Below are 986717 nucleotides of genomic sequence, written 5' to 3' on the forward strand. Positions count from 1 at the left end.
TTTGTAGAATTTCTTATTAATTGATTATGTGTTGCTTTGCTCATTTTGAAATTTTTTTAAGACCTACATAGCAAACTTTTTAAACATGTAGAATTTTGAGCAGTCATTGTGATAAAAAGCCAAATCAAGTGGTTAGGCACATATGTAAATATGCATTACATCTCTGTGTATTACAAATGTGTATGTGCGTACATATAATTTTGAAAGAAGCAAACAAGAACGGGTTGATTCAACCAATTTCCACATCATTTTTCATTACCCAGACTTCAGTATACATACCATAGAACTATGTGGCCAATATTCAACTATCAAGCTGAAATTGATAGGTGATATTATTCCCATAGGAAATGTTTGTGTTGTCCTTTACTATTTGAACATGTATGTACTTTCATTGCTCTATAGTTCCCCTCTTCAAATGTTTAAATAAAAATCACAAAATAAAATGTATCTGCATTCTAAAACTCTAATCAACTGACATAAGTGAACTGTCCTAAAATGGTCTTTGTGAGTGATTAAATAGCATTACACTCCTTGCTTAAAAGAATTCAGATTACCATGGATGCATATTACTTACTAAATAAGTAAATAAATGTATATCTGTTCTATTACAATGGCAACATAGACACCTACAGCATACCCTTATTTAAATAAAAAGAACATATGTAGCCTTTTCAGAAATAAAGTTAACCTGTGCTTTTTTCGCAAATAGATGCAAACTAATAATTAGGATACTTTTCTCCACCAGCTACATCTAACGTCACCCAGAAAGCGTGTAAGTTGTGTGCTTTTGTATTTTTTTTTACTTGTTTAGAGACTCCCCAAAGGCAAGAATATCTTTTTTAAAAAATTTAATTGATGCCATTATGTACATATACATTTATACACGCGTAGCATGTTTATGAGCATATATATGGATAGGAAGAGACAGAACTTATTTTTCAATCAATTTTCCCCCAAGATTTCATCAGCTTCTATGAGAATTCTATTTAAAGGCGAGCAGAGGATATAACCCTTAGTCAGTGGGCATGATTTCATGAAATAGGAAATGCTCTTTCTAAGCCCCTTTTTAGCATTGGCTTTACTTCTTCTCCCCAGATCTAAACTGGCTAAGCAAAATAGAATTATGGCAAAGCAAGAAACTCTATCGTCAACTATGTGCCTTTTTTTTTTTTTTTTAACATAAAAGGCTCAGTTAGGGGATATTTTGGAGTGTGGATTTTTTTTTTTTTTTTTTTTTGGTAGTCATTTTAATAATTGTCTCCATTTTTTTTTTCATTTTTCTTGGCCATGGTAGAGATGGTCTTTTAAAGTATATTATTTATTTTTTTAGGAAAACTGTCCTCTTACTGCAGATTTATAACTCTAGTTGAGACTTCCAAAAATCTTATGCCAACATTGTAAATTTTACTGTGATGTCGTAAAGTTACAGTTAGGGTATAATTTTTTAAAGGCATTTCATTTTGTAGTTTGGAGTAGTAGTTATAAAACTGGTCTCTATAGAAACCACTGTAACTTGTGATTTTAGAACATCAGGTAATATTGGCCAAAACTTTTAAAATGAGGAATATTTTACTGAACTGACTCTTTCTAAACTCAAGTCTGGGAGGAAAATGTGCTGTTAAAATGACTGCCTTTTAACCAGAGATTATCACTCTCCATTTCCATTAGTCTGCCTTTGAGGGGGGTGCATATGATGTATACTAATTAAATAGGATTTATTGGTTCAGATAGATTCTGAATTATTCTCCTTCCTTATGGATTAGGAGAGTGCCTTTCTTAACCCTTTTCCTTGAAATCCATCAGGATCTTTTATGTGGACTAGCTAGTATTCTGCACAGTTCTAATGCTTAATAAATATTACATTACAATATTAGCATAATAATAAATCATCTTAAAGTACTACATGGGCTATTAAGTGAGATCCTATTCAGTTTGAGCCAAGACATCAAAAAGTTTTATTTTCTCTATACGCATACAAAGTCATTTAAAAACTCCCTTTCCATGAAATGTCCTTGCATCCATAAGATGTCTACATATTACAGAGTGAAGTGGTGAAGTGTGTGTCTCCCAGTTATGTATTTCATTTGTTCAATTCATTCTGGGGCCTGAATTTGCCATTTTAGTAAGAGGAAATTTAAAATTGGGCAGACAAAAATGGAAATAGCATCATTTGTCAAGTAAATGCCCTTTTCCCAATGGCAATTCTGAACTCTTTAGAAAGGATTTCCAGGCCAGCAGCTAGGCAGTGTCCCTTGCCATTAAAAAATCCTGCTTTTGTCTGTGACCAGTTACGTCACACACACCTTGACCAACAACTGCGGAAAACACGGGGATTTTGTTTATGCTTACAGAAACAAGAAAGAAGTTAAAAATATCCTGTCAATACAGTCTCATCCTAACTGGTTGCTGTGAGGGAGCTCCTAGTTGGAAACTGCCATCAAAGCTAAAAATAAAGACATTTCCTTTTCCAAAAGTATTGTCCAGATATTACACATTTTATCTACCAATATGAGCTGAACTGATGTGACTCAAATAGGATAAAGATGATGCAGAATCTGTGATGGATAGCAAAATGGCCCCAATTCTGCCTCCCTCACAGTCTAACTTTGTAGTTAGCCCCTAGCATCAGTAAAGACTCTTATTTTTTTCACCCCTTGAATCCGAGCTGACCTGCAATTCTGAGACACATCTGGAGAGGCGCTTAAGCTTCCCCTCTAGGAACCCTGCCCAGCGGCCACCTGGGCCAGCTGAAGCGAGCCTTCTGGTTGATGGGAGACGTGTCGCTCATTCACCCATTGTCCCTGGCAATCCCCAGGTGCAATGCTAACCAGCTGACTGGCAGTGGCCTAGAGGTATTAACAATTTTCAGCGGAGACTAGAAGAGCTTCACGGCTGAGCCCAGCCTAAACTGCCCACCCCCCAAAATCCTGTCCTCAACAAATGGTCCTCGTTCTGAGCCGCTAAATTTTTGGGTGGTTTGTTACACAGCAGTAGACAACAGATACGTCCACTTATTAAATTATCAGAAATAAAATTGTGGCTATCATTCAGCTCAAATAAATGTTATTCTTTCACAACTTTGACTTCCCTTACTGAGTGACTTGCTGCTAAGGCTGTACCTGGCACCGTGGTTTTCCGAATTTCTCTACCCCAAGTGTTTGTTTTTGCTACTTTACAGCTTTCAGAGGGAGTCTTTTTCTCCTTCAATAAAAACTTTACGTGGAACCCTCAATGAACACAGTCAACTTTCAGGCCCTTCTGATCCTCTTAGGATAATGTCATTTGGTTAGATTGGCAAACCTGAAGAGGTGCTGTATCCAAAGCTGATTCTTCTTCTAAAGTGGCGTCCAACCAGGAAGAAAAAAGAAATGAAAATGGTGAAAAATCAAAGGAAGCTATGTTTAGCTTCGTCTCAAACCTCCGCATCACTCACCACGTTGATTTAACATCACGGCACCTCCATCTTTGAGCAGGAGGGGCGGGCGCAAGAGGGCAGCTGTGGTGAGCCCATAAGGGTCAACCTGGGATGACAACATCTCTGCTCTTGGCTGACAGCCGTGGTGGGACTTGGGATGAACAGCTCTCTTTCCATAGTTGGAATAGATCCGTTTCAAGGAAGTGGATACAAAGGGAGTTTAAGGAGATAAAGTGGAATTTTATATCCCGAGCCGTATCTTCCAGTGAGTTAAACATTCTTCGACTGGAGGAGGTTGTGTCCGCGTCTCTCCCGGGCCATCCCTCTGAGTCTGGCTCCCAGCCCGGGGTTTCTGGCATGTGTGCCTTGGCTAGGGGCGAATCCACGGACTCAGAGCGGTCCTCATCAGCATCCATCTCACTTTCCCCCACTGCAGACACTGAACTGTTGGCCACCCTTCTTGAGGCTGTCTTACCCTTTGATGTTTATTAGTCCACATTTCCAGAGTCTTCTTATTTTGTCTTACGAGTTTCTTCTGCCTGCTTGACAGTGATTCGCAGCCTGGTGGCAGGCACAGAGTGTTTGTGGGATGAATGTCCACCCCTGAAATACAGGTATTTTTCTTTAGCCCTCTTCTCTTCCTTTACTGACAGGACTTTAACAAACACGTTCATATTCACAGCTTATCTCCTTTTGTGGATTGGGATAAAGACCCCCATCAGCTCCCAAAGGAGAACTTCTCAACGACAGATTTGATGAGGCAGAGGATTCAGTGTTCTGCCAAGGGATGTCTCAACTTCTCCATCAGGTTGCCTCCTAACTGATCTCAGCCACCCACGCTTACCTCCATCCAGTATTCACTCCATTCTGCAGCTGGGGTCATCTATTCCAGAGGGAAGCGTCACACTCCACCAGTCCACGGCTTCCCATCAGTTCAGTTCAGTTCAGTCACTCAGTCGTGTCCAACTCTTTGTGACCGCATGGACTGCAGCACACCAGGCCTCCCTGTCCATCACCAACTCCCAGAGTTTACTCAAACCCATGTCCATTGAGTCGGTGATGCCATCCAACCATCTCATCCTCTGTCGTCCCCTTCTCCTCCTGCCTTCAATCTTTCCCAGCATCAGGGTCTTTTCCAGTGAGTTGGTTCTTTGTATCAGGTGGCCAAAGTATTGGAGTTTCAGCTTCAGCCTCAGTCCTTCCAATGAACACCCAGGACTGAGCTCCTTTAGGATCTCCTTTAGTTGGATCTCCTTGCAGTCCAAGGGACTCTCAAGAGTCTTCTCCAACACCACAGTCCAAATGCAACAAGGATAAATTCTCAGCATGGCCACCAAGCCCCGCATGGACTGATTCTTGCCTTCCTCTTTGACCTGGTCTTACAGAATCCCCCCCAACGCACTGACTCCAGCGACACTGACTGTCTCTCCTGTCCTCAGAGAAGCCCTGCACCCCTCTATCTCCGGGACTTTGCTTATGCAGCCCCTCTGAAACATTTAGACTCTCACCTGTTGGACTGAACTCATCCTTCAAGGCTCAGCTCTGATGCCAGTTTCTAGGGGAAGCTTCTTCTGACTCCACAAAACAGAGCAGGACTCTGTTAACTCACCCAGGACACCGAGTCTGTCTTCATACTACCTGTCCTCTGAGTGAGATCTGTGTTTGTGTGGCCCTTCCTTGGTTTCTCCTCCTAGTTCAGTTACTCGTCATCCCTCTCCGGAGTTTAGCGTTGCACACAGCACATATTCTACGAACATATACCCAGTGAGGGAAGGAAAACACTGCCCTGGTACTTTACACTGTGTTTTCTAGAAGGAGCCAGATCTCAGGGTTGCAAAGGCAGGGGGGGTGAGAGGGAAGGACAGCCTAGTGCCTCACAAAGGCTGACCCCCTGCAGGAGGAAGTGACACCCACTCCAGTGTCCTTGCCTGGGGGTCCCATGGACAGAGGAGCCTGGGGGGCGACAGTCCACGGGGTCGCGAAGAGTCAGACACGACTGAAGACTGAGCCCAGCACCTGGTACGCTGAAGACTGATGCAGACCAAGTCAGGAGAGGATGCGGGGGCTGGGGAGGGCAATTTCTGGCCGGGAGATTTCTGCTTAGGTGTCAGAGGACGAGTCTGGACGTTCTCGGAAGCCAGGGCAGAACAGAGGAGCTGGGAGGCCCGCAGGAGGACTTAAGTCAAAGAGAGGGTCTGTTCTTGTTGAGTTGCTACTGTCATTAATTACATTATATTCACACTAGGTAAGTTCTACCGGTCAGGATTTCAGAATAATTAGATATTTTTGTATTTTTAGCTATATTTTTTCTTTCCTTGGTAGGATTTGACATGGAAGCCCAACAATGTACAGTTTGGAGCTGAAGAAGTGGTAATGGAAATACTGATCCCAACCTCAGGATATCCATTTTAGAAGCGATATGATGTAAGAGGGGAGATCTTAGATATCAGCACCCTGGTTCCTTGATGTGACAAGTCAAAAAGCAATTCCTCTGCAGCCAGAGGGCAAATTAGTTGCTGGCTCCTGTGTACATGAATTATGGCTGAAGGAATCACAAAAAAATTTGAATTACTAAACAACTTACCTTGAAAAAAATAAGAAGAGAGGAAAGATGCATGAGCTTAGGGAAAGGGTTTTATAATGTACCCCAGTCGACTCAGTGATAAATGTACATAATTAATCATAGACACCATTTTGGCAAATGATATTTTTAAATGATAGAGGCAATTATCTGTATAATTACATATGCACAAAATGCATTATTTTCTGCTTTCAACAGGCAGCCAACCCTACAGAAAAGGTAAGGCAGAGACTTATCTAGTTTAGCATCCTAATTTTAACCTCAATCTAAAGAGGACAATTCTTTTGGTAACTCGAGGAGGTTCAGAAAAGGAATGTAATAATGGTGACTTCTTGGTTTGCCTACTATCCTGGTGAAACTATTTAGTTGCTAGGTTTAAAGCCATACAATAGGTCATATTCTCTCTTTTTAAATAAATATAAAATAATCTCCTAAACACCTTTCCAATAAATGTTCTGGAAATACATTGTAAAACTTGTGAAAATGAAAGAATATTTGCTCCTCTCTACTAAGTTATTCTTTCTATTAAAATGAGAAAGAAAATTTCAGCAACTACAGTAAGCAATAGTAGTTTTTTTCCTAACTTGATAGGATGAGTCCATCCTGTCTCGGCTATTTCTTTAACCTGACGGTCTTATCTTACAGAGGCAATGTGGTGTGGGGAAGAGTTCTGTCTGGAGTCAGAGAAACATAGCTTCAGATCCTGTTCAGCAGTTTACTGTGATGCTAACCTTGAGCAACTTACTAAACGTTGCTAAGCTTCAATTGCTTTGTACAAGTGAGTGTAATCACGTCAATCTCATAAAATATGCAGTGAGCAGTACAGGAGATAATGTTTATCAAGTATCTGGTCTCCTGTCAGAGATTCAACACATGTTCAATACTGCAGGTATTATTTATGTTAAATCCTCCCCCTCCTTCAAGTTCTTTAACATCTTATCCATCTGAGAGAAATTGCAATGTCATTCCATCATTCACTCATTCTACCAATGTGTACTGAGTGCCGGGCATACTTACAAAATATCAGTATATAACTAAATGAGTCATTTTGGATGTGTTGATAAGTAAAGAAAGGATGGATTATTCAGAAAATGGTTAGCAATTTTGAACTCCTAACTCAGATGGTCTACAACTGTGTGGTCCATGCAATAGCCAATAGCCACATGTGACTCTTGAGTGCTTGAAATGTGACAATTTTAAATTGAGATATACTGAATACATAAAATATACTCCAGATTTTGAAAACTCAGGGTAAAGAAAAAGACTGCAAAATATCTCATTACAATTTTTTCATTTTGCTCACATGTTGAAATGATCCTATTTGATAACTGTATTAATATTTATAAATATTTATATTTATAATTTATATTGTATAAAATATTAAATTCTTAAAATGAATTCTATGTTTCTTTTTACTTTTTTGGATATATGGCTATGGGGAAATTTCAAATTTCGTTGCTCACATTTGTGGCTACAATTATGTTTCTGTTGGGCAGCACTTATCTAAATATTTAAATACAATAAGAAAGGAGGAAAAGAGTTGGGGAGAGGAAGGGAGGCAAGGGGGAAGGAAAGAAGGAAGGAAGGAAATAAAAAGGATCCTCAAGAACTGAAAGGTACAAGCCTTAAAAGATTAGAGAGTGGAACAATCCTTCCTCCACATAACACCAATGACAAAAAATATCCGGGCGCCTGAGATGCTGTGCTTACAGCACCAGGCCAGCTCCTTGGCAAATGCCAGCGTGTACTGATCTCAAGTGGCCCCGGCCTGCGGTGCCTTGAAGCAAGGTTTCAGTTCCGGCCAGAGATGAAAGTCAGGCCGAGGCATGGGAGTGTTGTATCCTAGCCACTAGAGCCGCAGGGACCAGTGGCCAGTGGTGAGGCCCTGGTGCACCCGGCTTTGAGGAAATGAAGTCCCACAAAGACAGAAGGCAGTGTGGAGTAGGAAGGAGAAGAGTATGTGTGGGTAGACCCATGGACAGGCTCGCAGAGAGGCCTGCCCTTGTGGACGTCCGAGTCACTTTAATGCGGCGTTTCTTCCAGGTTTCCTTTCGCCAGGCACCTTGCTTCGCCTGGTCCTGAGTTCACATTTGCTGTATCTCAGGGTCCAGGCGTGCACACGCATCTCTTCGACTAGATGGATTCTGGCGAAGGGGCCTCAGGGTGAGCCGGCATCTCTTACTGTGAGGCGACACCCCTCCCTTTTGACCTCTGAGACAGAGCCTTTTTGCACGATTATAGTAGGGAAGGTCTCTCACTTCAAGAAGGAGAAAGCTGTGGTCTCTATCTGTTATCTGGGCAGGGCACAGCTCCCCTCTGGGTCCCAGTCTTCATGGCGGGGAAACCAGCCCTCCACACTGGGGCCCCCCAGTTCCGGCCTCAGCACTGTTTGCTTCATGATCACCTCCCCTATTTCAGGTACCATACGAGGTGCTCCAGTTCCGAAACAATCCATTCTATCCTGGAGTACTCAGTCTAATGAGAATTAAGAGCAAGAAAGATTTTTGCAAGCTTTTACATTTTATATTTCATATTGTTGACCTTAAAGATACTATGTTTTAATTTTCTTTCAAAGAGTGTGGACACGCCTCTCCAAATCTGACCCTTATTAACCTGATTTCTGTTTTGTCTTCGTGAGAATGAACAGCAATGGGATACTGAAAGGCAGCTTTAGGTCCTTTGTTAAAAATGTCATTGACTAATACATTGCAAAGTTGCTCAGTAGCAGATATTAATTTAGAAGCACTCATCTGGCATATATTTCTATATCATACATATCAGTTCAGTTCAGTTCAGTTGCTCAGTCATGTCTGACTCTTTGTGACCCCATGCATCACAGCACGCCAGGCCTCCCTGTCCGGCACCAACTCCCAGAGTTTATTCAAACTCATGTCCATTGAGTCGGTGATGCCATCCAACCATCTCATCCTCTGTTGTCCCTCTTTCTTTCAATCTTTCCCAGCATCTGGGTCTTTTCAAATGCATCAGTTCTTTGTATCAGGTGGCCAAACTACTGGAGTTTCAGCTTCAGCATCAGTCCTTCCAATGAATATTCAGGACTGATTTCCTTTAGGATGGACTGGTTGGATTATGCATATCATTCTCACACAAAATCATTCCTGGATTCTTCCACAGTATTTCAGACTATAACAGGTTAACCTGGGGTATCCTCTAATGCACATCAATGACATCTCCTTTATGTACAGTTGGGAAGGTCCCCTGGAGGAGGAAATGGCAACCCACTCCAGTAATTTTGCCTAGAGAATCCCATCAACAGAGGAGCCTGGCGGGATACAGTCCATGGGGTCACAAAAAATCGGACACGACTGAGCGACTAATACTAATACTATGCAGTCATGCTGGTGTACGTGCGTATACCAGCCCGTTTCAATACAAACATGCAGCACAAAGACATTCATTCCGTAGCAATCATAGTTTCACCAGCCCCTTGCCATCCCCACTCCAGGCTCTCAGAGGAAGGAGCCCGCAGCTCTGGCCGCTTCAGGCCTTTTGTCGTGCTGAATTGAGCTGAGCTGCAGGATTTACATGTTAAAGGAAACAGAGTCCTGGCCCCAGAAACCGATCGGGGAGGAGGAGGAGAGAAACGGAAAGGCTTCCAGGAGCCGGAGTTGGGAAGCAGAGTTTGGGCGAGTGAGGGGAGAGAGAGAGAGAGGAAACAGTTACCATGGCGAGCCATGCAAGATGCTGAGACTTGACGTGAAGTTGAAAGGCTGAGCTATTGATATGGGATGAGGTTCTGAGAGAACAGAAATGAAGGCAGGATGAGCAGAGGCTAGAAGACCCCAGGAAGGCTTGCTGGAAGTTATGGGATCCCTTGGTGATTTTCTGAGAGGCGGCAATGAGGATTCAAAACGCGTTCGTTAATTCCTGCCTATCTGACTGGTGTTTCTACTGGCTCTGCAACCATCCTCACTGGTGAGAGCAGCTGGGTTAAGTTAATTAAACAACGAGACGTTAGAGTGGATGGGGCTCTAATGCTTTGGCAGCCAGTAGGCAAACCTAAATCTAAGCCCGTAAATGCCTCCAAGTTAGGAATCAGAATGCTGAAGACAAAGATCACAAACAGCCAAGTCGGCTTTAAACCACAGCCGGTCAAATAATTTCCTTTCTTGGCTTTGTTTACCTGGGTCTTTCCTGAGAGCCTGTGGTCCAGGGCTCCTACCGTTTCCAGTTTGGTGCTGCCCTATTGCAGATGGATTTTTGCTCAACCTCTTAGAATTTTTTTTATTATGCCTCAGTTTATCTTTTTAGAGCTTCCCTTGTGGCTCAGCTGGTGAAGAATCCGCCTGCAACGCGGGAGACCTGGGTTCGACCCCTGGGTCGGGAAGAGCCCCTGGAAAAGGGAACAGCTGCCCACTCCAGTATCCTGGCCTGGAGAATCCCATGGACTGTGTGGTCCACTGGGCCGCAAAGAGTCGCCCAGCTCTCTCTGGGCTCCTGGTCACACTTCAGGAGCTCCGTCCAGGAAGTGGAGGCTGTCCCAAGCCCCTGGGCACGCTCAGCAACCACTGTGGCGGTCTCTAGTGCCCTCACCAGCAGATGCTCCAGAGACACGGCTTAAACAGAAAAGGTATGGCAACCGGCTGAACAAACCTGACTGCACTGCCGGAGGCCCCAAGCCCGACTGCTCATCCTTTATGCGCGTGAGCCCAAGAGCTAGGACAGGCCTGGTTTGCTGGATTCCTGTTTGTCTTTTTGGCCATCTTAATAGTTGCCCGTGGCAAGAAATACACGTTCTCACTGTAAATACACAGGTCCCTTGACCACAGTCGCCCCCTCCTGCCGCAGACTCCCCAGCTGCAGGGTCATCCCCCTGTCTCAGGGTCAGCACGGCGAAGTCCCCGGGGAGGGGCGGACTGGGTGGGTTGTCTGGAAACCGGGGAGAAACCGCAGAGTTCCGGGCGAGCGGCACAACAGAATCAACCAGAATCATGTTTGGGCCCAGTCCAGGATAATCAAAACTAAATTCCTGGGCCTCTGTCATTTTTTTTTTAAATCCCTGGGTCATTCAGACACGAGGTTAAGAGATGGGAAGCACTCTCCCTTTCATCCTCGCCCAGCTCAAGCCCGAGTCTTCGCTTCCTACGTCTGAGTCTTCGCTTCCTATGTCTGATCCCGGAGGTTGCAGCCCAACGGCTGGCTCAGTAGCCTCGATGTGACTCTGAGGGGCCGTTCCTTCCTTCATCCCCGACAATTGAGACTCGATGCCTTGGCTGGCTGGGCCCATCCTGGGTCAGGCTGGCATCTTGGAAAAATTACTAACAGCTCCTCTTTCTCTCTTAAAAGAGCTCCAGGTTTGGATGGTAAATTATACGGTCCCTCCACACATATCAAACAGGGGAAACCCAGTCTCGCCTAGCGTAGTATTTTCCTGGGATTCTTTCCAGCAGCCGTTTTAATATTCCTTCACTCTCTTCCTTCCACAGACGTCTTTCTTTCCAGGGCTTTCTTCCTTCTTTTTCATCAGATAAGGCTTGAACACCCCCCAAACAGCCCACTCGCTCACTCCTCACCCCCACCCCCCTGGGAGCTTACCCTCACCTCCACATTCGGAGAGTTCAGGAGGACGCTGCGGGTGAAAGACGGGATCCTGCTGGTTCCTGTTTGAGTGCCCACAGACAGGCAAGTAGCCCGAAGCCCTGTGTTCGCCGGCCCGGCCCTGGCTTTCCTGCGGACCTCGGATCACTGGAGAGAAAGGTCTATGGAGCACAGCGTCCGCAAGGACTTCCTGCAGCTGACGAGGGGATCGGACGCTGCGCCCCAAGCACGGACCCCGGGCTCCTGCAGGTAGGAGGAGCAGCAGCTGTGGGTTTCCCCGATTCACCCACACCACGGACTTCCCACAGAGGAAGGCGCTGGCCTCTGCGTCTTTCTCATCTGGCCTCTCTCCCGGGTAGGCCCTGGACTCAGGGTTAGGGTTAGGGTTAGGCTCTGGCTCTCTCCCGGGTAGGCCCTGGACTCAGGGTCCCGAGTCCCGCGTCTGACACTCTGGCTCTCTCCTGGGTAAGCCCTGAGCTCAGGGTCCCGATTCCTGCATCTGACGCTCTGGCTCCCTCCTGGGTAAGCCCTGGACTCTCTCTCCTGGGTAAGCCCTGGACTCAGGGTCCTGATTCCCACATCTGACACTCTGGCTGCCTCCTGGGTAAGCCCTGGACTCTCTCTCCTGGGTGAGCCCTGGACTCTGGTATGCAGGTTGCTTTCTCCTCCACCTCTGGTGGTCCCCTGATTGCAGGGTATCATAATCCCCTCCACCCCCCGCATCTTTGGCTGCTGCTCACCTTATGGGAGCTCTTCCTGGGTGTGGCTTCCCATTCTGATGCTTCTCCAAAAGCCCAGGCCAGGACCGGGCGCTGCTTCAGAGATGACACACAGGCCGCATCAGGGCGAAGCGCCTGACACGCTCCTAAACGACAGGGTGGTGCTCATGCCTTCTCGCTGAGACCAAGGCGGTTTCCCTGCAGACACTACAAAGCAGACGGAGCCCCTGAACCTGGGTCCGTGCTGCGGCGTCATTCTCTTCCCGCCCCTCCCCACAGTCCAGTCCCCCCAGGCTCTCTGCCCTCCTCACGTTCCCTGAGTGGACTGTGTTGGTCGCTCAGTCATGCCCGACTCTCTGAGACCCCACGGACTGTAGCCCACCAGGCTCCTCTGTCCATGGGATTCTCCAGGCAAGAATGCTGGAGTGGGCTGCCATGCCCTCCTCCAGAGGACCTTCCTGACCGAGGGATCAAAGCCTGGTCTCCCGCCTGGGAGGCAGCGTCTTTGCCGTCTGAGCTACGGGGAAGTCTCATCACGTTCCCTACCACCCTCCTAAGGTGCCCCAGCTCTCCATCTCATGTCGGATATGAGTTGCTAAATTAGTTGATGAATCAGTTTTTGGTTCATAAGCCAACTACCAACGCTGACAGTTACAGAAGTGAGCTGTCCCATAAGGGCGGGTGGTGCAGATTCAGATGACCCCGGGGGGCAGAAGGCAGGGTGACTGGACGAAGCCGGCCGGGTGGGAACCAGAGCATCCGGCGGGTACCTGCCCTGGAGAGAGGGTTTCACTGCTGCCCTGTCTCAGCGCACTGTTGCCAGGAAGGAATGCTGCCTCCAAATGCTAGACCTTTCCGGCTTTCCAGAAGAACAGAGAAACCTGGATTCTTATGAAAATTCTATTTTTTTTTTTTTTTGAGTATTAATGCCTGATTTTAAAACATTTAAATTTCATCCTTAAACAAATCTCCGTGTGAGTCGGATCTGGTTTCCTGGCTGCCAGTTGCCAATGTCTTTTCTAGTGTATTTTCAGACAAATTTTTGCGTTACTTTAAACACAATTTCCAGATTGAAAAATCCTCTGAGGCAACCCAATGTCAAGGGGTGTGAAATGCTAAAGGATACCCTGGAAATCTACAGATGCTGTTTACGCATAAAAATAACAGGAGCAACCACAGAAATTCCTAGTAAGTGACAGATAGCCACTTAAGAAAATCTTTTACTGAAAGGAGATTTTAAGCATTCTCTAAGAGGTCCACTGTGCATGCTTTTGTGTCTGAACACTTCATTTTTCATAAACAAAAAGCCTCTAATTGTCTTCCATTTTAAAATATCTTTGTCAGCAAAGATACTGAGGAGGTAGTTAGAGGGGAGAATAAAAACACTATGAAAGTTAGCAGGGACATCAGTTAATCTCTCATCCCTTATGGCAGCTTACCTTTTGAGTGACAACTAAGGGTATCTACTTTGCAAATACTGTAGCTTTATTTTTGAGCAAGGTGAGAGGAAAGCATATTATTTTCCTCTCTTACTGGACATTATCTTTTCTTAAAAAAAATCAGGATGCCATGTTTTAACACTTGAACAAATGCAATCCTTTGAAATGCAAAGTATTTCAACATGGGATGGCAAAAATGGTTCAACTGAGTAAAATGCTAGGGGGGGTTTCTCAACCTCAGTATATGCAACTGACATTTTGAGTCCGATTATCTTTAATGCGTGTGTGTGTGTGTGTGTGTGAGTGTGAGTGTGTGTATAGGGGATTGTCCTCTGCACTGTGGTCTTTTTAGCAGCACCCGTGATCTTTACCAAGATGCCAGCAGTACCCGCCCCAGCTCGTAAAAACCAAAAAGTATTTCCAGACACCGCCAGATTTGCCCCTGATTAAGAACCACTGCTCAAGAGGAAATGTTGTACATCACAACTTGGATTCTGATTCTCTGAAAATCTTAAAATGGCTTTTCACACAAAGGGGAACATACTGCAAAAAGCATCACCACTGACTTCATCTAAGTCCTCTGGGCACTTCAATGGGGCTTGGGGAGAGAGGTCTTTGAGGCAAGAGCGGTGATTGGACACTGACAAGCAAGTTGCTGGGGGCAGGGGCAAGAGGGGTTAAGCCTGGATGTGAAATCCTCTCTTCTTGACAATAATGCCGCAACAAGCAGGAACCAACAGAGACCTATCAGGCCAGGCAGCAACATCTGGTAGACCCCAGACTACTCATGGGGAACTCCAGCCTTCATCTGGCCAAGTGGGAGGCGAATTTTCAACATTTTGAAGAATGGGATGATACCAACCAGTTAGACATTTAATAGGAAATCCTTTCTTTCTTTCTTTTTTTTTTTTTTCCATTTTGGAGAGAAAACATTTTTCCAGAAAAACATGAAAGGTTATAATAGTGGTTTGAAATCAGTAACTCTCGATTTTTTTTTTTTCTTTGTGCTTATGGAAGAAATCATCAATTCCATTTCTCAATAGAACCTCATAAACACAACAGGCCAAATGCCAGAACAGAAATTAAATGGCTCTGTGAGCCTCAAGGGAAGACATACTTTAACCATGAAGTATTCACACCAAGCCTTGAGCACAGTACATGAAAGAGAATGAGCTAGAGAATGTGGGGTTTGCATTTGCTGTTTTTGACAGCACTGTTTATCAAAATAACTAACAATTTTCAAAGACAAGACTACTTAATTTTTACTCTATTGCTTTTCTGTCTGGGAGGAACTGTAAAGAATAAGTTCACTAAGTCTTTGGTGGAGTTTCGGTTCATGTGATTTGTTTCACCACAGTTAGACGTTTCAAAATGGCCTCCTCCAGTCTTTTCATACTGTGTTACCTTAAAATATGGATGGTACTGAACTGGTGGATACGCATCGCTCTGCATTTGTCAAAACCTGTGGCATGTACTGCACACAGAATGAACACTAATGTAAAGGATGGTTTAATTAACAATAGTGTATCGGTTTCGACTCATCGGTGGTATCATCTATATCACACTAATGCAAGATGTTAATAATAGGATGGAGTGGGGGGTGTGGGCAGAGGGGGTGTGAGGGAATTCTGTATTTTCTGTGAACTGTCCCTGTAAACTTTAAACTGCTCTAAAAACAAGGTTTACTAAATTTGAAAATCTGTTTTGTAAATTTTATAATAAAAGCCCCGAGACAGTTAAAAATTCTGTAAATGTCTTTTAAATAGGACTTCTGAGTGTTGTTCTGCTGCCTGCTTGGTTACGGCGGGAAGACGACTGCTGAGGATGAAGTCGGGAAGAGAAAGGACTTCCTGCCTTTTTTGAGCGTGGCCACTGACCACTCTCATCCAAGCTCGGGGAATACTATCTGAGTGCTATCAACAGCGGACCTCAAATTGCATTATATTTATGCATTTTCTTCTTGTCAGCGATTTCACATGCCTTTTACGTTTTTCCTTCACGAAATAACTTTTGAAGTAAAATTCACTCACAATTGTTTATAATACATTCTCTGTGACAGGCCAAATTTATTTCTAGCTAACGACATATAGTACTTGCTAGAAAAGCAGTAAGTTATGATGAATCAAAGAGCTTTTTGTTGAACTTTATCTATACAACAGCAAACAAGCTGTTGTGTTGAAATATAGTAAATTTGTTTTTTCAATGGCATTCTATTCACCCTGTCATAAAGACTATTGGTCCCAGTTTTAATCTCTGCAACAGTGGGACGTTTTTCAACACAGAAGCTTCTTGGATGGTTGTCAAAGATTCTCCAGGCTAATTAGACTGTCATCTGTCATGGGAAGGCTCAGAGCAGAACTTCACACTAGAGGCTCTGAGGGGAAAGAGCAATCTAAAGAAAGTCTTAAAGGGTCCTTTATTCAGAGGATACACATGTGGTTGAAAGGATAGAACCTACTTTTATGACCACATTAAAAATACTCAGCACAGCTAAGAGTAAGTGGAATTGGATGTAAGAGAAAGCTAGTACTGGAAAAGATTCCTGAGAGTCCCTTGGACAGCAGGGAGATCAAACCAGTCCATCCTAAAGGAAATCAACCCTGAATATTCATTGGAAGGACTGATGCTGAAGCTGAAGCTCCAGTACTCTGGCCACCTGATGTGAAGAGCCAACTCACTGGAAAAGACCTTGATGCTGGGAAAGATTGAGGGCAGGAGGAGAAGGGGATGACAGAGGCTGAGATGGTTGGATGGCATCATTGACTCAATGGACATGAGTTGACTTTTAGCAAACTCTGGGAGATAGTGAAGGACAGGGACGCCTGGCCTGCTGCATGCAGTCCATGGGGTTAGAAAGAGTCAGACATGACTTAACTATTGAACAACAACAACAGTGCTGAAAAGTGCCAAATATTTAGAGTTGGGAGGAACAGAACAACATGCAAAACTCATGGGCTCTAGAGTCCTAGAGACTTAGGTCCTACTCCAGACTGTAGAATCCCAGCCAGGCTGCTTCATCTCTCTGGGTTTCCAATCTTGCATCCATGGAGTGAGGCAAGGAGAGATCACATCGTTCAAGAGCTTGATTCATGGTAAGAGAGTGGTAGGTGATGGCTTCAGCACTGCCGTTAAGAGCAGTGATAGCAACAGCAGTAGTAGGGCTTCCCTGGTGACTCAGATGCTAAAGAATCCGCTTGCAATGCATGAGACCTGGGTTTGATCCCTGGGTCAGGAAGATCTCCTGGAGAAGGGGATGGCAACCCACTCCAGTGTTCTTGCCTGGAGAATCCCACGGACAGAGGAGCCTGGCGGGCTACTGTCCCTGGGGTGGCAAAGAGTCGGACACGACTGAGTGGCTAACACTTCCGCTCAGTAGTAGCAGTAGTTATACATTCTGAAAAAGAGACTTGTTTCCAAGAAGGTGAGATACCTCCGTGAAAAGTAGGGAGACTGGGTTTTAAGGTGAAAGTTCGTGTTTCCAAAGTAGTGGGGAAGAATGAGTCACGTTTTGACTAAGACTAAGAGACGGAGGTCCCCTTGGGAGATTTACATGAAATAAAATTAATGCAGTGTTAATATCAGTTAGGGAATAATATCTGAAGGTTTGGGGGGAGGAGAGCAGATGACAGAAAGACAGTTGGTTCAGGAGTCAGCAAACCTGGGCTCTAAAACTAACTGAGTGACTCTGGGTAGGACAAGGCCTCTTTGGGACTTAAGTTGTTCACCTGTGAAATGGATCCATGGGCTCAGAGGGTCGCTCTGAGACGGTGGCAAATAAAAGTTTAAGTCCTTGGGTATATAAGAGGCATGATTAAAGCAGGAAAACAGTTGCTCTACAAGCTCTTTGTAGAATTTACCGGAGAGGGAAATAGGGGGGGATCAAGACAGAGAAACAGTTATGCTTACAAAATACTGTCACAACAGGACAACGGGAAGGGAATTACATCAGTTAGCTTGGTGCAGGAATGGATATTAAGAGGCTCATGAGTTGGGACAATGGGAATAACATGAAAATTAGTGAAAGTGAGGGAAAGTAATTATTTGTAGAAGAAAGGGAACATGATAAGCTAATTTTTCAAAGAAGTTAAGTGTCAAGACATGGCAGGAGATCTTTAATATTGACTAATGAGCAATAAATTAGATTTAGTGATTTGATATAAGTAGAATGGATTATATTACACATTTTAATTACCACTTTATCATATTAAAGATTTCCTAAAAACTGACTATAAAATTCATATAAGAGCATAAAGTTCCAAGGATAACCAAGACAAATTTGAAGAAGGAAATATGAAGGAAAGATTTGCCTCATTAGATATCATGAATTACTACAGTGTACACTATATCAACTAAAATAATGTGGTGTTAGGGGAAGGTCAACATAGCCGCGAATGGAAAAGAGGCCAGACCTATCACTTAATGGAAATACCTAATCTTACATAAGACCTCAGTGTAAGCAGAGGTGACCTTAAAAACCAGCAGGCATTGTAAGCAGCTTCCCTGTCTATATGGAAAACAATATAATTAGAACCTACCTTACATCATACTTCAAAAAAAATAAATCCAAATGAATTAAAGACACAGATGTGAACACACAACAAACTACACCTTTTTATAATGCAGAGAGGGAAGAAATTCTTAAACCAAGCTCAGCAAGTTAAATTTGTAAGGAAAAAGGTTGATGAATTTGACTGCATTATTATAGTGATAATATAAATTGCTGGTGAGAACACAGACTTGGCGAGCAATCTGGTAGTATTCATGAAGATGCATGTATTCTAGAATCAGAAACTCCAACTGTTATAATAGACTTGAAAGAAACTTGAACATTCATACAAAGGAGACATTCTGCATAGCCTATACAAGTGAAATACTGGAAGCAACCTAAGTGCATATCAATTGAAAAATAAATAAGTAAATAGTTGTGGCATGTCCCATGCCTATTACATTCATTTAAACCTTGATCTACATGTAATGATACAGAAAGAACCCAAAAACAAGATACTGAGTGAAGAAGCAAGACTGACGTGTGATATCAATTACTAGCATTTTAAGAACTTACAAAAATAAATAACTAAAATTGGCAAAAATACATTTAGTAAATGTAATACATTTAGTAAATGCATTTAGCAAAAATACAGACAATGGATGGGCAGGATATTTGCCTACTTTGGGATAGAAGCTATCTCAGAGAGCAAGGGAGGGAAATAACACCAGAAAGTGGTTTAAACATTCTTTGAGTGTATGTACCTATATTTGTTTTTGAACAATAAAGAAAACCTGTTAGTATCTTAAAATTCTGAGTACTGATAATGAATGTTTACTGTGTTACTCTTTATATTTGTCTGTATGATTGAACTATCCCCAAATAAAGCACAGTGGGACAATTTTTAGCACTCATAATTTAAGCATTATCTATGTATAACTATTTGAATTTTAAGGCATTGTAATTACTGTTTCATAAGTGTTCGGAAATTTTACTTCAAGCTTTCAAAATGATTTTTTTGTTTGCTTTACTTCTCTGCTTCCCAGATCATCGAATAAAAATTACATGGGGGAAAAAAATCTGCCATAAAACACTGATAGTTACATCACAAAAACATTCTTGACTTTTAACAAGATTTATTTTACGGCTCCATTTCAATTTTGATCAATTAAATGATCAGGGGCCACTACCAATTGAAAGGATTAGTGGGTTAATAAAATTCAATTCACTGAAAGTTCCTTTCCAGTGTGTTTCCAGCGTAGAAGTGCTGCGTAAAATGAGGTACACCTGTAAATTCCAAAGTGTAACTTGGGCTCTCGGGACCATGGACCCCTTTGATCTTGTCACAAATTGGCTCCTGGAAACCAGAAGGCCTCCTGGACTCGAGTCTCCAGGGATCTCACCCCTGCAGCATCTCCTAACAAATAAAATGACTGAGACAGATGCTGGACCCAGACAGAATGGCAACCATTTCACAAAATTAACCCCCAGATGATACGAACAGACAATTCTCCACATGTAATTATGGCTTTTGTTATTTTCCTCCCATGAAAGCCATCTATTGCTTTGGTTTAAATGCAACAGATAGAGGTATTCAGCCTTGGCTGGCCATATTTCTGATCCATATTTCCATAGATTATCCTGAATTGGCCTCCTGGAAGCATTTATGCTGACCAGTTTTGAAAACCTCTTTGTCAGCCCCTCACCCTTACCTGCTAACGCCCAGCTCTAATGGATGAAAGCAGGGGGTGATGATAATTACTGTCTGCCCTGCCCTGAGTGCATTGCCTGTGTCTGCAAAACAGTCTGTCTGGAGGGGAGGGGAACAAAAAGGAAATAAGGAGTGTAATTCAAAGAATACTTCGGAACCGAGCTTGAGGGTTTCTCTTTCCGTTTAAAGGAATAGTGATATCAGAAGCAGGATTATGAAAAAGAAAGAGTTAGTAAAAATAGGATCTTTGTGAATTAGAATAGCAAGGCCATTTCAAATTGAATTACACAGGATCATGGCAATTAGAATTGGAAAAGATCTCTCAGTCTTTCTCTGTCAAAGCATGATTACTCCCCACGGTATATTCTCCCGAGCTTAGTCCAGTCCAATTTTAAATGATTCAAGTGATGGGGCCTCCTTGGCTTCTCTTGGGATATCCCTTCACAGTCTGAAATAGCTAACAGCTAGGGAAGCCCCATATATACATATATCCTTTTTCCATCATTCTGTTTTGTACTTCCCCCAATCCACCTTAAAACTATTTGAATTTAATTTTAAATGGGTACAACCTACATTTAAATGATTAAACCCAGCTGAGCCTGGGTCCTTTTGGATAGGCTGACTCTCTCTCCCTTTCACACATACACACAAGTACACACACACACACACACACATCACACATGTGCTCACATATACAGTTAGAAAATATGACACAGCCACAATGTATTTATGGGAAACAATTAATAAAGATCCTTAAGTTTTATGTCATTCACTGATAAAACAATGTAAAAACTCAATAACCTACTGTTTCTCAACTGGCAGAGGGGCAACAAACTATAACCTAAGTGCTACTTCACTTTGTGAATATTATATTTATTGTACATGAGTAAAATAATATGATCTTCTAATATAGTGCTTACTATAGCTTATTCAGTGTAAAGAATACAGATATGCAATATGGTGCTAATGCCATAAGTAAATTTGTAGAAATATTTTATTCAAACATTTTTTTCATCCATTCAAACAATAGGGGACTTGTACTTTCCTTGTGGATCAGCTCATTCTAACACTAAATTTGGTTTGAGCTTTGAGTAAGTTGCAGGGCCTAGGGGAACAGCTTGGGGTGTTCAAGGTTAATGGAGGTTGCTTAAGGGTATTTAAATTTGATCAAGGATTTTATATAGCTTTCCATGTCCTTTCCAAAGAGCTGACCTAAAGTATTTTTCACATCTGTCAATCAACCAACCAATATCCAATCAGGTAGGAAAATGAGTACCCCGGGAAAATGAGAAAAAAATAACTTGAGCTTTCTTTAAAGAGATGGAATCTACCATTTCTGTGGGCACGATTTTTGATGTCATCAGTTCATGAAATTTTGAGCTGAAAAGAGTCTTAGAGCTAGGAACCTTTGAGCTAGAATCAGCTAGCTCAGTGATTATATAGTCATGGTCTAGAAAAATTGTAGAGAGAGTCTGTGCAGCAAACTAAACTTTTGAATGTCAGTTGGGTGAGTTCTAACTATGTGGATTGAACGTGTTTTTACATCAAATACCTCCATAAATCTTGTGAAAATTACAAGAAAGAAATTTAAACGAACAGAGAATGTAAGAGAAGAGAGCAGCCAAGGAGACATTCCTTGGCTTTGCAGATTTTTTTTGAAGATGAGAGCAAATACAGCGGTAACTGAATGATTTGAATGGAGGAAGCTAACAATAGCTAATGATTTTTGAGCATTTATTATGTGTTAAGTATCATCATAAAAGTTCCACATAGTTTAATTCAGCAAACTCTCACAACAACGCTATGAAGTTAAGTAGTATTACTATCTCCATGTAATAGGTGATGCTTCTGATGTGATAGGTTGGTTAGAGAGCTGTTAAGTGACAGAAACCGATGTGTCAACCCAGGGGATCTCACTCCTGCAGCTGTGAGAGGGGAATGCCAGTGACGAGCAAGGCAAACTGCCCCACACAGAGCCCCCTCAGAAGCTCAGTGGGAGAAGGAGTGAGCAGGAGGCCTGAGTGACGGTGGAAGACCATCGAGAAGATCCTTTGGCCACCAGCTCCCCTCTGTCACATCAAACGAAAGGGGATGCTAAACATCCAAGTGGATCAGAAGATTGGAGGAGGCTTTGTGGCAGGAAATGAGCTTCCTTGAAAAAATATTCACAATACCTGACCTTATGGGTTCCCATAAAGAAAGCCAGAGAGCCGACAAATCCCCACACGGTGATGCCTGTTTACGTTACCCACGTAAGCGAAGTGCTTAAAATCAGATTTTACTGCCCCTTTCTTGATGTCTGTTTCTATTGACTGCTTTATCTCTTACCAATAGGTTGCCTTTCCCTTGCTTTTTCTGTCTCATTTTTCACTGACCACCGGTGTGTGCAGAAGACCAATGGAGACTGTTGAAAATTTCACCTGAATATCTGTATTTTAAAAAAGAACCTTGACTTCTACCTCACCCCATACACAAAATTAATTAAATATGGATCATAGACCCAAATATAAGACGATTAAGCTTTTAGAAGAAATCACAGGAAAATATCCTCAGGACCTTAAAGTAGCAGAGCTTTCGTAAAGGGCACAAAACGCTCTGTCATAGAAGGGCAAATTGATATACTGGATTACATTAAAATTAACAAACTTGGTTCACAAAACACAACATTAAGAAACTGAAAGATAGAGATACAAACAGAAAGTGCAAAGTAAATCTGTACTACAGATATGTGACAAAATACTTATGAGAATATGCAAAGCATTCCTTCAAATAAACAAGAGACAAGACAACCCAACTCGTAAAAATTAACTGAAATACTTGAAAACAAGCAACGCAAAAGAGTATATCCACATGTCCAGTCATGTCTGACTCTTTGTGACCCCACAGACTGTAGCCCACCAGGCTCTGCTGTCCCCGAAATTCTCAGGCAAGAATACTGGAGTGGGTTGCCATTCCCTTCCCCAGGGGATGTTCCCAATCCAGGGATCGAACCTGGGTCTCCTGCACTGCAGGCAGATTCTTTGCTGTCTGAGCCACCAGCGAAGCCCAAATGTCCAATAAACATAGGAAAAAAAAAATAACCTCAACATCACCAGACATCAGGGATATATAACTTAAAATGACAATGGGATATCACTGGTAAACTTCCAGAATGGCTAAAATTAAGAAGAGTGACTATATTAAATTTGGGTGAGACTTATGAGCAATTTAAACTCATATTGCTAGTTGATGTGAGTATAAATTGATGTAACCACTTGGGAGAACTGCTTGGCAGTATCTACTAAGTCTAAATACATAACTATTGTACAAGTCAGCAATTCTAGCCCTAGATGTATGCTCCAGAGAAATGAGTTTATATGTATACCAAAACATATGTAAAAGATATTAACAGTAACTTTATATATAATAGCTTCAAATTGGAAATAATCAAGATATCCATCAGTGGGAAAATGGATAAAGAAAGTGTAGTAAATTTACATGGTGGAATAGCAAACATTTATTTTTTTAAGTTTTAAAAAAGAATGAACTACCACTGTATGCAACAACATGGATAAATCTGCCAGGTGATATTTTAGTGAAAGGCAGGTGTAAAAACATATATACTATGTAATTCAATTTATATGAAGCTTAAGTACAGGCCACACATACATCCACAGTATTAAAGGCAGAATAGTGATCACCTCTCTGGGGGTCTTATCTGCAATGCTTTTGATGTTATCTTGACCATCTATTGGTTACTTGAGTTCACACATGTGCCGAAATTCATCATGTATATTTACTATCACTGCATGTTACTGAATATACACTATTCTCAAGGAACAGTTTTTAAAAGGCTAAAAACAAGGTCAGCTAGGATCATGACATATGTGAAGAAACCTTTAAAATAGAACCTTGGGCTTCCCTTGTGGCTCAGCTGGTCAAGAATCTGCCTATAATGTGGGAGACCTGGATTCGATCTCTGGGTTGGGAAGATCCCCTGGAGAAGGGAATCTCCACTCCAGTATTCTGGCCTGGAGAATTCCATGGACTATATAGTCCATGGGGTCACAAAGAGTTGGACATGACTGAGAGACTTTCAAAAAAAAAAAAAACAAAGCTATCATTTTTTCCAGAAAGTCAAAGGGATTTACACACATTCATGAAATAGAAAGCAGGAGTTAAAACCATAAAACAAAAAACAGAAAAAAAGAAATAGGTTTCTTTGGCTGGGGAGGGGGGGGGGAGGTAAAATGTAAAAATTCCATAGAAAATAAAGTGGAAGAAATTATCTAGAAAGCAGAAAAAAATGTTGGGAGATAGAAGTTACCAGGTTTTTAAACAATTTAGTCACTGCAGGCCAAAATGCTCATCTCAGGACGTGCTGGTGCCCGCCCTTCATGATTTCAGTCTGACCTTGGGACAGCCTGCAAACATTCTCCTGCAACAAGCTGCCTGGTGACTTCAGCAGAGTGTTTTTGATTTTTTGTGAAATTATATTAACTCGGCGTGGTCACAACTATTTCCTCAGCTGTGATTGGCAAATACAACGTTTCGAAGACAACTGAGGGCGCACATTCATTACTCTTTACTTCAGTCTGTTTGGCAGAGGAAACATTTCAAAACAATAGGTCTGTATGAGAGGGGGAGATAACAGACGTGGTCCAAACAGCGACAAAATAATAAGAGAGGTGGGAATAGCTGAACGCTGACCTTTTGCTGTATCCCAGTTATCAGTCAACCCTGTGTATTTGTCCATGTTAGCGTAGAGTATGTTATCATTTCAAAATCACTTCTGCTTTTCTCTTCTCTTAAATAATGTCCGTTCTAGAAAATTTGGATAATACAGTGAAGACACAGAAAAATCAACGAGGACCCTTCCTCATAGAGACAATCATTACTGACTGGGACTTAGTTTAAAATCCTTGTCTTTCTTCTCTCTTACTATACATATATATATACATATATATATCAATAAATATATTGATATATCTTTATATATAAAGATAAAGCTTTATCATACAAACAAGACTGGACTATTTGTAAACGAAATATATGATACATTTTTGGCGCCAAAATCAAAGGGGATAAAATCAAGCTTTATCATGCAAACAAGACTGGACTATTTGCCAGCGAAATAATACATTTTGGCGCCACCCCAGCACGCCGAGCCCATAGCTCCAGCGGGGGGCGAGCGAGGACCCGCGGCCACCCGGCAGCTCTGTACCTCGCAGAGGGAAAATAAACACGCGCCAAGAAGCCCGGAGGCAAAAACGCCATCATAGGCATTCTTTGTGCAGACTTGCCGGGAGAAGCACAGGAAGGAGCACCCAGACGCTTCAGTCAGCCTCCCGGAGCCTTCTGAGAAGTGCTCAGAGACGTGGAAGGCAATGTCTGCCAAAGAGAAGGGAAATTCAAAGCCGTGGCAGAGGCAGACCTGGCCGGTCACAGAAGAGAAACGGAAACGTGTACCCTTGCTAAAGGGGGAACAGAAAAGAAGTTCAAGGATCCCGGTGCACCCAAGAGGCCTCCTGCAGCCTCTTTCTTTCGTTCTGAGTGTCATCCAAAAAGCAAAGGAGAACATCCTGGCCTAAGCCATTGGTGATGTTGCAAAGAAACTGGGAGAAAAGTGGAATAACACTGCTGTAGATGGAAGGACTGATGCTGAAGCTGAAGCTCCAATACCTTGGCCACCTGATGCGAAGAACCGACTCATTAGAAAAGACCCTGATGCTGGGAAAGATTGGTGGTGGGAGGAGAAGGGGACGACAGAGGATGAGATGGTTGGATGGCGTCACCAACCCGATGGACAAGTTTGAGTTAACTCCGGGAGTTGGTTATGGACAAGGAGGCCTGGCGTGCTACGGTCCATGGGGTCGCAACTGAACTGAGCGACTGAACTGATGCTGATACTTACAGATGACAAGCAGCCTTATGAGAAGAAGGCTGCAAAGCTGAAGGAAAAGATATTGCTGCGAACCCGGCTAAAGGGAAACCTAATACAGAAAAAAAAAAAAGGAGGCGGGTGGGGGAGAGTCCTCAGGGCTGAAAAAAGCAAGGGAGAGGAGGGAGAGAAGGAAGAGGAGGATCAGGGGGAGGAAGAAGACGAAGAGAAAGAAGCTGGTGAATAAGTCGGTTCTCGCTCAATTGTTTTTGTTTTGTTTTGTTTTTTCGTTGTCTATAAAGCATTTAACCCCCATAATCAATTCACTCCTTTTAAAGAAAAAAACTGAAATGTAAGGCTGTGTTAAGACTTGTTTTTACACTGTACAGTGTCTTTTTTTGGTATCGTTAACACACCACCACATGTGTCTTGAGATAGCCCCGTCCTGGTGGTGTTTTCCATGGCCGGTAACCTTGACTGGCGCAGTGTTCCTGGAACTGGAGAGCAGGTTCTCGGCGCTGGGCAGTGGGAATCAGCTACATGCGGGGATGCTGGTTTCTTCATCTTCAGTTCTCTCTGGTGAAGCGTATATGAATAATTTTCCTTCTGTTAATTGAATACCATTCTGTAATTGCGAAAAAGAAAAAAGTTGCAGCTGTTTTGCTGACATTCTGAATGCTTCTAAGTAAATACTATTTTTATTAAAAAATAATAATGTGGACTTTTCCTGAATATATAATCACTTTTAACTGATAATATTTCACAATATGATGGCCCATGGTTTATTTACCATTATTGTATTGCTCGTCATTTAGTTTGTTTCAGTTTTAAAATATTACAAGTGATACAAATCATAATAATGATATCAAATATTTGTACATTTTAAAGGAACTGAATTCTTCTTGCCAAAATGCCCTGAGAAATGTTACCTAAATTTACATTTACACCAGACACAGCAAAAACGGCCTGGTTCACTGAACTCGAGCCAAATCCGGAAATTGTCATTTTTATAAAATCCTCAACATTCAAATAGGAAAAAAGGGTAGCATTGCTTTTTAAATCTGAATGTCTATGTTTCTAATATTGCTGAACATTTCTTCATATGATTGCTGGCATTCTAATTTCCTTCACCCCACCCCCACCCCCGCCAAGTTTTGATTGGGTTTTTCTTCTTTTTTCTTATTAAAGTATAAGAGCCTTAATGCTGTAGCTGTTGGTTAGTCACTAAGTCATGTCCAGCTTTTTGTGACCCCGAAGACTGTAGCCTGCCAGGCTCCTCAGTTCTTGGGATTTCCCAGGCAAGAACACTGGAATGGGTTGCCATTTCCTTCTCCAGGGGATCTTCCTGACCCAGTGATCAAACCTGTGCCTCCTGCTTAGCAGATGGATTCTTTACCCCATAGCCACCTGGGAAGCCCTAAGAGCTTTAATAAGTCAAGGCTAAGACCAGTAATTTTCAAATGCTTTTTTTCTCTCTTGCTGTTGTTTTGTTTGGCAAATTATGCACATCTGTATAAAGGAACATGTGTCATGGGGCTGTAAGTAGAAGAACAAGGGTCAGAGGGTTCAACACTTCATGCTGCCTTAAGTGTGGACATAGCCGAAGACAGCAGCCATAAGTCCAGAAGGAAAAGAAGGTCAGAAGAAAGTGGTTGTCATGGATAAGATGTATTTTCGGGAGTTTTCCATATTATTTGTATTACATTAGTGGAGGATTAGCAGGATAAAGGCTCTCTCAAAATCTACTGGAAGTCAATTCTTTGGATGATGATAGAAATCTTTCTTTTGCAGAATGAATAAGTCTTTTGGCTAGACGTAGATAAAAACTTTTGCTCAATATGGCGTAATAACTCCAGTAGGCCCACAGCAGCCAAACTGTCTGTCTCAAAGTATCTTATTACAATAAAATCAAATTTAACCTCCTAAACCCAAGACACAAATCACTCACTTTTCTTTCAAACAATTTGTTAGTGTATTATCATAAATGCTACCTGTCACAAGACTGATAGTTGTCAGTAGCTCAAAAATATGAATAAAATTGAAAATGAATCTGAATGTGGGAACTATAATAGCATTTCATAGAGAGGTGACAATAATAAGAGGTTGTGGCAGACACGAAAAATTCTCAGGAATAGGGAAATCAAGAAAACTGTCTTCAAATTAAATAAGCTCCCAAATCAGTCTCACCAGATTTATATTCGCACCAAACGTAACAGTCAATAAAATACTTACTGGCCCTTGGTAGTCTATAGCAATGGCAAATTGGGTTTACCTTGTGAATTTTTACTTTGCAAAGTTTGTATCAAGTCGCAGAGTGTAATTTCAAAATGACACAATCTGAGTTTATATTTCTTTCCAAATGATACTTGAGACTTTTGTTAATATTTCTCCAACAATACAAAAACTAGTCTCACCTAAATTTTAAGGTGCAATTTTAATCACTAGCTAGGATCAATAAACACAATGTCTTTTAAAAGATCCAAGTCAATGTGTTTCAGATAAAAGAAGTTTCATTCTATCTCTTCCACATTTTCTGATTTAAAAAACAGTGTTGCATGCAGTTGTTCAGAAGGATCTCAAGGGTGTTAGACTGAGTGAAAAAAGTCAGTCTCAAAAGTTATATACTTTATGATTCTATTTATGCAGCATCCTTGAAATGACAAACCGTAGGCTTGGAGAAGGGATTAGGGGTTGTCAAGGGATGGGTGGAGGTGGGTGTGGCTAATAAAGAATAGCATAAGGGAGTTTCTTTGTGCTAGAACAGCTCCATATCTTGATTGTGGTAGAAGTTACAGAAATCCATACACGGGACAAAACTGCAAGAACAATACACACTCACAGACCAATAAGTACATGTAAAACCTGGTGAAATTGAACAAAACCTGAAGTTGCTGAACTAACATACTCATGCCAATGTCTTGGTTTTGCTATTGTGCCACGGCTATGTCAGATGTCACCTTTGGAAGAAACTGGGTGAAGGGTTCACGGAACTCTGTGCATGGAGTTTGCAACTATCAGTGAATTGTTTACAAATAAAAAGTGTTTTCAAAACCATGTTTTCTGCTTACCCACATGTTTAACCTTATATAGGCAATCGTCAGAGAGGAAGCGAATTAGAACTCTTAGCAGCAAAACTATCTATCACAACAATCCATGCACTAACAGTAATTCATTCTGCTGCTGCTGCTGCTGCTAAGTCGCTTCAGTCGTGTCCGACTCTGTGGGACCCCACAGACGGCAGCCCACCAGGCTCCCCCGTCCCTGGGATTCTCCAGGCAAGAACACTGGAGTGGGTTGCCAGTGCCTTCTCCAATGCATGAAAGTGAAAAGTGAAAGGGAAGTTGCTCAGTCATGTCCGACTCTTCACAACCCCATGGACTGCAGCCCACCAGGCTCCTCCATCCATCGGATTTTCCAGGCGAGAGTACTGGAATAGGTTGCCACTGCCTTCTCCATAATTCATTCTACTTATTGGCAAATACCTCAGGTTCTCATTCAGCACCTAATTGCTCTTACTTCAGATGCATTTCTAAGAAACTCAGTAATTTGTCTTTCACAACTAGAGCAGATACATTCATCCAATCAGTCAGCAGTCATCTATTCATTAATTTATGTTTATTCATTCATTATTTTGCTGATTATGCCATTTAATGTGATAAGCATGATGTCCTGATGAATGACAATTTCTGCCCCCAAGAAACTTATGACTTAGACTGGTGATTTCTACACAGAGGGGTAGAGAGAAATGAAGAAATATGTATCAGAAAGGTACAAGCTTTCAAAATCCATACTACCCCATCCCCCAAAGTCTTAAATATCCCTTAGGAAGACATCCTTCCACTTCCTAGAATAGAGGGAAAAGGAATAGAAAGGGGAAGGGGGGAGAAGTGAAGACAGATGGGACCAGATTAGGAAATGCCTTATATGGAGGAGCTTTGGAATGTATCCTTATGGCAAGGGGGCATGACTGAAGGGTTTAAGGCAAGGGGGTGAGGCAAGTAATCAAATTTATAGTATTTTTCAAGATTTCACAAGCTTCATTATGCAGGTCTGGAGGGTTGATGACTAGTTAAAGAGGTGTTGCAATAATTTTTATGTGACTCCATAATGGCTGTGCGGATGAAGATAAGAAGGCACATTTTTTTAACTCATTAGGAGGAATATTTGACAGGACTTGGTGAGCAGTTATTCCTCATATCCATAGAAATGGAAATAGCCGAAGGTGATGACCTATAAAGAAAGCTGAGCGCCAAAGAATTGATGCTTTTGAACGATGGTGTTGGAAAAGACTCCTGAGAGTCCCTTGGACTGCAAGGAGGTCCAACCAGTCCATCCTAAAGGAGATCAGTCCTGGGTGTTCATTAGAAGGACTGATGCTGAAGCTGAAATGCCAATACTTTGGCCACCTCATGTGAAGAACTGACTCCTTGGAAAAGACCCTGATGCTGGAAAAGACTGAAGGTGGGAGGAGAAGGGGACGACAGAGGATGAGATGGTTGGATGGCATCACTGACTCAATGAACATGAGTTTGGGTAAACTCCAGGAGCTAGTGATGGACAGGGAGGCCTGGCGTGCTGTGGTTCATGGGGTCACAAAGAGTCGGACACAACCGAGCAAATGAACTGAACTGAACTGAAAGATGACCCATTGCAGGGTGGAGAGGTTAATGACGGGAAGAGACATAGGAGGACTTCTAGGTTTCTGGTAGTGTTTTGTTTCTTGACTTGGGGGCTAGTTAAATTGATATATTTGAGCTTCCCGGGTGGCACAGTGGTAAAGGATCCACATGCCAATGCAGGAGATGTAAGAGATGCAAGTTCGATCCCTGGGTCAGAAAGATCTCCTGGAGCAGGAAACGGCAACCTGCTCCAGGATTCTTGCCTGAAAAATTCCATGGCTAGGAGTCTTGCAGGCTACAGTCCATGGGGTCACAAAGAGACAGACATGACCAAGCAACTGAGCATACAAATACACAAAATTGATATATTTACTCTGTGAAAATTCATTCAGCTTGTGCAATTATGATCTGTGCACTTTGTTTCTGTGTATGTTAAACTATGATCAAGATTTTTACATAAATTATGACATTGTAGCAAAAATGCACTGAAATGCTATATGATTTGCATGTTAATGAAATGTATTCAATTGAGCATCACATAGGAAGAAAAAAAGATAAATTTAAAAAATTTTCTTGTTGTAGTATTGTCCTTAAAAGCAAATATATATTTGCAAATGAAAGAAATAATTAGGCTTTTGGGCTGTCAACTGTCACATTCAACAGGCTGGAAAAATTTGGCAGCTTTGAAAGTACATATTTCGTATTAGACCTACAAAGACTGACAAAGAGTTTTCTTACTGACCTTTGATAAAGATGAACATGACTTTCTTTAACATCATCTAGAGACAATTCTAGATTTACCTGTAAAAGTAGGTTCAGGCACTTTGTGTTTCTCACTAATGCAAGGAGCTTAGAAGATGCCATTGGATCCTAACATCAAGTATAAAGGTGAACAAAACTGAAAAATTAACCACTCTTCCTAGATCTGTCAGAGAAATGAGGTCATAGGTAAACTCTTGCACTCCAAAATAGAGACAGGCAAGTTCAGAGACTCACAACTTGTTGAAGGTGGAACATGAGAAGAACCAGCACCAGGGTAAGAAAACCTAATTGAAGAATTGCTGGAGGCTCAGTGTGGACAAGTCTGAGAGTTAATGACTTCAAGTGGGCCCAGTCATAGAAGGTACAATATTTTCATTGGTTGTACCTACCAGGTCCTCATATTGACTATTAGAGAAAAATCTCTCCTTGTGCTTCTGTCAAGGGGAGAGGAAAGGAAACCATTTTGAAATATAGCAGAACATTATGTTTTTCTTAATATGGCCTTGCCCAATTAGAAACTATTTTACCCGAGCCTAACCTGCCACGTTGTTCTGAGAGCATAGCCTCCCTGGGGGAAGTGGCATGCCTAACTGCAGCCTCTTGTACCCATTCAGATTCATCAAAGAAAGGAAGAGAGGGAGGGAGGGAGGGAGAGAGAGGTGCATTGGTGAAGTACACAGTCCAGGAACACAGGCTCACCAAAGGCTAAGATCTAATCATAAAGCTATGAAATGCTATCCTCCACCCTTGCCTTGCCACTACATTATTAAAGGCTTAATTACTGCAGTTCCGCTTCCCAATACATCTTGGACACCATTCAACAAAAAATGACAAGGCATACTAAAAGACAAAAATAAAAACCAATTGGAAGAAACTGAATAAGCGTTAGAACCAGAGTCAGATATGGTGAGAAAGTTAGAATTCAGACAGGATTTTTTTTTACAATTATGATTAATATGCTAAGGGATTTAATGGAAAGTGTAGACAACATGCAAGAACAGATAGATAATGTAATCAAAGAGAAATTCTAAGAAAGAAGTTTTTAAATGCTAGAGATTAAAAATACTGCAACAGAAATGAAGAATGCTTTTGATCAGCTCATTAGCAGGCTAGATGTGGCTGAGGAAAGAATCTCTGAGCTTGATGATATGACAATAGAAACTTCTAACACTGAAAATCAAAGAGAGAAAAAAACCTGAAAGAATTAGAATAAAATATCCAAGGATTCTAGGAAAACTAAAAAATGTACAGTATATGCATGAGATTATCAGAGGGAGAAGAAAAAGAAAAAGGGAAAGAAGATATGACTAAGACACGAAACCACAGATCCAAGAAATTCAGAGAATACTAAGAAGGATAAATACTAAACACCCCACATCAATGCATGTCATGTTGAAGCTTCAGAAAACTAAAGATGAAGACAAAATCTTGAAAGAAGCCAGCGCGGGGAATATGCCTAGTTGATAGAGGAGCAAAAATAATAACTACATCCTACTTCTCAAAAACCATGAAGGCAAGAAGAATATTTAAATAAAATATTTAAGGTTGAGAGAAAAAAAATCCACCACCACAGAATTCCATACCTTGCTAAATTATCTTTCAAACTGAAGAAGAAATAAAGACTTTCTCTGACAAACAAAAGTGAAAGAAAAATTTTGCCAGTAGGCCTGCCTTATACGAAATGTTAAAAGAGGCTCTTTGAAAGTTTTATAATTTTTCTTCTAAAGGAACAAAAATTATATAGGTCAGAAATTTGGATCTATATAAAGAAAGAAAGAAAAAGTGAAAATAAAATAAAAAATTTTCTCACTCTTAATTTATCTAATATATAATAGTTTATTCAAAAAATAATAGCAATGATGTATTTAGATATACATAATAATAGATAATTATACATAACCATATGTGATCCATAATTATATTTATGTACATATATGACTCTGTATGCTTATGTAAATATGAAAAGAATGACAGCAATGAAACAAGGGACAGGGGACAATGGGCAAGGAGATATTAGGAATATTTTTTATTATAAGGCATGCACACCATGCATGGAGTAGTGTAGTGTTATTTGAAAGTATATTTGGATTAGTTGTAAATATATATTGTGAATTCTAGGGTAACCAGTGGATAACACTTTTAAAATGTATAGCTCATATGCTAAGAATGGAGAGAAAATGGAATTACAGCACTCAAGTAAAACCACAAAAGGCAAGAAAAGCCTGGAAAACAAAAATAGGAACAAAGAACAAAGGCAACAAAAAGAAACAGTAACAAAAACAGTAGATAGGATCTACCTTATCAATAATTGAACATCCACAGTCTAAATATACCGACTAAAAGAGATTGTCAAAATGGATCAAAAGCATTTTTCAGAAAATCCGCTTTCAGTATAAAGGCTCATACAGATCAAAACTAAAGGACTGGAGAAAGAGCAAAAGAAAGTGGGAGTATGTTTCAAATTTCAGATAGAACCCATATCAACCAAGAAAAGTTATTGGGGATAAAAAGGGACACTGCAAAATAATACTTCAAAGACAGAGCAATTCTAATGTATATATACCTAGTAACAAAGCTTTAAAATACCTGAGGCAAAACTGAAGGATCCACAAGGAGAAACAGATGAATCCGCTATTATAGTTGGAGACTGTAACACACTTTTGTCAGAAATAGATCCAACAGGCAGAAAATCAGTAAGGATAAAACTGGACTCAACAGCACCATTGGCAACTGTAGATTAATGCATTCAACAACTAATGTTGGCACACTCTTCTCAAGCTCACATGAAACATCCACCAAAACACAACACATTCTGGGCCATAAAACACACTTCGTGTGCTATGCTTAGTCACTCGGTCGTGTCTGACTCTGTGTGACCCCATGGTTTGTAGTGCACCAGGCTCCCCGTCCATGGGGATTCTCCAGGCAAGGATACTGGAGTGGGTTGCCACGCCCTCCACCAGGGGATCTTCCCAACTCAGGGATTGAACCCAGCTCTCCCACATCGCCGGCAGATTCTTTACCATCTGAGCTGCTAGGGAAGCCAAAGAACATACTTTAACACATTTAAAAGAATAGAATCATATACTATCTTCTCTCAACCACAGTGGAATCAAACTAGAAATCATTAACCAAAAGGTAACCAGAAAATCCCAAAGTATTTGGAGATTAAACAACATACACCTAAAGAATATCAAGTTGAAAGAAGAAGCCTCAAGATAAGTTAAAAAATATTTTGAATGAAACAAAAATACAACCCATCAGTATTTGTGGGATGCAGCAAAAGCAGTGCTAAAAATGAAATCTATAGCATTGAATGCAGGTATTAGGAAACTAGAAAGATTTATAAACTATAATCTAAGCTTCAACCTTAGGGGACTAGAACACAAAGAGCAAAATAATCCAGAGTAAGCAGAAGAAAGCAAATAATAAAAATTAGAGCAATAGTTAATGAAACTGAAAACAGAAGATCAATAGATAAAATCAATAAAACCAAAACCTAGTTCTTCAAAAGAGATAAGCAAAAATTAGTAAGCCTCTACTACTCATGCTAACTGAAAAAAAAAAAAAGAGGGAGAGAGAGAGAAGACATGATTGATATCAGATGATGTTAGAAATGAAAGTGGAGACACCACTATAGATAACATGAACATTAAAAGGATAATAAAGAAATTCTATGAACAACTCTACCCTACAAACTTGATAGCCTCGATGAAATGATCCCCTTGTTTGAAATACACAATCTGCCACAGCCTGCACAAGGATAAATAGACAATCTGAATAGGTCTATATCTATTAAAGAAATTGAATCAATAATTAACCTTCCAAAATAGAAATCATCAGAACTGGTGAATTATACCAGATAGTTGGGCTTCCCTGGTAGCTCAGCAGGTAAAGAATCCACCTGCAATGCAAGAGACCCTGATTTGATTCCTGGGTCAGGAAGATCCACTGCAGAATAGATTAGGCTGCCCACTCCAGTATTCCTGGGCTTCCCTGGTGACTCAGACAGTAAAGAATCCCCTGCAATGTGGGAGACATGGGTTCAATTCCTGGGTCTGGAAGATCCCCTGGAGAAGGGAATGGCTACCCATTCTAGTATTCTGGCCTGGAGAATCCTATGGACAGAGGAGCTTGGCAGGCTACAGTCCATGCGGTCATAAAGAGTCAGACACAACTGAGTGACTTTCACTTATACCAGATATTAAGGAAGAATGTCAGAGAAGGCAATGGCACCCCACTCCAGTACTCTTGCCTGGAAAATCCCATGGATGGAGGAGCCTGGTAGGCTGCAGTCCATGGGGTCACGAAGAGTCAGACATGACTGAGTGACTTTCACTTATACCAGATATTAAGGAAGAATGTCGGAGAAGGCAATGGCACCCCACTCCAGTACTCTTGCCTGGAAAATCCCATGGATGGAGGAGCCTGGTAGGCTGCAGTCCATGGGGTCACGAAGAGTCAGACATGACTGAGCGACTTCACTTTCACTTTTCACTTTTATGCATTGGAGAAGGAAATGGCAACCCACTCCAGTGTTCCTGCCTGGAGAATCCCAGGGATGGGGTCGCACAGAGTCGGACACAACTGAAGTGATTTAGCAGTAGCAAGAAAGAATGTACACTACTTGTCTACAATTTCTTCCAGAAGATAAAAGCAGAAAAAGATACTTCCTAACTCTTCTAAGAGACCAGCATTAGCCTGATAAAATCAGCCAAAGACATTATAAGAAAGCTATAGATCAATATCTTTCATGCATATAGATGCAAAAATCCTCAACGAAACATTAGCAAATCAAATCCAACAATGTATTAAAAAAGATTATACACCATGATGAAGTGGGATTTATATCAGGATGCAAGGTTGGTCAACATTTGAAAATCAATTGAGGTAATCCATCAAATCCACAGGCTAAAGAAAGAAAGTCACATGATCATATTAATAGATGCAGAAAAGCATTTGACAAAATCCAACACATACAAATGACAAAACTTTTGGCAAATTAGGAATGGAGGGGGACCTTCCTCAATTTGGTAAAGAATATCTACAAAAAAATCCTACAGCTAACATCCTACTTAATGGTGAGAAACTGAAGCTTTTTGACGAAGATCAGGAACAATTCAAATTAAAAGAAAGAGATAGTACTACCTACCTATCAGAATGGCTAAAACCTGGAACACTGACAACATCAAGGGTGTGAAGCAATAGGAACTCTTATCCATTGCTGGTGGGAATGCAAAACGGTTCGGGCACTTTGGAAGACAATTTGATGGTTTCTTACAAAACTAAACATATTTTACCATAATATCTCCTTTGCAAAGGAAGGCAGTTGGTCTCCGTAGTGTTTACCCAAATGAACTGAGACCTTATATTCACACAAAAACCTGCACATGGACATTTGTAGCAGCTTTATTTAAAATTATCAAAACCTAGAAGCATCCATGATGCCCTTCAGGAGGTGAATGGATAAATAAATGGTGGTACACCCAGATGATCAACTATCATTCTGCACTAAAATGAAGTGGGCTATCACACCGTAAAAAGACATGGAGGAAACGTAAAAGTCTATTACTGTGCAAAGGAAACCAATCTGCAAAGGTTACATACTGTATGATTCCAATTATATGACTGACATTCTGGGAAAGGCCAAACTTTCCCGGAAGTAAAGAGACCAAAAGGTCAGTGGTTATAGAGGTTAGGAAGGAAGCAGGAATGAATAGGGCAAGCGTCGAGCCATTTTTAGGGCAGTGAAACTTCTCTGTATGACACCATAATGAACGCTTGTCCTTGTACATTTGTCCAAACCCATAAAACACACAACTCCAAGAGTGACTCCTAGTGTAAGTTATGGACTTCAGGTGATAACGACGTGTGGATGTAGCTTTACCAGTTGTAACAAATGTTCCGCCCTGGGACAGGAAGTGTGTCCATATCTGGGGAGGTTGTGATTCATAGGGGCAAGGACCCAGTTGCAACTCTTTATCTGATGCTCAAGTTTGCTGTGAACCCGAAGTTGCTCTAAAAGGTAAAGGTTGCTAATTTTAAAAAAGTAGGTTCAGAAGACTTACACCAATTTTCTCACACATATTTAGAATTTCCTCTCACACGGAACTGTGATAACTAGAGATGATTTTACTCAACTGCTTTTAGAATCATTGACACCACTTAGGTCTCTTATTTTTTGAACCTTGAGGCAAGGCTTCTTTTCATGGCAGAAATAAAAAGAAATTCTCCTTTTCTCATACTACTTGAGTATACTATAAAAGATCTCCATTTCATATTTTTATCTAATTCTTTATGATTTTTGGAATTTTATAGAGAAAAATTTCATTAACTCTTAAAAATAGCCTCTTAGTGTTTCTGCTGAGTCTCTACAAATATGCTAATAATTTCTTTATTAAGCTCTTATTTAGGTTAGCATGAATATGAACATATATGTAATTTCATTTTAACTCTAATACATAATATATCATGTTTAGATTTGGTTATATATTGAAAAAAATGGTTTTCAATGTGATTTTTTTTTTATTACAGAGGAAGTCATTTACAGTCTAGAAGAAGAATGGAGCCAAATACAGGCTATTGGGTATATTTTCTGGTTATTTTCAGGTGGTAATGTTGATGAAGAACTAGGCAATTTTTTAAAAAAAGTGTTCATTCCCAAGCAGATTTTTTGCTGTCATCTAATCTGTGCTATATTCATGTTTCATTCAGAGATCGTTTCATATAATGATATAATTATTTACTTTGGGAGATTATTGATAAGTTATGAATGAAAGATAATGGATTAATCACTATGTGTGATTATAACTTTTTAAAAAATGTTACCAATAATATTTGGACGATGAACTCTATGAAAAAGAAGGAGTAGAAATCAATTCTCAAGACTTGGGGAGTCCTGAGAACCAGTGGGGAACATATTTAAAAAGACCTCCCGAGTCTCAAAGGCAAAAAGTTTCTACAGACTCACTGAGAATTTTTTCACATATGATTTTTTTTTTTAAAGTAACTCCCCAAATATTTATAGAAATGGCCATCTGATGTTTTAAGACTTCATTCTCTCCTGGAGAGTATTTCCTTCCTACCAAATTTACTGACCTTACTTTCAATTATTTCCAACCTCATTCTTCTCTGATTTTACTTAATCATCTACTCTCTGAAGAATTCCTATAAATGGCCCTAAATAGCTATGTTTTACTTTTTTCCATGATTTCCAGCTACTCTTCTATGCATTACTCTCTTTTCTGACTCTGCAGGGATAATGAGCTCCATGCTTTGACTCACCTGCTCAGGCCTCTTGAGAGATGTCTGAATGTCACCATGGTGATAGGGTACCACACAAGGCCCTCCAGGGACAGGGACAGGGCTCGAGAGCTGGGGCCTATGTCTGGGAGAGTGAGTTTAAGTTCTCTTAGTTGGGAGAGAATAAGAGGTCAACAGAGGCACATAAAACTATATTCTGATGCTCACAGGCCTTGGAAATCTAATTCACTATTTCAAGGAACTACATCTTGATTTAGCAACTTCTCTCTCTTTGCAAATTCGAGGGCAGTCAAAATTCAGGCCCCAAAATGTTACTGTCATCTCTGTGTTAATGAGCTTGAAAGGGTGTGTGTGTCAGTGTGTTCTGTGTGTGTGTGAGTGTCTGTGTGATACTATGGTGGTTTAGTTGCTAAGTCTTGCAATCCCATGGACTGTAGCCCTCCAGGCTCCTTTGTCCATGGGATTTTCCAGGCAAGGAATACTGTAGTGGGTTGCCATTTCCTCCTCCAGGGGATCTTCCCAACCCAGGGATTGAACCATGGTCTCTTTATCGACTGAGCTACCAGGAAAGCCCCACTGTGATACTATAATGCTCTCAGATAAGCCAAGCTAAACATTAGGTTCAGAGTCTTCTGTTTGTAGAGGTGGTTTGGCTGTAAATAATATTAGGGGAAATAATTATCAGCAACCCTGTTATATCAAAGTGCCCCAACATAGGACAAATAATCCAGTCATTTCTTCACTGGCTGATGTTAGATCTCTGTTGTTCAGAGATGTCTCCACAAATGCTGAACATCAGGGGAAACCTGCTTCCTTAAAGAGGCAATAATTAATAATTAAAGCCCACACTTTGCAGCTGTGGGCTGGCATGTAGCAAAAAAAAAAAAAAAAAAAAAAAAGTCCTCAGTATCTTCAATACAGATTTCAATCTAGGTTTTTCATCACAAACTTTCAGAAAGAAAAATTCTAAGCCACGTCTTTTCTAAAATGTCAAAGCCATCCCAGTAACGTTCTCAAATGGCCGCAGAAGTTCACAGCAGAAGGGGGAAATAAGAATCACGTATTGATCAAAGCCAAAAAAAAAAAAAAAAAGAGAGATTTCAAAAGGCCAAGGTTAAAGAAAGATTTGAGGTTACAAAATGTATTTGAGTTTCAAAATGCAGGAAGTAAAGAAATAAGAGACCATGTAGGTAGTATTTTGTAATTCTAATTTCAAAGGTTTGGTGTGAGAACTAAAATGAACACCACTTTATGTAAGAGAAACATTATAACCCAGCATCCTCCACAGTTTCCTCCTCCTTAATTGGTTCCAGGTGCCTCACTCTAGCTGAACCCTCAGATGTTCTTGTCGAGCATGGTGCTGGGTACCAAAAAGTTTCCTGCCTCTGGAACATGCCCTCCACAAATATTTAGGCATCAGGGATATAGAAGGATGACGACTGAATTGGAATGCAATTTCCTTGAGTGCTAAAGCAATGGTTCTCAAACTGGAGAGCGCACCACCTGGCGGACTTGTTAAAACAGAGTTTGCCGGGCCCACTCTGGAGTTTTTGATTCCGTAGGTCTAGGATGGGGATGAAGAGCCTGCTAACAAGTTCCCTGGTGCTCATCTGGGGAGCACAGTTCCAGGGCTACTGTTCTAGACCAGTGGTTTCAACCAAGTTGCACATGACAATCACCCGGGGAGTTTTGTTTTGTTTTGTGATGCCCAGATTATTAACCAGACTAGTAACATCAGAATCTATGGGGGTTGTGACTAGGCTTCAGTATTTTTTAAAGCTCCCTAGTAGATTCCAATGTACAGCTCGAATTGGGAAACACTGTCTGGCCTCACAGTGGTGCTAAGTCTTGGCTGTACATTAGAGTAACTTGGGATGAAAAGTGAAAATGAAAGCCGCTCAGTTGTGTCCATCTCTTTGCAACCCCCATGGATTATACAGTCCATGGAATTCTCCAGGCCAGAATTCTGGGATGGGTGGCCGTTCCCTTCTCTAGCGGATCTTTCCAACTCAGGGATCGAAGCCAGGTCTCCCGAATTATAGGCAGATTATTTACCAGCTGAGCCACAAATCCAAGAATACTGGAGTGGGTAGCCTATCCCTTCTCCAGTAGATCTTCCTGACCCAAGAATCGAACTGGGATCTCCTGCATTGAGGGTTCATTTTTTACCAACTGTACTATCAGGGAAGGCCTTAGGATAGTGTTTTTAAAAATTGAGCTGTAGTTGACATGCTATACAAATGACCCTTTCAAAGTGTACAAGTCAATGGTTCTTATTTATTTACAAAGTTATAAAACCATCATTAGTATCAAATTCTAGAACATTTACATCAACATCTAAGGAGATTTTTAAACAAAGTTCTGATACGTGGGTTCTACTCTCAGGGATTCTGATTTAACTGGTTTTCTAGGTAAAGACATCAATGTGTATCTGTGTTCCTCAAGCAATTCTAATGCCCACCTGGGGCTGAGAATCACAGTTCCTGAGTATGATCACAGATCTTCCAAGATTGTTTTAAGAGTTACGACCTTTTCAGAAGCTTTCCCGTACCCAGGCAATTATGTGGCAAGCATTAATACAAAGGAATGAGCACATACTTTGTCTAAACTCCTGCTTGTCCGGTAAATGTGCTCAGTCACAATGAAGGAAAAAACCTCATCTCTGACTTCTGGCTCTCAGAGAGCTGGGTGGCCTCTATCAGATGGACCCAGAGGTGACTCTGGTAGTGAGTCTGGATCCACCACCTGCAGCATTTCCCTGCAAACTGTGTAGCTCAGCTTTAGAGACTTCAAGAGCCTCTAAGGTCCAATGGGCCCCAGAAGGACTCAGAGCTGCTAGTTACATATTTAAACATTTGCTTCTGTTGGTCTGATGCTGTTGCAATGATGGGCTTTTGTTGACTAAAGCACACAGAAGTGGAGTTTGAGTCCTGGCCCCCACAACTGCTACTGCCTGATGTGGGGTAAAAAAACAGTTTCCTCATTTTGTAACAACTCTTCCTCCCAGAGAAACTTTCCATTATTAAGGAAAATAGTGTATTGAGAGCATTCAGCTCTGCAGAATTAATTCAGGGTTTTTACATGTGATCTGAATTCAGTCCCTGGCTCTGGTCTTTTTTTGCTGACATAGCTTGGGCAAATGTAAGCCTTCACCATCTATAAAAGGGGAATCCAACAATAACAACAGCAATAACAAAAATAATAAACCTGACTCACCTTTGATAATACTTTTACATATTTCTGTGAAGATCAAATATATATATTTCATATACAGTTCACATGAAAATGTTTTATATACTATGGCATCATATAAATGGTTATGCCTTAGGATGTACCTAAATGGACAGACATATGAAAGGAAGAAAGAATGTATAATTTATAAATTAAGATGATTTCTTTTCTCGGTAAACAGTTTGAAATTTAGGACCTTACGAACAAAAGGATACTCCCTCTACAGATCATTTCAAAGCACCTATCGCCTGACATCTAGGTAATTAAAACTCATTTAAATGATTTAGGGAGAAGGAAATCCTCAGTTGGCATCCCATGAGTAGTCTTTTTTTCACTTTTCCTGCCTCTGTCTGTTTTCACCTTTTTCCAAGCCTTTGCCTACACAGAACTGAGTTAATTCTCTTCAGTTCATAGCATTTCACTGGACCATATGAAGCCCCATCCTTTAATTTATTCTCCTCCTTCATCTCCATCCCTGGTCCCATTTCCCATCCTCACATAGTCCCCATATTGTGTTTGCAATGTGGATCCTTCCAGTCTCCCTTCTGTACATGTGTGCATATGTGTATCTGGGAAAATGGTGTTTAGTGTGCATGAAACTTTGGACATTTACACAATTGTTATTGTGCTGTAAATGTCACGTTTCACTTAGCAGTACATTTTTATTTGATTTCATGTGGTAAGAATACTTGCAGGACACCTACCTCCTTAACACATCAGTGTACAATACATTATTGTTGATTATAGGTATAGGGTTGTACAGCAGACCTCCAGAGAGTATTCACCTTGCTTATCTAAAAGTTTATGCCTGTTGATCAATAACTCCCTATTTCTTTCTTCCTTCAGTCCCTGGAAACCACCATTCTACTCCTTGATGCTATGAATTTGAGATATCTCATATTACTGGAGCCATGCAGGTGTTGTCTTTCTATGACTGACTTATTTCACTTAGTGTAACATCCTCAAGGGTCATCCATGCTGTCACATATTGCAGAATTTACTCCTTGTTAGGGAGTGAAAAAGTTGGCTTAAAGCTCGACATTCAGAAAACTAAGATCATGGCATCTGGTCCCATTACTTCATGGGAAATAGATTGGGAAACAGTGGAAACAGTGTCAGACTTTATTTTGGGGGGCTCCAAAATCACTGCAGATGGTGATTGCAGCGATGAAATTAAAAGACGCTTACTCCATGGAAGGAAGGTTATGACCAACCTAGATAGCATATTAAAAAGCAGAGACATAAGGCTATGGTTTTTCCAGTGGTCATGTATGGATGTGAGGGCTGGACTGCAAAGAAAGCTGAGCACCGAAGAACTGATGCTTTTGAACTGTGGTGTTGGAGAAGACTCTTGAAAGTTCCTTGGACAGCAAGGAGATCCAACCAGTCCATCTTAAAGGAGAGCAGTCCTGGCTGTTCATTGGGAGGACTGATGCTGACACTGAAACTCCAATACTTTGGCCACCTGATGCGAAGAGCTGACTCATTGGAAAAGATCCTGATGCTGGGAGGGATTGGGGGCAGGAGGAGAAGAGCACAACAGAGGATGAGATGGTTGGATGGCATCACCAACTCGATGGGCATGAATTTGAGTAAACTCCGGGAGCTGGTGATGGACAGGGAGGCCTGGCATGCTGCGATTCATGGGGTTGCAAAGAGTTGGACACAACTGAGTGACTGAACTGAACTGAAGGGCTGAATTGTATGTGTATGCCATTGTGAGACTGGCTGTCCTACTATATGAGGATCTAACTCATTTATTTTGACTACTGTGTATCATTCCATCATTCCAAGTACTCTACCGTACTTACCTATTCCGCTAGAGAGGGATACACATTTCCCCCAACTCCCACTGCCCAAAATACTGGTGCACCGTTCCCCCTGTGTGTCCGCTCACACACCACTGTACCAGGAGTGGAGTCCCTGAATCACAGGATCTACATGTACTTAGTGTCACAAAATCCCACCACATTGCAATCCGAAACAATCACACCAGACTGCTCTTACCTGGTTTGCAAGACGGTTCGTAGTTCCCCATATTCTAGCTAGCAGGTGAGCAGTGCCTCGAACTTTGCCAATATGAATAGTATCAAGTTACATCCCCTAATGGGCTTTACTGGTGGCTCAGACAGTAAAGAATCTGCTTGCAATGCCGGAGACCTGGGTTTGATTCCTAGGTTGGGAAGAGCCCCTGGAGAAGGGAATGGCAACCCACTCCAGCGTTCTTGCCTAGAGAATCCCATGGACAGAGGAGCCTGGACAAGGAGTCCATGGGGTTGCAAAGAGTTGGACATGACTGAGTGACTAACACTTTGACTTTCATGTTTCTTGATAGTCTTAACTGACACTTCTCTGATGTGAATGAGATTGGTTATCTCTTTAAATGGTTCTTCATCATTAAGTTTTTAGTGAATTGACTATTCATACCCTTTGCCCATTTTTCTGTTGGGCTTCTGTCTTTCCTCAAAGATTTCTGAGAATCCCTTATATATTCTGGAAGTTAATGTTTGCCTGTTATAGATGTTGTGAAGATCTTCCAGTCCATGAGTTAGTTTTTAATATGGTGCATAGTGTTCTTTGTTCAATAGAAACCTTAAATTATTCTGATATAGTCAAATTCCATCCTTACTCCTTTTAGGGATTTTACTTTGAGGGTCTATTTCAAAACATCCTTTTCTGCCCTGAGATCCCAAAGGTTCTCCAGCAGGGTCTGTTTTATAAACCCCTTTTTTACTTATCATTTGTTCTTTCCCCAGTGACATATTGTTTCAATTATTATAGTTTTTCTTAATTAATATCCACAATATTTCTTAATATCTTTTAGGTCAAGCCTTTATTTGTTCTTCCTTTTCAAAATAGTCTTAGCTGTTTATAGGCTTGTATTGTTCCATTTAATCTTAGAAGCACTTCATCTAGTTCTCCCAAAATATTCTGCTGTAATTTTTTATTGAAATTTTATTAAATTTATAGATCAATTTGTAGAAATCTATGTCTTTGAATTGTACAGCTATCAACCCATTTACATGATGTGACTTTCCATTTATTCAAGTCTTTGCTCCTCTTTCAATAGAATTTTAAAATTTCTCTATAAAGATCTTCATTAGATCAGTTCCTAGATAGTTTTCAGCTTTTGCGTTATTATAAATGATGTTTTATTTTCTACTGTATTTTCTAATTGGTTACTGCCGGCATAAGAGAATGTTATTTATCTTTGCTTAATATTTTATTTTTCAATGTTGTTGACCTCAAATTCCTTTATTACTTTTCATAGTTTATTAGTTCTCTTGTATTTTTATGTAAATTATTATATAACCTACAAGCAAAGGCAATTCTGTCTTCTCCCTTCCAATTTTATCCCACTTATTTCAATTGATTGTCTGATTGCATTGGTCAAAACCTACAGTACTATGTTGATTAGTAGCATTCGAAAAAATTAGCCATGTATGCTTCCTGACCCAGTCAGATTGTGGTTATGAAACCCACAGGCATACTTTCTTGGTTAGAAAAATATGTAGGTTTTTCTGTAAGGCTCTTATCTTTCTGGGGTGGGGAAGGGAATGGGGCACAGCCTGGATAAAAAGGAAATATATGAAAAGTCTTAGATAACACTTACAAAGCCAGGGACTCATTATTCCAAAGGCTGGGTAATTATGGTAAAGATGCATTTGGAGTTTATACTCCAATGATTACTGTAATCCAAAATAAATTACCTTCCTTTATTTTCTCTCTCTTCTTTCATGCCTTAAAGTGCTCTGGAGCTCCTCTGTCTTTAAACAACCCATACTCTTTCTTGATATTCGTTCACTAGCTTTTCCATCTTTTCCTCTTAGAGGGCCTCCTTTCCCACTTTATCATGTAGCTTAAATTTTTTTCCCTGGAGAAAACATAACCCTTTCTCTTTAGGAGGAGGAAAACAGACTATCCAAATGGCAAATAGACACAGAAAGAGGGCTGTGAACATTCTCATTGCTGATTTTTATTCTTTCTGCTTACATGACTTGGCACATTGAGGCAGATCATTGGATCTTCAGGTAGAAATATTTGGAAACTTTAGTTCCTTTGGCTCTCTATAGGGCTCTCCCTGTGCCCTATAATTCTAACCACAATTTGTTTAATATGACATCTGCTTCCATCACCATTGTGACCTATTTATGCAATGTAATATGGCTTTATTTATTTATGTAGGCAGCTCCATCACACTGCTGATTCATTTTGAAATTACAGTTCACTTAGCTTCTAGTGTTACCCAGTTATTTGTATAATCAGCTTTTGGATCTAATTCAAAGATTTTACATTTGTTCCTAAAATTCCATTTTGTCACTCTAGCTTATGAAGGTTTTTAGAAATTGATTCCTGTTACCCAAGATTCTATCTATTGCTCCAATCATCATGTCATCTGTGGAATTTGATAGGAAGGCCATCAGTGTGCTCACCCAAACCTTTGATAAATATGTCAGAAAGGACAGGGCCAGGGAAGAACCCTGAGGCACACCGCCAGAGAATTTCCTTCAGGTTGACATGGAATTAGCATTCTTGGACATGACTCTTCAATTATGGATGAAGTCACCTGACTGCACTTGTATCTACTCCATATGTCTGCACATTGTACACGAGGTTTTCATGAGAAACACTGTCAGATTCCTTGCTGAAATACTAACACTGTGCGCACAGCGTTTCCTCGACCTACCGGATTAGTAAGTCCATGTATTATGCAGTTCCACTCCGGTTTCAAATGACAAAATTTCAATTTAAGCTAGAATAAGCAAAAGAGATCATTTATCAACTCACCTAACTTGTACACCAGGAGCGCACTGGCTCTCTCTGCCCTTGGCTCTGCCATCCACAGTGTTAGCTCCGTTCGTTCGTTCGTTGTCTCCGCACTCCTGGAATCAAGATGGCTACCGGGAACTAGGGGCTTTCTCCCAACGGTTACTGTAACCTCCCGGAAGTGAGTCTCAGCGTCTCTGACAGGATCATGAGCCCACCGCTAAGACAAACCCAAAGAGATGGAAAGGTCTGAGTAGCCAGCCCGAGTCACACGCCTACTCTTGAAGCTGGAGCTGGACTCTGCTTCACCCAAATTACAGAACCGGAGAAAACGTCAAAGATAACAATGCTATCAGCTCTGAGAAGACTGAGCGGAGGGGGATGTGGGGGGTGGGAGGGGGGCATAAGAGGGGGGAGCTATGTGTGTTTATAACTGATCCATGTTGTTGCACAGCAGAAATTGACACAACAGTGTAAAGCAATTATACTCAAACTGAAAAATAAATGTAAAAAAAGAGAGTGCTATCGAGAGAAGAAGAGTGAATGGATATTTTCTATACCCGATAAAAATATCTTGGCCCTCAGTGTAGCTCCAAAGTGTCTTCTCAGGAGCCTCACAACTCAAGGATTACTCACATTATACCCACATTTATATAATCAATTATTTTACACATATATTCACAGACATACATGGAATATATATATATATTGAACTATGTATGTATGGTACGTATGTATATCCAACTGTTACACAGTTGGAAGCAATACTCTATCTGGATAAACAGAGTATCATTAGAAGTCTATTTTCATAAGGGTGACTACTGAGTGCTCTCCAATCTGCAGCTGGCTGACTGACTTCAAACCCAGCCACCACAGAAATCTGGGCAAGGGAGTAGTCTACAGATGAGGGGTGAAGGTATCATGTATTTGTGGTGAGCTGTCTTGAAATGAAGAGCTCGTTTCCTGGTGCTGATTCATTTGCATGGCAACAAAAGTATGTGATACAAAATACAGTGGTCTTTAAGAAACAGGAAATATCAGGGCTGAAGACTATAAGAAGAAGAAACTCTGTTTTGTCTTTAATATATCTATTACAACTCAGGGCTGAATGGCTTTTTCAAAGATGGATTCTCTGAAGGCACTTAATGATCTAATTGGTTTTGTCACCAAGGTACTTTTCTGTGTACTTTATTTTATTTGTTCCAACTGCATTCGAGTCCGTGGAGAAGTCTCACTCACTTGTGCAAATCTGCTAATAAGAGTCCAGCGGTGGGAAGTGGAGAAAATGCTTTAAGGGAACACTCTGAGGGGATGCTCTTGCCGGGGATAATGTTGGCAACTTTTATTTCATGGAGTTGTTCTAGAGTCATTTATAACCAGACTCAAGGACTAAATAAGGACATTTCAGGTCTGACTGCTTGATAAGAATAGCTTTCTCATTTCTATGCTGTTAGGCATCCTAGAAGGAAAACCAACAGCAACAAAGGCAAGATCCCTGCCCACCACCCCCCACCTTGACCACCCAAAACAATACAAGGCCCTGGCCAGGACTCTAAACCTCTATACATTCTGGGTGGTGTCTGCTTCTTTCCTGTTCATGTTTTACAGATGTCCTGTCTTTTGTGTTAGACAAACTTGGTGTTATCACAGTCAATATCTAGGCAGCAGTAGAATCACCATACCTTTCTTACACTGAACGATAGACAGGCTGGCAGCAGAGAAATAGCAAGAGGCTTGTCAATTGTCAGGAATATATTAAGCTTTCCCTGAAGGTAGTAGATTTAAGAATGAAAGCAAAAATCTGTTGGGAATTTTGCTGCTATGCTGTGCATATTAGTACATGAGGGGACCGCCCTCAGAAAATGTAGGGTAACAGTGGATATCTTAGAAATCCAATAGAGAAGACACATAAGTCCCATTTTTTGACAATTAGAGCCAACCATGTAACTGTAGGAGTTTTGGAGAATCCTAGCACTTTCCAGACTGATCAATAACATTAAATGCTGCAGATAAGTCTGACAAAATGAAACTGGAAAGAACATATCAATGAACACAAAGAACCTGATCATTATCACTCCTAGGATGTAAAGAGCAACAAAATTGTAATGTATCTGAGGGTCTCACAGAAAATAGGGCAGAATCTTAATTTCCTTCCCCATTTTCACAATAAGAAATACAGTGCTCCAGGCACCATGGCATTAAATATTGATATGGAGTCACTGTATAGTAGGTTTTCCTTCTAAGAAATCAATAAATTCTTAATGAAGAATAGGGAGACAGAGCCCAACATGAATGGATAATTCATTCAAATACAGTTGACTTTTGTCTTTAGAGTTATTCTTTTTCCATATTACATAATAAATGATTTTCTTTGGAATTTAATTTTTCTGATGGTGACACATACATATCTAATAAAACTTCATGGATTCTAAATGGACATTCTTGGAAAGCTTTCACTTGGCACAAATAAAAAGTTTGCAGGGAACTGCCTTAACACCTACATTTTATGTGGGGTTAATCAATGGTGCCCACTAAGGATTAAAAAAAAAACATGATTGGCTGCATGGCTTCTGCTCTGGCTGTTTTCTGAACTCTTTGAGGCTATCAGCATTCTCTGCACTTCTAGGGAGAAGTGGAGAGAACAGAGTTCTGGAAGGAAGAGGGCGCTGAGATGTTCATCTGCATCAGAGCTACACGGAGTCACCGAGGTGTGCCATTGTCAAGAGTTCAGTTCTGTTCACTTTGGCTCAAAAGTTTTCCACTGAGCACTAAAGTACAAAGGTGTAATGAGAGCCAGAGTTAGGAAAGGTATAGAAGACATGATTCCAGGTACACATCATCTCCGACTTACTCAAAGCACATACGCATGAGCTGAATAGTCAGGGTCAATGTGCGATGATAGTACATATTAAGCTACATGCAGAGATGCTAAATGGGTGAAGTTAATCTTTGAACTAAAGTGTAAAGAAAAGGACAAGGTTATCTTTGGGCTTTACACTCACCTAAGGTATCACTGAAACATTCTCCCAACTGAGATGTGCTGTAGGAGTTTTGCATGAAGAAATCCAATGGGGAACGCTCTTGGTAAGTTAAAAAGCTGTGTTTTCTGGAACTGAGCATGAATTTTTCTGGAGATTTCAGCAGAGTGCTGCTCAGAGGATGGCCAATGAGACATTCCAGGCAACTTGCAGATGATCTAACCAGCTGACCCAAAACTGGAGGGTAACCCAGGCCTTATTTTGCTGTCCCCCATAGAATCCCAAGGACAGAAGAGTCTGGCAAGATACAGTCCATAGGGTTGCAAAGAGTCGGACACGACTGAAACCTGTGCACACAGGCATTCCGAGATCACACCAGAACCTGGGAGCCTACATGGATCCCAGAAAAACAGGATCTAACTATTCCAGTCTGAAGATGCTGACTGTTCTCATTTACTGAGTCCATGACAGCCCTCTGAAGTCTTGTGACTCTGCTGTTCTGAGACATGGTAGCATGAAGGAATCTTTGCTAAGGCTCTGAACATGATCTCATCCCCTGGTTAGACCCTAAAGCCAAGGTTTGTGAGGTTGTCTTTTTGGTGGTGGGGTGGGGGCAGGGGGAGGCATTGCCATAAAGAACATCCTCAATTCTCTATGACAGCGAACTCTAAGCCTGTTTCTGAATCTGCAGGAATCCCTCTCTCTCCAATGGCTAGCTGTAAAGTCTTCAGGGAACTCAGGTTTCAAGAAAGTGCCTTGCAAGGTATCAGTCAATACAAATTTCCTTCCAAGGAAGAAGAGCGCCAAAAAGCTTGGCTGCCTTGTGGAATGGGGTAGGGAGAAACAGATGAGGAGATCTCTAATTAATTAATATTTCACAGTGCTCTCCTGCCACACCTGGGTATTTGGAATTTTTCTTATAGACAATGATGCTTTAAGTGGTGAAATGAGTCTTCTGAGAGCAGGGTGAAGAATGGATGGAGAATGGGACACATTATTGAGAAACCAGTTAGAAGCATATTGCCAAAGTCTAGACCTGATGTGAAAGACCCTGGATCTTAGTGGTGGTGGTGGACACAGGAAGCAGGACAGACATTAGAGTTCTATAGAGAAGGCTTTTATCACTGACTAGATACAGAAATTATAGGAGAAGGAGGAGCCAAAGGCAAATGTGAGCTTTCAGGTCTTCAGTTCATTTCAGTTGCTCAGTCGTGTCCGACTCTTTGCAACCCCATGAATCGCAGCACGCCAGGCCTCCCTGTCCATCACCAACTCCTGGAGTTCACCCAAACCCATGCCCATGGAGTCGGTGATGCCATCCAACCATCCCATCCTCTGTCATCCCCTTCTCCTCCTGCCCTCAATCTTTCCCAGCATCAGGGTCTTTTCAAATGAGTCAGCTCTTCGCATCAGGTGGCCAAAGTATTGGAGCTTCAGCTTCAGCATCAGTCCTTCCAATGAACACCCAGGACTGCTCTCCTTCAGGATGGACTGGTTGGATCTCCCTGCAGTCCAAGAGACTCTCAAAAGTCTTCTCCAACATCACAGTTCAAAAGCATCAGTTCTTCGGTGCTCAGCTTTCTTTCAAGTCTTAGGGAGTGGAAAATATTGACTTGGAGGGATAAGGGAGGGGAAACAGGGAACATGACGATGTGAAAGCATTACCAAGAGAGTCAGCAATGTGAGATAAATTGAGAGGTTGAAATTCGGGGAAAGGGGTAAGGGCTAGGGAAGAAAATGGGGGCTCGCTTAAAAAAGGTGACAGTTGAAAATCTGAAGAGGAATGAGAACTCTGAAAGAGAAGGAGAGAGGAAACCAAGGCGAGGCGGGACCCTGGCGCTCACCAGTGTTTGGCGCGGGAAGCTAGAATCCAGAACTTGTCTCACGAAAAGGAAGACGCTGTCTTCAGGGCTCTGTCCCTGAAGGCTTAGGGTCTCGTCAGGGTCAATGAAAACCAGAAGCCTCAGAGGGGACAGGAAGAATGGCCACGTCCTTTAGATGAAGCTGGCAAACGAATGTTAAAAGATACTGGAAATTATCCTCCAATTAAAAATAAATAAAATTTTAAAAGTTATTGGAGTAGGTTTCTAGCATTTTTGTAAGAGAAGACTTAGAGGGAAGACAAACGAGGAGCTCAGGAAAAACTAGGTGGTGGAAAAAAGGATACAGGGGTTACAGACCCATTTTCTTTAAGAAATCTGGCTGTGGAACTACAGTGAGAAATAGGATGAAATTAGAACACTCCCTAACATCATACACAGAAATAAACTTGAAATCAATTAAAGACAATGTACGGCTAGACACTTTAAAACTCTAAAAGTGGGGTGGGATGAATTGGGATCTTGGGATTAACATGTACACCCTACTATGTATAAAACACTCTAAAACTCTTAGAGGGAAACACAGGCAGAACACTCTTTGACATAAATCACAGCAAGGTCTTTTTTGACCCACCTCCCAGAGCAATAAAAACAATAAAAACAAAAATAAGCAAATGGGATCTAATTAAACTTCAAAGCTTCTGCATAGCAAAGGAAACCGTAAACAAAACAAAAAAGTAACCATCAGAATGGGAGAAATATTTGCAAACAAAGCAATTAACAAGGGATTGCTTTCCAAAATAAACAAAGAGCTCATGCAGCTAAAAAAAAAAAAAGAAAGAAATCCAATCAAAAAGTAGTCGGAAGACCTAAATATACATTTCTCCAAAGAAGACATACAGATGGCTAAGAGGCACGTGAAAAAATGCTCAACATCCACAGTTGTTAGAAAAATGCAAATCGAAACTACATTTTGGACATCATCAAAAAATTTACAAACAATAAATTCTAGAGAGGGTCTGAAGAAAAGGGACCCCTCTTACATCTTTGGTGGGAATGTAAATTGACACAGCCACTATGAAGAACAATATGTAGGATCCTTAAAAAACTGAAAATAAAACTACCGTATGATCCAGCAATCACTGCCTGGGCATATACCTGAAGAAAGCCATAATTTGAAAAGATATATGCACCCCAGTGTTCACTGCAGCACTATATACAATAGCCAGGACATGGAAGCAATCTAAACATCCATCAACAGAGGAATGCATAAAGAAGATGTGGTACATATACACAATGGAATATTACTCAGGCGTAAAAAGGAACAAATCTGTGCCATTTGCAGAGATGCAGATGGACCTAGAGACTGTCACACAGAGTGAAGTAAGAAAGAGAGAAATATCAATGTTAACAGGTGTATGTGGAATCTAGAAAAATGGTACAGCTGAACCTATTTGCAAAGCATAAGTAGAGACACAGACACAGAGAACAAATGTATGGACCTCAAAGGGGGAAAGTGGGGTGGGATGAAATTGGGATCTTAGGATTAACATGTACACCCTACTATGTATAAAACAGATAACTAATGAGAACCCACTGCATCGCACAAGCAACTCTACTTATTGTGGTGACCCAAATGGGAAGGAAATCCGAGAAAGAAGGGATATGCGTGTACAGACACCTGATTTACTCTGCAGTGCAGGAGAAAGAAGCATAGCGTTGTGAAGCAACTACACTCCAATAAAAGTGAGGGGAAGAAAAAGAGACAGGACAATAACCAGAGGGTGTCTCGGAAAGTTGGCTTAAAGCTCAACATTCAGAAAACTAAGATCATGGCATCTGGTCCCCTCACTTCATGGCACATAGATGGGGAAACAGTGGAAACCGTGGCTGACTTTATTTTGGGGGGCTCCAGAATCACTGCAGATGGTGACTGCAGCCATGAAATTAAAAGACACTTACTCCTTGGAAGAAAAATTATGACCAACCTAGACAGCATATTAAAAATCAGAGACATTACTTTGCCAACAAAGGTCCATCTAGTCAAGGCTGTGGTTTTTCCAGTGGTCATGTGTGGATGTGAGAGCTGGACCATAAAGAAAGCTGAGCACTGAAGAATTAATGGTTTTGAACTGTGGTGTTGGAGAAGACTTTGAGAGGCCCTTAGACTGCAAGGAGATCCAACCAGTCCATCCTAAAGGAGATCAATCCTGGGTGTTCATTGGAAGGACTGATGTTGAAGCTGAAACTCCAGTACTTTGGCCACCTAATGCAAAGAGCTGACTCATTTGAAAAGACCCTGATGCTGGGAAAGATTGAAGGAAGGAGGAGAAGGGGATGACAGAGGATGAGATCATTGTATCCATGCCTGACTCAATGGACATGGGTTTGGGTGGACTCCGGGAGTTGGTGATGGACAGGGAGGCCTGGTGTACTGCAGTCGCAAAGTATTGGGTCGCAAAGAGTCGGACATGACTGAGTGACTGAACTGAACTGAACTGTTACAGAATAAATGGAAGAATTGTTTCTTCTTTTCATGTACTTCAAGAAAATATCTTTTCTAAGGGGCAGAAGTATCAGATACATACTGTTTAAGGAAATCAACAGATTTTCATACCATTTTGTCATTTGTAGATAGTTATAGAGGAATTTGCTTGCCCAGATGATTTGGCTCAGGCTGCACCATGACTCAGCAAATGATGAAATGTCCATTTTTGTGGCTTTCTGAAAGAGACATTCACCAGCACGGCCTGGTCGGCGAATGACAGCGGGCTCTTCATTCCCTGCTGTCATCATGGTTACTGAAGCTGACCACTCCTGCCCAGTGGCTGTCAGTTCACTGCAGAAGATACAAGAAAGAGAGCAAGAACTTGGAGAGGACAGGTATTTCAGTCCCACAGAGATCTGAAGGGCTGGATCTAGACGCGTGCTCTTTTTCAGAATTTGGATCAGAAATAGGCAGAGATGGAGTCTTGGAGAAGAACAGCGCCTCTGGCATTATGACTCACCATTGAAGGATTTCATTAGGAGGGAAAGGACATGTCCTTCAGCCAGTCGGGAGGAAATCACCACTCTCTGCTCATTCCACCAAATCCTGCAGAATTTAGCTGGAGCGGGGAAGAATCTGGGGGTGGAAACTTCGACACTGTAATGATTTCCTTGCCTAAATCCAATCTTTTCTAATTCAAGTCATGAAAACACATATTTTTAGGTGGATTGATAGACATACACACATACAGAGTGCATATATATTATCTTTTCATAAACATTTACCTGTCAGTGTCTGTAACTTAGGGTGCCTTTAAATAAAATCTCAACTGAATTAACCTAAAGTAAAATGTTCTCTATACGAGCTCCCAGAAGAAGATGAATCCTAAGAAGGACTACTTAAATTCATTCCAGAGAAAATGGAGAATAAATGAGAATACCAGGTAGAGTTAGAGGGTTATTTTGATGAACTGATTTCTATATAATGTGAAGGAAGATTAGAGCTCGTAGGGTTCTGCATTTTAAAATAAATCACTGCATGGAGGCACAGGAAATACGACTAAGAATTTTGTTCTGATGGCTGGTTAACACTTTCCACTCTTTAGACAATTGAAAATTTAGGAAGGAAAGCCCAGTTTCGGCCATCCCTTCACCCATTCAACAACAGCAAAAAAAAAAAAAAAAGTATTGAGGGCATCCCCTGAACCAGGAACGATGTCAGGCTTCAGGACAAGATGGTGAACAAAAAAGACCTTTCTCACTCCTGGAGCTGAGAGGCTGGCAGGGGAGGGGGAGGCCAGGAAACAATGCCAATGAATGTGCAATTACAAACTGAGGTAAGTGCTTTGGAAGTCGAGGATGGAGCCCTCTGCAAAGCAAAGAACAAAGAACTGGGTGGGGTGGGGGGCAGTGGTGCGGGGGGTGGGGGGTGGGAATGAAAGTCTTCCCTGAGAAAGGTCTGTTTGAGCTGAGATCTAAAGCACCAGGTTGAGTTAAATCTAACCAAGGAATTGGGGGGTGAGGGGGCGGGAGCCGCTGACACCCAGAGAAGACTCCGCGCAAAGGTGGACCCCCCCACCCCCACCATACACAACCCCTAGAGGGGCCTGGCGGGGCAGCTCCTAGTTAAGGATTTGGTCTTTATTCCGAGAGCAGTGGGAAGCCATTCAGGGGTTTTAAGCAGGTTGCTGACACGATCAGATGGGTGTTTTGAAAAGAACACTGGCGGCGGTGTTGAAAACAAATTGGAAAGACAGTTGTCTAAAAGGCGTTGTTTCATGAAGTAAATGCTAAGTCTTGCAGCTGTCACAATGACTTTCCTGTGGTCACCTGACCCCACTCATATTTTTCGGCATCCTGTGGACATTTGGAAGCTATTTGAGGTGGAGGCTTAAGAATTTCTTGATCCCAGATTACTACCCGATTATGTCAACGTTTGGGCTAGAGACACAACGCCTTTCTGTCTGCGCAGAGTTTTGATGGGCATAACTAATCACTGTGCTTGCCTGTGATCGCACAAACAAGGCCTCACAAACAAACTTCGCGTTTTACAGTCGGGCACGGGGTCGCATTCCCCTCCTCCTGGGTCTGCCTCTGTCCTTGAAGACGCCCATCACCTTTCCGGTCGCCCTTCTGCGTTTTGACTGTCCATGTGGCTCACCCTGTCTCTGGCTCCCCCGGTTTCTCATCAGCCCCAGGCTCCCCAGAGAGCCGTTTCAGCGGTCCCCTTGCTGAGGTGTGTGATTGAGGACAGCAGGGAGGGCGCTGGCAAGAGAAAGCGTGCACTAGGGTACCAGGTGGGCTGCAGGCATCCTGTTTTGCAACTTTATTGCAGAAAGGCCTGATTGCAAAAGCCCGCTTCCCGAATTTCAACTCTGTGCCGTTTAGTCGCTCAGTCATGTCTGATGCTTTGCGACCCCATGGACCGCAGGACGCCAGGCTTCCCTGTCCATCACTAACTCCTGGAGTTTGCTCACACTCATGTCCATTTCAACTAACCCAGACTAAAACCAAGAGTGTGCAAAGTACCCTCCCCGCAACCCTGTGCTGCCCCCAGGTTGACACGGGAGCAGCCCAGGACCCCGAGGAGGGGCGAGCCGCAGTGTGGGGCTGGGGGAACCTGCTGAAGTTCCTGGAGGACGGGAACCAGGCAGGTCCTAATGACCCCAGCCTGGAGAACCGACCTTTCACCGCACCTGCTGTGAAATGTTGCTGTCGAGGCTATGTGCCTTAGGGAGCATCCAAAACCTACCTCGACCCCGTGAAAACCTCTCTTCAAGGGCAAGCGGCCATCACTTGGTGTTGCTAACATGGCTTTGATTGTTACGTCTTCCTTATATGGGGCCTAAGCGGACTTCTCCCATCACTTCCACTAACTTAAGCTAACAGTGGCCCCTGCCACCACATAGAAGGGGAATCCGTCCTCGACAAGGCAGCCCTTTAGTACTTTCAGGGTGTTGTTACATCTCCTCCATCCTCCCCATGCTAAAGCTCCCTGTTTCCTGCATGGGACCTGTTGTCCTGGCTCTACTTCTCTGAACTAGACAAGAGTTTGAAAAATACTCCTCTTGAGACGTGTGATTGGCTGGTTAAACAAGCTGTGCTCCCTCAGGTTTATTCTTGTATCCATTCTTTTCCAAGCAGTTCTTTCTCCATCTGCATGCAAAATTTGAAATAGACCCCCGTAGCTTTTCCACCATGAGAAAGATGATTAGTCCCTTTGTTTAGGCACGAAAAAATCTAATAACTCCGTAACTCCAGTCCCACTCACCCTAGTTTAGTCCACATTCCAAATACATGTCTGGCTGAGGGCTTATCCCCCGGCCCTGCTCAGATCTGCCCCAGTCTGTGATGCCTGGAGCTGGGAACAGTGTGGTTGCATGTTTCAGAGCTCCTCCCCTCGCCCGCTGCTGTTCCTAAGCACCCGCGGGCTGGGCTGGGGGAGGGGAGACCAGGAGAGCCTGGCCATCCAGTTAGACCTGTGGTGTCTCTGGGCCTAAGAAACGTTGATTCTCCCTCTTATGTGCCAGCTTTGCCTGTTCCTCTGAGATGTTCAGCTGGTGACCTCTAAACCCCTGCTTCTCAAACTGTGGTCTGCACTGATGGCATTATCATCACCTGGGAGCTTGTCGGAAGTGCACGTCTGGGGGCTCTTCTTTCCTAAGGAATCAGAGCCTCTAGGAGTATGGCCCAGGAGTCCGTTCTAACAAGTCCTCTAGCTGTTTTCACTTCCCTGGTGGCTCAGAGGGTAAAGCATCTGCCTGCAATTCGGGAGACCTGAGTTTGATCCCTGGGTTGGGAAGATCCCCTGGAGAAGGAAATGGCAACCCACTCCAGTAATCTTGCCTGGAGAATCCCATGGACAGAGGAGCCTGGTGGGCTACAGTCCACGGAGTCGCAAAGAGTCGGACATGACTGAGCGACCTCACTTTCACTAGGTGTTTCTGATGAAGGCTACAGTTTGAGCAATGCTGATCTAAACAACGTGACTTCCCTGGTGACTCAGACGGTAAAGTGTCCGCCTACAATGCGGGAGACTCAGGTTCAGTCCCTGGGGTGGGAAGATCTCCTGGAGAAGGAAATGGCAACCCACTCCAGTATTCTTGCCTGGAAAATCCCATGGACGGAGGAATCTGGTAGGATCTAAACAACAGTTCCTCTTCTTCACTGGTCACTAACAACTTTTTCCACGCTCTGGGTGTCAGGGCACACGGAGTCTGCACATCTGTGCTCTCCTACTGAGCTGAGTCCACCGATAAACCCCCGGAAACTACCCTTTCTCTGCAACTAAAGGCAGCACACATCCCTTCCAACATTGTCTTCTCATAGCTGTACCCCTCAGGGATCCCTGCACCGAGATTGCCCATCTTAGATTTCCAGGGACATATAGACGGGATGTGTCCATGTCCCAAACTTCAGGACATAAGAGCCAAGCTAGTAAGGTGTTCTCTTGCAGCCTCCCTCTCTCAGCTTCAGGAACAGTCTACGCCCCGCTCCTTAACCTCCTTTGAGGTGGGTGATGAGGTCATGCTGGCCAAACTGGAGTTATGATCTGCTGACATGTTCCACGAAAGTGACCCAGCACACCCCTTTGGACATGGGAGGACTCTGATCACCTTTGCAGTGCTATTCGTGTCCTTTGGAGTCTACTGCAAAAACCCACGACAACAGTAGAGTTATATTTAACATCTTTTTGGACAAGGCAACAAAAACTCAATCCTGCTGAGTGATTGTCCTTTGTTCTGCATGCTGCTTTTAACAATGCAATCCAAGTTCACACTGGCCACATCCCAGCATGATATATAATGGATATATTGTCAGCTTCCTTAAGTGATTTTTCCTCATGCTCCTCTTAAGTCATGTCTTCCCAAATTTATTCTTAATTGGGTCCTTGTGTCAGTTTTAAAGCTGACTTAGGCTTCTCTTCATATTTACCATGGACAGGGGGCACTCCTAACTTCTTGTAATCATACATTGCTGGGCTCTTGGGACTTTCCAGACATTCACTGGCCTAATATCTAGACAATCTGTCCAACTATGCTATAGTCTCTTAGGTTAAATCATCACTGCTGCCAGTATTCCTAGAATTTTTCCTTCTTGGTGATAAGAAATAAGAATCAATTACTAACTTCCTGATCAAGTCCTCTACATCTGAGAGGTGAAATCATCAACAAAACGAATGAAGAACTTTTCTGACGTCCTCATGTCATTACACTGAATGTCCTACAGACCCTCATTCCGCATCTCCTAGTTGGCCACTCACTGCTGCTTAGCAACCGACTTCTTAACTGATCTTTCTTGCTTCTCCATGGAGCTTATGCCAACTCTCTTTTACCCCTTAAAATCTGGGCACCATTTATTCCCATTATTACTCATAGATGGCTTCTCATCCATTTAACGCAAGTATTAATGTCATTCAATATGAGCTCCCTCAACTTCCCTCCTCTTGATTGCAAAATCTTCCATAATTTCATTCTTTTACATTCTCCCTGTTATTATCTCAGAAAACATACCTCTTATGCTTGCTAAGACCATGCCTCCATCTTTGCCATCTGTTCTCATCCTCTTTGGGGCTTGCATTCCTTTCACCTCCTTACTAAGTTTCTCTCCACTAGTCCCTTTCATTAGCCACAAAAAAAAAAAAAAAAAAGTTTTCGTCTCATATCCTACAAATCAATCAACAAGAAAGCAGCCCTAGACCCTCAAACTGCCATCAGGTCATTTTCCTTTGCTTCACGCCTGTCGAATCATCTCAGCTCACTTTTCTCCATTCTCCTGAGAACTTTCCAAAGTTGATCAGTGATCACCTAACCATCAAATTCACAAACTTTTTGTCATTTTTCTTCTTCTAGGAACCACAGACTTTTCATGTTACATTCTGTACTCTTGACTCTCCACTGGGCACATAAGTCCTCAATATAGATCAGTCTTGTCATACTGGCATCGGCTTCAAAACTGATCTCTCTACTGAAAATCTCTTTATTAATTGTACATTCTACTGCCAGAACCACCTTTTAAAAAAAAAAGGAAATTTCAACTTTGCTTAAATATCTTAAATAATCTAGCCCCAACCTCCATTTCTAGCCTGGTTGCCTATTTCTTGACACACCAACAACCAAAGTGGATGACTCAGAATGGAACTATTTCCCTCTTCTCCAAACAAAATGCATTTATTTCTTCAAGCCTTTGATTGTGATGTTCTTCCACTTTGAACTTCTCTTCCTTCGTAGTTCTTTATGTCACAGTGCTCCTTGTTCTCTAAAGCTTCTCACAAATGCTACTTCTTCTGTGAAGTCTTGTCCGATTCTATTAAATGAGTGACTTCTTTCTCCTCTAAACTTCTACAGCCTTTCAGCATCCCTTATGCTATACATGCAAATACACAAATGTGAATAATTACTAAATTTAGAGAGCATCACATCTTTCCAAAATGGCTGCATCTTTCTTACACAAGGAAAACAATATAAACTATCTTTCTCATCTTGCATTAGCTTAGACAAGACGCATCACATGAGAACTGGGAAAACCATAATTTTCTCTAATGTTTTGCCTATAATTTATAACACAACAGAAAATATTCCCATAGATATGTTTCAAATTTTTCCCAGATGCCATCATCTCAGTTCTGTTTGGCAATGTCTTCATGACACCTGTCGAGCATCCATCCAGATGCTGAAAGAGGCTGGAGGACAGGGACTAAAATGATCAGCAATTTTGGAAATAGGCCCTAGGTGGAAGTAAGTTATATATGAAGGAGAGGAAGGAGAAGCAGGAGGAAAAGCGGGGTGCACTACTTGACTCAGAAAAGGTAGGGGCAGGAAATGTTAGTTATTAGTCTCTGAGTGTCTAAAGAAACTGTTACATGAGAGACAGTGAGCAGTTGTCCCACGTGCCCACTCAGAAGAGTTCAAACGCCTTGGGCTATTGCACGAGAGATTACAAAGAGACAGTGGGGTAAGTCTCTGGACTATAAAGTTGATAAAATTGTGGGGTATGATAACATGTTGTCAAAAAACGGGAGGAGAGACCTTGTTCCACACTGGGGTCAGGGTGAGGCCCTGGCTGAAAGAAAGGATACTGAAGATAAGGCTATTTATGGGGTTTTATTCCAATGAAGTCATCCATAGAGAGGAACGATTTTTTATCACCCAGTATATGAGAAAGCCCTTTCAGAAAACATCAGTTCAGTTCAGTCGCTCAGTCATGTCTGACTCTTTGTGACCGCATGCATTGCAGCATGCCAGGCCTCCCTGTCCATCACCAACTCCCAGAGTTCACCCAAACTCGTGTCTATCGAGTCGGTGATGCCATCCAGCCATCTCATCCTCTGTCATCCCCTTCTCCTCCTGCCCCCAATCCCTCCCAGCATCAGGGTCTTTTCAAATGAGTCAACTGTTCCCATGAGGTGGCCAAAGTACTGGAGTTTCAGCTTCAGCATCAGTCCTTCCAATGAACACCCAGGACTGATCTCCTTCAGGATGGACTGGTTGGATCTCCTTGCAGTCCACGGGACTCTCAAGAGTCTTCTCCAACACCACAGTTCAAAAGCATCCATTCTTTGGCGCTCAGCTTTCTTCACAGTCCAAATTTCACATCCATACATGACCACTGGAAAAACCATAGCCTTGACTAGACAGACCTTTGTTGACAAAGTAGTGTCTCTGCTTTTTAATATGCTGTCTAGGTTGGCCATAACTTTCCTTCCAAGGAGTAAGCGTCTTTTAATTTCATGGCTGCAGTCACCATCTGCAGTGATTTTGGAGCCCCCAAAAATGAAGTCTGACACTGTTTTCAGTTTCCCCATCTATTTGCCATGAGGTGATGGGACCAGATGCCATGATCTTAGTTTTCTGAATGTTGAGCTTTAAAGCAACTTTTTCACTCTCCTCCTTCACTTTCATCAAGAGCCTTTTTAGTTCCTCTTCTCTTTCTGCCATAAGGGTTGTGTCATCTGAATATCTGAGGTTATTGGTATTTCTCCCGGCAAACTTGATTCCAGTTTGTGCTTCTTCCAGCCCAGCGTTTCTCATGATGTACTCTGAATATAAGTTAAATAAGCAGGGTGACAATATAAAGCCTTGATGTATTCCTTTTCCTATTTGGAACCAGTCTGTTGTTCCATGTCTAGTTCTAACTGTTGCTTCCTGACCTGCATATAGGTTCCTCAAGAGACAGGTCAGCTGGTCTGGTATTCCCATCTCTTGAAGAATTTTCCACAGTTTATTGTGATCCACACAGTCAAAGGCTTTGGCATAGTCAATAAAACATAAGTTAGGAATATCAATCTATACTCAAGGAAGGAAGAAGTGTTCTGAGAATGTGACGCTGTGGGCAGATGCCATCACAGAAGTGATATTTGCTCTCCCTGGGTCGCCCACTTCTTAGCACCATGACCCTGGATAAGTTACTCAATGGCTCCGAGAATCAGTTTTCTCATCCGCAAAATTGAGATAACAGCTTCTCCTCCGTCACAGAGGCATGAGTAGTCTCTGAAGAGATGCTCAAGAAATGCTAAATGTGTATTATTTTATTAGATATGTGGCCCTTTCTAGGTATGATGTTAGGCATATTCCCAATCATTATCTGCTTTACAGAGCAATCATCCAAGTCCTATATAAAAGAGATGCTATGATGACTTTTCACCAGAGTTATGTTCTTTAATTAAAACTTAAAGCCCTAGGTATCAAAGACCAGCCTGCTGAGTTTCCTTACCTTTCCCAACCATGAGACATTTCCCTGATGTCTGCAGCACATCTTTGACGTCTGGGACAGAAGACCAATTTGCCTTTACCCCTGTGTGGTTCCACCTGTCACCATTAGTATGTGATCTTTATAAAATTAAACTGAGAGGGCACCAACCTTTTTTCTCCATGCTTTCTACCAAAGCCATCAAGCTTACAAATATGGTGTCTGTTTAATAAAATGAATGGATGCAAGAAAGAAAATTCCTGTATTTAATTTCACATGTTCAAAACAGTATTTATACCAACTAATGTATTCACGTTTGATCTGAGCTATAACACATTTTTCATCATTTGATCAACTTGTGACAGAAGGTTTATTTGTAGCCAGTGGTTAATACACAAAGCATATTTCCCTCTGGGTCATTGCTTCTTTCTTCCTCTGCCATTTAGCTTCAGAAGAAAACCAATTTTCTCAAGGTTCCCCGGGTGTGAATCCTTTAACTCTTCTCTGTTTATATCAAGGGAAGAGATCAACATTCTGATCTTGACAGTAGTTATTGTATATCAATATAGGCACCTGGTAAGGTTTCAATTCCCCATTTGAGAGTCAGTTCAAAAGCACAGAATGCTGAAGTTATCTATGTAGTTGTATTAGATTGTGTGTGTGTGTGTGTGTGTGTGTACACTTTCACACTTTCACTTGGATTCTCAGAAACAAAACAAAGAGTTCAGTACACAGTGTTTTATATATAGCTCCATGCAAAAGTATATTAATGGCTATCTCTACATTAATAATGAAATCTAAAAATCCAAACTGCACGGTTGAATTTATACGGCTGAGTCAGAAAGAGTCATCATAATTGGAATTCGGCAACATGTTTGGATGATGGAAATCAGTGGGGCATGGCAATCTTTACTTTGAGTTATACATAAAGATAGCTTAGGACTGGAATGAGGCATGCATGATGTATAAAGGAATCCTTAGACACTATGAAAATAGTTCACCACTGTGAAGAGAAAAGGGGAAGGTTAAATTACTTTGGCTATAAAACTTCATGTAATGCAAAAACCAACTGAACCAACTTTGTTTTCCAGATGTCTTCAGCACTGCATTATTGCAGAAGTTGGAGGACTATAGGAAGATGATTTCAGGGTATGCCTGATACTTTGTCACAGAAACAACAATAACAATGATAAAAGTTTTAAATGATCCTTGGATGGACAAAGGAAATACTATTGCGCAGGTTTAATAAAATATCTTTTTATAGCAGATACCCTAAAACGTCAGCCTCTGGAATAAAAATCATTCAAGTTCTAGCCCCAGCATCACCACTTACTCTCGTTGGTCCTTGAGAAAGTCCTTCACCTCACTGAGTTTTAGCTTCTTCATCTGTAAAGGCAGACCAAACAGGGCTGATGTGAAGTTTAAGTGAGCTATGAGTAAAGTTCTTAGCATAGAGTTGGGGAGAGGAAGGACTCAATAAATTGTCAGCTATAGTGTTGATAATGAAAAGGTGAAAATAATGAAGAGGAGGAGGAGGAGGAAAATGAAGAAGGAAATCAGCCAGATTCTCTATCTATAAACCTTGTTAAAAGAGACTTCCTAGAGGAAGTTATTGTCTGATGATGAAGTGTGAGAATCCTTTCCTTCTAAGGGTAGTTTATATTTTAGTGAAGCATTTAGGTGCAATCCTTTATCTGTCCTTGTAGGAGAATATTCATTGTAAAATTGAAATTGGGTTGTATGACTTTTGTCAGATGGAAAGAGGAATTTTTTTCACCTAGAATTAAGAACAAACTTTAAATAGGCTATTAAAAATTCTGTCCTTTGGCTAAATCCCTATATAGCTAAGAGTTTATGAAAGAGCAATTTCTTCACTCTTCCTAGTCTTCAGGACAGTGGGGATGGAGTGTAACACATCAAAAGTCAAGATGCAATGAGCAGGAGTTCTTGAAATCGATAAGCTGATCCTAATATTTATATGAAAATGCAAAAGACTTCAAATATTTGGAGCAATCTTGAACAGGAATAGCAAAGTTGGAGGATTTACATTACCTGATTTCAATATTCTGAAAAGCTGTGATAGTCAAGGCAGTGTGATAGTGGCACGAAGATTCACAGAGCAATAGAACAGAACACAGAACAGGAGATACCCACTCGGGGGGTCACTTGATTTTTGGCAGAGGGGCCAAACTAATCCAACAGGAAAAGAAAGTTCTTATCCATAAGTGGTACAGTAAATAAGAGGAAACAAGTTTCAATAAACTGGATATCCATAAGGAAAAAAAGTGAACCTTGACCTCCACCTCACATTATACACTTACTAAACAGGAAAACTAACATCATAAACTTTTAAAAGAAATCATATGAAAATATCTTCATAATCTGGGGTAGACTCAGGGTTTCTTCAAAGAAATAGGACAAAGAAACACTAACCATCAAATTTTTTTTGATAAATTAAACTTCATTAAATGAAAAATTCTTCTGTCAAAAAAAAAGACACTTCTAAGAAAATAAATAAGCACACTGAAGACTGGGAGAAAATGTTTGTAAAATATATATCTGACAAAAGACTGGTATCCAGCATCTAAAGAACTTTTACAACTCAGTAATAGAAAGTCAAATAATTCAAAAATAAAGGGGGAGAAAGATTTGAAGATGTTGTCCAAAAGAAGATTTATTAATGGACAATAAATACAAAGAAGATGCTTAAGGAAAGTGCAAATTAAAACTACAATGAAATACCAATCATATATATCCATGAGGAAGGCTAAAATAAAAGACTGACGACAGCAAAATTTGACAAAGATGTAGCGTGATTAGAACTTGAAAACATTATTGGTAGGAGTGAAAAACAGTACAGCTTAAAGCAGGTACAACCTACTTTATGACCCAGAAACTACTCCTAGGTATTTGAGTGAGTGAAAGTCGCTCAATTGTGTCTGACTCTTTGCAATCCCATGGACTATACAGCCCATGGAATTCTCCAGGCCAGAACACTGGAGGGGGTAGCCTTTCCTTTCTCCAGGGGATATTTACCCAAGATAAATTAAAAACATGTGTCTAAAAAGGCTTATACAGTAATGTTCTTAACAGATTTATTCATAATAGCTAAAAAACTAGAAAAAGCCCATCAACGGGGTAATGTAAAAATAAACTCTGCCCTGTTTATACAATGGAATACTGCAATACAAAGGGGGAACACCATACTGATTGCAGATAACAATATGAACAAATCTCAAAAACAATGCTGAGGAAAGAATCCTTACACAAAGATTCTACTTACAGAAATCTTAGGAGAGGTAAAAATAATTTATGGTGGAAAATGTCAGAACAGTGAGTGCCTGAGGGGACAATAATTGTCTGGGAAGGGATACATGGGAACTTTCTGGAGTGTGGGTAATATTCTGTATTTGAATAGGGGTTTGGGGTTATACAAGTGTCAAAACTCCGGAATGTTTCTTTAAGATTTGTGCATTTCACTGCATATAAATTTTACTTCGAATAAAAACAACACCATAAACAAATATTGAACTGTAGTTAATAATATGCATGTTGGGGGAAAGTGTACTGATGTTTGAACTGGCTTTGAAATACATCAAAAAATAAGATGGATTGATAGATACATTGAGGGATGGATAGATGGATTGTTAATGTGATAAAGTAGCTGCAGTAAAATGTTAGTGGCACAGTCCAGGCATGTAGGTGGGTGTTTACCTTAGAATTCTTTCAACTTTTCTCGGTGTTTGAACATTTTTATAATAAAATATTAGAAAAGGAAGTTAAGGCTGAAGGGGTAGCCAAGACCCAGATGAGTGAGTCTGGTCATCTCTTGGAGCGAGCAGAAAAGAAGAGCAAGGAAGGTTTTCAGCAGGGTAATTCTAGGATCAGATTTACACTTTAGCATCATTCCTCTGCCTGAGGTGTACAAGAGCAGCCCCCAGCCTTTTCAGCACCAGGGACTGGCTTCACGGAAGACGATTTTTCCATGGACTGGGACAGAGGCGGAGATGATTTTAGGATGCTTCAAGCACATTACTTTTACTGAGCATCACCGCCTCAGCTCCACCTCAGATCATCAGGCATTAGATTCCCGTAAGGAGTGTGCAACAGAGACCCCTTGTGTGTGCAGGTCACAGTGGAGTCTGCTCTCCTATGAAAATTCTGCCGCTGACCTGACAGGAGGTGGAGTTCAGGTGGTAATACACGCGGTGGGGAACGGCTGTGAATACAGATGGGGCTTGGCTCACTCGGCCACCACTTACCTCCTGCTGTGCAGCCCAGTCCCTACCAGGCCACAGGCTGGAGCCCGGTGTCGGGGACCCTTTGCCTACAGGGTGAATCGCAGGCAGGAGAGGAACTACGTTCAGTCTAGGAGACCAGTGAGAACACTACTCCAGTTGCACACCTGAAATGTTTGACAGGGTAAAGTGAAAGTGAAAGTCGCTCAGTCATGTCCAACTCTTTGTGACCCCATGGACTATGCAGTCCGTGGGATTCGCGGTCAGAATACTGGAGTGGGTAGCCTTTCCCCTCTCCAGGGGATCTTCCCAGCCCAGGGCTCGAACCTGGGTCTCCCGCATTGCAGGCGGATTCTCTATGGCTGAGCCGCCAGGGAAGCCGGGGTGAGGCCTATAGCATTGTCAGTTAAAGGGGGAGGGGCCGGAAGCAGTCCAAGATGGCGCCCAGGTGTCCCGCGGTGTTCACAGAGGGAACGGTCCGACAGTCTCTGGCGGAAATGGAGACAAAGCAAGTGAGGGGTGGGGAGCAGTGGGTGAGAAAAGATTCTTCATTCCGCATCACACATGCTGGCTTTGAGGTTCTCTATGGTTCTCCGAGGTGACGGTGTCCAGGTGGCGCTAGTCCTAAGGGTCCAGAGCTCAAGGAGAAGTCTAGTTGGAGATACGGATTTGTGATCTCATCAGCCAAATGATGATAGTTGACATGCTGCCAATGGATGAGATGGTCTGTGGGGGAGAACGTAAGTGAATGAGCCCTGAGGGGACTTGCCTGGTGGCTCAGACAGTACATCATCCGTGGGCACGCCAGGAGACCTGGGTTTGATCCCTGGCTTGGGAAGACTGCCTGGAGAAGGGAAGGGCAACCCACTCCAGTATCCTTGCCTGGAGAACCCCATGGCCAGGGGAGCCTGGCGGGCTACAGTCCATGGGGTCACACGGAGTCGGATACAACTGAATGACTAACACTTTCTCGTTTCAAGGAAGAGTAGCAAGCAGATAAGGCCAAGGAGGAACAACCTAGAGTGATGTTTGTAGGTTTCAAAAGCACTGAGGGGAAACTTCATACAGAGAGGAAAACAAATAACTCTCTTCCGGCTTTGGGGATGAGAAGAGGACGCAGGAAAGTTTTCACAAAGGAAATGTCAATGAAACAAGACTCTGAAAATTTCCCATGCAAATAAAGCAGATAAAGCAAAGGCAGGAGGGACAAAATGACAGGCCAGAAGCTTCAAGAAGCGTTCAGGGACTATCAGTCTGTGTATGTTTAACCCCGGGTTGGAGATTACGGTTTGGCTTTTTCACCAAATATCAGCCTATTGGAATATATAGTGTTGGGTTAGGGAAGGACGATTTCTGTATTTCTACCTGATATAAACCACTAGCTTTCAACTGTGGTGCACACTACAATCCTCCGGACAGCTTGTTAAAACAGATTGCTGAGCCCCACCTCCAGAGTTTCTGATACAATAGGCATGGGTGGGCCTGGTGATTTGAATTTCTAATCAGATCCCAGGTGATGCAACTGCTGCCGTTTCAGGGACCACAGTTTGAGGACCACTGAGAAGGCGGGGAAGAAGAGGTACCACACTGGCCCTCCCCCCCTCCCAGCCCCCCGAATCAGCTTCTTGGGCAGGCCTCGCCTGTCAGCGGGGACTAGTTACACTGGGAATAAAGGACTGTTTGCATCACACTGTCTTCACATCCTTCTCCCTTTCTTGGTGGACAGACCCTTCCTGTTTACTCTTCAACCTATACAAATTTTGGACAATTTCAAGGCTGGGTCCTTTTCAAGAAAGCAAACTCCTACTCACACGACTCCCAGGGCCGCCTCTGTCCACACACCCTGGTGACCCACAAAGATGAAAAACCACTGCTGCGTCTCTCTCCACGGTCTCGGATCCTTGTGGAGCTGTTTTCCATCGATGAATCGTTTTACCCTCCCGAGAAGCTGGACGGTAGAATAAGCAAGCATGGAATGATGATGACCTATCAACGCCCCCACAGTGGTTCCTGGTCTAGTGGAGACCCTGGTGGTACCACAGCCTCTCCTAGAAACTGGTGACAGCTTTTCATGTAAAATGTAGCTCCTCCTCAGTTCTGCAACATTTCAACAACAGAATCTACTGCAAATGACCCAGATTAGTCAGGAATTGTAGTCCCTCCTGGAGAAGGAAATGGCAATGCACTGCAGTATCCTTGCCTGGAAAATTCCATGGACAGAGAGGTCTGGTGGGCCCCAGTCCATGGGGTCTCGAAGAGTTGAACTGAACACACGCCGCAGCCTCCCATCCTGGATTGCGGGGCTTTAGGGCCATTGAATTTAGGATGCCTATCACGTGAGAAGGTGCTGCTTTGAACTCTCCTCCTTCCCCCTAAACCTTGAGATTGTGGGGGTCTTGGGGATGTCTCTGTGGCACATGATAGGGGAACAGAGTAGGTGATGTGTCTCCAAGGTGAGTGTCCATCTCAAGCCTCCCTGAGATGGATGGAGGAGAATAGCTGGGCTCTTCCTGCGCCCACAAGAGGAGCACATGTAGGATGGGCAAGGGGCTGAGGACCAAATTCGTTTGCAGCGAGAAGCACACAGCGTGACCTGCGGGGCCCATGACAAAGGCTACGGGGAGCGGGAAACTCAGCTCGTTAGATGATTGATCATAATCCAGAGAGGCTTTTACATCAGCTAAGAAAATTTAAATAGGGAGAAGTACACACGGTGACAGAGAGAGGTCCAAACCAGAGTGTGCTCGTGAGCTACAGCAGAGTTGTAGAAGGCATTCAACTCGAGCAGGGCCAAAGACGCCAATTCCAGCATATTCTGAGAGAGCCATCATCACCAAAATACGAGGCTTCTACAGTCTAACCCATTCCTCCACCAGACCAGGTTCAGTTTTCGGTGAAGAAGATGTTAAAATGGGGGAGAGGGTAGAATTCAGAGGATCAAGGGCCCTCTCTAATGCAGTCTGAGATTTGATAGGAAAAAACAATGCCGCTGAGCCTCAAAAAGAGGCAATACAGGGAGGTGCGATGATCAGTATTTAAAAGTCTTCTCACGTGACAGAGGATGAAGCTTGTGTGGATGGGTAGCTGTTACAGGAAAATGATTTTCGAGACAGACATATAGTAAGGAACTTTATAGAAAGTAGAACAGCCTGAGGACTTAGGAGCCTGGAGTTTGGAGCAAAGCTGCTCAGGTCTGAAGGTCCTAAGGTAACCTCAGACCAAAGAGTCACCCTCTGGATGCCTCAGTTCTCTCAGTTCTCGGCAAAGTGACATCAAGAATAATATCTGCGAGTAGTATTGCAGTGAGATTAAAGAGCTAATAGGTCCAAAATGCTTAGACATTGTCTGGCACATCCCAAGGGTTATAGTTGTTGAAGATCCCTGGAGAATGAAATGGCAATCCACTCAAGTACTTTCACCTGCAAAAGTCCATGGATGGAGGAGCCTGGTGGGAGTCAGACACGACTGAGCGACTTCACTTCACTTTTAATTTTCATTCTTGTTACTGACAGAAGTATCGACAGAAGAACGGCCTTGAGGGGTGGTGTGTCTGCTCAGGGGTTGTCTGAGCAGAGACGTGCAGGTAGGCGGGAGCTCAGGGAGAGAGGAAAACAAGCAGGGCTGTGACACAGGTTGATGTTTTCAGCTCTAGGTGGACAGAGGATTTCAGAAAAACTACAAGTTTAATTCTCCACAATCCCTGTCTCCACTCACAACTGCATCATGACTACTCTCTTCTGAATGTTGTTCTTGTTTTAGTGAAAGCACGGAAGCTCACTGCCTTGGATACTTCCACAATTTTAATATCTTTCAAACTGTCTATAGATGATACACATGTTTTCACATATGAATAAAAGTCAATCCTGAGAAAACATGAGCATTTCAAATTAGGTGAGACACAGGGACACATTCATCCTTTCATTCAGCGTTTGTCAAGTCATTCATACGTCAGGCACTGGCCATATTTATATTAGTGTTCATAAGTTACAGTACCTGGCCTTCAAGGAGTTTATGATTTAGTCACATTGGCCATAAATAAGATACAAAAGCTTAAGAACCACTCTGTGAAATAAACCTAAGAGAAGTCTTTCAATACTGAGTGAGAATCTACAATTTTGCAAATCTTGGCTTGGTAGGTAGCAGTAGCAACAGTCCTGTGGATAAATTTAGTACAGAGAACAGACAAAATCAAGACCGAAGAAATCCCAAAGAACACCACCCCCCTCTCCCGCAGCCTAGAATCAACCTTGAGTTTGTGTAACATGTTGAGTTGAAGGCACTAAAGGTCACTTTGCTTTTGAGAAGTAAAGCATGAGGGCAAGGAAGAGCAATCCCTGTGTGATGGAGCAGAGAAATGACTTCTTCAGAAAGAAAACAGAAAGCCTTTAAAAGAAAATATAATCAAAAAGAGAAAAATCTACCTGGCAAGGATAATAGCCAATGAGGTGTTAAATACATGCATTAAATTCTGATTGGATGGGACAGATAAACAGATGGTACAAAAGATAGATTGTCAAGAATCTTTATGAAAAACTACATATTGTAGTTTAGAAGCTGGATGAAAAACCTGTTGCTGAAGATAAATTTAACAAAGAATAGAGAATCTAAGAGAAACAATTTCAACCAAAGAAGTTTAAGGGAAAACAAAAATTTCTCCTGAAATCATTTTTAGTAAAATGTTGATGGAGACTAAAGTCTTCCAGGAAGTCATTACGTAGCACTTAAGACACGTAAGTGTTCCAACTCTCCAAAGCCAGATGGTATTCATTGTGGGGGTCCCAGGAGGACCCACATGTGAATGGCTATACTATTGGTCAGGACATAAAATACAGCCTCAATGCTATGTCCTTACCTAAACATCAGGCTCCACTGGGAATCTTTTTCTTGAATAAAGGTTTGAGAATTGGGTCCCATCATCTATTACTGCAGAGGAATTATTTCTGGAAATTAGAAAGGTGTCTTATTCTCAGGAGATACAAGAAATTTAAAAACCCTGAGCCTCTTGAATTCTAAAACACTTTCTTCAAAGATTAATTGAATCAATATGCCCTTATAATCGTGATATATTCTGAAGTAAAAAATAAAATCAATATTCAATTTAAATTCTTTCTGGGGAAGGACAACAAAATGGGGAGGAAAATAATCCAGCATTACTTTCTAAAAGTGATTTATATTTTTCTGGAGTTTTTTGCCCTAAATTTTGTCTCATGAATATGTATCACATCCATAATCAGGAAAGATGGTTGAAACAAAGAACTATAATACACTAATATTAAAACATTTCTTAAATTGTGGTAGCTCTACTCAAAAAGATTTAGGATAGCCAAAGCCAAGCTTAATAAGAGTTAAGGTGACCACTCTGGATTAAGACTCCAATGGAGAATGCGAGATGGATGGTCCAGTGCATGGCATAAGATTGAACAGTCTAACATTACTTTATTTTAGAATAGAGAAAAAATAATTAGAGACTTTTTGGAGCTATTTAAACACTCAGTGAAATCCAAGCAACTCCACATTTTCACCCATGTGCTAAGGGAAGAAAAGGGACATTGTATGAAGTTCATAAACAGGAAAATTAATAAAAGCATGAATTAATTTTTTACTTTATATAGAGCAAAAACATAGAATATTGTGTTGAAGATGTTAGTGGGGAAATCATGGGGGTATATATTTTATGATCGTCAATTATATTTGTCTCTACCAGTATAAAAATAGAATTCTATCAATCTCTCTTGTAAGTAATGTGGAGCTATTAAAAGCAATAAAGCATCAGTTGATTACCTACAGAAGAGGTTACATTTATTTTCCGTGCTCAGCAATATCACACATACCCATTGGTTATCATATAATGGGGTCAATGGCCTATTTATTTTGTTATTAGCAGACGCTAGTGACTAATGGTACAAGATACCTGGTGAGGGGGTGGGGCTAACAATTGATCATTTATGGGAGATCTTTATTTCTCTTACAAGATTTTTTTTACTGGAAGCCCTTGGTCTTAGGAAGACTAGTTTATTTCCAGGGAACTGAAAGCTCTATGTAAAATAACCTCTATTATGCATGAGATACCATCTGTCTCCAGGTCAAAGAGATGATATACTATGTTTCAGGACACTGGTTCCTTTTAGATTAAGATAAAGTCAGACACTTGGCTTCAAGTGACTGTCTGTACCAGTCTTATACCCCAAAGTTTCCCTGTGGCCTGATGTCAGTCAGGAGTCTGGAGGGCAGAAACTCTTCCTGTGTGGCAATAATACTTCATTTTAACTGATGGCTGACATCCTCCTTAAGAGCAATTAGCACACTGAAAACTCCCAACAATTAACCTTGGCGGGAAAATAATTGCGATTAATGTCTTTACCAGGGTCGAAGACTATCATTTCCTTGTGCTCATACCCTTGTTGGTACATAGATTTTCTATTAATCTGCCGATCAGGTATGGACTTCAGTCTCAGTGTACATATTTAAAATGTGTAGAAGTTGATCCTTTAAAAAACACTAGCCTGTGACACCTTTCCTGGAATTAAAATGCCCGAGCAGCCCTGCCGATCCAATTCTTCCTTTGCATATCTGACTTCTGAAAAACACACTTTCTCTTTGTAGTGCTGAAGCAAGTAGCCTTGAGCTGGAAGCAAGAGTGAAGGTCAAACAAGGGAGGAAATCCGAAATGAATCAGATACATTTCATTTTGCACAAGAATTTTCTATCACATTTACCTCTATCGAAAAAAATCAGCCTATCTTTCCAGTTTACTTTTTACCTGAAGTCAAAATTAGAGTTTGCAAATTGTAAATATAGGGGGAAAGATAATTTTAGCACACGGTTTTATCACCGCCAACCCAGTGGTTTTCATAACTGAATCCCACATACTCTGAGAATGTCATGACTGCCTTACTGTCTGTGTAGAGCAGAGTGGAACAAGCCCGTCTCCACCAGAGGTCAGAGAGAGAAGCCGGGTGACCCGGGGAAGGACAGAGTGTGACCTGTTTGTGATTAAACACTGAACAAGATCAGTTGAGTTAGGAGAGTCGTTAAGAGTGAGAGCCAAGGACGATGCACCCTGGGGCAGAGGCGTATTTCCCGAGCTTTCTCAGCTGCCTTGCCCTGAACACCCGGATGACGCCAAGGCTGCTAACTGCTCTTTCAGAGCAGGGCATCCATGCTCCTTCCTCAAGGTAGTCATTAAAGCCGGGAGAAGGTGAGGATCTCCTTTCGGGATGCCAAGTTGCACTTCTGTTGATTCCTTCGTACTTAAGGGCAGAAATAGGCAAGGAGGGTTTGCCCTGGGTCCAACATCTGTCAACATCCTTGCAGAACGTTTCAGCAGCTGAAGTCAATCAGGTTCTGGAAAGTGCTAAGCAACTGTACCAACTGCTCTGAACTAACATTACCTCCGAATGTGCATGACCAGGCATATTTCGGTGTGCTCTGCCAGGCGGTGGTAGTCATGTGAGCAATACGCAGCTCACTTTACTTGCTGACTGGCTTAAAAAGAGAAAATTAAATACATTTCTCATAAGGATATTTTGTGGAGTTTTTCCACATCATTAAATAAAACGTAGCCCTGGTTTAAAGGCATTTCCTGAGAGAAAACATTTCTTAACCTAAACTAACTGAATGATGCGAAACAGTCTGCCTGTATACACCATAATATATTTTTTTTTTCCTGATTACATGTAATGGCCCTCCTATCATCCTGCAAAGCTTACCCGTGTCATCAGATTGTTTCCTGGCCGTCCGAAAAAATTGACTGCAAACTTTTTAAAGCGGTTCTAGGGAGAACGGGCGGTTAGTCAATTTTCTCCTCGTAGTTACAAAAGGCTGAATGGTATCGGAGATGACATTTCTGAAATAATTAAGAAAAATAACGACGTGCTTTCTTCGGCTAAGTCCGTGCTTCCCTCGCAGCTTTGACATAACAAGCTATAACATTGCTTCCTTATTGTTGGAATAAGGAAGATAAGCTCAAATGTTACAGACAGCAAGAAGATGCTATAAAGCAGATGCTATAAAGAAGGACAGAATCAAAGGGAAAGCTTTCTCGTTTGCCATCAGAATGCCTAGTTTCACTTTCTTCCCAAAGAAGGGACTATACTTCCCTAGTGAGGGCTTAAATCCACCCTGAGTTAGGGTTTGCAACACTGTTTAATTACTTTGGATCCCCAGTGAGGTATATTACCACCCCTAACTCCATCAGTTCATGGTTTCCACATAGGGACTGAGGTGTTGTACATGATTTGTATTTCTTTTTTTTTTTTTTTTTTACTTTCCATTGGAATAGCCACATGAGATGTTCTGATTTTTTCAACAGACTCTCCTGGCCTCTTTGTCTGAGTCAGAAATTTTCTATTAAAAAGAAAGAAAGAAAAAAAAAATGCTCCTTCCAAGAAGATACCACACATCATCTGTTTAATCCCAGGAGCCTTCTCTCCAATTTGAAAGTCAACATCAGACAGAGAGATAGTGCTTTTTTGTTTTGTTTCAATCAGAACCCTCACAGTTGTTCAAATTGAATCAAGAAGCAAGAATTTCAAACTAAGTGGTGAGCTGAAATAAAACAGGGAGACATTCATTCTACAAGGTTGTCGGGGAGAAGTGCTGAGTACACCCTGAGAGAAAAATAAAGCAGGGGGCAAGGTTTCCATAAGAGGTTATGGCCGCACAATGATCCACAAAGCAGTGTGTAGGAAGAGCAGGCACATACCTCCTGCAGCATAATCCAAGTTGCTGTAATATGGCCTGGTGAAATATTTCAGCACTGGGGCTTTTGAAAGAACTCTTGTGACTGAGATGCCTTCAGACATAAAAACAAATTCAGGTTCCAAGAAGCTTTAGTGATTCTTGTCCCCAGCTGGCAACGCTGACCAATGTGCACGTGTGAGTGTGCAGACACACACACACACGCTAGGACAAGGGTGCTGTGTCTAAAGAGAAACATAGAACACTTTTCTCCTTGGGATGCTGGATCAAATTTCCAGTCTCCTAACTAAGTTAGGACTTGGTCCCTGCTTTGGGCACTGCCTTGTGGCAGAGAATAACCTCCTGCTCATTGCCATTCCCTGCAAAAATAAAACCTTCAAAAAGAAAAGAATGTCCTATTGTTGGAGGAGAGTTATTCCTCCAGCTTCTCAAAGAGGAGGTATTTTTGGCATCTGGGAAGAGATTGTGTCCAGAGGGGCTTCTTAGTTTTACAGCTGGGTCCACTCAAACCCGTCCAACAAGCCAGCATCGCACAGAGGAGCCCAGCCAAACACAGGCACTTCAATCACGCTCGATTCACTTGGGTTCTGGTAAATGAAATAAAACCCCAAAGCTTGGCTTTTTTTAAATTTTTCTCAGGGCAAAGTCCATTTAGAATTGATATAATCGCTTGCTATGGTTACATACGCCACATTTATTTTTAAATAGCTCCATGTCCCAAGGGCTCCTGATTTCCATCCACACGGCAGGTAGAAAGGCTGCAGGAAAATAATTTGCAACTCAGTCTGCATGTTACCAGGTTCCAGAAAGGCGCATCTGGAGCCGCGCCCCTAAGTTGGTAAAGAACTGGGCTGCTTGGTAATCATGCTCTGCATTTTGGGTCCTACTAATGGAAGCCCAGCCAAAGACACAGCTGAAGGATGAAATCCATCTCGGGATCTGCTGGCCACGCTGACTGTCAGCTGTCTCGAGGAGGAGGTCTTTCTTTCCCACTCTGTGTCTGTAAGTCATCCGCCTGTGCGTGGGGGGCGGTGTCTCGCAAGTCACCCCCAGGCAGACGGGGCCCTGATTAAGAAGTCCTGTGTCTGCTCTCCACCGCCTGCTGAAGTGACCCTGTTGGAGGCTGGCTGTTTGTGGTGGGGGGGCTTGGGTCCGGACATTCCATGGCCCCCATCAAAAGGCTGCCTGGGATGTGGACCGGCCCTGGGATGAGACTGAAAAATCTCCCAGCTCTGTGGCCCTGCTTCCTGGCTGAATGGTACCTTGTGTTTTTCCCAAGGAAGGTGACCATGTTAGTCTAATGGTATCCAAGTCCTGTGCGTCCTTCTCTCCCTTATTCGTCCCTTGCCGTCAGGAACTGGGTCTCACTCTTCTTTTGATGCTATAAATAGAACCCAACAACGGGGAAGCCTGGTGTGCTGCAGTCCATGGGGCCGCAAAGAGTCGGACACGACTGAGCCACTGTACTGAACTGAGTCTCTTGAGTTAATCTTTTGTTTAATCCAGAAACTGCAAGCTGTGGCCTGTACACCAACCTGGCTAGTTGTGTATCATTTAACACAAACTTTGTTGTTGTTTAGTCACTAAGTCACATCTGTCTCTTCTGCTACGCTATGGACCTTAGCCCGCCAGGCTCCTCTGTGCATGGGATTTCCCAGGCAAGAATACTGGAGGGGGTTGCCATTTCCTCCTCCAGGGGATCTTCCTGACCCAGGGATTGAACCCAGGTCTCCTGGATTGGCAGATGGATTCTTCACCACTGAGCCACCAGGAAAACCCTGATACAAAGTTTAGCAAGCCATAAACTAGGTTTTATGTTTTACCTACATGCTTACATTTACAGAGATTTCACATTAAAATCTGCATTTCTGGTTTCTTTGGAAAAGCTGGGTGTCCAGGCATCACTGGGTTTGCTTTATCTCACGACAGCGTTTGGCCAGAGTAGAGGAGCTTTTGGATCTGGCCTGTTCTCTAGGTCAGGGTCACCATGGTGCCTTCTTCCTTCCTGTGAATTATCTGCCTTGCTCTTCTAGGCATATGGCTTAATTGAATAGAAGTCCATTGGAATAATGATCCAATAATCTCCTTTATATTCAGTTACCGGATCCAGGGCTGTAGCATGGAGTTTGTCAACGTTTTTTTTCCCCGTCCTTATCATCCATGGTAGATGACTTTCACATGTACAACACACTCTCAAGGGTGCTGTCAGGGTTATTCCAACTGTAACAAGACTGTGAGATGGTTGCTATAGCCTGGAAAACTCTCTTCTCAGAAAAAGAAAGCAAATACTTTGCAGGCTTCAGAAAAACTATTACCAGTAACAAATTTCTTGTGACATCTCACAACTGATCATGACACACCTGTGTGAAGTGAGCGGGCAGTTGAGAATAGCTTTGAAGCCGAGAAAGGAAAAGCATAAATAAGTTTAGAGAATTGTGTTTATAAAGCATGATGGAAAAGAAGGTTTACAAGCCCTCCAAGTAAATAATTTTAGGTCAGGGTAAATACTAGGTTTACTCACTTCAATTCAGCTTCCCACACATGTATTTATGACCAGGGCCAGCCCGATACATGGGAGAAATTGGCAGCCACCTTCTTCTCATGATTGGGCTGGTGAGGAATCTCTACTATTAGACTCATTTCGAGGATTCAGGTAAAGACAGGGTATTGTCTCGAGGAGACTCTTGGAGACAGAGGAGATCAGCAGATTCTGTCAGACGCTCTCCTAGAACCTGAATTAGGGTCGGCATCTTAGGTTTGTAGTTTGTATTAAGAGAGTGGCGGGAAACCTGGATTTGCTTCAAGAGAGGGCAGGGAGGCTGAGCGCTCACCAGCAATCAGGAGGGAAAAGCGCTCAGGTCTGGAGCAGGGGCTCAAGATTGACAGGGAGCCCTGGGGTACTGGGTGCTGACTTAGGGAAAGAGACCCAGGAGGTGAGCTTTTGAAAAAGAAGGATGGAGTAATGGCGAAATCCATGGCTCGCTTCGGAAGTCCTTTTCACAGCTGGCTTTGCTGGTGACTCTGAAATTCACCAGTGTTCGGCCAGTTCATTTAAGGCAAGCGTAATGGACTGCACTGAGCCAGTCTTCAGTTTGCACGTGCGCGCGCGCGCGCGCGTGTGTGTGTGTGTGTGTGTGTGTGTATGTGTATGTGTGTAGGCGGGGAGGGCGCAAGTGGAAAGTCAGATGCTGCTTCCGAATGTAGAGTGTGGTTTGTGTCTTAATCACCAGTCTGTTTTTCAGGATTTATAATAGGGGACTGGCATTTTGCCCAAGAGCAATAGATTCTTAAGGTAAAGTATTGAAAGTCCGATGTTTCTAGGAATTAGACTGTTAACAGGCACAGTAAATGGATCGGGAGTGGGGGGTTCATTTTTCTTCACTGGCTGGATTACATACAGATGGGCCTGGGCAAATTAGGAGCCATCTATTGAGAATTAAGTATTTATTACACTGCCCAGGCTCCAGTTTCTTCAGATTCGAAGATGAAGAATATGGAAAGAAAATGAAGAGGTCTCAGAAGCTTCTAAAAATGTGGTGTAGGCTAATGGTTTTCAGTCAGAGCTCTTTAAAAATGCTTTACCACCTCTCAGAGGGACTTAAATTTCAGCTGTCTGAGGCTGGCTAATTACTGAGGTAAAGTTAAAAGTTGTTCTGTGCCCAGAGAGGACTGGGGAATAAAAGCAGTGAACCGCAAAACTGTGTCAGGAAAAGTTTACTTTTCATGGTCATTGAATTAACGAAAGAACAAGCCAGCCCTGGTCCACCTCTGTCTGCCTCCGCGTCATGCTGGGCCTCCCTGCCACAAATGGGCAGATGCTGCTGAGACCCCAAACGCCTTTTCCACCAGAGGGGAGCTGCCAAAACCGAATGCTCCTTGATTAGAGACGGGGGTAAAAAAAAAGATTGGAAATTGCTAATTCTCACTTTGCACTCACTTGCTTGAAATGTGACAATCGTGCTTCTGGGGCATCCTTTGAGAGACACAAGGATAAGAAGTGGGGGGCAGGGGCAGAAAACACAGTGCCTGCCTTTTCTCCCCCTCTGTGGAGCTGGAGAGAGCAGAATGACTTGCAGGTGGCCCCATCTGTAGCCAAGAGGAATGCAACGATTTGGAAAAGAGCTCTACCTATTTTTTTTTTAATTGCAAAAAAAAAGGAAAATGAGAATAAAATGCTAATAGTTGCAGCTAGAAAATATGCCTGGGAGAATGGCCTTTATCATCTGCTTTTTGAAGTAGGGGTTGAGAAAGAGATGAAGCCAGGGAGAGGACCCAGAGGGCTTATCCTGGGAACAGAGCGCTATGGGCACCGGGACATAGTTGGTACCCGAGGGAGAAACTTGCCTGTAAAGTCATTTCAGACTCGCTCGGTGATTTGGCGAGAATCATTTACATGGTCTTCTAAATGGTATAGCCCTGTTTCATCTCCAGACAAGAGTGCGAGAGGTGTTTATAAAGATCCTAGCCTCTGTTTAGGGATGTCTAAATACATTCTGGTAATTAGCTTAACTTTGATCCAATGCAGTGCTTTTTCTTGGTAAAATAAATAAATCAGTGAAAGGTTCTGAAATACTCTCCCCTTTGAGACCCCTGCCATTAATATCAAGCTGAATTCTTTCAATGCATATTGTTAAATCTGATGTTTATTTTTTTTTAATCTCCAATCTGGTTTTCCCGTTAATAAAAAAAAAAAATACCATGCGTGCATCCGTGAACAGTTGTTCAGTTGTGTTTGATTCTTTGCGACCCTGTGGCCTGTGGCCCACCAGGCTTCTTTGTGCATGGGATTTCCCAGTCAAGAGTACTGGAGTGGGTTGTCATTTCCTCCATCCAGGGGTTCAAACCCAAGTCTCCTGTGTCTCCTGCACTGGTAGTGTTCTTTTACCTCTGAGCCACATGGGAAGCCCACTAAATAATATTAGTTATCTATTCCCTGGTGGTGCAGATGGTAGAGAATCTCCTGAAGGAGATCTGGGTTCAGTCTCTGGGTCTGGAATATCCCCTGGAGAAGGGAATGCCACTCCACTCCAGTATTCTTCTCTGGAGAATCCCAAGGAGAGAGGAGCCTGGTGGGTTACAATCCATGGGGTCACAAAGTGTTGGATGTGAGTGAACGACTTTCACTTTCATCTGTTAATAAAGAGTTCAAAGTGAAAAACTTTGCTAGTGCAATGCTTATCTTTTCTAATAAAACAAAACCTAGAAGTGTTTTGTATGAGACTGGTCACACAGCTTTTCACTGCATTGTTAGGAAGGTTTAGTCACATGACACAAGCAATAAAGAGAAGAGACGCAGCTTAGCTTCCAAGCTTCCATAGCAATGAAGGATTTACAGACATTCCACTCCTTTCACCATTTTTATGCACCCCTCTTTCCTGAAACCCAGAAGGGAGAGACTGAGGCAGAATTACCATTTAACTGAAAAGTATCCCACGCTAATACGTACCAGACACATTGTCAGCCCCTCTTGTCCCTATTTCCTGGGATTTCCTAGGTTGTGTAGTCTGTGAAATGGGCTGGTCCCACATCAGACCTGTAGTTATGAATGGAAGCATATGATTCCTTTAATAAAGGGAGAAAGAAATAGATTTATTTCATTATTTCACATGAACATTGAATTCCATCGATAAAGAGGATAGTCTCATGTATAACAGCTGATATCTTTTTAAAGAAAGATTTCAGAATGCTACTTCAAATTATTTCACTGTAAGAGTTTCTAGATAATGTCCTTCTACAAAATAGACCTGACTCAAAAGGAATAAAAAAATATAGTTGAAGGAAGAAAATTTACTTGTATCTCACCACCTAGAGATAATCACAATTAACATTGTGAACTATTCCCTTTCAGACTTTTTGGACATCAAATGATATTTTTATAAAATCTGGGTCTTGCTGCATATATAATACTGTACTTTGACTTTTTGTTCCAAGTTAAATCCCTTCCCCCATGTGTTATTTAAATGAAAATTACACCTTTATATGGTGAAGAAAAAATTACACTGCAAAATGTGATGATGGAGAGGAACACGCTTCCTTATTACAGACCTCAGTCTTACTTCCTAGGGTTAGGTAAGCATGGTCAGTAGTTTCTCATGGACATCCGTTTTCAGGGACTGGGCTACTCTGTCTTTCTAACTTAGCATCACACTAAGGCACTGGACGAAGCATCCCGCAGAGTATTAATCAGTGAAGAATGGCAAGTTCCCACGCCGCACTTCTAAGATGATGTGAAGTTAATTCCACTGTTAATGGCAACTGAATTATTTACGTGACGGTGCAGGTGAACAACCGAGGGTTTGCACAGGTAAGTGCAAAGAGCCCTGGAGAGTCTTATCCGGGTCAAAGGAGTGAGAGTAGCTAGCTGCACTAGCCCCTAACGAAGACTGTGGCATCCATGAGAAAGGCAAGGCACGGGACTCCGCACCCTGGAGTCTTCCCGGGCTCCCTCTTGCCATCCGAAAGCTGCCAATTCAGCTGTGCACTTGGCCAGGAGAAGACGCTGAGTGACGCAAGTGGGAAGGTGTGAGGAGCGAATAGGGGAAGATGGGGACCGTGGTGAAGAGGAAAAGATGCCTCAGGGTGTGGAGGGGGCCTGCCACTCAGACCGGGGCTTTATGGAAAGGCCGCCTCGGGTGAGCCTTGTGATTTTTTAATGAAAATAAGAAACCTACATGTTCATGTGAATTTGCCCAATTTTTTATGATTGGCAACTTGTTAAAAAAATAATAAGAATACCTAAGCTTGCCGATTGGCTGCCTTAGAGTGCAGCCTTTCTTCCTTCTGTAAAAGCTCCCTTGCAGAAGACAACGATCGTCTTAGCTTGACCTGCAAGCCGTGGCCTCTCTGCACTGTAGATCAGACGGCCCCCTGCCCACCTCTGTGCCAGCAGGACGCCATGTGACGCAGCTGGTGGGCACAGACGCTGACGTGCCATCACAGCACAGAGGTGAGCACCGCCAGGGCAGGACAGGCAGGGACTGAGGACACTGCCATTCTTGCCCCAGACAGAAAGTGGCAGCTTGATCCCCTGGCTATGCTACTGTGATAAAGTAACGGGACATCCGGGGGTGCGGGCTAGGATGGTGCCCACTGCCCCAGAATGGGCCTGCTCTTTCTGCTGGAATGCCCCTTCCTGCGGGGGGACCCAGGGCATGATGGTAAGAGATCTGGAAATGGTCTAAATATCCTTCTCAAGAAATCCACTGAAGACGGCCTAAAAGCTTCTCCTCTGTTCTCAACGCTCTTTCTGAAACCCAGCCCTGATGCCTTTGTTTGTGTTCATGTATTTGCTTGGGGTGAGTTTACTCTGTCACCTAAGAGGCAAAAGAAAGCAAATTCAATTTTCCATAAGCAAAATTGAAGCTTCTGGGCAGCGCTGGTAGATGTTTGCATCAGGGGAATTTGAGATGTGCTTTGTAAAAATGACAAAAGGTTGTTAACAAGCGTCAACAAGCCTGTTTGGAAGCTGATGTCCCATAAAAATGATGGCTACTTGGCATAGAATGGGTGCCATCACGGGCACTGGTACACAGCAGAGACCTCAGGTCCTAGCTTTACCACGAGGCAGACATCAATTCAGTCAAAATGGCTCACAACTGATGCCTTTGCTATTCTCCTACCTAAAGCAGCGACTCATTATTTGAATACTGAAACATGGACTCAAACCCATCAATCTATTTCTCCCAGTTATTTGCATTTCAAATTAGTGAAGTCTTTTAAAATATTCATGCTCTTTGACTCGGTAACACCACTTGCAGGAATTTATTCCAAGGAAACAATTCTAAACAATAGCAAAAAATAGAAAACAAGGTAAATATTCAATAATAGGGGAATGGCTAAGTAAACCACAGTTTATGATCACAGTGAAATGTTATGTAACCACTGCAATGATTATAAAGACTATGCAATAACATCGAAAATACTTCTGCTAAGATGTCAGAAAGGCGAGATGCAAAATTCTAAACAAGCATGATTATATATTACATAAACCAGTCAACTAGAGAGCAAAAAAAAAAAAAAAAAAAAAACCTTTGTACGGAAATACAGGATTGGGGGGAAATCATTGAAAAGTTAACAGTAGCATTGTCTGGGCTGATATCAGTTTTTCTCTTCTTTCCGTAATTTTCTTCATTTTCTTAAATGAGCACATATTACTTGTATAATGAAAAAAGTATACATTTAAAAATGGGGTTTAGCCCTTAACGCTTTGGAAAATGACAGCTAACACCAAAAGGAAGCAGTCTCTTCAACAAAGTGGATCTCAGGTTGTCACGAGCAGCTGATAAAGGTTCATCCCGTGCAATAATGATCCAAAAGCACTGCTTCTGAGCAGGGAAAACAGACTCAGGCCCTTCCTCAGATAACTCTGCGAGCGCTGTGCGCAGAATCAAGTTCATCATTCCAAGGACGGTTTACAACCCGAAGCAGGAGATTTTTTTACGTTTATCATCATCTCAGAGAAACCCTGTACACAGCGCTACCATCAGTGAGAAAGATTAACCGTATTAAAATCCAACCGCAGTATGATGTGAGGGATTTCCATGGAAGCCGATTCAGAAGGCGGAATGAAGGCAACGTGAAGTGGAATTTCCTTTCATTTTGTGCCCCCTCCCCTCATAAATCTCTGCCCTTCAATTTCATCAAGTGAGCCTTTGTTCTGACATTCTGGGCAGGAAGTATGGAGGGAACTGATCCGCTCTCCTAACACCTCTCGTGAGTTTTGAATATGCACGTGTTTGAATACATCAAACACATCTGCTTCTAGACAGTCCACGCCAAATATCCTCACCATGTGTAATTCATACTCCACGCCAGCCCCCTTCCTCTTGTCCCCCCTTCACATAACAGCGGAGCACAGACGCACGCTAGAGTTTTCCTAGGCTGATTCTTAAAATGCAGGGAAACAAATTTGTTACAGGAATCTGAAAAGCACTATGTCGCTTTGTCCAAATAAGCATCAAGAGAGAAATACATCAAATTCAGCCAGCGAGAGGAGAGCCGGGAACTGGAGAGGATGGGGAGGAGAGAGATTTAGGCTGGAAATTCCATCGTGTGGTTTTCAAAGGCTTTTCTGAGCTTTCTCTTTTCTATTATCACCTTACAAATAGCCTATTGAGCTGAAAAGGATGCAGATATTTGTTCTGGCCTTCTTGCTGCCTTCTTCTAGAAGATGGAGAAAAATGTTAAAGAGGATATTTCGTTCCTCTTGGGTAGTTTTTGCTTTGTTTATTTGAAGGGGTGATAAAAACACAAGTGAACAGGTAAAAACAAACAGTACTCCCGATGCCACATTGACTTACTTTTTCATCTTTTCTTGGTGTGTGTGGCTCAGGTTGCTAGAAGCGATGTGTTGATTGGTTGACAATTATTCTTAAGACCTGTCCACGGGGATGTGTATGAATTAAGTTTGTATGTTTAAGGATTAAGTTTGAAGTAGACAAAGTTTACATTAGCTTTCCCTAGTCATTATCATCTTTCCTTTCATTTGTACAAATTAAGTACTGCATACTTTCCCCTGGCCTCTTTCCTAATTTGCTTGGTTGTATCTGAAAAGTCTTCAAATTTGCGATGGCTTATCCTCAAAGGAACAGAATGACCAGCACTGAGCTTCTGCAACAAGGCTCCAAGTTTGGTTCTGAAAGTAATCTGGGCAGAATCACCTTCTGTCTTTTTTTTTTTCTTAAATATTTATTTATTTGTCTGTGCCGGGTTTTTGTTGCAACATGCAGGCTCTTTAGTTGAAGCATGTGGGATCTAGTTCCCTGACCAGGGATCGAACCTGGGCCCCCTGCATTGGGAATGCAGAGTCTTAGCCACTGGACCACCAGGGAAGTCCCCACCTTCTGTCTTTGAGCATTAGTTTACTTATTTGAGTCTGTTCACAAAACAAGGTTAATGGTACAGAGTGTAACTGAATGCAGTTCCTGAGATGTTACGTTAAACATCATTTATGGCACACCATATTCGGTTCGAAATCCCATCAGCAATGCTCCATGAGGACATGAGGAACGGTGTCCTACCACTAGATGCTACCTCGCCAATCTAGGGAGTCCTTCCCTTCCCTAACTGTTTTTTGATTCACAAGGAGATCTGACCTTTACCCTATGGCTTCTTATTTCCTTTAAAAGTCAGGAAAAGAAATATGAGTTTATGAAAATGAGATATAAAAGACCATCCATTCCTCAAAAGCTGGCTCTTGCCGCTCAGCTTTTCTCTTCGTCCGTCTCCACGGGGATCTGAAACCAAGTCAGGAGGACACGTCTCTTTATTTCTCACAGTTCCTCTGATCGGAGCATATGTATTTTCACTTTCACGAGTTCCTCCATGAGCTATTTCTCCATTTAAAAAATAAAAACAGAGTCCAGTAGCTATGGGGCCGTGTGCTAAGAACATTCTGCATTGTTTATTCCAACCTGAATGGCTCCAGGGCCTCTACGAACCCTTGGTTTCTCCTCCTAGGCCTCTGCCCCTGGGAAGAACCCTGCTAGGGTAACACTAACAGCCACCCCAAATCTTTACTGATCTCAGGACCTGAGGGATCCCACCGATGGCCACCTCAAAAACCTGGACGCTTCCTTTTGTAGAGATGTTTGACGGACCATCTCTTTGTGATTGTCTTAATGAAAATGGAATTCAGCTAGAATATGCACACACACACACACACACACACACACACACACAATGCCCTCCCCTTCCCCCACACACAATTTCTCTTGCTTCCAAACCCAACTGCGTTTACTTTTCTTTGATATCCAGCCCACCTTTTTGGGAGTGGAGAGCTACTTTGTTTGAGGCAAGTTTCGGTGAATGGGTCACCTGGCTGCCTTACTTCTGCATGGCGAACACACGCATGATAACAATTAACGAGAGGGAGGGTTTTCATGATAGCGTCTAGCATCCGATTTTCAGCTCTTAAATTTTCCCTATATGCGCACGGATCCTATTACCTCTGGGAGAGCTCTTATTAATCTCAGTGTCAGAGCTGTTTCAACAAATCTACTGTAATAATGAAAAGTCATCTTATCACACTTTGCTCTCAGTAAATTTACCATTCTTTGATAAGGTTGCAAACAACTGGGAAGTAATTGATCTGTAATTAGTGTGGCAACTGCTGAAGAGAGCCTGTGCTGGCGTTTCATCATTTATCTGCCCAGCACAGCGCATCCTGCACCGGAACTCTAAATTATTTAGCATTCCTTTAAATCACAAATGGTCTCAATGGGTTCTCCATTATTTTCAGAACTTTCCGAAGAGGAGGCTAACATTTAAATGTGTGATTGTCTGTCACCAGGGTGGTGCTTAGAGGGGCTGTGAGTGGAAGGGCATCATTGTTCACACTTGACTTGCCCGCTGAAGCCAGCCGGCCCTGTGAATGGGGAAGGACGGGGGCGCTTTGATCTCAACCAAACTTGCACCATTTATCTTTCGAATGCACGAAAGCATTTGATAAATGTCAATTTGACAATTAAATTCTTCAAGGGCCACAATACATCACCATCAGAGCGTCTATTTTTGAGGGTCGGTCAGCCATGACATCTTTCAGCGGTCGGCAGCGAGCAGAAGTCAGAGGGGAAACGGCAGCTCTCCGGCCTCGCTCTCCCCAACATGGTGTTTCTATCTCTTGCTGAGTGAAAGAGCCTGGATCTTTCCCTGCAAGATGGGGCACAGCTCTGAGGGCAGAGTGTAAGGTCTGCCTTGCAACCCAAAGGGATTGTGTTCGGGGTCTGTTCTCTGATAGTTAGGGGGGAAGTGAACGAAACTCCTCTGGTCATTTGCCCTTTTTAACACTCTATCTGCTATATATAAATACACACACATATACATATGTATATATGTATATATATACTCTATCTGATATATATATATACGCACCTACATATATATACACACACAGTGAGTGAGTGAAGTCGCTCAGTCGTGTCCGACTCTTCGTGACCCCATGGACTGTAGCCTACCAGGCTCCTCCGTCCATGGGATTTTCCAGGCAAGAGTACTGGGGTGGGTTACCATTTCCTTCTCCAGGAGATCTTCCTGACCCAGGAATTGAACCCGGGTCTCCCGCATTGTAGGCGGACGCTTTACCGTCTGAGCCATCAGGGATGGTATATACACACATACATGTATATATATATTTACATATAGATTACATATATAGGTTTTATATGTAGATGTATAGATTTCTACTATCAAAGCTATCCATTTTCCATTGTGTTTTGCAAGAGACAAGGTGAGCCTGCCATTCTCAGAGTTCTCAGAGTTAGTCGGAGGAGTAGCAGTAGAATGACTGAGTTAGGACTCTGGTTTCATGTAAAACCCAGCTCGGAGACGAAAAGCGCTAAGTCAGGGAGTGTGGAGTGTAGCTGCAGGGTGACGAGGACGGAGGAAATAAACAGGAGGCACGGGGGTGGGAGGTGAGGCCTCACCTTCAAGGCCATGACGGTCTCTGGGGTACGGGAACTGCAGAGTTATTTCATGCCTAAGCTTGGGTCTTCCTAGGCAACTGTGAGAACTGAAAGAGCCATCGGCTCCTGAAGGGGGACTGGCCTCTGCCTGCTCAGGGCGGATGTTCAAAAGCACTTCTCCTCTTTGCTCTTTTCGCTCCATGAAAACTCAACCCTTACTGGAAGAATGACAATTGTAATGTGACATTTGGAAATGTTTCACATGAAAGATTGTTTCGAACTCCATGGTTACGAAGGAGTTTCTGAAGCGCTGACAAAGGAAGATGCTTTGGACACAGCAACAATGCCCCTGTGATCACCTTTTAAGCTCTCCCCTCATCATAGATGGTGCTGCCGTGGCCCAACGTGGCCCCACCACCCAGACATTTGGCACTGATATGATGCTATCTTTTGACAAAACTGACATTTCAGTATGATTGTGAAGAAGACTAAAGCTCCCAGATCAGTTGGCTGACCTGCTGAAAATACAGACATAAGATGCTGCTCTGATGTCTGCGTGGGACCTTTTCTCAAGGACGGAGGAGAATTGCTGTAATCCTTACTATCTCTAAGAAAAAAAGTGAAAAAGAACCAACGGACTGAGTGTCTTGAGGGCATCTCACTGTTTCCAACACAGATTAATTTTTTGGATGGGCTATCATGCAGTGTTGTCAATCAAACCCTCCCAGGCTTGCAGCGTGCCATCCACCCTCAGGACAGCCCGAGTCATGAGTGCTGAAAGTTAGCTACAAAGGAAATGGAGGTCATGTCCCCGACTTTCAAAACGTTTGCAGTCTCTGACTTTTTGTTAAGGACTGAGCGTAACAATTATTTTGAGTTGGTGCTAACAGAGGATATATGCCTTGTGTGTAAGGTTATTTCATGACGGCAAAGTGTAAAGATGGGGGGGGCAGTTATTTTGGTTATTTGGTTAATGTCATTTTGAAGTATCATTCTTAATAGTACCCACAACTCTAGAAAAAATTTACCAAGTGATCATTTAGCTCATCTATGGCAGCCATGTAACATTTAAGCCTTTGTCTTGCTATGCCCATTAACAGAAGGTACACACATGCTTGCAAGTAAAATCCTCTTTTCTGCTTTTATTTTCTCCAACTATATCTTATTGGATACACTTAAGAGATCAGTGACTTCCCCGGTGGCTCAGAGGGTAAAGCATCTGACTGCAATGTGGGAGACCCGGGTTTGATTCCTGGGTTGGGAAGATCCCCTGGAGAAGGAAATGACAACCCACTCCAGTATTCTTGCCTGGAAAATCCCATGGACGGAGGAGTCTGGTAGACTACAGTCCACGGGATGGCAAAGAGTCAAACATGACTGAGTGACTTCGTTTCACTAAGAGATCAGTAAATAGGCAAACCTCTACTGATGGATAAACAATTACCTATTTCAAGTACTGATATTCAGATATCCTCTATTTCATAATGCATGTTTTTAAGACTGGCAGTGTCCTTTGGAATGACACTGCTGATGTCATATACTTCTTAACTTTCATTCTCTATGTAAATTATCTACTGAAATATCACTAAATGAATCATGCAGAGTAAACACATGAAATCAGATAGAAAATTAATCCACAACTGAAAATTTCATCATTTTCCCCCATGCAGCACTTGGTAAGTATCTCATGTCATCTAACACGCTCCCTTGCATCACTGGATAAACTGCTTCCAGAACTGTGCAGAGTTTGTCCTTCTCACTGACTTTTGATACTCACGTGCTATAGGATGGACCCAGACATACCACTGGTAGGTGGAGTCTGAGGCAGAAGCACAAATACAGGCCCATATATCACATCTAAATATTCAAAACATATACATGATGTCTAAAAATGATATGTTACACGTTTAAACTAGCATTTGGGACTTCCTGGTGGTCCAGTGGCTAAGACTCTGCACTCCTAAGGCAGGGGGCCCCAGGTTTGATTGCTGGTCAAGGAACCAGATGAGATGCTGCAACTAAGAGTTCACAGGCTGCAACGAAAACTCCTGTGTGTCACAGCCTAGAGCTGGTGCAGCCAAATAAATAAATAAAATATTTTAAAAAACTAGCACTCAATATGTTTATTCTTCTACCTTGATAAATATATGTTCATAATAATGAAACTGAGCAATGCATTAAAAAAAGCAGAATTTTTATATGACTGAAAGTCACCAGAACATAAAAGATGACAGAATTCAGTTACTTTTGCACATATCTGGATGTTTTGTTGATGTGCGGCTGATGTTTGGATGAATAATAAAATAAGACATATATAATTCATACGTTATTATATATTTATCCCCTAAATTTTTTTCTTGCCTTCCTTTTAGTGAAATTATGTTTAACAAATTATGTTTCTTTGCTCTTAAAAATTTTATTTAGGTGAAATTCACATAAAATTTTACCATTTTAAAGTGAACAATCAGTGGCACTTACTAAAGTCACAATATTATGGAAACTACTTCCCAAACACTTTCATGACCTCAGAAGGAACCCCATACCCCTTAAGTACTTGCTCTCCATTTCCTGCTCCCACAATCCTGGCAATCATGAATAAAATTATATTGTAATTCTGAAGATCTTTTTTTTCATAAGTCTTTGTTCTACTGCCAAAAATCACTGAAGCATTAAATATGAAAGAGGTGTGTGTGTGTGTGTGTGTGTGTGTGTGTGTGTGTGTGTTAGTTGCTCAGTCGTGTCTGACTCTGTGACCCCGTGGACTGCTGCCCGCCAGGCTCCTCCATCCATGGGATTCTCCAGGCAAGAAGACTTGAGTGGGTTGCCATGCCCTCCTCCAGGGGACCTTCCCGACCCAGGGATGGAACCCAGGTCTCCACACTGCAGGCAGATTCTTTACACCTGCGCCACCAGGGAAGCCCAAGTATGAAAGGTACTAGTCTCCAAATATTGAAACTCAAATGCATTCTCATCAAAAACTTAAACCGCTGGGTGGGAGGAGGGGCGAGCGGCCCCGAAGATGCTGGATCGGCTGCACTGCGGCCGCACCTGCCCTGCGGCACCTGTGACCTTGGGGCAGACAGGACGTGGCTGTGTCTAGGCTCAGTGCTCGGAGCAGTGGGCGCTAAGGATGCTTTGTAGCTGGGCATCGCCAAAACAAACGCAGAGCCAACAGACAAAAACACTTAAATCAAACAAAAACGTATAATTCATTTTCATCTATTTTCCCACAAAGTTATTTCTCCTCTACAGTATTAAAAGTATACATTAAAATTTTAAAGCAAAACATAAAAAATTACAATTACTGAATATATACATTTTTCATAAATTTTCAAAGCTAAAGTTAACTTTTAAATGAGCTTTTCTAAAGTTGTATTAGTTTTTGCAAAAATAACCAATTTTAATGTTCAGTGTTCATTTACAGTATGATACCAACATATATACAAAAAAATTAATATTATTTTATAGTGCAAAGGATTCCTCAGCTACTGCATGGAACTGTTGCAAATGTTATGCTTAAGGTGTGGGTACCGCTAGAACAATGAAAAGGGACTTGACTTAAAAAAAAAAAAGGAAACTTCATGCCAGTGTTGTGCTGCTGAACCAGCCTGAAGAGTGACTGATTAGTAGTGTTCACCAGTTTCATTTAAGGTTACCAGTGACGTAAAACCTGTCTTGCAAAAATTCCTGCCTCTTAAACCATTAGCTCTTGGGAGCTGGCATGAGCAAGCTCCAAGACACCACTGCTTGTCACCTTGGGAGATGATACTTGGTTAGGCAGGATTTGTAACATTTACGCTACCTGAGATCAGAACTTGAGAAGTGACTTAATTTGTCTTTTCTCATGCCCAAGCATCCTCCGTTCAGGGACCCCCAGGCTCAGAAGCAGTCTCCCTCTGTGATGCAGAGGGAAGCACCAGCCTCAGAGTTTCAGGTCCCTTGGACCTAGTTCCCTTTTGTTGCAAAGACAGAGGGCAAGAGATGCGGAAAAGCGTTTCTCTGGGGCCTCAATGGTGTTAATGAAAAGATGGATGTTCCGGGATTCTAGTCACTCTGTGCCAATGCTGAGCATCAGATTCAGAGAGAAAGAGGCTCTTGTGTATTATTTAATCAATTTTATGTGTTTGCAAAATTCAGAGTCCTTTAAATTACAGAGCCCCAGGGTCCCTTAATTGATAAGTGAAACTGCTTATCAATCAGATCAACTATACTAATCACATTTGTTAGGTCTATCTCTTTTTCGAAGTTTTGACCTACTTGAGCTACTGTTGCAAACTCAAGAGAATTAAAATCTTCCACGTCTAGGACGTCAATCTGTTTTTCCTTATATATCCTTGTGGTTTTGATATGCATTTTTCTCATGATTAATGATGTGGAACACATGAAAAGGTGCCATTTGTATATCTCCTTTGGAAAAATGTCTAGTCAGATCCTCTGCCCATTTAAAATATTGGGTTATTTGTCTTTTTACTGTTGAATTGTGATAATTTTTATATATTCAAGCCTTTTATCACATATAAGATTTACAAATACTTTTCTTATATTGTGGCTATCTTTCCACTTTAGATAGTATCTTTTGAAGCACAAAAGTTTTTAATTTTAATGCAATCCAATTTATCTAACTTATCTATATATTTTTCTTTCGTTGCTTATCTCTATGTCATATCTGAGAATCCACTGCCTAACCAGAGGTCATGAAGATTTACTCCAATGCTTTGTCCCACGTTTTATAGTTTTAGCTCTTATATTTAGATCTCTGACCCATTTTAAGTTAATTTTGTATATGGTGTAAAGAAGGAATCCAGCTTTATTCTTTTGCATATGGATATACAGCTGTCTCAGTATTGCTTGTTCAAAGGATTATTCTTTCACCCATTCAACATTCATGACACCCTTGTCAAAAATATTCTGACAGTAAAGAGAAGAGTGTGTTTTGGATCTCAATTGTATTCCATGAGTTTATATGCCTATCCTTATGCCATTATCACACAGTCTTCATTACTATGGCACTACAGTAAATTTTGAAATGATGTGAACGCCCTCAAACTTTTTCTTATTCAAAATTGTGTTGGCTACTCTGGGTAACTTGCAATTCCATATGAATTTTAGGATTGGCTTACCAATTTCTTTGATAAAAGCATCTGAAATTTTGATAAGAACCATATTGAATATTAGATGAATTTTGGAATTATTGCCATTTTACTACTATATTAGGTTTCTTGATTCATAAACATGAGACATCATTCCATTGATTTAGGTCTTTAAATTTTGTTCAACGATGTTTTGTAGTTTTCAGTGTCCAAAGAGCTTGCTCTTCTCTTGTTTAATTTACTGCTACTTTTTTCTTTCAGGTGCTACTGTAAACAGACTTATTTTTAAAAATTTAATTTCAGTTGTTCATTGCTGGTATGTAAAAAATACAGTCAAGTTTTATATCCTACAACTTTGCTGGTGTCATTTAGTGGTCCTAATAGTGCTGTGTGTGGGGGTGTATGTTTGTATTCCTTAGGATTATCTGTATGCAAGATCATATCAACTGCATATAGAGATAATTTTACTTTTCTTTTTCCAATCTGGATGCCTTTTATTTCTTTTTCTTGCTGAGGATGAAAGATGAGAGTGAAAAAGCTGGCTTAAAACTCAACATTCAAAAAACAAAGATAGTGGCATTCAGTTCTATCCCTTCATGGCAAATTGATGGAGAAGAACTGGAATCAGTGACAGATTTTATTTTCTTGGGCTCTAAAATCACTGTGGATGGTGACTGCAAGCACGAAATTAAAAGATGCTTGCTCCTTAGAAGAAAGCTAGATAGCATATTAAAAAGCAGAGACATCATTTTGACAGCAAGGGTCTGTATAGTCAAAGCTATGATTTTTCCAGTAGTCATGTATGGATTGGAAGTGAGAGTTGGACCATAGAGAAGGATGCTTTTGAACCGTGGTGCTGGAGAAGATGCTTGAGAGTCCCTTGGACCACAAGCAGAGCAAACCAGTCCATCCTAAAGGAAATCAACCCTGAGTATTCATTGGAAGGACTGGTGCTGAAGCTGAAGCTACAATATTTTGGTAACCTGCTATGAAGAGCCAACTCATTGGAAAAGACCTAGATGCTGGGAAAGATTGAGGGCAAGAAGAGAAGGGGACGATAGAGGATGAGATGGTTAGATTGCATCACTGACTCAATGGACATGAGTTTGAGCAAACACCAGGAGATAGTGAAGGATAGGGAAGCCTGGAGTGTTGCAGTTCATGGTGTCACAAAGAGTTGGACATGACTTTGTGATTGAACAATAATGACAATTGTCCTGATTAGAATCTCTTGTACAATGCTGAACAGAAATGGCAAAAGCATAACTCCTTGTCTTCTTGATTTTAGGTAAAAAGCATTTCATCTTTCACAATTAAGATGTTAGATGCGGTTTTTCATAGGTGACCTTGATCAGGTTGAGAAAAGTTTCTTCCATTCCTAGGTGTTTTTTGTAACATTTTTTCATGAAATGGAGATAGATTTTGCCAAATTTTTTTTTTCTGCATCTATTCAGATGATGTGTAGCTTTAGTTCTTTATTAATATTGTATTGCTGATTTTGAGATGTTAAACCAACATTATACTTCTGAGATAAATCCCATTTAGTCATGATGCATAATCCTCTTCATATATGTTGCTGGATTTTGTTTGCTATGAATTTATTGAGGATTTTTTTCTCTATATTTATAAAGAGTATTGATTGTGGTTTTCTTTATTTGTGATGCCTTTGTCTGATCTTGGTATCAGGGTAATTCTGGCCTCATAGAATGAGTTGAAAAGTTTTCCCTCCTCTTCATTTTTTTGGGGGGAAAGATTTCATATTAACTCTTGTTTGAGCATTTGGTAATGTTTTACCAGTGAAGCCGTGTTTTGCTGGACTTTGGAAAATTTTAATTACTAATTCTTTTTTTTTTTTTTTAACTTGTTAAGAGTCCTTTTCAGATTTTCCATTTCTTCTTGAGTCACTTCTTGTAGAATGTGTCTTTTAGGAATTTTTCTGGACTAGTTTATCTAGTCTATCAGTATACAGTTGTTCATAGTATCCCTTACAATGCTTTATATTTCTGTAGGGTGTGAAGGATGTCTTTTCTCTGATTTCTAATTTTAATAATTTGAGGTTTTCCACCTTTTTTCTTGTCCATTCTAGCTAAAGCTTTGTCAATTTTTAAAAAATTATTTCAAGGAAATGACTTTTGATTCCATTGAGTTATTCCATCATTTTCCTATTTTCTTGTCTCATTTATTTCTGCCTAATTTTCATCATTTCCTTCCTTCTTTTCAGTTTGGGATTAATTTGCTCCTCATTTTCTAGTTTCTTAAAATGCAAGATTAGATCATAAATTTGAAATCTTTTCTTTTTCCTTTTTAACATAGACACAGTTATAATTTCCATATGCTATATATTCATTTTTCATCTCAAAGTATCTTCTGATTTCCCTTGTGAAATTTTTATTTGACACTTTGCTTTGGAGTGGGGGCGGTTGTTGTTTCATTTCCATATATTTGGGGATTTCCAGAATTTCCTTGGTGTTGATTTCTAATCTAATTCCATTGTGGTTAGAGTACATATTTTATATAATTTCAACTTTAAAAAAAATTTCAAGTCTTATTTTATGGTTTAACATACAGTATTCATGTAAATCCATGGCTGATTCATGTCAATGTTTGACAAAAACCACTACAATATTGTAAAGTAATTAGCCTCCAACTAATAAAAATAAAAATTAAAAAAAAAAAGAAAGAAAAAAAAAACATACAGTATTGCTCAAGTCTTCTATTTTCCTCAAGTCTTCCATCTTCTGCTTAGGTGTTCTGTCTTTTATTTAACATGAAGCATTTTAGTCCCCAGTTATGGTGGAATTTTCTATTTCTTCCCTTCACTTTTCTGATTTTTTTTGCTCCATGTATTTGAAGTCTTTGTTTCTGTGCAGAAGTTTCTTTAAGGATAAATATCTTTTTAACAATAAGCCCACATTTTGGTCTCAGTTTTCTCTGGTACACAGTATGTCTGTTCAGTTTGTAATATTAAATACAATTTTTAAATGATAAAAAGATTTATTAAATTATATCATTAAATATTTTTCCACTATTTTGACTTCATAATTTTTTGAGCTCTAATTATGTGAACGTTACATCTCCTTTGCCAGTGTCTGTCTATGCCTGCAATTTTTCTTTCCAAATATATTTAATTCTTAAAATTTCCGTTTCTTTTCCCCCCATATTACCAACTTGTATTCTCTTGCTGACTCTTCTTCCTTGGAATCCTTCCAGTTCTATTTTTATTTCTGTGACAGCTTTGTTCTCTTCTAATTCTTTCCTTGGTTCTGCTGATTCATGTTTCATCTCTCCTGCTGGCTCATCTCTTTCCATTATTTTTATAATTCTATATTGTGATGTCCCTGGAGGTAATTTTTTAATTCAAAAAATAATGGAGAAATATTTTATAACTATATTCATTTTCTCTATGGAAATACATTTTGTGGGTGAGAGTGTTATTTATCTGTGGTTTGTTTGTGGTTACTGTCATAACAAAATACCATAAACTAGGTGGCTTCCACAACAGAAATGTATTTCTCACAGTTATGAGTCTGGAATTTCAAGATCAGGGTTTTGGCAGATTCAGTTTCTCTGAAAGCTTCCCTTCAAGCTTTGCCAATGACCTTGACCGTCTCATGGTGTTCTTACCTGGACTCTCCTCTGTATACACCCCTTGGTGTCTCTTCCACCTCTTAAAAGGACAGCAGTGCTATTGGGTAAGGATCTCTTCCTTATGATCTCATTTAACCTTAACTACTTCTTTAAAGACCTATCACCAAATACAGTCACTTGGAGGCTTGGGGTTTCAACATATGATCTCTGGGGAGATTATAGTTCAGTCTGTAATGGTCAATAACTTTTGTTTTCGTTTTCTACCATTAAAAAATAATGGAATCTCTGTATTTATGCTGGGCCTATTCCTTATTTCTTATCACTAAATGAATTGAATTTTCCCATACCAACTATTTAATTTTATAGCTTCCTCTTTTTCTCCAAATCAAAATTGGCCCTGCAGAAGGCTACACAAAGCTGCCACCCATCATTCCAAACAAAGTATATATGGCTTGTCTGTTTCCGAATGCCTCTCACCTTTAGGAAATGTATTTAAAATTGAAGTATCATTTATACACAGTGAAATGCACTAATCTTAAGTGTTCAAGTTGATGAGTTGACAACTGCTCATACCTTGTAACCCCCAGCCGTATCAAGTTATGGGACATTTCATCACAGAGTAAAGTTTCTTACCTGTCAATCACTACCCCTTCCCACCTTTATTATCTTGCATGTCAAACACTATTCTGGTTTTTATCACTATGGTTTTGCCAGGCCTATGATTTCATATAAATGGGATCACATATCATGTGCTCTTTTGTATATGGCTCCTTTCACTCTGCATAATTTGAGCTTAATTCCTGTTGTTGGGTGAAACAGTAGTTCATTCTTTTTTATTGATGAAAAGGGTTTCTGTGTAAGATTATACCACAAGTTGTCTACCTATTCTCTTGTTGGTGGATGCTTGAGTTCTTCCTAGTCTTGATTATTATGCCTAAAACTGACATGAAAATTCTTGTGCATGTATTTTAATAGAGAAATGTATTAATCTTGGGGAAATACCTAGGAGTGGAATGCTGCATCATCGATATATGTATTTTTAACTTTATATATCAATCAAAGTTGTACAATTTTATATCTACACTGGAAATATATGAGAATTCCACATTCTCATCAATACTTCATCTTATCAAGTCATTTTAATTTCATCCATTTTCACAAGCTGTAGTGGTATGCTGTACAACATTTTGTGAACACTTTGATCAATCATATATCTTCCATTACAAAGGTTCCTTTGCCCTTTGTAGTTTAAAAAAAAAAAAGTTACTCCTGCCAAAGAGAAGTTCTGGCCTTTGCTTTTGTCTTCTGAAAGATAATCTATATCCTATCTCATTGGAGTGTCTCAATTTAGGTCAGAGGCTGGCCACCAAAAGATTGATCATATCAATAGAGGGTAGGTGCTTTAGATCACAGGGAGTCAGCCTTGTTGTTGTTGTTGTTCTGTTGCTCATTCGTGTCCAACTCTTTGCCACCCCCATGGACTGCAGCACACCAGGCATCCCAGCCCTTCACCGTCTCCCAGAGTTTGCCCAAACTCATGTCCATTGAGTCAGTGATGCCATCCAACCATCTCATCCTCTGTCATCCCCTTCTCCTCCTGCCCTCAATCTTTCCCAGCATCTGGGTCTTTTCCAATGAGCTGGCTCTTCACATCAGTTGGCCAAAGAATTGGAGTTTCAGCTGCAGCATCAGTCCTTCCAATGAATATTCAGGACTGATTTCCTTTAGGATGGACTGGTTTGATCTCCTTGCAGTCCAAAGGACTCTCAAGAGTCTTCTCCAACACCACAGTTCAAAAGCATCAATTCTTTGGTGCCCAGCCTTTTTTATTGTCCAGCTCTCACATCTATACATGACTACTAGAAAAACCAAAGCTTTGACTATACTGACCTTTGTAGGCAAAGTAATGTCTCTGCTTTTTAATACACTGTCTAGGTTTGTCATTGCTTTTTCCAAGAGCAAGCATGTTTTAATTATCATGGCTGCAGTCACTGTCCACAGAGATTTCGAACCCAAGAAAATAAAAGTCTCTCGCTGTTCCCATTGTTTCCCCATCTATTTGCCATGAAGTGATGGGACCCGATGCCATGATCTTTGTTTTTTGAATATTGAGTTTAAAGGCAACTTTTTCAATCTCCTCTTTCACCTTTATCAAGAGACTCTTTAATTCCTCTTTGCTTCCTGCCGTAAGGGTGTTGTTATCTGCATATCTGAGGTTGTTGATATTTCTCTCCACAATCTTGATTAGCTTGTGCTTGATGAAGCTTGTGCTTCATCCAGCCTACTGTTTCACAAGATGCACTCTGCATATAAGTTAAATGAACAAGGTGACCATATACAGCCTTGATGTACTCCTTTCCCAATCCTGAAGCAGTCCATTGTTCCACATCTAGTTCCAAATATTCCTTCTTGTGCTACATACAGGTTTCGCAGGAGATAGATAAGGAGGTCTGATATTCCCATCTCTATATTTCCCAGTTAGTTGTAAAATTTACATAGTCAGAGGCTTAAGCATAGTCAGTGAAGCAGAAGTGGATGTTTTCTGGGATTCTCTAACTTTTTCTGTGACCCAAGGGATGTTGGCAATTTGATCTCTGGTTCCTCTGCCTTTTATAAATCCAGCTTGTACATCTGGAAGTTCTTGATTCACATACTGCTGAAGCCTAGCTTGAAGGATTTTGAGCTTTATTTTGCTAGCATGTGAGATGAGTGCAATTGTGCAATAGTTTGAACATTCTTTGTCATTGCCCTTCTTTGGGCTTGGAATGAATACTGACGTTTTCCAGCCCTGTGGCAACCGCTGAGTTTTCCAAATTTGCCAGCATATTGAGTGCACCACTTTAGCAGCAGCATCTTTTAGGATTTGAAATAGCTCAGCTGGAATTGCTTCTCTGGTAGCTCAGCTGGTAAAGAAACTGCCTGCAATGCAGGAGACCCTGGTTCGATTCCTGGGTTGGGAAGGTCCCCTGGAGAAGGGAACGGCTACGCACTCCAGCATTCTGGCCTGGAGAATTCCATGGACTATATAGTCCATGGGGTCACAAAGAGTCGGGACGGCTGAGGGACTTTCACTTTCACTTTCTTTCAGCTGGAATTCCATCACCTCCACTAGCTTTGTTCATAGTGATGCTTCCTAAGGTCCACTTGATTGCACAGTCCAGGATGTCTGGATCTAGGTGAGTGATTACACCCTCATGGTTATCTAGGTCATTAAGATCTTTTTTGATAGTTCTGTGTATCTTGCCACCTCTTCTTAATATCTTCTGCTTCTGTTAGGCCCATACTGTTTCTGTCCTTTATTGAGCCCATCTTTGCATGAAACGTTCCTTTGGTATCTCTAATTTTCTTGAAGAGATCTCTAGTCTCTCCCATTCTGTTGTTTTCCTCTATTTCTTTGCATTGTTCACTTTAAAAGGCTTTCTTACCTCTCTTTGCTATTCTCTGGAATTCTGCATTCAGATGGGGTATCTTTCCTTTTCTCTTTTCCCTGTCATTTCTTTCCTTTTTCAATATTTGTAGGCTTCCTCAATCTTTTTGCCTTTTTGCATTTCTTTTTCTTGGAGATGGTTTTGACCCCTGCCTCCCGTACAGTTACAAACCATCGTCCGTACTTCTTCAGGCTCTCTGTCTATCAGATCTAATCCCTTGGATCTATTTGTCAATTCCACTGTATAGTCATAATGGATTTGCTTTAGGTCATACCTGAATGGTCTAGTGGTTTTCCCCACTTTATTCAGTTTAAGTCTGAATTTGGCAATGAGGAGTTCACGATCTGAGCCACAGTCAGCTCCCAGTCTTGTTTTTGCTGACTGTGAAGAGCTTCTCCATATTTGGCTGCAAAGAATATAATCAATCTGATTTTGGTATTGACCATCTGGTGATGTCCATGTGTAGAGTCATCTCTTGTGTTGTTGGAAGAGGATCTTTGCTATGACCAGTGCGTTCTCTTGGCAAAACTCTATTAGCCTTTACCCTACTTCATTCTGTACTCCAAGGCCAAACTTGTCTGTTACTCCAGGTATCTCTTCACTTCCTACTTTTGCCTTCCAGTCCCCTATGATGAAAAGGACATTTTTCTTTGGTGTTATTTCTAGAAGTTCTTGTAGGTCTTCATAGAAGACCATTCAGCTTCAGCTTCTTCAACATTACTGGTTGGGGCATAGACTTGGATTACTGTGATATTGAATGGTTTGCCTTGGAAAAAACCAAGACAATTCTGTCATTTTTGAGATTGCACCCAAGTACTGCATTTGGGGCTTTTCCTTTTGCTGACTATGAAGGCTAGTCCACTACTTCTAAGGGATTCTTGCCCACAGTAGTAGATTAAGTGGTCATCTGAATTAAATTCACCCATTTCAGTCCATTTTAGTTCACTGATTCCTAAAATGTCGATGTTCATTCTTGCCATCTCCTGTTTGACCACTTCCAATTTACCTTGATTCATGGACCTAACATTTTAGGTTCCTATATATTACTGTTCCTTATAGCATCAGACTTTACTTTCACCATCAGACACATCCACAACTGGGCGTTGTTTTCGCTTTGGCTCAGCCTCTTCATTCCTTCTTCAGCTGTTTTTCTGCCCTCCAGTAGCATTTGGAAACCTACCAACCTGGGGGGCTCATCTTTCAGTGTCTTACGTTTTTGCCTTTTCATACTGTTTATGGGGTTCTCAAGGCAAGAATGCTGAAGTGGTTTGCCATTCCTTTCTCATTTTTGTCAGAACTCTCCACCATGACCTGTCCATCTTGGGTGGTCCTACACTGCCTGCTCATTGTTTCATTGAGTTAAGCAAGGCTGTGATCCATGTAATCTGTTTGGTTAGTTTCCTGTGATTGTGGTTTTCATTCTGTCTGCCCTCTGATCTATGAGGATGACCTAGAGGCTGAGATTAATCAAATGGGCAATCAATCAATCCTGCCAAAGTAGTGAGGCCCCATGTGGCCCCATGGACCACAAAGTTCAGATGAGCTTCCTAAGTTGGCAATGGGCTTCCCAGGTGGTGTAGCGGTAAAGTATCTGCCTGTCGCTGCGGGAGACGCAAGAGACACTGGTTGATCCTGAACTGGGAAGATCCCCTGGAGAAGGAAATGGCAGCCCACTCTAGTATCCTTGCCTGGAAAACTCCATGGACAGAGGAGCCCGGTGGGCTATAGTCAATGGGTGTGCAAAACGTCAGACATGAGCTGAACACGCAAGTTGGCAATACTCCGTGTACACCACTACGTATCAGTGTTGGGAGCTAAAGCAGGAACTTCACATTTGGAACCTGTGCAGACTCTGTCCTACAAGTCTCTTCCTCTGGCTGATTTTCTGAATTTCTTCTAATAAACTGTAGCCATGAATATAATGGCTTTCAGGGCGCTCTGTGAGTACCTCCAGAGAATTATTGAATCTGAAGGTAGTTTTGGAAAGCCCTGCTTGACCTTTAACTTGGTGTCCGAAGTGAGGGTGGTCTTTGGAGGATTGTGCCCTTAGGCCCTGTAATTTAGCAAATACTGTGTATGTCCCCTTTTGTTGAACTTTCTTTGTTATTGAATTACAGATATTCTTTATGTAATGTGAACACAAGCACTTGGCCAAATATATATAAGGCAAATATTTTCTCCTTGTGTGTGGAGTGCCTATTTACTTCTTCAACAGTAACTTTGAACAAGCAGAAGTTTCAACTCTGAGGAAGTAAAATTCATTATTTGGTTCTTTTATAGTCACTGCTATCTATGTGCTAAGAAGATTTTCCCATCCCTGGTGTCTTAAAGATATTCTGTTTTCTCTAGAAGTTTTATGCCCCTTATATGTATTTTAGAATTTGTTGATTATATCTGTCTCCTATCTTCTCACTGAAAATGCTATTGACAAAAATTTCTTCATTTTCTTTTGCTTTTGTGGTCCAGAGCAAAGGGGAGATGATGCTGACCTGTGCTGCTCTGGTCATACCAGGAGTCTACACCAATGTAATTTGAATTTAGAAAACCAGTCCCAATATCCCATTGATTTCATATACTTGGAATCTGTTCTATTACCAAAAGGCATGGATTTCTAGCTCATTTAGAAGTAAACTTTATTCCAGGAGACTGCAGTACCAGCCCCAGAAAAGCCAAGTACATGGTATTGAAAGAACACCACACTCCCAAGGAGACTGAGGACATGTGCTTTTGAGGAGGGGCGTGGGGACACAGGGACCCAGTGCTCCATGCAGATATTGTCAGCCGGTGTTTGAGTAAAGGAGGAAGGATGGGAGAAATGGGACAAATGAGACCATGACACATTCTTTAATCTAAATGCTTCTTTTTTTTTTTTTTTTTTCTTAAAATAATATTTTGAAAATCTGTAATTTCTATTTCTATAATAAACTTAAAACTCCCTCCAACAGCTCTGAGAACTTTTGCAAATGCTGGTCTGGGCCAGTTGAAGGAATGAGAACTACATGCTCTTTGCAAAGAAAAGAAATATTTGGTTAAAACAATCTTAAGTCAGATTTATATACTTAACTCCAGTAGTCATGTATGGATGTGAGAGTTGGACTATAAAGAAAGCTGAGTGCCAAAGAATTGATGCTTCTGAACTGTGGTGTTAGAGAAGACTTGAGAATCCCTTGGACTGCAAGAAGATACAACCAGTCCATCCTAAAGGAGATCAGTCCTGAATATTCATTGGAAGGACTGATGCTGAAGCTGAAACGCCAATACTTTGGCCACCTGATGCGAAGAACTGACTCATTTGAAAAGACCCTGATGCTGGGAAAGATTGAAGGCAGGAGGAGAAGGGGACGACAGAGGATGAGATGGTTGGAGGCCATCACTGACTCGACGGACATGAGTTTGAGTAAACTCCGGGAGTTGGTGGTGGACAGGGAAGCCTGGCGTGCTGCAGTCCACGGGGTCGCAAAGAGTCAGACAAGACTAAGCGACTGAACTGAACTGAACCGGTACTCAACTCATAAATGCAAATATGTCATTGTCCAGCCATACTTACCACTAGTAAAATGTGAATGGGCTCAGAATTTCAGTGTTGCAAGAGGTTAGGTGATGAGTTAGTAAGGAGAGTATAAGGAAAGGGTGTGACAGTGGGTTTCACTATCACTGAGTATCCTAGACTTAGTTGTTTTGATGAGAGTTTACTCCTGTGACACTACAGTAGGACGGCATTGCTGGGGGAAGCCTTTTGCATAGACGTTTTTGTTGAGGTATCAACCAAATGGGTACCTACATGCTGTATATAAATAGGAATGTATATTATGTGTAAAATAAGCACATGATTTTTCTATTCATCATTTCCTATCTAATAATCCAGGACAATGACAATGTCTATATGAGTTACAACTAAGTAATTGTCAAATTTTATTTATATTTCCTTTCAAACTTTTTATGGTAATGGTGACTAAGAAATTCAGATGTTATATGAGCTTTTTGGTCCTGCTTGTAAAACTTACAACATTTAACTCATACTCTTTATAAAACCGTACTTGCTTTTCTAATATGACAGTCTGAAAAGTTGTTTAATATGATATAATCTGGAACTTGCCCTCTTGAAATGGCTCTGAAACTGCTTTGTGACTTCCCTGTGTTTAGAAAGAGAAAGTAATTATTGTCATTGGCTATAAGACAGTAATTTCCTTTCACAAATGGCTGCTGAAATCACTATACCTAACGAAAGAATATTCAACTGGTTCTTGCTAAAGTAAATTCATGAAAAAAATGAAGCAGAACTCCTTGGAAAATAGAAAGTGTTCTCTCTCTTTTCTCTGTTTCCACAAAATGACAAAGCATTAATGAACTGACAAATGAGCAGAGTGCCAATTTCATCTGAGGATTTCACTGCTTCAAAAATACAGGTGCAGATTACTATGTCTTTAGATTTATATTTCAAGATGAAATTTTAACACTGCAATACCCTTGATATATAATAAAATATAAATAATATTCAGCTGTTATATTCCATGCTGAAATTATCCTACCAATTCTTATCATTTATCATTCTTTTCTAACTAAAGAAATCTATAACTCTTAAACTGACGAGTTCTAACTCTTTCATTTACTTTAAGACTGTGATTCTAACAGGATTAATAAATTCACTTCTTGCCTCAGTTCAGTGGCCATCTATAATCTCTATTTGACACATTTTAATCCCCTCCCTAATTTCAATAAAAGGGTTTTTTAGAAACAGTAAAAACAAAATAAGTGTATTGTATTCACATTCACTGATTATATTCTGTAAGGCCTACCTATTAAAGCCATCAAGTCATTTGAACTTTTAATAGAACTGGATTCTGCTGACAGTGCTTTCCCTCCAGTTCATTTTGCAATGGAAAAACCCTGTAGCAGCTTTTTCCAAAGTGTATTTCATAAAGTATCTGAGTCTTGCAGGATACTGTAGGTTTTGAGCCAAAATAAAGTGAAGCAGGATTTAATCGGACCGCAAGAAAATCCAACCAGTCCATCCTAAAGGAAATCAGTCCTGAATATTCCCTGGAAGGACTGATGCTGAAACTGAAACTCCAATCCCTTGGCCACCTGATACAAAGAACTGACTCATTTGAAAAGATCTTGATGCTGGGAAAGATTGAAGATGGGGGAAGGGGACGACAGAAGATGAGATGGTTGGATGGCATCACCAACTCAATGGACATGAGTCTGAGTAAACTCTGGGAGCTGATGATGGACAGGGAGGCCTGGCGTGCTGCAGTCCATGGGGTCGCAGAGAGTCAGACACAACTGAGCAACTGAACTGAACTGAACTGAACTGAAGGATTTAATTAGCAAGTATATTTGGGAAATTCTGAGTTAAGATAAGGGAAGGTGTTTTTACCTCTTTAGGTAATTCTCAAGGATTTTGAAATGTTGGTATGTACTGTGACTTTCTGAAAATGCCATGAACTATAAAACTTTTCTCAAATATTGGAAACCATGAAGTCTTTTGATGTATTTTTTTAAAATGAAAACAGATTGTATCAGATAAATATCCAAATTCCTTTTCTGTCAAGATACTGAAGTCAATCTTCAATCAATTAAAGAATAAAGAAATAAATTATGAAATACAATGTAGAATGTTATAGAGCCATTAGAAATAATTCTTTAAAATATTTTAATGGTATGGGGACATGCTAATGATATAATAATATTGAGTAAAAATAATATGTAACTATAGAGAATTTGGCAATATCACTGAAAGTGATTGAAAGTTACTGAAAATCACCAGATAATGAGTAGAAAATTACTGAAGGGAAATAAACACAGAGGGGAAAAGTGGCCATGGTTTTATGGCTTAATTTTTTTCCTTGAAGTTTACTATAAAGTTTACTTTTTAGATATTAATATGTATTAACTTCATAATATGAAGTTTCCCCTTCATTTCATTTTCTCTACAATCGTCAGCCCATCATTATCTCTCTGTTTTGGCTAACTCTTTTCTTTCTCTCTACCTCCCATCAATCTTCTACATCAGGAGTCAGCAGTTGGGATGCTGCCTGTTTTTGTCTTATGGGAACACGGTCATGCTGACTTGTTTATATATTGTCTGTGGCAGCTTTGCTCTATGGCAGAGTCAAGTAGTTCAGACAGAGACTGGATAGCTTGCAAAGCCTAAAATATTCACTCTGTCACCAGGCTAGGACTAGAGAGGCAAACAGGCCCCCAGGATGCACTCTCAGGAGAGAGGGGTGCTCCTGGTTGGGGCAACGATGGACTCAGATGTATGCAACACTGTCCTGTCCAGGAGGTGCCTGTGTGAGTTTGGGCATGTGAGAATCATGCAGTGGAAGAGCTGGATGTGCCAGAGATCTGCTGGAGGAAAGGCCTGTGAAAGGAAGGAGGAAGAAGAAGCAGGAGGAGGTCTGTGTTGGGGAGGGGAGTCTTCAGACCAACATGTAGGTCTGACCCCTGTGACAGGAGAGAGGGACAGGAGACCTGTTAGGAGGAGCCTTTAGTACAGAGCTGACCTGGCCCAGCACTGGCCCAAGTGGAACCCAAGAGCAAGCCTGATGGTAGAGCCTGGATCTAACAGCCCCACCTCGGCACGAGCATCCTGCTGGGTCCACAGGTGCCAGTGCTGTAGGCTGTCCACTGGACACACACCTCACGGAAAGTCCTCCTGAAGAGACGTCTGAGCATGCTTACATTTGAGGTGTGTGGTGAATGCTGTGGTTATTTTCTTCAAATTCTCACACCCCTAATTTTAGGCTTGGAAAAGTTTGCTTCCATTTTGGACTAAGGCCGTCTGGGATAGGTCGGCCAAGGTCACAATGGTCATGGATGGCTCCATCAGAATGAACTGTAGGCCTCTGACTCAGTGGGTAGGGTTTGTAGTAGGTCCTCTCTCCTTGAGGATAAGCAGGGAAGCACATAACCCGGGTGGTGGCCGGGTTAGTCAAGAAAGGTTTCAGCTAAGAGTATCCAAAATACCCCCATTGGAGTAGTTTGTTAGGGTTACAGAAGAAGAGGATCAGAGAGGCAAGGTGGCTGGCCTCAGTTGGACGGTGTTGCGTGAACATCATCTCCATGAATCTCTTGGCCTGATGACTGGAGCAGGTCAACCCCCACACAGCCACACTCAGCGGAAGGGGTGGAAGAGCACATGGCCCGGGGCATGGCTGCTCCTCACGTGCCTTCCTGCCCTCCTCCCACTGGGCATGCGTAAGTATCATTCTCAGACTCCTCGGAACCACGACTGGGTTACACACCAACGTCTAAACGAGACCCTGGACCCCCCCTCCCTGACATCAAGGAATCTCTATTATACACAGAACAAAAGTAGAGCTTCACCTAGTGGGGTGGTCCCAGGAGCGGGGACACGGCGTCTACAGGGGCAACACCCAGAACCAGCACTCAGCTATCTTACGAGGCCAGCCTGAGGATGCAGCTACACACAGAGACAGAGCCAGGGCCCCCATCAAACCCACAATGCTCACTCTGTGCGTCAGGAGTTTCCCCTCCACGAACCGATGTGATCCTCTGGCTGTCTTGTAAGTTTTATCGGTTTTCTCATTCTTGCACCTGAAGAAGTCCAGTTAACTGGAGGAAAGAGAGGTCCACTGCTCTTTAGACTTTCTAAAGTTGAACTACTTGGGCTTCCCTGGTGGCTCAGATGGCAAAGAATCTGCCTGCAATGCAGGAGACCAGGGTTCAATCCTTGACTTGAGAAGATCCCCCAGAGAAGAGAATGGCAACCCACTCTAGTATTCTTGCCTGGAGAATCCCATGGACAGAAGAGCCTGGTGTGCTACAGTCCATGGGGTCGCAAAGAGTCGGACACGACCAAGCGACTGAAACACACACAAAGTTGAAAATAAAGGGGGTTGGTTGTATTAGTTAAGATGCTTTTGGCTATAAGTTCCAAACAAACAAAAAAATACCAAAGTGACTAAATAATAATGACATGTATGATCTCTTCTAGCAAGAAATCTAAAAGTAGGGCAGCATCCAAGAACTCAGCAGCTCAAGAACATCATGATGAACTGAGACTCTTTCTGCCTCTCCACCCTGCCATCAGCCTCAACTTCAGCCTAAGGCAAAAATGGCTGCCCCCGGCAGTGGAAGCTACATCTAAGCAGAGAGGGAAAGCACGCAGAACCCCAGGCTTCTCTTCGGTTTGGTAGAGTCAACCTGGACCAGTAACACATGAAAAAACGGCTGCGTGGAGGAGCAGCAGGGACGAGACTTGGGAAGAGCTGGTATGTACATACATGCACATGCACGCACACACACTATATACATGCACACACACATCTATGTAACTAGTGGCCTATTTCTTCAGTTTAGAATAAATATAGTCTCCAGTACAACTTTCATCATCATAATTACATAAACTAATAACTGCTAAGTGTCTACCATATGCCAGGCATTCTTCTAAATATCTGTACATGAGCTATCTCATTAAAGCCTCACTATAACGGCCCTTTGAGGCTGTTTTCATCATCTCTGCTTTACAGAGGAAGCAATTGAAGGCAGGGAAATGTTAAGTAACTTGGATAAAGTCTCATAGTGAGTAAGTGGCAGAGCTGATATTTGATTGCAGGAAAAGAATCCGCCTGCAATGCAGGAGACTCTGGTTCGATTCCTGGGTTGCAAAGATCCCCTGGAGAAGGGAAAGGCTACCCACTCCAGTAATTGTGAGCTGCCTTTGTGGCTCAGCTGGTAAAGAATCCACTGCAATGCGGGAGACCTGGGTTCAATCTCTGGGTTATGAAGATCCCCTGGAGAAGGGAAAGGCTCCCCACTCCAGTATTCTGGCCTGGAGAATTTCATGGACTGTAGAGTCCATGGGGTCACAAAGAGTCAGTCATGACTGAGTGACTTTCACTTTAAGTACAAGTTTTAGTTTCAAACAGTCCTGGATGCTGATGCTGGGAAAGATTGAAGGCGGGAGGAGAAGGGGATGACAGAGAATGAGATGGTTAGGTGGCATCACCGACTCGATGGACATGAGTTTGGGTAAACTCAAGGAGTTAGTGATGGACAGGGAGGCCTGGCGTGCTGCAGTCCATGGGGTCGCAGAGTCAGACACAACTGAGCGGCTGAACCGAACTTAACTGAGTCCTAGATTTGGATACCTGGCTCTGTTATTTTCCAGCTGTGTGACCTTGAGCAAGTCACTTCCACCTCTTCAAGCTTCATGTTCCTCCTCTATGCAGTGAGACCAGATGACAGAGTATGATCAGCTTCATGGATGTGCTCATCTTTGTCCTGGAGCTCCCCAAGACCACCCTATGAGCCTTCACTAAAAGGACTCGGGACTTAGAAAAGCTGTTTTACTTACGGTTATAGTTTATTATGATGAACAGATAAACATTAAAATCTGGAAAGAGTATAGTGCAGATATAAGCTTCCATTATCCTCCCTTAGTCGGAGTCTACAGACAACACTTCACCCTCCCAGCGATGATGTGGAGCTCTATGCACCGAGCATTGCCAACCTGGGATGCTCCCCTCAGTCTTGGGGTCCAGGGCTGCTGCTGGGGTTGGTAACATAGGCATGGAATACCCCCATGCCTGACCACAGTCACTCAGGCTCTGACTCCTACCAAGGACAGACTGGTAGAGTGTGGCTCAAGGCTTCCACCATCAGTCACATCATTGACATAAGTTATCTGGAGTCAGCTATGGAAAGTCACTCTTATCAAGCAGGATATTCTGAGGATTTAGACATTACTTCTCAGAAGCCAGAGAAGAACCAATCGTCTCTTTGGAGGATGGAGGGTTTGAACAACCCAGATCTGCTAGTTAACCCTTTACTGTTAACCAGATTACATTAAATCTGTAATATGTAATCTGCAACAACTGTCTCATGGCAGCCACTCAGTTCTCCCCTTTTTATCCCCATCTTCACAGCCAGAACGTGGCATTTAGCAATTGAAGACTTAAGAGAATTTTACCAGTTTCAACTCACTGATTACTCAGAAATTAATACTCACTGTCCCTGTCCCATAACTCATAAACATCAATACATTGCTATACTTTGAAATCTCAGAAGCAAGCACTTTTATAAGGGAAGATTCCTCAAGTCACAGCAGTTATCGTAGTAAGAAATGCCAGTGGTTTGGGGTTAGACTTTAAGACAACACATCAGACTAGTTCCTTTTAAAATCAGATTATCTCTTTTCATTTTACTCAGAAATATGTAGACAAATCAAGATAGTTATTTTTCCATTTGTAGTTCTATGCTGGTATCTCAAAGATTTTTTTCATTGTACACCTACTTCTGAAATAACTTTGACCCACCCCCTCCAATTTATGTGTTTTAATCATAAATTACATGCACCTATACTACTATAATGACTTCCCCGGTGGCTCAGATGGTAAAGCGTCTGCCTACAATGCAGGAGAACTGGGTTCAATCCCTGGGTCTGGAAGATCCCCTGGAGAAGGAAATGGCAACCCACGCCAGTACTCTTGCCTGGAAAAATCCCACGGATGGAGGAGCTGAGTAGGCTACAGTCCATGGGGTCGCAAAGAGTCAGACACAACTGAGCAACTTCACTTTCACTATACTACTATAATAATATGACACATGTATGATAACTTACACATACTCAATAGAAATCTTAAGAAGATGAAACTGAAAAGTAAACGCAACTAGAAACTCTAATGCTGTCTGTCTTCCTCTACTTGAGCGGGTCATCTTGTGAAACCCTTGGGGTACATGCCTCCCATGTGGATATCTTTATTCTCCACATTGAAACCACACCCTGATTCCTTTATGTCACACTGTCCTGGTCAGCCAGGACTTCTCTGAGGTCCTCACTTTAATATTATGTCAACAGCATTGAATTGTAAAGAGTTATTCTTTGAAAAGATAGTAGGAGAAAGAATCTATATGTAGGATATAGTCCAAAGCAATGGAATGCTAAGCTGTGTGTCAAGGAGGCTAGGGATTGAGGCAGTAAGATAAAGGATTTACTGGACTAGGAAGGGTCCAGAGAAGAAGGAGAATGCGGCTGGCTTCTAAGACGGATGGAATTGGGCTGGGAGGTGGAAGCATAAAGTGAGGAAGGCCTGGAGGGAGGATTAAATGTCATCAAAACCGAGGAGAATGTAGGGCCAGCCCAGCTGGAAGACCCAACCCAGGCCAGCCCTGAAGTTCTTGACCTTTCTCCCATTAGGCCACTAAAGTGATTTGATCCAGTTCCTTTCCTAGCTCTCCCAAGCTTCAGAGGCTGAAAGCTGCCTCTCAGGTCTCATCTGTCAGGGTCACTGAGGACTGTCCATAGTTCTCACAGGCCGGCTCCTTGTGAGCCTCTTTCCTGAGCTCTGGAACCTCTGGGTGGCTTTCAGGCCCTTCCCCAAGCGGCCATCCATCCCAGGCCTTCTCTAGGTAGGACTAGGCTGCGGGTGCCAGGAAGGGCATTTCAGCCAAGATCAGGACCTCCCTGCCTGGTAAGCAATTCACGTTTTCAAGTTAAAAATTCCGACAGTAAGCTCTGTGGTGTCTTGCGCCGGGTGCAGTGTTCACTTAAAGCATGTGTGTGTTGGGCGGGGGCTAAGGCTGAAATAAGATCCCGCTGGTACATCAGCGCTGTCTGTCAGGTTCGCTTGGGATCATGTCTTGAGGACGGTCCATCCCTCAAGAGCAGATGTGGAGGGAAGGTCACTGCCAAGAGATCAAGGGTGGTGGGCGGTGTGGCAGGAAGTACGTGTTCTCGGAGTCAGAAATTAACCGGCGCGTGTGCGGTAACAGGAAGGATGGAAGGAACAGATGTTGGCGGTAGACCAGTTGCCAGCACTCAGGAACGGACGACTTGTGTCTCTGCCAGTGCTCCATCCAAGTCCTGGGGGAAATAGGCTCGCTACCTCGAGGTCCTAATGGAACATCAGTCAGGGCTGTGGGGAGCAGGCTTGTGCCAAGGAGATTTGAGAGCAGATTTCAGAGAGGCAGGGCCAGTATGGGCTCTGCCCCTTTCACGCGGCTTCAGACCCACCCCTTCCAGGCTTGCGAGCGCCTGGAGCATCCTCAGGAAAGCCAAACTTAAGGAGACTGCAGTGTCCTCTTGGCCCCACGCCGTGTGGTCCCTGACACGTTATGAGCCCCCGAACCTCCAGATGCAAACCAGTTTTGAGACAAGCCTCGAGCTGTGCTGGTTATTCTTCACAACACGAGGACCCGTGAGGACACTGGGGCTTCTACAGAGATGGGTTTCTGAGCATTTCTGCTCCTTCACTAAGTCAGGACCAAGAAACGCAGAGGGGACTTTCCCGGCAGTCCAGTGGTTAAGACTCCGGGCTTCCATGGCAGGGGTGCAGGTTCCATTCCTGGTCAGGGAAGTAGGGTCCCACATGCCAAGCAGCATGACCACAATCAGTGTTTAAAAATAATAATCACTTAGAAAAGATACAATGGTGCTCCCTCCCACTGTCCTTTGTGCAAGCCCAAGGCTACCTCCAGGAAATGCATCAGCGAGCAAAAGAAACAGTCCTGCCCTCATGGAGCTTATCTTCCAGTGGGAGAAGATAATCCATACACAATAGTCATGACAAATAAATCATACACTATGATGGAAAGGATGTGTGCTCTGGATGAAAAGGAAAAGGAAAGTGGAGTAAAGGGGAGTGCCCAGGCTGGATGTGAGTGACAATTTTAAACGGAGTAGTCACGGGAGTCTGCTCCATTAAAGGGCATACATGGATATCAGGAGGCAGGGCATTTAAGGCGGTGGGAACAGTCAGTGTAAAAGTCCAGCACTGCGAGGTTCACGAGCAGAATGAGCAAAGGAGGGAAAAGTAGGAAATGAGGGCAGAGACGAACAGGGCCAGAACACCAAGGATCTTAGAGCGCCTTGTAAGGGCTTTGACTTTGAGTCCAAGTGAAATGGAACTATGGCAGTGTCCTGAGTAGAGAAGTGACATGATCTGACATATTTTGAAGAGCTCTCTCTGATTGCAGTGTTGAGATCAAGGGGCAGCTATAGACTCAGGCAGAGGGCTTAAGAGACAACCCGCAGGGATGCAAGGGAGAGATGATGGTGGCTTGGACCACAGGAGGAAGCTCGGAAGAAGCAAGCAGATTCCAGACATGTTCTTTTGAGACTGTCCTCCTCTTTAATTATATTTGAGTGTCCAAAGTGTGAGCTGCTACATGGCCTTCACCACCTGTGGGTGACTCACTCTGTCTTGAATTTCTCAAACGTGATTTTTCATAGAACTCTCATCATGATGAATCTTGGAAAATGTAGTTTTAATATCTAAGCCTCCAGGCAAAGATGGGTAACTTAGCATCCATAGGCTATATCTGGTATAAAGCTTTTTTGTTTTTGTAAAAACTGAACTAGCATTCTAAGAACAAGAGATGCACATAAAAATCTGAATTCCTAGTTAGCCTCACTTAAAAAAAAAAATCAGAAAGTTGGCAATACATTTTCTCATGGTAACTGTCAGCTGGGAGTGAGTAGATACTGTGTCCTCCGTTTCCTCCCAGCCCCCGATGGCTGCGTTTGTATGTTGACACCATTTCCCTGGAGCATACCCATATTAGGGTTTAAGGAATGGCCCTAGTCCAGGGGGAGTTCTCAGAGGGGAGAGGAACCCCACTGTGGGTCCAGACCACATAAACTATTCCACTGGGCCATTACCCTCTGACTCGGGTGCTCACGCAGACAAAGAAGTTTAAAGCTCTTTTGTCTAAATAACTCCCCTGCTCATAGTTTCTCTAGGGGCACGTCTGTCTCCCTCCCTCAGGCGCTCTGTTCTCATGCGGTGGTCTGCGGAAGGACACCAGGCCTCCTCCAGCTCATGAGGAAGACTGCGTCTCTCCTGTGGACCGCCCCAGCTGGGCTATGAGCACTCAGAACCGTGGAGTGGGAGGCAGAGGCCACGTGTCCTAGGCTTCAAGGGGGGAAGACTGCGCTCTCTTGCTTTTGTGACTACCCTTTCCTGCCTTTTCTTGCCTTCCAACGGGGAACACCCAGAGGGCCAACACTGGGAAGGAGTTCCAGGTGACAGACTTGAGCCACTAGCTTTGGCTCCACTGCCCCCAGCTCTTCAGGGCCAGGGGCTCCATTTGGCTCCTCTGGGCCAAATTCCTCCAGTCACAAAATGTGCATTTGCTTAGAGTTTCCCTTGTATACCTGGAATTTCTGTAAATCAATGGTCATAGACATGGTGGCCGGGAGCTCTGACCATCTCTTTCTACATAAGAGGTAAGGGGCCCTCAACTGAGAGTGCTTAGTCAAAGACAAATATTTCAAAAGGCCTTCTTTCTGCCTCGGATCCTGAGGAGAGTGCCAGAAGGTCCACCTTACCCATTTTGCAAACAACCTCAAGCACACACTCTCCTCCAAGACCCTTACAAAATCACCCATACCCTGGATGAGGCTTGAAATTCCAACAGTCTCTCACTCCACAATTAAAAATAAGGCTCAAAATGCAAGCTGCAGAAACACTATCCTCTGGTAGTGCTGGTCCTATTAAGGTCTTAGGGAAGCATGGAGAACACAGAGGTGGTAAGAGACAGGATTCAGGAGTGTTCACCCTTCATCACGTAATGAGAATCAAGCAATATCTTGGTCTAGGCTAGACTCAGAGAAGGAAGCCTTTACAAAAGTTTTACAGCTTCTCCTCATCTTTTCCTAATTCCCATGCTCCCATCACCATGGCAACCCACATGCTACAAAGGCAGGTGAAGAGATTTGTGAATCTTATCTTAGCTCCTTGACCTTCAGGCCTCTTTAAGTTTTATTCTTGCCTTTGAAGAGGGTAAGTTACCTAACTTGTACATTGCAGGGGAGAAGATTCCTATGGAGGATGTAAGAAATAGAAGTTCTAAATGGTGAGCGGGAAATAGCAGGAGAGCCTTCACACTAATGACTGGCCACTCAAGGCCATTTTACCAAGAGAAGAAGGTGTCAGGCCCCTAACTGAGAATGGCTGTGGAGAAAGAACTATGGATAAAATGGTTATGATTCATCTAAGTTCACTCCAGTTTTGTTTGAATATTAGACCTTCTTATTACTAGAGTTTACCTTTGTATGCTTCACTCTTTATTAGAGATAAGTAGAAGCATTTGGGAAAAGTAATAATATGTATACACACATTTCTGTATACATATATTCATCAATACACACACATACACACGAACAGACACTCTAATTCTCACTAAGATAAAAATGGCCGACTCAAGATCATTCCTGAAGAACCCAGTTTTAAAGACAGGAAAGACCTAACAGCAGAGGTGAACACAGCAGGGCAAAGAAAATCAACTAACTGGAAAAGTCAGTAAGGAATAAGTACAGAAAATGCCAGAGTATAGCATTTAAACAGTTTGTTTTTAAATGTGTGAATGACACCTGAGTCTGGAGTGCTATGGGGATGTGAAGTTGGAGGGATGGTCTTTGCTCTCCTAAAGGGGTTGACACGGTGACCTTGATAGGGTTTTAAATGCTAATGCATGTCCTGATTTGGGGGTGAAATAAAGAGTTCACATGGGTCTCAGCGTTAAATCATCCTTGGTATGAGGCAAGTCCATTCAATGTGGTTCCCAGATGCCCCTTAACAAACTCTAATTGGGGCCAGGTGCTCAGGCACGGTCACCTCCCTGTACTCAACTTGGCTGGATGGCATATCCATTTTTCTAAGCCTGAAGAAGCCACGGTCAATGCCTTATTGCTAACTGTAATTAGCGGTCCTGCCGAGGTCTGGCCCTGCATGGGTCTGGTGCTGTCTCCTGCATGGAGCCACATTTGTTGCTGCGCACAGCCAAAGAACTGGCTCTTTTTTTTTTTTTCACTCGTTTGAAATCTGAAGAGGGATTTAGACCTCAGGATGCGAATGACAAAATGCACATTGTACCCTTGTAAATAGCTGGAACCCCTGAGATTCTAGTGTTCCCATCACTGACACAAGGACACAAGATGCCAACAAGGAGAAAGATTCTGCTTCATCAGAGAGCGATGCCCATGGACGTCCTGCTGTTCTCAGATAATAGCACCGAAACCGAGGAACAGGAAAACAAGATCAGCCATTCCGGAAATCAAAAAGAGATTGAGTACAGGCTGAGGAGGGGTAAGACAGCAAACATATGGAAGAGTTTTCCGTTATGGAGGAAGGAAGCCAAACACGGGGGCCATTATTTCAATTTTCTTCAGTTTTCAGCCTGAAGATTTGCCCAGGAAATACTTTATGCTAATTCTCTTTTCTTAAAAAGCTGAAAAATCTTTCAGAGCTGGAGAGAAGTAATTGTGGCTTGCAACTGGTTTGGCTTTTTTCCTGTCCTTCAAAATAAATCTGCATTTTTTTTTCCTACCCAGGAGTTAACTAGTTCAAAGTCGATACATGAGTGATGATTTCACTAAAATAATCAGAAAATATTTGCTATGCAGAAATTCTCATGAAGCTAAAGATTGCGTGGGAGCATTTTATGCAACACTGGATTCATTCACTTTTGAACATCCTGGACACATGGAAGATACTTTCTATTAAGAAGAGCACTCTGGGTTTTTATTAATTTCTACAGTGCTTCTTGGCCTATTTTCACCTTTTGTCAGTAGCATTCTCTGTAGAGAAGCAATTTAGCTGAGAACAATAAACAGACCAGAATTTAAAGCAACTTTTATTTTTATACACCATACATGCTTTCTGATATTTCAATCAACATAGCCTAAAATTTTCATGGGGATAAATACCCTTTTGTACTATTTTTTGAACAAAAATTTTCATACTACCTTTCAAAAATTACATTAATTAATATTCATAGCTATCAAGGTGAAAATTGTACTAGTTCTATTATGAAGTCATTTTAATCACTTAATAAACATAGAGTGTTGATTGTTAGCTTGGAAAGCAAGACAAGCCAATCAAAATAACAGGGTGAAAATAATCTCAGGCAAACAGAACCCATGGCTTCTTCATACACACATTTAAGTTTGTGAATGTGTGTTTATACATGCAAGGTACATTTTAGAGTAAGTTTTAATTCTCCCAAAATGTCCCTTTTGAAGCAAAGCAAGAATAAAGGTGAAAATTTGAGAAATTCAATCTTAGCAATAGCTCTGTCTTTTTAGTTAGTAATAGTACCACCCTTTTTAAAAATTATTTTTTATTAAAGGATAATTTTTTTTACAGAATTTTGCTGTTTTCTGTCAAACCTCAACATGAATCAGCCATAGGTATACATATATCCCCTCCCTTTTGAACCTCCCTCCCATCTCCCCTCCCCATCCCAACCCCTGGAGGTTGATACAAGCCCCTGTTTGAGTTTCCTGAGATATACAGCAAATTCCCATTGGCTATCTATTTTACATGTGGTAATGTAAGTTTCCATGTTACTTTTTCCATACATCTCACCTCCTCCTCCCCTCTCCCCATGTCCATAAGTCTATTCTCTGTGTCTGTTTCTCCACTGTTGCCCTGTAAATAAATTCTTCAGTACCATTTTTCTAGATTCCATATATATGTGTTAGAATACAGTATTTATCTTGCTCTTTCTGACTCACTTCACTCTGTATAATAAGTTCTAGGTTCATCCACCTCATTAGAACTGACTCCAATGTGTTCCTTTTTATGGCTGAGTAATATTCCATTGTATATATATATACCACAACTTCTTTATCCATTCATCTGTCGATGGACATCTAGGTTGCTTCCATGTTCTATTGTAAATAGTGCTGCAATGAACAATGGGATAAATGTGTATCTTTCAATTTTGATTTCCTCAGGGTATATGCCTAGGAGTGGAATTGCTGGGTCATATGGTGGTTTTATTCCTAGTTTTTTAAGGAATCTCCATACCATCTTCCATAGTGGCTGTATCAATTTACATTCCCACCAATAATGCAACAGTGTTCCCTCTTCTTCACACCCTTTCTAGCATTTATTGTTTGTAGACTTTTTGGTGATGGCCATTCTGACTGGTGTGAGGTGATATCTCATTGTAGTTTTGATTTGCATTTGTCTAATAATAAGTGATGTTGAGCATCTTTTTATGTGTTTGTTAGCCGTCTGTATGTCTTTGGAGAAATGTCTGTTTAGGTCTTTTTCCCACTTTTGGATTGGGTTGTTTTGCTGGCATTGAGTTGTATGAGCTGCTTGTATATTTTGAAAATTAATCTTTTTTCACTTGTTTCATTTGCTATTATTTTCTCCCATTCTGAGGGTTGTCTTTTCACCTTGCTTATAGTTTCCTTTGCTGTGCAGAAGCTTTTAAATTTAATCAGGTCTCCCTTGTTTACTTTTGTTTTTATTTCTGTTACTCTAAGAGGTGGGTCATAGAGGATCTTGCTTTGATTTATGTCATCAACTGTTCTGCCTATGTTTTCCTCTACGAGTTTTGTAGTTTCTGGTCTTACATTTAGGTCTTTAATCCATTTTGAATTTATCTTTGTGTATGGTGTTAGGTAGTGTTCTAATTTCATTCTTTTACATGTCGCTGTCCAGTTTTCCCAGCATCATTTATTGAAGAGGCTGTCTTTGCCCCATTGTATATTATTGCCTCCTTTGTCAAAAATAAGATACCCATAGGTGCATGGGTTTGTTTCTGGGCTTTCTATCTTGTTCCATTGGTCTATATTTATGTTTTTGTGCCAGTACCATACTGTCTTGATGACTGTAGCTTTGTAGTATAACCTGAAGTCAGGAAGGTTGATTCCTCCAGCTCCATTCTTCTCTCTCAAGATTGCTTTGGCTATTCGGGGTCTTTTGTGTTTCCATATGAATTGTGAAATTTTTTGTTCTAGTTCTGTGGAAAATGTCATTGGTAACTTGATAGGGATTGCATTAAATCTGTAGATTGCATTTGGTAGTATAGTCATTTTCACAATATTGATTCTTCCTACCTAGGAACATGGAATATCTCTCCATCCATTTATGTCATCTTTGATTAGTGTCTTATAATTTTCTGTATACAGTTCTCCTGTCTCCTTAGGTAAGTTTATTCCTAGATATTTAATTCTTTTTGTTGCAATGGTGAATGGACTTGATTACTTAATTGCTCTTTCTGATTTTTCATTGTTAGTATATAGAAATGCCAGAGATTTCTGTGTATTGATTTTGTATCCTGCAACTTTCCTAAATTCACTTATTAGCTCTAGTAATTTTCTGATATTATCTTTAGGGCTTTCTATGTACAGTATCATGTCATCTGCAAACAGTGAGAACTTTACTTCTTTTCTGATCTGGATTACTTTTATTTCTTTTTCTTCTCTGATTGCTGTAGCTAGGACTTCCAGATCTATGTTGAATAATAGTGGGGAAAGTGGACACTCTTGTCTTATTCCTGGCCTTAGGGGGAATGCTTTCAGTTTTTCACTATTGAGAATAATATTTGCTGTAGGCTTATCATATATGGCATTTATTATGTTCAGGCAGGTTTCTTCTATGCCCATTTTTTGGAAGAGTTTTAATCATAAATAGATGCTGAATTTTGTCAAAGGCTTTTTTCTGAATCTATTATCATATGGTTTTTATCTTTCAATTTGTTAATATGGTATACACATTGATTGATTTGTGTATGTTGAAGAATCCTTGCATCCCTGGAATAAACCCAATTTGATCATGGTGTATGAGCTTTTAGATGTGTTGCTGAATTCTGTTTGCTAAAATTTTGTTGAGGATTTTTGCACCTATTTTCACCAGTGCTATTGGTCTGTAGTCTGTGTCTGTGTGTGTTTTCTTTGTCTGGTTTTGGTATCAGGGTGATGGTGGCCTTGTATAATGAGTTTGGAAGTGTTCCTTCCTCTGCAACTTTTTGAAAGAGTTTTAGAAGGATAGGCATTAGCTCTTCTCTAAGTGTTTGATAGAATTCTCCTGTGAAGCCATCTGGTCCTGGGCTTTTTTTTTTTTTTTTTTTTTTTTGAGATTTTTTATCACAGCTTCAATTTCAGTGCTTATAATTGGATTGTTCATAATTTCTATTTCTTCCTGGTTCAGTCTTGGAAGATTGAACTTTTCTAAGAATCTGTCCATTTCTTCCAGGTTATCTATTTTATTCCCATATCAGTTCAGTTCAGTCACTCAGTCATGTCTAACTCTTTGCAACCCCATGAACCACAGCACACCAGGCCTCCCTGTCCATCACAAACACCCAGATTTTACCCAAACCCCTGTCCATTGAGTCGGTGATGCCATCTAACCATCTCATCCTCTGTTGTCCCCTTCTCCTCCTGCCCTCAATCTTCCCCAGCATCAGGGTCTTTCCCAAAGAGTCAACTCTTCATATGAGGTGGCCAAAGTATTGGAGTTTCAGCTTCAACATCAGTCCCTCCAATAAACACCCAGGACTGATCTCCTTTAGGATGGACTGGTTGGATCTCCTTGCAGTCCAAGAGACTCTCAAGAGTCTTCTCAACACCACAGTTCACAAGCATCCATTTTTCAGTGCTTAGCTTTCTTTATAGTCCAACTCTCAAATCTATACATGACCACTGGAAAAACCATAGCCTTGACTAGACAGACCTTTCTTGACAAAGTAATGTCTCTGCTTTTTAATATGCTATCTGGGTTGCCATATAGTTGTTCATAATAGTCTCTTATAATCTTTTGTGTTTCTGCATTGTCTGTTGTAACCTCTCCTTTTTCATTTCTAATTTTGTTGATCTGATTCTTCTCTTTTTTTCTTGATGAGTCTGGCTAAGAGTTTGTCAATTTTGTTTAGCTTCTCAAAGAACCAGCTTTTAGTTTCATTAATCTTTACAGTTGTTTCTTTCTTTGCTTTTCCATTTATTTTTGCTTGGCTCTTATGATTTCTTTCCTTCTGCTAATTTTGGGGCTTTCTTTTGCCTTCTTTTTCCAGTTGCTTTAGGTGTAAAGCTAGGTTGTCTATTCGATGTTTTTCTTGTTTCGTGAGGTACCTGGAGTAACAGGCAAATTTGGCCTTGGAGTACGGAATGAAGCAGGGCAAAGGCTGATAGAGTCTTGCCAAGAGAACACACTGGTCATAGCAAACACCCTCCTCCAACAACACAAGAGAAGACTTTACACCTGGACATCACCAGATGGTCAACACTGAAATCAGATTGATTATATTCTTTGCAGCCAAAGATGGAGAAGCTTTATACAGTCAGCAAAAATAAGACCGGGAGCTGACTGTGGCTCAGATCATAAACTCTTTATTGCCAAATTCAGACTTAAACTGAAGGAAGTAGAGATAACCACTAGACCATTTAGGTATGACCTAAATCAAATCCCTTATGACTATACAGTGGAAGTGAGAAATAGATTTAAGAGACTAGATCTGATAGACAGAGAGCCTGATGAGCTATGGATGGAGGTTCATGACATGTACAGGAGACAGGGATCAAGACCATCCCCATGGAAAAGAAATGCAAAAAGGCAAAATGGTTGTCTGAGGAGGCCTTACAAATATCTGTGAAACAAAGAGAAGTGAAAAGCAAAGGAGAGAAGGAAAAATATTCCCATTTGAATGCAGAGTTCGAAAGAATAGCCAGGAGAGATGAGAAAGCCTTCCTCAGTGATCAATGCAAAGAAATAGAGGAAAACAACAGAATGGGAAAGACTAGAGATCTCTTCAAGAAAATTAGAGATACCAAGGGAACATTTCATGCAAAAATGGGCTCAGTAAAGGGCAGAAATAGTATGGACCTAATAGAAGCAAAAGATATTAAGAAGAGGTGGCAAGAATACACAGAAGAACTGTACAAAAAAGATCTTCATGACCCAGATAACCATGATGGTGTGATCACTCACCTAGAGCCAGACATCCTGGAATGTGAAGTCAAGTGGGCCTTAGAAAGCATCACTACAAACAAAGCTAGTGGATGTGATGGAATTCCAGTTGAGCTATTTCAAATCCTGAAAGATGATACTGTGAAAGTGCTGCCCTCAATGTGCCAGCAAATTTGGAAAACTCAGCAGTGGCCAGAGGACTGGAAAAGGTCAGTTTTCATTCCAATCCTTAAGAAAGGCAATCCCAAAGAATGCTCAAACTACTGCACAATTGTACTCATCTCACACGCTGGTAAAGTAATGCTCAAAATTCTCCAAACCAAGCTTCAGCAATACGTGAACCAAGAACTTCCAGATGTTCAAGCTGGTTTTAGAAAAGGCAGAGGAACCAGAGATCAAATTGCCAATATTTGCTGGATCATCGAAAAAGCAAGAGAGTTCCAGAAAAACATCTATTTCTGCTTTATTGACTATGCCAGAGCATTTGACTGTGTGGATCACAATAAACTGTGGAAAATTCTTCAAGAGATGGGCAAACCAGACCACCTGACCTGCCTCTTGAGAAACCTGGATGCAGGTCAGGAAGCAACAGTTAGAACTGGACATGGGACAACAGACTGGTTCCAAATAGGAAAAGGAGTATGTCAAGGTTGCATATTGTCACCCTGCTTATTTAACTTATATGCAGAGTACATCATGAGAAATGCTGGGCTGGAAGAAGCACAACCTGGAATCAAGATTGCCGGGAGAAATACCAATAACCTCAGATATGCAGATGACACTACCCTTATGGCAGAAAGTGAAGAGGAACTAAAAAGCCTCTTGATGAAAGTGAAAGAGGAGAGTGAAAAAGTTGGCTTAAAGCTTAACATTCAGAAAACTAAGATCATGGCATCTGGTCCTATCACTTCATGGCAAATAAATGGGGAGACAGTGGAAACAGTGTCAGACTTTATTTTGGGAGGCTCCAAAATCACTGCAGATGGTGATTGCAGCCATGAAATTAAAAGACACTTACTCCTTGGAAGGAAAGTTATGACCAACCTAGATAGCATATTAAAAAGCAGAGACATTACTTTGCCAACAAAGGTCCGTCTGGTCAAGGCTATGGTTTTTCCAGTGGTCATGTATGGATGTGAGAGTTGGACTGTGAAGAAAGCTGAGCACCGAAGAATTGATGCTTTTGAACTGTGGTGCTGGAGAAGACTCTTGAGAGTCCCTTGGACTGCAAGGAGATCCAACCAGTCCATCCTGAAGGAGATCAGTCCTGGGTGTTCATTGGAAGGACTGATGCTGAAGCTGAAACTCCAATACTTTGGCCACCTCATGGGAAGAGTTGACTCATTGGAAAAGACCCTGATGCTGGGAGGGATTGGGGGCAGGAGGAGAAGGGGACGACAGAGGATGAGATGGCTGGATGGCATCACCGACTCGATGGACATGAGTTTGAGTAAACTCCAGGAGTTTGTGATGGACAGGGAGGCCTGGCGTGCTGCAGTGCATGGGGTTGCAAAGAGTTGGACACGACTGAGCAACTGAACTGAAATGAACTGAACTGTATTGCTATAAACTTCCCTCTTAGAACTGCTTTTGCTGCAGTGCATAGGTTTTGAATTTTCATGTTTTCATTGTCATTTGTTTCTAGAAATTTTTTGACTTTCCTTTTGATTTCTCCAGTAACCTGTTGGTTATTCAGAAACGTGTTGTTTAATCTCCAATGTGTTTGTGTTTCTTACAGTTTTTTTTCCCCTTGTAATTGATATCTAGTCTCATAGCATTGTGGTCGGAGAAGATGCTTGATACAATTTCAATTTTTTTTAAATTTACTGAGGGTTGATTTGTGACCCAAGACATGGTCCATCCTGGAGAATGTTCCATGTGCACTTGAGAAGAAGGTGTATTCTTCTGCATTTGGTTGGAATGTCCTGAAGATAGTACTACCTTTTAATGCACAATGTTGCTTGAAAAAGAATTCCTCTAGCCTGGTCTTCATCTTAATATTCATACATTTAAATTGAGTATGTGTATTCCTTGTACATCTACCAGGATCACTAAAACCATCCCATCATTTGCCACAAGCAAGAAGTAAGTCTATCATTATCGTAAGTAATAAGGGGAATTAACATACTTGCCATCCCTTGGCGATGGAACCTGCTGTATTTCTACAATTCCTTGTGACTTCGGGGCAAATCCTTCTAGAAACTCTGTGGAGAGCCACACCGATCCTCATAGCCAGCACCAAGGAAACAGGCACTGGAGCCATGGAGGCCCAGGTGTGGGTGGGAAGCACGTCTTTAGGGAAACTAATCAGAAGTTGTGGCTCCTCTTGAAAAAGTGGACAAGCTGACAATGCCAGGCATGCATGTCCACCAGGAAACGCTGGGCTGGAGCCCTGCCCCCTTTAGACTTTTAGTCAGTGCTCATTCTGTCTGCAGGGCTGCTCACACATTGCCTGTCTCCCTCACACGTTACCTGCCCCATACCTGTAGGCATCTGAGTTGGTTCTGGCTTCCCTGGTGGCTCAGACGGTAAAGCGTCTGCTTGCAATGCAGGAGACCTGGGTTTGATTCCTGGGTCGGGAAGATGCTCTGGAGAAGAGAATGGCAACCCACTCCAGTACTCTTGCCTGGGAAATCCCATGGACAGGGGAGCCTGGTGGGCTACAGTTCATGGGGTTGCAAAGAGTTGGACACAACTGAGCAACTTCACTTCCACTTTCTGGCCTTCCAGAACATGTGATCCAATGCATTTCACCTGGTAAAATTCTACCTGGCTCTCGGCACCCTCATCCAGGAGCACCTGAATAAGGAGCTTCAGCGTCTCCTCTGAAGACGATCCCAGGGTCCTCTCTCTGCCCATGGGTGCCTGCCCCTTTCTCTGCCACTGCACTCCTCACGTTACCGTACAATGACAGCCTAGTGTGATTCCCGCCCTCCACTCTGCCAGGTCCTGGAAGGATACTAGAATAAGCATCACATGTTGCCCCACAGACATGAAAAGACAGACGATGAAACAGATTAAAGGCCATATTCTTTGTTCACTTAAGGAGGTCAAGAAGGGCTTCTTGGAGCAACTGACATTGAAAGTCCTTTGTGAAGGTTTCTGCAGGACAAATAAGGCAGAGGATATGGTCCCAAAAGGAAGAGATAGAAACTGGAGGAGCATTTAGGGGTTGGTGAGTTTACAGGGTGTGTCTGAGGCCACAGGGAGGATTGGCGAGCAGGGTCGAGGGGTGGGCACTGAGATGCATAAACATCGAGAGCTCCCTGGGCTGCAGAGTGATCAGCCTGTGCTGGACTGTAGTGGCCCGGCAGGAGGGGCCGGAGAGGGGATACGGTGTGCAAAGGAGTGCCCGTTTGTGAGCATGCCAGACCGAAGCACACGCTTTTTATCTGTGGTTTCATTTTACCCTCACAGTCCGATGAGCAGGCTGCTAGCATTTTTGTTGCAATTTCAGAGAGGAAAGCTTAGACACAGCTGGTTAAGTAAATTGCCGGGCTCTCAATCTCTGTACCCTTAACATCTTGCCCAGTGGTAGTTGTATGGGTGCAGACAAAAAGAAACCAATGAATGAGTAAACAAATGGCTGGCTGGCTCGAGTAGATACTGAATCAGTACTGCCTCGTAGTAAGCTCGTTTCTTGCCTTCCACCGGCTGGATGCTATTCCATAGGCAAGAACAGGCTCAGTGAAGTTTGGAAGTCGGGTTGTGGTGCTGAGAGTGGATGGAGGAGTCGGCTGGAGAGGAGGCAGTGAGCGCCAGGCAGCGTTAGAGAAATCATCTCCAGGGAGACCAAACACCCTGATTGTCCTGGAAGTAAGGGGCTTTCTAGGAACAAGAAGCTTCCAGTGGTAAAACCGGGACAGTCCCAGGCCAAGCAGGACTATTACTTCTCCTAAGAGGGAAAAGTCACATATTCCACGCTAGAAGTACCAGGAAACACGCAGGAAAAGAAGCAATGTTGTAAGTGGGCAGTTAGTGAGTGCCAGTTGCTCAGTTGAGTCCGACTCTCTGCGACCCCATGGACTGTAGCCCACAAGGCTCCTTTGTCCGTGGGATTCTCCAGGCAAGAAGACTAGAGTGGATTGTCATGCTCTCCTCCAGGGAATCTTCCTGACCCATCGATCAAACCTGTCTCCCTCATTGGAGGCAGGGTCTTTACTGTCTGGGCCACCAGGGAGACCCTGCGAGTGGGCAGAGGTGGTTCTCAAACCACCCGCAGGCACCAGCCTGCCCTGGAGGGCTTACCGAAGCGCCGTGTGCTAGATCTCATCCCCAGAGTTTCCGACTCACTGGTGTGGGGTGGAAACACAGAGGACCTGCATTTCTAACAGGTCACGCTGCTGCTGCCGATTTGGAATCACACTTTGAGAGGCCCTGCTTTCCAGTTTGCAAAGCTTCTGCAGCCCCAGCTCATTTGCTCCTCGTGATGACCTTGCGGGGTGGGCTGGGACCGCTGGGAAGGTCAGAGGATGACTCCTAGTCTGTGGAGCTGGATGGTCTCCAGCCAGGGAAAATTAGAAATAAATGTCAGACCAGACACTGTCTTGGAGTCAAATCCCTGGGGATTCCTGGGTACTTCCTTGTCAAAACCCACTCTCATCTAATACTGGATATATGCGTGCACCTCCCAGACAGCTTTGATGTACAGTGGATATGGTCCTGAAGCCCCAAACTCAAGAAGTGGGGCTCTTAGAACTAGACAGAATCATGAACCTTGACTTTTCCGGCTTTGTGTGGTACGTCACTTACCCTGTGATCCTAAGCAAATGGTTTCTTTCATTTTTAGGGATACGGTATTGAAGTATAGTTGATTAAGAATGTTGTGTTAATTTTGCTGAGCAGCAAAGTGATTCAGCTATACACATATAGACATTCTTTTCCATTATGGTTTATCACAGGATATTGAATGTAGTTCTTACTTCCCCCAAAGATCTCTTCCAGAAGCTACCTTGTTCTGGTGTTTACAGAGACGCCTTGCATGTAGGAGAGGAGCTATTTGTTTGTAGTTAACAATTTTACAAAAGCACCACTAAGTCTTTATCTGACATTCCCTGGATAAAGTCCAAAGTTGCTGGCATCAGTTTTTATGCCTAACTACTGAAGATGGTAATATAAGCTACCAACTTTTACAAAAGAGATCAGAGGGGGAAAAGCTTATTTTTATGTATCTTGATAGTTTACAAAGTGCTTTCATAGGTCATGTCTTACTTAATCCATATAAAATCTGGGTATATTCCACATTTTATAGACAAAGAGGATAAAGTGATGTATCCTAGAGTTGACAGTTAAGAAGCAACAGAGTTAGAAAACAATTTTAGTTCTACTCGTTGTCTTTTTCTGTCAGTCAGGAAGGCAGAAAGTCAAACCACCTGCATTCTTTCAACTGCACATCATGAAACATGCATAATTCTTTCATATGAATGTCAAGTCTGTGAAATATCCAGATCCTAGCCAGCCCTTCAAACCAGTGTCCCCACAGTGAACACGCCATTCTTTCCTGTAGCTCATCACCTACTTAGTATCATGAATTTCATACGTATGTGTCTATTTTCTCCAATTAGATGGCAAGTCCTAGCAGACAGAGTCCTGCATCCCTCCCACTCTGGAAGACCCTGGAACAATGCTAAATGCATAACAGGAGCTCAGTGAGCATGTGCTGGATGTCCAGTGACAATTAAATAAGAGCCTGGTCTTCGCACAGCTCTACAAGTACCAGACAAAGTGAGACGTGTCTCAGCTTCCTACTGCTGCTGTAACATGTGACCACAATTCTAGTGACTTGAAACAACACAAATTTATTATCTTACAGTTATGGAGTCCAGAACTTTGACATGGGCTTCCTGGGGCCGAAACCAAGGTGTTCGCAGGACATGCCTTCTGGAAGCTGTGGGAAAGAATCCTGGGGGAAAAAAATAACCCTTTCCTGGCCTTTTCTGGTTTCTTGAGACTGCCTGTATGCCTTGCCACCCCGTGACTTCTCTCTACCATTTTCAAAGCCACCCAGGGAGTTGAATCCTCACACTGCGTCCCTCTGACCTTCTCTCCTGCCTCCTTCTTCCACTTTTGATGACCCTTGGTGACTAGCCAAGCAGACTAGTCAAGGCTATGGTTTTTCCAGTGGTCATGTATGGATGTGAGAGTTGGACTATAAAGGAAACTGAGCACCAAAGAACTGATGCCTTTGAACTGTGGTGTTGGAGAAGACTCTTGAGAGTCCCTTGGACTGCAAGGAGATCCAACCAGTCCATCCTGAAGGAGATCAGTCCTGGGTGTTTATTGGAAGAACTGTTGCTGAAGCTGAAACTCCAATCCTTTGGCCATCTGATGCGAAGAACTGACTCATTGGAAAAGACCCTGATGCTGGGAGGGATTGAAGGCAGGAGGAGAAGGGGACGACAGAGGATGAGGTGGTTGGATGACATCACCAACATGATGGGCATGAGTTTGCATAAACTTCGGGAGTTGGCGAGGGACAGGGAGGCCTGGTGTGCTGCAGTCCATGGGGTTGCAAAGAGTTGGACACGACTGAGCAACTGAACTGAACTGAACTGGTGATTAGCCATGGTAATTTCATCTGCACCTTAATGTCCCTTTGCAGTGTAACATAATAGTCACAGGGATGAGGCTGTAGAACCTCTTGGGAGGAGAAAGGGAGCATAATTCTGGGACTGCAGGCAGACAGGAAGAGAATAAAAGATGTACAGACACTGGTAAGATGCACGGAAGCATAGCCCACCAAAAGCACCTGCTACCCACTGCCTGTGGTCTGAGCGCTTACCTGCCTGGGAAGCAGAGGCAGAGAGATCACGTGACTTGCTTATACGACCAGCACAAATGCCCGGCAAAGGGCTGAGGTGGTGCTTGCTCATCATGCAGCGCGCCCAGCCTCCCGGGCCATCTCAGCTCTGCTCCACAGGCCCCACACAGCCTTGCGTTTCCCTCGCCCTCTTTCTTCCTGTAACTCTTGGCCTGGACCCTACCTAGCTGTATACAACGAGGGGTAGGGTAAAACGAGACCTGGCAAAGCCCTCCAGCGGGTGGCTCTTAGGGGATTTGTTTTTCCTCTTATTCGTGTTGTTCAAGGAGACAGACGATAATTAAAATGTCAGAGCCCTTCATGCTTCCCTGATCAAGATAACTGCTTTACCACAGGTGATAGAAAGGCAAGGCAGAAAACGCCCGCGGTGGGGGAAGGGAGCTGCGGAGTCTGAGAAGGGGGCAAAGCTGGGGAGACCAAGCCCCTGAGTTCACTGGCGGGGGCTGATTGCAGCTCAGACTGAACCGGGCTGAGCGCTCACCCACAGGGTCTTCAGGGAGCTTCCTACCCCGGTCCTCCTCCCCTGACCCCCACCCCCACCAGCTCAAAGGGAGGCAGCTCCCAGGAGATCCATCCAACAGCTTGCTAATTCCATCCAATCTCTCCAATTCAGTTAATTCCCAGTTTCAGTAACAGAGGCAGCAGCTGTCAAGCTCAGCAGCTGTGTTCTTTGTCTCCCTAGCGCTATCTCTCCCCTTTCTCTCTCCAAGTTAACCGAGTGGATCACATACAAACTTCCAGGGGAAAATGAGAATAAAAGTCTTGGGTAAAGTGAGAGAAGGAGAAGCCAGTATGTGCTTGAAAGTCACCTTGTCAGGTCACCTGGAGACAACAGAGAGAATTCTTTCCCCCAGCCTGAAGTCCCAGCATAACACTGAACCGTCTCCCTGACACTCATGTACTCTCTAGAACAGTCAGTTCTTCCCAAATTTACTGTGACGGGGAAGTAGCTTTTTATATTCCAATGTGTGGTGGGCGGATGCTTGGATCTACTGTGCAGAACTAGGGAGCAAGCTGGCATACACGTGACTCACCCCCAAGATCAACAGTACCTGGGCTGACCGACATTCTCCCAAGAGACCCCACATGTGGACATCGCAACAATGACAAGCTGCTATAAGAAAATTCCTATACACTCCCAACTTCCATACTTATCTCATTGACTAAGCTGCACTGTCCTGGTGGCACCGGTGAGAAAGTGGGATCTGCACAAGGAGTTAAGGTGCATGAGTTAGGCTTGGGAATTTCTGGATGAAGCATATTTTAGGTAGAAGGAACAGCCAGAACAAAGGTGGGGAGTGGGATGGCTAGAGTTGAAGGCATCAGGGGAGAACTTAAAAATGATCTAGCAACTAAGGGAAGGTAGTAGGTCATGTTGGACACTGTAGGTTTTTGAAAGATTTTGATTTTTTTTTTTTTAACTCTGGCTTAAATGGTGTGTGTTGTAGGATCGTGAGCAAAGGACAGGCATGATCGAGCTGCAGTATTAGGGGGGCAAGGCTAGATGCAGAGAGAGTAGTAGCTGCTATAATAATCCAGGCAAGAGATACTGAAGGCTCAGACCAGAGGGTCAGTTTTAAAGAGCTGAGGACAGAGGGTGGACAGGGAACTAGAGAAGGGGAGGAGCCAGGGGCGAGGCCTCTCTTTTTGGCCTGAGTCACAGGAAGGGTGGAGCTGCCATCCCTGGGTTGGGGAGGGCATCACGCAAAGTAAACTTGGTGGAGGAGAATCAGGACTTTAATTTTCAACACACTGAGATTGAAATATCTCAAAGACCTCCAAACGGAGATGAAGAGATGCCGCACAGCAGTTGGAGATCCAAGTCTGGAGTGTGGGAGAGACGTCTGGGCTGGAAATAGAAAAGAAGGAGTTGTCAGTATTTCAAGCCACGGGGTTCAGTGAGATTTCCAATGGAGCACACTGAGAAAAGAAGGTACTCTGAAATGAAGAGGTCAGGAAGAAGAGGAGGGATGGGTAAAGGAGGGGGGGACAGAAACCCAGAGAGGGTGATGATGTGAGACCCAAGGGAAGAAAGTCACTGAAGCGGGGCCTCAGGCAAACTGCCAAGCCTCACTTTTGCATCTGCTAAATGGGACTTTTAATGCCTCCTTGAAGTTACTGTGAGGATTATAAGTGAGATCATCCATTTAATAAATATGTACTAAGCATAACTGCTGTACTGGGGACGTGAATTTGAGCCTCATATGGTTCCCTGCCTCAAATGGGAGGTTACCCATTTGCAAAACACGCAGCACAGGGCCTGACCCCAGAAGGTGCTCAGACAGATAACATCACTGCTTGGGTAAGAATAGCAAATGCCTGTGTATGGCCTGTGTGGACTCACACTCTCCTCTGCTTCTTGAGACCAATTAAAATTACTTAGGGCTAATTAGTGAGTTGGATAAGCAAGGGAATCTCTCCCTTCCCCACAACTCCAACCCTCTCCCTCTAATGTTCGGGTACTCCACAGAACATATGCGCTTCTTTCTTGGTTGGGGAATAAAAGGGGGCCACTTTGGGAATTAGTAATTGGTCTTACCTGGGCTAAGCCAAGAGTCTTCGGGGACTCAGGCCACCCCAGGGAGGCCAGCGGCCCAATCAGTCACACTGAGAACACAACTTAGCCCCAACCCCCACCTCCCAAGCCTCCACGGAGGTGAAATAAGGCAAAGGGCAGTTTCCAAAGGGGAAGAGAATCAAGGAAGGGCAGCCCAAAGCCTGTGGCCTGGAGAGCAGGCCCATGGGAGGCTGGAGCGCGTTGGTCTCATCAATGGCCCCAGGACGTGCATGCGGGCTTTATGTATGCAACCCTCCTTTTCATTCTCCCACGGCCAAGCAGCAGCCTCCTTCCCCTGTTCCCTGGGATTTTGCAGCAGCCTCTCTCCTGCGGGCTGGATCTGACTCCAGGGTTCCACGGGTCAGGTAGCCAAGGTAGCCGGAAGCCCCTGGAGCCCAGGAGGCCTCCCAGGGATGGTCCCCACGGGCCATGGGTTCCTGGCAGTGAGCTGGGATGGTCTCCCAGCTGCCAGTCCCGTCCCCTGCCTTGCCCCGGCCACCTGGTCCGCTGCGGAGGCAGGCTCCTGGGGCCGGCTGTTTTCTTTATGACTCTGGGTGACATTGCACAGGCGCTCCAGTCTCTCTCACAACTGCCTTTGTTTTGATCTACAGAAGTCTGCTGAGTTTCTTTCGGGCCTTGTCATGTTAACAAAAACAAATGTAATAATATGCACTTGAAAAGGCTCGCGTGTCTTGATATTTTAATAAGCTTTTGATTCTACAGGGACCTCAGAGGCTTTTAAAAGTTTAAAGTTAATAAAGAGAGAAAAAGAAAAAAAATATGAATTGTTTTTAATTATTATTATACAGGATTAACCCAGCCAGTTGTGTATAATTAGACAGTAGCTACCTTGCGTCTAAGAGGCAGTAAATAGGCCCACAGGGGGGCTTCCAGAAGGTTGAGGTGTTTACAAGGCGCTGGAGACGTTTTCACCAAGCACATAATCCCTGTCGCAGTTACTGTTGCTATTATAATGAATGTGTTCATTACAGCCAGAGACTAATATGTGTGTCCATCATCTTTCCAGCACGGTTGACTCTGAAGTGGGGGATGGCAGTGCAGAGGGTATGATATAATTTGGTGGTCAAATTATTAACAGAGCCCAATAGTATACAGCTTTCTGTGTGGTTTTATTTTTGTTGCCATGGCCAAGAGGAATTTTAAGTTCAGCAAACAATTGCCAAAGGAGTTATGATTAAGATAGTGCTAAGACAGTGTGGTTAAGGAAAAAAAAAAAAGAAGAACTTCCAGCAGTGGAAGCAATGGGTCACGAGTCCCAGGGCTTTGTGATGAACCACTCTGTGACTTTGGGGACTTCATTCATTAACTTAGCATTTATGGAGTGCTGTCATATGTCAGGCTTTGTCTTAGGTGTTGGGGGGGTCGGGGTGGGAAATAACGCGTACGAAACACTGGATCTTTCTTCCCAGGTATTCTCAAACAAGGACATCCCTCAGAGTCACCTGGGAAGCTTTTCAAGACACAGTCACTGAGAACTACAGCCCAGAGTCGATAGAGCTGGGTGTGACCCTGGGCATATGAATTTTTAAAAAGTGTTTCAGGGATTCTGACAGTTGTTGATATGATGAGTGCTGGACTGATCTGAGCTTCCAGTCCTATGCTTTTGTCATGGGCTGTATCTGTCCTAAACATCTGCCTTGGTCAGGTTCTCCAGGCAGCAGACTCTGAGAAGCAGCGCGGAGGGAGTTTACTGGGGAGTGCTCTCAGGATAAGACATTTGGGGATGTGGCGTGGGGCAAGGCAGCTCTCTCCAGCCCGGGCTCTCCAGTTCCTGGCTTGAGGCAGCTACAGTGGTCAGCCATCACCTCGGCCTGTACCCCCACCAGCCGGAGGAGTGAGGACCTCGGTCCTGGGGGACGGTGGGAGGGGCATGTCACAGTGCCTAGCGGTGCAGATGCTTCCTGCAGAAACAGGTACTGAGATGGAGACTGGGAAGCACTTCAGGAGATAAGAAGACACCATTTTCTATTACTAACCCATCACCAAACTCACTCTTGCCAATGGCTTTTTTATTGTATTCACTTTTCATGTGAGAATGACCTGAATGTGACGTCTTACCCCATAATTACCCTTGTTGATTAGGCTGAGCCGGTTGGCTGGGCTAGTGCCCTATGCTTCCCCCAAAGCTCCTCATATTTCTCCTCCAAAAACCTACACACTCAGATGGAGAAGGAAACAAAAGGAAAAGACAACCCACAGAATGGGAGAAAACACTTGCAAACAATGTGACCAACAAGGGATTAATCTCCAAAATTTACAAAGAGCTCAAGTGCCTGTTTGTAAAAAAGCAAACTCAATCAAGAAATGAGCAGAAAACCTAAACAGACACTTCTCCAAAGAAGACATACAGATGCCAAAAGGCACATGAAAAGACATTCAACATTACTAATTATTAGAGGAATGCAAATCGAAATTAAAATGCAATATCACCTCACACCAGTCAGAAGTGGCCATCATCAAAAAGTCTACAAATAATAAACAATGGAGAGAGAGTGGAGGAAAGGGAACCCTCCTACCTGTTGGTGAGAATGTAAACTGGTGCAGTCACAACAGAGAACAGCATTGAAGTTCCTCAGAAAGCTAAAAATAGAACTACCATATGACCCTGCAATCCCACTCTTAGGCATATACCTGAGAAAACCATAAATTGAAAAGACAAATGCACCCCAACATTCACTGCAGCAATATTTACAATAGCCAAGACATAGACACGACCTAAATGGCCATCAACAGATGAATGGATAAAGAAGACGTGGTGCATATATACAAAGAAATATTACCCAGCCATTAAAAGTCATGAAATAATGCCATTTGAAGCAACACGGGTGAGCCTAGAGGTTATCATCCTGAGTGAAGTAAGTCAGGGAAAGATAAATATCATATGATATGACTTATATGTGGAGTATTCAAAAAATGATACAAATGAACTTATTTACAAAACAGAAATAGACTCACAGTCTCATAGAATGAACTTACGGTTACTGAGGGGAAGGGAGGGGAGAAGGGATAGATTGGAAGTTTGGAATTGACATGTACACACTACTATATTTAAAAGAGATACTCAACAAGGACCTACTGTCTAGCACAGGGACCTCTGCTCAATATTCTGTAATAACCTAAATAGGAAAAGAATTCAAAAAGAATAGATAAATGTGTGTGTATAGCAATCACTTTGCTGGGCACTTGAACACAATAATCAACTATACTCCAATATAAAATAAAATTAAAAAGCGAGAGAGAAGGTAGGCTTCCAGGGAGAAAAGAAGTGACTTGGTAAGAGAGACGAATGAGCTGAGGTCTCTTGCTGCCCACGCTACACAAGCTTGCGGGTCCCGCTTACCGTTTTACACTTAGAGCAGCACAACTGTCCTTTTTGACAGTCATTTTTTAATTCACGTGTGTCAAATTTTTTTCTTGATTCCCCTACGCAAGAATGAGTTGCTGGACTTGTTTCACCCATTCAAGCAGGGAGTTTAAACCTGTGCTGCTCCATTCCAGCACTGAGAAACTAAAGGGTTAATTAAAATGACCTTTAAGACTTTCACTGATATATTCCTGGCACCCATGAGATGAGTCTCCATCATAAATTTTAACTTAGGAATGCACCTGCCGCCTGCAAGCACATTCCCCCACACCCTAGGTTAACTATACAATTGTCATGATGGCCCCTTGGAGATGTGAAGTACAGCTCTGGGTCACCATCCACCTGATTCTACTCTGTAAGTTACCACGTAATAAATGGATCCACTGATTACAGAGAGCTGCCTGCCTCATTCTTCAGCCTCAAGGTACCTCCTCAGTGCAGTGGGCAAGTTTTGTTCCCTCTGTCCTCAGACACCATGGAAAAGAGCAAAATTCAAAATGTGACGTTGTCTTTAATGGATGCATATTTAATGAATGTGCACCATTATAAAATAAAAAACCATCATAAATTGGAAACCATCTATAACTTCTTAAACTGAAATCTGGGTTAGATTTTCTGCAAATCATACATGTACCAACTTGTGCTTGGGGAAAATAATTATAATATGAAAATTAATGAATGATTTTAAAAGCACACAAAAATATTAAATGACCTTTAAATTTCTCTGGCTTTAACCTTCTCTGATGATCCAAGTATTTACCCTGCGCTGGGAAGACCAAATTTCCTCTCAGACAAGAGCAGGCAATACAAGGAGACCTCCAAGTAGAAGCCTGCTTTGCTAGAATTAAAGCTTTATAAAAAGTCTCTAAATAATAACATAGTTGGAAGATTTTTTTCCATGCAGCTTCTCCAGTGCTGTCTCTTCCTTATCTACACTGTGGAGCAGGCAATTCAATAAGTGATTATACACAAGGGCAAGAAGGGGGCAAATAGGAAGATTCTACGAAATGGGGAAAAATTGATTGAAAATGGGGTAAAAAGTTAGAGTCTCCTTCATTGTCTTGGCGGGCATTGTCCATTACACATCATCCTCTTCCTCAAATCATGTTTACCCATGTTCCTAATGTAGTCAAACAATCTGCTGTGTCAATTTTTTTAAAAATTACTTTCATTTTAAGAGCCATGTGTCATCAAAGCTGTTCTATCTCTCAGCATGTTCAAGAATATTTTAAACAACAAGAAATACTCCATGCAACTTCACTGGGGCCTAGAGATCCCTGCTCTGGGAATTGAAAACTGTAAACCAGTTCACTGGGGGATAGTATGCCAATACAGAAAGAGAGGTAGAAAAATACTTGGAACTTGAGAACCCAGACAGCAAGTTGGAAATGAATTTTCAATATACTCACTTGGCTTCTAGCACTTTGAGCTTCAACCACAGGCCATTGTATTGGACAGGTATGTAAACAAGTATTTGCATAAATACGTATTTGTATAAAATTTCCATAATTTCTTCCTCTGGAGCTGGAAGAAATGGGGCCATCAGGATAACCTGCCAGGCCTGGAACCAGACTATTTTGGGGGCCTGAAAGGAAAATTAGGAGATGAAGTAGCTACCAAGATTTGGGGGCCAGGAAAAGTGAATAATGGCAAAATGGCTAAAGAAAACATAAAAGAAATACTTTTGAGCAGAAATGGCTAGGAGGAATGTTAAGGGTCCACTTTTATCATGCTGTGTAGGAGGTGAAATGCTGAGAATCCAGCAAGGCACACCCACCCCCCTGCTAGAGCTGTGAGGTGTAATAGACAGAATTTTTAAAAAAGAAATTTGAGACAGGGCATTAGAGAGAAAACCGAATTTCCATGTTCCTGGAGGTGGAGCGGGGCGGGGGCGGGGGGACGGTGAACACACTCAAGGCATTTGAAAATTGAGGTTGAATTAAACTCTGGGAAATATTTTCTATTGTTGGCAACCAATCCACGCTGGCCCAGTGGGATGGAGTACATCATCTAACAAGACTATTCATTTCTAATTTCTTTTAACTCCAAGGAAAATCCTTCCTGAATTCTCCACAAGTCTCCGCAGTGTTTACTAAGTGAAATAACTTGGTGCCCTCCACAGCCTTCACTAACTTACCATCCACTCGCTCCTCCGAATCAATAATAAACACATTAAATAACAGTGGTCCCCAAACGGACCCCTAAAGGCACCACACTATTAACCTCCCTCCCCTCCGAGAGGCCTGCCGGCGCGTTTCCTGCTGCTTAGCGGGTCTTGTAAGACTCTCCAGTTTTTCCATTCTGGTTTCCTCGGGGTGTATGCCCAGCAGTGGGATTGCTGGGTCGCATGGCAGTTCTATTTCCAGTTTCTTAAGGAACCTCCACACTGTTCTCCATAGCGGCTGTACCAGTTTGCATTCCCACCCTCAGTTTTAAAAAAAGGAAAGAATCTCCAGTCTTTGCTGCTGCTGGGCTGGGAGAAGAGTCCGCTCCGCCTTTGTTCTTCCCTCTCAGGCCTCACGAGGATCAGGCCTGGATTCGGGGTGCAGGGCTGAGCGGGGTGACCCCAGTTGCTCTGATGGGAGTCCCCGGAGGTTGAGCAAGGGCGGAGAAGCAGCAGGGAGAAAACAGTTCATTGCTCCGGCCGAAACCTCAAGCGCGCTGCCATTTTTCACTCCCATTGAGAAACGTCAGCGCTCTCCCCCGCCGTCTGGCGGAGGCAGACGTGACCAGGTGTCCCCACGCGGAGTGGGCTCCGCAGTTGGGCTGCGCGTGTATCACGGAGCTAAATAGGGAGCCCGCTCGCGGCGCCGCCCCCCGGCTTCTGCAGGCCAGACACGCGGCCCCATCTGGCGGTGGGGACGTCGGAAATAGCCGCCGAGCAGCTGTCCTGCTCGCACCTCCCGACTCCAGCAGCGCCCCCAGACGGTCGGCTGGGAGCCCCTCCTTCTCCATCCTCCGCTGTAACCACCCGGAGGCGGGTGGTCCTGCTCTTGTCTCCCGACTCCAGCAGCGCCCCCAGACGCCCCGAGGCTGGGAGCCCCCTCCATCTCCATCCTCCACTGTAACCATCCAGAGGCGGGTGGTCCTGCTCTTGCCTTCCGACTCCAGCAGCGCCCCCAGATGCCCCACGCCCGGCCGCTGGGAGCCCCCTCCTTCTCCATCCTCCACTGTAACCATCCAGAGGTGGACTCCAGGGGAGGAGGGCTCCAGGGGCTGGGGGCTGGACGTGACCACAGGAGCAAGCGATCACCCAGCTGAACGAGGGGGCGGGAGGCTGGGGGGCAGGGGGCCAGATGGCTGACCCTGCAAAAAATCTCAAAAATCATTCCAAAGTGAGTCAAACTGTTCTAAAGATCCGTGGGGCTCTTCTACGCCTCCGTCTACACAGTACACAGACGGGAAGAGTTTGGGGGCAGGGCATTACTGACTTCTACAAAGTCAATAATGTATTGAATGCCAAGAATGTATTCAGAGTTCAGACTAGGGGAGGGTTTAGGATAAAGAAAATATGTTACCGAATTAAAGATTTAGAAGCCAGTCTTATCAGAAGGAGGTAATAAAACAGAAGGTATTTTCTTCCTAAAAATCATTTTTAAAAAGAAAAAAGAAAAACTCGGGCTTTACTTTACACAGTATTGGAGATACAGGAATGGTCAAAGAGAGTCAAGTCACTTTGCCGAAATTAATTGAGTGCCACTGTATTCCCGGGCACAAGAAATGCAAGGAGATATCTCCTGGCCTCCCTCGGCCCTGGCCTGCTGAGACAGCTGGACAAGAGGAGGGCTGGCAGGGGAGGTAGACCATCCAGCGGCCAATTCTGCTTTTGGTAAGGCGAGTTCACCGACTCGATGGACGTGAGTCTGAGTAAACTCCAGGAGTTGGTGATGGACAGGGAGGCCTGGCGGGCTGCGGTTCATGAGGTCGCAGAGTCAGACATGACTGAGCGACTGAACTGAACTGAACTGCTCTTTCTCCCGGAGGACAATGGGGTGGGTTTCCTCCCTGCTGAGCCTCCTACTTCCACACCTGCCTGGCACACCCTGTACATCAGGAAATGACTGTTTCTCAAAGTTTTAGAAGAGCTAGTGCCTACCGAGAAATTTGTGTTTAATCTTCCGCACCCGTCTGTAAAACCAACGGTATGCATTCATCCCCTCCTACAGATGAGTAAATGGAAAATGGAAGGGTTCGTGATCTGTGAGTGCGGACCAGAGGCAGAGTGGGGGTCCGGACTCTGGCGCCTGGCTCCAGGCCAGGCTGCACCAGCCTGCGTGGGGCCTGGTGGCCGAAAAGGAAGGCGCGGTGGCCCGAGAAGGGGAGATGGGGAAGGTGGTGCACAGGGAGTGAGGCGGGTATGAAGTCCTTTCTTCCTTTTAGGCTCGAGGGACCCCGGTCTCTGGCTTTACCCCAACTCCCGACTTCGGCCCGTGATGAGGCTGGATGTCCTGCAAAGTGCTGCCCGCCTCCCGACTGCCCCCACCCCAGCCCCGTGCTGCCCGCTTCAAGCTGCTGAGGTTTCCCCGGTGCCCCTCAGCACGCGGCCCCTCCAGGCCCCCACACGGGCCCCTCAGCCTCGCCCCTGACCCGGGCCCTGCTGGGAGGAGCATTTCCACACAGGTGAGAGGCCAGGGGGAGGGTTCAAGGGTCGCACAGTTCCCGGGAAATACAGGAGATGACTCGGAAACTATCACCACCTGCTTGAGTCTCAAGTGTCCCGTAACCCCCCCGAGCCTGGGGTTCAAAGGGCCCCCAAAAGTCCGAGTCCTTCTCTGTTTCCAAGCCATTTCATTACCTCGAAGTCTCCATTTGATGCCAAGTGGACAACGTTTGTCCTGAAAGTCAAGCTGGCATCCTCTGAGTGGTTTTCTTAAATAGACTGGATACTGACCTGTGCTACATACTGTACATTGATTGTCTTATTTCGTCCTCAGAGCAACCGAGGAGGTGTTAGCATCTCCCATTTATAGGCGAAGAAACCAAGGCTCAGAGGGACGAAGGCACTGAGTCTCCAGGGAGTGGATGGAGGAGCTGGGATCAGAACCCGGGTCTTTCTAAATGACCACTAGGGAACTGTGGTTTAAGAGCCCATTATGGCTGCCAGAATACTATAATGCTTCTCCATTTTGGGCTCTTGAAAATAAAATTTTTGAGCAAGTCAAGTCTATTACCCAAAATATCATAAGGAGTCAATGTGAGGGTTTCTTTCTTAATCAAAAGTTTGATTGTTTAATGACCTTTTCTCTTAAGAAAATGAGCTTACCAGATGAAAAAAAAATCCCATCTTGGTTGGCAGTCCTAATTCTAGCAGGCCTAATCTTTATCTTTATAGAGAAAAATGCAAGGGGAAAAGGTAGGGGCATGGGGCAACATTGGGGTTTTTTTTAAAACAGCTTTTGTCTAAGAAATTAAATGTGACAAGAAATTAATCCACATTGTGATCTAATTATTTTTAGAATTATGAGGAAAATGTAAGGTGTCTCAACTGTTTAATTTTGAAAAGTGTCTGTGAAAATTAACTTTTATTACCTTTCATAAAGATTTTCAGTGTTTTTGCTGTTGTTAAATGGCATTTTCGACAGTCACTAATGTTGCTATTGCTGTCATACAAGGTCACTAGCATATAAGGTAGTGTCTTACAAAATCTGACTTTAAAGATGAGACATATGATGATCTGATCTTGTCCGAGTAAAATGTATCAAATGTATGAATCAGAATGTGGGAGTGAATTAAAGACCCAACCATTTCCTTGGCTTCCTTTATGTCTCTGAAGGGTCAACCGTTAAGCAGGAAGGGACCCCAAACATGGGGCAGGAAGGGACCCCAAACATGGGGCACTTCCTTGTGAGATGTTAAAAGCAATGTCAATCTGAGCTTTAATAATTAAAGTAAGACCAACAATATGGGAAAAGTGGTTAAAGGGGATGGAATTAGTTAACATAGTTTAAAATATTTGAATTGGGAAAGAAATCAAAGTTGTGACATTTTGATAAGGAATGTTATGGAGATGTTAAATCCCATCCATCTTTCCCCAAATATGTCCCCCAATTTCAGGACCCAGTGACCCAAATTCAGAAAACTGGAAATGATCTTCAGGGGGAAAAGGCACTGGATCCGGAAAGCACCAAACTCAAGAGTGTACCCTGGGAAGGAACCTGCCTAAGTCATCGACTTTCAGGAAAAGAGGATTTTTACAGCACTTGGTAGAGAAGAAGTCACAAGTAAAGTTGAGAGGAGAGGAAAGGGGAGCATGTGGGGCCCCCAGAAGAGAGGGTCCTCGGAGGCAGTGGAACCCCCAGTGCTGCAGGCAGGAGCTCCAGAGGTGGGGAAGCCAGGAGATGCTGCATCTTAGTTAGCAGTTCTGTGGACCCTTTGGTCATTTGCGATCCTAAACTCAGGGCTAGCCCCTGGCATCTATGATCCCAAACACTGGTCCTCCTGAGGACCTCCTGTAAGCCCCAGGGAACCCCACATTCAGTTTTCTTGTCCTAGATCCTCAATGCAAACGGCAACCACATCCAAATGCCGCACAGGTCAGCAGCTAAGCCGGGAGCTGGAGGGACAAGATTCCACCTCGGAATACAGGAGGATTGCATCAGTCGAAGCTCTGAGGTAAGAGAGCAACAAATTAACTTGTCAAATTCTTCCTTTCATAAAGTTCACATGCAATCGACTTTTACACAATAAGGCACCATTTCCCAGCAGGGCCAAGTTTCCGTTTACTTGTTTCTCTCCTTTTTCCAACTGGAGATTCCAAATGTGCTGACCCACCAAGGTGGCATTCAGGACAGTTACACATGGCTGCTAATGTGCACCACCCTGGAATTTGTCTCTATGGGTCTCTGTGGCACGTGGGTGAAGTATGATACTGCCTCTCTACATTGACAGCTGATGGACATTTAACAATGGAGCTGCAAATAGTTTTTTAACAAAAACATGTGACGAGACATACTTAAAAAGGTAAATAAAAATCTAGCCTTTAAATAATGTACATTTAAAATTTTTAAACTTTAAATAGAGTTTGGACATTTTAAAAGAAACAAACAAAAATACATAACAATAAAATTTACCATCTTACCTGCTTTTAACTGTACACTATAATAGGGCTGGGTTTCCCTGGCAGCTCCATGGTAAAGAATCTGCTGGCCAATGCAGGAGATGTGGGTTCGATCCCTGGGTCAGGAAGATGCCCTGGAGAAGGAAGTGGCAGCCCACTCCAGCATTCTTGCCTGGGAAATGCCATGGACAGAGGAGCCAGGTGGGCCACAGTCCACGGGGCTGCAAAGGAGGCGGACACAACTGAAGAACAACACAGCAGTGCTAGCTACACGCGTCTTGCTGCACGACAAATCTCTAGAAGTTTTTCATCTCGCAAAACTGAATCTGTATATCCAGTGGACGATGACGGTCCCCTTTTCCCTGTTCCCAGCCCCTGGCAACTACCATTCACCTTTCTGCTGGAGAAAATTTTATTTGAAAATATAATTTGAACTTTTTCTTTTTTTTTTTTTTGAACTTTTTCATTTTTAAGCTTTACTTTCATTTATACTTTCATAAAAATACATTCAAATTGTATGCATTTTAATGGAATTATATCTTAATATTTTAATTCTTTAGACATTACTTATAAGAGAACACAAATTATATGAAAAATCTTGACTATAGCATTTAATTAGTAATTTGGTGAAATGAAGACAAATAACACATTTTATGGAATAAACTGTGATTTTTATGAATTAGGTACATCTTATTTTTTTAATTCATTCAAATATCTCTAGCTCATCAACATAACACTCAAGACATATGCAATAACAATTAATTCAGTCAGTTTTGACATTTTGCCAACTTTAAGTCATATAAAGGCTATAATTACACTCATGTTTTTCAGTTTTGTCTCTATGAAATATGTTTTTCAAGGAAGGAGAATAGAACATATTTTGTTTAACAGTTTATCAGCTTTAAATATTTAGACATATGGTATGTAGGTCTCTATTTGTACTCTTGTCTGCCCCCAAATATAAGCCTGCTGGGTGGTGACTGCATGTCTAATTATCTGTCTTCACCATGTTACCATAAATTTTGAAGTGGCTATTATTTGTTTTGTTTATTATTGTAACCCCAGTGTTTGGAATAAACCTGGTGTATAACAGTTAGAACTGGACATGGAACAACAGACTGATTCCAAATAGGAAAAGGAGTAAGTCAAGGCTGTATATTGTCACCCTGCTTATTTAACTTATATGCAGAGTACATCATGAGAAACGCTGGGCTGGAGGAAGCACAAGCTGGAATTAAGATTGCTGGGAGCAGTATCAATAACCTCAGATATGCAGATGACACCACCCTTAATGCAGAAAGTGAAGAGGAACTAAAAAACCTCTTGATGAAAGTGAAAGACGAGAGTGAAAAAGTTGGCTTAAAGCTTAACATTCAGAAAACTAAGATCATGGCATCTGGTCCCATCACCTCATGGGAAATAGATGGGGAGACAGTGGAAACAGTGTCAGACTTTATTTTTTGGGGCTCCAAAATCACTGCAGATGGTGACTGCAGCCATGAAATTAAAAGACGCTTACTCCTTGGAAGGGAAGTTATGACCAACCTAGATAGCATATTAAAAAGCAGAGACATTACTTTGCCAACAAAAGTCCATCTGGTCAAGGCTATGGTTTTTCTAATAGTCATGTATGGATGTGAGAGTTGGACTGTGAAGAAAGCTGAGCGCCGAAATTGATGCTTTTGAACTGTGGTGTTGGAGAAGACTCTTGAGAGTCCCTTGGACTGCAAGGAAATCCAACCAGTCCATCCTGAAGGAGATCAGTCCTGGGTGTTCATTGGAAGGACTGATGCTGAAGCTGAAACTCCAATACTTTGGCCACCTCATGCGAAGAGTTGACTCATTGGAAAAGACCCTGATGCTGGGAGGGGTTGGGGGCAGGAGGAGAAGGGGACAACAGAGGACGATATGGCTGGATGGCATCACCGACTTGATGGGCATGAGTTTGAGTAAACTCCGGGAGTTTGTGATGGACAGGGAGGCCTGGCGTGCTGCGATTCATGAGGTCGCAAAGAGTCGGACACGACTGAGCGACTGAACTGAACTGAACTGAACTGATAGCTGATCCTCCTAGAAATGTGTTGAATTATACTGAAGTCACTATTGATAACAACGAACTGAGCTATTGAGTGAGCCGTTGTATTAAAAATTCACATAGGTACCGACCAAGGGCTACAGGCAGGCAGTCTTGCCAAGTCCCTGATCCCATGTGTAATATGGGGATAATAAAACTACCTCCTTTGCAAGGTTGTTGCGACGATTAGGAGAGGGAATTCACATGAGGCCCTTAGCCCAGGTCTGGTGCAGGGTATCCACTCCATAAACGATGGCGAGAATACAAGTAGTAGCTTTGTGATGGTATCAGTGCTCCTGGAAGAGGTGGTGGTGATAGTCCTAATAGTGATGATGGCGACTGATGGGGAAACTCAGGAAAAAACAGTGTCTGTGGACTCAGATGACCAGGAAGGTCCTCGTGAAGGAAAACACTGAGGTATTGGAGAGCTGAGCATACCTGAAAGAATGCAGTTTTTTTTTTTTTTTTGGATAGAATGCAGTTTTGAGAAGATGTGTCAAGGAGTCTAAGTTAGATTAAAAGAAAGAATTGAAGAGAGGTAAACTGGAGGAACCCATAGGTCAGCGGATAAAAGCAGCGGGAGAGGGGACGGGGTGATAGAGCTGAATGTTACAATTCAGTGGGACTGGCTTGCAGTGGAAGGTCAGGGAGTTCTATAGTAAGCAGTAACAGCAAGAAGCAAAGAGGACTGACTCTGAAGCCTCTGGCAGCCTTGAGGTTTACGGGATGGGAAAGGTTTAAGAACTATAAAAAAAAAAAAAAGAAAAAAAGAAAGAGCTTCAGGGGATGCAAAATATGGGGGAAAGACACAAGTTTCAGTTCAGAGACTGAGTTACAGAGAGTACTCGGGTGAGAGATTACAGACCGGGCTTCCCGGATTATGGCAGCTCTGCACAGAAGCTGGAAGCATGGACACTGTCATGTTGAGGACTGGGTCAGAGGCCAGGAGGAAAACAGGTTATGAAGCGCATCAGCAGGATGCTATGATATAAGAGCCTATATACATAATATATAATATAATATCGTCCCAGTTCTGTCACCGAATCTGTATGAAATTAGATAAGCGACCCAACTTTCCATGTCCTTCTCGACATTGAAAATGTAAACTCAAAAATACTTGCCTTACGTATCAATGAAAAATTAAAGTTATATAGATATTTGGAGGCTTGGAAAAGTGAAACAAGTTTTAAAAATAAAAGGTAGTGATTAGGATCCCCATGAAGTCAGACTGGGTTCTCAGTTCAAATATTCCAAAGAAAGTGAAGTCTCTCAATCATGTCCGACTCTGCGACCCCATGGACTGTAGCACCCTAGGCTCCTCTGTCCCTGGGATTTTCCAGGCAAGGGTATTGGAGTGAATTGCCATGTCCTTCTCATTGCAAATACACTAGTAAATACACAGACACTGGTGGGAAGCCAGTGGGACACCGGCTTCAAATACTTGATGGATTGTTGTGAAACACAAGTGATCTAAAGCATCAGTGTGACAATAACCTCAATCACTGGCATGTTACAAGTCAAGCTGGAAGAAGAGGTACATGAAGAAAGGAGAGAGGAGACCAGGGGATAGAAGCAAGGCCAGATATCTGGATGGTCCCGTGAAGCCAAAGAACAAGGGTGATGGAGGAAAGCACCGCATGCATAGACACGGCTTCCACTGCCCTACGGCAGCCAACACTCCAGTGCTCCTGCCTGGAAACCCCATGGACGGAGGAGCCTGGTGGGCTACAGTCCCTGGGCTCGCAGAGAGTCGGACACGACTGAGCGACTTCACTTTCACTGGAAACACAGCTTCATCACAGGCCACAAACTCAGCAGTCTTGAGTGAAGAAACAGGATAATTTAACAGGACATACATTAGCCTCATGGAAGGCCCCGAGTCATATTTGGGTAGAACGGTGGTGTTATTTCCCTGGTTTCAGCAATAATTTTTTCCCCAAAGTTTGGCTGCATATAGCTTTAGTCATGCGTCTCTCCAGGGAGTTGTAAGGCACTGTAGTTTCTCATATGTTAATATATCACGTTGAGTGTTGACCGGATGGGCATTTACTTATCTGGGGGGTTGCTGTACTTTGCCTCCTGAGTGATGAATCGGATTCTGTAACAAAGTGTGAGGTACTTACAGCTTCTCTGAAACACCAGGGACTCTGCCTGAAGTCCCACAGGGATTCAGCTCTGCACGGGTACCCCAAGAGGGGAAGTGGAGCAGTTATCTGGAGATTTCAGGAAAATCACTGACTCATCTTAATTATCTAGATATAAGGAAAATCCAATTTCAACAAACTTTAAGGCACTGTCCTAATTACTTTGAACGTTGAATACTGTTTACCAGAAGTGACTCATCATTTGGGCATTAGATCTCTGTTGTATAGGCTGTTATCGCTGTAATGGTGTCTGGGATAATTAGATTTAACCCGCTTGAATTATCTAGAAAATGGCCTTAAATTATCACTTCATTTTTGTAAAAGTATGTAATTCACCTTGAGTAGAGACAAGCAGAAAATACCCTTATCAGTAATGTACTTGGATTTGCAGACCATGAACTCCGCCACAGTCAAATTATAGTTCTTACAACACAATTTATTCTGACTTCACTGGAATAAAGGCAGCAGTGGGCTTCAGCTCCTTGTCCTAGTCAGTTTTGCATCCCAGGCTGCTTCTGTAGATCAGCTTGCACATAGTTTAGTTCAGCTGTTTCTGAGTATTGTCATTCCTTAGTCTGGTCCTTCACATGGGCTAGCTGTGTGAGCTATTTCATTTGCCAAGGTCATCACTCCCTGGTGGTGTTTAGGTAATACTCAACGTTCAAAAAACAAAGATCATGGCATCCAGTCCCATCACTTCATGGCAAATAGATGGGGAAACAATGGAAACAGTGACAGACTTTATTTTCTTGGGCTCCAAAATCATTGCAGATGGTGACTGCAGCCATGAAATTAAAAGATGATTGCCCCTAGGAAGAAATGCTATGACCAACCTAGACAGCATATTAAAAAGCAGAGACATTACTTTGCCAACAAAGGTCTGTCTAGTCAAGGCTATGGTTTTTCCAAGAGTCATTTCCAACTCCATATAGAGTTGGATCATAAAGAAGGCTGAGTGCCAAAGAATTGATGCTTTTGAACTGTGGTGTTGGAGAAGAATTTTGAGAGTCACTTGGCCTGCAAGGAGATCCAACCAGTCCATCCTAAAGGAAATCAGTCCTGAATATTCATTGGAAGGACTTAAGCTGAAGCTGAAGCTGAAGCTCCAATACTTTGGCCACCTGATGTGAAGAACTGACTCATTTGAAAAGACCCAGATGCTGGGAAAGATTGAGGGCAGGAGGAGAAGGGGATGACAGAGGATGAGATGGTTGGATGGCATCACCGACTCGATGGACATGAGTTTGAGTAAACTCTGGGAGTTGGTGATGGACAGGGAGGCCTGGCGTGCTGCACTCCATGGGGTTGCAAAGAGTTGGACACGACCAAGCAACTGAACTGGAGTGTATGAGGTTTTGTAACTGCATTTTAACACCATTATAAAGGCTTTAAGTGCTAAAAAGCCACAAGATGACCCCATTCAGAAGCAGAAGAGCAGCCTACCAAAGTATCAGCTGAAGGCCCAGCATGGAGTCTCCCGCACAGAGGAGGCCTCTGGACACCATGAAGGCCCAGCATGAAGGCCACCATGAAGGCCCAGTGTGGTGTCTCCTGTACAGAGGAGGCGTGAATGTTTCCTAAGTAAATGAGAACATGGTGTGTCCCCTATCAAAACACAGCTGCCAAAGAGCTAGCTAAAAAGTTGCTTTACACACTATCCAACTTTCTTTTTCAACTTCAAATCTTTAGTTTCAACTAGTCAGTTGACATCAGTACCTTAAGGCCCCACAGACAGCTCAAAACCAACATTCCAAAAGCTTGGCATTGGTTCAGCTCAGTTCAGTCATTCAGTCGTGTCCAACTCTCTGTGACCCCATGAACCGCAGCACGCCAGGCTTCCCTGTCCATCACCAACTGCTGGAGTCTACTCAAACTCATGCCCATTGAGTTAGCGATGCCATCCAACCATCTCATCCTCTATCGTCCCCTTCTCCTCCCGCCTTCAGTCTTCCCCGGCATCAGGGTCTCTTCCAATGAGTCGGTTCGCATCGGGCCCTGGGAGGCGGCACTTAAACTGGCTCCCTGGCTGCCCTGGCGTTCGTGTTCTTCTGTCAACCCCTCCCTCGAATGGGCTGAACTTGGTGACGCGCTTCTAGCAGATGGAATATAACCAACATTCTGGGATGCTGATTGTGAGGTTCGGTTCCTCAAAGACTCCGGCATTTGTCTCGCTCGCCCTCTCTGACCCCCTGCACCTCTCCATCTCTCGGTCTCTCTCAGAGACAGTGGAGAGCTTTGGGGAAAGCGAGCTGCTCTGCTGTGAGCAGCCGTGTGGGAGAGGCCTGTGGGGCAAACACCTGATTTTTTGGCCAAGAACCAACAAGGACCTGCAGCCTGCCATAAAGTGAAAGTGAAAGTGAAGTTGCTCAGTCGTGTCCAACTCTGTGCGACCCCGGGGACTGTAGCCCCCCAGGCTCCTCCGTCCATGGGATTCTCCAGGCAGGAATACTGGAGTGGGTTGCCATCTCCTTCTCCAGGGGATCTTCCCGACTCAGGGATTGAACCCCAGTCTCCTGCATTGCAGGCAGATGCTTTACCCTCTGAGCCACCAGGGAAGCCCTTACACTGCTAAGTTTTGGGGTACTCTGTTACCCTATATGGATACACAGTTCTGCATTTTCTCAGGTATTCTAACAGTGCAATAAATGGCATTCTTGTTCCACACTTCACTTTTTTCCCACCATAAATCTAATCATAGTCATCTCACTGAACATGTTTTAAGTGCTGTTGTTGCTCCAAAAGAAAGCTTCTAAAAATCTGGCAGGGAATGCCCTGGGTCCTTTATAATCTGGCATTTACCTACAGCTTCTCAACCTGTTTCCTATCAGTGATCCAACTCCGAGATGTCTCTGCTCCAACTACCCCAAATCCCTTGCAATTCCCGAGCGCAGTGCGTGCCGTCACACCCCTCTGTTCTGTCCTGGCTGTGCCCTCCGCCTGGTGATCCCTCCCCACCTCCTGGAAGACTCCCACCCGTCCTCAGGCCTCGGGCCCCAGACTCCTCCTCTGCAAAGTGCTCTCTGCTCCGGGCAAAGCCCAGCACCCACCCCTCCGCGTCCCACAGCGCTCTGCTCCCATGACCCCACTCTGAATACTGTGTGCGCTTCTCACGCGTAGGAAACGTGTTTCATAGAGAATGAGCTTTAAAAGCAAAGGATTGGGAGCCAAACTAACTGGGTTCAAAATCGTGTCCCTCTCTCTTTACTTAGCTGCAAGCCTTGGGCAAATTTTCTAACCTAACTTTCAATATCCTAATCTGTAAAGTGAGGATAACAATGGGACCCATGTATTGGGTTGTTCTATAGAATCTGCCCGCCATGCGGAAGACCTGGGTTGGATCCCTGGGTCGGGAAGATCCCCTGGAGAAGGAAATGGCAACCCACCCCAGTATTCTGGCCTGGAGAACCCCATGGACAGAGGAGCTTGGGGGAATATAGTCCGTGGGGTCACAAAGAGTCGGACACGACTGAGCGACTAATATTTTCACTGTCATAGTTAAGTGAGATAGTGAAATGTGCTGAGCCCAGGGCCTCATGGTTATAAGAGTTCAATGCACGTTGTTATTATTTGCATCTCAGCCATGGAGGCTAGCACAAAGTAAAATTTCAATTCATGCCTCATGATTCTTTGAAAACCCTTTGCACTTCCACCGGGGACAAAGGTTGGCAAAGACATGGATGCTACAGTGATAGAATTTCAGGCATTGGACACCTGGTTTGTCTCCTCCTAAGGTTGGCCCTGGATATTAATATGAAAACAGCTAATAAATTAGCAGGTAGCAGAAAGAGCAGGGTTCATTTATTCACTGGGACCTATTTGTCAAGAGGCTGGAAATGAGAAGATATTCCCTATTAATGTGACAAAGTGATTACAGCTTGAAGATGAAGAAACCATTTCCTTTTCTGAAAGAAAAATTGCCAGGGAATCAATTTGAGAAGCCCCTGGTCTTCGACAAGCTCTTTGAAGCAGCAGGAGGCAGTAGAAAGGGCCTAGGCTGAGGAGGCTGAGGAACTGGTTCAACTCTGCGTTTACTGATGCATCTCAGGGCTTCCCTGGGGGCTCAGAGGGTAAAGTGTCTGCCTGCAATGCGGGAGGCCCAGGTTCGATCCCTGGGTCAGGAAGATCCCTGGAGAGGGAAATGGCAACCCACTCCAATACTCTTGCCTGGAAAATCCCATGCATGGAGAAGCCTGTAGGCTACAGTCTATGGTAGGTTACAAGTCTATGAGGTCGCAAAGAGTCGGACACGACTGAGCAGCTTCACTTTCTGTCTTTCACTGAGGACAAGACACGCTCGTGCCATCTGTACCTTCTCACGAAGCCACAGGAGGGAGGAGCAAATGGGATCATGTATGGGAAGACAATATTTGAAAGTTTAAGAAAACAGAAATGCACGATGTGTATATTTTTGTGGTTTCCTTTTAAATAAGAAATAGTCAAGCACATGTAAGGACAGCAATGGGAAACATAATTGATTCTGCTTATGTAAATGTGGTGTTTTTCTTACACGCTTTCCAAAAAACTCAAAGGAAGTCATAAGACTAAAAGTCATTTTAAGGAACTTTTTTTTTTTTTTTTGTAAATTGGAGTAAAAGTGACTTTTCTTTTTTGGAACTAACAACGACTTTCAAAAAAAACCCTGAGGGATCCAATATTCAACACAAAAGAACTCGATATTAACAGCCAGGAACTAGCTTCTTTATGCAGTGCTTGAGTTCTCACAGAAGTTACTAGGTCAAGTAGGTCAGCTCCTAAATATTAAGGTCTCCATGTTTCTCAGGGGGCTCTATTTGGAATTTTCTCATGGTTATTTATCTTGAAAGTGCCAACCTATCTGCTCTCCTTCAAAACTGTTGTAAATAGAAATTTTAAAACATCAAATGCAAAATATGGCTCTAGGTAAGCTAGATGAACATGGTTATCCTTAAAGAGTGATTCATTCCAATAGGAAAAAAAGAAGAATGAAGGAAAGTGGTCGCCACTCCACATGGTCTCCATATTAAACAGAACGCTCCAGATCCAGAGGCTTCTCCTTAGATCATCTCTTGGAGATAAAAATCACTCCTCACGATTTGAAACAAAAGGTAGATGGAAGTTTGCAATGCTAAGAACCCCTGTGGAAATAAGGCGAAATAAGACAAGGCCTTTAGACCTGTGAGAAAAATCAATCTGACGGAAAATTGACAAACTTGTTTAACGTGAGGCGCGAGAGCCAAGGGCTGACCCCAGAGACCTCCACTGAGACACCCGTGAAGTTCCCGTCAGCTCCCCTAATCCATGCAATTACACAACAGCATCTCAAAGGGAGCCTTTAAAAAAAAACCAAACATCACTTTAAATTAACTTTTTTGCCACTGTGCTTTAAATTCCAATGTCTTTCTCTTCATTCTCTCCTCTATACTAAATTATTAAAATCACCAACTGCTCTACAATCAAAAATATTTCAGAAAGCAGTGATGCCAAATTTGGATTGACTAAAGTGAAATCAGACAGAAGGAAAGATATTTTGAACATTTCCATGCTTGGTGCATTGTTTAAGGATATGGCAACAAGTAATTAAAATTGACTACTTGGCTTCTCCCCATGAAACCAGCGCTAAGCTCAGTGTTTGGCCCCATTACAGCCTAATTCAGACCATGGAGGCATCTTGAGTGGAATAAAACACATTAATATACTTTTTTCATCCATAACTTGTTCCTTTTTTATATATATCCAGAAGTCACGGTAAGACGATAAAAATAAGTAAAATTACTTGTTGGTTGGAAAGCCAAATTGGAAAGTCGGAAAAAAACAGACAAGGTAGATAACCTTTTACAATTAGAGGAAGGAAGAGGTTCCTGATTGTTTTTAAAGAACAGATTTTACTCAAATGTTGCTTAAATGGACTTGCACGCGTAGCAAGCCAAGGCAATTCTGACCTGTGTTCTTTTCATTTGCCATCATCTATCCATATACGCAGACACAAGAAAGCACACACAGCCTCCCAGAGGAAGCAGAACCGCACTCTGCCTTCACACACAAGTAACGAACACGCCTCCACCGCCCGCCTCCCTCCCTTCTCTATCCAGCGCCCGCCGGCTCCCGGCTGTACTGCACTGTCGTATGCATCCATCTCGTCGGGTTCATTCGGTTCAACAGCTGAGTTCAACCTACACTTACTCAATTTTCTCTGTGCCAAGCACTGTGCTATGCACCAGGGATGCAAAAATGTCTCCTACTCTCAACAAATTTATGGAGCGGTGAGTCCCTTAAAGTCCTTCACAGAAGGTCCCTGAATTCCAGGCAGCATGGAGCAGAATAAAACAAGTGAATCCGAAAACTAACAAGCAGGCTTTGTTTTCTTTTTTTAAAAAGGTGGTGGGGCGGGCGGGGGTGGGTGGTGTTCATGTTTTGACTGGAAATCAATTCACATTTTTTTTTCCTTTGAGAAAGAATATTCACAACAGTGGCAGCGGTTACATGGCTAGATGTATGGACACTTGTTTAACTCTTCAGCTCAGTGGTTCAGTCCTGTCCCACTCTTTGCAATCCCATGAACCGCAGCACGCCAGGCCTCCTGTCTATCACCAACTCCCGGAGTTCACCCAAACCCATGTCCATTGAGTCAGTGATGCCATCCAACCATCTCATCCTCTGTCGTCCCCTTCTCCTCCAGCCTTCAATCTTCCCCAGCATCAGGGTCTTTTTAAATAGTCAGTTCTTCGCATCAGGTAGCCAAAGTACTGGAGTTTCAGCTTCAGCATCAGTCCTTCCAATGAACACCTAGGACTGATTTCCTTTAGGATGGACTGGTTGGATCTCCTTGCAGTCCAAGGGACTCTCAAGAGTCTTCTCCAACAGCTTAACTCTTAGTGTGGTTGAAATTCCCTTCGATGCCAAAGAAAAGTGCAATGAAAGAAAACTGCGCTGCTGCAAATGTGGACCATTTCAGATATGAGTTTCCTAGTTTTAAAAGAGTCTGGACTGACTTTCAGAGCCTAGAAACTACTTTCAAGTATTACCTCGCTTGACCCCATGAGATCAGAGGCTTAGTGATCTCAGTTACTATAAATTAGGAAACCAGGCTCGGTGGGGCCAAGGAACGGTCTAAGGGTCACCTGGTTACGAAGTAGTGGACCCCCACTGAGAGCCTCCTGACGCGAGAGCCGGTATTCGTTATTCTGGCTGAGACTGTCTTCGGAGACCTCTGGGGTCATACAAGCTGTTGCACCAAGATGCTGAACTGTATTTAAGATTAGAAATGAAATATTCACCTAGAATTTCCAGTACTCCTGGTCCGTTTGATTTCTTCTTGTGACTGAGGAGTAAATACACCTTGGGGAAGAGGGAAGAACGAGTTTATCCTGAAGCCCTTTTTCTGGCAGAGGATGAGCAACTGGTTAGCCACAGTTTACTTAGCTTACTAGTTAGTTTGGGGTTCCATTTCTAGATAATGACAATATTTTAAAAAATCTTCCCCTTAGTTTTTAGGTTTGGAAATCAACATACTGATTTATTAGAAAAGAAAGAAAGGAGCTGCTGCTAAAATAAAAAGGAAATGTTTGTAAAGACAGTTTGGTCTTTGGACATGAGTTGCCTTAATTTTTACTTATTTCTTAGATGAAGAAATTCTTAAAAAAAAAATGTGAAGTCAGTTATCAAGGCATTAGCTGTACAAAGAATGTACATTTTATCAAGCATCTTATGCAAAAGATAGATTCTTCAAGAAAATCAGGCCCAAGTAGCTTTTCTACTTACGGGGACCCAAAGGGCCACAAAATGAATGAAACTTGGAAAAACTGATTTTAAAATGAGAATGTCTGAATTTCAGTCCTGTGCGGAAGATAAGGAAACGAAGGCATGAGACCACACATTGCTAGGTTGAGCGTCAGAAGCAAATCTGCAGTGAGAAACGCGGTATTGCCTGCTACTTCTGAGCCCACAATCCGTCTTCTGTGTGAAGACCTGCTCTCGCCCCCTCCGCCCAACTCCATTTTGCTTAGAATACACACGTAGTTGATTACTGTACCCTGCAATGGTGACATATTACTTTTACTCTGTGAGTAGAATATTACACTTTCCCACATGTTACCAAGATGCAAGCTTGTGTGAGCTCTCGTGGGAAATTTGTGATGGTGTGAAGTGAACTCCTGTCACCACTCAATGGATTGCAAAAATAGTGTGGCTCTTGCTAAAGACCTGGATCATATCTTGAAAGATTGCATTGATCAAATCAATAACTTCAGCAAGATCTATTGCAGCCAACCTTGTGTCAATGTGTGAAATGGATATAGTATGCTTAAGAACATAGAGTTGGCTATCTCTTTCCATTGTACTCCTTCAAGCTAATCCTTTGGAATGGATTTTTATAAGTATAAGAAACACCAGGTAAGTATCTAATATTGGCATTCTGTGAAAAGAGGATGTTTTGGAGTCTCACAGATCCAGATTCAAAGCCAAGCTCTGTTGCTAAGCAGACATGTCACTTGGGGACAAGCTTCCTAACCCTTCTGTGCCTTGGTTTCCTTCTTTGTAAAACGGAGGTGATGATGTCTGCATCGCAGGCTTGAGAAGTCCTGGGCGCAAAGCAGGTACCCCCTATAAGTCAAGTTACGCTTTTTCCTTCCCTGGTAGGCACCATTTTCCTTTTTTGCTTCATGAGTCACCCGCTTCTCATCTCCATATTATCACACTCTTGAGCATATCTGTACATTTATAGGGTGTTCATGCATATGTATGGATTTATGCCTTTATATTAATACCATTGAATATTGAGCCCAACAGTGGTTTTTTTCCCCCATATTACCTTTAGGAATTTCAAAGTAAGCTCCTTTTCATATGATTCAATATAGGTGCTTTAAAATTTTTAAGAGCTATTTTCATTTCTAACTGGTGCAATTAAAAGAAATACTCCTTTTGTGTTTGTTTGTTTGTTTGTTTTTGTTTTTTAGAAATACTCCTTTTGAAAATGGGATTTCTGACACCAACATAGGTAAAAAGGACTTGTAATTAAAACAGCAATTCTAAATGAGTTCTATTTACTTGAAGAGTATCTGACAATATACTGAAAAATGTAGAAAGGTTATCTATTATAGATTTACTCACATACTGAAGAAAATACTGACTTCTAAATGGGATGGATTTAAAGTGAAATACTAGAAGAGACAGTAGAGGAAAGAAAGAGAGAAAAACATTACTGAGGGCCCCAGGCTCCGTTTTCATAGGAATTTTGCCCTCAGGATTTTTTCCCAGGAAGAAAAAAGCGTAGAAAGGGAACAAGACAGATCACGCCAGAAAGGCTCCTGGTCATACGGCCCTAGAAAGTGTCTGCAGCCCTTTGTTTAAGCTGGGCCTCAGAACACAAGCGGTTCAGAAAGCAGAGACCGACATCCGTGTGCTGAAAAGCAGGCATGTTTGAAAACCCAGCGGCACAAACAATTCCGTTTGCCCAGGGCCTCCATCCCGATGTACCATGCATCACCCTTTAGCAAGCAGGCGTCAAGGGCTGCATCAGAGGGACCCTCTCGGGAGAGATTATTGTTTACTAAGCTCTTTTATTCTTGTGGCAGAAGATGCTTAAAATTTTAATCATCCCATCTTAATCAACCCTTTCAAGCAACGGGGCCACTTTTGGGGTCCCTGCTTCAAAGTGAGGCTGCTGCAACAAGATCAAAACTAAAATTGCATTCCTGGCCTTGGTCATCCAAGAGCCGGGGCCCCTGAGTGTCCTCAGGAGAGGAAGTGACCGGAAGCTTGAGCGCTGAGGATGCGAGAGGGAAAACGTGGAAATGCAGTCTTGCCCACCTCCGAGTCCTCAGACGAGAGGAAACTCCCCGGGCTGGAGAAGACGGAAGAGATAGAGGGGGGATTCCTCGAGGATATGGATGCTGGCAGCTCCTGGACAAACGGGCCTTTTGTCCCTATCTCCTATCTCCCGGGCTGAACGCTGAGGAAGCAGGAAACCCGAGGCCCTTCCTAAAGCCTGAGACGGGAGGGCTGAGCCTGTCCCCCAGGGCTGAAAGGGCTGCGGTGACTCCAGGCCGCAGGGCCCGGCCGCCGACCGTCTCGCAGAGTTTTCTGGGCCTCCGCTCGGCTCTGGGCGTGAAAAGAGCCCAGTGATGCCTCGGAGACGGAGCACGGCCAGAGAGGCGGAGAGGCGCCGGCCTCCGGGTCCCGCTGCGCAGGAGCGGCCGGCGCGTGGACCACTGAGCGGAAAGCAGGGCGGAGCAGGCGGCGGGACCAGGAGCATCCCCGGTCACCGTGCCTCCGCGCGGCCCCCTGGGCCTCCGGGCGCCGGCCCCAGAGAGCAAGGCAGCTAGGAGCCTGGACGGACCGGAGCGGGGTTTCCCTCCACCCCGGCAGAGCCAGGACTTGCAAAATTAACCAGAGTTACAGAAAAACAACAGGGGCTTCCCTGGGGGCTCAGAGGGTAAAGCGTCTGCCTGCAGTGTGGGAGACCCGGGTTTGATCCCTGGGTCGGGAAGATCCCCTGGAGAAGGAAATGGCAGCCCACTCCAGTATCCGTGCCTGGAGAATCCCGTGGACGGAGGAGCCTGTAGGCTACAGTCTGTGGGGTCGCAAAGAGACACCATTGAGCGACTTCACTTTCACAGAAAAATAAACGCTGACAGCTCCTGTATAACCTGATCTGTGATGAGCAGCCTTATGGAAACCTAAAAAAACAAAAAAACCCCACCGCAGTCCCAGACTGGCTTAGCTGCTGAGACAGACAAGCCCGCAGAAGGGCCGGCGGGACGCGCCGGTCGGAGGAGCACCCTCTGGCTCCTGGCCGTCTCCTCTGTCTCAGGTTCCAGGCTGAGAGGCGAGAAGGCCTGGCAGAGGGGTCGGAGGCCCTTCGTACCCCGCACTGCGGTCAGTTCCTGGAGCAGAGCCGCTCTGGCAAAGTGCTTAGAAATGAAGCGCAGCTCCCACACGTTCAGGAACCTCGGTAAGCTCACGTTCTTCTCTCAGTTGTTCCAAAGGCTCCCCTTACACCTGAAGTTCGGGGGTTTTTTCCCAACTGTTCAAATGCCCTTGTTTGAGACGGGCACCAAGTTTCCCTTCCAAAGCAGCCGCGGTGGAGGAGGGAGCCCAGGCCCGGCCGCCTCCACGAGGCATCCCCCGAGGGGCTGCGGGCTCGGACCCTCCGAGCAGAGCCGGGGGAGCCTGGGTCCAAAGACGAGGCTGAGCGCGTTGAAACACAACAGCGAAGCCGAAGAGACTCCGGGTCACTAAGTCCCAATGACGCGGGCTCTACTACCGGGCGGCCTGGGGATCGGTCACTGGCGCTGGAGGAGGCTGACGCACAAACCCTCCGAATCCCAGCAAGGAAGCAGGACTGCCTGCATTTTAAGCAGAAAACCTTGGAACGACAACAACAAATACGTTAAGGGGGCTGGCCAAGGGCAAGTCAGTAAATAAAAAAAGGGAAGGACGGGCTCCCTGGGGTGGCTGCCAGAGGTGGAGATTGATTCCTTGCCCGTGCAGCAGGAGAAGCTGCGTGGTGAGGCACTTCACATTTCTGCTTCTAATCCCACCCTCTCCGCTAACAGGGGAGCGCGCTGGGCCCCATGCACACGGCCGGCCGGCCAGATAAGGGAAATGGAATCCTTGCGGCTGCCTCCCTGCAGTCTGCGGTCTGGGGAAATCACTCGTGCTGTCTCGGGATTCCTCTCTAGAGCGTGGGGAGAAAGACGACAGGAGCATCTCCTGGGGTCCGCGGCGTCCCCTTAAGCCCAAGAGCGAGGCCCCAGAAGGTTCGATCTACCTGCTAATATTTCAGTGACACCCGGAGGGCCCCTTGCCTGCCTCCTCCAATTGCTGCCAGCTGCTCAGAACTCTCCTAGGTAAACCCAGCCTTCCTTGCCACTGTTAGATAGAAAGAACTTCACAGTAAGGTGTAAGTGACTGATAGCGTATTCTTTCCCAAGAATGGGTTTTGATAAGAGAAAAATAAGAAGGAAGTGGAACTATTATTGATGGCTGGAGGAGTGCCTTGGAGGAGGAAGGAAATACTGTGTTGGGGGAAATGATGAAAAGCTGGAAAGGTGAGGCTGCCAAAAGCTGATCCCTTCATAATTTTCCAGGGGGCCTGTCTTACTCAGAAGCAATGAAATGGCTTTGCTGAGTCATGTGGAAGGGTCATTTGGAAGAATCTAGCAGCTGAGAGATCTTATGTGTTCTATGTTATTAACATGGATGTCGGGAGAACTCCCACTGGAGCATCCTACAGACACTTGGCCTTCTCCAGCTCTGGCTTTCTGGGCTATGCAGCCTCCGAGTAAAATCTACTTCTAAGACCTGCCCGGGGAGCTCACTGCAGTGCCTGTGAGGCAGCGTTCAGAAGCCATCAGAGTCCCCTTGGGCCTTTCACGAATGATGGACCCAAAGTGCTCTTGATCAAAAAGTCTTTTCATCATGAATATCCCAATTCTTCCTAAGTTATGAATTTCACATGACCTCAGTAGAAGTACTAACAGTTCCTTTTTGTGCCTAAACAAGCTGTTTTTAGAGGGCAGGGGGGCTAGAAACCAGCTCTTGTAGATATGAGAACATAATGAAAAGCCTCAGTATTTAAAAGGTGTGATACTGCCACATAAAAAGACAGACCCTCGGAAGAGAATAGAAATTATAGGAGAATAAAATACATATAGAATTTAGTATATGATAAAAATGGACTTTTTCTGCAGGGTTTTGGGACAACTGAGTGTCATATGCTAAAGGAGAAAATTGGATCCATACTTTACACTATACAGCAAAATTAATGATTTAAATGTGCAAAATGAAACCACAGAAGTACTAGAAGGAAACATGGGAGAATTCTTTTATAATCTTGGTATAGAAAAGGCCTTTTTAACTATGACTGAACATTTAGAATCCATAAAAAAGGAGATTGATAAATTCAGCTACAAAAAAACACAAAGCTTTCTCCATGCAAAAGTAGAATCGTCAAAGAGAAAAAATAATTGCAACTCATATATAGACAAAGTGATAATCTCCCTATATAAAGAGCTCCTAGAAAAGACAAAGAGGCGAACAAACCCAAAATAGAAAAATGAACAAATGACGTGAGCTAACAGTTTGTAGAAAAAGAAACACAAAGGCAAAACATATATCGGGATTATCAGTGTCACTCATTACAAGAGAAAGGCAAACGGCAACTCTACAGAGATGTTACTTTTCCCTATGAGATTGACAAAAATCCAAAAGTAGGACAAAACACTCTGTTGGTGAAGCAGGAAAAGAGGAATTCTCATTCACTGCTGGTCAGAGAGCAAAATGGCAAATTCGGAGGGAGGTAATTTGTCAGTAACCTTCACAAAAACAATGCAGCTGCCAGACTTCTGCTTCCAGCCACGATAGAGTAAGAAAAACCAAATCTGCTCTCGCATCTCAAATAGCAACAGCAAGAGAAAGGAAGAAACACATGAGGCAAAAGTTCTTAGACCTTGGCCTACAAGCAGCAGAGGATATTTCTGATGGCTAATTTTACGTGTCAACTTGACTGGGCCATACTGTGCTCAAATATTTGGCCAACCACTGTTCTGGGTGTGCCTGTGAAGATGCTTCTGGATGAGAATGACATTTAACTTGATGAACTGAATCAGGCAGGGTTCACTCCCTAATGTAGGGGGGGGCCTCATCCTGCCTGTTGAGGTCTGAGAAGAACCAAAAGTCCGAGCCCACTGTGAGTACAAGGGAATTCCTCCTTACTGACTGCCTTCAAGTTGTAACACTGGGTTGGTTTTTGTTTTGCCTGTTTTCAGACACAAACATTGGCTCTTCCTGGGTCTCAAGTCTGCCAGGCTTCAGACCAGAACTATACCACCCTGGTTCTCAGGCCTTTGGTCTTAAACCAAAACGACACCGTCAGCTCTCCTGGGTCTCTAGCTTATTGACTAAGGATGTTGGGACCTGTCGGCCTCCATAATTGCATGAACCAACTCCTTACAATAAATCTCTAATCCATACTCTGTTAGTTTTCTTCTTTTCTGGAGAGCCCTGACTAATACAGCAGTGAACGCTGAGAGGAAATAAACAGACAAGGTGAGCCTGTGGTTGCTCCAGTCAACCGCCTGGAGAGAGTCAGGTTCCCACCCAGGGAGGAGAAAGAACCCACAGCCTTGCTAAGTTGAGGAGACGAAATTCAGAATTCTGAGAGGCCAGGAATTCACAGAGCAAAGTAGCAGAGAGGTGAGGGCTCACAGAAAGCTCAGAGATCACTGGTCACCCCAGCGAGGACTCTCTGATCCAGGAGTTGGTCTCAGCTCTGGGCTCTCGTGGTGGGAGCATCTTTCCGGATTGTGATTCTTGACTTTAAAAGACCCATTTCCTATACAACAGGGCCTCTAAACCCCAACCCTCTGCTTCACTTGGTGCACAATGTAAGAACAACTGTCAACTCTGCCGTGCTGGACTCAGCGGAAGATGTGTTCGTTTCTAGCGTGGTGCCTTTCTGAGAGATTTCCAGAGGCTGTGTGGACCACCTGCTGTTTTCACCCGAGGTGGGTTTCGTCTCTGTGCAAAAATGCAAATCGAAGGAAATGGCAAGAGTGCTGGGTTTGGTATCAGGAGGCTTATTGTGGGTCTTGGTCTGTCACCTAACCTCTCTGGCTTTGTTCCCACCTTTATACAAGGAAATTGCTCTTCTTCATGGTCTCTAAAACCCCTCGAGTTTTAGAAGTCTACAAAAATTTCTGATAATTCATCCCAGTCACAAAGAATATACAGTGCTCCAAGATAAGGCAGAATTGCACTAGTTCTAGAATATATGGTTATGCTATTTCATCTTACAGTGAGGTTTAATTAACTCTCCTTTCCACTGTCAGGAGCCTCAGTGGAATAACTGTCTTGGCGCGCTGTGCAGTTTCCGTGCCCTGGTTGGACACTCCAGACACCCGACTTGCTGTCCTGGGGGCAGGGAGAACCGTGGAAGGCGGTAGTGCTCTATGCACTTCGGAAAAGGCACACAGCATAGTTGCCACCCGCTCCTCCCCCCCGCGGCCCCAGAAGAGCCGCGGGGCTAGGTGCCGGCTACGTGCCACGAGAAGGAGTTAGCCCCGTGGATAAATTTTGTTCCTTCGGCTGCCTCGAGCAGGTGGAATCATCTCAAGCAAGTGTGACGAGCTGGGCTTTTTCCTACAGCCTTGTTGAAATAACCAGTGGCCCTAGGCTCCAGGGCCACCGGGGAACGTCTGCCTTAACCACACTGTATTCATCTTTCAACCGAAGCAGACCTTCAGACATCAGCCCGAGTCGTCCGGGCACTGAGTGCTTTTGTGACCCTCCCTGGAGGCGGTTGGCTCCAAGCCCTGGGAACGTGTTATAAGAAAAAATAAATGCCTTTTTTTTTAAAACCATCTGTGAATGAAAAACATTCTTCATATGTTTAACTGTTTCAAACTGCCATATGTCACACACACACACACACACACACACACACACACACACGGCATACTTGCTGGGGGCTGGGATTGAGTTGGTACTAGAGATTCTGGGCCCCTCTTCCAACACTCTGCTTTTCCTTTCAAGGAGGCTATAGGTAAAAAGCTTCCAGGTTTGCACCCACCCAGAAATGGCTCAATTTAAGTCTTGGTGGGGGTGCTGCGGCTGGCTTTTCTGGAATTTCGACCATCTGCTGCAGCCTCCCTCTCCCCTTGCAGCCATTCACGTAAACTGCCCCCACGCTGCAGCACAATCATAAACATCTGAGGGCTAAAACCTTGGCAAAATAGGGTAACGCGCTTTATGGTGTTTTATTTTACAAGAGGGATAGATGGGTAGAGAGAAAGAGAGAAGAGACTAAAAGAACCTTCTGAATTCAACTGTTCCTCATCAACTGAGGAAGAGGACTAATCAGTTTCTTTCAGAGACTTTGGTTGTTTGCTTGCTTGAATTAACTTCTGGAAGAACTAACAAGCCAGAGCTTTCCTAATTGTCTAAAATTCCTCGTGCATTGGTCCAAGCTGTTAGGGGATGAGGGCAGAATCCCTCAGGCTACCCACTGCCAGTCTCATCCGATCACGGTGACTGAGGATCGGTCAGTGAGCAAGCTCGTGGCCCATGGAAGACATGATTCTCTAAATCTAAAAGAAACCCTCCATGGGGGACCTTTAAAATTGACTCACAGGTATTGCATTTGGCAGTAAGAGTCCTTTTATAGCAAGCAGTGGGTCCTGATGTTTGCTTACCCAAATCAATCGCCCTCCTGACTTGCTGGCACAAATGCTTCTTTGCCCCAAAGGGTTGACACTGGGTAGGGTGCCCGTTCCACGGGGGTAGGGTTCCAATGTAGTCATGGTCGTGTGGGTCAGGTCTGGACAAAGAGATACGGGAGGCTTAGAACTTTTGTGGAAAGCTGAACAATACAGGCAACATTCACTAATATCTGGTTTTCCTTTACTTCTGAATACCTGGACGATTGTACATCCCTGTCCCCTTGGAGTGAGGCAGGGCCATGGCCGACTTCCGGCCAATGGAATCAAAGAGGAAGTTACGGTGAACTCTAAGAGGAAGTCATCTCAGGCCAAAAGATTTAACAGCAGCCTCCTCTTTCCTTGCCACCACGAATTCCGAAATTCTTTTTAAAATGAGAACTTCAATCAGTCTGGGCCCATTAGACTAAGCCAGCAAATTTGTATAAGACATGGAGCATGAGCAAGCAATGTATTTTTATTGTTTTTAAGCCACTAAGATTGGGAGATTGTTACTGCAGTGTAATTTATTCTATCATGACTGATATAGCTTTTCTTTCTCTGGAGAAACAGACAGAAGATGCAGTAAGAAAGAGCTTCTTTTCCTACGCTGGAGACTATTTTGTAAGAAATGACGCTGGATCAATTCATTTCAGAGAAGAGTGCCAACACATAAAAATCTCAAGGAGCCAGGCTCTTGACAACATCACTGAACCACAGCATAAACCTAGAAGTCACCAGGTTTGTTATGTGAAATAACAAACATTTCATTTTGGTGCCACTTTCAATCAGATAGTTATCTGTAGTCAAAAGCATCCTAACTGATACACTAGAGAAGAGGTTGTCTGCCTTTCTCCTTTCTGTATCATTTTTGTCTCCATCCATCCATCCATCCATCCATCCATCTGTCCGTCTATATGACAAACAGATACATCATTTATTTTTCAGGCCACACTAGCCATAGAAAACGAAACACAGTGAAAGACCCCCGTGGTTTTAACCAAAGGCTTCTACAGATTCCCTGGACGCTGGCTCCACGACATCACCCCGGGGATCACTGGTGCTGCTCTTACTGGGGGCCACCTCCAGGAGCCCGTAGAGATTCTTAAGGTATGCCTGGAGAGCTGAGGGGTCATCTGAGCTATAGGGCCTCTTTCTTGGCTGCTTTCAACTTTTAAATGGACTCCATCTACAAACATGTTTCCTGTATTATAAGGTCCCTGCGAAGCACTCCCTACTGACCTCAGGGAACAACACATCGCTAACTGCCATGAAAAAGAGACAGGGAGCCTGGGCAGAGAGGTGAGACAGACAAACGGACAGGCCCGCTGAGTGCGGGGCTGCTGCTGTGTGCTGCGGGCCGCCAGGTGCCCACCACGCTCTGCTCTGGACCCCAGTCTGCCGACCCCCTCTGTGCCCAGTGCTGGTCACTCACAACAGCCGCTGGGCCCATCCTGCATGCCCCAACCTCCTCCGCCAAGGGTCGTCAGGCCTTCTAAGGGCTTGGCTCTGCAGAGACTGAGGCCCAGAGGTGGTTTAAAACTCTTCTTTCATCCCCTACTTGCCACATTGCATCCCTACATTCCCCACCCCTAACCAGCGGTTGTTCTAGGGCGGTCGGACCATCCCTTACCTGGAAGGTGGCCTCCCAGGCGTCAATACAGGGATTGGAAGGCGGCATTCATCTCTGTTCTTTCGTGTCTGGACCAAAACTCCCTTCAGAGCTTGAGATGGAATGGGTTATCCAGAAGCTGACTTGGGGATACAAGATTTGCTTTTTTTAAGAGTGGAAGAGCTGTGAATAAAACGCAGAGAAGGCAGAATTAGCAGAGGAAGAAGGGAAGCTACGGGACCAGACCGACCAACCTCTGCCCACCCCGTGCACCGTGCTGGGCTAACGTGGCCAAGTCTCCTCTGCATGCAAGAGGGGCTCCAGGGAGATCGTGACCCTGAGCAAGGACCCCCATGGCTGGGCAGACCCCAAGTGAGCTGCCCGCTGGAGCTGTGTCTCCCGGGTCCTGCCCCGGAGGAGAGCTGGCCGACCCGCTGGGGTTCACCACCGCCCACCCTCAGTGCCTCTCAGAGCCCCTTCTGCACATGCGCTTGGCAAGCAGCCCCTCTGGGGACTCCGTGAGCCCCTTGTGGAAAGGGGGAGACAGGCGGGCCGTCACCGCCCACCCTGGGACCGTCTGAGCCTGGCACGTGCCTTCCGGACTCACAGCTCATGCTGCTTCCCCCCTCCCTCCACCCCTGCGCGGGGACCAGCTCAGCTGACCCAGCCCATCCTCTCCCAAGGTCACCTCACGCTCTGATGGAGTTGCTGAGTTTGCCCATCCACGGTCACCACCGGGCGAGGAAGGAGAAAGGGGCACCCGTTTGGTCCCATGCACATCCCTCTCGGGCCCCGGGATGTCAGAGAAGCCCGCCCCGCCCTCCCTTTGACAGTCAAGCTCGGCTCCGTCTGGATCCACTTGTCCCTGGAAACAAAGACCCTTCAAGGCCCGAGCGGCCACTGCAGGGCGAACTCACCAGGACTCCGGCTGTGCCCCTCGAGGACGTCTGCCCCTGTGGGATGGCGCTGGGTCGTAGGGACAGAAAAGCAGAAAGTCCCTGGTGCATCACCGGGACGGGGGCGTGGGTCACGCCCACCTCCACCTGCTGGTCCCCAGGCCAGGCACTCTTCCTGTCGAGAGCAGGCCGCCGTGGGGACACAGTGCCTGGGAGAGGCCTCTGGTTCAGTGCATGCATTGTATCCTTCGGAGCAGCGGGGACCGTGACACCACCAACCAGGGGATCCCGCGCTGGTGCACTGCTCGTCACATCTTTGCTGGAAAGTGGGTCCCCTGATGGGGTCACTGGGACAGGGAATGCTATGCCCATGGGTGAAATGCTGCAGGAGCCCCTGGGAGGGCAGGGCCCGCTGTGCCCTGGGGCGGTGGGAAAGTCACACGTGGGTCTGTTCTTACGGCAACAGATGGAAGGGAAGAGGCTCAGAGTGACGAGCTCCCCACCAAGTGAGCAGCTGATGTCCCTCTGGACTGAGGCCGTGGTGGGCGCTCAGGGCCAGCCGCTGTCGCTGAAAGGTGGGCCCACGAGCAGAGGAATCGGAAAATCAGCCTTGGGCAGGGGGCTTCCTGCGTGTGGACTCTGTGGCCGTGCCCACTCCGTCCACGTGCCCACCATGCCATCACCATGACTGACGACCAAGGCTGGGTGACGGCGGCGGGCCTGGGCATCTTGTCTACTTGGCTGTTGAGCGCTTTCTGGAGTGGTTGCTCTCTAGAGGCTTCCGCGTGGTCGTGTCACTGGCCGTCCTCATCAGCATGCCTCTTCCCCAGACTTGGCCCTTTACCCAGACTTCTAGCCTTTTTTCCACCGAGCAGCTAACTAGAGAGCCGGGACATTTGCTCTCTCTGGCCCACATATATATCCTGGCGTATGTGCCGATGAAGTAAGCGCAATAGCCCACAGCCCAAAAAATATATACATATATTCAAATCTAGGGTCATTTCTCTTTCTGTAGTTTGAAGACCAGATGCATGGGGGAACGGCCCACTATCCCTTGACACGGTCTCTCGAGTCCACTGCTAATAAAGGCTCTGCCGAGGCTGCCGCCCATTTTTGACTTAAACTGCATACTGAGCCAGGCCATCTGCGAACTGAACTCAGGCATTTCCTTCTGTTTTCAGCTGGTCATACAAGATGTCCTGCACCCGCATCAGCTAGTGCTGAGGCGAGGGAGCCTGGAAAGAGGGCGGATGCTCTGGGTCTGGGCTACCTGTTCATAGAGTATGTTAGGTCCTGCTCACATCTGATCCCAGATGGAGCATGTCCATCTCGTGATGAAGTGTTTCAGGGCCCACCCAACCTCCTGCAGTGGCCGGTCGGACAGGACCCAAACCCTGATGGTGAATGCAGGCTGCCCGTGAGAGTATGGCCACCTGTTCACACAGGGATGTGGGATTTCCCAGGATGAAAGGCTTTCAGAGTTAACAGTGAAAGCCCGGGGAAGTCTCGGGCAAACTGAGATGTGTTGTCCACCCTACCCCAGGCCGGTCCTCCAGGAGGGCCCCACTAATACGCCAGAGTTGTACTTCAAAAGGTGTCTAATTCTCCCCTGGAGGTACCGTGGCTTTGTTCCAGAACCCCCGGAGCCGGCTTTGCGGTTCTCCCACTGGGACTTGCCATGACTCTGTGAGGAAATCCACCCCGACGTTCTGATTGCTTCTGTCAGGGTCCCAGGTTTCCCAGCCCGGCGCTGACCTCGGTGAGCACACCTGTCTTGGTTGGTTCGTCTCCTCCGACTTGAAGGCCCGGCTTGGTCCTTGGCCGGCGGCACTCTCCGGCTGGAGACGACGAGGGCTTCGCTGTGAGCGGGCCACGAGGCCCCCGGCTTTCTTCCCTGACTTTCGGCTCCCTGCCGCCCATGCCCGGGTGTTCCCCATCTTCCTGGGGTGGCAACAGCACTTAGCGAGAGCCCCCCAGCCCCCGCAGGGCTGTATCTCCCCACTTTTAGGTGCTTCGTACGCTGCTTTCACTGGCACGTTCGCTCTTGCAACACGCCAGCCCGATTCACCGCGGAGCAAAGTTCTGGCAACAGGACCGGCGCCCGGCGCCGGAACGGTCTCCACTGCGGGCGGGCGGTGCGCGGGCGGCTCTGAGCGCCATCTCGCCCCCTGCTGTCTCAGACGGCTCTCGGTACCCGCCGCTGCGAGGCTGGTCCTTCGGGTGAGACAGCTGGAGTGAGACGGCCATTACAGATGAAGACACCGAGGAGGGAACGGAGGGAAAGGCAGGAGGGCCCCACGCAGAAGCTGACCTGGGATGCAGGCCTGACGCAGCCGGCCAGCCCAGCGAGGGGCTGTGCAGGGGGCGTCGGCGACAGGGCCCAGCGCGCTGGCCCTGCGGCTTCTGTCGGGGGGCCAGCACTGGCCGCCTGCCTGCTCCCCGCAGCTGGGCCGGAGGCCCTCGGCGAAGGGGGCTTTGCACAGCGCACCGCCACGCCTACCCCCAGCTCTCCTCCGACAATCAGAGCCCCGGAGGAGGGCGGTGGCATTGCGCGGGGCCCCAGGAAGGCAGGGGCCCCAGGGCGCACTGCGATTCCTGCTCCGGCGTTCTGCAGGGTGAGCCCTTCCACCTCCTGTCGTGGAAGAACGGGGAAGAGGGCAGGGAGGACCCGGAGAATAACTGTGTGCAAATTAGGAGGGAAAAGGAAAGAAAAGCACCACACGAGGTGAGGAGAAGATAATTGAAAGCTGGTCTCTCCCGGGGTACCCTCATTCACTGTGTTTTCTTCCCCTTGGTTTCCAGTCTAAGACCCAGAAATAAAGCACCTGGACTGGGAATTTCCTTAAAGCGTTCTGGGAAAGAGCCAGACGTGTTTGCATGGACCTTTCTTCCCGGTTTCTGCCAGAAATGTTCAATCGACCGGTGACTGCTCTGCTCTGTATTCGGGGGTCCAAAAAAGGAAAGAGAAACCTCTTATCTTGTTCACAAGCTCGGGTCCTAGGAATTCCACCCCTGGCCCCGTTGCCCACACTCTCCTCAACCCCCGGTGTTCACCCCACACTGACCATCCTGCAGGGAACCCTTTGGGGTGACCAGCCGTGCAAATGCCCTGAGACCACTTTTTAGAGGTCTGCAACCCTGCGTGTTTAAAAAGTTATGAGCAATTTAAAGTGCAAGTATTACTCTGAAAATGCTCCCTAATTAATAAATGTTCTACATTTTTATGTGGGAATGTTTAATATTTAATTTTTCAATAATTTTATCATTTATAATTTATTAAATTTATTTTGTGGCTTGTATTTATTAAAAATTGATATACTTCCTATTTCTTTTACTCCAATGTTAGATTGTTTTTATGCAAAATGGAAAAAAAAAAAAACCTGGTTCTTTAAGTCATATGATTCTTGGTTTTAAAGCCCTCAATTGCAGTGTGTTAAGGCTCCAATATCCTAGCCAATATCTGGTGTCTCTCCTGACACTTCCTCAAAGACGGTTGCATTTGTGGAGGTCAGGGTGTCAGCAGCCCTTTAGAAGTCGGCTAAGATGTTCAGTTTTCTTCTGCAAGGAGCCAAGAGTAGAGGTGATTATCGAGCTACACTTCATGGTGTTGGAATGGTATGGACTTGGAGCTGCAATGACCTAAATGCCAAAATTCAGATGGCATGAATTTTCATGATGGATTGAGGTGAGATTTCTGTCCCACAGGGGTTGACAGCTGAAGTGTGTTAGGTTTCTAGTCAGGTAATATAATGGCAGGACAGGAAGACAATACCAGTGGTGGAGTTACTGTTAAATGTCCCAGCCATTCAAAGCCAAATATTTTCAAAGAATCATGTCTAATGTCAATGGTCTGAATTCTGCAAGAATCCAGCCTCTGCAAGGGAGTCCTTGAGACTTTGAGTGGAAATCGGAATTATTGGGCCGTATATCCTCATAGGCAGAGGGCATGCCGTTAGAAAAAGTCTCCTTTCCATACTGTGGATTTCAGGCAAGCTCAAGTTATGACTAAAGCCAGGAGCCCACATATGCATTAAGTGGAGGAGGCTACCAGGGTAAAATCGGCAAGCACATGGCAGGTCCAGTTCACTCAGCGCTCACACGTTCATTGAGCATTTGCTGTGTGAGGGGCCCATGAGGTCAGATGAATGGAGAAGCGTGAGGGCATTCTGGTGACCACTGTCCACACGAGAGCAGAGGGAAGCATGGACTTCTGCCACTCTTGTTGTTTAGCCAGAGTCGTGTCTGACTCTGCGACCCCGTGGGACTGCAGCACGCCAGGCTTCCCTGTCCTCTGCTGCCTTCTAGAGTTTGCTCAGAGGGGTGGAGGAAATGGCAACCCACTCTAGTACTCTCGCCTGGAAAATCCCGTGGATGGAGGAGCCTGGTGGACTATAGTCCATGGGGTCAAAAAGAGTCAGACACAACTGAGCAACTAACACTACTACTATTAGAGTTTGCCCAGACCCGTGTCCATGGAGTCGGTGATGCCATCCAGCCATCTCACCCTCTGTCGTCCCCTTCTCCTCCTGCCCCCAATCCCTCCCAGCATCAGGGTCTTTTCCAATGAGTCAGCTCTTTGCATCAGGTGGCCAAGGTATTGGAGTTTCAGCTTCAGTATCTGTCCTTCCAGTGAATACCCAGGACTGATCTCCTTTAGGATGGACTGGTTGGATCTCCTTGCAGTCCAAGGGATGCTCGAGAGTCTTCTCCAACACCACAGTTCAAAAGCATCAATTCTTCGGTGCTCAGCTTTCTTCACGGTCCAGCTCTCACATTTGTACATGACTACTGGGGAAAGTCACCAAAATTCTACAACAAAAGCCCATCAAACAGGACTGTGAAGTGTTATGAGATGCTGGGTTTAAAAATATAATATAAAATCATCAGTGTCAAAATCTACCATTCATCACATTTGACATTTTTTACGACAATTCTTGAATTCGTTCTCTCACCCCATTAGAACCAACAGCGGAGCCCATCTCTGTTCTGTCTTCATTTTCCCTGCATGCTGTATGGTACTTTGTTCACAGTAACTCCCCTAAAAAGGGGCCAAATGAGCTCCTGTTTATACCCAGACCATCTCTAGTTCGCAGGTCCCAGGAGGACAGGTTAGACGCATTTTTCCATTGGTATTTTCCAAAGAGCCTAGATTCAGTGCTTTGCGTTGGATGGTACCCAATAAATGCTGGTTCAGTCAAAGAGGAGCCTCTGACACCCAGCTCCTTTTGGGATCGCGGCCTCCCCAGTGCCCTTCTCCCTACCTGGCAATGCTGAGTTCCAGCTCCTTTAGTACCAAACACAGCTCGCTCCTGGAGTCTAGCTGCTGAGCGTCTGTAGCATTTTGATATAATGCATTAAAACATTTCCTCAGCCAAGTGTTTTACACAACATAAAATATTTTCCTATGCTAATGTTTCTTTTATTGAGTTTTTTACAAAAAAAAATTATCACACATTCTACAGATATTCAGCAACACTTACTCAACTGAAACACAAAATAAAATTACAGAAACACTAAATACAGACATTCTCTCAAATTATCCAGAAGGAACTGATCGCTGGTGAGGAGTAAACTATGTAAGCTACTGCACGGCCACCGCCCCAGGCTCCCTTTCACCAAACGTCACGCTAGTCGGGCACTTTCCAGGTGAGTCAGCCCCATGGTCCCTGTTGACCTAGCAAACAGTATGAAGAGGTTGAACATCCTGGCTTTAAGTTCATGGAATAGGACTCACACTAGTGATGAGGGTCACAAAGCAGCCAGATGCTACATGTGGCATGGTCCAAGATGAAGGCAAGGTAGGAGGGAATGTAGACTCAGCAAGAGCTTGCGAGTTGGAGAGAAATTCTTGTTGCCAGGGCAACGTGGAAGCAGCCCCTGCCTGGGAAAGGACCATCATCTGGGGAAGAGGTGACTCAGAGACGTCAGAGGACAGCAGATGATAAAGTCTGGGTGCGGAGATGAGCGGGTGGGGAGGGCGTCAGGGAGGAAATCAGTGAGCGGAGGTCACGTGACGGCACTTTCCTTCTTGAAAGTGAGACCACAGCTTGGGTCCCGGGCTCTGGGAAGACTTAGAGGAACCACCCAACACCAAAAAAAAGATGTCCTTTTCATCATAGGGGACTGGAAGGCAAAAGTAGGAGGTCAGGAGACACCTGGAGTAACAGGCAAGTTTGGCCATGGAGGACAGAATGAAGCAGGGCAAAGGCTAACAGAGTTTTGCCAAGAGAACGCACTGGTCATAGCAAACACCCTCTTCCAACAACACAAGAGAAGACTCTACACATGGACATCACCAGATAGTCAACACCAGAATCAGACTGATTATGTTCTTTGTAACTGAAGGTGGAGAAGCTCTATACAGTCAGCAAAAACAAGACCGGGAACTGACTGTGACTCAGATCATGAACTCCTTATTACCAAATTCAGACTTAAATTGAAAATAGGGAAAACACTGGGCTTCCCAGGTGGTGCTAGTGGTAAAGAACCTGCCCGTCAATGCAGGAGACGTAAGAGACACAGGCTTGATTCCTGGGTCAGGAAGATCCCCTGGAGGAGGGCATGGCAACCCACTCCAGTGTTCTTGCCTGGAGAATCCCATGGACAGAGGAGCCTGGTGGGCTATGGTTCATAGGGTCTCAAAGAGTTGGACACAACTGAAGTGACTTAGCACACATGCCGCAAAAACATTAGGTCATTCAGATATGACCTAAATCAAATCTCTTATGATTGAAGAGATTTGATACAGTAGAAGTGACAAATAGATTCAAGGGATTAGATCTGATAGAGTGCCTGAAGAACTATGGACAGAGGTTCCTAATAGCATACAAGAGGCAGTGACCAAAACCATCCAAAAGCAAAAGAAATGCAACAAGGTAAAACGGTTGTCTAAGGAGGCCTCACAAACAGCTGAGAAAAGAGAAACAAAAGGCAAAGGAGAAGGGAAAAGATATACTCATCTGCATACAGAGTTCCGGAGAACAGAGAGAAGAGATAAGAAAGACTTCTTAAATAAACAATGCAAAGTAATAGAGGAAGACAATAGAGTGGGAAAGACTAGACATCTCGTCAAGAAAATTAGAGATACCAAGGGAACATTTCATGCAAAGATGGGCTCAGTAAAGGGCAGAAACGGTATGGAGCTAACAGAAGCAGAAGATATTAAGAAGAGGTGGCAAGAATACACAGAAGAACTGTACAAAAAAGATCTTCATGACCCAGATAATCATGATGGCGTGATCACTCACCTAGAGCCAGACATCCTGGAATGTGAAGTCAAGTGGGCCTTAGAAAGCATCACTACGAACAAAGTTAGTGGAGGTGATGGAATTCCAGTTGAGCTATTTCAAATCCTAAAAGATGATGCTGTGAAAGTGCTGCACTCAATATGCCAGCAAATTTGGAATAATCAGCAGCAGTCACAGGAATGAAGAAGTTCAGTTTTCATCCCAATCCCAAAGAAAGGCAATGCCAAAGGATGCTCAAACTACTGCACAATTGCACTCATCTCACATGCTAGTGAAGTAATGCTCAAAATCCTTCAAGCCAGGCTTCAGCACTACATGAACCAAGAACTTCCAGATGTTCAAGCTGGCTTTAGAAAAGGCAGAAGAACCAGAGATCAAACTGCCAACATCCATTGGGTCATGGAAAAAGAAAGAGAGTTCCAGAAAAACATCTACTTCTGCTTCATTGACTCTGCTAAAGCCTTTGACACAACAAACTGTGGAAAATTCCTAAAGAGATGGAAATACCAGATCCCCTTACCTGCTTTCTGAGAAACCTGTATGCAGGTCAAGAGGCAACAGTTGGAACCAGACATGGAACAATGGACTGGTTCCAAACTGGGAAAGGAGTACATCAAGGCTGTATAGTGTCACCCTGCTGATTTAACTTCTATGCAGAGTACATCATGAGAAACGCTGGACTGGATGAAGCACAAGCTGGAATCAAGATTGCTGGGAGAAATATCAACAACCTCAGATATGCATATGACATCACCCTAATGGCACAAAAGGAAGAGGAACTACAGAGCCTCTTGATGAAAGTGAAAGAAGAGAGTGAAAAAGTTGGCTTAAAACTCAACATTCAAGAAACTAACATCGTGGCATCTGGTCCCATCTTCATGGCAAATAGGTGGGGAAACAGTGGAGACACCAGCTGACTTTATTTTTCTGGGCTCCAAAATCACTGCAGATGGTGACTGCAGCCATGAAATTAAACGATGCTTGCTCCTTGGAAGAAAAGCTATGACCAACCTAGATAGCATATTAAAAAGCAGAGACATTACTTTCTTGACAAAGTTCTGTATAGTCAAAGCTTTGTTTTTTCCAGTGGTCATGTATGGATGTGAGAGTTGGACCATAAAGAAGGCTGAGTGCTGAAGAATTGATGCTTTCAAACTGGTGCTGGAGAAGACTCTTGAGAGTCCCTTGGACTGCAAGCAGATCCGACCAGTCCATCTTAAAGGAAATCAGTCCTGAATATACATTGGAAGGATGCATCCTAAAGCTGAAACTCCAATACTTTGGCCACCTCATGCAAAGAGTTGACTCATTGGAAAAGACCCTGATGCTGGGAAAGATTGAGGGCAGGAGGAGAAGGGGACGACAGGGGATGAGATGGTTGGATAGTATCGCCAACTCGATGGATGTGAGTTTGAGCAAGCTCTGGGAGATAGCAAAGGACAGGGAGGCCTGGCGTGCTACAGGGCACAGGGTCTAAAGAGTCGGACACGACTGAGCGACTGAAGAGCAAGGACGACTGCCCAGAGCTCTGTCATTACGCTTCCACTGGTAACTCACATCACTCAGTTTTTCCCCCTGTGAGTTAGCAGCAGGGGATCAAGGAGCCTCAATCCTGGCATTCAAGCCTATGTTCATTACTTCTGATCCTTGAAGTCACCCCTAAATTCCTCAAAATTAGTATTTTTACTCCTATTTGGCAGATGAGAAGAATAGGCACCAGGAGGTCTAAACATCTTCAAAATGTTGCTCTTGGCAAAGAGGAGGCGGCCCTGGGCTGGGGTTCGGGCCTCCTGGCCGCTCATCTGCCGGTGTCCTTCCTTGCTTACTTTGAAAGAAAGCGAGAGTTGCTCAGTTGCATCCAACTCTTTGCGACCCCAGTCCGTGGGATTCTCCAGCCCAGAATACTGCAGTGGGTAGCCTTTCCCTTCTCCAGGGGATCTTCCCAACCCAGGAATTGAATCAGGGTCTTCTGCATTGCAGGCGGATTCTGTACCAGCTGAGCTATGAGAGAAGCGTTTGTTTCCTTTATGTCTGCTCAACTTTTACCGTCTTCCTGAGGATGTGCGTTCACAAGTAGGCACTCCCTCGCCCCGTCCCCCGCTGAGACTCATCACCAGCAGAAACGCCAGCGTGTTTACTGGTCTTGCCCGCCTCCCCATCACAATGTAAGCTCCGTGCAGAGAGGATTTGTTCGTCACATTCGCTGCTGTACCCTCCAAACCTCGAACTGTGCCTGGCACATCACCCTTGCCTCATCCTATGTGAAATGTCTGCACCAGGACTCCTGAATGACCCGGGGAATCTGGTTTGGACGCAGATTCCGATGCCCGGGGTAGCGCCTGTGACACCCCCATGGCTGCTCAGGGGACCCCTCGCCGTGACGTTCGTCTTGCTTTAGCTCTGACGTGGCGGTGGGTGGAGCTGGCTGGAGGGAAAGGAAAGATGAGGCCAGAATTGGGGGCGGGAGAGAGGAAAGGAACCTCTGATCAGGATTTCTCTAGCCTCAGTTTTTCCCCCTGATCTCACGTGCGTCTGGAATGTGTGACATGTCTAAGCGGTACTTGAGGAGCAGGTATTCAGCTAACCTCTATCCCAGAGCTCTCGGATAAGCCCCCAGCCTCCCACCCCCCGGGCCTACCTGATGAACACACTAGGAGCTAGGCTGCTGTTGAAAATCTGGTTCAATTCCTAAGCCGACCTTAAAAACAGAAAAGCCGGCAAGGCTGCAGCTGAAGGACCGCCTCTCTCAAACAGGGCTTTTCTTTAGGGTCTGTTTGGCAAACACGTATGCGTCTTACTTAGAGGCAGGCCATGTCAGCAGTTTAATTTAAGGCATCAAATGAGAAGCAATCTGTCTGGTATAACCTTTTGCCGGTGAAATGAACAGCCTCTGAGCCAGCTCCCAGAGAACACTCTCATTATCCTGCTCGCCGTGACATGGGACATATTGTCTCTTTTCTTGACTTGACCTTAACACATCACTGATGCAAAACATATTTCTAGTTTGAAAAATAGTCATCTAGAAAATAAAAACCATTTCATCGGCTCAGCCACAGTCCTGAGCCTCCGTGCTATTGAAAAGATGTTTTATCTGTTTGATTTGTGCCACTGATGGATTCTAGCCTTTTAAAAAATTAGGGAAATATTTGTGAGCAGAGAGGTGCCCTGCAAAAAAGTATGCTTTCCATTCAAAACCTGAGGTCAACAGACTAAGATCCACGGGAACATGGACTCTGCTTCTGGTCAGCAAATGATCTTGGGAAATGAGGGCTAAAGGGACTTTTGTCTGGAAGTAAAAATTCATGGTCAAATTAAATAAAAAATAGAATAAATCCTCCAGAACTATGTAAAACAGTAAAAACATGATCTACACTGTAGTGCTGCAGTGGCATGGGGGAGGAAAATTAGGGACTGTTTAGTTTAGTGAGACATTTTCAGAGCCCTGGTAGGGAGACTTGCTTAAAAATATGTAGCTACAGTGGGAAGAGGCAGGACTAGAATTGAGATCTCCCGGTTTGCAGCCGATGCCCACCCCCTCCCCATTTCACATACTTTCTTGATAAAAGTTCTAATATAACACAAATACTTGGACCATTAATAACTGGTGCATTACTTATACGAGCCTCCTGCACCTACATCAGTGAGGATTAGCATCAGCTACTACTAACAGGAGCTAGAGCAAGGTGAAAACTGGTATTTCCCTCATTTGATAGAACCCTGCTGGAAGGCAGATCTGGTGTGGGGACTGCACAGAGACGGGACCCACTCTCCCGGGAACTGTTTACTCCATCCGTCTATTAGCAATTCATGACCCAAGGCGGATGCAGAAATCCCACCTATTAAGTCGACACTGCTGGGGGAGGAGGAAAAGAGAACAAAGGGGCGTTCTTCTGCTGTCTCTTTCTCCTTTAAAGTGATGTCTGCAAATTTCCTCTCAATAGTTTCTGCTTCTATGCAGCAGAACTTATATTGCCACAGAGGAAATTGGGAAATGTGACTTTCCCTCCAACTGGGTTTTCCTGAAGAGGGCCTCCCTGGTGCTCAGATGGTAAAGAATCTGCCTGCCATGCGGGAGACCTGCGTTCGATCCCTGGGTTGGGAAGATCCCCTGGAGAAGAGAACAGCTACCCACTCCAGTATTCTGGCCTGGAGAATCCCATGGACAGAGGAGCCTGGCAGGCTACAGTCCATGGGGTCGCTGAGAGTCGGACACGATTGAGCGACTTCACTTTCACTGTTCCTGAAGAAGAACGAGAACATGGGTATTAGAAGGCAACAAGCTGTCTCTGCAACTGTACAAAGTCTGTTCGTGGCACTGATGGCAATTCTCCGGTCTAAATTTGGCTTTTTAAAATATCCATACATAAGGAGTTGTGGGGTTGATAGAGGCACAGCATTTGTGTTGGATTAACCCTCCCACAGATAACAATTAGACCGTAGGAAAAAACACAAACATAAAACCTCTTGAAATCACCGCAGAACAACCCAAATTTGGCAGCTATTAAAGGGGACTCAACCATTTAAAGAAAGGAAGCACACTCATTGCATGAGACCGGCTTCGACTTAGCTTTTCCCTTGAGAGGACTCCTCAGTCTGCGTGACACCAGGGAGGTTAGAGACCTTCTAGATTCGAGCAGAAAGCTGCCATCTCTAGACCTGAAGGGTCAGGGAAGTGTCCAAGAGGTTGGAATTTGAAGGGGAAGTCCTGGGAATGAAAGAGATCCATCAGAATCTGCATATAAGCCCGACGCCAAGCCCTGGCTGACTCGTGTTCCACGCATGCACGGGGGAGCCTATTAAAGAGTTCAGCGAAAGCAACAATTGGAAGGCTGAAAAGATTAAAGAGATATTTCAGTTCTGCCAACACAGACAAGAAAGGGCTTAGAGTTTAAGTCCTTCCAAGTTAGAGGCACTTGACTATTATTATTATTTTTTTCAATAATTTTCACCTCTGTTCTTTTCTTCCTCTTTGTCTGGGGTTCAAATTGCATTGTGTATTAGCCCACTTGTGCTACATGTCACAGAGTCATTTTTCTGTCTTTCTCTGCCCAGCCTTTTTCCCTCTCCATTTTCAGATTAGATCATTTCTATTGCTATATATTCACATCAACTGACTCTTCTGCCAACTCCATTTGCTCTTAAACCCATATTCAATGGATTTTCTATTTCAGGTATTGTACTTTTCAGTTCTAGAACTTCCATTTTTTAAATACAATTTCTATTTCTCTGTTGAGATTCCTTATCTGTTCACTCATTATGACCATTTTTTTCTCACAATACTTGGGCATATGTATAATAGTTTCTTTAAAGTCCTTGTCTGCTCCAATATCTGGATCACATCGGGTCTATTTCAACCCGCTCATTTTTTTCTTGAGTATTGGTCAGATTTTCCTTTTGCCTTCACATATCTGTTAGTTTTTGATTGGACACAAGACATTGTAGATCATGTGTTGCAGAGATTCTGGCTTCTGTTATCTTCTCTGTTGATTTTTTTTTACTTTATTCCATTAGTTAAATTATTGGCTAATGACCTTGAACTTGTGGAGGCTTGGCTAAAGAGAAACATAAATCTCTTTGTTAGAGAGAAAATATAAATCACCAAAAGCAGGACTGAGGAGGGGTATCTTTATAGATCTTATAAACATTTAAAAGATTACAGGGCATTATAAACAACAACTTCACACCAATATTCTAAAACTCAAGTGTTGTGAAAAAAATCCCTGTGTTGTCCTAACACAAGAATAATTTCACTGGAGAATTCTTGTAACCATTTAAGAAATGAAAGATATGACTTTCACATCCTCTTTCAGAAAATAGAAGGACGTTAAGAGGCTAAAATATAATGGAAGAAAATAAATGAAAGAATCTATATGATCATTATCAATCAGTTTCAAGAAATACTAAAAAATATTATTTAGGATGAAGAAAAATATATTAGGAGAAATAATAGATATGACTAGATATTAAAATATTAAGAAAAACACTTGATAAAATTCAATATTCATTTGTAATAAATATTCTAAGCAAACTAAAAATAGAAATGATTTCTTTTAAATCTTACTATTTGCACATACAAAACTGTATAACTAAGATCATAATTATTAAAGATGAAACAATTTCCCCTAAGATCAGGAAAAAGGAGGTCATCTCTCATGATGTGTATGTAATATTATATTGGAGTTCATAAGCCAGTGCAATAAATTAAGCAAAGGAAATAAAAGTTATAAAGATCAGAAAGAAATCAGCATTGTTTTTATTACTGCAGATTTTTTTTGATTAAAAAAAATCCTAGGGATCTGCAAGACAACTAATAAAAACTAATAAGTGAATTTAGCAAGGCTGCTGGATACAAAGGCAATACACAAAAATAAGTAGCACTTCCACATACTAATAGCAAACAGTCTAAAAATGAAAAAATGTAAATTCCATTTATAATAACATCAAAGCATAATATACATAGGGATAAATTTAAGGAAAGCAGTCAAGATCTCTACTCTGAAAGCAACTCTGAGTTGCTGAAAGTAATTACCAAAAACTGTAAATAGAGAAATGTTCCATGTTAGTGGACTAGAAGATTCAACATTGTTAAGATATCAATTATCTTTAAATTTATCCAAATATTAAAACAAAAGCCAATTTAAAGTTCTAGTGGGTCCCTAAAATGGCTAAATTTTTTGACAATATCAACAGTTGGTGAGGATGTACAGTAATTCATTGGATCTTTCGTTCATTGGTACTGGTAGCAGAGTAACATACACTTTAGAAATCAGTTTGAGAGTTTTCTTATAAGGACTATGTTTATAACATATCCTATGACTCAGCAATGCCACTCCTAGGTATTTACACGAGATTCCACTCCTAGGAATATGCCTCATAAAAAAGTTACTAAGATATTTATAGCTCTTTATATACATTGGTCAAACAGGGTTTTCCTGGTGACTCAGTCAGTAAAGAATCCACCTGCAATGCAGGAGTCCCAGGTTCCATCCCTGGGTCGGGAAGATCCCCTGAAGAAGGAAATGGCAACCCACTCCAGTGTTCTTGCCTGGGAAAGCCCATGAACAGAGGAGCCTGGTGGGCTATAGTCCATGGGGTTGTAAGAGTTGGATATGACTTAGCCACTAAACCACCATATATTGGTCAAAAGCTGGTAATATCACAAGTGCCTATTAAGAGCAACAGAGATAAATTGTGGTGTATTCATACAATGAAATACTACTCAGCAATGACTGATACACCCAATCGAATAAGTCTCAAAAACAATCGTGTGAGGGAAAGACATTAGACACAAAGAATATGTCCTCTGTGAGTCCACTTATAAGATATTCAATAACAGGCAAAAATAATATGTGATAGAATTCAGAAGAGTGATTGAGGTGGAGTGAGGTGACAGGGAAAATTTCTAGGGTGGTATACACACACACGTATGTATTTATATATGCATACACTCATATATATTTTATAGCTTGTTTTATATATATTGTACAGCTTGAGGTATTACAAAAGTCTACATATTTTTCAAAGTTACAAAGAACTGTAATTTAACACATGTGCGTTTTATTGTAGGTAAATTATATTTCAATTGAAAAAATATTATGTTTTAAAATGTGAGTTACCATCAGGAGGGTATGTTTCGGTCTAAGCAAGCACAGTGAAATCCCTCTTATCAGTATGGCAAGGACAGCTAGCTGGTTACTTAATTTAAAAAGTTTATTAAAAATCATTTAAGTATATATATTTTTTAATATTTTATTTTTCATACAAAAGCACATACGTATGCATTCATTTGCTAATCTTTTGATGTATAGACAAGACTGTTTTTCTCTGTGTTCCACATTGTCATTCTTGAATAAACTATCTCTATAACACATCGTCTATGATTTCTAGCTTCAGTTTCTTTAAAAAAGAGTCAGAAATTAAATTCATTTTTGAAGCAAACTAAACACAAAATCCCTCAGGTCTTTATAATGTTTTCCACATTCTACATCTTGTGTACCCTATAACTAACCTGAAGGATTTTTCTTGTGCCTATCTTTTCATCTGAATTTTTTTCAAAGCATTCAACTTTGTTTTTATAGCAGAGAAGTGACAACTCTCTTTTTTCCCATTCTTATTTCATTGGTTTACACAATATTTAATTACATAATAATTTAATTACATCATCACAATAACCATACAATTTTGCATTCAGGCAATGCTCATATCCCCATAATGTCTCATTGAAATCCACGATAATGGCCTCTTTCCATACAGAAGGATGTAATAAAGTCACAGGAAGATGAGGGACTAGAGAGACAGGGAGATGAAGGGAAAGAAAGCTCTGTCCGTTTAGTCTGTAAACCTCTTAAAGGGCCTCTCACCGTCCTTGCCTCCCTTGCTCAGCTTTTGCCCCCAGAGCTAAGATCCACAGTGAAACCCTGGCAATCCTCTCATGCCTTTCCTGTCTAGGTTCCTTCTTTATCTGAAACGGGAAGGCAAACATTGGTTTAAAGGCCTTTACAACCATAATTTCCTCAGTGGTCAATAAACAGATGAAACAGTACCCAGCTTCCTAATATTCCGGAGGATGCAGACTAAACCATAACAAGACACGCCTGCAGGGCAACTGGAAGCAAATAGGTGATCAGTAAGAACCTCCATGCTCTGCTGGTGGAAATGTGAATTCCTTCCACAGTTTTGGGAAGTGGTGTGGATTCACCTAATGAAATGGAAGATATGGGAGGCGTAGCCGTTTTTCTCCTAAGTTCGTATCCTGTGTGCTTGTATGTACTGTGATACCGGTACAAGGACATGTTTGGTTTGGAGACAAACCAAACGCTTTTCAGTAGTAGAATGGCATTTCCACACAATGAAATGCGTGGATCCTACCAACACGGTCATGTGAAAACAGAAAGCTACAAAGCAGCATGATTCTTTCATGTAAAGTTCAGAACCAAGCAAAACCAAACTACATTTTTAAGGATTCAAATAGGTGGTATTTTTTTTATATCAAAATGCTGGTTTCCTGGAGTGCTCTTTATTAAAAATGACCCATCTTTACTACTTCCCCACGTTTGTTTCATTAATTTCTCACTCACTCTTTCAAGCTTCAGTGGCAGCTAGAAGACACTTTACTCAGACGGCAAACCCTGAATCTCTTTCACATCCTTTTTCACTGGCCACACACACATTTTCTTTTCATTGAACAAAAACAAAAGCAAGAAAATGATTTCTATAGAGGCCAGGAGAGTGATTTTATCTGGAAGGAGGGTGGCATCTATGCTTGGAAAAGGGTATCTGGGATAGGGGCTTCTGGGATGCCAGCCTTGCTCTATGTATTAAGTGGCGCTTGCTCTGTGATTTTAATAAACTGTACCAAACACACACACACACGTGTGTGACATCTTTTCTCTGTTATATTCACAACAAAATATTTTAAAACACGGAATGTCTTATATAGTTTACTTAATTCTCCCTGCCTCTCCCCAATTCCATGTGAGGGGATCACTTTCAAACGTATCATTAATCCTTGGAGGCAATGAACTCTGATCACTAATACTCTTAGACTCTGGTTAGCTCCAAGGATGAAGTATAACGAGGAAGAAATGGGGACAGTAACATTCAACAGCAGCCACAGGGAAAGAGAAAGGAAATGGACTAAATGTCCATTAGTATACATTTGAGCAAATTCGGTCATCTAAGTTATCTAATAACGAGGGGTGACACTAACTGAATTTTCACATTAAACCCAATTATTTCAGTTATCTATGAGTGTGTTTCCAAGTATTTACCTCTCTATATTCATCCATGGGCCCTGAATAGCAATCCATCTTTTGATTTGGAATCGAAGAAACACTAATACAAGTTTCATTGAAATCCAATTATCAAGATGTCTTTTTTTCCCCACTTAACCCAGTAAGTGAGTCAGTTGCAAGATGCTGCGTAAATTACAGTAGAATTATTTTCTAACAGAATCAAGCTTGCTGAGCTTTTACCATTCATTTTGGTATTATTTATAAAAATTATCATTGTCAGTAGCCACCCAGGCCCACCAAAGCAGCATCTATTTTTTTTTTAAACAATGCTTTTAAAAAGCCCTTTAGTCCACTAATTTTTCATTTTCCATTATGTTAATCACTAAAAACTCCAAGAAATAAGACTAAATAGATTGCATTCAGTTGACATTGTTTTCTATTGTATGGTGCACATTAGCTCATGAGCATACACACAGCCACGCCACTGGAAAATTTCAGGTTATACAAAGGAACTCAGTGGAGCGCCCACCAGCCTGATCTAGCCACGAATTCTCCTGCCACTTGATCTGACGCCAAACTGAAAAAAGTATAAGAAACACCCACCTATCACGTGGTGAATAAAAGAGCTGAAATAAACACACGCTCTTTGGATATTTCTCTTTTCTTGGGCTGAGGGCATTCATGTACAGTTTTATTAGCCAAGCAAAATCATAGGAAAGGAAATGCTGCCTATGAGAAGTTTATTTCTTGGAGATAGAAGGCTGCATTTCAGGGACTGAGGAAATAATATTGCTACATGTGTTTCTACTAGCTATCTCAAGAAACTGGGGATGAATTTTAGTAAGCATAATACCCACACGGGAAATAACCTAATATTCAGCAATGGAAGGATCAGTAAATAAACCGTGGTTTGTTCGTATAATGAAATGGATGGACTTTACCCTGACTGTTCTTTTCAGCTATAGATTTTCACATTATCAGACAAGCCTCTGCGTTCCTAAAAAGGTTTCGATACCAGATTTGACTGTGCAATTGAAAAAGAAGGGATAATGAAGGGCCCCAGTGCTCTGCAAAGCCGCTCAGCGCTTCTGCGGCCCCTGCAGCGGGGAGGGGACGACGCGGCAGACCCGCCACAGGAGTGCCCACCGCCTTCCCCGCACGGGGACAGCTGTTCCGCTCAAAGTTCCAGCGAAGTCACAGAGGCAGGCGACGCTCTGCTCCCCGCGCAGGAGCGGAGCGAGCTTGGGCCGGCGTCTCCCAGGCCTGCCGCCTGCTCGGGCAGGGGTCCGGGTGAACTCTGCTGCACGCAGAGCTAGCCTCCACCCCACACGGGGAGGCAAGTGTGCATCTAGGGCGAGCAATTCTGGACCTCCAGTCGACCAGCTTAACCAAGGTACGGAACTTTCCTGTAAAATCGGACAAAGCGTGCCACATGGGCACATGCCGCGAAGCACGCTAATAAAGCGGGCGCTGGTGATCCACGCGTCAACTGAGGAAGCAGAAGCCCGGATTGAGTGGAAGCCCCCCGTGTGGCCCACGCCTGCCTGCCGGGTGTGACCACCGCTCTGAACCTTTGCGGTTGTCACCCTTTCCCGCTCCTATTCATAAACGGTCTCCCTGAGCGGTGGCTGATTTAACTGTGCTTGCTTTCACTTGATTCTAGGATAGAACATACTTGGGTGTCCGTCTCCCTCTCGGGTTATTCTGCCTCACTTTCCTTTGAAGGCTTTGCTTCCTCTTCCTGCTTAGACTTTGTTTTCTATTTAAAGTAATGGATGGCGACCAGAGATGATAATTTCAGACAGACTCATGATTTAAAATGCCAGCGTATATCTCTCCGCGGAACGGAGCTCCTGTATCAAACTGCATAAGTCAGTGTACTCATTTGGATGTCTAATAAGCATCTCAAATTTAACCCAAAATTAAGCCTTTGATATTCTTCCCTAAAATCTTTATTTTCTTCTTCATAAACAAATGAAACACCATTATAATCTTAAACACTGCCATTCCTTTGTTCTATTTTTTTTTTTCCTCTGCAAGATTAGACAGATACATTTGAGAGCCTCATAATATGCCCCATGTGTCTTATAACCTCTCAGCCATCCATATGGAAATCATCCACACGAAGGAAAAAAAAGCATGATTTTGTTTCAAGTTTTGCTTCACTTTACTCAGATCAACCTTTCAGTTTATGAATTCTCTCTATAGCTGAATCCTTTCTTCTAATGCCTTTCCATTTTAACATTCAATTATTCATTCAATATATCCATATATCATTCAATATATCCATTTAACATTCAAATTCTAGAAATTTTATTTTAAAAATATTTTTGTTCCTCTTTTGGTAGTTTTTTCTTATGCATGTTGTAAATAATTTTTAATATACTTGAATATATCAAACATCTATTCTGAATTATGTAGCTTAACCTTTACTATTGAAGCCTTTGAGGATATGGGTCTAGTCTTTCTTCTTCTTTCCTCTATGGACTTGCAATAATGCTGGCTTATTCCTGCTGTTCTCTATGATTCAGAGTGTGAGTTCATGTTTGCTGGCATGCTATTTGTCAGTCGGGATGATTTCTGTCTGCTTTTGTTGGGCAGTGAGAACTCCTGTAATGAATCCTTTTAAAAACACAGTTATAAGCAACACAAATGATGCAAATACTGTAGATTCAGATAAGCCCATGTGAATGGTAGCCAGTGACACCAATTTTCAGGAGAACCTTTTAAAAAACAATGTATAAATTGCCAAGGCTGCAAATGGTTAATTTTTTTCCTGTCTGCCTCTTCACCATCTGATTTTCCTTGTTTTATTTTAGTTCACTCTTTGTAAGAGGGTATCGCCTTTCCTATCCGTGCTCCCGCTAATTATTACATCCACTGTGCTCCACTGCTATGGCTAAGAATTTTAAGACTATCTTCTTGCTAGGCTATGAGCAATTTCAGGATGGAAAGGAGTTTTATTTATTTTAAAATGCCCAGTGCCTGACACATGTTGTTAACTCAACAAATTTATACTTTGAAGAAAAATTGCTAAGTAAATGAATGAGTGTTTAGAAAACGGTATTTTAAACAAACCTATTATTTAAATCCTTGAGGTTTTCAATCTTATCTCAGGACTCACTGGCCAAATGAGAACCTCCTAAATTCAGCCTTGTTTATTGTTCTGAGTTATCTGAACCTCCATAAAGTCTGTAGTAAGACACACAAGGACAGAGACTGCTTCACGCCTCACGCCTCACACCCAACCAGCATCAGGGAGGCCACTCATTGTCTCTCAAAGAAAACAAAAGACACTGTGTTTTCTTTCTCTTTTATTGCAACCCATTGCAAGGTCAAAAGATTCACAGAAATATAGAAACTACAAACTGGATGAATTTCCTTTATCCACTCAAAAAGACATTAAAGACAAAAGACCAGAATTTTCCACTACAGCAATATATTTCATATAGTCTTTATTCTGAAAATACTGTTGACATTTTGGAGAGGATAAAAAGCCCTGCGTTAAACATGTTCACATATATTTATGACATTCTAAGCAAAAAAAGAAACTTTAGATTGCCCAGGAAAAAAATCATTTTAAGCCTTATTTCAAAGCATCTAATGAGAACACATTCAACAACCATCACAGGATCATTCAAGGTGATGTTTTCTTGGTTGTTTTTGAGATTAGTGCTTTGAGGCTGGATATGGTATTTCTACAGATTCCTACAAATATACCAAAGCAGTTTTCCAGGTTATGATGCATCAGGCTTTCTGGGTTAGTCGACATCTTAAAGAATAAGTGCAAGTCCCCCACCCCACCCCACCCCCCAGGCTAAAGCATGTTATAGTGCGGAACTGCAGAGTCAAACAACACAACATGAAAAAAAATCAATTATACACTTTTGAAACATTTGACAACCATCCCAAGATTATTACAACTTTGAACTGAAATGGCACCATCTATATCACTGATGGCTTTCCCCTCTTCTGTCTTTTTAACTATTTAAAATATAGTGTGACATATATAAAAATTAAACTTTTGCTTATTCCCTCAAGCTATTACTATACATGTCATCTTATAAATTAGTTTTGGATTAAAAACCAGTTAAAATATTGTGAATTAAGATATTTTTCAGTGGTGGGGAAATGAATATGAAGACGATACAGTTGGATGTGTAAGAAGAATTACAATTTATTAATAGCAAACAGCTTTTTTTCTTACATAAATTTTATTCCCTTCAAATTAAATTAGTAACCCATTTAGTGATGGAAAAAATACTTTTGGTGCTTAGCGATTAGATTTTCAAAACTGACTGGAATTAAAAGCAAAAACACGCCACATCAGAAACAGGGTGACATGATCAAACGAAACAGTTGTTTACACAAAAGGAGTTACTATAAATAAGTGAATGGTGTTTGAATGTAAAGCTATTTTTCACTTCTGACAGCAAGTATCATTTTAGGAACATTGGGACTTCTATAAAGTGAAATTCAAATCTGGGTATATCTGTTAAAGACCAAAAAAACAGTTATGTCCACACTGAGAAAGAATAAATAGCAAACTCACAAGTCAGGGTTTTGTATATCTAACTCTACTGTGAAAGATAATCACGCTTTAGCTTAAAAAGGCTCCCTGCTGTCTTGATTATAAATCAAGACATAGGAAAGGTTATTATGAGCCTGAGTCCCTACTATGAATTAATTGTATAGATGTGTGAGATCAAAACGTATATTCATTTACTAATAGGTATTGCCTAAACTGAAAGCTGGAGATCTTTAATTAAACAAAGAAATGCTTATTTCTGACAAGTGTAAACAGAATCTTAATGAAAAGATTTTCTAATTTTTCTTCTAAACTCATACATTAACCAGCAATAGATCTTTGCAATAGCATAAGAACTATTCAAAATATAACATGCACATCTCCAAAAAACCTGTTCTAAAGCCCAAAGCAAAGCAAAAAGAAAAAAAAAAAAATCAATAGAAAGATTGTCTACTTATATCTCATTCATTAATCTTCTATTAATGTGACTAGCCCCAAATCTCAGAAATATACTTTCATAATTACCAAATTAACAAAAATAATTAAATGATCTGTAGAGTTTTTTTTTTTAAATAACTGCATACTATTAATTACATTGGTGACTTTAATGTGGATAATGCTAAGATTAGCTCCAAATATCATTAAAATATATCCGGACCAGTTACTATCCATGAAATAAAAGGTAACATAATGTTAACGTAAAACTCAAAATACTTAGTACTCCAGAGAATTTGGCAGAATAGTGAATAACTAACGTTTGTGAGCTGGCTGGGGGGTTCGGATCATTGACTCCACGGGGAAACTTCACAGAAGGCTCTGCTCTCTCTAGGCGCTAAGCTGCCCGCTGGACGGCAGGTGGGGAGCCCCTGGGGACGGTGTGTTAGGAGTGGCAGGGGAGGGCGTGGCCTGGAGACAGGCCCCTGCATCAGAAAATGGCCTGAGAGAAAGTGCCTGCCGTGTGTGTGCATGTGAGTGTGTGCGCGCGCGCGCACGCCTGTGAGACAGGCTGAGAACCGACACCCGTGGATGTGCTTGAAATCCTGAAAAGCACTAGTTCTCAGGCTTCTAAGCGGTGCCACGCCTCTCCTTGCTGGCCACCAGCCGCGGAACTGCACAATTCTTCCCCATCAAGAAAGAAGGCAGCTGCCTCCATCTGGGGGCATCTCCAGTGGCAGTAATTAGAAGCTCAAAATAATGGATCCATTTTTTTTTTTTTATTCCACAGTTTAAAAAAAAATTAGAGAAATAAGCCTTTGAACTTAAAAACTAAAGGTCTGTGCCTGTCAAAATCTTTCATTTTTAAGAAAAAACAAAAAAAAAGGCCAGCTCACCTGGGAACAAATAGCAACTGTGCTGACGCTATGCACTATGCAAACGAGACGCAGATACACACAGGCGGGGGTACGCACGGGGACACAGCCCAGTCCCGAGCCCGGCCGGGGCCGGCCCGCCGCGGCTCCGCACCCTAGGAGGAGGCGGCCGACACGCCGGGCGTCCAGCCCATCTGGTAGGCCCTCTCCAGCGTCCTCTTGCAGTCCTGCAGGACGGTGCTGAAGGTGATGTGCGGGTACTGCTGCACCAGCTGCTCCACCGTCACCTCGTTGACCTGCAAGCGAGCAAGAGCCGCCGTCACACACGGGCCCCGGAGACGCGCCCCTCCGCCTGCTCGGCGGCGCCGGCAAGTGTTTGCTGGGAAGACCTGCCCTAAGTACTGCATTCTACACTGTACTCAGTACTATGCAGTACTAAGTTCTACGTAGTACTAAGCAGTACTAAGTTCTACATAGTACTAAGTACTACTAAGTTCTATGTAGTACTAAGTAAGTAATACTAAGTTCTACATAGTACTAAGTTACCCCTACAGGGTGTTTTATTTTTAAAGATGTAAGGTTATCGGCCACTCCAGTGTTCTTGCCTGGAGAATCCCAGGGACGGAGGAGCCTGGTGGGCTGCCGTCTATGGGGTCGCACAGAGTCGGACACGACTGAGCAACTTAGCAGCAGCAGCAGCAGCAAGGTATCGGCAAGTCAGTGCTTTCTAGGAGCATACATGAGCGTTGCCTGTCTAGATCTGAACCGTGTCTGTTGAAGGGTGAGTGCCTGGGAGGGAAGGCAGCATGAGACAGCACTCTCACATGCCTCTGACTCTGCCATCCACCTGATAGCTTTTTTAGGAGAGAACTGTAGACTGCTAGAGAGGATACACAGGACTCTGGATAGGAGTGCTGGGCAAAATGTTTGCTTTTCTTCCCCTTAAATGTTAAGGTACTGGCAAACTTCAGGTCCCTTTGTGGAAAAGGGCTGAAACCGTGAGGAATCAATCACTAAAACATACATGGCTGGCAGGTCAGAGATGGCCCCAATAGACCTTAACCATCAAAGACACCACCTTGATTCTTGATTAGACAAGGCAATCAGACAGGCCTAATTAAAACTAACACCTTTTCAATTGCTGTGCTGTGAAGGGATTAATTTGTCAATTATTTTTAAGCTGATTGCAGTTCATATCACAAAAGCAGACAGCTTCCTTCATCCTTCAGATAAATAAATTATTAACCTAAGAACCGCAACTTTTAGGTTGCTTTATTTAAAATCTTTATTGAACACTTGGGCATTTTCAAATACAATAATGCTTCATTTATATTGAATAAGCTGGTCTGCAAGAAGGTTCTGCTGAGACACATTTTTGTGCTTCCTCTCCACGTCTGTCCACTACTGAAAAAGATCAGGACCATCAGGAAAAACCTCAAACAATATCAGACCCTTGCAATTTGCTTTGAAAGCCAGCTTGGGAGTATGCTGACTGTGACATTAAGTCCTCTGCACTTTTCTGAAATAACATGGTGTTTTGTTAAACTACATTACATGTAGTCTTTGTTAAATTCAGAGTTGATATTTCCACATTGCACTGATGATACTTATATTTTGTCAGAATTTCTATTCAAGACTTTCTTGTATTGAAATCAATTATCATTCCAAATTCAACCAAGCTATGCAGTTCAATCTTTTTGGGTTACAATGTATGACTTTTGTTTACAAAAACACGAAGAAAATAATTTTGAATAAAAAGAAAAACATATAAAAATCAGAGTTGAGAATATCAATTGTTGACCTTTAAAGGATTTCTAAGCAATACAACTTTTTTTTTTTTTTAATTTAAATTCTACCTAAGTCTAGCTTGAGTTGAGGCTGCTTGAAACAGTGACTTACAAAGTCAGGCATCACCTAGCTATGCCTGTCTCTCTGGTACATTTTTTATATTATCCGATCACCTGACCTAATGTCAAGTTATGAGGCTGTCCAAGTGCTTTCTGGCCTCAGGACCTTTGCACCTGCCGTTCTCTTTATCTGGAGTACTTTTAAACCCCCCTCCCCCTTAAGAGTCCCCTCCATGGCTACCCCTCCTCAGTCGTAGTTCCGCCTCATCTCCTGGGGACTTTGATCCTCGTCCACACCCCACTTCCCTCCTCACATCAGCTAAGGCTTCCGGGTTATTCTCTCTTCCAGCACTGCCTACTTTTTTTTCATGGCACCTTCAACAGTTCATTTATAATTGCTTTGTTTAATGTCTACTCTTGTTCCAATGTAAGATCCACAAGAACCATGATCCATGATCATGTTGTTATTCATGAGCCAGACTTACTTCTTAGTGAATGGAAGAGAAAACACTAACAAACTCCAAACGAAAAACAGAAACCCAAGAGCAAAGTGACGCCAGACACTAACGCACTACCGACCAAGCCCAGCAATTTCCCCAGAACTCGTCCTCAGCTCAGGGACGCCCTCCTTCAGGAAGCCTCCCTGACCGAGCCGACCTTCCTCTGCGAACCCGCGGCAGGCGCCTGCAGGCCTCTCTCCTAAGCACCCTCACGCTGCGCTGCAATCACCTCTTTGCTTGACTCTCTTCTACCTGAGCCAAAGTCTGGGGACCAGAGGCCGCCTTTTATCTTTAATAAGACTACAGAGCTGTGTACAAAGCAGAGAAGAGACTTAGTGACTAGAGCTGACCTCAGAGTCAGTCAGGCACAGGTCTGAATCCTGGTTTCCCTTCAAAATTTGGTTTCCCAACTGTAAAAACAGGATAGAAGTACCGATGTCGTAGGATGTTACAAGGATAAAATAATGTGCCTAACTGTGACTGACATAAAAAAGCCCTAAATGGTGGTTCCTATTAGTAGAGCTGATGCTCAATAAATGATCATTTACTGAGTTGATTAATGCTGTGGTAGGGTGACCAGTTCTCTACAGTGATGTTCAGTATCATTCAACTTCTGAGATATTTCAGAAATAAACCTTGATAACATTAGCTATCACCACACGGTAAGAAGCACCCTTGATAATCTACTTCATATATAAGAAGAATCTATTCTATCTTAATGCTCTCTGGAGAAGAGTCTGAAACTTTTCTTGGTAACACAGTCCAGGTTTTCCACAGCCACTTTCAGGAAACCCTCCCTTTCCTTTACCTGAAGTTGTCCAGGCTGTGGGTGAGGTTACTTTCTTCCCTGCTTCCACAAATAAACCTAGAAGGAGGCAGGTCTCACTAAGGAAGAGCTGAAGTCACCTGGCCAGAGGATTTTCAGAAAATCTGCCTCAAATAGCAAAGAGAGTAAATGCGGCCCCAATCACCTAGCATTCAAGAAACAACCAACTGGAAATGGATGGAAAACGGAGGAAGAAGAGAAAACCTCTAAACGCACCATAAAGGCGGGGCTTGTCTTCTACAATATGTCCTTCCTAATCTACATGTAGGCCTGCACAAGCTTTACACCAAGGGCTGACAGGCGTTTTGTTTTGGAGGCCCAGTTTTTACAAAGATAAAATATCACTACGTGATAGCTGCTTTGCACGAAGGAGGTAAAATTCACCTTAAGCAAACTTGACACATGAAGATACCGATTTATGAAGCACATGAATCAGCTTCAGTTAGGGGTTAACTGTTGACTCTAGCAGAGACTCACGGTAGGGTTAATTTAGTCAGTCAGCTCTCTTAATGTGTTTTATACCCTTGCTTTACTGAAATTCAGTCTGCCTTCTTCCGTCGCATAAAGCGAGGCCCGCTCACAGCTGGGAACCTACCGAGTGCTCGGTTTCCGGCCCTCACAGGCTGTGGGGAAGAGGACAGCGATGTGGCTTTGTGTGGCTGTGCAAAAGTGCTGCAGGTAATCCTCTGTGGGTGCAACGTGTCTCCTAAGCAATCTGTTTGCTTCTGTGTTCTGTAAACTCTAGAAAATAAAGCAGTAGGGAAAATGCAAATACTCCATTTCAGAGCTTTGTTGGGTAGAAGCTATTCAGGGGAAATACATGTGTTCCCACCAGGGAAGTTCTATCTTTTACTTATAGTGTCTCCTGGCGATAAGGTGTGACACATTTTATACGGAAGCTATTTTCATTTACTCCTCACAAGTATACACTATGCTCACCTCTTTGTATGGACGCCATAAGCAGTTTGGTGCCTTAGAGAAAAAGTTGGGTGTAAGACATTGGGACGGTCCAAATCATTTTAACTCCTTAGGCCTACATATGCATTTCTGCAGACATTTTGTCATGCACAGCTCCACTTGCTAGAATGAAAAGAACTATTCTCTGTTCCAACTCATAAAATGTATGTAACATAAAAATGGAACATGAAGATGAATTAAAAACATTTTCCCCATGATCCTTGGTTGTCTGTATTTAATTTTTTTTTCCTCTGCTGAAAACTATCAATGGCAATTTCTATATTACACATAAGATTTGAAAAATGCAGTGGATCTTCTTAAAGAAATACTCAGCAGTATCATTTGGAGAAATTATTGTGATTAAAGGGAGGGGGAAGCATGTACTACAGGTTTCTTTTTTTTTTTAAATATAAGAAAAATTGGATTTTATAGTTCTCTCCAAAGACTGTATAACCATAATTTACATTTTCAAAATTATTATAACTCTTTTAAGGTAGTAGCAATTTGTCTGGTATTTTAATCTATTTTGAGTTAACATCTATTAGCACTTTTTGAAAATGTGAGGCAAATTGCTGTGCTAATTAAGGTAAATCATACCATAGTTTCATCCTATTGCTGCTGCTTACCATAGAAGGATGAGGAGAGACTGTTCAGGGTTTCTGAGATTCAGTTTAACCTATTTACCTAAACCATCACCTGTTTCTTCACCTCCTTACTGACACTTTTCCAAGAAAATTCTAGAAAGTGTAAGATTAGGCCTAAATTATCTCCCCAACAATACCTATTGCTCAAAAAATACAATATCTGATGACATCTGCTGAAGAAACCATTCATTTTAAGTTATTCTTATTTCCTCTTTGACTCATGCTATAAAATAGAATGTATTTCTTGTGTCGAGGGGACATATTTGGCACTGGAATATATTAAAACTACACTTAAGAATATAATGATTTACTTAAAATCATTTTTTTAATGGAGAAAGTTTCCCTGCAAAAAGTGAACATTAGTTGAAGTACCCCAAGCATTAAATGTATTGTATTTCCCTAGACCATAAGCTCCTTGGCAGCAAGGAGTCGCTTAGTCACCTCCCTGCTCTCGGTCCTACACATACTATCTGGCATGTTCTCACCCCATCAGAATGTAAGCTCCTGCGTCTCTTCACTACCAAACCCCAGCAGCACACAGTAAGTACTCAGTGAAAACTGGCTGGCTGAGGGTTGCTCCCCGAGTATGTCCTGAGTAACCAGAAGGGCACCAGACAGCACTGCCTGAGAAATGGCGGCAATAACTTGTGTTCAGCTACAGTGGGGGCAGGCTCCATTATCTTGACGTTGCGGCAGCTCCAAGCCCCTCTAATCCTTCGAAGTTCACACACAAGGTGATTCTTGGGGCGCCTCTCCTTTTTCTTCTCGCCGTCTGACTCCCCGGGTACCTCTGTCCCGACGCACCTGGGTTCCCAGCACTTTCGCACAGGAGACCAAAGCGGCTGGCGAGGGCGGTTCGGCGTCACGAGCCGCTGCCTGCTGGGCCGTGAGGCCACGGGCGGCGCTAAGGGAGTGCTGAGGCTACAGCGTGTCAAATGCTCAGTCGTGGCCGACTCTTGTGACCCCTGGACTGTAGCCCGCCAGGCTCCTCTGTCCATGGGATTCTCCAGGCAAGAGGACCGGAGTGGGTTGCCATTCCCTTCTCCAGGGGGTCTTGACGACCCCGGGATCCAACCTGGGTCTCCCACGTTGTAGGCAGGTTCTTTGCCATCTAAGCCGCCAGGGAAGCCTTAGGCTATTCTTCAGATTGACTGATGGCAGCCCTTCCCATTAGAGATGAGTGGCTCAGTATACTGGGGAGACGGCGCTGAGAAGCACGCTAATGGCGACTGGCTATGTGCAGGTTTTCAAAGCTCTGCAGAAACCCACCTGATTCAGAAGGTTTCATACTTCACTTCGCAGCACCAGGGCCGCCCTGCTCAGGGTAGCAGACCCAGGAGGGCCCCACAGAAGACTCTGAAAATTTGGGACATTTAAGGGTCCTTCTGAGCTCATAGTTGTTTACCAGGGCACGGAGAGGTGGCTGCGGGCAGAACTGGGCAGCCCTCCGCCAGGAGGGCTGGAAAGGGCTTTCCAAAATCAGGGGTGTCTGAGTGGACTCCGGAAGGACATGGAGGTATCAGCTTCGATACCACATGCACGAAATACATGCGTATTATTCAAGAGAGAAAAGACAGGTGCTCAAGACCAAGAAGAAGACAGCTCATCTGTCCTGCACTTTGTAAGGCGACGCTTCTCCAGCCTGTCTAACAAACTCGAGGGGGTTCTTCTCTGCGATGGCACTGCTCTGAGCTTGGTGCAGTGGTGGGGGAGAAAATAGGACCCCCCGTTTCTCAAGGCCGAGGGGTAAGGAGCCCCCAGGGAACCCTGGAAAGTGTGGCAAACAGCACAGGGGCCTCCCGCCTCCTAACTCAGGGCTCTCCCCCCACACTGGTCTGCCATCCCCGCAGGCTCCCTGGGCGAGGCCCCTCGCTGCTCACAGCCCTGCGGGCTGACTCCCAGCGGCCTGGGGGCAGCGTGTGGTCTCTCCGGCAGTCAGGAGCGTCTCAGCTCCTGGGACACGTGCCGGCTCTCCCTGCGGCCTGGCGTTCACTGGGTGCCGGCAGAAATCCTCGTGGGTGATGCAAATGCAAATGAGACCCAGTTGCTCTTTCGCCAAGTGCCCACTGGCTCCAAGATGGGCACGTGCTAAAACGGATAAAATAAGGGGGACGGGAATTTAGTAATACCTCCAATTTGCATGTCAATGAGATGAGTCATCTAAGTGCAGCTGAAAATACTTTACATAGGACACTAAGGGGAGAATCAGAGAGCAGACCATACAGTGATTTTTCTTCTCAGGACCTGCACTGCTGACCATGTAAGCCGGCTCTCCGCAGGCCGGGTGGGTGTTTTCGTGATTCTGTTTCCCTCCCTTTGCAGCAGGACACCCACGGCCCTGTCTGGGGGACTCGCCACATCCGGCCGGCACCACCTGTGACCAGGGCAGGGAGGTCTGGGACGCCAGGAATCAGATGCCGCTTTTACGGTCTCTCCCCTCGTCTCTTTCCCTGGGGCTGCAAGCTGAGCGTCCCAGTGGTCCAGCAGCTCAACAGGCAGGAGGAGGCTGCGGGAGGACCCACAGCGAGGGGAGAGGCAGGAAGGACCACAGGAGGACTCGGAACGTGAGCAGACGGAGGCCGCGTCTGCAGGCAGCATCATGTGCCTTTCCACCCCTCTTCCTTTCTTAGCCAAACCAAAGTCTCTCTCCGCACCCTGTGGTGACTCACGCACACAACAAGTATCAATCTGTGTTCCCTGATGTGGCATGGATTAAACTGTGTCAATAACCCCCACCCCGCCCGACAAATAGAATTCATTTAAGAGGTCTCTGGACTTCAGCCTCAGCAGCAGCCAAAGAATTCCAGGGACAGTTTTATCCCAGAAAATCTCGTGCAGTTATCGAAACGAGGGGATGACTAAGAACATCCAGAATACCGCGCACACAGCTTAGGCGATCTTGTTATGTAACTCGTGGCGGAGGCATGGAGGTGACTGCTAAATTAAAGTAATTAACATGAACATGTTCTGTCCAGGGAGACTAAGGGGAAACAGGTGTTCAGCCAAGGAAAAACATTTCTCAGTGGATTTCCTACGAAGTCAAAATGTCTTGGGTTTAACTCACAAAAATTTTTAAGTTAAAAAAAGAAATTAAACTGTGTCTGCAACCGAGCATACAAACAAGATACAGTGATTCCCAGTCCAACTGCTGATTGGAACCACCTGGGGAATCTTTGAAAAACAATCTCAGTGGCCCAATCATATCCCAGACTAAATGCATCCCAGTCTTGGAGGACTGGAACCCAGGTATAAGTATGTTTTAAAGCCTCTGGAAGACTTCAGGGTGAAGCTCAGGTTGACTGAAGAGATCCCAGAGACACAGGAGGCGGCCACCTGACCTTCCCAACATCTAAGGGAGGGGAGGGCACACATGACTAAGTGTCTGATATAATCTTAAGAAGAAAATGACTATCTTATTGGAGCCTAAAAACCACCTGCTAAATATGCGCAGTTCCAGGCCACCCGTAATGCACTAGGCCTCATGCATGAACCTCATGCCAGGAGCCTGAGGCCTTCAAGGGTGTATTTTTTATACAGAGGTAAGAAATATTACTCTTGGGTGGCAAAAAAACTCATCTCAAAATCCCCAAGTGTAGAAAGAGACAGACACTGACAATGCAATGAAGCTGACAGAGGCAGGCTCATAAATTCAGTCAGCTTGGTCAGATGCAGTCACTCCATCCAGAATCTGCGATGATTGGAAGTGCTCTGCTCTGTCAATATCACAACAGGCCTGGCTTCATGCTGTCTCTTCCTTGGGAAATGTGGGTTGCCTGCTAACACTAGCGTTGCTTCTACTCACCTGAGTTTGCACGGCGAGAGAGCTGCTAGGAATCTGGAGGAATGGGGATCACAGATACGGCTGCAGCGCTAAGTGAGAATGGGGGCTCACTGACCTGAAGCCTCTGATTAGAGACCAGGGCGACGGGCGTCCAGCAACTAGACCGTCAGAGAGAAAAATCAGCGACGTTTTCATTCCCTGTTTCACCGAGCGATCCTCAACCCAGAAGGATGTTTCGAGCCAAGTGGAGACTTCAGGGGTAGTCTGGGATAGGATGTCCTGAGGCTGCAAACCTACAGTACTGACCCATCATGCAAGGCTGTACATCTTTCGTACAGATTTGCACATGCAGCATAGGTAAGAACCAATCCTGACATATGTGGGACGCCTGGATGGACAAAGCCACTGGGGAAGACTTGGTGGCACCCTAAAAGACTACTTGAGAAACCTGGGTCCTAATATGATAATTAATAAACATTGTCACTGAGGGAGCAGTGAGTGTGACATATTTATGGGAACACATCTGTGTGTTTCTAAATTAAACGTGCACAAGTTAAGCTGAAAAGACAACTGAGACAGAAAACTCTCAGAACCTAAAATTATGTTTTCTTTTGTGCTTACTGGCTTTCTTGATTTCAGTTTTTATTTTCTTACATAAAGCTTAGGGCGATGGTAACCACTAGTGGACACCTGGTTTAAAAAAAAAAAAATTCTTTCTAAAACTGAATTTTCATCAGGTAGAATTTATGGATTTGACCTGTTTCCTAAAATAAATTTATTAGCAGCAAAAATTCATTCTGCATAAACAAGCGACATTTTTGACTTTCAGAAGAGAGGCTCTACATAAATCACAGCCGTTCAGGGTTAGGCTCTGAAGGGTGTGAGTCTCGTCACACCGCAGAGGTCTGAACTCTGTCCTTGACTGACCTGGACCCCTGAGGCAGCCCTCAGAAGCCCCCAGCTACAGGAAACTGGTACTAAATCCAAGGTATCATCTTTGTTACTCACTCATTTATTACCCCCAGTCTGAAAAGTGAAAGTGAAATAGCTACTTTTTTATTGTCTCTCTATCAAATGATTCAGAAGTAATGGGATCTAATGGTTTTCAAACTTGCTTTTGGTTGTATGATGCTTCTGCAAACCAAAGTAGTAAATAAGTCAACAGATCAAATAAATAAGCCAAGTGGATAAAGCAGTCAAAGTGGGGTCACTGGGGCTGCTGTTAGGGGCCGGGACAGGCCCTCTGGCCTCCTAGCCACCTGTCATTCCTAAGAGGCTCCCAGGCACCTCCTCGGAACCCTGAGGCCGCACACAGCGCAGGGCTAATAGCCATGACTTACTTCACAGAGGGAACTTTACCTGCACTGACTCCCTCAGTCCTCCCAGCAGCTCTGAGATCCGTGCTGCCCTCATTTTCACTTTACAGGTAAGGAAATGCAGGCAGCCTGGGAGGAGGCAGCAGGAGCCGGGAGGAAGAGAGAAAGGCATCCTCCTTAAGAAGGGAGCGGGTACCCGTGGATGCAGCTGCTCAGGGATGGAGCGAGCTGTGGTCAGGGAGGCGGAAAGCAGAGTCAGTGAGATGGAAGTCGCTGTCGCCTGCAGCGTGGAAAGAGACTGTCGGGGGTGCAGAAAAGTAAGGACAAGTGTTCACAGCCGGTCCTTTCCGGGAGCTGAACCGGAAAGACAAAACTGCAAGGACTGTTGCTGAAAGCCACGTGAAACCAAAGCGAGGTTCTTCATGCAGAAGAGACAGAACTTTCCGGCACCCTGATGCCACTGTACCTGCCCATTTGCTTGTCTGTCTCCCCCAGCGGGCTGCAGGCTCCTTGGGGCAGGAACTCTGATCTTGGTGTTATTTTTTCTGACCTGTTGGCTAGTACAGTTACTGGACCACAGTCAGGAGCTCAGTAGATGCTTTTTGAATATGTTGATAAAATATATAATACACATCGGAGGCCGGGGGAGGAAACTGGGGCTTTCTCTTGAAAAACTGCTTGCCAGATGTGGTAGGCCCCAGGAGCCTGGCGCTGAGTAGCTGGGTTTCAGGGGGCAGGCTGGGGGGCTCCCTTCCAGGGACCCGCAGACCCCCCCAGTCTCCAGAGCATTGGCAGGTGGCCCTCATTTCTACTTTGTGAAGTGAGATGCTTAGGAGTGCTGGGGTCAGAGTTCCTGTAAGAACTCGCTGCTAACCTTTTCTATTTCTAAATCAGAAAAAAGATAATATGATCCTCCAACCTTAACTCTTTCTTAAAATTACTTAAGCCAAATCAGAGTTCCAAGGAGGTTATTTACTGCAAAGCAATGACGCTTCAGGCAAACTGCAACATAACATTCTATTCACCCCACAGCTTTTGGGGAACAGCAGGCTTCCTCTTCTCTCCCTTAAAAAAAAATCGCACCATGCGTCAGTCCCACAAAAGGAGTGAGCAAGACACAAGCAGTTACTTGCACAGCCCTTAAAATGTTCCAGGGACGCGCGGTCTTCCCTGAAGAAACACACCAGCCTGGAACTGGCGGGCTGTCTAACTTGCCGAGCCCTTACTCTCTCTCTTCACAGGAAAGGACTGAGCCCTCAGGCCTTGAGGTTTCGTCCTCCTCCATACATTTGACCGTCATTTAATGGGTCCCTGACTATTCAAAAAATAGAATTTTTTTTTTTTAAAGAATTGTTGTCTGAGTCTCAGGGGCCTAGGTTTTTCTTTGTAAGATCTGAGCATGTGAATTTATATTCATGGCTAGAAAATGTGAACTGGGCAGTTCACATCATGGTTAAATATCCGAAAGGATTCCAGGGCAGCCATGTATATACGTAGGTCAATAAAGAGAATAGTCACGGTAGCTGACATTTACTGCGCGCTTACAGACTGTATGACCTTAGGCTAAGTGCTTTATTGAAATACCTCATATAATCTCATAACCACCCCGTGGGGCAAATACTATCCCATTTATCAGATGGTAAAACAGGCTTTTAGAGTAAGCTGTCCGAAGCCCCACAGAGAGCCAAGCAAAGGGTGTGGGATTTGGAAACTTGGTGGCCTGCCCCTAGTGCCCACCAGCGCGACCCCGTCTACGGTGCCACAGCAGGGGCTCCTGCTTTATTACTTAAATACCAGAAAGGCCTTCAGCGACTGCTCTGGAGAACGTCGGCGAGGAGGGCTGGAAGAGGAGGAGATGGGGCCCTGGCTAAAATGAGGTGGAGAGATAACCTCTGAGTTTCAGCGGATGGTTTTTTTCCCTGTTTCAATTACCAGGGATAATCAGATGAGGGCTGTAAAAATGTGCTTTAAGTGCTCCTGTGCGGAAATCACTGGGAGAAACTGTTTTATCAGCAGAAGGAACAAGATGCTTATACTTCACGCAAAGGACTCGAGTTCAGATTTTAGAGCCCCAGCCTCACACAACTCTTTTTCACGTCCTCTCTTGGGGCACGTGGCCTGGCGGGCAGCTTGGGGAACGGATACGTCTCCCATGACTGCCCCATCTGATACCGTCAGACCGCTCCCGCCTTGTCAGGAGAGCATTTTTGTTTTGTTTTCTTTGATAAGGCATACATTTGTGATCTTAAAATTCTGGCTCCCGGCACCCTGGAAACAGCTGTGGGTACGCTGTGGGCAGAGGGCAGCCCCTGCAGGCATATGCGTGGTTTCATGGCTGAACTGCGGCCCAAACAGTCCTGGACACAGGGCCCCGCAAATTATTTTTCCCCTAAACTGATTTTTCCAGTTAGTTCTGTATATTAGTTACAGAGTCCTATATTATTTTCCCCGTAGGGCTTTCCTGTTCTTGGCTCCTAAATGAGCTGATGAAAACTCCCATTTTCTCCGCAGAAATCTTTAGGCTGTTGAGGCTTTCTCTTACAATAATTACTTCCTGAAAAAAAAACACAGTGGTCAATTCCTCCTGAATATTTTTACATTACATTGGGCACGCAAAACTTGGCCCTTGATATTTTAAGGTTGCAAAGCGGATTCCTGGCTTTAAGGAGCTGACTGGTCTCCCTAACTTTCTTTCTGCATTGACTGCTCATTGATTTGAGTAAGTCTCTCCACCATTTCAATGAGAGAAACCCTGTGTGAAAACAAGGATTTCTTACGACCTGAAGAAATCATTTCTTATTAAAAGAGATCATCTGTTTCGCTCCTTACCTAAGCACTTCAGGAATGAGGGCAGGTGAGGAGAAAGGTCTTGGCAGTGGCAGTTTGATGAGAAATGAATTAATTTGATTATTTCCATGGTGTGTGGATCAATAATAGTCGACCTCCACGGAGGCCCCTGGCCTCAAGGCAGCTGGATAATCAATAGGATCAGAGAGAGGCAACTCTCCTCCCCCAGCAGCCTCTCTGATCTTTTTTTGGGCGGACTCTTCACGCCTGTGTAATTCTAATTTATGTCAACTAGAAATCAAAGAAATTCCAAGAGGCTTTGCTCAGAGGACATCGGGGTGGACCTTTCAGAATCTATTTACGTCTGCTCCTTGAGTCGGGTGGCCCCCACGGCACTCCTGGCACCCCTGTGGGCCGAGGCGAGGCGGCTTCCACGCAGAAGGGCTGCTACCTGCTCTGGGCAGAGGCACACAGTGGGGTGAACGGGGGCTCCCCGCCCCCCAGCGACGACTCCAGAGACACGTGACAGCCGACAAGCCTTTTCAGCCAAGCGCTTTGCCAAGAGTGGCTCCCTCAATAATGCTCTTTAATGCTACCCCAGACGCTGGCATTTTCAAATCAAATGAACAGTGTATAAAATTAGTTCTGCATGAAGTTACAGAAAAAGAAAAAAAATATAGAAAGTGAAAGGGAGCTTTTAAAAGCTCCAGCATTTCTTCATCCAACTGCTTTTCACAAGGGTTTGGCATTTGAGAATTGCTACATTTATGATGTTATTCGCTGCTCATAACTCAGGCCCTCTGTCTCCAAACTTCTGTATTAACACACGTTGCAGAGGTTTCCACCGCGACATTTTATCACGGAGGTTTCCCAAACCAGCTGGGCTGCCTCTGGCGAGGTCTGGTTTCTCAGCCAACACCATGCCACTGGGCTCCCTTGCTTTTCCTCAACCTTGTTACCCCAAACATTTTTCATTAACCTTGAACACTGTATTTCCATTTGCCCTACAGCTTTCCCAGGAACTTTTTTTTTTTTGGTCCTTCTTAGTTTTGTTCTCCATCCAAACTGCCATGTTAAGAAGTGAGGAAAATACCATATTATTAGAAGAAACAGATCTGAATAGAACCTAGAATTCACTGAAGTTGTGAAAACGACTTCCATGACCAAAGCCACTGACTGTCTATAATTGCGGAAAGCAGAAAAAAACATATTGCTCTTATTAGAGAGTCCCGTTGGTTACACAAGTAGTTTTAACTAAATCACCAAATAAATGCGTGTTAAGTTGATAGGTGATTTCGGGTCAACTCTAATTCCCAAGGTCAAGTAAGCCTTTGAACAGTCTTTAAGAATATAAGTTCACCCCAATTCATCAAAGCCGTCTCACACAGCGTTTTCTTCTCTGCACTCTTACAATGCACTGAAGTTTAGGGGATTAAGTGGCGTCGGCTTCAGACCCCAAGTAATGCCTCTAACGTGCTTATCCATCCAGCAATCGGACAAGCTACTCACACAGGGGCTTCTTAATGCGCTTCCTAATTTTACAAGCATGAGGGGGACGCTGCATTTGTCTAACGACTGGAGGACTCCTTCCTAGGAGTCACCCATTGCTGCCAGACAAATTTACTGTTGTTTAGTTCAGACGCTGTCTGATAATCTAAGTACATGCTGCTTTCATCTGCAAAGAATACATTTCCTCATCTGTTCTTTATCTAATGAAAGAGTGAGGAAGAAAAACACTTTTTCCCCCCTACAACAGATAACAATGCATTTTCTTATTTAATTCTTCAAAAGCACAAGTGAGGGGGCAAAAAAAGCAGACATTTTTAAAGTATGGCTTCCAAATCAAATATAAGTGGCCCCGAGTGAAAGAAAATAGAATCGGGTTTCAGCATTTCAGAGAAGCCCAGGACAGCACAGCACCAGCCCTGGGATGCACAGATGGGATGAAGCCCATCCGTCTGAAGTTCAGAAAGCCCACCGACCAAATTAACTTTCTTCTTCATGTCTTTGCTAGCACAGATGACCACACGAAGATGGACAGTGGCTCTTTGCACCCTAAATAGAATTTCACTGTTTTCGGTTTCGGTTCTAATATCCTCTCCTTCATCATTTTTCTTCTTTCTTTCTTTTTGCTTTCCTGCCTCTTTGAATTGTTTCATCTTTAACTCACCTTTGTCCCCCACTGCAAATCTTTCTTCAGCCTTATGCCTGGATCAGTAAGTTGATTCCAAATACACTGTCCCTCAAAGGCATCAGTTTCCCTTTGTAGAGTGTGTTTAATATGAAATTATTGATCTATTTTTGTAGAAATAATAATCTTAAATTTAAGTGAGGGAAAAGTGAAATGGCAACATCTTTCAGTTCATGTCTTTCCTCTTTCTAAAGATTTCCTTTCAAAAACGGGATAGCAGGCAATGCAATTTTTTTCTCATTTGTAAATTGAAAAATCAAGACCCACGTTAATATAATATTGTTGATGATGAGAATAATTATTAACATTAAGCATTTTATATATAACAAGCATTACTCTAAGGGCTTGATATATGTCCACTCATGTAAATACTCACAGCATTTCTACAAGACAGGTACAGCTATCATCCTCGTTTTACACATGAGGAGACAGAAGCACTCAGAGGTTAACCTGTCCGAGTCAACACGGCTAAGGGCGGAGCTCAGGTCTGCACCTGAACTCTGGCTCCAGAGTCCACGTCCTTGACTGCTATCTTTGCTTCCTTGCTACTCACACACTCCTTTGACTCCTGATAGAAATTTAGGATCTGGAGGCGGACAGCGTAATGCAGATGCGGAGGACAGAACACTCGCACGGGACTTCCATCCAACTGAACCAACCAGCAGGCTTTTAAGTGCGAGGCTCTATGTGTGCTTTTTGTATGGTTTGCAAACTTCCATCCTCGCAGAACCTCCCGTGTTGGGCCCTGAACTGCCTTAAGCCCGAGGACGCCAGCAGGCAGCTGGGCTGGCTGCAGCGGGCTGGGTTGGGTGGTGTGAGAGCTCTAATTTGGACGAATTTGCATTTAGGCAGAAAAGGATCCTTCCACTTACTGAAAATTGGCAAAATGCTGGTCAGCAAATACGTCTGAAAGGATCTTCTGAACTAACTGGAGTACAAATCCAGCTCCGAAGGGGAAGTCTAGAGAGGCTGGACGAGAAACATGGGGACTTCGCCAACAGCTGTGGGCACATGAGTCCGGCTTTAAACGCCTACCTTTTCCTGTCCTCACTTAGGTGGTTCGAGAGCAGCAATTCCTTCGGGCAGAAGCGGGAGAGTTCTAATGTCACTGTTCAGGGTTTCTAGAACACTCTGCCTGCTCTGGACTCTCACTTGTTTTAAAAGGAGTCATTTTGAAGTGACAGGGTTAGTAGCAGTGTTCAGTTAGTTAGTAGTGAAGTTTAAGAGAGACTTGTCACCCGGGGTCTTCACTGTTGCTCAGTAAAAGTCGGTCAGCATTCCAGGCTGGGCTGAGTATACACACTAAAATCTCTTTAACCATAACTCACTGGAAAGGTCTGGTATAAGTTGGGATTGTAAAACATCTGGAAAAAAGAACTAGGTCAATTAACGAAACTGACAAAGCGCACAGAGAATTTGGGCCATTCTTCTCATTTGTCCCCAAATTTGCTACATTTAGAAAATACATGGCCTTTGAGAGGCATATACATTTAGCCTCACGCTCTTTTGCTAGATTGTCCCTATCACCAATCGCAAAAAGCAACACACGTGTATAAATTGTTACAAGCTGCCCACATTTCAGAGCGAGTATCTGAGGTGGGTCTTTTTCAAGGAAGCACCCCCTTCTTTGGAGACAGCCCCTGGGGTGGGCCCCGGGCGCTGGACACAGGCCTGAAGCTCTGGGGTGCCCCCTGGATGAGGGGCTTGGGGCCAGCGCCTGGTCCTTCTGAGCTCCGTCTTCTCCCCTTTGCAGTACAAACGACCGTCTCCCGGATTTTTAACCGGGGAAAATGTCAAAGAGACAAAGGGGAAAGTGCCTCTCCAATGCCTGGTTATCAGTACAGCTTTTGATCATCTTTATTAAATGCAGCCCAACTTCTCAAACCCAGGCTCACGCCTGTGGCCAGCCCCACTGAACCTCGGGGGGGCTTCTAAGACTGCTTCTCAACATGTGTGAAAAGCGGCATCTGAAGGGTGGCGATTCCCACCTAACATTGCCTCACTGGCCCTTTCCTGCCTCCAGAGGGCCAGAACACAAAGACACTGAGCAGGGGAATCACACGCTGCAGACTGCGACAGAATCAGCTGGCACTGGGCTTTCCAGACTGCTGGAGCAAACCTGGAACCCCGAGCGGGATTTCACGGTGAGGCCGGGCACGCTGCAGTCTGCCACGCAAACACGTTTCACCGCGGTCCGCGGACTCACGGACAGGAAGCCACAAGCTAGGCTGAGTGTGTGTGTGACTGCTGTTTTCTTTCTGCATAAGCACATTCATTTTTAAACAGAGAAATTAAAAAAATCATCTCAGATTAGTTTAGAAAACCAGGCAGATTACCATGCATACCTGTAATAACATAAGTACGTGCATGTAAAGAGATATATGCCCGGGGAAAGAAGAAGAAGGTAACATCGAGCTGTAAATGACACTGATACGTAGGAAAGAAGTTCGACAGGCAACTCACTTTGTCACATCTCATCAGCCCCAAGTATCTTAAAGACTTGCTGCTCTGTGCGATCAGGGTGGCGCCTTGGTCTGTAATCTCTTTGCACCATCCGACGTCCACAGTCTCTATGGTCATGCTGTACCGCCCAATGGCTATCAGAGCTGCAAGGGGAGACAGAGGGAGACAGGAAGCACAGGTGTCAGCCAAGAGAACTCTATCTTATTACGACAATGTCTCTCATATCCTCACTGCATTTGTTCCTGAAATGTTGTGTGTAAACCAAGGTTTCGTAAATGAAATCCAATTTAAAATGCTTTAGGAAAGCGTGCCCTGTGACAGAGCCTTTCACAAAGTGAATAATCATTCCATAATTTCCCTTTTATTGGAACACAACCTTTTATCAGTTTTATTCATTACAAGGTTACCTGTACTTCCAAACATTCGTATCTGTAGAGGGCATAAACTCAAATGAATTACACATATAACATTACAGGAAACCCCCAAGGAGTAATTAAATTTTACCCAAGATAAATTTAATAATTTTTAAAAAGAAAAACCTTCAGAAACACCATTTTGAGGTGTGTTACTCTGCATGTGAATTTCTTTAGCAATTGGCACATTTTTTTCCCATCTGTTGATGAATGGTAAAATGTAAGAGTGTATAACATTTTTCACATTAGTCCTTCTTGAGACAGCTAGGAATTAAGAGGACAGTATACACACAGTTGAATTTAGTTGCTGCTAGCATTTGTTATGGTGAATGTCCTCACTGTATCAGAAGTCTTCCTCCTATTGACACAGGAAATGAAGCCTGTCACATGAACTCTATCCTTGCCCCTAGTCTTCTTGACTGTTCAGCCCTGTACCTCTACTGAGGCACAGAGATTTATCCCATAATCTGTGATGTACACCACACATCACTGCAAGGCTCCATAACCCATCACCCTATCAGAGCGCCCAGTCTGCCAGTGTGGCTCTTGGCTACAGACTTCTAGTGAAACAGACATACATGCCTCTACCTTTGTGCACAGAGAAACAGATTTCAATACCTCCAGCCAGAAAACGTTTATGGTGCATCGGTTTGTAAAGGAAAATTCTGAAAACAATGCCACAAATATTAAAAAGGAATAATAATTGTTTGCTAATTATTTCCTCATTCTAAGATAGGATGAGTTGATTCCTGTGACATTAAAAGCAGATGATATTTTCCAATTGATTAGAATGATAAGAGCAGAGTGAAGTACTCATGTAAATAAATGTTAACTCTTCAAGCTTGCAGGGAAAAAACACATGGCAAAAATCTCTTCGCTAATTAATCTCAGTAATTTTTTAAACTAGAGAACTCATGCCTATGTATTCAAGTATCAAAGCATTCCTAATGAGCCAGATATTTAAAGTTTATAAAAACAATAATCACGATCTCAGTGTTTTCCAGTGAAAATGCTATTAATATAAGGGAAGAAAAAAAAATTTCCAGAAGTTCCTCAGGATATCAATTTGCTGATGCTCTCAACTGTGTACATGCTGTTTTGGCATTTAGTTTCCCAAGGAGGTAGGACAGGACAGGAGTGATCTGCCCAAGGTTTGCTGTGTGGTCTGAGTGATATTTTCGTGTAGCAGAAGCAGTGTCTCAGGTTAATCCTACCGGTGTTCCTGACCTAAGAAAACTGTTGCTATCTCTGGTAGTGTCATAAAATTCATCGGTTAAGATATCCTCAGGCTCTCTTATGATAGAAGAAGTAGAAGGCACACACACAAAAAATCCCTTTCACTACAAAGTGCTAGAGTTATGATCTCAGAAGAAGGAGCGCCAGATGCGAGGTGACCCCACACGGGTGGACTGTGTATTTCTATCGAGGTTTGGGGCTGGAACGTGAAAGCTCCGCACTCCACTCTGCAGACGATGGTCAATCAAATGCTCAGCGGAGTTTCCCGAGGCCACATGATGAGCACACGGACAGTGACCACCTACTGGTTCTAGGTGCTAAAATCAGTAGTGAATGGGAGTTCCCTTTTTTCCCTTCTTTTTTGTCTAAATTTAAACACACCGTAAATAAGACAACTGAAGATACAATCAAGGTATTCAGTTTCTCTTTTGCCATAGTTCTGTTTACTGAAGTAAGAATTAAATTTTCCTTTTCCTTAACTCATTCATGAGACAACAGAAACCTCGGGAGCACACTAGAGCCTCTTATCCAGCGCTTGAGGACGACCAGGTGCTGGGCACCGGGCTAGGAATTTCAGGCGCGTTTCCTCATTTAATCCTGACATGCCCGCAGGGCCAGCGTGGCGCACCACGGCCGGGCGGGGGCACACGGGGTCACAGAGCTCGGAGCGCCAGGCAGGAGGGTGGGGGGCAGGGAGGGGGGTTGGGTGGGAACGGGGAACAGCCAGGTAAACAGTCACAACACAGGGCTCACTCCCCACCTCTCCCCACCCCCAAACTTCTCACTTTCCAGATCTTGAGGCAAAGGGCAGCGTCTCAGAACCAATCACTCCATCATTTTTTGCTAGTACTTATTTGCTTAGTTATGTACTTTTTTTTTTTGTCGTTCACTTTTCCTATTAGAACGACAGATCTATCCACTGTTGTTGTATCCTCAGCACCTAGCCTGTGCATGCTACAGAGTCAGTTCTTAAAAATATTCGCTGAACATGCCAATGACTGCAACGTGGCCAGCTCTATTACAGAGACATGCCAAGGGACGGGGCAGGCCCTCAGTCTTCAGGGGATGAGACGGGTCACGGGAGCCCTCATGGAAGAGCTGAGCTAGGTCTTGAGGGATCTTGAGAAAGGGTTCTCCAGAAAAACACAGGCATGAGGGCTGGCATGTCAGGCTAAGGAAACAGCGCACCGAAGGGTAGAAAGGCGTGAAGGGACGGGGAGCTGCAGGTCATCCTACGTGGCTAAAATAAACACAGGGCCAAGGAAGTGGCAGACGGAGTCAAGAAATGTTCACCCAGTGATTAGGAGCAATGGGCCTAAGGGATACACAGAGCAGCAAAAATAAGCAGAGTCCTCGATGCCACGAAGCCCATATTCTAGGAGGAGAGAGAGATGTGAAGCAAGCACAGAAGTATACATAATTCTAAACTGTAACACGTGCTTTGAAGGAAATGGAATGATCACTGTCAGAATGATGTCTAGATGGCACCAGGCAGTCTTTCTGATGAAGTTACTTTTAATCCCTCCAGTAGCCCAAGAGTAGTCATGTATGGATGTGAGTTTTGGACCATAAAGCCGAAGAATTGATGCTTTTGAACTGTGGTGTTGGAGAAGACTCTTGAGAGTCCCTTGGACTGCAAGGAGATCCAACCAGTCCATCCTGAAGGAGATCAGTCCTGGGTGTTCATTGGAAGGACTGATGCTGAAGGTGAAGCTGCAACACTCTGACCACCTGATGTGAAGATCTGACTCATTAGAAAAGACCCTGATGCTGGGAAAGACTGAAGGTGGGAGGAGAAGTGGACGACAGAGGACGAGATGGCTGGATGGCATCACTGACTCAATGGACACGAGTTTGAGCAAGCTCCGGGAGATGGTGATGGACAGGGAGGCCTGGTGTGCTGCAGTCCACAGGGTCACAGAGAGGCGGACACAACTGAGCAACTGAACAAGAACAAACAGGCCTACAAAAAAAATAACACATGGTACAGGTAAGAAAACTGAGGTTAAACACCTTTCCAAGGCCCCACGCCTATTAAGCGGCAAAACGAGGGTGCAAATGGAGATAGTCTGGCTCCAGAGCCAGGGCTCACTGTCACCGCAGCGGCACCCAGGGCGGTAGAGGAGGCTGTGTGTGTTCAGAATGCGCCTCCGTTTACCGCCACGCAGGATTGAGGGAGCTCAGTTACAGCTCAGAGGGAGCCACGTGTTTGCACTGTGTCTGTAAAACAGGGTCCAAGAGAATCTTTAAATTCCAAAATCTATACTGAGTAATCTACCTCTCTGTGAATATGTCCGACCTTTGGATATTTTTTTCGTTTTTCATGAGCTGCTAAACCAGTGGTGTGGTATCTTCTCGTCTCAAATTCACTTCCGGCCTCACTACTTAGTAGATGCTGAACTTAGAATAACATTTTAACTTTCCTGCGTCTCAGCTCCCTTACCTGACTATTTGTTCTGCCTACTTCACAGGGTTGGTCTGAGGTTCAAGTGAGAAAATACGTGTAAAGCACTTTGCCCTACATAAATAGAATGCTTATTAGATATTTCCCCACACCGTTCTACAGTGGTCCAGTGGACTAAAAAGGAAGACGTGAATGAGTTTTGAAACATGAAAAGTCTGGGCAAATGACAGCATCATGTAATGCTGTGTCACTACGTCACTGCTGGAGTTCCTGAATTCTCCTCTGCACCAGTGACCATGAACTCGTAGACTGCACCGGGGAGGACAGGGTAAACGGGATGCACGACTGCTGCCTCTACCAGGGGCTGCTGACATATTACAGTGCTACTTAGTATGCCTTGGCAAAGGATGAATTATGCAAGGCTAACTCCTTACCCCAAATGCAATTTTAATACTTTTTAACATGCTAAAGTTAAAAATTTTAACATGCTAAAGTTAAATTTTAAAAAGTCACACAAATTCAAAGCTGTATAATTCAGGAACATATGATGATTAAGGTAGTACATGAACTCACTGAAAGGTGTTTCCATAGGCAAACAGCGCAACTGAGTGACATGAGCATGTTTGTAGTCAACTTTGACAAAGGAACTGCATTTCTAGGAATCCACCCTGAATCAGTTCAGGTCAGTCGCTCAGTCGTGTCCAACTCATTGCAACCCCATGAACCGCAGCACGCCAGGCCTCCCTGTCCATCACCAACTCCTGGAGTTTACTCAAACTCATGTCCATCGGGTCGGTGATGCCATCCAACCATCTCATCCTCTGTCGTCCCCTTCTCCTCCTGCCCCCAATCCCTCCCAGCATCAGGGTCTTTTCAAATGAGTCAGCTCTTCACATCAGGTGGCCAAAGTACTGGAGTTTCAGCCTCAGCATCAGTCCTTCCAATGAACACCCAGGACTGATCTTTAGGATGGACTGGTTGGAACTCCTTGCTGTCCAAGGGACTCTCAAGAGTCTTCTCCAACACCACAGTTCAAAAGCATCAATTCTTCAGCGCTCAGCTTTCTTTATAGTCCAACTCTCACATCCATACATGACCACTGGAAAAACCATAGCCTTGACTAGACAGACCTTTGTTGACAAAGTAATGTCTTTGCTTTTTAACATGCTGTCTAGGTTGGTCATAACTTTCCTTCCAAGAATATATACTTCTAATTACACAAAATTATACATGTACAAGTTTATTCATTAAAGAGTTGGTTGTAATTGCAAAATGATGCAAACAGCATAATGCCCATACACAGGAGAGTGGTTAAACTATGCTACATCCTCACAACTAAACACCAGGCAGCTTTTAAAAAGTTAAATGGGGGAAGATCACTAGGAATTTTCAAATCATTCAGTGAAAAAATAAAGTACAAAAGAGTTTCCATGATGTGCTACCACCATGCAAAGCATAACAGAATTAAAAATAGGAATCTGCTCCTTTGTACGAAAGGAATATGGGAAAGACATACCAGAAACTACAGAGACTGTTTAATTGCAGTGGGTTGGTGGGAAAGGGAGAAAAGGACAGGGTATGGAATGTGGGGGTGGGGTGAGGAGGGGTGCACACTTCTTGGAATATCTCTTTGGTTCTAGCTTTGATATTACCCTTATGGCAGAAAGCGTAGAAGAACTAAAGAGCCTCTTGATGAAAGTGAAAGAGGAGAGTGAAAAAGTTGGCTTAAAGCTCAACATTCAGAAAACTAAGATCATGGCATCCGGTCCTGTCACTTCATGGCAAATAGATGGGGAAACAGTGGAAACAGTGTCAGACTTTATTTCATTCATCTCCAAAATCACTGCAGATGGTAACTGCAGCCATGAAATTAAACGACGCTTACTCCTTGGAAGGAAAGTTATGACCAACCTAGACAACATATTAAAAAGCAGAGACATTACTTTGCCAACAAAGGTCCATCTAGTCAAGGCTGTGGTTTTCCCAGTAGTCACGTATGTATGTGAGAGTTGGACTATAAAGAAAGCTGAGTGCTGAAGAATGATGCTTTTGAACTGTGGTGTTGGAGAAGAATCTTGAGAGTCCCTTGGACTGCAAGGAGATCCAACCAGTCCATCCTAAAGGAGATCAGTCCTGAATATTCATTGGAAGGACTGATGCTGAAGCTGAAACTCCAATACTTTGGCCACCTGATGTGAAGATCTGACTCATTTGAAAAGACCCTGATGCTGAGAAAGAATGAAGGCTGGAGGAGAAGGGGATGACAGAGGATGAGCTGGCTGGATGGCATCACCGACTTGATGGACATGAGGTTGAGTAAACTCTGGGAGTTGGTGATAGACAGGGAGGCCTGGCGTGCTGCGGTTCATGGGGTTGCAAAGAGTTGGACACGACTGAGTGACTGAACTGAACTGAACTTGACTCTCTAAACCAGAGTAATGTTTTATATACCTCCCAAAATAAAAAAAATAAAACCAACTAGGATAGGAAGCCCAAGCAGACTACCGACAGGAACAAACGAACCTAACTGTGTTAACAAATGAACAGCATGACCAGGGCCAATAGTACAACCACACCGAAGGGGATGGAACTAAGAAGTAAGTCGCTTTGGAAACACGATTGTGACTGAATGTTGTAAAGTGAAAACCAAACAGAACTGTCAGCAAATTACTGCACTCTAGTTGGGAAATCGATCTCTCATAGGGGTATGAGTTAGCAGTTCAGTAACTACTTTATGCATAATCCAAGATTATAAATAATGAGAGCCAGTCTTTTCACTGTTAAAGAAGTTACAAATAAGAAAAGGGGGGAGGCTTAATGAACCTTATAGTACTGAATTGGAATCAGGGATATGAGAATGAACTCATGCTTTTTTAGACACACATGATAGATAAATACATATAGAAATAACTAATAAATATTGTATATGTGCATACATGTGTGGCTTAATATACATAGATATATTTCCTAGCTTATTCTGCTGAGTGGAAATAGGGCCAAGGACACCCCAGTAACAATGGTCTACAAGCACCCAGATCTAAACATCATTCTCCAGTAAACTGAAAAAAAGGAATCAGAGTTTCTTAGAAAAATTCCAGACCTGGGGCAGGTAAAATAGAAGCTGATTCTGTGGTATCTTGTGATTGAAGAAAAAAAGAAGCGATAAGAAAGAGTGAGGGTACATTGAAAGGACAGAGGATTCAGTCAGAAGGAGCTGCCAATGGCTGCAGCTAGAACAATTTGGGCAGCAAAATAAATAATGATAATACTGGATTATGATTCAGAAAATTGAATAAGTATTCACAGCTTCATATTGATACAAACAAACAGCCAAGGGAGGGCACATTATAGAAGAACTCCAATTACTAAATATATAAGGAATAAGGGAAATAAAAAAAATGTTATCAGCTGAAGACCACAGCATTAATTATTGCAGGCAAGATATACCAACGGATGCTGACATCAGTGGATGAAAATCTGAGGTGAAACAACATTGGCATAGTGCTAAAGACGTTTGTGTTTGTGTTAGTCGCTCAGTCGTGTCTGACTCTTTGCGACCCCGTGGACTGTAGCCCGCCAGGCTCCTCTGTCCATGGGCTTCTCCAGGCAAGAACACTGGAGTGGGTTGCCATTCCCTTCTCCAGGGGATCTTCCCCACCCAGGGACTGAACCCGGGTCTCCTGCATTGTAGGCAGATTCTTTACTGTCTGAGCCACTGGGAAGCCCACCAAAGGTATTTATCAACTATCAATGGTTGTAACTTTATAGTGGAGAGACTCAGCAGATACCACCTCACCCAAATAATCAAAATTGACAACACTAGCAATAACATACACAGACATAATGTATCATCTAATTATTTCTGCAAATAATTATTCACCAAAATGAACAATTTCAATCTACTCATAAGAGAGCACCACACAAACCCAATGTGAGAGAGGCTACAAATGATTCACCAGTAGTCAACAGAAGGGTCAAGATAATGAGGTACGAGAAAAGAATGAGGAACTGTCACAGATTGGAGGAGTGTAAGGAGACTTGACAAGTAGGTATCAACACAATGTGATATCCTGGAATGAATCCTGGACGAGACATGGAAATCAAGGAAAAATCTGGTAAAATTAAAATAAGATTTGTAGCTTAGTTAATCTTATTGTTTCAAGTTAATTTCCTTGTTTGATAATTGCACTATGGTTATATAAGCTGTCAACATTAGAGGTAGCTGGGTGAGGAATACACATGAACCCTTTACTATTTCTGCAACTTTTCTGTGATTCTAAAATTTCTTTGAAAACAAAGAGAAAGAAAATGGATAAGCTAACAAGCGATATCAAGTGAATGAACTAAGTAGAGGACTAAAATTTTCTAAGTGAAAGCAGGTCTTATTTTGCACTGGAATATCTGATACATAAATGTTAGGACTAAAAATACATTTTTCCCTCACAGGAGAAAGACTAGTCATGTGAGCGCATTAACAAGTGACCTACACGTGCCATTTTGTCCTTTCCACTTCTATCGTCTGCTGTGGATCTATGTACCTGTAATAAAATCAGAAGCAATGCCCCAGTGCTTGAAAGAATTAAGGTTAAAACTTAACAGTAGGATTAACATCTTTCATGTCATACTTGGATAAAAGCCATTTGCAAAGAAATTTCTTGGCACAGGTACAAAGAGATAAATATGAAAAGTGCTCTTCTTTGTGAAAGCCACAGTAGCTCCCAAAACAAAGAGACGGCACTTTCAGAGGCCTTTCTTGTTGTGTGATGGTCCCAGCGAAGGCTCCCTCTGCCCGCAGGATTCCAGCAGGGGCTCCTAGCCCCGGCGGTTCAGGAGACTCACAGGCGCCTAGAAAGAGGACAGACACCCGAATCCCAGCCCTGGAGATTCTGACTCGGGAGCAGCTATAAAAGCTCCTGTGATCCCAACGTGCACTCAGGGCTGAGAACCTCTGGAACAAAATAACCTACAACTCAGGCAAAGGCAGTCAACTGAAAACAGAGGAACTCATCTTGAAGGATATAAACAACTTCTGTGTTCTGATATTTGAAAACAACTTTGTCTCTCCAACAGTCCCAACTCCTTGTACATAACCCAAAGCATTTAATCCTTTTGTTTCTAACGTATGGAGAAGGGAATGGCAACCCACTCCAGTACTTTGCCTGGACAACCCCACGGACAGAGGAGCGTGGTGGGCTACAGTCCAGGGGGTTGCAAAGAGTCAGACACGACTGAGCGACTTCACTTTTCACTTTCTTTCTAATGTATAGCGTGTCTTCCACTTTTAAACATTATTCTGTTCCTCCCAGTATTATGTAGCAAATCCAACAGTGACTACAGCCTATAACATTTTTGCCAGTTGTCCTTTTTTTTGTATTTTCCTTTACTTCATTGTACTTAGTATATTTCTAATGCAGCACTTCTCAGAGATTGTTTCACATTAGAATTACTCACCAACAAGCCTGTCTTCCCACTGGATGGTAAAGTCTTTGTAGCAATGAATGTGGAGAGTGTTTTCCTAGAAGCCCTAAATCTCTGGAAACCAAGTGTCACTCCGTTTTTTTATAGTCTTAATATATTTTTTGGAAGTATAACCTGCATGCAGAAAACTGCACAAGTCCTCGGGGAACAACTGGATGAATTCTGACGAAGTTACCGCAGCTGTATCACAGCGTCTGGACTGAGAGACGCAGCACGGCCAGCACCCCAAAGCACCCTCATCCCCAGCACCCACCATTACTCTTCCCCCAAAGGACAACCACGATCTTGACTTCCAATTGCATGGATCAGTATTCTTATTTTTAAATATCAGACTCTCAACACACCTGTTTCTGGCTTTTTAGCTGTCCATTATGTTCATGAGATTCATCTCTATTGCTATGTGTACTGGAAGTCTGTTCATTCTCAATGCTGAAAAGTTATCCGTTCCAGTAGAGATGGACGTTTGGGTTGTCTCTGCTTCTTGGCTATTAGGTACAATGCTTCCCTGAACCTAGCATAAGCATCTTTGTGGGAATATGTGTTCTCATTTCATTTGGGTAAATACCTGACACTGGGATTTCTGGGTCATATGGTTAAGTATGTGCTTAATTTCCTAAGAAACTGCCAAAGCATTTTCTAAAATGGGTCTGCCATTTTACATTCCCACCAGTAACACATGGAAGTTCCAGTGAGTCCACATCCTCGCCAACACTTATAGTATCTGTCTCTCTGATTACAGAGCCTCCAGTGGCTATGAAGTGGTGCCTCACTGTGGGTTTTATTTTCATTTCCCTAAGGACTAATGATGCTGTGCATCTTTTCATATGTCACACATTTTCAGAAAATCCTCGCTTACTGCCTCTCCCCTTGCAATTACTCAGTAAGCTATAATAACTATTAAATTGCTGAAGAAGAAAAGCACATACATATTTTTTCTATTATTAGGCTATAACAGATAATAGCTTTCTAGACAACATATAATTTTCCATGTAATTTGAAGAAAACTCCCAGTAAAATAAACTTAATCTATCCTCTGGAGACATGAAAAGTCTTAAAGTTTCTTAAAATATGAAAGCAAATTCAAGGGAAGAAATAAGGTCATTGAGAACTTTCCAAATGCTCATTTCCTTGTGGAAATTTCAAAAACTGTGGAGTACGCTTCACTTTAGGAACACTAAACCTCTAAAAGTAGACTGAAAAATAATCTTCAATAAAGATTGTCCAACAATGGTGGATAATACTAGAGTGGAAACTCTGCATTGTGCTAGAATTTTCAGGATGCTGCTCACAGGGCATTTATTTTCCGTGACTCTGCTTTACTGAGTTCCGAATAGCAACACGGGAGACCTGTCTGACTCAGGAGGGGAGCGGGCTGGCTGTGGCCCTTGACCTTTCAGGGAAGAGGCTCTCCTGCCCTATACATCCCGAAACGGAAACATAAGCATTATTTATAGGCTGTGCCTGCCTTCCTTCCTATGAGATAAACAAGCTAGTGGAAAAGCAAGAGTTCAAATGAAGGAGTTTTTTAAAAAATAGAGGCCTTTAGATGCATTCGGAGCAAGAATAAATATTCCCCCACTTATCCCTTCTTGACTATTTTTATTTTAATGCAGAAAGACACAAATGTGATTGAGCAGGTAGACTACTTCTGAATATGGGACTTCCAAAAATGTAAGGAACAAGGGGTGCATTTAGAACTAGCCTTCACTGAATAGGAATCTGATTCACGACTCTGATTTTCAGTGGTGCTGTATTTGCTGGTAACGAACCCTTTGAGTGGAATGTTAGGTTCCCCTGACAATCTCCTTATTAAATTTTAGAATTTGAGATGAGGAAGAAAAAAAAAAAAAAACCTTACCACTCTAACATTACTGGAGAAGCTAAAGTCCCTGGTTCAATGATTCTTTTTTATTCCAGCCTGCATAAATACATATATTACTTATCAAAGAATTATGCATCCTTTTCAAAATCCTGACATTATATTAGATTTCCTCACTTTATGAGAAGCGAATTCTGGGCTTAAGTATGTTGGTTCGTAGATATGGAAAAGTGCAGCAGTGTCTCTCATCTCTCTTCATTGGCCCCTTTCTGAACTGAATTTTCCAGACCACTGTAAAGATGGAGCGTCAGTTTCAAGCAGCATTGGCTACTAACATCTACTTGCCCTGGAGCACGGAAAAGTTAAGATGAGATTTCAGCAACTATCATTTAAGAAATACAAAGGCTAGTGACAACGTATGTGCTCTTGAGCCGCCCAGTCAACGTTGTGAAAGTATCTTGATATTGAACAGAAGGAAACCACAGGAAGAGAGAACATGTAGGCATGTCAGCAGACTGAACACATTATCTTCTTTCTTTCAGCAAATGCTAACTGAGCACCTACAATGCACCAGGAATGTTTCAGGAGCTGGGGATAAAGAGAGCAAATGCCTGCCCTTATGAAGCTTGTATTATGAAAGTAAATAAATAATAAGCATATATGGTATTTTGAGTGGTAACAGTGCTTTGGAGAAAAATTAAGCAGGGACCAGGGGTAGGAGTGCTCTGGTTTGAATTAGGACAAACAGGAAGGGGCTCACAAAGAAACTGACATCTGAACAAAGATCTGAAGCGCAGGACATCAAGTCATGCAGGTAGATGTCTAAGGGAAAGGCACTGTATAGGGAAAACCTCTTGCCAAGTCCAGGAGGTAGGCAGGTTGCTGGCTTGTTCTAGAGTAAGCAAAAGAGCAAGATGGTGAATAGTATATTTTAGACTGGGGAGTTGACAGAAAAGGGGGTTGGACAAAATCATCTTTCAGACCAATGTAATGACATTGGCTTTTACTCTAAATAAAGTTGAATACATTGGAGAATTTGTGGCAGAAGGTGGTTGTTATGAGCTGAAAATTTTTCAAAGGACTTCTCCAGCTTCTGGATGGAGAACAGACTGTATGGAGGCAAGAACAGAATCAGGGAGATCAGTAAGGAGGCCACTGCAATTATCGAGATAAGAAGAGATGGTGGCTTGGCTCAGGGCAGCATAATCAGAGAGGGAGAGGAGTTGAGTTGTGAATCAATTTTAAAGATAGGACGAACAGTATTTGCTGATATGGAATGAGAGAAAAGAGAACAGTCAAGAATGTCCAGAGAAAAGAAATCGCTAGGGGCACCTGGATTTGAAAGAAATTCCCTGCGTGTGATTTTACATAGCTGCTCTAGGTGTCCTTGCATTGGCAGGGATTTACTGGGCTTCTTCTACTGGATACAAATTCCACTGAGAGAAGCAAAGATCACCTTGCTTCATTTTTCAGTTCAGTTCAGTCACTCAGTCGTGTCCAACTCTTTGTGACCTCATGAACCACAGCACGCCAGGGATCCCTGTCCATCACCCAACTCCCGTAGTTTACCCAAACCCATGTCCATTGAGTCGGTGATGCCATCCAACCATCTCATCCTCTGTCGTCCCCTTCTCTTCCTGCCCTCAATCTTTCCCAGCTTCATTTTACATCATCATTATTGAGCATAGGGCCTTTGCTTGTGAGTATTCAATATATGTTCATTGAAATACATGTATCTCAGGTACAGTAATCAAGGCACTTGGGGAAAAAAGTTAGAAAAAGGTTTTGCTTGTATTCTCTAGAGTTCATATTATTCTTTTGTTCTAAAAATATTTATTGAGTAGCCACAGTATATTTATCACTGTGATGACTGCAGGTATCTTTGGGGGAGATTATGGGTAACATATTTTTCCTTAAATATTTGTTCATTTTAAGATGTTCAACATGAAGCGTGTTTTACTTTCACAAAGGAGTAAAAACAGTTTATTTGTTTTTAGACATCTATTGGACAGATCATTTAATTCTACCAGAGTAAAGTGAAGAACCTGACATTTCCTATAACGTCGTTTCTCTCCAACTCAGTGCTCCTTGAGGCAAACAAACACACTCACTGGTGCCAAAATTCAATATCTAAAATCACGGGAAACCACGGGAAGCGAGCAGAAGGCTATTTGTGAACCAAAACGAAACACAGAGAGCTGAGTGCAGCGACTCCTCCCTGACTGTGACCAGTGCAGCTGCAACTCGGGGGCCGCTGTCCAGCGTGTGAACTAGTTTGGAAACCGGCACAAATTCCTGCCGCTGGGCATTTCTGCCCCAAGAAGGGCAAAGTCAGTAACATACAAAATTCAAAGTGTTTCAGTCTGAGAGTCCAGAGTGCAGTGCAGGACGGGATTAAAACGCAGAGAACACTACACTTTCTCTACTCAGGTTGTTTTCGAGGGAGAAGTCAGAGTCCCGGCCCTGGTCCTCTCACTTGGGACCTTGCATCAGGCACAGGAGCACACACTCACGTGGACACACACACACACACACAGACGCAGACAGGCAAACACATATTTATTCCCCAGTCCCAGCCTACACGTGGTCCACCTTGAAGCTAATGGAGTTAAGCTTCAGGGCCCATCATTTACATGGGCCTTTCCCAGGACCCGGATCCTAGAAATGTATCCACATGGCCATGTATTTTTGTAAAATCTGTTAAAGCAAGATGCTTTGCATTCATCTTCTTAAAAACAAACCCCAAATTGTATAAACTTCAGGCCCTGAAAAATCCTGACTTTCTTCCTGACCCTTTGCTTCAGGGGTGGATACCAGGAAGCTGTATATTTTCCTATTTCTCCTTTTTTTTTTAAAAATTTTTTTATGTCACCAAGTGATTCTGATGCACAGCCAGGTTTGGAAATCACTGACGAAGGGCTATAGACTGATCAGTTTAATGAGCCTCTGACTTCTAGGTAGTATTTCTTTCTGGAGCTTTGCCACCATTGATTGGGACGTAAACCATATAACACTATGTAGTTTGGAAAAAGCTGACAACTGGCAACATTCGCTTCCACATTGCAGTGATGAATCACATAACCCTCTGTGCCGAGTAATTAACTATCCATTTGTATGTCCTGGCTGTAGTGATAGAGTTCTTTTCAACAAGGAAGGAAGGGAATTTGGACATAACATTAACAGTTGTTAATACCAAGCAAATAGAGTAAATTGGATTTATTAAAAAGAGTATGTGTGTGGATTTTTGTGTGTGTGTGTGTGTGGATTTTTTTTCCCTAGGAGTTGATATAATTTGTCTAGCTTTCTAATTATAGCTAGGACAGAAAATGGCTGAACCCAGAGACCTCTCACGGTATCTAATAAACTTTTACTTATAGGGAGAACGTTTCTTGGGCTGGAGAATGACAAATAATTTACTAAGCTTTTCCTGAAAGATAGCTAAAGGTGTTTCACCTATATCTAGCTGATGAATTAGCTTTAGCTAATAATCAGTGTCATGAGACAGGGAAGAAGCAGCCTGTAATTACTTTGAAAGGAATGAAGGAACAGATCTGATAAAGAAACTAAATCAGCTAATTCCTCTAGAGGCATCCTGAGAGAGAGGCTTACTTTTTTGCAAGCTTAGAGTGAGACAAAGATATGGGGCACTGCTAATTTTATCTGCCCAGTGTCCATTCATCTGCAGTTTCTGGAAACAACCCTTCCATTTTCCTTTCCATGGGTGTACTTTGGAATCAAAGGTCCCCTCCCTTTTCCAGGTGAGTCCCAAACTTGACTAAACACGCTCCCCGGCAGGGATCTGCATTCTGCTTGCAATGGCTTAAGAAAACAGCTAGAGATCACACACCCTGGGCAGGTTCCCTGAAGGGACACTCATAGTCCCTGCTTAGAGGTCCCCTGTTCTTATCTTGTCCAAGGCCTATTTTATTGAGTTTTGATTTTTGATCCTAGGAGTTATCCCATTTGCTTTCAGTAATGTCTTTGCTTTGTTCTTTGTTTTGTTTTCACTTAAAGTAGCCTCTGCTGGTTTCTGTTACTTGCAACCAAAGAATCTTAACTGATACAGAAAACTATGCACATGATGGCTCAGTTATTTTCGACAATTACATAAAAAGCCCCCAAAGGGTTCTCAACAGTGCCCAGCGGGGTCACACCAGCAGAAAATACGAATACGGCTCAGTTAATAAACGTGTGTTTGGTTGTTAGATGTTACTGAAATATCTGCATATACTTTTTTAGCAGTCCAATCAAAATAAATTTCTTCAGTTTCTTGATTTTTAAACAATGACTCTATTGAGTCAGTAGAAATGGCACAACTTATCATGAAAGTTAAATCAATAAAGGAAAGTCCAAGAAAGCTTAAAAATTACCCCAAACCCCTCTATCCAGAAATACCACCACTAACTTTGGTACGCATTCTTCCAACATCTTCTGCATATAGCCAGAGCAAAATAAAAATAATTTCAGAAATATATATTATTATACATGATTTTTTAAAGTAATTGGTTTTACTTGAATTTAATGAAAAGAAACTGAGTTGAGATTAAAAGAATCATAGAAATTCAACTAAACATTTCTTTACCATAAATTTATGTAAACTTTTAAGAATTCTGAGCTATTTTTAAAATTCTACACTTTAATCTTGGACAGAATCTATTGACTATTTTCTTGATAAGAAAACTTATCTTGAAAGATAAGAAAACTGGCAAGTATCTCTTCCTCTTTCTTCTTCCTCTCTTATTTGTTAGGTATGTTATTATTTTTACATTGTTTCAGGTTTCAGCATTTCCATATGCTTTTCTAACCACAATTTTCATGGTTGCTTTGCTCTGGTTCTATATTAAATGGGTGAAATACCATGAGTTTTTCTATGATTCTATTTATTCCTGAGATTTTCTTTTTTTTTTTTTTACTTTAATTCATCTCCTGGGTGGTTAGGTAGCATCTTTAAGTAGTTTTGTTTTTGCTTTTTCCCAAGAAAGACTCCTCATATATTCCTAAATTCCTGAATGCATAAAAAAGACTATTACTCTTATATTTAAGGAACAACATGGCTAAGTATTAAATTTGGGGGCCATACTTATTTTTATGCTCAGAGCTTTCAAAGACAAGCGCTTCACTTCTGCTGTGGAGAAACCCAAGTGCAACCCGACTCTTCCCCTTCATACGTGTCTTGCTTTCAGTGTCTAGAAGTCATATGATTTATTTCTCAGGATCGATACTTTTATCAGGGCATGGCTTCATTATTCTATAGTGATTTATTTTCTTGGAACCCGTCAGATCCTTCTGACATTTCCACAAAGCTCTTTAGACACAAGGTCCATGTGCTTCACTCTTGCTCTGTTGGCCTAACCTCCTTCCACCCCTTCCCCACCCCCACCTCCATCTTGCAAACAGTTTGCTCAGATAAAATGATAGGCAAATCCATGGCTGATTCATATCAATGTATGACAAAACCCATTGGAAAAAAAAAAATAATAATAATAAAAAAAAATAAAAAAAAAATAAACTATTAAAAAAAAAAAAATGATAGGCAAAGATCTGCTCCTTTCGAAACATTCTTTGAAGGACTGGGACTGGTTATCTGTGGGAAATGAGGAGAGGTGGATCTGTCTGCGGCAACTCCTCGGGAGTCAGCACGTCCGGCAGGGTCACCACAAGCCTACTATCTCCTTTATCCGTTCAGGTTTCTACATTCAGGATGCTCCGCGCCACTGGTAACAACTGTCTGGCCCATTTCTGTGTTGCAGTGTGGACTTCCTCCTGTCTCCCTTGTGACCCATCCACTTCAATTCTGTCCACATGCCCCATCCCAGGGCCAGCCGGTGGACGAGAGAGACGCCTCAGCCATGTGATTTCTGCTTTAGTGACCTCACCCTGAATATTTCTGGAATGTGAAACTGGGGCTCTGATTGGCAGTCCCACCTCTTTAGGGACTTGGCGATTCATGGCTTTAATAGGAAAACTGCCGGATGTACCTTTCTGAATGGGGATACCAATTTAATGTTAATCAGAAGTATTCCCCAAGACTTTTTTGTGTGTGGGAAGGATGAAACGAAAGAGAGTTCGATAATGTTGAGAAATAACAAATTACATAGAGAACTGCTGAACTGTAGGTTAACTTGACTAATATTTGTTGTATGATTACTGCATGCAAAATGATGAAGGGGATAAAATATGAAAGAAAAGAAAATCCTTTGTTGCTTTGCTTTCAGTGTGGTTTCGAAGAGTAAATAAGAGATAAGATACTTAAATTATCATGACTGTTTATGTATGTTTGGCTCACTGCTGAGCCAAATAGTGGCAAAATAATTACCACCTACACGGTGATAATTAAGAGATTTGGCTTTTAAAAGAACTGGAGCCACTCATTCCTGATCTACAGCATGAATCCTGTCTTCTTTCTGGAGTAACTTCTAGAATCTCCTTTTCATCCTTAGCAATGTAAAATTTTCCAATGACGTGCCTTCACGTAGATCTATTTTCACACATGGCGCTGGGCGTTTGGTGTGCCCTTTCAATCTGGAAACTCATCCTCTCCTTTCTTTCAGAGCAGTCGGTTCTTTTTCAAGGATGTAATTGCTTTCCTTATCTCTGAGAATAGTACTTGAGGTTTCCGATGCTTTCTTTTGCTATTTGCATTGCCTCTGTTTCCTTTCAGCTTGATTTTTTGTGTTTGTTTTCATCTCTCTTAGGTCACAAGCTATTTTCAAATATCTGGTCACCTGCGGATCTTTGACCGCATCAGGAGGGCTTTCTAATTTCTCGGATGCTTCTAAGAGCTGAGACCGGCAGGGTTTCTGCAGGCCAGCCGGCTCACCTGTCATGGAGCTCTTCTCTGGGAGCACTGAGGCTATGGCTTCACTGCTTTGTTAAGACAGTTAGCACGCCTCCTTCAGATCTGTGTTTTCTAAAAATGTGTTGCCACCTCTCATTGTCATATCCTTTCCTACTCTCTCTCTCTCTCAAAAAAAAAAAAAAAAAATCCCTTTAAAGTCACTTTAGCAAGATTTTAGGAGGAAGAGAAGATAAATGCACATGGATTATCAGCTATTTCAATCATTAAGAAAGAACATGGAAATCTATGGTCTTTCCTAGTTGTTTTCAATTGTAGGCATTCATTAAAAATTGCTTTTTGGGACTTGAATGAAATACATAATTAAAGGAAAGGTCAGTCTATGTGTATATGTGTCACGTGCGTGCTGAGTCATTTCACTCGCATCCGACTCTCTGCGACCCTATGGACTACAGCCCACAGGCTTCTCTGTCCATAGGATTCCCCAGGAAAATACTGGAGTGGGCTGCCAATACCCAGTCTATAAAAAGCAAAAATTAAAGGTAGAGTAAAAGCAGGAAGCTTAGCATCCAGGGTGAGCAGTATATCCTGAAAATGTAATTAAACCCAATTAAACAATAATATCTTCTTAGTTATTCCTGGTTCCTGCACTATTACTCGGCTCTATATTTAGGTTTATCTATGTGGGCAAATAGATTATTTAAAAAATCTATTGGGATATACTTTATTTTATCAGCTGTAGTATTATATCAATATTTACCACTGAGTAAGACAATATTTGAAATAGAATCCCAGATGCTTGAAAATTCTCCACATATTCTCAAGGAATAGTTTCTATAACTTAAATCTTTCGTCCATAACATATTTGAAACGCTTTTTCTGATTTCACCAAAAACCTTAAGAACTGTTTTTACTTCAAGATATTTGAAAATAAATAAGTAAACACCTATCATTTTATGCAAAAGGATATTTTCAGTAAAGGGACTATTTTTGCTAAAATAAATGTATTAACATGACTTCATTCAGTACGTTTTTCAGTAGGAGAATTCAACTCTATTTAATTGCAGCAAATCTTGATGAAATAGTATTGTGCTTCCATTTAATTCATTCCATCATCTATCCACACACTATGTAACAGTCATTAAATTCAGCCAACTATTTTTCAGGTCCAGAGAAAGATGTCTTCAAGAAAAGAGACTATGATTGACAGTTCCCTTAAATCAGTAATATCATAAATATTTACATATAGAGTTATAAACAAACTATTATTAGTTTAAGAAATGCAATTTATCCTCTGTGATAATAGCTTTGAAAGTTAAAAAGCAGAATTTAAACATTTTAGTTCTCTAGAATTTTATGTTTTAAACAAACAAAAAAAGGAATATCAGATCTAAGGAATATTAGATAATGTAGTTCTCTATCTAATAATTACTATTTCAACTTTTTTTAGGATATGCATTCAGGTTAGTGTAACCACTACGTGCTTAAAAGTTATTTGTGTGGACTAAATACGTTATTTGGAAGAATTATTCAGGTGCTAAGAAATGAAAGAATTTAAATAAAACTGCATCCCCCAAAGCTTCAATTTAAGTCCTTTGCATTTACTGAAGATTCTTATAAAATCTACCAAATTTCAGGTGATGATCTCTTTTTAAGATAAAGCCTATAAAAGGAGAAAGCTGTACCCATAGAAAAGAACTAACAAAGTGCAATGCAGTTAATTTCTAGAACACATTTATTAGATGGTAAATAGAGAAGCCTCTCCAGAGAAAGCATTATATCTCAGGGGATTAGAAGATTTGTGAAGCTACTGTCCTCTCATAATGAAGGGCTTATCAACTGCAAAATGTTTTCAATCATTACACTGCAAGTGTATTATCTCACCCATGAACATAAGCTGTATTTCAGACTGTAATGAAGCATGGTACTATATGTTTTAATTGCTTTTATAAGCGTCACATAATATCTGTAACTGTATTATGAATTTTATTAACCAGGATAAATCACCATCACATTTTTGATATTGTGGGAAAAGAAGGAATTCCACATAAGTGAAATAAGCAGGTAGCAGAAACCTACTGCTTTATAGCAGGTTAATCAATGTGAAGCCGCCATTTTTCTGGGGTCAAAATTATTAAATATTGGCAATTTCAAATGCTTCAACGTATACACTGAAAGTTTCCTATTTTGACTATTTTAGATTGAAATAGTTCTGGAAAGTTTTATCTACTTCTTTATCTTTTTACATAGCATTTATCAGACCTAGCAAAACTCTCCCTTGAGTACTATGCTTGACTGTAATTAGAAGCTGTGCTGCAAGCGATGGACTCTTCACTAAGTCCAGTGCCTAAGGGCCAAGCAGATCAAGGAACTGAGCAAAGCTGCTTTCACTGTACTACTTTGACACGGACACACACTGTTTGCATACTACACAATGAAACATTTTTCTCCTCTATAAAAAAAATTCACTTGCTTCCTTTCTTTCAATAATGCTCAGCCCATTAAGTCTACCTTCCTATTCCTCACTTTTGATGGAGACTCAGATGAATAAATGTTTTCTTCAGTTTCTTTTTAGCCAGATTGTAGATAAATACAACCAACATGGAGCCTCAGGGCTGGGGAGATAAGGAGGATGAGTGGGCATTGTGAATATTGAAATGCCCTCCCTGAAATGGGTGCAGCGGAGAACTGGACATCACCGTCTGCAGTCAAATCACTACAGTTAGTCCAAACTTTCCAGAATCCTTTTAGGAACGTAGAGTCGGTGCTTCGGGGTCTTGATGGGAGACTTAAAATCAATTTTGTAAAATGTGAATCACCTGATACTTGAGCGTTAAAAACTGAAAATAGTCAACAAACACAAACAAGAATACTGTGCAGATCGACAGATTGGGAGTTAAGCTAAACACGTTCGTGAGATGGATGCGGCCCCTGAAGCACCAGTTTGGAGTCTCTGCTCTAATTGTTCCCACATTATGCTGCATGGTTTCACATCTTTCTATGTATTTCTCTCTCTTCCTGTTGTCACAGCTATTTTTTCAGTGACTCCAGGTTGTTGGACAGCTTGAGAAATCAGATAATCTCACTTGTCACAACAGTATATAAAGTTGGAATGAATGGGTTTGGCAGGAGGAAAGGATAAGAGGGTTCTTTGAAAATATTTAAATTTACTTTTACTGATTCCAACATGACATCACAGAGTGGGTTTTAAAGAAATATTTACTATTGGTACAGTACTAATGCAACTAGAATTACCAGAGGGACAGGCAAGAAGAGTGGGTCCCATGGGTTACTACGCTCTCACACCGTCACCCTGTTAGGGTAGGAGGCTCAGTCAAAGTCATTAGCACTTCAAGATTTCAAAAAGCTAAGCAAGCATTATCCTTCACTAACTAAGCAAAGTCTGGCATCTCAAAGGTTGTCTTCCTTTTTCCATAAAGTAAAGCAGCTATCTGAGGGTGATGCATCTTCAAGACCATCTAAAAAGATCTTTTTGTACTTTCTTCTCATCTGCCTTTATTTTTTAAAAGTTCTTATTATGGAAATTTAAAAACAAAAGTACAGAGATTTTATGCATGTACTTTGTGGTATCTATTTTAATTGTACAGGGTTTTTTTTTTTTTTTAATAACTTGCAGGCTTTTGGGTTTGTGTTCAAGTTGAAGTTGGTTGATAATTGATCTCCAGACAATTGAAATTTCACTGTAGTTTGTATAATAAAAATCATCATTCACGGCACTGACTGAATAAAAATTGAAGAGAACAGAAATATGCTTTATCTCAGTAACTTATGAGACTGAAGAATTTTCATGTGCATTTCATCAAACTCTATATAATAAAAATGAAAACCATTAAATCATTTTGATTTTGTCTTTTTAAATGTAACTTGATTTGTAATCTTAAGCAAAAAGATTTAGGCAACATACTTCTGGAAAACACTTCATTATTTCACAGATCTTATTGTAAAGACATGTCTTCCTGTATGTATTTCACTTTAGATTTTCAATTTAAGCAATGTATGGATGTGAGAGTCAGACTATAAAGAAAGCTGAGCACCAAAGAATTGATGCTTTTAAACTGTGGTGTTGGAGAAGACTCTTGAGAGTCCCTTGAACTGCAAGGAGATCCAACCAGTCCATCCTAAAGCAAATCAGTCCTGGGCGTTCATTGGTAAGACTGATGTTGAAGCTGAAACTCCAATACTTTGGCCACCTGATGCAAAGAGCCAGCTCATGCAAAGACTCTGATGCTGGGAAAGATTGAAGGCGGGAGGAGAAGGGGATGACAGAGGATGAGATGGTTGGATGGCATCACCGACTCAATGGACATGGGTTGGGTGGACTCTGGGAGTTGGTGATGGACAGGGAGGCCTGGCATGCTGTGGTTCATGGGGTCGCAAAGAGTCGGACATGACTGAGTGACTGAATTGAACTGAACTGAACTTTCCTTGATGTCATTTTGAAAATAGTTAACTGAGGCATATTTATGGTAGTAGTAGTCAATCATGTAACAGTTACTGAAAAATTTATTTTTTGAGCACCCTCAAGATACTATAAACATAGTATCATCCTCACTGTGCCACTGCACAGAACTGGACTGGACCAAATCAAACTGTCGTCTCTGTAGACTAAACCCCTGCAACTGCAAACGAACCAACCCATAAGCAGAGTTAGCAGAGTCCTCAAGTCACAGGAAAGAACACTGAGCAGATAGAGGTATGGATAAGCCTTGGACGGACTCATCCCAGGTCATGTGGCCAGTTAACAGCAGAGCTAGGATTCACAGCCAGGTCGACCTGGTCTCAAAGCCTGTGTTCTTATATTAAAGAGCTGTGGTGGGGAACATAGGTGATGTGGTGTGATGACAGATGAGGACAGAGCAAGGGGAAAAGGTGGAAGACAGTTCTTTGACTATAAGGGGTTTACAGTTTTCTAGGGGAGAAACAATCATATCAAAACTAACCAAGAAAAACAGAAATCATCATAGCACAAAATGCAAAATGATGGGACATTCACTTTCACACTGTGATCTGAACTTGACTATTACACCTTTCCAAGCAATTTCTCCCTGTCCATCTCCATCCCCGCCACCCCGCCCCAACCCGCCCCAGAATTGGCTTTCTTGAGGCCATCAAAGCATCATGTCATAAGCTTGGAGGAGGGAAGCCTTGGTCATATGATACAAGGACTACAAGGGCAGCCTTCCCTAATCCACCTGTAATTGCATGTTTATAAGAAAAATATTTTGACTTTGATATTGGTGCAATTCACTATACAAGAATGAACTTTTAAAACATTAATGACTCCAAGCCTAGTCCCTATTTTCAGAGCTCCATATTGCAATTTTGCACCTGGGACCTCACCTAGATGTTCTACAGGTATTCAAAATAAACTCACCACTCTTGACACCAGACCTATGATTCCTCTGCCTCCCCACCAGGAGATGGCATCAGTGAGTTGCCCTGATCAGAGCCAGGAGAGGAGCGGCACCCTGGACTCCTGCTCGGAGGTCCTATTCAGTCAGTGGCTCACTATTGACCCCAGCCCTGGACGCGCTCGCCTCCCCCAGACTCTGCAGGCCACTGCCCCCGCACTTCCTCGGGGCCTCTCGTCACCTGCTGACCAATGACCCGGCTCAGTTGGCTTCCCTGCCCCTCCTTCTGCACTGCTTCCATCTAGCCTTCACAGAAGTAGAGTGTTCTGGTTTCCAGTCATTAAGCATACTGAAAAGATGAAAAAATTTTATTTACTTACAAAATTTTATTTACTTTGGGCTTGCACCCCAAAGCAGGGACATAATAGACATCTCAATTTTTTGACAGATAAATAATCTCCATTGAAAACAAAGTTAGACCTATAAAATTAAGTTCTTAATAGAACGTTTATACATGACAATAATCAAATGTAATAGCAGAAACCAAAGCAAATTTTCCCCAGATAAAGTTACTAAAGGATCAACGGTATAAAACAGCAACTACTTCAGTGCTTACATATTATCAGTCTGCATGCATGCTCAGTTGCTTCAGCTATGTCCTACACTTTGTGACCGCATGCACTCTTTGTGATCCTGTGACGCCCGCCAGGCTCCTCTGTCCATGGGATTCTCCAGGCAAGAATACTGGAGTGGGTCGCCATACTCTCCTCCAGGGGGTCTTCCCAACCCAGGGATCAAACGTGTGTTGCAGGTGGATTCTTTATCACTGAACTAACAGGGAAGCCCATGATCAGTATGAGATTCTGCTAAACTGCTATTAGTCTTTTTCACTCCAGAAGCAGCATTACAGCAGATTGCTAAAGAACCCTGAATTCTGGTGAAGAACCCCTGGGTATTTCATCAGTTCCAGGGGTGAGGCAGAAGGAGGAGGAGGGTGAAGAGAAGCCGTAAGGAAAAGGGAAGGAAAATCCCAAGTAAGCTGGAGTCCCGGGTTCCTGCCTCCAACTCTTTTTTTGCTAAATACAGTGTGGTCTTCATAAGACTTAATTACACAGGGTAATAATCCCTTAAAAGTAATTTAAAAGTTACTGCTCTACAGTCTAAAAATTTAGAGTAGACAAAAATATTAATTCAATGTATAGCGACTAATTATGTAAAAATAGCTTTTAACTAAATAATCATTGACACAATACCAATTTCTTCTATAGATATACGTCTGTTCTGTCTTAGAGACTTTTTGTTTACAAAATATTTCTAAACAGAGCTTACCTCAACTCAAGATTTTACTTGATATTATTGTGATCAATTCCTCTTGCTTGGATTTCTCACATAATCTCCTCCTGATTACTGAGCAAAGCAGGTAGTGTAGTCGCTTGCTCAGTCATGTCCCGGTTTTTGCGACACCACGGACTGTCGCCCACCAGGCTCCTCTGTCCCCGGGACTCTCCAGCCAAGTACTGGAGTGGGTGCCATTCCCTCCTCCAGGGGATCTTCCTGATCCAGGGATCGAACCTGGGTGTCCTACATTGCAGACAGATTCACCATCTGAGCCACCAGGGAAGCCCCCTGATTACTAACCAAGTATCCCCTTAAAAGAAGGTATGTGGAATATCTCTTGAGACTTCTATCTGCTTACTATTTGTAGAATAACGCATATTTAGTCTCTACTGTGAGAAGTGAGACCTTAAAAGAAATCAAATATGCATACCTGCAGATATTCTTAGTTAAATACAGCCAGTTATAGGTAAATCTGAACATAAAATCACAACATATGTACATATACACAGCAGATACACACAACACACAACATATGTACATACATACAGCAGATGTACACATAAAAATACATCTCCTGTCTTTGGGTATATCATTCAAGTTATAACTTATCTACAATCTAAAAGATTATCTTCAAACCTATGTCCATCTAGAATTATTTTCACAGTAAAATTCCATATCACACTATTTGAGTGGAGACTTGTTCTTTTAATACACCCGATGTGTTTTCTATTTTCTCCGGGTCTCACCTGCCTTAGGCAGCTCATGGTAATTTGTGGGTCTACCTTTGTGCCTCTGGCACCATTTCTTGAGAATGATGTATGGAACTGCAATCAAACTAAGCAAGAACAAAAGGACATGATCACGCTGAAAACCAACCTAATACTAGGCCCAAATAAACAGAAAAGGAAAAGAGGCAGGCTGCATGCATAAAGCAGACTTTTCTCTAGGGGAGTTCAGTAACTCTGGTTAAATTCCCTAGATCTAAGTATGCATTTTTACCTTTTCTTGGAAACTAGATGACAGGCCAATCAAATAGTGAGAATGATTTCTATTAATACACAGAATTAATTAATACATATTTGTGAAAGCATGTTCCTTAAACATCGAAGGTATTCAAGATACGTTATATTTAGCACCTACATCTAAAATTTGCTATAATACTTCAAGTTTCATACACTAAAGCAAAATGGGTAAAAACTACCTCAAATAAAAGCAAAATAAAAGATGAAGCATATTCTGTAATGACCTATATGGAAAAATAACCTACAAAAGAGTGGATATATGTATATGTACAATCAATTCACTTTTCCGTACAGCAGAAACTAACTTCCCTGGTGGCTCAGAGGTTAAAGCCTCTGCCTGCAATGCGGGAGACCTGGGTTTGATCCCTGGGTCGGGAAGATCCCCTGGAAAAGGAAATGGCAACCCACTCCAGTATTCTTCCCTGGAGAATCCCATGGACGGAGAAGCCTGGTGGGCTATAGTCCATGGGGTTGCAAAGAGTCGGACACAGCTAAAAGACTTCACTTCACTTCACTTCATACTCCAATAAAATTTAATTTAAAAACAAAGAGAAAGTGATAGAGCATCCACCAAATAGACTATGAATAACAGTAATAACAAAAGGAGAGACAGTTCATGAATATGTGCTATCTGGACTTACCCAGTTAATGCTCATCCCATTCTTGTGATGTAAATGTTGCCTGTGTCATATAAATGAGGGGCTACATTTCAGACGAGGTTCTATGACTTAAGGACCATAGTTAATAAGAGCTGGGAACAGGACTGGAGCCCAGATCTGCTGACAGTCCCAAACTCCAACATCGCCTCTCCTCCCACTGAATAATTAGATACAACTCATAAAGGTAAGAAGGTAACAGGATTCTGGTGGGGAGAACATGTCTAGGAATGTGACTAATAAATGTAAATTGTCATAAATAATAAACTGGCATAACCGAAGAGATTCAAAAGCAGCTAAGGACTCTCATGTTTAAACAGTTTGAACAAGACAAAGAAACTACACAGTCATAAACATTATGTAATATTTCGGTCACTTATAATACTACTGGTATATTAAACTTAACTTTCTTTTAATTGGGTGCATCTCTAAAGCAGTTTCCATATTCTGCATGGAAAGTATGTGCTGTTAGGCTGCATGGAGGACACTTCCAGTCAGATTTGGAAATACAGTCAACTTCTGAATCACAATTAATATCTTATTAAAACAGATAAAACTTCCATGACATATACAGTAATTCTTTGATAAATGGAGCAAAATATTACGAGCTAATTTGCACCTTCCCACCCTGTTGTCCTCTACCTCTCCTTGACCATATCATCCATTTACACCTCACATGTTCACCTTGTAAAGATCAGTGAAGTGTGACTACAGCGCGGTGAATAAGGAATAGTCTCAAAAGATGACTAATTTGGTAGGCGATCACAGTGATTTAAGTAGGAAAATTCCAGTATGTTGATTAAAGACCAGCCACATTACTCTATGGACATCCTTTGGGCCTTGCTACTGAGCAGCCCCATATGCAATAGCCACAGCACCAAGGTGTACATGGGAGCTCAGGACCAAGCCCTGCAGTCTCAGCTCAGCGCCAGATCAGGATAGCTACAAGCTAATTTCTTTCCAAATCAAAGCAAAACAAACAAACAAAAAACCAACCGTGCAACAAATACCCAACAGGACTCTACTTGGTATTCTCCTACACTTAGTATAAGGCTAAGAACCAATTCTCATGTATTTTGGTTACTTAGCTATGGTTAGATTTTTTTTTTTTGCTAGCTTCACTAATATTCAAAATACTGTTTTCTGCATACAGAAAAACCCATTCATTTATTCAACAAATGATTTTTAAGTGCCTAGTAAGTTCCAGGCATAGTTCTTATGTACTGGGAAATGAAAGTATGGGTTGGGTGAGAGACAGATGAAAAATACATGGTTTTAAAGCCAAAAATGTCCATACATTCAAACTTCAAAGGAACCCTGGTTTCATTCAAGAAGATGATACATATAAAACTGAGATACGTGAACAAAAATTTGTAAACAATTAATTCCCTGTAAAGAGCCATCAGCTCAAAGTAAGAGAGAATCCCATGGGTGCTGGAATAATCCAAAAAGACTTCACAGAAGTGGGCTGAGAGCTGGATCATGAAGCATAAATGAGCTGAGGGATGAGAGTGTACCCTGGAAAGCGGCCGGGGACACTAATGCTCTTTGGGGGGAGTGTACATGGTAGGATGGGGTTCAGCAAATCCATCACTGAGCATATGAGTCTACGGAAACAAACTGGGTGTCCCGGCGGTCAGTGCAGACCAGGCTCTTCCTACAAGGGTCTGAAATGCTAGTTTGGGAAGCTGCACTATACTGAAAGTCCCCAACAGCCATAGACTTATGGATCTGGGACAGCGACCTCCTGACGGAACGGGTCTTTCTGACGCGCCAACATGCCTTTGCTGACTGCAGCACAGCGAGCACCCGCAGGGACGGACCCCGCCCCGGGGTAATTACGGTCCACAAACCTGCGATGCTCCCTCTTGTACACTTAAATGAACATGAACAGACGTCTAGAGCAATTTACACCGAGATTCTGGAGTGGGGGCAGGGTGGATAAATGAACAAAATTACACAGAAAATTCTACACTTTGAGTCAACGGGGCCTGAGTAAAAACACAGCGAAGGGCGTATTTTCAGTCAGACGATTTTGAAGACTCATTATTAACTCCTTTAAGTGGATCCTGAGTACTTAGGAAGAACAATGGCACCAGGTTTCCATGGAAAGAACCACAATTTGTGCACAGTGTCCCAAGACTGTCAAATTAGTTTCAAATAATGACATCTACTGTACGTGACCAATGTTTATTGCTCAGTGGCTACACATAACTTGCATGTCCTGTAGGCTAACAGAGCTTCAAACCATAATTAGCTGCCTTGCCTAATGAGCACAGGAAACTTTAGCAAGGTGGATGAACGCAATGGTCTTTAAAATACTTAAGCAACAATGGGAATGATGGAAATACGAAGAATAGCTATTAGTTGCAGAGGCTTTTGAAACCTCCCCTCCCCTGGCCCTGAACTAAAACATTTCTCTAGCCTGTCCTGCACCATAAGCTTAAGTGGCACAGTCTTCCTTTCCTCACTAATTAAGGCCTCTGTGCCTCAGGGACTGTTCAAGAGAACAAAACACAAATGGCAGCACCTCCTTCAAATCCTTGCCCAGCACATTCCAAGACTTTAAATCTTGAGACAAGAGCAGTGAGTGGGTGGGCTGCGTGCAGAGACGGGGCAGGCTATTGAAGTGAATGGATGCTCAGGCTAACCTTCCCTAAAGAATCTCCTTCAGAATTCAGTAAACCGCACACTTCAGGCTCTGGGACCAGGGCAGAGCTGTCTTCTACTTCAAGGTTTAAACATTTCAGGGATAAAACTCAGTCTTGATGAAAGTAAATAAGTATGTTTATATTTACCTCACTATTACTGAAGCTAAACGGCTTAACATATAGGGTATACATCGGTTGCATTCCAAGAATCTGCTTTTTTAGAAAAGTAAGTTCACGACATTCTTTTTGGAGAGCTACACTGAACTAAAGTGACTTCACCATAAGCCACTCAAATAAATGCAGTTCAGAATCTCCACTGTCATCTGCTCACAGTATGGGATGGGGCGGTGGGGGACATGTCCCAGAGTGGGTGACGGTAGCCAAGGGGTAATCGGGGGTAAACTATTCAATAATTCAAAAAAATACCCATTATAGGAAGAAAAGTAACAAAGGAGTTGGGCCTGGCTCTCTTGAAAAGTAACGAAGAAAGGAATGAAGTCAACTAAAATTCTCGTGTTCTTAAAAACTCAATCAGTGATAAATTACAAGTAAATGTATTAGCACTTCTGCTTTACAGATGAAGAAGGCTGACAAGGAATGTCAAGGCTGACTGTCTCTCATGAGAAGCAGCATGGTGTAGTGGAGAGAGTCCTTCTAAGAGTGTTCAGCTGAAACGCACGGCGGGGGCTTCCCTGGTGGGCCAGTGGTGAAGAAGCTGGCTTGCAATGCAAGAGAGACACTGGTTCCATCTCTGGTGAGGGAGCATCCCACACGCTGGGGAACAACTAAGCCTGTGCGCCGCAGCTACTGAAGTCCGCACACCCGAGCCCGTGCCCCGCAACTAGAGACGCCGCCACGCCGGGAGCCCAGCTCCGCCAGGAGAGCAGTCCCCACTCCCCGCAACTCGACAGAGCCTGCGCGCGGCAACCAAGACCCAGGGCAGCCAAAAATAATTAACTTCTAAAAATTAGAAAAAAAAAAAACAAAACCCACAGCAAACATCAGACAGGAAGGTACAATAAGTTACTGTCCATGAAAGTCAGGATGGAGCCAGAGATGTCTCTGACATGGCTAGTATCCAGGGTATATACGGTCCGGGATAATGGCAGTAAAACAAGAAGAAATGTGAAGCAGAAAAGCTGGAGGGAGACAAAATGATCAGGATTTTCAGAAGATACAATTATTTCCCTAAAAAACTCAACAGACTCAAACTCGCAAAATACTAAAAACATTGAGACTGTTTAGTAAGGTGGCCAGTTACGAGATGCATTAAAAAAAAACTGCTTTTCAATACAGTAACAACAATCAGTTGGGCCCTTTTTTTTTTTTTTTTTTTTTAACAGAGAAGGTTTATTGCAGGACCAAGCATGGAGGACAGGTATTAATGTTGTTGTTGTTGAGTCACTAGGCCGTGTCCGACGCTTCTGACACCATGAACAGCAACACACAGCGCTCCTCTGTCCTCCACCATCTCCCATGTTTGCGCAAACTCACGTCCACTGAGTTAGTGGTGCTCCCTGACCATCCTGTCCTCTGCTGGCCAGTTCTCCTCTGGCCTTCAATCCTTCCCAGTATCAGGGTCTTTTCCAATGAGGAGGCTCTTTGCATCAGGTGGCCAAAGGATTGGAGCTTCAGTTTCAGCATCAGTCCTTCCAACGAACATTGAGGGTTGATTTCCTTTAGGATTAACTGGCTTGGTCTTCTAGGAGTCCAAGGGACTCTCAAAAGAGTCTTCTCCAACACCACAGTTTGAGGCATCATTCTTCAGCAGCTCAGCCTTCTTTATGGTCTGACTCTCACATCCATACATGACTATTGGAAAAAATGTAGTTTTGACTAGACAAAGCTTCCTCAGCAAAATGAAGTCTCTGCTTTTGATACGCTGTCTAGGTTTGCTTTTCTTCCATGGAAAGGGTCTTTTAAATTTATGGCTGCAGTCACTGTCCACAGTGATTTTGGAGCCCAAGAAAATAAAATCTGCCACTGCTTCCCCTTTGGCCCTTCTATTTGTCATGAAGTGATGGGACCAGACTCCATGATCTTAGTTTTATGAATGTTGAGTTTTAAGCAGCTTTTGCACTCTCCTCTTTAAACCCTCATCAAGAGACTCTTTAGTTCCTCTTCACTTTCTGCCATTAGGCAGGTATCATTCACATATCTGAGGCTGTTGACATTCCTCCTGACAATCTTCATTCCAGCTTGTGCTTCATCCAGCCTGGTATATTGCATGATGTACTCTGCAGAGAAGTTAAATAAGCCAAGTGACAATATACAGCCTTGACGTACTCCTTTCCCAATTTTGAACCAGTCTGTTGTTACGTGTCTGGTTCTACTGTTGCTTCTTCACCTGCATTCAGGTTTCTCAGGAGACAGGTAAAGGTGATCTGTATTCCCATCTCTTTAAGAATTTTCTACAATTTGTTCTGATCTACCTAGCAAAAGGCTTTAGCATAGTCCATGAAGCAGATGTTTTTCTAGAACTCCCTTGCTTTCTCTATAATCCAACAAATGTTGGTTCATCTGCTTTTTGTAAATCCAGATTGTATATCTGGAAGTTTTTGATTCACATATTGATATGGTTTTTCCAGTGGTCATGTACGAATGTGAGAGTTGGACTATAAAGAAAGCTGAGCACCGAAGAATTGATGCTTTTGAACTGTGGTATTGGTGAAGACCCTTGAAAGTCCCTTGGACTGCAAGGAGATCCAACTAGTCCATCCTCAAGGATTAGTCCTGAATGTTCATTGGAAGGACTGATGCTGAAGCTGAAACTCCAATACTTTGGCCACTTGATGTGAAGAACTGACTCATTGGAAAAGACCCTGATGCTGGGAGGAGAAGGGGACGACAGAGGATGAGATGGTTGGATGGCATCACTGACTCAATGGACATGAGTTTGAAAAAGCTCCGGGAGTTGGTGATGGACAGGGAAGCCTGGCATACTGCAGTCCATGGGGTCGCAAAGAGTTGGACACGAATGAGTGACTGAGCTGAACTGAACTGATGAAGCTGAGCTTGAAGGATTTTGAGCATAACCTTGCTAGCAGGTAAAATGAGAGCATGAATGTTGAATGTTAGTTTTAACACTAGTTTTAACACTCTTTGGCAATACCTTTCTTTGGGATTGGAATGAAAACTGACTTTTTCTAGTCCTGTGGCCACTGCTGAGTTTTCCAAATTTGCTGGCATATTGAGTGCAGCACTTTCACAGCATCATCTTTTAGGAATTGAAATAGCTCAGCTGGAATTCCATCACCTCCACTAGCTTTGTTTGTAGCAATGTTTCCTAAGGCCCACTTGACTTCATACTCCATGATGACTGGCTCTAGGTGAGTGACTACACCATCATGGTTATCTGCGTCATTAAGACCATTTTTGTATAGTTCTGTATATTCTTGCCACCTCTTCTTAATCTCTTCTGCTTCTGTTAGGTTCTTACCATTTCTGTCCTTTATTGTGCCCATCTTTACATGAAATGTTCCCTTGATAATCTCTAATTTTCTTGACAAGACCTCTAGTCTTTCTCATTCAATTGTTTTCCTCTATTTCTTTGCACTGTTCACTTAAGAAATCTTTCTTGTCTCTCTTTGCTATTGACTGGAACTCTGCATTCAGTTGGGTATGTCTTTCCTTTTCTCTTTTGCCTTTTGCTTCTCTTTTCCCTCAGCTGTTTGTAAAGCCTCCTCAGTCAACCACTTTGTCTCCTTGCATTCTTTGGGATAGTTTTGGTCACTGCTTCCTGTACAATATTATGACCCTCTGTCCATAGTTCTTCAGGCACTCTGTCTATCAGATCTAATTCCTGGAATCTATTTGTTACTTCCACTGTATAATCATAAGGGATTTGATTTAGGTCATACCTGAATGTCTTAGTGGTTCTTCCTACTTTCCTCATGTTATGTGTGAATTTTGCAATAAATAACTCATGATCTCAGTCACACTCAGCTCCAGGTCTTGTTTTCACTGACTGTACAGAGCTTCTCCATCTTTAGCTGCAAAGAACATAATCTGATTTCAGTATTTGCCTTTGGCGATGTCCATGTGTAGAAGTGCCTCCTGTGTTGGAAAACGGTGTTTGCTCTGACCACTGTGTTCCCTTGACAAAACTCTTGTTAGCCTTTGCCCTGCTTCATTTGGTACTCCAAGGCCAAACTTGCCTGTTACTCTGGGTATCTCTTGACTTCCTACTTTTGCATTCCAACCCCCTATAATGAAAAGGACATCTTTTTTTTTTTTTTTTTGGTGTTAGTTCTAGACGATCTGTAGGTCTTCATAGAACTGTTCAACTTCACCTTCTTTGGCACCAGTGGTCAGGGCATAGACTTGGATTACTGTGGTGTTGAGTGGTTTGCCTTGGAAACAAACGGAGATCATTCTTTCATTTTGAGATTGCACCCAAGTACTGCATTTTGGACTCTTCTGTTGAGTATGAGGGTTACTCCATTTGTTCTAAGGGATTCTTGTCCACAGCAGTAGATATAATGGTCATCTGAACTAAATTCGCCCATTCCCATCCATTTTAGATCACTGATTCCTAAGATATTGATGTCCAATCTTGCCATCTCCTGCTGGCCCAAATCCAGTTGGTTCATGGACCTGACACTCCAGGTTCCTACGCAGTACTGTTCTTCACAGCATCAGACTTGACTCTCACCGCCTGACACACCCACGGCTGAGAGCTGTTTCTGCTTCTGCCCCGCCACTTCATCCTTTCTGGAGCTGTTAGTAAGTGTCCACTCTTCCCCAGTATCATACTGGACACCTTCCGACCCGGGAAGCTCATCTTCCAGTGTCGTATCTTTCTGCCTTTTTATATCCTTCATGGAGTTCTTGAGGCAGACATACTGGAGTGGGTTGCCAGCTCCTCCTCCAGGGGACCACTTTTTGTCCGAACTTGACTATTCCCCATCCATCTCAGGCGGCCCTGCGTGGTACGGCTCATGGCTTTACTGAGTTACACAAGCCCCTTCACACCAACAAGCACGTGATCCTTGAGGGGGCAGAATCGTGGCTATGCTCAAAAACCCCAACTTCAATCAGTTAGAATCTAAAAGAGAAAAGGATTCTCCTGACAATAGGAACACACACAAAAACAATGCTCTGTAGGAATAAACCTAATAAAACAGGAACTATCTTTGTGGAGAAAATCATTAGAGCTTATTAAAGGGTATAGAAGAAGACCAGAAATGGAGTTTTATCTGATTTATAAATGGGAGGATTCAATGTTACGAAATATATCCTCTCTTCAGAAAAACCTATACACTCAGCACAGTCCTCCAAAAACCAACACTGCTTTGAAACAAAAACTAAGAAATTGATCGTAAAATTGACATGAAAGAATGAAAAAGGCAACTCTGAAAAAGAATCAATAGGGAATAAATCTACTAGATTTCTTGTCAGAATAAAGTTCAATAACTAAAACAGTATAGTATTGGTGATAGAATGGGTAACAGGGGAGAGTCCAGAAGCATGAAACTTCTGTGTATAAGAGAAGTACCATATCAAATCAGAGCAGAAAGTCATCTATGAATGATTCAGAGACAACTTATCATCATCACATAAAAATTGGTAGATACCAATCTAACATGTAAAAAACAAAATTCCAAGTCAGTTAGAGACCTAAACAAAAGAAAATAAAATTAAAATAATTGCAATGCCATAAAAGAATGTCTTTTTGACTTTGGGTTGAGGAAAGATTACTTAATAATGGAAAACATAAAAAATCATAGGAAACAGAAAATGGTGTTTACTCTGTGCCAGACACTTTGCATGTATTAACTCATCCACCTCACAACAACCTATGAGGTAGAAGTTATTACTACCCTCATTTTACAGCTGAGGAAATGGAGGCAGTCAGAGATTATGCAAGTTGTCTAAGATCTTAGGGTCAGTAAGCGGCACAGCTGGGTTCCAAATCTCGTCTTGAGGCCTGAACCACAAAAAGAACAGACTGATGAATGTGGCCCCATAAAATTCAGTCTCTTAAAGACAGAGACATTTTAAGCTATGGTAAGTAAGTGGCGGACTGAGAGAAAAAATCATTTGTAGCATGTAACAAAGAAATAGCATCAAGAATATATTTTTAAAAAACTTGACAAAAGTCTACAAAAATAGAAATGAACAATGGCTACAGATAACTTAGAGGAGAAATCAAACTGGCTAATAAGTATGTAAAACTATTTATATTCACTACTAATGAAGTTAAAATTAAATTAAATACCAATTATTTCGTATTAAAATACCACTGGAGTTTCTTATTGGACAAAAGAGGAAATAAAATAGCTTGATAATATAAAGTGTTGGGATGAATTAGGACAATGAGTACTTTTAGTACTGCTGAGGAATTATAAATCTGTGTGGCTACTTTGGAGGGCACTTTGGCAATATCAATTAAACTAAAAAATGAGCGTAACAAGGGGTTCACATTACGCTCACATTATGGAGTGCTTACTATGTTCTGACCTGTAACTTAGCACCTGATATATATTAACTCACCTAATCCTTATGACAACTCTGTGATGAGGAGAATGAAGCTCAGATTGTTTAGGCAACTCATCCAAGGTCCCACAGCTACTAAGCTGAGAGCCGGGAATTAACCAGCAAAATATATTGCTCCACTGCACGCAAAGATGTCCACAAAGAGGAATTTGTAATGGTAAAAAATGAAAAAGCTTACTGTTCATCAGTAGGGGAATAGATGAATACAAAATGACATGCTCATTTCATGTGATTCACAAAGCGGTTAAAAGAACAAGCTAGCTCTGTAAGTATCAATACAGATTTATCTCAGAATGATTTTATAAGGGTATATATGTGTGAATGTGTATAAAAGTAGTCTGCAAGAAGTGCACCTGTCACAGTGCTTTCCATTAGGGAAGAGGAGCGGTGGCTGGAAGGAGGATCAGATTTATCTGTAACTCCGTACAGGTTTTAAAGGACACAGTACTCATATACTACCAGTGCAATGAAAACATAATAATAAAGCTCACATCAGTTCAGTTCAGTTCAGTCTCTAAGCCACGTCCAACTCTTTGTGACCCCAAGGACTGCAGCACCCCAGGCCTCCCTGTCCATCATCAGCTCCCGGAGCCCACCCAAACTTATGTCCATGGAGTCGGAGATGCCATACAACCATCTCATCTCTGTCGTCCCCTTCTCCTCCCGCCTTCAATCTTTCCCAGCATCAGGGTCTTTTCCAATGAGTCAGTTCTTCGCATCAGGTGGCCAAAGTACTGGAGTTTCAGCTTCAGCATCAGTCCTTCCAATGAACTGAAATCCAAGGACTGATTTCCTTTAGGATGAACTGATTGGATCTCCTTGCAGTCCAAGAGACTCTCAAGAGTCTTCTCCAACACCACAGTTCAAAAGTATCAATTCTTTGGCGCTCAGCTTTCTTTATGGTCCAACTCTCACATCCAAACATGACTATTGGAAAAACCATAGCCTTGACTAGATGGACCTTTGTCAGCAAAGTAATATCTCTGCTTTTTAATAAGCTGTCTAGGTTGGTCAGAGCCTTTCTTCCAAGGATCAAGTTTCTTTTAATTTCATGGCTGCAGTCACCATCTGCAGTGATTTTGGAGCCCAGAAAAATGTCTCTGCCTGTTTCCATTGTTTCCCCATCTATCTTCCATGAAGTGATGGGACCACATGCCATGAGGACCATTTCTGAAGGAGTTTCAGTGGCTTAACCAAGGTGGGAAATAGCTATTGTAAGTGGTTTATGTAAGCAAAACATTCTCTGACATAAATTGTACATATGTTTTCTTAGGACACTCTCCCAAGGCAACAGAAATAAAAACAAAACAAACGGAATCTAATCAAAACACAAGTTTTGGCACAGCAAAGAAAACCATAAACAAAATGAGAAGACAACCTACAGAATGGGAGAAAATATTTGCAAAAAATGTGACTGATGAGCCTAATTTCCAAAATATACAAACAGTGAATACAACTTAACAACAAAACAAACAACTCAAATGAAAAATGGATGGAAGATATAAACAGACATTTCTCCAAAGAAGACATACAGATGGGCAACAGGCACATGAAGAGATGCTCAACATCACTAATTATTCAGTTCAGTTGCTCAGTCGTGTCCGACTCTTTGCAACTCCATGAACCGCAGCACGCCAGGCCTCCCTGTCCATCACCAACTCCCAGAGTTTACTCAAACTCATGTCCATTGAGTTGGGGATGCCATCCAACCATTTCATCCTCTGTCGGCCCCTTCCCCTCTTGCCCTCAATCTTTCCCAGCATCAGGGTCTTTTCAAATGAGTCAGCTCTTTGCATCAGGTGGCCAAAGTACTGCAGTTTCAGCATCAACATCAGTACTTCCAATGAAGTGGAATCCAAGGACTGATTTCCTTGGGACTCTCAAGAGTTATCTCCAACACCACAGTCCAAAACCATCAATTCTTCAGTGCTCAGCTTTCTTTATGGTCCAACTCTCACATCCATACGTGATGACTGGAAAAACCATAACTTTGACTAGACAGACCTTTGTTGGCAAAGTAATATCTCTGTTTTTTAATATGCTATCTAGGTTGGTCGTAGCTTTTCTTCCAAGGAGCAAGCGTCTTTTAATATCATGGCTACAGTCACCATCTGCAGTGATTTTAGAGCCCCCAAAAATAAAGTTTCTCACTGTTTCCATTGTTTCTAATTATTAGAGAAATGCAAATCAAAACTACATAATGAGGTCCCGCCTCACACCAGTCAAAAGCATCATCATTATAAAGTCTATAAATGAGGGTGTAGAGAAAAGAGAATCCTCTTACAGTGTTGGTGAGGTGCAACCACTATGGAAAATAGTATGGAAGTTCCTCAAAAAACTAAAAATGGATTTACATATGGTCCAGCAATCCCACTCCTTGGCACATATCTGGATGAAACTATAATTCAATAAGATACATGTACCCTTATGTTCTAAGAAATGTAAACAACCCAAATGTCCATCAACAGACGGATGGGATGAAGAAGATGCTGTATATATACTGGGTTGGCCAAAAAGGTTGTTTAGATTTTTTCATAACAGCTTATGGAAAAACCCGAATGAACTCTTTGGCCAACCCAATGTATACAAGGGAATACTTCTCAACCATTAAAAAATAACAAAATAATGCCATACACAGCAACATAGATGGAATTAGAGATTATCATACTAAGTAAGTCAGAAAGAGAAAGACAAATACCATATGATGTCACTTATTTGTGAAATCTAAAATATGACACAAATGAACCCATCTGAAAGAGAAACAGAGTCATAGACACAGATAACAGCTTTGTGGTCCAAGGGGAAGGCCATCGGCAGGGGGTCGGACCGGGAGGCTGCAAACTATTATATACAGAATGAATAAACAACAAGGGCCTGATGTATAGCACAGGGAACTATATTCAACATCCTGAGATAAACCATAAAGGAAAAGAATATATTAATTTAAAAAAATGTATATATATGTGTAACTGAATCACTTTGCTATACTGCAAAAATTAACATAATATTGTAAATCAACCAGACTTCAATAAAAACAAATTTTTAAAAAATGATTGTAAGTGGTTTAAAAGACAAGGGCACACTTTGAATTATAACAGTTATTAGCTTTTCACACAGGAGGCTCACAATAAATACTTACTGAATAATTAGAGACTTCAGAAGGATGTGTGTTTGTGTGGGAGGGTGAGGAGGAGTTTCAGAAGGAGTTTCAGGAAGCTGGCCTGGACTATGATATCACTCCCAAGAGACGAGCCATGAAGGAAAAAGGGGAGGTGTCCCTTGTGTGGGACTGACAGGTTGAAGAGAGGTTTCTCTGGCTGCCTTTGTTATCTCCTGAGGAGGCAGAGGTATAGAAATGGCATCAAGTCTTGGCATAAGGCAGAGGAAAAGGGATGAGAGAAGCATGTGTGCTGGGTTGAGAGACCGGACATTTTCTTCTGGGGCAGGAGCAAAGGAGAAGAAGATCCACAGAGAGTCGGCGGTGATGATGGTGATGACCACAATGATGAGGACATCACCTTGCAAGTTTCCTTGATCCTCTTGGAAAACAACTTAGATAAGAATGATTGAGAACTGCCCTGAGAATCTTTGATCTTTAAGTGAAGCAGATCCATTAAACTTTCATCACACCACATCCTGGAGACGATCCAACCAAAGGACAGCTAAGTACCGGGGATTGGTTGATTCTAAAAGGAAAGCCGAGTGTTTTTCGGACAAGGAAAAGTGAAGTTGCTCAGTCGTGTCCTACTCTTTGTGACCCCATGGGCTGTAGCCTACCAGACTTCTGCGCCCATGGGATTTTCCAGGCAAGACTACTGGAGTGGGCTGCCATTTCCTTCTCTCGGGGATCCTCCCAGGACAAGGGAAGGAGGATGAGAAATAATCAGGAAGCAGCCAACATATATCCCCTGCAACAGTAAAAAAGGGCCCAGATTTGAATACCTAGGCTTGAATCAGTTGAAGGAAGTTCACCCTTGTCCATTACCCCACTCTACTTCTCAGCAGAAGTTTGGGTTTCCTTTTAGAACCAGCCGATCCCCAGTACTTAGCTGTCCTTTGGTTGCATAGAACCCATCTTCAGCCCTGGAGTTAGGCTATGAGGAACTTGACATGTTTGAATTCCGTCCACAGGTTCTTACTTCCCTCAGGATGGTATTTATGAGGTACTGGGTCTACCACTGCTACCTTTTTGCTACCACAAGGAGCATCTGCCTAAGGACGTCAATAGACTGAGGGAGGCAAAATGGAAAGCAATGCAGGAGAACAGAACCAGAGCCTGAGAATGCGGACTGCTGGTCCAAACTTCATGGCTAACTGGGACGGCCTCTTCAGGGCCTTCAGGGCCATGAACCAGTCAAACCCACCCTTCCCTTTTTGTTCAAACCAGTTGAGCTGGGGTTTTTTATTAGCTGCAACCAAAAGATTCCTGACCATATTCCATGTGTTTGATAAATGGTTTTAAAAATAAATGTGGATAGAACCCTGAACTACATTTTAGTCATTGATGGAGAGGCTAATAAACTATCTTTTGTGTAGAGAAAAACTAGTTTTTTACTATAATTGAAAGTTTAAAATATATTATTTGCTTAGACCCATGCGTCCCTTCATTATTTTTAGAACTTCCTAAAATTTATGCCATATGGAATCTGGAGGGGGATGTTTGAATTCTAAATGAAGAGTCTCAACCATTACAAGCTGCATGAAACATAAGTAAAACATTTTTGCCAATTTTTTTTTTTTATTTGTATACCCTATTTTAGATCTGGGAATCTGACACTAAAAGTGGTCTCAGATTTAATGTTGATTTGTATTCAATGCCAACAATAAAAAAAAGAACCCTAGTTAATATGTCTTTGGTGTTTTTATTTTAGTGAACTGCTATTTCATAAGAGCGGTTTCCCAGATTGAGTAGGGGCTGGAGGGGGCGGGGGGTGGGATGGTTTATTCTTTATATGTGAAGAAAAATTTCCACCAATAGTCTGGAAAAAATATGCAACCGTCTTTTCTGTAAGAACTTAAGAAAGTAATGAGATTTTTTTTTTTCCCCCTCCTTAGCTTCTAAGAAATTTACAGTGAACCACATTGTTCTTGTGTAATCTAGTCTTGGGACATATAATTTTAGAACCTGAATGTACCTTTCTCCATGTAAAAATAAAAGTAATTTTGGTGCTTATAATAAATCAATGGCTAAACAGGAGAGTTGTGTTTACTCTAGCCTTGTCTGCTGCCTTGTTCAGCTGTGAGAACCAAATACCTTAATCCAAACTTGACTTCCCTAACATTTCATCGTTATTGCTAGTTCTCGCTGTCTCCCATCTGTGTTCAATCAGCCTGACATCTATTGGCTCAAAGAACTTTACACATCTGCCAGCAGACAAAGGATGCTTGATGCCAGCTATCCACACTCACCCACAGGTACCTCTGGACTTCGCACTCTTCGCGTTTTGCAGAGAGTTTCTCTTATTATATAAAAGCTCATTTAATACTTTCTTTCTCAGGCAATAGATTTTTCTTTGGGGGTGGGTGTGGTGGGTGGGGAAGTCTGCTAAGAACCTAAGCTGGCTGCTTAAAGATCTTCTGGGTAGGGCAGACCTCACCTGTGTCCTGCTGGATGGTGTAGCTGGTGCAGTAAACACAAGATACAGGTCCCAGGTATTTGTCCATATTTACTCTATAAAGACTAGGTGGTTTGGGACTACAATCACCAAATCCCTTGTTGCACAAGGTTTTATAAAAAGTAAGACCACCTAAACATAGTTTAGGGTCAAGCTTTTAAAATCTAAAACAAGATGTACCAGGGAGATTGGGAAGGTTCTTAGCAGTGGCCAAAGGCGCTGTGAAAACCCCACCTGATCCGCATCCAGGAGAGCACAGAGGTGAACAGGGTTATCCCAATTACTTCAGCCTCTTTTCTGACTCTGTAACTTTCCTTAAAGCTCCATCACTTCCTGCTTATTTTTTTTTTTTTTAATAAATATAGTTTCATGAGATAAAAATGACACCAAATAGATTTGAAAATATATGATTTCTGACAAGACTGTTCTTTCCTCCAAGACATTCAACAATAAATAGGCATTATGTTTAATCATTTCAAATGAAGTCAAGTCTAAAATTTGCTATTTTTATTCCAGAGCACAGGCTATAGAAACGTCTTTCTTCTTTCTTATATAAGAAAATAAACTTCTTAACTGAGCTATCCTATTTCCCCTGGCTGCTGGGCATAAAATGTGCCATTTAACTCAAGAATATTTTACCTCTTCCCTTTATCCTGTTCATTTCTCACAAAATAATGTACATTTTTCACCTTCAGCATAGACTGAATGAGAAAATGCTTTCAACATGTGGTCAAAGAAGTTTGTTTTCTGAATTAAAAATCCTCAGAATAAGAAACCGTTTTCTCCACATGCTAAAATTTTAGTCTTTGAGCATGATCAAAGGTTGTGTCACTAAGACATACCAACTGTGGGTCTAAGAATCCTATTTAGGATTTCCTATTTCACAGCCTGTCAGGGCATTTCTCTCCTTTCCTTAGGGCACTTCAAAGAAGTGAGTAAAAGTTTCTTGAATATATAAACGTAAAATATATTTAACCCTGTTAACTTGCAAATATCAGTAGATTGGGACCACCAGGACCACCACGACTGGAACAACCATGATTCCCGGTTGCTGACAGAAACTGTCAGCTTCCTAGAAGGGAATAAATATAGCGTGGGCGGCAGGTTTCCCTATTTTCTTTTTCTAATTTCTAAGATTCCTGAGGATTTAAAATGATCTTGTGAGGATACTGGTAAAACCACAGCTGAAAATCTACAGACTGAGCATTCTGTAAAACCTAAGGAGGAAATAATATCAAGAGCTTTAGAAAGCTGTGGGTTTTTTTTTCTTAAAGAAGGTGAAAGATGAAAGGAAAACCTGCACAAGCAGCATACCAAGAAACAGATGGTCTTTTTAAAAAAATGAACCGAGAGTGTGCCTTCCACAAGCATGCTTCTTAATTGTAGCATACTGAGCACTTTTATGCAGATTACTTCAATTGCTAAACTCAGAGCTGAAGAAACTGGGTTAACTCATTGACATTAAGTGACATAGTGTACTTGGAGCTCATCTACTATTTGGTCTGTAAACACCTGATATGCAAAATCGCATGAAGAAACTAGTGCCAAGCTGGTTTAAGATTAACCAATGTTCAGGGAAGATTTAAAAGGCTTGGCTTTCATTTTGCAAAAAGATGCTCCCTTTCATATTTAATCAATGAACTCAGTTCCGTTTTAAGCACTCCATTTAGAATGTATGATTTTGTTTCATTTCAGCTTATTCCAAAATGAGTTAAAGAAAGCTTAGGAACTACAAGGCGGAGGGGGAAGGGGAAAAAAAAAAAAAAAAAAACCTCAAGAACTTATACGAGTTAAAACAGAAACTTTCACAAGTAAAATTCCGAAACACATAGATTATTGACTTAACCTTCACTGGGCAGAGTGAGGACTAACAGCTTCAGAGTTTATTTCTATTTAGCGAAGGGTCGTAGAGACATTAGCCACGGCCTTCCCTGGCGGCTCAGACAGTGAAGCGTCTGCCCGCAATGCGGGAGACCCAGGTTCGATCCCTGGGTCAGGAAGATCCCCTGGCGAAGGCAATGGCAACCCACTCCAGCAGCCCTGCCTGGAGAAGCCCACGGACGGAGGAGCCCGGCGGGCCACACAGTCCACGGGGTCGCACAGAGCCGGACACGCCTGAGCGACGTCACTTTCACTCTTCGTCCACGTGCCCCTCCTCGCAGCTGCCGCCCGCTCCCTCCTCGGCGAGGGAGCCCTCCAGCGAGGGTCGAGGCAGACCTACCCACACAGCCCTTGATGGGAGAAGAGCTGGCGCAGCGCGGGCTCCGCTCTGGAGAAGAGGGGGCCCTCGGGCAGGCGGGCCGGGGGCTCAGTGAGTGCGGCCCTCGGACGGCGGCGCCGGGCAGAGGCCTGCGCGGCTGGAGCGGCCGCTGACCAGCGAGGAGAGCTGCTGCGGGGACGCACCGACTCCGTCATTCAAGACGGCGGGGTTTCTCAAGGCATCTGGATCAGTAGCTTTCATTAGAATTTGGGTCTAACTTTACCAACTGATTCCCCAACCCCCCGCCCCCCCCCCCCCCCCCCCCCGGGCCAAAAGAGCGTTGTCTAACTTATATGACCTCTCACTTTACTATTGCTCGTACTGATCACAACAGACAAGCAAATTCTTAAGACTAAAAGCTCTGGAACAAGAAAATATTCACGTTTGCACTCACAAAACTATACTGCTCGTCAATGGATACATAAAACACATACACTGAAATGTCTATCTACATAGATCTCTATTTAATCTATATTTATATTTGAAAGAGTTACATGGCTGACATGCACCTCTGTAAATGATATAAACCAAACCCCAGTGCTCCACCGAGTTACGGGAGGCAGAGCGCTTTCACTAGGCGTTCAGTCCCTCAAAGATGAGGACCTTAACGCTGGCGGGCCTGCCGCTTCCCTTGCTCTCGCATCCGCATCAGCGTCTGTTCTATCAGCAAGTCTTGCTGGCTCCGCCTTCCGCTGATCCAGAAGCCAAGGGCCTCTCTGACCGCCTCTGCTGCCGCTCCGGTCCAAGCCAACTTCCTCTCCACCTGAATCATGGATGATTCCAACAGCATCTAATCAGCTCCTCTCCATCTGCCTTTGGCTTCCTAGAAACCACTCTCACAAATGGCCAAAGGGATCTTGTAACAGCGAATCAGCTCGAGGCCCCCTCCTCCTTGCAAGGGCAATCTCTCGAGTCTCGCCTCACTCAAGAGTAACGTCCTAAAAATAAAGGCGTTACTGTTCTGGTCCCCACCTCCTCCAGGTCGGCCTCTGATTCTGCTAGCTCTCCTTCACTCACACTGCCCTCACCGCTGTTGGACCAAAAGACCAATCACCCTCCGCTCCAGGGCCTCGGTACACCTACAGTTCCCCCCGCCCAGATTCGCGACGCCCCTGGCTCCCAACTCTTCACGGCTGGTGCACTCACCTCCCTCAGACCCTCCAGAGTCCCTTTCTCAGTGAGATCCTCCCTCCATCTCCTTGTTTTTAACTTTTTATGTTGGCATACAGTCAATTAATAATGCTGCGTCACTTTCAGGCATACGGCAGCGTGATTTATCCACACACACGCATCTATTCTCTGCCGTCTAGGTTATTTCCGAGTGCTGAGCAGAGTCCCCTGTGTTATACAGTAAGTGTAACAGGAAGGGTAATCCGTGAGTAATGTAAGCAGATAGACGGCCAAGTTTAACACATACGTAGCACAAAAACAAGAGCTCATGCATGGCTTCCCTGAATCAGAGGACAGAATCCAGAGCACTGCTGTATGCACACACACGCATCTATTCTTTGCCGTCTAGGTTATTTCCGAGTACTGAGCAGTTTCCCGTGTTACACAGTTTCCCGTGTATCCCGTGTCTCTGCTGGCTGATAAACGGCACCACTCCCCCGCCCTTCCCAAGCTCCCCAGCCTGGTCTTACTTGTCAGCTGATTCTAGTTCTTCCCTTACACTAGAATGGAAGCCCCCAGAGGCCAAGAATTTTGGCCTGTTTGCTTCACTGCTTTATCTCCAGTACCTATGAGAAGCCTGGGGCACAATGTTCAATAAATACTACAGAATAAATGAACTGAATGATGGCTCAATAGTATAACCAAGCAAACTCTGACGATCTAGTTTTATGCCAGAGTTGCACAATATATACTCAAAACTTAAGCCCAAAGAGCAAAATTATTTAGTTTTGTGACTATCTTGCAGTCTTCAGATGCTTAAAAATGACAATTACCTTTTGATGAGTTGGCAGACTGAGAATTGAAGTGACTGGGCCTGCTGCACTTACATCTAAACTGTGGACTGAATCTGAATACATGGCCCACAAAAGTCTCTGCAGCGCGGACTTTGTCACTTAAGCAGCAAAACTCCGGTGGCCAGAAAGAGTTAACCGAATTTTTAGGTGACTGAATTATTACAGAGGATTGGGACAACTTAGCTCAATATGAATCTGAGATTTTTTGGATGGTCAACTTTAAGGGACCGTGAAGTGACATCTGGGATATGAATAAATCCAACCCCAAATTCTGGAGTGAACTTTTGAGAAAATCGAATGACTTCTGTCTAGCACCTTTTATAAATCTAGCAGAAACCAAATTTACATCAGTGCCAAAGGCAGAGTGAATCTTTCTCCAGGAAGTGCCTAATCCTGCAATAAACCTGTTGAAGAGACAGGTTTAGTGTTCACCAAGGCTAAGTGTTTAAGAGATCTCCATAGTATAATTTATCACTACTACAACTTTTTGCTTTGCTTTCAAAGCCGTGAAAATTGCCCCCTAATCCCACTAGGAACTAAGTTGCTCATGTCATGATCACAGTTTACAATTCGTTTCTATTTTCATAGCACTTCTTTGTTTATTGCTTGATGGAAAAAAAAAAAAAAAATGCTATTATATGCACTTCAAAGCCACAGGATGTAATCACATGAAAACTCAAAGGGTAAAATAATTTAAAATTAACACTGCTTGACGATAATAAACTGAGTAGAAACAAGGCACAACAATTTGAACAGAAGATTTCAGATTTAAATAGGTGGAGGTGGTCACTGAATTTTTATTTCCAGCCTAGTCAGAAGTTAACTGTCCACCCACTCCTAGCACAGCCTTACAGTCCATGTGATTTATTCAGAAATCCTGAAGGCTGAACATCCCTGGGTTCTTTTCATCACACTAGTTATAAAAGAAAATGTGTGCTAAATTTACCATGTGCAACAGTGTTCAAAGTTAAGGTTGCTAAAGAGAACATTTTTATGTTTACATGGCAAATGTATAAAAAGAATAAATAAATACACAGTTGGCAAAGACTTATTTCCATTTATTCTGCTTTTAAAAAGAAACCAATTTTTTAAATTGTGTAAGTCTGTATGCACACACATACTAATTTGGTGCCAAGGCTCATTTTCAGGAAAACAATTTATGACAGTACTAGTTAACTAACAATCAGAAGACAAGTGGAAAGGTCTAGGGAGCTTTCTATCATTAATGATAGACTGGAGCATTTCTCAGATTTCATCTCAGAGCACACTTTGGCAGAGTTTTAGTGTAAAGTGTTAAGAGGAGGTCTGGTGCTAGTTTTAGAAAATCCTACACATTTACCCCCAACTTTTGATTATAGTTTCAGCTTTTTGCCAGCAAGTGCGTCCTTCCAAAATGGAATCTGATTTGTCTTCATTTCCTTCATCCCCATGTTAGGTACCTTACAGGATGCAGGGGGCACTGGCTGGGCACACATATTCCCACATTCACATACATCCCCATATAGTCCACATATTTTCAAATGCAGCACTAAGGTACCAGTGAGCCTTATGATGGATGTTTCAGAGCAGAAATCAGCCACTGAAGAGGAGAGCGGGGAGGCCGAGAGAGAGGAGAGCCAAGGGGAGGCCCGCAGAGGGAGCACTCGAGGAAGGGGCTGGTCACAGGAAGGGGCGTGAAACAGGAGACAGCGTGCCTCGCTGCTCCTCCTTACTCCACAAGCCCAGGCAGAACCTGAGGGCTGCATGCCAGCCGGCTCTGACTGTGGATACCAAACAGCAGGGAGCGGCAGGCAGAGCTGCCGGGGTGAACGGCCCGAAACTAGTGTTTCTGCACCGGCCAGGGGTCAAGGCGGCTGGGCCGGCCTCCTGTGAGCCCAGAGGGGCCCAGGACCAACAAGGCATCATGTCCACGACCTCAGCCACGAGGCAGGGCAACGGAGAGGTAAGAGCAGAAGGAAACAAGCATGGGCCAGAGACGTAGCCGAGAACAACGGTCACGACCCGGGATGGCGGAGAGGGACACGCCTCCAAGATCTGATGAAGAAGACCTCTTCTCATTGATGCCCGGACCACCCATACCTGAAACCGAAACAAAATACTCGATTCCTCTCCCCTCTCCTACTGTCCCCACGGCTCCTCCCTCCACCTCCTGCTTTCCAGGGAGACAAAGGCATGTGACTCAAAGCTGACACGGCCCGGACTTGCTGAGTTCTGACTCAACTCAATTTCAGTGTCGACGGAGCACCTGTCAGTACAATGCTCACCCTGCCTGTGACTGTGCAGGCGGGACAGTGCTGCTGAGAACTGAAAAGATTGTGGCAGATGCTTGGGGCATCACAAGGCAGGTTCTGAGCAAGGATGCCCACACCGGCTTCCTTACACGGGTACCCAGTGAAGGCAGGAATGTCAGGGAGCAGCCTGTAAGATGCATTTTCCCTTTAGCATGTGGGACATTTTATTTCCCAAATGGATTGAGGTCAGCCAGAAACACTGCAAGGCACGCTGAATCTCCGCGTGTGGAAGGTTTGCAGTGTGTGCTCTGGGCTCCGGAGTCACTAATATGTATGAAAGTCCACAGGACTATTTTGCCATGTAATACATTAGCACGTCGGAAAAATCAATGTCCTAGGGCACACAAAGATGAATACAGAGCTTTTCAATTATCTTTTTTTTTTCTAAAAATATTTCTCTTTTCAAATGGATCCAAAAGGCAATATGACACTGTTTTCATTTTTCGTTAAGAAGATGTTGAGTCTATGCAAGGATCTCAACTGGTTCAATCCCACTGGGCAGAAGCGGGATGGGCCCCTGAAAACACAGTCGGTTAATAAAACCCTCCCTGAGAGCTCAGTGAATGACGATGAGGCACCTTCGGCAAATTGACTTGTCTGTTTAACAGTCTAGCTGCAACCAACTCAAGATTGACACGGTCTTTTTTTTTTTTTTTAAACCAATGTCTTCTGTCAGTAAGTACATGGATCACAGCATTGTTTTAAAATAAAATTTCCTGTCACACTCACAACTTGGGAAATATAACAGAAGCAATCCTAAAAGCCTAGCTTCTTCGTATACAGTCAAATAAGAAACTCGAGTCGGTTTAATACCACAGGCAGAAACCTAACTTTCAATCTCAATTACCCAAAGGCTCAAGGTCATCTGCCCCTTCGGAAAACTAGCCCTGCACAAAGATGATGCGGCATCAAGAACAGCCTTGGAGACGTCCCAATTTCTTAGGGGGCAGAAAGGAATATTCTAGCGGGCCACAGAGCATCCGTTCTGTTTCAGAACAGCTGTGTTCTATCTCACGCCCAAAGCACTCCCTCTTAGTGTTAATAAGGTGCACAGAGAAGGCTTGGCGGGCCTCTTACAGTGGCGAAGCCCTTTGTCCAAACAAAATTTTACAAGAAAAGCCACAACAATCTTGAAACCAAAAGCAAAGCACCTCCGTGGCAATGGGTATGCAAGTTGTGTTGGGGGTGGGAGGAGCAGGAAGCAAGGAGTAGGGTCTAAATGGCGCTGGGGCACAAAGATGTTTGATCAACACTTGTGAGAAGACTAAATGACCTATCATTTCAGGGCAGGACAGACTGGCCTGTGCTGAGATCCCACGGCATGTTCACCTCAAATACACCCGGCTTGTGCTTGCCTCTCGGGGCCGATGGTGGTGTTTTCATCTTCATTCTGGCCTCAGTAAACAGGCCCCTGGACCCAGGGGAGGACTGGGTTATTTGAGCCGTCAGCAAGTGGAGATTTATTAAGCCTTTGATTCCTGGCTGCTATGTATCCTCTTAACTCCCAGGGACTTACCAATTACATTCCCCCAGCTGCCTGGCGCATTGACCAAGACTGTCTGCTCCTGAGCATCCTCCAAACCCCGACAGCTAGTGCTCCTTTGTCAGAAAATCCAGTCAACAGCTCAGTAGTCTACTGCTGAGAGCACGCCTCCTTCCCAGATCTTTATACTACTGCTACAGTGAAGGAAATGCCTCGTTTTAACTGGAAAGAGTTAAGGTTCTTTCCGACAACACCAAAGTACTTGATATGCTACGTTTATTTTCAAGGACACAGGATTCTTAATATCCATTCTTTCATTGATTCATTCAACAGAAATTTATTGAGCGCCTACTCTGTGGGAAGCACTGTCCTTGACATTGGGGTATAATGATGGATAAGACAGATAAATTCTCCTCCTCCATGGCGGGAATGTTCCAGTGGGAGAAGTCAAGCAAACACACAAACAAATAAAGGAACAAGAATGTATAAAGAACGCCAGATAGTGATGAATGTGCTGAAAAAAGTAAACGGGGCGGGCTGATACAGATGAGGGCCTGGGACGAAGGGCTATTTTGGATGGGATAACCAGAGACCTTCCACCTGAGGAGGTAACATCTGAGTCAGTAAGACAAGACTTGAGGAAGTGTCCCCCTGAGACTTCAGTTTGTATGTAGCCTACACCTGAAAATACCAAAACTATGAAGGAAGTACACAAAATATCTTTCTGTTTGTCTGCATTTATGTGGCTTAGTTTCCACTAACAGCTAAGCTTCATGGCAGAGAGTCACATACATTTCTAATCAGGTATGAGGAATCATCTTAGAGAAGTATTTATCACACATAACTGGGTAGAACATTCCAGATGGCATCTGGGTATCTGCATAGTGCTTCATGTCAAATTAATAATTATTAAGGGTTATCATATTCAGAATAAGCAGGATTGATAAAAAAAAAAATAAGCAGTCATTTCAGGACTTAACCAGCTATAAAACTTCCAAGCAGACAAGATCGGGTCTTGAGGTTGCCCTAGTCTCCTTCTAGAATTCTCTTTTCATCATATTCACCACCAATGTACCTGGTGTCTACGTACTTTACAGCTTAGCAATTCTGGATTTAACTAAGTAATTGAAAGGATCTGCCCTGAAAAGAAGCTGAGGAACCCTCCTTTTAACCTAAAAGCAATTTCACCAGATGATCTGTTTTAAATTGAGTAAACCATCCATCACAAAACTCTTGAAACCAATTTAAGAATTCAACAAAACTCCTTGTGCCTAATAACACCTTGCTCAGCTGCAGAGGAAAGCTATGAAGATAATACGTGAAAGAGAGCAATTCTAAAATCTTTGCATTTTCTGATTTGTGTTACAGTATAATACAATAAAAGAAATGCTTTTGACCCTGTCAAGTGGAACCTCAAGGACAAAGATTTTATCGTTTCTTTTCCTGGAAAATTGATGTAAAGATTCAATTTACTTTGGAGTGTCCAAGTGCTGCAGCAACTGAGGAGGAAAAAAAAGATTGATTTTTCATATGGATGTTATGTAATTAAGTTCTAATTTGATAAAAGAACTGATCAAAAAGTGGTGGCCATTCTAAAACCTTGCCAAACAATTACTTGTAATGCTTTCAGAAAGAAAACTCTCAAGTATATTTTCCTCTATGTATATAATTCAGGTGCTGTGTTTCCATACTAATGTTTATATCCATAACACACACTTATATACAAATGCTGGAGAGATATATATATCCATAAGATATATAGATCCAAAGGATACATAAGATATCCATAAATATATCTTATCTTATGGGTATATCTATATCTTACGGACATATCTACATCTTATGGCTATATCTCCATCTTATGGACATATCTCCATCTTATGGATGTATCTATAGCTTATGGACATATCTGTGTCTCATGGATGTATCTCCATCTTACGGTCATATCTGTATCTTATGGAGGTATATATCTTATCCCTCCTCTTGTGCGTCTGTGTCCCCCGAGCTTGTCACACACAGCTGCGTGTTGCAGCTGTGCAGTGTGGATCTCTGTAGCACCTGAGACCCCGCTGTGAGCACGCTCGGACCCCAGAGCACGCCTGGGCAGCTCACGGTGCTGGTTGAAAATACCGAGGAATCAACTTCCCAGAAGCAACCCTTGGCCAACAAGAGAAAGGCAAAGTTTGACAAATACCTTATTTTCTTTTCTCCTTGAGGAGACAACTCAGAGGCAACTTCTCTGAGTCATCTTCCAGAAGCCCTCAGAGGGGACTGGGTCCCAGTGGCCCCTGCGGTCATGTGTTCATAGGTGTACCCTCTCAGAGCTTTCTCGTCCTGCCCTGTTTCCATCCGTGACCCTCATCCCTGCTCCCCGAGACAGCCTCTTAGATATTTTATTCAAATCCTTGCCTCAGAAGTCCACCCTCGGGAATTACAACCTAAAGTAATCTACATCTCAAATATGTAAAGAGACTATTAATGATAAAGGATAGGTCCAGCCCCCCAAAATTTTTTTTGCATTTCTTATAACATCTACACTCAGCGCTTTGTACACAAAACATGGCATTAATGACGATGGGGAAAGCACGTCCTCTGCATCAGGCACTGGGCCCTACTTTCTACCCTACTGACTCTCTCCGCGGCCCTTGAGGGAGGTTATTACTAAAGGTAGAGACTTTATTTCATCACTCACCACTCACAAGGAGTAAAACGTTCCTAATTCATTCTTAAGCAGAAACAAACACTACCACTACTGTGCCCTCTAGCTGCCTCCCTTCATATGACTACCTTGTTAATGATGATGATGATAATAATAATAAAGGAGAGACATTTATTTTTTTATCTAGCACAGACAGGCTGTTATTATGCCATCCTAACTTTACTGTGAAGCCTCAGGTCGTACAATATTATCTAAAACATATCAGGCACTCATCAAATACCTGTTGCATAAATCCAATTTTACACAAGATGTAAGAGTGACTTAGAAAGGTAAGCAACTTGTCAACGGTTCTGCTGTAAATGACAGAGATGATTCCAGAGTTCAAGCTCTTAATCCCCCACTGTACTGGAAGATGAGGAGTAGGGAGTCCACTTAATATTTATTTGCTCTGGGATTGTGGAGAGATTAAGAACTATGTGGGGTTGCTAATATATTTGCTGTCACATCAAAAAAAGAATCTGCATTATTTGCATCTTCATTTACTGTTCACAGAGCTTCCCTGGTGGATCAGATGGTAGAGAATCTGCCCGCAATGGGGGAGAACCAGGTTCGATCCCTGGGTGGGGAAGATCCCATGGAGAAGGGACTGACAACCCACTCCAATATTCTTGGCTGGAGAATCCCATGGAAAGAGGAGCCTGGCTGGCTACAGTCCATGGGGTGGTAAAGAGTCTGACATGACTGAGCGACTTTCACTTACTAAGTCATAATTCCTCTGGCTTCCTACATCCTGCTCTTCCTCCTTGCATCTTCTGAATAAGTAAATTCATGTGCCTCCCTTGGATATGGTGAGACTATTCCAGAGTATAATTTGGTGATTAAAGTGTCATGATCTCCAGTCAATGTCTTTCTGTCTAACAGCCACCTCTCAAGTCAGAGGAAGCAGAATAACTAGTCTGTTCTAGTTGTGTAAAGTCTCTCCTTTATTGTTATCATGAGTGAGGCAGGTAGACCAGATAGTCATGGCAATATTTTTTCCACTTCAAAATAAGTTAGGAACATTTGGTACTTTTAAGAAAAAAATTTTTTCAGTTACTAATGAACATTTTTGGGTTATCTATACCTGACTTCTCTCCAATAAGTTAATGGAGAACTGGAAACCTATTTATTTTTGTTGGCCTACTGACTTCAATTTTGTTTGAAAACAAAGCACAATAAAGTAATGGATGAAACATTTAAAGAAAATAGAGCAACAACAAATAAGTGTACCTAAAAATGATAATTGTAAATTACACAGATGACTAAGCCATGTAAAAAATATGTTAAACTTTGTCATCTATAGAACTGGCCTTTAGTGGTTATTAAAAATGATGGTCTCTAAGTTCACTGACTTTTAATAAGACACCAAATAGAAAAACAAATGCTAAGTCAATTTCTCTTCAAATATTTAAAATGTTAAAGGTTAATCTATGTTGGTGAATTAGCCATGACAGAGTGAAATGTTGTAAATAATAAACGGCCTCTAATAATAACTGTAACATTATATAATAGAAGCATTTAAATAATGGTTCAGAGTCACAGTGCATGCTGTCAGCAATCAGCCACAAGAGGAAAAAATGCAACGAGAACTCCTCCTGCACAGTTATGTTACCCAAGATCTCAGAGAAGAGCAAGCAAGTACGTAAGGCTCTTTACAAAGTGTTAAAGTCTTTGATTCTTGAGCATCCCATCTGCCCAACAGCTAAGAACAATCACTTCCTTTTTTTTATACAAAAGATTATGAGCCAAATGTGAAAACTGAAACATACAGAAAAGAATTTCTTCAGTTAATAAGCTCTCATAAGACTTTAACTAAAAACACATAATGAGTCTCTAGTAAATAAAACTGGATATAAAAGAGCATATTATCTATCACAAGGTTATGTTTTTCTCTAACATAGTAATTTTCTTCTGAAGAAAAGATTCTGTAATTTCAAAGAAGTATGCTTCAAGGGGAGGAAAAAACCCTCAGACTTTTAAAAAATTATGGTAATAAACTGACACCCAACATAACGAACTCTTTTCCTTGAAACATGCTGATTGGTATTCCACATGTATTCTAAGAAGTTAAGGCCCAAGAATAAAAGAGATTGTACTTGACCTTTTTTCATATCATGTTAGCAATTACTCTTTTCAATTCACCTATTCTTATAACTGACCTCATTTGGCATGGAGATATTAAATATCCAAATATTTTAAGGATGGTAATAGATAATATTACAATATGATTAATTTCTTACCATCCACCTACAGAGCCTTTAAAATTATTAAGGCTCCCCTGGGAAAAGAAGCTCTTGGAGAGTTCCTCTCAACCATAAAAAAAAAACAAATTCTAAACAATAATTAATATGATAAAGTATGATTGCTCTTTGAGCGCTGGTGAAGGAAACATGAGTATATGTTAAAATTTGGTAAAGAGGAGCAGAATGTAGAAACACATAAAGAGAAAACAGTGCTCCTATGGGGCCCGCTCAAGCTCCAAGGAAAGCTTCTCACCAAGATTAAAGAGGCAGTGGGAAAAAAGGACGTTGACTAGCTTTGCAGGAAAATACATATACAGTAGCAATCCATCACACCCTTGGTTGTGAAACATTTATTCTTTTAAACCTTTATTTACTTAAGTGAGTTTAGCTCTAGGATTCTTTCCAAGAGACAAAAAGCTACTTTGATATTTTTAAAAGTTAGCAAAGATGACCTCCCCCAAAAATACCTGCCAGATATTCCTTTTGAAGAGGTTATACTGTATTTAGAAACATCACATTTTCACTTTACATACAGAAACTCCACAATTACTACTGCTTCTAAATGACCTTATATACTCAGATTTAAGGAAGACATATATCTTGAATACTTAGTTCACTGATCAATAGCTTCAAATTTTTATTTTTGAGAAAGAGACAAGAGTCTGAAGTGAAAGAGGCAGTGGTTTTAACAGGATTAATTCCTAACATATTATTACGGTAAGAGCAAGATGCGTGTATCCCTCATCTTCCCAGTAAGGTTCTTTCATCTGTCATGTAGCTGTAGGCCCGCCTGTGATTACACAGTCATCACTGTAAGTGTATGCAGCCGGTTTGTAGAAAACGTGCTCTTAAAACAGAAGTTAGGTATTTCCTAATTACCCCTCTGGAAGAAGAATTTCTTGCTAGAGCAGATTCCCCGCCCCCCCAAAACATACACTGACACTAGAAAGGAGAAAATGATCTCTCTCCTCGCACAGGTCTGACTAACCTAAGGCGCGCCATCTCTGCACTGCCATCTCACCATTTACCGTTCTTTCCATAGTTCAGTAGAGGGGAAATAATGCAAGGCAATGAAAGGTGAAATCTCTCTCTGCCTCAAAGGAACCTGCCATAGCGGCGGTGAAAAGAAACTCCCTGTCAATATTGAAAACTGTTTAGACTAAACAGACACAATAGGGAAAAAGTCTTCAGAGAAAAATTCATTTTTAAATGGCTTGCCCTTTTATTTCCTTTGGGGAGGGGTGGAGGATATGGAGCCAAGTGCTTTTGAAAGCCTAAATCTAATTATTCTGTGGTTTCCAATTTTTCCTGATGCTTCGTTTCCTTCTCTAGTCTCATTACTTAAAATGAGCCACATTTGTTTGGCATTATTACATCTGATAAATTAACCTAAATGCTATAAAATTACTTTTACTACTACTTAGTGGGAAAACATATGAAATTATTATAAAAATAATATATAGCTATGATAGGGTATATAAGTGTATACGTGTCTGCTAGGAAAAATAAAAATATTTAAAATATTTTTTTTTAATTTCTAAATGCTTCAGCAGATTTTCTTGGATTTTACACTCAATTCAAAATGTTGATTTATTTGAAAAACATAAATAGACTCACAAACATAGAAAACACAGTGACCAAAGGGGAAAAGAAAGCAGGGGTGGGGGGTTCAGTTTGGAGTTTGGGAGCAACATATACTCACTGTTATGGTGGTGCTAGCGGTAAAGAGAGAGGATGAGATGGCTGGATGGCATCACCGACTCGATGGACATGAGTTTGAGCAACTACGGGAGTTGGTGATGGGACAGGGAGGCCTGGCGTGCTATGGTTCATTGGGTCACAGTCAGACACGACTGAGCAACTGAACTGAACTGAACTGAACTGAGTGGTAAAGAACTCGCCTGCCAGTGCAGGAGACTTAAGAGATGTGGGTTTGACCCCTGGGTCAGGAAGATCCCCCGGAGGAGGAAATGGCAACTCACTCCAGTGTTCTTGCCTGGAGAACCCCATGGACAAAGGAGCCTGGCCGGCTACAGTCCGTGGGGTCACAAGAGTCGGACAGGACTGAAGCGACTGAGCATGCAGGCACACAGATGTATATGACTGACTCATTTTGCGGCACACCTGTATTGAACACATTTTAAATCAACTGCCCTTTAATAATAAAGATACTTATAAACTAAAAAATTAGAATGATATGAACATGGCATAAAAGTCAAAAACAGCAGCTGTAATCAGATATCTGCGAAACACAGTGGTTCTAAGAAACATCTGCCAATGTAATCACAGGGCCCCATAAGGCATACAGACCTTTGTGGGAGGAATCACAGAAAGGCGTAGGAAAGTGACTTGTTGCATCTCCTCCCCCATCTGTGTATACAAAGGCAAAGTGTTTCAGTGGAGACCACCCCCAAGAGGCCAAAGTCCAGGGAGAAGGAAGGATGGGAGTTGGCAGCTGTGAAATTTTTACTCCCCATTTCCCTACATTTCCATAGCTATAAAGTCTGAATTTATACATATTCTTCCTGAAAATAATGCTCTAGTAATTTCACATAAATTCCAGAAGAAAATCCAATCCATCAGCAAAGTCTGTTTATTCCACCACCAAAATACACCTTGAATCTGTTCACTTCTGTCCATCTCCATGGCCACCACGGTTTGTGCTTGGACCACGGCAGTAGTCACCTCTCCACCACGCCGCCCCCAGCCGCAATCCATTCTGTGCACGGCAGCCACAGTGAATGAAAACAAACATATTTCTGGTCACATTCCTCTGCCTCATACTCTTCAGTGGCTCTCCAGTGCATCTGGAACATTAATAAAAACCAAGCGCACTGCCTAGACAGGACGGTGTGTCCATCTGCCCGACCTCCTCCTGCGCACTCCCCCTGGCACTCGGGGTGCACGGTCTGCCAGCACTAATTCCAGCTCGCCAGCCCTGCCCTCTGCAGGGTCTGTCTGTCTCTTTGCGCGGTTTCTCTGTCCAACGCCTTTGTGCCTAGCTCCTTCTAATCCTTCACGCTGGGGCTGAGCTATTTCCTTCTAGGGACAGCCTTCTCTGCTAATGCTGCGTCAAGTTGGACCCCTACTCTGCTCTGTACTTTTCTGTCATAGAGTCCGGCAAATTTCTTTAAGAAATATTTTACCACTTGGTTTGTTCATGTTTTCAAGGACTGTTCTCCAACTGGTACACAAACAGCAAGCAGTGGGAGTGATCACGTATGTTTGCTCTAGGCTGCAGTCCCAGGGCCTTGGACAGTACTCGGCACGACCACTTAATAAGCATTTGTTAAATGCGCAAACACAGCAGAAGGGAGTGAGGCGAATAGGAAGTACAGCCGAATCCTCAGTTGTTTTACATCTCACTGCACAGTGTTACCTGTCTACAAATAATTATGTCCTGCTGTGCAGATCTTCATGCTCATCTATGAAAGGTGACTGATTTAAAAAATGAGTACCTCATTAGTAAATAATAGAAAGTTATACCCTTTTTTTGGGGGGACTTTTATTTACATTAGTTTGTCAGTGTGTCCTACGTTGACATTTTCAAACGTTTTCAAGACTGTCCCAGCATCTTGGAATTTACCTCTATGTACCACTTTGTAGTGCTGGTAAGTACAGACATTTTTCCTTGGGTCTATGTACAGCCTTTGTGAACAACCACTTCTGTCTGAGATGAGCAGCTGGTTGAGCTGGGCGGAACAGTGGAACCCAAGTGCACTGTGGATAAACACTTCTGAGACTTCACTGCCCGCACAGCTGAACACAAGTCAGTGGTGCTGACTTCAAGCAGAGCCACTTAATACTGCTATGAAATATCTACGAAGCCAAGACCTCTTTAGCACTTTTGAGCTTTTTTTTTTTAATTGATTAATTTAAACAGGTATCTTTCTGCTTTACTGCAAGGCAGATTTATTTCTACTCCTTGCAAACATGACTTCATTCTGACATTGCTACTTCAAAACAGACAGAATCTCTAGAACACTATGTTTAATTAATTTCTGTGAAGGTTTAAGAGCACCACAGGCATGGAATTTTAGATAAATACTTGTCCATGTGCTCACTTCATAACAGGTCACATGTTCATATTTTACATTCATTAGAAACATAAACATAAAGTATTTATCAATGTCAATCCTATTGTTATTATTACCCAGTGTTACAACTCATTTCTTTTCAGGTCCAACTTCTTGTTACTCAGGTGCCTTTCAAATTAGTGAGCCTCAGAATCACTGGGTAAGTTATTCAAAAATGCAGCTTCCTGGATCCTGTCTGCAGATTATGGTTCACTAGGTCTGAGGCAGGGCACAGGACTCTGCACTTTTAACAAGCGCTGCAGGCGGTCTGGACACGGATGGAAAGGGGCACATGTGCTCCAAGTCTTCTCTCCTTAGCAGGGCTTTCACCTTGCACTTTTTAAGGTCCCGTCAGCACTTTGCACACCATCTCGCATACTGTAGGCATTAATAAATGTTCACTGAATGAATTGTTCATGAGATGAGAAAGTTTATTTTATGACTTTATGAAAGATCTAATGAAATATTCTCACTGGTATATCTTTTGAATAGTAATAGTAGCTACTACTAAATTTTTTTTTTCTAAAAGGACCACATTTAAGGAATATGTTTATGTTTAAAACTGTCTATGAATACAATGAAATTGAATATTTTAATGACCTCCATGTGGCTAAAAGCAGGTGGGATTACTGTGAAGAATACGAAAGAAAAGAACTCTTTACTACTTCAGTTCCATTAAATGGTTATTAATAAAGTGCTGACTGTTGTCTACTGAACTCTCAATCCTAAATATATTTAATTAAACAAATTTGATTTGTTTTAAAAGCATTAATCGGAGAAGGAAATGGCAACACACTCCAGTATTTTTGCCTGGAGAATCCCATGGACAGAGGAGACTGGCAGGCTATCCAGCTCACGGGGTCGCAGAGTCAGACACGACTAAGCGACTAAACCAACACCAAAAGCATTATTACATCTTAACTCACTGAAGACATAAGATAGTCTCTTTTCTCTAATATACGGCAAAAGATTTTTAAAGATCAAAGACAATCTTAAAATATTTGAATAGAATGTGATTTATTTAAAAATTAGAGATATCTGTTAAAAATAAGTTTAAAGAGAAACTGGAAAGAACAGCAGAAGGTGGAAACTCAGAAACTATCTCTAAAACAGCATTTAAAATCTGTTACTTTTAAACCTGAAAACTGTCACCACCAAAAGCAAGAAGCCTGCAAAGGATTACACAGAAAGTCTAGTTCAGTGTTGACTGAGGGTATAAACTAGGATTCTAGGAGTTGAGTGTAAGGTCATGGTTATTATGAAAACTGAGATAAAAGTTCAAAGAGGAAAAACTGCATGGAATCAAAAGACAGGAGGAGGCAACGGTGAAGAAAGGACAGGACCGAGAGTCAGAAGACCAGCAGAGTCTGAGGACCAGCAGCATGAGCTTGGCCAAGTCACTTTAAAGAAAAAAGACTGAGCTTTCTTACTTGAGGGATGGAATGAAATCATCGGCTTACTCTGGGTCACACCACGGTTTACGTTATGAGTGCCTTGTAAATGGCTGACTGTCATTATTGGATTACCATTACAGAGGCACAGAATCAAGAAAAACAGATGAAGAATGAAACGGGACTTGGAAGATACCTACAGTTGCCATTTTATCCAATTTCACCAGTTTGTGCACAATTTACCCCCTCACCGATCACTCCGCAAGGGCTGACTTACCGACAATGAACAGTCACTTCAATTACACCTAAGATAATGTGACTTAACTTCTCGAGGATCTGTCACATCAGGGTTCGTTAGAACTCAAAAAAACAGAAATTCTAAAGCCCTTCTGGTTTTCCTAATTATTTCAAATATATAAGGAAACTGTAGTGAGTATACAGACTTTAAACAATATCCCATCTCCCAGATAGGGTTCCAATACAGTCTGTGACATGTATCCAATACTATTTTCTTATATTTTACCATGTTGATTTGATTCTGCTTGGGGTTTTCATCTTGACTTGCTATTCTCCCTTTCACAAAGTGTAAGGCAGGGTTAAAAGTTAAAAATTGATGATTTATTTCAGGATACATTTCTCCCTAACTGTCTGACTTTGACCATTCCATTTATTTTCATTTGAGAAACTCTGGAAAAAAAAAAAGAAAAGATGGGAATTGGAGAAGAGTAAAGGGTGTGAACGCTCATCCCACATAATCAGCTTCATACCAGGATCGTACAAAGGAAGACGTCTGGATTCTCAGGTGAGAGGAGGACTGTGGCGAGGCTCTGAGGCTCTCAGACTCAAGGGACTATGACTGCGCTTCCACGTAACTAGGATCCTGGGGTCTGAGCACCACCCTGAGACCCGAGAAACTGTGGATTCCTTTGTGGTTTCTAACATTCTTCTCTCTCTAACTGACTCAGATTTGCTCCACCTCTTTCACTTTCCATGACAAATCCAGGCTTTGGGAAAAGAACTACATTTACTGTAGGATAATAATAATACCAAAGTGAATTTTGAGGGGAAAAAAAGCTATTTCAAATGACATATTTGATTATGTACATTGCACTGCAGATTTCAATAAGAACAAGTCTAATCATTTTTTCAGTCACCCAATATATTAAATGAGAGTTTTGTATAAACTAAATGAATCTTTTTTGTAATTTCAAAATAGCCAATACGGCAGAATAAACAGACACAATATTCTGATACTCAAAAAATACTTTAGAATGTCTATGCCTATACTGAAGTTATTGAGAAGTTCAGTTAAGCCGTAAACCTTTTTAAGCAGGGTAACTTTGCCAAAGGTGTGTTTTTCTTTCTGAAACTAGGTACATACTCATATTGTTAAAGGTTGCTGTATTGTTTTCTTTCCTATTTTGTTTTCTTTCTTTGATTTTCTTCTCTTCTTTCACTGCACACTCTTCGTCTACAGACTGGCTCCAGTTACTGTATCTGAAACGTAGCCTCCAGCATCCATCCTGGGGGAAACGGAAGAGGGGAATCCCAGCCAGTGCCAGTGAGTGCATTTCAGACAGGCCCTTGACTTTAGGAGTCTTAAGAGCTGGAATCTCCATGTATTATATTTCCTATAAAAGCATGAAAATGTGTTTTGAACTACTTATACACATTTTATCACATACTTCAATGTTCTTTGTCAGTGCATAAAGTAGTGTTAAAAAGCCAGGTACCAAATCTTGGCTTAAAACATAGCACTGGTGTGATTGGAAATACAATGTGTTCTGAAGGTGTGGATGTCAAGTCAGGTGATCTGTGAGACTTATTCCAAGGAGGTTATCACTGTCATCTGTCTACAGAAAAGAATGGTCAGTAGATTAACAAGACGTCTTTTGTTCCACTGTACTTAGTTCATACAAGGTGCTATTTAAATAGAAAGTGGTATTTTATGTTACTTACATGTCTATTTCCTTTGGGAAGATGCAAGGATGCCTAGATTAGACTCTGTTTGCTATGTATCAATAGCAGCCTTCAAAAATCAAGGACTCTTAAGAACTGATTTGAAAGTAACTGCCATCATTTTACATTGGCAGGAGACCTTAGCAAACGTATATAAATATTATTGATTTGCCTTAGCTTTTCTGTAAAAACCAAACTAAAACAAACAAAATAATGTTCTTGATTCTCAGAAGAGGCATATGAACACACACACACACGTTTCTCTCTGTGTGTGTTCACGTACATACACGCACACCCCTCATCTCAAAATACTGTGCAACACCTTTCTTAACAAGTGTTGTCAGTGGTAACAGAACGCTTTCCAGGGGTTGTTAGGGCTCTTTAAGAAAGAGGTGAATGTGTTCGCATGGTTTGCCTTAAAAACATTTTATACCCTAGGAGTACTTTAGAAGGAATGATACAATAAAAAGAATGTCTTTTTTTATTGTATAATTCTATCAAATAGAATTACATATACCATTTTTTCTTCAATACTTTTGAAAGATGTAAACGTGTAAGCTGGCATAAAGGGCCATTTTCCATTTATGAAGCCAAAGAAGAATGCTAAGTAACATGTCTGAGCTGAAATGCCAGCAGCAGTTTGTCCAATAGGTTTTCGAGATCTCATTCTGCAAATCAGACTGAACAGGGGAAGAAGCAGCGGGGGGGGGGGGGGGGGGGGCAGCCGAGACTGTATCACTGCAGCAACCGTGGGGAGCAGGGGGTGGGGAGAGGGCACAGGGCACCACTACCACCTGCTAATCAGTCAGGAGACCTGTCTGCCAGCTCAGGAGATCCTGCAGGCTCCAGGGCTGCAGACACCACTACGGTGAACAGTCAAGTCACAGAAAACCTTCATTGGGAATTCTCTTCTGAACTTAAAAGTTATAATATTAGCACTCATGTGTTAATAATACTATAGTTCATACCAGCCACTTCGCTGTATGCCATCTGCTTAAAAAGTCTTATTTCTTTATCACTACTGTACATGTGATTGCTGTTTAAAAAGCTGCATTGATATTTTTCCTTTTAGTTTGCGTTAATTGCACTATTGGATGAACCTGAGAATGAATTTGATTTTTCAAATGCAATATTTTATAATCTCTCATTAAGACATTCGGTAGCTTCAGTGTTTATGTAACTATTTTACATTCTTAAATTTGCTCATGTTCTTAATACTGAAAACATCAATGTATAAATCCTTTCTTTGTTTTACGTAACATGACTATTCAACCTATTATTGAATGGGGTCAGAGAAGCTTGTATGTCATTTAATTTACTATTTATCTCCTCTGAAATCATTCCTGGAGGCTGGGAGTCCTCTGAGGATCGCTGCTTCCCTTCCGCCTCTGGCTAACTACCCCTCCTCCCCCGTGCCACCCTCTACCTCGGAAGATCTGACAAGTGTTCCTTTGTCCTGCTCTCCTGAATTCGGAACTATTGATGACTTCACATGAGAAGGCTGACTGATGTGTTACACAAAGGCCCTGATGTAGGTGAAGTCTCCAGATGTGCTAAGAAGCCCATTATTTTCACAGCACCGTCATCTGCCTGTGGAATTTTCTGTAAACATTTCCAAGGTACAAGACATGTGAGCCTCCATTCCTGTTTTGTGTTGACTTCTGACCTAACACCGGACCAGTAAATCCCATGCGTAAACAGGAGGCTGGGTGGCAAGGCCACTTTCCTAAATATTTTACAGGTTATAAATTACAAGAGAAATAAGATGATCACCTTTCCCCACCATGAACTTGTATTCAACACTTACTTTTGTATTGTATTAAGCAGGCTAGCAGGAATTTAGCAGTGCACAGAAACTCAAAGAGGAACAAAAATTAGACTAAACAATTCATCATTACAGATAACCATGGATAAGAAAAACAGCTGAGAAAAAATACAACAGCCAATGTGAGCATATGAAAATGTTTAAGTTTTTTAAAAAAAGAAGATAAAACTTGGGTAACAAATAGAGTCCTATTATTTTAAGCAAAAATGCCATATTCTCATAAACACAAAACAGCGTGAATTAACTTAGAGATTAAAAAAATTACATGATGTATATGAAACATCCCATATCATCGGAACATAAATAGGCTGAGATACTCAGTCACCAGTTGGTGAAGCAGAGATGTAGATCAGCCCCATCTCACTCAATCTATTGTGTGCAGTGATTCTCTGAGAGCAGAAGAAAGCACTCAGAAGCCAGTGTTAGGCTGATTTTCATCTTCTGGGAAACTCCACTTAACAGCTCTGAATGTCATTAACAGCCCGTGAGACAGTCACTCAAGGGCTGCTGCCTTGGGCTGACGTGGGAGCTTTCAAAATGCACACACAGAAAAGCAGCTCATGGTTACAGATCTTTTTGCAGAATAAATCCGGTGGCTGAGGTCCTGAAAAGCTCACTCTGACCTCCCATAGCACTTCTTGTCTGTCTTCCCTAATTGTGAGATGGATTTTTGTTGGCAGGCAACAATACTGGAAGCCCCTTGAAGGGGGGAAATGTCCCTGTATTTCTTTCTCTCCTGTGGCACCTTGCATATTTCTAAGCCAACGGCAGGCGCGCAATAAATAGATGTTGAACTGAATTAGAGCAGGCGATCACATGCTTGTCCCCATCAGCAGAACCCCACACACTCGCTCCCTGCGATACTGAGATTGCAGGGGTCACTGGCGGCACTCTGCCTAATGGTGTGCCGATTGACAGGGTAGAAAATCAAATCAAGAAGGCCGGCACGACCTTTGAGGTGGGCAGCCAGGGTGCACACTCAATGCAGCAACAAGGTCAAGATCAAAGTGACGAATGTCCAACCTTTCGGGACATGACGAGGGACCTGGATGGACCACATCTGATTATCTGCGCAATTTTGTCAGCATCACCTGAGAGCAATACGTGGGCTCATCGCAAACAATGAGACAGAAGCACAAATAACCACCCCGGACCGCCGCAAATTCACCGGGTTGAAGAAGTGCACTTGACAACAGGCTTCTCGTGGATTATGCAAGCCTGCCGGGGAGACAGGAAAACAACTGCTTTCTGGTGACCCAAAATGGGATTAACGTAAGCCGGATGAGTGTTAGAAAGTCTTTAAAGAACCCACTGAAGTATCATTCAAAATGATACAGCCAAGCTGTTTAAAAAAAGAAAAAATAGTCCTGGGAAAACAGAGAAGCTGAGATGAATCTGGTTATCAGTAATCAGGAAATGAGACAGCTCCTACTGAGAAAAACTATGTGGGAAAACATGATTCCAGCCATCAAAGTCACTAGTTTCTATGAATCTAGGGCAGAAAGGGTTATTAGTCACTTAGCTGTCTGTTACCTACATCAGTCTTCACAAATGGTAGTCGGATCATTTACAATACTAAAGACAAAAATAAATACACTGTATGTAAATATGCATCTAAATGATTTTTACTTTTAAAAACAACCTCACTTTCAGCTATTAAAAAGCTCCTTTAATTCTAAGAGAGACAGTCAGTGGGTGACTAAGGCATTGCAATTTACATCTGCTTAGTGGTGATATATTAGTCCAATCTCCAGAGGGCTTCAACTTGATTTTCTCCATATGTTACCCATATGTTATATTACCATAAACATATCTTCTAGAAAACAGCCATATGCTTCACTTTTATACCTGAATAATAGTGGCCCTTCCTTATCTCTTCTGTGGATTTTGGATTTTCTTATCTCTTCTGTGGATTTTGAAATATTTATTAGAACTATATATGAAAAGAAATATTTTCAAATCAGCTGAATATAATCTGTTATGCATAGCCCTGCATTTCTAAGATCTACAAACTTCTTTCCTATAATACTAAAATTCCCAAGCTTGAATATCCAAGATAAGAATCACTGTTTACATTTAGGTCAAACATAATTTAGCTTGAATTTTAATGCATCTTCCCAGCCAGTGTTCCCAAGTATGATCTGGAAGTGCAGGCTCCTCCTCTATTGATGAATGAGTCAGGGATGATCACCATCAACCCTGTGATATCAGCAACAGTTCATGGTTACAGAATTCAGATGATGTGTGAGTATTGTGCTATGAGATATTGCATGTCACTTTTCATTCTACCTACAAGTAAAATGTAGATAAAAATGGAGTAATGATGTTTACAGCTGTATTATTTTCAGGTTGCACTCACTGTAATTTCCAGTTATCACTATGGTGATTTTGCATACGTGAGACTGTAAAAATCCTGGTGCTTTTAGGGCATACAACATGAGAAATAAATAACCTGACTCTTTCTGTTCAGTTCAGTCGCTCAGTCGTGTCCGACTCTTTGCGACCCCATGAACTGCAGCACGCCAGGCCTCCCTGTCCATCACCAACTCCCAGAGTCCACCCAAACCCATGTCCATTGAGTCAGTGATGACATCCAACCATCTCATCCTCTGTCGTCCCCTTCTCCTCCTGCCCTCAATCTTTCACAGAATCAGGGTCTTTTCAAATGAGTCAGCTCTTTGCATCAGGTGGCCAAAGTACTGGAGTTTCAGCTTCAGAATCAGTCCTTCCAATGAACTGAAATCCAAGGACTGATTTCCTTTAGGATGGACTGGTTGGATCTCCTTGCAGTCCAAGGGACTCTCAAGAGTCTTCTCCAACACCACAGTTCAAAAGCATCAATTCTTCGGCGCTCAGCTTTCTTTATAGTCCAACTCTCACATCCGTACATGACCAGTGGAAAAACCATAGCCTTGACCAACGGACCTGATTCTTTGCTTGCTCTCTTTTTTTATCTGTCTTCTTTCCTCTAGCGTTCTAACTACTAGAACCTCCATGAGCAGAAAAGGCTATGATGACCAGGTTTCAGTGAAGACCGCTGGGTGGATGACCATGGCTATCAAGTATTAGTGTGTATGCAATTTTTTCTTAGGCTGCTTTAAAGTAGGCAATTCAGAGTCAGTTCCTCCCCTCAGGAGAGTTTCATTATTTCATGTCAGATTTTGTGGGCGATCAACCTGTTTCTAGTGTCTACTATTTCTAATCAGTAAAATGACACAATAATTCTGCTCATACACAATTTGAATTATTTCACTGTCTTGCTACAACACATCCTTTCAAAACCCAGGATCATCTCTTTATCTTTCAGGGTCTTCTACCAACTGATTCCATGTAGCTCTGTGCACTCCTTTCCCAAAGCCAGCCAGTGAGGCCTTGGACGAGAAGGGAGGGAAGGCTCAGCCAACCTAGATCAGGCTCATACAAACTTCACTAACCATGTTTGACCCATTTCATGCTCTGATCTCTATCTCAGTAAATACTTGGACTTACATCCAGATGGAAAACAATCAGAAGGTAGTAACAGCAGTGAACATCTGTTTATTCTTGCCCGAAAAATCCCATGGACAGAGGATCCTGGTGGGCACAGTCCATGGGGTCAGACAAAACTGAGTGAATAGCACAGACGACTAGGTTCAGTATTAGCCACGATACAAACAGTGGTATCTCACTTCATTCTCACACGCCATGAAGTAGGAAACGGTATTATTCTCACCACCAGAAAATGAAACTGAGGCTTAGAAACTAAATAACTCGCTCAAGGTTATACAGCTGGTAAGTGGTCAAGCTGTCGTTTGAGGCCAGGCAGTCTGTCTCTGCAACCTGTGCTACGGCTCCCCACAAAATGATTTTTTATAATAAATTTCATTCATTCATATGTTGAGTCTTCACTATGTTTTAGGCACTGTATACTAGGACACAGACTAGCAAGGAATGGGCCCAGCCCTCAAACAACTCCGTGTTTTATGTGTGTGTGGGGGGTGTCATAGAGCTAAATGTGTGGGACTGCCTGTTCAAGAAACTGTGGAGCAAGTGTTAGATAATTTTACACTTACACAGCACTTTATATCAATATCAATAAAATTATATCTCAATAAAACTGAAAAACCATGGAGTCACTGGAGGGTGTACACATACAACACACTAGCGTGGGCTTATCTGGATGAGGAGTGCAGCCCTTTGGGGAAGGGAAAACAGCAGTTAGGCTGTTTTCTTTTTTTTTTTTTCCTATTTAGTTTTATTTATTTATTTTTTATTATTATTATTTTTTTTTTCCAGTGGGTTTTGTCATACATTGATATGAATCAGCCATGGATTTACATGTATTCCCAATCCCGATCCCCCCTCCCACCTCCCTCTCCACCCGATTCCTCTGGGTCTTCCCAGTGCACCAGGCCCGAGCACTTGTCTCATGCATCCCACCTGGGCTGGTGATCTGTTTCACCATAGATAGTATACATGCTGTTCTTTCGAAACATCCCACCCTCACATTCTCCCACAAAGTTCAAAAGTCTGTTCTGTATTTCTGTGTCTCTTTTTCTGTTTTGCATATAGGGTTATCGTTATCACCTTTCTAAATTCCATATATATGTGTTAGTATGCTGTAATGTTCTTTATCTTTCTGGCTTATTTCACTCTGTATAAGGGGCTCCAGCTTCATCCATCTCATTAGGACTGGTTCAAATGAATTCTTTTTAATGGCTGAGTAATATTCCATGGTGTATATGTACCACAGCTTCCTTATCCATTCATCTGCTGATGGGCATCTAGGTTGCTTCCATGTCCTGGCTATTATAAACAGTGCTGCGATGAACATTGGGATGCACATGTCTCTTTCAGATCTGGTTTCCTCAGTGTGTATGCCCAGAAGTGGGATTGCTGGGTCATATGGCAGTTCTATTTCCAGTTTTTTAAGAAATCTCCACACTGTTTTCCATAGCGGCTGTACTAGTTTGCATTCCCACCAACAGTGTAAGAGGGTTCCCTTTTCTCCACACCCTCTCCAGCATTTATTGCTTGTAGACTTTTGGATAGCAGCCACCCTGACTGGCGTGTAATGGTACCTCATTTTGGTTTTGATTTGCATTTCTCTAATAATGAGTGATATTGAGCATCTTTTCATGTGTTTGTTAGCCATCTGTATGTCTTCTTTGGAGAAATGTCTGTTTAGTTCTTTGGCCCATTTTTTGATTGGGTCATTTATTTTTCTGGAATTGAGCTGCAGGAGTTGCTTGTATATTTTTGAGATTAATCCTTTGTCTGTTTCTTCATTTGCTATTATTTTCTCCCAATCTGAGGGCTGTCTTTTCACCTTACTTATAGTTTCCTTTGTAGTGCAAAAGCTTTTAAGTTTCATTAGGTCCCATTTGTTTAGTTTTGCTTTTATTTCCAATATTCTGGGAGGTGGGTCATAGAGGATCTTGCTTTGATTTATGTCGGAGAGTGTTTTGCCTATGTTCTCCTCTAGGAGTTTTATAGTTTCTGGTCTTACATTTAGATCTTTAATCCATTTTGAGTTTATTTTTGTGTATGGTGTTAGAAAGTGTTCTAGTTTCATTCTTTTACAAGTGGTTGACCAGTTTTCCCAGCACCACTTGTTAAAGAGGTTGTCTTTTTTCCATTGAATATCCTTGCCTCCTTTGTCAAAGATAAGGTGTCCATAGGTTCGTGGATTTATCCCTGGGCTTTCTATTCTGTTCCATTGATCTATATTTCTGTCTTTGTGCCAGTACCATACTGTCTTGATGACTGTGGCTTTGTAGTAGAGTCTGAAGTCAGGCAGGTTGATTCCTCCAGCTCCATTCTTCTTTCTCAAGATTACTTTGGCTATTCGAGGTTTTTTGTATTTCCATACAAATTGTGAAATTTTTTGGTCTAGTTCTGTGAAAAATACCGTTGGTAGCTTGATAGGGATTGCATTGAATCTATAGACTGCTTTGGGTAAAATAGCCATTTTGACAATATTAATTCTTCCAATCCATGAACACGGTATGTTTCTCCATCTGTTTGTGTCCTCTTTGATTTCTTTCATCAGTGTTTTATAGTTTTCTATGTATAGGTCCCTTGTTTCTTTAGGTAGATATACTCCTAAGTATTTTATTCTTTTTGTTGCAATGGTGAATGGTATTGTTTCCTTAATTTTTCTGTCTGTTTTTTCATTGTTAGTATATAGGAATGCAAGGGATTTCTGTGTGTTAATTTTATATCCTGCAACTTTACTATATTCATTGATTAGCCAGGCTGTTTTCTTTTGACAAAGGGTTTTCAGGTGTGGAGGTCCACAACTGGGATGTGGGTATAAAAGGCCGGGTTCCTCAAACCCAGCTGCATTTTAGAATCATCAGGGGATCTTTTAAGGAAATATTGGCACCCTGACCCCACTCCCAGATAATGAAACACAATTAATCTGAGGGAGGGCCTGGGCATCAGTATTGTTAAAAGATCCCTAGGTGATCCAAACACGCCATCCACGCTGTGAAGGACGGCCTCCTGGCTTCTGGTGTCTCCTTCACAAAATTGAAAAATGTACTTGGGTAAACATTTGCCACACAAACAGCAAAACAGAGCCACCAATTCAGAAGATTTCACCTAAGATGATTCTAAACACTGTCTCAAAGAAAAATCATTGCTAAATCAAGTGAAATTAAAAAAAAAAAAAAAAAACCCACTTTGCTTGTGACTGCATGCTAAAGGTAAGGATTTGCTGGCAATACGTGCACCGGAATGCTGAGGGGTTATGTTACGTACAGCACGAGGTGATGAGACAGCAGGGAAAATGGCATGTAAAGTAAACAGAAAATCAACCACTCATCTTAACAAACCCTCCTTTCTTAAAATTCCACAGTTCTCTCTCAGTGCATCTTGGGTGACAGAAGTTAAAAATCAAATGCATTTTCCCACTGTTGGGACAGAAGTAGGACTGAACTCTGCCGTGATTGCAGATGATGCTCAGCTGAGTTGCAGAATGGACACCCCCGGGGTAGTGAACCCTGTTCCAGCTCCTGGGTAGATGACGAGTGCTCCACAGTTTCTTCCGTGGTGAGGCCACTGGGGATCTGGCTCCAAGCGCATATTTTTATACACACCTCAGCTAATGTCAAAGTCCTAATGCAAACTTTAGTGCTTGGGAGCATTAAACAGGTTTGGAAGGCTTCCCCGGAGAGTTTCAGTTCCATTAACACAAGACTTGGTGGCTGAGGAAGGATATAATCCCGATCCCACATTAGAGATAGAGAAAGGAAAAACTCCTCACTGTCTTCAAGTTAGCACTCACGTTTCAAAAGATAAGAAGCTTTCAGGGTCGAGAGGACTGAAGAATTCAAGTGGAACCTAGTTCAGCATCTTACCCGGCGCCCGTCCCCCCGTGGGGCTCAAGTGGCAGAATACAGCTAAATTATCTCAGCTGTTAGAGGAGAGAAGGACTTCGGGGGCGACCTCGGTGGCTGCGTGATAGGAGGCGCTGTTGCAGAGTGACGAGCTGCAGGCCCTACGGGCTCCGTGTTCGCAAGCAGCTCAGGGTGGCATTGCGCGTGGAAATGTCTGCGGCCAGCAAGGAGGTGCCAAGGAGGGCACTGCGTGTGCAAGGCCTCGGTGTGCGTGCAAGACCTCTGCACGCAGGCGCTCCGGCAGGGAGAGTCCTCCTGCAGGCACAAGGCTGAAGCCTGGAGGGAGGCAACGCCAGCAAACCAACCGAGCCCTGTGATCATTCACGGGAGCCTGACGTCCCCTCGCAGGGCCCGTGCCCACCCCCGTGGGCCCGCAATTCCCACAGGGGACGCTCTAAACCTAGGCAGTGCTCCCAAGCACTAACGTCTGCATTAGGACTTCGGCATTAGCTGCTGCTCTTTAGTCAGTAAGTCAGGTCCGCGTCTTAGCGACCCCATGGACTGCAACCCACCAGCTCCTCTGTCCATGGAATCTTCCAGGCGAGAACACTGGAGTGGGTTGCCACTTTCTTCTCCAGTAGATCTTCCTGGCCCAGGGATTGAACATGAGTCTCCTGCTTGGCCAGTGGCTTCTTTACTACTGAGTGACCTGGGACACCTTCCCATTAGCTGAGCTGTCTATAAAAATACAGGACTCTGGCCTCCTGGAGAGCTCAGAGACGAGGCAGAGGTGCCCAAGGACAGGCAAGGCTCCCGGAGGCAGGTCCCAGAGCAGGTCTTGCCCCCCTCGAGCGACCCCGCCCCATCCCAGAGCACACCAGCTGTCCACGGACACTCCTCATCAGTCCCTCCGCGTTCCTTCCCCTCCATTGGTACGCCCATAGTCCTGGCTTGGAACCTAGATTTTTAATTCTTTTGACCCAATCCAGACTGATCACTCCAGCTGCCAATCCGATCAATACACCCTCTACCCCAGAGGTCAGCAAAGTACAGCCGAGGACCAAACCCTGCTGGTCGCCTGGTTCCTTATTTCCTTTCGGCGGTGCCGGTCGCTCTGTACCGGCTTCCTCTGGCTGCGGCGAGCAGGCTGTTGGCACGGGGCTTCCCTAGTTACGGCCCATGGGCTGGGTGCCCTGCGGCGTGTGGGCCCCTCCGGCACCAGGGACTGAACCCGTGCCCCCAGCACGGGGGGCAGGCTCTTGACTCCTGGACTACCAGGCAGCCCTGCTTGTTTCCGTATATAGAGTTTAATCAGAACACGGCCGCGCCCATCCATTTACGTTTTATCAACGGCTGCTTTCAGGCCACAATGGTGGAGAGAGATGGCATGGCTCACAAAACCCAAACTATTTACACGCTGGCCCCTTATAGAATAAGTTCTCTAACTACACTGTTGTTAGGATGATTTTGATCAAAAGTACAGATCCGATCGTGCAGGTCCCATGCTTGAAAGACTTCTGCGGCTACATCTGGTGTAAGGGGCCACACTCTGGTTGCCGAGTGCAGTATTTCTGACCACATTAAATAAACTCCTGATCTTGAAGGTGCCTTGCATGTTAATGCCAACTTTATCCTCCTGTGCCTATGCTGTGTGTTTTGCATATCATGCCCTTCATCTGAAGGATTTCTATTCATCCTCCCCGGTTCAGTTCAAATGTCATTTTTATTATCAGGTAGCCTTCTTGGACTCCTCTCAATGGTCAGATCCTCCCTACACACCTTCTTCAGTTTCATAGCACTTTATATATTTTTCAATTTTGCATTTATTGCTCAGGATTTCATTCATTCATCTATTTGCAGAACTGGCTGCCTTGCTAAGTCACAAGGAATTAGCTTAAATGTACCAGGATGAACCTTCCAAATAAAAATAATGGCAATTTTCTGCCTGTATTTATATTGAAATTACTGTTATTTCAAACAAGTTTGAGAGTTTTTCTAAAAGTCTGCTTCAGAGACATTTTAAGTTCACACCAAAAAAGTCTTAAGAGTTTGGAGGTACATCTCATTTCAAGTTAAAAAAAAAAAAAATCACTCTCTAGTTTCATCACTAAGCTTATTCTAAAGAAATTCTAATCCTTGCCAAAAATTAAATCTACCCTTAAAGAAAAATTTACCAATGATGATGGTTATTAAATAATTTATAGCAGACTTTGAATGTAATTTTAAAAAGATAAATTTCCAAGAGCAAGGGTAGCCATCTTGAGAGAAATACTTTTGTTAGGATATTAAGTCTGATGGGAGTGTTATATGGTTTAGAATGCATTTTTTAATTAATTAAATGACACTGTGTAAAGGATGGAATGCTCAACAAATGGTTAACACACTTTTAAAAAATGGATTTGGATGGATAACATCTAAGTTATAATTTTGAATAGAAAAGGCCTCTAAAAGGCAAAATAGAAGGAGCAAAACACAGCAAAAAATGAAAAATAAAACTACATTAAAATGAGACATGTTCATGAAGATACCATAAACAAAGTAAAGTCAAGCCATAGATGGAGAAGATATTTACAAAGCGTGTAACTGACAGAAGTTTAGCATCCAGATTGTCTAAGAATGCCTCAAATCAATAAGATAAAAACAATCTCCTAGACAGACAAACAAAAAGATACCAACAGGCAATCTAAGATAAGAAGGTCCAATAAACATATCTAAAAATTCTCTACATCATGAAAAAATCAAGTAAATACAAATTAAAGCCATAATGAGATATCACTTCACACCAATCGGATTGGCAAACATTAAAAAATCTGGCAACACCAAACGTTGGCAGGGACGTCAAGCAATGAGAAATCTTATACCTGATGGTGGGAGTGTAAATTAGCACAACTTTGGAGAGCAAATTGGCAATATCTAGCAAACTTGGAGATGCACTCCTAGATTTATTCTTAGACACAAAGAGATATATCCAAGGATATTCACTGCAGCACGGTTTGTAATAGAAAAAGAGAAAAATCACCTAAATGTCCTTCAATTGGGGAATGAATAATTAAATTGGCACTGTTTACAAGATGGCAAAAATGAATTAACTAGGACACATACACCAACGTGGATAAGTCAAAAAAGCATAATGCTGAAAAGCAACAACAACAAAGTGAGAAGAAAAAAATGCATATAGTAAAGTACCACCTACATACAATTTTGAAACCTGCAAAGGAATGATCTATATTGTTCACACATACATACAAATGAAGCAAAAATAAATAGATGTGTGTGGGACCGATGAATACCAAAATCAGGAGAGTGGTTACTTTTGGAGGGGAAAGATGAAATATAAATATGGACTTTAATTCTGCTGTAATCATCTGTTTTTTTTAAGCTAAGGTATACTGATGCTTCCCATGGGGGAAGGCAAGGCAGCCCACTCCAGGGTTCCTGCCTGGAGAACCCCATGGACAGAGGAGCCTGGTGGGCCAGTCCACGGGGTCGTGAAGAGTCAGACACGACTGAGCGACGCCCCACGCACACACCCATACTGATGTGTGCACACTGTCCTCTATGCTTTTCTGAATATCTAGAATTTTCACAGTTTAAAAAGTCAACCCCTTTGAAGACAATTCTTTCTGAAGGAAGTTGCCACAACATGCACCACCACGATAATAAATTCAATAGCCAGACATGTTCCAGTAGCTGACAGCAGACTGGTGAGACTTTAAACTCCTCGGTCAGCGTTATCAGTTCTAGAATTAGAGTTTACCTCAAAGTTCGGTCAGCCTAGCCCTCTCCTGTTTACAGCTAAGGCTGCAGCAGGGTGACGCGGTTACTCAGCACTGGAGACCGGCGGGCCCAGGGCTGAAACGGCGGGGTCTGTGCCAGCGCGGCCAGGCAGCCTGGACGCGGGCTGTAACCAAACAGGGCCTTTTCAAGGACAAGGTCCAGCGTCCTCCCTTTGTTACTTTCATCAATCTGACTTAATCTTGAGTCACAAATACAGATCTTGAGACTTTCATTAGGGGCAGAAACCCGTGGATGCATTCTGGATTTGAATGATTTCTGTACTGTGAAATAATTACTTACCAGGTGAAAACAGTAAGGAACAGAAAGAACAGTGTGCATAATGCGGTGCTGCTCTGCAAAATACGAAGGGAAACGAGGACACTGTATTTGTTCGGCTTGTGTGTGCAGAAGAACACTCATGGGGCACATCAGAACAGCGGCGAGCTCTTAGCAGGGCTGGGTGCTGGGAGAGCGCCAGGACCGCGGCGGCGCCTGTTCCCCATACACCTGTTCATAGCTCTTCTGTCACAAAACACACGTGGTTCTCCTCCTGCGATGCTCTCGGTGAACTGCGGTTCCCCACCCATCATCACGGACTGATCAGGAAATCAGAGCGAACGGTCCGGGTCTGACAGGCGGAGTATGATGGCCGTGACCCCGGCGTTGCTGACGGATCCCAGCTTCAAGGGCTCGGCTTCTTATGCACTAAGGTTCTGGTTTTAGCTCCCAGCTGGAGGTGACTCATGCCTGCTGCTTTCTACTTAAAGCTCTGGTCTCAAGCTTTTCTCCTAAGGACATGGTCCTCCTCAGGACCATGAGGTAATACAGAGGGCAATCTTCAGGAAGTAGTGGGCCCTCCCTGCTGTAAGATGCTCGGGCCTTGTCTCAGGGCCTGAAATGTGCCTCTTGGCCCGCTTCACAGCTCGTTGCTTGCTGACATCTGGGCTTGAGGCGCCCACGACTCCCGCTGTCCTGAGACCTGACTGACGCTGTGCTGCTGACGCTCACTCGGGTGTCTACCCTAAGCTCTTTTCTCTTCTCACATGTCTCACCTGTTGATCGCTAAAATGTGGAGTTCTCACTCATATACGTTTTTCTATGATCGTTTCCAACCATCAGGTGGAAGCTACTTCTTCCTGAACTTAGAATCTGGTTCTTGTTCTACAGCTCCTTCCTAAAGGGCTGGGTTCTAGAAGAGAGCTTGAGGGAAAATCAAGGCAGTCGAGAGACCCCTAGCTTGAGGACTGAAGGCGCCAGGTTGGACGAAGACCAACTTCTCTGGCCCTTAGCCCCCTGCACACTGAAGCAAGCCGCTCAGGAGGGGCTGTCCTGAGGGCCCCTGCAGCCCTAAACTCCTGGGGTCCTCCTCTCTGCTCCTCGCTTGCGCCTCCCCCAGCCCTACCCCTTCTCCCGTCTCCACGTTTGAAATATGCCCTGAGCAGAGGTGTTTAGACACACGCACCATGACTTAATCTCATAGAAACAGAGAAGACTAAAAAGCTTGGAAACATAAAGGAACAAATGGGAATTGCTGCCTGCCAACTGTTCTCATGGGAAAAAAGGCATTTTCTTCTAGAGAGGAAAATCTCTTGCAGTACTAAAGTTAACAAAAAAAAAAAAAAAAAGGCTCCACTTTCTGAGAACATTGTCTTAGAAAGTTTTCCTTAATAATATGAGGTGATAGAGAAGCAAACCTCCAGAAAGTAGTCTTTAAACTTTAACATGTGTCATCTATTCATTCAGTTACCCACTAAGATACATTCTGAGCAGAAATCCTGTAAGTAATTAGGTCTCTTTAATCTGAATCAATATTTTTAATCATCAGAGTCATCTTGCAGCTGAAGCTGGAGATCTGGGGACACCCCAGAGTCCTCCCTGTCCTTGCCCACACACCCAGCCACCCACCACATTCTGAGGACCCCCTCCAGAACAGGTCCCCCTTCCACTTCTGTGCTACTCTCCTGCCATCCACGTCACGCATCCCTAAACGCCAACAGCCTCCCGGGGGCCTCTGTGCCCTCTGGCCATTCTCCAATCTTCTCTCTGCAGAGCAGCATGAGCAATCCTTGTAAAGCCACACACCTAGCTAGTCAGTCCCCAGGGAGCACCCTTCAAAGTGCTACCAATGGCTCTTGAGTCGAATCTCCACCCTTTTCCTCGTCTTCAGGACGTACAGAATTTGGTTTCTCTCTGCCTTTCCATCATTAACTAGCTGTGTGAGCTCCTGCAAGTTCTGAGATCTCTCTTTACATTATAAAGTTTATGCTATAAAAATGCAGCTAAGAAGTAGAACCTGCCTGTAAAGTGCTTATCACAGTCCTTGGTCCATAGCTAGTACTCAAGGAGTGGTCACTATTTGAATATTTTATAGTCAATAAAGACAGAGTATCTATTCTGTGTACCACACTAAGCTAGGTGCTTCAAAAAACTAATGAACCATTTCTAATACTTCTTCCAACATATACCCTTTCCTCATTGCTATGTCAACAAGGAGATTGCTACATTTAACATAAAATTTTTATAAAAGTTAAATATATACATGTACATATATGTGTATGTGTGTATATAATAAAAATAAATAAAAAGTCTTTATAAATAAGATATAAAGTCTTACACTTGGGTTAAAATATCAATAGCACCAAAAATGGCTTAGGGCACTTCACAGTTAATGTGAAGAGAACCTAAGGATTTAGGTAGTTTAGGATTTTAGTATCTAAGAGAAAAAAGCAGAGTGCATTCAACACCACCTACTATCCCAATTAGCACAAAGAAAAAAAGCTAAAAACAACTTAGACGATGATACTGTTTATATGGAAAGCAAGAGAAGTCACATGTCGCACTGTCGGATGACATCTGGTTTTATTCTAGGGGCCATTTTTAATAGTGACATTAACATGTGAATTAAGGACCAATTTAGGACAAGTAGGAAGGTAACAGTCCTGCTGACAATGTTATATATAAGATAGTTAAGAGAATTGGAGTCCTCATCCTTGGGAAGAAAAAGCTTGGAAGAGAGGATGGAAAAGATATTTCAAATATTTGGAAAGGCTTGCTATAGAAAGCACACCACAAACACCCCGGTGGGCAGATGTGGCCCGAAGTGCAGAAGTCCTAAGGGGGAAAACGTCAATTCTCACTGTTGGAGCTGTTCAAAACTAGGGGGGAAATGCTTGGGAAGGCAACAAATGTCTCCTCATAGGAAAAGTTTTAAGTACAGGCTGAATGATCATCCTCAAAGAACCACATGGAAAGAGGTTCCTTTTTGGATAAGAACAAGGACTAGACAACAAAATTAACAGCTAACTTTTCCTAGTCACTTAGGGATGTGCCAAGAGCTTTACAGAATTACTCATTCAACGTTCACAACAACTCTATCACATAGACACTACCATTTTTCTAATGAGGAAATTTCCCACGGTCCAATAGAAAATAGCTGAACATGAGTCAAATCCAAGCTGCAAGACTCCAGAACCTGGATTCTCAGCCATCCTATCAGCCAACTTCTAATCTAGCTGTTTTCTGAATCTTCTTTACCTCTAAAGTCCATGTTTCCATTTCTCACAACAACTTTTTGCAGTCACTTGTTGACTGGCATCCCATAGGCCTGTGATTTCCTGTTTCTAAGATTTGTAAGGAAAAGGAAGTTTTTTCTGAATTAGATGAACGTGCACCATTTCTGAGAGATGTACAAGAATGCACATATAAGGAGAGAGAGTTGTACAGAAAGAGAACTCTAATCTATGCAAATTCGCCCAGAGAAGTCCCTGCACTCAAAAAGAAGCCTATGAGAGGACCTCTGCTCATTTAGAAAGACACTTTCTGAGATGGTTTTAGATATACAATCATTTAAAATATGTCATACTTAACAAAAAGATCCAAGAGAAAAATCAAAAGGTATAGCAACCTTTACAAATATTGTCTTGCCATTAGATTAAAAAGTGATAACTGCAGGAAGTTATTAAGACTGCTAACATTCTGAAAATAGAATAACCACCATACAATAGTCCCTATAAGGAGAGAGTTTACAGAGTAAACCATTCAGCAATAATTTGAGATCTGTACCAAAATCTAGTGGATAAATGAGATAATGGCAGGGAGCAGAACACCCCACAGCATGCACAGATATTCTCGTCTGGTAAAAACTTTTGGGTGTATTACTATGCCTAGATGACTCATATGGTCTCATCTGGCACAATTTTGCAGTGATAGGAAAAAATACAATTTGCTCATTTAGAACATGTTTTAGAGCCGGGTGAGAAATAATTTCCCTAAATTGAATATTTGGGAACCAATTACAACCCCAAATCTGCTATTAACCTCAAAATAGGTAATTGCAAGTTTGTGTCTAAATCCATTTGTCATAATGGAGCAAATTAAGAATCACATGATGGATGTGATTCATGTGTGACAGCTATCATGAGCACCATGAGCCCAAACTAATAACAACATCCAAGAGAGATTCCAAATGTGATGCAGCCATGAAGGCAAAACTCATTTTCGAATTACAATAGCGACATCCAAGAAAGGTAACGTTTCCTCTGTGCAACAGTCACGGCCGGGCCCTGGGAGGCTGGCCGGCCACCAGCGTCCTGGTGAGTGGTAGCCACGCGCTGGAGAGGCCGTCAGCCCATGGTGGGCGGCACAGGCTCGCTGCCGCCACGGGCCCGACGGACCAGACCGGCAGCGGGCCCCCTGGGGCTGGAATAGAGGAAGTCTGGTTCCCGGTCTGGGCTCAGGGATTCTGATCCCTGCTGCTGCGCAAGCACTTTCCCCGTGCATACGGGTCACACTCCCTCCTGACGCTTCTGCAAGCCGCCTGCCCTGTTTTCCTGTTGAGAGAACACCAGAAGTCTTGGAAAACCCTTGGTGGTGCCACTACGAGAGCCTGCTTTAGGCAACAGTCGCCTCGCAGCTGAGACAGAAAATTGCCTGAAGGTTATGGGAGAAGAGAGGCTGTGGCTGATGTCACTTGATACCAGGGAGAACCACCCCTGGCAGCCACTGGCAGGCCCCGGACTGCCAGGGGAACCATACAAGGCCAGGCAGCGACCCCACCCCCGACCACCCCCAGACCGAGGGCCATGAGACCAGAGATGGGGGTGAAGTTCTTTCTTGTCTGTACCTCCCTGGCACTGAGCAGGGGCCTGGAACAGAGGGCGCAGAAATCAAGGGCAGTGGAGAAGAGGGCTACGCAGACAGGCTCCGAACCTCGGCTCTGCCACGAACCAGCTTATGTGACCCCGGGCAACTTACTTCAGCTAAGTCTCCATTTCTTGCCGCAAAAACGAAAAACAGAGTGGGTATTAAGTAGTGTATTAAAACATTTAATACACAGTCGTGCTTTAAAAAGTGGCAGTTTATTGCATCAAATACATTTTAAGGATGAAAGCTGCCTAGGATGTATGAGACAAGGGGAAATAGAAAAAAAGTTCAAGATAGTCATTTTTCATAGATCAAAGTGGGCAACAAAAGTTCTCAGCATAGCACTCCATGAGGTGAATACAAATAACCTCTACTTGTTCAAAGCAGTTTTTTTTTAAAGTATAATTGGCTTTTTATCATTGTTCATACAATTGTTCAAAGAGAAAGTCTGTCTCAAAACAATAAATTCTCATGAGAGTGAATAGAATTTAGAATTAATATTTCTTATTCTCATTTTATCTCAACAAATTTCTTAAAATCTGGACATCTTAATACTTGTAGGACTGCAAGGACAGGAATATGCATATGTTAAAATAAAACAAACAAGTTTTAGTCTAAGCTTAAGTATGACTATATCTGCCAATTTAAGTATAGATGCATGAAATAATTGATGGCTCATCTCTTTCAAACATTTTTATATTTACTCTTTGCTTTCCTCTATAAAATCACCTTTCTATGGTTTTATCTCTTGATGGAATAAAATTTGGATTTTGATTTGCCTTGCTAATACTTTTAAAATTAAAGAAGCTATTTTAGATGTTGGCAATTTTCCACATCTCCCTCCAACAGGACTGAAACTTTCTCAGTATCATCTCTGGGGATAAATAACTAATTAGTTATTTGAGACTCCAGTCACAGAATTGGTTATAAATTATGAGCAATTTAACATAATCATTTTTTATTGAAGGGTTAAATTTGAAAGAAAGAAACTGTTAGGCCTTCAAAGATTTCTTCAAATTATGATTTTTCTGATACATGTCAACTTCTGGGTTCACAAATGTGTTTGTGTTATTTTAATATACCATCAAATAACTAAGATAATCAAATGATGTTTTCAGTGGCTCTGTTTAATACATTGGCATGTTTCTAAAATACAGACCTGAAGTAAGTAATCAGAGATGAAAGCAAGGTTATTCAAACTATTTAAATAGCATAAATGGCACTTTCATATATCCTACACAATATCATATTGTGTACTTGACTGTGTATGCAAATATGATTCGGCCTAAAAAAGTCCAGTTTTGCTTAAACAGTCAGTAAGGTAATTTGACTTTCCTGATGCAAAAATCCAAATATTCAACGCAAGGTGAAATCTGTGTCTTGTGAGCAGTGATCACAGCCGCTAAGAAAGGCCCCTCTAGAGCCGCAGCACGACGTCTGTCTCAGCAGAGAGCGCCAGACAGGAAGCCAACACGTGTGAGCTGTAACCGACTCACACCTGTGTTGTCATCACCCACGCTGCTCTCTTCTCTGCTTCACACGGTCATCCGCCCAGGATGACACATTCCCCTCCACTTTGCCTTCATCCCCCACGAAACTACAGCGCTCCTCCAGGGTCAACCTCCTTCCCTTACTCTCACTAAATATCCTCTGACCGTAAACGGTCAAGTTTACTTTGATGGACTCAGTTATTACTTGTGTGTGGCAAGCTCTGAAATGTTTCTTTATGGAATGTTAAAATGCAAGGAATTTCAAGACTCTTATGTATAAGACAATGGAAGCTAGAAGCCATTAAGTCTCTTGGTCACACTTAACCTGCCTAGCTGGGCTCAGGGACGGCACTAACTGGAACACAGGTCTCTGCACGTCCAGCTGTCTGCTTTCGACTACACCAACTGTATCCTTGGTGCATCATTTGGTCTCTTGCATCTCTATCTTCTTTTTACTGGATCTCATACTTCAAATGTCCCAAACCAGATTTTTCAACTTCTCTCTCAAGCCAGCTCCCAAGATACCACCGCCCGACTAATGTCACTTCACTCTTCAGGTTATCCCAGCATGAAATCTTAAAATCACCTTTGATTTCTTCCTTTCATCTTCTAAATATAAAATAATAAGTAAAATGTCTTTGATATGGACATGACATTGAAAGATACCAATCTTTGAAGGACAAGGGTAAATATTATCTTTTCAACCAACCTGCCCAAGGTCATCAATTCATACTGATATCTGTTTCCTCTGAACTCAGAGACCATTAATTCAGTCTAAACTTATTTTGATACTTAATCATATATCTTCAGTTCAGTCGCTAGTCATGTCCGACTCTTTGTGACCCCATGAATTGCAGCACACCAGGCCTCCCTGTCCATCACCAACTCCGGAGTTTACCCAAACTTATGTCAATTGAGTTGGTGATACCTTCCAGCCATCTCACCTTCTGTCGTCACCTTCTCCTCCTGCCCCCAATCGCTCCCAGCATCAGGGTCGTTTCCAATGAGTCAACTCTTTGCATAAGGTGGCCAAAGTATTGGAGTTTCAGCTTCAATATCAGTCCTTCCAATGAACAGTCAGGACTGATTTCCTTTAGGATGGACTGGTTGGATCTCCTTGAAGTCCAAGGGACTCTCAAGAGTCTTCTCCAACACCAGAGTTCACATCAGTTCTTTGGCGCTCACCTTTCTTTATAGTCCAACTCTCACATCCATACATGACTACTGGAAAAACCATAGCCTTGACTAGACGGATCTTTGTTGGTAAAGTAATGTCTGCATTTTAATATGCTATCTAGGTTGGTCATAGCTTTTCGTCCAAGGAGCAGCCATTTTAATTTCATGGTTGCAGTCCCCATCTGCAGTGATTTTGGAGCCTCCAAAAATGAAGTCTGTCACTGTTTCCATTGTTTCCCCATCTATTTGACATGAAGTGATGGGACTGGAAGCCATGATCTTAATTTATGAATGTTGAGTTTTCAGCCAACTTTTTCACTCTCCTCTTTCACTTTCATCAAGGGGCTCTTTAGTTCTTCTTCACCTTCTGCCATAAGGGTGGTGTCATCTGCATATCTGAGGTTATTGGTATTTCTCCTGGCAATCTTGATTCCACCTTGTGCTTCATTCAGCCTGGCATTCCGCAAGATGTACTCTGCATATAAGTTAAATAAGCAGGGTGACAATATACAGACTTGATGTACTCCTTTCTTGACTGGAACCAGTCTGCTGTTCCACGTCCAGTTCTAACTGTTGCTTCTTGACCTGCATACAGATATCTCAGGAGGCAGGTCAGGTGGTCTGGTATTCCCAGCTCTTTCAGAATTTTCCACAGTTTATTGTGATCCACACAGTCAAAGGCTTTGGCATAGTCAATAAAGCAGAAGTAGGTGTTTTTCTGGAACTAACTTGGTTTTTCGATGATCCAATGAATGTTGGCAATTTGATCTCTGTTTCCTCTGGCTTTTCTAAATCCAGCTTGAACATCTAGAAGTTCACGGTTCATGCACTGCTGAAGCCTGGCTTGGAGAATTTTGAGCATTACTTTGCTAGTGTGTGAGATGAGTGCAACTGTGCGATAGTTTGAGCATTCTTTGGCATTGCCTTTCTTTGGGATTGGAATGAAAACTGACCTTTTCCAGTCCTGTGGCCTCTGCTGAGTTTTCCAAATTTGCTGTCATATTGACTGCAGCACTTAAACAGCATGATCTTTTAGGATTTGAAATAGCTGAACTGGAATTCCATCACCTCCACTAGCTTTGTTCATAGTGATGCTTCCTAAGGCCCACTTGACTTCACAGTCTAGCATGTCTGGCTCTAGGTGAGTGATCACACCATCATGATTATCTGGGTCGTGAAGATCTTTTTTTGTACAGTTCTTCTGTGTATTCTTGCTGCCTCTTCTTAATATCTTCTCTTCTGTTAGATCCATACCATTTCTGTCCTTTATTGAGCCCATCGTTGCATGAAATGTTCCCTTGATATCTCTCATTTTCTTGAAGAGATCTCTAGTCTTTTCCATTCTATTATTTTCCTCAATTTCTTTGCATTGATCACTGAGCAAGGCTCTCTTATCTCTGCTTGCTGTTCTTTGGAACTCTGCATTCAAATGGGTATATCTCGCCTTTTCTCCTTTGCCTTTTGCTTCTCTTCTTTTCTCAGCTATTTGTAAGGCCTCCTCAGACAACCATTTTGCCTTTTTGCATTTCTTTTCTTGGGGATGGTCTTGATCCCCTGTACAATGTCATGAACCTCCGTCCATAGTTCTTCAGGCACTCTGTCTATCAGATCTAATCCCTTGAATCTATTTGTCACTTCCACTGTATAATTGTAAGGGATTTGATTTAGGTCATACCTGAATGGTCTCGTGGTTTTCCCTACTTTCTTCAATTTAAGTCTGAATTTTGCAATAAGGAGTTCAAGATCTGAGCCACAGTCAGCTCCCAGGCTTGTTTTTGCTAACTGTATAGAACTTCTCCACCTTTGGCTGCAAAGAATATAATCAATCTGATTTTGGTATTGACCATCTGGTGATGTCCACGTGTAGAGTCGTCTCTTGTGTTGTTGGAAGAAGTTGTTTGCTATGACCAGTGCAACTTGGCTGATGTAGCTCTAAAACATGAACAAGGTATCTGCAAGTATTTTCTGACAGCTTTAACATTAAATGAAAAAAATGAGTGCTGACTAAATATTCTTCTTAAAAGAGCATCTCATTTAACATAATATTTATAAGTGAGAATTAAGATAAATTGGTGTACACAAAATGAATATAAAATAACCCTTATTAAGTATTATGGATATTACCAAAATACAGCCATTTCAATTATGTTTTTCCTGGCACATACATGAAACAAAAATAGCGTAAAACAGCAACAGCTTTAAGGAGTCAGTACTGTCTCAGGAGAGATCATTGGGAAGCATATGCTGGACGATACACCCTGACCAGCAGCCCACTGCCTGCAGGGCCAGGGAGGGTGCAGAGAGCACCCTCTCTTACAGAGAGCAGGGTCCTGGGGGAAACACCCTCTTTCAATTTCCCACGCCTAACTTGTGGAATCACTCGTAGGCAAAGAGAGTTGATTTTAATTGTTCCACTGGTACACAGGGAGAATGACAATCTCAAAAGGAAAGAATTCTTTTCCCCCTTCTAATTAGTCAAAGACAGTTGACATACCATGGCATATTCATGAGTTTACAGGAGAGGAAACAGATTTCAAAAGGAGATATGAATGAAAAGATAGCAGATGGAGAGAAAACAGTTTTGATCACAGAAGACTAGAAACGAAGGAAAGTTGATAAACTAATATAAGAAAGCTGATATGGTTAGTACAAAATTAGTAAAAGTAAAAAGCAGAAATGAAAGAAGGGTAACTATAGGAAAAGTGACTTTCCCCTTTTCTTTATTATCTATAAAATTAGGCTCAAGGAACTACAGATTGCACAATTTAAAGCAACTTTAAAGCCAGAAATGTACCTCAAAGTCCACACTGGAAGTTCAATCTCATTAATTTACTGACAGACCTTTAGCTATGTGAAGTACGGAGTATGCAATGCATTTTGAAAATCCATTCTAAATTTTCCCCAACTTCAAGGAAACGAAATTATTCTTTCAAATAATAAAACATTTTTTAGAAGTAAATGTGGAAAACTAGTAAAATGTAAGTAATTTTACTTTTTATCACAGTTGCTGATATTTGACACTTGTTTCTAATGAAAAGAATAATTTATATGAACAAAATAATGCATTAAGCAGGAGGAAGTACTGATCTAAAAGAACCACAAATTCAATAAGTACCAAAAACTCATTCTCCCTCTTATCTAAATAGCTCTCAGTCTTCAGAATAAAAAAAGAAATTACAGTGATTATCAGTAGTCTGGGCTTGTGATTTTTTTAAAACAAAGAATTAAGAAAGATTACAAAGATGTGTTATGTTTTAAAAACTAATAACTAAGAAAGATCAGAGTTGCTTCACTTGACCACAAACTGATTCTGCAACCCTCCTTAATGTTGATTTTGCAATCAAAGTAGAGGCAGCTCAGAGCTATTGCAGTTCCCTGCGACAAGAGTCTCCAAAGGAGATGAATGAGATCATCCTATTGATAAGGTCGCGATCGATCTCAAGTAGACCTTTTTTAAATTAGCAAAATGTTGCAGCACTTTAGTAAGTGTCACCAATAGCCTTTCTCCATGAAAAATGTACTGGCTTATGAAAAACTAAGTTTTTCAATTAAAAATTTCTCATAACAAAAGATTTGCTGCCATACCTGCTTTTCCCCAATTCATTATTATTTCAGAAACATAGATTCTCAAGGTAGCCTACACTTATATCTGAGTTCAGAACAGCCCATCTTCCAAAGATCTTTTAAAAACTAAGTTACGTCCAGTAGTTAAAATCAATCTCTGTGGTTAAAAGTGTCAAAGAAATCTTTCTCAAACACTAAGGGACATCAATCTCAAAGAAAATCTGACCCTATCAAAATGAAAAGCAATACTTAAAAAGACTTAACTCAAAAATTAATGAACTCTTGAATAAATCTGAAGATAGCAAAACCAATGCTTTAGCTTTCTTGGGAGGAAGAAAGTGGACAGAGGAAGGGTGCTGATAAAAAAGGGGTTGCCATTAAAACTATAAAAAACTTAAACATCATGTGGCAAGAGAAGTCAGGTTTTTTTTTCTCCCCTTAAAGTAAAAACTATTACAGAAACTCTTCCAGGTACACATGCACATGATAGATGCATGGATGGGTGGATGGATATTTACTTACAGATATTTTATTAATACCTATAGAAAAGTCATCCTCAAAGTGGAAATCTGCTTCAGAACGACCTGGGGTGGCTGTTAAAAATTCAGACTCCTGGAGGTATATTCAGATTCCTCTGCAGGTACAGCAAGGAATCTGCACTTTCACTACGCTCCCCATGTGATTACTCTGCACAGGTAGGTTGCAGAACGACTGCCGTAGACTTGGCCACTTTGCTGGGTACAGTATGGCGCTGGTAATCTCCAGCTTTCCTTCCGCAGTCAGAAGGCAGAGCGGCAGAGGGCAGGTAGACTGAGGCTCCGAGTCTAGTAAGTGACTTCAGCTCTCTGCGATTTGGGTTCCCCACCTTGAGAAGAAGGATTTTAATCTCTCATAGAGATGCTGTGGGATGAAAGAAAACTCCTGGCACACAGGAGGCTCCCAAAGACTGCATTATTAGTTCGTCCCCGCAGTGACAATTAACTCATCCTGCCGCAGGTCCACAAGACGCACCTCAAAACAGCAGCCAAGAACAGACTGACTGTCCTGGGTGACGTGCTCCTAAGTCTCTAAGATAAAGTGATCTGATGAAACTCTGGGAAGTTTCACCAATTCGTCACAAAATTAATCTTGTAAGTGGGCAGAAGAGAGACTGCCCGCTGGACAGTTTAGGGAAAGTCAAGAGAAGCAATGTAAAAGAAAACGGCTCCAAAACAAAGATAAAATTTTAGTTGCCCTGTGCCCAAATCTCAGCACCGACAGTGTTGGGAAGGGAGCGAATGGATTTGCATGGAGCTCAGGTTTAACATGAGGGTGTGACTTGTCACCTTCAGAACTGTGAGGCTGACTCCGTTCTTTTTAAATTTGCATGGTTTCACCGCTTTGCTTAATATAGTCATTGCTTGATTATCAGTTTCTTTCCCGTGTGCTTTCTCAACCTTGCAGCATCACCGATTAAAAACCCTGGTGCCAGAAGTGTAGAGCTATGAGGACAAAGGGCACTGGCTTCATAACGAGTACAGGTGAGGAAAACGGGGACAGAGACCAGAAGAGCGGGTGTCAACAACATCTGGTTCTGCCAACTGCTCCCCGAGACTCAGCCAATTAGCGTGATCAGGAAGTAACACGCTAATAAACAGTTCTCACACTGGAGAGGAGAGAAAGGAAACAGGATTTTTTCACTGGTTTAAAAAAAAAAAAAAAAATGGCTTGAGGCCAAAGTACCAAAAAAAAAAAAAAATTAGGAAGAAGAGAATGTTTAATTCCTACTTGGAATACACATTTAGAAATACACTACGAAAAAGTATTATGCTTAAAATTGGTACTAGTGAAGAAATTGTTGCATGTCACTTTTCAGAGCCTCCTACAGATTTTATCTCACTGGACTACACTGGATTCCTCAACTTGGGGCATATTCCTTTTCTCCACCTAACATAACTGTATAATTTTCTGCCCACGTAGACTCAGGTGTCACTTAAGCTGCTCTGTACGCTCAAACACAGCACACACACACACTTAAGGCACGCATATAACAAAAGCGAGCGCCTTGAATTGCATTTTAACTACAGAGAATATAGTTCGCAAATATTTATACTTGTGGTGGAAACGTCCTGATTCTGTTGAATTGAGGAAAAACAAAAAATGTTTCAAAATGAAGCCCCATTACCACTCTCACTGAACAGTTTTAAGTGACCTAGCTGACTCTAGAGGGTGACGGACAAGGACGTGCAGAATCATCCTTAAACAGCAGTTTGTGACCCAGGCGCTCTGTGCAGGGCGTGAGGCCCTGTGTCCATGAAATGAACTCTTAGCCGCTGACGCGGCAGGGGAAATGTCTAAGCTGAAATGGTACAAGGGCCGTGTAATCCAGGGGGAGGGCATAACTATCTCCCTTAAGATTGTGAGTCAACTCTGGTACACAGAGACGAAGTGGCTTTTAAAAAAGTGAATCGTGAGTAAAATTAGAAGGAGAACATATAGGCCAGATTCTTTTTTTTTTGTCAGTTGTTCTCAACACATAGAGATACAGAACTGTTCCTTTATTCTTGGGTAAGTTTAAATATCTCCCCTTCCTTCATAGGCTAGCACCATTTCCCCTTCTTTAGTTTTAAGATTCCTATTGACTGAGATCAAATCTTTATTCTCAGAACAAAAGGTATGTTATATAGACCTCAGAGTGAGGTCACCTCAGCCAGCTAAAAATTTGAGAATCAACATCTAATAGATCCTCTTCCGTCTCCTTCTGTGAAGAAAGGAACATCTACATTATTTATCCCTCTATAGCCAGGTCAGCTGCAAGGTAACCTGCTCTTAAAAAGGACCAAAATGCAAATGACTGAGCTCTTTAATGCAGAGACACTGACAAGGTGCTTCCTAAGGCCACCCTTAGGAAGGTATCATCCAGGTCTTAATTTTATTTCAAGCTGATGCCACACAACTCAGTTCAATTAAAAACAACAGGGCAAATTAGAGAGAATTTACGAGAAACCACATCCTTTAAAACATGGCCTGCAGCCTGCCTGCGCTGTGTCCACCTGAGAAGGTGTATCATTAGGAGCTCCCTCCCACGCTCAAACCATCAGAAGCCCCCGCCCTTCGGCCGCTCCCCCTTCGGCAGCCACGGCTCTTCCCCGGCTGGGGGTCCCCATCAGCCCACTGCCACGGGGCCATCTGACGGGGCCCGGGATCCTCCCTTCCCCGAGGAGCCGAGAAAGGCTCGACAGTGAACTCTGCTGTGGGTGTTCTGCACACCTCGAAACAGCGATCCCTTCTCCTCGTCCTCGTCCCTCCTCGAAGCGTCTGGCCGCGAGCTGACACTCTGTGGCCCGTTTACCCCGCATTAGACAGGCCTGTGTTTTTTCCCAGAGTAAAACAGTAAAACATCCAAAGTTGCACAGAAAATAACCCAGTCACAAGGCTAAGAAATGTGACAATGGAGGAGAATTTGCCTCGGGTTCCAAATTTTACAGGGATTATTGCACACCTTTCAGAATTTCGCCTCCTCGGTTTTATGAATGATGGAGCGATCACACATTTTCTTAAAATAAAGTCTGTCACATTAGAGTTAAAAATGTCAAGTCTGGTCAAGGTTCTGTGGAAATTAGTGGCGACATGAAGATCAGGTGCTTCAGCGTCAGGAAGGGACTTGAATGTGGTCTCCATGGTAACAGCCTTGGTGCTTACATCAAAGGGCCTTCTCCTACATGCACAATGCCCGTGATATTTCTGACGAGTGCTTGGGCCACGGAACCGTTCTCCTCTTATGTGGGGGCCTTCTGCGTTCAGGACCAATCACTAAGTTTAGTTCAGATGCTTATGGGTGAAATTCTCTTCACCGAACCCTGGGTCCAGCAAAGTACAAAGACCACTTCATACAAAAGACAAGTGCTTGGGAGTCCTTTAGATGAACCTCATGTATTTTTCAACTTACTTTTTATTCAGTTACACAGAAAATTCAAGCATTCTGAGTCACAATCATTATTTAATATGCAGAGCTGCGAAATAAGCACACGGACACTCACATGCGCACAGGCAACTCTTTGTTATCGAGGTGCATTTTCTTTCTGCGCGTGTTTTGTGATATGCCTCACCTGCCTTTCGCCTGCTTCTCATCAACGTCATACCCCCTCTGCCTCACTCATCAAATTCACTAGCTTATGTGGCTGCCACGTCTCAGTGATCACAATGTGAAAAGCATGCTAATCACGCCATCATATGTTACGTTTTAGTAGGAGTGGCTTTTATTACACAAACAGCTCACATGCCTGATGGACGTACAAAGTTTTGTTACAATGGTTCTTACAACACGGGGACTCAGTCTGCTGAATTTTACCTAAAACATCAGTTTCGGGTCCCTTCCAACGTGCTCTCAACTGACACAGACCAGAGCTTCAAGTGGTTTGCTCAAGTTGGGACAAGAAATGGCCTCTGAGTTCCCTGGTTCTTTGATGCTTTTTCTTTTTTTTTGGTCTTTGGAACTAACATGGTCTCAAAAAGGCAAGAAAAGCTCCGGGAGGTTTATTCAGCACTTAGTAATAAAGTGCATTTTATGTCATTGCAGGGACCGTCTCAGATCTGTTCTGTGGTAATGGTAATCTGTGCACTTTGCTTCTCATGTCACACACTAGTCCTGGGCCCTTATTCTGCTGTGGAAACTGGTATCAGGTCAACCAAGAGCAGGGGCGATACGGGCAGGAGGGAAACTTGGGGGACTCAGTGGCTCCTGATGACTCTTGATTCCTGTTTACTTTTGCTCCTTTGGCTACACTGCTTTTCCTGTAGCCGGAGCACATTCACGGATCCAGTTCTCAGACTCGGCTTGTCCTCCACGCTCGTCTTAAGAGGAAGCCCCAGAGGGTCCTGATAGGCTGAAAATACAAACACAGGACTGCACTGTACTTGGGTCTGACAGGTTGACTACAATGGGAAAAGTTCTAAAACTGTAATGTTTATTTAATAACTATGTACTAACTATTTGATGCTTTTGAACTGTGGTGTTGGAGAAGACTCTTGAGAATCCCTTGGACTGCAAGGAGATCCAACCAGTCCATCCTAAAGGAGATCAGTTCTGGGTGTTTATTGGAAGGACTGATGTTGAACCTGAAACTCCAATACTTTGGCCACCGGATGCGAAGAGCTGACTCATGTGAAAAGACCCTGCTGCTGGGAAAGACTGAAGGTGGGAGGAGAAGGGGACGACAGAGGATGAGATGGTTGGATGGCATCACTGACTCAACGGACATGAGTTTGAGTAAACTCCAGGAGTTGGTGATGGACAGGGAGGCCTGGCGTGCTGCGGTCCATGGGGTCGCAAAGAGTCGGACAGGACTGAGCGACTGAACTGAACTGAACTGATTTACGGACTGCCTCCTCTGTGCCAGATACTGTACCAGGAAATAGGGTTATACATCTTTACAAGTCACCCTGCCAAACCTTCGGGAGCTCCCACACTAGAAGGCAAGAAGGCCAGTGAGTCCTTACTCTCAGCAGCATGTGACGCAGGTGAGCAGAGGTTTTGCACACGAAGGTGCAGATACACAGGCAGAGGTAGGTGGCTGGGCACCAGAGGCTTCCCTGCGAAGGCGAGTCTGAGCTGAGCGCAGAGTGGCAGCAACAAGCAGCTGGCTGCAAAGAAGGGGGGTTCCAGCTGGGGAGGGGCACTCTGGCAGAAAAAGCAACCCAGGCACGAGGCACAGACATGGGACCGTCAGGTCTGGTCAATGCCTGCCAACTAAGGAGATGGCGGGAGAGTTGCCACTAAGACAGGAGCAAAGCCAGGGGAGATCGTTAGAGATGATTTAAACTCACGGGTGAGTCAAGATAGTCAAAACTCGGCCTGCTATGGATAAAACAGAACTAATGTCAAATGTGTTTCCTGATAAATATGTCTTGAAAGACACCTGGTTGGAGAATGCTTTCACTTGGATGTGAAAACACCTATCTCGGTTGAAGAGCTTTCTCAGCTAAACTTGATTTCAAGCGATCATGGGTGGGAAGTTGGCGATGAGTGGGAGGGAACAAAAAGCAGGAGGAGGGTTCTTGGAGTCTGGGTAAGAAAAGATCAAGAGGTTTTGGATAATGTCTTTTATTCATTAATTCATTAGAGTAAATGTGACTCATCGAAGAGTGAAATGCTTTTTGAATAAAAGAGAACATAATAAATAAATGTTCCCTATAGATCTGATAAATATACTTTTGTTGTCTAATTTTTTTCAAGTGGATACTATTTTAAAATTTAAAGTAAAAGATGTAACAGTTTCTATTTGAAAAGTTCTGGAAACAAATAGTGATGATGGCTGCACAACATGGTGAATGCACTTAATGCTACTAAACTGTACACTTAAAATGGTTAAAATAGTAAATTTTATGTCATGTGTATTTTACAAAAAATTTTAAAATATATAAAGTTATATAGTATAAATACAGTTGACCAACAGTGAATTTGAACTGGATGAGTCCACTTACATGTGGATTTCTTCAATAAATATGTACTAAAGTACTTCATGATCTCTGGTTGCTTGAATCCAGGGATGCAGAACCATGTAGAGAAGGACAACGATAAAGTTATAAAGACTTTTAACTGCAAGGAGGGTTGGGGCCCCAAATCCCTGCATTGTTCAAGGGCCAGCTCTATCTAAAAGTTAGGGCTTACAGTAGAAAACCCTTTACGTAGGGCGGTACACCAGTAACGAAGTTGTTTAGTAACTCATGCGTTCACTGTGACTAGCATTCCACTATGTAAATAGCTACTGATTATTAACCGTCTACTCCGTCAGGCCCCCTACACAACACACAACACACACCCTTTGATACTGGTATTATCCCCAAATATAGACAAGGATAAGAAACACCATTTAATGCAAAAATTGAAAGACCATTACAAAGAAGTTATTTCTGCTACCTTGCATGTCAAATGGGATTTTAAAATTATTTTCTTACATTATTAAATGTAGTTTAGAAGATGTCAGTGGGATAATTTGTTGTAAATAACAGAGCAAATGCTAAAGTTTCTTAGAAATGAACCACTGTTCCATTTTATTTTAAGGAAACTTGTCTAACTATAAGCTAATTATTTTCTTCATAAAATAGGACAGAGAAGTTAATATCAACAAATATTTACATCATGGATAAATTTCTTTTAACAACTTAACTAATTTCAGGACTCAGAGGATTCTGAGATAGGCGAGAATTTAGCAAAAGCATAAAATTTTATAGAGAAAACAGTTATTTTAAACAATGCATGCCACCCATTAATCTAATTTTTAAAACCTATCTGAATAATTTCATGGTACAAAACCCACCCTCCTTTAGGGAAGTTTTTATCTGTAATAGAAAATAATGTATTCACGATGAGGATGAAAAGAAAAACTTAAAATATTTGGAAGAAGTAGTCATACACTAGAAAAGAATAAAGTATTTTCATCTTATTACTTGTAGGATTCTCAAGTCCTGACCTTTTATTAAGCGGCAGACACTGTGTAGCTCCCAGGACTTGCCTGGAACACCTGGAGGACCTGGGGGAGGGGGGTCTCTGCTGAGAGCCGGGGTGGCCGGGCCCGCTCACGGGGCCCTGGTCAACACCACAGATACGGCCCCTCGCTGCCACAACGGGAACAAGAAGCTTGACAGAAACCACGCACGGATACAAACGGTAAGCCCGACATGAGAGGTGTATAAGGAGCTGAGACTGAACCTGAGGGAGGAATCTGTTTTGCCACTAATGGCAATAAGCTGAGAGTAAAGGCTCTGAAGTCAGGAAAACTGGATTATAATCCTGGCTTTTCTAGTTGGGTTACTTAATAGCTATGTTACTGGGTCTCTCTAAGCTTCAGTCTTCTTATCTGGAAAATGAGATCAAGTATGTAAAATGTCTAAAAGTACCAACTTCACACAGTAGGTACCTTTATCACCTTAATACCTCTATTTATTATAAAATATAAAAGCTGAGAAGAAAACACTCTTGACTTTGAGAGCATGGAAAATCAAGTTACTACTCTCTGACACTGTTCTGTTATCCTCAGCACAGTCAAATTTTGGAGTCGCAAATCAACAATTTTACTACTTGAAGACTCACTCTAGGGTTTATATAATAGAAAGTAAAGTGTGGAAACTAGATTCTTTTCTAGTTAATGAGGTTAATCAGATAATTCAGAACATCTGAAATCCCGGATAAACGCTTAAGTTTGTCTTCCTTTGCCAATACAAAGGAGACCTAGCACATTTATCACCTAGGCAGATGTCCAAATAAACAACATTTGAGGAATGTAAATACAGTATAATACATTTTATGTCAGTGAGAGCTTTTTAAGATTTATCATGGACCCAGTCAAATATAGACAGGTGAATTCATGCCACAGTTGCCAAATTTTTATTTCACTCTATGTATGGAGGACCTGGCATCAAGCAAAGCTTCCTATTTTCTTTATCCAAATGGATAGTTTTGCCCAAAGAAATCACTTTGTCATAGAAGCTTTCATGTGGTGAGCTGGCAAAATTTTTGCTGCCTTACAGGATCAAACAATAACAATAAAAATCACAGGGGATGCAGTGTATGGACAAAGCACAATTAGAACCATGAATAATTCTCTTGGATAAAAAATTATTACTTAGAGAATAAACACCATGAAGTTACTGATTATCCATTTCTTTCAAAAAGAAGTCACCCAAAATGGAGAGTACTTGAATGTAACACAAACATCAAATGTACCAGAAACATCCTTACTGGAGTCTAAGTGCACCAGCTGACAAAGCTGAGGCAACGAGCTGCGCCCGATTCTCAAGCTTTACCTGAACCATCTTACCAGAAACGATGGTTCCCGTTAAACGCTGTCCCGTTGGCGTTTGCATGCAGTTAAGACTTTATATCCAATGGACAGCTTTACCTTCAAGGCTATTTATAGGAAGTTAATAACTGAGACACCCAAAGACCTCAATTTGCATAAAAAGGAGGCAAGGCTACATTCACTCAGGTATACAAATGGCAACCAAATAGACAAAAGCTCTAAGAACTCATAATCTCTTCTTTTGGATTTCATCAGGGATGGCTGGCTAATTGGAGGAACTCATGAAAGTTCCTTACAATCCAATTAGCACTTCAGTGCAATTAAGTGGTAGAGGCTTCCCTATTCTGCAGAGACTGGCTTTGATCTTCCAGTGAAAAGTGTCCTTCCTTAAAGCTGCGGTTTTGATTTTTTTCCCAGTAATTAGTGCTAATTGTAAACCCAAGCCTGACCTGCTATAAACAGAGTGTTTTACTGCATTTGACACCAGGACCTTAAATCAGTGTTCTCTTTTGTCTATATTGTACTTGCTTATTAGAAGTCTGCCTATTTTGCTCATTATTTGATGCACAATGGCTAAGTACATACTAAAGTCAGCTGAAACAAATGCCTTGATCTTAAGAGCTTGTGTGGGTATTTTCACTGATGTCTTTTAAGCCCAGCTACCATAAAAGTAGTTGATTGAATTTCACTTAAGGAATATACTGTAGTTTTTCCATACAAAGAATGACTATTCAGAAGTAATTTCTAAAGAGGTTTAGTGACCCTTGTATGTTTGGAAAATAAAAACAAAAGATGAAAATGGTCTTTTCATAGGAGCAAACATAAAGAACTGCATAAATCAACTGCAGTAGTCTGCTGAAAAATACCTATTATAACAATGTCTGTTAAATCAACTCATTGTTTAGATTCATAAAAATGAATTAAAACATAAGCCTGTTAGTGAATAGACCAAAAAGATATCTCTATATGGAAATAAGATGCTGCAAAATATAAATTCCCATTCCTTCTCTAAGATATAGATACGATCTTTTGAAATTAGTACACATTTTCTATGCAAACGCAAAGCAACTGGGTTATTAAGCTAGGATACCTTTCCCTCAAATATGTTTTTAAACATACCCTGTTTCATTGCTTAGTACACAGTTTCCTCATAGGAAAAAGAAAGATAATGGAAGCTAGCCCAGTTCACGTTATATCATCAGACATTCTGAATCAAGACCAATTTACTGATCTTTAAGTAGACATAGTCCAGTGTGTTATGTTGTTATTTAGTTGCTAAGTCATGTCTGACTCTGCAACCTCACCAGGCTCCTCTGTCTGTGGGATTTTCCAGGGAAGAATACTGGAGTAGGTTGTACAAACATATAATTACTAGGAGGAAAATATCTATCTAAATACAAACATACAATACACAAAAAATATGATGTCACCAATTAGTACTACTTAGAAAAAAATATTTTGGTTTAAAAAAGTTTTTTCCCTTAGGTAATGAAGTTAAGGATCTAGAAACCAGTTTAGAAACAATCTGGAAACAGGAACCTAGAGTCAAGGCACATTTCCTCTAAAGGACAGTACGACTGCATATGGCTAACACAAACAAAGGGCAAGACGGACTGTTAGAAAGCTTCCCTTATTTTATGTCTGTTATATTTCATGTCTTTTAATCATTTAAAAACCCCAAAATATTGCATGCATACAGTTTCGGTTCAGTTCAGTTCAGTTACTCAGTTGTGTCCGACTCTCTGCAACCCCATGGACCACAGCACACCAGGCCTCCCTGTCCATCACCAACTCCCGGAGTTCACCCAGCCCATGTCCATGGAGTCGGTGATGCCATCCAACCATCTCATCCTCTGTCGTCCCCTTCTCCTCCTGCCCCCAAACTTTCCAGTATCACGGTCTTTTCCAATGAGTCAGTTCTTCACATCAGGTGGCCAAAGTATTGCAGTTTCAGCTTCAGGATCCATCCTCCCAATGAATATTCAGGACTGATTTCCTTTAGGATGGACTGGTTGGATCTCCCTGCAGTCCAAGGGACTCTCAAGAGTCTTCTCCAACACCACAGTTCAAAAGCATCAATTCTTCGGCGCTCAGCTTTCTTTAGGGTCCAACTCTCACATGCATACATGACCACTGGAAAATCCACAGCCTTGACTAAACTGACCTTTGTTGGCAAAGTAATGTCTCTCCTTTTTAATATGCTGTCTAGGTTGGTCATAACTTTCCTTCCAAGGAGCAAACATCTTTTCATTTCATGGCTGCAGTCACCATCTGCAGTGATTTTGGAGCCCAAATAAATACAGCCTCTCATTGTTTTCATTGTTTCCCCATCTATTTGCCATGAAGTGATGGGACCGGATGCCATGATCTTAGTTTTCTGAATGTTGAGCTTTAAGCCAACTTTTTCACTCTCTTCTTTCACTTTCATCAAGAGGCTCTAGCTCTTTGCTTTCTGCCGTAAGGGTGATGTTATCTGCATATCTGAGGTTATTGATATTTCTCCCGGCAATCTTGATTCCAGCTTGTGCTTCCTTCAGCCTGGCATTTCACATGATGTACTTTGCATATGAGTTAAATAAGCAGGGTGACAATATATAGCCTTGATGCACTTCTTTTCCTAATTGGAACCAGTCTGTTGTTCCATGTCCAGTTCTAACTGTTGTTTCCTGACCTGCATACAGATTTCTCAGGAGGCAGGTAAGGTGGTCTGGTATTCCCACCTCTTTCAGAATTTTCCACAGTTTGTTGTGATTCACACAGTCAAAGGCTTTGGCATAGTAAATAAAGCAGAAGTAAACATTTCTCTGGAACTCTCATGCTTTTTCTATGATCCAACAGATGTTGGTAATTTAATCTCTGGTTCCTCTAGCTTTTCTAAAGACAGCTTGAACACCTAGAAGTTCACGGTTCATGTACTGTTGAAGCCTGGCTTGAAGAATTTTGAGCATTACTTTGCTAGCGTGTGAGTTGAGTGCAGTTGTGCGGTAGTTTGAGCATTCTTTGGCATTGCCTTTCTTTGGGATTGGAATGAAAACTGACCTTTTCCAGTGCTGTGGCCACTGCTGAGTTTTCCAAATTTGCTGGCATATTGAGTGCAGCACTTTCACAGCATCATCTTTCAGGGTTTGAAATAGCTCAACTGGAATTCCATCACCTCCACTAACTTTGTTCATAGTGATGCTTCCTAAGGCCCACTTGACTTCGCAGTCTAGCATGTCTGGCTCTAGGTGAGTGATCACACCATCATGATTATCTGGGTCATGAAGATCTTTTTTGTACAGTTCTTCTGTGTATTCTTGCCACCTGTTCTTAGTATCTTCTGCTTCTGTTAGGTCCGTACCATGTCTGTCCTTTATTGTGCCCATCTTTACATGAAATGTTCCCTTGGTATATCTCTCATTTTCTTGAAGAGATCTCTAGTCTTTCCCATTTTGTTGCTTTCCTCTATTTCTTTGCATAAGGTTTTCTTATCTCTCCTTGCTATTCTTTGGAATTCTACATTCAAATGGGTATATCTTTCCTTTCTCCTTTGCCTTTAGCTTCTCTTTTCTCAGCTATTTGAAAGGCCTCCTCAGACAACCATTTTGCCTTTTTGCATTTCTTTTCTTGGGGATGGTCTTGATCACTGCCTCCTGTACAATGTCACGAACCTCTGTCCATAGTTCATCAGGCACTCTGTCTATCAGATCTAATCCCTTGAATCTATCTGTCATTTCCACTGTATAATCATAAGGGATTTAATTTAGATCATATCTGAATGGTCTAGTGGTTTTCCCTACTTTCTTCAATTTAAGTCTGAATTTTGCAATAAGGAACTCATGATCTGAGCCACAGTTAGCTCTCAGTCTTGTTTTTTCTGACTGCATAAAGTTTCTCCATCTTTGGCTGCAAAGAATATAATCAATCTGATTTCGGTGTTGACCATCTGGTGATGTCCATGCATAGAGTCGTCTCTTCTGTTGTTGGGAGAGGGTGTCTGCTATGACCAGTGCCTTGTCTTGGCAACAGTTTAGAAGTCAAATAATAATGAAAGGCCAATCAAAAACTTAAGAGTAATTTCCCATTTCCTTATCTCCTCCTCCCCAGAGGAAATGACTTTCAACTCTTTCCTTCATTGCTTTGGCTCTTCTTTGGCTCATATGTTAAAGACAGCTATGATTGCAGTGGGATGGTTTACAGGAATTAGCCCTGACCATCTGCCTTTTGGAGTCCTCAGGAGGAGAGGCTAAAGGCTCAGGTTCAATACTACTAGACCACCCGTGTTTTCAGTGTGGCCCCCAAACCTCTTCAGTCCTTGCAGTCTCCAAGTCTTGATGCTCCCTGACTCCATCTTCCCCAGAGCATCATCTCCTGCCTGGATGGAAGTGGAGAGGTCATCTGACCAAGGACAGTGGCAGTAACCAGGAGGTCTAGTTGCGACTGGTACACATTTTTGAGCAATTCCTGTTTTTATTACCCTCACTATTACTACATGCCCTCCAATTCTCAGATCTTTCTGGGAGGCAAACTGGTTAGCCGTTCTTTGGTACTCTCAACCTGCAAGCACTTTTGTTTGACTTCCCTTCTCTCTACTAAATCATTTATGATCTCTACTAAATCTTCCTTTAAAAATACTTATTGTGGTAAAAAATGTTAACATTGCGCCATCTTAACTATTTTAAAGGCACTTTTCAGTGGCAACAAATACTCACAGTATTGAACAAGCATCAACACTGTTCCCCAAACTTTTTCATTACTCTAGCCATTCATCATTCTCCTGTCTGCCTTCCAACTTCAAAGGCTGTATTCTTGGGCAATGGTGGATAGTTCTCTACTGTAATCATAGTGAAACTTTGTTTGCACTTCTCTTTTTTTCTAGTTGTGGGTGTGATTTTTAAGAAAATGGTGCAAAAATGTTCTTATTCTGTCATTGTAAACCCTGAATTTTCATCTCCTTATTTTAAAGATGGGACAACTCTTGTCTGGAAACAGAAAGCAATTTGCTCTGGGTATCAGTGTGATTTGCCTAATTACCCAACATGGCGCTTTCCATCAACTGGACTACTCATTTCATCACTGGGGTCCTTAAGAGTTCTGATCATTTTTGGGGGGTACACACACAAAAAACTGGGTATAACAAAGAGATTGAGAATGGTGTTCATGCAGAAATTATTAGAACAGTAACTGTTGAACAGTCGATGCTTAGGGAAGCAGATCTTCCTAAATTCCTGTGGTGACAGCCACTAGGAAACTGAATAACAGAATGAGATCTCTGGGCCATCTTGAATACATATGCATGGAGGGGCTTGCTGAGCAATGTAGACAGCTAGATGTATCTCCTCCTAGGGCTGGGAGACTTTATTTTAGGGCCTGTTTACTACAAAATTTTCAATATCTTGCTGAGTGAGCATGCGTCCCAAACTGATGTAGATAACACCTTAAATATCTAGTGATGTAATAGCAAAAATGAAAGAATAACATTTTCTGTACTTGGATGTGGCTTTTTATGTCATAAATTTTCACCCTCTGTATTCCATGTACCCCTGTGGCCACCCTTTTAGCGTGTGACATATTATTTTAATCAGATATCATCTGCTTCAGTGATGAACTGGAATAAAAGGGCCTTAACAGGATAGTGTAACTTAAATAGCACAGTAGGATTTGAACCTTTGGTTGATTTGAATGTCACTAGAGGAAAAGAGGAGGAATAATAAGGCAAACAGCATCAAAGAAGCAGAACAACTCTTCTCAGGTAGGTATCCTTGTCATCACTACTCTAGAGATGAAAGAGCCACGGCTCAGAAAAGTTAAGGAACGTGACCAATATCACACAGCGATAAGTGACAGAGCTACAGTCTGAGTCCAAACCCAGCACTCTCAACAACTCAGCTATGTGGCCAGTGAAAGAGTCCCAGGAACTCAAAAACAAAGTTTAGTTATGTGAATAAAGTAATCTAGAGTAAGCACAAAATACTATAGTACACTGATCATGGCGAGGGCAGGGCAATTTCTTCTCATTTGAAAGGCAATTTAATCTCTTCTTTTGGAGTGGACACATCTGTTAGTCTTGATAAACTATTCGTCAATATGGAAAACACTGGACAAGACACAGTAAATTATGTCCATGAAAATGTAGCTGAAAAATTTGTTCTTACTTCCACACAAATGTGATGTATAGTTATAAAAGCCTATTGATCTACAACAAGATTCTTTTAACAGAAAACTTATTTTCCACATTAACAATCTGTTCAAGAACCTAGAAATAAATAAAAGGGACCCCGAGCAAGGCTTGACAAGGAAAGCCAGAGTGAATGTACCCTGTGCCGTCTTTACTAGAAAGCCTTTTGCCCGTCCCTTGTCTAATGATTCTTATTTTAGATACAAATCTAACAAGCTAGTTTTTTTTTTTTTTTTTTCATGTAGGCCAAGCCACATCAAAAGCAATAAACAGAAAAGGGTGAGACATTGCTAAAGGAAGGAAATACAAGAACACTGGAATGTCAAGAAATGACAATAATGAACTTCTAATAAATTACTAAAGACAGTAGTTGAGGTTAGAGGTTGTCAAACCACAGCCTGAAAGCCAAATTCAACCACTGCCGATAGAACAACAAAGTCTTACCGGAGATCAGCTGTGGTCATTGCACTGACGATTCGCCAAGACTGCCTTCATACAGCAGGGGCAGCTGAGGGGCAACAGACACTACCTGGCCTACGAAACTTAAATGTCTCCTACCTGGCCCTTTACAAAGAGAGCTTGTCCACCCTGTGGTGGAGGTCATTAAAAGCAGGAATAAACAGCTTTCATATTTCACCAGGCACAGCGAAATGCCCATGGGCACAGGAAACCTGAGTTATCCAGAAATGGCCAGCTTATCTGTAGCGTATTTCAGTATACACTGTTTAATAAAGCATTGAAGGACATGATGCATTGTAGACTAGTTTCTAAATGGCAGCCCACTCCCAGTGCTCTTGCCTAGAAAATCCCATGGACAGAGGAGTCTGGCAGGCTACAGTCCATGGGGTCGCAGAGTCGGACATGACTGAGTGATTTCACTTTCACTTTCCCCCAAAAGATGACTATTTTTTAACCAACACAGGTCAAACATTTCAAGTAACCAGATATCTGATGATAAGGAATGCCCAAATAGATGACATTTCTAAAGGAAAATCTAATATTTAAAACAAAAAAATATTTAGAAGTTGAAATCTTAGAATTATTTGCTGGCACAAGCAGGTGAGCAAAATGAAATCATTTCAGTTGCACTTGCTAAAGTATTTTTTCCCCTTATGATCAAAGTTTGTGTTCTAATTTCCTTCAGGTGATCCACAGTTTCTGGGCTCCAGAAGCCTCGTGTTCCCTAAACTGAACACAGTGGAAACACTGATATCAGACAAGTGAATTGACATTTTTTTGAAGAACTACTGCTGTAATTGAAACTACGCCTTGATCTGCCCCCAAAGCATGCTAGAGAACCTAATTTCCATAAAACTTTCTAACCCAATTTGAACAGGATAATGTGGACAGTAGGGAATAAATGGGTTTGATCAATTATGAATTTATATGATATGTTAGTAAGCCATTCAGGCTAAGTCTTACAATTCAGTATTTTGAACACTAATGCCACGCTACATAATTTTAAACTGGTGCATTTCAGAAAAAAACTCACCAGGGCATATTTGCATATTTGGAAATCTAATTAACCCAAGCATATCTTAAAGCTTTCAAGAGAGAACATACAATAACATTTTTGTCAGCTGAATGTTTGCTTGAGGCTGTGCAAGGATTTTATCATCTGTTGTAACGTAATCCTTCAGCTCCTGATTTTTATATGGGAATTACCTGTGGACAGACAGAAACTTTCCCCTCTCTGGGCCTGTGACTCTGGGGCTCAGCGTGAATAAGAGGACACTGGCCACTTCAAGAACACCCTCAAGCGTCTCTGATGACTCTGCTACACAATCCAAATCCAAAACTGTTTTTTCCCTGACCTCAGGTAAGTGTAATTCTGAGTTGCCTTTCTTGCAGAAACTCTTGAATTCGGTGAGGGGGGAAAAAAAAAATCCTTCATTGCAGACATAGCAAAACAAAGCATCCTTTTTATGTCTTTTGTGGGCTAAGTATTTCAAAAGGAGACAGAAGCCCAATGAGGGATGCTGCTGAGCTGCCTGCCCAGCTGCTACCTCCTCTGTCCTTAACTAAATTCCTCCAGTGAGGCTCTCCTCCCTCCAGGCCAGAATCTGTGCCCACCGACAAAGGCAAGAGAGCAAAAAAAGACCAGTTCTTTGGACCTGCGGTCTCCCTGCTAAAAGTCAGCACACTGCTGTAGGCATCACTCTCTTTGCAAGTCTGGTTGCGGAGGGTGATCCATGGCCAAAGCCCTACTCAACTGAGATTTTCCTTTGCATTTCTGGCCATTTACCTTGTCAGAGTGAAAAAAAGACCTGCTGTCCTTGTGACAGCATCTCCCTAAGAACTGCTGCAAATACAGAGGCTCAGACTGAGGAACGATATTTGCACTCTCATGGCCCTCAACTGTTTCGCCAAGTTCCCTGCAGATGCTCCCCTGTTAGAGAAGCTGAGAGAAAAGGTAGTTCTGGAAAAAACGGAAGTCCCTTCTATCCTCATTAAGCAGGGGACTAGATTTATGAGGAATCTTGATATGTCCAACAGAATCTCAATACACTATGTTAGAGATTTCAGGAGATAATGTAAAAAAAAATTATGAACTTAATTTGCAACAATATACAGTTTTCCCATAAGGTTTGTTTCAAAATTGCAAATCTGTTCCAACAGAATTGATATATGAGGAAACAACTGGAACATGACGAAAATTTCACGTTTGCTTATGCCATGTTCTTGGTGAGAGAGACTAGGTAAGCGCAGGAAAGTGTACCCAGCTGAACTGAACTGTGGAGAGATTTACAATACACACCCAAGCCGCATCGCACTTCCTGTGTTATGACTTGGTGGGGAGCCGTAGCCGTCCTCGGCTCCCATCACAAGTTCCCCTCCGATTTCAGGTGACCGCCCTCCACCACTTCACCCTCTGCCTTGACCGCCACTAGTAAGCCTCAGGTCTCTTTCGAGGCGCCACGCTTTTTGCAGAACCTGTGTACTGCTGTGGTATTAGCGTGCACTCCTTAAACATTCCAGATGTGTGAACCATGCTACCATTTTCAGTAAGCGCCTCTCCTTGGAAAACTGTGTCCCCGTGATAAAGTTTTTGATGGTTTGCCCCAACCCCATTTTCCGTTAAAGCTACAAATTTCTGTGCAGCGTGATGAATTTAGAAACATGTATGTCACCTTTCAACAGAATACTGACTGTAAATCAGATTTCACTGTCTTATTAAGGATCAAAGAAAGGGCAGAGGACAGCATCAATAACATTTCAGTTGACAAAAAATAACAAATGCTCTTACGTATCTTGGTACATACAGACAATCGGTTTCTGCGATAGTCTAAAACAGTTGGTACTTCAGAGCACAGTGGACTCCCTGCTCACCACAGCCCAGTTCAGCTCAGAGGCATCTCCTCCAGCAAACCGAGACACTCCCCCGCTCTGTACCAGGTGCATCCACCATGTCGCGCATGTTTCCGAGCCACCTGCTCATACCTTTGGCACAGGCCCCATCCCATCACACTGCAACTCTGTTTGCCTATGATTCTCAGTCACTGGCCTGCGGGCTCCTGAGAGCCGTCTTTGCCCCTGTATCTGGATTCTAAGCATGTTGCGCAGTGTCTAGCACAGTGGAGATGCCCATCAAATGTTTGTGAAGGCAAGAAGAAAGGCGTGTTCGGTTATTTGTATCATTCATGGCCTTGAGCACTGCTTTACACAGAGCAGGCACTCAACAGACATTGTTAAATGAAAGGAAAGGAGACAGAAAAAAGAACTGCACTTATTCAGAGATGGGAAAAACAGTGAGCAAAGTCATCTCGTGAAATTGTCAAATGAAGCCTTCCTAGTAATAAGGTAAACTTATCTTTATAGATGAACAGGGAAGGAAGATGACTATGATATTTTATATTCACGACAGAACTGCTGAATTCCTCAAAACAGTTGTCTGGCTCAATTCTACCATCAAGAGGGTCAACTCTTAAGCCTTCCAACCACGTGGGTGTTCATTCCATTCTGAACATCTTCAAAGATTATATTCTACTGCTTGGTAACCTTGCTGCTGCTGCTGCTAAGTCACCTCAGTCATGTCCGACTTTGTGCAACCCCATAGACGGCAGCCCACCAGGCTCCCCTGTCCCTGGGATTTTCCAGGCAAGAACACTAGAGTGGATTGCCATTTCCTTCTCCAATGCAGGAAAGTGAAAAGTGAAAGTGAAGTTGCTCAGTCGTGTCCGACTCAGCAACCCCATGAACTGCAGCCCACCAGGCTCCTCCGTCCATGGGATTTTCCAGGCAAGAGTACTGGAGTGGGGTGCCATTGCCTTCTCCGTTGGTAACCTTAGACAATGCTTATTGATATTTTATAATCAAGAAACCCCTTCCAATGTAAAAGCAAGCTCTCTCTTGCTACTTTAAACTAGTTTCTTTTGTTCATTCTTCTGTAGGGATAGAGCACTAGTTTGCATTCTTATGATAAACCTCTACATACTATAAGACAGTTATTAAGTCATCTCTGAGCCTTCTATTTTCCTGGCTAAGCAACCAAACTCCTTTAATCTTTCCCCACATGGCTTATTTTACATTCCATTAAGCATTTCTGTTGTTTTGCTATAGACCTTTTCTAATTTTTACACTTCCTTTTAAAAGGTAGAAATTCAAAGTCAACCAAAGAGTTTAATAAAAGCTTATACAACACCAAACATAACAAAGGATTACTTCCTAACTCCCTGAATCCCAGTATCACAGGAGTCTTGTAGCATGCTTTGCTAAAAGCCAACAAGTTCTTACCACCTCTCCGTGCCCACTGATCCTCCTGTACACCCTGAAACCAGGGGTGTGAGGCCTGGAACCCCACTCTCTCTGTGGACAGTTGTTCGGAGGAGCCCTGAGCACGGGCTACATCTTTCTGCCCTAGCTTGCCGTACTAGAACTTTGGGGCGTGGAGCTGCTTCCAGGTGGACCTCATCTTAATCTTCCGTAGTTCTGGCCACAGAAGAGTGACACACGCCCTTGGTGGAGCAGGGCTGGCCCCGCAGTCTTATTTCAGGGTGGGCGCCGCGCTGTTGACTCACCTGGAGCTCGGGGTCTCTTCCCTGTTCTCTCTGGGCGTGGACCACCTTCCTCCCGCTGCTGACAGTATAGTTTACTTTTCTTTCCTAGGAAGTAACCTTGAATTTGTTCTGTATTTTTGAAACATGACTTATATAATTTATTAAGATCATTTCAAATTCTAGTTCTAGTGTTCCAAGGACTGCAACCCCTGTCGGCTTAGTGTAACCTCCAAACTCAGTCGGCGTGCCTTTCATTCTGTCGCCCAGGAAGTCATGAGAATGTAGGACGGAATCTACCATGGGCACCAGGACAGTCTCTTCACATCTTCAATTAATAGGCCCTTACAGCTTATAAGGACTTCAGAGGGTAATCTCCTTACCAAAAGGCATGTTTACCTAATTGTGATCATCTTGGGATCTACTTAGACAATATCTTCTTATTTATTGATAAAAGGTAGCCATTTATGGGGTGGAATTAAAGGTGATAGTGAATTGATAATGGCTCTATCCCTTGCTTTCCTTTGGCCTGTATGGGTTTATACTTCATCACAGAAAGAAACTGTATGACTTTGGGAAGATGTGCAACTTGCAAAACAGAGCAATAAAATTATAACCAAGGTTTTACTATAATGATCTTTATTATCCTGGCTATTGTCACTGTGCGACTTAAAAATAAGTCAATACCAAATTAATTACTATCAAAAATGTAAAATGTAAAAAGATTTTTAAGTCAATACAAGAAACTAAAGGTAGAAATTTTATCAATCTAGGTAATGGTGACAGTGGTATTATCATGAGATCAAGTTGCTGAATGGTTCAACTGTAACTAGAGAGAAGCAAAATCTAGTGAAAATAACTAAAATTAAATGCATTCAGCTAACAAGATTGTTAGCATCTAAACTTCAAACTAGATACCCTATTATACAGTTAAAGAGTTAACAAAATTATGTCAGTAACTGTAAAAACTTTCTTCATTGGTAATTTTTAACTGGACAAATAAATTTAATATTCCACTCAAAAATATTTGATCCTGGAGCAACTCCCATCAGACATCATTTCTGTCACTGTTGCCACAATTGTCAAAAGACTGAAGACAGTAAACAATAATGTCCTTAAAAAGCAGTGTTCAGTCAGTTAATCAAAAATATTTATTGACTGAAAATTTGACTATTATACAGAATCTCTTTCTTGATTATTTCCTAATTTCTTTTAGGTCCAAGTTCAGTTATTTTAGATGACTAGGTTGTTTTGTGCAGTTGTTTGTTAGATGTTTACAAAACTGTATGCACAGAAATAGGTCAAGGGAGAATTACAGAAAATTATCTCACTAGACTCAGATTTATGGAATCTTTGATAAAGGGATATCTGTTGTTAACAGAAAAAGGAAACTATATCAAAAAAGGGGAAAAAAAAAATCTGAACTGTGATGTTCGGCAAAGAGTTAGTGAGCTGACCTTGGAATAGTATTGTATAAACATACAATTCTCCCCCATTTAGTTTTCTGCTGGCATATACACTCTGTCTGCATATAATGTTAATGCATCATTTATTTATATCAAAAGCCTGCCCTAGACAATTGTCCTAAAAATAGAGTAAGATAACAGTCTTTGTTCTGGGAGTAAAAGAACTTGACAAAGTTCCCATTCTTAAAATATGCCATTTTATAAAATCAATTCTCAGATATTCAGTGTCTAGTCACTGAGCTATGGATTGCCTATAAATGTGCTCAAATACTTCTTCTCTTCCTTTTTTTCAGGTATTGGCTTTGACTGCTCATTAGCACATCCAGGACAAGACAGACAGGGTGACACAAATCTATCAATTTAGAAGCCTTGCCAAAAACTTACGGAAATTCACTTCCCTACAGTAATCTGATTTTTCATTACAGTTCTTGAAATATGCTTAAGTAACAGGATTAAGTCTGAAAGTGAGAGTCGCTCAGTCCTGTCCAACTCTTTGCAACCCCATGGACTGTATCATCCATGGAATTCTCCAGGCCAGAATACTGGAGTGGGTAGACTTTTCCTTCCCCAGGGGACCTTCCCAACCCAGGGATTAAACCCAGGTCTCCCACATTGCAGGCGGATTCTTTACCAGCTGAGGCACAAGGGAAGTCCAAGAATACTGCAGTGGGTAGCCTATTCCTTCTCCAGGGGATCTTCCCGACCCAGGAATCGAACCGGGGCCTCGTGCATTGCAGGCAGATTCTTTACCAACTGAGCTACCAGGGAAGGATTACGTCTAAGGTCAGGTAAACAGATCACATAAAGAAATAATATCAAACTTGTGCGCTCAGTGCTCAATCATGTTGACCCTTTTGAGACCCCATGGACTGTTGCCCTCCAGGCTCCTCTGTCCATGGGATTTCCCAGGCAAGAATACAGGAGTGGGTTGCCATTTCCTTCTCCAGAGGATCTTCATGACCTGCATCTCTTGCGTTTCCTGCATTGGCAGGCGAATTCATCATCACTGAGTCACTTGCAAATATCATACTATACAATTTCAATTTTAATATATCATCAACTTACAATGTATTCTTACTAAATACTATCTGATCTTTGTATTTTTTATATAGTATATAAGTGAATCCTTTTAAAATTAATACATTAAAAAAAATTTTGGAACAATCTATTCCATTAAAAGGGCTCCCCAGGTAGCTCAGTAGTAAAGAATCTGCCTGCAATGCAGGAGACTCAGGAGACGTGGGAGGATCCCCTGGAGGAGGGCATGGCAACCCACTCCAGTATTCTTGCCTGGAGAACCCCATGGACAGAGGAGCCTGGCGGGCTACGGTCCATAGAGTCACAGAGTCGGACATGACTGAGCACTCACAATCTCGCTAAAGATGAATTGAAAAAATGTGTCATTGCCCAAGATTTGTGTACTTTTTCCTACAGTATCTTTCATTTCAATGGCAATAGGACTAGTGGAATTTGACTTATGAATTGAAATGGGTTGGATGAACTTAACTATTTTCTGATATAATACAAAAACCGAAAGAAAAGTGGAAGTGTAAGTTACTAAGTTGTGTATAATAAGGGGCATGTTATAAAGTGGTTATATAATATCACAACAAATAAAAATATTAGTTTACTCCAATCCTTTGTTTTATAATACATTTAACAAATGTGGACATGAAACAGGCAATTCAACAAAAGGTTGGAGTGGTTTGTATGTTTGAATGCTGCTGATGGTGATCTTTTTGCCCTAATTTCTATATCTTTCAAATATTTGACAATGAATAGATACTATGTTTACAGGCAAATAAAAAGGTATTAATATAAAAAAGTTTAAAAGCTAAATAAAACTGTGAGAAGGTTGGATGATTTCTGCTAGCATTCTCCAAGGGATCATAAATCTTCAGATGTTATATATGATACAATCTGACTTCTCTCAGGGCTGACATATGGCCACTTGAAAGAATCATGACTTTATTTTATAAGTCTATCTTTACTGGTTACAGGCATAAAGAACATTTTTAAGTGCTGAGGAAGCAGAAGAATCTAAGATTCTCTATCTGCAATTTTTCTTCTCACCACTGAATTTCCCTTAAACCCATAATTATTGAAGCTGATTGATACAAAAATGTTTGAAATAAGGAGGGAAAAAGATATCTGAATTGTGCATGCTTATTTGAAGGTAACACATGACATTCAGCCAACAAAGAGTCAATGGGTAAACAGCTAATTTTAGGCAGTACTAGATAATTAACAAAAATGAAGGAAATCTCCTCCCTTTCCTTCTCAGGTGGGAAATGTACAAACTCAAAGATGAGGTGGGGCTGACACTGCTGTCAGGCATCTGAGGGCAGGAGCGGTCTGCCCGGGATTTCCCGTGACTATAAGTTTGGGCTTTCAGTATAACTCTTTGAAGACTTCCCAGGAGGCCCTGTGGTCAAGAGTCTGCCTGCAGATGCAGGAGCTGCAGGAGACAGGGGTTTGATCCCTGGGTCCAGAAGATCCCCTGGAGGAGGAAATGGCAACCCATTCCAGGATTCTTGCCTGGAAAATCCCATGGACAGGGGACAGTCTATAGGGTCTCAAAGAGGCAGACACACCAGAGCACACACTCACAAGACACGATTCCAGACAACAGTGAAGAAACAACCATGGAAGATGAGATGTGAGTAGAAAAACAAACATTTTACTTCAAAAATGCTTTAACGACATTTCTCCTCTTATTCTTTGAGACATTTCATGTCATGGCAAGCAACTGGAGGGGAAAAAAGAATAAGACAGTAAAAGAGATCACGGAACAGACTTCAGTATAAATAGACTTTTTAAACTGAGGTCTGAAGCTATAATATCTAGAGGTAAAACACAATTGATTCTAGCCTTGCTGGGGGAGAATTATAAGTACTGGAATACATTGAAAAAAAATGAGAGACAAATCTACATTCACCTTCATTGCCTTCCCTCTTTCCAAGCTCATTATCACTGGGGATTGACTGCAGAAAGGGGCTGGAAATTTCAAGGATGTTTGCTATTTAAGTACCAAATTAAAATTAAAAAAATGCTTATCCCTCACCACTATTATAGGACAAAGAAATTTTAGTTGGATGTAGGCAGGCTAGAAATGGCAACCCACTCCAGTGTTCTTGCCTGGAGAATCCCAGGGACGGCGGAGCCTGGTGGGCTGCCGTCTATGGGGTCGCACAGAGTCGGACACGACTGAAGCGACTTAGCAGCTGCAGCAGGCAGGCTAAGTCTTCATGTATTATACTAGATTCTTCACTAGAGATAACTCTTTCCAAGCAGGTTTACAAAGAATCATAATATATTGTTAAGTTAAAATGGAGTTTACTAAACTATGCATATTCCAAATATGTTTTAAAAATGACAAGCAACTGTGGTTACTCCTGAGTTATCAGTTATTTTATTTATGGGTTATCACTTATTTTCTTTGTAGTTTTGTGCGTATTTTCCAAATGACAAGGAATGCACACACATACACACAATTTAATGAGTGCCCTTAAAATGCGAGAAGCTTTACATTTATTATTCTAAATTTTCAAGGATCCTACAAGGTTTTGTTATTACCCCTGGCTTACAGTCTTTAAAAACTGAATCCCAGAGAAAGCGAGCATTGTTTAAGTTCACATAGAGATAATTGTCAGAGGTGAGATTTTTTCTTTTATTTTTTTAAAGAAAAAACATTACTGAACACAGGGGTCATGTTTTTTTAAAATAAAAAATACTATTAGACAGAGATGAACTGCCTATCACCATTTTGTGAGGGCATTCTGGGGCCTTCATATAACCTTGACGATACTTTATAGCCACTACCTAAGAGATCTCAGCTGAACTTCAGTCATCCCAACATGCTGACAAGTTCTGCAGAGACATATATACGTGCATTTCTCTGGGAAGGAGGTTCATACCTTTTATCAGATAATGATGGGATAAAGCAGTTGGTCAAGAAAGAAAGCTAGCACCTAGTTTGCTCTTTCAATAACCTTCAAGAACATCCTTTGCATGGCTGGATTCATGCAAGACGACAGGCTGATGAGCGGCAGGGCTGGAGGGGCAGTGGGCAGACACTGGCAGGCAGCTGGGGCCGGGCAGACGCAGGCTGGGGGCCCAGGCCCGAGAGGCGGAGGGTGGGAGGCTGTGCCTCTCCACTTCAGCACGACCACAGTCACCTGCAGGGGAGGCCACAGATGGCGTCACCGACCCCATGGACGTGAGTCTGGGTAAACTCCAGGAGCTGGCGATGGCCAGGAGGCCTGGCGTGCTGTGGTCCATGGGGTCGCAAAGAGTCAGACATGACTGAGCTGAACTGAACCCCCAGAGCTTCTGATTCTGCAGGGCTGCGGTGGGTCTGACAACCTGCATTTCTGACAAGTGTCCAGTTAATGTCAAATAAGGAGCTACATACAAGGGTTGAGGCATAAGCTCTGGGATCCAACAGGGCTTAAATCCTTTGTCTAAAAGATGCCACAAAAAAAGAAAACTACAGGCCAGTATCACTGATGAACATAGATGCAAAAATCCTTAACAAAATTCTAGCAAACAGAATCCAACAACATATTAAAAAAATCATACACCATGACCAAGTGGGCTTTATCCCAGGAATGCAAGGATTCTTTAATATCCGCAAATCAATCAATGTAATACACCACATTAACAAACTGAAAGATAAAAAACATATGATTATCTCAATAGATGCAGAGAAAGCCTTTGACAAAATTCAACACTCATTTGTGATTAAAACTCTCCAGAAAGCAGGAATAGAAGGAACATACCTCAACATAATAAAAGCTATATATGACAAACCCACAGCAAGCATCACCCTCAATGGTGAAAAATTGAAAGCATTTCCCCTGAAATCAGGAACAAGACAAGGGTACCCACTCTCACCACTACTATTCAACATAGTGTTGGAAGTTTTGGCCACAGCAATCAGAGCAGAAAAAGAAGTAAAAGGAATCCAGATAGGAAAAGAAGAAGTGAAACTCTCGCTGTTTGCAGATGACATGATCCTCTACATAGAAAACCCTAAAGACTCTACAAGAAAATTACTAGAGCTAATCAATGAATATAGTAAAGTTGCAGGATATAAAATTAACACACAGAAATCCCTTGCATTCCTATGTACTAACAATGAAAAAACAGAGAAATTAGGGAAACAATACCATTCACCATTGCAACAAAAAGAATAAAATACTTAGGAGCATATCTACCTAAAGAAACAAAAGACCTATACATGGAAAACTATAAAACACTGATGAAAGAAATCAAAGAGGACACAAACAGATGGAGAAACATACCGTGTTCATGGATTGGAAGAATCAATATTATCAAAATGGCTATTCTACCCAAAGCAGTCTATAGATTCAATGCAATCCCTATCAAGCTACCAACGGTATTTTTCACAGAACTAGAACAAATAATTTCACAATTTGTATGGAAATACAAAAAACCTCAAATAGCCAAAGTAATCTTGAGAAAGAAGAATGGAGCTGGAGGAATCAACCTGCCTGACTTCAGACTCTACTACAAAGCCACAGTCATCAAGACAGTATGGTACTGGCACAAAGACAGAAATATAGATCAATGGAACAGAATAGAAAGCCCAGGGATAAATCCACGAACCTATGGACACCTTATCTTTGACAAAGGAGGCAAGGATATTCAATGGAAAAAAGACAACCTCTTTAACAAGTGGTGCTGGGAAAACTGGTCAACCACTTGTAAAAGAATGAAACTAGAACACTTTCTAACACCATACACAAAAATAAACTCAAAATGGATTAAAGATCTAAATGTAAGACCAGAAACTATAAAACTCCTAGAGGAGAACATAGGCAAAACACTCTCCGACATAAATCAAAGCAAGATCCTCTATGACCCACCTCCCAGAATATTGGAAATAAAAGCAAAACTAAACAAATGGGACCTAATGAAACTTAAAAGCTTTTGCACTACAAAGGAAACTATAAGCAAGGTGATAAGACAGCCCTCAGATTGGGAGAAAATAATAGCAAATGAAGAAACAGACAAAGGATTAATCTCAAAAATATACAAGCAACTCCTGCAGCTCAATTCCAGAAAAATAAATGACCCAATCAAAAAATGGGCCAAAGATCTAAACAGACATTTCTCCAAAGAAGACATACAGATGGCTAACAAACACATGAAAAGATGCTCAACATCACTCATTATTAGAGAAATGCAAATCAAAACCACAATGAGGTACCATTACACGCCAGTCAGGATGGCTGCTATCCAAAAGTCTACAAGCAATAAATGCTGGAGAGGGTGTGGAGAAAAGGGAACCCTCTTACACTGTTGGTGGGAATGCAAACTAGTACAGCCGCTATGGAAAACAGTGTGGAGATTTCTTAAAAAACTGGACATAGAACTGCCATATGACCCAGCAATCCCACTTCTGGGCATACACACTGAGGAAACCAGATCTGAAAGAGACACATGCACCCCAATGTTCATCGCAGCACTGTTTATAATAGCCAGGACATGGAAGCAACCTAGATGCCCATCAGCAGATGAATGGATAAGGAAGCTGTGGTACATATACACCATGGAATATTACTCACCCATTAAAAAGAATTCATTTGAATCAGTTCTAATGAAATGGGTGAAACTGGAGCCCATTATACAGAGTGAAGTAAGCCAGAAAGATAAAGAACATTACAGCATACTAACACATATATATGGAATTTAGAAAGATGGTAACGATAACCCTATATGCAAAACAGAAAAAGAGACACAGAAGTACAGAACAGACTTTTGAACTCTGTGGGAGAAGGTGAGGGTGGGATGTTTCGAAAGAACAGCATGTATATTATCTATGGTGAGACAGATCACCAGCCCAGGTGGGATGCATGAGACAAGTGCTCGGGCCTGGTGCACTGGGAAGACCCAGAGGAATCGGGTGGAGAGGGAGGTGGGAGGGGGGATCGGGATGGGGAATGCGTGTAACTCTATGGCTGATTCATATCAATGTATGACAAAACCCACTGAAATGTTGTGAAGTAATTAGCCTCCAACTAATAAAAAATAAATAAATAAATAAAACTACAGTCAATATAAAAAAAATAAATAAATAAAATAAATCCTTTAGCTACTAGTTACTACTGTGGGATCGTTAACAAGTTACCTAATGTCTCTATCGCTCAGTTTTGTAATCTGTAAAGTGGAGATGATTATACTTAATGAAATTTAATAGGATAGTGCCTGTCAAATGTTTATTCCCGTGTATGACACATTAAGATATATAATAAAAGTTATACACAACACATAGACGTACATACCTGGATTAAACAAAATGATGTAATATTGAAACAATTCCCATGGACAATATGTTAAATCAAAGCCAACTGAATATGATCTAGTTTTTGTCTTTCAGATAAACAAACCCTTTTCAAGTCATTGAGTCAAGCTAATCCTATGGCTGCCATTTCCTTAAGTTTGCAGCATGTCACTCACAGCAGGCCCACCAGGCTAAGGGATCCATGGTAACCACACAAAGTAAACATCCACCCCCCCATCAGTGCCAGCAATTATTCGGCATTTGTTATGTTAGTTAAACTGTCTAATGGTGTGTGAGAAATCAGTTTCTGCTTCCTCAACCCTTTGGAAAGATGGTTTTCCAACCCAGCACGCCTTGCTGAGACTCCAGAGCCTGACAGCTGTGACTTCAGGCAGTGGTTCCCTGACAAGCCCCTTCTGGAAACGAGGCAGCGAAGACTGTGGTCCCCTCTGAACGAGTAAGAATCTATTAAAGGGGCTTGATTATTGATAATGACCGTTTCTATTTTGGGGCTAACAGCTAACTAAGGACTTTGATTGTTCATTTTAACAAGTATTCATCGTGAACCCTGAATGATCCCTCGGAGAACATTAATTTTAGATGTGTGAGATATAAGGAACACAATGAAAGGCTTATTTTCATGCCTTTCGGTTTCAAGGAATATATCCTGTTTACTTACACTGGAGATGTACAAAGAAAAGGAAGAGAGATTTAAAAATGAAGAAATCAACTTTAATAAGGACAGTTTTAAATATTAATGCCTCTTCATGCTCTCACAAATCCTTAACCTTAACTCTAAAGACGTAAGAGACCTAAAACTACACAGAAATTTTACCTAATGAAACATTTTCAAGTCTACAGATATTTACTATGTCTCCTTAGTAAAACATCCTGTATTAAATTCTGGAAGAGATACAAAAGCGATTAAGTACTTCACTGTTATCAGGGAACTGATCATTCCAAGAGGAGATGATACATGATAGTGAGGGGGAAAGGGAAGGCATCTGAGGCGCGTCTCCCCCAGAGACGGGACCGAGGCCTCGAATGAGAAGCAGCGGGCTTGGCTTGGAGGAAAGCAGATGAGGTGAAAGAGAAGGAGACCCGGGGCTGAAAATGAATTTTTTGAATCTGATTGGCCCATCCATAGCAAAAGGTCATCTTAGCCAGAATCCTGATGTCATCACAGCATTTTATTTTATTTTTTTTCTGCACCCCCGGGCAGGTCACAGACATACCCTAGGAAGATGCTGACAAGGAGCCACGGTCTGGGCTCTTCTCTGTCTCCGCAGGGAGAGAGGTCTGGTGAGAGGAGCCCCTTGCTACAAGCAGAGAGAAAGAGGAGCGGTGGCGAGCTGCTGAGTCAGGGCAAGGAAGGCAGGAGTCAAGGCCTGACTAAGGTTTTTCTCAGCTACTGCTTTGGACTTTATGTGTCCCGCTGGTCTAATGAACACTAGCTCTGCTCCAGCCAGAAGAAAGTATGTGCTCTTCAGAGAAATCTGGACTGGCAGTGGCAGCTTCTACATTGGAGCAGAGTACAGTCCGGCACCAGGGCAGGGACATTAGACAGCAGACAAGACGCTGCTCCCTGATATTCCTGCCGGCATGGGAGAGGGAGAAAAACCAATGAATAAAAGCGGTAAGTGAAGCACATGCTTCTTCTCCAGCCACACCCACACGACTTTTTCACTCTACCAGGGTGTGGACCTCCTTCCCTTCACTGAAACCAGGAACCCAAGGCCTCCCTGCAGATAAAGCTGCACGTGCACGTAACTTTATTACAGAAATGCACAGACTGAACCAAGGCTGGTCAGGAAAATGTTAAACCTGGCTTCTTGGTCACTGTGCAGTATTTCTAAAGTGATTTTAGAACAACACAGAGTGGGGTCCTAACTATAATGATAATGAGGAGAGTCATATAATACTCTTCAGGTGAAAAAAAAAAAAAGAGGCAAAAATGAACCCTGAGCACAAGGGAATGTATTTTGATTACATTCAAAAATATGTATTCTTAAAGTCATCCCTCTGAGTTAAAGTCAAAGAGATTCTCATCTGTAACTGGTTTGGAGATGATACATAGATGAACTTTTCTTTCATTCATAAACACAAAGGTTTAAAAGGATATCTGTACAGTGAGGTACCTCAGGGCACACTTTACAGAATTATAGTATGGGGTCATCAATATTGACCTTATCTATACAAAAAATTTTTATATAAGGATGTCAAGGAAATGTACCACGTTCACATAAAGACTAAGTCCTTCAATATTCAGTAACAGGACTATGAAGTGGATACTCTTTTTATAATCCTTTCACTCAAAGCACTGATGAGCAAAATATATGGCAATGAACTTGCCACGAACACAACACTTCTATTTAAAAATGAAACTTTTCTCTGTTGAGAACCAGAGGAAAAATGCATCCATAGTCTCAGGGTGGTACACTGGCTACACTTCATTTATGCAGATTTTAGGTTAATAGATAGGACTCACCGACAAGGGTTCTATAAACCATTTCAGTGAGCATACATCCTGATTATAATGTCACGTTAAGAAATGGACTGCAATCTGTCTTCATGTCATACTTAATAGATTTCTAGTAAATAGCCCACAGGCGTGCCTTCTAACAGGTGATGAATTATATTACTGCCCTGTTGTACTTTCCTAATGAAGGGTCTGGCAGGATTTCCATTATAATCAAGACTCTTCGCAGGGAGGGAACAAAAGCAGCGGTCTGCATGCTTCCCGCCTGGCCTCTCATGCTCCACTACCAGCTGGGTCTGGGGACGCCTCTGAGGCCTGACTCAGAAGTGCGGGAGGCCGGCTGTATGTTGCTCCCTTTCTTTCCCCGCTTGCTCGCCCTCTCTCGGCCTCTGCTTCTGCCCTTCTCACAAGCATCCTTCGCCAGGGGTGGACCGGATGACCCCGCTTTGATGCCACTTACTTTCCCACACTGGGCTGCTGCCCACCGTTTGCTTCGGAAGAAACCTGGCCGCCTTGCACCTGAGCTGGAGGGTCAGCCTTCTCTGCCTTTTGAGTAACAATGAAGGGACTTCACAGTCAAAGCCAGCACGAAGACTGGAGACGGAAATGCGGCTGATGGGGACCCTCTCTCCACACAATAAACACGAACTACCAAAAAATCCAGAGGGTGAAACCACAGCCTCCAAGGCCCACAGCAAAGCAGTGCTTCTGACAGGAAGTGTCAGAACAGCTAAGCCAGAAGAGAAGGGCAGAGCTGCGGAGGATGGAAGCTGATGCCTGCAAGACCCCCAAGTTCTCCTGTGTGGATGCATCACACCCCAGCTGCATTAACACAGATCAGAAATGGAAATGGGAAGGATGGGGCAGCACCGGGAAAAACAAAAGTTGAGGGGAGCTCAGGAGAAGGGACGATGCGATGAAGAAGAAGGTGAACAAAAAATGAGAACCTAAAGGGAAGGAATGGAGTGGGCAATCCTGCCCCTCACGTATAAGCAGTTTTTAAAGAGTCTTGTTATTTCCATCACAAGCAGAATGCACTGTCTCATGAGCAAGGACAGCCTTAGGGTTTGTATAGGTGAAGCTTTTCATTCTCAGTTTCCCCCTTATGAGTTGGTTGCGTCAAACTGGATAAGTCACCAGGGAAAATAACACTATTAACTACCCAGCGCTATTATGGAGGCACGCTGAGATATTTACAACATTTTCAAGGAGTCACAGTCACATTCCCATCTCCTATTATAAAATTTCAAGCTATTTAATTTTGTAAATTTGTAACATAAGGTATACCTACTTATTTTTACAAAATTCAGGAATGGTATATTTACTATTAACAAGTGAGCATACATTGTTGTAGTAACGATATTAACAAAAGTCTACTCCCCGATCCCATGAGGTCCCCAGAGGTACTCAGAGTACCTTTAATTCCGAGGTAGAGGAAAACAGCCACACAACTTCAGTTCCCAGGTGCCCGTGAGATCCTGGGAGCCACTCGCTGTAACACACACTGCCTTCTTCTCTAATGACCGATTCCTTTGCTCAAACCCGGGCAAGATTGTCTTACTTGCACCAAAACGGCCTAAAACTGTTGAGTTAAAGTTAAATAAAAAATTTAAATGGCCAACACACTATCTATCAGATCAAACCAGTCCATCCTAAAGGAAATCAACCCTGAATATTCATTGGAAGGACTGATGCTGATGCTGAAGCTCCAGTACTTTGGTCACCCAATGTTGGGAAAGACTGAAGGCAGGAGGAGAAGGGGACGACAGAGGATGAGATGGTTGGATGGCATCACCTACTCAATGGACATGGGTTTGGGTGGACTCCGGGAGTTGCTGATGGACAGGGAGGCCTGGCGTGCTGTGGTTCATGGAGTCGCAAAGAGTCGGACACCACTGAGCCACTGAATAACAAGACTACGCCATCTAACTTCTTGTTTGGCAGTGGGATTATATGATTGCAGAGAGGGAAATCATTTGTTATGCTTTTAGGGTAGATAAAAGATACATAAATATTGAAAGATAGTATTCAGAAAATCAGTATTCATTTTAGCACACTATGAGGATATTGTGCATAGAATCTCCATATTTTGTTCTTGGACAAAAAGAAGAAAGTATCTTTGCTGCTAAAGTTGTATGTACTTTTCTAGAGTAAAAAGTTTATACCAACCTTTTGTAGAAAATCAGAATGAATTAGCACGGTGTATACGATAACCTACTATGTCATTGTGCCAGAAGTTTGACCAATTCCTTTCCATGGAAGTTTGAAAATGTCAAGTTCATTTTTAAACCCATGGCTAGTTTCATCTACTTTAAACTAAAAGTGACAAAATAGGAATTGACTGGGGGGAAAATTCTGTAATCCACTGTTCTTAATATTTGATAATCCACGTGAAGCAGGTTTACCACAAACTGCTATGACAGAACAAAGATGACAGATAAACTCCTGTGACCAAATTAATTGGAAATAGACGCCTCAGCCTTGTGATCCTCTTTCAGCTTTTCAAAAAATGATATGCACCTTCAGAGCACGCCGCGTCTAAGGATGATTAGTCCTGTACCGCTGGCATCCAGCTGATGTGGCGTGTTGCCAAGGGTCTCCAGAGAAAGCTAGAAAGTTCAGTGGAGGTGCTGCAGACTGTGCAGCTATGCCAGGATTACCTTGGAGGACATTCTGGCTTTTCTGTTGAAAGCTTGTCAGAGTTTGATATCTATTCTCTCTGTGCCTGTGATGTGTGTTTTCAGACTGCCCCAAGTGGACCTTTTTAAATTGGCCTCTTGTTTTTATTCACTCTGCCATACTGCTAAGAAACATAATAAAGGAACTTCAGGTATTTTTAATATGGCCATCTATGCCCCCATTATCTTTTCCCACCTTTCTTATGATTTATACATAATAATGATCAGAATGATCTGGTATTAAACCATGGCAACTAATACCAAACTCAGTATTTTCCATTTGTCTGAAAACAATGACACTACGCAAGAGGTAAACAGTCAACCATCCATACGTGTGCAGCTAGCCAAAATACAGATGAATATTAAATAACGCCACCAAGAAGGTTATTACATGATTAAATGTCATGCAAACTGCTAATCGTAAACGCATCATAATTTCTCCTGGATTTGCTTCCAAATAATTCTGTGTGTGGGAAGACAGTAGACGAGGTGAGCTAGGTAGAGATGAAACAAGGTTAGCCGTCTACTGATAACTGTTGATGCTGAGGAATATGCATTTAGGGTTTCATTATTGTTTTTTATAGAGACTTTTGTTAACGTTTGAAATTTTCCATGATGAGAACATTTTAAAAAGACAAAACCTAGCAACTTTAGAAGGTTATGAAATTATCTAATGTGGTTGAAATAAATTTACAGAATAGAAATATAATCTACTGAATCACCTGTTTAGAATCTACTTTACACAGTAACCATAATAAATTTATGAGATAAAATTTATCTGTACCTGGAGTATACATTTCAATGTCTAATATAGATATATGTTTTTATACTGATAAATCTACTTCTTGCCTTGAAACCACCATAACTAAGACAACATACAGAAACCTGAAATAAATATTTTAACAGAGAAGTTTTTTGTTGGCATGTTTAACTTCTAATTACAAAAGATGTCAATGCTCTCAAATTAACCTTTTCTAGGGCTAAGAAAAATTGTAAGATTAAACACCAAAGCGGTCTATTCAAATGTCAGAGCAACATTACACAAGCCTAACACTGATTTAGATATACTTATCATTTTACTTGCAACGTGAATAAGGTTGCAAGAAGTATCCTTATTAGTATTAAAAGAACCCAAACTTCAATATTATACTGTGATAGCTTTTTTGAATGTTAACAGGAATACATACTGAAATCAAGTAAGCTGGTTTAAACAGACTTAAATCACTTAGAATAGTCTCTTAAATTATATTTTATCAGAATAATTTTGACAACTTGATAATTATTTTCATTAAAAAATAAAGCACATTACATATTAACACAATAAACATTCTCGTTAATAGAGTGACAATATTTAAAATTGGCAGCCTTATTTATAATGACAATTTTGAACACTATCAGTCACTCAAAATTTAACAACATATTCCAATAATCACATTTGAGGGCAGAAATATCCAACAAATAATACCACTTTAACTTCACTGTAAAGTCAACTATGGGAAAATTATGCTTATATATGTTTGAATAACACTGTTTTCAAATGTTTACACAAATTTATTGACATTTTAGGTTGACAATTACTAATAAACGTAAGCCAAAAATATCATAACTGAAGCTTTTTTAAGCACATATTTTAGCAACAGCATTTATAAAAGGATGGCTAGATATGATTTGCTCCTTTACGAAGAGAGAGATGGAAAAACACAGAAGTCAAATTTTAAAATACATTACAGCTCCTATGCTTTATATATTTTGTCTGTATGATACTTGGTTATTTGGGGGGAAAAAAGTGCCCTTAAGAGAAAAATATTTTCTAAGTGACAAATAAAAGCCAAAAACCATACAGTGTAGAATTCCAGCTTTTTGAATCTGCTACTGCTTAATTGTTTTTTAACAAACACTCATCTTTTCTTAAAAGAAAACAATATCAGATTCACAGTGGTCAGACAGATAAGTAAAATATTTTTTTCCAGGTGCTAAAATCCATTCCCCCCCAAAAATAAGATTTTCATTTTAAAACACAAACAACAATTAATTACAGAATGAAATCTATCATAAGCCAGGGGCTTTGTGTAAGTTCTTTTATGCCCTTCTTCCTAAATTCCTCACTTTCTCTTTTTTCAGGTAAGGAAAAGAGGCTCATGTAAATTTAGTAGCCCAAGACACATGCCAAACAAGAAACTGGCAGCGATTGGGCCTGAAGTTCGTCCATGCTCTTTGCATACTGTGTGTCCAGAAAACAAAACGCATCTACTGTGGGCATCTCGTTATTGTTTTTAAGTAATGTCTACAAATAAATGTAAAACCAAGAAATCTAGCATAACGCATACTGGATAGATGCTCTGCAACAATGGCTGGGTTCAGGAAGATTACAAAACGGATTGGCACGTCCTTAGGAATGACTGAGAAGCTCTGTGGTCAGGCTCAACAATGACTAAATCTATACCCATTTTACTGATAAAGACAACATTTTCATAGTGCTAATTCATCACGGATGGATTAAGTGAAGTTGAATTGATGCTCATAGCTAAGAGAATAATTTTCTAAATGAATTAAATCTTTTTGTATAAATATTGGCTAAAAAGGAACTCTGTTGGACTTATTTTTCTGTACATGTATGTTTGAAAATAAAAATTAACTAACAATTTTAAATCACCAGTACAAACACAAATATCATCAACTTATTTCAGTGCACAGCAGCAATTTTAATATATTTCTTTTTTATTCTATAAGAAAAATAATTTAAAAAGTAAAGATCAAATTACAAAAAGTGCAAATCTCCATTTCATAATATATAAGATATATATACATATATATATATATTTAGCTACAATATCCTGAATTTTATGATTAGAATTCTATGATTCGTCTGAAACCAAGTAATTCTATATCTAGGAGTCTAGCAAGATATCACCTTTCAACCCATTACCACTTTTTTCCACTGCAGAAATAGATTAATCTGAGAACTTACTGGTCAAACACTGTTCTTCCACTTTTGCAATTTAAAAAAAATGTTCAATCATTTTCTGAAGATGTCACACAGGGTGCTAATGCTTTCATAAGCACAATCAACACCTCTAGAGCACTGAAAAATTGATATGAGCTGAAAATACAGGCTGCTACACACAGTCCTTCCTAAGTAGTTTAGAGTAGTATTCTAGCAGAGAACTAAAGAAATGACTTCATAAAAAAAAAAAAAGCAAGCAGTGCATTTAAAGATCATTTCCTGTATGTGATCATTTCCTATATACAAATAACCAGTGCTACTGACATCAGACTAAATTTTTTATTTTTTAAATGTAAAAATTTGGCTTCAAGGGATTAAAAGAACAAAATTTCTCATCTAGATATGGTACTATATTTGAATTTTTGATCCATTAACTAAATTAAATTGAAAAATAGCCTGATGATCTGATCTTTTATTTAGTGTAATGTAGTTAATTGTCCATCTGGAATTTAAGTTTAAGCTAAATCTTCTCTTAGACAGCAATGAAACTAGAAAAAGAAAAATTTTGTGCAAAGGACTTAACTCTTGATTATACCTGATAATAAAGAGGATAACCCCAAATGGCTATCTAACTTCCCACTGTGAGCACACGCCCGTGGACATGTTGTCATCTGAACATATAAATAACAGCGTATTTGCTAGACTTGGAGTCTGTAGTAATATTTCTAGATAAACAACAAGGTCATACGGTGATTCCTTGAATTAATTTCTCCACCAGGTTGTTCCTGTTAACACTATTCAGGGAGCTTAACTTCCAGATGTTCAAGCTGGTTTTAAAAAAGGCATAGGAACCAGAGATCAAATTGCGAACATCTGCTGGATCATCGAAAAAGCAAGAGAGTTCCAGAAAAACATCTATTTCTGCTTTACTGACTATGCCAAAGCCTTCGACTGTGTGGATCACAATAAACTGTGGAAAATTCTGAAAGAGATGGGAATACCAGACCACCTGACCCACCTCTTGAGAAACCTATATGCAGGTCAGGAAGCAACAGTTAGAACTGGACATGGAACAACAGACTGGTTCCAAATAGGAAAAGGAGTACATCAAGGCTATATATTAGCACCCTGCTTACTTAACTTATATACAGAGTACATCATGAGAAACGCTGGGCTGGAGGAAGCACAAGCTGGAATCAAGATTGGCGGGAGAAATATCAATAACCTCAGATATGCAGATGACACCACCCTTATGGCTGAAAGTGAAGAGGAACTCAAAAGCCTCTTGATGAAAGTGAAAGAGGAGAGTGGAAAAGGTGGCTAAAAGCTCAACATTCAGAAAACTAAGATCATGGCATCTGGTCCCATCACTTCATGGCAAATAGATGGGGAAACAGTGGAAGCAGTGTCAGACTTTATTTTTGGGGCTCCAAAATCACTGCAGATGGTGACTGCAGCCATGAAATTAAAAGACGCTTACTCCTTGGAAGGAAAGTGATGACCAACCTAGATAGCATACTAAAAAGCAGAGACATTACTTTGCCAACAAAGGTCTGTCTGGTCAAGGCTATGGTTTTTCCAATGGTCATGTATGGATGTGAGAGTTGGACTGTGAAGAAAGCTGAGTGCCAAAAAATTGGTGCTTTTGAACTGTGGTGTTGGAGAAGAGTCTTGAGAGTCCCTTGGACTGCAAGGAGATCCAACCAGTCCATCCCAGGGGAGATCAGTCCTGGGTGTTCATTGGAAGGACTGATGCTGAAGCTGAAACTCCAATACTTCAGCCACCTCATGCGAAGAGTTGACTCATTGGAAAAGACCCTGATGCTGGGAGGGGTTGGAGGCAGGAGGAGAAGGGGACGACAGAAGATGAGATGACTAGATTGCATCACCAACTCGATGGACATGAGTTTGAATAAACTCCCAGAGTTGGTGATGGACAGGGAGGCCTGGCGTGCTGCGATTCATGGGGTCGCAAAGAGTCGGACACGATTGAGTGACTGAAATGAACTGAACTCAAGAAGGACCAGCACATCACTGCACCATAAAGCTATGAAGTTCCTTCCTGTCTGTTGCTTTCCTAGCCTCTCCTCGTCTCTCTGTGGGAGAGGAGAGTGGATCTGCAGTTGGATCCAGGATGGTAACTGAGCGGTGTTCCCGGGGAAACTCAAGAGCAGGCACCGGCTTTCAGGCGCCACTGCGGCGGCCGCTGCCCACTGCCCGCCTCCCACCAGGCGCGGCTCACAGCGCGCGTGCGCAGACAGGCAGGAAGGCGCGCAGGGGTGCGGACGGGCGTGCCTTTTCTTTCAAGGAAGTTACCAAGTCTAAGATTGGTTTGGGGGCAGGAACCCATTGGTCCTTCTGCCAGGACGAAAGGAACACTATGCTATTTTTTTTCATTAGAGTTATGGGTTAGGTTTGGGGACAAAACAGACGTCATCATTCACTGGCTTAACGATGACCAGGTGAGTAACAGATAAGGATGCAATCTCTGGGGTCAGTCTTGGTAAGTCTGAATTTCAGCTCTTATCACTCAACACCTGCATAACTTTGGGGAAGCTATTTAATTTCTTTGTGTCTTAGTTTTCTCATCTGTAATAATAACTCCCTAGTAGGACTGTTGTGAGAATTAAGTTAATAAATGTGCAAACCCTTAAAATAGGTCTCACACGTAAGTGCTCAATAAACATTTTTAAATATAAGAAATATGAATAACGCTAAGTCTTGCTGACCAGCAGCTAAGCAAGGGGGCATGCAGACAAACATGAAAAACAAGGTCCTTGCCAGGGAAGCTGCTGGTCCTGGGCAAGCATCTTCTTAGGGACTGCTAGGATCTGTCTGCGTCAGATTCCTGAGGTAAGGTGCCACCTTAATAACCACCTAATTTTGTCTCTATAACAAACATCAACTTTCAGAAGGAAGTGAAGTGAAGTGAAGTCGCTCAGTCGTGTCCGACTCTTTGCGACCCCGTGGACTGTAGCCCACCAGGCTCATCCATCCATGGGATTCTCCAGGCAAGAATACTGGAGTGGGTTGCTATTTCCTTCTCCAGGGGATCTTCCCAACCCAGGAACTGAACCCAGGTCTCCTGCATTGCAGGCCGACGCTTTAACCTCTAAGCCACCAGGGAAGCCCTTTCAGGAGGAAGCCAGGATCAAATCTGAGGGTAAGTGGCTAAAATCGTGTTTACATTTCAAGAAGCCCAATTCTGTACTTCAAACTTGACTTATTAATGAAAGATTTAAAAAGTGGTGATATTAACAGGCATGTGAAAGTAAGACTTCCTGAAGATGAATGTTAATGTACATGACTGTAGATAACAAGAAGCTAAGACACAAAGAACATCAGCCTTTATTCTTGGCTCTTTTATGCCCATCTTCAAACATGGGGGCTCCTTTTCTAAAAAGTCTCTGTCTGTTTTCTCTAACATGACTACACAACTTCTGCAGGTAGAGACTATAAGAGGCTGAGTTTAAGGAACAAGGCTGAGGTGTCATGGTTTGTAATCCCGGGAAGCAATGTGGAAAGCAAATACTATCCATATAGACGATGTTTTTAAATCCACATTTTTTTTTTTTTTTTAATTTGAAAGAGGATAGTGTTCTCTGGAGCACTGATACTTAAATCTAACTAATCATAGGACTCATCAGAAACACACTAAAGAAACATTAACGGAGAGCTACAGAGTTCCGCCTACCACCCCTGCACCTTCACGACACTGCTGCAGAGTCAAATTTTAGTAGGTCTGACACAGGGATGGTAATTTGTACTTGCCCGTTTCCCCACTCCCTGCAAAGCTACTCCGCACGTCTGAAGGCAGCACCAGAACTGGATGCACTCATCTCAGCCTGATCCTGAGAATCATTCATCAGCCCCCAGCTCCCACAGAGACCTTGGTTTCACAGGTCTGAGGTGGTGCCTGGTGCTGGGCTCTTAGAAGGCACTTCGCAGGGTCCTGAGGTGCAATCTGAGCTGTGCAGCAGGGCCTAGTCAGACGCTGGGCATGTTATTACAAAACCGGATGTGATCTCTGCGCTTCAGAGCTGAGACCATTCGCCATTGTCATTACCAGAAGGTGTCACTTGCTCCTACCCTGCATAAGCCAAGCGCTGAGGGTAGACACAAACATAACCTGTTACATTTGAACCAGCGACGAAGTCAAATAAGTCAGATAAGTCAGATAAGATTAAAAAACCAAAAAAAAAAAAAGTAAACTCCAGGCTGACAAATGTGCTGTGTAACCTTCATCCACTTCCCCAGAAGGGACCCGAAGGCTGCTCTTTCAGATCTAAGTCTCTCTTACCAGTCTGTCTCTTTCGGTCTGTGGTATTTAGATGCTGCCTGTGCTGGGAGAAAAACCATCCTGCATGGTTTATCTGCTGTTTTACAATATCCTGTCATCGGCTTGGAAAATGAGGCGTCAACATAATTTATTTTCAGGGGCACCTTATATGAAACACACTTTAACATACCTAAGCAAATCATTCCATTGCTTAGGGGAGGGAGATTTCGTCACAATATTTAATGAAATGAAAACTAAGTTAGAACTTTTATCCAATGAAGTGAAAGGAGTAATGAAACATGACTTTACCTGTTTACATCTAAGAAATACTGCAATAAAAATTATACATACATGAACAACGACTTTTCAAAATATAAAATTGGGACAGGTATATAACTATGTAGGCAGTATATGAACATGTAAATGCTGAGATTTTCCTTACAACAAACAAGAGCTAGAAAGAAGGAAATACAAACCATCTCTCTTTATGTAGTTTAACGACCAATAGATCTAGTCCGACTCAGAAGAAATTAACTTTCCATTGTGGAAATATAACATATCACAAATACCCTGCACTAACATGAAAAGTATAGTATTAAATACAGAGCACAGTGAAATTTTCTCTTCTTGTTCATCAGACAAGAATACTTTGTCTCCTTGAGACTGGAACTAGAATCCAAAAACTGTTGACCTTGAGAAAGATGTATAAACAAAGCTATGACTCTTTCAATTTTTATCATTTTTTAAATGATAAAAATCTTGCCATTATTAAGATTTTGCAACAGGAAGAACTATTCAGGTCAGTTCTAAGAGTGTTTGGGGGACAAATTTTTAAAACTTTCTTACCATGGAAAATTTTCAACACGTAACAAAAGTAAAAACAACAAAAAACAGTATAATGACCTCCATGTATCCATCACTTAACTTCAACAATTAACCCACAGGCAAAACTGGGTTCAAGTATACCCCTGCCTACTTCCCCACCCTGATGGGCGCACTGGCTGAACTGTTTTAAAGCAAATACCAAACAATAGGACATGCCACTGTGGGGGCCGGGGGTGTTGGCGTTTCATCTAGCCATTATCCAGCACCTGAATAACTATGATTTTGCTTTTTCTAGGCATAACTCTTATATTTTTTTCATTCCAAATCTTTTTTCTCTTGTGTCTTAATGCTTTAATAAGCTTGCCTAGACAAAAAGCTTCTTAGACTGACATGGTAGAGTGATGAGTGATCATACCTTAACCATGTGTATTTCTGACATGACCAGTGGCTCTATCAAAATAGATCATCTGCTAAGAAGTTGGAGATGCAAGGGTTTTCTAAACTTCCATTTGCAAATATGTTCTAAACAAAGCTATTAAACATGTGTAGCTTTTCTGACATTTTTGATATATCAGGAAAGTTCAATGTCAGTGCAGCCTCTACGTTTACATTCATTTGACTAAGCAATTGTCTGGGCAGATGTTTTTCATGTATCTAAAAGTCAAGGCCTGCACAAATAGGAAAAGAAAGAAAGAAAAGAAAGATAGCGCTAAGTCGTATCCGACTCTTGTGACCCCATGAACTGTAGCCCACCAGGCTTCTCCGTTCATGGGATTCTCCAGGTAAGAATCCTGAAGTGGGTTGCCATTTCATTCTCCAGGGGAACTTCCCAGCCCAAGGATTGAACCCAGGTCTCCCACATTACAGGCAGATGCTTTACTGACTGAGCTATGTGGGAAGCCCACTAAATAGGAAAATTTCTTATATTTTTCTTTATTTAATACATATTCTAACGCATATTTTTCCTAGGCAGTTCCATTTTTACAGGTAATATCTTCTTTTATATTGTGCATATGTTTAAAAAGTGGGTATGTTATTGTTCTTCAGGAATCTTCCTTTAAATCATACTCCTTTGTATTATAGCACATCCTGAATAGATAACTTATGGCAAAAAACAAAATGTAGCAATGAGCTGAAATTTATATCCACTAATACCGGAGCCAACCAGTTTTGGAAGAGAGCTCCTCCTCCTGGATCAGGCTCACATCAGACTAACGCCCTTCAGCTCAAAAGTGACGACCCCTTCAATGTCCCAGTCAGGGCCATGGTGCAGAGACTGAAGGGTAAGAATCAGCCAGCAGAGATTTTCAAAATTATGCTAAAATTACACCACAATCATCATTATGATTAATTCCACATATTTTAAAGTAAATTTTAAAGGTAAAAGTGAATAACCAAGAAGGTCTGGAAGAGATAGAATAACACTGAATCATAAATAAACACTGATTCATAAAGCTAGATTGTTTTTCTGACTCTTCAAGGAGGTTTCAGAATTAATTCCAATAAAGGCTAGTGACATAATATCACAAAAAAAAATTGTTTTTAAAAAGAAAATCTTTCATTTTGATGCCAAATAATTCCAAATGTTACCCAAAAAAATCAATGAAATAGTGTGTTTTCTGAATATTGCATTGCTTTTATGTCAGAAAAATTTGTGGTAGGGCAAAATCTTTGTGTGTGTGTGTGTGTGTGTGTTCATGCATGTGTTAGCCTCCCTGCCTCCCTTTGAGGCCACAGATAATTCATTTATGAACCGTTTATCTTCATACTGAAGACAGCATTTCAAATTGAATATTTAAAAAATAAACATAAAAGACAATAAGCATACCACAAGTTCGTTTAGAAATTTCTATAGTGTTACATATGTTTAAAGAGAAGTGGTTTTTAAGTAAAAAATCAGAAAAAATTAATCTCTGCTGTCAGAAGGAATGATACACTGGTTACCCTTGGGGGAGGGTAATGATTGAAAAAGGTAATGCAGGGGTGAGGATTTTGGGGTACTGGAAATGTTTGTTTCTTCATCTGGACGTGAAGATTCACTAAACTTATATGTTCACTTTATACTGTACTTCGAGGTTTTCTAAAAAAACAGAAAATGAATTAAAATGGTATTAGACCATTTTCATACTACATCACCTGCAGCATTTGCTAGTTCTGAATTCTATTTATTAGTAAATACTTTCACATACCTGTGTTTAAGACATATAGAAGTAGTTCTTCTAATTCAATGGTGTCCAAGGCCAATTATTTCATATTTAACCTGATTTATTTAAAATTTATGTACCTCTGAGGTACTATGAATAATTCTGAATGTAACTTAAGCCTCCATTAAAGAGTAAAGATGGCCAAGTAAATTCTTTAGTATAGGATATTTAAGATATATCAGGTGAATCAGAAGAACCAAAAAGCAGGGATATATTCTTCATCAATTCCAGCAGGCCTTATTTTAGACACTACAAAACTTCCCTTCACTTTAAGGAAAAAAATCATCTGTCCCTTAAAAGTTTGTACATGTTCGTATCAATGTAACCAAAAGCCTAATGAACTCAAATTTCCACGGGGCTTATAAATTATTCAAGATCTTTAAGTTATATTTGAAAAATAATATGAGATGTAAGAAATTCAAGTAGTCTCTAAAGTTTAATTTAATAATATTATCAAATAAAAATAAATAATATTAAATAAGTTAAATAAATAGCATTAAATCAATGAGCATTTAACTTCATTTTGTGAAAACTAGTAAAAAGCCTAAAACTGCTACTCTAAAAGAAGGTGAAAGTTCTAGACATGGAACATGAAAAGTGAAAAAAATGCAGACATGGAAAAATGCAGGCATTAAAGGAGTCAAAAATTGAAATCTGTGGCTGATGAAGTACACGGGGGCAGCTGAGTCTGGAAGAGATAGCCCACCAGAATAGATTTATTCTTTCAGCAAGAGTTAGACACTCAGAAGAAGCTACTCAATTTTATGGTTAGCTTATGACCAAAAACTCAACAAGCTGAACCATGGTAAAATGCTCACAAGCCATTACACATTTTGAATGTTCTCCTATCTGCCATGGCTGGTTTTCACCTTTTTTCATATGACACTGCTTCCTCTGTGGCCTGGTGTTCCCATTCAAATCTTTCTTGCCGTCCTCTCCCACCGGTCTGTAACCTTCATCCTCTCTGCAATTTTCCCTGATCACAGTCCAGCGCTCAATTACGTTTTTCCTTCTCTGAATCCCTTTGACACAGCTTAACTCCTGTGTGAGCAGTGTTTTATGAATGAGACTCTCATTTTTTTCTAATGGGAAAAGTAAGGGGAAGGACAAATTCTATCCACTACATTTTCTCTTCACATCTTTACAACAGTCCAATTCACAGACAAGAAATTGGGTCTCAGGGAGACTAATCTACTTGTCTTCACACGGATATTAAGAGGCAAGATTGGGTTCTGCATCCGGGCCTGCTTGACTCCAACCTATTAAAACCTCTGCCTTCAAGCAGATGGTGATTCAAGAAGACAGAGAGCATTGTATTTCACCATGATACCACTCCTAGAAAATGGGCTGCATTACTAATTTCACGACTCCTAGCACATTACCTGAGACAGATATAGATACAAAATGTTAGAAGAAAGATAAAGAATTCGCACGTGTTCGTACACACTGTAAGTGGCAAGCCAGGGACTAGAAACTGTCCCCTGGGTCCTCTGAACAATGTTCCACTCAACACTCATGACACCGAGTGTTCACGGGGGAAAGAAATATGCAAACAGGCAGCATACTTCAGTGGAAAGAACGCCAGATTCAGGGTCAGAGACACGTGGGTTTAAATCCTTTCTCTACCACTAACTGATATCCTTAGGCAACATCTGCAAATATCCTAAATAGATTTCCTTATCAGTACAGCAATAATGATACAGGTACTGAAGGTCTATAATGTGCAGACTACGGGATCCAGCATGTGTTATGCTAACAAGATACTCAGAGCTCGTTTCTGCCCCTCCCAACTTATATGTAATGTTAAAATGCTGAACTCAGGCATTCCACTGACACCACATCATTTCCAAGGGTTCATCAAAAAGCAGAGCCCACAAATCAGATGATGTCCTCTACAGGGCATCCATTCCAGGGCCTCTGGGACCCCCCCTCCCCAGGCACCCTAAGGAGACAGCGGTGCTTCTTGCTATGCATTACCCAAGAATGTTAAGGAGATGGCACCTTGAAAACAATTTCAAGAATTGATTATTATATCAAATGATACAGGTTTCATTACAAGAGAGCAAGGAGTTATGAAGGAGATGGTTTCCTTTTTTTATTTCTGCCTGATTTGTTCCTGTCTTCCACAATGTCAGATGAATAGTCTGCTTTATTTATAAATGAAACTACAGCTGAGAACAAAGGATGAGATTATAAAAATAAAGAAAAAGCCTCAGAAAGATGAAGAAGGAGGTAAACGTAAGGCCTATTAACTAGATGGATGAATTAACATCCTGAGTCACCGAGGCAATAAAATAAATAAAATCCATTTTCAGTGACTGATGGCATCTTTGCCAGAAAGAAAAGAAAAACAGTAGTCACACTGACATCCATTTTTCTCATATTTCACTAATTTAGAATGAATTCAGAAATGGAGTTTTACATTAAAGATGGTTAATCTCAAGGAGCACTCTTCAATACCGTAGCCACTACAGAAATTAGTGCACATAGCTACTGAGTACTTGAAACATGCAGAGTCCGAACTGAGAAATGCTTAAAGGGAAAACACACACCAGACTTCAAAGATTTCAGATAAAAAAGGAATGTAAAAAGAAGATAAAACATCTCAGCAGTAATATTTTTAATTGATTACATGATGGAATGATAATAGTTTGGATCCATTTTATTAAATATAGCATATTATTAAAAGGCATTCCGGCAGTTCCTTTCCACTTCTTTCAATACTCTACTAGAAAACTTTAAATTACAGATGTAGCTCACATTTGTGGCTTTCATTACATTTTGTATTGGACAGTACTGGCCTAGAATGAGAATCAAAGATACTTGAAATTCAGGCAAGTGACAATACGTGAAAAATACTCTCTCTGACTCAAACAAAAGGGGCTGAACTTCATTAAGAATTCCATTTGCAAACTGTTTCTTGAGTCACAGATGCCGATGTGATTTTACACAGTAGGTATTTAGCATGTTACATTGGTCCCTGAAACACTTTTGCTCTTCAAGATTATGATCTACAGAGATGAGATTTAAAGAATTCTAAGCATACATTATACATATAAATTCTAATATGTATATATAAATTATAAACGATACAAATGTCACTGGACAATGGAGTTCAGCATGTGTGTGTGTGTATATACATATATATATGAAGTTTTTGAGGTCAGAAAGTCAGAGACAAAAACCCTGAGAAAACTGAGATTTGCCATTTCTTTCCTAAACTCCTCCAATATCTGTCTTGTTATCAGTCTCTTCACTGATCTGTTCTCCGTGCAACTCATCCTGCACACCGCGGCAAGAGTTCTGTTTTGGAAGATAAATTAGATTTTGTCACTTTCCTCCTCAAACACCCTCCAATAACTCCCACCATTGGTAGCATAAAGCTTTAGTGTTAAAGCTCGCCAACTGTCCCTCCGAACTAAGTCTCCACTCTCATCTTAGAACTGTCCACCGCGAGCAAACGCCCCGGGGCCAATCCCGGCGAGCCTGCGCATTGCTCCCCGGCCCGCCTCCCTCCTGTCTGCTGCCAAGCTGCTTCAGTGCGACCCGGGGACCTCCAGGCCTCTGCTGCCTGGATGCCGTCATCCACGCCACCCACCACCCTACAGGGTGCACATCTAGCAGCCTCCCGAGACCACTTTGAGAGGGGATAGGACGAAGAGAAGGGCACTGATGGTTTACCTTTGTGGCCCCAGAGTCTACTGCAGTGACAGACACTTACTAGGGGTTCAATAAATATTTACTGGTTGCAACAATTACGGTGTTTTCATCTACCATCTAAAGCCACACAAGACTCTCATGTTTCTAAAACATCTAACACTTTTCTGTATCCCGACTGTCCCACCACAGCTTGGAATGCTTTTCTTTTTGAAATTTGTTTACTTTTGGGTTCAGTTCTATCAGAACAGTACATGTTTACTGTTTAAAAAAAAAGTTAAATGCTATAACACGCAGTTACATGCTGTACATGTATGTCCTCATTTCTAAACCCTACTTCCTGAAATCAACTACTTCCAACTCCTTAGGTCTTTTTTTTTTTTTTAATTTTTTTCCTTCATTCTTACCTTTCTCAGGCCTTCCTTGTTTTCAAGGAGGACATAAGCAAGAGAAGGCAGGTCCATCTCAAACTTCATACTAACTAAAATGTCTTGCAGAATACTTTACACATAACATACTCAGTAAACACTTGTTGGTTGATTATATTAATGAGTAAGTGAATATTCATGCATTTTGGTGCTTGAGCACAAACTACTCAACAGTCTGAAGCAGAGATGCATTCATATACCACAGTCAGAGTGAAGGAACAAGTTAAAATGCAGTGTCAAGATGTAGTAGGAAGGAGATAATGAAAGGCAAGACTAGGTGGGTGGAAAACAGGAAATCAGGTAATAGAATATGAATGAAATTCAGGTTCAGATAAATTTAGATTTGCCTTCTAGCTGAATAGCCTTGGAGAAGTTACAGAACTTTCCTGGGTCTTAGTTTTCTTATCTATAAAATGGGAATAATGCTCCTTCCCTTCCGGATTTGCTGCAAGTGTATGGTATGCTCTATAAATGGAAGCTGCTTTATGATCACCGGGTATGTATGTGGGAATAATAACAACATCACTATGGCAACCGTGAAGAGGAGGCTGACTTCTGGTTTAATCAGAAACTTCTTATACGCTTGTTGCTGAGGCTTCCCCAGACCAGGGTGGACACAGAAAGCAGCAGGGTGGTGCCTCTTGGTGACAGAAAGTGTGTGGGGAGGACGTGAGGACACTTCCCTTCTAGACACTGTAAAAGGCAGGATTCTACTCACATCTATATGTTCACTATCCTTCTGTTTGATGGTCTTTTCCCCAGAGAGACTACCAGGAAAAATCAAGTCTCTTTTTTTTAATGGCACACTCAGAAGCACAATAACATATTTCAGAAATGACAATGGATATGTGATTACTGCTAAAATTTAATACATGTGCTTGATGGAAAAGTAAATTTCATAACATCCTATACTAATGTAATCCATACACTGAATAAAGACTCTATCTTCAGCTTTCTATTTAGATAAATAAGCCGGAATCTCAAGACAATAAAGTCTCACTAGAGGGTATCCAATAGCAGAACTTTAAATTGCTTTCAGCATCTCCATGACGATTCAGTGCATTAATGATAAGTGATCGGTTAAAAGCATTTAAATCAAACTTATGTTCTTGAAATTTTCCATGAACAAAGACAATATCCATTTAGAAAGATCTCACAAAAATGAGTTTGTTGTAGAAAAAAAAATATATATATAATAAATTATTTTAAAGCACTTGGCTAGTGGATAAGATAATTGAGTAGGTGGAATATAACCTAAGCCCTTGAATCACAAAAGAGTCATAGGTGATGGGTAATGAAAAACATCTGTGCTCACTTACATTTACCATGGAAACATGGAACTATGAAATAGAGGATGCCCATAAGCTGATCTGCAGATGTAAAACCTCAAAGCAACTAACAATATTAGAATGCTGTCCTCACCGCCCTAAATAACCTGAGGGTAAAAGAAGAAAAAGTCTCTTCATATATAGTAGTAGAGAAGTAGTAACAAAGTCTACTTCATATGTAGTAGACTTTGTTAGTTTTGCCATATTTTTATATGTAACAACTGTAACTATTTACTAGCTATGACCCAATTTAGAAAAAAGCCCCAAACAGCAATAAGGACAGTATGTATGGATGTTTTTATAGTTTTAATGAAAGCATGACAAGTGAAAACCAAGTCTCTAAAATGGAAGTAATTTCTAATTAAATGACTTAATCATTACAAATTTTTTTAAGTTAATTATCATTATAATAACAAAAGTAGAATTTAAGTAATCTGAATTTAAATATTTGAGTAAATTAAGAATGTATTTCTTTCTACCTCTTTCGATGAAAGCTCAGAAAAGAAATTAAGTTTCTTGGGATTAGCTCTCTTAAGGTTGGCTTTCCTATGTCCCAGAATGAAAACAAAAACAACTATAAACAAAAAGCTTCCTTTTCGGAATGAAAATTTGACCTTTGGTTAACTTCCTAGATGTGTTCTCCAAAAATGGCACATTCACCACATCACTAGGTAACACTGCTTAGGGCATCACTGGCTCCTGTTGGGAGACAGCACCCGTCTGGTTTAAGAGAGCTCTGAACAGCCTGGTGAGGACACTAACGCTTAGACTCCCCGAGTACACTCATCCTCACAGCCGCACGGGGAACCTTCAGGGATGCCAGATGCTATGCCTGTTGACTGTTTTCAAAGTTATTAGTTCCCGGGGACTTGGCGCTTCTGAGCCAGGGCAGCGCCCACATCCGTTCTACGTGGATCTCATCTCCTTGCACTTGAGCCTTCATCTGTTGGTGGAAGATGTCTGCTGACTGCTGCTGGGGGAGCTGTGGCTTGGGCTGCCGCAGGGCCTCCTACGGAAGACGACCGCCTGTCTCCGCCCTGTGGCAGGCTGAGGTCCCACCCTCCACCCTTGGAGTTAGATTGCGTCAAGCGTATCCTATAAGAGTAAACGTCTCAATGCTGACTTGAACCTAACATGATCTCAGGGCTTCCCTGGTGGCTCAGCGGTAAAAAAAAACCTACCTCCAGTGCAGTAGACGCAGGAGATGCAGGCTCAGTCTCAGCTCAGGAAGAGCCCCTGGAGGAGGGCATGGCAGCCCGCTCCAGTCTTCTCGCCTGGAGAACCCCACGGACGGAGGAGCCTGGTGGGCTACAGTCCACAGGGTCTCGAAGAGTCAGACACGGCTAAAGCGACTCAGCACGCGAGGACAATGCGACCTCATGGTGGGCAAGGCACCTAAATGTTTAACTTTTAGTATTTCTTTTGGTTTTAAGCCCATATGTAACCCAGGGATACTGCTAAAGTCAGGAACAAATTAACTTCAATAACATCTTCATTCCTTCATATTATTGTGGAGGGTTCATTGTAGCTGCTCTGTGATAGACTATAAGGTAAGAAAAAGAGAATACAAGTCGGTGGCTAGGGCAGTTCCCAGTGGCGATACTCGAGGCACATTTTAAGGGTAGAGCTGACCTGGCTTGTTAACGGGTGTTGATGGAAGGCATGAGGAAAAGTGAGGCATCAGGGACACTTAAGTTTTGGCTGGAATAACTACGTAAACTGTTCTTCAGTCTCTAAGTCGTGTCCAACTCTTTGTCATCCCGTGGACTGTAACCCACCAGGCTCCTCTGTCTACGGGATTTCCCAGGTAAGAATGCTGGAGGGGAAACTAAGTGAATAGTGATGCTATCCTGAGACCGAGAAGACCAGCAGTGACAGCCTTCCACTCTGCATTTAGATTAACCCTCTGAAGAGTAAGGACTTACGTGAGCCATGTGGGGAAATGAGGCTTTGAGAACATGATGATAAGGATCCAACGCTATAATCAGAATTACATACTTAATTCCTTTTACAAGAAGCAGGAACGAATAAAGAAGAAAAAGGAGGAAAGGCAAAACACATCTTTAAGTCTGCAAGCACATCATGTGTTAAATTGAAACAACCTCAAAGTTCAACTTCCTTCACTGTTCAAGGAGAAAATCCTTTACTAGGTACTTCGGGATAAAGGATTTGCAACTATATGGTGCTTGAGAAATATGCTATTGCTGTAATTTAACTCACTGTATGTGGGCTTCAAGATGCACAGTGGCATTCCAAACCAACTTTTAAAGAAAATTGCATGGAATTTTCAAGACATCAGGAGCGTTCTTAAAAGTTATGCAGAGAAAACGGATTTTTGATAGTTATGAATTACATTCAGTGCTGCCAGATTGTAGGGAACGCTCTTTTTGCTTCAGCATGGCTAGAATTACTGTTGACAAAGTTTTAATTTAAATTTTTAAGGATTTAAACGGAAGAATATAGGTCACTGGATTTTCAATCCCTGCGTAAGGATGACAGTGGCAGAAAGCAAGCATGTTAGTGAGGGTCCAATTTTGGCCCCGGAGTCCATCTTCTCTGTAGTAGCTGGGAACTGAGTATGTGCTGGCAAGAATAATTTAGCTCTCAGTCAGTCAATCAGTGGACTGAACACACACAGTCAGAGACCTGCCTGGCACAGAGCAGAAACAGCTCGGAAAACACTGAACGCGTTTGTGAGACAGACTCAAGGCCGCACAAATCATATATTACAGTCAAGAGCTGGAAGGGATTCGATCTTGCCTAGCAGGTTGTAGATTTAGATAGATTTGTAATAGTCTGAAAATACACTACACAGCTCCAAAGTCTAATTCTAAAAATTTTCAACTGGTTTCCTGAAGTTGACAAAAAAGAGGTAAATATTTGTAGAGCCCACTGCATGTAAAACAGGTTTTAAAGAGCCTTGAGCTATATCAGGAAACCTTAAGAAATTACAGTAGGTGTCTAATTTAAATGTGGTCTTAAAATAACTAATTTAAAAGTATATGCTATGTAGGCTATTAAAAATAAAAATCATTTTCTCAAATAAAAAGTTAAAAATTCTATTTTTTTTTCATAAATCCAGAGAATAGAATAGGTTTCAGATCCACCTTCTGTTTCACGAAAGATGAAGCATGAGCTGTGAGGAGAGCAGCACAGTTACTGGAAGGCCTTCCCACGTAAGCCGCCTTTCCGTGTGAGCTGTGGGGGACGCCCTTCCCCAGGCCTGTGCCGGGCTTGCGGCCCTACCTGCCCCCAGGGCCCCAGCTCCACAATCAGTGTTTGCTTTCGCAGACTGCCGAATGCGATGGATAACAAGGACACGTGTGGCACATATTCGTGTGCACTCCCTGGATTTGCTCTAACCCCCAAATCGTGTGGAAATAAAAGTTCATGACATACATTTTAGGGGGATATGCATTTATGGAGTAAAGGACTGGCCTTCCTAATAAAACAATCTATAAGCAAGTGAATAATAAATAACGGTGTACTGGTAGGCACCCCAATGAGAGCTCTAACAACAAAGAAGCCACGGATTATGTGCAAATTTCAGCATGCCCGCTAAACTCATATCTCATTCTGCCACTCAGGAAAATGTTATCAAAATCCAAGTGAGGGAAAGTAAGAAATCCTACCGAATCTATTCTAATTAAGAAATTTTTAAAAAGAAAATGGTTTGCAAACCTTGATTGCAAGGTGTGCTGTAATGGCAAAGTTGAAAACGAACGCTTTAGAGGATTTCAGCCAATTTCTTATGTAAACCAGAGCAGAAGGTATGATTCTCATAAAAAGCCAAGTACATTTGCCTCAACATAAAATAGGACTGATTGAATTTCAAACTCTTCATTTATTTTGTAGAGCTGAAATGTTAAGTTCCTTATTGCTGTTCAAAATTGGCTTGAGTCTTATTTATTATGATATATATATATATCATATATTTCATATATATGCTATTTAATATATACATTATTATCAACACACACACACACACACACACACACACACATATATATAAAATACTAGCCCCTCTTTATCTGTGGGGGTACTTTCCAAGACTCCCAGAGGATGCCTGAAAGTTGGATAGCACTGAACCCTATGTATACTATGTTTTTTCCTACACACATGCCTATGATAAAGCTTAATTTATAAGTCAGGCAAAGTAAGAGAATATCCGAACTGTCGGCATCACTGTTCTTGCACCTTTGGGAACTTTATTACGTAAAGTAAGAGCTACGTGAGCACAAGCCTTGCCACTCCAATGATCAACCTGGGAACTGCAAGGACTGGCCTCGGACACAGGAGGAATTCACCCTCCAGGCCGGATGGCGCACGCGGCGGGAGGGTTCAGCAGGCTGCTCAGAAAGGCACACGATGTGAAACTTACAAACTGCTTATTTCCAGAATTTTCTACTTAATATTTTTGGACCACAGTTGACTGTGTGGGTAAATGAAATCATGAATAGGGGTGACTGGCTTCCTAGATGGTGCTAGTGGTAAAGAACCGACCTGCCAAGGAGAAGACGTAAAAGACACGGGTTCAATCCCAGGGTTGGGAAGATCCCCTGGAGAAGGAAATGGCAGCCCACCCCAGTACTCTTGCCTGGAGAATCCCGTGGACAGAGGAGCCTGGTCGGCTACAGTCCATGGGGTCGCAAAGAGTCGGACCAGACTGAAGTAACTTAACACACCCTTCTCATTCAGTTAAAAGCAGCTTTTGGTTACTATAGGACATAAATGATTTAAAATTTCAAACACAGTCTCCCTCCTCAAGGAGGTTCAGAACGTGTCATTCTAGACGGCTTCCTCTCCGCCAGGAGCAGCTCCCTGCATGGCTGTCTCACCCTCATACCCCAGAGGAGCATCTCCGGACTTCAAGCTCCAAACTGGACTTTCCACGGCTGACTTCGGAAAGATTTTCTAACAGAGGGCAGGAAGGGGCTGGATCTTTGAGGGCATTATTATGATTTCAAATCTAAAAGAAGAGAAGAATCCTTCATGAGAGGAAATGAAATATCTTCAAAGCAAAACTGCTTTCTTGGAGAAGCTCCTAGAGCCATATGTGAGGAAAGAGGAGGAAGAAAAAAAAAATCGGAAATTTAACCTAAGAAAGAGAGATGATTAAAAATATATTACAAGTATCAATCAAACAGTGGTTAGCTAGTTTTCTATATCCTTTTTTTCTGCTTCTAAGAATTATTTATTATATAAAAGTATTTTGGCAAGCAAAATTTACATTATATCAGTATGAAGGTAGTTCATTCTAAAGAGCCATAATAGAAATAGAAAAGTACCATAATAGCAAAGTCCATAACTCCCTGAAGACAGAATTCTTTTTTGTTTACCCCTTATTTCTAATTTTTAAAATCTCCTTTCTGTGCCCACACACAGTCATTCTCCACGAAAGACAAGTTGCTTTCAGGCAGTCGGCACGCACTCCAGACAGAAGCACATAGGCTGGAACAGCCACGTCAAATTCAACACAATTGTTTGAAAAGTTGAAAAGTTCAAACTATTTATTTAATGTCATGCAGATAAACCCAAGAAAAGGAATACATTTGACAGGTAAATTCTAATTGACTAAGTCTTAAAAAGCCAAGAGAATGATTTAGGATAAGAGTCAAAATGAATAGTTTAATATTTAAGTTATTAATAAAAGTAAGTTTCACTTAATTAGGAAATTAAATTAACCAAACTACCTTTCTGCCTCAAAGTTCCATTTAATATCTATTCTAAGTAAAATCATAAAGAGAATCTGTTCGATTCTCTTACTCCCAAGGATATGAGAGGCAGGGAATATTAACACTTATTCATGGATGACAAGATCAACACATGGGATTTGATGAGCTTGAGAAGGTTGGCACCATCCATCTCAAGAAGAGTGTCCACTGTGTACCAAGGAAATCCACCAGTTTTCTACTCAAGCGGGTCCCTGACTGACAGATCTAGTTCTCATCTATCCTTTGAAGGAGATGAACCAGAGCAGTGTTTTTCAGATTGCTAGTCATTCTAGTCAGTGGTACAATCACTTTAGTGGACATCCAACAAGCACTTTAAAGGCAAAATGTATTTTTCACTGTAGAACAAGGAAGTTTAAAAGCCCTGAAATGAGATGATGTCACACCTTACGGTTGGAACACTTTTTCTACTTATTTCCAAATGGGTCCAAGAGGTCATATTTTAGCACTTAAATGCAGAACCTCTGAAACAAAATCGGAAGGAAATTCCCAGAGAATTGATGGGGTAGCCAAAATATAAAAATACTTCTGTTTCCCAAGTTCCACTCCTAATTTCTCCGAAAGCAGAAAGTGTGGGCAGAATTACGAGTGCTGGATACAGGGATTCCAGGGGCCACTGCAGGGCTGGCTCCTGATCCCCACAGGCAAGTGACTGTGACAGTGAGGTGAGTCGCACGAATCTCTTGGTCTCCCGGTGCACATAAAAGTTACGATTACACTATACTGTAGTCTATCATGTGTGCGACTGCATTATGTGCTTTTAGAGAAGAATGTACACCATATTTTGATTACTGTATTGCTAAAAAATACTAACCATCATCTGAGCTTTCAGTATGTCATAGCAGTAACATCAAGACCACTAATCACAGATCACAAAGAAATACAGTAATAAAGGAGAAGCCTGAAACTTTCTGAGAGTTACCAAAATGTGAGAGAGAGACACAAAATGAGCAGACGCTGCTGGAGAAGCGGCACCGACGGGCTTGCTCTACAGAGGGTTGCCACAAACGCCCCATGCGTAAAACCGCAGGGTCTAACATGCTAAGCAGAATAAGATCAGGTGTTCCTGTATATGGAACTAGAAGTTTCTAGTGTGTTGAGAATCCCTAAATGAGGATTCTCTAAAACCCAGGGTGGGCTGAACTTGCTGAGTTTATAATGGAAAGGTTGGACTTGTGATGGGAACTAAAATAGGTTTTAGGCTGGAGGAATGAAAGGCAGAAAATACAGCGATGTAAGACTCAGAGGGCAGCACGGACATAGAAGATAAATTTCTTTAAAAAGCCCAATTCATTCAAAGAACCAAAGTTCTTCAGAAAAACGAGTAGGTGCCATAACTCCAGCGTGAAATGCACAAGATGGGCCTCACACACCTTGACATAATGAGTCAGGATGAGAAGGCCAGGGGAGCCAACCCGAAGAAGCGTCTACTGCCAAAGTGAAGGACAATCTGAGTAACAATTACAAGAATAACCGCAAGGGATTGTTGAGATTCTAATGACACTTAAACAAAAGTAACAACTCCTTATTGGTCACTTTGGAGAATACTGGAAACCAAATTAGCATTTTGAAAAATGGTAAACAAAGAGAAAAAAATCATGTGTTATTCCCTCCTCTCCTATATAAATTGAACTCAAGTAAACCAAGAAGTCAATAAAGCAAAGTTGCTCTTAATATAAGGAAATCCTGCTAATAAATGAGAAAGACCTGGTAAGGCTTAATCCTACCAGTGTCCATGGGTATAACAATGTGAGGCTAATTAGTGAACGACAAACAGTAAAATCAATTAGTTTAATGTTTGATTTCTATTTTGTTACAAGTGTTACTATCATTTTCTAGCAGGAAAATTGGGAAAAATTTTTGTTTTATTTTTTCCAAATAAATATCAGATGCCAAGTGTCTTATGTAGGCTAATTACCCAGGAAAGAGGGAAGAAGATTTAGTCAAAAACACAGCCGGGGAGGGTAAAATAACTTAAATTATATTAAAGGGAAGGGGAGACCCTAAGAGGGCCCTTGTGCACCCAGTTCACTGCTGCAGGAGGGGGAGGTGCAGTCCTGGGGCTTTTAGCCCCTTTCTGCTCCTGCTCTCCATGAATCATCTCAGAAGATGAGGAGCACGGATGCTAAAGACCCTGATGCTGGGAAAGCCTGAAGGCAGGAGAAGGGGCCGACAGAGGGTGAGATGGCTGGATGGCATCACCGACTCAATGGGCGTGAGTCTGAGCAAACTCCGGGAGCTGGTGATGGACAGGGAGGCCTGGCGTGCTGCGGTTCACGGGGTTGCAGAGAGTCGGACAGGACTGAGACTGAACTGAAGTGAACCGATGCTGAAGGGCATAAAAGGAGGCAGACGGCAGAGCCATACTGAAGAGACTCCATTTTCACTTCTCAGAGGACATCCTTGGGAGCAGCTCTCCTAAGGGAAGGGAATTAAGACGCACCTGAGATCCCAGGAACCTCTGAGCTCGGGCTTAAGAACCTAAAGAAGAGAATAACTGCTTATGCTTTAGGGAATGGTACAGAACTGTGTGTCTCTAGAAGTAACTGTACTTTAAAAAAACTGCTATGAAATCACGTCACTTAATATTAGCTGAATTGCTTTTAAAGGATCATTTAAATAAAGAAATCATTTCTATAAGAAAAGCTGGGAAATTTAAGAAGTTATCTACACACAATCCAGTAAACAATTTAGAGGGAGAAGATTATAGTTCCAGTTTTGCTCATTAATGAAAACCTACATAGACTCGATTTCCTCATCCATTAAAAAGGAGTAATAATGTTTATGCTTCTTTCATAAGCTTTTGGTAAAAACTTAGAAAGGATGCAAGAAAAAATTTAACTCATGAAGATTATATACAGCTTTGAAATTAAGAATTATTTGTTGAATATATGAATACACACTGAGTCAATGAGAGTCTCTACCTCCTGGCGAAGGAATGTTTAACCACAGAATGCAACTAATGCTCGGTGTCAGCACAACACAATTACAGTGGATAAGCACGTTAAACCTATTAAGTTCTATAACTATATAATTAGATCTCATGGGGTAGTTGCTTTGTGATTTTTTTTTAATACAAAGATGGACGAAACACGGTATTATGAATTTCAGTTACATCATTTAAGCTTTGACAACTGGCACAATCGAACAAAGCTTTCTAGTAATAAATACTCCTAAGCACATCACTGACCTGTGAGTGGTTATCCAAGAGACTGATTTATTATTGAATCTAGGCTGAGCGCCGAAGAATTGATACTTTCGAACTGTGGTGCGGCAGAAGACTCTTGAGAGTCCCTTGGACTGCAAGGAGATCCAACCAGTCCATCCTAAAGGAAATCAGTCCTGGGTGTTCATTGGAAGGACTGATGTTGAAGCTGAGACGCCAATACTTTGGCTACCTGATGGGAAGAACTGACTCATTGGCAAAGACCCTGATGCTGGGAAAGATTGAAGGTGGGAGGAGAAGGGGACGACAGATGAGATGGTTGGATGGTATCACAGACTCAATGGACATGAATTTGAGCAAGCTCCGAGAGACAGTGAAGAACAGGGAAGACTGAAGTGCTGCAGTCCATGGGGTCGCAAAGAGTCGGACACAACTTAGTGGCTGAACAACAACACAATATCATACAGTTACTCACAAACTATGTGAACCTGGGTTTCCACATCTGTAAGCTGGAATACTAACAGTCCACATCCAAAACAGGGTGCGCTAAGGGAATTAAATGAATCCATTTAATCAAATGAATGAAAACATCCAATAAATGTTAGCTATTCTATTGTTATGAAAATTAACATTTCACTTTCATTTGAACTGGGTACTTGATTAGTAGTTAGAACCCAAAGTAGTGTTTCCTTTTATGTATGTTAAGAGAAGTTGTTACCATGGGAATGGTGAATAAGACAGGAAAAGTCGAAATGAAAGTTGGAACTTACTCTGAATTTTCAAGTAGAATATTTTCATAAGGTTTCTTCAAAATTTGCCCGTGTGTGCACGTAGTCACTTTGGATGATTTCTGTTCTTTCTTTAGATTAACCAACGCGTACAAGCTCACCCATTCAGACACCTGTTCATGCTGAGCCTTTCCCAGGACTGCACTTCCTCAAAGGCCCTCCCTTCTCTTATCTGTCCTCCACGCCTCCTCCACCGAAGATGCCAATCTCTGACCACTCTGTCCTCCTGAGTCCCGACATCTCATAGGGCCTTTTTTTTTTAAATCTGACACCATCATGTTAACTCAAAACAGTCTCCCGGCTTATATCTGCTTTCTTTACGTAAAAGTATATACTTCTCACTCATCTCTGTACACTCCACAGCACCCAGCCAGCACACAGGCAATAAACATCTGCTGAATGAAACAAAAATGGAGCCGGCCCAGTACATATCCCAGGATTATAAAGAAATTTAAACATTATGTAGGTCAATTCCTTACCCCAGTGCTTCCAACTTTCCACCCTCTTTTCAAGAGATTATCTCAATTTGAATAACTCTTGTAAGAAAGAGCTCACTACCACTCAAGACATCTGTTTTCAAGAAGTCTTAAACATTAGGAAATTGTTTCTTTTGTGGTAAACTAGAAATCGAGTATTATAGCAGTTACCTTGGTGTTTATTGCAATCCCCTTTAGATTTACTCATTGCTGATATAATACTGATAATAGTCAATAATGACCATATTACAGCACAGTTCAAGGAAAATAAATGCTTAGTCTGAATACTGAAGGGTACTAAGGGTACTAAAGTAGGCACTCTGAAAAAATGACTTTTTATGTGATTTGGGACAAATTTCTTTTATCTATAACAGAACATCATGAGATTAATGTTAAAAAGTTAATTAAAATTAAAATCAAGCTTTCTATATTAGAAATGCTAATAAGTAACTGAGAAAAGGAAAGTGGGAAAGTAAATATTTCAGTTAACAATTAAGTTGTATATGGAAATTTAGTATTTGGCCATAAAAATTAACAAATTAAGTGAAGCAACATTAGTGTATTTGGAGGTATAAGAAAGTTCAGGGCAAGCATAGAAATTGGTCTATTTGTCTTTTAAATGTAAGTTAAAAGATTTCTTAATTAAAAAAACTCTAATACATACAAAGCCAGAGTTGGCCTTTGAATTGGTTATGGGAGACTTTTCTTAAAAGAAATGTCTTAAGAAGTGCTTCTTTTAATTATAATACTTAAAAATTATAATTACCAAATTTTTGGTGAAAAATCATGACCATTACTGAAAAAAAAGAAAAAAGACAATAACACTTGTTAAGTACAAAAGTAGACATACAAATCCAATAGTAAGGAACTCCAGGAATAAAAGAATTACAAGTGAAGAGAAATGCCTTTTAAGATGGACAAACAAGGAGAATTTGCAACAATAGATTTAGCATTTTAGTATTATTTTGTTAGAAACAGTAAAAGCTATCTATATTTAAATGATAGAATGGAGAGAAAATGTGAATAATCAATAGGAAACAATAAGGCATTCTTTTTGACTTGCAAATCTATTTTCTAAAGTTTGTCTCTGTCACTTTACAACTATTAGAGTTACTCCTGCTGACAAAAGGAGCTGAATCTTACCCAGCAATCTTGCAGTAGTTTGAAATACAATTTGAAAATGAAACAAAACATACCAAGAATTTAATTTTAAATGGAACATCACTGTATGTAATGCATACCTAATAATATGAAAAACAAGATGGCGTAAGAAAGGGCCAAACTATCTTTCATGTAAGATTTTCTTCCTTAATCAGCATTGGTTTGACAAGAAAACAAAACAAAACAACAGAAAAAGAAACACCCCTGATAGGAGTGTAACCCAGAAAGCTTGTTGGGATCTCTCTGTTTCTTTGGTGCGCTTATTTTGATCATGTATCCAGGATCTAGTCCGGGTTAACTAATGGCTGAAGAGGTCTGGTACCCCGGAGAAGGTAGCGAACTTCCCGCCTATTAGTCTTTGCATAGCGCTTGAGGGTCAGCACGGCCGAGACAAGGGCTAGAGCCGGCGGGGATGACGGCAGGGGCCCTCCCCGCCGTTCCCCTGGTCCGGGGGAGGGCGGCGCGTTACCGCGTCCCTCCCTCCCGCGGTCGGCAGGCGGCGCTGTGCTCGGGCCCGCACCGAAGCCGCAGGCGTGGGCCCCGGGAGGCGCCTCGGCCCGGGGCCGCGCACAGCCGGCGCCGAGCAGCGTCTGCGCGCAGGGCGGACACACGGCGTCTCCGCCGTGCGGCGGGCCCGCCGAAACGGCATCTCACGCGACAACCGCCGCAACGCGGACCGCCTCGTCTGGGAGGCCGCTGTGGCCAGAGTGACCCAACCGCGTCCGCGGCAGGCCGGGGGTTGGGCTCCCCGCCCCGGAGCAGCACCGGAGCAGCGGCCGAGGGCTGTGCTGGGGCGCGGCAGGGGCCCTGGAGGCCCCAGGCGGCGAGGTCAGAAGTTGAGTGTTTCCAGTCCTCTTTAATTAAAAGGTTATTTGACAACTTGAGACAGGAAGCAAAAAGATATCCCCTAGAGTGCATTTCCAGGGCCCTCAGGAGTGCTCAAGTCAAAGGAAATGTGCTCACAGCCTACAAAGCAGGGTCCTTCTTACAGCTGCGCCCCGACACGGGGTCACACTGGTGACCTTCACTGCCTGGCCGCTAACGGAGAGGAGGCTTTTCTTCACCCATCTCATTTATTAGACCACAGGGTCTCCGCCTTACTGCCTAAGACTGGCTCTGACCTCCGCAGGCATGAATGATACACGCTGACTTCTCCTGTTCCCTTTAATCCTAAGGACATACCTTTCTGAAGGAGGAGAATTTTTCAACAGGAAAGTATTTGAAGGCAAGCGGAAAGGCAGGTTGGAAATTCTTCATTGACAAATTATTATAAGAACAAAAAAGCATAAGGGGAGCCAAATAATCCAAACAAAAATGAAGGAAATCCAGAGAAAAGAGAGGGATGAAACCTGATAGGGATAACCTAAGATAAAGATTTTCAACTTTTTCCTGCATCTTTCTATTTACTTCCTACAAAGAACAATATGGTTTAGGGAGCTTAGGTGTGGAAGCCAGTTAGGCATGCGTAGACTAATAAAGGTCAAACTTACAAAGAACAATTCCCACAAACAGAAAGCCACCCTTGGAGGAGGGAGAGGCCTGATTCTTCTTCAGAAAAACAGAGAGTTCTTGCAATTCTAGAGTTAGAAGAACTGCTGTCATTGAGTATCCACTATGCCACCAGGCAAAATACAGATGTTTCATATGCATTTTCACCACCTTTTATGGTCTGCATTATCAGGTGCTTAACAGATGACAAAATTAAAAGGTTAAGTAACTTGGTCCAGATCATAAAAAAAAAAAAAAAAAAAGATGAGACAAATTCTAACCTAACTCTCTGACACCTTAGTTTGAATTTTTTTCCTGTGATAACAGCCCATAACATTTATTTGTTTAGTGACAGAAGAGTGACAATATTATTTTGTCTTTAGGGAGCAATTACCCAAGACTGTATTTTCCTTTCAGCTGTGCCTGAATTATTGATTTGTTTATAATTGTTATCCTTTACCATAAAGATCTATGTTCAATCTGGGGAATAAGAAGCCTATTAGAATGATACTTTTCTCCACAACAAGTATATCATATATCAATTAAAATGAACATAACTGCCTACCAGCCTGGCCAGGTGTCGCTAAGTACTACAACAGCACATCCAACACCTGTGAGAATCTCGACAAAAATTACAAACGATAAGCCAGGCGAGCTGCTGTTTCTGAACTGATGCGGCCTGCAGAGAACTTCAGACATCTCAGGATACTGTAACGGGAGCATGTACAAACACCAAGGAAAAAGGAGCTGAGGAGGAGACTGGCTGGAGTATGTGCAAAGCTGCAGGAAGCAGAATTAGGATCGTCTTTTGAAGGGTGAAATTCCCTGGTATCAGGTACATAGAATTTTACTATTTCTAAGTAGCTTCAAAAAAAATCCTACAGAATATATATTCCGTTAAAGAAGGAAAATAGCATCTGCTTTTCTTTCTTAAAATTTATAATTAACACAGGGCAAAGGATCACACCCTCCCATAGTAGAGCAGTTACTTCCAAAAACATGCTGTTTCTCTGGTTACAATGAATAATCTTTTCTGCTGTCGTTCTGACAAAAACTGTTCATGTGTTATTGGCAGGGTACAAGGAGGAAGGGAGGTGAGCTGAGTGTTCAGTAATTTTTTAAAATTTTACAATCAAGTAGCAATTACAGCACAATCGCATAAACTATCGACCTTTACCCTTCTACCTCAACTGTGCCCCAACATTTTGAAGAACAGAACGGATGCACAGAGGTTTTCACCACAAATCCCAGGGAGAAGGAAGGGAGACGAGCTGGGCAGAGGACTGGAGAGCTGGAGGGTATGAAAAAACCATGATAATTTCTCCATGGAGGGAGGCAATCCTCAAAATTTTAACTTCTAGTTTCTCTTGAGTAGACTAGGTCAGTGGTTCTCAATTTTGGCTGACACTGACATCATCCAGGCACGTTTTATTGCCTGGGCACCACCTCCCGGAAATTTTGAAATCCCTGTGTAAGATTCAAGCATCAGAATGGTTTACAACTTCCCCAGGTGATCCTAACCTGCAGAGAGGGTTGAGAACAGCTGACCTAAATAATTCAGAGATACGAATAAACACAAACCACATGGGCAAAGTATTAACATAGTTTTCACCTCACCAGGAGAAAAAAACAAAACCTAAGATCTCAAAACACCAGAACAAGAGAATATCAGTGAACAACAGCAATAAGCAATAACAATACATAATAGCAACAACAACAAAGGCCTCTTCCAAGACCTTCCTTCCCAGGAAAGAAAAGGAGGTAGAAGAATTGTGGGTGAATCTTTCCTGTGTCCCTCTCCTGCAGGAAAGCAAGTTTGCTCAGCAGTGCATACTGCGCTCTCACTAGACCAGGAACACACGGGACCACGAAGTCAGTTTACACGTGAGGAAATGGCCTCAGAGATGTGAGGGAACTTCCCGAAGGCCCAAGCAGAAAGACTGAACTCGATTCCCTATCTGTCCCAGGTCCAAAGCGTTTCCTCTTTTCCATGACTTCTGGAACATTTCCTTGCACTGGGTAACTTACTGGTGCTGCCACAGAGTGTGATTTTAGGAACAGTTTTCATTGCGGGACTTGAAGGGCCCATTCTAAAGAACTTAGTCCACAGTCTTCCTGGCAATTAATAAGATTGGAGAAGCAGGTAGAGGACTAATGGTAAAGGATTTTGAATGCCAAGCAAAGTGTTTGGAATGAATGAATGTACTAGTTAATTACCAAATCTACAGGTTTTGAGGATCTGCCCGGTTTGGGGCAGAGAGAGCACTCTAAGGTCTAGACAAAAGGGAGGCATTGAGGGCTTTAGAGTTACTGTATCTTACAGGCAATCTAATATGCCAAACCAGAAAGCAAACTACATGCAAAAAAGAAAACATCAAAACACTCCTTTCTCATGGTATAATTACGAAAAAGACAACAACCCAGAAACATTATGGATAAATCCATGTAAGAAATTTACCAATCTCAAAAAATAAACTCTGAAAAGAAATTAGGGTTATCTTTAAGCCAATCCTTTATGTTATTTTTTATTTTTTGTTATAGCTTTCATAGAGTTTTTCCAAAGGATGAATTTAGTAGCTGATAAAATTCAACTCTCCCATCCAGGCCAGATGGTCAGTATAATATCTTAGGGTTGAGTCAATTATCAGCATGTTGGATTAACAGTAAAAAAGAAAATAATAATAATAATGGATTATTAGTTTCCTTCAAGGTAGAAAGCATATTCTTCAATGTAAAGAAACAACTTTAAAAATCAGAAAAGAGAAATGGAAATCATTTAAAAACATCTAGTTAAAACTCTGTATTTAGATTAAATATGCAAATTAATAGTAAAAAATATTTATAATGCGCTGAACAAAAGAGGAAAGCCTAGATGGGTTATTTTCTTTATTACTTCAATAAGATGTCTTCATACTTTTCATATTTTTATATAATAACTTGCTTTTCTCCACTTTAAAGGAATATTTAAAATTAACATATTTAAACTCTTACAAACAAATGTATATACCTTTTACTTCCTATATATCTAAACTTCCTATTGGAAGTTTCCAATGTTTTAAAGAATTTAAGGCATTAAGAAGGGTTGGCATTTGGAATGTCAGCAAGCATGCGTTCAACAGGACATAAATTAAGCAAATCAACACAACATAATTACTTTATATCAAATATTTAATTATCCTAATATTTAGTTTCATCATATAGCAATTTTAGCCATACTTTTTAATTCTATGTGAGTATGTATATGACTTCATGTGGTGATAAAACTAATATATATATTCATTTTACTCTGGTTCTAACTTCAAGATTTCTTGATTAGGGGCAGTATGATCAGAGTTTGCCTAAGTAAAGGTAAATCTCAGTCTCTATGAGATAGTAGCTGTTGATTTCTTTTAAAAAAGCTCTCAAAGCCTTCTTACTGGTGAGAACGGCTGGACGATGGCTCATTACATACCGTGGTCTGTGATTTTGCAGGACACCAGGTAGAGCTCTCTCAGGTTCTGCCCCTCCTTCGCGATGACCTCCACACACCTGGAACACACAGAAGACGGCGCGTTACGCTGGCGTGTTCCAAGGCAAACGAGCAGGCGTCTGGCCACGGCCGTGACGGGAAGGGGCCGGCGTCTGATGCATGCCACAGCTCTCTGCTTCCCACAAACCGCTCTCAAGGTGTTTCAGGAAAGGGTGTTATAGTCCCTGCTTTTTAAACTCAAGTGCTTTAATACTGAAATGACCTTAATTAAATACATTTGTGAATCGTGCCTCTTGTAAAGCTAAACTGATGAAAAAGAGAGATTCCTCTAAGAGCAGTGTTACACTTGGTAATAAAAGATTAGTAAACACATGCAATATAATGGATGTTTATCATTCACATAAAGTAATGAAGCTGTGAATATACATGGATGCTCATTATAAGTGACTCCCTGGTAGCTCAGCGGGTAAAGAATCCGCCAGCAATGTGGGACACCCCAGTTCGATTCCTGCGAAGGGAACTGGCTCATTATAAGTGAATGTAATATTGCTCATGGTTTAATTTTTAATGGTGGAGTTTGATAACACTGATATACATTTGTGAAATTTTATTCAACACAAAAATGTAAAATCTGACACTGATTAAAGAAGAAAGAAAAATCATGCATACAAGAACATTAAAATATTTTCCCTGGTTTTATTATTAATGTTTTAGATGAATTGTTGCATATACATAGGCCATTTAAATAATATAGATATAGATATGTAGGACTTAAAGTCTCTTCTGGTTTCATTTAAGTTAAAATTTTGAGTGGTGCACCCTGCTCTGTCAGGACACCTGTTCCACTGTCCACAGTGGAACATGTAACACAAAACTGAATGAACTTTATAAACAATGATTAACAACACTACCCATTTGATGGTTCAGTCCCCTGTAATATCAGAAAAACGTGTGCAATCAAACTGACACATAGGCATGTGCGTCCTTCAATGCAGTCCCCGTTTTAATCTTTATAAACAACAGTTAAGTAAAAGGGTAAAAGCAAAAAGAGTCATTAACCTTTTCTGGGAAGTAAGGATCAAGTAATTTGATACCTATGTGTATAATCCATCAAAAAATTACTGAGTATCCATCTCTGTCTTTCAGATATTTTATTTGCTGTCTGGCTTATTTGTAGGTATCTTCATAAAATGTCAGGAAATTTTATACAATTTTACTTCACATAATTCATTACTGAAGGTTAAATTAGTTATAGAGAAGACATATTTTTCTTTTAAAAATATCTTTATAGAATATTGTCTTAATGGAATGATAAACATTTCTAAGTTCCTCAGACTAACTGAATAAACATTTTTTTTTGGTTATTAAAAAAAAAAGATTTATTATAAAAAATGGGTAAGCTGTTCCATGGTTACAATAGAAAACTTAAAACAGTAACAATGTAATTATGATTGATATAGCTTATTATGAAGGGAAATTTTTAAACCTAATTCTGCATCATTTGAGTTTAATGTAATATTTGAATAAAGTCATAAAAAAGGAAAAATAAATGCAGAAATGAAACTAACTACAGGCAACAACCATGCTTTACATGTGACTTTAGAAACTAATTTTCAAAAAAAAAACAAACTAATTTTCATATCCTAAGGATAAAAATAAAGGCCCTGCTTGGTTATAATATCATAAATAGTTAATTTAAAAAGTCTCCTTTCTGCCGTACATAGCTCTCTGTCCTCCTCCATTACCTTCCAAAAAAGTTAGCAGATCCAACATTCTATATGACCACAAAATGAAATATTAGTGAAGAAATATGTTCGCATCATTTATTTTGTTTTCACGGTCTTTTCAAATAGTTCAAAACACCTGATTATGGGAAAAAATCTAAACAAACACAATACCCCATTTGTGTTCTCACCATTTGACTCTACATCGGATATGCTACAAGCACATGTGATCATAAAAGACACGCAGAGCAGACTACAGACGGCAAATAACACAAATTGATTTCCCTGTACAAGCCAGATCAAATGCTATTTCATAGGCAACAAGAACTGGTATTCACATAAAATAAGATAATCAATCACTGGATAAAAACTGTCCTAAAAATGATGAAAGGCCATGAGCATCAGGTTTCCTCCCTATGTGAAAGAGAAAAGTTATTATGAATAGATAACACAAATATATTTAGTTTGCTCAAGAGGCAACAGCCAAGAGAACACACACGATGAAGAGATAAAGAGTATGTATGTTTCAGAGAAATATAAGAGAAAAGCATTTTACAAAGGATCATGTAGGAGTTTTGCTCTGTTTTAAAAAGTTCAGCTACATAAGGTTTTCCAAATACTTTTAATTATCCTATAATCACAACCAGTGTGCTAGAAGTGCTTTATGTGCAACATAAAGCTATTCCTCAAAAAGGAATTCATAGAGGGAAAATAAAATGTTCCTTGGAAGATTTTTAGCAAAATTTATTATTTTTTAAATTAAATATCACATATTTCACAGATGTGATCTTTGAGAAGCCCAAAGTTCTTGTGAACCTGGACTGAAACTCATTATCGTACTAACACCAAATTGATGGTTCCAATATATAGGTAAAGTAACTTTATTTTTGACAGTTGAAAATGGAAGTGGTTTGTGTTATCCTGTTAGTGCAAACTGGTGGAAAATGGAACCCCACGTCTGGTTCCTGGCTAGCGTCTGAAGTGAAGGGTCCTTGCTCGGTCATGTCCGACTCTTTGCAACCCCACGGACTGTAACTAACCAGACTCCTCCATCCATGGGACTCTCCAGGCAAGAATACTGAGTGGACTGCCATTCCCTTCTCCAGGGATCTTCCCGGCCCAGGGATTGAACCTGTGTCTCCCGCACTGCGGGCAGATTCTTCACTGTCGGAGGCAGCAGGGCAGCCAGTGTCTGAAGCCCAGCGATTAGTCTAGGTCTAGTTCCCTAGGCAGCCTGTAGTGATAGCAAGTCATGGTGACAGCCCCTGGTTGGTGACTGTCCTTTCCTCCTGAAACTTTTAGAGTCCAGTCTAGAGCATATCTGGGGACTTACCTGGTACTCAGGCAGTTAAGAATCCTCTTGCAATGTAGGAGACCTGGGCTAAATCCAAGTTGGGAAAATCCTCTGGAGAGGGAAATGGCTACCCACTCCAGTATTCCTGCCTGGAGAATTCCATGGACAGATGTTTACAGGACGTACCCTAGCACAAGGCATGTCTGTTGAACACGTTCACTCTAAATCATTCTACTCTGTTTGGAAAGTCTTGGCTCTAGTTGTGACCTTTCTGCTGTGCTGCGCTCAGTCGGTCAGTCGTGTCCCACTCTCTGTGACCCCATGGACTGCAGCTGCCAGGCTCCTCCGTCCATGGGATTCTCCAGGCAAGAATGCTGGAGTGGGTTGCCATGCCCTTCTCCAGGGGATCTTCCCAACCCCGGGATCGAACCCAGGACTCCTGCATTGCAGGAGGATTCTTCACTGTCTGAGCCACTAGGGAAGCCCAAGAATACTGGAGTGGGTAGCCTATCCCTTCTCCAGGGGATCTTCCCGACCCAGGAATCAAACTGGGGTCTCCTGCATTGCAGGCGGAGTCTTTACCAGCTGAGCCACCAGGGAAGGCCAGTCATGCCCTTTAGTCACGACTTAACATCAGAGCATTTCCCAGTTCACTGTACAGACTATGCAGGCAACAAAAAAAGGTGACAAAGCTTTAGTAATTATTTAAACATTCTGACTACAGGTATTCATGTAAATTTTAAGAGGTATTTAAAATGATACCAAAAAAGAGAGAAATGTTTGCAAAGTCACAGTCTGTGTGCAGGAACACAAAAGAACCAAAGACCACATTTAAAACCTTTGCTTCGCCATCCCCTTGCCTACTCACAGATAATGAAGAGGAGAATGTTCATTAACCTCAGTGTTAAATCATAGTTTGTCCCTAGGGGTAGGCCGTGAATCCCTAAACTCAGAATCCAGAATCCAACATCTGCCCACTCACCCCCCGCCCCTGTCCCTGCCCTCCTCCCTGAGGATGGGCCTCAGAATACCGCATGACCACCGTTCTCCATGGGTCAGTGCATTCAAAGACTTCCTACTGCATGCATGACAACCCAAGGAGTTATAAAGCTTGGGGAAGAACAAGATCCTTCGAGAAAGGAATACTCTCTAACATTACCAAGAAAAATTCCTAATATAGGAATATGCCAAGTGGAAAATGCAAAAGAATATCAAATACCGTTAAAGGAGCCCGTGAACATCAAACACGAGCCTCCTAAACCATCTCCCTGAGTTCTGAGAAGAGGAGGCACGTCTTAACAAGAGTGAATAAAGAATGGGAAGACATACATTCTGTTCTCAGCTCCATGAAACCACAGACACCCCTATCTTCTTCAGAGCCCCACATTATCGTTCTTTATGAAAATGAGGGCCTCGGTGAAAAGCTTCTCCAAATCAAATGTCCTAGGTTCGTTTAAATATACTTTAGTTCATTCTGAATTGCCTCCTCTCAGATTATTTTCTTGCTTTTATGTTTTGGCAGGGTTCTGAATAGAATAAAAAAAATTGCACCCATTGTAAATTCTTGAGTAACAGCTGTTTAGTACATATATATATAAACTCTGTTAGAATACTGAAAAGGGCCAGAAAACCTGCTCCGAACTACCCAAAGCACCCAGAATTATTTTTTATAATAATGTGATTTTATGCTCACTTGCTTTTGATAATGTTCTAAAATGCACCTGAAACATTTGACGAAATATGAAAAACAGAAAGGTTACTTTTGTGAGCAATATAGGTTTTTTCTTAAAAGAAGAGAAGGCATTACTTAGTTTTGGGAAAACGCTGTCTCCTTAGCAAGAGATTCTTAATCATCAGATTTATGTGAAGGGTAAAGGTTAATGAATTAAGCTGTGTAAGCTTCAAAACTATCAAAGGAATTCAAAAGAGCCTTGAATTATGGAAAACAATGGCCCATTCTACATACATACCAAATTTTTATGTTTTTTTGTCTCCCACTCAAAAGCTGGAACGTGGCATTAGTGACAATTGAAAAGAACTAATGAGGAAATATGACTACATTGCTTGCAAGAGGAGTGTCCTAGGAGACCTTGTTACTGTTTGTGATGTGCTTCAAACCCAAAAGAAGCTAATTGGAGCTGCCAGACACTGGTTTGCAAATCACACTTTAAAGGACAGGCTCAATCACCTCAGAGGTGTGAAAAGAAATGTCCCCATTAGAGATGCATTAGCATGTGGCTTGGTGAATTTCTAAGTAAACTTTAGGATGTTCTTTCCTAAGTCACTTTTATATTTGAATAATAGACATATCTGCAAGCAGAAGAAAAAATGAAACAAGACAAAAACCACCCTATAGATTTAAACAAAAAGTATGAACAGTGCTGTAAAGTAATTGGCAAACAAGTGCAACAGGGAGCTAGGTAAACTTAGGGTTGAATAAACATGTAGATCAAAACTTAAAAAAGTCCTGAAATGCAAACACATCATAAAAGTGATCTATTTGGGGGGGTTCAGAAATAGAACTCCAGTTTCATCATTTCCTGAAACTAGACAAGCCAACAAGCCACCCTGGATTATATTCACTGTAAGTGGGTAAAAGCAGATGAGATTGCAACACACACAGACACAAAAGAAAAAGGAATAAAAAAGGAGTTACAAAATCTAAAAAGAGAAACAAGGGAGCGAATTTGGTCCAATTCTGTGCTATGAAAGCTCATCCTGACTAACTCATATACGGGTCATTTAAATCATAGCAGAGGTCACTAAAACACAATTTGGCATCTTACAAAAAGAATAATGATATTTGATTGATTTTTCTAAAGCCTCAAATCAAGTTTTACTGGGGAATAATCCAATCTCACTGCAGTGAATGAATGGGCATGATTTACAGGTATATCCTGCTTTCAGAATGTGTATGATATAAAATATTTCTATGTTAAAAAAAGATAAATTTACAGTTAAACATTTATAAGATGAATCAATTCAAGAATTAACAAATAGTACCTTTCTACTTATACGTGAATGTAATTTCATTTATAAACATTCCATTAACAGGTACATTTTCCAGTAACATAACACTTTAACTTGACATAGCATGAAATGGTTATTTATCTTTAAAGAAATGCACATAAGGACAAACGGAAGACTATTTTGGGAAAGTGACATGTGGCATCAAAGTGATGCGCTGAGCACCCTTTGTACTTTATGGTACACTTTCTTGTAAATGTTCTTCTATTTTATCCTTAAACAGCACGGTATCAGAAATATACTTAAGTCAATTTTTCATACAACATCTAAAGATAATCTCACAGAAGAGATGTTTATTGCAAGAGAGTTTTGTTTTGTTTTGTTTTGTTTTAAGCTGACTTGCAATTAAAACACTAAAGAGTTTGCTCAAAATACATTCTTAATATACCTCAGGGGCAAAGACTAGGAGCCACATGCAAAATGTCACCAGCTCCACCAGTTACAACAATTATCTTGGGACATTCATTAAGTTCTCACTTACCAAATGTTATTCTCTGGAAAGCCAATATCTGATTAGTGAAATCTAAGATTAATTTAGAAATTTGCTATTTAAACAGTGGAAAACTGATGCCTGTTTCGTCACACAGAGATAGTGAAAGGTTACAAAACGTGAAGAGTAGTTCGCTTGTTTTTAATCACCACAGTAAGTAGCCTGTAAACTGAAATGTTATTGCAATGTTAAGTTCTATGGGTCTGCAGATCTGCTAAAAGAGGTGCTGTTACACCTTCGAAGGAGGCAGAGCAGATGCTGTCATCTGCAGATTCTTTCTGGACCAGTCTTCTCCAACCATCTCCAGCACTGGGAAGGTTTCCTAACTGGGGAGTAAGAACCCAGGAGACAGCACTGAAAAAGGAGCAATAAGACAACAAAATAGTATTTCTAACATATTTAGGAGTGACCATCACAAACCAGCTCTTAGGGGAATATTTTGTTTCTTCATTTATACAGCAAAACATGTTTAATGTAATATGAATGTTTCCAGAGAACTTTAAAAATGTTTTTCAAATAGAATAAAGCCTGTGATTTTTTTAAAAAGCACACTGTCCTTAAGCTACTGAGAAACAAAATGGTTAAACGTTTTTCCAAAGCAAGAGGGTGGGGGAGAGGAAAGCAAACTGGGACATTTGGATAAACGTGGCTCTGGCCTTAACACTTCAGATCCATTCATTCAAACGTCTTGTTTTTAATTTTAGTCATTGCTCCATCCTTTAACTGCAGCTACACTAGACCTTTATATAATAACTCGAGCTAACTTTTTCTGAGCATGCCTCCAAATATTCAAGAAGCAGAAAAAAATTTCTAAGTGCTTACCTATTTATTTCAACAAGGTTTTATTAAGTGCAAACTATGTGTTAGAAACATTATAAGATCTAATCAGAAAGCCACCTGATTATAAAATGATGGACATAATACTTATAACCTTGATAGATCAACTACTATTTATTTTTGCTGATACAGCTGATATTAATGTTCATCCCCAGCAGCAGAAAAACCTTATCACTATCTCTGTATCTACTGAAAACCAACTGGAAAGAGTCATATTTCAGGAATGAAGGAAATCTTAGAAGCAAAGGGGAAAATTTAAAGGTAAGTCTTCCTAATTCAGCAGTTTAGTCATTCCTCAATGGAGGGGGGGAGGTGCAGAATGTATTTACTTTAAAATAAGAAAAGTTAAGAGATTTCCTCCATCCTTAAAAGTTTTTGAGTTTCCATCAATTTACAGCCAATATCTCCGGGGGAGTCTAGGCATTGCACAATGTTATACAGTTAAAACTGGTGCTATGTTTACGGTATTCTGGCATATTTTAAGATAGATGATGGAAGAGAAGATTTTATTCTCTTATATGTAACAAAAATTTACTGTGTGGAAGCAAAAGCCCAGGCCTTAAAAAGAAAACAGGAATGTAAAAACTATAGTTTTTATAGGTAAAACTATGGTTAGTCCAGTTCAATGGACTGTGGTTCATCAGAGGCCATTCCTTTTCTGAAAAGAAGCCAGGCAAAATCCTGGCAAGTTCCAACTCCCACCCCCCTCCTGCAACGATAAATAAGAACATCAGTGGTAAAGCTAGAAATATTCCAGAGAGACTTGTTAGCCTTCCAAATGGCTAATATGAAATTTAGATGGAATATAAAACATCCAATGGATAATCTCCCTGCCCGTCTCCACCCCCATTACCCTTACTGCTTTCACTATGGATGAGAAAGTCTCAATTCCACAAACATTAAGCACACCTTTAATTTAAAATGAAGAAAACAAAATTATTTGCGTGGACTATATGAGTATCCTGAAGAGGCGATTTCAGGCATCAATTCAGGAAAGAGTTAAATACTTCCTTACCAGAAGAGGCCACAAGTCGGCTTTGTAATGACTAATTGCCTCTTTAACCTCTGCACCGGGGAGCTGGCCTGCATTTCAATACCAGTTTTGTGATAGAGCCAAGACTGGTGTTCAACACAGACCTCCCGTGACCTGTGCAGCCCTGGAGTCAACTCAGACAAGATGCTGACAAAAGGTCTCCTTCTCACTTGGGAAGGTGCAGAATCTCTTTTTGGACAAGCCAAATTCTCAGAAGACTAAGACAAAGCAGGTAAAGACACTGTATGGACATTAAAAGAATGGTTTTCCTTCTCCTGACAATATTTCCCAACCTTCCAGTGTACCACTCAAAATTCTGTTTGAGAAAATGGTTTTAGTAATATGAAAAAAAAACATATTTACTTTAAAATGCAAGAAAGAGGGTACCTAATTGGGTATCTTTGAAAGCTTGTATCATTAGATAGCTGTAGTACGACTCAAAGAAGGCAGGTTAACCTTCTCCCTTACAAACGTCTCCCACGTGCTTCAAGCATTCATACTTGGGAAGTGTGTACTTTGTCCTTAATTTTTAAGCTTAGCACATTTCTGGCCCCATCAAAACCCAATAAAATAATTTTATAGTTAATTTAAGTACAAGTAGAGAAAACCAATTAATCCTGCAATTTGGCAGCAGAAAATGGTGAAGGCTTCTTATTAGTTTCTGAAAAAGAAGGAATGAGGAAGGAATTCTAGACTAGGGAGTGAGAAAAGTGTAGGCAGTGGGAATAAAGTTACCATATATTCATTCAGAAAGACCAGAGGAAAAAGATCACATGGTCTTGATGAAGACAAGGATACTACATCAATTTGACTTTATTGATGCTTAGCTACCCTGAACTCTGAACCCTTTGAGGCTTAAATCCCATCAGTGCTGAATTCATAAAACCTCCTTCCAAAGCTCTGGGACTGCCATTGCTTTATTCCTATTTTCTTCCATATCATTACATATTAATGCAATGGCAGGGGTGAAATAAGCTTTGTTGTAACATTCACAGGGAAGAGAGGCAGTGGGTCACATTTAGTTTTGGTACATCATGTTTACACAGAAAGAAAACTTTCTCACTTAGAAAAAAGAAATAACATTTCTTTAAAAATAAAAAGGAAACAATTCACATATTTCTACAAATGACACCGAGTGGCATTAACCAAAAACCCTCTTATGAAAAGTTTACATTTTTAATCCCAAGAAGAATGACAATTGATTTCTGTTCATTTTTATTTATCTAAAGGATAAGAGAAGAAGTCCTCCCCATTTCCTTCTCAAATAATATTCAACTAAATACAACAGAATGAGATTTTTAAATTCCAGAGGATGCCTACTGAACCTTACTTAGTTGTACTTGCCCACTTCAATGATTCTTGAATAAATCAAAGTTCATTTGACTGTAAAATATACTTCTAAACTATTCTTTCTTAATGCTTTAATTTATCCATCAATGACAACTGATTATCAACAATTTATGTTCAAGGTAGTATGCAGTACAGATGCACAAATGTATATAAATACACTTATAAATACAATTCTTAATATATACATTTTTTTCCATTCCCAATTAACAAATATCTCATTGTTATAAATGCACTTACTGAAGGAATTTTAGCAGCCTAGCCCCTGAAGTGCTGTGATCACTAAAATTCAAATTGCTTTGCTTGGACTAGTCTTCAATCTATTCCCGTATAGAGGGAAAACACATCTCTTTGTTCTTGGAGAAAGTGGTGGGAAGCTAATGAAACCAGCACTAAGACTGATAGAAACCATAAGGGGAAGCATTACCCATTTTCTCCTTGCAGAAAGTTGCCAAGGCAAGACAGTAAGTGAGCGTGGAGGAGGAAGACAGCACATCTCACTATTTGCTTCCGACAGCGGGCACCTTGCAGGCAACATCACGTCTGACAGCCAGCAGGAACAAGCAACACCCCAGCCCCAGCCCTCGGCTCTATGTTGCTCTAAAAGGTAAATCAAAATGAACAGCGCATCCATCTCTGGCTGTTTCTAAATACTACTTGTTTACTATGATTACTGTTCTGTCTGCATAATCAACAAACCATGTAGCAAAATGGAGTAACAGCGTTAATATTTCTGCTCTACACAGAAAAAAACTTTTCTTAAGTACCCAAGGAAATAAATATATTCTGGTATTCACCAGAAGACAGAGGTGACAAAAAGGATAGATGATTGTTTCCTAAGGTCCTTAGGGGAGTAAAGAGGTGAGAGCAACGCTAGACATTGAAAAGGGACGCCAGGTCCATGTGCCTGGGGTCAGCTCATCCGCTGTGTCCCTGTGGTTACTGAGGGTATAGTGGGTGCTGCCCTGGGAAAGAGAGAAGTTAGAGAACGAATTCCTTTTTGTGATCCGTTATTGAAAGGTAAGTGCGCGCTCATCAGACATTAGTTACTGTTCTTAATACCAAATGGCTTAGGGCATTTGGCAAAATTTGGAGCTTTGGGAAAATTAATGGTGATTCAATGCCACATCATACTTTGAAAAAGGTGAAAGAAAATAAAAAGGGTAACAGGATAAGCAAAGCAGTGAATGTGATATATACTCAGGGGCAAGCTAGCTGAAGTATGGGCTTGATTTAAGGTTGTTCAAAAAATATTATAAAGAGGAAAAAAGAAAAACTATATATATATATATATATATATATATATATAACATATAACCATATCTATATAATGTAACCAGTTGTTATATGTAACATATACAATAATATATCATATATTTAATAATTACTAAGGAGCCTAAATTCATTTTATCTGTTTACTTATAACCAGCCTTATTTCTCTTGAAATGCATATGAAACTACAAAGAAATATTTGAGAGGAGCAAAGAAGGTGGAAAATATGGATAGCACAATAATAAAGTCACGGATATATTAGCTTCTGGAATTAGAATAAGATTTTGGAAAAAACTTTCAAGGAGCAAAAGTAAAGAGGAAGGTATGGTTAGTTATACGATTCATAATGAGTTTTTAAAAATCTGATGTTCAAAAGAAGCTACAAAAAGACTAGATAGACGTGACATATTTCTGGGGAAAGGCTGAAGTTTTGAGAAAGTGTTAAAATATTCTGTATCATTTAGAAAATTTCCTCCCATTTCTTAATACCACTGTGGACTTAACTCACATGAAAATGGCCTCTATATGTACGCATGTGGCTGAGTCCCTTTGCTGTCTGCCTGAAGCTGTCACAGCATTGTTAACTGGCTATTCTCCAAAACAAGATAAAAATTTAAAAAATAAATACTGGAATGGTAAAAAAAAAAAAAAAAAGTATATTACACATGATAAAAATTTAAAAATTAATACTGGAATGGTTTTAAAAAGTTAGAAGTTTTAAAGTGTATTATACATGATAATTCAATAAAACAGATGATACACAGCTGTATTAAAGTTTTACAAAAACTTGATGTTTATTATACAAAATCAGTTATGGACAGTGGAAGTATGTTTCAGATTCTCAGTTTTTGTGTATGTGTATATAAGAGACAGTCTTGGGGTTGGGAATGTAATTCAACTTCTCTAAGTCTTTTCAGTAAAATTCTGGAAATTACAATACCTACTTCCATGGATTTTGTAAAAGTTACATTTCATAATGTTTGCAAAAGTGCTTTTTGTTACTTAATAAACATCTATTAACCCTTATTCTGCCCCTAACTATATGGATACAAAGATAGAGAACACAAGTCTCTTCCCAAAGAGAATTCACAGTTTTGTCAGTTTAAAAATCTTCCACACAAATAAAACAGGGTTATTTGATACTGAATAGAATTTTCTAAAGTATGTTTCTCAGGAAACTAACACTTTAGGGCCTCACTAGTTGACATATACAAGAAAGAAATATATGCTCCAATAAGTTTATATTAAACCAAATCCATTTTTTTCCTTAGGAAAAAAAAAAAAAAACAATGAGTGTAAAGCACATAGGACAGCACCTGGCACAGAGTAAGCAATTAAATGTTAATTATTATTACTCAGCCTGTGGTAGGCCGAGTAATGGCCCCCGGAGGTATCAGGTCCTAATCCATTCAGCCTGTAACTGTTACTTTATATACACAGTATACTTGCTTTAATAGAAAAAAAAGAAAAGGTCTTTGCAGATGTGATTAAAGATTTGGATAGGGAGGTTATCCTAGATTATCTGAGTAGGTCCTGGACACTGACGTCTTGATTTTGGCTCAGTGAAACTGATTTTGGACGTGTGACCTGCACAGCTGTGACAGAATAAATATTAGTTGCTTTTAAGCTACCACATTTGTGGTAATTTGTTACAGTAGCCACAGGAAATGAATACAGTTCCTAATAAATGGCATTAAACTAATCACACATAGGGCACCAAGAAATATGATTTATAAAGGTAAGAAACTAATTGCAATTAAGATGACATAATTGGATAAGACAAAATTTTAAGTTGTAAAAGGAATAAAAAAGAAAACCTTAAAAGAATTCTACCAAATATTCATCCTGAATTAGAATAAATTCCAAAAAGGTATGTCTTCTAAACTATTTTAGAATAAACACTCATCTTTGTACAACATTTTATAATGGAAAATTTCAAGCATACCAAAAAGTTGAAGGACTTGTTCACTGAAAAGCTATTAATCACCACCTAGATTCTATAATTGACATTTTTCCACATCTACTTTATCTCAGATGTATCCCATCTATTTCTCTATCCATCTAGGCATCTATCTATCCATGCTTACTTTTTAACGCATTTCTAAGTAAGTGCAGACACCAGCACATTTCACACATAAATATTGATATTTTAGCATACACATCATTAACTAGAGTTCAATGTTTATAACAGTTCTCTCTTTAACAAAATAAAAAGATATACCCATTGTGAAATGCACAAATCAAATCTCCAATGATATCAGCCTATATGTGTTTATCTTGCTGCTGCTGCTAAGTCGCTTCAGTCCTGTCTGACTCCGTGCGACCCCACAGACGTCAGCCCACCAGGCTCCTCCGTCCATGGGATTCTCCAGGCAAGAGCACTGGAGTGGGTTGCCATTGCCTTCTCCAGTGCATGAAAGTGAAAAGTGAAAGTGAAGTCGCTCAGTCGTGTCCCACTCTTTGCGACCCCATGGACTGCAGCCCACCAGGCTCCTCCGTCCATGGGATTCTCCAGGCAAGAGCACTGGAGTGGGCTGCCATTGCCTTCTCCAGTGCATGAAAGTGAAAAGTGAAAGTGAAGTTGCTCAGTCGTGTCCCACTCTTTGCGACCCCATGGACTGCAGCCCACCAGGCCCCTCCGTCCATGGGATTTTCCAGGCAAGGGTGCTGGAGTGGGCTGCCACTGCCTTCTCCAATGCACGCATGCATGCTAAGCTGCTTCAGTCGTGTCTGAATCTATACATCCCTATGGACTGCAGCCCACCAGGCTCCTCTGTCCACAGGGTTCTCTAGGCAAGAATACTGGAGTGGGTTGCCATTTCCTCCTCCTCAGTGTCTACCTTGGACCCCTATCAAATCTAGACTATTTGCCTCCTGTCTGGTCATTGCTCATACCCACCCACAGATGCAGCTGCCATTGTAGTTGTTTGGTCACTAGGCTTTATTTCACTATAGCCTAGTTTTGTCTGTTCAGGAATTACATAAAAATAAGAGTCATACAATATGTACTCTTCTGAATAACTTATTTTTATTCAGTGTCAGAGTTTGAGATTCATCTATGTTGTTTCATATTTCATTAGTTTATCCTGATTGTATCTTTCAATTGCCAAGTATTCCATTAAATGAATATAGCAGTTTCTTTATCCATTCTTATCTTGAAGCATATGTGAATTGTTTGCAGTTTTGGGGGAAATCACTAATATACATCCTTCTTGTGAACATATGCTTTCATTTCTCATGGGTAAAAATCAAGGAGTAGAATTGCTAAGTCACAGAGTATTAGTAGTATGTATGTAGATGAATGAATTTCTTTCCAAAGTTGCTATACCATTATAAATGCCCAACAACATCATAGTTTCCTCATATCCTCACCAATGTTGATGTTATCACACTTTTAATTATTCAAGTGAGTGTATAATTAAGACCAGTTCTACATTAAAAAATTCAAAGATCCCATCATGACAATAATTCTATTTTTATCTTTTAAGAAAATATGCAATAACAAAAGATTCCTAGAAACTGATCAATATTTTAAAATTAGTTTACTTCCAGAAATTTGTAAAGCACCCTATATGATAGTATATATATATATGACATAATTTATTAATGAAACCAGACATTCCTTGCTGCAGACTCTGTAATAGCTTCTGGCCCAGAGTCAGTATTCCATCTGCTAGTTCTTTGGGATATCTTCAACAGATATCTACTTCTACCTCTTCTATCATCTTTTTTCCAAACAACCTAACTATCCAACAATAACTAGATAACTTCAGGAAAGGGATCTCAGATATTCTTGGCCCTCAACATCATGCTATCTTCTACATTATATCTTATCAACTGGACTAAAAGTTAAAAACCAATATAAAATCAGTCCCAAACCATGATTTCCTCAATAAGCATAAAGTTTTCATTTAAGGTTCCTATTCTAGCTGAATCTTTGGTGGAAGACATTGGTATAAGGTTGTGCCTTAAAAGGTAGATTACTTATCCAATCATTAAGAGCATTTTTAAAATGTGTTGCCAGAAACTGGACTAGGATTCTAGTATTATTCAGCAAATAGTAAATACCACAGAGCTGTCAGCAACATTTTCCTCAATCGGGGGAAATAAATAATGAAACTTCTTTTCTTTTACTGTTACTAATTATCTAAATGAACTGCCCAACATTAAGGAACAAAGTCTGCTGATTTACATCGCTACAGATATTGTACATAAAAGACGTCACCAAAGCACGCTGGAAACCATGGAAGCTGCAAACGGACACAGGAATGCTTAGTGCTGCTGAAGATTCAAGGCTAATGTTTTTCTTTAATTATAAGTAAACATAGTACAGAACAGATAAAAAAATTTAACCTGACAGTATTTCCTCACTCCATTGTAAATTTTATTTTTTGTCTCACATAAAATGATTCACCTGTGATCTAGATGATTTGTGCTAAGCAACCAAATATCAGGTATTTAAAGAACTCTTCGTTAAACATGACCTCCAAATAGGATCAAGGGAAGAGTTGCAAATCTTTTAAAGCATTCAGTTTAAGTTCAAGACATTACAAAAGTTTGTGAACAGCCATGGTAAGATTGCCAAGCAGTCTAGATTTCTATATTTGAGGACACTGCACTCATCTCACACACTAATAAAGTAATATTCAAAATTCTCCAAGCCAGGCTTCAGCAATACGTGAATCATGAACTTCCAGATGTTCAAGCTAGTTTTAGAAAAGGCAGAGGAACCAGAGATCAAATTGCCAACATATGCTGGATCATCGAAAAAGCAAGAGAGTTCCAGAAAAACATCTATTTCTGCTTTATTGACTATGCCAAAACCTTCGACTGTGTGGATCACAATAAACTGTGGAAAATTCTGAAAGAGATGGGAATACCAGACCACCTGACCTTGAGAAACCTATATGCAGGTCAGGAAGCAACAGTTAGAACTGGACACGGAAAAACAGACCGGTTCCAAATAGGAAAAGGAGTACATCAAGGCTGTGTATTGTCACTCTGCTTATTTAACTTATATGCAGAGTACATCATGAGAAACGCTGGGCTGGAAGAAGCACAAGCTGGAATCAAGATTACTTGGAGAAATATCAATAACCTCAGATATGCAGATGACACCACCCTTATGGCAGAAAGTGAAGAGGAACTCAAAAGCCTCTTGACGAAAGTGAAAGAGGAGAGTGAAAAAGGTGGCTTAAAGCTCAACATTCAGAAAACTAAGATCATGGCATCGGGTCCCATCACTTCATGGGAAATAGATGGGGAAACAGTGGAAGCGGTGTCAGACTTTATTTTTGGGGCTCCAAAATCACTGCAGATGGTGATTGCAGCCATGAAATTAAAAGATGCTTACTCCTTGGAAGGAAAGTTATGATCAACCTAGATAGCATATTAAAAAGCAAAGACATTACTTTGCCAACAAAGGTCTGTCTAGTCAAGGCTATGGTTTTTCCAGTGGTCAGGTATGGATGTGAGAGTTGGACTGTGATGAAAGCTAAGCACCAAAAAATTGATGCTTTTGAACTGTGGTGTTGGAGAAGAGTCTTGAGAGTCCCTTGGACTGCAAGGAGATTCAACCAGTCCATCCCAGGGGAGATCAGTATTGGGTGTTCATTGGAAGGACTGATGCTGAAGCTGAAACTCCAATACTTTGGCCACCTCATGTGAAGAACTGACTCATTTGAAAAGACCCTGATGCTGGGAGGGATTGGGGGCAGGAGGAGAAGGGGACGACAGAGGATGAGATGGCTGGATGGCATCACCGACTCGATGGATATGAGTTTGAGTAAACTCCAGGAGTTGGTGATGGACAGGGAGGCCTGGCGTGCTGCGATTCATGGGGCGATTCATGGGGTCGCAAAGAGTCGGACACAACTGAGCGACTGAACTGAACTGATTAGATCTGAAAGAACTTTTTGATATATAAGAATAATGAGGATATTAATAACATTAGGCATTTACTATTAATATAAATTTCACATGACCAAAGCCTGGTATACAATGAGAGAAAAGATATTATGCCTTCATTTCAAAATACATAAAAATATAGTAAGGATTATATAACTATTACATTATTTTTCAGAAGATTAATATTTAAAATGGAAACCACTGAGAAAAACTGCAAAGTGATTAACTGTATGAAAGCTTTTAAAAGTCATTTTACATTTTTGTATTACTCAATTGTACCATGTAACTTTTAAGACATTCAGCCTAATTCTTTTCAAAGTAAACTTTAAACACTGATTAGAATCAATGTCTATAAATCCCTACAAAGGGAGAATAAATGCATATTTATTGCAAAAATTAAAAGTGAAGTCGCTCAGTCATGTTGGAGTCTTTGCGACCCCATCGACTGTAACCCACCAGGCTCCTCCATCCATGGGAGTTTCCAGGCGAGAATACTGGAATGGGTGGCCATTTCCTTCTCCAGGAGGTCTTCCCAACCCAGGGATTGAAGCCAGGTCTCCTGCATTGTAGGCAGACGCTTTACCGTCTGAGCCACCAGCCCAAATATATGAGTTCGTAAATCTCTCTTAATAGCTAGTACAATCAATGTCAAACATTAATTATAAAGACATTCAAAATTATTTGGGGAGAAAAAAGCTTTAATGGCCAGCAGGTGTATATTCATACAAACTGCCACACCAGTATGACCACACCACATTTGCTATCGAGCCTAGCCTCCAACATCCACACTCAGTAATCCTTAGTCTGGTCTTCAGCCAAACAATTAATTCCTCTATGCTTGGAATCTTTCATTTTATTGGCTTATCCACACCAGATTAAGGCACCCAGAGGTCATAAATCCTGGGAAAAAACATGGTTCCTCTTCCATCTCTAATTTCATAATAACGATTTAAAAATCTACTAAACTGCACAGTTCATGAAAGAAAGACCAAAGTCTAATTTTAATATTTTTTTTCAGATTGTCTATGCTGTCCTTCGGGTGCTAATATATTAGGCATGTGCTTGGTGTGCTTACCAGTAAACCTGGTAGAATGCCTGACTTAACGCCAACCTACTGCCACTTCACTGGGAAACTCTATGACCCTGTTTTATGATTTTGTTACTTTTTTGGGGGGGGGGGGGGCTCAAATTTTGTCCCAAATCTATTTCTTTCAGTGTAGTTTGAAACCCTAAATAATAACTTCTGGCCCCAAAATTCTACGTAAGTCTATCTGACTTGGCCCACTAAACACAATTGTTACACAAATAGTTTCTTAAAACACTGAACTTTTCATGTACTTAGGCCTTACCAGGGTCACAGATAGGCATCCCAGCCATGAGTCTCCTTGGATCAGACATGCACTCTCTAGTTGCAATAGTTCCACCAATCTCTAGAAATGATTACATTTACTCCACTTGACTCATTTATAGTCTATGTCTGGTCAGACTGCAGCAATGGACTCTTCTCAGACCTGCAGCTCCTCCTGACTCCTAGCTCTTCCTCCCTCTGTTGTGACCACTGTATGAAGTGCATGTCGTCACCCTGACGTGGGGCCTGGGTTTTACTCATCCTTGATGAGATGCTCAAGACAGGGGTGTTGAATGAATGTGTGAAGATTCGAAGCACACTGATAAGACAAGTCATGCGGCTGTATGTACTTAGAATTCTGAATAAAAATAGCAAATGCACCACTGTTATTAAACATATGTCAACAAAGGAGAACATTATTTATAGGCACAAGGAATGAATTACTTGCAGTTGTAAAGAGAAATATCTGTGTAAAATCTGCCTAATAAAAAGGATAAAGAGCATGTATTAAAACAGAGAGTCTTAAAGGCAGAAAAACTGTACGTGATGACAGGCAGACTTTAAAACGTAAGTAACAGGGTAAGGATGTGTAACGGAAACCGAAAGTGGATCCTGCTGAATTTCCCTCAGTAAATATACCTTCTACAATAGATAAACCAAACTGATTGAGAAGACTCTACAATATTGATCCTCATGTAAGCAAAAGAAGCAATAAAAACTGTAACAATTTCTTTTGTAAATGGTATGGATATTGAAAATTACAAATTGCCATTAATTTCAAGGAACTCACCTTATATTTCTTCATGATGCAAAAGAAATATTTATCTGTTTACCTAAGGAAAGTAAATTTCCTATCTATGAAAAGTTCCACTCTAGGAAAAGGAAAATATTATGGCTTGTCAATGTGAGAGTAAGTATTACAGTAAGAAAATAAATATGTATTTTACAAGGTATTATTTCCAAACAAGGTAGATGTGGTAAACAACAAAGTTCAAAAGTACTTTTTATCTAAAATACACACTCTTAAAACACTTACTGTCTTAAAGAATTAAGACACTGTGTTTACTGGAGGGTTCTGGTACACACGAACTCTTCTGAATGTAATTTAGAAATCTCACTTGCTTCAGAAGTCAGACCTGCAGGGCGCTCTGGAGCACAGACTCGGGAGTCTCAGTCCCAGAGACCAGATCAAACCAGCCCTGGGAAGCTCAACAGGTCCAGTAGCCTCCCTGCGCATCACCTTCCCCATCCAAACAGTGGGTATAGTAAGAGCACCTACTTTAAAGAACTCTGATAAAGATTAAAGGAAATGATATATACAAAGTGCCTTTAGAATAGTGCCTTGTGCAAATTAAATGACACATCTTAGCTTACATAACTTTACTTAAAATTTCCATTACCTCCAGATAACATGTGTCTCTTGATTTAATATAAGACATATCCAGCACGACCTATGTAGTACATTGTCCCCAAACTGGGAACCTAAATGTAAACCACAATCTAATTTATTTATCAATTTACAGATACAAATTGATTTATAGCCTACCTCAGAAAACAAAAAGAATCTCAAACAATCTAACCTTACTCCAAAAGGAACTAGAAAAAGAACAAACAAAACTCAAAGTTGGTAGAAAATAACAAAGATCAGAGCAAAAATAAATAAAATAGAGGCTAAAAAAATAGCACAGATCAATGAAACTAAGATTTGGGTTTTTAAAAACATAAATAAAATTGATAAGCCATTATCAAGACTCACCAAGAAAAACAAAACAAAACAGGGAGGGCCCAAATAAATAAAATCAGAAATTAAAAAGGAGAAGTTATAACTGATACCACCAAAATGCAAAGGCTCAAAAGAAATAATTATGAGCAACTATAATGCCACCAAAATGGACAACCTGGAAGAAATTCATTAATTCCTGGAAACGTACAATCTCCTGAGACTGAAACAGGAAGAAATAGAAAATATTACCAGTAATGAAACTGAATCAGTAATTAAAAACTCCCACAAATAAAAGTTCAGGACTAGATGGCTTCACAGGTGAGTTCTATCAAACAGTTAGAAATGAGTTAACGCCTATCCTTCTCAAACTTTTTCAAAAAACTGAAGAGGAAGGAATGCTTTCAAACAAATTTTACAAGGTCAGCATCACATCAATACCAAAACCAGACAAGTACAGCACAGAGAAGGAAAAGAGAAAAGAAAATCACAGGCCAATATCCCTGATGAACATAAATGGGAAAATCCTCAACAAAATGTTAGCAAACTGAATTCAACAATACTCTAAAAGGTGTATATACCATAATCAAGTGGAATTTATGTCAGGTATGCAAGGATGGTTCACTATCTACAAATCAATCAATGTGATACACAATATTAACAAATTGAAGAGTAAAACTCATATGATCATCCCAATAGATGACAAAATTCAGCATCCATTTATGATAAAACAATAAACAATTCTCAACAAGGTGGATATAGAAGCAACATTTCTCAACATAATAAAGGCCATACATGACAAACCTATAGCTAACGTTTTTTTCAGTGAAAAGCTGAAAGCATTTCCTCTAAGATCAGAAACAGGATGAGGATGCTCACTCTTGACACTTTTATTCAACATAGGATTGGAAGTCCTAGCCATGGTAATCAGAGAAGAAAAAAGAAATAAAGGAATCCAAATTGGAAAAGAAGTAAAACTGCCACTGTTTGCAGATGACATGATACTATATGTAAAAAATCCTAATGAGGCCACAGAGAAATGATTAGAACCCATCAACATTCAGTCATGTTGCAGGATCCAAAGTTAAGACACAGAAGTTTCAGATAGTTTGTTACCAATGTACAGAATTACCATATTATCAGAAAGAGAAATAAAGAAAACAGTACTGTTTACAACAGAATCTAAAAGAGTAACATACCTAGGAATGAATCTAAGGAGGTAAAAGACTTCTCCTTTGTAAGACACTGATAAAAAATAAACTGAAGACAACACAAATAAACGTGCTCATCAACTGGGAAAATTAATACTGTTAAAGTTACCGAACTACCAAAGGCAATCAACCTACAGGTTCAGTGCAATTTCTATCAAAATACAAAGGGCATTTTGCACAGAATGAGGACAAATAATTCTAAAATTTGTATGTAAACACAAAATACCCCAATAGCCAAAACGATCTTGAGAGAGAAGAACAAAACTGGAAGTGTCACGCTCCCTAATTTCAAATTATACTACAAAGCTACAGCAATCAGAAGCAGCATGGTACTGGCACAAAAACAGACACGTACATCATCGGAACAGAACAGAGAGCTCAGCAGGAAACCCATACTCATAAGGCCAGTTAATCTGCGTCAAAGAGACAAGAGCATAAAACGGAGAAAAGACAGCATTCTCAATAGATGTCACTGGGAATACTGTACAGCTATATGCAAAAGAATGAATCTGGACTACTTTCTCACAACATGTACAAAAAATAAACGTAAAATGGATAAAAGACTTAAATGTAAGACTAAACCTTAAAACTGTAAGAAAACATTGGCACTATTATGTTCTTTGACATTGGTCTTAGAAATATTTTTTGGATCTGTTTCCTCAGGCAAAAATAAACAAATGTAACTACACAAAACTAAAAAGCTTTTTATACAGTGAAGAAAACTATCAAGAAAACAGAAAGGTCCTCTACTGAAGCTGCAAATGATATATCCAAAAACAGGTTAATAGCCAAATATACAAAAGACTCATACAACTCAGTATCAAGAAAACAAATAGTCTGATTTTAAGAATGGGCAGAGGACCTGAACAGAAAATATTTTCCCCAAAAGACAGATGGCCAACATATACGTGGAAAAGATGTTTAACATCACTAATCATCAGGGAAATACAAATCAAAAGTACAACATCACCTCACACCTAGCACAATGATAACAAGACAACAAACAGAAAGTGTTGTAGAGGATTTAGAGAAAAGGGACCCCTGTGCACTGCTGATGGAATTGTAAATCACTACAACCATTTTGGAAAACAGCAAGGAGATTACACAAGAAATTAAAAGTAAAACTGTCATATAATTCAGCAATTTCACTTCTGAGTATTTATTTAAAGAAAATAACACTCATTCAAAAGGATACATTTACCCACTGTTAACTGCGGTGCTCAATAGACACATAGATAAAGCATATGTGATATACATAAAATGGAATACCATTCAGTCATTAAAAAATAAATCTTGGGACTTCCCTGGAGGTTCAGTGTCTAGAACTCTGTGCTCTCAATGCAAGGGACTCGGGTTCGGTCCCTGGTCAGGGAGCTGGATCCCACACAATGCAACTAAGGCCTGGCACAGCCAAACAAACAAATATTTTTTTAAAAAAAACTGTCATTTGTGTTAACATGATTGAATATAGAGTGTATTATGCTAAGTGAAATAAAGCAGACAGAAAAAAGATAAATACCATATGTTCTCACTTACACAAAACAAAAATATAGACACAGAAATCAAACAGGTGGTTGCCAGAGAGAGGGGAAGTGGGGAGAAACAGGTGAAGGGAATTAAGAGGTACAAATCTCTAGTTATAAAATAGATGAAACAATGAGAATGTAACATAAAACATGAGAAACAGTCAGTAATAACATAATAACTTTGTGTGGGGACAGACAGTCATTAGGCATTATGACACTGATCATTTCATATATATGTAAAATGTCAGTCATTAAGCAAGCAGATAAACAAATGTGAAAACTTAAAAATATTTATGGCAAAGTCTGTAAAATTGAGAAGGATTCTACTTAAACTGTTTCACAAGTGTCTTTCTCACACTACTTTAAAGTACTGAAAACTGGAACTCTCTGATGATGCAGTTGGGCTGTGGTCTGTGGAAGAAAGATGACCTGAAACTCCCACCAGCATCTCTTATACAAATGAACTGCCCTGGTCCTTCAGAAGACTCATGAATAAATGGGTGTTTATATAATTTTATATTATGCAAATTCCTTGGGTATTTTATTTTACAGTACTCCAGTCTTGACTCTTTCAATAAATGGATACTAATCTGAGGGGAGAAAGGAGGGGCTTTCCTGAGCTACAAGTCTACTTTGTTGTTCTTCAATAAAAGTTTTGGACCCCCTTTATAGTTAACAGAGTCCAAAGGTCACTTGTGTTTTAAAATCCTGTTATTATTTCAGCTATTTAGGTTAATTGATCAATTCACAATATAAGATTAAAGTGGTATAAGCTGAGAAAATGATATGCTGTTTTACAGTTTGAATAATGACAATCATATTGCCCAACTATGGCCTCAAGAAAAACAATCTAGACGCTAGAAGGCCTTTCCAAACTGTAAAAGACTGTGTTTTGCATTTGACCAGAGACAAACTATACAATAAAATGTACTGATATCAACTACACTTAATAAATGCTATACCTGTGAATTTATATTATCCCTATTTGACTGATTTGATGCTTGGCATCAAAAAACAATTGGCAGTAGCTTAAAATATCCCTATTTGACAAAACAACTGGCAGTAGCTTAAAATGAAAGAAAAGGTTCACATTCGCTAGTTGTAAGACAATAAGATGACTCCGAACTTTGCTCTAAAAAGACAAAACAATGCTTAAAAGAGTCTTCCTTCCAAAAGCCACATTATATGAAATGTTCAAAGTTACTATTATAAAGTCCCCAGAATTTAAATAAATATCCTTTCTGTTTGGGAAAAAAAAAAAAAAAAGCATCATTGTCCGTTAATACAGCTGAATACCAACACAAGCATAATTCTGAGTTTGGTTCATACACTTTGGGGACAACAGTATAATCACAGAATGAAAGCGAAAGCCGCTCAGTAGTGTCTGCCTCTGTGTGATTGTACCGTCCATGGAGTTCTCCAGGCCAGAACACTGGAGTGGGTAGCCTCTCCCTACTCCAGGGGACCGTCCCAACCCAGGGATCGAACCCAGGTCTCCCGCATTGCAGGCAGATTTTTACCAGCTGAGTCACCAGGGAAGCCCCATAATCCCAGAAAGCTACCCCAAATCCTGGTCTGTGTGTTCTAATAAGCTGAAGTAGAAAAATAAAATGGATCTCAATTTAAAAATTGTTACAGATTTGATTGAAATATAGCCTCTATCCCAAAGCTGTGGGGAAATGTGACAAAGCATCAAATCAGCATAAAATAAACACATAATTAGTGCCTGAAGTCCCAGGCTGGCATCATTCCTCACCATCATAAATTTAAAAATGACATTATTTGATTGTTTATTTAAAGACAGGGCAAATGTTGAAGCATATTACTTTATATCTTGAGAAACAAAAAAGAAAACTTAATATAAAATATTAATATTATAGTGGCTCTAAACTGGGCTTCCCTTGTGGCCCAGCTGGTAAAGAATCCACCTGCAATGCGAGAGACCTGGGTTCCATTCCTGGTTTGGGAAGATCTGGATGGGCTACCCACTCCAGTATTCTTGGGCTTCCCTTGCGGCTCAGCTGCTAAAGAATCCACCTGAAATGCGGGAGACCCCGGTCTGAGTTCTCCTAAGATCTCCTGGAGAATCTAAACCAAAGTTTGGCTCTAAACCAAAGTTTCAAAATAATAAAAATTATATATTTACATATAATAAAATCTTGAATGACACATATATACTTAGAAATTAGACCAATACCACTTTCCAAACCAGTGGACTGTATGACTGCCCTTTAGCAGCCAACTGAAACACAGTGGCCACGACACGCCTCTGACCATTTGGAGCTTCTACCGTCACTCTGAGAGCAGCTTTCTTATAAAACCTAACTGGGGACCTAACTGTCAACTTCCACACCTTGCTGAGGAGAAACAAATACACGTGGCAGCAACACAAGTTCGTAAAACCATTCTGGAGTATAGTATGGGATTATTCATTCCTTCCTTTATATATTAAGGGTCATCCTATGTGCCAAGGGGTCTTCTAGATCCCCGTAAAACAAGATGAACAAACTAACAAAGATTCCAGTGAATAAGCCCTATGATACAGAAATCCTATCACTGCAAACACAAACAGGAAAGACTAAATAAATTACGGTATTCAGACGCAGAGACGTGATAAGATGGTATTTTCCTTGAGATGTAAAGGTTGCAAGAAATAACGCGGAAGTAAAATAAAGTCATGGAGCAGCATGATGAATGACCCTTTCTACACGATTATTCTGTATTTCTGACACATTCTTGTATCAGTTTGGAGTCAGTATCTTTCCTTTAAAACAGTAAGTTAATTGTCAAACGATTTGTAGGAATGAGGTGATAGTATCTGAGGCTTTGTGGGTGTGAGGTTTTTACCAAGGAAGTTTACCCACAGACGTCACATGTACAAGAACGTAAAGGCAGAATACAAACTTGGTGATGTAGGAGTGCTGTGGGTTAGATATTTTGGGCAATCAAGCAGCTATTTAAAAAATTGCAATGGATTAGTACATGTGAAGCATGAGACTAAATGTGGTTATTATTAACCTTAATAATAAAAGGGAGGGAATGACTTCATAGGGTTATCATAATGATAAAATGGTACAATATATGTACAGTGCTTTATATTCATAGATGCTTTTATTATTTTAATTGCCAGCTATTATTAAATACTTCCAAGTCAGAAAATATGTACTTGTAAAATATTTTATGATTTTTTTTCTTTGGTCTTATATATTAAAAGTCTCTAACTGAGAATGTCCCTCCCTCCGACAACAGAGATTCATGCTTAATCAACTTTCATGACTGGGTGCTAAGCAGTGTTTCTCATACCATGGTGTAGATACAGAGTTATGCCCAGAAATAGAACTTACAGAAACTCATGGCCTCATACACTCTACGATAAACATCCAAGAAGAAACTTCCTAGAAAAACATCCAAGAAGCGCTCTTTGCCATCAACCACAGTATGAAAATAGGCAAGTGGTCCATGATCTTGGAAACTGTCACCAATTTAAGCACATTTTAGACAGGACACAGAATTACTAATGATTTACATGTTCTGAAATCATTTCTTCACAATGCAAGTTTAAGACTTTTTCTGTCTACACACTTAACTCCTACAGGAAATTACAAAATGCCTACCTAACTATCGGCACTTGGAGAGTGAATTATGAAAACATAGCTGCAAGAGACAGAGGAAGCAGCAAGGGCTTTAGAGGCATATCTGGTAATCTAGATCTCCTTCCTAAATATCTAGTAAGGAAATGGAGATTTATCAAAAAAGACAGGGAAGCTATCTGTTACCCCAAAGCATTCTGCAAATGTCTTCAAACCATTAGTCTATTCAGAGGTCAGAAACACAAATGAAAAACTTAGGCAAAAAAATGACATAATGTGAGATAAACATTATATGTCTCAAAACAAAATTTAAAACCTAGTTTTTTGTTTAAAGGCCCAAGTTTTTTGTAAAAAACTATCAAAATTTCCCATCAGAAATTAGTTTCAAAAGAAAATGCTAAAAGAAAAACCTGAACAAGATTTCAATGCTAAATCAAATCTTTGTTTCATGAAATTAAAAGGTTTAATAATGACACATCATAAATGTGACAGAAGAAATCAGTCATATGATTTTCAAGTAAGAGTTTACAGCATTAGTTTCCCACAGTTCTAAAATGTAGTTTTTAAGTCAAAAACAGATTTTTCACATCTTTCTCATTTAAGGGCCCCAAAGACTTATAAATTTTTAACTCCATCTCCCCAAGCTCTATAAATTCTCTTTTTGTAGACTTTCTGATGCGTGGATTTGATCTATATACAATTCAACTAAAAATTAAATGCACAATCTTCAAAAACTCTAAATCTTTTACAGTTGTGCAATTGAAGATGAAAGACCGTGTATACAAATGTTTGAAAGAATATAAACCTTCCTATGTAAGATGGAAAACAAGAGGCTCAGTACTTCTTCTTAAATCCATCCTAAGGGATTCTATTAAAATAGTATGCTCCTCCAGCAATCCCATTACAATAGATATAATACTGGGAACAGAAAAGATTTATGGTCAGACAAAGTCAATAATAATTTTACCACTACTAAAAATAATTAGTACTTTAGTTGTGAAGTAATTAGCCTCCAACTAATAAAAAAAAAATAATAATAAAGGAAGCAAACCAAGAAAAAAAAAAATAATTAGTACTTTAAAAAATCTTTTGAAATTAATTACAGGTCTATTATCTCAGTTTATACTTTAAAACACCAGGTAAGGTAGTTTTATCTTCACTTGATGAGTGAGAGGACTAAGTTATAGAGACATTAAGTTGAAGGGTCAACAATATTATATACTGGGGTAGTTAGTAGTGAGTTAGCAATGTAATGAGGCCAGATTACTTGTTCCTACATCCAGGACCTCTCTGCCAGACAGACAAAGAATAAACACAGCTAGTATCAGTGAGCATTCAGGAGCTAGTAATTTGCTAAATATTAACTTACTTAGTTCTGTAAAATACAACTCCATTCAACCATTTTACCACATCCATTTTTACAACACAGAATAATGGCTCAGTCTGATAGTTAAACCAAGTTAAGTAGCAGATCTAAGTTGAAGTCAGCATGATTACAATTAAAAAGTTCATGCTTTTTCCCTAAGAGAAATAACTTAAAGCTAGAAATAACTCAGAAACTAAGAATAAGCACTCCTTCTCTACTACTTGTCTACATAAACACTTTCTTTTTTTTTTAAAGTTTGAATTTATTTATTTATTTATTTTCAATTATTTGGCTGCACCAGGTCTTAGTTGCAGCATGTGGGATCTAGTTCCCTGACAAGGGTTCGAACCTGTGCTCCCTGCATTGGGAGCTCAGAGCCTTAACCACTGGGCCAGCAGGGAAGTCCCATAAACACTTTCTTATATGAGAAAGCGGGGAGCAGAATGAATTCAAAACACTGGGTAAATTTAGGCCTGGTCTGCAAATTCTTAGTGTTTTGACATTCTTACACCCTGAACTCATTGCCCGATGCCTTCAGGTGCTTCTGCAGCAGTTGCTTCTGGAGGCCAAAACCAGAAAGCCAGATTTCAGGAAGAGGACCACTCACCTTGTCTAACGCTTGTTTAGTAGAATGTGTCTGTGGAGAGATTGAAAACACTCAAAAACATTGTTTCTCAGAGTATAGAGACTGTCCACACAAAAAGGGAGACTTCACTCAAATCAGTTGGAAAAAGACTGCATCATGGAACCCCAGAGCCTTGGGTCACAATAAATTTAAGCACAGAAAAAGCTTTGAGTGGTATTGCAGAACAAAGGCCTATTTCACTTGGCATGGCCACGTAATTCTCAAGCATAAGACCTATTAATATTCTAGGGAACAGCCTATGATATTTCAGACTTGATTCTGAAAATAATCTGAGTTGGAAACACACCGTGCTTTTCTCTTAGGACAATTAGTGCAGAGTGAAATCTTTCGGGCATCATCTACGAGGTACAGACCTGTATACATAGCACGTTATCCTAAAGGTATAGACGAGAAATAGCTCCAGGGCAGATGAGGCAAACGGTGTAATCTCTGGATGTCAGAACTGGCAGGGCCTGAAGGGTCTTATCATCTCTTCATTTACACAGAAGAAGCAAGAGCCCAGAGGGATGGAGATCCTGCTCCAAGAACCAAGGACCCTGGAAAGCGGCTGCTCTGCTCCTGAGAAATGGCCTCTCCTCAGGAGGACAAGCCTAGTACCGCAGAAGCATGGCAGGTCAGGCTTGCCGTCCCCATCTGGCATTTTCGGCTGGTCTGGTCCAGGGCTGACAGGGAGGAAGGCGAAGGAGTTGTTCTACCTTCTCGCTTTGCTGTTTGGTTCTCAAAGGAACGCCACTTGCCATCTGAGCATGAAACGTTCGCAATGGGTATATCAGACAGATGTCTGACATCCTAAGATGTTTGTTTCCAGGCTAACATATCCACGATTTCTCCCCAACTACTGTACTGACAGGCATTTACAATACCCAAGCATATTTCTAAATTTGATAAGAATCAATTGAGGAAAAACATAAGTACTCTTCACCATATCTATAAAGGGAATGTTTTAAAGTGGTTTTCTAGGAGAAATATATATATGTATATATATATATATATATCTTGGAATTCAGGAGGAAATTCTAAGTTTCTATATATGTAGTTATACTATCCCCTGGAGTAGAAAACTCCAGTATTCCGGCCTGGAAAATTCCAAGGACAGAGGAGTGTAGCAGGCTACAGTCCATGGGGTCACAAAGAGCTGGACATGATGAGTGACCAAGCACGTACACGCTAAGTCTATATCTACATTTTATCTAAGTATATCTTTATACCCATATATGTGTATATATAGCTAAAAAATATCTTGACTAGTACTAGTACATTCTTCTTCATACAGTTTTCAGTTAAATGGAGAGTTTTTATTAGAACTGACTCAGTAGCTATATTATTTAAAAATTTAATCTGGTTTGTGTTACAAAGGGTAAGAGGTACAGTGAGATGAGGTGGACATTCCTCTACTGTTCAGCCAACCCATTCTTTGCTGTTCTTAGCTCTCAGCCACCCATCACTAACACGAACGTGGGCAGTAAAGCACTTTCTGGATATACTTTTTTCACCTGGTAGAAAGTATCACAGACTGGCGAGTTTAGTTACCCCTTACCCAGTGGCACTTTTAGCCACTAGTCTCTCACTTCAGAAAATCCTTTCCAGAAATCTATCTTCCCAAAGTCCCACTTATCACAGAAAGCAACAACCTCTAACCTCTATATTTAAATCTCTAAATTTCACCATCACTCTCTCAAAGACACAGCCGTCCTCGGTTTTAATTTTCCTCCTTCTACGGCCGCCTCCACACCTTATGCCTTCCTTCCCAATGTAAGCCAAACGTCCCAGGTCCAGTCTCCCCCCAGGCCCACAGGCACGTATTACACTAACCTGAACACCACCACCAAAAATGCAGGAGACCAAAAAAGGAAGACCTTCTGAGCCCTCACTCCTTTGATTTTCTGCATCCTCAAGGTCCTGCCCCACAGATTCAGGTCAAAGCAAGTTGAGAATCACAGGCGTACATTCAGACATCTTTTAGAACAAGACTGTCTTTAAAATTAATATTTTAAAAGGCTCTTTATTTTCTATTAATCTCTTACTCATGCTTTTATGACTAATAATACACATCTGAATTCCGCTAAGATCATTTATGTCTTGGGGGCGGGGTGGGGGGGGGGAGAAAGAGATTAACTGAGAAAGGGGCTCCTTCCTGAGAACCAGGACTTCCCGCCACACCATTGAGGCCCCAGCCATCGGCTGCCCTTCTCTGGCCCACTCAGCCACAGTCACACAGTTCTAACGGTCAGAATCTGAAAAAAAAAAAAAAAAACACTACTTTTCTTTCCAATTGAGTTCTTTTTGTAACTTTGATATTTAAAGACATGAAGTGAACAGTCACGCTCATCAAGCTTCCCTACGTCAGCACTCACTCTGGCCCCTAACCGGGCCGTGATAACCATGTTCTCACACCAGTCTCCACTCTGCGCAATTGTGTCCCTCATCAGGCATGGCATACAAACTGGTATCCAAGTCAAGAAACCCTGAATATTCTCACAGGTACCGACTTAATGAAAATCATGGCTTTCACTGTTGCAGGTGCGGGCTTCCTTCAGCCATTTAAGCTCTCTAGGTTTCATTTTTCCTACTTTAAAAAAAAAGCCGGGGGAAACACTACTCATGCATAAAACACTCTGAGCGCCCCAGATGAAAGTCCGAATATATAAGTGTGATGCGTGTTTATTGCCTCTTCTCTGATGAAAAGTGGCAGCCTTCTGCTTGCAATGGGATTAGAAATTCTGACTATAACGGAGAAGAGAGAAGCACAAATTAGTAGCAAGCAGTCAGAATAAATAAAACTGAAAAGATTGAGAGCACTCCTTTTACAAAAGGAACATCAGTTGCAAAACTTGTGGTTTAATTTGGTATGCTTTCCACTTTTAAAAAATTGGGCTTCACTGCATGTATAATGAGCTACAAGCAGAAGGTACATTCAGTAGTACATGAATAAAAAATGACCTTTTCATTTGCTCTTCCGTAGCCTGGCATTCCTATATTATTAAAAATATATTAAAGATTAAGTAAGCATATTAGCATACAGACATCATGCTCATGTGGCCATGGATACGAGGCTATCCAACATAAAGTTATTAATAGAAATCCATCTATATAAAATTTATATTTATAATACTATAGGTACCAATTAAAAAGAATATGAACTTTTCTAACAACAAACTCAGTTATTCCATAAGGGATGAAAAAGAAAAGAATGAGGAGAGAATCAATAAAGAGAGCTACAAATAATTACAAGCTCTTCACTAGCTGGGAGTGAGCCACATTCTGTGCTATAGGAAACATTAAATAGACAAGCTCCCTAGCTTAATGGAACTCAATACTCTCCATCTAAGATTTAAAATACTGAGGCAATTTTTATACCAACATTTCTTGGGGGACAATAAAGCATTTAATAAATATTTTCATTTTCAATAAAGTATTTATTCCTTTCTATGGTTTAATTCCCTCTCTCATTTTTCTTTTTGACATATAAAACATAAATTTACAGAATATTAAGAGAACAGACAACAAAGTAATTGCAAAAACATAAATATCTTAAAATTACCAGGTTTCCAAAAGACAGGGCTTTCCTTTCACTTCATTATTATGTAAGCAATACAGGTTCATAAAAAATTGAGAGTTCAGGAAAGTGAAATGAAGAAGAAAGGAGAACCCTCTAAGTCTAATGCAGTCAGTGGTCACCTCTGTATTTCCTTTACTGTCTTCCAGCACCCAGCCTTCCCTGTTTGGGTGTGTTTTTCTCGAGTCTCATATGCTGTTACAGTGGGGACACAATGTTACATCATGCTCTTTTCCGTTAATATGTCAAGCTGCATTTTATACCCGGGGTATGTGTTTATTTTCTATTTAAAGTTCATTTTTCCTTTAAAAAAAAATTGCTTCATCTATCAAAATGGAAAGCTGACATACCCTAAAACTCTTGTCACTTGCTCTACAGACTGTCCCTCAATGGCGTGACAAATGATGGTGATGGTGTTACTTGGAGCACTCCAAGGAAAGTAGACGTCAGAGTGCACTGGTATATAAAATTAGAGGGTCTAGCATTTCTCCTGGTCAACCATGCAAGGACTTAGCCTCATATCTCAGTTACAGGAAAGCATGAGGCAAAGGAGGTTAAGTATAAGGTAAAGGCTATTCAGTAGCCTTGGCTTAAGTTGGTTTTTAAAGATGTGAGCAGTCACTCTTTCTTTTCAGCAGCTCTTCCACCCTCTGGGTACCCTCAGCTTGCTGCTGTTAACGTATAAAGAAATAAGAAGCCCAGTCTTAGAACTACTATCCCCAGTTTGTCAGATTAACCAATGAAGGATCTGTGTGTGAACACTGAAGTACGAACAGGAGAGAAACTCCTTCATATATGCATTCATTAAAATGAATAAAATTCTTTATGTTTAAGAAAATTAGATAAGATGAAAACCACACAAAGAGAAAGACTAACTTGAAAATTTGGGGGGAAAAAACCAAATCTTTACTTTTAAAATGATGTAAAATCTAAACAGACATTTATAATACATGTGACTTTGCTTTCTCTGTTGTTGTTTTGGATGAAAAACAATAGGGATTTTTTTAAAAACAGTTTGCTATGAACAAAATTTATCATCTACTGATGTATTATTTCTCAATTTATTTTTCTTATTATCTCTCAGAGATAAATAGCAATAACAAAGACACATTAAAATGACACTAAGAACAGCTTTTTATAGTTTTAATTATTTTTTTCCTTTTTGGCAATAAAAATGATGTGGTATGTTTGCATGTCATATATTGAAACGCAATAATACTGTTTAAAGATTCATAATTGTGAAGATAATTTTTATTTGATATTTTAAATATGAACTAGATTGCTTCCAGCCCCTAATATTGTAGTCCTGCTTACTAATATATACAATAGACACACCTATATTTATGTCAGTCACTTACTGTGCTTTTTATTCTATTCTGAGGCAGAATATGTCTCTTCTGCATAGACATAATATTCTTTCATTAGTCCATCAAGTTTCACTGTCTGAGAAATAGTTTCACAATCTGTAGTGTAGATAATGAGCACTCATTTCCCATGTCTCCTGGGGACTGAGCTCAGCCTGGTCTATGAAGTCACAACAGAAGAACTGAAATGAAAACCCAAGACAAGGGAGCCCCGGTTACGGCCACGGAGGAGGGGAGCATTTGAGGTGCCCAGCGGAGGTCCGGCAGGGCTCCCCAGGGCAACACTTCATCCGGATCGTTACAGCTTGGACCCAGCCCCAACCTTAGCACTGGGGAAATGATTTTGCACTTAGAGTAAAACTGAAAAGTCTCTTTGGGATAAACCCATGGAAATCAAATTCCTATATAATGCTAAGTTATTAATTTAGAAGAGAATAACACATTACTGTAATGCAAGCTCTGTCACGGTTAGCGCACCCTCATCCACATGGAAGTTTCCAGCACAGCATTGGCACTGTAGACAGAGTTAAGACGGAAGAGGCTTGATGGTTTTTATCTCAGGCTTCCTAGGCTTAACCTGTTCAGAGAAGTCTTCCTTCCTACAGCTACCTTTTGTCAGAGGTTCTCAATCAGCTTCTTTTTAATTTTAACTTTTTAAACATAATTTTAATTTTAAACATTCTATCTACTACTAGATAGATATGACATTTAGATGATAACAACAAGATAGTGAAAATGAAGTCTACCTCCCTCTTCTATCCCGAGATGCCCAGTATATTTCCCTGGAGGCCAGCTATGCTACTAGCAATTTCTTGAGTAGCCTTCCAGAGATAATCTATGCATTTATAAATATATGCCATATGTGTGTATACATATATGTGTATCCTACATATACACACACACACACATATACATATGTATGTATATATATGTGATTTGTCTGCCTATAAATACCATATGCTGTTTTGGCATTTTATTTTAAAACTTTCCATATATAGAACTTTTTAAAGTGTACATTGGATATACAAATAACACATACAGCAAATATTCTTAAATATTATTTCACCTATACGACAGTTTATCTGTTAGATAAATACCTTGAAATGGAATTCTGGGTCAAAAAATACATATATTTTAAATTTGGAAAGTACTGCTAATTTTTGGTTATATTTTATAATGGTTAAAACTTAGAATTCAAAAACACAACATGGCAATTAACTCCCTGCATGCTATAACCATAGAATGACTTATTGTGAATTTTTACAGATGGGAAAGACAATTCAAATTTAATATATTTTGCTTCTAATTACCCTCTCATTCTCCAAGGTAATAATTCAAGGTATATGATTGGTTACTGAACCCTAGAAAATAGGCCATCAATTACATGAAGTATACTGCCTGATAGATGGGAAAGCAAGAAAAATAATTGGATCGAACATGAAAGAAAAGATTTTAAACTTAGGGTTTAAAAGGGTTCCGTTTTCTAGTAATTTTGTGGAGTTTCAGGGCAAAACTCCTCTTAAGCAAGAGGTGATGAGAATAAATTTTTTAAAAAGTGAGAGAAGTGAAATAAAATTACCAGGGCTCTCTGAACTAGAAATTCTGACATTACACATAACATCTCATACGAGGAAGGAATGTTGGTCAAGGCAAATACTGAGGGAACCTGGGGAAGAAAGGATTCATAAGTGGACTGGGGAGGACTGAAGACCAGGTTTCTGGAAGGAATTTTCACTGATATCCTTTCTGGAAAGAAATCTGTCCAAATACTAAAAAGGGGAAGGGAGGAAGAGAAACTGGGCAGACGAAGTTATGAATCTTCAGACTCCAAACCCAAATGTCTCTATTGAGAAAAAGAGAGATATCATGACACTGATTAACAGAAGGCTATGAAATCTGAGAGATTATTCACACTCCACTAACACTGTTACGAAGTCACTATGTTGAGCTAAAGAAACATACTTTTAATATCCAAGATTTAATAAATGTTAAAGTTGTTTTTTAACATATAAACTAAATATATAGATTACCTTTTCAATATTTTTTAACTTAAAAAGTCTGGGATATAAATACTTGGCATGGCCTGACCCATGCATATGACCCCCACTGCTTTATCAGAAGCTAAATAAAAGGATCCATCATAATACTTATAATTTCCATCCTAAAGTGACTTCAAAAAACATATAACTCTAGAGGACTGTAATATAATTTCTTTAACTTACCTATATATTAATTTTCCTGAATATAGCAGAATATAAACTAGGTTTAATCATATAATTTACATCTAAAATTTAAGGACAGTGTCAAACTATTAAAGTGTTCTTTTAATTATGTATTATTTTGGAAGGGAGTCAATTAAAATTTTCCACCATTTTATTATCATTTATACAAACCTGCTCATTTTCACAAAGCTATCACTTATGATTTATCTGAAGAGGAATTTAAGAATTTCTCACTATTATCCTCAACTATTCAAAACACAACAAAAATTCCTTTATATTTTCTGATTACTATTTGAAAGCAAATGAGAATTATCTTAAATTAAATGGAACATTTGTATCTTGAAAATGAGCACCAAGCATTTAAATATAAAAGTTAAATAATAGTTTATAAAGCAAAAAATATATTTTACAAATAAAATTGTTCAGTTCATTCTCTGAAATGAATTATTAATTTTCATCTTGTATCTACAATAAAGGTCACAATACCATATAACCGAATCTACACAATGTTTTAAATAGATGTCTTAAAATATATAATCTAGACTTATCTCATGTTTGTTGAATAAATATTCTAAAAGAAATGTGATGGATACCATTAATAATTTACATAACAGAAAAGTTTGTTATCATTATCATATCAATATGGATTTTTTAGGTAATTGTTCTGTTCAGTCACTAAGTTGTGTCCGACTCTTTGTGACCCCATGGACTGAAGCACTCTAGGCTTCCCTGTCCTTCACCATCTCATGGAGTTTACTCAATTCATATCCACTGAGTCAGTGATGCCATCCAACCATCTCATCCTCTGTCTTCCCCTTCTCCTCCTGCCCTCAATGTTTCCCAGCATCAGGGTCTTTGCCAATGAGTTTGCTCTTCATATCAGATGGTCAAAGAACTGGAGCTACAGCTTCAGCATCAAACCACAGCTTTGACTATATGGGCCTTTGTCAGCAAAGTGATGTCTCTGCTTTTTATATGCTGTCTAGGTTTCTCACAGCTAGCCTGGAGAATTCCACGGACTGTATAGTCCATGTGATCACAAAGACTCAGACACGACTGAGCAACTTTCACTTTCACTTTTCTCAAAGTTTTTTTCCCAAGCAGCAAGTATCTTTTAATGTTGTGGCTGCAGTCACCATCTGCAGTGATTTTGGAGCCCAAGATAAAGTCTGTCACTGTTTTCACTTTTTCTCCATCTATTAGCCATGAAGTAATGGGACCAGATACCATGGTCTTAGTTTTTTTTTTTTTTAATATTGAGTTTTAAGCCATTTTTTCCACTCTCCTCCTTAACCTTCATCAAAAGGAACCTTCAGTTCCTCTTCACTTTCTGCCATTAGAGTGGCATCATCTTCGTATCTGAGGTTATTGCTATTTCTCCCGTTAATCTTGATTCCGGCTATGCTTCCTCCAGCCCAGCATTTCTCATGATATACTCTACATATAAGTTAAATAAGCAGGGTGACAATATTCAGCCTCGATGTACTCTTTTCCCAGTTTGGAACCAGTCTGTTGTTCCATGTCCAGTTTTAACTGGTGCTTCTTGACCTGCATACAGATTTCTCAAGAGGCAGGTCAGGTGGTCTGGTATTCCCAGCTCTTGAAGAATTTTCCACAGTTTATTGTGATCCACACAGTCAAAGGCTTTAGCATAGTCAATGAAGCAGAAGTAGATTTCTCTCTGGTATTCTAATTCTCTTGCTTTTTCTATGATCCAACGGATGTTGGCGATCTGATCTCTGGTTCCTCTGCCTTTTCTAAATCCAGCTTGAACATTTGGAAGATCTCGGTTCACAGACTGCTGAAGCCTAACTTGGAGGATTTTGAGCATTACCTTGCTAGCATGTGAAATGAGTGCAATTGTACGGTAGTTGTTGGCATTGCTCTTCTTTGGGATTGGAATGAAAACTGACCTTTCCCAGTCTTGCAGACACTGCTGAGTTTTCCAAATTTGCTGGCAGACTGAATATAGCACTTTAAAAGAGCATCATCATTTAGGATTTGAAATAGCTCAGCTGCAATTCCATCACCTCCACCATCTCTGTGTGTATTAATGCTTCCTAAGGCCCACTTGAGGAGAAGGCAAGGGCACCCCACTCCAGTGCTCTTGCCTGGAAAATCCCATGGATGGAGGAATCTGCAGTAGGTAGATGGTAGGCTACAGATGGTAGGCTGCAGATGGTAGGCTGCAGTCCATAGGGTCACAAAGAATCAGACATGACTGAGCGACTTCTCTTTCACTTTTCACTTTCATGCATTGGAGAAGGAAATGGCAGCCCACTCCAGCGTTTTTGCCTGGAGAATCCCAGGGACGGGGGAGCCTGGTGGGCTGCCGTCTATGGGGTTGCAAAGAGTCGGGCACGACTGAAGTGACTTAGCAGCAGCAGCAGCAAGGCCCACTTGACTTCATACTCCAGGATGTCTGGCTCTGGGTAAGTAACCACACCACTGTGGTTATCTGGGTCATTAAGACCTTTTATGTATAGTTCTTCTGTGAATTCTTGCCACCTCTTCTTAATCTCTTCTGCTTCTGTTAGTTCCTTACCATTCTGTCCTTTATTGTGCCCGTTTTTGCATGGAATTTTCCCTTGGTAGCCTCAATGTTCTTGGAGAGATCTCTAGTCTTACCCCCTCTTGATTTCCTCTATTACTTTGCATTGTTCACTTAAGAAGGATTTCTTAATTCTCCTTGCTATTCTCTGGAACTCTGCATTCAGTTGGGTATATTTTTCCTTTTCTCCTTTGCCTTTCACGTCTCTTCTTTCAGCTCTTTTTAAGGCCTCCTCAGACAATTCCTTTGCCTTCTTGCATTTTATTTCCTTTGGGGTGGTTTTGGTCACCGCCTCCTGTACAATGTTATGAACTTCCATCCATAGTTCTTCAGGCACTCTGTCTACCAGATCTAATCCCTAGACTCTATTCAGCACCTCAACTGTATAAGCATAAGGGATTTCATTTAGGTCATGTCTGAATGCCCTAGAGGTTTCCCCTACTTTCTTCAAACCAGTGCGTTCTCTTGGCAAAGCTCTGTTAGCCTTTGCCCTGCTTCATTCTGTACACAAAGGCCAAACTCGCCTGTTACTCCAGGTATCTCCTGACTTCCTACTTTCACATTCCAATCCCCTATGATGGAAAGGACTTCTCTTTGGCATTAGTTCTAGAAGAACTTATAGGCTTCTAGACGGCTCAACTGCAGCTTCTTCAGCAGTATTGGTTGGGGCAGAGACTTGGATTACTATGATATTGAATGGTTTGCCTTGGAAATGAACTGAGATTATCCTGTTGTTTTTGAGATTGCACTCAAGTACTGCATTTCGGACTCTTTCTTTTGTTGACTATGAAGGCTACTCCACTACTTTTAAGGGATTCTTGCCCACAGTGGTAGATATAATGGTCATCTGAATTAAATTCACCCATTTCCATCCATTTTATTTAGTTCACTGATTCCTAAAATGTCTATGTTCACTCTTGCCATCTCCTGCTTTACCACTTCCAATTTACCTTGATTCATGGACCTAACATTTCAGGTTCTTATGCAATATTGTTCCTTACAGCATCAAACTTTAGTTTCACCACCAGACACATCCACAGCTGAGTGTTATTTGCACTTTGCCCAGACTCTTCATTCTTTCTGGAGCTATTTCTCTAGTCTTCCCAGTAGCATATTGGGCACCTACCAACCTGGGGAGTTCATCATTCATTGTCCTATCTTTTTGCCTTTTCATATTGTTCATGGGGTTCTCGAGGCAGGAATACTCAAGTGGCTTGCCATTCCCTTCTCCAGTAGACCACGTCTTGTCAGACCTTTCCACCATGACCCATCCGTCTTGGGTGGCCCCACACGGCATGGCTTAGTTTCATTGAGTTACACAAGGCTGTGATCCATTTGATCATTTTGGTTAGCCTTTGGTGATTCTGGTTTTTGTTCTGGAGGCTGTGGAATTGTAGTTCTTGCGTCTTCTCTCTGCCCTCTGATGGATGAGGGTAAGAGGCTTGTGCAAACTTCCTAGTAGGAGGGACTGGCCATAGGGAAAACTGGGTCTTGCTCTGGTGGGCGGGGTCATGCTCAGTAAAGCTTTAATCCAATTGTCTGCTGATGGGCGGGGCTGTGCTCCTTCCCTGATACAGCTGTTTGCTTTTTAGGTACTAACTATGGTATATTTCACTCACGCTAAATAGATAATATCTACCTCATATCAATTTATGGTTACATGTGTCCTTCTTTTATGTTCTCTCCACCAGGAACATATATATCCTATTAGTAAGGAATTACTAATAGAGTACATCATGAGAAACGCTGGGCTGGAAGAAGCACAAGCTGGAATCAAGATTACTTGGAGAAATATCAATAACCTCAGATATGCAGATATGGCAGAAAGTGAAGAGGAACTAAAAAGCCTCTTGATGAAAGTGAAAGAGGAGAGTGAAAAAGGTGGCTTAAAACTCAACATTCAGAAAACTAAGATCATGGCATCTGGTCCCATCATCTCATGGGAAATAGATGGGGAGACAGTGGAAACAGTGTCAGACTTTATTTTTTTGGGCTCCCAAATCACTGCAGATGGTGACTGCAGCCATGAAATTAAAAGACACTTACTCCTTGGAAGGAAAGTTATGACCAACCTAGACAGCATATTAAGAAGCAGAGACATTACTTTGCCAACAAAGGTCTGTCTAGTCAAGGCTATGGTTTTTCCAGTGGTCATGTATGGATGTGAAAGTTGGACTGTGAAGAAAGCTGAGTGCCAAAAAATTGATGCTTTTGAACTGTGGTGTTGGAGAAGGCTCTTTAGAGTCCCTTGGACTGCAAGGAGATCCAACCAGTCCATTCTGAAGGAGATCAGTCCTGGGTGTTCATTGGAAGGACTGATGCTAAAGCTGAAACTCCAATACTTTGGCCACCTCATGCGAAGAGCTGACTCATTTGAAAAGACCCTGATGCTGGGAGGGATTGGGGGCAGGAGGAGAAGGGGACGACAGAGGATAAGATGGCTGGATGGCATCACCGACTCGATGGACATGAGTTTGAGTGGACTCTGGGAGTTTGTGATGGACAGGGAGGCCTGGCGCGGTGCGATTCACGGGGTCACAGAGAGTCGGACACGACTGAGCGACTGAACTGAACTGAACTGAAGAAATTACTGCACTTCAAAAATATTAGTTCAATAATTGATCACTCAGTGAATACTGAATGAATGAATTGACTATAACATTAAATTTTCAGTTAAAAATGCTACAGCACTCAAAGTAAGTGGTACAATGAGAAAAATTACTACTATACACAGGAAAACAAAAACCTAACAGAATAATTATACTGACAAAAATGTTAGTTTCTATCATCTATGAGATTGAGGGACTCTAGATTGCACGAGCCCTCGCAAGGCCTGGGAGCAGTCCTAGCATTCTAGTTGCATGGTCCTAAGTTTTCGTAAGATATTTTAACAGTTATTTAGACTACTGCACATTTAGAGCCTAATTTTTTATTTGTAATTTTGTGATTGATTTCTTAAGGAGTGGAGGGAAAATTATAAAAGTGGCAGGCTCCACAAACTTGGATCTGCTCCTCTAGAGTTCATTATACTGAGGATACCTGCACGCAGGAATGGAAAGTAAACCAACATTTGGGCAAGGAAGAAAGATTTGGTTTGCACTTACCAATATGTGTCATTTCTTGTTAAAAAATCAAAATATAGCCAGTTCTAAATTATGAGCTAGCACATTACTCTGAAAAACAGTTTATCATCTAACAAATCATGTGGTGAGATTTCCATTAGGTAGGAGCACATTTTCTCAAATTGCAATTTTCATTTCTGGTAATTATTCTTGGACATTTACTGACAGTTAACAGCTGCTGTACTACTTCACTTATTTTACTTCGTGTTGACATTTCACATTTAACTCATATTTTCAGATAGCCTAAGGTGCTTGAAGAAAACAGTACTCTGATATTACTTTTTCAATTCTTTATGATTCATTCAGCATATAAAATATCATCAAGTTGCTGTTTTTGCCTGTGTAATCTAGCATGTCTCATTAAAAAGTGTGCAGTAATTACAATATACATATAACATCCAATTTTCAGTTAAATATTTTGACATACTTATTCTACCAAAATATCAAAAGTCAACCATCATGAAAGCACCATGAAATACTTTGAGTCAATGAAGTTTTTGTTAAAGCCAGAAAAAAAAAAGTAAGTTTTCTTTACACAAGTGAAATACAAATACTCCTAATTGCTAACAGATTTTTTTTGACAAGTGTTAGCCCAAAATGAATGTTTACAACCTATGCTGAGTAATGGACGCCTGGAAAATAGCATTTACATGGAAACCCTGACACGGTTTTCACCAAAAAAAATTTTTAAACATATATCCATTGTAGCTTAAAGGGGCAATTAGAATACTCTTGGCCTTGGAATGATGTAAGAAAACATTTAAAGAATATCTGATTCTGCTGAAAACAAGATCATAAGATTTTTGTTAAATGCCTGAAGGTATGAATGTGATATTACTTAAGACACATACACACACACACACACAAACACCATGGTTACAGCAAGAAATATTTTTATACTTTTCATAGGAATTTTGTTGTGTTGGGGGAAGAAGGTAAGAGAAATAGTAAAAAACTATATGGAGAACATATTCTAAAATTTACAACTGAATCATGTTTATTACATTTGTTATATCATTTACTTTCCTTTCTTATGTTATACCTACATTATTTTGTAGAGCATGTATTTTAAAAGGTGGATACTGAAGAATGAGGAGGACAGGACTTAGTTTGACTTGTAGTAAGACTACTCTAGAATGCTTATTTCATTTTGAAAATATAAACATTAAGGAAATACTTTTTGATGTCAAGAAGATAAGGTATATGAGTGATGCTGTATGCAAAGAAACAAGGGAAAATCATTTTTAAACAGATAATTCTGTGTTATCTCTTTTTATTGTGTTTTCATGTATATGCACCATACCAACAGTAGGCCTAAACAGAAAATAAGAACTCATAGGAGACAACTGCAAATGAAATTATCCTCATTAAAAAGCTAGATTCTATAACCCGTAAGTCAGAAAATCACAGAGGTAAACTAAACTTCCTGCTGATACACTGATAAAAGGAAGATTACTTTATTTTTCCTGCTCTTTCCCCTCATCCTGCCCAAGTGCTTCGAATCAGCCAAGAAAGCTGTCTTCCTTTTCTTGGTTTCAAAAGGTGTCATGCCCCACACAGCTGGAGGAAGCAATGAGAGCTGAAGACTGCCACGTATATCTTATCATTTCAAAACCTTCTTCATGCAGATGACTGAAACCAAGTGCTGATAAATGATTTTTTTCCACTTCATATTCTAGACTGCTAGGTATTATTTTGAAGCTAGACAGCACTCCAGTGGTCAAACAACAAAACTAATTTGCAGACTACTCTTATAAAGAGAATTACCCACCTAAATAATTGCTTGCTTCTTCCTCTATTGCTGTCCTAAGATAATTCTTTGGACACATGGCATACATTTCAAATTAAAGTATTATGCATTAAAACAGCAGGTTAAGTACAAGTTTTTCTCCTTATAACAGATTTATAAATGAATCTATCAATGTTGTAAATCTAATCACAAATTACTATATTCACTATGTCATTCTCTTATATCCAATTAGGCCCTGCAAAGGCAAATTCTGCAAAAGATTCAATAACACATCTAATCTTAAGGCTCTGATCAGGTTAATGTAGTTTCCTTCAGAATTGCATTCATCTTCACAAAGTGTGGGTGTCTTTGAAAAACCGCTATTAGGTTCAGAGACATTAACTTTTAAAAGTACTTTTAACAGGTCTTCCCTATTACTAAAAATCTTCCCTTTCATGCTAGTAAGTGCAAAGAGCTTTTCATAAGAGCATAAAGAAAGAAATTGCCGTTAACATGAAAACTAAAAAACTACACCTGAACAGGGTTTATTCAACAAGGGTATACTTCATCACTACCCATGCTTTCAACCCATTTCACAAGATGCATTTGCTTCACCTACTGTCATTTCCATTGCGTAAATCAAAACAGTACTCATTAGTATAAAGTCATTAGGGTAAACCAAATCTCAGTGGCAAGGATCTCAGCATTTCTGGAAACATAAAGATATCTAAGCTAATGTCACTTAATTAAAAATATAGAGTTTACTCTGGACAGTTTTTACTAACCTTGGTCCTTATTATCCGGACTCGTGAGATTAAGAGAATTTAGGGCTGAAGAGTTCAAGTGCAGCAGAGCATAAAGGCCTTCTAAAACAGAGAGGCCCAAATCCAGGATACCCACTACCATATGACTACCACTGGGAAATGCAATTTTAATTGGCAGAAGGATTTTAAGGAAACTTGACTGTAAATAAAAGTGAATCCTGACAACAACAACAACAAAGAAGCAATTCAGTGATTTTGCAGATAGAGCAGATAAGGCATTACCACAACACTTTTCTTTTAAAACCAACCAGATGCTGTTGTTGAGTGGAAAGAGTTCTCTGAGCTAATTAGAATGCAAAGCACCTTGAGATAAAATTTAATAAAATAAAAGATCAATTTGTGAAAACATTCCATGTTGCTGAGATACAATACACCACCATCTATAGACGGCACTGCTAGGACATGCGCAGTCCTCCCACTCAAATCCCCAAGCTGTAACTTACGGCTTGATTGCTAAAACCTGCATTTTAATCAATGTCCTGTTTTTATTGAAGTAGGACTACAGGCATTAAGATGTTCATGACTCAATTATACTCTGTCTGTGTGAAGTTTTCAGGTGGAAGACAAGGGGGCAACACTGACAGGAAGGACGGGCTTCAGGGCTCGATAACATTTGAAAAACAAAACCCATCCGCGTCACCTATCTCAAGCGTCTGCTTGAAATCAGAACCCTTCACCTCGCAGCTGGCATCTTCAGTTGTGAGGCTGGCTGCATTGAAGTGCATGGATTCCGCTTTGGGCCAGTGTCAGCCGAGATCCAGACTGACACCAACCGGATGCCAAACCACCGTCCGCACCCACAGCGCCCGGGGCGGGGTGCGCTGAGAACCAGCCCGCCCCCTCCGAGCCGGCCCCGGAGCCGCAGGGGGAGCGGCTCTGCATGCAGGCTCCCCAAGCCTCATCTCCCCAGTCCGTCCCCAGTAAGAAACAAACAGTTCACCCTCCGCCCTTGTTCCTGGCACAGAGCTCCTAAAATCCTCAGAATTCCCAAAGCACTGAGAGATATACGTTTGTCTTTTGTTATGTTAGTAAGGTGACTTTTGGATCTCTTTTAAGCAAAGGGCTGATGGCCAGGAGAACCAACCCTGTCATTAGAGGACTGGAATGTTCTGTCCCAACCTCTTTCCATAACCAGCTCCAGAAGGGGAGAGAGGGGCTTAAGGTCTAACTGATGATTTAATCAGTGGTACCAAAGTAATGACTTCCCTGGTGGCTCAGACGGTAAAGCGTCTGCCTACAATGCGGGAGACCCAGGGTTCAATCCCTGGGTGGGGAAGATCCTCTGGAGAAGGAAATGGCAACCCACTCCAGTATTCTTGCCTGGAAAATCCCCTAGAAGGAGGAGCCTGGTGGGCTACAGTCCATGGGGTCGCAAAGAGTCGGACACGACTGAGCGACTTCACTTTCACTCTTTCACCACAGTAATGAAGCCCCATAAAAATCCAAAAGCATGGTGTCAGTGAGCTTCTGGGGTGGTGAGCACTGGAGATCTGGGGAAAGTGGCCATATGGTGTGGCGGCTCCTCGGCCTCTCCCATCCCCCGCCCTGTGCGTCTCTTCCGTCTGGCTGTTCCCGAGTTATACTCTTTTATAATAAACCAGTAAATCTAGTAGGTAAAATGTTTCTCTGAGCTCTGTGAGATGATCTAGCAAATTAACTGAACCCACTGAGGGGGGACATTAGAACCTCCAACATGTAGCCAAGTCACTCAGAAGCGCGGGGAACAGCCTGGGCTACAACTGACATCTAAAGAGAGGGTGGTCTTCTAGGACCAAATCCCTCACTCTGGAATCCGATGCTACTCTGGGTAAACAGTGTCAGAATTGAGTTGAACTCCAGGACGCCCAGCTGCAGCTGTCAGAGCTAGTTTTCGGCATGGGAAAATATCTCTACACGTTGGAACCAGTGATCCGAATCCTTACCCACCTCATCCCAAACTTGTCCACTGTTTCCTTATTCCTGTCTCCCAGTCTCAGTTGGCCTCTCTCTCTGTGTTTCTCCATGCTCAAGATTCTCAGATTCTAAAAGGAACCTCCCTTATTCTATTTTACCCCAAAGTCATCGTCGCATTTTCCTTTCACCTTGTTGAATACAGGCCAAAGCATTTAAACTTGCTGTCCTTTCTGTCTCATCTCTCACTTACTCATTGGTACATCATAATCTAGTTTCCATCCTTCACATATTAGATTATACTCCAGCAGAACTACCTCAGTCATACAACCTCCTGAGTCTATCTCAGGATCTTATCCCAAACAGCTTCCGCAACATCGAGTTCTGTGAAATGGCCCATTCATGAAGCCGCCTTCTCTCTGGCTGTATCAGATCGGTCCTCCTGTCTTTCTGACTGTTTCTTAGTCTCCTAACATGTGTTAGAGGAATTCCCTCAGCTCCCTTGAATGGGGTAACCTCACTTACCCCAAGTGATGTGTATATCGCTCTTCCTGAGTGATTCCCAAATGCCTCCTTGGCCCTGATCTTTATCTGTAATCTTTATGCCTGCGACACTTGTCTAAATAAACTTCAACTGAGATCTAACATGTTTTTAGACATGTTAGTCATCATCTATATTCCCTCATACCTGATTTTACCAAACTAAAGTTTTAAGAGGGCTCATGTGACAAAACATAAAAAGTAAGAGCACTAAAAGAATTCTGACACCCCCTAAGCCCTCCCAAAATATGATATAAGTGAGAGAGTTATCGCTGCAAATTCAAGTAGGAGCAAAAGCAAGTCAAGAATAGTTACAATGTCATGATCTGCAGAAATATTCCTAGACAGGATGACAAAGAGTCCTCAGCCATATCTTAATCTCAGCCACCAACTCATTCCCTGTTAACCCTTTTGCGTTAGAAACATTTCAGATGTCTTAGAGGCAAACTAAGGGGCACTCAACCTTCTCGACAGGAAATATGTTGCTTTTAGCAGAAAATTATTATAGAGCTAAACAAAAAAGGACCATACCTAAAGAGAAAAAGACGTTTTAAAATCACATTAAAAATTACTGAAAAACATGTGCTCCTTTTATGATAGCCCTTTTTTCATTTACACATACTTTTAGTTCAGGAAGAACACTTATAGCCCTAAGTCAAGTTATTAAAGCTAGAAATACCAGTAAGGCTATATTTTAATGTCATCTCATAGCAATAGCTGGTTAAATGGCAGAGTAAAAAGGACAAAATAAAAAATGAAAAATTCTGTGTCTGTATCACTACATATGGAACACAAAACCTAGGGAGAAATCATGCTTACTGAATAAAGACTGAACGGCATTGGTTTTGAAATTTCAGAGCTAAAGTGGGTAAAGCGGGGGAAGAGAAGAGTATTTAAAACATCAGTGATCAGCCTGCTTACTTTCTGAAATATCTATGAAGACTTGAGACATAAGCGATATGAAAGAAAATGTTACTCATGACTTTAACTACTTTCAGTGATAAGATATTATCTATAGGGATCTAAACTGAAGACAAAACCTACCATGAAAAACAGTACACAAGAGAAAATGAAGAACAATCAAAACGTGAAAATGAAGTAATTAACGTGTTCTATGTGAAAGACTCAGCCGATGAAGATGAGGAAACAATATAGGAAGACTTTATAGCATAAGCTAGTTTTCCTAAAATACAATATGTTAAGGCCTTATTATGGAAAGCATTCAGTACTATATTTACAAAGCATTTTCTATAATGAAATATAATGGAATAACATAGATATAAGTTCTTATCAAGGATTAGTTCAATCCTAATGAAATCAGGCTCCAGGAGTTTTTACCTAGGGAAGAAGGGAAAAAAACCCAGGGGGCTGGGGGAATGACACTATTACAGCTTCTATACCTGTCTTTTTTTTTTTTTTTAACTGAACAGATCACTTTTAATTTCTGCCAAGTGCTCAGTTGTAAGGAGGCATCGTCATTTACTTAATCAATCTCTTATTGTTATACATGGAAGTTATTTACAGCTTGTCACGATTGTAAAGGATAATATGAACATCTTGGGGCATAAACCATTTTATTTTATTTTTTTTTCCATTTATTTTTATTCGTTGGATATACCTGTCTTATAATAAGATGGTGTATGACTAGATCATGCAAAGCCAAGATTAAAACCTTTTCTTGCCAGAAAAGGAGGAGGACACAAAGCTACATGGAGGCTCATTCACTCTGCACCCAACATTTACCTATTGCCCGTTAACTGCCAGACTCTGTGCTAAGCAGTCACGAAGACAGTCCTCTCTTTACAGAAACAGACAGAAACCTAGCAACCTGGTGGGTGTGATCACAGAGGTTTGTGGGGTGCTATGGAAACCTAGGGGAGATAGACCTAACCCTGCAGTTTTCTTTTGTTTAATGCGAAAGATTAGAATTAGAATTCTAACACAATTAGAATTAGATTTGGATAAAATGCCAATCAATTGGGTTCCACAGATAAGGAAGATGCACTCAGGAATAACTGGAAGCAGGGCCAATGAAATCCTCCTTTCTCTATGTTTCTTTCCACTTCTCTCTATACATTGGCTTCATCTTTTCAGAATAATTTTCTGCAAAATTCATAACCGCAGCTGAGGAAGCTCCAGGGTTGACACCTTCCCAGGTGTCACTGGCAACCGTGAGCTGTGTTTACAGTTGATCCAGAACAATCACTGAACAAGCCCTCTCAGGAACACTACCTCAGAGGTCTGAAGGCAAACCCTTCTGAAGTCTGAGCAGATGATGGCTAAGGAAATGGCAACCACTCCAATATTCCTGCCTGGAGAATCACATGGACAGAGGAGCCTGGCAGGCTAGAGTCTATAGGGTTGCAAAAGTCGGACACAACTTAGCAACTAAACCACCAGTCCTATTTCAGCATGAACTGCACTTCCTGGGCATGCTTTACTAGAATACTGGGTGCCTCCTAGTGAGGCCAGAGGGAAACTTTACTGACCACCTTAATTATATTGCTAAAAAATAATTTGTATAATGATGGGGCAAAGTGATCCTGAAACTCTCTCCACAAGCGCCTTCCTGATATAGGAAGTCTCAATATGTAATTATTGACTCCTGATTAAAAATATAAATAATGTATTTGGTATCTGATGTTCTAGAAGCCACAGGGCAAAGTTCCAATGCTTTTAAAGACAAGACATTCCTTACCTGTGTTTTAATCCTCAACAATATACAAGGACCAGAGAAATTCATTTGAAAAATACACAATACCCTCAAGTTCAAAACTTCCATCATTATTACCCTCTGATTGAAAAAGTTCAATGTGTAGTTATAGACTCACCGGGAAAACATAACGAAAGTGGTTATAAAAATCGGTATGGTTACTGTGTGGGTGCAAGCAGTGAGGTTTTGAAGGATTACCTCACAGGGGATTTAGAAGCAGCCAACTTCTCGTGCATTTCTGGTTGAAGAAAGCAGGCTGGTCTCTTGTTTACTATCCGGATTGCAATGGGCCTCATTTACACAACAATTACTTAGAAGTAACTCCTCTGAAATGCATTGTGTGATTAACTGACTTAGCTTCAGGAATGCAATGTTGTTTCTACATTGTTGTTCACTTCAACCTAATGCCCCCTAGAGCACAGATCCAATTAAGAAACTAGGCAGGGAGGCAGACTATTTCTATATCACGCAGCACTTTCGTCCGGGACTGAACACCACCCCCTACCGTCTGCAGGCTCCTGATTTATTCAGTGCATCCCTGTGACACTGGGGGCATGGGGGGTGGAAGTGAACCGGATTTAAAGTAAACATCTTAGAGAAGAATTAAAAACCAGAAAAATTTAACTTATTAAGAGGTACCTCTTTACCACAAAAGCCTAACTAAGCTAAAACTTAATTTTCTCATAGAAATATAAAGGATAATGATCTAGCCTATGGATTATTCTGGTATATAATGAGAGGAGAATTCTCCTCTTCAAAGAAATGTTTCCAACCATTGTTTCTCCATTGGCAGGGGGAAACCATCCTTAAGTTTTCACAAGGATTTGCATTTCCCATTCTTTTAAGAAGAAATCACCCACTTAGGTATTAGAGGCGAAATCTGCAATCAGCAGAGTCACATACAAAAGGCCCGTGCATTCTGAGAAATTAGGGCCCTATCTCCTCGGAGACAAAGGGCATGGACAGTAACACACAGAGTCCCCGTATAATCACAGGTTCAGACAGTACTCTGGCAGTCTGGCAGGAGAGGCCCCAGTTGCTTCCCGAGGCCCCATCTGAAGCCATCCAGCTTCCTTTCCCTTTTCTCTCTCTTCTCCAGTAACTCTCCACTCTGCCTACTTCGCCATGCTCTAGTGCCCTCTGGGCTGCAAATTCATTAGGAAGAAAAAGCTTAAGCCCAACTCTCAATTCTACATACAAATTGAGGCAAAGAAGCTTCCTGGTGGACCAGATCTCCCAGTTACCAGCACAGGGCCCTGAAGGCAGGAAAACTGGAAGCAGGAAGCACAGCCCTCTCGGCCTCTGCTCTCTGACCTTGGGAAAGCTGCTGAGTGTCTCCCGGCCAGGTACATCCTTACACTCACAGACAGACGGAAAATAAGAAGGGTTACAGGAGATCTCTCAAAGTCCCTTCGGGAAATCAAAGCACGAAAGCACTACAATTGTGACGTAGAAAGAGCAGAGTGGGTCAACTGCTCAATGGGCTCAGAGCACCTGGTTCAAACCTCAGCTGGGTCATTTCCTAGCAATAAATGCCTGGTTTCTCATCTTTAAAATGGTGATACACCTCATAGCACTGTTATAAAAATTAAAGTATTCAACACTATCAATAAGTAAGTGCCTAGAATAACCCTCGGCACATATCAAAGGTTCAATATGTGTTAGTTGCTCTCATAGTCATTCTAAAAATTTCCAACTACATACAGGTGTATGAAGCTGTTAGGGGAAGCACACTGATTGAAACCTTCCACCCTGACCAGGCACCAGAGTAACCATTTGCACGAGCTGTTTTACGACAGGAGGTCCTGGTAAGGAACACGGAACTAATAAGCCTCTACCAACCGGAAGAGTTTGGGAAAGGTCACCACAGGTCCGACCATCTCCCAGAATCCTTCTCTCTAGCATCCATCTTGGCTGAGCAATGCGTGCATCACCAGGAAAGGCTCTGGATTAGAATGATTGGCCAGGGACCACCCGGAAACTAATCCCATCACCATAAAACCGTAGACTGTGAGCCAGGTGGCAGAGCAGTTCTCCTCTGCTCTGGAGAGAGTTCCCTCACCCTCCTGCTCTCCACCCGGGCGCCCTTGCCCAATAAAATCTCTTGCTCTGTCAGCATGTGTGTCTCCTCGGACAATTCATTTCCGAGTGTTAGACAAGAGCCCAGTTTCAGGCCCTGGAAGGGGTCCCCCTTCCTGCAACAAATGGCAACTCTGGTGGGACTCTTTGCGGCAATTGACATCCTGACCACTCAGGGTACACAGGGGCCAGCTTGCCTGCCAATGGACCAGACCCAGTGGCCGCAACTGGGACCTTTTTGTCCCTGGTCTCCTCCTGACGTGGACACTTGGCCAGAGTGCCCCGACCCGTAAGGAACAGAGACTTTACTGGCCTCTCTCCCCTTTCCTCTCTCTTTCCTCTCCTTAACCCTTCCTGTCCTCCCCCTTTTTTCTAGTCCCCCGGTCCTGGACGCAGGAATCTGGTCAAAGGGCCTCAGTCTGAGCTGAGGATTGGAGACTGATCACCTGCTCTTGGCAGAGAACTCGAATTCTGGTTCTGATTTCTGGGAGGGCCGAGACTCAGTCCTCCCTTCTCTGGAGGCCCAGGGAAAAGTCCCGTAAGGCCTGGGTATCTGCAGGTGGCAGGAGACGTCTGTAAGGCCACCCCTTTTGCCCCCTTTCCCGCCTCCTCCCCCTTCTTCTTTCAACCTGGCTTCCTTTCCTCTCTCTGAAATCTTTGAAGACCTGAGATATTTTCCTTTAAGTGTTAGTACTTGGATCTGAAGTTCTGTGTCTCTAGAGGAGGTTTTCTGAGAGACTGTATTCTTGTATTTAAGGGAGTTTCTGATGAGGACTGTCAGGTTTATATGTGTGTGTTTTAACTCTGTGTTCTGTGCTGTGATTTTTGATGGCCATTTTGCTTTGTCTGGCCACCATTTGGTTTAGACCTACCGCCATTTTGTTAGAACTTGATTTTTTTCCCTGTGCCTTGAGACCAGGGCTCTCAGGAACACTTATCTAGACCATCTCTAACTCCTGAGACTGAGAGAAAATGGGAAAAAGCCTTTAAAAGTTTTATTATTCCAACTGTTTTTTATAAACTAGTAAAATTTATATTGTAAAATCTAATTCATGACTAAACTTAGAAAATGAAGCTAAATCTTGCGTTGTGTCTGTCTAAATATGTCTCAGTATGTCTTTATCTCTGGATAATATTTTTGAGATTAACTTGTAAATGAGCTCTATTTAATTGGCTTAAAGAAAGGTAAGCACTTACAAATCAAATAATTCTAAATTAAACAATAAATTCCAGGTTCATGTGAACTGGTAAATATTCAGTATTAAATACCTGATATTAATATTTATTTGTTGACCTATCTAATATAGACATGTTTTAGAGTAATTAAACATTAAGTAGAATATTTTCATTGTACCTAGGTTTAATATAAGTTAAATATTATCTGTTACAAATTTGTCACCAAGGAAATTATCTCGAGTGAAGAAACTTCTAAAAAAAATGTAAATGAGGTATGAGCTTATATATAAACTCTATTAAGAATAATTATTCTTTAGGAATATCTGTCTAAAATAGTCTCTCCAGAATGGTGTAACTTGAATTTCTAAGGGTTGTGATAAGTGTGCTAAGTATTAGAAGTCTATTGAATAGTTAGGCCAATTCCAAATAAAATAAGATTTTGAAACATTTACTACTAAACACTAATTTCCTTTTACAGAGAAACAAAGAGATTTGGGACTATAAGTGAATAATGTTTGGTGCCATCCTAAAATGTTCTAAGAAAGCAAGGGTTTAGAAATTATCACTGGTATTTATGCTCACCAATCTATAAAATGCAAATATAAAAGTTCGTTCTTGGTTGCTAAAGGAAAGTAGGAAGTGTGTTTTCAGTAAAAAAAAAAAAAAAGAAAGAAAAAAGGTATGAAAAATACTAAAAAGAGTTATGCATGATCAGGATTTTCTAAAATTGGATTACAATTAATTAGATAAATGGATTTTGCTAGGAATGATACAGCCATAAGAAAACTGGTTAGAGCCAACTAGGTCCAAGATGGCATAGCTGACTTTCACTAGACCTTGAACCTTGCTTGGTATTTATGCCCACTGTGACATATCAATAAGCTAAATGATACACCCATCAACATTGACTAAATCTGACCAAATGTTCTAAATGCTTTTAATTGATCTTAAAACTTCCTAAATCTAATTCTTTTGAAGTTTTTTTGACCTCTAGCTAACTTTCAGGTGCTTCAGAGGGCCCCTGAAACATCCCAAAGAGAGATATTAAACTGTGTTTATTTGGTTGGTTAAATTACATAAAAGATTATCAAATGAGTAATAAATCTGCTCATGTTATAATGTATTGTAAAATTACTAATACAGATATCCTAGAAATTATATGGAGCTCTTAACATTCTGATATGTCCTGGTATTCTAATGGAAAACTTGACGACTTCACAAAAGTTAACAAAAGACTGAATGAACCAGCGAATATGCTTATAACTTTTATGGTTTCTGTCTGAAAAATTACGGGTTTGAATCTTATGTTTTCCAGGAGTAGGGAAAACCTTCCTCTCAAACTAATTATGACAATACTCTGGTAAAATTATATGTTATAAACAAAACAATTATATTTTCTCTCTGACTCCTACAGAAACTGGAAATTCTTAGGTTTCCAATAAGTTTATCAAATGAGTTAGGAAGGTTATCTCACTAACAGGTACAAAAATCTCAAGGAATTTTTGAGACCTTAAAAAGGAAAGAATTTACCTAGATTTGTTAGGCAAAATCTGTGATAAGTCTTTGGTTTGAGTTTCCCAGCCCTGTTTTATTTTAAAAGTTCAGTCTGAGACTCTATAAATGCTTCAGCAAAATAAAAAGCCTATAATCAATTATGGTTATATAAATCATCAGACCAAAATTAGTGAGAACAGACCTATTTTGCAAACAAACTAGCCTTAATTTTGTTATATTTGAAAAAATGAGGGTAATTTTAGGGAGAAAAAGATGTTTCAATAAATGTTAACTCCCAGTTTGTTAATGGAGGTCTGCATGTAGTAAAACTCATTTCATGGATAGTTCTTTGCTGTTATGTGATATTAACGTAAAATTTAATTGAATTCTTAAAGAACACCCTAAGTTTGTTTCTGAAGCTTATCTCAGTAATCTATCTTTGGATGAAGATCAGATGCGTCATGATCTGCAACCATGACTGGAAAAATACATAGTTTAAGGGACTGCCTCCAACCTGGATGGAAGGACTTTTTTATCAGGTATTCTTAGCTAGCACATGCACAATGAAACTGAAGGGAAATTAACTCTTAGACTAATTCCCACTTCCAAAGGCCCCTACACTGGATTGGCCTATAGAGAAGACAGCTGACCTGATCTCACCTTAAAATGATGCTCAAACAGAGGAGAAACTACACTACACCAGGATGAGAAGACAACGATATCAGAGGTAGACAGCTTGCCCAAGATGCTGGATCTGATTCATATGGTCATTTATAATGTTTCCTTGACTTCTTATACCTTTGCATAGAAATCAAATGCTTTTCTATCATAGGCCTGATCCTATGCTAGTTTCAGAAATCAATCCAATTGTTGGGTTTGTGGCCAATTACCTGTGTCTAGTTCTGGGTTACCTTTGTAAATTTCTCCACTACAAGACTCTAACTGGTTGGCCCTGAGAAAATTTACTTTAAAAAAATTATAGTAATATTCAGGTCACTATGATACTACTAGATGGGATCCCCTCATTGGGCCAATTAATAATGCCTTCTCTGATTCTGGCCATAAATTTGAGCTTTCTTCTATTACTCAAGCTCAATCAGAGCAACTAGCAGAGTTTCAGCAAAGGAGGAAAAAATCTCCCATAATTATGGGATGGATTTATATAGATAACACCAGGCTATGGTAATTTAGGTTTAAAGTCTCCTCTGTGTTGGAAACAAATCATACTAAGGATAATCAGTCTAGAAAACTGGGCTATGTGCCTTATAGACATTGCCAATATATAATTTCCCTGGAAGATAAAGATTCTACAGAGCAGACTAAGTCAGATGACCTGGGATACACTGGGCTACACCTAATGGAAACTCTTAAGTCTTCCTTGTGACTTCACTAATACTGCTGGCTATGTTCTTTGTATTTCACCTGTTTTACAAAACTGCTGTTTCTTGCACTGCCAAATGTGTGACTGAGGCCTCTGATAGGATAATATATAGTTCCACATGAGATCGACGATGGTAACAGTGTAACTCTAGCTATGGGAAGAGGCAACAAGAGGGAATGTTTTCCTGGACCAAGAGGCAATTAGACAGGTGGTCCAGAGAATTTTGGATACTGTTTTATGGCCTAGTCCAGTAATAGCACATTGAGTGGCCTGTCAACAAAATCTTTGCCAAACCTGAGAATGGACATTCTCAGCACCATGGGATAAAATGGTCATGGAATGCAATCATGGCCACAGCAACTGCTGACTTTCAACGCCCCTGAAAGGAGTTCAGGGTGAGAATCAGGAATGAGGCACTCTGTGCTCTGGGAAAAACTGGCAGAAGAGGCCTTCAGATAGTTAGATCCTTTCAGGAAAAGATTTTATGAGTTCCAATTCTTGCATCTTCGCATACCTAGAGAAACACTGACGTCATTAATGGTGACATCTGCTTTGGCTATTAAGGAAAATTTTACAGTTAAAAAATCAAAATAGAGTGGCTATGGTTCAGACATCCTGGGAAATAATTAGGTGACACTATGGTGTAACTTCAGATTGACGTTGTATTGCTAACACTTGAGTTTTCTGAGTCATGGCAGGCTTAGATGCCACCATTCTCAAAACAATGTCTGCTGGAAGCTAGTAACTGCAACCTTACTATTTATAAAACTAGGCAACTGGCTACCTGGCTACAAGTCTCCCCGAAGTGCCAGGTCCACCGGCAGGCCTATTCTTCAGGCCTATTCTTCTAAAAAGAAAGAGATTTATTTTGTCTATTAAAATTCCAGTTATCTGGAATTCCAGTAGTATCTGGAGATACTACTAATTGGGTCTGTTACAACAAAATGGCAGACCAAGGGGTTGAGATTTTAATCATACAAGGCTCAGATCTAGGACTTGGAACTCAGAAATACTTCCAATTCAGTGTCTCTTCTCCAAGCTGAGGCAGTCCTATGCCCCATTTTGACAGGAAGTTATCACAGTCATAGTAGCCCTGTTCCCTAAATTAAAACTGAGCAGGACTCTGTGGGGTGGCAACTCTGGAGTACAGATCTGTTCTCTGTTCTCCATTTCTTGTCTGTAGGATATAGGCTTCATTCAGCCTTCTTGACCTTCCCTGAGTTCCAAAGGGTGGATTCAAACAATTGGTAATCAGGGAAGGGAGGGGATACAGAAACACAGGAGAAACAATCAAAGGTTGGTACAGCCTCTAGACAGGGTCCTGGTTCCTACTCAAAGAAATATGCATAACAGTGTCTTTGAGTTCTTCTACAGAACTCCACCCAGGTGGAGGATGGTAACTTCAGACTGAACACAAGATTCTTGAAGCACAGCTCTGTTGCCTCACCACCAACCAATCAAAAAGGGTCACACACCCTGCAGCCCTCACCCCAAATGTTGCCTTCTGTTTCCGGGGACCAGAGATGACCATCCTGTTAGGTCTCCGGTCTGGCTCCTGTCTATTTCATCTCTGAGAGGGGCCAACAGTTTCAAACCAAATTGCTGTTATTACAAAGGTGAATGCTGGTTTCAGGCAAAAAAATACCTTGACTTAGATCAGGTAGAGAGAGACTTCTGCTTTACTAGGCAGGCCTATGCCCATGCACAGCAGGAAGAAGTTACAGAAGAAAGAGACCTCCTCCCCAGTTCCCAAGAAGTATCTTGAGTATGAAGTCTCTCAGGGGGGAGTTGTTAGGGGAAGCACACTGACTGAAACCACCCACCCTGGTCAGGCCCTTTAGTAACCATTCCCATGAGGTGTTTTATGACAGGAGGTCCTGGTAAGGAATACGGAACTAATAAGCCATGGCCAACCGGAAGAGTTCGGGGAAGGTCAAAAGGAGACACCATGTGTCCGTCCACTTCCCAGAATCCCTCTGGTTAGCATCCATCTTGGCTGAGCGATGTGTGCGCCACCAGGAAAGACTCTGGATTAGAATGATTGGCCAAAGACCACCTGGAAGCTAATCCCATCACCATAAAACCCAAGACTTGGAGCCACGCGGCAGAGCAGTTCTCCTGGGTTCCCTTACCCTCCTGCTCTCCACCCGGGTGCCCTTTCCCAATAAAATCTCTTGCTTTGTCAGCACGTGTGTCTCCTGGGACAATTCGTTTCCAAGTGTTAGACAAGAGCCAGTTTCGGGCCCTGGAAGGGGTCCCCCTTCCGGCACTACAACTGTGATGTAGAAAGAGCAGTGAGTCAGCTGCTCAATGCCTGGTTCAAACCTCGGTTGGGTCATTTCCTAGCAATAAATGCCTGGTTTCTCATCTTTAAAATGGTGATATACCTCATAGCACTGTTATGAAAATTAAAGTATTCAATACTATCAATAAGTGCCAAGAATAACCCTCGGCACATATCAAATGTTCAGTATGTGTTAGTTGCTCTCATGGTCATTCTAAAAATTTCCAACTACATACAGGTGGACGAAGCCACCCGACACACTGCCTCTGTTCAGAATAGATAAAATTTCACACAGGAGCAAACTTTTCTGCTTATTTCAAATTTTCTCACTTCCTGGCAATATTCCTTTATAATTTGCAGTATGCTAGAACATGAGCTACAATAACAGCCCAGAGTGATCCATGAGTTCCTTTTTGTAAAACATCAACTAATAATATTAATGAAAACGAGAACTGTAATGAGTATTAATTAGTGTTTTGTCTTCAGTCCCTTTTGTAGAATTTATTTCCCAACTTTTGATGAACACTGAATAATGCTGTGTCCAATTGTCTTTGACCAAAATTAATAAGAAAAGATTGTAAAACTAAAGTGAAAAAAGTTGAATTCCTGCAATACTGAGGGGATAGGCAAAGCCTTTTGGCAGTATCTCTGTAACAAAATTTGTTATTTAAAGAAATGTTGTCAATCAAGCTACCTGCACTTGTTCAGGAAGGCAATATTATGCTTCAATATTGCAGAAATTTTATGGAATTAATGCCTTATTTTTCCTTGCCCATGACTTAAAGGAAAAAGAATTTTTGAAAAATATAACCCACAAATAATCAGTATTTAAGGTATAAAATATGAAAACTCATTAAACGGGGGTAAACATGCACCTAATGACTGTTTTGGGAGGAGGAAAATAAAGAAACACTAGACCCCTCTCTCTAAGGCTTCACACTCATGCACAGTTAAGATAGCAACTATTTTGATCATTCATATAGGAATACACATTTTGCATTCCTTCCCTACCTCCGTGTATACTTACAAAACATTGCTTTCCAGGATTTTCCCACTTGTGAAGCATCAGTTTCAGAGTTTATGAAACCATTCACCTACAGGTAGCTTAAAGTATATGGGAAATGTAAATGTTCTCATTAAATATAATTAAACAGGACCAAAAATATATATGGCAGAATTGCACCAGAACAGAGCAAGCAGCCATATACAGGCATCTGGGTTTGGACAGCAGTGCTGAGCATTATCGGTATGAAAGATCTGTTCCACACCTCAGCTAGGAAAAAGAAAAAAGCAGCTTTGAAAATGGAAAAGAGTTTCAGACTGATTTTCATAAGAAAGGTGGGAAACTCACTGTTTAATCGTTTCTACTTAGCAAAGAATTTATCTTTCATATTCTTATAAAGTGGCTTTCTTCTGTGTTATCAATAAAAACTAACACTGACCTTCCTCCTGGAAGGTTAAACTTCTAACTTCTGTTTGAAACGCTAGAGTGCCTTTTCTCAGAAGAAATGCTACATATACGTGCCGCGAGCAATGAAAAAGAATACACCATCTCCCCGACCCTTCATTAGTCAGAGAATCTTGGCAACAGCGATGCTACTTGTATACGGTCTCTGCATGAAAAACTGTTTTCAAAGGTAACCTTGCCAAGGGCTATGTCTTGGCAAAAAGAAGCAAACTTTACTTTTCTACCAATCGGTTTGCTCTGCATGAGAAACAGGTGTTATGGTATGAAACGGGGCTCAGGGCAGTAGCAAACTAAAACTCACCCCCAAATAAGTTTCATCTGGAAAAAACACAACTCTGAGATAATAAGCCTGCAGGGCTGACATGTTTTTGCAAAATGCAAATCATGAAAACTGGTTAAGGGACTAAATGCTCTTTTGCAAAAATGACCATGGAGATTATAATCATTAATTAAAATCATGTAAATAATTTTCTGAAAGAACTCTCCCTTTTTATCTCATAGGTTTCAAACAGTCTAATGGTAAAAAGGTTTAGTCTCAGAAGAGATTCTCTAATTAAAACTAGAAATCTGGTATAATTAATAAGTGTCAGTCTACAATCTCAACCACTTAGTAAAGGCAGAGAAATCAAATGCTGATGTTCTATAAAAACTCCAACAAAATCTCCAAGAAAATGAAATTTTTATAGCCTCTATTTCCTATCTATACAATAGGTGACTCAGATGGGACTAGGAAATTGTTAAATGGATAAATATTTTAACATTTACAATTCCTATATGCCAGTTTTATTCATTTTTCTTTCTCTTTGGAGTTTCAGCTTGACCCAGAAGTCAGCATTCAGTGATTTAACTGGGTTTACATTTTTTAATTTTCTAAGTCTTTGATTCTTTCACCCCCAAATCTCCCATTATCATCTCCACCCAGAGGTGAACCAGGGCAAAAAAGACAGGACAAACTCAACACACCCATTTCAAACACTGATTACCCTATCTGCACAGTCCCTGCATCTTCCTTCCCTGCACTGGATGTTCGGACTCTAGGGCAGTTTTAGTGTTTGCAAGTTTAATTTATCTCCCAGGTAATAGCTCAAACAACAAGGGAAACTGGGTTTTCAGGAACTAAGTTTCTGGTATATAACTTGGTCTACAGTTAAGCACACGGAGGTCAGGGGAACCGATTACTGCTATCAGGCAGCAAACAGCACAGTCAGGGGCATTCATCAAACCCACGTGTCGTCACTTGCTGGTGGCTTCCCCTCCTTTTTCAGTAGCCCTCGACTTCTCCTGGGAATCCACGGGTTCTAGAAACAGACTCCATCCGGGGCTCCCGGACCCGGCGCAGATCCTTGGCTCCTCGGTCAGCGCCTTCTCCACCTCTGCCCCCGCACGCAGCTCCCCGGTCCAGGGGTCGGCTCAGGAGCGCGGGGGCTCCGTGCAGCCTCCCCAGACGCCCCCTTCCGGCTCTGGCCCGCGAGGGTGCAGAGGTCAGCCATGGGGGCAAGCCTGCGAGACACCAAGGACAAGGTCAAGAGAATCCCGGGGAAGGCAGCGGGGGCTGCGGGATGAGGGACACCGGGGAGCCCACCCCTCCTCTGGGGCTCTGTTTCCACGGGCCAGAATGTTCCTGACTGTTTGAATGAGTGTGAGTGGCTGTTCTTCCCGGTAACGCAAAGCAGCCAAAGCAATCTAAACGTATAGAGGGTATTCAACTCAATTACATAGAAAATTATAAGATGGCATGTTAGGGATGAGGTATGCCGCTCGGATCCCCGTCCAAGCAAGGACTTGTTGGCAAATACGGGGTGGGATCAGCACCTACTCTGCCTTGGACCTGGTCGTCAGGGTCAGCCTCAGCTACAGGGAGCCGATTCACCCAAGCAGCAGCCGTCCGCTGGGACAGAAAGACCCATCTCCACTTCAGCCCTAACAGGACTCCGGGAAGCAATCCAGCTCCACAGGCTGCGCGGAGGCCTTGGCAGCAAGCACCAGCATCACGGTCTGAATTTTCCCTCTGCCCAATCCCCCCTTCACACTTGCTTTCACAGCAGTAGATCCCTAATAAACATCTCAGACCCCAACCAACCTCTGTCTCAGTGTCTGCTGCCAAAGAACCCAACAATGTCACCTTTCACATTAAAACACACCATAATAAAATAGGAAAACAGAAGAAATATATATATGTATGTGAAACCACATGTGGGAAATCCTCACCCGAATTCCTACAGACCAAACCCACTGCAGATTTTCTTCTACTCCACCCAGCACTCTGCTTTTCTAACCTTTCTTTGATAATAGTTTCCGTCCACCACATATAGAAATCTTGGTAGAGGAGGAAGGAATTATTTAACAGATCAGAGTAATACAATTAAGTTGGCTGAGAACCTACTGAAAATTGACAAGGCCTGTGAGCAAAGTGATATTTCCCAAGAGTCACCAATTTTGCTTTTTTTTTCAGTCACTTTGAATGTGGCAACAACTTTTTCTCATTACTGCACTTTTTTATTAAAGGGGATTTGCTGTATAATCTAAGGAAGATTTTAAGTATCGGTGATAGGGAAAATATGTTTTCAATCAAAATATGCTGTGAGGCAAACTTAAGTGAATCCTACTTTTTAATTAACTGCCATTGTAAAGTTGGAGATCAACTGAACAATAAAAAGATCACACCTGGGAATGCAGGTTTTCTTTAAAACTAATCTAGTTAAAAGTATACATAACTTTGATAAAACAATAATTTAGGGATTCTATTCTTGTTTCCTCATCACATTTCTTGCTTTCTAGTCTTGAGAGATGTTCATATCCCAAAATCCATGGACATTCATCCATCACTTGTTGCTGACTTCTCTAAAATTCTATCATTTCCCGGACACTCTTCTTCCTTTGACTCCTACCACACAACACTCTTTGCCTCTTTTTACTCTCACCTTTTTGTACTTTCCGGCTCTTTCTCTCCCACATGGTCATTAAAAGACATCCCTTAACGCTTGGTCAAGGCCCCCTTCCCTTGTTAGTCTATAAGCAGTCTCTAGTGTTCACAACCATACCTATGGTTCTAAAGCAGCAGCTTTCCACAGATTACTAATACACAGACACACACAATCCACTCACACACAGACCACCCAGAACACGTCAGATGAAAGCCTCAAAGGCACCTCCCATTCCACATGCCAACGGCAGAACTCCTAACAGCCCTTCTCCCAGGTTACTGGCTCGGAGAACGGCTTTGCTCTTCATCCTGTACTAAAAAATCAGCTGAAAATTCTCAGCGACATCTCACTCCTTGTTCCCCAAATCTAAATCCGTCACCAAGTCCTGTTAGCTCTGCCTACAAACTTCTTATGTGTCAAGATAAACTCTTCTATTTATTTATTTTTTCAACTACTGAAATGTAAAAGCCAGTTTTAGCTCATGGGCCACACAAACACAGGTGGGGTGCATCAGAGCTGAACTACATGCAGTGGTTGGATGACCCAGGTCTTATAAGAAACAAACTGCATACCTTTCTACACTTGCATCACTTTAAGATATTTTAAGGGGTTCTCAGACATCTGGTCCTATTTTACTTTGTGGATTGTTATACATTAACACAACACATATACACACACTCACCATTGGGGGAGGGGGGAGGTGTAGAGTAAAATAACCAGTGAATTTACTTGTGCCACCAAGTTTTAAGGTGCCCCCCCCCCTGCCTTTGGGGAGGGTGGCTCTGCTTAAAAGAATCACTTCTCTTGCCATCTTGATTAAAATGAAGACTATCACAATGAGACAAAGCAAACTACTAAACCAAACAAAACCTTCCACATACAACTACCTAGTTGTATGAATTCAGAATTCTCTGAAATGTACAAGCTAAACAAAATATAGAAATTGATTGAAAGCTAAGGCTAATGTTATTTTGCAACTGCTATGCAAAACTGCTATGCAAAATAATTTAAAACTAATATTAATAATAACAAAAGTAAAGAACATTTACTCATTGCTTACTATAGACCAGCCCCTTTGCCTTTTGAACTATTTCTTGAGTAAATATTGTATACATTTGAGCTTGTATGACAAAATTACAGTTTTAAAAAATCACATTTCTCGGTTTTCTAGGTTGGAATTTGTATACAATTTCATTTGGAAAAGGAGATCGATATTTATTTCCCCTTTATTGTACCACCCACTTGGGCATTTTATTGCATATTCTGTTACTGTTTGCTACTGTGCTGTCCATTTTATGTGAATCTTTCTTCTACAGGCAGGCTGTTAAGTATGCTCCTTGAGGTCAGGCATCAGACCTTATGCCATTTCTCCTACTCCTTAAATACAAAATACATATCCTATGCACTCTCCTAAAACAGGGCTCAGGCCAAAGGACCCTCCCAAGAAATGGACTGCTACTTATAAAAGTAAATTTTTAACTTAATCTGTGAGCTCCATAAATTTCCATTTGCTTAAAATGCATTTCAATTAAATTGAGGTGCATGTAATTGTTCCTGTAAATATTTAATAAACTCTAATCCCTATACGACACTGCAGATTAAAATAGTCCCTGGTAGCAAAATAAAAAATGTAGCTTTAGTAGTAATAAAAGATAATGTTTTTTGGTTAACCTGCTGTGCCATGAGTCCCTGCTTCTTTTGCTAATCTGTGTCTAACTCCTCTGTCCAGAAAACACAGTATCCCTCTTCTCTTTATATTCTGGCTATAGCCTTGGCATCTGCTAGGCTGAGAAAAATTGTGACTTCAGACATCAAGTCTTTTTTAGTTCCATGTATTACTTTACACACTAAAATGTATTTGAATTTGCCAACAAAAATTAACTAGCATATTTGCTGGGATTAACGATCAGAGCATCTCTGCGGCGCCTCCAGCTCGTACACGTGGACCGGCCCACAGCTGGACTTCTCCTAATGACCTGTCACAGGCCAAGTAAAGGTGAGCACGATGAGAGCAGCCAAATGACACCAGGACTCTGCCTGGAGAATCCATAGGGCTCACTAAAGACTTCCCTGAAATGAGTGCACAAACAGGTCTTTCCAGTTGAATACCACAGGGATGAATGTTTCCCAAAGGGAAGAGAAGGAAAACAACCAGGAAGTACTGGATTTGGGCACACTGTTAAGATGTATTCTTTATTTTAGGGAATTTAGCTATTTCTGTTTTGAAGGAAAAAAAGGACAATGAATTGAAGGGCTAATTATAGTATGCTCTCTTCAGTCTCCAAATTAAATATATCATTATTCTGTGAGATAATTATCCAGAGAATCAGCAATGTAGACAAGAATAAAACATTTCTAAACCATTTACTGTAGATAAATACTAAAATATTCTATTAAAATTTTAACCTTACATATACATAGACTTCTTCATACCCTTTCACTTCCCTTTCCCTGTCCCTGTCCCAAAATACCAAGCATCATACATATTTCAGGTATGCTTCTATGGACAGTCAATTAAAATGCAATTTTTATGATTTATTAAAATTGAAAAATATTTCCCTATCAAAAATACACCTTTTCTGTATTTTACATGCCATATTTTATGATTTATTAAAATTGGTAAATATTTCCCTATTGAAAAAATCACCTTTTCTGTACACAATACACTCTTATAATGATAGTCCCACTAAAAATCTTAATCTACTTTAAAAAAGTAACATGCTGTAGCTTAGGGCAGACAATTATCTCCCACTGGAACTAGAGCACCCCTGAGTTTTATAAGAAAATTCAGTCCTGCAACACCTCCTCTCTCCCTATCTTGTCAGTAATTTACTAAGGAAGAGCAAAACTTTGTAAGAAAGCAAAGGTGAATCCACTGATGTGAAGCATTAAATGATTACCAAAGAAGATTTCGTCTGAATTTTTAATAAGAAACTCCATCTTGAAATGTATCCAAAAGCTAAGAAGGTAATTTGTACTGCTAGATATTCCCTAAGGGTCACTAATGAAAAAATATTAAAGCATACAGTGTTTAGCATCTGAGTGTCTCAGAAGAATTTTCTTCCCTACCCTGAATAGGTAGTAAAGGTGCACAATGCTACGCTGACAGTTTTGAACAGCTTTTGATTTAGTAATTTCACTGCATTTATATTTGCAAAGATTATACGCAGACCTGAGTGAGTGTTAAGTGAGTAGCTCTGCCTAAGGGTAATGACAATAAAAATGAGATTCAAAATTTTTAACTCCGTAGTGTGTTTATGTTTTATTCTAACACCTAACTTTACTTCAAGAGGTAAGTACATATATGGTAACTGGAGAGGAACAGAGCATGATGTTTAAAACTCAAAGCCATTAATGTGCTTAGAAAGCCGTCGATTCGGGACGCCGGGGAAGAACACGTCTGCGTGTCCTATAACCTTTCGTTTCAGATGTCCACATTCTCCTCCTCTGTCATTCCTCATGCATTCCGTGCTCCACAACAGCCAGCACACAGCCTACGGTTTAAACATCAAAATCTGGGCTTGCGCATAGTATGCTCCCTGAAGCTTGCAAAGAGCCTTGGGCTCTTAAAGTGATTACTAGAGCTCAGATATAAAGCACAATCTGTGGCACTTAGCAGCATGTGCTACTTCAGTCATTATTTCGTGCAAATTATGCTCCCTGCGACCAGTTAGCTACTTAATCAAGAAGCAAGGGCAAAACACGAGGGGAAAGCTCTTCTGCACAAACAAGTTACAAAGTCATCTTTCTGATAAAATGGATAAAATTAATTATGTATCTCTGTGTATCTTATATCCAGAAACTTGTCCTAACCCTGGTAAACTCAGCAATTTCACTTCTATATGATCAAGTTTCCGTAACACAAATGCCAGTAGACAAGTGTAACAGTATATGCTGCTTGGAGAAAAAAGTCCAGGAAACCTCTCCCTACTCACTCCTCCCGTTTCTCTCCTGTATCTTTAAAGATCATCACAACTATTTCTAAATTCCATTCTGTTCATTCACATGGACAACGAACATTTAGAAATTTCTCACTCATGCATAAAAACATGTCTGTGATTAAACAACAAAAGCAAAAGCTGCCAATGTGCTCCTACTGTTTTCTGGGAGAAAGGATTTTTTGCAATTGAAAATACATTACTTTCAAAATCTGTAAGGGCTCTCATAACTCGTTCTAAAAACGTTAGTGTCTAAAGCATTTCTCAGGACTAATTATTACATGATTCACTCTGATTAGAAACCTTACGCAAGGTGAAACAAAAATTTTAAATTATTATAAAAGCCTAAATTTTAAAAGGCTCATATCAAAACTGATAGAAACCAGGGTACAAAAAAATAAACCAGTGAGTGACCTCCTATACGAAATCAACTTAATATTTGTCTGGGCAGGCTTATTTATTATGCATTTTATCAGAACATTTCAAAATTGGTAGGGAACTAATACTACCAACCATCATTCCAAGGGAAAAAACTTGCTTCTCTGGGCAAATATGGTAAGTGAAACATCAAGCTCTTCTATTTTACGTATAAAGAGTCCCTCTTAGAAAGAAAATGTGTCATTTATACATTCATTTAAAAATCTTAACATGTCACATGCTTACATTGGGGGGGCAGGAAGACATGTATTTTTCTTCCCTATTAAGTATTTTACATGTGCTCATAATCCTACTTTTAAAGATCTCTAAGCAATTTTTATAAATACCATCAGATGGCAAAGTTGTTTACCTATAATATGAAAATGAAGCAAGAACTGGGAACAGAAATCAGTGGGAACCTGAGACGTTGTCTCACTTAATATGTGGTATTTATTTAACCTTTACCATACTGTTAGGAAGAAGGAGAAAACATGATATTTATGCCCATTATGTGGGAAAATTCAAGCTACATAAAATTTAAATAAATTATTTTAGTAAGCTATTAACAAAGAAACTAGAGAACAGAAGTCTCCTCCAGCTTTCCCCCAACATAGTACAGAGAATAAATCAACTCGGTAGCTATTCAAATTAACGAGATGAAATCTAACATCGAACTGATTTGATAATTTCCTGACAACTGAGGTCATTTTTCTCTGCAACAAATCTTAGTATTTGTTGTGTTAGGAACCTTTATGTACAATTTATCATTGTTAATATTAGGCCAGAGGTAATAAATGGCAAATGTAGTTACATTTCATTCACAATAAGGGCTGATGTAATGATAAATGGCATCATTCATAGAGTTTTCACCTTTAAGTCAGATGCCAGAACACAATGACACAAATTCAATTGTTTGAAAAGAACTAGGAATTTTATGAAGAGCTGTCTTCTTAGAAATAAGAAAAACTGATAAATCAATTTCCCGGACAGGTAAAATCAATGCTGAACATGGACATGCTGTCTCTGCCAAAATATAACTTTTAAAAATAAAGATAAAACTGTTGTTTAAAAGTTTAAAATTCTTAACAGTTGAATATACTCTGGGTCTGTTTAAACACTATGATTCTACTATTCAACATAGTGTTGGAAGTTCTGGCCACAGCAATCAGAGCAGAAAAAGAAGTAAAAGGAATCCAGATAGGAAAAGAATAAGTAAAACTCTCACTGTTTGCAGATGACATGATCCTCTACATAGAAAACCCTAAAGACTCTACCAGAAAATTACTAGAGCTAATCAATGAATATAGTAAAGTTGCAGGATATAAAATTAACACACAGAAATCCCTTGCATTCCTATATACTAACAATGAAAAAACAGACAGAGAAATTAAGGAAACAATACCATTCACCATTGCAACAAAAAGAATAAAATACTTAGGAGTATATCTACCTAAAGAAACAAAGGACCTATACATAGAAAACTATAAAACACTGATGAAAGAAATCAAAGAGGACACAAACAGATGGAGAAACATACCGTGTTCATGGATTGGAAGAATTAATATTGTCAAAATGGCTATTCTACCCAAAGCAGTCTATAGATTCAATGCAATCCCTATCAAGCTACCAACGGTATTTTTCACAGAACTAGAACAAAGAATTTCACAATTTGTATGGAAATACAAAAAACCTCGAATAGCCAAAGTAATCTTGAGAAAGAAGAATGGAGCTGGAGGAATCAACCTGCCTGACTTCAGACTCTACTACAAAGCCACAGTCATCAAGACAGTATGGTACTGGCACAAAGACAGAAATATAGATCAATGGAACAGAATAGAAAGCCCAGGGATAAATCCACGAACCTATGGACACCTCATCTTTGACAAAGGAGGCAAGGATATACAATGGAAAAAAGACAACCTCTTTAACAAGTGGTGCTGGGAAAACTAGTCAACCACTTGTAAAAGAATGAAACTAGAACACTTTCTAACACCATACACAAAAATAAACTCAAAATGGATTAAAGATCTAAATGTAAGACCAGAAACTATAAAACTCCTAGAGGAGAACATAGGCAAAACACTCTCCGACATAAATCAAAGCAAGATCCTCTATGACCCACCTCCCAGAATATTGGAAATAAAAGCAAAACTAAACAAATGGGACCTAATGAAACTTAAAAGCTTTTGCACTACAAAGGAAACTATAAGTAAGGTGAAAAGACAGCCCTCAGATTGGGAGAAAATAATAGCAAATGAAGAAACAGACAAAGGATTAATCTCAAAAATATACAAGCAACTCCTGCAGCTCAATTCCAGAAAAATAAATGACCCAATCAAAAAATGGGCCAAAGAACTAAACAGACATTTCTCCAAAGAAGACATACAGATGGCTAACAAACACATGAAAAGATGCTCAACATCACTCATTATTAGAGAAATGCAAATCAAAACCACAATGAGGTACCATTACACGCCAGTCAGGGTGGCTGCTATCCAAAAGTCTACAAGCAATAAATGCTGGAGAGGGTGTGGAGAAAAGGGAACCCTCTTACACTGTTGGTGGGAATGCAAACTAGTACAGCCACTATGGAAAACAGTGTGGAGATTTCTTAAAAAACTGGAAATAGAACTGCCATATGACCCAGCAATCCCACTTCTGGGCACACACACTGAGGAAACCAGATCTGAAAGAGACACGTGCACCCCAATGTTCATCGCAGCACTGTTTATAATAGCCAGGACATGGAAGCAACCTAGATGCCCATCAGCAGATGAATGGATAAGGAAGCTGTGGTACATATACACCATGGAATATTACTCAGCCATTAAAAAGAATTCATTTGAACCAGTCCTAATGAGATGGATGAAGCTGGAGCCCATTATACAGAGTGAAGTAAGCCAGAAAGATAAAGAACATTACAGCATACTGACACATGTATATGGAATTTAGAAAGGTGATAACGATAACCCTATATGCAGAACAGAAAAAGAGACACAGAAATACAGAACAGACTTTTGAACTTTGTGGGAGAATGTGAGGGTGGGATATTTCAAAAGAACAGCATGTATGCTATCTATGGTGAAACAGATCACCAGCCCAGGTGGGATGCACGAGACAAGTGCTCCGGCCTGGTGCACTGGGAAGACCCAGAGGAATCGGGTGGAGAGGGAGGTGGGAGGGGGGATCGGGATTGGGAATACATGTAAATCCATGGCTGATTCATATCAAGGTATGACAAAACCCACTGGAAAAAAAAAATAAAAATAATAAAAAAAAAAATTAAAAAAAAAAAAAAAACACTATGATTACCATATCAATCTAGTTATCTTCCTAGATATAGACTCAAGGTGTCTTATAATGGTTATGCTTGTTAGCAATTTCATAAAGTTAAAGACTCCAGAAAACATGATCGATTACTCCAACACAAAATATCCCATGATTTTGTTTATAAATGTTAGTTATCCTTTGCATATGTGCCACAATTTATTTAGGCATTGACAGCCTACATATGAAGAACTAGCAAAATGATTTTTCAGCTCAGTAAGAAACCATTATTCACTATCAATAACACAGCTCTGTGCAAATGGAAAATGCAGTGTTTTTCAGACATGAGCAGAAACAGCTTTTAATTCAGACAGTTACTCACATAGGACATCCTCCAGAATGTCTTTGGTGGTAGCTCAAAATTAACACCAAGTTTATGGGCAAATGTTTGTCCCAAAAAACCACCAGAAACTGTGCTTACGTTGCTCTGGAGGGAGAAAGTGTGCTAGAGGGCACAGGAGCAGGGGGAGCGGAGCAGGAGACAGAGGAGCGGAGGAGAGCCCACAGAGCAGCCCAGGGCGGAAATCAGACGATCAGGAGCAGCCTCCTGGAAGAGTGAGTTTGGCATCAAGCAGACAGACAATAAAACAGGCTTCCCTTATTTGGGGGTGGGGGTTCAGGCAGCAATACCGGGCCTAGACGGCCAGTAGCTATGGAAGGGAAAAGACCAAGAGGTGAGGAGCTGTTTGAGCAAGCAGGAGGCGATGTGATGTTCCGGGTTAGAGAGGGCAGGCCCCAGGACAAACGCCACACCCAGTTCTGCTTGAGCTCTCTGCTGCAAGCTGAAGAGCCCATAGAAAGCACAGGAGAACGAACGTCAACCTACAGACTCAGCGACCAGGCTGCTGTGGGTTAAACGCTCCTCCACGCCATACTTAGCCAGTCCACTGATTGGTCAAGTGGAATCAAAGTACATACACTATTTAGGTAAAACCCTACCCCTAAGAAAGTGAGGCACAGCTGTAAAGACTTTTGTTTTGGACACAAAGAACTTAGAAACTGATCTTTGCGTGAAGGGCTCTTTGTGACATTCTCATCCCAGGGTCATGATTATATCTTCAGAGATGACCTCCCTGAGCAGCCAAAATTTCTCTCCACTACATTAAACTCATCTAATTCTCTAAATATCACTTTACACTATCTGATAAGTTTCTTAATTATCTACTACAACTCCAAAAATAAAAGTTTCAAGAGAACAGGAAATCTGCCTATCTTATTGACTACTGAATCTTACTGACACTGAGTGAATACTTGTTGAATGAATAAACTGACAAGTGTATGGACAGATGACTGAAAATATAACTGTTTAATTAAGTCCTCAATAAATAAATGCTTGATAACTAAAGATTTTACTCTTTAAAGGCCAGAAGTTTAATCCAGACTACTGTGTGTGTATGTGTGTGTGTGTGGTTAGTCGCTCATTTGTGTCCGACCCTTTCAACCCTTTGGACTGTAGCCCACCGGGCTCCTCTGTCCATTGGATATTTCAGCCAAGAATCCTGGAGTGGGTTGCCATTTCCTTCTCCAGGGGATCGTCCCAACCCAGGGATCAAACCTTCGGCTCCTGTGTCTCCGGCACTGCAGGTAGATTCTTTACCCACCGAGCCATCAGGGAAGCCCAGATTCTCAGCAACTATCTATAGAAATAAATGATGATATAGCAGATAAATTTTTTTTAAATTAAGGCTTTGATCTCTGAGCAGTCACCTACTATCCACTTTAATTTGGAGCTAAACTGCCAAAGAAAACATTTTAAAAAATATTTCTCATACAGAATGCTGTCAAACATTCCAAAGGGAAAAAATAATAACAAAAAAAGAGAGACAGAGTAAAAGATTATAAACATGAATACAAGAAGGACATAGCATTTTTCTAAGAAAAAATGACCAGTTACCTGGCCTCTTACATACTTCACTCAAGGAAATGCTAAGAGTAGCACTAGATCAAAACAGAGATGGGAAAGACTAATCATGTTTACCTGACAGTAATCACAGTCAAAGCTGTGGTTTTTCCACTGGTCACGTATGGATGTGAGAGTTGGACTGTAAAGAAAGCTGAGTGCCGAAGAATTGATGCTTTTGAACTGTGGTGTTGGAGAAGACTTTTGAGAGTCCCTTGGACTGCAAGGAGATCCAACCAGTCCATCCTAAAGGAAATCAGTCCTGAATATTCATTGGTAGGACAGATGCTGAAGCTGAAACTCCAGAACTTTGGCCACCTGATGTGAAGAACTGACTCCTTGGAAAAGACCCTGATGCTGAGAAAGATTGAAGGCAGGAGGAGAAGGGGACAACAGAGGATGAGATGGTTGGATGGCATCACCAACTCAATGGACATGAGTCTGAGTAAACTCCGGGAGCTGGTGGTGGACAGTGAGGCCTGGCGTGCTGTGGTCCATGGGGTTGCAAAGAGTCGGACACAATTGAGCAACTGAATTGAACTGACAGTTATCAGCATTTCCCTGATGTTTCCTTTGCCACTGATATCAAATTTAACAGCCTAATTGCAATAAAAGTTTCCCATCAGGAATGCACCAAAATACATCTATCCCCAAACTAGGCAATACGAGAAATACAGTTTTAAAACTCAACTTTATGGGACTTCCCTGTGGTCCAGTGGCTAAGACTCTGAGCTCCCAATGCAGGGGGCCTGGGGTTTGATTCCTGGTCAGGGAACCAGACCCCATGTGCTGCCGTGAAGACTGAAGCTCCTGTGTGTTGCAACTAAGACCCAATGCAACCAAATAAATAAATATTTTTTTAAAAAAAGAACTCAACTCCAGTTAAATAGTTGATAAGTAGTCAAACCAAGCCAAACAAAAATGAAGTATAAAATAGTTTGTTATGTGATATGAATAGACATTGGCATACTTATCAATTAATTTTGGTACATAGAACATCCTTCATTCTCTTAACTGATATCCTGTAATCTAAAATTTTCTCATGTCTACAACAGCATGGTAAGTTATACCACAGAAACGCAACCACTTTCTCAGTTACCTTACAGAGAGTAAGTTACACCTGATATGGTTTTACTGCTTGTACTGCAATATATTAATGTTTTAGAATACTGTTCATCTGTGGATAATCTATATTAGAGACTAATTTAACAATCTTAACTATCTCAAGGATGCTAAGCATTTTAGTTAACACACTATTCATGATTTTCATATCCACATCTCCACCACTAGTAATCTAAATGGAATCACTAAAGGAAAAATTATTTACATATCAGAATACTGTTTACATATTATAAGTCCTTATAAAGTTTTTTTTAAGGTATCTTTAAATTCTAGGTTTTCTTTAGCAAGAAAACATTTCATTTGAAGATGGCATCATGTTGAACCACCAGAAATTATTTTTAACTTTTTATTATGAAAAATCTCTAATTAGAAAAAAGTAGAGGAAATAATTTCAAGGAGCATTCACACATGCACCCTTGGAGGTCAGCAATGACCGACTCATGGTCACGCTTCTGTTACTCACATGGGGACATTTCCCATCTCCCTCCCACTCTGAACTGCTTTTAAGAGAATCTCAGAACTTAACATTATCATATTTGTATTTCAAATATTATCTTTAGTAGATCCTCAGGTTTTAAATATTTACATAATGCAGGGTTTTGTGGTTTTATTAAAACTGTTTATACTTTACCAGGAGTTGGTTTTATAACACAAAACTAAAACATGTTTTAAAAGGACACTGAGGAGGTTCCTCTTGATAATCTATAACATCAACAGCAGTTTTAACACAGCTAGAATAAGTTCTTTTTTATTCCTGCTTCTTCAGGTACCTTCTGGCAGGCTCTGATTACAGAATTTGTATTCTGTTTTTAAGAATAAAAATTAGAAAGGAAAGGCAAGTTATAATGCCATAGTTTTAATCAATCACTAGAGCTTAATTTTTCTTTGCTTTGCTTTCAAGGCAAAAGTACTCATAAGAAGATCAATTCATTCTTGGAATTTAGATGTACTGAGACAAATTTAGACATTTCACTACAAATACAGATGGAGCCGTAAATATAAAAGATCAGAACATCAGAAATTCCATAGCAAAAATCTGTGTTAAATTTCCAGTTTTCAGAAGAAAGAAATCTCTGGGGCGGGGGGCAGTAGGGGGAGAGAAAACAGAGAATCCCTACACTGCTCTCTAGCTTGAAGAGTTTATTCTCCAAGTCTTTGATGTGAATTTCGGAGAGCTACCAAATCAAAGGGTAAGGCTATGTCATTTTTACATCAACCACTTGTTTCTGGGCATGCTAGGAGGAGAGGCATTCAAGAACCTCTTCAGAACTTTGCTTTCAAAGCTTAATTATGAATGGAATAGCATAGCAGGAAGACAGAGAAATTCAATGTGTGTACATAGACCTCTGTCCACAGGCCAAGATTTTATTTCCAAAAGGAGACAGGGCCTTCTCATCGAACAATGCCATGGTTAGCTCATCATACCGACACAGAGTTTGTGCCAGGACGTTTAATCTTCCGATGTTCCACTATTCATTACTCCCTGATGCTTGCCAACGACCAACCAGACTGAGCCCATTCAGGATAAACTTAGAGCTGGGCCCAATCAAAGGGCTTCAAGGAAAACATGAACAAGTGTTTTGTATGCAGAATCCAGCCGCTGGCAGTGTCTATTAATGTGACACTGTTCCCAGCTAATTCTTCTCCGTTAGAAAATGGCTTTTGAACTAAATTGAGTTACCTCTCTGCTGTATTTTAACACTGTATGTGTGTTTAGTTGCTCAGTCATGTCCAACTCTTTGCGACCCGAAGACACAAAAAGGAGAGAATGTTTATAATTAGCCACTTTAAAACACACTTTGTGATAGTCATTTTCCAAGCAATCTTCTCCCACGCTTTGCAATGGCACATGGACAGGGAAACTGGACAACAAGTACCAACTCTTAATCATCATCTATACTATGTTTTGTTTTTATTTTAATTAACAAAAAAGTTTTCAAAAACACTAACATATAGAATAGAATGTACAAAGGATGCCACTTCAGTTGGGAGAAATAGTAAGGATATACTTGATAAAAATTTCAAAATAGACATCACAGAGGCAAAACAACAACAACAACAACCTTGAGAAAATGGTGTGTCTGACAGGCCTGTGTGAATGGGCTCACCAGTTCCCAGGGCAGCTGCACTCCAGGGAGGAGGAGCTCATTCAGTGCGGAATGTGAGTGGTGGGACTCAAATGAGATGAGTTCAATCAGTCTCGGCAGCCTGTCCTCAAGGAATGAGGATTAAATACATCTTTCTTCTCTCAACTCCCATTACAAACTACTGGGTTTCTGTCTCCAAAGAGTAAGATTCATGAAAATGAAATATGGAGAGACAGAGGGGTCATCAGTGAAGCTGTGTATGTGCTCAGACACTCAGTATTTCTAACTTTGAGACCCCACGAATGGTAGCCCACCAGGCTCCTCTGTCCATGGCATTCTCCTGGCAAGAATGCTGGAGTGGGTTGCCATTCCCTACTCCAGGGGATCTTCCCGACCCAGGGATCACACCCACATCTCTTGAGTCTGCTGCAGCAGGCAGACTCTTTACCACCATGCCGCCTGGGAAGCCCATCAGAGAAGCTGATTACCCCCAAGACAGACTCCTAAGTGACATTGTACTATTTTTAAATATTGAAATTTTTAATGCCGAATCCATCCCAAATTAGGAAAATAATTTATTACAAGTTTTAATCTCCATTTGGTAGCTCTATCTCCACAAATTTTTAGAACTGAGGGAACAAAATCAAGAGTATGGTGATTAAAGAGATGGAACTCAGAGCTGAGGTCTAATCCTGATTTCACCACTAACTGGGTTCTTAGACAAATTATTTAATCGTTCTTAGTTACAAGTTCCTCATTTGTTAAAATGGAAACAAAGCCTACATTGTGGCTTTGTATTTGGTGTGTGTCTGGTGAAGAGGCATCGTTCCATTTCAGCTTGGTCTACCCTGTTGACCTGTCTTACTGCTGGACTTCTCTATGGTTCTACTCTCATTTATGTTCACAACTGTACATACGACACCAACAACAAAAAACACAAGACAAAAACCCTCCATGAGAAGATACTGCTGCACACACAACGCAGTGTTGTAATTTTCCCCATGTGTCACTCATGCTTGACTGTCTAAAGAATTCCTGGCAGAAGAAATATTTAAATTACATCGTTTATAAGATTGGATGTCTTATGAGAAAGCAATTTTCTCATGGCATTTTCTTTTCTGCCAATAATATATACTATTCTAAACAATGTAAAGTCAGAGCTGAGAGACTAAAAAGAAGTAATATTAACTAGGAGGAAAAGTTAGACATGTGATAAACCCCACAATAAAGCCAATCAGAGGGGGAAGAAAGGGTATTTGCCATCAGAATTAGTGTGTACTTTGCAAATACGTATAACATCTTGTGAAACTATGGAACTATCTAATTTTTCTGTCTAAAGGTTTTATTCTATGTGAGCCAGTTAATCTGTCCTTACTCTGCTTAAAACCATCAGCTGTGAATTCACTTTGATAGAATTTGGAAAACAATCAGACCAAAAAACACCCATTTCATCAGCTTTAAATAATTATGCAGAAGGTAACCTGTATTCAGTAATTCAATTTCTAAAACTTCAGAAAACTTCCTGCAGCTTATGATTTTAAGCTGCAGACGTTTTGTTTTCCAGTGGCACGAAGCACTTTCAAATTCAAACAGCATTCCTTAGAAAAATGCACAAAGCTGGGCATTGTCTCTGCTTCAAAAATAGTACATTTGTTGTTTTTGTTGCTTAAATGATCATTTGGTCAGGGGATCCTATCATCTGATATTTTCCATGTAAACCTGCCCTAGTAATTTAAGAAACAATAAAATACAGCACTGGTCAGCAGAGGTTTGTGAGCATTAAAACTAAAGAAAACATGTGAGAAGATTTATTTTGAGCTTTCATGTCATGTCACACATTTTATCAGGAAATCTCATACTCCTGCCGTAAAACTTTATTTGTCAACTGTTTCACGGGAAAGATACTCTCTTTTTCATTTACCACAATGCGTATATTGCTTTCATTTTGATGGAAGGGATGTTTTGGAAGCTAGTTGGTCTTTTATACTTAGAAGGATAACAGGTTTCTTCTGCAGTTTTTGTACTGACTTTAGTTCACTTCTCAGAAAGTTTCCCTTCATTCATCCTTTTTCTCAGTTCACAACCAGGCGAATCTTACACTTTTTTTTTTTTTTTTTTTACTGATTTTCCCCTTTTATTCCCCTCAAGTTAACACCCTCTTTTCTGCTTCCCTGGAACAAACTGCCAGATTCTAAGCTGTATGTAGGACATTCTTAAATTTCCTTCATTGATTTTATTCTCTCCAATACCCAAATGCTAATTTTACATGCAATTACATCTCTAAATGTTCTTTTTATTAGGAAGGTTACCTACAATATAAATAGAGAAATTTATCAGTCCTCTAAGACTTCTCCTGAATTTTACAAGGATCAGACTAAGATATAGGTTCAAAATGCCCAATTCAATCAACAGTACTTACTGAGTATCTCCTACAAGGCAGACATCTGTGCATTCCTGATGAGGAAGAACAAAAGCTTAAGATATAGTCTCTGTCCTCTGAGAAGCTTCTCACGTTAGCCGGACAAGTAGGACTAACACACGTGAAAATATGAAAAAACAGATACGAAGAGTAAAAGGATTCATTCACTGAGTGTAATACGTGATTCATAGTTCTGGGACAAAGCACGTGTCACAAAATAACACTTATAGGATGTTCCCGTTTCTATTAAAAACATATTAAAAATTACTGGAAAGATAGAGCCCTGTAAGTAAAAAGAATTTTACCTTCTCCTTCTCACAATTTGGATGTTGGGGTTGTTTTTTTGTTTTGTTTTGTTTTTAAGTATGAATTAACAAAGAACCAACAATAAATAAATAGATTCAGATGGGTGAAGAGAAAAGAAGTCTTCTTGGAAAAGGCAGAGCTGATGTGGGCAGGCAGAGAAAGCACACACTCTAAAAGAAAAGCTGTTAGCACCTGCAAAAGATTGTAATTGTGCCAGTTTGTCTTCAGGAGGTGATTCAGGTAAAACTGCAGTAGATAAGTTGGGACTGCTGTAAACTGGTGAAGGCTTTTAGATAATCTCGTTATTAAGCCATTAGATCTTGCATATGTTTCTCAAAGTTGCTTGTAACTATAAAGAAGGTAAAGGGGAAAACACAGCTTTCTTTGGATAAATAACCAAGTCACAAACACAAATAGGAAAAATGTGGGAAGAAATTTAAAAACTGAGGAAAGAGTTTAACCCTTGATTATCTGTATATGTAAATTATCTGCTTCACTTCTTATCCTAGACAAATCATCATATTCTTCCCAAAAGGAACTGGACAGAAGATAAGCTTTGTTTTCAGTATTTTTGCTGATATAACTAAAGTTAACTAACTTAACAGACAAAAAAGAAACTTACAACTTTTACAGAGTTTATATTCTATTTTTTAAAAAGGCCATTAAGCAGAAAAAAAAAAAACCTTAATATCTCCATTTATTTGGTCAAGAATACACATCCAAAAAAAAGCAAAATTGACAGTGACAGAGAAGAAATAAGAAGAAGAGTCTGAGGCTTCACAATTTGCAAATTAACTTTACATATTATTTTACTGAACCACTGCGAGAAAGTAAGGGATTAATCCTACTTGAAATAGTGGGAAACGGAAGCTCACAGAAGTGGAGTGATTGACTTCTCAAGGTCACTCAAGTAGTAAGTAAGAAGCTGGGTCTGAAACCCAGTTCTAATTTGAGGGCTCTTTCTACTATATCACTGCTACCAACTCCACCACAGGATGTTGCTGTTTAATCACTAAGTTGTGTCAGACTCGTGCAACCCCATGGACTGCAGCCCCCGAGGCTCCTCGGTCCATGGGATTTCCCAGGCAAGAATACGGTAGTGGGTTGCCATTTCCTTTTCCCAGGGATCAAACTACCATCTCCTGCGCTGGCACATGGATTCTTTACCAGTGAGACACCATGGAAGCCTCCACCACAATATGTGGTAGGGGAAAACTGAGAGTGTAGGATAACCAAGGCAGGAGACGATTCCACTGCTCCTAAATGTGAAAATAAAATACAACTTAAAAGACAGACAATAACAAGTGCTGGCAAAAATGTGGAGAGAGTGGAGGCTTCACACACTGCTGGTGGGACTATCAAATGGTACAGCCACTATGGAAAAGGGTCTAGAGTTCCTCAAAGTATTATACCTGAAGTTACCACATGACCCAGTCATTCCACTTCCAGACAGACAGATAAATAGATAGAAGGATAGAAACAAAGAGGATATATATAATATGTATATTTTATACATTATAAACACAATTTTAAGCACAACTGTAAAATGTTATATATATCTATCTCCATTGCATCGGAGATGCCGTCCAGCCATCTCACCCTCTGACGCCCTCTCTTACTTCTGCCCTCAGTCTTTCCCAGCATCAGGGACTTTTCCAATGAGTCAGCTGTTGGCATCAGAGGACCAAAATATCAGTGCTATGGACACGAACTTGGGCAAACTCCGGGAGATGGTGAGGGCCAGATGAGGACTGGAGTGCTACAGTTCATGGGGTTGTAAAGAGTTGGATATGACTGGACAACTGAACAATAAATATATAAAAAAATCTCCAAGGGAAATGAAAATATCTGCCCACATAAAAACTTACACACAAATGTTCATAACAGCATTATTCCAGATAGCCACAAAATAGAAACAACTCAATGAGTGGACAAAATGTGGGATATATATCCATTCAATGGAATATTATCTGACAATAAAAAATAAAGTACAAATAAGTGCTACAACATGGAAGAGCACTGAAAACACTGCGTTAAGTGAAAGAAGCCAGCCACAAAAGGGCACATACTATTAGTCCACTGATATGACCTATCCAGCACAAGGAAGTCTGTAGAGACAGAAAGGAGATGAATAGTTGCCAGGGGCTGCGGAAAAGGGATAATTGGGAGTGACTGCTATTAGTTACAGGCTGATGAAATATCCTACAATTAGCTTGTGGTGACGGTTGTAATATAATAAATACACCTTAAGATGGTGAATTTCATGATATGTGATATACATCCAATAAATGTGCCATTTTTAAGAGCTGAAAGAATTAAAAGCAGAAAAAATTTTTAAAATAGGAATTTTTACAAAAATAAATTATATAGAATTTTTCCCTAACAACCTCTGAATTTTAAACACAGCTGTAAAAGTGTATTATTTGATATCTTTTGTTCACTGAGATTAAAAAAATCAAAGTTTTTAAACTGTGATTAAGTATTATATAAAACAATTCAATTCCCTCTGTAGCTTGAAAATGTCATTTCACTAAGCTTCTTTAAAACATTCTCTTCACTCCACAAGTCTTAAAGACAGAGAAATAAAAAGGTGAATTACAGAATTCAAGCTGCCTTTATGAAATGCTTCATTTCATTCATTCATTTCATTCACTCATTCAGTTGAATGAATATTCAGGAACGGATAAAGCAAAAGACATTTTTAAAGGGACAGGTGCCATGTACATAAAGTAAATGCACCTCCCGGGAGCCTAAAGGACGCTGACAGGTAGGGGTGGGCACACGTTTGCTTAGGGCTGACTCAGGTAAGCCTGTCCCACATCTTCTTTCTGCTCATCTTTCTCTGACATGTATCCTAACCGATGTCTGCCAAAAAACACTTATTTTGATTCTGTTTTTATTTGAAATTGAATTAATTATATCCTAGGGAATAAAATAAAAATTTTTTCTAAGTCTTTATTTCTATTTTTCTAAAACTTGAGAATCTATCCTATGAAATGTAAATAATATTATCCTGTTTCATTTGACTTAACACACATGCTTACTCCACCAGAGAAGTGTGGTGTAGAGGGAAGTGCAGAACAGAAGAGCCAGGCTTCCTGAGTTCTACTCCTGGCTCTGCAACTGATTAGCTATAGCTCCTTGAGCCCAAGGTAAGTGAGTCACTTGACCTGTCTGGGGTCAGGTTCCTCAACTTAAGCAAAAAAGTAATCATAACTTCCTTGCAAGCTTGTGTGAGGATTAAATGAATTAACAGACACATATATATAAAGCACTTTGATCAGTGCTGTGTACATAATATGGCAGAACCACAGCCTAAGAGTCAGCTCATTCCTTAGTAATGAAGACAGGAACAATCTGCAGTCCCTCCCTTTACCTGCAGCTTACACCAGGGTCAGCCTCGATCCAGCTGGGCATCTAGGCTCAGAGAGCACAGCACATGAGCAGGACTGCTGCCTCTCTTCCCTGGCCCGGCCCCTTCACAGAAAGCACCCTGTGGCTCCCTATCAGAGAGGAGGAGTGTTGGGACCATCACTTCAGAAAGACAGCAATACCCCCTGAAGATAATCCTCTCCATAAACGAGCTACTTTAATTCCCAATGTTCCTTTTTACTACTTGTTGCCTCCATCTTCTATCCTGTTCCTGATTTATAAGAGCCTTTTAAGTGTTTCTTTCTTCCTCTAAAATTACACACGACGATCATTCATTGCTGTACTACTTAAGAAAGGTCACTTGGAATGGAAAGGAGGAATCAATCTTAAAGAAACTGACCTAGAATATTGAGTATGTCCTTTCACAAAAATGCAGTGAAAATTTCTGTAGCCTTTATGGTGATAAAATAATAAAATTTGTTCATTACATACACAATGCTGATATACAGAATATTGCCTCCTTGCCTAAATATAGGAAGGTCTCAGTTTTCTGAACAGAAGGAAATGGAAAAGGCAATGGACTAGAAAAAGAGCAAACTTTCAAAAACACTCAACACCTTGGAAACTCCATTCCTTAGCTACAGTTTAGTACAGCAACACGGGGTTTTATGTGGGCCAAGACCAGTCCTCAAGGGAGGACAGGCTCTCCTCTTCTTTTTAGTTCCCACATATAATCCAAATTGACTCTAACCTTAGACTATATGCTAATCTCCACTCCTGTCATTTGGGTCCACACCACAGTCATATCTTACTTAAGCTAACAGAACACTGCCTAACCAACTTCTCTCCATCCTTTCCCTGAGACTGTGTATTCACTACTCACCAGCCAGCATGATTACTATAAACCATAAATGAGATCAGGTCACTCTCTCTCAATTAAAACCTTCCAATTACTTTTCAGCACATGTGGAAACCCAGACCTCTTCACATGACCTACAAGGCCCCACATAACCTGCCTGCTGCTGAGCACCCCAACCTTCTACCCTCTCCCCACTTCCTTCACGGACTTGGCTCTGGGTATACTGCTCTTTCTGCTTCTCACACACACAAGTGTGCTTCTGATCCAAGCACTGCATTGCTCTTTCCTCAGGGATCCCCACGGCTCACCCCTGGACTGCACTCCAGCCTCTGCTCCAGGGCCAGCTCCCCAGGGAGGCAGACCCTCACCAGCTGGAGAAAACTGCAAACCGTAAGCCCCAGGCACACAGCCTACTCCCTAGACCACTTAAGCTGCCACAGTGATACTCTTCTTACCACTATATGAAGAATATTTTTATTTGTTCATTATTCATCCCTCCTCCTGGAATGCAGGGTCTGTTTGTTCACTGTTGTAACTCCAGTGCCAAGAATAGGGAGAACTCAGCAAGAATTTGTTGAATAAATAATCACAAGGATCTCAGGGAAAGTGCTTAGGAAACTATGAAATATTATGTGCTCTTCAGATATAGCAGTCATCTTCGCACTCTTAGGGCTGAGCACCTAGTAAATTTGAAGGATGAATCCATGAATGACTGATTGCAGTATGATAGATGGATTCATGAATGAATGAACTTGTGTTTAAGGATAATCAGGTTAGGCGAGGCCTATATATTTGAATGAAGATATGAGTGACTATATAAAGGGTAGGCCTATATATTTGAATGAAGATATGAGTGAATATATTCATTCATATATTTGAATAAAGATACGAGAGACTACTAAAAAAATTTTTTTTATTAACCCTCTCCATTTTTTTCAGCACTAAGTAGAACACTCCTTAGATATCCTGGATTTGTGTTTTTACCTGAAACAAGACAAACTGGGGGAGAAAGCACCCTGTCAGATCAGGCTCCCCAGAGGGCCAAAAGAGTCACACCCTCAGACACCTACTGGGGAAGTAAAAATTAGAGTAGGCAGGAAAATACCTAAGCTTCGCAAAAGGAAAAGCAAGGAGTGATGGAGAGACTGGATAGTAGCCATGCTCCCCTCCCAGGATTCCAAAACCTGAAATCCTATGAGCTTTCGTTATTTTTATTACATATGCATGGAAGGACTGATGTTGAAGCTGAAACTCTAATATTTTGGCCACTTGATGCGAAGAGTTGACTCATTTGAAAAGACCCTGATGCTGGGAAAGATTGAAGGCAGGAGGAGAATGGGACGACAGAGGATGAGATGGTTGCATGGCATCACCAAGTCAATGGACATGAATCTGAGTAAACTCTGGGAGTTGGTGATGGACAGAGAGGCCCGGCGCGCTGCAGTCCATGGGGTCGCAAAAGAGTCAGACACGACTGAACCACTGAACTGAACTGACTGAATATAAACAACATATAGCAATACAAGAGCAATACATGATTAAAATGCTTTGTGATTTTTTTTTATAGTAACACTGTTACTGAAACGCAGGTACATGTGCCTGAGGCACAGTGACTTCAAACAATGCCAAAAGGTTGGGAGTCTGGAGCAGAGACGGGTTTACTGAGGGCCACGCAAGGACAGGAGCGACTCATGCCTTAAATACACCAAACTCCCCGAAAGCTTTCAGCAAAGTCCTTTGCTAGGAAAGGTGAGGGAGCTGCGGGGGGATCAGTTGCTGTAAACTTTTTGGTGTCAGATCCTTTGCCCCAGAGGTCAGGTCATGGTCTGGTCACGAGGTTCCTGTAACTCTCTAACACATGTTCTTCCCCTGACAAAAAAGGGCGAGGTCCCGAGGCACTGCCTGCCCCTCAGAGATCCCGGAGCTGGCTAAGCAGAGGCAGGCGGCTCCCTCGAGGCCAGGTCCCCAGGCCCCGCCCCACGGTCATCGCTGAGGGAGCCAGGCGCCGCAGGCTCCTCAAGCGGCCTGCGAAGTGGGGCCCAGGTCCCCCAAGCTGCATCCCGGGCCGCAGCAGTGCGGACAGGAGGCGGTTCGTCACCACCTCAGGGCCTGGGCCCGGCCAGCGGGTGGCCTTGGCGAGGGTGCTGGAGACCTGGGCACACGCCCCCAGCCTTTTCCTTGGACCCCAGTTCATAGGCTGGCCCGAAGGCCCAGGGAGAAAGTCGGGGTCCGCCTCTAACCGCACGCTCCTTCTCACCACCACTTCACTGACTGCCGGCTGACATGGCTGACAAGGCCTCACTAACCAGGGGCGGCTCCCTGACAGGGTCAGCTTATGGGCGGGGCCCAGGTTCGACCAATGGCTGAGCAGGACCGCAATGCCTCCTGGTAACAGGGGGCGTGGTAACGGCGCCCAGTAAGGCGCGCTCCATTACGCTACTGCGTTCTGTCTGAGTCCCTCTTCACACTTCAACTATATTAAGTCCAAAGGAGACGGAGGAGGGGCGGGGGTGGGAGGTAAACTACGTCCACTCTGTTAAAATCGGAGAGTTTCTCTTCTTTGTCATGTCTGTCAGATAACAGAGTCAAATGCCTGTCTTCCCTTCCATCTTGAGAGCCAATAAAGTGGTTAACACCACAATGCACAGACATTATGGCGTGGTTTTCGCCCCTCACCCAAGTCCTGCACGGGATGGGTGTGCTCCAGCTCACTCAGGCTCTCAGACCAGCCTGGCAAAGCACTCGGGGCTCTGGCGGTCCTCGGCCTCATTCATTTGCTTTCAAATGTACTGAGAAAACGCCCTGGGTCCAAGAACACCCAAGCAGAACTCGAAGCATAATTCTTGATTAATCTCTTTAAAAAATCCTCTTTTCAAGTTTAATTTGAAACAAACTCTTCAGTAATGCAAACTGTTTATAATAACACTTGAAATCGACTAAAGTATGTTATTTTCAAGTACAGAATTTCTCAGATTTCTTAACTGGATATTAATAGAAATAATTACAGTGCATTATAGCTACGCCATTCAAAAAAGACAGAGAAACAAATGAACTAATACATGTATCATAAACAGAACTGCCACTTGACTGTAGGAATTAGATTTTAATTAATGGGCCCTGTCTCAAGTTTGTAAATAAAGTTTACTGCTTGAGAGCAGTTTCCTACATAGACCCCTAATTTCCACACAGAGGGAAAAGAAAAAGGCTTTAAACACTTTCAATTTTCAAATGCTGAGTAATGTAGAATTTTTTTCAAAGTATTCTATATTTTAATACTTAAGAATTTATTGACAATCACCATTTGTCAAGCCTGCTACACTATGCTTTCTTTCCTTGTAGTACATTGGCATGCTTTAAAAAAGAAAAAAGCAGATTTGTGCCTGAAAAATATCACACTATTATTGGCTATGCCTTAATTTTTTTCATGAAGAAAAAGCCCCACACACTTTAATTAGGATGGCATTTTATGTGTTTCCTTGATTCTAATTAGCAGGTCAAATAAAACATTTTAATAGTTATTAAACCTGAGGTATAAGCCTCCTTCTCCCTCTTGCCAGTACACTGAAGAATCCATATTACCAGCACCAAGTCTCTTTCATCAGGACAATGGCAACAAGAAATCTTCAACAAGTGTTGGCCTGACCCCTTTTCTTTTTCTGCAGATCCAGCTGAGCATCAAAAACTGCTTGAAATTCAGCAATCACATTTCTCACTGTTCCAGAATGACCTATTTCGCACTAGAATGAACCAGTGAATTCATACATATAAATAACTATCTGCAGATGCTGCTTTTCAAAATATGAACAGGCATAAGCAAAAAAAAAAAAAAAAAAAAAGGTGGGGGGAGCTATAGTTAAAAATGAAGATTTGATTGAATTGGTATTTTTCAACTGTTTGATATGACAATTAAAAACGAAGCCAATCTACATAACTTAGCTATCAATGCTACACTTAAAGTCTTAGAAATTGTCAATATATAATATTCATGAGAGTACAAGCTAAACCAAGTTAACTTTTTCTTAAAACATATATCCTCATGTTTTTATTGTGTATATGTTTAAGCTATCTCTATAGCTTATCTCTATTGTGTATATGTTTAAGCTATCTCTATACCTAAGAGAAGAACATGTTAATATATTTCTAAGCAGACTATGCCTATAAATTAGTTGCAGTATTCTTCACCCACACACATTTATTGAACACTACTGTGTACAAGATCTAATTATATGTTATGTCCTGCAAACACAGTATTCTAAGACCTCTGGTCTCTCAGAAAGAGCCTTTCCATTCTTATAATCTTTCAGTCATTGTATAAAATTGTACACGCCAGCTTTTTCCATTAGAATATGGGATCATGCTTTATTCATTTCTATATTCCCAGTGACTAACAAAATCCTATCACATAATGAACTCTCAATGAATATTTGCCAAATGGATTGATTACTTAAGTCTCAGCCCTTGAGAAGCTTATGAAAGTTCAGGCAGTGGCCACAGAGAACCCTCTAGTCACTCACATTAGAGCTCTGTGTCATAAGCCTAGGGCCCAGTAGCATACCTAATCATATATAATCAGGCTCTGATTATATTAATATGACCAAGAATCTTAGGTACATCAAGAGTAAAGATTTTTTTAATATTAATAAATTTTCAATCGACTCTGAAACTTCTGCTTCCAGCCACAATGAGAACAGGAACCAGATTTACACTCTACCTCAGAAAACCACTAAGCAAGACAAGATATTAAAAATTGGTATTCAGACATTGACAACAAGCAATGCAGGACAAGTGATCTCTGACAGCAGGGAAATACACAAATGAGCCCTACACATCAAATACTCGCTGGTGAGAGTACTTCCAGACCACTGCATGGGAAAGGAGGCCCCAAAAACTCAAGCACAAAAGTCTCGCTTAGTTGAAGAGACAGAGTTTAGAGTTCTAGAACACCAAGGAGGCTAGTTGGCCCAGGAGCCGGAGTTGTCATAGCCCCAGCTCTTTCCACTTTCTGATGCAAAATAAGGGCCAGGAAAAAAAAAGAAGAAGGAAAACACAAACATGAACAAGAGACAACTGGAAGATACAAAAAGACGCAAACCACACTTCTAGAGATCAAATGGTCTGCTGATACACTTTCAGGTCAAAATATCCTATATTTAACAAACATTACTTTTTCATAAACCTTTCATTTCTTTCTCTGACTTCCTCTGATATTTAAAATAGGGGTAAAGCAGGGGTAGGTAATTGTATCACTCTTCCCTGGCTCCAGTCACACTTCATTGGTTCTTAATCTGCCATTCATAGTCCTAAACGCTCTAATTTAACTTCTCATTCTACCCCCTTTACATACAGAAAGCTACTCCTCTAAAATTATACAGTGTCCCACAGATAGAAAGCTACTCCTCTAAGCTTACACAGTGTACAGTGAGCCAGCTGACTGTCTAGATTCTGTCAATGACTCACTCTACTTCTCTCATACGTCCACTGTCACTGAGATGTCTATCCTCTAGCTATACAGTGTTGTAGATACATTAGGAGATACCAGCTCCCACCTTGGTTCTGCTTCTGTGTGAAAGCCCTGAGGGCATGTGGCTAATGTGGCTGGATCTCAGTATCTTTTAAAAGAGTAAATCATTTTAACCTTAATGGACAGTTGTTTCTTTTTTCTTTTTTCACTGTGCCACGAGGCACGTGGGGTTTCAGTTCCCCAGCCAGAGACTGACCCATCCCCGCTGCAGTGGAAGCACGGACTCTTAACCACTGGGCCACCAGGGAAGTTCTCAGTGGGCAGTCTGTAAACTTTTAGCCACTGAGCCCTTTAAGCCCAATAAGCAGGACAGGCATGCTCCGCTACTCCTGGAGAGGGTGTGTACGTGTACACTGGAAGAGGAGCCCAGGACAGGGGTGAAAATCTCCTCGTCACACAGTGTATCCTACTGGTCCCAGATATCTAGTTTAAAAACTACTGCATTATCTCTGCCAGTCACCTCCAATGACATTTACTTACTCATTCATTTATAAGTATTTATTGAGTCATCTGCTATAGGTCAGATATATGTCTGAGCTACCAAGACATAACAGTGGATCTGACAGCATGTCTCAATCTAAATGGCTCCAGGTGACTGAGGAGCTCTATGAGGAAAGATGAGGGAGAGAAACCACACTCTATCTTTCATTAGAGCAGTCGTAAACTAGTTTATTAGTATCAGATAATAATTTATGCTGATATACTGATAATTAGAAAAATATTACTGCACTGCCCTAATCCAGATCCTCCATATGTGCTAGTTTATTGCTAATAAAGTTAGAAGTTTAGTAAAGAATATTTGTTACTAATAATCATGGCAATTTTAAAATGACTGAAGTGAACATAGAATAAAGTCAATAACTATTGCAGGTTATGTAAAATCTGCTAGAAAAACTATTTTCTTAAATTTTGTTTTCAATATATCAAAGACAGGATGAGTTATGAATGGAGATAATATATGTGAATCAACCTAATAAAGTGAAAAATACTGGCAAGTGGAAAGAAAAAAGTACTTCTGAGATGTCTTTCTCAAAGGTGGGAATACTACTGAAGGACTCTCAGAACAGACACCAAGACACCATCAAAAACAGATGAGCATATGAAAAATGTCGCCTCAGAAGTACATTCCTCACATTGAAAAGATCCAATTTGAAGGATGCCTGCTTTAAAATCCTCCTTTCCTGGAGGAAAGGAAGACCTGAAAAGCCTGTTCCCAGAATCTCTACACAACACATCCTTCTGCCTTGAAATAATCTCTGAACACGACACCTGAAATAACCATCCTAGGAATATAGCTGTGAAAGTCCTTCTTCAGAAAATTGGTTTTTCAAAAGAAAGAACACACATTTTGATTTCTTCTATTTTTTGGTTCTTTTACAAACAGAAGAAATGTTTAATTATTAATTTTATGAGTCATTTAAACAATAATCCTTTCTATATCTTTTCCAGTTATAGAAAGAGACCAGTGGCAGTGTCTATTTGGATTACACAGCAGGCTGTATATGAAGGTCACAAAGCTAATCTTGGTCACCATTATCTGTAATAAACAGAAAACATCCTCCAGGAGTTTATACACCATTCTGTGAACACAACATGTACAGGTTTCACACTCAACAATTCCTAGAACTTCACAATTGTTTATGGATTCATTGTACATAGTGACAATTTGTTTACTCCTGAAGTACTTTTGATTTGTTATTATCTTAGTGAACACATTTCATTCAATTTCCTATAAGTTGTTGTCTCTGGCTTCCAAATTACTATAAATTCAGCATGACATCAAGCATAAATCATCATTTATATTAATTGAGTGCAATTGTTATTGAAAGACAATTAGGTACACATCACTAAATGTCTGACTGAAACAAATTAGGCAGGAAAATAATTTTATAGCCTATAATAAGAAATAAAGTCGTTGTGTGTTCAGGTGCCCCACATTCTTTGTTTGTGATGGTGTAGGATACTAAGTGACTTTTATATTCTTATCTGTGGCCATTTGTTTTTCAAACTGTGTATATCATCAGAAAAACATTCAAATGGGCAAAATTTACCCAGATACTGAATGAAGCACACAAATGCTTGGCACATTGCAAAATGTTTCAAGCTTGGTTGGCTTTTCAATGCCTGAAAAGAGAATTAGAGACAGGCCACTGAATGCTGATCACACCACTGCAACTCCTCACCACATTGAAATTCTTAGGGTGAACATATTTATCATTGACTTGTGATGCTACATCATTTTTAAATATTGCTCTCAAGCTGCTGGATAGAATTTCATGTCCCAAGTCCAGAACACCAAGGTAAATGACAAACAGGTTGCAGATTTCTTTTCTTACCTGGAATGTTAACAGAGTGCTTCTAATCCTATGCAGGAATGTAATCCAAAAAACACAGCCATGCACTTTTTTAAGTGTACATAAGACTGCAATCTCCAAGCAATTTTTTTAAGCAAATGTAATTACGGGACAATTGGGCAAATTCAAGACTTACTAGAAAAGAACTGAGGAATAACTGAACAATATATGTCCAGGTGCAAGAACTTGATAGAACAGTAAGTGCTCAAGTTATGCAAACAAAAATATTTGTCCTTTCCTGTTACCCATGGTAGAATAAGTTTTTTCTAGTGGAAAAAAAACAAACAGAAAAACAGAAGATGCCAAAGGCTTTATTCACTGACTATGAAAACTAAGTTAGATTTTAAAATGTGAGAATTTAGTGTGTGTGTATGCTGAAAAATATATTTATAGTAAACTAAAAAATTGTTTAAAATGCACAAACTCTCATATATATAAACATTAGTCCGTAACTTCTAGAACTGGCCTCACTTTCTAGACCCATTTTAAGTAAACAGCATACATACGGGGAGGGCCTGGGGCAAACTGGAAAGCGCAGGTCCTTCCAGAGACTGTAGTCGTTACTCTTCTCAAGGCGCTGGGGCAGCAGTGGGGACACACCCCGTATTTTCACATCTTCTAACTTTTGGGAAAAAAAGAAAAGAAAATCTCCCAATTGTTAAATTTTTACAACTAATTCAAAGTTGAAAAGTTATTTCTCCAAGTAATTCTACAAAACAGGCCACACATATATAGACCATTCCAGTAATGAGCAGCTGAGCAAGATGAAAAGGAGTGGTTAGAGCTATCAGAGACCTAGAAGGCCCCAAGACAGCATCTCATTCGGCCCCTGCCTTCAGACAGGTAAGACACTCATCCAGTTTAAAGGCTGAGGCAGTCAAGCCTCAATGAGATTACAATGAAATCGTTCACAGTCACAACGGAATTAAATAACAAAACACAGGTTGATCACATTTTATAACTGTTTTTATGTTTGTTTTTAAGCTAAATAGCCATTGGCTTAGATATTTTGCAATGACTGGCTTCAAAAGAGACAAAAAGATGTAACAGAAATTTTGAAATAAAGATGACAGTGAACAAAATCTCCTTTGCAAGCATGCAGTAAACCAGAAAGACAGTAAAAAGAAAGGAGAGAAGTCCTAAGTCACAGGAACATACAATACAGAATACAGTAATGTCCTTGGCCTGATGTCAGTAAAATGAATCCCAGAGTTAAGTCTAGGAGAAAGACAGGGAAGCAAAGGAGGATGTAAGTGCAGAACCAGGTCAGCTGATGAGAAATCAGGAGTAATCTGCAGAGGGGTAAAGAATATCATAAATCCAAATTGGACACATAAAAATAAATTAAAAAAATAAAACTTAAGATAGAGAATAATGGGATGAAAAATGCATGACCATTTTTCAAGAAAAACTCATGGGCATCAAAAATGTCATCACTCTGAAAAGTAACTGGGACAGGTCCCTGCAGAAATGAACACTCAGGGTTCCAATTCCTTGAATCCTTGAGTCCTTCACTTTGGCAAGGCTGGGATGATGATTCTCTGTACTTTGTCAGGTAAGTGACTCTGCAATCCCAAAGAGGAAAGGGATACATACAAAAATAATGAAGTGGATCAAAACAATAAATTGTATACTTTTGCTAGGATTAGGAATGTTTAGTTTGATATTAACAGTATTTGAAATATTTAAGAGAATCTGACACATTAGGAAATCTGACATTTTAGGTTTGTGATTTTTATTTAAACTATTTATAAGAAGTTGACTAAGAGTAAACTTGAGATTTTAATTTAAACTATTTTAGGACAGTCTGACTGACTAAGTTTACACACAGTTTTTGAACACTGATTGACTAATACATACATTAGGTTTCCAGTTTGTGAGTTGTGTTTAAGTGCTCGGGGAGGTTTTTCAAGGTTATCATGCTAAAGGTTTAAAATGCTTGGGAAAATTAAGTATATTGGGAGGGGGTGGAATTATCACTTGAAATGTCTAAAGGAATTTAATTAATCAAGTTTGAAATGGTGTGAAATGTTTAGGAGAATTTAGTCTGTCAAATCTATGAGCTAATTGACAATTAGTCAAGGAACAAATCAGAGAGTGTTTATAACCTAAAATTACTAGCTTTAAAAATGGCAAGATTTATAAATTGAGCTTAAAGGTTTATAAAACTCAGCTTTAATATTGTAAACCTTTAAAAACTGAGTATCAATAAAAAATAAAAGGAAATGTGACTATTCCTTTCAAATATAAAAGACTCTCTCTCAAAGACTAAAAGCCCAGTGATTCATGGAGATGACATTAACATCTCCAATCAAGAGGGGTTTTGTTGTAATACCTTGAGATATTAATAGGTATTCCAGGTGAAAAAAAAAAAAAAAGAGGTCTCTACTTGAAAAAGAGACAAGCTCAGGAAGGAGCTAACCCCTCTTGGAAATTTCAAAGTGTTTGCACATTATTAAAGGTTTTGCGAAGAACTGCAGTAAAGAAATGTTCCATTTTTGTGGAATTTTTTTTTTCTCTCTTTTTAGTATAGGAGTTTATTTAATGTTTATTAACATCTGCAGAATTGCAGGAGGTGCTTCATAGAATACAGTTTGGGAAACCCCACATTAAATAGTTGTGGAAAAATCTCTCAAGGTGTCTTCTTTGTCAGGAGGCTGGCAAAAGGAATGAAAAAACAGATATAGAGGATCAGTTTCCATTACTTGGTGGTGGAAGTAACACCACCATCACTCAACAGAGGGCAGGTAGTCTGCCTTAATGATATGGGACAGCTCTGTCTCAGGAGGTGCTCATATATTCTCAGAGTCCAAAACCACTGTTTATGCTTTGCTGAGTATTAAACTTGAGCCCTGTGGAAAAGTCTGAAAGAGACGGGAATACCAGACCACCTGACCTGCCTCTTGAGAAACCTGTATGCAGGTCAGGAAGCAACAGTTAGAACTGGACATGGAACAACAGACTGGTTCCAAATAGGAAAAGGAGTACATCAAGGCTGTATGTTGTCACCCTGCTTATTTAACTTATATGCAGAGCACATCATGAGAAACACTGGGCTGGAAGAAGCACAAGCTGGAATCAAGATTGCCAGGAGAAATATCAATAACCTCAGACATGCAGATGACACCACCCTTATGGCAGAGAGTGAAGAGGAACTAAAAAGCCTCTTGATGAAAGTGAAAGAGGAGAGTGAAAAAGTTGGCTCAAAGCTCAACATTCAGAAAACTAAGATCATGGCATCTGGTACCATCACTTCATGGGAAATAGATGGGGAAACAGTGGAAACAGTGACAGACTTTATTTTCTTGGACTCCAAAATCACTGCAGATGTTGATTGCAGCCATGAAATTAAAAGATGCTTACTCCTTGGAAGGAAAGTTATGACCAACCTAGATAGCATATTAAGAAGCAGAGACATTACTTTGCCAACAGAGGTCCGTCTGGTCAAGGCTATGGTTTTTCCAGTGGTCATGTATGGATATGAGAGTTGGACAGTGAAGAAAGTTGAGCGCCAAAAAATTGATGCTTTTGAACTATGGTGTTGGAGAAGAGTCTTGAGAGTCCCTTGGACTGCAAGGAGATCCAACCAGTCCATCCTAAAGGAAATCAGTCCTGGGTGTTCATTGGAAGGACTGATGCTGAAGCTGAAACTCCAATACTTTGGCCGCCTCATGCGAAGAGCTGACTCATTGGAAAAGACCCTGATGCTGGGAGGGGTTGGGGGCAGGAGGAGAAGGGGACGACAGAGGATGAGATGGCTGGATGGCATCACTGACTCGATGGGCATGAGTTTGGGTGGACTCTGGGAGTTGGTGATGGACAGGGAGGCCTGGCGTACTGCGGTTCATGGGGTCGCAAGGAGTCGGACACAACTGAGCGACTGAACTGAACTGGACTGAAACTTGAGCCTCTTCTTTTCTCTACTACCCATGCATATACATGATTTTCACTATGATCTATATCCTGATAGCCCCAAAATCTTTATCTCCAGTCCTGATTTCTATCTTCAGACCAATCTTTCTATGTACCTAAGGAATATCTCTGCTTGGGCGACCATGGTTTAACTTCAAACTCAACATGTCCAATACTGAGTTCATTCTTTTCCACCTGAAATCAGTTTATACTCCAATTTTCTACAATTTAGTAATGAAGGAGGAAACAGACAGAACAGGCTCCATCTTGAAAGCAGGACTCCACCCTGGGCCAGACTGTGAACTTTGAGCTCTATGCCCGGTATCTATGGAAACGACATACCAACTGGAAAATCAGGACCCCCCCCCAACCATGGAAGAGCCCCGGGGCTCCTACCTAGACTCTCTGTCGCCTAAAAGAATACCCTAAATATCTGCGTAACCTAATCATAAATTCTATTATGCTTAAAGGGGTATGACCACAGGCCTATTGATAATTGTCCACTGTTAACTCCTTAGGCTTAAGGCACATGAATCACGGGTTTAAGACATACGAATCATGGGTTAACTTTGATTGTATCTTTCTTTTCCTTTGTTCAGACTAGTTTCAGGGAATTTGGGGAGGTGGGTTTGAGCACGTACACTTAGGGTACATAAGGTTTTCACAAAAACTGGTCGGGGTCCTTGGCTAAGAGGAGACTCTGCCTTGGGCCTGCTGGTGTAATAAACTGCACTCCACCATCTGCACTGTGCTTCTGAGTGAGTTTGTTTCCCAGAATGCGGGGTTACAACAGTAACAGCATCCCACCTACCCAGATGCCCAAGCCAACAACTAAATTCTAGATCCCCTGGAATACAAAATGGCAACCCACTCTAGTATTCTTGCCTGGAAAATTCCATGGACAGAGGAGCCTGGCAGCTACAGTCCCTGGTGTTGCAAAGAGTTGGACACAACTGAGCATGTGCTCGCAACACGCAAGAGTCTCTCATCTCCCTCAGCCTTTAAAACAGAAGACTTCTACACATCCTGAATGACCTGATTTTATCCTTTCCTTTCCATTCTGCTTCTCACTACTTACTGATGGTCAGGATGTCATAGCTTCTTCCCCTGGACCACTGCAACAGTTTTCCATCAGGCGGCCCTGCTTCTGATCTCCCTCTGCTCCACTGTGTGCCTGTTTTTCTGATTTCAGTAGAAACCATTCAGTGCCTTCCTATCACCCATAATGACAATTTCCCACCTTCTTAGTGAGGTACCCATGGCCCCGCATGTTCTGGCTCCTATGTCTCTCTAAACCCCTCTCTCAGCTGCGACCTCCACACTTAACCTGTGTTTTAGACACTTCCAACTTCTTGCACTTCCTAGTACAGGACGTGACCCTTCAAATCTATCTTTATACATGTGGTTTCCTCGATCTGAAATGCCTTTACTATTCTCCTCTTCCAAAAAAAACTCCTAACTCATCCAATAAGATTCAAGTAAAATGTCACCACCCTGATGCTGGGAAAGTTTGAAGGCAGGAGAAGGGGACGACAGAGGATGAGATGGTTGGATGGCATCACCAACTCAATGGACATGAGTTTGAATAAACTCCGGGAGCTGGTGATGGACAGAGAGGCCTGGTGTGCTGCAGTCCATGGAGTCGCAGAGAGTTGGACACGACTGAGCGACTGAACTGAACTGAACTGAAAATGTCACCTCCTCTCGGGAGCCTCGCCTGTTCTTTGCATTCTTCCTTTTCTATGCTGATTCACTGAACTTTACTCACATACACAAAAGGCACTCATTTCAAACTGCTGCAATTATTTGCATCATACAGCCGCCTTACCCACTAACACCGAGGTACATGCATTATTGTCTAGTTTTTTTTTTTAAAGTCTCTAGTTCTGTACCTAAATTGAACCAATACTTCTTACAAGTTTTTAAAATCCTAAGTTTGCAATTTGACCATTTCCTTCCTCGCTTATTCTAACCCTCTAAGAAACTCCAGAAGGAATGCCTAGCTCACATCCTTCCCTATTCCCTCATTTTTTTCCCCAACTATAAACCATAAATGCCCCGTTCTGTCTTCCACAACTAGAGCACAGAAGATACAGAAGTTTCATACACCGTAATTCCAACATAAGCCTCTCTTGGTCACAAATCCATATGCCTGGAGGATATGAGGAGGATCTCAAAGGCTTGGGCTGATCCTACTGACAGCATCAGAGACCTCAGTCTCTCCTCCTCTAAGAAGAAAACTGATTCAATTCAGCAAATATTCTCCGAGCAACCACTAAAGTAAAAGGCACCCTGTTAGGAGTGATGCAGTCCCACTAGGAAGATTCCAGTTTTCCCCTACCTGGCAAAAACTACTCATGACAGCGAGTCCTCCATCCACCTGGACCCTGCTTAAACACTCCAGGACTTGCAGCACAATTTTCTATCTGCAAGAACTCTTTCTTCATCCCAGAAAGTGATCTGTTCTTTGTGTTTAAATATAACTTCAGGCATTTGGTTAGAACACAGTATAGGAGGATGTATTGATTAATGTTTCCTTCTACTTGCTTCTCAACTTCTCCATGGCTCCAGGTTTTTCCTTGCCTTGGGAACAGAAGCACTGCTTCCTGTTTTATTTCTGTTGTTGCTGATAGAACCTAGTGCAGTGCTCTGCATATATTACAAACTATAAAAACACATGGCTTCTAAGAGGCAATATTCCAAGAGTACCATTTTCCTGATCCATGTATTAACATCTTTCATCTAACAGTTCACTGAATTAACACACTTTTTGTAACCAAAAGTTACTAGACAGTCAGGCTCGGATAAAAGCAAAAAAGGATGTTAGTGGCTCATGAAAAATACAAATACATGTGACAGAATGTGCTATTCCAACAGCCTCTTATCACTCCTGGTGAGTGCCCTGAGTGAGGCCTGCACAGGGTCAGGTGGGAGGCCCCCCCCAGCTCCCACCTGACCCTGGTGAAGATAACCATGTCCCGAGGTGGTGCGAGGGGATGCCACTAGGCCCAAGTCAACAAGCTCGTTCTATTCATAGCCTGGAATAAATCAGGCCCTTCAGGGAAGGCAACTGCTCTTCTCCCCAGGAGGAGCCAGGGCTATGTGAGCAGGTCAGAGCAGCTGCCTTGGGCACGTCAGCTGCCCAGCCAGCTGTGAAGCTCTTCCAGCCCTGCTCAGCTGGAAGCAGCGTAATAGGGTCCATTGTTAACACTGAGAAAGAAAATCAGAAGCCTCAACTTTAGAAAGAAGGCACCTCCCGTCTCTCTGAAACTCCGTGAAGAAACTTCTGGCATGTAGACCTTTAGAATCCATGAAATTGCCACATTCACATTTTTGTCAGAAAATTAAATGAGTATCTCTAATGTTCTAATGAGGCGTTGACTGTCTAGTAACCTCTTACGTGAATTACGCACCTTGCACAAGTTTCCGTGTAATGAGAATACAAGTTAGCGTGGCCTACTCATTTTGGATTTATTCAGCCTCCCGACATTATAACAATAGCAGCAATTCCTGATGGTTTCTCTATGTTTTCAAACAATTCTGGAGAACACAGTTTTAAAAAGTTAATCTGTGGCTGGATTTGCATGGTTCAGGGCCTGTTGAAATTCCGAAGGTGGCCCACAAACAGTGGTGTCTGATGAGGTGCGCGCTGGCTCTAGGTGTTGCTCCATCAGGCCCTGGCATCTGGCGAGCTTCGCACTGTGCATCCACCACTCAGCTGCTGCAGTGTTAACACAACTGCACTGCTGCTATTAGCACTGCCTGCATAATTAATACCTGTCTTGGCTTCATCCCACCCCGAAAGCTAGGCATGAGGTGGAGGGAAATCTCCCTGAGAGTCCCAGCTTCACTTCATTACAGGAATACAAACTCCCTGCAGAGAAGGGGAGGACAGAAAATATCCCTCTTTTGGCTCCTGAGCCTTTGGGAACAAAGCGGTCAATCCACAGGCTGAATAAAATTAGTTTAAACCAGGCAGCAAACCACCATTTATTATCCAAATTTGATGCAAAAGGTGGCTTACATCAAGACCGAAGTTATATGAACAATTCTCTCATGCTTAATCACACCTTGCTAAGAAATAATCTTCAGATTCAACAGCTAAGGATCTTATGGAGGAGAAAAAAGCCATTTTAACTGCCATGACACAGGTAAAAGAAGAACTCTGTACTAAATGTGTATATGTATGTCATTAATAATTACAACCATTAAGTTCCAATATCATAGAGGAAAGCAAACTTACTGGTTTATTGTCTGACCCAAAAGTTTCACTAATGTACCTTTAGTGCCTAGAACAGTACCGGGTAGTATACTACGCACTCAGATATTGATTGATTGACTGATCGATTGATTGACTGACAGAGTGAATGAGGCTATCCTCTGCACAATGTTTATTGTTTTATATAAGGCAAAAGCTCAAAAGAATAAAGAGATTTCAGATTTAGTCCATCATCATTAAATAATTTCTAAATAAGCCAACTAACACTATTAAGAAAATCTTAATTTTTTTGGCAATGAAATATATAAAATGATGATAGACTGACAGACATCTGCACTCCCCCACATACACAAAGGATTGACAAAAATGAGAAAAGAAATATTTCTAAGTTTTACAGAATGATCTTATGCATATTTTAATATAACTGTTCATTATACAAAAGACAAAGGCTATATAAATCTAACAGACACAAAAATATGGTTTCAATTTAAACATTTTCTTCATCTTATTTTTGAAAATAAGTGATGAAAAGTGACACTTTGTTACTTTGTATTTTTATATTCCACCCTAAACATCTTACATTTTTTGAATAACTAATACTCTTAATTACATGCATTAGAAGAGGGTGGAAGCAAATTAATAAATACCGAAACACCTTTGAAGAACAATAAAATATTCTCTAAAATTATATGTCGAATTTTGAAATTATATTGGGTCCTCAGAATACAAATACCAACAATAGCAATAGCAAACTCTTATAAAGGACTTATTATATACTAAGTAGGTACTAGCTATAATATATATAGATAATTTTATATAATTCATTTAACTTCTAAAATAAAATACCAACTAATATATATACACACACATATATATACACATACACATATATATACATACCCATACTTACATACATATACAAATACATGTATATTTGATCCTACCAAAAATCCTATGAGGTAGATACCATCTTCTCCATTCCAAATGAGGAAACTGAGACACACAGAAGTTAAATAACTTGCTAATTAGTCATATAGGAAAAAAAAAAAGAAGGCTTCAGGGCATTCTCTGGCAGTTCAATGGTTAAGACTCTGCATTTCCACTGCAGGGAGCATGGGTTCTATCCCTGGTGAGAGAACTAAGATCCCATATGTCCCTGGACTAGGCCAAGGAAAAAAAAAAAAAGTCATACAGCTAATAAGTAACAGAGCTAGTACTCAAATTCAGACAGCCTGGCTCTTGAGTTCATGATCTTAATCCCTATATCTCATAGAAACATGGATTTTAAATTTTTTGTAAAAGCATCACAAATTACATGCATTGTTAGAAAATGGAAAGAAAAGTGCCTGCAGTGTCTTCTAATAAATCCACTTATGAATTTCCCTGAAAACATGTACCTAATTTGCGGGCATGCACACTTAGCTGCTCAGTCATGTCCAACTCTTGGCCACCCCTTTGTATCACCATAAATGGGAGGTATACACGTGTACAAGAGGAGAGAAACAGAAATAACTTCTGGGGAAAATATCTAAAATTAGAAAATCAACACCACAGGATTTAAAACTATGTGCCAATTTGTATTCACATAAAAATGAGACCTCTGAGTACCACATACTCAAAGTCATCAAGGAAGATGCCAGTGATTCTCAGCGGTGTCTGGGGCGCTATCTGTTGGCAGAAGTCTTCACAGAAAATGCTCGAGGAGCTGCTCTTTCCGACAGCCTTTCAGAAAAGCACATGCAAAGAAAGAGCAAGCTCCCACGGCTATCTGGGTTATTGGTGGGGCTACCAGATTCATGAGTCTAACGTTCAGTTCACTAGAGGGCTTGCCTCTAATACTGCCAACACATGGCCTTACTCCAGGCTGCGGGATGCAAGCCTTATTATTTCTCATCTTCAAGTCTCATCTTACCCTGTATTTTTTTGCTGCATATAACATTTCCTACTTCATTGTAAGAGATCTTTTGGGAAGATGATGTTTTCATTGTGGCACTGCTTGCTGTGTGTATATATATGCTTGTTTGAGTTTTTTTCCTTTTTCTTTTTTTATGGCCACCACAGTTTTGGTAAAACCTTCCACAGGAGAGTCAAGATTCTATAGGAATTACTCAAATGTCTCTATTTTATTATAGCTTTTCTCCAGAGAGAAGTGCATTAGTCTGTTTACTTTCTTCAACCTCACATTCCCCCCCCCGCCGCCGGACACAGGCAAAGCTCCAAAAACTACCATCAAGCACTCTTAAAATAATTGAAGGAGGCTACCTAAAGATCCACAATCATGTCTGTACTGCCAATTCCTAAAGAAAAATCTTAAAATAAATATCACTGTGGTCACTGAAAGGTATTCGGCTACTATGTTTACATTTCTATTGACAATTTTAATGAAACAAATTATTTTCTGTTGTCTTTGTATTATTGAATTTTTAGTAAAAGACTTATCATGGAATCTTTTCCTGGGAGCTTACTTTCTAGAATGGAAGAAAACACAGCAGTCTGAGTGAGAGCAAGTCCTAGTTTCAGCCTGTTTCGGCAGACCTAAGCTGTCACCTCACCGTCACCTTTCATCAGCTGACACTCCCTACTCCTGTGTCCCTCTATACACCGATAAGGAAAACCAAACCACTGCAAAACATGGGGTTTCCTAGACTCTGCAACTGGTAAAGGGGAAGCAAAACCAAGAACCTGCACTTTGAAATGGCACATACAACACATATCACATCATTCTTAGCAAGAGCCAACCACAAAATGAACTGAAATTTCTGGGTACCTTGGGCTGTGAGTTCCTCTCCTGAGTTTCAACAACAGAGCACCTACCAACTAGTAGCCTTTTTGAAATTGTATTAAAGCTTCCACTGAGCTTGAGTCAGTAGCTGTCTATTTGTGGTAAAGAATCACTTTACATGCCTGATGTTGACATTACTAAACTGCCTTGACAAAGTAAGATAAACACTGGATTTGCTTATGCTTATGCTTTAGTCTATGGTTTTAAAGTTTTGGCCAACTTCACCAAATAAGTCCTACAAATTTACCTTCAACACTGCAATTTCAGGTCAACTAGAGGTTAGCTTAAGCTGATAAGAACAGATGTATTTATATTCCTGAAATAAATACATATTAATCACAACAATTTCCTTACATATGAGGTATATAAGAAAAGAGCCAAAGTGACGCAGGAAAACTTAGTTTTGGTCCCATTTATGCTAATTTCTAGGTCTCTGACCTTCATGTATTTCTTAACCCCACTAGGCCTCAGTTTCATCATATGTAAAATAAGAAGGCTGCCCCAGATAAACTCTATGGCTGTTTAAAATTTTTAAACTCCAAACTTAAGCAAATTTATCTGAATTTTAGAGAACGAACACAATAACAGATACTTAAGCACTGGAATAACCAAATTGGCCTATCACAACAAGATGCACCAGTCCTGAAAACCATTCGCTTTGGCTAAAAATGTGATTCGGCTTTAATAAGAGTGCTACCCAGCTAGTGAGCAAATACCTGCACATGGAAAATATTTTTACAGCAAGCATAAACAGTTTGACAGTAATTTGTATCATTCTCACGGGAAAATAACTTCTCCGATCTCATCTTTCTAGTCTATGTAGCAGTGCCAATTTATAGGCATATAAAACCCGAAATCTCTTCTGTGCATCAATTATAACTTACGCAGCTCCCTGAGCAGCATTTAAAAAGCAAAGAAGTGCAAACAATATTCTGCTTGCTGACATAGTAAGAAATTTAGCTAGCATAGCTTTAGAACTTCACAATTTAACTGCAATCAAATATCCCCTTTTCAAGAAAGGAAAGAGATGAGGGCAGTATCTTAAGTCTAAAACTCCATCCCTGAAATTATCTATCTAATTACCCAAGGAGAAGGAATGCTAGGCTGGAGACCTGACCAATAATATTTTTCTTGCTATCAATGTACCAGAAGCCATACAATCCTACATTATAGTTTTTGAAAGGAATGCATTTAAAATCACAGATATAGATATCTAAGTGACACACAAGGAAAAAATGTAACACAGCATAAATAAAGAATAGTAAATATTAAAGCCTTTTCTACTTGTACTATACAGGAAGATAACAAGATAAATGTACATAAAAATAAACTTAAAGAACTTGAATGTTTTGTGGAAATTCCAGAAAAATCAATAAAAATAGGTCAAGGTCAAGACTGAACAAAATGAGAAAGACTTAAATATCAATTAGAATTTAAGTTAGACAGAAATAAGAATTTTCTGAATGAGATACTCAGAATTTGCATCTATGTCTATGAGTAACTATTAGAGTCTTTGGGAGGGAGAGAAGGTTATGGAAATTTTATGAAACCTTTTCTAAAATAGCAGTTTTGATCAACAATGATAGCTTTGGTTGGCTATATCAAAGAATCTTCTGATTGACATTTACATATAATTTTCAACATGTTACCAGAACTATGTTACAGTTTGTGCATAGGAGACAATGGATCCTTTTCAAGCTAAATGAGTTCCCAGAGGCAACTTGAAAACCTTTCCTTAGTCCATATATGTTCTTCCACCTTCCTGAGAGATGAAACAAAGTGAAACAAAACACCTGTATATTCTCACAGTGCAAAGAGCCCAAAATAGTCAACAAAAATTATAAAAGCCCACAAGTATAAAAATCCTATTTCGCAACTCCTTAATTTTAGATTGCTCTGATGGAATCGGGCTTTTGAGAATTTTCTCTAGAGCAATCATGTGCAGCTATGAGAGGTGCAGAGGAAGTAGCTTCTGGTCAGCTGTAGACCAGAGATAGTCCTAGAGTACCCTGCTAATAGTATATGGCTTAACTAAAATAGAGGGCGTAATTTAGCCTCTAATTTGATCAGTTTAAAAATCAGGTAGAAAAAAATTGGGCCCTTAGGCTAGAACCTGGTATATGAGATATCAGCTCAAGGGCATATTTTCTTAGAAACTATTTTGGAGGTTTATAGGTAAAACTAGATTAGGTTCATTCACTTCTCTCTCTTTTCATTTAAGAGACAATTTCTTTTGTTAAACCACTAAGCATTTTTTTTAAATTCTGTCTGCTAAAGAAATAAATCTGAAATTCCATCCAATTCAAATCAGACTATTTTTACTTCAGATTAAAAATCATTTTGTTAACATTTTAGACAGCTGAGACCATAGGAGAAACTTCAAGTTTATACTTTTGACCACAGTCATAGCTTTATTTCAAATATATGTGACTATATCATTAATTCTTAAAACAAATATATAGCATGGATCAGTTGAGAGCCTATTTTCTAAAAGAAGGGTAAGATGAAAATGCTCACTGTCTTTAAAGCCATTAATTCGCAATATTTTAGATAACCAGGTCTAGTCTGTTCTTTAGTTCTCTGAGAGACGCTGAAGAGAGTATTACAAACATCACACAGATTCCATTTCGAGTCACCAGAAGCCTTCGGGTATCTAAAATCTTCAAATCAACACAGTTTTGGTCCTGACCTCATGTCTCTGTAGTATGTTTTGTTGTTGCTCTTCGGCTTGTGCCAATATGAATAACAAGAAAGACACAAATATAAAATTAAAGAAGTTATTTTTGGCTAAGAGAGTAATCATAAATTTGGAAGAGTCAGACATTTGTCTTTGCAGAAGTGGCTTTCAAATTCTCATCATCATTGCAGCACTAAGGCTGTGTGAGGCTACAGTGATAAATTCTGATGCTCGACCACAACGATGACCAATAGCAAACTGCTGCCATTGTCTGTCCAAACTACAATACAAAGAAAAACAGCGCAGAAAAGCTGCGTAGGCACAAAGCGGTTGCGCATCTTGTCTCTCTTTTGAAAACTGCCATCAACACTCACTCAACTCACCTAAGTAAAACGCAGAGTCAGCATAACTAACAGGACTTTGACTTTAAAGGAAGGTTACTCACACAGAAAACTCAGGGAGAGGGAGGTGCTTAGCGTTAGGAAGATGATGACAAAAGAGGTGCTTAGAAACATGAGAAACTAGAAAGGATAAAATTCTGCAGCAAGCCACTGTTTCAAAAAATAAAAACTCAAACTTTGTTAAGACGATTTTTAAAACTCTGTCTCAGAAAACTATGTTTAGTACAATATGAACTAAATATTACAGCTTTTAGCTTTTTAAAATAACTTTTCTAATGCCAATCCCTTTTAATGAAATCAATCTAATAAAACAAGCATGGATTAAAAACTCATTCTTAAATATGCTATGTATAAAATCATCCAAACATTGAAAATGTTTGAATAACAGGCCCAACTGAGATTTTTAAATCTCATTGCAAATTTCCATGAACAATTTTTTCTTTCTCTACTTATTCATTATTAAGAATTTCTCCATAACCTTCCATTAACCAGAAAATCTAATCATCATTCAGTCATAATTTTTTGCTTTCACTGGATTTTTATCTATTATGAGTGGTGGGCAATGTTTTACGCTTTTCATTTCTGGTTTTCTTTCCCCCAGTAACAGTCAGTTGTGCTACTAAGGGTTCTTCAGTCAACTAGCCTGTGTCAGCTTCACTGCTAAAAATACGATTACAATCAGAAAGAAAGCCACAAAACAGATGTAGTAAAAGGGTTAATATACCAACAATAATTTATCACTTTATTATAACTTGCCCTGTGGCATACAGAAGCTCTATGATAAAAAAAAAAAAAAAAAAAACAACCAAGAAAGCTTCCCTTAACACAATACTTCTGATGGCTTGACATGATAGCTGATTAAAAGACCAAAATCAACAAGAGTCTACAAAGCACAGTTAAAAATTATGTGAAGATCCATAGCACAACTTTTTTCAAAGCAATTTAAAATTTTAATGAGACATAGATCATGGGACACTAGCTAAAGATAGTAACTGGAATACACCGGGGAGTACCGCTTCCAACATATATTTCAGCAGATAATGCCAACTGTAAAGAATATAAACTTTTCAATATTATATATAATTTCAGCAGAAACACCTGGATATTTAAATATTTGCACTATAAAAACAAACTCAACCAAGCTCAATTATTACATTTATGTTCATGGTATTGTAGGAATTCATTTCCCACCCAGCTATTTAGACGAAATTTTCTGGTTGATGTGATTTTTAAGTAGATGTGATACCAATAGCTACTGAGAATTGCATTCTCAGAGAATTGCATCAAACAGATTGACTTTAAAATGCACTCCAGTCTTGATTATTGTTAGCAGAAAATCTAAATTTAAGTATTTTCTTGCAACTGTAAGCAATCAATCTACCTATATTGCATCCTGACGGAACACAGGAGTTAAGAAAGAGAAAACCAAGGGAAAGGGTCGTTCAGCAGTGTCTTTTCACAAAATGGGATTTTACCAATTTGTTCTGTGGTTGTATATGCTGTCAGGTATTATGAAATCAGTGCAATGTATTCACTAGTTGTCAGTCACAGGATGACAGTATTGTAAATTAAGGGGATGCATCTTCAAGCCGAGTTGCACACACGTATTTCTAAGGAATCCATTTGCAGGCTGATTTATGCTCTTAAAATAGACAACCTATCACTATCTGTTGAAAAGTCTCACAGGTATGAAACTGTCTAATTGAATATCATTTTCCTTTATAATCAAAGTAGGCTCCCGTTTAGCTTCAATCACTTTGCAGTCTTAACCTTAATATTTTCTATACAGTGAATAGGAGTCAAAAGACTTCACGAACAGTTTTGAATAACATTACTTATTTAAATATGTCTCTACTGAGATGAAAATTACTGAATAAAAATATGTCACGGTAGTTGTATAACTCCTGAGGATATATTAATAGCAGTCCTTAAAGCAGTAATTCATTATCATGATAGATTGCTAAAATCTATTCTAAAACCTAACTAGAACAAAGATTTTTCAAAATAAGTGAAAATAATTATTGGCAGGTACACTAAGATCTTTTAAATTTAAAATTACATTAAATTACCATTTATTGGATAGGTTTTTAAAGAAGCCGTTGCATAATCTTTTAACTGAACGATGCTTTTTAATCGTGTGTGTGTACATGTGTGTTTGTGTGTTTGTGTGTGTATGTTAGTCACTCAGTCATTTCTGACTCTTTGCGACCCCATGGACTGTAGCCCACCAGGTTTCTCTGTCCATGTGAGTTTCCAGGCAAGAATACTGGAGAGGGTAGCCATTCCCTTCCTCCAGTGGAGATCTTCCCGACCGAGGGATGGAACCTAGGTCTCCTGCATTGCAAGCAAATTCTTGACCGTTTGAGCCAACAGGGAAGCCTTTAATCACATATGCATAATAAATATCATAAAAATGACCAGGCAAGGTAAGAATTAATAAAAGTTCTGATAAGTCCATGTAAACAATTCTATACTTCATAAATTTTAATTTAAATAGCAATATTTTAATAGAAAAATTGTTTTAAAGGAAGGATATTCATACATAAACTATTTTTAGGTTCCCTTTGTCATACATTATTATATACCCATGAACATATAATAAATATAACTGACATTTAATATTTAGTTTTTATCATAGATAAGAAAAGAAACACTAAAAAGGTTTTGTGAAGTCAAAACTGAGACCCAGAATGGGAAAGAAATGAGAGGAAGGACAATTTCTTTCTCTTATATACACGGGAAATTGCCATTCTAACGTACAAATCACAAACCTTAAAACTGGCAGAAAAATCACATATCTTAGTAATCAAGAAACTGTAGGTGGGAGTGAAAAGAAAAAAGATACTCATAAATATTTGGCTATAGTCATATAATTTTGAGGGAGGCCTTTAAAACTACAATGAAATGATTGTTTCAATGTCATTAGGCCCATGGATGGGACTTCAAGGGTTATTACATGTGGATTCGATTCACATGAATGAAAAAAGAAGGAAAAAGAAAAGCTATCTGTTCGACTTTTACTCTGGTGGTAAGACGTAAAAACTCAGAACAGCTTCATTTGTGAGGACTGCTTCTCTGCACACTGAAGATTCCTTAAACCAATTATTTTCTGTTGCTACCCTAGAGGCACATTTATCAGCCACTAGGGTTTAAAGTGCTAAACAAAACCCACTTTAAAACCCCACCGTATTTTTTTAAACTTTATACAGACTGTCAATTGTGTTCCAACTACATAATAAGATTTATGCACTCAAAGATGGCCACAGCCACGGTAGGCAGGTGTGCTGAGGGCAGGACAGCTCGGACACATTCGGCCAATAGCCCTGCACTGCTCTGACCTAATCCAAAAGACTAACTTTAAAGTCACAATCCTCATTTTTAATATATTTCCCATTTAGAACTTGATTCTAAAAAATGAAGGTAGAATAAGCAGTATTTTTCATGACTCCAGATTTTTCAAGTCTTTCTAAACTTTCAAATTTTAGCAAAACAGCACAACTCAAGAGACATACTATCCATATATATCTCCTTGTAGTTTTTGACTCTGCTACTGAAATAAATAACATATTTCAAACAGGAAAAGGAACAATTTTACAGGTTTAGATCTACTCCTGTTTTATGTCTATTCTGACACAAACTTCTCGGTTCAAGTTACTTCTGACACCACTAAATTATTAGTTACTGGTTACATTAAAAGGTTCCTTGAGTATCTAATGAATCTTAAATAATAAATGTGTTGCTTTGACTATTCACCACTGGAAGTTCTGAATTCTATTATAAAGAAGTCCATGACTATTTGGTAATAATATTTTGCTTTAGGAGTGATCTGTGAAAGATTTGCAAGCAACCCAAAAATTCAGGTATCAAAATCACAGATGAGGAGACCCCCAGAGTCCTCATTAATAGGATGACTACAAATGATTTAAAATTGTAGTGAGGCAATTTACCACAACTTACGTGGGCATTATTGGTTTTAATAATGAGAATCCGTACCTTTGAAGGAAAATCCTAATAAAACATTCCATTAGGAAAAAAAAAAGTGGGGAAGAAGATATCCTCCTTATAAGCTAATCACCAGTGTGAATCCCCTTAGATTCCCAGAGAAGTGAGAGACCACATTTTCATCAAAATATAAATTGTTACCACAGAGGGAATTTAGAACACTGACTAGCTAGTTTAAAAATATTATAATATTTGTTATAATTATGAATGCCAATTATTATATAGCTATCATAATTATGTTTTCATTAAACCTTCAATTTTCTCTTATAATATCTAAAATTATCTCAATAAATATCAAGGCTGAATTTAAGGAATTTTTTCATGGAATCCTTTTAGTTAGAGTACAATTATTTTATATAATTGTACTCTTTGACTGAAGGAAATCTCTTTTAAGAAAAGGAAGAGTCTAAACAGTTTTACACATAGCTTTGAAAATTATCTCTTATATATAGTCAACAATGACCACAATAGGTGGAAACCTGCGTACTATTACTAATGTTAAATAGAAAAGAGTTGAAACCCTAATTAGCTAACACACCAGTGAATAAACTTTTTTGCTTCAGGTAATACATTGTGTTTGTAACAAATATTCAAGGGCTATATAAATGACGGTCTCACTTTAAAAATTATTTCAAAAAGACTTCATTTTCTAATTGATTTGATCTGCAAGTTTAAAAGCTTACATTTTAGGAGCCTTTCATCCAAGTAAACGATGATCTACAAAATACCTTTAAATTCTTTACTCCTTCCTTTTGACAATATGTTTAACAATGATGTTCTTACAGTACATAAGGTAAACTGATTTCCCAGGCCAGCCTGTGTAAACAGCACCAAAAAGCATTTAAGTTTACGTTGCTGGGCCTCACACACACATAATCTATAATCTCAAATATGAGTAGAACATCTCCATCTAGGTGTCCTGGATTAGTTTACCTCCCAGTCAGCACACACTCATGGAACCAAGAGAAAGGAATAATATATGCATAAAAATGGCTGCCTACAGTATTGTTAGCAGTGGGACAAATCAGAAATACATAAATTTTCCCTTCAAAGAGGGAAATGTAAATGATTAAGTAAATTGTGGTAAACATGCACTCAGAAGCACATCTGGCAGCAAGCTAGTGACAAATATGATCACTCTGAAGAGTCTAGAGGAATATGCAGGCAAAATCTGGTCAAACTATAAGCACTACCGTAATTAAAAAGCATCTATTACCAACAGTAAAGAGTTAGGGTGCAAACATTTAAAATTCTGAAATTCTTAAAGTAAATTTTAAACTTCTCCCATAAACTATCTCCTCTCTGAACTATCCTCTGTCTGTCCATGTGTAAAAATTTTTACATTAAATCTGGTTCTTTCTTTGAGGGGTTAGCAACCAGCACTATATCTAGGGGAAGTGGACAGCTGCCCTAGATTTTACTGCACTATGTTTTAACATTTCCTAATAGTTCATTTTAAATTCTATCTGCTGAGTTTGTCTTATTTACTAATAGCAATAATAAGCTATTTGAAATTATAAGAGAAATCTAAAGATTCTATCTTATTTTCTCTATTCATTCACTCTTCCGCACATTCATTCAGAAGACAAACCAACAGCCCACTCTGGAGAAGCAAAGTTAAGTTCCCTGACTGCAACACTGAATTCCCAGTGTCAACCAGTGTCAGAAATGCAGACAGCATGTAGAGATTTACTGGAAGAGAGGAAGAAAGAAAGAAGTGGAGGGGTTATGGGACAGGAAGGAAAAGGAGGTGGTCTATACATAGCAAATTAAAGTAAGTGAAACAAAAGGAAGAGGATGTGAATAAGAAAAGAATAAAGAAATGCTTAAATTTTAGAGTCAAACATGTCAGCTTGAATTCTTTCGGACTAACTGAAAATCCTGAATACATTTACATTTTTATGTTCGCTTTCCCTCATCAGTTAAAACGTGACTCAAATGAGTTGGCATCTGTAGGAGGTTGAGTAGAAGTCCAACACATAGTAGGTACTCAGTACATACTTGCTGTCTTATTAATGCCTCAATATACAGTGAAGAATACGTATTTTTAAACCATTGTTAATGTTCTAACACCATAAAGTAGTATTGCTGCCAGGAAAGTAAAGCTGAACACTGGCTGCCCTTATTAGCTGCTCTGAAGATATATAACCATCATTTAGAAAAGCCCAAAGATCTAACTTCATTTTTCCCAAAAACGGCAAAAAACAATAAATAGCAATTCTTATGTCCAATGCCAAGCAAGTCTAGTATTTGTTACATGACCATAATAGTCCACTGAGGGAAATTATACGGAAGAAAGAAAAAAATTCTTGTATTTCATCTGAGAATCAGAGTTGGAAGCAAATACATGAACAAATATGTGATAATAAATATAGAAAATATACCAGCAGAGTCAAGGAGTGAATCTTTTTTGATTGTTTTGAGAAATCATTTTATGGTAAAAATAACTCCCTCTTAAATTTATCTTATTTTTTTATTTTATAATTTAATACATCAGGTTTTCTTAAACTGGGGAGTACTTCTATGTCTACCCATAAATTTAAAACTAACAGATAGATGTAATTTCAGAAAATGACCAATAAAAAAAACACAACTAATTTTTCCCTCAAACCACACAGCTGAACCAGAGCCACTCTTTCTAAGATAATAGCAGAGCTCTCTTTCCAAGGAGGGCCTGGCAGAGTGCAATGAAGAAAAGAAAAGCACAATAGTATCCACAGAGGCACCACAGGAGATGAACACCGTGGCAAGAGTAAACACTGGAAGTTCTCCACGAAGGCGCAGATTTTAAAAGCGTCCCTGTGTGTAAAACGCCTACTGCACTCATGGGTCCATTGATTCCCAACCCCAATTCCAACAGCATCGTGGCTCCTGCATTCACCCTCAGGTTGGCAGCTTCTTCTGCAGAAATCCTCAGGTTCCTCACCTTCCACTCCTGCTATACCTTAGCCTCCACTGCACTTCCTTTTCTTTCTTTTTCTTATTGACAGAAGCAGCTGTCATGAATTTAGAAATGTGTTTTATGAATTTACATTTGAATAATCACAGCATTGTATCATTTTTGTTACCATATGTTTAGGAAGAAAGCATTGGTGCTCTCTTTTCTGGTTCAAAATAACACTTTGTGATCAGTAACTTACAAACTTAAAAAGATAGGCAACCACCTACTATACTCCATATATTTAGTGGCAGCTTCAGAATTTCATCAGAAAAGGGGTTTGGAAGTGTCACTCAGAGGGGAGGAGGAGTGTCTATGGAAATCATCTAACCGGGGTTTTTAAACAAATAAGCCACAGTTTTTGCACCCTATCTGTTCATTTAGCATAGGCATGGAGGGAGAGAGCTGGTGGAGGTTGAGGAGGGCCAGCTGCTAAGTCGCTTCAGTCGTGTCCGACTCCAAGTGACCCCTTAGACGGCAGCCCACCAGGCTCCACCGTCCCTGGGATTCTCCAGGCAAGAATACTGGCGTGGGCTGCCATTTCCTTCTCCAATGCATAAAAGTGAAAAGGTAAAGTGAAGTCGCTCCGTCGTGTCCAACTCTTCGCGACCCCATGGACTGCAGCCCACCAGGCTCCTCTGCCCATGGGATTTTCCAGGCAAGAGTACTGGAGTGGGTTGCCATTGCCTTCTTGGGAGAAGGGCCAGAGACCCCCACAAACCACCCCCTCTTTGACACAGCTCCTTCTTAGGTTTGGGAGGATGGCTTCAAAGCGGAGTAGAGACAAAGGTGGGAGTCCAGAGAATACTTACTGACAGTGCGCTATTTCTGTGCCTGGTAATTTTACCCTGACATTCAAGAGGGTAAGAATTACACAACATCTGGATCTTACTGAGAAAAAGGACTTGGCTAACTTCACGCATTCCTGAGATTCAAACCATGTCTACAAGAGACTCACTCCTCCACTAATGCCTGAAGCACTCCTCAGCAGTGAACAAATCTAGATGTTTCTCCTCTCCGATCTCCTTCACAATTCTTTACACTGTTAAAAACTTCTTTTCCACTAAACAGCAAGGAACTTAGGCTACATGTGAAATTTTGAGAAAGTCAGAGACAGGAAGTGGTAAGAAGGTCTTTATTTCAAAAGGTTAACATTCGCACTTGGCATTTCCTTTTCTTCTCAATTTTGGATTTGGGATTTGGGGGTTCAGGGGTGGAAAAATAAGATAGCTATTTCCTCTCTAATCAATCATTCTAATCTCTATAATAAGTTGAACATCTCTGATCTATCAGAAAAAGAAATATTTCAGGAGGCAGAAGGATGGAGGCAAAAAAGTTCTAAAATATTCACCTCTTCTCTCAAACTATCCAGCTGTCAGCACCTCCAACACAGTTAGTACTTTGTAGGCACAGCAAAGATGAGGGGTATTTCAATCATCAATGAGCAATGACAGCTGCTATTTTCAAACAAGGGAGAAAAAAGTAAGACTACTTTTGAAGAAAACATTTTGTTTTCATCTCTAAATGTATATATGTATACACTGTATACATATGTACACATCTCTAAATGTATGTATGTGTGCTGTGTATCAGTAAAAGAAAAATACTCTTAATATTATTAAGCTAAGTTAAATCTCTTAGATTTTGAAATGGAAAGACCCGCCTTTATCTATGAATGAGCTTAACTCTAGAATTAATTCAAATTACTACTGGCTAATGTTTCTTGCCTGGAGAATCCCATGGACAGAGGAGCCTGGCAGGCTAGAGTTCACACGGTTGTAAAGAGTCCGACAAGACTGAGCTACTTGAGCACAGCACAGCGTTTCTTGAATCACTCATTTCCTCTAAGTTTCATTCATTCTCACAAAAGGGTAAATGGGCTTTTAAGCGTGCTAAATTTTAAAAAAAAAAAAATTTATTCATATATCAGATCCAAAACCAGTAAGTTGCAGTGATAGCAAGTTTCAGTACATGTTTCTTGGTATGCTGTAATCAAGTTTAAACAATGGTATTTTTGGTCCTAAAGTGGGTTGTGGATATAAGAACTAGTTTTTCTTGCCCAGACAAGCAATATGGAATGAAGAATTATAGTCAGAGAAGTAGCTGCAAGAACTGCAACAGCCAAGCTACACACACACAATGTAGTATTTAATAGCACTTTGCTCACAGCAAATATGTAAGTATATACACACATACACACTAACATATAAAAATAACCCCTCAGAAAAAAATGTTTACTATGATACTAAATTTGCACTGTTAATAGAGCCCAACTGGTGAAAATTTAGAGGACTTGGCAATCCTAGAAGTTTTTGTGAGTAGCTATTAGAAATGTGGTTCAAACTCAGAGGGAGTTTGAAACTTCTCATGCTTCTACATTAGTCTGAAAAAAGTTATTTTGATCACTTCACTTTTTCTTAATATAGCACAAAAAGAAAATATAATGAATCCAGGATTTTGAAATCAGGTTTTAAGTTACTATTTTAAAGTTATAACTTTAAATTAGATAGATTGATAGGCAGATATAAAGAAAGAAAAGGTCACACTTAGTTTAAATTCCAAGAAACTAATTTTATTGATCAGATAACACGACCCACTCTTTTAAATAAAAAATAAAAAAAATTAAAAACTAGTCATCAGAAATTTGTATCGTAAAAAGTTGCCATCCTCTTGTGAAAAAAATACATCTCATCCATGATGAAAATTGTAACGCTAAATCATGAAGTACGGAAAAATCTTGAAATGCCATGTTTAAAGAAGGATGATGGTACCCAGTGTAACTTATAAGCGCAGTTGACCCCACTCTGTCTGCAGACACCGGCTACCTGTGTATCACGTGCTGGCGCCGAGGGCAGGCTTGCGGAGGACTGAGGAAGGGCCGCCACTCTGTGCTGCCTCCTCCCTGCACTTTGTCTCCACTCTCGGACACATGCACCTCGTCCCCTCATCACCCACCTTCCAAGGACCACCACCCATGACTTCTGTGTGTTTCACAACTGGCACGATCACCTGCTGGCAATCATGCATGAGAGTAAAGAGGCATGCCTCCTCTGAAAAAGCTGCTGTAGGTGGTAACTATACATTGACGAGAGTACTTAATTATCCCAGAGCTTACCACTGCCCAACAATTATCTGCTTCAGAAAACGCACTATACTTGTGAATTAACTGTCTGCGGTGAAAGTCCTGAAATAAGCTTGATAAACAAAATTTCTGGACAGGTATCTTGTGAGTGCCCCTATCTTCTTGATAAGAAATAGTCTAACATGACCACTTAAACGTTTACTTCAAAAAGTATCTGTTAAATAATGTGAAACTTCAAATGATGGGAGAAGAGTATTTTTGGGTTAACTAGGTTCAATGAAAACTGGATGAGTTGCCAGGAAATAACACTGTGTATGGCTAGAACTATTGATAATTTGGGCATAACACTTCTAGGATAAAAACTCACAGCTATTAAAGCTATTCATAATGGCTTACTACTTGAATTTTAAGTTACTTTCTCTTACTTTTCTAGGGCCTTTGTGCCTATTTTTTTGTCACTTCCCATAAAAGTTCTCAGGACTAGGGTGTTTATAATGCAAAGATAACTTAATTAAAGATCCAAAATCAAAAGGGCAACAAGACTGCTGGCAAGATAATGCATTGTTAAGGAACCTGTCCAGAGTCATTTAAAAAAAATAAATAATAAGACTCTAGTAAATTGGGGGAAAGCGTCTTATGAGCAACAGTGAGAACATGTCCGCAAAAGACATAATGGTTCAGACTGCAAACATCAAGATTACTGACATTTATAGAAAACCTTTACTTCTTTCCCATTGTCTCTGTCTGCTGGCATGTCTGGCAAATTTTTCACTGGCTTTACTCTAAATATGTATTATCCATAGAACTTAAGCACACAGTAAAAGAGAAAACTTTAAACTCTCAATTTTTTGGTCTTGCAGTAATTTTGGTAAAAGATTTGTGTGGGCTTTTGGACTGTATGCAATTTTATGCTTTCCACCCACTTCATTGCTTAGAATGACTGGGCTTGACATCAAACAGAAAGTAAAACACCTCTTCTTGAATTGCAAAGGTAAACTGTATAGGGTGAGGGGGGCAAAGAGAAACGCTAGCTCGTCACAAATAAAGTTTAAGCCTTCGTCTCTGTCACTCACAGCCTGCACCCTGAGGAAACAGTGAATCCTGCCTGCGTTTATTATTTTATTCATGCCTCTATTATTTACTTGCTGCTCATTTACTGTCTCATCTGTGCCGGGACACTGGGAACATGAAGACTCAGTCCCTGCACTCACGGAACTCAAAGTGTGTGGGAAAGCCACGAGACCGTGACAGCCGCGTTACGGGTAAGGCACGGGGAAGGTTGCTGGAGCCAGCAGGCAAGGGGCCCGGCTGCCCAGCTAGAACAGGGACAAGACCCTCAGGGCAAATTTTACGGAGAGTACCCTGTATGAGCTAGACTCTGAGGTGAGAAGTGCCTCAGATTTACTAATCCTCTGGCAATGAGCATTTCTCTCTTTTCAAGGGACATTGTTAACCAAAGGAAAAGCTTCTATTCTTAAATGACCAATTTAAAAATCTTTAATACGTAGAATAAGTGATCTGACTGAAATACAGACGCTTCCAGGCATAAAACAGGCACTAGAAGAATTAAAATCACATCATACTTAGAGAGTCTGTGTGTGTGTGTGTGTGTGTGTGTGTGTGTGGTGGAGAAAGTGGGGGGGGGGGGGTGCAGAATGTAGAGTGAATGTTTAGTGTTTAAGTAACTGAGGATATTCCTAAGCAGAAAACACTAGATAAGAAACAAATTATGTCCATTTTGCACCTGAGATATAACACTTGCTAAATCTAGAATTCATAAAAAGACTGACTCTCTACTGTCATCTACAAATTTGAATGTATGGAATCTGACACCTGTCTGATACCATCCTAGGTTCACAGCACCTTCAGATTCAGTTTTAATCAACACTTCTTGAGTTTTCATCACTGGCTGCTGAGTTCCGCTGGAAGAAGTACAACAACCGTGTGGACTGGTGCCACTACAAATTTATGGTTTCCAAGCCCTCAAAACCACTCAGCAATTCTGCATTCTGCTGGTCAGCTCCTTCTGCCCCTTCCCACAGCAGCTTTCCAAAGTTTAGCTCCACCCCTAGAACCCTGCCCAATTCCCTCACTGCCTTGGGCTTTCATCTCAGAACTAGTTAGCTTCAAAGAACAATTAGGGGCCATGAAGCAGGCATTCATTCAGCTGCTAACACTTCACAAACCCTGAGAAGGTTTAATCAGCAGCCCCCTCTACTCAGAGCTGGAGGACCTCTCCCCCCTTCTCAAGGTTAATTCCTCCTGACACTCCCTCATGCCTAACCACGTCCCCTGAATTCCCCTCAGGCCTCCCTCCAGGAACTTCGCCCTCCTCTCACCTCTCTCTCTCATCTCCTTTGACTCAGAGTCTCAACAAGTTCAAATCTCACTCACCTTAAAAAAAAAAAAAAAGACAAAACTCCTCAATCTACTGTACTCTGGGTTTCCCCCCACCCCCCAACCACTTTGCTAGAACAGCTTTCCCTAAAGCCAGCATGATCCTCACAGATGCTAAATCCACAGGTCTCTCCTCTGTCCTCAACTTCACAACTATCTCTAAGGCACCTGACCCCTCCTTCTAGAAATTTTCCCTTCCTCTGGCTTCAAGAAACAACAACTTCGCCTGTTTTTTTGACTCCTTTCTTTCCTTTTCTCTGGAGTTTCATGTCTCTCTGCCCATGCTTTATCCATGGTGTTTGCTGAGGTGACCTCACACCACAGCAATCCTAGGAGAGCGCACTCCACCCACAGCTGTAACCGCTGCCAAACAGTACGGACATCTTTCAAAACCTGGCTCAGATTTCTCGCCCAAGTTCTCCCCTCTAGATTCAATGGCAAAGTATATATAAACTCAAAGATACCCCACAAAATTCGAGATCACTTACCTTATTCAGTGAAAGGCACTGTCCAATTAAATCCACAAGAAACCTGAGCCATCCCTTTTTCCACTGCCCACGTCAAACTCATTGATGACATCTCCTATTCTGTAAACTTATCTCCCATAATGCTTTCTCCCCATGCCTGCCTTCAGTCTAGTCACCATCTTCTCCTACCTGGACAGACAGACAGTCTCCCTTTCACCAAATTTCCTGAACCCTGACCTTGAACTTTTCCTATTTGCCCTAACGTGGAAATGTGATAATGCCACTTTTCAAGTCAGCTTTCTTCAGGACGGGCCCTGTCTATCTCTCTCGTTTCTTCTTCCAGATTTCATGCTCTCATAACAATGAACTACCTCTGTTCCTCCAGACGTGGTGTTACCTCCCATGCTCTACTTTGGTCTCCTCAGAGTAGCTTATTTATCTGGCAGAATGCTAAAGCACTCGACGAGGTTCCACTCAGCGTCCAGGTGACAGGTCCCTTCTGAGCTTAAACAATCCTCAGGTTAGGTCTCCCCCACCCGCTCCCCTGACACACAGAGCCCTGGCATGTTCTCACATTGCTCTTCCTTTTGGCATAATGACCACTATGACTGTAGTTCTTTCCACACCACCTTCTGACTTGTTGAATGCCTGCTTGTCAGTTATTCTGTGAACAAAGCCCGCCAAGTTTCCTTAGCTTTGTCACTCCGGAGTCTCAGGTCACACTCCAGCCACTGTAGAAGCCAATCAATGTTTTCTCAGTGAAAGGGGGGGGGCGGGCAGCTGGTCTAGTCCTCTTTCCAGGCACTCTTCTCCTTCTACACAACTAGATGAGATCTATTTCTAAAAACAGACCTGTAGAGGTTACACCTCTAATTAATCTAAAGCAATGAGAAACCTCTGAGGGAATTTCCAAACACCTCAAGATGGCATCCAACGCACTACATGACCTGCTTCAACCTTCCTTACTTTGCCAAATCACCCTCAAATCAGACCTCCCTGCAGTATCAGACTATTTCTCATTTTTACACCCCCTGGCCTGTACACATAGGTAGTACACTTCTCCAGGGGCTGTATGGGAAAATTCCCCTCATCCTGCAAGTCATTATGCCTGTATGAAAAAAAGCCCGTGTGTAGGCCTCACAACTCCACAAAACATTTCTGACCTTACCATTCATCCCAGGCTGAGTGGATTCACTTGCCATCTTTAGCATAGCTTTATATTTTCCATTTACCTCACACTAATTATTTGTTTCAAAGTTTGCTTCATCCTATGAGAATGGCAGCTACTTCAGAGAAGGAACAGTTACATTTACTTTCAAATCTCCTGACACATAAAAGCCTACGTTTCAAGTGCTAGCAGGATAAGTAAAAAGACGAGCCAAGCATGTACAAATACAAAAACACAAACATTCTAGCTTGCTTTGGTTGGCATTATTTGTCTACACTTAAAATACTCTCTCCCTCTATTCATATCACTTTTGCACTGGCACTTTAGAAACTATAGGAAGCTACACTCTAATTATAATTATTTTGAATTCAATGTTTTGCTTCCCCTGTAATCTTTTTTGCAAACAGTAATTTTTCAAAGACTATTTTGGGAATTTTTTCCCACTCCTTCCAGCAAAAGGAGATTCTTAAAAGGTGTTTAATGAGCTAAATCTGCACAGACCCAAAATGATAACAGTAAATGGTGAATCAGTTGGGCTTGAATTTCCATACTTTCCTTATTATTTTCCTTAAATCAACTCAAAACAACAGCATGCTGGCATTCACAAGAGCACCTCTGTCCAAAAATACTGTCTGTTTATAAATATATATCAGTTTGTTAACGGATTTTTTTTTCCTGAAGCCTACATAAGTAATATTAATAAATAATACTAATCACTGCATCTAGAAACTAGCTGGAAACAAAGAACACAATAAGGAAGAAAATGTTGATGAGCAATTGGACAGGATTTTTTTAAACTGTAAAAAGTCCTTACATGATGGATTTCAATGCTTAAGGAAGAAATGTATGACGTTACAGATACATGTAGAATTATTCAACTATTAAAAACATTCTTCAATAAAATAAAATGAACATAGATTACTAATGTGTTTTACCAGAAGAACAGGATTCACATATAATTGAAAAAGTATGTATGATAAAGTGTTAGTTGCTCAGTCGTGTCTGATACTTTGCGACTCCATGGACCCTAGCCTGTGAGGCTCCTCTGTCCATGGGACTTCCCAGGCAAGAATACTGGAGTGGGTTGCCATGCCCCTCTCCAAAGGATCTTCCCAACCCAGGGATCGAACCCAGGTCTCCAATATTTCAGGCAGTCTTTATGGTCTGAGCCACTAGGGAAGCGAACACGCTATGCATGTATTCATTCATCACTGCAGCATCTTATAAAGAATCTGAAGTGCCACCCCAGGCATCACTTCATGCCTAGACTGCTTACAACAGACATGCCCTCACAATGAACACTCAGCTTTCTGACTATATCATGCTCTCTCCTGTCTCTGCTTCTACCAACATCTGCATCTAAAATACCTCCATCCTTGTTTATGTATGTGAAGATCTGATTATATTTTGAAGCCCAGACAGCTCTAACAAGGTCACATCCAATAAGCCTCTGTTGGGCTTCTTAACTGAAGTGAACTGTGCGTCATACCTGTACCCTTGCATATTTTTATGAAAAAAAAAAGTAAGGCTCCTTTCTTAGATGGACACTCCCGCCTGTGGGTGCTTCTGAAATTTATCTCCATGTGAATGTGGGAGAAAACTCCATTTTGGCAGGAAAAGTACAGCTCACATTCTTAAATTCTTTCATTTCTGTTCCAGGAAGCGGGTAAAGAGACCTTGATTTTTCTTAAAAATCTTCAGCTAGTGGACAAAAACTTAAGACTGAAAAATTATAGACAGATGTTATAACACCTCTTCATCTGTTGCTTTCAGAAAATATATTAGCAATGCGAGTCTTTAAGATGAGCAGAACCAATGTTGTGTGATAGCCCCAGAAATCTCTCAGGTTCTATAATTCTTTGATATAACTGACACACTCAGATAAAATTGAAAGGCATCAAAAATTAAAGCTTTTTTTAATTTGAACCATTTCTCAAACAAAGGAGGAAACTCCACCTCATTAGATTAATGTAATCTAGCATACCTGATTACACTCTAATGCCCTCAAAAGGTAATGCATGTGTTATTAAAGAGAGTGATTCTTTAAAGGTGTTTAATAAGCTAATCCTATATGAACTCAAAATGATACAATAAATATGAAATCATTTTGGCTCAAATTTATGTTCTCTTATGCATATATATATATATATACACACACACACATATATATTAGAATTATTTCTAACATAAAAAGGCCTTTACTTAATCATTTGTTAACTGGAGAAAGCAATTTCCCACAGCTAAAACTATTTTAAAATCTGATATAAGAATAAAATTATATTAAAATGCCAATAATACCTGAATTTAGCCACTTGCCAAGGATAGATATGGACTTTTGCAGATTTCTCTTTTAAAGATGTACCAAGCATTCCAACATTTCTAATCATTTGATAGTCAATTGCTGTGGGCAAAAAACTGTACCCAGCAATTCTCTACTGCCAATACATTTTAAACTATTTCATAAACATTGCTCCTACAGTATGTCTAATAGATTTTGCATACTTTTTCTTATCAGAAACTTTTTAAACATATATAATCTACTGAAATTCTCAAACTAAATTAAATCATAATAGGAATGAAACTGACAAAATCTTTCAGTTGGCCTGTTTTACCTGGAAAAACTGGTAAAATGGAATTCATGGCTCTGAATCTCCATATATATTGAAAATAAACATGCTAATATTTAAGTAATTTAGTTAAACTCTCAGACAATAATTTTAAGTAGTTTCCACATTTAAAAATGCAGATGTGATAGAAAACCACAGTAACATTTTAAACCCATTGTTTTAGAATTATACACTTTTACTCTAAACCTACCAGAACCAAGAAATTAATGGCATTATATGAACAAAACAGTGCCTTAAATTATCAGCTTCATGGAAGTTTTTTTAATAGAAAAACTGGACCCAATTATTTCTATACTTTGATAAATTCTAATTTATAGCACTTGCCAGATAAATTGAGAAACACGATTTATGATTTTAAAATATGCATGAAGTTTACTTGACAAATCATTTTCTAATACTGTTATTGTGTGATGTGAAAGTCACTCAGTTGTGTCCAACTCTTTGTGACGCCATGGACTATACAGTCCATGGAATTCTCCAGGTCAAATACTGGAGTGGGTAGCCTTTCCCTTCTCCAGGGGATCTTCCCAACCCAGGGATCAAACCCAGGTCTCCCACATTGCAGGCGGATTCTTTACCAGCTGAGCCACCAGGGAAGCCCAAGAATACTGGAGTGGGTAGCCTATCCCTTCTCCAGGGGATCTTCCTGACCCAGGATCAAAAGCAGGTCTCCCACATTGCAGGTAGATTCTATACCAGCCAAGCCACCAGGAAAGCCCTGTTATTGTGTATTAAGATGTATTTGTACAATAAATACATCAAGAACAAAACAATCAACTCAACAAAAGCAAATGAGTAGGGATCACCGGGCAACAGACTTCTATTTTTTTAAGGACACTGGCATCTCAGATCCCCTGTCTCAGAACTGTCGGAGGGAGACAGAACTTTGAAATTCTACATAAGCCAACTTCAGGCAGGTCAAAACAAGTTTCATTTTAATTCCTCACCAAACCAGCTTACTTAAAAATTTCCCTAAATAAACACCTACTGGATGATGCTGAAAATGACGCTCCAGTATTCTGGCCACCCACAGAGCTGATTCATTGGAAAAGACCCTAATGCTGGGAAAGATTGAGGACAAGAGGAGAAGGGGACAACAGAGGATGAGATGGCTGGATGACATCACCAACTCAATGGACATGAGTCTGAGAAAACTCGGGGAGATGGTGGAGGACAGGGGAGTCTGGCGCGGGGCAGTTCATGGAGACACAAAGAGTTGGACACAACTGAGCGATTGAACAATAACTCCATTAAGCCCATCAGTTTTCCTCACTCTCCCACTTCCTTCATTTACTAACACAAAAGCTAAGAAGTATCTTACAAAGCTTATTACTGTGAGGAAGTCAAGGATATGAAAGAGGTTCTATGTAAAGTGACAATCAGATAAAAAGAATTACTTTAAAAAACAGAGAAGTCAGTTTTAAAGTTATTTAACGAAGAACTTCCAGTGTCTGTTGGTTTCAAAAGACCATTTTTAAAGGACAGAGAAAAAACTCTTATAGAATATAACACTGTATCTCTGTTGCCTTAAAATTTTTTCTTACAATTTGAAGACAATTACTATCAACATTGAGAGAGAAATGCACAAAGATAGCAGTAGTAAGAATAAGCTATTAAGCCTCTTATCACCAAAGCAACCAGAATCTTAGAATCTGAATTAAATTGTCACCTCTTTGGCACAAAAAGAGGGACTTACAAATTCCACTTAAATGAGGATTGCTTTAATTTACACCCTTTAAGATAATTTTTTTCTAGTAGTCACGTATGGATATGAGAGTTGGACCATAAAGAAAGCTGAGTGCCAAAGAATCGATGCTTTTGAACTATGGTGTTGGAGAAGACTCTTGAGAGTCACTTCGACTGCAAGGAGATCAAAACAACCCATCCCAAAGGAAATCAGTCCTGAATATTCATTGGAAGGACTGAGGCTGAAGCTGAAACTCCAATACTTCGGCCACCTGATGCAAAGAACTGACTTCTTAGAAAATACCCTGATGCTGGGAAAGATTGAAGGCAGGAGAAGAAGGGGACAACAGAGGATGAGATGGTTGGATGGCATCACCAACTTGAACGACATTAGTTTCAGCAAGCTCCCGGAACTGGTGATGGACAGGGAAGCCTGGTGCGCTGCGGTCCATGGGGTCCCAAAGAGTCGAACATGACTGAGCGACTGAACTGAAGGTAACTCTGGAGTTACTTTTTGCTTCTTTATCACTGTAGTAGGACTTAGTAACAGGAGTCCCCGCTTCCAGCAGAGCTCCTGATAGGCCATGCCTCATCCTCCAGTCCAAGTGGCTAGGACGATGCAGCTCACTGCCTTAGACAAGGAAATCTCAGGAAAACAAAAATCAAACCCTTCTTTAAGTTTCACAAACCCAGGCTTTTGAGTTGTAATAATGTGGTTTTTAAGCTTCAAAGGGCATAAAGGTTGAAGTTAAATGGTTCACGATGTCAATCAAATATCTAGAAAGCTACTGAAGAGTCAGTCATTTCTCCTACCTCCAAGACTAGCATTTCCCCACAATAAGATGAAGCATGAAATAGGAGTAGAAAAAACATCTCCTAAGGCAACAACCTTAAAACTGAAATTTTAAGAACTTGGAAGAAAACCTATGAAAAATCTAGATAGTGTATTAAAAAGCAGAGACATTGCTTTGCCAACAAATGTCCATAAAGTAAAAGCTATGGTTTTTCTGGTAGTCATGCATGGATGTGAGAACTGGACCATAAAGAAGGCTGAGCACTGAAGAACTGATGCTTTTGAACTGTGGTGTTGGAGAAGACTCTTGAGGGTCCCTTGGACTGCAAGGAGATCAAAACAGTCCATCCTAAAGAAGAAATCAGTCCTGAATATTCATTGGAAGGACTGATGTTGAAGCTGAAACTCCAATACTTTGGTCACCTAATGTGAAGAGCTGACTCATTAGAAAAGACCCTAATATGGGAAAGATTGAAGGCGGGAGGAGAAGAGAATGAGATGGCTGGATGGCATCACCAACTCAGGGGATATGAGTCTGAGCAAGTTCCAGGAGATGACGAAGGACAGGGAGGCTGGCATGCTGCGGTCCATGGGTTCGCAAAGAGTCAGACACAACCGAGAGACTGGGCAACAACAGCAAGGCAACATCCTTCTTCCTTCTCACTTTCTACACCATCTCTCCTCCATCAATTGAAAGTACTGTTTTTAGAGAAAACTGACAAAAATATAATTCTGATAACCACTCTTCACAAAAAAATGAGGAAAAAACACATTCTTACTTTCCAAAAATAAATTACATAAAATAAAATAAAAACATTCATAATTTATCAAATATTTTTCATTTATGCTTCCTGAAGCTATTTTCTTACTGATATTCCTTTTTGGCATTATCCAACTATTTACATCTTTTAAAGGCTTATTTCTATTTTTTTCATAGTATAACTAATTTTATCAATCTGCAATTATGGTGCTGTTAGCTTTTTCTTCTTTATAAAATAATTTTCCTTAAAATCTATGATCCCAGTCTTTATTTTGCTTTCAAGTGCCTTTCTGTTTTGTTCATTATGTGCTTTCTTGAAATTTAATTGAATTTTAAAAGGAAATATTCAATTATTCAGCAACTCAAATTCACATAAACATGCTTTCAATTTTATAATGGTTTCATTGGTGCAATGACAGCAAATCAATGGATATATTAATTGTAATATTTTTAATTTAAATGACTACTACTACTTAGAAATTATTTGACATACAGCCAAGTTCACCTCCAATTGGAGGAACACTTTTAAAAGCAAGAGGTTTCTTTTCACATGATTATTTATGTAAGAAATACCAGTTTTCATTTTTCTATATGACTGTGTGAGTATTCTACTGGAGCAAGCCTCTGAGAGAACAGCAAATTAATTCACTTTCATGCCTCAAATTCTTACAGTTGCATGAGTGCTCAGTCACTACAGTTGTTCATTTCCGACTCTTTGTGACCCAGTGGACCACATCCCTCCAGGCTCCTCTACCCATGGGATTCTCCAGGCAAGAACGCTGGAGTGGGTTGCCGTGCCCTCCTCCATGGGATCTTACCTACTCAGGGACTGAACCCACGTCTCCTGCATCGCAGATGGACTCTTTACCACCGAGCCACCAGAAAAGCCCAAGTTCTTACACTATCAACTCTCACTTGTCTTAACTATATTCTTTACAATTTAAAGAAAATTGATATTGAGACCAAGAAATTCCAGACAGATCTGAGGAAATGATTCAGAATCTAGCACAGCCAGAAAAGAGAAGCAAAATATGAAGGCGAGGTTAGGCAACGCTGAGTAGGAGGTGCAGCAGAGGACACAGCACTAAGCGTAATCAGAGCTCCAGAGTCTACACAGCAGGTCAGAGGGGAATTTTTCAATCAGAAAACGGAAAACTAATGAAAGCCTCAATCTTCAGATCTAAAAAGGCTAATAAATTATAAGCATAATATTAAAAAGAAATCCACAGCTTGATAAATCATCATGAAACCACACAATACTAAAGACAACGAAGAGATGTCAAAATCCACCAGAAAGTAAAGACTGCTATCTACAAAGGAACAGTAATTAGACAAAGAATCACTTCCCAACAACCACAAAGGATGCCAAAAGATGGTAAAATAGATCTTCACTGAGTTGGGAGAAAACAACTTGTAAATCAGAATTTCATACTCAACAAAACTATCTTTCAAAAGAACAAAGACAAAATAAAGACATATTCAAAAAGAAAAACCTGGAAGAACCTCTCATTAAAGAAAATTCTAAATACCTTGGAAGAGGAAGAAAAATGATGCCAGATGGAGGAGTGAAATGTAAAATGAAATGATAAGAAAAAGTACTGGTAAACATACGGGTAAATCTTAATAAACATCAATTGTATAAAACAATAATTTCTGATGTGAAAAGGGAAAGTTAAGTTTGACCAAAGAGTACATATTCATTAACTTTAATATTTTGTTAAGTATTCTTCTTAAAATAGAGTAACCACTGAAAAAATAAACATAGAGCATACAAGTTCTAAAGAGATTAAAAAAGAAAAAAATGAATCAGTGAATTCAAAAGAAGGTAAAAATGAATATGGGGAGAAATGTTAGGAGAGTGAAATAGATAAAAAAATATAACGTGGTCCAAAAATCCAATATATTAGAAATCACACAGATGTCATGTATGGACATGTATACATGTCCAGTAGTCATGTATGGATGTGAGAGTTAGACTATAAAGAAAGCTGAGTGCCAAAGAATTGATACTTTTGAACTGTGGTGTTGGAGAAGTTTCTTGAGAGTCCCTTAGACTGCAGGGAGATCAAACCAGTCAATCCTAAAGGAAATCAATCATGAATATTCATTGGAAGGACTGATGCTGAAGCTGAAATTCCAATACTTTGTGACCACCTGATGCGAAAAACTGACTCATTTGAAAAGATCCTGATGCTGGGAAATATTGAAGGCGGGAAGAGAAGGGGACGTCAAAGGATGAGATGGTTGGATGGCATCACCAACTCAATGGACATGAGTGACTCCGGGAGTTGGTGACCGACAGGGAGGCCTGGCGTGCTGCGGCTCATGGGGTCGCAGAGAGCTGGATGCCACTGAGTGACTGAACTGACTGACTAAAGCTCTGCAGCTACAATTAAACTATTTACAGTAAAAGAAAGTCAATGTCTGATATTAGTATCAGACAAAAAATACCTGAAATCAAAAATATTAACAGAGAAAAAGAGGGTCATGACAGAGTAATAAAACATTCTCAACAGAAAAATACAGACATCCTAAACCTGTAAGAACCTAGTAACAGAGCCTAAAGCAAATAGTTAAGCAGCAACAGATAAGAAAAAAAAGGGTCATCACCAACAAATGTTGTGACTGTCTATGTAGAAAACCCCAACGAATGTACAAACCAATTAATAAGAGAAGATAACAAAGTTATTGGATACAAAATCAACATTAAAAGTTCATTTTATTTCTATATACTAGCAAGAGTCAGAAAATTTTCAAAAAATTTTACAACAGCAATACCATATCTAAGAATGATAAAATGTGTAGTAGTTCTTGATGAAGAAAATTATAAAATCTTATTGTAAGGCCTTAAAAGGCCTAAATAAATGGAAAACCATGCTACCTAATCCAGAAATTGCAAATTAAAACTACAATGATATTTCTTTTTAAATCTCACTAGTGGTCTCTCAACTGTGTCTGACCCTTTGCGACTCCATGGGACTGTAGCCCACCACACTTCTCTGTCCATGGAATTTTCCAGGCAAGAACACTGGAGTGGATAGCCATGCCCTTCTCCAAGGGATCTTCCCTACCCAGGGATCAAACCTGGGTCTCCTGCACTGCAGGCATATTCTTTACCATCTGAGTGAGCAATAATTAAGAAGCTGGTCTCGCAGGCATTTGTGAGAATATGGAACAAAGGAACTCTGATTCACTTCTGTTTTGAGTACAAATTTATTTCAACACTTTTGAAAACAGTTTGATATTCCACTGGGAAGTGGAACATACACAATCCTACATGTCACACTACTAGGTATATACTCTCAAGAAACTTTTGCACATGTGCTTAGGAGACACGTATAAGAATATTCATTTATTTGAGCAGCATTGCAGCAGCATGGTAATAGCCCCAAAGTGGAAACAATGCAAATATACTACAGAATAAAATAGATAAATTATGTCAGGCTCAATCAAATCCTAAACAGTAAACTCCATCTCCATCCAAAATGGATGAATCTGAAAAAATAATTTTGAGTGAAAGACTCAAATCACAGGGGAATGTATACAGTATGATTTCATCTATATAAAGAAATAAATATAGGTTGGTCTAAGTTATTCATATAGGATTATATATATAGGTGATAAATCGATGATAAAATGTGCAAGACTAAGAATGTGCTGAAGAGGACTCTGAAAAACTGAACATCCTCACGCAAAGATGACAGATTAACATCTCAGGGAGGGGTTTCAATGGGCAAATAGGTAAATTATTTAATCCTCTACACTATTATATATAATGTTGATAACTACCATCAAGTAGCAGATGGTGCTACAGATTCTGAAGAAAACACAGAATATGAACCTATGAAAACGGGCCACAACAGTATCATTACTATTATTATATACGTGCTGGACTTAGTCGCTCAGTTGTGTCCGACTCCTTGTGACCCCATACACAGGAGCTCACCAGGCTCCTCTGTCCACGGGGATTCTCCAGGCAGGAACACTGCAGTGGGTTGCCGTGCCCTCCTCCAGGGGATCTTTCCAACCCAGGGATCGAACCCAGGGCTCCCGCACTGCAGGCGGATTCTTTACTGTCTCTGAGGGGGGGGTGTAGGAGGCATACTGAAATAAAGGACTGCTGAGTTAGATGGTCCATGCTCAGAACCCACCATGTCACCACCATGCTGAACCCATCAATGCCTTGGAGCAAGTCACATAACAATGTACATACCACAGGCTTTAATGGAAAAGGAGGAGACTTGTATTAAATAGCCAAAAACAGTAAAACTACTAAATAATAATTATCATTATATGCAAACATTAAGAGATACTGTCCTTTGAAAAATGACTTAGTTGAAGACAGCTTCTGACTGGCACTCAGGTCCTCGTTACCCTGATTTGCACCCATTTGGATTACTTAAATTTAAGCAGATCTTACATTTAAGTTTCCTTAGTTTCCACTTTAAAGTGCATTAAGCATGTATAAAAAGCATAAAAGAGGTGGGCTCTAGTCCTAGTTTCATTGACTACCCACGACACACGGCAAGGGTAGCAACTAAAATCGTGGACTCGAGGGACAGTCCATGATAGTGGCTGCGGTTTGGCATTCCATACAGGGACCCTGGTATCACAGCCCACACTCTTTCTACTTTCAGGAAGTCACACTCATTCCTTCTCATTTTAAATCCAAGTTAATTTTCCATTAATTTATTATGAATAGAAAATAATAGCCCTAACTTTTAGATATTACAGATTCTCTGTTTTCTTATGTACCAAATGGCTTCTGCTTAAAAAAGTAGTCTTTTTCACCTTGATTGTTTTTCGCCAATGCATAAAAGAGAGGAAAATGCTGGCAGCAAACTCTTGGGAGATTCCCCCTAATCCTATCCCCTTAACTCTCAACCTTGTATATAGTTAGGGATCTGATATTTATTTTTAACTTGTAATTTTGAAAAATTTCAAACATGCTGAAAAGAAGAGTAGAATGTGTACCTATAAATCCCCTCACCTAGATTTATCACTTATTAACTTTTTACCACATTTGTTGTATTGCTCTCTCGATACAGTTTTTTCTTTGCAGAATCTTTTGAAAATCAAGTTGCAAACCTCATAACATTTTATCTATAAATACATCAAAGAACTGGGACATTCTCCTATTAAATTATAGTATCATTATCACACTCAAGAAACAACTTTGATACAAGCATTTTTTTCTTATACACACTATCTCCACTAGTCCCAATCATGTTCTTAACAGATGCTTTCTTCAATTCAGGATTCAATGAGGAATCATGCTTTACATTTAACTGTCATGTTCCTTTACCTTTTCCTAATGCCTCTATCACACTGACACTTTCAAGAAAGGATCCATACAAACTGTCTTATAGGATGTCCTATAACCTTGATGTGTCTAATTACTGTTTTGCAGTTAATTTCAGATTAAGGATTTTTGTAAAGAGTACCACAGGAGATTCTATAATTCCCAAAGGATCACATCTGAAGGCACATAATCTCTATATTCCCCACTACTGGTGGTTCTGATTAATCACTTGGTTAAGATAATGTCTGTTGGATTTCAATATTGTAAAGGTACCTTTCGCTCTTCACAATTAATAATCTTTGATGTTATAAAATTATTTTTTCCCCTACAACTTTTTGCTCAGTAATTTTAGCGTCACTGGTGAATCTGAGAACCTCAGTTTTTAATGTTGCTCATCACTCCCTATGACTGCTATATTAACCAAACTCTCCTTGGAAAGCTTATCTAAAGAACATACCAAAAGGCTTTTTCATGAAGCCTATAGTTTTAACTGGGCTTCCCTGGTGGCTCAATGGTAAAGAATCTGCCTGCAACGCAGGAGAAACAGGTTTGACCCCTGGGTTGTTAAGATCCTCTGGAGAAGGAAACAGTAACATACTCCAGTCCAGTACTTTCAGCTGGGAAATCCCATGGACGGAGGAAAACGGTGGGTTATAGTCCATGGGGCTGTGAAAGAGTCGGACATGACTTAGCAACTAAATAAGAAAACAATAACAAAAATAGTTTTAACATAAATTTGCTGACGTTCTCAGTGTAAAGAATCCCTTTTTCCCTCTTTCTAAATCTTCTGAATTTTCTTTGAATAAGAGGTTCAAATATAGTATTTTACATAGTAGTTACCTCATTGCTTATACTGGACAAAAACTGATTGCCTTATTTTCTATAAAAAGAAAAAAGTCATCAAAATAAAAGTAGGACTAAATTTAGCCAATCAATTCCAGTTGTCTCATTGGTTAATAAGGAAAATCTTCTTTGCTTCACAAAATTACAGGACAATCTGCAAATCAAACTCTTAGCTTGTCTCCTGAAAGGTCTGTACTTGGTTGTTCATCATATCACCAGTGTTCTGTATTTGCTCTGGATCTTCCTTTCTCAGGTCTAATGAAGCAAGCTACATAGGAAGGTGAGATAAGGTTTCAAAATCTTGATTCCCAAATCAGAAGTCAAGAGGGTAATCAGAGGAAGAGCACAGCCATCTGAAGACCCCTGAAGGAAACTTTCCCAAGACAGACGATTATAACAGGAGAGCTTTTTGGAAAAGTGACTGTGACCTAGGCTCAAATGTTACCCATAACAATCAAAATTGATCTTTCTGTTATGCAAAATGGAAAAGGAATTTAAGTAAGGACATCTACGGGTCCACTTACATTTTTTCCTCTGTGAAAATCCTGGCAGACTTTAAAAGTAAGTGGTCTAGGGATGAGCAATATGCATTAATGCCTCCAGTAATGAACACAATACAGTATGCTCCAATGACATTCTTTCTCCTCAGGAACTTTAATATTAAAGGTTAAAACAAAATGTTTGACTTAAATGATGCACTGTTCCACAGTAAAGCCTAAATGGCCAGCAGAAACCGCAGTGAATAAGGAAATCTAATCCCAACTTTGCCACTATGATCAGTTTCTACACCCACGAAAAAAGAGATTAGACTCAATGAGTTTTAAAGATTTTATATTCACAATCATCTATGAACCTGAATACATAGGTGACTAAGATTTTTTTAAAAAGCAAATACTAAAATAAAATAACTACTATATTCCCTCCAAAGATTATACCAGAAGCACAAAACTTAAAGGGGCACCAAAAATACTTAATGATCAAGATCATTAAGCGTTTGGTGCAATATATAAAAAAAAAGATTATTGCAAAAATCCATGATGAACAGAAGATAAAATTTTTAAACAAAGGTAGTCACTGTTGTTTGTTTTATGACCCTGTACTAGCCGTGCAACAGGAACTGTCATTTCCAAGTAGTTTCCAGTCCATGAGGCTGTTCACCATCAAGAAGGGTTGGGCACAGTGTCCAACAGACTAGGCAATATACTTTACAAACAGTCATACTTTTTATAGAGCTTTTATCAGCTTTTTCCACTTCATACAAAATATGAAAGGATATTTTGACAAGTGTACACAGGGACACATTTTAAACATTTTTCTGTAGCTCTAATGTGGCTCACTGGATTTAAGAATTCATTCTTTCAAAACGTAAAGCATCAAAATGTTGAAAATCAATGTCTCTACTCTAGGAGGGTTCAGTCTCACAGAAATGAAGAGTAAGGGTGACAAAGAAGTAAAATGAAATAAAAAGCACCACAGAGACAAAACAAAAATCTGAGAATTTAGGGAGATTACAGCTTCCTCTGTTGGCATAAAAAGAATGAGGAAAAGGTACAGAGTGGAAGTAGCATCTCTTTAAAACTGTTTTATAAAATCCAAAATGTCCCAACACCGTTGACACTGCTATCTATTGCGTCCTATCTAGGTGTCCAGGACCTAGTCAACTTGTAAGACTTCCTTCTCTCAGGCAGGGTATCCTTCTCCAAGCTGTGTAGGAACCCCCGCATATCCCAGAGTCCCACAGTCAAACCTAACTGGTAGGCCAGGGAAACGTCAGGGCAAGACCAACAACAAGTGATTTAATCTACTGTCCTCCATCTTCCACCAAATCAATGATGCAAACACTCAATTTGGAAGACAAAATTAACTTCAAAATGGAAGGGAGACAGACAAGAGAAAGGAATAATAAACAAATATGGGTAAATTCAAGAGATGAAAGAAGAAAATGGTGTAGAAAGGATTACAGACAATATCAAAGATGAAATGAGAGAGTTAGGGGGGAAAACAGAAAAAACAGATGATTCCAGAAAAACATCTACTTCTGCTTTACTGATTACGCTATAAAACCTTTGACTGTGTGATCACAACAAACTGTGGAAAATTCTGAAAAAGATGGGAATACCAGACCACTTTACCTGCCTCCTGAGAAATCTGTATGCAGGGCAAGAAGCAACAGTTAGAACCAAACATAGAACAACTGACTGGTTCCAAACTGGGAAAGGAGTACATCAAGGCTGTATATTGTCACCCTGCTTATTTAACTTAGATGCAGAGTACATCATGAGAAACGCTGGGCTGGAGGAAGCACAAGCTGGAATCAAGATTGCCAGGAGAAATATCAATAACCTCAGATATGCAGATGACACCACCCTTATGGCAGAAAGTAAAGAAGAACTAAAGAGCCTCTTGATGAAAGTGAAAGAGGAGAGTGAAAAAGTTGGCTTAAAACTCAACATTCAGAAAACTAAGATCATGGCATCTGGTCCCCTCACTTCATGGCAAATAGATGGAGAAACAATGGAAACAGTAACAGATTTTATTTTCCTGAGTTCCAAAATCACTGCAAGTGGTGAATGCAGCCACGAAATGAAAAGACACCTGCTCCCTGGAAGAAAAGTTATGACCATCCTAGACAGCATATTAAAAAGCAGACACATTTCTTTGCCAACAGAGTCAAGTCAAGTCAAGGCTATGGTTTTTCCAGTAGCCATGTATGGATGTGAGAGTTGGACTATAAAGAAAGCTGAGTGCCAAAGAATTGATGTTTTTGAACTGTGGTGTTGGAGAAGACTCTTGAGAGTCCCTTGGACAGCAAAGAGATCCAACCAGTCCATCCTAAAGGGAATCAGTCCTGAATATTCATTGGAAGGACTGATGCCTAAGCTAAAACTCCAATCCTTTGGCCATCTGATGCGAAGGGCTGACTCATTTGAAAAGACCCTGATGCTGGGAAAGATTGAAGGCAAGAGGAGAAGGGGACGACAGATGATGAGATGGATGGATGACATCACCGACTCGCTGGACATGAGTTTGAGCAAGCTCTGGGAGTTGGTGATGGACAGGGAGGCCTGGTGTGCTGCAGTCGACAGGGTCACAAAGAGTTGGACACGACTGAGCGACTGAACTGAACTGAGGGGGGAAACAGTGATATGAAAAAAAGAAGCCAAGGGACGACAATAAAGAAGATGGAAAAACGTTGGTAAAAGGAGATTTACCCAATCGTTACCCCTGAGCAGACCAAACAATACCAGAGAAATCAGGTAGGACCATAATTCTCCCAGAGTGCTCTGAAAGAAAGAAACCAAAGATTGGAATCAAGAAACTATGGATTTCCATAAATTTAAGCAATAGATCAGAGATAAATAAGAAGTCGGGACTCCCTTCAGCCTTAGTAAGAAAAACAATTTAAATTTGCCACTTTCTTCTAAGTACCCACCAATAAATTAATAAACTAATATTCATGGTTTGCTGTTGTTGTTCAGTTGCTAAGTCAAATCCAACTCTTTGCAAATCTCATGAAATGCAGCACACCAGACTTCCCTGTCCTTCACTATCTCCCAGAGTTTGCTCAAATTCATGTCCAGTGAGTCTGTGATGCCATCCAACCATCTCATCCTCTGTCATCCCCTTCTCCTCCCACCTTCAATCTTTCCCAGGAACAGGGTCTTTTCCAGTGAATATTCATGGCAAACTAACTGAATTATTTTGTAACAAACAAATAAATTAAACACACACATTCAAATACATACACACACTTTAAAGATGTCTTCAAGTTTCTCAGACTGAGAAAGATAAGACATATAAAGCGGGTTTCTACAGTTGTTTATTGTTTCCAATTAGAGATAGACTAACACAAACTTCAGTCTTGGCCTCTAGAATTAACCCTCGAGTCACTTGGCTTCTGTGGGTTTGAACAATGAAGCCAATCCTGACCAGTGGATCCCAGAAATGTTCCATAGAATTTATCTTGATTTTTTTATGAACCTACAGGTAAGCCTTCCTAATCTCCCTACTTCCAGGTTTATAAATTATTTGTAAATAAATACATATTATTAGAACTCAGGTATAAATTTGTGCTAAAATAAGTTCTAATTTAGAATATAAAATAAAAATAAAACTTCCTTAACAAATCTATCTTGCAATACATATTTTATGCTCTCAGATTATTTTTATTAATAATTGTAATTACGATCTTTCCTTCTGTGCATTTAGCTTATTTCTTTTTTGCAGTGTATTCTTGATCATACACTGACCTCTTCCCTGGTGGCTCAGACGGTAAAGCGTCTGCCTACAGTGCGGGAGACCCAGGGTCAATCCCTGGGTTGGGAAGATCTCCTGGAGAAGGAAACAGCAACCCGCTCCAGTATTCTTGCCTGGAAAATCCCATGGATGGAGGAGCCTAGTGGGCTACAGTCCATAGAGTCTAATAGAGTCAGACACGACTGAGCGACTTCATTTTCACTTGGTCATACACTACAGTTTTGTTTTGCTTTTTCTTTATTTGATTGTGCTGAACTTAGCTGGGACATGCGGGGTCATTTAGTTGCAGCATGTGGGATCCAGCTCCCTGACCAGGGATTGAACCCAGGCCTCCTACACTGGAGTGGGCTCAGCCACTGGACCACCAGGGACGTCCCTCTGCATGGTGTTTCAAACTGAACTTACAGCATATCAAAATTGTAGAATTCTGAGAGACAGTCTGGACAACCAGAGGATTACAAATCAAGAAGGTACCTTTTGCCAAAAAAGGGGGCACCAATTAAAATTTGATTCTATGAAAGCAAAGACTGCTTAGTCATGTCCAACTCTTTGCAACCCCATGGACTGTAGCCTGCCAGGTTCCTCTATCCATGGGATTCTCCACACAAGAATACTGGAGTGGGTTGCCGTTATCTTCTCCAGGGGGATCTTTCCAACCCAGGGATGGAACCGAGGTCTCCTGCATTGCAGGCAGATTCTTCACAGAAAGAGTTTATGTGTAGTTCTCATTAATCACATACAGTCATACCTATTATAAACTACTAAAATTTAGGGTGAATATTTGCTTTAACCCTAATAAGAGACTGATTTCTGTTTCTCTTGACTTACGATAAGCATCATACCATGCTATAGTTATTTATCTATTAATCTGTCTTTCTTCTTACTGATGCTGATGAGCAACTTAAGACAAGAGATCATACTATTTATTTACCTTTTTGTGACCAGTACCAATCAGAACATATTAGGTGCTCAAACATATACATACATGTTTGAGTTCAAACAAATAAGCAATAGGACAAAATTCATTTCATATATAATAAAGTGTAATATATTCAATCTAGGAACAAAATTTATGTACTTGGTATCAAAAAATAACTTCTGGAGAAATGTACCTTAATGTCATTCTGGTTACAAAGTCCTACTTGTATACCCTAAACATACTATACTAAAGTACAAAAAAAGAATAATTGCATTTTTCACAACTTGGGGATTTAAAAATTTCTGGAGTAGAGAAAGTATCAAAGCTTGCTGGTAGCAAATTACTCTAAATCAACCCCTTCAGTTTGTTTATCCTTACTTGGAGGAATTTTAAATGTATTATTATTAAAACACTTAGTATCAGCAAATTTTCACTTGTTCATAAAACAGGTATTAACAATCATTTAATATATCTGTGTAAAATGGAGTTTTTCTTAAAATATATCAAAACACACAATGAAAAACAGCAGCACTTCTGCTCTTATCTGAAGTTCCAAAAATAATAATTTGATTCTAATGCACGTTAGCTTTTATGCATGACAAACACCCTCCAAAAAAAGAAGAAAATTAAAACAGTGGAGACCAGCATAACTAGTTACACAAATGACTAAACTAACAATCTATTAAGTAATATAATTATATTTTTAAGCATTCTTGAAATGATCTATGTTATTCAAATTCAAAAACAAGAGTTTCAATAAATTTATTTTATACCAAAACATAAAAATTAGATCTAGCTGTTACATATGCAAATATCCACCATCTGATTATGCATCATGTAGTATTCGATTTTTCACTTCATGCACTCCTATAAATGGCACTGAACTAACTGGGGAAAAAAAAGTAAGCTAAGAACAACATACAAATGTGAGACAATTAAGGGAATTTTTTAAAAAATAAGTAAGTTAAGGGGGGAAGATTTTTTTCATAAGATTTTTCCATTCCAATTAATTTATTTTGCAGTACAATTTAGAATCATTAAAATACATTCCATCAACAAATATTCTAAAATTCTAAATCACTACTATAAAGTATGCTTTATATAGATCTAGTCATGGAAATATGACCAGGTATCTCTTATAGGAAGGTTAGCTTTTTTAAGAGAAAATGCAACAAAATCCAGTGTGACACTTCTTTATTTGAGACATCACGTTAGCTGTGTTCTATAGAATTTTAGGAATAGTCAATGAATATTCAAATAACCAGGGAATTCAACTTTGATTTTTCTAAAAAAAAAAACTAAAAGGCATAGATGCATTATCAGTTTCACTACACTATACACAAAATAAATTATATAATGATACTGAGAAGAGCCAAACTTTAATATGGCCACATAAGAAAAAGAAAAGATAAAAGAAAAAAAGCCTCTGAAAGCCAATAAATTTATGCTTGATAGGACTCAAAAACAAAAGTAAAATACAGTTTAGCCTTTTAAATGTTCAGTGTTAAGTAAAACTGATGCACCAATTATTTCTATAAATCATCCTTCAACCTAAATTACCCAAGGTAAATTGCCATTAATACTTGTTGCCATTTTGTCTCACTTAATGTAACTGCTTTTTTAAAAAATGGGGGGGGGGGGGATTAGAGAAAGTTTACAGGAAGAGCAAGAAGTTTTTTTAAAATTATGATAAAATATATGAATAAATAGGATACAGTAAAAGGAAATAAAAGTCAAAATCTTTTTAAAAAGAGGGTAAATTTACCATTATCTTCAAATGGTGTGACTGTCTATCTTTAAGAGCCAGGAGAATCAACGATAAAACTACTAGGAACTATATAATCAGAAACATGGTCAGTTATAAAATTTATGTACAAAAGTATATTTAAAGTGTACAAAAATGTACTCTTATTGATCAATAATAACCAGTTAGAAAAGATCAAGTTGATATCATTCACTACAGCAATAAAAATTACTAAATATAAAAAACTAAATTAATATGAAATACACAGAACCTATAATAAAACTGTAAACCTCAAAAAAGGAGAGGTTTAAACAGGAAGTGCTATGTTTTATAACAAAGATATCAAATTTCCACACATAAAACCGTGACTCTAGAGCAGAAACAACCAGCTTCTAATGGCTGAGTGTGCACATGCGCACACAGCTTATTACGGGCACTGGTATTGTTCAGACGTTAGTTAAGTGGGGAGAGCGGGGAGAAAGAACAGAGCCGGGGACAATCTAAGTGGACATACAGACCAAGGATCATAAAATCAATTCAATCCAAAATGCGATTTCTGAGGGTCAGGAAAAAAGTTAACTTCGAAGAAAAGTGAAATATCTCAGCCCCAGTTTGACTTAGAGCAAGGCAGGCTTGATGGGGAGAGTAATGCAATCAACTATGACATATTCAGATTCAGGAATTCAAGACAATTGCTCCTAAGAGCTAAAGCAAGGAAAAGGAGCCATGATAAGTCCACTCAGTTTTACATTTTCTCTTGGGTGCAGAATACTGAAAGAGGCAAAGACAGCTAAGGAGAGTTTCATAGGCCTCAAGGTAAACCTTGAAGCTTAATGGAACAAGGAAAAAGGAATCAAGATAGCAGTGAGGTCCCTAGCAAGTAAATGGTGGTATTTCAATTAATGATCCCATCTTTCAGATTTATAAAGTCTCAGAGAATAAGGATAAGAACGTCCTCGGCTAACGTCACAATTGCTCTAAACAGAGAAGTGTACTATGGAGTATTAAGTTGTAGGTATGTTCTCAGGGCTTTCACAACTCAAGGCCAGACAAACTCAAATTTCCCACCTCCACCTTCTTCTCGATTCAAAACACTATGCAATTTTATTCAAAGAAAAAAAAAAACTACTAAGGCAAAAGGACTACTTAAGATAACATTTCAGATTTGCAAAAGCCTGGTGTTATGTGAAACACCCTGCCCAGCATATAAAGATATATTCAGAAGGGTTCCAACTTTTCATAAGGGGGTGAAAATAACACAAATATTTCATTTTCAATCATGTTTTCCTAACATACTAAATCCATGATGTTAAAAATCCTTATGCTACACAGATATAATAGTGAAACTAGCAGAGAAAAGAAAATAGCAATGATAAATCAACTTAGGTCCCAGGATTATTTTCTGATTAGGACAGTAAAAGTTTCTAGGTTTTTCCTGTATATAAAATGAAACATGATGGCAATGAGAATTTCAGTTAAATAGTATATCTGTGTTAGTCACTGAAAAACATTAGAAAACCGACATCACAACAGGTTATTTTGTCAAATAATTAAAAATAAAAGGATCAACCAGTGACTGGGAAGGCCTATTCCTACTTACTATGATGATCAAGTTTTACAAAACCCAAGTCCTAAAATCCATGAAGAGACACAGTGAAAGATGTGCGATTAATATGTCACTTGCAATAATCTCTTCTCTGCAGCACCAAAGGCCTTTAAAAGGGTGAGTGTACCATAATATCAAAATTAGATTTATATATCCTAGAAGACGGGTTACACACTGATGAACAGCCTTAAATTGACATAATGGCTCTTAGTGGTTATAAATGCAGCTTTTTCCGACTTTAATTGGCAATGACTAGACTGACCTTTTCTGTATAATTGTAACTACAGTACAGTAATTAGACAAACCACTACTTCTGAAGTAAAGAAGAAAGGAAGAAAGCTCTCAGTCAACCAGCCTTGAAAACGCAGAGTAAAACTGGGTTGGCATTCTATTGGGGGGAAAATGAGCCACCAATAAATAAGAAGAGCAGTTTTCCATAAATTGCGTTCGATGTTGATGTCTGAACTGAAGATGAAAACACCAGAGGAAAGGCCTTTCCGTCTACCTAAAGGCAGCGCCCCAGTGGGGATACACCCAGCCCGCAGGCCGCCGTCCACTGCGCGGCCAGGCTGCACTCCGCGGGCCCCGCACACCGCCTCTCTGCAGGCCTCTCGCCGGTGGGCCCACACACCTCTGTGCAGGCCTCTCCCCGGCGGGCCCGCACACCTCCCCTCTGCAGGCCTCTCCCCTGGCGGCCACGACACCGCCCAGCGGGCCCGCACACCTCCTCTCTGCAGGCCTCTCCCCGGCGGGCCCGGAGCTTCTCCCCCACCGGCCGGGGGAGGCCAGCGCTCCTGGCGTCCCTTGATGCAAAACCAGCCTAGTGCCCGGGCCCTCTGCCTGGGCGGGAGAAGCTGCCTCACGACAGGCGCGTCCAGGCCAGCCGCTCCGGAGCTGCATCCTCCCGGAAAGGAGCCTGGAGAAGGTGCGCCCCGGTCCCGCCCGCCCGGCGCTGCCACACTGACTTTGCCGGGAGCGCGTCCTGGGGGAGCGGGGAGACCACCGCGCGCTCTGCAGCTCTGCAGGTCGCCAGGGGGGCCCCTCTGGGAGGTCCGCCCAAGAGCCCACGGCCCGGGAAGAGCCCCTCTGGGGGTCGGAGCTCCTGCTGCAGCCTCTCCCTGCAGCCATTGGCCAGCTTTCCCACTACCCTGGAGCCCCCTCCCAAGCCCAGCACCAAATGAGAGAAAAGAAACGCTTTTTGCAGAAAAAATAACAGCAACAACAAAAAAAGCTGTACTATATGCTTGAAGTTGAAGAGAATATGTCTCAAGTGTTCTCACCACACACACACACAATAGGGCTCACGATGTGAGGTTATCAATATGTTAGTTAACTTGATTGTGGTGATTTTTTCACAGTTTAAATGTTTATTAAATTATCACATTGTACACCTTTAAAGAAAGAAAGTTAAGTCGCTCAGTTGTGTCCAACTCTTCGTCACCCCATGGACTGCTGCCTGCCAGGCTCCTCTGTCCATGGAATTCTCCAGGCAAGAATACTGGAGTGGGTTGCCATTTCCTTCTCCAAGGGATCTTCCTGACCCAGGGATTGAACGCGGGTCTCCCACATTGCAAGCAGACACTTTTACCATCTGAGCCACCAGGGAAGCTCATTGTACACCTTCAGTTCAGTTCAGTTCAGTTGCTCAGGCGTGTCTGACTCTTTGTGACCCCATGAACCACAGCACGCCAGGCCTCCCTGTCCATCACCAACTCCTGGAGTCCACCCAAACTCATGTCCATTGAGTCAGTGATGCCAGCCAACCATCTGATCCTCTGTCCCTTCTCCTCCTGCCTTCATCTTTCCCAACATCACGGTCTTTTCAAAGGAATCAGCTCTTCGCATCAGGTGGCCAAAGTATTGGAGTTTCAACTTCAGCATCAGTCCTTCCAATGAACACCGAGGACCGATTTCCTTTAGGATGGACTGGTTGGATCTCCTTGCAGTCCAAGGGACTCTCGAGAGTCTTCTCCAGCACCATAGTTCAAAAGCATCAATTCTTCAGTACTCTGCTTTCTTTATAGTCCAACTCTCACATCCATACATGACTACTGGAAAAACCATACCCTTGACTAGACAGACCTTTGTTGGCAAAGTAATGTCTCTGCTTCTTAATATGCTGTCTAGGTTGGTCATAACTTTTCTTCCAAGGAGCAAGCGTCTTTGAATTTCATGGCTGCAATCACCATCTACAGTGATTTGGGAGCCCAGAAAAATAAAGTCAGCCACTGTTTCCACTGTTTCCCCATCTATTTGCCATGAAGTGATGAGACCAGATGCCATGATCTTAGTTTTCTGAATGTTGAGCTTTAAGCCAACTTTTTCACTCTCCTCTTTCACTTTCATCAAGAGGCTTTTTAGTTCCTCTTCACTTTCTGCCATAAGAGTCGTGTCATTTGCATATCTGAGGTTATTGATATTTCTCCCAGCAATCCTGACTCCAACTTGTGCTTCTTCCAGCCCAGCGTTTCTCGTGATGTACTCTGCATATAAGTTAAATAAGCAGGGTGACAATATACAGCCTTGACGTACTCCTTTTCCTATGTGGAACCAGTCTGTTATTCCATGTCCAATTCTAACTGTTGCTTCCTGACCTGCATACAGGTTTCTCAAGAGGCAGGTCAGGTGGTCTGGTATTCCCATCTCTTTCAGAATTTTCCACAGTTTATTGTGGTCCACACAGTCAAAGGCTTTGGCATAGTCAATAAAGCAGAAGTACATGTTCTTCTGGAACTCTCGTGCTTTTTCGATGCTCAAGCAAATGTTGGCATATTGATCTCTGGTTCCTCTGCCTTTTCTAAAACCAGCTTGAACATCTGGAAGTTCACGGTTCACATATTGCTGAAGCCTGGCTTGGAGAATTTTGGGCATTACTTTACTAGCGTGTGAGATGAGTGCAATTATGCGGTAGTTTGAGCACTCTTTGGTGTTGCCTTTCTTTGGGATTGGAATGAAATCTGACCTTTTCCAGTCCTGTGGCCACTGCTCAGTTTTCCAGATTTGCTGGCATATTTAGTGCAGTGCCTTCACAGCATCATCTTCAGGATTTGAAATAGCTCAACTGGCATTCCATCACCTCCACTAGCATTGTTCTAGTGATGCTTCCTAAGGCCCACTTGACTTCACATTCTAGGATGTCTGGCTCTAGGTGAGTGATCACACCATCATGATTATCTGGGTTGTGAAGACCTTTTTTGTATAGTTCTTCTGTGCATTCTTGCCACCTCCTCTTAATATCTTCTGCTTCTGTTAGGTCCATACCATTTCTGTCCTTTATGGTACACCTCAAATATACATAATTTTCCTTTGACAATTCCTTTGACAATCTCAATAAAGTTGGAAAAGATATCAGACATTTAAAAAAGTCCTAAAAACAAGTTTGAAAGTAAAAAATTTAAAAAAAAAAGAAGTAAGATGTTACTTGGGACACATGGAGGGAAAGCAGGAGCAGAGATCTAAAAACAATCACGTTAAAATCCCTAACTGTGGTCCCAGCAGGCATGCCTTCCTCGGCCTGCGTAATTCTGCAGGAAGGTAGGAGTCTTGACAGGAGCCTAAAGGAACCACCAGCGGCCAGTCACCCCAGGAGACTGTCAGCAGAGGCTGGAAATGAAGCGGAACCCACCCTTTTGCCCACCCCGTTCCTGGGTCTCGGGTGAAGGTCGGCCAGCCCCTGCGTCATTTTGCCTCCAAGGTGGGAGACACCAGGTCCCTGAAGGAGAGTTGAGACATTTCTTTTTCAGCAGCCCAGCCTGCATGTAAGTGATGTCCTCTCTGTGAGACTCTGGGAGGAGAATCCTGGAATGTTGAAAGGAAAAAAAAAACAGTGCAAGCTCAACCAGTGGGTGAGTTCTTATCGCCAGGCACTGCCCATTAGCATCCCAAGGCCCCCACACAGGTTAGCCTCTCTCCCCGGAGCTACCGTAGTTGGCAGTCACACACTGGGCAATTACAAGGCAACTCGGCACCCAGAATTATTTTCTCATTTGGACAGGAAAAGTTTACTCATCCCCCACTATGTAAAATGGAATATAATTGCTGTAAGAATTTTAGTTAAACGATCTCACTTCTATCCCTGTTAGTCACTGAAAATAAGTCGGAAAATATAAATGAGAGCCAGGGACCACCGTCTTTCATCAGTAGAGCAATGAGATTTGGTATTAATATATAAGCAGCAGTTAAAGGAAGTCATTGTACCATATGTAAAATTCCAGATTACACACAAGTGCAATGTACAGTAATTAGAAACTACCTCCTCATGCAAATTGGAGAACACTGACTCCCTCCCTCATAGGAACAGCGAACAGGGCTTCAGAGCGTGTTCGACAAAGTGCATAGAACTGATGAAAATGAAAACCAGCAAAAGCATTATACAATCACCCAGAAATCCCTTGGTTGTGTTCGAGGCAAGTACTGCCAAGTAACAGCTCCACGAGGGCAGGAAACACAAAGGTATGCTAGCTGCCCTTCCCCAAATGTCCAGTAATGCCAAGCGTCTGACCACACCTGGCCAGTGAGTAAATGATAAACAAACAAAAACACACTCTGGAATTTTCTCTCACCAATTCTTGGATCACACACTTCTTCAAATTTTCATCAGACATAAAAGAAATATGTGAATACTGATTCTCTACAGAGTTCACCTGGGATAGAAAAATTATGTTTTATTTACGTGCAATGGGCAACTTAATCTCTCATGTCTTAATTTCCTCATTTGAAAAAAATGGGAACAATAATAGTGCCTACCTCACAGGGTTGTTAGAAATTTACTATATGTAGAGCACTAAAACAGTGGCTAGCAGAGTCAATGCTATATATAAGTATTAGTGGTTTCTGCTATTATTCTAAAATGACATGCAGGGAGGTTTTTAGAAGCCTCTGGCTATTCACTGGTCTTATTAGCCTCTCGCCATCTCCAAGAGGCAGAGACCATTTCTTATTCAACTATGTCTTGCCAGTACTAAGTTCAGTGCCCGGCACACAATCAGTGATCAAAAAAGGGGGGGGAGGGTAATACAAATTACATTGAATTAAACATTCATATTATAATACTACAATGTTCTCATCTATTTCTGAAAAAACAGTCATCTAGGCACATTATGATTCAGAACATGAATTTCCTACACAATAAATCCAAATGTGATAAGCATCTTCCTTTAACACTTGATAGCACCTAACTAAGGGACAGTTACAATGAAAAAGCTCAAAATGTTTCCTTTTTGCCAGGGTCCAGCATAGGCCACCTCTCTTCCTTTGTATTCCTCCTCACCATTTATTCCTCATTCAAAAACCAAACTCTCCATCCTTTAAATGTATTATTGTGACATCAAGGAAGGCAAGGAAGGCAGATAAGAAGGTTCAACTGACAATCAAGTATTAGGAAATGGGCTAAGATGTCAACAATGCAGGACGTTAAAATATTTTGAAAAATCTGTGCTGAAGATTTGGAAAATGTGCTTAGCATTACAAGCACACTTGTGTGCAAAAAAAATGTTAGAATTCTAAGGAAGCGTGGATCCGTTTTATTAATAAATTTAAAATTTTCCACCTAACTGCCATAATTCATCCTGATATATTTCTCCCTTTGGTTTCAGAAAAATAAATTCTCAATTGATACCTTGATGCAACATGCTGGATCATCAATAATCTGGCAATAAACTATTTTCCTCTGGCAATAAACCAAGTTTCTCTTCTAACATTTGTAAGCAGTAAGTGATAGTTAAGAATGAGCTTTCCCCTGAGTAGCTAGAAAGACTGTCCTCTAAATTAAACTATAAAATTGATCCGTATAGAACAAATAAGCAAAGATAACGGTCAACAGCTCCCAGGCCAAAGCAAGAATTTGACATCACATCATCACAGTGACATCCACAGAAAGTTATAATTCAGATAAAAGGGTGACCATGTAATTTATCATCCAAATATGACATTAAGCCAGACATGAACCAAGACTGTGCTGCACCAATTTAGACGTAACATTCACCGTAAATCATAGGAGGAGTTGGGAAAAAAGAATACAAAACAGGAGAGCAAATTTTGGTGTCGCTCGTCTAAGAATTACAAACTTTGGCACTGCTCTTTGCTTCAGGAATATGCCAGTCCTCTGGCAATTAACAACATTTTGGTCCGTGTCTGTTCTTACGGTATAGCTTTGTGCTGCTATTTAACTGGGTTACAACACTTTTCATTCATTTCTGCCCTGTCTCCTCGGGTATCTGGTGGTCGTTCTGGTCACTGGGACACCTGTGTCTCGGAGCCCACTCCAGCCCCGTGTGCTGTGCGCTGCAGGGGCGCCCAGCGCTCGCTGACGGCCAGCAGCAACAGCGGGCCTCACAGCAGGCACGCCCTCAGTGCCGAGGCGAGCCAGAACCTTCCCGAGTGCTCTGCATGCTCCGCCACAGGGAAATCAGACAGAAGCACTATGCAGGAGGCTCTGCTGTAATCCTCACTTACAGACGGGAAAACAGGACAGAGGGAGGCTGAGTGACCAGCCCAGAGACAAGCAGGCAGGAAGGGGCAGAGTCAGGATTCAAACCCAGACTGGCTCCAGACAGAAGGACTGTGCTCTGCTGTCTCTCAGTGGAAAACACACGTGCCTAAATAACTTACCTAATTATAATTCAACAGGACTGGAAAAGGTCAGTTTTCCTTCCAGTCTCAAAGAAAGGCAATGACAAAGAATGCTCAAACTACTGCACAACTGCACTCATCTCACATGAGCAAAGTAATGCTCAAAATTCTCCAAGTCAGGTTTCAAAAGTACATAAACCAAGAACTTCCAGATGTTCAAAGTGGATTTCGAAAAGTTAGAGGAACCAGAGATCAAATTGCCAACATCTGCTGGATCATCAAAAAAGCAAGAGAATTCCAGAAAAACATCTACTTCTGCTTCATTGATTATGCCAAAGTATTTGACTGTGTCGATCACAATAAACTGTGGAAAATTCTGAAAAAGATGGGAATACCAGACCACTTTACCTGCCTCCTGAGAAATCTGTATGCAGGGCAAGAAGCAAAGAGTTAGAACTGGACATGGAACAACAGACTGGTTCCAAATAGGAAAAGGAGTACGTCAAGGCTGTATATTGTCACCCTGCTTATTTAACTTAGATGCAGAGTACATCATGAGAAACGCTGGGCTGGAGGAAGCACAAGCTGGAATCAAGATTGCCAGGAGAAATATCAATAACCTCAGATATGCAAATGACACCACCTTTATGACAGAAGTGAAGAAGAACAAAAGAGCCTCTTGATGAAAGTGAAAGAGGAGAGTGAAAAAGTTGGCTTAAAGCTCAACATTCAGAAAACTAAGATCATGGCATCTGGTCCCATCACTTCGTGGCAAATAGATGGGGAAACAGTGGAAACAGTGGCTGACTTTATTTTTCTGGGCTCCAAAATCACTGTAGATGGTGACTGCAGCTGTGAAATTCAAAGACGCTTGCTCCTTGGAAGAAAAGTTATGACCAACCTAGATAGCATAGTAAGAAGCAGAGACATTACTTTGCCAACAAAGGTCCGTCTAGTCAAGGCTATGGTTTTTCCAGTAGTCATGTATGGATGTGAGAGTTGGACTATAAAGAAAGCAGAGTACTGAAGAATTGATGCTTTTGAACTGTGGTGTTGGAGAAGACTCTCAAGAGTCCCTTGGACTGCAAGGAGATCCAACCAGTCCATCCTGAAGGAGATCAGTCCTGGGTGTTCATTGGAGGGACTGATGTTGAAGCTGAAACTCCAATACTTTGGCCACCTGATGCAAAGAACTGACTCACTGAAAAAGCTCTTGATGCTGGGAAAGACTGAAGGCAGGAGGAGAAGGGGACGACAGAGGATGAGATGGTTGGATGGCATCACCGACACGATGGACGTGAGTTTGAGCAAGCTCTGGGAGTTGGTGATGGACAGGGCAGCCTGGTGTGCTGCAGTCCATGTGGTAGCAGAGTCGGACATAACTGAGCGGCTGAACTAAAGCTGAAATAAGTTTTTCAGTTATTAAACATTAAAGTTATTTTTAAATGCACCAAAGTAGGTGATGATTACATCCAGAGTTGGCACAGGTTTGGAGAAACAGATATTCTTCTCCAGGGACACCGTTGTATATTGATATACTCTATGGGGAATGAGAAAGATATGTTAAAGTTTATATGTATATTCATGTTTATATGCAGAATTTCCATTTCAAGATTTTAACCCTAAGTAGACAAATATTAAAAGTATACAAAGACATAGGTATAAGAATATTCATCATACTGGAAATTACTAGAATGTCTATCAATAGGAGATTAGTTAAGTACAGTATGTTAAACCCTACCATAAATTCATGAGAAATGGTGACAGAGATCTGTATTTATCAAAATAAAAGTAAATCCATAGTATATTGTTGACAGAAATACAGATAGCAAAATAGGACACACAACATAATTCCAGAAGGAGGCGGTGGAAGGACATGGACACACATGCATGTCTAAAAATACAGTCACCAAAATGTCAACAATGGAAGGATTTTGATAGTGAGATTTTAGGTAGTCTCCACTTTAAAAAAAGAAAAATTACTAAAAACCTCCTTGTGTATGTGTTGTTATTTCTACAAAGGTGCATCAAAGAAATACAAGAGCGCACCACCTAAGAGATACTCTAGTTCCAATCTAGGCGATGAAAGAAGACAAGCGTTGATGGCAAATGAGTGGCTACAACAGAAGGTGAGGGACAAGCTCAGCAGAGCGGAACCGAGTAGCCCGAGAGCCCAGGGAGCCAGTTCCCGGCCCCACCTCAGCACAAGCTCGCTGCGTGGACCTGGCCAAGCCATCGGTGAGCCTGGGGTCTTAGCTTCGGATCAACAAAACGGAAGAGCCCCAGGAGGCATCCTCAGAGGCCTTCGGAACCCCAAGGGTCTGTGGTTAAAATCTGCAGAAAGAGCAGGAAGAAACATGGTAACTCCTCACTCCCTTGCCAGTCACAGGGGATTATTCTATGGTCTCAGTACACGTTAGTCGGTTTGTACAAGACGTGAAATACCAAAGGCCAGAAAATGAGAACAGCAACGAAAGCCCACACACACAAGCAGGCACTTGTTATTGGCAATATGATTATTCCTCAGAGACTAGGACAGTACATGCCCCTAAGGATGGAGCCCACTCGAGACCCCTCACTATCCCAATAAAAGCTCATCCCCAGAGTTGACAGTGCTCTTGTAACATTTCACTCTTATACAGATAAAAGACTACAATATGATCCAGTTGACATTGTGGTATGTATATTTCTACTGACAAAAATCTCAGGAAAAGAGTCAAGTGAGACCTTGATGTTGCATTTCACTGTTACTCAGATATATCAATAATCAAATCTGGAGAGCTGCCAATAAAAATAGAATAAACATCATTAGCATTTTAATAAACCTGCAAGCCAGAGGGCTGGAAAAACAGAGCAAGACAGAGCAAAGGGAAATGAGCGTGTTGAGTGCCTTCCCTCCAGCGGTTCGCCCCCGGCAGTCCGCTGTGTCCTCCCCAGCGCACTCCTGCAAAACACAAGCTCCAGGGAGATGTCGCTGTATTTTTAAACCTCTCATAGAGCTATCCCAGCCCTAAAGTTCTGGGGATATGTTGTAGTCTTTTTTTTTTAAACTGAGAATAAATAACCTAATTTTTAAAATACTTTCAGAAAGCGCTGATCTTTTAGTTATAAGCAGCATCTTGAATGTCAGATAGCCAGAATGTGATTTAATATGTTAACCAAATAGATTCAGATGAAAGATGAAGGAAAAAGTGGTAAGATGATGGGAGAAAAAAAAAGAAAGAATATTCATGCATATGCAACAGATGAAGAGCCAATAGCGTATAGGTAGATGGCTGAATTAGAGTCCTTTGAAACTACTTCCAAATCAGATCCTAGGACTCATGGAATATATCAAACACAGAATTACACATAAACACACAAAGTAAACAGTTAATTTCCTTAATTTTCAGTCATTATATTTCCTCAACTGAAATAGAAATTAGAAATTGAAAGACCTGCTCCCTGAGATATTTTGAATTTCATTTAATCTCATTATTCCATGATGCATGTGTGAGTACGTGTATATGTGTAGAAAATCTTAAAGTATATTTTAAAAGAGTATAATACTAAAATACATTTGGATGAAAACTGCAAGTGAAAAGCATTCACAGAGGTAAAGTAGCTATGTATTAGGGTATTTTATTTTATGGTAACATAAGTAGGGATCACCGTTTAAAAAAAAAAACTCCATTTGTGAATCTGAAAACACTTCACCCATTTAATCTAAAAATAGAGATGTTTACAAAAATATACAAAAATGAATATACACTAAACGCCTTATTTTCTTCAGATAATTATGAACACTTCAGTGTCACCACACCATAAGCAATAAGTAACCTTCAAGAATCTGCTAGTGTCTTTAAAACATTTGATTTAAGACCTTTGCTGTCAATTTGCAGGGAACCATAAGGCTACAATGGTGATAAAGCATCGATGATGGATGATACCACCCAAGCCACCATTCTAATAATGAACTAATGATTCATACTCAAGGTGCTTTTGAAACATGATTAAGCCTCCAAACATTTCACTATGGTAGGTTCTCATTACCCCAATCTTATAAAAGAGAACTTAAATAAGTTTACCAAGGTTATATAGTGAATGACAAGGATAAAGACTGGAGCAACAATAACAACAACTCCCACAGTCCTCTGCGAGCCCTCTTCATTAGTATTTCAGAGAAGACTTTCAGAGAAATTTATTTCATTGTTCTGCATCTAACTGACCTTCTCTGGTAGCCACTGGCAAGTGTTTGCCAAAATGTCACTGCCCAAAAAACTCCTTATGATGCCCTGTATTATAAAATGAATATGTCAAGAATCAGATGAAATGTCATCAGTGACACTGACAACAATAAAAGAAAATATTCTACAGACTTAAGGAATGGAAGAAGATCTAAGTTAATAGGGAAAAACTTGCTGAGAGAATGTCACCAATGACTACACCAACAAAAAAGTGAAAGAGATCACAGCTCTAAGTAAGGAAAGAAGACAGAAATTAAAGGGGGCAGAGTTCCTGGGACTCACATGCTCTGCAATGGATCAGAAAGGGTAAAAGACTCCTTCTACAAGGGCTTCTGGGAAAGCCACAACATCTCATTTAGAGATCGTCTCATTATTCCTGGTGGAGACAGAGGCAACATACCTAAGCACCTGTGAGAGCTCTTCAGCGCTGAATCCCAAAGTCATTGGGTGTCTTATTTGCATGTTAAAATGAATGACATAATTGGTGAATGTCAAAAGCAGTCACATCAAATTACATAGAAATTTAATTTGAACAAAAATTTCTGCCACGTAGCCTTTAAAATATAAAGCCAAAAGCTGTCAATTTTCCTACTCTAAAGTCTTTGGAAGTTAAGTTTCACTTGTAGGAATACTTGAAATTAAACAACCCAGTTCGGTGTGTCTACTTTTTTGAATTTAAAAAAAGTAATTTCACTTTAAAAAAAAATTACTTTTACACTAAGACTGAGTATTTATTTTAAATGGACTTAGCTTGCAAATGTGATTCTTAAAATAAATGATCGCAGCTTGATACTGATGATTAGAATACATTTTGGGTATATTCTGGAATTTTCACCTGTATATGATTAGCACTTTTAAATAACAGCTTTAATAGAACTTTCAAAATAACGTGAATATTTTTGATTACCTGCCTGAGGATGAACTGCACTGAAGATTAACTACAGTCCAGGTTTAAACCTAGACATTTTGTTCCACCTAAATGCTTACAGGACACTATTCTCCCAACAATGAAATGAAATCAAAGCCAATTAATACTAAAAACATGGAGAGCGCATGTTAGGATTTCCTGCTACCTTGAATTGCTTACTATTCCATGGTCTCGCCCATGTGTACTGGCAAGCTCATCAGTGTGGATCGCCACAAACTCTCAATTCTTTTACCTGAGAACAGTGTGCACTACACAACCTATTTAGAGGACTGAAATATAAGATACAACTAATGGTGGCAAGTGAGTCAAGATAAATGTAACCGTTCAAATGAAACATTAGGAAGATACTGGCAGTGGGGAAAGCATATAAGTAGCAACAGGAGTATAAAGTTATCCTGACCCTGTCTCTTTGAAAACAGCTACATTTTCAAAACAGGATGCCAGCATCAAGCTGCCGCAGTGCCCCTGTGGATGTCTGCACCTCTGTCGGAGCCTGCCAGGTGATACTTCATACTTCTCCCCCTCTAACAAGCTCCACTGTTACATGTTACATTTGTACCTGGAGATGGGTGCCAAAAGCCACCACCAAAAAGGGAAAGAAAAAAAAAGCTCCTCTATAACCTAACAATGCTGTCTTGGTACTAGGAATAAATTTGTAAAAGAAAAATCATGGAAACAAGAAGAAGATGGACAACTATGTAAAGCTACAAATTATGAAACATTTGTAATTCCAGTAAGAACAAGGTATGCAAAATATTAACCATATGATAAGTAATACATAGTTCTTTGAAGATACTTACCCAACAAATGTCTATAAATCTGCAGGAAAAAAATGTTACAGAAAACTGTTCTGTTTTGTTTCATTTTTTAAATTCCTTACTAAGTTTAATGAAGAAAGCCAGGGCATTGTCATGACATATTTTGTCATCCCTTTTCCAAATAAACTGCTGCCGCAAGGATATCATGTTTCTTCCAGATTTCTCTCCCCTTGCCTTCACTCAGTTTTTTAACTCAGCAGGGTTAACATGTTGTCAGACTAAAACCTTACCCATGAACCTCTCACACAAATCCCCACTCTCTTAAGAGAAGTCAGCGTGTGCCTCTTTAACTCTTCAATTACATTTATGAAGCATTCTGAAACACTAAATCTACACTCATTACATGAACTTGACTATTCTGACGGACTTGTTTTGATTTGCTCTATTTCTTGACCAATATGAACAGTTCATTTTCTTTTTGTTTTACCTTGAACACTAGCTCATGCTCACTAGGTTTATTTGTACTGCCATCTAATCAATCAATACACATTTACTAAACTTCTGGTGAGAAGCCCAGGACTATGGAAAGGACAAAATTCCCAGATACAGTTTTAATTCCTATGGTGTTATCGATGTCACATTCTAAGAAATTTACAATCCATCTAAGTATAAATTAAAACTCAAAGAAAAATATTCAACCTACCCTCTCTCTCCAAATGGAGATTCTCCAGGTACATATTCACACAAAACAAAATATTCATCTCTCTCTGTGTGTGTAATACAATAAAACATCAAACTACTAAAACATATTGGTAACTTGCTAATGAAAAAAAAATTAATCAAAACCAAAAATAAGAACCGAGTTTAAATTCAAGTTAAAAGGAAAACAAATGGAAATTGTATTTTCCAAATGAAACAGCTTCTCAAAATACCATAATAAATCACGGAGGGAAATGTTCCCAGGCTTTATTTAACAGGCAGTAAAACCCTGAGGCAGGTTTGATTACTGTGCTGCTAATAGTAAATGGTAAGATGAGCTATGGTATACATATCAAAACCACCTACTAGTCTTAACTAGTTTATTGATGCATGGTCTTTAAGGTGATAGTTAAAATTAAAAGTAAAAGCATTTAAAACATGAAAAGACTCTCACTTCTATTTGTGGAATTTTTTGTGGTATTTTTGTCATAGGTGTTAGTACCATTATTGACTATATGCCATAGAAGTTATATCCTTACAAGACTTATTATTAAAAAACACAGATGTTAAAGACAAACATAACAGTGATTAAGTTTCAGCCATAATTCTTCTAAAAGGCAGACTCCTCCTTTCTACTTCTCCCTAACTTGACAATAGGGTAGAAAAGGCTCTATTCTGAAAAATATGAAACACGGAAAACTGTTTTAAATACATCTAAAATCAAGGCCCTATACTCATGTACTTTTAAGTTTGTATTCACACTATACCTTTCAGAAGACCTGTCTTCTTCCCCTTGCATTTTTTTAGGTGAATACTCAAAATTAAACAGTAACACTAGAAACTTCAAATGGATGTTATTTTACTATAATTTTATTTAATCAATGATATTTATTTTATTACAATGCAATTTAGCTACCACTTATAGTCAACAGACTCTACTGGTAGGTTTAACTGCTGATTGCAACTAAATGTGTTTTAAACTCAGAATACGCTCTCGTGGGAACCTCGGCAGATAGGACTGAGGTCGGGGAGATCTGCACTCAGTCCTGACTGTGCTTACTAGTTGTGATTATCAGCAAGATCCTTTACCTCTCTGAGTCTCATCTATAAAACAGAGCATAATGATACCTATGGGGCTTCCCCCGGTGGCTCAGATCCTTTGGAGGAGGGCATGGAGCCCACTCCAGTATTCCTGCCTGGAGAATCCCATGGACAGAGAAGCCTGGTGGCCTACAGTCCATAGGGGTTGCAAAGAGTCAGATCTGACTGAACTGACTTAGCACGCACGCATGCAATGATACCTAGTCACAGAGTTGATGTGATAATTAAATAGGATAACGAATAAAACACTCTTGGCAATTTACTATAAAATTTCAACATAGATCAGCTACAAAATCACTGTCTGAGTAACAAACCACACCAAAACTTTGTAGCTTAACAAAACCACCCTTACCTGCTCATGGGTCCCTGGACCAGCAATTTGGTCTGGGCTCAGTGGCGCAGTCCTGCAGGTTTTATTCACAGGGCTGCAGGAATCCAAAGTTCTGCATGAGGCTGGATGGTCTGACCCAGCCTCGCGGACACGTCTGACAGATGACCCTGGCTAGACCTCTATCTCCAGGTGACCTCTCGTTCTCAAAGAGACTACTCAGGGCAGCTTCCAGGAAGGCAAGAACAAAAGTCGCAAGGCCTCTTGAAGCCAAACCTTGGAAGCCCTCCCACAAAATTTCCACTGCATCCTATTGGTTAGGGCAAGCCACAAAGCCAGGGCAGGTGCAAGGGGACAGAGAAAGATGCCCTCTTGATGTAAGGATAGCTACATCTTAACGCACACAGGCATGCACACAGGGGTGGGCGGAATGTGTGCCTATTGTTTGCTATCTTCTAAAGCCTGTAAAATAGTGACAAACTTTTATTAACACCTATGCCATCTTTCCACTATAAATAACTGCAGAATTCATGTTTTAAAACCAAAAAGAAGAACTAGCGTGAGTTTTCCCCAATCTAGAGAACACTGTCCTGCTGCTTCAATGACAGACTTAAAAGAAGACCAACATCCAGACCTAGTGACTGATACCATCATTTAGATTTCTTTATTTTTCTGTGTTCTAAGAGTCCTCAACACTTTTCTATTTAATCTAATCAGTATATTTATTTTCATCTGATTTGATATTTTAACCTTCAGCATGTAGCTTTCTAGTCAAACAATTTACAACGAATAGAATCACCAAGAAATCTGGATCACCATGCTGCACTTGTAGAAACTATGACATTTTATTTTAAAAAGTAAAGAAAAACATATCATTGTAAAAACTAAATATCCTTTTGTTCTTCTCCATGGAAATGATCACTAGAGAAAAACAATTTTGTGGTATAGTTCATCAGCGAGGCTTTAGAGATCTATTCATACAGATTTAACCAGAAATTAAAAAAAAAAAAGTTTATATCCACTAACAAGCAAAAAGTAGAATGCCAAAGCAAAACTTGAAATTTAATTTATTATAGCAAATCTAATTTTAATGAGTATCTTTCTAAATTTTTTGTCACAGCTACAGAAATTCACTAAATGATAAATGCTACCAAAACTTCCTTTAACATGACTGTCTCTAAAAGATTCGTTTCAAGAGCCACAGTCCTTAATACAACACAATACAATCTGCTTTGGGTGATTTCATGGGGCAGGATATGACAGTAAACACACTGCGTGATAAGAACTGCTCCTTAAGGAAGGAGAGAAATGAAGGAAACAGCTACTTGCTGTTTGACAATACTGTGCACAGAGAAGCGGTCTGGGGAATGGTTAATTTCCTAAGCTTGACATTTTTTTAGCTGAGGTTCAGTTACAACATGGCTTCATAAAGAAACAGTTGGAAACTCAAGTTGTTTTCAATTTTAGACAAATTGGTGTTGCCAAAATTATAATACTCAATAAAGGAAAACTTTAAAAACGGAGGGATGCCTAATCTGGTTTTTAAGACATTCAAAAACCCTGATTACGTTATGAGAAGCCATACAAGAAGCCAAATACACATCTGTCTAGAGAAAACGCTACCAGCCGGTGCCGTCTTTGGTGGTTAGGGACATTCCTCCTATGTGAACAAGCCTCCTTAGCGTGCATTATTGACACTAGATAATTCGACTTGATAATTACAGATTAAAGATAACCCTGTGCTACCTTTTCTGGAAAGATAATCTACTCAATTTATTTTTAAAGAATATCTTGTGTGTCTAACATATTCCCATTTTGTTTTAATTATCTCAAAGACCTACATGAGTGACAGATCTACTATATAGGTTCATATGGAATAGTTACTATTTTTGAAAAATAGTGACAATTATAACATTCTTTCATTATATTGCTTACTAATATTAATTGCCATGATTTGAAAAGACAGTTCCAAAGTGCATCTTGAACAAACAGAAAAGCAATTAGCCTAAATTAATTGCTTTGCTGATGTGATTTGCAGTAGGGATGCTTGGTGGTTTTGCAACTCCTGCCAGTGCTTTCACAAGTTGATGTTCTGATGATTTTTTAGCCTATTTTTGCACCAGAGCAATTAACCAGATAATTGTTCTAATGTGAACCTGCCCTTAATCAGTATGCTTAGGTTCCTACTAACAATTAACCAAATATTAAACATACACTAAACAGCAGCCCTTAAAAGTGCTCCAGGAAGAACTGAGAAAAACCTGCAACAGTTTTCTCACACAGCCACACTCTTCTCACCAAGAAACAGAAAAGAAGCTCTAACTGTCTCCTCTGCCTCTTTCAGTTAATACAAGATATCATTACGTATGAAGAGCAAAGTTTCTGGGTCTTCATTTAAAAGTATTCCAAAGACTCTATTCAGAAGACAGAAGCCAATGATTCAACATTAAAACCTATGAAGAGGGCATGGCAAATCCCCATGGACAGAGGAGCCTGCAAAGAGTCGGCCATGACCGACAGAACAAGCACAGAAAACGGAGCTACTGCTCTGATAAAAAGCACGCAATACAGAAAGCAAGCTCTACCTGAGTCCAGACAAGGACAGTAGCCCCTTACTTTATTAAGTATCAATTTAATTCAGAAATAAATAAAACTTGGGAGAAAGAGGACATGTGAACCAACTGCCTGGATTTTAACCAGAGTTCAAGCCAAATTTAAAAACAAACTTATACCTCCTACAAAAGCAGCATTTATAATTCCCTCAACACATAGGTATTAAATTACTTCTCTGAGCTGGGCTCTATGTGAGGTACCTGGGGCTGAGGTTGGGGCAGAGGGCCAAAGACAAAGAGGCAGGCTCCCCTTACAGGGAGGGATTCACAAGCAAAGCGCTGCACAGCCACACAAGTCGCAGGCGGACAGCCGGGCGGCGCTGTGGGTCCAGCCGCTGGGACGCGATACAGCACCACCACCACCACTGCCTCTTTTCCTTAACAATAAAGGGATCCGCACTCATTTTAAGGCAAATTACTGGCAGTGCAACTAGAACTGCTAATCAAACAGGTCTCATTAACATCTGCACTTCAGTAAGCAAGGAGTTATTTTACACTACCTTAAGTTAAACATTTTATCAGTTCAGGAATGATATACATAAAACCTTTCCGTCTTCATGAGGCAAAAAGGTTCAAGCTGAAAGTACTCCGCCATTCTTCATGCCATCATGTCTTCTTTTTTAATCTCTAAAAGGACCATCACACAGAAAACGGCCCAGGCACACACATGTCAGGTCTGCCGTTTTTAATTATTACCAGCAATTTTTCCTCTGGTTAAACATGTGTGTACCTATCTTCTAAGATATTTCTTTATGCCACTGTTCATAAAATATTTTAGGCTGAAGCAAAATCTCTTGCACAAAATTAATAACTAATCACAGGAGATATTTATCATCTCAAGCCTTTTACAAGGAAATTGTCAGATTTAATCACCTTTCTCATATTTTCACTATTTACTGGGCTTCATTTATCATACATTTGAAAATTTTGACAACAGTGAGTTATTTTAATTACCATTTCTGGTTGGGGATTAAGAATAAGACAACTCCTCAGGGAAGGGGAGGCAGGGCAGGAAGTTATATATTTGTCTGAACAGTCAATAGACTATTATCATTTTCATCAATAGATGAAGATTTTGTTCAATGTTGGCATTTTAAAACGGGTTTGAGGTTAGGAAGCCTCCCAACGCACAGCAGTGCGTTCTTCATAATACAAACTGGCTATCCTTTCGCATTGTTTGATCATGAATTCTGATTTCATAGCATATAAAACATGATTTTTAATCCCACAAACTAACTGCTTAATATATACATTCACTCATCTTTATATTGCCTTAAAAACACAGAATCAGTAGCAATATTTAAATAGCACATCCAGGAATACCAATATGATAGTATAAAAGCTCTACTATTACTATTTACAAAAATGTTTACTTATACATTATCATCGCTCACTAGGAACCAAAGACAAACTGGAAATTAAAAATTACCATTATATGTTGGAACTATCATAAAAATTGACATTATTCCACAAGACAAAACAATGCAAACATGGAGAAATCAATAAGACAAACTCATCCACGTCAAATCCAGCTTCCATCCCATCTTCAGAATTGGAGTTAAATATCAAAGCTGGCTGACACAGATAAGATATAGATGATCTCATATAGATTTCCCTTTCAAGTGATGGTACTAGGTTAAATGCTTTAGTGCTATATATTAATTAATATTTCCTTTAAGTGATATCCAGTAATTAGAATTACTCAAAAACCAATATCAGAACTGATATCCAGTATCACTACATACCAAACAATGAAAAAGGACCTTTAATTTGAATTTCACCTGAGGATAAAAGCACACATCATTTCATCAGAGAAACTTTCCCTTCTGTAGAAAAACATCATCAGCTATTTTAAAAATCACATATACTGTACAAATTAGTTACGGCAGTTATTTTTTTACCAAAGGTACTGAAACATTCACTGAAGTTTACTTCCTTCTTTTTAACTCAGTAATACTCACTCACAGTATATAGCACCTAGTATTCTCCTTTACTCTGCAATGATTAATTTATTACAACTGGCAGAGAGCATCTACAGAAACTAAAACATTTGTAAAAATAAATGTGCATCATCACATGCTTAAATAAATATTTATTCTAAATTCACCCTGAAATTATTTTTGGTATCAAATATGAGCCAGATGTGGTATTAGACATGAAGATGAGCAACACTTTCTACTTTTCCTCAATAAAGTTAGGAAGAAACGAAGAGCATTTGTAAATGGTATTGTTGGGGGAAAAAATGTTTTTGTTACAAAATTTAGATGTTTTTAAAATCTATAGGTCTTAGTCAAACAAAGCTAGTGGAGGTGATGGAATTCCAGCTGAGCTATTTCAAACCCTGAAAGATGATGCTGTGAAAGTGCTGCACTCAATATGCCAGCAAATTTAGAAAACTCAGCAGTGGCCACAGGACTGGAAAGGGTCAGTTTTCATTCCAATCCCAGAGAAAGGCAATGGCAAAGAATGCTCAAACTACTGCACAGTTGCACTCATTTCACATGCTAGTAAAGTAATGCTCAAAATACTTCAAGCTAGGGTCCAACAGTACAAGAACGTCCATATGTACAGGCTGGATTTAGAAAAGACAGAGGAATAAGAGATCAAATTGCCAACATCTGTTGGATCATAGAAAAAGCAAGAGAGTTTCAGAAAAACCTCTGCTTCATTGACTACACTAGAGCCTTTCACTCACTATGTGGATCACAACAAACTATCGAAAATTCTTCAAGAGATGGTAATACCAGACCACCTGACCTGCCTCCTGAGAAATCTATATGCAGGTCAAGAACCATCAGAACCAGACATGGAACAATAGACTGGTTCCAAATCATGAAAGGAGTATGTCAGCTGTATACTGTCACCCTGCTTATTTAACTTATATGCAGAGTACATCATAAGAAAAGCCAGGCTAGGAGAATCACAAACTGGAATCAAGATTTCCAGGAGAAAAATCAATAACCTCAGAAAAGCAAATGACACCACCATTATGACAGAACTCGAAGAGGAACTAAAGAGCTTCCTGACGAAGGTGAAAGAGGAGTGTGAAAAAGCTGGCTTAAAGCTCAACATTCAAAAAACTATGATCATGCCATCTGGTCCCATCACTTCATGTCAAGTAAATGGGGAAACAATGGAAACAGTGACTTTATTTTCTTGGCCTCCAAAATCACTGTGGATGGTGACTGTAGCCATGAAATTAAAAGATGCTTGCCCCTTAGAGAAAAGCTATGACAAACCTAGAGAGCGTACTAAAAAGCAGAGACATCACTTGCCAACAAAGGTCTGCATATTCAAAACTACGGTGTTTCCAGTAGTCATGTGTGGTTGTGAGAGTTGGACTGTAAAGAAGACTGAGCACATGAGAACTGATGCTTTCAAACTGTCATGCTGGAGAAGACTCTTGGAGAGTCCCTTGACAAGGAAATCAACCCTGAAAATCCCATCGTTTGGCCACCGGATGCGAAGAGCCGACTCACTGGAAAACACCCTGACCTCCCGTGAGGGCAGGAGGAGAAGTGGGTGACAGAGGATGAATTGGTTGGATGGCATCACCAACTCAATGAACATGAGTCTGAGCAAACTCTGGGAGATGGTGATGGACAGGGAGGCCTGTGCGCTGCAGCCCATGGGCACAAAGAGACAGACGCAACTGAAAGACTGAACAACAACAGGTCTTATCCGAAACTCTCACTTCTCAGATATCCCACAAGGAAAAGAAAAGGGAACACTCTACTGACGTTCAGAATGATCAAGCGTAGTCTGAGGTAGGAGGACCATCCAAAGCAGGACGTGTGGATCACAGAAGGGGCAGCAGCAGCACAGACAGGAACCTGACGGCACCCCGGAACAACAGGGAGGGGCTGAGACTGCCCCGAGCAAACCAGGACACGGGGCAGGGGGCATGCGGCAGGCAGTGTCCAGACAGCACGCCCCTCGTGCTCGGAGCTGGGGCTTTGGAGACACAAAAAGGGGCTCCAAGCTTGTTTCCACCAGTTAGGAGTTGAGAGTGCTCTAATCTTCCTGGACCTTAATCCCGTCATTTAAATGAGGCTGATTTCTTCCTCAGGGTTGTAGAGATTAAATGCAACACAGGGTGTGATCATTTTGCACTGTGTGGCACAGACTATAATAAATGGTAGCTATTATTACCTGTTATTATTAACCTTGGTTCAAAAACAAAAGAGAGAAAATATTATACCCTTCAACCTCAGAAGCACTACAAAAAGCAAGCATGGTTTTAAAGAGAGGATCTAATAGACAGGATACCAGAGGCATCATTTTTAAAGATGGTCAGGGGACCTGGGGGCTTTCCAGGAGGCACCAGGGGTAAAGAACCCGCTTGCCAATGCACGCGACATAAGAGACATGGGTTCGACCCCTGGGTCGGGAAGATTCCCTGGAGAAGGACATGGCAACCCACTCCAGGATTCTTTCCTGGAAAATCCCATGAACAGAGGAGACTGGCAGGCTACAGTCCACGGGGCCACAAGGAGCCGGACACGACTGAAGCGACTTAGCACACATGCATGCCCGGGGGACTTGAAGAGCACTTAACCCAGCATTATTCTGTTGTTCTAGGGATGGCCTTACCAGTAACTGTGACTATAAAAGAGAGGGTCAAAACTTAGCCAACCTCCAACAGGTGTCACTAGCTCAGAAACGCTCCATTCTGTCCCCGCAATTCTCCCAGAACTTGGTAAAACAACAACTATTCATTTAAAAAAATCTGAATACATACAGAACATACTCAAAACTACACAGTAAAATTACAGAAATAAATAAAATTCAGTTTTAGTAAAAGTCCACCCAACCAGCCCAGCCACATGATTAGGCACCACAGGTATGCAGACAGGCCCCTCCGCAGCCTCTGCAGGGAGGACAGCCCTGCTCTGAGCACCAGCACGAAGCGGCTCCAATGGCAGCGCTAGTTTTACTGCCTCCTTATTTCCAAGTTTTCGTGCTTTTACAGGAGAAAACTGTTCAAACTTCACACTCAGTACTCCAAGGTGAAAAGTATTTGTCTCCTCCAGACCACTTAACTTTAATAGAAAACAAAACATTCTCCAACTCAAATTCAACTATGCCTGCTGGATTTAAATGGATAGGTTTGTCCCCCACTTGGGCAATCTTTAAACCTCTGTCTCTAGGAGAATTAAGTAATATTAGGGGATTGAAATGAAATAAAATTCTAAATCCACTGTGACATGACATTCACGGGAAGATGGTAGATTATCCACCTAGTCCTCGAACACTTATAAAAACAATATATAGCATATGTTCACAAAACAATTCTTGGAAATAAAACACAATGGGCACTCAGCAAATATTTTATATCGCCAACACCTGCTCAAATCCTCTCTGAACTTTATTTCTAAATGTCACCGTTTTTTATTGAATCAACGGAAATTTGAAAGAAGAAACAGAATAAACATCCAGAGAAGATCAAGGGAGTTAGAAAAATCTTTATAGAAAGCCTCATTGAGTTTTACACGAGCCAGGGCGCTGTCAGTCTCCCTGAAAGGGGCGGTGGAGTCATCTGTTACACCACGACTTCAATCTCAGAGTGCCTAAAAGACTAAAAAGGGCTCTGTGCGGAAAAAGAAAAAGAGAAGAAAAAAAAGGAAAGAAAGAAAAGTCTTAAGGCTTTTCAAAATTTTATAAACAAAGGAATTGTGAATCAAATACTAAGCACTGCAAATAAATTCACTTTGAATCACAGACTTGAAGTTGGAGGAAGTTTAGTATACTAGTTCAACTGTTATTCAGGAAACTTGTTTATAACACTCCTGTTTGAACTATAAGTGGGAATGAGTTCTCTATTTTGGAAGGCAGTTAATGAAAACCAAGGTTTTAACTTATTTTAAGCTGAATTCTGTCTCCCTCTGTAACTTCAACCTGTTGGCCAAAGTTCTGAGGTCTGAAATAAGGAAGAACTAATTTAAGTAAACTAATTAACTCTCTATCATCTGTTAATATATTTTATCAGACTCAATTTAAAAAGAACTATTTGATTTAAAACGAGAAATCCTTACCTAAAAATCTTTACATTCTGAATTTCAATAAGGGAGAATTCAATTTGTAGACTAGGTGGGGACAGGTGGATATTATAAAATAGATCATGCTAGGTGGGAGTAATGGAGAAATTGAAGAATGGCCGATGAGAAAAGCCCATTACTCATCCTGGAAAGATCGCTGACATGAGAAAATGTGGGTCCAATGTTGCTAGATCTGCAACTTTCCCAAAAGAAGGCCCAAATACAGATTTTTACGTGAACAACCCAATTTTTTAAAGTTGGCAACTTACTCAATTTTTTAAATATTGTATGGGCCAAACAAAACACCTCTATGGATTGGACTCAACTCTGGCTCACCAATTCGCAATTTCAAAATGTTGTTATTTAAAAGTCTATTTAATGAGAAAACATTTATAGTTACTATTCTAAACACTAGTACATATAAACAAAGAGTAACACATTGCAAATGTTATTTTATACTTAAAAGAAACAGGTCACAACAATCTCAAGAGTTAAAACTCCTCAGATCTTAGGATGTTCACTGAGGCAACAGCCCCCTTTACATAAATGTAAGACTCACGCAGCAAATTAACTCCTTAAAGAAAGTGTCCTCAGCTATCTGTGTTCAACAAATTTAATACATTCAATTTTGTTTTAAACTGAAAATTCAAAGAATAAGTCTCTAGCTAGGTAAGAACCATTTAGTTTTTTACAAAAGTCATGCAGCTTCTGGACTCTATACCAACCATAAAAAAAAGAAAAGAAAAAAAACAGTGAAGACCAAATTGAATGTGAAATAGCAAAACAATTATATCAAATACAAGTAAACATTCCAATAAGCTTCCAGTCAGCTAGAGTACAGGAGAAATAATAACCAGATGTTTAATTTAAATCATCAATAGAAATAGTCAGTGTCCTCTTTTCATAAACCACTTGGATTTTATTTGTATTCAAAAGCAATGGTAAATGTCAAATGACTACTAGACCATCCTTCTGAACACAAGAAAATATCACGCTGTTTAACTCTCTAAATACAAAAAGTGCTTTTTAAGAAACAAAGATAAAGAACAGCATGTCTTAGTCACACAGATCAATTTAAGAACCACAAAATACTAAAAGGTTCCATGCACCTAACAGTAAAGACTTTGAGTTACTAAATATTTTAAAATTTTGAACTTCGAAAATATTTATTGTTAAAATCTTTTCAAATCCAGGATGAATCTTATATCTAAAGATCTGAGAAGAGTATCAAACTTTATCTTCATGTGAAGAATCCATTACTAAAGCAAGCAGCATTAAACATAGATTCTTTTCATAGGCATTAGGTATAAAATAGTATCTAAAGGTTCTATTATAACTTTATTATGAAAGAAAATAATGAGATTTGTTTTTTTAAAAAAAACTAAGAATGTTATGTATAAATGTCAATTGTGTGTGAATTCCAACTATGAAATGGAAATTGACTCATCAGCCATTTGCTTTTTCTTGTTTGTCCCCATCCAATTCTTACTGCAGTAAAAATGGAAAAAACACATCCAATTGGAAAAGCCAAAGGAAAATTAAACAAACGGGCTAAATTTAATAGGAATAGTATGAGCTTCAGCAGAACAAAAGATGTTGAAAGGATTAAATGAGAACACATGTAAAGTGCCTATCAATTACCTGGATAATAAAGGTTACTTTCCTTCCCTCTATCCTTACAAGGCTCACTATCATCTCACTCATTAAGTCTTATGTCACCTAAAGAGGAAAACCTTTGGGATCAGCAGGAACTCAGTGCCCCACCGTCTGAGGCACAGCACCAAGTATTTAGTAGGGGGTTAATAAATGCTTCCTGATTTACTAGAGGATAATAATAATGAACAAATCTAAAACAGACACTAATTGATAGGCTAAATGCATTAGTGCATTCCAGTGTCCTCCATGGGAAAGGTTACTAACCCATCCCGGCTAAGTGCTGAAATTATAATTAAGTCTGATGGGAAGTCCTAGATTTATACCAATATAATTACAAATATTACTTAGCTTAGTGATAGAGTATGGCAAGAACAATGAGCTGACTAATTTAGATGACACTGCAAAGTGGGTTTTAATGTTTGAAACTCCTATTACAGTACACAGGATAAGTGCAAGTAGTGTAATTAAAACCTAAAAGAGTCTGATCTTTAAAACTCTACCGCTCAACCTCATTAAAATGCATGTTTTCTCAATTAATTCAAACTTTTCCATTAAAAACATAAAAATACACTTTCATTCCTTGCAAATAAATCTCTACAGTACAGCATTTAGGATCAAACACCAAATAATCATTATAGTTAAATAGGAAAAAAAAAAACGACTGAAATATTATGGAAAGGGATTTGAGCAGATGGAACCTAACAAAGGGAAGGAAAGGCAAGGTGAAGGCTGCTCTTTTTTCATGTGTAAATACCCAGTTATGGCTACACAAGCATTTGAAGCACCAGAAGATGAGAAATCCTTGAGTATCTTTGTGTAAATGATATAAATCTAAGCAAAAGCAAAACCTGTTTACTGAGCAGACAACCCTTGTGATCATACATGGACTGCATCTTACTTACCTCTGTAGGCTCCAAGTCTTGAGTCTTCTCAATCATCTTCATATCCATTTTGTGGCACAGTTTTTACCTTTCAATCCGAAGCATTACTAAGAAGTTTACCTGAATATTAAGCTAATGCTAAACACCTAAAACCACAGGATGATGTTTTTCATGTACTGTTTTTTATCAGTTGTTATGGACAACATTTAAAAGATTATTTTAAAACTTGTCACATAATTGGTCATGTGGAAGAACATAGATTATAGAAAAGAATTTAATTTTTTAAATGTTCATCAATTTTCTTCAGATTTTAATACACCTCACACAGTGACTACTATTCAGAAACAATAAACACCTTTATAAATGATGACCACGGACCAATTCTGGCTTAGTAAATTTTTCAAGAAAAATGTTACTAAGAAAGAGCCAAGTCAAAAGCTATCACACATAATTTAAAGGGTAATGCTGGTAATTTATAGGAATGCCACTAGAATTTGCCATTCTTGGGGAAAATGAAGTCTACATGATTTTACTGTTAAAAGAATAAAAGGAAATTAAAAGTGAAAGGGGGAAATGTCTTAAATTTAAAGCATCATCTGACAAAAACTTTATAAATCGCTGCTCTATTTTACAAAAAAACATTTAAATCTAAATAGGTTCTAATTTTAGCTGAAATAGTGCTTTCTATTTTGAAAGCAATATATTTTTGGTGACCTTTTTTAAAACTTATTTATTCTTGAAAAGCTACTGAGCAAGAACCTTATCTCATGCCTATATTTAAGAACCCACCTAAACTAATCAGCAGTAGGACTTCCTGTGGCTCAGAAGGTAAAGAATCCATCTGTAATGCAGGAGACCTGGGTTCGATTCCTGGGTCAGAAGATCCCCAGGAGGAGGGCGTGGCAACCCATTCCAGTATTCTTGCCTAGAGAATCCCATGGACAGAGGAGCCTGTCGGGCTATACAGTCCATGGTGTGACAAAGAGTCAGACAAGCACAGAGTAAGCACAGAATAGTGGTACTCTGCAGTTATTTTCACTACAAAGAAGTCTATTTTCAAGGGTTCTTTCATTTTTCCCCCCTCATGCAATATTTCACAGAAAAATTAACCTATCAATTATCACTGTTTATTTTTAAAACTATTTCTAAAATATTTTTAAATGCTTATTTTTAAAACATTTTACACATCTTTACACTACGTATTAAACTATCCATCACATGACTTTAACGTTCAAAACAAATTCTATTTATACAGAAAACAAAATGTCATCCTAGAGAAAAGATCTGAATGCATAATGTTTGAAACAGTTTCTCAGAACCATTTTCCTTGATAAATGAACAGTAAAATCAACCACAAAAAGTAGCAAAAATATTAAAGTGACAAATAAACAATGTTTTGGATGAGTGACAGAAGATTCAATAGACTTCTGTTGTTGTAACTGTTTAGGCAAACATATGAATCTTAGCACATAAACTCTGCTGCAAATATAAACAAGTGTGAGTCACTCAGTGGTGTCCAACTGTTTGCAACCCCATGGACTGTAGCCCACCAGACTCCTCTGTCCATGGAGTTCTCCAGGCAAGAATACTAGAGTGGGTAGCTATTTCCTACTCCAGGGGATCTTCCACACCCAGGGATCAAATCTGGGTCTCCTCTTTCAGGCAGATTCTTTCTTGTCCGAGCCGTTAGGGAAGCCCCAAAACTGGATGGGTTAAAAGTATACTTCTAAATGTTTTTTCAAAACTTAAAAATATCTATTTTAAAAGTCATGGCTATATCACATTTTCCTTAGAGTAGACATGCCTTATTATAATGGTAATCAGTACTTGGTACACAGAACACATGCTTCCCTTTGAAAAAGTGTTTTTAAGATGTTAAGGTGGTTACCTGTCATTTATAATCCAGTTCAGGCAGAGATTGAGAGAGCTAAGATTTTTGCACCTCTTGACAATTTCCATCACGGTTTCATTATCCAGTTCAGTGATATGACGTAGGTCCAAGCTGGAAAGGTTTCTTAGCTAATGAGAAAAATAAAATGAAAGATGAGAAAGATAACTACTACAGCCTCAAAAACTATTAAGAACAATCGATTACAGAATATCACTGCACTGAATAATAGACTATAGTCTAGAATCGTTAGATTAAACTAAATGGTTACATAATATTTTAATAATAAATAAGAAATTAGTCAGAAATCTAAGGTGAACAAATGGCAACAAACATTAAAATCAAGCAGATTTTATTAAGGCATCATAAAAATCAAAAGCTAGCATTCTAATATGTGGGAAAGCTGTTAAGTCAATCACATTAATTACCTACAATTTGACAAGATTATTTTCTTTAACATTGATTTCAGATATTTATCTTCATGATAATACCATTTTTGTACAGGTTTTCTTTTTTAAAAAAAGATAAAATATGAGCAAATTGTTAATTCAGAGGTATCTTGATGATATTTTATCAAGGCGGATAAAGATGGCAGGCTCCTAATTATTTTCTTCAAATAAACTATATCTCAAATAAGCTATTTTTCCTTAATAACATGCAAAGAATTAATTTGGTTGCATCTGGTAGACCGAATAACACCACTCCCAAGGATATCTATGCCCTCATTTGCCACCTTATATGGCAAAAGAGATTTTGCGGATAAGATTAAAGTTAAGGATGCTGAGATAAGGTGCCTGTCCTAGATTATTCAGAGCAACAGAGAACCTCTACCAGCTAAAGGCAGCGATGTGATAGAAGAAGATGTAGAGGACATTTAAACTGTGAAAGAGGTTCCACCTGCCTTCTCTGGCTTTGTGTCTAGAGGAAGAGGGCCAGGGGCCAAGGAATGTGGGCAGCTTCTAGAGCTGCTGGCAAGATGTTGGATCTTCAGACCTACCAACTTAAGAAACCGAATTTCCTCAAAAACCTGAAAGGAAGAGAAAGTATCTCAATTTCCCAGAAAGGAACACAGGGCAGATGATTCTAGTATGATGGGACCTGTGTTGCCCTTCTGACTAGTAAGCCATGAGGTAACAGATCTGCGCTGTTCTAAGCTGCTGTGTGTGTGGGCGTTTCTTACAGCAGCGGAGAACCAGCAGCGGGCATTTCCAGAGCCATCAGGGAGCCAGCCCTTCCAGGACAGGCCGGCCTGCCCGACGCCGCCCTCAAGTCCTTCTGTAGGGGGAGCAGGGGATTCCTGATTTGCGGGCATAACCTGACTGCCAAAGGCCTCAGAACAGTGAGCCAGCTGAGCTTCAAACCCAAGAGAAGACGCTGGTATCCCCGCCGCTGCAGGACAAAGCACAAGGAGCACTCTACGGAGAACCTTCCGCGGTGACCGACAAGTCTTCTCTCTGCTCTGCAGCACTGTAACCACTCGTCTCACAAGGCCACTGGGGATCTGAACCGGACCAGAGGGCGAAGGGCCTGAGCTTGTCATCTCACGTGGCGCTGTTTCGTTTACACCTCTTCTACTTCCGTGTGTGGCCGGGGGCTCCAGGCTTGGACAGAGCCGCTCTGAGAGCCGGGCGGCGTGGGAAACCCTCCTCCCACCTCAGCTCTGAGAGGCGTCGCGCTGCCGCCCGTCAGAGGCACGGGGAGCGAGGGGCGGGAAAGACGGGAAGGGCCTCGCTCTCAGAGACGCCTCACGCTGCTCACCGCTGCCGCCCGTCAGAGCCACCGGGAACCACGTGGGGGCGAGGGGCGGGAAAGACGGAAAGGGCCTCGGCTCTGAGAGCGGCCTCGCGCTGCCGCCTGTCAGAGCCACCGGGAGCCACCGGGAGCGAGGGGCGGGAAAGACGGGAAGGGCCTCGCTCTCAGAGACGCCTCACGCTGCTCATCGCTGCAGCCCGTCAGAGCCACCGGGAGCCACGGGGACCGAGAGGCGGGAAAGACGGGAAGGGCCTCGCTCTCAGAGGCCTAGTCCTGCTCACCGCTGCCGCCAGTCAGAGCCACCGGGAGCCACGGGGACCGAGAGGCGGGAAAGACGGGAAGGGCCTCGCTCTCAGAGGCCTAGTCCTGCTCACCGCTGCCGCCAGTCAGAGCCACCGGGAGCCACGGGGACCGAGAGGCGGGAAAGACGGGAAGGGCCTCGCTCTCAGAGGCCTAGTCCTGCTCACCGCTGCCGCCAGTCAGAGCCACCGGGAGCCACGGGGACCGAGAGGCGGGAAAGACGGGAAGGGCCTCGCTCTCAGAGGCCTAGTCCTGCTCACCGCTGCCGCCAGTCAGCCACCGGGAGCCACGGGGACCGAGAGGCGGGAAAGACGGGAAGGGCCTCGCTCTCAGAGGCCTAGTCCTGCTCACCGCTGCCGCCAGTCAGAGCCACCGGGAACCACGTGGGGGCGAGGGGCGGGAAAGACAGAAAGGGCCTCGCTCTCAGAGGCCTAGTCCTGCTCACCGCTGCCGCCAGTCAGAGCCACCGGGAGCCGCGTGGGGGCGATGGGCGGGAAACACTGAAAGGGCCCCCGCGGCAGGGGACGCTTTCTCACTGAGGGCAGGCCTCTGTCACCAAGGGCTCAACTCCGAGCATTCAGAATGAGGTTTAGGAAAACCTCTCTGCGGCCGGCCTCAAAGAGGAGATGTTCACAGAAGCCGCCTTCAGGATGGGACTCAGGACAACACAAGAAAATGGAGGCAGGACCGGAAAGGAGAAACGGTTCTCACGAAGCTCCTCCTCAAGGCATCACAGACTTTCCCAACACCAGAGCAGCACAGGCAGCTGGCAAACAAAGCATAAGGAAAGCGAACAGACTCACCTTTGTCAAACACAGAAGATAAAACCCCAGACGGCTCTGTCTCAGCACCTCCAGACAGCTGACCAGTCGAACCGGGGCTAACTCCCTGCTCCCCCTTCCCCGAGACCCTCCTCATTCACGGTCTGAAAACTACGGTCAACCTCACACCCAGGGCCCGGAAGTGGTGGGCCCATGGGCTCTAACTTTATACCCGAAACATGGCCCTAGTCTTTACCTCTCCCCATAAATAAAGCAGGCTGGCATTGAACAAAACAATTTTTCTTCAGTAACAAAAGGAACAGTTTAAAAAAAAAAAACTGCATAAAATACAAAATACATAGCAATATGAGTTTTTATAATCTTCAGTTGCTGTTCGTTTAATCACTAAGTTGTGTCTGACTCTTTGGGACCCCATGGACTGTAGCCGACCAGGCTCCTCTGTCCATGGGATTCTCCAGGCAAGAATACTGGAGTGGGTTGCCATTTCGTCATCCAGGGGATCTTCCCAACCCAGGGATCAAACCTATGCCTCCTGCATTGGCAGGCAGATTCTTTACCACTGAGCCACCAAGGAAGCTCATAATCTTTCAGTTCAGTTCTGGTTCAGTTGCTCAGCCGTGTCCAATTCTTTGTGACCCCATGAACCGCAGCACACCAGGCCTCCCTGTCCATCACCAACTCCAAGAGTTTACCCAAACTCATGTCCATTGAGTCGGTGATGCCATCCAACAATCTCATCCTCTGTTGTCCCCTTCTCATCCCACCTTCAATCTTGCCCAGCATCAGGGTCTTTTTCAAATGAGTCAGCTCTTCGTATCGGGTAGCCAAAGAATTGGAATTTCAATTTCAACGTCAGTTCTTCCAATGAATATTCAGGACTGACTTCCCTTAGGATGGACTGGTTGGATCGCCTTGCAGTCCAAGGGACTCTCAAGAGTCTTCTCTTGAGAGTTCAAAAGCATCACAGTTCAAAAGCATCAATTCTTCAGTGCTTAGCCTTCTTTATGGTCCAACTTTCACATCCATACATGACTCCTGGAAAAATCAGAGCCTTGACTTGACGGACCTTTGTTGACAAAGTAATGTCTCTGCTTTTTAATATGCTGTCTAGGTTGGTCATAACATTGCTTCCAAGGAGCAAGTGTCTTTTAATTTCATGGCTGCAGTCCTATCTGCAGTGATTTTGGAGCCCAAAAAAATAGTCTCTCACTGTTTCCACTGTTTCCCCATCTATTTGCCATGAAGTGATGGGACAAGATGTCATGATCTTAGTTTTCTGAATGCTGAGCTTTAAGCCAGCTTCTTCTCTCTCCTCTTTCATCAAGAGGCTCTTTAGTCTTTAGTTCTTCTTCACTTTCTGCCATGAGTGTGGTGTCATCTGCATATCTGAGATTATTGATATTTCTCCCAGCAATCAAATGTTCCCCTCAGTAACGTACTCTATTTTCTATATATTAAAAAAAAAACCTTTTTCTTACAACTGTAAGTGGAGTATAGTCTATTAAAATTTTGAATTACTATGTTGTATTACCATAATATAATATTGTCAACTATATCTCAATTAAAAAAAAAACATTTTCTTAAGCCACTTTATTTTTATAGTTAGTCTTCTTTACAGGGTATTTTTGATCCCAACACCCAAAAAATTTTCATCACTACTGTCCTGGGAACATGTATATGTTAGGTAGTTAGAATAGGGAAAAGGAGTCCAAAATGGTGGTGGTTAAAAGACAAGGAAGGGAAAAACCCGTGAAAATAGAACAGAGGAAGGTCAAAGGAAGGTCCGAGGACCAGAGTGAGGACTTCAGGTAGAACAAACAGCACTCCTGGCTAACCCAATTTGCATAGGGCAGGCCCAGGGGAGGGAAAAACATATAAAAAGAGGAGCCAAAGCCCTCTCTCACTCTCCGCACTCTCTCTCTCTCTCTTCCCCATTTGCTAGCATGCTCTTTCTCTTTCCCCACGCCCCCCGCTCCCCGCCGGTCCCCGAGTGCTGGTGTGCTCCTCCACTCTCTTCTCTTCATGTCTTTGGGTTGGCATGCCATCACACTTCAAGGATGAATTCTCCTGCTATCTTCTAAATAAAATAGAGCTGTAACACTGATTTGTCTAAGAGCTATAACACAGTTTGTCCAAGACCCAAGAGCTGTGACGCGCAGAGGGCTTTAATGTCCGTTACTCCAAATCTTTGTTGTTACAAGACAGAACCGAGGAGCATACTCGCCTGACATATAGAATCAAGTAGCCTCTGTGAGTTGCTTGCTGAGCTCATATCCTGACAGTAGCCTCTTGTCTGTACCTCAGCAAAATCAGAAATACATGAAATAGAACCACAGGGCTGCTAAAAACTATTTTGAAGGATGAATTTTCCTGTAACCATGTGCATGTGTGAACTGTTAAATATGGTCACATATGACACATATACAGCGTCACTTTATTTTCCCAATTATCCTGCATCATTGTCACGAGGAAGATGCAAAATCATAAAAAATTCTATCCAGTCACATAAATACCTCCTCAGTTCAGTTCAGTCGCTCAGTCATGTCCGACTCTTTGCAACCCCATGAATCGCAGCATGCCAGGCCTCCGTGTCCATCACCAACTCCCTGAGTTTACTCAAACTCATGTCCTTCGAGTCAGTGATGCCATCCAGCCATCTCATCCTCTGTCCTCCCCTTCTCCTCCTGCCCCCAATCCCTCCCAGCATCAGGGTCTTTTCCAATGAGTCAAGTCTTCGCATGAGGTGGCCAAAGTATTGGAGTTTCAGCTTCAGCATCACTCCCTCCAATGAACATCCAGGACTTATCTCCTTTAGGATGGACTGGTTGGATCTCCTTGCAGTCCAAGGGACTCTCAAGAGTCTTCAACACCACACTTTAAAAACATCAATTTTTCGGCACTCAGCTTTCTTCACTGTCCAACTCTCACATCCATACATGACCACTGGAAAATCCACAGCCTTGACTAAACTGACCTTTGTTGGCAAAGTAATGTCTCTACTTCTTACTATGCTATCTAGGTTGGTCATAACTTTCCTTCCAAGGAGTAAGCGTCTTTTAATTTCACGACTGCAATCACCATCTACAGTGATTTGGGAGCCCAAAAAAATAAAGTCAGCCACTGTTTCCCCATCTATTTCCCATGAAGTGATGGGACCAGATGCCATGATCTTAGTTTTCTGAATGCTGAGCTTTAAGCCAACTTTTTCACTCTCCTCTTTCACTTTCATCAAGAGGCTCTTTAGTTCCTCTTCACTTTCTGCCATAAGGGTGGTGTCATCTGCATATCTCAGGTTATTGATATTTCTCCTGGCAATCTTGATTCCAGCTTGTGCTTCCTCCAGCCCAGCATTTCTCATGATGTACTCTGCATATAAGTTAAATAAGCAGGGTGACAATATACAGCCTTGACGTACTCCTTTTCCTATGTGGAACCAGTCTGTTGTTCCATGTCCAGTTCTAACTGTTGCTTCCTGACCTGCATACAGGTTTCTCAAGAGGCAGGTCAGCTGGTCTGGTATGTCCATCTCTTTCAGAATTTTCCACAGTTTATTGTGATCTACACAGTCAAAGGCTTTGGCATAGTCAATAAAGCAGAAATAGATGTTTTTCTGTAATTTTCTTGCTTTTTCAATGATCCAACTGCTATTGGCAATTTGATCTCTGGTTCCTCTGCCTTTTCTAAAACCAGCTTGAACATCTGGAAGTTCATGGTTCACGTACTATTGAAGCCTGGCTTGGAGAATTTTGAGCATTACTTTACTAGCGTGTGAGATGAGTGCAACTGTGTGGTAGTTTGAGCATTCTTTGGCATTGCCTTTCTTTGGGATTGGAATGAAAACTGACCTTTTCCAGTCTTGTGGCCACTGCTGAGTTTTCCAGATTTGCTGGCATATTGCGTGCAGCACTTTCACAGCATCACTTTCAGGATTTGAAATAGCTCAACTGGAATCCCATCACCTCCACTAGCTTTGTTCGTAGTGATGCTTTCTAAGGCCCACTTGACTTCATATTCCAGGATGTCTAGCTCTAGGTGAGTGATCACACCATCGTGATTATCTGAGTCTGAAGATCTTTTTTGTACCTCCTACACACACATATTCTGGGGTCTAGCACAGCTTCTCACACAAAGTTGTTATGTGAATATAACTTTATCTCTTAGCTTCCCTCATGGTAAAATATCCCATCACAACTCTGTGAATGTACTTGATACAACTGAAGAGTACACTTAATAATGGCTTAAAAGGTAAATTTTTCTCATGTACATTTAACCACAGTAGAAAAATGACTCTTCCTCCACCAGCACACAGTGAGAGGATACAATCAAGTTCTGTAATAAAGAAAGCTTGACTTGTTCCAGTTGGGTCCCCTTAAATTAGGGAAGGTAACTGAGGTTTGAATAACTTATTAAGGTGCTGATAACAGGGAGAGATGATAGCAAACCTATTTCTCGGACTTAGGAATATCCAAAGATATCATCTAGAAAGAATAGAACAGAAAGAAGTCACAATTCCAGAAACTATCTACATGTGATAAAACTCTAATTCTAGTTGATTGACTCCTAAGCTTTTGGAAATGCTGCCTCCAGGCCCATTCCTCGGGGCAGGGTGGGTCATATGGTGACACTTGGGGCTGACAGTGCCCTGGGTTTATTGTCCATAAGTGAAGCATTTTTTCTCTTTCAGTGGAGCACAAACTCAAACATGAAGAGAAAGGTTTACTTTGGTTCTCCCATGCCAGCTCTCTAGTGAGATCTTGAAGAGCATTTTGCCCTCAGATTCAATTAAGGCCCATTTTTTCATGAGCTGACAGTCGCTGACATCGCTCATGAAGCCTTCCCTGTGACCATATTGGCCAGTTCAACCTGAAAAATGACAGCATCCAAAGCAGCTCCAGGAGGCTAAGCCGTGGTAACCGGCAACATTATAAGACACATCCAGAGCACCTCTACGGGCTGTGGCGTTTTTATTCAGAACGCCACAAACAGCTCTGTCAAATTCATCATACTCCTTGCCTTGCTATGGGAATTTCATAATAGTGCCCTCCAGTGTTTCATAAAAAGCTACCCAACATAATCCTTCAAAGTCTGAAACAAATAATTACATTTAGAAAACTGACATTTTAATTAAACTGACTTTTCTTACAAATTCACTGGTAGTCTTGGGTTACACAAATCACAGAGGATTTGAATAAGCGAAGCCATACAACCAAGATCTTTGACGGGCTTTGTTCCCATTTTTAAACAGTTTAGTAAGGTATTTGAAAAAAAACCCAAGTCAGAATGTAGACTGTAGGTAAATCAACTTTCAGTTTAATACCGCTTTTATTGAGAAAAAAAATATTACTTATAGCCAATTCAGGTTAAAGGCTAAAATTAGTCAGTGACTGTATGGCTGTGTATGTACTTAAGAACAAAATGAGACATTAAAATGTTACCTAGGAAACACAGACTTGGAGGATTATAAAAAGACCTCAAATGGCTTCCAAATTTTCTTAAGACTCTGGAAAAGTAGAAACTGAAACCAAATCCTCAGTTGTGCAGGTTGACTACAGCGGGTGAAGCAACGGGCGAGGACTCACAGCGCCCTCGGCAAAGGCGGGGGGTGGGGGGTCCCACTGGTTCAGACTAGCGAGGATAATTTACGTGAAGCCAGCTGGAGGTGATAACTTTTGCGAAGGATAAAAACTTCTGTATAGTTAACCATGTTCAAATGTCAACTAGTCCCTAAATTACTTCCTGCCAGCCCTACAGATGTTGGCGTCACCAGGACCGGGTTTCAGAGCAATCAGTTGCAATCTTCAGGGAGCAACGTCAAGGTAAAGACAGGCCGCTGGTGCTGTGGATCGGCAACACACACTCATCTGCCCGTCACCGGTCAGACTGCCAAGACGGGGACCGCAGGGGGGCCCGAAGGCTCGGGGGAGAGAGAGGGGCCCCTGTAAGAAAACTGGGGCGAGCCGCCTATTGGAACCACGAGGGAGACAAAGGAGAAAGGGAGGGAGGAGTGGTGTGCGCATGGCAGACTACAACTAAGGGTAAGGACACCGAGAGTGCTGGGAGCGGGCAGGGGCAGAGGGGAACTTCTACCCCGGGCAAAGGAAGGTTTCTGGCTCTCGACGGGTTCCACACCTAGAGGAGAACTTGGCTGTCCAAGGTGGGGGGATGAGGGGCATCTGTCCTGCTCACCAACTAGGTCGAACCTCAGTTTGGTTGGTTACAGCTGACACTCGAGAGCAGAAATAGTAATAAAAGCTAAATAAGTCACACTGAGGACATCAGGGAAATCCTTCCCAGCGCCTCACAGAACTGAGACCCTCAACCTGTAACTGAAAGCTTTTCATTGCCCGAGAGCCCGGCAGAGACTAACAATTTCCAATCCTAACCACGAAAAGGAGACTTCCAAGGCCCAGGATGCTTATCGCACCCGCAGGAGCTACCCACGGGAACCCTCTGGCTCCTTCTTACCACTTCCAACCACTGCCTTCTTCATCACACTGGTCTGCGGTCTCTTTGCTTTGTTTCTAAGCCCAAGGCTGGCGGGGTCTCCTGCCCTTCCCCTGCTGGATCTGCCATCTCTCACCGTTCTATTCGCACTCTGTCTTGCTTTCCAGGACATTTTTACTCACTGCTCCTCCTTAGAGCCATCCCTTCCAACTCCTGGCCACATTACCAGTCACATAAATATTGTTTAAATAACTATGATCATATCTCCCACCTTCTCTGAAACTTTCAGGAAATAGAAACCATTTCAACTGTAGACAAGAATTCCAGAGCGTACATATCAAAGCCCTTCACTCTCCATCCCTACCATTCCCTGATAGGCTAAGTTAAAATAGCTCAAATCTCTTTCTCCAAGTTTCAAGAAGTTATTCTCATTGTGCTCAGAGATCTGGACTCAGTATTTAAAACTGAGCTCACTTCCTGATTACTTCAGAAAGAAGAAAAATTAGTGAGTCTCAGAAATATAATATACCCACTTTAACACAAATTACTAACTAGGCAGTCCCCAACAGAACTATGCCCTTTTGACAGAAATCAACTGCCAACAGCTGCCAAGGGAGCAGGGGAACGAGCTTTCCTTCCTGCTACAGCTACTGGGAGTGCCCTTGGTCCACTCCATCTACCCCACCTTCCCTCACCCTTCCCTAGCTCCTCTCCTACCAGCCCCCCTGGGCTGTGCTAGTCAGGACCAATCTCTCGTGGCAAACATCTGACATCTGATCTTAATGCTTGAGCCAATCCAAATCTGCATCTCTGCTACAGCAGTGATGGTTCACTCTCCTTCATTCATTCACACTTAGTGAATTCACACTTTAGCAAGCAAGTGGTGCCAACCTTGGTGCACGTTAGGATCATATGGGAAAACTTTTAAAAGATACTAATAACCATCACTACTTCTGAAAAAGATACCCAGCTGATCCATTCTGAACAGGGAACCACTTCCCTAGTGCAGAGCAAGTCATATTTAAATCCAGCTACTGAAAGGGTATTTCCTGGTGGTTCAGTGGATAAACAGTCTGCCTGCAATGCAGGAGAGCTGTTTTCGATCCCTGGATTGAGAAGATCCCCTAGAGAAGGAAATGGTAACCCACTCCAGTATTCTGGCCTGGAGAATTCCATGGATGGAGGAGCCTGGTGGGCTACAGTCCACGGGGTCACAAAGAGTCAGACACAACTGAGTGACTAACACTTGTACTTTCACTTTCACTGAAAGTGTAAAAATAATTTATAAAGCTCAGCCTCTTTAATCACTCAAAAAAGAACATTAAAAATATTATTCATATAGTCAGTATCTATTAGGCACCTATTGTATACCAGAAAACATTCCAGCTGCTAAAAATACAGCAGTGAACAAAACAGACAAAAATCCCTGTACACAGCATGCTTATATTATTAGTTGGAAGGGGAAGGTGGAAACAGTAAGTAAGCAAATTATATACTGTTAAAAGGTGGTTAAGTATATACTATAGAGAAAAAAAAATAAAGGCAAGGTAGATGGAGAACAGTGGAAGGGAGGAAGATGGAGTGTAATTTTAAACAAGCAGTCAAGAATGATCTCACTGAAAAGATACATGAGCAGAAGTTTGAAGGAGGTGCAGGAGCAAACAAAACCATTCTGATGTCTGGGGCAAGAGGTAGTGCAAAGGCCCTGTGATGGGAGCCAGTCTAAGATTTCAGAGCGTCGGCAAGGAGCCAGAGCTCCCGGGGCAGGGTGAGCAGAAGGAACGCTAATTGGAGGACGGCCAAACGACAGAGCGGAGACAGGAGCCTGTCCAGTGCCTTGCAGGTCAAAGTTAACAATTTCACCTTTTGCTCTGCGGAATTTGGGGACTCAGTGGGTTTTAAGCAGGTATGTGACATGATCCAACTTACATTTTAAATGCATCGTTCTAGCCCCTGTGTGAGTCTTGGACTAGAAGTAAAGGAGCAGAGAGGCTGTAATGAATTAATGAAGTCAGGCAGTAGCAGAGACCTGGGCCACAGTGACAGCCCCCGGAGGCAGTATACAGTGACCAGATTCTGGATACATTTGAAATTAGAATCGACAGAATTTTCTGACAACTGAGTTATGGAGCATGAGAGAAAAAGTAAGAATCAGAGATGACGCCAAGGCTTTTGGTTTGAGCAACTGGAAGGTATGATTGCAATTAATTAAGATGCTTTGGGGAAGGCAGGGAGAGAGTTTAGTTTTGAAAATGCTACCTTTGAGATGCCTGAATATCCGAGGAGAGATGTCAAATAGATGTGGGGCTCATCAGCACACAGACAGCATTTATGCTTCTAAATTTAATATGCAAAAGTCTTAATTATATATCCACGTGCTAAGTTCATTAGGTTGGCTAGGTACAAGCATACTAGCCTTTCAATTTGCAGTGAGTAAAAAAAAAAAAAAAATTTACTGATTAAACTACTGAGTGGGCATATATATCCACAGCAATAAAAAAAAATAATAGCTAGCAGGCTAGCATGATTCTAAAAACAAAGCATTAGAAGCATATTGTCCCCAGTCACCCAGAGCTGTCACAAGGCTGGCTACAGTTCCTCTCAAAGCACAACTCAGGCTCACAGCCCCAGCACACACCCTCTGTAAAACCTCCCAGGGTTCGGAGTTGGAAACTCTGCCCTTTGTACACCCACCGATGCGGCTCATTCTCCCACCACACACTGCTTTATAATTTAACCTAATTAAGTATGTGTTTCCCCTGCTGGAGTCAAAGACAAGCTAATGCAGGTCAGGGCCCACGTCTTATGCACTTCTGAGTCAGCAGTGGCCTCACACAGAACTAGGTGCATCAAACCAAACTATCAAATGTCTATATTGCGGAATGAGCTTGAAATCAGGATCAAAACTTTCAAAATAACTTCATGGGTTCAGGTTTCCTTAAACCAGGATTCTGTTCTTGTAACTGTATCAAACGCGGGATCTGCATCTCTGAAGCTACATGTTTCTAAAAGTGATATATCTGAACATAAAGTTCACCGACATGTAAGCATTACATTAAAAAAAAAATTCTCATTCTATACAATCAAAGGTTATCTGAGAACAAGAAGCATCATCTCTTTTCATATTTGTTCTTAAAGTGAAGAACATTTAAGAAGTCTCTGTAATTTGACAGAGTTTTGATATGTATGGCAGGAATTTTGAGTAGTTCACCCAAAATTCTAATCACTGCTGCAGAGACGTGCCTTTGTTAACTGCATCCCTGCTTCTCCAAACAGACTCAAAAGGGATCGCTCCTCCTCTTCCAGTCTGGCAGGCGGCACACTCTCTAATTGACTTTTTCTCTAGGACTCTTCTTTCCACCAAATCCCTTTCTTTTCTCCATAGATTTCTAGAGCTCGTAACAAACCCAAACAGCACTTGAAGTTAGCAGCACTAAGAACTCCTGTCAGTTTTTTCAGTCTGCAGGTGCTAGGAAACAGAATTTCTCCTCAATTAAGAAATAAAATATTCATACTGCTTCATTTAAATAAGAAAAAAAAAGCAAAGCTTAAATAAATTAAGGGTAAATTAAATCAAACAGGAAACAAGCAAGGGGAGATTGCTTCATCTGATGGACTGGTTGTGCACTTCTCTTTCATTTTCTCATACCAAGTTCACAGATTTTTTTTTTTTTAAAAGAAGACAATTCATGGGATTTTGAACCCATTTCAATTGCTTGCAACCATGTATCATACTACTTCAATCTGCCAAAAGTTTTGGAAATATATTCCAAATAAAAGTTTTACAATCTTATTTTTAAAAGTAGTAATTGAAATGTCATTAGCCCAGGACAAAAGTTTATCATATCTATGCCAAGTGACCTGTACATTGACTTCCTGATATTAAAGCCAAAGAGTCAAATTATTCCATTCTTTATTTTTAAATGCGTGAAACTGCAAAACAAAGAAATGACAATAACAATTTTTAATTAAAAAAAAATACTCTAGCATATATTGCCATTTTCTGGCATCCAAAAAAAAATCTTACAGAAATGGCATACCTACTCTCTAAAATGAAATATCTTTTATTTCTTTCTTTCTGACTTAGGATATGTAACTGATGTCTTTCTTCCTGGTTCAGAATATTCATCGTCACATGGAAAATCTCTTAGGTGTACACTCTCATCTCTGAGCCTCAGAATAAAGTCAAAGTTCGGGGTGAAAAGTGCCCAAAACTTAATTTCAGGCATTAGTTCTTCTAACCCATGACCAAGTACTATCCAGAGAGCGTGAGCCCAAAGTCCTGGTACCGGGACACCAGCCACCGACAGAACCACTGCTCCTTCTCCCACCTCCAGAAACCGGAAACAGATTTCCTAACACGTGGAGGAAGAGCATGGAGCCCTGTCAGGAGGCACCTACAGCTCTTCTCTGGGGCTCACCCAGGGTCTAGGGCACCCTGAGCCATTCGGGGAACACAGCTAACCCAGGCATTCCGCAGCAGCCTGCAGTCCTCTCAGCCTCCAAGCCGTCTGTGTGAGGAGAAACATCCCAAAATGTGTACGTGACGCCTCCCCTACCCCCTCTCCTGCCGGCTCTCCAATGATGCCTCAGATACCCCTTTCAGAGGGAAAACCAGTCTGATGTTAACAATCTAAAAATGAATCAATCAGATCACCCCTACTAAGTGAGAAAGAAAAATATCAGGATGCATGTAGGAAAAAATACTATTTCTTCCACAATCTTCATTTCTGGCATTGTACTTGGATTTCATTATTCATGGTATCATCTAACTGCCAAAATCACCTATAATAATAAAAAAATAAACACTCTCTAAGGAAAATCTTAGAAAACTCAAACTTTCTAAAGAGCATGTAAGGATTCACACTCAAAATCCAAGTCAGGAACTCTACAAACATTGACTCAGGTCCCATTTGTTTCACTTAGCTTTACCTTTGTCCTAAAAAAAAAGTTATAAGAAGCAACAGCATTTGGTTTACATGTATTTAAATTTGGAATTGACAAATCACACTCACTGTTAAGAGCCAGAAGTGAATGATCTAAAATTCTAGGTTAATGACTACGCTATAGGCAGTATAGTGAAGGTGAAAGTCGCTCAGCTGCATCCAACTCTTTGTGACCCCATGAGCTATACAGTCCATGGAATTCTCCAGGCCAGAATCCTGGAGTGGGGAGCCTTTCCCTTCTCCAGGGGATCTTCCCAGCCCAGGTCTCCCATATGGCAGGTGGATTCTTTACCAGCTGAGCCACAAGGGAAGCCCAGCATATCAGTCAACAAGGCCTTTTCAAGGTTTTCCTTGATATTAGATCACACAGAGCATGAAATTATTAGATAATGCAAATTTTTAAAAAATGAAGCATAGAAATTATATAAGTTTGATTTATATATTAAAGCACCACCTTCTGATACAAAGAACTAATTCTGTTCTCTCAACCACTTTCTTCCATCTTTGAGTTGAAAAGGTAATTGAGATGAAATTTTAAAGAGCACTAAATTTAAACTTCAAAATTTATGATTTACTTGAATATTATGCAATTTGGGTCACTTACACTTTCTTACATCAACAAAAAGCATGACCAAGATCTAAAAATAAAAAGTAAACAGAAGTACTGATATGGTATATTCATTAGAAGGACTGATGCTGAAGCTGAAACTCCAATACTTTGGCCACCTGATGTGAAGAGTTGACTCATTGGAAAAGACCCTGATGCTGGGAAAGACTGAAGGCGGGAGGAGAAGGGGACGACAGAGGATGAGAAGGCTGGATGGCATCACTGACTCGATGGACATGGGTTTGGGTAAACTCCGGGAGTTGGTGATGGACAGGGAGGCCTGGCGTGCTGCGGTTCATGGGGTCGCAAGAGTCAGACGTGACTGAGAGACTAAACGACAACTGATGCGGCAATAGGTTATTTTTAATTGTCAGTCAAAAACATCCAATATACAACTTTAATTAACTGGTAACTAATAATAACTCAAATAACTAGTTCACAACAATTAACTTACTTAGTAAAATATTTCTCTTTACATTTGCCTCTGTGAACTGGCACATATTACAGCACTGAGAAACATTTAAATTTTACCCTTTCCAGGGACATAGGCTTCCCAGCTGGCTCAGTGGTAAAGAATGTGCCTGCCAAAGCAGGAGACGTGGGTTCCATCCCTGGGTCAGGAAGAGTCCCTGGAGGAGGAAATGGCAATCCGCTCCAGTATGTCTGCCTGTAAAATTCCATGGACAGAGGAACCTGGAGGGCTTCAGCCCATGGGGTCGCACAGAGTCAGACACAACTGAGGACGCACACAAAGCAAAAGGAGCGTGTATAAAAACTATCTCTTTATAATTAAGCATCTGGCCCTCTATCCTATTCTTGGGAATCACCAAGAATTGTAGCTTCATTATTCCTAATCATCACATAGCTAGCTGTTTCCATCTATCCAGTTTTAGCTTATCTAGATCCAAGAATAGAGTATGGCTAGAGAAAGTCTAAGGAATGAAAGTGAAAGTCGTTCAGTCATGGCCGACTCTTTGCGACCCCATGGACTGTCCATGGAATTCTCCAGGCCAGAACACTGGAGTGGGTAGCCTTTCCCTTCTCCAGGGGATCTTCCCAACCCAGGGATCAAATCCAGGTCTCCCACATTGCAGGTGGATTCTTTACCAGCTGAGCCACAAGGGAAGCCCAAGAATACTTGAGTGGGTAGCCTATCCCTTCTCCAGCAGATCGTCCCGACCCAGGAATCGAACTGGGGTCTCCTACATTGCAGGCAGATTCTTTACCAACTGAGCTTTCCTTCACCAGTCTAAGGAAAGGTCAAGTCTAATTTAAATGTTATATAATGTGCAATTCTCTGCTCTGTGCTTTGATCTCATTGTTACAAGATTCTTAGAGGGGAGATAAATATCAGTTCTCTTCTCTTAGATGTGCTCTCATGTAAGAAACCCTGAATGACGCAAATAGAAATATGTTCTAGTATCTCACTAGGAAAACAAATCCCTATAAGCATTTATTAAATTACATGAAGGGAATTTCATTAAAAAAAAAAAAAAAAGGCTATTCTGATGAAGTAGAAGCTGAGAAGAGAGGCTAATGTAAGCCACAGATTTCCCAACAGCAGGAGGCCACGAGCACCCCAAGGCTAGAGAGACAAGAAGACTCAGTGTTCATGAAAACCACATGCCTGGTCTTCCAGTGCAAGCTGGGGCTGTGGGAGGTCTGTCCAGGGCTGGAATCACGGAGGAGAAGAAGCCTGTTGCCAGAAACGCAACCTGAGACAGAGAAGGAGGGAAAGAAGCACCAGAGGGCCTTCCTCTCTCGGCCTCCCTGCCTCCCGCTAAACGCAGCCTGCAGAGAGAAGGCCCCGTGACACAGCAGAGGGCGCTCGGAGAGAAGAGAGGACGGGAGGGTGAACAGACCCAGGACCTCGGAGAGAAAGAAGGGCGGGCCAGCCTCCAGATGAAAAGAAATAGTCAGTCTAATGGGAGCTCATGGCGGCAGCCCAGAGAAAGGAGGAGCGCCCAGAGTGTGCCCCACGCCTTGTCTGGGAAACCCAGGGTGCTCACAGACTGTTTTCTCCTCTGAGCCAGATGAAAGCGGAAAACTATCCGCAGCTGCTGTCGGCTTCCTCAGACACAGGGGTATTGTTTCGCTTTTAAAGGTCCAAGATTGATAGCCAATTGCATGTCGAAAAGTACCTCTGATCAAACATAATAACCAAGCATTTCCACTAGTGAATATAAGAGAAAAAGCTCCAGTGGGCAGCTTTTTTCGTGGAGAAAAATGTGGATAGCCTATCATCCCACTGGGAGACAATCAATTGTAAGGAAGTCTACAGTAGGGAAGCGGCGATGCTCCTGACGGTTTTGTAAGTACACTGTGATCAACAGCTTTTGTGTAACTACCTGTGATACCTCTGGGCTGGAGAGCAAACACATGAGGAGCTCAATTGCCTTCAGTCAATGGACGCTACTGGACTCTCTCACTGGGCCAGCGAGCCGGGAGAAGACAGAGCTCGCAAACAAACTCTATTCCAAAAATCATTACGGGAAATAAAGAGTAATATTATGTAGGCCCAAATAAATATTGCGATTCCAAGTTAAAATTTTTGAACACACACCTTCTACGTTTGACTAATAGAGAGTTACCATGGAAATGAATTCCCTGTTTTCAAAGACAGTGACTTCAATAAAGATGCAACATAATTTATCTTTCCCTCAGCATCCAGGAGCCCCTTAGGCCATCATTATTAACACTGCACAATGTTAAACAAAACTGTAAAGAAAAATATGATTATTTGGATTCTCTATGATTAATGATTGACACAGCGTGTGTTTGTGTGTAAGTGAATATATACTATTGCACATACGTAGGGATTTCCCTGTGGCCAACCGGAGCTGCCCAGGTGCACTGGAAACTATTTAAATAAGATAGCTGAATTAGTTGAGAATAAAATACCATTAAATATTTTACAAATGTTCAAAACTTTTTTTTTTCGGTTGCTAATTTGTGTGCAACTCTTTGTAACCCCATGGACTGCAGCACACCAGGCTTCCCTATACTTCACTACCTCCCAGAGTTTGCTCAAAATTATGTCCATTGAGTCAGTGATGCTATCCAACCATCTCATCCTCTGTTGTCCCCTTCTGCTTTTGCCTTCGATCTTTCCCAGCATCAGGGTCTTTGCCAGTGAGTTGTTCTTCGCATCAAGTGGCCAGGGTACTGGAGCTTCGGCTTCAGTATCAGTCCTTCCAATGAGTATTCATGGCAGATTTCCCTTAGGATTGACTGGTGTAATCTCCTTGAGTCCAAGGAACTCAAAACTATTAAGTGAATATAACTGTCAATGTTTTAATCAACTGAATATGTTTTTAAATTAACTAGACTCTAACTCTAATTCTCAATAATATTTATTTTAAATTAATAAATGATAAATGAATCATTTTGCTGTATAACTGAAACTAATTCAACATTGTAAATTAACTATACTTCAATAAAAATTAATTAATAAATGAGATCCACTCACTTTCCTTCCCTCAGTAGTATATTTCCTCATTTAAGTTTCATTACAATTTATTCTTATCAAGCCCCAGATCTCGTTCTCTAATTCAGGTAGTCTGTTCTATTGACTTAGAGACAGGACCCCATCCGTGCCTGATATCATTATGTATTTATATATACACCACAAGACCGAATGAAGCAGACTCACACTGATCCTTAAAAAAAATTTCTGTTACTACACAGTGTGAATGAATCTAAAAGTCAAAAAGAGCGTGAAAGCAGTATCTCCTAATATCTTTCTTGGATAAAGACTGACCTCAAGTGTTAGAGACCAGATAAATAAAGTTGAAATCCTTGCCTACAGAAGTACTCTGTATTTATAAACAACCAATGTGTGATAAAAACACAAGGAGTGAACTGAGGATAACATAAGCAAAGTAAAATGACATATAAAGTCAAGATCCAAGAACGGTCCTTTCAAGAAAGATAGCCAACTTTCTTCATTAATATTTATATATTTACATTAAAGCTCAAAGCAACCATTTTATCAAAGGATAGATAAAACAAAGAAATTTATTTGTTCATTTTATTTGTTAGGAGTTTCACAAACTGAGTCATTTGAAAGATAATTCATTTATTTTGCTAGCGTCACATTGATACATGCTGCTATGGCAGCTGCTGGAATGAAAATGTAGCACAAATAGACATTAAAACTAGAGTAAGGGTCACAGAGTTATAAAGTATAAAGACAGTAGCCTCACTGAACAGATATCACTGACTCAGTAGAATGAAAAAAGTAAAGGTGATAAAATGCTACCGGTTATGTAGACACTGCCTACACTAATTTGAAAAATAAAAATCAAAGTCACTAATTTGTGTAATAACATACCTACGCCAGTCAGAATGGCCACCATTAAGAAGTCTACAAATAACAAATGCTGCAGAGGGTGTAGAGAAAAGAGGACCCCCTATACTGCTGGTGGGAATGTAAATTAGTACAACCGCTATGGAAAACAGTACAGAGGCTCCTTAAAAACAAAAAGTGAAGCTGCCATTATCATCCAGCAATCCCACTCTTGGGCATATATCTGGAGAACAATATAATTCAAAATGATACACGCATCCCGATGTTCACAGCAACACCATTCACAATAACCAAGACAGGGAAACAACCAAAACGTTCAACGACAAGTGAAGGACAAAGAAGGAGCAGTATACACACACACGTGCGTGCATCTCAGTCCCTGCAGATGTGTCCAACTCTTCGTGACTCCATGGACTACAGCCCATCAGGCTCCCGTGTTCAGGGCATACTCCCGCAAGAACGCTGGGGTGGGTTGCCGGGGATCTTCCCGGCCCCAGGATCAAACCCACATCTCCTGTGTCTCCTGCACTGCAGGTGGATTCTTCACCACTGAGCCCCAGGGGAAGCCCTATATACACACACACAGGCATGTAACACACACACACAATGGAGGATTATAAAAAAGAATGAAAGGCACCACTGCAACAACATGGATGTAACCAAAGATTCTTATCACAGCAAGTGAAGTCAGTCAGAGATAAAGACAAATATCCTCCAACATCACTTACGTGTGGAATCTAAAATATGACACAAATGAGCTTTTACGAAAAAGAAAGAGAATCACAGGTATAGAGAAGAGACTTGTGTTTGTCAGTGCAGGGGCGGTGGGGGGTGGTCTGGGCGTGTGAAATGAGAGGCACAAACACTACACGCCGAGCGGACAACGGGGTCCTAGGGCATTCAACACACGTGATAAACCATAATGCAAAAGAACATTTCTTAAAAAGAAGGCCCATATGTGTAACTGAATCACTTTGCAGTGTAGTGGAAATTAACACGACAGTGTAAATCCATTCTATTTCAATAAAAAATTTTAAACGAGGTACAATGGTATATTCCTCTGATTCAGTGCATTGCTATGGTAGGAACTTTTTGATGATTTAAAATATTATTTCAGTTGTTCAGTGGGTTAAAGGGGAGAAAACAAACCCATGAAGAGCAGACAGCTATTCATCTTAATATTCTGAACTGGCACTCAGGTAGAAAGAAGGGTCATAAAAGCTTTTAACTGAGATTTATTTTCATGAACATCATTCTACATTTTTATTTTGATAAAAGAACATGAGTGATTAGGACTAAAGAGTTATAAGGAGGTTTTGTATGTAATAATGAACATTTTTACAATTACTTATTTTATTATTTTTCAAATGCTGCTTTAGTATGTGCCAAACACTCCTCTACAGCCCGAGAGATAGGCAGATACTATTATTATCCTCATTTTACAGATGAGAAAACTGAGGCTAAGAGATTAGGTGAATTGCCAAAGTCTTATGACCAGCAGTTACACTATCAGCTTTGATGACAGCAATAAGTGGCTTGCTGTCCCTTGTAAACTCCTAAGAAAAAAATCTATTAATGGATCACACCAGGCCTAGAGAATCATTGTCTAAATTCTCAAAACTTGGTTTCTGGCTCAACTCTTAACTCCTGAAAAGCTAAAAAGAACCAACAGCATCCTACAAACACCTCTTCAGAGTCCTCACTGGACTACCCAGTAGGGAATATTTCAGAGCTGAATGAATTTAAGAACACACTTTCCACATCTCAAAATACCACTCAAGTACCCACAGATTAATCAGAAACAAATGAAATGATAATCTATAACTTAACAGCAATATCACCCCAAAAGCAGCAAAATAATATATTCTATCTTGAGAATAAGACATTCTAAATTGATCAGTTGTTTCGAAATTTAGAAGGCAAGAAAGTTCATCTTTCATTTCTAGTCTCTGAATAAACATGAAAAGGAAGACGAGAGTTAGCTGCATCAATGAACATTCTTTCACTTACTTATGTTAAATTGACTGAAAAAAAATCAATTTTGCTTTTCTTTAGAAAACATTTCATATTTTCAGCCATAAGCACTTTTAAAATATGTTTTATAAAAAGTTCTTTAAATATGAGATGGTCCAAGGAAATATCTGAATTTGCGGCATTTTTTTAGCTGCTACCTTCCAAAAAACACCTCTCCTTAAAAACAAAAACAAACATACCCATATCTGACATATGCCAAGAGTTCAGTTCATGCTTATAAACTGAAAATTGAAACAATAAGATCTAAGATAGGCTTCCCAGGTGGTGCTAGTGGTAAAGAATCCCCTTGCCAATGTAGGAGACATAAGAGACACGGGTTCAATCCCTGGGTCAGGAAGATTCCCTGAAGGAGGGCATGGCAACCCACCCCTGTATTCTTGCCTGGAGAATCCCCATGGACAGAGGAGCCTGGAGGGCTACAGGCTATGGAGTCGCAGAGAGTCAGACATGACTGATGAGACTTAGCACACATGCACAGCATCAGAATTAATATCATTAATTAATTAACAACTTTAAAATATATCAACAATCTAAAAAGGAAAAACATCTACCCCTAAGGTATGACAAATATAAATTTTATATAGCATATAACAAAAATGCAGTTTTCTCAAAAATTCTTCATCTTTTTAACAGTCATTTCTTGACTAGTCATTAAATGAGTAATTAGTCATTTATGAATAAAATAGCATCTTCCTGACTATTGGTTGAGATCATTCAAACTGACTGAAGTCAATTCACAATGGGTCAGTGCCATGAAACTCATGAACTCAGAGCAGACCTCAAGTTTGAACACCAACTACAACTACATGTACTATATAACAGGCCACCTTGATATTTCAGACTCCATTGGCTTATTTGTTCAAATGATTTTAAATTAATATTATATATAATGCACTTGAGTATTCATTATCATCCTGAGCTTTTTCCACGTTACTGTGAGTTCTTAAAAAGTATGTGATTGAATAATATGACTTATGTTATATTAATATCAATGTTAACCTCTTAAAAGCTTCATTATTATGGAAGTTTTCAACGATAAACAAAAGTAATGAGAATAACATAATGAACCCTCTTGTCCTATAACCCAGCTCAATTATCTATATTTTGCCATTTTTGTTTCTTTTATTAGCCTATCCACTTCTCTATTTTTTCATCTGCTCCATGATATTTTGATACAAATTCCCAATGCTATAGCATTCCAATAGTAAATAACTCAAGTATGTATCTCGCTCCTCTGTCCATGGAATTCTCCAGGCAAGAATACTGGAGTGGGTAGTCATTCCCTTCTCCAGAGGATCTTCCCAGGGAACGAACCTGGGTCTCTTGCATTGCAGGCAGATTCTTCACCGTCTGAGCCACCAGGGAGGTCCAAAAAAGTTTTGAAATATAACAAATATTTAGTAGAATTCACCAGTGAAGCACTCTGGGCAGGGAGTATCACTGAAGGAAGGTTTTTAAACACAACTGTAATTTCTTTAAGGAACAGAGGTATCCAGGTTATCTATTGAATATTTCTTCTTCAGCGAGCTTCAGAAATTCACGACTTTCAAATAAATTTTCCCTTTCATCTAACGTTGAATTTAGAGGCATAAAGAAGCTCATGATATTCCCTGTTATCCTTTTAATATCTGGAGAATCTGCAGCTATACTACTCCTCTGAGTCATGGCATTGGCAATTTCTCTCTCTCTCTTTTAATTAGTCTGAATACAGATTTATCTAGTTTATCAAAGAACCAGCTTTGTGCTTTCATTAATATTTCTTTTTGTTTTCCATTTCACTAATATCCGCTGCGATGTTTATTATTTCCTTCCCTCTGCTTACTTTGAGGTTAATTTACTCTTCTCTTTTCAAGTTTCATAAGGTAAAAGCTAAGGCCGTTGACCCAAGACCTTCCTTTTCTTCGTATGCAGGTGTTTGGTGCCATCGAAGTGAGTCCTTCAGCAGCACCCCACTAAATCTGGTGTGCTGTGTCTTCACTCTCCTCGGTTCTCCTGTGATCGCTTTACTCCTGGTTATCTAGGACGAGATGAGCGCGGGAGGGCACAGACTGCGCCCGGCCACCCCGGCCTCCCTGGACTTCCGGTTCTGCGTCCACGCAGGTCGCCTGCTGGGCTCTGTCTGGGCCGTCCTCCCTGTGCTGCGAGCTGGAAACGCTTCCAACGCCCGAGCCAAGTCCTGGGTTGCAGGAGACGCAGTTCTGCCGGACACTGCACGTCATCAACGTTCTCAACTTCGGAGGCAAAACAGAGACCTCAGAAGTTCGCATCCTCACTTCCGAACCCACTCCAGGAAAGCTGACTTCATCTTCTCAACCTGTGTGCGTTCGCTGTTAGCTATTTCCGGACTCTCATTTACATAGTCATAGCGGCTTAGAAGGACGGCCTCTTCACTCCATTATTGCTTGATATTAGCAGAATCTATCTGAAGACTAAGGGTGTGTCATCAGTAAATAGAGTTCAGACAAGACCGAGAGCACCAAAGTAAAACTAAGTCCACGAGACCACAGTAATAGAATATCAATATTCTTTCTCTTGTTCCCAATCTTCTGTCTTCCTGCCCTTGATTTAACAATCTAAGATGTCACAAATCCCCAATTTTCCCTTCTAACTTAGTAAGGACTTGACATTCCTTGCATTCAAGGACAGCCACTCAGTCCCTTCCAGGCCAATGACTCTTAAATTCAGAGATTTGTCTGGCTGTAGGAAACTCTAGAGATAGATCCTCTATTACAGACACATCTCTTCACAGGGGGAAACTAAGGCACAGAGATTTTAGGGCATTTGCCTCTACTAGCAAATTTAGAGCCACAGACTGGAAAGTAGTAAGTTGGAGAGATTTTCTAAATCATACAAAGTTAAATATATTTATACTGATAGCTCAAAACTCTGTATCTCACATCCTCTAATCATTTACTTAAAAATTACATTAAATATTGAGAAAAAATTATTTAAAACTATACACCATGAGGACAGTAAGGGTAACACAACTTTCTAGGAACATTTATATATTTACAAGCATTTTGTGAATGTAAACTACATTTTGTATAATGTCTTAGTATAAAAACACTGTCAGAATGCAATATTTTAACAAGAAGCTTTATTTTGAGTTCTACCCTTGGTTTTCAAAAGCTGAAACAACTAAAATAGCTTAGCCAAAGTCATGTGCATTTAAAAGGCTATCTCGCCTTTACCTGAATCCATGAAACGAAGCAATACCATACCACAGAGCGGTCTTCTCACCAAAACATGCCCTGTGCTGGGCAACAGGGATGAGCCTAACATGCTGTGGGCCGGCTCTGACATGAATCCAGTAGATTCCGACTGCTGACGGGCCAAACCCCCAATCCTGGTATATAATCTTCAGAATAATCTTCTCAGCAAATTAAGCCTTCCAAAGCTGACATTTGCTGTTGCTGCTATTTTGTCACAGAGAATAATTCTGATCTTTTAAGCACCAGTGTACCATAATTTTTGGCCATCTCCAAATGTTCAGGGAAGCACTTACTGATCTAATAAGTCTTGTTTTGTCTTTAATGAGTACAATTTCAAGTGATCGTAAAAAGCCCACATATGGTCATTGTAACACTTGTTGTGCACAATCTGTTCATCCAAAGGCATTTCTACTCTGCACTATAAACAGCAGTAGATGATGTGATGGGAAAAACATTCATCTACGAAAACGTTCAGGCAAAGGTTATAGAAGATGAATAAAAAATTATGGTCACACACGATCTTGGTTACACGAAGATGTTCTGATAGAGCAATAACAGAGAATAATGTGCCTATCCTCTCTGCTAGTTTTAGGTTCTGATCCTCAAAATATAGTTAAAGCTCATCAGTCATGGGAGACACAGAATAATCACAGGCACTGTTTCAAATACACTAGAATAAAACAGTGATTTGATTTTTTTTCCTCAAAGTTTGCTCTAAATTTCTAGCAATTTAGTGATGGTAGCACTTCTCTGGACTTCCCAGGTGGCGCTAGTGGTAAAGAACCCTCCTACCAGTGCAGAAGACACTAGTTATGGACGTCGACCCCTGCGTCGGGAAGATCCCCTGGAGGAGGACACGGCCACCCCCTCGGTATGCTGGCCTGGAGAACCCCACGGACAGGGGAGCCTGGCGGGCCGCAGGGCACTGGGCGGCCACACTCAGGCACGACTGAGCACGCACGCGTGCACCAATTCTTTCAAGGAGAGTGAACGTGTTACTGCTCAGCTCTGTGCCACTCTGCGCCACCTCACAGACTGTAGCCCGCCAGGCTCCTCTGTCCATGGAATTCTCCAGGCGAGGACACTGGAGTGGGTTGCCATTTCCTACTCCAGGGGATCTTCCCAGCCCAGATATCAAACCTGGGTCTCCTGCATATAGGCACATTCTTTACCATCTGAGCCACCACTTATTTTAATAATAGTACCTAAAGTTTACTTAGCACTTACTATGGTCCTGATACTGAGGAAAGCATCTTCCATACACTACTTCAATTAATTCCCTGAAAAACAATTTGTTTACTCAGCTGGTTAATGGCAGAGCCAGGATTCAAACCCAAGCTGACAACAGAGCCTGGGTTCCTACCCTCTGGGCCTTACGGCCACAGTCCTAGGTAATTTATAAACATTTGCTCTTTTCCTAGGAGGAAAGAGGGCTTCCCTGATAGCTCAATTGGTAAAGAACCCGCCTGCAATGCAGGAGACCCCGGTTCAATTCCTGGGTCGGGAAGATCCACTGGAGAAGGGACAGGCTACCCACTCCACTATTCTTGGGCTTCCCTTGTGGCTCAGCTGGTAAAGAATCCACCTGCAATGTGGGAGACCTGGGTTTGATCCCTGGGTTGGGAAGATCCCCTGGAGAAGGGAAAGGCTACCCACTCCAGTATTCTGGCCTGGAGAATTCCATGGACTGTATAGTCCATGGGGTTGCAAAGAGTCAGACATGACTGAGTGACTTTCACTTTCGCTAGGAGGAAAGAAAAACTATTTCCTGCTAAACTGTAAGCTTGAAGAGACATGACAAATTTTGAATAAGACACAAGTAAATTTTATAGTAGCCAGTTTTCTAAAACATGTATGTAAGAATTAGTTCCTAATTATTATAGAGCTCTGAAAAACAGTACAGATGATGGGTGACAAGTGAGAGATTACAAAGGAACTCATGTTTTCATTATTGCTAACATATGAGATTTCATATATTTGTTATGTAAGTAAACTCTCTGAACTATGAAGTTAATTTTTGGCATACATTCACTTCTCTTTTCACCATGTATGTTCAGCTTAATCATATGAACTGACCATATTCACTTCTTAAAAGCAAAATGCTCAGAAGATCTAATGATATGTGACCAGTGAAAACTTTCATTAAAGTATCTTCTAACACAATACACTACATTAAAATCTAAATAAGTCTTGTCATATATATCAGTTTCATTGATGTATACATTTCACAGTTATTAGCAAATGAAAAAAGCCAAAAAGCAAACTTTTTGTTTAAATCAATATCCCATCTTAGAAAGGATAGATTTTGTATTGACTTAAACTGATTTTAATTTTACCAAACACTACTTACACTTCTACAATGGTCTGAGCAGTCCTCATCAAGTATGCAGAACATCACAAGGGCATTGGTATGAACATGGCTTGGAAGCACCAAGGAGATGTAGCCATGGAACCTACCTTGGTTAGATGGATGACTCCTTTAGAAGTCACTGAACAGCCCATGAAGCCAACATACTGCAGCTCAGGACAGTGCTCCGCGAACGCTTTCACCGACTGGTCCGTCACCTGCGGAGAGCCGGGGGGAAGGTGAGTCAGGACGGCGCTGCAGGCTTTGACCACTGCCAAGTCCCTTCCCTCCCCTTGCATCACTAACGTTTCCTTTTCCAGCGGACCGTTTGAATCCATGTATAGACATGCTGAAAGATGTCCTGTGCTTTGTAAATCCGCCCTCAACCCCACATTCCCTTCTATCACCCCATGTTTGTTTACTTCTTCATGTCTCAGAGACGTCAACACTATCTACCTCCACTTCTTCATATCTCCCCCAATAGATATGTATGTATCTTGACATTTACTTCACACACTATGAAATTCACCATTTCAAAGGGAAGTCCCGTGGTTTTCAGCAGATTCACAAGTCGTGCCACCATCACCAACATCTAACTCCAGAACATGCTTCTCACCCCAAAAAGAAGCGCCATGCCCATCAGCAGCCGTTCCCCAAGTCCAGCCCCTGCCCCCAAGTCCTGACAGCTTTCTATCACCATGGATTTGCTCAGTCCCAACATATTTGATAACTGAAACCGTACAATTGTTTCCTAAAGGGCAACAACAGTCTCTTTATAAGGTTTCTCCCTACAAGCGTTTCTTCTAAGAAATCTGGTTCTGCCCCTCACTGCTTCAAACTTCTTAGACTTGGATGATATGATGGTTAAATTTATGTGTCATCTTGACTACACCATGAGATGCTCAAATATGTGATTAAAAACTATTCGTGAAGGTTTCTGGGTGAGATTAATATTCGAAACAGCAGACTGAATAAAGCAGATTGCCTCCCCAAGGTGACCACTCACCCTCAGTCACAGCCAGTCTGCTGAAGGAATGAAACAAAAAGGGGAGGAAAGGAGAATCTGCCCTCTCTAGCTCTCTCCCCCTCCTCTTCTCATTCTCTGCCTACCTTCACATTCAGACAGCAGTGACACATTCCCACCTTTAGACTCAGCTTTGGACTGGAATTACATCATCGGCTCTCCTGAGTCCTATGCATTTAGACTCAGCCTAGAACTGTACCATCTGCTCTCTGTGGCCTCCAGATCGCCGGTTTGGGGATTTCTCAGCCTTCAGAGTGACAGGAACCAATTCCTTACAACAATCTCTTTTACACACACACACACACACACACACACACACACACTCATACTAATTCTGATTCTCTGAAGAACCCTAACTAATGTGATACATATTAGAATCCCCTGAGGAATTTATTAAAACCTCAGAGTCAAAAGAGGTGTAACCCAAGAATCTGTATTTTTAACAAGCCCCTAAGTGACTCTTAGGGATGTGAAAACTTGAGGCCCCAGAGCTGCAAAGAAGTTACATTGACAGCTTTTGGCATTTCTGCATGGCCCTGCTTTAAACCAAGGGCAGACTGAAATTCCTTTTTTGTCTCCTCCAGCCTCCAAAAGTTTTCCATGTATAAAATTATCTTCTTATGATTGTGCTAACATTTTCTCCACCGTTCTACAAAGTTGTGGCTTATAAAAGAAGGTCCAGATATTCTCTATCACAGGGTTAATTTCAGATTCACTTTCCTCACAGTCAAGATGAAATCAACAAGTTAAACACCACTGTTGGTTTTGCGAACAACAGTGACTTGCATCTACTTTGCGTTAACTTTAATATGGGTGACTCTTACTTTGTATCTCCCTTATCTATTCTGAACAGATATTGGAAAATAAAGTTATGTGGGTAGCATTAATTCTGAAACAGCACAAGAACACTTTCCTAAAATAATCAAACCAACAGCATCCATGGTACATCTGATAAAAGATTAATTCTGCCCTCAAAAGTAAAGTATGCTTTAGCATATTAAGACTAAGGGTGCCATTGATAAATTAAAAATGGGCCTTCCTGACACTCAGCTTTCTAAAAACGTTATGTCAAGAAAGAATATTTAAGGCACTGAAATTGCCTGAAGCTTCAGTGAAAACCAATTTCTATTAAAAAAAAAAAAAGGTGGGGAAGGAGAGGGAAACAGGTGAGATACCTATCGCCATCTGGTTCACCATCCTGCCTAATCTCACTCTGACATCAAGCTTCTCCCAGATCCATCTCCAATGGGGGAAGAGGAATTCAGATAAGGATGAAGGACACAGGAAAGCTCAGGTCCAAGGTGTTCGGGCTTTCAGAGACAAAATATTAAAATTGGCTTCGTGGGTCTTCCTCTTTCAGCTCAAGAAATCAAATAAGAGCTTGGGGGCGCCCCCTGCACCAACAGAGTCCTAAGAGCCGAATGAGCCTAGAGTCAGTCCCCGGAATACCGGGACACTCTGTGTAGGCCGATACGTGTCTTAGGAGACGGAATCAAATGGCCCTGAGCTTAACACAATTGTGCGACCAACACCACGATCCAGTTCTACAACACCGCCATCACCCCGCCCTGAAAAGTCCCTTTCTCCCCGATGCCCAAATGCAGTCAGTCTCTGCCCCTGCCCCGAGATGACCACTGATCTGTCTTAACCATCTACAGCTGCCTTTTCTAGAAACTTCATGTAAACAGGATTCTATAATAAACAGTCTTTTATGTCTCGCTTCTTTCGCTAGTAATGTTTTCTTTTGTTTGTTTTTTGAGGTTGCTCTTTGCTGTTACCTGTATCAGTAGCTGGCTCATTTTACTGCTGTGTAGATTTGCATGATATGACTACATTACATTTTGTTTATCCACTCACCAGTTGATAAACATTTTAATTGTTTACAGTGTGGGGCTTTGATAAACAATGCTTCTGTGATTGTTCACATACAAGTCTTTGTATGGACATATGTTTCATTCCTCTTGCATAAATATCTAGGATTGGAATTACTGAGTCATATGATAAGCTTAATTTTTTAGACATTTTTAAAAGTGAGTTGTTTTCTTATTAAGTTGCAAGAGTTCTTTATATAACTTGAATACAAGTCCTTTATCAGATATCTGCTTCACAAATCTTTTCTTCCATTCTGTGCCTTGTCTTTTCATTTTCTTGATGGTGGTCTTAGAACTAACATTTATGCCTATGGTGCTCCTGGAGTTAATTTTCATGAATAGTGAGTGTGAAGTAAGGTGAAAGGTTCATTTTGTTTGCACATGAATTGCCCTATTTGCTGAAAAGACCATCTGGAATGGTTTGATTTTGAGGGATCATACTTACTCACAGACTGTGATAAAACCAGCCAGTAAATAAGAATTCATATGCAAAGAGAAACGTGGCTCAGGATTTGGAAAGTGGTATCAGAAAATTAGGGGGGAATGAGACCAGCTGGCAAAGCAGATTTTGACCTTTTAGTCAAAGCTGTGATGGAGAAAAAGGGAAGACGAACCTCAGATTCAATAGTGTCATCTCTTCACATGACAGAGACAGAGAAGACCACCTCCTTGAGCTGGCAATCTAAAAGCCAACTGACATTTTGATACCAGCGTGGAGACGACGCAAGTGCGTTTAGAGCTACGATAAGGAAACGCATCACTGGTGAGGAATGTCCTGTGCCTTCAGGGTCACAAGGGCCATGAAAAGCCTCAATAATACAGACACACACAAGATTCTACTAGAGTCTCCACTGTGAATCCTAAGGGGGCCCTCTCTAGTTGCTGACGCCTAAACAAATGATAACCAGAAACACAGAGGGCAAAGGCAGAAGGAAGATACTGGTTCTCATAAGCTCTTGAGAGCAGCACTCTGCCAGAACCCTTTGAGGGTGGTTTCTCATGAGATCAAATGTGGGCACAAGAAGAAATCTTCCGGGACGTAGAAATAAAAGGCCTAGAAAATTCAGACGGGGGCAAATGTAATAGCCACTATGGAAGAAATGTGCATATATGACTAAAATATTCTTCACTAGAAGAAAGAGAAAAGCAGAAGGTGAGCAGTACAGGATCACTCATTTTGCTTGAAGAGTTATTATTATTTATGTTATTGTTTATACAATATTTTTAAATTGCTGAATCTAGAGATTCAGTCCTTGAACACAGCTCAAAGTTTGGGGTACCAGTAGCCAAAGAACTTAAGAAGGAATAGAAAATAAAATGGCTGTATTTACTAAAGCCTTACTGTGGGCCAAGCTAAGTCCTCTCTGTAACAGGGAATCCCAATAACAGCCTTGACAGGCAATATTAGCCCCACTTTAGTGCTAAGACACTTCAGTCGTGCCTGACTCTTTGCAAACCTATGGACTGTAGCCCACCAGGCTCCTCCATCCGTGGGATTCTCTAGGCAAGAATACTGGAGTGGGTTGCCATGCCCTCCTCCAGGGTAAATCTAGCCCCATTTTACAGGTAACTAAAATAAGACTATCAGAGATTGACTTCTCTCAAATCAAACCACTAGCAGATGGCCAAGTGGGCTTTAACTTTGGTCTTTTAGATTTTGCAATCCATGCTCTTTAACTTATATATACTAGGTTGTGACTCATTTCATGGTGCTAATTTCACTCAAAAGCAAAAGCAAATTTAAGGCCCTCCCTTTGGCCCCAGAGAAGTGGAGTGGCAGGAATCAAGGCACCATGGGTCTATTTTTTAAAGAATTTTCTAAAGAGAAGCACTACCCTTGATTACTTTTTTCATCTCCTAAGGATAGAATAGATGTGCTGAAATGCCGTGACAGTTTTCCTGTATATCCTAAGAATCCTCCCAAAACAAGAAAGCATAAAAGTGGGGTGTGTGTGTGTGCGCGCGCTCAGTTGAGTCCAACCCTATGCGACACCATGGCCTATAGCCCTTCAGGCTCCTCTGTCCATTGTGTTTTCCAGGCAAGAATATTGGAATGGGTTACCGTTTCCTCCTCCAGGGGATCTTCCCGGCCCATGGATCAAACCCACGTCTCCTGTGTTTCCTGCATTGCAGGTGGATTCTTTACCTGCTGAGCCTTTGGAGAAGCCCAAAAGTGGGTTGCAGTTATCTAATACAGAGGTGATGAATAAGCTGGATTAACGGTAGTGAATTATAAAACCACATAAGTAGAAATTGATAATCCAAGAAAGCACTTTCACCTAAAAAGGGTTAAAATTAAAGACTAAGAAAATGTGGATGGGAAAAGCTTTTACATAAATTTCAGGACTCTAAATATAAAGAGATGCAGCTTATTCTTATTTTAAGACAAAGTTTCCTCAGAACATGGGTGGAGAGATCTATCTTGATCAGAATAAGACTGAGTCAATGAAAAGGGATTTGTAATCGGTGCTGAAAGATTAAATTTGGGGAATGACGCTAGCCTATCAATAGAGAAAAAGAATTTATATCATTAATTCTAAAAAGGTCAAGACATCTTTGGACATTTTTACACTTGTGACATTAAAGAATTGTTCTGAATAATCCTACATGAATGTATTAAATAATATAAGTATTTCACAACTTTGCTCAGAAAAAAGTTTTCCCTGGAGTTCACCCCAAACCTACGAATTCAGGACTTGGAAATACATACTTCTAATAAGTTCTCTTAAAGATTCTTATGGAGTCAATCCATAAACAACTCATAACTAAATCTAACAACTAACCAGACCTTCCAAATATTAGTACTGAAGATGGTCCTGGGTATACGTGGCGTCATGGGGTTATCTCTTTGCTGACCTGTACTGACACCACAGACCACCATGGTCCAAGACATGCCATCCTTCTGGACATTTTCAGCAGCTTGCACACTAAACATCTTTCTGCCGCTCTTGATTCCACAAATCTATCCTCCACCCATCGAGTCACAGTGATCTTTCAAAGTGTACAAATCACATCATGTCAGTCTGCCATTCACAGTCCTCCAGTGATACCAATTACTCGAAGGATAAAATCCAAACTCCTATAAGCTACAAGGCCCTGTGCAATCTGCCTCCTTCCTAATTCTTCCACCCCGTTCATCATCCCACCATCCCCTACCCAGGTCTGAAATCAAGTGTGAAGAAGTAACCAGGTTATGGAGGGTTGACTGTCTGGCAGAATGGTTGTGACTTGGTATGGAAGGAATCTATTTTATTGGTAATGTGAGACATACAGGGGTTAAGGAATTAAAAGGTCCCCTCAAGTTCCAGCCTCCTGCAGGCACATAACGGATGGTGCCATTCATTAAAGGCTCTAAGGGAAGGGTGATAAAGGGTGAGCTGTCCTTCAAGGTCCATGAGGTCAACTGAGGACCCACTAATGCGATATTCTGGCCTCAGGGAGGCTGCCAGCGGGTCACACCTGCAGCGGGTCCTGCCCCGTGTGAAACAGCATACCACACCGAGGGGTACCTCGGGCAGCTAGGCCGAGCCAGTCAGTGAGCATCCACATCTGACAACGGACCAAGAAGTACCACGTGAAGTGCTGTAATGATAAAAGTCCCAAGTGAAGAATCTGATTCAGATACCGAGTAAATATACACGATACTTCAGGAGTTTTCAAATGCAATACAATAAAATTTCTGCATTTATTTAGTTGAGTCTTCAAACTCTATGAAAATTTCTTTTTCATTTTCACCTTCCTTTGCTCTTCTGTATTCTATTTTTTCACAGGTCATAAAACACTTTCAATTAATGCACCCTCCTTTGAAACAGTGTAACAAAAAGCACAAAAGAGATTCATACTGACCATATAAAAGGAAACAGCTAAACATGGAGACAAAGTACTTGGTATGGATTCGCCTTATGAATCATTTCAGTAAGACCTTTTCACTATGCTCTTACTGTAATAAAAATTTCATATTTTTAGTGAAGTTTAAAAGGAAATTTGAAAGAACCATTATTTAAACATAGTATTCTTTTAAACTGCGGTCACACAGCATTTAGTGAGTAAATGCCACATGCCGAGTGCTGTGCCTCACACCATGACCAAGACAAACCGCCTTCACGGAGCTCACAACCTAGTGAGAAGAGCAAATGCAAAGGATTTATCACAAGTGAGATCCCTCCTTCAGTCACCTGCGGTACCTACCAACTATTCCTTTCTATAGATGAGCAATAATCACACGGCACACAAAGAAAGTTGGGTTAGCGATTAAGAATCCACCTGGCAACGTGGGAGATGCAGGTTTGATCCCTGGGTCGGGAAGACCCCCTGGAGAAGGAATTCTTCTCCAGGAAGCCCACCCCAGGATTCTTGCCCAGGAAATCCTATGGACAGAGAGGCTTGGCAGACTACAGCCCACGGGGTCACAAAGAGTCAAATACAACAAGGAAACAACAACACATAGAAAGAAGTCAAAACTATGACTAAAAATCATATTCAATTATACAAATAAGATTCTTCTCAAATATGTTAAGTTATTGTATGCCTGGTATCATTATATGCCCAATATCATTTCAGTAGAGAGCGAGAATATATATTGCTTTTATAAATCATGAAAAAAAAAACAAGGATTATTTAAGAACTCATGCTTACTACTACAACTTTGGCTTTTAATTAGCATGATTCAACTATTTCATTAGGTAAATCAGAAGCACAGACAGTAAAATCTTTTAACATTTTATGATGAAAAATTTCAAAAACATAAAAAAGTAGAAAAAACAATAAACCTCCATTTACCAATCATCTACCTTCAATAATTACTAGTTCATTGTCAAGTTTGTTTTATTAATAGCCCTATCCACCTCTAAAACATCACATTTATCAGTAAATATTTCAGTATATCTCTAAAAGATAGGATCTTTTAAAAATAAGAGCCATAATACCCTCATCATTCCAGCAGAAATGTTCATGTGAGACTTAATATGAAAAATGAACTATGTATAGTTTTATGGAGATAATAATCCAACATGGTAATTTAAAAATCTCATTAAAAATTTATAACAATTTTATAAAAACTGACCCTTTGTCAACAAGGGCACTGAGATTCATAACTAATCATTTTCTAAAAGTCTAAAATTCCATTAGCGACCAATGAGAATCTGATCATTTGATTGCTTGTTTGACCTTGCCTGATTTTTGCTCATTCGGTCTTGCTTAATGTTAGTCTGGGTTTAGAGAAGTCAGATTGGCTGATAAAAAGAGATTTATAAGTTATGCATTAAAGTATTGTGAAAGGGAAAGACACTGGTCCAGAATTAACAGCACAGATACATGTCCCTATTAAAAAGATCTATGATAAGTTAGCTATGACTCAACCATTTCCCTCTCGTTTGCTGACCAAGTTTCTTTGACTAATACTTTATTTTATTGAAATTCAATACTTGGGTAATGTAAATGAAACAGAACAATTAGTCTATTCTGTATCTGCTCACCCTTTAATTAAAGAAAGCAATAAATCTAAAGAGAAATCTCCAAACCTAACAATCATAGTTGTATTTAGCGACGATATTTACAAGGCATTTTCTAGTACACATACACATCTGCCCACTCACCCAGTTAGATACACAGGCAGGTGCAAATTCCATTTCACAAATGAAGAAACACAGAAGTTAAAGTAGCCGGCCCCACCTCTCATGTGAGCTGGTGCCCTCTGCATGACAACATGCTCAATAATGTACTTAAAAAACAATTCAAGCATCTATAAGAGTGCGAAATTTGAGCCCCATTAAGTAATAAATAAACATAGCTGATAACAAAGTCCTTGTTTCATAAACATACAACTAATTTAATTCTTTGGTCATATTACAGAAAAAACGTTTCAATTCTCTGAAAGTAAAGCGTCTTCCATTCTGTCAAGCTTTATTTCATTTCTAAATAGAACTTTTAAATTAACAGATATGGTTAGTTTGAGGATTCATTTCAAAGAGTATAAAGTGAAATTTATAAGAATGTGACTGAAGCCTAAATTAAATCCACCAGACAGATCACTTACCAAAATCTGTGTGGATGCATCACGTGTTATGCAAGAAAACAGGGGAAAATAGAAGTCGTATACACAACTTGAATTCTGACTCATCTAACTTTAAATGGGGTTTCATCACAAAGGGTAAAATGAACTGAAGTCCCAGAAGGCTCACACACAGAGAACGGCGCTCAGAATAGCAGAAGAGCTAGTTAGTATTTCAGAAGGCTTCCTGAAAGTCAGGGAGGAAGAGGAAAACCACCACGATAAAGGTAACTTCCTTAGACTCCCAACACCACCTAGGCCTCTCTTCATCTACAAGCCCGGGTGTTCTCTGCCTCCTCCCAGTCTCTGCCTGAACACCTCCTCCCCCGGACAGGGGCTGTCCTCTCCCCTTCCCTCCACCCCCACCTATTCCGCTACCTCTCCCTGGGTGGTCTTCCTTCTCCTCGTGTTTTTTCTGAACCCTTTATGCCCACTATGACACCTTTTCTTAACTGGCTGCTCACAATACGGAACGAAGGATTTTAAGTATAATCATTGTACTAATTTCAAACCAGTGACATTAAACTTTTCCTTTGTCTCAGAAATGTAAGGTTATCTGAAATCACGGGGCTCAGCCTGAGCTGCAATCAGCTCCTCGTCCCCCTAGCTGTACGACTTCAAAGGGTTTATCTGCTTTCCAAAAGTATGAAAACGAGATAGAAACCTAGCAGGCTTCTTGTCAGCATTCCAAGAAAGTCCCCATGCGCTGGACACACTCCACACGGCGCACCGAGCAAAGAGGAGCGCCTACTCAGCGTACGTACTTCCTCCCCCCAAGTCCATGGAGCTGGCGCTCTGAACACTACGGTACAAAATTAACTTCTTTTCCTATCACTGTACTTGATCCAACACAAAAAGCAGCATTTAATGACAGTCTCCATTATGATATGTCCCACCTACCACCAAGTCACTAGAAATAGAAATGACAATATATGAATGGTTCTATACTTGTTCATCAGGTTGAAGTCACATATTGGGAGAAAAATGTAAGTTAAATGAGACTTTCAGTGGGTAAAATATCAGTAGCAAGTTTCATTGTACACAGGTTTACCTATACTTTGTAATACACATCTAAAACTGCCAATAATAAAAGGAAGCAACCCAAACAACTCTGTATTTTCTAAGGGTACATTGACCCTATTTTTCATGTTCTCACTTGCAAACTATCTTAGTCTAACAGCACTTGGATATGACAGTACATTGCTAGTATTCTTACAGCTTTGCAAAGCACAACAAAGTATATACACCAAAACTGGGCGTGGTGACACTCCTAAATATACAATGTGTCAGATAATAACTAGAATAGCGAAGCTTCTTACCTGTGACTTTAAGGAACTTAACTCATCAATATATGAGAAGATTTTATTTAAAAGTATAATATTCTATAACAGAAAAGAACTACCCTCCTCCCTAGGAGGGTGATATATAATATGCAAAAAGAAAATATATAGAAGCAAGAGAACAACCTTCAAAAAGTCACTCATGTTTGTGAAAATATTTCAGATTAAGTTTTAATATTTTAACAACAGAAAACGCTTCCCAGGATGAATAAAATCTAACCAAGGTATAAAGTCCTAACAATTTGTGTTTTAATCATAAATGAAAGCCAATAATCTCCTGTTTAAAAAAAAAAGTGTACCAACACCCTAATATATGAATATAGAACATTTCTTACATATTCATGTTTAACATTCTTTAAACAAGAAAACCTATTATCAAAAAACAAAACCTAAAATTAGGTTATACATTTTTCATCATGTCAAATACATTCATAGCTCGCTAAATGTTCCTTCTTACATTTCAAACAGCTCATAAAACCCCACCTCCTTTAATAAGGTTCCCACAATAACCCGAAGCAAGACAGCAAGTCCACCAACCACCCGGACCTAGTCCACTTGGTCTGCATACTTAAACTTCACAAAAGAAGCCACGCTAAGTAACAAGAACGCAAAGGAGGCGTTTTCCTTGTCAATTTTGGCAGAGGGGGAAAAAGTATAAATATGTTTAATTTCATTTTTCAAATTAGAAGCTCAGGAAGAGCAGAGCTCATGAACAATGTCAAGACACAGATTCATCTCTCTAGGAAAAGGGGTCAATGGAGGTCTTTCAGTATTTTCAAAACATCCTCTCTAAGTCCACGTCAACATATACCTTCACGGGGCCTGATAGACAGTAGCTGCTCACTACACATTTACTGAATACATGAATGAATCAAACTAGGAAAGGCAGGTACTAGAAAAACCAGCTCACTGAGGGTGAAATAAGGATACTGCAGAATTTCTACTGCTAAGAAAAAGTCGGTAGTTGAGTACCTATTTGCCAGGCACTGTACTAGCTGATTTTTATTTACATTTATGTAAACTACAATGTAAAGGTCTTAAAGGTGTTTATATGTTTTTTATCCAGAAGGAGCACGTCTAGGGGCTTCTGGGCAATGGGCCCAGCAGAGAGGCGGGCAGATTTGTGGACCAGGACACTCACTGCAGCAGTATTTACAGTAACGAAAGAACCGAAGCCTCTCAGATGTGTTAAAATAGGATAATGGCTAAATTACAGGGTATATTTTTGATAAACTGCCATGTAGCCATGAAAGATCACATCTTTTTAAATATTTAATGAAGTCAGAAAAATACAGTGTGACAAAGCAGGATTATACAATTATTAGGAGTTTAAATTCTGCTAAGTATATAAGCAGAGTGAAAAAACAGGTGATACAATGTTAACTGCCTCTTGCTAGTGGGATTATATAAGTGTGATTTTAATTTTCTTTATGTTCCTCTTATTTTCCAGAGTTATACATCAATATTTTTATGTTCTTATGATCACAGAAAATAAATGCTTTAAAAAGGAAAAAACTATGGGATAAGGCTTTTGAAAGTTTACTCTCTACATGAACTTGAGGCATTTTTCCCAACAAGGAACTGGAAGATTAATTTTACATACATTAAAGAAATAAATACAGACAGCTTGTACAATTGCTAAAAAATAATACTAGAAATAAAATAAAATTTACTCTTATTTTAACCTAAATAATCTTCTTGAAACTTTAGAAATTTTAAGAAACAAAATGAAAATTTTCTTAGAATTTAGAAAAAGAGAACTTATTTTAACATATAAAATTTTTTTATTTATAAATCAGTACCATATTTCTACCTAGTCATTATTCTTCCATGCAATAAGAAAATATACTATAAAACAATAAACAATACACCTAAGTACACTTTGCTTGGGTAAGCCAAAAAACAACCGTTTTTGAAAGTCTGTTTATATATTTCCCCTATATATTAACAGATATTAAGAAACATTAAAAAAAATACCATATAGAGTCAGTTCACTAGTTTAGAATGAAAATATAGAGCAAAAAAATGTTAAACACTGAATCCCTGTTCCAACATATAACTGGGTAACAAACAACGCTGTACTAAAAAATACTTCAAATGTACACAAATATGAGATGCTTAGTGGAGAGATGCAACCCAGGAATTCTCAAAACCAACTGCTTTAGCGACATGGTGATAATGTCGTGTTGCATTACACGGCTTCTCATCTGTATTTTATCTTTAAACAATAATCAAATACATCCCAGACCTCAGGTGCATGGAGTCGTAAGGCAGGGCTTCCTTCGCTTTCACTGACCTAGTGAGGGAAGCGGAGTTCCCACCCGCCTGGCCGGTGGGCGCCGGCCTCGGTCCACGCTCTCCAGCTTCTGAGACGCCCGCAGCAGGCCCTCCGTCCTGCTCACACGCCCGGCTACCGGCTGCGGCTGCCCAGGACGCCGCCCTGCGCTGCCGGCAGCTCTGGTTCCCGTGGCCTCCTCGCCGTTCAGCAGAGCTCCCGGCTCTTCCGCTCTCGTGACTACTCCGGCGTGATTCCCTCCACCCTCCACGGGCCGAAGCTTCTGGTCCTGCACCGACCCTCACCGCCTGAGCCCCAAAGCCTTCCACTTGGGGCGCACCACCTCGCAGCGCCTGGCTCTCCACAGACGGTTCCTTCCGGAGCTGGCGCTCTCCTCCAACCACAGGAATCAAACCCGAGCACCAAGGCCCGGGGGCTTCGCAGGCGGCCCTAGCGCTAAAGAACCCGCCTACCAACGCAGGAGTCAGAGGAGATGGGGGTTCGACCCCGGGGTCGGGAAGATCCCCTGGAGGAGGGCATGGCAACCCCGGTATTCCTAACGGGAGAATCCCATGGACAGAGGAGCCTGGCTGGACACGACTGAAAGGACTCAGCACGTGCGCACCAAGCGGTGGGTGGGGGACAGACGCCAAACAGCCTGCAGCTCTGCCTACTGCCCGAGCACAGACCTCTCCCCTTCCTCGCGTTTTCAAAACACGGACATCAAGGCCGAGCGAATCTAATGTGCAAGAGCGCGTACCTGTACCGGGGAACGGGCAGGCGGCGTCTCCACAGCTTCAGACGGTCCAGGCTTGAAGTCACTCATTTCACCTCCTACCAGCTGCATACTTAACCTCTCCAGATCCCAACAGTCTCAACTTAGCTACTTCAGTACCCACCCCCACTGAGCTGTGTGAGGGTTAAAAAGGACAGCACATGAAAGGAATTCATATACTACAAACTCAATACAACTGCTTTCAAATGAGTTCATTAATTTGGCAAAAGACAGAAAAGATCATATCTTAATCTGGGTGAAAACCAAGTTCTTGGAATCTCATTAAAAAAAAAAAAAAAGGAACACTAAAGCATCGAAAGAAATATATCTTTGTTCAATGAGATTTTTTGTTTACTTAGTTGAAGACGCTTGGTCTTTCTAAATCTTAAGCAATCTGTCCTTGCCTAACATTGTAGAGTCCATTATATTTAGAGGAGGCACTGAGACGTGGCCTAACTGGGAGCCAGATTTTAATTTTAATTCAATTTATAAATGTTTATCATCAAGTATGTGAGAGCTCTGTATAGTATATATGTATATGCAATGGTGGTGGAGAGTGGTCTACACAGGTACCCATAACAACGTGACATAAATGCTAAAATAGTTCCGTAAAAATTGCTTTTGTGCACTTGCGTGAGGACCAAATGGTATCCTGAAAGTCACAAAGGAGAGACCTTTAAAAGACCATTTCAGGCACAGGAAGTGAGGTAGGACCACTCAGAACAACAGTACAAAGGCCCAGAGGTGTGAATGTACAAAATATATGGTAAGAATGAAAACATCCAGGCATCAAAATCTGGTTTTGCCCGAGCCACCTTGGAATTTTTATCATTACTTAATCTTCTCTACCTCAGTTTTATATTCTGTAGAAATGGAGATAAGACTAACAGCCTAGAGTTTTGGCATATATAAGGTCGTTTTCCTAAAAGTATAAATGATTACAGTTAACTTTGTTAACTGTATTTATTTCTTATTTCTTCTAACGTCAGGTTTGAAAATTTTAACAAGATTTCCTTAAGAGTTAATACATCTAAATTTTTGATATTCAAAGTTGATTTTTTTTTTTACAGTTTTGAGCACATTTTACTTTTTACTCATGGCATTTAACATTTACTGCCTTCGGAACATCTTCAGGGCACTCGTGGCTTCTGGGGGTTTGTATCATCATCTACATTAAGCTAGGAAGTGACATGATTCACATTTCCCACATGTCAGGGATTAACATTCACACAGCTTTTCACTTCTCTTCTAGTTCCAGAACATAATGGATTAGCCTACTCTTCCTGATAAGTACAGCAAAAAAAAAAAAAAGAAAGAAAGAAAGAAAAGAAAAGTGGGCATTATATATAAATAAAACAAATACATGAAGACTCTGACACTGTGGCCAGAAAAAGCAGAACAGCGGGGCTTTCCTGAGTTTTGCTTTTTTAGTTTTTTGTGTTTTTTGCCTATGTTCACTGATGTTTCCAGACGGCTAGCTTCTCTAGCACTCAATCAAGGATGTGTGAGGCAAAAAATAATACAGAGAATTCACCACTATGTTGTCCTCAGGTTCCCAGGGAAAGATCAAGAGATGTTGGGATTATCCAACAAAAATGTTAAATCACACATCATAATAATGTTCCAGTAAACAAGTACAGACATTCTTGAAACAAAATTTTTAAACTGTCTCAGAAAGATATAGAAAATATATATATATAAAAAAAAAAAGGGAAGTTTTAGAACTGTGAAGTAAAATAATCCAAAAGAAAAAATGTCACTGGATGTTATCAACAGTAAAATGAAGATAAGAGAGCAAAGAGCCAGTAAATGGAAGACAGAAGAATACAAAGTATCCAATACAAAAAGAGAGAAAACAGACTGAGCAAAATGCAACATTCATGTCATAAGTATTTCAGAGAAAGAATGTGGAACTAAAACAGTACTCAAAGAAATAATGGTAGAAATTTCCCCCAACTTGGTTAAAAAAATAAACCTACAAATTCAAATAGATGAGTGAACCCCAAAAAGGATTAACACAAAGAATCACATGCTATAACATATCATAATCAAATTTCTTAAAACTAAAGACAAACAAATCTTGAAAGCAGCAAAATCTCTTTAAAGCTGGAATTTGAAAAACAATTCAATATTATAGCAGATTGCTCCTCAGAAACCAAGGATACTAGATGGAAATGGGACAATATTTTTCAAGTGCTGAAAGAAAAGAATTGTCAAGCCAGAATTCTATATCCAGCAAAAATATCCTTCAGAAGTGACTAGGAGACCAAGACATTCATTCAAAGATGAAGAAAAACTTACAAAATTTGTTGTTGGCAGACCTACCCTAAAAAAATAGCAAGTAGTTCTTGAAAAGGAAAATAAACAATAAAAGAACTACTCTTGGAACACTGGGAAGTAAGGAAGAAGAAGAGAAAAAGTAAAAAATTGGATTAATACAATAAACTTCACTCTTCCTCTTGAGTTTTCTAAATCACATTTGACATTGAAACATCTGAGCAAGGACGGACTGAGAAAACTCCAAAGCCAGGTCCAACCCATCCTAGCCCTCCCCACACCCTGCTCTTTTCTCTGTTTCAACCAGCGAATGGACACACCAGGTTCCTCATTTGGCCTGGAGACCTAAGTTCTTCCTGACCCTGGACTACACGTCTAGACGTGCTTCATCCCGGTCACTGCTTTCAGAAAGGAGGATTTCACCTCTTTCCCTGCTAGGGACGCTGTCAGACAAGCCAGGAATGCATCTCATATAAGACCTCTGAACGTTATTTTAACTATGATTTTTAAAACATGATTAACAGCAAAGGCTGATTCCTACTTATAATCTGGCCAAACACTACTAAATATACTGCTTTATTCTGTACCAACGTGCTAATTTATTAGAAACACACTGAATCCACATTAAGAAACAGTTATCATGCATATTTCATTACTCAGGGAATTCTATATTTAACTTATTCAAATACTGAAGCTCGTTGTCTGATAATACCTTTGTAAAGCCACGAACTTAGACAGACACAGCATGAAAACGGAGCGCTGCACACCTGCGTTCAGAAATGCCATCTACTCGGGCCTTGGTCCATAGTCCAGGAGCCCAAGCAAGATGCCCTGAGGAGCAGCGCAGAGCTACGAAAAACAGAACATGTGTGACCCATACTTTCTGAAGCTCGCTATTAGAGATCACCTGCCCACAATTAGACATATTTCTATACTAACAAAATATGAGCTCAGGGAAAGGCCCCACTGGAGGCCACCGCATTAGGGCAGGGAAACCAACTTCTGTTTCCTTTACCCAAAAGTAAACCCCAATGAATGAGGAGATTGTAAAACTAGTTAGAAAAGCCTGACATCTCTCTTCTACAACTGGGAAACACATTTTTTTGCATGCAAGAAAAAGTGACATTATTTTTTAAGAACTGTAACATATCCAAGAAGCCATATAAATCTTTTCAAATGTTTTTAAAAGGTTTAAAAGCCAGGAAATTTAGATGCTTTAGCACCATTAATGCTAACCTTGGCACGGTGACTGCTACCAATCAATTTTTTCCTTTTAGAAAGAATGAATAATTTTGATGAATGCCATTGCAAATTACACAGTAAAAACATAATTTTTCATATGAATGGGGCCAATGTCTTTTGGCACGCTTGTCACCATCACAATATAACTGCTAATCTTCAAATATAGTTATTAACTTCAGAAAATCATTTAGAGGACCGATTCTCTTTAAGGTCAATGATTACCACAGTTAATGACCAACTGGCTTCAGCCATTCTGTCCTGACCTTTACAGCATGTTTTAAACTAACAAGACAATAAATAACTACTAATACCAACCTATTCTGAAGGGCATTTTTCAGTGACCATCTATACTCACTGAAAACATAATTGTTTTTTGTGTTTTATATAATCACTGTTGATTTTTGCTTGTTCCCTTGCGGTAGCTGTGTGCTTTATCATAAAAGCAGAAATAAGGGTGGTGGGTGAAGAAACGAAAAATCAGAGATAAACTCTAACAGAATTTTTTAAAAAATACTAGTTAGACATGCATTAGTTTAGAAAATAAAAACGGTACTGAAAAGTATCAAATGAATAGTAAAATCCTTCTTCTCCTCACTTTCATTTCCCAAAGTAATCACTCAAGTTTCTTACCAAAAAAAATTTTAATGCATATGCTCATGTCTAATATATGTTCCTGTGTATTTTTCTTTTTAATTTCCTCCAACAGTTTCAAGCTTGATACATTGTCTTGCAGCCTTCCTTTTTTCACTTACAATATCTTGGAGATCTTCCACATCAACATGCATAGGCTTATTTCAATTATATAACTACAAAGTATTCTATCATATGAAAATGCAAACTTATTTAACCAGTTTTATATTTATGTTATCTATTGTTTTGTTGTCTATTTTGTTGTTGCAAACAGTACTTCAATGAATATCCTTGTACATATATTTTGAAAAACCTGTGCAAGTTATCTGCAGTATTTCTGGGTAAAGAACATTTTCTTTTTAATTTTGAGAGATTTTGCTACAATATCTTCCAGAAACACTATACTGACTCATATGCACCCACCAAGTATCATCACACCTCTTGTTTTCGCCAACCTGCAAGATACAAAAGATCTCAAGGTATTCTCTCTTAGAATTCTTTAAGTATTAATAAGGAGGAAATAAATCTTCTCATGTTTATTCAGAGATAGCTGCTCTTAGCTATTATTTCCTTATTTAGTTAGAACAGGAAAATCAAGTCTGACCCCCTTTAGTTTAGGGTCTGATAATAGCTACTCAATAAATGCCTGATCCCTTATCAGTTGAATCAAACAGTTTAAAAGAAATCCTTCGGGGGAGGAGCCAAGATGGCGGAGGAGTAGGACGGGGAGACCACTTTCTCTCCTACAAATTCATCAAAAGAATAACTGAACGCAGAGCAAACTTCGCAAGACAGCTTCTGATCACTAGCTGAGGTCATCAGGCGCCCAGAAAAGCAACCCATTGTCTTCGAAAGGAGGTAGGACAAAATATAAAAGATAAAAAGTGAAACAAAAGAGCTAAGGACGGAGATCCGTCCCGGGAGCTCTTAGGCGGCATTGCTTGGGGTAGGGTCCGGGCCTGAGTGCCCTGAGGACAATCGGAGGGAGCTTCTGTGAGTTGCCAACTTGAACTGTGGGAGACCAAAAGAGAGAGAGTAAATTAGCCGGCCCGAACACACTGCCGGCCGTTCGCAGAACAAAGAGACCGAGAGGGTCCAGAGAGGAGCTCGCAGGCTGCGGACCGGCCCAGCCCCGCCGGAGGCAGGAGGCAGGGGGGAGGGGAAGGTCGCGGCGAGACACAGGGCGCAGGCACCCGACCGGCGCGGGCGGGGACTGGGGCTGGGGACGCGGAGGGCAGAAGGCGCGCGCACCCGACTGGCGGCAGCGGAAACTAAGACTGGGTCCGCGGAAGGGAGGGGGCGCGCCACACCTGGGGAGAGTGCGCCCACCGAGCCCCTGGCTGCCTGGACCGCTCTGACGGGGAAGGCACTGAGAGCAGGCGCAGCTTTCCCCTCCGCGCTTTTGTGGAACACCCGAGGGCTGGAACCTCGCGCAGCCCGGGGCTTGCTCCATATAGAACAGCCGGGAGCCTGAGCAGCGCAGAGGAGAGAGCAGCGTCAGCCCCTCCTGGCAGCCCCAGCCCATCCCCGCGGCGCAAGCCCCGCGGCGCAAGCCCCTCCCCGCAGAGCGACGGAACTAGCTACCTGAATGGGAGTCCACCTCCGCCCGCCTGTGTCAGGGCGGAAATGAGGCTCTGAAGAGACCGGCAAACAGAAGCCAAATAAACAAAGGGAACCGCTTCAGAAGGGACTGGTGCAACAGATTAAAATCCCTCTAGGAAACATTGTCTACACCAGAGGAGCCTGTAGATATCGAGAAGCGTAAGCTGGAACGAGGAGCTATCTGAAACTGAGCCGAACCCACACTGACTGCAACAGCTCCAGAGAAACTCCTAGATATAATTTTACTTTTTTCTCTTTTTTTATTTTTTTTTATTTTTTTTAATTTTTTTTTCTTTTTTTCTTTTTTATTTTTTCTCTTTTATTTTCCTTTAAAATCCCCTATTACTCCCCCATTACTCCTTAACTTTCATTTCCATAGACTTTTACGATTTTTTAATTAGGGGGAAAAAAAAAAAATTTTTTTTTCCTTTTTTTTTTTTTTTTTCTTTTTTTTCTTTTTTTTTTCTTTTTCTTTCTTTTTTTTCTTTCCTTTCTCTCTTCTATTTTCTATTTTTCTTTTTATCTTATTTCTTTTAAAGTCCTCTAGTACTCCTCTACTACTCCTTAATTTTCATTTTCAATACACTATAACCTTACAAAAAAAAAAAAAAAAAGAAGAGAAGCCCTATTTTTAAACCGAAGATTATTCTCTCCCAATCTTGACTCTCTGTTTTCTACCTCAGAACACCTCTATTTCCTCCTTTCCCCTTCTCTTCCCAATCCAATTCTGTGAATCTTTGTAGGTGACTGGGCTACGGAGAACACTCTGGGAACAGACAGCTGTGTAGATCTGTCTCTCTCCTCTTGAGTCCCCCTTTTTCTCCTCCTGTTCATCTCTATCTCCCTCCTCCCTCTCCTCTTCTTCATGTGACTCTGTGAACCTCTCTGGGTGTCCCTAACGGGGGAGAATCTTTTAGCCATTAACCTAGAAGTTTTCTTATCAGGGCTGCATAGTTGGAGAAGTCCTGAGACTACAGGAAGAATAAAACTGAAATCCAGAGGCAGGAGACTTAAGCCCAAAACCTGAGAACACCAGAAAACTCCTGACTACAAGGAACTTTAAGTAATAAGTGACTGTCCAAAAGCCTCCATACCTACACTGAAACCAACCACCACACAAGAGCCAATAAGTTTCAGAGCAAGACATACCACGCAAATTCTCCAGCAACGCAGGAACATAGCCCTGAACATCAACATACAGGCTGCCCAAGGTCACACCTAACACATAGACCCATCTCAAAACTCATTACTGGGCACTCCATTGCTCTCCAAAGAGAAGAAATCAAGTTCCACGCACCAGAACACTGATGCAAGCTTCCCTAACCAGGAAACCTTGACAAGCCAATCGTCTAACCCCACCCACTGGGTTAATCCTCCACAACAAAAAGGAACCACAGACCTCCAGAATACAGAAAGCCCACTCCAGATACAGCAATCTAAACAAGATGAAAAGGCAAAGAAATACCCAACAGGTAAAGGAACATGAAAAATGCCCACCAAGTCAAACAAAAGAGGAGGAGATAGGGAATCTACCTGAAAAAGAATTTAGAATAATGATAATAAAAATGATCCAAAATCTTGAAAACAAAATGGAGTTACAGATAAATAGCCTGGAAACAAAGATTGAAAAGATTCAAGAACTGTTTAATAAAGACCTAGAAGAAATAAAAAAGAGTCAATTACAAATGAATAATGCAATGAATGAGATCAAAAACACTTTGGAGGGAACCAAGAGTAGAATAACAGAGGCAGAAGATAGGATAAGTGAGGTAGAAGATAAAATGGTGGAAATAAATGAAGCAGAGAGGAAAAAAGAAAAAAGGATCAAAAGAAATGAGGACAACCTCAGGGACCTCTGGGACACTGTGAAACGCCCCAACATTCGAATCATAGGAGTTCCAGAAGAAGAAGACAAAAAGAAGGGCCATGAGAAAATACTCGAGGAGATAATAGCTGAAAACTTCCCTAAAATGGGGAAGGAAATAGCCACCCAAATCCAAGAAACCCAGAGAGTCCCAAACAGGATAAACCCAAGGCGAAACACCCCAAGACACATATTAATCAAATTAACAAAGATCAAACACAAAGAACAAATATTAAAAGCAGCAAGGGAAAAACAACAAATAACACACAAAGGGATTCCCATAAGGATAACAGCTGATCTATCAATAGAAACCCTCCAGGCCAGAAGGGAATGGCAGGACGTACTGAAAGTAATGAAAGAGAATAACCTACAACCTAGATTACTGTATCCAGCAAGGATCTCATTCAGATATGAAGGAGAATTCAAAAGCTTTACAGATAAGCAAAAGCTGAGAGAATTCAGCACCACCAAACCAGCTCTTCAACAAATGCTAAAGGGTCTTCTCTAGACAGGAAATGCAGAAAGGTTTTATAAATGTGAACCCAAAATAACAAAGTAAATGGCAACGGGACCACACCTATCAATAATTACCCTAAATGTAAATGGGTTGAATGCCCCAACCAAAAGACAAAGATTGGCTGAATGGATACAAAAACAAGACCCCTATATATGCTGTCTACAAGAGACCCACCTCAAAACAAGAGACACATACAGACTAAAAGTGAAGGGCTGGAAAAAAATATTTCATGCAAACGGAGACCAAAAGAAAGCAGGAGTCGCAATACTCATATCAGATAAAATAGACTTTCAAATAAAGGAAGTGAAAAGAGACAAAGAAGGACACTACATAATGATCAAAGGATCAATCAAAAAAGAAGATATAACAATTATAAATATATATGCACCCAACATAGGAGCACCGCAATATGTACGGCAAACGCTAACAAGTATGAAAGAGGAAATTAATAGTAACACAATAATAGTGGGAGACTTTAATACCCCACTCACAACTATGGATAGATCAACTAAACAGAAAATTAACAAGGAAACACAAACCTTAAATGACACAATGGACCAGTTAGACCTAATTGATATCTATAGGACATTTCACCCCAAAACAATCAACTTCACCTTTTTCTCAAGTGCACACGGAACATTCTCCAGAATAGATCACATCCTGGGCCATAAATCTGGTCTTGGAAAATTCAAAAAAATTGAAATCATTCCAGTCATCTTTTCTGACCACAGTGCAGTAAGATTAGATCTCAATTACAGGGGAAAAATTGTTAAAACTTCAAACATATGGAGGCTAAATAACACGCTTCTGAATAACCAACAAATCATAGAAGAAATCAAAAAAGAAATCAAAATATGTATAGAAATGAATGAAAATGAAAACACAACAACCCAAAACCTATGGGACACTGTAAAAGCAGTGCTAAGGGGAAGGTTCATAGCATTACAGGCTTACATCAAGAAACAGGAAAAAAACCAATTAAATAACCTAACTCTACACCTAAAGCAATTAGAGAAGGAAGAAATGAAGAACCCCAGAGTTAGCAGAAGGAAAGAAATCTTAAAAATCAGGGCAGAAATAAATGCAAAAGAAACTAAAGAGACCATAGCAAAAATCAACAAAGCTAAAAGCTGGTTTTTTGAAAAAATAAACAAAATTGACAAACCATTAGCAAGACTCATTAAGAAACAAAGAGAGAAAAACCAAATTAACAAAATTAGAAATGAAAATGGAGAGATCACAACAGACAACAATGAAATACAAAGGATCATAAGAGACTACTACCAGCAGCTCTATGCCAATAAAATGGACAACTTGGATGAAATGGACAAATTCTTAGAAAAGTATAACTTTCCAAAACTGAACCAGGAAGAAATAGAAGATCTTAACAGACCCATCACAAGCAAGGAAATCGAAACTGTCATCAAAAATCTTCCAGCAAACAAAAGCCCAGGACCAGATGGCTTCACAGCTGAATTCTACCAAAAATTTAGAGAAGAGCTAACACCTATCTTACTCAAACTCTTCCAGAAAATTGCAGAAGAAGGTAAGCTTCCAAACTCATTCTATGAGGCCACCATCACCCTAATTCCAAAACCAGACAAAGATGCCACAAAAAAAGAAAACTACAGGCCAATATCACTGATGAACATAGATGCAAAAATCCTTAACAAAATTCTAGCAAACAGAATCCAACAACATATTAAAAAAATCATACACCATGACCAAGTGGGCTTTATCCCAGGAATGCAAGGATTCTTTAATATCCGCAAATCAATCAATGTAATACACCACATTAACAAATTGAAAGATAAAAACCATATGATTATCTCAATAGATGCAGAGAAAGCCTTTGACAAAATTCAACACTCATTTATAATTAAAACTCTCCAAAAAGCAGGAATAGAAGGAACATACCTCAACATAATAAAAGCTATATATGACAAACCCACAGCAAGCATCACCCTCAATGGTGAAAAATTGAAGGCATTTCCCCTGAAATCAGGAACAAGACAAGGGTGCCCACTCTCACCACTACTATTCAACATAGTGTTGGAAGTGCTGGCCACAGCAATCAGAGCAGAAAAAGAAGTAAAAGGAATCCAGATAGGAAAAGAAGAAGTAAAACTCTCACTGTTTGCAGATGACATGATCCTCTACATAGAAAACCCTAAAGATTCTACCAGAAAATTACTAGAGCTAATCAATGAATATAGTAAAGTTGCAGGATATAAAATTAACACACAGAAATCCCTTGCATTCCTATATACTAACAATGAAAAAACAGACAGAGAAATTAAGGAAACAATACCATTCACCATTGCAACAAAAAGAATAAAATACTTAGGAGTATATCTACCTAAAGAAACAAAGGACCTATACATAGAAAACTATAAAACACTGATGAAAGAAATCAAAGAGGACACAAACAGATGGAGAAACATACCGTGTTCATGGATTGGAAGAATTAATATTGTCAAAATGGCTATTCTACCCAAAGCAGTCTATAGATTCAATGCAATCCCTATCAAGCTACCAACGGTATTTTTCACAGAACTAGACCAAAGAATTTCACAATTTGTATGGAAATACAAAAAACCTCGAATAGCCAAAGTAATCTTGAGAAAGAAGAATGGAACTGGAGGAATCAACCTGCCTGACTTCAGACTCTACTACAAAGCCACAGTCATCAAGACAGTATGGTACTGGCACAAAGACAGAAATATAGATCAATGGAACAGAATAGAAAGCCCAGAGATAAATCCACGAACCTATGGACACCTTATCTTTGACAAAGGAGGCAAGGATATACAATGGAAAAAAGACAACCTCTTTAACAAGTGGTGCTGGGAAAACTGGTCAACCACTTGTAAAAGAATGAAACTAGAACACTTTCTAACACCATACACAAAAATAAACTCAAAATGGATTAAAGATCTAAATGTAAGACCAGAAACTATAAAACTCCTAGAGGAGAACATAGGCAAAACACTCTCCGACATAAATCAAAGCAAGATCCTCTATGACCCACCTCCCAGAATATTGGAAATAAAAGCAAAACTAAACAAATGGGACCTAATGAAACTTAAAAGCTTTTGCACTACAAAGGAAACTATAAGTAAGGTGAAAAGACAGCCCTCAGATTGGGAGAAAATAATAGCAAATGAAGAAACAGACAAAGGATTAATCTCAAAAATATACAAGCAACTCCTGCAGCTCAATTCCAGAAAAATAAATGACCCAATCAAAAAATGGGCCAAAGAACTAAACAGACACTTCTCCAAAGAAGACATACAGATGGCTAACAAACACATGAAAAGATGCTCAACATCACTCATTATTAGAGAAATGCAAATCAAAACCACAATGAGGTACCATTACACGCCAGCCAGGATGGCTGCTATCCAAAAGTCTACAAGCAATAAATGCTGGAGAGGGTGTGGAGAAAAGGGAACCCTCTTACACTGTTGGTGGGAATGCAAACTAGTACAGCCGCTATGGAAAACAGTGTGGAGATTCCTTAAAAAACTGGACATAGAACTGCCATATGACCCAGCAATCCCACTTCTGGGCATACACACTGAGGAAACCAGATCTGAAAGAGACACGTGCACCCCAATGTTCATCGCAGCACTGTTTATAATAGCCAGGACATGGAAGCAACCTAGATGCCCATCAGCAGATGAATGGATAAGGAAGCTGTGGTACATATACACCATGGAATATTACTCAGCCATTAAAAAGAATTCATTTGAACCAGTCCTAATGAGATGGATGAAGCTGGAGCCCATTATACAGAGTGAAGTAAGCCAGAAAGATAAAGAACATTACAGCATACTGACACATGTATATGGAATTTAGAAAGGTGATAACGATAACCCTATATGCAGAACAGAAAAAGAGACACAGAAATACAGAACAGACTTTTGAACTTTGTGGGAGAATGTGAGGGTGGGATATTTCAAAAGAACAGCATGTATACTATCTATGGTGAAACAGATCACCAGCCCAGGAGGGATGCACGAGACAAGTGCTCCGGCCTGGTGCACTGGGAAGACCCGGAGGAATCGGGTGGAGAGGGAGGTGGGAGGGGGGATCGGGATTGGGAATACATGTAAATCCATGGCTGATTCATATCAATGTATGACAAAACCCACTGGAAAAAAATAATAATAAAAAAAAAATAAAAAATAATAATAAAATAAAATAAAAAAAAAAAAAAAAAAAAGAAATCCTTCTACAGCCACACTTTATTGTCCTGATAAAATTCAATATCTGGTTTTCAAAATTCACAAGGTTTCTTGACAGTGAGTAAAAAAAGTTGGCAAGACTACAAGACAAGTAGGTTACAAACAAAAAGACATACAATGGTAAATACATCATATAGTTGCTTTCCTATAGCTATATCATAGATGACTGACTATTATACACAACACACATTTCTCCATACTATATAAACCTTCTGAAAAGCTAAATAACATTCCACCAATCCTATAAAGTAGTATTTTACAGGCTTTATTCTTTCTATAAAGTATACTTTATATATCCTTCTACAATTTGCTTTTCAATCAACATTATGTTGCTGAGATGTAGACATATTGATGTATGTAAATCTACTCCATTAATTTAACCTCTTTCAATTCTTTAATAAAGTGATATATTTATCAATTATATTATCAATTTATATTTAAATTATTACAAACAGTGTTGCAATGGACATTTTTGCATATCTCTTTGAAATATGTACAAAAGCCTCTGCAAGATACACATATATTGTAACCAGAAATGAAATTGCTGAGTCCTTTTGCACAAGTGTTGGAGATAACACTAAAAAAGAGAATACCTTCCCATTATTGTTGACAGTATAAATTGGCATAAGCATTTTGGAAAGCAATTTGGACATATCTTTAAAGTTTCTAAATCTGTACCTATTTAGTTTATTCCTAAGATTTCTTCCACTATTATAATTTCATAACTGGGAGATTTTCTCGTTACCAGATATAAAACTGGCTTAGGCTGTAACAGCATCCAGAGCAATTAAGCAAAAATGGGAAACATACTAATACATGATTGAAGAATAGTGCTTTACAGATTAAAAAGTATCATAAGTGCAAAGTCAACTCAGCAAGTGTTTTGTTAAATCAGAAAATCATGTTGATAACAAGTTTTGGAAAAACAATATTCTTAAAAAGACACTATTTTCAAACTGTTTCCAGAAATTCTGGAGCAAGTGAAACTACAAAAACGAGGAAAAACACAGTAATATATTTGGTGTGGATTCCAGCAATCATTTCTTTCCTGAAATTTGGCAGTGCACATGTCTGAGAATTTAAATATCATTTAAGTATCCTATGCGACATATAGAAAGATACGTGAAACACTATCAGACAACGCTTGACTTGATATGAGGTGAAAGTCACAGAAATAACTCCAGGCCTTCAAGAGAGCTTTACGGACACCAGATTTCCGTGCTAGCAGAGGGGCAAACACTACTTGACCCACACCACAGCTTGGTACCAGGGACCGCTGCGGTTCCCTACGTTCTAACTGGGAAAGTCTCAAAGTCGCTTGTACATTATGAACCTGGGCCGCCATCAGATGAATCCGTTACACGTGCATTCACAGGGCACTTCCCCGGCAGTCCAGGGGTTAAGACTGTGTTCCCAACGCAGGGCGCGCAGGTCAGGTCGGATCCCTGGTTGGGGAGCTAAGCTCCTTCATGCTGAGCAGCATATCCAAAGAACACAAGAAAACAAGCAAACAAAAAACTGCATTCATAAATCAGCTCAGCAAGTAAAAGCAAACCACCGAGTCCACAGAACATTCTCAGGAAAAAACATTCAAAATGGTTACTGCATGTTCAAACCAATGTTGAAGCTAATGTAGAAAAGCAAAGCTTTCCTAACCTGTCTATGAAATTTCTCTTTAAAGACAACTGACATGAATTACAGAAAGGACATTCTACTCTAAGAAAACAAGGCTTTTTAAATCTTCATTTCTGTACTGCAGCAGGTCATCTCTAACAGTAATCCTTGTATTTAAGCATGTGGAATGGTTCTTTGGAGACTGCCTTCAAATAATTCATACCTGCTAAATGTATTACTTTAAATCTTTACTAGTATTTTTGCATTTGTTAAAGCATAAGATGCCACCTCTCCACCCACAGTCCTTTGGATTGCAGAAGCACTATCTCACCATTCAATGGCTTCTTTCGTGTCGTACGGCTTACCAGTATCACTTCTGAAACTATTCCCCTCTCCCTCTCCTTTCCGGCTCCCTCTCCCAGTAGGTCAGATTTTGCTACCAGCTGATACTCACCCTCCTTGCTTCTAACATCCAGCATTAACTACTGAGGATAGTTAGAAGGAGCAATAATGTAAGAAATATTTAGGTAAATAATAAAAAATCTATAAACAAGTATCTACATGAAAGTAATAATAAGTATGAAATCACCATTTCTTACAATATTGGTATGTTAGTTAAATTTGTGCTTTGAATTCAAGCAAAAAACTAATTAAGATATGAATACAATTTATAGAATCCAGAACATCCAATGTAAAGAATTTTCAAGGTTCATTACAGTAAATAATTGGTGAATCAGTTCTTAAATGCCAAACTCTGCTTCTAAGAAATAGAGAACAGTTGTAAAAAAAACTGCAACATATTCAAGCAGATTCCCTCAAATGAGCTTGAATTGGCTAAATTATATAGGGGGTTGTATTTCAGAGGAGACATCAATGACCAATCTTCAGAACTCTCTGACCATACACAGCCTCTTTCTGAATCCAGTGCCCACCTAAGGAGAAAACGGCCCTCGTTCTTTCCTTCTCTCCACTACTTAAGTCACCCACGTGACTAAGGCTGATGACCCAATATGAATTCTAAGTAATCATTAAGACATCCTAAAGACATCACTTATTCCCAAGGGATGAACAGAATACTGAGAGAAAATGGAAATCATAAATGCCTCTAATTATTTCTCCATCAATTCTGTAATGTTAAAGAGTAACAGATTCCTACTTAAGTGTATTCCAAGGAAAGACAACATGCTAACTTGTAGAATAATCAATTAACATAAGCCCTAATTTCACAAAAATAGTTTCTATCCCACAAAGGTGAGTTAAGTTAGAATGGTAAAAACAAAGGACAAAAGTCAAGCCTACTCTCTGCTCTCCCCTACATAGGGCTGTCAGAGGAATCGAAATATGCCCGTCAGAAAATCATGCAGAAAACATGAATAGACCTAGGGAGTATTATACTAAGTGAAATAAGTCAGACAGAGAAAGACGAATACCATATGATTTCACTTATATGTGGAATCTAAAAATATAAAACAAGAGATGAAACATAAAACCAGATTCACAGATTCAGAGAACAAACTGGTGGTCGACAGAGGGGAGGTAGGGTGGGGGGAATGGGTGAAATAGGTACGGGATTAAGAGGTACAAACTCGCAGTTACAAAATAAGTCGCAGGAATGTAAGGTACAGCACAGGGGATATAATCAATAACAGTAATAATTTTGTGTGCTGAGAGTAACTAGACTTAATCGTGCTGACCATCTTGTAACATGTAAAAATATTTGTCACTATATTATAAACCTGAAAATAACATAATCTTGTAAAATCAATTACACTTCAATTTAAAAGAAAAAAAGAAAATTATTCAGAATCAATGCTTATGCTAATCTTAACATCCTCCTCAAACTGGCTCATTACAGGTTACTGGTTCACAGATTTATCGAAGTTGGACACCACACAACCTGCATACTACGTTGCTTTACACACATATCTACGATATTAGAAATAATTTAGTGTGGCCTCAGTGAATGCACAATAAATTCATACAGCACAATGGAATAGTGTTGAGGAGCATCTCTGTCAAAGAGATTAATCAATCTGGAAGGAAATTTATACACATGTATCTCAACACACATTTGTTGTTTATTCTCTAACATACTGAAATATATTTTTCCACAATACTGAAAAACATTAAGACAAAGGATAATTGTGGCAGAAGATAATCATTTTATCAATAAAATAAGTTATGTCCTAGGGTCCTGAAGGCTTAACATGCAGCATACTTTAATACATATACACTGTAAAACTGATCTTAACTTTTTCATGGGGTTGTTACTACCTTTTTTGTAGTATTCATAAAATCATAAATTTAGAAAATGGTACACTTTTCAATATGTCTCACTGATCCCTACACTTAGGCAGACTCAAAGGTAAATTCATAAAGGAGAAAGAACAGATTTCAGAATATTTTTAAGCAATCCAATCACAGACTTTTAATTCAGTAGTAACAGGTTTCCCTGGTCCTTGGGGACATAACAGAACTATGTTGGGTTCATATGAGACTCAACCCCAGTGAATCCTGAGCTTGAGTCCACGGAAAGACTGACCCAGTGCATAACATGTTTTGGTTCTACCTCTCAGGATGTCATTTCTAACATGTGAGACATGTCAATTTATTTCCACACTTTGTTATTTTCATATATTACACTGTTTTGAATTGGTTGAAAATCAGATGATGGAATTCTTAAAATCCAAAATAATGCAATTTTTCCCAACAACATTATCACTTTTTTTCTAAAGCGTCTTTATAGCTTGGCAATCCTAGATAAGCCACTTAGAAAAACTCACATTTAAGATGTTACTAAAAACAGATCTCAAACTTTTTATCTGGCTATCAGGGAAGGGCAGGAAATAATGCCTAAAACACAAAGCAGTTGTGGTGATGAAGTGAGAATCTACGTAAAAGTGCTTAGCAAAAAACAGGCACAGGAGAAGCGGGGAAAAATTTTCAGACACAACTCTGAATCCTGACTGCTCTGTTGACTCTAAAAATAGCCAACTCTCTGCCCTCAGACAAGCCACTACACCTCTCTACGCCTGTTCTTCACGTGTAAACCATGCTCCTGGACTCCAAACCCTGCAGTCAGAAGAGTCTCTGACTCGAAGGACCAGTCTACAAGGAAATCAGAGAGGACATCTGGCTCCTATCTCATATAAATATTATAAACAACCCTCAGAACATTTACCTCTGCTGTACCATAGGTACTCAAAAAACATCTGTTCTTATATAAGTAAAATTAGAACTAAAAATAGATCTACTAAAGAAGATATTTTGTTCCCGCCTACTGGCTTTCTCTAACCCGCCAAGTATCTTCGCAGGTGAAGGCCACTGGAAAAAGTCCTGAGAAACTGTGAGAAAAGGGTCAAGACCATCAAGAATGGAAACAGAAACAGATTAAAGTCTAGAACAAAGTCAACTCTGCAAATCCATAAATGAGGCCAGGATCACTGGAAACAAGAGCTGCATGATTAACCCAAGACCTGAGGCAAAGCTCAGATTCAGGAAGGCTCCGGAAAGACTGCTCTCCCAGCAGGCTTTTTGTACCATCCTCCATGCAGGTTATTTGCATATATCTCATCTCGTGACTAGATCACAACTTCCTTGGAAGCAAGGATTACTGTCTAATTTACATTTACATTCCCTGCCATGCCTAGTACCTTGCAGATATTAAATTAATATTAAGCAAATTAATTAAGTGTGATGCCTTCTAAAGAAAATCAATGCTTATCTTGACATTCAAACAAAGCATCCGCTAAGTTAATGTCAAAATATTTATCATTAGACTAGTTTGCTTTTTTTGCTTTCTTTCTTATTTTTAGCTTTAATTTTTTTTTAAATTATATATGCATCTGACGAATTAGCAAATAATTTCAAAAGGTTTCTTTTCTTAAAAAACAGCAGGGTCTTCTCCTCCATCCTAATTTCCCCCTTCCAAGAAGTAATAAGCATTTTCAGTTCTTTCACAAGATGATTTTGGAATTGATACCATGCTTATGTTTCTATTTCTTGATTTCAAGTTTTAGGCCATTCTCTGTTGACTTTCCAATATGAGACAAGGGTTGAGTTCTCTTTCCTCCACTCAAATCAAACATTCACACAGTCTTTCCTACCTAGTTATATTACAATTTTGGTTAGATCCATACTAGTGTTTGTGTAATTATGACTGTATAAACAATATCCGAGCCTCACCATTTAGTGAGGTGTTATTACTTCCGTGAGGTTAATCAATGTCTTGGAGCTTGTTGTGGTGATGGTTCTGTACCTTCCTTGCTTAGTTATCTAAGTATGTATTGTGACTTCAACACCAAATTCTTTGCCAGAGAAAATTTTTAGAAGTTTTGATGCTCATCATGACTGTTGCAGCACTTTGGCATTTTCAGGAACAGCACAAACATTTAAGCTATTTTTCATAGCGTTTCAGTTACTAACATGCTGCTTCGGTGAACAGGATTACACGAGGCCCGGGTCACAAACTGCCTGGGCTTTATACGGGCCACAGATATTTCAGATGTTACAAAACTTTATGCTAATCAGATCGTCACTCAAAAGTGTTAAATTGTTTTTAATATGGTATCGTGGAACCAGCTTCCTTGGTGGTCCAGCAGTGAAGAACCCTCCTGCTGAAGCAGGAGACACAGGTTTGATCCCTGGTCAGGATGATCCCCTGGAGCAGGAGATGGCAACCCACTCCAGTGTCCTTGCCTGGGAAATCCCATGGCCAGCGGAGCCTGACGGGCTACAGTCGATGGGGTTGCGAGACGTGACTTAGCAACTGAACAACAAATGGAAACAGCGCGAGACGTGAAGGCAGAGCAGGGGCAGAATCCTGCTCACTCTAACTGAGCAAGTGTTAACTCCTCTGAGCCTCAGGTTCTTCATCCATGAAAGAGATTATTGGAATATCGTAAGTTGATTTATGATTTTTCCACCTACAGGAATAATTCGATTACAGTGAAAAAAAAACACCTGGATGCTGCTGCTTAGTCGTTTCTGTCTGGATAAAAATACCCATAAGCATTTACTCTATCGAGATAGGAGACGGAATCAACTGAGACTTACCAAGGCCCTAAATGACAAATGAAGGACTAAAGAGAGTAAGTTCGAGTCATGTGGGCCCCGATGTTCGGGAAGAATAGCAAATGAAGATGATGATGAGCACTATTATTAACTGAATACTGACTACTTAGCAGGACTATTCTCCTTTAACCCCACGGCCAGCAGCTGTGAGGGAATTTTGCCCAGTTTACAGATGAGATGCTGAGGCAGTGACAAATACTCCGCCCAGGTCCATGGCCACTTGGGGGCAAAGCCAGGGTCCAGACTTAAGAGGCGTTCTGATGCCCAAGTACCCGAATGCGCACCTTCAATCATGATCTGATAACACCTCCTGGGAGGGTTTAAACAGCAATGCAAACAGCGAAATAATATTAAACTCATCAGAGATTTAATAATTTTTTTAAAAGACAGGTCTATTTGTGCCTGAACTGGAGAATTCGGACCAATCCTATAAGGGTGCGTGAGTTTGTTTTGCCAAAGGTTGCAGAAGAAATTGTACTTGTATCCATCTGCCTCTCCTCAGACCAGTCACACCCTGACCTTGAAGACAGATCATGTGAAGGCCACTGAGGCAGGCCTGTCAGCAGCTATAAGGCATGCTAGCTACTTCACAGGGATATGATAATAGAGAATACTATGGACTGAACTGTGCGCCACCAAAATTCACATGTTGAAACCTTGACCTCCTGTGATTACATCTGGAGATAGTCTTTAGGAAGTAATTCAAGTTAAATGAAATCACAAGGGTAAGGGCCCTTATGGGATAGGACTGTGGCCTTATAAGAAGAGGAAAAAAAAGGACAGATACCTCTTGCTCTTCCTGCCGTGTGCCATGTAAGGATACAGCAAGAGTGGCAAGAACAGGGCTTTCACCAAAAAAGGAACCCGACTGGATCTTGATCTTAGGTTTTTCAGCCCCCAGAATTATGAGAAAATAAATTTCTGTTGTTTAACCCACCCAGTCCATGGTATAGCCAAAACAAACTAATACAGGGCATGACTTTAGAAGAGATTTAATAATACTAGCTCTCTCTTCTTCCTCTTTCTCCCTTTTCCTATGTTGGAGCTAAAAACAGGCAGCAAGGAAGCAGTCAACTGCTGAAAATCTAAGTGAGATTCCATAAGAGGAACAGATTCAAGTAAAAACACAACATTTCTGTTTACCATTCATTAAGGAGATTATGTGGAACAGTGTAAAGAACAAGAGAGTTGGGATCAGAAAACCTGGCTTATAAAGAGCTCCTTGTTCGCGAGCTGGCTTTGGCCATGTCATTTAACCTTTCCACTTGCTCAGACATGATCACGGAAGTCAGTGAGATGATCTCTAAGTTTCTTCTGCTGAAAAACCCTAGGATCCTACAATGTAGATGGCAGAAAACTAGTCAGCAGAAGAGTCTGCTCAGGATATATTCTTAAAGCAGTTAACACACTGAGAATTTAAAAGAAACTCCAATGACACAAACTAGATTCCAGTAACCGAGAGAAAAACTGAACATAATAAAAACCTGCGACATGCTATATCCAGAGTACACATATTTCCAAGGCAGTCTATAGATTATAATGAGAGCAATTACATAATTTCCATTTAAATAACAAGCTTCTGTGATTTAAAAGTGGCAGGTTTCTCCTCCCAACAATAAGTCCTTGGCTGCTATCAGCTATTTTCACAGCATAATTTGAGTTGGAGAGAAAGAAAGCACAAACTTTTTCAAGCTGTGAGATTCAGGAATTGAAGAGATTTGATCTAGGAGGGAGTCAGGTACAAAGCAAGTATGTTGGTTTAAAGAAAATACAATCTATCAGAAATGCATATCAACATTTAATACATGGGTTTGTGGCAATCCTTGGCTTAAAAGTTTCCAAACAGCAAACACTGTGAAACTCATTTTACTATTAAAAAAATAGGATTAGGAATAGTTATCAAAAAATTCAGAGAATTCTAATGTAATTACTTGCCACACGGCTGGAGCCCATTAGACAGAGCCCTGGGACGGAAACCAGGCCTGGGTTCACATCCTCGGCCTCCCGTGTACTGATGTGTCCCGGTGGCCAGCAAAGAGACCTCTCTGAGCTTCACAGCTTTCTCCACACGGCATCGGTTAGAAATTAATATGACTAGTAGATGGTAAAGGGCTGCATAAAGATGTTGTGAAAAAATGGGAGAGCTTTTAGGAAGTCCAAAGGCACGCCCAATTTCCCCATGTCAAAGATGTGATAATACGAGATATAAAAAGTACACAGCGAAGCAAAAGGTAAAAAGAGTTCCCAAAGCAAGAGAATCACAAGGGTACCAACAGTACCCTAAAAACATTATTTCAACATCTGGTAAAATCAAACTTTGAAGACCAGAGGCAGTGGAATAAAATACCATTTTTAAACTTTCTAACTTGAGACTACCAGTCTTTCAACCTCGGTTAAGATGAAACTTGCTCTGTAGTTACTTATAAGGTAGTATATTTCCTCTCAAGATGGATAAACTCCCTACAGCATGGCTCTCTCCACAAACATCAGTTCAGGGGAAACCACAGTTTAGTGAGGGAAGCAGTGCAAGGAACTCAAAAAAAGAAGGAAAAAGAAAACTGCGCTGGCGTCGGTGCACTGCAGGCAGGCTGGGGAGCCGGCTCTCTGCAGGGCCGGCCTGTGCCTCCCGGGGATGAGCGAAACGGACACACTGTCACCTCGTCACGGAGACAGGGCAACAGCGGTCCGGCTGTTGTGTCAACAGGGTCAAGCTGAAGCTCCACTACTTTGGCCACCTGATGCGAAGAGCTGACTCATGTGAAGAGACCCTGATGCTGGGAAAGATTGAGGGCAGGAGGAGAAGCGGACAACAGATGAGACGGTTGGATGGCATCACCGACTCAATGCACACGGGTTTGAGTAAACTCCCGGAGTCGGGGATGGACAGGGAGGCCTCCGTGCTGCAGTCCACGGGGTCACAGAGAGGCAGACACGACTGAGCGACGGAACTGAGTAAAGGCGGGCAGCTTAAAGGCTTTCACGTGGTGAGAGTAAAACCCTTAGCTAGTGAAGAGACAAAGAGTGAGCCACAGGAAGTCAGCAGGGCCTGGAGTTCACTATGCAAGGTTAATCATGACCAGAGGCTGGCCTTCAGGCTTCTCAGTTCACATTAAGAGACAGAGAGGCTATGTCCTGGGAAGGAGAAAAGACCTAGAAATCTAGACACTCAGACGACTATGAAGAACAAACACCCACAGTGAAATAAACCCCGGACCCTAAGCACACTGGCTTTCCTTTCTGATAGGTGTGAAGAAAGGATGGGAGACGGGAAGTGGAGGAGAGGGCAAAGTCACGGCAGGCAACCACTTCTACAAGCAGGCAGGGAGGAAGTGGGCTCCCCGATTTCTCCCAAGTGTTCCAATCAGGCCCACAGAGAGAAGCGCCGCCGCCGCCACTGCCGTCCAGCAGTTAACTGAGCCGCCCACGGGAACGGAAGCCGGGGTGGGGGGCGCGGAAACGGCCACTAGGGGCCAGGGCCCGCACCCAGCCGGAGACCAGATTGCCCACCAGGCCCTGACCTCCCAGCCAGGGAGATGCACAGGCTTGCTCTAGACACTCCACCAGTACCGGTATCCCACACTCTGGCACGTACACCACTAGAAACTCGGACTCCCTTGACTGTCCTTTGGAGGAGTTTTCTGTATGTGCTGAAGCAAAATAGTTAGAACCAATGTATCAATAACTTGGAAGTGGTCAAACAGGAGATGGTAAGAGTGAACATCAACATTTTAGGAATCAGTGAACTAAAATAGACAGGAATGGGTGAATTTAACTCAGATGACCATTTTATCTATTATGTGGGCAAGAATCCCTTAGAAGAATCCACCTGCCAACACAAGAGACATAGTTGGGAAGATCCCCGGAAGAAGGAAATGGCAACCCACTCCAGTATTCTTGCCTGGGAAATGCCATGGACAGAGGAGTCTGGTGGACTACAGTCCACGGGGTCGCAAAGAGTTGGACACAACTGAGCGACTAAACAACAACTGAGAAATAACTTTTAATAACATTAATGACAGAGAAATTTATGCTTATCCTATAGCATAATAAGTTGCAACTATTTAAAATTTCCCACAAAAATTATTTAAAAATCAGTTTTTCCACCATTAAAAGTATTTAACATTTAGATATCAGTGAAATTTTTAAAAGATTAGCATAATATTTTAAGGATTTTTCAGTAACAGATATCATTAGAAAAGACAAATACTATTATCAATAGTGTTATATTTTATATTTGCCATATGTTATATAATCTATCAAACATCTAGCAATGTTTGCACATAGATATTCAATTTTTTCTATTAAATTCTTCATGTGTTTACCTAATTTTATTTTTTTGGGTTGATATGAGCTATAAGTTTGTTAAACAAAACTTAAAATACCACCTTGAAAAAAGTTTTACATTTGGAAATGTTAATCTTTTCTAAAAGGTGTATCCTTCTGTTATTGAAAAGTTTCTAATTTACACACACCAATCTAAATGTTTAAGATTATTTTTTTCTAATAGACTCTTCAGTTAATGTATAACAGAGTATCTAGTATTTCTGAAATGGCTATGCACAGACTCCTACAAACATAGCAGAGACAATATTTCCAAGACATACTTCACCTTAGTAAATTAGACCAAATTTTTTACTACTAGACTGAAAATCAAAAAATTCCACTATGAAACGATATATAACCACAAAATATTCAACTTTTACTTTATATAGAGACTAACAAATTTAAGTGGTTGGAAACTCTTAATTATGTGAATTGTCAATGTTCAGGATATTCATTATAAGATTCATGATGTTACTTAATCCTACCCCTACTAGTAGTAATATAACCTTGGTAAAATTATTACATTTTAGTATTAACTTCCATTTCTATAAAATGCAAAAAATTGCTTCCCTTGCTGATGGTTTGTTCAACCAACATCTTGTGCCTAGTCTGGGGCTGCAGTGTGCTAGAGTGGACAACTACCTGCAACAATAAACATGGGACACAGGTCAGTCAGTCAGTCCTAACAAACATGGGACACGAGTAAGTCAGTCAGTCCTAATAAACATGGTATACTGGTCAGTCAGTCAGTCCTAACAAACATGGGATACAGGTAAGTCAGTCAGTCCTAACAAACATGCGACACAGGTAAGTCAGTCAGTCCTAATAAACATGGTATACTGGTCAGTCAGTCAGTCCTAATAAACATGGGACACGGGTAAGTCAGTCAGTCCTAACAAATATGCGACACAGGTAAGTCAGTCAGTCCTAATAAACATGGTATACTGGTCAGTCAGTCAGTCCTAACAAACATGGGACACGGGTAAGTCAGTCAGTCCTAATAAACATAGGACACGGGTCAGTCAGTCAGTCCTAATAAACATGGGACACAGGTCAGTCAGTCCTAATAAACATGGGATACAGGTAAGTCAGTCAGTCCTAACAAACATGGGACACGGGTAAGTCAGTCAGTCCTAATAAACATGGTATACTGGTCAGTCAGTCAGTCCTAACAAACATGGGACACGGGTAAGTCAGTCAGTCCTAACAAACATGGGACACGGGTAAGTCAGTCAGTCCTAATAAACATGGTATACTGGTCAGTCAGTCAGTCCTAACAAACATGGGACACGGGTAAGTCAGTCAGTCCTAATAAACATAGGACACGGGTCAGTCAGTCAGTCCTAATAAACATGGGACACAGGTCATTCAGTCAGTCCTAATAAACATGGGACACGGGTCAGTCAGTCAGTCCTAATAAACATGGGACACAGATAAGTCAGTCAGTCCTAATAAACATGGGACACAGGTAAGTCAGTCAGTCCTAATAAACATGGGATACAGGTAAGTCAGTCAGTCCTAATAAACATGGGATACAGGTAAGTCAGTCAGTCCTAATAAACATGGGACACGGGTAAGTCAGTCAGTCCTAATAAACATGGGACACAGGTCATTCAGTCAGTCCTAATAAACATGGGATACAGGTAAGTCAGTCAGTCCTAACAAACATGTGACACAGGTAAGTCAGTCAGTCCTAATAAACATGGGACACAGGTCATTCAGTCAGTCCTAATAAACATGGGATACAGGTAAGTCAGTCAGTCCTAATAAACATGGGATACAGGTAAGTCAGTCAGTCCTAATAAACATGGGACACAGGTAAGTCAGTCAGTCCTAATAAACATGGGATACAGGTAAGTCAGTCAGTCCTAATAAACATGGGATACAGGTAAGTCAGTCAGTCCTAATAAACATGGGATACAGGTAAGTCAGTCAGTCCTAATAAACATGGGATACAGGTAAGTCAGTCAGTCCTAATAAACATGGGATACAGGTAAGTCAGTCAGTCCTAATAAACATGGGACACAGGTCATTCAGTCAGTCCTAATAAACATGGGATACAGGTAAGTCAGTCAGTCCTAATAAACATGGGACACGGGTAAGTCAGTCAGTCCTAATAAACATGGGACACAGGTCATTCAGTCAGTCCTAACAAACATGCGACACAGGTAAGTCAGTCAGTCCTAATAAACATGGGACACGGGTAAGTCAGTCAGTCCTAATAAACATGGGACACGGGTAAGTCAGTCAGTCCTAATAAACATGGTATACTGGTCAGTCAGTCAGTCCTAACAAACATGGGACACGGGTAAGTCAGTCAGTCCTAATAAACATGGTATACTGGTCAGTCAGTCAGTCCTAACAAACATGGGACACGGGTAAGTCAGTCAGTCCTAACAAACATGCGACACAGGTAAGTCAGTCAGTCCTAATAAACATGGGACACAGGTAAGTCAGTCAGTCCTAATAAACATGGGATACAGGTAAGTCAGTCAGTCCTAATAAACATGGGACACGGGTAAGTCAGTCAGTCCTAATAAACATGGGACACAGGTCATTCAGTCAGTCCTAATAAACATGGGATACAGGTAAGTCAGTCAGTCCTAACAAACATGTGACACAGGTAAGTCAGTCAGTCCTAATAAACATGGGACACAGGTCATTCAGTCAGTCCTAAAAAACATGGGACACGGGTCAGTCAGTCAGTCCTAATAAACATGGGACATGGGTAAGTCAGTCAGTCCTAATAAACATGGGACACGGGTAAGTCAGTCAGTCCTAATAAACATGGGACACGGGTAAGTCAGTCAGTCCTAATAAACATGGGACACAGGTCATTCAGTCAGTCCTAATAAACATGGGATACAGGTCATTCAGTCAGTCCTAATAAACATGGGACACAGGTAAGTCAGTCAGTCAGTCCCATGAAGATAAAGTTAGGTGAAAAGATAAAGAAAGACTTGGGTTGCTCTATTAGGGTTAGATTAAGAAAGATCCCCTGGAGAAGGAACTGGCAACCCACTCCAGTATTCCTGCCTGGAGAATCCCATGGACAGAGGAGCCTGAGGGGCTGTGGCCCACGGGGTCGCAAGAGTCAGACACGACTTGGTGACTAAACTACCACTACCACCAAGGAAGATCCATCTGAGAAAGCGACATTTGCGTGGAGACCGATCCCTAGAATGCTTGATCATGTCCTTTTCATTTCAAATATATTTTCTAAATGTTATTATTGAAAAATTAACTTTCATTTATCCATTATAAAGAGAGATGGCAAAAACAACTATATCTCAAAGACAGTTCCCACCAAGGTTTGGTTTTTAGTTCAGTAGCTGCTAACAAGGTACAAAGCTGGCTAATTTAAATATTGTGTGTCCCAGATATGTTCCACCCTCTGGTAGGTAAAGAGTTAGTAATGAGAAAGAAAAACTAGAAGTTTACTGGTAGGAAGTTAGAGGTGAGAAACAGGGGAGAGGGGAAAAATAAAGAGAAATAAAGGATCTGAATGATCAATAAACTGGATAAACTGTTCATGAATAAATCATAAGTAAGTGACATTTCTATTCTCATTTTACTCCAAAGAGGCAATAATTTTAGTGGAGTGGGGTGTGTGTCTATGCACACAGGCGTGTATGTGCCGTGGCTTTTATACCAAACTTCACCCAGCACTTTCCCCCTTTTACTTTCAAAGCATTTTATCTCAAAGTGTAAGGTTAAAAGGCAAATCTGTAACTATGAAACGGCTCTGGTTCAACGTTATCAGAAAAGGACCAGAACTTTAGATTATATAAATTCTCATGTTTTCCTTCTGAGAAGCATCAGCCACTTGGCACAATACTTCAGTCATTGCAGAAAGCCTGATTCCTCACTTCTTCCCTGATAAACTGTTCAATCAGAACTATGTTGAATTTACTTTTAAGTGTCAAACTAAAAAGTTAGAATTCAACCTTTGGGGGAAAAAATGACTTTAGAAGGGAGAAATTCATCTTCTTTAAAGATATACAAACACTACTAACAAGAGGTTGATATAAATTGTTGCTTGTTCTAACTCTTTCTGGAGGTTTTTAACTTAAGGACTTTGCAATTGACTGCATAAATTAAATTATCTTGGAACATACACTTTCCTTATACTGTTATGAAAGCTTTCAGTCCTTAACTTATATGAGTACTGAGAGCATTATCTAGAGATAATTCAAGACAGGAATAATCTGAAGAACTTACTAGGAAGAATGTACACAGAAAGACTAGCTTCGTCAAACTTAATTATATTGGATACAAATGAAGAACTATGTGATCCTTTATTTTTTGATGAGACTTAATTTTTTAAGAATAGCTTTAGGTTCAGAGAAACTGAAGGGGAAGTATAGATACTTCCCATATATTCCCTGCCCTCATACATATGCATAGACTTCACCACTATCAACATCCCCACCAGAGTATTTTGATATATATATTTATTACAGCTGATGAACCTATTCTGACACATCACAATCACCCAAAGTTCTTATTTTAATTATGATTCACTCTTAGTATTATAGTACATTCCATGTGTTTAGACAATGTATAATGGTATCTCCGTCACTATGGTATCACAGAGAGTTTTACTGTCCTAAAAAATCCTCTGTGCTCTGCCTATTCATCCCCTCTAAATTCTTTCATTCATAAGTATTTTTCATATCATCATAAAGCTGGTGCACAAAAAGAAGAATCTTGATTCTCCATCCTGTAGCGATCTGAGGCGAGGGAAGAATATAAAAATATGGATATTGTATCGCCTCTCTCTCCCTGCCCCTCTTCCACCACCCAGACTCATATCTCCCCCTGAAAACAAAAAGAGGACCATGTACTATTCACCTCTGAATCTCCAGCATCTAAGACAAAACTACCACAAAAACAGATATTCAAAGAATAATGTTCCTGAAATCTTTTAGATGAGTTTTTTTCTCAACAAATTATTACTAGAAATATGAAGTAGAACTTTGGTACTGCCCTAAAACACAATTCCTCCTTCTGTTACCACAAACATCAGTGCAAAGCGGCACGGCTATAGCCCCTCAGAAAGAGACTAATCAGGTCCCAGCAAAATGAAAACAGAAGCAGCACCAGCAAACAGCCAAAGCTGAAAGACTGCCTCAACAACTCTGAAATAGAGTTTTCAAACATACAGATTAAAAACAGAGAAGTAAGTTAACCTCCAAGAAGACATCTGAGGGGAGGTAGAGAGAAGGGATGCCAGGCATGTTGCCATATAAATGGTAAGATTCTGCAGAAACAGCAGGAGCTCGTAAGAACAAAAAGGGTACCTTGAATACTGAGAAACTCTAAGTGTCTGCAGACATCCTACAAAGAAGTGATAACTTCTTTACACTCCATTCCACTGGCAGATCCAGAGAAGGGTGCTCCCCTAGCACATTTACAAATGCAGCTAAATTGTACACTGAACAACCATTATAATGAAAATGAAAAGGACTCACGCTTTAGGTTACTTAAAAAAACCTCATGTCCCCAAGGAAATTCATCTATTAAAACTAAAGGAACAGAGCATTCATTAGTCGTGAACCTTGAGAATGAATGCCACTTAAAATTTCCTCTATTAACTTTATATAAAGTTCCGTTAACAGTATTTTACTAAATTATGTCTCCCACATCCCATTTAATATTATCAGTAGGGGTGGGGTGGAATCACATAAAAACAAAGCATAGTAGATTGCTGAAACTCAGTCCCGAAGCCTATTTATTCTCAGTACATACCCCTCCCCCCACCCTTCCCCTCCTCCTCCCCCCTCCCCCCTCATACCCTGGCATGCACAGGAACTCATCTCCTTTCCACATAATTACATGATGAACAGAAATGATTTAGTAAGTAAAACAGTGTAAAAAAAGAAAGAATGGCACAGGAAAGAAAATGGTTAATGAAAATCAGTACCTATACCTAAACAAATCGTGGTAAAAATGTCACCTGGTACTCTGACTCCCTAGTGAACTAGTGAAATGAACAGTTAAACCTGGAGCCGTCTTCCCTTTCTATTAAAAGATCTTTCTTCTCTATTAATCCCACAAACGTCCAAGTTGCGTTCATGTGTGGGAGATGCCTCTCCTCCCTTCACTTTACATCCAGTATTTATTTGCAATGAGAAAAGAAAACTACACTAAAGAAAGGGAACGGTCATCTCATCCGTGCCTTTATATGTATTCATCACAAGCATCTTCTAAGTTTCAGACCCTAGACCTGGGCTAGAAAGGATCACTGCTGTGTAAGGAGGGCTGAAATCAGGGAGCAAGTTTGCTCCAAACCCAAGACTTAGTCCATAATACAAATGGGCTCTCTGGCTTTTTCTGTTCTCTCTCTATTCATTCAGAAATCTAATAACTACAACAGAGAGGAATACACACACATACACACACACACACGCATAGAAGAACAAAGGAAGTTAAGATGGTTGGTGAGCCCTTGACACCTGGTCACAAGCTTTATTCATTACAACACAGATTCAAACTATGGAGGAAAAAAATGGGAAAGTGCACCAACCCACTCACTATGAAGGACGGGCCTCTAATACATATGAAACTCTTTTTATAGCCAATTTCTTAAGGACACATTTGTGGACTGGTACGTGGTTTATGACTTGGGGATATATCTACCAATAAATTATGCACTATGAAACAACAACTATAAAATAACATGCTGAGAGATAGTTATAAACGCAAGGTTTCACCAGTATCTTTTTGTGAAATCTTAATATTTCATGTAGATCCTTTCATTCAGTTGGAAAAATCCTTCCAAAATACTTAGGAGAAAAACCAATATTCTCTTTGTCAAAAACCTATTACCTATATCATGAGCCTCCTAACTGTAAAAAGTCATGTTATGAATATTTTTATACATGTGTGTATGTGTATATAAAAATAAAATAATCTATACAGTATGGAAAAATAATTATAATTAATAAATATGAAGCACTTTCTGGGTTTGGACTTTTGCATATCTTTTTTATTAATAATACTTGAGATATAATTGAGATATGATACTTGAGATACAAAAAAATATAACATTATATTAGTTTCAGATATACAACATAATTTAATATTTTTATATACTATGAAATGATCACAGTGAACAGACTGGTAGATATTTTTCCTATGATGAACACTTTTCGGATATACTCTGTTAGTAGCTTTCAAATATATAATACAGTATTACTAACTACAGTCACCATACTGTACATTACAACCCATTACTTATTTTATAGGGCTTCCAAGGTGGCAAAGAACCCGCTTGGCAATGCAGGAGACATAAGAGACATGGGTTTCATCCCTGGGTCGGGAAGATCACCTGGAGAAGGGCATGGCAACCCACTCCAGGATTCTTGCCTGGAAAATCCCATGGACAGAGGAGCCTGGTGGGCTATAGTCCATAGCGTCAAAGAGTCAGACACCACTGAAGCGACTTAGCATGCATGCATGTACTTTATGACTGGGAGTTTCTACCTTCACGCCACAGGTAACCACCATTCTGTTCTCCGTATCTCTGAGTTGGCTGGGTTTTTAAGATTTCACATATAAGCAAGATCATACGGTATTTGTGTTTCTCTGTCTTACTTAACATAATGTCATCCATGTTATTGTGAATGGCAAGATTTCCTCCTTTGTTATGGCTGAATACTTTATTGCATTTATACACAGACCACATTTTCCTTATCCATTCATCCACACATGGCCACTTAGGCGGCTGGCCATTTGTACCATTTGTATGTCTTCAGAAAAATGCCTATTTATATCTTCTGTCCATTTTTAGCTGGATTTTTTTGATACTGAGTTAAATGAGCTCTTTATGTATTTTGGATATTAACCCCTTATCAGATAGGTGATTTGCAAATATTTTTCTCCCATTAGGATAGGTTGTCTTTTCATTTTGTTGATGGTTTTCTCTGCTGTGAAGCTTTTTAGTTTGATCTTCTCCCATTTGTTTATTTTTGCTTTGGTTGCCCTGCTTTTTAGTGTCAAATCCAAAAAACCATTGCCAAGACCAGTATCAAGAAGCTTATTGCCTACATTTTCCAAGCTTTTAATCCATTTTGAGTTAGTTTTTGTGTACTGTGTAAGATAAGAGGTCGAATTCTCCAAATACCATTTATTTAAGTGACTGTCCTTTCTCCGTTTTATATTCTCGGCTCCTCTGTCGTACGTTAATGGACCATATGTTGCTGTGTGGTTTAGTCACTAAGGCGAGTCCTACTCTTTTGCAACCCCATGGGCTGTAGCCTGCCAGGCTCAGTCCATGGGATTTCCAGGCAAGAGTACTAGGATGGGTGGTCATTTTCTTCGCCAGGGGATCTTCCTGATGCAGGGGTAGAGAGTCCGTCTCCTGCATTAGCAGGTGGCTTCTTCACCACTGAGCCACCAGGGAAGCCCAATGGACCACAGACACGCATGTTTATTTGTGGGTTCTCTGAATTCTGTTCCATTAAATTTGTACCTGTGTTTATGCCAACATCGTACTGATCTGACTACTACTGTTTTATAATATAGCTTGAAATCAGGAAGCATGATGACTCCAGCTTTGTTCTTCTTTCTCAAGATACCTAAGTTATCTAAAAATGAAACCACAAATGCCAGTACTATTATTATCCTAATTAAGGATATAAGGGAAAAACAGAAAGGTTAAATAGCTACCCAAATCCACACAACAAATGTGACTAAATCACAATTAAAGTCCAGGTTGTGTAACCCCAAACCAGAGTTGCTCATGAGAATGAACTCTGCATCCACAATTGTCAATTCACTCAGAATTTATATATAAAATATATATGGAGACAGACAGACCAACCTTTAAGATGACCTATCAAGAATGCTAAATGAAATGCAAATGTGTACCTCACAAAGTAGATGACAAGCATACGTCCTTCCCCATAAACCACAAGAGTTCTGGTTGACGGAGGTGGTGCCTATGACACAAGATTCCAAAAAACCATTTGATCAAAGGAGATGGGAGGGAGATTCAGGAGGGGACATATGTGTACCTATGGCTGATTCGTGCTGATGCTTGACAGAAAACAGCAAAATTCTGTAAAGCAATTATCCATCAATTAAAAAATAAGTTTTAAAAAAGTCAGGTTTTTGTTTAGGTGGAGGTGAGGGGTATAATTTAAATCCAAACAGTTATATGAAATCATTATAAAAGAAAAGAAAAACTTTAAAACACATCACAATTTTCACCTTCTAGGCGGTGCGGCCTGTGGTTACGCCTGCTATGACTGAGCCTTACTCTCACTGATGTAGACGAGTAGGAGCGCCTCCCTTCTACCGCCCCCGCAGCCACTGAAGAGGCCCGCGGTTTGGACCTTTGCTCCCGACACAGAGGCGGAAGGCGTGCGCTAACAGCCTCGCGGCACCATCTGTGTCCAGGGCCGCGCTGTTGCTGCTCAGGTGCTAGTCACGTCCCACTCTGCGACCCCCTGCAAAACCCGTGAGATTATCCTTCACAACCACCACAGGGGCAAGGTATTATTGCCATTCTGCAGAAACAGAAAGGAGCACAAAGGAAGATTCATGGCTCTGGATTAGATCACCCATACATTAAGGACAGAGCCTAGATTTCAACCCCAAACTAACTATACGGCCTGGTCAACCAGGGATTCCCTAAGTAGCCTAGGCTATGCACGCTGGAAAACACACACTCTGACTTCCTTCTCTGGGCCAACTCAGCACTCCTTCCCATGTACAATCCCAGGATTACTATGGATGAGGACTCCAAATAAAAGAGAATTGATACTGATAATCTGAATGTAGATCATCCCTTCAAAGTAATCAAGGAAAATTAATTTGAAGATGTTAAAATGTAAACTTTAACACAGTATTAAAACTTGAAAACAAAAAAACAAGAAGATAAACGTGATCCAATATAAAATTACATTTTATGTGTATGTATTCTTCAACCAAAGACTTGAGTAAACTATCACCTGGAGAGAAAACATGTCTATTTTCAAGGATAAAATGAAATGCTTAATGAATTAACTGGGGTTTTTTTCATATTTCCCAACTTTTTAATTCTTTCTATTTCATCACTTCATTGTGTGTACGAAACTTTATAAAGTGGACACAGTAGCTTATTTTAAATATTTGAATTGCTTTGTTACAATATGAAAACATTACTTTCAGAGATGCTATCAAATGACCTTGATGACCTACACAACATTCATTATAGACTGGTAAACATTTGTGAAAATCCTTGCTGTGATGATTGATTGCTTTTTTCCCTGCTTCAGTTACCTCAAACTAAATTGCCTGTCATTAAAATGATGACTTCTGTCAATGAAGTTTCTTAATCCTTCCTCAATCCTTTCTAGCAATGACAATCTTAGAATAATATATTGTAAGTCTTTATGGGTCAATAATGCTCAGTATAAAACACTGAAATCTACCACCAAGATTTTTATCCCCCTATTTACAATGATGTCTGACAAACTAACTAACAGTAGAATTTCTTTCTAAGGAAAAAAAAGAGACATTTAACAAACAAGCCAAATATAATACTATAAACAGCATATGCCAATCTAAGCAAGTTAAGAATTTTGAGTGAAGTTCAATGTGAGCAAAATGCTTTTATCCTAAAGCAGTTAATGACTGAGATGTCATTTGCAGACTACTCAAGAAAAAAATTATTCAGGCCCTTACTTAGACATTTTGAAATGATTTATGAGAGGTTATTTATGTGAAAAGGCTTCTCCACAATGTCAGAAACAGAAAGCTTCCACTTAAAAACCATAAAAGACAAGACTACATGCATACTCTGGTTAAATTTTTTCCATAGGCAATTAGAAAAGATGTTTTTAATTTATCTATATTTAGATTGTACCTTGAATATCTTCATATGGAAATTAGCTTCTAACTGCCTCTAAACACTACAATTTAAATGTTTTCATTTAAACTAAGAATTACTTAAAATAAATGCCATTGTATCAATGAAAACAGAGGCATGACACTGCTTTGTAATTGACAGTACCTCTTCTATATATTGAGTTATATTAACTATGTCTTCTCTAAATCTCCATGTATATTATCACTTATTAAACTCAAATAACCTGAAATCTGTGACAGTGCTTAACTGGAGGGGTGAAGTTTCAACAAGCCAGCAGTTCAGAATACTTTTCCTCCTAAGCTACTTAACCACAGGGTAAGGATAAACAACTTATACTTACTATTGGGCAATTTGAAAAAATATCAGATTTTATTGTATTTAGAGAATTAACTCTACATGAAATATCACCTTAAACTTTCAGGGTGGGGGAAGTAGGGAATATAAACTCCATGCATGCTTTGTTAAGAAACCACTGTTGGAATTAAAATTGAAGAAGTAAAAAAGGTAAAAGGAAAACACAGAAATCAGGAAACAGGGGTCTAACACAGAAAAAAGACAAAAGAAATCTAAACTGAAGCAGGGCTTAGGACTCCAGGAGCAACCAAACACACAGACACACCCATGCTTTCTGTTATTAGCTTCATCATACTGAAAATAGTTTATAGTTCTGTCAGAATTCAGGGTAAGAACTAGTAACTGGTACAAAGAAAACCAAGCAAATGGGGGGAAGTTAGTAGCTCAAAAGAATTTACACAAGGGAAAAAAGTGAACATACATTACATTACATAGTACATTACAGTACAACATATAGTACATTATATAGCTTTGTTGTAAATGTTCACATAGTCATAATAGTATGATACAAATATAATGGAAGAGGAGAAGAGAAAAAAAGGAAAGCAGAATACGGCCAGAGGAAAGGAGGGAAATACACTAAATAATAATAATAAGCTAAATATTTTTAATAATTTTCATAGTAGAAAGACACTATGTAATTAAAACTGCAAAGACAGAAAACGGTAGTATGAATTTCAGGATACAGAGGTAAATAAAAAGGAGAAACAAAAACAAAATATTGAAAGCAGTTATCTCTGTGCATCTAAGGAATGAAAAGGGAGCTGCCCACTTTTCACTCTAAGCCTAACATATTTTGACTTTTTAAACTATGTACACTGAGTTTTCTGAAATTTTTTAAATTATTGAATGAAGTGGAACCACATGAATCAACACTGACAAAATAACAAAAGGGATATTGGGGGAAGAAAAGAAAATTGCAAACTACTGATAATCATTTATAATAAGTTTAAAAACAGAAACCCAAAACAGAGAGGGAAGGGTATAGAATTTGTTTCAAACTGGAACTCCTCTATTAACTAGCAATGACACCACATACAAACGACTTACCAGCTCTTCACCTCCCTTTTTTCATGTGAAAACTATGGGTAACAATAGTATCTACCTGATTATGTTATTTCGTGAATTAGGTGAGACACTGCAGGTGAAGTGGTTGGCACATGTGTGTACTGAGCTACTGAGTCCGGCTCAACTCCGTGTGACCCCGTGGACTGCAGCCCGCCAGGCTCCTCTGCCCACGGGATTCTCCAGGCAGGACACTAGAGCGGGTTGCCATACACTCCTCCAGGGGATCTTCCCAACCCAGGGATGGAACCCAGGGCTCCTACACTGCAGGTGGACTCTGTACCATCTGAGCCACTAGGGAAGCCCATTTCTCTTACCTGCAAGTAAATTCCCTTAGAATTTGTACACCATTTATTTTTATCTTTTTTGTGAAAGTTACACAGAATGACAGATGTGTCTGAAGGCTTTTCCACTGAATTTTCCATTTCTGAAAGTATGTGTCTTCTACAATTCTAGTAGGAATGAGAGTTACCAAATATTGAGCACTACAGTGAATCATGTGATAGTTGCTTTAAGAATATTATCTTGACCCTTAAGCAACTCTGTAAAGCAATTTCTGTTATCCAGATTTTTACTTAAGAGACTGGAGCTTGGAGTTTAAGACTGCAGACCCAGTATTCTGACCTGGAGAATTCCATGAACAGAGGAGCCTGACAGGCTACAGTCCATAGGGTCACAAAGAGTCAGACATGACTGAGTGACTTTCACTTCACTTCACTCAAGAGAAATGAGGGATTAAATTTTGTGGAGACACTGGCATTTTAAATATTCTCTGAAACAATGTATCTCGCAATGATGATGTATCAGTTTTACAGACAACATTTTTTCTTCGTGCTGCATAAAACAGCAATGCTCTTAGATTCAGTGAAGTACAGTAGACAAGGATGACGGGTCTGTACAGAATGGCAGCCAAGGCACAGAACTGAAATTCTTACGGCAGGAATGCTGGCATGTCTAGTCCATGCCTGGCAGGCAGCTCTACACAAAGAGGAGTTAGGAAACAAGGGCGAAAGGGCAAACTATTCCACGAGTGTGTTTACCTGGGTCATTAGCATCCTCGCTAATTAACTATTGCTTTGTGGGACAGAGCATAAATCTTAGTATGTGATGGGGTAACTTCAGTCACACTGTTCTTCAAAATTATCTGGCTCTTCTTGCCCCTTACACTTCCATATCAATTTTAAAGTTAGACTATTTAATGCTGTTAAAAAAAATATATTAAATGAGATTTTGATCAGACTTTTATTATTGAACTTATTAGATTTATTTGGGAGAAAATTTCTATTCTTATACTTTTCCATTTAAAAGCACAGTATCCTACTCCATTTATTTAGCTCTTGGGTTTTTCAATGAAGTTGTATAATTTCTTCCATAAAGGTCATACACATCTTTTGTTGGATTTAGTCCCCGGTATTTATTGTTGGGGATTTTTTTTATTGCAAATGGCATATAAATTGTGTTCTGTAAACTGATAGACTATTTAGTCATCTCAAGCATATATGATAATAAGATTAATGTTAATATGTTCAATCTTGCTTTTCTATATATTTCACATATCATAATTTAAAATCTAACAAAATATTTCCAAGATACACAGAATATTGACTTCAAAAGTCCAAATAAAGGGTGGTAACATAGGTAATTTCATTTAAAACAAGTGAAGCACAGACTTAAACTGCCCTGGAAAGAACAGAGTATCCCAAAGACCATATTCATGTATAATATTATACAATGCCTATAAAATGCTGGGCTACTAAATACTGGATGAGATTCATTTCTGCAACCTTGAAATAAATGACAGGAGTGGTAGTGTGATATCAAAACAATTATTCTTGCTCACTTCAGTGATTTTATTAGAGTCAACTCTCAACTGCTCACACCAACAGAGAGATACCCTCACGCATGCAACAGAAAACAACAGATAACCAACCCAAGGAAGTTGAAAGTACACTGAACAATCAGCCTCCCCCTAAATTTATCAGGATCCAGAAAGCTGGGTCATCATCTTCTCTCCTTTCCCTCCAGACACCTTCACTGACTACATGAGATAGCTGGTGGCAGAGAGCTGGCAGCAGAAATGAGTTCCAGACAGTCTCCTTAAGATCTGAAATGGACTGTGCACAGACCTCTATTCTCCCAAAATTTCTCTAATGGAAGTTCTAAAATGTCTTTATTCTCTGTGTTTAAGAGTCATTACTAGAAGGAAAAAAAAAGACAATTGATGAAACAAGTTTGGAACCAGCCTGCTAACTTCCAAATCTCTGTCTCTGGGGCTCCAAATCTTTAGATATTCAATTGCCTACCTGAACGTTTCCTAAGCTAGAGTCCTCTGACATCCCAGACGTCACCTGTTCACTAGAGCAGTCCTCCTCAACTCCGGAAACCAGGTTCCCTGCATCAGTGAGTGGCGCATGCCCCTGGGAATCTAGAAGTCAGCTGACCTTGGGTAATCCAACAGGACCTTAGGGACCTCAACACCCCGTTAACCATCAAAACATGCTGACTGACTCTGCCTCCGTCTTCCCCCTTTCTGCTCGCCGCCATGGCCTTCATCAGACACTTATCTTTCCTCTAACTATTGTAGTAAATAACGGGTCTTTCCACATTCACCCTCCACCAGAAAACCTTTTGAAAATGCAAATAGGTACATGTTACTCTCCCACTCAAAAATTCCTTAATGCCCAACCAATGCTTACAGGATAAAACCCAACATTCTTAGCACAACATCCAAAGAGGTTTTATAGCCCGTGTTTCCAGTCAGCCTCCCAGGTCCACAAGCTCCTCTTCCTAGCCCTACTCTCTAAATGCTTCCACACCTCTGCACATGGTGTTTCCTTACCCTAAATCCCTGCTTTGCTTTCTATTACCAACTGGAAATATTCTTCACCTCTTCGTAGGTAAAACAAAGCATCACTATCTCACAAAGACCTTCTCTGAACCCTGAAGAAGACAGGCACTGCTCTGAAGTTTCCTCTGAATCATGACTTATTACACAGCACATATCACACTGCATTTTAGTTCTCTATTAATGTCTTTCTCTTCCTAAATAACATTTAACCCAGACTTACAGCACAGTGTCAGTATTCATCAGACACTAAAAAAAACATCAGAATAAATACTATGTATTTCTATTAGCTTCTTATTAATCTGAAAATATAATTACCACTGATACTTTGAAATTAAAATACTTCTGGGTAAGAGTCATTACATCTTACAATAAGGAATTTGCATTATAAAATGAAATACTGCCTACTAGTATGATTTATATATGAAATTGAACTATTTTATACTAATTTTAAGTGGCTTATTCATTTAAAAAGGATTAAAATTTGTCTAATGTTTAAGTATGAAAATTGTAAATCCAATAATTAAAAGCTATTTTCAAATATGGAGATGAGCATAATTTTGTTCCCAGCAAATAATTCTGGAATATTAATGTTTCCTCTAAGTTTTAATGTCCCTACTTGATTCTGAACATACAACCTGGAGGGAATAATTTTCAATTTACTGAACAAAAAAATATAACTTTAAAACTTTGTATTTAAACTAAATTCACATACAAATGTAATTAAATCCCCCAAATAAATTATATTTACTAAGTCATCTTATATTTTATAACCATATGATGAAACAACATACAAAAATAAGCAGAAAGCCATCTGCAGTTAAACTATTCATTTTAAACTGTACACATTACTTAGAAACACTATCAGTAGGATCTCACTCAGAAGTAATGTATGTCAATCATTAAGAAAAATAATTCAATGCAGACACACACAATATTAAGCAAACACAGATGGTCAATTTTATACTTATTTCTAATAGAAACATTCGACCACAGAAAAAAATGATACATATCAATAATATTTTTAAAAACTTATCCAGTATGTATACTCAATGGTATCAGATTGCAAAATATGCAATTCAAACAGAAGATCAAATTTGTTTACTCTGTTGTCTGAAATACATACATTTTATAATTCCAAGAAGTTGTAAGCTCATTTAAAATACTTTGCATTTACAATCTAAGTTAATATTAACACTGCTCAGTGATTCTCATTCATAATGAATGTTTTTATGAATTTTTGAGGAGAACTATCTGATTCAGAAGCACAGACCCCAACGGATGCTTTTAACCTTCATCTTACCAAAGCCAAATGGTGAATAAAAATCAGCAATTGAAGAAATCAGATTTAACTATAACATTGTATATGTGTATAAAAAATAGTTCTTCGACATTTCCTTATGTCCCCACCTATCCTCCCTCCTCCAAAAGCAAAGCAAAGGAAATAGGAAAATCTTTACTTTCAACTTGATTGGAAGTGATGAAAAAATTCATCACATCAACAAAGATAGAAAAGTTCTAAGAACAAAACATTAAATTGAAGACACTGACCGTAGTCACCCTATGATTAAAAAAAAAAAAAAGCCTAAGCTAATCTTCATTTTTTAATGTAAAAATCTACCTAAAAAGACCAAGTGCCAATTTCTTCTTGTATTTCCAAACAATATGTCTCTATATCTCCATTATGGTTCATAGTTAAGAGTGTTTTTATGATAACATAATAAAGCAACAACACTAATAAAAGATTAAACAGTTATTTATACACATGTGCATATTCTCCAAAGTCTTAAGTATAAGGTTACTAAACTTAACACAATTCAATTCTCAATTAAGAAATTTTCAAATGAAATGGTTTACATATATTCAAAGAAAGACTTTAAATTAGTTATAAAATGTGGTATTTTATTGCAGAAAAAAAATAGATCTTTAAGAACTATGCTTCAAATTTGTGTACTTTCTCAATTTAAAATATATTATCTAACTAGCTTATTTCATTTTTAAAGTATAAACTGTCAGCATTTAGTAAGTTTACTATGTATCGGGTGCTGTTCTAAGCATATTACACATACAAACACATTTATTTAGTGGTTGAGAAATTAAATAAATTACTCCAGGGGACAAAGTAGAAGAGCTGGGATTTGAACACAGGCAGTCTTGTTCCAGAATTCATACTCTTTACTATAAATTTATAGCCTCTTCTGAGCCAAGCTCTATACCTGGGACTTGCAACTCAAAGTTCACACAAACAAACAAAACACACAGTCACTGCTTTTAAAGAGTTCATAACTATACACACATAAACCAGTAACTTTTCTAGTGATGAGAGACTTTTAGCAATATGATCCAATTGCTTGAAGAGCTCAAATTGGTGTAACTAATTCTTAAAGCGGCTCAGATCATGAGCTCCTTATTGCAAAATTCAGGTTTGAAGTGAAGAAAGGAGGAACCAACCACTAGGCCATTCAGGTGTGACCTAAATCAACTCCTGTATGATTATACAGTAGAAGTGACAAATAGATTCAAGGGATTAGATCTGGTAGACAGAGTACCTGAAGAACTATGGATGGAGGTCCATAACTGTACAAGAGACGGTGACCAAACCCTCCCAAAGAAAAAGAAATGCAAGAGGGCAAAGTGGATGCCTGAAGAGGCCTTACAAATAACTGAGAAAAGAAGAGAAGTGAAAGGCAAAGGAGAAAGGCAAAGACATACCCAACCGGATGCAGAGTCTGAGAGAACATGAAGGAGAGATAAGAGAGCCTTCTTAAGTGAACAATACAAAGAAATAGGGAAAAAAATTTAAAACTAGAGGGAAAGACCAAAGATCTCTTCAAGAAAATTGGAGACATCATGAGAACATTTCATCCAAAGATGGGCACAACAAAGGCTAGAAACAGCAAAGACCTAACAGCAGGAGAAGAGACTAAGAGGAGGTAGCAGGAACACAGAAGAACTGTACAAAAAAGATCTTCACGACCCAGATACCCACGAAGGTGTGATCACTCACCTAGAGCCGGACATCCGGGACTGCAAAGTCAAGGGGGCCTTAGGAAGAATCACTACCAACAAAGTTAGCGGAGATGATGGAATTCCAGCTGAGCTATTTCAGATCCTAAAAGAGGATGCTGGCAAAGTGCTCTATTCATTATGCCAGCAAATTTGGAAAACTGAGCAGTGGCCACAGGACTAGAAAAGGTCAATCCTCATCCAAATTCCTAAAAAGGGCAGTACTAAAGAACATAAAAACCACCGGACAATTGCACTCGTCTCCCATGCTAGTAAGGTCATGCTCAAAATTCTCCAAGCCAGGCTTCAACAATACATGAACCGTGAACTTCCAGATGTACAAAGGATTTAGAAAAGACAGGAACCAGAGATCAAATTGCCATCTGTCAGACCACAGAAAAAGCAAAGGAATTTCAGAAAACCATCTACTTCATTGACTACGCCAAAGCCTTCGATTGTGTGGATCACAACAAACTGTGGAAAATTCTTAAAGAGATGGGAATACCAAACCACCTTACCTGTCTCCTGAGAAACCTGTATGCAAGTCAAGAAGAAATAGTTAGAACTAGGCATGGAACGATGGACTGGTTCAATATTGGGGGGAAAGTACATCAAGGCTGTACTTTGTCACCCTGCTTATTTAACTTATATGCAGAGTACATCATGCGAAGTGCCGGGCTGGATGGAATCCAAGCTGGAATCAAGACTGCCAGAAGAAATATCAACAATCTCAGATATGCAGGGGATAACAATCTAATGGCAGAAAGTGAAAAGGAACTAAAGAAAAAGGTGGCTTTAAAACCCAGCATTCAAAAAAAATAAGATCATGGAATCCAGTTCCATCACTTCATGGAAAACAGATGGGGAAAAAGCAGAAACAATGGCAGTTTTATTTTCTTGGGCTCCAAAATCACTGTGGATCGTGGCTGTAGCCATGAAATTAAAAGACGCTTGCTCCTTGAAAGAAAAGCTATGACAAACCTAGACAGCATATTAAAAAGCAGAGGCATCACTTTGCCAACAGAAATTCATATAGTCAAAATCTATGGTTTTTCCAGTAGTCATGTATGGATGTGAGAGTTGGACTATAAAGAAAGCTGAGCGCTGAAGAACTGATGCTTTTGAACTGTGGTGTTGGAGGAGACTCATGAGAGTCCCCTGGGCTGCAAGGAGATCCAACCTACAGGAAATCAACCCTGAATATTCACTGGAATATTCATTGGAAGGACTGACGTTGAAGCTGAAGCTCCAATACTTTGGCCACCTGATGCCAAGAGCTACCTCATTGGAAAAAGACCCTGATGCAAGGAAAGATTGAGGGCAGGAGGAGAAGGGGACGACAGAGGATGAGATGGTTGGATGGCATCACGGACTCAACGGACATGGGTTTGAGCAAACTTCAGGAGATAGCGGAGGACAGGAAAGCCTGGCGTGCTGCAATCCATGGGGTTGCAAAGAGTTTGACACAACTTGGTGACTGAACAAGAACAACAAAATGACTCTTCACAAAGCAGGTGACATGTGGTTTCAAAGGGTGGGGATACAAAGGGGAAACTCCAGAAAGCTACATTAGAAACAAATGCTAAGGTCCCAGTGAATGCTGTTCCATTAGGTTCAACTGTGTAAGCAACTGAGAGTGAAAGAAGGCTGTTTACTCTGTCCAGCCAAGTGTTTCAGTTAAAAAGAAAAAAGCAAAAATACTCTTCAATGTTACTGAAGACAGGTGGAAAAGAAAAGGGACGGAAGACAATGACATTAGTTAGAAACCTTCTAGAGTATATTTTCAGAAAGAAAATATATAAAGAGAAGAAGGAGTGAAGAGTCATTTTCAAAATAGAGAAACTGAATTTGATGGGAAGATAAGAGATAAGATCAAGTCTGAAATTTCTGCACTGAAAGACTTACAAGTGACAACATTAAATGGATACAGAAAAAAAGCAACAGAAATTGAAGGGTATTGGGGTATAATTCATGATTTCAAACAATATAGCTGACACTACAGGTCTTGATTTTCATATTTTAAAAAATGAGCTGCTTTCTGTTACCATATATGACATACTAATGCAAGTTCCTGAAACTTGTTTTTTTTTACCCTTATTTATACCATTTTCTTGCTATGAATACATCTAGTACTAAGTATGGAATAATTTCTTCTTACAAAGTATGACCTAAGATAAAAAGATCCACCTCCCTAAAACCCAAAAGCACTGGTTTATGTGCTGTACATTATTAATGCATGAAGGTTGAGACTTTGATACAGCCGTAGCGCTCACTTTGATGTCAGTGGTAGTAGAAGCACCCCAGCTGCCTTCCATACTTAGTCTAAATGAAAATATATTTTTAATACCTTTGAGTATCAAATGCCACTTTGGATATTTTCTGCTTTGATCTGAATAATACTTTATTTTCTTAATTTTGTATTAATATATATTAAAATTAACATTAATAACTATTAAAATCAACTTGCTTTATTAATGTATACTAGTTATAAGCATCCATTTCAAATGAAATAAAACATTCAATCATCTAAATTATAAAAGATATAAAACTGAAATAAAATTAGTAATTGCTGTTTTCAATACAAGAATTCACTGTTTTTAAACTTCAACTTGTTATTAAATAAGAAAAACAATTAAAAGATGATTTCATTTTCTTAAAAATTAACACACAGGTACATGCTCAGTCATGTCTGACTCTTTCTGACAGGCTCCTCTTTTGAGGGGATTTTTCAGGCAAAAACACTGGAATGGGTTGCCATATCCTCCTCCTGGGGATCGTCCTGACCCAGGGATCAAACCCTGGTCTCTTGTAGATTCTTTACCACTGAACCACCTGGGAAGCCAAGACATAGGTAATAACATAGGAATTGTCTAACTGACTTTCTCATTATAATTTCCACATGAGGCACGTGATATCATGATATCCACATGATAAAATAATCATCTTAAAAAAACTTAAAAAAACTTCATAAATAAACCCAGCCTTGAGACCACTCACTTCCTTAAAAAAGGGTAGCTTTCTAATTCAGTGGCAAAGAGCAAAGAGATGAAAATTTAAACAGTAAAGGTGGCAAAGGTCATTATTTTACAACCTATAATCAGGCATTCTGGTGAATTTCATGAATATAACTTTAAGACATAAATCTAAACTCTGACAGCATTATATAATACATAAGACATCAGCAGTTAAGGAATGCAATCATTCGATTAAAACAAAAACATTTTTGCTGAATTCACAAATTAAAATACATTAGTTTGACCAACAGGTGGTGCTCAATCTCCATTTATAAAGAGAATAAATGTTCCCCAAAGCATTTCCAAATGGGCTGCCCTGGTGGCTCAAAGAGTAAAGAATCCAACACAGTGAAATCAGTTCAAGACTACGTGGCCATTTTAAAACTCAAACGTCAAAAAATCCAGTGCATAAACTTTATTTTAAATGTTGTACTGAGCAGAAGAAAATTACTTTGGTTACACTGCAAAAGAATTTTAAAACTGATACTGATTGCCATTCATCCATAGAAGACTTTGTTAAAAGTTTTTTAAATGTTGCTGGAACATTTCTTTTAAAAAGTAACTTTCAATACTGTAAAATTTTACACAACACAGAAATAAACTTTTAAAATTTAGCCAGTATTCATGATAAATTAAGAAATAACTAAAGTCATTTTATACTATTAAATCATGCTTTAGAATTTTTATTAAGTATAATGCTTATATTCTATCCTTTTCTAGAAAGTTTTTAAAACTAACAAAAAACTAAGATATTTGGCTAAAATAGAATGAGCCTATTTTTTAAAATTCAGGTTTCTATACAGCATTATATTCTTTATTTGTAAAAACAGCTTAAGACTCAATTTTCTGGCAGATTCTAAACGTAAGCTATTCTCACCAAAAGAAATATTGTTACTTCTTATTTGAACCATGATGAAACAATTTCACTTTTGCAATACCACAAATGCCCAAGTAGGGTTTATACAAATTTAATTTATGTTACATAACTAAATTTCTTTTCTTCTTTGGGAGAAAGAAACACAAAGTACTATAGAAATTGTGCAATAATATAGCATATATGATAGAAAATGCCCTAAATTTAATCTATTCATGTAACAGTCTTCTTGCTTCTTAATACGAAGGTAGGAAAAGGGCATATGGTATTTGGTTTCTAAATGTCAAAAAAAAAAAAAAATAGATGACAATAAGAAAAATTACTTTTTGTATAAACTGCATTAAAAAAAAGGAGGGAGTGTGGCTACTCTACTAGTGAAAGGGAGTGCAATAAAGCAGGATAAAAATGGGTTTAAACTAAAATCGAAACAAAACAATTTCAAGAGGCTTATATAAAAGTTTTATTGGGAACACCTAAAGCCTTAAGTTTTGCATTACAAAAATTAAATGCCACTGGTTACTAACCCAATCATGTTAAGAAGACATCAACTCAAATTCAGCCTGAGGTAAGGGAAACAATGTAATCATAGAACATACATTTTTAAAACAGCAATGATCAACACAAAATACACTATGTTCCTTGATAACAAACTATCTTCCTCATACAGAAATTTAAAGTGTCAGAAGTCTTATTCTACATTCATTAATTTTTAGACAGGTTTATTTATTCACTGCTATTAACCACTAATTAAAAGTCTAATTTAGTTCTTACATGTTTTCAAAATGAAGTAAGAATTTAAAACTGAATACTTTGGTATTTAAAACACATATATTTATTCTTGCAGTTTGTAAAATGACAATCTCTTTTTCCATATCCACAATGAAATTCTGGCTCACTGATTTAAAAATTAACGTTTTATATACTGCCAGTGCTTCATTAAAATACAAACATACCATATTTTCGTCACCTAAGTGCCAATACTGAAACCTAATTTTTACATGAATATACATCTGAAACAGTAACCCCAACTTTATGTTGCTATTCTAAAACAGTCTGATTTATTTTAACAGTTTTTTAAATTCTCTAATAGTGTTAAAGCCACTTAGACAAGATTTCACCAAAATCTTATTTTTCTTTTAAACTGATGGCAGAGTTGGCTGTATCTTTCTGACATACAGACTAAATTCCCAATTTACAGCTACATTATTTAAAGCTCCGTAAGCAAATCCATCATTTCTACTTCCCTTGTTAAGGTGAGGTTCTTACCCTCTGCCAAAGACATCATTAAGGTATACTTTGTGCATAAACAGAAATGTTTCAAATTGGTTTTCTTCATATGTATACAAGCAGGTTTACATAACAGAGATATGCACTAGAAAACAAAGGCATACCTAATTTTTAGAGCCAGAAAAATGTTTAAGTTACAATATAAACATTACTGGAAAAGGAAAGTAAAACCAGCAGGTGGGCTCATCTCTACATGACCCTTCCTTTGTAAGATAAACATTCCCTACAGTACACTTACTGGGTTTTACTTTTTAATAGATAAAATGAATATCTATACTTTGAAATGCAAAAAAATATCAGAATTAAACTTTAAGGCCAAGTCTGCCCCTGTTCATGACTGGCTGCTTGTCCAGGAAGACCTGGGTCCCTAGGTATGTTATCCGCTCTGCAGGAGCTGATTGCAGCAGTGCATGTGAAATTCGGAAGAATCCAGGAGGAACTAAATAGCGTGGAACACAATAACACGATAAAATGTCAGTCGAGAATCTGAAAAAAAGGGTAGATGTCATGGAAAAATCATTAGATATTTCTTCCCAGAACATCTGAAGTGATGGGTAAATGAACCTAACCGTCCAAATTTACCCCCTACATTTAAAGTTTCATAAAATGAATTTCTTAAAGCTCAAAAGGAATGTGTCCATTCTCACAAAGAATTCTGATTACAGTTTTGAGTTAGTGTAATTTTTAAAGTAGAATTTAAAATTTTTAAAGTAGAATTTTTAAAGCCACAAAGAGATGTATCAGTGTCTCGTTTTTAATTTTTAAAATACAGTTTAAATGACTCATTGGTTGTGCTACTGTTTAAATTAAATGATTTAGTGTTTAGAGCTCTGATTCAAAAAACTTTTAGAGACTTAAATTAAGTTTCAAAAGTTTCACTCAATTGATACAATTCTTTCCATTTGATGGAAAAAATTACAGCAAATTAAATTTCAATTCATTTGAAAATTAAAACATATTACAATCTAAAATGAAGGATTCTTTACAAAAAGACATACTCTCTTTACCCTGCTTGTTCAATGCCCCAATTTAGAGACAAGTAGATTCATGATTTTGTTTTCATGAACAATTTTGGAACTGTATAATAAATGCTTCCAAAAAGAAAGATAATGGTTTTAATTAAATGTGTGGACCAAATGATCTACTGTATTATAGGGCAGTTGTTAAAAAATTAATAACTATAAAAGAGCTGTTTCTTTTATACTACTTAATTATCTCCATATGGAGTTCTTTTTTTCCCTGTAAAGTATGTTTAACAGTGCTCTATATACAGAAGAGATGTATTAATTCTATGAAGTTTTGTTTAGTTTTATTTAGCTATGGTAGCAATTTGAGAAAACCTAGAGGGCAGCTCCTAGACCTAAAAATGATTGATTAGTATAAAATAACTCACTTAGCCTCTGTTACACAAAAATAGGCAACAAACAGAAAGGGGAAAATAAAGATGCATAGTTCTGGCTACATTTCCTTACCTCAAATTTTTTTAAAGAAGGTCTATATGCAATTGCTTTACATATATAAGGGTAAAATTCCCCTAGTTCCAAAAAACTGATGACTCAAAATGACTGACAAAAAAGATGGTAGTTAGTAAAATAAAATGAGTATTAAAGAATATGTATATATGCTTAAATGTTCGTAGTCTAAAATATACTCTATAGCCAGATCATAGAAAGTAAAATGTATACATATACATGAACATAACAAAAAGTAATCAATCTACTAAGGTTTTTTTTCCTTTGAAATGAAATTGATTCCTGGAGTAACCACTATAGCATTTTAATTTTAGCTCTTTACTGCATTTCTGTCTACTGATTTTAAGAAAAGAAACAGATAAGACTCAGAGATCTTTGAATTCTATTATTTCCACCAGTTATTAATTCTGTGACCTTTGGCTTTGTTGCTCAGTTTTCTATTACCCTGTCTTAAAATGGAGGGGGCACACAATTATATAGAAAAATTAAGCAATAAAAATCTATGAGGAGTTTAAGAGCTTTAAAAATTCATATTAATACAGGAAATTTTAACAACAAAACAGTTCTTTTCATGGAAAACTGCTGGCATCACTTGACTTGCAAAACAAATCTAAGCCAGCAATTTTACTAAATTTCTTTTAGCACACAATTACTGCAGCTTGTCCATGCTGCAAAATTCTTACATCTTTCATATGCAGCACTTTAAGTTACAATTCCAACAGGCAGAAATGTAAACACTGTATTAACTAACTACTATGTAAATGCAATGGAAATTAGTTGTAGTAAGTTTTGTATTTTTAGTTGCATTACCATAGATCCAACCCCAAGAAAACAGACAAACACTGGAGAAATAACACTTATTCTTGCATAAATTATAAATAATAAAACTGCATTATTCCTGGAAAATATGTACTCAGTATCAGTATAAATGGAGTGGGTTAATAACTAAGAGACACTATTTTTCTGTTTAGGAGAACCATAAAAAACTTAGGATCCAAAAATCTTTGGTGCATCAGTTCTAGAAAGATAATTTCTATGGATCTACAATTATCTATCATGTTCTTAAGTCTGCTAATAACAAAATCCAGGTATTTCTCATTCTCAGTGGTAGAAACAATATTGATATAACAGGATAACTAATTTTAAGAATACCTCCTAGTAGGACAGGGAATCCAACCATTTCTCATGTCGTGATTGGAATATGACATTTCTTTGCGCCAACCCATCTTAAGTCTTTCTGAAAAACATGCCACAAATTTGGACCAATCAATAAAGCAGTTGGTCAAGGCTAACTTAGCTGAAAATAAGATGTCAATGTAACTAAACAAGCACATCCCAGGAAAAACAAAAGTTTACACTAAAATAGAGACAAAGACAAGGTAATGATTATCCCTATATGACTCTAAAGTCATCAGCAGTCAAAAATACTTTCATGAACACATCAATCCATTGTAAACTGAAGAGCAACTTCTCTCAAAAAGGTGGATGGAGGATTCACCTATGGTTTATGGAATAACCATTTCAAACAAAACTCCAAAATTAAAGTTGGAAACACATACTGCTTCCTGACCTTAATCAGACTTCTAATCTTAGAAGCCTCCCAAAATGAGTTAGCCTGAGGAAATAACCACTTTCAAATTAACCCTTCTTAAAAAGTAAATTAGCTTATCATTGTTTAGGATGAGAGAAGTGTTGAAAAAATTAAGATGCTTGCAAAATGTAACTCCTACATACAAAGTCTGAAAATTTTCTTCTAACTAAACAACTGTAATTAAGATAATAATTTACGTCACCAAACCCTTAAACCCAACTGAACCATTAAGAAATGTTTTAATTTAAATGCTCTACTATGTTTAAATAGTACTTTAAGGAATAAAATGTTGGTATTTCATGGGGCATTTTAATACAAAAAAAGGTTTTTTTCAGAAACTGACATGTATCTTTTACATGTACACTAACAGTTTTTTTTCTATAAGGTAACCTATGGAATTCATAGATATGTTTCATTTTTAAGAAGAATCGATGCTGAAAGACAAATCGGTGATAATTCATAGTTCAAAGTAAGTTTTCATTTTTAAAAAAAGTCACGTAATTACTTTAGGCCCAAAATGTCACAACTAAACATGTTACCACGATTTGCATTCATTTTTTAAAAGACAGAATCTAATACCTAAAGCTACAAATACTACCACTGCAAGAAAACAGTTGTACATGAAATTGTACAGCTTTAACCATGACATTCAAGTACCTAGTTCAGATCCAACCAGTGGTAGCAACAACACAAAATGAAATCTTAACACTCCCCGTGAGGCTTCAGAAAGATCATGAGATTCTCTTATATAAGAAACGCTTCAAAATACAGTCCCTTTACTAAATTGTGGCCTCTAAACTACTAGGTATAGAAGTACAGTCACACACTGAACCATAACCTACGGCTAAAGACAGAGAGCAAAATGATCCCCCAGAACACACTTCTAGTACGACCTCGATTCCATCTGACTAGACCACATGCACCACACACACACACACACACACACACACACTTCCCACAATCAATACCACCCATTCTTTTTTCCATATTTTGGTCTTCTAATTTAAGACTAAATGCAAAGAAAGACAAGTCAAACCGCTTTATTTCACTGTGGAAAATAACTCTGAATTTGAGAGATATGAGTTTACTCAACATAAAATATACATTTTTACTTCAACTAAAGGCTTCTCTCATTTACAATAAAGAAATTCAAAACTGTGAAGTGTTTTAACTATAGAAGCAACTTCTAAAGTTTGGTCCAGGGATTCTCTGCTTAGGGTATCTGCAATGTCAAAACTATTTGAATAATAATAATAACACATTAATTGTTATATCCACTCATTCTCTGAATATACAGTGAAGTTCTTCAGAAACTCTATGACATGTGATGAGGTAAGTGGATGAATGGTGGAATATACGATTATATATTCAAATTTTCTCATTTTTTATTTCAAAGGTCAACAAAACACAAACAAAAGCTCTTTACACTCCTAAATAATTTTAAGAGTGTAAAGAAGAAGTCCATAAACCAAAGAGATTAAAAACCAGTGAACAGGGACTTCCCTGGTTAAGAATTCGCCTTGCAATGCAAGGGACATGAGTTCGATCCCTAGTCAGAGAAGATCCCACATGCCATGGACAATTAAGGCCAGGCATCCTGAGGGCAGAACCTGTGAACCACAGCTGCTGAGCCTGACACCCCAGAGCCTGTGCTCGGCAACAACAGAAATCACGGCAAGAAGGCAGAGCCGCAAAGCGCAGCCAAGCCCCGCGCTCCACAACTTAGAGAGAACCCAGGCGCAGCCGCGAAGGCCCAGTGCAGAAACACGCGCAGTGCCCGAGGAGGGCTGGTCCCCAGGAAGACTGCTCTCATCCATGAAGGGCAGATCAGACACTGAGCTCCCTCCTCCATCTCTCTCACAGCCTCAAGACATCTATCTCCAGTCCTTTTAATTGTATTTGCGGTTTTAAACACAAAACAATTTATCACGAACACTAAACACTCTCTTGATATAGCTATTTTAAATAAATACAAAGCAGCCACAATTTCCACCCAAACTTATATCTATCACTTTATGCTTCTTTAATTAAATCTGTTTTTCTTCAAGTACCAGCATTCAAGAAAAACTATTTTAGTCTTAATTTGAATTATTGATTCTACTTTAGTGACTATATTTCAGTAGTGTTATCTATTTTTATTTCATTATAACTTTTAGTAGTTAAATCTAACAGGTTAATCCCACATTTATAAACTAACCAAAAAACATTATTAGCACTTATAATTGTTTTCATGAGAAACCACTTTCTAGATTCCAATCAAATTCATAAATAAACCTACGGTATACAATCACTTTTCAGTGAAGAGTTCCTCTAATTAATTGAAACTAAACTGGCAAGTACACACAAATACACATGTTGCTTTACTTTTCCCTTTGGGTTGCCAAGAACAAATAATCAATTCAAATGAACTCCAGAGAAAGGAAATCTCAACACTCATCAACACAAGAATGAAAAGACTTGGGCACCAGGAAGAGCTCTTCAACCCCTCTCTAGGTGCTGTTTCTGCCTCTCACACTCAGCGTTTATTTTCTTACATCATGTCACACCCTTTATACATATACTTGATAAAAAAACAATTTCCCTGCCCTGTGCACAGTGAGACCTCCTGAATCTTTCTTTATAATAAAGGGAAAAAATAAAACATTGTCATCTGAAACTGATCCTCTACTGGAGGATCTACAATAGAATTTTTCTATGAAAAAAAGATCCATTTTTTCTTTTCCAATTTCTAATTCCCAAGAGAAAAACTTGATCAGTTCTTAGGTAAACTTTCTAGGCTTAAACTTCCTTCTCTGAAAAATGGGGAGATAGTAATACCCACCTCAAAAAGCTGTCATAAATCAACAACTCTTACAAGATGAGCCTGGAGAGAAACAGTGGAAAAAGAATTTTGAGCAGGAGTGTGAATGGCATGTTCTGCAAACCACACGTGGACTCAGCTAAGGCAGAGTGGGCCCGCGAGGGCACAGTAGGAGCAAGGCTTGCCTAGCAGAAACCAAGCCAAGAGGGGTTTTGACGACCGTCTTAGAGAGTGTGGGGTTTCTGCCCTATGTGAGAGGAAAAACCACTACGGGATTTTACCCAAAAGTGAGAACACAACACAAAAACAGACTGAGAAGAAGGAGGTAGGGAAGATAATGAGTTTAGTTCCACTGAGGTTTGGCAGGCTTACTTTGAACTGAAAATAATGGTTTATAAAGAGAAGAAGACTAACAGAATTATCAGCAGTTTCAGCATACAGGGAGCAGCTCAGGTCAGAACTCAGGCAGTTGTTAAATGGTCCTTTTCGAACTGTTTAGACCAACCTCCACAGAAACATCCATACATTTATCTATCAACCTCTAAAACTGAAGTTTCTTAAAACAATACTGACCTTTACTATGTAATACATCTGATAGCTTACATTCCTATTGCAAAAAACTGTCAAATTGGGTCCAATAAATTTATATCAAAACCCACTCCTAGAGGCTTCACTGACAGAATAATGATTTAAGGAACTCTTGCAGTACTCAGAGCAGACTCCTATATTCAGGAGCCACTAGATTTGAATTTTTAAGTCTTATTCACAGCTAAGTACATAGAATAATATATGAATTTGTATATTGTTACAGGATCCTTTTATTTTGAGGGTTAAAGTCTTTATACATTTTCATGAAAAATGTATACACAGTATATATTTATCACTGTTTATATTCTGTGAGCACTTAAATATTCAGAGAGAATATGCCTTCTAGTGCCTCAAGTAGACCTAAAGGTTTAATGTGTGATGCTGTGAAATGAATGAGACAGATACACTGGTGGTCAGCTGTCTGACACACATTACTCATGGATAAAGGTCTCAAAGAGGTGTTTTCACTAGGTTCAGCAATTTGCTATAACAGAGGTAGCAGAGAGCACTGGATTTTTGGTGTCACACTGCCCAGAGTCCAACCTCGGCCCTGAAATTTACTAGCTGTCGTCTCTGAGCTGCAAGTTTCCTCATCTGGAAAATGGAGATAATAACAGTACTGACTTCACAGGGTTGATGTGAGAATTAAAGGAATCAAAGGAATATACATACACTGCTTCACAGAGTGTTGGATTGAAATGTTAAAAATTATTATTATTTAACTTATCCAACTAGACTGTTACTTCTTTTAAGTGAAGGGGCTTTCACTGTGAGGTTTGTCAAGTATTTTATCATCCTGTGTATAGCAAATAAAGCTGACATTTTTTCCATCAGTGTCCACAGACTGCTGAGTCATAGTATTTTAAGTGCAATTTGAAATTCTTATATAAAAAAGAACTTGAACCTTCATACTCTCTTCTCTAATTATCACTTGTGAGTATATAAAAAATCCAAAACACTGACACTAGTAATTGCCCCTTACCATTTAATGACTATGCCTTTCTCAATAGCTGTCATTTTTCAGTACTTATACTTTCGCTTTTTGATAGTATACCTAAAAAGTAATAAGTCTGGAACCACTGACTGTCAGGTCAAGTACCTCATACCTTTCAATTATCCCTGCATGTATCACTGTATGTAACATAGTAATGTCACTGATCATTACAGTGATGACCTCGAGCCACCAAGAAAAGGCTAATTATCTTCATACATTCTCTTTAACATGATATTTTAGAAAGACCGCCTTTAAAAAAAGGTTTAAATTGTAATGAGTGACCTTCAGTTATCTAGTCTAAGATGTTAACTCCTTTGTAGTATAAGTAAAATCCCGTTTTACACTATAAATATCAACCTCTGATTCTGTTAAACGTATGTATTTCCATTTGCTTATAAGTGATCCTTGAATGAAAGCCACTGGCCGATAGGTAGACAGTAAGTTTTACTGGAAAAAATACTCTATGTAACAAACTACCTTTAATCTTGACCCATGGAGGTATCGTCTTTGTAATGAGTAGCTTCTATTGAGATACGTTGTTATAAATATCAAGGAATAAAGAAAAGACTGACCGTCATAAGGGTTCTAAGACCTCCAGTTTGCTTTAAGTTTTGTCTGTGTGTACGCAGTTTACAATAAAACTATTTAAGTAGTACATGTTATGAGAGACATAACAACAAGATGTCATTTCCTAAATATCAGTTCATCAGTGAATACTGCCTTAAAAATTCATGTTCTAAGTTCTGTTTATTCCTGTAAATTGACAGAAACACAACTTTGTCCCCTTTGTACCCCATATGCCTAAGGAAATTGCTACTACAACTATTTCTCACTATCTTGCTTTTCGTTTTTTAATTTATATCAAGTAAAATTAAGGATTGAGAAAGAACATTTGTACTAATAGTAAAAGTAACAATGGTGATTGTAGTATTAGTAAAAATAATAGTAACGGGAGTGGGAACAACAACAAATAATGGTGAGTTTCATTTTTGAGTGTCTAGAGTGTACAGGCACTATGCTAACATATTACACACACACATATTCTCAATGAAACATGGGGAAACTATTATTACCATTTTATGGTTCAGAGAGGCTTATGCAGTTTGCCCAAGATTACCTGGCTAGTAAGCAGTGGAACAGAAATTCAAACCAACTTGGCCTCCATAACACCATATATAACCCTGACTCTTGCTAGTATATTCTGCAGTCAAAACGGATTTTGCTTTATAAAAATTGTAATAGAAATATTAATCTAATTTTGGGGGTACCTCCCTTGTGGAATATACGTAAGCAATTATTCTTTAAAACTGCTTAACTCCTAAAAGAATCTAAATGAGCAATGTGGCATCTCTTGCTGCTATTTAGTAGTAACCTTTGTCCTCATTTCCTCCATCCTTTGCCCTTAACAGATGAGAAAACTATTTTGCTTTGAAAAGGAAATAAATAGGTAACATTAATTTTTTGAAAATACAACTGCTCATTAACTGATATTCAGGAATTAAAAGATGGATAACAAACGGTTTCGAGCAAACACAGGGAAAGGAGCACTCAGAGGTACTGTGATGAGAGTGCAGGCTGACACAACCACCCACCCTGAAGTACATTCTGCCAAGAGGCGGCAGTTTTTAAAACAAATACCCCCAGCCTCCAAATTTTCACTTTCAGAATAAATTCCTAGGACATAATTACAAAATTGAAAGAAAACAGGAGAAACTGATATAGCAATAGCTCATTACTACAGGGATTTTATAATAATGAGAAGTAAGAAACTATTTAAATATGCAATAATAGTAATAGTTACACAAAACATGGCACATCGACACAATGGGTTACAAAATAGCTTTTAAAAATAACAGCACAGTCCTATAACTACTAACAGAAGAATAGTTTTTGTAACTAGGGTTTCTTTCCTCTTCAATTGTAAGATACAAAATAGTATTAGCATTTCTTCATTTTTTTCTTGTCATCAGAGCAAGTCCTTTATCTTTTTGAAAAGTTTTCTATGAGTTTATCCAGATACCAAACAAATAGGGATTTGGGAAAGGAATAAAGAGACTCCTAGGAAGGAATCAGTCCAAGAAAAGATACTAATGGTGGGTTTGGGGGTGCCCAAAGATAATTTGAGATAATTTGAGAAAAAGATTACACAAAGCAACACTTAATATGAGCCATTTTTATACTAAAATAAATATTTATATTTGCTGCCTATATACATTAACAAGTCTAAAATGGAGTTGACCAAACTGTTACTAGTAGATCGTGTACTTGCAAAAACTCTGAAAACACGTTAAGAAATACTCTTCTGTACTAAGTTCCAATCAACATGTATTATTTTCATAATAAGAAAAAGGGGCCATTTTCAAGATATTCTTGCATTTTACATCCTTTACAAACAAAAGAAATAATCAAGATACCTATGAAGATGCATGTGCCAAGACATTCATTGAACCATACTATAAAAAAAGCAAAAAACAAACAATTTAAATACCAAATAAACATACTTCCCAGCCATGAAGAACTAACGTTCTACAAGACTATTTCTTGCTGTGGTATAATGTTCAAAATATATTAATCAGTGAAGCCATAAATTAAGTATAACTTTCTTGGAAAATATAAATTATATTTACATAAAAAAATACTGAGAACATTCACTCAGATATAAACAGGAATTTATTTGCCTCTGTGTTATGAATTATGGGTAATTTGTGATTTCTGCCATTTGTGCTTTGTGTTTTCCAAGCTTTCTTTAATGAGGATGTACTGACTTTGTAATTAAATAAATAAATAAATATAAGGATTCTTCGCCTCTTACCTGTTTATATTTAAGACACCAAGTTCTATATCCAACACTTCAAATGAAAATTATTCTATTTAGAATATGTAAAACAGATGGCTAAAACTCACTAAAAAGTTTTTCTAAAATTGAAAATTACTATCAAAATACAAAACATCAGTCTATAAATTAAATATTTAAGGTTTTTTTTTTAAAAGCAGGTGAATTTCTGTGCATTAAGGGCTACTTTTAAATAATTCTGTTTGAGGAAAATTCAAGGTCTTCCTGAGCATGACCAGGATTTTCTGAAATAGAATTTCCTATAGAAAATCAGTTTTACAATTGAAGGTTTCACAAAACAGGCAGTATGTGAGTGGGCTACCTTCTTTAATAGCTGCAAAAGGACTGTGAGGTTAAGAAAAAAGCATTTACCACATATCCATTTACCCTGACCCTTATATTATGACCTAATCATTCCTTGACTACCCAAATATCTCTTCATTACAAAATGTGAAAGCTATTTTTACTCTAAGAAACCATTTTTAAAAAATTCTCTGCCCCAAATTTAACTACCTTATTTCCATTTAATGATCCCATCAGGCTATCTATATTTCTAAATGTTTAATTATGTCAGAAACTGACCACTTAAACTCTATAGCTTCAAATACATAACCTAACTGTGGTTACAATATATATAATTTGAAATATTCTAATAAATTGAAAGAATAAAATATTAATTTCCATTAGAACTTTGAGATATTTTTAAACTATTTCAAAAAACCAATTTAGAAGTATTTACTCACAATTAACAAATTACGTATGTCAGGACATTTCTTCAATTTTACTGCAGGGCCCTTCTCTAACTGCCATATTAAACAACCATCACAGAAGCATCATACTATGGAATTTAAGTGTCTTTGGTTTTAACCAAAAAGTCATGCGTGCCTTACAAGCATCCCTCACTTACACATGTGCTACACAGTCCAAGGATGAAAAGTCCACAGATGATTTTCCTTCACCATCTGCTGCTGCTGGCTGAGGTTTAACCTCCCAGCTAAACCTGTTAGCAAACTTCTCCAGGTTAACTTCAGCCATGCCATATGCTGGTTCTGAATAAGGCATAATTCCAGACCAAGTCACATAATTTAAATTTAGGACTGAAGGGGGAAAGGGAGTGAGGTTAAGATAAGCACTACTGAAATCACTGCATTTCTGCCTCTGATCCCACTGGAGAAACATACCTACCCTTTCCTCGTGTGCTTTTAATCACTAAGTCTCTTCACGCTCTTCCTTAGGAATGCTCCAAAGAAGTCTGAGTATTCTTCCAAATATATACAGAAAATGACTTTCAGTTTCTGGGCACCCCCAAACCCACCATTAATATCTTTTCTTGGACTGATTCCTTCCTAGGAGTCTCTTTATTCCTTTCCCAAATCCCTATTTGTTTGGTATCTGGATAAACTCATAGAAAACTTTTCAAAAAGAAAAAGGACTCGCTCTGATGACAAGAAAAAAATGAAGAAATGCTAATACTATTTTGTATTTTGTATCTTACAACTGAAGAGGAAAGAAACCCTAGTTACAAACAGAACAGGTGGTGACAAGAGGCTAATAATGAACTGTGGAAGAGGAAGAAAAGAGATGAAGGCTCAATGCCAGGAACTGTTGAGTCCGCTCCAGTATCTCCAATGGAAGAGCTCTAGTCAGACCCTTTGGTTTTTAAACTAAAAAACCTGTTCTCTAGACCCCAATATCCACTCCTGTACACCCCAATGGCACCATGGAGCCGACATGAGAAGACAGCTATGTACCCTTTGAACCACCTAAAGTAAGCTAGTGCTCTAAAGATTTTTTTCCCACAGAAACATTCTTATAAAGTTTGGTTGGATCCCATTATAATATCAACATTACAGTTCATGTAAAAGGTTACCAAAGACCAGATTAGAGATCCATTACATAAAACACTCCTAGAAAGAAAACGTGTTCCTAGTTCAACTCCTAAAATATATGACCTTAAAAAACCAACTCTTAAAACACTGCTCATTTGTATATCATGAACTACCTATATGTTTCTGATGCAATCAAAGCTAGTATAGCAACATTTCCATGGATAAAAGCAACTTCCTTTCTTCTTACATATATAAAAAAAATGGACCTCCTTTTTCTAAACTTAAATACCCTCAGTCGCAGACTGCCTGACTGTAGCAGTCCAAGCCATTGCTGGAAGGCAATCCAACAGTAGGATGAGAGTAATTTCACACCTAGCTCCTACTTAAGCAGTCGCACATGTTACGACACTGTCCAAATGCCAAAGTGTGAGCAAAGGAATTAACTTTTAGAAACCTAAGTTTCAGTTGAAGACTCCCTTAAAACTTGAGGGAAAAAAAGGCTGGTATTCTAATTCTGCATTTGTTACTTCAAAAGTACAGGTAAAGTAGCAAATGTTTATATAGCCTTTAAAATACAACCATGTAAACTTTACTACTTTGTAGAAATACAAAAGAATGACTTTTACTCCATTATTATTTGCAGATCAACTTAATTAGTCTATATAATCTACTCACAAATGTACTATTTCTTCAAAACCCTCTAATTAAAATGCTCCAAAAATGACCATTTCTAAGCTAATGCATAGGCAGTTCAGTAGTTAAAACATAGTCCTAATTTCACCATAATAATGGGAGAGATTCTGAACTCTGTGCTTTTAAGTCAGACCCAAGTTACTCATATGAAGTATAACATGAATTTAAACTTAATTAATTACAAACTCCAATTGATGATTTCTGTCCTCTTTCCAAATGAAACATTTCACTTACAGCCAAATCTCAGTTACTAAAGATCTGACTGTCCAATGTGCATGCTGCTTTTATTTCTCCTTCCATCTTCCAGTTTTAGTTCTTCTTATCTGTTGAACACACAGGAGAATTTTTAAGAAAAAATGATGCACAAAGTCATTAGGAAAAAGAATTAATCTATTTCAGCTTTCTGCCTGACAAACAGTCCTTCCAAAAATACTGATATACACCTTCTATTCAGAGAAGCGCCTGAGATCACAACACCTCCGGAGTACGTCCTGCACGCCACTGACGTTTACTTCCCGCCTTGGGCACCTGAGTGGACACATACACTTTGGGTCTAGATATAACCATCTGAAAATGATAGACCAAGCATCTTCAAAATGAAGAAATTTAAGGCCATTTAAGCTGAACTGTACCTTCCACCACATAGAAGTCCATCACTGTGCTATCTGGGGAAAAATTAAAACAGAGAGACCTAATTCTGTGAGTCATTACAGCAAGGTAACAACTGAAAATACACTCTTAGTAGCAATAGTAAATTATTCTGCTCATTAACCTTTCAGTCAGAGTTGGATAGTAGCAACAGAAAGATTAAACATAGGTCAATATCAGGTTTAGTGACTGTCCTCAATTATTTATATTTATATATTACTTCCCTATTCATTACTAAGATATCATTTCACTCAACAGCCTCAATGACAAAGAAGACAACATATTCTATAAAATACGTAGGTAAATATCACCATTTACAATTCTATACATTGCAGTTATTTAATGCCTATCAGTCTTAGTCTCAAAGCATATATGAAAACCATTTCTGAATATTCAATGTTACAGAGTTCACTTTATTTTATACAACAAAAGATTTAAATAGCAAAGGTGAAGGCAATCTGATTTAAAAATCTGAAAATAAAATTCTTAGTAATATGAGCATCAAGAAAAATGTATGCTTTGACAATCAAAATACTAAAAATTAATAAATCTAATAAACAGATTAACAATTTATTATACACAAAACAGATAAAAACAAGAATTCACTGATTAGTACAGGGAGTTATATTCAATGTCTTATAATAAAACTATAGTGGAAAATAATCTGAAAAAACAACATATATATGTGTAACTGAATCACTTAGCTGTACACCCAAAACCAACTGGTGTACAAACATATTGTAACTCAAAATACATATTATAAATCAAATACCAAACAAAACACCATATTGTAAATCAAAATATAACAATATTGTAAATCAACTATACTTCAATTTAAAAAGTTGCTGAATCTAGGTAAAGAGTTTGTGAGATATCTGTACTACTTTTAGAACAATTTACTTTGAAATTATTTCAAAATAAAACAATTTAAACACCTAAAATGAAGGCAAGAAACATCAGATATGAAACAGTCTTTAGTACAACCAATATTTAAAAAGCAATCAACCAGCCTTAAATGCTAACATTTTCCATATTCTTCAGAATATAATACACCCTTATTTGTATTTAATCACAGATTTTGCATAGCCTCCTAACATCAAAATGGTTTGATCAAGATTGTGTTTATAAAGACTAGATTTAAAAAAGAAAAATAATTTATTGTGAAACAACACATTCTTAAAGATTTTCCACAGGTAAATTTCAAAAATTAGTGGAAAAAAAAATTAGTGCAATAAGAGAAATAATTTATAATTTAGTATCCTGTTCATATAGATGGCACATGTTGTCCTCCAAATGCCATACTGATGAAATATTTACTTTAATCCTCAATTTTATTCTTAGTTTATTTCTTCTTCCACATTATAAACTTAATTAAGATTAATACAGTGTTCAATAGTTATGGTCTGTCTATACTATCTAGAAATTAAGCGGATGCACACACATACACACAAAAATAGTAAAAATTAACGTTCAGATTCTGAAATTGCTACTTAAAAGAGTACTGAAATATTTAACCTCATTTCATTATTTTAAAATCACTGTAGTTCTAAAAGATAATTACTATATTTGTATAACATTAATACGTTATAAAATGCTTAAAATCTACAATCATATTTTAGTCTCACAACATTGCAAGCCAAGTAAGATAGGTATCACAGTACTCATTTAACAGAAAAGTTTTATAACCTATTATAAAATTTAAGATCACTTACTGTCTTGTTTTCATATTTTAAGTTTTTCCATTTTTATTTATAACTTCATAAACAAAAAGATACTCAACAAATGCCATGTGATAAATCATCATGTTCACTATGTGAACTATTTCTAAAACTCAATCAAGGATGACAGATTAATTATTTTTGGAACTGATCAACTAACAAAGCTGTAAAAATGCAGTTTATAGAGAGTAAGGGGAAAATAATTGAAACTTAGGAAGAAAAATAACATATCAATAAGGTTACTTTATCACTGAAGTAAAAAAAAAAAATAAACCAATTCACAAAAAGAATTCTCATGTACATTCTTCAGAATCCATCTAGAGTTATGAGATCTAGAGAAGACGACAGAGAGAAAATCAGCTTGAGTGACTTATTCTCAGTTTTGCTTTTTTAAAATTCGTTGTTAAAAATAGAAATATCTTAGTATTGAGATACATCAGAGAAAGAGATCATGAAGATTCTCCCATTTATAATTTAATATTTCTTTTCAATAATGAGAAAATATGTAATTTATGTATAATTTTAGTAGCACTGCTATAAATTATGTTAAATACACTAAATTTCAAAATATTTTTCTTATGTCAATGAACTGAAAAAAGACTACAAGTTACCCCAAATGTGCATAATTTTAGCTAAATCTGGTAACAGTTCTCTTTCACTATTTTTCTTCCAATTATAATACAACCAAGAGACCTTTCATATTCTCCCCAAAATATGAACCTTTAAGTAACAAAGTATCAACATATGCTTATTTAATTCAGTAACAAAGTCTCATAAAGACTCAAAGAATACTCAAACACAACTTGAAATTATGCTTTCTAATATATATCATTTGGTAATTCAATTAGGATATAAATCTAGTATCTTTCAAATATTTTAAAATAATATAGACTGCTTAAAAACAAATTAACATGCTCTAAATCTATATAATACTTAAGATTCATAACGTTAGAAAGTCATCTTTGAAACACAGAGTACATCTAATAGGTAATCATTTTTTAAACATCCTAAAATGGGTACAAAACATGACTAGAGTCTAATCGCAATGCTGCCCTGCAAACACACACACCTTCTTGATCAGGCCGTCGCAGGACATCTATTTAACAAGGGTCTTCAGCAATGTAACCTCTTTGAAAGAGGTCCACACAGATCTATCTCGAATATGATGTATTATGATCCATGAAAAATGTTACATTATGTATCCAATGAAATTCTATCCTTAAGAAAGAGTAAGACTCAGTAAAGTCCATCCTGCTTACCTGACCCTCTAAAAACTTAACAGGAGAAAAAGTCTGGTGATGTACTAGTAAATACCTGCTAGACAAATACATTTTTTTAAAAGTAAACAACAAGGAAAGAATAATAGTTGAAATGTAAAACATTTTTATATGGCAATGTAAAATTTAAATTCTAATTTCTCATTAAATAATTCTCTATAACAATAAATTATTTGTCATAGATTATAAATTAAACCTAAAAAAGACACTTAGTAGATGATTAATAAAACCCGATCATTCAAAATGCAAGCACTAGTCATCATTCTGCTAGCATTCAAAAGTTTATAAATGACTGCCTTTGAAAAAGAAGTGTAAAATTTTTAATATGAAAATGTCAAAACAAAAAGTAACATCTTCAAATTCAGAAGACAACACCTATTTCCTGTGTTCAATGTAATCTATTCATTATTAGACAATCACGTAGTCACTTTTAAATAGTACAATAATAGCCTAATACAATAAACAAATAATGAACTAGGGAAAAATACAGCAAAAGAGACCAAAAAATTGTATATATTGGAAATCATGTTGGTGATATTTTAGAGATCAGTAGTGATTAATTCACACCAAATTATTAAACTATTAGAGACCTTGTAAGTTATAAACCCAGATAATTATATAAAATATCAGTTTTAATGTCAAGCCAATATAATTTCCTCATTAGCTTCTTTAAAAACTACTTGCTAAAGTATTTATCCATCATATTTTAAAATCTTTATAATAATAATTTCAAATTATATATAATGATCTCAATATCTAGATCTATACCATGTTTCTATCAAATCCCATCAGGTTTTACGTGGAATAGTTGGGTTGGTAAATGTTAACTTTTTTCTCATTAAATTTTCCATTATAAAGTCTTTTTCAATGTATGTAAATCTGACACATTCATTCTCCAACAATTAAACCTATGTATATTCATTTGTTAAAAATCATATACCCAAAACCTTGGACATAACTTTTTAAAAAATCTGACACAAAGAGCACCTTTAATAATGACATTAATTTTTCTGCAACCTGCTAAAGAACATACCATAACTACTTTGGTATAAAAATTAAAATGTTATGCTGAAGGTTAACCACCTCAAGCACAGTAAGAAAACATTTCCACACAACTTAACATGACAGATTCATGAAAAAAATTATACAAGTAGGTACATACTGCTTACAGTCACATTAAAAATATTATTCCAAAACAAAATGATTAAACATGTATTCCAAGATCTACTCAAAATGTCAGTTGTCAATCAAGTGACAGTATTGTTCAGTGTAAAAGTAACAAGAATCTTACAAATATACATAAACAAATATGGATATTTGTATATCTATAAACAAACACGTATATTTAAATGCAAAGGCATTTACTGTATGTATCTTTATCTGCAGATAATCACATAAGGCTTGTTTTTATTGATACTGTATTTGCCAAATGAAAGCAAATAAGATCACTAAGTAACTATAAAATTCAATACATGCTTCTTGCCCAAAAAGACTTCTATGAAACAGTTCATAAAACAATTCAATGTCTGTACATACAATAAAATAACAGACTAAGAGATAGATATAAAAACTGTAAACATTCTTCCTTTCTAACAAATGAATGTTAGATTCCCTAATACAGAGGAAAAAAACCCATGCACAAAACAAAAAGATATCCAGTATTCTTAATTATTTTAGAGCTATATCCAATATGCTGCTGCTGCTAAGTCGCTTCAGTCGCGTCCGACTCTGTGCGACCCCACAAGGCAGCCCACCAGGCTCCTCCGTCCCTGGGATTCCCCAGGCAAGAACACTGGAGTGGGTTGCCATTTCCTTCTCCAATGCACGCATGCATGCTAAGTCACTTCAGTCGTGTCGGACTATATCATAATCAAAAATAGAATACAACATCCAGTAACAATGCACTATGAGCAGATTTATACACTTTCTATGGCTTTGCTAAACAGCAGGTAGGATGTACAGATATCAAGCAAAAATATTTACCGACTTCCTATTACTTTCTTAATATATTTGCAATTATGTATTAATATATTTGTGGTATGTGCTATATGTTAATATATTTGCAATTATTTCTATTTCAATTTTTAAACTGGTCCCATATAATCCAATATTGCTAAAAGAATAAATGCATACCGAAAAAAATGTTCTTCAATAACCAACATGCAAAAATGACATGGAATTTTACGCAAGAACTGGAAATTAGTTTTAAAGATGGATAGCATTTGATATCTTTTACTATTTGTATATAATTCTTAAAATATTATTTTCATTCTTCTTCACCAAAACTGTGCTTAATTAAGCTTTTCTGGCACTGGATGCAAACAGAAATAGAAAAGAGAAAAGAGCAGTCTAATTTCATAGGTTTGAGAGACTTCCAGTACAAAGAATCACTAGCAACAAGATAGGGATACAATGTGACTGCTCTCAAACAGTGACTGTCTAACATCCATTACATTTATGATAAGACAACTGTAATTAATAATTTAAAAGTTCTTTTAACTTTACAGCTATAAATATCAACAGCGGAAATTATATATTCATTTAAAAAACAAATTACAGCAAATCCCAAAATCAAGGCCAAACACAAGCATGCCTGATTTGACACAGCTGGAACATTCTGCTGTCTACTCCCCCTGAAAGACACAAGGTGGGGAGGAACAGAGCTGCCTTCCAACAGTTTTATTCTACACATACAGATAACAAAAGAAGTATTTTCAAAAAAGGCATTCCACTTAGTTTTCTTCCATGTAACAGTGTTAAATTTATATAACCAATCTAATTCTTGAAAGGGACCATTCTAAGTGCAGAACAAGCAGAATTATCAACATAAAAAAAGAAGAAAATTCCCATAAAGACATTTTTAAAACAGAAGATGTACTGGATATTTAAATTATCAGTGTGGCATTAAACCTACAGTGGAACAAAAACTAAGTATCATATTTCCTGGATTAAAGCAGTCCTATTTTTGTCAGGACAAGCAACTACCATTAGGGGTAAGTTATATTTAATGAATGCTAGCTGTGCACTGCCATACAGAAAGTGTCAACAAATGAAAAAACTTGAATTTCTAAAATTTTTCAATAGAATTTACTTCATAAAACATCTGAAATCATGTCAAGATTTTGACATTTTCTTATCAGCATTGTTATTTCCTAAATATTTTAAAATATTTTATTTTTAAATAAATGCAAACTAATACTGAAAATAATTACTATTATCACCCCTAAAAATTATATATTTTAAATAAAAATCAATACTCTAAAAGTAAAAAAACTAGAATAATTGCCTCTAAAACCTAGGCTAGATACTACCAAAAAGTGAGCAGCAATATTTTTTCTCAAATACGTGTATCTGAAATGTGTGCAATGAAAAATAAGTCTATCAAGTATAATCTAAAATTGTGTCCTAAGGTCCTAAAGTGATCTGTTGGCCCTGAGTATTATTTATCCACCATGAAAAATTACCTAATTTTGATATCCCCAATTAAAAAAAAAAAAACTACTTTCTTTAAAAAATTTCATTCCATCACCTCAAAAAACATTTTCTAAGATGACAATGAGATCCTCCTTCAGAAGATCTGCAATGCATACCCCCCTCCTCACTACCTTTGAACGCATTTCACCTTTTTTAATCTTCGACATTTCCTGCTCTTTTACCTTGAGTCTGCTCCTTTCCTTACCTTGTCTTTCACGCCCTTGCTTGTTTTTGTCTTTTCACATTGCACTCTTTTCTTTAAGCCAGCATCATAGGAAGCCAAAGTGGCTTATGTCCCCAGGTCGGAGACAGCTATAAAAAATAAACCCTTACTATTTTTAAGGGGAGGAAAATAAGCTAGTTATCATCTGCGACAGCATGAGGGGATTTTAACCCACCAGACAAGCCTGTCCAATAAAACTCAGACCTGAAGCAAGTGATTAGAACTTCTCATGCACACACATAGAGTTCTTGGAAAGCATCCAAAAATTTTTTTTCATTTCTTCTCCCTTGTCGAGGAAAAAAAAGACTAAAAAAATAATTGGACTATAATAATTCAATCATGTTTACAAGTCTATTGAACACAAAAATGCTTTAAACAAAATCTTTATAAGCTAGGACTTTAAACGTTTTTTATTAAACACTGACATCTGAGAGAAGCGAAAACTGTTTTCTGCTTCTCACAATTTCTGCTTGAACTAATGGAGGGTCAATTACTAAATATGTAATTTCCAGCTTATTCTAGAATGAAAATCCAACATTTTGCATTAAAAATAAACAGCTAAAGTAATTCCATAATCCTTTGAAACTTTGATTTTCAACATATTATATTTGATTAGGTTATTTTCAAAGTTTTTTTTTTAAAAAAGATTAGCTTTGCAACAACTTAACAGATAATGCTGATTTTAATTTCAGAACAATCATACAAATTCATTTAAAGAAAAAGCACAAGTTTAACCCCTATTTATGCAAACAAAGCTTTATGAGAAAAATCTAAATTTAAATTATCACCAATTGGTTCACTTAGCAAGGGTGTCATAACAGTATGTATTCAGTGACATTTAATGAGCGTAATTTTCATGTTGCCTAACAGCTGTTGCTAATAAATATTATTACTACTACTTATGTGGCATATATGCACTTATTGTAATATGTCACATCTATAGCAATACTCACATTTAAAATCTTTAATTACTGAATATATTACCAATATATTGAAAGAAATTGATATTGAAATGACTATGACTAGAGATATATTCAGGACTTTATAATATTTATTCTGCTTCTTCTTTGAGGATACGAGAGCAAAGAAGGATGCTTCTTCCGAAATGCTGACCAAATTTAAATGCATGTCTTTTATTAATGCAGATTGGAAAGAATGGTCACACTCTTTCCACACTTTCTTTACATATGAAGTGGCCTCTAACTTACACAAATGCAGACTGGTATTGAATGCTATTATACAAAACTATATCTGCATCCTATTGTCCTGAAAATGTTTCAGTGTCTCTCCCACACACTAGGTTGTACAATTTAAGTGGTTGATGATAGTCCAGTCCATTCAGAAAGTACTTCTGCCTTTCTAACTGTAACCGAAGATTCAGAGGCCAAAAAGGGGAGGTGGGAGACTAACGCACCTTTTTAAATCTTTAAAAAATAAAACTTCTGCATGGCATAAGTGCTACAGGCAAAGGCTAAAGCAAAATGACAAAATGGGGGAAAAAAACATTTAGAACTCCTACAAGGAATTAATAACATATATTACAAGTGCTCCAGGAACACAGGAGAGAAAGATCTGCAACTTGGTGGCAAAATAACCCAATGATGAATAATCACAAAGAAATCCAAATGGCTTTTTAAACATATGAAAAGCTGCCCAATCAGATTCATAAAGGGATAAATACAAATTAAAACTAACTCAGATACCATTTCTTGCCTATCAAAACAGCAAAAATCGAGCAGATTGACAATACACTACTAGCAAGGCTGTGGGAAATGATCACTCTCAATACATACCCACTGCTTACATGAACGCAAAATGATTCAGCCCCTAAGGAGGGGAATCTGGGAATATCTACCAATATCATAGGTCTTGTACCCACTGCACTAGCAATCTTACTCTGATAATGTCTCCTACAAAGAAACTTATACAAAATTATAAATGTAAAACTGACCTAATAATTCTTGTACTAGCAAGAGAGTTGGCACAAATTAGGTACATACATGAATGAATGTATTATGCTACTTCCAAAAAATTAACTGCTATATCACAGTTACAGCAGAGAGAAAAAAACAATGAAAGCAATCTTATGGAAGAGATAATCGTATTATGAGAGATCTATGAAATGAAAAAAATAAAAGTGCAGTATATATACTAATTTAACTTTTGTATAAATAGCATGCCATTCTTTATGTAAGTACTATTTTTTATTTAAGAAAAAATATAAAAATATATTATTCTATTTTCTTATATTTTCATTAAAAACACAGGTTACATATAGGGAGCAAGGGAGAAGATGGAAATGAATAGAAGCAAGATTTCTTCGTATGTTATTTTTGATCCAGTAACTTCTCCAAAAATTAAAATCAAAATGGCTGACCTGCCAAATATTAGTGGCAAAAAGTACTACGTTAGCTCTCTTAAATCATTTGTAAAATGCCATCAATTATTTAATAGATGTTCCCAAACAGAATGATAAGATCACAAGAGCCATGTGAACACCTGTTAAGTCATTAAATACATTACTGAGGTGCTTATTGGAATAGAAGACCAAGTTTAAAACTTTAGTGCCAACAAGCTTGGTAAGCTGACATCCAGAAGCAGTGCACTGTGGACGCTGGCTGTAACCAAGACCATCCAGGAGAAAACTGGGCACACCACCGGTAATGCCATACTCAGGAGTGAGGTGAGTATATATAAAAGCTTGTCTATGAAGTTCAGGAACCAGGCAAAGATGTCCATTTTTTGCCATTTCTATTTAATACAGTACTGGAAGTCAAAGTCAGAGCAATTTAGCAAGAAAAAAAAATTAAAAGTAACCAAATTAGAAAGAAACAAAATTATCTCTGTTTGTAGAGTATAAGATCTTATACATAGAAAACCCTAATATTAAACTAAAAAACAATCTATTAGAATAATTAATTCAGTACAGCAGAGATGCACAAAATCAAAACCAAAAAAAAAAAAAATCAGTTTTATTTCTCTAGGCTAATAATGAAAAATCTGAGAAGGAAATTAAGAAAATAACTCTATTATAATAGAAACAAATGGAAAATATTTAGAAATAAAGTTAACCAAGGGGTCTTCAAAATTGTATACTGAAAACTACAAAACATTGCTTAAAGAATTAAAGTTGACACAAATAAATGAAAAGACACCCTGTGTTCACAGACTGGAATATTTAAAATGTCAATACTACTCAAAGGGATATGTATATAAGTTTAATCAAAATCCCTACATCATTTTTTGCAGAAACAGAAAAATCTATCCTAAAATGCACATGAAATTTCAAGGAGCCCCAAACAGCCAAAGCAATTTTGAAAAAGAACAAAGTTGGAGCTTTCACACATCCTGATTCAAAAAAATTATTATATAGCTACAGTAATCAAAAGTATAGTCCATCATGAAGACAGACATATAGATCAATGGAAAGAACAGAAAACCCAGAAGCCCTCACCTATACAGTCAAATGATTTTCAGCAATGTGGCAAGACCATTCAATGGGGGAAGGGCAGTCATTTCAAAAATGGTGCTGGGGAAACTGGATACCTACATGCAAAAAGGAATGAAGTTGGACCCTTCCTTTACATCATATCCAAAAGTTAACTCAAAATAGATCAAAGACCTAAACATAAAATTAAAACTGTAAAACTCAGGAAAAACCATAGGGGGAAAATTTCATGATACTGGATTTGGCCACCATTTCTTGAATATGACACCAAAAGCACAGGCAATAAAAGTAAAAATACATAAGTTGGGCTACATCAAAATTTAAAAGTCTGTGCATCAAAGGAAACAATCAACAGAGTGAAAAAGTAACCTATTCGTTGGGAGAAAATATTTTTGAATCACATATCTGATAACATGTTAATAACCAAAGAACATATAAAGAACTCCTACAGCTAAACAACAGCAAGAAAATAACCCCATTTTAAAACGAGCAAAGGACTTCCACAGACATTTCTCCAACGGTATACAAATGGCCAATAAGCACATGAAAAGATGCTCATTATGGACATACAAATCAAAAGCACAATGAGATAATAAATCACATCCATTAAGATGGCTAACACCAAAAAACAAACACTGATTCTTCTAGATTCCACTTATATGAGATAAAGGAATCAAATTCATAGAGATAGGAAGTATAATGGTGGCTTCCAGGAGCATGGGATTGCTTTGTTGCTAAACTGGTATAAAATTTCAGTTTTACAAGATGGATAGTTCTAGAGAACAGTTGCACAACAATGTGAATGTATTTAACACTACTGATCAGTACACTTTAAAATGGTTAAAATGTCAAATTTTATGTTATGTATGTTTTAAAATTAAAAATAAAATGATTTTTAAACAAGGTAAAAGCTAAAAGAAGGCACTGCTTTCTCAGGCAGTGTCACCATCAAATTCATTCAAGAAAAAAAAAAAGTGATCAACCAAGAAGCCTCACCTCTATAACCAAAACCTTACTGAAGAAGAAGAATATATGAATTCTTAACAAAGAAGAAACAATCCAAAAGGGTAAAACATGAGAGCATGAACCCCTCCGCCAAGACGATTTAGGCAAAGATGTGATCTTAAGAATAAGTAAAAGTCCTAAAGAGTAAGTAGAATTCATTTTGGCAAGAGGGAAAGAAATAGTATTCCAGAAAGGAGAAGAATAAACAAAGGTGACCACTGTGGAAAAATAAGAACAAAGGGAAAGACGAATATTAAGATGGCAGGTTCTACCTCATCATCCACAATAAACTTTAGTCAGTTTGCAGCAAAAAAAAAGTAGCATTTTTGAGAAACAGAGTAAACATCATACTGATTTGTTTGAAATTGGTTTTACAGGTAAACCCGAAAGGGAAGAGGGTAGCATCTGGCAAGCTTAAGAAAATAACTGCGCTACTGACACAAAAATAAAGGGCCTAGAACAAAAGAATGAGCAGCAGGACTGGGGAAGCCAGGAATCAATCAAGACAGTGTGAGGACAGGTGAGACGCAGAGCATGGAAGAGAACAAGACAAGCAATGTATAATGGTGCTCCCAGGAGCTTGGGGCTGCTTTGTTGCTTAACTGGTATAAAACTTCCAAGTCTATAAGACAGACAAAACCCATTCATTCAAAAATTGCTCCTGAACAACTTCGATGTGCTTGGCATTTCCTAGGCAGAAGATACATCTATGAATAAAGCAGATAAGCTACCTACTCTGGAGTTTACACTCTAGCAGAGGAATATGATACACACAGTAATGAAGAAAAAACAGCTGATACTAGCCAAAAGTATCAGTCATCATTAAGGAGAAATGATAAATCTGACTTCCTCAAAACTAAAACCTGTTCTTCAAGGGAAAATAAAAGGAAAAGGAAAGACAGACAAGCGAGTAACCACAATGCACATATTTGACACAAGAACTTGCATCTAAAACATATAAAGAACGTACAAATTGATAAAAAGAAATCCAAAATTTTTAAAATTTTTTGTACAGACACTTCACAAAAGAAGTGAGAGTAATGGCTAAAATGCACAATTAAAAGGTGCTCAACATCATTAGACATCAGGGAAAAGCAAAGGAAAACCATAGTTAAGATACCACCACACGTCCACTCAGACTGGCTAAAACTTAAAACTCTGACACTGCCACTGCTGGTGAGGATGGAGCACAAACGGAGCTATCAAACACTGTCGGAAGGAGCAGAAAACAACACAAGCACTCTGTAAAACCCTTTGGCAGTTATTCATTGAGTGAAATTTAAGCAACACAAACTATATGACCCAGTCATATCAAACCTAGGCACTCACTCAAGAGAAATGAAAACCTCTATCCATTAAAGATTTGTTCATGAATATTCACGGCACGTTTATATTTAATAGTTGAAACACTGGGAACAACCCAAATGTCCATTAACGGGTAAATGGATGAACAATTATTGTATGTTTATATTTTGCACCCAAATATCAAATTAAGCACAACATACTAGGTATGTTGTAAACGGTACTAGGAAACAGTAATTAACTACAAAATTGCACAACATGTACTTAGGAACTACTGTCAACAATCTTTGAACTACAAATGGATCCAGACTTAGACTGAAGATGAGTTAGAAAAGAGCGAAGCAGAGTCAGAAAGAACAGACTCCATACATACACAGTGAAAGACACTGAGTCAGATCAATCCGAAAGCCTGACTGACCTCCACACACAGCAGTTATGAGCCAATAAACGTCTTACTGTTTAAGCAGGTTGAGTCAGGTTATCTGTTACTTACAATAAAGTGAATCATAGATGATATGATATAGCTCATACTTAACAATTTCTATATTCCCCATTAAATAGTAGGAGGATTTAACTGCTAATGATGGGAGCTTATGGCAAGGAAAATGATAGGCATTCATGAAAAAAAGTAAGACTGGAATAACCACTGTAGATAAGTTACTAGGAGTAAAAAATATAAAAGCAGTAAGAAACGTACATAGAATGTATGGCAAAAACCACCACAATATTGTAAAGTAATTAGCCTCCAATTAAAATAAATAAATTGAAAAAAAAAAAAGAAACAAACGTAGTATTTTGAAAAAACACAAATACTAGGGGTTAAAATAACACTTCCAAAAATGCCCCATAAGATGGAAGGCTCACTGGGCCCTATCAAATGTATAGAGGGACCAACAGTCACTTCTACCACTTGCCAAGCTGCTCAACAATGAAAACGTTCACCAACAGCAAACTTCTGGCAACAACTCCATTCCAGGTTTTCTTCAGTTATAAAGAGAGAGAACTGAAATGGCAGTTGGGAAGTTAACAAGAAAAGAGAGAAAGTTAAACATTTTATGAATTGCTATTTGCCAAGATGCCTTGTTTGATGATACATAGACACCATCCCAATCCATGTAACTTCATCAAAGGTCAAGCAGAGTAAATGATATCATCTCCAATTTAAACACCTGTTGTTCCTCAGTTGCTAAACTGTGTTGGGCTCTTTGCAACCCCATGGACTGCAGCATGCCAGGCTTCTAGGCCTTCACTATCTCCCAGAGTTTGTTCAAACCCATGTCCATTTAACCTAAGGAAATCAAATCTTGAGGAAATTTAAATCCAAGTGCTTTAGAAATTCAGAACTTATAAACTGGTCATTGGTAATGCTGGAGTTGAAATCAATACCTGTCTGACACAGAAGCTATCTTGCCTCACCCTTTTGATGAGAATAAGCAAGCACTACGAGGGGTCACTGTGTTCCTTTGTCTGTCTAAAGGAAAGCATCAGTTACTTCTCACAAGAAAAATATCTCCCTTAATGATATAACAGAACATAAGAGTATCAAGGAGTTCTTAAAGTACGTTGTTTATTCTTATCCCACCTCTAAGAGTAAAACTATCTGATGTTCTCAGAAAACTCCAGCAGCAGACATGGTCACTATTTAAAAGAAAAACAAAAACACTTGGCAGAGAGATGAAGAATAGTATGTAGAGAAGACATGCTTCTTAGTTTTATGAAAGCTATCAACAAGATATCATAAAAAGGGTACATATGAAAATATATTCTTCTGCTAGAAAACCATTGAAATTTATAGGCATTATCATTTCTAGTGGGGAACAAAAGGAAAGAAGAGCCAAAATATTCACAAATATTGAAGCCTGTAGAACAGAATATGCAGTGTAGCTTTTTAAATTAAAATGTACGTCTTCAGAAAACTAAAACAGAACTATCATATGATCCAGCAATTCCACTGCTAGGTATTCAGTTCCGTTCAGTCGCTCAGTCGTGTCCGACTCTTTGCGACCCTATGGGCCGCAGCACGCTAGGCCTCCCTGTCCATTACCAACTCCCAGAGCTTACTCAAACTTATGCCATTGAGTCGGTGATGCCATCCAACCATCTCATCCTCTGTAGTCCCCTTCTCCTGCCCTCAATCTTCCCCAGCATCAGGGTCTTTTCAAATGAGTCAGCTCTTCGCATCAGATGGCCAAAGGATTGGAGTTTCAGCTTCAACAGCAGTCCTTCCAATGAACACTCAGGACTGATCTACTTTAGGAAGGACTGGTTGGATCTCCTTGCAGTCCAAGGGACTCTCAAGAGTCTTCTCCAACACCACAGTTCAAAAGCATCAATTCTTCGGCACTCAGCTTTCTTTAAAGTCCAACTCTCACATCCATACATGACCACTAGAAAAACCACAGCCTTGACCAGACAGACCTTTGTTGGCAAAGTAATGTCTCTGCTTTTTAATATGCTGTCTTGGTTGCTCATAACTTTCCTTCCAAGGAGTAAGTGTCTTTTAATTTCATGGCTGCAATCACCATCTGCAGTGATTTTGGAGCCCAGAAAAATCAAGTCAGCCACTGTTTCCCCATCTATCTGCCATGAAGTGATGAGACCAGATGCCATGATCTTAGTTTTCTGAATGTTGAGCTTTAAGCCAACTTTTTCACTCTCCTCTTTCACTTTCATCAAGAGGGTCTTTAGTTCTTCTTCACTTTCTGCATAAGGGTGGTGTCATCTGCATATCTGAGATTACTGATATTTCTCCCGGCAGTCTTGATTCCAGTTTGTGCTTCTTCCAGCCCAGCATTTCTCATGATGTACTCTGCATATGAGTTAAACAAGCAGGGTGACAATATAGTCTTGACATACTCCTTTCCCAATTTTGAACAGTCTGTTGCTCCATGTCTAGTTTTAACTGTCACTTCCTGACCTGTATACAGGTTTCTCAAGAGGCAGGTCAGGTGGTCTGATATTCCCATCTCTTTCAGAATTTTCCACAGTTTATTGTGGTGCACACAGTCAAAGGCTTTGGCATAGTCAATAAAGCAGAAATAGATGTTTTTCTGGAACTCTCTTGCTTTTTCAAGGATCCATCAGATGTTGGCAACTTGATCTCTGGTTCCTCTGCTTTTTCTAAAACCACAATGTATTTAATAATTTTTTTTCCAATAAATTACCTAAATGATTGGTCTACACTGAGAAAAACAAAAGGAACTATACCAAAACTAAACCACCATACCTTCCTGAAGCTATCTGACACTTCTAAGAAGCATGCAAGGGATTCAATGCTCTGCTTCTTCAGATATGCTTACATTATAAAACACTAAATGGAATGAACTGCATGCAGCTTCTCAAACTATAACCCTAAACACTTAATGCCAGCTGTATTTATCACTCAGGCAATCTCACTAAGATATACTTTAGAGAGCAAAGAAAGACAAATCAACACTCAATGTGGACACCTCAGACTCCTTCATAAAGCAAAGAAGCATAATCCAGGGAACAAAAAACTCCCTTTTAAATTCAAATTACATTAAGTTGAAATTACTTCACTATGTTATATTATTTTGAATATATAGACACAAATATATATTACATATGTATTTATGTATAAGCACATATATACACACACATTTGAGATCTCCATTTAGACTGAAACTCTCTGAAAGTAGAAACTGGTACAAAAATTTATTCTCTATTCCACATTCTTACAAATATGATTGGTTGTAACTTGTTCAAAGGAAAAAACTGGTGGCAATCAAAGTTGAAATGTGCTAATGTGATCTCCAAAAATATTTTATCAGTTAGTTCACTCAATATTTGCATATCATTAAACTAACTATTCCTTGATATACAGAAAATACCTAGGTACTGAGAATGAACCACTCCGAGGTATAACCAACCATATTTGCAAAAATATAAAGGCAGATATGAATATATGTATATATCTTCACCACCAGGGAAGCCATTCTACACCTGAGTGGCTCTAAAATCACAGGAGGCTTCCCTGATGGCACAGCGGTAAAGAATCTACCTGCCAATGCAGGAGATGTGGTTCAATTCCTGGGTCAGGAAGATCCCTTGGAGGAGGAAATGGCAACCCATTTCAGTATTCTTGCCTGGGAAATCCCATGGGCAGAGAAGCCTGCCAGGCTACAGTCCAAAGGGTCGCAAGGAGTCTTGCGACCCAAAATCCTTGGTCTCAAGGATTTTGTAAGCACAAAATCAAAGTCTTAAAACCAATATAAATATTTAACATAGTTTTTATTCCCCCAAAACTTGTTATTAAAAAGTCATAATATATGTAGCAGTCAAAGAAATTTAGTACAATCATCTTATTCTTATGAAAGATGACAATGGTTGGATTTATTAAACTACCAGTGATACTCTAAACTGGTAAGCAAAACATAAAGGTCATTTGGTAAGTTTAAAATTCACTTACCTCCATATCAAATTAATAATTAGTTAGATAATCCTGACCAACTACCACTACCACTTAAAAAAGTAAATTTTCTAACCTATAAATCAAGTAACAGGAATTGCTACAATTGCAGTATATCAAAACTAGGAAGAAAAGACCTCATTTTCCACATTTATGAAAACAATTTATAAATGGAAGTTACAAAATCCAAGAGACCAACATGGAGCCACTGAACCCTCAATCTAACAATCTAAAAAGAACATAAAAATGCAACAGAGAATATTTTAAAAATTAGATTTAAATAGTATCAAGTTTAAGATTAGAAAAATACTTTCCTTAAATTTACTAAATTATATCACTTAGACATTATGTTAAAATTTAGATTGTGTAATGAGTCTGTAGTAAGATTTCTTAAATTTTGAAGTTGCAAAAATAGAAATAGAATATTAATTTACAAGACATTTTATTCCAAATGAAATTAATCAAATAGAAATTTGACACCTGACTCAATGCCAATATTAGAATTCCTAAGTCAAATTACATACTTAAAAAGGAGACCCTGAATGAAGAAAGAAGATTTATGTTACCTAATTATCAAAAACAGAAAAATATGAAGCTTTTGGCAAAGATGAGCAGATAAATTATTAGATTAAAAATAATTTTTAAAAGGCTGAGCCACTTATTTATCTTCCTGGAAAATCAGTAACTTCAAGTAAATTCTCATTTGAAGACAAATGACTGCTAACTATGAACCTGAATGAAATTCAGCAGTATTTAAAATACCAAAAATTGAGACAGTGAAATCTAGTAGCAGTCAAATCTTTAACCTTAATGTGAAGAAAAACTGAAATTTTTAGAAATATGCCTCAATTGTCAAATTATCCATATAGAAAACTAATGAAGATAAAAATATCATCCTCTTCCATATTTTAGTCACATACCTACAAAGATGAAAGGGCAAAGAAAAGAACAACACATATAAAATCTAAGTGAGACTGTCTCATTAAATTTTCTTTCAAATAACTTGGTTAGAAAGGGTTACCTTAAGACAAAATACAAAAATAATTTCTAATAATAACAGTAATAATTTTCCCACTTAGGGAGAAATAGTTAATTCAATTTTTTTAAAATTACTTAATGAGGTTACTTTTGAAATTTTACCCCTGAAGGGTCCTACTATGTGCCAGGCTTAGCATGTGTTATACATCGTTATAATTATATAAATGTTCTAATTAGTTCTAACTAGATGTTTGAAAGAAAACAGTCTGATGACTTCTCAGCCTGTAGTATACTATATTGAAATTTGCTTGTTATTAATACTATCTCTAAAGAAATATTGATAACCAAGTTAGTATGGGTGAGTCCTTATATTTTATTCTACAGAGAATGACTCTATAACCTCTAGATAATTAAAGTAAAACATTTAAACATCTAAACTGCTCAAGAACTAGGATGTAAAAATCTTCTGTACTCCAGTGAAGCTTCCATTCTGACTTCTAATTCACTGTACATCAAAGAAAATCAACTTGCCCTGACACAGAAGAACTATTCCCTTCAGTGATCAGGCAGGTGTTGAGGCCAGAAAGAGAGCCTATTTTCCACAGCCCTTTACCTTGTTTGATCACTGGTTACTTTTGATCTGACACTGCCCTCTCTCTAGTAATGACTTCCCCCTCGTAGACCCTACCTCACATCTGTCAGAAAGAATAAAGGGCATCAAGCTGAGACCTGACAACGCCTATGGGCCAAGCGATGGGCTGCCAACTGAAGGCTCCCCAGCTCCCACAATTTCCAATTCAGCTTCTTTTGTTGTGGTAGGTCCAGGGTTAGGGTACCAATGACAGCAGAAGGGATTATGCACCAACTGTGAAACCAAGCTTTCTTGAATATGTATCTTTTATCTCTGCTTCTTCATCTTCTTAAATGCTGCAAACTTCATGGTGGTTACTATGAAATACATATTCAACAGGTGCAATAGAAAGTTTGTTTAAATCCTTTTCCAGGAGAAAACAAAGGACACAAAGTATTGTAATTCAACTATAAAGCTTTAAGGAAAAAGTTTCAAACCCATGGTGTGAGACTAATAAAGGCCAGCTGTCAATGAGCATGTTAATTGTAAATGAAACCACTACTTAGCACCATACACCACCTAAAATGGGAAGGTCCCCTAAAACAATGCACATATTCAGAAGAGGCAACGGTTTAGATTGTTAAATTGTGGATTCTCACACTAATTTGGTACTAATCAGCACTGAAAATAAGTTTCTCCAGTTTTGTTTAAACAATGTGGTGAGTATAAGTAAGCTTTCTTTAAGGCATTAATAACAATAACTTTTAATGCTAGAAATTTTAAAAATTTGGTCAAATACCACTTTGATACCATTTCACTAATACGTTTTCAACTGTCATTAGAATATTCCATGAGTTCTTACATATTCATTAATAAATAACCTTCACACACACACACACACACACACACACACACACACACACCTCATCAGGCATGCAATAAAAGGACTTGCAGAAAGCAGGTTTAGAGGCCTTCTAAGATCACTTTCAAGGTTAAGTCACTATTTTTTTAAGAAAGGAAAGGTCAGAAGAAGGAAATACTTGATCAATAATATACCCATGCAAACAATATACTTTTAAAATTATAATGCATAAAAACAACTAACTTTAGACATGGATAAATACAACATCTCAAAGTTGAGGAGTAAGCATTAAGGTGATTACAAGTTAATTCCAATAACTGGAGAAATTAATATGTACAACAGCTAATGATGGAGAGAAAGGGGAAAGGCTCCCACATCTGAAGAATGAAACTGTGACACTGGGCAAATCCATACACCAACTGATAATGATTGACACCTTTGAAAAAGACTGTATGTGAAATACCTCCTATACCAATACTGACTAGTAGTCTGCACTATTTTACTCTTCTTAAAAAGAAAAAAAAAAAGTCTATCTTGACTATAATCTAAAAGTATCATCAAGTATATTATTATAATGTGATGGTTTTTAAACAAACGTTAATATATAAAAACAGATGATGCTTATATACACACTCAGACTGACTTTACAGAACAAAGTCATCTAGGTATACCAGATAAAGGTAGCACTTCTAAATTGAAAAAGCACAATTTAATCCAAGGATAAACAATACAGCTTGCTGACCCAATACCTGCCCAATTTTTTCCTTAAGTTTTCCAAATGCCACTTAATTCTCCAAGAAAATGAAATAAACTACATTATTCTAACAAGATAACTATTTATGCTTCTTTTGTTGTATTCTTTCCCTAATTTTTGATTCTATAAAACTATTAGGACATATTAAAGAAACAAAAGATAATAACATAAATGGAACCAATTTGTGATATTTAAAAAATAATATAAAGTATTAAAAATTGTCAGTGTAATCTTCTGCATGGTATATCATGTTGAAAGCATGCACTGTTGATGTTCTAATTAAATTTAATGCCAGATATGTTTGATATATTTTCTGGGTACTATGCAATCAAGATATGTATCAAATATTATACTTATCTCTAACTGCAACAATAAAAGCAAGCTCTTCTAAACAAACATAGATGCAATTTGTTAACTTTCATCTTTTTAAGAAAAATCAAGTGATTAAAAATGACAACAGAAAAAGGACCACAATTCTGAGCAAGCTCAAGAGATTTCTGTTAGAGTTTTCTGAAAGCAAAGGAGGAAAATACACTGGTGAAAGCATTGAAACAACTCAAATATCCTCAATGGAATGCAAACCAAGTATCTAACAGGTAATTTGCAATAAAAAAGAAAAACAACTTTAAAGTCACAAGCTTTGACATTCAGTTTTAAAAAATCAGTTCTTAAAAACTACTTAACTATTGAGGAGGACATACCTCTCTTCTCTTTGAGGAAAGATTTTACTTCCTCCAAGTATGACTGCCATTTTTTTGGGAAGAACACTAATGAAGAAAACCACTTAACACCACTATAGGATAAATATATTTCACCAGTTTAGCTGTTAATAAAAACTGAATCTTTTATACTAAAAGCTATATTATATATACATACTAAAGTCTAAATAATCATACTTAAAGTGACTGACATGTGCCTCATTAAAGATATTAATTTTAAAGATCTTTCTTTTGGGCACAAAAAGAATTTTTCCAGAAGAAAACCAAACAGATTTGAGAACAGAATGGTTCATCTTAACTAACTGTCCTTTTTAGAAAATTTATAATTTTTAAGTATAAAAAGATTAGTTTTTAACCATTTAGTCAAAACATTAACAAATATATGATCAGTTACTATATACAAATTAAAAAAAAAGACATCCCCATTTTTAAGGAGCTTACATGATTAGACTGAAGCCTTGAAACCTACAACAAATTATCAATGGATTAGTAAGAAATAATAAAATAAAGGAAGTTGACAGATTACTAGAAAGTAATAAATGTAGTAGAATTCTTAAAGAATATTTAACCAAAAAAATCATATTTAGTTCAGCCTGAACACATATTGGAAGAAAGCTGGATGACAACAGAAAATGTAAATAGGCTAGCTGAGAACATTTTTGTAGTCAACCACTACAAGTTCCTGAAATGATGAATACAGTATTTTAGCAAGAGTATTTCTGGGTTGTATATATAAAAAATAACAAAGTCAGTCTTTAGAAATGTCTTAGGTCATGACAGAACTCAGTGGAATATACCATATACCATTATCTTTCATACTGTTTTCCTTTAACTTCTTTACTCATAAGCCTGAAACAATTGTAGTTTATGAAAATATATGATAGATTACACAATGGAACTGACTACAATTACATATGATTAAAAAGTACTTATTAATATATCAATATGTGTGTGTGTATAAAATTGTGTCCTGCAAGAACTTAAAACATATAAAATATCAAACTATAAGTATCTTCAAATATTTAAAGTTAACGTTAACCTAGTAAACAGGCATGGAATTATATTTTGATTCCTACTCAGTGAACCTACAAGTTACAGCTTAACTTAATTCTACCTTGTTCTCAGAGGAATCAAAACAAAAATCTAGCATTAAATGATGAAAATAATTTTATAATCTATAGTCATTTGATAGGCATTTTAAAAACAATGAATATAAATATATACCTTCCTCTTTGTTTTCTCAGAGATAAATATTCAATAAGAGGAAAATAAAAGATAAGAATAATCACCCAGACGTAGTTTAATTAGGAGTCTGATATATAACTATTTATCTTTGGATTACAAAATCTCAATATATTTATGTATCACATTACAGTGAATGATAAATACCTAGATATTATGCTTAAATCAAAAATAGTCAATGAAAACCTGGCAATAGACTCAACAAATTTTCTACTCCCAAGGACTCTCCTGGAGTAACTAATTTCTATCATAGTTTAGAAACCAAAAAAAGTGAAGTAGAGCACTCATTAAAAAAAAATACAATATTGGTCTTTTCTGCAACCTAAATTTTATGTGGCAACATAAAATAGGAAGCAATTGGAGGGTTAAAAAATAAGTAATATCAAAATAGTACATATTTCATCTGGCTTAATTTCTCAGCTACTAAAAACCAGAAGATACAGTCCAAGGGAAAGATTTTGCCCCAATACTCTCATCTGGGTAACTCATTCTAGACCTTTAACAAGAACATGAAGACAGCAAAAAAATAACAAACCAATATAGGTAATATGGATAAGCAAAGTCTGCAGCAGAAATAGGAACAGTCCTTACCACAGGATGTCTAGGTGCACTTTCATGACAATGCATCTTTTGATAATAACTATAAGAAAATATTTGAAAAGAAGCATCTTATCACCTGGTAGTCAGATTCAACTGTAGCTTATAAAAGACCTTCTGAAAGGCACATCTTAAGAAAGAAAAAGAGAAATTCTTCTCCCCTAAAGCCTAATCACGAAAACAGTAAATGGAAAACAGGAATGGAACAGTAAATGGAATTAAGTCTTGTACATCTTAATACACTAACACCTCTGTGATAGCTATAAGCCAAAACTTCTCACCAGATCCAAGCAACGCATCTCACTTGTTGACTGACAGCCTAGAAAGGTAGTTGAAGAATGTGTGCTCATAAATGACAGACTTAATGGACTCCCAGCATTCCACTGTCATTTAACCTTATAGAGTTTCTATTTGCTAAGTCTAATGACTGGGCTCTTTATCTCAACCCACTATCAACCGTTGCCAACACTTGACCAGAGACTGAGACAGCACTTTCACATTTATATTTGAGAAATAATTTGATTTATTCCAAATCTCTTTCTGATTTTTTAATATGCCTTCCTAGAAAAAGTAAATAAAAATTACATTTAAAAAGAAAGGATCAAAAAAAAATAAATAAATAAATAAAAAGAAAGGATCTACACCAGTCCAGGTTGGATGCATGAGACAGGTGCTCAGGCCTGGTGCACCGGGAAGACCCACAGGGATCGGATAGAGAGGGAGGTGGGAGAGGGGAGCGGGATGGGGAACACATGTAAATCCATGGCTGATTCATGTCAGTGTATGACAAAACCCACTACAATATTGTAAAGTAATTAGCCTCCAACTAATAAAAAAATAAATGGGGGAAAAAAAAAAAAGAAAAGAAAGGATCTAAACTACAGAGTATGTACGAGGAAAATAACACCAGTAAAAGAACTGCAATACTAGGGATAACCTATCAACTATAAACTTTAAACCCAGAATAAATTTATTTTCAGTAATCTAGAATCTGATTAAAAAAAAAAAAGCAATATGCAAATACTATCTGAGTCTCTTATTCTGAGCCTCCCTAGTGGCTGAGTGGTAAGGAATCCACCTGCAATGCAGGAGACCTGACCGGAGCCTCAGGTTCAATCCCTGGGTCAGGAGGATCCCCTGGAGAAGGATACGACAGCCCGCTCCAGTATTCTTGCCTGGGAAATCCCATGGACAGAGGAGCCTGGTAGACTACAGTCCATGGGGTCACTAAATAGTCGGACACAACTTAGCAACTAAACAACAACAACAACAAAACTTTGAGCTGTAATAAATTCTTCATTATCAACACTGGAATATCTGTATCAGAGTTTTTAGTACTAAGCTTGCTTCAACCTGTGATTCTGCTTGAATATGAGGAGCTCCTATCATCAGCTGATGGGGCCCCAAAATCTGTGAACTAAATTTAATGTCATTAAATTAATACAATTAGTTAAATAAACATGCTGGGTAAAAAAAAAAACTGATGCAATCCAAAGAAAAATTATTTGGATATTATTGAAGCTACTGCCTGCCCTCTAGCACACTGGTATACAGAAGAAAGATACACACATGTGCACTCATTCTTCATGGTTTTCTGTGCCTTTAAAATGAAGGAGTACAATTCAGTTAAGTCCCCACCAAGATACCTGACAAGAAAGATACCCACAGGAGGAAAAGAGAAAAACAGATTTAAAAGAGATGGTAATCTCTATCAAAGAATATATAATGAATAAAAATGTATTCTTTCTGCAGATTTAAAAATATGTCAAATAACATTTTAACTTTTTTTCAAGTTTGCCAAATAACTTTGGCTTTTAATTATAGTACATCTTTTGAATATCACTGAACAAAATAAAACCAATTTTATTAATGGTAGGAAGGTATGAGTCAATGTAGTTTTGACAAGGATAAAAATTATATTCTAGTTCATCAGAATGGCATGTTGTTAAAAAAATATTACCCCAGAAAATAATCCTTGAGAACATTAATGACTTTGGCTAGATTAACTTGATAATGAAGAACAACATCATTAATACAGTAACTAGATCAAAGAAATTTACTTACTTAAAAAGTCAGAAAACCACTGACTCTCCATCTTTAACCTATTTTTCAACCTTTTATTTACATACTTAAGTCCACCCACTTTTTAAAGCATGTTCCCAAATGCTAGAAGAAATACCTTTAAAAGTATATCCAATTCAAAAGTAAGCCATTAGTCACTAAACCAACATTTATTGAATGTCTATTATGTGCCAACATGTGGGTGGATGGGATAAAAAGGAAACATGATACTCTTTACCCTTGAAAGAGTTGACAATCCATCAGCAAGATACACCTGTAACCATAATTTCAGTTACTCATGGAGAGCAATTTGACATCATCTATCAAAAATTTCAAAGTATATCTGATATCTTAGCTCCCTTTAATTATATTTCTAGAATAGATCCCAGAGAAATCCTCATAGATAAGCCAAGAGACTTGCACAAAGCTTTTATTGTTAACCTTACCTATAAAGCAAAACAATGGAAGCAATATAAGGGTCCCTGAATATGAAATGGATAAACAAGAGATACATACATATATAGAACACTAAAAGTTTAAAAGAAGGAATTACATATTCATTAAGCTAAATACCAAAAACAACTTAAAAGTAAATAAAGGGGCTTGCAGAATGACAGACTATGTCAGACCAGAAGCTAACCATATAGCATCAGAGACAAACTACTTGTGACCACAGCTGAGTGATACTGTACTGTTGTCTGTGGTGTCCATTATGTTTGCTAAAGCTGTTGGTTTTTTAAGCGTTTTAGATCATCACAGTAGTTACCTCTAGAAAGAGATAGTGGTAATATGGGATGTAAGACAAGAGACTTCAAGTTTATTTGCTTTATTAATTCAAGAAGAAACAAATTTAACAAAATGCCAACAACTGTCAATGTCTAGGTAACAGGCATATATTACAGATGTTATTACTCTTTTCAGTATTTTGAATTTTTTTAATTTCCTAAAATTAGAAAACATACAAGACTGAAATATTTGACCGCATTTCAAATTAGAAATCTCAAACTACAATCTCAGTTACCAAGAGACACACAAATTTCTTAGCATGACACTCAAGAACCTTAACAACCTGGTCCCTACCCTCCTTCACAGACCCAACTACGAACACTTCCCCCACCACGATACAATCCTAACCTTACTTTGACACCCACTACTAACTGGACATTCCATATATTTTTCTGATGCCTTGTTTTTGTCAATACTATTTCCCACAACAGCACTCTTCTCACAAAAATGTTTGCTTGCATCATAATCACCACGTCACTACGTATCAATCAAGACCCAGTTCAAATGCAACCTACTATTTATAGGATTTCCTGATTCCTCCCTGGTCTCTCACAGAAGGACTTATTTTGCGACTGGCATTTCCACAGCACTTATCACTAGAAAAGGATATCATTTCCTTGGCAGTATAATTTTTTTAATTCCTTAACACTATTTGAGTGCCTGGCACACAATAGGTATTCCATTTTTAACTGCACCAAATCAACATCTTAAACAATGTTAAGGAATAGAGTGAAAAGCTATCAGTTCATTAACTCATTAGAATTTTTATTAAATCTATCAGACAAAAATGAAATAGTATTTAGCTTCTAAATACAAACTTCATAAAAAATACATTATGCTTTTGAAAAGTAAAAAATGTTACGAGTGCAATTCTAATAAAATTAATTATGTTTATATTTATACAGGGTTAATATCAACAGTAAATACTATCCAGAAGACACTTTTTCTCTTTGACAATTTTACTAATTTTCCTAGAAAAGAGTTCAGTGTATCTCTGTTAGTATTAGCAGCTCCCCCTAAAATCAGTTATCATTCTAGCAAAAGGATCTTCTGCTCATGCTAACAATTAACTTCCTCCTTTGATGGCTTACAGCACCTGTCAGTAAATGTTTCAAGAGGGATAATGCTTTTTGGAAATTACTGCTTGGTTCAAAGGCATATAGATTTAGCTCCATCTGTGATGTATCCAGGCCATCAAAGGTCTTGAAGACAAATGCTTGGGAATCCAACAGATCTGGGTTAAAACCTTGACTCTGACATTTATCTATTGTTACTTAATCTCTCTGGGCCTCAATTTCCTCATCTGTAAAATGGAATAGGTGAGAATTAATCATGTAAAACTACATTGTGCCTGGGTACATGATAAATACTCAGTGAGATAACCACTACTAAGTCTTTTTAAATATCAAAAACTAAAAGCAAAATTCTGAAATGTAGTAACAAAGACAAGATGAAGTTTAATAACTTAATGTCACCTTCTCTAGAATGCCATATTTGTGCACCACTGTTTATTGGAAACTACCACTCTTGATGTAAGTAAATGCTTTGTCCACTCAGAGGGGAAAAGGCAATGAAGACGAATATCCAACCTAGGAGACTCTGGAAGCCAAAGTGAGTACTTATAAAATGGAATCCTTCATAAATGTACATCACTTATATCAGGGATTACAAGTAAACTCACTTCTCAAGGAGTATTTCAGGAACAAGATAACAAGAATGTAGTGGAGGTACTGGAGGGTAGTGGGGACCAAATCCCTCAATATATTCACTCTAAGTTGAAAAGCAAAAGAGTCAGGAAAGACAAGCCTTAATAGAATGCTGAATTAGTTACTGCTATTTAAGCTCTGATGCAAATGTTTACCTCACTTACCATAGTTGATGATAATATGGCTACCAGTCTATTCACTTAACTGCTTCAACAACCTCAAATTACAGCAAGCAGCAAAAAAAGAATTAAACTGTGGGTAACTAATGGATGAGATCAGGAAACAGTCAGTGACAGCAGGCCAGTTCAAACTGGCAGACTCCAGAAAGTGAACTCCAATCAGGAGAGGAAGAAAAAGGCTTTTAATAAAGACTTCTATATTTGGAACTATATACAAGCATATTAAAAGGCAGAGACATTACTTTGCCAACAGAAGTCCATACAGTCAAAGCTGTGGTTTTTCCAGTGGTTATGTATGGATATGAGAGTTGGACTATAAAGAAAGCTGAGCACCGAAGAATTGATGCTTTTGAACTGTGGTGTTGGAGAAGACTCTTGAGAGTCCCTTGGACTGCAAGGAGATCCAACCAGTCCATCCTAAAGGAGATGAGTCCTGGGTGTTCATTGGAAGGACTGATGCTGAAGCTGAAGCTCTAATACTCTGGCCACCTGATGTGAAAAGCTGACTCACTGGAAAAGACCCTGATGCTGGAAAGACTGAAGGCAGGAGGAGAAGGGGACAAAAGAGGGTGAGATGGTTGGATGCCATCACTGACTCAATGGACGTGAATTTGAGCAGGCTTTGGTAGAGCAAAGGTCAGGGAAGCCTGGCATGCTGCAGTCCATGGGGTTGCAACGAGCTGGACACAACTGAGTGACTGAACAACAATATTTCGTACTTCACCTCAATCTCCTTTAGTCTGATCTGCCTAAGAGCAAGTCTGAGGTAGTATTATATCCTTTCTACAAATAAGGAGATCAAAGTACAAAAATTAAGATAACTAACTGTATCACATGATTAAGAAACAATTGGATCATGGGATGAATTCAGTTCAACTCAAACTTAAGTGTTTGCTTCATTCATTCCCTAAAATGCCTCCAGCCTGGAAGAAGGAAACCAAGAGAGGTAAATTTAGATCCAACTTCATACATGTAAGCCTCCAAAAGATAACAACATTAAAAACAATGTTACAAATAATGTTACAGCAGGAGCCAAAGGAGATGGTACAGAATTATAAAACTAGTAAAACAATTCACCAGGAGGTTGAAAAAAAACAAAAGTCATAATTAACTGACAGGAAATCAAGTTTTAACCAGAAAACAGTCGTCATTTCCCAAAAACTTTCTAAAATCTATTCATAATATATTACTAGTTTCTTAGGTAACTCCAGAATCTATACTAGTTCATAACTCAACTCTACAAAGTAGAAGTTCCTAAAAATAAGCCAAATAAATATAACACATATATATCAAATATGCTGATCCTAAGCCTTAGCATAGAAACCATTTTCAAAATCATAAAACCCTAGTACTTTAAGACATCAAGTTGGATAGCCAATGTAGATAATCTATCTGATCCCATCATTTTAAAATTAAATAAAAAGCTGCCCAAAGAACTTCTGTCCAAAAAGTAGAGAAGCAGAATCTGGAGCAAGGAAATTAAAAAGCAGAGAAAATATATTTAATGAAGTTTCTAGATCATCAATAACTATATACACAAACTAAGCATGGCTTTAGAATAATTTTGTAGCCAGTACTGCATAGAAGTGATATTAATGCTATAGCTAATAGACAACAGACAGCTGTATACAGTATGCTAGACACTCATTAGAGCTGTATTCCTCAGATCTGTTTTTACAATCTATATAACATTTTATAGAAAATGCAAAATACATCCAATCTAGGTGTATGGCACCTGTCTCATTCAAAAAATGAGTAAAACAAAAACCCATTATTTGGGGGGGAAGATTTTACATCTAAGTCCTCAATTCTTTGCTTCACCATGAATCATTTGAATCCAAAAATGTCAAGTCATCGTCCTCACTTTACCCCTGCATAAAGCTCCCTCTGGTAAATAAAGGATTCCTTTCCCCATTCTAAAGTTTACCTTACTTACAGGGCCACAAATAAGCACGTTCAAATATTCTGCTACCTTGGGTAAGACAGCAAGTTCACCATGTAACACTCGAGATAAAGCTAAGCATTTCATATTTTTAAAGAAAGTTTCCCTAAAATCATTTAAAGGACAAAATTAAAAATAAACCATAAATATCTGCAAAAATCCATGTAAAAGCATTTTATCTTTCCAGTTACATCAAGGACACAAAAAGCTATGCCACTGAAATATACAAAGACAATGCTGCCATCTAAAGGCCAAGATATAATATTAAAAAAAGTATATACTTAGTCAAATACTCAGTGTATATAAAAGCACACAGTTTGGTATTCTAAGGTCAGCAAACTTTATACTTTGGAAAAGCACTACACTATGATTATTTTCAGGCTACACAATAAAACTCTAACACTCTTTGGCGAAGGTTCTTCTTAAGATTGCTAAGAGAATTAGCAAAATAATTTGGCTAATGATCAACATCTATCTGTGCAGGTAAAGTTCTGCTGGCATCCTTTCAGACACAATATTCTCCTAAGTATCTGTACTAGTTGTTTGTCCTATTTAATGACATTTATTATCCCCGTCTATAATTAACTATACAACAGAATTACATATCCGCATATATAAATATTATTTGTCATTAACCAGATTATTATTTCTACTTGCCCTATTTAAAATATTTGTTGCTAAGGAACTAATGAAAATACATCTCAGAATGCAAAAACCCAGACTACTTAAAATCGCAGCTTTGCAAGTAATTCAAATATTTCTCCTTATTTCATAATTCCTAAAAATACAAACCAAAGTTCCTATCGGAGATGAGTTATCAACAGCGTAACAGTCCAACAGAAAGAGTTCAAATGATTCTCAATTTCTCTTTCTAAAAACCTTAAATTGAAAGAATTTCATTGAACTAAAATATAGGAAAAATTACTTCAAATTAGCAATGAAATCAAAATGTTTACTGAATAACACTACATAAAAAACTGATTCCTTTAGCATCTAAGTACATAATATCTTTCTAATGGACCATAATATCAAGGACATTTGAATATCACTAGAACCTTCAAAAACCATGGTTAATTCCTTTAAGAAACCACCGACCAAAATTTTTCTCTGAAACAAAGATGTTTTTGACCATCTTCTGTATGTGGGATTCTATGCTCGGGGCAGGGTTTCAAACTGTAGATCAGTCACCTTCTGAGTGGCTAAAATGCTCTTGGAATCAGTGGCTCACAGATGTCTAAATTTCAAGAGACAGGTAAAGAAAATTGGCTTGGGTGCAGAAGTGCCACCTTTTTATTTTGTAATGTTGATTTGGGACATTAAAAGTGAACAACCAACCAAACAAGACTTTGATCAGGTAGGATTTGTTTTGCCCTTTCTAAATATCAAATTTAAATTTCATTTTATGTTGTGTTCTCTAATTAATAAAAGGTTTTCACCCTAAAGACAAAAAAAAAGAATGTTTCTCTGGTTTTGCTCAACAAGAAAACAAATATTAATCAGTCAACAAATGTTTCCATTATGTGAGAAATATTAAACACTAAGTTGGTATGACCATCTTTTAATTTATCTTGAGTGTAAAATGGAAACAGACGACAAACACAGTCAATATCTCATAAAACCACTCGTTTTTTATGTTTCCTATGAGTCAGAATTAATACTACACAATTTAAGGACATTATGTCATTTAATCCTCAAAACCACAACTCGCAAAAAGACAAATACTAATAACCCAATTTGCAAAAGACATTCAGAAACTCTTAAGTAGCTTTCCAGGGACACAATACAGGATTCAAAAATTCACTCTCTCTGACCCGGAAGACCTTACTGTCTCCAAAAGAACATAAAGACTCCGGAGTGATTATTAAAATTGTATTAAATGTAAAGAGGAATAGGAAGTATTTTTATTATGTAATTTTAGAGAAATATATAATTCTATGTGGTAATAAAAGCATATACTTTTAATTCACAGTGTTTCAATTTTTTTCTTACTATAATCTTTTTTTTTTTTTATCTTTTTTTTTTAAAAAAAAGCATTATCTTACTTGAAGTGCTGGCGTTTGTTAGAGACTTTTGAAAACTTACCTTAATAACGTGAGAGGTACTTACTAAATTTTGTAAACTCACTCTAAGGGTGGGGGGGGGGGACAAAAAGATCTCTTAACTTTGCAGATACAGTTAAAAAGCACATCTTCTCTGTGAATCTGATACATACTCAAGACCATCTTCCCTACATGTTAATGCAGAGCATTCCTTCAACGTCAAGAACTCTACTAATGCCTCTGCAGTGACAGCTTTTTCTGTTAAAAAGTTTTCTTTCTCTATATTGCATACTCATCAAATCAAAGTTAAATGAATTTGGAATATTATTCAGCTATAAAAAGGAATGAAGCTCTGACACATGCTACAACACAAATGAACTCTGAAAAAATATGGTAAGGCAAAGAAGGTAGATACAAAAGACCACATATTGTGTTCTTCTGTTTATATGAAATGTCTGGAACAGACAAATCCATGGAAACCAAAAGTAGATTTACCAGTTGCCATGAGCTAGAAGAAGGGGGATGAAGAGGGACAGCTAATGGACACAAAGTTTCTTTACGGGATAGTAAAACCATTTTAGAATCAGTGATGATGACTGCACAACTTTGTGAATATACTGAATTGTACATTTTTAAAAGGCAAATTTTATGATATGTAAAGTATATCTCAATAAGAGAAAATTACATGGTTTTAAATATATTTATAAAACACTGTGTATGATTATCTATACATGTGCTTAAAATATAATGTAAATTCTATGTAACACTCTAAAACCTATGTAACTACCGAGATTATCTGTCTCAGTTTATTGAATCCCATTTTACGCCATACTAAGTGAAAGGCTCTATTTCACAAATGTACATCTTCTTGAATATTAAAAGTTCCTAACTATCTAAAATTACTATAATCCCTAGGGGAGTCAGAAAGAATGACAACTACATACTCATGTTTGGCAGCCAAATTTCATTTTTTCCAATTAATTTTTTCCACTGTCAGAGTTTAGGAAAAAACACATTAGCACATGCTAATGAAAAATTTTTAACATGTAAGTACCATATACAAGCAAGCATCCACATGACTATAAAATCAAATTACAGAAATCACTGTTTTAAGATTCTTACTTTGAAGTAGAATTTGCCTCTAAACCACCAAAAGAAGCAGAAAAAAATTGATAACACTAAGTTATAAGGAGTTCTAGAGTTAAACGAAAAACAGAAGGATGATAAGAAGTACTTACTAATTTGTTTTCCTGCATGTATATTCTCTGTAATTTCAGACAGCCCTTAGCTATGACGATCATGCCTTCATCTGAGATCTTGTAACACTGGCCGAAATGAATATCTTTGAGTTCTCTGCATTTCGACCCCAGCTGTAAATAAAGAGATATCGCTGAATGCTCCAAAAATGACAAAGACAACATATTTCTAGTGGGATTTCCAAATAATTTTTTAAATAGCTATACCAAAGTTAAATAATTATTTATAAATTTCACTTAAAATAGAATGCAGGCAATCTCATTGAAAACAGTGCTGTGTAAGCCCTTTGACCTTCTAATCATTTCCTTGCTTCAACTGCTTCACACTATACATCCACTAAGAGGCCTACGTTCCTTAACACTTCAAATTCATATCTTTATTACTCTTAAGTCTTTTTATCAGTCATACTGTTAGACTGAAAGGAATAGAGATCCAAGGGATAAAACCAAAGTCCAAGAAGTGAAACATGATACAGTGAGTGAGTGAATGAGTGTTCAATTAATGAGATTCTACTTCTAGCTCTGACTGCCCACAATGTGTCCTTTTTCTCCATCAGCTCATTTACACTGTGAAAGAGAAAAAAGACTGAATACGCTGGAGCCAATATTCTAGTTAACACTTATTTACACCCTTATTGCAAACACTAAAACAAAAGGGACTTGCGATTTCCTGATTACTTTCCTCAAGTGTACATTAAGCAGTTACAAGTATAATGTTCCCCTTAAAAAACATTAAGCACCATATAGAACAAATTACATACATTTCTTTCCAAAATCTAGAGTAGAAATTAGATAATTAAAGAAAATTATAAATAAACATTGTTTTATGAGTATTACATATGAAGAAAGTCATCTTAGATAAAATGAGAAAATTTAGTAAAAATCTATAAATCAAAAATTATCTAAAAAGTTACATTAAAACAAGAAATCCAGTGTTGACAAGAGTTCAAAGTGTATGAATTATTACTAAAAATCATGGGGGCGGAATAAAAAAATAAAAATCATGGGGGGTTTATAAAATTTTTTTAATTTTATAAAATTTGCCTGAAAATTATTTAACTCGGCATCTAAATATTTACCAAAATATGTAAGAAGAATGGATAATTGACTAGATATACAGTAAAGTCAACACACGAAAATGTTCATTATACAAACTACATAGTAGGTATTCAGGTGTCGACTCTAAAATTCTTTCAAATTTTCCATACATTTAAAATTATTCATAACAGATCATTGAAATAATTAACTAAAGGTTTTTGATAAGAGTTAGCTACAAGAAATTAGCACCATAGTTTTTTAAGTAGAGAAAATAACTTAAAGTTATAAATTATGGTGTTTGCATAAAATTGAATATTAGATAACCATTAAATTGAAATAATCTTGGTTCATTTCCAAGGAAAACCATTCAATATCACATTAATCGAAGTCTATGCCCCAACCACTAATGTCAAAAAAACTGAAGTTGAACAGTTACTATGCAGACCTACCAGAAGTAGGTCAAGTTACTTTGAGAAGTAATGCCAAAAGAAAGATGTCCTTTTCACCATAGGGGACTGGAATACAAAAGTAGGAAATTAAGTGACACCTGGAGTGACAGGCAAGTTTGGCCTTGGAGTACAAAACGAAGCAGGTCAAGGCTAACACAGTTTTGCCAAGAAAACGCACTGGTCATAGCAAACACCCTCTTCCAACAACACAAAAGACTACACATGGACATCACCAGGTGGTCAATACCGAAATCAGACTGACGATATTCTTTGCAATCAAAGATGGAGAAGCTCTATACAGTCAGCAAAATCAAGACTGGAAGCTAACTGTGGCTCAGATCATAAACTCCTTATTGCCAAATTCAGACTTAAATTGAAGAAAGAAGGGAAAACCATCAGGCCGTGAAGGTATGACCTAAATCAAACCCCTTCAGATTACACAGTAGAAGTGAGAAATAGATTCAAGGGGTTAGAACTGATAGACAGAGTGCCTGAAGAACTATGGACGGAGGTTCATGACACTGTACAAGAGGTGGTGATCAAAACCGTCCCCAAAAAACAGAAAGGCAAAAAACAAAATGGTTGTCTGAGGAGGCCTTACAAATAGCTGAGGAAAGAAGAGAAGTGAAAGGCAAGAGAGAAAAGGAAAGACAAACCCATCTGAATGAAGAGTTCCAAAGAATAGCAAGGAGAGATAAGAAAGCCTTCCTCAGTGATAAGTGCAAAGAAAAAGAGGAAACCAATAGAATGGTAAAGACTAGAGATCTCTTCAAGAAAACTAGGGAACATTTCATGCAAAGATGGGCACAATAAAGGACAGAAACAGTATGGACAGAAGAAGAATACACAGAACTATAAAAAAAGGTGTTAATGACCTGGATATCCATGATGGTGTGATCACTCACCTAGAGCCAGGCATCCTGGAATGTGAAGTCAAGTGGGCCTTAGGAAACATCAGGACAAACACAGCTAGTGAAGGTGATAGAATTCCAGCTGAGCTATTTGAAATCCTAAAAGATGATGCTATCAAAGTGTGCACTTTTCCAAATATGCCAGCAAATTTGGAAGAGTCAGCAGAGGCCACAGGACTAGAAAAGGTCAGTTTTCATTCCAATCCCAAAGAAAGGCAATGCCAAAGAATGCTCAAACTACCACACAATTGCACTCATATTGCATGCTAGCAAAGTAATGCTCAAAATCCGTCAAGCTAAGCTTCAACAGTATACGAACCAAGAACTGCCAGATGCACAAGCTATTTCGACAACGCAGAGGAACCAGAGATCAAATTGACAACATCCGTTGGATCATAGAAAAAGAGGATTCCAGAAAAACAGCTACTTTTGCTTCACTGACTACACTAAAGCCTTTGATCTCGGGCAGTTCTACACTGACTGACTAGTAATTTCTACCAGTGAATCCTAAAGAAAATCAGTCCTGAATAATCACTGAAAGGACTGATGCTGAAGCTGAAGGAAGTTCCAATACTCTGGCTATCTGATGGGAAGAAATGACTCAGTTGAAAAGACCCTGATGCTGGGAAAGATTGAAGGCAGGAGGAGAAGGTGATGACAGAGGATGAAATGGTTGAATGGCATCACCAACTAGATGGACATGAGTTTGGGCAAGCTCCAGAAGTTGGTGATGGACAGGGAAGCCTGGCGTGGTACAATCCATGGAGTTGCAAAGAGTCAGACATGACTGAGCGACTGAACTGAAAGCCTTTGACTTTGTGGATTACAACAAACTGTGGAAAAGTCTTAAAGAGACTGGAATACCAGACCACCTGACCTGCCTCCTGAGAAACCTATTAGCAGGTCAAGAAGCAACAGTTAGAAACGGACATGGTACAACACACTAGTTCCAAATCAGGAAAGGAGTATGTCAAGGCTGTATATTGTCACCCTGCTTATTTAACTTATATGCAGAGTAAATCATGAGAAAGGCCAGGCTGGATGCAGCACAAACTCAAATCAAGATTGCCAGGAGAAATAGTAATAACCTCAGGTATGCAGATGATATCACCCTTATGGCAGAAAGCGAAGAGGAACTAAAGAACATCTTGATGAAGGTGAAAAGGGAGAGTGAAAAAGCTGGCTTAAAACTCAACATTCAAAAAACTAAGATCATGGCATCCCATCCCATCACTTCATGGCAAACAGATGGTGAAACAATGGAAACAGTGGCAGACTTTATTTTTGGGGGCTCCAAAATCACTGCAGATGATAACTGCAGCCATGAAATTAAAAGACACTTGCTCCTTGGAAGAAAAGCTATGACAAACCTAGACAGCATATTAAAAAACAAAGACATTAATATGCCAACAAAGGTCCATAGAGTCAAAGCTATGGTTTTTCCAGTAGTCATATATGGAAGTGAGAACTGGACCATAAAAAGGCTGAGCATTGAAGAATTGATGCTTTTGAACTGTGGTGTTGGAGAAGACTCTCGAGAGTCCCTTGGACTGCAAGGAGATCAAAGAGTCAGTCCTAAAGGAAATCAACCCTGAATATTCATTGGAAGAACTGCTGCTGAAGCTGAAGCTCCAATGCTTTGGCCATTTGATGCAAAAAGCTGACTCACTGGAAAAGACCCTGATGCTGGGAAAGATTGAAGGCAGGAGGAGAAGACAACATAGGATAAAATGGTTGAATGGCATCGCCAACTCAATGGACACAAGTTTGAGCACGCTCCAGGAGATGGTGAAGGACAGGGAGGCTTGGCGTGCTGCAGTCCGCTGGGTCGCAAAGAGTTGGACACGACAGAGTCTCTGAACAACAGCAACAAAAAAAACTGAAGTAAACACTTGACAAATAAAATGTAAATTGTGCATGTTTTTACAATACAATTCCACTAATTATGCTTATGTATATACACATATACATATTCAAATATATGCATACGTATAGAAAGGAGATGAAATATACACCAAAGTGTTTACAGTAGTTATTTCTGATCGGTGCAACAATGGGTATTGCTCTTTTTTTTCTTTTTTACCAATCTTATCACATCTTTTTGCAAATAAATCATTTGTTAAAAAAAAAAAACTTTCAAGTTTTTGTTTCAAATAAAGTAAGAAAGAGTCAGAAAGATACACAATTTCAACTATTTTTCTAGGAATGGTGATATACACAAGGCATGTTATTTTAATCTAGGTAACACGATAACCAGACACATATTCCACTGGAAATATAAACTCCATGAAGACAGAGATTTCACTAATGTAGCCCTGGTGCCCGTGTCTAATACTCAGCTGATACTTAGTAAATATTTGTTGAATGACTGAAAATGTTGATCAGAGTTTTTCATTGTAAAGAAGTCTTTTTGAGAAATGGACAAATAAAGGGATCCATGAATACCATGTTCTATTTAGTTGAACAGTTCTAAATTGGGTCCACAGGTGGAAATCAAGGATTCCAGGTAAATGCATAAGGAAAAAGAAAAGGTACATTTGTATTTACTTGCTATTCCCTAATGAACTTTAAGCTCTCCTTCACTTGTTAACAATCACAGTGGTTTAGCAGTACGCACAACTCTGTAAACAACAGGGAGCAGGAATAATCTCACGTAACATACTGCTCTCACAGATACAGTGACATAGCATCTCTGTCATCAGTTCTCATCATGTTCGTTAGATGTGCCACCAGATCTTACAAAGCATTAAAAAGGCACAAGTATTTCTAGAACAAACATACAATGGCATGTTACTCAGACCAGAGAAAGCTGAACTGAAAGTCAATGAGTGAAGAAAGCAGAGCAGAAATATCTTAACTCACTACCAGGACACCCAACCAGCTGTGTACAGCAGTGAGGGCAAGGCTGGTGTGGAAGATGCCAGGATTCCTGAAAAGTCTACTGAAGAGGTAGTCAGCCACTCAGATCACCTCCCCACTTCTGCACAGCTCGCCCCTGCCCACTCTCAGACAACAGTAAAGGCTGGAGATCACTGAGGGCCGTGAGCTACAGCGTCTTCTGACCGGGGTATGCCACGGACAGACGAGAGCAAAAGCATACTTCTGAAAATGTGGGGATGATTGTTTACACAGTGAAAATGGAGGAATTCAAAGAAATCATTCCATAAAATGTTCCAGGATGAGAGGATAGGGACTTCCAGACCAAAAGGACTCACCCGGACGTCTAACCACAAATGACAAAAGCAGATCTAAGCCAAGGCAAAGCATCACAAAGTTTCATAACTGTGGGCATAAAAAACATTCCACAGACTTCTAGTGAGAAACAGACTTCACAGAGAGGACTAGAGATGAAATGGCATCAAACTGCTTAATGACAGCACTGAAAGAAAGCAACAGAGCAACGCCATCAAATTCTGAAAGAAAACTATTTCATATCTACAATGCTGTTAAGTGTGAGGGGCAGAACAGAGGCATTTCCACACATGCAAATTCTCAAAAAATACTTACATCCCATATATCCATGCATCCCACACAGGAAGCGATCACAGCCTGTGCTCTATAAAATGTTAGAGTGCATCCAGAGAAAGAAGGCGTGATGTCTAGGTAATAGGCCACCTCTCAGAACAGCAAGAAGAAGAAAACACTAAGAACAATAGTGAAGGTAAGACACTAAGATGACCATTAACGCAAAAGTATACATGCAAGAAGTCCAGACTGCTGTCTGCTTTAAGAAAATAAACTTAACTAAGTATCTATATATAGATACTAAAACAGGTGGGGGGAAACTGTGGGCTCCACCACTGTTAAGATACAAAAACTAGTAAAGTAAATGAGGACAAAAGGTATTTATTCATTCCGATAAAAACAAAATTCCAAATGGAAAAAAGGTAGGTACACAATTATAACATGTAAATACTGAAGACTTATTTAATCAAAATTAGAACTATTTTGATACTATGAAGGGATAGGAGATACAAAAGGATAAGTGAGCTAAATCCTCATCTTTTCAGAACAAGGAAACAGCACAGCTGCTCTAAAATGAATAAATCAGGAAAACACACACAGAAACAGACAGGAAATGCTTCTCTACTATTGCGCCCTTCCTGTGAACTCTGGTCTAACTACCTGGTCTCTACACAGATTATTAATGAGCTTACATTAATAAACTGAATATGTTCAGTTCATCTCTGTTCTTTTGCTCCTTGAGAATAAACTGCCCACAAGGAGCAACCTACTTCTACATTTGCAGGACACTGCTGATTCAGTCTAGTGAATGATGACTGTGTCCACTGACCAAACTCTAGAATTTCCATTAACAGATATATTTAACTCTATTACTAAGCAACATTCCCAATCTCATGTTTCTGTGTATTAAAGCTGGTATTTTCCCTCTGCCACTATATACTGAGCAATAGAGAGACCTCAACACTTGGTGCACCAGCCAAGATTACTGAGAAATACAACAGAATCTAGATAAAAGGAGTAACAGGTATCTACAAGACTCTTAGATATCAATGTCTGTGGACAGGTTGGCAGAGTCTCATGTTAAAACAGATAAGTTATACTACTGCAAAGGTCCATCTAGTCAAAGTTATGGTTTTTCCAGTAGTCATGTATGGATGTGAGAGTTGGGCTATAAAGAAAGCTGAGCGCAGAAGAATTGATGCTTTTGAACTGTGGTGTCGGAGAAGACTCTTGAGAGTCCCTTGGACTGCAAGGAGATCCAACCAGTCCATCCTAATGAAGATCAGTCCTGGGTGTTCATTGGAGGGACTGATGCTGAGGCTGAAACTCCAATACTCTGGCCACCTCATGCGAAGAGTTGACTCATTGGAAAAGACCCTGATGTTGGGAAAGATTGAAAGCGGGAGGAGAAGGGGACGACAGAGGATGAGATGGTTGGATGGCATCACCAACGCAATGGATATGAGTGTGGGTAAATTCCGGGAGTTGGTGATGGACAGGGAGGCCTGGCGTGCTGCAGTCCATGGTGGGTTGCAAAGAGTCAGACACGACTGAGCGACTGAACTGAACTGAATACCACTGCAGTCTGGAAGAGATGTTTAAACCAATTACATGATGTTTTGACCTTAGCAAGTAGCTCTGATGGCTTTATCTATAAACAAATGATCGTGACTTTCCATAGAGCAAACAGCCACATGGGCAGGCATACATACATAAGAATCATGGTGATGGTCTCAACAGATATTAACAGCACAAGACCCTAATAACTTCCTAGGGAAGAGCATCTCAAGGGACAATCACCATCATTTAGTCTCACTGAAGAAACTGATGTTCTATTTTAAACAACCTCACTGAACATACTAGGAAAGCCTGCATCTATATTGGTGTCCATCTGTACCAGTCACTGTTACCCCAAAATCACTGAGCATACTAGGAAAGACTGCATCGATATCGGTGTCCATCTGTACCAGCCACTGCTACCCCAAATAAATGTCCTAAAGTTCCAGGAATAAATTTAATCAAGGAGGTAAAAGATCTGTACTCTGAAAACTATGAAACAATGATGAAAGAAACTGAAGATGACACAAAGAAATGGAAAGATAAACCATTCACGTGGACAAGAAGAATATTGTTAAAATGACATACTAACCAAAGCAGTCTACATATTCAGTGCAACAGCTATCAAAATACCAATGACATTTTTCACAGAACTAAAACAAATAATCATAAAATTAATATGAAACCACAGAAGACTCCAAATAAAGCAATCCTTAGAAAAAAGAAAAAAGCTGGAAGCATCAGACGTCTTGATTTCAAACTATACTACAAAGCTATAGTAATCAAAACAGTGTGGTACTGGCACAAAAACAGGCACAGATCATTGGGACAGAACAAAGAGCCCAGAAATAAACACACACACACACATATTCACACCCAGCCTACCCTTCAATGCTATTTGCAACTGACATGCCAGGCACAATTTGAACTCTCATTCTTCACCCAGTCGTCTTAGGTCCCTAAGACACAGAGCCCCAGAATGTCATTTAGAGGCTCTGAATCTTTATCAGCGCAAGCCCAGTCTCTGGTTCCCTAGGGAAGGTGCGAGTTGAATGAACAGTAACAGAATCTCTCCTCTAACTCTAATGTGTCAAGGGTACCTATCAGTCAACTCTGAAGGAAAGCATTTAATACAAAGGGTGTTATCACTTAAACAAAGCCACCTATTAATCCATAGTTCATTTTAGCACATGACAGCAATTAGAACTATAAACAGACTAAATTAATACAAAAAGGATTATCTTTGACTTATTCTTTTCCACTTTATAACAGTCATTTAAGATTATTCAGTTTTGCTCAAGAACCCTGAGTGTTAGTCCCTCAGTCACGTCCAACTCTTTGTGATCCCATGGATGTAGCCCACCAGGCTCCTCTGTCCATGGAATTTTCCAGGCAAGAATACTGGAGTAGGAAGCCATTCCTTTCTCCAGGGGTTCTTTCCAACTCAGGGATCAAACCCAGGTCTCCTGAATTGCAGGCAGATTCTTTACCATCTGAGCCACCAGGGAAGCCCCTAAGAACTCCAAAAGTATTTTTAAAAATTTTCTCTAAAATACTTGGGAGATGATTTTCCCTGCATCTCAAAATTTGATTAAAATTTTGCACACTACCTTTAAGAATTTACAAAAGAGAATATGTTTTAACAAGCTATTTGCTGTTGCTGGGTTACTTTTATAATAAAACAAACACCTTAGGAAGAGCATAATTTGATAAAGAATGTAGATAACTGAAACCACAATACAGAACGCACTGGGATAAAAGTAACATTAGGTTTTCCAAGGTCACAGCAAAGATTTTCAAAACCAGTAGTAAAACCATATTTTTAAAACATGAGGTATGCCTTCAGTAGGAGAGGGAATTTGCTCCTTCTTTCCATTACCGATATATCACCACTGTCACTATTCAGTCAGCTCAGTTCAGTCGCTCAGTCGTGTCCGACTCTCTGCGACCCCACGAATCGCAGCACGCCAGGCCTCCCTGTCCATCACCAACTCCCGGAGTTTACTCAGACTCATGTCCATCGAGTCGGTGATGCCATCCAGCCATCTCATCCTCTGTTGTCCCCTCCTCCTCCTGCCCCAAATCCCTCCCAGCATCACTATTACACATCTGCAAAAGAAAGCAGTGAAAAAAACTAATCCATATCTTATAGTAACTTCACCCAACTACATTAAATATTCATGTTTGTGAAATCATAAAAGTAACAATTTCATAATTTGATTCATTAGTTTCATCATTTGTAGTAAAGGAACACAAACAATGAGATATGAAAGAAAGCAAAACAAATTTTTCAAACTGCCACTAATCTGACCCACTTTAAGGACTCAAATTTGAATCTTTTTCCTAGATTTATATTGTTTGACCTTATGAAACACTGGAAACATTATGTAAGTTATAAGCCAGACACAAAAGAGTTAATACTGTGTGAGTCCACTTACACGAGGTAGCTAGAAGAGGTCCTGAAAGGACACTAATTAAAAATCAAAAGAGAGTCCACGATGGTTACACAATAGTGAACATACGCAATGCCACTGAATTGCACACTTAAAAGTTGCTAAAATGAAAAAACTTGCTAAAATAGTAAATATTATGAAGACTCTACCACAGTAAAAAAAAAAAAAAAAAAAAAAAATCAACACATTGAAAAAACAAATGCCAGTAAAACTTGAGATTAAAAAAAATAATAAGTCAACAGGAAGTGATGTTTCTTTCCAAACCTGTTTTTTCTAATTATTATTATTTTAACATAATTACATTAGATATTAAATAAACTGACTTAAATGAGAAGGAAAAAGAAAGCTCATGCGATAAAAAGTAGGTTGAATGTTCTACATTCAATGAGAGAAAGCCATAAGAATATGCCAATAAATTAATTTTCAGTAAGACACTATAAAATTATGAAATATTAGGAAAATCATAATCTCAAAGAAGCTGCACCCATATTCCTGTCCTACTTCAATTTTTAATAAAAACTGAAAGTCAGCGGTGCCATATCATTCTTGTACTTTAAATAAAATCTATCTATCCGACTCTTTGCGATCCGATGGACTGCAGTCCACCAGGCTCCTCTGTCCATGAGATTCTCCAGCCAAGAGTACTGGAAAGGGCTGCCATTTCCTCCTCCAGGGGATCTTCCGACCCAGGAATCAAACCTCTGTCCCTGGCATTGCAGACAAATTCTTTACCACTGAGCCATCAGTAAATCTATGTAAGTAAAATAAAACTCTATCTCTAATTCAAGGAAAAGGCCTTGACTCTATATCAAAAGACTCACTAAATGAATCTACAATTACATAGCACTTTTAATTAAAAAGTTTATCATACATACTGATTTTGTGATTCTATCATTTAACTGAATTTCAGTTAACTGACCACCTTCCATCCTCACGCCCATTAGGTGAGGAGACTGACACTGAGTTTTAGCAGTGCATACATACACCTCACTGGGCTGTGGAGATTTTGTTTGAAATGAACACAACTAGAAACGCTTGCCAGCACACGGAAAAGCATGTGAAGCACTGAGTGAGCGTCTCATGCGTGATAATCACTATCAGCGGGAAAAGACGGAGCTATCAGAACACTGTTCACTAGGGTTCATGAGAAGGCAAGTTTTCATAAGTACCATAAACATAAATTCCCACAAAGAAGCCTTCTTGAATTATATGAAACCTCAATACTCCCAGTTACAAATGGAAAATATTTTCTATAGTCATTGAATTGTACATCCCAGTTTAAAATCCTAGATATGATCTCATATGACAAGACTCAGAAATTAAGCAAAACTGAAAGAGAATATTGGCTCCATAACTTCCCAACTATGTGAACGTGGATAAGTTACTTGACTTCCAAAAGATTCACTTTTTCATCCTGAAATACTTCAGGGCTGCTGTGAAGCTTAAAGTGGATAACAAAACATGAAAGCACAAAATACAATGCCTGTCACATAAAAAGCACCCAAAATACATTTGCTTCCCATTGTCAACTGTGATGCTAATTTAGAGACAGAATGCTTAAAACACTCTTACAACTACTTAAATATGAAATATTTTGATAAAGAATCTCTATTTTCTCAGCCTCATTGTAAGTAACGATTATCACTACAGGGATAAAATAAGTGTTATGGATTCCCAGGTGGCACCGGTTGGTAAAGAATCCGCCTGCCAATGCAGGAGACACAGGTACCATTCCTGGGTCGGGAAGATCCCCTGGAGAAGGAAATGACAACCCACTCCAGTAATCTTGCCTGGAAAACTTTATGGGGAGAGGAGTCTGGCAGGCTACAGTCTGTGAGGTCACAAAGAGTCGTACACGATTAAGCAGGCACACAAGGATGCCATGTGCAGAGGGAAGGAAATGAACTAAATGGGTTGAGTATGACAAGACACCTCTGGATATGAATGCCAGCCCTATCACTTACTGCTGCTGCTGCTAAGGCGCTTCAGTCGTGTCTGACTCTGTGCGACCCCATAGACGGCAGCTCACCAGGCTCCCCCGTCCCTGGGATTCTCCAGGCAAGAGTACTGGAGTGGGTTGCCATTTCCTTCTCCAATGCATGAAAGTAAAAAATGAAAGTGAAGTCGCTCAGTCGTGTCCAACTCTTAGCGACCCCGTGGACTGCAGCCCACCAGGCTCCTCCGTCCATGGGATTCTCCAGGCAAGAGCACTGGAGTGGGGTCTATCACTTACTACTTTTATCTCAAATACATTACTGACAGTCTCTCTGTAAACAACTTACTCATCTATAAAAATGAAAGAATACCAATCTCACAGACTGGCAGTTAATCCAGAGAGAAACTGAACGTATGAGCATGCAGTCAGAATACATGAACAGGGAGTAACACACGGCAGAGTGCCGAAGAACTGATGCTTTGGAACTGTGGTGCTGGAGAGGACTCTTGAGAGGTCCTTGGCCTACCAGGATATCAAACTTGTGAATCCTAAGATAAATCAACCCTGAGTATTCATTGGAAGGACTGATGCTGAAGTTGAAGCTCCAATATGCTGGCCACCGGATGTGAAGATCAGACTCACTGGAAAAGACCCTGATGCTGGAAAGATGGCAAGAGAAGAAGCAAGCGACAGAGGATGAGATGTTTGGATGGCATCACCGATTCACTGGACACGGTCCTGAGCAAACCCCGGGAGACAGGAAAGGACAGGGAGGCCTGGCATGCCACAGGGCATGGGGTCACAGAACAACATAAAGGTGGCATACCTGCTCTTTATTTAGCTGACTACCACTAGAACATGTAAAGACAGGTTAGATGAGTCTGACAGTTTCCTTTATCTCACAGAAATTCAGCATCTAAAAACAAGTAGTGTTTCTTTTTTCCTTTATTGTGGTAGAATATAGATAACGTAAAAATTGCCATTTTAACCACATTTAGGTATATGACTCAGTGACATTATCTCCATGGTGTTGTGTAACCATCCCCACTACTTTCAAAGCTTTTTCATTACCTCACACAGAAACTCCCTGCCCATTAAGCAGTAAGCACCCATTCCCTGGGCTTCCCCAGGGGCTCAGTGGTAAAGAGTCCACCTGCAAAGCAGGAGATGCAGGTTTGACTCCTGGGTCAGGAAGATCCCCTGGAGGAGAGCATGGGAAACCCACTCCAGTATCCTTGAGATCCAGTATCCAGAGATACTCCAGTATCTCTGTCCTGGAGAATTCCATGGACAGAGGAGCCTGGTGCGCTACAGTTCACAGGGTCGCAAAGAGCCGGACACGACTGAAGCCAACTGAGTACCCATTCTCCACTTCCTCTACCCCAAGAAACACTCTACCTACATCTGTCTCTACGTAAATACCTGCCTCTAGTAGGTAATTTATACGGCTTCCCTGGTGGCTCAGCAGTAAAGAATCTGTGTGCCCCGCCCCCTCCGCGGTTGCCCTGCCCCGCCCCGCCCCTGTCTCGCCCTGGCGGTGCCTTCCGCGCGCGGTGGGCTGATGCTCAGGCCACGAGGCCGCCCTGGACAGTGTCACGGGGGGCGGACTTCAGCCGGGTCCTCGCAGCCAGTGTCGGCTTCTTCCAGACCAGCTGGTCTTGCTTCTGGAGCATCTCTTGGAGCAGAAGACTGTGACTCCGCGAACTCTGCAAAGCCTTGAGAGGACGTACCACCTCTCGGAGCAGGATGCCGAGGTTCGCCATCGCTGGTGTGAACTCTTTTTTTTTTTAAAAAAAAAAAAAAAAAAAGAATCTGCCTGCAATGCAGGACACCCAGGAGACCCAGGTTCGATCCCTGGGTTGGGAAGATCCCGTGGAGGAGGGCATGGCAACCCCCTCCAGTACTCTGGCCTGCAGAATCCCAAGGACAGAGGAGCCTGGCAGGCTACATAGGGTCACACAGTCGGATGTGCCTGAAGCGACTAAAGAGGTAGTTTACGTAAGTAGAACCTTGCAGTATTTGTTGTGTCTGGCCTACTTAACTTGACATGTGCTTTCAAAGTTCACTCACATGGTAACAGGTACAGCATTTCATTCCATTATAGGGCCTAACAGTATTTCATCGCACATACATACATTTCATTCACTCATTCACCTCAATGGACACGGGTTGTTCCCACCCTCTGGCTGTTATGAATAATGAAAAATGAAAACAAGCAAACAAGGATCTATTCGAGTCACTGTTTCCAGTCATCTGGGGTATATATTTAGGGAAGAATTACTGGGTCACATGATAGTTAGACGTTTACTCTTTTGATGAACCAGCATATTCTTCCACAGCACATGTATCACTGTTTCTGTTCCTAATCCTAGGGGAAAAGTGTTCAGCTATTCACCATTGAGTATATTAGCTGCACTTTAGTCACATATAACCTTTATTATGTTGAGAAAGTACCTTTCTATTCCTATTTCATTGTGTGTTTTATCAAGGGAAGGCGTTTGACCACCAAATGCATTTCTGAGCCAATTAAGATTGATTATGTGGGTGATTCTTCCTTCATTCTGGTAACACAGTGCATCACATTTACTGATTTTTGTATGTCGAGTCATCCTTCCATTCATGGGATAAGTTATACTTGGTCATAGTCTATAAACCTTTTAACATGCTGTTGAATGCTGTTTGCTGTATTTTGTTGAAGATTTCTGCATCTATAGCAATTAAGCATATTAAGTTTATAGTTGTCTTTTTTTTGCAGTGTCTTTACCTGGCTTTAGAATCAGGGTAATGCTGGCCTCACAGGAATTACCAAGCGTTGCTTTAAATATTTTGAAAGAGTTTGACAGAAGGATTAGTATTATTTCTTTCTTACCTGTTAGACCAAATTTAACAGGGAAGTCATCTGATTCCAGACTTTGCTTTGTTGAAAGGACTTTTACTACTGATTCAATCTCCTTATTTGTTACAAATTTGTATTCAGATTTTCTACTTATCCCTGCATCAGTTATTGTAGCTCGTACATTTCTAGGAATTTACCCATTTCATCTAGGCAATCCAGTTTTTGCTGTATATGGTTGTTCATAATTTTCTTATATAATCCTTTATATTTCTATAGTTAGTGGTAATGTCTGCTCTTAAATTTCCCATTTAGTAAGTTGAGTCTTCTTTTTTACTTAGTCAATCTAGTTACAGGTTTGTCATTTTTGCTGATATTTTCAAAGATACCAGTTTTGGTTTCATTGATTTTCTCTATAACTTGTCTGCTTTCCAGTTCATTTATCTGTGCTCTGATCATTACTTCCTTCCTTCTGTTAGCTTTGGATTTAGTTTGGTCTTCTTTTCCAAGTTCCTCCAGGTATTAAATTACACACTTCAGTATCCCTCCCGGGATGGACAGAGGAGCCCAGTGGGAGTCCATGGGGTAGCAAAGGGTTGGACACAATTCAGCAACTGAGCAAAGCATGCCTGGTGTCCAATTAAGTCCTCCAGGTGGTGCAATTAAGTTACTTACTTCAGATTTTTCTTCTTTTGTAAACATAAACTTTTACACTATAAATTTCCCTCTGAACACTATTTTTGTTGTCATAATTTTGGTATATTACATCTTCATTTTCATTCAATATATTTCCTAATTTCCCTTGTGATTTCTTCACTGTTCCATTGGTTGTGTAAGAAAATATTGTTTACCTTACAGATAGTTGTGTATTTTCCAGTTTTCTTGATGTTACTGATTCTTAGATTCAAATTATTATGGTCAAAAAAGATTCTTGTATGGTTTTCATCTTCCCAAATGTACTAAGTTGTTTGTGATGGGAAATACGATCTAACACTGAGAATATCTCACGCACACTCTTTTGCTGCTAAGTGCAGTCTACTGTAGGATCTATTAGGTGTCACTGGTTTACAGCACTGTGCAAGCCCTCTGGTTTACTGTCCATCTTTTTCCAGCTGGTCTTTCCTACTGAAAATAGGGTGTTAAAATCTCCAACTATTAATGTGAAACTGTCTTTTCCTCCCTTTAAGTCTTTCCATTTTTGCTTTATATATTTAGGAGCTGTGTTGTTTGGGTCATATGCTTGTAACTGTTTTATCTTCTTGATGAATTGAAATTTTTATCAATCTATAATGACCTTCATTGTTTCCTGCAATCTTTTTACTTAAGATTGTTTTTCATAATAATACAGATCCTCCTCAATTTACAATAGACTTAATTCCTGATAAACCTGTAAGGTGAAAAGATCTTAAGTCAAAAATGCATTAATACACCTAATCTACTGAACACCACAGGAGAGCCTTGCCTACCATAAACAGGCTCAGAACACTTATATTAGCCTGTAATTGGGCAAAACCATCTAATATGAAGCCTATTTTATAATAAAGTGTTGAGTACCTTGTAAAATTTCACCAGAAGTGAAAGAGAGAAGAGCAGGATGGGTACAGAGTGGCTGTCGGTGTGACAGCTGTTTACCGTCGTGACTGTGAGCCTGACTGGGAACCACCGCCCAGCCACCATCCAGAAACGTGAGAGAGTGGCGCGTCACATACTGCCAGCCCAGAAAAGATGGAAATTCAAGTACAGCTGAAGTACAGCTCCTATTGAATGCTTATGGCTTTCACACCATCATAAAGTCAAAAAATTATTAAGGCAAAACACCATAAACTGAGGAGCACTACAGCTTTCCTTGGTTATTAGAATCTGAGTGGAGTAACTCTTTCCATTTTTTTTAACTTTCAACCTCATTGTGTCAATATCTAAAAGGAATGATTTTAGACTTTATATGCATGGTTGTTTTTTTTTTTATTCTGCCAATCTTTGCCCTTTAATTAGAGAACTTAATCCAATTATAATTAAAGTAAGTTCTGTAGTCACGAAATTAAAAGACACCTGCTCCTTGGAAGGAAAGCTATGACAGACCTAGACGGCTTATTAAAAAGCAGAGATGTCACTTTGCCAACAAAGGTCCATATAGTTAAAGCTATGGTTTTCCCAGAAGTCATGTATGGATGTGAGAGCTGGACCATAAAGAAGGCTGATTATCCTAATTTTCCAAAGAAATTCTCTCCCTGGCTTTTTCCTCTCATGCCCTGTGTGATCCAGTGCGTGACTCGACAATAATCTTTTGCCCCAACGACTGGAGATTTTTGTATTTGCTTACAATACCCACCCTGAATGTATTTGGAATTAGGTGAAACAAATAAGAGCACCGTACATGAGTCCTTTAAGAAGTTCCCAGGCGGGTTAGAATACACAAACACAGTAAACTGTGAATAAACTCTGCTCTGCTCCCTCTGGAACCAGGGACATATGCTGAGAGCACAGGCTGCTTCTTCAGTGTTGCTGCCAAGCTAGGGAAGGTACAAGGCACAGACAAGTAAAAGTGTCACAAAGCTCCATCACTGTTTTTAAACTGCTTTCCCTGCCCCGGCATTCACTTTGTGTCAAACAGTGTTTTTCTGAGTTCTGGCAAAGTTGGGTCTAACAATTTCTGCTTGTTTTCAAATGTTTCTGTGGAGGAATGGGGTCTGGGAACTCTTCACTCCATCATTCTGCTAATGTTATTTTACATGTTTATTTTTAAAGATCTAAAAATCCATAATATAACAAGACCAAAATCTACTAATGCAGCATCTATTATTTAGTACCATTTTAATCTGAGGAGATGCCTTCAGTGGCTATTTCTAGAAATTTCTACAGAGATCCATTAACTGGATTGAGGGGTTAAACTATTGTAATCAAATATGAGCAGTCACATAAAATATTAACTTAATGGATACAATTTCTTAGATTTCTTTGAATACTTTCACTAGTATGCTGTCTCTTGTTTGCTGTGACGTGCTAGATGGTAGTAAAAATACTAGAAAAACGTACATAGCCTACTCTTCTGAATTAAGTAGCTCTTTTTCCCCCTAAATAAGTGATTTCAGTTTTACAGGATACATAAAATAACAGAAATATGATAACAGTAAAATTATTTGGAGTTATTTTAGTGGAAATAAGAATATCAGGATTTCAAGGTGGTATTCCACAAAGAACAGAGAATACAGCCAAAAACAGCCCATCAGGTATTTCACCAAAAGTTTAAGAAACATTGTGAGGTGAATGCAATACTCAATATATTAAATTTTAGATCCATTACAACTCCAAAATAAAATGATTTACCTAACTGCCTTTATAAACAGAAATCAAAAAATACATTGAAACAGATGGAGAGATACAGAGTTACTTGGATTGGAAGAACCAATATTGTGAAAATGACTATAGTGCCCAAAGCAATCTACAGATTCAAGGCAATCCCTATCAAACTACCAACGGTATTTTTTCACAGAACCAGAAAAAGAATAATTTCACAATTTGTATAGAACACAAAAGAACCCTAATAGCTAAAACAATCTTGAGAAAGAAAAAGGAGCTGGAGGAATCAATCTTCCTGACTTCCTGGCTTCCCAAGTGGCGCCAGTGGTAAAGAACCTGCCTGTCAATGCAGGAGACACAAAAGACACAGGTTTGATCTCTGGGTCAGGAAGATCTCCTGGAAAAGGAAATGGCAATCCACTCCAGCATTCCTGCCTGGAAAACTCCATGGACAGAGAGGCCTGTCGGGCTACAGTCCATGGGGTCACAAAGAGATGGACACGACTGACCACACAGCATGACTTCAGACCATACTATAAAGATACAGTCATCAAGACAGTATGGTACTGTCACAAAAACACAAATGTAGACCAATGGAACAAGACAGAAAGCCCAGAGATAAACTACACCCCTATGGGCACCTTATCTTTGACAAAGGAGGAATATACAATGGAGAATACAGTAAGAATATATAATGCAAGAATATACAATGGAGAAAAGACACCCTCCTCAATAAATAGGGCTGGGAAAACTGGACAACTGCATCTAAAAAATGAAACTAGAACAACTCCTAACACCATACACAAAAATAAACTCAAAATGGATTAAAGACTTAAATATAAGTTCAGAAACTATAAAGCTCTTAGAGGAAAACATAGGCAGTATACTGCTTGACATAAACAACAGCAAGATCCTCTATGACCCACCTCCTATTTGCGGAAATAAAAACAAAAATAAACAAGTAGGATCTAATTAAACTTAAAAGCTTTTGCACAACAAAGGAAACTATAAACAAGTTAAAAAAATAACCCTCAGGATGGGAGAAAATAATAGCAAATGAAACAACTGACAAAGGGTTAATCTCCAAAATTTATAAGCAGCTCAGGCAGCATTAGAAAAAACAAACAACCCAATCAAAAAGTGAACAAAAGACCTAAATAGTCATTATTCAAAGAAGACATACAGACAGCTAATAAACATATGAAAAGATGCTCAACATAACTCAGCATTAAAGAACTGTGAATCAAAACTACAATGAGGTGTCACCTCATACAGGTCAGAATGGCCATCATCAAAAAATCTACAAACAATAAATACTAACGAGGGCGTGCACTCTTGCATTGTTGGTGGGAATGCAAATTGATACACCACTATGGAGAACAGTATGGAGATTCCTTAAAAAACTAGGAATAAAACTACTATATAACCCAGCAATCCTACCACTGGGCACACATACCCTGAGGAAACCATAGCTGAAAGAGACATTTGTACCCCAATGTTCAGTGCAGCACTATTTACAACAGCTGGAACATAGGAGCCACCAAGATGTCCATTGGCAGATGAATGGATAAAGAGGCTATGGTACAAATATACAATAGAATATTACTCAGCCACTACATCTGAGTCAGTTCGAATATGCAGATGAACCTACAGCCAATTATACAGAGTGAAGTAAGTCAGAAAGAGAAAAACAGATATCATATACTAACACATATATATGGAATCTACAAAGATGGAAGGGCTTCCCTGGTGGCTTAGAGGGTAAAGCGTCCGCCTGCAATACGGGAGACCCAGGTTCAATCCCTGAGTCGGGAAGATCCCCTGGAGAAGGAAATGGCAACCCAATCCAGTACTCTTTCCTGGAAAATCCCATGAACGGAGGAGCCTGGGAGGCTGCAGTTCATGGGGTCGCAAAGATGGAACTGAAGAACCTATCGCAGGGCAGCAATGGAGACAGACACAGAGAACAGACTGTGGACACAGCAGGGGAAGGCGCGCGTGGGATGAATTAAGAGAGCAGCATGGGAACACATACACTACCGTATGCAAACAGGGAGCCAGTGGAGGTTTGCTGTATGACAGAAGGAGCTCAAACGTGGGGTTTCATAGATAACTCAGAGGGGTAGGACAGGGTGGGAGGCAGGTTCAAAGACTGAGGGGACATATGTACATGCTGATGTATGGCAGAAACTAACATAATATTGTAAAGCAATTATCCTCCAGTTAAAAATAATTTTTTAAAAAAGCACATTCAAAAATAAATAAAATAAAAAATTAAAAACACATTCATATGGTATTTGCTAAAGTCAACTAAAATTACAGTACTTATGATGAAAATGTATCTTTAAAGATATTATCAATAAAATACATGTATACCATTCTAAAACATTTGTCCGTTTTTACTAACAGGAAAATATTCCCAAAACCTTTTAACTTGATCTGTAGAATCAACAATTTAATTGCTATGTTTATGAGTAGAAAAGAAAAAAAATACCAGGAAAATTCATCAATTATGAAAGTTCCATCCTAGGCCTTTGAAACTTTATCATACATTTTTAAGTTGTTAATTCACTAAAACCGTAATACACTCCACAGCAGAGCTTATCAAACACCAATGAGTCTTTAATTTACTGAGTGAATCAAGATCAAACATTTATTTAACATAATAGTATAGAATAGAAAATTGCTTCATGAAACTTTTACTTGTATTTCATGTATACACGAAAAGCCATTCTGTACTATACTACTCCATAACACCATTCCACCAGAAGAAAGAGGCTAAAAGAGGACACACAGACCGCCACAGCACAGTCTTAAGCACAGGAAAGGGTTACTCACTGAACTGCAGTGAGGCTCAGATGCAATGACTGAAAAATTCCTCGGGATGAACAGAAACTCAGGGAACAGACTCATATACACAGCGGGGCGGGAGGCAGGAGAGGGTGAGAGAATTGAGAGAGCAGTACTGACATGCATACATTTATCAGGTGCAAACAGACAGCTAATGGGAAGGCGCTGCATGGCGCAGGGAGCTCAGCCGGCGCCCTGTGACACCTAGAGGCCGGGAAGGGTTGGGGTGGGAGGGAGGTTCAAGCGGGAGAGGGCATGTATGTGCACCCGTGGCTGACTCACACTGACGCATGGCGGAAACTAACGCAGCCCCGTAGAGCAGCTATCGGTCCACCAAAAACAAATTTTTTAAAAAAGAAAAATATATATAAATGTTTTAATTAGGATGAAAAAGATTTAAACTATTTTATTACTTTTATCAGATTATTTCTTCATATATAACTAATTCATAATTCACAAACCATAAAAATCTGAAGCAAACATCTAATCTATCATAAATTAACAGGTTTCAAAACACATCACATTCTAGGAAAGATTTACATAATTAGTCTCAAAGCTGTAAATATTAGATAAATTCATAGAACTTAAGTGGCATATTAAATCTTGCTCCTTAAAGAACTCTTTGGAAGTGGCTGTCACTCAGTCGTGTCCAACTCTTTGCAACCCCATGGACCATAGCCTACCAGGTTCCACTGTCCATGGGATTTTCCAGGCAAGAATACTGAACTGGGTTGCCATTTCCTTCTCCAGGAGATCTTCCCGACCCAGGGATTGAACCTGAGTCTCCCACATTGTAGGCACTGTAGGCAGACACTTTACCATCTGAGCCACCAGGGAGGTCCAAAGAACTCTTTCAGTTCAGTTCAGTTGCTCAGTCGTGTCCGACTCTTTGTGACCCCATGAATCACAGCACGCCAGGCCTCCCGGTCCATCACCAACTCCCGGAGTTTACTCAGACTCCTGTCCATCGAGGCGGTGATGTCATTCAGCCATCTCATCCTCTGTCGTCCCCTTCTCCTCCTGCCCCCAATTCCTCCCAGCATCGGGGTCTTTTCCAGTGAGTCAGCTCTTCGCATCAGGTGGCTAAAGTACTGGAGTTTCAACTTCAGCATCAGTCCTTGCAATGAACCCCCAGGACTGATCTCCTTTAGGATGGACTGGCTGGACCTCCTTGCAGTCCAAGGGACTCTCAAGAGTCTTCTCCAACACCACAGTTCAAAAACATCAATTATTTCGCGCTCAACTTGCTGTATGGTCCAACTCTCACATCCATATATGACTACTGGAAAAACCATAGCCTTGACTAGACGGACTTTTGTCGGCAAAGTGTAATGACTCCGCTTTTTAATGTGCCGTCAAGGTTTGTCGTATCTTTTCTTCCAAGGAACAAGCATCTTTGAATTTCATGGCTGCAGTCACCATCTGCAGTGATTTTGGAACCCCCAAAAATAAAGTCTGTCACTGTTTCCACTGTTTCCCCATCTATTTATCATGAAGTGATGGGACCGGATGCCATGATCCTAGTTTTCTGAATGTTGAGCTTTAAGCCAACTTTTTCACTCTCCTCTTTCACTTTCATCAAGAGGCTCTTTAGTTCCTCTTCACTTTCTGCCATAAGGGTGGTGTCATCTGTATATCTGAGGTTCTTCATATTTCTCCTGGCAATCTTGATTCCAGCTTGTGCTTCTTCCAGCTCAGCATTTCTCATGATGTACTCTGCATATAAGTTAAATAAGCAGGGTGACAATATACAGCCTTGACGTACTTCTTTTCCTATTTGGAACCAGTCTGTTGTTCCATGTCCAGTTCTAATTGTTGCTTCCTGACCTGCATACACATTTCTCCAGAGGCAGGTCAGGTGGTGGTTAGTTTCCCTCTATTTTGACCATAAATATGAACTTATTCTACTATAAGGTATGTACCATGGCACTCTGCTCAGCTGGCACCTATTTGTGTTACATCAGATTTAAATATATAACAAATTTAATCCATTTCTTAATAAATACATAGACTTTTTTAAATGTTTCACTGTAAAGTAATAATTTGCTAAGAAATTTCTAATCACAAAAAAATCACACCATGTCTATAAAATTTATAGTTTACCCTAAAGATTACCTTGTTTTAATAGACTTAATAACTGTATAAAATGTTTTGTTTGAGTAATCCTGTAGATAGCAGAAACTGTTACTGCACAGTTAGCCTTTGCAGACAAAATAGGCGCCCTTATAAACTGAAGCATTCTTAATGTGTAAATTGGATTGACAAACCCAGTACTATTTAGGACAGACTTTCCAAATTTCTTCTAGTACTGAGTTTTCAGTTAATCCATATATAATGTCTAAATTTAGGGATATACATGTTGTTTCAGATTTAATCTGAGATCAAACTTAAATCTAGGACTTCACTGATATTCTGCTTTTACTAGGAAGTATTGGACTACATCTCAATCCTGAATTTAAAAAACTGTTCTGACAAAGTTCTTAAAGGGAATTATTAATAATTCTTTTTTTCAACAAATGTTTGCCAAGGGCACTGTGTGCAGAGTGGTAAATGTGCATAGCTTCTGCCCTCAAGGAGAGGCTCCCTTATTCGAGGTCTAGCAGAGTACAGTTGATTGGCATGGAAAACCAGAAAGATAAGGCAGCAGGGCTTCAGGGAATCCAGGCTTCAGTCCCAGGTCCACTGTCTGCCAAACATTAGCCAAGTTTCTTAATCTCTCTAAGACTTAATCTCTTCCTTTACAAAATGAAAATTAAACAAAAAGTTCAATATCAACTACTCCCACAAAGTTACTGCAAGGGTTAAATATAAAAACACACAAAGTGCCCAGGACAATAGTGGTAATATTACTAAATATTCAAATATTCACAAATTCAGGGACTGGCACATAGAATCCATTCAATATTCACTCTGAGACAAGAAACCTTAAACACCATTTCCAAAGAAAGTGAATCAACCAGAAAATACATGATACTGTATTTAAACCAACTACTGTGCCTAATATAGGTAGTTACCATCTTTTTCTTCATTTTATACTCCTTAACTTGGAGTTGCATCTAAAAGATATTTTAAAATATGTAAGCATTTCACCTAGTAACATAAAAGAGGAAATAAAAGTTAATTTTTAAAAGCTCATGCTAACCCAAACTGCATACTGTTGTTACATAAAGCAAGTGAAAGTTGCTCAGTCGTGTCCAACTCTTTATGACCCCATGGACTATACATTCCATGGAATTCTCCAGGCCAGAATACTGGGAGTGTGTAGCTGTTCCCTTCTCCAGGGGATCTTCCCAACCCAGGGATCGAACCCAGGTCTCCCGCATTGCAGGCAGATTCTTTACCAGCTGAGCCACAAGGGAAGTCCAAGAATACTGGAGTGGATAGGCTATTCCTTCTCCAGAGGATCTTCCCAACCTAGGAATCGAACCAGGCTCTCCTGTATTGCAGGCGGATTCTTTAACAACTGAGCTATCAGGGAAGCTCCTACATAAAGCAAAATTTAGTACAAAATTTAAGTAACAAAAGAATAAAGAAATAAAATGGCTGGTCAAAGAAGTTCAGGCACTTATTAAAACACCCAAAGTTAGTTTGTACACTACAGCCACAGCACTCTAGTTCATGAACCCAAATATTCATGGATACATAAAAAAATGACTTATTCCCTGAGTATTACTTTTAACATAAAAATCTTTCAAAGTTACGCTGCAAAAAAACACATTAATACATGCAAAACCACTTTATAGATGCCAAAATTTACCTGCTTGAGTCCTTCATCAGTGAGTTTGTCCTGGTTGCCTACATGAACTTTCTGAAGTAAAGGACAGTGAGAGGCAACTGCAATAATAGAGGTGTCAGAAAGCTGTTTACACCTGTAAGCTGTATACCTAAGAAGTCCAGGACATTTAAATGCTAGAACACATACGCCAGTATCAGACATACTGCGACAATCAGAAATGTTGATTTCAATTATATTTTGACTTCTTGATGCAATTTTTTCCAATAATTCATCAGTGACCTATGAGAGGGGAGAAAAAAAGCAATAAATTTAAAACTTTGCTAAAAATGGAAACTTACTTTCTATTCTTTTATTAATTTTTTCTAATATATAACAGATTATAGCATGAAAACCACAATCAAAAAGAAAACCTTCTTAATACTAAAGCATTATAAGAACTGTCGTATGATTTTAAAAATATATTTGATCTTTTGTCTCCAGTTCCTAGAACAGAGCTCCTAAAGTCCTAGGAATTTCCTGAGTGATGGGAATGTCTTTTGTTTTCTTTAACTAGCCCCTTGTGACCATGCCTGAGTTTACAGTAATGAAATGACTTAAGCTGGGGCCTCCAGAGAGCTTTAGGATGGGAGCTGGTCACCAGAAAGATCAGACACCGTGTGATTAGAGTGCGGAAACTTCCAGTCCCACAGTCTGACTTTCTGGTCAGCCTGGTCAGAAGCTGGAGGCGGGTTATAAAAACTCTTGAACAATGAGATCTGGAGGGCTTCTGAGTTGGTGAATATTAAAGTGCTGTGAGGGTGATGTGGCTTTAGGGACAGGGAAGCTCCATATCCTCTCTCCTGAAACCTTGCCCTAGGCATCTTTTCCATTTGTCTGGTCTTGGGGTATATCTTCTACACTAAACCAGTAAACATTAGTATTTTCCTGAGTTCTGATCACTTTAGCAAATTATCACCTTGAGCAGGGGATGGGGAACTTCTAGTTTTAAAGATGGTCAGTCAGAAGTATAGGTGGCTCGAGACTTCCCTGGTGGCTCAGATGGTAAAGCATCTGCCTTCCATGCAGGAGACCCGGGTTCGATCCCTGGGTCGGGAAGATCCTCTGGAGAAGGGGATGGCAACCCACTCCAGTTCTCTTGCCTGGAAAATCCCATGGACAGAGGAGTGTGGTAGGCTACAGTCCATGGGATCACAGAGAGTCGGACACAACTGAGCGACTTCACTTTCACTTTCAGGACTTGTGACGGGTATATTAAGTGGGGACAGTCATGGGACTGAGCCCTTAAACTGTAAGGTCTGTACTAACTCCAGGAGTTACTGTCAGAATTGAACTGAATTGGTGGAATACCAAGTTAGCTTAAGAGAATTTGTCAGCATAGAAAAAAGCAAACATTTGGTGTCAGAAACACCAAGTGATAATATAATGTACTGGTTTTCAATAAAAGCTTAAAAATCTATCCTTATTAGGAAAACACACTTTAATTAAACCTTTAAACTCACAAAAAACTCCCCAGAAAAAAAACTATTAAAATTTTGAGTTGGTTCTTAACCCAACAAATGGTATGTATCAGTCAACATGATGCATGAATCTTGACTTTTCACACATAATATTAGATGATACCTACCAAAGTATAAAAATTTCAATTGCTTTACTACTTCTATCAGAATACATTACATATAATTAAATCCACAGTTTACACAATATATCATCCTGGGTATTAGGACACCAAAGACTATATACAAAGGCCATTTACAAAAAAAAAAAAAAGCTTATCTCAGAAGACTCAAAGCTAAATATAAGTAATCGTAAAATTCATCTAGTGAAAAACTCACAGGGCCATCTCAATTTTTTAAACAATTTTTAAAAGCAACCTCCACACATTCCCTGCCCAATCATATTTCAAAAAAAAAGAAAACAGAGTTAACATTATTCAAAGTCTTTTGAGTAAAAATAATGATGAGAGAAAGCACACATGATTAAATTTAGAAAGGAAGAAGAAAAGAATTGGGAAGTGTTGAGGGGGTCGCAAAGAGTCGGACATGCCTGAGCGACTGAACTGAACTGACTGAGGGTTACAAGGAGTAAGAACCAAGGCTGAAACCACCTTTGTTTCTACTTGTTGGAAACAGTGTACCTCTTTCTCTGTTTTCTTTCCTTTTTATTTAAACCTCCAAACCTACCAGGAGAGGAGAAAAGCTATTTTGACTCAGAGTTTGGAACAAAAAGCTCAGATATTCAAGACTAAGGAAGTTAAAACACAATGGATTACTTCACATTACCTCCCTCTACACTCAGCCACAACTAACTAAATATTCGCCATCCCCCCTGGATACAAACTTCATGAACTCAGGCAGGTAAACATTGTATAACTATCTTAACCCTTACCAATGAGGCAGGAAAACAAAAAGGAAACTTAAAAAAAATGCTCAGGAACTTGTTTATTCTTTACAGTACACATGTTATAAACAGACACATATGCTACCGGTGGTATGTTGGAGTTGGCTTGTACCAAATCAGAATCTAGACTATGTACCACTTTCCACATCTGTGATAGCATTACATTCTGTAACATCACACTGGTAGCTTGAAATTGGTCCTGGTGAGAGTATTTGTACCACAAAAACTGGAAAATGTAACAAATCGGGGCTCTTTCTTTGTTCACTTGTTTTTGAAAGCCAGCTGTTGAAACATTCACCAGCACCTCACTACTAACAATATCACGGAAGGTTTACAGCAGGTTTAGTACTCTAATAAAATCCTATTTTCAGTGGATATTTTTTATGTTTCCAATGCCAAGTATTGACAACCAAAGAAGAATTTAACAAGTCCAACCAACTATTTGTAATAAGGCAATATAAACTACTTTCTTTCTTAAATGACACTACCATATAAACATAATGGGCAGCTGGGCAACGGGGAGGATTGGAAAACTCATCAAAGTGAAAATTAAAACAAAGTAAGTTAACTTATTCCATTTTGCTTCCATTTCTTCAAGCAAAATAACATTATAAGAATACTATCATCAAAAGTATAATAAATTATTAATAGGGATAATGATAGTATCAACTCATAAGGTTGCTGATCAAATGAATATACATAAAACTCACAGAACAGTACATATGTGGCAAGTCAGCAGTACTATTTAAGTGTTTGCCATCACTGTCTACTAATTATCTCCCCAAAAAATGAAAAGTTTAGTAACTTTTTTTAATGCAGCACAAAAAAATAATAATAAGGTGGGGGAAACAAAGAGGACTACAACAAAAAGGATTAAGAAGCAACCCAAAACTACCAATCCAAACTAAAAGAAATATTCATCATAGAAACCTAGCTTCAACTTGAATTTGGAAAAAAAAAAAAATTACTAAAGCACAGAATTCTAGATTTTGGTCATTTGAACTATCCTGAAAAACTACAGTGTGAAAGAAGATTTCTAAGAAGAAAAAAGATATTTTTTTTAATAGGTCAAATTGAGTGTTTTTGTAGAATCAGAATCCATACCTGCTGACGACTACTAAGATCCAGCTGCTTCCAAAACTGGAAATCTAAACAAAGGTCACGCCAGTACTTGCACACCAATGATGCAGAAAGGCAACGTTCATCCAGAGATAAATTGGAAAATATCTGTGAATAAAAAAGGAACCACATAATATGTGTTAAACATTTTACAGGCAATAAAAGTTTTTACAGTTAGAAAAAACTAATCTCTTTAAAAAATGTATCCCTTGTATCAAGGACTGATCACAGCAAGGGAGCTGCTCCGCTATATAGGAAACCCCAAGCGCACTGTCTATGAATGGCTGAGCACCAGGTTCCCCACAAATGTGTGCTGTGTGACAGGTGAGAGGGTGGTCATCTTTCCGGCCATGAAAAATTAATTTTTTAAAACAGAAAACCATTTTAGTACAAGTGACCATTATTAAAAGAGTCACTGTTATGGATTGTACTAAAGAGGAAGTATGACACGGGAGTAGCTAAGCTGGAATCAAGATTGCCGAGAGAAATATCAATAACCTCAGATACGCAGATGACACCACCCTTATGGCAGAAAGTGAAGAAGACCTAAAGAGCCTCTTGATGAAAGTGAAATGGGAGAGTGAAAAAGTTGGCTTAAAGCTGAACATTCAGAAAACTAAGATCATGGCATCTGGTCTCACCTCATGGGAAATAGATGGGGAGACAGTGGAAACAGTGTCAGACTTTATTTTTGGGGGCTCCAAAATCACTGCAGATGGTGACTGCAGCCATGAAATTAAAAGACACTTACTCCTTGGAAGGAAAGTTATGACCAACCTGGACAGCATATTAAAGCAGAGACATTACTTTGCCAACAAAGGTCTGTCTGGTCAAGGCTATGGTTTTTCCAGTGGTCATATATGGATGTGAGAGTTGGACTGTGAAGAAAGCTGAGTGCCGAAAAATTGATGCTTTTGAACTATGGTGTTGGAGAAGCCTCTTGAGAGTCCCTTGGACTGCAAGGAGATCCAACCAGTCCTTCCTAAAGGAGATCAGTCCTAGGTGTTCACTGGAAGGACTGATGCTGAAGCCGAAACTCCAGTACTTTGGCCACCTCATGCAAAGAGTTGATTCATTGGAAAAGACCCTAAAGCTGGGAAAGATTGAGGGCAGGAGGAGAAGGGGACAACAGAGGATGAGATGGCTGGATGGCATCACCAACTCAATGGACATGAGTTTGAGTAAACTCTGGGAGTTGGTGATGGACAGGGAGGCCTGGCGTGCTGCAGTTCATGGGGTCGCAAAGAGTTGGACACGACTGACCGACTGAACTGGACTAAACTGAACGTCACAACCGAGAGAGAGAAAGAGAGAGAGAAACACTCAATCTACTAAAACCATGGATACAAAAAGACATTATTACCAACCTTACAAAAAAAGAAAGAATTAAAACAGGGTATTATGAACAACTATATGCCAACAAATTAGATAATCTAAACAAAACAAATTTCTAAATATATACAAAGTACAAAAAACTAATTCAAGAAGAAATAGAAAATTTCAATAGACCTATAAAAAGAGAAAATGTTCAATCAGTAATCAAAAACTTCCAATGAAGAAAGGCCAAGGACCAGACGGCCCTAATAGTGATACACTTAAAGAAAAAATACAAATCCTTCTTAAATGATTCCCAAAACTGGAGTATAAGGGAACTCTTGCTAACTCCATGAGGTTAGCATTACTCTGATACTAAAGTCAAAGACATCACAAGAAAACTATAGACCAATGTCTCTTATGAATTTAAATGCAAAAAATCCCTAAACAGTCTATTTGGCCCTTGAACAGCATAGGGATTGGGATGCTGACCCTTCATGCAGTTGAAATCCAGGTGTAACTTCATAGTAGGCCCTCCCAATGTGCAATTCATCACCCACAGATTGAACCAACCAAGGATTACATAGTATCACAGTGTTTACTGTTGAAAAGAAACCTGCATGTAAGAAGACCTGCACAGTTCAAACCCATGTTGTTCAAGAGTCAACTATATCACCAAAGTAAATCAAGCAGCATATTAAAAGGATCATACACCATGGTCAAGTGGTATTTATCCCAAGAATGCAAAGATGGTTCAACAGGCAAAAATAAATCCATTTAACACACCACATTAATAGAATAAAGGTTTAAAAACTCAACCATTTCAATTAATGTAGAAAAAGCATTTGACAAAATCTAATCCCATTTCTTGACAAATATACTCAGGAAACTAGGAATGAAAGGAAACTTCCTTAATGTGATAGACGGCACGTGTAGAAATCCTGCCATTATTATTATACTTAATGGTCAAAGACTGAGTATTTTCCCTTGAGATGAGGAACAAGACAAAGATTTCTGCTGTCTCCACTTCTACACAACACTGTACTAGAGACTCTGGCCAGGGCAGTTACATAAGGAAAAGAATGAAAGGGCATTCAGATTAGAAAATTAAAATGTTCTATAGTCACAATTATGAAAAATTATACACAAAAAAACTTAACAGCTAATAAGCAACTATTTCTATACACTATCAATGAACAGTTAAGAAATAAAATAAGGAAGGACTTCCCCAGTGGTGCAGTGGATAAGAATCCACCTTCCAATGCAGGAGACACGGGTTTGAACCCTGATCCAGGTAGACTCCACATGCTGAAAAGCAACTAAGCCCGTGCACCACAGCTACTCAACTCTCAATCTAGAGCCTGTGCTCTGCAAGAGAAGCCTCCACTCACTGCAACTAGAGACAGCCTGTGCAATCATAAATACAACTGTAAAAAAGGAAAGCACTTCTATTTGCAATAGCATCGGAAAATGCTTTTTTAGTTTCCATTTCTTTACGTTGAAACTTTCCATTCTTTGGGTCAATGTTATATTCTCTTATAATCTGAATGATGTTTCTTTCCATTCTGTTAACATGTTTGTAATAGTTTGAAGTTTTCATCTCCTAGGTCTAATACCTGTGCTTACTCAATTATTATTAACTGTTTTGTTTCCTCTCAGTATAGGTCACTTTTTTTCTGTCTCTTTAACATGTCTCATAATTTTTCATTCAAAACCAGTCATTTTAGGTAACATATTGTAGCAACTCTGGAATTTGATTTACTTCTCTGAAATCTGTTTCAACTTTAATCTCCCTGGCCTTAAATGGTAGGATCTGAAGTTTGAATGTTTGTTTGCATGTCTCTGCTCAAGTTTTAATTCTTATTTGTATTTCTTTAGCATGGCTTCCCTGTCTAAATTTGGGCAAAAAAATGCTCAAATACCTCAAGCCTGCCCTTCAATCTGTGCATGGGTTGGGAAGAGCATATTCAAGGCTTATTCTCAAGGTTGCTTTGGCCCTTGCTTTCTGCTAGATACTCTCAAGTCTCCCCAAGACACGTGCATAGTTTGAGTAAACCAAGGATATGTGAAGAGCTTATTATCCCTTTATGGGTCTCTCATTTCCAAGGTCCACTGGTTAAATTCCTAGCTGATCCCCACCTCATCCCAACTGGCACCACAATATGAAACTTGCAAATATGTGGGTTTTAACTATTTTCTTCCTACAAAGTTCATCACGTTTAGTTGACAGATACAGGTTGTTACTCATTGCCCCTAACTGAGTTAACTTCCTAAGACACCAAGCTGAATAACACCAAGTGTTATTCAGCCACTAACTTGTGTCTGACTCTTTGTGACCCAATAGACTGCAGCACACCAGGCTTCCCTGTCCTTCACAGGGGTTTGCTCCAATTCACGTCCACTGACTCAGTGATGCCATCCAACCATCTCATCCTCTGTCGTCCCTTTCTCCCCCGCCTTCAATCTTTCCCAGCATCAGGGTCTTTTCCAAAGAGTCAGTTCTTCCCATCAGGTGGTCAAAGTATTGGAGCTGGAGCCTCAGCATCAGTCCCTCCACTGAATAATCAGGACTGATTTCCTTTAGGATTGATTGGTTTGATCTACTGCTATTAGGGGTCTCAATTCAAGAGTGGTATAGACTTCCACTCTTCTTACCTGAGCTCTAGTAGCTTTCCTAAGAATAAATACATTTCAGTTTGTTGTCTGCCTTTGGTCAATTCCCAAAGCCCAAACAGTTTAGGGCAATTTTGCCCAGTTATTTACATATATACGTATATGGGTATTGATATGTGTGTATATACATATACGACGTGTGTTTGTGTGTGTGTGTACTGTTTGCAGAGACCATCCACCAAACTTTTCATGCAGCCAAAGTTAGAAGTTCCTCTCTGGTAGATTTTTTTTTATGCTTGTCCCCTCCACATTTCATAGACAAGAAAATAAAGGTTTAGAGAAACTAGATCATTTGTTGAAGGTTAAAGGACTACCATGATTTTAAAGGGCTAATTTGTCCCTTAGCAAACAGAGGATGTGTGGAATATGGTCACTGGAACCAAGAAACACCTCATTTAAAATATGTGTGACTTTGGGTAGTACCTTCCTTGGATCTTAATTTGTTCTTTTGTAAAAGTAAGGTGATTGTCACAACAAATAATTGACTAAATCTAGGTAGATTTTACTTAGGTGAAAGGAAATTCAATGAGTGAGTGAAGGGAAGGTAACAGCAGTACCAGCAAAGATGGATAAAAGTAAAAAAGCAAAATCGAAGCTGAAACACCAATGCATATTTAACAGATCTCTGCATATGGTTTATTGTAGGCAACCTATAAAATGGACCTCAATGACCCCACCTCCTGGAAGTTACACCTGTGTAAGTCTCCCCTTGGGTGTATAAGCAGGATTTATTGACTCACTTTTAATGAAAAGAGTACGGCAGAAGAGACTGAGTTAAGAAAACTGTGGCTTATTTTGGGTGTTCTGACTCTGCTGTTGCATGTGATCAGCCCTCTGGAGAAGCTCAAGTGGCATGGCAAGGGACTTAAACATCTGGCCAACAGCCAAGCAGGACCTGAGGCCTGCCAACACCCAGGTGAGTAAGCCTGGCTGGAAGCACTCACGCCCCAGGCGGGCAGCCCCAGCGATACCTTGATCATAGCCCCGTAAGAGACCCTGGATCAGAGGGACCCAGCAAAGCCATGAAAAGATTCCCACAGAAAACATGAAGTAATAAATGTTTGTGGTCTTAAATTGCCGAACTTGTTAAACAGAAATAATTAACATATGTTTTAATATACTGGCTTTTCTTACAGCCATTAAAATGCCATCTCGCCCACACCCTAACTCCTCAGAAAATAACCACCCCAGAAATTACCCCAGAAAATAATCTGCCCCATGGTGTTTTTCTTAATTCATTTAACAAACATCTGTGCACATGTACCTGGGCTTCTATGGGAGACACTAAGGTATGAGATTTGTTCACTGACTTCAAAATTATATATTCAAAGACATGTCTGAATTATCTTTGGATAAGCTGAGACTGAAGAGAAAGAGCATCTCAAAGGTTGCTTTGAAGAAAAAGAACATAAAGGACTGACCTGGACCAACATTTTTGTTAAATAAGAAAGAGGGGAAAATGACAATGAAAAAACTGAAATGGCACTTGAATCAAGCTAAGAAGTTGCTTACGTTAACACAGTCCTGTTAGTAATGGCTTGAACATGACAGAAGTCCACACCAAGTAGGTATTCTAAGGTTGCAAAAGATAAATGCATAGATGATCTTGTATTTGTTGCTCACTGTCCTAATATACAGGGGAAAATGAGTTACTCTTTTAATCCAGGTCATCTAGCCCTGCCTCCTGAAAAACCTGTATACAGATCAAGAAGAACAGTTAGAACCAGACATGGAACAGACTGGTTCCAAATTGGGAAAGGTGTACTTCAAGGCTGTATATTGTCATCCTGCTTATTTAACTTATATGCAGAGTACATCATGTGAAATGTCAACTGGATGAAGCACAAGCTGGAATCAAGAGGGAGAAATACAACCTCAGATATGCAGATGACACCATCCTTATGGCAGAAAGCAAAGAGGAACTAAAGAACCTCTTGATGAAAGTGAAAGAGGAGAGTGAAAAAGTTGGCTTAAAGCTCAACATTCAGAAAACTAAGATCATGGCAACCGGTCCCATCACTTCATGATAAATAGATGGGGAAACAGTGGAAACAGTGACAAGACTTTATTTTGGGGGGTTCCAAAATCACTGCAGATGGTGACTGCAGTCATGAAATTCAAAGATGCTTGTTCCTTGGAAGAAAAGATATGACAAACCTTGACGGCACATTAAAAAGCAGTCATTACACTTTGCCGACAAAAGTCCGTCTAGTCAAGGCTATGGTTTTTCCAGTAGTCATGTATGGATGTGAGAGTTGGACCATACAGCAAGTTGAGTGCCAAATAATTGATGCTTTTGAACTGTGGTTGGAGAAGACTCTTGAGAGTCCCTTGGACTGCAAGGAGATCCAACCATTCCATCCTAAAGAGATCAGTCCTGGGTGTTCATTGGAAGGACTGATGCTGAAGCTCCAGGACTCTGGCCACCTACGGTGAAGAGCTGACTCATTGGAAAAGACCCTGATGCTGGGAAAGATTGAGGGCAGAAGGGGACGACAGAGGATGAGATGGCTGGATGGCATCACTGACTCGATGGACAGGAGTCTGAGTAAACTCCGGGAGTTGGTGATGGACAGGGAGGCCTGGCGTGCTGCAGTCCATGTGGTTGCAGAGAGTCGGACACGACTGAGTGACTGAACAATAACAAGCCCTGGAAAACAGAAGAGTAAGCAAAGGACAAGTGGCTACCTTTTATAGTATGACTTGGAAGTGGTATACATTGCTTCTACTCCCACCCTATTACCTAATACTTAGTCACAGCCTCCCTTATCCATGAAAGGCTAAGAAACAGTCTCTGGTTAGGTGGCCAGGAGCCTAGCTAGAACACGGTAAGTTCTGTTACTAACAACAATATAAAGGGAACGATATCAGGAAACAGCCATGACTTCTAGTCAAGACCTGGGTTGAAAACATGCTTAATATTCCTAGATCTTTAGGGGTGGATCTGGACAATGCAACTAAACTATTAATTACCAGAAAATGTACAAGTCATATTACTGATATAATCTGAACTAACCACTACCAGGCCAATATCCAAGTATTGTCAAGCCTTGAAGATTCTACTTTTGACTAAGGCATTGCTATAAGTTATCAAAAGATACTTCAGACTAAAGAAACTTCCAGAGAACGTATTGTTGCTTAACATTTGGGCATACATATCCCACAGACCTTTAAAAATCAACCATGCCAACACCTATATTTGGCCATTTCTTTTCTCAATGAAGAGATATTACCTGCTATCAGACATTACTACAAGAGGGAGATAAGGTTTATAAGCAAGCAGGTTGCGTGCAAGTTATAGAAAGAAAAGAAGTAAATCTGTGTAGCAATTTCATATTGACTATCTCCTCTGTGTCAGTTGAACTTTTCTGGTCTTTTCTATTTTTTTCCTATGAATATCATATATTGCCTCTTTCTTAAATAGTCTACTTACAACAGCTTGCCAAAAGCTTGAAAGAAAAATTTACTAACTAGTCTGTTGAATAAAGCACCACTTAGAAAAACAGAGACACAAAATATATTTCTTGTATTTTTTCTTTTTTTTTTTTGACCTGCACTGTGCAGCTTGCAGGGATCTGAGTTCCCCGACCAGGGAGTGAACCCGGGCCCCGGCAGTGAAAGCATGGAGTCCTAATGACTGACCTCCAGGGAATTCCTGTTCTGGTATTTTTCTAACCACACAGCCAAAGGGACGTCATAGATTCTAAAACTATTTCCTAATCGATAATCAAAATAATTTCTCATAGTTTAACCTTTAAAATTTAAAGCACAGCAAACCAATAAAACCCCAACTATGACTACACAGAGTGTCAGTCTATAGTCAGGTATTCACACAAGAATGTTTTATTCTAAAGCAAGTCACCAAACTCAACAAAACCTGACTCCTTTTTAAGTATTTGGGGAGGAGACACTATGAAACGATGTGTCCTCTGACACATCTCCAGGATTCTCTGAGCACTTCCTTGTGTTCCGGCACAAAATAGTCTAAGCTCATCTTGTGTCTTCCCTGTCCCAACTCTGGAATCAGTCATTTCTCCAAGGAACACTGATTCCTTTTCGCAGAGAATGGTATTTAGAAGCTAAGACAGGGACACTAAGCAGACGCACTGTTTTGGGTACAGCTGCTCAGAGATTCTCTCAGGGCAGAGTAAGGCAATGCACCCAAGAGCGTACATATGCAACCCGTCTCCCAACACTGCTCCTGGCTTCTCCCACCACATGGGTGCCCTGACCACGTCACCTGGGCTCCAAACTGGCCAAGACTTGGGCAAGATTCGCTATTTCTAATTGAAGTATAGTTGATTCACAATATTAAGTTAGTTTCAGGTGTACAACATAGTGATTCCATATTTTTACAGATTACACTACACTTGAAGTCATACAAAATAACGGCTGTGTTTCCCTGTGCTAGACACTATGTGCTTATTGCTTCAAGACTCTTGATAAGCATAAAACAGGATATTTAACCAAAAGAAAATAACTTTTTAAGAAAGTATTATTTTAATAGTAAAAGCTTCCATATTTGCCTTCACGTATCTTCCCTCCATTCCCTATCATTTATAGAACCTGATATCTTAAGCTGATAAAGAACAGCTCAAGGTTAACCCCCTTGACAGCTACTCATTACAAGGCACCAAAATTTACAGACTTCCCAAAATGAGAAGAAAACAAATCTCACCTTTTGGTAGCCTCATTTAATTAAGTTATCCAAGATTTCTAGGCATTCTCCAGCCAAAAGATATCTTGAACCTGACTCCCTAAGGACACTTCATTTCGGCACTGGCTAAGATCGTCTCTGGAGTACCTTCTAGAATTTATGTGGTATCAGAACCTTAGGTCAAAGCATTCACGAAAAGCTACATTAACTTAGTTCCTCTTACCCACTACTAATCTACATGCAAAGCTTTAAAAAGTTGTATTACTCATTTTGACTCCCATTTTCATTGCTTTTTTCATATCTGAAAAAAACAGATCAGATACATAAGCTTTCCTCCAAAACACATTTCTCTTATAAAACTCTTCCTTGATCACTAAAGCAACCTGTTGGTAATAAAGCTATAAAAATACAGATTTAATAACTACTGACACACTATCAGAGACGCATTCATGGTAAAGTGGTTTTCTAATGGTGGTGATGGATTTTGGACCTCTCACCCAGTTGGCTTGGAAAAGAAACGGTCTGCTGACAGAGACCAAGGTATCTAAATATATAGCACACAAAGCCTCTGAAATTTAAATATAGATTCAAAATACCCAGTTACTCAAATAGCAACTACTTAAAAATATTCCACTGCTGTCATTTGATAAAATTGTTATAGTGATTCTACTATATAAAAACCTAATTTTGATATCAGTAGGCAAGACTGCTTAAAGTTTTAAAGGCAACAGGTACCAAAGACTGAGGCTACCTTATCTGATCTAAAATAACGCATTAACCAATTCAAGATCAAACGTGATGGGCTTAATTAAGTGTTCAATACCTAAGAAAAGGATATCCCCACAGTTGAACTTTGAAGGGGCATCCCCTGCTTATCAAATTTCTTGCATTTAAAAACAATTCAACCCCAAAGACCCAATTATAAAATTAGCCTCTGACTCATAATGGTGAGAAGTTGACTGGTGTTAAGTTTCCACCTGCCCTCCAATTAAGGAATTTCTTTCATAAAATCTGAGAGAAAGTTAATCAGGCCTTTTTACACCGATGTTGAAAAGACCTCAAGACCTGGAAACACTGAGCGGAGTTCTAGCCCAGGGTCTGCCATTCACTCTCTAAAATGCCTTGGGGTAAGCCATTTCACTTCTCCGGGCCTGCTTTTTTTCATGCATAAGGAGTAGGGAGTGACCAAATGACCTCAAAGGTCTCTTCCTGAAGTTACATAATTACAATTCCCAGTGAAGCTCACCATTTCAAGAAAGAATTCATTTTTACACAGCTCCCAGGAGGAGAAGTGGGAGACAGAGGATGAGATGGCTGGATGGCATCACCGGCTCCACGGACATGAGTGTGAGTCAAGGGAGGCCTGGCGTGCGGCAGTCGATGGGGTCGCAGAGTCGGACACGACTGAGCAACTGAACTGAACTGAATCATACCATATTGAAATAAATACAGTATGGCATAATACTATGGGATACTACACAACAACTAAAAAGAATGAAGGAAACCATATACTAACTAACAACAAAAGACCTCCAATTCATACAGTTAACGAAAAAAATTGAAGAACATGTACATTTTGATGCCATTTGTGGAAAAGGCTATGAAGTTTTACATAGGGCTTTCTACAATGAAGAAACTATTCTGGATATGCAGAGTCTAATACGGTAGCTGCCAGCCACACCTGACTACTGATCTCTGAAATACAGTTATTGTGACTGAGAAGCTGAATTTTAAATTTTACTTAATTTTAACTACTTTAAATTTAAATAGTAATCAGTTCAGTCAGTTCAGCCGCTCAGTTGTGTCCGACTCTTTGGGACCCCATGGACTGCATCACGCCAGGCCTCCCTGTCCATCACCAACACCCAGAGTTTACTCAAACTCATGTCCATTGAGTCGATGATGCCATCCAACCATCTCATCCTCTGTCGTCCCCTTTTCCTCCTGCCTTCAATCTTTCCCAGAATCAGGGTCTTTTCCAATGAGTCAGTTCTTCGCATCAGGTGGCCACAGTTTTGGAGTTTCAGCTTCAGCATCAGTCCTTCCAATAAATATTCAGGGCTGATTTCCTTTAGAATGGATGGCTGGATCTCCTTGCTGTCCAAGGGACTCTCATATAAATAGTAGTATGTGACTGGAAACTACTGTACCCCATAATACAGGTCTAGAAAAAAAAATCTAAACTGGTAACGGTAGTCAGTGACCTCTGGAGAGAAAACTAGATGGAGGGTAGAGGTGAACCAAAGCAAACTTTTGCTTTCTTTGCATTATGTGAACTTAAAGCAGGTAATACTCACTACTTACATAAAAACAAAACTGAAAAAAACCTATTGATATTGAGTTAAAAATTTGACTGAAGCAGAGTACAAAGAATTAAGTTTTTTCTCTTTTGCTTTTACCATACCTGGGAAAAACTGAACAAGTATGGTAGTTTGAGTCAACTACCCTAAAAACATCTTTAAATCATATTTCGTCACACCTTTCTCCCAAACTCTCTCCCCTCCACCTTCCCATCCTCTGTAACTGTAGTAACTTCTGGTACAAAGGACTCAGCAGTACAATTTTAGAAGCTATGGCCCATTATCAGGGGAGTTGGGCATACTTTCTAGTGGGGGTAATGGATTTCTGCCTCTACAAGCACAACCCTCTGGTACTGTTAAAAAAAAAAAAAAAAAAATTGTCATAGCTCCCTAAGTCTTCTCTTCTTCAAGCCAAAATAGAGGCAGAAACTTTTCACCATCCAATGGCTCTATTGTGGCTCAAAACAACTCAGGATAGAAACACTCCTTAGAGACTTCTCTTATTGGCATGGTATATACTCACTCAGAGTCTCACCCCAGACTTCCTAAACACCTGGTCATGCACTCCTTCATCAATATTTACTGAGTGCTATTAAATGTCAGTCACTGCACTTAGGGGAGGAGACAGAGCAATAAACAATATTTAAGTAGAAAGAGCCTCTGCCCTCCAAAGCTTGATCCCCAAAAGTTAATTGGGTTGGTAAACACTAAAAAACTTAAATTTCAATTCATTCTAGACAGTCCAACTCATGCTAAGCTGAATACCACGGGGACCATGAAAACCACACAGAGTAGCTCTATCCATGTTTCTAATACAAGTAAAGGAAATCTACATAACATGTGTAAATACTGCAACACAACAGGGGAACTCCAATGAATAATTTCCCCAAATGTTCCCTAGAACAAGTTTTCAACAGTCCCTAGCAAAAATGTGGAAAAGAACAATGTTGTAAATAAACTTATTATATTGGAACTCTCTTTATTATGAAATCATGTCATTTCTCCTTTCTTATCTTTTTCTTTTATTTTTGTTTTAAAATGTGCTCTACCTCATGAAATAATGATAGTTTATGTAGAAAGTGGGAGGTACCTGCTTTTTACTTTGTTTTTAAAGTCTTACTTACCAAATAGCAAGAGAGCAATCAAACCTCTATGCCAAATATTTGTTGATATTTCATTTGTCCATGTTGTCCACTACGTTAAAAGACTCAAGAACATTCCCTCTGCCCTAAAATGCACACCCTGAACATACAGAGGCAGTAATTACTCCTTCAAAAATACACCTCTGAAAGGTAAACAACATCAGTTCAGTCGCTCAGTCGTGTCCGACTCTTTGCAACCCCATGAACCGCAGCACACCAGGCCTCCCTGTCAGTCACCAACTCCCAGAGTTTACCCAAACTCATGTCCATTGAGTCAGTGATGCCATCCAACCATCTCATCCTCTTGGACATGCAGCAAAGTTAACCTTTCCCAGTTCTTTGCTATATTATTTACAAAAATATTAGTATCACAATAAAATAAATCCAAACACAGGATTACAAATATGCAAAAAGTCCAATCAAAGTATATTGTTGAGAATAAAAATTATAATTGATGACAGCTACTTCAGTAATAATAAAAGTAGCCAAATTCTTGTCTAGGTTTTTCTAGTTAGTCTTAAATATCATCCACAGTGATAAAGGGAGTTTGTATTTATTAAGCTCCAGAAAGCTGCAGTGTAGGGGTGAGAGAAGAGAGAAAATGAACGGAAAAAAAAACTTTTTAATACTAACTTACTACAAACTATCACATAATTATCACTAGCATTGACAAAACTGCAAATTTTACTTGGTAGCTGAAAGTGAGACAAGGTTTCCACGGGACATCTACCTCTTCCCCACTCATGTATCCCCCAACAAAAAATATACTTGTCCTTACATCTGGTAATCTGTCTGCTTTACCTAAGACAAGAGAACAGCATAAATAAAAGGGTTTTCCACTCAGACAGGCCTAAACTCCGCAGAGCTGTCTGTGTGTGACCTTGGGCAAGTCATTCAACCTCTTCAAGCCCCGCGTGAAGCTCCATACGCACACACACCACGTCGGCCTGACTTACGACTGTAGGCACGAGGCGCTGATACATCGGTTTCTTCTTGTGTAAGGATGTTAACAATATTTCTTTCACGGCGTCAACTGAAGTATTCGGTGAGATATTATGTATATAAAGCTCTGGCACTGTGCCTGATCATCGTGGTCAAGTGTTCGATAGATAAAAGGTAACTGTTTTTTGACATCAGCTAGCAGTATCAAATCTGAAAGTACTGTCTGAATACTTTCCAACACTAATATACAAAAGTCTACCCAGTTAGAGCAAACCGCTCACGGGATTAAAACACACACACACACTTCACAGAAAACCTACAGTTTCTACAACAGTGGGCTTGGGACCCTCCTAGGTGAACCCGGGATTACGCGCAGCAGACCTAAGCGATTAGAAGGACCTTCAGCGGACTCCAAGCCCCTGCACTTGAAATAACGGGCTGTCAGGGAGCACCACCCCCCGCCCCCCGACCCCGGGGCGTGCAGGAGAGAGGACCCCCGAGAGGGCCCGGAGGGCGGGGGGGCGCGCAGACCCACCTTGAGCAGGATGGAGGGCGGCAGCTGGTTGATGTCCGGGGCGTCGGGGGGCGGCTCCCGGTGGCAGTCGCACGGCGGCTCGGGGCCCTCCGGACAGTCGGCGTCGCCGCACTCGTGCTGCGGCTGCCGGGCGGCCGAGGGGGCGGCGCCCCCCGCTCGGACCGCGTCCCCGCCGGCCTCCGCGGGGGCTCCTCCCGGGGCGGCGGGGGAGCGCGGGGCGCGGAGCGGCGGCGGGGGGTGCTGCTCGGGGCCGCCGCCCGCAGGCCCGCCGCCGCCGCCGCCGCCGCAGGCGCCCCCGCCGCAGCGGGGCTGCTTACAGGGGGTGCAGGCGGGGACCCCGGCCCCCTTCCGCTTGCACACCATCTCGGGGGGCGCGGGGGGCTCGGCCGGCGGCGCCCGGAAGGGCCGCGAGGCGGCGGGCGGCGCGGGCGGGCGCACGGGCCCCGCGCGGGCCCACAGGAGGCTCCGGGCCGGCCGCTCCCGGGCGGCGGCCGCAGCCGGCCCCAGCTCCCCGCGGCCGGGGGCGGGCGGCGCAGCGGCGGCGGCGGCGGCCGAGAGCAGGAGGCGGCGCGCGGCGTCCTCGGCGGCCAGGCCCGCGCGGCGCCGCGCCGGGGGCTGTGAGGAGGCGGCCGCGCCGTAGGCCCTGAGCGGCCGCGGCGACGACAGCGGCGGCTCCTCCTCCGGGCCGGCGGGGGCGGGCGCGCCGGGGCCGTGCACGACGAGGCAGAGCATGCAGGGCCCGCGGAAGAGGCAGTCCCGGCCCCGGGGCGCCGCCGCCGCCTTGGCCGGGGCCCCGCGGGGCCACCTGAGGAGAGGCCGGCGGCGGCGGCGCCACCAGCTGCCGCAGCGGGGCCGCTTCTGGCGCGGGCGGCGGCGCGGCTCCTTCGAGAGCAGGAGGCCCATAGGGGAGGCCCCGCACTGGGGCCGGGCCGGGGCAGGCCGCGCGGGGGTCGGCCTCGGGCCCGCGGGCACACACACACGGTCACACACGCGGCGCTGGGGGGCTACGTGCTCTGCCCCGGGACGCCGGGAGACCACGGCGGGGCGCGAGCTCTGGGGACGCGACGGAGGCGGGCGAGCCTGCTGACCGGGCGGCCGCTCGCAGCCTGGCCCGCCGCCTCAGTTGGTCAGGGCGGCGGCGGGGGAATCGCGGGGCGCGCCTCAGACCACTTTAACGGCGGCTCTGCCGGCAGCGGCGCGCGCGCCCGCGGCACACCTCGGCGCGCCGGGAGCGCGCGGCCCGCTTGGGAAGGAGGCGGGGCCGCAGCGGAGGCGCGCTGGGGGAGGCGGGTGGCGGGGTGGGAGCGCGCGGGCCGTTCGGGAAGAGGGCGGGGCCGCAGCGGCGCGCAGTGAGGGCGGCTCGGGGGCACGCGGCCCGCTCGGGAAAGGGGCGGGGCCGCTCGGGAAGGGGGCGGGGCTCGGCGGCGCGCGCGGCTGCTCGCTCCCTGACGGCCGCTTGGCCGAGCCCGCCGCCGGGGGTGCGGGCTGTCAGCCCCCAGCACCAGTGACCCGCGGTTTCCTGGAGCCCACGCCCCCTTCGTGGGTCCGGGAGGAGCCGCCTCTGAGCCCGCCGGATGACGTCCGTGGGCACAGCCGCGCTGACGTCGCCAGGCGCACGTTCGGGAACTGTCATTGGCCGGGAACCGCTCGGCCCTCTCACCGCCCGACCCGGATTCCTTGGCCGCTGAGGAGACCCGGTCCCGCCAGAGGCGAGCCCGGGTGCCCGGCGGGCTCTCCGCTGCGCCGGTGGGAGCGCGGCCCGGGCCGGCGAGAATGGTTCTCCCGCGAGGGACTCACCGGTGGAGCGGCTCTGCAGTGTTTCGGCGCTTGTCTGCAGACACTTGTTGGTAGTGACGGACCGCCTTTCCCTAAGTGCATTTCAGGATGAACGTACGTATCAGGTGATTTCAGTTAAGTTGCTCAGTCGTATCCGACTCTTTGCGCCCCCGGGGACTGCAGCATGCCAGACCTCTCTGTCCATCACCAACTCCCGGCCTTTACTCAAACTCATGTCCATGGCGTCAGTGATACCATCCAACCATCTCATCCTCTGTCGCCCCCTTCTCCTTCAGTCTTTCCCAGCATCAGGGTCTTTTCCAGTGAGTCAGTTCTTCACTCAGGTGACCAAAGGATTGGAGTTTCAGCTTCAACATCAGTCCTTCCAATGAACACCCAGGACTTACCTCCTTTAGGATGGACTGGCTGGATCTCCTTGCAGTCCAAGGGACTCTCAAGAGTCTTCTCCAACACCACAGTTCAAAAGCATCAATTCTTTAGTGCTCAGCTTTCTTTATGGTCCAACTCACACATCTATACATGACTACTGGAAAAACCGTAGCTTTGACTAGACGGACTTGGTTGGCAAAATGATGTCTCTGCTTTTTAATATGCTGTCTAGGTTTGTCATAGCTTTTCTTCCAAGGAGTAAGCGTCTTTTAATTTCATAGCTGCAGTCACTATCTGTAGTGATTTTGGAGCCCCCAAAAATAAAGTCTGTCATTGTTCCCACTGTTTCCCCATCTACTTGCCATGAAGTAATGGGACCAGATGCCATGATCTTAGTTTTCTGAATGTTGAGTTTTAAGCCAAGTTTTTCACTTTTTCAGGTTATTTAGACACACAGATAAACGCTTTCTCAACCCAATTAGTCATCCAGTGTCCCAAGCCACACAGCTATGGAAGACTCTGACTCTGCACCCATCTCTCCATCCATCACATACAGGACTTTTTAAAACTGATTGCTCACTGCTTGCTCAGAGATAAAGGGCTCTAGGTGGACTTTGGAGACTCAGGTTTCCTCAGAAAATGAGGAAATAGTCTTTGCAGACAGCCCTTTTGAAGATTTGACTGTAATGAGACCAGAGACATAAAGCTGTAACTAGGAGTAGTACCTGGTGTTGAAAGAAAGTTTTCACAAGGGAGAAATTGGGAGCGGCTTTCACAAGGACTTGGACATGCTCGTGGGAATGAGCCAGTATAAAGGAAGAGGTAGGGAAACAGAAGATAATACAACAAGGCCCTTGAGAAGATGAAATGGTGATTACCTGTGGAGGGATACAGTCTTCACTGTGATTGGAAGGAAGGAGGCAAGGATAGATCAAGGATGAATGCAGATAGGTGGACATTTCTGGCAAGGCAGTGAAAGAGTTCATTTTGAAAGGGCTCTGTTTTCAGTGGAGCCTGCTTATATGCTGAACGGTGGGAGATGGCAGGTATATTTTAAAGCTACTAATGATAACAGAGAACTGACTGAGAAAACAGTATTGCAACATTCAAGGCTTATCTGCATAGAGACCTTTGAGCGTTCCTGACTTTACCACCACACTGGCCAGCCTTACCCAGCCTTCACCTAATCTGCCATCAGACTTTTGCTAATAGAGGCCTCCTTATCAGTAATCACTTTTATTTTAGATCTCCCTTTCTGAGCTTGATCACAGTGAGATGGAATTCCAAGAAACCTAGAGGCAGAGATTCATCAAAGGGTTTTACATAGGTTTCTTCCAAGGTACTGCCCAAACTGCATTCACCTACAGATATTATCTACACATCTTTCATCCCTCTGACTTAAAAGGAATTTCTCAGGGTCCCAGAAGAAAGGTGAGGAGTGACAGGGTTATCTGAGGCTTTTTAACAAATCCTTTGCATCTCTTCCAGAATACACTTTCAGCAAAAGGAGAGGGTATTCTAAGCTTTTTATTTCTCTGTTTCAAAATTGTGGACCCATTAGTTGCATATGAATTAAACATACATACAACCCAGCAATCCCACTTACAGATATTTATCCAAGAAAAAAGCATATACCTACAAAAAGACTTGTGCAAAAATACTCATAGCATATCTTTATTCATAATAATCAAAATCTACAATCTAGATGTCCATCAGTGAAGAATGGCTGAACTGGTATACTCATTTGATAGAATACTACCCACAATCGAAGGGAGGGAGGTAAACAACACGAAGGAATCTCATAAATCCAATACCACAGTTCAAAAGCATCAATTTTTCGGCCCTCAGCTTTCTACACACTACTGCTACCTTATGCTACACATCTTATAATGCTGTGTGTCAATTATCAATTAAACTGAAATAAATTGCACCTCCTTTATTTTTCCTCTTGCATGCCTGCTCAGTCATGTCCTCCTCTCTTCAACCCCATGGACTGTAGCCCAGCAGGCTCCTCTGTCCATGGGATTTCCCTGGAAGAATAGTGGAGTGGGTTGCCATTCCCTCCTCCAGGTGATATTCCTGAGCCAAGGACTGATCCCACATCTCCTACACTGGCAAGAGGATTCTTTACCACTGCGCCACCTGGGAAGCCCACTTTTCCTCTCACCATGGTTTTATTTTCTTCATATTGCATTAGCACATGTTTATTTTGTCTTCTTTTTTTTTTTTTTTTAATCTCTCCCACTAGAGTGTAAACCCATGAGGACTGGGACTTTGTTCAATTTTTTAGGAAGATAATCTGGCAATTGTATAGAAAATGAACTAGAGTAGGAAGAGGCTCTTAGCAGTAAGACCAGTTGGGAATTGTTCAGTGGATGGACTTTAAAAGCATGAATTAAGGCCATTGTGGTAGGGGTAATGAGGTATGGTTGGGATTGAGAAACGGAGTCTTCAGGATTTAGTAACTTAGTTATGAATTAGGTAGAGGATGATGGGTAGGGAAGAAATGAAAGGCCCAGAATAGCAACTTGTACATTCATATGCCTTATTTCAGTGTAATAGTGATTAATAGATTCTATAATATAAAATATTTACATATTTGAATAAAATTCAAACTTGGGGTATATATGTGTTATACCCAAATTCACACTAAAAACCAGTATCTAAATTTAAAATGTTGAAAACTGTTCAAAAGAAAAGCCTTTTCTTTCTTCTTTGGTGATATAGAATATATGTACTCATTTCGAAATTCACATTTGCCTGTAAAGACACACCCACAGACACAAATTTCTCATGCTTGCAGTTGGGTAACAATGGCTGTTATAAATGGCCAAAACACCCTGTGGCACCAGTGATGTAAGTAGATCTCAGATAATGTACCATTGGTCTCACTGGTTGTGGTAGGTGCAATGGATGACCTACAAGGACACTCGGGGGGGCAGAAGACATGGTTTTATGCATCTGGAAATCATGCAACACCCCAAGTGTTCAATAAACTTAATCTGTTACTCAATTGTGTTTTTGCTGCACTACTAAAAGCCAAAGATGGAGAAACAGCCAGCTTTCAGAGGATTTCTTTCAGGAAGTGATCTGTACTCTTGAAGAGTCTATTTCAATTCAGTTAAGTCGCTCAGTCGTGTCCAACTCTTCTCGACCCCATGGACTGCAGCACGCCAGGCCTCCCTGTCCATCACCAACTCCCAGAGTTTACTCAAACTCATGTTGATCACATCGGTGATGCCATCCAATCATCTCATCCTCTGTCGTCCCTTTCTCCTCCCGCCTTCCATCTTGCCCAGAATCAGGGTCTTTTCCAGTGGGTCTGTTTCAAGCACAGTATGAAAGTGCAGCGGCTGCCTCCCCTGCCCACCCTCAGCTCACCCTATGACTGAGTCCTGCTCACCCGCAGCTCTCAACCCAGGTGCCCCTTCCCTGGAGTCACACCTCCGTGTCTGTCTCCTTTACAGCAGTTACCACGGCAGGCAGCTCTGGGGCCTCTGTCAGAATTAAGCCCTACTTTGTTTATCCTGAGCTTCCCTGGTGGCTCAGAGGTTAAAGTGTCTGCCTACAATGTGAGAGACCGGGGTTCGATCCCTTGATCGGGAAGATTCCCTGGAGAAGGAAATGGCAACCCACTCCAGTACTCTCGGCTGAAAAATCCCATGGACAGAGGAGCCTGGTGGGCTATAGCCCACCGGGTCACATAGAGTCGAACACAACTGGGCGGCTTCACTTTCACTTTCTTTTGTTTATGCTTGAATCACCAGCACCGGAAGTCACTAATCAGTTGCACTTTAAAGAGAAGTTATTCCGGGTGGCCTGATGTAATGGTGGGAAATCTTTACAGACAGTCCGACGGTGAGGTTCAAAGCAGCAGCGGGTTGCTTCACTGTTGGCCTTGAAGACGCAGTCTCGCGTGCTGAGTGGGGCGCCGCGGCCCAGTCCCGCGGAATTCGGGATTCAGCGCACAGGCCTGGGAGAAGAGCGTGGGCTACAGGAAGCCCGGCCCTGAGAAGGCCCCGACTCCAGCGCCCTGAGGATCTGAGCCCAGGCCAGGAACCCTGACTACAGAGCTGTGAAACGGTAAAAAGCCGCTGTTTTAAATCACCGTGTCATCATTTGTTATCGTGGAAATAGAAATGTTTTCACCGAAGAGCCTTGTGAAACTAAGCCTTCATGCAACTTAACCGGGGGAAAAGAAAGCAAAACAACCAATTATCACCCAAAACGCTCCAAAGATAATTCAGGCTCGTGAAAGGAAGCAATTAACTGAGTTTAAAACAGAAAATTCATTGTTCTCCCACTAAGTTAATGTGGTAATTAAGGCAAATGCAGGGGTTTCTTTTCCTTTTTTTAAACTTAAGATTCACATGTTCATCTTTTCTTCTACCTGGGGATCAAGCCCGGTCTCCGGTGTCTCCTGCATTGCAGCGGGTTCTTCACCGCTGGAGCCACTGGGGAAGCCCTAAATGAAATCACTAAAGCAGAAGATGTTCTACCACGTGTTGTTCAGTCACTGACTCATGTCCAGCTCCTTCCGACCCCACGGACTGTAGCCCGCCAGGCTCCTCTGTCCATGGGATTGCCCAGGCGAGCATTCTGGAGTGGGTGGCCGTTCCCTTCTCCAGGAGACCTTCCCACCCACAGATTGAACCCGGTCTGCTGCACTGTCAGGTAGCTCTACTGCCGAGCCTCATCTCCTCAGTTCTGTGCCCAGCTCCTATATCACAACCGATACTTTTTTACTGTCAACTGGTAACGTAGGACCTTTAGAAAGAATTAAGTTATGTGTGACTCCCTAACCAATTTAATGTTTTTCCCTCTTAAATTTAATAACATTTTTGTTTCTTGTTATATAAATTTAGAATAGTTATACATTTGCTCACAATAAAGAAATGACAGATAATTATAATTACTATGGCAACCACAATTCTAAATGTTGAGAACTGGTGGTATCAGTATAATAATCAAGTGTCCACATTCCAAATTTGTTTGCTGTGTTCCCAAATCGTATCACGAGTGTCAAGTTGCCCCTTCATAACCAGTTCCGTTCTTACTAAGGGTTTTATCTCTCCTTCCAGAGGTAAGGCAGTCATAACCAGGATTCACAAACTAGAAGGACTGAATGGACTGTTCAAGGTTTAACCCCTTCTGGAGCAGGTGGGAGATGGGAGGGTGGCTGAAGAGGTGATGTGGGGTGATTCTCACCTCTCCTCTGACTTCTGTCTGACACTGCTGGCTCATTAGCCCCTGGATTATGAGATTTTCTTGTTTTATGTTGCCTCCTTAGCCAAGTGATAAGATGTTCTTTTTCGCCATTCAGGGAGTAGATACTTCTCTTTGGATGTAGAAAGGGATGATAAAGTACTTTTTTAAGTTATTTTTCTTTTCTAAAATATTTTTTATTTTTTCCAAAGATAGAAAGTTAGAGTCATACCTAAGTATGAAACAATGGAAGAAATGATTTTAGCAACTGTTCTCTTTAACTTCAGAAACTACATAAATTCCCTCAACTTTCTGGAAGGACAGACTTTATCGGTATGTGACCTGTGTTACCCTGAGTAGCTTTGGGTTTCAGTTCTGTTTCACTTGCTTTTAAATTACACATTGCTGTTTGTTGATGTTTATAGTTTCTTTGTGTGTTTGTTCAGTTATGCCTACAGTATGTTGTGAAGCAAACAAATCAACCCTATTTGGAGTCCATCATTTCCCACTAATGTTAAGACTAGGGTACAAGGATTAAAAATTATATCATCTATAACCCAATTGTGAAGGCAGAGATAAACACAGTCTCTTCTAAGTTTGGTTATGCAGCAACGCTTGCCATTCAGAGTCAGCTCTCGCACCTCCCACCTCCACCTAATGATGGGAATAAGGAAATAGGGTCCCAGGACCTTTTGTCCCCTCCAGGGGAATAGATCCAGAGAGCTGAGAACCACTGTTTTTCCAGTAGGCATGTATGGATGTGCAAGTTAGACCATAAAGAAAGCTGAGTGCCGAAGAATTGATGCTTTTGAACTGTGGTGTTGGAGAGGACTCTTGAGAGTCCCTTGGACTGCAAGGAGATCCAACCAGTCCTTCCTAAAGGAGATCAGTCCTGGGTGTTCATTGGAAGGACTGATGCTGAAGCTGAAACTCCAGTACTTTGGCCACCTCATGCAAAGAGCTGACTCATTGTAAAAGACCCTGATGGTGGGAAAGATTGAGGGCAGGAGGAGAAGGGGACGACAGAGGATGAGATGGTTGGATGGCATCACCAACTTGACGGACGTGGGTTTGGGTGGACTCCGGGAGTTGGTGATGGACAGGGAGGCCTGGTGTGCTGAGATTCATGGGGTCGCAAAGAGTCGGACACAACTGAGTGACTGAACTGAACTGTTATAGGAAACATGCCATTCTCTGTGACTTCTTTTCCTTTCACTTTATATATTCATTTCAACCTTACGTTGGAAGTAAGTGTGTGTATGTGTGTGAGTGTGTGTATCTTGGGGAAGAATATGGGGAAAGAGGACTTCTTCCCAATTCCTACTGCTCTGCCAAATCAATGTATTTTCTTCCATATTTGTAAAAATTGACATTCTTAAACATTCATGAATTGGAATAATTTGAATCTTTATTGGGCTACAAATCAAAGGTATTTACTTACTGACAGGTAACAAAACTGAGATAGTGACAGGTAACATTTTCACATGTTGTGGACCAGAGGCACTCTATTTTTAAACTTAATATAACTGTTTTCCATGTCAACCACAACATGATAAATAATAATTTCTCTATGACCAACATACTACATACATTCTTAAAAATTAAAAAATGAAAGAAGAAAATTTATTTTGAGGTCTTAAGGGCACATCAAGTGTGTCAGAATCTTCCCTGAAAACATGCGTGGTTCACATAGTCAAGTGACAAGAATAGGAACTGCAAGATTTGTTATTTCAAAAGACACTTAATTCTAAGGGACATTAACCCTAAAACCTACTTTAGATTGTATTGCCTATGTCATGCTGTTTCACCTACTTTCATTACCAACCAGCCTCCCCTCCCCACCGAAATGTTTCATTTCTGACTACCTTTTATCCAGTCAGTATTAAGATATGCTCCCAGCGTCTCTTCTTACAGATCAAGTTTTGGAGAATAGTCTACGGAGAAAATGAATCATTCTTTTCAGACACAGTATAAGGACTATTTGCTAAGATCAAATTGGAGAATGATTCACTGAATAGAAATTCTAAAGGGTGGGTTAATGGGGGAATAGTATTTTCTAAAGGAAAGGATGAGCACAGAACACATTTTCTGTGAAGCCATCAGTTCTTTGACTGTGTGAGATGCATGTCAGTATGTGTTCTGTGCAAGAGAGAGACAGAGAGAGAGAAAGCTGCTTGATAACGATTTTCAAGAAGTACCTAACAATCCATAACTTTATTTTCTTTGGTAGAGAAACTCTGATTCACACAAGCAAGTAAAAAATATCAGAAACATTCTGGCAGCCTTCTGACTAGACTGAGACAGGTATCATGATTGGTTTATCATCTAAGCCCAAAGAGAGAAAACGTAAAAGGAGGAAACAAACAAAAAGGCAATAGAGAAATGACTTTAAAGTTTTGGTGGGCTAGTGTGTTTCTAATGGTACTTAGTCCAGAAACTTTCCTGACCCCTGAGAGATAGGGCTCCACACCATCATCCCTTAAGGCAATTCAAATTAATCTCATTGAGACACCATCACACCTCCACTGGAATGGCTAAAATTTAAAACATTGGCACAGCAAGTGTTGGCAAGGAAGTAGAACAACTTAAACCCTGATGTACTGATGGGGGAAATGCAAAATGATGACAGTCATTTTGGAAAACATTCTGCTAGGTTTTTATGAAATTAAAGACACAATTACCATATGATCCAGAGATCTTAATCCTAAGTGTTTATGAAAGAGAAATGAAAACGTATCTTTATATAAAAGCCCGTATCCAAATACTTATAACAAGTTTATTCACAACTGTCAAAACCTGCACGCAAACATTCTCCACTGGTAAAGAGATGATCTGTGGTAAATCTACACAATGGATGAATCTTTAGCACATTACCCTAAGTGAAAAAAGGCAGACTTAAAGGCTTCATCCTGTATGATTCTATTTACATGACTTTCCCCAAATAGGCAAAACTGCAGGGACAGAAAGTAGAGCAGAGGCTGCCAGAACCTGGCGCTGGGGGAGGGCTCACGTCAAAGAGGCAGGATGGAGCTCTGGGGGTGGGAAGTGCCATATATCCTGATCCTGGCAGAGGACGCATGACCGCATGAACTCGTCAAAGTTCATACAGCCATCCACTAAAAAGGATGAGTTGCATACTATATAAATTATATCTTAATAAACCTGAGTTTAAAAGAAAGGAATATAGAACAGTAATTTATAAGACACATAGACCAGACTTTTCAAAAATTCAGTCATTAATTTTAAAAAAAGAAAGTAGGTATCTGAACTAAACATAAAGAGACTGAAAAAGCAAAAATATCAAATGAAATATATGAACTTAGAGTGGATTCTAGTTTAAAATAATGTAACAAAACAACCAAGATAATTGTCTTTGTACAGCTGGGGATATTTGAATATCGACTGGATATTAGGTAATACTACATAATTATTTTCAATTCTCTTAGGCATTAAAAGAATATTAAGATTACTTATTTTTGTTAAGGAGATGTATGCTAAATGATTTAAGGTGAAATGTCACGGTATTTATAACTTACTTTCAAATGGTACTGAAGAAAAGGCAGGATGGAGACATGAAAAATGCTGACCATTATTGAAACCAGCCAGAAGAATCTGTGGGCATAGTGTACTTACCACATAATGTCTTTTCAGTGTAGTGCTAAAACTCTGATATAGAACATCACCTCTATTATATATCAAATACCCATGAGTGTTATGAGTAAAAGGAAAATTGTAGGCAAATATGTATCACACAATTCAAGGTTTTTAGAATACATGTGGGATTAGTGTAATTACATCTATTTTTATCAACTCCTAAATAATTCGGTGATGACACACATCATATTGTTAATAGTGGTACCCACTGGTAAATGAAGTACAGAATCAGAATTCAAGTAGAAATTTCATTTAGTACTCTATAGTTAATGCCTTATATACTAGAAAAGGTTTTTGGATGATTTTTACTTTTCTTGTAGTAAGAGTCAAGGTGGAAAGGAAGTCATCTAAAACTTTATCATTTTTAATCCTTAGTCTCATATCTGTACAATGAGACCAAAATTCTTTCCCAAAGACTTTTGATTCTTTCTAAAATAAAATCCTCTTTAAATGAATTTCTACAATAGTGCACTTCTACATTTGAAGGCAATTCCAAAGAAGAATTCTGAAAAACATTTGCAACAAAAACAGCATGATTCAGAAAAGTATCTGCAGTTCATGGATAATACAGAAAATTCCAAATATAACAGTAATTAAAAATTCATAAATTGTTACTAATCTTTAGTGATGAAAAATTATGAAAGTAGGACCTTTACCACCTCTATTTTTAAAAGCTGTAAAAATGTTACTAAGGTTTGCTTTTTTTTTTTTTATATAAGAGCATAGTGACTCCGCCTGCAATGCAAGAGACCCAAGGTTCAATTCCTGGGGAGGGAAGATCCCCTGGGGAGGGAAATGGCAACCCACTCCAGTATTCCTACCTGGGAAATCCTCCATCGAGAGGAGCCTGGCGGGCTACAGTCCATGGGATGACAAAGAACTGCACATGACTGAGCGTCTTAGCATGTTTTTTATATACAGAGTTGGTTAACAATGTTGTGTTAGTTTATTAAGGTTTTTATTTAATCAAAGAATGTTGGGGAAAAAAAGAATGTTGCTTGAAGTGCATAACATATTTTTCCCACAGCAACAATGTTAAATGTGTTAAAAGACATGAAGATCAGATTGGAAAAGTTTATTCAACTCAAATGTGACTGAGCTATAGTACTAACAGCAGGCCTCAATAAATACTTGTAGTATAAGAGAATAAGTGAGTGGATGAATCAGTATTAAGGACCAGGATGTTCTCTAGATCATGAACTTCAGAGGAAGGAACTGGTCTTCCATATTCATGTTTGTATCCCCAACACTCTGCCACATAGTGGGTGATTAGCAGATGTTGACTGGATAATCCAAGAGCTATTCTCTTTTCCTCTGGATGGAAACTGGATGTTCATAATTTTATGTTTGTCCTAACCTATTATTAAGGGATATATTTTTATAAGATAAAATCATGAACCTTGTGCAAATATAAAATAGACATGTGTTAAAGAATGCTTTAATTCAATTATTGAGGAAACTCAGTTCAGTTCAGTTCAGTCGCTCAGTCGTGTCCGACTCTTTGTGACCCCATGAATCACAGCACACCAGGCCTCCCTGTCCATCACCAACTCCCGGAGTTTACTCAAACTCATGTCCATCGAGTCGGTGATGCCATCCAACCATCTCATCCTCTGTCGTCCCCTTCTCCTCCTGCCCCCAATCCCTCCCAGCATCAGGGTCAACTCTTCGCATCAGGTGGCCAAAGTACTGGAGTTTCAGCTTCAGCATCAGTCCTTCCAATGAACACCCAGGACTGATCTCCTTTAGGATGGAATGGTTGGATCTCCTTGCAGTCCAAGGGACTCTCAAGAGTCTTCTCCAACATCATAGTTCAAAAGCATCAATTCTTCGGCGCTCAGCTTTCCTCACTGTCCAACTTTCACATCCATACATGACTACTGGAAAAACCATAGCCTTGACTAGACGGACTTTTGTCAGCAAAGCGTAAAAATGACTCTGCTTTTTAGTGTGCCATCAAGGTTCGTCATATCTTTTCTTCCAAGGAACAAGCATCTTTGAATTTCATGGCTGCAGTCACCATCTGCAGTGATTTTGGAACCCCCAAAAATAAAGCCTGTCACTGTTTCCCCATCTATTTCCCATGAGGTGATGGGACCAGATGCCATGATCTTAGTTTTCTGAATGTTGAGTTTTAAGCCAACTTTTTCACTCTCCTCTTTCACTTTCATCAAGAGGCTTTTTAGTTCCTCTTCACTTTCTGCCAAAAGAGTGGTATCATCTGCATATCTGAGGTTATTAATATGTCTCCCGGCAATCTTGATTCCAGCTTGTGCTTCTTCCAGCCCAGCGTTTCTCATGATGTACTCTGCATATAAGTTAAATAAGCAGGGTGACAATATACAGCCTTGACGTACTCCTTTTCCTGTTTGGAACCAGTCTGTTGTTCCATGTCCAGTTCTAACTGTTGCTTCCTGACCTGCATACAGGTTTCTCAAGAGGCAGGTCAGCTGGTCTGGTATTCCCATCTCTTTCAGAATTTTCCACAGTTTATTGTGATCCACACAGTCGAAGGCTTTGGCGTAGTCAATAAAGCAGAAATAGATGTTTTTCTGGAACTCTCTTGCTTTTTCTATGATCCAGCGGATATTGGCAATTTGATCTCTGGCTCCTCTGCCTTTCCTAAAACCAGCTTGAACATCTGGAAGTTCACAGTTCACGTATTGCTGAAGTCTGGCTTAGAGAATTTTGAGCATCACTTTACTAGTGTGTGAGATGAGTGCAATTGTGCGGTAGTTTGAGCATTCTTTGGGATTGGAATGAAAATGGACATTTTCCAGTCCTGTGGCCACTGCTGGGTTTTCCAAATTTGCTGGCATATTGAGTGCAGCACTTTCACAGCATCATCTTTCAGGATTTAGAGTAGCTCAACTGGAATTCCATCACATCCACCAGCTTTGTTCATAGTGATACTTTCTAAGGCCCACTTGACTTCACATTCCAGGATGTCTGACTCTAGGTGAGTGAGCACACCATTGTGATTATCTGGGTCGTGAAGATCTTTTTTGTACAGTTCTTCTGTGTATTCTTGCCACCTCTTCTTAATATCTTCTGCTTCTGTTAGGTCCATACCATTTCTGTCCTTTATCAAACTCATCTTTGCGTGAAATGTTCCCTTGGTAACTCTAATTTTCTTGAAGAGATATCTAGTCTTTCCCATTCTGTTGTTTTCCTCTATTTCTTTGCATTGATCGCTGAGGAAGGCTTTCTTATCTCTCCTGGCTGTTCTTTGGAACACTGCTCGAGAACTATAAAAAACCAGTTTAAGGAGATTCTGAAGATAAGACACAAATAACGGCAATCAGGAGTACTGAAATAAATTTAACAGATGAAAAAATGGGCAAAATTCACAGGGAAGTTATTAATTGAATCTTCACCAGCAAAAATCATTAGCATTACTAGCAGTTGACTGCAAGTAAGGAAGTGGTAAAATTACTCAGAGGGAGTGCAAGTTACAAATAATGACCAACAGGGGACCAGGTCACACCGAGCATTTCATAGGTCACCTCTAGTATTTTTCCTTTTGTCATTTCAAAGTCTCTCACAACTTTTCCTTGCAGTCTCCTCTCCATGTAATAAGGATAATTCCAATGGTTATTCTTAACCACACACACACACACAGATTGGTTTTCTTAGGTTTGGCCTGATTGTCTGCATAGGTGAAGCAAGGGCAGGAATCAGCAAACAACACCCTGTGGGCCAGTTGCAGTCCAAGGCCTGACTCTCAAAACCTCCTGCAAGTTAGCAGTGGTTTTCACATTTTTAAATAGTTGAAATAAAAACGCCAAAGATAGTTTGCTGTGCAAATCAAATCTCAGTCTCCATAGCTAAAGCCCACTGGAATACAGCTGCCTTCGCTCACTGACACATCTGTTGCTGCTTTCTGGATGCACTGGCAGAACCGAGGAACGTCACAGAGAACACTGGTTCACAAAACAAGACCGGGACGGGGTGAAGCGACTGAGGAACATCCCTTGGGCACAAGATTTAAGAGGGCACCAAAAACTAAGTGATGAAGAAATGAACAAATGCTACTTTGATGCATATTTTTTTTTAAATTGAAAGAATGCCCCCCACAAATTGACCAAAATGTCAAAATTTTAAATGAAGACAGGATCGGTAATATTGATGTCTTCCCTTTTCTCCCTTTAGCCTCAGGCTCCAATATAGCTTGGCAAGGAATTGCTGCATTTCACCGCACCCTGATCCTGGCCCTGTTGCAAAGCTTAAAATATTTACTACCCGCCTTTCATAGAAAAGTTTGTGATCAAGAGTGTTAACCAACCATATAAGCTTCCTTGAGTTTGCTTTCCACACTTAAGCACTAAGCATTAAGCGCACAAAATAAACTTCTGATTGGGAAATACTGTAAGGAATTTGGGACCGGAAATTTAAATGCTGCTATGATTTGCTACCCTGAGGCCAAGAAATCAAGTTCCCAAACCTTTCTCCACCAGATTTCTCCTGCAGTACCTACAAATTTGATGACGTCCACTCTTTCTGAGGTCCTCAAAATTGGCTAAGTTTCCTAGCTTGCAGTAAATAGTATTTTCTTATCATTTGTAGGCCTGGGACCCTGAAAGGCAATTTTCCTGGGTGGGCTTAACAGGTATTGGTCCCAATGTAAAATCACCCTTCTTTTTCCATAAAAATGACCTGTCCTAGCTGATTAAAAGGGCTATTCTCAAATCATAAATTCCAAGAAATTTGTCCAATTGTATCCTGATATAAAGGCAGGTGGATTCTTATTGAGTGTATGCAAATAACTTAACATTATCATAAAAAGCAATGAGACCATGAAAATGTCTGAATTTGGGAGAGCAAGTGAGAATCAAATACCATATAAAAGTGTTTTGTTTTAGCTTGCAAAAGCAGTCTACTAAGCTGTATGGGTTATAGATTGCTTAAGAAGAAAGAGAAAGGGCTTCTTCATCTAACCAAAAAATGAAACAACGCCACAGCATCAACAATATTCCAAACAAGGGGGCTCCTGAACAATATTCCAAAAAAGTAGTCATCCTCACATCTCCCCCTCACTCCATTTAGGCCTCTGTCATTAATGTCTGCTTCGCTGGCTCTTCATCAGTCTGCTCTAGGGACTAAAAAGAGTTCTGGGAGTTCTGACTCAATTTACTGGTAAGGTCTGAAAGTTAACTAAGTGGGCAAGAGTTTGGTTTAGAAATGCCAGTAGTTTGAAGTGCTTGTTACGGTCTTTTCCCACTAGCTTCTGAGACTGTCCTTACTTGGTGAGGACACAGACTCTGGGCTGTAACTTGTAACAGAGTCCTCAGGCACGCATCAGATCACAAGCTCTAGACGACGGATAGAAAGGTAGGTACGGGTGCATGCGCAGGCAGTCAGTCATGTCCGACTCTGCGCCTCTGTGGACTGCAGCCTGCCAGGCCCCTCTGTCCATGGAATTTCCCAGGCAAGAATACTGGGGTGGGTTGCCGTTTCCGACTCCTGGGGATTTTCCCGACCTGAGTCTTTGGGTCTCCCGCACTGGCAGGGGGGGCTTCTTTACCACTGTGTCACCTGGGAAGCCATGTAGACACAAAGAAATGGGTAGGTAGATAGAAACAGATTACAAAGACTCAGTGCTGTGATTCTTTTATTACTGTGGCTAATAACATCAGAATGAAAGAAAGGAAAACTCTACTGGGGTACGGTGCACACACTATTTCATAAGTTTTGGTCTGCTTTCCCCTGACAGTAAAAACCTTATTAGTGCAGCAAGGGCACTGGCAAACCTCTAGGGACCTTCAGTAAAGAATTAAAGCTCTGGGGCTTCCCTGGAGGCTCAGTGGTAAAGAATCCAATTGCCAATGCGGGAGATGCGGGTTCCATCCCTGATCTGGGGACATGCCACAGGCCGCGCAGCAGCTAAGCCGTGCATCACCACGACTGACGCCCACGGGCCCTAGAGACCGCGCCACCGCGAGAGAGGCCCGGCACCTGGGCGAGAGAGGAGCCTCTGCTCGCCGCAGCCGGGGAAAAGCGCACACAGCCAGGAAGACGCAGCGCAGCCCAACACAGAGAAGTGACGCTTTTAGCAGTCAGTTTCTTAAAAAAGACACAAGCTCTGAAAGTCATCTCGGTGTTTGTCTTTACCAGCCTATTCTAGACAAGAGCGAACATCTCTGATAGGACAGCTCTTCCCATCCACGTCTCAAAATAGGAACATCTCAAACAAACCTCATTATTTTTAGCGTCTCTCTAAGATGAGAAAACAAATCATTGCGGTTTTCCCAGTAACCTTTTCCAAATCCAAAGACACATTTAGCTGTAAAGAACAACCTGATATTTTATTTTTTCTAAATTTAGTGTTTTGATTTTGGGAGAGCAACTCCGAAAGAATTGGCAGAGTATATGTGAATGCTTAATTAAGGTAGGATCATGGGTTACTGAGCAACAATACTCAGTTACTTATTTAATCAAAATGACAATAAAAGATTTTAAAAGTAAATATATAAGGTAATATGAATGTAAAGAACCTTAGTCCTTTCAAAAGTGAGAAGACTTTGTTCTTTTTTTTTTTTCTTAAATAAAATTATTCTGATAAGCCACAGAATCTCGACTATGTAGGCAGGTAACGCAAAAGTTACAGAATGAGCTTTCGTATTATAATTGAATGTTATTAATCAGTGAACCAAGGAAGTAATCCATTAAAATGGAGTCATCTTTGCTAAAATTTAACATATTTTATAGCCTCTTTTCAAACTCAGGTGTTATAAAACCAAAGAAAATAAAATTTACTTTCCAAGTTTTCTCCATTATACTGTTTCATATTCTAGAATAAACTGACCCCTTTCTTAAAGACCATATTGATCCATTTGGACTTGATGGGATAAATTTTCACATACAGATGTATAGGGAAGTCATTCTGGCTTATATGTGATTTGGCTTGAACTTCATGCTAACTCAAACAGCCTGTTTTATGGCCTATATCTGCTTTAACCATTAAAGAAAAGAATGCAGTTAAAAATCATCATGAAATTATTGTGGTTCAGATATTCATAATGGAGCCAGGTGGCCATTGTGGGTGTGGTTTCAGCCGTATTCCTGCATCAGTGAGAACTTGAATTTTCTGAACTGTATCAGTCTCGAGGACACCGTTAGCCATTCTCACAACAGTACCTGCTAGCACCTGGCAGCTGCAGTCTTACGGTCTCGATGTCTCCCTTGTAACTAGGCAACCATTTTGGACCCTTGCTTAGCACGTACCCTTGTGCTTGCGTGCTGAGTCGCTCAGTCGTGTCTGACTCTGTGCGACCCCATGGACTGTAGCCCACCAGGCTCCTCTGTCCCTGGGATTCCCAGCAAGAACACTGGAGTGGGCTGCTGTGCCCTCCCCCAGGGGACCTTCCCCACCCAGGCATGGAACTCTCATCACCAGTGGATTCTTCACCGATGAGCCAGCGGGGAAGCCAACAAGCACACTTACTTCCTGCCAGTGCCAATCCTAATTCTTAACAAACAGTTTATGTAATTCTGGGGGTTTTGCCTTTAAAAGCCTCCCCCATTTGGTAGCCCAGAGGAACACAATTCAAATCTTCTTGAGTCTATGTCTCCCAGGCTATGGCCCTCAGTTTAGCTCAAATGAAACTCCGCTCTATTCCTGTTGTAGACTGGTTTCCTGATTCTTTCTGTCAACCAGAAAACCGCATTGTGGGCGGCTTAAACAGTAAACATTTATTTCTCACAATTCTGCAAGCCAGGAGGTCCAAGATCAAGGTCCTGCAGACTCAGTGTCCGGTGAGAGCCCCGCTTCTTGGTTCATAGATGGCTGAGTCTTACTGGGTCCTCTTAGGATTGGAAGCTGGTAAGACGGTTCTCTGGGGTCTATTTTGTAAGAACACTAGTCTCATTCATGAGGGCTCTGCTCTCCTGACCTAAGCACCTCCCAAAAGCTCCACCTCCTAATACCAACATATTGGGGATTAGGTTCAACATATGAATTTTTAAGAGGACACAAACATTCAGTCTATAGCAAGGACAGAGCCCTAAAGCTCATTTCAGGGGTGCACGAAGTAAACACTCTTTTCATAACAATATTAAAATGTTTTTTGCCTTTCTCACGCTCATTTCACTTTCTCACAAGTGTACAGTGCAGAGGCTGTGGAATGTGTGATATTACAACCGATTACATGCAAAAGTAGACATGAGACTCCAGCTTTTATCTGGTAAGCCGGGCATTTAAGAGATTTCAGAAACACAATACTATTTTCATATTTTTTTGCTTTAGAAAATATATTTTTCATAAAAATATATTATTATTTTAACATGCATTGGGTTCCTATGGCTTCCCTCATAGCTCAGTCGGTAAAGAATCTGCCTGCAATGCAGCAGACCCAGCTTCAGTCTCGGGGTTGGGAAGATACCCTGGAGAAGGAAATGGCAACCCACTCCAGGATTCTTGCCTGGAAAATCTCATGAACAGGGGAGCCTGGTGGGCTATAGTCCATGGGGTCACAAGAGTCAGACACGACTTAGTGACTAAACCACCATCACCTATGACACCACCTGCTTTCCAATGATCAAAAAATAAATATTTTTCATATTTCTCATACAAACAAAAGCTCTCTGGAGTCCTCAATCATTTTTAAATGTAAAGGAGTCCAGAGAATTTTAAAAAATGCTTTTTATTTTAAAGGAAAAAACCCTACTCTTGTTTTGATGAACAAAAGCACACTCATGATTTTATTTCTCTGTCACTCTTGCTCCTATTATGGTTTCAACTACTCCTAACAATTTTAACTTTTAACTAAGTAACTTTTATTTCACAGAAAAGATGATGGCCTGGGGGTGAAGGAATTACAAGTTCTTTAAATTTAGAACTTCTGAACAATCAGCTGCTCCAGAAAGAAACATTATCTATACTTAAGCAGATACTCCTGAAAACACAACTGCCATTGACCCTTCTCAGAGATTTTCCTGTTTGAAGAAGACGCCCTTCACCCCAGGCAGTGCAAATTCAGCTACTCATTAGCATCTTGATGCCCAGTAGAACTTTCCGTACTTTCCACTGAAACCCTAAACCTGCTTCTTTTTTGTTAAGTTGGTATATAAACCTTTGCCCCCAGATGTTCAGTGAGTTACTCATTACTCTGTGACCCTGGTGTATTCAAATAAACCTTGTTTTTTTCTCCTGTTTATTTGTCAGTTAATTCACAAGCCCCCAATGAATTGAACCTAAGTGGATAAAGGAAAAGTTTTCTTCCCCAAAAGGATCAATTATTGAACTGGATATCATACACAAGCACTTGAGCAAACTAGCCTGTGACGCACATAAGTTTCTACAGCAATGCACATCTCTTTTACCCCTCTTAAGATGGCAAAAATGATCATATTCATTAACATGACTGAAAGATACAGTCTTTCTGCAGCATATAAAATAAGAAGAAAAGTTAATAAACCTCAAGCTTTGCTTCTAATTTACTTAGAATTATCCCAGTATTCAGGGATTATCTATTAGGTAGCTCAAATTACTAACAGTACAAGGTTTTAAAGTACTTAAAGGTATTGATTTTATCTTAAATCTGACATAATAAAACATAATTGCTGTTGAAATTAAAAGTTTGTCAGAATAGCAGAACATGGAAAAACCTAAGTGCCTTAACAACAGATGATTATATTAAGAAGATGTGGTATATAGGGGCTTCCCTGGTGGCTCAGACAATAATCTGTCTGCAATGTAGGAGACCTGGGTTCGATCCCTGGGCTGGAAAGATGCCCTGGAGAAGGGAATGGCTACCCATTCTAGTATTCATGCCTAGAGAATTCCATAGACAGAGGAACCTGGCAGGATACAGTCCATGGAGTTACAAAGTTACTGCAACTGAGCAGTTAACACTTTCTTTTTTTCTTTCCATATGTATATATAATAGAATATTGAAGTCGCTCAGTCGTGTCTGACTCCTAGTGACTGTAGCCCACCAGGCTTCTCCATCCATGGGATTTTCCAGGCACGACTACTGGAGTGGGCTGCCATTTCTTTCTCCAGGGGATCTTCCCAACCCAGAGATCGAACCCGGGTCTCCTGCATTGCAGACACGCGCTTTACCATCTGAGCCACCAGGGGAGCCCATTACTCACACGAAAAAAGGAATAAAAAACTGCCATTTGCAGCAATGTGGATGAACCTAGGTAATATTATGCTTAGTGAAATAAGTCAGAAAGAGGAAGACAAATACTATAGTGTCACTTATTCGTGGAATCTAAAACACAATACAAATGAATACATATACAAAACAGAAGCAGACTCAGAGATATAGAAGACAAATTTGTGGTTACCGAGGGGAGAAGGGACGGAGGAGGAGGCACAAATGAAGGGTGTGGGGCTGACAAACACACAGTGCTAGGTATGAAGTAGACGAGCAGCAAGGGTCTGCGGCACCACACAGGGAGCCATGCCCGTTATCTTTAACAACCTGCACAGTGCAGTACAATCTGCTGTTATCTTTAACAACCTGCACAGTGCAGTACAATCTGCTGTTATCTTTAACAACCTGCACAGTGCAGTACAATCTGCAAAACGCTGAATCACTGTGCTGTACACCTAAAACTAGCACAGTAGGGTAAATGAACTATGCTTCAACAGAATAAATAAAATAAAAGCAACTATCTTCTTAAAAAGTTTATCAGGATAGTGACTTGATTTAACAAAACTTACGTTTTCCACAGTCCTAAATCTTCTGTGAGAGCAACGTCAGTTTATTTGATCAATAAACCTGTAACATAAGAGAAATAAATCCAAGTGAAGTAAAATGTCCAGGAAGGGGTCCAGAATTTGCTACTGCAGCACAGAAGTTATTTTGAACAGAAGGCATTTGAGTGCCTGAAATCCCTTATCTGCCTTAAAGCAGAGCCTCCGCAAGAACTCAGAAGAACTTAATGGTCATAACTCCCCTCCCTGGGAGCAACCAGGGAAGATTGAGCCATCACCTGAAATGAGAAGACTCCACACCACACCTAAACACACATCGCAACAAAACTCAGGCTCCCCCATGACCCATTTATCTTTCCAGAAAGTCATCTTTTTCCACAAATGCTCTTCTGTTTTGCTCCTGTCCTTTTGAAGTGGTATATAAGCCTCAAATTCTAATCACCCCTCTGAGTCACATTCTTCTGTGAAATTCTGTTACATATATGTAGGCACATACCTAAAACTCCATCTTTTCTCTTGCTAATCTGTCTTTTGTCAATTTAATTTGAAGGACCCAAATCTTGAACCTAAGAATGGAGAGGAGAAGTTTTTATTCCATGACATACATTTATATTATTCTCAACACTGAGAAATCAAAGAGAAGATAGAGTGCTCTTTTTTTAACCAAAATTATTTAGCTATTCTCTTTTATCCAAGATTCACTTAAATTACGTACTTTTAAATTCTTAAAATGTTTGACCTTCGCTTTCTGTAGCATAGATTTATTTTTAAGCACAAGATTTTCAAAATATTATTTAATTTCTTTATTTTCTGCACACAATTTATGTAAACTCTTAGTTCTCTATAAACTAATCAGAATAAAGTTGTTTAAGTAACTTTGTTAACTAGTATATTAATATTATCCAAGATACGAAAAACTTCTATAGTTACAAACCAAGAGGTTGAGGCCTTTCTTCCCTGGTGGCTCAGACGGTAAAAGATCTGCCTGCAATTCAGGAGACCCAGGTTCAATTCCTGGGGTGGGAACCCCTTGAGAAGGGAATGGCAACCTACTCCAGTATTCTTGCCTGGAGAATCCCATGGACAGAGGAGCCTGGAGAGCTACTGTCCATGGGGCTGCAAAGAGTCAGACACAACTGAGTGACTATCACTTTCAAAGGCCTTTCTGAATTATAAGCACACACACATATATATATATAGAAAGAGATACATTGAGTACTCATAACTCCAGTTCTACAGCTTCAGCCACAAGTTAAAATTAAACAAAGAAACACAAAAACTCAGAGGTCTATGTAAGTTTGCATCAACAGCGGGGAAAGTCAACCAAGACTAAAGTTCTGGTATTGCTTGGTATTCGTCTCCTGGAGCCACAGCCAAGGTGCTGGGGCTGCCTCTCAGGTCTGTGTTCCCTGGCTCTGCCAGGTAAAGAAAGCCACTGGGCATATTAAAGGATGATCTCTTTAATTGTTAAAACTTAAACCTTTTTTAAAAAGCAAAATCATAGCTGTCGATCAAATGTAAAATGAATATATGTCAAAGATATTTTTTAAATGTGTTAAATAATGGTGTAACCAGGAAGGTGTTGAAAAAAACAAGTCAGAAGAGACTTCAAAGAGCAAACCAAGATACATGCAATCAGATAGGCTAAAATGAATTTGGCAACAGATGCCAAACTGGTCAATAGTCCCAACACAATAATTAATTACATCCCCACTAGCAAAAACTAGTTTGTGTTTCTATGCACAAGAATTATTTGTATTTGTGGGAGAGGAAAAACACTTTGCTTGATACTCTTAAGTGTCCTTGGCTGGGTCTGAAAATTAAACTGACAAAGACATGAACAAGGGAAAAGCATGCGAGTTTAAGTTTTACCTGACAGGAGAGTCTTCATAAGGAAATAAAGAACCAAAGAACTGGTTAAACCCAAACGTTTTCACGTGAGGTCTGGCAAGGCATGGACAGTCACGGAGAAAGACTGTAGCACAAAGGGTATGAGGCCGTGGTTCACGGTTCAGTCGCTAAGTCGTCTCTGACTCTTGCGACCCCATGGACTGCAGCACATCAGGCTGCCATGTCCTTCACCATCTCCCAGGGTTTGCTCAAACTCACGTCCATCAAGTCGGTGATGCCATCCAAGACGTTCTTCCATCTTGGAGATAAGGTTGACCCTTTCTTCTGGGTATGGGAAGAGGACTTCTCATAGGATGGTCCTATGACTTCACGGGAGAAGGGAAGGGGCTGGGGTGGGGAAGGAAGTGTCAGAGGTGTCCTCTTGCTTCTGTAGTTTTCTCAGACTCCTGCAGGTTCAAGTGTTCAATGCTCCAAGGTGCCGTACTTTGGAAGAGTGTGTCCTAAGCACCCCCATATTACCTTTTCCTTCAGTGGACAAGGTATCTCTGAGACCATGAAAGATGTGGACAACCAGGAAGCTTGGACTGAATGACACCTAACCTTCCACAGAACGCTCAGTAATCTTTTTTCCCATTTTTCAAAGTCTTGCACAGCTTCTCCTGACATGATCTTTTTCCAGCTCTCAGCATGCCCCTCCCCTCCATCCTCACAAAAGCAGCCTAATGAGACCTGCACGTTCCCTTTAAATTTCCCCTCCCTCATCACGAGTCCGTTCAGCTTTGGCTCTGTCTACTTCATCTCCATTAACGCTGAGAAAAGGCACTAATTTATTAAATATGACAATTTATAGTAAGAAGCTACCAGCCCTTCACACCTATCTTCTCAAAGGTATGGGTACACTAACAGCAATAGTAACGATGCTTGTTGTCCTAAATGAGATCTCTAACTGAAGGTATTTTCAATGGGTAGCAAAATACAGTAAAAATTCTTTAGACCATTTATAGGGAACAAGTTTTTGATGTGAGGCAAACAGGCAGTCCAGCTCTAGCCATTCTTGATCTTCAGATCTTCTATTTTCATAGACAAGCTCACAGCAAAGGTCATATGAAATCCAGCGGCCAGGGAAATGAACAGGGGTCGGCAGCAGTCTGGATGTACACGTGGGTCTTGTATAAGTGGCAGGTTTCCCTGGTGGCTCAAGGTAAAGAACCCGCCTGCAACGCAGGAGGTACAGGAGACATGGGTTCGACCCCTGGGTCGGGAAGATCCCCTGCAGGAGGAAATGGCAACCCGCTCCAGCACTGGAGAACCCCAGGGGCAGAGGAGCCTGGCGGGCTACAGTCCTTGAGGTCCCCAAGAGCCGGATGCCACTGAGCACGCACGCACTTGCATAAGTGGCATGTTTCACAATCTGTACCCATCTGTTTTTTGAACGGAACAATAATCATTGGGTAAATGACAAAGCTCTAGTCATTTAAAACCATTTTGCTCGTGTAAGTCAACTTCTAGTGACAAAATGTTGTGAGTAATGTGTTTTCCATTTTGCAAAAAGTGGAAGAACTGTTATGAAGTACTTTATTTACTTGGACTTCCCTGGTAGTTCAGCTGGTAAAGAACCCCCTGCAATGCAGGAGACCCTGATTCGATTCCTGGGTCAGGAAGATTCCCCGGAGAAGGGATAGGCTACCCACTCCAGTATTCTTGGGCTCCGCTGGTGGCTCAGGGAAGCCCAAGAATCTGCCTGCAATGAGGGAGACCTGGGTTCAATCCCTGGGTTGGGACGATTCCTTGGAGGAGTAAAAGGCTACCTACTCCAGTATTCTTGCCTGGAGAATCCCCATGAACAGAGGAACCTGGTGGGCTAAAAACCACGGGGTCACAAAGAGTCAGACAGAACTGAGTGACTAAGCACAGCACAGAACTTTATTTACTTAAAACAAAAGTAGATACTTCAATGTGGTGATTTAGATCATTTAAATTTGGCGATGTTTCCTATTTTTATTAAGGAGAGTTGAAACAGTTAAAGCTCTACTATTACAGTCTTTAATGTTATTTTTTATTTTCACAAATTTTTCACATCTCATGCAGTTTTTAACACTGTGGAATTTATTGAAACTTACTACACATGTCTATTTTAAGTTATTGAAATATTTTCTCCTGCAAATAATGGTGACAAAGAGTCTTTGCTTGACCAAACTTTAGTCAGGCTCCTGAACCTTCTCCTAGGTCCATCCATGAATTTCCCTGTAAAATCTAATTTTATCAAGAACCCTGCTAATCACTTTAACCAGAGACGTTCACCTAGATATCTGGTCACCCAGGATAACTAATCAGGTTGCTTGTCCCCTCCAACAACCTCTGTGCTTAGTCAGTCGTGTCTGACTCTGAGGCCTCATGGGCTATAGCTCACCAGTCTCCTCTGTCCATGGGGATTCTCCAGGCAGGAATACTGGAGTGGGCTGCATGCCCTCCTCCAGGGGAATCTTCCCAACCCAAATCTCCCGCATTGCAGGTGGATTCTTCACCATCTGAGCCACCAGGAAGGCCCAACACCCCCTACCATCCCCCAGAAGATGTCTGTATACCCTGGCGTGTCTTCAGCAAAAATCTGGTTAGGTTCGGTTTTTGCCAGAAACCTCCTGATCCCTGATTTTTTTTTTCTTTAAGTAATTTCCCATCCACTGATATCCCACCCTGCTCCTTGGCTATAAATTTCCATTTTCCTACCATCCCTGCTGTCTCAGCTGGTAAAGAATCCGCCTGCAATGCGGGAGACCTGGGTCCGATCCCTCGGTTGGGAAGATCCCCTGGAGGAGGGCCTGGCAACCCACTCCAGTATTCTCACCTGGAGAATCCCCCTGGACAGAGGAGCCTGGTGGACTACAGTCCATGGGGTCGGGAAGAGTCAGACACGACCGAGAGGCTAAGCCCAAATCCAAACTAAGCCCAGATTTGAGCCCCGTCTCTTTTCCCCACTGTAAAATCCCACTGCAGTGGTCCCTCTACCTAACTGGATGGGCCTGAATAAAGTCTGTCTAACCATCTCTAACAAATATCAGTGCAAAATTTTATACAATGGCTTAGAGAAAAACTCTGTGAGGAAAATTATGTCATGGGGGACCAGAGTGGGCTCTTGTCTAACACCCAGAAATGAATTGTCGGAGGAGACACACGTGCTGATAAAGCAAGAGACCTTAGGAGGAGGGGCGCCCGGGCAGAGAGCAGCGGGGTGAGCGAACCCAGGAGGACTGCTGCACGCGGCTCCCGGTGTCGGGTTTTGTGGTGATGGGATTCCTTTCCGGCTTGTCTTTGGCCAATCATCCTGACTCAGAGTCCTTCCTGGTGGCACACGCCTTCCTCAGCCAAGATGGATGCCAGAGAGAAGGATTCTGGGAGGTGGTCAGACATGTGGAGTCTCCTTTTGACCTTTCCCGAACTCTTCTGATTGGTGGTGGCCTGTTAGTTCCATGTTCCTTACTAGGACCTCCCAACGTAAAATAACTCATGCAAATGGTTACTATGGTGCCTGGCCAGGGTTGGCGGTTTCAGTCAGTGTGTTTCCGATAACAGTATCTTGGAAAAGATTCTTATTATTTTCATTTTTGGGAGAAAACAATCAATAAAAATTTGTGTTCATCTTAGCACCTCTTCAGTCCCTACCTTTATGATTTACTATCACCAAACAGTTAGAAGTCAAGCTCTCATTTTCCTTTATCTGAGCTAAGTTTCTAAGAACATTGTGAGGAAGTACCAAAGGTATAAGTCAAAGCGTAAGGCAGCAAATTTTTATCATTTTACAGCCACTTTCCTCTGACAGGAACTAATGATTCACCCTAGCTGGGCCAAAATGTCACACACAATATATCCCATCGCACAGATCCTTTAAACGAACCTCAAACGTTGCAACGGATCAGCTCTATCTTAGAAAAACATTAAAAAAATATGTTTCCCTTCTTTGTACATTGGGTAGAGATCTTAAGAAGACACAGAGCAAATTTTGAAGTTGGATGTAACAAGATTTCCTCACTTATTAGAGAAGGCACTGATTGGGGGGTAGGGAGGAGTAAACAATTAGCTATGAAACGTCCTTTGAGAGGCCAGAAAAAATGGATGAGCTAATCCCAATGCAGGAGGTGGAGAGGTCTTTTGGGAAGGCTTCACAGAATAGGGCAGCTGAATGGGTTTTCAAGAATAAAAATGAGAATGCCAACAATTAACATTTGTTAGTTAGGTGCACTTCAATGCTGCTTGCTGGTGGTCTGAGGCTGGAAGGAAAGACGATTTTGGAAAGGCAATTTCAATCCAGGTTATGTAAAGTCTTCAGTTACACCCAGGGAAACCAACAATAGATATGCAAACCTTGGCAGGTCTGGACTGGCAAAAAAAACAAAACAGACAAAAATCACCTTCTCACTCTCTATCTTATATTCCTCTTTCTTCTCAACTTATTAATAGCACTTTCATGATCTCTTAGCCATCTCCTACCCATGCCTACCCAAGTCTTTCCAGTGAGTTTAATTGCCCTTCAAATATGCTGTTTTCCCAAGTAACAAAAGAAAAAATACACGATATTGCTACTGTATCAACCCCACTCCTTTACATAAGAGTAGGAAAAGGTTTTTTTTGGTTGTTTTGTGGTGGTGGTCGGAGGTGGTGTCAGAATTTCCAAGGGAGGTCTCAGTTACCTCTTAGAAGAATATTACCTTTTAAACCCAAAACTCACTCAGGCTCCCTGTCTTCCAAAATTCTTGTTTATATTCCACGTTCAGTCAGTATCTCAGTTAGTGAGTACTTCCCCCACAACTCCAACAGCAGGGCATGCATTTGCAAGCGCGCACACCAAATTTTTTTTTCTTTAACCCACACTTCTTTGGGGGTGGTAAGAGTGCATTTTATCAGCCCAAAGTCAGCTTTTCAAATCCCTCAGGTGGAGATAGGACTCATTAACATGTGAATGACTGCTATCTCTTCTCTAAACCTTTCCTGCCAGACAATGAAAAAGTCGATTTAAATCCGATAATTCTTTAATAGAGCTTCCTCCAGGTCATTTAAAAAGATGCTAAGTAAGGTGGATTCTACCTCTAATTCTTAAGAGATCAACTCTTCATAATTCTCACTTATCTCCTCGATTTGCATTCTATCTCCAGGCCAACTTTCGGTTTTGGAGAAATCCCACCCATTTCCCTGGCTTATTTCCATAGCAGATTGTTAGAAAAACTATGTCAGCATTTTCTGCTTCGAAGAGTTTCAATAAGGCATACTTATAAGTACAATAAGGCATATTGCAAAACACCACCCGCATATTGGTTTTCCATTCGCTAATCCTTAAACTCACAGAATCCACCAGCTGAGTTGCATAGAAAAGTGAGGGTTAAGGCAAATGACTTCTCTGGGAGTCAGTATTCTTAAATGTTAAAGAAGTCCACACCGCAGACCCCTTCCATGGCTGACAGACGACGATGAGCAGCCCCCTAACACACAGCCTGCAAGGGCGTGATCTCTGCTCTTCTGCCCCAGCCCAGCTCCCTGGTGACGCGTCTGTCATTTACCACTAACTCTGGAGTCTGCCTGCAATGCAGGAGACCCGAGTTCAATGCCTGCATCAGGAAGACCCCCTGGAGAAGGAAGTGGCAGCCCACTCCAGTTTTCTTCTCTCGGAAACCCCATGGACAGAGGAGCCTGGCGGGCTACGGTCCATGGGGTCGCAGAGAGTCAGACCCGACTGAGCGACCAGCACACTGTAACTAGCTTCTGAGTGTCCACGGTTATAGCAGGTTTATGAAGTCTGGCCAACAGTGGTCAGTTTTATCTGCAAATATCTTCTGAGTTCCATGCTGTTTTACTCACTTTTTTCTTTTCCACCCTAAACCCTTTCATTAATGAAGAGGATAGTCCATGCATGCACGCATGTGTTCTGCCAATGGAACTTGCAGGGTTTTAAATATGACTCTCTCTTTGATGTAGTAACTCACACATCCATTTCAGGAGATCATGTATTCATTCAATCAATAAACACTTTTGAACATCTACTCTGAGCTGCACTTCTAAAATACAGTATTGAATTAAACTGTCTTAAAGTTTCTCCTCTCAAGGGGCTTATATTTTAGCAAATAAGAGTATGTTAAAGAAAGCCTCTTGATGAGATAACATTCGAACAGAATGAAAAATGCAATGAGCAAGTAAGTTAGGCTGATATCTGTGTGTGGAGGGGGGAGGTCCAGTGCAAAGGCCCTGAGTTAGGAGTCCCACAACAGTAGTTCTGTTAGGGGAAGCACACTGATTGAAACCGCCCACCCTGGTCAGGTACCATAGTAACCATTTGCATGAGTTGTTTTATGGCAGGAGATCCTGATAAGGAATACGGAACTAATAGGCCATCACCAGCCGGAAGAGTTCGGGAAAGATCGAGAGGAGACACTACCTGTCCGTCCACTTCCCAGAATCCCTCCTGCTAGCATCCATCTTGGCTGAGCGATGCGTGCGCCACCAGGAAAGACTCTGAATTAGAATGATTGGCCAAAGACCACCCGGAAACTAATCCCATCACCATAAAACCCAAGACTGCGAGCCACGCGGCAGAGCAGTTCTCCTGGGTTCCCTTACCTACTGCTCTCCACCCGGGTGCCCTTTCCCAATAAAATCTCTTGCTTTGTCAGCACGTGTCTCCTCGGACAACTCTTTTCCGAGTGTTAGACAAGAGCCCAACTTTGGGCCCTGGAAGGGGGTCCCCCTTCCTACAACAGTTCAGTTCAGTCACTCAGTCATGTCTGACTCTTTGCGACCCCATGGACTGCAGCATGCCAGGCCTCCCTGTCCATCAACAACTCGGAGCTTGCTCAAACTCATGTCCATCGAGTTGGCGATGTCATCCAACCATCACATCCTCTGTCGTCCCCTTCTCCTCCTGTCTTCAATCTTTCTCAACATCAGGGTCTTTTGGCAGAGAGCCAGTGTAACTGAATCAGAATGACTGAAGGCAGAGTGCAGCAGAAATTGCAGAGGTGGGGAAGGACAATATCAAGAATGACCTTCTTGACCATGATTATGACTTTGGACTTCATTCTGAATGATATAGAAAACCACTAGATGGAATTCTATTTCAAACCATGCTTTTCGAGTCTTTCAAAAACAATGTGAAAAGTCACCTCGGTCTGTACACTACTTTATTTTGACCCTGGAGCATACTCTTAGTACAACTAGTATGAAAATTATCTGATGCAGAGAAAAAAAACATCTGTACAGGACCAGACGGTAAATATTTTTGACATTTCCGTCTATGCAGTTTTTGTTGCAACTACTCAACCTTGTCACTGCAGTGTATAAGCAAGCTGTGGCCAAAAGAATGTACCTGTGTTCCAATAAAATTTTATTTATGGGCATTGAAATTTGAATTTCATGTAGTTTTTCTTGAAATAAAACATTATTTTTCTCTGATTTTTTTCAACAGTTTAAAAATATAGAAACCATTCTTAGCTTAGGGGCCATACAAAACATGCATTGGACCCAGTTTGGCGCATAGTTTACAGTTTGCCAAACTTTATCTAAACTGTAACTACTGTTGGCTAAAAAAGATGCACAACTTGAGAGTTGCAAATTAAGTTTTTTGGGGGGCAAAATGAGGACTAAATTTTGAGATTACTTGGATGAAATCTCAAAAACGACAGAATGACCTCTGTTTGTTTCCAAGGCAAACCATCCAATAGCACAGTAATTCAAGTCTAGGCCCCGACCAGTAATGTTGAAGAAGCTGAAGTTGAACGGTTCTATGAAGACCTAAAAAACCTTCTAGAACTAACATCCCAAAAAGATGTCCTTTTCATTATAGGGGACTGGAATGCAAAAGTAGGAAGTCAAGAAACACCTGGAGTAACAGGCAAATTTGTCCTTGGAGTACAAAACAAAGCAGGTGAAGGCTAACAGAGTTTTGCCAAGAGAACACACTGGTCATAGCAAACACCCTCTTCCAACAACACAGAGAAGACTCTACACATGGACATCACCAGATGGTCAACACCAAAATCAGATTGATTATATTCTTTGCAGCCAAAGATGGAGAAGCTCTATACAGTCAACAAAAACAAGACAGGGAGCTGACTGTGGCTCAGATCATGAACTCCTTATTGCCAAATTGAGACTTAAATGGAAGAAAGTAGGGAAAACCACGAGACCATTCAGGTATGACCTAAATCAAATCCCCTGCAATTATACAGTGGAAATGAGAAATATATTCAAGGGATTAGATCTGATAGCCAGAGAGCCTAAAGACCTATGGATGGAGGTTCGTGACATTGTATAGGAGACAGGGATCAAGACTACCCCCAAGAAAAAGAAATGCAAAAAGGCAAAACAGTTGTCTGAGAAGGCCTTACAAAAAGCTGAGCAAAGAAGAGAAGCGAAAGGCAAAGGAGAAAAGGAAAGATATACCCATCTGAATGCAGTGTTCCAAAGAATAGCAAGGAGAGATAAGAAAGACTTCCTCAGTGATCAGTGCAAAGAAATAGAGGAAAACAATAGAATGGGAAAAACTTTAGATCTCTTCAAGAAAATTGGTAGACTTACCAAGGGAACATTTCATGCAAAGACAGGAACAATAAAGGACAGAAATTGTATGGTCCTAACAGAAGCAGAAGATATTAAGAAGAGGTGGCAGAAATAAACAGAAGAATTATACAAAAAAGATGTTCATCACCCAGATAATCACAATGGTGTGATCACTCCCCTACAGCCAGACATCCTGGAATGCGAAGCATTAGGAAGGGCCTTAGGAAGCATCACTATGAACAAGCTAGTGGAGGTGATGGAATTCCAGTTGAGCTATTTGAAATCTTAAAAGATGATGTTGTGAAAGTGCTGCACTCAATATGCCAGCAAACCTGGAAAACTCAATAGTGGTCAGAGGACTGGAAAAGGTCAGTTTTCATTCCAATCCCTAAGAAAGGCAATACCAAAGAATGTTCAAACTACCACACAAGTGCACACATCTCACACGCTATGAAAGTAATGCTCAAAATTCTCCAAGCCAGGCTTCAGCAATATGTGAACCATGAACTTCTAGATGCTCCAGCTGGATTTAGGATTTAGGAAAGAGGAGCCAGAGATCAAATTGCCAACATCCGTTGGATCATCCAAAAAGCAAAAGAGTTCCAGAGAAACATCTACTTCTGCTTTATTGACTATGCCAAAGCCTTTGACTGTGTGGACCACAACAAACTGTGGAAAATTCTACAAGAGATGGGAATACCAGACCACCTGACCTGCCTCCTGAAAAATCTGTATGCAGGTCAGGAAGCAACAGTTAGAACTGGACATGGAACAATGGACTGGTTCCAAATTGGGAAAGAAGTATGTCAAGGCTGTATATTGTCACCCTGCTTATTTAACTTATATGCAGAGTACATCATGAGAAATGCTCGGCTGGATGAAACACAAGCTGGAATCAAGACTGCCGGGAGAAATATCAATAACCTCAGATATGCAGATGACACCACCCTTATGGCAGAAAGGGAAGAAGAACTAAAGAGCCTCTTGACGAAAGTGAAAGAGGAGAGTGAAAAGTTGGCTTAAAGCTCAATATTCAGAAAACTAAGATCATGGTATCTGGTCCCATCACTTCATGGCAGATAGATGGGGAAACAATGGAAACAGTAAGAGACTTTATTTTGGGAGGCTCCAAAATCACTGCAGATGAAATTAAAAGATGCTTGCTCCTTGGAAGAAAAGCTATGACCGACCTAGACAGCATATTAAAAAGCAGAGACATTACTTTGCCAGCAAAGGTCCATCTAGTCAAAGCTATGGTTTTTCCAGTAGCCATGTATGGATGTGACTTCAGTTCAGTTCAGTTGTTGTTCAGTCGTGTCCAACCCTTTGCAACCCCACGGACTACAGCATGCCAGGTTTCCCTATCTATCACCACTCCCGGAGTTTACTCAAACTCATGTCCACTGAGTTGGTGATGCCATCCAACCATCTCATCCTCTGTCATCCCCTTCTCCTCCTGCCTTCAATCTTTCCCAGCATCAGGGTCTTTTCAAATGAGTCAGTTCTTCACATCAGGGGGCCAAAGTATTGGAGTTTCAGCTTCAGCATTAGTCCTCCCAATGAATATTCAGGACTAATTTCATTTAGGATGGACTGGTTGGATCTCCTTGCAGTTCAAGGGACTCTCAAGAGTCTTTTCCAGCACCACAGTTCAAAAGCATCAATTCTTCAGCACTCAGCTTTCTTTATAGTCCAACTCTGCCCGGGAAGCAGCACCAGATAGCTCTGAGACTGCTCCAAAGATGTAGTGGAGGAAGGTCAATATATAAGATTTCAGTGAAGGGGGACTTCAATGCAATCAAGTGTTTACTTTATAAGAGGTTTTCTGCTAGTCATGAGGATCTGACGTCATCATGAAGGGATTTAGTGCCTTTCTAGATCAGAGGAGATGCAAGGATTAGCACCATAAAATCTGTTCCTGAAAATTTCCAACTATCTAAAGACCTGTCCCACCAGATTCCATGGAGCACAGAATGCCCCACTCCACCCTGAACTCCCTCAGAGGCTGTTCAAGGTCATCAGCTGCAGCAGCACAGGCTTCAGTCTCCACGGAGGCAGATGGCAAACGCACTTGTTGTTCAGTTGCTGGTGATGCTTTTGGCATGTGCCAATTCATAGTTGACATTACTGCAAAGCTGCTCAGTTGTGTCCGACTCTTTGCAATCCCTGAAGCCCACCAGGCTCTTCTGTCCATGGAATTCTCCAAGCAAGAATATTAGAGTGGGTGGCTATTCCCTTCTCCAGGGGATGTTCCTGACCCAGGGATTGAACCTGGGTCTCCTGTATCACAGGCATACTCTTCACCATCTGAGCAATCAGGAAAGCCCAATTACTAAAAAGTTAGGTTTTTATTTCTCGGCTACTTAAAGAAGAAATGAGAACTTGTGGCAGAAGGAAAAAAAATTAATCCCATTTGAAATGTCTCAAGTAATGCATTATTTTATATATTGAAGACAAACACACAACATTGTAAATCAGCCATGTGTGTCTGTTAGTCACTCAGTCATGTTCAGCTTTTTGCGACCCCATGGACTGTAGCCCACCAGGCTTCTCTGTCCATGGAATTCTCCAGGTAAGAATACTGGAGTGGGTTGCCATTTCCTTCTCCATGGGATCTTCCTGACCCAGGAGGATTGAACCTGGGTCTCCTGCATTGCAGGCAGATTCTCTATCCCTGAGCCACCAGGGATGCCCAAATCAACCACACTCCAATAAAATTAAAATTTAAAAAAAAAAAACACATGAAAATTTACTGAAATTTTAAGTGCATACAATCTGTAGTCTTTGTGGTTGGAAGAAATAAGAGTCTATGTAAAATGGAAAAGGAAAAAATAGCTTTTGTCAGTAATCTGAAAAAGACACCTATATTTTAACAGCTTAGAAATAAAATAGAAAGTATATCCAGAAATAAAGCTTTAAATGTGGGTTTTTCTCAAGAATCTGAAACCAGAGTGGATCTCAAGCGCAGGAAAAGGATGCTAATCATTATTGAGTAATTTCTGGGACAATGTACAAGTACTAGCACCTTCCAAAATATTTTTACAATCAGCTCCATGATATCCAAAGTTTCTTTAAATAGGATGAATGATTTTAGTTCATTAATATAAAATCTGAAGTAGAATTAAGGTTTAAAGGATAACAATAGGCATTCACAGTCATGATGATACCTGAAAATTTTCCAAAGTGTGCATTTACACGAATAGCTGTAAGTGATGTCGCCATTTTTGTGTACTTTTTCCTAAAATTGATCTGCCTGAAAGGCCTCACTCCCCAGTGGTGTGAGATAATGGCATACTGTCTCCCACCCCTATTCCAGATCTCACCACACTGCTTGGCTCATACCTCTGAGAGCAAAAAAGAACAAGTACCAAAGCTTTTGTTCAAGTAACCCTCTTACAAAGATTAAACAAAGCACTGGTATCTTACATACATTTCTATTAAAAGTGAAGTTTACCCTGAGAAATAGGGTGTTAGGCCCATGTTGGAACATTAAATTTACAACAGGGTAGAAAGCATAGATAATGATGCTATTCCTTTAAATATATATCAAATGGCTTGTGAGGCTACCAAAATGATTATATATACACTGGATAACACCCACAGATAAAAATGCAATATCATTTCTTTAGGTGAGCTATGCTTACTCAGTAAGGTACAGGTGTGCTAAGTCAGTTCAGCCATGTCCGACTCTTTGCGACCCTATGGTTTGCCAGGCTTGACAGGCTTCTCTGTCCATGGAATTCTCCAGGCAAGAATACTGGAGAGGGTTGCCAGGCCCTCCTCCAAGGGAGCTTCCCGACCGCAACCCAGGGATTGAACTTGCGTCTCTTGCATATCTTGCATTGGCAGGTGGGTTCTCTACCACTAGCGCTACCTGGGAAGCCCATTCAGTAGGGTAGTCAAGACTGATTTCATCAAAATGTATTTTAAAATATTGATTCCAATTATAATAAATCATTCTAGTTCAAATTACAAGATATTTAATATTCTGGACCATCTATTAATAAGAAGGCTTTCCAGGTGGCACAAAAGTAAAGAATCTACTTGCGAATGCAGGAGTCACAGGAGACATGGGTTCAATCCCTGAGTTGGGAAGATCCCCTGGAGCAGGAAACAGCAACCTGCTCTAGTATTCTTGCCTGGAGAATTCCATGGACAATAAAGCCTGGCAGGCTACAGTCCATGGGGCTACAAAGAGTCAGACACGATTGAGCATGCACACAGGAGCACAATTAACAAGAAACAAACTTATTCAAATGTATGATAAAATATTAGTGATTTTAAAAATGAGCAGTAGACAGCCATCAAAAAGAATGAACTAATGCCAGTTGTAGCAACATGGATAGGCCTAGAGATTGTCATACTGAGTGAAGTAAGTCTGAGAAGGAGAAATATCATATGACATCCCTTATATGTGGAATCTAAAAAGAAATGATACCAATGAACTTACTTATTTACTCTATTTACATAGAGAACAAACTTTTGGTTGTCAGGGGAAGGATGAAGGTAAGGGGTTAGAGGGTTTGGGGTGGACAGGTACACACTGCTATATTTAAAATGGAAAACCAACAAGGGCCTACTGCACAGCAGAGGGAACTCTACTCAGAGTTACGTGGCAGCCTGGACGGGAGAGGAGTTTGAGGGAGAATGGATACGTGTGTGTATATATACATATATGTATGGCTGAGTCCCTTTTCTGTTCACCTAAAACTATCACAACATTTTTAATCTGCTACACTTAATTAAATACAAAGTTTTGTGTTTTTTTAATGAGCAGTATGGTACACAGATTTTCTTACTTATTTTAAAGGATAAGTGAACAAAAATGAAGACCACTGCCCTAGAGAATGGAGAGGGGCACTTGGGTCCTGCAGGGAAACCAAGAGGACGGGGGAAGGTGAGATGCCTTGGGAAATTTGGGGGCGGCACAGAAAGGGTGCTGAGGAATCCATACACACACACACATTTCAAGTTTTCCCGAAGAACAGCGCTGGGGCTGCCTACGAAATCTACCCCTTTTCCCTCCCCTCCATTTGTGAGTAGGGAAGAGGAAGCAGCTTTACTGGCGCTCCTGGGGGCAAAGAAAAGTTGAGGAGTAGATAGTCTTGAGTGATTCCAGGGGGATATGGGTCTTCAGCGGATGGTACCTGGCCCTGGGATGATTCAAGGTGGGTGAATACTGGTCTGATATGTGAGAATAAGACAGAGGTGGCTGGGTATATAGATTTGGGACTGGTTGGCTTGCCTGTGAAGGGTGTGCTTCCAGTCCAGTCTTTGTTGTCTCTAAGAACTGGTTATCCCTGGGAGGGGCAGTCTCTCCTCAGAAAGCAGGCTTCGTAACATGTCAAAACAACATAAAGGAAAATTTTAAAAATTTTAATGATTAATACAAATTACCTGTTCATATCTTTTGTCCACTTTTAAAATGAGTTGTTTGCCTTCTCACTGAACTGTAAGAGTTTGTAACCTCAGGACCAGCCCAAACTGGATCTGCTCTATCAATGACAAGATACTTAATTGTTTTTCAGAGATGACAGAACAGAAACCACAGGTCATGCAGCTGAAGCATGCACAGAGGAGAAAATTTTGGCCTCAATAACACTGGAACCAAAATTTCTTCCCCTCAACCTCTGAAATAAAACCAAATGACCAGGCCATGACCAGAATCTGGACACTGGAGACCTGTCACAAGGGAAGGGCCCTCTGTCCAGGGAGACTCCGTATTGAAGCCCCTTTACAGGATCTTGCTATAAATGGCCAGGTTCCAAAGTCCTTCAACTGAAACCCACCCTGCCAGCTTTTCCACATACCAATCTATTCCCCATCACTCGTTAAATTTCACCCTGAATCCTGGATCAGACACAGATTTGAGAGCTCCCTGTCTCCTTGCAATGCCAATCAACCAATAAAGCTTTTTTTTTTCTGAAAAGGTAGTGCCATAGAATTGGCTTCTGTACATAACAGGGAACAAGTTCTTGCTTGGTAACAAGTTCTCTGCAAATTTTGGGCAGTAGTCCTTTATCAGACTTGTGTTTTACAAATATTTTCTTCCAAGCTATGGCATGTCTTTTTGTTAATGGTTGGACAGTTCTTAAGAAGAGACAGTCAAAGTGTGTTTGTCTTGTCTTGTGTTCAGTTGTGTCCAACTCTTTGCAACTCCGTGGACTGTAGCCCGCCAGGCTCTTCTGTCCATGGGATTCTCCAACCAAGAATACTGGAGTGAGTTGCCATGCCCTCCTCTAGAGGATCTTCCTGACCCAGGGATTGAACCCACATGTCTTAGGTCTCCTGAATTGACAGGTAGGTTCTTTACCACTAGCGCCACCTGGGAAGCCCACTAAGGCATAGTCAAGGGTAATCAATGTGGAGAAGGATATGGCAACCCACTCCAGTGTTCTTGCTTGGAGAATCCTGTGGACAGAGGAGCCTGGTGGGCTGCCATCTATGGGGTCGCACAGAGTGGGACATGACCGAAGCGACTTAGCATGCATGCGTGCATTGGAGAAGGAAATGGCAACCCACTCCAGTATTCCTGCCTGGAGAATCCCAGGGACAGAGGAGCCTGGTGGGCTGCCATCTATGGGGTCGCACAGAGTGGGACATGACCAAAGCGACTTAGCATGCATGCAAGGGTAATCAGTGAGTGGGGCTTGTTTGATATTTTTCATTCCTACCAATTAACAGCCACCCCCCTGGTCAGTTTTTAGATATCTAGACTTGGTAGTTTCTCCTCTGAATGCCCCCCCATGTGCTCAGTCATGTTTGACACTGTTACGTAAGCTATAAAATTTAATTTTCTCAAATTCTTAGTAGTAGACTGGTAGTAGACATGGTTCCTTCTTTAGCAGATAAAGGAAATGTGGTTGAAGAAGACCAGGCAAATCGATAACAAATACACAGTTATTAGGTGACACAAAACTTGAGCTCTGTATTCCGACTCTAAAAACCACATTCTTTCATCTACCCCTCAGTTTCACAATAGGGAGGCAGCACTGACTTGAGTCAACATTTACGGCATGATGTCATTCTTCATGAGAGAAGACCATCGCATGTCCTGAGGAGTTCAGGAAGAACTGGGTATTTGAAGCAGAAAGCAAGGCTACAACTTCATGCAAAATTTTCTCAATAATTAATTCCCCAGTCCCTTTAAGCTTTGCTGAAGCATATTTCTTACAAGAAGTCAGAGACTGTTAAAGCCAAGAAGAAATAAGCTCCAGAAAATTTTCATGTTTAAGAAATTCACCTTCATTTTTAAATTAGGGTACCAGGAGGCAGGAAAAAAAAATCTTCATTAAAAACCCTTTTGTGGCTCAGAAGGTAGGGAGCTTGCCTGCAAAGCAGGACATGGGTTCGATCACTGGGTTGGGAAGATTTCCTGGAGAAGGGAATGGCTACCCACTCCAGTATTCTTGCCCGGAGAATCCCACAGACTGAGGAGCCTGGCAGGCTGTAGTCCATGGGGTCGCAAAGAGTCAGACATGACTGAGCAACTAACATTAGCCCAGAGTGGGGGATAAAACTATATTAAGTAGAAGAGAAAGAAGCAGATTCAAGGGTAGCTTCCTAAAGTACTTCCAAGAGACTCATCTGAAATTTTCAGCTTCTCTCTGGTCAGGCTGTCAAGAAAGCTCATAGAGAGAAAGAAAACAATCAAATTACTTTGAAGCTTCTCATTTAGAAAAATCCACTAAGGTCTTTAAGAATCTAAAACTGCTAAAGAAAAAAAATAAAAAATAAAAAAAATAAAACTGCTAAAGAATAACTTGTTTTGTTTTTTTTTTTTAATTCTCCTTAAAATTATTCCAGAACCCCTAAAATCTTCACAAGGGCTCTTTAGAGCCTTTAAAGTGAAAATGAAGAAACTGGTAGAACTATTTCTTTTTAATTATGCTTTTTGGTGGTTTTTCTTTTTTTTCTTTTTTGGCTGCACAGAATCCACCATAGGGGAGCTTAGTTCCCCAACCAGGGATCTAACCCATGTCCCCTTCAGTGGAAATGCAAAGTATTAAACACTGGACACCAGGGAAATCCTTGTAGACTTATGTAAAAGCATACAGTCCTAGGTCTTTGAGACTATGAGGAATAAGAATATTGGTGGAGGAAAATAAGCTCCATGAAAACTCTTAAGAAAAGTAAAAGTGCCAACTGCAAAATAAAAAAATAAATACAGATGACAGAATAATTTTATGAGTAAATTTACATAAAAATTTTCTGAGATATTTGAGAACAATGGATTACAGCAATCTGAATTTTTTTAGGCTAGCCTCCTGGAAGGGTAAGAGAAATCAGAGTTGACATGACATGAGAAAAAAGCTCACGGAAGTAATTACTTTAGGTAAGAGAAAGAAGGAAGGGGGGTTGTAGGGAGAGTGGAAAGAGTATTGAAGAAATTACTTCTGCAAAATGTTAGACTTTCTAAATGTACTCTAATATTTAAGGCTTCTATCAAACGCACCCTCCTCACCCTTCTCTGGTTTTATTATCTGTTCCCTCTCCTTACTCCTCAGGCTTTGGGATTGCAACAGCTCTCCACTTGCCCTAAACCTTGCTGTTGTTGTTATTTAGTCAATAGGTTCCCAGGCAAGAATACTGGAGTGGGTTGCTATTTCTCCCTCCAGGGGATCTTCCTCACCCAGGATCGAACCTGTTTCTCCTCCATTGGCAGCTGGATTCTTTACCATTGAGCCACCAGAGAAGCCTGCCCTAAACCTTACCCACATCATAAATTCTCATCAAACTACCCAGATTAATGATACCATCTGTTTCAATCATGTCACTGACAAATATCACCTCCACCTTTTAATACTTAAAAACAAAAGAAACACCATACACTTTCCACTTACCTTATTTGCAAGAACGCAAATGTGAATTAGATTCCACCAATGAGCTGAAGGCTCCTGAGATTTGTGTTTGGTGCTGATTTATCCAGGGAAGCAGGCAGGGCACAGGGTACTCACTTGGCTATTATAGATTATTGCAGAGAGGCTTCCCAGATGGCTCAGTCGTAAAGAATCTGTCTGCCTATGGGGACACAGGAGATGCAGGTTTGACCCCTTGATCAGGAAGATCTCCTGGAGAGGGAGATGGCAACCCACTCCAGTATTCTTGCCTGGGAAATCCCATGGACAGAGGAGCCTGGCGGGCTAGAGTCCATGTGTTAGCAAAAGAGTTGGATATGCCTAAGTGACTGAGCAGGCACTCATTATCACAGAGGGAGTGTTTCAGTGGAGTTCATTCAGGGAAGCAGAACCACTCTGAGTATATGGAACTGAGAATTTCCAGATGTTCAAGTTGGATTTAGAAAAGGCAGAGGAAGAAGGGATCAAATTGCCAATATCTGTTGGAGCATCCAAAACTCAAGAGAGTTCCAAAAAAACATCTATTTCTGCTTTATTGACTATGCCAAAGCCTTTGATTGTGTGGATCACAACAAACTGTTGACAAGCCTTCAAGAGATGAGAAGACCAGACCACCTTACCTGCCTCCTGAGAAATCTGTATGCAGTTCAAGAAGCAACAGTTAGAACCGGACATGGAACAATGGACTGGTTCCAAATTGGGAAAGGAGTACGTCAAGTCTGTATATTGTCACCCTGCTTATTTAACTTATACACAGAGTACATCATGAGAAACACTGGGCTGGATAAAGCACAAGCTGAAATCAAGACTGCCGGGAGAAATATCAATAACCTCAGATATGCAGATGACACCACCCTTATGGCAGAAAGCGAAGAAGAACTGAAGAGTCTCTTAATGAAAGTGAAGGAAGAGAGTGAAAAAGCTGGTTTAAAACTCAACATTCAAAAAACTAAGATCATGGTATCCAGTCCCATCACTTCATGGCAAATAAATGGAGAAACAACGGAAACAGATTTTATTTTCTTGGGCTCCAAAATCACTGCAGATGGTGACTGAAGCCATGAAATTAAAAGATACTTGCTCCTTGGAAGAAAAGCTATGACCAACCTAGACAGCTTATTAAAAAGCAGAGACATTACTTTGCCAACAAAGGTCTGCCTAGTCAAAGCTATGGTTTTTCCAGTAGTCATGTATGGATGTGAGAGTTGTATCATAAAGAAAGCTGAGCACTGAAAAATTGATTCTTTTGAACTGTGGTGTTGGAGAAGACTCTTCAGAGTCCCTTGGACTGCAAGGAGATCCAACCAGCCCATCCTAAAGGAAGTCAGTCCTGTCTATTCATTGGAAGAACTGATGCTGAAGCTGAAACTCCAATACTTTGGCCACCTGATGTGAAGAACTGACTCATTTGAAAAGACACTGATGCCGGGGAAAATTGAAAGCGGGAGGAGAAGAGGACCACAGAGCATGAGATGGTTGGATGGCAAAACCGACTCCATGGACATGAGTTTGAGTAAACTCCGGGAGTTGGTGATGGACAGAGGCCTGGCGTGCTGCAGTCCCTGGGGTCGCAAAGAGTCGGACACGACTGAGCGACTGAACTGACAAGAACTGGACAAGGGCTAGGGCAGTAAAGCTGGAGAGGAGTTGGGGCGGGGGTGGTGGCTCAGGGGAAAGAGCACAGGCGGGCCAGGGTGAGTGCGGGGTCAGCCAGCCCACCCACGGCTGTCGTGGTCCCTTGAGGGCTGGCGTCAAAGTCTTGGGAAGGCCGCTCCCGCCCCCTGGCTGTCACCTCCGAGGTGCATCGGGGCACGTGTTGCCGGGCCTGGAGTCGCCGTGCTGTTGGTCAGAACCGCCAGCTGTCGGGAATAGAGGGGAGCGGGGTCGGAAAGGATGTGCACAAGCGGAACCCGTCGGCCTTCTGCGTCTGTATCACTGCGCCTCTCGCCACAGCGACCTTCAGGGAGGGGGCGACTGCAGCTCCACTTCCGGGTCACCTCTTACCCGGAACTTGATTGTCTTCCTGCGGTCCTTTAGGGAGCTTTGGGGTGTGCGTTTCCGCTAAGGATCACTAGAGGGCAGCAGAGGGCGCTGGTCAGACAAGCGTGAGGCCAAACCCGCGCCACACGGAAGCCCTGCGGGTTCTGTGGGCTCTCCTCACCGGTGTGGTGTTGGCTGCAGCCAGGCCGGCCGCGCATCCGAGGGCGTTTGGGGAGTCTCTATGAGGGGTTCACCTGTGGCCTCAGTGAGAGTCGCTCAGTCGTGTCCAACTCTTTGTGACCCCCAGGGAATATACAGTCCATGGAATTCTCCCAGCCAGAATACTGGAGTGGGTAGCCATTCCCTTCTCCAGGGGATCTTCCTGACCCAAGGGTCGAACTGAGGTCTCCCGCATTGCAGGCAGATTCTTTACCAACTGAGCTATGAGGGAAGCCCCCCAGGGTTGTGCCAAATTGTGGCAGCCGGTAACGAACATCACCTGGACTGTCATGTCAACTCCACCATCCTTGCTGGTTGGGCCAGGGCAGCCAGAGAGTTTTCTTTGCAGGAGCCAGGTCTTACTTGACATGGTGAGGAAAACATGCTAGAATAGAGTGACCAGGTGTGATCAGAAAATCTTCCTAAACCGATGTTTTATCAGTTCTACCTGGGACGAAATTCTTGCCCCGACTGGAAGCTCCCTGAGAACAGGCACTTCGAATCCTTTATCAACTAAGCATGATTACTCTTTTCAGAAGAAAAAGAAATCCTCTATCTGAGAAACAAAGCGTGAATTGCATAAGTTGTAAATGTAAGGTTGGGCTTTATTATCTACCTTGTAAAGAGATTTATAACAGAATTTGTGTGTTTTCACCTCTGCGTTGTTTTTTTATGTAAAATATTTGATAATTAACATAAAACATACAAGATGTTATGGACATGAGATTGAGTAGGCTCCAGGAGTTGGTTATGGACAGGGAAGCCTGGCGTGCTGCAGTCCATGGGATCCTAAAGAGTCAGACACGATTGAGTGACTGAACTGATACGAGTATATAACATATATTATACAAATTATAAAGAATAAAATAAGATCTCACTCTTTTAAAGGAGTAGTTCATTCAGCAAATGTAGAACATCTGGATAAAGAAGGAAATGCATAAAAATATACTTATTCATTCATCTGTCCATTTTCTCCCCATTTGGTAGCCTTTTTTTTTTAAACACCTCTCTTTTTTTCCATCTTAAATTAAAAGTTTATCATTTCAACTATGCCTTTGCTTATTCCCTAAATTGCTATGCCTTTTCTCTTTTGTTCCATGTCTAGCAAAACCTTACCCTGGATGAACCCAGCTCTCTGCTGTTCACGTCTGCACTAGCACAGCTAGTTGGACCCTGATGAAAGTCACACATCTGAGAAGACTGGTGATCACTGGACTCAATCCTAAACCCTGGATTTAACTGAGCAGTTTGCTCTCGTCTCACAAAGCTATTCCACCTCCTTCCGCCACTGGAGCTTTACTTGCTGCCCAGGACTAAGATTCCCTCAGTGCCTCTTCGTCTCTCTCAGGCAAAGAAGTGAAGAGTCCCTGTAGGTGATAACCCCAGCGGGCTGGAGACTGCCTAGAGCAGGTGCACATAGGCAGGGGCAGGGGATGCGGCATGGGAACCAGCTATGTCTGTCTGCTCCACCTGGGATGAGTGAGGTGGTGAGAAAATATCTTAGGGAAAAGGCAATAATCTGACCTTTCGTGTCTCAAGAATTAAAAATAAAAACTCTGCTTGCTCTGTGGATTGTTTCCTGTGGTGAAAGGCAGACATAGCTTTGACATTATGCTGCTCTAACTCTGCGACCCTATGGACTGTAGCCCACCAGGCTCCTCTGTCCGTGGGAGTCTCCAGGCAAGAACACTGGAGTGGATTGCCATGCCTTCCTCCAGGGGATCTTCCCAACTCGGAGATGGAACCCGCCTCTCTTAAGTCTCCTGCGTTGGCAGGCAGGTTATTTATCATTAGTGCCACCTGGGGAGTGCGCTTTGACATCACAAAGGAGTCACAACCAGAAACCAGTCCCACCCCAGAGCTTCTGACCCAACAGGGACCCTGAGATGTACTGTTTCAAAAAAAAAAAAATAAATGGAAAGAATCGAGCATTAAAAGCTACTCTCTGAGTTAGCCCAAGAGTGGGACTAACTTGGCTGGGACAGCACTGAGGATCACTCCCTTTCAAAGGACAATGTGCCCCTAACAGCAGTCTATGTCAGGATTAGAGGAATTATATGGACTTAGAAAAATCTATTTTGAAATAATTCTAGACTTACAGAAAAGTTGCAAAAATTGTACAGACAACTCCCATTTGCCCTTCACTCAGCCTTCCCTAAAGTTAACAACAGATTCCATAGTCTTAATTACCAAAACCAGGAAATTAACATGGAAACAGTAAATGGACTGGTCTACAGAGCTTGTTCAAGTCTGCTCAGCGCTCTTATCAGTGCCCTTTCGCTAGCCCAGTCTCCCATCTGGGAGGCCACACTGCATTCAGTTCACGCTCCGTCACCCCCTCTGCCTGTCCCGTGTCCTCAGTCCACCGTGGTCTTTCAGGATCTTGACGCTGTGGAAGTACACTTACTGGTCAGTTATTTTTTTTAGAATCTCCCTCAATTTAGGCTTGTCTGGTACTTTATCGTGCACAAATAGATGGATATTAAAAATCCCACAGAAGTGAAGATGTTCTTATCAGTGCCTCCTAACATGAACCATAACAATGTCCCATTGCTGGAGAGGACATTAACCTTGATCCCTTGGTTAAAGTGGTGGTGGCAGCATTTTTCTAATGTGGCGTTTTGATTTTTTTCTTTTCAATCAATAAAGATCTTGGAGGGAAATTCTTTGAGACTCATTTTGGCATCCATGGATGGCTCTCTCCTGACATGTTTTTACTCTCTTATTTGCCTAATGGTGACCTGCTTTTGGCCTCATCTATATGAACTAATTTCCAGTAACCTCTTGGGTTGCAGTGGAGGCTACTGATGTGAGCAGACAGATCTTGGTGCAGCTCTATTCCTGCATAGACGTGGAGGCCGGAGTGGCCTCCTTTCGACCTTTTGGAGACTGAGAATGCTTGGATAGTTCTGTAGGAGGATGGAGATCCAAGAGGGAGATAATTGGACTTCCTGCTAATAAAGCAGCTGGGAACCTGAATAATTAAATCAAATGAATAAGATGTTAATCATATTTATACATGATTTTGTAGAGCAGTTTATTCCAGTTAATTAATTTCTATCTGTGGTATAATGACCCCTTTATTTTTTAATACAAAATCTGATTTTATTTATTTTTAATGATCCCTTTAAATCTGTAGATTTAGGTAAGCCTCTACTTACTGAAAGTTTTAAAAAATTGTTAATGTTCCATAGAGCCTGTCCTTTTATTTGTACCAATTCTTTATGTCTGAGTTTTTATTGTCTTTCTTCTATATCTAATTATCTTTTTTTCTAAATTATCTTGATCCATTTTTTCTTCTGCATTTTTTTTGACATCTTAAACATATCTCAATGCTATTTGTTAATTTTTCTGTAGGGTAAATTTTGCTCCAAATGAATTTGAGATCCAGCAATATTATCTCCCTCCTAAAACACTGAACTCTATAGTGGGAATTTCTAATAATGTACTTTCACAGCCTTGAGAAATTTCATAGAAATAGCACCTGGAAAAACAGTATATATCAAGAAACTGTGTTAATGATTATTTTTCATGTTTTTCTTAGAATAACAGCTTTGTTACAGACCCCAAGGCCAGACCCAGAAGGGAGTATGACTGGCATCACGAAAGCATGGACCTTGGAACACCGGGTCAGCGTTAGGTATGAACGTTGCTGATTGTTCCTGAGACTATCCCAGAAGGGAATGGCCTGGGGTAAAAACAAGCAGATCTGGACTATGTCAGTGTAGTGTCTTGGGAAAGATAGATCAAAGAAAGTCCTGTAGTCTGCAGTCAGGAATAAAAGCTGAACTCAGAGTGGACTCTGCACCTCAGTCCAGTAGAGGCTGCACGTCCCCTGACCCATGGCACCAGATTTCGTGTTCTGTTTCCATTCTTGTCGCTCGCTCCTAGACCTTTAGGGCAACAGAACTCTGTGCTAGTTTTCTTTTATTCTTGTATTTCAATTTTCTCTGACACTATTAAACATTATTTTCTAAATTTTTTTTCTAATTTTTATTTGCAAGAGTAAACTTTCTCTACTTTGTTTGATGCTGGTGTTTGACTTCTTTTTCTCTTTTATAGATATTATTAAAGATTGTCTCTTTGTCTCTTTTATTCTGAACTTCGAATCAGAATAATTCATTTGAGGTTATTATTTGCCTAGAAATACCACCTATGGCTTCTTACTGAGTTATTTTCCTATTTCTCTGGGCACTGTTTGAGTCTTTAGAGCATGAAGACGAAACCTTATTGGTTTGTATTCTTTATTCATTTCTGTAGCTGCATGAGATGAATAGGGAGGAAGCTATGTCTATAGGTACCTGTCTTCAGGGAAATTTATCTCTGCTTTCTCTTTCTTCACAATTCTATTCACACTCCTGAGGCTAGATGAATTGAGATGGTGATACTTCCTAACCAATTGTGAAGACATTTTACTTTAGTGTGTTTTTCTCTTCTCTTTAGGGTGAGTGAACCACTCTGGGGACCAGTCATCATATATTTTGTCTCGTGTGTGTGTGTGGGTGTGTGTGGCTACACCTACATATCCACACTTATCTGCCTTTACTTGCCACTATCACTCGAGATCAAGATAGTTGTCCCAGCAAAAGACCTTTACAGACATTTCTCCAAAGAAGACATATCAATGGCCAATAAACACATGAAAAGATGCTCAACATCTCTCATTATTAGAGAAATACAAATCAAAACTACAATGAGATATCACCTCACACCAGTCAGAATGGCCATCATCAAAAAATCTACAAACAAAAAATCCTGGAGAGGGTGTGGAGAAAAGGGAACCCTCTTGCACTGTTGGTGAGAATGTAAATTGATACAGTCACTGTGGAAGACAGTGTGGAGATTCCTTAAAAAACTAGGAATAAAATCACCATATGATCGAGCAATCCCACTACTAGGCATATACCCTAAGGAAACCTAAATTGAGAAAAAACAGTTACCCCATTGTTCATTGCAGCTCTATTTACAATAGCGAGGGCATGGAAGCAACCAAATGTCCTCTGACAGATGAATGGATAAAGAAGCTGTGGTATATATACACAATGGAATACTACTCAGTCATAAAAAGGAATACACTTGAGTCAGTCTAATAAGGTGGATGAACCCAGAGCCTATTATACAGAGTGAAGTAAGTCAGAAAGAGAAAAACAAATATCATCTACTAACGCTTCTATATGGAATCTAGAGAGATGGTACTGATGAACCTGTTTGCAGAGCAGCAATGGAGACACAGACATTGAGAACAGACTCATGGCCGAGGGCGGGGAGGAAAGAGGGTGGGATGTGTGGAGAGACTAACGTGGAAACATACACTGCCATGTGTAAAACAGACAGCCAACCGGAATCTGCTGTATGACTCGCAAAACTCAACCCGGGGCTCAGGAACAACCTAGGGGGTCGGAGGGGCAGGGAGGGGGGAGTGATGTTCACGTGGGAGCGGAAAAGGGAGAACCTATGACTGAGTCATGTTGATGCTCGGTAGAAACCAACACAATACTGTAAAGCAACTATCATTCGGTTAAAAATAATTAAGTTAGAAAAGAAAAACATAGCAGTCCCAGAAATTATTCCCATTCCTTCTCCATTTAGTGAGGGGTCAAGGACAACAGCTCTCCTGCTTGCTGTCTCTTGTAACTTCTGTCTTGGAATGTGGGCTAAAGGGCTTCAAAGACCAAACTCCACGTCGTTTTCCCATGACGCTCCTGTCATCAGTTCTAGCTCTGATACTTCCACGTTGGACGGCGTGCGAGAAGCTTTTCACAGTGTCTTGCCCTGCACGCTTGTCCTTTAGTCTTTTCTCCTGCCATTTATGCTTACTCGATTCTAAATTGAATTATTCTTCATCGGTGCCTCATGAAATTTATAGACAAGATTACACATGTCCCCTTAGTTCTGTGTTGATAATATTGTCTTTAGCTTTGCTTATTTATTTTTTGCTGTGGTTGTGATTTAGTCACTAAATTGTGTCTGACTCTTGTGACCCCATGGACTGTAGCCTGCCAGGCTCCTCTATCCATGGGATTTTCCAAGTAAGAATACTGGAGTGGGTTGCCATGCCCTCCTCCAGGGGATCTTCCCAACCCAGGGATCAAACCCAGGTCTCCTGCATTGCAGGCAGTTTCTTTACTGACTGAGCCATGAGGGAAATCGTTTTTTTGGTTTGTGTGTGTGTGCTGTTATATATGCACGTATATATTTATGTATTTGGTTTTCATGTCTTTTAAATTGACTTGTGGGAGGAATCTTCTGCAAAATCCTTATATATTTCCAGAATTCTGAATCAATATATATTTTGTAACCTAAAAACAATGAAACAAGATAAATCTAGTTGTCAATTTTTGTGTGTGCATTTTTGGAATTCAAAATATCCCCTAATTGATTTTAATTGTACACAAATCCCTTATTACTTTTGTAATCTTCTACAAGTTTTCTGTAAATTTTGGGCTCCCCAGGCGGCACTAGTGGTAAAGAACCTGCCTGCAAATGCAGGAGACATAAGAGCCGCGGGTTCGATCCCTGGGTCGAGAACATATCCTTGAGAAGGAGATGTCAACCCACTCCAGTACTCTTGCCTGGAGAATCCCATGGACAGAGGAGCCTGGTGGACTACAGCCCATGGGGTCTCAAAGAGTTGGACACGACTGAACGACTGAGCACAAGTTTTAACTCAAAACAACTTTTGAAGTTCATAAAAAATGAAAGCACTCACTGAAACGTTTTCTATTTTTGTTTCTTTGTTTAATAAAAAGGAGCCTTAAAACCCCAATGAAATAATTCCATGAGCATCAGTTCAGTTCAGTCACTCAGTTGTGTCCGACTCTTTGCGATCCCATGAACCGCAGCATGCCAGGCCTCCCTGCCCATCACTAACTCCCAGAGTTTACGCAAACTCACATCCATTGAGTCTGTGTTGCCATCTAACCATCTCATCCTCTGTCGTCCCCTTCTCCTCCTGCCTTCAATCTTTCCCAGCATCAGGGTCTTTTCAAATGAGTCAGCTCTTCCCATCAGGTGGCCAAAATATTGGAGTTTCAGCCTCAGCATCAGTCCCTCCAATGAACACCCAGGACTGATCTTCATTAGGATGGACTGGTTGGATCTCCTTGCTGTCCAAGGGACTCTCAAGAGTCTTCTCCAACACCATAGTTCAAAAGCATCAATTCTTCGGTGCTCAGCTTTCCTCGCAGTCCAACTCTCACATCCATACATGACCAGTGGAAAAACCATAGCCTTGACTAGACGGATCTTTGTTGACAAAGTAATGTCTCTACTTTTTAATATGCTGTCTAGGTTGGTCATAACTTTCCTTCCAAGGAGTAAGTGTCTTTTAATTTCATGGCTGCAATCACCATCTGCAGTGATTTTGGAGCCCAAAAAAATGGTCAAGGGCATAGTTGTATGTAATGAATGTATGTGATCACCAGATGTCACTCTTGCTTCATGCTTTATTGCAACCAAGCGTTAGAAGGGATAATGCAATGCTGGTTTTCAAGTGGTAAAGTATTTTTATCAGCAGGGAAGCCTTATACCCTCTAATTAAGCAATAAGACTTAAAAGGAAGTTCATTTTTGATAGCAGGAAGACAAAAAATGTACTTGGCTTTAATTACCAAAAGAAAGAGCTAATTCTTTAAAACACATGTCACCTAAAGAATGAAGGACTTATCTTAGGTTGCTCTTAATTATACACTCACTGGCTTTATTAAGTTGATATACACTATGACTACTTCATACTTTTAATTTATGTCAATAAAGTTACAATAAAAATTTAAAGGGTTATTTTCTCCTAAGTTTTAGCAGAATGGATGAAGTTTAAGGTAGGTACAAACTAAAAATTATTGTGTTTTGAATTGTCCTGTTAAAGAAGGAAAAGTGTTAAATTTTTCAAAGGTCACTCTTTAAAATAGCCAAGGTCATTTAATGTCATAAATACTATATGAAACCTATCTTAAGTTTTGCACACTTAAAAATTTAAGGTCAATGCTTTAAATTGCATTTCACTTCTAACATTTATCGTATACTTACTAGATACCAGGCAGTATTGAAAGCACTTTATATGTTTTAACTCACTTCCTCCTCTCAATAAACCTATGAGGTCAATACACATCATTTCATTTTTAGAACTGACCAAAATAAGCCTCAAATGAATTCAATAAACTATCCAAGTTCTTGTTTTTCCAAACCCATGAAGTCTGGTTCCAGGCTCCATTGCTATGCCATCCAATAAACCTTTATACACCAGTAAACTTAGAATTTTTTAGATGTTAAACTACCAAAGAAAATATAGTAGTTCAATGGCACCCCACTCTAGTACTCTTGCCTGGGAAATCCCGTGGACGGAGGAGCCTGGTAGGCTACAGTCCATGGGGTTGAGAAGAGTCGGACATGACTGAGCGACTTCACTTTCACTTTTCACTTTCACGCATTGGAGAAGGAAATGACAACCCAATCCAGTGTTCTTGCCTGGAGATTCCCAGGGACAGCGGAGCCTGGTGGGCTGCTGTCTATGGGGTCACACAGAGTCGGACACGACTGATGTGATTTAGCAGCAGCAGCAGCAGCCATTTCAGAGTACTTTTACAAGCTTGGTTATATATCAGAAAGTTATAGTCCCTCAGTTTATGTCTTCCCTACTCACTTTCAGAGCTAACATTTCCAGTAGGGGACAAACTTAAGCATTATCCAGCAGCTAGAAGAATATGTACAAATGTGTGAGTATATACGTGCATATATATATATATATATATATATATATGTATATATATATTTAAAACAAAGCTATTAAGACTCTACATTAAGATGCTGAGTGGAATAAAATGATGCATTTAACTTCCCCAAGTCATGCTAAAACTTCAGGCAAGGTTTTTCCCCCTCCCAGTTTTACTGAGGTATAATTGACATACAGTTAGTTAAGCTGTACCACATAATGATTTGGTATATGTATATATTGCAAAATGATCACCACAGTAACTTTAGTTAAAATCAATCACCTCATATAGTTACAAATTTTGTTTCTTATGATGAAAGCTAAGATCCACTTTCTTCGCAACTTTAAAACAGATAATACAGTATTGTTAACTATAGTCACCATGCTGAACATGACATCCTCAGTACTTATTCATCTTTTAAGTGGGAATTTTTTTTCTTTACCTTTGGACCACAGACAAAGTATACTTTAAAAAGTTGGGACTTCCCTTGTGGTCCAGTGACTAAGACTCGATTCTCCCAATGCAAGGGACCCAGGAGAGCTGGACTATAAAAAAAGCTGAGTGCCGAAGAATTGATGCTTTTGAACTGTGGTGTTGGAGAAGACTCTTGAGAGTCCCTTGGACTGCAAGGAGATCCAACCAGTCCATCCTAAAGGAAATCAGTCCTGAGTGTTCATTGGAAGGACTGATGCTGAAGCTGAAACTCCAATAGTTTGACCACCTGATGTGAAGAACTAACTCATTGGAAAAGACCCTGATGTTGGGAAAGATTGAGGGCAGTAGGAGAAGGGGACGACAGAGGATGAGATGGTTGGATGGCATCAGCGACTCAGTGGACATGGGTTTGGGTGGACTCCGGGAGTTGGTGATGGACAGGGAGGCCTGGTGTGCTGCAGTCCCTGGGGTCACAGAGTCGGACACGGCTAAGTGACTGAACTGAACTGAACTGAGGCGCCATCCCTGGTCAGGGAACTAGTTCCCACGTGCCACCACTAAGAGCTGCAACTGAAGAGCCTGAGTGCCACAACTAAGACCTGGTGCAGCCAAATAAATAAATAAATACTGTTCTTAAAAAGTCAAAAATTGCCAACATGGTCCCGAGTTGAGAGGCGAAAACAGCAACACAATGTTGTAAGGTGGAAAGTGGATTGTTGAGGGTAAACCGACTAGAACCCCAGCTCTTGTGCTAACAGCTGAGAGGCTGAGAAGGAACACAATTCACAATTTATTCCAGAGTCTTGAGAAAGTTCAGGAACTGTTAGCTCCAGGCACCCTTGGGACTGGATGTGAAGTGTGTTTGATATGAGTGTGTGTGCTGGGGTCAAGCTATAATGAAGAGTACAGGGTAAATACGGTCCATGGGGCTCCAAGGCAAAAGGAGAAGGGGGCGGCAGAGAGGGAGATGGTTAGATGGCATCACCGCCTCAATGGACCTGAATTTGAGCAAACTCTGGAAGATGGTGGAGGACAGAGGAGCCTGGTGTTCTACGGTTCACGGATGTCACAAAGAGTCAGACACAAATTAGTGGCTGAACAACAGTAACAATAATAATGTAAATATCTTTTGAGATATGACTAGATTTTAAAATTCCCTCCTCTTCTCCATGCTTCTGGCCAACTGCCCACTGTCCATCCAGGCAGGAAGATGGAGGTTTATCTCCAGAGAAAGTAAAAGAGGATCTCTGTACAGCGGGTGATAGCAGAGAGAATTCATCCACACTGAGGGAACATGGGTACAATGCCAAAATCAGGGGGAATAAGTGACCATATACTTAACTGAATGCTGAATGCAGAGACCCCCATCCTTCACTGAGCTTCCGAAACAGTCAACTAGACTCTTGCCCTCCAGTCAGCGTCAGAGGATTCTTATAGCTACAGTCAGGCCAAGATGAAATCCCTAAATATATCAATGTCAAATGGCCCACCCAGATAAACCAAAAGAGAACCTCAGACTAGACAGGCCACATTCATAGGCGAGGTGTTCCTAGGTAGCTTTTCAGATCTCCACACTGAAGGGCAGAAAGCCAAGGACTTCCAGGCACATGAGGAAAGCCAACACAGAAAGCAGGACTTCCAGGGAGGATACAGCAATGGCCAAGAACCATGGGAAAAGAGCTCAACGTCACTAGTCATTAGGGAAATGCTAACCAAAATCATGAGATATGACTTCACCCTTACTAGAATGGCTGTAACATTTTAAGATGGTAAATAACAAGTGTTTGTCAGGGGAGTGTGTGATTTCCTCGGTTCTGTCTCATCACAACAAAAACTTGAAGCGACAGACCAGTGTTACAGCCCTGTGTTACAGCTCAGGTTTATTTAGAAAGTAAAGGAAAATACATCCTCGAGGCATGAGGGCATGCCGACCCAAAAGACACGAAGAGAAGAGAGACACCTCCGGCCCTTTGGCGCCTCTTTTTATAGGTTTTTTCTCCCCGCTGGGCCTGCCCTATGTAAATTGGGCTAGCCAGGAGTGCTGTTTGTCCCACCTGAGGCCCTCATTCCGATCCTCGGACCTTCCTTTGCTCTATTTTCGCGGGCTTTTCCCTTCCTTGTCTTTTAGCTCCCACCATTCTGGACTCCTGTCTCTTAACCACCGAACATGTTGATGAGCACATCTGCCCCCTAAGAGGAGAGGAGCTGCTCCTCTCCACAGACCCCATCATCTCTGAGCGCACACAGCTGGCATTCTCATACCACTCCTACAAAAGCCAGCACCTCCAAACCAGGCGAGGTGGACCCCTCCCCTTGGACCTAGGCTGGCTTAGGAGACTTGCTTAACTAACAGAAGGCAGGCGTCATGGTATTATGCAATTCCCAAGTCTAACTCCTAAGCAGTCTTACAGCTTCCACCCAAGTCTTTGGGAATGCCAGCTCTTGGAGCCCAGCTGCATACAGCCCCAGCAGCTTTGTGGAGAGGAACTGAGTCTCTCCAACATCCCAACGGGACTTCCGGACAACAGCTGGTATCACCTTGCTTGTAAGAGAGCTCTCTTGGAAGCTGAATTACAAGCCCCAAGCAAGCCACTCCAACTAAAGCTGTGTGAAGCAGATGGACTGTCTCTACCAAATCCTGCCCAAATGACAAGTTCTTGAGCAAAAGAAGTAGTGGGTATTGCTATGTTTTCCCCTTTTAATCTGTTAATTTTCTGTTGTTAAATTCCTTGTGTTCTTGTAATATACCTTTTTAAAAAATCTCAATGCATTCCCATAACTTGGACACCACACTGAGCATAACCGTCACCATTTATGGAAAAATAAATTTATCAAGCAAATGAACAATGCTAGAAACAATGTTTCACTTATTTCAGAAAATCTGAGATACATAGGTAGAACACATTAGGTAGTCCAGAAAGACTCCTGGCTGGCACCACTGTAAAACCAATTTTCTTTATTTCATACTATTAGACTGTTAAATTTGGAACCCTTAATCCAAATGTGCTGTATTTTTTAAACTGTTTTGAAGGCTGCACTTGAAGTTTAGTTTTTCTTTTCTTTTTTTGTTTGGCTTTTTGCTGTGTGTGTGTGTGTTTTGATTCAACTTAAGGACTTGATTAATGGCATTCCATTTAGAAAGTAACCAAGGCTTTACTAATCTGAAATAATCAGAGGTGGAGTTTTCTCTTTTTCTCTCTCTCACTCTTTCTCTCTCTCACTCTTTCTCTCTTTGCCTTATCTCACTGACTCTTTCACTTAATGCATATAATCAATTGTTTATGTAAAAATGGAGAAACACGAACTAGCCTTGAAAGACTTTTGAAAATGAAAAATTGAAAAAAGAGAAGTAACAAGGCTGCCCAGAGGCTGGCGGTAGTTTGCAAATTTTGCCAAATGCAAAAGATGTTTTTCTGCTTTGCAGACACACCAATATTTACGAGACACCCTCTCAACCACCCCCAGTCTCCACCTCCTACCCCTACCCTGGCCACTCCCCACCCAAACTCTCTCTCTCTCCCCGCCCCCTGATGCTCTTTTAACCACTTCTCCAGAGCAGTCTTTCTCAGGTGGAACCCTTCCCTCCTTCAGCTGTCTTACCACCGCCAACTTAAGACATCTACTCTCCAGGAAAAAGAGAGACACACCGAGAAGCCCTAGCAAATTCCTTTTGGGTGCATTTTCATTTCCAAAGCTTTTCAATTAAAACGGCCTCTAAAGGATGCCTGCTCAGAGAAAGTTCCTGAAGCCCCCAACAGTGAGGGACCAGCATTTATCCAGAAGTGACAGGACCAGACAGCAGAGGTCCCAGGGGGAAGCCATCCTTATGTAAACGTGCCTGCGGGACAGCCCTCCTCACAGGACAGATGACTGTCAGCGACTTCTTAATCAGCCTGTCTCTAGCAATAATAATCTAATCACTGGTCACCTAATTAAAAATGAAAGAAATCAGTGTCTTTTCCAAATCTGAGCTCCTAGCGTCCCAGGTTGCAGGCTGTCCTGAAGCCGAGGGCTGTCAGCTGTTTGACTGTCACGTCACGGATGGGCAGACCCTTGTGAGAGGCCTCATTCTCTCCTCGGCGATTTGATTATCTTGCCATCATTTAGTTCATGCATTGATCTGGACGATCTGCTGCGATGGGCCCCTGCTCATGTATTCACTCATTCACCAGTTCCACCACAAGCGTTTATTGCAGGCTCTCTGTTCGCTAGGGGATATATTCTGGGGATAGAAAGATGAATAGGACACTTGTTCAGCATCTGGCAGAACTCTCTGTGGAGGAAGCTGATATAAAAATATTTAGTTATGATACAATTCAATCAAGCCGTAATCCGGAAAACAGATACTCGCAGTGCATATTACGGAAGAGGGGAAATAGATAGAATAGAGTTTAAGATTTTTTAAAGAATTTTAAAAAATAATTTAAAGAAATAAATTTAAGAACTTAAGATTGTTTATTCAGGGCATGTGCCTCTCAAGTTACCAAAGGCTCCACCATATCCTAATTTTTTTAGCTTTGTCCACTTCCTTCATGCACGTGACTTTCTCGGTCCTTGTTAAGCACTTGAGTTTCAGATGCTGATGTAGGGATAGGTCTGTCGAGCAGACATCTGCCATTAGATGTGGTTTTAAAATTTAAGTATTGTTCTTTCAAGTGCGCTTTGAAGAAAATTATGTGCGATGTGTTTTTTAAAAATGCTTAATCACACGTTTCTCGGGTATGGGGGAAATAAAAACACACCTCACCAGCTAGCTGTGCCCTGCAGCAGGGAAAACAACCAAATTTTAAAACAAGCCAATCAATAGTATCTTAATCTGTTTCCATTTTAGTTGTCTTCATTGCCATCATTGAAGGGGAGATTTCATTCTCTTCGGGCTCAAGGCTCATTCTTTTTTATTTTTAATTTTCTCTTTCTTAGGGTATATGAACACTTGCTTTACAGTGCTGCACTACGTTCTTTTAACAAATACCTTCTGTAGCTTGTGAATGATTGTATTAGTTTACTTTTGGCTGTGCGGGCTCGTCTCTGGCTGCTGCATGCCGGCTTCCCATCGCGGCGCCTTCTCTGGCTGCAGAGCCCGCGGTTCAGGAGCTGCGGCTCCCAGGCCCGAGGGCGCAGGCTCAAGCGTCTTGGCGCGCGGGCTTCGTTGCTCAGAGGCATGTGGGCTCGTCCCAGATCAGGGATGGAACCCGGGTCTCCTGCACTGGCCGGCGGATTCTTTGCCGCGGCGCCACCAGGGAAGCCGCTGCGCTCGTTTCCGCAGGGCCGGAAGTGAATCCGTGCTGTGTGTACATTCATCCCGCTTCCTCCTGGGTCTCCTTCCGCCTCCCAGCCCACCCATCCGGGTCATCACGCAGTATCGGCCTGCTCGCTCCGCCACTTCCTTTCTACGCCCTGCTTCTCTGCAGATAGTGCTGGGGTGACGGAGGACTTTCCTGACTCTGAAGGAGACGGCGGAGAAGTCTCCGAGTCACTGCTGGCCCTCCGGTTAGTGACTGCGCGGCTCGCCCTAGTGGCTGGCTGTTCGCGCCCTGGTCAGGCACAGGCAGCCCTGGCGAGTCCTCGGTCACAGTCCCGCGCTCCTGGCTCCAAAGTGTCCGCTCCTGGCGCCTCCTTCTCCTGACCTCAGTGCCCGCTCAGGTACAGCCAGCCCTCTCAGCACTTCAAGGCCACACTAAGGCACCAAAACTTGCAGTTCAGTCGCTCAGTCCTGTCCGACTCTTTGCGACCCCATGGACTGCAGCTCGCCAGGCTTCCCCATCCATCACCAACTCCCGGAGTTCACTCAGACTCGTGTCCATCGAGTCGGTGATGTCGTCCAACCAGCTCATCCTCTGTCGGCCCCTTCTCCTCTCACCCTCAGTGTTTCCCAGCATCAGGGTCTTTTCCAATGAGTCAGTTCTTCCCATCAGGTGGCCAAAGTATTGGAGTTTCAGCTTCAGCATCAGTCCTTCCAATGAATATTCAGGACTGATTTCCTTTAGGATGGACTGGTTGGATCTCTTTGCTGTCCAAGGGACTCTCAAGAGTCTTCTCCAACACCACAGTTCAAAAGCATCAATTCTTCGGCGCTCAGCTTTCTTTATAGTCCAACTCGCACATGCATACATGACAACTTGAAAAACCATAGCCTTGACTAGATGGACCTTTGTTGGCAAAGTAATGTCTTTCCTTTTTAGCATGCTGTCTAGGTTGGTCATAGCTTTACTTGCTTTTCTTTAAAGGAGCAAGCATCTTTTAATTTCATGGCTGCAGCCACCATCTGCAGTGATTTTGGAGCCCCCCAAAATAAAGTCTGTCACTGTTTCCATTGTTTCTCCATCTATTTGCCATGAAGTGATGGACCAGATGCCATGATCTTAGTTTTCTGAATGTTGAGTTTTAAGCCAACTTTTTCACTCTCCTCTTTCCTTTTTCATCAAAAACTTTAAATTCACCAAAACTCATGAATAGACTGTTGTGTTAATTGCACCGAGATCGAAGAACATAGCTTATGCGACATTAGTTACTTGAAATTTCCTGGAACTTGCCCTAAGACCTTGCTTGTGATCAATTTTCGTAAATATTCAATGTGTGGTTGAGAAGAATATGCTTCTCTGGTGGTTGAGTCTATATTGGTGTTACAATCTATGTAACAGATTAACACACATTTAGAGGTTTAAAGCATCCACTTTTAAATATCTCGCAGTTTCTGTAAGTCAGAAATCCAGGCATGAGTTCTCTGTTTAGGGTTTCACAAAATTAAAAATGATGTATACAGCAGCAGTGTTCTCATCAGCAGCTCACAGTCGTCTTCCAAGCTCATTGGGTTGTTGGTAGATGTCAGTTGCTTGCAGTTGTAGAACTGCATTTCTCAGCTCAGACCCTCAGCCCTCATTTTCTTACTGGGTCCTGGCCCAGGTTTGCTCTCAGCTCCTAAAGCCCACTCTGCTTCTAGCCCTGTGGTTTCACACATGGTGTGTGCTAGTCGGTCAGTCTCAGCTAACTCTTTGCTGTCCTACGCACTGTCATTCAACGGGTTCCTCTGTCCATGGAAATTATCTCAGCCAAAATACTGGAGTGGGTAGCCTTTTCCTTCTCCAGGGGATCTTCCCAACCCAAGGATCAAACCCAGATCATCCACATTGCAGGCGGATTCTTTACTAGCTGAGCCACAAGGGAAGCTCAAGAATACTGGAGTGGGTAGCCTATCTCTTCTCCAGTGGCTCTTCCCAACCGAGGGATAGAACCAGGGTCTCCTGTGTTGCAGGCAGATTCTTTACCAACTGAGCTATTTTAATCCTTAATATAGTTGTGCTGATTGTGAATTTGCCTATTTCTTCTTGTAGTTCCATCTTTTTCTTTTTTCTACTTTATTTTCAGAATATTTGATTAGATGTATGCAGCATAGAATTATGTTGATCCTTTTAACTCTAATAATAGTTTTTGTCTTAAAATCTATTCTGTTTGGCATTAATATAGAATGCTGAACTTTCATCTTGTTAGTATTTGCCATATGTTATTGCTATATACATATATATATATGTTTTTATATATATATATATATGTCTCTACTCTGTACATTTTGGGCATGTATCAGTTATCTTTAGAGGAGGGAACAGTTACCCGCTCAAGTATTCTTACCTGGAGAATCCTATGGGATATAGGAGCCTGGCGGGCTACATTCTCTGGGGTCGCAAAGAGTTGGACATGACTGAGCAACTAACACACACACACACACACCATTTATCTATTGCTGCCTATTATACTGTTCCAAAATTTAGAAGCTTGTTAGGGCAACCACTTGACTTGCTCATGATTCTGTGGTTCAGCAAAGTGAACTGAACTCAGGCAAGGGGTTCTTCTACAGGTCTTACCTAGGATTATTCATGTGGCTGCAAGTCATCTGGCAATTTGACTGGAGCTTGATGTTTTAAAATGTCCTCACAGATTTGGTAGTTGGTGTCAGCAATTGATTAAGCCACTCTCTTATTTACTAGTCTCTTATTTTTGAGGCAGATGCCTGGGCTTTGTGTGGTATGGGAAGGTGAAGACTGAAAGCAGAAGCTGAAAACGCCTTGAGAACCAGGCTTGGAAATCCACGGGTCCCTTCTCTAGTTCTCCCACTGTGCTCGGTCATCCTGGCTGGGAGCATCCAGAGGGTGTGCTGCCTCAGTGTGAAACTTTTGAAGGTTTAGACACATGTCATGTCAGTCAATAATCCTCCTCACAGTAGGTTCTTAGCAGGGTGAGTGTGAGCAGTGCTCCTTCATGGCCACTACATAGATATGGTTAAATGCAAAAAAAAAAAAAAAAAAAAAAAAAAAAAACTTCAGACATCTGCTATCAATGAGAAATCCTGTTGTTGAATTCTATTTTGTGTTTTCAATAGCTGTGTTTTTCTCTCATATGTATCATATGAAGCATTCAAAACATGAAAGAATGAAGATATACCTAATTGATATAGATTCACTATTAAAAACCAATTGTTTTAACCATTGGTCAATTGTCTCACACAAAACAATAAATTTGTTTCCTGATTTTTTGAAAAATTCAACTACTTTTAAACCACTAGCTCTAAATGGCTATCATCAAGACAATGTAATTATGTAGTAAAGATCTTAAAAAACATTAAAGCAGCAATTAACGCCTGCTTATTAACTCTATTTCTCAGCTTCAGGGTGCAGTCTGCAGAGTCACATTCATTCATATTCTCTCCTTTCTGCAGCAGAGTTCACTGTCTCTCCATGTTTGTCTTTCCTTTTTCTTCAGCTGCATGGTATGTGGAATCTTAGCTCCCCGACTAAGGATGGAACCCATGTCCCCTGCATTGGAAAGCTGGAGTCTTAACCACAGGACCTCCAGGGAAGTATTTCTTTCTTCAGTTTTTCTCTGGGCATATGGCTACCACTAATCGGCTTCCAAGGTGGCTCAGACAGTAAAGAATGTGGGAAGACCCCGGTTCGATCCCTGGGTCGGGATGATCCCCTGGAGTAGGGAATGGCAACCCACTCCAGTATTCTCGGACAGAGAATCCCACGGACAGAGGAGCCTGGCGGACTACCGTCCACGGGGTCGCAAAGAGTTGGACATGACTGAGCGACCATTACTTTCAATGAAGCTAGTTGTGTAACTAAGTAAGTTCTGGAAAATGGGGTATTTATGAAAAGTGGGGTCCGTGCCTTCCAGAAGCGTCTGTGAAGAGAAGATGAACAGCCATCTCCTCCTCCTTTCCTCTTTCCCATTGGCCTAACGGAGACAAGAGGGTGGGGCCAGAGCCGCCATTTTTAACCGTCAGGGCTGACAGGGCTGCAAGGCTGAAGAAACCTTAGGCTAGCATCCCAACTCTAGGCCATAGGTCCGGGCATTTAGAGGAGAGGAAAATAAAATTCTCTCCTGCTCAAGCCATTGCTATTTCGGCGTCTCCATTACCAGATGCTAAAGTTAATCCTAAACATCTTTCTCGTATTTGTTTGCTTTTGCTCCCAATTTTATCCCAGCAGTTGTTATTGTACCTGACAGTAACACAACTCAAAGAGGCAGCCGCCCAGCAGGAGAAATATGACGGACCTTCCGCAGCTGAAAAGATGTGAATGAAGTTAAGGACAAGACTCACATCTGTCATACAACAGGCAGTCTATAAATATGAATATTTGTTGAAGTTAATTCATTCATTAATTAATGAGTTAAGTAATGGCAGGGGGCTGCCATGGTTTTGAACCCAATGTCATAACTCTTTAGAAGATCCCCTCCTTCTTACACTAGTTAGCTAACTCCTACTGATCTCCCAAGATCCGGCTTAAATGAGACTTTCCTGTCGTGCTCGCTCAGGTTTTCCTGGTATTGGGTAATTCCTACCTTCCTGTATGTATATATCTCTGCCTTCCTCTATGTATATATCTCTGCCTTCCTCTCACCTCTCTCTCTTACTAGCTCATCATATTGAGACTGCAGACTACCTCATTCATGTTCTTAACACCCAACATGATGTCTGGAAGGATGGAGGAGAATCAAAGAAAGAATACTTCTATACATGGAAAAAGTCATATAGGACTTTCCTCTGAAGATTTAGGAACTGGATTAGTCAGTGTTCTGCAGAGAAGCAGAACGGATAGGATGTGTGTGTGTGTGTGTGTGTGTGTGTGTGTGTGTGTGTGTGCGCATACATACATATAAAGGGAGAGATTTATTTTAAGGAATTGGCTTATGCCATTGTGAGAGCTGGCAAGTCTGAAATCTGCAAGACAGGCTGGCAGGCTGGAAACTCATGGGAGAGTGGATGTTGCAGTCTCAAGTCTCAGGGTGATCTACTAGCAGAATTCCTTCTTCCTTAGGGAGATCTCAGTCTTTTCCTTTAATGCCTTCACCTCATTGGAGAGGCCCACCCACATTATGGAAGATAATCTGCTTTACTCATAGTCTATTGGTTTAACTGTTAGTTCTACCTAAAAAATATCTTCACTGCAACATCTACATTGGTGTTTGGCCAACAACTGGGGTACCAGGGCCTAGCCAACTTGACACCAAAAAATTAACCATCACAGGAACCATAAAGATAAGTGAGTTTATTTAATAATTTTATGTTCAAATATTACTATTTATATGACCTCTGCCAGGAAAGCTACATTAAGTATTGAGCATTGTAGCAGGTCATTAGGAAGCCAGGAAAAAAAAAAGAAACAACAATTGATTATGATAAATGAGAGAGAAGATTCTATAGAAAACAATTTGAAATATAATCAGGTCTATTTAGCAATTTCAAATTCAGTATTACTGTGTGCATGGTTAAAGAAAGTTCACTCCCACAGAGGATTTGCTATGTAAGAAAATTAAGCTGAGCTTATGTGAACCAAGATCTCTGGGAGGAAAACAAGAATGCACACATCAGCAATATTCACTTAAGGTTAAAAGATTTTTGACTATTATTAATCAAGAATTTAAATATCCCAAAGATACAATATTTCTTTCTTCAGGACAGGATGTCCAATTCATAGCCCAGATGAAGACTATATAAAAAGGAGGAATGGAGGATGTGGTCCCTAGTATGCATTGATCTAAATTAATGGTTGCAGTATGCAACCCTGTAAATTCAACTTCTCTTGCTGTTTGTGCACTAAAGGGTACTCAGTTGGCCCAAAAGAATTAATGCAACTTCTAAAAGTAGGCCAACTAATTTATAGGCAATAGCTTTCATACCAGGAAAAGTGGATCAATAAGTAATGTATATTTATTTCCAAGAAACCTAGCAGTGCTTTTCTCACTGAAAAGTGAGCAGGAATGGAGTCAATCAGAAAGGTCTTTTTTCTGAGAGTGGAACAAGCCCAGGAAACACCTCTTTCTGAGTAAGGAGGTGTATGACGCGGCATCCAAGGAGGCAAACAGGAGAGAAGAACATGTGGCAGGAGAAGTCTGACGGGCCGGCCTTAGCCCGGCAGACGGAGGCTAAGCTCTTGGGTCAAAAGCAAGGCCAACACCAAGAAAGAGAAACCAATCTTCTCTGGCATATCAGTTACTTCATCCCCTCTTTGATTCATTCATCCCCAGTCCTCCATTTGTGCAGCTGTATGATGCTGGGAAAGACTGAAGGCGGGAGGAGAAGGGGCCGACAGAGGATGAGATAGTTGGATGGCATCACCGACTTGATGGACATGGGTTTGGGTGGGCTCCAGGGGTTGGTGATGGACAGGGAGGCCTGGCGTGCTGCGGTTCATGGGGTCGCAAAGAGTCGGACATGACTGAGTGACTGAACTGAACTGAACTGAGTGTGGTTTATGAAGAACTGCATAAATTACATGCAGTTTAGAACTATATTAGAGATGGAAAGCAGGTCGGTGGTTGGTAGGGGGCAGGAATGAGGCTGGGTCCACCTCTAGATGAGTCATATGATGGGGATCTTTGTGGAGCTAGGAGAGCTCTGCATCTCCATTGTGGTGTTGGTTACACAAATCTATGCATGGGATAGAACTGCATAAGAGTTTCTACACACAGACATGTGGTAAGCTGTGAGAACAGGACCTTGTCTGCCCTATTCATAGTAACCTTGCATAGTTCATGAAGAACTACATAAACTATGTGTAGTATATGAAGAACTACGTAACTACTACCCGAGGCCCCCACTGACAGAGCCTTTGCCCCTGCCCAGCCTGTCTGAGGCTGCCTGCGCACAGTTCCCACTCGAGGTGCCCATGGCCTCTCAGCTGTCTCTCCTAAGGCCTGGGCGTGTGCTCACAGATGCATGAATGCCTCTGAAGGGCTTTCTAACCAAGGAGCCCAGGAGGTGTCTAATGAATGCCCCAGCCTCCCCACCCTTCCAGAGGACTGAGACCCAGTGTGGTCCCAGTGCTGACGTGCTCATTGCTGGTCATTGCTTCTATTGACTTTTCTTCCTCCTGTGTCTCTCTTCTCTGCCCGCTCCTTCCCAGGATTGCCTAGGCCTGTGATTACTTCCCTAGTAACCAAATATTCTCCCATTTAGAGAGTAAACCAAGCTAAGACGGCAGGAACAAGGCAGACAAGGTCCTGTTCTCATAGCTTACTGCGTGTCTGTGTGTAGAAACTTCTATGCAATTTTATCGCATGCATAGATTTGTGTAACCAACACCACAATGGAGATGCAGAGCTTTTTTTAGCTCCACAAAGATCCCTGTCATATGACTCATCTAAGGTGGTCCCACCCTTCTTCCTGCCCCCTATCAACCACTGATCTGCTTTCTGTCTCTAGAGTTTAGTCATTTTAAGAATGGTACAAAGGATGTCCCTCATGTTCCGGTGGTTAAGAACCCACCTTGCAATGCAGGGGACTCAGGTTCGATCCCTTGTCAGGGGACTAAGATCCCACATGCCGTGGGGCAACTAAGCCCATGGGCTGAAACTACTAGCCCACACTCCACAACCCGAGAGTCCGTGTGCCGTGAGATCCCACACAGCCAAGACCTGATGCAGCCAAGTAAATTAACTAATAAGAAAGAAAAGAATGGTATACAAGTACAACCATCTAGCATGCAACCATTCGAGGCTGGCATCATTCACTAAGCATAATGACCTTTTCATTCATTCAAGTTGTTTGCAAATCAATAATTTTTTCCTTTTTACTGCTGAGTAGTATTCCATTGTATCTGGAGAAAGAAATGGCAACCCACTCCAATATTTTTGCCCGGGAAACCCAATGGACAGAGGAGCCTGGCAGGCGATACAGTCCATGGGGTCACAAAGAGTCAGACACGACTGAGCACACATTACAGTACATTCCATTATATGAATAAACCAGAGTTTGTTAACCATTTGTTTATTCATTTGGATTGTTTACAATTTTAACATTAGAAATAAAGGTGTTTTGAGCATACATATACATAAATTTGTGTGAAAGTTAAGCTTTCATTTCTTGGGATAAGGGCCCAGGGATGTGACTACTGGGTTGTGCATGCTTAGTTTATAATAAACTGCAAAATTATTTTCCAGAGTGGCTGTACCATTTTACATTCTCACCAGTAATTTATGAATAATGCAGTTTCTCTGCATACTTTCCAGTATTTGGTATTATCACCATTTTAAAAATTTCACACATTCTGATAGGTGATAGGTGTGTAATATCTCATTGTGACTTTAATTTGCATTTCCTTCACAGTTAATGATGCTGAACAGCTTTTCATGTGTTTATCAACCATTCATATTTCATCTTTGATAAAAAGTCTCTTTGTGACTTTTACCTGTTTTCTAATTGGATCTCTTTTTCTGCAGTTAAGATATGAGAATTCTTTATATAGTCTAGATAAAATTCCTTCAGATATGTGGTTTGCAACCATTTTTCTCTGATCTGAAGATTGTCTTTTCATCTTCTTAAGAGAGACTTTCACAGAGCAAATGTTTTAATTTTTGATAAATTCCAGTTTATCGTTTTTCCTTTTATGCTCTTCTTATTGATTTTTAAGTGCTCATATATTAGAGAATGGAGTAGGCAATGGCAACCCACTCCAGTACTCTTGCCTGGAGAATCCCATGGGCAGAGGAGCCTGGTAGGCTACAGTCCATGGGGTCGCTAAGAGTCAGATATGACTGAACGACTTCACTTTCACTTTTAACTTGCGTGCACTGGAGATGGAAATGGCAACCCACTCCAGTATTCTTGCCTGGAGAATCCCAGGGAGAGAGGAGCCTGTTGGGCTGCTGTCTGTGGGGTCACACAGAGTCGGACACGACTGACGTGACTTAGCAGCAGCAGCAGCATATTAGAGAAATTCATCTTATGAGTGTCAGGTACATTGGAAGTACTTTTTAAATTTTTATATTAGTTTATCATGGTAACTTGTTCCATGTCCAAGTTTCTATTTGTGTAGTCTAATTCTCCATCACTTTAATTAGTGTTTTGTCCTACGGTTTTCCTAAACTCTCTGCTTCTTTTTAAATTTGTTATTCTTTTGGCTTCTCTCATATACTCTCTGATTTTGTTCAGCTGCCTGAAAATGTAAGTGTCTACAAAAAATTCTGCATTATTCACATTTTAATACACTATTTTTTATCCCTCTGTAGATTTTTTTCAACTGATCTCATGTTTTCTTACATCTTCAGTGATCATCTCCAGCTTTGACTTATATTTCTGAATCCAGACTACCCTTCCACCATCTCAAACTCAAGTGTCCCCAGAGGAAATCATTTTCCCCACTTTGGTTAAGGACACTTCCATCATTCTAGGCTAGAAACTGCAGCATTACATTAACCTTTTTCCTTTCTCTTATAACACAGGTCACTAGTCACCAATTCCTACTGATTTCATTTTGTAGGATCCTTTAGATCTTCTTTTCCCTCTTTCAGACTGTTGTGTGCATGCGTGCTCAGCTGCTCAGTCGTGTCCAACCCACCAGGCTCCTCTGTTCCTGGGATTATCCCACCAAGAATACTGAATCGGTTTTCCATTTCCTCCTCTAGGGGATCTTCCCGATCCAGGGATTGAACCTGTGTCTCTTACATCTCTTGCCTTGGCAGGTGGATTCTTTACCACTGCACCTATAGTTACCACAGATTCAAGACAGAATACTTGCCTCCTAGATGGCATTCTCCATATCTTCTTTCAGTCCATTCTGTACATTATCATCAGTGCTGTCTTCCTGTTACAGAGTCCGAATATATCATTCTCCTGCTCAAAATTCTGCAATAAAAGGGAGAGATAAAAAGATATAATATTAAGGATGAAAAATTATATATAATTACAGGTGAGAGTCTAAAACTTTTATAGAAGAATATTATATGTAATTCTACGACAATGAATTTGAAAATCTAGGAGTAATAGTTTTCCTAGAAGAATATAAATTATAAAAATTTAATATAAAACTTGAATAGGCCAATAATCATGAAAGGGAAGCCAAAGATTTACCACTTGAAAAGGTAACAGACCTAGCGATATTATAGAGAGAGGTGGGAAAAAGCCCTAAGGAACACATACGATAATTAATTTGTCGCCCACTATAAAAGAAAGTTTGCAAAATCAGCTGTAAACAGGTCGATTTAACAGAGCAGAGTGGGCCAAGCAAAGCACGGGAGTGAAATTGGTCAGGTTACTCTGTTTCTTTCAAATTATTTACATATATATATAATTATTTATATTCTCCCCCACAAATTGAAATAGATTTTTTGTGTTTTGTATTATTTTTGTGCTCTGGAAACCTCAAGATGGCAGCGTTTTACTTTGAAAGAAGGTGTTCAGTGCTTTTCTATTCATAACAGCACCCAGGAGTCACGCTGTCGCTAGCAGGAGGAGAAGGGGACAAGGTGGTAGATGTATTTCAAAATATTCTGACCTCTTACACTCTTCCCTAATCTACTATCCACAAAAAACTCCTGTAAACTGACAGTTCAGGTAAGTAGTTTCTCTACAGTCATTATAGAAACAGGTATTTTATTCTAGCTCCATTTGTTATATTCTAGCTAAATGGCTGACTTCTCTGTTCCCAACACACCACTTGTGCAGAAACGATTTTTATTTTTCATCTTGGAATCAGGCAGCAGAGAAGAATATTATAATAGCTCGAGCTGCTGAAAGGCCCTTCCTCTCGTCTCTCTGAGTCTCTTTTCCAAACTTCACATCTTGTATCTCTCCTGTTCCCGACTACCCGACGGCTTCCCATTGCAACAAAGGAAACTCAGTCTCCTTACTGTGACCCTCGTGCTCTACAGGGTCTGGCCCCTCCCGGTTCTCGGTCCGTGTCATATATTTTAGATTCCACATAAAAGTGATCTCACATGGTGTTTGTCTTTCTGACTTACTTCAGGTAGTATGAGAATCTCCAGCTGTATTCATGTTGTTGCAAGTGTTATTATTTCATTCTTTTTTATGCCATTGTGTATGCATCTTCTTTATCCATTCCTCCGTCAATGTTTCATGCCTCGGATATTGTGAATAGTGTTGCTATGAACATAGAGAGGCAGGTATCTTTTTGAATTATAGTTTTGTCCAGATATGTGACTAGGAGTGGGGTTACTGGACCATGTGCTAATTGTATTTTTAGTTTTCTGAGGAACCGCCATACTGTGTTCCACTGTGGCTGCATCAGCTCACATTCCCAACAGTGCAGGAGCGTTCCCTTTCCGGTGGAGTTAATTCTTAAATGAAGTTAATTTTTATGAGAAATTATGCAAGTTACCAAAGAGAACTTTTAACCTATGTCAAAAGAGTATCTGCATGACTAATTGTGGGTGATATTTTGTCTGCAACACAGTTCTAAGGCATACAGTATTTAGGCTGTTAAAAAAAAGAGTAAATAATTAAGAGGTAAATTCAATTATGGCCATCCCCATTACCGTTCTTTTTTAGGGAACAGAAATATCCTGTGTCCTTGGTTTATAAATGAAATTATATTTAGAAGCAAGCAGGTGGAAGAAGTTGTGGAAAGTTCTTAGTAGATAGAAAGCAATTCATTAAGCAATATTCCTAAATATTCTCATAATATTTGATTCAGTTTTACAACTACATAGAATACCAAAATTAAAAATATATAATGTTTAAAAATTTTTGTATATTGAAAAATAGTAATATAACTTCCTAAACTACCTTTAGGAAGTATGTGTGTGTGTGTGTGTGTGTATATATATATAATATAATATAACTTCCTAACTACCTTTTTTATTAACAAAAATTTTTAAGCTAAAATATATTATTAAATATCCTCTTCTTCAAAGTAGAATTAGGAATTAAAAGAAGTAGGGCTTGATTTTTCATAGTAACTGAGTGTCCCCCCTATCATTTTTCTAAATGTTCATTAGCTTAATTCTTATTATTTTAAATAATTTTAATTTGATCATTTTGTTCATGTTACTATAATTAATGATGATAGCTATACCTATTAAGTGTTTTACAAAGTGATAGGCAGTATACCTGGACTTCCCACGTGGTACTAGTGGTGAAGAACCTGCCTGCCAATGCAAGACATGTTAGAGACATGGGTTTGATCCCTGGGTTGGGAAGATCTCTGGAAAGAGGAATGCCTGCCCACTCCATTATTCTTGCCTGGAGAATCCCATGGACAGAGGAGACTGACAGGCTGCAGTGTACTGGGGGGCAAAGAGTCAGACATGACTGAAGTGACTTAGCATGCATGCAAGCAAGCAGTTATACCTAGCATATTCAAACTAATTAATACTCATGGGTTAGCCTTGGAACCCAGTCATCATTTATAATACATCTTCAATGGAAAAATAGATTCCAACTTTAAAGGCATTGACTTACAAATGAAATTTTTAAATACAATGTATTTATAAGAAGAGAACTCTCTGAATTGGGTGACTGCAACTTCTAATGAATGGAAATCTATGCAGCATGACAAACCGAGTTAAATCAGAATAACCTTTGTGTACGGGAAAATGTAGAAACTCTTTCATATTTTATTCCCAAATAGAATTCTTGGCATTCGAAGGTATTCCTGCTGACAACATTGCTTTCTGCATATTTTCAAAGCCACAAAGGCTGACGAACGCACGACTTGCAGTTACTTTCACAATAAGAATCACCCATGTGAATTCAGTCTGTTGACTGTGGTGTGGCAAAGTACTTCAGTAGAATGCCTCTCCACCCTCTGTGCTAAAGGCTGCCTTTGCCCAAACAGCCACCCATCTCAGGTCGCCACAGCTGGCTGGCTGAAATTCTGCTGCTGCCCTGTGTACACATCGGCACAGATTTGATTCAGGGAAATCTTGCTGACGTTCTTTGGCTCACTCTTGCCTTAACTCACCAGAGGATAGCTCAGTGTAGGAAAGACATTCTGATGGAGACTCCCACATCTCCTCAAAATGTTATGGTAGGATGGCAACTTATTCTTCTGGCGTGCCAGGCTGAGTATAATGGACATCTGTGGTTTATTCTGTTCAGCATCTGTTTCCCTATACTGGGGTAAAACCATTCTCTTTGGGGGGAAGCACACTCTTCCATTGATGTGGCCTGTGAGTCAGCGGGGCTGAACCTTCTTTTGAAGCCAGTGGTTGGTACATGACAGATGACGGCAGTATATGCCCTGGCCAGAGAGACTAGTTCAGAGACAGACATGTGACCCAAGCATGCCGGTCGGAGTCACAAGCTTCAGTTTAGAACTTTCTGTTAGAATCACTGGGAAAGAGAAACTCGCGTTGTTTTCTGGGAATGCTAAACCTAGACCTTCTAATACTCATTTTGCTACCCCTTCAAGTCAGCCTGAGGATGAAAGCAGCATGGGGTGCTGGGAGGTAGAGAATATACAAACTACATTGTTTGGGCACCTAGATCAAGCTTCAGCTGAAGCCAGTGGTGAACCCTTAAAACTACATTAACTTAAGTTAGTTGAGTTGGTTTCTGCCCTTTGCAATGAAAAGAATCCTGAATAACACAATGGAAGTGACCACAAACTGAATCTCACGAGCAGTTGTATGGCCGTATTTGCCTTTGTAAGGAAGTACTGTTACACTGAGGACTTCAGCTAATAAGGAGGAGCCCACAAAATTAGGGCTTCCCTGGTGGCTCAGCTGGTGAAGAATCCACCTGCAATGCGGGAGACCTGGGTTTGATCTCTGGGTTGGGAAGGTCCCCTGGAGAAGGGAACGGCTACCCACTCCAGTATTCTGGCCTGGAGAATTCCATGGACTGTACAGTCCATGCGGTCGCAAAGAGTCAGACACAATTGAGCGACTTTCACTTTCTTTCCACAAAATCAGCTGTTGCCATGTTCCTGAAGATCAGCAACTGTGTTGCAGGTCCCTGGTGCTGTGTTTTGGAATTATGCTTTACTGTCCTTTATTCTTTTTGTAAAACTGGCATGGCAGAGAGCTATAACCAGCTGGCACTGATAATCACTGCAGGTGCTATATCATCTCGTCAACTCCATAATTTTCAAACAAATCTTAGTATTTGGTTGAAAAGTACAGTAATTAATAAAAAGAAGAGTTCCTAGGTGATGAATAGTTTTTTGAATTTAGGTTTTGCTCCCCAGATCATGGTCAATTTACTAACCTCCCACCCACAGTTACTTCATATTTAAAATAGAAATAGTATTAACCTTGCCTGAATGTGCAGGCCACTCAGTCATGTCCGACTCTCTGCGACCCCATGGACTGTCCATGGAATTCTCCAGGCCAGAATACTGGCGTGGGTGGCCTTTCCCTTCACCTTGGGAACTTCCCAGTCCAGGGATCGAATCCGGGTCTCCTGCATTGCAGGCAGATTCTTTACCGGCTGAGCCACCAGGGAAGCCCCAAAATACTGGAGCGGATAGCCCATCCCTTCTACAGTGAATCTTCCCGACCCAGGAATAGAACTGGGGTCTCTTGCATTTCAGGAGGATTCTTTACCAGCTGAGCTACCAAGGAAACCCTAATCTTGCCTAATAGGAATTAAAAAAAAAATTAAATGGGTTAATGTAGGTCATAAGCTTGTAACAGTGCTTAGGTATAAGTACTCAAAATGCTTTAATACTAGGCATCACAACCTACGGCCCAAGAATAGGTCCTTGGATTCTCACTTCATGATACCATCCTCATTGTTTTCTTTCTTTTTTTTATTATTGTTTATTTATTTGGCTATACCATGTATCAGCTGAAGGACATGGGATCTTGGATCTGCCTTGCAGCATGTAGAATCTTTCTAGCTGTGGCTTGGGAACTCTTAGTCGCTGCATGTATGAGCTAACTCCCTGACCAGGGATTGAACCCACCCCCCCGCCCCACACACACCTCCCCACACACACACTGGAAGCAAGGAGTCTTAGCCGCTGGACCACCAGGAAAGCCCCTCCTTATTTTTTTCTTCAGCCCCATTTGGACACGGTCTGACAGCCCAAGGTACAAACACAAGACTCTAGGCTAGACCCTAGCGTTTTCAGTTTCTTGTAGGTTAATGGTTAATACAGAAAAGCAACAAAGTATGACTGCTGCATCAGGATTTTATTCAGCCTGGAAGAAATTTCCATTTTTATGTGTTCACTTAGAACACTTTGTATGATATGAAATCAATGAGAAGAGAACTCTGTTGGCAAGAACTCTCCCTAGTAAAAAAAAAAAAAAGACATTTTCCTAGACCACATATGCCTTTAAACATTGTTACTTAAAATTTTTTTATTTCCTGGCAAAGATAGGATTACAGCATTACATGGGAAGACACTGTAGTTCAATAGGTACAATAGCCTTCGTTTAACTCCTTTGAAGCAAATATTATAGATGTCTAGTGTAAGTATAACCACATGTTGTAATGGGAAATTAAGTAAAGGATGTAACATCTGAAATTGGTCAGAAAATCACAGAAAGTTAGGCTTTTTTGGCACATTTTTAAACCATTCCCTTTTGGCTTCTATTGTACAGTATGAGCTTCTATTACAGAAACAAAATTATTAGAAAGTGAAAATACAGCAGTAAGATGATTTAATGAGGACTTTTTTTTAACTGAGGTAATTGATCTCAGTTTCAAGTAAACAATTACCACATCTCTCAATTTCTGGCTGTTTTTAATAATTTTTCTGCCTCCTTCTTGATTGTCAGACTGTCAGCTCTCAAATATTACAGCGGTCAGAATGCCTGAGTCTAGAAGCTACCCCTTTTAATTCCTTGCTTCTAATCTGCAATGAAGAGAGGAGTTAGATTTTCTCTAAAGTAAGAGTGAACAACCTCTAAGTGAGAGTCAATTTTCTCATGGAGAATTGAATAATCTTAGCGTACGGGTTTGTGTTTTTTTTCCCCTCTGGATTTTCAAAGGTTCCTTGTTGCTTACTTTCATGTTTCCTCAACTACGTCCAGATGAGGACATGACCTTTGGTTAAGTGCTTTTATAACTGATTTAAAATTTCAGGGACTTTTAATATAGCTAAGCTCTGCACTTATGCATAATTTATTTTCCCTTGCTTACTACCTTGTTCATGACCTTTCAGTGAGGGTGTTTGATGTCAAGAGGAACAAATCCATATTCTATATTTTGTAGTAGTTGCTCTTTTAAATTGACCCCCTCTTCTTTCTGTAGCCAGCCCAAGACAATCACTGGCCTTAGCATTGTTTCCTGAATGTGCCTTGCTTGTTCTTGCACTTATGCAATATTTAAATAGTTGCTTCGAGTTAAGGCACGTTTTCCTACCTGTCTCAACCCTCTCATGTTTCCAAAGGCATCTCACAGTCTAATGTTTCCACGACTCTAACTGGCCCACCTGAATCACTCCCCATTCAAACTGTCTATAACTGTACGGTTGTTCCCGTGCGCTGGAGAGCTGATCAAATACTGGCACTTACTGTTCTGTGTTTGGGAGAATGCAAGCTTATTATCACTATGTTATTATCTGCTCTGAGCATGCATGCTCCTTATTCAGTATAGAGAAGAAAAGAATATTATTAATGTTCCTTTTTATATTCTTCCCATCATCTTGTCTTGTGTCTGGTAGAAAAGAAATGATATTATTCAGTCAGGGATGATGGAGTAACACAAGAAGGCTGGAGATCTGAGCAAAACTGTTGGCCTTTCTTTGTACATATCATTGCTTCTGGCACAAGCCTTCTTTGTTTAAAGAGGTTGATGTTGTCATGTTATGTCGCAGTGGGTGGGAAAAGTATTCCTCAGTTTTTCACATACACCTGTGCAGGGATTTAAAGGAAACTTGGCCTCAGAGAGCTAGTTGCTTACACAAAAGCTGAGCGATAAAGGCCATCTGTAGCAGAAGGTGATGTCAGGGCATTTTTTTCAGATAGAAGGTTTCTTGTTTCAAGCATACGGTCCAGATATATGACTAAGAGAGCTCTCTAATCATGAACATCTCATTTTTCCAACTATTAAAAAAACATTTTTTAAATAATCCTCTCTATGTTTTATCAAAGGAAATATTTTCCAATATGTTTTTCTCTGTTATGAAACCACTTTAATGGAAAATCTGCTCTGTTTATTTTTGTACATTCCAGGTTATTTTACTCTTGTTCTGATCACTTGTCAATGAGTCACAGAAATCCCTTGGGTTTTCCTGACCCAAATTCCAAATGTTCTTTAAAAAAAAAAAAAAATCTCATAAAATGGTAAACACTTATTAGAGATGAATAAAATCTTTCTTGGAAATAAAATTTATATCATTAATCGGGTAAGCCATCCGAGTCCCTGCTTAATTATTTATGGAACCCAGTGAAAGACTCAAAGTTATCCGGAGTGTTTGGTTACAACACGATGCTAATTACATAAGGTCAAAAGAACCTCATTTCAGCCCAAGTGGTTTTATGCTGATGAAATTTCTGTTCTAAATATGTACACTATTTTTTTTTTTTTTAGTGTAGACAGTGATCTCAATGTGTCACCTGCTCTGTAAGGAAGAAAACTGAGAGGCAACCTCACCATTGTGAGTGAAGTTTCAAAATGAGGAGCTCACATTTCTGTGGATGCAGGGTCAATGTCAAACCAGAGTCACTTATTTCTAAACAATGTCAGAAATTAAATATCCGTATAATGTTGTGTTCCAGCCTGTGTTGACCCACCCCTTTCTCTTCCTGATGCTACAGCTAGTTTACAAAAATGACACAAAGCAACAACCGGCCATATTTCTTTACCTGTATGCCCACACCCTTGTCCAAAGCTTTTTATAAGGGAGAGTTAATTACAGAGCTAACTCACTACACAAAGCTGACACATATAACATATAAAAAGCTTTTGATTGCCAGATAAATGGTTTCTCAGTTGCACTCACATTGAATGGCAAGTAGTGAGTCCCAAGAGTGACTAATTCCAGATCTGAATTCCCAGTGGTGAGGGTGTACCCTGGACTCCACCTGTTTTAATAGAAGCATGCATTTGAATTAGGTAGAATTTCTTACGTGCTCATTACCTACAAACTTACGTTTCATGACTCAAAAGGGCAAATGGTTAGTATAAACTACACTTTATATTTTAAATACATTAATAACAGTATAACACTGGAGCTTGACATTCTTGAAACTTTATGCAGTTTTCTGGTATTTTCTCTCTTGTTCCCCACCACTTTCTTGTGTATAGCATGTCCCTTTGTAAGTTTTCAGTGGAGACGTGAAACTCTGAAGGAAAACTGTTACAAGAGGACAGGATTAAAAAATAATCCACATCTTTATTCTGTTTTACTTACGAGCAACTTTTACGGCCCTATTATGACGAGGATGCCTGGTGGAGAGTTACTGTTTCTAACTGTGGTGTTTAGATCATTTATGTTGTAACTTCCTACTCTCCAGTGTCATCACTTCCTATTCTACTTGTCCAAGTGTCCATTTATTCTTTGGCTATTGAGGATCATGGTTCAACGATCATAAAGTAGGCCAAGCTTCTCATAATATTAACTTTCACTGTGGTTACACATTAGTGAAAGCTCTCTCATGGAAAATTTGTGTGTCTTATTAAGAAAAGGATCTAATTACAAAAGCTTATTCTTTCAATAATTTCGGGTGTCTTTTTTTTTTTCTGTCTGCATCACACAGCATGTGGAATTGCCCTGACCAGGGACTGAATCTGTGTCCCCCCCCTGCAGTGGAAATGTGGAATCTTAACTACTGGACCACCAGCGAAGTCCTCAGGTGTCTTTTTGATGTTAATTATTGCATTAAAATTTTCAGACCAATTTTTCAACAAGTAATACATGCACATAGAATTTTAAAAATTACATACAGTAAAAAATAAGCCTCCTTCTTACTCATCTTTAGGGCAACCGCTGATACAAATATTTTTTTGTATCCTGCTAGAGATATCCTATGCATATACACACACATGAAAAAATCCATCCACTTTTATATACACATGGCTGCATAATATATTACATCTTTACACTTTGCCTTTTCTTATACCAATATATCTTGGAGATCTCTACATTCAGCTATTTTTTTGGCCTTTATGGTGGTATGGCCCTCCATCACAATTCTTGAATATGCAAAGGACTGACCTTTTAAGATATATTTAAAATAAAAAGATGGCAATCAGCATACATGATTGCTTATTTTCCTATTTCAGTTTAGAATATTTTTGTACAAGAAACTCAATGCAACATGTTTGCTTGTGCAAATGACATGCAAATAGAATGTTATTTCCAGTACTGGCACTTTTAGTGAAGTGACTTCGGATTTGTTATTTAAAATCTGAGTATGAGTCTTTTCATTTATAAAATGAGGTAGTGTATCTCAAAGGATTGTTGGGAAGAGTAAATAAACTAGTGAGTATGACACACTTTAGCTCATTATGTGGCACACGGCACTGTACGCAGAACGTTAGCATCTGTATTTATCTGTACATCTATACCCGTATCTGTTTACATCTATACGTGTCTACATCATGTCTGCAAGAAGGCCCATATCATTACTTAATTCCATATCATATGGAATTAAGATGACTACCACATAAATCACCCATGACTCTATCCTTTTTCTGTTGTCTATTTTTCTTCATAGTAGTTATTGATGTGAATGACATAGCATGTGACATTATATTATATGTGTGTGTGCATGCTCACTCAGTCATGTCCAACTCTTCATGACCCCGTGGACTATAGCCTGCCAGGTTCCTCTGTCCATGCAATTTCCCAGGCAAGAATACTGGAGTGGGTAACCATTTCCTCCTCCACAGGATCTTCCTAACCCAGGGATCATACACCTGTCTCTTGCGTCTATGGGGATTCTTTACCTCTGCGCTATTGGGAAGCCCTTTTGTTAATATATTTACCTACCTATCTGTTTGTGTCCACTAGAATATAAGGTCCAAGAGAAAAAAATCCTTCTTGTCTATCTTATTTACCACTTCATCCTACAGTGTCTAGAATTGTGCTTGAAATGTTGAATGAATGAATACTTTTTATAAATATTTGAATATTTATATTTTCATACATTGAGATTAATTCTTACAATTAAAGTGTACTTTGAATATTTAGTATAAATCTTATTAAATATGGTACATGCTATGTGATAGTATCTTAGAAAAAGAGCAATATGATATGATGTGCATGATATGTATTATCAGACCTTTTGGTCAAATAAAATAATTAGTATTGCTAGAATCAGACTGTAGCAGGTGAAGAGGATCGAGTGATCATGGGTCAGATTCCTCACTTCACGAGTAAAGAGAATTTAGCCTGACCGGTAAAGCTTGAATTTAAAAATGGGATCTCCTGACTCGGGTACTTTCTACCAGATTAATTTGCCTCTCAAACACCTATTCTGTGTTCAACTCTCTACAAATCAGTGTGGGATTGTAGAGGTACACATCAAGGCTTCGGGGATCTTATTTGAAAAGATGCTGAACTACTGGAGAATACCAGGAGATAACACAGTTCTAAAGACCACAATATGCAGTAAAATAACTCAGAAATAGTCAAGGAAAGGCATCATGGGAGCCACAGATCTTCAGTCAGGCTGTGAAAAGTGACTTAACCTGGAAGGGAAGCTTGGGAGAAATATCACAGATGAGCAAAACATGTGGAAATGAGCACGAGTGTCTATGAATCAGAGAAGGGAAGCAGATGACACACTGCAGAAGTACATGGTGGGCAGGCGGTGAGAAATACTGCTGGACAGGGAGTGTGGGGAAAGGAGAGCCAAAGGCCCTCGTGACATTCATTTCTCTGTGATGTGAGAGCTAAGGCTTTTTATTTTATTGGTGAAGGAGCTGGAAAGAAATGGAAGGATTTAAAGAGGAAACTAAAGTGTCGAAAGTGGTACTTCAGGCCAGCAGTGGAGGTGATGATGTGGTGAAATGTTTAGGTGGGACTTAGGGCAGCCAGAGCTGTTGGAAGGGAGATATCATTTTCCTCTTGAATACGTTTGGGGCTTGCAGCCCTCACTTGCCAATCACGAGACTCATGCTGTTAGCTTCTCTTCATCACTGTCATGCATCTGCTTCCTAGTACTGCACTCCCTCGAATAACTCTGGCAAAGTCTTCTCTGAACTTACCAAGCTGTGGACTATACTTCCTCCTTCGTATAGTTGGGCATTTCATCTCGGTTACTATTTGTTGTAGTTGTTCAGTAGCTAAGTTGTGTCCAACCCTTTTGCGACCCCATGGACTGTAGTCTGCCAGGCTCCTCTGTCCATGGGATTCTCCAGGCAAGGATACTGGAATGGGTTGCCATTTCCTTTCCAAGGAATCTTCCCAACCCAGGAATTGAACCTGCGTCTCCTGCGTTGGCAGGCGGATTCTTTACCACGGATCCACCTGGGAAGCCCCGGTTACTCTTTATCACATGCTAAATGGGATGTTTACCAGTTTCACTCTGAACTTTTTTAGTTCGTATAGGGTCCGATTCATGACTTAATACAGTACCTGACACCAGGCTGGGCTTTGTAAAACTTCCCTGAATTGTTGCATACTTCCCCACCCAAATCCCTTCCATCTGGTCACCTGCTCCACGGCTTATCCTTGGACCACACTGGAGCCCACTGAAATATTAAACCCCTGCGCATCCGATCATTGTGTTCTCATAGTGCCTTACTCCGTAGTATCCCGCCCCTAATCCATCCACTGTTTCTCAGGTTATCAGCCTTGTCCTGGCTTCACCTCCTTCCTTCGGGCAAAGATCTGTGACACACAAGCACCGTTTGCTCTGGTCCCTTCTTTTCACTGTAGCCTCCGTGGAGAAGAACCACTCAGTCAGGCTGCTGTGGGACTTTCACAGATTTGTGACCTCCAGATGTATGCCAGTCTTTCATGTTACCTGGAATTGGTCCTCATTCTCCTAAGTAGCTGTCTGTCTCTATCACTTTGGCAACCATTTCAAGCCTTTATTACTCTCCTCTTATCTTTCAACCTACCGTGACTCTCAAGAAATGATCTCATCTTCTGCTTCCTGGAGAAAATAGAATCAGTCAGGCAGAAACCTCTTCAATTTTCCCCCAGACACCGAGTGATTCAGTCGTGTCTGTGTGCAGACACAATCGCTCCACCCCTGCCTGTCATTTTCACGTTTCTGCTCTCTGTGAAACAGCACCTCTTACCGCTGGCGTTTCAGTACCCAGCCTGCTCCATCTGTCACCTCCTTGGAGGCAAAGTTTGAGTTTTTTCTGTCTTTAGCGCATCACCCACAGTAGAAACTTGATAAATGTTTAACATTAAAAAATGTATATATGTGATGGATCAAACTAGGGACAGTATTGATGGGGGCATTTATTGAGAAGTAAAACATACTATTAGAAGAGGTGTTTCCAGTTATAAAAGAGGATAATTTTAATTTTCCACTATTGGCAGCTTTCTGGGAAGGATAGATGGGACCAGATATTTCTGAATAAGAAAAGATTTGAATTCAAAGAGAACACTGGAAAATATGGAGAGGAAGCAGGTCAGATTCAGGGAGAATGAGAAGCCTTGAAGCAAGGCCAGGCCCTCAAATTTTGTTTTGTTACATGACACCTGGTCATAGTCTGCTTTGCATGAGGGCTTAAGGACAGAACTACAAAGAGTAATATCAGAAGGTACAACACATATTATCAGTTCAATTCTAGTGAAGCTGAAATGCTGTAGAGACACAGTTTTAATAATAAAATTGGTAAAATCTTATGGAAGACTCAGGGGAGAAGGAAAGCTTACCTGAATCATGAATTATTCACACTTCAGTGGAGAACAATGAGGCAGAACCTTGGCTTTTATTACTGCTTCTGATATGAAGTGATTAGTTTTAATTTTAGATGATTGCACATGCTTATGTAACACACCAAATTCTATTTGGATATTAACTTTCCTGTTTTGACCATTCCAATTTGAAATGATTTACCTGAGGTTATGGAATTGTTTCTTCCTAATGAATGCATTAGAATTGAATATTAAGATATATAGAAGACTTCTCCCCAGTCCTCAGAGTTAATCAAATAAAGTAATTTTTGCCTCTGATGTAGAACAAGAGACAAATGGATCTTTGAACTGAAATTAGATTAAACTGACACAGTCATCTGAAGAACAGAAATACATATACCTTTTGCTAATATTTATTACAAGAAAACATTCTTATTTTCTGCTGTTGATTGTAGAAGCACGGGCTGTGGTGTGTGCTAAGTCACTTCAGTTATGTCCGACTCTTTGTGACCCTATGGACTGTAGACCACCAGGCTCCTCTGTCGACGGGGTTCTCCAAGGCAAGAATACTTGAGTGGGGTGCCATTCCCTTCTCTAGGAGGTCTTCCCAACCCAGGGATTGAACCCGAGTCTCTTACGTCTCCTGCACTGGCAGGTGAGTTCTTTACCACTAGCGCCACACGGGAAGCCCTGTACCATGACTGTAGTCACAAGTTGAGTTTCTAAGTTAGCAAGGTCGTTCAGCTCTTTGCCCACTGCCAAGAGTATTGGTTATGTAGTGCTAAACAGAAACAATTTAATATTAGAGTTGTGCACCACAGTAATCACATGAATTCAGCCAGAGATTTCCTGTTTGATTTTTGTGGATCAGTAGTTACCCCATGGGTTTTTTAATCCTGAATTTGTTTGGTTATCTTGCATAATCTGCATCTCTTCAGGTTAGAAGGAGGAATAGTTGTGGATCCCTTCCAAAGCTTGTTTTAAATCTCTTGACACTTTTATGTATTAATATTTTAAAGTAGGTTTGTTTATATTTTTGTTAACCAGTCCTAAAAGATAGTAACTGAAGCAAAGAAAATGGCCATTCTTTCTGTGATATCATAAATTCTACTGCTGTAGGGAAAGCCAAGAGAATGGCTGCAAGAATTTAAAAGACAACTGGGTAGGAACTTCCCAAGTGGTCTAATGGTTAAGATTCCAAGCTCCACTACAGGCAGGTTTAATCCCTGGGTTTAATCCCTGGTCAGGGAACTGGACCCCATATGCCACAACTAGAAGATCTCACATAACACAACTAAGACCCTGCACAGCTAAATAAATACATACATTTTTTTTTTAAAAAGAGACAATGGGGTGAATTACTTTTTCTTCAGTTAGCCAAAAGTTATCAGTGGAACTTTAATATTAAAAATGTTGGTTTTAGTGTTAAGGAGATGATAACTTAATCGTATGATCAACACAATTTAGATTATCAGACAGTTAGAAAACAACAACCCCAAATGCCTTTAAACCTCTAGTCATCACAGACTGTGCAAACAGCCCTCAGAAAGAAATGAGTCTCCTGAAGTGTGTTTTTTTAAGAATTATTGTGATGGTCTGAATTTGAAGAAAAGTTTTAGCTTCTCATTTTGAAATGTGGAGGGATTTAAAATATCTTAGATTTCAGAAAATTATCTTTTTTTGCCTTGACATTACACACTTTGAACTAAAAATGTAAATTTTGTTCAAACAGTAGTTGTAGAAATTATTATATCCCCAAACATATGTTGTCCATGCTGGGATCATTTGTTGTTTACCATTTCCCCCCCTAAAATAGCAGGAAACCCAGACCTTAATATTTGGAGAGAATTGTCATAACCTAATTGTATTTTTACTCTGAATAGAGATAAAATTGATTTAGGAAGTCACAGATGTAATACTTTCCCCCAGATTATAAGGGTGAAGGTTCAGCCTCAAAGACTCTGTCAAGCGATATTTCTCGGTCCTTTCTGATAGAGGACCAGAAGCAGCCATCCATGTTTTCAGAGACACGGGTGACACAAAGGCTGCTTTCCGTTGCCTGCCGCCTCGTTCCAGCCGCCAGCGGCAGGTCCTCCTGTTCTCTGTAGGCGCTTCCTCTTTGGCTTTTCTGAGCGCCTTTTCTCACAGCACAAAGCGGAATGGTGTCCCCTCCTTCCTGTCTCAAGAGTTCCTGCGGTAACATCCCTTCCTCAGGCTGTGTGAAAAGCAATGGCTTTCCCCAGTCAATCAGAAGACCCGGAAGGTCTCCCACCTGCCTAGCCCCACCCAAATGAGCTGGCCCTTGTCATCACACAGTCCCCCACCCCCCAACATTCTGAAAAATTAAGCCCATCAGAAGATGAATACCACTAGAATACTGATTCTGAAAGGCAGTGGCCCTCTAAAGACTCAGATTGGATCAAAGGGGAGGGGATATTTATATGTTTGGCTGATTCATTTTGCTGTACAGTAGAAACTGACACAATATTGTAAAGTAACTATACCCCAATAAAACTTAATTTAAAAAGAAAAAAAAGAAGTTAATTTTAAAAATAAAACTATTTTTTGTGAACATGAGGGAAAAAAGACATATTGGGTCAGATCATTCTGTGGCTCTTCTCTTTATCTTTAGCATTTTCCTCCTTCACCTTCCCACATCTCACTGAAATTGAGCAACTCTTCTCCTGGAAAAGCAAACCAGGAAAATGTCAGAAAGCATTGTATTTTTCTGAAGCTTTAAGAACTCACTGTGAGTTCAAGTTGAGGTTTTAGAGGGAAGATGTAAAAACTAGAGTGGAGGAATGTGGTTGTGATAAACACACAGTGTTCAGTGGATTTCGGCTAAAAGTTACTTTTTTGAAAAATACCCTCGGTTTTTATACCCGGAGAGAAATCCTTCTTGCCTAGCTAGAAGAGTTTGATACCGACAACAAATCTACAAACTGTGAGGTCTGCAAGCACACAGTACTGACAAGGGATGGGCGGCTGTGGCATCCTGGATGTCTCCCAAGCAGAGGCTCCGGGAGGGTCGATCCAGCCACGAAGAGCAGCCACACTCGCAGAACTTCTTTGGGAGAAATAGCACTTTAATGATGTCTCATAATGTATCAGGTCTAAAACACTACATTCTCTCCATACTCTGAGGAAAAAAAAAAATCTCAATTTTGAATTTGCACGGCATAGAAAATAAAACCACAGGAAGAGGCAACACCTCTGTCTCATACAGGGTAGAGTCGGTTTGTGATGGACACAATCCACTAGTTCATTCATTTTATAAACATATATTGGGCATCGAGAATTATTTGCCAAGCATTATTAATTCATAAATAATTAAGACATTATTCCTCTCAAAGAGGGATTCAGATGAAGAAAGATGAACATGTAATTAAATAATTAATTTACTACACAAAAAGTTTAAATAACAACAACAAAAAAAGGATCTCAGAAGAGATTTGAAAATACAAACAGCCATTACCAGAGAAGAAATATGAAAAGTTGTCAAAAAGCAACCCCTCAAGTATCATCAGATCCAGATGTTCTCACAGGAGAATTCTATTTAGCTCCTAAAAGACAGATAATTCCGGTGCTATGTAAATTGTTACAGAGCATATGAAACAAATTAAGCTTCCAAATTCTTTTCATAAAGTGAGAAGATAGAAATACCAGAACCCAAATATGACAACAAAAAACCAAAAAGGAATAAAAAGTAAATGACAGATCAATCTTTCTTATGAATATCTATGTAATAAATCTAAATAAGACATTAACAAACAAGACTCAGCAGCACATTAAAAAGATAATAAAACACGGCCAAGTGACATTTTATCTAGAAGTGCACGAATAATTCAACATCAGAAAAAGCTATTAACATAACTTATCATATTAATAAACAAAAATGGAAAATTACATGATCATCTTTGCAATGCTGAAAATGTATTTAATAATGCTCAACATTTATTTTTCATAAGAATCTATAAATAAAGCAGGAAATAGTAGATATGCTTTCTCATGTTAAAGATGAATCCACCCTCAAATAATTTAAGATTGTACTGGAAATGGCCCTTAGAGTGATGAGCAAGATAAAATGTCATGGCTGACTCGCATTGTTCCAGAAGTTCTAGTTAACACCATTAGACAAGACCAAGAAACAAAATGAATACACACTGGTAAAAGGAGATGTAAGTGTTATTATTTTTAGATGATAAAATTATATACATGAATAAAATAAGAGAATCAAGTAAGATACTATGTAAACCCTGAGAAAATTCAGTAAGGCGTCAGAGTACAAAATTACACAGAAATATATAATCTTTGTAGGTACAAAGAACAGGCAACATTGAGAAATCCAACTACTGGTAGAGGCTCAGCATTTCCAGTAATACCACTGAGATTTTTCTTTATTATGTGACTATGCCTTAGAGGTGAGTTACCCAAGGCCATTATTCTTCTTTTGTAGGTAATCCAGAATTTCTCTCTGGTAGCTTTCAGGATTTTCTCTGTAATTTTGATGCCTGCAGCCTCACTGTGATGTGGTTAGATGTGCACTGGTTTTACTCCCCTCATTTTGGCCTGTCCTTTTTATTTTCGACCTCGTGTCTCCTTACAATTGGAGAATATAAGCAATTTTTTAATTACATATTGCCTCTTCCCATTCTCTCTATTCTCTACTCCTGAAACTTCAATTGGCTATATGTTATACCTGATCTTTCCAGTCTCAATATCTTACTCATGTTTTCCATCTTTTTATCTTGTTTTGGAATTCTCAGTGTGTTCTTTAGGTTTCCCAATTCAGTACCTCATTTTGGCTGTATTTAGGCCACTGTTCAACTTGTGCTTTGAGGTTTAACATTTTTTTAAATTGAGCCTATTTATAAACGTAAATTTTTTAAGTGAAATTTTAATGTACTTGAGTTGGAGAAGGAATATCAAACTATCATACTGACCAGAAGTCTATAAACAGTTTTTTATATGAATAATTATTCATGATTGCATTGTTTAACATTTTCCTATTTTTGACTACTGAGCTTGTTTCAAATCTCTGCTAATGTAAATAATTTTGAAGTGAATATCTTTATGCACAAGTGATTTTGTTTCATTTTAGATTATTTTCTTAGAAGGAACTGAACCAAAAGTATGCCTGGCTTTAATGCTCTCAGTGTTTATTGTCAAAATAGTCTTTAAAAGAAGGAGCCAGTAAAATGACAGCCCGGATCAAAGTGACAGACTCTTGTCACTTAAGCAGCACTGGTTATTTTAATTTCATTTAATTTTTTGCTGATTTAAAGAATGAAGGCAGTATCTTCATTTAAGAATTTGCATTTCTTGGATTACTGGTAGGGACATAAGGACTGAACATTTCTCCAAGCTTGTTTACTGGTTGTATTTACTCTTTGAGGATTATCTCTTTGTGCATTCTGCACTTCACTTATTAGAATCTTGGGCTTCCCTGGTGGCTCATATGATTGAGACCCGGGTTCGATCCCTGTGTCGGGAAGCTCCCCTGGAGAGGGAAATGGCAATCCACTCCAGTACTCTTGCCTGGAAAATCCCATGGACAGAGAAGCCTGGTGGGCTACAGTCCATGGGGTCGCAAAGAGTCAGACACAACTGAGCGACTATAAATTCCTTTGCTTTTTCCTTTATTAGAATCTTACTATTTTTCTTCTTGATGTGTTTTACTTCCCTTATGTTATTGTTGTTGAGTGGATCAGTCGAGTCCAACTCTTTGCAACCCCATGGACTATAGCTCACCATCTGCCAGGCTCCCTTGTCCATGGGATTCTTCAGGCCAGAATACTGGAGTGGGTTGTCATTTCCTTCTCCAGCGGATCTTCCCAACCCAGGGATTGAACTCTTCTCCTGCATTGCAGGTGGATTCTTTACCACTGAACCACTGAGGAAGCCCCACTCTGTTCACGATACCAGTATAGACCTCTCCTTAGACTTGTAGCAGTTTTCCCAGTAGCTTATGATTTGATTAATCTATAAATTGTCACGAACGCATCTATTTTCCTTGAAAAAATCCCTTGTTCATTTTATTTATCTAAGTTTTGGTCGCACCCTGCAGCATGTGGGATCTTAGTTCCCCAACCAGGGATCGAATCCACATCCCAGCATCCCCCTTTTTTTAAAAAATAAACTGTTCACTTGGCTGGGTCAGCTCTCAGATGCAGCACGCGGGGTCTTTACTGCGTCACGCGGGCCCTTCTGCAGAAGTGCATGGACTCCCCGGTTGTGCCGTGCGGCCCTACATGCTCCGTGACACGTGGGGTCTCAGTGCCCCCCGCCAGGGATCAAACCACACCCCCTGCACAGCGAGGTGGATTCTTAAGCACTGGACCACCAACGCTGTCCTGGGAGGTAGAGTCTTAACCACTAGGCCTCAGGCAAGTCCCCTTGTTCATTTTAGTCAGCGTAATACTGAGAATGCATTTTCTTCATGGAAATACAGTAGGAACCAAAGGTCTGATTTCAGCTCCATGTGATTCAAAACGGCCTGCAATGCTGTCCCTCCAAGGAGTAAGGGTTCCAGAAGTGATGGCCCCTCGATAAAGCTGCAGTGCTACGGGGTGGGACAAGTAGGGGTCTCCAAGTGAAAGAACCATGGCTAATATAGCAGAAGCTACTACAAGATCAGCACACAAATTCAAGCTAGCTTCAAGAGCTCACTTCTAAAGTATATTCACATACTCAAAAGAAATCCCCGAAAAAATTATTAGACATGTGGACTAACCTGCCAACAGTTAGATTTCAAAATGTAAACCATGGAAATGCGTAAACACTGTGGCTGAGTCATTGTCCCTTTTCAAGTAATATGGGCTGAATTATGAAATAGGCAGTTCGTCTAGTTCTAAGAGTGACTGCATAGACTCAGAGATTTGGGAGAATATTCAAGCAGGTGTTATGAAATTTGTGACTATAATCTTGCCATTTGCAACCACATGGATGGACCTTGAGGGTACTATGCTAAGTGAAATAAGTCAAATGGAGAAAGACAAGTACTGTATGATTTCACTCATACATGGAAATATGACAAACAAAACAAAAATAAACACACAGATACAGAAAACAGATCAGTTGTCACCAGTGGGGAAAGGGGGCCTTGGGAGGAAAGGCTGAATGGTAAAGGGGGTTAACTATGGTGATGAATGGAGACTAGACTTTTGATGGTGAGTATATATATATACATTTCTGTAGTGTATACAAAAGTCAAATTCTGTTATACACATGAAACAATATCATAAGCCAAAGTTACCTCAGGAAAAAAATTGTAAATATATATATAGTGTTAGAGATTAAACAGGGGTTGCAATTAGGAAAATACATCATGTTTAATAATCAATATTATTCAACTTGGAGCTAACTGGCCCTAAAAGAGCCAAACCTGAATCAATGCCAAATGAGTGAACTTGAACTGGCCGTGGCCAACAAGGCTGATACAATCAGTAAATTCAAAAGGGGAAGAGTGCTCTCCCTGAATGGAGATAAAAATTGCATCTTTAAATGTAGGTTCCACTAGATCCTCTGGAAATGGCAAGCCACTCTACTGTTCTTGCCTGGGAAATCCCATGGACAGAGGAGCCTGACAGGCTACAGTCCATGGGGTTGCAAAAGAGTTGAACATGACTTGAGCAACTAAACTACCCACCACCACTCTCCCAATTCCAGTAGAATTGCTTAGATTTAGCCTCAAGGGCAGGTATTTTTTTAAAACTGTAAATGTAAACCCAATTGTCTGTGGGGTTTCTAGCCTTTCTGCCCAGAGCAGGGTGACCCAGAACTCATCTTTTGCTACTGAACCTGAGTCTCTGCTGTCTGGAGGTCCCTCTCTTGGCCCGGAAACCCCTAGTGACCTTCTCTAGACCCTACTTAGCCCCCTTATCTGATTTCATGGACAATGGTAATCAAACGAAACCAGAGTCCCGTACCCAGGACTTTTATTTCTGAAAGCTAACTGAAGCGATGAATTATATTTCAGACTTCCTACATAGAGCTACAGGATTTATTTTCTACTACTTGGCTTCCACGTCTCAATAAAAGCAGTTACGCTAACCATGGTAATCAGCTCTTTTCACTAGCAATAAAGCACAAATGCCACAGGTTTGAGTCCATTTTTAAAAGAAGTGCAATTTAAAAACCTTCAGAACATTGATGCCTGGAGCCATGTGGTATAATGACCTCTCCTTTCAAATCAACATTAGACCCGGACTGTATTTCCAAGTGGAAAGGCTGCTGGGCCAGAAAAAGTGACCTTTGGCTGAGTGACTACTTGTTACTTGGTCAGCTTCAGGGCTGTCTGCCATAAGGAAGAACCAAGTAATAAACTATTCACAGCCTGCACTTATCTATCCCCTACAGGGCACTTTCTGGGGAGGAAAGGAAAGCAATTGATTTTCTCTATTCGATAGTCATCATCTCATACTTAGGTCATCTAACTGCCCAGTATCGCTTATGTTCAATTCTCAGGGTACCTTATATAACAAGGGTGGTAGGGTTTTTTTTTTTGACAGATTTAAAAAGCCTAGAGCTTTTGTATGGCAAAAACTAATACCTAGAGCCGTAAACAGGTGAGGTATAGATAAAAGGAACCCAGAAAGAGGTTTTCTTGTCCTAAAAGATCTCATTTGAACCAAGCTATAAAAGGAATGTCTAAATGCTCTCCCCATCCACTGAACCATTTTTATCCTGATGAATTAAGAATCATCTTGAATTCTGGGAATTCCTTTGGAAAAAAAAATTTTTTTTTTAAGAGAATTCACTTAATCTCTCCAAATCTTGGTTTTCATATCTGAAAAACAGGAAGTTCTTTTTGCCTCTGCAATTGTCTAATTTTAGTAAGTAGATTTGCACACACCCCCCAGTTAGAAGTTTCAACAAACTATAGCCACAGGTGAAGTGCTTGATAGCAAGGTGTTCCAAATGGTCCATACAGACCCAACTGTAGGGTTTACTGACCTAAAGATTTCAAGGCAAACTTTTCAATAATGAAACATATTATGTCCTCTCTAACCATTTATAGCTCCTATGCCTTGGAGTAACAATTCTTATGGCAGTACCCAGAACACCTAAAATCATGCATGTTATGCCTTAACACAACCATGAATATACTTGAGGCAAAGATACTGAGTTGGTCATTTAAAAAAAGTTACACTAGTCCACATTTGCTAGAAAAGTTGCCTAGCAGCATGTCTTGGCTGCCTGGTTAATATCCTGGCTTTGGTAAATTGTAGTCATTTGTACCACTTTTATCATTGGAAGGTTCATGGTGCCAATGATGATGCTGTACATAGCACAGTGATTTGCACTGGGAAGTGGGTTCTGCCAGTTCTTTAGCTGTGAGGCGAAGACAAGTCACTGAACTCTCCAAGGGTCTTTCCTTATTTGTATAATGGGTAAAATAATACTCCCTAGCTTACAGGTTGTTGCTTGGATTAAGTAAGGCAATGTGTTTAAAATGCTTGGCTCAGCGCCCACCTCGTTATTTCAAAGACCCCTGAATGGCCTCTCATACTTCTCACCACCACCCCTGCCCCCTCTACAGGGAGTGGGAGCTTTGCTCCTTGTGCTGGCAGTCTCGCCTCAGGGGTAGTCTTTCACCACCAGTGAACCGGGGGTGTCGGCGTTGGGGTTTACTCTCCCAGGCAGAACTCTCCTCTCTGGCTTGCATTTACCACCTCTGGTCTGGAGACCAGTGTGCAGAGGGCCATAAAGGTGGCCAGGGTGAGACAGGGCAAGATCCCGCTGGGCCGATGGCCCACTCCTTCTCGTTACCCCCATTCTAGGGAACGGTGACCTGCTTTGTTGCTCTGGCCAAGGAGAAGCCTGGCACAGCTCATTGTGTCCTTCCTGTGAAAGAAAAGGTCAAACGCTCTGAGGCAAGGCCAGGAACTCATAGATAGCCAGGGCTCTGAGAGGAAAGGTCTGCTTTGCTGACGCACTATGGTAAGCCGGCACTGTTGTCAAGTTCTGAGGATGTAAGTAAAATACACATTGTTCCTGCTGTCGGAAAACTGAAGAGATTGATGTGGAGGAAAAAGTACAAGAAATGATAGACCTAGGGCCTGACCTAATCAAGAAAGCTCCCCCGGAGGAAGTGACATTTGAAATGAAATCTGAAGATTCAAGAAAATACAGCCTGCTAAAGGGATGACATACAAGCAGGGCAGCAGATGCCAGAACCTGGGGCAGGAGAAAGAGTACTGCTTTTCGATCCAGAGAAAGGCCTTTGTGAATGGAGTGCAGAGAACAAATGTGAGAGCGTGCAAGACGAGCCTGGAGAGGTTGGTGGCCCAGACCTTGCTGGGCCTCTTGCGTGCATGCATGTGTGTTAAAGTCACTCACTCATGTCCGCCTCCTTGTGACCCCGTGAACTGTTGCCCGCCAGGCTCCTCTGTCCGTGGGATTCTCCAGGCAAGAATACTGGAGTGGGTTGCCATGCCCTTCTCCAGGGGATCTTCCCCACTCAGGGATTGAACCCATGTCTCCTGCACTGCAGGCAGATTCTTTACCTCTGAGCCACCAAAGAAGCCCACAGGGCAGCTTAGACCAAGCTAATTATTGTAGTCCTCATCCTAAGAGCACTGGGAAGTCACTAGATGGTTCTAATCTAGGGAGAGATTGACACACTCTCTTGCATTTTTACACGCTACAGGGTAGAGTATAATGGGAGTGAATATTGAAGACCACAGAGGAGCTACTGCAGGAGTCCCTGTGAAAGACTCGAATGCTGTGGCCGGGGGAGTCATCCCCCAGGATTTGATGCACTAGATGTCGTGGACACGCTTGCTCCTTGGAAGAACCTAGATAGCATATTAAAAAGCAGAGACATTACTTTGCCAACAAAGGTCCATCTAGTCAAGGCTATGGTTTTTCCAGTAGTCATGTATGGATGTGAGAGTTGAACTATAAAGAAAGCTGAGTGCTGAAGAATTGATGCTTTTGAACTGTAGTGTTGGAGAAGACTCCTGAGAGTCCCTTGGACTGCAAGGAGATCCAACCAGTCCATCCTAAAGGAGATCAGTCCTGAATATTCATTGGAAGGACTGATGCTAAAGCTGAAACTCCAATACTTTGGCCACCTGATGTGAAGAACAGACTCATTGGAAAAGACCCTAATGCTGGGAAAGATTGAGGGCAGGAGAAGGGGACGACAGAGGATGAGACCGTTGGATGGCATCACTGACTCGATGGACATGAGTTTGGGTAAACTCCAGGAGTTGGTGATGGACAGGGAGGCCTGGCATGCTGTGGTCCATGGGATTGCAAAGAGTTGGACAGGACTGAGTGACTGAACTGAGCTGAACTGAAGGTTTGGGGGCCTGCACAGCGGGGAGGAGAGAAAGGGGAGGAGGCTGTAGGGTGGCGTTGTTCACAGGGTGACCAGGCCGTCAGCCTCTCTCTTGGTTCCCCGTTGCACCCCCACCTCCCCATGGAACCTGCTTCCCCTGAATTTCTGCCGGAAAGACCAGAATTCCCCTCTCACTGCCACACCATCCTTGGAATTGTCCTGTCTTCGCTGTGTTTAATCTGTGAATAGGCGCTCCTCCTTTTTATCTTGAAGAAATGTCTCAAAATGTAATGTGGGCTTATTTCTTTATTGCCATGTGACTGGGGTCTAGGAAGAAAGAGGAAATAAGTATATGTTATAAATTTGCTGCTTGAACCACAGATTCCAATTTGTATCTTGAAATGTATAATAGATATATCATATTTCTATAGAAAGTTAACTGTAAGATATTTTCAATCTCTTACTAAGCGACAATGGCACTTAGATTTAGAAATTTTGGCCCAAGGCAGCATTTCTTGCACGGAAGCCAAGCTGAGAAAACCGTATTGTATAACCTTCACTGGGCTAGTCGTTCAGATGAGATTTTAAATACGGCGTTCCAATAAGTGCCTCTTTGATTTCCCTGATGGTTCAGCAGTTGAGAGCCCTCCTGCTAAGGCAGGGGACACGGGCTTAATCGCTGGTCCGGGAAGACTCCACAGGCTGCGGGGAAACTGAGCCCAAGCACCACAACTACGAGTCCCCGTGGTCTAGCACCCACGGTCCACAACAAGGGAAGTCACCGCAACGAACAGTAGCCCCTGCCCCCTGCAACTAGAGAGAGGCTGAGTGCAACAAGGGAGACCCAGCGCAGCCAGAAACCAGCCAGTCACACATAAGATGCTAACTGAGCACACAGCTGTAAACACTCATCAGGCCCAGTCTCAGATACAGTAGGGAACTTCACAGGAAGCGGAAGGATAGAAGGAGAACATGGAAGAGGAGGATGAACTCCTGAGTCGCGGGTAGAACTTCCTGTATCAGAGGAGGGGATACGTTTTTCTGCAAACATTTAATTTCCATTTGAACATCACTATTGAGCTTACTATCATCACTTCTTAGGGAAATGGTGCCTCTTTCCGACTGCAGTTAGCTCCAGGAATATTTTCCTTGTATCAGTTTGAGGTTGCCCTTTGCTCTGGTTTTGCTGTTCTTCAGGTCTCTTCGGCCTAAAGTCTGCTTTCCTCTTAGTTAGCCACTATTTTTAAAAGTGTTTTTCTACCTGAAATGTCATTTCTTTCATCTAAATAAATTCAGATCTCATGAGCTCTTTCTGGTAGTTTCTTTCTATTATCGGCACCTTTTCGGGTTTATTTCTAGAATTTAAGGTTCTTCTACCATTTTATCTCCCCAGTTCAATTTTCACATAATGGGTAAGTCAATCTTTTATCCAAATACAAAATACCACCCTAACCATTAGGTAGTGAAACCCCTTTCATCACTTTAAAATCACAATTGGGTGAACTTTTCTTTGACAGATGCATACCCTGTATTCAATAATGCTTATAATAGGTCTCCTGGGGCGGACTCCTAAGGCAATTTTGAGAATCATATGCCATTCACTGCCTTACATGAACTCTCTTTGTGCTTTTCAACCCATTGATTCTGCAAGTGTTACTTTATTAACTGATAAAACCTACAGCTATTCATGCAAACCCTGACCCCAATCATTCATTCATTCAACACCAATTGTGTGCCAGACACTGTGCTGGGCGCTATGAAACAAGAGTGAATTAAAAGCAATATAGTAGGGGAGAAAATTTCAATCATGATATAAGTGCTATGAAAGAAAATCATGGCATTAACTCTGATGGGAAGAGAGGTGCTCAGGAGCTTGCTCGAGATCAGAGATGCTATATACAAATACATTTATTTGTGTGCTTGCATGAAAGTGATATTTAAGAAGAATCTGTGACTTAAACAACAATAGCTTTTTTTTTTTTTTCCCCCACAGGTTCACTAGTCGTTTGAATGTCTTCCTTGGAGGAAAGCTTTCCCTGTTGGCTCAGATGGTAAAGAATCTGCCTGCAATGCAGGAGACCTGGGTTTGTATACCTGACTTGGGAAGATCTCCTGGAGAAGGGAATGGCTACCCACTCCAGCATATTTGCCTGGGGAATTCCATGGACAGAGGAACCTGGCAGGCTACAGTCCATGGGATTGTGGAGTCGGACATGACTGAGCAACTAACACTTATACTTTTCTTTTAGAGAAATGTGTATTTAGATCCTTTGTCCATTTTTAATTGGCTTATTTGTCTTTTTATTATTAAGTTGTAAAATTCTAATAGGAATGGTTTTCATTCCAAATTAGTGGGCAACATTTTGAAAAGGAATTCTTCTTCATTTCAGAAAAGATTCCAATCTGTAAATTCTAGAATGTTTTTATAAGACTTCCAGTACTGCAAGGATTTATGGCAGGTAGTTATTCCTTGATTTGATCCCTTTAAGGTTTTCATATGAAGTCAAGTGATCAATTCTAAAAAGAAGAGAATCTCACTTTGATTCAAAGCAATAGTCAAATAGCTAAAGCTTATTATTACACCCTATGGTTTTGCTATTTCCCTATACAACAATTTTCCTTGGATTCTTAAAACTGTTTTGGAATTGTGTTTAACTATATCTATTTCCACTTTTCATTCCTTTGAATTTGGCTAAATTCACTGAGTTTTATAATTACACCATTTATACCACTCTTGGGTCATGGGCAATTTTGATTCATGTCATATTAACTCACATTTGATTAATGTGAAATGCATTCAAGGTTATTAATCAGAACTCATACTTGGGATTTATAAAGCATTTTCTACATATAAAGCACTCTTCAGATAGTAACTAATTATACTTTACAAAATACCTGAAAGATAGATTTATTACTAATAATATTTGTCCTGATGTCAAACTCCATAAAGCACCCACTTGACATAAATGTCTAATGTGACATAAATTAATTGAGAAGAACCTTTGCTTTTCAACTTGCAGGCAACTGTTTATCCAGATATCACATCACTAATCTCTTGGCAGATGTTTTTTTCAAAAGTGATACATCAAAATGTTACTAAAGCTTGATAAATTATACCTTGTCTTAGCAGAGGAACTTTTAATAAAAATCTGCCCAGTAGTATTTGATTTCAAGATAAAAGGAAGGGGAAATGATTCAATTCTTTTTTTTAGTTTGAAAGGTAAATGTCTCAAGAAATGATTAACCTATTTAAAGCATTTTGAATTTCAAGTGGATTATTTGAATACATAACAGTGGAATAAGTTCAGTGATTACTAAGGATAAAGAGAATGCTAAGTTATGACCAACCCAGATAGCATATTAAAAAGCAGAGACCTTACTTTGCCAAAAATGGTCCGTCTAGTCAAGGCTATGGTTTTTCCAGTGGTCATATATGGATGTGAGAGTTGGACTGTGAAGAAAGCTGAGCACTGAAGAATTGATGCTTTTGAACTGTGGTGTTGGAGAAGACTCTTGAGAGTCCCTTGGACTGCAAGGAGATCCAACCAGTCCATCCTAAAGGAGATCAGTCCTGGGTGTTCATTGGAAGGACTGATACTGAAGCTGAAACTCCAATACTTTGGCTACCTCACGCGAAGAGCTGATTCATTGGAAAAGACCCTGATGCTGGGAGGGATTGGAGGCAGGAGAAGGGGACAACAGAGGATAGGATGGCTGGACGGCATCACCGACTCGATGGACATGGGTTTGGGTGGACTCCAGGAGTTGGTGATGGACAGGGAGGCCTGGCGTGCTGCGATTCACGGGGTCGCAAAGATTTGGACACGACTGAGCGACTGAACTGAACTGAACTGAAGGATCACAAGAATTGAGTTCTAACTGAAAGTCTGACACAATTATTTCTGGGATGCTCAGGCAGGTCTCCTAACCTGTTACTTACTTACACAACGTGGGATCACTCATTTCATAAAATGGTAAACAGTCGTCTGAATGGACTGTCTACCAATTAGCAATCACTAGTCCACACAACTCTTTTTTTTTAATTTGAGCTAGTTTGCAACGTGTTTAAAAAGGCAGATTACATATATAAATTCAGATTTCTAAACTCTCTTGAAAAAAGCTAGGTGATCTGGCAGTAGTGGGCCACACCCTTGAGTGACATTTGTTCGGGGATAGGTAGCTGCCCTGCCGCTTATCAGAGCCATGCCTGGCTTAGGTTACTCATTTATGTCACTTGCCTAGCTTCTGTAGTCACTTCAGTGTGCTCCAAAAAAAGTGGGATATTTTAGGGCATTTTTTTCCCTAAAGCATCTGTGATATCTGTCAAGATGGCCCGGGGAAATTCCACCTTCCCCTGGTGTACAATATAATCCCGGTATTATCCCCCTTCTCAAGTGTGGTCTAAACTTATGAATATAATGAATGACACCCTCATGATTATGTTAAGTTATGTGGCAAGAGATATTACAGACACAACGAGGTCCCTAAACAGTTGACTGTGACTTAATCAAAGGAGAACACCTGGGTGGGCGAACCCGAGTCAGGTAAACCCTGAAAGAGTCAGAGCAACAGCAAATACCTTCCTGTGCATCTTAAAGCAGCAGCTAGTCATGCTGTGAATTGCCTACACACAGAGGCGTTCCCAGAAGCTAAGGATCTCAGACCCGCACCTGCGAGAAACCAAATTCTGCCAACAACCTGAACAAACGTGGGAAGAGGACCCCAAACAGCAGATGAGACCCTCATCACTAGTTGACACCTTAATTTCAGCTTGGTGAATCCCTGAGCAAAGAATCCTGTTAATTCATATCCAGAACCTTGACCCAGAGAAACTGACAAAATAAAGGTGTTTTATTTGAAGCTGTTAATTTTGTGGTAATTTTTAATGCAGCAATAGAAAAGTAATATAGTCTCTATAAAGGAAATACATGTTTAACATCAAGGAATATGCCAAGAAATGTAACTGTTTAATGTATGACATATATTTTATTTAAATAGAAGGCTATGAGTCTCAAGGGAGGACATGAAGAGAGGTGGACTGTTACAGTTTCAAAACAACTTTGGATATATAATAGAATTGAGCAAATGAATTAATATGCTGATGTTGGGCACATGAGTTTCCAGTGAGGAAGAAGGGATATATAAATATGGATTATAGGAATGGACTGGGGTTGGAGATATGAACTGTATAATGTATATATGAACTGTGAAAATGTACATATGCATGTATATAGGCACATATCAGTAACCTATTGCTGCCTAACAAATTATCTTAAAACTTAGCAGCTTGAGACAACAAACATCTATTATCTTACAGTTTCTGTGGGTTAAAAATCAGGGAATGACTTGACAGGGTGGTTCTGATTCATTGTCTCTCATGACATTGTGATCAAGCTGTTGATTAAGGCTACAGTCATCTTAATAGTTGGTTGAGGCTGAAGGACCATTTCCAAACTCATCAATACGGTTGTTGTTAGAAAATTCAGTTCTTCTCCGTATTGGCCTCTCCATAGGTTGCTCATGACAGCTGACATCCCCCAGAGAGAGAAGAGGGAGAAAAAGAAAGAGAGAGGAACCAAAATGGAGGCCACAGTGTGGCGAGTAACTAACCTCAGAAGTAAACATAGCATCACTTCTGCCATGTCCTGTTGGTCCTGCAGACCAAAGTGAAGAAGTCAAAGTGTCAGTTGCTCAGTCATGTCCTACTTTTTGTAATACCATGGATTGTAGCCTGCCAGACTCCTCAGTCCATGGAATCCTCCAGGCAAGCATTACTGGAGTGGGTAGCCATTACTTCTCCCAGGGGATCATCCTGACCCAGGGATTGAACCTGGGTCTTCTGCATCACAGGCGGATTATCTTCTGAAGGGAAGCCCAAACTCAGACCAAATCTTATATTAAATACAATGTTGTATGCACAGCAAGGTGTGAACACCAGGAGGCAAGGATCACTGTAGGCCATCTGGGAAGCTGGCATGGCTATTGTAAAGCATGTGTATATGTACATGGATATATGTGCATGTGTGTACATTTATTTCTGTGTATGTATATGAATCTGTGGATATAAAGTATATATTTTCTAGCACTATCTGCAGAAAGGGCCAAGAGGAAAAGACACGTTAGCAGCAATCAGAGTACCTAGCATCCAGATTTTTATCTTTAATAATCAGTTTCACTAAAAACAACTAAGCCTTCTCAGAGAAATACCTGATTCCAGGATTGGGGCACGGTAGTTAGAAGATGATACGGGATCACCATGTTATTCTAGAAACTAAAGAAGTACTCAAAAACATGATAGAGACATGTCACAAAGACACAGAAGTCAGTTGAAGGAATTTCCACTTGCAAATAAGTAAAATAATGTCTTAATAATGAGTTTCCCAAGTGGCTCAGTGGTAGATAACCCACCTGACAATTTAGGAGCTGCAGGAGACAAAGGTTCCATCCCTGGGTCAGGAAGATCCCCTGGAGGTGGAAATGGCAACCCACTCCAGTATTCTTGCCAAGATAATTCCATAGACAGAGAAGCCTAGCAGGCTAATACAGTTCATGGGGTTGCAAAGAATTGGACACTACCGAGCACAAATGAGTTTTAAATCAATGGAAAAAATATGTACTCATGAAATTTTACTGGTGATGGATAGATGGATGACTTCTCTTGCTTAAAGCTGAATGACTAGGCCTTTCTGGTACAAGTAGAGAGAGTGCTGGATTCAGGAAGTCATCATTTACAACCGTAATGGTAGATTGGATTATATAAGAATCATCAATGCACGGTAAACCTAGAAGAGAAAAGCAGGATATTTGCATTGCCTTAAAGTAGCTCACCATAGACTGCTTATTGGTTGCAACTGAGGCAAACACCCCAAAAATTAACGAGGGGAGAAACTGGGCAACACTTGAACCAGGTGATCAAAACTAGCATTGTCCATGAGGGAAAAATGCATGTTGTGTGCTTAGATGACATATTCTGAGAAGAACTCAACATCTCTGTCCTGTGCAAACCTCCACCCAAGAATGCAAAACTTTAAGTAAGAGAATATATTGCACAAGCACAAGAGGAGGAAACTTCTAGAGGGATGTGTGTGCATGCATGCTTGACTCTTTGTGACTGCGTGATCTGTAACTTGCCACCTGCCGGGCTCCTCTATCCATGAGATTTTCCAGGCAAGAATACAGGAGGGGGTTGCCGTTTCCTACTCCAGGGGATCTTCCTGACCCATGGATCGAACCCACATCTCCTGCATCTCTTGCATTAGCAGGTGGGTTCTTTACCATTGTGCTACCTGAGAAGCCAGGCTCTAGAGGGATAGCTTTCTTTAAAAATGTCAATGTTGTGGAAAAATAAAAGGCTATGGAAATGTTTCAGATTAAAAGAGGTTAGAGGCATGACAGTTATATGCAATTATCCAAACTAGATTCAGCCTGTATTGGAGGAGGAAAAAGTGCTGTAGGTCAGCTGGCAAAATGAAATATGGGCAATAGCTTACATAAAAGTATTGTGGTGGGAAAAATTGGTCTTTTAATGTTGGCTAGAAATTGGTTTGAAAGCTAGATTCACCTCTCCTCAATGTATGATTTCTGTGTCATGTAGAAAGCGAAATGTGACCACTACAAAATTTTCTGTCACCCCTAACAGAATGAAAGATTTACATAATTTCCCTAAGCATATATCTTACCACCAAGGGGTAATTAAGGCCATTGCTACATGTGGTCTGATTTTTTTCAGCTGCTTTAATTTTAATGGTCAGTGTTGGCAGAGTCAATCAGACTGTACAGCTCTGCCATTTGATAATTAACTGCCAAAACCTGTTTTGATTATTTTCAGAGTGTTGGATGCCTGCTGAATATAAAATGAGACATGACACCAACCCAGCAAGCTGGTGGTCTTAATGCCAACACTGTCTTTTCTTGTGTCCTATAGCTTCTATTTAGGGCATTCTATCAAAGACATTCTTCAAAAAAAAATAAGTGATATTTCAGCAAATGTAGAATTGAATTAGAATTTGAACCACCACATTATTTACTGGAATTTCTTAGAGTAATGAAACTAATATTGAAAGAGACTGTATAATTACCTACCACAATTTTTACCTCTTGAACAGTTTTTTAGCAATTACCTTTTTACTAACAAAGGCAACTCATTAGGAAACCAGCACACAGCACAAACACAGCGGCTCTTCCGCTGGAGCTCTCACACAGTCACACCACATACACGGACTGTCTCTCCTGAGGCCTTAAAGCGAGATCAGACCACCCCGTGTGCCCATCTCGTCCGGTCTGTAAGAACTACTCAAAAAGACAGAAATTCATAGACATGTTTTAAAAAATGTATCCTTTTATTTTGGAAACAACACATTCACTCCCATACTCAAAATGCGCAGAAAGCACATTGTGTGGAAAGTTCTCCTTGAACCTTATTCTCAAGCCATTCAGTTGTCCTTGCTGGGAAATCAATGATATGAGTTCCTGGTGTGTCTTTCCAGGCATATTTTGTGCCTATACAAGCAAATCTCAATGCATAGCGTCCCCCTCCTATGTGAACGGGAGCATACGGCACACACTGTCCTTCATTCCATTTTTATTTTTCACTTGTAGTAGATCTTGGAGATTCTTCCACAGCAACTCATAAAGAACATTACCATTCTTTCCTGGGGTTAGGAATATGTAATTGTATGACTGTACCATTATTTAATCAGTCTACTACCAGTAGATATGTAGACTGTTTCCTATCTTCTGCTCTTGTGAGCAATACTGCTACAAATACCCTTGTCTATGTGTCAGTTTGGACAGATAAGAGAGTATAGACAACTAATATTTTAATTTTTATTATTTATTTAGTGAAGTTGTTTTGGATATTGTTGTTGTTGTTCCGTCACTCAGGTGTGTCCGACTCTTTGCAACCCCATGGACTGCAGCACACTAGGCCTCCCTGTCCTTCACTGTCTCCCGGAGTTTGCTCAAACTCATGCCCGTTGAGTCGTTGATGCCATCCAAACATCTCATCCTCTGTCGTCCCCTTCTCCTCCCGCCTTCAATCTTTCCCAGTATCAGGTTCTTTTCCCATGAGTACGCTTTTCACATCAGATGGCCATATCTTTGGAGATTTAGCTTCAGCATCAATCCTTCCCAGGAATATTCAGGACTGTTTTCCTTCAGGATGGATTGGTTTGATCTCCATGCAATCCAAGGGGCTCTCAAGTCTTCTCCAGCAGTTTTAAAGCATCAGTTCTTTGGTGCTCAGCCTTATTTATGGTCCAACTCTCACATCCATACATGACTACTGGAAAAACCTTAGTTTTGACTATATGGATCTTTATCGGCAAAGTGATTTCTCTGCTTTCTAATACACTGTCTAGGTTTGTCATAGCTTTTCTTCCAAGGAGCAAGTATCTTTTAACTTCATGGCTGCAGTCACCATCTGCAGTAATTTTGTTTTGTATAATGATATCAAAAGTTTCTTTCCATAGAAAAACAGAAAATTGTAAGGAATAACTTTTTTTCCCTGGCTGGCCTGTATATTTTAACACCAGCTTACTCATACTCTTCTCTGATGAAGTAAAACATTCTGTAGTAAGTGTTATGAAGGGAGTCTTGAAGAATGTTCATTTTAGATGGGCCCCAGAATGACGATTCATCCATCTAGTCTTGGAGCAAACATCTAGGGATGTTCTACTCTACTCACATTTGCTACTAATTATTTTAGGGTTTCTGATGCTTTTGGGCTTCAGGGATGTTCCTCTAAGCCTGGAAAATTACATGGACAGAGGAGCCTGGTGGGCTACACAGTCCATGGGGTCTGATGCGACTGAATGACTGAGCATGCATGATGCATTTAAAGTAATATAGACACTTTTCTTGAGTCAATGATTCATTCAAATGCTTATTTCCTCTGAGCATTCTAAATGTTCTAGGTGACTGTCCATTGAAACTTCTCTCCAAATACAGGACTGAGAACCTGGGGCAGCAACACCCAAGCAAATGATTTCAAGACTAAACATGCAGCATCAAAAAGACCTTTCTAAAATATCTTAATTTTAAAAGGCATTTATAAAGTTTGGCCCTAGACCATACCTGATAGGTATAAGAATGATAACAGAACAAATCTTTTTTGAACAAATGCCATAGTTATAATTTCAAAATGGTGCAATTGTATGTTGTCTTCCTGTTTTACCTTCATTTTTAAGAGCAAATCTTCACACTCAACATGGATTTTAGAAATACTCAACTTTGCATCAGGTTGGTAGCCCATGAAAATCACAAGTGAGGAGCATAAAAGCTCCAAAGTCAGGCAGTGCAAGTAGACTGTGGAAGTACAGTGCCTTCCAGCCTAGATTTGCTCAGTTCTGAGTTTGGGCTTTGGCCGAACCCCTGGGGAATAAGGAAGAAAATGTACTAATTTTGTAAATTTTGCCTGTTTACATAGTAAACACATCGAAGACTCCTCTCTTGTATAGCATTATTCTAAACTGTCATTATGAGGGATGTCCTTTGTATAAGACATTTGCAAATGTCTTATCCTTTGTAAAAGACTATTTCATAGTCAATACAGTCAAGTTAAAATCAAGACTGCAGAGATTAAGAGAATAACTGGAAGCCACAACGTCCCTGAGGATTTCTACTGACGAGGAAAGAGCTTCACCTGCTGTGAAAGAAGTTCCCTCTCTTTTCCTAATAAGCAGAATGTGAAACAGGGGGAGACGGAAATCCTCCATTTAACCCCAAGACAAGAATAGCTTTATTCTCATGGTTACCATTCAAATATGTGCTCTGCATGCATGCTCTGAGGAGCTCAGGGCATCTTGCAAACTTCAGTAGGAGTAGCACACACATCAGCTTTTTTGAGGCTAGTTCAGAATTCCGAAATACCCAACTCACCTCTGATGGTCAAACTGATCAAGAACTAGGACTCAGCAAAATACAAAAGCAGGTAATGCATTTCATCTCTACCTTCCTTTTCCGTATCCTGTTCACACTGTTAACATTCACAACCCAAACCAAAGCACTGAGCTTTCCTTGGTCGCACTTCTAAAACTCCTGTTCTAGTCTCCACCCTGAAGAGACAACAGGAGCGAAGAAAACCCTGAATGTGTATCTGAGTTTTTATAGTCCCGACCCTATAAAGAAGTAGACATCAGATTAGACGTTCATCTTTATATCTCAGTGGACTCTAAGTGTCCCAGAGTATCAGCATTCTGTATTTTATATTAAAGTATAAATAACTGACAACCAGGCGTGTTAATTTACCCCACACCAAGGATGTTCATATCCTGAAAAGAGAAGTCTAGCCCTCCCTCTCAGCCTTTGTGTTGGAATTGGGAGAAAAGCATACAAAGCCAGCAGGATCACAGAGGCTGGCAGGAAGAAGGGGGATGAGCAGAGACTATCAGAGGCTATACTGGATGATTCTACCGTTTCTGCTTCTTCTAAAGAGACCAAAACCAACTGGAGCTGGCTAGACCTGCATTATAACGGATATACATGGCTTATACGTTGCCAGGCTAAAAATAAAATACTGGCCCAGATTTCTCTAGCTGTGATATTTTCTTTGATCCTTGATTGATACTCCAGTTACCTTTCACTTATCAAAATTTCACCTGAAGAGCTGGCATAAAAACAGACATATAGAACGATGGAATGGAACATAGAGCCCAGAAGTAACCCCTTGCAAATACAGTTAAATGATTTTTAAGCAGGGTGGCAAGATCATTCAATGAAGGAAAGGACAGTCTTATCAACAAATAGTGCTGGAAAAAAGCAAATATCCATATGCAACAGAATGAAGTTGGGCCCTTAAATTACATGCAAAAATTAATTCAATAAATACTGGTTGAATAGAGACAAAAACATTGATTGAATGAAGCTTCTTTTTCTTTTTCCTTTCTCACTTTGCTTAGTGGGAGAAAGAGAAATTAAATTCTGAATTCAGTAGAGTGTTAGAAAAAGGGACAGTCAGTAATTATTCATCATGTTGAAGTACTCAGAACTAGCAGCTGTGAGAAAAAGGTTTTTGATGACAACTGATTTAATTCTGAAACACTTTTTCTAGGATAGAAGTTCTCAGTCCTGACTAAATACTGAAATAATCTGGGCCAGTTGAAAAAATTACAGATGTCCAGGTCCTACCTGAGAACAACTGAACAGGTTCGGAGGCATCAGAGTGTTTTATAATTACTCCAGGTGGTTTTATGTACAGTGAAGTTTCTAGGAGCAATATGTCTCCCAGAGACAAGTTCAAACAAGTTAGAAGGCAATTATTAATACAACATGGAGAATTAGCCAGAGAAATATTAAGCTGTTATCAAAACAATTTAGAATTTATTATTGGAAAAGATATCAAGTTATCTTTTTTAGACAGTAGCTCATTTCCTTGTTTTTCTTCTTTCCCATGAGTTAATTCAAGTAATAACCCCTATGTGCAATTCCACCCCATTTCCTGAGTCCATACTAGTGGGAGGTAGTAACAATGTTTGGAGTCCTAGGCTTGTGCTTCTGGTCAAGTTACAGGTATAGCACCCTTCCTATTCAACACAGCCTGTACTTCAATCATTGGAGCTGATGTTCAGTTCTTACTACATGCTAGGATGCTATTCTCAGCGCTTTATTACGTATTGATACTAAACTTCACAACAATGCCATGAGTTAGGTGCTATTGTCATGCCTGTTTTACATATAAGAAAATTCAGCCTTACAGAAGTAAAGGTAGTAAGTTGTGGACCTAGGAGACCAAGCCAAGCCTCTGCATGACCCCAACCCACTCTCTTCACTTGCCAAGTGCAAAGTCCCTTCACCCTTTGCTGTTGCCATCCCCCAGTTAACTGTGTGTTTATTTCATTAGAAGTAGCCAATTATACGAAAACATTAGTATTTACTAAATCCTCACCCTGTGCTCTGCCCTGTTGCAAAGCACTTTATATGCACTTTCGCATTTGACTTTCACAATAACTCTATTCATCAATGTTGAAGTGGGCTGCCATTCCCTTCTCCAGAGGATCTTCCCAACCCAGGGATCGAACCCGGGTCTCCTACACTGCAGGCAGATTCTTTAACAACTGAGCTACCAGGGAAGCCCCCAATGTGATAATTAGTCCTATACATTCACAGGTAGTGAAACGATGGCACACACAGAGAGAAAATAAGGAGCCCACATCACAGACAGAGGGGTAAGGCCTGAACTCAAAATCAGGACTCAGACTCTGTAGCACACTGTGCTATATGCATCTTAAGGAAAATGCTAAATGTATCTTTATGATTTAGAAATTCTAATAAAGAGTTACAGCTTGAGGTTTTGTTTTTCTTTCAGGTAGACTTTGAAAATACAAGATTTGTGATATGAATGTATCTGTGTTTCTGGAAGCATAAACAAAATCAAAGCATCTTTGGTGGCAGTTCCCCTCATTGTAAAAGAAGAATCTTAAAAAAAAATTTCCTCAAAGAACTTGTCAACTTAGAGTCAGTGGTGCTTGGTGGACCTCTGTCACTGACTCCGGGTCTGATTACCGGTATCTCTTCTCAATTCAGCAGTCTGTCACACTGGTGGCTTGGAATCGGCCATGGTGTGTGAATCGGCCATGGTGTGTGAATTTACACTGTAGAGATTGGTGAGTGTTACAAACCAGAATGTTTTCCCTGCGAAGGACCGACTGCTACACAGTTATCAGCACATTACTGTCTGAGGCTATAAAACAGGGACAAGTGTCTTAATAGTTTAGTAACGTAAAAGGGAAGAGAATGGTGGTGTTTTAGGAAATTATTAGCATCGTGTTTCTTTTTCACAGGCATTTTGCATTTAGGAAACTGAAAAGCAAAATTAAGTTTCTCAGATGTCATCAATGTCAAACGCTTTCTTATCTGTTAACTCAGTTCCGCCTCGGAGGAAGTACTGAAAATGGGTTTACTCTCATTTACTTGTTTTGTGTTCTGGCCATCCTGGCCTTCTCTAGTTTCGGCGAGCAGGCTTCTCTCTGCGGTGGCTTCTCTAGCCGTTGAGTCTGGGCTCCAGGGCCCGTGTGCTCAGTGGCTGTGGTACTCAGGCTTCGCTGCTCCACGGATGTGACATCTTCCCAGGACAGGGACTGAACCGGTGGCCCCTGCACTGCAAGGACGGTCCTTAACCACTGGACCACCAAGGAGGCCCCTACCCTTAGCTTTTGCAGCAGACATACTACCTGGGCCACTGGTCAGAAGACTTGGGTAATGATTTCATCTTACGAATTCAGGTACATACCAGAACATTAATTTTCTAACTCCTCTTGCCTTTTCTTAGATTTATATAACTGAACAATAGAGCTTCAGATGTTCTGCCTCAAAAGGAATAAATGTGAAACATCTGAAAAGGTCTATAATAGACATGACTGAATCCTTGCTTTTGGAGACAAGTACTTTATATGTCTACTAATAGTCATGTTTGAGTTTTAGAGTAATTCTCCCCCCTGCTGTTTAACAAAATGGAGCGTTTTATCAAATTTCTGTGGCTTTTCAAATATTCAGTGTATCCAGCACACACGCAGTTGCATGTACACTGTGTGGGACCCATTCTTTCTGAACACCTCCTTCAGCACTACTGCCTCACGGCTACCTGTCCCCCGAAGATTTAGGGCTCATCCATCTGCAGTGTCAGGGCTGGGAACTGTAGTTAAGAGCTGGAGCTTGTTACTCTGAGGAAGTTATCTCATCCTGCTGACATCTGGAGAGACAATTCCACAGGAGAAAGCTGAGGTTCAAGGACATTGAGAGAAGAGTTTAAGGAGGGGCTTATAGAGCTAGGAGTTCAGAGCCAGGTTTGTGAAGTCAGGAGATAGCAAGGTAATTGAACACCAGTAGGGGATCTTACCTCACTGCCTGGAGGTTTATTTTACAAACATGTTTCAAGATGTGGTGAAAGCCCTGATTCTATGTTATATTCTCCCATTAGAATGACACTTCACTGAAGGCAGGGTCTTTGTCTAGCTCTTGCTTATACCTCTAACATTTGGAACTCTGCCTGCCATATAGTGGACAATCATAAATGCTCAATATTCATAAATACTTGTGCAATAAATGAATGGACAGGTACATGCATCATTATGTTGTGAAGTACATGAAAAAAATTTTTAAAGAAACTCCCATCTGGTTGGGTTGTCATTTTATTCCTTTAGAACCTGTTTACTTCAAATGTGCTAAAGGAAAAAAAAAAGTTTTTCTTTCTCAAAATTATAGCATATTTTCCCCAAAGCATTCTATGATACATTATTTCTTCAAGATGCTATCACAAAAGGATTAAGTAATAAAATAAAGTGGAGAAATGATGAGTCAAACAGAAATGAAAAGGTTCTTTGATGCTGGATTTCTCACAGCTCTTAACACGCTATAATCATGTAGGGTCTCCAGAGAAAGGAAAGAGCAAATGGGATTTTTCAAAATCGATTTGCCGTGGAGCACTTAAAAGTACAGAGAAACTAGGACCAGGTATTCCAAGGAAAAAAAATCTGGAAATTCTTGTTTAGATGTTTTGTGACCAAACCAGGTTGGTTTTGCCCAATGTGTAACAAGCCAAAATGCTGAGATGCTGGGATTTTCAGCAGAGGGTTTATTCCCAAGGCAGACAAGCAAGGAAACAGAAAATCAAGTCTTAGAACCACCACCCCAAAGGCCAGAGTCTTGGGGTATTTATGGATAAAGAATAAAGCAGCATGCGGTCTGAGGCCTGAGGAGTGTGGGGAGCTCAGGGAAAGGAGACTGGAAAAAGGTGTGGTAGTCACTGCCCTGAGCAGATGGAACTAAGCCATGGGCCTCTTGTGGGTACAGACAGGGCGGTGTTTAGCAGGGTCTGAGGGTGAAGCTTTCAGCCTTCCAACATCAAAACGTCACCAAGCCACCAAGCGGACACACACAGGATCACTCGGAGGGTCAGTGGTCCTAACCAGTCTTAACCAGCTCAGCCCGAACTAGACCCAAGCTCATGGGAAACAGCTCTGGCAAACATCTTAATATTTAAGTTACATGCTGATTGGAGGACATGCAAGTCTTTTTTTTTTTTTTTTTTGGCCACGCCCAGAGGCATTTAGGATCTCAGTTCCCAGGCCAGAGACTGAACCGCACCTCTGGCCTTAAGAGTAGTTTCAACCACTGGACCACCAGTCAAGTCCCCATGCAAGTCTTTTGTGGCAACAATTAAAATTTTTGTGAAGGCGTGTGAAATGGGTTTGACTAATAATTACCCACAGTTTCAGCTTCTGCAATTTTACTCTATCTAAATTCAATACAAGTAAAGTCTGTTTCATGACCTGAATTTCTCTTGATCTGTTCCATACTCCACCAAAATGTGTGATTTTAACCCGTTTTCACCAGAGTCAGCCAGGGAACTGACTAGTCTGATAAATTAATGGAAGTAAAATGTTAGCACCCAATAAGAGCTTTCTTACTTTTCCAGGCTACCTAGGCATTGAAAAGAAGTTTCAGGTAGCCCCAGCTTGAGTCAGCCAATTCAGAATTTCAGTGGAAGCAGAAACAGGGCTGAGTATAACAAACAGTTTGGTTTGGAAGCATAAAGTTTCTTATTTTTTCCTTACATTTTGGCCATGTGGCCTGTGGGATCTTAGTTCTCTGACCAGGGATCAAACCCACACTCACGGCAGTGGAAGTGCAGGGTCTTAACCACGGGACCACCAGAGAAGACCCCTGTGGAGCACAAGGTTTTTGGTAACCCTTCAAATGAGATCCTGTACGGATCACCTCCCCTCCCTACACACACAGCAAGCTGGTTATGTCCCCTGCTATGAAACAGATTAGGGCGGAAGTCTCTTTCTTCTGCAGTATCAGAGGCAAAGTATCAGTCAGACGACCAACCCATTTCCAAGAATAATGGGTTTTCTGGGACATGGCCTTTCAGGTCTAAAGCCAGGAAGGTTCTAGGCAACCATGATAAGTTGGTCACCCTCACAAAGCAGTCACTTCACAAATTGAAATGACTCTCTAGGTCTTTAAAATGTCTGGAATCAGAAACATCAATGTGAACCACATATACTGTTTTCCACTGAATTGCAGAAGTACATTTATGAGTTTGTTTGCTTATGGTAAAGGACAAAAGTGCAGGGAAAAAAATGCAGTCATCCCTTGGTCACTTGAAACTTTATCATGTAGTTGGTGGAAGGTCAGCCTCGTCCTTCATTTTCCCACTCTCCTTTCCTTTTTGACCTTTTCACTGCTTTTTTTTCTTCGCAAGAGCACTAGAAGGGGCACTGAAGCTGGTGGGAAGGCTCAGTTCTGCGGGTTGAGGCCACTCCTGGTGTTCTGACCCCGCGTTTTCCTCACTCCCCAGTCCCTCCAACCTTTCAAATGAAGTGCATCCAGGCATTCTATTAAATTTTACTCATTTTTCTTATTTTTTTTAAATCTTGTTTGCTTTCCCAGTGTTATTTTCTAATTTTTTGTGAGAAATAAGAATGATACAACATTTACTCCATCGTGAACTGTGCTATATACTTTGAATACATTTCTTTTATCTAATTTTCATAAAATTTTAAGGTGAAAAAATAATTTATCCCCATTTTACCAATGAGACAGGTGAAGCAACTTGCCTGAGGTTATACTTGATAGATGGCAAAGCTAGGATGCAAATCTGCGTTATCTGAGTCTGAACCAGTATTCCTAAACCTGCTTTTAGCTGCACTGTCTCTGTAGTTTTCCAAGCTTTGAAAGAAACCTAATGAGACTTTGCCACCCTAGGCTGCCATCACCAGGTAAGATGAGTCCGGGTGTTAAAAACTCTTATCCGTTAGACTGTCAGGTATTTTTATTACACAAAGACTTTTTCTATAGGTCAATTTCCTCTCTTCTCTCTGGCTGTTCCTTTTTAGTCTGTTCGCAGACTTTGCCTCTAACCAGTCCTTAAATGATGGGATTCCTCAAATCTCATTCCTAGCCCTCTCCTCTTTTCATCTTTACTCTGCCCTTAGGTCAACTGATCTATGCCCACGGCTCACAAATTTACATCTTTAAATACTCTCTTCTGAGCTCCAAAACCATATATCCAGTTGGTTACCTGCCTTCATCCTGAATGCTGCAAAAGCTCCTCATATCAAATATTCTCTGAATCAAACTAAAGAAACTCCTCACTGTGCGCACTTGCTTGACTTGAAAAGCCTGTTTTTTATCCCAGCATTCTCCATGTTAAAGCCACTATATCATCTGATTATGCAAGCTGGAAACCTGGGAGTAATCTTCATTATCTCCTCATCTTGTCCATGACAAGCACAATTAGTCTCTCTCGGGCAGCTGATAAAATGTCCTAATTGATATGCCCATATCCATTCTGGCTTCCTTACATTTGTTTTCAGTGTTATAGCCAGAGAAATCTTTTTTAAAAATCTATCTGGTCGTGTTAGCATGATTGTTCCCCTACCTATCTCTTCAGTCTCATCTCATACTAAAATCATCCATCTATATCAGTCAGGGTTCCAGCAAAAATGACATGGTATAATCAAGCTGGATAATTTGTGAAGAGCTTAATACAGATATGGGCAGTGTTTATGGACTATGGGGCTACTAATAAGAGGTAAAAGGACCACCCAATGCCAGAGGGGCAAGAGTGGGACAATTATCATAATGAGGAGATGGTAACTGACAGAAATATTATCTGGCTGGAGTTGGGGCCTTGGGTAGAGGGATGCAGATACTCCGTGACTACCTGTCAGGGAGGGTGCTGGGGAAATCAACAACCAGCTGCATTCTCTTTCTACCCTCTGGTCCTAGGCCAGGGCCTCTCTCAGTTGCAACAACTGAAAGTCAAGGGTCCAAAAATGATCGTTGTGACAGTGAATCAGCCTCCAGGGGCCAGAGCAGGGTGGAGAAGTATAGGCACTGGAGAGGGGCAAATGAAGATGGGGGGAATGCTTACTAAATCAGGAAGGATTTTCAAAGGTAGAAGGAGTATCAAAGCAAAATGAAGACTAACTCATACAGCCAACAGAAAGATGATCATAACCTCCAAACTTGAACCTCACTTGGAATACTGCTCTATTTGTCCTGCTGTATATAGTTTTTATTACACAGACTTTTTACAGAGTTCCACTGGTAGTGACCAGAGTTATTCTTGCTTTACTGTCATCACCGAAACCCCGTTTTACTAGACAATAGGCCCCTCCTCATACCTGAGTTAATCAATTCAATCCAGAAATGTTCTGTCACTAAACCTGGTCTAACCATTTTGGAGACTGTCCTGCTTTTTTTGGTTTTGCCTTACATTTTTAAAAAAACACTCTACCAATTGCCTCTGAAAGATTTCCCTCTCTTTTTATCCTAACAAAGGAAATGTCTGCTAGTTTTTTAACCTCTTAGGCATATATTGTTAGTCTCTATTTAAAAACTATTAAAAATGCATTTATGTAAACAATTATCATATGAACACATTAACACTGAAACAAAGTGCACTGTTTAAAGAAATTGACACACCTCTAAAAGAAAAAAAATTCCAGCAGATGTTTCATAAATATCTGTCAGCTATTTAAACTGTACGATTCTTATGGGAGATGACAATATGATTGTGCTGACTGCCATATATTTAGAATACTTAGGAAATACTTTAGAGACTTTTACTTTCAGAAATCTAGCAAATTTGATATTTTGAAAAACTCTCTGCTGTATAAAGTAAAATAAACATATTTTAAATGTGTAAACGAGCTCACAATAAAACAATGAAAATCTGCCAGTGTCAAAAATGAAGAAAGAGATAAAACCTGATGGTGGTGATGCCTACAGGCTGCCCTGGGGCATCTCCAGTCCTGAGGAATCTGGAAGCTAGACTGTAAACAGGACTTGAAATTAGGCACGGGATGCTTATCAGGTGAGGTGTTGGAACTGACACCCCTGTAGAAAGCCCAGACTCTCAAAAAGTCAGTATTTTACCTTCTAGAAGAGGATCCTATATAAAGCTTTAAAATAATAAAAACTAATATTAGATATTTTGAGGGGATATAAAATAATGCCAGATTCTGGTTAAGCAAGGAGGACAGGAGTGGGCATGAAGGAGGCAAACACAGTAAAGGGCACACATACGCTTCTAGTGTATTTGCAATGTTTTATATCTTGAGGGATGACCAAATGAGTCTGTTATATTACTTCTTGTATTTTAGAATGAAAAACTGTAAAGAAAAAATGAGGCTACCAAGTAGCATGTGTCTATATGTGTGTGCACAGGTATGTGTATAGGACTTCTAGAAGGATGTACATTTAAATACAGAGTAAGGTAAATAACAGAAGAATTCATAGCATGATAACACAATTTAAAATATGCAACACAATAATAAACCATGGGATGTAATATACAGCATAAGGAATATGATCAATAAAACTGTAGTAACTTTATATGGGCACAGATGGTTTGTAGGCTTATTGTGGTGATTATTTAATAATATATGCAAATATCAAATCACTATGTTGTATACCTGAAACTAACAAAATATTGCACATCAACTTTATTTCAATTGATAATTTAAAAAAAATGCGACATAATACAATTGTTACTCAAAGATGCATATCTATATAATATAATTACCAAAAAAAATATGAGCTAGATAAACACCAAATGAAGCCCAGTGATTACACTGCAGGGGAGAGTGGGGAAGTCTCCTAGGGAGGGCCATACTGGGTGAACTGAACACTGTTGGCAATACACTGTCACCTAAGCTGGTAATAGTACATAGGTATTAGTTATGTTATTCTTCATTCCCCTTTTGTAATTTCTTAAATTTAAAATGAAATACATTGGTACTGTAATCTTTTGAATAGCAGCTATTCATTCCTAAGGTCCTGAAGAGGTGCTGGTGGTCTGATAAACTTAGAAACGGAACTTTCTCCCAGAATTGTATTTTTAATTTTTTTCTAATTCAGTGATGTATTTTATTAATAGTATTCACTGAATTTCTACTATGTCGCAGGCCCTATTCCAGGCACTGGAGATAACATATGTGATTAAAACTGACAGAAACTATATTCTCCTGCATATCAGATTTAGACAACATCAAGAAAATTGCTAGATATTTTCTCTTATCTGCTATTAGTGGGGTTGGTAGATGGGTTGGTAGAGGGTGCAGAAGGTTCTTTGGAATTCGGTTCTGAAAATGCTGTACATCCTCAAACAAATCTAAAAATTTTCATTGGCTCCTGTATCAGTATCTGATAAAGTGCACCTATGATTACTACATTACACACTATTGGGGTAGACTCATTCGATAGGCCTGGAAGAAAACTGTATTGGAATTAAATTGGACAGTATGATGGTATTTTTTATTTATAAGAGGAGATATCCTTGATATTATTGTGGTTTAGACTATCTTAGAAAACAGTCAGAAATCTGCTTCTGAACCTGTGAAGTCAGCATTCAGCATCCTCATTCTTTTTTTTTTTCATTTATTAGTTGGAGGCTAATTACTTTACAATATTGTAGTGGTTTTTGTCATACATTGACATGAATCAGCCATGGATTTACATGTATTCCCCATCCCGATCCCCCTTCCCACCTCCCTTTCCACCCGATTCCTCTGGGTCTTCCCAGTAGCATCCTCATTCTTAAGTATTAATTATAGTTTCTTTGCATATCAATCATATCATTAAGTGATTATAACCCTTTTTTTTTAAGGAGTAGAGAGTCATGCCTTCTCTGAAGGAAAAAAAGTCAGTCTATCTGCCTGTCACTTCAGAAACCACCCAAAACTTAATCCCTTAAAACAAGAGTCATTTCATTAAGCTCAAAATCTTCAGGTGAGGAATGTTAGCCAGGCAATTCTCCTGCCTCATGGGGCACTGATTGGGCTCACTCAGTTGTATTTATTTGGTGGCCATTTAGATTTGGAGGGTCCATTCACATGTCTGGTGCCTCATTTGTGCTGACTGATGTCTGGGCCCCGGGGTCCCCTTTCCCTCTCTTGCAGTTTCAGGGTTTCTTCACGTGGTCTTAGGACAGGGTGGCTGGACTTCTTACATGGTGGCTCAGGGCTCTAAGAGAGTGTGTTCCCCAGCGCGGGACGTGAAAGCCCCCAGCTCCTGGAGGCCTTGGACCCAGACAGCGGCACAGAGACGCCATTACTAAGCCTCTGGAGTCGGTTCCCCACAAGGGTCCTCCCACCCAGTGTCGCTCCAGGCAATAGAACGAGACCAAGTTTGGTTCAGGAACAAAAGGAAGCTTTAACGGAGAGTTGTGAGAAGATCCCCCTGGAGAAGGGAATGGCCACCCACCCCGGTCTTCTCGCCCGGGGAAATCCTCTGGACAGAGGGGCCTGGCGGGCTACGGCCCATGGGGTCGCAAAGAGTTGACAGGACTTAGCGACTGAGCACGCAGGCCTGCACTTAAGTTCTGCACTAGAGCGCACACTCCCCGAAAGGCCGCCGACGGGGCTACTTTGTAGGGTTCCTGTCCTCCAGAAATGAGGGGGCAGAGTTCTCACCGTCAGGCGCACCGCGCTTCTGCTGTGTGCCGCTCCTCCCGCTCCAGACCTAAGCGCCCGGCGCCGCACCTGAGCCCACAGCTCGCCGCCGCCATCTTGAATCTCAGTGCGGCGCTTCCACGCACGCGCAGTGGTGCTGAGGTGTCAGGAGCAGCCCGTAGGCGTCAGGAGCAGCCGGTTGACGTCCAGAGCTCCAGTCTGAAGAGACAAGGGCAAGGCCTCCGCACGCAACACCCTGTGAGTGACTGAAACTGGGCCAAGACAAAGGAAAGAAAGGTTCAGTCAGTTCAGTTCAGTCGCTCAGTTGTGTCGGTTCTTTGCGACCCCATGGACCGCCGCACGCCAGGCCTCCCTGTCCATGACCAACTCCCGGAGTTTACCCAAACTCACATCCATCCAGTCAGTGATGCCATCCAAGCATCTCATCTTCTGTCGTCTCCTTCTCCTCCCGCCTTCAATCTTTCCCAGCATCAGGGTCTTTCCCAATGAGTCCATTCTTCACATCAGGTGGCGAAAGTATTGGGATTTCAGCTTCAGCATCAGCCCTTCCAGTGAGTATTCAGGACTGATTTCCTTTAGGATGGACTGGTTGGATCTCCTTGCAGTCCAAGGGACTCTCAAGAGTCTTCTCCAGCACCACAGTTCAAAAGCATCAAGACTTTATTTTATTACCCAGGCTCTACTTTTATTTTCGAGAATTGTTAATGGTGACAAATCCCTCCTTGTCCTTTGTCCCACTCCTCATTCTGGAGGGGCTCTGAGGGGTGAGCTTCCTCTTCTGAAACTCTTTCCTGCTGAGCCTGGGCCTCCTCCTAACCCCAGGTGGAGGAGCAGGACTTCTCCCAGCCTCTTTTTTTTTTTTTTTTTAATTATTATTTTTTATTATTATTATTTTTTGGTCATACATTGATATGAATCAGCCATAGATTTACACGTATTCCCCATCCCGATCCCCCCTCCCACCTCCCTCTCCACCCAATTCCTCTGGGTCTTCCCAGTGCACCAGGTCCGAGCACTTGTCTCATGCATCCCACCTGGGCTGGTGATCTGTTTCACCATAGATAGTATACATGTCCCAGCCTCTTTTAAATGTGGGTGATATCACCAGGACTCAGGGTTGATGGTTCATGCCCCTGAGCGACCACCATTAGTCTAACCTTTTGGAGACAAAGGACGCCAGACCATTTAAGATACATGGCCCAAATATTAGCAAGAGAAAAGGGGTCATGTGTCCATTTTTTTCCCCCAAAATTGAAGATATCTATTTAGTCTGTAGGCACAAATGTGCCCTGATATTGAGGCTCACTGCTGTGGCCTGAATCTCCCTGGTCACACTTTTGTTTTCCAGGAAGAGAAACTTCAGGTCAGAGAGAAATAGTCAAGGGCACTGTCTCTTTGGCAGCTGGGGCTTGGGGCCCTCTTCACTTAGCTGTGATGTGCCCACAGAGTGATCCCTGCAACCTCAGGGCAGCTTGGGTGGTTAGGATCACCCAGTGGGGTCCACTCCACTTAGCGGGGAGTGGGTCTTTTGGGCTGCGGTTTTCCACGTTTTATATGCGCCCAGTCTCCTGGCCTGAAGGGATGGAGAGCCAGGTCAGTGGGTGCAAACAGTACCTGGTTACCATATTTTTGAAAAAGATTTATTTATTCATTTTTGACTGTGCTGGGTCTTCGGTGTTATCTGGGCTTTCTGAAGTTGTGGGGAGCAGGGGCTACTCTTTGCTGTGGGGTGTGGGCTTCCCATTGTGGTGGCTTCTCTTGTTGGGAGCAGGCGCCCTAGGCTCATGGCCCAGTAGCTGCTGTCTGCGGAATCTAGAACACGGGCCCAGTAGCTGCTGTCCACAGGATCTAGAACATGGGCCCAGTAGCTGTTGTCCGTGGGATCTAGAACGCAGGCCCAGTAGTCGTGGCGCACAAGGTTAGTTGCTCCGTGGCATGTGGGGTCTTCCCAGACCAGGGCTTGAACCCGTGTCCCCTGTACTGCGAGGTGAATCCTTACCACTGGACCACCAGGGAAGTCCCCTTGGTTACTGTGTTCAATGAGACTTTTCTTGGTTTCTTCTACCTGAGGGCATAGTTGAGTTGTTCCACTTCAGGGGGCTTAGAGGGTCTCTTCTCTGGGGCTTTGGGAAATGGATCTACTATACAGGAGTTCAAATACAGTTAACTTATCTCTGGGGCTACCCGCTTGCGGAACCAAACAATTGAAAGCAACTCAATTCAGTTTTCCTGGGTTTCCTGCTATAGCTCCGGTAAGGTCTGTGTCAAGTTGTCACTGAATTTCTCTACTTGCCCAGATGATTGAAGTCTCCAAGCTGAGTGTAAGGTCCATTTTATGCCAGGACATTCATTATCCCCTCTGTCACTTCAGACACAGATACTAGGTCATTATCACTTTGTAGGGATCCTGGAAGCCCAAACTTGGGGACTATTTCTTTCATTTATGCTTTGGCCACTTCAGCTGCTGTTTCAGTTCTGTGTCCACTAACAACAAGAGATACCTGAAATTTCCTGGTACTGTTGACATGACAGTAAAATTAATCTGCCAGTCTTCCTCAGGATATATTCACCTGGTCTGGTTGGGCCTTATCTGGGGACCTCTGGGGGGTTATGGTGTTGGAGTTGTTTATTGTGCAGATGGGACATCTCTCACTATTCAACTGATTGTACTTTTCATGCCAGGAATTACCATTTCCTCGGCTGACCACTTACATAGGGCTTCTCCCCTGTGTTCCTGGATGAGCGTTTCTGATGGCTTGATAAGCTGTAGTTTGAGGAAAGAACTATTGCCCATGTTCATTAACGAGCCACACATGGCCTCCTAGATCTCCATTGGAGCCCCATTTTTGGGATTTGTCTAATTCGTCCTTTGTTTAGATTGGGGAGTAATTGGATGGATTTGACCTTGGAGTATGAGAGGAAGTTGCCAGTTTAGCGGTTTTAGGACTTCCCTTTAGACAGTTGTGTCAGCTTTGTCATTTCCCTTGATCGCCTCTGCATCCCTCTGTGGGTGATCCCTATGATAAGTCACTGCTGCACTTTTGGGAAGCAGTACTGCTTCTAGGACTCTCAGTATGTTTCAGCTGTGTTTCGTCTGCTTAATTCTCTGCAGTAAGCATACCTCTTTCCTTCCAAATAGCTAAGTGTGAGTATAGAATGACATATGCGTACCTGGAGTCTATGTAAGATCTTCCCTGTCTTGAGCTCTAAAGCTCAGGTAAGGGCTCTCAGCTCAGTCTTTTGAGCAGAAGTCCCTGGGAGTAGGCTTCTTGTCTCTGTGACTTGGATCTGGAAGGTTACTGGGTAGCCCACCAGCCTTTTTCCCTCACTCATAAAACTGCTTCTGTCTATGAACCATTCCTCTTTGGCGTTTGGGGGAGGTTTACTTCCTAGGTCAGGCAACTGGAAGAGATCATGACTATCGGCTGGAAAATCCCATGGACAGAGGAGACTGGTGGGCTACAGTCCATGAAGTCACAAAGAGTCAGACATGACTCAGCAACCAAACAACAACAATAGTATCTAAACAATCATGCTCCAAGGAACCTATTTCTGTGGATAGCAGGATGGCAGGATTTAGCATGTGACAGGTTTTTATGGTAGCCACTGTGTTGTCTACAAGCATAGCCTGAACTTGAATTGACCTTCCAGGGGATAGACATTCCTTTCCCTTAGAACTTACTAAAACCTGAACTTGGCGGAGTCTATGTAGTGATTGGCTGATCAAATGTTAACTTTTCAGCTTCCTTAACAGGGTGGTAGTAGCTCTTCTGCCCATAGGTAAGGAGGTCATCCCTTAGCGGTTTGATCTGATTTTTTAGAGGAATAAGCCACCACCAGAGTAAGAAGTACTGGTGAGAGATACTTGTCTGAAGAAATACTTGTTCATGGGTCCTGTAGTCTGTTGGAAGGTAACAACAAATGGGTAAATGATTGAGTAATTACAAAACGTGACAGATTTGGCAGGGAGTGAAAATCCATGGGTAATCAAGAAAGACTATGGAGTGGACATTTAATCAGATTACCTGAGTGTTACTAAGGAGTCAAGATGGTAAGGAAGCGTGTTCTAGAAAGAGACAGAAGTGCCAAGCTGAAGGAGCAGGATAAAGGTCAGTGTGTTTGGAGCAGTATGGATGATGGGAGAGTTGTAGGAAATGAACATGGAGAGGGAGGTAGACAACTGGGGGACTTGAAAGCCTTGGTAAGGAGTTTGGATTTTACTTGGAGTGGGAGAGGAAGCCCAGAAAGGGATTTAATTCAGAAGAGTGACATAACTTGATTGATGTTATAAAAAGACCTCGTTATAAAAAGATCCTTTCAGCTCTGTGAGGAAGGGGAGATGGATGGATTATGAGAGCACAGTAATGATAGGAAGGAGACCATGGATTGGGAATGGTGAGTGTGTGTGTGTCTCTGTGCTCCCCGCTGAAAACTGAAGGTCAGGTGTTCATGGTGGAGATGGAAACAACAGATAGATTGGAGAGCTATTTAGGATGTACCATCAATAGGGCTGCATGAAGGATTTAAAGGGGAACAGAAGAAAAGGAAGGCCTCAGTGGGGAGTCTAGGCTTCTGGTAACTGGGAGCCTGCTGTCTTTTCAACTTGCCTTGTCATCCAAACCAGGACAGAATATTTATTTAGATCATTATTTTCACTCATCTCAGCTTGCTTTTGAGACTGAGACTTCTCTATCACTGTGTGGCTTCTATAAATGCTACCAGCAGTGAGCACAGAAAAGTTCAAAGACACTAAACATAATTTCAAAGTGCCTTTCAGTTTACTAATGGGAAAAAGGGGGAAGTGCTTCCTAACCCTTTCACTGTCAGCATATTTAGCTGAGCCAGGTAACACAAGCTTTGCCCCCACATGAGTGTCACAGTGCATCTTTGAAAAGCAGCTAAGCTGATCATGAAAATGAAATTGAGAGACTCAAGCTCTGTGGGAAACTGACTCGTTCTCCCAGCCTGCCACAAGAACAGCTCTGAGATACCTCACTTCCCGGCCAAATGGTGCTGCTCCCCTTGGTTTATTTTCTCAGATGAAGGGACATTGAGTGATCACAACTCTAGCTTGGTGCTATCATGACCGACCTTAATCAATTATGGCCTCAGATCTGGGCCAAACAAGATGCCCGAAGAAAATATGAGTGAATGATTTTCCAGGCAAACATTTACAACTCTTCAGGTTGTAGTTTACCATTCTAGCCTGAGTGGAAGGCGATTTGGACACCAGAATAAAAATGTGGTTTATTGATGTGAGGAGTGACAGACAGGCACTCTCTGAAGACACAGCAATAGAGGAAAATAAATTTGCCCTATTAACCAGAAATTGTGATTTCTGGCAAGGAAATGCCCTGGGTTCCAATTTTCAGGCCTGTTTGGTTTCACTGCTTAGCTGTTTGCTGATCTTCCTTGTGTAAAAATTTCCAGGCTCATGTAAGAAACTTGTACGAGTCAATTTAAAGATGAGAATCAGGGTCTTCCCTGGCAGTCCAGGGGTTAAGACTTCACCTTCCAATGCAGAGGGTGTGGGTTCCAGCCACGGTTGGAGAGCTAAGATCCCACATGCCTTACAGCCAAAAAATCAAAACAGAAAACAGAAACAACATCATAACAAATTCAACAAAGACTTTAAAAATGGTTCTCATAAATGATTCTCATAAAGATGAGAATCAAAGCACTTTAGTAATAAAAAAAAATCTCTGATTCTCATCTCCAACAAGTAAATTTTGCTTCAGCAGAACTGCTTCCCTCGCTCTTCACACCCAGCAGTGTATTGTATACAGTGTGGAGCAAGAGGTTTTAAAATTACATCTGAACCAGTCTGTGCTGTGTGTGCTAAGTCGCCTCAGTCGTGTCCGGCTCTTTGAGACCCCATGGGCTATGCCCACCAGGCTGCTCCATCCATGGGATCCTCCAGGCAGGAATACTGGAGTGGGTTGTCATGCCCTCCTCCATGGGATCTTCCCTAACCAGGGATTGAACCTGCGTCTCTTATGTCTCCTACACTGGCAGGCAGGTTCTTTACCACTAGTGCCACCTGGGAAGGACTCCAGTGGATACCATTCACATCGCATTCCCTTTGAAGCCTGCACCCTGGGCAGTGCCAAGAGGTGTCATCCACATGCTCCTCCGAGCTGTGGAATGAAGCAAACCTCTATGCTCCTTCATCCATGAACCGATCTCATGAACCTATTAAATGCCTCTTTCCCACCTGTGACATGGCCTGTGGTACCTAGAGAATGGTTTCTGGGCATCTTGGGCTTACCAGCCTGTAGAATTTTCCCTTCGCCCTGATGGCACATACTGCTTATAACTGGGCTTTAGCTTTGGTTTCTTAAAGTGTTTTGTCCTAGTGGTACTAGAACCCTGTCCCAAACCCCACCCAGCACGTTTCATTCTCTTCTCTGGGGGGCTGGAATCTATTCTTTGCATCCATCCTTTATGCTCTACCTCAACATTTGGCTCTGGTCTTGTCCCACCAAGATAAGTTTGCTTTAGTCTACCCCAGACATTCTTTTTAGCAAAACTCATCTGCCATATCCAACCCAGATCAAGTCCAAGTGTGCCTGACCCCCTGAGACACGGTGACTTGTCCTGCTGTGGGATCGAGACCAGCCTTGACCTGCCATGTTGGACTCACTCCTTTCTTACAGTATCACTTTTAAGGGCAACACAAGAGATGGCATTATCTCATTATAGATCCATATTTGTGGACATCTCAGTGTGAGCCGGCTTACAAACTACTTGAAGAGTCTCTGACAGCAAAGTTTTAAATTTAGTCCATGAAATGTGTCAATAAATACCATATTCTTTCTACTTTTTTTATATATATATGAAAAGCTCAAAATACTTGGAATGTCAATTCCCAGGCATCAGATTCTCTTATCCTGAGTCAGGGGATGATACACTGTAATTCTCTCCTACCCATCCAAACCCCCTTATCTTTTCACCCCACAGAACCCTTAGACATTTGGACAAAAGGAGGAAGTTAGATCTATGAGATGGAAGCCACAGAGTAGCTGCAATGGTTGTTTTCCTTTGTCATGAGTAAGATGTGATCTGTCCTTATCTTCCGAAAGGGACTCATAAAACTCTGGATGTAATGAGTTTTATTCTGAGAAATAAACCAAAAGTTTATGTTTGGATTTCTTTTTTTTAGTGCTATACTCCAGTGAGTCAAAGAAAATAACGAGTTGAATATTTATAAATACTATAATGTGACTTAGTTATGCTATTATAATTTGGACACAGATTTAAGACACATGAAATCCCTGTGCTCCCGGGTGACTGTCCAGGGGTGACATCACTTATTATGAGGTTGAGAGGGAGTATCTCAAAGAATGTAATGGAAAAGTCCCAAATGCACATGTAATTGGTTATGAATTCCAGAAAGTTCACTGTGTTTATACCAGGAACACTGACTGCATCTTTCAGGAATCAGGAGTCTATTGCTGTTACCACAAAACCGTCTGTGTAAGATCCTATTCTTCCCACTTATGGACCCATATTTTGTTGGTTAGGGACCCAGATGGAAGCACGGGGAGCTTCAGGCACTGCCTTTTTGAGAAGAGTGGGAGGTGGGGCATCCAGGGACAAAGGATAAAACCCACTCCTTGTCTCTAACAACCTCTCCCCACTTTCAGAGTGAGGGGATTGGGGTAAATGACCAAAGACTGTTTCCCTGGTTCTATGCAGTAGCCACTTGTGTACTGGCTTAGTGGAAAGCATCCTGCTTTGACATGGGACTCACTGGCCACCATGGGCTAAAGTGCCTTATCTCCCTGAGTCTGTTTCCTCACATGCAAATGTGGGGATAAAAATACCTACCTAGCAAGAATCATTGTGAGAACTGAAGATAAATAACTATTATTTTCATGTTTCCCACAGAGTAGAAATTTATAGCCAATAATAGCTATTATAAGTGTGTGTAATCATTATTATTTTCTTATCATCTCCCGCTTCTATCATTTCCTCCTAAGAATTCCTTGCAGTGATAGCTAAGTCCTGAAAAACGTTCCCTTTCTTTCTTTCTCTAGGAGTGACCTAGGTACTGAGGCAGAAATATTGCCCAATATCTCTCCCGAGGTTGCTGAGAATTCCTCAGCCTTATGCATACCGTATAAATCGCCTTATTCAGAACCTGAACACGCAGAAGCTGTCTTTGTGGGGTCCCCTCTTCTGTGCTCAGAGAGCCCCAGAAACAGTCTGTACCCCCACTTTACCAGTTGAAATCTAGCCGTTCGAACGACACACAGCATCTGTTCATGGGAGGCTTAGTCAGTGTTTGTCTGGATAAAGGAACTTCTTTGCTTGTGTATCAAAAATGGTCAGACACTTATTTCTAATGTCGAATGCCTTTCCCACCATAATCATAGACCTACCCATGACTATAGATTTTAAAAGTATATACTACTGAAGTCTGTAGAAATGTAACTTTTTCATATCTTCATGATTTAATTCAGCTGACTCCGGACCTTGCCCTCTCCCCACTCACCATTTCTTCAGATGGTGGGAAAAATAATTTTGACCTTGCAGGTTAAGGATAATTTAGACACATTCAGTTTAAAAATTAGTCTCTCAGTTAATGAGGTACAGTTCAGGATTTAGAGTCAGTCTCACAATTAGAAGTTTATAGCCTTTCTTTCCATCCTCCCCATGGTCCTGGGGTGCAGGGGGAGCTTACATACCATCACTTGTGTTGGGGCGGTGTATGTGGTCTATAGTCTGGCCTCAGCTCTTTGCTAAGCTCCACTGGCTCCTTAAAGACCAGCCTTTGTAGCACTTCGTCTGCTGCTGAGGTACCAGGTCACATTTGGTTGGGGGGGGCCTGGGCAGGAAATGATGCCGATACTGCTGTTTCGGCCAGAGCCTCTGGTGACCAGATCCATCTTCTGCATCCCCTTCTCCCCACCTGGGGCCTCTGCATCGTCAGGTCTTCTCTCTGCCTAAACACACCACTGTCCCCTTCCTACCCATCCATTCTGAGACAATGCCAACTGAGAAGTCTCCTTCCGCAGTTCCAGACAGGAAGTGGGACGGAAACCTCTTCTACTTTCAGGCTACTCCCAAGCCACCTGGGATTTTCACAGTCTTCCTTATACTGAGGATCAGGGGACGGGGAACATTACTGGTGGTGATTCTGTTAGCTCTTCCTTCCATCCTCCTTGCTACAAGAAACCCAATTATATTCATGTTATCAAAGTGATCAGTACAATATTTACGTTTTCAGACTTCCTTTCGCTAGGGATGGCAATAAGATATAAGTGAAAATTACTGGGTAAGTTTCTCAAAAGTCACTGTTGCCAAGAAAAAGAAGAGAAAAAGCCTCTTTAGCCTTTGCTTTCCCCCTTTCTTGCTGATTAGAATGTGTATGTGATGCCAGGAGGTAGAGCAGCTGTCTTGCAACCAGCAAGACGCATACTTGCGGTAGTAAGAAGCTAGGAGGAGGCCTTGATGATTGAGTACAGATGTGAACTACTTATCTATTCACTTATCTTTAACCATTTTCCCCTCTAACAACCACTTGTTAGAGGGGAAAAAAGAAAGCCCTATTTACTTACACCTCTGTGATCAGATTACTTGAAGGTAAAAACAAAAGAAATTGAGTGACTTGAGCACCATATTTACCTTAGTCTTGCTGACCGTAAATACACCTCCACCTGCAACCCCAGATTAGCAAGGGTTTTTATTACCATGCTACATGTCAGGAAACCGCTGTTATATCGTGGTGGGGAAATAAAACTTCCATGGATTCCTCAGTGCTGTCATAAAAAGCCTGAGTCTCTGGAGACACAGAAATAAATGTAAATGATATAAAGATAGAGAATATTGGCTTTCATTTCCCCTGGACACATTTTCACATACCATAAGGATTAGATCTGTAGCCATTTGTTTCCCTAATGATGCAGCTAATTGCTCTGATCTGAAAGGATAATAAAACTTTCTTATCTTTCCCCAAACCAAACATCCGGAGATAAGCACCCAGGTTGGCTCCTAGGAATATATCTATAAAAAGACATGAAGCCAGAGACCTCTGTCGGTAGAACACTAGGCTGGCTGACTCCTGGAGAGATTTGATTTACAATCCAGATGGTTAGGGTAAAAACCTAGCATCCTTTCCATCTTCATTGGAAAACAACAAAAGGTTTTTTCCCCTCTTTCTTCCCTTATTTTGGGAGGCTAGTGGAGGCTCGCTTCTCTCCTGAGCGTAAACAGAAAATCCATTATTCTTCAACCCCCGACCCCCAAGACAACTGGACAGATTCCATGGCTCTCATCAAGAAGTCTGTGGATTCTAGGTGTGAGGGGCTCGTGCTGCAAAGGTATTCTGGTTGTTGATCTGGTTGTGTCAATAAAGAGCTCTCTGGCCCATGTGATTCCTGCCTCTGCAGTGTTCACATATAAAAAGTAACTGTCCAAGTGGCATAACGCATCACAGTGCTTGAGAAAACAGTTGTGTCTTTATCCTTCCTATTCGTGGTCCCTTTTGCAGCCTTGATTTCTGATTCCCCATAAGTTCGGGCTCATTTAAATCTGCAAGTCCTTACTGGCTGTAAACAACCTGAGACTCTCACACCGTTGTGTGTAATGGACTTGACGAACTTAATGAGGAAGGCCAAATGGGAACGTATAAACTTTTGTCTTTGCCGTGTTCTTCTGTCACTCTGAAGAGGGCCTTTGGAGAAGTAATCTTATAGGAATAAAATACGGGTAATAAAATACTTCAAAATATTAACCTGGTGTACCTTTTTGAACTAGCTAGAATGACATTATCATATTACAGACACTGTAATCTTTCATGTTGTAAATGTAACTCATTGCAGGCTCCTCCAGAACCGCAGTAGCAGTACCTCTGCTGACCTTCCTGTTCATGTTACCCTGGGCCGTCTCCCTTGTCTCTTTTCTCACTGTTTTCTCTGCATGGACATGAGAGTTTGCATCTTGGGGTGGTGTAATGTGTGTCCATCAACCTCTTTTTTTTTGCTTCAGATTTGGTGGGTCAAGTGGCCAAAAATTCTTTGATCTTCTTCCATTGGCGGGGCATGTTTATTTTCCTTCCCTCTAACTTTATCCACCGCCTGTGACGGTGACCAAGAGAATACAGCAGAAATGACGCTGCACTGGCTTCTGGGCCACTTCTACATCCTCTTCACGGGAAGCGCTCCTGAGCCACCACATAAGCAGCTCAGTTACTCTGCAGAAAAGGTGATGTGGAGAGCACAAGGGGCCCAGGCAAGCTGAGGCTTCCAACCTCCTTGTCAAGGCACTGAGCCCGTGAGATGGGTCATCTTGAACCTTGCAGGCCAGCCCATCCTCCAGCCAGATACCTGAGCGACTCCAGTGGATGCCACGTGGAGCAGAAGAATTGCGTACCTGAACCCTCTATTAATTCCTGACCCCCAAATTATGAAATATAGTTGACTTTGCTGTTGTTTTTAGCTGCTAACGTGAGGGGAATTTACTCCCAGCAATGATACCCAGAGCACGCCAGTTCATTGCTCTTCTTCCTCTTTGTTGTCTCTCTTTGTCACTAGCATCTGTTTTTTCCCTTCTTCTCCCCAGGACAACCTCATAGCTTCCCCAACTTTGGTTTTACCCAAATGTTATTTATTATGATAACAGTGGTTCAGAGAATAATATAGAAAGTTAATTGCTAGGCAAGTTGCTTAATAGACTAGAATGTGGATTGTAATCATTGTGTTTGGATGTCTTCAGGATTTAGGTCTGTCTTCAACATGGTGAGACAATGTATTCACTCGGAAAGAGAGTTTTTAAAAGCTCTAATCAACATTATAATTACCTATGCTCATGGAAGTATTGGTATTGCTAAGCTCTATGCAGCCTCAAGGTTTGACTTTCTTTTCCATTCAGAGCTGTCAGAATTCATAAAGTGCACCCTGAATTAATGCAAAGAAATATATCTAACCTGCAGTGATGTAATTAGTGTCCAAAAACTTAGAGGAAAAAAATAACATTTAAAAAATATTCAAAGCAGAATCAAGTTTGGAATTGTGTTTCTCAGAGGGATTTAGAGAGATGAGAAAAGGAAAGGTGAAAGGGTTGCAATCGTTTGCACAGTCATGCCATTTTGATTTTTCTTCTAAAATTTTAGACCCTTTCTTCCTTCAAAGTTCTTTTTTTCCACTGGAGCCTATCCATGTTGCCTTGTAGACAAAACAGGTCCAAAGCCCCTCCTCCAGTGGGTATTGAACCTATCAAACCCAAGTCCCCCTTCCTCTCCTACAATGAATTCATAGGTAATGTGATCTATCTCCACAAATATTTTTAACCAAATACTTCATGTCCTAATTTTAATGAAAAAGAGAAATAGATCCCTTTCTTCACATGTAAGAATCTGGGCTCAGTACTGTAAGAAGAGTGGATACTCTGGTGCTTGGGCACACACATAAGGAACCAGTACGATGGTGGCAGCTACAGATAATCTGTGTGGTGTACTGGTGACTCAAATACCACCAGCGCTGGTGCCACAGGTGATACGGTTTTCTGGAGTGACTGTTGGTAATGTACGAAATGAAACGAGGCATTACTAGAACCATCCTTTAATTCACATAGCTGTTGCCTTCTGATTTTTAAGACTCTATTACGTGCTAAATTCATTGTAGATTAAAACAATTCCTACTTTGTTTTCATGCGTGTCCAGTGGGATATTCAGAAGTCACGTGGCTTTGGGACAATTCTCCGTCCTGTAAGCGTGGTCACCATGTGCGCAACATCTTGTATCCCTCCTCCCTCCATCACCGTGCTGACAAAATTCCTGCCACAAATTATTAAAAAAAAAAAAAACTCTCTAGAGTAGGCTGATCTGATTAAATCCAGGATGCTTTGTTGTATTTGAACTTCAGAGAAACAGCAAAATATTTCTCAATATAAATTTGTCCTATACAATATTTGGGACATACTTCCAATGAAATAAATGTATGTATTTGAAATCCATATTTTACTAGGCATCCTGTATTTTTACTTGCTAATCCTGGCCGCCATACCCTAGAGGGAGGTACTGATCTCTTGAGAACCACTGCTCAGCAGGCTACCCTTCAAGATCTCAAACCACACAGCCGGCATCTGGAATCGTGACCCCAGGGTACTCGGCAGCCTCTCGCAAGGAGGAGAGCCGGGCAGCAGGACGAGGTCACAGTCGCTTCCACGCTGCGTGGCCCGCTCAGCATGCAGGAGTTCTCTCGTATCACAGACTGTTGTGGGGCTCAGTCCAAACTCACCTACGGCATTCTGTTTACTCGTCATTCTGCTTGCTCTCTGTGATAACTTTATTTTTATTTTTAAAGATAATCACTCACTATTCTTTTAGAAGCAACTGGTTATTTTATTTTACTTATTTATTTTTCTTTTTTTGGATCATACAGCATGTGAGGTCTTAGATCCCCCAGCAGGGATCGAACCCCTGCCCCTGCAGTGGAAGTGTGGAGTCTTAACCACTGGAACACCAGGGAAGTCCCTCTTTGTGCTCATTTTAATTTAAAGGAAGTCACAAAGGGATCCAACACCCATTTTTGCTAAGAAACCATTTAAAACACTTCCCATTTTAGGAGAAGGGACAGTTGACCTTTCCTAATTTTTATGTTGGCATATCCTCTTTCTGGAGATAATGAAGACAAACAGGGAAATAGCATAGTACTGTATTGCATCTTTGGCTGCATGTATTTCTTCTGGATACCAAAGACAGACATAGGTGACATGAAGAGAGGGAACCGACGGAAGAGAGCAATGAAGGTACACGTGTCTGACTCGCCAACGTGACTGAAAGCTTCCTTGAGGAGAAGGGCCATTATTCTTTCTCATTCGTCTCCCCAGAGGCGCCTCACAGAGTACCTTATGACAGCGGAAACTCAATTTCTCCCTAATGTGATAGAAGGAAGCAAAGGTACCACAGTAAAGTAGGCTTTGTACTAAATAACATCATGACAAATTGTGAGCCCCAAATCAGTAAGCTATTTTTAAAAGATCTAGAAATATTTTGGAGCAAATTTCCTCAACTTTATAGATGAAAAAAAAAAGAAAGTCAAAGAGGTCTTATCTTCTGTGAATAATACGTTGGAGCTGAAAGTTAGGCCTCCTGAAAATAACTTCACTTTCCAAAAAGTGTCCTTAAAAGGAACTGTCTTGCGAGATGTTCTAGGAAAAATAAAAGTTTCTTTAATAAAAGAAGCTGGAAGAGGGAGTTCCCTGGTGAACTTGTGGTTCAATCACTGGTTGGGGAACTGAGATTCCACAACCCACTTGATGGGGCCAAAATAAATAAACAAAACTTAAAAAGAAGGTAAGAAGAGTTTCATGTTATCCCCTTTATCCCAGTTCACAATATACATTATCCTATTAAAATTTTTGAAAAGTCCTACAGTAAGTAAATTTATTTCACTCTGATTAACTCAGAACTTCCCATATTTGATCATGGATCTCTGCCAATATCATGCCTAGGAGCTTTAAGAAATAAAGCTCTATACTTTGTTGTCCCAGAAGAATTAGAAATATGTAAAACTGACATTAGCCTTGAAAGCAGTGGTCAAAGGTTCAGTGGGAACTGAACTCTATCCTAGAGGTTCCCAAGTACAGTTCAATGAGTATGGCTGAATCAAAATCACAAAAGGAACTTATGAGCATGCAGCCTTTTTGATTTTATATCCCCAGATATGATTCTCCAGATCTGTATGTGGCTCAAGAAGGTGTATTTGTAAAGTTCTGTAAGGCTGTGAACTACGGCTCATCTCGAGTTGTTCAGTAACTCAGTTGTGTCCAACTCTTTGCGACCCCATGGACTGTAGCACACTAGGCTTCCATGTCCTTCACTATCTCCTGTAGCTTGCTCAAACTCACGTCCATTAAATCAGTGATGCCATTCAACCATCTCATCCTCTGGTGCCCCCTTCTGCCCTCGTTCTTTGACAGCATCAAGGTCCTTTCGTGAGTCAGCTCTTCACATCAGGTAGCAAGGGTATTGGAGCTTCAGCTTCAGCATCAGTCTTTCCAATAATTATTCAGAGTTGATTTCCTTTAGGATTGACTGGTTTGATCTCCTTGTTGTTCAAGGATTCTCAAGAGTCTTCTCCAGCAGTTTGAAAGCATCAGTTCTTCAGCGCTTAGCCTTCTTTATGGTCCAACTCTCACATCCGTACCATGACTACTGGAAAAACCATAGCTTTGACTATACAGACCTTTGTAGGCAAAGTAATGCCTTTGCTTTTTAATACACTGCCTAGGTTTGTCATAGCTTTTCTTCCAAGGAGCAAGCATCTTTTAATTTCATGGCTGCAGTCACCATCCACAGTGATTGGAGCCCAAGAAAATAAAGTCTGTTACTATTTCCATTGCTTCCCCATCTATTTGCCATGAAGTAATGGGACCAGATGCTATGATCTTGATGTTTTGAATGTTGAGTTTTAAGCCAGCTTTTTCACTCTCCTCCTTTACTTTCATGAAGAGGCATTTTAGTTCCTCTTCTCTTTCTGCCATTTGGGTGCATATCGGAGGTTATTGATATTTCTCCCAGCAATCTGGATTCCAGCTTGAGTTTCATCCAGCCCAAAATTTCATATGAGTACTCTGCATATAAGTTAAATAAACAGGGTGACAATATACAGCCTTGATGTACTCCTCTCTCAATTTGAAATCAGTCCATTGCTTCATGTCCAGTTCTGACTGTTGCTTCCTGACCTGCACACAGGTTTCTCAGGAGGCAGGTTAGGTGGTCTGGTATTCCCATCTCTTGAAGAATTTTCACAGTTTGTTGTGATCCACAGAGTCAAAGCCTTTAGCGTAGTCAATGAAGCAGAAGTAGATGTTTTTTTGGAATTCCTTTGCTTTTTCTATGATCCAGTGAATGTTGGCAATTTGGTCTCTGGGTCCTCTGCCTTTCTAGAACTTACTTTGAAAAAGGTTGCAAGTTACCTGATGTTCTGTCAGCACATATTAAGGCAATGTAAAATGTGTCCCATCTTGGACTTATGTTTCCTATGATCCCAGTCTTTGAATTAGCGATAATCATGCCTCAGATAAACCTCATTGGCTACGATACTGCCACTGCGCAAAGCTTGATCCCAGTCTTTGAGGAACTTGACTTGGAGATATTTGCACATGTGTAGCAGGGAAAAATTGAAGATTATCTAAAATGAATTGCAGGTTGTTAGGTTGTGTAGGCAGACATCTATATGGTTACAAAGAAAGAGAGGATCTTCATGGAGTCTTCAGGATTTAGGGGGAAAGCTGAATTTTAGACCTAAAAAGAAACAATATATTTTGAATTATGTGATATTATAGGTGAAGGCAATGGCAACCCACTCCAGTACTCTTGCCTGGAAAATCCCATGGACGGAGGAGCCTGGTGGGCTGCAGTCCATGAGGTCTCGAAGAGTCGGACACGACCGAGCGGCTTTACTTTCACATTTCCTTTCATGCATTGGAGAAGGCAATGGCAACCCACTCCAGTGTTCTTGCCTGGAGAATCCCAGGGATGGGGGAGCTTGGTGGGCTGCCGTCTATGGGGTCGCACAGAGTCGGACACGACTGAAGCGACTTAGCAGCAGCTGCAGCAGCATGGTTGAACAGTGTCCCCCTTTTCAAATCAATATGTTGAATTCCTAACCCCCAGGACCTCGGAATGTGACCTGATTTGGAATAGGGTTGGTTGTTGCAGATATTAGTATAATTAGCTAAGATGAGGTCATTCAATCAAATACGACTGGTGTCATTTAAAAAAAAAAGGGAAATTTGGACACAGACATGTACCCAAAGCCAGTGCCATGTGAAGATGAAGGGAGGGGTTAGGGTGTTTCTTCTATAAGCCAACAAATGCAAGATTGCCAGCAAGCCATACGAAGCTAGGCGAGAGGAATGGGACAGAGTCTTCCTTACAACCCTCAGGAGAAAACAATCCAAACAACTCGCTCTCAGCCTTCCAGCCTCCAGAACTGTGAGCCAAAAGATTTCTGTTGTTTGGGCCACCTAATTTGTGGCACTTTATTGTTACAGCCCTGGTGATGCAGTGGTAATACACCTGCCAATACAGGAGACGTGGCTTCGATCCCTGGGTTGGGAAGATCCCGCTGAGGAGCAAATGGGAGCCCACTCCAGGATTCCTACCTGGGAAATCCAAGGATAGAGGAGTCTGGGGGGCTACAATCCATGGGATTGCAAAGAGTCGGACAAAACTGAGCAGCTGAACACGCATTATTACAGCCCTAGCAAATTAATGCACGGAGACAGAAGCTACCATAAGCCACGAGGTCACCTTCCTGTTCCTGTGTCTCCACAAGCTCCAGAGCCCCCCAGCCTCCGATGTCTTCAACCCTACCACTTCCATAGCACTTCAGTAGCAACCGTCAGGAAAGTTGTTGGTAATGATAGCAAACTGCTATCTTTCCTCTTTCTCTGCAATACTCCAGTACTATTATATTAATAAAAGCAAACATGGCCTTTCAGACTCATCATTATTATTACATGTCACTATTAGTAATAATACTAATGAAGAAGCTGTCTTGATTATACACGGCTAAGAAGCTTAGAGTTTCCTTCTTATTACTTTTTTCCCCTAAACATACTTAGAAGTTGAGCTCAGGGTAGGAGAGAAGAACAGATTTTCAATGACACAGTTATCAACTCACTTAGCACAACAGCCTGGTTCCAAAACCAGTTTCCTTGACTTCCGGTTTACACACAAGACAAGTCTAGTGGTTTGTAGAAGATGCTGTTGGATCCAGCCCATAAAGACTTTCATCACTCACTGTGCTGGTCGACTTTGATATTACAAGCATGCAGAACTCTTTACCTGAGAGCTTTCTCTCAGCCCAAGCAAGTACAGGCTAGCTGTTCCCCTGGAAACAGCCCTGAGCCAAAGACAGACAGGTGTTAAAGGGAAAATATCCAACTTGACTTCTCCCACAGATGAGATAATTCTTTGGAGTACTATCAGAGGATTTGAGCCCCAGTTGCCCACAGTAGCAGCTACTATCACACATTCATTTTTAGCTTTCTTTCCTTATTCTTTCACATCATTATCCACAATGATCTAAATAAATTAATTTATTAATTCTAAAATAAATTACTTCTACTCAATTTCTTATCTCAGGGTTTGCTTCTAGGGGAGCCTAAGCTATATGCAGAGTACATCATGAAAAATGCCGGGCTGGAAGAAGCACAGCTGGAATCAAGATTGCCAGGAGAAATATCAATAACCTCAGATATGCAGATGACACCACCCTTATGGCAGAAAGTGAAGAGGAACTAAAAAGCCTCTTGATGAAAGTGAAAGAGGAGAGTGAAAAAGTTGGCTTAAAGCTCAACATTCAGAAAACTAAGATCATGGCATCTGGTCCCATCACTTCATGGCAAATAGATGGGGAAACAATGTCAGACTTTATTTTTTTGGGCTCCAAAATCACTGCAGATGGTGATGGCAGCCATGAAATTAAAAGACGCTTACTCCTTGGAAGGAAAGTTATGACCAACCTAGATAGCATATTAAAAAGCAGAGACATTACTTTGCCAACAAAGGTCCATCTGGTCAAGGCTATGGTTTTTCCAGTAGTCATGTATGGATGTGAGAGTTGGACTGCGAGGAAAGCTGAGCTCCGAAAAATTGATGCTTTTGAACTGTGGTGTTGGAGAAGAGTCTTGAGAGTCCCTTGGACTGCAAGGAGATCCAACCAGTCCATCCTGAAGGAGATCAGTCCTGGGTGTTCATTGGAAGGACTGATGCTGAGGCTGAAATTCCAATAAATTGGCCACCTGATGCGAAGAGTTGACCCATTGGAAAAGACCCTGATGCTGGGAGGTATTGAGGGCAGGAGGAGAAGGGACGACAGAGGATGAGATGGCTGGGTGGCATCACTGACTCTATGGGCTAGAGTTTGAGTAAACTCCGGGAGTTGGTGATGGACAGGGCGGCCTGGTATGCTGCGATTGATGGGGTCGCAAAGAGTCGGACATGACTGAGCGACTGAACTGAACTGAACTGAAGCTAAGATAATTGTATAATGGTATACTTTATTTCCTGGAGCAGGCCATGGCAACCCACTCCAGTATTCTTGCCTGGAGAATCCCATGGACAGAGGAGTCTGGTGGGCTACAGTCCGCGGGGTCACAAAGAGTTGGCCATGACTAAAGTGACTGAGCACATAATTTATTTAGTTAATTTTTAATCTGTTATTTTATGCATTGACTTGTCTGTACCTGGTGAATTCCTCTACAGAGCCTAAAGTAATTTTATTTCATAGACAAAACATGGCTGTCCTTGGGGGTGTTGGCAAGTATTCTGTTTCTTCTCTTCCCAGACATATGTAGAATTGCATCTCCCCTCTCCCAAGACATTAGTTTCATTAGTTTCCCAAGTGGCACAGTGGTAAAGAGTCTGCTTGTCAATGCAGGAGACATGGGTTCAATCATTGGGTTGGGAAGATGCCCTGGAGAAGGAAATGGCAACACACTCCAGTATTCTTGCCTGGAGAACCCCCATGAACAAAATAACCTGGCAGGCACAGTCCATGGGATTGCAAAGAGTCAGATGTGACTGACCGCCAGCACACACGTCTCCTGAGACAGCTGTGGCCGTGTGACTTGGTGTGACAGTGAGATGTGAGTGAAGCGGTGTGTCTTTCGGGTTCAGCACGCAGCCCCTCGCGTTTACTTCTCTCTGTCTTGGCGAGTGGCGGAGGGAGCCTAAGATGATCCCCAAAGTCCTCTGCATCTTGGAATTTATGCCCTTGTGCAATCCCTTTGAGTATAAGCTGGTCTGATGACTCAGTACTAGCCAGTAGAATATTGCAAAGGTGATGGATGTCATTTCCATTACTATATAACATAAGATTGTAAGTTCTGCCTTGCAAGCACATTCTTGTCCTTGTGGGCTTTACTGAAGCAAGCTGCCATATTTTGAGTTGCTGTGGTGAGGCCCATATGGTAAGAAACCGAGGCCCTCATCCCACAACCTGCAAGGTACTGGTTCTTGCCAACAACTCCATGAACTTAGAAACGAATCCTTCCCCAGTCAAACATTCAGATGAGACTCCGAGCCCTAAAATCTTGGTTGAAGCCCTGTGAGAGACCATAAATCCAAGGACCCAGATAAGTGGTACCTAGATTTCTGGCCTACAGAATCTGTAAGATAATAGTGTGTGTTATTTTCAGCTGCTAATTTGTGATAATTTGGTACACAGCAACAGAGGAGTAGCTGGCAATTGCAGTAGCACAGAGATATAATCTGCTCTCAACTAGGTCCTAGCTGAGCTAATGAACAAGTAGTATGATTGGAAAATAAAGCTATGATATTTAAAGCCACTATGATTCTGGAGTTGCTACTACAGCATAGTTTAGCCTATCCCAACTGAATCATAATGCAGTCTTTTGCTCGCCCCATCTGGCTACCAGATTTTTTAAATAAAGAAAAAAAAATCAGCTATATTAATTACCTCGAGTTATGTTGAAAACAGAATTTTATGTGGAATCAAACTTTGTTAAAAAATCGTCCCCCTAAATCAATATCAAGCTATAATTATCTCTGTCTTTCCCCGCTACTGGTTTTAAAATGTGACCGTATCAAAGTTAAGACATATTCAGATCTCATATTTAACAGGCAAATATCCTGGTACAAAGTGCTAATATTCTGCCAACTTTCAGAATGAAAAGTGAACGTGAAAGTCGCCCAGTCGTGTCCGACTCTTTGACTCCAGGACAGTTGCCTCAAAAATGAAAGCAGCTAGTTCTATTCCTGTTGAAAATAACAACAACCCAGCATCTAGCTCTAGCTTGATGATTCGCCTTTCTGACATTTCGGGTTTAGCAGGAGGTTAATTAGACACAATTGCAACACTGCTGCGCTGCCCTAGGGTACAACACAAAGGGCCAATTTGGAGGCAACTGTATCTTAGAAACCCTGGGAGATGCCAGCTTGAAATTTCCAGCAGGTTTAAAACAGAATCTTCTTTACAAATTTAGTGGCTTTATTGGAACCTCAGGTCTGTGGCATAAACCTTAATTGGGCTAAAGTTTCCATTGCAGTGATCTGCTCAAGGACATAATGAAAAGTCAACGTTCTGATGTGTTTATCTACTTCCTGGCTCCAAGGCACAATTGGAAATGCTAATATCCAGATGCCCTTCTCCATAAAGAAACTGGGGGCTTTTTATTTGAATTATAGAGTGCAGGTTTTTCCATACCCTAAACTAACTCAGTTAGAAAGTGAGTATAGAAGAGACAGCCAGCTGCTTAGCTCTCTGTATAACAAGAGGAAGAGGTGATCGACCCCAGGATTGCAGGCATTTCCTGGGCAGGCGGGCAAGCCTCCAGTCCCTGGTTCCCTCAGACCCCAGCTCAGGAGGCCCTTGTTCTTCCCCCGGCCAAAGCTTCTTTCCTTCAAGACTCTGCTCAGGTCATTGGAGGGGGCAGGTCTGGATTTTAGTCCTTGACCCCCTCACTTACTAGTTTACATGGATTTTATCAAATTATTTCCCCTCTCTAAACTTCAGTTTCCTCAAATGGGAATAGTCACTCAAGCTGGTAAAGAAAATTGGGTGAAAAGTCCTTGGCCCAGGGCCGGGCACTTTGTTAAGAATTTTGCCTACTTTTTTATACCACTCATTCTGCTTAGCAGCTAATTACAGTTGGCCTTGAAATACTTGAAAAAGAGTTAAACCAGTCACATTCCTCAGCTAGATTCTAGGTTTTATAAAAGCAATGACCAGTTGTCTTTATTCTTTATAGTCAACGCAGCATCTAACACACAGGAACTGTTGGCTATGTGATGAAAATGGTGAGTGCATTGACCTTGCAGGGACCCGTCACGGTGTCTCACCCTCAAGTGACTTAAAGCATTAATGAACGAGGGGACACACAATAGAGGGGTCACAGTAGTGCAAATTTTGCTGATTTTGCAGGAATATGATCACCTCACTAATGTGAATTATAAATATGACCACTTAAAATGAATAACTTGTATTTTCAAGATTTCTGGGCAAGAAACATTGTTTGCTGAACTTTATAAAGAGTCGTTTGATTTGTATCTATAGGAATGCTTTCAGGCATATTCTTGTATTAATTAAGTGTATTTTTCAGAGATTTTCAGCAGTACAAGCCCCCATGTATTCAGACATGAAAGGCAAGATGCTCCATACATATTCATCCATTTGGAGAGGAGATTTGAGCTTCTCAGGGGAGGGTAAATTTGTGGCACCAAGGTCTCAGATGCTTGAGGCTGTTTTATCTTCCAAGGAGAAATGCTCACATTGGCCTCTTTTGCAGAATATTCAAAGGACTACACAAATCTATGAATAAACTTCTAAGACCCAGAGACATTGCCCTGAATCTAGAATAAAGTCTTTACTATGTAGCTAAGCAATACTAGTGAATAAAACAAGTATTCTCATTTATCTCATTGTTGCATTAAAAACCTTTGGAAATAGAATTCTAATTATACAGAGAAACCTAAAGACAGCTTCACTGCCAGGAATTTCTGTCAGCCTGCAGCTGCCCTGAGTCTCTGCTTAGCCAGCCTTATCTCTTGAGGATAAAAGGGGTGAGTGGCAGAAAGCAGGCCTGTTCCACGGCAATCTAAACAGGTGATAGATTTTACCTAAAGGCACAAATTGGATAGGCATGTTATTCCTCCGCTGTTTTGCCCTCTGTGAGTGGTATATTTGCCCTAAAGTTTCACTGAAACTGTCAATTTTAGTTTCAAAATGTATTTTAGTACCAGTTACTTAGCAGCAAATGCATTTCCAAGAGAAACACAACTTGTGGTTCCATATTTTAGCCACATCTCTCTGCTCCCATCTCTCAGTTACACTCTTGCCTTTTCCAAAGGATCTGTAGGCATGTTACCTCCTGTCTGACACTCCAGTCTCTGGTGAGGTGACGTGAAGTCTGCACACGCATGCCGCTCGGCATGGAAACAGCGCTCAGGGTGTATGTTTGCGATTGTCATTCTGTCTTCACGGGGTGTTGTACCTATTATGCTGTATGTTGTCATTGCGGATGTGTAAATATGCTAATCTTGACTTGAGAAGTGTATTAGTGAATACATTAGGTGGTCATATTCTATATCATTAGGACAGTTATATTTCATTAGGTCATATCATATATCATTCAGTTCAGTACAGTTCAGTCGCTCAGTCGTGTCTGACTCTTTGCGACCCCATGGACCGCAGCACGCCAGGCCTCCCTGTCCATCACCAACTCCCGGAGTTTACTTAAACTCATGTCCCTCGAGTCGGTGATGCCATCAGCCATCTCATCCTCTGTCGTCCCTTCTCCTCCTGCCCCCAATACCTCCCAGCATCAGGGTCTTTTCCAATGAGTCAACTCTTCACATCAGGTGGCCAAAGTATTCGAGTTTCAGCCTCAGCATCAGTCCTTCCAATAAATATTCAGCACTGATCTCCTTCAGGATGGACTGGTTGGATCTCCTTGCAGTCCAAGGGACTCTCAAGAGTTTTCTCCAACACCACACTTCAAAAGCATCAATTTTTCGGCACTCAGCTTTCTTCACAGCCCAACTCCCACATCCATACATGACCACTGGGAAAACCATAGCCTTGACCAGATGGACCTTTGTTGGCAAAGTAATGTCTCTGATTTTTTAATATGCTATCTAGGTTGGGCATAACTTTCCTTTCAAGGAGCAAGCATCTTTTAATTTCATGGCTGCCATCACCATCTGCAGTGATTTTGGAGCCCAAAAAAATAAAGTCTGACACTGTTTCCCCATCTATTTGCCATGAAGTGATGGGACCAGATCTTAGTTTTCTGAATGTTGAGCTTTAAGCCAACTTTTTCACTCTCCTCTTTCACTTTCATCAAGAGGCTTTTTAGTTCCTCTTCACTTTCTGCCATAAGGGTGGTGTCATCTGCATATCTGAGGTTATTGATATTTCTCCCAGCAATCTTGATTCCAGCTTGTGCTTCTTCCAGCCCAGCGTTTCTCATGATGTACTCTGCATATAAGTTAAATAAGCAGGGTGATAATATACAGCCAGCAAATTTGGAAAACTCAGCAGTGGCCACAGGACTGGAAAAGGTCAGTTTTCATTCCAATCCCAAAGAAAGGCAATGCCAAAGAATGTTCAAACTACCACACAATTGCACTCATCTCACACGCTAGTAAAGTGATGCTCAAAATTCTCCAAGCCAGGCTTCAGCAATATGTTAACTGTGAACTGCCAGATATTCAAGCTGGTTTTAGAAAAGTCAGAGGAACCAGAGATCAAATTGCTAACATCATAGGAAAACCAAGAGAGTTCCAGAAAAACATCTGTTTCTGCTTTATTGACTATGCCAAAGCCTTCGACTGTGTGGATCACAATAAACTGTGGAAAATTCTGAAAGAGATGGGAATGCCAGACCACCTTACCTGCCTCTTGAGAAACCTATATGCAGGTCAGGAAGCAACAGTTAGAACTGGACATGGAACAACAGAGTGGTTCCAAATATGAAAAAGAGTACATCAAGGCTGTATTATATGTCATTAGTCATTATCAAAAATGATAACGGCTCTGCTGCCAACAAAGGTCTGTCTAGTCAAGGCTATGGTTTTTCCAGTGGTCATGTATGGATGTGAGAGTTGGACTATAAAGAAAGCTGAGCACCGAAGAAATGATGCTTTTGAACTGTGGTGTTGGAGCAGACTCTTGAGAGTCCCTTGGACTGCAAGGAGATCCAACGAGTCCATCCTAAAGGAAATCAGTCCTGGGTGTTCAGTGGAAGGACTGATGTTGAAGCTGAAACTCCAATACTTTGGCCACCTGATGTGAAGAGTTGACTCATTGGAAAAGACCCTGATGCTGGGAGGGACTGGGGAGAAGGGAGTGACAGAGGATGAGATGGCTGGATGGCATCGCCGACTCGATGGACATGAGTTTGAGTAAATTTAAATTCCAGGAGTTGGTGATGGACAGGGAGTCCTGGCGTGCTGAGATTCATGGGATCGCAAAGAGTTGGACAGGACGGAGTGACTGAACTGAACTGAACTGATGCTGGATCTTACAGCAGTTAAGATTTTCTACATTGTTCCATTAGTTAGGACACAGGCTAAGCCGAGGTAACAAAGAGACTCTGACATAATGTAGCTTAAATTAGAAGTTTCCTTCCTTTTCATGTAACAACTCAGAAGTAAACAATCTGTGCCCCACATTCTCAACCAAAGAGCAGGGTACCATGTTGGCCCAGGCATCCTTACTAGGCCACTTCCATCTCTACATCCAAGGCAGCTCCTCTTGTTGTTGCCATTTCCCCGTGGTTGATGGGGGGAGGCACAGACCGCGCCCGAGGAGAGTGGCTTCCCTCCACGGAGGGCGCCCGAGGAGAGAGGCATCTCTCTGGGGACATGGCCAGAGGTTCCCACGTTCCTTACGCTCTCCTCCCAGTGACCTGCATCCCAGCTGGCCTCATGGAGCCACAGCACAAGCTGAGAAGTGCAATTGCAGCCTGTCAGTGAAGTGTCAAGCTAAAACTGAGGGCATCTTTTTAAAGTAAAAGGAACAAAGGAGAATGAATTTGTAGGATAATTAGCACTGTCTTTTAAATTCTGAAGAATAATTAATGGGGCACGCAAAGAAACAGACCCACCTGCATGGCCAGGAGAGGCCACTCATCTTTGTTACACAATTTCTCTGTGACATTTGTATCCAGTAATGTCTGATGATCAGTTAAGGCACATGTTTCTGATCTCTGTCTAACCTTTATGACATCTATGGAATCATTGGACCCACCACATAAAATATCAGTTCCAGGAAGGATAGGAATAAGAGGCCTACTTTGACTCGAACCTTACATCCCACTATTCTTCAAGAGTTGCTAGACTTCCTGCACAATTTGGCAGTCATCAGCCCAGCGACAGACTTTGTGGGGACCAACGCTCCACGTCCCACTTTGTGGAGAACCAGCACGTGGAGAGCAAAGAGAGGATGATCAGCAGATGCTGACAGAGGGCACTGGCCCAGAATGTGTCAATAATAACAACAGCAATAATCGATCTTGAACATGCACGTGTTTGTCACACACACACAATATTCAGTTTAGGATCTTTTGGTTTTGCTAACTGATAAAACTGATAAAAGAAGTTACCCTATCTAGGGCCAAACCCATGTTCTACTTTCATGAAGCATAAATAACATCAGCCAACTGATCAGTGTATAAAAATCCCTTTCTTCTTGTTAAAATAGAATTTTGCATAGTTTAAATGTAAAGCTCAAAGCCTCAGTTTATCTAGTTCAGGGTTCTTTTTTTTTTTTTTTTTAGAGGATAACTGCTTCTAATATTGTGGTGGTCTCTGCTGTATATCAACATGAATCACTCATAATTATATATATATAATCTCCTCCCCCTTTAGCCTCCCTGCCCCTCCCATTCCACCCCTCTAGGCCTTCACAGAATGCCAGGCCCGACTCCCTGTGTTATGTAGCAGCTTCCTGCTAGCTATCTGTTTTAAACATGATAGTGTCTATATGACAATGCTGCTTTCTCCTAGCCTTTCTATTAATGTCTGTTGATCAGTTTCCTTTTGTTCTCCACGTGTTGGTCCTTCATAAAGTGGGACATGTAGCATTGGTACCCACACCATGGGATTCATAAGGTCTAGAGCTGGGCTGATGACTGCCAAATTATGCAGGGAATCTAGCAACTCTTGAAGAATAGTGGAAAGTAAGGTTCGAGTCTAAGTGGGCCTCTTCTTTCTATTCTTTCTAGAGCTGATATTTTATGTGGCAGATTCAATGATTTCATAGATGTCATCAGGGTTAGACAGAGACTAGAAATACGTGTCTTAATTGATCATCAAACATTTCTGGATGTCAGAAAGGACACTTGTGTATCCACAAGTTCTTTCTCTATGTCTATGTCTCCATTTCCTCTCTGTCCATAGCTTCATCAGTACTGTTTTTCTAGATTCCATATATGTATGCATTAATATACAATATTCATTTTTCTCTTTCTGACTTACTTCACTCTGTATAACAGTCTCTAGGTTCATCCACCTCACTATAACTGACTCAGATTTGTGCCTTTTTATGGCTGTAGCTCAGGGTCCTTTTGGTTCCAAAACTAGTAGATGATGAAACAGTCTTCTGACAGCAAAAAATTGATAATTAAAATGATGGTTAAAATTTGTGCACAAATCTTATTGAAAAAATATGCATTTTTAAAATGTAACTACAAAGAAAAGTAAATAATTCTGAATACATTTCTATAACTGCATTTTATGCAATTCCTAAAGAATAATGTGTGTAAATATAAGACTTTTTACACTATAGATCCAGAATCATATTTTTATCACTGTACTGGGCAAAGCATATTTGTAGTTCAGAAGAGGGTAGACATTTATATAAGTATCATATCACTTATGATTACATGTAACAGAATCCTTGGCTAGTTATTTCTGTATGTTTGATAAAACATCCTATGATCTATTTAGTAAAATTCTACCCCCAAATGGGGAAGAGGATAAAATTTTTTAAGTGTGATTATAGGACAAACATAGTAAAGACTCCAAAGTGAAAAAAAAAAAAAAAAAGACATTGCTTGTTTTGACTCAAAATCATAATATAGAGATTGCTTCATTATAAATAACTTTTATAATATTAATGAAAATTAATAGTAAACCACTCTTTTCTTTCAAATAAGCTCTGATGAATGGAAGTATATAATGTCATGAATTAAAATTTAGCCACATACTGCAGATTCTTAGGAGAAAAGATTGTGTGATGAAGATAAGAAATTTTCAATTTTCAGATTGCTTTTTGTTTTTCTTGCTGTTAAAATAAAAAAGTGTCATTGAATTTATACTTCTGGCTTCCTCTCATCCTCCTATAAGGTTAAGAATTTCAGAGACTAAAAGATCTGGTTAATTGATTTTTATAATAAGAATCGAGTCAAATCCAATTAGGGTGGCCTTCAAGGACTAACTCAATTCTATACTTATACTAGAATTCAGCTTCAACTTGTAAAAAAGCAAACTAAGCAAGCATATTGTCTGGGACTTAGGGAAATTTAAAGGCCACAGAGATTTCCATTGTGATGTTATATTGAAAATTGGGAGTTAGCTGGGAGCTAAAACAGTGAAGCCTTGTGGAAGGGCCAGTAGGTTAATGGAGAGGCACCAAAGACAGGCCAAGAACTCAGAAAGAGAGCTGAGCACAAAAGCTCTGATAATTGATGACATCTGTCACAGGCAGGTTACACGCTGAGCAGGAAGGAAGACAGAGGAGAGTTAGAGTACTCATGTTGCTTCCATGAGATGGAAAGAAACGTATTCTGTGCCAGACAGGTCAAATTTAGAGGGCATTTTCACACTGTCTGCAATGCGAGAGACCCACGTTCGATCCTTGGGTCAAGAAGATCCCCCAGAGAAGGAAGTGGCAGCCCACTCCAGGATTCCTGGAGAACTCCATGGACAGGGGAGCACGGTGGGCACAGTCCCTGGGGTCGCAGAGAGTCGGACGCGACTGAGCGACTGACACTTTCACTGTTCTGTTAAGCGCACTTTGTCCCTCCTAACTGCATGTGTAGTTGCCAGTTTTAACTGCTTTTTGGAAGATCTAATCTTTCCAGATGTTATAAAATACCTGACACATATTAAAAGTAGAAGTAATGATACATCGCATTTTGTAAGTATATTTTTGTTAAAATTCATATGAAATGTTTTTTGAGAGGAATAACCAAAAACGTCTTTAAGCAGTACCCAGGGGAGGGCAGAGGAGAAGGAACTAGAGAGCCCTATGCCAGTGTGTTTATATCGATGCAAGAACTTACCACTGTCTCTTGTGTTCCTGTGTTTTGTTGTGTGTATAATGGACAAATGAGTCCTAATTGACAACACCTAGTCTTTCTAGACATTAAACAGGTTGCAGTGTATGAAAAAAGGTTGAGTTAGTAAACCGGTAAATTTGGTGCATTTTGCACAAAAATTTCTGAGAAAAATCATCTTCTGTAAATTTGAGCATTATAGACCCCTACACTGATAGAGGGATGAGAGGAGGGAAGGGTTTTAAGAATAATCACAGTTTGAAGACACTTTCAGATTATAGCTATTGCTACATGTGTGTAGTTTATTTAAGACTGTGGATATATGTATGTATAGATATGCTTTTACACACACACACACACATATATGCATTTTTTGTTTAGTCACTCAGTTGTGTCCGACTCTTTGTGACCTCATGGACTGTAGCATGCCAGGCTTCCCTGTCTTTCACTATCTCCCAGAGTTTTCTCAGGCTCAAGGCAGGAGGAGAAGGGGATGACAGAGGATGAGATGGTTGGGTGGCATCACTGACTCAATGAACATGAGTTTGAGTAAACTCCGGAAGTTGGTGAAGGACAGGGAGGTCTGGCATGCTACAATCCATGGGGTCACAAACAGTCGGACAAAACTGAGTGACTAAACAAAAAAAATATATGTGTGTGTGTGTGTGTGTGTAAAAGCATATATATACATACATGTATCCACAGTATATCTCCACTATATATAAGTAGAGAAATTAAGTCCTTATTTGAAACATCTAGTCTGTCAATAATTTAGAAATGCCTGGTGTATGTAAAATGTAGAAGTAGGAAAATACACTTTGTAAACATCTTTTTTTGCTAAAATTCATAGGAAATATTGTCTTTGGAGGCTAGAATTATTAAATCACCTCTGTGAGCAGTATGTTATTATCTATACTTTTCATAGGTTTGCAGGAAGTGGGAGGAAAAAATTTGCAAAAGGTTATAGGTTAATCTATTCACACTTGAAAAATGAGTCCTAATTTTGCAACATCTAATCTCTTGTGTTAAAGAAGTTGCCAGTATATGACGAAGTATTTAGTAATATTAGTACATATTGTACACTCTGTGTTGAAATTCATGGGAAAGCTTGTCCTCTGTAAATGACTGTCAGATATGAATTTGTCTGAATTCACCTCCAAGCCTTACACATGCCTGCGCTTGTCCACTGGATTGGTGGTGAGGAATAGGAAATGAGGAGGAAATGGTTTAAGGCCCGAATGGTCGTATTGGAAATGTACCTCAGATTATCACTGTTATTGTGCTCAGTTACATCGGACTCTGCAGCCCCATGGACTGTAGCTCACCAGGCTCCTCTATCCATGGACTTTTCCAGGCAAGAATACCAGAATGGGTAGCCATTCTGTTCTCCAAGGGATCGTCCTGACCCAGGGATCGAACCCACATCTCTTACATCTCCTGCATTGGCAGGCAGATTCTTCACCTGGAAAGCCCCTGTAATCAGCAGTTTTATTTAGCAGTGCTGTGTACCTAGTGGACAAGTAAATTCTTATAACTAGGATTTCTGGGTATTTAGAAGTGCTCAATGTATTTAAAAGTAGAAGCAGTGAGTAATCCTTTTTGTAAATAGCATTTAAAAATTGATGGAAAAATGTCGATGGGAAATTCATTTTTCTTTGGAAAGATGAAATTGCTACACCACCTCCATGAGCAGTATACTGTCCTTTGTACTTGTTCATTGGATTGAGGAGGCCGGAGGGAAGAAATTCCAAAAGGTGTTTTGTTAATGTGTACTAGAAAATTTCAGCTTATCCATATGGTACATTTAACTTAACTTTGCTGTATGATTATCTTTACCTACCCATCTATACTTTGGTTACTAACGCCTGAGTTCTTCTCAAAATCAGCTTCTCCATTTTCATTTCCAGTGCCTCAGGAAGTTCAGGTGACTCATCTAGCCAGTCAGAACTTGTATCCCCTAATTTGTGGTTATTGGTGCAGAGATGCACACACACCCTATCAGAGCCAGTGAAATATAATAAGACTGTTTGCTGGGTATGCTGAGGAAAAGGCAATTTTTTTTTTTTTTGCTGTTAGACTTAAACCTGGAAGGTTGTTGGTGCAAAATTACTGGTGCCGTCTTATCACCATCTGGCATCTAAGAGTGAAGAAATGGGAAAGCCTCAGAGTCACAGAAAACAGGAGACACACCGGGTCCCGATGAGGCTGTTCCATTTCCTTAATTCAGCCACTTCTGAAGCCAGATCCACACTTGGACCCATCAGATACATGAAGCAATAAATCCTTATGTGCTAGGATACTTTGGGTTAAATTTTCCAAAACTTGCAACCAGGAGAGCTAGGAATGATCAGCTAAACAGCATGATACTTTGTTAGGAAATAAAAAGCCAACTGGTGTGCTTTCTCTCTTGTCCTTGCTCCTGAAAAGGAGGTCGACAGAGTGTTTTTGAAAGTCTGAGCACATCTCTCAGGGGTAAGTTAAGTGTTTTTCCATTTCAGGCTCACCGAAGAGGCTAGACATCAAGCAACAATGATCCTTTCTTATTTCTCATGGTTTCTGTGCGTGGGAATGACTCATCCCTGCTCCACAGTGTTCAGGGGCGGAAATCTCCTGAAAACATCTTCATTCACAGGTCTCCCTGTTGATCCCGGCTGTTGGCTGAGGACCTGGTTGAGACTGCAGGGCAAAACACCCACATGTGGCCTCTCTGTGTGACTCGAGCTTGCTCATAACATAGCGACTGAGTTCCAACAGCAAGTGTCCCGAGAGAGACAGAGACCAAACAGAAATCACAGAGCATTACTTCCGTCACATTTTGTTAGAACTTAAGTAGTGCCTGCTTTCAAGGAGAGAGGAATTAGATCTCATCTTTGAAAAGAGGATGGTCTAAAAATTTGTAGACATATTTTGAAACTACCACAGATGATAAGGGGAAAAGAAGAGTTTCCTTAACATGAGGGAAAACTGTGACAGTGTATTTTTCTGACAGATAATTCCTTCCGGATTTCTCATTATGTGCATTTAGGTATGCTTAGGGGAATTATGTGGGTTTCTCTATCTGCTTTTCCGTGCATTTTCCAAAGTGGCCTGTTGGGGATACTATGCAGCTATTATGATTTTCTGAAAGTTTCTGGTTTCTGTATTATTCCCCACTCACAGAATCAGGACTCCTTGGAGAAATGGTTGTCTCTAGGTGTAGGGCAGATAAAGAACAAGCTGTTTTGCCAAAAAGCAAATCAGTAACAATTAATGGAAGTGTATTTAAAGAACACAAAAACCAGCCCGAAGAGATTCCCGTTGATGAAATTTGAGGCTTTAGTGAAAGAAGTATAATTATAACTTATGGTTGATAAAGTTGAATTGATGAAACTTCATGAGGTTTGTTGGGTGCACACAAAAATAGCTGCGTTTTTGACACTGGCTATTAAGAAAAGAATGTGTGAGGCAGGAGAAGGGCTGCCGGGCTGATCAGTAATCAGTGAGCCAAAGTGAAAATTAGATACATCACCCAAAACGAAGCCCAGCAAAGCTCTGCCTTGTACAGTACACTGAAAGGAAATAAAGGATACTGTATATGTTGGAAAACTTCCCACCAGTACCCACTGGGTAAAGAACATGATTCAAATTTGTGTTCAGCCCATGTATATTCAAAATTTACATTTTAAAAGAAAATGTTATTCCTTTGTGACATTTGCAAATTTTGGAAAAGTGACTCATGCCCATCAAAAATGTGCATATAGGATTCTGAATTCCCTGGTGGTCCAACGGCTAGGTCTCCATGCTGCCACTAAGGAGGTGCAGGTTTGACCCCCAGTTGGGGCACAAAGACCCTACATGCCATGCAGCACTGCTGAAAAAGAAGGAAAATGTGTCTTTAGGGTTTGTGAAGGCCAAGGCTGATTTTGAGTATGGCATGTTTCTCACAGAAACTACTGCATGCAAGATACAGGGTCTGGCTACTTATGCGTAAAGTCACTTCACTGCAAGTGACAGTGAAGCAGTGTAACATCAGGAATAATCTGGACCCCCACGCATACCGTGAATGTGGAGCACTGGAGCTTTCAGGTGTAAGAACTTGGATAATTGCTCCCCTGCTCCAGAAACAGTGGAAAACATTTTGAAAAGAGATTCGAGTTAATTGTCTGTAGTCTGACTTACACATTCTTTTTATTTGTTTGTTCCCTTGGACCTCCAAGGAGCTCAACTTCCCCATAGTCCTGTAGATCACTTCACAGTCCCCAAGGCATCCGTGGATGCTGAGAGAACAACCAGAGAGGTCTCTGACCCAGGCGAAGGTCACCTGGTCACCTGAGGGAACACAAGGCAGAGACCGTCTGTGACCCACGGCGTCCAGGTCTACAGTGTCGAGGACAGAGTGCGGACTCTGTGATGTGTTAAATTGAACACTTGGCATTAAACTCAGTCAAATTATTGAGAACAACAGCATGACTGCACTAACTCACAGACCTTCAGGCTGAGACCGTTCTCCTTGTGAGGTCACAACCCCCTTCAAGAGAGGACAACCAAGATTTCAAATCTAACCTCTCTGTTTTTCAAACTCCCCTCCGGTTCTTGACGTCACAGGGCAAAGTCCACGTGTCCATTCCGGTCAGGAAAGATGCTGCTCAACCAGAAAGTGCCCAGAGATCCAATCTGAGGGGTTGTTATTCAAATCACAGTGACTCATAGCTTTGCATTGCCTGTTTAAAGGGAAGGATGAACTGTGAGGCTGAGACAAGCAATCGGCCTGGGTGTAAAAACCACGCAGATGGCAAAGATGTTGACAGTAAGCTTTGTCACGACACCTACAGACTCACTTTCATCTAGGAGAGACATGTGGACCCATGGTGAATTCAAATGTAACTTCCCATCACTTAGCAACTTTAATATGCTTCCTCAACATGGAGGAAGGAAGAACTTCCCACTAAAAATCTTTCTGTATTAAAATTAAAAAGACTGGTAAACCTTTCCAGGGAAGCCAAGGGTCCTAGAGTTGGCCCAATAGTGAGACAAAGATTTGATTGTGAATGAAAAAGACTAAGGTGCAAAATCAGGGAGTAAGAAAATCCAAGAGAATTATTATTCCTTGGCATATGAAGTAGTATGTAGCAACATCCAGAAAACTGGCCCATCCTTGAGCAGAGTTTTACTTCCACACACCTAGAAATTCCAAAATATACTCACTGTGAAACAGAATTAATTCCCTACAGCAAATCAGTGTAAAAACTATCCTTTGGGAACGACTCAGAGAATAATATTTTTCAAAATGTTAAACCTACAAACTGAAGCTATCACAATCCATTTTGTAAGTGAGAAGAATGTTAGGGAAAAGGGTTTTGAATTATCACTAGGATAACTGGGTCAAGAAATCTAGAGTTTAAGGAGATATTAGAGAACATCCAACCAGTCCTTTCCTTTAGGCTCATCATTCTGTCCTTATAAACCCACCCACCCCTTTCTGTCATTTTCCCTCCTAAATAAATTTAACCCCTGAAAATCCAGTTTGTCTGGAATAAGCAATTTGGTCAAACACTCTGAGCTATTCAGTTCAGTTCAGTTCAGTTGCTCAGTCACGTCTGACTCTGCGACACCATTGACTGCAGCACTCCAGACTTCCCTGTCCTTCAGCATCTCAAACCTGCTCGCTCAGAGTCATGTCCATTGAGTGGGTGATGCCATCCAACCATTTCATTCTCTGTTGTCCCCTTCTCCTCCTGCCTTCAGTCTTTCCCAGCATCAGGGTCTTTTCCAATCAGTCAGCTTGTTAGAATCTATTATGCGTAAAAGCTTAGTAACAATTGAAGTAAGTGAGCTAAGAAAGAAGAATAAACAATTCTAGTACCATCCACACTTATCTGAATCTAATTTCCTATAACTAGGTTAGGGTCAACTGAAAAGAAACCTAAAAACAAAATTTTAGGGAATAGATCATTTTAGTGAAGCACTTTTCAAATATATGACTGCAAAAGAAGGGTCCTTGTTATGGATGAATCATACCCAAGTTTTTGTTTTTTTTTTTTCGCGTCCCACCTAGAAATGCGTACTGAAGTGCATGAAAGCTGACTCTATCTTTATCTGGGGAAAATATTCCGACCATCACTTAGAGCTCTAACTCTGTGGGAATAGGGGAGTCATGTGGATCCATACAGCCTCCGTTGTCAGTTATCCCTAAGATGAATGCCACATATTTGTGAACTAAATATGTATCTTAAATTTCAAGAAATAAAATTCCAAACGGATGTGCTTCATTAAAATTGTCTGCTTGGTAAAGACATTTAAAATGATACCAGTTAAATCACAAATCAAAATGTTTGAGATTCAGGCAAAACTACACTGAGAGGAAAAATAAAAACCTGACATGTGTTCTTGAGAGAGAAATGATTTTTTCTGAAAACTCTGCTTGCCACCCACAGATACAGACCGGCCTTCCCCATTAGTTAACCATCAGTAAGAAAAGGCCGTCCTTCTCTGAGGGTGGTAACTTACTGCTCTGCTACGACTGGCAGGGCGCTCAGACCTCAGACTCTGTAAAGAACCCAGCTGGTTGGTGTGTCCAGAGCCAGAAAACTCTGCCTGACTCGTATCCAAGTTTTTTTTGTTTTTTTTTTAATTTTTTTATTAGTTGGAGGCTAATTACTTCACAACATTTCAGTGGGTTTTGTCATACATTGATATGAATCAGCCATGGATTTACACGTCTTCCCCATCCCAATCCCCGCTCCCACCTCCTTCTCCACCCGATTCCTCTCGAAACATCCCACCCTCGCCTTCTCCCACAGAGTTCAAAAGTCTGTTCTGTATTTCTGTGTCTCTTTTTCTGTTTTGCATATAGGGTTATCGTTACCATCTTTCTAAATTCCATATATATGTGTTAGTATGCTGTAATGTTCTTTGTCTTTCTGGCTTACTTCACTCTGTATAAGGGGCTCCAGCTTCATCCATCTCATTAGGACTGGTTCAAATGAATTCTTTTTAATGGCTGAGTAATATTCCATGGTGTATATGTACCACAGCTTCCTTATCCATTCATCTGCTGATGGGCATCTAGGTTGCTTCCATGTCCTGGCTATTATAAACAGTGCTGCAATGAACATTGGGGTGCTATAAAACTCCTAGAGGAGAACATAGGCAAAACACTCTCCGACATAAATCACAGCAAGATCCTCTATGACCCACCTCCCAGAATATTGGAAATAAAAGCAAAACTAAACAAATGGGACCTAATGAAACTTAAAAGCTTTTGCACTACAAAGGAAACTATAAGTAAGGTGAAAAGACAGCCCTCAGATTGGGAGAAAATAATAGCAAATGAAGCAACAAAGGATTAATCTCAAAAATATACAAGCAACTCCTGCAGCTCAATTCCAGAAAAATAAATGACCCAATCAAAAAATGGGCCAAAGAACTAAACAGACATTTCTCCAAAGAAGACATACAGATGGCTAACAAACACATGAAAAGATGCTCAACATCACTCATTATTAGAGAAATGCAAATCAAAACCACAATGAGGTACCATTACACGCCAGTCAGGATGGCTGCTATCCAAAAGTCTACAAGCAATAAATGCTGGAGAGGGTGTGGAGAAAAGGGAACCCTCTTACACTGTTGGTGGGAATGCAAACTAGTACAGCCGCTATGGAAAACAGTGTGGAGATTTCTTAAAAAACTGGAAATAGAACTGCCATATGACCCAGCAATCCCACTTCTGGGCATACACACTGAGGAAACCAGATCTGAAAGAGACTCGTATCCAAGTTTTAAAATCTGGCTTTTAGAAGCACACTCCTCTGCCAAAGACGGGAGACCAGTCACTGTTTGGTTCTGCTTTTTCTACCAGTCAGGACACAGGCTCTGTGCCATGAACTCTCTGTGACCCCAGTTCTCTCTCTTGAAATCTCGAATTCTGGTTCATGTTCAGCCATGTTGTTGAAAAATAAATGTTAGGATATTAGTTTTATTTGTTTCTATTTTTTTGGTTGCACTGTGCAGCCTGTGGGATCTTAGTTCCTTGACCAGAGATCAAACCTGTGACCCCTGCAGTGGAAGTGTGGAGACTGCCCTACCAGGGAAGTCCCAGAATAATAGTTTTAATCCTTTCATTATAGATCTTCATCTTTTGAGATTTGTTTTGTTTTGTTTTATCTAAAGACTATTTTTCAGGATTTGTCTAATCAAAAACCTATTTGGGAAATAAATTTTTAAAAATGGAACAAAAATCAGGCAAGTGGGGAGGATAGTCATGTCTTTAAACGTGTAATCATAGAAGACTTACCAAATTTTATGTCATTCACATAAGTGGAATACTATGCAGTCACTTTAAATGATCCATATGTATGTTTGTTGACACTGGAAAGATTTTTCATACTATATGATTAAGTGAAAAAGTTACAAAACAAAAGATAAATACTAGTTCTCATCAGGTTTGTATGACAACTAATTTCAGTAACTTAGCAATGTCAGTCCAATTAAAGGAGGATTATTTTAGCTACAAAGAGATTCATATGAATTTCCAGAAATACAAACCACAGTACCGCAGGATATCACGGAAACAGGTACAGAATCTGGGAAGACCTCTAGGCCCGGGGCAGTTCTCTTCAGATATACAATGACCACACGGAAAGTAGAAAATGACCAAGTGCTGCTTTAAATTATGTCATCCTGATTTTCACCCTCGCTTTGTTGTACTGAAAATTTTTAATAATTGTCTTTCATTCAAATCTTTTTAAAAAACTTAAAAATGGAAAATCATAGCTCAGATTGAGAAAACTAATAACGCCCTTCCTTATATCAGGATATTTTATTAAATTTATTTTTTATCAAAGGATAATTGCTTTATAGACTTTTGTTGTTTTCTGGCAAACCTCAACATAAATCAGTCATTGGTACACATGTACCCCTTCCCTTTTGAACCTCCCACCCATCTCCCTCCCCATCAGGATATTTTTAATGTGCTCATAATTTGTATTTATCTTTTTCAAACTTTTATTTGGACATATGTTTTCAAATATCTTGGGTATACACATAAGAGTGAAATTGTTGGGTCAAATGGTAACTCTACATTTTAACATTTCAAGGAACTGCTAAACTATTTTCCAAAACAGCTGCACTATTTTACACTCCCACCAGCAATTTATGAAGGTTTTAATTTCTCCATATCCTCACCCATGATTATTTTCCTTATATTTTTTTGGCTATAGCATTCATCCTAGTAGGTGTTAAGTGTATCTTATTGTGGTTTTGGTTTTCCTTTTCTTAGTGACTAAAGATATTGTGCATATTTTCATGTTCTGATTCACCATTTGTTTGTATCCACTGGAGAAATGTGGATTCAGATTCTTTCTCACTAAAAAGAGTTTTTATTATTGAGTATTAATAGTTCTTTATATATTATATAAAGTTCTTGATCCTTTTCAAATATATGATTTGAAAATATTTTCTCCCATACTGTGGACTGTCATTTAATTTTTTTCTTTTTACTATCCTTTGAAGCACAGAAATAGGAAATTTTTATGAAATCCAATTTATTTATTCATTTCTTTGTGGCTTATGCTTTGGTGCCATGTCTAAGAAACTGCTGCCTATTCCAAGGTCCCCAAAACTTACACTTGCATTTTCTTCTAAGAATTGTATCGTTTTAGTTCTTGCATTTAGGTCTTTGATCATTTTGAGTTAATTTTTATATATGGTATAAGATAGGGGGTCTTCATTTTTTGCATGTGGATGCCTAGTTGTTCTAACACCATTTATTGAAAAGACTATTCTTTCATTGAGTATGCTTTTTTAAAATGCCATTTATCTTGATTTGAGAATACTGTCAATGAGATTTTTACAGTGTTGAAAGTTAAATATCTTTAGAAATGTAATAACATTATTTGTTGAGAAACTGCCATGTGTTAGCCTCTGTGTTGATGTTAGTTCTCTTTTTAAATGTATTTATTCAATTCTGTGTGTCTTTGTTCTGGATCCCGGTTATTGGTTAATGCAATAGCTGTACAGAGTGTCTAGAGATCAATACAGAGTCTTCCTGAGGAATACATTCCACTGGGGAAGATATGGTGATAAATATATAATGCAATTTGAGAAACTAAATTTTGTTTTTTAAAAATAAGCAAGAAACACTTTATTAAACACTACTGCAATAGGAAAGTGATGAAACACATGGTTCATTTTAAAACCAAAATAACCATCAATCTTTTTTATACAGTATAACTTGAAAAAGACTTAGTAAACTAAATTTTAAATCTCTTACATTAACATCAACAACAAAAGCCAGAAGTCCATACTGGACAAGATAAAGAGGGAGAGAAAGAGATAGAGAGACCTTATTTTCCGCCTTGGGAGGGACAATAGTACCATTCTTCACTCTGAAATTGCAGTGAAAGACTAAACAGTAAACATCTACTAAGTCTTCTTAGGAGAAAATATAGTTTATCCCAAGTTCAGGGAAATTTCATAATTAGAGAAGACTATCAGCTAATAAATGTAGAATGAATAAGTGAATTTAAAAATTACACCATTTACAACACGATTTGAAAGAATGTTCCAGGTAAAAATGATCAATGTGTGCTAAAATCATGAGATGAAAGACTATGAGGAACAGAATATTTGAAGGGTCCTAAAATATCATCCCATGGATTATTTGCTAATTGCAAAGGAAGTAACACGTATTCCCAATGGAGAGATCTGGGAATCATCAGTTCACCTGAGAATTCAAACTTAACATCGCTAACAATGGAGAAAACACGACTTGGTGCCTCATACAGTGATGCACTCTGATGTTCATGGTGTGACCTACAGAACGTTCTTGCCAAATATATTTTACCTTAATCTAATTAAACTAAGATCATGGCATCCTGTCCCATCACTTCATGGCAAATAGGTGGGGAAACAGTGGAAACAATGGCTGACTTTATTTTTCTGGGCTCCAAAATCACTGCAGATGGTGATTGCAGCCATGAAATTCAAAGACTCCTTGGAAGAAAAGCTATGACCAACCTAGACAGCGTATTAAAAAGCAGAGACATTACTTTGCCAACAAAGGTCCGTCTAGTCAAGACTATGGTTTTTCCAGTGGTCGTGTATGGATGTGAGAGTTGGACTGTGAAGAAAGCTGAGCACCAAAGAATTGATGCTTTTGAACTGTGGTGTTGGAGGAGACTCTTAAGAGTCCCTTGGACTGCAAGGAGATCCAACCAGTCCATCCTAAAGGAGATCAGTCCTGGGTGTTCATTGGAAGGACTGATGCTGAAGCTGAAACTCCAATACTTTGGCCACCTGATGTAAAGAGTTGACTCATTGGAAAAGACCCTGATGTTTGGAAAGATTGAGGGCAGGAGGAGAAGGGGATGACAGAGGATGAGACGGCTGGCTGGCATCACCGACTCGATGGACATGGGTTTGGGTGGACTCTGGGAGTTGATGTTGGACAGGGAGGCCTGGCGTGCTGCGATTCATGGGGTCACAAAGAGTCAGACATGACTGAGTGACTGAACTGAACTGAATTAAACCTTCAACCTTACCGTTAATATATAGGATATAGTTTTAGAAGAGGAGTAAGACATCAAGAAGAAGGGATCAAACAAATCCAAAATATGATAAAACATTATTCTGTAAGATGACTGGTTTAAATTCTTAAAAAACAAAGAGAAACGGAGAGTAGAGACCTAAACATATACACGCATATAGACACCATAAAAGACAGTTGGATAAATCTAATGTAGAGCAAAATTAAGATGACCTCATGAGGGTGTTAGCATTTTTCTTAGGTGTGATGGTGGTATTATGGTTCTGTAGGAGAATGTCATCACTAGAGTCACCCACATAGGCTGATCGAGGGTACTGCTTTGCCCAGGACTGGAGGGATTCTCACAACACAGACAGTCACCTTAAAAACCAGGAAAATCCTGGGCAAATAAGGATGAACTGATCACTGTATACCCACCAAGGAATTTGGGGGTGAAGTGACATGATATCTGCAATTGATTTTCAAATGGCTTGGCAAAATATATATGCACATATACATATATAGAGATAGATAAAATAAGTTATAGTAAAATGTGAACAGTTACTTGAGTAGTATGCACATGATTATTATCATACTATTCTTTCACTATTCATTAATCTATTCACTTCTATTGTGTTTTCAGAGTGACTGAACTGATTGATTCTTTCACCATGTATGTATGTTTGAAATTTTTTGTAGTGAAATGTTGGGGGAAACACACTTAGATAATGTAAATAGTTCAAATATGAAACCAGACAGGATTCAAGTTCTATTAGAACCTGAAACTAAACTTATTAGGAAAAAATTTTAAAAACTGGAAACCCATTAGAAGCTGAAAATATAATAGAAGCAAATAGATTAATAGAAGAATTGAAAGACATTAAGGAAATATCCCAGAAAGTAGAGAAGAACAAAAAATGGAAAATAAGAAATAAAAATGAAAATCAAATTAGAATATTAATTTAGTAAGTCTTAATGTTCAAATAACTGGAGTTTCAGAAAGAAGAAAGAAAGAAAAATAGAAAGGAAGAAATTAACAAAGTAATTGAGGGAGGAACTCCTGGAATCACACAATCTAGTTTCCAGATTGAAAGGGGGCACCACGTATGCAGTGTATATGGATGAAAAGAAACCTACATTCATGTGCACCTCTGTGAAATTTCAAGACACAGGACATAAAGAGAAAAAGTAAAAGACACTGGCTAAATATTAAAGAAGTTGGAATCAGAAAACTTCAGGATTCTCACCAGCAACCTTGGAAGCTTGGAGGTAGCAGAGTAATGCCTTAAAGAAAATGGTCCAAGTCCAGATATCTGTTCCCAGCCAATCAGTGTGCAAGACCTGCGTGAAGTGTCTTCAGACAGGCAAGTTTCCCAAAATATCCCCTCCCATTTCTGTATTTTCAGGGATCTTGGAGATTAAGTCAGGAGAGAGGAATACACGGAGCAGAGGGACCAGGAGAGCCGATGGACCAGAAGACAAAAGGAATGCCAGGATGCTGGAGAAAAGGAGTGCCAGGATGCTGGAGAAAAGGGGTCCTAGGGTGAGAGCCATGCATCACCCTGGAGGCCCAGCATTCCAGACTGGTCATGGCAGAAGTTTCCGCAAGGCCTTTCTTTCTTTCTTTCTTTTCATTTATTTTTATTACTTGGAGGCTAATTACTTTACAATATTGTAGTGGGTTTTGTCATACATTAACATGAATCAGCCATGGAGTTACAACACAAGGCCTTTCTTTAGAAGGCCAAGATGGAGGTGATGCTAATGAGCCTGACAGCACTGAGAGCAACTTTTGACAACTGATGGCAAGTCAGGGGATAAATTGGTTGGTGGTGGTTTAGCCGCTAAGCTGTGTCTGACTCTTGGGACCCTGTGGACTGTAGCCCATCGGGCTCCTCTGCCCATGGGATTCTCCAGGCAGGAGTACTGGAGTGGGTTGCCATTCCCTTCTCCAGGGGATCTTCCTGACCCAGGAGTCAGACACGGGTCTCTTGCACTGCAGGCAGATTCTTTACTGACTGAGCTATGAGGGAAGCCCAGGGGGGATAAATTAGTGATAAGCAAATTTAAAAATCAAGAAAATAAAAAATTAGGACAATTATTAACTCCAGAAAAAAGATAATTGTGCAAGAAAGAATAAGGGTTTGTATAAAAGTTTATATCAGAATTTACCATTCCAGCTAAAGATAGCACTTACATAATCAAAATAAACCCTGTTTTTATTTATTTTGTTAATAATTTATTATTATAATAATAAAATTATGATGCAGTCATATTGGGAGGACAAAGTAAAAGGAAGGGAACACATGTATGGTAGGATCAGGGAAAGAAAAGGAGCCAACTCTAATTTTTATAATGGGAAGGCAATAGATAATGTCTAAAGCAAAAATTAATGATAAAAATTCAAGCACCTTTCAAGTCTTGCAAGGAAATGCCAAAATTCAGCTCAGAGTTGAAATCTATTGTCTCTTGGAGAGGTAAATGCTGAAGTGAGGATGGAGAACCACTCTTTCTCATTATAAACCTTGTAGAACTATTTGATTCTATGGTATGTACATATAAAACTTGGGTTTTACTAGTTAAAAATAGGGAAAGATGCTGAGAGCTAGAAAAGGGTTGAGTCCAGAAAAATAGAACCTGTAACAAATGCAGAGATGTGTAACTTATTTTTAAAGAAGAGTATAGAAACTTGTGTTTAAGTCTGTAGAAAAATTAAGAAAAATAGGTCTTTTCAAAATGCAGTCCAAGAAAGTTATAAAACACTTAATACATCCAAAATGGCAATGTACAAAATAGGTAACTAATTAAGACCTACTGAATAGCACAGGAAACTCTTCTAAATACTCTGTAAGGGCCTATGTGGGGAAAGAATCTGAAAAAGAGTGGATGTGTGTATATGTGTGACTCATTCACTTTGTCTACAGCAGAAACGAACACAGCGCTTTAAATCAACTGTTTAGGCGCTGTTCTGTCACTAATTCATGTCTGACTCTTTGCGACCCCATGGACTGCAGCTGGCCAGTTTCCTCTGTCCTCCACGACAAAATCAACTATACTCCAATAATTTTTTTTTTTTAAAGAAAAAACAAAATGGCAATGTATGTGACATGTCCAAGCATAAAAGGATCTAAATGTTAAAGAAATACACCAAGTTCTTTCCAGTGGAAAGCAAAGACGTATTGCTGAAAACAGGAGCACGGCGTGTGCAGAAGTGAACAGGGAACAAACCAGATGTGTAATCCATTTTTAAGAAGCAAGTATGATTTGGGTGAGCATCATCTGGTTGTTCTTATGTCAACAGATTAAAAAGTTGTGGTGTAGCTATTGAAAGAGAAAACTTAGGCAACCAGAGCACGAAGAACCGTGTCTCACAGACAGCTGGCTCTGCACAGAGAGCAGGCGGAACTCACCAGAGCAACTCCCAAGGCAGAGAGGGGAACGCTGCCTAACTGATCAGTGTAGGTGCCAGTGGGTCATTGCATCTGAGCCTCCAAACCTTATTTACAAAATTAATTCAAAACAGGCTTGAGTAAGAATCTAGTTATACTAAAAATGCTTGGGTGATTATAAACAATCTGCAGATGATTAATGATCACAGAATTAAGTCTAGGGCAATGTGTAGTGGGCTGTTGCAAAGGTCCATGTTGGGTCTGGTCTAGTTTAATGCCTTTAATGAACTGGAAAAGGAAGTGAATAGAATTTATAGATGCTCCTCAATCTTCCATGGAGTTCATGGCCCCAAATAGAAGGTTTTCTTGGCATGGTGTGGATGGCACTCAATCTGGTATAGAAAAGGATGGATTACAATCTCAAGTCCTTCACCCTTGAATGCTTGCCTTATATATTACAATTAGTATTCTTTTCACCTGGCCCATTTGGCAAGCCCTCGCTTTCTTTAAAACATTTTTCCTCTGATTCCCTTTACTATCCTTTCTGCTGAAAGAACATGTGAAATGGCTCTCCCCTGTCCTATATGTCAGTTACTATTACTCTCTCAGGGTCGGAATTCATGCCCTGATCTCTTATATGCATTTAGCATACAGACCCACTATAAATTGAGTTCAAATCTGACCACCTGTGAGGTGGACCAGTCAACTTGTATAGGTATATAAATGTTGTATATGTTGTTTGATTTAATACTTACATGCCCTTTTCAAAGTCTGATTCTTTAAAATCTCTCCCTTAAATCATGGGCTAACATATGCTGTGTTATCTCTCAATAAGACATCTGCACTTCACTATCCAGTTAGGAAGCTTCATCATTCCCTGTGAAGTTGTACTCTCTCAGGGTTTCCGCATTAGTTCCCTAAGAGAGGTTGCTAACTTGATTCCACTCTCTTTTTGCATCTGATGACTTCTTTGAAAAATCTATTTCATCAAAATGTTCTAGTCATTTGAAAGCGATGAAGCTGCCTTGGTTATCCATGCATTGGGTATTCAGGTAGGGAGAGAATCCATTAACAAGCAGAGGCATTATTACAGCCTTTCCTGTGCATACCGTACATCCAGAAATTTCAACCAAAATCAACTTCTTCACAGTGGATAAGCACAGTGGGAACAGCAGTATTTGAGAATGAGTTGAACTCCAAATAAAATAACCCCAGGTTACAGAAAAAAATATCCAGCTATATGCTATTAACCAAGATACAAGCTGAAAATGACACAAGAAATGTAAAAAGTAAAAGAAAAATACAGACAATCTAAACAAAGGCCATAAAAGAAAACAAATGTGACAATAGATTTGAAAGATAAAATGTATTAAAAGAGAGAGAGTGATGTTTAAATTTAGCAGATGTTATTATTCACCAACTCCTCGTAACAGTCAAGAAATTTTATACATCTGAAAAAATAGATTTGAAATATGCTGACAAACACTAATATGTAAATTTATCATGTTTACAAAGAAAAGTTAAAAAAAACAATTTTAATAGAAGATGTCAACTTACTCCTCTCATAAATAGTTGACAAAATAGATGAAAAATAAGCAGTGCTATTTAAATAAAGTTAGCAAGTATGATCTAGTAGCTATACAAAGAATTTTGAAGCCCACAAACTGAGAACAGTGTGGCACATACTGCATCAGATATAAAAAATGTATATATTGTTTAGCAATTAGAATAGGGCATATTTGAGGGGCCATTTGCAACTGTATCTATAGAAGAGATTAGAGAATTCTAAAGCAAATCCAAGTATATAGGAGTATTTAGCATAAGATAAAGGAAATGTTTCAAATGCATGAGAAAAGAATAGATTATTTAGTAATAGTTGGATTAACTACTTATCGATTTGGAAAAAAAAAAGGGCCGATGATTATTCTGTACATTGAAAGAATTCCTATGATTAAGGAATTATTTATATAAAATAAAAATCTACAGAAGTATTAGACGTAAAACAATGTCAAGATTATATAAGGAATTCTTAAAACTCATTAAGAAAAAGACAAACATTCAAACATTAAAATGCATACAAAGAATAATATGCAAAAAAAACCACAGAAGAAAATATATAAATAACTAGTAAAGGTGATTTTAAAATGGTTGACTTCTTTAGATATGAGAACAAAGCATATAAAATAAATAGGTGTAGTTTATTCTCTATCTTATTTTGAAAATGAGGATACTACCTGCTGAGGGCAAGGGTGTAAGGGAAGCAGGTATTCTCTTGCATTCTTGGTGAACAGTGACCAAGCCTTTACTAGAGAACAGTTGTGTAGCATCTAGTAAAGTCTTTTGATTTTACCTACAACCTAGAAAGTTCACTCTCAGATATGTACCCTAGGAAAGCATAAATATGCACAATCATGGAACAATGACATTGCCTGGAAGATGATTTTTAGTAGTGAAAACTCCTACTGAATGGTTTCTTACTCACGTTGCCCATAAGTAAATGTACATCGAATAGGTTATGTGGTCCATGCATTACTATGAAATAGGACAAAGTTTAAAACAGTGAGATAAATCATAGGGCAAGCTTCCCACAATACATCATAAATTGAAAAAAACAAATTAAACTATGACACATTGTTATATAACTTCAGTTTTGTAAAGCATAAAGAAAACAACTCTAGATATTTTTGTGTTCCTACATCAATGTCATATACGTGTATATCAATTTTTGTTGTTGTTCAGTCATTCAGTCGTGTCCGACTCTTTGCGACCCCATAGACTGCAGCATGTCAGGCTTCCCTATCCTTCCCCATATCCTGGAGCTAGATCAAACTCATGTGCATTCACAGTGATGCCATTCAACCATCTCATCCTCTGTTGTCCCCTTCTCCTCCCACCTTCAATCTTTCCCAGCATCAGGGTCTTTTCCAATGAGTCAGTTCTTCACATCAGGTGGCCAAAGTATTGGAGTTTCAGCTTCAGCATCAGTCCTTCCAATGAACATTCAGGGCTGACTTCCTTTAGGATGGACTGGTTGGATCTCCTTGCTGTCCAAGAGACTCCATATCAATACATATATAAATTAAAAAAATCCAGAAAGATACACACAGAAATGTTAAGAGCACTTGGTTGTCTCTGGAGACTGGATTGGAGTTGGGGGGCAGTGGTAAGGATTATGATCTTCACTTTATATTCTTCTGTACTGTCTGTTTTTAATAAGAGGACTATGTTTGCAATTTCCTTGTAAAAAATTGATAGTAAAATATTTAAAGAAGAGCACTTCTCCAAACAGTCTATATTTCCCCTTGGGGTTAATTTTAGTTTAACCCCAAACATGTACAGAGAAAAATACACACTGCCTTCCAAATTAATTAATACTCAAGTGAGTAAAATTCAGAGAAGGTGTTATTAATTTTTTTCTGTCTCATTACTGAGAATTAAAATAATGGCCAAGGAATTTCTCCCAGAGACCGCATATACCTGCTGAGGAAAAGCACTGGGACACTGGCGGCAAGTTCCGATGGTTTCTGACGGGTGTGAGGTGTGAGGATGGACAGGGGACAGAGACTCAGGAACAGAGGAGAGGGTGAACTGTGCACCGACCTGCAGGTAAGGAGACTTCTAGACCTTACCTACGCTGTCCAAAGGCATTTGTTTTTCACACTGATTTGAGAATCGACCACCGGGGTAAGCATGACCCCACTAAAGGGGCTCTGAGACCAATTCCCAACCGCATTAGCCTGATAGCAGTTTAGCAGAGTCTGAAGAAGCACATTTGCAATGACAGGCAGCAGGCGGCCGAGTATTTCTCTATTACTCTTTTAAGTCATTTGCATGTGAATCTGATCAAGCAAATCTTAGGCCCCAAATCAGTTCCGATTTATTTACTGAGAACCAACCTCGTGCTGAGCCCTGGACCAAGTGCTTTCACATACATGGTGCGTTTATTCCTCAAAACAACACACACATTATCAAGTGTGAAAAATGACTGTGCTTATTGCTTTTGAAACATGAAATCAGTCTGAGGATACACAAAAGCAGTTTAGAATCCTCTTCCTTCCTCCATTACACTCAGAAATTGGATGATCATCTTAAAGGTTGAACGGTTTTAATGATAAGACATCAGAATTTAGAGCTTATTTTTGTCCCCCACTTTCCACCTTTTTCAAAAGACTAAATCAGTAATGCTCAAATTTTAGAATGACTATTTAAAGTTGCATACACAAACTATCTTAGAAAATTTCAAAGACTACTTTGACTACAGGGGATTTCCTTTTTTTTTTTTTCTTTTTCAGTCTGTTGACTTGTAGAATTTTGTCAGTTCCTAGCTTCAGCTGCCAAGCGCTTGGGGTAGCCTGTGCTGCTTCAGGGAATCTTAAAGGAAAGAACCTCAGGACAAATGGTCCCAGCAGCTGCTGGGGTTGTGCCCCAATATTCCACAGTACAAAGGATTTCTGACTTACACAAAAATTTTAGAACTCAATGCTAAGGGAATATGTATAATCTAAAAGACATTGGATCAGGTCTCATATTTTTAAGTTCAGAAATTCCTACACTTATGTACAGTTTAGATTTCCAAGCTCAATCAGTTCAGTTCAGTCACTCAGTCGTGTCCGACTCTTTGCGACCCCATGAATCACAGCATGCCAGGCCTCCCTGTCCATCACCAGCTCCCGGAGTTTACTCAAACTCATGTCCTTCGAGTCAGTGATGCCATCCAGCCATCTCATCCTCTGTCGTCCCCTTCTCCTCCTGCCCCCAATCCCTCCCAGCATCAGGGTCTTTTCCAATGAGTCAGCTCTTCGCATCAGGTGGCCAAAGTATTGGAGTTTCAGCTTCAACATCAGTCCTTCCAATGAAACATCCAGGACTGATCTCCTTTAGGATGGACAGGTTGGATCTCCTTGCAGTCCAAGGGACTCTCAAGAGTCTCCTCCAACACCACAGTTCAAAAGCATCAATTCTTTGGTGCTCAGCTTTCTTCACAGTCCAACTCTCACATCCATACATGACCACTGGAAAAACCATAGCCTTGACTAGATGGACATTTGTTGGCAAAGTAATACCTCTGCTTTTTAATATGCTGTCTAGGTTGGTCACAGCTTTTCTTCCAAGGAGCAAGGGTCTTTAAATTTCATGGCTGCACTCACCATCTGCAGTGATTTTGGAGTCCAAAAAGTCTGTCACTGTTTCCATTGTTTCCCCATCTACTTGCCATGAAGTGATGGGACCAGATGCCATGATCTTAGTTTTCTGAATGTTGAGTTTTAAGCCAATTTTTTCACGCTCCTCTTTCACTTTCATCAAGAGGCTCTTTAGTTCTTCTTCACTTTTTGCCACAAGGGTGGTGTCATCTGCATGCCTAAAGTTATTGATATTTCTCCTGCAATCTTGATTCCAGCTTGTGCTTCATCCAGCCCCACATTTTGCATAATGTATTCTGCATATAAGTTAAATAAGCAGGGTAACAATATACAGCCTTGACGTACTCCTTTCCTGATTTGGAACCAGTCTATTGTTCCGCGTCCAGTTCTAACTGTTGCTTCCTGAGCTGCATACAGATTTCTCAGAAGGCAGGTCAGGTGGCCTTGTATTCCCAACTCTTGAAGAATTTTCCACAGTTTGTTGTGAACCACACAGCCAAAAACCTTGGCATAGTCAATAAAGCAGAAATAGATGTTTTTCTGAAACTCTCTTGCTTTTTCTATGATCCAGCAGATGTTGGCAATTTGATCTTTGGTTCCTCTGCCTTTTCTAAATCCAGCTTGAACAACTGGATGTTCATGGTTCAGATACTGCTGAAGCCTGTGTTGGAGAATTTTGAGCGTTACTTTGCTAGCGTGTGACACAAATGCAATTGTGTGGTAGTTTGAGTATTCTTTGGCATTGCCTTTCTTTGGGATTGGAATGAAACCTGACCTTCTCTAGTCCTGTGGCCACTTCTGAGTTTTCCAGATTTGCTGGCATATTGAGGGCAGCACTTTCACAGCAACATCTTTTAGGATTTGAAATAGCTCAACTGGAATTCCGTCACTTTCTTTGTTTTGTTTGTAGTGATCCTTCCTAAGGCCCACTTGACTTCACATTCCAGGATGTCTGGCTCTAGGTGAGTGATCACACCATCATGGTTATCTGTATCATGAAGATCTTTTTTGTATAGTTCTTCTGTGTATTCTTGCCACCTCTTCTTTGTATCTTTTGCTTCTGTTAGATCCATAACATTTCTGTCCTTTATTGAGCCCATCTTTCATGAAATGTCTCCTAGATATCTCTAATTTTCTTAAACAGATCTCTAGTCTTTCCCATTCTGTTGTTTTCCTCTATTTCTTTGCACTGATCACTCAGGAAGGCTTTCTTATCTCTCCTTGCTATTCTTTGGAACTCTGCATTCTGATGGGAATATCTTTCCTTTTCTCCTTTGCCTTTCACTTCTCTTCTTTTCATAGCTATTTGTAAGGCCTCCTCAGACAACCATTTTGCCTTTTTGCATTTCTTTTTCTTGGGGATGGTCTTGATCTCTGCCTCCTGTACAATGTCACGAACTTATCCATAGTTCTTCAGGCACTCTATCAGATCTAATCCCTTGAATCTATTGGTTACTTCCACTGTATAATTGTAAGGGATTTGATTTAGACCATACCTGAATGGTCTCATGGTTTTCCCTACTTTCTTCAGTTTAAGTCTGAATTTGGCAATAAGGAGTTCAAAATTGGAGCCACGGTCCACTCCTGGTCTTGTTTTTGCTGACTGTATAGAGCTTCTCCATCTTTGTCTGCAAAGAGTAGAATCAATCTGATTTCGGTGTTGATCATCTGGTGATGTCCATGTGTAGAGTCTTCTCCATGTTGTTGGAAGAGGGTGTTTGCTATGACCAGTGCGTTCTCTTGGCAGAACTCTATTAGCCTTTGCCCTGCTTCATTCTGTACTCCAAGGCCAAACTTGCCTGTTCCTCCAGGTGTCTCTTGACTTCCTACTTTTGCATTCCAGTCCCCTATAATGAAAAGGACATCTTTTTGGTGTGTTAGTTCTAGAAGGTCTTGTAAGTCTTGATAGAACTGTTCAACTTCAGTTTCTGGTTGGGGCATATACTTGAATTATTGTGATATTGAATGGTTTGCCTTGGAAACAAACAGAGGTCATTCTGTCATTTTTGAGATTGCACCCAACTACTGCATTTCAGGCTCTTTTGTTGACTATGATGGCTACTCCATTTCTTCTAAGGGATTCTTGCCCACAGTAGTAGATAAAATGGTCGTCTGAGTTAAATTTGAGTTAATTCCAAGTTCAATCCTAAGTCCATTCATCTATAAGGACAACATGTCTATGGACAGTGTATGAATATTTGTGTACAGACAATAACTTTGGTTTCCATCATAAACATGCACTTGTTTTTCTAAACACAGTGAATACTACTATGTTTTTGCACTTAGGGAATTTGACAGGGTCTATAATCAATCTGGAAACAGAGCACAAATGTGACAAACTTGCTAACAATCAACACTGTCAGCAGACAGCTGCTGACCCCATTTATCTGCAGAGGGGGCTGACCTGACACTCTTGCACATGCATGCAACTTAGCTCAATCTCTCCAAATTCCTAAGTGAAAGTTGGTTTGTAGAGGAGTTTCTGTTTTACTGTCTTTATTCCCAATACTTCTATCTCCAACACATCATGTCAAAGCAAATTTGGTCAGTTAAAACCAGGGAAGGAGGGAAACTTCATATCCTTAATTACCTTTCCTTGAATTCCATGGCTACTGAGGTATTTACGCAATGCAACTACTGTTCTTTGTCTATCACCTTAACCCGTGTTACCACCCAACAGTACAGTGCAGAAACGGCAGACTGCACTACTTTATTATAATTCACTCACTGTCTGTCTCTCCAAATAGAATCATTTCTTAAGGGCAGAGATTTCATCTTTGTTGTCCATCTCTGTACCCCCATGCAAAGAAGGATGTCCAGTATCCATGCAATAAAGAAAGAAGGGAAAGGGGAAAAGGAGGAAGAAAGAGGAGAAGGAAAAAATAGGAGCAAGAGTGGAAGAAATTAACTGATATTTATTACAGTTCTAATCTAGTATTTACATTTCCTATTACACTTTTATATGACCAAAATTTATATTTGACAAATGATGCAAGAGAATGCAGTTCTATGCACACACATTTTATTTTCATTAAGCTTTTGATCTCTCAAGTCAGTTGTCACCCTTATGGAAAAAACCTTTTTAGAATTTTCTTCCTCTCCTACAAATGAACTTGCATTGTAAACCAAGATAACTGCTAGAAAATCCTCTTGAATACCCTGATGATCTTTAGTTCAAGCAAAGAAGGGAAATTGTGCATGTGGCTAGGTGGGTAGGGGGTGTGGCATATATCAGAAACTTGTAGAACTGAACTGATTACCCACAAGTGATGGATGAGAACAGCATGGAAGGAATAGGGAAGGAGTGAGACCTTTTGAGTATATCTTTTAATGTAAGTCTTACCTTTGAATCAAATCAGTGTTTTACATATTTAAACCAGTATAATTATAACAACATGGAGGGGAAAAAACCTAAGATGGGATATAAACAGAAACAAGTGAACCTAAAATTTTTCATATCAAATTTGCAACATGGACACATAAATGCATCAATTCAAGGAACTTCTGAACACAGTCTATTACACTTACACAGTTATGTGCTCAGAACTGCAAAGAAATCTGGGGTTTTACTTGGCTGGTTTATTATTTATAGTGGTATAAGTATGGTGGCTCAGACGGTAAAGAAGCTGTCTGCAGTGCATGAGACCCAAGGTGATCCCTGGGTCAGGGAGATCCCCTGGAGAAGGATTCTAAAATGATTTTATCTTTATTATAGAATAGAGTATATGATTAAATATATCAATGTTTGGAACCCGAGTTCTCACTGTGGGAGTGAAAACACCATAAGAAATGGAAGTGGTGTTGAAATGGAATAGACAATATCCATGTGAACTGATGATCAAGAAAAAGAACCTCATATTTCTTCTCTTTGTCACTGAAATGGTCTAGAAATAATGACGCATGTGGCAATGAGCATATTTAGTGCTCAGGTTTCTCACTGCTATTCCCCAGTAAAAGGAACCAGATGTTCATGGAGAAACGATGTGACTCCAGGCCTCAGGCAACAAAAACACAAAGCAAGCCTGGAAGATGTTATGCTAGAAGGCGAGTGCTCGGGGACAAACAAGTCAAGAAAAGGTCACAAGAGCCAGCTTGAGGGCCTCGTACCGGCCAAATTTGGGATTTGGGACAACTTGAACATCAAAAAGAATAACTGTGAAAGACAAGAGATTGAATTTTAAAAATAGAGTGAGCTTCTGGCTTCCCCTTAGGATCTGGAAAGTTAGAGAAAGTGTCATTCCCCATCCTAGGGACAGGCACAGGCTGTATATTGTATAACCGTTTTCTTCAACCCATCTAAGAGCTAAGTGCATCCGACCATCATGAAATCTGAGTTAAAAATAGATGCCTTCAAGACAGAGAGAGAGAATGAGCCCTGGTTTGCCTGAGGCAGGGCACCAAGGGAGATGGAAGCGGGAAGATTCCAGGTCTCTTCTAATGAATTGCCGAAGGATGAGAGCGGGCGAGCACAAGAACACGCAGCCTCTGGGCGCCTCACACACAGGACACGGTCGCGCCTCCAGGCTTCGCTCACAGACCCCCGGGGGCCGTGGGTGGAGAGAGTGGAGAGCCTTGCTCCTGGGGCAGCTGGGAAGAGGGGGGCGACCACCACTGAGGAGAACTGGCTCTTGAAACAGACAGATAAATTTTATGACATTTGGGGGACAATTGAGCACATTTGAATACTGAGTTTACATAAGAAACAATTTTTTTCAATATGATAGTAGAATTGTGGTTGTGTAGTATTTAAATGTGGTTCATGTCCTTGTTCTTAGGAGATACACACTAAAGAATTCAGAAGTGGAGTGTAGTAATGTCTACAACTTCTACTTGGCATAAATAAAATATGTGTGTATGTGAATAGAGAGAGGAGGAGAGAGGAAGAGAAAACAATTGCAGCAAAATTTTAATGACTAGTGGGTATAGGTCTGGAGTACACATATGTTCAACTATGGGCTTCCCAGTTGGCACCAGTTGAAAAGAACCTGCTTGCAGATACAGGAGATGCCAGAGACACAAGTTTGATCCCTGAGTCAGGAAGGTCCCCTGGAGGAGGAATGGCAACCTCCTCCAGTATTCCTGCCTGGAGAATCCCAGGGACAGAGGAGACTTGCAGGCTACAGTCCATGGGATCACAAAGACTCCAACATGACTGAAGCTGCTTAGCACACACATATGTCCAATTGTATTTATAATCTTGCAACTTTTCTGTGTGTGTGTGTGTGTGTGTGTGTGTGTGTGGTGTGTGCTCAGTCATGTCCAACTCTGCGACCCCATGGACTGTAGCCGCCAGGCTCCTCTGTCCATGGGATTCTCCAGGCAAGAATACTGGAGGGGGTTGCCATTTCCTTCTCCAGGGGATCTTCCCGACCCAGGGACCGAACCCGAGTCTCTGGCGTCTCTTGCATTGGCAGCCACATTCGTTACCACTAGCACCACTTGGGAAGCGCTTTCCTGTAGGGTGTAGCAAACACTCTAGTTCAGGTGTTGTTCGAGTTTTAAAACTTTCTTACTGAAGTATAACAGTTACAACAGATGTATAACATTTATACAGAGTTGTAAACAAATTATGAGGGCACAGTTGGGTGCATATTTATAAATTGAGCACCTCATATAATCAGCACCCAGATAAAGACACCCTGCATTCCTACATATAAGCCCACATATAAAGCAAAGATGTATGTACTATGTAGACCCTATGCTTTGAGTCAGCAGACTGTGTGGGAGTGATAGTTACACACATGATACAAAAAGAAGATAAACCCAGCTTTCTTCACCTGTTTGGGTAGCACATGTAGATACTAACATGAGACCTACCTGTTAGCATTGGCTAATTGGCCGTATGTACAAACACAGAAACTCCAATCCTTTGGCCACCTGATGAGAACCGACTCATTAGAAAAGACCCTGATGCTGGGAAAGATTGGGGGCAGGAGGAGAAGGGGACGACAGAGGATGAGATGGTTGGATGGCATCACCGACTCAATGGACATGAGTTTGGGTGGATTCCAGGAGTTGGTGATGGACAGGGAGGCCTGGCAGGCTGCGGTTCATGGGGTCTCAAAGAGTTGGACACGACTGAACAACTGAACTGAACTGAACAAACACAGAGACACAGGAGAAAGAACATCAATAACTAAATATCCTAAAAGGTGAAAAAATGCTTAGAATTGTTTTATTGGAGTATAGTTGGTTTACAATGTTGTGTTCATTTCAAGTGTACAGCAAAGTGAATCTGCTTTTCTTATACATATATCCACTCTCTTTTTAAGATTCTTTTCCCATCTGAGTCATTACAGAGTGTTGAGTAGAGTTCCCTGTGCTATATAGTAGGTCCTAATTAATTATCTATTTTATACATAGCAGTGTGTCTATGTCAATTCCAATCCCCCAGCTTATCTCTCCTCTCCTTACCCCCTGGTAATCATAAGTTTGTTATAAAACTATACTTTTTGACAAGCTTATTTTATTGATTTCAGTATGGCAATTTTTGGGGGGGACCAATGAAGTTAAGTACATTTTAATATGTTCATTGGCCACTTGGACATTCTCTGTTCAAGTAAAATTTTGTATTGTCTGTGTTTTTCTTAACACAACATGTTTCCAAGTCTTTGGCTGGATATCTGTACCACAAATATCTTTCCTCACACCATGAGCTGTAGTTTTACTCCTGTAATAGTATCTTTTGATACACAGTTCTTAATCTTATAGTCCAATTTATCAATTTTTCTCAATATACTTAAATGCCTTGCGTGTCTTGTTAAAGATGTCTTTTTTGGCCTGTGCCACAGTCATGAAGATATTCTCCTTTTTTTTCTTCCAAAACGTTAACCTTTCACCAATTAGAATCTGCAACCCTCTTAGAATTTATTTTTATATATATCCTTAGGGGGATACAGATTCTTTTTTTTTTCTGTACAGACATCCAATGTACCGAGCACTAATTGCCGAAAAGATAATTCTTTCCCCCACTGCACTGCAGTGTTATCTCTGTGATGAATAATTTCTAGAGAGCTAATGTAGAGCATGGTGAATACAATTAACAAAACTATTGTATAGTTGAAATTGGCTGTGTTCTCACCACAAAGAAGGAAAAATGGTAACTGTGTGAGGCGATGGATATGCTGTTACCTTGATTGTGGTGATCATTTAACAGTGTGTACATATTTCAAAAGGTCAAGTTGTGTACCTTAAATGTATACAAATTTCATTTGTCAGTGATACCTCAATAAAGCTATTAAAATACATAACAATCCTAGATAATAGATGCCATTCAAGTAAAATCCACTGATTCATATTAATCCTAACTCTCCACTCTGAGTCTAATCATTTCACATCACAGGGTAGACGAGGCAGATAATGATGGAAAAAATAGAAAGAAATTAGAGTTCTCAGAGTTCACATGAAACTTGCTAAAACCAGACGACTTTGAAATTCCAGTCGACCCGTTTCACTTCCCATCATTTTGTTCCTTTGCACTCACGATGAAAGGAAACAAAAGTAGAGCCTTGTCCAAGCTCCTACCACTTGTTATGCAGGTCCTGGCTGCTGTCAGCTTCTGTGAGGAGCAGCCCCTCATTCCCAGCTGTTCTGCATTATCATGGTCTGCATATATGCACTCTGTCTTTCTCCTAATTTTCACTTTCCACTTGCAGCTCATGGTGTATCATTTCAGGGTTGTCTTCTAGTGACAAATGGATGTTCAACTTCCTCTCTTTTCATGAGAATGTTATAGTCTCTAAAACTCAAGAAGTGCCATAATATCTTTGTGAAACTGATAATAATACTGTCAAACCTGTGGGAAATTTCTTTGGACAAAGGAATAAAGAGAATAAATCTGTGTCAACAGGCTTCTCTGTCCATTAGAATGAGAATTTCATGCCAGCCACATTTAAAATCTTGTATGATATTAATACTAATCAGTGTTTATTAACATTCAGACATGTTCACAACTGCTGTAGCAGCTGAGTGCCTGTAAGTTAAATTGATTTTAGTCCTTAGATGGCCATTAGCAGCCCTGCTTCCCATTTCGGTAATGGAGTACAGTTGTTTGGCGGGGTGTTTATGAAATGACATCTATTTGATTCATAAGTAACCTTGACTAGGAAATCTCTGCGTGTGAGAATGTAAATGATCACCTCCCCCACTTTGATTGCCACACTGCAGCTGTGCGATCCCATTTCCAAACCATTAGAGACCAAAAAGATCTGGAAATACCACAAACACTAAGTTAGTCTCTCAGCCTAGAGCAGATACATTAAGGGAAATAGCTTTTGGATTTGCTTTCAAGGGGCCCAGCCGTGGGCCCACAAAGGAGACTGTGTGACGATGCACTGAAGAGACCTTGGGAGGGTTTCTGAATTCAAAAGAAGACAATTTTTTGAATTTTGGCTCAATGTGCTAGCCACCTATTCTCAGACACATTTTAACCCTGGAAAAACTTGAGTCTGACATGTCTCGTATTGACTTGAAATGTTCAGTCAAAGCAAACTCCAGACTTATGGAGAGAAGAAAATACCACTCCATGGTTTGCTGCCCAAATGGAACTCAAGAGTCATTTCAGAGATTTGCTGGAACCAACCTGGTTGCAGGGTCTTGACATCTCCCTCATTCTCTGAAGACGTGTGTGCAGAGGAATACAGCGACTGACAGACGGTCCCGCTTTCTCATAGTCCCTTCTGAACACATTTATTTAAAGAAGTTTTCTTTCTCTTGGAAGAGCGTGAGGGTATTGGCCAAGAAAAGATAGCTCCAAGGACTCCTCTCCTCTGTGTCCTTGCTAAGTGGCTCAGCCACATCTGACTCTTTGTGACCCCAGGGACTGTAGCCCACCAAGCTCCTCTGTCTCTGGGATTATCCAGGCAAGAATACTGGAGTCGGTGTCCATCTCCTCCTCCAAGGGATCTACAGAGGGGTAAAGAGTCAGGCAAACATCCCAACCCAAGCCCACTTTTAGATTACAACTACCTGCTTTCTGAATTTTAGCTTGAGAATTGCATCAGCTTTATTTTAATCACAGCAGAAGTCCCAACAACGTTTAGTACTTCAATGTCTTATTATTCAAGGTTAAATGACAATGTCCCTTATGCAGGTATTGTAAAGCAAGTTTATAGATATGCTTGCATATTTTCCAGGGAGATTCTTTAAATATCAGATTTTTCTTTGTGGAACACTAAAGGGGGCTGTTTGTATGGCGAGAAGGTTGTCTGAATGCTGATGTTCTGAGCATCTCCATTTTAATTTACAGGCAATAATACTCTGTTTCCACGGACTGTAAAAATCTTTTTCAGGGAATTTTCTGAACAACAACAACAAAAAAATCCAAATAAGTGACTATAGGATTAAGCAGGAAGTATAAAAACTTGCAAGTCACATTTGGGATAATATAGATAATAGAAAACATGGCAACAAATGGGAGGTAAGAAAACAAGCAAGACAGAAGTACAACAACATGCATGCATCAGGAAGAGGTCCAGTAGAAAGGACAGACAAGATGCTTTCTTGGGGGAAGAATGGAGTTATTAGTTGTTGGGATCAGGGAGAGTTGATCTAAAATAATATGATAACAACAACAATGAAACCCAAATCTACTTCATGGATGATTTTTATGGATCTCCATCCTCGATTCTTGTCTGCTCTACCATATAATATAACACCCCCCTCACGTGTCTCATACTTTAAAAACTGAGCAATCCCAACGTGGAAGGTTTACAGATTCGTCAAGGCTGTTCATGGTAGTTGTCTTTGCTCTTTTTCTCTCCTCCCTGTCTAACTCTCTGCTTCCACCAGATTAACATCTTAGCTCTGAAACCTTTGACTTCCAGCCTGCTTTTGACCCTTTGTCTGCCCTTCTCTTGAAGGGAGTCTGCTGTCCTGCTTTGTCCCTCCGCTCTTTAAATTCTCCGGACAAACCCTCAGACTGACACATTGTGCCGTGCCAAGCCAGCCAAACCACCATTCACTTCCCATCAGAGGTCCTGAGTTGACAACCAGGTCTAAGGCCAATGATTTCTTTACATAATAAGCTCACAGCCAGGCCACAAGACACAGGCAGAATTTTCCTGTGGGATGTGTGGGTATTTTCTTGTCTGGTTTTGTTTGTTGGTTGGTTGGTATTTGTTTTTTGAAAGGATGAGTTTTGATGAGGGAGAAATTATATGGATTGTTCTGGACTGTAACTCTGGTAGTTTTTAGAGGGATCTGATCACATTTTCCCTAGGATTGATGCTTGACTCTGCTGAAAATTACCATGGTCATGCGAATAAGAAAAGGGAAGAGAGGGCTGCGAAAGTGGAAATACAGGAGGATAATTTTATTACTTGGGGTATGAATAATTTGTTCTCCAAAGACATAATAGTTCCAAATAGTTCTTACTCTAAAAATTGAGCAGGCTCAAGGTAGGAACGGGTTACTGAAATCACCTTTCTGCAAATCATATACCCCAAATTGAAACATGTATTTAAAAGAGTATAGAGTCAGGTCAAATTTTAGTTCACTCACTCTGGGTAGAAACCTGGGCAATTTAGATACTGTCAGCCTCAATATCCTTACCAGAAGATATGGAAATAATCATTTCTATCTAACCGGGTTTACTGGGACTGTCTGAGATGATGTATGTGAAATGCCCTTACACTGGAGCCTAGCCCTAAGCAGGCACGTGGTGCATACTGGTCTCCCTTCCTTTCACCGTCTTTGTGGGTGCCGAATAAGAAGTCAGTCATTGTGTTATTGTTCAGGTGCTAAGTTGTGTTGAACTCTTTGTGACCCCACGGACTGCAGCTCTCCAGGCTCTTCTGTCCTCCACTGTCTCCCGTTCTTTCAATCTCACATCCACTGAGTCGGTGATGCTGTAAAGAAGCTAAGGCATGTTAATGTACTGCTCCCATTCTTGTGGGGATAACAGTTGTCTGACTACATTAGAATGAATTTGTTGTACACTTTCACTGACTTGTTTCCTGTTGAAGTGAAAGAAATTTGCTCAGTCATGTCTGACTCTTTGAGACCCCATGGACTCTACAGTCCATGGCATTCTCCAGGCCAGGATACTGGAGTGGGTAGCATTTCCCTTCTCCAGTGGATCTTCCCCACCCAGGAGTCGAACCAGGGTCTCCCGCATTGTAGGCGGATTCTTTACCAACTGAGCTATCAGGGAAGCCCTTGTTTCCTGTTAGTGTCTTTAACAATTAACCCTTTGCCCTCCAAATACATGCATTACATAAACTACAGTTTTCTTTAAGCTGCATCTAGTAAAATGAATAGATCTTAAAAACGTGCTCTGAATATACCTAAGAGCACTATTCGACAGAGAAGAGCAGCAATGGCAAGGAAGTATTCTGCTGGGATGAGCAAATAGAAATCTGGTTGAAGCCGGCTGACAGCTCACCAAGCCTTGCAGCCCCTTCCCCGCTTAAGGCCCTCGGACCTTCTACACCTGCTGTCACAGGGGACGTCCCAGCCAGCTGTGAGCGGTCCTTGTTTGTCCCCGGACCACACAGCGAATCGCTGAGCCCATGTTTCTGTCTCTGGCCTATACTCCAAGCTTGAGGCATTGAACGTCCCAATGCAGTCTGCTCTCTTGGTTGCTTTTGACAATTAGGATTTTATAGCCTGAAGTCATCTGTTTGAGGGAGGGAGCGCAGCTCTGGGTAACCTCTGCCGTGATTGGTGGGACAGGCTTTCAGCCTCTATAATAACGTGGAACAGCTGCCGAAGAGCATCTCCGCCTAAGTGACACCACGTCGGAAACAGAGAGCCGGCCTCCACAGGCGTTTGTATAGTCATTTGTATGATTGAATTTCCCATTTGGAGGGAGGCGGATGACATTTTTATCTAAAAACAATTTAGCTTGCATTCTTTGGTGAGGAGGCGCGAGATCTACCCGCAGAATACAAAGCAGGTGATGGAAAGAGGGAGAAGGTCTGGCTGGATGGAAATGAAGCAAAACAATAAAGTGAGGAATTTATATCCACCTGTTTTTTTGCACAGTGATGACACAATACCCGTTTCTGCCCTTGAATGCTTATTCCCTTAAATGGACTCCTCTTCAGAACTCATAATAAAGAGAGAACAGACAAAAGTTTTTGCATTTGTATTTATCACCACGTGGTCGAATTGCTGGGCATTTGAGCAGCTTGGGGACAGGGTAGCTGCCTGCAAGAGAAATGAGAGCTGTCCTGAGAGAAACAGGCGCCCTGACGCCAGAGCCCTGAGCGATTCAGACCACTTGTCCACTGACTGAACCCCAACCGTTTCCAATCCAGCAGAGCCCTCCCACAAGCAGATTACTTCAGGCTATGAATGTATAATCTTTAACCTGCTGTCATGACTAAGGTAGTGTCCGATTGTACTCTGTTTGGCTGTGACATCTAAATTCACAAAGGGCATTGTAATGGAAAAGCCTAGGTTTTAAGACACAGTTCCATGTACCGTCCCAAAGAACGGCATTGAGGGAGGAATTATGAGCTTGAACCACCAAATCCAGTGTGTGTGCTTAGTCACTGAGTCATGTCCAACTTCTTGCAGCCCCATGGACTGTAGTCCGCCAGGCTCCTCTGTCCATGGGGACTCTCCAGGCAGGAATACTGGAGTGGGTTGCCAGGCCCTCCTCCAGGGGATCTTCCCAACTCAGGGGTTGAACCCAGGTCTCCCGCATTGCAGGCGGATTCTTTACCAGCTGAGCCACCAGGGAAGTTTCCTGCAAATTCTGAGTTCTTTCTGTGTATCTTTCAAATTTCTCTTCTTCTGCTCTTTCTCTTTGGGAATTTCCCAGAACTTCTAAGAACGGGGGAGCATTTCCCCCTGACTTCCCACAGGCCGTTTTCTGTACACCTCTGCACATTTCCCAGACACAGGGCAGGACAGGTGGATTCCTGCCTTGGCAGGTTAGCAGGTACCACTGTGCCCACATCTTCCTCATACCCTCTTTTCTTTTTAGTTGAACATATGGTTGGATATTCTAAGTAAACCCAGGTTTATGTATGAACTACTCTAATACTGAGTCCTTTTTTTTTGTTTGTTTTTGTTTTACTGAGTTCATTCTTAAGGAAGTGGTTTGAATTCTACTTGGAAATCATAACATGTTGGGCTATGCCTTAGCAACAAGGAATGAAATAGCAAGAGCTACTGCAGCCATGAAATTAAAAGACGCTTGCTCCTTGGAAGAAAAGCTATGACCAACCTAGACAGCATATTAAAAAGCAGAGACATTACTTTGCCAATGGTCCGTCTAGTCAAAGCTATGGTTTTTCCAGTAGTCACGCATGGATGTGAGAGTTGGACTATAAAGAAAGCTGAGCGTGAAGAACTGATGCTTTTGAACTGTGGTGTTGGAGAAGACTCTTGAGACTACAAGGTGATCCAACTGGTCCATCCTAAAGGAAATCAGTCCTGAGTGTTCATTGGAAGGACTGATGCTGAAGCTGAAACTCCAATACTTTGGCCACCTGATGAGAACTGACTCATTAGAAAAGGTCCTGATGCTGGGAAAGATTGAAGGCGGGAGAAGCAGGGGACGACAGAGGATGAGATGGTTGGATGGCATCACCGACTCAATGGACTTGAATTTTAATAAACTCCGGGAGTTGGTGATGGACAGGGAGGCCTGGCGTGCTGCAGTCCATGGAGTTGCAAAAGAGTGGGACACGACTAACTGAACTGAACTGAACTGAAGAGTCTAAAATACAACTGTGCTGAGAACAAAGTGGTGTTCACAGATCCTCTGCAGAGGTGGCATGGAAGTGCAACAAGATCTCTAATTTCCAGCGGTGTGTATATGGGGAGTGGCAACATTATCTCTTTCTATGACATGTCTATAAACAGGAAGAGAGCCATGAAGGAAGAAGTAGCCTAATAGTGTTTTTTTCCTGGTGCAGCCTCTTTTCCAGGGTTTTCCCATTTTTGCCGACAACCAGGTATCCTCCTTGCTCTCAGACATCAATCTGGACATGAGAAAATTTTTCTATTTGATGGTGAGAGGAAAAGAAACATAGGTTGCTGAGCCTGGTAAGAGAAAAACTTACTTAGCATAAAGTATTATGAAATAAAATAATTGTGAAAATAGGTGGGCCAAGATTTCCTCTCTCCTTATTGAATGAGGGGATTACATTTTGTTAGGAGTACATACTGAGTTAATACATGGAAATGCGGAAACAGTTAAGTACAGATTAGTCACGAACCGGAGCTGCTACTAATTAGTAGCTTTCTACTAATGTGCCAGAAAAACTGAAATTTAGATAGAAATTCATTATTTGTAAACAAGAAACAGGTAGCCTTGTTAGTCATCAGCAGCCATCTCACTACCTGAAGGAAGCCAGGCTGAAGGGCAAACCAACCCAGCAGGAGGGCAGAGCAAGAACTGCAAGAAATGGAGCCAAAGCCCTGATCAAACCATGCCGAAGCCTCCCTTCCACCACATGAACCAATGAAGCACTTCTCAGCTTTTTAAACCACTTTCTATATTCTAACCCCTTCAATCAAATGCATCCTAACAGACACAGAATTTATTCTCAGAAATACGGTGCCTAAAGTAACACTATAAAATGTGAGAGTTGTTGAATGGAAATTAGGTATTGAACACACTTTATTCTAAGCTGGAAAACTGGCAGCCATTGTCATATGATAGCAAAACAATTAGTTAAACCTAAGAATGGTGGTCATGTGACTAATAAGGATATAGCACTAGAAACACTGGTGAGAAAAATTCAGTAGGTTAGACTGCCTTATGGTCTTCAATAAGATCCTAAAATAAAAAGGCAAGCTTAGGGGTAAGAGGGTTTGTAGAAAAACAAAGAAGAAAGTGCATGTTTTCTAAGAGAGGCCTTATCTGGAAGCCTGCATCTGCAGTGCTGGAAAAACTAAGAGAATGACAGAGAAAGACATGAAACCCTAATCAAAGCTCACCTGAAGCCCCAAGCATAGATGATATAAGCTATACATCCCCTTCCAAGCTTGAGTCGGAGTTTCAGTTATCTATCAGTTCAGTCAGTTCAGTTGCTCAGTCGTGTCCGACTCTTTGCGACCCCATGAACTGCATTGAGCCAGGCCTCCCTGTCCATCACCAACTCCCCGAGCCTACTTAAGTTCATGTCCATGTCATGCCATCCAGACTCAGCTTTCTTTATAGTCCAACTCTCACATCCATACATGACTACAGAAAAAAACCATAGCCTTGACTAGATGGACCTTTGTTGGCAAAGTAACGTCTCTGCTTTTTAACATGCTGTCTAGGTTGGTCATAGCTTTTCTTCAAAGGAGCGAGCGTCTTTTAATTTCATGGCTGCAATCACCATCTGCAGTGATTTTGGAGCCCCCCAAAAATAAAGTCTGTCATTGTTTCCCCATCTATTTGCCATGAAGTGATGGGACCAGATGCCATGATCTTAATTTTCTGAATGTTGAGTTTTAAGCCAGCTTGTTCACTCTCCTCTTTTTCACTTTCATCACTCTCATCTTTAGTTCTTCTTCACTTTCTGCCATAAGGGTGGTGTCATCTGCATATCTGAGGTTATTGCTATTTCTCCCAGCAATCTTGATTCCAGCTTGTACAACTTGGAAAGCTAAGTTGTCTGGGAGACAGGTGGTGCTGCTGGTAAAGAACCTTCCTGCCAATGCATCAGACATAAAAGACGTGAGTTCAACCCCTGGGTGGAGAAGATCCTCTGGAGAAGGAAATGGCAACCCACTCCAATATTCTTGCATGGAGAATTCCATGGACAGAGGAGCCTGGCGGGCTGCAGTCCATAGGCTTGCAAAGAGTTGGACACGACAAGCAACTCAGCACACAGTAACTTATCTTCCATTGAAGTTTTATTTCCATTTAGTTGTTTTCTTTAAATCAATACAATAAAGCCTAAAATGTGATGTTGTTATTTTTTTAGCTTTTATTCCATTGTATTTCCTGCCTCTTCCAAGATTTGAATATTATTTTCTTGAGTGCTTGGCTTCTGCCTAGCCCTAAAAGACAGATAAACTAAACGCTATGCTATAAGAGTAGGGTGACTCTTGAACTACATGATATCAGAATCAGGATTCAGAAAATAAACCTGAGTGTGTGCTTTAGCAATGGTTTCATGATAAGACAATGAGGCTAGCTCTGGACAAATCTGGTGTTTGAATGAACAAGTGGTCTCTTCTTGACTTTGGTTGATAGCTTGCTCCCTGCCTTTTTACTGCAGGCTTGATTTCTTCTGGAGCCAAGCCTTGGGAATGTAGTTCTCCACACCTCCTCTGCCTCCAACTTCCCAAAATATATGTGATCTCTCAAAAAAAAAAAAACCCAATCTTTTTTTTAAATTTTTTAAATATTTATTTATTTGGCTGAACTCTTAGCTGTGGCACAAAGGCATGGAGGACCTAGCTCCCTGACCAGGGATCACTCCCAGGCCCCTGCGTTGGGATGCAAATCTTAGCCACTGAACCACCAGAGAAGTCCCTCCAACCTTTTATTTTCAAAACTCCCTTCTAGGATGGTCATGACAAGAATTGGATAGTCTTTTCCATATTCTTAATTAAAGCAGAAATTTCCATGAAATCTCAAGATCTCAGTGGTAAGGTGTAGAAACACAGTTCCAACTATTTAAAGAAGAAATGAATTACACACCATGGAAAAACACAGCATGGAAAAGCTGGGATCTGATCCCAGGGATGATTGGATATAGGACTCAAAAGCTGAACAAAACAATCTCTCTCTATGTGTCTTTTCAAGCCTCTTCTCTGCTTCTTTCCATATGCCAGCTTTGGTCTTCCAGGCCAGCTGTCCTCACAAGGCTCTGGGAATGGCCAGATTTAGGTTTACATACTGGTAACTTCCTGACCCAATATGAACAAGAGCTCTGCCCTGCCACCTCCAGGAAAATCCTGAGGCATGATATAAGCCATAAATGCTCTCATTGGCATGACATAGGTCACAAACCATCCCATAGTCATTGTGGCCCAGAGGAAGTGATCAAAGATTTGACCAACCTGGGCAAGTGCCCACTTTTCCTGATAGATAGAACTCTGCAGGCCTCTATGGAGTTATGTGGTTGAAATGAGAGATGAACACTTCCCAAAAGAAGGGGAGGGGGTGCTGTTCTAGGCAGACGCCATAATGCCTGTCCACTAAAGACAGCAATGCCTGCAAATGAACCATCTGTTTGGTGGTGAAGTGGACAAGTTGTGTAGTGACTGCTGACTCACCTGCTATAGATCTTCAGCCATGCTACTATATAGATAAGTTAGTCCTGAGTTCTCTAGCTTTAGAAACAGATCTTACTCATTTCTCTGTCTACAGATTTCTGTTTAACCTGTCTCATCCCTATAATGTGAATCTGGGGTCCTTCTACCTAACTTCTCAAGGGACCTGATGATTTTTTCAGGAGTAAAGCTAGCAGTCTGTCAGGCCATTTACTCCCCTCAATCCTTTTGAAAATTGAAATCGTTTTTCCTTCTCAGTCTTCGATATTGCTCAGCCTCAACTCCTGGCTCCTGTTTGAACTTAGTGGCTTCTATAGCCACAGTCATGGTGGTTTCCAAAAAGAATTATCCTGTCACCTAGATGCAAGATTTATTTAAGGTATGTAAACACCATTGGCAAAAGTATAATTACACACACAGTCTATATTTAGGAACCTAAATATAGGTTGACTAAATATAGGGAAGCTAAATATAGGGAGACTGCTGCTCCCATGGGGATGCCTCCATTTATCGTAACCCCCGGATGTGCTGTTGGTGAGAAGTGCAGAATGAATACTGGCATACCAGGAGATAGTGTGGGTTCAGTCCCAGACCACCATAATAAAGCCAATATTGCAACAAACCATGTCATGGGAATTTTTTAATTTCCAAGTGGCTGTATAAAAGTTATGTTTACACCGTAGTGTAGACTGTAGTATGTGTGTTAAGTCACTTCAGTTGTGCCTGACTCTTTGCGACCCTATGAACTGTAGCCCGCCGGACTCCTCTATACATGGGATTCTCCAGGCAAAAATACTGAAATGGTTGCCATACCCTCCTCCAGGGGACCTTCCCAACCCAGGGGTTGAATCCACGTCTCTCATATCGTCTGCACTGGCAGTGGGTTCTTTAGCACCAGCACCACCTGGGAAGCCCCACATACTATAGTATGTACATACCTTAATTAAAAAATACTTCATTGCTAAAAAAATGCTAACCATCTTCCAGCCTTTTGTGAACTGTAATCTTTTTACAATAGTAATATCACAAATCACCGTAACAGATTTAATAATAATAAAAAGATTTGAAATATTGTGAGAATTACCAAACTGTGACACAGTAAGAAAATGCTGTTGGAAAAAATGGCACCTAGAGTTACTCGAGACAGAATTGCTGCAAACCTCCGATTTGTAAAAAATGCAGTATCTGCAAAGCACAATAAAGCAAAGTGCAATAAAATGAGGTGCAGCTACACTTCCCAAGTCCGATCTCTAACCAGCAATAAATGTGGAAAATCCTGAAGCCAGTCTCTGAGCAATTCCTCATTGAACTCTCTTGCCAGGTGATTGCCTTATTACAATCAAACATGTGGAACACAGACAAGAGTTCCTGAAGAGTGATCTTTGGTTGACTATAAATAACCGGGAAACAAATGTCCACTGGAAGCACCAGGAGGATTAGCTTGGCAACTAATGTAACAAGGAAGAAATAGAAAGGGATAACTGCTTCCTTCTTCTTGGTACGAATACAGAGAAATGGAACAATCTCTCAATGTCCGAGAAATAAGAAAGTGTATTCTTCTGAAAAACAAGGCAATAAAATTACGTGTTGCTTCAGAAGGAAAGCAGACTCAGAATCACACAGCTGTGCAGCATGACTACAAATAAGAAACTCAGATAATTTCAAATGAAGCACATGGTCACAGCATTACCACCGTGAATCCTCTGACACAGACACAAGAGTCTAAAGCATCGATTCTGGCAACACTTGTATGACTCTCCATTACAGCAAAGTTACTGAAGTGGAAACGTGGACTGCCATTTTGCAAAAAGGATAATCTCAAAAACATGGCTATCTTGAGAGCAGGAACATAAAGACATTGGACTCTATTTCTCATCTATCGTTGCTAGATTTCAAAAACAAAACAAGATACTTGGTTAACATTTACTGAGTTGGAAAAAAATAAGAATCTCCTATCTGGTATGTCAGATTAGTCATTGAGAAAAATGCAAATTAAAACAGCTTGTGAGGAAAATGTGATGCTCTGTAAATATATCTAGCAAGTTTAAAAAGGAAAGTGGTAGAGGATAAAAGGAAGCTCATGATATTAAGAACAGCTGATGTGACTTGTCCAAAAATATCTTTCAGAAACTTGTATGCGGTGGGCTTCATAACTTATCACTGAAAATGTCAGTCTCTCTTATTAATTGAATGATGGGCACTCAGTTAACTTCAAACACTTAATCTTTATTACTTGTGATTTTTTTAAAAGCAAACGAGAACATTATGAAGATTAAAAATCAAGAAAATTTTAAATGTCAGAACAAATAACTATTTATTTATGATATTAAGGATATTCTTCCCAAAAGAAGTCACATTTTAAATGCAAACCTATTGTGTTTCTCTTATCATAAGAGATGGGTGTGAATCCCAAGATTCATGGCTAGAGGATGACATAGTGAGAATTGGTATTTCCTTAGATAATTCACAATCATAAAAAAAAAAAATTGTAAACAGCGACCAAATTTTAAAAAAAAAGAAAAAGAAGCAAGTGACTTTGAACTGACCACGGTCACAGAGAGGTGATAGATGTGCCGGAAGCTGGAGCGCTAACAGAAAGGCAGTGGCAGAAGTGGTCATGTGTCATCCTGGGGTGTTCGATCCAGGGCCCACACATGTTGGTGGTGTGAAGAAAGATCACGAGTTGATTCCAGAAGGATGAAATCATGGAACATTTGCCCTTGAAGAAGCCCTGCAGTGAGCCCCGCCCTTCCATTCAAAATGCAGAGGAGGGCTGGGGGATTAGCTTAAAGTCACAGCATCTTTCCAGCTCTTTCTGTCTGAAGACAACTTTCAGGTGAGTTTCTCTAGTCTCACCATCACAAACACAAAATCGTTGCCTTGTCCCTGGAAAAGAAACATAGGTTAAATTTCATTTTTTTAAGCCTCCATTTTCTGTCTTATAAAAAGCAGCTTCAAATTTGCAATACAGAATATATGTATTCCAGGGAAGTCCAACGTGACAAAGCTTTTTTATTTGACTTGCATTTTGAATCCACCCACATGCCACCTGGTGAATCTTAGAATTCGAGACTGTTTGCATTGAAAAGGCCTAAGGAGCACTAGTGGTAAAGAACTCGCCTGCCAGTGCAGGAGACATGAGACTCAGGTTCGATCCCTGGGTCAGAAAGATCGCCTGGAGGAGGGCATGGCAACCCACTCCAGTGTTCTTACCTAGAGGACCCCATGGACAGAGAAGCCTGGTGGGCTACAGTCCATGGGGTCGCATACAGTCGGACACAACTGAAGCGACTGATCACACATGCATGCCCTGCTTAGAAAGAGCAGGCTGTCTCAGCTGGAGGAGTCTCAGAGGAAGCGATGAGGTGACGGAGGGCCTAGCTGTCCTGACCACCACCCTAACACTGCTTCCACTGTTCCTACTTCCTCTCTAGCTCTCCGTTTTTTCCTCAGCAAGAAAAAAAAAAGAGACAGAAAGAGAAATCAGAAGTTCTCATACTGACCTAACACATAAAGCCTTTTAATTATGTGACATTTTTGCCAATAATCTGTAGTATCTATTTGGGAAAATCATCTTCAGATCGATAAATCACTAGTCAGAGCCCACTCGTTTATAAATGACCATTACTCATGGACTGTTCGGGAATTGCACTTTCTTTCACTCATGCATTCATTCAGCAAATATGTACTGAGAGGTTACTCTGCCAGAAACTGCCAGGTATGGGGAGAGATAAATCCCTTCCCGTAGCGGCTGATAGTCCGGTCAGAAAGACAGATGTACTTTAAACACAAGGATATCTCCATGTTATGACTGCTACGCTACAACTGCTGTGCAATACAATATAGTAATTTAGCACAGGGGTTAATTGACACGCTGCCAGGGGAGGCTTCACACTTCTGGTACTTCTGAAAAATGACTTAATCTCTCTGAGCTTCAGTTTCCTCCTTTTTAAGCTGTAAATAAAAATTAGTTTTTATGGCATACATTGTTAGGAGGTTAACTGAGATAAAACATGTAAACATGACTGGCATATAGTAGGTGCTCATAAATGTTAGCCATTATTACTGTTCTTTCTATAGGAGAAATGAAAAGCCTGTTTTATTTGGCTTGTGAAGGTCTAAAGATGCTTTCCATCACTTCATGGCAAATAGATGGGGAAACAGTGACAGACTTTATGTTTTTGGGCTGCAGAATCACTGCAGATGGTGACTGCAGCCATGAAATTAAAAGATGCTTCCTCCTTGGAAGAAAAGCTATGACCAAACTAGACAGCATATTAAAAAGCAGAAATATTACTTTGCTAACAAAGGTCCATCTAGTCAAAGCTATGGTTTTTCCAGTTGTCATGTATGGATGTGAGAGTTGGACTATAAAGAAAGCTGAGCACCGAAGAAATGATGCTTTTGAGCTATGGTGTTGGAGAAGACTCTTGAGAGTCCCTTGGACAGCAAGGAGATCCAACCAGTCCATCCTAAAGGAAATCAGTCGTGAATGTTCTTTGGAAGGATTGATGCTGAAGCTAAAACTCCAATACTTTGGCCACCTGATGCGAAGAACTGACTCATTGGAAAAGACCCTGATGCTGGGAAAGATTGAAGGCAGGAGGAGAAGGGGACGACAGAGGATGAGATAGTTGGATGGCATCACTGAATCAAAGGACATGAGTTTGGGTAAACTCAGGGAGTTGGTGATGGACATGGAGGCCTGGTGTGCTGTAGTGCATGGGGTTGCAAAGAGTTGGACACGACTGAGCGATTAAACTGAACTGAAAGAAGCTTCATGGAAAGGCTTTCCTCTAGCTGAGTCTTGAAAACAAACTAAATTTCTGCCAGGTAATTGTGGGGAGGAATAGATTCTGGTAAAAGTTACATGAGTAGAATGCTAAGAGCAGAGCCCAGCCTGACACATTGGAGAACCTCCCGGCTACAGGGAGTAGCCAGTGCTCAGGACACAGGCCTGGCTGTCCCCACACAGGGCCCAGACAGGGACAGGGGCCAAAATGCTCTGAGGACTCAGTTCTGTCCTCCTTTCCCACCCCTGGGCCAGCCAGTCCTTTGCCTTGGCCTTAAGTTTCTTATTTGGAAATTAAAGTGATAAAAGTAGAGGACTGCTACCATCACTCCTAGCTCCAAAATGGTAAGGTTTTATCTTAGGATCTAATAAAACCAAACCAGAAGGTTTATGTTGCATACTGGCCAAAACCAAATGAGTGTTTTGAGTTGGGAGGCTGCTTAAGAAAGATATGGGTACTTCTGTGACCAAACCAAACTTGGGTCTATTTGCCAGATGTGCAGCAAAGTCAATTGATTGATACCTGTTTTTAGTGAAATAAAGAACAGTATTTAATGCAAGTTGTCCAAAGTGGGACCAAGCAAGGAGAATGAACAGCTCATGCTCAAAAGACATGAACTCTCTCTGATGGCTTTTGCAAGCATGCATGCTAAGTTGCTTCAGTCATGTCTGACTCTTTGTAACCCTGTGGACTGTAGCCCACAAGGCTCCTCTGTCCATGGGATTCTCCAGGCAAGAATACTGGAGTGGGTTGCCATGCCCTCCTCCAGGGGATCTTCCCGACCCAGGGATTGAACCCATGTCTCTGGCATCTCCTGCATTGGTAGGCAAGTTTTTGGTGTTTTTTTTTTTTTTTTTTTTTTTTACCATTAGCACCACCTGGGAAGCCCGATGGCTTTTGGGGAAGGGTTTTTAAAGACAAGGTGAGGGAGAGGGTCACAGCTTGATCAGTTTGTGCACGATTCTCTGATTGGTTGATGGTGAGGTCTCAGTCCCACCATTATCAATTCTCAGGCGCCAGATGGTCTGGGGGCTGCGTGCGCATGGTCATCATGCAGTTAGCTTCTTCCACCTGGCGGGGGTTTTAGTGTCTACAAAACAACCCAAGGATATGGCTCAGGATATTATCTATAGCCCTTGAGGAGGAACCAAATATCCTTGACTTTGTTTTAGGTCTCAGCTCAGTTCAGTCGCTCAGTCGTGTCCGACTTTTGCGACTCCATGGACTGCAGCACGCCAGGCCTCCCTGTCCGTCACCAGCTCCCTGAGTTTACCCAAACTCATGTCCATGGAGTCAGTGACGCCATCCACCCATCTCCTCCTCTGTCGTCCCCTTCTCCTCCTGCCTTCAATCTGTCCCAGCATCAGGGTCTTTTCCAACGAGTCAGTTCTTCGCATCAGGTGTCTTATGACTAGACTATTATTATTTTTTGTCTTGCTTGACTGTTTCCCTCTGTTTCTGCACTTTCTCACCTCTCTGATTAAATTTGCTCTCTGGCACTTGGGGAAGGCCTAGGAGGCTAGAGCTTTCCTACAAATGAGAGGCAGATGAGGGACCCGGCGGGTGAGGGAGTCTGTCTCCAGGAAGGCGCCTCAGGCAGCGGCTCGCTTTCTCCTCACGGAAGTCTGCGCGGGGACGCGGGGGATTGTGGGAAAGGGGCGCAGACTCCGGAGCGGCCGCTGAAGGAGAGATCAGCTCCCTGAAAGCGAGGGCTGACACAACTCAAGGACAGGGCGCTGCCGCCCTGCGGACTTGTAAACTCGTTCAGTTTCCACTGCAAGGTATTCACATGCCTCTGCTTTTGTCATTATGTAATTTCTCAATCAGTGGATAAGAAAGGTCTGCTATTATAACGTGGGGATCAGGAAACATGTTTAACCTGTTAAAGGATCTTAAGTGTGAAAACCCTGAGAATCACTAGACCGTGATAAGTTGCTATGAACTGACTTTTATCTCAAAGCCAAAAGCTAACCCACACAACCTGAAACATTATATAAAACTATATATATAAAGAAAGTAAAATGATGCCGAGGCAAATACAATGATATTAAGGGAAAGTGAAATAAGACGGAAATGGAGAAATCCTCTGAAGAATGAATGCAGTCTTTCCTGGAGCTTTTCTGTATCAGAAATCTGGTACTGAAGACATTGATATTGTGGGAAGGATCATGGACTTTCCGTAACCAGCCCCTCACTCCCCTGAGTTTGAAAGTTCCCAACAAGAGAGTTTACGTAAAAGATATCTGCATGGCAGAAACCACCACCAGACCAGGTGAGTCCTCACTGGTGCTGACTGGTGTGATAGTGAAAGCTTTTCATGTTTTCAAAAGCCCAGATGAGCTCCATGTTTGAAGACAGGGTTCATTCATCATGGAAGCTACCCCAGGAAGGGTGTTAGACATAGGCCAGAGTCAAAGACAGTTCTCTACTCTGATGCAGGGGTATTATCTCCTGTCCATTGGGCGCATCTCGGAACATTCACATAGATGGTGTTTTAGGAAGTTGAGGCTCCAACCAAAGGGAATATAGTGCAGTAGTGGGGAACTGGGGTCTGGAAGAGACGAACGTGTGAAAGTTCCTACAGCTGTAGCTGGCACGGAGATCACACGCACTCTTCAGTCTATCTGTAGGGTTCCAACCATGACTTGATATGCAGTCTGCATTTACAAAGGGCATGGTCCTCCCCCAACACTCTTGCTCATCAATGCTCCTCTCATAGGTCCCTTCAACACACTCAAAGTTAAGTCAGTAGCAGTATTTTTAGATTTGAGGTAACTTTCTCACTTCTACTTGTATAAATAATTCATGAGCTCTTAGTTTAATTTTTTGGTCCTTTTTGGCTTTCCTTTCTTAGAAGAATCTTCCACTTATGTTTGGAGCATTGGGGATGACTAATTATGGTTCTGGCTGTATCAAAATCCTAAACCAAAACTTTGGTGGTGTTCTTCCCTTGAAGTTGTCACAGCTTCTGTATTTGGTTATCTACAGGGTCTCAGAAACAAATCTTGCCTTATTTTTAATGTCATTTAGATGCTTCAAGGGTAACAGGAAGCAAGTGAATGCAAAGTCTGTTGCCTTGTGGGCTTTGTACTTGCTAAGATGAAAAGACAGCAAAGGTGAGATGAGAGAGAAAAGCAGAGCTCCCTCCAGTGACCAGCACTGTTACATATAATACTGCAGCACAAGGTCACTGCACCACTCCCTTCAGCCAGAGTCCTGGAGAAAACGTCCCAGAAAAAAGGAGATGGGCCCGTGTAGGACATGTACAATTTGCATATCTTATTTCATTTAATCTTCACACTAACCCCTACTGATTTGTAAATGAGAAATCTTGTGTTTCAAGAGATGAAGCAGCTTGTTCAAAGAGCTAAGAAGTGACAGTGCCAAGATTAAAATCTTGCTATAATTTCAGGCTCAGAAGAGAGGACTTATTGAGAGTAAAAATTTATTGCCCTTGCTGGTACAGGAAGTTTTGTTGTTAAAATTAATTTTGTGTAGTGGTTTTCCAAATACATTCTTAGAAAAACTACTGCTCTGAAGTTTTAGTGGTTCTTCAGTGGTTCTAGAATATTTTATTTTAACTTCATTCATGAAATAGAGTTCTATTTTAATAAAATACATGTGTTATATACCAACACTGAGGAAACCATGAAATTATTCATTTGAATTCTTATTGGTTAATTTCATAAGTAAACGTTACAAATTAGGACTTGCAAAAACAAGGGGATTCTATTAAGGAAAAAAAAAAGTTTTTCTACAGTTGGAATGTTGTCACCATCCCATTTCTCTGCTTCTCTTTTCAGCAATATCTATTGAAAAAATTACTACTTTTTCTTACAACTCCTAAACCTCCATGTTCCCTTCAACCCACTCCAGTCGGGGTTCAATCTCATCCACTTCACAGAAGCCTACCCTAGCCTGTGCCAACACTGCCATGACCAAATTAAGCCAGACAAATTTGGGGTCTTTTTTATTTATTTATTTTTTGCTCTGATTTTATGTGACCTCTCAGAAACATTCAATGTAGATGACAGCTCCATTCGCCAAACCTCTTCCACCTTCCCTCATGTCTTCCAGGAGGCCACATTCATCTGGTTTCCCTTCTTCCCTGACATCTCTCACAGTGCCCAGCACTGCATTGTCTACCTTAATTTGGCCCTTAAATATTGGGAGATCAGCACTCTCCCCTCTGCTCCTCCCAGTAACGCTCTCTTCTTGGGCTATCTAATCCAATCTCAAGGGTTTACATACTACCTACATGCTGGTAACTGTTAACTGGAAGCACAAACTGGAATAAAGATTGCGGGGATAATTATCAATAATCTCAGATATGCAGATGACACCACCCTTATGGCAGAAAGCAAAGAAGAACTAAAAAGCCTCTTGATGAAAATGAAAGAGGAGAGTGAAAAAGTTGGCTTAAAACTCAACCTTCAAAAAACTAAGATCATGGCATCTGGCCCCATCACTTCATGGCAAATAGATGGGAAACAGTGGAAACAGTGACCGACTCTATTTTCTTGGGCTCCAAAATCACTGCAGATGGTGATTGCAGCCATGAAATTAAAAGACGCTTGCTCCTTGGAAGAAAAGCTATGACCAACCTAGACAGCATATTAAAAAGCAGAGATATTACTTTGTCAATAAATGTCCATCTGGTCAAAGCTATGGTTCCAGTGGTCATGTATGGATGTGAGAGTTGGACTACAAAGAAAACCGAGTGCCGAAGAATTGATGCTTTTGAACTGTGGTATTGGAGAAGACTCTTGAGAGTCCCTTGGACTGCAAGGAGACCCAACCAGTCCATCCTAAAGGAAGTCAGCCCTGAATATTGGAAGTACTGATGCTGAAGCTAAAAATCCAATACTCTGGCCACCTGATGTGAAGAACTGACTCATTGGAAAAGACCCTGATGCTGGGAAAGATTGAAGGCAGGAGGAGAAGGGGACGACAGAGGATGAGATGGTTGGATGGCATCATCCACTCAATGGATATGAGTTTGAGTGAACTCCAAGAGCTGGTGACGGACAGGGAGGCCTGGTGTGCTGCAGTCCATGGGGTCTCAAAGAGTTGGACACGACTGAACGACTGAACTGAACTGTTAACTGAACTAGTGTAATTTTGCCCAAGCCCTGACACGGTGAAATTTGCAGCAAAGAGAGGACATATTTGCAAGGCAGTCAAGCAAGCAGAGGGGAGAGGTCTCAGGTCTGCCTCTCCAGAAGCAATGCGCTGAGAGTAATTAAAGGGTAAAGAATAGAGAAGCAGGCATGCGGAACGTGGGGAAAGGTGATTGGAAAAGGCGTGGTGATTACCCTGTGCAGGCATAACTAGCTCCAGGTCTCTGCAGGCACTCAGCAAGCTCTGGGGATGGAGCTTTGGCCCTCTGACATCACAAAAGCCACCAGGTGGACACTTGCGCAGGCTCAGTTGGAGCACTGGCGGTTCTAACTGGTCTTAACCAGCTCAGCTAGAATGAGACACAGCTGACTACAAATACCTTATTGTTTAGTTACCTGCAGCTTGGGGGACATGCAAGTCTTTTGAAGACAACCTTGGTTAGTGAAGTCAGGTGAAATGGATGTAACTAATGATCCCCCATGGTTTCATTCCTAACCCTGACTTTCAGATTCATATTCAGTTGCTCACGCCATTTCTCCACGGGCTGCTGCTGCTGCTAAGTTGCTTCAGTTGTGTCCGACTCTGTGCGACCCGATAGACACCCTAGGATGTCTAGGACACCATGCTCCCCCGTCCCTGGGATTCTCCAGGCAAGAACACTGGAGTGGGTTGCCATTGCCTTCTCCTCTCCACGGTCTAACTGATGTCATATTTAAGATGTCTAGAGCAAAACTCTTGAAGTTTCCCTTCTCAATCTAGTTCTGACCTGTTCTTCCCCACGCTGGAAAATGACCTCACCATCTATCAAGTTGCTCAGACTAGAAACATGGGAGTCACCCTTGACTCCCTTCCTTAACGTCCTCCAGCCAACTTAGCCAACTTACCCTGGATCACTCCACTTCTCTCCAGCTTTGTTGCTGCCATTTTAGTCCAAATAACTGATGACAGTTATTTAGGTTCGTGCCCCAGGCTTCTACTTCCACTCTTTCCTCCTTCCTAAAAAATGAGTTCTTTATACCAAAGCTCAGAGTTTCTTGACTAGAGTGGTACTGACATTCTAGGCTGTCGGCGTGTTTGTTGTGGGGCTATCTCAGGTATCCTAGGGTGCTTAGCAGTATCCCTGGCCTCTGCCCAGTAGATGTCAATAGCACTTTCCAGCTGTGACAACCAGAAATGCCTCCAAACATTGATAAAGCTCCCCTGGGGGGCAAAATCGCCCTCTGTTAGAAATTACTGCAATAGCCAAAGCAATTTTTATTCAGAAAAATGAATCACAGATAATAGTGATAATAAATATTAAGATAAAATAATAAAAAGTGACGTCACCTCCCTACTTTAAGCCCTCCGCTGACTCCCCAAGTCTTCCTCATGTCCAGGAAGGCTCTGCATGGTCCAGCTCGGCCAGTTTCTCTGCTTTTGAAGCTCCCAGTGGCTTTACTGCTATTCCTCCTATAAATTAAGCTCATTCTCACATGGGACACTGCCTTTGGTTTTCTTTCTGCCTAGGATCCTTCTCCCCTAACTTCCTGACTTCTGCATGACTTCTCTCTGCACATAATGGACCTAGCTTCTCTGCACTTCTTATCTCACTAGGCTGCCTTCCTGTCAGGCTTTACATTTCCACATTGCCATTCTTCACAGCATCTCCAGGCACCTGAAATTACATTCTGTCTATGTTTGCTTGTCTGTCTCTCCAACTATAATATGAGCTCTGTGAAGGGAAGCTCCTAGTCTCTGGTACGTCCCCACTGCATCTCCAGTGCCTGGAATAGCACTGGGCACACATAGACACTGAAGAAATATTCATTGATTTTTAAGTCTTCCTGTCTTGACTTCACATACTGAAAGGATTACACGTGAAACTTCACAGTGTAAACATTAAAAAAAAAAAAAAAAAAAAACACCTTTTTTTAGACCAGGATATAGACCAGGATATCCATCACACAGAGCTCAAATGAATTCCTGTGTCGACGCCATGTGTTTTAGGTGACAAACGTGGGAAATGGCCCTTTTGTAAGGAAAGGCTGCTAGCGTGATCAGATTGTGACTGGAGCCCTAATGCCAATAAACAAAGTTTGGCAAAGTCGACACCGCAAAACTCTTCCTAAGTGACCTAAGCTGTGCGAAAACCCGCCCCCAGAGGTGAAGTCCTAATGAATCCATCTCCTGTGCCAAAGAGCCTTCTGCTTGATATAAGCTTTGTCAGGGGAATAAGGTCTTCACGTTTTAATGTCTGCGCATTATGGTAATGTGCTTAACTCTATCGATCTGTTCAGCATTCTGTACTTGCTTTGGCCACCAGCCAAGAAACTCCAAGAGAAGGAAGTGTCCAGATGGTCATAACACAGGCTGTGAAAAGGGGTCAAAGCAGCAGCGCATCAGTGCTATTCATAAAACGTTAGACACCACATTCTGACACCTCACTTAAGCCGCAAGCCTGATGGGAAGGTGCTTCGCGGGCTGCATTAATCCCGCCGCTGGCAGAAGCCGGGTGTGTGACGTGAAGGAGCGCTCCTCAGCTGGCCTGCCGTCTGGAGGGACGGAGCGGTGGCTCTCCATGGGGGAGCCCTTGGGCTCGGCCACCCGGGCAAGGACCTCAGAAGTGGTGCAGGTGGGGATCACGCAGACGGGGGAGCGGAGGGCCCTCGGGGTCCCGGAAGGGCTGGCCGAAGGACCGGGGCAAAAAGCAGCGCAGTGGGGAGCCCTGGGGCTGGGAAGCTGGGCAGTCGGGGCCCAGCGCCCGCTCGGCCGCTCGCTGATACCTTTTCACGTGTGTGCCTGCCTGCGGGTTACTTTATTTCCCTATGCTGTCCTTCTTTCACCTCTAAAATGAGGAGAAGATCGTTTCTTCTCTCATAAGATCGAAAGAGAATAAGACGTGCTAATGTAAACTCCCTGCGCCAGGAAGGGCGAGTCCGAGTTCCTCCTCCTCCTTCTCCATCCTTCCAGGCTCAGGCGCGTCTCCTCTGATCTGACTCCACGTGCCTTCACTACCTGACCTTGAAACCAGCAAAAACCTTCAAAGACAAGCCCACACTCGCCCTTCTGTTCTCCGCGGCTTCTGCCAGCTGCCTCGGAGGAAAGATGAGCCTGTGTGATCTGCTGACATTGAGCCGCCCTCTCTTCTGTGAAGGTGATTGAAGGCTTGGCAGGAGGGAGCCCTTGGGGGAGCGTCTGTGCCCACCACCCCAAGCTGCGGCAGGAGAAGGGCAGGGGACAGCAGACTGAGGCTGATCCTCATCACAGGTGCCCCTGACACTTCACAGCTATTAGGATAAAATCGGAGTCTGCCAGCCCTGGCTTCATACGATGGGGGAATAAACAATAGCTTGCAGATTAAATAACACAGGATATTTTATATTTGAGCTTGAGAGTTTAGCAGAAATGGAGAGCATGATAAATAAAAAGGGCTGTGCTCGCCTTTAATAAAGCAAACAGACCAAGGAGCCATTCATTTACCATATGAAGGATTTGTTTTCCAGGGCAATCATGCAAAAAGGCTTAGCCTATCTTGCAGATGAAAAACTGGCCTGACCCTATCCTGCCCAGCTGACTGAACTTTGCAAACAGGGTTTTCAAAGTGCTCTTTTTCAATTAATGTTTTAATATTTTGAGGCTTTTCATGGAAATTATAGCTCTAGCTCTTCAAGATGACTTCAGCAACTGCCTGATTTACAAATGCAGCCAAGCAATGCCAATGGCCTTTGCAAATTAGATTTTTAAAATAATTCACACGGTGGCTTTTTAATGTACTCAAGTGCTTCCCATATGCCGCCTTCTAGCCTCATTCTGAAGCACAGATATTTCAGAGCATAGTGCATATTCAACTCTTTTTTTTCATACCTTTCCCTTTTAGATAGCTTGAACTCTGCTTTCATTTATCAGAACAATGAAAAGAGAACCATAGGGCTCAAGATGAGATGTCAATCATCAAGGCTGCTTTCATGTTGAGTCTCAGATCGCCACCAAATCTTCAACCCTCTCTCATCATCTAGCGTCTGTTTTGTTGCCACAGCTCCTTGCTGTTTTGATCCACTCCATATATTTGTGGCCAAGGTCTTCTTCTTAAGACGTGGCTCTTATCAGTGCTCTTATTCCCCGCTCAAGAAATCACAAAAGCACCTTGCTGCCTCCCGTCTAAACCATTCCCCATACTGGCTTTTTTGCCCCTGTTTTTTAAAAAAAAAAATAGACTTTCTTTTTAGAGTACTTTTTAAGATCAGAGGAAAGCTGAGCAGAAAGTGAAGAGTTCCCATATATTTCTTTCCCCCACGCCACCCTGACACAAAGCGTCCCTCATTATCAGCCTCCTGGACGAGAGTGGTACGTTAGTGACGATCGCTGGGGCTGCCCTGATACACCATTATCATCCAAAGCCCTTAGCTTACGTCAGGGTTAACTCTCGGTGTGATATTTTGGGTTTTGACAGATGTACAATGACCTGTCCCCACCCCTGTGGTCCATACAGAATGGTTTCACTCCTCTAGATCCTCTGTGCTCTGCCTGTCCATCCCTCTTTCTTCTCCAACCCCTGGCAACCATCGATCTTCTTGCTGTCTCCATAGGTTTGCTTTTTCCAGAATGCCATATCGTTGGATTCGTACATTACACAGCCATTTCAGATGCGCTTTTTTCACTTAGTAATATACATTTAAGATTCCTCCATGGCTTTCCATTCTCTTTGGTATTGAATACTATCCCACTGTCTGGATGTACCAAAGTTTTATTTTCTCTGCACCTACTGAAGGCATTCCCATTTGCTTCCAGGTTTCAGCGATTATGAATAAAGCTACAATAAACATTCAAGTGCAGGTTTTTGTGTGGACACAATTTTCATTTCATTTGGGTAAATCCCAAGAAGTGCAATTGCTGGACTATATGGTAAGAATATGTTTAATTTTGTAAGAAGCTGCTGAATTATCTTCCAAAGTGGCGGTTCCTTTTTGCATTCCCACTAGCAACGAATCAGAGTTCCTACTGCTTCACTTGCTTGCCAGCACCTGCTGTGGCCAGTGTTTTGGATTTTTGCCATTCTGTAAGCGTTGCAGCCTGACTTTTAAATCCTGATTCAATTTACTTTGTCTTTCCAAATGTGTTTGCAGTTTTTTCAAACAAGAACATCCTACTGTTGTCCAGCTTGTGTTCCAACTGAGCCCCCACCGGCCTTGGTTCCAGGTCTGTGCCCTTGTTTTTCTTCACATGAAAGCCTGCCACCTTCTAGGTCAAACCATACTCTGCTCTTCTCCACGGGATCTTCTTAATCATACCAGACATCATTTCTCTTCCCTTGTTGTGAATGTCTCTAAAGACATGCTTGTCAATCCAAGAGATACTGCAAATGAGGTCCCATCCCTAAAGATTCTGACATTACTGAACTATAAGCAAGGACCTTTAAAGGTCCTCCTGATGACTCTAGATGTGTTCCCAAGGTCAAGAATCAAACACTAGGCCTTACAGTCTTCGCCAGACGATCCAGTACCTTCTATGATCAGGGTCTCTGGAGGAAGGACTCAGCACTAGCAATTTTTAAAGCTCCCCAAGTGACTATAACGTAGAGTTCAGACTGAGCACCACTGGCATTCTACCTTACAACCTGCCCCACATGTATTTTATGTACTCAACTAGATCCCCAGTTAATACTTGGGGTTTCTACTTTAAGATTGCTGATCCCAACCCACCCCCTATTCCTAAAGTACATCATAATACAGAATACACAACAGAAATTCAGTTCAGTTCAGTCACCCAGTTGTGTCTGACTCTTTGTGACCCCATGGATTGCAGCACACCAGACGTCCCTGTCCATCATCAGCTCCCAGAGCTTACTTAACTCATGCCCATCGAGTCGGTGATGCCATCCAACCATCTCATCCTCTGTCATCCCCTTCTCCTCCTGCCCTCAATCTTTCCCAGCATCAGGGTCTTTTCCAATGAGTCAGTTCTTTGAATCAGGTAGCCAAAATATGGAATTTCAGCTTCAACATCAGTCCTTCCAATGAATATTCAGGACTGATTTCCTTTAGGATTGACTAGTTTGATCTCCTTGCAGTCCAAGGGACCCTCAAGAGTCTTCTCCAACACCACAGTTCAAAAGCATCAATTCTTTGGTGCTCAGCTTTCTTTATGGTACAGCTCTCACATCCATACATGACTATTGGAAAAACCATAGCTTTAATTAGACAGACCTTTGTCGGCAAAGTAATGTCTCTGATTTTAGTATGCTGTCTAGGTTGGTCATACCTTTTCTCCCAAAGAGCAAGCGTCTTTGAATTTCATGGCTGCAACAGAAATTAATAGTAAATATCTAAGTAGGTAAATAAGTAAGTCTAGGCAGCCTGTTTGATTTTATCAGTTGTTTAGGTCCAAGGATTATGGGCAAGATCATATGTTTCAATATCAAATAGGTTATTTATGAAATTACTATCCCATGACCAAAGGCTAAAAATGTACCCTCCACTAAGTGCTTGATAAACGTGCTGTCTCTTAGAGCACAGACGAGCTGAGTGAGTGTTGAGCTTTACCCCAGCAGTGGATGGTGTGTCACACCATTGAGGAAAAGAAAATGTCAATAAAAAGTGAGGAAAAGAAGCCTTCACTGCAGAGTTTTGTGTTGAGGATTTTGCTGATTCCCATTTCGCGGTTTCGTATGATGTCATTACCACTTGCTGACTTAAAAAAAAAAGACTGCAAACCAGATAACAAATGTTACTTGCTGACGCATCTGAGTTGAGCCTCTCGAGTTTTCTTACCAACTTCACCCCATCCTGAAAATAAGATTCAGACCTCGAGAAATTAGTTTTCTTCATTTCTTTCCCAGGCACAAAGCGTATCAGGAAAAACCCACTGATGGTCCGTCAGCAAAGTGCCCATGGGATGAGTCCCTGCCAGACACCGATGTTCATAATTAGTCCATCGACTCAGTTATCTGCTGGAGTGGTTGAACTTTGCCTTCCCTAAAATTCACCTCTTTTAACGTTTTCTGCTCACTATGATGCTGCTCTAATAAGAAAGCAGCGAGAATGTTTACTTGGTGAAAATACGTTGCTTTTAAGGATGCAAATGATGTTAAAGTGAATTTTAAGCCCAGCAAAATGCAGAAGCCAGGTTCTGGTTCAGAAAGATGACTGAAAACCTGTGGTTTTTTTTTCCTCCTCCATATCCCAAAGAAATGACAGTCAAGATACCCAAAGAGGGATAAATGATGGTAATATGTGACACACCTCCTTTCTTTTACCCTTTCAAAAAATTTTTCCTTCAAGTAGCCTTTAAACAGTTTTCTAAAATGTGTTGATAATGTCCCTGATACCATAAGGATGTGGAAATCCTTTATTATTTATATGCTTTTCTAGGCAATGTAGCCATACACATCAGTGATAAATTATGAGCTGCCTCGTCTTAGATGGGCCAACCTTGGGGATATCTGCCATGCCCACAGCCCTTTTCAAAAGTGATCTTTCCCAAAATCTCACTGTTGCATGTGGTCTCCAACCCAATTTAGGAGGGCCAACAAGTGAATTTTTCCTAGAAAGATCCCTCTGAAGAGTTCCGAATTTAAGGTGTTAGAATGAACCATCCATTTTGGGGATTAAGTGAAATACCCAAGGGGAGGAAGTAAGACATCAAAGTCATGACTAATCTGAAGTAATGAGAGACAATAAACAGAAACCATGTAAAGAGAAGAAGTCGGTGGGAAGCAGCAGGAGTAGGAAAAGCAGAAATAGTAAGTAGATGGAGGCCAGTAGCATCAGACAGGGCTTTGGGGAATCCTTTTTACAGAGGACAGCCTTGGTCAGCATGCTTTTCTGGCTTTTAAACTTTCATGAAAATAACAGTCCCATACGCTAAAAATATCAGTGCAGGAAGGTGGGAAAAAAGCATAGACTACCTGAAGTTCCTTTTCTAAGCTACTTACCAAGGAAAACACAACCTCCCTGATTTCTTTTCTGCCTAACTATAAAGAAGCTCTTCAAGGATAGGTAGCCTATGGCAGTGAAGAAATGCAGAGGGGAAAGGTCTGGATTTCAGCCCTAGGATTCCTTTTGAATTCAATGTCTGATTCCATAGGTTGTGTTTATATGACATCAAAGTAACTATTTTAACTTGCGGGGTGAAAAGGGAGTCTTTGACACCACATAGACAAGAGACTCTAGGATTTTTCTTGTTTAAGGTCTTCAGTTAGCATTTATAGAAAGAGCCCCTCTTCTGCCAGACTGCAGTGTCATTATTTTCCTCTTCCATAGAGGAGCCATAAATCACTTAGAGGATAGACTGGCAGGTGTTACATAAACACTGAATACAACTGAACATTCCTTTCAAATAGTGTCATGGTAAAACCCACAAGGCTCAAAGAATTTGTAGTACTCTGAAGAAGAAAGCAATACAATAGCCTCAGAAATACTGACATTGCTAGTGAAATAAGTCTACAGTATTGACTTTGAGAAGAAAAAAACCCAAACACTAAAGCAACAGCAAAACAACAACAAAGTCTATATTTAAAAGGAAGCAGCCGATATCAAAGTAAATAAAATGTTTTCCTGTAGCCAAAAGTACTGCTGCTTCCCACAGGTTTAAAGCGCTTTTGTGCCGCAAAATTATAGTTTCCTGTCACTTGTGTGATTAAGAAAGTACAGTGGAAATGTCTATGTATCTTCTGGAATAGATAAGTAGAAAGGATAAAAGCAATTCCTGTTGTTTCTCTTAGGACTTCAAGTCAGCTCTCTGCAACAAATGTTAGCTTCATTTTTACACGGGAACCCCTTCATTTTCATATTCTCTTTGATCTAAGGCACACTGGTTTATTGAGCATCTAGTATGGGCCCCTGGTGAAAGATGCCGAATCCTTAATGACAAAGAAGTCTCAGTGTGGAGAGTGGGATTCAAATGGGGGCAAGAGTCTATGTGGCCGCAGGGCAGAAAAGACACAAGATGGGAAATAACATCCAAAACAGACCTAAAAAGACTGGGCAGGTGGAGGTGGCAACAGGCTGTGTTCCATGTTGGAAGAACAGCACAGGCCTGAGCATGCAAGATCTTTAGGCTCTGAGACAAGAGCACATAGTTTGGCCTAATTGTAGAGGGGTAGGAGACACTTGAAAGGGTAGACGAAGGCTATATTAGAATTCTTTAGGTCCAGGATTCTGTAAGCTCAGAAATAGAAGAACTGGCCCACTTCACTGCAAAGTCAGGCGGAGCTCTGGCTCCAATCAAAGCTGGATCCGGGGACTCCCACCTTGCCCTGTGTATGTCACCTCTTTTCTCCCCGTTGGTTTCATTAGCACGTTTTATTGTTAACTCCTGGCAGCTTCAGTCTCTTATCATACCAATCCTAGCAGTCTCAACAGAAAACGAGCTTCTTTTTCTCAACTGCTCAGCCAAGACTCAGAATAGAGATTCTTTGATCTGATTTAAGTCATTTCTGCCTGTCCCTGAACCAGTTGCTATGTCTTATGTCCACTCTTGGAGCCAAGAAGAGGGATCAGTGCCAGTCAGTTCACATGGACAAGGGAATGAGTCCCCGTAAGGAAACTTAAAGACGCTACCAAAACAAGAGCTGGCTTCTGGGAAGGAAAAACAGCAGGTTTTTCCTTTTGGGGGGCTCTGAAACCAAACTGAAGAATATGCTCTTGATTCAGCCATAGAGAGTCATCAAACATTTTAATGCAGAGAACCAGAATAATGAAAGTTATTCCAGAATGATCTGGTCCCAAGATGAAGGAAAAAAGAAGAGAGTTGAGAGATAAGAGGCTCTCTTATCAATAATCATTTCTGAAAATGAAAATGAGGGTCCAAACTAGAATTGTAGTCCTGATGTGAAGGTGATGGGTTAGAGATGGAAGTTGCATCAACTTGGTTATCAGCTGAATTCTGTGGAAGAGAAAGAAAATGAGTCATCAAAGATGATTGTTGTTTGCAAACCTGGTCAACAGGGGGAACAGGGAGTTAGGCGGAGTAGTTTGGGGGTGAAATTAGTTGAGCTTGGCAGAACTGAGTTTGAGGATAGGTGATGCTCCCAGTGGAGATTTTCATCAGGCAGCTGGAAAGGGGAGTCAATGCAATCCAGAAGCAGAGCCAGATGCAAACAGGTAAAGGAGGAACATCAAGGTCATCCCAGGAGACAGTAACGTAGGCACAGGGCCAGAGCGATCCTGGGGCGGAGAATGACCATTTGAGCTGGTTTCTATGTTCACACCCATTGGTTGTGCGATGGTCCCAGCAGGTCCTGAAGAGCAATCAAGAGCCTGGGATTTCGCCCAGGTGGTCTCAATGGATAGGTAACAGAGGTAAGGACAGCACACAGGCAGATGGTGTGATCAGCTGATTTTTTTCTTGATCTCTTCCCTAATAATTGAAAGTTCTCATTTCTTCCTTCCACTGTCTTACTTTTTCATTCCTCATGTATATTCTGACTCTCTAAAGTTAATAGTGGATCTGCACAATCTTTCTATTCCCAAGTCTCCAGTTAACTGTTCTCAAAATAACTCCTCTGTGGGTTATCGGCTCCTCTCATCTCTGCCACATTCATTCCAACAGTTCTTGTGAAAGCAGCATTCCAGCATAGGACTAAGATCTTTGCTCTGGATCAGAGTCACCATGTGACTGGGGCCAAAGTATTGATCTTCTGAAACCTCCATTTCCTCACCTGAAAAAAAAAAGTGACCATACCTATTTTATAGGGTTGCTGTGAAGATTAAGTAAAATACGTGCGGTGCAGAAGCAATAATGGTGTGTTTAACGTACCCGATTGTGTGTCCTAGTGAAAAATAATTTGCAAGGGAGGAGTTTTAATCTGGATAAGAACTCCAACATCCTGCTCTTGAATTGTTTTACTCCGCTCCTCACCGCGCCCTCCTCCATGTTCCCCTCCCAGAAGCACATGGACAAGTTCAATCTGAGACCCCGGCAGACAGCCCTCACCTGCACGGGTCACAGAACCTCAACAGACGGAGGAGGACGGCGACCTCCTTCACCTTCTCCATGAGCACAGTGAGGCTGCTGGCATGGCAGAGACGCTCACGGCCCTGCGTGTGCAGGGGCAGAGGAGGGAAGGGACCTTCCAAGCCTCTGAGCTGCGATCTCCTCCTTCACAAACAAACCAGGACACCGCTAACATTCGTTCCACAGTGAGGACCTAGGGGTGAGTGGTATGTGGAGGGGTGTTGTCACCAGAGATTGTAGGCGAGAGGCTGGCATGTTCTAGTAAAGTGGAAAGGGGCAGGACAGGGTTACGAGCACAGCCTGGCAGGTGAGCTGGGAAGATGGGCGATGAGAAGGAAGTGGGGCCACGTGGGAGAGACGCGAAAGGCAAGGCAATGTCGCTAAAGCCCAGGGTCGTGCTCTTCTCTGCCGGCTTGAGGCCGGCCTCCAGCCTCTTACTGTGCGGAGGGTGGGAAAGAATCTGAAGGGTTAAGGAGCCCAGGAATATCTAGTTTGGAAAACTAGCTTTGCGAGATTTTCTACTTTGTTCATTTGCTACCGATTAGAGTCAAGACCCTGGACTTCCGTGGTGGCTCAGTGGTAAAGAATCCGCCTGCCAACCCCTGATCTAGGAAGATCCCACCTGCCATGGAGCAATGAAGACCGTGTTCCTCAACCCTTGAGCTCTAGAGCCTGGGAACTGTGAGTGCTGAGCCCACCTGCCCCAGAGCCGTGTTCATCAACAAGAGGAGCCGTGGCGAGTGAAGCCTGGGCACTGCACCTAGAGAGGGGCCCCCACTCTCTGCAACTAGAGAAAGCCCACGTGCAACAGTGAAGACCCAGTGCAGTGAAAAGAAATTTTAAAATGAATAAAAGAATTTTTAAAAGAGCATCAGTTCAGCTCAGTTCAGTCGCTCAGTCGTGTCCAACTCTTTGTGACCCCAGGAATCGCAGCATGCCAGGCCTCCCTGTCTATCACCAACTCCCAGAGTTTTACTCAAACTCATGCCCATCGAGTCGGTGATGCCATCCAGCCATCTCATCCTCTGTCGTCCCCTTCTCCTCCTGCCCCCAATCCCTCCCAGCATCAGGGTTTTTTCCAATGAGTCAGCTCTTCGCATGAGGTGGCCAAAGTACTGGAGTTTCAGCTTCAGCATCAGTCCTTCCAATGAACACCCAGGACTGATCTCCTTTAGGATGGACTGGTTGGATCTCCTTGCAGTCCAAGGGACTCTCAAGAGTCTTCTCCAACACCACAGTTCAAAAGCATCAGTTCTTCAGCGCTCAGCTTTCTTTATAGTCCAACTCTCACATCCATACATGACTACTGGAAAAACCGTAGCCTTGACCAGACGGACCTTTGTTGACAAAGTAACGTCTCCGTTTTTTAATATACACCTTCCTTATCTTTACACATTGTGTTATCCCACCAAAAGACTGAAACAGGAGGATGTGGAGGGCCGGCGCAGATGGCCCCGGAGGGGATAGGAGGCCAGTGTATGCCGTGGGCGGGGCCGAGCACAGCACCGCGGACCCCTCGTTCCCACAGCGGGACTGGGCCAGCACCAACAGCATATGTAGGAACGACTCTTGAATGAATCGTGCTGTTTTGAAAGGGCCCTTCATCCATCAGGCTGACCCCAAATAAATACGACCGTCACATTCAGAAGCCCTGAAGAAAGCCCTTCTCTTTGGCACTCAGATTACAGCTGGAGCTGACACGGCACGGAATGCAATGATTTATGCAGCAGGAAGATGACTGGCTGTGGGGCAACAGGGAGATTTTCTTCTGCAGGAATTTCTGTCGTGGCCTTTCCTGACCCTTCACTCTGGTGATTGAAATTTAAAAGTAAAATGAATGCCTTATCCATGAGTTATTGAGTTTTCCTCTCCTGCACTTAGCATAACTTGCTACTTGGGGGGAAAAAATGGATAAAGGGCTCTGTTCAGTCAAATGTCTGAATTAATGATCTCCCTGAGCGTCTCAGATTTAAATGGTAGGTTTGAGGGTGCAGAGAACCTGGGTGTTTCCAATGAGACATACAGCCTTTATTAGGGCTTGTAATAGAAAGAGAAGCTCATCAGCAAAATGGTGATGAAATCCCAGTGAGGATGATGGCCTCAGTTTAGAAGTGATTTTAAGCTGTTCCAACGAACACCAGAGGGCCTTGTCTAAGCACTCTCTGCTCATGTTGACCTGGTTTTAGGAAACTGATTCACACAAACACCAGCCCTGACCTTACCAAAGGGGAGTGGCAAGAAACAGGGCGAAGTGTGTTTACTTTAGATTTGCCAAAATAAACCTGGTGATTTAACCGAAGAAGAATGAGCATCAGTTAGAGCTGGGGGCAGAGAAGGCCCAAAGGAACCATGTGACGGATGTCTATTTCCCTGAACTTGCTTTAACATTTAAATCAAAAGTTTTCAAGGTATTTTTTTTTAAATTTTTATTTATTTTAGAGTTACTCAGGTCAAATGGAAGTATGCTTCCATCTAGAGAATGTAAGGTAAGGTAAAGCCGCTCAGTCGTGTCCAACTCTTTGCGACCCCATCGGCTGTAGCCCACCAGGCTCCTCCGTCCATGGGATTTTCCAGGCAAGAGTACTGGAGTGGGTTGCCATTTCCTTCTCCAAGGGATCTTCCTGAACCAGGGATCGAAACTGGGTCTCCAGCATTGCAGACAGACGCTTGACCATCTGAGCCACCAGGGAAGCCCTCAAGGGAAGCTACAGGAAGTCAGGGAGAAAAGACGTCTGTGGTGCTGCAGTGGACGAAGCACCAGCACCAGCCTGTGGGTTGTCGTTGCTTCCTTCTAGACAGATGTGTTCCCTAAAGCCATCGGCGTCTGTGAGCAGACAGCTGTGAGAGAGTGAGGCTGGAATGCAGACGTCCACGCTGAACAGCTGGGACAAGCAGCGTGATGCAGAGAGACAGTGTCTGATTGGAACCAGGACACCTTCACCCTGGCTGGCTGCTGGGACACCCTGCATCACAGCAACCTCGCGGGGAAGGACAGGAGAGGTTCTGAGAGGGAGGCTTCCTGAAAGCCTTCCACCCACCATGCCTGCCTGACAAGGGTCAAGTGCCAGAGGACTAAACACAGAAATGAGGCACTTGGCATTGGATGCGTGAGAAAAACCTGTATGATGCAAAAATGCAATATCACACACATGCAGAAATCTCACAGTCAGCTTTCTGACAACCTCCAGGACCCACCAGGCCTATGAGGAACTTTCTGGCAAGTCAAGATGAGGCTCCAGTAACCAACAAGCGCTGATTTAGCAGCGCCCACACCCCAGGACAGGGGGCTTTGTCTGTGCGGTACGCTGTCACCGTTCCGGCTGGAACAACCCCGCGAGCAGCTACGCAAGCACTGTGGCACCAAGTTTCCATATATTAGCTCATCAACCCAACGAAATCAATACTATCATCCCCATTTCATAGCTGAGGAAGTGGTGACTTAGACTGGAAAACCAACTTGACCAAAGCCTGGCAGAGCTAAAGGACAGGGGAGCAAAGATGAACCTGAAGAATCAGTAGGAGGAGGGCATGCTGCTGCTGCTAAGTCGCTTCAGTCGTGTCCAACTCTGTGTGACCCCACAGACGGCAGCCCACCAGGCTCCCCCGTCCCTGGGCTCCTCCAGGCAAGAACACTGGAGTGGGTTGCCATTTCTGTCTCCAATGCATGAAAGTGGGAGGAAGGCATGGAGGTGACCAAAATGCTCCTGCTGGATAGCACTGGGTCCAAGGGCTTCTCACACTTCAGTGCATCTGTGAATCACCAGGGGATCATGTTCAAACTGCAGACTGATTCAACTGGTCCAGAGATTTGGCATTTCTGACAGATTTTCAAGTGACGTGATGCTCCCGGTTTAACGCTTCAATTTGAATAGTAAGAATCCAGATGGGCCTGTATGCTGGCCTAAGAACCAAGGCTCAATGGTCTATAAGGTCCACAAAGCCCAGTGAAAACAATAAAGACAATGGACTGAGTGTTTTTTTCTTTTTCTATCTACTAGATTGCCAGTTTGTTATAAAAGGATACCACTCTGAAGAGCCAGATGGAAGAGGCGTTGTCAGGACAAGGTTTGGGAGAAGGGGTGCAGTTTCCACACCCTGAAAAGTATGCCTCCCTCCCAGCACCCCTACCCAGATGCTCTTTAAACTCCAGTTGCTGAGTTTTTATATAGCTAACTTCATTCAGCTTTTTTCATTTGTGTTGTTATAGTTCACTTTATTTGCAATACAGTCCTATTACCATAGACCAACTATATGAGCACCAAATTTAATCATAGACTAAAACATTGGAAACCCTATGTCAGTCTCCATATTTCTTTTCAAAAAGCTAGGAACTGCGGAAGTGACCCAACCTTTCAATTTACAGATGGGGAGACTGAAGCCTGGAGTGGAGAAGTGCTTTATCAGTTACTAGAAGAAGCAAGCTGAGCATCTCTTGGCCCTGAAAGGTAAAGAATAAGGCTACAGAGGTAGGTAGATTAGAATACACTGCAGAGAGCATTACGTGTCACATTGAGAAACCTAGATTTTATCATACAGGCAAAGGCAAATTTTGAATATTCTGATAAGGAAAAGTATTGAAAATTCTGAGTTATGGTAACGAATCTGGCAAAAGAGCATAGCATTAAGTGCTGGAGATCAATTCAGAATCTAATGCCTTATTAGCTTGATCTATAGAACGTAAGATGCCATCAGTTATAAGAAGCACTTATGTTCCTCAAAGAAAGAAAAATTTCTGTCACTACAACTATGACAAAATGATTTATCACTTTGGAGTGTTTATTTTATATGTATTGCATTGGTCTCATATACTTACTTAGACATTACTATTTTACTATGTATTACCCTTATGCATTCATAAAAGTTAACCATGAGCCAAATGGATTGGTTAAGGTCATGGTTCCCAAAATACACACCAAGTCACCCCAAGGGCCAGTGAACTAACAGAGGTATGGTGGGACGGTTTATGTTTTCAGGGGAAACACAATCATGTTTGACATGTTAGACATGGTGCCAACTATGAGCTCCAAGTTATTCATACATTCAGCGTGGGATCAGACTACACTCTGATGACGCTGTATTTTGTCAAGCTGGGTTATTGGCAATCGCTGTGATAACAGAAGGCCAGTACTGAAAAGCCACGTGGGACAGGCAGTGAAGGTGCCAGCGTCCAGTTTGATCCCACGGTTTGAAAAGCTGCGTAGGGCCCCAAAAGCACACCCATTCCGCTAGTGAGGAAGTCTAGCTAGCTAAGAGGGAGATTAAGAAGGTTTTTTAGAGCTTATTTGTGTATGCTTCTTTCTGTTTTTGGCTGCCCTGGGTCTCGTTGCTGCACGTGGCCCTTCTCTAGCTGTGAGTGGGGCCCCGCTCCGTCGCGGGGCGCGCGTCTCACCGCGGTGCCTCTCTAGTTGCGGAGCGCAGGCTGTCGGCTGCACCGGCTTCCGCGGCGGCGGCAGAGGCTCGGCTCAGGGCTTGGGGCTCGCGGGCCCGAGAGCGCTGACTCCGCCGCTGTGGTGCCTGGGCTAGGTTGTTCTGCGCGCGTGGAATCTTCTCGGGCCAGGGAGCAAACCGGAGCCCCTGCGTTGCAAGCTGGATGCTGTCCCCTGCACCACCGGAAGCCCCCAAAGTTACAAATGGCTATTAAGTTGCTGGATCACAGGATTTAAAAAATGAAACTGTTAGGTATTTCTTTTAGCCTAGATGTGCTAGGAAAAAGAACTCAGACCCTAGAAATGTCATGAACCAATAAAGTTTGAGAATCTCCGGGTATTCCTGAAGGTTCTTCACATTCATAATGTTCCTTTCCTGGGTCCCTCTCAGTTTCAGAGCAGCCTGCATCCATGTTCCATCTGTTTGGAAACATCCTCTGTGCCGCGGATGCCCCGGTGACATGCCATGTTTTTAAAATGCTACACTACTGTTTCTGCAATTTTAAAGCCCCATTCATTCTGAAAATATTGTTGCTGGAAAATGTCCCAGTTTGTTCAATAGAAGGTTTTAAGGCAATAACCAAGACTCATATTCCTTCCTTGAATAGTCTGTTAGGAGCTAGCGGTTGACAACAATGAATTCCATTTATTTCACCAGGAAAAATATGTCAGACTGAGCTAGCATAGGCAATGACAAACACACCACTACTGATACCTTCCTGTTAATACAGCTCTGCTACTACATGGAGAGCAAGTGTAAGTGGCCATTGAGAATAAAACCTGTTATAGTTTCAAAGACGTTACAATGTGAAAAAATGGTTTATGTATCAAGAAACCAACAAAATATAGTATCTATCTCACAGTGCCATGAGAGTCGAGGTAATAATGTGAAAAGATGCGTCGGAAGCAATGTTACTCTGATTAACTACCAGGAGATAAGGGCCTAAGGAAAATATTGAAAGAGGTTATAGAAAAAGGGCCATGGCATTAGGAGGCACTGAAGTAGAATCAACAGGATTTCAAAATTAGAACATAAACTTGCGTCATTAGCAGCTCTCAGCTGGTGAAGATTGTCCCATAACTGCTTGGTGAGGTGCATGCACCTACGTTAGAACCTCATAAGAAGCGTACAACCCACCGGACAAGTCCTTGGGCCTCTTTATATCTTGTTCCAAAGTCACAGCTGCAGACTCAAGCCATGTACTGCTGACCCTGCTATATATTCAGTGGTTGAATTCAGAGAGAGTCCTTGGTAAAGCGAAGAAATGTCCTGCACATTTACAGAAAATCACATATATTTCATTCTTGAAGTATAGTTTGATGAAAGTGAAAGTCCCTCAGTCGTGTCCAACTCTTTGCGACTCCATGGACTTTAGAGTCCAGGAGATTCTCCAGGCCAGAATACTGAAGTGGGCAGCCTTTTCCTTCTTCAGGGGATCTTCCCAACCCAGGGATGGAACCCAGGTCTGCTGCATTGCAGGTGGATTATTTACCAGCTTAGCCACAAGGGAAGCCCCATAGTTTGGTAGCTAAATTTTAAAACTGGTTTTGGTAGAAATAGTCCTAGGCTATAGGTGCTAACTATATCTTTTGTCCTTAATTGTAGTTTACTTACAATATTAAATTAGTTTTGGGTGTGCCACAAAGTGATTTGATATTTTTATAGATAACACACCATACAGTGAAGTGAAAGTCGCTCAGTCATGTCCGACACTTTGTGACCCCATGGAGTATATGGTCCATGGAATTCTCCAGGCCAGAATACTGGAGTGGGTAGCCTTTCGCTTCTCCAGGGGATCTTCCCAACCCAGGGATGGAACCCAGGTCTCCTGGATTGCGGGCGGATTCTTTACCAGCTGAGCCCCAGCACTGTACCAGGTTATTATAAAATGCTGGCTCTATATTTATTCTTGAGCTTTGTGGTGGTGGTGCTCAGTCATGTCTGACTCTCTGCGACCTCATGGACTGCAGCTCACCAGGTTCCTTTGTCCACGGGATTCCCCAGGCAAGAATCCTGGAGTGGGTTGCCATTTCCTCCTCCTCCAGGGGATCTTCCGGGTCCAGGGATCTCCTGCAATGGTAGGCGGATTCTTTCTGCGTGTACTTTCTGGCCACTGTACACAGAGCCGGAAGCAGTTCTCTGCCATCTCTAGCCTTCCCTGGCACTAAGCAGAACCTTCTGTCGGTCCCTTGAAGTGATCATTCTTTTTCAGACTTTTAAGGAAGCCAGCCCAGAATGGTGAGGCAGTCACAAAGCATTTCTTGGAGTCAGAAAAATGTGCTACATTTGGAGCATAAGATCTCAGATCCACGAGCCCACTTCATGCCCAATTCATGGGCTCAGGACTGGGGATGAGACAGAGGAGGCAGCTTGTATCCACTCCGCTGGTCTGGCACGAACTTTTGTTGCACCAACTGTGCATATAGACATTCAGTGAAAGTGACCGACGTCATTTTTTATATTTCAGGCGAGAATGTCTTGCAAATACGACAGGCCTGCAGGTCAGTGGGGTCCCGGAGGTAAAATGCCTGGACTCTGGCAACCACCCATCTGGGGTGGTCTTCAGTACCGCTGCAATGCCAGCTGGGAGGAAGCTTTGCGCCTAGTGCAGGGAGGTGTTAATGTTTTCTGGGTATCCTCTGATACGTCCATTCACAGCAGCTCGTGCAGATTCTGAAGCCACAATTTTTTTGTGGGTGTGTTGAGATTGTACTCAGTGCTTGTGAGATAGTCAGGGGTGTGGTGGGTAACCAGGATACTGTTCCAGACTTGTTTGGTGCAGGAATAATGCACAACTCCCCTTGGTGGAATAACACCCTGCTGGAACTGTTATCAGGATCCAGCCATCTAGGGAGAGAGTCAGCAGCTGCACGTCACAGCGCTGTAACCTTCATTGGATAACTGGGAATTTGTGCCTCTTAATCTCCCCACTGATCTCACCCCTCCTCCCACCCTTCTCCCTTCTCATCACGAGTTTGTTCTCTGTATCTACGGCCCTTGTTTCTGTTTTGTTATACTTGTTTGTTCTTTAGGGTCCACATGTAAGTGAAAGGGTACAATATTTGTCTTTCTCTGTCTGACTTAGGGCTTCCCTGGTGGCTCAGCTGGTAAAGAATCCGCCTGCAATGCAGGAGACCCGGGTTCCATCCCTGGTTGGGAAGATCCCCTGGAGAAGGGAACAGATACCCACTCCAGGATTCCAGCCTGGAGAATTCTCCATGGGGTCACAAAGAGTCAGACGTGACTGAGCAAATTTCACTTTCAGGTCCATTCAAGTTATTACAACTGGCAAGATTCATTCTTTTCTATGACTGATATTTCATTGTGTGTGTGTGTGTACCATATCTTCTTTATCTGTTCATCTGTTGGTAGACACTTAGGTTGCTTCTGTATCTGGGCTATTGTTAACAATGCTGCTATAAACGTTGGGGTGCATATATATTTTCTAATTGGTGTTTTTACTTTCTTTGTATAAATACCCAGGAATGGAATTGCTGGATCATATGACAGTGTTATTTTTAATTTGGAGGGAAACCTCCATGTTTTCCATAGTAGCAACACCAATTTACATTCCCACCCAAGGCTTCCCTTTTCTCCACATCCTCGCCAACACTTAGAATTTGTTGGCTTTTTGATGATAGCCATTCTGACAGGTCTGAGGTGATATCATTGTAGCTTTGATTCACAGTTCCCTGATAATTAGTGATGTTGAACATCTTTCCATGTACCTATTGGCCATCTGAATGTTTTCTTTGGAAAAATGCCCATTTTTCAAATTATACTGTTTGTTAACTATATGCTCATTTTTAAAACTATATGCCCATTTTTAAATTGTATTGTTTGTTAACTATACCATTTATTAGCTGTGTGACCTTGGGTCTCTAAGCCTCAGTTTCCTCATATCATAAAATAGAAGTAATTGTAATATCTCCTTCTTAGAATTTAAATGATTAAATAAGATAAAGCGTAAGCCACAGATCTTAGCTTATATTTAGTGTTTCAATGTCAAAAAGGCTAAGACAGTCTCTTTCCTTTGCCACTTCTTTGACAGAATTAGATTAGTTTCTCCTGGGAGTTTGTCTCCTGCCTAAAATTTCATTTGGAAAAGTTTCATGAGCAGCTCATAAGCGAAGCCGGACGTGAATCGTATGTAGGATAGTTTCCCTCGTTCCGTCTTTACTAGTGTTTCCCTGGTCTGTGCCACCATCGTGTTTTTCCTGATCCAGAACTGCACCTTCTGATTAGAAACCTCGCGTCCACTCTCAGCGCACTGGGATCTGTTCTCTGCCCACATTTCTAGATGTTCTTTAGAGTCTGTCACTGCTCAGGTCAAAATCCCCCAGCAGCTTCCCACTGCCCTGAGTAAAATCCAAAGCCAGCACCCAAACTTCCCTACCTGCTGTTTCAGCCCAATTCCTACCATGCGCTTATCTCTTCTCTCTACCCATGGTGACCTGCCTTTTGTTCTCGCAGCATGCCAACCCTGTTCCACGATAGGGACTTTAATGTTCCCCTATGCTTGTCACTTTTCAGTCTGATATTTTTCTTGTTCATTAATTTATTTGACAACCATGTTTTCTCCACCTACCCCCAGCCCCAGCCTTCAGAAGCTAAACTCTGTGACAGCAGACATTATTTTGCTCTTTGCTATTTTCCCAGTGCCTAAAGCACTATCTGGCATTTATGAGGTATCCTATAAATAATTGCTTCATCATAAATAAACACATACTCATTAAACATCAGCAAAATGCCATTACCTGTGTACCCTACTGGGTACACATTTCTTAGGTAGAAGACAGTATTCTGTAAGCATATAGTAGAATCCATATCTGACAGTGAAGGATTGAAAGAGTCTTGCCCAGATACTCACAGTTTGCACAAAGCCAAGGAAATGATGTTTCATTGTCACCTCCCTTTGTCTGAAACTGTTTTGTAACCAAAAGCTCATTGTAGGATTTTTTTCCTCTTGTATCTAGAAAGTCTTCGGGTTCTGGCTCCTGAAAGATTTTCTTGTCAGTCTGTACAGACAGTACATCTCAAAGATTGACATTCTGTAGCAATCTGAACAACTTGCAATTATTTGATTCTCCTAGCATTTAACAAGTAAGCTATTCCAAAATTCCAGGCTAGGCTCTGAATAGCTACCAAAGGAGGAAACTTTAACTCCTCATGTTCATAAACACATAGGAATCTCCCTTTCTCTCTCTCTCTCCCTCTCATTTTCTCTATTTGTTATTGGTAGACAAAATGTCAATTTACAGTTGAGATTTATTTCTTCAAATTCTTTACTCATGAATTGGGCAGAAACTGCAAGCCCAACACGTTTATTCCATTCTGAAGGACTAGTCTCTTTCAAGCCATCAGCAGTAACAGCATATACATCTGTCACCATAATAGTAGTTGTTCAAGGAAAATCTGTAATTTAATTACCAAGAAGGTGCAGCAGAAGAAAATGGTCCTCAAACTCTGAATCGATGTAAAAAAACATTGTTCAATTTATTTAAATTAAAATGTTCACTGAGCAACCACTTACTCTGTAAGTACAACACAGTCAGCAAGCTGGACACCTGAAGAAAGAGCTTTGGGGAAAGCATGTAAATGTCAGGTCCAAGGCTAGGCACACAGAAGGTGCTCAGCAAACACCAGATTCCCCCTAAGTACCTTGATTTCTCCTGTGAGTCTGGGCTGCTGCCGCTGCTAAGTCGCTTCAGTCATGTCCAACTCTGTGCGACCCCATAGATGGCAGCCCACCAGGCTCCGCCGTCCCTGGGATTCTCCAGGCAAGGACACTGGAGTGGGTTGCCATTGCCTTCTCCAATGCATGAAAGTGAAAAGGGAAAGTGAAGTCGCTCAGTCATGTCTGACTCTCAGTGTCCCCATGGACTGCAGCCCACCAGGCTCCTTCGTCCATGGGATTTTCCAGGCAAGAGTTCTGGAATGGAGTGCCATTGCCTTCTCCAGTGAATCTGGGCATGTGTCTTCAAAAGTACTGTGACTCAGCTCAACTCAGATATGTCCCCAGGCGGTCCACGGCAGAGGGGAGCAGGCCAACTTAACAGCCTAGTCTGTGCCGAGCATGGCGCAGAGCACTCATGTACATAAAATCTCCTTCCTGTCTCCATAGGTTGGTCTTTTGTTCCTGTTTGCCAAAATAGGAAACGGGCGCACTCAGAGATTAAATAAATTGCTTGATAATGTGTGATAGATACAGAGTGCAAATTAAGTTTTGTTCATTCATAGCCATATTCATCTCACTCAGAACACATTTATTGATCACCTGGAATCCCTGAGGCTGAGGATTCAAACAGGACATGCTCCAAATACCCAAAGAGCTTTCACTGAATGTGGGATGATACATATAAAATGCGGACCTTTTTGAAAGTGGAAATATCATCATGAAGGTGCACTTGGTGGGCTTCTGGAGTGGTTCATACCGTAAAGATTCTGCTTGCAGTGTGGTAGACCCAGGTTCGACTGCTGGGTCAGGAAGATCTCCTGGAGAGGGGAATGGCAACCCACTCCAGTGTTCCTGCCTGGAGAATCCCATGGACAGAGGAGCCTGGTGGGCTGCAGTCCACGGGATCTCAGAGTCAGACACGACTGAGTGAGTAACACTTTCACTTTCACTTTTTTCGCATTTGGTAGGACAGAAGAGAAAATGGCTCATTCTGCCAAGGTGGAATAGTGAAGGGATAGTGAAGACTTTACCAGAAGGTAATAACAGATGAGTTCTGAAAAACTTAATAGGAGCTCACGGGGCCATCAGTGGGAGGAAGAGAGAGATGGGGGTGGTATGGGAGTGCTGTGACTTGGGTGTGGGGACTGCAAACACAAGGTCCCTGGGACTCAAGGAACAGTAAATCGTTCAGTTGGCCTGGAGCGTGGGTGGTGTGACGAGGGAGGCAGGAACTGACCCTGGAGGAGGGCGCAGAGGGCAGGCAGGAGGAGGGTCAGACTAAAGAGTTCAGGTTTTACCCGAAGGTCATAGGGACCCAGCAACCGGTTTTAAGCAAGAGGATGACCTCCTTAAACAGGTATGATCTAAAGTCCCTCACTGGTGGTTTGGGAAAAGGTTAGAGAGAGACTTATTCAAGGATGCAGGAAGCCCGGAGAACAGGCTTCTCCATCAGTCCTGGCAAGAAAGGCCTGGATCCACGCAGGGGCTCAGAAACGCCCTCCGAAGCAGCTCCGCACCCCCAGCGACGAGAACTGATTTCAAGGAACAGGAGATCCCTGCCCTCAGCCTCACGCTCCTGTTCAGCCCTCCAGCTTGGTTTTGTGAAAGTGTGTTCCGGTGATGCTGACCTTGCAAGGGCCTGGAAATGAGCCCATCAGTCACTCTTTCGCATCAAGTTAAGAAGACCCCTATTAAAGGGAACGGCAGACGCCCCAGGAGGAATGCAGCATCACCAGCCACTAATGCCCTGCCCTTAATTGCTTCACCAGATTAATTAGGTGGCTCCCCAGCAAGGCCCTAATCAAACGGGGACAGAACAGGTAAATGTTGACCCAGTGAGGGAGTAGACGAGATTCAAAGCCCTGGGCACAACCTAGGAAGAACAGGGCTCAGGAATCTGGGCAGAAATGGGGCCCCGAATACAAAGGAGAAGAGTCAAGAGAGAAGGAGGGGCAAGGAGCTTTAATGACCAGAGGCGCCCAGCAGGCTCATCAGGCCCGCAGGCTGCCGGGAAGATGCCTTTCACCACCTGAGACAGGTTCTCTGTCCTAGAGAGACCCTCACCTGGGACGGGAATGGGGACCAATCAGTGTCACCTTTACATCCAGCCACGCCTGTAAAGCTCTGAGCAGAACACTGGATGCTTTCTGCGCATTCCCTCAGTCAACCCACATGACCATGCTATGAGCCACGCTTACAGATTCCAGGTTTCCCAGGACACTGAGGCTCAGAGAGCTTAGGTGAATCACCCACAGTCATACCACTGAGCAGCAGAGTCAGGGTTTGGGTCTAGATCCAATTGGCTCCAGTATCTTAACTGCTAAGTCAGCCTCACACCTCTCACCACCCACTCCAGCAATCACTGCCTTGACTCTTCTGACTGGCGTAGGTTCCCATGGCCTACAGAGGTGGTTTGACATTTAGAAATCCTTGGATGCATTTAGAAGATGCCAGCCCAGCTCCATTTGCACCCCACATGGGCAGACTTTACTGCACCCTCACCACTGCCTGGAGCCACATTCTGCGGTGCACCAGGAGACGCATCCTCCCCTCTGTCTGAGCACCAGCAGAGGAGTTACTTACCAGGGAAGCTGCTGATTCTTGCAGCAGGAAGTGATAAAACTGGAGTTACAACCCAAGTCTGTTTGACCTTAAAGTAAAAGCATGTTTACTCCATGACCTTCTCAGATGATGCTTGCGCTGCATTTGACCAATGGGTCATAGAGGTGCAGAAAAGTGGAAACTGTAGGCAGAGGTAACACCACAGGCAAAGGCATGCAGTGTAGGCACGGTGTGGCAAAAAAAAGAAAAAAAAAAGTTCTTGGAGAATGGTGAGGAGCTTAATATGCTGGTGGGAGAAGGATGGCAGAAGATGAGACTGGAAACGGAGTTTGGAATGATGTTGGGAAAGCGACGATCTGGGAGGCATCCAGTGGGGGAAATGCCCTCATTGTTGATAACATGATGCAGGCGTGTGAAGACTGTGCGGAGAACACAGCCTGCAGTGTTGTTGGCTGGTTACTACCAAGTTATACTGAAGCCTCACAGAGGGATAATTAGAAACCAAGGCGCAAGGTGAGCGCTTAACTAGTTTACAAAGAGGCCCTTATCCCTGCAGAGGGACAGCATCAAGATCTCGTTGCTGAGGTTGCTGAACATCGGTGATACTCAAGGACTCAGCCAAAGGGGGTCTGTGTGATAAGTGAAGGGTTGAAACTGGGAAAACCTGGGACACAGAAATGGGAAATGGGAAAATCTGGCTGGGTGCTTCTTTGCGGTGCCCCCTGAATTACCAGAGCTTGGAGAAGTGGCCCGCCTCCCTGGAGGAAGAACTAGCACCTCCAAGAAGGAAGATTCTGATGAGGTCTTTTTCCCACAGAGCACCAGATAACCCCCTCAGGAACTAATTCTGCCTGCCTGTCTGACAGCCAAGCTAATGACTAGGATTAACCCCACCTAACCTGACTGAAGACTTGCTGTACCTGAGAAGGAAGGAAAGCGATTTCCGTTGAAGAAGCTGCAAGAATTAGCATGTATTATGTTAATATGTGAGCTGGGGATTGCCTCTGGGATTGAATTCTGGGGATACAGCACTTGATCAAGGTAGTTACAAAATAAAACTAGATAAGAAAAAATTCAGAAACCTGAGACAACTTTCTCAGGACATGGGATTTACTACCCTTGCAAGGACCCAAGAGGATGGGACAAACATTTGGCTGTGATGGCTCTTAGAAGCCTGGAAGAAAACAATGTCCTAGCCTGGACAAAGTGGAAATGCCCGAGCTGCCCTTCATATAGTATAGGAGGGAATAAGAAAGCTAAAGAAACTGGGATGCTGGAGTAGATATATCACTGACACTAAGAGACCTACTGCGGAATTACATATTCCATGAGGGGCCCAGAAGATTCCAAAGCCATCGGGAATGTGCTGGTGAGGGGGTGCCAATAATATTCAGGAGTTCAGGGGTGGCCTTGTCTGCAGGCCAGGCAGATCACAGAACTGCACTTAAGATGGGAAGTAAGAGAGGCGGGTCAGTGGAGCTCAGCCACTAACAGCCAGAAGGCCACAGTTACCATAACAACCAGCAAGGACAGGGTGGCAGACAAGGATGCTTGATCCAGGAAGTTGTAGAGAAAATTAGGAGAATGTGGTATCTCAAGGGGCAAAATTGGCCAGTGCTGCTTAATGTCTACAAGCAGAAGCAAGACCAGAGGGCACAAATAAGCTTCATGAACAGGTAGCCTCTGCCCCAGATTACATCTGTGACTATCTGTGGGGCCCTTTATGACCAGCTGTAGGAGGAAAAAAAGCCTAAGCTTGGTGTGCCTTTGGATCAGGTCACTATGTGGGTGGAAACTAAAAGTGGATGGTAATGGCCTTGTAACACAGTGGAGAGCAGACATCTCCCCAAAGAGCAAGTGATGTATCTCATCATTAATTTTGTGTATAACAAAAAGTGACCCTAGGCAAGAATATATATATAGATTCCTGGGCAGTGACCAATGACCTACCCAGGCCATTAACCAGGAACCTAGAAGGTAAAGCACTGGAAGATTAGGAAATAAGAAGTTCTGGGATAGAAGCAAATAGATAGCAAGTTGTTATGGGCACAAAATATGTGGATTTTTTATTTTCCACAGTAATGCCCAGCAGAAAGCATCTACTGTGGAAGAGACAGTGAACAATCAAGTAAACAAAAATGACAGTTGACATGAGCCAACTTTCATTATTGTCACAGCAGAGTGGAAATACTGACCCAGGAGAAGAAATGAACACTACCTGTGAATCTACAACGTGTGCTTCTGTTTGCTAAGGCTAATCTAGCTGCCACTGCCTCTGAATATTTAGCCCGTGAACCACAGACACAAACTGGTATAAATTCCGTGCCCTGGCATTACTTGTTGAGCAAACCAAACCGTCTGCTCGGCGGCAGGCGAACAACACTGAGCCCCTTCTACTTTAGAAGGGCTGGTAGTCCACCCTCAGAGGAATTGATCCCTATTCTGGATATGCACTTGCCTTTCCTCTTCACAGATGCTCAGGCAGTGTCCCTGTCTGGAGGCTTACAGAATGCTTGAGCCACAGGACAGAATCCCACGTAACATGGCATCCAATCAGGGGACCCACTTCCCGGCCAAGAACACAGTTGGTATCACCCACTGCCCCCTCCAGAATCAGCCAGCCTCACAGAATACTGGAACAACCTACTGAAGACACAGATGAAGCACCATCTTTAGGCCCAGCAGGCTACAAAGCAATGGGCTGGCATCAGAGGACCTCTAAATGTCTCAGTAGGAAGAATACATGGGGCTTCCCAGGTGGCGCTAGTGGTAAAGAACCTGCCTGCTGATGCAGGAGAGTAGGAAATATGGGATCGATCCCCCTGGGTCAGAAAGATCCCCTGGAGGAGGGCACAGCAGTCCACTCCAGTATTCTTGCCTGGAGAACCTCATGGACAGAGGAGACTGCTGGGCTACAGTCCATGGGGGTCGCAAAGAATCGGACAGGACTGAAGCGGCTTAGCACGTATGCACGCAGGAAGAGTACGTACACCTGGGAATCAGGAGTAGGCACAGAAGTAGCCCCGCTGACACCACTGTCAGTGACCTAGTGGGGCGCTCTGGGCATCTCCTTCCTTCAGTTCTGGACTCTGCAGGCCTGGAGGGCCTGGTCACCGATGGGGTCACACTCTTGTGCGGGAGGATGGCAAGAGTCCCTTGAACTACAAGCTAGGACTGCTGCCCAATCACTCGGACCCCTCCAATCCAAGGACCAGCAAGTGAGAAGAGGCGTTAGCGTCTTGGCAGAGATCGTTTATCCCAACCCACAGAAGGAAGGGGGCGCTCTATCGACAAGACGGGGCAGGAGAGAAGCTGTGTGGAACCAGGGTGGCCCAGCTGGGTGCCCATTGGCACTCCTTAGCAGGAGGTAACTGAATGGACGCGTGCAGCAACCCTGGCCTGAGAAGGGTGTGATTTCCAACGTAGCAGACCCCTCAGTAGGAGGTTTGGGTTACACCGCTAGGTCAGCCAGCAAAGGAGGTATCTGGGAGTGAGGAGAACTGAGAGTGGACGGAGGGAGAGCACGGTTATCCCCGAGGCCGTGAGGCCAAGTGCAGCCACAGGAGCCTCAGTTCACCCCACGCCGTCCCTCTTGCAAGCTTCCCGCCAGGCATGAAGGCGCGTGAGGACCACGGGGAGCGTGCGCTGAGAAGTGAGTCTGCGGCACCCTGGCGGCGACGGGAAGCGGAGCCGCAGGTCTCCGGGCTGCCGTGAGGAACGTGGTCCCTGCTGGCGTCTCCCTGCGGCGCGGAGGAGCACGGAGCCACGCTTCGCTCAGGCCGCTCGCCCTCCTGGCTGAGCACAGCGGGCGTGGGAGAGCCACCCAGCCCCGCTTCACGGTTTCTCCAACAGGAAACCTGCTCGGGGAGGCCCCGTCAGCGCAGCTGAGACTTTCTTGGAGCTTCGCTCCAGCCTGTGACTGCTCCCGTCCAACCCTTCCCTCCTCTTCTCCTCTGACGGTGGCCGGGAGCTCTCACCAGCTCCTGGCCCAGCACGGGCACCTCACCCAGCGGATCTCTCGCGTGTCTAGTCCTGTCTCGGCGACTGTTTGTTCAGAAGTCCTGGAAGATGCCCCCACCACCCTTCATGTTCCATGAAGGCGGCGGTCATGCCTGCCTGTCCGCTACTCGACCCCCAGCCCCTGCACAGTTCCGAGGACCCGAGTTAGTCAGCGCGCGCCTGAATCAGAGCGGCGGCGACGACGCGGCAGGAGCGGCACCCAGGCTGGAGGGAAAAGAAGACCGCGAGGCCGGATGCGCTCTCAGAAACACCGGCAGCGAAGGAGAAATACAGGCAGCTGAAGGAGAAGGCACGGCTGACGGCAGTTCTTTGGGCGCCGGAAAGGCGTGGTCACGTTTAAAGGCTGAGGAGAAGCCCGTGAAGAGGGCAAGACAGAAGGTACTAGATGTGGAAGAACACGAGGTAAGTGAGGCGCAGAGCGTGGGCCGCAGCACACAGGAGCCGAGGCGCTGAGCACTGCCGTGGAGCCTCCACGTTTTAGCGTCACGGGACGAAAGGTCGTCCGCTGAGAGAGAGAGCGGGAGGGATGGCAGAGGCCCTGAGGGGACTGAGGGGACTGGCCCCACGCTGAGCGGACACAGAGCTCCCTGGGCCAGGCGGAAGGCTGACAGGAGGGGCTGTCCCGAGGCCAAAGCAAGGCCTCTGTGATTCCAGCCCCGGGAGGTCGTCAGCCTCCCCGAGGAGGCCCTGTGAAGAACTGGAGACGTTAGGCCGCTGTGGTGATACAGGGAGGGAAAGCAGCCTCTGAGGAGGGCCGTGCGGCGGACGCCAGTGAGCGAGAGGAAGCTGCCGGTGGCCGATTCTAAACAGCGACACCAAGGCCAGGCTTGGAGGAAGGAACTCACGCTGAAGGAATAATAAACTGACCACCTTTCTTCTTTGTATCTTGTCTAATTCTCCCACATGAAAGTATTTTCTGCCCACGGATGAAATCCCAGAGTCTCAGAGAGGTTTGTAGAACATGCCCAATATTTTCCCTCATACTTTTCTGTATTGAAAAACTCACCCAAGATGTGGACTTGACTAGGTCAAGAAGATAGCTCTTCAAGGGAACGGAGGTAATTGCACTGGCTGTGTTCAAAATGGGCTCTGGCAAGAATTTTAAGAAGTTTTGCAAATGAGCTTGCTTCTAAAAACTTGTTCACTCATTATGAGGCCCCTTCATCCATTATCTGATAAAGATAATTTGAGTCAAGTAAAGAGTGAAGTTCAAAATGAAAGCAATAAAGGATTTATTTTCAAATCTGGTGATGACTATCTTCCCATAAGCATTCTAGTGAATTTAGATTTATGGACATATGTGACTCTGCAACGGGTCTTAAAATTATAGTGCATTCCCCATGGTGCCATCTTTGACAGCTGGTCCCATGCAAATGTGAGACTGGACTATTAACCACACAACATCACAGATGAATGTGGGAAAAATGGTTCAGGCTGTCATTCGGTTTAATTTTTTAAGAAATTAACTAGAAGAAACATGAAAAGATTCATTATATACAGAAGAGGAAACGAAATTACTTTCCTGGTGTTTTCTTACTGGAGCTGAAAGAGATAATGTACTGAATTATGTGTAATGTATAACCACTTCATTAAGGAGAAATTTTATTAAAATAGTATTTTAAAAATCTAAAATGAATCAAATCTTTGGAAAGTTTATGAATTGTTTAAAAAAAATAGTTCAGTAGGAGTCCCAGAAAGAATTTGTGCTACAAGTTGATTCTGAATCACTGCTAATGTGCTAAGACCCTTGCTCATTGCAAGTGATACTCAGATTACAATGGATTTGTTTCTAATTTTTCATAAGTGAGTAGTTCAGAATTTGAGACATCTTGCTAAAGTAAAAAAAAAAAAAAAAAAAAAATACTGCTACAGAACCAATATGGGTCAGACTCATATCATGGTAGGGAGTTTTAGATACCAAATCCTTTAGACAGCTGATCCAGCAAGGCTGTTCGTTTCATAAATGAAAGAATGGAGGCCCAGAGGTAACCTGCGTGGCGATAGTCTACCTTGGCGGTGTGTCTGTGTTCTGCATCCTGTGAGGGACCATGGCATTTGAGAGGAAAGACATAAAGCTTAGAGAAAGTGAAAGTGAAAGTCACTCAGTCGTGTCCGACTCTTTGTGACCCCGTGGACTATACAGTTCATGGAACTCTCCAGGCCAGAATACTGGAGTGGGTAGCCTTTCGCTTCACCAGGGGATCTTCCCAACCCAGGGAGCGAACCCAGGCCACCTGCATTGTGGGCAGATTTTTACCTGCTGAGCTACAAGGGAAGCCCAAGAATACTGGAGTCGGTAGCCTGTCCTTTCTCCAGGGGATCTTCCCAACCCAGGAATCAAACCAGGGTCTCCTGCATTGCAGGCGGACTCTTTACCAACTGAGCTATAAGGGAAGAAGCTTAGAGAAATTCAACCTAATTCTTAGTTACAGAGCAGGGCAATGAAGAGCGCAAGTGCTCAAAAGAGTAATATCTTGAAGGTCTAGAGCCTTACTTGCTCAGGGGAAGGTTAATGACTTTTTATTTTCAAGATCCTGATTTTTTTTTTCAATAGCAAGATTGTATAGAGAGTGAGGCCTCTGTTAATTGAGTAAGAGGGGGAGAACCCAGCTCTCAGTGTTGAATACAACTGCCTTCGAGAACCTAGAAGGAGTGCAGGGGTGGTGGGGTCTAGTGGTTGATAGTTGTGCCCAGTGGCTGATTTAGGTGCAGAGGCAGTGAATACCAGGGTCAGCAGAAAACCACATAATCACAAATGGTTCTGATGAGCTCAGCACCAGGCTCATCAGAATTCTTGGGACTGTGGCTACCTGGGATTCTTACATAGTACCGGAGAGACTCAATCACTCAATTGTGTCCAACTCTTTGCGACTCCATGAACCGTAGTCTACCAGGCTCCTCGGCCCATGGGGTTTCCCAGACAAGAATACTGGAGTGGGTTGCCATGCCCTCCTCCAGGGGATCTTCCTGATCCAGGTATTGAACCCAAGGCTCCTACATTGCAGGTAGATTCTTTACCGTCTGAGCCCCCATGGAAGCCCATACCAGAGAGGAAGGGCTCCTAAAGAGGACTTATACTTAATTTCTTCCCATGCAATATGGTTTTGAAATTTAAACAAAATATCCTTTCTTGTCCCAAAGATTTTTTAAAGCAATCTTGCCCAGTTACATACATAGGTTTCTGAATGACATATATTACACTAACCATCCCAGAGGTGTTTGTGATCCTTATAACAGGCTTTGATATTAGTTAATCAAATTAGCTTCTCACTGATGAGAATTGTAAGCAATGTGAAACCATGAAAATGTGAGGAAAAGTCCTAGGCTCTGGGGGATCTGTTCAGCTGCACTTGCTCCTGAGCATACCACCCCCCACTCCTCCATTTCTGAAGTGACACCTTTTGAAGTTCCAAGATGGTTTCAGCTCTCAAAGTTCCAAGGTGATGTTGGGTTGTTTATTTCTGCTCTGTGAGGGAGATGTCAAACAGAGAAGTTTGTATAATAGAAAATGCCCAGTGCACATAGCCACTGAAGTATGTGAAGTGAAAGCTGCTCAGTCATGTCCGACTCTCTGCAAGCCCATGGACTATACAGTCCACAGAATTCTCCAGGCCAGAACACTGGAGTGGGTAGCCTTTCCCTTCTCCAGGGCACCTTCCCAACCAGGGATCGAACCCAGGTCTCCTGTATTGGCAGGTGGTTTTTTACCAGCTGAGCTACCAGGGAAGCCCTACACATAGCTATTGCTATGAACCAAATACTCTCTATACTAGGGAAGATCTCTCAAACTGCTCTCATTTTATTTCTGAGTAACCTTTAAAATAACCAAATGCGATCAGTCATTTGTGCTTGGAGACCCAGAAACTGGTTGCTGGAAGCATTTAATCTTTAATGTTTCCTCACCCAAATAAACCAGTCATTTGTCTCTGTCCGTGAAATAAAATTATATTGACTGAAGTCTCTTCTCATTATTTTTTTTCCTCTTCTAAGTATGTATTACACTTGATCAGAGCAATTAGCCGTGATCCAATTCAGGTAGGAAGGTATTTTCAAAAGCCTGACAACCAATCTGAATTCCAAAGCCATTGCCAGAATGTCTTCCATGTGTACAAATGTGTGCCCTGTTCAAAATCAAGGAGAAAAAAGATGAAGTTCTCTTAATGGTGGCCCGAGATGATGTCACTGATACTCCTGCTCCTGGGAACCACTGCTGAGTTCTTTCAGTGGGAGGTGTGCCCTGGCGTGCAGACCGGACGTGAAGGTGTCACAGGAACAAGTGAGCAAACAGAAAGTATGCTCAGACCTGCTGTTCGATGATCTCAAAGAAGAAGAAATCAAGTCACAGTCTTTTTTTATAGATGCCAAGGTGGCTTTTTAAAGATTAGCATTCTAAATGCCAGATGGTTAATGAAGGTCAGGCAGGCAACTTTCATAATTTGTCATTATGAGTTTAGCTGTGTGCCTTTATTAGGAATTGATGGATAACTTCCTACTTGGCAATATTTTAGGGAGTATTCTTCCTGTAATGTGAAAGTATAGAGCATAAATGCCATTTAAAATTCTTTTTTAAAAAATAGAGCTAAGAAGGCAAATGAATTGCTCAATAGCAGTATTTACGCAGCCAGATGAGATTACTTGCTTGCTTTACTTTCACCTGGAGGAGTCTTTGTGCATCTGAATCACATTTTTACTGACTTTCGAGTTCAAGAACCAAAGTTGAGGAGGATAAAGCCAAAAAAACGGCTGTTAAAATGGCCTTTGCAGTACAGATTTCAGAGGCTAGAGGGCATGATTGCTTTAGCTGATCCAAAGCAAGGAAAAGCAAAATCTATTCATCTGTTTCTCATACAAGGACCTAGAGGCTTTAAAATTTGGATCATGAGTGCAGGCTTGCTTCTCATTAAAAATCCAAGTCAGTATCTGTAAGAAGGAGCAGCAGAATAAAATGTGCATTTTCTGTGGTTGTTGTAGGTGTTTTTTGCAGAGGCCTTGGGCTTGCAAGAGAATGTGGAGCACACTCCAAGGAGGAGGGGCAGGCCCTTTGGTTCTCCATATTTTCTTTTCTTTTTTTTTTTTTTTTTTGGTTCTCCATATTTTCCTATCTTAGGTTTATCAAGTTGTCTGCTTGATCTCCACTTGGACTTTTTGTCCCCAAAACAGGAGTCCTCCTATCAAAGAATATGTATATATGTATGCATATATTGTATGTATATATAATGTTCTTGTGAAGGATCTTGATGCATTTCATTAGTAATGCATTATCATTAGGAAATGACAAGATTAATTCCAGGTAATTTGACTTACATGAAAACAGTTTCTTTTTAAAATGTACGAACCTTGATCATTTTTCTTCCAAAGTGGTTAGCTAATCAGTGATGTTGTGGACCTGGTGCTGTTTCTACCTTTATCTGGCCTCTTCCTATTTAGGACTTTCTGGGTCTTCTTTCCCATTTTCCCTTCTTTTCTATGACAAACATCTTATTTCCCTCATCACATATTGTATGTGAGCTCAAGGCTGAGATCACCTTCCTCTTCATTTATTCTGCTCTTGTTTACGCCACCATACCCAGATGGAAGGAGAATAGTGGAGAAAGTAACTTCCACACTCATAAATTCTTAATTTCATCCTGTCTTTGCTTCACAAACCACAATTCTTATGAACACATTCAAATTTTTCTTGAATGAGAGTGGTCTTTCCCCTGCTTTTGCACACAGAAGACCCTCAGACAGGACATTTGTAGGCTAATGAATGCCACATACTCAAGGAAATGATGGGGGCCTGTAAGAAGTCTCTAAAGAAGGGGTAAATGTCTCATTAGCTAAAATATGAAATGCTTTTTGAAGCACATCTTTTCACCTGCACCTCCAAAATATATTTGAAACTCATTTATGGTAGGCAGAATTTTGGTCCCCTTGATCTTTACTTTGTGATGTCACTCCTGTGGATATGTTACTTTATATGGCAGAATGGACTTTGCAGGTATAATTAGGGTCACTAATCAGATGACTTTAGAATAGGAAGATTACTCTGGATTATCCTGGTAGCCCCAATGTAGTTACATGAGTTCTTTAAGGAGGAGAGATTTCTCTAGCTGTTAGCAGAAGATGAAGTCAGATCATTGAAGCATCAGAAAGATTTGACCACTGTTGACTTGAAGATGGAGGAGGCCATATTAAGGAAATGGAAGCTTAGTCCTGTCAAGCCCCAAAGAAGTGAATTCTGCCAACAATCTGATTGAGACTGAAAGCAGGATCTTCCCCAGAGTCTCCAGATAAGAGCCCAACACAGCTGATACCTTGATTTCTTGATTTCAGTTTGGGAAGGTCCTAAGTAGCAGACCCCATTGAGAGAGGCTGTGCCCAGACTTCTAACCCATGGAACTGTATTTGTGGTCATTATTTACAGCAGCAGTAAAAAAAACTATTAGACCACTCCTTCTTGTTATGTGGGATTTAAAACCTTTGTTATTTATAGCTGAAAAAAAAATTGCATCTGCTTCTGAAGCTGTGAAAAATAAATCTTGGGATTAGAACTTTCCCTTCTTGACTGTTGCTGCTGCTGCTAAGTCGCTTCAGCCGTGTCCGACTCTGTGCGACCCCATAGACGGCAGCCCACCAGGCTCCCCTGTCCCTGGGATTCTCCAGGCAAGAACACTGGAGTGGGTTGCCATTTCCTTCTCCAATGCATGAAAGTGAAAATGAAAGTGAAGTTGCTCAGTCGTGTCCGACTCTTAGCGACCCCCTGGGCTGCAGCCTACCAGGCTCCTCTGTCCATGGGATTTTCCGGCAAGAGCACTGGAGTGGGGCGCCCTTGCCTTCTCCGTCCCTTCTTGACTAAGGGAGTGTTACTGTATGTATGGGGCTTCCCAGGTGGCGCTAGTGGTAAAGAACCTGCCTGCCAATGCAGGAGACACAGGAGATGCGGGTTTGATCCCTGGATTGGAAATTGCCCTGGAGGAGGGCATGGTAACCCACTCCAGTATTCTTGCTTGGAGAACCCAATGGACAGAAGAACCTGGCGGGCTATGGTCCATAGGGTCACAAAGAGCTGGACACAACTGAAGCAACTTACATGCATTGTATGTATTGGCCTTTTGATGAAAGGATGCAACTCTCTTTGCATTGGCTAAATGTCTATCAGGGACAAGGCTGTTTGGTTTACCGATCCTACTTCCAATCGAGGATAACTTTTATGTTCCAGAAAATAATATAAATGATCAAATTGGGGAAGAAATAGTAACCATCTTTGATGGTAAGAATGGCAAACATCATTCCAAAAAGGAAGCAGGTATATAAGGAAACAGTTCATTTTTTAATCTGACTCCAATATACAAAATAACCAGGTTTTCAGCCAGCTACAGAGTAGAAATGTTTCTATTTTTAAGTCTTATGACACAAACTGAACTGTACAATAAATAAAATTTAAATTTTTTATATAACAGCTTAATTGTTTACTTCTGAGTCCTATAAAAGGAATATTGTGCCAGACCAGTAAAATAGTCAGGGAAAACTTTATTCAAGACGATTACAATAGGGGAGAGAAATTGAATTCAGTTCCGTTGAAATGAAAAGTGGGAGGATTTTTAAATGCTGAGATGAGCTAGTGGAAAATTATGGGAGTGACCTGTCAATGTGATTAGGCTATCCATATTTACTAATTGTCACTTATCGAAGTTAGGTTCCTAATTTCTGTCAGAGACTGGGAGACAGGGCCTCTATCTTTCTTGATGATTAAATTTCAAAAGGATGGCTCCCTTTGTCCCAAAGAAAAACATTTCTGGGTTGTGTAAATTTTACATTTCAAAGAGAACAGTAATTTACAACTGCAGGTTTTCTAAAGTAAGTGCTCCAGGAAAGAGATGGTCAGGGGCCTATAGTCAAGGATTCTTCGCGACTCCGTGGACTGCAGCCTGCCAGGCTCCTCTGCCCATGGAGTTCTCCAGGCGAGAAGACTGGAGTGGGTTGCCATTTCCTTCTCCAGGGGATCTTCCCAACCTCATGTCTCCTGCCTTGCCTCCGTTGGCAGGTAGTCTTTATCACGGCGCCACCTGGGAAGCCCATGGTCAAGAACAAGTTCCTCTAAAGCTTTGTCAAGCTGAGGGAAATGTTCAGGCCATGTTGGTCAGCCCCCATTTTGCTTACCTTCAGAAAATGTAAACATGGTCTCTTTGGAGAGCTTTGCATCCCAATTCCAGGATTTGTTCCAACCCTAGCTCCCTCTCATCAGTTGGGTTGTGGCCCCAGACAGCTCTTGGCGTGCCGGATGTCCACAAGCCCAGTTCAGAGGCCAGTGTGCTGGCCAGTGCAGCCCCTGCAAGGCCAGCGGCTCTCTGCTGCTCCTGTGCGGCATTTGGAGCACAAGAATCATCCTTGGAAGTGGTGTGTGAGCAGTCTGCCTAGATAGCCAAGATAGTTCACTCTCTGCCCCATTCCCCAGCTGATCGAAATAATGCATAGCCTGATGGAGAGAAAGGCAGAAGGAGAAATGAAAAGAAAGATAACAGTTAATTTCTCAAACGTACTTTCCTGCTGCACATCCTAAATAGGCTGATTCAGTCAACATACACAAAAGCATTAAGATGCTAATGTCGTGCCTTCACATGCTAATTTAGGAAAACAAAGAAAATGCATCTCATTAGCCTAAAGTCTTTAGAGTGAGTTGAACCATGCTTTCAATGTAGTTTCTGTAGTATTTAAAGAACTTGTCAAGATTGGAGCAGTAAATTTAAATATTAAATATATACATTTTTTTCAATAGCACCCAGTATCGGAAAACATAGCAATCGTTTCTTTTTAAATATGTTTTTTTACTCTCATATTTTTGCAAGTTTTTGGTTGTGTGCTTTTGCTAGCTATATAAGGATTTTCACATTTTCAGATTTTCTTCTTCTCTTTTTGACTTTTCTGATAATCACATTTAGTGAAAAAAGTATAGGACAGTGTATAACATACAGCAAAGAATGCATCTATTTGTATAATTCTGCAAAAATAAGGTGTAGTTTTATATATAATCTCTGCACATGAGAATGAAGCATGTGATAAAATTCCTAGAAATCATTTATGTGTTGAACATGGATCTGATGTTCACATCAGGAAGACGCATCATAAGTCCACAGAATGATTTCTGAAGAGATTGAGAGATAAAATATGAAGACTTTCCTTTTTAGAAAACCTTGCCGTTTTAAATAGCATAGCAGACATGGACAAGCATTCAGGTTGAAATACTCAGTTCATCATGTTGCCATGACAACAGCTCTCAGAAAAATGAAAAGTGAGAATAAAGTTGAATAAAAATTTGGGTTGCAGACCTCATTTGATTATGATCAAATCTTTAATTTTTTAAAAAGAAATTTCCCAAGGGAAGGGTTCCTACAAGAATCCCTGGGCAATAGCACTTATCTCTTTGTCTCCTAAAGGTTTTTGGATGCTGCCACAGCACCCAGCCTCCTGAGTCTTTCTGCTTCCTTTGACTGGAGGTTGAAAAGTGGCACACACACAAAAAATTCCATTACTTGGTAGTGCAACAGAAACAGCATGGAATACTCCAAAAGAGTTTGATAAGAGAACAGAAAAGAAAAAAAAAAAGCAATATGAAATCTCCCCAAATTATTTTTCAACAATTCCAAGGAGTGTCTGGAACTTTCTCCCAGACCTGATTGGTCTAAGAATAATACAACTTTCTCTCCCAGTGATTGGTTCAGTAATGGTATATGGCTACTTCCAGCCAGTAAGATATGAAGGGAAGTTCTGATGGAGAGATTTGAAGAAGTTTTCTTGCATCTAAGACAGTCACAAGAAGTAATAGACTCTCTTCTTCTTGAGACCATTGTGAATTGTGGATGGACAACCATCTTACTTTCTTCCAGCTCTGAAGACTGCAAAAGAGATTAATGAAACCTAGTTTTCCAATGACATTGGTGAACCACTGAATCACAACCCTGAAACCTACCTACCCCCCCACCCCTCCGCCCCATACTTTTATATGAGATACATTTCCTTTTTCTTCAGGTAAGCTTGTATTAGAGTTTCTGGTACTTGTAGCTAAAACTATTCTGACACAAAGTATTTTATAAATTTTGCTATTACAACAAACTTGGTGCATAATCTTTGTCTATCCCTCAGATGATTTCCTAGAATAGAATCTCTGAAGAGAAAATCCTAGGTCAAAAGCTAGGAACATGTTTACTATTCTTCATATGTATTGCCAAATTTATTCTGAGAAAGGCTGCATCATTTTACACTCCCATCAGCAATGTATGAGTGACTATTTCAATGTACCTTTACTAGCATCCCCTGGAGGAGGAGATGGCAACCCACTCGAGTATTCTTGCCTGGGAACCCCTTGGACAGAGGAGCCTGGCGGGCTATAGTCCATGGGGCTGCAAAGAGTCAGACACAACTGAGCAACTGAGCACTTACTAGTATCAAATACTATCTTTTAAAAACTTTTCATTTCTGTGATGGAAAATAATAGTACCATGTTATGATATCAGTTTGAGTCTTTGTTAAGAGGGTTGAATATATTTTCATATAAGCATCGTTTAGTCACTCAGGTTCAGCATCTGTACCTTGTCTACCTCGTCTGTGGCTGCTTTTTCTTACTGTTTCCATAAGTGAAATTTGAGGACAGGCAGTCATTTTAAAACATTGGTTATAAATACTTTTTGTTTGATTATCATTCTAGTTTGGATGGAAAGGCATATTATTACAGGGAAGAACTGACTTTGGCTGGTTAGTTCATAAAATGAAAAAAAAAAAAACCTCAAACTCACTAGAGACACAAAAAGCATTTCTTCTTTAAAACATGTTCGTATCTATGGGGTGTGGGTAAATTCATTAAATAGTTTAATTTTTTTAACCCAATTTCACATGGAATTAAATCTTTTTAATTTCTCTAATCAGTACTCAGGCTATCTAACTACTACTCATTTTAAAGCTTCATTTATGACCCATTTAGCAATATTTAGGTTTCCCTCTCCTGTTTTAATGGAAGAAGGCAAGGACACCCCACTCTAGTACTCTTGCCTGGAAAATCCCATGGACAGAGGAGCCTGGTAGGCTGCAGTACATGGGGTCTCGAAGAGTCGGACACGACTGAGCGACTTCACTTTCACTTTTCACTTTCATGCATCGGAGAAGGAACTGGCAACACACTCCAGTGTTCTTGCCTGGAGAATCCTCGGGACGGGGGAGCCTGGTGGGCTGCCGTCTTGGGGGTCGCACAGAGTTGGACATGACTGAAGTGACTTAGCAGCAGCTACTGTTTTAATAACCCACTATGACTTTCCTCATGCACTTGCTTTCTGTCAGAGTTTCGCAAATTTTTGATCAGCTGGAGAGAAACATGGGTGTGTAGAAGAAAAAATGAGATCTAATAATGATACATACTCAAGACATAAGAGCCAACACGTGTCCATTTTTATTCTGAAAGTGCCAGTTTTCAGTATGTCTGCAACCCTGGGAAATAATATAATGCAGTCTACATTATTGATGTGTTCAATTACACCTTTTTATATAGGCTAACATTAGCTAGGTGCGCTCTTGGGAGAAAAGGGGAGATGTGATAAATGATACGTACTTCCTTACTGCCAAACTCCTCCCGGGATTTTTCCTGGACCAGAAAGAAGAATGTCGCCAAGTAGGGCAGCCTGCTTTGCCCAGGAGCTTTGTCAGAAGGAGAATCTCTGTCACCTGTGGGTCTGGCCTTGTACGTCTGTCGGTGAGCAGGAAGAGGGGATAGCTCCTCAGTGTTTAGTCGTTGGCCTACCGGTCCTTGTCTTTAAGGCTATTTCACTCCCCTCACCCTCAAGGACCCTACAAACAACACACCTGCATAGCTCCCATCTGGGCTGACTCTGTAAGTCACTTTTTACCAGTGGGATGCAGTAGAAATGGAACTGCATAACTTCTAAGCCTAGGCAATAGAATATCTGGTAGCTTCTTCCTGGGTCCCTGAAACGACCCAGTCTTGGGAGGGCCAGACTTCATATAAAAATTCTGACTACCCTGAGACTGCTATGCTGTGAGGAAGCCAAGCTAGCCAAATGAAGGGGAAACATGGAGAAAGAGACAAATATCTGACCAGCCTCCTAAGGGCTCCAACCATCCTCATCTCAGCTGAGGCAGAAGAAAATGATATTGGATGGAAATTTGAACCTAGGTAAAGAAATAAAGAGCAGTAGAAATAGTAAACATGTTCAGAAAAAAATAATAATTTTTCTCATTTAAAAAATCCTTAAAAAAAGATAATTGACATTGAGCAAAAATAGTAACTGTGTTACGGAGGTTATAGAATGCACAGGAAACATTTTTGACAATATGACAATAAGAACACAAAGGAAGAGAGGAGCAAAGCTGGACGTGAACTGCAGCGTCGTTCTGAAAGATACTCTGAACTGGCGCAACACTACTTACAGGTATATTGTGGTAAGTTCAAGATGTATGTTGTAAACCCTAGAGCAGGCATTAGCAAACTGTAGCCTATGAGCCAAATCTGACCTGCCATGCCTTATAAATAAAGTTTTATTGGATCACAGCCAAGCCCGTTTATTTTCATATCTGTGTGGTCCACAGAGCCTACAAGATTTACTCTCTGGACCTAGAGAGTAAAATCTGTCAAGATTGCCTTAGAATAACCCCTGGAAAACCAACAAAACAAAGGAGTACAGCTAATAAATCAACAGTGGAGATAAAACAGAAGCATGAAAAAACATACTTAATTCAAAGGCAGCCAGACAAAGGGGAATAAAGTAACAGACAAAGGGGAAAAAAGTCGCAATCTGTCTGCCCCAGCTTGTGTAACTGACCTCGCTATCCTTGACTCTCCCTCTGCCCCTCCGGCTGATCCTTCTGTCTCCTCCCCAGGTCTCTCTCCCTCTTAGAGGCTGATCCTCTCCACCTCACTAGCTTGTCTGCCACATACATACATCCTCCTCTCCAGATGGGCAGAACCAACTACCATCCTGAACACTCTCTGTGCTGGGTCTTCAGCCAAGGTTTTCCCTCTGTATGGCCCTCCTCCCTCTGTTCACCCCGAGTCCCTGCGCCGGCGACTGCCCTGTGCCCTTGCTAACTCTGGTTAACTCTAGTTCAGGTTTGGGGATTTAACTTAGACATGATCTCATCCAGCCCCAAAGCCTTCCCTCACACCACCCCACCCAGGCCCAGCCGTCTTTCTGCTACTAAGGCTCTTACTGCACCGAACTGTAATTATATGTTTACTTGGTTTTCTTCTCCATGAGACCCTAGGATCCCTGAGGCTAGTGATAATGTCTTACTTGAATATTTGTATCCCCCATACCTATACGAAGTAAGGTGTTGAATAAATAATTGTTAAATACATGAGTTAAATGAACACTTATAAAATAAAGATATTATAAAATAACTTGGATAATTATTAAAGGATACTTATATGCCAAGCACTGTCCAGTCTGCTTTACATGCATTAACTTATTTGATTTTACAGTAATCCCTATTAAAGTGAAAAGTGAAAGTCAAGTCGCTCACTGGTGTGTGACTCTTTGCAACCCCATGGACTGTAGCCCACCAGGCTCCTCCATTCATGGGATTCTCCAGGCAAGAGTACTGGGGTGGGTTGCCATTTCCTTTTCCAGGGGATCTTCCCCACCCCAGGGATCGAACCCGGGTCTCCTGCATTGTAGACGCTTTTACCATCTGAGCCACCAGGGGAGTTCTGGTGGACTTAGTAATCCCTCTTAGGCAGGTATTGTTATCCTCATTAATTGATGGGTTAAGTGATTTTCCTATGGTGGTAAAGAAATATCCCAGGATTCAAACCTGGCCATTCTGATCCCACAGCCTAAGTACAGATGTTAGAGTTAAAAAAAAAAAACCCTATAGACTGTGTGTTCTACCCACTTCACTTCAGAGATGTGGAAACAGGTTCACAGAGCTGGTATGTCTTGACCTTCAAGACAATAACTGAACATTCAGAAACATTTGTAAATTTGTCATCTTATTTAATTTATGAACTAAGTATCTTCAAACTGTAAATGCCTCCAGAAAGTGGCGTTGTGTAATTCCAGTTGGGTTACAGGGCTGTGAGCAGTTCTCCTAGCAACCACTGTCTTAATGAAAGAGTGGAGTGTGCAGAATTTAATAAACATTTTGAAACCCTTGGAAGAGAGAGAGAGGCTGCTAAAGATAGAGGAAGACGGTTAATTCAAACAGAATGTATGGATTAAAACACAGGAACAAAAATATTTATACTTAAAATTGAAAATAAAGAAAGATAACAGAAGACAGGAATACAGTAATTTTGTTATCTATAAACAGGCACTATGGTGGGTGCTGTGTGGCTTTATTTGTGCTTCTGTTTATGAAAATGTAATATCCAGAAGTCTATATGCTGAGGTTATTTTTCCATTAATATAGACATAGTGTGATAAGAAATGAAGTCCTGCATTCCTGCCCAATCCATGGTAGTCAGGTTTTCTTTTCTCATTTTTGAACACAATTAAGAAAATCTGAGACCAGCTATTTTTACTACTCTATATGTAGGGTTTAAAATTTTTATATCATGTCTTCAGTTCAGTTCAGTTCAGTCGCTCAGTCATGTCCAACTCTTTGCGCAGCATGCCAGGCCTCCCTGTTCATCACCAACTCCTGGAGTCTACCCAAACCCATGTCCATTGAGTTGGTGATGCCATCCAACCATCTCATCCTCTGTTGTCCCCTTCTCCTCCTGCCCTCAATGTTTCCCAGCATCAGGGTCTTTTCAAATGAGTCACCTCTTCATATCAGGTGGCCAAAGTATTGGAGTTTCAGCTTCAACATCAGTCCTTCCAATGAATAGTCAGGACTGATTTCCTTTAGGATGGACTGGTTGGGTCTCCTTGCAGTCCAAGGGACTCTCAACAGTCTTCTGCAACACCACAGTTCAAAAGCATCAATTCTGCACTCAGCTTTCTTTATGGTCCAACTCTCACATCCATACATGACCACTGGGAAAACCATAGCCTTGACTAGATGGACCTTTATTGGCAAAGTAATACCTCTGCTTTTCAATATGCTGTCTAGGTTGGTCATAACTTTTCTTCCAAGGAGTAAGCGTCTTTTAATTTCATGGCTACAGTCACCATCTGCAGTGATAAGATATCATGTCTTAGAAGTGGTTATATTTTATCATTTCAAGTAAAGTGTTTTTTGTTGTGTTTTTTTTTTTTTTTACCTCAAATATTCATCTATATCTGTGAGCAGATATCAGTAACAAGATAATCCCATATAGTAATCCTAATGGTAAGACTGGCAATAACAGTTGCAAAGGAGAGGTAATATATGTTCTGCATTCCCTGTGTCCTAACACAAGCAAATTATCAATGTAAATGACAGCTGAGACCTGAGACATCATTGCAGACAAAGCAAACAGGCAGAGAATTTTACAAGGGTAACTTCATATTCACAGAGTACAAGGTCTGGCAGTTTTAGATTAAGTTTTTGCCTGCTAAACTGTATTAAAGAAAAAAAAATTCTCCAAATTCCATCTGTGGAATTCTGTGAAAGTGGCCATCTGTGAAAGTCACTCAGTTGAGTCCAGCTCTTTGTGACTCCATGGAATCCATGGAATTCTCCAGGCCAGAATACTGGAGTGGGTTGCCTTTCCCTTCTCCAAGGAATCTTCCCAACCCAGGGATCGAACCCAGGTCTCCCACATTGCAGGCAGATTCTTTACCAGCTTAGTCACCTAGATGGATTAAAATACTGAGTGTTAAATTAGAAACAAGACTTTGATTATGATGGAAATCATTTCATTTTTAAGCTGTTATTCAGTCTAATTATGCTTTGAAATACTTTTCTAGATTTAAAGAAAATATCCATGGTAATAACCACATATCAAGTATATTAAATAAATATTATATCAAGCCACATTTGGATTTTTCTGCCACACTTTATTAGAAGGCCAAAACAATTTTTTTAGAATGAATATATATTTCCCATTAACAAGTTTTCAGCTTTTCACACTCTGAGGACATTTAATCCTCTTTGCCCACCTCTGGATTTATATCAGTCTCTCTCCCTCTCTCCTTAAGGAGATGAGTTGTGGGTGCTTTCTTTCTATGAGGCAATAACTGCAGCCTCCACTAAATAAACTCAGTGGCTGAGGTGTTTATAGGAAACAAACTCAAAGCTAAAAAGCGAGAGGGTTTTTAGCCTAGGATTTGATGGTAACTGAGTGTTTCCAGGAGTACACCCTCAAGTTAACTCTATTATACTGAACTGGTATCTCTCCCCGCCTTCCCATTTTTCTTCAAGACCTTCTTCACTGACTCCCTCCACGTTTAGAGGGTAAATCTAAAAATTCTGTCATTTATTTCTTATTTCTCCATAACAAATGCTTTATTATAAACCGTCAGTCTTTAACCTTCCTGCAAACTCATCAATTACAACGTCAACACACAGCAATCGAAATTTTAAAAGGAAAGTGTTTGGGCCTTCTCGTCTACTACGAGAAGCACAGGAAAAGCATTTATTGGCACTCATGATTGAGAGCCAACTAAAAACTGTATGAGAAGGAAGCAAACAATTTTTGAAACCGTTCTGAACTCTGAAATTGTAATTTGACTGTTTACTATCTGTGTCTATTTCAGTTCTGAAATGCCATTTGTTACCTATATAAAGAAAATGGGGTTTCTTAAATAAAATGGAGTCTTTTCTTGCTTATTGCTATAGGATGAAAAAGTAGCTGAACAGATTTTCACCAGTCTGTATGTTTAGGGTGGTTTGATGTAACAAAAAACAAATAAAAATTAGGTCACAAGGGTATACACACGATCCATTTTGAAAAGTCATTAGGATGGCATTTCAGTGAAACAAGACCGCATCCTCCAGGACACCTGTGGACTTTCAGACTTGAGGGGCAATTCGGTCACATGTGCTTACATGTTCCGTGTGAAAGCAGCAGTTATTTATTTCACAACGGTTAGTGATACTCCAAAGCAATGCTGGGTTGGCCCAGTTAATGCTGCAAATGTTTTTTAATATATAGTTTCACCTGTAATCAGTTATACTATGGCCTTGGAAATGAATATCATTTACTAACTTTGTTTTTATATTATAAAACTTCCTTAAACTGAGAATTAAAGCTGAAAGTTAATTTATGTTACAATTTGACTAAAGCAGAAATTCACTTATTTATGAAGTGTGTGTGTGTTGTTTAGTTGTGTCCGACTCCTTGCAACCCCATAGACTGTAGCCCACCAGGCCCCTCCATCCATGGGATTCTCCAGGCAAGAACACTGGAGTGAGTTGCCATTTCCTTCTCCATATTTATGAAGTAAGCTGTTCTAATACAATTAGCAAAATTTCTGGTGATTGTTCTGAATTAATTCGTGTCCTGTAGCAGATGCTGTCAACATTCCACTCATATCTCATGGGCCTAACCCAAAGGACCCCTGTATTTCACTGGTGGTTCCCACGTACACCAAAGACATCCTTGGTTAAACACCTGCACCTCCGGCTCAGCATGTGTATGCTGCAGACCAGAAATGCCAGGGAATTCACCTCTTTAGGAACTACAATCAGTCAATAAAGGATGAGAATTGGCAGGTAAATATGCCAGCTTCCTTTCTGCTCGGTCGGTCCGTTTTGAGCTGTGTTCTACACAGTGTCTCAAAGTTTCCAAGGGGACCGACCCCACACAGAAATGTGTTAATGCATCCTTTATCAGCCCCCCTCCTTTCTCCGCCTGACCTCCTCACCCTGGGCCTCCAAGATCCCCTCTCAGATGACCTCACATACATTCAAAGCCTGTCTCAAATTCACTCGGAGGGGAATCCAAGCTAAGATAAATTTAAAGAATTAGCAATTCCTTATTTTGGTGGCACTATTTTTTTTCTTTTTTACATCTAATTAAGAGGCTAAAATCACATGCTTTTCCACCAAGCAGGCCTAGATTTAAATCCTGACTTCTCCTCTAATTAGCTGGGTAATTTGGACAAGCTGCTCAACTTGTGTGAGCTTCAGTCTTCTGTATCTATGCGTGCTGAGTTGCTTAGGTCGTGTCCAACCCTGCGACCCCATGGACTGTAGCCTGCCAGGCTCTTCTGTCCTTGGGATTCTCCAGCCAAGAATACTGGAGTGGACTGCCATGCCCTTCTCCAGGGGATTTTCCCCACCCAGGGATCGAACCTGCCTCTTTTATGTCTCCTGCATTGGCAGGCAGGCTCTTTACCATTAGCACCACCTGGGAAGCCCTCTGTATCTGTAGAGCATCAGTACGAACAGCACCTGTGTTAAAGTGCTGTGCCTAATGTCTATGGAATTAAATAATACTCTCTTTGTAGTATAATACATACAGTGCCTAATGTAGGCATATCTCGGAGACACTGCAGGTTTGGTTCTAGACCAGCACAATAATCCAGATACTGCAATCAAACAGGTGACAAGAATTGCGGGGCTTCCCAGTATATAAGAGTTATGTTTATATAATACTGTACATTAAGTATGCAGTAGCATTATGCCTAGAAAACCATGTCCAGTGTTCTTGCCTGGAGAATCCCAGGGATGGGGACGCACAGAGTCGGACACGACTGAAGTGACTTAGCAGTAGCAGTAGCACCTTATTTGAAAAATATTTTATTGCTAAAAATTGCTAAGCATCATCTGAGCCTTCAGTGAGCTGTAATCTTCTCTGGTAGAAGGTCTCGCCTTGATGCTGATGGCTGCTAACTGATCAGGGGGTGGCTGCTGAAGGCTGGAGTGGTCGCAGTAATTCCTTAAGACAAGACAACAATTAAGTGAGCCTCATCTAGGCAATCTTCCTTTCTCAGTTCCTCTGCAGCATGCAATGCTGTTTGATAGCATCTCACCCACAGTAGAACTTCCACATTTGGAGTCAATCCTCTCAAACCCTGCTGCTGTTTTATCAATTAGGTTTGTGTAATATAATCCTTTCTTGTCACTTCAACAGTCTTCACAGCATGTTTACCAGGAGTAGATTCCATCTCAAGAAACTCCTTCCATAAGAAGGAAGCTCTCATTCATTAAAGTTTTATCATAAGATCGCAGCCAATTCATTTGTAGCTTCAGGCTCCACTTTTAATTCTAGTTCTCATGCTATTTCTATCACATTTGAAGTTATTTCTTCCACTGAAATCTTGAACCCGTCAATGTCATCTGAGAGGGTTGGAACTGACTTCTTCCAAGCTCCTGTTAATATTGATATTTTGACCTCTTCCCAGGAATCACAAATGTTTTTCATGGCATATAAAATGGTGAATTCTTTCCAGAAGGTTATCTGTTTAATTTGCTTAGATCCATAAGAAGAATCACTGTTGATGGCAGCTATACCCTTGTAAAACATATCTTTTAAATAATAAGACTTGAAATTCAGAATTACTCCTTGATTCATGGACCTCAGAATGGTAGTTGTGTTAGCAGGCATGAAAACAGCAAAAATCTCATTGTACATCTCCATCAGAGCTCTTGGGTGACCAGGTGACCATTGTCCATGGGCAAGACTACTTTGAAAAGAAGTTTTTTTTTTTTTCCTGAGCAGTGATCTCAAAGGTGGGCTTAAAATATTCAGGAAACCATGTTGTCTGCAGAGGTCCTGTCATTCAGCCTTTCCCCCCCATTTATGAAACACAGGCAGAGTAGCTTTAGCATAATTCTTAAGGACTCTAGAATTTGGGGAATGCAAAACGAATATAGTCTTCAACTGGAAGTCATCAGCTGCTGTTGCCCCTAATAAGAGAGTCAGCCTATCCTTGAAAACTTTGAAATCCGGCATTAACTCCTCCTCTCCAGCTACGAAAGCCAAAGATGGCATCTTCCTCCAAGAGAAGGCTGTTTTGTTTACATGGAAAATGTACTGTTTGAAAAAAAAAAAAAAAAAAGGAAAACGTACTGTTTGGTGTAGACACTTTCATTCATTATCTTGGGCAGATCTTCTGAAGAGCCAGCTTCTGCCACCTTCAAACTTGCCTTCCGCAGCCTCCTCACCTCTGTCAGCCTTCCAGGAATGAAGACTCAGGACCTCGCCCTGGATCAGGTTTTGGCTTACCGGAATGTGGTGGCGGTTTTGGTCTTCCACCCAGACCACTAAAATTTGCTCCACATCAACATTAAGGCTGTTTTTTGTCCCCAGACCCACCCCCACCACATCATTTTTGTGTTTACTGGAGTAGCACTTTTCATTTCCCTCAAGAATTTTTCCTTTGCATTCACAACTTGGATAACTGCTTGGTGTCAGAGGCCTAGTTTTGGCCCTATCTTGCCCTTTGACATACCTTCCTCATCAAGCTTAACCATTTCTCTCTTTTGGTTTAAAGTCGAAGATGTAGGACTCCTTCTTTCACTTGAACACTTAGAGGCCACTGTTGGCTTCTTCAGTTCAGTTCAGTTGCTCAGTCGTGTCCGACTCTTTGCGACCCCATGAATCGCAGCACGCCAGGCCTCCCTGTTGGTCACCAACTCCCAGAGTCCACCCAAACTCATGTCCATCGAGTCGGTGATGCCATCCAACCATCTCATCCTCTGTCGTCCCCTTCTCCTCCTGCTTCCAATCTTTCCCAGCATCAGGATATTTTCCAGTGAGTCAGTTCTTCGCATGAGGTGGCCAAAGTACTGGAGTTTCAGCTTCAGCATCAGTCCTTCAAATGAACACCCAGGACTGATTCCCTTTAGGATGGACTGGTTGGATCTTCTTGCAGTCCAAGGGACTCTCAAGAGTCTTCTCCAACACCACAGTTCAAAAGCATCAATTCTTCAGCGCTCAGCTTTCCTCACTGTCCAACTCTCACATCCATACATGACCACTGGAAAAACCATAGCCTTGACCAGATGGACCTTTGTTGGCAAAGTAATGTCTCCGCTTTTTAATATGCTGTCTAGGTTGGTCATAACTTTCCTTCCAAGGAGTAAGCGTCTTTTAATTTCATGGCTGTCATCACCATCTGCAGTGATTTCAGAGCCCAAAAAAATAAAGTCTGACACTGCTTCCACTGTTTCCCCATCTATTTGCCATGAAGTGATGGGACCAGATGCCATGATCTTAGTTTTCTGAATGTTGAGCTTTAAGCCAACTTTTTCACTCTCCTCTTTCACTTTCATCAAGAGGCTTTTTAGTTCCTCTTCACTTTCTGCCATAAGGGTGGTGTCATCTGCATATCTTAATTAGCCTAATTTCAACTTATTGTGTCTTAAGGAATAGGGAGGCCCAAGGAGAAGGTGAGAGATGCAGAAACAGCCCATCAGTGGAGAAGTCAGAACACATACAACGTTTAAAACTAAGTTCACTGTTGTATGTGGCTGTGGTTTGTGGTGCCCCAAAGCAATTACAATAGTGACATCAAAGATCACGGATCACAAGTCGCCATAACAAATATAATAATAATGAAAAACTTTGAAATATTGCTAGAATTATCAAAATGGGACATAGAGAAACAAAATGAGCAGATGCTATTGAAAAAATGGACTTCCTCAAACTGATGTTGCCAGAACCTGCTATTTGTAAAAAATGCAGTGTCTGCAAAGTACAGTAAAGTGAAACACAATAAAATGAGGCCTGCCCATACACACAATGCAGGCATCCTCTGTCTCTGTCGTGTCTGACTCATTGTGACGCCATGGACTCTAGCCCTCCAGGTTCCTCTGTCTGTGGGGTTCCCAGGCAAGAATACTGGAGTGGGTTGCCATTTTCTTCTCCAGGGAATCTCCTTGATCCAGGGATCAAATCCTGCATGGGCACGCGGATTTTTTAGCCAGTGAGTCATCTGGGAAGCCTGTATATTTAATAATGTAGTATATTTAATAATATAGTATATATATGTATTATATATAATATTATATATCATAATAATATAGTATAATATAGTGCCTAATACACATTCAGTAAATATTAGCTTTGGTTACTTAGTTTAATAACTTCTTGTTCTCTTACTAGAAACATATAACCTGTAGGTATTTATTGAACAAGAAATAAACTAAATAAATTTTGAAAACCACAACCTTGGATGCCTAGTCTGACTAACCAAAGACAACCCTTCCAGAGCCTTCATGGAGGAAGGGCTCTGATGCTTGCGCTCCTCACTATAAAGGGTGGATGATAAACTTAGGCTTTAAAAGCTCACATAGCAGGTGGCGAAAGTAGGGGCCCATGCTGCCTCTGGTAGGTCTCTGAGTGACCCTGCCTTTTAAGAAAGCAGCAGGCTGAGGTATCCTTGCCGCTGGTGCCGATAACGGAGGCCCCAGTGTGTCCTTTCGGCAGCACCACCCACCGCCACCCGTGTGCACACTCAATGCTCTCAAGCCCCTGCCCCGAGTCCCCCAGCCTCTCATTCCTCTGTATTCCTGATGGCAAAAAGCACCTATTGAGTTTATCTAATTTAGACTGAAAGCAGACAAAATGAACTTACTGTCAGGTTATTGGGTAGCCAGCCTGTTGAGCCAGTAGGGCAGCTGGAATGTGGACCAAACAGTGGACAGGAGCCAACGGGGCCAACCTGCAGTCAAAATTACATCCCAGTAATAATCTGTGACCACTGGATAGGTGCTCATGCCATTCTATCAGGCTCCACCTTCCAGCAGGATGGCGTGAGTGCTGGCTGCCATGAAGTATCCATCTCACGCTATGCCCTGACCCTCACCCCACAAAGGCCATCCAGTTGGCCAAGACTGGTTGTATACACACACACCTTCCCTCCCCAAGTGCCTCAGCTGATAAGAGAGGGACTATTTGCTACTCTTCAGGTTTATTCATAGAAGACAGGGCCTTTTTTTTTTTTTAAATGATTTCTATGGGAAGCTTTTACTAATACATCTCAACAAAATCACTGACTTTGGTAGAAATTAGAACTAGGATTAAAAATACATGTAATTTCCTGCTCTTGGATTGGAAGAATTAATATTATTAAAATGGCCATATTACCCAAAGCAATCTATAGATTTAATTCAATCCATATCAAAATACTCATGATCTTTTTCACAGAACTAGATCAAATAATCCTAAAATGTATATGGAACCACAAAAGGTGCAGAATTGCCAAAGCAGTCCTGAGGGAAAAGAACAAATTTGAAGGCATAAGCCTCCCAGAGTCCAGACAATACTAAGAGGTACAGTAATCAAAACAGAGTGGTATTGGCACAAAAATAGCCATATGGGTCATGGAACAGAATAAAGAGTCCAGAAATTAACCTACACATTTATGGTCAATTAGTCTTCAGCAAAGGAGAGGAGGATATACAATAGAGAAACACCAGTCTCTTCAGCGAGTGATGCTGGGAATGCTGGAAAGCTACATGTAAATCACTGAAGTTAGGAAACGCCACACCATACACAAAAATAAACTCAAAATGGTTTAAAGTCCTCAATATAAGACATGACAACATAAAACCCCTGGAGGAGAACATAGGCACAATGCTCTCTGACATATGTCGTAGCAATATTTTCTGGGATCGGGATCCAAAGGAAAGAGAAGCAAAACTAAACAAGGGGGACCCAATTACACTTAGAGGGTTTTGCACAGAAAAGGGAACCATAAACCACACAAAAAGACAGCCTGCGGAATGCAAGAGAATGTTTGTAAACAGTCCAACTGATGAAGAGTTAACATCCAAAATTGGAAAGACTGATGCTAAAGATGAAGCTCCAACACTTTGGCCCCCTGATGTGAACAGCTGGCTCACTGGGAAAGACCCTGATGCTGGGAAAGATTGAAGGCGGGAGGAGAAGGGGACGGCAGAGGATGAGATGGTTGGATGGCATCACCGACTCGATGGACATGAGTTTGAGCATGCTCCAGGAGATGGTGAAGGACAGGGAGGCCTGAGGCCTGGTGTGCAGCTGTTCAAGGGGTGGCAAAGGGTCAGACACCACTGACTGAGTGAACAACACCAACAATCCAAAATACATAAATGGCTCATACAACTTAACATAGAAAAAACAACCCAATCAAAAAGCTGGCAGAAGACCTAAATAGACATTTCTCCTAAGAGGACACATAGATAGCCAATAGGCACATGAAAAGACTCTCCACATTGCTAACAAGTAGAGGAATGCAAATCAAAACCACAGTGATCTATCTATCACCTTTCTCCAGTTAGAATGGCCATCACCAAAAAGTCCACAAATAATAAATGACGGAGAGTGTGGAGAAAAGTGAACCCTCCTACACTGTTGGTAGGAATGGAAATTGGTACTATCGCTATGGAGAACAGAATGAACGTTCCTTAAAAAACTGGAAATTAACCATATAATCCAGCAATCCCACTCCTGGGCATTTATCAGGAAAAGATGAAGAAGACTCTAATTTGAAAACATACCTGCACCACAGTGTTCATAGAAGCACCATTCACAGTAGCCAAGACATGGAAACAAACTAAATGCCCATCAATAGACGAATGGATAAAGATGCGATACATATATAGAATGGAATATTACACAGCCATAAAAAGGGAGAATAAGATAATGCCACTTGCAGCAACATTGATGGACGTAGAGAATATCATACTAAGTGAAGTAAGTTAGACAAAGGCAAATATAATTCTACTTATATGTGAAGTCTAAACATTAAGACAAATGAATCTATATACAAAACAGGAACAGACTCAGAGACACAGAAAAGAAATTTATAGTTACCAAAGGGAAAGGGGAGGGTGGAGGAATAAATTAGGAGTGTGAGATTAATAGATACAAACTGCTATACATAAAATAGAAAAGCAACAAGGATTTACTAACACAGGGAACTGTATTCACTATCTTGTAATAATATATAATGGAAAATAATCCAAAAAATGTGTATATATATGTATATATATATAAATAAAAGAATCACTTTGCTATACACTTGAAATTAACACAATATTGAAAATCAACTACACTTCAATAAAATAAGTAAATAAAACTTTCCAGCACCCCTCCAATAGTACATGTAATTTTCAGAGCTGAAACTTGAGTGGAGCATATAATGACAGATTGCTGAAGTTACTGTAGCCAAGCTGAATAACCCTAACATATTCACCGTTAGAGCCTTTAAGATTTTTTTTTCCCCTTTCGCATAACCCACAGTAGTAGGTTAATAAAGTTACAGTTGTGATTTTGATAGGATTATATGATAGGAACCAATTATATTTAAAATATAAACTTGAAGTGTAAATTTTTTAAGAAAATTTCTTAAAGCCCCGGCAAAGATACTGTGTTGCTTGAACTCTACTTGTTACTGACATGTTTGGTGTGTATTCATCTATTCTAATCATCAAAGTGACTATAAATTCCTTGAGAGCGTAAGGTGCCTTGTCTTATTTTCTTGGCCCCACAGACCTCTGGTATTCTGTAAATAGCAGACGGTTAATGGAGGAATCGCTGGCTGAGGGACTAAATGAATATATACATGCACCATGCATTGCTTTTTCAGTAGTAGATTTATTGTAATTTGCAGTCACTTTCTTGCTCATCATCGTAATAAGAACCGCTGGCATGAGGTGGAGTCTGCGGCTGTAGAACCCTTTGTGGGTTTTCCTGAGACTAGGATTCTACATCTTGTTTGGCTACACCAAATATTAGTTCCTTTGCCTCTGCCAGGCTCATATGTCATGAATTCCTGCTTAGTCATGAACCACAGAACAAATTCACACCCTAGGAGGGCGGCAAGGGCAGCCTCTGACCTTGGGCAAGTTCTTCTACTCCTCTAAGGATCGTCCTAGGAATTGAAAGAAGGAGCCGTGGTCTCTGGCTAGCACTCCAAGAATGCTAGCCGTCATTGCTTCTGCCTGTGCGCGGTGTAGGTGGTAAGAATGTTCCCTCCCGGGTCAGCCACACCCATTCCTGGGCTGACCTGAGTCAGGATTGGTAAACACCGTGAATGCACTGGGGCTGGAGATTTCCGTGAGAAGCATGAACCTATAAACCCAGCTCTACTGCAAGTTTTAAGCCGGAGGAATGACGGTGTTTCATTCACATCACAGAGCTAGGAGAACAGATGGAGGTGCGGGATGTTCTTCTGTATGATTAAAATGTCACACGATTAGCATTTTTTAAAAAAATTTAATCTACCTTTGGGGTCATAATCGAACTACTAACATCATTTGTATTTCAGGCAGTGTGGAATGAGTTTTTTCCCATCTCACCATGTGTACAATTTTTTCATCAATTTTTATTGATGAAATAAAAGTTTGTAGTCTAAGGCAAGGAAAATTTAAACATGAAAATTTTCCCTGCCCTTTGATCTCTCTCCCTTCTAGGGTGCGTTGTGTAACCTCATCATTTACTGACCAAACCTCCCCATCCACAGAAATAGCTGTTCAACCGTTAAACGCAACATTCTCCTGCATCAATAGGTGATTCCTTAGGAGGTAACCTCTCTGCTTAATCCTGGAAGGGCCCACAGCAACACATGACCCACTATCAGTCTGTACGCTTAGATCAGGACTGGGCCAATTGTTGACAATATGTCATTTAATGTACAGCCTTCTGTCTCAAAAACTCATGTATAAGTTTGCCTTGATGTTTAACTAGCAGAACAATTCTTAGAGCTTTCTGAGAGGCTGTTCCCAGGTTATAATCCTCAATTTGTCTTGAATGAAAATTTCACTTTCTTTCTTAGATTGATTATTAGTTTTTTTTTTTAATCAACAAACCAAAGGTAGCACCTCCTATTTTAATTCTTAGAATTTACTGCAGAATTTAGAATTAAATTCTTAAAATTTATTCTTAGAATTTCAAAGGTGCTCAAAGACATATTTAGATCGATATACATTGGTGCCTTGTTTGTGATAGCAGAATGCAGTTAAGAACCTACATATGATACACACACAACACACACAGCCGAGGGCTGATTAAGTAATTTGCAGGGGATGGCTACTGTGGAACACGGTGCGGTTATGGTCAGTTAGCATTTAGCATCCATTCTTTTCCAGAAGAAGAAATTATTTTTCTCAAACTCTCTTGCAGATAGGGTTCTTGAAGGGAACTTGCTTCCACCAAGGGCAGTGTGTGTGTGTAAGATCTGGAAGCTGGAAGTTAGGGGAAAGCCTCCCTTGTAATGAGCTGCCAGCTCATTAGTGTTTGCAGCCAGTCTCAACATTCCAAAGTCTAGTTATCAGCCTTGTCATTATCCAGAGGCCACAGCCCAGATGCGGCAGAGTGGTCACCAGCCTCAGGGGGATCTGAGGCCGCTGTGGGCTCTAGCATAAAAACAGCAGCAATCGGCCAACCCCTGCCCTTGAAATTGGTATTTGGTAGCACATTGCTGTCTTCTGCTCCTTGAACCAGCCTACAACTGCGTAAGTACCATATTTAAATCCCTTCCTAGATTGATTTCTGTTTCAGGCACTGAATCCTGACAGATGAAATTACAATATGGATGTCAAGAAGAATTAAAATCTCTATGGGCTGTAGAACAATATTCAAGTTATAGCACTAGACTAAAAAATAAGTCGAGAATAGTATGTAAAGTGTATTCTCATTCGTGTAAAAACTACACGTGTGTATATTTAATTATATTGTTGACCTGAAACAAATAGACTGCCATATATTTCTCCAGCAAGGATGGCTTTATTTGGATCAGAGAGAATCACAGTTGAGTGTCTGCAACCATGGCAAGCCACATACAAGCACCACTGGGCGGGAAAAAGCAGCCTTGTGTCGAGGGGGAAAGGAGGTTGGGAGGACTGTAGTAAAACAGAGCCCGTGGCTTTTCATTGGCTGAGTCCCCGCCAGGAAAGAAGCATCTGCTTCCTTTTGACCTCTGTTATCGTCACAGGGCGTGAGAGCTCCCCTTTCTGGTCTCCAACTCTATGTGATTAGGGTTTCTGTTTACTAATATTTTTTACAAAATAGACACGTATGTTTGTTCATACATAGAAAAATTCGAGTTCATATAAGAAAATGAAATCAGTAATTGCTTCTGGGAAGACAAAAGTGGAGTCTGGGATTGGAAAGAGCTTTATATTTGCTTTATATACCCCTTAACCTGTTGACTTTTAAAAATTTTTGCTATGTTCATTAAATACATTTTTTTCAATTAAAAACATTTTTTAATTATAAGAAAGTGGCAAGTTCTGTAACAATTTTTAAACAGAAAGATTAAAAAACACCAAGTAACCTGCCAACCTATTATTATATGTTTTTGGTGTATATTTTCTCTAAATCCATCTTTATTAAATTTTTGCAGCAAAATATACACACATACTAGTTTATAGTCTGGCTTTGTTTTTGTTTGCTTGTTTTTTGTTTTGATTTTGTTTTTCTTATTATATGTAATGCAGGAAATACTTTTCATATGATTAGAAATTTCCTCAAATCATATTTCATTGAAATTAAAGTGTTATTGATTTAAGATGAACCATTACCTTATATATAATTAAGAAAGAACTTAAAAAACTGCCTGCTAAGTTATTACACAAACAACACATGGACTTTCCCCTTCAAATGAACCAGGTGTCTCTGGAAGTTAGGCAGCTTCTATCTAAAGGCTATAGGACATTTCTGACACACGGATTTTACCACTCCGATGATGGGTCTACAGAAGGCGTGAGTTGGTCAGACCAACCTCTCGTTACTCTGAGATTTCTTTCATCAGTTTCAAGCTATTCCATGGTTTCTCTTGCCCGCTGCGGCGCCGGTTGGTGTATGACAAACTCATCTCACAGCAACAAAACGTGACACAGCCTCCTCTTCAAGGCTGCTTTGCACACCTGTGTGGAATTGCACTCTTGCAGTTCAGTTCAGTCGCTCAGTCGTGTCCGACTCTTTGCGACCCCATGGACTGCAGCACGCCAGGCTTCCCTGTCCATCACTAACTCCCAGAGCTTGCTCAAACACATGTTCATCAAGTCAGTGATGCCATCCAACCATCTCATCTCTGTTGTCCCCTTTTCCTCCTGCCTTCAATCTTTCCCAGCATCAGGGTCTTTTCCACTGAGTCAGCTCTTTGCCATCTGGTGGCCAAAGGATTGGAGTTTCAGCTTCAGCATCAGTCCTTCCAATGACTATTCAGGACTGATTTCCTTTAGGGACAAATATGTGTTTGCTGGTATCACATGTAAGTCCTCCTGCTCTATTAGTCTGCCTTGTCCATACACAATAACTTTCATTTCCATGTTGAATCATAGTGTGATTATAAGGGACTTAAAATGGCAATTAAATTCAAATTGTGTGCTACTACAATGTACGTAGTTCAGCTGATGTGACAATCACATGAGCACTGATGGCCAGGTTTATATGTGCAAGCAACAGCAACTCTGTGACTGTAAGACACCTTCAACTGTAAGTCACAGTCCAATATCAGAGATGTGTGAAAAATATTCTCTTTAGGGTACATGAAACATTATCCTTTTGATCCTCAGAAAAGCTTTAAGTCAATTCTATTATTCCTCAACTAAGAAAGCTGGGAATCAAAAATCTTTAGCTATTTTTATTATTAAAATATATTGGCTATAAATCAAGATATTTAGCTATTAAAAAGCAGGTGTTTTTAAAATGTACTCAATCTGGTTCACATGCCCACTGTTTTAATCAGTAAGCCATGCTGTCTTCTTCTTCTAAAACTTTTCCTTTGATTTTACATAATATTCATAATATGGCTGCTTAATATTTCTTCAAAAGGACAAATCAGAATTTAATAATTATCAAATATTAGATAATTCAATTCAGTTCAGTCGCTCAGTCATGTTCGAATCTTAGTGACTGCATGGACTGGAGCTTGCCAGGCTCCTCTCTCCATGGGATTCTCCAGGCAAGAATACTGGAGTGGGTTACCATGCCCTCCTCCAGGGGATCTTCCCAACCCAGGGATCAAACCCAGGTCTCTTAGTAAAGATTATAAAGTGCATTTTATACATTCATGAAGATTAGAGATGGGATTTTCTAAAAATATTGCACAGCCGAATTATTTTAGACAGCAGATTCACCTTACGAAGAATAAGCTGGTGAGCGGACAGCTAGGACCTGGTGTTTTACTGGGATACCATTAAGCTTCATTAGAGGTACCTGTGTTGCCTTAATGCAAATGTTATTTTGCACCAACAATGAAAAGCAGTCAAATGCTTGGTGAAATATTTCCACTTGGAGGCATATATTCTCTTCCCCCTCCCCACCCCTATTGTAAAAGCAAGGTTCCTTGAGTGAGGCACAATCACGGAGTGTACATTTAAGAGTAAATCTACAGCTTCCCTGGTGGCTCAGACAGTGAAGAGTCTGCCTGCAATGCAGGAGACCTGGGTTAATCCCTGGGTCAGGAAGATCCCCTGGAGAAAGGAATGGCTACCCACTCCGGTATTCTTGCCTGGAGAATCCCATGGACAGAGGAGCCTGGCGGGCTATAGTCCATGGGGTTGTAAAGAGCTGGACACAACTGAGCAACTAACACTTTCACTTTCTCACTTTTTTACACTTCAGTAGTGTTCTTGCCTGGAGAATCCCAGGGACAGTGGAGCCTGGTGGGCTGCCGTCTATGGGGTCGCACAGAGTCGGACATGACCGAAGTGACTTAGCAGCAGATCAAATGAATGATTCATTCCTCACAGCACACTGAAAAATTCAGTTGACACATGCTATGGACTTTCAAATAGAGGAAATAAAATGAAGAAAGATAAATTGACGTTTCTAGAGCAGCACAGCTTAATAAAGTATAATAATTAGCAGTCCGGCTCACTGCCAGCTTCAGCACTGGTATTAATTCTGAAACCAGAGTGATCTTAAAATGACTTGTCAATGAAGATATAAGTTATTCTTTCTCTTATTATAAAATGAAATTATAATCCTGTTATATTAAAGGTATATTATATTAAAGGTTATATTAAAGGTCTTTGGATATATTTAAGTTATTGTGAGTTCTTTAAATTTACAAAATTCTATAGTATTTTTAAATGTCTATAAAATGGCACAGTGGTACAGAACCTGCCTGCCATTGCAAGAGACACAGGAGAGCTGGGTTTGATCCCTGGGTTGAGACGATCCCCTGGAGAAGGAAATGGCAACTCGCTCCAGTATACTTGCCTGGAAAATTCCATAGACAGAGGAGCCTGGTGAGCTACAGTGCATGGGGTCACCAAGAGTCAGACACCAGTGAGTGAGCACATGTGCATAGCTCTCTTGGGAAATAAACCAAGAAACTCTTTGGCAAGAAGAAACCCCTGATGACTTTGACAGCCACTGGGGTCATGGGCTTCTTGAGGAACGGTAGGGACAGAGCTCCAAATACATGAGATCACTACCTCAGAGCTGTGAGTTTTCAGGGGGCAGAAATATTGTCATATATGTTCATTCCTTTTACAACATTGTATGGCTGGACCAGAGTCAGTGCTCGATGAATGCTTGTTGGATAAGCAACTTATACAGAGAAGCAGTGTTTTCCATTGTGGTGGGGCGTTAATGTTTAGGAAGCTCTCCACATACAGAACCTGCTGAAGTAGTAATCTTCGAGTATTTGCCTCTCTTGTTTCATTGTTCCACTTCCTTCATGTTCTCCATGTGTGACACTGATTTATTAGACAAAAAAGGGAAGCACACTAAACTTATAATTAACCTTTTCTCTTGACCTGTAATTAGCTAGGATTTATAAGATGCTAAAGGCTGTGATGGCTGAGGATGGGAGCATTTACAGGGCTGGTTTTGTTTCACAAAGCTTGGAATAATAGTCATTTATTTTCACTGATACATTATGTATCTGATATATTTTTATTTCAAAATGGCTAATGATCTTCTAAAAGCTAAATGTATCATTCTACTCCTATTCTGGAATAGAGATCTGATTTTAACTTTTTTTCCACCATAATTTTGGGAATCATACCAAATTGAAGTTCACATAAAGTTTTACAAAGTATGAATTTACATTCATCTTTATTTTGTTGAGATAATTGTACTATTGTGCTACTATTCAAAATTATACTGTCAAAAGAATAACATTTTAAATGAACTAAATGAATCATATAAAATATATATTAAAATTTGTATTAAACTAGAACTTAAAACTATTTGTACTGCTTTACAATGCATTGTAAGCAAACTTTTATCAAATAATAGTTATTTTGCATAAGATGGAATTTGATTTTTAAGATTAACTCTCCTTTATATAGGAAGAAATATTTTCCCACTAAATTTAGTAGGCTACCTTTGAGAGCAAAAAGTGCCTATGGTAAGGAAATAGATTACAAAGTAACTAATTTTTCACTTATTTGGGAAAAAATCTAATTGGCTTGCCAAATGCAATATGAGAGATTTTTAAGTTTTCTTCTAAACTTAAAAGTGTCTCGCAATTTCTATGTTGTAAAGAACATAGACATCCAACCTCACCCTGAACTGTCTTCTCCCTTGTACGTCTTGGGCTTCTCTGTCTTGTGAAAAGCCTCTCTAACAGCATTTAGATGAGACATTTTCTTGAAGTCCTATATTTTGTCATGGCAACCGGTTAAGGTTAAAATGAGCAGCTGGAACTCTGGTTCAAAGCATCACTTTTCCTCATCTGTACTGTAGGAAAGCACTCTTTTTATACCTTTTTAATTCACTCTCTAAAGTTTAAACCAGAAATAGTAGGTATTTGCTACCAACTTAGCAATTTTCCTTGGCTTCCAATTTAATTAAATTTTCAAATTAGAGCTTTACCTGTAATTATCGTCATTATTATTACTATTGTTAGTCTTTTGTAATACAGCTTGTGTTCTGCTGACCCCCTTCCCTCCTGGCTAGTTAGATGTATTTGATCTTTCACTAAGAGGATTATGCTGTAGCCTTTACCACCCTTCTTTCCCATATTTACTTGTCCTAATTATTTGAATAGCATTTACTGTGTTCTATGATTTAATAAAGGTGACTTTTATAGTAAAGAGTTTTTTAAGAAACACATTTTAATAGCATAAAATATGCGAGTTGAAGGAAGTAAAAATGCAATAAAAACAAGAAAGACATATGAAAAGAAAGAAGTAAAGTTTAAGTTAGCCGAACGGTGTCCTCTGTTTAGGAAATTCCATATCCTTCTTATGAGACCTGAGATAAATCTTGATTTTTGCTTATGATGGGGAGGAAAAATGGCCTTTAGTTACCTATTCCATTACTTGTTCACCAGGAATCTGGGCATTAGTTTTCATTCTACATTTTTGCTACTATCCTCAGAGAAATTCTTTTGTTTCCAGTGATTGCAATGGTCCCTGTCTTTGGGGAGTTGCTGATCCAAGGTTAAACTTTACATTCCCTCAACCTTCTTACAAATGTTTTATTAAATGGCACCTGTCTGTGCTTAAATAATAGGTAGCAAAGCTATTAGGAGGAAAAGCTAGGAGGATAGCAGACATAAATATCTTTCTCTGTGCTGCGGGGACAAGGTGACCTGGAAGACAGTCACAGGCTTGTTAATGAGGATAAACAAGCCCTACAGGAAGATTCAGATTGTAGAACCCAGATCACAATGTTTGGTTCAAAGCGTACCAGGCTTTGTGGTTGGGATGCAGAAACAAATGAGACGCTTTGCCTCATGAAGCTTGTCTAAGATTCTTTCTGACCTCTGGAATTGAGGCATCACTATTGGAATAATGTAGTGGATATATCTCAGAATGAGAAAGGTCAGACTTTGTGTGACACAGAATTTTTAGGGAAAAAAAAAAAATTTTAGCTATCAATACTACTCATCTCCAAGCTGTTACTACTAAACTAATCAAATAGCTGGGATGCCACTGCTGTATTTATATCCTTGACATTTCATTTCTTAACCTCTCGAGATCATCCAGCTTCATCACTCCTCTGAAACTATAATACATTCTGATCACTTAACTGAAACTACATTCTAAGAGGACGTAACCTCCTGATTGTTAATGGTAAAATATTGACAGAACAGCAAGGGAGTTAGTACAATGAGCTTTGAAATCTGTTAGTTGCTCAGTCATGTCCAAGTCTTTGTGACCCCATGGACTGTGGCCCACCAGGCTCCTCTCTTCATGAGATTCTCCAGGCAAGAATAATGGAGTAGGCTGCAGTTCCCTTCTCTAGGGGATCTTCCCCAAACAGGGATTGAACCCAGGTCTACCTGCATTGCAGGAAGATTCTTTACCATCTGGACCACCAGGGAAGCCATGTAAACTACATTCTAAGAGGACGTAATTCCCTGATTGTTAATTTAACGGTAAAATGTAGTCAGAATAGCATGGCCGTTAGTAGGATGAGCTTTGAAGTCAGAAAACCTGGGTTAAAATTCTGATTCCATTACATGCTAACTAGGTCTGTGACTTTGAGGAAGCATTTTTTAGAACCTTATCTGAGAAATCAGGATAATAAAATTCATCTCATAAGATTATCACAAGGATTGAGAGCAAATGTGTAAAGAACCCATCATAGGCAAAACACAGAAGTGATACTCAACCCCCTCATGATTATTTTTTAAAAGGCTTTTTACACTCTTCACTTCACCTGACATTTCTATTTGCTGTTGTTCAGCCACTAAGTCGTGTCTGACTCTCTGTGACCCCATGAACTGTAGCACATCAGGCTTCCCTGTCCTTCACTGTCTCCCAGAGTTTGCTAAAACTCATGTCTGTTGAGTCAGTGATGCCAACCAACCATCTCATCCTCTGTGGTCCCCTTCTCCTCCTGCCCTCAATCTTTACCAGCATCAGGGTCTTTTCCAGTGAGTCAGCTCTTTGAATCAGGTGGCCAAAGTATTTAACTTCAGCATCAGTCCTTTCAATGAATATTCAGGGTTTCCTTTAGGATGGACTGGTTGGATCTCCTTAAAGTCCAAGGGACTCTCAAGAGTCTTCTCCAACACCACAGTTCAAAAGCATCAGTTCTTTGGTGCTCATCCTTTTTTATTGTCCATCTCTCAAATCTGTATGTGACTACTGGAAAAAACATAGCTTTGACTAGATGGACCTTTGTTGGCAAAGTAATGTCTCTGCTTTTTAATATGCTTTCTAGGCTTGTCATAGCTTTTCTTCCAAGGAGCAAGCTTTTTTTTTTTTCTTTTTTCATGGCTGCAGTCATTCTCTGCAGTGATTTTGGAGCCCAAGAAGATAAAATCTGTCATGTTTCCACGTTTTTCCCTTCTATTTCCCATGAAGTGATGGAACCAGATGCCATGACCTTAGTTTTCTGAATGTTGAGCTTAAGCCAACATTTTCACTCTCCTCTTTCACTTTCATCAAGAGGTTCTTTAGTTCTTCTTCACTTTCTGCCATAACGGTGGTGTCATCTGCATATCTGAGGCTATTGATATTTCTCCCGGCAATCTTGATTCCAGCTTGTGCTTCCTCCAGCCCAGGGTTTCTCATGGTGTACTCGGCATATAAGTTAAAATAGTAGGGTGACGATATACAGCCTCAACGTACTCCTTTCCCAATTTGGAGCCAGTCTGTTGTTCCATGTCCAGTTCTAACTTTGCTGGGATCCACACAGTCAAAAGCTTTGGCATAATCAATGAAGCAGATGTCTTTCTGGAATCCTCTTGCTTTCTCTATGATCCAATAGATGCTGGCAATTTGTTCTCTGGTTCCTCTGCCTTTTCTAAATCCAGCTTGTACATCTAGAAGTTCTCATACTGCTGAAGCCTAGCTTGAAGGATTTTGAGCATTACTTTGCTAGCATGTGAGATGAGTGCAATTGTACTGTAGTTTGAGCATTCTTTGGCATTCCCTTTCTTAGGGATTGCGATGAAAACTGACCTTTCCCAGTCCTGTGGTCACTGCTGAGTTTCCAGATTTGCTGGCATATTGAGTGCAGCACTTTCACAGCATCATCTTTCAGGATTTGAAACAGCACAGCTGGAGTTCCATCACCTCCACTAGCTTTGTTCATAGTGATGCTTCCTAAGGCCCACTTGACTCAACACCCCAGGATGTCTGGCTCTAGGTGAGTGATCACAACATCATGGTTATCCTACAAACTAAAAATGTTTTCTTTCTTCTTCTAGGACACAAACCTTAATCAGTCCTTAATGTGTAATCCTGGTAGTGTTCTTTATTCTGTAAGAAGCTATTCTCACTGTTTACCCAAAGGGATGCAAGGAATGACCTGTAAAGGGAGTGTACTACTTTGAGAAAATGAGTAACCCTCAGCCTACCCAAGACAGCCATGTAGTAGCCAGAGTAGTCGATATTACCCTGCTTTCACGCTCCTCCTTCTCCCTGATCTACTGCTGGGCCCCTTACTGGCTAAGAGAGCCTGAAATCATGGGATGGATGTCGTGTGTCTAGTCTATACTTCAACATACATTCCATATGAATACTGACAAGTTTTCAAAGTGGTTTGATACAAATTAATTGTTCTACTGAGGCTGTCTTTGATATGTTCTGTGGGAAACGCAGCTTTGATTTTATGAATGCCTGAGCCTTGTACACAGAACATGTGCAGTTAGAAAAAAGTACAGCTAGAATGAATGGATGATCACATTAAAGAATCTGTTATTTTACAAAACTTCACTCTTCTATTTCTCACTGATAAAGTTTGTTGGACATATACATTCCCAGGGTTGTATACAACAGGCCTGTCTCACAAGGGACATTTGGCAACATCTGGGGTCGTGTTTATTTGCCATATTGCTGGGTGAGGGCGGGTGTTACCAGCAGTTAGCGTGTTTAATGATTGGAGAAGCCAAGGCTGCCTCTAAACAGCCTACAGTGCACAGGCCCATCCCCCAGAATAAAGAATTACCTGACCCCACACCAAATGATTAACAGTGCCAGGGCAGAGAAACTGCTCTAATGGAAACTAAGGATACCAACAGCTCTAATGAACTTACTAAAGACTTCTGTCTTTATAAGTTTAGTATATGAAAAAAGGTAAAATGTTCTTTTAAAACATATATATGGATATAATTTATACTGAATATACATATATGACACATGCTTGTAATGAAACCACTCTGATAGCATGTGAAATTAATCGCTAACATTTCAACAATGATTTACCATTTACAAAATCCTTTCTCAACACCCTCTCCCTGGCAATATTATCTATTCCCACAGCCTCAACTTTCATCTCTATTATTATGACTTTCAAATATTTATCTCTAGCCCAGGCTGCAATATGTTACCGCATCCTGACTTTCTGTCCTCAATATTTCCTCTGCCCCTCTGACTGCCCTCATACCACTGCATTAGTTTGGCCTTATCCTTGTTTCCTGGATTACTATGTGACCTCATTGTCCAAGATCTCACCATCCTGTGGCTACAAAAGAAGGAAACACCTTTTTCTTAGTACACAGACTGTAATAGTCTAAATTCTGACTCACCCCCAGAAATCATCTTGCCAAATTATCTGCCAGCTGCTTCTGAGATCTCCCAGGCTTCTGCCCTGTGGTCCTCTGAGCAGGCTCACAGGGTTCTCGCCCTTGTTAAGGTTTGAATGCTGCTGTGTCCTCCTTAAGATCACACTGATGACTCTGTTGGGCATGGCTTTCTGCAGACTGATCTCAAGGAGGAGGTGTACTGTTCAGCCCTTTGGGTCTCTTTCTGCAGCACAGGAAGAGCATTTCCTGAATCCCCCAAGGTGTAGAGTCCAGACTGTCAGTTTTGACAAATTTTTATGCATACTTACGGATTTTAAAAAAGGATATAGAATGAGGTAGTTACAACTTGCTCAGGGCAAGAATTGCTTTCAATTCAATTCAATTCAATCAGTCCATTCCAAACTGATTCTGCTACCAGAAAAAGGGTAGTTTTCCCCTCATTTGAATTTAAATTCCTCGTAGGGAAAACTTCACCACACCCCTTACATGGAAGGATATGACCCAGTCCCCCAAAATAATACTATCAGAATAGTGCCAATTTCAGTCCATTTGTCAGAGCCTAGATAATTCAATCTTAAAATAATCTCTCATGGGCCATCAACAACCCAGTGAAGTTGTTTGGCTGCACCAACCTTATTCTAGTTTATTTTCAGTCTCATGAAACATTTAAAATCTCGATATCAATCTCACAAAGAATCACCTGGTTATGACCAAGATGACTTTCCAGCTAATCTCCTTCTTCTGGTCCAGTCTCACCGAGTTCCCTCCTTCCCTGCTGCCTGTGTTCCTCAGAAACGCAGATCTGATCACGTCTTCACTTAAGACGCCATAGTGACCCCACACAGGCCTCACGACTCCCTCTGCTTATCTCTTCAGCCCCATCCCTTCTCCTTTCCCCACCTCATCGCTATGCTTAAGTTCGGACATGCAGAATTCCTACAAATCCCTGACCCTGGGTTCTCTCTCCTGCCTCCGCCTTTGCTGTTTTCTAGGCCGGGAATGCTTTTCACCCTGTCATCAGGGGGCCATATCTTATTCCTCCTCCACGATGCAACCCAGTCGCCACTCTTCCAGGAATCCTCTCTTTGCCCCATCCCTAGGTCTGGAGCACATTGTTTTCATGTCTGACATAGCTCTCATCACACTGTATTGGAACGTTCGTGCCTTCCATAGACGTGGGGTGCCCTAAAGGCAGAGGGAGCGGAGCTGCCCTCTGTATTTTCAGACCCCGGCACAGGGCGTCTAAACCCTGTTACGTTCAATGGGTGTCGACTCAGTATTTCACTCCATCTTCTTAACAACACTGGAGAGCTAGTATTTCCAGCAGTGCTGGCAGAAAGCAGTGAATCCATTTAATTTAAGACTAAGATGAAAACAACCATGAAAATTACGGTTATGGAATATAATGTAAGATTTATGAATCGTGAAAATGTAGAAATAATACAATTAAAAAGAGGAAAGGAGAAGTGGGTGTAAAGATGGGATGTGTGTAAGCTGTTGATTTGCTGTGTTACAGATGAAGTTGTAAAGGCAGGTTTTAAAGCTGACAAATCAAGTAATCATTGTACAACCACATTTTAAAATATAAAAGCAAACATTAGAAAAAATAGAAAAATAATGCAGTTAATTGAAATTAGGTTTTAGAGGGTAGGAAGTAGAAACTGAATGCTATTCATGGTGGTAATATAAATATATATATATTAAAATTTTTTATTATGCATATTAATATCTATTTTTAAAAAAGAAATAGAGAATAAAGTATGTTATATAAAGTTATGGTAACTTTGAGCTTAAAGCAACTGAGAGTACTAATTTTTTTCACATATTCAGGAGAAACACATGTACAAAATGTAAAATACAAATATAAAAATATATGGAGCATATTTAGTAAAAAATAAAAGAAAGTAGAAGGGATATCTATCATATCAATAAATTTACCTACAAAAACAAAGTGACTCTCAAAAGGATTGTAAAACAAAATCTAATTAAATGCTATATATAAGATATATTCCTAATACAAGCTATTTAAAAATATTAAGCATTAAAAAGTACAGAAGCAAGTCACAGAGTGAAACATAAATAAGATGGAGAAAATACTTTTGCTATAAAGTATTAAAAAGAAGACCGAAGGAAAACAATAGACGAGCAGGCCAGAAGCTTGAGCAGACATTGTTAAAGATCACATTTCTCATGAACACATGGAAAGGTGCTCTACCTCACTGCGGCTCAGGAATTAAAGCTGCTACAGCGAGGCGGCAGTGGGTTATTAGAAGATACAGGATATAGTTCCCTGTGCTATATGGTAGGTCCTTGTTGTTAATCAATTTTGTATATAGTAGTGTGTATCTGTTAATCTCAAAGTCCTAATTTATCCCTCCCTCACCTTTCTGGGTTTTTTTTTTCATTTATTTTTATTAGTTGGAGGCTAATTACTTTACAATATTGTAGTGGTTTTTGTCATACATTGACATGAATCAGCCATGGATTTACATGTATTCCCCATCCTGCTCCCCCCTCCCACATCCCTCTCTACCTGATCCCTTTGGGTCTTCCCAGTGCACCAGGCCCGAGCACTTGTCTCAAGCATCCAACCTGGGCTGGTAATCTGTTTCACCATAGATAATATACATGTTTTGACGCTGTTCTCTTGAAACATCCCACCCTCGCCTTCTCCCACAGAGTCCAAAAGTCTGTTCTGTACATCTGTGTCTCTTTTTCTGTTTTGCATATAGGGTTATCATTACCATCTTTCTAAATTCCATATATATGCATTAGTATACTGTATTGGTCTTTATCTTTCTGGCTTACTTCACTCTGTATAATGGGCTCCAGTTTCATCCATCTCATTAGAACTGATTCAAATTAATTCTTTTTAATGGCTGAGTAATATTCCATGGTGTATATGTACCACAGCTTCCTTATCCATCCGTCTGCTGATGGGCATCAGGTTGCTTCCATGTCCTGGCTATTATAAACAGTGCTGCGATGAACATTGGGGTGCACATGTCTCTTTCAGATCTGATTTCCTCGGTGTGTATGCCCAGAAGTGGTATTGCTGGGTCATATACCTTTCTGTTTTTTTTAACCATAAGTTTACTGTGTCTGTTTTATAAATAAGTTTATTTGTATCATTTTTTAAAGAATCCACATGTAAATGATATTTGTGATATTTGGCTTTGTCTGACTTACTTCAAGCAGTGTGATATTCTTCAAGTAAAAAAAAAAAAAGAAATTAATACTGCTACAAACCCACCAGAATGGCTAAATATTAAAAGACTAAAAAAAAATCAAGTGTTAGTGAGGACGTAGAGAACTGGGAAGCCTCTTACACTGCTGGGGGCTACAAACTGATAGAACCACTTTGGAAGACAACTTGTTATGCCATTAGGTTGAAGAATGTGTTCTCCATGAAGCAGCCATTCAATTTCTAGATATATACTTATCAGAAATGTGGACATACATGTTCCAGCAGACATGTATAAGAATGCTCATTGGCCAAAACCCAGGACCAATTAAATGTTTGTCAAGGGTAATGATAAATTTACACCATGTAAAACAATACAACAATGTAAATAAATGCATTATAGTGTAAGCAATGACACAGATATATCTCGTGAACATAATGTCCTAAAAAGACTACACACTGAAGGATTACTGTGTGATTCCATTTCTATAACTTCAAAAACAAGCAAAGCTAAACGCTAATGCAAACAGATTCATACATAGTAAAAGAGTGACAAGAAGTAACTACGTGATACTTCCATAAATATCAGGAACGGACTACTCTTAAGGAGAGGAGGCTGGGTGGGATTGGGCATGGAAGTAGGGGAGCTCCTTGAGTTTTTCCAGTGATCTGCCTCTTTACCTGAATTGATTACACGATGTTCAAATTGTAGTCATTCATTAAACTGCATGTTTATATTTTATGCAATGTTCTATATATGCTTAACAATAACTTTTAAACTATGTAACAGATTCCAAAACTTCCCTTGAATTTTTTAAATAGGCTTTGAGAGGTTAATAAATTTTCAGTGTAAGAATGCTTTTATTTTAAAAATCTTTTGTAAAGGAAAACTATAGAAAAGGTTACAATGAAAATAATCATCAAATGCATTATATCTGTGCATGAAAACTTTATCAAGATCACTCATTTGGCAATTCACTCCTCTCAAAGGCTATTAAGTTCTAATGCTTTTCTCACAATGCTACTGTAGCTTTGCTTTGAGATAACTTCGGCTTTAGTCATTCAAAGTCACCTTTAAAATTTTGAACAATAACAAACTTGAGAGTTATAAAGAGGCATATTTTAAGATGAGAAAAAATTCCTGAGTCTGGTGGCATTACTGCAGAGTTTAATAAAGAATTTAAAACATCTAATGTTTTAAAAATTTCTAGTATTCATTTGATGTTAACTATTTCTAAAGCAAATTATGAAAAGCAGAAAGAAAAGCATTTACAAGAATTTCCTGGTGGTCCAGTGGTTAGGACTCAGGGTTTTCACTGCCAGAGCCTGGGTTCAATCCTGATCGGGGAACTAGGATCCCCGAAAGCCACAAGGTGCAGACAAAAAAAAAAAAATACTGTTTTATACAGTTGCAATTATTGAATATAGGCACACTTTATGTGTAAGGATTCTATCCAAGTCCAACATATAAATTGTTTACTGTGCCTGGATTCCTTTTTCCCCCACTACGGAACCATTCCACCTCCGAGTCCTCCACCCCAGAGGCCAGCCAAGAGTTCCAGAACCATCTGAGACTTCCAAGATGGAGGCTGACTCACCTCATCCCACCACCTACTTTCCTGCCTGACTGGATGTTGTGTATATATATTATGCTGGAGTTAAGGAAATATTTCAGATACCAGGAATCAGTGTCCTAATAAGAACACAACTGCTTCATAATGTGCAATGCTTTGAACAGCTTTTAGATTAGTAAAATTGAAATTAAAGACTCGACTCCAAAAGAAGTCAATATCAACTTAAGAACACAGTGAAAGATGCAGCAGAGCAAAAGTTGGAATTGAACAGGGTTCTTTTAACAGAGAACTAGGTAAACACGTTGGCTGATGGAATTTGACTTTGAAGGCAATGAGAAACCACAGATGACAGGATAGTTTTATTTAGCTTTTCAAAAACATCTTGTTTTCATCCAACAAGAGATAGAAACTGCGTGGTGCTTTAGTATAAGTAAAAACAGATCAAGACCAAAATTAACTGCCAGCTTCATCACCTTTTACCATGGGGAGGGGAAAGACATAAAGGAGGAAGAGAAAACAGGAGTAAAGCCCACTGTTGGTGCTTTGCAAATCCTTCCAGCGTCAGTCCTCACAGGTACTCTTCCCTAGGTGTGCTATACTAGCAGAATCTGGCTTATTCTTCCTCATCTTTCAGGTCTCTTCCCCATCTCTACCTCCTTCCCATAGGAATCTCCCTGCTATAAATCCTCAACGCTGTAATTAAAATTATGTATTTTGGCGCTTAATCATCTAGAATCTGTTTCCGTTTCCTCTTTCATATGGAGGAGGGCATGGCAACCCACTCCAGTATTCTTGCTGGAGAACCCCATGCACAGAGGAGCCTTGTGGGCTACAGTCCATGGGGTCGCAAAGAGTCCGGACACGACTGAATGACTAACACATTTCCTCTTTGAAATTCCAACCAACCGCTCATCTTCAAATAAGCTTCATAAGGGCGCGGGCCCTGACAGTTTTCCTCACCAAGGGGTGAGTGTTCTCGCCTCGCAGTATTGCAGGCGCCTTGCAGTACTGACTCCTCCACAGCACGCGATCTCCAAGCATTTACTGACAGAAGTGAGTTTCCGTGTTTAGCGGTTAACAATACCAGGCCCATAGGAAGCGCTCAAGAAATAAACAGCGCTGACTCATGTCCACATCTATTATCTCAGCTCTTTTTCACAAAGCCTTCTAAGTATGGAACCCGGTATTGAGGGGTCTAGAAAACTCGGGAAGGTTCAGCAGGCCGCCGGAAGTCAGGCGACACGCGAGGGAGCGCGCCCAGCCCGGGAGCCGGCCCTCCTGGGCCTGGGGCCTCGGTTACCCACGCGGCGGCCCACCGGCGCGCCCTCCGCACGCCGGCCCGCCGCAGAAAAACTCGTCTCCGTGGCTTGGAGGAGGCTCGAGGCGGAGACCGCGGGGACCTAACGGGCGGAACCCGACTCCTCAGAGGGAGCCGCCCCGCCTGGGCGTCGCCACCTGACGAGAGGACTCGGGGCCACCGCCCCCGAGTGAAAGATGGCCAGCGTCTTCCAAGACCGGAAGCGGGCGGCGCAGCTCGGGACCCGCGCGACCAGCCCCAAGACCCCGGGCCAGCGCCGGCTGCCCGCGGCCGCTCTAGGACGCCGGAGGCACCGCCTCTCTGTGGTTGGGGCCGGGCCGACCCCCGCCGGGACCTCCCACTTTCGGGCGTGTGTCGACCCGGGTCGTGCGTGAGACGCAGGCCCGGGGCTAATGCTCCTGAGAACGCGCGGGGATAGGAATTGGAGGAAGGCTGGAAGAGCGGAACGCTCTGACCGGTGCTCTGCTTCCATGGGCTGTTTCTGGAAAATCTCTGATTTGTAAAAATCCCAGAGAACAACCGTGGTCAATTTTAGCCGACAATTCCACCTCTCTTTGCTAAGTGGGGGAAAAAAAAAACCTAGTGTTTCTTAGTTTGTCTTTATTACTTTCAAATGACTTCTTGTGCATTTCTTTGTTTCTAATTCTGCTAAAGAAGCTCCATGTGGAGGGAGCAGATGAAAGGAGCCCCTCACAACAATAGCCTAAGCATTGGACAGAGAATGGGATCAGGACTCCCCCCCTCGCCCCCATATAGAACTGACAACGTTCTTTGTTATAAGTACCAAGGAAAGGGGGGAAAAAGGATATTATTAGAACCTCAAACATTAAAGATGAGAAGTTCACAGAGCCGAAAGTACTGAAAGCGTGCCTTAGATCCCATTTGAAATTTGGCTTATTCTGTATGAGATAAAAGGAAAAGGGGGAAATGAAGTGGTTGGCATATGTATTTATAAATGTAGGCTTATCAACCAAAAATCAGTCTTTTATGCCGGTTTGTTGAAGAAACATGCACCAATTTCTAAATATTCTGCAATTAGAAGACTTTCTACGTTATAAAGGCAGTTTAGAGGATTCTAGCAAGATGGTTAGGAGTGACTCCTTTCATACCTTTATTCTTCTTTCAAAAGGCTTTTGTCAGTAACCCAGGTCTTTAAAAATAAGCCTAATTCCACTTATTTTCACATGAGTACTGTAATAAATACCAGTACAGAAGTCAAATGTTTCTTCGTGTTTAGATAGATACAGGTAGATACATCCTTGCCTGGATCAGCAAAAAGGTATAGATGATTTAACTAAACAGAAAAAAATAACAATAAAGTTGATTCCTTTCACTAGTTATGAACTCTAAGGAATTCAGTTTCATTTGTAAAATCTTAGAGCTATTTCAGAATACTTATTAACAAGCTTATTGTAGTATCTATTTTAAGAAACTGTCTTGGCAATCTTTTATTTTTAGTGGCTCCCTCTGATAACCTCATTTTATTGCTGTGTGCATAATGATGTTCTTTAGTATATCCAAGAGAGTTTTTGATGTTGGAATATACAATGACTCAAGTTTCACTCTAGCAGCTTGAAAGAGTGATAATGAGGTGATCTCTTTTTTTACATTTGTACTCCCCTTCCAGGTGTATAATTTCATTTAAAAGTTGATATTGCCCTTCTAGATTTTTTGTTCAATAATGAAATGCAAAGCAATGATTGTTCCCCTAAGAACAACTTTAAGTTTTCTGAGAGTTACGATAAGGACTTTGCTGTGAACTCTGAAGGTACCATTTGGGAATTTAACACAATATGCTTCAAAGCCAGATAAAAAGGAAGGTTCTGCATTAAAATGTGTGGATGAAAATCTATCATCTGGCACTAAATCAGTTGAGACATAGTGAGTGGCAAATAAAATTGCAAGAAGAAAGTGAAGATTGTGATTGCCTGGAGCTTTTATGGGTAGGGGTCAACCCCTGCTTAAAGTGTAGGAAGAATGATTCAGACTACAAAGACAGAAGGAAAAGGGGTGTTTGAAGATGAGAAACTCAAGTAAGTAAAATACTAAAAATTAACAGTAACAGTAGCGAACACTTGTAAAGCATTTATTAAATACCAGGCACCGTGATAAACATTTTATGTGCGTAATGCCGTTTAATCCTCCCAACAACACTGAAGTTGGCGCTATTGCTGTCCTCATTTTGACAAGTGAGAGAATTAAGGTTTAGGTAAATAATTTACCTAAGGCCACAAAGCTGGGAAATCATGGAGCAGGTTCTCAAACCTAGGTTTATTGTGCTTTTAGAGCAATAAAGAGGTTTTTTTTAAATTTTTTTTGTGTTGGGTTATAGCTGATTAACAAACAATGCTGTGATAGTTTCAAGTGAACAGTGAAGGGACTCAGCTATACATATACATGTGTCCATTCTCCCCCAAACTCTCCTCCCATCCAGGCTGCCATGTAACATGGAGCAGAGTTCCGTGTGTATACAGAAAGTCATTGTTGGTTATCCAATTTAAATAAGGCAGTATGTGCATGTCCATCTCAAACTCTCTGACTATTCCTTTCCCCCAGACTAGCCCCCCCAGCAACCATAAGCTCATTCTTGAAGTCTGTGAGTCTCTTTCTCTTTGTTAATTTATTTTTAGGCTCCACATTTAAGGGGTGTAATAAGATATTCCTCCTTCTCTGACTTACTTCACTCAATATGACACTCTCTAGGTCCATCCATATTGCTGATAATGGCATTATTTCATTCTTTTTCATGGCTGAGTAATATTCCGTTGTATATATGTACCACTTCTTCTTTATCAATTACCCTATTGACGGACATTTAGATTGCTTGCATGTCTTGGCTATTGTAAACAGCGCTACTATGAACATTGCAGTGCTTGTATCTTTACAGATTACGTTTTTCTCCAGATTTATGCCCAGGAATATGGCTTCCCTGATGGCTCAGATGGCAAAGAATCTACCTGCAATGCAGGACACCCAGGTTCGAACTGTGAGTTGAGAGGATTCCCTGGAAAAGGGAATAGCTACTTACTCCACTATTCTTTCCTGCAGAATCCCATAGACCGAGAAGCCTGGCAGGCTAGAGGTCTCAAAGAGTCAGACACGACTGAGGGGCTAATCTACTTTTCATGCTCAGAAGTGGGATTGCAGGGTCATATGGTAGCTCTATTTTTAGATTTTTAAGGAACCTCCATACTGTTCTCCATAGTGGCTGTACCAATTTACATTCCTACCAACAATGTAGGAGGCTTTGCTTCTCTCAACACCTTCTCCAGCATTTATTGTTTGTGGAATTTTTGATGATAGCCATTCTGGCTGGTGTAAGGTAAAAACTTATTGTAGCTTTGATTTGCATTTCTCTAATAATTAGTGATGTTAAACATCTTTTCATGTTCCTATTTGTCATCCATATGTCTTTTTGGGAGAACTGTCTATTTAGGTCTCCTGCCCATTTTTTTTAGTGTGGGTCATTTGTTTTGATGCTGTTAAATGCCATGAGCTATTTGTAAGTTTTGGAGACTAATCCCTTATTGGGCTTCTCTGTTAGCTCAACTGGTAAAGATTCTGCCTGCAATGCAGTAGACCCCAGTTTGATTCCTGGGTCGGGAAGATCCCCTGGAGAAGGGATAGGCGACCCACTCCAGTATTCATGGGCTTCCCTGAGGGCTCAGGTAGTAAAGAATCCACCTGCAATGTGGGAGACCCAGGTTCAATCCCTGAGTTGGGAAGATCCCCTGGAGAAGGGAATGGCAACCCACTCCAGTATTCTTGCCTGGAGAATCCCATGGACAGAGGAGACTGGTGCTCTACAGCCCATGGGGTCACAAAGAGTCAGATGTGTGTATGGAGTGAAAGAATGATCTAATTTCATTTTTTTTAACTTGCATCTGTCCAGTTTTTCCAACACCACTTAAAGAGACTGCCTTTTCAACATTGTGTAATCTTGCCTCCTTTGTCATAGATTAATTTACCATGGGTGCAGGAGCTTATTTCTTGGTTTTCTATCTGGTGCCATTGGTCAGTATTTCTGTTTTTGTGCCAATGCCATGCCCTTTTGATCACTGTAGCTTTGTAGTATAGTCTGAAGTCAGGAAACCTGATTTCTCCAGCTCCATTCTTCTTTATCAAGATTGCTTTGGCTATTCAGGGTCTTTTGTGTCTTCATACAAATTATGAAACTTTTTATTCTAGTTTTGTGAAAAATGCCATTGGTAATTTGATAGAGATTGCATTGAATTTATAGACTACCTTATAGTTAGTAATATAGTTATTCTGACAATACTGATTCTTCCAGTCCATGAACATGGTATATTTTTCCACCTGTTTATGCCTTCTTCGATTTCTTTCATCAGCATCTTATAGTTTTCAGAGTACAGGTCTTTTGTCTCCTTGGGTAGGTTTATTCCTAGGTATTTTATTTAAAGAGATTTTCATATCAGCTATGCAATTAAAAAACAGCATGCTATTTAAAAATCTGATATCCCCTACTATTTTTTCATTTTGCTTGGATGTTGATCACCCTTCTTTCCTCTCAAAATCACTCCCCCACTTCTAAATCAATAGATGTAACTGGCAAAGCAGCGTAGATAATTCACTGCCCCACTTCTGAATCAACAGACATGACTGGCAAAGCAGTGTGGAGAACAGTTAAACGGATCTTGCATTAGATCATCTGGATTCAAATAACAGTATCTGTACTGACAAGTTGTGAGACTATAAATCATATATTTAACTCTCTTTTCTCCTTCTTTTGTTAGCCTCTGCAAATTGGGATAATATTAGTGCCTATCCCACAAGGGTTTTTTTTATAAGACTTAAAATGATGCAGTGAGTATAAAAGCACTTGGTACATATCTAAGCACATAAGAAATACTCAGTTTGTTATTTCTATTGGTACCCAATACTGCATAGGAAAACATTCTCTAACAAGAACCTTATGATTATACAGTGGAAGTGACAAACAGATTCAAGGGATTAGCTCTCATCGACAGTGTGCCTGAAGAACTATGGCTGGAGGTTCATAACATTATACAGGAGGCAGTGATCAAAACCATCCCCAAGAAAAAGAAATGCAAAATGGTTGTCTGAGGAGGTCTTACAAATGGCTGAGAAAATAAGAGAAGCAAAAGGCAAGGAGAAAAGGAAAAATACACCCATCTGAATGCAATGCAGAGTTCCAAGGAATAGCAAGGAGAGATAAGAAAGCCTTTTTAAGTGAACAGTGCAAAGGTGTAGAATAAAATAATAGAATGGGAAAGACTAGAGATCTCATCAAGAAAATTAGAGATACCAAGGAAACATTTCATGCAAAGTTGGTCACAATAAAGGACAGAAACAGTATGGATCTAACAGAAGCAGAAGGTATTAAGAAGAGGTGGCAAGAATACACAGAAGAACTGTACAAAATAGATCTTCAGTAGCTGGATAGCCATGATGATGTGATCACTCACCTAGAGCCAGACATCCTGGAATGCGAAGTCAAGTGGGCATTAGGAAGCATTACTAGGAGCAAAGCTAGTGGAGGTGATAGAATTGCAGCTCAGCTATTTGAAATCCTAAAAGATGATGCTGTGAAAGTGCTGCACTCAATATGCCAGCAAATTTGGAAGACTCATCAATGGCCACAGGACTGGAAAAGTTCAGTTTTCATTCCAATCCCAAAGGACATAATACCAAAGAATGTTCATAGTACTGAACGATTGCACTCATTTCACATGCTAGCAAGGTTATGCTCAAAGTCCTTCAAGCTAGACTTCAGCAGTTATATGAACAGCAGTATGAGAACTTCCAGTTGTTCAAGCTGGATTTAGAAAAAGCAGAGGAACCAGAGACCAAATTGCCAACATCCATTGGATCATTGAAAAACCAAGAGAGTTCCAGAGAAACATCTACTTCTGTTTGATTGACTTCAATAAAGCCTTTGACTGTGTGGATCACAACAAGCTGTGCAAAATTCTGAAAGAGAGGGGAATACCAGACCACCTGATCTGCCTCCTGAGAAATCTGTATGCAGGTCAAGAAGCAACAGTTAGAACTGGATACGGAGTAATAGACTGGTTCCAAATTGGGAAAGGAGTACGTCAAGGCTGTATATTGTCATTCTGCTTATTTAACTTATATGCAGAGTACATCATGCAAAATGCTGGGCTAGATGAAGTGCAAGCTGGAATCAAGATTACTGGAAGAAATATCAATAACCTCAGATATGCAGATGACACCACCCTTGTGGCAGAAAGTGAAGAAAAACTAAAGAGCCTCTTGATGAAGGTAAAAGAGGAGAGTGAAAAAGCTAGCTTAAAACTCAACATTCAAAAAATGAAGATCATGGCATGTGGTCCCATCACTTCATGGGAAATAGATGGGGAAAGAAAGGAAACAGTGACAGACTTTATTTTTGGGGGGCTCCAAAATCACTGCAGATGGTGACTGCAGCCATGAAATTAAAAGACGCTTACTCCTTGGAAAGAAAGTTATGACCAACCTAGACAGCATATTAAAAAGCAGAGACATTATTTTGTCAACAAAGGTCCATCTAGTCAAGGCTATGGTTTTTCCAGTAGTCATGTATGGATGTGAGAGTTGGACAGTGAAGAAAGCTGAGGGCTGAAGAATTGATGCTTTTGAACTGTGGTGTTAGAGAAGACTCTTGAGAGTCCTTTGGACAGCAAGGAAATCAAAGCTGTGAATCCTAAAGGAGTCAGTCCTGAATATTCATTGGAAGGACTGATGCTAAAGCTAAAGGTCCAATACTTTGGCCTCCTGATGTGAAGAGACAACTCACTGGAAAAGACCCTGATGCTAGAAAGACTGAAGGCAGGAGGAGAAGGGGACAATATAGGACAAGATGATTGTATGGCATCACCCACTCAATGAACATGAGTTTAAGCAAACTCTGGGAAATAGTAGACAGGAAAGCCTGGTGTGCTGCAGTCCATGGGGTCGCAAAGAGTTGGACCGAGTGACTGAACAACAACATTTGATATTCAGAGGCCCAGCTGATCGAAGAAGACAGTACAACCTTTACCTCCAGGCCCCTTTGGGCTTGTGAGTAGTTCACTCAGGGTTGGGGAAGAGGAGATGAAATATAAATTTATCAGTGAGTAAATGCAATCTATAACTGCTACAAGAAAAACAAATTGTGTGCCACTGGTAAGGGACTAAGTATTAAAGATTTCTTACTAAATTTGGACATTGATTAATATCATTAAATAGGCAACAAAATCTCAGGCTCACTCTGCAAGGAAACAATTTTTAAAGAAAGCCTTTTTATATCAATCAAATTGTGCTCATTGAAGCAGGGAAAAAATGTTAAAGGTGCTAAAATAGAAGGCTTTTCCCCCACCTTTCTCCTGCAGCCTCTTTTTCTTTCTCTGTCTCTATTGAGATAGGCTTTTTATTTGCCACTAGATAGAATCTATAATTTTAAAGTATTTTACCATTCATCTTTCTATGATGTGTTAGCACTTTTAAATGCAAATATAAGAGCATTTAACTTATATAATCACCAAAAGCTACAGAATTCATATTACATAGTTCATGCATGAGTATGTATTTCAGTCTTACCAGAACAGTGTAAACTACACAAAACTCAGTTTTTTTTTTCTAACTCAGGTTTTAAAAGTTCACTTTTTGATGTTTGCACGTCTATCAACTCTCTCTAGCTTTAGCTTACTAATGAGTAAGAAAGGACAAAAAAGGAAATATGTCCTCATTTTATGTCATCTGTTCTCACATATCATGTGTCCTCATATGCCATCATTTTAATATGAGTAGTTAGCCAATACAGGCAGGAACACAAATAAGAAAGAATGTGATAGGATTCCTTACAGGTGTTTCGAAGGATGCCATTGCCTTCTTTGTGCATTTGAAGCAAGTTCTGATTTGAATGGAAAGCTTATCCTCTCGGGGTTGTCGGAGTCCCTGGTAACTCAGCCATAGAGGTAACACGCTGACCTTGTGCGCGCTTTGGGCTGGCCGAGCCCTCATGCACTGTGGGTCCCAGGAAGGCGGTGCTCCTGAGCCATGGAGAATACTCCTGAGGATGGCGGCAAGGAACAGTGCAAACACATATCGTGCGCATCTCCTCTGTTCACGTGCACATCCTTCCGACTGGACTCACAAAGCATCAGTTCAAAGATAAAATTACTAAGTGTTCCAAGGCTGCCACAGAGGAGCATTCAATGGACAGGGTCTCCTGAGTGCGGGCACCTGGGCAGCTCCATCACACCTGCGACTGCGGTCACCTGTGTTCACTTTGCAGGATGGGCCCACCCTTCCCTCAATGACTGTGTATTTGGAACGCTCTGTTTATCATAAGCTTCTGGTCTTAAACCATTTGGGGGAAATATCAATGCTATGAACTTTCCTGGATTCCTAGGATAGTGCTGCATGGGATACTAATTTATTATGGGCTTCTTGTTTGGTTCTTAGCACTAATTCTAGGCCTAGCAAAGAGGTTGCATTTAAATTTAGCAAATCATGACCTTTTGACAAATGCAGTTAGGCTAAATGCCCTCTAGAAGAGACCAAAGCTTCTGGTTTTCAAAGAAAATAATAATTGAAAGGTCGGGTATGTTGAGACATGCCCTGGGAAAGTGCCGCAAGGCAAATTCCGGAGGCTGGCTAAACTTCCGGCCGACCCCCTGCAGCCTGGTCCAATCAGGCACCGACCCGGAGCCCTCGGACACTGACCGCTGCTGTAGCCCGCGTTTTCTTCCTTATATGAAAAGACCTGGCTTGGACGCCGGCCCTGGCTATAAAACCCATCCCCACCCCCTCATACCTCGCAGACTCCCTTTGTCTCCTCACTCACCCACCCCCGGGAGTTCTGCCCAAGAGCGACGCTCAATAAAGGCCTTTACCACCGGTCCTTAGAGGCGGCTTTTTTCCTCCCGCGGCGTTTTTCTAACATCTGGCGCCCCAACGTGAGGCCCGAGGTGAGGGCCCCCGGCACTCGCCGTTGAGGCCCCCTCGAGCTCCACCGCCGCGGAAGCCTCGGACCCAGGCGGCTGACCAACCCCCCGGACGGCAGGATACAGAGTAAGTCCCTTCGGCTTTGGGGCCTGCCCTCCCTGGCGACCACCTCCTAGGGCCCCGTAACGAGTGCGCACTTACTGGGCCCTCCCGGTCACCAGCTGGTGGGGAGACATCCCCAGCGGCTGAGTAGACCTCCGGCTTCGGCCTTTCCGGGTCCCTGCGGTCGTGAGGAAGACGTTCCCCGCGACTACACGGACCTCCGGCTCCCCTTGACTCGTCCGAAGACGTTCAGACAGCGGGGGTTGCCTCCACGCCCCGTGGTCGCCATGGGATCGACAGCCTCCAAACCCGATCCCCAATACTCCACCCCCTTAGAGTGCCTGCTGGCTAACCTGCAGACTCTAAGGCTAAAGAGAGATATCCGCCCCCAGCAGCTCACTTTTCTGTGTTCACAGGCCTGGCCTCAGTATTCCCTAGATAATGGCTCACAATGGCCAGCCACAGGGACACTAGACTTTGACGTCCTCCGTGATTTAGATAATTACTGCCGGAGAACGGGAAAATGGTCTGAGGTCCCCTATGTTCAGGCCTTTTGGGCGTTGCGCTCTCGCCCCACCCTGTGCACTACGTGTGCTCCTAGCCAGATCCTACTCACCATGGCCCCCCCGACTCCACCCTCCCGAGCTAAGCCAACCCCTCCCGTCTCTGAGTCCTCTGCTTTCTCTGTTCCCCCAGAAGATCTGGTGGCCCCCCCTCCCTACGCCTCTCCCATGGCCCCCTCCCCTTCCTCTCCGGTTCCTACTCCCTCCCCCTCCTCTCCGGCCCCTCCTAACCCCTCCCCCTCTAACCCTACTCCGGCCTCTTTTGCTCCTGTTCCCGCCCCTGAGGCTTCACCGCCGGCCCCGGATCCTCCGGCCCTTACCCCTATCTTGTATCCTCCCCTTCCCCCCATCAATCCCTTCTAGTCTCCGGTTAGCTCCCACACTCGCTCCCACAGCAACCCTCCAGGGGCCTCCCCTCCCCCGAGCGCCCCCCGGGAGCTCAGGCAGTTCCTGACACCGACCCTGATTGGAACTACCAGGAAGGGGGTGGCGGCCAGCTGCGGGTACGCTATATGATAGAGTGTATCCTCGATGGGATGGAAACGTCCTCTCATAAGGTAGTAAACCTCCTCAAACTAGATGAGGTGACTCAGGGGCCCAACGAAAACCCAGCCATGTTTCTTAATCGGCTGACTGAGGCCCTTGTTCAATACACCAGACTGTCCCCTGAGTCCCCCATTGGGGCAGCTACCTTGGCCAATCATTTTATCTCCCAATCCGCACCTGACATCCGAAAAAAACTGGCCAAGGCCGAGGACAGCCCTCAGACCCCTATTTGAGACCTGGTAAAAATGGCCTTTAAAGTTTATAACGCCCGTGAAGAAACTGCTGAGGCCAGCCAAAGGGCAAGGCTCAAGCAAGAGGCCAAATTTCAGGCAAGCCTCCTAAACCAACAAACCCACGCCTTGGTAGCGGCCCTGCGGCTGGCGGCGGGCTCGGGGTCCCAAAACCCCCCTCCGGGGGTCTGCTTCAAGTGCAGCCAAGAAGGACACTGGGCCAAGATGTGCCCCAATCCGCGGCCTCCTTCCAAGCCGTGCCCATTGTGCAAACAGCGAGGACACTGGGCTAGTGACTGTCCCCAGGCCTCTCGGGCCCCCACCTCTAGGGGCCGGGGACCAGAGTGCCCCAGGGAGACCTCCTGCCCTCCTCCGGCCTTCGAGCTGCTGAGCTTCGACGATGGCTGACGCCGCCCAGACTCGAGAACCCCGATAACCCAAGCCAAGCCCAGGGTAACGCTCCAGGTAACGGGTAAGTCTGGTTAATGCGGGGGCTACCTATTCGGTCCTTCCCTCTGTCGGGGACACTTTACGTCCTTCCCAGGTTTCGGTTATGGGCGTTGACGGCCAACCCTCATGTCCACTCCAAACCCAACCACCACCCTGTCAATTAGATTCCTGTCTATTTGCCCACTCCTTTCTGGTCATCCCCTCCTGCCCTACTCCTCTCTTTAAAAAAAAGAAATATACTCTCACAGATCTCCCAGCAGGTGGCTATGGCCCTGGACATTGACTGGCATCTCCACATCCCCTATCGGCCCCAACCGTCAGGCCTGGAACAAAGGCGCAGACAGCTCCAAGAAAGCTCCCTCTGGACCAGACTCAATGGGTCCAAAAAAATAGCGCAGGCTGCTACCAGACGGGCCATGCTCCTAACAGCTTACACTCGACTCAATCAAGAAGACATAGACCTACCTCACAATCCTACATAAGCTGACCTTTCGTCCCAGCTGGCCCCTACCCCTCGTCGCCCCCGTTCAGCAGGAAACAGCCAGAGAGAACCGGCGCCCCTTGTCCTATAACAAAAAGGCCGGCATGAAAGGTCGGGTATGTTGAGACATGCCCCGGGAAAGTGCCGCAAGGCAAATTCCGGAGGCTGGCTAAACTTCCGGGGACCGACCCCCTGCAGCCTGGTCCAATCAGGCACCGACCCGGAGCCCTCGGACACTGACCGCTGCTGTAGCCCGCGTTTTCTTCCTTATATGAAGAGACCTGGCTTGGACGCCGGCCTTGGCTATAAAACCCCTCCCCACCCCCTCATACCTCGCAGACTCCCTTTGTCTCCTCACTCACCCGCCCCTGGGAGTTCTGCCCGAGAGCGACGCTCAATAAAGGCCTTTACCACCGGTCCTTAGAGGCAGCTTTTTTCCTCCCGCAGCGTTTTTCTAACAATAATACAATAGTATTTTTGGCAAAACCCAAAACTGAAGGGAATTGCTATTTCAACAAAATTTTCCAGGTGAGAATACTGGAGTGGGTTGCCATTTCCTTCTCCAGGGGATCTTCCCGACCCAGGGGTTGAACCTGGTTCTCCCGCATTGCAGGCAGACGCTTTACCATCTGAGCCACGGGGAAGCCCAGATGAAATATATAACTTAGAGTTTTTCCATTTTCTTAACTTTCTATAACTATATACTTAGACAAATACATATTTGCAAATCCATATAAGACTATATATACTTATAGAATATACTTTGCCAGACCTGCCCTCCTTAGATGTAACCTCCCTAAGGCTAATATATAATGTGACCAATTTGAAATCCGTAAGATGTTGCCATCTATCCATAGTACTTGTTATTTCAGTCAATAAAGTTTCATTTCATTCCATGGGAACATACTGCAGTATATCAAGTGTCTGGCAAATACATTTAGGTTTTCAGTTTAAAAAGAGACCAGAATATAAGAGTATATTTATTAGTGTATACTGTTTTACAGAAAAGTAATAATGGCTGAGAGATGTTCATTCATTCATCCACTAGTGGTCCAGACATATGAATTCTAGTTCATCTGGTCTTTGGATTTTTCACAGAGTTGAGATTTGAGTTGCATCTGAAAGAATGAAAAGCATTTCTTTAAAATCAGAGAGTTACATGCTGCCTACATGCCCTTCATCAGATGTGTGATTGGAAAATACTTTCTGTGGCTTGTCTTTTCATTCTCCTGCCTATAGCTTTCATAGATCAAATTTTCCCTAATTTTAATCAAGCCCAACTTACCAATTTTTTCCTTCCACATGTAGCACTTTTGGTGTTTTATCGAAGCACTCTTTTCTTAACTGAAGATCACAAAGATTTTCTCCTCCTTTTTTTTGTTTTTCATCTTATATTTAGGTCTTTGGTTCATTTTGAGTTAGTTTTTTGTGTACGGTGAGAGATATGGGTAAAAAGAACAAGCCACCAGAAAATCTTCTGCTGGTCAGTGCCCAAGTGTTACAGCACTACTTGTTGAAAAGACAGTTCCTTTCTCTACTGAATTGTCTTTGCATGTTTGCCAGTGGTCAACTAATCATATTTACATGGGTATATTTTTGTTTTCTTTATCCATTCCATTGATCTGTATATCTGTGTTTTCAGATACCTCACTCTCTTGCTTATAATAAGTCTTACAGTCAGATCATAATAGTCCTTTGACTTTGTTTTTTCTTTTCAAAACAACAATCCAGTTTCAAATGGGCAAAAGCTTTGAACAGATACTTCACCAAGGAAGATATGTGGATGGTAAATAAGCACATGGAAAGATGTTCAACATTATTAGTCCATAGGGAAATAGAAATTAAATCCACAACAAGATACCACTATATACCTATCAGCATGAGAAAACAAACCACTGATCCTCATACCCCTCCTCAGAAAAACACTTGACAATACCAAGTGTGGGTGAAAATGAGGAAAAAGTGGAGCTGTCGTGCATTACCAGTGGGAGTGTAAAACCGTGTGCCCAGACTGGAAAAAGTCTGGCAGTTTCCTGCAAATACGCACTTAGCACAGGGCACAGCAACCTCACTCTTACGTATTTTCCCAAGTGAAATAAGTCTTTGTGTTCACACCGTAAAACCTCTATGTGAATGTTTATGGAAACTTTTTTCATAATAGCTGAAAACTGCAAAACAAAACCCAAATGTCCCTCCACTGGGAAACTGATGAACGATGACATACTACGCTGCAATAAAATGGAAAACGCTAACAGGGCATGCCGAAACATAGATGATTCTCAAGTGCGTTATTCCAAGTGACGATGTTGGACTCAAATGCTGCATACTCTTCGGCTGCATTTAAATGACATTTCGGAAAAGGCGAAACTATAGAGATGGAGAACAGATGAGGGGCTGTGTGAGGGCAGAATTGACTACAAAGGGGTAACATAAAGAGACTCTGTGTTTGGGGGGTGGCTGTGAGGGCAGGAGAGGTTCAGAACTGCTCTGCATCTTGATCAGGGTAGGGGCTCCATGGCTGTGCAATGCTCAAAACTCATGAAACTGTACATCAAAATAGTGACTATAACTGTATATAAATTAAAAATAAATTAAACTACATGTGGAGGCATAACATTCTATTGGTGAAGGTGAATGGGGAGAGTCAACAGTGAGGTGGAGAGAACTGTGGATAGTCAAATTGCTTGTAGATTTGCCAAGGCCGAAGTCGAGGTTAGGAGACTAGATTTGCGTGCAAGGTAAAGCATTTGAATGTGGAAACATCAAAATGAGAAGGATGGTTAGGTGGCTTAATCTGTTGACAATGGGTACTCTAGAACACTAGGGAAGCAGACAAAGAAATCAATGAAGAACTGATAAGGGCTCTCCAAGGGTAAAAAAAAAAAAAAACCTTACATCTGAATAGGGATTTATTTATTGAAAATTCATTCACTTACTCTATCTCAATTATCATAAGAATCAGTGAAGATAGAATTACTATGTGCAATTAATAGGTATAGAAGTGGAGGCTCAGAATGGCTAAGGATTTTGTTTGCGTTCATAGAATACTGTGAAGTATAGATCCGAAGCTAAGGCCCAAATCTTAGCCATTTGATTCTTTCTAGTTCTCTTTGTTTTCTCACATTTTATTCATTTCCTTCCTAGCCTTATCTCTTTAGATGGTCTGCAAGTTTTCTGGCTTATTGTCTGTATCTCCAACTTGCATTCAGGTGAAGAGGCTTGTCCCTGCAGTTTCCTGTCATATTCTCAGAGCTTCTCACAGTATTTGACATGTGATAGGTGCTCAGGAAATATCTGAGTGAATAGCCATTCAAGTTAGAAAGCAGATTATGTCTGACATGATTCTTTTAAGCATGTCTGCTATATGCAGTGTGGAAGGCAATGGCACCCCACTCCAGTACTCTTGCCTGGAAAATCCCATGGACGGACGAGCCTGGTGGGCTGCAGTCTGTGGGGTTGCAAAGAGTGGGACACGACTGAGCGACTTCACTTTCACTTTTCACTTTCCTGCATTGGAGAAGGAAATGGCAACCCACTCCAGTGTTCTTGCCTGGAGAATCCCAGGGACGGGGGAGCCTGGTGGGCTGCCGTCTATGGGGTCGCACAGAGTTGGACACGACTGAAGCGACTTAGCAGCAGCAGCAGCTATATGCAGTGATAGAGACAGGTGTTCCTTGTCCTGTTCTTTATCCTGAAAGTGTTTCTCCCTCAGTTGTGTCCAACTCCGTGTGACCCCAAAGACTGTAGCCCACCAGGCTCCTCTGTCCATGGGATTCTCCAGGCAAGAATACTGGAGTGAGTTGTCATTCCCTTCTCCAGGGGATCTTCCCGACCCAGGGATCAAACCCGAGTCTCCCGCATTTCAGGCAGATTCTTTACCATCTGAGCTACTAGTTCTTCATTCTAGTAGTTCTTAAATCTGGCTGTGCGACAGAGTCACCGACATATTCTTCTTAACGTTTATGTTTATCAAAGCAATGCAAGTGAAACGATGGCTGAAGATTCATAACATAAAGGAGCCTCTGTCCCTAACCACTGTTAGTCTTCAGTTCCCATCCTCATCCCCACCCTTGAACTCTACTTCTTAACACTGGACTTTATCATTGCAAGCGTGACACAGACTTTCAATACCCCATCTTGATTTTCCAGAATTAGCAAATATATGCTGACTTTCTACTAGTAAAGAAGAAGATTTAGTTCTCTCAAATTATTTCCACTCAAGAGTTTCCCTCACTCTATTCCTACAGTATTGTAGGAATTACAATATTGTAATTTTTTGTTAAATCAACATTCGGTGTTTAGAGTAGGATGATTATGTAATTATCTTTTTAGGCTGAGTCACATGTACACTGTGGTTACATTTTTTAATGTAAAGTTTTTTTAATAAAGTTATATTCCTGTGGCTCATAATTGCTTCATTTTTCATTTGCTTCATATCTTATATGCCTACTCTTTAAGTCATCTCCAAATTGTGTCATAATGCTAATACATCTCTTCTAGTAGTAAAATGCATCAAGTTATCTACTGATCCTGTTATTGTTTTCATTTTTTGGAGATATCCATTCTTGGGACTTCCATTCTCTTGCCTCAGTCTGTACTGGCTGCTTTTTAGGTCTCTCATATAGTTATTATCCTGGAAATTTCCTTCATCATCATTCTGGGAATTTTCCTTTTCTTTCTCCAGTATTGATTGATGTCTTCATCTCTCTTTTTCAGTCCCTCTTTTTGGTGGAAAACATTTTCAAGTGTCTTCCTAATAAAACGTTCCTTTTGAAGAAGACTTTCTGAGATCTTGCATATCTGAGGATGCCTGTATTATGTTCTTAGACTTGACAGTTGAGTTTATAGGAAATTGCAAGTTGTAAGTAATAGCCCTTTGGAATCTGAAGAGATTGCTCTATTTTCTTCTAGCTTCCAGTTTTATTGTTGAAAAGCCCATCCTCTATTATCATGTCTGATCTTTTGTCTGCAATCTGTTTGTTATTCTATTTGAAGCATTTAGGGAATTCTCTTTATCTCTGCTGTTCTGATATTTTAGGATTAAGTGCTTTTCTGTGAATCTTTTTCATTTATTTTTCAGGCACTCACTAGATCCATTTCAATTTGGAAACATACTTCTTGTAGTTCTGGGGAAATGCCTTTTTGGATAATTCCACACATCCTCCATCCTGCTCCCCTTCTCTTTTTGAACTGCTATAGTTTACCTGTAAACTTCCTGGATGGATCCTGAATTTTCTTTTATCTCATATTTTTCAAATGTCTTTTTTCTTTTCTCTTGAAACTTCTCAACTTCATTTTATCATTTACTACCAAATTAAGACTTTTTATTTTTAAATTTCCAAAAGTTCATTTCTTTTCTCTGAATATTTCTGTTTAAAAAGGCATCCTCTTTTTGTTCGGGGAATTTATTTCTTTAATGGTATGCTCATAGTTCTGAAACTTTCTTCTGCTCTTACCTTTGGTTTTATTCGAATCTTCCTCACCTCTTCTGGTAATTTTTTTTGTTTTAGTGTCTGATTTTCATGACTGTGGTTTCCTCAAAAGTGTGGTAATTCCCAATGTCTCCTCATATTTAAGAGTGAGAGAAGTTAGTTGCATTACTGGAACTTGTGGATTGACAGACCTCACTTTTGATGTGATTAGGCAATGAATCTGAATGTTGGAAGATTCTCCCCTCCCTAGAGTATCTGTAAAAGTATTTTTCCATGGACAAGTCAGTTTCCCTATAAAGTGTTGACTTAAAAAACAAAACAGCCAGCTATATTACCAGCAAAATAAGTTTATTTGGGAGTAGTTGTTGTGGTGGTTTAGCTGCTAAGTCATGTTCGACTCCTGCGATCCCATGGACTCTAGCTCTCTGAGGAGGCTCCTCTGTCCATGGGATTTCCCAGGCAAGAATACTGTACTGGGTTGCCATTCCCTCCTTTAGGACATCTTCCCAACCCAGAGATTTAACCCGTCTCCTGCTTGCAGGCAGATTCCTTACCACTGAGCCACCTAGGAAGCACCTGTTTGGGAATAGTGAATGAGTGCTCAGTAGCTCGGTCACTTTCGACTCTTTTACAATCCCATGGACTGCAGCATGCCAGGCCTCCCACTCATCACTATCTCCCAGAATTTGCTCCAATTAATGTCTGTTGAGTTGGTGATGCTATCCGATCATCTCATTCTCTGCTGCCTGCTTCTCCTTTTGCCTTCAATCTTTCCCAGCACCAGAGTTTTTTCCAATGGTCAGATGGTCAAAGTATTGGGGCTTCAGCTTCAGCATCAGTCCTTCCAATGAATATCCAGTATTGATTTCCTTTGGGATTGACTGGTTTGATTTCCTGGCAGTCCAAGGGACTCGGAAGAGTCTTCTCCAGCACCACAGTTCAAAAGCATCAATTCTTCAGCGCTCAGCCTTCTTCATGGTCCAGTTCTCACAGCATGCATGACTGCTGGAAAACCCGAGCTTTGACTAGATGGACCTTTGTCAGCAAAGTGATGTCTCTGCTTTTTAATATGCTGTCTAGGTTTGTCATAGCTTTCCTTCCAAGGAGCAAGTGTCTTTTAATTTCATGGCTGCAGTCACCATCCAGAGTGATTTTTGAGCCCAGGGGGAAAAAAATCTCACTACTTCCACTTTTCCCCCTTTTATTTGTCATGAAGAGATGGGACCAGATACCAGGATCTTTGTTTTTTTTCAAGCCAGTTTTTGCACTCTCCTCTTTCACCTTCATCAAGAGGCTCTTTAGTTCTTCTTCACTTTCTGCCATTAGGATGGTGTCACCTGCATATCTGAGGTTATTGATATTTCTCCTGGCAATCTAGATTCCAGCTTGTGATTCATCCAGGCTGGCATTTCACATGATGTATTCTGCATATAAGTTAAATAAGCAGGCTGACAATAGACAGCATTGACATACTCCTTTCCAGATTTGGAACCAGTCCGTTGAAACAGTCCATCTGGTTCTAGCTGTTGCTTCTTGACCTGCATGTAGGTTTCTCAGGAGGCAGGTCAGGTAGTCTGGTATTCCCATCCCCTTTAGAATTTTCCACAGTTTGTTGTGATCTACACAGTCAAAGGCTTTAGCATGGTCAATGAAGCAGATGTTTTTCTGAAACTCCCTTACTTTCTCCATGATCCAACAAATATTGGCAATTTGATCTCTGCTTCCTCTGCCTCTTTGAAACCCAGATTGTATATCTAGAAGTTCTCGGTTCACATACTGCTGAACTCTGCTTGAAGGATTTTGAGCATTACCCTCCTAGTATATGAACTGAGCACAATTGCATGGCAGTTATAACATTCTTTGGTATTGTCCTTCTTTGGGATTGGGATGAAAACTGACCTTTTCCAGTCCTGTTGCCACTGCTGAGTTTTCTGACTTTGCTGACACGTTGAGTGCAGCACTTTAACAACATCATCTTGTTGGATTTTAAATAGCTCAACTGGAATTCTGTCAGTTCCACTAGCTTTGTTTGTAGTAATGCTTCCTAAGGCCCGCTTGACTTCATACTGCAGACCATTTGGCTCTAGGTGAGTGATCACACCATGGTTATTACCTGGGTCATTAAGCCCTTTCTTGTACAGTTCTTCTGTGTATTCTGGCCACCTCTTCTGCTTCTGGTAGGTCCCTGCTGTTTCTGTCCTTTATCATGCTCATCCTTGCATGAAATGTTCCCTTGATACCTCATATTTTCTGAAGAGCTCTGTAGTTTTTTCCGTTCTATTATTGTTTTCCTCTATTTCTTTGCACTGTTCATTGAAGAAAGCCTTCTTTCTCTCTCTCCTGTCCTGTGGAACTCTGCTTTCTGTTGAGTATATCTTTCCCTTTCCCCCTTGCCTTTCACGTCTCTTCTCAGCTATTTTGTAAAACCTCCTCAGACAACCACTTTGTCTTCTTGCATTTCTTTCTGTTTGGGATAATTTTGGTCACTGCCTCGTGTACAATGTTACAAACTTCTGTCCATAGCTCTTCAGGTGCTCTGTCCACCAGATCTAATCCCTTGAATTTATTCATTACCTCCAACATATAGGGGATTTGATGTAGGCCATACCTGAATGGCCTACTGGTTTTCCCTAGTTTCTTCAGTTTAAGCCTGAATTTTGCCGTGAGGAGATCGTGATCTCAGCCGCACTCCGCTCCAGGCCTCGTTTTTGCTGGCCGTGTCGAGCGTCTCCATCTCTGGCTGAAAAGAACACTGCTGTTGTTGCTGTTCAGTCACTCACTGTGCCCAGCTCTCTGTGACCTCGCGGACTGCAGCACGCCAGGTTTTCTTGTCCTTCACCGTTTCCCGGAGCTTGCTCAAACTCCTGTCCATCAAGTCGGTGATAACATGCAACCATCTTATCCTCTGTCATCCCCTCCTCCTGCCTTCAGTCTTCCCAGCATCAGGGTCTTTTCCAGTGAGTCAGTTCTTCATATCAGGTGGCCAAAGTATTGGAGCTTCAGCTTCAGCATCAGTCCTTCCAATGAATATTCAGGACTGATCTATCTCCTTTAGGATGGACTGGTTGGATCTCCTTGCAGTCCAAGGGACTCTCAAGAGTCTTCTCCAACACCACAGTTCAAAAGCATCAGTTCTTCAGTGCTCAGGGTACTTTATAGTCCAACTCTCATATCCATACATGACTACTGGAAAAACCATAGCTTTGACTAGCTTTTTGTCAGCAAAGTAATGTCTCTGCTTTTTAATATGCTGTCTGGGTTGGTCATAGTTTTTCTTTCAAGGAGCAAGCAGCTTTTAATTTCATGGCTGCAGTCACCATCTGCAGTGAATTTTGAGCCCCCCAAAATAAAGCCTGTCACTATTTCCATTGTTTCCCCATCTATTTTTATGAAGTGATGGTGCTGGATGCCATGATCTTCATTTTTTGAATGCTGAGCTTTAAGCCAACTTTTTCACTCTCTTTCACTTTCATCAAGAGGCTCTTTAGTTCTTCTTCACTTACTGCCAAAAAGGTGGTGTCATCTGCATATCTGAGGTTACTGATATTTCTCCTGACAACCTTGATTCCAGCTGGTACTTCCTCCAACCTGGCATCTCACACTGACAAAACATGATCCACTGGAGAAGGGCATGGCAAACCAATTCAGCATTCTTGCCTTGAGAACCCCATGAACAATATGAAAAGGCAAAAAGATATGACATGAAAGATGAACTCCCCAGGTCAGTAGGTGCCCAATGTGCTACTGGAGAAGAGTGAAGAAATAGCTCCAGCAGGAATGAAGAGGCTGAGCCAAAGTGGAAACAACACCCAGCTGGGGATGTGTCTAAGTGGTGAAAGTAAAGTCTGATGCAGTAAAGAGCAATATTGCGTAGGAACCTGGAATGTTAGGTCCATGAATCAAGGTAAATTGGAGGTGTTCAAACAGGAGATGGCAAGAGTGAACATTGACATTTTAGGAACAATGAAGTAAAATGGACTGGAATGGATGAATTTAATTCAGATGACCATTATATCTGCTACTGTGGGCAAGAATCCCTTAGAAGAAATGGAATAGCCTTGATAATCAACAAAAGAGTCAGACTAGATGAAACAAAGAAGATAATCAATCTGACTTTCATATTAACCATCCGGTGATTTCTATGTTGAGTCTGGCATCTCTTTGGTTGTTTGAAAAGGGTGTTTGCTGTAATCAGTTTGTTTTCTTGACAGAACTGTTAAACTTTGGCCTGCTTCATTTTGTATTTCAAGGTCAAATTTCCCCTTTATTCTGGGTATCTCTTGACTTTCTACTTTTACATTCCAATCCTTTATAAGGAAGAGGACATCTTTTTTTGGTGTTAGTTCTAGAATGTGTTTAGGTCTTCACAGAACCGGTCACCTTCAGCTTCTTCAGCTTAGTGGTTGGGGTATAGACTTGGATTACTCTGAGGTTAAATGGTTTGCCTTGGAAATGAACTGAGATCTTTCTGTCATTTTTGAGGTTGCACCCAATTACTGCATTTTGGACTGTTTTGTTGACTATGAGTGCTACTCCATTTCTTCTAAGGGATTCTTGCCCACAGTAGTAGATATAATGGTTATTTGAATTAAATTCTCCCATTCCTATCCATTTTATTTTACTGATCCTTAAGTTGTTAATGTTCAATTTTTCCATCTCCTGGAATCCATCTCCTCTCCACATCCAATTTACCTTGGTTCATAGACCTAACATTCCAGGTTCCTATACAAGGTTTTTACAGCTTTGGACTTTTCTTTCACCACCAGACACATCCACAACAGGGTGTTGTTTTTGCTTTGGCCCAGTCAGTTCATTCTTTCTGGAGCTATTAGTAATTGCCCTCTGCTCTTCCCCAGTAGCATATTGGACACCTTCTGACCTAGGGCGCTAATCTTCCGGTGTCATATCTTTTTGCCTTTTCATACTGTTCATGGGGTTTTCGCGGTAGATTTGTAAAACAAACCACATAGCCGTTTTAAAAGAAACTGAAATTTAGAAAGCAAAAACAAAAACAAAAAAATTTCAAAATAAATTTTCACACAGACATGACCTCTAGTGATAGTAGTTGTTCAAGAGAGCAATTTAAAAATCAAAGAAATTTGTATGCACTGAAAACAGAAACTGAATTATGTATAGCATAAAGGTAGGTATGATTTCCATATTTGCAGGCCTCAAGTCTCTTCATTTAAGGAATGGTATGTGTAAGTTGTTTGGTATGAATTGTGGATTAGAGAAAGTACAAAGCAAAGGAGTTGGTGGACAGGAGGAAAAGAGAAGATATAAATTTAGTGAAGAGAGGGAAGGATAGATGTGGAGGCCACTGAACTAAGATGACACATGGCCAAAAGTTCTCTTAAAGACTAGTGTGAGAAATGATTACACAGGTAAATTGGAGTGGGGAAGTGGCGACATAGGGTAAGGAAAAAATTTTTAAATCATTTTTTACTACCTAAGGTTCAACATCAATGTTATTCTATTCATTTGTTCAGGTAAGTAATGTTACTAGAACAGTAAAAAATTGGTACTTGGAAAAATGGACTATATAGCAAAAACTTATCTATAGCTAGGAAAGACTGTGACATTTCTAAAGTCATTGTAGTACCTGGCATAGATCTAAATTTTAATGACAGAAGATGCATCTTTTAAGTCTTATGCTAACAACTTCAACTGAGATACATATCCCTTCAGGCCCTTTGTGGGTGTCTAGTATTTTATGGATCCCATAGATCATCAAGACAGGAAATTATTTTCCTTTATTCTTCTGTAATCTCCCTACATTTATAAGATGTAAGGAAATTTGCACAGCAATCAAGTGAAACAAAGTGTTTGCTAAATGTGTTGAAATGCACAGTGATAATTATAACAGAAGGAACATTTTAAATGGATTTCCTATAATCGTTTTTTTGAGTTTCAAAAATGCAGCATAGATTTTTGCCACATTCATTTATTTCAAGTATTTCATTCAAAATTGCATTTCTTAGCACAGTGCTTGGCATATGGCAGGCAGATTTTAAGTTGGAGTGAACAGGTGAGAACTGAGAGAATTGTTGAAGAACTAGGAAGATTCTTAATCTTTTCAGAGATCTGAGTTCCTTAAAACATGCACACACACACAAATACACAGTATATAGCAAACAGTTCTATTTTTCACACCAGACTTTTACTTCAAGCTACTTTCTGCAAATCAGTTCAGTTCAGTCGCTCAGACGTGTCCGACTCTTTGCAACCCCATGAATCGCAGCATGCCAGGCCTCCCTGTCCATCACCAACTCCTGGAGTCCACCCAAACACATGTCCATCGAGTCGGTGATGCCATCCAACCATCTCGCCCTTTGTCGTCCCCTTCTCCTCCTGCCGCCAATCCTTCCGAGCATCAGGGTCTTTTCCAATGAGTCAACTCTTTCCATGAGGTGGCCAAAGTATTGGAGTTTCAGCTTCAACATCAATCCTTCCAATGAACACCCAGGACTGATCTCCTTTAGGATGGACTGGTTGGATCTTCTTGCAGTCCAAGGGACTCTCAAGAGTCTTCTGCAACACCACAGTTCAAAAGCATCAATTCTTCAGTGCTCAGCTTTCTTCACTGTCCAACTCACATCCATACATGACCACTGGGAAAACCATAGCCTTGACTAGACGGACCTTTGTTGGCAAAGTAATGTCTCTGCTTTTAAATATACTATCTAGGTTGGTCATAACTTTCCTTCCGAGGAGTAAGCATCTTTTAATTTCATGGCTGCAATCACCATCTGCAGTGATTTTGGAGCCCCCAAAAATAAAGTCTGACACTGCTTCCACTGTTTCCCCATCTATTTGCCATGAAGTGATGGGACCAGATGCCATGATCTTAGTTTTCTGAATGTTGAGCTTTAAGCCAACTTTTTCACTTTCCTCCTTCACTTTCATCAAGAGGCTTTTTAGTTCCTCTTCACTTTCTGCTGTAAGGGTGGTGTCGTCTACATATCGAGGTTATTGATATTTCTCCCGGCAATCTTGATTTCTGCTCGTGCTTCTTCCAGCCCAGCATTTGTCATGATGTACTCTGCATATAAGTTAAATAAGCAGGGTGACAATATACAGCCTTGATGTACTCCTTTTCCTATTTGGAACCAGTCTGTTGTTCCAGGTCCAGTTCTAACTGTTGCTTCCTGACCTGCATACAGGTTTCTCAAGAGGCAGGTCAAATGTTCTGGTATTCTCTTCTCTTTAAGAATTTTCCACAGTTTATTGTGATCCACACCGTCAAAGGCTTTGGCATAGTCAATAAAGCAGAAATAGATGTTTTTCTGGAACTCTCTTGCTTTTTCGATGATCCAGCAGATGTCACAAATTCAACAAACACATCTTTCCAGGTTTAGATTTTTCTCTGTATGTGGATAGAGGCATTCTAAGTTTCTTGGAGGAGATGTGCCTTGGTGAAGCAATTCCCAAAGTTGTATTTTGCCTTTGTCTAACCATTTCATGCATAAACATTCATCTATTTCTTTCATATTGTTTTGACACATACCACAGAATTTAATATTCACAGAAAAATTTCTATTTTAAGAGGCTTATTCACCTATCTTTAGTTTGTGCAGTGAATAGTCATTACAAAATACACACCAAACATTAATTTTATTATTTCTGACTGTATTAAAATGTGTTTTTAGTTTTGGTGATGTTATTACCCAATGTGACATCATTTTCAAGAACAAATAAAAAACTAGAAACTAATTACTTTCTTTAACTTATAGTCTCAATATTTTGGGCATAGGTATTTTGGGGAGAGTATAATTAAAAACAAAATGTTCGCCTGACCCAGAAATTCTCTCCACAAAGGTAGTGGAGAAATAAAACACTTTTCTTATTGAGTAAGCATTAGACCAGAATGTGATGGGCAATGCAGGCAATCCACAAAGAGACTGCAAAGACAGCAGTCGTCCTTTTACACAGCCCAGCAGACACAACCTATGACTTATATTTTCAAGGTAAACAATAACTAGTCATCAAGTAATAGGCCTTGATAACAAGGCACATATAATTCATCTTACCTTTATTTCATAATTGGGATGACCATCAGTGTTAGCTAATAAGTATTATCCACAGGAAAAACAAATGTTTCATTTTTATGTCAGAAGGTAGTTTTGCAATTTGGGAAAATTTGCCCAAGAATTTTGGCTCCTACCATCCCACAGAAACTGGGAGAGAGGGGACTTAGCTCTCTCTCTCTCATCTGTTCAATTGAGGTATAACTGACATATACTATTACACTAGCTTGAGATGTACAATATAATTCCTTATTTATATATATATATTTCCTTATTTGTATATATTTTTAAGTGATCACCACAATAAATGTAGTTAACATCCATTATGTATTAGTTACACATTTTTTTTTCTTATGAAGAGAACTTTTTAAGACCTACTTTTTTAGCAACTTTCAAATATACAGCACAGTATTATTAACTGCAGTCATCAGATGTCTATCACATCCCCATTATTCATTTTATATCTGGAAGTTTGTACCTTTTGACCACTTTCACACATTTCACCCACCTCTCACCCTTTGCCTCTGCCAACCACCCATTCTGTTTTCTGTATCTGTGATCTATGAGTTATTTTACTTTTTAACTCCGTGTATAAGGGCGATTACATGGCATTTGTACTTCTCTGTCTGACTTATTTCACTAAGCATAATGCCCTCAAGGTCTATCCATGTTGTTGAAATGGCAAGATTTCAGTTTTTTAAGGCTGAATAATATTCTATCCTGTATATGTATGTATACCACAACATCTTTACCCATTCATGGGTACTACTTTTCTTGATATTTGCATTTCAAAGAGAGAGTTCCTAGGTCCTTAAGAAAGACATTTCTGGGATATAAAGCTAACAAAACAAAATGACTAAGACCTATCCAGTCTTCAAAATAATTTGTATACATTTCAAAGTGACGAAAAAGCATACAACAATTACCAATTTTTTAAGGCAAATAATCTAAGAAAGGGAAATACCTTCTAGCTTCAGTAGGGTGAATTAAGCAACTTTTAAAAAGTTTCTGTCTTTACATTTTGATTCTAATTGGTTATGTCTAACCTTCGTAATTTTGCTTAACCTTTCTCAAATATAGAATAATTTAAGAATAAAATAAAAGCTCTTTCAGCCTTAAAAAAAATACAAATAAACAAAACCCCCAAAAGACAATAGAAAAAATTTTTTTGGTCTTCACAGCACATTTTGATTTCTTAACAGAGTACACATGTAAAGTCTAAAATTTGTTTTTCTATGTATAGGACTGTTCATTACAGTAAAATAAGGAACTATTTAGAAGTGATCAACTATGAATTAATTATTCACTGTTCTCTGGTTCCCATGTAATACACAAATTTTGGAGGGGGAGGTGGAGTTTGGGTTGACCTTAAAATTTGCTCCAGAAAAATAATGTGGTTCAGCCAATGCAGTGTACTATACAATGCCTTAAAGAGTCAGTTATAGAAACACACCTCGGAACAGTGACTAATAACACCTGTCACACAGTTACAGATCACCCAGGTGTCTTTGTTCAGCTCCAATTACTCATTTTCCACTAAGTTCTTTCGGAGGAGGGCGCCTCAGAGGCGGAGCAAACCAGCTTCAGTTCTTCCCTCATTCCAGACTCCGGAAGAGGTGAGAACTGACAACATGGAACTACTCACAGAACTGATGTACGCTTTTTAACAGCATCCATCACATTCAATAGCACAGTAATCCAAGTCTATGCCCTGACCAGTATGCTGAAGAAGCTGAAGGTGAACGGTTCTATGAAGACCTTCTAGATCTAACACCCAAAAAAGATGTCCTTTTCATTAGAATGCAAAAGTAGGAAGTCAAGAAATACCTGGAGTAACAGGCAAATTTGGCCTTGGAGTACAGAATGAAGTAGGGCAAAGGTTAATAGAGTTTTGTCAAGAGAATAGCAAACACCCTCTTCCAACAATACAATAGAAGACTGTATACAGGGACATCACCAGATGATCAATACCGAAACCAGATTGATTATATTCTTTGCAGCCAAAGATGGAGAAGCTCTATACAATCAGCAAAAACAAGATGGGGAGCTGACTGTGGCTCAGATCGTGAACTCCTTATTGCCAAATTCAGACTTAAATTGAAAAAAGTAGGGAAAATCACGAGACCATTCAGGTATTACCTAAATCAAATCCCTTATGATTATATAGTGGAAGTGAGAAATAGACTTAAAGGACTAGATCTGATAGACAGACTGTCTGATGAACTATGGATGGAGGTTCATGACATTCTACAGGAGACAGGGATCAAGACCATCCCCAAGAAAAAGAAATGCAAAAAGGCAAAAAGCTAATTTATAGCTTACAAATAGCTATAAAAAGAAGAGAAGCAAAAGGCAAAGGAGAAAAGGAAATATATACCCATCTGAATGAAGAGTTCCAAAGAATAGCAAGGAGAGATAAGAAAGCCTTCCTCAGCGATCATTGCAAAGAAATAGAGGGGAAAAAAACAATGGGGAAGACTAGAGATCTCTTCAAGAAAATTAGAGGTACCAAGGGAACATTTCATGCCAAGATGGGCTCAATAAAGGCCAGAAATGGTATGATCCTAACAGAAGCAGAAGAGATTAAGACGAGGTGACAAGAATACACACAACTATACAAAAAAGGTCTTTACGACTCAGATAATCACGATGGTGTGATCACTCATGCCAGACATCCTGGAATGCTAAGTCAAGTGGGCTTTACGAAGTATCCCCAAGAACAAAGCTAGTGGAGGTGATGGAATTCCAGTTGAGCTATTTCAAATCCTAAAAGATGATGCTGTGAAAGTGCTGCACTCAATATGCCAGCAAATTTGGAAAACTCAGCAGTGGCCACAGGACTGGAAAACTCAGTTTTCATTCCAATCCCAAGGAAAGGCAATGCCAAAGACTGCTCATACTACCACACAATTGCACTCATCTCACACACTAGTAAAGTAATGCTCAAAATTCTCCAGGCCAGGCCTCAACAGTACATGAATGGTGCAATTTCAGATGTTCAAGCTGGTTTTAGAAAAGGCAGAGGAACCAGAGATGAAATTGCCAACATCCACTGGATTATACAAAAAGCAAGAGAGTTCCAGAAAGCCATCTCCTTCTGCTTTATTGGTGATGCTAAAGTCTTTGAATGTGCAGATCACAACAAACTGTGGAAAATTCTTTAAGAGATGGGAATACCAGACCACCTGACCTGTCTCCTAAAAAACCTGTATGCAGGTCAAGAAGCAGCAGTTAGAACTGGACATGGAACAACAGACTGGTTCCAAATCGGGAAAGGAGTACCTCAAGGCTGTATATCGTCACCCTTATTTAACTTACATGAGGAGTATATCATCTGAAATTCTGGGCTGGATGAAGCACAAATTGGAATCAAGATAGGAGAAATATCAATAACCTCAGATATGCAGATGACACCACACTTAATGGCAGAAAGTGAAGAAGAACTAAACAGCTTCTTGATGAAAGTGAGAGAGGAGAGTGAAAAAGTTGGCTTAAGGCTCTACATTCAGAAAACTAAGATCATGGCATCTGGTCCCATCACTGCGTAGCAAATAGATGGGGAAACAGTGTCAGACTTCATTTTTTAGGGCTCCAAAATCACTGCAGATGGTGCCTGCAGCCATGAAATTAAAAGATGCTTGCTCCTTGGAAGAACAGCTATGGCCAACCTAGACAGCATATTAAAAAGCAGAGACACTACTTTGCCAACAAAGGTCCATCTAGTCAAGGCTATGGTTTTTCCAGTAGCCATGTATGGATGTGAGAGTTGGAGTATCAAGAAAGCTGAGCACCGAGGACTTGATGCTTTTGAACTGTGGTGTTGGAGAAGACTCTTGAGAGTTCCTTGGACTGCAAGGAGATCCAACCTGTTCATCCTAAAGGAAATGATTCCCGAGTGTTCATTGGAAGGACTGCTGCTGAAGCTGAAACTCCAATACTTTAGCCACCTGATGTGAAAAGCTGACTCATTTGAAAAGACCCTGATGCTGGGAAAGATTGAGGGCAGGAGGATAAGGGGACGACAGAGGGTGAGATGGTTGAATGGCATCACCCACTAGATGGACGTGAGCTTGAGTAAACTCCGGGAGTTGGTGATGGACAGGGCGGCCTGGCGTGCTGCAGTCCATGGGGTCTCAAAGAGTTGGAGTAGACTGAGCGACTGAACGGAGCTGAACTGACTGAACGAACTGATCACAACTATAGCACCTTGTGTCTTGCCTTTTTTAAAAAGAGGGT

At 40.8% G+C, this 986717-nt stretch overlaps 1 protein-coding gene, 3 long non-coding RNA genes, 3 other non-coding genes and 1 pseudogene across 8 annotated transcripts; 2 read left to right on the top strand and 6 right to left on the bottom strand.

Moving 5' to 3' along the window:
• Positions 1 to 85080: 85080 nt before the first annotated feature.
• Positions 85081 to 85153, bottom strand: TRNAG-CCC (transfer RNA glycine (anticodon CCC)). The gene has a single exon. It is a non-coding gene; the product is annotated as a tRNA-Gly (tRNA).
• A 2196-nt stretch (positions 85154 to 87349) lies between these two features.
• TRNAC-ACA (transfer RNA cysteine (anticodon ACA)) lies at positions 87350 to 87422 on the bottom strand. The gene has a single exon. It is a non-coding gene; the product is annotated as a tRNA-Cys (tRNA).
• Positions 87423 to 184501: 97079 nt separating this feature from the next.
• FBXL17 (F-box and leucine rich repeat protein 17) lies at positions 184502 to 696948 on the bottom strand. Its single transcript, XM_061152120.1, has 9 exons — positions 696046 to 696948; positions 682468 to 682590; positions 678988 to 679245; positions 654424 to 654555; positions 548507 to 548614; positions 521664 to 521794; positions 356102 to 356178; positions 204353 to 204495; positions 184502 to 187336 (listed from the first exon to the last, which is right to left on the bottom strand). Exons 1-9 carry the CDS (start codon positions 696946 to 696948, stop codon positions 187196 to 187198), a joined length of 2016 nt encoding a protein of 671 aa, XP_061008103.1. The 3' UTR covers positions 184502 to 187195.
• Positions 606667 to 622369, bottom strand: LOC133062723 (uncharacterized). Its single transcript, XR_009694246.1, has 4 exons — positions 621669 to 622369; positions 621460 to 621548; positions 611050 to 611134; positions 606667 to 608911 (listed from the first exon to the last, which is right to left on the bottom strand). It is a non-coding gene; the product is annotated as an uncharacterized LOC133062723 (long non-coding RNA).
• On the top strand, positions 679990 to 680061 carry TRNAG-UCC (transfer RNA glycine (anticodon UCC)). Its single transcript has one exon. It is a non-coding gene; the product is annotated as a tRNA-Gly (tRNA).
• A 563-nt stretch (positions 696949 to 697511) lies between the features above and the next one.
• On the top strand, positions 697512 to 703832 carry LOC133062724 (uncharacterized). Of its 2 annotated transcripts, none has more exons than XR_009694248.1 (2): positions 697512 to 697935; positions 701979 to 703832. It is a non-coding gene; the product is annotated as an uncharacterized LOC133062724 (long non-coding RNA). The 2 variants fall into 2 exon arrangements; XR_009694247.1 differs by having other exon boundaries at positions 702059 to 703832.
• Positions 703833 to 733384: 29552 nt separating this feature from the next.
• On the bottom strand, positions 733385 to 738929 carry LOC133061511 (uncharacterized). Its single transcript, XR_009694007.1, has 3 exons — positions 738779 to 738929; positions 736972 to 737149; positions 733385 to 733460 (listed from the first exon to the last, which is right to left on the bottom strand). It is a non-coding gene; the product is annotated as an uncharacterized LOC133061511 (long non-coding RNA).
• Positions 738930 to 825993: 87064 nt separating this feature from the next.
• Positions 825994 to 826062, bottom strand: LOC133063069 (U4 spliceosomal RNA; annotated as a pseudogene).
• Positions 826063 to 986717: the final 160655 nt, after the last annotated feature.

Source organism: Dama dama, chromosome 9, assembly GCF_033118175.1.
Source record: "Dama dama isolate Ldn47 chromosome 9, ASM3311817v1, whole genome shotgun sequence".
Lineage (NCBI taxonomy): Eukaryota > Metazoa > Chordata > Mammalia > Artiodactyla > Cervidae > Dama > Dama dama.

Excerpts from the sequence above, each read along its gene's own strand:
- FBXL17 (XM_061152120.1), bottom strand. The coding sequence starts at position 696,948 with ATGGGCCTCCTGCTCTCGAAGGAGCCGCGCCGCCGCCCGCGCCAGAAG. Across the intron at positions 679,246-682,467 it reads ATCTTAGTAGTCGTCAGCAG|GTCACTGATGAATTATTGGA; the intron begins GTATGGATTCTG and ends CCCCTCTCATAG. Across the intron at positions 521,795-548,506 it reads GAGTCATCCATCTAACCAAG|CTAAGAAACCTTTCCAGCTT; the intron begins GTAGGTTCCATG and ends TTTTCTCATTAG.